The 1,153,433-nt window shown below is 37.3% G+C and overlaps 8 protein-coding genes and 7 long non-coding RNA genes across 48 annotated transcripts; 6 read left to right on the top strand and 9 right to left on the bottom strand.

The window, feature by feature from the left end:
* Positions 1-115,859: 115,859 nt before the first annotated feature.
* On the top strand, positions 115,860-124,466 carry LOC311433365. 2 transcript variants are annotated; one of them, XR_014690712.1, is made up of 4 exons: positions 115,860-116,062; positions 117,327-117,579; positions 118,417-118,505; positions 123,690-124,466. It is a non-coding gene; the product is annotated as an uncharacterized lncRNA (long non-coding RNA). The 2 variants fall into 2 exon arrangements; XR_014690713.1 differs by lacking the exon at positions 123,690-124,466 and adding an exon at positions 119,409-119,875.
* A 66,506-nt stretch (positions 124,467-190,972) lies between these two features.
* On the top strand, positions 190,973-196,992 carry LOC311435078. The gene is made up of 3 exons (XR_014691913.1): positions 190,973-191,047; positions 194,771-195,159; positions 196,796-196,992. It is a non-coding gene; the product is annotated as an uncharacterized lncRNA (long non-coding RNA).
* A 48,280-nt stretch (positions 196,993-245,272) lies between these two features.
* Positions 245,273-251,104, bottom strand: LOC311433746. Its single transcript, XR_014690932.1, has 3 exons — positions 250,832-251,104; positions 250,338-250,426; positions 245,273-247,349 (listed from the first exon to the last, which is right to left on the bottom strand). It is a non-coding gene; the product is annotated as an uncharacterized lncRNA (long non-coding RNA).
* A 1,236-nt stretch (positions 251,105-252,340) lies between these two features.
* Positions 252,341-254,256, top strand: LOC311433748. Its single transcript, XR_014690934.1, has 2 exons — positions 252,341-252,500; positions 253,076-254,256. It is a non-coding gene; the product is annotated as an uncharacterized lncRNA (long non-coding RNA).
* Positions 253,070-331,345, bottom strand: LOC311433747. Its single transcript, XR_014690933.1, has 3 exons — positions 331,210-331,345; positions 309,479-309,582; positions 253,070-253,276 (listed from the first exon to the last, which is right to left on the bottom strand). It is a non-coding gene; the product is annotated as an uncharacterized lncRNA (long non-coding RNA).
* Positions 331,346-394,803: 63,458 nt separating this feature from the next.
* RYR2 (ryanodine receptor 2) lies at positions 394,804-823,509 on the bottom strand. Of its 13 annotated transcripts, none has more exons than XM_084513246.1 (107): positions 823,261-823,509; positions 812,927-812,983; positions 705,023-705,142; positions 677,932-678,036; positions 659,287-659,307; positions 651,421-651,435; positions 641,690-641,764; positions 640,885-640,963; positions 639,547-639,659; positions 626,339-626,438; positions 623,207-623,303; positions 614,339-614,413; positions 612,818-612,974; positions 608,110-608,274; positions 606,085-606,206; positions 603,010-603,193; positions 602,122-602,257; positions 595,760-595,855; positions 587,867-587,985; positions 587,092-587,225; positions 585,174-585,415; positions 582,249-582,441; positions 580,333-580,549; positions 575,306-575,410; positions 569,804-569,907; positions 562,595-562,678; positions 558,238-558,397; positions 547,746-547,893; positions 540,722-540,930; positions 538,539-538,713; positions 532,311-532,519; positions 531,087-531,439; positions 530,503-530,617; positions 529,533-529,693; positions 528,680-528,839; positions 528,320-528,406; positions 527,379-527,605; positions 525,600-526,398; positions 524,817-525,017; positions 524,588-524,693; positions 522,098-522,241; positions 519,038-519,311; positions 515,779-515,893; positions 515,070-515,202; positions 513,805-513,908; positions 512,838-512,973; positions 511,983-512,169; positions 511,391-511,496; positions 509,973-510,093; positions 508,332-508,501; positions 507,109-507,329; positions 506,539-506,629; positions 505,613-505,753; positions 503,862-504,025; positions 501,380-501,458; positions 500,635-500,724; positions 499,365-499,502; positions 498,044-498,121; positions 496,942-497,017; positions 491,389-491,515; positions 487,150-487,265; positions 486,317-486,381; positions 484,090-484,211; positions 480,888-480,937; positions 475,444-475,504; positions 474,254-474,492; positions 472,596-472,677; positions 470,933-471,063; positions 469,989-470,309; positions 468,633-468,873; positions 468,120-468,207; positions 466,611-466,703; positions 466,085-466,255; positions 464,733-464,792; positions 460,346-460,480; positions 458,330-458,364; positions 456,682-456,795; positions 454,340-454,436; positions 450,560-450,663; positions 449,888-449,939; positions 449,687-449,740; positions 447,971-447,994; positions 438,288-438,387; positions 437,508-437,587; positions 435,376-435,452; positions 434,044-434,117; positions 422,910-422,990; positions 422,150-422,238; positions 420,625-420,753; positions 418,816-418,920; positions 416,735-416,816; positions 414,282-415,585; positions 413,809-413,867; positions 411,626-411,773; positions 410,146-410,232; positions 409,088-409,306; positions 408,443-408,573; positions 407,725-407,767; positions 405,850-405,983; positions 404,457-404,517; positions 402,932-403,078; positions 402,181-402,315; positions 399,885-400,041; positions 397,901-397,965; positions 396,734-396,834; positions 395,900-395,951; positions 394,804-395,096 (listed from the first exon to the last, which is right to left on the bottom strand). In XM_084513246.1, the coding sequence occupies exons 1-107, from the start codon at positions 823,306-823,308 to the stop codon at positions 395,001-395,003; spliced, it is 14,979 nt and encodes a 4,992-aa protein (XP_084369372.1). In that variant the 5' UTR covers positions 823,309-823,509; the 3' UTR covers positions 394,804-395,000. The 13 variants fall into 13 exon arrangements, with proteins under 13 accessions (XP_084369372.1, XP_084369377.1, XP_084369379.1 ...); XM_084513251.1 differs by having other exon boundaries at positions 491,389-491,512; XM_084513253.1 differs by lacking the exon at positions 447,971-447,994.
* Positions 823,510-826,824: 3,315 nt separating this feature from the next.
* LOC311433755 lies at positions 826,825-859,002 on the top strand. Its single transcript, XR_014690940.1, has 3 exons — positions 826,825-826,924; positions 831,380-831,519; positions 857,968-859,002. It is a non-coding gene; the product is annotated as an uncharacterized lncRNA (long non-coding RNA).
* Positions 832,513-843,017, bottom strand: LOC311433756. The gene is made up of 3 exons (XR_014690941.1): positions 842,679-843,017; positions 838,013-838,130; positions 832,513-833,642 (listed from the first exon to the last, which is right to left on the bottom strand). It is a non-coding gene; the product is annotated as an uncharacterized lncRNA (long non-coding RNA).
* On the bottom strand, positions 855,121-907,929 carry MTR (5-methyltetrahydrofolate-homocysteine methyltransferase). Of its 10 annotated transcripts, none has more exons than XM_084513266.1 (33): positions 907,649-907,929; positions 897,681-897,892; positions 895,645-895,734; positions 894,689-894,758; positions 893,554-893,646; positions 893,356-893,462; positions 892,031-892,090; positions 891,576-891,670; positions 888,140-888,240; positions 887,742-887,803; positions 886,899-886,966; positions 885,760-885,836; positions 884,560-884,672; positions 883,366-883,506; positions 882,523-882,708; positions 881,778-881,957; positions 880,203-880,319; positions 879,947-880,087; positions 876,917-877,006; positions 876,107-876,259; positions 875,404-875,511; positions 870,812-870,912; positions 869,346-869,413; positions 868,373-868,493; positions 866,583-866,664; positions 865,734-865,832; positions 864,857-864,932; positions 862,474-862,629; positions 861,608-861,804; positions 859,012-859,212; positions 857,644-857,836; positions 856,698-856,810; positions 855,121-856,571 (listed from the first exon to the last, which is right to left on the bottom strand). In XM_084513266.1, the coding sequence occupies exons 2-33, from the start codon at positions 897,876-897,878 to the stop codon at positions 856,485-856,487; spliced, it is 3,744 nt and encodes a 1,247-aa protein (XP_084369392.1). In that variant the 5' UTR covers positions 897,879-897,892; positions 907,649-907,929; the 3' UTR covers positions 855,121-856,484. The 10 variants fall into 10 exon arrangements, 6 of the variants coding, with proteins under 6 accessions (XP_084369392.1, XP_084369391.1, XP_084369393.1 ...); XM_084513265.1 differs by lacking the exon at positions 907,649-907,929 and adding an exon at positions 902,278-902,342; XM_084513267.1 differs by lacking the exon at positions 907,649-907,929 and adding an exon at positions 902,079-902,170.
* A 9,334-nt stretch (positions 907,930-917,263) lies between these two features.
* Positions 917,264-985,650, bottom strand: ACTN2 (actinin alpha 2). Its single transcript, XM_084514115.1, has 21 exons — positions 985,264-985,650; positions 962,464-962,578; positions 961,205-961,324; positions 954,611-954,697; positions 953,446-953,533; positions 951,328-951,406; positions 947,876-947,957; positions 944,422-944,507; positions 942,881-942,973; positions 941,582-941,812; positions 940,341-940,488; positions 938,549-938,699; positions 932,823-932,931; positions 931,853-931,993; positions 931,301-931,483; positions 929,430-929,564; positions 928,794-928,973; positions 927,701-927,847; positions 920,319-920,384; positions 919,165-919,323; positions 917,264-917,756 (listed from the first exon to the last, which is right to left on the bottom strand). Exons 1-21 carry the CDS (start codon positions 985,396-985,398, stop codon positions 917,598-917,600), a joined length of 2,694 nt encoding a protein of 897 aa, XP_084370241.1. The 5' UTR covers positions 985,399-985,650; the 3' UTR covers positions 917,264-917,597.
* Positions 985,651-1,000,622: 14,972 nt separating this feature from the next.
* Positions 1,000,623-1,040,746, top strand: HEATR1 (HEAT repeat containing 1). Its single transcript, XM_084514110.1, has 45 exons — positions 1,000,623-1,000,686; positions 1,000,847-1,001,015; positions 1,003,028-1,003,244; positions 1,004,193-1,004,334; positions 1,004,851-1,004,952; positions 1,005,536-1,005,676; positions 1,006,156-1,006,367; positions 1,007,573-1,007,706; positions 1,008,558-1,008,666; positions 1,009,041-1,009,151; positions 1,009,589-1,009,706; positions 1,010,903-1,011,010; positions 1,011,437-1,011,532; positions 1,012,629-1,012,717; positions 1,013,028-1,013,239; positions 1,013,516-1,013,637; positions 1,014,134-1,014,331; positions 1,015,521-1,015,704; positions 1,015,999-1,016,147; positions 1,018,980-1,019,172; positions 1,019,679-1,019,851; positions 1,020,677-1,020,844; positions 1,021,728-1,021,970; positions 1,022,696-1,022,827; positions 1,023,408-1,023,514; positions 1,024,615-1,024,758; positions 1,025,544-1,025,662; positions 1,025,947-1,026,068; positions 1,027,417-1,027,545; positions 1,027,992-1,028,222; positions 1,030,150-1,030,276; positions 1,031,128-1,031,294; positions 1,031,853-1,031,899; positions 1,032,335-1,032,458; positions 1,033,370-1,033,510; positions 1,033,725-1,034,014; positions 1,034,679-1,034,829; positions 1,035,143-1,035,301; positions 1,036,071-1,036,205; positions 1,036,421-1,036,525; positions 1,036,619-1,036,787; positions 1,037,520-1,037,674; positions 1,038,030-1,038,188; positions 1,038,889-1,038,997; positions 1,039,402-1,040,746. Exons 2-45 carry the CDS (start codon positions 1,000,874-1,000,876, stop codon positions 1,039,488-1,039,490), a joined length of 6,474 nt encoding a protein of 2,157 aa, XP_084370236.1. The 5' UTR covers positions 1,000,623-1,000,686; positions 1,000,847-1,000,873; the 3' UTR covers positions 1,039,491-1,040,746.
* LGALS8 (galectin 8) lies at positions 1,040,365-1,053,382 on the bottom strand. Of its 4 annotated transcripts, XM_084514111.1 has the most exons (10): positions 1,053,230-1,053,381; positions 1,050,893-1,051,030; positions 1,046,850-1,046,938; positions 1,045,917-1,046,127; positions 1,045,156-1,045,272; positions 1,043,756-1,043,812; positions 1,043,654-1,043,680; positions 1,042,553-1,042,641; positions 1,041,989-1,042,154; positions 1,040,365-1,041,637 (listed from the first exon to the last, which is right to left on the bottom strand). In XM_084514111.1, exons 2-10 carry the CDS (start codon positions 1,050,932-1,050,934, stop codon positions 1,041,488-1,041,490), a joined length of 948 nt encoding a protein of 315 aa, XP_084370237.1. In that variant the 5' UTR covers positions 1,050,935-1,051,030; positions 1,053,230-1,053,381; the 3' UTR covers positions 1,040,365-1,041,487. The 4 variants fall into 4 exon arrangements, with proteins under 4 accessions (XP_084370237.1, XP_084370238.1, XP_084370239.1 ...); XM_084514112.1 differs by lacking the exon at positions 1,043,654-1,043,680 and having other exon boundaries at positions 1,043,744-1,043,812; positions 1,053,230-1,053,382; XM_084514113.1 differs by lacking the exon at positions 1,043,756-1,043,812.
* A 4,033-nt stretch (positions 1,053,383-1,057,415) lies between these two features.
* On the bottom strand, positions 1,057,416-1,081,660 carry EDARADD (EDAR associated via death domain). Of its 9 annotated transcripts, XM_084515126.1 has the most exons (7): positions 1,081,589-1,081,660; positions 1,080,980-1,081,088; positions 1,069,462-1,069,520; positions 1,067,720-1,067,759; positions 1,064,594-1,064,682; positions 1,061,514-1,061,559; positions 1,057,416-1,059,036 (listed from the first exon to the last, which is right to left on the bottom strand). In XM_084515126.1, the coding sequence occupies exons 3-7, from the start codon at positions 1,069,462-1,069,464 to the stop codon at positions 1,058,660-1,058,662; spliced, it is 555 nt and encodes a 184-aa protein (XP_084371252.1). In that variant the 5' UTR covers positions 1,069,465-1,069,520; positions 1,080,980-1,081,088; positions 1,081,589-1,081,660; the 3' UTR covers positions 1,057,416-1,058,659. The 9 variants fall into 9 exon arrangements, with proteins under 9 accessions (XP_084371252.1, XP_084371247.1, XP_084371249.1 ...); XM_084515121.1 differs by lacking the exons at positions 1,080,980-1,081,088; positions 1,081,589-1,081,660 and adding an exon at positions 1,073,450-1,073,535 and having other exon boundaries at positions 1,069,462-1,069,523; XM_084515123.1 differs by lacking the exons at positions 1,080,980-1,081,088; positions 1,081,589-1,081,660 and adding an exon at positions 1,073,450-1,073,534.
* A 299-nt stretch (positions 1,081,661-1,081,959) lies between these two features.
* ERO1B (endoplasmic reticulum oxidoreductase 1 beta) lies at positions 1,081,960-1,116,731 on the top strand. Its single transcript, XM_084515117.1, has 16 exons — positions 1,081,960-1,082,207; positions 1,086,161-1,086,280; positions 1,089,504-1,089,587; positions 1,090,877-1,090,918; positions 1,098,232-1,098,314; positions 1,100,166-1,100,239; positions 1,102,860-1,102,980; positions 1,103,066-1,103,112; positions 1,104,206-1,104,217; positions 1,106,114-1,106,140; positions 1,106,724-1,106,816; positions 1,106,979-1,107,225; positions 1,107,914-1,107,983; positions 1,109,171-1,109,257; positions 1,110,520-1,110,653; positions 1,111,530-1,116,731. Exons 1-16 carry the CDS (start codon positions 1,082,121-1,082,123, stop codon positions 1,111,588-1,111,590), a joined length of 1,389 nt encoding a protein of 462 aa, XP_084371243.1. The 5' UTR covers positions 1,081,960-1,082,120; the 3' UTR covers positions 1,111,591-1,116,731.
* Positions 1,116,732-1,117,352: 621 nt separating this feature from the next.
* Positions 1,117,353-1,141,991, bottom strand: GPR137B (G protein-coupled receptor 137B). Its single transcript, XM_084515118.1, is given in 9 exon segments — positions 1,117,353-1,117,957; positions 1,118,997-1,119,121; positions 1,121,661-1,121,785; positions 1,123,631-1,123,784; positions 1,127,502-1,127,724; positions 1,132,680-1,132,729; positions 1,141,450-1,141,896; positions 1,141,898-1,141,918; positions 1,141,920-1,141,991. Coding segments are annotated over 9 exon segments (1,314 nt in total). The 5' UTR covers positions 1,141,977-1,141,991; the 3' UTR covers positions 1,117,353-1,117,845.
* Positions 1,141,992-1,153,433: the final 11,442 nt, after the last annotated feature.

The raw sequence follows: 1,153,433 nt of genomic DNA, 5'->3' as shown, positions 1-1,153,433 counted from the left end.
CACAATTTGGCCTTCACAAGCCTGGTTGTTCTGGATATTGATGCATTCTTTTAGAGTCACCCTGATTGACAGGAAGAAAATCTTGGAAGACAGAATGCAAAAGATGGGAAGGGAAGGGAAGGGAAGGGAAGGGAAGGGAAGGGAAGGGAAGGGAAGGGAAGGGAAGGGAAGGGAAGGGAAGGGAAGGGAAGGGAAGGGAAGGGAAGGGAAGGGAAGGGAAGGGAAGGGAAGGGAAGGGAAGGGAAGGGAAGGGAAGGGAAGGGAAGGGAAGGGAAGGGAAGGGAAGGGAAGGGAAGGGAAGGGAAGGGGTGATCTATATTGCATATCTATACATGATTACAAATGACTGAAGGAGACCAAATATGAAAAATGTCTGAAAATCATCACTCTGACTGTAATAGCAAAGAGCCATTGCTCCTGCACCACTAGTGTAAGACTTGGGTTTAGCTTAGGTGATTTCAGGAGTTTCTACTTTCAGCCCTGGGCTTATGGAAATGCAAGGAGGGAAGAACATAAAAACAATGTAGAATGAAAAGTAATTCTAAATTAGACGCAGTGGCTGGTGAAGCAACGATCCAAGAGAAAAACACCCACACGGACATTTCAGATGGTAAAAGTGCATCTCAGGCTCTATGGAAATGTCCTGTCATTCTGCTAAACCCTGCAGTGCTCAGAGAGCTTCACTGCAGCTTGCTGGCGACTGGGCTGTACTCTACACACTAAACAAGTAATCAGAATCAATACTGTAAATGCACGCCAGAACACAACTATTTGCAAACTAATATCTCAAATAAAATAGTCACTGATTTTAATTGGCCTTCAAAATTACACTCATCATTGGCAGACACTGATTAGCTTTCATTGTGCAGCTTATTTGAAAATGAATCACAAACAATGGTTCTTGCTAATTTACTAGAAGGGTAATGGGAACCTTTTACAAAACTTCTTGCCACAACAGTCTACATGGGCTGAGAAATATCTGTCACATGCTTGGCATTTTATTCTTTGTTGGATTTGTTAGTGTTGAATTTTGCTTTTGCACACATAGATTTTAAATTCTGAGCCTTACTTTGAAACTAAAAATCAATAACCCCTATTTGAGTCTAGCACAGGAGTTGTGCTATACTATACTCCATATCAGTAGTATGCTGACTTGAGATACTGCAATTCCAGTTAAAAAACTTTGCTCAGTGCAGAACTCCAAAAGTGACACTATTCATTCTCAAATCTCATACAAACATTATGTGCAGATTTAAGGGGCAATCAACCTGATGTATTTGCATGTTTTATGACAATGGCAGATTTTCCTAACAAAAAGTGTTTAGTTTGTTCACTGACTGTTAAACTGACTTCAAATCAAAGCAGGCTAAAAAGCATTTTGAAGAAGATTATACTGCCTTCTCAATGCACATAATTTTCATTTATTTTTTCAAGCAGCCATCATCACGAAAATGTTGTTTTTTCTAAGATTTCCATTTGCAAGTTTCTTTAATTTTATAAACTTTTGTATTACAGGAAGCTGACCAAAGCTATAGGATAGTTTTGCAATTTAAGATGTAGGTGAAATCAAGCTATATTACTGGCCTGCACCAGCTTCATCTCAGACATTTAACACCTCAGAAATCCAATTTATTACCAAAATGCATATTAGAAAAATAGGAGATTTTGAATTTTGTACTTTCCAGGTTTGACAACAGCAAAGGACTGATTTATTTTTCCTGCCAGTACTTTTGCAGATAATTATCATATTCTCTTAAGCTGCCCCAGACCCCATCCTGTGGAGCCTGGACTCAATTTTGGGTCATTTATTGAAAGGCATTCCCATCACAAAATGTGTTTCAAAGCAGCTATTGAATTCAGTGAACCTATTCACATACTAATCTACTGTTCAGTATGAGTAATGATTGCAGAATCTATCCTATGACATTTTTAATGCAGAAAATCTTATGCACAGAGTTTTTTATCCTTACAGAACAACCAGTGAGACAGTTACATGAGGCTCTTTCATCTCCGTTGTTATTAGAGCATTTCATGTTGCCTTGCAGTGGCTAAAGAACATTTACATACACTGGTCCACGACTGCTGATATGAAGATAGCATTTTGAGATAACATCATAAAAGATTGTACTTGTGTTCAAAGATATAATTTATTCATATCTCCTGCTTCAGCCAGTCTCTGGGATCTACCACATACCTTGAAGAACCCTATCTGTAGCCTCTGAAAAGTATTTAGATATTTTCTGGCTTTCAGTTGCCTAGCTAAAACAATGCAAATCACCTCTGTGTTTTGTTTTGTTTTGTTTTCCAACCCTTACTTCTGTGTTATTTATTTATTTATTTTTTAAACCTTACCTGTGTTGTATTGTTAATTAAAGGAAATTGTATGTGGCAAAATTTGAGATATTTAAGTATTTGAAATTGTTTCTTCCAAAACATATTTGCCTTGAAGGACCTGCAGAGCTAGGTAAGACCTTTAAAACATGAACTTGACTATTTAATAACTTCATTAATGATTAGTAATTATTTAAAATAACTAATATCTTTAAAATATTTATCTATTTATTTTATTCTTCTGGCAGAATTAGAACATTCTGATGATTCATTCTTATTCATCTGCAGTGGATAATTTGACTGTGTCTATTTCCATCAAAATATTATCTGCAGAATATTGTATTCATTAATATTTCAGATGGTGTTCCAAGTTCCAACAGAATTTGCTATTCTACATACTGCCTGTATTATTCTAAGCCTGTTTTTCATCTGGAAAGTGAATGATGTTTTGTAATCACAAAGCCAACAAAAAATAAGCAGAGCAGAGGCAGTGCTTAAGTTAGTTTTTGATTTAATTAGCTGCATTGCACACATCTTTCAGATGTTGCTATAGGCAAAAGTGGTTCATGTACTACAGGGCATTTCATTCATTTACAAATAATGAAATATTGAAAGAAACAGAAAGGCAAAGGTAGCAGGAAAAAAAAAAAAAAAAAAAAAAAAAAACAAGCAAAAAAAAAAAAAAAAAAAAACATGAAATAGTTACCAAAGACAAAGTAGGAGTAGGAATTAAAAGGGAAAATAAATAAATATATATTCATTGTCCACTATCTTTACTTCTTTTATCTTTGAAAAGTATGACACCTTTTTTCTGTGCTTCCTGGCAACTATATAAAATGATCATGTTTATAATTTCTTTTCTCATCTTGCCTATTCCATTTTATGCTCTATTCTCCTTGTTTTTCCTTCATGATGATAAGCCTAAAAGCAATGATTCCAATCACTATTGGTGTCATTATTTCCATCATTGATAACTATTCCATCGCCTTATACTTCATCAACACCTGCACAAGTAATGAAAGGACTAGAAAGTTTCTGTAATCTCAGTATCCTTGTCACTTCTGCCTTTTGGAACTCAGTAATATAGATTTCTCTTACTAAGATTTAAAACAGGTTTAAGTCAAATGTTATCTGTTAGTCTGTATGAAAAGTCATCCTATACTACATGAAATTTCTGGTGGCTAAGGCAATATATATACTAGAGCCTTAATTACTCTTGATATTTTCAGCCTCAAAGTTAGCAAAAAATAAACAAGTCAGAGACATGAAATTATCTTTTCATCTAAAAAGAATGTTGGATGGTTGGTTGGTTTATTGGTTTTCTCAAACTTGTAATGAAGTATACCTGATAGAAAAAATATTTTTAAATTCAGTGCTCAGTTCAGAGAATACTGTGATCACTGGAGCTGTATACATCTGGGATTAAATTTTGCTAGTGTAACCAGGACTCCGAACTATGCTTATAAAGTTAAAAACAGTGCTGCTGTCCTGTGAATACCAAACACTTCAGTCTCCAGAACACTCTCTGACATGTTTTTGTACACTTACTAAATTAATTTGTGAGAGTTCAGATGTTAAGAATGAAACCCTTTCTCTTCTTTTGGACTAAGGAATAAAATATGTGTTAGGATTTTAAATGATGAGTAAAAAATTGTACTAGGCCATGACTTTTAATTAAAGTGTATTACCACTCTTCACCATTGTAGTGATATAGCAGCAGCTTCATCTCCCTGTATGCATAATGATTAAAATAGAACTAGAAAACCTGAACTAGTACTTGTGCAGATGGTTCATATCCTTCTGTACTTGAGCTTTTCCATTTATAATAAGTAGTCATTTTTTATAGATGAAGTAGTTTATTCTTGAGTGCATTCAAAGGAGTGCAGTCCTAAATAGCAGTACAGAATTTTTGAATACATTCAGTCCCATTCTATGGTTTCTATTTTTTTTTGGGCTACTTATTTAAAAACCCAGTTCTGGTACATGACAACTAATGGAATAGGGAGTGGTTTTAATGACAGACAAAACAAGAAAACTCTTCCAATTTATCTTAGTGTGTGCAAGACTGTACCACACTCTAAGCAAGAACTCAGTGTCATTTGTTGCCTCTGATGTCACCTCATTTTCACCCTGAGGATTTCTGACAGAATGCAGTTTATAGATAAATCTTAAATGACTAACCTAGTAAAACTACTGAGAAAACAAACAGAACTCTTCCTCTTACACCCATCATATCCCTGTTTAAACCCTACCCCTAGCAAATGAAAAAAAAATTATGAAAGAAAACTCATACAATCTGGTTAAAGAAAATTCAGTTTCAGATACCACATAGGGACTGTGTAAGTCCCCACACAGGGACAAATAGCAAGTCTGCTATTAGTTATAATGACAATGTATCTTGTACTATGAAAATGAAAACAGAATGAATGTTCTGAGGAAAAAAATATATATATTTCTACTTTTTTATTTTAGTTTAATTTTAGAGGGGTTACATTTAATGCAGGAAATTAGACTCATTAGTGAAGTACCTACTGACACAGGTGATGTCCCATATATTTGTGTTCACCACCATTAGGGAGATCAGATTATTGTGACTAGATGGGCCTGTTTTCTCAAGACCTGTTTTGTCAAAGGTCTTGTCAATGTTTAGATAATAATTTTTCTGTGTTGAAAAAATGTATGAACAAAATTTATTTCAGTAGTTACCTTCTGCAAAAGGAAGGAAACATACCTCTATGATATATGCTTAATAATAATAAGTTTGAAAACTGCATCATGATTTACCTCTTTTTTTTTTTTCTTTTCTCCTGAATAGTTAACAGTAACGTTTTGTGAGTCTTTGTTTGTTTCTTTGTTTTCCCCTCTATTTAAAAGAATCTACTCCTTGAAACACGTGTATGCCTTAAGCCAGGGAGGAGAGTTCACTTTGTCAGAGATTCACGTTATCTGTTTCCAGCCAGAGCAACTCATCTTTGCTGCAACAGAGCAGTTTCAACAACAGGAAAATACCCTTAGTAGTCTCTTGATTCATACATTCTCCTAGAGGGTGATAGATGCCAAGCTCTGTGTCTGTCCTGAAGACTTCTCTGACTATTATCTCACAGGTGTCATTGATAGAAAACAATTCAATTATTTCTCGTCCAGATCCCAAACTTGCATTTCAGACATGCTTTTGAAATAAATACAGTACTGACCTGTTTGGAGAATGCCTGTTTTTGAAATCCTATCTATTCTGAAAGTGAAACATGTGCCAAGCTTCCCAGTATTGCCACAACTAGAGCAATTAGGAAACATGTAAAAAAGAACAGCTCTCACAGACTTTAAATCTAGGCAATAATAGAGCTGGGCAACATCTCAGAGGGGGATTTTCAGGGCTGCTTTTTCTAGATGTAACAGAATGTCATATTTGATTCTGGCACTATGTGACTAGATAGTAGGCCATATGACCGTATGAGATGCATTTCTCATGGAGTAAGACAGAAACATAACAGTAACTATTTTTCTGTACTTGTGCCTATCAGCAGCTATTGTCTTATGTTGTGGACATAATTCACTCACCAAGCCATGTGTAATTTTTTTTTTTTTTAAATGACTGTTGATTACTTATCCTTCCTAACATGTAATAAACTTGCTCTTCAAAGCTGTAACAGATACATTAAAGGAGAAGGGTACAATACTCATTCAAGATGTATGAACATATAAGAATCAGAATTAAAATAGTGAAAATCAAAAACATTGTACTAAAAAGAATAGCAATGCATTAGCACAGCTTTCCCCCTAAAGAAATCCAAAACAGGCTTAGTATTAAGCATAATCAAATAACGTTTCCATTATCTTCCCATTGCAGATATCTCCATTTCTATCTTGACAAGAAAAAAGGTCAACACAATTCTCTGCAGAGAGCCATCATCTCCCAGTCCTGGGAGTCAACATTTCTAGTCCAGACCCATATAGATGTTACAGTTCACAGCATAAGGTGAAGACAAAATGGAGAGTTATCAGAAATTATTTCAATGTTAGAAAGAGAAGAGAGAGTGTGAATTAACACAGTACTATGAGAGTTAAATATGTACTAAATAAAGAGGTTAAAATTCACATTTCATAGTTAAAAAGATGAAGATGGAGAACATGGTAAAAATGAAACAGGAAAAGGGATCATCATCATCATCAGGAGAAAAAACATGTTCAAATACAGCATAAATGCTGTATAAAGAAGGAAAGTAAAAATGCTTTTATTGGAACAATTGAAGAAGTACTTTTGAAAACACTATCAAAACATAGTAGTAGACATAATGAAAAACCCTAAATAGATGAAGGATAGAAGAGTAAAAAAATGTATTCTACCACAGCACTGTGTGCTTCTTAAATGGTCTTAAGACAGTGGAAAGCTGAAATGTCCTTATAGTTCCATAAGAAGTATGTCTTTTCCCCACTTAGGTAAACTTTGATATGGAACAAAATAAGATTGAGGAGAAAAAAATGAATCTGAGGCAGAAGGTGGTATGCAAGCTAATGGGACCAATGAGGCTGCTCTGCAGGCCCAACCACCTCACTGAATATTGTGCTGTTAGTAGTTGCAGGACTTACTGCGTGACCATCAAAACCTTTGAGATTTTCTATTTTATTCTTTTATTTAATTTTGTTTTATACTAATTTCTTTGACTAGTTTATTTTAAAAAGTGTAAAACATGCATCTTAAGCACATCATAGTTGTTACAACAGCAGTTTTTTATCATCAGCTACTTACAAGTCATCAGCAAGAAAAATAATTGTGTGCTAATAAAAACACATGAAACAAAACTAACTTCAGCCATGTGTTAAGTGATCAGTCTTTATGTAGTTAGGACATTAAGTTGTGAAATGGCCAAAATCCTAGGACTATCATAACTCTAAACCTGAGGACTTCAATTAGGAAAAGCGAGAATAACATTGCGCATTGCTTCAAATTTTCATCTTGTCAGACAATTAGAATGATTTAGGCAAATAAAATGTTATTTGCTTTACATTACAGCGAGTTACTCATTCCTTTCTTCAATTTTATCTGTACAGAAATACTAAAATAGAAATTTAAATTTATTTTAAATATAAATTAATATCACAAATTTATCATAAAGTACTTACATGTATATGTATGCAAATTAAAGTACATCCATAATTCTTTAAATCTTTCCATTGTCTAAAGGAGAATAAAGATTTTTTCAAACATTCAACTATTATTATTATTTAGGCTATGTTTTTAAATGAAAGCATAATTCCAATTCACTTCAGTAGAGTTTGAGCATATGCACTAATTTTAGGGTCTACTCTGAAGAGAACCTGAAGAAGACTGAAGTCTTCTTCTACTCTGAAGAAGATGCACTATACTTGGTATTCATAATTGTTGTTGGTGGTGGTTTTGTTTGTAGTTTAGATGTCTGCAGTTTAGTCTATGCAATCTTTCTATGTCTTTATGTAGGTATCTACTTCCAGTTAAGTTTTTTGAATAGCTCAGTTCAACAAAGGCATCTAGTAAGTAAGAAGGTGTTTCAAACTATCTGTTTTCAAAAAAAAATTGAAAGTTTCCTTATTCCTCTACTGTCAAAATCTGAGTAAATGTGTTGAGCCCTTGAAGTATTAAGACTTCATAATCTAGTAATTTACCTAATATATTTGCATTTCATATGAGGGTTTTCAGTTTGGGAGCTGAAAATTTAAAGAAATAAAATATTTTTCATATATTTACTACTACTTCTCTCTGTTAAGTGAGAATGATTTTTCATTAACTTTAGGACTTCTCTGTTCTGCCAGTCTCCTGCAAAAAAATACTGGTTTTAATTTTTTCTTCTTGGGAAGTTGTTTGCTTTTCCATAAAGGGACTGCTTTCCATCAGCAAAACTGAAAAGTATGCATATAAGGCCACTTGACATTTCATTACAGTCAACAGACAGCTAGCATTACAAATTTGTCACAAATTTATGTTAAATGATATTTTTAATAACATTTTCTGGCTTCTAAATTTTCATGTGACAAAATGGGTACTAATGATCGTTTTATACTGCAAAATCATAAGATGAAAACAATAAAGGGAATATAGTAAACAGACTTGTGGGCAGGTCCCATACATTCAAGCCCATTTAGAAGAAATTTTTCTTACTTGATTAAAAATAAAATAAAATAAATAAATAACTGTTTTGACTATCAGGAAAAAAGACAGTAGAATAAAAAGAAGAAAAAATGCCAAACAGATAATAATAATAATTAAAAAAAATAATATTCCTTTCTGTGAGACTAAACAGGAAAGATAGCATTCTTTATTTCCCCCTAATGCACCACAATTTGAAAGATTGTCCTTTAACTGTATCCACAGCAGAGTAGTGAGTTCAGATGCATATTCTAAAAATTCTTGAGCAGTTGCTTGAATTTACATTCTGGAGTATCTGGGAACAATTTTTGACTACTTTAGATACAGCATTTGTTATGCAGTATCAGTTTGGGAGAAAAATGGTAAAGCTCACTAGGACATTCTGTACATATGTACAGAAAATGTGCATATGGTATATTTTTCAGAAGCTCACCAAAGACCTTTAATGGTCTTAAAGGAATTGATGAACCCACATGTTCTGACATTCCTCCTTTACAACATGGATGTATGACTGTCAATTAATGGGCACAATTTATGTACGAAACAACTGAACTGTTTGCTTTCCTCATGCATCCTTACATGAATGAATCTTGCCAGTTAAGTATACTACATGAATAATATTTTTACAATTAGACACAACAAGGTTCTTCAAGTCTACAAGACTAGGCATATCATTGTCCACCCATACATATTCCCATATGTCCCCATATGTATGCACAAAACACATTATTCTTTTTTAATACTTCTTTGACATCTGTAGTCTAAAGTTTATTGGTCAAGATTAATTATTTCAGAGTGCTATTAGAGAGTTTTCTAAGGAAAAAAAAAAAATCATATTAATTAGTTATTCCCTTAAACTAATATGAGTTGGCAAATTCAGTTTGCAATGGTCTCACTGAAAAATCATGTGAAAGATTTCAATATTTATTAGAAGCATTTTGTTATGTTCCGGACATGTACAGTGTTCAGCCTGCATAGTGTCTTCTTATCCATATGCTTAACAAGATCTCTTCAAGTTTGATTTAAAGGGCCCTTTGAGCTTACTAAGAAAATTGAGTGAACCCCCACTGGAAATTATAGGAACTACAATGTACTTGAAATCAAAGGTCACCAATATTTACATGTACTGTTTAGAACTAAACTATTATCATAATTAGTATGTAAATAGTGTGTGAGTACTGCTCAGTTCTTTGCTGAACAGATCCATTTTACACTTACGTGTAAAATAAGGCATGTTGCTCTTCATAATGATAATTGGAAACACTTCACCTGATAAATTATCCCTTACCATACTAGTCAGTGCTACAGACATAGGTCCCCATGCAAGGAAAAAAAGGGCCTTTCAGATATCTTTACATAACAAGAAGCCATAAAAAATAGTTTAAAAGATTCATTAAAAAGACAAAGGTAATATTTTTCACACTATAGGCAGGCACAGGTGTAAAGAAGATGAGCAGGATTTAGCCTTTTAAGTCTTTCCAGAACTACATAGCCTAAGCTTGCATGTTTCTGTTGTTGCTGAAAAGTGTCCTGAAAATGCCATGAGTCAAATTCTTTGCTGGAACAAGCTGGAATGTTTCTTATTTTAAGAAATCTACGTTCTTGTTCTTAACTGTTGTTAAAGAGGTTAAAATGGAAATATTACTTTGAATTACAGGAGAGAATGAGGATGGTGAGTTTTTACTAGATATGTTTTACTAGCTTGTTTTCATGTTTACTTTGCTATTGTAATGGCAATTTGGCAATTACTCTGCTTGCATCTGATTTGAAGACCAACACACAGTAATTTTAGCTTTTACTGTAAGAGACATCCATTTAGCTAGAAATAAATACAGCTTTTGGTCAGGCTAGTTCTGATCAAGCAATATCACTCACACATGCCTTGCATAGTTCTTTTGCATGAGCTGATCTGAAATAATCTAATCAGACGTATCTCTGAACTGGCACATAACAGAATTGCATAGTGCCATACACTCTGCCAAACGGCCTTGTTTTGTAAATACATTCTGAAATTAAGTAAAAGTAACACAGCTTCTCCTGTAGAAAGAAACAAAATGGCACAAGAAAAGTGTACCAAAATGATACAGAGAGTAGTATGTGACATCAAGAAGGGTATTTAGGTCTTTTGTTCCCAAGTTCTGCCAATCTCCACTATGGTGCAGCTGCCATTATGCTCTTAATAGGCAGCAAGATTTCTGCTGGTGGAGTTTGCAGCATTCAGTGCACAGTGACATTTTTATCTTCCCAGGTACTTTGAATATGAAAAATTTCTTTAATTAGAAGTTGAAACTATAATGTCAAACCATTTCTCAGGGAAAAGGAAATCAGGTGAAAGGAAAGCAAGTAGGTGCTAAATATAGAAAGAAAACTCCAGCGCACAAAGACATTCTGTGGTTGTCCCAGCAATCACTTTCCCAAAGATATGAAATAAAAGCCTGTGCAGTGAAATGACAGAGAGCCATATGACTAGTAATTGTAGATCTCTGGTGATGTTAATAAAATGTAGGCCTACCACCTGCAGCTCCAGCTCATTCCCTTATCCTGACAATCTCTTCTTCTTATGCATGGGGAATTCAAATAACATCTGAATCGTGTAACTACTGATGAGGATGTTGTGTTTCCATGTTTGTTCTTCATGATATACTATTTATATGACGTTTTTCACATGAAACAAAATACTTGCCCAAAAGGACAAATCTTGGACCTTCTGCTTTAGAACATATTACCTTTATAGAAAAATAATCAGCTGGAATCAGACAGCAAGCAAGAGGTCTAGACTAAAGGATCTGGGTGATTTTTTACTATTCAATCCATAGATGTGTTTTTTAATTTGCATGTCACAGAAACAGGACTACATCCAGCAAACAGAAGTCATGATGCATTTTTGTGAACTCTCTGGAAATTCATGTGTATGTAAAATTTCCTGTAGCTGCCGAGTGTACCTTGGGCTTTGTTTGGCAGGGCAGGTGGTGACTGCAGCATACCTATAGGGACAGTCTCAGCTGTAGGCTTACATAAAAGACTGAAACTCAGAAGCACACCCTAGTGCTTCTCAAAGAACAACTTTTCATATAATGTCATCAACTTAACTGCCAAGGATACTGATTTCATGTGGAGTATTCGAATGCTATATTCCCCTCATAAGTGAGTAAATAATTTCTTTTCTGAGTGCTGCTTTTGCTATGTTAGATTGTATTCCTTTTTTTTTTTTTTAATGAAATGTCATTGAAGAAGCAATAAGAGAAGAACCAATAACACATAGAAGCAATTAAATAGGCTAAAGGATTAAAAAGTTTTTCAGTGAAATATCTAAGACATTTTTAAAACTAGAGCTTTCTTTTTAGGCCTATGCAGTGCATTGCTAAATTGAGAATGCATAAATTAGACCTACTAAAAATAGAACTTTCCTTCATTATTTCCAAGCTTACAAATATGTTAAGATTTACCAAGATCACTTGTTAAACCAATTTGCAGTGCAAACAGAAAATGGAGCAAAGAATACAATCTTTTTCCTCCATTGAGAGTTAAAAATAACATACACTATGCTGGACAGGGACAGATCAGGTAAATCTGAAAGTATTAACTTCAGTAGCATCTGTAATTTTTCACTTGCTATTTTCCTTCAAGTTACAGGAAATAGATTTATATGTGAAACTCTGTGTAACCAGTTGACTTCCACAAATATAAGCCATTAAGCTGGTTTGTAGCTTCATACAGTTTAAATATGACAACAAAACTGATGTAAGATCTTTTCTAGGACCATCAGACTGAAGAAGTCCTCCAGTAAGCTTAAGTGGATATTAGACCTTCCTCTTTTAATCCTTTCTACACATCCTTTCTACACATCCTTTCTACATTATTTCCTCAGCAAAACTATTTTGTTTACAGATTTAATGCAACCAAACAAAAGAGCACCTATAAGGGGGATGGGGCGGGATCATAATGAGCAGCTTTCCATGATGTCAATCTTACCAGCCCACTTTTCAGCTTTTGCTACAGCAAAGTTCAGAGTGGTCATATTTGGAAATGAGAAACAAAGAAAAAACTAAAGAGATGAAATGGCAAGCTGGTTGTTTGAACTACCAACTCTACAGGGTTTGGAGATTACAGACTATAGAGCAAGGCAAATGCTTTTTTACATAGCTTCCTTTTTTTCCTTTGATTAATGCTTGGAGTCTAGGGCTGGGCTTAAATCACAGGTTAAAGGACCATAGCTTTCTGAACGTGTAAATTCAAGAGGTTACAGAGTTCAGTGAGAGCTATGGCACAACTGATGACATACCATACATTAAACTAACTAGATACAAAGCACTTGGTCTTGAAAACTTTGATCGATTAAAAAAAAAAAAAAAAAAAAAAAACAACAAAACAACAAACACAAAACAAAACAAAAACAAACAAAACAAAACAAAACAAAAAGAATAGTAATGAGTTGGGAAAGGAAGAACATTATATATTTACTGTTTTTTACATGTGGGGCTTAACTAATAGTTGAGGAAATACCTTTTTTCTAAATATGTTTTTGGGGAATGCATCTTTAAGTTTTGTTATATTTTTGAAAAAATTACTGATCTATGAAAAGGAAGTAGATGATATTGGGAATGATATTCATGAAACAAAAGTTTGTCTTTGCAATGACAGTTTATGTAGAAAAAAAGGTAGAACAATATGATTCCTTTTTCCCCTGATGAATCACAATAAGAGGAAGAGGGAATTTCAATACTGTGACAAATGAATGAAAAAAAAAAAAAAAAAAAAAAAAAAGTTATATGAAGAATACCATTAAAAACAAACAAACAAAAGAAACTTTTTTTTTTTTTTTTTTTTTTTTTCAGAATCTGTCCCTGCTCTGTTCTAGTTGTTAAAGGGTTATAAGGAGCCATTTGTAACAGCTTAAAAAATTAAGAAAACTTACTTATCCAAATAGCCAGAAATGAGAGAAAAAAAAATCTAAAAGTCTGCTTAAGATGCCTGTAAATGTATGAGCCTTCATGTTCTTCACTTTAACTTCCAGTTTCTGGCTAATTACAACATATTAAATTGCTTCAAGATATTTGTAGGCAACACAACAGAAGGTGTTAATAAAAACTACTTCACTTTTCTCCTGTATCTTGAGGGCAGGGTTTTAAGTAGTTACTGAACCAATTTGTGAACTTAAGTCCTGTTACTAGTCATGAACTCCTGAACTTTTTATTGAAGGTGTTGATTTTCACACAGCTGTCCTCATCTCACATGTGCTCATGACAGGTCTGAGGTAGAGTTGCTAAAGCAACTTCAACAAATTCTCCAATAAACTGCAAGTGCCTAAATCTTATGCCATAATGTTGATGATACATTTATTTATATACACATCCAATTATCTGTTCAAAATTTAAGGATCAGCACAACAAAAATAAAACCCTAAGTACTGTCTTCTCTTTTATACTTTTCAAATAAGTAGATGCAGGTGGTTCTTAGTGGTTTGCTTTAGAATGTCTTTTACTCAGAAACAATTTTATTTTTATATAAAATATCATTTAAAATGATATAATTGCCATGACATTATCTTCCATGTTAAAACAAGCTAATTGCTTGTCAGAAATTTTTATTGCTCCCTAACATAAGAGAATTTTAAAAAATAATAACAGTTTTATCCAACAACATGTAGGAAACCACCTAGTGCTTTACTCAGGAAACCCAGCTGAGATTGAACTCTTCTGCATATGAATAAAAGAAAAATGATTCCTGCTTGTAAAAAATGCTCATGTAATTACAATTTCTGTCCCCCTCATTATGAGGAAAAGATATCACAGACCTCACCTCTCCTTAGAAACTCTGTTTACTCTTTGAAAGTTAGAAGGTCAGCACCAGCATTACTTCTCTTTCCCAGTACTCATTGATCTTTCAAATTCCTTCTTGAGACGTACATACTTAGTACCAGCAAGCTACACCTATCAATTCCTGCAGCTTCATGGGTCACCCCATACAGCAGAGGGCACCCTACCTGCTGCCAGCAGCTAGCCCACACTATTGCCACAGTCAGACCAGTGCTTCTGTGCAGATCAATGCCACAAAGCATGATACCTTTTGGTATCACTGAAGAACGACAAGCTACCAAACTGTTTACTTCCAGGTGAGCTGGACTCTGCTATGTCTATAGAAGTGTACAAGAAAGTATATGGACAGGATGATCTGAATGATGGCAGATACTAAGTCTTTTAATTTATTAATTAATGTAAGTGATAATACCTTTCTTATAATTATAAGCCACGGAAGACAGTTTTTGAAGCATGTGCTGAATGTTTGTTTGATTTTGAGGAAAATAATCAGCTATTGCCAATTTAAGATGCATATTTGTTGCAGAGAGAATACTGCATGACAGCAGTAAATGTGCTCTGTAGAAATGTGTTTATAAGCTTTAACAGCAAGCTATAACTGATGGCATGAGCATGCAGCATAGCAAAAAAAATAATTGCAATGACATGCAGAAGTATGGTTCTCATTTTGTCTTTGGCAATCTTTTTAAAAAAAACGACTCCTGTAGTTCAGACAATACATTTACTGATAAAATGTCCAGGTATGTAACTGTCATGTAAGCAGCTTATTTTTCTCCAACTCTGGGCTCCAATTACCTAGCAACTCCTTCTGTTTCTTCAGATATCTCCATTGCTGAATGCAAGAAATAATGTCTGTAACACCCTGAATCTTCTCTGATAAGAATTAATGCTATCATAGTTCAATCCCCTCTCCTTGCTCTTTTCTGACTAAGGCCTAGAATCAGAGAATCATAGTAAGTGATATCTGGAGAGGACTTCTGGAACTTAGCTGCTATTCTCTTCTGCAGATCAGCTATCTACACTGTTCCTGTGAGATATTTCCTGGCATAGCCATCCAGCAAAGGAGAGTCCACAGTCTACACGAATAACCCCATCTTCCCTTTGTTGTTCTTTGTTGTTGATTTTTAATAAAGCTTGATCTTTTCCTGCATATATATATATATTGTTCCTGCTGCCAAAGCTAATAATTAAAGCACTTATCCCATCCACAGTTTTATTTTATTTATTTATTATTATTTTTTTCAGTGAGAGCCTTTAACCTTCGGTTAGTTCAGTGAGAACTTTAACCTGTTTCTCCTGAAGATTCTCTTCCCCCCCACATTGTGCTTCCAATAGCTTTCACTTTTCTCCTGGATCTTCCCTGGTCTTTCTCATTTTGTCAATACCTCTCTTGAGATATACTACCTAAATCTGGACACAGTATTTCTTTCCACTGTGTCCTATCAGTCCTGATCAGAGTATGCAGGATTATTCATCAGTCTTACTGGTAGCTCTCAAGTCTGTCTGCATACAAGACCCTTTTCTGCAACATCATGATGTTGCTGACACATTTTTAGCTTTTCATCGGGTCTTTCTATTTTATTTTCTATTTTTATATTTATTTTTTATTTTCTATTTCGTCAGCTCTTTCTATTTTATTGATATCTGTACTGTTGAAAAAGGTGAAAACCAGCTCTTTCAGATCTGTAGCACAGATTACTTCATTACACATATATACTCACACACTCTGAGTGACATACAGAGGTATTAGATATAGTATTTGGAAAGTTAGTACACTTCAGACAGCAGGTGTACTGCCTGCTACATTCAGTTGTTTCAAGCTATGACATGAATTTCTGTCAAGTACAGTATGAATAGAGCAGAGTTGAGAGTTTTGTTTACTAATGAAAGTCAAAAATATATAAAAAAAATAATCTGATACTCCATTTTGCTGGCTTTTTTAAGAATGACATTGTTAATTGCTGAAATGACTGAGACTACAACTGAAGTGATGGTAAGTGATGGTTATAAAGACTTTCTGGAACAATCAGCTTTTGGAATTATCATTAGTATTGGAATAATTAGCCTGCCTGTGTGTGATATATAATTACATATAAATATATACACCCAACAAAGTTGGCAACCTTTCCTTTAAAATTAAATATATATATTATATATATATATAGTATATATAATATATCATATATAAATCATATATATAGTATATAGTATACATAATGTATATATATGATATATAGTATATATAATGTATATATGATGTATATATGACATATATAGTATATATAATGTATATATGATATATATAGTATATATAATATATATAATACATTATATACATAATACATCATGTTATATAATTATTTATATGATATATATTATATATAATTTTATTTATTTATTTATTTGTTTGTTTGTTTATACTTTTGACATATATGCTAAGTTTTCTGCCAGGACAAATAAAGCAATGAGGAATTCCAAAAATATCAAAGAGCTACATGTTTTAGATAATCTGATGTTTTGGAGCATACTGTATCATACCATGTATTCATCTAAGTTTTCCTTGTTTTATACTACAGGATTTGAAGAATTTTGTAGATTTTTTTCAATACATGATCTGTAGAACACCAAAATTTTTCAAATTTGTGTTCTGTTACAAATTTGTGTTCTTCTGTTAAATCTAAACATCTATGGTACATTTACTTATTCCTAAATGCTTTTGTGTGCTTTATGGCTCCCAGACAGCAGGATCAAAACAGTTCTCTGGGTCCATCTAAACAGATAATTTTTTTTGATGTAAATCTCAGATTTACTGCTAATGGAGAGAAGCAATATTCTGAGTGAAGGTGTTTGCTTTGACCAGTAGCAGTCAGAGCTACTATTCTCTAAGTTCTGGGAGTAAATTCAGTTAAATTATTCCAATCTTTTTTTTTTTTTTTCATAATTGAGTTAATTGAGCAGAAAAGTGAGTCTCTGTTACATAAATTTTAAGAATTATTTCTGAATATTTTAAATATTATTTCTGAAGTAAAGTGGAAAGTAATTGCCAGGGCTTTTTACAAGGCTGTGCTAAGGCTGCCCACCACAACTGGAGAGTTGTTTTCTTGCAGATCTAAGCATCTTGACTCTCTCTTCTAATGTGCTTTGTCCTTTGAAAAATTAATCTAATTAATTGCTTGATGCAAGGCACCTAGTTTTCTTCTACCTCTAAATATCACTTTGTTGTGTTGCAGTATATGAACGTAATATGAATGTATTACGTATATGAATGTAATAATATTCAACCCACTCACACAGTAAACAGAACAAAATCTCTGGGATTCACCTAAGAGATTTTCATCCTGATTGCTCCAAGATAAAAAGGTTTCATCTGCTTTCAAAAATGGTGAGGAATGCAAATACTCTCTTATGATTTGGGATTTCAAATTAACGCTTTCCATCTTTCTTACAAGAGGCATGTCTGCTTTTCCATCACATGATTTTCTGTGACTACCAGACAGAGTTTATACTGCATACATTAAGTTAAGTCCCTCTTTAGCCACATTCCTCAAAACAAAACAACAACCAAACCAAACCAACAAAATTTTTGAAAGCAAGTAATTTAAGAGGAAACAAAGACAAACAAAACTAAAAACTAAAATAAATTTAAGAAGCATGACTGACAATAGAATGTTGTTGACACTAAATTAAAATAGAAATGCAGATAATTCAGAGGCTTTCAAGTAGTTATTTGAATACAGTTTGAATGGACATTAAACTAGTAATTTGAGTGAAAGTATCCTCAGTATACTATGTTTTAATTAAATCTGTATTTATAGTGCTTTTTTTTTTCTCATGACAGTTAAATAACATATCACAAATAACTTTTTAGTGAACGTAATCTGCAGGCTATCAGTAAAACTAGCATCAAAATCAAACAACTCTTTATTGCAAATTCATATCTATCCTAAATTACCTAATCATTGATTAGCTGGAAAAAAAAAAACAAAAAAACAAACAAAAAAAAAAAAAAAAACACAATTGGGTGGCTTAAGGACCCCAATACAATTTCTTACAATGATGTCTCTCAAAGACTAGTCTCTCCAGCAGGAACTGAAAGTTAGTGTAGAATTGGAAATAAATTATAGATTTGAAAGTCTCCTTTTCCAATGTTCCATAGATATACTGCAGTCATATATGTATACAGGGAATAAAATTTACCTGCACTAGAATACTGATATTACATGGAGTTACTTCAAATCTAAATGTAGGTAATTGTAGCATCTTAAGAAGAAAATTTAAAACTCTTCTGTGTAACCTAACTGAAACATCTGAGATAAAGAACCCGTAAGTGTATAGATACAGTTAGTAGGGATGCTCTTCTAGAAGGTGATTTACTGAGTCACTGCTATGTCCTGATTCTTAAGGTTGATTTCTGAGGAGTTATTTCAGTACAGCTCACACTGAGACACAGATGAGATTACACCACATTGTTTTTCAGCTGCTTTCCTGACTCCCTGAACATAGGGAGGAACATAGGGACTCCCTGAACATGAGGGTAGGAAAGCTCTGCAGGAGGACCTGGATAGGCTGCACCGATGGGCTGAGGTCAACTGCATGAAGTTCAACAAGGCCAAGTGCCGGGTCCTGCACCTGGGGCGCAATAACCCCAAGCAGAGATACAGGCTGGGAGAGGAATGGTTGGAGAGCTGCCAGGCAGAGAAGGACCTGGGAGTGATGGTGGATAGTCGGCTGAATATGAACCAGCAGTGTGCTCAGGTGGCCAAGAAGGCCAACGGCATCCTGGCTTGTATCAGGAACGGTGTGACCAGCAGGGCTAGGGAGGTGATCGTCCCCCTGTACTCAGCTCTGGTGAGGCCGCACCTCGAGTACTGTGTCCAGTTTTGGGCCCCTCGCTACAAGAAGGACATGGAGGTGCTTGAGCGGGTGCAGAGAAGGGCGACAAAGCTGGTGAGGGGCCTGGAGAACAAGTCCTACGAGGAGCGGCTGAGGGAGCTGGGCTTGTTCAGCCTGGAGAAACGGAGGCTCAGGGGCGACCTTATCGCTCTCTATAGGTACCTCAAGGGAGGCTGTAGCGAGGTGGGGGTTGGCCTGTTCTCCCACATGCCTGGTGACAGGACGAGGGGGAATGGGCTTAAGTTGAGCCAGGGGAGTTTTAGGTTAGATGTTAGGAAGAACTTCTTCACTGAAAGGGTTGTGAGGCACTGGAACAGGCTGCCCAGGGAAGTGGTGGAGTCACCATCCCTGGAGGTCTTTAAAAGACGTTTAGATGTAGAGCTTAGGGATATGGTTTAGTGGGGACTGTTAGCGTTAGGTCAGAGGTTGGACTCGATGACCTTGAGGTCTCTTCCAACCTAGAAATTCTGTGATTCTGTGTGATTCTGTGATAAAGGATATATGTAATGTCATTCTCCTATTTTGCCACTGCAGAGGGAAACAGAGGGAAAAACTGTTCTATCAAGCACATCACTCTCTTTTAGTTACTACATGTGCCCTTTGTATTTAGGAAGATAAAATTCTCCCATTTCAGAAACTTGGGGTTTATTAAGGATAGCTAGAGGAACTTGCCCTTTCTGCTCTTTGTTCACATCATGCCAGTCAAAGCCTATTAAAAGATGATCACAGGAAGCATAAATGACTGTAAGTATGGAAAAACTTTTGTGCATAAGAAAATTATCAGCTATCATTCTTATCTAAGACAAGATTTTTCATTAATGTATGTTTAAAAAGTTCATATAATGAATAATGTCAACCTTTTAAAATTAAGCATGTGATTAAACACTAATTGATTCACTTAAATCAAAGCTATGCTTTAAGAAGATTGCCTGTTTCTGCTATTGACTCCAAAGTGTTTAAAAGCTCTATGTTATTTCTTCACTGATTTAGCCTGAAAAGTCTCAACTCTCACTTTGCAAAGAAAACTGACAAAACGTGACACAACAAGAAAACTTTTTCACTCCTATTAAAGTGCCCTTCTTTCTATTTTGAGGACCACAAGTTGGTGGGTAGTGTCCTCTGGGGTTTGGCCATTGTATTGATTCAGGCTGTCTGCACAATAGATATCAGAAAAAGCATATAAAAAACAAATCAAAAAACAAAGTCAAAACAAACAAATAAACAAATCCAACAAGCTTCCTATATACCCAAATCCAAACTGGAAAATAAATACACAATGTCTCTACTCTGCTTCCAATGTCATAGTATCTGCCATTGAAAGTTAAGGCATATTTCAAATGGACATAATAGGGAATGCAGTGCAGAAGCAACATCATTAAAAGACTAAGTTTAGCTTGTAATTTTTCTTGCTTTTTCATATTATCGTCTCCTCAAGCAAGAAGGGAATTTAAGAGATGAACACCAGGGGCTCCAGAGAATCTAAAATATCCTCAAATGGATTTTATTCTCTATTTTATTCTCATTTGTTTCCAAGATGAGTTCATCCATCTTTAAATGCTTAGGGAAAAATTATAAATATGGAAGTCAGTGAAGCAGCTGCTGCTAAGAAGGAGAGGTAGGGGGAAGAAAACTGTAAGCCTCTGTAACACGTAAGCCCAATTTAAAGAGTGTGCTTCTTCAAATCATAAAACTGGCAAGAATCTCAGACAACCAGAACATGTATTCCTTCCAATTCCACCTGTCCTCTGTTCCTAACCCCACATTCTCTTCTATATGCTAACACCACAAACATAAGACTTAGATTAAAAATCACTAATTTATATGTTATATTCTACAAAAAAAAAAAAAAAATCTATTAGTTATGTATTAAAAATAAAAACAAATAATTATCCAGCTTCATTTTCTGTTTTGTTGGTGTTGTTGTTGTTGATGATGATGATTTGTTTTTCATTTGTTTTAAGTAGGGAAAGAAATTAACAAACTGCTTAGGGATAACTTGTAATTGAGAACAAAACAGAAACAAAACAAAAAACTATTAGAGGGGTTCAAAGTTGTAATTCTTTCTAAATTTGCGTAATAGCATGAAATCATAATTCAGGGCTATTGCATATTGCTATATTGTTTTTTGCAGAGCAGGGGGTGAGAGGAAGGATTGACAGAAACCAACACATAAATCTGCAAGGAGCGTAAAAGGTAGAAGCTGGTGCACTGTCCTAAGGAGTCTAAAGTTTTGTCTGAGAAGATAAAACTACCTCCCTCAGCAAGCTATCACTACTTATCCACTGGAGATTGTTGTCCTGTTAGATATGCTAACATCATCATGGATGCTCCCTTCTGTAACCCGTTTCTGTCAAATGAAAAAAAAAAAAAAAAAGTATCAATCTTCCTCTTGAAAGCACTCAAATTCAGATTGCTTTGACAGAATGAGGGTATGGTCACTATATGTGAAGTTCTGTTGATGGATATGAGGAGGCAAGGACCTCTAGTGACAAGGAGGGTGGAATAAGTATGGATGCAAGTGCAAGCAGTGGTGTCTTATGCTGCCACAGCAGAATGGCAACCAGAAATCCTCTGTGAGCACAGCCAAAGAGGCATCAGCGCCTTCCCATAGTGCTTGGAAGGGAAAGTTATCTCTTTTGTATGATCTGAATGATCTGTAATGTAAGACCTGCTCTAATATTTGGGTAAGGGGCACTGATACAGATAAGACAGATCACCTTGCACAACAGACATCACACCAAAAGAGCACATTTATTTTCTTTCTAACTTAAGTTCACAGTAGTAGCTGAATTTCTGCAGAACTTAGATTGTTCCAGTGCAGCACTCTTAAAGAATGTTGCTTTATACTCTTCACTCTGGTTAATAAGCAAATACGCTTATTCAAAATTTGTGTGTGTGTGTGTGTTTCTGTAAACATTAAGCTTAGCAGAAAAACTGCATATATACTTGGTTTTTAATCTCTAGTGATTTCTGATCCCTAGATTTTTGGATGACATAAAGTATTTATACAGTATTTATCATGAATTTCATACCGCTTTGAAAAGTCTTATCTTCCTTTAGATGGCCTTCCTCTTTTGTCATCTTAGGTGGCCTGCAGATCCAAATTAATGAGAAAATTACCAACTGATCAGCACTGGGACTTAGCAAAAGTATCTTAAAACCCCACCTTAAAGGGAAGGACTGTAAAACAGCTTGGGAGAAAGACTGAGAAATTCACTTGGAGCTGCCTGTTACTTTCATTTCATGTATGTAACCTTGAGTCAGGTAACATTTTAATTATCAAAATAAGAAGTCACTTCATATGTTGCATGCACTGAACACACACACACACACACACACACACACAAGAAATTTCATTAAGTAACATTCATTAACAATGCTTTTTATAATTATTACACCAGTTTTCATTTAAATGGCATTACCCTGTTCATGGTGCCTATTAAAAAAAAATAATAATAATTCCCAAAAGACTTAAGTATATATGAGTTCAAAAATGGTTACTAACTTAGTTATTTTCTGGTATATAGCTATCAAGATTGGTGACAAAATATTTAATAGCTTATAAATCTGCCAAGAGCATTAACATATACCACAAACTGAATAGCAGATTATTCATTCTGGCTATTAATAATTCATTTAAAAATGTGTCTGTTGGATTTCAAATTCATTATGTATTATGAATGTCATAGATATATAATATTAGATTATATCTGGCAATATTAATTAGCTCAGATCATATCCACCATTATTCAACATAACATTCACCTTCAAGCCTGTGAACCACACATTGAACAGAATTTAAAGCTCTGTCCAGAGAAAGATAATGATGGTGATTTCCAAAGGTTTTTTGTATTTCTATATGGTCTAAGTGGACAAGAAATCATAAAGCTTTCCCTTTCTATTACCATTATATAATAATAATAGTATTTGACTTTACCACAGTCTTAAGAAAATTCTCTGTGCTCTAATTGCTAATATATTTGTCTGATAACTTTGAGAGATATCAAAGAGGGATTTGTCTTCTGTTGTAAATCTAATAGATATATAATGCTGATGAGTGTCTATTAGACTCTAATTAGGAAATCTCTGCTCTTGCATATCCACCTCAACTGTATGATTCTGCTTTATTCTGGAGTAGTAGTACATGATTTCTAGCATAGTTACTTGAGTTAGGCTGGTTTTTTGCTGCATATTTGCTAAGGTTATGTGTAACAAGTGTAACAATGCAAGCTCACTGAACAGGTGACTGAAATCAGCACTACACTTGAGAAGCTCATTTTTCTCATGCTCAAATTTACAATAATTTGTTTTTCTTGTATATGAAAAGATATTTCATAGCTTGTATATCATTTTATATGACTTCTTCCATCATGTTATTCACTACCACCAATTCCGAGAGGAATAGATGTTCAGATAATTTGCACATTCGTTTCAGGCCTTCTGAAGTATTGATGATATATATATGGTGGAAACTGCCCATTGTATTATTATTATTTTTTTTTTTTTTCCCCAGGTGGAAGTGGCTCAAACCACTGATTATATAACCTTTGTGTATATAATTTATCATCCTTGAAAATGTTACCTTCAAAGCCTCGATAACTTTTCACTGTTGGAATGGGAAATCAAACAGAATCAGAGAAATGAGAAAAATTTCTTCTTCGTTATCTTAATGGAATTTCTAAATATTTTTTTCTTTTCCTTTTGATTTTTACAAGGATTTTTGTTTTATAAAAGACCTATATGTAATATTATTTTGTGTTAGGTATTTCTGTGTCACGGCTGAACTCTAGACCTGTCAGAGATAATGTCATTCATTTTTTTGGTATTTTGGGAAAGTATTATTCAGTACTGCCTGGTATTAGCAGCCAGTAATGTCAGACCAAGATATATTCTAATGAATTACTTTATCAAAAAACTTACTTATCTCATTCTACTCACAGCGAAATCCTGAGCAACATTTTGTTTCTACATTTTGCTTCATTTCCTCTAGGAAATCATTGGTCACCTTATGTACTTTTTATTTACTTTTCTTCATATTGTTCATGAAACATGTTCCTCAAACATGCTCAGCTACAGTTGAAAAGATGCTTTTATTTGTATTGATCTGAAATAAAAATCAAACATTTTTTCAGAGTTTAGTAGTAGTAGACAGGCAGGAAGACAAGACTGGTAGAGCTAATGGGCTACCTAAGCAATACTTATGCTTTGGTGAGGTCGCTTTTGAGGCTGACAAGACCAAAGAAAGCACAGTATGGGATACATGAAGTTGGTTTAATCCATTTCAACTCATCCATACCATAATAATGCAAGCATGTTTATGTATTTAGAAGTGCCATGTTCTGATTAAAAAGGAAGGTTTGAAATCCTGCACGTAACAAGATCCAAAGAAGAAAAAACACAAATAATGTATGCTATCTACTTTGATTTGGACAAATTAATCTTCCATATGCAGTCTTCCTTTTCTCTCTCTCCCTCTGTATTTTTCTTTTATCTTCCTTTGTAATCCAGGATTGTTCTTACTATCTACTTATTCTATCCTATTTGGTTCCATTTTTTTCCTAAAACACCCTGTCTATATTGAATCAGTCATCAGACTATACATAAATCACCCTCTCTCAAAAGGTACTGCTTCTAACCCTCCAATGACTACCTCTTGTTTCTGAGTAAAGAAAACCACAGCATTTTAAACTAACCTTCACTCTTCCATGTCACTCACATATCTCTAAAAATCTAGAATTATCTTAGAGGTGAATAAAATACTTAGTTTTTCAGATACTGTTCCTGACAGTATTTTAATGAAAATTGCTCTGTTCATAACCTCTCCCACATAGAATGAGCCTTGCTTTGTTTTGCCGTCCATGAGAAAGTGTCAGCATGCCAGAGAAAGACATTCTGTGCACACCTCACTGAAATTTTTTCTCTATGACTTACAGCACATTAACCAAAAAATAGGAGATTCCCTGCTTCCTTACCATCTCTTTGTGACTGCTGCCAGCTCTCCAACAGCTGACACTATTGTGCTGAAGTCCCATCTGGACTTGCACCTGACTGGTGAAGAATCAGATCTTGAAATACTATTTTCAGCCTGGAATATTAAGTTAAAATTAAACCATCTCAAAGGTATTGAAGGGAAAGAAATGCTGAGAGAGTAACAGAGATGATAAAAAGAAAAAGTTCAGCAGTTACTGCAAGAGTACTTTCATATCCATGTAAAAATAAGGGGTAAAATAATAAACACAGGATTCTAACCGATGTTTTAGACCTTACTTGTCCTTGTAGTCAGCAGAATATTTTAAAAGGATGGAAGCAGACTAAACTATTTCAATCACATTAACAACTTCTACTCTCAGATCTTGCTTACATTAGATACAACATCATATAAGTAATCTAGTTTACAAAACCAGTCCTTACTATGCTCTACACAAAAAGACATTCTATGCTCCATTGAGTGTATCGGTTGTATGTTATTATTTTAAAGGAGTCCAACAAACCAGGTTTCTAAAACTGAAGTGCCACATCTAAAATAAACTGCATCTCAAGTCTTGCAAGTGAGGAAATGAAAATGCAAAATGTGATAAATGTTTTAGTTTATTTTAGAAATATGACACATATGGCAATAAACAGGACTGCTTGGTTTCAATCAATAACTGAAAGAGTTTCAAAAATTCCAAGATCGTTGTGAAGAAGAAAAAAGAGAAGAAAAGAAGGTAATTTTTTCTTTATTATTTGTACATTTCTCTAGATTCAGACTTATTTACTATAAAGCAATATTCTTAGTTCCAGATATATATTCTCACTATACCTCTGGAGATATTTTCTTAATAGACCTTCCTAAAAAAAAAAAAAAAGAAGAAAACATAGAATTTGCAGAAGATCTTTTGAACCACTGAATATTTATTTTGCTTCTTGCAAAGGAGCAGTTTTGTACTGGATTTGACAACCAGTCATGGGCCAAAGGCCATCTAAGGCTCTCAAAATGCCTAATTAATGGCTTTCCACTAATGCAGAGCTCATCAGCATTGCTTTTTCCCATTTAGGTAAGATTGTTGGTAAGATTGTAACCAGAGTGAAGCTACTGACAGATATAACCTTAAATATGAGGTAAAGCCTACCTCCCTCTTGCCCTCTAGGTTTTATCCAGAAATTTCTCAAACACAGCTGAAGATGAATGTCCCCTAGATCTCTTTCTTGTGTTCTGGCCATCACCTGAGGCTGATCTGCTTATTCTAAGACTCATGAAATTTTTTTATTATTTTTATATTTATTTTTTTTCCAGGAGACTCCTTAGAGCCCCATGTAGTGAAAACAGTGTTTGATCTCTGTGTGCCAAGCTTTCTTGTTGCTTGTTTGAACTGATTTAGAAAGTAAAAGAAAAATTTGAGAGTCCCAACAATATATCAACCTAAAATGTTGAACTGTATTTCAAACAAAAGAACCTGCCACAGTTCTTCAGGCAAAGCAATGCTACCTGTACAAAAAATGCTTTACCAATTTGAATAGTGTTTTTATTTCTTGCTGCTTATTTTGTTAAAGCTTTATAAAGCAAATAAGCAAACAAATCCTAAACACACTGGAGGGTGTGTGTAATTTTGTATTACAGAAGCTTATGACTTATCTCAATGTCACTGAGCAGGCCATGTTTTCTGCTTGGTGTGTGGTCTGTTTATATGCTTCAGTAAGAGCAAAAATAACAAATCAATTTCTTACATTAGAAATTGAGCATATTAGAGAGCATAATGCTTGTCTCAGTATCACCACATGAATTATCAGAAATAAAGCAAGTAATGAATGTAAGAAGTTGCTTACATTCAGAGTTTCGTGACAAAACAGTTATAAGGATTTCACTCCCATTTCATAAATTAGACAAATCCATTAAGGAAGACTTAGAAAGACTGAACTGGTAGCTGATCAAGGCCAAGATCCTCATCCCAGGTCACTTATCTCACCAGACTTAGTAATCATAGTTCTGTCCTAGCACAAACCAAGCCAGGCCACAAGCTGATCATCTCCTGGTAGTTGTTTTTGGCAGTCCCCTCTTGGTATGTCATTTAGGATAATGACTATTTTCTGGACTGCTTCTGACAAAGACTGTTGCTATGGCTGGAGACCAAACCAGGATACATCCCCACCTAGCTGCTGATGGCTGCAACTTGGGTAGGAGCAATTACCTCCTTGCCCCATGAAGGCTGCTATCACTTCCCCATGGCAGAATAATGAGGATGAGACAGAGTCAAAATCTTAGGACTTCTTTATCATTTAGGATTTAGTATCTCATTTAGTTGTTCAAAGCTGGTACAAACATTTGAATATATGTGCAGACAGCTACCACATTGGGTACTAGGTTATGATTTTTTTAGTATTTTTAAATGAATTTTTACCATGCTACTATAAAAATGAAATATTATGTGTTTGTTTGTTAGTTTGTTTGTTTTCAGACTTACACTTCACAGAAAAATAAGAAGATTTAACACATCTGAATAATGTAACAGTACCCTTCTAATCTACAGAGTTAGTTTAGCACTCTGAGACAACCAATAACTGTTCCCATGAGAATAGTTTTGCTATAGTATTTGTACATAAAAGACTGAGAAATAGCTCACAAACATATTAATGAAAATTATTCATGTATTAAATGAATTTCATGGTAGTTTTCAGATACATAACTCAATTTTCATTTCTCCATTTCAAGTTACTATGTTGTTGATTTAAAATTTATTTTTCAGTTCAAGAAAAAAATAAATGACTTTCTTTCTCACCTCTCCAAGTTAATGTGACTCTTATGGCTTGTTGTATATAATTTATACTATGAATAAAATAGGGTCTTTTTATGTGTGTGTGAGTATGTACCCCAGGGAAAAATTAAATAGCGTTATGAAGAAAGAGGTGTATGATGCATATACTACTCTACACACTCTACAGTATTTTATATCTAAGGATCTTAATACCTAAGTAAAATGTTATCTCTGTTTTACAGGTCAAGAAAAGAACAAAAGGAGGTTAAACAAGCCAATATTAGAATCAAGGTTAGAAGTCATTGACCTTGGACTGTGTTGTAATGATTAAATCTTACTGCATGTGATTTTCAATTCCCATTTTTCTTGAATTTTCTGAGGAAAAAGTAATATTCACAAATGCACACTTTGGAGTGCTTAACATTAACCTTGTGATGCTGGTTATTGTGTAGCTGTACCTGTTAAGTGCAGGACTGAGTTTGACTAGATTGCCTTGGTGAATAATATATGGTTAATAGTACTTGCAGCAGCTAAAATGCTTTCCTTCTACTCTATTTAGTTTTGTGTTCCAAATATATTAAAGTATGGTAATATGTTAATACTGTGTTGTTAGAGTTACCATATTTTTTCCTGAAGTGTTTTTCTCTTGAAAAGTACCGTTTAAAAGGAAATACTGGACTAAAAGCACCAATCTCAACATTTTCATGTCTGGAATTAAAATACTCTAGTTTAATTGTGTTATGTAGTTGAGTGCTAGGGAACTGGGAACTGAAAAAAAAAAAAAAAAAAGATTGAATTCAGCTGGAGGCAATAATCATGAAACAGTGCATTATTGTTGTAAAGTTGCAGTCTAAAGAGCTGTTAGCAAGACAGTGACATTCAAAATGTGAAAAATCTTTGCCTTCAGCCTTTGAAAGTATGTTGCATTTTTGTTTGTTTGTTTGTTTGTTTGTTTTTAATACAAAGAGAGTTGTGCCTTTTTTTTTTTTTTCCTGTGCTGCCTCTTTATGCAGTTTTAGATATTGGTCACATTTTGCAAATCAGATCTGTTTAATTTTAGTTAATCTTAAATTACATAGATATTTGAAACATATTAAAAATAAATACCTTATTCTTCTACCGTTCTGATTTAGTAAGCAGAGGTGTTGAATTAATGAAATGTAGTTCATTAGTTGTTTTAAAATTTAGGAGGAGAAGGGTTAATTTTTAGATGTACTAAATATTCATTAAATTTGTTAATAAATTTTAGTAGTTTGTTTGTTTGTTTGTTTGTTTTTTGTTTTTGTTTTTGTTTTTGTTTTCCAATTAAAGGGATGTCCCTGGCTTGGCAGGTGAAATTTCCATCAAAGGTTGTGATTCCATTTCAAGATAATATGATGTCTCTTCTTGTCTCTAACACAGGCCTCTCTACCACTGATATGGACAATGCTCTATATAACAGGAGGGTTTTTTTTTTTTAATCCATATTGCTTATTTGCTTGAAGAATAACTTAAATGTCACTACTGGTCTCATAAAATCTAGAACATGTCTCTGAACCAATGACAGCCTGGGGAACAGCAGCTTCCAGCTTTAGACAAAAATGGTGGCTGTCAAAATAACTGACACAACCATTGCTAGTGCTGTCTTAGTTCAGCATTGTAATAGAGCAGTTGCCCAATTCCAATCTCAATGCAAATTCGGAGGCTTTCTTTAAAACACACAGAATGAACATTTTCCATTTTTAATTACACAGTAACTCCTTACTTACACAGTAACTCCTGTCTCACAGCTTTCCACACTGCTGTCTATCATTGCTTTCTGATGAGGACCTTAACTCCACTTCTCAGAATCTTTAGTGTCTATTTTGGGACACCTCACAGATAACAGCATGCCCCTTCCTTCAAATAAACTCCCGTAGATACTATCTTTCTATATCTTCTGGTTCCAGTGAAAAATAATTTTTTCACATAGGGCAAAAAGAAGCTGGTATATGCTTCAGTGACCTGCCATTAAGAAGCACTAAACCTATTTTCCCACCCTATCTTTTCTCTTCTGAAAATCTAACTTTTGCATCAGTCTGTGAACAACCAGTGAAGTAAAAAGACTCTTCACAACTCTGTGGACAAGATTTTCAAGGTCTACCATGAACTTGCAAAAATAATAACACCTGCATCTATCCAAATACTAAGTCCGGAGGGAACAAATACAAATACAAATCCTGAGGGATCCCTGATATTAAGCAGTACAAAGGTAGTAGTTAAGACTCAAATCAATTATAGAATTTTCCAGTTGTGGATGTATGACAAATTTTGTTGCAAAAGACTCTTATTCAATTTATTTATTTATTTATTTATTTATTTTTCTGTCCTGATCTTGAGTTCTTGAGTGTGTGAATTTTAGGAGATGTTACAGCTTCTTTTCTTGCACAAGAATATAGGTAGGGAAACAAAAGAGGAGGGACAGAAACACAACTGCTGCTACAAATTAAGGAGATCAATAGGGAAGAAAACATGGAAGTGATGCAGCAAGATTATGTAATGCAGTTAATGCAGTTCAGGAATCACACTTTAGATATTTTCCTTTTTTTTTTTTTTTTTTTTTTTTTTTCATTTGTTCTTATCTTTAACCTGTATAGGCAGCTAGACTCAGACAGTGTCAAAGCATACTGGGCCACTCACGAAGTTGAATAGAAGGTCATTCACCTGGGAGAAGAGATTCTCAGCTCCTGTAGATAATTAATATAAAATATTTAAACATACAGAAATGTATAAATGCTGTAATGCTCCTGAAGTCTGTTTGTTCTCTTTTCACAGCACAGTTACTATTCAATTATTTGCAAAGTAGAAGAGTTTTAACTTCCTGTTGTCAGAGGAAGGAATGAAACCTATTTGATGATTTCTGGATGAGCATGTTATCTACATGAAGTGTTGCTTACAATTACCTATTCCTCAGGTGGTGGTGCATAAAGAAGGTCTGAGGACCACATGTAGTTCCAGGACATTGTTTCAGGTTGAAAATCCCAGTCAGGAAGAATTACTCCTGCCTCTTCAAAGCAACTTGATTACAAGACCCTGATATTTGTTGCCTTTATCATTTTTTACTTATTAACTGAAACCTGTCTATAAATTGACTGTAGAGCCTAGATATATAATTTAAGAGTGTGGATTTATTGAGTATGGCTGAAAGTAAGATGATTTAGCCTTGGATACTGCTCATAGCCTTTCATCAACTTCACTCGTGGTGTGATAATTGAATTCCAGTAGTGAGAGCTGGACTCTTGGTCCACAAGAGGACACTTTTGCTCCTAGTTATGTACCAGGCATGTGTGAACCAGTACTTGCCACACTTGTCACAGCCCACAGGAGTGCTTCTGCAATCTGCTTCATGTGACAGCCCCATTAAAAAATTGTGGAGGACAGATCTGTCCACAAAAACTCTTAAACTGAGGTTCTATGACAAGTCTTTCTATCCTGAGACTGTTGGCATGACAAGTGTCATGCAAGTGTCATGCTAAAGGGCAATACTGACAAGCCTTTTAGGGAAGCCCAGCACAAACTGGTCTTCAAGGCCAATTTGTTTTCCACTGTTACAATTGCGTGGAGGAAAGGAGTTTGAGGAAGGAAAAGTTGGTCAGAAGTGAAAGGCCAACTAAGATATAAAAATTCATTTACCTCTGTTCCTGCTCTTACTCACAGCGTGACCATGGATTCATGGAATCATAGAATGGTTTGGGCTGGAAGGGTGTTTGAAGATTAATTAGTTCCACCCCATCCTGCAATGGGCAGGGACAGATTCCACCAGACCAGGCTGCTTAAAGCCTCATCCAACCTATCCTTGAACACTTCCAAGGATGGGGCATCCACAACTTCTCTGGGCAACCTGTTCCAGTGCCTCAGAACTCTCATAGTAAACAATTTATTCCTATTATATAATCTAAATCTACCCTTTCTTAGTTTAAAACCTTTACCCTTGTCTTATCTCTACACTCCCTAACAAAAGAGTCTCTCCCCAGCTTTCCTGTAGACCCCCTTTAGGTACTAGAGAGCCACTATAATGTTTCTCTGGATCCTTCTCTTCTCCAGGCTGAACAACCCCACCTCCTGTCTTCATAGGAGAGGTGCTCAAACCTCTTTGATCATTTGCCTTCATGGCCCTCCTCTGGACTTACTCCAACGGGTCCGTTTCCTTCTCATGTTGGGGGTCCCGGAGCTGAACACAGTACTCGAGGTGTGATCTCACAAGAGCAGAGAGAATGGAGAGAATCACTTCCCTCAACATGTGGCCACTCTGCTTTTGATACAGTTGTGATACAGGATACAGTTGGCTTTCTGGGCTTCAAGTGCACATTGCTGGCTCATGTTGTGTTTCTTATCAATCAACACTCCCACATATTTCTCCTCTGGGCTGCTCTCAGTCCATTCTCCACCCAGTCTGTAGTTGTGCCTAGGATTGCCCCAACCCAGATGCAGAACCTTGCACTTGGTCTTGTTGAAATTCATGAGGTTCTCACAAGCCTACTTTTCAAGCCTGTCCTCATCCCTCTGGATGGCATTCCTTTCCTCCACAAGTTGACTGCACCACACAGCTTGGTGTCATCCACACCAATGGTGTCCAATGATGATGCACTCAATACTACTGTTTGTGTCGCTGACAGACAAGTTAAATAACACCTGTTCCAATACCAACTACTGAGGAACACCACTCATCACTTGTCTCTACCTGGATATCTGATCTTGCATCCCAATGAGTAGCAGCTCCCATATATGTGTCTAGGTCAAAAAAAAAATAAAAAAGTTAGGGGAGTGTGAGGGGGAGGAGGCTACATTGGGTAAATATATGGCAGTATAAGGATTTCTTGTGCAATGCATTCAATAGAGAAGCCAGGTGGTCACACAGGAAAGGCTAGTGATGAAACGAGGGGTCTCCTTAGGCGTTCAGTCTAGCACACAACTTAAATATAGCACAGTGTACAGATGAGTAAATGACCTGTCCTGAGGATGTAAAAGAGATTCATAGGTGTCAATTTAAGCCATATTTTACTATAATAAAAATGTCAATGTCTAACAGGTTAAAGCAAAAGGGAATAAACATAAAAGAAGGGGGGAAGAAATGAAAGAAACAACATACATGGGAAATGAATAAGTAGTTGGAATATTAAATGTATTTATTGACTCGTGCTATAAAGTGAGAGGCCAGAGAAGACAAGAAAGGCACAGGTTACCATTGTTGCTTTCAGTAGTTTCCCAGAGCCTTCATTTGAAATTTTGTATGTGTAACATAGGTTCTCTAATGCCATCATTTTTCAGTTATATTTTATTAAATAACAGCATCTGATATAAAGCATTCTGCACTGAAGGACTGAAAATATGATCAGCTTGTACCCTTAAATTTAAGAGATATTTAAAACAGATAATAAATTGCATAACTTATCAACAGTTTTACATGGACCACACGCTGCTGACAAAACGTGTTATGTCCCTATCTATTAGCAAATATTATATGATATCTCATATATTGCTGTCTTTCAGACATTTGATTTCATGCTATAAAATCTGTCACTACTTTACTGTTCAGTATTTGTTCAAATCAGAGCAACAGGAATCAGGTCATATATGGATTTCTGTATTTATTTTTATTTTATTTTATTTTATTTTTATCTTTTAGATTTTATTTTTGTCTAGTAGACTAGGTGCATTTCCTGTGAAAGTGTTTTCTCATTTCATATTTCATATTTCTCATTTCATATTTCTACTACCATATGAAATATGGTAATACCAGAAAATACGGCCACCAGGTTTTAGGATGGGTGCTTCACCTGTAAATGTTAGTTCTTACATTTTCTGTAATGGAAAATTCTGAGTTTTTATTACGTGTCAAACCTTGACAAAAAAAAAAAAAAAAAAAAAAAAAGTATTAATGTGAATTAATACTGAAATAAATTGCAAAACATCCAATTTCTTTGACTTTATTCTACACCTTTTTATTATATTCTGTACATTTCACTCCAATAATCTGATTGAGTGGAATGTTGAGATATGACAAATTCTCCTAGAGTATTTTAAAATGCCCCACAAAGAAAGAAAGGGAGAAAGAACCAAGTGTCACAATTTTTTAATGTAATAAGGACTAGTATGGCCAGGATTAGGCCACACTAACATTCAGAATTTCCTGTACTATGCAGCTCATGCAGGCCTGGGGGTATGACATAAAATTTACTAGTAATACAAGGTTCAAAACAAAAGCTGTTGTTCAAAGGCTATGAAAGGCTGCATTTTTTCTGTAGAAAATATGAAGTCCAGCATTTAAATTGTCAATCATTTTATTTATTTATTTATTACACGTATATTACTGTTTGGGAACATTAATCTTCCCATACCAAAATGGTATAGGTAAATGATATTAGGTGAAAAAATTATAGATGGTATTTTTATGGGTTGTTTGGTTTGCTCATTCCTTATTTATTTTGTTTCTGTTCCTGAGCACCATCTGATCTGATCCATGTAGATGAAAATAAACACAGAAGAGGTCTGTCTCAACTTATTATGTGCTATAGCACAAAGTGCTATAGCCCTATGAAGTCAAAGTTCTTTTCAAGCTTTGGGGACATTTTTTGCTTGCATATATTTACAATATATGGACAAAATACTGCAGTTTTAAGAAGAAAGGATATAAGGACTCTCCCAGAAGAGTCAGAGAAAAAGAGAGAATGTCTACAAAAATTAATAAAATAATATGTAAAGCAAAGAACAACTCTGAGTAGACAATAAGTATTTTACAAATCAGATATGTTTATAGAAAATTAAATTTGAATCTCTCAGTGGTAGGAAAAGCAGCATAAACCTATATGGAAAAATATTTCAGCAGTGGGTGCTTTAAGAGAAAGACCCTTTATAAGGTTCTTGCAAGTGCAATAGCTGCAATTACAGAAATTATGTGAAAACTTTACAATTGAGGCACTATAAATATCAACAAAATAGATAACTCTAGAAACATATCTAATACACCTCACATTTATTTATTTATTTATTTTTCTGGTGAAGCTTTCAGCAAGAGTGTGCTCTTCAGTTCTCTTTATATCCTATATTTTTCTCAGTCTTCATGTGGCTCAGAAGGACCTGACCTGAAGATAGAAGATACAGATCTTAGCAGAACCTGTTTTCTCAGCGTAATTGTTGATTGCCCCAGGTTCATGATTCAGTTCTTTAATGTCAATAATTTATAATAATTTCTGCAATATTATGGAAAACAATACATTTGAGTCTATAATAAGGTCATCTGATATCATGAAAGAAAAGTCCTTTGAGAAAGAGCAATATCATTTATGCTTATATGCTTATTTGACAAACTAACAAGACCAAAAGACACTCTGGACTGAGTCCTAGGAATCAAGCCAGATAAAATAAAAATTTTAAAACTGGCTGGCATTCAGAATCTAATCACAGTATCAGCAAATTTTAAAAGCTCTGGAAGGTTTAGTGGAGGGTGTCATTTATAGGGCATTTTAAATGCAGGCATATAGAATCAAAGAATTATTCAGGTTGGAAGAGACTTCTAAGATCATCTAGTCCAATCTTTAACCTAATAATGACAAGTGCACTGCTAAACCATTCTACTAAGTGCTACATCTACACATATCCTGAAGACCTTATGTAAGGTTAGTCCACAGTATTGGATCCAGAAAAGTTGAGAGTGTGTTCTCTTCAGGACTAAGGGCTGGTGCTACAATTGTTCCTGAAGAATTCACCCGTGATTAATATCACAGAAAATTCATGTAGCTTTGATCTGTGTGAAAGCATGCCAATGAACAAACCACTTATTTGTGTAACATGCATACAAATAAATGTTTAAATATGTTCCATCACATGAATTTGTGAACAATGCAGAATGGAAAAATTACAGTAAAGGGACTGTCATATATGAAGCTCAGAATGTAGTGGATTGATTGGAAATTTCAGGTTGGAAATTAGGAGAAATTTCTTCTCAGAAAGAGTGGTTAGCCATTGGAACACGTTGCCCAGGGATGGAGTCACCATCTCTGTGGGTGTTTAAGGAAAGGTTGGATGTCATACTTAGGGACATGGTTTAGTGGGTAATATTAGTGGTAGAGGGACAATTAGACTAGATGACCTTGGAGGTCTTTTCCAACCCTAATTATTCTATGATTCTATAATTAACAGATCCACACAGAGTGTCCTATCTATCTGACATTGAGAAAATAGGCTGAATTACCCTTTCCTAAAGTCTTTTTTTTTTTTTTTTTTTTTTTAAATCTTGAGACGGTACTTAAAAAGTTGTGTGAGAATTTGATGATCTTAAATTTTTTACGTATAACTATATACACATATTAAACTTTTTGCAGTAGCAGAGTGAACCTATGTATAGGACTCTTACTTGCCATTGACTCCTTGTATACTGTATTAGCATCTTGGACTGAAGGAAATTAATTTCACTCTCGTTCTCTCTCTCTCTCTCTTTTTATTTTATTTATTTATTTATTTAATGAGAGTAGTTACCTATTAAAAGAGATGTTGGAAGATTAACTTATTTTCACACAGTGTTTCTTCACTGACTCATTAAACAGTAATAATTTGTCAAATGTGTATCTTTTTAATTATAGTTACATAAAAGTGGTTGATCATGAAATTATTTTCCATAAAAACAAGAATAAGATATTGATTTCAAAATTTGTACATGTGACGTCTATCTCATTAATCACATACAAGGATATCACCAAACAGGTTTTGGAAGATAAAAAGACAAAAAAAAAAAAAAAGCATCTAATTGTGAGCAGATGTGGTGGAAGCACTTGGCTTTTTAAAATAATTTAAAAATTGAAACAAGATCCTAATCACCCCTATGCTGTGACCCTGTGATAAACTTTCAGGATCTTAAACAGTATAGAATAGTCCTTTTTTAATAACTATATTGTTGGTAGAAGTAAAGATTCAAATGGTGAAACTTGTCCTAAAATAAAAGTCTGTTTTCATCATGTTTTACTTTTTTATCAGGGTATTTGCAGTGATTGAGTTTACATTAAAGATATAATTTTTGAGATAATAACCTAAGACTGGCATCAGAGCATATCTTAATTTTGTTGCCTTTTCAAATGGCAACATCTCTTCATGGAAGAAACTCTGATAAAACAAATGTTTTTTTTTTTGTTGTTTGTTTTCTTTAGTATATAATAAAGAGGTTGTGACAGACAAATGAATGTGCAGCTGCTCAGAAACATTCAAGCCCTTGATTACAGTCAATTACTTGTTTTAAAGAAATCTGAGGAATAGGAGATACTTATGGATTTGAAAATGGATATACAGTGATCATGCCAGTGAAGATTTAGAATCAAAGGCATCAAATAAACTAATAGAGCTAAGCCAAGCATGACTAAACAGAATGGAACATAGTAGAGTGACAAATTAATCATTTTTGAAAGGCATAAAAGCTATGGTAAACAGAGTAATCAGCCAAATTATAAATAAGACCCTCCAATAAATATTCTTCTAAGCTGATAATCAGAAATGCTTTTTAAGAATGGCACTGGAAATTCACAGGTTGGATGGAAGCCCTATGGCATGGCAAACACTTCTCTCCTAACAGTGTCAATAGAGGATGGTGATATTTAAGTGCTTGTAGAAACAGGTCCACAGAAATGATAACAGGGCCAGATATTGAGAATTATCATTAATACACCAAAATTTTAGTGTCTTTAGTGGAAGCTCAGGATGGGGAACTTTGGGGAAGAAATCTAGGAAATTAAAGATGGAAGTTATGTGTTCTCCCAAAGTCAGGCATCCCCAGAGAGTATGTGAGTTACACAATTTTTGCAAGCCACTTAAGAAGGCTAGATCTGCTTAGTTTTAACTTTCCTTTGAGTTTTCCTTCAAATGAATACCAAACTGCTTTAACAAATCCCACCTGGCTAAAGCAGGCTAGTCATTGCATGTGGTTGTTACACCACCACATGCAAGTTAACAGGACCTCTACCAATACTAGATTTTGACTTCTACCTGTGCTTAGACATTGCTCTGACTGTAACAGAACATCTTCTGAGATGCAGTCAGACAGCTTTGGACAGTCGGCATAAACTGCATGAACGAGTAAGTAAGATTTCTCACTTTATCAGTCCCACTGATCTCTAAATTTGAAATCAGAAAGGAGTTTCTCTTCCAGAACAGAGAATCATAGATTCTAGAAATTCTAGTATGTTTCTTCTTTAAAATGTGAGTGTAAAGTATTGTATTTGGAAATGGGAAGTTAGGCCTCTAACTGCAAAATTCAAAAAACTGACTAGGCAACAGTTTAATACAAAAAGTGCTCATGTTGAGTTTTTCGTCAACAAACACTCCCAAATCCTTCTCCTCTGGGTTGCTCTCAAAAAAGTACTTCTTTCCCTATCCTTTTGGTCAAGACCTGTTGATGTCAAGACAGTGGGGATGCGTGCTATGGAAGAAAGTAAGTGTCAAGGAAAAGAGAAAATAGTGAACCAAAACTACTAAAGCTCTAACCTATGAAACAAAGGAATTTATTTCAAAGACAAAAGCATAACTGAAGGTGTCGTACAGGCTGTTATCTTTTATCTGGAGTGGGTCCCCCATCCCAATTGGTTAGACAATTGAAGTTGACAATTAGAAGTTGGGGAGAATATTTGTTTTCTTGTGTTTGAGATAAGTGCATTTGAGACATCTTGTTTTCTGGAGTTAGATTTTGAGTTATCATGAGCCTACAGATCTATAACATCAAACAAATATCTAATGTTAGAGATTAATGAGTCACTTATCTTGAAAAAAAGTGTGTGCCTTTTTTCTTATGACTTATTTTTGAAAGCAAGATACCCCAGTGGTATCAATGGATACCACACTGAATTAGTGTTTTTGATGTTATCACTGATAAATTAAAATTTTAGTAGGAAAAGAAGTGTTCCAGACCTTTGAGGAAAGCAAGGGAGGAAAAGGAAAGAGGGAGGGGATGTTCGGTTTTGAGGTTGCAATAAGCAATAATAGATCATATCCCTTAGTAATTGCTTCCAATGTGTTGGTATTACTCAGATCTTAAATTGGCAGAGACAGTAAAGTATTTCTAAAAAAAAAAACAAAAAAACAAAACCAGTGTATAAGAGAGAACATTCCTTGAATCTCTCCCTTAAATGCCACCATATTCTTCATAACATATATCATCAAGCAGCTCTCTTTTAGTCCAGGCTGACTTCTTTTTGGTAAGATATGGCAGTGCAGCATCCAACAGGAGGGTGGCCTTTTCTGAAAGAATTTGAGCAATACTGGAGGTGGGTTCCTGGGTGTCACACTTCTTTTACCAGTACATGTTGACTGTGGGAAGGAAGTCCTGCTAGGAGGAATGATGAACTAAGACTAGGCTGGAAAGAGAGTGGTGAGATGACAACCTACTTAAAAATGTTCAGAGTGCTCATAAGAGAAAGAGTGATTCAAGATGCCAAGTTAATTGTGTCCTGTTATTTCTACAATATTAAAGTCCAACTAGATCATATACCATCCATCTTTTCTTTCTTCTAGATAACACTTTGCTATTTTACAGCTTTTTCTTTCCTATTTGGAAACCAAATATGATCGGTAATGACGTATGTTTTTCTCCTAAGTAATCAAATGTGTTAAGGAAATTGGTGAGTATCTCTCTCTGTTGTCTCTCTCCTAAGCATTTCCTATGATGATTATTTTTAGCAGTGCTGTATCCATTGGCTGGTATAAAAATGGAATGTTGGCAAAATCAAATTATCTTAATCTTCCTTATCTGTTTTTATGCGCAACAACAAATGCATTTGCTATATACTTCTCTTCTTACTGAGAGGAGGGAAAGAAAGACACAAAGATGTTTTTCACTCCGAGTGATGGACTTTATGGTTTATTTGCTGCTGTGAGGTATGGCACAGTTGCTTTATCCCTGTGGCTTCTATATATCTCTCTGACCAATTTGCAGATGCTCTTAATTGCTGTTTGGAAAGGTAACTAGTAATTTGGTTTCAGGGCTAAATCAAATCTAAGCTTTTCTTGAGAAAAGAACTGCAGATGTTACAGAGTAACTTTCATACAGATTTGTGGACTATTACCTCTTAACATCTGAGAAGACAAAGCTAAACTATTTTTGTTTCATTTCTGATTAGTTAGGGGTGAATATTTCCAGCCCGTTCAAGAAAAATACATAACATCATGTAAACCTAGGTTAGACAACGGTCTCATCTGGTAGCTGCAGAGAATATGGCTTAAAAGACGTGTTTCCAGGCATGTATATACTGCAGGAGGGAGTAAGCAAAACACTAGGCAATAAAGCTAAGATCACCTGCGGTGTAAACTGCAAGCTTATTTCTAACAGGGTTTTATGCAACAGATGGATCATTCTCACCTTATTGTATTTGCCTGCTACTTGATAAATTTTCAGCTGAATCATTTGAAACAAACAGAGAAATGGAGAATCTTTCCCCTTGACTTAATCTTTAGGGAGGTTTCTGTCTTTTGCTAATTAGTCTCACAGGATGCTATGGTCTATGAAAAAAATGTAGGAGCATTTCTAATTGCATAAATGTTTTCCTGATATGTCAGGATGAAAAAGCACCAGAATCAGCCTCCAGGATTTTCATTCATTCATTGCAACAGTTTTGTGTTTGGAAGAAGGATGGTCCCAAGCAAGGACTTGACAAATACCTCATTCCCAACAGCATACATACTTGGAGTCTGAATCCAAATGCCAAGTTCCCATCTGTGCACATCTCTGTATCAAAGGTCTGATAAATCTTACCTTGGTCAGACAGTGTCAAAGATCATATCAGGCAGGGGTTGCCAGTCTATGTTTGCAGAGTCTTTCCAGGTGGGATTTTCTACAAGGTGTTGCCTTTTCAGATGAAGTGCTGAGTGCTTGTGACTGAAAATTGGTTATTAGGGCTGATTCCAGGTTTCTTTCAGATCTGGTACTGTTCTCATCTTAGAAATATGGATGGATATTATTGGGCCGATATTGCCAATGTGAGTTGCTGAAGGTAGGTCTCTTCAGGAGTATTCAACTCTGAGATCTCATAGCAAGATGCTGCCAGGATGCTGAGGATACTAGCATGTGTTGCTGTTTCTGCCCAGACTCCCAGGCCTCCCCTGTCCTGCCCCCGGGACCCCACATCAGTCCTGAAGCTTTCAACCTTTTCAACCTTTTTTTTTTTTAACCTTTTTTTCAACCTTTTTTTTTTTTTAGGTTGGACTCGATGACCTTGAGGTCTCTTCCAACCTAGAAAATTCTGTGATTCTGTGAACCCCTGCCCGATCCAGGCCACAGCAGGACAGTGTTCTAGTTCCCCACAGGCCTGCCTTGCCTGACTGTGGGCCCTACTGAGCTGGGCCCACCCATGGGCCCATGTCCTGTCCTGGCCCTGTCCCAGTGTGTCCCCTAAGAAGCAGGGGCTGCCCCAGAGTACAGTCAAGAGACTACCCTGCTCCTGGATAGGGTTGTGAGATGGGGCCTGGTGGAAGGCCCAATGCTTCCAGCCCTGGTCAGTCCCTGATACTCCTGGGGAACCCTGTCTGTGGGACTCTCAGTCTCCCCATAACATTACTAAACCATCCTGACTGATGGATGAGAGCAGGAGAAGTGACTAGAAAAGGCACGGTGGAAGGTCATTTCCTTATACCCCAGTAGGAAAAACTACAAAGCAGGGCACTACATATTTCATCTTTGACTTTTTAAATATTCTTACTCATGCTCGCTAACCCCTCTACATCTGGCTTCTACTCAGACCTTTCTGAGAAGCATCTCCCTCACAGGCCTGTTTGCTCTCTGTGTGCATTTCAGCCCTTCATCCAATATTGAGTGCCAATAAATGTCAGGGTCCCAGTCTGTACAAAGAGACTCTTCCCTCTTCTTTTTCATTGTGTATGGCTGCTCAAGATGCACTGGAGGGGAAAAGTGGTGTAATGATCCAGAAGATGAGAGGTTGCAGGTCCTGTCCAGCTTCCCATGGGAGCTTTGGAGTAACATGATGGATGCCAAGAGTTACACCTGTGAATCAGTGATATCAGCAGTCTTCAAATAAGGACATGACTCTCCAGAGTGTCGGAGCTCTCCAAACAAATGTTCTGAGCCATCTGGATAAGTCTTAGTGACTAAACTTCGTCTGTTCTAGATCATATTGTGAGAAATGCTGGACTCGTAAAGAAATGTCAGTCCTGACCTTAGGGCCAAGGGTAGTGTTTGATTTTTAACCTTTCACAGGTATTCTGGATAATTTAGCAGAAGATAAGTGATTATTTTGCCTAGGGAAATCTTTAAGTCTTAGATATTTAAATTAGGCTGAGTTTTTAGAGATAAATGTTCCAAATTGGTTGACAAAATGGATTCTTAAAATTTTAACAGAAGAGGGAGTCTTATAAAACTAACAATCTCTCTGACTTTTTCTGCAAGCAGACACACACAAAAAGGACAGAAACAACAGAATTCCATGAAGAAAAGATATTTTATTATAGATCTTCCTCCAACAATGCATGAACACAGTAATATTTCTGGGCACAACTAGTACCCACTTCCCTGGGAGATGCCAAGTACACCCTTCCACTCCAACCAACCAAACAAGGATGTCCACCAGTCCTGAAGAGCTCCACAAAGTGATGCCATCAATTTTACAAGAAAAAAATCCACCTCAGTCTTAGATCTATTTGAGGGTGTGTAATAAATATTTGCAGTACAAAAAAGCCAAGAAAGTGGCAGAGCACTGGATGATGTTTATGCAGGAAAGTGAAAGATGGTGATCTCTGTATGCTAAACTGATTTATCTAAGTCTCTATGACCTTTTGAAAGGCTCAGAAGTACTTAAATTAATTCTGCCTTTTCAGAGTATTTCTGTGCTCATTTCTAAGATTATTTATTAGTAATTGCTAGTATTAGCAAAACATCCCACTCTGATAGAATTATTTCATCTGTGAAACTTCTGAGATGGGTTAAACTGAAATTACACGTGGAATGAAGCATTGCTTATTTTTTTTTTTAAAGCTTTCTGTTGAAAATCACGGAAGAGCAATCACTTTCTTTCTATATTGCCTTGCAACACAAGACCAAAAGCAGGCTTTACAAATATTTAATACATCTTATAAATAAATTACACAAGCAAAAACCAAACTCCAGACCTGGGCAGAATAGATTTTGCTATGAAAACAAACAAACAAACAAAAAGTTATTTGTTGTACAGTCACCTTTTTCTAAAGGGGAAAAGATGTCTTTCATATCTTTGTTTTCTATCAACTTCGTAAAAGAGTTATCAAGGCTTCACAAGAAAGATGAAATTGATAGCAACTTTTCTGTCTAGTCATCCTCTCCAATGCCCCAAGGAAAAAAATTAAGAAGCTGGCAGAGAGTACAGTTGGTCTGCAGCAATGGCATTGTTACTTAGGAAAAAGCTCTTGCCCTTGAGACAAGGGACAAGTGTATGAAATGAAAAGTTGTTATTTAGTGTATGGTAATAGAATTGCAAGACACTGGATGAGTACAGATAGATCTCAGAGATCTCAAATAAAAATTCATCCTTTATTTTTATTTTTATTTTTTTATTTTTATTTTTATTTTTATTTTTATTTTTATTTTTATTTTTATTTTTATTTTTATTTTTATTTTATTTTATTTTTATTTTTATTTATTTTTATTTTTATTTTCTTATTTCCAACTTCAGATTCATTAACTTTTACTTGAAAATTAAGGATCATCCCTCTAATCAGTTTTTTACATACGTTTAAAAGCTTATGTTACCTTTTACTGTTGTTGAGAGTTTGTCTCTCTTTTCAGAGGCAGAGAGATATTGCCATCATGTCCACATGATGGTTTATAATCAGATGAGGTGTACCACAAAAGCACATCTGTTGATCATGGTAATAATCAAATTTATCAAATACATGTTTGTTACTATGGGACTGCAACATCTACATCACCAGAAAGAGGAGCTAATTTCCCCATAAGCATGCTTGATACAAAATATGCACAATGGAGACTGACATCCTCAAAATATTCATAACAGTATTCACATTGTGTGGTTTGTTTTTGTTTGTTTGTTTGTTTGTTTTTGTTTTTTCCCTCTCAGTATACCATGACTATATGTTCAGTAGTATAAGCCAGTTTCACATAGACTTTTTGTCTTCATTTAGGTCAGCAAACCTGTGTGACCTGTTAAGCTACAGGGGCTCATTGCTTTTGTTGTACTGGATGTTTATTTTGACATTTTTATAGAGTTAGTTTGTATTAACAGCTATGGATCTATCTGGCTTCTAATCTAGATCTGGGTGGGAATTCACATCTTGCAGCTGGAGTGGGAAGGAAAAATAGCAACAACTACAATTAACATGGCCTCTGCACTTTTGAAGTAATTTCTTTCCAGGCAATTGCTGTATTCAAAACTGCCTTTATTCTGAGGTAATATATGGCTCCTAAACACTTTTGGGAGAATCAATGCTGAATAAAAATAATAATTGTCAAACAAATTATGAGTGCAAATGAAGAAAATCCTTTAAAAGGACTAAAGAAAGACATTCGTAGGAAAAGAGTGGCTATGGATAACAATGTTAACTTTGAATCTTCCTGTATGTAGAGATTACAAGTTGGAATTTCAACTTCTGAAGGAAGGCCTGGAATCTCAGTAGGCTGAGACTGGACTAATTCATTTTGCTTAATTTTGTTCTGGTTGCAGTTTACAACATAATTTCTATCTACTCCAATAGGAAAAATTACTATGTTTCTGTAAATCTAATATGATGTATTAACTACTCTTTAACATAACATTAAAGATAGAAATAAAAAACAAAATTAAAAGTACACTTACTGTTTTGTTTGTTTGTTTGTTTGTTTGTTTGTTTGTTTCTGATTTTCAAAATGCTTAACTGGGGAAGACAGTGTCATTTTACAGATGGAGAAAACAAGGCACAGAGAAGGAAGTAACTTGGTTAAATTCCTGCTTCATGTTAGAGAGAAAATCAAAACCCACATTTTAACCACTCTCTATTCACAGTACTTTATTTTTCACGTTTGTCAGTCACAGATATTTTACCTGTAAAGTGAGGTCAGCATTAGAAAACAAAAATTCTAACACAAGGCAGATTATTGTGGCCTGATTTTTGTTTAATTAAATTACTTCAGAAATTCAAAATTTGGGTGTTGAATTTAAGTGAACTAAACAAAAACAACTCACACATCATATATTATATTATTGGTCTACAAGACTAGATTTAGCTTTCATATAGCCTCAGGTTTCTTTTTTTCTTTTTTCTTTTTTTTTTTTTTTTTTGGTGTGTTAGATTATCTAAATAGATTTTTGCCTTCAGCACTTATGTCTGCAAATCAGCTCTGCCCAGACCTGACCAAAAAACTATTCTTATCAAATTTCTCTAAGTGAAGAATAGCAACTTTGATAGCCTCAGCTCTAATTCCAAGAAAAGGCTGTTACTATCAGGAAACCTGCAGTCATTTAGTGTACATTACTGAATAGGATTTGTCAAGAGGCCAGAAGCTTGGGGAGCAGCTCCTGCGATCTGAGATAAAGCACCAGAGCTCAGAAGACAAGGCTCCTGTACTCAGCTTTCTTCTCTCTTCCAGTTCTAACTGTAAAAAGCATATTACAGAAGTCTTTACTCCCAGGAGCTCTTGGGAGATAAACCTTGTGTCAGATTCCCAGGTGGTCAGAAACTGGTCTTGAAGGCCTCCTCAACCTTAAAGTTCTGCTGCTTTGTCTGCTTGAGCAGCAAGAGGTTAGAGGATCTATTTTTCCTGGCTGAGGAAAAAAATAAAAATAAAAAAATAAAAGAGAGCAGAGAAGATACATCAGCAATGGGATCAAAAAAGAGCTTGTGCTCTTTTAAAAAGCTTAATGTTTTTAATATATTTTGAATGACTGCTCTCAATTTTAACTGAAATCACAGTGTAAGCATTCCACAGAAATCAGCCCTTCTGCTGCCTTTGCAGCCTGAAGCACTTCTTGTTTGACCTCTCCAGCTCACAAAAGCCTGATTGAAACAAGTTTCAATCCCACCATTCTCCATACCGAAGAATATTTCAACAACAGATTATAAAGAAAACATCTTTTCAGTTCACTTTTCAGGTTGCTTTGTGCTTTTCCAAGAGATTGAAGTCATTGCTACAAGCTCAGTAAATTAATCAAAGTACAGACCCTGCCTCTATAGAGCTGGCAATAGGCACAGAGATCTAGCTGTAAACATGACTGCAGGTAGCTCTGGGAACTGATTAGCTGAATCAGCTTGGCAGAGATATGATTATAATCTGAAGAAATTTAGGGATTGTTTTAGGAGATAAGACAAAACTACCATTAGTCTGCAGTTGTGGTACAAAGAATATGAGTCTCTGTTCTCTAGGATTTTCATGTAAATCAGTACAAACACAAGTGTCCTGAGGCTGAGTCTCTGCAGTACAGAGCTGTCAGGCTGTGCCAGCATCCATGGAGCAGGGCTCTCTCCTCTGCTGGAGGGATGACAAGAGAACTTTCTTTGGGGATAATGACGCCTGGGTGGACACAGAGCAACAGAAACATGTGAATTGGAGAGGATGGGATGAGAAAAGAACCAAGGTGGTTGAGAAGATATTGTCTACTAATTTCCAGCAGAAATAAGGTCAGTGTTCAACTGCAGAACAAATACAAGTGGATGCAGAAGACCTTGTGATTTAGCAGGGTATGTATGATTTGTTTTGAGGGTGTGATGTGTGCTCTTCACAAATGGGCTGTGAGGATGTTTGTTAGTTAGGAGCATGATAACTGGTGAAGGGCTTCACTGACAGCTATCCTGCCCTGGATTGCCAGGCTCTCAAGTGTGGGTTGCTGAAGATGCCTTTCTGTCAGGAGCACAACATTACAAGATAAATGCAGTTCTGCCTAATGTAGTACTTGGTAAAGAATACCTCAACCTAACCGCTAAAGTCTGGCTAAAAACTCTGCTAATATCTAGTATTAAAGAGAAACAGACAATGACAAACATCTGGGTTTGAAGGATTAGTTCACTTTTAAGAGGAGTTTCTATTTCTAGACATTTAACAAAAGTAAAGTAAATAAATGCATGGGCTTCAAGGTTTCTTTTCAAGTTAAGGAAATAAGGGATTTCTCATGAAACTTTCTTCTTTCTTCTTTCATTCTTCCTTTTCCAGTGAATTTCAGCACATACCTTTGAGGTCAAATAGGTGAAAATTAGAAGTAAAATAGCAAAGGAGGAAGAAAAATGTTGTCCAAACATTTTTGGATCTAGTGCAGTAGAGTTTAAGCATGGTATTTTTTTTATTTTTATTTTTTAATTTCATTTGTAACAGGAACATAGAAGTGTAAGTTTAATTTTGATTTCTTAATTATTTCTGAGTTTTCCAACTTTTTAAATTCTACATACAAACCTTCCTTGTTATTGTCATTTTGAAAATCATATAGTTGACAGCTATTTGGATCTCTGGTTTTGAGGTACAGGATCCTTCCAGCTCCCTTTGGCTACTGCAGAATTTGAAAGTGGGCATCCATACCACCTAGGAGGAATCCATTGGTGTTATTATATTATAAATATTATAACATTTTTCCCCTATGGCATTATAAGATGGCTGGATACAATGAAAACAGAATTTTGAGAAATGAGATGGGAAGACATTCTGGAAACATTACAATTTCTATTTATATATTTTTTTCCTAGTTTTTCTATTTTTTTCTGTATCATTCCTGAACATTCATATATGAGGTTATTATACCCTGGCTATATGTGGAAATGTTTGAGAGTTCATTAGTACATAGCTAATGAAAATGATTTTTTTTTTTTAATAACCACCTAGAATTCAAAATTTGTTAATTAAATAAGTCATCCAAAAAAAAAAAAAAAAGATTTATAAAAAATCATGTACTTCAGGCCCTGATTGAGGCTGTCAGACATCCATAAAGGAAACTCTGTGTTTAGAAATAGAAAGTAGGTTCTAAAGTTTTTGTTTGTTTGTTTGTTTGTTTTAAAAAGAATTTTGATACCACTCCATTGAACAGCAATGGAGTTGAGGTGATTAACCTGGACTAAATGCCTCACTTTTACGTGGCTGAAGTCGGATGAATACCTGAAGTATTTTGTTGGTGGTTAATTAATCCAGAACTACACACAAATAATTTAATGGTTTTTTTTTGTTGTTGTTGTTGTTGTTTTATGTTCTGCTTTTTGAAACAAGATTAAATGCTAGTCTATCCTTTCTGTTTAAATCTTTATGAAATGCTTCATACTATAAATTAATTGCCTTAAAGCAGATATGCAATTTTAATAATGAAACATAAAATATGTATTTATTTCCATTTTCCTGGAGAATTCTAATTTAAATTTTGGATTCTCCTTGGAGCTTTCAAATTTTCATTTGGGAGAGCCAAAATATTTCTCATGTGAATGTGTTTTTAACTTGTCAAATAATACATGTTTTACGTCAATATCGGTAGAGTAGAAGTGTCTCCAATTCATCTCTATCCTTTGCAGTCAAAAGAAAAGCCATAAAATCCTTCCATTACATATGCAGGGGAGGTAATTTGTGCCTTCAGACCATTTAACAGTAGAAACAAAGTATGCAGGTTTGTTTTCTGTAGCTTGAAAGTAATAGTGCCATTCAAAATCAGAATTAGACAAGCAGAAATAATTCTCCTGTTTTGTAACCATGGTTGACTGTTTTTTTTTTCAGAAACATTGGTCTCAGGCAACTAATATTTGGTTCCTGTTACAAGCAATAGCACAAAGAATTCATTTGCCTTTAACTCTTTAAAAACTGAGGCTTTTTTTTTTTTTTTTTTTTTTTTGTATTTTATTCAGCTTCTGCTCTGAAAGAATAAAGTAGAATTGCATTAAATATTTACATAAAATGAGTGCATAAAATACACTTAAAATTTCAACAGACATATTTGTCTTACGATTTTCTTTTTAGGTAGTCACTTTATTTTTTTTTTCTGTAATAGCCAGGAATCTGGCAGAATAAAGGACAGCAAACATTTCCACTCAAATTTTTGGCTGCATTAGAAAATAAATGCTTTAATATTTTGTTTATCTAACCTCCCTGGCCTCCTGTCTCGTTCAGAGATTCATGAAGAAAATGACTGTAAATAAAAAAGAAGCTAAAAACCTCTGGCTCAGACTGGGGTCTGACCCATGCTTAAATCACTATGAGAGACTGAACTGTGGTGTTGGCTCTAGATCCTCAGCTATGGCTATTGGTACTGCCATTGTAATATGAATTTTTCTATGAATATCTCTAGAAAAAAGAGATATAGATTGCAATATGTTGTCTGCAATACTCCTCAGGAGATTAGGAAAGGGTTAAATCAATGTATGCTTTATATATTCAGTGTATTTGTAAAAAGAGAGTATGAGAAATGGCAAAAACTTCTACCTGTCTGTCTAATGATGCATTTCTGCCAATTTTGTCAGATGGAAGTACAAAAGAAGTCACTGGAGGAGCAACCTTGCTAGAGAATATGGCTGTTATCTTCAGTTCTGTCTGCTCACAGCCATTCTTAAACAGCTCAGTCCCTTCCCAGAGGTAGGGGCCTTTCTGTCACTACTCAAAAACCCAAAGGAGAAGAAAACAAAGACACAATTATCAATTTCACTAATCTTGGTTCATACCACAGCACACTGTTACACTGATTCCAGCTATTCTCTTTAATAACCCCTGAAGTTATGATAAGTAAGAACCAGTGCATGAATAAAACTGTAATGCCAGTTATGGTATCCAGATTGTTCTATTAAATTTTATAAATGTAGTCGGTGATGTTAATTTATTTCCTCCAGAAAATTACTATTTAAAAGGACGGAACCATTATAGTATTTAGTTCTTTTCATGTCAATAAAATATTAAAGAATAGCAAACACACAGAGACTGTGGTAACATTGAAATTCTTTCTCTTCTTGGATGAAACTGACTTATTATTTAATTTTATTGTGAATATGTGTTTGGAAATGAGAAAAATAGTTCTTTAAAATTAAACCATGCTATTTCATCATCTTTCCTCCTGATTACAGTGAGAATCAATGGATTTCACATGATAACTATCACGTAGAATAAAGAAAAGTTTGAAAAAAGATAAAGGATTGAGAATGGATGAAGGATAAAGATTTTCCAGCAAATTTATCAAGGGAATTTACCAAAGTCAGACATGCCTCAAAGAAGACATGACGGCATAAATTAAGTTTGGTGGGGCATTAATCATGATAGGAAGGACAGATCTACAGAAAGTAGTCACTAGAAGTTGGAAGAAAACCTTCATATAATAATCTAGTTCCAAAAGCTTCATTTCCTAAGTTGTATCCCATATGTCCAAATAGTGGATGACATTCAGAAAGAAAGAGTGATGAATGACATAGAACAATTAATGAATATCTAAGCAATGCTACCCCCCATTTTTTTAATTTTTTTTTTTTTTTTTGAACATAGTATTTGCAGCTTTTGTTCATTTAAAAAAGCAGAGAAGAAAAACATACTTATTTTAAGAGAAAGAATGGGGTAAAGTTTAAAACTGTCACTCAAGATCACCTCTGCAATAACATACAGACAGTTGAATAAGAAAAAAATGTCAAATATTTCTCAAGTACCCATTCTGCTTATTTTGGAGAGAGAATGATAAAGTTCATTTATACATCACTAATTTGACCTGAAAAATGAATGTATATGGAGTGTGTATATGTCATGTAGGACATCCTATTCAACATACCTGAACTTTTGACAGTATTTATCAATTTGAAAATGTGAACAATATTTTCTTATGAATTACAATCTGAATATGCATTAAAATCTGAATCTGAATTACAGAGGCTGAATTACAGGAGGGCCAGAACACCATACGGGAGTATCTTAAGAACTGGAGAGAAGCAGGATTGAAATGAACAGTATAAAACCAAGGGTGCAACTAGTAAATCTTGGATGGAGCATGAGCTTATGCTAATGAGAAGCAGTAGGCAAAGTTGTGATTCCTCATAACAAATTCTTTACGTAGCAGCTGACAAAGTAAATAAAGCCCTGACTATACTCAGTATAGCCAGTGCATACCTTGATTCTGAAGGCATGCACTGAAACAACAATCATGTAGACAAATTTTTTTTACACATGGCTTTCACCCATGCTGAGACTTCAGCGTCCTAACTAACTCTACAGAAAATTGTTCATACTTGTCCTCAGCACAAATTTTAAGGTTCTGGACCTTGTGACAGATCCTCAGACAAGTAGATATGGTAATATTCAGTGCTATCATCAGCCTGCAAAGATTATTTCATTTTCAAACAAGCTGATATACTTAGTGCTTGTAGTTAAGAAAAACTGGACTAAATCATTCCTTTTCCTGAAACAGTGAGGCTGAGTGATTGTTTTGGAGAATTTTGATTTTGCAGGCTGTTCCTCTTTAGGACATATTGCCCACTGGCTCTGCACTAGTGAAGACTGAAGTCATATTTGCTACTAATTCCAGTGTCCTTCTTGTTGAAGAATAATGTTGTATAGAACTAGAGCCTAGCTACAGGTCCTTTGATGTTTTCTGCCACTGCATTTTTGGTGGTTTGTTTATTTATTTTAACATATGTCCAGTCGAATATTTATGTTATGATTTGTTATTAAGAAGTAACGGGCATTTCATTTAGAAGAGAAGATTGATCAAGACTTCCTTCCTCAAGCATCATTGTGATTGAGGATTGAGGAATTCCCTGAGGAATTGTTTTCAGTGGTGGTTTTAAATGTGCCCTATCAGAAACTGAAGAAATATGCTCCCAGTTTGAGATCTCCATCCAAGGAACTTCTTTCTTTCAAAGTTTGTCTGAAAGCCATTATAGAATGGAACATCACTTGCTTGATCAACCTGGCTTTTATTAGATGTCTTGGTGGCAAAGATCACTATTTCATTTTGCCCCCTCCCCTTCTTTTGTTGGTTTGTTTTGTTTCCTATGAATAAACAAATTAAGCAGTTAAACTTGTCTGTAGAACATTTTGCCCATTCCAAACAATATTTTGAAAAAGATGCTATATTAGTGATGGTACTATCAAGTAATAAACTGTTTACAGATAAAATGCTACTGGCATTTTCCCCTCAATCATATACTTTTTGTTAATTGTGTATCTGTTTGTTTAACTCTGGTTATAGTAAGGAATTAAAAAAAAAAATAATCCATCTTTATGGAAAGGTGGATTAAAATATAAAACCTGAAGTCCTGTGCTCTAAGCAATACAGTTCCTGGAAACACAATTGCCAGTACTTTCTGGGAATACTACATATGCTCTACTGATTTATGTAATTTTAGATGGGAAAGTCCTGCTGGTAGTTTTGCTCTTCCCTCCAGCGCAGAAGTTTTTTTCCACGATATGTTATCATAAAGAGAACATTAACATCAGCCATTTTATCTTACATAGTCACAATCACATTCTGCATCACACATAGGTTTCAAAAACTAGAGAAAGGATTTAGCGATTTAAAGATTTTGCATGAAAGAGAAACTGTTATACCTTCTAACAAAAGGATGACAACTAGTCTAATTTAAGGGTGTGTATGTGGAGCTACTTATTTCAATCAATCGATGAATAAAAAACTGGGGAGTAGGGCTTTCCTACTAAGTTTGTTCTCACCATTTCAGCAATTTTTATATTCTATAGATTATGTGTGTGATGCACTGGGAGCATCATGAAAAGAATGTGCCCTTTGAACATCAGCTTTCATGTAAAACATTAGAGCATGTTTTCCTACAGAGAGCACCACCCCTTTCCCCTGGGCTCTGTAGGAACACCCAGGAGATACAGCAGGTACCACCTGGATTCTTATGCAAGCATGAGCTACAATTATGAAGGAATCACAGCTGACTGATGACAGCTTCTGCTATCAAGATCATGCAGTTTCATTAGCTCTAAGTTTATACTACTGTTGATATCTTCTGACAGCTGTAAGCCATGCTATGTGAGCAGTTACTGTAAGGGTTATATCTGCAGTTGCATAGGCTGTGGTAAATAAGATCTTGGTTTGCAATTGCATTTATTTTCAGCATCATGGACTAGACAGTAAATGGGAAGCTATTCTAAATGTGCAGGATGCCAGTGAGGTTTAAAATTGGCCAAATTCAATGATTTTTTTCCTCTGCTTCCCTTCCAATAGTCTTTTTTCATTGTTTTTCACTATAACATGAGCTGTCTTTCTATGATCATGAAGGAAAAAAAAAGAACAACAAAACAAAACAACAAAAAAACTTTAAATGCATTGCAGAAATGAAAAAACAAACAAACAAACAAACAAACAACAACAACAACAACTTCTTACCAACTCTTCTCTTTGACTGTGGCAAGCATCACATATCCCCCCCACCCAAGAAAAAATAAAAAAAAAATCTTTCAACTGCCTGAATTAAGCTAAATTGCAAGTATGGATTATGTTAATGAAACATAACAACAACAATAATAATATTGCTGGTTTCCCCTATATAAAACATTTTTCAACTTCAACTTGCTACTATCTGCTGACATTTCAGAAAACCTAATTCATATAGTCCTGCTTTCTCTAGAAAATTGAGATTAATTTTATATATATGAGAAGAAAAACAGTTTTAAGAGCTTAATTAGATCTAGATATTAATTACGGTTAAGTGATATTCACTGTTGTTTTTCTTCTGCAAGTCACAGTGAATGGAATTAGCTTCAGGCCGCGTACATTAGGTACAGAGGATAAAATGTCTCAGGAACTTTTTCTGCTGCAGCCCAGCATACCAGTTTTTATATAAATCCAGGATTTATTTATTTATTTATTTTAGAAATGATTGAATTTGCTGCAGTAATTGTCCACCCATTTCATTAGATATGGATATTTGTTTATTTTTACCAAAAAGACAACTATCACTGCTAGTCTTTGTGGCTAAATAGATTTAAAGGATACATAGATGTGCACCCACTTGTTGCAGTTTGTGTAAATAAAAAAGTGCAATTTTTACTATATAACTTCTATCATTGTGATCCATATGGAGTTGACATTCAAATCCCAATCTCAAGTTTGTTTACAACAACAAACTAAAATAAATGCTGTTAGCTACTCAGCCCATGTCTGAGATTTAAATGCAATGCTTTTATTCTTCCCAGTTTCATATGTCTAATAGCAAATGCAATTTACAAAAATAATCCAGATAATGTCACACGTTTGTATCCAGGATGCAGCAGTTTCATATTATAAGTAAAAGAGGAGCTGTACTTCTTAACATCTTGATGCTAAGTGGCCTATATGTCATATGAATTACTTCATATGACAAGAACTAAAGAAAAAGAGGGGAAAAAAATCTTATCTCCATGGTTTGCCCTCGGTGCACAATCTCAAACTGAATACAGTTCTGGACAGTCAGGTCTTCCACAGTACCATGCCATGCAGCTTGGACAGGCAGATGCATGGCACCAAAGCTTACAATAAGATTGTTTTAAGAGGGCAGAGCTCTGACTGCACTTCCCCATAGGACACCTTTCTTTTTTTTTCTCCCAAATGGTCTTGCTAATGTAATTCACCCTTTTGCCAGGCAAAATATAAACATAGCACATAGAAATGTTGTGCAACCCCAAATTATAAATTTTCTTGCTTCCTTAAAAAATAGCATTTACAGAAGCATACTTTGCCTGTCCAGCTCTCCAGAGACCACCAGGAAAGACTGAGGGAACTGAATGAATATTGTGAGAAGGTAAAGTGCGTCTGGTGTTGTGTTCATAAAGATTTCTAAAAGAAAATGGTTGGTGATAGAATTAAATTTGCCTAAGTTCCAATGAGATTTCAGCAAAATAAACCTGACTGTGAGAAGGTGGGAGCAACCTGAGCAAAGACAAATTGGTTTGGCTGTGAAATAGAACAGTTCCATTTCATTCAATTACTGGCATTCACAGTGCATGGTGTAATGGCCTTCCTGGGTGTACAATGTTGCATCTCCACTTGGATTCTTAGAAAGAAATTAAAGTACCTTCTATATTATTCTGCAAAAAGTGTCCTTATCTTAAATGGTGCAAGACTGTGCTTATTGCAATTAGAACATCAGTGTTATAATGCCAGTTCTGCATTTTCTGCGTCTTCTGTAGAGGTTGTGTCTATCATCTGAAACACATCCTACTTATAAAAATCTGTAAAGAATACATTTCTGTTACCTGTAAATGCTTCTTAATACATTTACTCACCTGGTAACCGTCAAGGACTAGGTAACATTCTGTGTCTCAATCATTAATGACTGTCTTATATCTACAGATGATAAAGTGTTACTAAACTCTGCATTAAATATTGATACATCTATAGTCAATCCTCACACTTATCTTTTAGTCAGTTATATTAAGTATACCTTCTAAGAGGCAGGAAATTACATGTTTGCACTCTGTCAGGGTCCAATTAGGAATCAATTGCTGAGATTAAACTACGTAAAACACAGGAAGGCTACAATTGTGGTCCTTAAATTTTAGTTAAGTATATAGCTTATATTCTACAGTAAAGGAGTTTTTCTTGTGTTAGCAGTTGCCAAAATTCTATTCTTTTTCAAATGAAGCTGTGAAATTACAGCTCTTTAATAAAGGTCTTAATATATTTTCATTTATCTGATATTGAATCATCTCTTGAATCTTCTAAACCTGAATGTATTAAGCTTTGAATAACCAGTTTTACTGATGGAGCCAAAAATTTAAATCAGTAAAGTGCTTATGATAGGATAACATTGCTCTGTCTCCAAGAGTCTCGTACTTCTGCAAAAAGCTTTAAATGGCCAGATAGAACTGCTGTATCTTGCCAAAGATTTTGGTATTGCAAAGATGTTTTTATTCTCATTCTGCAGTTCAATTAGCAGAGCATAGAACAGTAAAGTGGAGTGTAAAAACCATTTTCTTGATAGGCTTCACAAGCGACACATTTTCTTGGTCCCCTAAATTATCTGTCAAATTAAAGAGCAAGTGTGAAAACTTCTGTAATTGTCTAAACTATTAACTCTAACAAAGATTTACATGTGTTTCCTGCCGTGCTAAAGAAGGGCAGTTTCAAATCATTAAACTTAAAGACTTCGGAGAAATGCATTTAACAATGTCCCAGAGCAAGACAGCTAGTTACAAACCACTCTAATAAAAATTTCAAGCAGAGGCCTAAGGTTGACTTTTAACTATTCTTTCTGTGCATAGACTGAATTATTCTGTTCAAACCCTTTAAAACTGATTCCCCTCAATCATCAAGTTGATTTAACGATTTATCTAAGCCAAAATCTCCCTCAGTGTAGATTCAATACCATTTTTTTTCCCATGACAAAAGCTTGTGTGTCTTAATGTGTCTTAAAATAATTATTAGTAAACAAATTTTAAATACGTAAATAAAAGCTATTAGATATAGAATTAATAACAACTAAAAATTTGCAGATATCAGAATCTGCCAGTTGTTTTCCCCTCTGCTTTTTAGTGTTCATGGACTAAATACTTCAAAAAAATATTTTTTAAAATGTCATCCCCTTCCTGTAGCTACAACATTAAAACCTGTGTTCTTTCCTTTTTGTGTGTTTGGTTGCATCTGGAATTTTCTGCAGTGAAATTTATTTGTAATACAAGGCTGCGATTTTGTTTAAATTTCAAGCTTTCTCAGACTTGGTTTTTTGATTTTATTTATTTATTTATTTATTTTTAAGTACTAATTGCTTGTGTTCTGCATCAGAACCAGAAAAGATTGGTGGGATTGCTTAAAAGGACAGAAAACAGTTTTTGGTCAGTAAGAGCAAAGATTTATACCATTTTGGTTATTCAGCTTGGAAACTGATGTCATGTAGATGATACTTCATTAAAATAAGAACTTGGAGAAGCAGCATTCATGAAGAATTCTTCATGAAGCTTACATGAATAATTTTCAACATCAGCAAAGTAAATCTCAGGAAAACTAATTAGTAACCCAACTAAAATGTTACTAAAATGAATTGTTTTAAATTTCACAATAGGATTCAGTATAAACTTTATATTATTCTATTCAAAACAAGCATGAGAGCAACCTCCTTGTTAATTCAAGGTTGTAAAACATAGCATTATTAATTTACCTATATGAACCACAACTTTACATCTAGGGTCATTTCATTAACAGAATAACAAGAGAAATTTTCACAAAAATAACTTTGCAGCCAACTGATTGCATCAAGATATAGATGTATTATATATATAGAATTATCCTGTCTCTAATGCCAAAAATAACAAATATGCCTGATTAAAATTAATGATGATACATGTATATTAAGTAAGTGAAGGTTACCTAATTGCAACTTCACTTTAAACAATGACTGAATTGCCTAATCAAAAGTTTTATGACTTTGCCTAAACGGCAATTGCTTATGAATTCCTGCTTTACCACTGTGATTGCCTCCCTTAAAGTGCAATAAATTACTGAATCTTGGAGTACACCAAGTGCACAGCATATGTAGTTGAGCCTCCTGAAACACACAAGAACTGTACCAGCTATGACAAAAAATGGGAGTGTTTTGCAAACAATGACATCTCCATGGTTATTCAAGTAATACTACTTTGCTCTCAAATAACAAAAATAACACCATGTTATTTCAAAACATGCACATGGAATTTGGGGGTCGCTAAATGACCCACAACAAAGATAGTGCATAGAAGAGTATAACATAGTATAAATATGTAGTTAAACAATAATCAGAGTGTACTACACAGAGAAAACAAACAGAAAAAAGATTTTCCAGGCTGATATAAATTGGTTTGGGGTCAATCAAAATGATTTATTTCCATTTGAATTCTTCTACTGGTTTTAAAATGAATTGTAAGAAGTAATTATTCATATATTATTTTTTTCCAAACAAAATTACTATTAATATTTTACTAAGAAAAAGTCAGTTTTTCAAAATAATGTGCTCCATCAAAAAATGTATTTTTTTATTTTTTTATTTTTTTATTTTTTTTTATTTTATCTCTACTATCTTGTTTGATTTCCAGGTTCTCACTTGGTTATCTAACCTTACTTAGCAGAACACTTAGACCTACCCTGTACTGATATACTGATATTAATTATTATTATTATTATTATTATTATTATTATTATTATTATTTGTATGGTACAGACTCATACTGACACTTACATACCTCACTCACATAACAGTAAGAGTCTTAGGTACAAATCACTTTCATATATGCAAATTTCTGGAGTCCTTTAAAAAAATATGTAGTTTGGAGTTACAGAGTCAGATTATGAGGAACATACTAATGCTGAAAAGTTATGAAAACTAGTGACCAATATACATAATTCTTTACCAAAGGTCAGTGACAGGAACTCCTCTGAAAGATTCCCTGGAGATTTTAAAAATACTGTGCATTGGTGTTTAAAGCATACTTCTAACCAAATGCCCTTCCAAAGATTTCTTTAGGTGCCCTGCTGTCTTAACAATAGTATCCAGTTAATGAAAGTATATACTCGGTGGCATCTTACCATAACATCCTCTCAATTTTCTTTATTTTATGTGTCTATGACACTGTCTCTAGAAGTATGTATGTTTGCTAAAGTCTACCAGAATAGAATTGATTTTGATAGTAGCTCTAACTAAAGTTTGATTGACAAGGAAGGAAATTTATGCCAATAGATGAGGCTCTGAAGATCCAAAGCAGAGTTAAAGATTCCTCTGTCAGCTTTACTGTACTTAACTCAGCATACATAATATGACTTTCTAGTAAATCTCTTTAGTCTTTCAGTAACGTTTATACCATCTGACTATATACGATATTTTCCAATTAATAATTAATTATATGTATTTCTATAAATGTATTCTGCAATGACCTTTTACATGTGAATAAATACTCTACCTTCTAAATGATATTTTTGACCAATTTTAGCTCTCAGAAAACACTGCACGAACATTGTCATTTGAAATATGCATTTTCGGTGACTCTTGATACATGCTGCGCTATTATTAACTTCATCTATTTCATGTCCACTCAGCTGGTGTGATGAGAAATAAGGATGTTTTTGGATAACATCCAATTCTGTATTTCCAGTTCATCTGGACATCAAGGGGAGAACCTAGACTGCTCATAGTGAGTATACAGATAACTATAACACATCTCTTCAGATATGCTCTCTCTAAGGAGTCATTGTGAAGGATCTGGGATTACTGTGTTTAATTTAATTGTCTCTCTTTTCCCTAAAACTTTTATTTTAAATTTTGCCAGATTAGTACTTTCTCCCTGACTTTAAATTTAGAAGGTAACTAAGAATAATAGGAATAATTTGTTAGCTTTTACATTGAGAACATCTGAAGTGGCTTTAGAAAAAGAAAATGAGATTCAGATAAATAAATTGGTTTGAGATAGCACTTCAGTGGCACCCCCTAAATATTATTCCCATTGTCTGAATCCCAAGCTGCCTTCTCTTGAAAAAGCTGCTCTGTGTAATCTATAAACAGTAAACACTACACTCTCAATTGAATGGCTTTCTAAGGATGCCTGAAATTTTGAGTAAACTTGGTCATATGACTTGAACATTGTTTGATTTCTTGCATTTCTTAATGACTAAAGGAACTCTGTGACTTTATGAGTTTTACTTGGAGATTACAGGTGGGCTGAAATAGAAAGAAGCCTAATGCATCAACTCACATTGAGCAGAACCAAATTCACTTTCCAATTAAAGTGCTGCTAGAAGTAAATGATTAGATTATTATTTTTTTTCATTGTGTTTGTTCTTGCACTTACCAAGCTGGACATTCTATGCTATACTCTAAATTGTCCAGAACTTAACCTCTATATGTATTAATAAGGCTGAAAGAGTGAGAGCACATATTTAATTAGCGTTTGCTGTAGCTCTTTTCTCATTTTGTTGTTTCCTGATTGTTATTCAGAAGTAAGAGATCAGTCAATAAACTTGATGATGCCAATAATAATAATAACAACAACAACATCTTACCACTGCTGGACATTGGTCTATCTCTGCTGGCTACAACCTTGCTCCTAACCTTTCTCGAACCTTACAGTGTACAGGTTACATTCCTGGCAGTGCTAGCCTTTGTCAGTGCTTCTGCTTCTAGAGGTGGTTCTCTGTACCAGGGAGAGGCTGGTGGTCTATTTGTCTTAGTTTTAGCCCATGTATATTTGCATGTGAATCCTGGTGTCTAGCACATGTAACATGCACATGACCACATATTCTATTTTGATATATTTAGACAGTTATATAAAAATGTAGCAAAAGACAATTGAAATTGTTTATGTAAAACAAATAGACCCTAATGAAGAAGATGAGCCTGCAAAAAGAATATGTCTGCAAAGTCAGCTTCCCCCAAAATGTCCATCCAGTATGAGTCATGACTCAGTATGTTGTATTAAAGGGTTACCACAAGGGTAGCAATAGTGCCATAATAATCAAATGGAAGATTTTATTTCATATCTTCATTTTGTTCTGTTTTATTTGCATTTAACACGGGAACATTCAATAAAGAAAAAATAAATAAATAAACAAGCATGTTAAGTTTCATTTCATTGGGCATTTAGTTAGGGCTGCCTTCACTTCAGGGGAGCCTTATGGAAGTAAGATGTGGTTGTTCTTTATTGAGTACAATCTGTGAGCATAAACAGCTTTTCTCATAACAGTTTCATTCATTTTCTAAGTGTATTTGTCTATTGGGAAACATAGGTGCAACTGCTGATGTCAAGAGGCGTTAATGCCAACAGCAGAGCTATTGAGCATAGTACAGAGGGCATCACAACTCTTGCTTTAGAAGTTGTTTTGTAAAAACTGTAGGAGGAAAAGGACTGACCATAGATATGACTTAGTGAGGACCGGAAGCAATACACCACGAAATACATCATGAAAGAGGTCTTTGAGACTATAACTATTCTGCTGTTTATATTCAAGTTATCTCATACCTTGCATCTTACATTAATGCCATGTAGAAAGATCCAAGATCCAGAATTCCTTCTAAGACTCCTGAGTGGAATTAACACTTCAATTCCATTTCTAGGGCCTAGCCTATGGAAAACTACCAGGAATCAATTACCTATGGAAACTACCAGATTTCCACCATATCTCTGTATCATTTAAATGTTCCAGTGAAGTGTTACAAGGCAGCATTTCTGAAATAAAAGGCCAATAAGAACAGCAGTACCTTCTGATATTAAAAATAAAAATCAATAATTCACATATTTACTTTGTGGAAAATGCTGTGTTTGTTTATTGCTACCCTTGTGTTTGCAGTCACTTCGTTTGTTTTCCAGGTTAGCTGATGTTATATAGTTGATTGGTCTGCTTGCTTATTTGCTTTCACACAACATAAGAAATAATAAATTATAAACAAAAACAAGTAGACAACATACAATAACCGATAACAACTTGCAGCATACTTTATACAGGACTATCAGGAAGAGTTATACTTTGGAGATAAGAGGCAAGATTTTCTTCTCTTTCCAGACACAATCATAGACAAAGACACTGAAGACTTTCCAAGCTGTTCTTAGAGTTCAAATGGTCCCACAGATAAAAAAGTAACCACCTGATTGAAGGGATTCATGCATGACTCTGATGCTTCAGAAAAGTTCACAGTGCAGTCAAACTGTTGAGACTGTCAGTCTTTGTTTACATTACATTATAGCTTGTTTTATAGTGCCTCATTGCCTCATTGCAATAAGTCCCCCTGGAGCTGGCAAAACACACACACTCAGCCCTTCAAGAAGGTACAGCAGAGCTGCCAGACAAAAAAAAAATAGGATGCCTTCCTGGAAGTGATACCCAAGGCAGATGGCAGGGTGTCTGTGCAAACGCACAGAGATCCTAGATCATCTGTAGATCATACTGCCCCCCAGTGCTTTCAGTAGTATTAAAATATCTTCCAATTTTTTAGCACCGGTGTGAAAAAGTTACTCAAGCAACCAGTCAGAGGATGATGCTGTTTGCCTGTAAAACATCTGTATCTTTGTCCAACACAGTACAGCTTAAAGGAAAACAATGTTTTGGAAGCTGTGAGAAAAGCATATTTTGATGCAGCAAATAGCCAGCAAAACTTAAGCTATATTACATATTCTATGATCCTTATCACATCCTTTCTGGAGCCCTCTGCTCATACTTGCTACTTTGTTCAGAAACTCCCTAGAGAAGAAGGTTTGAGGGAGAGAGAGGAAAATGAGGAAATGAGATTAGGAGTGGTAAAATGGCAACAAGAATTTTAATTTCCTTTTTCTAATGGGTAAAGTGAAGAATTTGGGACAGATCCCACACCTATCAAAGCCAATGACAAACAACCCATTGACTTTAATAACAACATGATTGACTTGCTTTTGTTGTATTGTTTCTTATTTTCTAAATTCATCCTGTGGCTATCTAGAAAGTTCCATTTTACTTTCAGGTGTCAGTAATAGCTTTCACACTTTTCGTTTTCTGCAGGGAAATCCTTTCAATTCTACATCCTTTTAAGATTCAGGGTAATTCAAATGGACTGCACATAACCTGAAAGTAAAACATACTCTCCGGCATCAAACTGTGGTACATCAGAATAGCATATTCCTTCTGTTTTTAAAATGCATAATTAAGCAAACAAATAAATAAATAATAAAATAATAAATAATAAAAATTAAGGAGTGACTTAAGACAATTATAGCAATTGATACTTTTCACTTACCGTTAGCTCCAGGAACAGTTCAAGGACTAATAGTAATGTGTTTCTGCTTAGACTGAATTCAAAAGGGTGAATTTTCCCGATGGGTGGAAAAATGACATAATTTTATTAAAAATTTAAATTTAAATTTAATTAATTTATTTTTTTTTTTAAAAAAGACAAACAAATATAAGCTGGTTGACAAATGAAAGCTAGGATGTTTTTTTTCTGGCATTCAGGTGAATTAAACAAACTCTAACATTTTTCACTATTAAAGTTACCTATTAACTATTACCTAAAGTTACCTATTAACTATTACCTAATAACTATTTAAGTCATTAAAAAAGCAACCTTTAACTCAGTCCTTTAGATATTTTTCTTAGAGATATTTTTACTTAGAGGCAGCTAGAGAGCTAGATAGACAGAAAGATGGAAGTATAGAGAGATGAAAGATATTTTGATGTGGCTGTTGAGAATCAGTTACAGGAAGATAAAGGCTTCACTGTATTTAATTTGGTTGTTTGCTTTTTACTAATGACACAAACAAAGTTTGTATTTTACCTACAATTTTTAGCCTCAATTCTGAGAGAAGGCAGATTTAAGTGAGTCTACTCTTGCTGTTAGTATACATACACATCTTAGTGATCTGATTTGAGCTAGTCGTCCATAAATTCAGTGACCAATTTCAACAAAACTCAATAGATTGTTCTGAAAATAGGTGAGTGCAAAGAGATGGAGACATTACTAGTGCTCTGACAAAAATCTTCTGTCTTCACCTCACACTTACTAGACATCAGACAAAGCTCTGTGCCTCAGGGCATAAAACCTTGGCAAACTAGGCTTCTGTTGTTTCAGGAGTTACCTTCTGCAGTATTATGCAATAACATTGGGTTTGAAATGAAAAATGCAATCCCAAGTCTTCCCAAGATATCACAAGTTAAACTAATGAACAGTTCAAATTGCTTTCATCATTCATTCCTTATGTCTAAACCACTGGTGACAGCTAAAGAGCCCTCTGCATGTCAGACAACAAAAGTCCCTTCATAATGTAAAGAAACTATCAGAGCTGTGTCCTGAGTGCTGACTGGTTTTGGTATTCCTTTTGACAATCACTCCAGTTTTGCAACAGAGGATTTACTATGTGCATTGGAAAAAGAGTAAGCATAGAATTATCACCATATAGGTAAGTTGGGAGTTTTTTGTTGGTGGTGTTTGTGATTTTTTGTTTTGTTTGTTTCTTAATTTTTACATTTAGGCAATCAAACTTTCAACAGGATTTTCCCATTTTCATCTGGTATCATATGTTCCAGCCATATGGATAACAGATCTGAAAGAAGATGCACTAGAAGCATGACTGAACAGTACATTTACATTATAAGAACATGAACTTCTCTGACATATGGGGAAACAGACATACATCTAGTATTCTCTTTTGCTTATTCTGTTTTTCTTCAGGAATAGCTAGCTTCTATATATTTCCTTCTGATTTGTACTGGAGACAGTGAACAAAAAATCTAGCAGCAGGGATTCTGGTTTCATCTGACTAATAAGTTTTCTTTTGAAAAGAAGAAAATTTGAAGAAAATTGAAGAACTATCACCAGTGTCATGGGAGGATGTTTGTACACAGGGGCAGCACAGGTCTGTAAGTAGTTTTGTGTTTGTTCTCGTTTTGACCTACAATATTGCTTGCTTTCTTAAATAAGGTCTTAGATTTTTCAAAAGAAAAAAAGAAAATCCCAGAGATTGAAAGAAAACTTTTAACACATGCTCTCCTGAAGCAGCTATAGCTATAGCTATAGCTGAGTGACTACTAGTCATTGATACCTCATGTGCCCTTTATGCAAAGAGCAAAAAGGTTCTTCCAGTGAGTAGCAATCACTGCTCTGCTCCCTTGCGAAGAAAAGCAGCAAAAAGAAAAACAGTGTAGGTTCTGCAATCCAGAAACAAATGAAGCAGGAAAACAAATCTTCTGCTTGATGAAGATAGGTAATGCTGGCAACCATGAGTGAGTCACAAGGGGAAGAGAGAGAAGGAAAACAAACAACAAAAATAAAAAAGACAATGAAAAGAAAGAGGGACAGTATCTTATTTTCCAATTAAAATTATTATAAAATTAATAAAATAATTAAAATTAAAATAATAGGGATAAAAAGAAGAAATATTTCTGTAAACTTAGAGGGGAACTAGTAAACGAGCAATAAATTCAGATACAAACAGCCAATTGTGTCTTCTGATCTGACACTTACATTTTCTCAGGAAATTATTCAACATTTTTTTGTGAAAGTACCTAGTAGTTCCTCTAAAAAATATCTGTCAAAGAGGAACATTTCTGTACAGGTTGTGGTGTGTGAGAGGAGTCTCGCAAAAGCCCTGGAATTTCCATTACTCAAAGTGAAATATATAGAACATTTTGTTTAATTCTTGCAGGACTTGGCATGTACTAAAAAGGAGAGGGTTGAAAACAGGAAGGTGGAAGAGCCTGTGTTAATAGCATAGTATCTGACTTATTTCTGCTGTTTCCTTAAATCATAATATTTGTTTTAAACTTCTTTCTATGAAAAAAAATGTGATGCTTAATTAAAACTTCGCAATACCACATCAATATTACTGATATGTAAACTGACACCCCAATAGATTTAAGGTTAGATTTTGCTGTTTGTACTTATATTGAGACTTATATTGTACTACAACAGACAGATGCTTTTACTAGACCTACTAAAACAGTGAGAGTTGTGAAATATAGTGCTGTAAGAATAACACTTGCAGTATCTTGATTTAAGTGGTTTGGGAAAGGTATATTGTGAAAAGGAACTCAGACTCATAATTTCCATTTTCTTACTACAAACACTAGTTAATATGCCCTACATTGAATTAAACATTGCAAGCACCCTTTCTAAATTAATCTCTTCTGAAGTTTATCTGTTTGGTCATTTGGAACACTGCCAAAGCAAAAAAAAAAAAAAAAAAAGAAAACAAAAACAAAAATAAAACAAAAACAACAAGAAAAAACATTCTTCTGCTGCACTTCAGTTTTGATCATTCTACTTATTTAATAAATTGTACTTAAATCGGGATATCTCCTTGCTAAGAGATTCATGACATTTGTGTTGTAAACAATTTCTGCCTCATCTCAGAAGTCCTCCCAATATATATATTTTGTTCCACTTGCCTTCTACTCCAATGGGTGCAGAATGCTCAGAAGAAATTGCATTCACTCAATTATCACATAGTGTGACTACATGAAAAATCCTATTATCATCAAAGGACATTAGATTTCATCAGTGCAACTGCAGAAAAAATATTAAGACTCTGAAGAGACAGAGTTCATAAAGGTAGGTGACCCAATCCTTTTATCTAGCTCCATATAAATGTATTGTAATTTGTTTTCTCTCTGAAACGTGTAACACTGTGTGTGTGTGTGTGTGTATTTTACGAAGTCTCAGGGGAATTTGTAATAAAAGGAGAGATCTGTTATTCAAAATCATGTTAACTAGCTCAACTTTGACTCAATTCTATAAACATAAATAAGATTCCTCTACTAATAAACCTAACACGAGAGGCTGACAAGTAATTTTGTTAAGTGTGTTTAGAAAACAAATGACAAATTAACCTGCTGGTGAATATTTGTTGTTCTCCTTTATTCTGATCCATGAGATGTGGGACATATTATGACATCACAGCAAACATATTTAGCTTGAACTATCATAACAGCTGCTTTTTAACAGCAGGGAGGCTTTCAGTGCAGGAAGCAAATAAGAGAGACCTTTCCACCATTCAAACAGTTGCTTGTGATAGAGCTGACGACCAGACATAAACTGTATTCCATTTCCAAAACCATGTTCTTCTGATCCACAACATGCCCAACCTGAAACTCCTAGTTTAGACAATGTTACTCAAACAGAGTCCTTGCAGAGATAGGACTCTTTTTGTAAGCTTTGGTAGAAAAAATATTAAAAATGTTTCAAAATCTACATCTGAAAATTGTTTAAGTATTATTCTCTTTGTGCCTTAGTTAGACCTGAGGACTTTTCAGATCTTGAATCTTAAATCTCCTCTTTCTGATTCAGAGCACAACTTCATGTTAGTAGAAACAGCTTCTTCACAGACCTCAGGTATTCATTTGAAAAAAAAGAGGTGAAAACTAATACAGACAGACATTTATGTGCTCCATGATTGGTCCGTGCTTCTAGCCTGGTCTGTGCCACTTTGAACATATTCTTAGTTTTTTCTATACAAAGTAGGATTTAATACTGAAATAAATCATAATGCTTTCTAAAGTAATATGTATTTTCTTGCCAGAAAAGACATGAAATGGGCTATTGGGCTGCTGGTCTATTTTGGCTACTGTAAAATTGTATAGCCCTTAAGCATGGCTAAAGATACAATACAAAATCACAGAGGCACCAGATTACCCAGGCTGGTAACTGTGTGACAACTCAGGTGCGGGCGATATCCAAATTTCGTCTCTGTCTTACATTGCTCAGCAATGGGAAAGAAGATATCATACCAGGCAAAGTGATGGAGTTTATTTGACAACACTTTTACAGCATATAGATAAGAAGAATGAAGGCACAGCTGGTTTCAGTTTCTGTAGTGGAATGTAGTATTCAAAAGTTTGGCAAATATTGGTAGAAAGAGTCATTCAAAACTCAGTTTGACATCAAATACATGGCACAGATTTGGCTCAGTATATTTGTTTCAAACAAATTATTTATAAATATGTTTATAATAATTTCAAAAAAAAAATATTATCCACTAAAACCAACAATAATAACACACACTTTTTCTTTGATTTGGGTTTTACACATGGCAATTTGTGGAGCTTTCACATACTGGTACTATTCGTATTCCGTATTGTTTCAGACTAGTACTATCACTTCCATTTTACCACTGGAATTGGTATAGACCTAAAATTTAATCCAGTGTATTTTCTTAACAGTAATTAGGACTGACAATATTTCTCCCTTAAATCACTAAAACTATAATACCCATTTATGTTCACAGAATGCTGCTGAAAAGTGCATTCTGAAAAGTGAAATCTTAGTGCCTCAGAGCTATTTTTTTTTTCCTTTTATTTACCTAGAATTATGTTGATTGGTCAAAGGCATGAAAATGTTATTTTTGTGTTACTGCAAATGACTGATTGTTTCCAAGTAACATATTCCACAGCTTGGATGGGAAAAAAAGAAAAAAAAGAAAAAAAAGAAAAAAAAAAAAGTGGGAATGTTTACAATCTTCTGAGAGCAGATAGATGGAAGACAGATTATCTAGAAAAAAAACCTATCATTACTCCACTGAATACAGTAAAATCCATTTACATCCTTTCTAATTTCCCTGGGTATATCTATCTAGTTATCACCTGATTATCTTTTCCATGAGCTACCTAGCCTACATCAGAGCAGGGAAAATTAAATTAAACAGCATTTCAGTACTCTCAAATGCAGAAACATTCCCTTCAGTATGTAGATGTAGAACATACATCTTCTAGCTATTACAAAAGAATTTTGCTAATCAGAGAAATATTGGCAGTTCTGTGATGATGCAGTTAAGTCCCATATTCAAGGAAGGATTACAGATATTCAGCAGTAATGCAGTTGACACCTGTTTATGTTTTATTGTTCCTAGGTGAGTGGGGACTATATGTTTGCTTTCAAATTCTTGTTAACCTCAATCTTTCAAATTCTGAAATATATTTCTCTTCCTCTCTTCACACTGTGGATGTCATTCCATGTTCATTTCCTTGAAAAGGTTTCCTCTGAATCTCCATCGGGGCACTTTTCTAGCTGCCAGGTCAACTTTGCTATGGGCTTCCAATAGCAAAATCTTGTAGATTTCCAGTAGTGCTATCTGATATTGAAACGCAGCATATACTACTGCCATTTGTCCAAGGCAGCTGCAATTAAATGTTTCTAGGTGGAAATTGTGCACCTTCCCCAGGCTTGAGAGAGTTCTTCTTTCCCACTGGGAAAGAAACCTGCAGGAAACTGCAACATCTGTCAGCCAGTTCTTGCTCAAAATCCAGTTCCTCAAAATCCCTCTTCTACCCTATAAGAATAAAATTGAACCTTCCACCCCACAGACTCAGAAGTCTATTTGCTCCAGCGTGGTGTGTTTTGATGCCTATGTGTAAAACTGAAATGTACCTAAAATAATTCATACTGTATGCAAAATAGCTTGAGAAAGTGCAGGTGAAATGCTTGTGCAGAAGGGAAATACAATTTGTATCTTTCCATATGTGCAGAAAGGTATGTGCAGAGAGTGAAATACAATGTGACATTAACCCTTCAACAGGTAGTTAATGTCTTGTCTTTAAAGTGAAGACTTCCAGAGTTTGTTATCTAAATCTCTCACTTTACTGTATTATTATGTTAATGTATAAATTGCTCCTATATTCTGAAGCTGAAGGAATTGCTCAAAGCCATATGCATTTTTAGATAAATCAACTTTATATAATTGAACATATCATTAATGTGATTATTCTCCCATATTTGAGTTATTGTAACTAATTATTCTCCAGAAGCTTTTTTGAAAACATTTTTCCTTTAAATTCAAGACGCTTTCATAAAATGGGATGCAGAAGAATAGGGTTTAATTCCTAATACACAAAGGGTTAACCACAGCCTTTGAGCACAGGAAAGGGTTTTAAGATGAATTATTAAGGAGAACATGTGTGGGAATACTGGCTCTCTTTTCTAAAGAGTGAAAAGCTTTTGTATGTAGAGCTTTTGACTCAACATTACCTTGTTTGGTTTGGTGCTGGTAAGAATTTTCATGAAAAGCCCTTTCAGTATGTGGCTGTGGTCTATTTCTGGACTAGGCAGCCCACCAGTTTTCTGGGTCCTGACAGAGGAGAAAGAAATCATTTCTTCAAAGAGATGAACATAGATACTCCTCAGCTCCACTCTGAACTTTTCTACTGCTTGGCTTTCATATAGTGTCTTACAAACTTTAATTGAAATGTGCCTCTGAACAAGATTTAGAACTGCAGAAACTCACTCTAAGATTAAAATCTCATTCATGTGACTGTGGGGACTATGTCTAAACCATTCATATGACTAAGAGGACTATATCTAAGCCACTGTTTCCTGGAAGCTCAACCAGTGACATAGATTATTTATGGTCTTGGAGAGAGATCCAAAATATCCCAGCACTCCTTCTTCCCTCTCCTCCTCCCCCTCCAGCTCCCTTCCCCAGTGTTTTCAGGAGTTCTAAAGTTGCACAAAACTTCAGAAAATCAGTAACAAGATGTATTAAGTAAATATAGTAGGCACATAAATGAAAAGGCTCTCTAGTTATCTCACAAATATCTGCGTGGATGCAATTCACTGCTCTAAAATGGGGATCATCATATTTGCTTAATTTTTTTTCTGGATAAATGCGATATAATTTCTATTTATCACATGAAAGAATATATTTTCTTAGAATCTACAGCCTGATGCTATCTAAAAATCCCCCTCTGATTTTGCTGTCATTCTGGAAGTGTCATAATAAGTGCAGGCAGACAGACGTTCCTCTGCAGACTTGACCCAGAATGAAGGAGGAGTGGTTTGGCCACAGCTAGATTTTGATGCTGTGGATTTTGTTGGCAGACAGAAAAATGTGAAAAACTCTTGTGTTCAGAGTTATGATTTCCTCACTAGTATCTTGAGTAGATCTGAGAATGGCAGGTTTTCAGCCTTCTTTGCCAGAAAAGGGTTTAAATAATCCAGAAATGAGGCAAAGTCCAAAATAAGAGATTTAATGGGACAACAACAAAAAGCCAGCTTTTACACAAAAAGAATTGTGAGACTCAGAGCAATGTGTAAGAATCTGAGCTCACAAGGCAAGCTAAGTGGCAAGGAGCAAGCTGTCTGAAGCTATGAGTGCAATGCTCATGCAAGTCTTGTCCACAGTGGCTGAGAAATAAAGGAGAGGTAAAAGAGGAAGGGCAATTTCTGATTCTGTTAGTCTTGTGGATCTCTCATCACCAGCTAAAAGAAATGATAAATGCAGGCCATGCTGCTCCATTGCATCTCTTGGGTTTGGAACAAAACCAACTGCTTGTACGCAACTGTAAAAATATGTGATCTTTGGGAACTGTCCTCTCAGAAGTATACGCAACTGGTAAATGAAGTAGTGAGAGAGGTCGCAGGCACAGCTATATTTTAGCTTCTGAGTTGCAAACTTCTGAGCTATTTTCCTCTTCTTTTAGTTTAGAAGAGTCTGAACCGCTGTGCTTAGTAAACTTGGCAGGTCCTTTGAAGAAATTGAAGCACAGTATTTAAAAATTTAACCTTTGCTTGCATTAAAAAAGGAAACTTGTTTCCCTAGAACAAGTCCATAAGTGGTAAAACTTCCTAAGGGCTACTTTTTTTTTTTAATTTTGGAAGGTTACGACCATACTAATATTAATAAGTAATTAGTTAAAACCTTCATATCATAAAGTATCAGAAGTGAAACATATTTCTAGAATCTCTCTTGTTTTGGCATCTATAGATGCCAAATATTCTTTATGTCTATAAGGATATTATGCAGATGTGTTACTTATTTTATATACATATTTTAATATGACACACATACATGTTCCAACTGGAGTTTAATGTACAATTTTGCATGAGAAGCTGAGCACATATGAAGAATTTTTAGCTCAGAGCCTTTGTCCTCTCCTACTGTATTTTCTCTCATCTTAAATACTGCATGTTACTTTAAATGTCAGTCATTTGGGATTTTAAAATAAATACATTTCATTGATTTTCTGGGTTGCCTGTCTTACTTGTCCTCATCATCTGCCTCTACAGGTTATTGTGCATCAATCACAGCTCAGTCAATACACTCATGTCCTTAATAGATGCAAAATGTTTTCCTGTGTGAAAAACCTGGCTCTTCAAACACCTAGTCTCCTCACCTTAACTTTTCAGTTTTAGAGCATGCTGATATTGCAGACTGTACTGTAACAGAGAGAAACATGTATTGATTGTGAATAAGTTAGCTTGGGTGCTGGAAAATATCAAGCAGCATTGGAAAACTGAGAGAAAAAACAAACAAACAAACAAACAAACATGACACTGAAACTCATGGTACCACAGCGAAATGGCTATATTTACACCTATGGAAGTTCTAATCTTGATGTAGCACTAATAAATATTCTTCTTTATACAGAAAAACAATTTAAAATAGCAGATTCTGTGTGTGTGTGTTTATTAGAATGTTTTCCTCCCCTTCTTTGAGTCACCTGCAGCTTCTGTTAACTTACAGAAAATTACATTGCTGAGAGATTTAGTTTGTTAATTGTTTATATGGAAGAATAGAGGGAGAACAATTGCAGGCTAGAGTAAGAAAGTTCTTCTAGATAAAATAGAGATATGGTTAAGAAAAATACCACTGTATTTGCAGACAGCTCCACTATGTCCTTGAAAAAAGGTTTCCTGAAAGCTCAAAGAATACTTTTCCCCTTATGTCTTTATCTTATTCCCTTATCTAATACCTGAAATATTTTTAGTAGAACCTTTGCAGTGCAGAGTCCAATACAAAACTCAGTTGTTATTTCACTTTGGTATGCAATTATGTTCTTCTGTTCTACTGGACTTCTAGATGAATAACTGATGGACTCTTTTGGGGATCTCTGGGGAAAGGTCTTATTAAACATTTTTTAATATTTTTTTTTTGAGGTTTTCTATATTCACTAATATTCTTGCCTCTCAGCAGACACCTCCACCTACAAATTCTATTTTTCTTAAAAATACTAAGAGACAGAAAATACCATCAGAAGCATATGAATTTTCTCTTTTCTCTGTGAAGACAGGAAAGCTTGAAACAAACACCAGTTCAGACAGCTATACTCATTGACATTTGGGAAAAAAAAAAAAAAAAAAAAAAAAAAGATTGTTTTGCTCCCTAAATATTTTTTTTCCCCCTAGAAAAAAAGAACATACAGCAGATTGTAACTTGTCTCCTGAATACCTGAACATGAACGTCTAAGCATTTTAAAGAGACCAGCTGACTATTCTCTCTCATGTAAGTTTATTACAATTTAAATTTATATTTTAGTATAATTAATCAATGGTATGGCATGGGAACTTTCATCACTTTCATCTCAGCCCCAGAGTGTCCTGGGCTGGGGGCAGCAGGAAGGGCGTGCACACCACCACTGTCCCACCAATGCCAGTTGTGGCAGCACGAAGGGATACTGCCTACTCCAGGGTCTCACATCTGCCCTTAGCCACTTCATCTCTTTGGGACCCAGCAGGTCAGAACCCCATGCTGCCCACTACCCACTGTAATTGACACCAGCAGCAATAATGAAGAGTATTTGAAGTGATGCATCTCACCTGCATCTGTATTACAGAATCACAGAATCACAGAATTCTAGGTTGGAAGAGACCTCAAGATCATCGAGTCCAACCTCTGACCTAACACTAACAAGTCCGCCACTAAACCATATCCCTAAGCTCTACATCTAAACGTCTTTTAAAGACCTCCAGGGATGGTGACTCCACCACTTCCCTGGGCAGCCCATTCCAATGCTTAACAACCCTCTCAGTAAAGAAGTTCTTCCTAATATCCAACATAAAACTCTCCTAGCTCAACTTTAGCCCATTCCCCCTCATCCTGTCACCAGGCACCAGGGAGAATAGACCAACCCCAACCTCGCTACAGCCTCCTTTAAAGTGCCTGTAGAGAGCAATAAGGTCGCCCGTGAGCCTCCTCTTCTCCAGGCTGAACAAGCCCAGCTCCCTCAGCCACTCCTCGTAAGACTTGTTCTCCAGGCCCCTCACCAGCTTCATCGCCCTTCTCTGGACTCGCTCGAGCACCTTGATGTCCTTCTTGTAGCGAGGGGCCCAAAGCTGAACACAGTACTTGAGGTGCGGCCTCACCAGAGCCGAGTACAGGGGGACAATCACTTCCCTAGACCTGCTGGCCACACTGCTTCTTATACAAGCCAGGATGCTGTTGGCCTTCTTGGCCACCTGAGCACACTGCTGGCTCATATTTAGCCGACTATCAACCAATACTCCCAGGTCCTTCCCGCCAGGCAGCTTTCCTCTCCCAGTCTGTATCTCTGCTTGGGGTTATTGCGCCCCAGGTGGAGGACCCGGCACTTGGCCTGGTTGAACTTCATGCAGTTGACCTCAGCCCATCGGTGCAGCCTATCCAGATCCTCCTGCAAAGTCTTCCTACCCTCGAGCAGATCGACACACGCACCTAACTTGGTGTCATCTGCGAACTTACTGAGGGTGCACTCGATCCCCTCATCCAGATCATCCATAAATATATTAAAGAGGACCGGCCCCAGCACCGAGCCCTGGGGAACGACATTAGTGACCAGCCTCCAACTGGATTTGACTCCATTATAAGTATACAGTAGACCTCCCACCAATAGCCAGGACTGCTGATAAATGATGGTAAGTGGCTTGGCCAGCTCCACCACCAGTTCTCTCAGTACCCTCGGGTGGATCCCATCTGGTCCTATCGACTAGCGCACATCCAAGTGCTGTAACAAGCTAGAGCAAGATTACTCTCCACTGCATATCCTGAGCTGAACACTAAACAAAATGCAAGATAAAGTTAGAATTCAGGCCCAGGAACTTCTTTTTAAGCTTTTCTTAACATAACTCCCATTTCAACAAGCTGTACTTTTTGTTTTTGTCCATTTCTCTGCTATGACTGGGAGAAAAACAAAACAAAACAAAACAACGACAACAAAAAAACATTAATTGGTATCATCCATTGATTGTAAGAGTGCAAATGTGAATTGTTTTCTTTCTGGATCAGGAGATCAGCCTGTAGCAGTCTGTGGATGACTTCATCAGCACAAGATCCATTTGTTGATTCCAGTGGGGGCCTTTTTCGGTTTGGTTTGGTTTGTTCGTTTAGTTTGATTTGAGTTTATTTGTTTTTGTTCTGTTTTCTAAAGCATAGAGGCTGGATATGAACCAAGGGAGCATTTCTGTATTAATAACACTTAGCAAGTAAATCTGACTGAAGTTTATTTTAAAATGAGAAATGAGAAAAAAAAAAAAAAAAAAAGGAAGTACAGACATTGGATGCTCATTTTGCGGGAGGAAGGGAAAGTATCTCATGCAACCCGAGGCCTGCTTACAAACATAGCTAAGATATTTGGTGTTGGAACGCAACTCTTTAATAATGACATATTTTCAGCATCAGCCCAAGAAATCAACCTTGAAGGGACTGGTAACTTACAATACACAGCTTTCCAGGCAGTAAAATAATTCAGTGGTTCAGAGAGGAAGACAAGCATTGTTAGAGTATTGGGGAAGAAACAGGGAAGGAAAAAGAGACACAAAATATGCAAAGTGTGATCATGCACTCCCCTAGTACAACCTCTTTTGGTTGGCTCTGAGCTTTGCCAGGGAAAAAAGGAAGAAGTGGGAGGGTTCATCATCAATTTCCCTGGGAGGCATAACCTGGTAACAGAATATGTGCTAATTAAGTGCTAATAGTTCTAATTAAGTGCTAATATCTCTAATTATCTGGAAAGAGATGGAGAAAGTGGGTTAATTTTCCTTTATCTTGATTTTTCTAATTTATATGTTTTTAACACCTTGGTGTCAGTCCCTGTAATATGTTATTCCTTGGCTATGAGATACGGTATGCATTTCATGGACCTTTCTTGCAGGCCAGACCCAGTCCCTGGGCAGGTAGAAAAGGGAGCTGATCTCACATTCAGATCTGGGTGGTAAGAGTTGGAAACTGACCAGCTGCTTACTCCCCTCCCCCATTCTTTTAAATTTTTATTTAATTTTATTTTTTCCTCAGGTGTTTTTAGAGGCAGAAAACGGCTGGGCAAACAACAGTTCTATGTTTAGATGTATCTGCCTGTCTGCCTTAAAATGAAGGTAAAATGTACGTTAATCATTACTGATTATTTTTTTTTTATCGTTGTTTTTTGTTTTGTTTTGTTTTCTGATTCCATGGTTTTACTTCTTGTGAAATTGCCAGAATTATCCAGTATCCTGTTGACCTTAATGTACCATGCAATTTTAAATGTTGCTTTACATTATTCTCTACAGATTTTAATGAAAAAGGGGAGAAAAAAAATTCTTTTTAACATTAAGAGTTATTTTGTCATTGTATTCCTTTAAATTGACTCAACAGACATACACAGGTAGCATGAAATATGCTAAGAAATGTTAAGTAACATACTATTTTGGAAGAGAAGTAAGATTTTCCCACAGGAAGGTGTCTGACTAGGTATCTCGGTAGTGGCTCCATACAGAGGGTTGCACTGACCCACAGAGAAGGAAATTGTGCTAAGTAATTTGGATTATTATATAGTCTGACTCACCTGCTGGATGTGCTGGAAGCTTTGTAATCTCCAGTTAAGCCAGGGGTGTAAAAATTGTAAAACATAATTTTATATGTATACATATATTTATATACTTGGACAAATGAAAGTATACAGATGTGTTTTCTAATATATAACCTACCTTTTTTCACCTTCATATAATATTTTGAAACAATGTTGACTTCTTGTGCACTGAGAAGCTGTCATATTTTGAGCTGAGGGAGGGTTCTCATACTTCCCATGCTGCCAGCAGACCTTCAAAAGCAAATGGAAAAGCCTGTGGGCAAACAAAATGCTTTTTCTTTGGTTTGCAGCAGATGGGTCCTGATGGTTTCAACCAGACACCTGGTGATTCCTGTGTGGGTGCCAGACGGACAGGCACAGAGGTGTGGGAAGGAGATGCCCAGTCCTCAGCTGTCCCCCGCTCTGAGCCTAGCCTCCTGTCTGTTGCTGGCACTGAGCACTGAGTCTTTCCCAGCTTCAAAGCTGTTGGGGATAGACTTCCTCTCTGCCCGTAGCTGGTTGCTTCATTTTCAGAGCAGTTTTAAGGGTCATAGTAAAATACAGAGTTGCATATACATGTTCCAAATCCCCCACAACACATTCAGGGGTACCTCTGCTCAGCTGGTACCAGCTCAATTCTTTCACAACCCTGTCCAGAGTTAACTATTCTTTCTGGAAAGCTTACTCATAACAATCTACATACATCAGGAAGAAAAGCCTTTGCCTTTCACTTGCAGCATGTTTGTGTAATGGAATCAATATCCACTTCCAAGACACATTTGTCTTGTGTATTGATCCAGCACCTCCAGCTCCTCTTTTGTCTGTGTGCTCCATAGTTGTTTAAGAGATTTTTAGATTAAAAAAAATATATATATATCAGTATATCAAATTATCCTGATCAGGCTTTAAAGAGCTAAAAGATAAAATAGAAAAGCTTTATATATAAATGCACCCACACACACACACACAAAAGACTGTGGTAGTGTAAGTTGTGTAGACCACCCTGCATAAATTGCCAGTATTTTTAGAGATAAGACCTTCTATAGTTTTGCATATTTTCCTGCTAGAAAAAAAATAAAATACTAGCTATTCCCACATTTTTGATTCTTTGGAATGATGTGTTTAATATGTCCTCAGTTAAAAGCTACATTTCGCAGATGGAAAAATATAATTCCATAATCATAGTAAATTAAGCTTATATAATATTTTAATATGACTGTAACTTATCAGTATATACAACTTACATCATACATAATGGCATTTATGCTTAATTGAAATCCATGTTTTCTTTAAGAAAGACTCAGCATAACAATCTACTGGAAAGAATAGAGAGAGACAGTGCTAAAAACTATTACACAAAATTGGAAGACATCCAGACGTCCATTAAATATCTGAGTTCCAACGCTTGTTATACATAGTTTTTCAGATTTTAAACACACATTATTCTTCCTATGCTTTTATGTAGATACTGATATATATATATATATATATATATATATATATATATATATATATATATATATATATGATCCAGGCTCACTACCTGACAAATGGAAACAGAAGCTTAAGAAATAACAATTAAATTCTCTACTGGTGGAGGGAAGAAGAGAGATGATCCTAAGATGACCCTAGGATGTAAGAATTGCTTCAAGTCTGCTTTGTTTTTACCTAGAGAAAAGGAGAAGTGAGCATTTGTGAGCAAAATTTCTTGGAGAAATACGGTCTGTCACACTCTTCCTCTTTAATTACAAAATTTTCTGTTGTAAGATTCCAAAATGAAATAAATTTTCTTGCTTTCTCAAATGGCTATCAAACCACTCAGCTTTTATAGGGTCTTTTGCACAGATTATTTGGTGTTCAGCAGTGAAAGGTTTTGTATCTGAATCATAAAATCTAAATGCATGTGGCATACTGGTTACAGAGCATACCACCAGAACCATGACCAGGGCCAGAGTCTTTAGAACCCTGTGTTGCTTTAATTTACTTTGTCAACTGTTACCCTTCCCATTTTGAACTTTGACTGAGAGTGTGAACTTCATGTCCTATGTTCCACATCTTACTCTACAAATTTGGTGTGGGACAACCACTTTCCACATGCTCTTTGTGACAAAGCAACCATCACAAAATCCTGTATTATAGCCTCAGATCTTAAATCCCTTCAAGTTGCTGATGTTTTAACATTTTTAATGAGCTTTTAATTTTATTTTGTGGAGAGTGGGAAGAAATTACTTTAGCTCAGAAATGTTCCTCTACTCAGTTCATATATTTTCCTACTTAACGTTCAATCAGAATTTCTGCTTTGAAGTCTACCTTCTAAAACAGTATACCCGCTAAGTTATTAGAAATTCAGTGAGTATGTCTGGCACATACGTTTTAAATGCCTCAGGGGTATTTCAATATTATTCACAGGAAAAAAAGGATAAACTCCTTTCTTTCCAAATTTCTTGTATTCCAAACTAACGATACCAGAATATCTGTGAAAAAGCAGGTTCACCTTTCCACAACTACTAAAGAGCAGAATGATTTGCCCTGTGTCTAGCATGGATTCATTGTGTACCCATTCTAAATTGTATATATGACACTTTCATTTTCTAAATATTTTGAAGTCTTAGCTAAAGCTCAATGTTGTAGTAAAACTAAATATGGATTAGGATTTTAATATAACTTTAGGAAAGATTAAATTCTTTATGTTACAGTATAACAGTTCCTAATGCTAATACTTTAATTATAATTTGTACTTTACTGGAGGTTAGTCCTCTTGCTAAGAGGCTTCCAAGTTTCCTATTAAAATAGTTTTTAAATGCATTAACCATGGACTGAGGAAAGCTTTTCCTTGAGGCTAATATGTGAGTGATAACTCCAGATATGAGGAATTTAAGTTATGAAATTATGACAGTTCCACTTTTCATATTTTAAGTTGAATTCTGTGAGTTTTATGTAAGAAAACAAAACTGCAGATAGTATTCCAGCCATTGATACTAGACAGGGAGTCCAGATAGCATCCTGAGGAAAAAAGTAAGCCTGTTTCACTGAAATGCATTGGTCTTGTAAAAATGCGTAGGCAAAGATGAGATATCAGGAACGTTTGTAAATTATAACAGCATATGATTCATAAAGAAACCTGAAAACTTGTTTAGTCTTCTCCCCTCTCCTCCCCCCTCCTGTCTTCTGCTGTTCTTGAGCTGGTTTATAAAATCACGCCTCTCTAAGGAGGTCTTTTTTCCCCAACAAAGTAACTGTTGTTCCTTTATAGAAAGTCCTCAGCAGGAAGCTTTTGGAATTTCTCTGTCAGCATACCAAATGAAAGGGCATGACATAAAAAGATTATCATACAGAGTATGGGGCATGGAGAGACATGGAGAAAAGCCACTAGTATAGTAATCATGATAAGAGTTGCTACAATTTTGAAATGGAAAGAAAAGACCTATAAATGTCATGGGTTAGATGTGAATTAAAACACAATTTGTTTGCCTATTCTGTGTTTAAGATCCAATTATATTTGCTTCTGGTATATGATTATTCTCCATTTTCTGCTTTTAGATAAAAGATGTGGTATTTTTTTCTGAACTAATTAAGACTAGTCACCAGCACAGCACCAAGTGTGATCAGTGCCCCATGCTGCCCTCATTCTACATGGGGAACTAACCTACTTCCCAAGGAAACAGCATGTATTTTTTCATCCTTCACACCTATTGTTGTTATATTATTGTGTTTAGGCAGTACATAGCTTCTGTAAGTCTTCCAAATATTTCAGATATCAGGAGAAAATCATGCTTTAAGAAAGTCTATCTTCTATGGATTTGTGCAAAAACATTAAAAAGGAATCTTCTTACAGTTCTCATCTATAAAGAAAGCTGTGATATCAATAGATTTACAGCTAGCTAATCAGATGCTCCATAAAATATTGGCAGCAAAGTCTAAATATCCTCTTTCCATGGCATCAATGACATACTGTTTTATATTTATATATTTGATATATTTATATTTAAATATTTATATATTTGTTTGTTCATATGTGGTAGGGTGTGCTGTGATAATGAACAGGTTTCTCTGTGAAATTTCTGATGATTTCAGCTGACCTCTAGCATTAAAGTTCTTGTGACATTTTGTGGGTTACCTAGGGTAGTTTGATCAGCCGTGCTCCATCTCTCAACTCAAATTTAGACTGTCCTTCTCTCTGATGAACTAGCTCTTCATGATCTTGATTTTCCTTTCTCAGGATATAATCAATGTTTTATTTATTTATTTATTTATTCATTTATTTATTTATTTTTCTGCTGTAAAGTACTGATTCTTACAGGTTCTTAAAATCACTTTGATCATCTCACAAACAGGGTGAGAGTGAAAGAGGGGAGTCACTTGTTACTTTGTGTGTTGTTGTGCTCTCTTTTTTTTTTTTTCTCTCTCTCGCTTTTTTTTTTTTTTTTTTTTTTTTTTAGGGACAAGAAAGGATTATTCAGTGAATTTTCCTTAAGCAAAATATTATTTTTTCTTAATACATGTAAAAAACCAAAACCTATCTTGAAATGACAGCTGCTTTTCATATTTGTCTCCATTATTTAGTAGTCACTCATCCTTTGCAAGGATAGCGCAGAAAGTGCCAAGTCCCAGGAGACAGATTTCTTCTCATTACCATTTCATATCTATGGATTCTCTGACGGTGTCTTCCTCCAAGGTCAGGGCAATAGTTAGACAATCTACATGGCTATTCCTAAATAATTTATATGTGATATTTCAGTTCACTATTTTTTCAGTACTTTGTTTTCTTTTCCCATGCAGACTTTGATTCATGCAAGTGAAGAAAAGTTTACATTTATCATTTATAAAATTAACTCAATACTCTTAGAATATCCTTGATATTCTGTGACACCAGCTGTTTTAAATTTTACATGTTTTTGTTCACCAAAATACAGAATTCCTGTGTCTCTCTATATAGTACTTTATTTATTCCTGGAGTAAGATTCTTAAATAATTGTCACTGCTCATATCATTAAAGCAGATAAAATTATACTAAAATACAAATACTTTTAAAACTATGTTCTCCACATTTATTTATATTTTTAGATCCTTCTAGGCGAAAGGCTGAACATGACTGTAAGCCTGTTGTCATTACCCCTCTTCAAAGCAGGGCTGAAGAGGATGGTCTTAGCCAGCAGTCTGTTTATGCAAAATACATAAATAGTTGCGGAATTAAAATGATATTTTCTACCGACTTTCTATTAATCAGGGGATGAGAATTGCATCCTGCAAGCATATTGTAGAAAATCTCTATGGAAATTAGATATTTTTAAAGCAATTTAAGGTGTTGTACTTTTCATAAGAAAATACAACATAAAAGCAGAGCATAGGAATAATAATGTCCTTATATACAAGTTTTATCAATGTAAATGTGTCTTTTTAAAAAGATATCATGGCCTCCTGATGAAGAGAAATATCACAGAACTATACCGTGAAGCATTGAATACACCATGAGAAGGATATGCCCTGACAACAAAAACAAACCCTTGATGGTCAATAAAGACCACCTGATTAAATCACTCTGGTCATTCATGTAATAGTAATGATACTGCTGACAACGAATGTATGATGAGATAGATGACAAACAAGAGGGTCTGACATGGAATCAAAAGACTCAAAATAATAAAATCCTCTTGTAGGGATGGGTATCTCTAGATAAAGGATGAATGGTTGTCTATGCAGTTTGGATTGTGAATGAGCATAAGTGCTATAACTGCAGAAAGACGTTCACTGAGGGGCTAAGAAGAAGACAACATATTAATCTCAATGTGGCAGGAAGACAACTGCACATGTCCATGTGCATGTCCTTGGCTTTATAATTTCTTAATTTAAAAGGAGAAAAAAAAAAAAAAAAAAAATAATGTTAATGCTAGGTACTTACTGCCTAACAGTAAGTACCAACAGACCTAATATGGACACAAGTGATATTAAAAAAAAAAAAAGCATCAAATAAGAGAAGAATGATTATTAGTCTACTAAACACCTTAAATATTTAGAAAAATATCATAGAAACTATGACGAAAATGTAGGAGTATGCAGTCATAATTTGAACAGTTAGTGTCGTTTTTCAAATAAAGAAATAAAGAGAGTAATGTATTCCAATTCATGATGGATGTGCACATTATAGGTTACTAAAAGAAATGTCTAATGAAATCTCAGTAATCATATCATTGTCTGTAAACATTCAGCAACAACTTGAAAAAATAAAAAAATAAAATTGAGTGGAATGTCTTCAAGATGGAAAAAAAAAGTAGGAGTTCAGGGCATTATAGGTTTAATCAGATTAATTTTGACCTCCAGAAAAATACTGGAACAAGTGAAGCCTGAATATCTAGAAGAATAACAATTAAATCAGTAATGTTCAATCTAGACTGTTAAAATCAAATAACATCTGGTAAATCTCGTAAGTATTCTGTGGAAATTATTAATGTGGAAGTTTAGGTGAAAACACTGCAGCATGTACCCAGTGATTGGTAAACTCTTTATAAGAGTGTACATATCAAAGTCCCAAAATCAGAAGGGAAGAATGTATAAGTGTTATTTTGCAGAGGTTAGTGTTTCATTAATAAGATGAAGGAACAGAGATTGTGATAATTACATTTGTAGATGCTGAGGGGCTATTTAAACGACTTAAAATATGACTTAAAATATTGTCGTGGTTCCGCTCGAGTGGGCAGCCGAGCTCCACCACAGCCGCTCTCTCACTCCCCCTCCTCAAAGAGGAATGGGGAGAAAATATGTGAAAAGGGCTCAGATAAGGACGAGAAAATCACGCAGTAATTATTGTAATGGGCAAAACAGACTCAGCATAAGGAGACAGTAAGATTTATTGCTCATTACTAACAAGCTAGAGAAGTGAGAAACAAAGGAAAGAAACCAAAAGCACCTTCTCCCCCCATCTACACTCTTCCACCTCCTCCCCCTGAGTGGCGCAGGGGAACAGGGGAATGGGGGTCATGGTCATGGTCAGGCTACAGCACTTCTTCTCTGCTGTTCCTTCTTGGTCACTCTCATCCCCTGTGCTGTGGGGTCCCAGCCACGGGATACAGTCCTTGATGAACTGATCCGATGTGGTCTTCCCACAGGCAGCAGCTCTTCCAGAACTGCTCCAGATATGGGTCCGTACCACGGGGTCCATCCCTCAGGAGAAAACTGCTCCAACCTGGGTCCCCCATGGGCAGCAGCTCCTGCCAGGTCACCTGCTCCTGCATGGTCTCCTCTCCACGGGCTACAGGTCCGGCCCGGAATCTGCTCCGGCAGGGGTCTTCCACAGGTGGCAGCCTCTGTTGGTGCAGGGCCACCTGCTCCACCGTGGTCTCCTCCATGGGCTGCGGTGTGGAACCCTGCTCCACTGTGGTACTCCATGGACTGCAGGGGGACATCCTGCTTCACCATGGTCCTCACCACAGGCCACAGGGGACTTCTGCTCCGGCATCTGGAGCACCTCTCCCCCTCCTTCTGCATTGACCTTGGCGCCTGCAAGGCCGTTCCTCACTCCTTTCACTCTCCCAGCTGCTGTGTGTGGCGCAGCGTTTTTTTCCCTGTCTTAAATATGCTCTCACAGGGGCGCAAAACAACATCGCTTTTTGGCTTGGCTCTGGTCAGCAGTGGAGCCCTTACCAAACATGGGGCAGCTTCTAGATCCTTCTCAAATAAACCACCCCTATGGCCCCCTGCTACCAAAACCTTGCCACGTAAACCCACTACATTCCACCCCTCGCCTCTGTTAAAGCATATTTAAGATTACTCACAATATACTCTTACTTTACAATTATCACAACCTTCACAAACTTCACTTACATCAAAAAGAAAAAGAATTCACCACACCAAAATAAACATAACATCATCACAGCACCGACAAGTCATATGTGTCTTTGTTGTGATTGGTATAATTTTTTCTCACATTTTTTAAAAAGGTATAGGCTCAGAGAAATTCAGACTGCATGCTCAGTTAAGGGTGGTTGCACTTTGGAAGTAGGTAGCCTTTGGGATGGAGGTGTGTTTTGGCACTGTAATGAGATTGTAATGAGCAAAGTTGACCCAGAGGACAAGATTTGGTTATCAGTTAGTCAGAGCTGGCCTATCTAATCTATCAGTTCCACAGCACCATCCCTGAAGTGATAGCACAGAGCCTGGCTGTGGTGCTCCACTCCATGCCCCGCTCCACCCTCCATGCTGTATCTCTTAGAGTCAGCACACAAATCTCCCCTGGTGTTATCAATACCTAAGGTTGCAGACTATGTTGCCAAAGGGACTGTCAAGGAACAGATTCCTTGCATATCTGCTACATCTCTCCCTGGAAGTTTCATAGTCACTACACTTTCTCGTAGCATGTGGACAAATGTTTAGCCTCAATAAGTCACCTCCAGCAATTCCACATGGGTTTATATAGGAATACACGTATCTGACAGTAATCAACCTTTCAATAATTTAGATTTAGGAAGGCCTTAGTTGAAGTACCTCATCCCTCTTCTACATCCATCATGAAAGACAGATGCAGAGAAATTGGAAAATGAAGAGGAAAGTGATTATCACAAGTCTAGAAAGTTTGACAACATGAGGAACGGATAAAGAACTCAGGTATAAAGAAGAAAGTGAGAAAAAATCTTTAAGTATCTATAGTCTTTAAATATGTGCCAGCAGAGGCAAAGCATAGATAACTACTGAAGCAGGATTCCTGAGGAAGGTCTGTTATCTCTTTACAGAATCACAGAATTCTCTAGGTTGGAAGAGACCTCAAGATCATCGAGTCCAACCTCTGACCTAACACTAACAAGTCCGCCACTAAACCATATCTCTAAGCTCTACATCTAAACGTCTTTTAAAGACCTCCAGGGATGGTGACTCCACCACTTCCCTGGGTAGCCCATTCCAATGCTTAACAACCCTCTCAGTAAAGAAGTTCTTCCTAATATCCAACATAAAACTCTCCTAGCTCAACTTTAGCCCATTCCCCCTCATCCTGTCACCAGGCACCAGGGAGAATAGACCAACCCCAACCTCGCTACAGCCTCCTTTAAAGTGCCTGTAGAAAGCAATAAGGTCGCCCGTGAGCCTCCTCTTCTCCAGGCTGAACAAGCCCAGCTCCCTCAGCCGCTCCTCGTAAGACTTGTTCTCCAGACCTCTCACCAGCTTCATCGCCCTTCTCTGGACTCGCTCGAGCACCTTGATGTCCTTCTTGTAGCGAGGGGCCCAAAGCTGAACACAGTACTTGAGGTGCAGCCTCACCAGAGCCCAGTACAGGGGGACAATCACTTCCCTAGACCTGCTGGCCACACTGCTTCTTGTACAAGCCAGGATACTGTTGGCCTTCTTGGCCACCTGAGCACACTGCTGGCTCATATTTAGCCGACTATCAACCAATACTCCCAGGTCCTTCCCGCCAGGCAGCTTTCCTCTCCCAGTCTGTATCTCTGCTTGGGGTTATTGCGCCCCAGGTGGAGGACCCAGCACTTGGCCTGGTTGAACTTTATGAGTTGGCCTCAGCCCATCGGTGCAGCCTATGCAGATCCTCCTGCAGAGTCTTCCTACCCTCGAGCAGATCGACACACGCACCTAACTTGGTGTCATCTGCGAACTTACTGAGGGTGCACTCGATGTCCTCGTCCAGATCATCGATAAATATATTAAAGAGGACCGGCCCCAGCACCGAGCCCTGGGGAATGACACTAGTGACCAGCCTCCAACTGGATTTGACTCCATTCACCACAACTCTTTAGGCCTGGCTATCCAGCCAGTTTTTAACCCAACGAAGCTTATGCCAGCCCAAGCCAAGAGCAGCCAGTTTCTTGAGGAGAATGCTGTGGGAAACGGTGTCAAAAGCCTTGCTGAAGTCAAGGTAGACCACATCCACAGCCTTTCCCTCATCCACCAAGCGCGTCACTTTGTCATAGAAGGAGATCAGGTTCGTCAAGCAGGACCTGCCTTTCATAAACCCATGCTGACTGGGCCTGATCACCTGCTTGCCCTGTAAGTGCTGCATGATGACACTCAAGATAACCTGCTCCATGAGTTTCCCTGGCACTGAGGTCAAACTGACAGGCCTATAGTTTCCTGGGTCTGCCCTCCGGCCCTTCTTGTAGATGGGCGTCACATTTGCTATCTGCCAGTCAACTGGGACCTCCCCTGATAGCCAGGACTGCCGATAAATGATGGAAAGTGGCTTGGCCAGCTCCTCCACCAGTTCTCTCAGTATCCTGGGTTGGATCCCATCCAGCCCCATTGACTTACGTATATCCAAGTGCCATAGCAGGTCGTCAACCATTTCCTCATGGATAGTGAGGGCCACATTCTGCTCCCATCCCCTTCAACCAGTTCAGGGTACTGGGTATCCAGAGAGCAACTGGTTTTGCCGCTAAACACTGAGGCAAAGAAGGCATTAAGCACTTCCACTTTTTCCTCATTTTTTGTAACTAAGTTCCCCCACCACATCTAGTAAAGGGGGGGAACTTAGTGGCAAGTGGCTGCGAAATGGTGGTGGCATTTATAATGGGTTTTGAGCACCAGCAGGCAGCCTTTCTCAGGCCTATGACTGCAGTCCAAGTTTTCAGACTGGCTTGAAAATTTCTGCTGCCTTCCATGTGTTAACTCTTATACATAGGGTACAGACAGCTATCTGAGTCTGAATAATTCAAGTACAGAAGAGGAGCAGTTCTCAGAGTTTAGTACTTGGCTTGATTTAGTACTTGGCTTGAGAACTGTAGGAAACTGAGTCTGTTATGCTGTGCTTCTGTTGTGTTTAGAGTTAGGAATTCAACTATAGCTTGGACAACAAGCAGTAAAGCTTGGCTGTGGTAGAAATACAAGAGAAAGAATTTCATTGAATGAGCTACTTTTGTTTTCTCATGGATTTAATTTATTAATTTTTTAGCCATATATCTACATATTTCTATACAAGCAGACAGAAAGAAAATATGGAAAAAGTTTTGCCAGTTCTGATTGCCTGCCCTCTTGCAAAGCTCTCAGCTTACTAGAAGCCAAGAAAGGCAAACTGATATAGGACAGCTAATCCTTTATATGTATATATGCATATATATATATAATGTTTATATATTTTTATATATATATATAAAATATATATGCATAAGGTCTTTTGGTAACAGGAATGTGACTAACTGATAGTTTCTGTAGTCTGGAATTGTACTGTTATGTACTTTTGTTACATTTTGTTACATTTGTTATGTACTTGTTATGTACCTTGGTTATGTATGATACTGCAATGAAATATCATATGTTGTCCAGTTCCGAAATCTACTGGCAATAAAACTCACAATCTGTGATATTGGTAAGAACCTTTTGTCAATTGATTAACAAGAAATCTCATGAATCTCACAGCAGTTAGGAAGCATTAAGAGAATGTCAGCATTATATAATGTTCTCTTTGATTGAAACAGTTTGATACAGCCCTTTAACAAAAAAATGCATAGGCTTAAAAGTCATGGGCAACTGGCACTGTGAGAATCTGCTGCAAAGCCAAATAGCACAAAGGTGGCTAGCAGGAAACGATACATTGAAAGACGACTCTCATTCTTACTCATGCATAAGAGATGAGGAGAGAGAGTTACATAGGAAACTAACATTGTGAAGAAAATAACAGGAATAATGAATCAAAATGGGGAAAGTAGAAAATAACTAAAAGCATCAACCTAGTGAAATACCTTCAGAATGAATTTTCACTAAGTGTAAAATGGGAAATAATAATAAATATAACTAGATGACATGGAAGTTTTAGCCTGAAAGCCATCCTACATCAAAAAGTAATTATTAAAAAAAATAAATAAATGCTGCATGTCTTCCTATGGCAATAAGCTGTGGCTATTTACACTTTCTTTCAATATTATGCTGAGATTTCTTTCTGAAGACCCCTTAACTCTTACTTGATTTAGCAAAATCTTTATTTTTGAGTATAGATCAGCAGGACCTACTTATCATTCAACTGTACTTAAACTGTACACAACTTTGGAAAAATGAGAAAAGAACATTCAACACTAGTTATTTATGGAAAAAAATCCTGTTATTTCAGGAACATTTTTCATTTACTTTTTCTGTTGATCATTGAAAGATTTGGTATCTTTCGTTTTTTCAGAGGTTGAAGGTGATGACAGCATAATGTCTCTGAACTCTCCATGGCATTAGATGGCACTATATCCATGTGGTTTATGTCCTGTCCATCTGACAAATAACTGGAGCTCTCTATCATGCTTCACAATTATATAACAGAGGTGGAGATAATTGGCAGACAATTCTCTAATGTGGGTGCATTTTATAAGCCCTTATGGATCACAGAGAAATATATACTTCCTGATGGATCTGGTAAATGGTTTAAAATAGCATGAAGGATCAAATTTGGATTCTGCCACATGGTGAATACTAACTTATGTTGACACTGGTTTCTCAAGAAATGTCAGGATACTTCAATTTTGTCAGAATTATTTTCAAAGGCTTTTGGAAGATGATTTGGGAGAAATTACACCAAGTAAATCAAATTGGTATATAAAACTTATCTGAGGGTCTAACAGCTGCAATGCATTACAAAAACAATTTATGTTGAGGATGCAAAATCTTTACAATTATGTTGGCAGGGATAGAAAGACTTAGAATATATTACACTAATGTAAACTAGTCCCTATTGCATATGTTTCGTTTCTTTTCCATAAGATACATCCTAATTAGCACAATTATTTGGATTGAAGCAAAACTTGCTTTTATCAACTACCAACTAATGTTTTATAAAGTATGCTACTGACCAATACCGTTTTCACATCAATATTCTTTCTTATTTTTCAGGTAGTCTTTTTATTTTTTGTTTGTTTGTTTGTTTGTTTTTGTTTGTTTGTTTTTTCACAAGAAAAAATACATTAAATTTGTGTGTGTGATAATAAAAATTTGGGGGTTTCATTCTAACCAATTTAGGTCATGGCTAAACCTGTTTTGTTTGCAGTTCTCCAGAAATAAAGTAAAGGGTTCAATATTATGGTTTAAACCATAATATTATTAAAGGGTTTAACATTAAAATTATGGAAAGTAGCCAGTATACAAGATGTCTGCTTTAAGAATATGTTTCATAGCACTTAGTTATTCACAAAATAAAGACCTATCAATGTTAATTTCTTTGCTTGTAATCTGAGATATTCATTAAATCATCTGCAGGAATGAGGTGAGGTATTCAAGTTAAATTCAAATATTGCTGGAAAGTTAATATTAGAAATACTGGCTAAGAATGTATTTTAAAAGGATCTTTAAATACTTTGAGTTTTTGCCCTCCACCTATGATTAGATGATAGTTTGTTGGTTCCTTTTTTTTTTTTTTTTCCTTTTTTTTTTAAGTAGCTGCTTGTATTTCAGAAAAAAAAAAAATACTGAAATTAAGAGGTAATTAACATCCTTATCTATTTAAAGAGACGTTTTTGTCAAGTATTTCTGTTATCACAGCTGTTACTGCTGGTATATGATAACAAGACCTGTTTCTGCAAACTGACACAAACACAGGATTTACTGAATTCACTGAAAAAGCAACATTAAATGGCTTTATGAATTATTTCTTTACATCTAGAGGAATCAATCACCACATAATTCAATTAGTATAATGATTTATATTGGTAGGTTTGAAGATTTATTAGTATTAATGATTAAACACATTTTTTTAAGTGTTAAATAAATCGCTGGAGGAAATTCTACTTTGTTATTTGGGACTTACTGAAATTTTGACAACAGTTCAATGGAATTCTTTACCCCTCTATTTACAATGGAAGTCTCAGTTTTACTACTACAATTCTGTGAAATAATAATTTGTCTAATAATTCCTCAGCTGTTCAGAAAGTAACATTTTGTGCATCTATAAACTCTTCAAATGCAGATAATTTTAGACCACCTGATGGTGAAAAACAAAGAAAGAAAGAAAGAAAGAAACAAACAAACAAACAAAAAAAAAACAGATCCCCCCTTTCCCCCTGAAAGAAAACTCTCACAGGTTGTCTGAAAATGTGAGAGAAAGAATGAAAGACAGATTTTGTTTTGTAATCAGAAAAATAATTATTTCTTTAATGGAAAAAGAAAGGGGGAAAATATCACACTTACTGCCTTCACAGAGGTTCCTACACCCTCAAGCTGGGTGTTAATTTGATAGTGGACATAAATGAAGGATAAAAGCTACTGAAAATGGAGCTGTTTTTGATGGAAGAAGTTTTTGTTCCCAATGGCTAATCCATTTTAGAAATCCCTTGCCCTCTTCTGTTCATCTTGCCCATTTCTTATTTTAGAGGTCTCTATTACTCAGTTGTTCCATGTTAGAAGCAACAAGGCATATCAAATTTTTTTTTTAAGACCATTTTTTCTTAATGTCTAAAAATGTCTATTTATTAAAAAAAAAAAAAAACAAACAACAAAACAAAACAAAACAAAAGTTTTCATTTTATTTCATAGAAAACATGATTGTTACTGTCAAATTGAAGGCAGTTTTCAGTAGATGTATTCTCTGAGTCACTGGATTATTTTCATCAGTTTTACTTTGTATTAAGTAGATCAGTTATGTCAAAAGGTTAAAATAATATAGTTTCATCATGTAAGTTTTATGAAATGTTTCAATTAACAGTCTCTGAGACTCTCAGGAGAGTGTCAAAATAAAAAATACAGAGGAATAAAGTAGAGCTCTATAGAAATGTGTTCGTATTCAAATGAAGAAATAGAAGAGGTAACATTGAAAATTAAGTTAATCTTTTGTTTCTCACTTTTTTTTTTTTTTTTTTTTTTTTACCCCTTTCCCCGAATAGAAAAGAATTACAAGAAAATGTCTAGGTTTTCAGGAGTGGTGTGGAAAACAGTTGACAGGTCTCCTGGTAGCATTACCTGTTTCTCAATAGCTGTTGTTGTTTTTCACACCTGGCTTCTATTGATCTTGTGGGAATCACTGCCATCTTTGTTAAATGTGTTTCCAGTTTCAAGGTTGCAAAGAAAAAAAAATCTAAATACATGAATAGGTTCAGAAAGGCTTGGGATGAGTCTCTGCATCTGTCTACAATACATACACCTACTCACTTTTTTTTTTTTTTTTCTGGAAAAGTTCCCAAAATTCAAAATTCAAGAACCATCAGGCTCCATGAATATTTGTGATTGCCAATTATTTAGAAAATTCTGGGATCTCGTTTCTACATTGCTAGTGTTTTGTTTTGTTTTGTTTTTCCATGTTTTTACATTTTAAATACATGAAAAACTTATTTTGAAATATTTACTTTAGCTTCTTATCCATGACATTTTAGAGAATCTGTTAGTCTAATCAATTCTTAAGTAATATTTGCTCCTTATTTTACTGTGAAAAGAAGAACTTTAGAAAGACTACATAAAAAGTAAAGATAGACAGTTTTCTGAACATCTGCCAATAATCCAGTTTCTAACAAGTAAAGTAACACTCAAGGAAAAAGAATGTTCTTCTAAAGGCATGTACTTGAAATAAATTCATATATGCCTGAGGATTTCTGGAGAAGATATAATCTGTCTGGTCCTCAAAAGTTTTGAATTTTAAAATACTTTTTGTTGCACAAAAGAGAAAGAATTTTTAAATATGCAGTCTGTGATCCTGCAGCTTCCTGAATGAGCTGTATTCTCCACAGAGACCTAACACATTTGTTAGAAAAAGGGTAGCCAGACAACCTTTCCTCCTCTCTTCCTCTCAGCTGTTAGTCAGTGTGGAGACAGGTTCCTTCAGCAACTTATGTTTGACAGATCCTGCCAAGGTGTTTCTCTACCTATTGCAGCTGAGGACCACCAAACACATGCAACCTCTGCATTCAAATAAAATACCTGCTCTGTTGCAAAGAGGAAACCGGGAAGCTGGGCTCATACCTCCCCTTTTCTAAAATAGCTGAGTATTAAAAACATAACAAGGAGTGAGAGATTGTGTCTGAATTCCTTCACGTATACATGAGAACTTTCTTATTCTCCTATAACTCTTACAACACTACTTTCTCACCTTCTATCAAAATGTCACCACCGGTAACACAACAGATACACCACAGTTCTAAACACTTCTGCAGTTACTAACTTCTTAAAAAGTTCTGAATACCCTTCTGTAAGAAGTACATGGAGTTGCAAGCACATACACTTATCCTGTGTATGTGAGTCCCTTATTTGCACATACCTCCTTTTACACTTCCCTTCAAGCCAACTCATTTTTTGTTCCATAGACTTTGTTATTCCCTATTTCTCTTTAATTGAGCTGGCGGTCATCTTCCTCTTAAGCATGATCGGCTGGGAGCATAGCATTCTGCAGTCAGTTGGTATATGCCATTCACATCTACTATTCACACTCGTGTTACCCCTGATCATCCAGACATCTCTGCCACGGCTGGGCTCTGAAAGAACCCCCAAAATTGCCTCATCTTAAAAGAAAACATGAGGGCAGGGACAGTGATTTTTATTTTCCTCTTTGCTTGAATGGACCACTCTTGCCACTTTGTTACTACTGCTTTATCAACATTGATGCTTTCAGAGTAAGTTTTGTGGTTCAGTGACTTACTTCAAATGGGACGTTATAGTTTTTTTCTGTTTTTCATTTACAATGTAGCCATTACTTAAGTTTTGGTTGCCACCAAATCATTCCACAAACATTAGAAAAGGGAATTCTGTCCTTTCTCTGCTTTTTAATTTATTTTCCAAATGAAAGATAGAGGGTTTCTTATTTTGATAATGGGAAGGGGAAAATGCAATTCTAAAAAATATTACCAAAAAAAAAAATCTATTTGGAAATATTAGCTTTTGTTATAAATGAGGTCTCAACTCAATCTGAATTTAGTAATATTTATAAAAGAAATATTCATAAAAAGTATAACAGCTATAAAAGGTATAAAAGGCAAGTAAAAAGAGCTGGGTGTGTGGGGAGTCTTTGCTCCACCAACACACACACACGAACATCAAAAATTCTAAATATATAGAACATTGCTTTTACATACTAAACCCAAGTCTGCCTATACATAGGTACAATCAGGAAAGGTAAAAAACAATCCTTTAAGTTCCATGACTTAACAGTCTCAATTTTCCATTCCTTTTCTTGATTACAAACAGTCTCCATTTTCCATTCCTTTTCTTAATTATAAACAGCGGAGAATTCCAGGGCTAGTCGTGGGAGCAATATGTCTTGCTTTAAGTTGTTAAGCAACTCCGTCTTCAGGCCTTATGTATCCCGTTCTTCCCAGATTGAATAAAAGCACATCCATCTCCTTTTCAAGGCCAACATAGAAATTCTGTGATTCTGTGATTCTGTGAATCAAAAGGCACATCCAGGTCAACAGGGGGCGTAACAGCAAAGGCCTTCGATGGCTGTAGCAGCAGAGGGGCCCATGGCGTAGCAGTCAGATCAGTAACGGAGCCCGCAGCTCCCTCACTATCTGGCAAACCACACGTTTGTGATTGTGGCTCCACATGGCTCTTCAAGGCCTCAGAGACTGCTCGCCAGATGCCGAGCAATCCCACTGCAACCTTGTCAATTTTAGTTGCAGAGTCCCACACCTTGACCTCAATTTGGTCCCATATTTCAGGATCGTAAACTGTCCGATTGTTAATAAGGAGAATAAGCTGTAAGGTTACCAGGACAGTCTTTGTTTCTAAGCACGTATGATTCCCCATAATGCGCAACTGCTTACCAGTGAGGGGCAGCGGTGTGTGTGGCTCTGCTTCTCTCAGCTTGAGCTTCTCTCCAGCTCCGGTGCACCTGTTTCCAGAAACTTTCAGTACAAGCTTCTCTGAGCAGTTTGCCGAGTTTGGCCGAACGAGGTGATCAATGTGCCTGTTCCCGTCCTGGTCTCCATTCTGCTAGCCTGTTCCTTTTCATTCCTTCTTTCTGCTTCTTTATTGATGACGTAACTTCATCACATCGCGTTGCCTTTTTTTTTGTCTTGAGGGCAGGCTCCCCTCTTATACCCTTCACCCCACAGCAGTCCTTTTCAAAAAAAAACTTTTCATTGGTCAAACAACTTTGAATGTAACAACAGCAAACACCCAGAAACTTCCATGCCTTAACGGCTGGAGAACAAGCAACCCTGAGACTGCGTGGAGTCTCCTGAATCATCCTTCTTTGTTCCCTCTAAACTCTTCTACATTCTTGATGGCCTCATCATTAAGAGTCTACTGTTATCATTAACCATGGGGTTTGCCGACCCCCATGGCCACACTCCCACATCTCCCCCTTCTTTATTAATATCAACCATCTTCTCAACACGAATTACCACTCCATATATAACACTTCCCAGGTGCAACTTGCTTTTGTTAAACCTCATCTGGTTTCTTCCTGCCCAGCTCTCCAGCCTGTCCGGGTCTCGCTGAATGGCAGCACAGCCTTCTGGCATGCCAGCCACTCCTCCCAGCTTTGTATCATCAGTGTACTTACTGAGGGTGGACGCTGTTCCCTCATCAGAGTCGTTGATGAAGCTGTCAAACAAGACGGGATCCAGCACCGACCCCTGAGCTTGTCACAGGTCTCCAACTGGTCTCTGCGCCGCCGATCACCACCCTTTGAGCTCGGCCAGTCAGCCAGTTCTCAACCCACCTTACTGTCCACTCTTCTGTCCCATGCTTTGTCAGCTTTGTTAGCAGGATATCATTGGAGACAGTAGCAAGAACCTTTCATTTTTGTTGTGTTGTTGTTGCTTGGTTTTGGAGATTCACATCACATTCTGTGATAGAAAAGTTTAGCGCATCAGCATCCCACTGGGAAGACACAAAATGTACTCCCAAAGTCTTTCCCTGTCTCCTTAGTACTGGAGGTGCCTTAACAGGAGAGCAGTCATGGCTGGGCCCCTGCAACACTAGCAAATTCTATGAAAAGTTGCATTCGGCTGAAAAGTAAGTGAATGACATGAACATGATCTCAGTGTTTGAACTAATGAGTTAAATGTCCACTCCTGCAAAAATACTCCAAGAAATAATCCAATATGTTATGTGTAGTTAGGCAATCACAGCTGAAACTGCAACAAAGTGCCAATGTTGAGAAACAAACAACAAAGCCGTTTCCTTCTCTGACAGCGGAACACCTTGCTCAGGGAAGACCCCCATGTGTCGCCTTCAGAAAGCCTTAGACACCCTCCACCTTATGCTCCCATCAGCAGGTTGAAGAAAGTGAGAGGGAGCGGCTGACGGAAGACTGCTCTATCCAGAGTGTGGGGTCTACTGTGAAATTTTCCACTGAAATTGTGTCCATTTCTGAGGATTGTATTTCAAGGAACACACACACCAAGCAGAAAGCATCCAAGGAACCCAGGAAGCGATTCTAAGAACGACCCTTCTTAGGATCAGACTTTTAGAAAACATGGTCTCTAAGGAAAGATTAAACATTGGATGAATGGACTTTAAACATTGGATGAATTTAAACATTGGATGAATGGCTTTAATGTCAAGAGAAGGCAGAACCGAGATGTGGAGAAGGATGCTGCAAATAAAAAGCGAGCAAACTTCTCCCCAGGCCATAGATTTAGGACAAGGAAGAAAGGACTTCAGATGCAGAAAAGGGACTTTAGTTTAGGTGTTACAGTGTGGTGCTTTTACTCGGGTGGGCGGTCGAGTTCCACCACGGCCGCTCTCTCACTCCCCCTCCTGAAAGGTAAAGGAAGAGAAAATACGATGCCAAGGGCTCAAGGGCTGAGATAAGGACGGGGAGATCACTCAGCAGGTATCGTGATGGGCAAAGCAGACTAAGAGGACAGAGACAGTAAGATTTTTCCCCCCCAATCCACCCTCTCCCACCTCCTCCCCCCGAGTGGCTCAGGGGAGCGGGGCAATGGGGGCTGAGGTCAGTCTGTAGTACTTTCTCTCCGCCGCTCCTTCTCGGTCACTCTCTGCCCCTGCTCCACTGGGGTCTCCTCCACGGGCTGCAGTGTGGAACCCTGCTCCACTGTGGCACACCATGGGCTGCAGGGGGACAGCCTGTTTCTCCGTGGTCCTCACCACAGGCTGCAGGCTCCGGCGCCTGGACCTGGAGCACCTCTCCCCCTCCCTCTTCACAGACCTTGGTGTCTGCAAGGCTGTTTCTCATTCCTCCCTCTCTCCCAGCTGGTCTTCCACAGCATTATTTATTTATTTATTTATTTATTTATTTATTTATTTATTTATTTTTGTTTCTTTTAACCATTCTAAAATCTGGCCTCACAGAGGTGCAAACAATAGCACTTCTTGGCCTGGCTGTGGCCAGCAGCGGGCCCTTCTCTAACACGGCGCAGTTTCTGGATTCTTCTCGCAGAACCCACCCTGATGGCCCTCCCGTTACCAAAACCTTGACACGTAAACCCAGTACATGAGGCAAGAGAACTCGGAAATGGTTTGAAAGAGATTTATAGCAGCATCACAGAACATGGCACCTCCTAATACACAAAAGACAGCTCTACATGAAATGATCGTTTGGCAGATTGAAAACAAACAGAAGAATGTGCTTCTTCACACGTCAGGCATGAAGCTGTCGGTCTGGCTGCAGACATGGTAGGTGCCAAAAAGCGCCTCATTGTAGAAAACACCAAAAGCTGCACGATGCAGAACTCCTTAGCGCTGACTAGAAGAAAACACCAAAAGCTGCACAATGAAAAACTTCTCAGGGCCTGGAATGAGAAAAAAACAAACAAACAAACAAACAAAAAAAAACACTAAATGCTAGAAGATGAAGCACTTCTCAGAGGCTGGAAGATGAAAACAACACCAAAAGCGGCATGATGAAGCTCTCATCAAAGAAAACATGGCGAAGAACCCCAAAGGCTGGATGGTGCAGAACTCCTCAGGGCCGAGTAGAAGAAAACACCGCAAGCTGCACGATGAACTCCTCAGGGCAGTAGTGAAGAAAACACCAAAATCTGCAAGATGACTCATTCCTCCGGAGTCCCAAAGTAAAGAGAACCCCAAAAGCTGCACGATGAAGAACTCCTCAGGGACCACAAGGTGAACAAAACACAAAAAGCTCCATGAAGAATTACTCCTCAAAAGCCACAGTGAAGAAAATGCAAAAAAGCTGAATGATGAAGCATTCCTCAGGGGAAACGTGGTGTGAAGAACCCCAAAAGCTGCACAATGAAGGCATCCTCAGTGGAAATGCAGTGAAGGAAACACAAAAAGCTGGACGCAGAAGCACTCCTCAAGTCGCAGTGAAGAAAACACCAAAAGCTGCTCAAGAAAGCACTCCACAGAGGCTGCAGTGGGAAACCACCAAAAGCTGAACGATGCCGAACTGCTCAGGGCTGCCGTGATAAGAACACCGAAAGCTGCACGACGACACCCTCCTGCAGGGTCATGCATTGAACACAACACCGAGAGCTGCACACAGGAGCACTCCTCAGGGGCCGCAAGCAGCCCAAAGGCTGCGCCTCGCCTGTGCGCCACCATTGCCTGAGTGCCACAGCCCCAGCACGCCCAGCACCATGTCACCCACCCTGCCCTGTGACACCTCTGCTCCATCATAGCCAGGCGCCACCCCACTGGCCACCTGCCTTGGCGCCTCTGGGCACAGCCAATAGCGAGCCCGCTGGCACTTGTTGCTAGGCAGCATGGAGCTGTGGCAGCCGATAGGCACCAGGAGGCCACAGGGTGGGGCTGGCCTCCCAGGGCTGAGGCCTGGCGCGGTGCCTGGCAGGAGTGATGAGGCTTTCCTGACACCACCTCCAGCTCCGCCTCGCCTTGCCCCCGGCCCTCCAAGAGGCACGTTTTGGTGCTAGGAGCACACAAACTGCTCCAGCAAGGTTGCAGCAGCATTGTGCAGGGCACACTGACATTACCCATCAGTAAATCCCTCCTCTGTCCACGGTGACACAGAGTACACTGCCCGCTTAGCTGTGCTGCCCACAGACATGAAATTGGGTCCTCGGTGTCCTGAAAGGGTACAAACCAAAGCCAGTTCTGTTGACACAGCCCACAGGACTAAACTCGGCTAAACCATGCACCGTGAGAATGCCAGTCTCTTTCTTCCTCACCCAAACTGCTCATTGCCATGTAGCTTTTGCATCAGCTTCTTGCAGAACTGCATCTTCAGTGTTCATACAGCTCTGCAAAGCTTCCACTCTGCAAACTTCTGAGTCTGCGGACTGTGGAAGGATCAAGGCCCCACTATGCAACTCGCCATTCGATGTCGTCTTCAAAACCAGGGGTTCTTATCAATGCAAGCCAGGTCAAGAAAGACTGCATCTTCCTCTTTTCAATTGTTAGGGGTAATCCAAGTGTTAGAAGACTGTGGAAACATTGTATTAATGGAGCTGTTACTCCAATAGGTTAAACAGAAGATAGAGAAACCTAGGCATTGTGGGCCTTGTTTCACAGAATTGTAGGGGTTGGAAGGGACCTCCAAAGATCATTGGTTTAACTCCCCTGCCAAAGCAGGTTTCCTAGAGCAGGTTGCACAAGTAGGCATCCAGATGGGGCTTGAATATATGTAGAGAGTCCACAGCCTCCCTGGGAAGCCTGTTCCAGTGCTCCAGTACCCTCAAGGTGAAAAAGTTCTTCCGCGTAGTGGTACGGAACTTCCTGTGCTCCATTTTGTGGCCATTGCCCCTTGTCCTGTCCCCACAGACCACTGAAAAGCGGTTGGCCATATCCCTGTGTCTCCCACACCTCAGGTATTTATACACATTGATAAGATCCCCTCTCAGTCTTCTTTTCTCCAGGCTGAACAGAGCCAGGTCTCTCAGCCTTTCCTTCTAGGGGAGATGCTCCTGTATCCTGTCTGTGAGCTTCCGCTGGACTCTTTTCAGGAGATCCCTGTCTTTTTTGTACCGGGGAGCCCAGAACTGGACACAGTACTCCAGGTGAGGCCTGACCAGGGCAGAATAGAGGGGCAGCATCACCTCCCTTGACCTGCTGTCCACGCTCCTTTTAATGCACCCCAGGATCCCGTTGGCCTTCTTGGCCACCAGGGCACACTGCTGGCTCATGGCCAACCTGTCACCCACCAGGACCCCCAGGTCCTTCTCCGCAGAGTTCCTCTCCAGCAGGTCATCCCCCAGCCTGTACTGATACATGCGGTTGTTCCTTCTGTTATAAATGGAGTCTCAACTCAATCTGAATTTAGTAATATTTATAAAAGGAATATTTATAAAAGGTATAAAAGGCAAGTAAACAGCACTGGGTGTGCAGGGAGTCTACGCTCCACCAACACACACACACGAACATCAAACATTCTAAATATACAGAACACTGCTTCTACATACTAAACCCGAGTCTGCCTATACATACGTACAATCAGGAAAGGTAACAAACAAACCTTTAAGTTCCACGACTTACTAAACTTGAGTACGCCTATACATAGGTACAATCAGAAAAGGTAACGAACAATCCTTTAAATTCCATGACATAACAGTCTCAATTTTCCATTCCTTTTCTTGATTACAAACAAGTTTCCATTTTCCATTCCTTTTGAACAATATGTCTTGCTTTAAGTTGTTAAGCAACTCTGTCTTCAGGCCTTATGTATCCCGTTCTTCCCAGATTGAATAAAAACATATCCATCTCCTTTTCAAGGCCAATGAGGCCTGAATCAAAAGGCACATCCAGGTCAACAGGGGGCGTAACAGCAAAGGCCTTCGATGGCTGTAGCAGCAGAGGGGCCCATGGCGTAGCAGTCAGATCAGTAACGGAGCCCGCAGCTCCCTCACTATCTGGCAAACCACACGTTTGTGATTGTGGCTCCACATGGCTCTTTAAGGCCTCAGAGACTGCTCGCCAGGTGCCGAGCAATCCCACTGCAACCTTGTCAATTTTAGTTGCAGAGTCCCACACCTTGACCTCAATTTGGTCCTGTATTTCAGGATCATAAACTGTCCGATTGTTAATAAGGAGAATAAGCTGTAAGGTTACCAGGACAGTCTTTGTTTCTAAGCACGTATGATTCCCCATAATGAGCAACTGCTTACCAGTGACAGGCAGCTGTGTGAACAGGTCCGCTTCTCTCAGCTTGAGCTTCTCTCCAGCTCCAGTGCGCCTATTTCCAGCGACTTTCAGTACGAACTTCTCTGAGCAGTTTGCTGAGTTTGGCCGAACCTATCTTCATGAGGCAATCAATGTGCCTGTTCCCATCCTGGTCTCCGTTCTGCTAGCCTGTTCTTCTTCACTCCTTTTTCCTGCTTCTTTATTGATCATAACTTCATCACACATCCTGTTGCTTTCCTTTTTTTCCTTTTTTTTTCTTTTTTTTTTTTTTTCCTTTTTTATCTTGAGGGCAGGCTCCCCTCTTATACCCTTCTCTCCACAGCAGTTCTTTTCAAAACAACTTTTCATTGGTCAAACAACTTTGAATGTAACAACAAGAGCAAACACCCAGAAACATCCATGCCTTAACAGCTGGAGAACAAGAGACCAGCTGAAGAACAAGAAACCGGAGACTGCATGGAGTCTCCTGAATCACCCTTCTTTGTTCCCTCTAAACTCTTTTATATTCCTGATGGCCTCATCTTTAAGAGTCTAATGTTGTCTCAACCACAGGGCTTTCGAACCCCCATGGCCACATTCCCAAATCTCCCCCTTATTTATTAATATCAACCATTTTCTTGACACGAATTACCACTCCATATATAACAGTGTTGAATCACTGATTTCTCTTAATTTTTTGTGTCTGTCCAGTTTAACTACTAATCAAACTTCTTTTCACTTTTGATAGCTATCACAACAGTTACAAAATACTTTCCACCATTTCCACCAAAGGACATTTTCTGACTTGTAACATTCCACCATTACTGTAGCGGTGAGGGAAGAAATGGGAATTTTATCCCAAGGGATCCTATAACCCTAGCTTCTGTATGCCTTTCTGCCCTTCCAAGAGCTGTTTTCACCACTCTTCTGTCGACAACATGATGAACCTGGCAATGTTGGGCAGAGATTAGATGAACAGATTTTCTTGTAAAGATCCCTGGCTCATGTCAGGGGAATGATTGGAGATGATCAGAGCTAGCATATTTTTAAAGCCATTAACCTCTGTCTACACTTGGGGACTGACTTCAAGGTAGCTAAACAAACATTTATTTCTTTAATTTTACTGTTTGGGGAAAGACATTTTTGAGTGCTATTTCCTTTTTTTTTTTTTTTTTTTTTTTTTTTTTTTTTTTTTTTTTCTTTTCCTCTAACCTTTAAAGTAAAAAATGGAGTGCAATGAACATTTTGAACTATGTATTAAAATAGTAAAGATTTTAAAGGGCACCTAACGAGTCAGTGGGAACACTGATATTTAAAAGACTTAAAAGTCACTTCCTTAAAAGAGTGAATAAAAATCCAAAGTTAGAATGTCTATATAACCAATAGCAATCCCCATATACCTTGGGCAGTGTGGTGGTTTTACGTGCTGGACAGCTAAACCCCACAACCGCTCTCTCACTCCCCCTCCTTTAGATGAGGAGGGGGAGAAGTAAAGCAAAGAACAACTCACAGGTTGAGATAAGGATAATTTAATTAAAGGGAAATAATAATAATAATTAAATAAAGATTATTATGAACTAAACAATTTAACTAAAGGGAAATAAAAAGGGAAAGCAGAAAGGGAGGGGGGAAAGGGGAAAATAAAAAGAAGGGAGGAAAACAAACAAAACAAATGAAGGCTATGTGGAAGTGCAGAGGAAAGAAATTACTCTCTACTTCCCACAAATGAGCAATGATTGACCACGTCCTTGAAACAGGGCCTAAACGCACGTAGCCAGTGTTTGGGAGGAGGACCGTCATTTTCACAATGAGAGCCCACCCCTCCCCTCTTCTTCCTGTTTCCACCTTTTATTGCTGAGTGTGACATCACATGGTATGGAATATTCCCTTTGGTTGGTTTAGGTCAGCTGCCCTGTTGATGTTTCGTTTCTCACTTTTTGCCCACCCCCTAGGAGGGTTAGAGAGAGGCGCAATGCTGTGCCAGCACTGTTCAGCAGTAGACACAACACTGGTGTGATAACACTGCTGTTTCGACTACAAGTGCAGGGTACAGCACTGTATGGGCTGCTGCAGGGAAAGTTAACCATTCCAACCAGTCCCAGTACAGGCAGTGATGCACTTCTCTAACTGCAATAGTGTGAACAGTTTTAACTATGAACTTCCATAATCCCAAAATGTTATTTATGATATTAAATATAAAATTCTCACTGATTGTTACTTCTCAGAATTGCACCAAGTAATTAAAAAAAAAAAAAAGTAAATTCAAATATATCTACTAAATTATGCTTTCACAAATGTGTTCTTATGTTTCAAAAACAATATATGATGAAATGCTTAATTTGCATAAATATATAGATTTTTTTTTTCCATAGAAAATAAAAAGGTATAGAGAAGATTGAGAAGAAACTTCCATTCTGCCTTCCCCCATGTGCTCTTTTAGTATGGTAACCGTAATAAAAACTTCAGCAGAACAAAGTTGTAATGCAGTTTGAGTCAAAAGTGAAATCCCCCATGGCTGTATCCTTCTGACCAGTATTAATGCATTTCACTCTGTACATTTGGCTGAATCTATGTAGCAAATTTAGTTAATTTTCTTTGAAAACACTCTCTTTCACTTGAGCAGTAAAACGGGGGTAAAGTCTGACATGTAATTGAGTCTGGCAAACATTCATTTTCACAAAGCTTAAACTGGTGAGCCAACAATTAAGAAATTTCCATCTGTCTACATCCTTCAAAATATTTTCAGATGATTCTGCATGGTACAATTTATAGATGCTGGAAATGTGATCTGTAGCTTTTGAGCACTCAAATAATTTTATAAGTCAATTGCTTACTGGAATGGAAAAGAATTTTCTCATGTGTTTTTAACAGACCTCAGAATAAAAATAGTCACAAATACTGTTTAATACCACAAAAAAACTTTGATCCCTGAAATATGTCCAAAGCTATTTCTTAAACTAAATATGCTCAGATGTCATTTGGCTGCAGCAGTAGGTGCAGTAGGGCATCTGCTATTCCTTCTCACCTAAATATTATTTTCTTGCCTTCAAAGACTGTGAAATTATTTTGTTTGAAATTATAACATTATTATCAGTGTAAAACCATCTGATGCTTAGCAACACCAGCATCAAACAATTTCATGACCTAAATTGCTCCGTTTGTTGTCACTATAACTGCATCTCTTGAAAGACGTAGATATAGAAGAGCATTCTTTAATTCAATAAATCTACAGTCTTCTTTTTCATAGCAAAACTTAAAAGTAATGACTTTTTTTTTTTTTTTTTTTTAAGCAACCAATATTTAAATTTTTTCCTTCCTGCCAATTCAACAGAAAATCTCTTGGGGACCCTATGTGATGAAACACCACAGGCAGCAGGGACCAAGAGCCTTCCCTGGTGCTGGCATTGATTGCTGCCTGGTGGCCAGGCTCTACGCCCACAGGGCAGAGCCCTTTCCATCTAGCTGCCACTTGGCTCAGCTGTTCTCTCACAGCTTTTTTTGATCCACAGGTAGAAAGAACAGAACAACTTGGCTTCAGTATTAGGTAGGGCATGTCTGACTGGTTTGAACTGTTAAAATAGTGGCTGGGTGGATGAGATGGTATTTACTGCATCCACTTGAATCTTAAAGTCAGTACTTTAAAGTCAGTACTTTACCTTCTAGGGCATCTAAGTAGTCTTTAAAAAGCATGCTGTAATTTTGGTGTTATGTAAACACAAGGATAATAAAAGCTGATAATCACAGAGCTTGTATGAAGCAAAATACCACAGGCACTAATATTCAGACTAGTTTTAAAATCATAAATATCGACATGGGAAAGGTACAAATAACATGTTAACTAAATTTGCAAATGAATTCTGACTGCCACATAGATTCAGATGTTTTTGTGGAGCCATAAATTAACATAGCCTATTTAAGCTTTTGGAAAAGTCATTGTCCTTCCCTGTTAAGATGCAAAAGTAGGAGAAACATGAGAGGGACCAAGAGCACTGTATCCAACAGAAGAAACCAGACTGCCATCCAGGTAGCCTGTTGTGCACTCTTGTGTAGAAATTGGACCATTATTATCAGTTTTGATCAAGGAAAATGGCTAAAAATCCAAATGCACATTGTTTTATTACTTTCTTTTGTGGGTCTTTTAAAATGTAAGCACATCAATTCAAGCCAAGAAGTGCATTGTGGTCCCAATGTGGTCCAATGGCTTAAAGAAGCTGTTAGATGTCCAAGGCCTAAATTGTGATCATAGTTTGTTAGTACACTTAGTTGGAGACAGCTCCAGGCCTCTGCCAAAGGTTGAGAAGGTCTCTTTTCTATTCCTTTATAATTTGTTTTCCCTCTCTTCTCTGGGACTGAGAAATGTCATGGTTTCCAGGCAGCAGCCTGCTCAAGGCTAGAGTGCACATGCATAAATGCAAACTTCTGGTCAGAACCCCAGTTTCAGCCCTAAGCTTTTCCCTGCAGATTATTAAATCAGAAACCACTAGTCAGAAACTCTCTTGCTTTCCTAGGATTAATACAGGGAGGGAAGTCTTTCCCTTGTGTTTAAGGCACACCTCTGTGTGTGTATCCTTGTTGCCTAAAGGCAATCCAGCAGTGACAGAGCAGTACACAATTCACCTTGTCATAAAATTGCCATTTTGGACTCAGCTGCCAGAGGTGTTCCCTTGGGTCCTTACAGGCTGCTTCACTGAGACTATATCTGCTGCTCTGCCAAGCACATTTACACAGTATTTTTGTTCTCAGTCTTGTCAGTATTCACCTGCCACTTCACAAATCATCAAATGTTTACTCAGGTACTGCAAAAACAAATTATCATAATTAAATGTAAAGTCAGAGCAGTTGTTCTTAACATGTATCAAGCCTGAAGTGTGATGCTTTGGTCTAAAACCTGAGAAAGCCTTGTATGTCTGGAAGCTAGTCACTCTTGCATTACATGAGTTGCTAGAGTAAACCATATTTCTTCCTATGAACTTTGCTCCACATAAGAGTCTTATTTTTGAATTTAAACTCTTAGGCCTCTTCAGAGTAGAGATTTAGTAGGTATCTGAAACTACCAAGTATTTGCCAGCCTCTTACTGTACAAGATCTAGTCAAAATTAACATTTTACTATGCCATAATAGGCCTGGTTGCTTGAAACCGGATGCCCTTATCATACAATCATATAATGTCTTGGGTTGGAAGGGAACTCATAGATTCCAACCCACCTGACATAGGTAGGGATGCCATCCTGCCTGATCAGGTTGCTCAGGACCTCATCTAACCTGGTCTTAAACACCGCCAGGGATTGGACACCCACAACCTCTCCGGGCAACCTGTTCCAGTGCCTCACCACCCTCTGAATGAAGAATTTCTTCATAACATGTAATCTAAATCTCTCCTCTTTTAGTTTAAAACCATTTCCCCTTGTCCTGTCATTATCCAACTGAGCAAAGAGCTGCTCCCCATCTTTTTTTATAAGACTTCTTCAAGTACTGAAAGGTTGCAATGAAGTCTCCCGGGAGCCTTCTTTTCTGTAGGCTTAACATCGCCAGCTCTCTCAGCCTTTCTATGTAGGAGAGGTGCTCCAGCCACTTGATCATCTTTGTGGCCCCCCTCTGGACCCACTCTGACAGATCATCATCCTTCTTGCCTTGTGAGCAATGTCCTTTCTGTGGCTCACATTTGGTTTATACAATGGAGCAGCTCGTGATACTTCAATGCAAACACATTCGCTTGAAACTGTTTTTTAAACTGTATTAAGGATTTTTATTTTTTTTAAGATATTTACCTGCGTAGGACCCATATGAAATGCGAACTTAGAACTGCAGAATCAAATGCACACAAAATGAGGATATGTTTGAGGCATCCAGCAGTACTGTCAACCTGACCATGTTTTTTTCTCCTGTCTGAAATCTGTGCTTTGTTAATATTTTTTTCTAGTAAAATTTATAATTTCTAGTGTACAAGACATTTAATATTGTTAAATTTTATTTTGATCCACATTTTTTTTTTTTACTTTTTGTGTTCTTCTCATCTTGTCAATTTGCATTCTAATTTTATTTGGTTCATCTTAAATTCTTTGTATAGAAGTACCAGTCAAACAATGAAAACCAATTGGCTATGAATATTCATTTTTATTGCTTTACAAGTTTATTTCAATATGCTTCATGGATCCTTTGTGTTTGTTTCCCGTGACCATTCATCTGACTCAATTTTATAGGCACAAATGTTTATGTAAAGAGAATTCTGAACTCACTTGAATGAGCACACATTAACAATGCACCCTGAATTTAAAAGCATGAGTGTCAGGAGAACTTGATCACTCATCCAAACAGGGAACAGAAACAAAATCCGAAGTCTGCTGAGAACGACAGACACAGAGAGGAGATAAAACAGCAAGCAAAAGGAAGTGAAAAAATAATGGTAGTTTAGGGCTGAAGGTAACTAATTTCATCTATAAGGGGGGGGGTGGGGGGGGGGGGTGAAAAGATTTAATACATAAAAACCTTATCTATAACAAAAAAACTGTCAGGCTAGTCTCCAGCTAAAAATTAGAATTTCAGGCTAGTAACAGTAACCACTTTTGTGGTAGGTGAAGTTCAAAGCTGACTTTTCAATTTCAGAAGATTTCAGCTATTGCCATTTCACCTTCTGGCTAGAGGTGGAGTACAGATGCAGTGGGAGCACAGGCTGCAGTCATCCCTTCCAGGAGAAATTTGAGGTAATCTCCCAGCTGGGGATAGCTGCAAAGAGGGTCAGAGCAGAGAACAGTTGGTTCATCTTTTAAATATTTAGATCAGTAATACATGAGGACATTGATAAATATTTGGGAGTAGTCAGATGAGAAACAGAAAAAAAAATCTTAGGGGACTGCTTTTTCCTCATATACTGAGGCAGCATCTCTTAATATGGTTGGGAGATGTTGAGTGAAACCAAAGGAGCTGGTCCCCTGATAGGTCTTAAATGAATTCTCTGCCATGACTTTACCTAGATAGACAAATCTGAGAAGTTCTTATAAGAAGGTGGTAAATAAAGAAGTCTTAAAGAATAGTATAATCATTTTCATTCTCTCATCTGAGAAATTTGTTACTAAATCTCTGTATTTCAATTAGATCATTGCTGAAAGTTTTCTGTTTATACACAAAAAGCTTGTGGCAAAGATTATGTTTTTATGGAGAAGAATTATGTTTCAGTGACTGCTTATTTTCAGAGTTATTGAGTATTGATCTTTCCAGGACTTGGCTGTTAATAACCTAACCTAGGTTTCTCTTTATGCAATATTCTAATATAAAAAGCCGAGAGAAAAGTGTCAGTCTTCTCCCCTATGAAGACAGGCTGAGGGAGGTGGGGTTGTTCAGCCTGGAGAAGAGAAGGCTCTAAGAAGACCTTATAGGGGCCTTCCAGTTGCTAAAGATGACCTACAGAAAGCTGGGGAGGGACTCTTTGTCAGGGAGTGTAGTGATAGGACAAGAAGTTTTAAACTAAGAAAGGGTAGATTTAGATTAGATATTAGCAAGAAATTCTTTACTATGAAGGTGGTGAGGCACTGGGAACAGGTTGCCCAGAGAAGTTGTGGATGCCCTATCCCCGGAAGTGTACAAGGCCAGGTTGGATGGTGCTTTGAGCAGCCTGGTCTGGTGGGAGGTGTTCCTGCACATGACAGGGGTGTTGGACTTAAACAACATTTAAGTCTCTTCCAACCCAAACCACTCTATGATTCTATGATTTTCTTATTCTGCTTCTCTTAAGGTTAAAACACTGCTTCATTAGGAAGATAATTGCACTGAATAATGTATAAAATACCCTGCCCTTGTGATATGCAATGGATTTGCTAAAATAATTATCCTGAGAGAAAAAAAAAAAAAAAAAAAAAAAAAAAGAGAGTGTATGGTTGAACAGAGAGAGAAGGGAAACTCAAATATCTCACAAAGAGCTATTAATTCAAGCTGGTAAGCCTTTCATTCAGACTTTAATACACTCATACAATGATAAGCCTGAATGGCAGAAGGGAGTAGCTTGGGACTTCTTAAGCCATTTAAATCATATTTGAAGTAATTTGTTTCAGAGATATGGAAAGTTTTTGTCAATTGCCATTTGGGTCATGAGAATTAAAAAAAAAAAAAAAAAAAAAAAAAAAAAAAAAAGGGAGAGAGAGAGAAGAAAAAAAAAAAAAAAAGGGAAAAGTATGAATGAAAAGGGTGGAGAGAAAAGAACAATTTCCCAGTCAGAAGAAATCAAATTTTATTACTGCAAGGTCCATTCCTGAGTCATAATTAAAATCTACCAAGCATATAATACGTGTGAAAACACTAAACTACTAAGTGCAGACATCATGGTGTATTTTCCACTTGCCATTATTAGATTAAGACAATTTTCATAGGAAATATAATGTGCATTAAATTACTTAGTGTCATTTTTACCTAAAAATAATAGTAGTGTATTACTGAGACTAATGTTAAATAGCTCATAAACATTAAGCAACATTCTCCCTGTCTTAATATTAGGTATTCCTCTTTTATTTTATACCATTTCTTTTACCATTATTTTCAGTGAAGAATATATGGAATAACAGAAAATCACATATTCTGTTTCAATGTCTTTTGTAGCTGCAGAAGAAGTGACAGAGGAAGTATTAAAGGTATATGGACTTTTTCACGTCTGTGACCATAATCTGTATCATAAATAACTGCAATAAAACTGATAGTATTTGAGAAGTTTTGATTGTTTGTCTTATGTATGCAAAGCAATGATAATAATAGGCTTCATGAACAATTTATGCAGTTAATAGCACTAGTAGAAAAAGAAACTTCTAGTTTGAATGATCTAGTTTGAATGATATACATTTTTTGAATGTAAAAAAAAATATATATTATATATATTATATTATTATATTATGTATCATAATATAATGCATTACAGTCATTGAGGATTTCAGGGCATGAATTCAACTCTGGCCAGACACTAGAGTCCTGCAGCCTCCATATTCTGATGTTACTGACCAGGACAGAATACTTCATTATATTTCCCTTCTTCACTGAAGATTTCTGGTTTTGTTTTTGGTGGTGTTGGTGTTTGTTTGTTTGTTTGTTTGTTTTTATTTTTATTTTTATTTGTTTTTGGCCTTTTAAGAAATTTACTGGTGAAAACAGGGCAACATTTCTGGTCCAGCCAGGCTTAAACACCACAGTAGTCATAATTATTAATCAGTACCACTTGAAGATATTTATTCACAGAGTCATTCCATTTTCTTTACTTGTGTGTTTTACATGTGCTGGAGGAAATTTTATGCATTTGTAGTTCAACAATAGATTGTAAGGCATGTGTATACTTGCTTTTAACGTTTCGCTTTTTTATTTATTTTTTTTTTATTATTATTTTCACTGTAATTCTGATGACTTAGGTGGAAGTTCTCCTGGCTGAAATAAGATGTTTTTAATCTAGTTTTATCTTGTTCACAGAGTGCTTCTGGGAAGGCAGCATATCATGCTCTTTTTGTATAAACAGCCATGTTCTTTGTACTTCTGCTTAGAAATTAAATTTATAAACTCAAATGCTTTGTTTTCTTAGATTGAAACAGGTCTAGCATGAGACAGCAACATATCAGCATTGCAAATAAATATGGCAATACTTAACTCAGTGTTTTTTCCTTGGAAGAGAATACAGCCACAAGATGTTTCTAGTGCATGGGAATTAAATCCTATGGATCATATGCACTCCATTACTCAGTAATCTTCAGGGATTACTCACTCTGGCACCAAACATGCTTGCTCTACTGGATGCATGTGATCTTCCACTGTCCTTTGGAGGATTCCCTGATTCAGCCCTTTCCAGCAGGCAGCTGGCCACTTCCTTTTCCCAGAACCCTGGGGAAGTTTAGAATAGGTCCTCATTTGGCAGGAGAATGAACAGGAAAAGTTAAGTTAGAAGCAGTGCTCTACTGGGAATACTCAGTTTACCGAAAAGAGTAGTGAGTGACTGATAGCTGCCTTGTGGCTTACTCTGTGAAGGTTGTGTTGCTTTATTTGAAAGCTCTGCTTGGGAACTGTGCTTGGCAGAGTTTCTCATTGATTGCTGGTATCAAAGTCCGAACACTCCTGGAAGGTATTGCTGATGAGGCCAAACTGGCATAGCTGAGATAAAGAAAGGATAAAAAAAGAGCCACTGAAATTCAGTTTTATATGACATTTTCCCAAGGTCTTTTTTCTAGAGATCAAACTGTCAATAACAACAACACTGGATGTCCCTGAGAGAAGTGAGGAAAGCTCCGATCAGTAGATCCTATGGGAGCAAATAATTAGATGCATTTCAACTTCACTCCAGGGATTTATGAGTTTATGAGAAATTAAGGACAAAAATATGCAGCAGCTGAAAATGTCAGAAAGCAAATTTTTATTCTGTACTAAATATAGTTCTTCCAACTTGAAGAACAAAAGCAGTAGATAATCCAGGAAACTGAAAGTGCCTGATGCAAGGAAAGGAGGTGCAGGTAATTCAGTGTCTCAGAGGCATGAGGTTAATTTTGGAGACCAGAGAAGGCAATGTTGAATGGCACTCATGAGCTAAAAGTTCAGCCATAGGCTGACCAGACTTGAAGAAACTTTGTGTCTTGCACTTACGTGTGAGGTGTAATTAGGCTTTTACATACTTAAAGAGAAAGCTGATCTTTTGTCCACATGTTAATAGGAAAAACAAAACAAACAAAAAGGAGAGATATGAGATATATATTGTGGAAAATAATAATAGCAGTGGAAGGAGTTCTTTCGAAATAAAGTAATCTTGTCTTTTGACTCTTTGGTTACTCACAGAGAGGGAATTCTGACATCATGGCCTGGAAGACCAGCCCTGTCACTGACTGTATGCAAATTTTTACCAGATCCTAGGAGAGTAATTGATCAATGAAGAATGCAGAATAGAAGGAGGGAAGGTCTTCTGTGGGAGAAAAATATTTAGAATATCAGCTGCATCCTGAGTCATTTAAATCCCTTAAAAATATACCTTTCAGTGGCTGCAGCTACTCAGGAACTATACTGTGTAAAGCACATCTGACTTTCAGTCCACCATTCTCTAGTGTTTATAACACAGTGGTATAATGAGCTATATGTGCAAGAAGGAAAAGTGTGTGTGGGGGGTGGGAAGGATGTTGGTGTTCATTTCTCCACAAAGAAAAATTGATATACAAGCTAAAAGACAAACTGATTTGAATTCCATAGTAATATAGTACTGGATGCTAAAAATAAGGCTTTACAGCAACCCAATTACATTGCATCCCTTTTTATCTCTTACGCTCTTTCATACCATTTTCTGGAGAGCATATTTTTTAAACTGTCTTAAAATTAATTCAAAAAAGTCTGTCTCCAAATGAGTAAAATGACAGTACTTTGCCTAGAGGGGAAAAATCATGAAAATGATCTGTCAGTGAAGTTTAATCAAAATTAATATATTGAAACAAATGTTATATGACATCTGATATTTCTAAAATAATTGATTTTCATTTGTTAAATGTAACAGCTTCAGAATTATGATTCACTGCACTTTCCTTTATTAGTTTTGAGGACCGTGGCTTATACTTAATGGATGTCCATAAATGGCTACCACCAGATTTTAAATATATGATGTGGAAGGGAAAAGCCTCCAAGAAATGTTATATTTGATAGAATAGAGATGAAAAACTTAGTCAAACTATTCATTGGCTGTTTACTTTGAGTAACTTTTGGTACAATATGTGTCTGCAATTATATACTCAAATTCTGAGATACACAAAATTAATAATTTGTTACTGAAACTTTTCAGTGAGGTGACTATAAAAAATAACCTAAGGATTAATAAGAATTAAACAGCTTTTCCCGAACTTGAGACTTCTGTATCTCTACTTTACGATTTGTTAAAAGCTGTTCAGAGTATGAGCAACCTCTCCTGATTATTAGCCACAAAGCCCTTAGCATCAGAGGAGGGAAGCCAGGGCACAGAGGGGACATAAGGCACATCATTCAAACTGACTTGTATGGAGGCATGTCTTGAGAGACTTCCTAGCTGTCAGCCTTTACCTCACTGATTTGGAAGAAAAAAAAATAAAAAAAGAAAAAAAAGTTGATGTGTACATTCTCCCCTTCTTCCTCATCTGAGCCATGTTTTCCAAAGCAAAAGTTGTGTGTATGCACAACCCAATCAGGAGTCTGGGTTAGGCTGGGCAATGAGCAGATGCAGTCCGCTAAGACCATGCCAAAGAGGCAAGACCATGTTCCTGGTCCCCAGACCTATGCCCACATAGTAGGAGAGTTTCTCCACACAACCAGACAGGGAGACTGCAAGGATGTGGTGCTCAGAGAACATTTTTAAAACCTATTGGGCTTAAATAAATTGGGGATAAATCTTATTGTGTTCTGAAGTGGGCATCAGATTTCTGCAAGTAAATGCTTAACATCTTACACTTGCTCACTCTTTTCTAATTAATGATAATTTTTACTGAGTTAAAAGTCCTGAAATTTCATTTTGGAAATCGGAGACCTACCACTATATCCTCACCTCTTCTTGTGACAGTTCATCAGTACAAATCAACTGGAAATGAAATTTAACTGTTACTTGTAAATATTGTAATATTTACAAATTATTTTTGAGGTCTCATCTTTTCTCTTTCTTCTCTTCTCCACCACCCAGATCTTGTACTCCAGCATTTATTGCTCCTCAGGTGCAGGACCCGGCACTTGGCCTTGTTGAACTTCATGCAGTTGACCTCAGCCCATCGGTGCAGCCTATCCAGATCCTCCTGCAGAGCTTTCCTACCCTCAAGCAGATTGATACACGCACCTAACTTGGTGTCATCTGCGAACTTACTGAGGGTGCACTAGATGCCCTCGTCCAGATCATCGATGAAGATATTAAAGAGGACCGGCCCCAGCACCGAGCCCTGGGGGACGCCACTAGTGACTGGCCTCCAACTGGACTTGGCTCCATTCACCACGACTCTTTGGGCCCGGCTATCCAGCCAGTTTCTAACCCAACGAAGCGTGCGCCAGTCCAAGCCAAGAGCAGCCAGTTTCTTGAGGAGAATGCTGTGGGAGACGGTGTCAAAAGCCTTGCTGAAGTCAAGGTAGACCACATCCACAGCCTTTCCCTCATCCACCCAGCGCGTCACTTTGTCATAGAAGGAGATCAGGTTCGTCAAGCAGGACCTGCCTTTCATAAACCCATGCTGACTAGGCCTGATCGCCTGCTTGCCCTGCAAGTGCTGCGTGATGACTCTCAGGAGGATCTGCTCCATGAGCTTCCCTGGCACTGAGGTTAAACTGACAGGCCTGTAGTTTCCCGGGTCTGCCCTCCGGCCCTTCTTGTAGATGGGCATCACATTTGCTAGCCGCCAGTCAACTGGGACCTCCCCCGATAGCCAGGACTGCTAATAAAGGATGGACAGTGGCTTGGCCAGCTCCTCTGCCAGTTCTCTCAGTACCCTTGGGTGGATCCCATCCGGCCCCATCGACTTGTGCACATCCAAGTGCCGTAGCAGGTCACCAACCAGTTCTTCATGGATAGTGAGGGCCACATCCTGCTCCCCATCCCCTTCCACCAGCTCAGGGTACTGAGTATCCAGAGAACAACCGGTATTGCCGCTAAAGACTGAGGCGAAGAAGGCATTGAGCACCTCCGCCTTTTCCTCATCTCTTGTAACTAAGTTTCCCCCCGCATCCAGTAAAGGATGGAGATTCTCCTTAGTCCTCCTTTTTGTGTTGATGTATTTATAGAAACGTTTTTTGTTATCTTTAACGGCAGTAGCCAGATTGAGCTCCAGATGAGCTTTGGCCATTCTAATTTTGTCCCTGCACAGCCTCGCTACATCCTTAAAGTCCTCCCTAGTGGCCTGCCCACTTTTCCAAAGATTATAAACCCTCTTTTTTCTCCTAAGATCAAGCCACAATTCTTTGTTGAGCCAGGCTGGTCTTCTTCCCCGCCAGCTCGTCTTTGGGCACGTGGGGACAGACCGTTCCTGCGCCATTAAGATTTCCCTCTTGAAGAGCACCCAGCCTTCCTCGACCCCTCTGCCCTTCAGAACCGCCTCCCAAGGGACTACACCAACTAGTGTCCTGAGCAGCTCAAAGTCAGCCCTCCGAAAGTCCAATACAGCGGTTTTACTGGTCCCCTTCCTGGCCTCGCCAAGAATAGTGAACTCCACCATTGCGTGGTCACTCTGCCCAAGACAGCTCCCAACAATCACATCCTCCACCAGTCCTTCTCTGTTTGTGAAGAGAAGGTCTAGCGGGGCACCACCCCTGGTAGGTTCACTAACCAGCTGCGTCAGGAAGCTATCTTCCACGCTCTCCAGAAACCTCCTGGACTGCTTTCTCAGGGCTGTGTTGTGCTTCCAGGATATATCAGGGAAGTTGAAGTCCCCCACGAGTACAAGAGCTGACGATTTTGCAACTTCTGTCAGCTGCCTGTAGAATTCCTCATCCGTCTCCTCATGCTGATTCGGCGGTCTATAGCAGACCCCGACCAGGACACTAGCCTTGTTGTCCCTGCCGATCCTAACCCAAAGGGACTCGACCTTGTCATTCCCAGCCTCGAGTTCTACAACCTCAAAAGACTCTCTAATATAGAGAGCCACACCACCACCCCTTTGTGCTGCCTGTCCCTTCTAAAAAGCTTATAGCCAGGCATTGCAGCACTCCAGTCATGAGACTGGTCCCACCACGTCTCCGTGATGGCAACCAAGTCGTAGCCTGCCTGCTGCACGATGGCTTCCAGCTCCTCCTGTTTGTTACCCATGCTGCATGCATTGGTGTAGATACACTTCAGCTGGGCCATTGCCTTATCCTCCAGCCTTGCCATTGCTCCCCCTGGCACAGCCCCAACAATCCTCGCTTCAGCCCCATCCCCCTTCCTACCTAGTTTAAAGCCCTCTCAATGAGCCCTGCCAGCTCCTGGCCCAGGATCCTTTTTCCCCTAAAAGATAGGGACCCGTCTGCGGCCACCAGGCCAGGTGCTGAGTAAAGTGCCCCATGATTGAAAAACCCAAGATTTCTGCGTTGGCACCAGCCCCGGAGCCACGTGTTTAACAGGTGGGTTTTCCATGTCCTCTCTGTACCCCTCCCTGCCACCGTAGGGATGGACTAAAACACCACCTGCACTCCCGCTCCATCCACTAACCAACCCAGCCCCCTAAAGTCTCGTTTGATAGCCTTCAGGCTTCTCTCTTCAATGTTGTCACTGCCCACCTGGACTATCAAAAGAGGATAATAGTCAGAGGGGCGTACCAGGTTGGGAAACTTCCTGGCAACGTCCCTGATCCTGGCCCCAGGGAGGCAGCAGACTTCCCTACGCGTAGGGTCAGGCCGACAAATAGGGCCCTCTGTTCCCCTAAGAAGAGAATCTCCAACAACAATAACCCTCCTGTCTTTCTTGGTGGAGGCAGTCCTGAGGCGTGGAGTTGACCTCCTCGCCCTAGGCATCCTCCTGGGAACACTTGCTACCTCTTCCTCAGCTACTGGTCTGTCGAGCTCCAGGACCTCAAACCTGTTGTGTAAGGGCACCTGGGAATGCGGGGCCGGAAGGGGAGGGCATCGCCTGCGATGTTGAGTAGGGACCTGTTTCCATTCCTCCTGAACTCCCAGATCCCCTCCCTCTGCCCCACGGCTACAGGGCAGGGGGTCCACCCCCATTTGAGGAGTCTCACCTCGGTACCTCCCCTTGAGGCCCTGCAGAGAGTTACTCCACAAGTCTATCTCTCGCTCACACTCCCTGATGGCCCTCAACCTCTCCACCTCCTCCTTGAGCTCCGCCACCATGCGGACCAGGTCATCCACCTGCTCGCACCTCACGCACGCAGTTTCTCTGCCTCCCGCCGATGGCAGCAACAGGCTCAGACACTCCCTGCATCCGGTGACCTGAACTGCGGCATTTTTTAACGGGTAGTCGGTCTGGGTGTGTACCGACTTCCTGGAGAGCGCACAGTGCCTGGTGGAGACCATTATGACCTAGCTAACGGCTGTCATTAAGGAGGTGTTCGTGTGGGCGGGGGGAGCGCTCTGCCCTTCCTGCGCGAACTGCCGCGCTAACTGCCGCACCACTCCCTTCTGACGCGTCACGCCCTGTTTGCCCGCCCTGTTCGCCACGCTCCCTAGGGGCAGCTTTTGAACGACTGGGGAGGGGGCGCTGCTGGCTCCGCCTTCGCCTCATCAGCCTCCCTCACGAGGGCTGCCGGGTCCTGGCGGCTCCCTCAAGTAGGCTCGATGCCAGAAAAATTAGCCCTGCCTGGCCCGATCCCCCGCTCCGCTGCAGAACGCGTCTGCCCCGGAGCCAATCGCCTCGGCAAATGGCCCTTAAGTTATTACTCCCCTTTGGTAGGCCAGCTTAAATTCTTATGGACCCCTTCATCCGTTTTTATAACAGTATGTCCCTAAAAGAGATCACAGATCTCCAGTCTGAAGTCACTCAGACAAGTCAAGTGGAAATTTGCCATTTACTGTAGAAGAACCACAGCTCAAACAAAGGTAACGGGATTTGCAGTACATTTTGTTTTACACGTGATAGATTTAAAAATAAATCCCCTCATTCACCCTACCTTCCTAGTATTTTCCCATCAGAAACAAACAATACATTTTAAAATGTATATGTATAGTTATTCTTGCCAATACACTCAAGTAGAAGGGGTCTCTAGAGTGACAGAGGTCATTCCCCTGTTATTTTAAACAACTATTTCATTTTTTTTTTTTCTCAACACCAATCAAGTCTTCTCCTAAACCAGCCAGACTGCCCTTTCTCCTAACCTTCTCTGGATATTTTTTCAATAATTCATTGCTACCATGTTTAGGGACCTTCTTTAAGATCTCATTTTGCATTTGCCAGGACCAGGTGGTACATTTAATGACTAATTTATTTTAAAACAGAATATCTTTCTATAATAGAAGGCTTGATACAATAGGATTTCTAATTATTTGGCAACTGAAAAATGACTATTTTTATTGGAAGGCAATGTAAAGATTCAGCCTTTTTATTCCTCAGTTTAGTTTATTTTGGATTAATCAAATTAGCCTAAAGCATGGTGAAAATATAAGGCCTAGGAATAAACCAATATTGAAATCCACAGTTCCAGGTGCAAATAAACACTGAGGTGTACTCTGACTATAGCTTGTGTATGGACCCCTTCTGTGTTTTTTTTCAGAAAGTTTAGAAATACAGAATTCCTATTTCTATCACATAAAGAATAGCATGATTAAAGATTTTGCATGGTACTATTTTCTTGACAACACGACTATCATAGAATCATAGAATCATTAAGGCTGGAAAAGACCTTCAAGATCATCTGGTTATGCAAAATTTTTAAACAGAAAACACTGTTTTAGCCCTCCCCAACATTGAAAAAGGACGTTCAAGAAGGCAAGGATGTTCAAGATGTCAAGAAGACATCTTAAAAAATGTCTTGTACTTATGCTTATGTACTTATTCTTATGCTCCTTTTAAAGTGATAAAGTGAGGAAAGACAAGAATTTCCTGTTTCAGCATCTTCATATTGCTAAGATAATTTCTATTACATGAGCAACCTGAATATTCATAAAAAACTGTTTATAGACAAATCACTATAGCAAGCTACACACATTGCTCGTACTCATAAAACAGGTTATTTTAAAGCTAGGCTTCCTACACTCAAGGAAATCTCCAGATATTTCAAAGACTTTTCATCCAGCCTTCCTAGTCTGCTTTCAGTATTTGATTCCTGGGGCATTAGTTTTGACAGCAGATTTCCTCTCTTTACAGGTCTCTTCCATCTTCACAATGGATGTCAAGACAGATTGTCAGGAGAAGTTAAATTTAAAGGCTTTTCTATCTGCCAAGATTTAGTTGTTTTCTTTTTCTTCTATTATAGTTTGTTTGTCATTTTTGTTATAATAAAAAAAAAAAAAAAAAAAAAAAAGGAAAAAATCTATGATAATTCTATTGTTCTTATATTTTACTAGTGAGTTCAGGCTGGCTGGGCAGAATTGTCATTCAAGGGAGTTTTACTGGACAGGTAAGCAGAATGAGGATTATGTACATGCAGCTACAGTATTAAGCTGCTATATGTAGAAAATCTTATTCCTGTAGTATTTTTTTTTTTTTTTAATATTTCTCATTTAACATTTTTTTCTTGTGTTTGAAACTTCATGAGGAGTAGTCATGGTCAATAAGCCAGAAGGAAAAAATAATTTCAGTGTGCAAAGAACCGAAAATGTGCCTAGTTCTTGTATTGTAAAAGTGATCTGTATAATTTCTGTACTAGAACTTCACTCTTAAGCATGAATTTCTGCCAAACCATGGGGACATTGCATGCCTCAGTAAATGACTTTAAACCATTCTAGAATGTTGCTAATTTTGTTATAACCAGGAGATTTCTAAGAAAAGCATATTGGTGCACATAGAGAACATAATCATTATCAAAACTACAAGTTTAGTTAAATGATGTTCCTTGTTAAAAAGCAAAGTAACCAATGTAACATTTTAATAGTAAAATGTCTTTATACAATTAAAAATTCACCCTTATTACCGGTCACAGTAAAGACAGTACAGGAGAGAGGTTTCAGAAATTCTAAAGAATTTGTCCAGCTTATCGTTTTTTCTCTATCTACTTTATAATCCATACTTGTACATCCAAATATTTCTTGGTCACAGTAAACCTTTGTTTATTCTGTTGGATTAAGAATTTTTGCCCAAACCACAGAGCACATATTAAAATTCACCTAACAAACATAATTTGTAATGTTTAAAACTTTCCATTTTATTTTACTATAGCACATTTTATGCCACAAAACACTTAAATAAAATTTTATAGAATGACATGTAACAGTAAACAATATTATCTCATCCACAGAGATGGTGCAGCCAGGAGAACTAGCTGTGTAACATGCCACATTCTAGAAATGATTCAGATGAACAGGAGAAAGTTCTGAATGAACACAGGTAACTTTACTCTTTGAAAATGGGCAAGAAAACTTTGCACAAAGAGAGATTGCAAGTGTCTGGTGGAAGAGCCTGAATTATAGATTGCATTTGTACATGTTATGATCCAGAAGCTATTTGGAATTACTCTTCTTTATATATATATTTATGTCTTATACTCTGACTTCAGAAAGCAATTAAGCACACAGATATGCCCATCCCTGACAGGTCTTTTAAGCCTTAAAGACACTGGGAAAAATGTATTTGATTTATCTGTAGTGTGTCTTGTGTGATTTAATATTTCTCTTGCATCTCTGGCAGACCATGGACATGTTTGCTGAGCTAGGAATTTAAGTAGGAATATAGCACAGGAGTAGTCAGGGAAGAGATTTTATACGAGCAATTTTCAATGGCAGCCCTTAAAGAATGGGAAAATTATTCCTGGAATTATTGGATGAAGAAAATGTGATAGACAAAGAAAGAGAAGGAAAATATATATATATATATATATATATATATTTGTATATAAATATATATATATATACAAATATATATATATATATATATATATATATATATATATTTCAGTTTGGTTTTCCAGATTTGTTTGGTTTGGATCCCATGCTAGGCACAAGAAATATAATCACTTCTCAAGGTGAGAATAGCTCTATAAAATGCTTTCTTTCCCAACCTCCACTGTCTGCTATTATTCAAGGATCCCAAAGCTCATTTGGCATCTTCAGAGATAAAGAATGTCATTTTGAAAGACACTAAGGTTTCTCTCAGTTTAGTCAAATACTTTATTACCATTTCTGCACAAATATTATAGACTTATTTCTGAAGAATTAACATCATGTCAGTAAGGTTCATATGCACTGTTTCTGCTGAAAAATCTTTTTTTTATTTTTTATTTTTTCTTCTCAGAGTGAACAAAGAAAATTAAGTGATGAGCGGAGCTCCCTCTGGATCCATCACATTCTCACAGGCATTTATCTGAATGTACTTAAACAAATTGAGAAAGTACAATGGCAATTAAAATATGCTGGATGCCTATTTTTACTGCTATTTTACAGGAAGTAGAAAATAATGTGATATGACTACATTTATTTATTTAAAATCCACTGAGAAATACCCTGAACTATGAAAATGAAATGGGAATTGCAGCAAGCAAAATTAGAAAGAATCAGATCTTATAATCAGAAGTATAATTACTACAGGGCATTTTATGACAGATCTCATTGTGTGACTTGGACAAAACAAATGGTTCAATTATTTTTGAACTTGATGGATGCCTAAGGAAATATGATATGTATCTAAGCATTTGATATCTAAGACCTATCTAAGCATTTACAAAAGTTTTCAAAGGCTTGCATACCTTTAAAACATACTCCATACACCTAAATCAGTTGTCTTTTTGGTTTCTTGGTTGGTTGGTTGTTGGTTGTTTTTTTTTTTGGTTGGTTGGTTGGTTGTTTTTTTTTAATCATCAGGCTTAGGTATGGAACTTAATTCCAAGAAGCTAACCTGGAATAATTGTTTATAACTCTGGTGTGGATTTGTAAAGACCGAGTAATTGCCCTGTTTTAGATTAAACAGTTTTAAAAATGAAATTACATTGTCCGCACATGGAAGATATGTGCAGACATCTTAAAGATATACTGTTGAACTGAAGCAATTTGGTAGTGAGAATAAAAAACATTCTGGGAACTAGTAGGAAGTTGGTCTCTGTCCTTAGATGGATTTTGTTAGTTAATTGGATACTTCAAATTATGGTCTATCTAATTTCAAAATACAAAATGATGAAGAAAATGTCTTCCTCAGAGCAGCCACAACTAATTTTGTTCACCGAGATTAAATCCAAGTCTTAATTGACATGCCTGTTGGATGCCTATTTGCAGGTGGTGGTGTTATTGCTAAACTTATACCCATTTGTCTTATTAAGCCCATTTGTTTTTCCACAATGATTGTTTGTAGCACCAGTTCTCCAGGTCACATTCAGCATGTGTAGTGATTCCACTCGAGTGGGCAGCCGAGCTCCACCACAACTGCTCTCTCACTCCCCCTCCTCCTAAGAGGAACGGGGAGAAAATACAATGAAAAGGGCTCAAGGGTTGAGATAAGGACAAGGAGATCACGCAGTAATTATTGTGATGGGCAAAACAGACTCAGCATAGGGAAACAGTAAGATTTATTGCTTATTACTAACAAGCTAGAGAAGTGAGAAACAAAGGAAAGAAACCAAAAGCACCTTCCCCCCCCATCCACCCTCATCCTCCTCTTCGCCCCCGAACAGCGCGGGGGAATGGAGGTTATGGTCAGTCTATAGCGCTTCTTCTCTGTTGCTCCTTCTCGGTCACTCTCAGTCCCCTGTGCTGTGGGGTCCCTCCCACAGGATGCAGTCCTTGATGAACTGATCTGGTGTGGGCTTCCCACAGGCAGCAGCTCTTCCAGAACTGCTCCAGATATGGGTCCATACCACGGGGTCCATCCCTCAGGAGAAAACTGCTCCAACCTGGGTCCCCCATGGGCAGCAGCTCCTGCCAGGTCACCTGCTCCTGCATGGTCTCCTCTCCACGGGCTACAGGCCCGGAATCTGCTCCGGCAGGGGTCTTCCACAGGCGGCAGCCTCTGTTGGTGCAGGGCCACCTGCTCCACCGTGGTCTCCTCCATGGGCTGCGGTGTGGAACCCTGCTCCACTGTGGTACTCCACGGACTGCAGCGGGACATCCTGCTTCACCATGGTCCTCACCACAGGCCGCAGGGGACTTCTGCTCCGGCATCTGGAGCACCTCTCCCCCTCCTTCTTCACTGACCTTGGCGCCTGCAAGGCTGTTCCTCACTCCTCTCACTCTCCCAGCTGCTGTGCGTGGTACAGAGGTTTTTTTTGTTTGTTTGTTTGTTTTTTCTTGTTTTAAATATGCTCTCACAGAGGCGCAAAACAATATCGCTTTTTGGCTTGGCTCTGGTCAGCAGTGGGGCCCTTACCAAACATAGGACAACTTGCAGATCCTTCTTACAGAAGCCATCCCTATGGCCCCCTGCTACCAAAACCTTACCAAGTAAACCCACTACAGCATGTAATTTCAGGTCATGGTAATTCAAGAGGCAAAAGACTTACTTATTTCCCCAGAAGATAAATTGTGAGGAAAAATATCCTAAAATATTATGTTAATGCAAGTGGCCCTAGATCTGACCCAGACAATTCTGATACCTGTTAGATCCACATTCTGCCCACTGTTAGCTGATTCCCTCCGGAATTACACAGTCTGCCTTGTCAGCAGTTTGTTTAGGATCAAGGTCTGGCTCAAACTTTTCTTTATTTTTCATAAATGGTTCTATTGTTTTCAGCAAGAGCGTGGCCTCATTGTATGTTAGATAAATGTTGTAAGGGTGAATATATCTGGGGGTCCTGATCTAAAAAAATAATAATAATAAAGATAACATAAATCTTTTCCCAGAGCCACAAATTCATGAATTTCTGTCTGGTTGTGGAAAACAAAAATAAAAAATTGTTGTACCGCATTTACACAATTCCTGAAAAATGACAGGACATTTTGCTGGCTGTGTTGGTACCATCAGTTGAAATAGATAGATAGATAGATAGATAGATAGATAGATAGATAGATAGATAGAATGAGGGAAGAGGGGCAAGTAAAATAATTTTAGATCTAACTATTTTTCCTTAAATCCAGGTGAAAATTAGTGTAATTTCAGTACAACCCTATCCATAATGACAAAGTTAATTACTTAGTTTACTGAGATGCAGATATCTTGTCCCAGAGTCTCCTATCTCACTGGCTGGCTTTGGTGTTTTCCAGACAAGACAAGCAATGGAGATCTTCTGGTTCTGAAGCATTGACTTCCTTTTCCTTTCTCTTTGATATCACCCAGTCTATTGATTGGTAGAATCCTAAAAATCACCTGAGCCAGTCAGGTCCTTGATTTTGCAGAAACAATGCCAGAGATTTTAATTTTCAAGCTGCAACAATCCTAGACTTTTTGTGTAGGAAACCTATATCAAACCCTTTAATATATTTTTGGAATGTCAGTCTCTATGTTGTACTTGCTTTGATAAGACATTGTGTCCATTCCTTTTGCAGAATACAGTCATAGTGAAAATTCAGGAGCTTGCGTTTCTTCTTTTCCCTTTTGAATAAAACACATCTTTAAGTCTATCAACTTGTAGGCTTACATTGCTTTAAGTAAGAGTAGACTAGAAATTTAAAACCATATGCTGGATCAGATTCCTTTCAAATAAGGTCAATGCATGGGTTAGTATTGTACTGAATTAGTATGTTATCCTGACCATTAGAATTAGAGTTTGCGTAAAACAATGGGTCAGGCAAATTATGAAAAATTGTCTCTTATTTGAAATAATATGTTCAATGGTGGAAAAAAATATTTATTACAGATGGTTATTCTTCCAGATGAAGAGAAAATTAAAAAAAAAAAAAAAAAAAAAAAAAAAAAAAGGAAGTTAAAATAAGGCTGGTTTTGTTGTTCTTTTTCTTGTTTTGTTTTGTTTTGTTTTGTTTTGTTCTTTCCTGGCAGGTGAAAAGAAATAGATTTTCAGTGTCCTGTTGAAATGTCATTGTCAGGTAAAGATTACAGTTCATATAGAAAAAGGGAGAGTTGAGATGGCTGTGTTAATCCTGATAATCAGAATCAATTTTAAAGTCATCTCCAAATCCATACACACAATCCATGAATACTGATTAAATCTGATCCTTGGCCTCAAATCCATGCAGCCCAACAGGTGTGGCTGGTATGCTGGTCATCCTTCCACCTCCTCTCCTCACATCCCACTGCCCTCAGGTGTCCTGGTGAATTGGCTGAACATACAGCCTCACTTGGATGCAGCCGCATGGTTCCCCGTTCATGGTGTCTCAGTCTCCCATAGGCCTCTGTGCCACTGTACAGGGAGCAGTTAGCCTTGAGCCAGCCTCAAGCCTGCAGAGGGCATGTTGGAAAAGGCTGGCAGCCATACTGCAGTCTGGAAGGAGTGACGTGGCCAGGGAAGGAAGGATGGACTTAATATGCTCACTACCTGATGCAGCTAGTGCATTCATAGTGCTGTTTTTAACAGGCAGTTAAAATTGTGCAGTTCTTAAACTGGCATGCACTGACTCTGTCTTCCTCTGAGGTAATGTTTAGCTGAATGGGAATTCAACTATACTAATCCTGTAATTCATTATTCATCAACAGGAGTTAGGCATGCAATTCAGGATATTTGCCATCATGGGGAACTCTGCACAGACAACCTGGAAATGGGACCACAGGACTACACAGGAATCAATTTATTTCCATGCCCAATGGGTTCCCTAACCTGTAATAACATCAACATGTAATTAAAATGAACATTATGCTGGAGAGAAATCATGTGATCTAACTTTTTTTTTATTATTTTTATCATTGACCTCTGTTGCCAAGAATCATTATATTTGATCTGAATTTTGCAAATAATTTTCCTTTGTGTGTGCTTGTTATTATGCTGGTAATCTGCTTTGTTGTTAGAGTGGTTTACTAGTTGGGAACTAATGCAGTGATTTATATTTTAAAAAAATAATAATGTGTGATCAGTTTTTTATTTTCTCTACCAATAAAAATGCAGCTGTTTTCATGACCTTACTCTGAACAAAAAGTTATGACTATTTCTCAAACTTAGTACCTGTTCCTGTAAAAATGTTCCTCATTACAATGAACCTGACTCACAAGTCTTTCATTAGATATCCTACCTGGGCCATTAAAATTATGAATGTTTTCTTATTGTGTTTTAAAATGAATAATTCATATCCTTTGTTAGAACAAACTAGGATGATGAGTAACAGGGAATAAATACACTTATTTTATATATTTTACCATTTACTGGCCATGTGACTTGCTGCCTTATTTTTATTGGTTATGGTGGATTTTTTAAAATACATTGTGAGTATATAAATATATTAATAAATATGCATATATGCATAAGAGATATGTGTATCAAAGAGTTTTGGCATGTTCCTATATACATTTCCTTCCACACACCTACACACACACTTGTTCATGGCACTTTAAGACCTTAAAGGAAATAGCAAACTTGACAATACTTTTGATGAGGGAATAATTGCTTGGAGAAGCTCAACTCTTCTGTGTACTGCTGTTTTCCTGAACTGTGTCACAGCTATATGTATGATTTATATAAATATAAATATATATATATATATGTGTTTTTTTTTTTTCCTGCACATACAGTTGCAAATTGAGGTTTCAATTGAGGTTACTAACCTATTGCACACAATGGGTATGAAACATGAGGAACGTATCCTCATGTCTCCTGCTGAACCATGACTATAAGTTATCATGCTTCCTGGTAACTTATTATTAAAAATCAGCGAATACAAAACAGCAAATAATCCATTCAGGGCAGAGAGAAACTGTCCTGCTGTTACTGCTCAAAAATAAATGAATAAACAAATTAGACGTGTAAAAGGTAGAGAGGTTTGAACATGTTGCTGTCACCCAGGCCATCATCAGCTCAGCTCTCTGCTTTGAGATTGTCCCCATCTGCAAGTCCAAGGATCATCACCTAATAAGACATTTCCCAAGTAGAAAAATAACTAAAGTGCTTCTGTGTGTGGCAAACTATGACTTCTTGAGAGGGAAAACTTCACAGGCCACGTGCTTACGATAACCTTAGTCTGGTTCTTCATAATATTTACGGAAACTTAGCAGTTCAACCCTTTCAATTGACTTCAGTTATAATCAAACATTCAATTTTATTAAAGAAAAGGAATAATCACTGCAGGAAAAAAAAAAAAAAAAAAAAAAGTTAAATCTTCATTTGAATCCTAATTTGTACTGCATTACACTACTTGTTGGAAATAAGAGGAGAGGTATGTCTCAGTCAGTTTAACTAACATCATTTATGGCCCACAGGACTGAGAGAAAAAAAATAAGTCCTGGAGGATATAATGGGGTGTTAGGGTTTGATGAAACGTCTGCTTCCAGCCAAGTTTCCTTGTAACACATCTTTAATTAGCGTGCCATTATTTGTAAATGTTGGCAAACATCCATAAAAAGCCAATTCTGTTTTAAGTTAATTAAGCAGAGATGCTGCTCCCAATGCCCTCATTTCAGAGTACACTGATGCCCATCCCGCTCTGCTCTTCTTCAGTACACCCTCTTATCCTGTGACGCTCATTTGTGAGTCCAGATGGCTTTGCCTTGTGGATAGCATCAAGGGGTGGCACTGTGTGGTCATCAGGAGTTGCCCCATCCCCTCTGTGCTGTCAGCCTCCATCTCCCTTCACACAGTCCTGCAGGAAAAGCAGCACCAGCAGCCTGCACTTCTTGCCTCAGTGTTGGTGAGAGGAGATGTGGCCTGCACTGTGTCCTCTCCCTCTTTCAACCAGTTTAGTCATGCTGCAAACCTTTTCTGTTAAAAGAAAGGATTAGCAGCTGAAGTACAAAGTGTATTTTACTTTTATCTGCTATATTTTCTGGTGGAGCACTCACAGTCCAGGAGATAGAGGGGCGTAGGCCTAGACCCAGCCTGGTGTTGTGGTTCATTCTTACTGAGGAGGCTGAAAGGGGACTGGGGCACACCATGTGTCAGTCACCTGTTTGTGAATACATCCCAGTGTTACACAAGACTTACAAAGAGTTATAGTCATACAGAGGTATGTCTAAACACTGCCATGTTTTCTCTGTATCTGTTCTTCAGCATGGAGAAACTGCTCAGCCAGAGGAGTGAGGCACAATTCCAATACTGCACCAGTGAGGCCCAGGTCTGACTGGAAACTAGACACTGTCTGGGTAACATGGCCTGCCTCTGTCTCTCTGCCTCTCACACTGCTCCATATTTTTTAATCTAGAAAATTGTAGTTGTGAAATTGAAAGTAATTGTGACAAAGTTTGTGGCTGTATGTGTTGGGTCTGTCTGAGCTGGAGTCACCTTTTCCCTGCAGCAGCCCACACAGTGCTGTACTCTGCACTCATAGCTGGAACAGCACTGATATCACTCCAGTGTTGTGTCTATTGCTGCGTAGTGCTGGCACAGCATCAGGACTCCTTCCAAGCCCCCAAGAGCCAGCAGGCTGGGGGTGGGCAAGTGATGGGGAGGGGACATTGCTAGGGCAGCTGACCTAAACCAACCAAAGGGATATTCCATAACACCTGATGTCACACTCAGCAATAGAAGGGGGGGCTCTCGTGGGGGAGCGGGCTGTTCCTCCTGAACAACCACTACGCGTTTGAGGCCCTGCTTCCCAGGACGCGGCCGAACACCGCTCATTGATGGGAAGTAGAGAATAATTTTTTTTCCCTCTCTCCGTGCTTCCGCGCGGATTGATTGTTTCTTTTGTTTCTTTTTTTCCTCCCCATTCCCTTTCCCTTTAATTAAACCTTTCTCATCTCAAACCTTGAGTTCTCTGTGTTGTATTTTCTCCCCCTTCCTCTTTGAGGAAAGGGGGAGTGAGAGAGTGGTTGTGGTGGAGCTCGGCTGCCCACCTGAGTAAAACCACCACACTGGATTAAATACAGGCAGAAGAAATTTAAAAAGTTTAGCAGGTGATGAAAAAAATAGTTCATATTAGCTGATACCAAACTAGACAGGATAGGATGGAAGCAGCCAAATAAGAACTGCATGCTGCTGTTGATAAACAATCAAGATGTGAGATGTGAGATGTGAGAAATACCAGCATCTGCCTTATGAAATTATAGAATTCATGTATATTCATATGCATATGAGTTCATGTTTGTGTGTATGTACATGTATATGTGTATATATGTAGAGGTATCTACACATTCTATCTCCTTTTTGTCTTCAATGTCTCTATCTCTTTCATTTGGGAAACTGATGCTTCAGTGAAGAATTACATTAATCTCATAACAAATAAAAATCATCTAGTAAGAATCATCCATCCTGCTGACTTTAACATTGATTTCTTGTTGTAACAGAAGTTATTCTTCTCCAGAACTTTTGCTGAATATGGTATTTTGCCATAGTAATAAACAAGTAAGAGGTGATAGGAACCATTCTTTGTTATCTTTGTATCTCTTTCTCCAATTTCCATTTGACAATCCAGTGATGTAGATGCAATATATAAGGTTAATGAAGATTTATTTTATTTGTTTTTAATGGCAATATTTGATAGCCTAATCTGTTCTGTTTGCAACTCTGTTGCATTTTCACTGGCTGATGCTCATTTCATACAAACCTTTTTTGCCATCCACATACAGAGAAAACAGAAGAGATGTTGCAGCCAGAACTCATTTTTGTAATTCACAATAGTTATTTAGCACAGAGAATGCCTAGCTGTCTCTATAGATTCAACAGATAAATGAAGCTTTCTTCAGTGAAAGTGAAAACAAATCATGCCTTCCTAGCAGATAATTGATCTTTATTTCCTCTTAGTCTTACTTGCAGACAAAACAGACTTCTTCCAGGCTAACTGAGAGCTAAAATAAAGAGAGAGGTTTCTAGATATTTATCTTAACTGTGCAGTCTGAAGGACCTGAAGAAAAAAAGATAGGTATGTAGAACAAAGGTTAATATTAAAACAAAGTGTTGACATGGAGAATATGCATTTGCAGAGGGGTCCACAATGCATGAGTACAAGCAAAAAAAAAAAAAAAAAAAAAATCTTTTCTGCTAAGAAAAGAGAAGAGCTGTTTTTTACTCCTAAGTTTGGTGAAGTCTTTGGTATCTGGTCTGAGTTACTATAACAGTAACTCTGCACGTGAATATCTAATATCTATCCTTCTATATATAGAAAAGTGGAAAAGTTGAATATGCTTGACTGTCTTGGATTTTCCCATAGTTGCTATTACAGATTTTCATTTGTACAAAAAAGTGCTTATGCCAGCAGGGAGGCCATACGATGGTAGTGGAGACTGATTAACACTTCTAAATGGGAACTTTTTAAAGATTATCAGAAAAGTATTAAGAATTGAGAAAAATAGCATACTTGCTGATGGTGCTGTGCTATCTCCAAGAATAAGAAAACCTCCTCCACTGAAAGTGGCAGTCTTCTTCAAATCCTCTATCAGGAAGAAATGGTGTGGAAAACTCCATTTGCTTTTCAAAACAAACAGTTTTACTTCTATCCTGAGAGAACACTTCTACAGAGAATTATGAATTTAATGTAAACAGAGCATTATAACTGCAAAACAAGAATAACTTCTTGTGCTGAAACTACAGGAAAAGAAGGTATTAAAAAGTGTTTCATTTGTGTAACCAAATTGTATGTGAATTTTATTTTATTTTTTAGAGATAAATTCTGTTGAAAGTTTAAGAACTTGGATCAGAGAGTCTTTGCAAAGAATACTCAGATCTTTTAAATCCAAACCCATCATATCAGTAGTAAAATGCATAAACAGGGTATTTTAAACCTTGAAAATATTTGCATAATACTATAAATCATATGTACTAAACGGAAATATAAATGTAGGCATGTTATTCCGAGAATCACAGAATCACAGAATTTCTAGGTTGGAAGAGACCTCAAGATCATCGAATTCAACCTCTGACCTAACGCTAGCAGTCCCCACTAAACCATATCCCTAAGCTCTACATCTAAACGTCTTTAAGACTTGGGAACTGCAAAATTAATTACAGTAAGAAAAATGAAAGCAGTAAGTGGTAAAAAATGGGTGGGTTTTGTTTGTTTGTTAGCCTTTTTTGTTTGTTTTTGTTTTTGTTTTTGAAACTACCCTTAGTGTATTCATAGCAGCATATCTGAATGAATGAACAAAACTATAATAAAATATTATTCATATAGTGGACAATTATGAAAGCTAGGTTTTGCATTCCACTATATAATTTTTATGAAGGACTAAGTACTTTAACTTATTACCTTACAAATACTCCAGCAATGGTGTACTGTAGAAAAAGAAGAGAAAGAATATTTTCAACATGGCTATTTGGGGAGTGACATTGTAGAGAAGACCCCCTCTGTGGCTGATGATCTTCTGCTGTCACAGCTGGTTTCTACACAAGAGACAGTGGCCTACCTCCTTTAACCATAGCAAGGTAGACAGCAGGGAGAGCTGCAGCAATAGCTTTCTCCCCTCTCTCACCCCATGCAGATCCAGCAGATCTCCAGCTCACATTAGTATGCAACAGAACATCCTACCAATCTGTATTCACACAGGAAAGCATACTTCAGAGTTCAATTCCAGCATCTAGCTGAGAAAACCCAAGATCCCCTCTTTAATTTGCTGAGTTTTGTAAAATTTGTCCCCTGTCCTCTACAGTTTGGTTGTTAACATATGTCTGAAGGTTGTGGAAGGGGTCAGGAAACTGAGGTAACTCAGGGATAAATTGATGACAACTGAAAGGAAGACCAGAGAGAGCTGGAATAACACCTGAATATTTGAAGCCCAGTGACTGGGAAAGTAACAGGAAGTGCTAATTTCATCGGACTTCTAAGTACCGACCAACTGCTCAAGGGAACAAGAGACTCCCTAAAATAACACAGCAGTAAATTGAACAAGGATTGGTATCAGCCTTAAAATACCAATGTGTAGCTCTGTGGTGGAAACAATAGCTGTAAAATTAATACAAAAGAGTAGTTTTAAAACTTAAGGTAAATCGATTCTGGCAGGGACAGAAGAGATAGGAAACAAAAGTTAAATTATTGTAATATGAAAGAGGTAGAAATTAAACAGAATAAAATATAAATATGAATATTATACAGGATTTAAATTTAGTGCAGATGGAATTTGTGGTAGCAAATCCAGAACAGGCCCCAAACCTGTTCTTTACTTGGCTTTCTGTAGAACTATGAGCAGTAACAGGTTTTCCAGATAAAACATTACTACTTCTGTGGATGACCACAGGTACAATCATTTTTATCGAACTATTAGGTATTGATTGGACTTTACCTTACACAATGGACCAGTTGTGCTTCAGATTTTAGAAACCCATGTTTTAAAACCCTGGAAAGTCTTGTTCTTTTAGCATGGGAGCTGATGCTGCCAGGATCAAGGTCAGAGCACAGTAAAGCTCAGTCAGGGCAGTGATCTTTAAAAAGTGCCTTCTTGAGTCACAGCCCAGTGAGCAGAGCAGCTTTGCTGCACTCCACCTTCTACATTGTAAGAGAAAGGCTCAGTTCCTTCCAGTCTTTTCTGCTTATCTTCCCTTACAGTGTATCTGAAAAGAACATACTGACAAATTTCATGGTGAAGATTTGAGAAAAGATTTATGGGCCATGAATATTACATAGTATTTTGCTAAGCAAATGGAATAACTAATAGTACAGCAAGTCATTGAAGCTTTAAATGGGCAATGGTTTGCATAAAGCAAATACATCTATCTCTTTGATAAAGAGACACTTCATAGAGTAATATTTTCCCTAATGCATACAAGAGTATGTATCCATATAAAACAAGGTAAATATTCAGTCTTTATTAAATCCAAGCTTCTCAGTTTTGTTCCTCTGTGTTTTGTTTTGTTTTGTTTTAATGTATTTGTTTTAATGAATAAACAGATAGGTATAGAGAAGTGTCACAGTATTCTTAACTGAAATTTGCCTTTTATATTTTGCTTTTACTTCCCTGTGTTGCATTTCCCCAAGCAGAAAAAAAATATGTACACACACACACACACTTAAACTACAAAAATATCCCTCAGAGTGTTCTTTACAATGGTTTCTTGCTTTTGAGATTACTTTAGAGAATGATAGTTTGCAAATATATTAACAGTTAACATAAGTTCTCTTGTTATGATAACCATCGAGGGATCCATGCAGCTAATATTTCTAGTCATTTTCTAATATCCTGGGGGCAAAAAGAAAACTTTCCTTGGGGATCTATCAGAACAGAAGCCCAGATTAGTTGCACTGTGAGAATGACTTATCTTTCCAAGGCATGGTAACCTCAAGTCCTCATTCAGCTATTCTTAGCCTTTATGTTGAAGCTATCCTATACACTGATTGCCTGAGGAGAGATTTTGGAGAAGCATTGCAGGAGTATTGTAGACTTGGGTTTCTCCAAACTGATTTGATGATTTCTTGCTAAGAAACTTTAACACTTGCAAGTATTTCAACAGAATTAAAATTTCTAAATACTATGCATGAAAGATTGAGCAAAGTTGACTTTTTGTTTGCCAAAACTATGACTAGTTTAAAAATATATATACATATATATATACTATAGTGGTAATGTCCTTGCTCACTCATTATAACATTATGATATTAATGAGATTCTCAGCATGAATAAGGAAGTCAGATTCTGTCAAAACAATTGTATTTGTAAGACTTCGATGTCCCAAATTTCAATGTAGATTCTAAACAAGACATTATTCCAAAAAAAAAAAAAAAAAAAAGGAATTTATAAAATCATGAATGGTAAAGTACTTTAATATATGCATGCTTCTTGTAAAATGCCAGAAATGTAGGGTGGATTGGGTGAAGAAAAAAAAAATAGAGTGAGAACAAAAATAAATCATCTGAGTTGTAAGCATGGCTTATAATGACAGTAGGGTACTTGTAGTCAGGCTTACACAAAAACAAATATGATGGTGCTGAGAAACTTTGAATAACAGAAAGGTTTCTTGGATTATTTTCCAAAGTTAGCTGTAGATCATAATATTGTATATCAAACATTGTGATACTACGTGTTTTCCAGGAAAAAAAATAATATATATATATATATGTATATTTATATATATATACATTTATATATATATATATATACATATATATATATATATATAAGGAAAGGATGGATTGTAATTTATATAAATGGGTCTTTTCAGTCACCTCCCCCTTATCAAATACGCAACATATTGATTTTAAAAATTACATGTAAAATTTGAAAAGAATTAAAGAATGAAAGATTACAGAGGAATGTGTCAGATAATTAGCAATTCACAGTGTTCTGAATTTTTTCACTATTTTAGTCTCACCAGATCAGAATATTTTTATTTTAGTCAATTCCAAGCAGCAATGAAAGCTTATGGTTTATGCATTTGCATATGTGCACACTACAGTTGTCATGGTGGCACACTTAATTGATTCAGTTTTAGTAATGACAGTTAATTTTTATATTCACAGCACTATTGCCACTAATTTTTTTGCCTTATTGCTGAGAACTGAAGCATCTAGTTCATTTGGAGCGTTGGAAAAATCTTATTGCATACACAAGTATAAAATAATTGGCCTATTTGAATGCTAATTACATTTAAGAGTCTTACATCCCTTGATAGAGAAATTCAGCTTCTACCATGGATTGGAAATAAACTTACTGGGATGTGGCTGTGAGTACAAAGAAAGACATCAGCAAAGAAACAAAAGCCATTAACAGATGACAGGAGGCCAGAGAACTAAATAGATTCAGATACTATCAGTATAGTTTCATGGTCTGAAATGGGCTATAACAGAGATATGTTTGCTAATGTACTGCGATCCTGATCTTTTGCTATCTTCAAAGATCAGTAAGAAGTCATTGCAAAAAGGGTATAAACATGTAACAGTATGACAGATACACATCTTACTGTGTCTGGAGTTTAAAAGACAAATATGTTACTTCTGACTTTTCCCTCTTTTCTCATCAGTAAGCTGCTAGAACTTCACTTTGGTTGTTTTCTAATCTTGCTTATTTTTAGGCTCAAGAACTGATGCAGTTTATGCAGCAGTCAGGATGCTGGATGTTTTCTTGTTGAAGAAAGATCTTAGGGTATGCCTTTTAGTCTGATGAGCATCAGCTTGTCTGATATTTTTACTGTTTGTGAAAAACAATATTATTGCAGCAGCCAGTCTCTCAGCAATCACAGAGTACTATCCAAGCTGATGGAAGACTTTAAAAAAGACACCTGAAACTGTTCTCGCCTGTGGCCAAAAGCTTAGAAGAAAAAGTGAATCATTGTTGCAGCATGACCACAGTAAGCTCTGCAGCTAAATGAATGAATCCCCAATTCATTTTTTTTTTTTTTTCCAGATTTAATGGGAAATACATTTCCTGATCATAGCTGGGCAAGAGAGAAAAATTTCCAGTAAATATATCCAATGATATCTAGAATTCAGAGACCCTAGTTCTAAAGAACTAATCACTCTGAATCTTATGAATGCAAGAGATGATGCTTAGAATTGATACATGATGAGTTTTACTTAGTTCTAAATGAATAATGTACTTGTGCCAGAAGAGATTCAGCAGGCTTGGGAAAGCAAAGGAGCACAGAGAAAGGTAGATAACTGTTTCTGAAGATGTTTGCTCCTGGAAAGACATCAGCAGAAGCAACATATCTTCAGAGAAGCACTGAGCATTCTCTTTGCTACTGTTTCCTCACCAGACCGTTAATAATTGTTGCAATCCCTGACAATGTGATTTATCAGTGGATTAGGTAGTCACAAATGCTTATTTATGACTTATATGCAAATTTATATGAAAAAAAAATGTAGAAAACAAGTGCAAGCAAAATTATTCTCAAGACTTGAATCTGCACAGAAAACTTGGTGTGAGAAATATAAATGGGTTAGGATAACTTCTTCAGTTACACTTTGACTAAAGGTAGGAGAGGGACAACAAGTGCCAAAAGAACCAAAATGGGAAATATTTTCAGTTAATAAAAATACAGGAGAAAATCTTCTGGAATACACAGCTGTCTCAAACAAACACTTGAGAACCTCAAGCTTGTGTCCTGTAACAGGTACTGTCTAGGCTATCATATTGTCTGGATTCATCCTCTCTCAGCCTCCCTTTTTTGGACAAATAACCTTTTTGTACTACTAGTTTAAATACCTTTTGACACAAGTACTTGAAATTAATCCTGCTAACTCTAATCACACAGCATAATATTCAGAATTGAAGGGGTTGGAAGGGACCTCGAAAGATCAGCAGGTCCAACTCCCCTGCCAAAGCAGGTTCCTTAGAGCAGGCTGCTTAGGTAGGTGTCCAGACAGGCCTTGAATATCTCCAGGGAAGGAGACTCCACAACTTCTCTGGGCAGCCTGTTCCAGTGCTCCATCACCCTCACCATGAATTTCTTTCACATGTTCGTGCGGAACTTCCTGTGCTCAGGTTGGCCAAATCCCTCTGTCTCCCACACCTCAGGTATTTATACACATTGATGAGATCCCCTCTCAGTCTTCTTTTCTCCAGGCTGAACAGACCCAGGTTTCTCAGCCTTTCTTCATAGGGAAGATGCTCCAGGCCCTGTATCATCTTTGTGGCCCTCCTCTGGACTCTTTCAAGGAGACCCCTGTCTTTTTTGTAATGGGGAGCCTAGAACTGGACACAGTAAACAGAAGTGTTTAAACAGAAGGACATCCCATAAGGTTTTTCATTACTTTTTGTCTGGAATAAACAATTTTATGTGTACTATAGAAGAATTTCCTTCCTATATGTACATAATATTTGGGGAATTATACTAAAAAACACAGATAGCCACAGAGAGGGGATAGGATATTGTGCTTTGACTGTGAGCGTATATAGATTTCTGTCTTTTCTGTCAAGTGCAGGAGCTAGTGACAGACAGCAGGGGACTAAAAGACCATCTCTGTCACAGACACAAAGGATTATTCTCCATGATCCTAGGCACTGCATTACAGAATCACAGAATTTTTAGGTTGGAAGAGACCTCAAGATCATCGAGTCCAACCTCTGACCTAACACTAACAGTCCCCACTAAACCATATCCCTAAGCTCTACATCTAAATGTCTTTTAAAGACTTCCAGGGATGGTGACTCCCCCACTTCCCTGGGCAGCCTGTTCCAATGTCTAACAACCCTTTCAGTAAAGAAGTTCTTCCTAATATCCAACCTAAAACTCCCCTGGCGCAACTCTAGCCCATTCCCCCTCATCCTGTCCCCAGGCATGTGGGAGAATAGACCAACGCCCACCTCGCTACAGCCTCCTTTAAGGTATCTGTAGAGAGCAATAAGATCACCCCTGAGCCTCCTTTTCTCCAGACTGAACAAGCCCAGCTCCCTCAGCCGCTCCTCGTAGGACTTGTTCTCCAGGCCCCTCACCAGCTTCGTCACCCTTCTCTGCACCTGCTCAAGCACCTCGATGTCCTTCTTGTAGCGAGGGGCCCAAAATTGAACACAGTACTCGAGGTGCGGCCTCACCAGAGCCAAGTACATTCTCCCTTACTGTCTTGTTGGCTTTTGTAGCTACAGCTGCAGTCAGGGACAGCTTCACAGTAACAAGGAGTAGTGTACTATGCATCTATTTATTTATTTATTTATTTATTTTTATACCAAGCTCCCTCTGGGAGCTATCTAGATCTATACCAACACTTATTTTAGGCAGAACTCAATCAATTAATTATATTAAGTACCTAGCGCAAGGTTTTCTTATTGCTCTGAATAGACTAATCACTAATTCCTTTATTAGCTGCAAAGCTCATGATTTCCACAGTTTTTTCCAGGTCCACTGTTGACAAAAACCATGGTCTGGCAGTACCCGAGGTGCAAACTTTAAAGCACTGCACCCTAAGAAAGCCCTAAGGGAAAGGTTCAGTTTGTATAGACAGCAGATGTTACAATTCTGTATCATATTTTCATCTCAGAGACACTGCAGGAGTGACTTCGTAGGTACTGAACTTACTGATCACATTGCTTAGGTTTTCATTTAGAATAGCTACGGTCAGGTACCATGGAGAAAGTAAATGCTGAAAACGAAACCTCCCCCCATCCCAGACACAGATATAGAGACTCATGATATATTTTTTCTGTTACATTTGTTACTGCAAATCTGAACAAACTATTCTGAGTATTAGGATGAACTTGCTATACTCCCTACAACACTGGAAGACAGAAACTCTCTTGTATAAAATGTTTTTATTCTGTAAGAGAAAGAAACATCTGACCACTTTGCCTTCAACCACTGTGTCATTTAATTACCTGGAGGCAACCTGTTTGCAGACAGCAAAATAAAACAAGATTTGTGCTTTGGCAACAAAACAGCACACTGTCTCATGTGAAATGTAGGCACGTCTCATGGCAGTTTTCCCTAATGCTCTAGAAATCAGAAGAATTACTAAATATAAATTATGCGGTACTTAGAATCAGTTTGATTCAAAATATTAATTACCTAATTTAAGAGCTGGATCCAAAAATGACTAAAGCCAGTGTGAGTTTACCCATTGAGATTAATCAGGTTTGAGTTAGATTCTAATGTAGCCTCTTTTAATAAATGGCGATTCTTTTTTTTTCTTATTCTTTTTGTTTTCTTCTCTTTATTTTTTTCCTCTGTGTTTTTGTTTTTTTTTTTTTTTTTTTCCCCCACAGAAAAGACAGAAGACAACAATAAGAGAGTGAAGCGTGTAAAAGTAAAAATCTTGTGGTTTTGAGATTTTGTTTTCTTTGTATAATAAGTGACCCAGTTACTCATATATATATCCTTTAAAAAGCCAATGGCTATACAATGGCTATATATATTATATATTTTAATTATATATAACATATATAACCATATATTATATTATATTATACATAATATTATATAATATATTTTAATATATAATATTAATATATCATATAACTACATATTATAATATTATATATAATGTTATATTATAATATTACATATTAATAATATATTTATTAATGTATAATGATACGTATTATATATTATATATTTTACATATTAATTGTATAATATATAATTATATAACATAGTATGATATGATATGATATGATATAATATAATATAATATATAATTATATATAATATGTAATTATATATTATAATACCATTTAATATTAGAAAGCTTATCAGGGATTTGTAATTTGAGACATGATAGTTTTAAGAAGCATCTGTTACCTCAACAGATGGTAACAATGCAGTAATAATTAACTTTATTCATTAAAGTAATTGATTACCACCAACATTTCTTATGATAATTTGAAAAAAAAAAAAATAATTAGTTGTCCTAATACAGAGTCACAATAATAATTTTAAAATGTCAGGAAAAGTGGCTATGCTATCCAAAAAGAGCATCTCCCTTGTCTCCATTAGTAATTCTAAAATATTGCACACCTGCTCCAAGCGTAAGTCTAACACCATCCCTCCCTTTATGTTTAAGAAATGTTTAGCATTGAAACAAGTGGAAATATATTGCAGTCTGAGAAGGCATAGGTGGCAAGGCCCCTCCTTTCCCTGGAGGAACTTCTGGGGTCTGTCTTTTCAGCAGCTTCTTCCATGCCAGACTGCAGCCTGGGAGGGCTCTGGATACACAGGGGGGTAACACAGAATGGCCTTAGTCCCTCTTCCGTTTTGGGGAAAGCAGCCAGCAAAGTGAGGGAAGAAGATGAGGGTACATTGTTTCCTTCTGTCTAGTGCTGATCATGCATTTCAAGTTGGTGAGAGTTTTTAGGAGATTTAGTTTAGAATTTCTTGAATTTTTAATCCTCATATCACTTAATTGGATAAATGTAGCTACATAACTTCTGGGGAGCGGGTGCTTCAACTGCACTGCATTTGTCCTAGCAGATAAAATAAGTCTCTGAACTTCGTTTCTGATCTTATCTTTTCCCTTACATATTACCTCTTATACAAATTAATATCATTCTCTTGTGGTGATCCCAATTAACTTTGTTTAAGAGGCAACTGATAAGAAGAGCCTGTTTCTTTCCTATCAATTCCAGTGTTTAAACTTTCCTTTGGGTTAGGTTTTTAATTTCAGTTTGTCTTTTTTAACTTCTAGCAGCTGTCTCTTGTTTTACCTTTCTCCAAAGAAAGGCACACTAGTGAGTCTGAGCATTTACTGCTTGCTTCAATGTTGGACAGAGATAGTGCCTACATACCTAAAACTCCCCTCATACTGAAGGTAGGGTTTGGGGCTCTCAGACTGTAATATATTGCCAATTGTTTCAATGCTAAATGTCTCTTAAACCAGAGAACAATTTTGATGATGAATTTTTGATTGCTTTGGTTTTGACCAGCCTCTAAAAGAACATAGTAAATTGTTCTTCCTTAATGATCACTGGGATTGTCTAATAAATCTAATGGCTAAATAAAAAGTTTTCTCTAGCTCAGCCTTATAATTCTTACCTGAAACAAGCCACAGACAATTCTAATTAGAGAGACAGAGAAAAGAAAGAGAGGCAAAAAATACAAGACAAACTAGAAAAAATAAAATTAGGGTGTTAGAGGGTGTAGATTTATGCTAGAACATAAATATACATGTATTTTTACAAGGACAAAGAATTTAGATATTAATACAAATTATATTATTACATTGGCAAAGATAGAAAAATCAAGGGTCTTGGAGAAAGAAATCATATTACTGGGAATAGATGTATGCTATACAGAGACATAAAGATGGAGGAAACATTAATATTAAAAAATAAAGATTATTTGAAACAAATGGAGAGACCATTAGAAGAGTTACTTTGCTTTAATAAATCTTAGAAGAGGAAAAAAAAAGAAAAAGAAAAAGAAAAAGAAAAAGAAAAAGAAAAAGAAAAAGAAAAAGAAAAAGAAAAAGAAGTCAGGGCTTCATGTATTTTTAGGTGTTGCTATCCCAGACAAAACTGTGAAAATAAAACCAGAAGAATTCGGAGAAATGCCATTGAATTTTAATGCATGTAAGAAAATAGTTAAGTTAAATCTGCACGTATCATACTGTGGAGAAGAGCAGAAGGATATCTAAGACGAAGTCAGATAGCTCTGGAATTCCAAAACTCAGGTAAGAGAAGTTCAAATTTAGCATTAACCTTATAGAACATAAAATGAATCATAGAATGACTTAGGTTGGAAGGGACCTTAAAGATAATCTAACTCCAAACCCCCTGCCATAGACAGGGATGCCACCCACTAGATCAGGTTGGCCAAGGCCCCATCCATTCCAGCCTTGAACACCTCCAGTGATGGGGAATCTACAGTTTCTCTCGGCAAACTTTTCCAGTGCCTCACAGTCAAGATTTTTTTTTTCACCCTCACAGTGAAGAATTTTTTCCCAGTGTCTATTCTCTTTTAGTTTAAGACCATTCTCCCTTGTTCTATCATTATTTACACAAGTAAAGAGTCCTTCTCTTTTCTTTTTATAAGACCCATTCTTTGGCAGAAAAAAAAAAAAAAAAAAAAAAAAAAAAAGCAGGTGGTAAGAGTATTAGACAATATTGCATATTAAATGCATTTTTGAGTTAGTTCTAGTTCAGTTAATGTTTCTGGATACAAGTCACATTGTTGAAATAAGTTTAGTCAGTGTCATTTTTTCTAATGTCAGGACAATGTCTCACAAAATACCGTTTAAAGCTTTATCTACATTTATAAGGAATGCAGCAAGTTGTCAGAACAGACCTATAGTGACTTTTACCTTTCTTGGCATATGTATCCTTCCCAAGATTTGTGTAAGGAAAGAGGTACAGACACTCTTAACTCAAAACAACCAAAAAGAGAAAAACAGTTTGATATTCCAACTAGAGATCTTTAGGAGAACTCTCATGAAATAAAAGAACTGCTACATTTTGGGACAAGATATTACAACATTAAGTAAATTCAGCAGCATGTTTACAGAACCTTCTTCCTAGCGCCACACTGTTCGCCATGGTCCTCACTTCCCTACCTGGCTGGTAGAGATGCCTTGAATAGCTGTGGGAAGCCACCAAAGATGACAAGCACAGGGCTTTGCCTGCAAATTTTGTTTTGTTTTGTTTTGTTTCTTTTCAGGAGCTGTGGGACACTGCCTTTCTAGCTTGTTTGCCATTCCCACCGGTTATCATATACAGCTATCATACAGCCAAAGTGAGAGCTGAAGAAAATCAGCAGCTCTTTATCTCAAGAGCAGCAGAGACAGATGGGCCTCCCTGCCCAAGCTCTCTTTGTCATGAAGCTGACAGGGTAAATGGAACCACAGACCTGAGTCACACACTTCAGGTTTCCTTTTCCATAACCTAAAGTAAATCAGCTAAAAAGAAAGATTAAAAGCATTATTTGTTGATTATACACAAACACATACACTAAAACAGAGCTTTTGTTCCTCAGTGCATTTGCTTGGCAGAAAGGAGGGAACAAATATCACGTGCTCTTATTTCTCTCTTCCTATGTTTCTACTTTCCCACAAGTGGGACCAAACCCCTGCCTCTCCTTGTCTGTATAATGCAAAAAAGGAAAGCATTTTGGTTGAGTTGCCATCTACACTTTCCTTACATTTGCTTCACATGGGTGGGTGTAAGTCACTACTTAAGGCAATGGAGGATCAGGTGTCACTGTAGCACTTAAAGGAATGAACCTCTGAGATGATATTATGGTGTCGTACACCAAAACCATATCAGAAAGGTAGTGAATGTAGGCCTGAATGGAGTGGGTGTAATTCCACTCAAAATCTCATGCAATTAATAGGGCAAGATGCCTAAATTTGACACTGATTTATCTTAGAGGCATTAGCTTGCTTTAAGCCCAGTTTTGTTTGTTGCTTTTCTCTCTGTAATCACTCCTCCTCCTGTGTGACAATGTCTGTCAGGTTGGCTGCCCTGACAGTGAAGCGACAGCCTGCCAGTAAGGCAGCCGCAAGCAGTTAGCTAGCCCTTTTGTCACTCTTGGCATCTGACTCAGAACAGTGCAGGCATTAGTTTTTTTGTGACATTTCAGGAAGGTACAGAGTCCAAGTCTGACATATTCAATATGCCATCTCTCAGCCAAAATAGACAGAACAGGAGCTCTTTTCTAATGTACTGCTGCAAGGGAGTGATTATTTATTTATTTGTTTGTTTGTTTGTTTTCCAGCTGCAACTGTCTCCATAGAAGGGAAGTGGGTGCCAGGTTATTACTTAACACAGTTATTCTCTCTTCTCCTCAAAGTCAGAGCTAAACGTTTGGAAGAACTGACAGCTTGTGCTTTTGTTCTATTTTGGTTTAGATGGTTCTATAATGACCAAGAGAATTTGGCATTTCACTTAAAATTGCTTTTAAATGAAAACAAAAATCAAGGGTCAATCCATGTCTGTATGTTCAACATTTGATAAGAGACATGTAATTTTCTATGCAGTCCAGATGCATATACTCTGAGTGTGCAGTTGATCTTTCCATGCTTTTCAGTGTTGTCTCACTGGAATGATAGCCCCACAGATTTTGTTAATGAAGGGAAAATAAATTACCCGTGATGAAGACTGGATTTGAGACTCTGCTTCTGTTTTTTCCCTGACTGACAAAACTTTCTAATTTCTGATGAATCTGGCTCATTTCACCATATTAACGTGAAATGAATTTATTATTTTGAATAAATAAGGTAAATGGCATCCTGAAAAGAACATTTGTTTTCTTGTTTCAGAAAGTGATTTTCTAAATATCTGACAGAGTGTTGGAATCCAGAACTAAAATATGATTTGATCTACATAATTTGTAGAGTCATCTGAAAACAAAACATAATAAAAAGTTTATTCTGCAACATTAATTTCATTTTCTAATTTTGAATAAACATTAAAAAACTAAGTAACTTTGATCTGAGTTAATTAAAATATTAAATACATATTCTCCTTCTCTATTACTAGAAGCAACAATTTATGAAAATATTTAAAATGTTTAAGATGAAAATTTTGCACCTTTAAAGCAATGGATTTCAGACAGTTCTTCCATACCTCAGATGCTTTTCTGGAAGATCTATAAGGACATATCTATACCTTTAAGATAATACAAAGGAAACAGATTTCTCTAGTGACCAGTACTAGTTGCATGACAAATTGACAGTAGGTAGCTTTTTCAGCAAGATGTTAGTGAAAGATTTCTCTATGGATCTGAAGTTAAATCTCAGGACTATAGAGAAAAATATATATTAATTCTACATTTAAAAATGCTTAGAAGTTTCTAACAAGCTAATTTGAAATGTTTCTAACTATGGCTAAGAAAATATATTAAAACTTTCAAAAACTTAAAAACATTATTAGTTTTACTCATATAAGCAATACCATCAGGAAGACACAAATTCTTTATAGCTTTGGCTTGTTAGCATTCTGGAACAGAAGTGAACAGAAGCTTGTGAGATGCTGTACAGCATTTTCACATGCCAGCCCTGATGACAGATATAAGAAATGGTCTGGTATCTCACTTGACTTCTGTCTTGTTTTCTTGAGTGCTTAACAAGCTGCTTTAAGAGGCAATATTTTCCAGGTTAGTGGTTTTGACCTTGCTTTTATCCCTTTCTTTTCTTCATTACTGCATGCAGTAATGAATGCAAACCCAAAAGCAGTCTGCATCCCTTCTATTGGATAAAGGTGAGTTTTTTTCAAACACATCCAAAATGCTTACAATAAATATATCCTAACAATTAAATGGGAGAATTAGTTTTTTATTAAGGCCACATGTGAAGTTCTTCTTAATGTGTCTGTCTGAGCAGAGGCTGAAGGGAGTCACCCTACATTTCCTCAGCTCATAAACTGTCTTCCTTTCTCAGGTATTTGCATTATTCTTGATTCTAGCTCCAGATTTCTAATTCTTAAATTGGCTTCTGGCTTTCCAGAATTTCATCCCAACAGGTGAGCTGGATTGTTCATGCCCTGATTCCTTAAGCATTCAGTGAACTACATCTGCAATGATGCCACAGGTAAAATTCACTTAAATGGAATTAAGGTTGTGTCCCCTGAGTTTGGCTCACAGATATATATATATATTATTTTTTTTTAGCAGCTAGTGGCACATAAATGTTAAATTACAAAATGCAACTAATGACTTCTAAGCACAAATGGATCAATATACCCAACATATGAAAAATATAGGAATAAAATTCTATATTGAGTTATTTCACAGGCAGAATCCAAACACTCCTTGAAATGTTAAAAATCTCTCTGGGTAAATGCTTAGCATGCATTTTTCCTAAACTTTATTGCTGTTTTTTTTAACTTTATAATAAACTTTACAATAAACTTTATTGTCTGTTTTTCCTTTTGTCAGTCTCATCAGCTCATTAGAGTGTTCTCTTACCCAGATGCCTGAACATAGCACTATAATCCCACTTTATAAAACTGAAAATGGCTTGGGAGCACACTTAGAGCATGCCACTTAAAATTGGATAAAAACTCCCTGCAATACAACAACTAGAAGTGGAATTTAATTGAGTCTGAATTTCAAATTTAATACATAAGAGCTGTTTTCAATACTAATGGACAGGCAAGAGTACAGAAGCATAAGAATACATGATAGGAGGGTCCCAGATAGGTTAGTTTCTTTAGCAGAACAAGTTCAGAAATCCAGAAGTGAAGTAATCTTGCTAGAAAAGCAAAACAACTTCCTTCTACCTGGTTTAGTTTTATTTGACTCTATTTCTTGCTGTCAACAGACAATCTTAGTTGGATCATTTTAACAGTTTAATAAAAAGCAGATTCAAAAATCTATGCATTGTCCATGGTGATTATGGTAAAAAGAAGAGGAAAACAAAACAAAACAAAACAAAAAAAAAAGTCATATGACATGTTTTGCAAGTATTAGAGAATTATGGGCCAAACTGGCATATAGGAACTCTTATTCTCATCTCAGGTCCTTTTTTGTTCATAAACACATTTAAAATCATTTGATTTTTGCATCCTGAACCTGGTGGTGGTTATTTAATAGTAGTTGTATGTAAATGATTTAAAAAAAAAAAAAAAAAAAGAACAAACAACAACAACAAAATACCTTAAGCAGGATAGTTACTTAGGAAAGTTAGTGAAGGCTTTTTTAGCTTCAGATAAAAGGACATATAGATTTTTTTTTACAAATACTGTATTTTTCTGGTCTCTTTAATTTAAGGAGTTTCTCAATGAAGGAAGCAATCTGAGTTTGGGACTTTTTTTTTTTTTTTTTTAGTAAATATAATACATTTTCTCTTTATACACAAAATATATCTTTATATGGTACTGATTAATCTATGGATATTTGTGATAATTTGCTATTTGCAACATGTTTTTAAGTGTTTGTGTGTATTAATGCATGTCAAGATTTGACTATATCTTTGAATTCATTTTATGATCAGTGTGTGCTAAATATTTTATTTATGAGGACATTTCCTTTAATTCACAGAAATATTCTCAGTACTAGCTTGATCCCTTGGATTTCTGTGAGCACAGTAAGCCAAAGATCTAAATAAACACTTAAGTTTAGCATCCCCTGCTGTTAAACAGTATGTCTGGATTTTACAAAGAGTTGAAAAAAGATTTAAAGGATTCAATTTTTTGACTTTCTTTGACTAACTACTACTTGACATAACCACCCACGAGTTCTGTGAGACATGCAAATCCGTATTCTTTAACTTAGGCCCCTCTTTCTGACAACCTTCATGACAACAGCTTCCAGTCAGCTTATAGTAAAAAAAATGGTGACCTGGGCACCAGTCCTGTAAGCTTTTCTGCTGCCTAATTTAGCTTCAGGTTATGCTAGGCAACTGCTAAACTCAAATTGCTATTACGTTTTAGATCTGTGCTACCTTTAAGTACATCTGAACTCTACATCCCTCTTTCAAGTACTAAATGTTTTCAAGTTACCTACAAGTTGCATTTTGGATAACATGCATTCTTTAAGAATGTAACCCTTTTTCATCATCAGGCATCAGGTTTTCAGTTGTTTTTTTGTTTGTTTGTTTGTTTTTATCTTGGGTAGTGCTTTTAGGTGGTTGCTGAATAGTTCAAACAAGCAAATAATAGGTAATCATTATTCCTGCCAAAGTGAATGAAATTTTCAGGGCTCACAAACATTTTTTTGAACAACAATTGTCTAAATATTTCTGAGAAAAGAATAATGTGTCATCCTAAGTAGAGGTCTTATAGAAATTACTTCTTTTACTCATAAAAAACACACATACTATTTTTCTTGTCATAAACCAAAAATTGTCCCAATAGTATCTTGTGCTGAAAATGCTGAAAGTGCATAAAAATTATGTAAACCAGCACTTGAAACTTCTGTTCAAAAATCATGCACAACAGTCAGCATAATTCTAGCAGTAGGTGGAACCCAGCAAACAAAGGCCAGGAGCACAGCCGTAATGTTGTTGACAGAGAGATGAAAATATATGAAAATATATATGACTGTTTGGAACATAGAGTAGAAACATCTGGGTCAGTAATGAGCTTTGAGAAAGCTGAAGAAAAGATAGACATTGCTTTGTGTCGAGCCATGAAGATAGCTTGGATGCTCAGAAAAGGAAGCATAGAAAAACTGATATTCTGGTGAGACTGAGGAAAAAATGCTTTATTAATATATTAGCAGTCTTTTAGGTTGCAGGGATGGAATGCCAAATCTGGAAGTAAACGACTGCTCTGTCAGCAGTGATTTTTCTTCAACAACAGGTAATGGGGAAAAAAGGACTATCTTTGTGTCATCAGAGAGGGAGGAAAGCGTTACTCTAAGTGATCTGATTCCCAGACCAGAACTCTCCATTATGCTTCCTATGAAGGCTAAAATGATAGCCTTGAAAATGATATAAATTAGTTATTTTGGATGACTATTTAGTTGCTCTTTCTGAAGGACTCTCTGTGCTTCCTTGTGGAAGCAAGTAATATAGAATGACCTGCATATCATAATGACAGCAAGTCATTAGCTGGGACTCAGGGACAGTGACTTGTTCTTTAACAATTGAAAGTCACTTTTCTGGAATAAGCTAAGTCACAGAAATTTAGTGGTTTTTTGTTTGTTTCGTTTTTGTTTTGTTTTTATTTTCACAGAATTTACGGATTAATTTCTAGTATATGAATTATATAACATCTGAAGTAACCATAGGGTCTTGATCTCAATAATAAGGAGGGTTTTTTATACAGTAGAAATACATTCAACTTTCCACCTCACTTTACCACTGAGATGCTATACTATGAATAAAATAGAAAACTAGGATATAAACACAGCATTCCTGATCAACATCTTTCATGAGTTATGTCATCCAAAATTGGGCACTAAGCTTCAGATAAAGCTATACTTTATATATAAGTATATAAAATTACAACTTATATTACTAATTATACATTATATGTATATTAATAATTATACATAGTGTTTATCCATGTTTATCATGTTTGATTCATGCTCATGTTGTGATCCATTTTTCTCCAAAGACCTTTCCTGTTACACTGCTTTTTATAGCTTGTATTTATGCTACCAATTTTTCATGCTTAAATAGAAAACTTTAAATTTGCCTTTACTGAATTGCATCTTAATTTTTTCAGGCCATTATTCTACCTTATTTCAGTTCTGCTCCTATAACCCATCCCATTCCAGTTTCATTTTGTTTAGTTACAGCAAGCACTACAAGAATCAGTAGACACTTGTAGAAACTTCAATAGTCAATACATTCTTCTCTTTGACAGCAGGCTAAGTTAAATGTTTCATAAACAACCTCTAATAGTGTCATCTAGACCACAAGCCCCTAGCTTGCTTATAAAAAATCTTCTGTGAAACAGTATCAAATTAAAATTTATAAAATTAACATCTGCTGCTGCTTCTCTACTCATGAATCCTATTCCTTTATTATAATAAGAAGTTAGATTTCTCTGATAGAATTTGTTCTCAGTGAATCCACATTGGCTGTTGATAATCTTTATTTCTTCTAGCTATTCACTCATTTCCATTATTTTTTTGGGAAATGAAATTTAGGTTGTTAATTTACAATAGTTTTTGCAGGTCACGTTTTTCTCTATGTTCTGGAGAAGTGTTATTTTGTTCCTTTTCAGTCACCCAAAGAGGACAACAGTATACGATTAGGGTCATTGTAGCAAACAATTTAAAAATCCCTGTGTTTTATTATTATTATTATTATTATTATTATTATTATTATTATTATTATTATTATTATTATTATTATTATTCCAGGCTAAAGCAATACTTTATAGTCATTAACAGATCATGCATTAGTCGCCCAATTGCAAGTGTTATTCATTTTTTGAAACCTGTGTTGCAATATCTGTTGACTTTCTTGATGCTATTTACCAATACATCTTTCTTTTTAGACGTAGCGTATTTTCCTACAGCATATAATGCACCACATGTTTCTTAAAAGCATTTCCTCTTCTTTCTTATATTACCCCTCCTATTGCCTGTGTTACACCTTTTATGTGGTTTGCTAGCTTTATCTTTTGCCCTGAACTCCCTGATTTTGTCCCTCCATACGATTACTTCATTTTCCCCTTGCAGCTGGCCTAGTTTCTACTTTCTGTAAACTTCGTTCTAGTTCTTGAGGTCCAAGAAGAACCCATTGTTTAACCAGGATTATAGCTCTCACTACAATTTTATCTTTCGTTTACGTTAATTTGTGGTTTGGTTTCTTTGTTTACTTAGATCTTTACTGGCCTAAAATCCAGCATTTTGGAGATGTCAAAGCTAACATATGCAAAAATGATTTCTAATCAAATCATAGCATGCTCTATTGAATGAATACACAGTTACAATAATCACAGGAAATCATGATGCATAAAAGCATCATTTCCAAATCTTAATATATCAATCATAAAATTATTTAGCTAAATGATAAAGTTTTAATAGTATATCTCAAATCATTGTTATTAGCAGTATCACAGAATCACGGAATTGTCTAGGTTAGAAGAGACCTCAAGATCATCGAGTCCAACCTCTGACCTAACACTAACAAGTCCGCCACTAAACCATATCGCTAAGTTCAACATCTAAATGTCTTTTAAAGACCTCCAGGGATGGTGACTCCACCACTTCCCTGGGCAGCCCATTCCAATGCTTAACAACCCTCTCAGTAAAGTTCTTCCTAATATCCAACCTAAAACACCCCTGGCGCAACTCTAGCCCATTCCCCCTCATCCTGTCACCAGGCACATGGGAGAACAGACCAACCCCCACCTCTCTACAGCCTCCTTTAATGTACTTATAAAGAGCGATAAGGTCGGCCCTGAGCCTCCTTTTCTCCAGGCTGAACAAGCCCAGCTCCCTCAGCCGCTCCTCGTAGGACTTGTTCTCCAGGCCCCTCACCAGCTTCGTCGCCTTTCTCTGCACCCGCTCAAGCACCTCGATGTCCTTTTCGTAGCGAGGGGCCCAAAACTGAACACAGTACTTGAGGTGCGGCCTCACCAGAGCCGATTACAGGGACACAATCACTTCTTATACAAGAATCACTGCTTCTTATACAAGCCAGGATGCTGTTGGCCTTCATTCACCTGAGCACACTGCTGGCTCATATTTAGCCGACTGTCAACCAATACTCCCAGGTCCTTCTCCTCCAGGCAGCTTTCCAACCACTCCTCTCCCAGCCTGTAGCTCTGCTTGGGATATATAAAAACATGGATATTATAAAGATGTGTAAGCACAATAAGTTCAGCCTTGCTATAAATTGTCAATAGTACTATTTTCCTAACAAAATTTTTGGCATCTTCTTGGAATGGAATATATATTGCTACTCTCCAGAAAATATTCAATATTATCTCTGTTCAGAGGGATGTATTCCACAACTATGAATATCATTACAATATTACTCCTGCTATGAACAAGATGATATTTTGGAAGGGACTCTGAATCAATTATAAGACCTATATCACAATCATCATTTCATGTATTTTAATAAAGCCAGGAGTCTTTCCTTGTACCTTTTCCCAGGTACCTCAGTTGTAAAGCCCTGTATATTGGATTCTGAAGATAAATTGGCTAAATTTAAAATAATTAATCTATATTACGGATGACAGGAATTAAGATGTGGTAACCAAATCCAGGAAATTCTTTGGTTATTGCTATAGCTAATAAAGCATAACTTCAAAACAAACAAACAAACAAAAAAACCCCTTATGACTCTAGGACCTCTTAGTGGAACATTTTACTTATGTGCTAAATGCATTAACAAAAATAAGGTATAAATACTGTCAAGTCTTCAGATAAATATTGCCGCTGTACTCTTAGTACATGTATATTGCATTATAAGCAGTTAAAGGCTGCGTTACCAGAATCTGAATAACTTCCACAAAAATAAGGCATTTAATAAAAACTATTTTAGAAAGCTCTCAAAATTTGTCTTGTGGAAGTATTCTTGAAAGGATGTAATGTTTTGTACCAATTGTGATTTCAAGTAGCTGTCTATATACTTCCTGTTAATTCTGCCAAATTAAATTTTAATACTGGGTACTTTAAAATATAGTAAGCCTTGGTAAGCCACGACCCTTTCTTGCATCTCTTTCCACCTGCTAGAAAGGTAACAAATAAGTGAATGAAACAAGCAATGACAAAAACTACATTTTATCTGAACAACAGATATACTGAAGAAGTTGCACCAGAAGAGATTTAATTTTAGATGCATAGTTTAAAGAGATAGGGAAAGAAAAAATCCTAGTTGTGTGTTTTTTGCTTTCCTTTAAACTCTTAGGAAAGCTTGCAAAGGACTGGGGCAACTTTGAGACATTCCTGTGGAGTGAAGCTGGCTTCGGGTGGACGTGGGCAGCTGGCTTCAGTTCTCTGAAGATGGCAGATACAGAGCCAGTGCCAGATTAGTCAGACTGAGAGCTTGTATCCAAAGAAACATAAGGCATAATAGTCTAATATATGACATATAATCACAAATAACTACTGAAGGATCAGGGCCATTTGTAACATCCCCGTGAACTATGAGCTCCTTACTTGGAAGAGAATTGGAAGCAAACTAAGGGAAGAATGACTGTAGGTGCCAGAGAAAGTCTCAGGTACATCAGGATTGAATACAGCCCTCCAAAAACACCATCTTCATAGAAATTGCTCAACATACCTTTGGAATGTAAGGGCTAAATTACGGAATACACTGCCAGAAAAATATGGGGGGGGGGGGGGGTCCTTTTGTCAGAGTACAGATACAAATAGGAAAACCATCCTTCAAAGAAAGGATGTGTGAGATGCCCAAATGCTGCATTCAGCTAAGTTCAGAAAACAAGCCGGTTGTTTTCTGAACTTAGAAAATCATTTGATATTCATGAGGAAACACATTTGTAAAGGAAGTATGTGTTGTAATTGCATTTCAGTATTCTTGTACAATATGTTAAAAAGAAAGGGCTGATTTTTAGATAAGATGTCAGAGGTTGTTGATGAAGCTCATCACTCTGAAATAAGAAAAGGTCACAGCAGTACTTCTATTTCATTTGGCTGTAAATCCCAGCACCTAAATTTCATTGAAATAGATCTATTCTTCTTTCTATTACCTATGGCTATATGGCACTTGCCACCTGAGACACTCCAAACAACCCCAACACTACAAGCTCATATTTGCTGCACCCCTGCACAGAGCAGACACATGGACATAGCTACTGGCTGAGGCAGTGCAGAATGGGTGAAGAGTTCATTGCCCAAGGTTCCATGGAAAGCCAAGTGTCATACTTTGTCTCCTTCTATGCTCTGAATGCACTCTCGTTTGCAGCTTTAATTTTCAGCTTTTAAAGTATGACTTATTCTCCAGCAAGCTTCTGAGACAGACCAAGATAGCTGAAGTGCTTTTTGTTACTAATCTTATCTTACTAGTCAAGACTACTCTTAGTCAGGCATTTTTATATTGGCTTTTTGCCTTTTTTTTTTTTTTTGGAAAAAGAAAAAAAAACTTTTATAAAACATGTGAATGTCATGAATGTCCAGTCTGGTACTCCACTTGGCACAGATATGAGTCTTATTTCTTTTCTCAGAGAAAATATGCAAAAAGATGCCCTTTGTATGACTAGGGGACAGAAAGAAGAATAAAGGAAAGAAGGAATTTCAATATGTAGGAGATAAATACAGCTACTCCTTGACCATCTCTTATTTTTTATTAAAAAAGAAAAATTGCCCTTCTTGCAGCTTGACAGGACTGGGATACAAGTGAAAGGAGATACTTTAGAAGTAAATGAAGGGAAGAGTGTAGGGTGTGATAGGCTGTCACTGAGATCTGTAATGGCAGAAGGAAATAAGCTATCAAGATTAGCATCAGGGAAGAAATTGGTGTCGCTGGTAGAAAAGGTATCCTTAGATTGCATTGTTACTGCCTGGCTGACAACAGCATCTTTACTGAACAAGATGTGTTAGCTTTAAGGAAATGACACTATTTAGCAACCACAGACAATCTGCCCAGATCAATTAGTTGAAATGCCAGTGAAGGTCTTTTACAGAGAAAGATGTATGAGAACCTAGTGATTCAATCAGTTAATACTCTCCACTTATTTGCTAGCTGCAAGCAGAGAATAAAATAGAGTTATAAGTATGCTAATGCAGGTAGTCATTTAGGCAAAATAATTGCTGGGCAATATTTTCTCCTTTGTGACCCCCATCTGGACAAAACTCCTTTATGAGTGAGTAGAGAAAGAGTGACTGTGAGCAATTGCATTCTGAACATTATAATTTATTTTCTATAAGCCATGTCATATTTTTTTAATTAGTACTTTGGTCTTCTGAATGTGATAGAAGAGATCTAGTCACTAGATTGCATACAGCACCAACTGATAGAAAAAAAGAAACCAGCACTTGGCACCCACAGAAAACACTTGTGTGTGCTAAAAAGGAGGTGCTGAGGGAGAAGAAGAAAAAAAAAAAATGTTTGTCGTAAAGAACTTGAACTTACCTGACAGAAAAAGCAATCAGTGGGACTCTTTGTAATATCTTATTCATTACCCAATTTGAAATACCTTAGTCTGCATTCAGCTGAGAAATCTTGCATTTATAATAGATGACTGGTGATGCCCCTGATCATCAAGTACATTCAGCAAAGAGCCATAGGGCCAGAAGGAACTTTTGGTTCATCTATCTTTGTCATAATTATTCTCACCTGGCTGAGGCCTAATGTTTTTCCCACACTGAGTTATAGAAATTATATGAATTTCCATTGTACATGTTTACTTATTTGGAACAGTATCTCTGTATAGGACAATCAGTGTAGGACTAGCTTTGAAAGACAATGCATTTAACACAATTGTTGAACATGGTCTTTCCTGGTAACAGACTTCAGCCCAAGATCCTGTACTGGATATCTCATCCCTTGATCCTGCATATATTTGTCTTATAAAGCACTGAGATAAGCTTATCAAACTTAATAGAAAAACAGCTACTCCTTTCCACCCCGAACCTCTCTCCTTTGATAATCAGAAACCTTATACTCGTTAGCTTAGATTTATTCATGGTCAGACTTTGCTGGTTAGGTTTGTGGTGTTCTATCTCTAGTGACTTAAAAAATAAAAGTATTTTAAAGCTATCAGTTGTTTCCACAAAAAGGGATGGAAAACCAGGCTTGGGTGAATTGGGACAATGACCTTATCTAAAGACTAAATGATTTCTATCTGGATTGTATTCATACGTATCTCCTCTCCTCATTTTATGCTCACACTTCTTTTTTTTCCAAATCTCTCAGTTCTGAAAATGAAGGAATGGATTGAAATTTTGCAATTACCTGAATATTTTTTTTTTATTATATCAGAAATACAGCTCTCTAGAATTAAGTGTCACTGAGGTAAATCGTTGAGAGAATCTAAGGAAAATCATTTAGAGAAAGAAATGATCAAATAATTGTTTTAATAGACATTTTTTCTTAGGTGAAAAAAGAAAACAAACAAGCTGCATATTTAGATGGATAGACAAATAATGTTCTCTGGTTGGTATAATAGTGAGTGAGTAATGTGCCATTTTGGCTCAGCCATTGAACTAGAAAATTTAAAAGCAGATGGAAAATAGAGGAGCTAAAGCTACATAAATCAGTTGTGAAAGAAAAACTTTAAGATATTGCTATTAATCAAGACCACACAATACCTGAATCTGAAATATGATAGGGAGTTTTTTATTGAAATCTCCATATAAATTAACTATTAGCTGTTGCTGTTCCTTTAGTTCATCATGAGAAACATGACGTTATTTTCATTGTATTCAAACCTCAGTTATGAGCGTCTCTGATGTGAGCAATATTTACAGTTTATGCATTTATTGTCCTTTTCTAATTTGTACTTTTATTTAGAGTGATATGCAAGCTTGTGTCATTGTAAACATTCCAGCACAAGGTAAAATATATTTTCAGGCTGCTATGCAGAAGCATAATAATTATGAGCAATCTTTGTTCTTATAAAAATGTCCAATAATCTTGTGATGAATGATCCTCATTTCCTGATAACACAGCTCTTTTAAGGTCACCAAAATAACTGCAAATCTTCAGAAATGAAGGGTATAGCACTGACAAGTAGTAATAAAACCTACACATAGCCAAAAGTCATGCTTTAGAGATCTTTGTGAAAGTGTCATAAACAGTGTTCTTGGTCTATAGAATGAAGATTTATCAGCATTTCCTATTCAGTGCATGTATATACAGTAACTGGAAAGTCAGCAACAACTGGAATATCCAGTAGGAGACTCGGCAGAACAATTTATGCTGATATAGCTTGTCTGTGAGTCATATAATACCAAGAAGGTGCCATTGCGTTATTGTACTTCAGAGTCTGAGAAATGGGTGAGATTGGGCTATGGCTGCATTCAGCACAGAAACAATGATATGATGCTTGAATACACGACAGCAGTGAAGCAACTGGTGGTGACAGCAGGGATTTTATAGACCCTTTTTCAGTTTGTCACTAAGGCTGGATTACAAGATTTTGATTTTAGCAGTTAGATGTCCAAAACACTGTTCTGCTCTGCCTGGTCTTAGGAGTGATGTGATAAAAGTCTCACTGTTCTTTTTTCCGTTTAGGATTACACTGCTGAAATTAATCATATATGAAGCCTCAATTTAAATCAAGGCAGACCTAACATTGATTTTCTTGGTGAGTTTTAATATTTTTAAAAAATTTTTTTGAAGATCTTAAAATATTTTTTAAAAGGCCTGAGCTTTATTGTGAACAGATATACCTGTTCACAGTACAGCTGAAATCTAAAATGTACACTATAGCATGCCAATTTACCATCTGTATGGGCTGATTACTAATTCTGACCTCTAAGTAGGGCATATATCTGTTGAGGGTTGTGTCTGTCTTACATGATGTGCCTCTCTTCTAGCATACGTTACCAGGCCTAATTTCAGTGAATAATGGAACAGAGAGTGTGAGATGATCAATGGATGTGGACAGGGGACAGAAAAGGGAACACAAAAGCTGCTACATACCTAGAGGAGGTCTCACTCCACACACATCTGGGACATGGTCAGGACACAAAGCCTAGGAACTAGAAAGTTCTTAGCTGAATTTCTTCCTGCTCATTTGTCACACCTGAAAATGTGCTGCATAAATATTTTAAAGAGATCTTGCCTTTTTGTTAATTCTTGTATTGTTGTTATGAAAGTAACTTATACCTGTGAGTATAAGAATAAAATATAAGAAGATTACAATGCCAGTTGTTTTGAGCACTTCTGCTTTCAAGCATGAAATGAGTCAGAATCTAGAAAAGTTCATTTTTCCTAAAGGCAAACTGAGTAGATGAAAGCAGAAAGATGTTTGAAATGGGAATCATTATATGTGTTTTCTAGCCTCCAAGGAGTTGTTTTCATTAAAAACTTCTCTTTATAAAATCAGTATCACACTCAGTCTTATCTGTATCTATCTACAGTGGTGAAATTAGACACGTTACTTCAGTGGATGTTTGTCCTGTCAGCCTCAATACTATCCTGTTCAGGTGAAGAAAGGGGATGTTAATTATATTATATGAAGAATTACCATTATTCCCAATACTCATTTCCAGTGTAAATACTTTGACTATCACTTCATAATGTTTGTTACAGTTCATGCAATTTCTCAACAGCAGAGAAATTACACTTTTATGCTTTCAAGGACTGTCTCAGACATTAAACATTCCATTCCTTTATCCTTCAAATTCAAGGCTTTTTTTTTTTTTTTTTTTTTTTTTTTGAGGGCAGGTGGGCAGGTGGGGGAAAGGACAAGTGTAATTGATATTTTACTCTGAATTACTGCCTAAAGTAAAAACTACTGACTAAAGTATTTGTTTGTAATCACAATTTAAGAGGTAACAAAATTGCAGCTTCTCTCTACATCCCAAAGAAATTTATTTTTATTTTTTTCCCTCTTTTTCTTCAGCTGACAAGCTGACAAAATTTTAACATGAGAGGTGGTGGCTAGCTGCTTTTTTTTTTTTTTTTTTTTTTTTTCATTATTGTCTAGTGGTTAGGGTACATCTGTAAAGGTATCATGCTTGCTTTCCCAGTGGTGTAACCATTGGATTATTGTATTTGGGTTGTGAACCCAATTCTCTTTTGGGTTGTGAACCCAATTCTCTTTCTATCATATAAGCAGTTGAGGAGTTTCTGTTAGTTATCTCTTAAAGATATCACCTTGAATAATGCATCAAATAGGTTTGTTGTCCCTGTGAGTGTGAATACTCAGTGCTTTCTGTGCCTTGCTAATGGAGAGATGAGTGGGGTCTGGAGACCATTCAGAGATGCCCAGCTCTCCCTGGGTCTAAGCCCTGGCCTTGCCCTCCTCACCAGTGCTGAGCTATAGATGGTCTGATCCCACTCAGCAGAGATGCTCCTGAAAGTCACCAAGAGACAGCAGCTCTTCCCTGTCTACTAAGTACCACTGAGGATAGTAAGCTGCTAGTAATTTGCTTTGATCTTGAACTCAGGCACACACTAAAATTCTCCATAACTGGTGCAAAGACTGCATGTCTGTGGTTACTTTGTCTTTTGGATGCATCATACACATAGTTGCCTGAAGTCTGCTAGACGGTATTTCCTTAGTGCTGAGGCTTTCATCGTTTTCATCCTTAACCTTCACACCTGCAACAGACTCCATCACAGGCCTGACATACCTCATGCTGTAAGGCCCCGTAATCACACTGTAGCTGGAAAGGTTTTGGCACAAAAGTGTCAGACCTTTGAAGGGACTGTGGTGGAGAACATAGAACAGAGCTCTTCTGACTGCCAGTCGTATACACCTGCCAGTCATATACACATAAGTGTCTGAATTCTCTTATAGCATAGAAATGTCATAAAAAATCAGTGTCCAAAACAAAGTGACAAAGACCCTGGTGATATATTTGCATCCAGTAATATATTTTTAAAAATGCGTGTATATTTCTGTTCTATTAAAAAAAAAATCAAATATTTTAAGTGCTAACTTTTGCCATTGTCATTACCTCTATAGAAATGTCAAATATTTTAGTAGATACTCTCAAATTTGAAGTCAAGTAAAAGGGTGCTTAACTAGTCTAATTAGCTATAACATACAATATTCACATATGTCAGTAAATAGCCTGTGGATCATGACATCTTCAATTTTGTTTGTGTTAAGCATATACTTGTTATAACCCACTCCTTAAGTAGTATCTTTTGTCCCATAGTGAAGTTACCGATAATGACTGTCTGCAAATGACTGTCTGAGCCTGTAAATGACTGTCATCACATCAATTTTTGGTAGTGGTGTTTAAAATGGTCATAACGCTGTTCCTTCCTTATTACATGTCCTGTGGCATCAGAAGAAGTTAATTACAGCTCAGTATTGGACAACGTTACAGCAAAGCTACATTAAAACTACCCAGGAAGAATGTAGGTCACTGAGGGTACAGTGCCACCACATCTCGTTGGTTTCAGCACATCAGAAGAAATGCTTAGATACTTATTCCTGATTTCTTTGCTACAAATAAAAAAATTTGTATGCTTTTCTTAGTCTTGAAATTGTGAAAATTGGACCAGCAGTGAAAAAAAAATATATATTGCATATTATTGCCATTCAGAGAATATTCTGAGAAGTAATCTAGAAAACAAAACAGAAACCTGTGTACTGAATATGCACATATGTTCTCCACAGATAATTGTCATCACTAGCTAATTTAATAGGTCTTCTAGCTAATTTAAATGTCTTCTTTCACCCATTCAACTGTTTTTTCCTCTTGATGTACAATTTTCTCTTTACCGTAGAGTTCCAGCAGAAACACTCAACAGCTTTAAAGTATCTTCTGTGTTGTTTTTAATCTTACCCAAAGGAACAATCTACAAGGAAGCTTAGCTGACTTTGCAGGAGACCAGGAAGCAATAAAAACATATTTGCCAAGAAGTACTTGTGTCTTAAAAACTTGGTTTGACCCAGGTGCCTATACTACGGCTATTCTTAAGAGACCATGCAACCTTTAAAAACAGTGGCTGGATAAGTACTTCTAGCTGATGGACAAACGAAAGGGAATTTCAGAATTTTATCTACAGCTCTAAATAAGGTGAGCTGTTTAAGTGAAGTCATTATATACTCACTAGGGAAACACAAAGGAATCGGAATGCCAACAGTTTTGTGCAGAGAGATAAACACTACAGAGATAAAAAGAAAATTTTTTTGCCTTGATCACTTTCCCTTCCCCAATCAAAAAAAGGTATAGGAGAACTTGATTAAATAGAAAGTCTTGATTTAGGGCATATTTTGATTAGGAATTATATATTTGCATATTTTAACAAGATAATAAATAACTGCTTTAAGTAGAAAGATTACATATTTTTCAAACAGATGCTTTTTCTTTATTCCTCATTTACAAACTCTTCCAGACAGTTTGTTCCTGTTAAAGACATGATTAGGTAGACAGAGACATTCGGTCAGCAGGATATTCAAAATAAAATCTTGATCTTTGGTACTGTAGAAAGCAGCAGGTTCTATGTTATACAGAAACACACTGCAAGCAAACAATCTTTATTGGCAAGCAATCCATACCAAGCAGATAGGGCCCTATAGGGCAAAAGTACCATTTGAATGTAGATCTGGAACCTCACCTTCCATGGGTTAAACTCTGCTAGAAACAGAGGAAAAAGTGTTCAGCAATAGTTCTCACTTGTCCTGAGATAAAATATCCATGTATTTGGAGGAAAGTGAAGTACTACTGGACCATTACAAGAGAAACCTTGTTAGCCTTCATCTCAAAAGCTGCACTTGCACTAGTGAGGCCCTACAAAGTATATTTGTTTATAAGGTTATGGGACAGTGACAAAATACCAACTTCTATCTAAGTGTGACAGCTTTGTATTACGTAATTGCTTATGGTAATGAAGGCCTGGGATTGACCTTGATGTAATACTACTTTTAAAGTAGTATAGCTCATCTCCTGATTATTCAAGTTCTTATTTGACTTAGCAGTAGAAAATGATAGTCCAAACTTTTTTTCCATTACCACATCTTGAGAACTGACTCAGCTGACAAAGGCCTTCTACTCCAAAAAGTTCATAAGTCCCAGGTGAATTATTTTCCTTCAAATCCATTTCAAATGTTCTGCTCTTTGCTGTAAGGTGACTTCTCCATGAAGAAGATGGAAATGACATTTTGTTGACTGGTCTGAGTGTAAACACTTGTTTATTACTGATATTTTGAAGAGATTTGAAGCTTGAGTATGTAATCAGTGTGTGCTAATGAACTCTGTTGTCATATTTAGCTCTGTCTACTGGTGTTATGGCCTCCTATTGATGACATCCCAATAATTTTTTGGTTCGTTTATTTGTTTGTTTGGTCAGAAAAATTGTTTTAGAATTGAAGTCTAGAACCATCAGGAGACAAATACTAGCACCCACTCTGTAGGTGTCAGTACGTGTCCCTGTGCTTGGAGGAAGAGACAGGTGGCCTGCATTTGTGGGTGGGTGGATGGGAGGATCTTCCTCTGGCAGGTCTCTGTATGGCACAGGAGGAACTGCCTGGATCCTTGGGGTCACCCTGTCAATGTTCTTTCCATCACAGGACCTCAGCAAGGCAGCCCAAGAAGTTATTGTAATTAAATGTAAAAGTGTGAAACTGCTTAATGAAAACAAATATGTGATTTGGCAATCACCCATCAACTTTCAGGATTCTTGCCAGCTAGAATTTAATGTTTCTAGCAGATGATCTACCTGAACAAGCCTTGACTGCATATTTTCACAGACATGTTAATGGTATCACACCTTTTTTAATACAGCCCAACATACCTTTTGCTCTAAATGACAAGAGACTTCTGTGTTGTAATGAAGCAATACAAGTTGAGCAATACATTCCATTTAGGGCTTTATTGTGTCTTGTATATAGGTAGAGCAAAATATTTTACATGTACACACACATTCTTTAAAAAATTGTCTTTATTATAATTTAAGTACTAGAATTAATTTAATTCCCGGAAACTGAAGCAGTTTACAAGAATTATAATGAAATGAGTTAAACTGGAACTATTTTTTTTTCCCTTCTGTTACACTAATGAAAATGCAGACCACATTCTTCTGATTTATTTTGTCTATGCACTTACATTTAACAGCCAAATAAATATTAATATAAAATGTTCACCTCACCACATACACACATCCTGTTCTCTGTGTTTATGAAAAGATGCAAAGGTCTTTTATAAAACTTGTGTTGAGACTGTAAACTAGGTCTCCTGTATTTTCACTACTTGTCAGAAGTTCAAATGTTAGGAATTCATAGGAAAATCATGAGAAAAAAAAAAAAAAAAAAATATATATATATATATAGTCCATACTTGTGCCCATATACTGAATACCCTGAATACTGGATGAGAGTCTGCTCCCTGAATCTCTATGGGCACACAAAAACTGAAAAAATAGATGGAAGAAGATAGAGAAAAGAGAAATGATGGCCAGTGATTTCTGTACAACAAATGATTAAATAAAGATTTAGTCTGGTGAAGTAAATACTCCTTTTATAATGATTCTTTCTCACTTTTCTGATTTCTGTGGTCTGCTACTTTTGCATGCGTAGGAATATTATTTTAAAAACACAATCAATAATTAGATATCTCTTGATTGTTCCATACTCATTTATGGAGGTAAAAATTATTAAAACATGCAGTCCAAGAAAAAGATTTGGAATGTTGACACCATTTAAGAAAAGGAAAATGATTAATAATGTAAGCTACATTCCATAATTTTATTGGCATTCCATTATCTTATTATTAATTAGGATATGAAGAACTTGACTGAAACATTAAAAGTCTGTGACAAGTAAACCAAGGAAGACAGAAAGGACTTGAGCCCTCGACATGTGAACTTTATGGACCACCTCAGCAACCTTTCCTCTGCATGAATTTTGGCCTGAGGCAGCTGAGAACAGTTTGGGAGGAAAAGCACAAGGCTTTTCCTTGAGGCTAAGAGCCTAAGGACAGCCACCAGTAAACACAGTGAATGGGGGTCTTTCTTGTTTGTAGGTAAAGAACATTTATTTCTATGGTTCCAATTCCCTCAGAACCATGGATGAGCCTTAGCTGTGTTACAATTACTCACTCGGATGTGGCCTGAGAAGCCCTCTCGGGAAAGACCTGCTGCTCCATCTGAAATTGCAGACTCTTTTGTATCCCACAAGTACTACAAGTTAAAAGGGCAGCATACAATGTTAAGTGAAAACAGAAAGAAAATAAGGTTGAGAGAACTCCTCTTTAAGATATCTCTAATCATACCTTGCTGTCAGACTGGACTTTTAGTCAAATCCACAAACAATTACTTTTATTTATCTTCATCCTTTCTTGAGGCCACTAAATGCTTCATGCTTTTTGCAGTGTTGGGGGAAGTTTCTACAGAATGTTAATATGTTAATTTTTCAGACGAAAGATTCCCACCCTAAAATTTAGGCTCAGACATCAGGCTATGGTAACCTTCTGTAAAAAATAGAAGAGATTAGGGAGAAGAGATCCTTCTCCTGTGAGGAGCAGAGATTTCTTCCTTTCCTTCCCACAGATTCATGGTATACAACAAAATCAAGAGCCTTATGAGTCTCCAGGGAGTTAATAAGACATAATACAATTGTATTATGTTAAAAACACACAAACAAAATAAATCATTTATGTGTTGACCATTAATTTATCTTGTGTAGTTTACCTGGAAAATGATCGTAGAAATTCAAGATTTGGTTAGTTCCATACTTTTTTTTTTTTTCTTTTATTTTTTTTTCATAAAAAAAGCTCTTCATCTGCCACTCTTCAAATTGATATGATTTTTCAGATGTTATGCACAAGGACGCTTGTAATTAACACTAATGTTGATCTTGCAGATGTTTTTTTATAGTTCTTCCATTCAACAAAATGAGGGTAAGGAAACAAGGAAAAGTCTGTATGCAATAAGTAAAAAAGGAATAGCAAGATATGTAAGGAGAATTTTTTATCTCTTTACTAGATTAGCTGAGACAGAAGAAATCAGAAATTTGAGAGACAGAGGAGAACTTAAGGAAGGAAATATAGACGCCATGTTTTTCTGCTTTTTTTCTGTCTGTCATCTTTGGTACAGGAGGTATAATTTTCTCTACATATGTTGCTCCTCTACACATGCTTTGATCTGTATGGTCACCATAGAACTACTTTCAAAAATAACAGTGGTTGACTGCTGTAATTTAGAGAAGAAAAGAAATTAGAAAAATAATTAAAAGTTCATTGTCTATATATCCATCTATGGATGGATAAGTTCATTGTCTATATATCTATCTTAGAAGATATCCATCTTCTAAGGCTTGACTTATTTTTATGTTTAGAAGGAATTCTCTAAACTCTTACCTGAATGTAATCCCGGGTCTCCAATTGCACCAAAACACTTGTGTGTGTCTTTAGAGGTTATCTTTACTGATGTTCATATTCTTGAAAACTTAAGTGTTTTATAGTCATGCCTTAATCCCAGGTTTGTATATGATGGCAACATAAATTTTAATAAAGAAATTAAAAAACATAGGATTTACTAAGTGCTGAAAACATTTGCTGTGTTTTCTGTGATGCCTTATTTCATTTTTTACATTCTTGACTTCCATGTAAATCTTGCAGTATAAATGGAGCTTTAATAATTAGTTATTGCAAAATGCTATAACAGTAATTTAAAAATCACTCATATAAGAAAGCTAAATTGTAGTCTAAACATGTAGGAAAATCACTTTTGTGAATAAGATAATTACATTATTAGCCAAAGTTTCTTACTTACCAGTGAGAGATTTTTGAAATGTTTATATACTGGTTTGTTTTTTCCAGTAAGGCATTGAAAAAACTTTATAACAACAAATTATATAGTGTGTTAATATCTGCACTAAGATTTTTTTAAAGCAGAATATTATTCTAAGAATCGCTTCCTTGATCTGTCAGTTTTATTGTTCTTTCCTCAAAACCTTCTGTTCTCTAAACATTTACAGTGGCATGAGAAAAAAAAAAATAATATATATATATATATTAATGATTTTTTCTGTATATCAAGTCAGGATTTATAACTGTATATCAAGGATTTATAACTGTATATCAAGTCAGGATATATAACAAGTCAGGATTTGTTTGGAGCTGGTGGAACATTTTTTCTCTTCCTTTTTTTTTCCCCTCCAGTTTCTACAGTATTATATTATGTATAAAAGAGAGGTATTTTCTGATTCACCATTTTTTTTGAGTGTTAGTTTTAGAACTGAGTCTTTTTTTCCACAGTGCAACTTTCTAATAAGCAGGAAGTTTCACATTTTTCACAACAAGACATCAATATATGAGGGACTTCATTTATTTTTATTATATTTATTTTAAAAATGTTAAAGATCAAACACTCCATTCAGAGGTCCAACCAACCAGCACTCTGGTGCTATCAGAATCTTTCTTTCAAGCTAAGGTCTGATATTACTCTTTCTAGACTTTCTAGTCTTTGTGGCTGGCAAAAAGCTTTCAAACACCATTCCGTCACCATATGTTTCACTAATGATGAGACTGATAGACTGGGAAGCAAGTTGTGTGTTTCCCACCTATTTCAGAGGCTCATTGATTCTAAAGTCCAATTACAACCTAGTGACAGCATTGTTGTTGCCTTAGTGATGATTGCTCTAGGAGAGAATCCTGTTGCTCTGAGATGGTGATGGTGCTCTGAGAAGGACACTTGAGTGTCCTTGAAGCTTATTTTTCCCCCCAGATCAGAAAGTAAATTGAAGCATCATGGGACTTCTATTATAATATAAATAATATATTGTAATCTCAGTTTAATTACATGTCCATTCAATGCACATAGGTTATTTTGTAGGAAAACCTATAAGTTTATTTTCCAGTCTTCTGTATTTTCAATATTCTTTTTGCAAGTCCTCTAGATTAAAAAAATAAATAAATAAATAAAATAAATAAAGTCTCATATTGATCTCTTTGCAAATAGAGATGAAAATATATACCTCGTATCTAAATATATGGTATTCAGGGCTATTATTCATAAATGTTAAAGGAGAAATCCTTTAGCTTTTGCACTGGTGAGGGAGCACTTGCTTTCCAAGATGCACTTTGCTGAAGAGACACAGTTTGATGTAGAAGTCTCCTGTATCACAGAAATGTTAAATTTTCTGCATAACAGGAAGGTAGAGAGTGCTTGGCTCCACTCCTGCTCTGGCTTCCCCTTCTGATGTTCTAAGCCTCCATTTCATCCATTCTATTACTGGAACATGAATAATCAGTTGCTTATGTTGAAATAGGTTTTCTGGAACCTGTAATCATCCTGATAGGTAAAATCAACTTGTTCCCCTTCAAACACATCAAGTGCTGTGAGCAGGATGGAGAAAATCTCACTGTTCAGCTAAATCACATCCCCAAAACAGGTCATTTGTAAATGAAAGTATGAATTGCTTCTGCTCATTAGAACCAGGTATTTTTTCTCACACATACATATAGACACAATCTTCTGTCACTGATAATTCCATTCCTGTTCCAAACAGCACTGGAAATTCAAACATAGGATGCAGCAACAGTACAGCCATAAATTAAGAAAATTGTCACTGAGTTTCCAACTCATAGTTCATCCAGTCCAATATCCCCTTTTTAGAGGTTAGTACTAAATAACTAATTAAGCAGGTAAATATTACGTTTACATTACATTTCTTTCATACCACATTACATTTCTTTCTAATCCTACTAGAGTTGCACCTAAGCCTTAAGGCTCGAGGCTTAATATATCTTTGAAAATGTTCTAATATTAACTATTTCATCTCAGGGTAATCTTGCCATCCATTCAGTGTGCCCTTTGGGAGACTAGATAAGCATTAGGCCTTAGCATTTCATCAGTTAAAACTCCCTGGTAAAACTGTTTACTGTAGGGGGACGCAACAAATGAACAAAACCGAAGAACCACTGTAACTCCTATCTGTTTTGCATTGTTCTACTTTTACTTTCTTTCTTCAATTTAAATCAACAGTCTCAGAAAAGAAAAATCAGTGAAAGACTCTTTTACACTGTGCTTCCTTTTCTCTTCTTAAGACTGCTAAAAGTCTTTTTTTTTTTTTAAATTTTATTTTTTTATTATCAACAAGCACCATGTTGATATAGCTCCAGATTTGTCCCCTAAGTATATTGTCACTAGTATATCACATTTAATACATGATTCATAACTATTACAATGAGATTCATTGTACTTATCTACATAAGAACTCACTAACATCATCCTTACCAAATGTATAGCTATTATGTAGGAATAAATAAATTCAGGTGATTGCATAGTGAACACCAGAGATCTTTGACAGGAGTTCTATACCAATTCAAGTATTTTCCATTTGGAGTACTCTTGTTGGAATTGGAAACTATCTGAAAATCTTCAACTCATGTTGTTTTGCAAAATGTATTTGGACATGCCTAAGAATTTGGGGACAGACAAATTGATTGGTGTTGGATAGTTAAATTGTTGGTATTTTGATCACTGGAGTCTAATAGTAGCCTTGATAAGAGCCCCAAAAAATAAATTGTCAACATTTGTTTACATTTTAAAATGTCATAAGAGTAAACAGAGTCAATGTCATATTATTTAATGTATTTTAAGAGCATTTGAAACAGAAAATAAAATGCTGCAAGCATACTTTATTCAAAGGGCTTGCCTTCATTGTAGTAAGGATAAAGCTAGAGGAATGACTTTCAGTTTTTCAGTTGAATTAATATTAAGCAGCTTGAGATCAGAATAATTCCCCATGTATTTGAGGAATAACTTTTTCTGGACTGCATGACAATCAAAAAAAATCACAGAATCACAGATCACAGAATTTCTAGGTTGGAAGAGACCTCAAGATCATCGAGTCCAACCTCTGACCTAATGCTAACAGTCCCCACTAAACCATATCCCTAAGCTCTACATCTGAGCATCTTTTGAAGACTTCCAGGGATGGTGACTCCACCACTTCCCTGGGCAGCCTGTTCCAATGCCTCACAACCCTTTCAGTAAAGAAGTTCTTCCTAACATCTAACCTAAAACTCCCCTGGCGCAACCTAAGCCCATTCCCCCTCGTCCTGTCACCAGGCACGTGGGAGAACAGACCAACCCCCACCTCGCTACAGCCTCCCTTGAGGTACCTATAGAGAGCGATAAGGTTGCCCCTGAGCCTCCTCTTCTCCAGGCTGAACAAGCCCAGCTCCCTCAGCCGCTCCTCGTAGGACTTGTTCTCCAGGCCCCTCACCAGCTTCATCGCCCTTCTCTGTACCCGCTCAAGCACCTCGATGTCCTTTTCGTAGCGAGGGGCCCAAAACTGAACACAGTACTCGAGGTGCGGCCTCACCAGAGCTGAGTACAGGGGGACGATCACCTCCCTAGCCCTGCTGGTCACACTGTTTCTGATACAAGCCAGAATGCCGTTGGCCTTCTTGGCCACCTGAGCACACTGCTGGCTCATATTCAGCCGACTATCCACCATCACTCCCAGGTCCTTCTCTGCCTGGCAGCTCTCCAACCATTCCTCTCCCAGCCTGTAGCTCTGCTTGGGGTTATTGCGCCCCAGGTGCAGGACCCAGCACTTGGCCTTGTTGAACTTCATGCAGTTGACCTCAGCCCATCGGCGCAGCCGATCAACAGTTACCACATCTCAGCACTGTAAGAAAGAGAGAGACAAATTAGAATGACACAGAAGCCTGTATCTGAAAATATCAATCCTGAGTCAGGAAGAAGAAAATTTTAAAATAAAATAAAGTAAAATTAAATAAAGTAAAATAAAGTAAAATAAAATAAAGCAGTAGGACAGATGGAATGTAAGAAAGAGGAAAAAGAATTCTCAGTGGAACCAATATGAAAGCAAATCTTTAAAGAGAAGGATGAATATCTCATCTTAGGTAGATATAGATCAAATGAATACCAAATTGACCTTATATCAGAGCAGAAGCATCAGAGCCAATGTTTGTAATCCACCCACAGTGTCTTAAATTCTACTGGCAAGAGCATCTGATGCTGGCTCTTTCCTTGCTACAGCCTGGTCAGTGATCAAAGTTTTCATTAAATCCCAGAAGAACACAAAACCCTTCATTTCCACACTTGTGTCATGCTGCCTCTCATCTTCACACCAAAGGGTGTTATGCCTAGGCAGCCAGCATCTCACAAGTTTGTAATAACATGAATAATCCTGCCCATTGTTTAGTCTCTAGACAGGCAGTGAGATGGAAGTGATGGAAGAAGTAGAAACGTTGACAAGACCCCTCCAGATTCCAGTGGACAGTGACAGTAGGCAAGAAGGTTTGGGATTTCTTCAATTGCATAAAAGGTACAAAAAGGAAATAATACAGTTAATAATGATATAAGTAGATGCAGGTGAGCATTGCTAAATGTGATAGTGATCTTTGAATGCGTGTGTCTAAAACAGGTAAAAATTGCCAGTAAGAGTTCCAATGCACATAATAGCTGATAGGTGCTGCCTTCCTTTCTGGATTATTAGACACTCTAAAATATATAAATCTGGACATTCATTTTTTATTATGATTGGTATAGAGCTATATGTGTGTTTGATATAGAAAATTAAAAACAGAAGGAAAATACTCCAACTTCATTCTCTCCATTCCATTGTTGTTTTTTCATAATTGTATGATTCAAGAAATGTTGAGTATCTGACATTTTTATTAAAAATGTATAATATGCAGAAATTATTAATTTGTTAAATAAATAGGGAAAAAAAATGTTTACAACCAAAACTATGGAGGAAAAAAAGTGATTGAGGGAAAGAAAATCCACAAAACATGGCAAAAAATTGATTAGAAGAAAATAGTTTTGTTTTTAGAAATAAGTGGAAAGATGATGATTACAAGGCCAGCCAGCAGCAGATAAAGGTCCCCAAACACTGAGTTTTGGTGTGGTTCTCCAGTAGACTTAAATGGTGTCATTCCTGACAGGAGCAGCGGAATGAGTGAAAGAGTGAACCACAGTTCTGAATGAACCTCAAACTATAGAACATGTATTGTCTGTCATGTAGCATGACTTTATAGGAACCAGAAAAAGAAGAGTGGACTTGGGAGTTTTGCCTTCAGTTTTCTTACATTTTGTGAGCTTTACTGAGCAAAAGAGAAGACACAACAAAACTGAGAGTGAAAAAAAAAATATATATCTATATTGAAGACACAAATTCCACCACCCATATATCTAATCATTAATAAATTAGAAAACTTAGACTCTCAGTTTCAATTTATTTCTTCATGTAACAATATTCAGTGTAATGGGCCAAGCTTGAAAGCCAAACTCCAGTGCATGAGCAGTAAGTGGAATTCTCAGGAGGAACATGTAGGTGAAGTCCTACTCCTCTCCAAATTGGGTGAAACCCTTCCATCTGACTGGCATAAGTCATGCATTTCAAATAGTTCACCTGGTGTTAGTCAGCAACCTACCTCTGCCTCTACTTGATATTCTCTAGGGAAAATCTGCCTTACAAAGCAACTTATTGAAGCTAAATATCATCATCCACTTAAATCTACATAAATAATACAGGACATATAAAATAACTCAAAAGTGTCATTAACAGCGGCACGGAGGTTTGTGATTGAAGTTTCTGGCACCTCTGGAGGTTTCTCTTTGGAAAGTTTAAACAACTTGTTACATATTAAGACCATAGATTTTTCTTCTACTGCAGCAAGTTATTTGTCCTTTTACCCAGTGCACCCATAGCAGTATTTTAGATATGCTCCAAAGAGAAAGCTAGTTTTTATCATTAGGAGCATTTGGGACAAAAAAGAAGGCAGTTACAGGTGTTCAAGACAGGTTCAGTAAAAGATCATAGTAACAACATTTTCTTCTGTAAGTATTCTTCAACACCAGTTTCAAGTCATTCAGTGCTCCCTTATACCAAGGAATCTCAAGATGCTCAAAAAGACTTTTAATCTATTTCATAGGAGAGCTGTATGAAGCACTGACTGTTGAAAGGGAAGGAAAATTTCTGCACATTTGTTTCAAAGAGAATGAAAAAAATAAAACATCCTAACCATCTTTGTACTCAATAAATTCAAGACAAAGGTTGCAGTTTAGGAGAAAGTTAAATGGTTTGAAAAAAAAAAAAAATAAAAAATAAAGATCTATGTCTAAAATCTTAACCACTTCTACAACAAAGTCCTTTCCTTTCAAATAAAGGTTTTTAACTTCTTTGGTGTAGCTCAGCTTTTCAAATTTGTCATAAGCGAAACACAAACTGAAAAGAAAGATGTGGAAGGTTAGATCCATAATACCTACTACTCAGTTCTGTGTTCTCAAAAATTCAGCACAGGCACAGGAAAACACTTAGATTCTTATATTTTCTTTATGAATAGCATAAATCTATCAAGTAGAAATTACAGAACTGGTCACAGAGTGTAGAATTAATATTTTATTAGTAAAGATCAATAAGGGAGAAAGAATAAAAAGTAGAGATACCAAAATAAAATCATATATTTTGGAGGCCTCATCCATCAGAAAATTTGCACATGCTTAACATAATCAACATTTCTCTTCAAGAGAATAAACTGCTTCTGCAAGATCATATTACACAATTGTATACAAAGTCCAAAAAAAGTAGTTTCTTTCAGTGAGTCAATATGTATCCTAGATCAGCTGAGAGCAGAGGGTCAAATAAAGAGGTAAGGACACATAGTTAATGCAATTATGTACAATATTACACTTAATCCCATATATTCAATTGTTTTCATCCTATTAGGCAATTATTCATAATAAATTTTGACATGGAGTTTCACCGTCTCCTTTGAGTCAATGATTTATTGTATAAAATGTGTACACATTTTTAACTGTATTAAATCTAATATGCTGTTCCCATTCTACTTTTCTGTAAATATATACTATATATAGAATATATATAGTATATATTTATACTATATATTAATATAGTATACTATATATTAATATAGTATATAGTATGTAAATAAAAAATATATAGTATATATATACACACATATATATTCTAGATATGTTTATATAGAATACATGTATATACAGATACATTTAAGTATGTGTGTGCACTTATATGTACAATATCCATACATATGTTTCAAATATATATATTTCAAATGCTTTGCAGACACCACCTTCTTTCAAATAGCTCATGAAATCTCAGTGACTATCGCTCTCTGCAAGTGCAAATTTTGGTGTGCAATGAATAATGTTCTGGTCTACCAGAAACTGGCAATACACTTTTCATGGTTTAGGGTAATATTCTATTTATAATATAAACAAACTCTCAAGTATATAAATATATTCTTGGAATTCTTGCCTACATGCTATGCATAATGATAATGAGAATAAGTAGATAGGTGGATGTGACCAGCCCTTCCCAGATATTTCACTCTAGTTGTTTTGATAGTTGCATAGCCAATAAATTCTCTGCTGGTAGTTTTTAGATCTAAGGCAGATGTCACAGCAAATGGATCAAAAGAAAAGAGAAATATTTGAATGTTATAACTAGGGTTTTACTTAATCATCCTAGTTTAACAGACTCATAGCTAACAAAAATATAATCAATTTACAAATTTGCACTGTATGTAAAATCTTTGTGTCAGAAACCCAGATAAAATAATATATATACATATAAAAATAGTTAATGATATCCCATAATTTCTGTATTATTTTCCATCAATGATCTCAGTGCTTTACAAATTAATCCTAGTTTCATCCTGTTCATTTTAAACTTCTCTTCTTCCCTACAGAAGCAAAGATCATGCTGAGCATTACACATACAACAGCAGAAGAACAAATGAAAACCCTGGATCCTTGCAGTCCAAGGCTCTGGTATGTGCTGTATCAATTTTATTCTTTTGTTTCCTGTTTACTAAGTACAGAGAAGTAAATTTCATATGCACATTTAAGCTTTCATTCTCATTCTTACAGATTCCTTATATAATGCTATTAATTGATCCAATTTTGAATTTACTTTAAATGTAACATATGGCCTTTCAAAGGCTACCAAAAACTAGCAAAGTGTTATAAAAAGTGGAAATGAGAATTCAAACTTTACTTTGCATAAGAAAAGTCTTATTTGATTATGAATATTATGCACTGAATTGTAGCTTCAAACATTACTTCACCTGTGGGAAATACAACAAATGTTGCTTTGAATAAATCCAGTTTTGTGAAAAAAAGCATCTTGTATGGGTTTTACTTTTTTTTTTTTTTTCTTTTTTCTTTTTAATGCCAGTGTTAGAGCATTTTTTCTTATCTTTTAAAGTACACAGTTCAAGTATATCCACAGCAAAGGACTTGTGCTTCCTTTTGTTTGCTTCAAGCTAAGCATGTCATTTACTATAGTTGGGTGCTCCTTTTTTTGTACTGTACAAAACAGTACTCTAATATTGCTACTTTTTCATAAGATATATATTTTTTTTAAGACAGAGTTTGTAGAAAGTGTAATATAAACATATGTTAGATATTTGGTTTTATTCTAATGGGGATAGATTTAAGAGTTACATGTAGATAGCTTCGATAATTTCACTTATAAATGAACACTAGCACAGGTTGCCCAGAGAGGCTGTTGAGTCTCCCTCCTTGAAGATATTCAGAAACTGACTGGACATGGTCCTGGGCAACCTGCTTTCTGTGGCCTTGGTCTTAGAAGAGGGGCTGGACCGTCTCGAGAGATCTCTTTCTACCTCAGGCTTTCTGTGATACTATTTACTCTTGCACAGGTGTCCATGTGTGTTGAAAGTTTCCCTAGTACAGCAGACTCAGTGAGCAGCTTTCCTGTGGCTTTTACAAACGGTGTTGAGAACATTCCAAAAACATCAGCTGGAGGACAGCTGGAGGTAAAGATAATGAGAGCATCCATGTATAGTTTTTACTGCTGAAATCCTCAGTACAACATAAATCCAAAGCATTCATATTTTTCAAAGTGCACGTAATTATACTCTGGATGCTCCACTCATTATACTAGGAGCCTATTTTTGACATCCAGACACCTGATTTGATGATGTCAATACTCTTCTACAAGTTTAAACAGGGCTTCTTACCCTTCTGGAGTCTGTGCTTTCATGCAGCTAACATAAATATATTCCTTACAGTTGAGGAAGTTCCCCCCATGCCCTTTCCATTTAAGAGAATGGCTGAGCATGGAAAGGTTGTAGTAAATCATCCATGAAGCTAATCCATGAGGGATTAAGCCTTCTGTACTACAGTTTACCCTGACACAAAAATTAAGTGACCACTGGGCATGATAAACAGCAGCGTTTCCTGCAGGTTTGAAGGCAATGTACACATAGATGGAGACAGCCACATGATTAAATATTTATAACACAATAGTTCAGAGACCTCACTGAAAATTAAAGGCCTACTATGCTATGAACATGTGCAAATGTATATCTTCTGCTTTGAAATATCCAGTCTATGAAGAGTGCTTTTCTGATGACAGGTTTCAGATTTAAAATATGTATGAAATATGAAATGCAAAATATATCAGAAGCAAATGGCTAATGTTTTCTTGGAGGCTTTTTTGTAAGGATAATCTGCTCATATTAGGATACAGCTTTGTGCATATGTGCAAGCATGTCTTAATAGCTAACATTGCAGCTATAGTGAATAATGGTGAGTAAATCCTTAGAATTTAATGGAACTAGTCCAGACAGGTATTGTTTTAATCAGTAATAGAATTTGCCTGATCATATAAGGATTGTCCAATAAGACATGAGGTTTGCTGTACTGATCAACTCTGTAGATAAATAATTATGAAACATCTGTAAAATTATTGTCATCAAAAGAGCATGTAGCTCAGAGAATGTAGGGAGAGTGGAAATCCTAGATCACACAGCCTGTGCCTTGCATTGCTTTCCATCACACCTCTAGAATGAGGATCCTGGATCGCTCCTGACAGACATTTCTCTAACCTGTTCTTGAAAACCTCTGCTTACAAAGAATTTCCCCAGATACCCTTGTACATTTTCTTAATACCCAAACAAGACTTGATTTGAATGAACTTCAGCTTCATCAGTGAGAGCAATAACGACCTTCTGACACTCAATATAAGAGCATCTTAAACCAGAGTAAAATGAGAAATCTGAATGATAAAAATTCAAAAAGACTTTGTTATTAAGCTGTAGACAGAAATGTTAAACAGGAATAAAAGAAATTAATGATACAGCTGTATGATGCAGAAGCAGTAGTAAAATACACAGATGTGACAAGTGTGCTAGCAGTAGTAAGCTATCAAATGTGAAAACAAAAATAATCTCCTTCTGAGGGCGTGAAAGGCAGGAGGCAAATGAAGAAATGACTTAGAGGAACGAAAACAAAACACAATCTCCACTTTACTCTCTTAAGGAAAGAATGTAGGTGCCATTTCTTTTCATATAGACATACGCTATTCTCATAGCACGTAGGTGTCTTTGCAGAGGGTTGGCTTCAGTCTTGATTGTCACGTATCTCAATGTGTAAGGGACTGAGTGAAAACCTAGGCTGTCTTGGCTCACTTTGTCTTTTTAGTTTTTTGTCTTTTTTTTTTTTTTTTTTTTTTCCACAATAATCCAAAGACTACATTGGAAAACTTACCAGCAGAAAGGAGTCATAGAATCATAGAATATCTGAGTTGGTAGGGAGCCACAAGTCCAACTCCTGGGTCCCCAAAGGACACCCTCCTCCCCCTCCCCCCAGTAAATAAATAAATAAAAATCAGATCATGTGTCTGACAGCATTGTCCAAACACTGAGCTCTGGCAGGCTCGGTGGCAGACCAATTCCCTGGGAAGCCTGTTCCAGTTCCCAACCACCCTCTTGGTGAAAAAACTTTTCCTAATATCTACAGTCCTTAAATAGCATGAAATCATCAGAGTATATTCAGAGCCAGCTTTTTTTTTTTTTTTTTTCCTGATGAGGAAAAATCCTCAGCATATTTCACATTCCAGTCTTTGCACTAAGAAAATGGATTATTTTTTTCTTTTCCTCACTTCTATTGATACATAAGATCATTGAAGGTCTACCATTTTGCTACTAAAATATTTACTATTAAATTAAATAGAAGGTACCTTCTTTGTATCAAGGGAAGGGAAGGGAAGGGAAGGGAAGGGAAGGGAAGGGAAGGGAAGGGAAGGGAAGGGAAGGGAAGGGAAGGGAAGGGAAGGGAAGGGAAGGGAAGGGAAGGGAAGGGAAGGGAAGGGAAGGGAAGGGAAGGGAAGGGAAGGGAAGGGAAGGGAAGGGAAGGGAAGGGAAGGGAAGGGAAGGGAAGGGAAGGGAAGGGAAGGGAAGGGAAGGGAAGGGAAGGGAAGAATTCAAAGCAGCTTCATTGGCTGTGCTGATTCATTCTTATATCAGTGACCTACCTGCAACTCCCAAACATTAAGTGTTTTTTAAGGTAAATTGAAAAATTAATATTAGTACTTTACAATGGAAGTAAACACATAAATTTCTACTTATATTAGACTGACGAATTCAGTTTTGCGATGTTTACATTAAAGATAGGTACTTCATATTTTGTCTTACATGATAAGTAAATACAATTCAAAAGGTTCTAATAGATGCTTTAAAATTTTGGCAGAGCAAGACTTTTGCAATATTAAGGTACAGAATTTCACAGAATCACAGAATATTTTAATATGTTAATATTACTGTATTTTAACAAGAATTGTAATTGTTGGCTAAGCAGCAAAAAACATCACAACTGAACTGACATATTGAAATATCTCCTTGAGCTTTTGTCTTCACAGCTTTTTTTTCCAAAATGAACAGCCTAGTTGGTAATCAAAATATTGCAAAGTAATGAGAGTATATTTTGTATATGGTGTTCATCCAATTTTTCCTATTATAGCATTAGTGTAATTAGTGCAGGTCTAGCTCTGTGTTTTCCCATGTTCTGAATGTAATCATTTATGCCATGGAAAACTCGAGTATAAAGACCTGACAAACTGAAGTACACATTTTATATGCCTAAAGGCCTGATTCACATTTAAGGTAAGGTTGCATTAAAGCACTCTGGCAAAATGAGGAACTTTAAAGGTGTTGGAGCCCTTTAATGCATTCACATTTTTCAGGCCTTTCACTTTGCCAGAGTAGATTAACCATGAAACAAAATTGCAGTCAGTTTAAAATATTGAACTTATGCAATTTTGTAAGACTAAATATTTTCTTCCAAACAATAAGCTCCTTTATCTTTTATTAAATTAAAAAGTGGTGAATATTTCCCTGATCATGCAGTTACTACCTTGGTTTTGTTGTTTTCTACTGAAGAATTTTTCATATATATTATGAAGGGATATTTCTTTTAAAGAAATGGACTACATAAAAAAGTGCGTTGTTGTTGTTGTTTTCCTCCCATTGTAACATTTGCATTGAAAATATGAGTTAAGATAGAAGCTTTGAAAATTGAATCTGAGGAACACTTTGTGGTTTTCTGACAAGAGCTGACAGCAACGTGACACATAGTTCCTCATGTTTCCACCTGGCTCTAATTGATATATCCTTACTCATTATTTGCTTCTGGAAAAAAACTGCAACAAATTAGGCAATACACAGAGGAAAATATGAATCTCAGACCAAACGTTTTAGAGCTCCAAAGAGAAAAAATTATCTTTGTAATATTTTTTTTCATTTAAATTATTGCTGTATGTGCTAAAAGATATCCATGCTACTGTTCAGATCACTATTAAAAAGATGATTTGGCTGACCAAGACAGGCTTTCATTCAACAGAGTTCTGAAAAATTTTGGAGAGCCTTCAGCTCCCACTTAGAAATATCTGAATGATTTTAGCACCTCATATGCTCAGTGTCTTTAAGGCTGATGTTTTTTTTTAATAACAAAATTTAGTTCATCCATGAGGTCTATCTGAGAATTTAGGGCTGTGAACTTTAAAGCCTGAGCAGTGTTACCATCTAAGTTTCCTCAAGCTAGCTGGCAGCCTGCTGACTATATACACATTCTTCGGTTTCCATAGTAAAACCACATTTGTGGAGATGTCATTATCAAAGATGAGCTATATAATGAGATCAAAATGGAGAAGATAAACATAGCACTATATATCAAGATTAAGAGAATCACTGGAATGCTTTTTCATTTTACAGATTGTACATCTATAGTTGTCTAAAAAAATCCCCTTAACTGTTAGGTATAAGAGATCAGAGGCTATTAAAAAACATCGTAGTGTCTTAAATAGTCAATCTAGTCTTGTGATTGCTCTCTTTCTGGACTACCTCAGCTGAGCAAAACATTTCACAAACTGCCTTATAGCTATTTTAATCTCTATTTCTTTTCAAAATATTAGAAACAGTAAGAGAAATTAATTAATTTCTTTCATGAATGAGCAGTTCAGCTTCATTCTATTCCTGTTTGGAAAGAGATTGTCTGTCTTGGCAAATGATAACTTTCTGATATAAGATTTTAGAGTAATTTATGCAGTTTCAGATATAACAGGTGATGTAGCATATATTTTTTTCAGTTAGATCATTTAATGTCTTACAGTTTCTTGCTAACTCTATACATTGCTTTTCCAGTCCTCTCTGGTCAGAAAGTTTTAATTCTAGTGGGTAAACAAACAAACACATGCACACACACACAAAATAAAAATAAAAAATAATAATAATAATAAACAAACTGAATCATAAAGAGCTAAAGTAACCTGATTTCTTCATTGAGTTTCATATTGATAGATCCAAGGAAGATTTTGCAATATACTAGTAGTAAACTGGAATCCTGTTTATTTTACTGAATCCCAAAAGCGTGCAGTTAGCAATCTGGATAGACAATCTGAACTCAGGAATCTTCTGTCAGTTCTTCAAGGTTTTCAGTGCAACACAATCAGGAGGCAAAAAGGAGCAGAATGTTTTGCAACTGGAGCTTTAGAATTCATAAAAGAAAAGAAAAGGTATTTAATGACAGTGTTATCTGCCTCCAGCTGGAGTGCTTCAATAGGTGGTTTGTTGTTTTTTTGTTGTTGTTGGTTGGTTGGTTGGTTTTTCACTCAGCTTGCATCTGCAACCATGTTCTGTTCATAGAAGCTTTTTTGCTTTGACAAGGAGCACTGTAAAGATTTCTTGTTACATTAAAATCATTTATTGTTTCTATTTTTTCCCTTTCTTTTGTTTTAACATGGTTCTTCTTAATCTCAGTAATTACATTATTCCATTTACAAAAGAGATAACACAGAGCATTCTCTTCATAAAGTTCTTCAAGCTTTTTTTCTACTGTAAACATCATAGAAGGTTGTTGCTCTCTGAGCAAGTGCATTTTTTATTTCCTTGAAGTCCTCTGCTATCCTTTTTTTTCTCTTTGTACTGTATTTCTAAACATGGCAAACAGTGCTGCTCGTCATTAGGATTTGTATTATGTAAACAAAATACATAGAAATTTATAAATTATTTCATTTAAAAAATCATATATACCTTGAAATAGTTATGTATACATGTTTTTAATGAATAAGTATATGAAAACACCTAAGTTTCAAAGTTTATTTATTTTTAATTTTTAACACAAAATACATTCCCATGGCATGTATGAGTCATATTTACATGGGTTTTCCTCTTTCCTTGCAAGTTGGAAAGATAATTTTGGAAGTAATGTTCATTAAAATATAGTTGATGAAATGATCTCAAACAGTATTTATTATTCAATCTAAGCCTCTTTAAATGAATCATTTTTTATTTATTCAATGCACTTAAGACTCATTCGTGAATTATTCATTACCTGCAGTTGTATTTGAAATACCCATTTTAGGGCTTCTTCTATATAACTCAAAGGCCAACAGGTCCAAATGGCTTAAAATTCTCAGTGGTTTAAATATGAATGGCTTCAATTTTGCAAGACTGAGATCAGGTAAACTTCAGTAAAGTCTAGAGTTAATATTCATTTCATTTTTATAGTTTATGACAGCAAATCAAATAAGTCTGAAAATGGTATGCATGTCCATTCAAACAATTTTTAAATATAAAAGAAGACGTGTTCAGACTAATTTATAGCTTTTGTTGTTGTTGTTTGTTTTCTCCTGCAGTCTTCTTTCATTTTTTGTTCTTTTTCTATGTCATATTAGCAAGGGAGACATAGCAACAGAAATTAAAAAGGGGAAGGCCTGTCTCTATTAAGACTTTGTATCAGTGCCTCATAGTAGAGCATTTACCAGTGGAAGTATAACTAAGTTATAAATATCATTGCTAATACCAGCTGAAATAATAAAATAGAACTACTGCAAATGTCAAGGACAAGACAACCACAGAGCCCAGTTTTCCAATATCATTACACTGAAGAGCTGGCTGGCATACTTTTCTCAGTAGATTATTTAACTTAATTACCCCAAAGTTGCCAGTATGTAGGAGTGCCAGGACTAAGCAGCAGCAGTTTTACTCATATCACATTTGAAAGTAGTTCTCCGTATGCCCAATATTCTTCCGTAACTGCTTCAAAAAAAAAAAAAAAAAAAAAGAGTGGCTGTTTTTGGCTTTTTTTGTGTGTGTGCACGTGTGTTGTTTTTTGTTTGTTTGTTTGTTTGTTTTATTTTGTTTTGTTTGTTTGTTTTCAGAGGTGGTGTTTTTTTGTTTGTTTTTAATTACTCAGTGCAATTTCCACACTACAGAAAGGAGAACAGATTATAAGCTTCTAGATTAAAACCATTCTTTGACAGAATAGCTTTAACAACATTAACATCATTGAAAAAAATAAATAAAATCAGACAGTCTTTTGTTCAATATTTTTAAACAACCTGGTAGAGTTGAGCTCTCTTAGGACCATGATGTTTCAGAAGCAAGGTTTCTTAACATGCTTACATCAACATAATTCACAGTGTTTATTTCATTGGAAAGCATATTTTGTATCCTGACTTAACCCATGATGTCTACACAGTTGAACCTATCTCTATAAGACATGCCATAGGAAGTCTTTCTCTAAGAATCTGACATGAGCATTGAACAAATAGTTAGATAACAACTTAGGAGTTGAAAACGGAGCAAAACAGATCCCATGTAATAAATAAGATATGTATTTAAAATGATGGTTAGGACAAATTTGTGTGAGTGATTCTGTGAATAACCAATCATATTCTACCAGATAATAGGCATGGAATATTATTTGTAATGTGAATAATCATGTTTTTGAACATGACACATGAAACTCTTTATCTGTAAATATTATTAGAAGATAGTTTTATCTGTATTGTCAGTTTTAACATCACTATATGTATTTTTTGTAGTTACACAGCATTGTCATGATCCGTAAAGATGAAAGATGTATTTGTCCAGTATTTCTCATGAACATCCAAGGAGACGCAATGTGGTTTCCAGCTTCCTGCTGTACTGCAGAGAAAGAACAGAAGGGGAGAAGTTAGTGATTTTACTAATGACTTATAACAGCAATAAATGCAGTTCTCTATTCACCTGTCAGTTCAGCTCTGAAAGCTAGTAGGTTAGTGGAGATGAGATACTGTTTCTGGAATTGAAATCTGCAAGCACAGAAATAAACGGGGCTCTTCTTCCTTCTCCTTACATTCTGTGTTGGAATTAAATCCAGAGAAAAACAAATTAGCTTTCCCTTAAAGACAATTAACAGAAAATTATAGAGCTCTGGCATATGCTTGTACACCATGGCTCTTGTTTTGCTTTAGAGGCTTTTCCTATAATGAAATAAATGTTTGTTTGTTTGTTTTTATTACTTTTCTTACAACGATATAATCCCTATGGGTGACAATATAAGAAAAACCTCTCTAGATAAATATCATGCTATATATGAAAGGTAGTATGCTATCTCAGAATATGCCAAGAAAAAAAAGAAAAGAAAAAAAAAAGAAAAGAAAAGAAAAGAAAAGAAAAAAAAAAAAAAAAAAAAAAAAAAACGGAGCAAGGATTTACATTTCATTGGGAGAAAGAAGGTATGAAAGTTTCACAGAGAGCAATGGAAGTACTTTGCCTAACTCTTGCTTGTCAGACTTGCAACCTCCCGACCACATGATCTGTACTCTTTGATCCACAGCCAAAGTGATCTGACACGGCTGCATAAACTCAACTCAAACACCTGAGAAAACTGCTACCTTTCTGAAGAAGCTGTGAGAAAAGATATAGAGAGGAATCAAGTGAGAGAAGAAAGGTAAAACCACAGGCAAAGATAAGCCAGTCTATGCAAGACTGTCTGTGGCTCGGGGATTTGAGGGGTAAAGTGCTGCCATGAAGAGGTATCCAAAAATTAAAGAGAGACCTAGGGAGCTAGAAGGTGTTGTCAGCAAGCGTGGTGGTGAGCCCATGCCAAGCAGCATCAGCAACTGTGACCCTTCAGCACCTTGTTTGTGTTCCCGGGCTCACATAGGTTTGTTGGCGAAGCTACGTGTTACATCTAGCTACTGGTAATAATGCTGGCTGTTAAATTTGTGCTTATCCTACTTGCAGTCTCTTTGTGCATGGTAGGTGTTGCTTCAGCAGAAGGATCAGAAGGAGATCCATGGGTTTTTGCCCATTCAAATGTCTTTCAAGCAGAAGAATGTGTTCTTGTAAAAGCTAACATTTTACTACATTTGAGTCAGGAAGATAATGCTCTGAACCATCCTCATTTCTTTATGAATGATTTACCCCCAAATAGTCCATATCATATTTATTCTGTGTTAGATGCCCCTCCTCCCCCTTCCCCCCCCCCCCCCAATTTTTTTTCCCTCTTTAAAAACAGGCTGGGAATGGCTGTATGAAGTTAAAGCTTTTAACACTAAGTATTGCTGGTTTTTTTTGCAAATACTGCTGAGTGCTGTTAGAGATGTTCCACTGAGTTTCAGTGGCTTCATTTAAGGTATTTGGAATCAGGAATTATTTACTGCTACCCACATTGATTTTTTTTATGGCATATAGAAATAGTGCTGGAGATGTATTTTCTCTGGCAAATCAGCAAAAATTCTGTGCAACAAAAGGTCCTCTGATTTTCACTTCAAATCATTGGTCAATTGTTTTCAAACTGTACATAATTTCATGTTACTGTAATATTTTTGCACATCCAAACCAATACAGGATGATTTTAGTCTTCTTCCTTTACCAATCATTACATGTGAGTGTTAGAAATTTACCATAATATCACTTACCAATATTTTTTTGCAAAGCTTAAAAAAAATTTAAATTTTTAGAATAGCATATAATTGGTTACCAAACTACTGTATTGAAATTGCTACATTCAGGAAGCATAATGTTGTACTGTGAACATTTTAGTGACCACAAGCACGTCTAAAAATGCCAGGATTGATAATCTCCTACCAAGAGACAGGACATTAAAAAAATCTTTGGATGCTCAATAAAGAAGTAACTCATGCTGCCTGCCTCTAATATAGCTACCTCAGTGAAAAAAAAACTAACAATGTTTACCAATGAAGCTACATTTCTTTCTTTGACAGTCTCATGACTGAAGCCCTCCCCAAGGGAATAGGAGATTTGCACTTAATTCCCTCAGATTTTCCTCCTATGATGTTCATCCCTTGCATGGAGGCATGCATCAGGAGCCAAACATTAACCTCCAAACTGAGCTCCTGTGCTTACGACCATTATTATAATATTGTGGAGAAGTGGCGGGGGAGAAGAGTAAGACTTTAAATCCTACGTCAAGTATTTTTGCAAATAAAAATCTTGTTAAAAAACAAGCAAGGATGTCAAAATACTAGTCTAAAAGGGTGTCTACTGGACCCCCCTTTAAAATAGCAAAATATGTGAAATATACCTAGAATAATACATGCCCATGAAATGTCTTTTGTTCCAGAGAAACCCAGAGTAACACCTGGCAAAAGGAATTGAGATGGATCTATTTATTTCAACATCTGATTGTCAATTTTAATTAATGTTGGAAAGAAACAACAAAATTTCCCTCAAGATTAATCTTGTCCCAACAGGGCAGAGGGCTGTCACAGTAATGAGAGGCACACAACTGAGTGGCACCTGGAAACCATGTAAAGCTTCCACCCAGCATCACAGGAAAAGGCTCCAGAGACAATGGCAAAAATTAATTTTTTGCCATCTTCTGTGCTCACTCTGCAATCAGTGAAGAGTGTGTTTGGATTGTTTCGTTGTGTTTTGTTTTGTCCATTCTTCCCTCTATTTACAAGCTGTAGTGTCAGGATACTGATATGCAGTCATCCTGCATAACTGACACTGAAATTATTTATCTTGAGATTTGAATTGGAAAATAAGAAAATTACTGGGACAGAACTGCTTAGATTGTATGTCCTTTGCCCAATAAATAGTAACAGATGCTCATCTGCAATAAAATAACTTAATTGTTGCATGATATAAAATATACTGGACCACAAGAAAATCTGAGAATTTTTCAGATTTTATTAGGACAATTACCTACATATTTTGCAAAATAAGAATACTCTAGAGAGTAATTTCAGTTACAAGAAATCTTGTAAATTATCACGAAAAAAAAAAAAAATATTATGTGCTGTTTCCTCTTCTTTAATGCTTTTTACCCAGTCATAGGGAATTTTAAACAGCTTTTTTTTTTTTTTTTTTTTTTTTTTTTTTTTTTTTTGTAAAATCACATAACATGTGGATTTAAATAGCCAATTTCAATATTTTCTGTAAGGTATTAATTGTTACTGAATTCAATAACAGTAACACTGACATTCTGAAGCTGTAAAATTCAGGACATGTTTTGCAGTGAAGGATTGTCAATCAGAGAAAGGAAACAAAGTACAGTGTTCCTAACATCTACCAAGGTTCCTAATTTAGCTGCCATGTTAACAATAGATTTAAAGAAAACTTATTCCTCCCAGATTTCTCCTGAATTCTTTATACCTCTCTTGAATAAGATTATGTATTTTCTTCCATTTCCCTGTGCCAACATCCCATTTAGGAAGAGATGTTCATCTTTTTTTATACATGAAATAGTGATTTTTGAAGTGATATTAATGTAGATATCATCAAATCCTTGCATTTTTATAATTCTTCCTAATAGATATTTATTTAAAGAAAAAATATAAAATAAAATAAAGTAAAATAAAATAAAATAAAATAAAACAAAACAAAACAAAACAAAACAAAACAAAATAAAAAAGTTCATTATTAGTTTGTTTCCAAACTCACATTTGTTGCAGGAAGTGTGCCACATGTGTAGCATGGAGGGAAGATGCACCATTGAAAAGTGCATATGCCCAACAATGGCAGCCCCCAGCAAGGATTTATTTCTCTAATCAGGACAGGAATTGGTTCTTGGTGAAAGGGCCCACATGCATATATACATAGCCCACAGCTATACGACAGTAATGAAGCCTTAATTTCAAGTGACAGAAGGAGATTTTGAGCATAGAATACATTGGGAATACATAATTTTAATTAATCTCCATTTAGATGCCTCTTGAAGCCAAGGTGACAACTTGTGGACCAGGAATGAGCCTTCCCTTGTGCCACCCTTGGCTGATCCCCTCGTCACTCATGCAAAGAGCAGGTGTCACACCTGGGAATAGCCCTCTCCATCCTGAACACTACACAGTACAGTTGAACAACCATCCAGCCGGAAGAGAGAAAGCACAGGGCAAATTGATAAATTCTTTCATTTTCCAGTCTGCTTTTCTTTGCTGTTTCACTGAGACAATGAACATGACAAACATTGTGCATTTAGGTGTTTGTAACCTGGGAGATTTTGTTAAGATTATAGAGCCCATAAAAGTAACATTTCTACCTACTACCAGCTCTAAGTGAATCTGTCACTACTCATTAAATCAGCTACTTACAGTAACAAACCCCTGCTCAGAAGTCCTCACTGGTTACAACCAGTATCAACTTCAAACTAATGTGGTAGAGCCAGCTAGGTAAACTTAGACTGGCACTGGTTACATGCTAGACCCTTTTCTAGCATGATATCCATACATTTTTAGAGGTTGTTCAACTGTTGCAGTAGCAGCCAAAGACTATGCTACAAAATGCTTTCTTCCTGGGACAGATTCTGTTTCTTTTCTAAGCTTCCACAGACATATATGTGCAACCAAATGTAGCCCTTAAACCATATACAAATAAAAATTCATATTAATTTGTTTCTATTTTGTGTGAATTTTAATTATCCTCATCTTCAAATGTCACAAGTTCTCCCCCACAACCAAAATAAAAACAGATTATTTGTTTTTGTTTTTGACAACTACACTAATTACTATGTGCTTTTTAGCAGCCAGAGACACCAGTTACCAGAGAAGTAAGAAGTTTTACATAATAGGTGTATTCAGATTTTTGTGTAGTACTAAAACCAGCTAAACATGCCAAAGCAAAGATCACAGAAGTGGAATGAAGTACGAGTGCTAGGAAGGGCAGTAATAGTATACTATCACTGGATCTCAGGCAAGCTGTCTGGCAAGTGCCTACTTGGTCAAGCCAGACAGTTTGGTTATGATTAATAGGACTATCAGGCCACAGAAAAGAATAAATCACTGCTACACCACTAGGCACTGAACTTGATGAAAAACAGATAAGCTTTTTGTCAGACAATAGGTATTTCTAGAAATCATCTGCTTTCTAGTAGAGCAAGCAAGCCACAGGTCAATACTTACAGTTCACAAGCTGCAGTAGCAAAATGAACATAAGTATATTTGTTTCAAGCCAGGGCAGATTTTGTAAACCAAAACAGTACTTTTCAGCTGAGACAATTCCCAGATGATTCAATGCTTTGTTTTATTTAGTTTATGCAGTAACCTGAGCTTACCCTTTTGGTTAGATCTTTGGAAACAGCAAACTAGCATTCCTGTGTGCCTTATATCAATGATGTGCAATATGATTAACATTGGAGAGCAGTGTACAGTCAGAAGTCAGGACGAGAGTGGGCATGTAGTTTTCTGAATGCCTCTGCAGCTCTGTGAAATCTTTCTTTGAATACATTGATGTTGGATACCAGGTGATATTTCCTTGATCTGATAAATCCAGGGTAATTAATTAATTAATTAATTAAATTTAAGTCCACCACAGTCAGCAACTGTAGATTCCAGTGTAAAAATCTAAATGCCTAGGAAAACCCATAGCTTTTCTCATTGAATTCTATGCTCTATTAAAATTTTGGGAGAGGTATGACTTCCCATCCATCCTGTCTTTTTTTCTTTTTCCCGTCCTAGCAGATCAGCTGGTGCTCTTCAGCTACTTTACTCCAAAGGACCTTCATGATATCACCTTGTCCCAGCAATGAAATAATGAATTCAAGTTCAATAGGGAATGGTACACAAGTGCTGTAGCTGTCTGAGTGTATAGCCTCTGCAGCCACTAGCAGCCACTTCTGCAGGCCTCTTCTGTTCTTCCTCTCTGGTTGTTCCTCCTTTTATTCTCTCCATAAATGAAATTTACTTATTTATTTTTAGCTCACACTGTAGATGCTATGAATCTCCACTCTTCACATCTAGAAAACTACAATGCTGGAGTTTAACAAAAAAAAAAATTCCTCTTGCTATCCATCTGTGACAGGCCAGCAAGAACCATTTATTACATGCATGCATGAAAGGGTTTTCCTAATGATAAAAGAACCTTGGGGGTAAGATAAGTCCTGTGTGCTGACCCCACCACACTTCTGCTTCAGAAGATTCAAATTTTTCCTTCTGCATTTTTAATGAGAGAGATTAGGAAATTAATCAATAATTTATGATAAAAATATAATGGAATAAATCTCAGCCTCAGCAAAAGCGAAAATCTCAGGACATAAAGAATATTGATGTGTTGTATTTATGCAGAAAACAAATGGGATGAAAAGAAAAGCGAAAGGATACTTTCGAGTTAGTCAGCCACTGACACTTCCATATCACAGGTATATTTCTATCTGTTTAACTTGCATTTTCTGACTAGGTATGAGAACAGCATTGTTAATCTCAATGATCCCAGCCAAACTCTAACTATACAATAGCAAATTATTCCAAGATTGAAATTTATATGCTGTCTGTGTCAAAACTTAAATTTAAAGCTTATTTTCAGAACGGAGAAAGAAGAAATAAAATATTATTCTGTTACATATAAGTCAAACCTGTCTCACACACAATTCACTGTGTTGCTAATCTAAAACAAAGATCTCATACAAAGCATGTATTTTAACATTAACAGAATTAGGATGCTCAATAAGATCTGTCTTGTTTTTACATGTAGGAATCCTGTCTTTTTTCAAAAACTATAAGTTGACACAATTAATTAAAAAAAAATAATCATTTTAGGATTTACATCTGTACTTGAATAGCTAATAGGACAAAATAATAATAATAATAAAAAGATATAATATTATTTAAAGTGAAAAAGAAATAGGCTTTCACACTTCTGCTTTTCTTCTGAGACTGCAACTCTACTGCCACACACTGCCAAAGTGGAATGGTACTTCAGCAAATGCAGTAAATCTTGGCTGAATACAAGCAGCTACCTTCCCTCCTTCCATCCTTCCCCTTCCCCCCCCCCCCCCCCCCTTTAAATTTCTGAAGAAGAAAGAAGAAATCACAGAGTCCAAGTAGTTAACAGTGCTGTGTGCTACCAGAGTAATGCCCCCCATGTTTCTGTTTCAGTAAATGTACTAACCAGATGTTATTTTCTCTTTGTTTTTCATGTTTCATAAACTATTCCTCCCTAGACTTTTGCCATAAGCCAGACAGGAGGAGTGACTCATATGTTCTGGGATTTAAAAGGTACATTTTGTAAGCATAGTTAGTGAGTCTTACCTGCCAAAAATAAAGTTCCCTGAAGTTTCTTCGGAGATGAGTTGTCCAGTCTCCCTTAATCCCCTAATCTTAATCATGGACTTGGTATTTACAAGTATATTTCTCCTTCATCTGTTTGGTTTTGAAATTCTTTTGAGTTGATGCCAAAGAGAAACTGCCGTATTTTGCCTGCCACCACCAAGGAAGTAAATGGGAAGGAAGTCAATGCCACAGCTATAAATTCTAACCCAGGAAAATCTAGAGATTAATTGAATGAATCCACATATGAAATAGGTGATGAAAAGAAGTGAAACAGTGGTTGTTCAGCATTACTGATTCTGGAGGAAGTACATTTTAAAAGCATTAAATACTATGGTGTCTGCATGCAGGTAATAACCCTTTCCTGCTGGCTCAGAAGCAAACAATCTCAGAATTTCATTTGTTGCAACACTGAGAAAGAGAAAACATTGGGCTTGACCCATCGTTTTTAATGTCCTCTTTCCTAAGCCTTGAAATTCCCCCTTTGAAATATGAAAAGAAAGCTTTCCTGTCATGCACTAGTGCAAAACACTCCAAAAGGTGTTAGCTGAGATAGCTGGGATATAATCGCTTCAGGGCATACTGCATTTCACCCTGTGTAAATTGGCACCCACTTCAGAGTATGAAAATCTGTTGTTTGGTTAGGCGTATGTCTGAGAAGAAACATGTAGCTCTGAGTACAGTCAACAGGGGACCACAAAAGGAATCTCTTAGCAAAGGAACATAAGAAGTATTTTTGCAGGATTGAAAGTAATAAATGTTTGCCATGGGAAAAAGGAAATGTCATTTGAAGGACAGCATTATCATGTGTTAATTTTTCATCTAATTAGTTGAAAATGTGCTAGTTTTTTTTCACTTTCTTCTATACTGAGGAAAAATTACAATCATGAACAGAATGATTGTAGCAGCAATACATGTTTACACAGGTTCAGAAGGAGGAGAAAACAGAGATTATATGGACAAAAATAACAGCTTATAATTTTAGGATGAGGTCAGTGCAAATGTATTTCTCATGATGTTATATACCCAAATACTCTTTCCCTTAAAACAGACCTGACTACTAAATTGAGTTACAATAAAAGTTCAGCAACAGCAAGTATTTTCCTAATTGAGCTCTGGTGGGTATTCACAGCTCATGGAAGGCTCACACATTCATTCACTTCCTTTTTTTTTTTTTTTTTTTTTTTTTTCCAATTAATGTTTCTTTTTTAGAAACTTGGATTGTTCATTTTTTTTTCCAGAATAGTTGCTTCTGTGTAGCAGGTTGTACAAAGATGCTGTTGTAGAAATCACCAGATTGCTTTGACTTGGTATCCTCTGGAAATCATGAAATGAGAGACACAAACAGGGAAGCATGTTGCTCTGGCAGACTCAGCTACAATCTCATTCCTTTGGACACCACATAGGATGACTCCACAAATGCTAAAACTGAAGTGTATTTTTTGCATGTGCGTATTGGGTTTAAATAGCAAGGGCTTGGTGACAGGGGAGCTGCAGGTGTGGCCTCTGTTAAAAAAGTCCAGAAGCTGCCCCATGTTAGATATGGGCCAGTTTCAGCTGGCTCCAAAAGAGATATGCTGATGGCCAGAGCTGAGCCAGTTCCCTGCACCTCTTGGAGGCAGGACGTAAGGGAGGGTGGATTTGGGGGGAGAGGTGTTTTTAATTTGCTTTTAGCTTCTCACTGTCTAGTCTGATAGTGATAGGCAACAAACCATATTAATATCCCTATGTTTGTCTGTTTTGCCAGTAATGATAATTGGTGAATAGTCCTTATCTCAACCCTTGAGCCCTTTCCATCATATCTTTGTCCTGCTTTTTTCATTGAGGAAGGGGAGTGAGAGAGTGATTGTGGTGGAGTTTAGCTGCCCAGCAGGGTAAAACCACCACAATATGAGAAAACATTTGGCCACATCCCCTAAATTTCTCATAAGCAGACTTTAAAGGAAACAATCACAAATATGAATATGGATGTCTAGACATCCATGGGAAGACAACTTACCTGAATTTACGTTCATATTAGAATGTAAAAGCCCACTGAATTTACACATAAGCCCAAACTGGGTGTTTTTCTTGTGTAAATGTTGAATAGCTCCACTTCAGCAAATGGAAGATAATAGATTTACTTTTGTGAAAAGAACAGCATTTTTTATGCCTATTTATATTCAGGATACCATTTTGCAGTTTTCCCTGTAAGCTCAGACTCCGCCATGTGTCAGGTCTTTACTCAGAAGATGAATCCCGTCAACACTGGTTTCAGTTGGGTGGAAATCTGACATAATGAAATATGTAAACTGCCTCTGTTCACGTTTAGATTTGGATACTGTTCAAGTCATGGCATTTGTAAGTTTAAAAGTGTATGTCAAATGTGTAAAGATAGTAGTATAATCCAACCATTACTTAACATTTTGACAGTACCTCCAGTGTGAGAATTAATGCAGCTAAATAAACTACATTAATAAAAGCCAAGAGAGCAAGAACAAAGCTAAGAAAATGCAGCCTTATAGAAATTCTTCACTTTGTTGTGACACAGATTAATTTAGAATATATACCTTCTAGAAAGGGTCTTAAATTTAAGAGGAGTATTAAGTATATTTAAAAACTGTTATTTTCAATTATCTCACAAATACTCCTGGATTATTGCACAGCATTTGGAAAACTCTCTGTAAAATATCAACTATATTCACACACAAAATGTCATGGGATTTCTGAAAACAGATGATATTCTGTATTTTTACTCTTGGTCCTTGGTTGTTTTTTCTGGCAAGAATTTAGACATTCCTTTACCATCAATTCATAGTAAAGATGAATATGACCTAAAATTTTGAGTGATGGAATAAAATCAAAATTAAAGACAAAGTGTTTTGTCTCTCATCATTAGCTCTCCTGAGAACACCATGAATTCCTCTAAAAGCAACAAGCTACATATTTTTCAAATGCACTGTAAAACATGCCTAAGATTGTCTTTTAGTGTCAGCTGCTTTGGAAGCATAAAGTACCATCAAGCAGAACTCTCCAATAACTCTGTTTTTGTCTTGTCCCATTCTGTCATGACCTTCCCCTACCTGAAAATACATCCCAGTTTCTGCCACAGAACAACCAACCATGTGCTAACTCTGCTGTGCCTCAATTCCACAGCTAAAGGACATAGGATATATTCACTGCTACTGGACTTTACCAAATAGCTTTGCTATGGTGTCTCAGCTCCTTTTCAGGTCAGCATGCTATTCATTCATATCACATTGCTTTGGGCTATCCCTCATTGCAGTGTAGAGACCTGGTTGGAGTAATCCAACACTGAGACAGATTATGACCTTTTTTTTTATTATTATTTTTTTAGCGTTTTCAACCAATTATCATTCATCATTCAAATTTGCTGAAGGGGGATAGTTAAAAAACAAGTAAAGGAGAATGAGAATGTTTGTTATATAAAATGATTTCCTTTACCTGTCAGATAGAGAGAAAAAGCAGACATTACACACCAAATTTAAAACTGTTACTTGGATGTGTTGTTTAAAATGTGGATTCTTCCTAGTACAGACAAATGATAAGCATAACCTTTTGCAACACTACAAGTATAACATGATGGGCAAGCACTGTAGGAGGTCTTCATTTCCTGACTTGTTTTGATTTCTAGAGCATTGTACAAGTGTCCCTTCATCAGCATTTTTATTTATCTATGGTTCCCTTACTAATTCTGGGGAATGTTCTAGTCTGTTCTCTAACAGGTTACATTATGCTTGCTTTGTTCTTCATAGAGCTGCCTGAAATCTGATTTTTTTTTTTCCAGCTATCTTTTCTTGTGCAATGATAATTAGTTGCTTGGCTTAGAAAGAAATAAAAAAAAAAAATAAAATAAAATAAAAAAAAAAAAAAAAAAAAAAGCATGATTTCTCTCATCACTTTTTCCTCCTTGGAATCTTTGCCAAAGTGTGACTTTCCAGAAGTATGATACCCCCCAGATCCCATGAATTTGTGTCACTGTTTCCTAACAATTTCAGTATACATTAATAATAGTTCAAAAGTTCACTAAGCTATGTTGGTATTTTCACCTAGGCTAATTCAGATGGTCACAACACATAGTTACAGTACCTGAAAAACAGTGTTTTGTGATACAGCATATGTTTTATACATATTTAAAATAGCACGAACCCAGCCTGACCTGACACGTATTTGAAAATCTGCTGTAACTAATCCTAGTTTTCCACAGGTCTTTGCTGATTATTCTTAGTTCCACTACAATGTTTTAATGCAGTTCTTCATTTTAGATTATTTTCCTCATTTTGCTCTCTTTTCCTTCATTGTTGAATTTGTCAGTAAACTCTCCTCATAGGTAGCACTGCTAATACTAGCTGGCATCAATTTCCTGGTCCACAAGGCCTTACCATGCCTGTCGCTAATAATTCAACTGGTTTGGCTTGATAAGAAAACACTGTCAGCAAACAATGGAGCACTGCAATTGGATTCCACAGATACTGAAATTCTAACTTGTAAATAAATCTGCTAAACGAGTATACTTGCCTTTCTTCTTGTTTCCTTCTTGTATTTTAGGAAATAAGAGATGGCAAGAATGCTTGCAAAATCTGTGTTTCAGTCACTTATTAGGCTAATAACAATCTGAAATTTGCCATTGTTTTTATGGATATTTACACTACAGCACACAAACAGAATGGAAACAAACAATGTGACAAGGATGCTCAATGACTATGCAACCCAACTCAAATACTTGCAACTGTCGCTTCTCATTCAATTTGCAACCCACAAATTATTCTCCCAAAGGTAATCACCTCATTACTGATTTTGTGTGTGTGTGTGTGTGTGTTAGTGTGTGTGTGTGTGTGACTTCAGAGAGCTCTGGATCAGCTCATTACTGCTTGATAACAGTCAAGGCAAGCGGTAGAATTTATAAAGACTTCAGGTAGGAATTTAAGCAATTAACATTGTATTAGCAGCCTACAAATGTGATTGGAGAAGAATCCCCAAAGATATTCGTTGCTATCAAAATCAATTTCTTTGCTCTTTCTTTCAGCTGCATGTAATAACTTAACCAGAAAGAATGAGAATGAATGCCTTGGTCCCAGAAGGATAAGGTAGGTTGGCCTTTTCCTATAACAAGGCAAAATGAAAGCACATTTACAACTCTTATATAACCTTCAGAAATGGGAACTTGACTTTCATCATTGTGGTGGTGACAGCTTATATTTGAAGTAGTCCCAGGACAATTTCTTTTTATCCTTCATATTCACAGCTAATCACAGGGAAAAGTTCCTGGCTATTCATTTTCAAATCATGCAATGACTCTGTAACAGTAAACATTCTTGTTAGAATGACTCAGAAAATAGTTTTTTCATTCCGTAGAAAATGTTGAGTTACCAGCAGAAAACAATTGAAAGCTCATATATTTTTCTCTGTAACTCATAACTCATGGTACTTTGGTGCCAAACTACTGCCATAACCATTCTTCCCCATCTCTCTTGACAGGCCCATATGATATCTGCTACTGATCAATGTCATCTGCTAAAACAGTGACAACAACAGCAAAAGACCTAATATTTTTTTTACAAAGTTTTCTTCCTTTAATAATTTTGTCTAAATATATTTGGTACAAATTTTGCAGCTGCAAGTTAGGCTAATTCATTGACTTAATGGGGACCCATATTTCAGGGCAATAACTAGATTCACCTTGAAGATCACTACTAGGTTTTAAGGTAAAGAAGTGGTTTCAAGAAGCTGGAAGTATTGCAAGCAGGGGGCAGGGGCAGAATTCTTTCCTATTTGCTTATATTCTTTGTCCCTGACAAAGGAGCCATTTGACAGCCTGCTGTTAAAATCTACTAACAGCCATTCATCCCCTAGAGAAAAGAGAAGGAAGGGCTGGAGCATTGGTCTGCTCTGGAAGCTGCAGTTATAGATGCAATCCTTTACATTCTCTTTTTGAAAACTTCAGAATATTTTGTTATAAATGAAGTCTCAACTCAATCTGAATTTAGTAATACTTATAAAAGGAATATTCATAAAAAGTATAAAAGGCAAGTATACAGCGCTGGGTGTGTGGGGAGTCTACGCTCCACCAACACACACACACGAACACAATAAATATACAATATAATTTCTAAATATACAGAACATTGCTTTACATAACAAACAATCCTTTAAGTTCCATAAGCATATATGATCCTGAAACATGGAACCAAAGTGATGTCAAGGTGTGGGACTCTGCAACTAGAAACAACAAGGTTGCTGTGGGATTGCTCGGCACCTGGCGAGCCGTCTCTGAGGCCTTAAAGAGCCATGTGGGACCACAGTCAGAAACGTTTGGCTTGCCCCAGATAGTGAGGGAGCTGCGGGCTCCTTTACTGATCCGACTGCTACGCCATGGGCCCTTCTGCTGCTACTGCCATCGCAGGCCTTTGCTGTTACACCCCCTGCTGACCTGGACGTGCCTTTTGACCCAGGCCCTATTGACCTTGAAAAGTAGATGGATATGCTTTTTTTTCGATCTGGGAAGAACAGGATACATAAGGCCTGAAGACCGAGTTGCTTGACAACTTAAAGCGAGACATATAGTTCAAATGGAATGGAAAATGGAGACTCATTTGTAATCAAGAAAAGGAATGGAAAATGGAGACTGTTATGTCATGGAACTTAAAGGATTGTTTGTTACCTTTTCTGAATGTACATATGTATAGGCATAGTCGAGTTTAGTAAGCCATGGAACTTAAAGGATTGTTTGTTACCTTTCCTGATTGTACGTATGTATAGGCATACTTGGGTTTAGTATGTAAAACAATGTTCTGTATATTTAGAATGTTTGATGTTCGTGTGTGTGTGTTGGTGGAGCATAGACTCCCCGCACACCCAGCGCTGTTTACTTGCCTTTTATACCTTTTAGAAATATTTGTTTTATAAATATTACAAAATTCAGATTGAGTTGAGACCTCATTTGTAACATAGTCTATGGAATTTTTTTCCCAGAAATGTTATGAGTACCTTTCTTTCTCTTTGGTTATCTATTTGGCTTGTTACACCACAGCCAGGTTAGGACTGCAAGCTTCTCACAGCAGCTATTTAGTGAAAGCACCATAGTGCTGTCACACTCCTTTCTGGATTCTTCCAAGGTTTTGAAATTAGCTTTGGGTCCTGCCCCCATCCGTACCATGTGGTCATCCATACCACGTGGTCATGAGGCTTGAAAAGCCTCACTTTTCAAGTTGCTACTTCAGCAGATTTAATACGGGATTTCCTTGCCTAGAAGTAGAAAAGATATTTTACATCTTCAGATCCATAGAGTGGACAACTCTACTTTGGATTTTGATGCCTGAATTTCCTTTCACATGGGTTTAGTGACAGGGATTTTCATCTGCAGTTTCCACAATCTGAAATCAATTCTCTGAAAAACAAAATTTTCTGTGTCATATGTCTTCTTTATATTTTAATCAGATGAAAGTAAGGATATGTGGATTAAAAAAAAAAAAAAAAAAAAAAAAAAAAAAGAGAGAGAGAGAGAGAGAAAGAGGAAAAAAAAAAAGAAAAAAAAAAAACACCCAATGTAAACATGAAGTTGCACTGGTAGATCCATACCAGTAAAACCTTTCCTTAACTTCATCCATGACTTAGAACCAAACCTTCTTGTGGAGGTAAAAATTCTGGCTCATAGATCTCAAATAGGATTTTCAAGATCTATTCACAGGAGAAGTGCCTTTCTCTAAGGGATAAAATATAAATTTTGGTGTGCCATGTTTTTATTTGCCTTAAATTTCCTGATGAATCCGTAACAGTGAAACTCGAACAGCCTCATCTTCTCTAAAGAAGTAGTTCTGATTTACATAGACATTTTTCAGTTTTTTTTTTCTTTTTGGTACAGAAGATAAAGATAGGCTCACTGACAAGATTAGCATCAAAAGATTCCTCCTTTTGATACAGTTTCAAAAAGGTTTCTATCAAACAGGTATATTTTTTTCTCCAGTGCTTCCTAATTGTCTTGGCATTGTTGAAGAAGGGACACTGACAAGAAATATTACACATTCTCTGGGATGCAATTTTTTCCTGAAGAACCCCAAACAATGCATATTCCTTTAATTTTCAATATCCTGCAGTTGTTGCACTGATATTTCATAGTTTCCTGTCTTCTCCGCCTCTTGGGCATATGACACTGCACTATATCATAGTGCTGTCTAGTGATTTACTCAAAATCATGTGCAGAGAAGGTGTCATAAATCATCAAATGAAAGCAGAACACTGTCTCTGGGAAGAGTTGGGTTACCAAACAACAAGCACACAGTTTTGGGAAAATCCTTTATGTTCCTTTCAAAAATATTACCAAGATCTTTAAGATGAAAGTTTCACAGAGTAAAACAACCGTTAGCATTTCATTCTGCCTGTGTTATGTTTTATTGCCATGTATTCCTGAAATAAATGCCAAGTATTCCTGAAATAAATGCAAAATGTTCTGCTTAACATTAAGCATTTTGTCAACTCATTCAAAAGCAGTTTTTTAAAAAATTTCCTATTATATTTTATGCATCTGTAATTTCTCTATTTGTCTTCTCTTTTGCAATTTACTGGTCTTATATTAAGATGTTGGTATAGAAATTCCTGGACAAACAAAAGTTGTCCTTTGACGTCACTTTCACTGCTGAGTGATAATGTACATACAAGGCATGAAAAGAAGCAGTAAGACACATCATTAGCTGCTTGTTATGCAAAAGAGACCCTTGGGTTCTTCACATCCAGACAAGAGAGGCTGGGCTGTAGACTAGGGCCAGGCTTGCTTGCTTGCTAGCTTGCTTCCTTTTCTTTCCTTCCTGTCATAGTTCCTTCTCATCAAGTTGTACGTATGACCGAACATTTTGATGCCAGTGAACTCCCACCTCAACTTCTCTAGAACTGAAGAAACAAGCTGACATTCACAGGTTCCTGTCCCGAAAGAGAGTGCTGTGGTGTCTGGAGCTGGAGAAGGTGCAGCCGTCGAGGATGTAAAGGCAGCAATAGAGCCAGACATGCAGGAGACAGACCAAAAAATGTGGATTGTGAATAGAGAACTGTAGAGCACCCAGGAAGATGTAAGGAAGATGTAAATGAAAATTAACCAGCAAGTGACTCTATTCAGTGAACAGATGTCACTTAGGAACTCTTCTAAGTCTGGTTCAGAAGCAGCCCAAAGAATAATTTGCAAGCTGTCACACATACTTCTATAATATAGGTGTGCTCTGGTAATTTATTTTTTTTTTTTTTTTGAGGGGGGGGACAAAAAAAACACCAAAACAAATAAACAAAAATCTATTCAATACATATACAGTGAAGTACAATCAGATGATATTGTTTCTTTCATGGGAAAGAATACCAGCTAATGAAGTTAAAATCAGTCTAGCAGGGAAATTTTTAATCACAACTACAGTCTGGAAGTTTTAAACAACCTGAATTAGAAGTAACACCTATTTTTACCATGAAAAATAAACACAGAAATTCTACTAAAGGAAGAGACTTAATTTCTTTTGCATTTGAATAGAAATGACAGTTCAGTGACAGAAAGTAAGTGGAACAAAATCATTTGACTATGCAGCTGTTTGACTTACATGATTTCAGAGGTGATGCTTTCTGATTTAAAAAATGACAAATAGGAGCTGGCAGGTTTGGGTTGTTTGGATCCAGTTTTTTTTCTCACAGAGACCAGTGTCAGGCACAATTGAACTGTATGAAATGGGATTCTTGGCCAGCTTTTATGTTTGGTCAATTAAAACCTGGATAATGAAGAAAAGTCAATAGCCTCCCAGATATAATTTTATTAACATTGTATTTTTCATTGCAGCATATTATAAACTCTTACCTGAGTAGGCCTGGATACATTCTGTGAATTAAACAGGCATTAGACTGGAACATGGGTAAAGTTTTATTTTCAGAGCAGCATGTTTAGGAGAGTTTTTATATGAGCATATATATTTCTGCTTCTGTGCAAAAGTGTGTGCGAGAGATTTTTTTTTAAATTATTCTGTGATATAATTACATAAAACTTCATAAAACTTCTTCCACTGCAAATATCTTTGCCAGTTTTAACACTAACCATTAATAGATCAAAAGTCTATGTAGCTTCAGAATCTTGCTACTAAAAAAAAGTAAAAAAAAATAAAATAAAATATTTTTTTAGTAAGAAGTGGAGATACGTTACTCATTTTGCCATTGCTTTGAAAGAGCTGTTAACAGTAAATAGAATAGAGGAAATAAATGATAATTGGGATAGATCTGCCTATATTTTGCTATTTCTCTTATTCTTTATTTGTAACACTAAAGGCAGTTTTATAGCAGCATTATCCTCCTTTCTTAATTTTTGTGTTCCTGCTTCTTCCTAATCTTTAATAATAAAATCCCCATCTGTAGGAAAAAAAATAAAAAGTGAAGAATGTAAGGTTAAAGGAAGAAGATAAAAATACTTTAAATAATGCTGTTATAATGCTGTTTACACTAAAAAAGTCTGCAATGATAATGAAAAATCTTTAGAGAAAATTCAGACTCAATTCAAAACCTGCATAAAGGCCTAATTACAACCATTACAACTATATGGTTACCATTGATCAAATCTGAGTGTATGTCACAACAATGGAGATAGGAGGCAGGGTTGGCTATTTTCCTTAAAGAAAAATCTCTCTTCGGTTTCTGCAGGTGGATTTTACATCAAAAGCAATGAATTTTCTGCCTGTAGCCTATAAAAGGAGCAGATATCATTTAACATGTTGATGCTTGGCTTTCTTCCTTTTTCCTTTAATGCTTTCAACCTGTATTCCTTTTTCAGTAATGCCATTGGGACTGACCTCCTCGCCTCTCTAAATTCAATTCTTCCACAGACCTTCAAATGCCAAAATGAAGAGAAACATGGAGCACTGCAGGGACAGGGGGCAGCACTCCTGAGGTCAGCAGCGTCTCTGGCTTTGGGCTACATCTACAGTTTGGCATCCCTGGAAACCCAAAGGAGTGTTTTGGCAGTAATATGGATGTGAATTTACAGCTAAAGAGATTAATTCCTTGACATCCTCTCTTCAAACTCAGGTGAAAGAGAAATTTCTGTGTCTAGAGTAGCAAGAGCTTCTGTGAAACCATAGCAATAACTGCAAAATTGTTTCATCACTGCTCAAAGGCCTGCAGTGAAGCATATTCACGTGACTTCTCTGTAATAGACCTTTGAGCAGGGACAGGATCAGCCTGTTTTAAGGTTTCTTTAATACTGCTTAGAGGAAATTCCACCATTTACCACATGGAAACTCTTGTGAAATGTCTGGAAGAGCTATAGAACACAGGCTTGTGAATACTGGAAGGGAAACAAAGAGAAAAAAAGTAAGCTTTATTTAAGAGTTTCTGTTAGATCTCTTTAATATATTGAGGTAACAAATCTAGATAGTACCTCATCATCCAATATTCATAATGTCTGAATTCCACTGTTTAAGACTCCTCTTGGGCTGTGTATGCCACTGACTGTTGGTCTGTATCAGTGCTCACATCCTTCTTCTTGCCCCTTCCTGGATTTAACATGCATAGTTTCTCTCATTTCTTCAACTAAGACTGGTCTTGCAGTGCAAAACACACTAATGAGTCCTACCTTGCAACTTCTTTGTAGTTCCTTTTTTCCTGATTTGATAGCTCTTCTAAGTAATACAGATTATAGCAGCCGCCAATATTCAGCATGGTGAAGAGTATCCCGTGAGAGGGTCCCAGCCTTTACTCTACTATCAGAAATAGAGCCAGCCACTTCCAGTATTGTCAACAATCTTGTGAGTCTTGTTTATCCATTAAGATACACTGTGAAAAGAAGCATTTTTAGAGGAAGTTAAAAATAAAAAAATTTAAAAAATTGTTGTTCAGCAGCCCAACTACTGAAGTACTACATGGAATCATAGAATAAGAACTTGAGATATTTAAACAATATTGGTATATTTTTGGCATCTGAGTCATACAATTTCTTTGTCTGCTTGTCCTTTATGAAAATGAAAGATAACACCCCAACTACAACCCGTGGTCCATTGCTCTTGTACTCTTCCAGGATTCACAAGTGTTTTATTAGGGATATCAGAGGACACATTCCTGCCTATTCCCTTCCATATTGGTTATGACCCATCTGCCTATAAATTTGCCTAATACTTTTTGAAACTCAGATAATATTTTTCCTTTTTTTTGCCCTTCAGGTCAAAAAAATTTGGAAGTCCATTATTCACCATGAAAAAACACCTTGCTTTATATTAGCTATCTTAAGTTAACGATTATATTGCCTACTCCTTAGTTCTTTTACTGTGGGATTTGGTAAGCAGCAGGTCTGCATTTACCTTACCCGTTGCTTTCATGATTTTGAAAACAGAATCACAGAATGGTTGAGGTAGGAAGGGACCTCCAAAGATCATCTAGTCCAACTCCCCTCCTAAACAGGACCACTTAGAGCACATTGCACAGGATGGCATCCAGGCAGGTTTTAAATATCTCCTGAGAAAGAGACTCCACAACCTCTCTGGACAAACCTCAAACAGGTTTTCATTCCATGGTGGAATTATTAATAATAATTAAAATATTGTTATTAAAATATACATTTTAAATATATAAAATGCATTTGAAATTTAATCAAGTTACCAGAAATGCTGAGGTCTCTCTGAAGAGCTGTGGCATGATATGTTTCTTAGGCCTTTTATTCTCTTTTTGACAGCTTTGTTCTCATACATACTAATATGATCAGGAGGGGTTCCTGCCTCATTCTGCATGTAATTCAGCAAGAAATCATGACTTTTGTTTCAACATTTTGTTCTGTTAATCAGATCAGAAATGAACTCAGAGATTCTTCAGCAGACAGAAAATCAATACACACCTCCCACTAGACCAGGTTGCTCAGAGCCTAATGCAACATGGCCTTGAACACTTCCAGGGATGGGGCATCCATATCTGGGCAACCTGTTCCAGTGCTCCACCACTCTCTGAGTGAAGAATTTCTTCCAAAGTTCTAATCTGCATCTCCCCTCTTTCAGTTTAAAGGCATTCTCCCTTGTTCTAACATTATCTGACTGAGAATATATTTGACTATCTGAATTAAAGCTTTTTATGTAATTGGTAGTGATAAATCCATATAAATTTACCTTATCATTTCACAAGACTTCTTTTGTTGCTGGGTTTCCATTTGGTAAGTGATTTTATTGATTTTTTTTTCCCAAAATATTTTCTCTCTACCACATTTTTAGTATTGTCAGTATAATACAATTTAATCAGTGTCCCCCTTACTATTAGCGTCTGTCTCTGTAACTGCAGATACATTATAGTTTCAGGGGCTCTGCTTTTGTAATGCAAAATGTATTCAAGACTGCAGTGCAGTAAAAAGTACTTGGGACTTACCAATAAAAGACTAGCTTACATCTAAAATATGGATACGCATAATTATTTGGAGGAGAAAATTTCATGAAATGAAGGAGAAGATTTCATGAAATATTCTTGTAGAATGTGCTCTAGCCACTTAATCATATCCCAGAAATAAAATTGGTCTTGCTTAGGTCTCTTAGACCTTTGGTTACAGTAAACTACAATCTGCCCTTATGAACTTACAGACCTCGACACTTTATGCCTGATAACTTTGACTCTATAAGGCTTATGGTTTTACCATTCATACTGATCAAAGTGAGCCCAAGGAAATTTAGAATGACTGTCAACCTTTCCCTTTTTAATTTCACAACTTTTATATTCATCACATCTGACAAGAGACTCAAGTTTCATTGGGAAGAACAACACTTCAAACAACAAGCCACTTTTCATATACATTTACTGCAAAGAACGTAAAACACTTTCCTGGAAAATTCAGGTTAATATGTTTCATAACAGCTACAGAAAATTTCCTTTCACCAAATTTTCATTTCACTTTTAGGACAAAAAGAAAATCCTATTCAGTATTAGTATGCAGGTTGTAACTGTTTTTGGTTGGTTGGTTTGTTCCCCTTTTCCTTTCTGTATAACATTTTAATATTTTTCTGCTTTGTCTTTAAGGTTCTTTTCTTTGCTGCTCACCCAAGGGCAAGCTTTTCCATATGAAGAATTGCAGTGTAACAAGCAGCTGTCAGAAAAGCAAAACAATCAAATAAGCAGACAAACAAAAGCATAGATACTTTTTGTTTCTTCCCCTTAAGCAGACGCTTGTTCTGTGTAAGAACATATCTTTTGTCTTTTATCATATCATATCTTTTATCATGTTGCAGCTAATCCTGCCATGAGTATAACAGAGCACTGAGAGAGAAATTCTGTGAGGAATTTACCGCAGGTGCATAAATAACAAACTATCAGCTTAAAGCTTCAGGCAGATAAGTTTAATTACTACATTGTAGTTTATCTAAAGAATTTTGCACTTCATTCTGGCTGTAAGACTGACATATATTGACATACCTAACCATAAGCCTTCAGTCACAATCCTATGAAGTAGGAGCACCTCACTTTCAAATATCCATGGTGTAATGGCTAAATACAGTTCAGGCTGTAGAAGCAGAAGTTTTTATTGGCTGTGATCTAGGCAATTAGTTCAGCTGTGATAGTTTTGTAAAAAATTGTTTCATTTTAGGCATCATGCAACAACTGAAACAGTATATTCTAGCACAAATTCCTTTTAGTAACATATACTAACTGTAATTAGTAGCTAGTAGTGACTACCTATCAGTGGTATTTTATCTTAAAATTGGGTCAAGTGTTGCTGGGGTAAAATAGACACATAACATTTTGACTTAATGATAGCTGATGGGGCTACTGCTTTCTTGTCAAAAAGAAAACTAAGGTCCCACTGTTACTGACTGCACAATGACACAGTGAGAGAAGACCTTTGCCAGCACCAAGTCCCATGCATCACGGAAGTATTTCTTAAGCCCTCAAAGTCTTATTATTATCTTCATTTCTTGAGTTAGCAAGTATGGACAAAGAGATTAGAATTCTATTCAGGAGATTTTAAATAATTTAATAAAAAGTCTTGTGAATCATAGGACATCAGGTTTCACAGTATGTCCTCAGTTGACCTTAATCCCTTCAACAAGGCTATAATTCACATTGTATGGAGGTAAAGTCATGTTTTGAATGGAATTGCTCCAATACAAGAACCCAGATATCTCAAATTCCAAACCAAAGACACTGGGAAGAATCAGTATGTTTAGTTGATCTTCTTCTTTAATTAGCAAACATAACAGCAAGAACTTTAATTAATTAGTTAACTAACTGCACCTCCCATTGCTGTAGTCAAATTAGTTTTGTCTGCTGGCACTTAGCACATAGCTGGATGTGTACTCTCAGGAACTTGTTTGGTTTGCATCTTAACTTGCTAGGAGGACCTTTATTTGTTCCAGAATAATTTTGCATAAACATTCCAAAATATTTTGCACAGTTTGACATGCCTAATTCATGCACCAATGGATCTGCATTTTGTTTTTAGTTTGTTTCCTTCTTCCAGAAGTGCTTGGCTCATGGTTTTAAAAGTGGTATCTATAAATGGGGGGGGGGGGGGGGAAGTTTTGGCTACTTTGCTTTTTTTTTGGTGATGGTCACTTAAACTGGTCACTTAAATTATGCAGCATTACTTTGTTTTCCTCAATAGATGATTAAAGCTTTTTATATACCTATAATGAATGAGTCACAGACAGAGAGATATGAATACCCATAAAGTTTGTAAAAAAAAAAAAAAAAAAAGCTCCATGGATAGAAACAAAATCTTATTTATTTGCATGGCTGCTCACAGCAAAGGATAAGTGTTGCTCTTGTGTTCTCTGAACCCTGTTAAGTAATGCCCTCTTCATCACCAACTCACACAGGTGGGAATTTATCTTTTCTGTGCTCCCAACTTTCTGACCAAGTTCCTATACTTCTCAGCAAATTTTATTGATTTTTACATTGTATCAAAACATGTCTAACTCTGCAACCCCTCCTCTTCTAGAAGTTGCATCACTTTTTTGGAATGACTGAGGAAGGTCCAGATTTGACAGATTGTTTGTAACAAACACAAATTTTCTTTGTAGAAAATAAAAAAATCCGTTCTTTTCTAGAGCATCAAGGTGCTATATTAACTTCGCATAAGTTCCTAATATCTGAAACTCTCCCTGTGACTTTCTTGGGTAGCAGACACAGCTAGAAGTCCTATGGTTTTGCAATAGCCACTTAGTAAATACTCCAAAGAAAATTCACATGGATCTCACAGATTAATGTTTATAAGCCCTTTGAGGAAAGAATTACTTAAATACACAAAAGCATTAGATGGGTAATTATATAAACATTAAATTACACGGCTATATTTAGTATCATCTAATCCTTATATAATAGGTGATTGAGCATTTGTTGCAATTATTTATATTATAAATGCAAAGAAGGTCTTTTTGTAAATAAACCTTTCTATGAAGTGAACACATGAAGAAAACTAATTCTCTTTGGTGAATGGGATCATTTAGCCTGAGGAACAAGTGTTCATCAAAATATTCACTTTATGTCTAACCACTATTGTTTTAGCCCCACTTGTGTTTGGTAAGCCATTGAAGTCAATGCTTCAATTTTCTCTTTCTTTCAATACTTTTCTATTTCTTTCAATATTTTCTCTTACTACCAGGGATTTTTCTTTCTTTCCCTCTATTACAAGGTTAATACTGTTTTTGACATACCTGTTAACAGATGTTGTCACACAAATTCATGTGTTGTGTGGGCCTTAGAAACAGCGGGAAACTCTACTCCTTTCTCCACAGTGGCATAGAGATCACCCAGAAACCAGCAGTTGCACCTGCATTGTCCAGCTCCAGCAAACCTTGGCCCTCTGAGACTAAGTATGACAGAGATGGAGACATATTCACCGAACCTTGGTGCCACACCTCCTCGAGCAGCCTGAACAAATTCTTGCCCAGAAAATCCCCACACCCACCCTACAGGGTAACAGACCCTGCACCACCAGAATCCCCCAACAAAAAGAATCTCCCATAAAGGCTTGCAACACTGGACACTAGCATGGAACAGGTATCTCTGTGCCTCTTTGCTCACACAGTAACTTGTTTCTGTCATATCTCCATCAGATTACCAGTGAAAGACCATTGTTTTCAGCAGTGGTTTCCCCTCCCCAACTTTAATGTGGTTTTCTGTGAAAACAGTCCATCAAGTTCAGTGCCACACCAGCAGCAAACTTATATCTAGAATGGGTTCCCCTGGGGCTTCTGTTTGTCGTTAACGTTTGGGAAGATCCCCATCCCCTGCCCTCAGACCCTATTTTGTGGAATCATTGTTCTCCTTAGGGATTGATATTATGTCTTCCTTCCAGGCGAAAGTTATAACTAAAGGTGAATGTGCTGGGATGTTATTCACAGAGCAAAATGATATTTATAATATAATGTGGATAAATTTTCAAACTGTCAAAACTTTGAGAAGTTATATTACACATTTTTTAGGTGGATGAAATGAATTTTATCCTCTGGGAAACATTTCAGTGGAAAGAAATAACAGTTTCTATTATATTTTAGGAAAAAAAAAATAAAATCTGATGTTGAAAATAAGTTGAAACAACCACATTTGTATGAGCAACTTTTAAAAAATCTCTAATTGATAACTCATTAATATATTTAAAAAAATGAACTGGAAAAAATGCTTATAACTTGTTCAATAGGGAACATGTAAATAATAAATGATATGGGCTCAAAATAGATTCTTGAGAAGCTCATTTATGGAAATCTCAAATAGATGGATTAAGCCATTATAACAAATTAAAAATGTAGAAAAGGTGAGATTAGAACTTCAAGCAGACTTCTAGGCAAGAGAGCTAATCTAAATACTCAATATAATTCTTCACAGATCATGAGTGAAACACAATAGCTCACTTTCAGACTTGTACACTCCAACACATTAATTGCAAAGGGCCCACTCAGGTAGGCTAATATTAATATAAATGAACATTAAAGGATGCTATTTTTAACTATGAAAGTGAATTAGCAGGAACCATTCAGCAGGCACCTCTGCCTCTCTAGTTTTCTATATCTTTACTATTTAGGACACATTCACCCAACATACATCCAAGTTCAGTAGGAGTTTCATTTGTCAAAATGCAAGACCAAATGATCACCAGGGTTTAGAAAAGAAAGACGGATTTGTCTTTTTTTATCTTCTTTATTTTGTTGGTCTGTATGTAAATGGTTAAGTAACATTGAAATGTTTTAAGTATTACACTTCAGACTTTGTTTCCAAATTATATAGATGATTATACTGAAGTGTATGAGGCTGTTTAAAGCATGTGCTGCAAGTGAAGTGAAAGTTACCTTTCAGGTAAATGACTCAAATTCAATTAATTTTAAGAAGAATCAAATGGAGTTACTTTGAGGCTGGTGTTCAGCAGTCATAGAAGAGAGGTGATATTTTTATTTCTGCACGTTCTAGGTGATAAAGCCTCAGTAAAGAGTGAGAAAGTGAGAAATGGAAGATTATATAACAAATGTGAACCCTCATTATATAAAGAATATCTTCCCTATTCATTTGTTTTTAATTCATTTGAAATTGGAGACAAATAGAAAAAGGGAGACAAAGATGGTAAGAGGTAATTTCAGGGCATAATGCAATAAAAGAAGAGAATAAATAAAATTGTTAACAAAATACTTTAGTTTTTGAATATTATTTTAAAATGATGTGAAAAGTTTGAAAGTTAGTTTGAAAAGTATACAATTACTGGGATGAATTTGAATAAGTTATTAGGAAGAAGGGAATGAATTATATCAGGACTTCACACTTAATTTTCCTAACATCTGCAGAAGTCCTTAGACATATAGGGGTTTCTCTGCATCTGAAATGAAAGAATTCAGCTAGGGAAATTTCATACTTCCTTTTCAGGAGAGGGGAGAGAGATCCACATACAAAACAGTTTTCAATGTCTTTATATTTATGGATCTCTGTACTAAACAGGCAGGAATGGGTGTATGCTCTTGGTAGGGTTTGCATGTGTATAAAGCTTTTGTAGTCATATGGGATACTTAATAACATGAACTGAAAAAAAAAAAAAAAAAAAAAAAAACAGTAAAGAGATTGAGAAAAGCAAATAATGACAAATATCTACACTTCAGTGCAAATATGTCTTTGTTGGATGTTGGGGACTCTTGGATGTTCTTTAAAGACATGGGAAATAGAGCAATGTCTATTAAATAAAGGTCATCTATTGACAAAAGAAAAATATAGCTATTTTGCCTAAGGAAAAAAAATAATGACAGGCACAAGTCATTGGGTTGTATATGCAAAACATATGTAGGCATCACAAGCTGCTAATGAGTTACACTCTCTTTTCATCTTTCTTAACTAGCTATAATTACACTTTCCATGTAGAAGATCTGTGGTGTCCAGTCCTTCACATTTATTTTGCTTAAGGTTTTTCCATGAGGATTTCAAATCAAAAGGTCTGACGGAAGAAAATGCCAAGCCAAACTGAGTATGCAAGTAGCAGGTCTGTTGAATTTGAGGGGGAAGTAAGGAGAAAGAATATCACCACTGGCCCCCCTACTCCAGCTGTGACTTGTCTAAGGTCCAGTCTAGTGAACCTTCTCCAAATTTTTTTACTAGATTAGATGGAACTGCAGGAAAGATATGTAGTGTATGCCTTGTTTATGATCTCCAAGTACTGAGGCACTAGCTAGATAATTCTTCAGAGTTAAATAAATTCTGAGTGCACCTTTGAGACCCAGGTGCCCAGAGAGATAGATAGCTGAGCAACATCTGAATGCTTAAAACACTTTGTGGACATGACCTACTTAACACATTTTTGTTACCTTTGTATACATAAGGTGATGCTTTTGTTGACAAGGATTTGATTTTAGCACTTGTCTGAGAGCAAAAACTGACATCCTTTTTATAAGAAGGGTGCCAATGTCCCCTGTAACTGGATGAGCTGAATACTGTGCTCTCAGTACACCTCTCAAAATACCTGGGGGGATGCTCTTCTCTAGGCAGTGGTTCTGATCCCATGTGTATGCCTTTGCCTGGAACCTAAATGAAACCATTTTTCATCAGTGAGGAGGCTTTTTAACACCATGTTAGAGTTTCATAGTGAACTTTCATCAGTGAATGAGTAACTGATGTTTTATGTGGAGCTAGATACCTGCAACATATACATGTATATATGTCAAATACATTCCATTTTTATATCTAAGCAACAGCATTTCCTCATCGTCTGATGTAGTTAGTGTAAGACCTTGGTAACAGCTTTTTTTGTGTGTTTTTTGTTTGTTTGTTTGTTTTATTTTACTTCTTTTTTACTTTAAAGAGAGTAACTAGCAACAGTTATAAAAACAGAGAAATATATACACAACAGAAAAGTCAAAGAAAGAAATATAATGTCAGGGTCTTTGTTCTGTTTTCCTAAGAAAATATAGAGTTCTTGCCTGTCTCCCACCCCATAGGAAGTGGCCAAATTGTGTCTTGAAAAGAAGCCAGGCTGCAGAGCAAGGATCCCATACTGCATTATTGCCAACGTGATTTTATTATGTTTACTTTTACAAAGATTGATTACTGGCTACAGAAGAGAGAAGCAAGGGAAACACAGAATGGCTCTTCAGTCTTTTTACTTTCTGGTGCACTGGTGGACAGAAAAGTTGCTTGTTCTTCTTATTATATCCCTTTATCCCTTATTATAGCAGCTCCAGTTCTCACATCACATTGAATTTTGCAACTCTTCCCATTGATTTTAATTAAACCATTTTAGAGAAATGTTAAGGGAAAAAAAGGAGGAAGAAACGTATCTGATAGATATTTATCTTGTCATTTAATATAAGCAGAAGACACTGATATTTTATTAATCAATGGGGAGTTAAGAATTATATGCAGACCTGCATTTTCAAGGTCTGGAGACTGATATTCTGGAAGAATTTATCCCTCTAAGTGATTAATGAAATAGATAAATGTTCTCCAACCTTTGCACATGACTGTTTATATAATAGTTTATGAAGATTTTTATTACAGAAAGCAAGGAATTTAAGAATTATAACAATGAATTTTCTTCTTACTATATTTCCTTAAAGTAATTTTTCTTGCAACCACAGATGCAAAATCCATACATTTTGAAAAATAGGTATCTGGGGACTTCTTTTAGAAGAGGAAATAGGGAATATTCCCAGAGAAGTTGCTAGCTAACACTGAAAACACACGTGTTGGCATCCTACCAGTAATTTTCTCTCCAAACTAGTTAATGCTCTGGTCAAAATCTATCCATGTTCACCTCTACAGTTACCTGGCATTTTTTGCATGGCTTAAGTGGGAAGCTTGAAAAAATACTGCACTGAAAAACCTCTGCTCACTGGCATTTTTTGGACAAATACAAGTCAGAAATTTTTTGATTACTACTTTGTATAAAATCACTGTCATAAAGCACCACAAAAGGCCATGACCTAAAACCCCTCACACTTCATCCAGATGGAGTTTTCTGAGAAATTATATCAAGTATTTTTATCTGCTTTTGAGGGCAGATGACTAAAACAGAGAAGGGGGTTTTGGAAATTCATCTTTGGAACATACAAACAGATAATAGATGTAATATTTTGCTTAGTCATTTACACATGTAAAACAGGGCATATAGTATGTAAGAGCCATCATGCCCAGATAATATTAATTTGATTAATTTTGTTGTTCTCCACAGTTTTACAGTTCTTAAAAATGTTGTCGTTTAAAAATTAATTAAATAGTGCTAGGAAAGTGATTTTTCTTAACTTGTTTTTTTTTTTTTTTTGTTAAGCGAGCAACATTTGCTGCATTCTTCCAGGTATAAACAAATGGGGAGGAAGTGAGGGATAGCACATAAACCTCCAACTGTCATCTATTTCTGTATATCAAAAAGTCTCAAAAGCAAAATCAGAGCATAAGCTTCATAGAAACAAGACTAAGAAAATAGGAAGGATCATTCCTTTCATATCTACTCTTCAAGTAGATGTTCTGACAATTCCCTTCACTGTAAGTACTCCCCAGCCTATGCTCTCTCTGAGGTGAAAAGACCACAGATACTCTCACCAACATGGGAAAGAGAAAACAGGGCATTTTTCCCAGAAATATCATCCCCTTCTCAAGCTTCAGGAGGTACTTCTGAGGCTGTAATCGCAACCTGGTAGACAGTGATACTCTCTCCAGCACTGCACCTTTCAAATGTTAATTAACTGATTTTCATAAACTCTTTGTGAAGCAGGAGAAAGTTCTCTCTCTTTTTTTTTTTTTTACAGAAGGAGAACTGAGGCACAGCAAGATGCGAGTGATTTGACTAGAGTAAATCTGTAGCATAGCCAGAAACTGAATCCAGACCTTTCAAATTTCAGAGCACCATCCTCAGAGCCTACAACTCCAGTCTGATTTTCTTGGAAATTTATCAGGCATTGTGCCTCTGGTAACCTTGCAGTGTTTCTGCTCTGGTTCACTGCCTCAAAAGCACAACTGAGTCATGAATTGCTGTAGTAATTTCATTCAGAGCAAATTCTGTTTTCATGCTGTTTGCATAACTAATATCATGGCAATTTCTTCTCCAGAAAAATAGCAGGGCAGTTAGATTTCTCTTAAATTCACCTGTTAGTCAGCAAACCATCACCTGGTACTGTTAGGCAGTACAGTACTTTTTTGGAACTACTTGTCACAGAAGTTATATGAACACATACTTACAGAAATAATGTAAGTTGGGTAATATTTCCTGATGTTACTGCAAACTCTGCTTCCTAGATTTCCCAGTCTACTCAATGGTATTATATAACAGCAGTGATAAATTACACCGAACTGCACAGGTTCAGTGACTAAAAACTACTAATGCCATTCTGTTAGTTCTCACATTTTATTTGCTTTTCAAGTTAAATGGAACACTTCATATTAAATTAAGTGCCTTATCTCATGGCCTTCCTTCCAAAAGAATAAATTAACAAATATCTTTTGACTTTTTTTTTTTTTTTTTTTTAAACAGCTCTTTCGGTTTTACAGTGGAAATTAAAATCACTATTTTCACAGAGACATTAGTAATGGCACAAAGCAGCCAAGTGGCAGAAGCAATGTGTTAAGAGCAATTCACTCACTAATTAAAATATGAAAACTGATCAAAAGGAGTAAACTATAAAACTGAACAGGAATCCTGCAGCAGGACTGCAGATAGAATATTGTTTGTGAGAGCAACATAAAGAGACGTTAACTTTTGAAGAGTAAAAACTCCAGGGTCTGGGGCTGTTGGAACTCACCTGGGTGATTAGAGAGAAACCTGCTGCAAACAAAGCTGAACCTGTAAGAAAAGGAGTTTTACAAGATGTTCTGAATAATCCTCTGCACACTCTGAACAACCTCTCTGAAAAAATATCTACAGACTTGTTGTCCAAAAATCTTTTTTTTTTTTTTTCCTGAACTCTGAGACACTACACATGACATTTAAACAGAGAAACAGCAAATGTAAAGGCATGTTTCCTTCTTCTAAACAAGCAATCCAGGAGATGATTTGCTATTCAGCTACAGCTATGGCACAGATATCACAACAAGAAGATATCCTTAAGATTCACATAAAGTTTTCTAACTTCATTTCCATTTATTTAGGAAATCAAAAAAATAAAAATAAAATCCAAGAAAGCATCCAGAGCTCATGCTTTAGCAAAGAGAAAGTAATAAAGTTAGAGAAAGAGAAAGTAACATAGGCATAGCAGACAACCTTGTCAAATCTGGACATCACATCCCCAGCACAACAAGGGCACTTAACTCATAGGGATTAGTGCCCAAGTCATTTTGAGTTGGTTATATACCATTTATTATTATAATAAATCTTTTATATAATTACAAAAACAATCTCATAGAAATCAAAATTTAGCCCAACATGACTCAAACAGCTTTTAAAGCTTTACTCCCCTTTCACTGTTCTTTTCTAACTTTTAAGTATAAAACACAGCATGTATAGTGTGCTGCTTTCAAATAATCAGTGCAACTTGAAGTATTTCAATACATTATTTTTTTTCCTGAAAGGGCAGAGCTTATTTCATATTTTTCTGTTATTTTATTTATCCCAATGATCATATTAATATGTTAGGATTTGTTCACCTCTTAGTTTAAATCAAAGAATAAAGATGCAGACAAGTGGAAGAGAAGCAAAGTTCTTTGCCCAGCAGATTCCTCCATGAGACTTTCCCTGTAATTCTGTAATTCTTCTAGTAGGCCCAGCTGGCACTTTTTTTTTTTTTTCTTTTTTTAGGAAAAAAAATGTTATAGAACTGTTATAAAACTGAGGAAAGCTGAAACACACACTGAACACAGATAAATTTCAAGAAACACATTTTGTTTCCTCGTTCAAAGTACAAATATATTAACATGGCCTACTAAGGATTTTTTCTAATGCATTGAAAATGTTCTTGTGTCTACTGAAAAGTAAACTTGAAGATTAATGAGATTCAATCTAGAGCTTCATTCAAAACTTACAGAAGTTACTGAGATTTTTGGACTCATCTTTTCATTTCCAGCATCTTTAAAAAAAGCAAGTCCAGAGCAAGTCCAGATGCAAACACATGCCCACATTCTTATTTCCATTTTTGAAAACCCTGTTAAAAAGGCTGATAAGCCTTCAAAAGCTAAACAGTACTGTTTTGATTCAGTTTGATCCTAGTAAGCAGAAATCTGTACAATGATAAGTCCTGAAAATATTTTGGTGTTGTTCAATCAAAGACTTTGAAAACTTTTGAGACCTTTGGAAAATAGTTCCTGTCATGTCCAGCCAGAGCTTGAATGCTATGTCTAACTTTTGTCTCATTTATAAACTGGTATTTACAGAACAGTTGCATAAACAAAGCACTAATTATTTCAAGAAAAATAAAGATGGCATACATTGATTTCAAATCACTAGAAAAATGGCTTCTAAATCTAATTAAATATTATCCATGTAGGTATCCATGGGCATACTTACCCTTACACCTTAGTGGTTATTAGAAAGGAACATTTTTCTAAGAGATTCCTGTAAATGTTTCTTAGAGTATGAACTCTTTAGAGTAAAACTAGGCTCATTAAACCCACTATCCTGTGCTTACAACACAGTTAGCATCACTCTCCTTTTAATCTCCCTAGATGTGGGTTGCACTAATAAAGAAGACAGAGCAACGAGAAATTATTAAGCAGAATTCTGGTGATTTTCTGAATGCATTTATTCTTATAGTCCAGGTGAAGTCGAGCTTCTGAGTCACTGCTAGTATCACCAAGTTTGCTAAACAGAAGTTAATTATTATTTTTGCAATCACACTTGAACCCAGCTCTTTAAACCTGTTTATATGGCATTATTTTCAGAGATGAAAGAGCTATGAAAGCTGTCCACAATTATCACAACACAATGTTTTACTTTGCACCTCATGGCAGCTAGTACCTATTCTCACTCATTCCTTAACACTGGCATTAGGGATCCTGACTGTGACTTTAATTATAACTCTCTAACATCATCCAGGATATTGGCAGCTTCATTGATGGAGCAGTGCTCAACAGTTGCAAAATTGCTTCACAGAGCTCTAACAGTTTTTCCTCTTCAGTTGTTTTTATTATTCCTTAAACTACAGGTGACAAAAGGAAAAGATTCTGTGGCTGGCTCAGTTTACCAAATTTAAAATGAACACCACTTGGAGAAACATTTGAAAAGAAGAGCCAAGTACATACTTGAGGGTATAAAAGGAAATTTTAAGGGTGAAGGGTGCCATTTATTTTTCAATCTCATTCTTTTTAGGACTTCCTCACAATAGTTTCAGAGATTGTATACAGTTTTCTAAACTTTAGGATCAGGTACTAGAAAACTTCCCAAGACATCTGGAAATTAAGGAAAAGCCAGTAACAACCAAAAAGCTGTGTTTCTTCTGAAAGACCATCTTTAGGTAATGAAGAATCTGCATTCTGTAGTAGCTGAAAAGTCTGTTTAGTCTACAGGTGTAATTTCACTTAGCCTAGATTATAATTTACAATCTTATTACACAGGCATTTAGCAAGGAAAAATACTAAATAGCAGTAATATCAAAAATAACATTTCTAAAAATGTAATGCATGATTCCTTCTTTACAATTCATGACTCATTTCTTTGAAAAGAAGAGAAAAATTACATTTTGTTGCCACAACTATCCTTTGTACAATTCATATGGAAAAATTTAAGCTTGCAGAAAGCAAGCTGAGGAAAGTTTTCGTTCTGTGGCACAGCTGTATCTTCACAGCAAATTTAGTTTTCTTCTTGATCTTCAAGTTACAGATCTCTTAACTCAGCTGCTGGCACTCCAGTTCACAACTTCTTTGAGCGTAATTTTGGATATGACACATAAAATTTGTTGTGTTATAATAACTTCAAGTCTATTTTATACTTTACTGTGTCAAATCACACATTCCATTATTCAGGAAAAGCATATAGTTTTATCTGGATACTCATACAAGAGCAAGCACAAATAATGCTTGTAATATTTTAGGGTCATGGCCCTCCTGTGTTCTAGAATTATCTTTAGTAATGCACCCTAACCAAACACCTAGTTCTTCAGACCATGGAAGACTGATGAATCAGTCCTTAAAAGCCACCAGTGTCCCTTTCTATGAAGCATTGAATGCAGAAAACCCTAGAAACATGGATGAAGTGGTAAACATATTCCTAGAATTCAAGAGAACATGCCGTGCAAAACCCAAAGGCTATAATGTTAGTTCACTCAAGCCCTGTTTTTGTACTTGTTATTTCAGCTTCTGTGCTACCACTAAGTTATGCGTGTTTTAAATTAATATTTTATTTTCTGAGCTGTCTGTTGGCACAATGCATGCAGTAGCTACTAGTAACATTACTTGACATGAGATAGTAGTGGTTGACAATGTAGTAACCTTAGCACATCTTGACAGAGGAAAAAGTGAAAGAATTTTCGGAAAATATTGCTATGAAAGCAGTAGTATAAAAAGATGTAATTGTATTTGAAAGATTAAAGGTAGAACGTAGTACTTCTCTTGAATGTCATCTGAAGTTGTCCTAATATTAATACTATCTCTCTACCAGTATTTATCATGTGATTAAAGGTTGTAAAATCAGGCTAGAATCCAACAAAAGGATAAAAAAGGATAAAAAAAGAAAAGTCAAAATAATCTAGAGATTATCCTCCTACTCAACATCTGCTGTGGTTGATACCATTCAAAAATGAGTAAATAATTATCTTGTCTCCTAGGAAGGATGACAGAAAGGGAGTGAGCCCATTTGACAAAGAAAATTAGGAATATATAGAGTCAGCACTGCCATTAGTTTAGAACTGACATAAATGGAGCAACCAGTTCCCTAAAGTATCCAATACCAAACAGCTACTAGGTTGACCACAACTGGTAGTTAGTAATTTAGATTTGTATTCAAATTCATCATATTAACTCCATCTGTTACCTTCTAGGTTCAAAAATATCCTGTTTTACTTATGCATATTCTCCTGTAGTTTTTTGAACCTTGGAACTGAATCTAGTGTTTAACAAATACATGCATATGTATCTATGATTCAAGCTGATGTTATAGCTCTAGGCTTGACATAAGAGTGAGTTGAGATCTGGGTTCACATAGGAGTTTTTGTCATATCACTATTTTAATGAAAATCCATGCAGATCTATTTTGTACCCTTCTGGTCTTCACCCCATCACAGGTTATTTTTCACCTTTAATACCCCATTATCATCACAGTTCTGTTTTGTCTATGGTGGTTATCCCACCTTTGGTCTCTCACCTCTAATTTTGTGCTATTTTCACTGGAGGCCTGTCCAGTTTCATCTTAGACACTAACTAACCAATGGGATTCAAACTCCACTCTTTCTTTTAATTTATTTTTATGTTGAAATCTGTAGGGATTCCTCTTCCCCAAAGCACAGAACCAAATCAACATCTGAACCTGTCTGTTGTCCTAGTACCTTCAGAAATGTACTTTATTTAAATATTGCTCTCTCTGATGGTGCCCACAACACCATCTTCCCCAGATTTTCATTCCCTTCTCATGACAACGACTTCTTTAGTGTGGCCTTTAGAAACATTTTTCTGTCTTATTGTTACTTTCTTTGGCAGAAAAAAAAACATCTCATTCTGTCCCCAACATTTTACATTGCATTTTTATCTGTCACCTTAGCCCGATCATCACAAAAAAATTTGTCCCCATCAAATTATGTACTGAAAGAAATTCTTAAATTTTACAATCACCAAAAGAAAATAGCAGACTAAGATATGTCTATGAGAAATAGACAAGCTAGACTTTTTTTTTTTTTTTTTTTTTTTTTCCAGATTTTAAATTAAACTGTTTAGGAACTTGATTTTTATCTTGTTGCAACACATTGATGACTGCCAGGAAAGAGAATAGATAGAAAGATAATCAGCTGGACATACAGGGCAGAATATTTTGAATTTGAGCGATATCAAGCTCTATGTTACACTAGCAATCAGAGTTGGTTGTTGGGGGAGGGAAGAGGGAGGGCAGGTGGAACAGTAGGGGGCTCCGACAGAATAATCTTGTGAATTTAGGCAAGACAATTTAGGAGGCTGCTGTCCCATCTGTCCACCCCATCTTTCTGCCAAATGCCATTGCAATAACAGTAGCAGAAAAAAAACACTTTTCCTGTTGACATGTGATCTTTAACCATCAACAAGGCTGAGATCACAGCAGTACAACACACTGGATTGCAATAAGGAAGGCACACAAACACATATGCTTCTTCCTTCCCTTCCAAAATGTCTGGTAAGCAGTGGTTAGGAGGAAGGTTACTAGAGGAAGAGAATTGTTTTAGGCCACAATAGGTGTCTGCTTTCTTGAACTTGACTTAAAATATCATGCCTTCCTTCTCTGTTCTCTGCTAGCCTCAAAGCATCAGTATGTTGTCTGAGTCAGAGGCAGGGATGAGTACAACTAATGAGAAGACCATGCATGCAGTTTCCCAGAATTGTTCACAGTCTGCTGTCCACTGATCTGTACTTAAACATTTTATTTAGGAAGATACAGCATTTTGTGTGCCAGCTTAGAGTGTATTCAGAGATATCTGACCTGAGATGACCCAGGCAAACCTGCACCCTGGCTGAGTCACAGTGTACAGCAATCTGCTGTCAGCCTCCCCAAAGCAAGCAGATACAAGATGCAGTCATCACCAGACTATTAGTACGTAAACTAATTATTTAAGTTATATCTTTTACACTACTTTAAAATGGTAATGACTTGTACACAGTGTTAATTAAACCTAATTTCTTCATGTGTTTGCAGTCATTAGTGCTCGTTGCTGTAGAATCCATTATTTATCTATTAAAACCCTTCTGTTATTGCCATAGAGTAATTTCAGATGAAAGGTTAATTTTTGCATGTTTAAAGTTCAGAGAGGGAATGTAAGCACTGAAACACATTTCTCCAGTGAGGCAGTGAAGAAATAGCAAATTTTGTTGCATAGCAATGTCCTTTACTCTTTAGACTAGGAATAATATCATGGAATGGAATCCATTGCTCAAGTCATTCTTCTTAGATTATGTGACAAAATCTCCTCTGCACACCTACAGAAAAGCAAAGAGACAACTGAAAAATTTATTGGATGTTAAAGATTCTGATATGGAGCAAGTTTCTCCCTGCCCGACACTAATGTTCAGTTTTGTCTGTGGTCATTACCATCTCACTGAAAAGGATGTGGAAGGAGGGGGGCACCCAGGAAAACCTCAGAGGACACAGGTCCAGCCCTTTCTGTGCCTTTTGACAAGGTGAAGTAACTAAACATCCACCACCACAGGGACTCCTGTCACATAAAATTTCCTCTGGACATTGTCCTTCAGTTACTATCTCCCTGGCTCAACAGATACTTAACTAACCCATTTTCAGTGAAACAGTTTCCACTCAAGATTTCTGCCTCCAAACTTATTTGTCTCAAATTCCTACTCTGACATACCTCCTAGCACTACCAGTCACAGTAGCTACAGAAGATATTGAATTACCCTAGCACAATTAGGACAAACTCATGGGTTGGTTGAACCTGGTAGAAATACCTTGTGTGTTGTTGAGAGCCACAGGCTTCCCACACAGGGATGTAAGAGTGTGGGACAGACCAGTGAGCTGCATAAGGAAAGGTCCTTGGGGGGGGGGGGTGGTAGAGAGGAGAGAATGTGGTGGATCTGACTTCTAAGAACAGAAGCATTATGTTAACCTGACTAGCTCTACATTTAACCCAGTGGAATAAGCAAATCACCGAGAATGTGAAAAGTGAACTGTCAAGGAAAGTAAATGAAGGTATCTGATAAATGTAATGTTAGAAGAAGTCGTTGCTGCAAAAAGCAAGTCGAGCAATGCAGCTGGAAAATGAAGTATAGATTTGGTGGTGATTTTGAATAATGTGTTTCTTCTCCAAGCATGTGTCATTTTGAGAAGTCAAAGGGTGTGTTTACACTCAGGGTTCACCTTAGATTCATTTCCTTTGCATCACATGGCACTATCCTCATTCTGCATAGCTCCTCAAACAGGTTATGCAGTTCATATTATGAATTTGAAAACCAAAAGTAGATACTAATGTGTGTTAGTTACAATTGCTGGAATTTCTTTTAAAAGCATTTCTGTTGTTTTGTTTCTGTTTTTGTATTTTTTTTTTTGTTTTGCTCTTGTTTATTTGTTTTTACTTTTTTAATTAGTAAAATAATGAACTTATGTAAAATTTCTTTCTTCTGCATTGGCGAATTCAAAAGCTTTTTGATAAATGATGGAAGGGAATACTTTTAATACTATTGCATTTCTACTTTTATCTAGTGCTGTTTACACTAAAGAGATTTTTATCTCTAGACATGCATATAACCTACTGTGTTTGATTTTCAGTGAGAAATTTAACATTACAAACTGTTTTGTATAAGGAATACTTAGCAACCATTTTACTTACATGTAATCTAATATATGGTGCCTGAAGATGTTGCAAGTGATTTCCTTGTATGTTTGCTCTGGTAGAAGATAGCAAAATGAAATACATGTTATTAAATACTTGCTATAAAAGTGTTAATAAAAAGTACTGACAAATGAAAACCAGTCAAGCTGTCATGTTGTGACATTTCTTGTTGGGAAACATTTTCTTGATAAGGCATATGAGCTTTGACTCCTTTTATTTATCCACTTCTCTGCTTGTATCCATTTTTATGTTTTTATATTACCTATGTGAAAAATGTTCTGACAAATTACAGTTAAAAAAAAAAAAAAAAGACAACAACAACAACAAACTGCAAAGCGTCCTGAACCATCACCTTTGCCTAGAAACTGACGAATGTCATTACATTAGTTCTGTGAAATGGGGTTTATTTAAGATACTTAGCACATAGCAAAGATGTTAAATGGTGGATGGGAATCTGTTGTACAACATAGTTACATTTCTTATGAACTTCTGGAATACAGTTAAAGAACCACAACTAAGACAAATCCCGTCTCTGTCCCAAATTCACATGGAAATTAAAAATGAGCCACTCTGAGATTTCAAAACACAGTCTACATTCAATATTTGTGGTGTCAGATTTTTTTTTATCAACTAAATGAGAGGAAGAGGTCATTCTGATGCAGTATTCTGCTTGGATTTGTAACACTGAAATTTAAATATTCACCAAGTTTGAAACCAGCACAATTCCAGATACTCACTATCCCTGTCCAAAGGTTTAGAGCTTTCTCAGTTATTGTTCCAATTAAAAACCATCTTGGTTGTTTGAAATGGAAATCTTATATTTCAGTTTAAATTACACTTGTTCCTTCAAAATATTAACCTAAATAAAAATGATGAAAGAATTTCATAAAGCAAAGTAAAACAACTTGTATGGAGTTAAGCAGGTTATATCTATTTTTTTCCTAGGGAGCTGTTTCTTATTTTTCATTTTCCAAGGTCATGCTGTTCAAATAAAAGTAATATATCTCTAAAATTCAGTCATCTAGCAAAAAAAAAAAAAAAAAAATAGTACATACATCTCAGAGTGACAGGTAGATAAAAATATTAGAATCAATTTCAGTATTCTGATAAGTTATGATTAAGCGTAAGTAGCTGGTAATAGTAATCCATAACAATTTCAGTGTTCCTGGATTTCTAGTAAAAGAATGCCAGCGCTGACAGTTTTCCTTTGTTGTTCTTCAAAAAACAGATATCATCATTACTATTTACAACTTGAAAAGGCCAACTATAGCACATCAGTGACATCTTATTTCCTTCATTTTATGAATGTGCAGATTTCTAATCTGCACACAACACCAGTAGGTGTTGTCTCAAGAGGAAAACATCTTCAGAAAATGGTACATGTTAAATGGAAGGCATTACTAATATTGGTATCTTTGGAGTTCAAACTTATTTCTACAGCTATGTAAAAGAGCTTGGAAGTAAGTAAGACATTTTTTGAATACTTATGTGTCTGTTAAGGTAGGAGTGAATATGCACAGCTGGAGGAAGATGCAAATAGCGCCAAAGAAATAGTTCCATTTAATAGTGGTTTGGGATGGCCAGACTGGTGGAACCTCTGTTCATAAGTGATGAAGGAAGGATGCAAGTTTAGTCTATTAACTACAGAACTATACACCCTAACCTGCTTTTTACTAAGTAGGATGATAGACTGTGCTTAGATGAACATTTACTGAACAGATAGCCTTCAAACTTTTATTCAGATATTTATGTGATGTTAATTCCCTACCATATTTCACTTTTGTATTTGTTGACCTGTATATCTTGACCTGTTATTAGTCAAGAGCTGCATACAGGAAGAGTAGTTTTAATTTTTGTGAGGGGCAGTAGATATAAATGTAAGATATAAATACAACTAGTTTAAGATTGAAGTGATCATAACTAACAACTGTTTTCTTCTATGTTGTTTAGGTTTGGTTACATGTGTTGTTTCAGCATTTTTTCAAACATGCTAACGTATATAAACACAAATAAATAAAATTCTGCAAATTCAAGTCAAACATGCATTTGTTTCCCCTCATATCACCCATACATATCTGTTGATCCATTGTGCAGAAGGAACACAACTTAAAGGAAAGTGTTGGAAAGATTTCCAAGATTTTCAGTAATTGTAATGATGATTAGCAGAAACACAGCAGGTGCATGGGAAAGTAGTCAGCACCATGGCTAGTGGGTCAGGCAACTGTGGGAATAGATTAATTTATCTTTGTATATGAATGCTATTTTTATGTTGTTTTTGGGAGGAGAATATTTTATTTTAATTTTTTTTAGGAAGCCTCAAGTAAATCAGTAGGCATTCTACAGAATAAATATCACTTGAATAATGTCTTCAGCTGAGATTTTGCTCAGATAAAAATGCTACTGCTTTGTAGCCAGCCTGTGCATAAAATTGCATATCTTACAGCTAAGAAAGTTTTCTTGAGTGTCAGCTTTCTAAATTAGCTTTTACCTTATCTTTTTAAAAACAGTTCTAGTGTTACTAGGGGCACACAAGTCTGAGTGCCCAATTTTTGAAGAGTTAGAGAAGAGTGTAGGAACTAAGTGTAAGGCAACTACAGGAGTGAAGGAAGCCCTATACTTGAGGGATCATAGAATCATAGAATATTCTGAGTTGGAAGGGACCCATAAAGATCATCAAGTCCAACTCCTGGCACCGCACAGGTCTGCCCAAAAGTTTAGACCATGTGACTAAGTGCACAGTCCAATCGCTTTTTAAATTCAGACAGTCTTGGTGCAGTGACTATGTCCCTGGGGAGCCTGTTCCAGTGTACAACCACCCTCTGGGTGAAGAACCTCTTCCAGCCTAAACTTCCCCTGCCTCTGCTTAGCACGATAGAAGAGAAGAAACAATTTATATGCTGGAAACAAAATGGGAACTCCTCAACTGCAACCTCTTCAACATTGTTACTCTTCTATCGCCTAGGAACCACAAAAAACAGTACAGCCCTTTTCTCATTCACTTAATTCATGTCATCTACCGTTCAAACACTGTTAGATACCCACTTATTCCCACTCAGTCTCCAGCTCTCCTCTCATTGTTTTACAAATAGAAAACTAAAGTCTAAGTTGACAAAACTGAAATCACTTCTGCAGATCTTTGGGGTTTCTGTGACTGCTGAGAAAACAGTTCTGTAGTTGCAACATAAAAATACAGCAAGCTACCTTTTCCCTATAATCCTTGTGGAATAGAGAAAATTATCTGTGAATCTCAAATTAAAAATAAATAAATAAATAAAAAGAACCTGGATAGACCATGAACTTAAAGTACTTCCTTTCTACCTAAAACATGCTTTACTACTCAAGTGCACATTGTCCTGGTTTCAGTTAGGACAGAGTTCAGTTAAGTTTTCTGTCTTAATAAACTGCCTTTGTCTCAACTCACGGGCTTCACTTTCCCATTTCTCTCCTCCATCCCAGAGAGGGAGAGGGGAGGGTGAGCGAACACTATAGCACAGGTTGTTCATGACTGTGAAACATGTGCTGCAATCAAGCAAGCCAAACAGTCAAAGCCTCTTTGGTATGGAGGACGATGGCTGAAATATAGAGAGGCCTGGCAGATTGATTACATCACACTCCCTCAAACTGGCAACGGCAAGCGCCATGTACTTACAATGGTGGAAGCAACCACCGGATGGCTGGAAACATATCCTGTGCCTCATGCCATCACCCGGAACACTATCCTGGGCCTTGAAAAGCAAGTCCTATGGCAACATGGCACCCCAGAAAGAATAGAGTCAGACCATGGAACTCATTTCTGAAACAACCTTATAGACACTTGGGCCAAAGAACATGGTATTGAGTGGGTGTATCACATCCCCTATCATGCACCAGCATCCGGGAAAGTTGAACAATACAATGGACTGTTAAAGACTACATTGAAAGCAATGGGCGCTGGGACATTCAAAAATTGGGATACGCATGTGACAAAGGCCACCTGGTTAGTCAATACTAGGGGATCTGCCAACTGAGCTGGACCTGCCCAATCAAACCTGTTACATACTATAGAAGGGGATAAAGTTCCTGTAGTGCATGTAAGAAATATGTTGGGTAAAACAGCCTGGGCTACTTCTGCCTCAGGAAAAGGCAAACCCATTCGTGGAATTGCTTTTGCTCAGGGACCTGGATACACTTGGTGGGTGATGCAAAAGAACGGAGAGGTCTGGTGTGTTCCTCAAGGGGATTTAATACTGGGTGAGAATAGCCCATGAATTGAATTTTATCACGGCTGTATGGTGTTTAGCTGCCAGCTGGGTTAAACCACAACAACATTTATAAGTGTAGCAGTTCATTTAGTGTCAGAAAGACTAATTTTGTTTGTGTTTAGGCTGAAGTCCCTCATTCAGACATGTATATCCTCTAAATATCTCCTTATTAGGTAGCAGAGTGACTTAGACTTTTTCAAACAATATAAAATGATTGGATACTCCTGAAAGTTTTAACATCAAGAAATATTTTAATATAGAGTAGATTTTCTTTCAGTGTTCTTATTTCTTGAATTAGCACCCTCAGCAAGGGTCCTAACATGGTCCCCATAAAAACATAGGTATTGGTAAGACCAATTTTCCATTTTCCAGTGGAACAGTAAATAACTAGTAACAAAATCAGTATAACCACATAAATATGAAGCAGTCATTCAACTTAAACCCAAGGAAAGGGTTTTTTTATCCTTCTAGCAGAGAAAAGCTCTGATTTCCATTGTGTTTCAATAGGTATGTGTTGAACATCATTTGGCCAGCAATTCTCAGAACCTGTTTTCTGTGTATAAAGAGAACACAAAACATTATCAATAGATTTACAGAGCTCCCAGACATTTCATGTTTTAAACTTGCATGTACCTGCAGAAAAGCTCAGGGTCCATTGGTCTAACAGAAATACACCTCACTTCTGAGAAGTCAATTTCCAGTCTAACTTTTCTTCTAAAACACACCATATCCCCTGAATTTCTCTAGAAAAAGAAAAGGATAATGGAACTATATTTAAAATCCTTTATGGTTTCAGATTTATTTTTGTTTTTAAACAAACCATGATTATACCACAGTTGATATTAAAATATTTTTATTGCATTGGACACTACGCGATACTGTCTCTGCCAACTGAATTGTCATCATTTCATTAAGATTTGACTCTTGCCATAATTCCTTCCTTTTCTTCTTGGGTTATTTATTAATAAATGTCCCAATATCTGTTGTCTTCAGGGATAATACAGACATAGAATCACTACTACAGCTGAGGTTGAAACAAGATCAAATTTAGCCTGTCAGCTGGCAAAAGTGTGTTTCAGGTCAGGTCTGAATTAGATCTAAAGTCACAATGGGAACACTTGTCTTTAAAAATAGCAAACCTTTTGTCTGGGTGTGTTTCAAATAAGCCATATTTTAGTTACAAGACACTGAAAAGTTATTTCTTGTCTACTTCTTAAACACATCTAAGTTTAACTCAGATGTGGAAAAAAGTTTAAGAAGTCTGAGTAACTTTTATATATTTTGGGTCATGAGTGCTAGAGAAGAGTGTAGGAATAAATTTAGAAAAGAACACAAACCTACTTATTATATTGGTTTAAACATTTAAAATAATAATAAAATACCTGAAGATAAATGAACACATTTGGATCATTTGTTTTTCCTTAACAGCTCACATTTTTCTGCATTGGTATTCTAGTTGACATTTTTATATTCTTAGGCTCATCAAAAGTAGGTCACCTTCCATTTCTTATCCTAAAGCACAAGCCAATAAAGCATCCATCAATCTAGATGTATTTTTTTCACTCTTAGTCCTCCAGCTCTAGAGACAGTGAAACATTCTCAAAGAGTCTTTTGAAATGAGACGTGTTTTGTTCCATTTTCCTTTGGCCTTTCCTATTTGTACCCATGCAATTGTCCTTACAATTTGATTAAAGATCTCCAGATCGCTGTTGAAAGTATTAGGGAGGACATCAAAAGTCTTACAAAACTTAAGAGGTATGATGACATCTATTGTGATTCACAAAACCACAGGTTCAGCAGTGTCACAGCTGAATCGCTTTTCTCAGCACTTTTCTCACCTTAGCCATGTTGGCTCTTATATAGCTTTTTTAACTCCCATGTCCAGGCACTTATCAGTGATTTAATTATGTATTTGGTCATTTTCAGAGAATGGACAACAAGATGACTGGGACTTTAAGTTAAATGGAAAGATCATTCTTCATCTAAACACTTTTCTATGGTTAAACGTCACTGCTGACTAATAGTACAGTTTTCCAAACCTTTGGTAGTTAAACTTTGGAGGTGAAGAGTATTAGTCTTCTTTCCTACATGACATTATTATTCCTCTCACAGGTACATTATAGATGTACACACATATACATGTATATGATTTTATGTAGATTTTATGCAGATGAGTATAGTTGGAATGGTGAGTGAATACACTTATTTCCTGTGCAGAAATTCATGAAAAACTTGCAATTAAAGAAATAAAAAAATAAAAATTCTAACAAAGGCTGTTTAGAATTCATTACAATATTCATATATTCTATCAGTGAGGTTCCCACAAGGGCTTACGCACTACTTGAAGTTTATTAATTGGTTAGAGATTGTTAGTTTTGCAAGGTATAAAGCCATGTTGCATTCTGTTTAGAGGTCTCTGAGCTTGGCTAAGTACTCCTGTGATTTATTTGACAAAACAACAAGTGTTCTCATACAACTTGAAGAGGTCTAGATTTTGGCCAGCAGACATTCCGCTGAATTAATTACTCTATGTATATTAAAATCACAGTAAAACATTTGTGATAGAATTTAAGATATGCAATTCCCTCCTTCCTTGTTTTCAGAAAACATCCTATGTTTCAATGAAAAAAAAAAAAAAAACAAACAAAAAAAAAAAAAACTTTTTTCTAATAATTATGCCATTTTTTCCCCTGAGAATTAATGCACCTTTCCATCCCATTTTTGGAGTTTTGATTATACTTTTTTTTTGTGAGAAAAGTCATAGGATATACACCTCAAAGTTCTGACTAGAAAAGTGCATCAGCGATGGAATCAGAACTGGCTCCAGCATGTCTGCCAGGTTAAACAAAATCATTACTGTCCCATTGTACCATCCTCCTTGCAACATCACAGCTAAAGAAGAAACCTGCTCAAGAGACTTGAAAAGGCATGACTTACTGCTCAATGAAAGAAAATGAATTTCAAATATGTCATGAACCATGCTCTAAAACAACCAAAAAACTTCACCAATGAACTTCAGTCAAGTTTTTTCCAACAAAACCATATTAAAATCTGTTGTAATTCACAATACAGCACTTTTATTTGGCGTTAAGGAGTTTTACTGTGTGCTGAGGAACACAGTAAACAACCAGCAAAGCATTTTCACTGAGTTTAAACTAGAAATGATAACTCCAGCTTGAAAAAGACTTGTGTATTAGACAAAGTTCTCACACAATGAGAAGTCATTTCCTTGACTAAATTAATTTCTGTAAGTATCAGTAGTATCTGTCATTTAGGCAGGTTCGTTGGTCAAACATTCGTAGGAACTTTGCATTAATCTTAAACTCCATAATCCTTTCAAATTTTCAGTGGCTCAGCAACTGAATTCATATTTGGTTGTGGCACTCACTGAATTCTTACTGAAAGGGGCTAGAGAAATCATGCTATCGGTAAGGTTTCATTGTTCATCTTAAACATTGCAAATTATAATTTTAAAATACATTTAATAAAAATATTAATAATTTTGTTTCTATGTCTGTTTTTGCATTCAAATCACCATTTTTCACACAGCATATTGGCCATATCTTTAATTCTAAAATAGACTTATCTGAGAATATTTGTGTATTTACAGCTATAAAATAATAGTGATGTAGGATATCACGAATAAAATGACAATATGCAAGGGATTCTTGATGTACATAAAAAAGTAACTAAATATTTTACAGTAAAATATTTTAACTCCATAGGAACTTATATGACATCCTGTTAGAGCTGAAAGGATTTTATTACAAATTAGCTATTCAGATAAAAGAGCATTAGAATAGAAAATTAGAGTACTATAGACCTGGATGGTGCATTCCTAAGTTTCTGAAAGAAACTGATGTTTAGAAAGATTGATGATAGACTTATACTGGAAAACTGTGTATGGTCAAGCATGTAGCAGTATATATTAATAAATTTATTTTTAATCTGATTATAATTTTACTGCGATTTAGTCATTACCTTTGACTTCCATTTGATGGAGTCTGAATTTGTCTGACATTTTTCAGGATAAAAGCTACACAGAAAATAATGGTGTGATAAACAATGTATTTTGTGTTACTTTAAAAATAGAAGCAAATAACAGTTCTTATAATCACATAACTGCTGCCTTAAAGGGTGGTTTTCATGCTCATACTTGTTAGGAGAGCCACTTTACAATCCTGTACCAGGTAAATGTGTTTCCAAGTACCCAAAATATTTTATCAAATATGCTTACTTTATTAGTTTGCAACATCAGGTAATCTAAGACCTCTGCATCAGTACTTTATATTAAATCACAGCTTCTGGGAGAACATTTCTTGCATTCAATTTGATATAAGAAAATTCTACCTGAAAGTGAGCATTGGTGAAGCTGGTCTTTCATGTCAATACATTTTATCCTGTGAAAGAAACACATTGTATATGCAAATTCTTTTCTTTGATGTGTATTATTATTTTTAAGCCTCCCCTTTCTGCCCCAAAATGGTCACTTAGAAAATAAATAAATAACAGGAAAACAAAGAGACAAAAAAAAAAAAAAAAAAAAAAAAGCTAAAGCTAACAAAAAGAAAAATGCGTGTCTTGTTTCTGAAAAGATTTATACTACAAAAAGACAGTGTTTTATAAGGTTATTTAAATACTTACCCTAAAGCAACATCATCCCATTGTAAAATAGCATAGGCTTATAAACCATAAATTAGTTTTTAACAAGTGTCTTAACTGTGACTTGTAGAAAACAGAGGTTATAACAATATATACAATTTTGCGGTATATAAGCTACTGTTCTAAAATTGCAGATATTTTCCTGAAAAGTGCCAGAACATGGAAAATTCACTGTATACCTACCATTTAGGTGATAAAACTGAGTTCTTATTTAATGCAACCTAATGAAAATACTTCTACAGTTGAGGGTGAAAATTTAGCCTTTTCCATACCTAATGAAAGGATAGTTTGGATTCCAGAGATTGTTTTATTTTTAACCACAAGCTATGTTCTCCATAAAACAAAGCATAGGGTACCTCCCTCCCTATTAAAAATAAATAATCCCTAATTTTTGTAAACAAACAAAAAAAAATAAACTTTTATACAGATTTATGACAATGTAACCTTATTCAAAGTTATTCTAGACAAGAACACCTGCTAAAATGTCATGCAGCCGTGTTCCCAGTATTTTCCACTTTTATTGGTCTCCTAAAACTTTTTGCTTAGAAATTACCTCATGCAAGTTAATAGCTCCATTGATATCATTCTGTATCTAGAAAGTTAGACACGTCTATAATTTAATTTAAAGGTGCAACAAGTATTTGATAAGACCAAGACTCTGATATACAACTCCAGTGAATTAATAAACCTCCCTATTTCTAAATGAGCTTGTCTGAATGCTTAGATAAGGGCAAATTTCAGAGTAAAAACTCTTTCCAAAGAAGTATACTTTAAAGTACACTTTCACAACTGAATGATGAAAAGCTCATAAGGAAAAACAAACAAATAAAAACAGACCACAGTTCACAATAGTTTTGGCTGGCTGCCATTTACTTTTTCCTTATGTCCTGCAGGTGACAGAAGACTTGTAGACAAAGTGAACAGGCAGACTGAGATACTTCTCTAGTTGATCTCATTGTCTTTTATTACCTCAGGTGGAGCAGAAGATAAAGAACCACTCTTAGTAGCACTGGTGTCACAGCTGACTATGGCTCAACAAAAAAGCCTCTTGCACAGGTCCCTTGTGCTACTGAGTGAGAAGTGTGACCATCCCTGGAGGACACTATCAGCTACACTTTTCATTCAGTGCATCATCTTAAAATGTCTGCAATATTTTGTAGAACTGTGAAGAGCCAAACTTGCAGCATATGATGTTTTTCCATATAAAAATGCAAAATAAAGCTTTTAAATTAGAGATGAAAGAAAGTTGATGAAGAAAGTTGATGAAACATACATGATTAAGGCAAGAGGAGAAAGGAAGAGGAAGTGGTTGTAGTGTCCAGGAGACCCAATTTCTTTCCCTAGTTACTGACTATAAAACTCATCATCAGGTTCACTGGAACATGATATAACAAAGAGAATATTTCAGAAAGCACATTATCATTTTCTGTTGCAGAGAGCAACTATAATTTTCAATGTCAGTGTGAGATAAACATTATTTAGAAGAAAAATGTATCATGCAGACTGCTTCCATGTCATTTTCTATCTCGTTTTCTCCTTCTGGCTCTACTTTTCCTATGTAAGATCTCCTACATTTTGGACCAGACCATAGATCAGACCATAGATCATTCTGGATTCCAGAAAACAAACAAACAAACAAATATATTTCAAGATATTTCAATATCTTGAAATTGCCTTTCAAGATTTGTGAAAGTCAATGTCAATTGTCAATGTCAAAAGGGTTTCTACCTTATACCTAATCTAAGTCAACCCTCTTTTAGTTTAGAATCATTACTTCTCATCCTATCAATACACTCTCTGATAGTGCTGCCTCTCCAGTTTTCTCATACGTCCATCCCTTTTAGGTACTGGAAAGATGTTATAAGGTATCCCCAGAGCCTTCTCTTCTCCAGGCTGAACAACCCCAAAAACAATAGTTGGAGGGGATCTAAGACAGTATTTACAGAACAACTGTACTTCTGTAAACTTAAAAAATAATAAAACTGTCCTCTGTTATTGTTTAATTATTCCATATTGTACTAACTCTCCTGTTCAGCTATAACTTGTTTGCCTTGTCTTCCCTACTTGAGTCTGACATTGCTTTTTCTCTGTAGCACAGGACTTCACTATATATTCAGTGTTCACTATCAGCCATAGTTGCAATGGAGATATATTGAATATATAGTTGTTCACACATACATTTATCTTCATAAATCCTTTTGGATTACTCCACAGATCCACATACAAATAATTTATTGGAAACATTTACTCAACATTCACTGATCTTCCACTCAGTAATGCAAGACTTAAAACATAAAAGAAAACAAACACAACATTCTATACCTGTCCTGTGCACCAGTATGTCTTCTGCTCTATAGTCACCACTGTATCTTCTGGACTACAGCCAAATAGAGATCTACAAGGCAATAACTTTAAACAGTGTGTTCAGTGATTTGATGAGGTGACTCATTGAAGATGTTTGAGCATGAAGATGTTTGTCATTAGAAAATTACTGAGTACAAGTAATCTCACAAAATGGGAAAGTACTTCATTATTCACACCTGTTCTCTCACTTCTGTGAGCAGAGGTATCTAAACAGTAGAGTTTTTCTTTCATAAATGTAAGTGCTTGAAGATCAGAAGTTTGCCTTTACTAATCACCCACACCTCCTCATTACTTAGAAGACAGAGGACATGGTGGCTCATCTCAACACAGAGAGAGGAAATAATAGTCCCTTTCCTTTGGTTACATAGAGAGCATAGAGGAATTGGAGTCTGACTTCAGATGTCTTAATAATGTGTTTAAATTAGCCAGAATGAGGCTGGGCCATAAAGTCTTGGTTCATTGTGTGTCCAGAAGTACTGCAACCATGCAGATACAGCAACAAGCATGCCCCTGCCTACAGGCACTTACAGCAAAGATGCAGAAACACCTTCAAGAACCATCTGTACAAATACAAACAATTTAGCCATATCCCCTACATCAACCTGCAGGGAAATAGCAAATGTGCAGATTCACCAGGCGTTTTTAGGAAGACTTACTAGACTTACCAGAAGGAAGGTTCATTTAAAGCATAATAGCTACTGCTCCATACTGCTTTATCTCTACACTGTTGCTCTAGATGGAAAGAATGTGTAAGGCAGTTAATCTAGAATAAGTATATCAGAATAATTCCTTTATAGCTATTTAATATAGCTATAAATACAGTCTTCTAGCTTCTAGTTTTCACAAGGTCTCAAAATAGCTTGATTCATGTTATTTATCCTCCTTGTCTCTTTTATATGTATGGAAGTTACCCACATGAACAGGTGAGAACTACTGCACTGTCTCTGCAAAGGCACTGAGGCTACAGCATACCTCCCTATTCAAATGACAGAAAAATAGAACTTTTTCAGAATTTGGTCCATTTCTGCAGGAATTTTTGTGTCCTCTTATCTTATCAGTTTTCATCTTAAAAAAGTAATGAAATAAATAGTCTTGCTCATATTTTGCCTTTTTTGAAAGGACATTTAGAGTTGATGGATTTTGTTGCCAGCTCTACCAAGTCATTTTGAGATGTTAATAGTGATATATTATTACAATAAGCAACAGATTCTGATAACTGCAATCATTTTGTTTCATCAGTGTTCATTTTCACTGTTAGTATCATAGCTCTAGTTCTACATCTAAGTATCAATGAATCCATTTAACTTCCTTTATATAGGTAATTCTCCTAGCTGAGGAATTAAAACTCAGTTTAAGAAAGAGCTTCAGAGACAGCAAGATTTGAGACCATGTAACATTCCATATCTGTTTCTTAACCTTTTCTTCTCTTTTCTTCTAAAAGAGGTGATAAGAATGTGTAACCTATATTCGACACTCCTGTAAATTTTCTGTGAATAAATTGGAATTGTGCAGAAACTGACTTCACAATCCCGTGAGATTTATTAATGATAATTACTCTTAATAAAATAGTATTCCTTGGGAAAGTATCACTGTGAAGACTATGTAATGATCTTACTGCTAAAGCTAGAAAAACAATATTCAAGCTCATGTGGGTTTTATTTTCAGATACATTTATTCAGTTTACAAGTATAAAAGCCAGTTAAAAGTCATGAGTGAATATAAGAAAACAGGTGTGAATTCATCCAGTCTACTTACAGCCTAATTTTATTCAAAAATTCTTAACCTAAAGTAACAGACAAGCCAATGGCTAAAATATGGGGGACATTGTGTGGGAATTTGTGTGTGTGTGTTTTCATTTTTTTCTTTCCAAAGTGCTTAGCATATGTCTAGGTTTCCACTGATTTGAACACATCCTCAGAGTTAAGTTCTTACTCGAGTGCTTCCCTGCACTGAAGCCAAACTGAGGGATATAAAAAACTAATAAAGTGGGAAACTCACAATAATTTGAAATCCATCTAACATGTACTCCTGGAGATTTTGTGAAGCTTTGGTTTAATACCTATGTATTTCTGACACCAATATGGTAGCACCACAGAACATATCTGTGAAAGGTAAGAAAATTAAAGTCTAAGACATGGATCCAGCAATTGAACTATAGTTTATTTCATGCCCCCAAAAAGCCAGATCTAATTTACATGAGCTAGAAAAATAAGAATAGAATGAATTAAAAGTTGAATATGAGACAAAAAGCATTAGAAAATGAGAGTATATGCCAATGATGTTATAATACAAGAAATCCCAGCTTCTTCAAAATGAATATTTTTCTGTGTTTCTTGGTCATCTAACCAAGTCATTTAACCAAGAAGAACCTAGTTGTGTCATAAATGATGGCTGATTTTTAAATATAGTGAATTTATGTTAGTTTATAATAATCTTGGTTTTGTGGCCTACCTTTTCATTCAAAATATTCAATTCTATCTGCTAGGAAAACTGCTGTGATTTGAAATGCTGTCTGTCCAATCTAAAAATATTGAAACAAAAGGAAGGCACATACATCTTCAGCCACTTTAATACCTACTTAAAAGAAATTTTTATTTCAAAACAATATGTTGTCATAATGCTGCTTTACGGTAGGCCAGACATCGTAGATGGCAGACATACTAAATATAATGGCTAGTCTGTGAAGCTTGTGCTTATAATTTAATATCAACATTTTACTTAAGTAGCTGGTCAGCTGCCACAATTAAAGTTTTATAATCTATTTCAATTCCATCCTCATTACGTACTTACTGCTTTCTGAAAGTCTCATCTCACATAGCAGAATTTCACAAATTCAGTTTCTTCTGAAATATTGGAGCTACACTCCAAAGTTGGAACTAAAACTTGTAAAACCTTAATGGACCCTCATGCTCAATAGTTTCTTTCTCAGAAAGCAACCAAAGCAGAGCAGTTGTGTTTCATCATGGGTATCATAAATTTATTTCAGTGAATTATTATTCTGTACTGCACAGGGATTTAGAAACACTCCAGTCATCTTTACATAGCCCAGTGCAAAATAATTAAATAAATATTTTTTAAACATTTATTTCCTTACTTTCAAGATAATGGTGGATATCATGATGATAGTGGAACAGAAACATGTAAAAAGACTAAGGCAAGCAGGTTGTGAAAATGAGTAGATGAACAAGAACTAGAAATGGCATGGTATTTTTCCTCTTTTTACGGGGCTAAGAAGACATTTGGGGAGAATCTCTTTTTTTTTTTTTTTGCAAGGTTAGCTTTAGCATCTCTGGTTGTACGTCTGCCTCACTGCTGCGCTCTTACAACACTTAACCTTACCACATTCTTCTATGAATTAGGAAAAACCCTACTGATAATAGACAGAAAATAAGCTACTTCTCATGCAAACATTATAATCTACCACTGCTGTCTGTGCCACCAACTATGTGACAAGCCCTGTGGAGCAGCACCTGCTGCTTGAGACACAGGCTCAGAGTCCATCCTGCACTGCCCTGGCATGCAGCAGTCATTAGCAGCACCTGTGGCAACACCCATGGCTGTGTCATCTTCATAGCAACACTGAATAAAATACTCTAGGAGAGGAAAAAAAGCCACATAAGAACCACCATATGATTTTCACACTACCCAACATACACAGGTAAATGTGAACTGTGTGGGTAAATGAGCTACCCCTGGGGCTGTCTGAGACCTTTAGCGTCCATCTGTAAACGTGACTGGAGGCACAGATATGAAGTTAGTTTCTCTTATCTTTGTAAATCACCTCTGTATGCAAAATTCAGCATCACAAATACTTAGTAGCAATGCTTTTACCCAGCTTGGAGGAGCTCATTTATAACTGGCTTTTATACTTGTAAACTGAATAAATGTATCTGAAAATAAAACCCACATGAGTTTGAATATTGTTTTTCTAGCTTTAGCAGTAAGATCATTACATAGTCTTCACAGTGATACTTTCCCAAGGAATACTATTTTATTAAGAGTAATTATCATTAATAAATCTCACGGGATTGTGAAGTCAGTTTCTGCACAATTCCAATTTATTCACAGAAAATTTACAGGAGTGTCGAATATAGGTTACACATTCTTATCACCTCTTTTAGAAGAAAAGAGAAGAAAAGGTTAAGAAACAGATATGGTCTCAAATCTTGCTGTCTCTGAAGCTCTTTCTTAAACTGAGTTTTAATTCCTCAGCTAGGAGCTCATTTTGTTCCAGAAAACTACTCAAACATGATGCAAAGGAATAAGCATAAAGGAACAAAGTGGGATCACTTTGATTTAAATAGGTATCAACACCAAGTTAAAAAAACACCTTTGACTACAGAATAGTTATTGTAATAGTAAAAGACTGTTCCATAGTGATAGCAATTTATACAAGATTGCTATATACCTTACAGCAATTTTATTCTTCCTGTAGATTCAAATGTACTGAAACAGTGCACAATTTTTTAGAAGTCCATGCATATAGAGTCCAGCTCAAAAGAAATGTAAGGTAATCATTTACAAGTATTTTAAACATAAAAAATACCTTCCTCACCACATACTTTCATCAAAATGTTTACAGATTTTTTTCTCTCCACAAAAATAGTGAGTCTTTTCTGCACATTGACTGTATTCAAAAAGGCTTTATGGCCATGTCACTTCCTGCAAATAAATTAAATTCTTGAGCAAGCCAAAAAATGATTAGCATGAAATAAATATCATGCTGTTCTCTTGATTATAGGAAATCTGAGATTTTTTTGAGAAGTCTCCCTGTGGGAGTTCAGCATCAAAAATATGTTGAATAGCAGTAAAACAAGATTCTTTTTTGTTCCCCTTAAATATATATCATACTTCCAAAATATATAAGTTTCTCTATCCCTTTTGGTAAGGCATCAAGAATATGTTACTGTACCTCTAAAATAATAATAATAAATGCATGAAAAAAAAAAAAAAAAAAAAAAAGATTGGCTTCCTTTGCCCTCTTTCTCTCTTGTACATTTTGACTAACCTAATTTAGCATCTGTAATTTATGAGCTTACAGCTTACACCGAAAGATGGAAATCAAGAAGTGTAGGAAAAGCTCCATGTGTCAAAGGTGAATTACACTGTACTGGTTCAGATTTATTCCTCTTCAGCCTTAGAACCAATGAACTCTCTCCATGAGCATCTGTATTTCCATTTTAATCAGAAAATGACCCAGAAGCAGATTCAGGGGCCAGATCTAAACCAGTGGTGTTCCAGGTCTGGTTTAGATTATTCGAATATTCTTGCTAGGCATGATAGCAGGCCTCTGGGATAGGGGAGTGCAGACACACAAAAACTTCCAGAGCTCCTGCTGAACCAGTGTTGAGCCTGGAATAAACAGCAAAAATTGTTGCCTGCCACAAGAACTTGGCTTTTTTATAATTACTTAGTCTGTAAGAGAATTTGTAAGAAAAACATCATAAGATCCTATGCAGTATTCTTTCTTTTTTCATTTTGTGTTATCTTTCTCATAGTCTTTATTGTGAGTTTTATTGTGAACTAGTGAGCAGTATTCAGACTCACGCAGAGAACATTTGTCCACCCCTCCTCCTCAGCTATGTAGCCCTTCTGTCTCTCCCTTGTATTTCAAGCAAAGCAATTTAACTTGAATATGTGAAGTGAGTGTCCATGAGACATAGGAGATCAAGAGGTTTTACAGCCCCATGGCTGAAAGAAACTTTGCTTTACTGGCAACTGAATACTTTCCTGTAGTAAGAGTCAAAGATGCTCTTTAGAAGAAGCTTAGACCTGTCTTTGGGAAGCCTTGAGTAAAGTTAAAAAGTATATGTAGGAGCCCATGTTTTTATGTGTTTTGGTGTCATTGCCTATGCATATAGTAAGTCTTTTTGTATACTAGTAATCTGCATGCACTTCCCAAGTGATCCCTAGTAGTTGTGACATATAAATGTTTTCATGTATACATATGTGTGATTTCTTTCCCCTATCGCCACTTCTAAGCTGTTTTTGAGGTAAGGCAATCTGAGCAGACCCAAGATCAACCTGAGGTTGGCACGCTAGAACTGCAATATTACTTTTTCCTCACCATCTGTTACTGTGATCCAAGGACAGAAATGATGAAGTTAAAGATTTTTTCTCACCATAAAATAAAATAAATCATACATTACATCATAAAAGCAACAACTTTCAGGCACCTTTCATGCTCTTCCTGAGGAAAAACACATTAACTTCATAGCAGCAAGGATACCAGGATATTCAAAAATTCAAAAAGAATAAACAGGTCCAATTTCCCTCCTTCCCTAACTTCTGTTCCAGATTCTGCAGCTGAGCCTGGTCCCCTGGTAACAACTCTAGCACAGATCAAGCTTACCAACAGGGATGTATGATTGGGAAAAAAAAAATAATAATAAAAAAAAAGGATAAAAATTAGACATGAGAACACAGCAGAGGTTTTCTTGAACTTATTGTAAAAAAGAAGCCAGAAAGAAAGAAAAGTCCCCACTAAACTGCCTGGAGAATAAACATACTACTATGCATTAATATTTTTCTATTTCAGTTTCTTCCCAATAAGATCTGGATGGCAGTGTGACAGGATGCAACAGAGGACATTATGTTTCTCTTTTTATTACAACCACTACATAGAAATTGGATGGTAAGATAGAAAAAGGAGATAGATATGACTATGAAGAACACAGCTATAAGAAAACAACTTTTGACATAAAACAATAGCAATCCCCCCTTATTTATGGTATCAACAATGAATTATCCTTCAGTAATATTGTTACAACAATGGACAATATATCTTGCTTCAGTTATTCACATAATATATCATCTTTTGCTAAGAAATTAAAGTATTTAATAGGAAGTAAGAAAGATGAATAAATGTACTAAGTACAAAGAAAAAAATGCATTGAGCTAAAAAAAAAAAAAAATCAGTGAACTCCAATTCCAGGTGACTTAGATACATTAATTTAAAAGAATCTCAAAAAAAGAAAATACGTTAAAAAATAAAAAATAAATGAATCTAAGCCTTGCTGACACTAGATATTATCATAATGCTAAGCTAACTTGCATTCTATTATACAGATGTGATTATATGAATCATGCTGTGGTGTGGATGCTTTCTGTCCCTCAGACAAGTGGCAGTATTTATGCAATTAAGTGAAAGATAAATAGTAGAGGAGGATAACAAATATGAACTCTGATGGGCTTTATATTTAAAAAAATCAAAAATAAAATAAATAAATAAATAAATGAAAACATTTAAAGCTTTGCTTTAAAACATCCTAAACCCATTATTTCCACCATATTCTAAAATTACTAGTTACATGCTTCAGTTGTATATCCTGAATGTTACTACAATTCATAGAAATGGCCCAGGTGATTCAAGGCAGGTGTAGCTGCTTGCCAACAGACAACTCACAGGTTACACCTGCACAGGTTTAAGAATAAGATGAATGCAAAAAAAAAAAAAAAATTTCTTCTTCTCCTACTACTTCCACGTGTAGCTTCATGTCATTTTCTGGGCTAATCATAACCTCCTTTTGGTTTCAATCCACTTTTAACTTGGCTGTCAGTGAAATCAGCTCTAGGACCAGCTCCAAGACTGACAAATGTTTCCAGCAGCCTCGTTTGCCGTTGGCAGAAGAATTTCTTGAGTCAGGTTCACTCCAAAGCACTCACAGACTAGAACAGCTCTCATCTGGCACCCAAGATCTGAAATATTCAATGGGTGAATGGGTGGAACCACTTTTCCTTAGGAAACACTTCCTAAGGAAAAAATGACACCATTTGAGCTAATGAAAGAATTGCCAGGCTTTCTCTTTTAAACTTATGTTTATATAAAATATAAGTATATACACAGATAATAAGCTTTTCAGTATATCATATGCTTTCATTCTGTCTGTCTGTGTAACTAAAAAATTATTTCAGCAGGAGTTTCAGAGGAAGGTGACAAAAATCTGTGGGAAGAAGATGGAAGCATATTTAAATTTAAGTATGAATATCTAACAAGATTTTTACTGGCAACTTATAATATTTGATAAGAAGGTATAGTTCAGCCATACTAGAAGAACTAAATACTTTGAAACTTACAATTTGAATAATATAAATGAAAGCCCCTCTTTTGGACATAACAGAAATGAATATACTGACCCTGAATTCACATTATTGTAATAGGGTTTGTGATACTGGTTTTCGGGGAAATGGTATTGTCCATTGTCATCCTTAATGTTCAGTCTGCTTATCTCTAGCATACTTTTTGTTTGGAAAAAAAAAAAAAAGAAAAAGCAATTTTGATTTTTATGTTTTTTACCAAATAGCAGAAATGTTCTTACAGAGACAACAAACTGAATGCCTGCAAGTAAAACAAGAAGTGAGATTTAATGCACCATTGACATACTCCTCAGTTTAGCTCTTTCCTCCATTCCTGATGTAATAGCATCAGGTATATTTTAGATATCTTGCAACTTCACCAAGCTTCCAACATTAAGAGACTGCAAAGCCTACCCACAGCCTCTTCTTCTCCCTCCAACCTCCAACCCCACCAGGATGACTCTGATCAGGGCATGCAAGTGCAGTGCTGCCTGGGTGCACAAGGAGAGGAATACATGGACACTTTGAGACAAATTACAGAAATGTATTTTGAAATCCTTTGTCTGAAAATATACTCTCAGAAAACTGCAAAAGCTGAAAGTTCATGAGAAAAAAACCCAAACATAATTTAAAGATGGATGAACAAAATTCATTGTAATCTAGTAATAGTAGAAATATTTTGGCTATGTTAATTCTACTATCCCAGGAAAAAAATAAAAAATAAATAAAAAATAATAATACACTGATGGCTCAGAAGTCAAATGGTCACCTGCCAGCCAGCCTGTTTTGCCACCACAACTGAATTTCTAGCTCTCCCAGCTCAATTGTTTCTAACAAAATGAGATTTATTTATTTATTTTAACTACATGAGGGAACTAATGGGGAAAAACATGAAGCAGGAAATAGGCAGGAATTTTTCAGCAGCCTTCACTGCTGCACATCAAGTGTTTTCTGTTTCTGCAGGAAATTAATGCCCCCCATTTAGTTGTCTCCCTTGAGAACTGCAACACTCGCTTTTCAGGAGCTCTGATAAGGTGATCTTCCAAAGTAAAATGCTCCTGTTGATGTTTCTCTGAAATGCATCAAAAGATAAACAAGCTCTCAGCTCATTTTCACCAGGGCTTGGTATAAAGTCCAACTTCTCTGTCTCCAGCTTCACTATGGGAAAACAAATAAATGGATCCCTCTTAGGCATGAATTTCTGCATACATTGGTACCATAAAAAATGAATTATAAAATGTGAACAAAAAAACTCATGAGTTGTGTACAGCAAAAGGGAACACTAATTTGCATACGTTATGTAGTAATGCCAGTAATAACTCCACTCTGTTTAGTTAAAAATAAGTCCTAATTTTAGATTTTACAAAGCTAATTAATAAGTCGCTGATCAACACACAGCTGGAAACAAGATCAGCTGCCTTTCATAGCCTGTTTGCTGTGGTCAAGACACTCATTCAAACAAAAACATTTGCATTAATGGCAGTTACACAAGCAACCTCCCCATGGAACCTCTGAAAGCAATTTCTAATGTGTTTTGTTTGTTTTCCAAAGAACTGTTTTATTCCAGCTCTCTCAGGGAGAGCACTTATCAGCTTGTAATGATTTCTAAACATAAGGGCATTCTTTCACATCTGGAATTTGTCTCAGCACTGGTCAGAGATGAAGCCTAGCTGAGTCATATCTCACTCTTCGTAGAATCATAAAACCATAGAACAGCTCAGGTTGGAAGGGACCTTAAAGACCATCTAGTTCCAACCTCCATACTATAGGCAGGGATGTCACCCTCTAGGTCACGTTGCCAGGGTCTCATCCAACCTGGTCTTAAACACCTCCAGGGGAGGGGCATCCACAACTTTTGGTAACATATTCTAGTGCATCACCAGCCTCTGAGTGAAGAACTTCCTCCTAACCACTAATTTAAATCTTTTAGTTTAAAACCATTCCTCCTTGTTCTGACATTATCTGATTGAGAAGAAGGTCTCTCTACATCTTTTTTATAAACCTCCTTTAAATACTGAAAAGCCACAATGAGGGCACTCTGGAGCCTTCTTTTCTTTAGGCTGAATAGTATCAGCTCTCTCAGCCTTTCTTTGTAAAAGAGGTGCTCCAGCCCTCTGATCATCTTTGTAGCCTTCCTCTGGACCTATTCTAACAGGTCAACAATCTTCTTGTGCTGGGGGCCCCAGACCTGGATGCAGTACTCCAAGTGGGACCTCACAAGGGCAGAACAGGTCTCCCTCCACCTGCTGGCCACTCCTTTTTTGGTGCAACCCAGGACATATTTGGTCTTCTGGGCTGCAAGCACATACTGCTGATTTTCACTAATGAGTGAGTACAAAACAAAAAATAAAGCAAAGGATTTAATATTCTGGTCTGCTTGGCCATAAAAATGTCAACCTATATTAGGATCCTTGTTATCCTAGTGTCAACTACAAGAGAGAGAACTGGATTTTCTCAGTTAGTCAGTTTTACAGAATCTGATTTTTAATGGGATCACCTCTTCAATGTCCGTGGTAGATCTTATCTCATCAGGATGGTGCTGTGTACACTACAAAACTGGGTTTATGAACTTTGGAAGTGTCTCTGGAGGCTGAAATACAGAGCCCCATCTCCCACCACAGGAGGAGCAGCGGAGTGGCTGCTCCAATTTCCCTCTTGTACCAATTGTCCCTCTTCCTCTTTCAGTAGGAGCTCCACGAGTCAAAAACAAGGTGTGGGGCTTCACTGTGACCCTTCAAAACTATCATACCTATCAGTAAATCAAAATTTCAGGGACTGGCACACCACTACCATGTAAAACGTAGCACAGAAAGGGCAGAATGACAGCAGAGACTCCGTCCCAAAACAAATTTACCAATTGCAGAGATCAAACTGCTTGCTTTCTGGCAGTAAGTCATGCTTGATTTGCCTCTGGCCACTTGTAGAGAAGGTGAATGACAGCCCCAGGCTTTTCCTGTGGATGGACATTTGTTACAGCAATTATGTTCAAGAGTAGCTTCATTTTAAATAACTAGAAAAGCCTATGAAAAGTCAGTCTGGCATGTCAAATTGGCTGTAGAGGCTGGTGTCAGCTTTGTGATCCTAGACAAAGATTTTTGTATTTTTCCTTTAAAATTAATTATAATTTTTAAAAAATAAAAGCACATGCTGACCCACTTTCCTTTGTAAACTTCTGGCAGCTTTCCATTACTCCAACAACATGAAGCAGCTGTAAACTCTGATGGAGAACCAAACAGCCAGAGCATACTGATAAACCAAATTGCCAGTATTTTGCCATGTTTGTCTGCTCTCAGCAGTGTATTATTAACAATTTGCCAAGGCTTACCCAGTCATAAATACAGAATGCAATCATTCTGCATGTACTGTGGTATGTTTTAATCTTTGATCACATCTGCACCAGGCAAACTATTTTCTTTACTTCACAGGAGTCTTTGAACCTTATATTTGAATTCCACCACCTCCTATATAACTGTGTGATTACTGAAGAAGTATTTGACATTAACAAAATGAACAAAGGTTCAAAATCACAGTTTAGAGCACTTTTTAATTAGCGGGGTCAACGAGATCAATGTTTCAGTAACTTGACACTACTGCTGAAACATAAATATCTGGCAAACAGATTCCTTACATATTTGCATTTATATATACATACATGTATATATATAATCTTCTAAGTGCACATAATAAAACTAGCTTGTGGTTTTCAGAGCTTTCACGGAAATGACTGATGTCTACTTTAGTGGTCACCAAAAAGGGTAGATTATCCAATGTTTTATTCTGCCCAGGAAACATCCAACCTACTTTCATGTGCTCCACTTGCCCATCATTCATTTTGGATACATCTCCTATTCCTCTCTCCTTCTTTCAAGTTTCAGTTATCTACACTTACCTCATCCCTGTCCTTTCTTCCCAGCTCTTTCTGGGCTCTTCCTCTTCCCAGGGCCTCAGGGCCTCCCTTTTCCAGAAACACCAACTGTCTTTTAAGGGGCAGGATTTCATCTATAATTCTGCTGGCCATTGTCTTCTCACTCAGTACTGTTAGTCCCTGACTGGCCCTGGCCTTCCTGCAGAAAGGAGACATCTCCCTGCCCCACTGAGTAACACTGTGGTTTCCAAATTAACAAGCAAAGAGGGATGTTTAAAAGGGATGTTAATTTTTAATGGGATTTAAGAGAAAAAATGTAACTCCTCAGAGCCACTTTGAAAATATGACCTTGGGACAGTCCAGTAGCTTGAATACACAAAGTTGTTTGACCAGAGTTTCTGGTACAGTCTTATGGCGCTCGACCTCTTCCTTACCCCTCTCTGTAAAGATGGTGTTTAATAATTTAGGGAAAGGCAATCTTACAAGCTCAAGAGATCCTGGCAGGTATTAGAAACAGATTATCTCTCAATTTTCTAACAGGAAAGCAAAGAGCCAAGTAAATGTTTAAAGATCTTAAACTTACTGAAACACACATACCCAGCACCTGCCAGAATAATGTGGGAGAATTTATCCAGGAGGGGTCATGATGGCCAGACATTTTCTTTACTGGCATGGCCCAGGGGGTTTGTGTTGCCAGCCATTTGACAGCTCAGCTGTGGAGCAGCTGGATCCCACCCTGACTTTGTACAGGACAGATGCAAATCACAAAGGAGGCCAAGCACAACTAAGAAATGGAATAATGAGAGTCACTTGCATAATTTCTGAGATAAATAAACCATGGTTTTGGCTAAGTGTGGGGACACTCACACCATTTGAGCATAACCAGCTGGGATCTAGAGACAGCACAGACATGGTTTGCAGTAGGTAACAGAAACCATTCCAGGTTTTTCTTAGCACAGGGGTTTCTCAATCCTCTGGATTTGCCCTCACAGATTTTTTGTAAATCGCTGTTCAAAATCATTGTTTTATGTTTCTTTGTTTGGTTGGTTTTAATTAGATTACCAAAGTATATCAGTTTCCAGTCATAGCACCTCCTCTACTAGACACTGGCACACAGAGAAAAGGGTGGGGGTCTCAGATCATTTTCTCCAGTAGGAACAAGGGTATTAAATCCCACCTAGACCTAGCTCGTTGTGTCACTGACTCAAATTAATTGTTCATCAAAAGCTGGCTATCTGGCATCTATGAGCAATATGTGGAAGTAGCTACTTTTTCACATTTAATCTTTCTAGAGAACACTACCTTGTTCATAGAAATAGTGAGTGGCATGTCCCACATTTTAAGAGTCTTTCCAGATCATATTTCCATTATACCATCAGCATTGGTATGGTATTGGTATTGGTACAACATTTCCTGTAGAGGAAAGAATTATTTTCACAATTAATACTAGAGTAGAAATAAAGAAGAAGTAAAAGAAATTTAAAATGAACGAAAGCAAACAGTAATGCAAATTAAGGATATGTCTTCTCTCTCAGAAGAATCACGTTACCTTTCATCTACGTATCAGATAAACATCTTCCCCAATACCAGACTCATTGCTTGACAAAAATTTTCCAGTTCTTCAAACAAGGGTGAATTTCTTATAGTTCACAACCTATATCTAGTGGCTTGGATTTAGGACTAAATACATTTGATAATAAATAAATAAATAAATAAAGCATTGTAATAATTTCATTCTTTATGTCTCAATACACAGCAATCTGGTAAATTTCCATCCTTGGCGTATCCATGGTATCTGGCTAATGAATATCCAGTGCTTCCTCCCAGTTTTCTATTCAAATTTTAACTACTGATTTAATAAGTTTCATAATACAGTTTTTTTGTATATATCATACTACTTTCATGATGGGTCTGCTATCAGGAAAACCAAAGGTAACCCCAGTTTGTTCTATTATGCTTGGATTTGAGATGTGCAGTGACTCATTTGAGCATCCTTCCTCTTGATTATCATGCAAAATATTGTCTGCAGATACAGGAGAAGGCAGCACAGAGCTCTGAACATCTTCACAAATTTTTGGCTCAATTGTTTTCCTGAGATACACAAGCTAGAATTGTCAGGTGGGATGGGATCCTCACAAAGAGGAAAACAAAGTCTTTACAAGACCTTTAATGTGCAAAGGGTAAGGAAAATCATCTCACGTAAAGATGATGGTTACCTCAAATGTACTTGCAATTAATCATGGAGTGTTGCAATATTGTTTCTGCTCATGGTTATTGAGCCCCAAACCAAATAAATTAATGGATGCAAGATTAAGACTAAACATTTCTCACTCATGAGTGTCTTTGACTGTACCACAGTTAGCACCTTTCTGCGTCCAGCATCCAACAATGACACTTGGTGATGAATTTTGCAAAAAACATTCAACATCAGCAAAAAGCCAACATGCATTCTGCCTGGGAGGGAACTATAGGAGAAGGGACAAGTAGCTTCAGCATGTAATGGCAGCTGGGAAACTGATGAATCTTTTCAGACCCATGACACTGTCCTCCTTCTTTTCTCCATTCATTCATATTCAAAATGGGAGTAACTTTGAACTGTCCACAAACATCAAAGAATCATTGCAAAATATTTTTCCACTCACTGCACACCAGGTGGATTGTATCTGCAGAATAAGACAGACAGAAAAGCAAGTGCCCTGGTGATTTAAGAGGGTGTGAAATACACGAAGTTTGAGAGAAACTCCCTAAATGTTCTGACAAAGAGCAGGAGTTGGAAACAGACTGCCTGGCTTGCCAAAGCACTGACAGTCCATCACAGAAGCAAAAAATACTTTAATGAACTAATAATTAATGACATAACTCTACCAAAAGCAGAAAGTATAAAACACAAATAATAATTCAAAAAGTGTTCAACAAATCCCAAGTGCAGTTAATGGGAAATTTTTATATTCTCTTCTCTAGCCCACACCTTGAAAATTTGTTTTCTCTCTTTTTTTTTTTTTTTTGTTTGTTTGTTTGTTTGTTTTCATTCTATAGATTTCATAGCCTTTTTTTCTCCTTTAATTCCTATCCCACTCCTAGGGGAACCTGTCTCTTATCTGCATAGTCTGGTTTTCAAGGCTGGTCTACATTCCAGGTCACAATAGCTAAATTAAAAATGAATGTTTTTAATGAAAAATTAATGTTTTTAAACTAGTGATTTCCATATAACTATAAGGTTTATCTTCTTTTCATCCCTAAATTCTTGTAGTTTATGAGTATCACCATTTTGCCAACATAGACATGACTTTACACAGACTGAAACTTGTTATTGGCTCACACACTGAAACTTACAGTTAGGACAGAGCTGTAGTGCCCACTTATCACAACACAACACTCCCAAATCTATTTGTTCATGTGCAGGAAGAAAAAGGGAAGCTCACAGATGATGATACATCTGGTGGATTTAGACTGAACAAACAGCAGAGTAATTCATTTAAACAATCTCTAAGCTGCAGATGCATAGGTATTACACAGTAATTATATTTAATTTGATTCAGCCTGGTTTATCAGTTAATTACTCATAAATCCTTCAAAGAAGAGCAATTGCAGAGATATTATCAAAGCAAATAATTTCACAAATTTGTATTCTTTTTCTCTGATTATAGAATATATGGGATGAAACTACTAATCTGATGTCAATTAGCATAACCTCATTTAAATCAGTGGCCTTATGCTCATTTGCATCATTTGAGATTGGAGTAGCTTACATTTAGCAATGCATTAGAACCAGCTACGTGTGGACTAAAAACTTTTTTTTTTTTTTTTTTTTTTAATATAATTTCATTTTAGCATGTCTAAATCAGAACATTGCTTCCTGGGTGTATAGATCACAAATCATTATTGAAGCATATAATTGTATTCTTGAGGACAATTTAAACAAGAGTGCTTTTTTGGACACCTTAAAATATAATTGTTCCAGTTTATAAAGGCAATAAATTATAATTGCATTTGCTCTAGTGCCTGGGACTTTGTTAATATTTAGCAGTCATTGAGATATCTCTGCTCTTTTCAGCCTTTACTGATCTGAACTGAATGTTTGTACATTGCACTGTATTGTTGGACAAAGCCTGCTGAAATGTTTCATACTTCTAACAAGGCATGCGCAGAATTTAGTAGTGATTATCCAAAAAGAATTTGATATCTTTGGGATAATCTCTTAATTCAGATACTTGCTCAGTGTTTCATATTTCCAAAATGGCTTTATCCTCCCAAGGTTTTTCCAAGAGAGAGGTTTGAGGGAAGTCCTGTGTACTGCAAGGAACATTCAGCACCAGTTTAACATATCAACAACGCTTTACTTTCCCCATTCAATTGATGGGCTTAAAGAAATACCACACACAGTACCAATAATGTTTGAGCCCAGAGTCTTTAATGCTTTCTCCTGAAGAAAGTAGTCTCATTAATATTAAATAGAACTTCCTTTCTTTGCCCTCTGTGACAATGAGTAGTACAAATATAGACATGTTGCAGCAGGCATTTTATTCACCTTGTAAAATCACTATAGCTCAGACTATATTCCAGCAAGATATTTTTTTTCAAACCTAACCAAACTTCAAACCTAACCAAACTTCAAATTTCCAGCCCATGTGAAGATGTGTATTTCAACACTTGTTCTTTGCCTAGAAAACAAACAAACAAACGAACAAAAACATATTGAATAAACTTATCAATATCAATTATTTTCACAGAGTTAAATAATCCAACATTTCTGTTTAAATTATGCTGAAAATCTTCATTTCAAAAGTATTGAGCAAATGAAAGCTTCCAGTTCAATTCAGGGCTGATGAAAAACATTTTGTTTTAATTATGTTAAAATGTGTGACTTAAAATGCAAATTCCCTCATTAAACTCTGTCTTCATAATTGTGCTCATCTTGGAGCATATAACACAACTTTTTTCAGAGGGGAATTCTTCACTGCATCCTGGGCTGTTTAATCCTCCCCAGAGTTTAGCTCACATACACTCCCAAACAACACCATGGGAATTGCTAGGAAATACCATCCCATGTTAAGCATTTTCAATTAACTAACCAATTCAAAGTCTTAGGATCTGAGCTGAAATGAAACATTCTGGTTTATTTTCTCAGAGCACAAAAGCGAAGGCTTCAGCAAAACTGCTATTGTTTTATTTATGTATTTATTTATTTTTTTATTTTTTTTGAGATAGAATGACACTCTTTACCTTCTTCTTATCTTTACTTGGAGATTAAATTACAAGGAGTGGATGTAACCATACTAAACATTTAAAAATGAATAAATATTTTCCTTTATTTTTCCCAATTCATTATCTTACAGAAGTGAAATGGAAAAGCAATGCCAGTCAGACATGTAATTTCATACAGAAGGTCTTGTATAAATGCTATACTGGAAAAATTGGATCTACATGTATAAGTTAAAGTTGCTTCTATTAACCATATTTTACAGTACCATACTATTTTTTTACAGCTAGTTTTAATTATTTTTTCTTTAAAAAATAACATAATTATCCTTTACTCTTTCATGAGTAGAAGGAAGTGTCCTGGAACACTAATGGATTTCAACACCTTCTATGAACACTGCAGATCAAACAGGTAAGTGGTTTGGTCATGAGAGTCATCTGCCTCCCTAAAAAAAAAATATTTTGTGACATATGGGAAATTAATTGTTATGGTCATACATACAAAGTACATACCAATACCCAGTGAGAAACTGCATCATATTCATCAACACTGCAAATGTCATTAACTAGCATCCTTACCATCACACTGAGCAGAATGAGTCCCATGGATGAAATGGTAGTAAATCTTTACCATGAGAGTTGAACACACTGTTGTTTTTTTGTTTGTTTGTTCGCTTGCTTTGCTTTTTTGTTTTGTTTTTACAGGGGAAAAAAATAAAAAGGATCCAACTCTAATGACTCTAATGTAAACAATCAGAGACTTTCAGGCTATTGTAAAACTTTACAGTTTCCTCTATATAGAGATAATTCTTGCAACACAAGCTGCTCATTCCAGTCATTCCTTAACAACCTTGCAGGTGCAGGTGACTCTGTTGAATTTACAGTGAGCATAGCTTTTCCAGGACTTATGTGTCCCACAACATTCCAACAGTGCCATTACTCTAGGTATGTAACGTAAATTTGGTGTGTTCTTCAGCAACTGTAGCACATCCCAAATATGCCACATTCACAGAGTACATAGTATAAGTCCGGGATCCACTATTTATGGCATATCAAGAGATTAGCTGCTTGTGTACTGCTTCGGTAGATCACTAAAGTGTTACCAGATATCTTCATTTTTATAATGTGCCCTGTTGGCAGGTATGTTTACAGCAGCTGCAATTTTGTAATCCAACACGTCTTGCTGTCTTCATGCACTCTGACCAATATAGCTTCAAATGCTGTTTTGCACTCCTACCTAAGAAGCCCTCCTACATGCTGGTGCCATTAGCAGACATGTAATGTGCTGGATCTCCAGAGGCTTCAAGGATCTATTTTAGATAAGTAAATGGAAAGGAGGCAGATGAAGGTCCTGTGGAGCTGCAACTATTTCTGCATTCTGCTCAAACTAAAATTATCTAAATTCCAATGAGACTGCTACTATCAATCAGCAAGCAATTCTACATACTGATAAGTGATGCAATTCACCTTCTCAAATGGTGAAAAGGGATGATGTTTGTCTGTAGAGGTCATGCTGTTGTAGCAGTTGATACAATTTTTGACACTGATGATGAATAACATGCAGCATCAGCAAGAGTTATAAAGTAGAATGGAAGATCCTTGAAAACTGGTCAGTCCTAAAGCTCCATACTGCACTTGAAAGCTTTGATTTCTCTGATTAAGTCTTGACTAGCTAAAAAGCAATTGAATTATTTATTCTGTTTTCATTTATGTAATATCATCCATTAGCCTTTTGTTCACATATCTGTAATACTTCACCTCTATTTTGATACAGAGCATTTGGTGTCATGTTAATTCATTGTCATGAGACATTGTTGTTGTGATGTCTGGACCTCCCTTTTCACCAGGGTTTTCATCTGGCCTCTGAGGAAGATGAGAGTTTCAAGACAGTTTACAACACTCCTTAAGGAGCATTTTTTAATCTTGAAGAGGAAAATACTTTTCGACTCCATTATCACAGGTAGAAGCACTGTAGATGATACCTTCTTGATCAATCTGTTTAGATTCCTTTTAAGTATCTCGCTCTGTCTCAAGGAATGTGAGCAGTCTCTAACAAATAATCACTACTTCTAGAAATAGATTTTTTGCCTTCCAAATCTATTTTTCTGTGTTGTTGTTGTTTGCTTATTTTTTTCATCCAGAGATGCTGTAGTATCTATTCCTATATAAAGTAATACAAATTATTTTCAAATTATTTACAAATTTTCCTATATAAAGTAATACAAATAGGTTACTTTAAATAATTTTTTCCCTTAACAAATGCTATGTTTTATGAAATTGCTCAGATTGTTTTTATTTAAAATTAATTTAAATAAATTTCATTTATTTAAAATAAATTTACACATATTGTCAGGTTGTTAAAGCAATCTCAACCATTAACTTTTAAAATGAAAAAAAAAAAACTTTTTTTTTTGTACTGCAGTTTTCAATTTCTTACATGCAATAGGAGGAAATAACAGGTTTTTTTTTTCCTAATCCCTCATATTTCTGAAAATAAGTAGATTTGGATGACATTTCAAATTACAAAAGAACCTGCAAATATGTTGAACATTTTCAGAGTTCTTGCTAGCTTTCCTGACAGAAAGAGAGAAAGGAAGAGAGAGGAAAAAACCAACCAACCAACCAACCAAACAAACAAAAAAAAACACACTACCTTTTACACAGATTCATATTTTTATCCCTAATTAAATTATAGTGGGTACAGAATAATCATGAATCAAAATGCTAAAGAAACAGACAAGTACAGAGCACAGCACTAGAATGAGGACAACACAAGAACTACATGGTAATTTTAAAAAGTCACCCTTCATTTAAATTTAGGTTCCTATTACTCTCTGGACCATGCCTGCAAATCTTTCACTAGCAGTAAAATTCAACATGATTGCTTTACACTCTAGAAACTACTCTTTCATACCTATGTCTCTGATGTTATGGGTCTTATTCTTAAACTATTGGCCTTAAACCCATTTTTTCATTTACTTAAAGTGTTGTGTTGGCATTATGATAAATTAATACTCCTGTGAAAATAACTGTACAAATTCCATAGGATAACATATTTTCTTACTGAATTTCCTCTTTAAGCATTGTCTGTAAGGCAGTGGTAGATTTTCTTTACTCTGCTAGTATCTTCTCAGTTATTTCAACAAGATAAATGAAGCCAGCTACATAAACACAAGGCTCCAAACACACCTTCCTGAGCCTCAGAGAAATTTCCTTTGGTTCAAGTCACTCTGCATTTCACTTTAGGCTCTGTCTGATGTAAAGCTGCCAGAGAAAAGTCCATTGATAGATAGGAGGATGTATAATACCATAAAACATCTTGGAGGAAAACATGCTGTCAAGAAACTGCTGGGAGCAGAGGCTTTATACCCTAAAAAGCTATGGCAGTCATGGGGTGGAGCTCTTTGAGGAGATTTAAGGCTGGTAAAGAGTATGGGTATCATATAAATTAATACCTGAAGGACCCCATGCAAACTGTAGGCTACCTTAGTTGACTCTGATCTCTACAATCTCCCTCTTTTCCCAGTGCAGGGTGAAATGGAGCCAAGTCTTCTATGAGCACCTACTTGATTGTCCTCAGGCCTTCCTTAGTCAAGCCAAAGGCTCCAGAACAAAGACATCAGTCCTTCTTCACCCTCTGAACCTCTCCACCTCTTTAGGTTTATTCTGTTCTTAGTGTTCAGCAAACGTTTGAAAATTTATAGAGCATTACATTTGTTAGGAAAAATTTACAGAGGTTTATTATCTGTGAATTAAGTATGTATATGCTGTACAAGAACAAGACTCCAAAAGTGTAAAGAAAAGACTAGAAATCCATCATTTGATAATCATATATGTTCTCCAAATGATTTGCCTAATATAGTCCATCTGATTGGCCTAATCTAGTCCATCTGTTGCAAAGCACTTTAACAGAGGAAATATATGGTGTAGCATATTGAAAGTATACAGTCTAATATTGTAATTGATAAAATCTATAATCCCTGCTACAGGTTAATATTCTGTTCTGATATTAAAAGTATTGAAATGCTCACTAACATTTAATAGAAAATAAATAAGGAGCAACCTATGGTGCACTGTTCCAATAATTTTGTTGTCTTTTGTAATTGATATATATATAAAATATATATAAATATATGTATATATTAGATATGTATATTTATATATTTTATATATTATATAAAATATGTATTATTATATTATTATATAATATTATGTGTTTTATATATTTATATGTATTTATATATTATATATATTTATATGCTTATTATACATAAATATATATGTATATAAAAATGAGATATTTAAAATAATTGCTAGCTACACCTAGATACTACGTAGACTACTACCTAATCACTACTTACTGGTATCAATTAAACAAGCATCAAATGGTGAATTCTACAAAATTCTATTCATTTTATTTCTAAAGTATGCTTCTATGCTTCTAAGAAATGCATTATTTTGTGTGTGTGTGTGTGTGTGTGTCCCTTCATTTGTTTCACCCTTTCTCACCTCCTTGCACCAGGTAAGAAAAAAAAAATCCATGTTTGCAGAAGTTACAAGTAATCTTAATATATATTATCATCTATATATATTATCATCTAGGCAGTTCCACTGAATTAGTGGAAAGTTTTTTAATGTGATGAGCAATGGGAGAACATTGCACCCGGTATTAAGCAGATGCAGCCTGGCAGAGGCCATATTCATATTCATATTCAACTTCATATTCATATCAGCTAAGCTTCTTCTCCTTGTGTATGCAGACTCAAGAATATGGAAACACATATCAAATGCTTTTCTTAATATGAAACTCCACTTCGATCCCACTGAAGTAGAAGCTTATCTGATCCTTCTTGATCTGCATAACTAGTTTTCTCATGTGGCTTCCCGGCTCTGCAAACATCATCAGTGTTATCATTAGGAGCACAGCCTTTCTCACAGTACTTAGGAACTTGCTTTGCTAAAGTCAGGAAGGGAGGTGCTACAAAAATGGAAAATAGCACAAAATAGGGAAAGTGACTCACAATATATCTAGTTCTTAAAAGATCTTAGATGAAAGAATAGCAATATCACACACTTTCCAGTAACTGAATGAAACCTTTTCTTTAGACTCAAAAGGAATTTATTTCACATAAATTGGCACCCGACTCACCATGCAACAGTGCATCTGCATCTAATATGATCCACCTGATGTCTTTAATGTACTGTGAAAACATACACTTCTCTGTAGAATTTCCAGAGCTATTAAAGTAAATGAAAAAAAAAAAAAAAAAAGGAAACAAACAAAAAATGCTTGAGTCTTTCTTCCTGTCTTCCTGATTTTTCTCATGTTACAATGGATGTCTCATTTGGACCTAAGCAATGCAAGTTCAAAGCTACTACTTGGTCCTCTTGTTTTCACGGACAATTGTGTTGAAAGCAAAGGAGTTTTTGATTTATTTTGACTGATATATCAGCAAGGCTAGAATGCAAATAGAGCAGGTAGCTAGATATCATTAAGATGCAGTTAAATACAAAAGCTTCAGTTATATAGTTCCATATAAGTTCATTTCATAAATCTGAATCTATTGTGATTAGTTAACATTTTGTAACAGTATCATAAATTTTCCTGCATTATTTGTTCTAACTGAAATTATGTTCTCTCACCTGAATAATTCACGTGCAGACCTTGAGTTAAATCTGGATAAACCTCTAATGGGAAATTTCCAATGCATTGAAGTCAGGAAAATTCCTGTCACTGTTGCAACAACTTATATCCCATGCCTTCATAAGGAGGCTGATCCATGTAGCCAGCTGGAACAATGATTTCCAAGACTTTGCTCAGATCGCCTCCCTGAGAACAGATTTTTCTCCTTATCTACCCTGTTGTTTGCTCTTGCAAGCAACACAATACCCTAACTTTCACAAATTATTAAGGAATTTGATGTACTTCACAAGTTCTTTGATTTTGCTCTGAATAATTGCAAATTACTACTCTTATGCAATTTAGAACAGATTGCAAATCATTTAAGCATGTGCTTAATTTTAAGCCCAAGCCATTCCCTAAATCTAAAAGAACTACTGAGAGATATAAAATACCTGTTTGAGTGCCTTACACATTTGGGATTTTTGAAGCGCAGAGACATTGTATTTTTGCCTGGCAGGGATGCATAGGGACATACTCATGAGAGTTTGTAATCAACCCATTGACTTCAGTGAAATGGCTAATGCACTAAATTAGGCATCAGCTTGACTTCCTATGTTGAAATGAGGTCAGAGAAATTAAGAGAGATCTCTAGAGCATTTAATTAGAAACCTCCATCTCTAGCAGTGTAACTCTTACAATTAGCTGAGCTACAGTGAAAAAGTCAGAGGCCTTTATCTGTGCCACAGAGGGAACAGAGAGATGGAAGTCTGAGATGTAATCAACAAGCATATGCAATGAACACACAGCTGCTTAGACTCAGGAAGGAACAAACAGGAGGCCCAAGGATGTGTCTTTTAACTCCCACTCCTCTCAGTCAAAAGTACTTCTGACTCAAATGCAGAAATCAAGTGAACTGGAGATGCAGCCCTTGGAGTCCCATGGCCCCAGCCAGGACAGGTTCCTGACCGCTGCTGATCTCTCTGTAGTCATGCCTGGTACCAAAGAAGCAGACTTTTCTGGCTTCACCCACCTACAAACTCAGCCTGACACAGGAGAGGAAAGGTTTTTTGTGATGCTACTCAAAGCAGGGCCAGGTGGCAATAAGATCTGTGTCTATGCAAGCCCTACCACTGCAGCACCTGGTCTGTTCCTAGGCTGCAACACACATGGATCTGCTGAAATGTGCCTATGCATTTTCCTGTGGTTAACTCAGCTGTATCTGTCAGAAAACTGCATAACTTATCAGCACTTTGAAACACCGCAAAATGTAGGAAACACAAAAGTGCCTGCACTTCACAAATTTCTCTGACAAATTCTATCAATCATTCTATTACCTAGGCCTTAAGGATTTGTTGCTAGATAAGAAAGAAAACATCCTACGGTAAAGAGATGAAGATAATGGAGAGAAATATTGCATTTTGTAGCTAAATTCAACTTTCTCTTGCGTAATAGACCTTCCTAAGTCCTTACGGGTTAGAATCAGGCCATGAAAGATATATACTTTCTCCTCTCTTCAGACCCTCTCTTTCAGTCATCAGGAAAGAGTTGCAGATCTGTTCCACCTACAGAGCTGCTCTTTAGTGCTTGGGATAGAGCCAGACTGGAGGAGAGGAGGGGCTGACACCTGCCACATCACCTGTAGAACTTGCTTCAGTGTTCACACCCCAGAGCCCCTCATTTGTTTTCCAGGTGGAGAGCAGAGGGAAGGGAAGGGGAGGGATTCACAGAGGGCCCAGACAGAAACAGGCTTACCAGAATCACTTCATCTTTTCTCTCAATTTTTACTAAACAAACAATTTCTAATACCATTTTTTTTGCTTAATCAGTGCTATGGGAGTATAATTTTTGTCTGCAATGTCTTTAGATATTGGCACAATTTATAGTGTGGAAAACTAAAGAGTGGACAAGTACTCAAAAGTAACTGAAACCTGTGAAAAAACAGTAATTGTTACATATTTTCATACATATACATAACCATAATAATGAAGGACTGATTTCATATGCTTTGTCTTCAAAGTCACTTGCTTTGCTTAAATCAGAATCTGCAACAGAAGAAAACCAGCTACACTCGTTAACTCGTGACAGCATCATATGCACTTGGTGAAGGAGACCTGAAATTGTTTCTCTATCTTAAATAAATAAATAAAAGATTACATAAGTACAGGATAACATTTTATGACTAATAATAATAATAATGGCTATCTATTATGCTTTGCTTTTCACTAATAGGTATCAGCGTCTGACTTACTTTTCCTGTTTTCCAGAAGAGAAAATAAAGCACAAATGCGGAGTGACTGCCCAGGGTAATCCATCAGGCCGACACAGCTTTGGAAATGAAATCCTGGTTTCCCGAATCCCAGCCCAGTTTGCTGCCCTTAGCAGTAAACGATTGGATATTTGAATATCTTAACCACCAGAGGACAACTTCACCCAATCATTCACACTTCTGTGGAACCAAAGGCTCTCTGGAAAACACAAGTTATGTACAGTTAAGCAGTCTTTGCAGTGTCTGACACTCCCGGTGTTTGCAAAATAATTTTTAATAGAATTCAGTAATGAACTAGAGAGAGAGAAACAGCTGACCACTGTAATTATATTACATAGTAACAAAATTTACCACTCACAATAAATGCTTTCCTATATATTAATATATTTTTGAAGTTTTCACTTTTGAGATTAAGGTATCTAGCTATTCTTTTATAGGCAATATTTTAATTCAATAATAATACTTTAAGTGCAACAACAGATCCAAAAAATGAATCATCTGTGAGAAATACACAAATTAAATCATACATGGGAAAGGCAAGTCTGAGGCTGTTAGAGAAGAGGCTATAACAAGAACATGATTGTGAAGATAGCATTTTTGAATCTTTTGGAAAAATCTCTCTCTTCTTCATGAAAAGACAACTTGTAGGCAGATGTTTCCACATTTTGAAAGGCTGAAAATTCAATTACTTTATAGAGTAGTTGCAAGATAACAAAATTATAATCACTGCCTGGACCATTAAACTTTGGTAAAGGTGACTGAAATAATCTCAGGGGAACCAAGAGCTTGTTTAGAGCAGGGTTATTAAGAAGCAGTAATTAAGTAACACAGTGGGAGTGTAACTCTAAAGAGAAAACATGTAACAATGACAATTTTGTTACCCTTTTCAATTACTTGTGATTATGCACTTTAGCTTTCTGCAGTAGAAATCCACCACAATTTCTGATCCCCAGAAGCCTGAAACACTACACAGATGTCCTGAGATAGTGCCAGAGTGCCTTTGCTCATCATGAGACCAGCTGGCAAAGTCTGGTCATGTTCACCCTGTTAAACTTGGCCTGAAAGTAGGATGGCCATATCCAAACTGCCTATGGTTAATAGCTTCTCCAATATTCCCAAACTGTCACACAAATTACCTGGCAAACTTGCTAGTCAAACCTGCTAGTCAACCACAACTGTGCATTGGACTTTCTGAACAGTTTAACAGTGCAGACAGCTTACTTCTGCACTGTTACCTGTGCCCATGGCACAGTTGATTTACAAGTCAGGATGAAGCCAATAATGACCTCCTAGAAATAAATAAATAAATAAATAAATCTCTCAGATGCAATAGACAATGGAAAGCCAGAAGAATGATGCATGGAGAAGGAAGATAGGGCCAAAATTTTTAAGATAGAAAACAGTAAGACAGCAGAACTGTGGCTAAACATAAGCAATGCAGGATGTTTTTTTTCAGAGCAAGAAGAGAAGATGTTACAATAATCAAGTTAGGAAAGGATGCGGGATGGAGCTAGCTGAGAGGATGGAGCAGCATCTGTATTTTAAAGCTATTAGGCAAAGGGAATCTCTGAAATTCAGAGCCAGTCCATGGCAAGGGCTCAGCAGAAGACAACACCAAGGTCCAGGCCTGCACAGGAGATGGAAGGATGGTTCTGGGAAGGGCTGAGTTGGTGTAATGTTTAGCTTTCACATATAGAGTGAAATTCATCTGTACATATTTAGATACCTGAGCAGCTGACAGAGAGCCTCACAGATGTGGAGAACCTGGCAGCCAGCATGGAAGCCACCAAATTAACTTCCAGGTCATCCAGGATATACATGCCTCAGTCAGAAAGGAGCTATAGATGTCAAAAGAGAAGCAGAGATGCTTAAAGAAGCTGCCTAGACACTCCACTAGCCCACAGAAAACTGATAATTATGCCATCCTACTGATCTCTTGCTGAGGCAGAGTGTCAGTACAGTACATTCAAGCTCAGGAAGCCATAGCAGGTGTTAAAATAATTCAGGCTGCTCTATTGGCAAAGGCAGCATTTGAGGTTAGAGGTTGTAGCTGCTGCAGTCCAGCAAAGTCTCTGACCATGGGAGCCATCAGGAGCCCTGAAAAGTATCTGAGCAATGGGCTTAGAGGAGTCCCTCCACCCGGTCATCATCATCTAACAGGGTGTGGGGGAAGGGAACAACCCCTATTGCAATAGTCTAGCCAGGAGGGTATGGTGACCAGAAAAGAGCTTACATAACGTTTAACTACTTTGTCTCATTTGTGGGACCAGCCAAACCAGAAAATAAATAAATAAATAAATAAATAAAAATAAATAAAAATAACAAATCCCAAACCTGCAATTTCCGGGGAATCCAACTCTTACTAGTTCTAAATGAGTAAATTCAACAATGCCATCTTTTTGGTACATAATTATAGCTACTTTAGTGAATACCTCTTTTTGAACCAGGGGCCAAGTAGCACACTCCCAGACAACTCCTGAAGATTATCTTAGATTTGTCATAGGCCACGGACCATTTCCATGAGGACATCTAGATACAGCCACTCTGTTTTGAATGATAAGATAATTTATAAGTACAGACATGGACAAAATGTGCCCATCATTTCCAGAGCCAGAGAATAGGTCCTGGGACTCTGCTGGTCCAGCTGTAGCTGAACTCAATGCCTGGAATGAATAAGAGTTTTGCTACCAGAAATTTTGCTGTGTTTCCCAACAGAAGTCTAAAGTACATAAACTGCATATTGGTGGCCAGAAGCATCATCTAGAAGTGTGAAGCAAGTAGAAAAGAGTCGTGATATGATGCATTCAGTTTGCCAACAGCTGACATTTTTTTTTTTTTTTTTTTTTTTTTTTGTTTGTTTCATGAATACTGTAATACATATGTAAACATTTATGGAAGAAAATGTTATGACATCAAGCTTTGCCTGGCAAAGCACAGTACAATTCAGAATGTGTTATACTGTCTTTCCCCAAACTGTCAGATAAACCCATGGACAGACAGTGTACTGGGGATTTCGTTTGTCAAAAAGAGTTGCTAGGAAAAAAAGATCAAGAAACTCCTGGAAGCTCTTTATGATATGGGGTGTTAAAACAAAACAGCAGGCTTAACAGCTGGATCCTATAAGGGTCTGAGCTGGCAGACAGCATATGACTCCAGTCTTGCTATTATCTTTTCCCTCAGCATGGAGATATAGCCCTCATGCTCTGCTGAACTAGAAGTAACTAAGGGGACTCAGTAATATTTGCTTTTAATACATGTCCCCTTATCTTGATACAGTTGTTTACTGGTTATAGCCACCAATAATGACAATAGTAACTATGGTCTGATGCTGTCAGAACTAAATAAATGTATTTACAAGTATGTATCACTGATGATAATATTTCTGAGGCTGGAAGGTGTTGCAGTGTATATGCACATGTAACATTTAGGATGCTGCTCCTGCTTGTCCTGTCTTTAAACCTCAAAGGGCTCTGCTCTCCCATAGCTATTTTCCATGCAGTTCAGTACCAATCACTCTGTTTTAGAAGAAAAAACAGACAACACTGTGCTTTCATGAACAACTCTGTGCTGCTCTGAAGCATTTCACAGTCTCTATATGCATGTACCTTCTGAAAGAAAAATATGTGCGCTTTTTTTCCCTAAAGAAACATAACCCAATCTGATAGGCAGACATTCAGATCCCATTGATTGCACCATTTCTTTGAGCTTATAAATATCTCCAGCTATGAAATTGGATATTGGTCTGAGCTTCTCTTCAGAAACTGGGTAAAAATAAGAATAACCTGAATTTTACAATAAATAATGTATCATTCATTACACTTCAGGGGGAAAAAAAAAAGTGACTGGTTCAAAAACCTCATGTGTATTGTATGCCTTGGTCTAAGAAAAACACTATTATTCATAGAGTGTTATGAAATAATGGTAATACAGAAGTATTACCATTGGTGGCCAAAGAGGGATTTTTATGGCTCCAAGGCTTATTTATAATATATATTATTTATTGTCCCTATAAAAAGCTTATACCATTACCTTGTCTGATTTTTCTCAAGGTCCAACATAACCATAAATATTTTCTACACTTTAATGTACATTTGGGATGAAGTTCCTCAAATGAAAACACTACATTATTCTATCAGCATCCTTATGCTCTCCTTGTGCCATGCCTTCCTAGATTCCCCATTGTGCTTGTACTGGGGGGGGGGGGGGGGAGAAGAGGGAGGTGTTATCACCGAAGAGTGCTTCAGGGACATAAAAGTACAAGTATACTAAGGGAAGCAAATCAGAAGACATACTGGAACACAAGTGCCCACATATGAAAGGAAAAGGCAATGATAAAAAAGTCCTGTATTCTGATTTCATGATTTGATGGGATTTAGTCACCTCCATCTCAGGATACTATGTACCAAAAGATTCTCCTGGCCTTATGCAGGACAGGCTATTTAAGCCTCATTGTATATAATAAATAATAATAATAATAACAATAATAATAATTTCACACTTAAGCTACTTCATGGCTTAATATGTACTTAAATGCACACTGAAGTTTTTAAAGACACAATTCCCTGCTTCAATAACACTTTTTCAGGTGTGGGAGGACAGTACAATAACAATAATACAGAGTTGAAGTATGCTGGCCCAGATTATGTCCAGAATTACATTCCCTAAAAGCCTACTGGCAGGGAAGATAGGGTAAATAACTGTTCACCAGCTGGCAGAGTTTTTTCTTACTATCTGCATTCAAAGCAAAAGTTAGAATAAGGAATCTTAGGCCAACTAATTGCATAGCTGTTCACAGCTCAAGGGCAGCTCCTCTATTAGCCATAAATAAGAGTCAGAACTTTCCATGCATTGAACAGCTTTCTTGCTTAGAAAGGAGTAAAATCCATATACCAGTGTCACAGCAGATGAGCAGACCAACAAATCCATCCCAAGACACCAAAAAAAAAAAAAAAAAAAAAAAAAAAAAGTAATAAAAGAGAGAGGACAAAATCTAAATTCAGAAACTATGTAATCTCCTTTATGACTCACTGCTATCTTCACAAGCTTGTCTGTTTGTTTCTGGTTATTTATTTCTACTTATGAACAGATATAAGAAAAGCATGAAAATTGCCTGGGAAGAGAGGCCTGCAAAAGGCCAGGTGAGTCACTATGCTTCATTCTCCATGACCATAAGAAATAGTGTCATAGCTTTTAAGTCCGTATGGATCAAGATGAGCATTCATTGCCCTCATGTACATAAATGCAACAAATGATATTCATCATCCCCAGCATCAGAGTCAAACCCTCAGTAATCGCAACACACTAAGGGAAGACAGATTCAGAGGCTGAAGTCTGAGTTGCTACCCACAAATGGACAACTCCTGAAGCTGCAAAGTGAGATGAACCATCACCCCCTCCCCCAGGCAGGAGAAAAAAAAAATAAAAAAAGAAACCTAATAAAAGAAAATTTATGTGTTCCTGTAGACAGATAATTACTGCTGCTACTGATAGAGAATAAGAATCAATAACAGTGTAGGAACAAGCATTTCAGCATTACTGACAGAGTTGGATTTAGCATGAGCTACAGTCATTACCACCTAATCACTCTCAGCTGCAGAAGAATTATCCTGCAGTGATATTTCTTGGTGCTAGAGCACCCCAGTTTCTTTCTCTTCCTCACTGTTATCAGTCTTACACAGCACCTGGTACTGTAGAAACTCAATGTACTGATCAGAATTCTGACGCCTCTCAGGACTGAATACCAGTTGACATCATGACATCAATAATTACAAGAGATTAAACAGATATCTTCAGACCTAAAGGTGAGTCCCTGGGGGCACAGTCCAATGCGATGCAACAAAGGAAAGTGCATGCACTTCTCACTTACCAGCTGGCTGGTCTCTCCTGAGTTTTCTTACTTTCTGCTTTTCTGCTGGAGAGATTTGAGTACTCCAGGATGCCCCTGGAAGTATTCAGAGTTCCTGCTTTGAATTTCTCCTGGCTCTTCTGGGATATTTGGAGAGACCATCATGCCAGAGAGACTGTACTTTCTCATGAATGAAAATCAGAAGTAACCTACCAAAGCCTAAAGAGATCCAGGTATATTACAGCCGTGTATGGTTGTGGTGTCTTATCCTTCAGCTGGAGAACTCATGCAATTCCACGAACTCCAAGAATCACACCAGCAGTAGGCCAGTAGCATTGGATCTACACTTAAAATATTCTACACACAATATTAATAATAAAATTGTTTTTATTTCTACTTTCCGTGTTTTACTGCATACAGTCTGAGGGTATCCAAGTGGTTTGATTTTTGAATGCATGTATTGAAGTGGGAGGGCCACATTTTTAATGACTTTTAATTCCAGACCTTATTCATGCTGCAATCACAGCCTTAGTAGGATTACAGATGGTGTGGCACCTGTTTGCTGAGTTTGTACCTCAGAGTGTAATAACACTGGTGTCTTGATGCATTCTCACTCATACAGTACACTCTTTCTCAGAACTTCCAAAGAATACAACACATGTAATTCACCTTTAGTTTGTGCAAAATACCCTGAAAGATATGTAGCAAAGATATGCAAATATGGGAAGCAATGCAATGCTGCTGCTGTCTGAAAACAAATAAGCTACCACAATCTTTGTTAAATATTACCTTCTGTTTTGCAAAAATAAAATGTCTCCAGTTTGGGGGTTGCTATGTTGTTGTTGCTTGTTTGTTTGTTTTGAACAAACAACTGTCTCTGAAAATGAAATGTCTCCACAAGCATAAGCACAAAATTTCTTCTAAGTAATCATAGCTAACTTTTTATTAGAGCTTTTTCTCTTCTGCCACATGTGCCCATATACCTGACTCTGACCAGCAGCACTTGGGAGCTGGAGAGAAACACTCTCAAACACAAAAATTGCTTTTTCTTTCAACTCAAGTGGTTGTGATTTGCTTGAACAAAAAAGACTGTCCAGTTCAAAAATAAAAATAAAGAAACTCCCAGACACCCTTAGGAGATTTAGAGGAGAGGAAAAGAGACTGCAAAGAAAAAAGTACTTTCTAATTTTAAGGCCCTGGGATTAAAAATAAAATAAAATAATAAAAGCAGTTGCTGTGGAGTTGGGGAGGTCCCATTTTTCCCCAAGCACACTACCTGCTGGGTGCATATCCACAGGCATGTTGTCACATGCACTGTGGTGGCAGTTCACACCAGCTAAGATTGCTGCTCAGTCTTTCTGTCCTGAAGCAAAGCCAAGGGGTTCTGGTCTCATTAAGTTTTCCGAAGGATCTGAATTTAGGGATTCTTCAGGGACGGACTCAACCCAAGTTAAAGAAGAGAGGACCCCCAAACTAACACCTAGGCTGCAGCTGCATTGTTTGATGTAGGACTAAGCAATAAACTATAATCAGACTCCCCTTTTTGCATGGTTTCCTGACTAGAGATATGAGTGCACACACACTGTGGAAAAGTACTGGCAGTAAGTAGAACGTGACCAGAGAGCTCTGGGCTTCTGAGCCTGTAACAGCCTGGCCAAGACTGTGTCTGCATTGCCAATTAAACTTGCAATAGGCATGTGCCAGCACCTCTGCTATCAGCAGACGGTTAAATGTGTAAAAAGAGGTGAATCATCCCCAAATAACCAACAACCTCTTCTTCCATCCAGGCAACTATCCAGGGAAGAAGAAAAAAAAAAAAAAAAAAAAAAAAAAAGAGAAAGGATAAGGATAGTAGGCAGTGACAACATGGAGGTTAAATATAATTTAGATGCTACTTTCCATCCCAGTTCCTAAAAACATCCACATCCAAAACCTAACACAATAAAACATTCAAATGTTTTATTGTTATACATCTCCCAAGGAAATTTACCCCTAAGACAGTTTAGTCTTTTATTCCCCCACACATAGAATATACATGTATGTAAGAAGTCAGGAGACACTGTAGAACTTGTTTCCTTTTTTTTTTTCTTGACCCATTTTACTCACATATAGTCTTAGCTGACCACAGTCTTTGAAAATGCCTCAATGTTGTGATGACATACTGTAATACCAGTAGCATGATAGTCTTACGCTTCCTGGAGTCTTTGCTATGCCCATTAAGGACAAAAGTTTAAGCACCTCACTTACAAAGGTCAGAGCCCAACTACACCAGACATCAGACTGATACTCTTCTAAATTCATAAAACTGAGACTATAAAAAAGAAGAAAGAAAAAAAGAAAAAAGTATTTTTATAGAGGATGTAAAGTAATAGTATTTACAGAAGACAATGACTGCTGATGAATAATAAGCAGAAATACTACTAGAAGGAGAAATGTGGTGGGAGGGAGTGTTTTTCTGGGGGGAGAAGGGTCATCCTAGGTGGAATAGGTGACATGACAAAAGATGTAAGACTAGATTAAATGGACTGATGCATGTAAAATATATCAGACGAACAGCTTGTTTGAAATATCATGGTGAATCAGACCACAGTGAGACTATGTGTTCAGGTAGAAACAAAGGGCTGTAGTTAGTGAAAGGAGTGGATGAGAAAAGAGTAAAGACTTGGCAGGACAGGTGTTGGCAGCCAGCAGAATGAAGGCTGCTGACAGAGAAGGCATTTGCAGGCAGAACAAATGATTAGCATTAGGAAGACACTGAGGTATAAATCCATCACAGATTTTCCTTTACATTGTTTTGTATTCCTTCTTTGTAGCATTTGCATTTCATTTACAAAGCTTTTAAGACTTATCAATTCATCTTAGTGGTTTAGTTATTTCTCCCATGAGCGATATATTTCCAAACCTGGTTTATTTGATTTTTCCTGTTTTGCATAATGCATACTAAAGATGAGAAATGGCAGAAGAAGGGATGCTGACTATAAAAGGAAAGGAGAAAGAGAAGAAAGAGAAAGAGAGACAGAGACAGAGACAGAGACAGAGACAGAGACAGAGACAGAGACAGAGACAGAGGAAGAGGAAGAGGAAGAGGAAGAGGAAGAGGAAGAGGAAGAGGAAGAGGAAGAGGAAGAGGAGATGGTGCAAATAGAAAAGGGAGGCAGTTAGTGTCATTGTAAACAGTGAAAAAGAGTGACACCTAGAAAATCTATTTATAACTGTTGTATAAAAGTCTACATTTTCTGAAATATTTTCAAATAAAGTACCCACCTTTTGGAGAGAAACTCATGCTTAAAAAGCCATTCCATCTCATGTTGTAGAAAATATCAAGAGAGAAGCATGTTTTTTATAAAATATAAGGCCCAGCCTTTCAATTTCCAAGTCAAAGAGAGCAGTTCTCAGACTCTCCCAGTAGTGAAATCAGTCTACTCTTAGTCATTTCAGAACAATCAAAATCTGACTGCTGGATAAAAATGCATTAGTAGACATTTATGAAAGTAAATCCAGACAAAAAATCTGTGAACAAATATATTATGTTTCCTTTGTATTCCTGACCACTGCACTTAAATCTCATATTAGTAACAAATACTCCAATTTATTATGTTAAATTTGAAGCTTTATTTTGGCTATCTGGGAAATAATATTTTATTTAACCTGTTTTAGGAACTAGACTCAGAAAGAGAGGAAGAATAGATTTTAACATACATGTTACTTTTCACAGTCCTATTGTCTTTGTCTAATATACAATGTTCTCTTTTCCTCATGTACTCTGAAGATTTTCTGAAGTCCAGACATCTATTTTCAGTTAATATTTTTGTTCCCACATGTAATAAACCTGTGAGTTGGACAAAAACAGATTTTTTTGACAAATAATTCATTCACAGTTCATAAATAAATGTAATGATATAATTTGTGCTTAATTTAATTTTCTTTTCCACATGACAATTATTCTGCTAAGTATGGTCAAACCTAAGCAAAATTAGCTAATCTAAATGAAAGCAGAAAAACAACATGTTTACCTATTTTGTGTACATTAATAGATTCATGCTTAGCTGAAAGAAAGCTCACAAATACCTGAAAAACTTGAACATGAATGGCAAGGTTGAACTGTATCTACTTTAAAGTAGCGAGGTCTTCATAGGAAAAACTAATTACAAACTTTATATGGCCTTAGTGAGGGAGCTTAATGCAGTACAAGGAGTGTAATTACAATTAAAAGTACAGAGTTAACAAATCTAGACTGTGCAGGATATAAAGGAAAATTCGAACAAGAAACAGTATGCTGCCACAGTATTTCCCACAGTGTGCTTGAACATTTCACATAAAAAGGACAAACAGCAGCAGGTAAAGAAGTACACAGGTCTGCAAGCTATAGGAGGAATGTTTTCCAGCTTTTAACAAAAACAAACAAACAAACAAAACAGTATGATGTATCTGGTTAATTGTGTATTTTGCAGATAGCCAATACTTTCTTCACATTTAGTCCTCTGACAAGTTAATGGAAGTTGTGAGCAACATTTGCTACCTGGTCTTTTTTTTACTGGATATCAAAACTGCCAAATCCACATTTAATCCATGTAGTACATGGATTCCCATACAATGGGTACACAGTGTTTTACTTCTCCTAAATTACGTTATAAATAACAGAGATAGTCTTGTTTGAGGATTTATTTTTTCAGGCAGAAAAATATTCACTTTGCATAAAATGGACTCACTCCTAATGCAATTTATCTACTGCCTTTGACAAGTCTGAGGCATTTGACCTAAGTGCCTACCCTTATTTTATTCACATGACAAAGTATACTGTGTCCATAACATCCTCTTTGTTTTTGTTGTTTGTCTTTTCCTTCAGAAAATGTGGAATATGAAAAAAGTGACACATCAATACAAAAAAAAAAAAAAGGAAGAGGATGAAAATTCAAGGAAGAAAATTAAAATCAGAAATTCCAGCAGGGAATAAAAGAAACACATTCTGTTTATCAACATTTTAGAGAAAATCATTTGCCAGTATCCTTTCCCAAACACTCAGTTCAAGTAGGGATCTATACAGTAATATAAACTGCATTTCCAGTTGGTCATGCAGGAAATTCTAATTGTTTTTAAGTATGAAGAAGGTTATTTGGGGAACAAAAAAACAATCCAGTATTTTGGGAATATTTGTTTTTCCAACTATGCCAAAAACAGTGTTTGTACCTTTCTATTGGAGGTCTCTAAGGAAATATGGGATACCTACTCTTCTCCCCAGGAATTCCCCAGACTCTAACAGTTCCCAGGCTGCAAATGTCTTAGAAATTTTGCCTTTAACATATATGTTACATTTACAATGTCACTGCTACTTGACACATCTAGTGAATATCACGATATTTCTCTTTCTGACATCACTTGAAAGAGAATCATCTGTGATGCCATATATAAAAATGTTTATAAAATGGTCAAAATTCATTAAGCATGACTGAAAAGAATTTCATGATGTTTGCTTGCATTTATCCAAAAAAGGGAATGAAACACATGATTCTTCATGCTGGTCTAGTTTAAGAGATGCTCCTGAAGATTTCAGAGGAAGTTATGATATTGTACCATATCAAACAGGCTAGGTGTTACTTCCCTGTCACCATCACCTTGGGTACATTAGCATAAGGCATTTCAGTCTGCTCCTACCCAACCCTGGGAATATGAGCTGAGTTTAAACAAACAAACAAACAAACAAACAAACAAAAAAAAAAAAAAAAAAAAGGAAGCTCTACCATTCTGAGTGAGTGTTTAAATTATCTGTATTACTCTCACAGACCCCCTATATCTTAACACAGTTGTTCCGTACAGTACATTTGACTTCTGTTAGATTTTCACTGAATTATTTGGAACAGGTTTTTCAGAGAACCTGTGGATTCCCCATCCCTGGAAGTATTCTAGGCCAGGCTGAATGGGGTTTGGGCAACCTGATCTAGTGGGATGTGTCTCTTCCCATGGTAGGGGGTTGGAAGTAGATGATCTTTAAAGACCCTTCCAACCCAAACCATTCTATGATTTCTTGACCATGAGAAGCTTTAGCATTTTTGAAAATCTTCTGGATAACAGTTAGACTTGGGTCATGTAACAGAAATATTGTGAAAACTATTCTTTTAAAATTCTTTATGTTTTTAATGAAGAAAGATGTATCAGTTTGTTTACGTGATTGTTTACATGAAATGCTGACTGTTTCAGAGACAAAATTATTAACAAAAACAGCTGTTCCATAGTTGAGAACTAAAATAAAATAAAATAAAATTAAATTAAATTAAATTAAATTAAATTAAATTAAATTAAAATACTTATCCCAGATCAGTAATTGATTCCCTTCATAAGTCTTCCCCTTGTATTTTAGAAAAGTCAGACACAGGCTTCTTGCTCAACAGGAAGAAATGAGAGAAAGAAAGGGACTCCAGCATATATAGTATTGAATCATACTGAACTATTTACTACAGTGCTGACATATTCAAGGGTAAGAGTATGGGTGTTATTGTTATTTTTCTATCAGATTTATTAAATGACCTGCGGCATCTTAAAGTATTGTCACTTTCCCATCAGAAGGCAAGGTAGCCCAGTGATACAGTACTGTCAGTGCTAGCCCCTGGCCACAGGCATATACTGAGTTGCAAAAGCCTCAGTCCCAAGGCTTGTCGGCTTTCTCTGTCTGAGCTTGTGATCTGTCTGCAGCTTTGCTGCCATTTGCTTTAGCTGTAAAAACAATTATTCTCCTGACAAGGTGGTTCCAAATAACTTGTCTGACTGTTTGTTTTGAAAGGTACAACCATAGTTTTTGTACAGATAACAGCAAAAAATAATTACCCTGTGCAAAATGAAGTATTTCTGACAGAAAGAGAAAATTGTATTGTGAGGAAACACAGGCCTGATGAGGCAGCAGAGGGCTCAAGAAGCAGAGAAACAGCATGAAGAGCACAAGTACAGGATGACTGAAGATATGGCACAGCCTAGCAATGGACAGTCACAGATGCAAATTCATCAGTGGACAGCTGAAGAAATGCAGACCTGAGAAAAACAGTTTTAGAGGGAAAAAAAAAAAAAAAAAAAGAGAGAGAGAGAGACAGGGAGTAACATCTATAAAATTCATAATTTATAATAAAATCTAAACAACATAGATTTACAAAGCAATCATGAAAGAATAAGGTGTAAATGTACTTTAGAAAACATAAAAATGACCGCAAGCAGATCCGAGAGGGAGGAAGAGGAAATCATCAACTCAACACCTTTTTCCTCCCAGCAAGGTTTCAGGTTGCCATTGATTTGCCCTATCCCCCTTTACACACCCTGCCATCAACCTTGGGACACAAAGGGGCAATGGAAATGTGACCATAACACAAGGTAAATAGTTAGATACTAGGAAATATGTGCACAATAATTTAAACTGTTGTGGTCTGTAATGCACGATTACTTTAAATGTTTGTTTTCAACACAAAGATCAGTCTGGACCATAAGCTTATATCCAGGTTATTCCAACCTGGTCTTATGGAAAGCTCAAACTGAAACATTGATCCAAATCAACTGGCACCAAGAATTACAGACAACATCCTATGACTCAACCAGCCATAAACTTCACAGCTCAAGTCTTCACTCCAGCTACTTGAAGTCAGCATTTATGATCTTATGGATATTCACACCAAGCCTGATGAGTATTTGAGCTATTCTATATTTAAAAAAAATAATAATAAAAAAATACTATATCACTTGATAAATCAGTAAAATTATTATTATATTTGGGCTGTGTGTTAGCATGAAAAATAAGAATTCTCTTAATGTTACAGAATATTAGAAAATGTAAGGTTTGCATTGGATTGTATTAAGTAATCACAGATAAAAACTGTCATTTTTCTCTGGCAGAGCAGCCTAGCTTTGAAGGGAACATAAGCCATATGCATTTTCCCATTACCTTTTCAATCTCCTTTAGATAAAGCCTAAACTTTGTTTGCATACTATAATTGAATTGAAGACAAGTCCCTTTCTCATATCAAAACATGTATCTCCTGAGAATAATCAGTGAGCAACCAATTACAAAGATTAGTGTTAGCTCATCTGTTACATGAAATGACTCCTTACAGAAACCCACTGACAGGTACACAACACTCAAGATCAATACAATCTTTCCTGTTCCTCTCCCTCTAATTCCCAAGAGTGCCTAACAAGGACGGATGCTCATTGAAATTGGTTAGTAGAAAAGCCAACAGGATTCAGTTGTGTTCTTTCTTAACAATAATCTTTAGGAAAACAGATATTTCCACGGGGAAGCCTTAAAATACTAATCCTCTTACTACGGAGGAAAACCTCAAGGTCTCCTCTTCCAGCAAAAGTCACATTCACTCACTATTCAAGAAATGCCATCCAGGAATTTTCCTACTGCCTGAGCTTAAGACAACCAACCTGACATTAAAAATGCCAGTCTGGCCAAAAATCAAACCTCAAAAATTTTCTCCACCAGGACAGGGCACTGACAGATGTCTGCTGGCAGCCTACCCAACCAAGCACCGCATGCCCCATGCACACCTAGAGTCCTCACAGGTGGCTGCCAACCCCACACCTCTGATGTCAGGCAGGAGCACCGAGAGGCCCTTCTCACCCTCTCCCTGCAGCTGTGTAAGTATCTGTCATTACAAAGAGAGACTGCATAGCCCCCACCAGCCAGCTCTGAATGCCTTCCAGTTCAAAAAATAACTAATCAGATAACCATTAGGATGGCACAACATTTATACTTAAGAATTGTGTTATAAGCTTCACTGAAGGCTCTTTTGTTTGAGCATCAGGGCACAATTTTGGGCATGGGGCATATTTAGCAGTAAGCTCCAAGTAAGAGCCACAGGTTTGGTTACTTGAGAGATTTCAAGAATGCAAAGCTTGAATAAGAGTAATACCCCAGTAAGACTGAGGAACAGAAGTCCTAATGAGACATAGAGCAAAAAGACAGTGCATCAGGTACTCGTGTAGCAAGATTAACATTGCACAGATATCAATTAGGTCTTCTGCTTAACTATAGACACTTATATAAGCTTGAGAAGCTGTTAATATGATTAACACTTACTAATTTTTTTTAAGGCTGTTTGAGTTTCATAGTTACACGCGGCTTGTAAGTATGAGAGCTGCAGAAGCCAGAGCGGCTCTTTTGGTATCTAACCTTAGGTCTGTTTTCAGGCCTTATACAGAATTACACAGAATTACACAGAATTTCTAGGTTGGAAGAGACCTCAAGATCATCGAGTCCAACCTCTGACCTAACGCTAACAGTCCCCACTAAACCATATCCCTAAGCTCTCCATCTAAACGTCTTTTGAAGACTTCCAGGGATGGTGACTCCACCACTTCCCTGGGCAGCCTGTTCCAGTGCCTCACAACCCTTTCAGTAAAGAAGTTCTTCCTAACATCTAACCTAAAACTCCCCTGGCGCAACTTAAGCCCATTCCCCCTCATCCTGTCACCAGGCACGTGGGAGAACAGACCAACCCCCACCTCGCTACAGCCTCCCTTGAGGTACCTATAGAGAGCGATAAGGTTGCTCCTGAGCCTCCTCTTCTCCAGGCTGAACAAGCCCAGCTCCCTCAGCCGCTCCTCGTAGGACTTGTTCTCCAGGCCCCTCACCAGCTTGGTCGCCCTTCTCTGCACCCGCTCAAGCACCTCGATGTCCTTCTTGTAGCGAGGGGCCCAAAACTGGACACAGTACTCGAGGTGCGGCCTCACCAGAGCTGAGTACAGGGGGACGATCACCTCCCTAGCCCTGCTGGTCACACTGTTCCTGATACAAGCCAGGATGCCATTGGCCTTCTTGGCCACCTGAGCACACTGCTGGCTCATATTCAGCCGACTATCCACCATCACTCCCAGGTCCTTCTCTGCCAGGCAGCTCTCCAACCATTCCTCTCCCAGCCTGTAGCTCTGCTTGGGGTTATTGCGCCCCAGGTGCAGGACCCGGCACTTGGCCTTGTTGAACTTCATGCAGTTGACCTCAGCCCATCGGTGCAGCCTATCCAGATCCTCCTGCAGAGCTTTCCTACCCTCAAGAAGATCGACACACGCACCTAACTTGGTGTCATCTGCGAACTTACTGAGGGTGCACTCGATGTCCTCGTCCAGATCATCGATGAAGATATTAAAGAGGACCGGCCCCAGCACCGAGCCCTGGGGGACACCACTAGTGACTGGCCTCCAACTGGACTTGACTCCATTCACCACGACTCTTTGGGCCCGGCTATCCAGCCAGTTTCTAACCCAACGAAGCGTGCGCCAGTCCAAGCCAAGAGCAGCCAGTTTCTTGAGGAGAATGCTGTGGGAGACGGTGTCAAAAGCCTTGCTGAAGTCAAGGTAGACCACATCCACAGCCTTTCCCTCATCCACCCAGCGCGTCACTTTGTCATAGAAGGAGATCAGGTTCGTCAAGCAGGACCTGCCTTTCATAAACCCATGCTGACTAGGCCTGATCGCCTGCTTGCCCTGCAAGTGCTGCGTGATGACTCTCAGGAGGATCTGCTCCATGAGCTTTCCTGGCACTGAGGTTAAACTGACAGGCCTGTAGTTTCCCGGGTCTGCCCTCCGGCCCTTCTTGTAGATGGGCATCACATTTGCTAGCCGCCAGTCAACTGGGACCTCCCCCGATAGCCAGGACTGCTAATAAAGGATGGACAGTGGCTTGGCCAGCTCCTCTGCCAGTTCTCTCAGTACCCTTGGGTGGATCCCATCCGGCCCCATCGACTTGTGCACATCCAAGTGCCGTAGCAGGTCACCAACCAGTTCTTCATGGATAGTGAGGGCCACATCCTGCTCCCCATCCCCTTCCACCAGCTCAGGGTACTGGGTATCCAGAGAACAACCGGTATTGCCGCTAAAGACTGAGGCGAAGAAGGCATTGAGCACCTCCGCCTTTTCCTCATCTCTTGTAACTAAGTTTCCCCCCGCATCCAGTAAAGGATGGAGATTCTCCTTAGTCCTCCTTTTTGTGTTGATGTATTTATAGAAACGTTTTTTGTTATCTTTAACGGCAGTAGCCAGATTGAGCTCCAGATGAGCTTTGGCCATTCTAATTTTGTCCCTGCACAGCCTCGCTACATCCTTAAAGTCCTCCCTAGTGGCCTGCCCACTTTTCCAAAGATTATAAACCCTCTTTTTTCTCCTCAGATCAAGCCACAATTCTTTGTTGAGCCAGGCTGGTCTTCTTCCCCGCCAGCTCGTCTTTTTCCCCTAAAAGATAGAGACCCGTCTGCGGCCATCAGGCCAGGTGCTGAGTAAAGTGCCCCATGATCGAAAAACCCAAGATTTCTGCGTTGGCACCAGCCCCGGAGCCACGTGTTTAACAGGTGGGCTTTCCGTGTCCTCTCTGTACCCCTCCCTGCCACCGTAGGGATGGATGAAAACACCACCTGCACTCCCGCTCCATCCACTAACCGACCCAGCCCCCTAAAGTCTCGTTTGATAGCCTTCAGGCTTCTCTCTTCAATGTTGTCACTGCCCGCCTGGACTATCAAAAGAGGATAATAATCAGAGGGGCGTACCAGGTTGGGAAGCTAAATTAAATAAGCCTTATTGCATTAAAGATCAGTGTGCATAACACATTCATCTGAAAACACATCAGTCCTAACACCAGAGATATTGCAGTCACAGTGATATATGATAAAAAACACCCACTCATTATAGATATACTGGTGCTTTTGTGTTGATGTCATTGCACATAGGCATTTGAAGAGAAATGCAATAGAAGCAGTGAAAATTTTAGAGCACATGAGGACTGCAGATTAATGGAGTTGTGCAAAGAACATGGAAAAAAACAATATAGCATTGTAAGCAGAGACAAATATTCACTGGACAGACTCTTTATTAAGATTTACAAAGACAGTTAAACATCTTCATATCCAAACAGTAGTTGGCGAATAGGTGATTTTAGATTATTTTTAGTATGTTTTAATAATCTCCATAACACTAATTCCATAATCTATTGCTTTAAATATTTAGAAAATTCTGGATGAGAAGATTTATTGTATATAAGTTTTGTCATTCTTTTACAATTTAATTATTCATTTCTTTCTTACATCTAGGAACACTGCAATACAAACAATCCTGTGTTGTATCTATCCTATGATCAGATTCCCAAGGCATTTCCTATAGATGGGGATTTTGCCTGTATGATAGATGCCGCACTGCATATTGTTTAATAATCCCTCAATTTATGAAATGACCACTACAACATCGTTCAACTGTGCCTAAATAATTAGTGAACATTTTAGGAGTCAAATAAAACTTACAGAAGACTTTTTTACTCAAAAGTTTGTAACAGTTAAATTTAGACATCTTCTCCTTTCCAATGGCCTTTATCACCATATGAGCACATCTTAAAAATCTTGATCAGAAAGAAAATGTGCAAAGGTCATCCATGATGAAGATTAAATATGCTCAGTAAAATCCTTGGAATTAGTTTCCAAAGCTCAAATGACAGAAAATTCAATGAGGAGTAAAAATAGGAATAGCCTGATTTGTGGTCTGCATTTTAAGGTAAAAATAAAAGGTTCAGTTATAAGCCATACTGAGGGTTTGAGGTTTTTGTTCGTTTGTTTTGTTTGTTTGTTCATTTTTAATCAGGGCAGTCTTGAGCCCTCCACTTCATATCTTTCTGTTTCTTAACCAACGGAAAGAAAATAAAACAACTCAGACCCTGCAGTACAACATTTCATTTCAAATTGACTGTTGATTAACAAGCAGAATACATACACAAAACAGACCAAATGGGCACTACCCTTATTATAGTATTAACTATTTCCCCAGTCCAATTTATTTATATTGAATGAGAATCTATTGATCCTCAAGAGCTGATTAACATGTAAACAAATTAAATGATGAGTTAATTAAAGCAAACACTCTTAAGATTTCCAGATTGCAGTCCCAGGACTATCTAGAATATTCCAAGGGCAGATTTGCTAGTTACAAATTATCTATAAATACAGTTACAAATTTAAATAAAAGAGAGGTTTCCCCAAAGTACGAAAGAAAGAGAGAAAGAGAGAAAGGAAGAGAAAGGAAGAGAAAGGAAGAGAAAGGAAGAGAAAGGAAGAGAAAGGAAGAGAAAGGAAGGAAGGAAGGAAGGAAGGAAGGAAGGAAGGAAGGAAGGAAGGAAGGAAGGAAGGAAGGAAGGAAGGAAGGAAGGAAGGAAGGAAGGAAGGAAGGAAGGAAGGAAGGAAGGAAGGAAGGAAGGAAGGAAGGAAGGAAGGAAGGAAGGAAGGAAGATCCAAGTGCCACATACATAACTGCCGATTATGATTAGTACTTCAAAATTCTGGCATTCACCCAGCATTTTGTGTTATTTTAAAAAACAAATAAACAAACAAAACAGAGCTTAATTAACATGTTTCTGGTTTCTCTAGCACAAAGTGAACCCTGGGGATTATAAAAGAGGAGCATAGTGCCCACCATCATAGAAACATACTGATAGCTATTTAAGAGGTTGCAGGATCTGGCCTAAGACTATTCCCAGAAACAAGTTTAAAATGATCCACGCCTCTGAAAGGAAGCAGCAGAGACAGCCAAATTTTCCTTGCCCCACCAGTTCTAGGGAAGGAAAGCAAAGGTTTCACCTCCAAATAGAGCAGGGTTTACCAGAAAGCATGCACTCCTTTTGGCATTTAGAGCTGCACTCACTTCCCATCATTGTAATTTCCCTCCCTCTCAATTTACAGAAGTCCTAATGAGCATTGGAGGCATTTGGTCACACTCTCTGTTCCATGGTTTCTTTCCAATGCAGTGTTATTTTTGTTACTTTGTTGTTTTTGTTTTGTTTTGTTTTAACTTACAGAAAGGTTTTTCTACATACTATGAAAGATAGAAGAACATTCTGAAATATAATCAAGGACAAGTTGTGTTGCTCTTATCATGCTCTCCAAAGAGCACAGTGCTGGATATCAAAGAGCAGTGTGAACATAATTATTTTTAATACTACTAAAAAGTGAAGTGTTTTTCAGTTACCTGTATAAGAAGGAATGTTGGTTTTGTTTTAACTTTTAAAAGTGAATAATTTCAGAATGTAATGTACATTTCAAATTAAACACTTAAAATCTTACTGAGTTTCAGAATTGAAAAATTTCATCCAGGTTTCTTTCCTTCTGCCTACCCCAAAAATTAGATAAAGGCAAAGTGAAGCTCACAAAAACCAAGTATTTATTTCTTTATTAGGAAAATTCCACCTTCTCTCAATGCCATTGCCATTTTCCTTGGAAATCTCATTGTAAATGTCACATAAGTAGCTCTGCTCTGCTGAATGCTGAGCTCTGCAGTGTGGGCTGAACAGCTGAGAATCTTCCCCCACACAGACAGAGGCGTTGAGGTCTCATATGCCTGTTTTCATCTGAACCTCCTTATTCCCTGCCTCTCCCTCTCTTGAGCCTTATTAGCAGAACTTTTAGATCAGTTTCAATACTACCTGCCAGAAAAGTTTCTGTATATGTATATTTCTTTATCATTCAGTCTGTCAAAAAAGGAGGCAACACTAAGAACTTCAAGGTTGATTTAAATATTCAAATACATAATGTTTGGAGAAGCTTAAAAGTAGGTAAGAATAGTTAGTTGTCTATGTCTGCTTTACATTTATCATTAAAACAGTGGGTAAGATCCTAAAAGAATAATTGTTGTGGGAAACAACAGAATTAGTCTGACTTAAACAACTAAGGGAAAAATCTTAAATGAGAAGAAAGATAAAAAAGTGTTTTTTTTCTAAACAGAGTTATCAAGGAGGTTTCTTTTTGTCCATAGTTATTCAAAACTCTAACAGTAAAGTCTTTATGTATATGTTAACAGTTCTAAGGATATATAATTGGCTTCATTTTTCAGAGATCTCCTTCTAGCACCTCTAGTAAGCACTCAAACCAAAGTCTGGATGTCACACAAACACCACATCTTCCATACAAAAAGCCTGCTCAGAATTTTCCTTCCTAGACCTAACTCATTTCCATAAGTCACATAAATGGCATAAAATTACCAACAGATTTTAATTGTCCAATGCAGTGGCCAGCTGCAAAAAGTAGGAAATATGATTTCTGAAGTGGGTGCTCCACAGAAAAGTGCTGTCATAGAGCAGTTGGGTGCAATGGGTGATGTGTGTGATGGGTGGCAGGGAGTCGTGGTTGGGTGCACCTCAATGCACACAGCCTCTTGTGAGAAGGTTCAGAGGTCATCCATGCCTAAGTGCTCACACTGAATTGTCAAGACAGGAGAGAAAGATGATTCCAATTAGATATTCTATAGTAATAAATAAATAAATAAATATTTGGATGGCAGTAATGTCACCCCAAACCAAGTGCTTTTGCGTGCAGCAGTCACCTGTAAGGCATGTGAAGTCCCAAAGTAAATTCTCAAGCCACGGGCATGTAAGATTAAACCCTGTGGACAGGAATGCCAACCTACATTTCTCGAGAAAAAGTTACATGATGAACCAGCAGGCATCTCTAATAGTGACTGCAAAATCTTGCAGGCTTAACAAGAATGGACTTTTAACAGGGGGACATTTTGCAAATTGCAACAGCCTTGAATCTGTGCCATCTGTGTTTCAGCGCATGAATTCCACAACTTCCCTACCCCATTGTAAAATGACAAGATAAAATGCAAGTTACAGAACAAAGACACTAAATAATCAAAGAGGATGAATTATCCTTTGACCTCTTACGTTTTTTAATTTACCTGTATTGCTAATAGATGACTGGATTATCTCTCTGACAGTACATTATGACAGAAAACAACAATTGCTTTTCTCTATAAGTCACATCATGCGTACTCTGCAGTAACTTATGGCACCGAAGAATATTTCATACAAGAAAGCATTAATGCATTTGCAAATAAATCTTCAGGGATTCCTGGCTTCAGGTTAGAATAGCCTAACTGACCTAAATAAAATCATCAACATGGAAGTTTGATTTGTTTTGGTTCATTTCAGCAATCTAAACTCAGTAATTTGACCTTGCTCACTCCAATCTTAGGCCTCAATAAAAATATAAGAAAAGAATGCAGACAAAATCACTGCTACCACTAATCATGACAAAGATCCTAATCAGAAAAAGTTTGAAAGGCAGATGATTCCCAGCCTAGGGGCCATACGAATCATTAAGAGTTACTGGGCACAAATTTGTTCCTGTCCTGTGGTCATAGCAACTCTGATCCAAACTACCGTTAGAAGATCCCTGTTTCTCACAGGGAAACATGATGAAGAGGGACATTTTAAAAATTATGTAGGAAACTTGAGAGCTGAAAATGTGAAAATCCAGAGGTAAATTTGCAAAGTGTAATTTAAAGAGGCAGGGTGCAAAGGCCTTCCAGAAAGGCAGACAGACATCAGGTGGCAAGAACATGTTCTCAGAGGACAATTCAAAGCCTGGCAAGTACTTCAGCATTGCTGTAGACAGCCAGGCTATTAACTCCATCAACCTCAGGACTATCACAGTGCAGTTAAATCTTGCTCTATACCAGCCTCTCTCTCCATGTAAACACAGAGGCAAACTCAAGCAGTCAGCATGGCACCAGTATGGTGCAAGCAGCTGCTGGGCTTCCCTGCTGCCAGCCTGCCCAGGTAAGAGCTGGACCAATACCCAGCCCCTGCTGCCTCTGTGCTGATTTGTGGCAAGCAGCTTCCCATCCATACCCACATAAATTTGTCCCTGAGGTTTCACCTGTGCAAAAGCACACTGGGCATTTTCCAGAGCACTCAGCACAAGTGCTACAAGCCCTGCACTACTGTGAGTATACACAGAGAGTTTAATCCCATGATTCTCTGAGCTTTCAAGCCTAGTCAGTAAATAGCAGAAAAATAGGTATTTTATTAATCTTTCTTTGCCATGAGCATACTGAACTGATCAACTGACACTTGTGACAACAATAAAGCTACAGAATTATAAGAACATATGTCCTGGCAATATAAATACAGACATATTGATGAATATTACAAAAAAGCAACCAAATCACATCCAACATATAATGTATCTAAAAATTACAAAGGAAAACACTTATAAGGATTGGACTGAAAGCAGGAAAGTACAAAAACATATTTAAAAAATTGTAATTTGGCAGAGAGAAGAAAGCATTCCCCTCTGGGCATTGTCTACCTGGCACCCAGCCTATGCCATTGCAGATGAGATCAGCTTAACTAATGTGCAGGTTTATGAATAGCTGATAAAATTTGTAATTGTACTGTTTATCATTTTGTTAATCATGTCAGAATCATTAGTTGCTCTTTTCCAAATGAGAGACCTTTTTCTCACAACATTTAAAAACTATTTTTAAATACTTTTAGGCCTAATTATAAATGATAGCCTAATAAATCAGTGTTGAAACTAACTGTAATTAATTCCAGCATCACAGATATGTGAAAATGCCATTTTTGCCTCAGGCTGGTCCTGGTGCCCACCAGCCACAACACAAGGGACTATACATAAACGAATTGCTTCATTACAAAAACTGCACTCTCTGGAAAGTTTACAAAAGCCTTCTGGCATATATTATATAGAAGAGCATAGAGCTAATTAGTAGAAAAAAAAAAAAAAAGTGACATTATCTTTTCTGATATGGCAGGTCAGCCATTCGGAGGAGATGGATGTCTTGTGAGTTTTCCAAAACCAGTGCAGGACAGAGACAGATTTTCTGCAGTTCATATATTTTTGATTTTTTTTTTCTTAAGACATTAAAATTTCCTATTTCTGCCCTGAATTCATACATTCTATGCTCTATATTGAATTAAAAATATAAAATTACAGTAAACAGGGAAAAGAAGAGCAGAGTTATCTGAAAATAATTCAACAGCTATACAATAAGTAGGCTGAGCTTCTGAACTTGAGAACTATATAATCATTCTTCCAACAGACTTAGTGATAACAGTTCTGGGAAAAGGATGTACATCTTATCTGATATTAACCTTTATGCTGGCAATTTACCATAGACAGTAACTAGAGAGTGAGGTTTTGTTTTTGTTTTTGTTTATAATATGCACAAATGTTTTAATACAGATTAAAATACAGATGGCCTTGAGTTAAATTTACCTCCCTATAATTCACAATTAAACAAAAACCTGTCCATAGTAAAACCACATCAGTGCTAGACATGCCCAGACAGAATTCCAAAGGGACAATGGAACTCTTGCAGGTCAGCTGAGGTGAACCTTACAGCAAGTTTTGTGACCCCTGCCATGCAATGACTTGGCATCAGTGAGCTTCCATAGGATATGCTCTGGGAACTACAGACACCAGCATGCACTACTGCAGTTCACAGAGCAACTTCAGTAACTACAGTGTGAGAATCTGTAAATGGGTTCTTGACAATACCAGACACTAAATTGAGATCTGAAAAGTTCTCCAACAGGAAGAATTATGGCCCAGTTAAGAGAGAGACATGAAGGGAAAAAATGGGGGGTCAGCATGGACTTGAATATACAAAAAACTAAAGGCATGTCAGCACAGACTTACAATGAGAATATTCTTGCTCTCCAGTTCACTGAAAACCATCAGTTTACAACACATGCATACCAGCAGAAGATATCAGGGGGGGGTGAGGGGGGGTGGGAAGGAGGAGGGAGGTTGTTGCTTTTGGTTGGTTGGTTGGTTTTTGGTTGTTTTTGTTTAAATAAATCATTTTCTGAAATACTTATCCAAAAGTATTAAATTATTTTATTCCTGAGGCTTGTTCCATGACCGTGTTTTAGGAAGAAACATAAGTCTCTGGTCAAAATATACAGTTTATTATAGTGACAAACATCATAGTAGATATACTCTGAAAAATGGTCAGTTCATGCAGTCCATCCTTCCAGTATGATAGAAAGCCAAAATAAATAAGTCAACAGCTTATTTCAAATAAAATAAAATAAAATAAAATAAAAATCAGTCACTAGTTGTACATCAGTCCCAGCAACATTTTCAAGTCAATGCAGACTAATACATTCGGTCTCCTGAAATCTTTTCCCAAGTTTCACACGGCTGCTTCACCGAATACATTTGTAGGGCTGTGAGAAAAGTGGTTTCTAAGTCCCCAAAGTGAGATATGTAACTTGATGGGGAGGGGATGCCTGCACATTCTGTAGTCTCCCTGTCACTGTCATTAGAAGGATTTTCAGTGTTAGCTTGACTTCACTCTTGTGAACTTCTTCACTCAAGGAATTCAGTCTCTAGCAACTGCAAAGGACTTTAGTCCAAGCATTTTGACCTGCACTTTTCTATAAGACTCCAGAGTCTGGTTACCTATCTAGCAACGGATATCTACAACAAAGACACCCTGCCTTATGAAAATCTGTCCTTTTGTTCCTGCATAGCTCTAGAATTTAAGCTCATTTCAAGATGTGCTTCAGAACAATGATATGTTATCCTTTTTCTCATGAAATCATGGTGTTTATACCTATGATCAAAATTTAAAAAATTTTTTTCTTTTTTAATTTTTCAGAGTAACTACCAGATGAGCAAGTGTTTCACATCCCAGAAGTAATATTAACCGCTTTCCAAGGCTGCATTTTTTGTGTGTAAAGAAGGCTTTACATGAATATTGTTTTTCAGTTGAGCAGTAAATTTGCACATCATCACCATGATTTTTTTCCATGTAAAATGACTTCTACTGAAGAGCAAGATACAATAGAGGACTATTATAGAATGAAAGCTCTTATCCAAAAACACACCATGGAAAAGCAGGAGAGACAGAAAGAGGTATCATGTAAAAACATACATTAGTTCTTAGCATCTGACTGCAGAGCTGTATTTCTGCATGAAATAATCCTCATCTGGTTCAACTATTTTCTCAGGCAGAGGGGAGGGGACTTTAAGGAAATGCAAATTCTACAGAAGATATGAAAAGGCTGGGTAGAAGTGCTGTACTGAGCTAGGAGACATTCAGACATCACCAGAGGAACAGAAGTTGTGTTCCAGATGTCCTCATCAAGAAATTGGCCATGAAAATGTGGTCAGCCCTGCAAAATCTGTCACCTACATAAAAAATCCCTCTGTGGCACCCCATAAAATTGCCCGGGTGACTGACACTCAGGACACAACAGGCCCTGATGTCCCTACCCCATGGGAGACCAAAAAACCCATCATCACATGAGCATCAGCTCATGACTTGCTTCACACTTCACCTTTCCACAAGCTCTGTGAGGCTCAGGAGTCCCACACTGTCTTTACACTCAAAAGTCTTACACCCACAACTAACATTTTCATGTCAATAAACTGTTGTTTGCTTAGAAATCAAAACAAAAATGCACTGAAAGTAAAATTGGTAAGTGACATAATGAAGATTTGTGGTAACAAATAAAAATGCTGAGAATATCTGAGAGGAAGAAAAAAAAAATCTGTTTTTGTCTCTGAGTAATATGTTTTCCTTTACTTTTGGCTTAATTTCATGTATCTTATTCTACAGACACTTTCCCCCTGTGTGGACAATCTATTGGTTCCAAAGGACCTTGAGAATCTCTAAGATGGTGATGTTATATCTACTATGCTAAGTGCCACAGAGGCACACAGAATTACCAAAAAGGGAAAAAAAAAAAAAAAAAAAAAAAAAAAAAAAAAAAAGAAAAGAAAAGGCTACCTGCAATTTAAATTAAAACAATTTTCAGTGTAAAATCTCTGTATTCCATTCCTAATGGTGTAATTTTAACTTTCTCCTGAAAAAAAGGAGTAGGGAATCATGCATTCATGCATTCTCAATATAGATCATATTCTCTACCTAGATCTTTCTTTCACCTGCTCCTTTCTTCAGTTGTATTTGCTGTTCTTTCTCCCAGGAGTCCTGGAGCTGCAACTTTGGATTCTGGGGGAGTTAAATATTGCATAACAAGTTAAAACAATCTTTTTAAAAACAAAATGCATGTGAAATCATTAGGACCTCTGTGGGTCTGATTCTCTTCTCTGCTGACTCCAACTGAGCAACTTCTGCTGGTTCCAATGAAATCAGACGCCAGTAGACTATCTCTGTAGGAGATCTTGAGAAGTCATTACTTGGGATATGATTTATTTTTCCCTTGTATGGACTAAATAAAGAAACCTTCTTCCTGCAAATAATTTGCCTGCCTGTACTGAATACACAGGAATTGCCTGTTCCCCCTTGTGGGCTATTAATGTTTGTAATGCTGCCTATATCACAGTGTTTTCATTTGAATAGTACTGAGCTGAGCACAAGGGCTTAATGCTTGTCATAGTATCCCCAGCAGAACTTGACACCTATCCATGCTTTATTTTTGTGCCTTTTGGCATTTGCAATCAATATTTGTCTTGTTTGTCAGCCTGCTGCCATCAAGTTCATTCATTACAAATCCACCCTGTAAAGAAACATTATGTGACAGGTTTTGCTGTAAGCCTTGCTTGACCTAATAGCAATCCAGCAAAACAGCAGAGCCAGTTTGCTGTAATTTAGATAGGAAGGATGATTCCCCTTCTAATTTAACAAACTTGAAAAAATTAAAATAACACTTTTTTTTTCCTGCTTCAGTTTTCTTTTCTTTCTAGTTCTCATGTACCAGCATGGAAGTGCAAAAACTCTTGCCTAGCTTCTACCTCATACTTTCTTATAGGGGCATTCAAGGAGCATACAACACTGCAAATTTCAAACTTATGACCAGACGTGTGTTTGTCCCAAAGCCAAGAGGCACTCTTGTTTGACATTCACCCAACCATCAGATGTTGTTATCTAATGGGTACTCATCTCTCAATGGTAGCAACATGGTTAAGAGGAGGCATAAATACTGGGTCATACTGTCATAAACCACTGAAGAAAGAGGGCAGAACAGAGTCAGCCATCAGACAGATGAACTGCTTGTTCAGACTTGATTTGGCCCATGGACAGAGGTTGAACACCCTTTCTATCATTGTCTGTTCCCAACTTTTCAAGAAAAAAAGATTTATGTTCTCACACATAGCTCACACAAACAAGTTTTAGCCTTTCAGGTTGCCTCCTTAGACTGCTTGAAGAAAGTTTATATGGCTTCCCATCTGCACAGCTATGGGTTAATTGCCTCAGCACAGAGGATGACTCAACTGTTGAAAGTAAAACCATAAAAATGCACTAAATCCTAGGAAGAGAAAGAGGTAGAACTGCAATGGAAAATAATTTAGATACATTTTATTCCATGGAGCCAAATCTTTTGTGGACACAATAAAAAACTGTTAAATCTTTTCAGATATAAGTTACATCTTATAAGTTCCTTAAGAAGTTTACATGTATTCTTATAAAAATAAATAAATAAATAAACAAACACACTATCAGATCCTCACCCACTCTATATCATAACAGAACCAGGATACCACATCTGTCCTTGCTGTAATCTTACATCTTGAAAATCATGCATTCCATCTTCCTCTACCTTATACCCATACACTCAGAGCAGTAGCTGTCTCTCATGTCCTCTTGTTAGTCAGTCTGAATGTTTATCACTCTCACCTGCAAGGCATAACCGTGAATAATCTGTCAGCGAAACCTTTTAGACTAACAAAGCACTCCTGCCTCCAAAAGGTGAAATTTTGCTTTAATAACATGAAACAATACCAAAAGTATCAAAAAGTGATCAGTGGTTACAGAGTGAAAAACATTAGCATAGGTGAATTGGACATATAGCAAACTCAACAATGAATTATATCCCCTTCACCTTCTCCCTTCTTTTCCAGACAGGTGAAAAGATGAAGGACATACAACAAAACAACCTCTTCCTCTTGTAAGAACCAAAATACTCACAATGATGCAGCAAAACTGCAATTCACCCCTGTTAAAAAGCTGCAGAAGTTCATTGTTGTAGACAGAAAGAAAAAGCTAATCCTGAGGACTGGTAAAAACTGTGTATGAAACTGAGTGTACAATGGCTAGAAGCACACAGTAAGAACTTCTACTCTAAGCTTTGGCAATTAGAAATGATAAAAGCAGAAAATTAACTTTGTGTATAGTAGCAAAGCATAGTTAAAAAAAAAACAACAACAACAACAACAACAAAACTTCAGTGTGATGCAGACTTCAAAAAATCAATTCCAGAAGCTATTTCCAATGGTAAAGGAAACCAAGTTTCCCTGGTGAGGGCTCTTCAAGGAAACAACTTACAATTCTTGTCACTTATGAACAGGAAAAAGGAACTGGGAATAGAAAACAAACAAGGCATGTGGAATGAAGAGATGGATAATGGATTTAAATTTTCCCTGAAAACTGGAAGTTTTTCCCATATGATGACATTCTGGTGTCATTTTTCAGTGGAATTTGTGAACGTGAAAAAGAAATAAAATAAGTTTCTGGTTTTATACATCTATGTATTTATTTATGGTTATATTGACCAATTCACAGAAGCAATTACATGTCTGTCATGTACAGTCTATGAGACAAAAGTGAACTGTGCTCACTGACCCTAAAGGTTCCCCCTGTTGTTGTGTTCCTATTGCCTACATCTGTTTTCTTCCACGTATTGTATCACAATGACCCTCAGTGACTACTGAGGTCATATCTGTCAAAAATCAGTTTGGTACAAACTGCTCTAATGTGGTGCCTTTTCTACACTAAGGAAATATTGAATATCCAATTGTATGAAGGTCTGGTGTCTTACCATTCACATTTTCTACTGCATCTAAAGTCAGAGATTTGGCATAACTATTGCTGATGCTAGTGAGCAATGTAGACATACTTAATTTACTCAGAATTTGGGGGAGTTTCTGGAAGGAAAATTAATGCATTCTGCAAGTGGTCTCCAGAACTGGTTGGAGCACACAGCTTCTGGGCCCTTCTTGACCTAAATGTAAGATAAACCCCAGCATACTCAGCTGATGAGGTATTGCTACATATGTCTAGAAGAAAATCTTTAGGCTCAGGGGAATGACAATAATAAATATGGGGTGTTAATAGAATTTGGGCCTGAATCAGGGGTCAGCTGAACAGAGGTTTAAATGTCTTATCTTGAATTTAGGCAGCTGAGCTGGGGTGCCCAAGGTTCGCAATAAAAAACTTTGTATGGACAGAAGATACTTTTTGCCCACAAGTACCTTAAAGTGGGTGGGAATTACTCAGTTCCACACTTCTGTAAATTGGCCAAAGCTCTTTCCATCTCTGCCACTTAGCCTCTTTTTGCTGCAGATTTGTCAAATGGGACACTGGAGACATGGAGGAACCTGAACCAGTTCACTCACTGCCAAGCATGCTGGAGTCAGGCGATAGCCATCCTGGTAAGTAGTTCATGCTGTTAATATACTGAAGGGATTAACTGTGTGGATTCTCACACTCAGGAGTGCTAGGCTTATACCATTAATTAAAAACATTCTTCACTAATGCATAGAGCCCATTACGGTTAAAATTTGAATATTTATTGATCACTGCAATACTTCTGTATTATTTTTATTGCTATTTTTTTCTTTGCAATTATACTCATTAGAGTTATAAAATAAGAATATGACTAAGTAAAACTAGTAACACCAATTCAGCTAATTAAAGTTTAAATTAGTGCTGTCTCCATGTCTTTTGCAGTTATTTATCGCTATAATACCTACAGCAATAAAATCATATTTAATCCATGAATCACACTGGATTATCTAGTAATAATCACAGCAATAAAGGAAAATGATACACAGTGGGAACTTGGTTCTCAGTAACAAACAAGCTATCAGCAATAAAATACTAATGAATAATACACTTCATTACAGCCAAAATATTGCTCCCCATCAAGAGTGCGATCAAATTATACAACATTACTGGCAATGGTATTAGAAAAGTCCAATAATGGATATGAAATTCCAAGTAAAAGGTTGACTCATTATCTGTATGTTGTTATTGCTGAAACATAACCATTTCACCTTTAGAAAGCAGAGCTCTATAACAGCAAGAACAAAAGTCTTCCCTGCATGCAGAAAGGCAAACATAAGCAAAACAGTAGATCATAAGAGTCAGTGTATCATGCTTTTTTTTTTCTCTTCCTTTCATATTTAATTTTTCCTTTAAACTTTGGGGAAAGTCACACTTCTTACAGATTTTTCCTCTCACAATAAAGGCCAGAAAACAAGCCTGCCAGAGATTATACTAATCATCTGGCAACAGAGCCACGTTCTATTTTGTTCATTCTCCAACTAGTCTAATTATTTAGAGGTTTGGGATGAACAGTGTTCTACATGTAGCTTCAACTAGATAAGATGAAGGTATCCTGACACCTTATCTCCCACTTTATTGCCCGTAAGTTAGAGTATTTTCAACAAAGAAGAAATTTAAGCCTGTCAGGGCTGAAGTACCTGAATTACTGTGATCCCTCTCTAGCAGGTGAGATCAGTACCTGATTTCAACTGGATACTTCAAGAAACTTGCTGATTACTGCGTATAGTTTTCATTTCATCACTGGTCACCTAAGTCTCCCCATGCACAGCATGAAAGAATAAAACACTTCCACAAGAGTCTCTTTGGTACATCCTTTTGCATGATTTTCCTAGTGACTACTAGCTTTAGACAAATTCCTTACTAAGTATACACCTTAAGATCACCTTTCTGAAGGGCCTAATATTCCAGATGCATTACCCAGTCTAGGCAGTGAACTCCACATGAGCACATAAGGATTAGGCATCTTTCTTTTCTCCATTGAGAAAAAAGCTGCAATGGACCAAAAGACAAAATATAAGGCATTGCTTTCCAACCTGCTATAGCTGACATTTTATGACAAACTAAGAAATGAGCAATGTATCACTTTTTGGACAGCTAGCTAAGCTAGTGATGGAGTAAATTCTGTGCTTATAAGGAGGGTTTGACCTCAATTAATGAATTATACTTCAAGCCACTACAGAACACATCTCCCACTGTGAATTACCAAACTAATGAGATGCAAAAGTGACAAAAACTTAATTATCCCATGAGCTGTGACAATTTTAATGAGGCAAACTGAATACAGTGGAAAACGCAATATCACATTTCTTTCTCTTTTCCTTTGGGAATTACCTTTTTCAGGATTTGGCATGCGAGGAGTGATTCTGCAGATTGTTATACTATTGGGTTATATTCTCTAATCACAGTGTGCATTTGCAGGAAGTTAAATTCAGTGTAACAGAACATAAATGCTGCTCATTAGGAAAATGCCTACTCTGCCCTTCATGTGGGAGTTAAGACGAATTAGCACTGAAACTGCTATGTATATGAAATGCCATTACAGAGCACCTTGGACGCCTGCCCACTGAGGAAACCAGCCTTTGGAAAAGCCTAACTGCATTGACCAATCCACTGACCACAGAGGAACCAAATGTGGTGGCATTCCTTATGTTCTCCAGCTGTATGGAAAGACTTGGGTCATACACCAAACCACAAATTTATAGTTAGTTACATCCTGATTTCCCCTTATTCCTGATGAGTTAGACCAGTCTTTCAATGGGTTTTTGGATGCAGAGGAGATGCTTGTGGTGAAGACTGAATATCAATATACTGAAAAATTGTTACTCAGCATGCTTGGCTAAACCATTTTAATTACAACGTGTCAAGAAAATATGTGTTACTACAGAAAATGATTTATTTGGCAAAACTGAGACTATGTGTGTGAGCTTTGATAAAAGGAAGTTTATCAGGTTCAGCAATGGAAAACCAGGAGTGGATGAAGACAAGATTCAGATCTGTCAGTGAATTTTTGCTGACTACTGGGACAAATGAGTCTGAATCCCTGCCACAGGTCACTCAAACCCCCCTCAAGACATACATCTGTCTCCTCATTCTAACTCTAGCTTGTGCCAATCTTTACTCAAGGTTTCTATTTTGTTTTTTAAACATGTATGTAAATATATATATATATATATATATATATATATATAATGTGTTCCCCAGGAAAACAGAGTAGTTTTATGCTTCTTTCCTTTATCAGAAAATTAAAGCAATTTGTAACATAGATTTACTATCTCTGAAGATTTAACAAGCCTTTTGATTGCAGGTTTTCTTTGATATCATTTTTTAAACCTGATCATGTAGACACAATTTATACACAGAAATTTTAAGGTCAAACTCATTTGATCAGATGAATGAATTATTGCATACAAACCAAGAGAAAACTCAGTTGCTGACAGTCATCATTCTGATAGTGGATTTCAGCCCTGTCATCTTTGCTAATGGTTCTAGCAGTACATCACACAAGTGGGCTGATAAATGGCAGATGTTTAGATAAGTATTCCTCTCCTAGAATAAAAGCTTAGCCATTGAACTCAATTAGAAAGGAAAAAATATCCTTAAGTTTCACTCTGCAAAACATAGAAATAAAAATTAAAAATACATCTCATCTAAGGAAAAAGACTTAATTCATTGCTTGATTTCAGTTTTGTGACATTATTGTGGTTTTCCTTAACTATAAAAAAAAGGTAATTTAAAAGGTAAAATCCTGAAAGAAAGAAATCAGAAAAATATCAATCAATAAAAATAAATATAATAATAATAATAATAATAATAAAGAAATCCAATTCCTTCCATTCAAGACAATCTTGTCTGAACCTTGTGAAACATACAAAGAAAAAGGGTACTTCATAAATTATTTTGCAGTTTCAAGGCAAAGAAGATGCACATCAAAGAGGAAGATCATCCTTAATCTTCACAAATAACTTTTTTAAGTCTGATTATTCATGCTAAAAAAAATCAGTACTTCTTTTGACCCTCCTGAAGCAATAGGGAGAAAGCTTAAAATATGCCCTTTATCAAGAAAGAATTAAAATGTAGTTTTCTTGATCAATTCTCAACTGCTGGGGAATCATAACTGCAACTTGCCAAGGGACATTTTAGAGAGAAATAAAATTGTTCATCAGAATGAAAAAGAAAATTAAAAAAGAAAAAAAAGAAAATCATAGAATCTCACCACATTGTATTGTTTCAGAACCAGCAAGTAGGTGTCCAGCACCAGCATCTTTCCTGTTACTTGTCCAGCTTTCTGGGAAATAAAAACCAGCCCAAGAAGCTAATTGCCCAGAAAGCCAAGCAGCCCTGGTGACAGCTAAGCCAGGCCACCAAGCTGCTTTCTGGCCAGTGGTGCAGGTAGTCAGCAGTGCACAGAAGATGTGGCAGGCACAGGCTGGGCTGGTGCCCTCTGTGTCTGCAGAGGCCCATCCATCTTGAAGCAATGTGGCAGGGGAACACCAAAACTTTCCCATCTCAGTGAGGGGTATAATAAAGTCCAGGAAACAAGGATTGGCCCATCTTCCTGACTGGCTTTATCTGAAAGTTTGGAGAGAACTGAAAAATTGTCATGATGCAATTCAGTTTGGTCAGATTAGTGTTTTTCAGTGATCATTGCTGAAAGGAATTGTAAAGCATTGTAAGGAAAACATGCAGTTTGAGCAGGAAAAAAGGTCACCACAGGCTGCAGTGTTCATATAATACTTTACATAGTTTGGCAGAGATCATGTTCTACATCTGCTGCTTTAACAGTGTCTCTCTAAATGAAAAGAAATACTCCTGATCATGATCACTTGACCTCACTTTGTGATGTGAGTGACATGGTAAGGACCAGTCAGGAGGTACGTGTACTACCATGCCGATATGCATAAGGCAAGCTGGCCACTCTGCTTACTTGGCATCTGAGTTTCATCTTGTCATGAATGTCAGTTCTCAGCTTCCCTGGAAAAGACAAAGAGGGTGAGGAAGAAATAGGAGGGCAGAGGTGTTTATCAAGTAATTTCCTCTTTTTGCAACCCTGGAAGAAAAGCAAGACAAGTAAATTATTTTTACACTGGTGTTAACTGCTGGAGCTCTCCTCCACCCTCCTGAAGCCTTGTCTTTGCCAGGAGCAAAACATCTCCAGGATATATCTGCAGCCTGTCCTCTGGAAGAGCAGTCATGTTGAGCCATGAGAGAAGCAAGAAAGGAATTACAGATCTCTTAGAAATGAAGTCATAATTAATTTATCCCCAGAGTGGAATCTTTATGTTTAGATCACAGTTAGATATTTCAAACTTACAAATGTGATTAATGAAAGTGCAAGTACTCATCAAGCACACAGAAAGGGATAGATTTTGAGTTTATGTAAAAATACAGCATCACCTACAAAGAGACCTATCAGAAAATCTACTCTGAACACTGCACAAGGGCAATACACTAGTTTGTGATGATTATCTTATTTTGAAAAACATTTTTTGTACTATAAAGACCAAAAGTGGCATGCAAGTAATATTACTTTATAACAACAGTTTCTGTTTTATAGGTCCAAGCAGCCTTATTTATTTTCTCTCCCTTTAATCATGTGCTTTCTCTGTGTGAGATACAGACCATCTGCAGATCCTGCCTTTGAGATGTCAGGGGTTTGCAACTGTCTACTTCAGTGGGAGGTTTTTCTCAATTTGCATATGCTGGCATTGGCCTTTCATACAGCCTAAGTAAGTGAGTCCAATTAAGGAGCCTTGCTGTGATCATTAAACACTGGAATTGTTGCAAGTATTTGGGAAATGAGATATGAGGGCTTTCCAGCACGGAGCTTGTCTGAAATGAGAGAGAATATAGTGGCTGAACAGCTTATTTCTAAAAAGGAAAATTTGGTTTATATTTAAAAAATATATACTGAAACTTGATACTTTTTTTTTCTTTTGTCATTTGAAAGAAGTCACCTTTTTTGAAAGACTTTTTCAATGCAATGTGTATTTGTAACACATCGGGAACCAAATACTAGGGACATATTAAAATGAGCTTGACAATATTTTTTGTAAGGCCACTTAAATGCATTACCATATTCTCTAGCATAAAAATACATTTCTAGTGAACATCTAACCCTTGTTGCTATTTGAATTAAATATTCATTACAGCTACTGGGATTAATGACATATTATAAAGATTATTCAGCAATTGTAAGGATTAGATTTATGATATAAAGAAAAGAAATAAAGAAATATAAGATTTTTTCTTGATTGTTCAAGAAAACTAATCTCATGAATGTAATCCATGTTCTCCTGTGACCAGATATAAGTTGCGTTGCTATGGGAGCCATATTTTTACTGTATTTTCAGCACATAGACTCTCTTCAGAAAAAAAAACACAGCAAATTCACATCAAAAACTCTATCTGCACCATGTTTTGGGGCTTATGGAAGGGTATTTAAATTAATCATCAGATATTTAAGTAGATTTTACAGACAAGTTCCAGAGTCAATAAGGCTGTGAAGAATAAAAGATATGGCTATCATTTCTGCAAAAAAAAAAAAAAGCAGAATTTAAGGTATTTAAAGATACAAGACACACACACACACAAAAAAAAAAAAAAAAAAAAAAAAAAAAAAAAAAAAAAGCATAAGAATTTCAAGCAACACAGAGCTACTCTCAGGCTCCATGAAAGGGATCAATCCATCATGCACAGAATCATATAGAATAAACCTTGCTCAGATTTTAAATTAATTCTAATATTATGTCCTTCTCCATCTACCTACCTCTAGGTAAATAGCATATAAAACAGCATATACATCTATTCAAACTGCTTCTCCCAAGTGGCCATGTATCACCTCTTGTAATGACATCAATAGATCTCACGGAGGATAGTTAAAAATCTCCCTGATGTCACTGTGAGTGATTCACTCTACAGCAAGGATTGGTAGCCAGCTGCCAACTGGCTGCCAAGCTGCTGCTGATTGTTTTAACAGAATAGAAGAGAAAAGAACAGGTTTAGGAGAAATGGTTTAAATAATTCAAGTGTCATGAATACATTTGGCCAATTGGTGACAGTGTAACATATGCCAAGTAATAGCAGTAGATTGTGATTTGTTGTACAGTAATTGTGATTTGTTGTATAGATTGAGACCCTTGGGACAGTATCCTTGAGTCAGTTTCTGTACCACTTTGCTTTGATGGTACTGAAAGAAAAATTGCACAAAGTGCAGTATATCCTTTTATTAGAGAGTATTTCTAGCCAAGGTAATACTTCGGTAAGTCACTTCAGGTTTTCTGTGTATCTTAGGACATCCTCAAAGTAAATCTAACATAAGCCAAATAGACTCTGGTTATCACCATTCATTTGAGAATCCCAGAAAGCTTTGTGCAGGTGGATTTTGCTTTTAATCACCTGTTATAAGGTGCAAACTAAATGTGGAAATATGCGCGTGATGTTCCCTCTGAGCCACACCACACTTTAGATACAGCACCCAGCTCTCGTTAAAAGCATAGCCATCACCCTGCTCTGTTCTAACCACTTGAGTTCCTCTCCCTTTCTCTAGACAAATGGCTTGAAGTGTTATCAAAATTATTTACTGGGGGAAATATTCTGTTCTTTCTCACAAAGTTGTGTAAGACACATCTGTGAACTCTGCGAAAGACCAATGTTGTCCTGTATGTCCAACACTGAGACATGATAGATGCTATCACACAGAATCACAGAATTTTCTAGGTTGGAAGAGACCTCAAGATCATCGAGTCCAACCTCTGACCTAACGCTAACAGTCCCCACTAAACCATTTCCCTAAGCTCTACATCTAAACGTCTTTTGAAGACTTCTAGGGATGGTGACTCCACCACTTCCCTGGGCAGCCTGTTCCAGTGCCTCACAACCCTTTCAGTGAAGAAGTTCTTCCTAACATCTAACCTAAAACTCCCCTGGCTCAACTTAAGCCCATTCCCCCTCGTCCTGTCACCAGGCACGTGGGAGAACAGGCCAACCCCCACCTCGCTACAGCCGGAGCACAAAGCTCCAGATGTAAAATGGCTGACCTCTGGTCTGCAGACTACATGTATGCTTTAAAAACTTGTATCCAGTGGCTTTATGAGACAGAAATAACTTTTTTTATTTTTATTTTTTGGCCATGCTTTAACCTCTGCATTTGCATGAATCCCTTTTTAAAACCTTTTTCTGTCTTTTCTTGTTAAAATAAATAAATGTTTTGGTGCATTCAGCAGTGCACTGAGAAAATAGGAGATTCAAGTATAACAGATGTGTAAATGGTAAAAATGTGTAAATGGTAAAATCATCCAGAGAGGCAAAATCAACTTCCTATGATAAAAGTATTAACTTTGGTGTCATGCCACCACTTCAGCCTGCTCAGTCAAAGAACGTGAATATTTACCACCCTGAAAACTCCTACTTGAGACATATGAAAGGCAGAGCAGTGCTTAATTTCTAGCTCTGCCAACCAGTCAGCATTGTCAAAAACTGCTGTGTTTGTGGGTATAGCGACGCAGAGCCTGAGCTCAGTCAGGTGAACTCAAAATTAGGTGCTTTCAAAATGAGTTTACACATAAATCTTGACTGAATGACATTTTAAGCAAACAAGTCTTATTTATGAACTGGACTTAAGTATATGATCTAAGACAAGATATTCCTCCTTTGGGCAAGAATAAAAAATTAAATGAAAAACCCTTCCTCCTCTTTGATTTTGACAGGAGAGAGGCTTGTCTTTCAGCAGCAGAGGAGTATAGCCAGCTCCTGCAATGCCACAGTCAGGAACAGCACTCATCCAGGTCTGCTGTAACAGGGCAAAGAAAGAACAGGCATGGTTATTCAATGCCTTTATTTTTCAGGCTATATATTGCAACTGATACCAACTTCTAAGATGGTAGATAGCTAAACAACCCAGGCTAACTACAGGGAAGGATTTCAGCATCTTACACAAGAGAAGGAAGTAGCTACAGAAAATAAAATAAAATAAAAATAAAAATAATAAAATATTTGCTGAGCTTGAGCACCAGAAACATTGTGAAGACTCATTCTGATCTCTGTCCTGGATAATTCACACTAGATGGGGCAAGAAGAGTGCTATATCTACCAAACCATGATCTGGAGCAGATTTTAAACACTTCCCTCTATCATTCATCTTATTCCCTTTATTTCACCACTCTTCAGCCATGCCAACAAGCACTATTTGTGAGATTGCATTGAGAGATATGAGGGAACTGATCAAGATTAAAAATAACTTTTGCTCTTATTGCTCTACTGTGGATTTTCAGAGAAGTTCGCTGATCATGTTTTGATTTTATTTTTATTTAAAAGGTAGGCTACCCAGATATAAATTCAAGTAAAGCAATTCTACTCTCAAGTCAATATAAAATCAAAACACTTTAACAAATTGAACATATTGTTCTTGAAATTGACCTTATATAAATGTCAAGAAAGTAGCTGTCTCACTGTAAATTCCAATTAAAGAATTTGACTATCAGCTTAACACTGAGGCCAAAACTGTTATTCGATGTCTACACTGCAAACTTAGTACCAATTACAATACATCCTGTGTAGATTTCAATTCGCATGCAATAACTAACTTTTTCTTTCCTCTGTCCTGGCCTTCTGGTGATATTATGCTGTTCATTTTGACAAAAGGCTTGTGATAAACACAAGTCTGACAATTCTTACTTACTATAAATTATGGATGACAGCTTCAAGTCCTTAAGCTACAGTAAGCCCTCCAATTAATAAGTTTTTCAACTATGTGCAAGGCTTTTTAAAAATGAAAAATGATTCTAATGAACAACATCTTCTTTATGAAAGATCAATGTCAAAAGCAAGATCCTGTTCTGAGCTACAATGCTGAATGAGAATTATGACTTGCATATTTTGTTCAGTACATACCCTTCCACCCTTCTTTCCTTTCTTCCTTCCTCCTTCCCTCCACATATCAAGGTAGATTTGATCTAGTACATTTCAAATTAGTTCCATTCCATGACCAGGAATTTCTGACCTGATTGTGGGAGCTACACGATCATATCCCATAACAGAGAAGTGTGTGCTGCACTAGGCAGCACTCATCTGCCTAGAAATCCATATGTGCTCTAGTCATTTTCAGTCTAGTCCTACTTAATACATCAATTTAAGAAAAATAAAATAAAATAAAATAAAATAAAATAAAATAAAATAAAATAAAATAAAATAAAATAAAATAAAATAAAATAAAATAAAATAAAAATACCTGTAAATGTGTGGTGTCCCAAAACAGAAAAGGTCATATTTAATTATTTTTTAACACATTCCTGTGGAAGATGTTGTAATCTCTGATCTGGAAAGAAGTAAAAGGCTACTCTTCACTCTGCATCCCCAAACAGTCACAGGCACTATGATTAGTCTCTGGGTTTCTCTGAATTAAATCCTGCATCCCTCTGCATTTTTCCAGGATAGTAATTCTAATGGAAAAAGTAGTCTTTAATGTGGTGGAAGCCTTTTTCAAATATGTGGGGGATAATAAAAGTCTATACAGCCAGACAGTAAGACTGGATGAGTTGATGGAGAAGTGAGATACAAAAAAATATATAGAAACAATATCAAGCTCAAGAACTCTAAACTGGGTGAATATTAGGAGAGAAATACATTCACCTTAATCTTTGTTTGGTATCAAATTGTGGCTGATCTTGCATTCTTACATTATGTTCTCATTCAACGGGACTAGGCAATTAAATACTAGTTAAGATTTTGAATACAGCAGCATTGATCTCTATCACTTGGGAATGAGTCAGCAGAGTCTGTTATTCTTATATCAAGACAATGAAACAAACAAGTAAAACTATTTCATTAAAGAACTAATTCTGGCTTGCATTTTAATTGTATGTAGTGGTTCCCTTTAGAAGGTGAGCGCTGACAGAAGAGCAGAACGTTCTTATTCATCTTTCAGTGGTGCTATGAATGACTCTTTGGGGGAGGAAGTGAAATATATGATATATGCAGGGTGCTCTGCTTATTATTGTTACTGATGTTAAATCCTGGTACCTTGAGGAAAAACAGAGAGCAACATAATGCTTAGAAAAAAAAAACAATCCCAAAGGTGACAAAGCAATTTCTGCTTCTGAAACTGTGATATTTTCAACAGAGTAGTTAGATAAACACAGAAGCAGCACACAGTTCTATCAGCCTTCAGGACCTGACATGACCTCTCCTGAGTCACACTAGTGCTTTTAAGATGTTTTAGCTGATTAATTTTAGTTCATTTTCTGGCCACAGGTTCAAAGAAGTGTTAAAAAAGTTTCAACTCCCCTGAGTGCCAAAGTCAGAATAGTATTAAGTCTGCAGTGAGACTTAGGTCAAGGTGAGAAATAAGAAAGGAGACAGATCAAATGACTGATGAAAGGACCAACAAGGACAAGGACAGTTTTCTCTTACATGTGCTATTCAGATTCTGTGGAGGAAATGGAGGGGCAGTGTCGTACAACATGAAGTAGGCTGCAGCTTCCTGAGTGGAAGGGCAAAGTACAGGTCCTGTAGGTTCAACAGTCCCAATTCTCTCACTTTCCTCTTTGTCAGATGCTCTAATCTCTTAATCATCTTTCTAACTTTCTGTTGGACTTACTCCAGTATATCTGTGTCTGTCTTGAACTGCAGAGCCCAGAAATTGACCTTGCACTCCAGATGCATCTCACTAGCACTGAGCAGAAAGGAAGGATCATCTCCCTCATCCTGCTGGCAACACTTTTCCTAAACACAGTGCTGGATACCACTGGATGCCTTTGCCACAAGGGTACTTTGCAGGCTCGTAATAACCTTGTTGACCACCAGGACCTCAAGTCCTTTTCTGCAGAGTTTCTTTCCACCCAGGCAGTGTGTACTGGTGCATGTGATTATTCCTGTCCCAATGCAGAACTGTGTTGAATTGTATGAGGTTCCTCTCAACCCATTTCTCTAACCTGCTGAGATCTCTTTGAATAGCAACACAACCATCTGGTGTATAAGCCACTCCTCCCGTATCATCTGCAAACTTGCTGAGGGTGCGCTCTGTCCCATTACCCACATCGTTGATGAAGATGCTGAATTGCCCTAGAATTCCTGGGGAATATTGCTAGGGCCTCCCAGCTTGTCTTCTTGCTGCTGATCACAGTTCTTTGAGCTCAGCAGTTAAGCCGGTTTTCAATCAACCTCACCGTCTATTTATCTAGGCCATACTTCATTCTTTTTTGTATGAGGATGTTAAGGAACACAGCATCAAAGACCTTGCTAAAGCCAGAATAAACAACATGCATCGCTCACCCTTCAATCAATAACTTTGTCATCTCATTGCTAGAAATCCATCAAGCTGGTCAGGTCAAGATTTCCCATTTTTAAATCCACGACCTTCCCAATGAACTCCTTATCTTCTGACTTTTAGATAAGATTATTTGCACTATTACTTTCCCAGGGTTTGAAGTGAAGCTGACAAGACTGCAGTTTCCCAGATTCTCCTTTTTTGCTCCTTCTGAAGACAGGAATGACTTTTACTTTCTTCCAGGCGTCAGTAACCTCCCCTGATCACTATGACCTTTCAAAGTAAAACAAGAGTGGCCTCATGATTGGCTAACTCGTTCAGCACTCATGGGTACAGTACATACAATCAGGTCACACAGACCTGTGCACATCCATTTTGTTTAAGTGCTATCTAACTTGATCTTCTTCCACCTATAGTAAGTTTTCCTTGCATCTTTTACTGCTGATATACTTCTGGAAGTCTTTCTTTTTGCCATTCACATCTTTCATCAAATTCAACTGCAGATAGTTTTATCTCTATATGCTGACACAGGTACTCTTGGGTTACTTGTCCTTGCTTCTACATCTTGTATCTTTTTTTTTTTTTTTTTTGTCTGATTTTGGTCAGGAGCTCACTGTTCACCCATGCAGGCCATCTTTACTGTTTATCTGCATATGGGGATAATTATTTTATTTTTTTTTTGAGTTTGGAGAAGTCATCCTTGAAAATCAACCCCTCTTGAGGGTTCTCTTGCACTAGTCTTTCTTTTACCATCTCCCTCCCATAAGATTTTTCTGAACGTGTCCCTGAAGAGGCCAAACTCTGCTTTCTTGAAGCCCGGTGTTATGGTCCTCTTTTTCACTCTTTTCCCTCCTCTCAGGATCCTGAATGTACCATTCCATGGTCACTAGACCCAAGGCCACTCACAGCCTTCAAATCCTTTGTTTTCAAGTGTGAGGTCAAGTAGAGCATCTTCCTTTATCCAATTCTGTGTCTCTGTTAGAAAGTGGTCCTCAGCACGCTACAGAAAAGTCCTGTTTTTTGTCCTGCTATGTTGCCCTTCCAATAGATATCAGGGTGGTTAAAGTTCATAATTTGACTGCCATATCTTCCAACTGTTCATTATGTATGAATTTAGGCCTTTTGTTAAGAGAGAGGTGTGTGCCAATTTGTTTTTATAACCGAGTCCTTTTCATTTTGATGATTTCTTTAAGCAGTTTCTCCCACTTAAAAATAATCATCATCATCATCATCATTATCATCTTCCTTCCAAACAAAACCCCTGATGTTAGTTCAGTATATGTTGGAATTAATTTAAAATTTGTTAGGATATAACCAATGAGTATATCTGTTGAGTTGCTCAGGTACGTATTTAGTCACACTAATTGTTTGTAGAGTTTTCTTCTTAAGGCATGACAGCTTCAAGAGGTTAAGCACATAGAAAAAGTAACTTTTGAGTGATTGCTTTTATATTCTCTGATAATTCTCTTTGACTGCTCTGAAGTCTGCATGAATATGACCCAAGAGATTGTTTGAAAATACGGTCAATACTGAAATTTAAATACTAGCAATTAATCTCTGCTGCCTCTTGGATGATACAGAAAACTAACCACATACAGATTTAAAATGTTTTCAATATTAGAATTCAAATATCAGTCAACATTGAAGCAGCAATACTTAGAATTTTCAATTATATTTTTACCAAGCCACTTAGCACTGCAAGTCTATCACATAAATATTTATATTACAGGAAATTGCTATTTTGTACTCCCTGTAAATCTATCTTGCTCCTAATTAAGGACAACCAAAACAGTTTATATATATATATATAAATGTATGTATGTATGTATGTATGTATATATATTACAGCTACCAGTCATTCTTCCAGGCTTCGAGGTGTGTTGACTGAGAAGGGATTTCTTGGATTATAATTTTGTACTTTATCATCTACTTGCCAATTAGACCTATAAAGCCTTCACTGGCCCTTAGTTGATGAAGCCTTCACTCAGCCTTAACATAATATTCATCATTCCTCACAACAAGAAGCCTTCTGCCCTCTGCTTCCCTGCACTGTCCCAAGGCTTTTCAGCAGCCAGAGCTTAGAGAGAGGTTCTAACCTCTCTCTAAGGCACTAAGGCACTAACTCTGGTAGTCTTATGGCACTTGGAGAATTCAGATGAGAGAAAAACAAAATCAGCATATTAAGTAACAATTCTCTGGCTCCTCTGTTCCATCAAGAAAATATATGAGCTGTCCCTTCTTGTCTTATCTCAGATTTTTTATGGATTTAAAACCTAAATCACACTTACTTTACGCAAGTTACAGAACACAAAAAGAGTGAATGGAATGGAAGAATACAGTCTTGTTTGGATTCATGTTCCTCTTATATTACTTCTAGGCTTTGCCTTTTCCCTAGCTTTTACAAGATTCAAAAATAGAACTAAGTAAAATGAGCACTTACATTTATAGGACAGTCTGTCCTGCCCTTTTCAAGTAGCACATTTGGACTTAAATGTAAAGACTGGTCATTTACTGGTCATTATTCAATAGAAACCATGCATCACTTTCTTTATGTATTAGATTTATATGTACAGTTTAGTACTTTCCATTTGCAACAGGAATGCAGTTTTTTGTAGCCTGCTTAAAGATGTGAAAATGTGAGGTCAGCCAAAGTGTGTTATTTTACATAGTACTTGTATGCATTGAAGTCCAAGTAAACCTGGAGCATAAGGTCAACCTGAACATTGATCCTTGGATTTCTAATGTAAAACCCTAGTGTCAATCAGACAAATATGAGACAGAGCATATTTTGTTTGGACTCCAGTTGCCATCCCAGTCAGATGCAGGTATCTAATAAATCCTGAATGTCTGTATCTGGATGTTTGAATCTTAGCCAAACATTTTGACTCATAGAGAACTTCTCAAGTAACTCTAAACTTTATGTTTAGAAAACTCAACTTCATCCCTTGGTTCAACCCACTACAGCTGGATCTTTTATCGTTGTTTTTTTTTTTTTTTTAATAATTCAGAATTACAAAAATAAATAAAATAAAATATAAAATAAAATAAAATAAAATAAAATAAAATAAAATAAAATAAAATAAAATAAAATAAAATAAAATAAAATAAAATAAAATAAAATAAAATAAAATAAAATAAAATAAAATAAAATAAGAGAATTGCTTAAGGTTTTTAACTTCTTACCTGATATTGTGCAGATATTCAAGGGAAAAAAGAATAAAAATATCTTTTCTTGATTGCTGTCTTCTATTTAGAGCCAAGTTTCTGGGAACAAAGCCACACTACTTTATTAGAAGAAGTCATACTCACCCCTTCCAGATTTCAGTTGGAATTTCTCCAGATCACAGCTAAGAACAAACTACGTGAGAGAGAACATGTCAGTTTTTCAAATGATCTTTGGGTGCAAAAAACCCCACAGCTTACAGTTCTGCATAAATATGGCAAGAAAATAAAAACAGGGGTCTTTTTCACACTGCCATGACAGCTACTTTAACCAGTACATTTATTTTACTGTATCACAGATGAATCTTCTTGTCTCCTGAGTTCATACAGCAGTTTTATTTCCCTGAAGAAAATGAAAGTAGCAGATATATAAGATATCAGGAATTAAAAAAAAAAAAAGAAAAAAAAAAAAAAAAAAAAAAGGATCCTTTTGCTTCTCAGGACAGAGAAACCACTGCAGAAGAAGAGTCTACAGATCAGCAAGTTAGGCTTGCTGGTCCCCATCATCATTCCAGATACACTTCGTTTCATAAACTGTACTCTCAGACCTTCATTTTCAAGTACATTCAATAAGCTCATAGCTGAAGACTAGAGCGGGAAGACTAGAAAGGAGGTAAACCAGCTCAAAATCCACACTTAAAATTAAAAAATGATTGTCTCACTTCAAGCCTTTCCCTCATTCCTGTTGATTTAAAGATCGGAGCCGAAATTTCCTTAAGTGGTATATTCTTTATTGCAGTGCTGGATGCATGGGGGATCTTTCCACCTATCGTGCATGTTCGAAGTAACAAACTGTCTCATATTTATACAGCAAAACAATGAATATTTTATTAATGCCTATACATATTCATTACCTAAACCCACCTACTCTCACTTCATATGCTAATTAGCTTATCAGTCCTTGCGCTTGCGCAAAGCCTTCCAAGAATTGTGGGCCAGGGTCTTCGGGATGTGGGCAGTGGTCTTTGGGAGGAAGACCGTAGGTCTTCCTCATGATGCATTTTTCACCTTTTGCTTAAAAAATGCCAGGTAGGATGAATCAGTTGTTTTCCAAGCTGTAGAAACGCTGAGTTGGCTTTTGGTCTAACTGAGGGCCAGCAGATAATGGGATGTCTCAGACATAACAGAAGGTTGACTCAAGTTATCTCAAGGCTCAGCCTGACTGAGGGTCGACAGATAACGGGATGTTTCAATTAACAAGATGCTTCAACATAACAAAAGTTCGACAGATAGCAAGATGGCATCTGTTTTGTTCTCACTAATTTTTAACCACGAGTTTTATTCTATCCTAAAGTGAGTTTATACAATATTACTGTTTATTACACATCTTCACTGACACTAATTTTAAACCTTCGTTTCTAGAGTGGATTCAGGAAAGTCTCCTCAACTGACAGCAGAGTCAGGACAAAAACTACCAAAGCAGTACATGTATTTTGATGTGTTTATTTGACACCTAGGAGATTATATTTGATTCAGAATTTGTGTTTTCTGTTTTTTCTTGGCATGACAGAAACAACTGTGAGCCTACCTATCTATAAGTAGGTCACTGGCATACAGACAGTGCACGCAGCCCAGCGTTTTGTTGTTTTTACTTTGTTATTTTTTACACTAAAACTATGCTACTTCCACCTAGTTATATCAGTAAGAATACTTAAATTTTGTTCCTCAAAGTTAATCATATTCTTAGTTACAGACAGGTAGGTGGAGAAGTTATTGGAATAAAACACTTTGACATTCTGTTTGAAAATGATTGACATTTGTAGAGTTTAATTTAAAAGAAGCTTGAGCAAAATCAGAATAAAAACTAAGTCTATAACCTGTTATGTTGCATACGCTTGCAGGACCATACATTTACTATAAGCAGAAATAATTGCAAATATGTCCCCAGATTATGAAAAAAAAAAAAAAAAAAAAAAAAAAAAGTACTTCTGCAGGAAGATAAACTGAATTTAAGCTAGACACAGACACAAAGTTAGAACAGTCATTATTTTGTTATACCTTTCAATAAGCAAAATGCACCCTTCCTTAAAAGTAGTAGTAGAAATAATAATGGTATTTCAGACATTGAGAGCATAATGCAATTCCCAAAGCATAAGATCTATCTGGTAATAACCAGCATCATTTAACTTCAGCACAGGCCTTACAGATAGGACAGAGGCTTTGGGAGAGGCACATACCCTGTCAGAGCAGAGTCTGGAGGACAAACAGGCTTAAAGACACTACAGTGGCATAAGATAATGTGTATAAGAAACTAAGTCCTACCATTCCACTTAGCGTAGCCAATTCATTAGGAACAGGTACTTAAAATATACTATCTTCTCTGTGCTTTGCAATAAATAATAAATGATATCGAAAGCCCATTACAAATGAATCAGTGACTTTCCATTGACCTGAAGAGACAGTGAGTAAGTCTCATAAAATGTTACAACAGGCAGTATTTGCTGTATTCTGACATTGTGTCTTTGATTTGTTAGCAGAATATGGTTATTTGTCTGTGTTGTCAGAAATGGTTATTTGTCTGTGTTTCAAGGAGTAATTTCTTCAGTTGAATAATGACTGAACAGCTTTCTACTGTAAAAGAAAGTAGTGTCCTTCAGTGAGGATGCTTTCATTGTCTTGAGAAATGAAAGAAAGTAGGCCAATTTTTTGCAGAAGGGATGGCATGGTAAAAAGAGATAGAGATAGATTATTCTACTACTACTTTTATTTCCCGTAGGTTCCTAGGACAAAATATACTTTAAATTATCTATCCGCCTGTTATATTATTTGGATCGTCAGAGTAAAAGATATCCATGGCTGCAGTGTCATAGACCAATCTTCTGAAAGAAGATTGTGGTTACGACCAATCTTCTGAAACCATTACCTTAAATGATGAGCTTCAAAGATGCACATAAAAGATAGTGAGGGCATATCAAAAATCTCTTTTTATCTAGCAGTTCAAAGAATACGCAGTCTTAATATTTATATTTGTCTTTTTGGACAAGAGTTTTGAAGACATGAGAATAGAAGATTGAAAAACATTGTTACCAGATCAGGTGATCAATTTATGTTAATGAACAAAGCAAATTGACCATATTTAGGTATTTTCACACCTGTGTAAGAATCTTTGACTGAATAAGGATCAGAAAGAACAGCTATTTCACTGTGTCATCATTTAGTATTCACATCTATAACAATAAGCTCTTCTTTGACTGACCTCCGTAAAAACCTTGGTTTTGTTTAATAATGGAAAAATCATTGTATATTCCACATAGAAACTAATATAAATTGTGATTTATAAATGACCAGAAAAAGCTTTTTTCACAATAAATAAATAATTAATTTTAAAAACTAATTTTATAAAATATATGTAATAAGTTTTACTCTGGTGCAGTCATCTGCAAATATTATTTTCCTTAAAAGTTGAAAATGTATATATTAAGAAAGGAACCTCTATTAATAGCTCTAATTTTACTAAGAATAGACAACTTCAAACCATTTCTTAATCTAATATTTAAGTCATTGATTTGACAAATGAGTTTCATTGTACAATGTTTTATAATCTCTGCTAGAACTAACTGGGATTTTCTGTCCTAGAAGAACTGTAATCGATTTTATGCACATACCTGAAAAATGTTTAATACAATTACCATAAGAAAGGCCAGAGAAGAGAAATCATCACCTGGGTTGTTTAATATTCATGAAAAGAAATCACAAAGCAACCTGGAAAACCATAACACCTTATTCAATGTTAGACTTCTGTTCCTTTAGGAACACGGGAATATTTTCTTGGCTGAAAATAAACATTGAAAGTGACCCAGTCAACAGCAGATATTTGAGAGGGAAAAATTGGTAGATGGTATTCTGAAGAAATTCTCTCTGTAAAAAAAAAAAAAAAAAAATATAATAATAATTAAAAAAATCTTATTTCATGTTAACCCAATAAACAGTTTGTAATTAAAGCCTGAAGACTGAGGAATATCTTTTCTGGTTGTGTATTTTGTTCTCGTTACTAAAGCCATGCAATGTAATTATGGGTAATCCATATGAATGTCCATTTCATATTTTACCTTTTTTGAAACTTATTAGGTATGTGGGGTAAATGATATTTTTAGGGAAAAGCAATTGAACAGGTTAGTTATGCAGATCTAAAAAATATATCTTTTAATATTGTCAGTACTGTCATCCTGAAAGTTTATCACTACCAGATGATAGCATTTTCTTTTTTTTTTCCACTCCTTTTCATCATTATAACTAGTTATCTGTGGATGTCCTCTACTCTTTAAACATTTCTTTTTTTACAAGAATGAAATTAAATATTTATTTAGAATAACATGTTCTTTTTCCAGGCAAGAAAATTATTTTGTTCTTTTTCTGAAAAAAAAAAAAAAAAAAAAAAAAAAGAACAATAAATATACAACCGAGTCTAAGTGCTACTGACCAAGTGGCTGAGAGAGATCAAGCAGAAAGCATCACTGCAAACAGAGATAGACCTTTGATTTTCTAATTTCCTGTGATGCATAAGCTATTATTTTTTCACTGTACTCTCAGGAAAAACAGAAACTCTAGTGAGAAGGAATTTGCCTTTCCTCCCTCTCCTCATATTAATATTGAAGCATCAAATTGAAAAGTCAATACAGAATAACCCACTGGAAAAAAAAAATCTTTTTTTTTTTTTTCCTGCTACTTGTATTGTAGTAAAATCCAAATTCTGAGGCAGATACAGTGTAGCAGATGAGAGAGGTAACATAGGGAAACTGTGTAGAAGTGACTTGCCTGTTCAGAGTCACAGAACATGACAATCATACCCACTTCCAGGGAAACACCACATCAGTAGAACAGGAACAAATGTTTATGCAGGAGGCGCGCGCACACACACACACACACCCTGCACTATCCCTTTCCTGATTCCAAGCCTTCACCCTGTAACAGGACTTTTCATATAAGTGAGGTTTACACTTCACCACACTAGTTATTAAATGAAATCTTCCCTTTTGGAATTCAGACTTGGTCTAGGTAACAGAGATAAGGTACACACAAACAGCCACACTTCAGTTTCAAAGCCCTCACTGCCACTTTAGCCTTTAGTTTGCACAACATGACAACCTGAATTACCATAGACTTCCCTATGGTAAACCTCAGGTCATTCCCTCCTAGGCTGTTTTCCCAACCCTCTTCCTTTTGGGAAGCTTCCTATATGCACACAGTCATCAGTGGAGGAATGAAAATTTAGGGAAAACACTGTGACTGACTTCCAGACTTTCTGTTAATCTGCTCCTGCTTGGCTAAAAGAGTTGTAAAAGGCAATACCTATGCAGAATTTCAGAGTTATAGATTAAACAAATCTCTCTTCAGGTAGAAGACTCTAGCTGAGGTGGCATCAGATGGCGCAATGGATTCCCAGTGGGAAGTGAATTTGCTTTTGCATGTTTGTGTGTTTGTGTGTTTGTGTTCTGTACGACTTGCTAGGAGAGAAAAAGCAAACAAGAAAAATCAGTTTGAAGATCTGCAGTAATTAACAAAACTCAAATTTCAGAGGAGTTGTGTGGTTTTCCCTTACCTCGTTACATGCAAGCTTTCAGAGAGTAGTGACAACTGTGCACATCAGCAAAGTGATAGTTCATCAGTGAGCAGGGAATTCATTCTTTTTCACTTAAGACCAAGAAAGTCAAAGCAGAAGACTGAGAGGACCCAGGTACTTTTAATGGGAATAAGGCTAGCTAAGAAAATTTTGTTGCAAGAGCTCCTGTAGTGTCAGTGACTACCATTAAACACAAATATTTATGTAAAATGAAATGGTCACTCCCTCACATATTTATACAAGAGGAAAACACATTATGAGTTGCTTAGTTTTCACAAGACAGACCTACCAAAATCGCTGTCACTGCTTCATGCTAATTGATTGATCTCTGCTGTTATCTTCATTCCAGCTTTATTTCCACAGTCAGCACGTTCCTTTTCAAAAATCTGTCACAGTTTGACAGCTTTTTAAACAAGAAACATATGTTTCAAAATTTCTTAAACAAAGGCAGCAGTTAGCTAAAATAGACAATGTGAGGAGAACTGAAAGTAATGGTCTGTAATTGTCCAAGGCAGCTAAGAAACAATTAAAGAGCTTTGACCCCATGAAATTAAGTCATAATCCTTTCCCATTTTATATGCAGTGCTTCATCCACCATGATCAGATGCCACCACAATTCTAATCATTTATTCAAATCTTATCATGAGGCCATTCAAACCATATTTGAAGGTAAAAGAAAAAAAAATAAATAAAAAGAAAGCAAACTTATCCAAAAAGTCAGGTATATAAAGGTCATCTCAGTTTAAATACATGTACTCCTGTGATGACATGGACTTTAAAAGTAGTGTGCAATACCACAGTTCAACTTTGAAACTAAGTGCTAGTTTTATGGCTTTAAAGTCAGCAATGAAGTAGACACCTGTCATCATTGATCTGAAACAAAATTTAAGCTATAATCAACTCCAAAAACTGAGTTTTGTGTCTGATGATAGGTGAACACATAAAATTCAAATGTAAAGTGAGCCAAATTCAAATGAAAATGCTAGAAAATATTTCTAAATTCTGAATTAATTTTGGAAAAAAAAAAAAATTATGTCCCACAGTGTCATAAAAGAGGACTATACCAATACCAAGTTACTAAGATTAGGTAGCATTAAGTAAATTTTTGAATTACCCGTTTCCCTAAAAAAGAGTATTCTTGTTTACACTTACAAAGTATAAGGTAAAATTCCCTTCCATTATTATTTCTGGTCCACTGATCCTACACAAGCTGTCTTATTCTTTTCACAACACATTGATTCATATAAGCTATAAAAGAAACTTTGATGTTGTAGTGCATCATCAAAGGTCAAAAGAATGCTGGAAAGACTTTCTTTCATCTTCAAAATTTTAATATCCACAAAAGTGGTTCTTTCATATAACACAAAAGTGCAGTAAGTGCAATAAGCATCAGTATTTTGAACTGTGCAGGGGAAAAATAAACTGTTTTACCCTGCCAAGTCTCCCTGGCTATAAATGTTAGCATTTACCCCTCTAAATCAGAAGAGATTACTACTCCAAAATTAAGCCCATTTACTTCACAGTGTAGTAAATACATTGTGAAACAGTATGCATTGTTAAACTAGAGATTGACAGGAAGTGGTTGATACAGGACACAATAATTTAACAGATATATTTAAATAAATAGATAGATAGATAAATCATTACATGGCAATAAAAAGCTCTCTGAGTGAAAGATCTGCTTCATTCCTGATTTTCTACCAAGTATCTGTTGTGTGTTTCAGTAACTGCATGCAAAAAACTTCAGGTCTCCAGAGTGCTGGCCTATTGCCTTTCTTACCCAGGAGAGGTTTTCTTTTTTAATTACTCAACCCTATCCTCATAATCCCTTGATGTGAGCTCAAAGTGTAATCTGCGTAGTTTCAGTTTTCAGTTAACATACGTTGAAGTGTTCTTCATAAAACCTCCAGTGAGCACCATTACATACTTCACCAAGAAAAAAAAAAGTCTTCACAGAGTGCACCAGTGCTAACAAAACTGTTCTTTCTGACTCCATTGTCTCACAGCATGATGCCCTGGGGATGCGTTGCTTCCTATAAGGCTCAGCTGGGGTGAAAGCTATAGCTTAAAAGGTTCTTGAGAATGTTAACCACATATAGTAGCACAGGGGCATATTGTGGGCTTTTAAGCACTTTAACCACCTTTTTCCTTGCAGAGTCTTTTTCTTATCTGCATTTGGGCTCTCTATGGTCTGAAAATATCTGGCAAGATGTTTACTAGATGTTCTCTCCTGTTTAGGTGGAAGAACATTGAGGTAAATCACAAATAATTTCAAATCAGTGTGTGTGACACAGACATATCAAGCAACGTTGAATGAACTTCATGGAAAATAGAATCAGAATTTTATGCAGATTCTTCAGTAGAAATGAATATTTCTGTACGCACACACACAAATGAAGTAGGGGTGTACATATTTATACTACTCATCTTTTGACCACTTTCTTCTAATATTTGGTCTGCAAGGGGAAAAAAAAAAAATATATATATATTTCTATAGAGAGCAATTCATTCCAAAGACCTAAGTTTAGATCCTGCTCAGCTTCCCAATAGTAAAGATTTATTCTTTCTATTGACCATCTATGGGGACGGAGTGATTAGCCAGACTACTTAGACACTTAGCCAGCAAAAGGATGGTAGGTACAAACACACACAGATCATTTACATTGTTTTGTACATGCTGGATGACAGAGTCAAGGAGCACTGCAGAAACCTGAATGATCCTGAAAATGAGTGACAGAAAAACAGGATGTGATCATAAATTGACACTGTATAATAAACTCTTGCACTAAGAAAGGGAGACCTTAGAAGCTAGCTAGAAGATTTCCTAATAATCTCTTCCCCATTAATCACCCTTGTCATGCAAATTGAATCAGAGTTTATTCTTTCACCTGGGGAACTTCTTCTATGATATCATTGACATAAATAAGAAGGATTTATTGCTTGCAAGCAGACAAAGAAAATTCTAAAACCAAGATGATGCCTTATCAGGCTTTCCCTATTAATACAAACTTATTATAGAAAGACTCAGTTCTAGAGCGAATTCTCTGAATGCACCTTAAATTAGGTTTCGTTTTATAAATTAGTAGGTCAAGAAACATGCAGGCCTGCCTGGACTAATGGCTGGTAGGACCAGTCCTGTATATTACTGCATGGAAATATTGGATATCAGCTCCCGTACTCTATCTTTGCCCTTGTTGCTACTAAAAATGTCACTTAACATATTTAAGTTGCTACAAAAAGAAAGCTGAAACAATGAAAATATTAAGAAATATTTTTAATTGTTAATTGTCAACAAATATGTTGACAAGGTTACCATCTAATTTATCACTGCAGTTATAAATGACTGGACCCTATCTATTTGCTGTATAGCAGGATATGAAGAATATAATTACTTTCTGCACTTAGTGTTTTCTGGAATTTTAAATTAATGACATAACTGGCAAAGGACTTTATGGCAAGCAGTTAAAACTTAGTTGGTTTACATTCTTTCAGTGAATACTTAGTTGATATATGACTATTAAACCCAAAGGAAAAAAAAAAAAAGTGGGTTACAGCTTTATCAATGCTCAATTTAAATTGACTGCTTGATAGTTAGCACTTTCTTTTAATTATTATTATTATTTTGGAGGGCTTGTTTATTTATTTGTTACTGGAGAGATAGACTATTTTTTCTTACAGTTTATTGTCATCCAACTTCTCTAGCACATGTTGTCCCCATAGATTTCTGTGTGTCCCTTTAGAACTCAGAAAAATTCCCTATTCAGGAAGTACTGAAGATTTACTCTGCATTCACTGTGATCTTTCTACACCATTAAGTTCATGACAGCCACGTTTGAAAGAGAAAAACGTTGCACAGACTTCTGGCACAATAAAGAAGATGTGAAAAATCTAAAAGAGGAATGGCTGGATAAGAGGCATCTTGGAGAATATTACTCAGTAGAGATTCTGACTTTGGCTTGGAGTTGCTAACTGCCATTATAAATGACAGGAGATCTGTCCCTTGCCAGTGAGAAACTTGAAGCCAAGTCTAGCACCTGAGCAAAAAGCTTCTGTCAGAAGATGGAAAAAGAAAGTGCTTGTAGCATTATTTCAGACTCTCCATGTTCAGAAGATCCTCACCAAACTACCATCAAAATAGAAAACAACAATGTGGTAAGAGTATAATTTTCTCAAAAAAAAAAAAAAAAAAAAAAAAAAAAAAAAAAAAAGAATAATCAGTAACTCCTGGTCTCATTTTTCTACATCTCACATATGGCTTCATATTTGCACTTCACACACCTGGTTTGTCTGGTGAAAATCAGCTACTATGTCTACAAGTTTTCTTTCCCTTAAAAAACAAACAAACAAACCTCTCAGGTTTATTCTTTTGTGGAGGGAGAGCTGGGCAGCCAAAAAAAAAAAAAAAAAGCAGTAGGGTATCATGCAAATCATACAAAGACCCTTTATCTCTAAATCTTATTCTCCTTCCTCACATTGCAGAACTTGCAGAACTTAGAAGAGACCCAAGCTAACATTGTGCCTTATTATTTATTTATATAAAGGTGACATATTTTTCCTTTAGCTTCATTTCTATATTTGAGCTTATAATATTTTAAGTCTCAGGATATTGGTTTAAAAAACACAGGTAAAACTTGACAGCAGAATATCTTTTTTTTTTTCCTCCCTTCATTACTGTAAGGAATGTTTATGCATCTACATCAGATTCCAGAACCAAAATGCTTTCAGAGGAGGTGAATTTCAATTTCTGAAAAAGTACTTTTCCTGTAGCAGTTTATAATTTCTTTACATGCTCTGTAAAAATTTGCTTTCATGACTTGAGGAGTTCCTCCATTGCTACATGACTGGCTGATACAAAAATTGCACAGCTGTCTCATCTTCTGGAAGAATCTTTCCAATCACCTTTATGTTCTGTGGATTTTGTTCTGTTTTAACTCTTCATATGCCACTGCACATTCTGCCTTTTCTGCTACTAAGATTAGCAGTGATAATCTCTGAAATGGGATTGGGTTATAACTGCTGGACCAGTTTATCTGCTGGGAATAACATAGATTGCTGTAGACCAGTTTTCTCCCAGTGTAATCTCAGCATATCTCAGATCCTGCTAGACTAAAGCACAGAATACCTACCAGTGTAGACTCTCTTCTTTACGACGACCATGCAAAATACCTGCACTACCATGCTGATTATCTAAGATTTTAGTGCTTTTAGGCATTCAAATCACTCACTTCGGCTTTAAGGGAGCCTGAAAACTAAATCCCACAGCATGAAATACTGTAGAGGCACAAGACTTGGAGTACAGGCAACACATGTGAATATGTTCCTCTTCAATATACCATCAGTTTGCTTTCCTGTTTTATTTTACTCCATTATGAGAAAATGTTACTATAAAAATGAATTTTTCTTTCCTAAATACAGTCTGCTTCCTAGCTGTCACAAGAACCAATACTGTAGGCAAATACAGGATTTCTTTTCAGATCTTCAAAAATATTCCTGTCTGTAGGACATTAATCTCTTCATGACTGCAATTAAAAATGTGTCCAACACCACACAGATGTCAGCATACAAAATTTTCCTAAGCAGTGCTATAAGAACAATAGGTTTATCAACACCTCAGCTGTTTCTTTATGAGAATATTGATATAGTTTATTCAATTTGAGGTTAAGAATTTCACACAGAATAATTTTGCCAGATGGCTTATCCTTACTCAAATTATGAATTCAAAGTTTAATTATTCTAGGCTTTGTCATTCACAACACTTACAATTAGGTTTTCTGACAACTCCTATTGTAGAACTCTGCTTTCAGGTGTTTGTCTTTGCCACATTAAACCTGGATATCTTCCTTTAGATTAAAATTTTATGAAAAGTTTCAACAGAGATCATTTATGCATTTCTGAGGAAAGTAATGAAAAATAAATAAATTAAAAACTTTCACATTTTTACCTTTAATAATTTTACAGTCCCTCCCTCAGTTTCCCAATTAATTCATTCTCTTCTGCCAGTGGATGGCCTTCAATTATTTCTTCCATGTACCACGTCTTCTGTGTCTGTGTGAAGAAAGAGAGAGGACAGGTGTAAATATTAAAGCCAGGATGTCACAGAATGGGTCTTATTACAAAAATGAAAGAGAGCTTGCGTTTTTTTCATTGTTGTTTTTATCTGAAATACTGTGATTTTAATTCTATGTAAACTTTACCAGATCAAAGAGAAGCACACATTTTATTAAATTTATATTTTATATTATAAATACTATTAACTGTTTGATTCTCTTCATCACTTCAAGCCATGTAATTTTTAAAGCTATGCATCCTCTCATTGAGAATGAGGGCATGCCAGGGATATCATTCATTTCTGGTTTACCTTCCTAGAGATTTCTTTCCCATCACAGCTGACAGTGTCACATACTATCAAATTTTCCATAGCTGTCTTTTAAACAGCTCTGCTTTTATAAAGACTGTTTTATTCCATAATTTACAAGATATGTTTTTACTTCGAGTTCCTGAATTGCTGTGTTGATATTTATTTCTATAAATTCTCACAGCCAGAATAAGTTGTTTTGGGACGGTGCAGATGAAACTGACAACTCAAAATGAGTTAGTTGTTCCAAGCACATACTAAATGGTACTTGGAATAGGACATTTATTTATTTATTTATTTATTTAAATCCAGGTAGATTTTATGTTTCCAGAAACTGCTTCTTTGGGATTTTTGTGTGTGAGAGACCATTATTTTAATACCAAAATCATATATACATTTTGTAATACTCAAAATTGCTCAAAAACTGCATAAAGAATTTTTTTAATGTAAATATATACAAATGTGTATTCAACTAAAGAAACCGTAGGTAGAGAGAGGTAAAATGTTCTTTTTTAGCCATATGAATTTTATTCATGGTGTACTTTTGCTCTAGTTCTGATTATTGTGCACTAACCAACTTTGAGTATTTAAAATCAATTAGACTAGGTGTTCAAGTCTTGGAGTCCTTCTGTACTTCGCACCTGCACTACAAAATGGGACTTTAGCTAACAAGTTTTAGATAAAGTCCCCTCACTGACTGACATAAGAAGTTTCTGCTTAGTGAACTAGAGAGAATAAAATGCATTGATATCCTTACAAAAGATTCTTTGTGAAGATTAAGGCACAGACATTTCCCATTCACTTATATTTTATCTTTTCTCAGCACCTTGTACAGCAAATTCATGCTCAGATTAAACTAAAGGCAAATTCATTATTTTGTTTATAGTGTCTTGTGCCTCAAGCTAGCCATCAACCTTATTTAAGCATTTGAGAACAACTCAGGGTCTTTTCTGTTCACAAAAGAACTTGTGAGTAGCAGACATTGCCTTTGATTTCTTTGTGTGTGTATTCATGTCCCTGTAGATCATGAGGGAGTCACCACTCTAATGCATAAATAGAATTAAATTAAATCTCTTCCTTACTAAATTATTTGGATTGTCTGACTGGTACAAATCTTGATACTCTGCTTCTCCATATTTGTAGTATGCATGGGTTCCTTTGGAGTACTGCCAAGCCATCCATAAAGGAACACGGATCCTTCATATTTATGCTGTTTCACAAAGACCTGAGGTCAGCCCCCAAGTGCCAGTTATCACCAGCTGTCTTTTAATTCACATCTGCTGAAGTTCAAGTTTCTAATTTCCATTAATTTTCAAAAAGAGAAAGGAACTTGGTTTTGGAAGAGAAGATTGTTTTCAATGAGAGAAAATTAGTCTTTTTGACTGCTCACTGTTTTGGATGTGTCTGGGCTGCCTGATATTTGCAGTAAGCATTCCCCAAGGGACCATAATCCCATAGCACATTCACTGGGGACACAAAAGTAAAAGCAGCAAGACTTAGAGCTGTTATATTAGCTGTTTCCTACTCTCATGCTCTTTCTGACACATGAACCTATTCTCTTACCCTAGACCCGAGGAAGAGAGTTAACACTAGCATAAATGGGCCTGAGTCTCACTTTTTCTTCTTCCAGAACACCAGTTTTGCTTTTGTTAGTAGAGCTACTGGCAATTTGCTCTTACTTGTGATAGGAACCATTATGATTTTCCAAAGAAATCTATCTTATCTCTCATAGCTTTTTGGATACTAGTTGTCACAAAAAACATAGAATCATAGAGTAACCTGAGTTGGAATGGACACACAAGAATCAACAACTCCAACTGCTGGCTCCACACAGAACCACTCAAAAATCGAGCCATTTTTCTGAGAACATTGTCTCCTCAGTTTAACTTAAATAAGACAATAAATGAAATATATTTACTTGCTTTGAAACTGACACACTCCTCCATTCACTACATGAGCTTTTCTCTATACTGCCAGCTAATGAGTTTTATTTGCCTCTCAAGTCCCATACACAGAAGAATAAATCAAGATATATTTTTTTAATGCATAATTCAAAAGAACAAGAAGCAGTGATCAACCTGAATAGTAAAAGCTAATCATTATTTTAAAATACAGGCCAAATTTCTCAGTGAGTGTTTTCTCTGGTAATACCAAGGGGTTTCACTTACCTGTGATCTTTGCTCTGATTTCATTATGAGTTCTTCATGAATCTCATATGAAAATAGTAAGATAGAGTAAGAAGATATAAAGGCAGAAGGGCAAGGTGGAGAAGAAATTTGATCAGAAGTGAAAATGAAGAGACTATCTTGACTCTGGTAATCCAAAGAATTAGCTTGAGGGGGAACCTCCGTAATGCACTTGTCTTACAGCTGACTGGGTATTTTATGGAATATATTCAGGGACAGATCACCAGACTAGGAATAAAAAGACTTGGACTACAACAAAGCTAGAAATGAAATTTCAGTCTTGGGTTAATTCTGATATTACAACTTTTGCTTCATCCCGTACAGAAAGAAGTTTTCATTGTAAATCTATTTGGTAGCAGATTAACAGCCAGTTAGTGTTAGGCTGAAATGTTGTCTGGTATTGGCTAAACCATTTGCCTCAATTGTGTAAAACACTAAAAGCCATCCTTAAGTTTCACTGACATGTATTAAAATTTTACAGTCCTTCAGTGCCCTAATACAAACAGTTATACTTGCTTTCCTGAAGTATTGTGACACAATTTCAAAATATAGTCATTCGTGAAAACAGAAGAATAAATTAAATACTTTCATATTTTAAAATAAGAATTTTAATCAAAATATAACAGAATAGTAATGGGGGAATGTAAAAGAACATTTAAACCCAGAAGGGATACAGGTTTGTGTTGGACCTGTTATAAGTCTGATTGAAAAGGGAATGAGGGAGGGCTGAAATGGGAGAGGAGGAAAAATGAAAACTGGAAATAAATGTGTTTAATTTTCATGTTTTGTTGCAAAAACACACTATACTGTTCTTTAGTTCTCATTACTGAAGTTGTGAAAAAAAGAAAAAAAACCTTTTCTATCCTCATAGAGCTGTGCAGCCTATATTTTCGAGGGACAGGAGGGGAATCATCAGTGTGGGAAATGAATGAAATAGAGACTAGGTCAGGACAAATGCGTAATCATAATAATCAGATGCTTCAGGGATCTAGATTATTTGGGGAGGGACTTCAACACACTTCAAGAAAGCAGACAGTACTGTGACACAGAAGAGGAGATGATGTCTTTCCCCTGAGTCTCAGAAAAGTAGCTAGAAAAATAATAGGCAGGAAATAAGGAAGACCAAAGTCAGAGAAGGGCAGATAGAAATTATACTGAAATAGGAAAAGAAGGAAATGGATCATGGATGTGAGATGCCTGCTAACTAGGGAAAGATCATCAGGGGATCATTTATTCAGTGCTGTTTTGTAGCATAAAAAAAAATAATAAAGTCAAGCCAAAATAAAAACAAAAAGTGATCGACCAATGAGTCATATGAGTAGTGCAGAGTAAATAGCATACTATTTCAACATGACCAGGCAAGTATTACTGAGAAATCAGACAGAAGTCAGAGTCAGCACAAGAACATTTGCAGGAACTCCTAGGAGAGGGGATAAATGGAAACAGATATGTCCTGCTCTGAAAGCAAGAAGCTTGCATCAGTTCAGTAGCACTGTTGAAATATCTAGAGGTATGCAATGGAAGATATAAAAAGACACAAGTCTTGAAGTAATAAACCAAGTCACTGATCCATCTTTCAGCTTGATATAGATATATATATATATATGTATGTATGTAAACATATAAATACTTACAAATATAAACAACTTAATCCCTTATAAATGATAATACTGTGCATGTACTGTGCATGTGCGTAATCAAGCTGCATCTAGATATTCAGTATGCTAAGTAATCATTCTCCTGCATCAGTCAATTAAAGAATTCCTAAGTTCACATTAACATAACATGCACTAACTTCACCCAAGGAACCACTACAGTGCATAACATTAATATGAAAGAATCTAATGGCTCCCCAAGTAGGCATTGTCAGTATATACCCAAAGGGGCCCATTGGAGCTGTTAAAGCACATTGTACCCGAAATCTGTGGATTAAATGCTTGTTTAATAGGCTTCAGTGTGGGAGAACATAACAGGTACTGCCCATAATCTCAGTCATCCATGGGTAATGGGAGAAACTAATACACTTCCAGCAGGAATGACAAACCAGATTCAAACTGAGGGAAGCAGCACAGTCATTGTAGCAGTGCCATTAGAAGACCATAATGGGCACAAACATTCCTAGCACAATCTAAATGAGATAACTGGTTTTATTACTCCATAAACTCACAAAGTTATCACAGAGGGAAAAAATCACTTCTGAAAGTGATGGAGAACTTGACAGGAACCCCTATCCTTCTGCTCTATTTTTTTTGGAATGTGACAACATTATGATTTCATGGGAAAATTTGTACTATTACTTCACATTTCCAAATGTGCAAGGTATTGTGATGGTAGAAGAGATCAAGCTGTATAATTTTCCCCAATACACATACATTTGCATTTGAAACTATGTACACTTTCACTCAGAAGCTCTTTAACTCACAATAATGGTACCAAATATCCATATTTGCCACAGAAAGGAGATGTTATTTCATGGCACATAGAAATGACACACATACTATCATTATCAATAATTTGAGCATCTCTGAAGTATTTAAAAAATTTTACTTTTTCTTGTGACTGTATGGACTCATTACTGCAAAAATAGACTGCACCATCTTATGTTGATGGAAGTACATAATTCTTCTGATACCATTCAGAGAATTGGCTTGAAAAGAAAAAAGGAAAAAAAAGGGGAGGAGGGAGGGAACAGCCCTTCTCCCCAGCAATACTTGGCCTTGATTAAATACACAGGTGATACAAAGCCTAAATAAATCTAACACAATATCGGTATAACTGATCTCAGTCTACTCTAGCAATCTCACTACTAGTAGAATCGTAGAAAATGTTCAAGTGTAATGACCCTGGTCTGGCAACAGAAGGAGAAAAAGACTGCAGAATCAAAAGCATGTTTCTAGAACTCTTTTTGCTCATGAGCTGACTCCTTCAACATTAGCTTTGCTTGTTGCCAAGGACCATGTTTTTAGAGTAATCTACTTAAGGTCTGCCAGCACAGCTATATGAGCTACATAGATAGAATTAATCTTGACTAAAAAGTGTTTTTGTCAACAATGATGTATACCAATCTAGAGAGACAAATCCACTATCTCAAGAAAAAAATAGTTGAATCAAATGTTTGTAGTCATTTAAGCTGGAATTGGTGTTTCTTTCCAGAAGGCACTATTAGAAAACAATTTCTTCATTAAGTTCTAGATATCTGCTATTTAATTGCTCTTTTAGACCTTTGACAAGTGTACTTTGGGGAAAGTACTTTGTAGAGAAAGAGGGAACTAAAGAATTTAAGCCAATACACGTTAAATTATTATTTTGACTTCTTGAAATAGTGAAAGCAGTGGATTTATCTCGTTAGATTGATATAAATTATTGTCAGAAAAAGCACTTCTTGGTCAGAATTAATAAAGACCTTTTGTCTATCCCTGATCAAGGTTAAATACATTATAACAAGAAAAATAAAGGAAGATTCATCAGTAGGTTCTTTCCACAGATAATCTACCTTAGACATAAGCACAGCCATAGACTTCAAGCGATTTGCAAATGATAAACATTTTTAAATGTGCATAAATAACTTAGAAGTATGAGTCACATACTTAAAAGACAGTTAGGTGTCTTGGTCCCTCTGACTTCATGTGAAACTCAGAATATATCTTTTTAAATTAGCAGTATTGAATACAAAAATATCACCTTGGTCAAGCTTAATTCTTCCATGCCTGGCCCTGCCTCTGATCAACACCTGTTTGCAGTCTGGGTACCCTTCATCAGAAATACTTAAGTGAAGCCCTAGTACCTGAAACCCTCTGAAAACCCCTGAAACCTGTCCTTTGCCCAGAAAGATATTGCAACCCCCCTACAAGTAATTATGTGCATATCAACACCTAGAAGTTTTTATAAGAAATACCCTAAGCTGTACCTGAGCAAAAGCCCGTGAGCACAGAGTGCCATGTAGATATGTTAGATGAAGTCTAAGAACAGGATAACCTTGTCCCAGCTATTCTGCATTATGTAAATATAGATATGGTACTGTTTTGACTACAATCCTATTCCAGGGCCATCTTGCATGTCTCTTATTCTGTTATTTGGATAAGCACTGAGAAACAAAACACTTTTAAACTTTCAAATAAAAATGTCACAAGATATGAGAATTATTTTTTTAAATATATATATTATTGCAGAAAACAAAATGGCTGTCTGAGGCATACTTGACAACTTAGACATGTTCTGTAGCAGTTGAAAGGCACCTCAGCTGGATGGAGAGTTAGGACTTCATAAAAAAGAGAAGCAGCTTTATCTTATGACATAAGGAGAATCCCACAATAGCAACCTCCTCTCAGGGACTCAGAAAGGAGACAATTTCTTAAAAAGATTGCAAAGACTTCACAGTTGCAGAGATAAGAAGCCTCAGTTCTCTTCCCCTCTCAGCCTATCTCAGCCTACATAACTATCACATATCCACTGGGATACCAGAAGCCAGGTTATCTGTTCAAAAGAAACTACTGAATTTTCTTCAGAAGCATTGTTTAATCTTTATCTTCTGCCAGATGTCTTAAAGCTAACACGTCAAGTCTATCACCACACAAAAACCTACCTGACATCAGTACCGAGACGGACTCCATACTAGCCAAAGGCACAAAAGTGAATGCGTAACTATCATTTCTCTCATGCTGTGAGCAAGGGTTATTTCTTTTGAACTTAAGGTCCCAGCTCAAGTCCTATTAGGGAAGCCAGCTTTACATGTAGTTGAGGCAGAGGTACAGCAAACCTACAGAGCTGCCACTGCTTCAAAGTCCCTAGCAGTTTCCAACATTCTCCCCAGACTAAGATCTGTGGCTATGCTAACACCTGGCTGCCTGTGCAACAGGAATAGGAGAAGGCAAAGATAAAAGATAGATTTACCATGCATTGAAAATTGAATAGCTTTCAGAATTTAGGTTCTTTTTAAGGTCTGCAATAACACCAATGGCTCCAGCTCAGAAGAATTCCACTGTTACCAAGTGACAATACAGACATAACCTCATTTGAAAGGGTACAGAAAGAGAAACACAGTCTTTGTACACATATGCCAAGAACTACACAACTATTCTTATTTTATTTCCTCATTCTTTCCCCTGGAAAGAGAAGAGAAAAGGAAGGGAAAAGGAAGAGAAAAGGAAGGGAAAAGAAAGAGATGCTAACTTTCAATATTGATTAGATGCTCTTGCCTACCTTTTCCTGGTCAAAATTCCAAAACGTGGAAAATTTATTTTAGCCATTTTTGTTCTCTCCTCTCCACATTAAGAACTGAGAAGTGATGATATAAAACAAATAAATTACTGGAGAAAACAACAACAATAACAACAAGAGAAAATCTGAATCATTCTCTTTTTCATAATTACCCAGTTGCATGACAGGGAGTATCACAAATTGATTAAAATCATCAAACTTTCATCAATGGTAAACCTTGATCATTAGACATTGAGACCTCAAACCTCAATAAAATTATTTAAGACAAACAGCTAGAAATGCTTTAGGCAGACAAAAAAATGCACAGTTTAATCTTCAGCTCACCTGTAAAAGTTAAATGGCCTGAAATCATAGAATCATAGAATCATTAAGGTGGGAAAAGGCCTTCAAGATCATCTGGTCCTACCATCACCCTACCACCAGTATTACCCACTAAACCATGTCCCTAAGCACCAGGTCCAACCTTTCCTTGAACACTCCCAAAACTGAGTCATCAAACAGGAGCTTTGGGTGCGTGGGAGTAGAAATGTTGTTTTTGCAGAGTTACATTGTTTAGGGGAAAGGAATGTGGCATTGAGGTATGCTTACAGTGATAAGAAAGCTTAGCAGGTGACCTTGTAAAATCAGACTCCTTAGAATAATTAGGTGAAAATCACGGCGTTAAGTCAAGTCAAATAAGTGAAGAAACATTACCTCTTCAAGCAGTAAAAACGTCAAAATAAATCTGAAATTTAACAGGACGGCAACTGAAGGCCATTGTTTGTGAAGCATCAGATAGATTGTGAACCTGGATTACCCACTCAGTGGGGAAACAGGGGAGGGTCCTGTCATCAAAAGGTATATAAACTGTGTTTTGGAACTAGTAGGTGTGCTCTCCTGCTTGTGGGGTGCCTGCCATTGCAACTGTGAATAAATTACTACTTCACTGAGATCCTCCCCTGAGCCTGTTATTGGCTATGGAGTGTTTCTCACAGGTGTAAATACTTATGAAAAATATCAGGTGTTTCATCTGCAGTTTTCATCTTCTCCATGCTCAAAATGGACTGCTAATATTTTTTTCTTCTCATCTTTTGTCTCCATTTTGAATTTGCATTTATGTCTCTGTTGGCAAAATTCACTGTCTTATAAAATGTTTGTACAGTATGCACATGCTAGGGATATAATTGTTTTGGAGATTTGTGCAATAGTAAAACAGCCAAGGCTTGGGCTGAGGCAGGAGGGAGTTCAATCTAGTCCAGATATCCTGCTGTCCCCTTGCTAACTGGGCTCTGCAGGTACAGATTCACTAGGCTGGGATGTGAGGGAGATGATTTTAGCCTTCTGCTGATTTACCCTTTACCCATTACCCCACAGCTCCTTTCCCTTTAGCACAAATTGTCAACATTTGTATTCACAGCACAATCTTACAGCCTCTCACACAGGAGAAGCTCTGTGACTACTCAAGGGGAGCAGAAAAAGAAGGTAGATGGAGTTAAAGAGAAGTAAAGGGACAGTTTTCTTCATCACCAGTTCCCTTGACTATGTGTCCATTAAATAGAACTTTAATAAAACAGCTGAGTACTATACAATAGGGAAGTCTAGGCTTATCAGGGCTTAGATGCAGAGCTGAGGTTATGGGAAATGCCCCTGGCATGTCTGGGCTGGTGGTCTGCCTTACATAGTCCATGCACTAGCTGAGCAAACTCAGTCCTCAGAGTTACTCTGGAAATCCCCCTGTTCCTGCAATTCAGGAAACATTATATGGAGAAATACAACCCTCTTGTGTTGCTCAGTGCTAGAAGGCACTTGTTAATCAACTGTGAACCTTGCCAAATAGCATCTCTTTCCATCTGATTCAGAGGCACAATGAAGCAACAGAAGGATGTTTAAATCCCAATGAGAAAGCATTAAAAAGCTAATAATTTTTATTCTCTTTCTCTCTCTCTCTTTTTAAGTAGAGAATAAGTTGTGGTATAATTTTGAACCCTCTCTTACACAAAACAGAAAAAGCATGTGTAGATTTTTGCCTTAGTAAATGATTGTTACCACTGCCAAAATAGGGACATAACATAATGGCACCCAGACCAGCTGCGAGTGGAGATTTCTGTCCTAGTGTCTGGAAAACTGCCCTGCAAAAAGGGACCTGGGGATATTGGTCAATAGCCAGTTGAGCATGAGCCAGCAGTGTGCTCAGGTGGCCAAGAAGGTCAAGGGCATCATGGATTTTTTTATCAGATATATTGTGGCCAGAAGGACTAGGAAAGTGATTATCCCTCTGTAGTTGGCTCTGGTGAGGCCTCATCTTGAATACTGTGAAGCTGGTGAAGGGTCTAGAGAACAAGGCTTATAAGGAGTGCCTGAGGGAGAGCTGGGATTGCTTATCCTGGAGAATAGACTCAGGGGAGACCTTATCACACTCTACAATTACCTTAAAGAAGGCTATAGTGAGGTGAAGAGCCCTCTTTTCTCCCAAGCGCCAAGAGATAAGACAAGAGAAAATGGCCTCAAGTTGCACCAGGGGAGGCTTAGGTTGGATTAGGAAACAATTCTTCACTGAAAGGGTCGTGATGTATTGGAACAGGCAGCCCAGGGAAGTAGTTGAGTCACCAACCCTGGAGGTCTTCAAAAAACATGTAGACATAGAGCTTAGTGATATGGTTTAGTGGTGGACTTGGTAGTGCTAGGTTAAAGGTTGGACTAGATGATGTTAGAGATCTTTTCCAACATAAATAATTCTATGATTCTATTATTCTATTTCATGACATCTTTTATGAAGATGTCATGAAATGCCTAGTAGAGAAATCTAATGGTACAAGCAAATGACAGTTAATTAAAACCAGCATCAAGAGAATCATGTCTCACTAAATGATGTCAGATGGTTGGTACTGAAGCATTTACAGAGAATCAATGGTGTTGCCCCAGCTATGAGATATAAGGCCCTGCTTCTCAACTGCCTTGTAGTTTGTAGGGCTGCTACTGCATGCACAAGGCAAACATGACAAAAAGCAAGTGTGACTTGATCACATTTTATAGTTATAAATGATCAAATATCTGACCCAAGAAGCCTGCCACCACTCCACTTCTGACATGACTGTGTTAAGTGTTTGTTCTGTCTCTGCTGGTTAATTGCAGAAAGAACAGCTTTGCTCTTGAGCACTCTGCCCAGTTGGCATCAGAAGCACAAAAGAGTACAGCAATGTTTGATGATTATCCAGAGACATCATGGCAAGGAGAGTGGAAAGAAAAATCCTGCTACAGTTATTCATTGTAATTGAGAACAGGTAATGAAAACCATATTAAATTCTCAAAGAAGGACAACAAGGCTGCCAGTTTGAAAAAATAAATAAATAAAATCAGAAAGCTCCAGATGGTTGTAACTTCACAGCACCGCATCAGCTATTTGTGACACATAGCCTGCATTAATGTCAAGCTGTCAGAAACACAGTTTGAAATGGCCAACCAGAATCATAAATGTTGTCCTTCAACATACACAGTGATGCGTCAAATATGACCTTAACATTTCCTCTCTTGAGACTGCAATATAGTATGTCAAAATACTGGCATCAAGGTATTTCCTAATTATTGATAAAGTGTTATTCAACCTGTATGCATCAGAAAAACTAACCTTAGTCACAGAATTTATACAATAAATACATACCTCACTATCAATTTTCTTTGTACTCATATTTAGACACTTGTTTTCCTACATATCCCTCTGGCCCACACAAGTTTAATCTATGGTCCTTCTTTTTTACATAGCTTTTCCTTTTTTTTTCACATTTACCTGTACTTTTTACAAAGAAGCAAACAAATGAAAAAAATGTAACATTGTTCAAAGAAGTGCAAGACACAGCAACAGAAATTATGCCCAAAATATATTGTCTGAGGATATATGCCAAAGAGGTACCTACAAAATAATTCATCAATTCCTTTGATTCCAGAATGGATCTGCACCTTTAAGAAAATAGTCCATCACAACCCATGAGACAGCTCTGGGTTGTGTCAATCACAGCAGGGGGGTTTGTCAGGAATGATTACCCAAGGGACTAGACAAAAATAAATAAATAAATAAAATTGTCTTTCGATCAGCTTTAAAACAGCGTTTTCTCACATTCATCAAACGATGTAAACAAATAATAAACAATGTGAAATTCTGGTGTATGCCTATGGAATTTCTAAAATGTTTTTAGGATCTTGAAAGAGTGTCAAATAAATATGTTCAGAGAATGAAACTTCACTTAATTCTTCAACAGCAAAATTTTAGAATTAGTAACTCAGTAGTATACCAACATGTCGAGGTAAAATGCCCTTAGAAAAAGGTGAAAGCCAGAAGACAGCACATTGTCAGTTTCAAGCATTGGACTGTGCCAGGGAGCAGCCTTGGCTGACACTTCCCCACCTGGCTGATGACTGTCTTCCCAGCAGGAGCTTGCACTGGATTTGTGTGCACAGCAATGTCTGTTTCAGTCACTCACTAGCCAAGAAAAATATCTCTCTGTGTGCTTATAGCTGGGGTATGATCCTGTTTGCAAGCTTCCATATCAATGAAAAATGCCCAGATAAGTGTGATCTAAAGAGCTACAGGTTCTAATAGCAACAAATGAACAAAACTCCTCACTTTCAGAAGTCTTATATTTTGTTATACCATGCTATCATGGTTATATCAAGGCTACATCCCATTTTTCCTCATATAAAAAGGACTGAATTTTACAGTGTGCTGAGTGGTCTGACTGCAACCCAATAAAGCACTCAAGGGAGTGCTAAGCTTGAATATATATATATATATATAATTAATATATAATGAATAATCTACAAGGGGACTATTTGCATATGCACAGAAAGTAGGTGATTAAGTGCATCTTTTGATGGAGGTGAGTTGGTGAGTTTTTTCACTGCAGACTTGAGTGCATGAAGTTTCTCATTAGTCTCATGAAACCTTTTAGCTTAGAAGGAATACAAAATATGAGAAAAAAAACTATAAAGTCTGAAGAAACACATGTAATATGTATTTTTTCTTAGAGCATCTACATCTAGCCACACCTCCGTTTTAGTTTCAGTTCTGGTTGGCATCTCTGATACTATAGCAATACAAATACAAATATGGCAGAAATAGAAATTAAAAGAACAATAGCTGACATCAGTCAAATGGGAGTGCCATAGTCACTTGAACCCAAACAGCTAACATGAGGAGGATACAAAGTGTTTACAAAATATTTCCTACAGAAAAATCACTGTGGGGGCAGGATTCAAAATCACATGGTGCTTCCAAATGGGCTTTTTGCTCCACATACTAGAAGGAACACTGGAAGATATATAGGAAAGAATAAATCTGCTTCCATGGGGAATTGACTAGATGACCTGATAGGACATCTGTTTCTATCAGCATTTTGTTCGTTCATTATTTTGTTTCATGTGGCTGTTCTGAATCTTGTGCTGAGCCTAGAACCTGTAATTTACCTTGGGCTTTAAAACACACATACAGACAGACTAAAGAGCAAATCCTTTCAAAGTAATTGGCTCATTTCCAAAGACAACTCCTGGATTTTTAATTCAGTTACCTAAGCTTGTGGAGGACTGCAGCTATGCTACATTGAATGTTCACTGCTTAGCAGAAGAGCTGATGTTTTCTCCAGTCTAGCTTTCTGCAACATATTTGTCTATGTGCATGCAGGCATGCATGAATATATGTAAAAATTGAAAAAAATATATATATTTGTAACTTTAAAGCACTTTAATTGTAAATTTAAAATTCTATGACATTCTATGGCATTTTCTGCATATCCATATCAAATATCAAATCATATCAAAGCAAATATTTTGCCATCAGAAATGCAATATTTGAAAATCAAGAGTAGAGTATAAAAATAAAGGTGAAATATTAAACAGACTAAATTGTAAAGTACATACAGTCTTACTCTGTTAAGAAACATTAACAAATGGTAGCATCAAATAAATATCAACTAAATGAGAAAAATGTCTTTGTTATTCTTTAGCTGCTAGAATTCTTGCAGCTATAATGAAATAAATCTGGAGATTAGATGAAACACTAGCAAGGAAAAACTTTATAAGAATTGAAATGTTAAAGAATATATAAACTTTCAAAATTTCAGATGCTGTCCCTGAAATCTGGCTTCTGTCATTTTTGAACTGTTTTCCACATAGAACACCAGCAGTGTTTTACTGACATCCTATTCATGGTCTTTTACAAGTTAAATTTTTAGAGACGTCCTGCCTTGGAAATCCTACAGTATGTTCACCAGGCTCCTTTTCTATATTTTCCAGCAAGTTAATTTTTGGTGGAGACTGGATCTCTTTTCCTGTATCTGGTTCTTCTCTAAGTATGTGATGGGAATATATCTCCACTTCACTTTATACCTCTGGAATTTAAATTCGTCATCATTCTCCCCTCCATAATCTTTGAGGTCATTCATTAGTCACCTTCTAAACCAAGTGAGATGGTTTATAAAAGATAGATGCGCATTGACTTATCTATTATTGGTTGATTTACACTTTCCACCAGACTGTTAAATTATTGTTCCAATGTTATTATAACAGACTCAGAACTTTGTAGTTCCCTTTTCTTTGTCTCCACTGAATAAACTCAAGCTTCAATTACAACCACAGCAGTTAGAAAAAACAATGGAATTTTAACTGGCTCTTTTACCCATTATTAGGAGCATACATGTATTGTAACATCATGTTTTGTACTAGAGTTAAAATCTTCCTTCAAATAAAATGTATGAATGGAACAAATTTAAAATAAAAATAAAAATTTGAGGATTGTACTCAATTATTTTCAAGTCTCTGCTAGATCTTTTCACTACCATTATATTTGTCTAATGATGATTTCCAAATCAAAAATGATTAAAAAACAAAACAAAACAAAAAAAAAAACAAAAAAAAAAACAACAACAAACAACATCTTCTATTGATTCAGTACATACATTTTAATGTAGTTTATTTATCTGATTATGAGGAACTACTGAAGCAATGATTATTTTGAGTGTGCTTAAGATACGTAACTAACATTTTTTTTTATACAATTTTTGTATACTTTCTGAAAAGTCTTTTACTTGAATCACAGACTTCTAGAGTTTGGTGAATTTTAAATGTTTCTAATCATGAATTCAAAGACAAATGTCTGTGTTCTCCTGCAGTAGTTTTTGATTATCTAGCACAGTCTAATTTATGCTTTAAGACATTCTGCTTAGACATAAATATTAGATTATGATGAAATCTCTACAAGGTCTCTAGAATACTAAAATTGCTTATTACAGATAAACAATCCCATGTTGTGAGATGGATTTTTAAAATGATTATATTTTTACTTTGGTTCTGTCACCTTATTTGCCTCTGACATTGAAGTAAATGTGTTGAGCCTGAACTGATTACATGCTGTTTTTATGTCAGTGCAACCTCACCAATCCAAAGTTACTGCAACCTTGCAGCAGCTTTGTTCTATTTCTGCAAAGCAAAATGGCTTCTAACCTTGTTTCAGTGTCTACTTTAGTAGGGTTTACAATTGGCTTGAATGAGAAAGCAGCACAAATACGCACACCAATGACACTGGTGGAGAGACTGCTGATTTACATCAATGTAAATGAAGAGCCATGTCCTTCTTGTTCAAGTATACATATGTAAATTGCTGTGGTATTTTCTTAATCCCTACTTTTTAAACACAGTATAATTTTTCACTTTTTCCCTTCTTCACATGCTATAGGCTTTTCCAGTAATAACTTGAGATTGAAATCCTGGTTGCCTAAAATCAAAGTTAAGGGAACAGCTCCAGTTGAACTTACTAGAAATTTCCTCAGAAATGCAACAAACATTCACAAGAAACCTTGGAAATCTTCCCAAAATACCTACAGACATTGTCTTCTTGTAAGACTCCATAGAGTGTGGAAAGCAGAGAATTATTTAAGTTGTTAAATCTGATCTTAATTCTTGGATTGTTTGGATTGCAATTATGAGATATGATATCTAGTGAGCAGGTGACGGCATAAAAGAAAAACTAGAAATTCTGACTATAAAGATATCATTCATATATCTACATTTCATGACTGTCACCCCTGCAAAGTCAGTCAAATAAAGTCAAGGCATTCACATTTCCAGCTCATGAGTGAAGTAGTAATGAGTTCCTGAGGGTTCAGGTAAAAATTGCTTTCATTATACAAAAGGTTGAATTCATTCATTTTTACTTTCTTAGGCCTGTACTGGCTTTAGAGAGCTAGTAGAAATATGTTTTTTTAACCATGAACAGTTTTTGTTGTTGTTGTTGTTGTTGTTTTTGTTTTTTGTCTGAAAAGGAGAAAGGTGACAAGATTTTCAAAGATCTGTTTAAATAAAATATATTTGTTTAATAGATAAAGTTTTGATTATGATTGATCTTGAATACCAAGGAAAAACTTTTCATGAGAGATCAAGCTGTGTCTGTAAGATAGTTATATAGGGCAAGCAGAGATGAAAGGGAAGAGAGCAAAAGAGAGTCCTTACAACCTTACAATGTCTTGGAAGAAAATCCTAAACCCTAAAATAAAGATCTTACATGGCTTTTTTTGACATCAAACTGAGTGTAGGTGATACTAAAATTTAGGTAGAATGTCCTACAAAATGGATCATTGTGAACAAAAATAAGTGAGTAATGTTAAGAAAATGGAAGAAAATTTTCATTAAAAGGTAGCTACGGTGTTAGAACAAATATTTTTTTTAAGTGCTTTGGTCATTCAGTTCTCTGAACAGCTGTCCAAAACATGTTGATGATGTTGTATTAGTTGAATGTTTCCAGTTTAAGGACAAAAGGACTAGACGATCCTCAGAGACTGTTACTTTACCTTCAGTATTCACATATCAAGGTGTAGTCACATCAACATTTTTTTCTTAAAACAAGAAACACAATGAACTATGCTACACAGCTTTTTGCAGTTATTGAAGGTGCTTGTCATTCTTTCTGTTAATAGCTTAGATGCTGTGTAATACTCAGTTTTAAAAGCCTTTAAACAGAGAATATCCTCTTATTTTGAAGCATACTTGCACAATTTTCATTGTTTGAGTCAGTGTGCAAAAGTCACTAGGTATGTGCAAGTCCCAACTCAAGACACTGAAAATTATGAGTCTTACTTCAGTTGCTGCCCACAGAATAAAAAAATAAAATATTAAAAAAAAACAAAAAAAAACAAAAAAAAACTATGACACTTTCCTTAAAATCACACTTTCTTTAAAATTCTGAGAACTTCTATACACGTATACCTAACAGTTTATGATGGTCTAGGCTACCTTACTTTATTTATTTGCTAATTTATTTATTTTATTTTATAACTTTTCTGGTCAACTAGAAGACATTTTCAGATAATGTAATGAAATATAATAATGAAATAATATAATGAAATAATGAAATAATATATTAATGAAAAAGAAATAAAGTTCTCCAGATAAAAATATAATTCCAGTAATAAAATATAAAAATATAAGTCCAGTGCTTTACAAATTGGATGTATGTTAACAGAAATATCAGAAGATTTGGCAGCTCCGAAGTATTCACCAAAATTAGTAAAGTAACATAATGGAATTGTGCATTCATTTGTAAACAAGGCAACTGACCTGCAAATTTATGTATGTCATTAGGAGCTGTGATTCATGCTGCAGTTGAACAAATGAACTTTTAGCTAGTTCTATGTGAGATGGATCTTTTTGATAAATCAAATCCTGTAATCTGAAAATTAAAGCATGGTTTATTCATTGTGAACTATAGTCCCTAATGGTGGAAGCTGCTGCAGCCTAATTCACTTCTATAGATCTATACCATTTTCCATAATAAAATACACTATTTGACATGTACAACATGACTGCAGCTTGATGTCAGTCGATAAAAGACAAAGCTACAAAGGCATTTTAGGCAGATTGGAGAAAATAATATGATTAGTATGAAACTATTCAAATACTTTCTCAGAGATCTAGATAGGCACAAAGTACACATGCAGAAATAAAGTACAGCAAAGTTAATGACTGCAGAGTAATAATCTGTACATTGACCTTGCTTCTATCATAGTAAATAATTCAAAATAAATAATTATAATCCCAGAGTAACAAAAGTAGAGAATGCTAGATGGCTAGTAACATCTGTTGCATGCCACTTTTTTTTTTACTTTTTTTTTTTTTAAGTACAGTTCAGCTACAGTTCAACAAATGTCTTCAAATTAAACAGAAAAATGAATGCCAGATTGTGCTAGTTTGTAGGTTTGCTACATTTGGCTATTTTGCTAACAGCAACTATGTTAGATTCTGCTTGTCGTCTACCATACAGTGAGAGATATACATCTATTACCAAAAACAAACAAACAAAAAAACAAAACTGAAACTATACATGTGAGAACAGTAGCCTTATAATAACCAACCAGAAAGATATACATTCCAGTTCCTACTTTTAATACACTTCCCTATTGTCTTTCTATAGAGTTGTTAGCTTGTCATCATAAAATGTTAAAGAAGAGAGGGGGAAAGTGAGGATGGGAAGGAATAAAGGCTAGGGGAAAAGATCTTTTCTATGGGTTTTGGAAATCAACCTACATTTTGATCATAACATGACTCAGAAAACATTTGTGATGTTATCTGTCTTGGAGATTAAAATTGTCTTTTGTTGATTAAATGCTGCTCTAGGGGTGCTGAAGTAACTGTGGCAGTAACATTAAACATTGAGTATATTATTTTTTCACAGCTTGCTCACAGAGTTTATGTTTTAAAACTGAAAATGAATGAATGAAAATGAAATGACTGTTTTAAAAATGAAGCATTTATAAACATATTCAATTGAGCTTGAAAACAAGTTTAGAAAGCTTATCCTCTTATGATAAGTATAATATAATGTACAGAAAATCCCCTCACTATTACATTTCATTAAAAAACAAGAAACCAGGGTGATTTCAGAGCTCACTGAGGATCCTTTGATTATGTAAGTAGTTTTCTTTTCTGCCTGTATGAATTTGCTCTTTTATGGTTCGATCATTGATATACTATGAAAGTCAAGATGCCCAATCAGATACATAATTCATTCATAATTCATATTTTCATAATTACTTCTGATGTATTTGTACATTATATCACATACTTCTGATATATTCGTAATTAATTCTGACATAAATACCATGTAACTCATGAACATGTTCAGAAAGATTTAAAATATCTATTCTGATATCTGAACAATGAGCAATGTATAAAGGTATAAAACGCCCTTAAGCAACAAAGAAATTAAACTTTATTATATAATTCTTTTACTTCTCATGGAATTCTTTAAGGCTCTAATCTGGGGAGTCACATCGAAGGAAAACTACTGGTCATAACAGGAATCCAATTCGCCATTGTATTAGTTTCTATTATTGTCATACACATTTAATTATTCCACAAACTTGGATTGCCTAATGATGTTTCCAGAAATGTTACAGTAATATATGACATATAAAATGGTTGTAGCATTAAGTTACAAAATCTATATACCAATTTCCCAAATTTCTTATTTTAGAATGCATTCAAATCCAGAATTTTGGATCAGAAATGGTGGAAATCAGAGATTTCCGTCATATGTAATACATAATAATGTTTTCTCAGAAGCTCCCCAGCTAGCATAGAATCAATACAAAACACAAAGATACTTAGTGCTACAACACTGAACATGGTGTGATTCACACACATTACAAACTCTTCTGAACAGGTTTCTATGAACTATTCCAGTACCAAACTGTGAGTTTAAAATCTTCATTTATTTTATTGCAGTTATATTAAGTTTTGCAATTTATGTGTTTGTCTAACAGGTGTTAGTGAATAGTTTGCTCACTGATATGAGTATGCTGCAAGGACTTCACATAAAATATAAAACATATGGAATCTAAGCTGTTCAGAAATTGTGAATGTTGGTATTTGCATGGTATAAGCATTATTCTAGAGTCCAAAACAAGGTTAGTAACACTTGAAGTTTCTGAACAATGAAAGTAAAATAAAATTTCACTTTTTGAAGGCTAAAAGCAAGGTTGTGAAAAGACCAAGCTGCCTGTGCCTTGGAAAGGAGAGCTGATATCAAAACCAGGGAGTTCATCCCAAAATGTTGGACTACCTCTTGCAGATGATATGGGAAAAACTGACAGCAGAAGCCATGGTCACAAACACCCTGATTCCTGCTTTACTAGCTCTCCAGACAACTACCAGAAGTTAGCTAGTTAAATTGATGGGAAAAAAATACATAAAATTTAAAATATATATAAATCTATTTTTCAATTCTGTGTGGCCATGCCATAGTAGGAAAGCTTATTTTACCAACTAATCTATTATGAGCAAGGTGGCCTTAATGTTTATTTGGATCTAAGTTACCAAAGAAGAGTATCAGAAATCATCCATATGACTATGGCTTATTTTCTGATGAAGAAAGGTCAACCAAGAAATGGGGCAAGGAAGATAACAAAAATGGCAGTTCATGAAATACCTATAGCTATACTGATTACATATACTGATATATTCCAAATGTGATTCTATTTGCAATAGCACCAGCTTTGTAAAGAAGAGGTGTAGTGTCAAAGCCAATAATCTCTTGATTTCTATTCCTTAAGAGGTCCATCTGACCACTGATGGAAAGGAGGAACTGTGCTCCAAGAGACTGCAATGTGAACCTCTCACTTCCATGGAGATCTGACATAGCAGAAGATTTCTCCACAATTAAGAATAAGAGATATGAAATCATTGCATGGGATGATACTAGCCAGTTCAAAAGTGCAGAGTTCTTCTGGCTAGACAAGGATGTGAAAAGGTATGCCCTCTGCTCAAATGCACACTTATACCAGCAAACAACCCTCAGTGAGAAGTACCGATTCTGCTGAAACTACAAATTTTCTTCCTGACTTGGCAGGAAAGACAGAAATAATTTATCCTAGAAGAGCTGAAACAGCAAAATGCAGCTCTACCCTTCCTCTCAAGCCATGAGGAGAAAGAATAATGGACAGAACCATTAGTGTTGGCACATAATTGACCACATCCATTAAGGATGCTTTTGAAATCTCAGGCTACTGCCAGACCTCTGTATCCTTCTTTAGCCCTACTGCTATATTTACTTACTAAATAAGGCTCATCAGTCTCTTCATTCTTTTTAAAATAATTAGCTTTTTATGTTTGCTGATGTTCAAAACCAAAAATTAATATAAATCCCACAGTAGAAACATTAATCTGCAGCATTGCTTATAAAGTTTAGTTTAGAAATGTGTTAAGAACTTCCTGAAATTATTTTTATTTTTTGAATACCTAATAAAAAGACATTTTCAATGTGTAAAGAGTATTAATATGTTAATACATTAACAACAATAAAATCTGCTTAATAAACTATATCACTGGGTGTTAACAGCAAAGAAATTGTAGCAATTAAGCATATGTCTGTGGTATACAACTCTGCAATTTTCAATAAACTTTCAAGTACAATAATAAATATCTGTGAGTTACCATACCAAGGAGATCCTCAAATATCTTCTCACTTTTTCATTCAGCAAAATATTCTGTTCCATAGTTGCTACTGGGGATGCATCTCATATAACTAAAATCCAGACTGAAGCTGCTTCAGCAGACTAGAAGATGTGCACTTTCAACATCTCTTCAAATCCAGTACTGGGCTAGTACTTCTAACATATGTAGGTTGTTTCTAAGATTAACTTTCCCACCATCCCACTCACCCACTTTCATTCACCAGATTTCTTGAAATAACTCTTTGGGAAAGTATTTAGTAGAAGAATTGTCATGATTAAAGACAAGTTTACTGCTTAAAAAAAGAATAAATTATTATTATTATAATAAATAAATTTAAAATATAAATAATTATAATAATAATAACTATGCTTTTCATATACCTGTATTTCTTTGGACTTCAGTCCAAATCATTTCATGTAGCTAAAATGTAGTAATAATACTTACCAAAATAGGTTCCAGTCCTTGGGCAGAATTGTTCTCTGCTGTATTTTATTCACTGAACAGGATCTTGGTCTGGGGACACAGTTGCTTTTGTTTAAATGCATTGTATCTTTTCAGTATTTTAAACTCCCTAAAGGCATTCACATAATCCATCACCTGTCTGGACAGTAAGAAAAAATCCTTTCCTGAAAACTAAAGCACAAGCTCATGCTACTTAATTCTGGCAAAGAGAATGTGCTTTCTTCTACATGAATTAAATCACCATTTCAATGATTCCTTTGGATGGAGGAAGTGTTTTACTTCAGTACATTGTGGAAAATTACTGTTTCATATTAACAGCTTCATTGAGAAGACATGCTTGTAATTGTAATTTATAAATTTTATAGGTAGCTATGAATTTTGTTCATTGCTAGTTCTCTGCAGAGACTAGCTATGATGGTAACTAACATTTCTTGAGGGATGAGAATAGTGCTTGGGGAAATCAGAAAATGCTGGAAGTAAGGAGAATGAAGTAACGTTCTCTTTTATGCAAGGAAAAATTGAGCTACTAAGTAATTAGAAAGAGCTAAAAAGTAATTACTACAAAGTAACTGGTTATGATCACATGACAGATGACAGAGGTAGGGAGAGATGACAAATGGCTGGAATTTGAAACCTACATCTCAATAATGAAAAACACATGTCTTTTAAAGGATGATAGAGTGTACATGCCTTCAGAAATCCATCTCAGATGAACAGTGTTTACTAGGGATTGCAAGTAAAATATAGGGACACTTTATTGAAAACTGGCATTTGAGCCTTAATAAATTAAATAATCATCTTATCAAATTGAAAGTAACACTTTTTTCTTCTGGTTCAACTATCCTGTTCTCAAGTTTACCCCTTCTATTCCCACTGTAGCAAAGAGCAGACAGCAGATTTTTCTTTCATGTAGGTCAAGGAACTGTATTTACAGTACATTCTGCTTACCTATTTATATATTTTCATTACTCATTCCCTTGTAAACTTTCATCTAAAACATTGCTTATAATTTTGTTCCACAAACCCCATTTTTAGCAAACTCATAGTTGACCATACTCAAAATAATGAGACTTTTGGTTTACCCAATACCAACAAAAATGATACACTCTTTCTCATTTCTCAGAATCATAAATGTGTCTTTGCATTAGCCAAGATAATTAGCAAATTTTTCATTTTCTATAACATGTAATCCCTGGACATGCCAGCAATGCTTCCAGTCTGAACCTCTTTCTGTTGGAAAATCCAAAATATTCTTGTTCTAACATGCCCATTATATTCCTCTAATTCAGACTCTGGATCTCAACACCCAGGCTTCTGCCTGGTGTTAATGGAAATGAACAGTTAGCTATTTTTTCTCTGTGTTGCTAAAGATACTTTCTTTTCAATGTCCTATTGATTTCAAGGACATGTTCCTCAACGAATCAGTCCCTCCTCCCACCCATCTGATCTCACTCTCAGGTCAAAGAGCTAAATTTCATCTGCATGTATTGCTTTTCTTCCAAATCCTAACAAGAAGATAGTGACTACTGTTGCCAGCTTTTCCATCTTAGACCACTTAGGAGCAGGAATTCAATTCATCATAATTCAGATGTTGTTGCAGGATCATTGCAAAACACTGTTGAAATAATTAATTTATATTACTCTACATTTAAAGTTGGTATAACCTTTGCTGAGCAGAGCACAGTGAGTCACTGCAGTGCAGACATGCTGAATTTTTATTCTGCCTTCCTTCAGCCACCAGTTTACCTACTCTAAACACTTTTCAGAACTGGAAGGTCTAGCTTTCCATGGAAGCATCACATACCTGTACTTGCCATCTTGTGCAGGCCTAAATGGAAAGTTATATATGGCTTTGGATGGCTACAGTAACAGATACAGTAACAGGTTCTGGCTTCTGTTTCTACCCACAACAAGCAGCTGGAGACATGCCTCATTGCTGGTGAACTGACTATGACCCTGTCCCCTCCACATATTGGAATTATTCTTACTCCAATGGGAGTGAGAATAAAACTTGGAGCTAGAGCTTCCAGCAAAGCTGTAATTAGGAATAATGTATTAGAAATGTTTTCTAATACATATATTCTAATAACTTTATTAAGAATAATTCTAGCCACTGCAAATTTGACAGCGTTAATGGATGCCTTGGATATGCTCATTTCCAGCATAAAAAAATGTAGCACTGAGCTGGATTTTGCTCCCTATCCTGGCCAGGGTGATCAGACAGTCTTTTACTTGTAACACGCCAAGAGTCTAAGGTTAGAAACAGAAACATATCCTCTTCTCCCCAGACAGCCATAACCAGAGCTCATTAGACTAGTGTGAGCAGGTCACATTTGTATTAGGTATCAGTTCTTCATTAAGATTAATAGATTCAAAAGCCAGAAGGGGACAATATTATCTTAAACGCTGACCTTACAAGTAATGCCTGGCCTTTCTCTGAATTCATCCCAGAGTCAATCAGCATGTTTTGACCTTAATTTTTAAAGTTCCAGTGACAAAGAATCCATCAAAAATGTATGTGAGCTTTTCCAATGGTTAAAATCACTTCTTAGCTAAATGCATTGTCTTAATTTGTTTCATTTCTGCTTCCACGTACTGGATTTTTTTAAACTTGTTTGTATACGTGACACCAGTGAGAATTCTCTCAACCACTTTTCCAAAATGGCCTGTGCATTCAGTGACCAAATAAGACAATCCTCCCTGAAAAGCCTCATATATTTAGGTCCTCTAGTAAGTCACTTTTAGGTATACTGTCTTTATTAGTTAGTATCATCATTAGTTAGTATCAGTTAGTATCAATCATTCATGCACTTTCTTGAAAACTCTCTCTCTCTCTTTTTTTTTTTCTTTTTTTCTTTTTTTCCTTTTTTTTCCTTTTTTTTTTTTTTTTTTTTTTTTTTCCTGGAAATGGTAAAACCAGAGCTAAGAACAGAGTTTGGTAACTTAAACTGTAAAGAGAGCAGACTGTTCTGCTCTGCACTCTGTATACCTGGGTATGACATTTATCACACAGGCCCGCAAATCCATATGGTATTTTTACCATAATTGAAGTTAAGTTTATTTGCCAAACTTAGGCACGTGCTTTGCATGTAAAGAGTTATACAGGACCTTGTGACCAGAATGCAGGCGTGGTGCTAGGTGATGCCCTCAAATGTGACTTCAATCTTGCTTCCACAAGGAGGGAAACTATACTGGATAGAGTAGTGGTATGTTTGGGTATGTACATGATTCCAACTACAGACATGAGGTAAATCCACACCTAAAGAATACCTGGTTTCTTCTACATACAGTAGTGTCTTGTCAAAATTACCAAATAATAAATAAAAAATAAAATAATAATAAAAAAATGGTGGCAGTCAGCAGACTGACAACTGACAAATCTTTGATTAAAAGAAATGGGAAAAAAATGGAAGCATGGTTCTTCCCTCTCTCTAGAAATTGTGGTAAATGTTGATTTCTTCTGTAGTTAAAGTTTAATATGTATATATACTTTATGGTTTTAGGCTATTGGAGAAAAAGAGAAAAGTAGTCCTTGTAATCTGCAATGCATACAAGTAAAAGATATTTTTTATCAAGCCTAAGTCAGTTTCTACCTTATGCTGCATTTACCCTTGTTCATCTCTGGAGTGTAATCCTACACAAGTTTTACAGCATGGTTACCCCTCCACCTTTAATATGGTTATTCATCTTTTCTACCAGGATAAGTCCAAAAGGAAATTTGTCTTTCATTCTGTTCACAAAACAGAAATAAATCACATTATAAACATTCCCACAATGTCTTATTCCTTCCAAGAGATTTATCATCTGAAAGATGATTTGATTTTCTACAGCAAATGACTAAGAGCAGAAATCTATAGGCACAACTATTGCCTCCTTCCTCGGGGCCAGTTTGTATTTCATACTCATTCAGATTCACAAAACAAGTCCAAAGGAAAAAACACCATTCTCCTTGCTGTGTAGGAGCTAATTACATCCACAGAATCTACAAGATACTATGAGGATAAAAGGTGGTATTTAAAAACAGTACTGATATTACTACATAAGAACCTTAAACTTTTGTTTTGTTTAAACATAAAACTCAAGTTTTATACTAGTTTATTCTAGTATTTCTTTGATGAAATAATGACATATAAGTTAGTACATAAAAAATGGTTTAACTTACATTAATTTTAGAAAGTGTGTCAAAATGAAAGTTTTTACATGTTTAGTATGTCTAATTTTTCTCTTTCAGAAAAATTAGGAGGTTGTTACTTTAGTATCCAAGCCTAGCTCAGTGTTACTTCACATGTTATGCAGCAGATAGAGCTGGTCTGCTGTATAACCATGCTGTATTTACTAAATAAAGCATTTAAATATTTACTAAATAAAGCGATATGCATTTTTATTATTATTATTACTAGCTATTGTGTATTTTCATACAAATATATTATTATGTTTCTTTTGAAGTTGGATGAGGGGATTGAGTGCACCCTCAGTAAATTCGCAGATGACACCAAGTTAGGTTCATGTGTTGATCTGCTCGAGGGTAGGAAGGCTCTGCAGAGGGATCTGGATAGGCTGCACCAATGGGCTGAGGTCAACTGTATGAAGTTCAACAAGGCCAAGTACTGGGTCCTGCACCAACCTGCAATAACCTGCAATAACCCCAAGCAGAGATACAGGCTGGGAGATGAGTGGTTGGAAAGCTGCCTGGCGGAGAAGGACCTGGTAGTATGGGATAGTCAGCTGAATATGAGCCAGCAGTGTGCTCAGGTGGCCAAGAAGGCCAACAGCATCCTGGCTTATATAAGAAGCATTTTGGCCAGCAGGTCTAGGGAAGTGATTGTCCCCCTGTACTCGGCTCTGGTGAGGCCGCACCTCAAGTACTGTGTCCAGTTTTGGGCCCCTCGCTACAAGAAGGACATCGAGGTGCTGGAGTGAGTCCAGAGAAGGGCGACCAAGCTGGTGAGGGGTCTGGAGAACAAGTCCTACGAGGAGAGGCTGAGGGAGCTGGGGTCATTCAGCCTGGAGAAAAGGAGGCTCAGGGGCGACCTTATCGCTCTTTATATGGGCTGTGAAGGAGAATGTTATTAAGAGAAACTTGACTGCCTGACATTGCAATAATACAAACAATGATTGCTCCAAGGAAAGGGCTTTCAATAACCATAATTTTTAATTGTATGATTACTCTACCATGAAAGTCTTCTTTTCAAGTAGCTGGGCATAGTCCACATTTCTTTTGCTTTGGCCATGCAGAGTGTAAGCTATATTTTATCAATGAACCCTATAGTAATCCATGTACCCACACGCTGTCAACGGAACTACTTCTGTTGTGGCTTTCTAGGGTCAAAACTTTTGCAAGGATGGGGCAGAAAGGATGGATCAGAGGACCAAATTCTTCCTTATTTTTGTAGCACATTGATTGATGCACCTAAGGCGTTTCAAAACTGTGACTGAGTACTTGCATTCATCTTTGAATTAAATATTTTCAACAGATGTTTGAGGAGGCCCATTCAGTGAAGAAGCGGTGGGCAAGAAACTGGTATTAATACAAGAATTTCCAACTGGCTGTGAGGGATGATATTTGTCTGACAGTGATCATTATCTCAGTGATCTGGCATGGTTTATCATATTTTAAGTATTATCATACAGCATCCAATGGTAGTTTTTAATGGTACCATTTTTAGTGGTGCCATTTCCTTAATGGTAGTTGTGAATAATAAAGCAGGAGGGAAGACAGCTGAACACCTATGGTGGAAGCCATAGGTGTAGTCTGATTACCAAGATTATAGCTAGACCAGATGCCTTATTTGTCAACACGCATCATATCTACAACAAGCTCTGTCATTTTACCTAAAGCAGCAGAGGATAAACGATAGAGTGTTGTTCAGCAACGACAGCTGAGGATGTGTATTAAGAGTAATTAAAAAGAAACACATCTATACAATCCTTACCAGATTGGAGTTTTTCTTCTCTTTGTGTATGTAAAAGGACTTGAAGACACTTCAGCTAAAAGAGATGAAATCTTTAAGTATCAAACTTTACCATTGTTGCTCTTGTTAATTTTAAATATACAGCCAAAGCCCAGCTAAGTCTCCAGGATAAAAACATCTAGAAATTATTGCAGTATTTTATGAATTATTAGGAAAAACAAATGTTACATTAATAAAATATCATCTGTAGGTAATAGACTAATTTTTTTTTTTTTTTTTTTTTGCACAATAATAACTTTTCACCTTTCTCATCTCCTTAATTTAATTATTGAGGAATCTCTTCATTGTACCAGGTTCACCAAAGGAATACTTTAATCCTGAGACAATTTCCTATCTTTCACATTGTAAAAAGATTTAAATGTCACTGGTCTCTTCTGAATAGCAATCCTACTACAGTTCTGTGTATCATTTGATGCTTCCATAATATTCAGCTAAAAAGGTTCTTGCCTGTATATTTCATTATATTTCTCCCTGCAAGCTTTTATTATCTCAGGGTTGTTCTCTTTATTTTCACTAATGATCCAAGAGTCTAAAAGGCAGATTTGGGAAAAAATATACTCCAAACTTAATAGCTATATTTTGTTTGCTTTGTTTTGGTTTGTTTGTTTGTTTTTACATACTTATACTCTGTTACAGGATTATATGTTACATTAACTGAGGTTAAATAAGGGCAGACAAATGATTCCTGAAATCAAACAGTTTCTTATATATTTCATTTTCTATTGCTATGCTATATTGCTATATATTTCTGCTGCTTCACAAAGTTGTTTTGCCACCATAATAAATTTGGTTCAAAAGAGCAAAATATCTTCCAGAACTCTACTAAAATCACCAGTATTGTAAAACTGAAACTGATGATACCCAGGGTGAAGTATGCTTTTAGTAATTGCTCTGCACATGGATTGTAGAATGTGTCCATGTAGTTTACATGGACTTGTGATCCTTATTGCCTCACACTTGCGTTTGTGAAGGATACAACAAGCTGCAAAACATTATAGACTATAACATGGACTCTTTCCAGACTTTCAGCTGGTACTCTGATTGTGAATGGTGTACCTCTGTGTGCTGTTAAGAAGTCATACACCACCAGCATGATACCACCAGTAAGCCAGAAGAAATGCAAACACAAAGAGCAGCTCAGCAATGGGCAAAATACACTGGGACAAAAAGGGAGACATATGGTATATGCATCTTTGTTTTCTTTTATTATAGGTAAACTACATTATTATGAACAGTTTTCATAGAGTAAAAAATATTTCTGCAGAAGGATTTGAGCTATAAAAGATTAGCTTTAAAAGTTTCCCTTTTGCATTTAGAATGGTCCTCAAAACTAAATAGTTCTAAGCAACTATTTTAACTATTATTATTATAAAGTGTTTTCCTTCCCCATACATGACTCCTTGTTATCACCTCTATTAGTCTAATATATTCATACATTTTCATCTGCAACTGTGGTAGGAAGGCAAGTAATATTTAAATTAAGTCACTGTGTCATTTTTCCTTACAAAGCCTTTGAACTGAGAGCAACAACAAGTCAAATCCCCATAAGTTTTTCAAGTTCACACCCAAAGCAAGAACAAAGCCAGTCTCTCAGTTTAAAAAATGTGCTTGCACAAGCTAGATGTAATAACCCTGTAAATTTTTGGAAAATCATTTTTTTGATTTGATTACAAGCACCTTTCCCTCTCTGAATTTTCTTATCCCACTTATATATACTTAATTTCAAGAATCTGCATTGCAATGGAGAAACTGCTGGCAAAGGAACAATGCAGTAAATCATACTGCCATAATAGTATAAGCTACATTAAAATTCACAGTGCTTTTTTACAAGGATTTGTAGCAAAGATTTGAGTAACATAAATTCATATGTGTCTGAACTAAATTGGTCTTTATTGTACACTCATCCATTACTGCAGGGGAACAGAGAAGTGCTTAAATAATGCATAAGGATTCCACAACAGGTCAGCACAAAGAATGGATATCATGGTCAGTCAGCTCAACTCAGAAAAATGTCTAGAATTATCATTTTAAATAATAATTTAATTGAGATGACTAGACTGAACCCTATTCTTGAGTGAAAAGAAAAAGAAGAAAAAAAAGTCAATGGTCCTCAATAACATCTAAAATCCAAATAGCCAATATAAGCAATATGAGTTGCATTAATACAGGCTTGAATTCTCATGAGAATAAATTTACCCTATTACTGTAATACATGCACAGTGCCTATAAGGTTTTTTACCAGACACTGATTGAACTTGACTTTGCTTGCTTAGAAACTGATCACTAATTCAGCATTGTGAAAATGAAAGAAAATAGGAGAAGACACAAGGAGCAGTCTCATCAAGAAAGCTATATTGTGGTAACATCCTAGTGGTTTTGTGAATTTCATGTAACCCATGATTGTTCAATGCATTTCTCAACTTTTTCTTCCCATTCATTTTTCTTCTGCTTTGTTTTATTCTTTTCAGTTTCTCTTGCTAGCACTTATGGAATAATCTAATAGGAGACAGTTCTGCATGACAGGAGCACAAACTGCACAAAATTTAAATGCAGTCCTGATATAATACCATTCCACAGATTTCAGAAAACTTAGAGAGTCATGTTATACAATGACATTTACAGCTCTTTGCCAAAACATGAAGATCAATATACAAAGTATGGCTTCAAGTACAAATAATTGAAAATGAAGTACAGCACAGAAGTGAAGGTCAGAGGCACTACTGGAAGGCATATACAACTGCATCAAAGGAGCTTGCACAGCAATTAGAATCAGACAAGTGAGTAAGCTAGCTGTCTCCAATAAAGCAATACTTCATATAGGAAAGGAACATAACACGCTTTGTCTACACCATTCATCTAACCAGCATTGTAAATTGTCAGTGAGATCTTTCTTGACTTCTCAGTTTATGTCCTGAAGTGCGAAGTAAAATTTCCCTTATTTTATTCTGAATAATATTGCCAGTAATAAAAGTCTACCATTTTTTCAAAATCCACTGCAAGTATTATTTTGACGACCTGCAGTGGAAATATATTTTAGAGTTTGTGCATTGTGTGAAGAAGATATTACTTTGAAAGATGTTGTGTTTGTTACATGTATATCCACAACTTTGAAGTGTGTCCCTAAGATACATTTCACAGATATGGTTAAATTACATGCATTATACCACTTTTATCCTCTCAGTTCCTGCATCTGAAGCCAAAGTTCTCCAAGACACCTTTGATATTCCAAATTTTGGACAGCTTCAAAGACTGAAAATGTCTCTCTGCCATAGATTTTGACCATTCATTAATACCTATACATAATACTATATATATGTAAAGTGAAAAGGGGAAATAATTCATGTAATTCACATATACCTATTATTAAAGCTGCATGCCTACCTTAACTAGTTTCACACAGCAGAAAGCTGATGTTGCTACCATAACCCCTGTAAAAACATTGATATGATGCTAAGTTAAAACTGTTAACAGCAAATGTAGTCTTCTTTAAAGGTATGTAAAAACAGATTTTGCTGTTGAGTTTGTTGTTGCTAAGAAAAATGCAATACAGGTTTTTACCTTTTTGCGTCCTTCTTTAATGATTACACACTTCCACTTACATACCTTGAGAAGTGAAAATACAGAGTATTAATGGCCTACAAAATATGTAGGGTGACAGCCTTGAAAGAATCACCTCTCTTCCCTGCCCAAGGTCACAGATAAGGATGAGAGACTCTTCACTGAGATTTGCAAAAACCTGCCTACAATATCCATTTGCTTTTCAGTCAGACACATCTGCATTTAAAAAAAAAAAAAAAAAAAAAAAAAAAAAAAAAAAAAAAGCAATGTTAATTACGGTCCCTAATATTCTGCAATTTCTATGCAAATTAGACATAGGGTTTCAAGATGTTAGCTGAAAAAGGCCTAAAATTCTTTTAAATTACTAAGTTCCTGTGACACGTGTCATCCTCACTCAATAATCATGAAGAAAACAGTTCCTCTGAAATTCTGCATTTTCACCCTTATTCAGTAGGGGAAATCTTGTTCTTTTTATCTTTTGCATGGTTTATTTCTCCCCCTCCCCATTTTTATTATTTTTTATTAATAAGTGACAACATATAATTAAACATTTCAAAAGCTTAATGCTTATTACTGTTTATAAGAAAAAAAAATGATTAAACAGTCCTCCAATTTCAGAAAGTTTTTAAGAAACTTTGTCTATAGAAACTAAAAAAATAAATAACCACTTACTATTAATATTTCTTACACATTTTGGAGAGACAAATTACATTTTTACACTTCCTATATACACAATTGCCCTTTCTTTAAGCCATTACACTGGGGAAAAGTAGATTTTTTTTCTGATGTCTGAGCAACATAAACAAGATGTTATTTCCACTTGGAAGAATAATAGTGTCTTTGAGTTAGAGTGAAGGGTATATAATAAAATGGATGGTAATTATGGGCTTGAATAGGTCAGGAGTAGCAGAATATTAATGCTTTTATGCTAGAAGTAATTTTTAAGCAGACAGCCATATCTGGAGGCACTCTCTATCACCGTTTCAATCTGTTGAAAGTGCATCTATCATCTGATAAAATTGTGATAATTCCACATGCATGTTTTTTCCCATTTACCCCATAGCAAAGAAGAGACAACTAGTAAATCACATAGAAACCCAGCAGTACTAATGTAACTCCTTAATAATTGCTGACAGTCTGAGGCATTGTTCAAAGGAGACCACACAGTTCTCCTTTGGCATTGAAGTCAGCTAAGTCACCTGCAACAAATATCCATTAATAATAATAATAAATAATAATAATAATTGTGGGAGCACCTCTTTCTAAGTTAGTTGGTGGTAGGATTTCAGAAGATTTAAGTGTAATTAAGTGTATTTCTGCTTTTAAGAAAGGTATTGATATTTCCTGGTTTGAACTGCAGGACATCAGATATATGGGACCAGGAATGCCCTGTAGTGACTTTGAACTCAAGCTGCAAATCAAACACTTAACTTACGTACTCGCAAATAGACTCTTCATCAAGCAAAGTGAGAATCATCAGTCCAACTTACCAAACTGTCTGAGAAAGCTCCACACTCAACACATGCAGGAAAGGTAACTCATACTTTGCGGTTATTGAAAAGTGTCCCACTTAACAGATATTTGTCTGGTACCAGGGTACTGAAAATTAGCTTCGATAAAGGTTTGCCAAAGCTAACAATGAAAATGATGAAGGAAAGAAGCAACACCTCTTCCATTTTACCCAGCTCAACTTCTCCAGAAGACAGAAGAAGAATAAGAATATCTATATTCCTAGATATTCCTATAGTGTTTCAAAGCAGAAAACATCTTGAATAATTCTTTGCTGATAATCACAGAATTGTCTAGGTTGGAAGAGACCTCAAGAGACCTCAAAAGACCTCCCAGCCTGTATCTCTGCTTGGGGTTATTGTGCCCCAGGTGCAGGACCCGACACTTGGCCTTGTTGAACTTCATGGAGTTGACCTCAGCCCATTGGTCCAGCCTGTCCAGATCCTCCTGCAGAGCCTTCCTACCCTCGAGCAGATCGACACACGCATCTAACTTGGTGTCATCTGCGAACTTACTGAGGGTGCACTTGATGCCCCCATTCAAATCATCGATGAAGATATTAAAGAGGACTGGCCCCAGTACTGAGCCCTGGGAATGCCACTAGTGACTGGCCTCCAACTGGACTTGACTCCATTCACCATGACTCTTTGGGCCCGGCTATCCAGCCAGTTTCTAACCCAATGAAGCGTGCGCCAGTCCAAGACACAAGCAGACAGTTTCTTGAGGAGAATGCTGTGGAAAATGGTGTCAAAAGCCTTGCTGAAGTCAAGGTAGACCACATCCACAGCCTTTCCCTCATTCACCAAGCATGTCACTTTGTCATAGAAGGAGATCAGGTTCGTCAAGCAGGACCTGCCTTTCATAAACCCATGCTGACTGGGCCTGATCACCTGTTTGCCCTGTAAGTGCTGCGTGATGACACTCAAGATAATCTGCTCCATGAGTTTCCCTGGCACTGAGGTCAAACTGACAGGCCTATAGTTTCCTGGGTCTGTCCTCCAGCCCTTCTTGTAGATGGGAGTCACAGTTGCTAGCCGCCAGTCGACTGGGACCTCCCCTGATAGCCAGGACTGCTGATAAATGATGGAAAGTGGCTTGGCCAGCTCCTCCGCCAGTTCTCTCAGTGTCCTCAGGTAGATCCCATCTGGCCCCATCGACTTGCATGCATCCAAGTGCCGTAGCAGGTCGCCAACCATTTCCTCATGGATAGTGAAGGCCACATTCTGCTCCCCATCCCCTTCCACCAGTTCAGGGTACTGGGTATCCAGAGAGCAACTGGTTTTGCCACTAAAGACTGAGGCAAAGAAGGCATTGAGCACCTCCGCATTTTCCTCATCTTTTGTAACAAGGTTTTCCCCCACATCCAGTAAAGGATGGAGATTTTCCTTAGTCCTCCATTTTGCATTAATGTATTTGTAAAAACATTTTTTGTTGTCTTTGACGGCAGTAGCCAGATTGAGCTCCAGATGAGCTTTGGCCATTCTAATTTTGTCCCTGCACTGCCTCACATCCTTATATTCCTCCTGAGTGGCCTGCCCAGTTTTCCAAAGATTGTAAACCCTCTTTTTCCTGCTAAGCTCAAGCCACAATTCTCTGTTCAGCCAGGCTGGTCTTCTTCCCCACTGGCACATGGGGACAGACTGCTCCTGCGTCATTAAGATTTCCTTCTTGAAGAGTGCCCAGCCTTCCTGGACTCCTCTGCCCTTCAGAACTGCCCCCCAAGGGATTCTACCAACCAGTGTCCTGAATAGTTCAAAGTCAGCCCTCCGGAAGTCCAATACAGCAGTTTTACTCCCTCCAGAAGTCCAATATAGTGGTTTTACTGGTCCCTTTCCTGGCTTCTCCAAGAATGGAGAACTATACCATTTCATGGTTACTCTGCCCAAGACAGTTTCCAACCACCACATCTCCCACCAGTCTCTGTTTGTGAAGAGGTCTAGTGGGGCACCTCCCATGGTAGGCTCACTAACCAGCTGCATCAGGAAGCTATCTTCCACGCTCTCCAGAAACCTCCTAGACTGCTTTCTCTGCGCTATGTTGTGCTTCCAGTATATATCTGGGAAGTTGAAGTCCCCCACAAGAACAAGCGCTGACAATTTCGCAACTTTTGTCAGCTGCCTGTAGAACTCCTCGTCAGTCTCATCCTGGTTCAATGGTCTATAACAGACCCCCACCAGGATGCTTGCCTTGTTGGCCTTCCTGCTGATCCTAACCCATAGGGACTCAACCTTATCATTCCCAGCCTCAAGTTCCACGACATCAAAACTCTCTCTGATATAGAAAGCCACACCACCACCCCTTCCATGCTGTCTGTCCCTTCTGAAGAGCCTATAGCCAGACATAGCAGCACTCCAGTCATGAGAGTAGTCCCACCACGTTTCCGTGATGGCAACCAAGTCATAGCCTGCCTGCCGCACGATGGCTTCCAGCTCCTCCTGTTTGTTACCCATGCTGCATGCATTGGTGTAGATGCACTTCAGTTGGGCCACTGCTTTCTCTCCCAGCCTTGCCATTGTTACCCCTGGCACAGCTCTAACAAGCCTTGTTTCAGCCCCATCTCCCTTCTCACCTAGTTTAAAGCCCTCACAATGAGCCCCACCAGCTCCTGGCCCAGGATCCATTTTCCTTTTCCCCTTAGAGATAGGGACCTGTCTGCGGCCACCAGGCCGGATGCCGAGTAAAGTGCCCCATGGTCAAAAAAACACAAAATTTCTGTGTTGGCACCAGCCTCTGAGCCACGTGTTTATCAGGTGGGCTTTCCGTGTCCTCTCTGTTCCCCTCCCTGCCACGGTAAGGATAGATGAAAACACCACCTGTACTCCCGCTCCAGCCACTAACCGTCCCAGTCCCCTGAAGTCCCGTTTGATGGTCCTCTTCTCTCTTCAATGTCATCACTGCCAGCCTGGACTATTAAAAGAGGATAATAGTCAGAGGGGTGAACCAGGTTGGGAAGCTTTCTGGCAATGTCCCTGACCCTGGCTGTAGGGAGGCAGCAGACTTCCCTATGGGTAGGGTCAGGCCAACAAATAGGTCCCTCTGTTCCCCTGAGAAGGGAGTCGCCCACGAGAATCACCCTTCTTTCTGTCCTGGTAGAGGCAGTCCTGAGGCGTGGAGTTGACTTCCTCACCCTAGTCATCCTCCTGGGTAGACTTACTACCTCTTCCTCATCTACCGGTCTCTCAAACCTGTTGCGTAAGGGCACCTGGGAAGGTGGGGCCGGTGGGGGAGGGCATCACCTGTGATATCAAGCAGGGACCTGTCTCCATTCCTCCTCAACTCCTAGGTCCCCTGCCTCTGCCCAACAGCAACAGGGTAGGGCGTCCACCCCCATTTGGGGTGTCTCACCCCGGTGCCTGTCCTTCAGGCTGCGCAGGGAGTCGCTCCACAAGTCTATCTCACACTCACACTCTCTGATATCCCTCAACCTCTCGACCTCCTCCTTGAGTTCTGTCATGAGGTGGACCAGGTCATCCACCTGTTCGCACCTCACGCACACAGTCTCTTTGCCCCCTGCAGGTGGTAGCAACAGGCTCAGGCACTCCCTGTACCCGGAGACCTGAACTGCCGCAGTTTTGAGTGGGCAGCTTGTCTGGTTGTGTACAGACTTTCTGGAGAGCACACTGTGCCTGGTGTACACCATTTCAGCTGAGCTAGCAGTAGACTGCCATTAGAGGAGGTGTTCATATGGGCGGGGGGGAGTGCTCTGCCCTTCCTGCTCACTCTGCCTGTGCGAACTGCCGCGCCACTCCCTTCTGACGCGCCACACCCTGTTTGCCCATCCGTCCTGATCGCTTGCGCTCCCTAGGGGCAGCCTATGAACAGCCTGGGAGAGGGTGCTGCTGGCTCAACCTACGCCTCCTTCTCGTCTCATTCACCTCCCTCGAGAGGGCTGCCGGGTCCTGGTTGCTCCCTAGAGTGGGCTCAGTGCTGGAAAAACTAGCCCTGCCTATCCAAACCCCCGCTCCGCTGCAGAACGTGTCTGCCCCGGAGCCGATCGCCTCGGCAAGTGGCTGCGAAATGGCAGTGGCGTCCGATTTAAAAGGCCCGCCGCTGACGCTGTTGGCTCCGCCTTCACTGCTGGCTCCGCCTACTCCTCCTTCTCGCCATATTCACTTCCCTCACGAGGGCTGCCGGGTCGTGGTGGCACCCTTGAGTGGGCTCAGTGCCGGAAAAATGAGCCCTGCCGGTCTGAACCCCCACTCCACTGCAGAACGCGTAACCTTAATGCTTACACGTAAGGTTATATCATTTCTTTTAATTAGCAATCCTAAAAGTTTTTTTCCACTTTTGTTTTTCGATGAGATGCTCTTTCCAGAAAAATATATAAAGTACACACTGATAAAATATCTGATTTCCAATACTCTTCTCTTAAAGAAAAATATCTGCAAGACTAAATTCTGTCCTTTGTTACAAATAGCAAGAACAGCTAATAAATAAATAAATAGCAAGAACAACAAAAAATAGCTGTTATTTCTGTATCAGCTTACTGTACTCATCAAGACAGTTTCAATATTTTAAGTATAAATAATAGGGAAAAACAGATATACCATCAATTCTGTCTCCCAGCACGAGTGCTGTCTACAGAGCTAAAGCTGAAGTCATAAGTAGAACTAAGGAAAAAACTTTCTCATGATAAGTAAATAGTATTATGAGCTGAAACGTTTAATTTCCCACAAGTTTAGTCTTATGCCACTTAAAATGTCTCTACTATCACAATAATGCAGCTTCTACACATATTATGTAGGTCTCCCTCCTATACAGGAACTCAGCCATCTCCCCTGCCCCTTACCCCACTCAGCAATACTTTCAGGTTCTTCTCATCTCCCCAAGTACCAGGAGCGAGAACCAGTAACCTCCTGGGCTGGCACCAGGCAGTATGCCTTACCCCAGTGCCAACTGAACAGAGCAGACCAGGGAAGACTGATAATCTCATTGTCTAGTCCTTTCCTCAATGTGCAGGTGAATTTTCATGGTTGAATTTACCTACCTGTTTTGACACATCTTGTGGAAGCTTGGAAGCTCTCTACCTCTTATTAAATGAAGCAAAGGAGGCTGGAGGGCCATTGAGCTTATTATTTAAGGAGCAACAGAGCCAGCCATCTAGCCTGGCAGACAGAGAGAGGTAAGCAAACAAATGGGCAGAAATCAAAAATAATAAAATAAAATACAATACAATGTAATACAATACAATACAATAAAATCCTTAGGAAAACAAGCTAAATACAAATTTAATTTGATAGACACTTAGATAGATACTTAGTTAGAAAAATAAGATGCAAAACATGAAATCAGATATCCCAAACAGTACAATTATTTAACCTGTCTGGTTTCTAGACAGCTACTACTCCTGGGAAGATATCCAGATCTCAACTAGCAAGGCAAAAAAAAACCACAAATATACAGAAAACTTCATACTGTAACAATGCTGCCTGGACAGAGGTAACAACAACAAAACAGATAGGGAATTTTTCTTCTCATGACAATCTCTAAGCATGAAGAGGTGATACACTATCTATGCTGTTCATGCTTTATCTGACCTCTTAAAAAAAAATGCGCTCCAAGTCAAATCTGACTTACATTTTCCCATAAGGGTGGGGTACATAAGAAGCTTCATAAATTGACCATCTTCCACTGAGAAAATAAAACATACAAGGTCTGGAAACTGAATAACTATCTTTCAGACCTACAGTTTTTCAGAAAACCATAAAACTTTCCTCATTTCCAAAAAATAAGACTTTTTGAATTATTATAAATTTTCATCAGAAAATCTGGCAAAGGTAGGCAACAAGAAGAAGTGCATTGTTTGGAAGGCGAAAAGGTGATATTTGGTAATTATTTCATGTTCTAATTTTCAGTTCTAGTGGGAAAATGGTATTTTGAGGAATAAACTGAATTATTAAAAAGAGCATATTGATTCATCCTGCCAAAAAGACACAGCAATATTCATTTTTCATTAACAGCTTTTTTTTAATATACTGTGTGATATATCCCAACAAAGGTGTTTATCAAATCAGTGCCAATGTAGGGGAATTTAATAACACAAGCCTCTAGTATCTCAAAGATTACATCCATTTATTATCTAGTATCTCAGCCAATTTGAGTCTCAGTTCCCAAAACAATCTGCCTCCAGCTGTTACACAAATTTGTCCTTGTAAAACATTTTCATGGGTCCTGAAAATTTGTGAAAAATAAGTGAAAAATAGTGTTGTACCACAAGGATAGACACATTGAAGATAAGAGAAAAAAGCACATTTGTTAACACAGGTAAGGTAGGACATTCCTCAACAGCACTCTTATGCATATATTGATATCCTTTAGTTAAGCACATTCTCAAATTCCATGACTTCTGCAGGTCTTAACATGCTACTTACAGTTAATCATTGCTAAAATATTTTTCAGAACACAAGTGTTTTTAATCAGATGCTATGGTGTTTTACCTGAATCAGGACTGTAGTGCCTCTACATGTTGTTAAACATTAAAGTAAATACTACTGGTCATGACTTTCCATTTTATGAATTTGAAGCTGTGGTAATCAAAATATCAAAAGAAATAATTTCTCCACACCCATCCCTTTCTGGCACTCCTCCTACCCCAGGGGAAAAATAATAATAATAATAATAATAATAATAATAATAATAATAATAAAAATCTATAACTTCAAGTGCAGAATTAATGGCTACATGTTTTCAGCTGTTAGAAATTTCAGTAGGTTAAAGAGTTGGTCTAACCATCCGTTGCCAAGATGACTTTCTTTGCTGTTTCCATGCTTTTCTTTTATGTGCATGCATTTTAAAATCAACAGAGTAAATCAAGACTTGGACAGTTTCCCATGTCTTTAGTTCTTTTATTCTCAACAAGAACTTGACTCAGGTCTTGCAATCCATGTCTATCAGCACTGGCTTTTGCAATAATTCCTGCCTTTGTACTGTTTTGATGTTGTTTTGAACCAATCAGGTTTGGGCATAAGAAGCTGAAGGGCTCCATGAAAGCTTCCTTTTAGGCCAAGTTCATGAGAAAGTAGACAAATTTCAAAAATTACACAATTTCCAGTCCCCTTTGAATGAATACTTTATGGTAGCACTTATGCAGTTGCTCCCTTACCAAACTGAACCTTTCGTAGAGGACTTTGAGATTCTGCTGTCTCTACCTTCTGTACGTGCCACAGACTATTTCCCACAGAGCTCAGAAATTCCCCTTCAACTCTGATAACAGCAAGGTGGACCTCCCACCTTTTACATCATTTAGTTAAGAAGCTGATTCCTCTTAATTACAAGCATATCTAGGTTCACCTTTTAATTTGTATTTATTAAAGGGGAAATATATAAAAAGTTAAAATTAAAGCTGACGTTCTATTCTATTCTCTATAATAGAATTTTACTAATTGCAAATACATGCTGATTGCAGCTGGATATAGTCTCCTCCCTCCTTTATATCACACAGTGACACACTGAGTTCACCTTTTTTGCAGCTAGTGGAAGTGTCGATTTTGCACTTTGGGAGGAAGGGTAAAGGGACAAAAAATGTATGTGAAAAGATAGCTCACAGCATGGATTCCTCTTGCTGGCAAGAAAAAATCCCCCAGTCTCCACCAAAAAAAGAGGTCAACATACATATTAATCAAGCTGGGCTCACTGATGATATGGGCAACAGTAAAGGGACATTCAAAAAGGACATTCAAGAAGAGTATCAACAATGAAACAAACAAAAAAGTACCCTTGACTCAGACCTTGCTCCTTACACAGGAGTGTTCACCATGGGCTTTCCAGGGGTCATCCCATATGTCAATATTTTTGCTGCATTTGGAGATTTCAGCTGCAAAGGTACAATTATTTTGTGGGAATAAATCAACTCCATCTCTTAAGGTTTTCTGGCCTGGATTGGCTTTCCAAGGCCATTTTCAGCCAAATTTCACAACTCTTCTCCAAACCACTGCATTTTGGGTGGAAGGACATTTTCTATACCATCCTTTTCTGCAGTAACTAAAATAGTTTAAAAATATTTTCATAGACTGCCTTAGACTGTCACTTAGCTAGAAAGTTTCAGATAAACAGCTAGTCTTTTTAACTTATATACTTTAAAATAATACATGAATGGAATATGTGGAGTACATCTAAGGTTGTTTATTTCTTCTTGTAAGACTCTCTTTCTTTCTCTGAATTTTTGGTCATTAATAACTGTATTTCTTTCCAGAACTGTGGTTAATAGCGTATTAAAATGCTATTGCATTCCATTGTATTGTACTTTTCATCATTCAGTATGAAACCAGTCTCTTACCATGTGTTCAGCTGGTACATTTTTTGTCTTTCAGATTAAGTTTGAAATTAAATTCCAGCAAGTCCTGTTCATTTAAGAATGCATATAGGTATCTTAACTTTTAAAAGAAACATCCAGAGTCTCCTCCTGTATGGGACTTTACAGAACTTCATTTGCCCAGTGTTGAATGGTTTCCTTCTGTGGGAAAAATTTCTATAAAAGTGTTCTGGTTTAAGCATTTTTTTCTGAGCTTCTTTTTCATTTAAAAGTTGGAACTGAGGAATCAATATGTTGTTTGTCTGACTTTTTCCTGTTTATTATTATTAATTATTATTTAAAAAATTTATTCCCAGAGAGTTATGTCAAGCTGCTTCTCCCTTAGAGCAACTAAAATATTCTATTTCAGAAGCAATGACTTGTAGGTGGTATTGTTCATAAGACACTGCTTAGAGCTGGCCAAAATTTTATACAGAATCTTTTTCATCGGCACATGCTGTTATCAGAACAAGACTATTAGGATACCTATATTTCAACATAGATTTCAATAGTTTCTAGTCAAAATTTTCTCCCTATATATGCAGAAAACTTGCCCCAACAAACAAAAAAATGAAATGAAATGAAATGAAATGAAATGAAATGAAATGAAATGAAATGAAATGAAAAGAAACGAAATGAAATGAAATGAAACAAAACAAAACAAAACAAAACAAAACAAAACAAAACAAAATAAAATAAAAAATTTCAGTACCATGATTGGGGCTGGGGTTTGCAACTGACTGTCATTTCAGTGGGTTTGCAGCTCTAGCTTGGCACAGACAGAGACTGGTCCTGGATTGCTCTCCTATTCCTCTCCAACATTATAGCCTGACAACATTAGAATGAGTGAACAAAACTTTTTGATCAAAAAAGGTGACAACAGGAAATATCAAAGAAATGATGCAAGGGTTGTATATCCATAGATGCATGCACCAGAAGAAAGCAACTAGTTGTTTCAACACAATTCAATGGCCTTAGTAAAAAATAGAACACTGAAATTAAATGGTACCAGAAATTCACTGGTGAATGACTGAGACTTTAATTGCTATGGCTATTCTGCGTTCAGTATATTCACTGTAACACCTACAAAGCCTTTAGCAATTGTATATATGTAATTGAAAACAAGTTTGTGATCCGGTGCTTTAACTATAACAGTTTAATAATATAACACTGCAATTTAAACATTTCTAAAAAGGATATAAGAACTTTTCCTTAAATACTGATGTTCTTAAGAAGAGTCCCATGGGTAGATATCCTGATATCCTGATAAATTAATGAGAAAATAGGAGACAGTTTTTTGCCTCAATATCTAAACATGATGCTCTGGTAGTTAATTACCATCAAATGCTTTACTGCTTTCCAGAAATTGGTATAAATCTTTTCCTACTGAAATCAATACCAAAGCCCTCCCTTGCTTGCAGGTGGTCAAGGCTTGGAACAAGTGAAAACGTGCAATCAGGTGGTTAGAAAGATTTGGGCTTTGAATACCCGTGGAGTAACTTTTGCTTTAGAATTAACTGAATTAAGGCATCATTTTAACACTCTGAACATGAGCATGAATGTTATGAATGTGTGTGTATGGGAAACAAGGTACTCATCTGTGTTAGCATTATCATCAAAAGATTCATATTAAATAGGATATAAAGTCTTGATACCACAAAGCCCTCTGCAAAGAAGCACCAATGTAACACTGACTGTACTTACTAAACATGAAACAATTTATATTGGTGCCTTTTAGTTCATGTCTTTGCATATGTTGTATGTCTGCACTGAGACTAGTTGCTATATGATATATGGCCCAGCATTAGATATTTAACATTTTCAAGAGGATATTTGAGTGTGGTTTTATGTTTGTTTGTTTGATTGGTTGGTTGGTTATTTTTTGTTTTTGTTTTTTGTTCTGGAAAAAACAAATAGTGACATTCAAAAAGCCTCGGTAAATATTCGTTCACAATTTCTCTTTATACTAAATGACTATATCATATTGACAGAAATGCTGAGCTTACCTTAACTGGGGGAAATCAAAGAGATTACCACTGGATAAACGAGAAGAATATTGCATTCAAGAGGATATTTGGCTTTGCAAATCACAGCTTTGAATAGCCAGAATGCATGCATAAAAATATTGTATTTGCATACAAGAGGTAAATGACTCCTTTAGAGTCCTGTCATTTAATTAATGACAATGTCAACTAGTTCCTGCCTAAAGAAATAAAAAGTCAGTAATAACAGAAAATATAAGCTAGATTTGGTTGGAGACAGATGGGTTGAGAAAAGTCAGTGGTGGAAGGAAAATATTTAAAATATGAGGATTACTCTGAGACAGAAGGAACAAACCTTTGGATTTCTGTAAGTATTGATTAGAGATTTCAGACCATGAGAACAAAAACTATTTTTTCCACACTGATGCCAGCCTACCAAAGAAACTAAATAATAATAATAATAATAAAATTCTATTTTCATAAAAACTAATTAATATTTGGTTTTGAACAAATCACAGTGACCAGGTTATCTGCATTCCTAGCCAAAAAACTAGGGTGTGATAATATGGAACCTTTCTCCTAATCCTTTGTTTTTTTTTTCAGTTTTGGATTCTAAAACATAGAATGGCTTCCAGTAGTTGAATATGTGCCATTATTTCCACCCTGATACAAGCTGATACTGCATTCTAATCCTGAGATACAACAAGCAAATGATAACAATATTAACAGCCTAAATATACTTTTTATCTTGTTACAGTCATTTCCATCCCTAAATTTCCATATAATTCCCATCAAAATAGTTTCAGAGTGAATACCTGGATAACAGATTTTTGCTTCTGAAATTGATGTGTGCAGTTTTACTTTTGGAGCTTAAATAATACTGTTTCAAGTTGCTCTCTCTTTCTAGCATCTCATTATTTACAAGAACTATCAGACACTCAGGAGCTTACTACACATGCCTATCACATCAAAGATAAATTATTCAGTTCATTTCCTAAACTTCAGACAAATATTACCAGCACATTATATATGTGACTAGATACTTGTTCAACAACATGCAAATCTGAAGCCAAAGTTAAGGAAGGTCTCTAACATAGTAAGAAATTAGTATAGGCCAGAAAATTTCCAGACATTTAGGCTACTGCAGTATGACTATTGTGACCATGAGCAGAAAGGATGAAGAAGGATGTACACTACAAGTGGACTGAGGCACCAGCCTCACATGTGGGGCAGCCCCCACATTGTACAGCCACATGGTGCTGCTGGGTTCTGCTTTTGAACCACTGTTTTGCCTAGGCTTTGTGCAGCTTTAGTTCTAGGGAAATCAAACAACAACATATGCATTTAGTCGACAGGTGTTTTTTCCTCAAACAGCTCTGCTCATTTTGCACCAGCAACTCAGGTTCATAAAAGAGTCCTGTTCCCTGCTGCCAGTCCAAGCTCCCTCTCTCGCCAAAGCCTGTGATTTGCTCTACTGAGACAGTGACAAGTCATTTTACTCTTACTTGTAAAGATACAAATGAGGCTGCCAGGTGACATGTCTTTTCAGGCAATCAGCTCCAAGAGTATCACATTTCAGAGGCCATCCTTACCTATTTGGACAGAGGGCTGAAGCCCTCTCAGCTGAGGATGCTCCTTTGCCACAGCAGAGGAGTTTCTCTCCAGGGTGTCATAACTGGACAGTGGACACTTATGGACAGACCTGTACAAGCCCTCCCCAGGAAAGACAGGTTTTCTTCCACCACCTTCAGCACCATCTGGGGAGAAAAGAAACACAACATGCAAAAAGCTTTCACGACCCTGTGAAGCACCAAAAAACTGCACTTGTTTTGGGAGGATTTTCTTTGATTTTTGTTTTTTTTGGTGGTGATAAGGTGGTCTATGAGGGCAGGCCAATCTTACCCAGATAAGATCACACAGAAAGGTATAGTGCTGGTGCTGAAGACATAGAAAACATGGGTCTTAGCTGTAATTTCAGGGAAGCTGAGTATGAGAAGACACAGCACATACCTTTTCAGCCTCCTTTGCCCTTACAACTTGTTTAAGTGTTGTCATGCCATAGTGAAGTTGGACCAATTATTGCCCAAAGCTTTCTCCAACCTACTTCCACCATCGCCACATTTTCCTCTCTTCATTCACCTTCAGCTTGTTGCTACTTTTCAGTCTGTCTGAACTGAGGTTCTCACCTGGTCCATGTCCATCTGCCCAGCACCTCCCCAAGATTACCAGCACAGGATAAAAGCCAGAACCTCAAAGCTATAGGCAGAAACATAAATGGTCACTGACAAGTCACAAAAGGAGTGTGACACTGAGAGCTGAGCAGAACTAATTTTAGGGCATAACAAAGAAGTCAAAGAACAAATATCCGAAGAGTTAGAAACAGCTTGTATGTGATGAAAATAAAAAGGAGATAAAAACAACAGTGGAACAGGAACCAGAAAAAAAAAAAAAAAAAAAAAAAAGTAAGTGTTTCCCTCAATTGAGGACACTGTGCTGATCAACACCAAGAAATACATGCCAGTAATCCTTCATTAAGATTTGGTAGAAAAACAAGAGTTGCTTTTCTGGTTTGTCACCCATCATATTTTGCCACTAGATGCAGAAACTGTATGTAAAAGTAACATCTTTTACTTTACAAACTAGGATAAATAAATTAGATTTTTAAAGAGGTGTGTATGCATGTCTGTGTTTTCTGCTTCAGCCTTAATACACAACACATTAATGGAGGCTGCAGCAATTAGGAATAACATGGATGCAACACTTTTGCTTACCTATTCCATATCCTCTAAGCAGCATTTCCACCAAATTCTATCACAGTTTAATCTCTGCCAATTAATATGTTAATGTTAGATAAATTCTCATTGCTAATCCATCTGCCTCTCTGTGCACACATTCTCAATGAAGGCAAAGTCTCAATCTAGTTTATGCTTAATCTGTGGTCCTTTTATGAACCTTGTTCGCAAGCCATCTGCACATGTTCTCATGATTTGGCCCCGCTGGAATGAAGGGCATCATGGCAAGCATGGACCATCGTTAGATGACTGGTGTGGTGGATGACCTAGATGACAACAGGACCTGGGCAATGAAGTTAATGGAGGTGGGGAGAGAAGAAAGGGTGAGGCTCATGTGCACATGTAAGATGGGCATTTGGGACAGGAAGGGAACCTCCGATATAGAAATACAGCTGACTTCAATTTCAGATGCAAGGTAGGTGAAGGTACTGGCACAGCTTGAGGAATGAGATGTTACCTGCTTAATCCCTGCAAGGAAAATGAATCCTATACTAATAATTCTAGAAAAGTGTTGTGTTTTGTGTTTTTTATTAGTGTATTTTCTAGTTACGTAGTTTGCTCCAGGGCTTGGCTTAACTTTCCAAGCCAGTTCTATGTTAGCATACAACAGTGATCCACCTGCAAATACAGAATCACATTAATGTGTATCAGATTTGGCCAAAAGTGAATTTCATGCAAAGTACATTTGAAAATTTCCCAAAATGATAGGAAACGAAGAATTAAAAACCTTGAAACACCACATTATTAGACATGTACCATCATGTCTAAAGAAGAAACCTTTTAATTTCTGAAATTTATTTTCAGATATCCTTTTCTCACAAAAATATTTCCACTAGTCTTACTGTCATGCTTTGAGAGTATGGAACATGTTTACATTAGGTTTATCACTGTGTAACTAACAACATTTTCATTTGTCACAAGACTACTAATGTTTATACCCAGTTCAATATTAATTGCAGAAAATACTAGTATTATCCATATTGATATAACAGACCCTATAAAGACTCCTGTTATGAATCAAAAATAATTTCCCTCATGCTTTCTACATTACATTGCATTTTGCTTTGTTCTTTAATAGACTAAATTAAAAACAAAAATAATAAGATACAACAATTGGTTAATAGATCCCACTACCCGAATACCCTACCTTTTAAAAACTCATTGATAAGCAAACGCTTTACAACAGTTTTGTAATTCAAAAAGTGGTCAATTTTACACACTGACATCTGTCAAGCTGTTTTTTTCCCCACCATATTTTGTGTTTTTCCCCTACTACTAAAGTTAAAACAGAAAGATAAAACAGTCTGTTTCAACAACAGAAAGTGTTATGTAACCGAATTAACATCCTTGATGTTTTTTCACTTTATATTTTTGTATACAAACAAACAGGTAGGAGTGCTTGCATATCCAAAGGCAATTGCATCAGTACATCAGGAAGGAATGCCAGTTAAACTATTCAACCATTTTAATTTATATAAATATATATATATATATATATCTGTGATTGTCCCACTCTCGAAGAATAGTTCAAAATAGAACTGGAATTATCATTACTAGAAGAAGAAACCATTCACTGTCCCCTCCCTTGTACCATGAGACTTCATAAAGCCACAGCATAAACTGGTTGAACAGAGGTTAAAATAAGATTTGGCCACTGGGTTATTACAGCCCTGTTTATAAACAATAAATCAACAGAACAAAGGGAATTTAGTTCACAGAATCACAGAATTTTCTAGGTTGGAAGAGACCTCAAGGTCATCGAGTCCAACCTCCAACCTAACGCTAACAGCCCTCCACTAAACCATATCCCTAAGCTCTACATCTAAGCGTCTTTTGAAGACTTCCAGGGATGGTGACTCCACCACTTCCCTGGGCAGCCTGTTCCAGTGCCTCACAACCCTTTCAGTGAAGAAGTTCTTCCTAACATCTAACCTAAAACTCCCCTGGCGCAACTTAAACCCATTCCCCCTCGTCCTGTCACCAGGCACGTGGGAGAACAGGCCAACCCCCACCTCACTACAGCCTCCCTTGAGGTACCTAAAAAGAGCGATAAGGTCACCCCTGAGCCTCCTCTTCTCCAGGCTGAACAAGCCCAGCTCCCTCAGCCGCTCCTCGTAGGACTTGTTCTCCAGGCCCCTCACCAGCTTCGTCGCCCTTCTCTGCACCCGCTCAAGCACCTCGATGTCCTTCTTGTAGCGAGGGGCCCAAAACTGAACACAGTACTCGAGGTGCGGCCTCACCAGAGCTGAGTACAGGGGGACGATCACCTCCCTAGCCCTGCTGGTCACGCTGTTCCTGATACAAGCCAGGATGCCGTTGGCCTTCTTGGCCACCTGAGCACACTGCTGGCTCATATTCAGCCGACTATCCACCATCACTCCCAGGTCCTTCTCTGCCTGGCAGCTTTCCAACCATTCCTCTCCCAGCCTGTAGCTCTGCTTGGGGTTATTGCGCCCCAGGTGCAGGAACCGGCACTTGGCCTTGTTAAACTTCATGCAGTTGACCTCAGCCCATCGGTGCAGCCTATCCAGATCCTCCTGCAGAGCTTTCCTACCCTCAAGAAGATCGACACACGCACCTAACTTGGTGTCATCTGCGAACTTACTGAGGGTGCACTCGATGCCCTCGTCCAGATCATCGATGAAGATATTAAAGAGGACCGGCCCCAGCACCGAGCCCTGGGGGACGCCACTAGTGACTGGCCTCCAACTGGACTTGACTCCATTCACCACGACTCTTTGGGCCCGGCTATCCAGCCAGTTTCTAACCCAACGAAGCGTGCGCCAGTCCAAGCCAAGAGCAGCCAGTTTCTTGAGGAGAATGCTGTGGGAGACGGTGTCAAAAGCCTTGCTGAAGTCAAGGTAGACCACATCCACAGCCTTTCCCTCATCCACCCAGCGCGTCACTCTGTCATAGAAGGAGATCAGGTTCGTCAGGCATGACCTGCCTTTCATAAAGCCATGCTGACTGGGCCTGATCGCCTGCTTCCCCTGCAAGTGCTGCATGATGACTCTCAGGAGGATCTGCTCCATGAGCTTTCCTGGCACTGAGGTCAAACCAGAAAACCTTACAGTCAGGATATATGATCAGTAGCTCCACAAAGACTCAGAACAACTTCCTCAAAATGAAGTGTTTAATCTTTACAAGAGGAATAAAACATATAAAAGAAAATAGATTTAACACAACAAATGCTATAAATGTACTTAATTTACCTAATTTGGTTGGGTTTGTAAGCTAAGACTGATTGTGTCGAGTCTCTTTATCAGACTGTTCCCTCAAATTATACCTAACACACTTCTATCTCAACTCCTCTAAGACTTTCTTTCCCATTAACATTTCTTTGCTCCAGATTTACAATCAGACTTATTTTCTCTTTTCACCTCCCAAGACCATAAGTCAAACCAGTTTACTGCTCCCAGTATAACGGTTTCAAAGACATCAAGCCCTAAACTAGAGAAGGTGCAAGCTGAAGAAGTGTTGAAAATATTAGACTTTAAGCAAAAACAAGAACTACTTTCTGTAACAGCAACTGTGGTTTCTGCAAAATGCTTGAGGACTTTTAAAATGTATATGTAAGCTGATTATTTTATTGAGTCTTAAATGTCATTTAACATTTACAAAGTCAGCTGTTACAAAGGTAAAATCAAATTTTAATTACACTTTAACAGAAGAGAGACTACAGTAGACCAGCTTTCTGCTATAGAAAAAAAATGTGTTCTTCCATCTGCTTAGCAGTGGTTTCTTCATCTCCATCCATGTGTATATGTCTAGTAGTTACGACATATAGCCATTTTATCTGTTGGGACCTCAAAACACAACCTAACCAAAAAAAAAAAAAAAAAAGACAACTGATCTGTCACATTAATATATCAGCAGAAAATTGTTCTTTTATGTGATTTGTAGCAGCTTCTCCAGTTTCCATGCAGCAGCATGCAATGGCAGAGACAAAGGAAATGGACAGCAATATTCTGTTGGGACCCAATGCAAAATCACCAAGTAGGCAAATTCTACAGTGAGAGCAAGTGTAGTGGAATTAAAAGTAATATCTATCAATTGAGACAAGTAGATCTTAAATACATCAATTACCTTGTTCTGCTAGTGGTTTTGTTAGTTTTGTTGTTGTTGTTGTTTTGTTTTGTTTTCAGGGTGCATGGTAACTGGAGTGTTAGAGTTTTCCTTTCCAAATCAGCATGTCTGCCACTTCATGTAATCATAAAGGTAATTCACCTAGCAGGCATTTTCCCAAAACAATCTCATTACAAACTGAAAAGGAGTGTAACCAGAATTGTAACTTAAATAATTTCAGTGCTCTAAAATAATTTCAAATTCTTTGCACTTTTCTATAAATACAGTTCAGGGGTTAGACAACTAAGACTAGACAACTTAGACTACTTTTGGTCTCCTTTAGAAATTCTATATCTTCAAAAATGACTACTTCGTGTCAAATCTTCCTGAAGTAAGTATTCCTTTTTTAAGTAGAACTTCATAAAAACTGTGGTTTTTTTCTTTCTTTCTTTTGTTTTGGTTACATTTTAGCACAAACTTACAAAGTCTGGGCCAAAGTTACTCCTACTTAAACAGCACTAAATTCTGCAGAAGTAGATGGAGAATGAGTTAAATTAATTGCAACCAAAAGGACAACTGATTCAGTTGTTGAACATATTTCTTACCTTTAATGTTGCCTAAAATTTCCAACATTCCTACATATGACATAGACATATGTAGACATATGACATAGATATTTTTCTTCTTCCTTTTGAGTGGAATAATAATGGCCAGAAGTAGGTTGCCCAATGGTGGTTAGGGGTAATTCATTTTGGGGAGTTCAGAAATAAAGGACAAGTAGTCTCGTCATAACTCTAGGGTAAAATACAGTTTTATGTCAAATCTGATCTATTAAAATTTATTAACTTTAAAATCTATCTGAATAATAAAAATCCCAATGTCTTCCAAGGTGTGATAGTGCTTCTTAAAAGTATTAGCTTTAAGTTTATGCTAATATTTTTTGTTGGTGTATATATATATATATATTTGTTGCTTAAACCTGAGAATGTTTTAACAAATTTAACCATCAAGGATGTTTTTCTTCATGGAAAAGGTCTTGTAAACACAGGCTCACCAACATGGGGCCACTGAGGAAAATCAGTCCAAATGAACTAGAGGTGTTCTTTTGTAGGTGTTTATATACACTATGTTAAAGACTAATTCAGAATTAAACTGGCCATAATTAAATTTAGTGTACTTATTTTCAAAGTCAATTCAAGTGAGTAGCATCACAACCACTTGTATTCTGACTTGGATCATGTAGACAGGCATTCAACACCACTTAAATAATCCACTTGGAAAACTAATTAGGCTTAATTTTCCTGGGCATTCTGAAGTAAACATGTTCATAGATGTGTACTGACTATATCCCACCTCACTATTAGATATCAGAGTGAAAATACAAGAATGAAAATCTCTACACGATGTTCTATGACAGGCAAGAATTAGGGACTGATCATTGCAATCAAGATATTAACATCATGGCATGTTCATCCTGTTCTCCTTCAGGAAGACATTCAAAGATAATGGGACTAATTCTATCCATAGGCCAAGTAGGACAGCTTTTAAAATCAGCCAAACACTTAATGCAGAAAAATATTCACACCATCTCAGCTTATTCTGACGCTGCCACAGTGTCATAAGACCAGGGATCCTAGTACTACCTCAGTCACTGAGCAACAAGTGGAGCAGTGAATAACAGCAGTTTCCACAGAAAACTTCTATCATCCTTCCTTGATTTCAGATCTCTGTTCTTGCTCTGCCTCTTCCTTCTCCCTTGGTAGGAGGAGCTCAGCCTAAACATCTCATCCTTGGGGAGGCAACTTTTTGTTCACTTTATTGAGAAGTCTCAAGGAGACATTCTCATTCTCAAATAAGAATGATTTCTGTGGGTCAGCTCCTAGAATGAAAGTAAAGGCAGGTGTGAAAGAAAAGAACACAGCTAATGGTATCATCCATCATAATACAATCATAATACAATTGTAAGTGAAACTGCATTTTGCTAGCCTGAAGTTTATTGAACTCTTTCTTACTATTTCTTTGAGGGTCTTTGAACTAATCTGGTGTGGATTCACCTAGTATACAGGATCCAAATGCAAAATGATGAGCAAAGCTTGTATATAGCAAAATTCAGTTATGTCATTTAAACTTTCTAAAATCTAGTTTGGTGTTTGCTCATTATAACTATTATCCATCATGAACCTGGATTTCTCTAATAAGCATTCCTATGCTGCATTGTCCATTGTGCGTGTTACAGGATTGCTTATCCATTCATGGAATCCTGTAAATTTGAATGATGAGTGCAACAATTAGAAACTAATGGTCTCTTAAATAAACTATGGATTTAAAAATAATAATAATAATTAAATAAATCAGAAATAAAAGCCATCTACTTAAGTAAGTTAAGTTACAGCAGGAAAAAAGTTAAGTCAAGTTACAGCAGGAAAAATTGTGGAGATGGGCAAAACAATTTAATATGTCTATTATGACCTGAGGTAACAAGATTATGAAATCAAGCAGTACCAGAATGCAAGAAAATTGGTGTTTCCAAAAACGACATGGAAATAGGAAAGTGTTTTATTTTGTTTAGTGAAAGTTTGACAGTGCTATGAATCCTAAACTCATATTTTAGATGTCTTTATCCTCAGTGGTATTCTTACATACAAATTTAGGTACTATAAACTTATTAACCAGAGAGTTACAAATTACAGCAGTTCTAAATGTGAAGAATAAATAAGTATCTTTGTCCTGGTTTCAGTTAAGACAGAGTTAATTTTCCTCCTAGTATCTGGTAGGGTACTATGTTTTGGATTAGGATGAGAAGAGTGCTGATAACATGCTGATGTTTTAACTGTTGCAGAGCAGTGCTTACACCAAGCCAAAGATGTTCAGCTTCTCACTCTGTCCTGCCAGCAGGCAGGCTGGGGGTGCAGCAAGAGCTGGGAGGGGACAGATCCAGAACAGTTGACTCAAACTGGCCAAAGGGGTATTCCATACCATCTGATGTCATGCTAAAAAATATATAGGGGTAGCTAGCTGGGGGAGGGGGGCTGGACTGCTCGGGGTTAGGCTGGGCATCAGTCAGCAGGTGGTGAGCAGTTGCATAGTGCATCATTTGTTTTGTACATTTTACTATTAGTAGTACTATCATCATTATTATTATTATTATTATTGTTATTTTTTTTTTTTCTGTCTTAATAAACTGTCTTCATCTCAACTCACAGGCTTCTCTTTCCCATTTCTCTCACCCATCCCAGAGGGGGAGGGGGGAGGGTGAGCAAATGGCTGTGTGGTGTTTAGCTGCCGGCCGGGTTAAACCACAACAGTCATTTTTGAGAAGCTGAAATGTCCTTGGCTTGGTGTAAGCACTGCTCTGCAACAATTAAAACATCAGCATGTTATCAGCACTCTTCTCATCCTAATCCAAAACATAGTACCCTACCAGATACTAGGAGGAAAATTAACTGTCTTAACTGAAACCAGGACAATCTTGAATAATTAAAGCAAAATATTTTTTTTTCTGATACCAGAGTGCAAATATAATTGATGAAACTGAATGCAGTAACAAAAGGCAGTGTGTATATAAATATATGTATATATACTTAAATACCCAAGTCATTAAAACATCTTTGGTGTTCCATAGGAAAACATTGTTACCCATCCTAGTGGTAGTTTGACTACAATGGGATGCATGCATTTGTTGCATTGGCTGCCATTTTGTTGCTTTTAGATTCCCTCAAACTGAAAAAGTCAGAGCTCAGCAGCCAGAAGAAAGAGTCACAAGTAGTCCAACTCAAAAGTTGGTCTTATTCATCAAAGTACAGGCTTCTTTCAAAATTTAATGTAATATTAATTTGTTTATCTATGGAAAAGGAGCACAAAATCTTTGGAGCTGGTACAGACCAAGAACTTTCTGCAACCAAACAAGCTAGCAATACACAGGCTTGTCACATTTTCAGAAGTGATGAGATGCCTCAGAAAACAGCATCCAAAAGGCACAGATCACAGTTGGAACAGACTTCAGAGTAAATGACACTTCATTATCATAAGTTATGGGCTTAAAAACTAACAGTAAATGAATTTGCTATATAAGAAAAACAGAACAAAACAAAACAATAATAATACTAAAGGCAGATGTAGATCATCATCATTTATACTATGTAACCAGTGTCAAAATGGAAGATGAAAGAAATGTTATATTCTATAAAGAACCAGAATTAAGAAATTGAAGTTATCCAGAACATAACAAGGCAGTTGTCCATAATGATTATAAGATTAAAGACAGAAAGTCAAGAAGGGAATGAGATTTTTCCACAGTATAATTAATTAAAATGGAAGAATAATTATTTCCATCACCCTGAAGAGATGGTAATTGAGTGCATGATATTTCACCAAAGAGAACACATCTGGGTATTCAGAAATTGGCTTATTACCAAACATAATAGGTAATGGCTACATTACATTATGCTACTAAATTTACAACTTGTATATAATAAAATGATTCAAAATGAAAGGGATTCATAAAGGAAAGTGTTTTAACATGGAATGTTTTAGCAAAACAGAATATCGTCAAAAATTTCAAGAAGCACTGGAGCAAGCACTGACAAGTGGCTGCATTAGAAAGAGTTAATTGATACCTTTTATTGACTAACTCGATCTATATGAAGATTAAAAAATATAAGACAGTCATTTTCACAGTTCTGAAAATTAAATATAGGGGCTCTAGTGTTAAATCAACCAAATTTTAGACTATTTTATACAGTCCAAGGCATTAATGGACAAATAAAACAAAAAGGACAAGTAAATACTTTAAAAGTAAAATATTAAAACTGTATTGGGGTGAGATGAGGGAGGAGAGTGACTGAGACCTGTTAGGAAAGAAAATCTTTTAAGAAAATTTGAGCACCCTTTGAAGAGTCTGGGTCATTTCTCTCAACTGACACCATAACTAGCAGCACCACTGTGAGTCCAGAGCTGGATCCTCACAACAGAACAAGCATAACAGGATGATGTTCATCTACAGCAGTCTACATACCCACATCTTAATTTCCTCATTGATCACAACAATGTTTGTTATCATCAGTAGAAAAACTACAGCCTTGAAAGACCATAATGGCTAATCTATAAGGATTAGGCACATATGTGATTGAATTTGCACATCAGGTTTAGATATGAATTCACCATCAGTGATGGTGGCAGGAGCACTTCCTGGGTCTGTGTGCTGCAGCAGGTGCTCAGCTAGGTGGGCAGCATTCATATAAGATTTTTTAAACAGTTTTTATGCTACCAGCAGAGTGTGAATCACAGTTAAACTGTTTCTAATGGATCAACCTTTGGGACAGGAATCCCAGTGGGATCTGGGATCTGGCTTTTAGAGCACATACAAGTAGTAGTAACACTGTCACCCAGTGAAGAATCAAATTATAGAATAATAATTTCAAACCTCTACAGGAGAAGCTATAACCTAGGAAAATGGTCTTTAGAAATCATTTTTCTAGGAAGACAATGAAATTTTGTTTTTAAAAATCTTAAAATGTTTTAAGAATCATTAACAAGTTTTCATCACCCCAATTGTGTTGGTACATTAAGTTCACAGATTAGAGTTCTTCATTTCTATCAATATGAAATATCAAATGCTATTTGAAGAAATACTAAATAAATATTTCACAGTGAACTAAAACTTATAACAATTTATCTAGGGAAAAAAAAAGAAAAACAAAAAAAAAAAAAGTGCTATCCCAAATCCCATACCCATAGTGAAATACAGCTATTAATTTATGTGAGGAAAAAAAAAAAAAAAAAGCTTTATAGAGTGCTTCCTCTGCAATGTAGCTTTATCAGTTGTATAACTACTATGTTTCCATGGAGACACTTTAAGACTTTAATGACTGAATTTTCTCATGTCCCAGACTAAAATAATTAACTCCAATCATGCCTTTAACTCTTTATCTTTAAAAATGTAATAACATGGGTTTCTAATGCTGAGATGCCTAACATGAAAGTCTTTTTTACATTAAAGATATACACTGTTTAGGTAGTGTGGAAATTAAATGCTAGATTCAGGAGCGCTCTTCAAGTAATGGCTTAAGGATCTTATTACACCAGAAATAGGAACATACATTTTTCTCCTATTGAGGTTAATAAAAGTTATGAATGTGAAATAGAAATTTGGATCTAGGCAGCATGAATTCACATAACACCAATGACATCAGAATGCCATAGGATCAATTAGAGGCAAAATAAGTAAATATGTTCATTAATGTACCACTACAACAATTTCAGTTGTGTAAGAACAAGATCAATATTAGATCTGAGGGTGATAGTTGACAGTAAGCTAAATATCAGTCAGCAGTGTACCCTGGCAGCCAAGAGGGCAAACTGCATTTTTGGGTGCATTAAATATAGCATTGCCAGCCAATCAAAATAGATAATTCTCCCACTATATTTACCATTGTTGTGGCCTCATCTTGAATACTGTGCTGTTCTGGTCTCCACAGTATAAAAAGTATGTTAAGATACCTGAATGCATTCAGAATAGGGCAACAAAGCTGGTAAAAGGGCTGGAAAACATCCTTGATGTGGAGAGGCTGAGGATACTTGGGTTGTCCTTGGTTGCAGAATTTCCATTCAGGAAAAATCCCTTCAAGTGAAGCAACCTCTTAACTCCATATCAAGACCATGGCTCATGACAGACTCTCAGAAAATCTCCAGAAGTCTACTAATGGTAAAAAAAAAAAAAAAAAAATCAGAATATCAGAATCTTTGGAAAAGATTCACATCGCTCCCTCATATCTAATTCATGATCTGCAGGAAGGTTAATACTAAATTTAGCAGCCTTCAAGCTGCATGGAATTTACTTTGCTTGTTTGACAGAACAGCAGAAATCAAAGGCGTACCTGCAAGTCAAAGCCTAGGTTCATTCCTAGGCAAGGAATTTATAACACTATATGTCTACTTTCTCCTATGTACCTTGGCCTTACTGAAGTCCGAATCAGGCTTAATTTGTTTTTAACTCTTTATTGAATTACAAAAAAATAAAAAGATTCAGTCAGAGGCTTGATAAACTTCTGTCCATTGAAAAAAAATATGTACCAGATATAAGGTAAAATGCACTCTAGTTGAAAACAGAATCAAGTAATTATTACCACTTTAGGTCTACTTTAAGAAAAACGTGATAGCATTTGTTATCTTCATTATTGCATGGCTTTCTTTGTTTTCTCAAGCACCCTGGAAATGATAGTGACTCACACTGTTTTGCAATGCTAAAATAAAATCTCGTCCAACATAACGTGATGAAAAGACACTGTTTTCAACAAAGTTCTAAGAGCTTATTTATAGCTATGGAACTAGATTTGCAACTTGATTACCTTCAGTTAGTTATTTACACCTTTTAAGTTAAAAGAAAAAAAACTGGGCCTATATGGAAAGACTTCTATTCGTTTTTCTCACTTGACAGAAAAAAAACAGTTATCTGAGAGCTAGACCAGCAAAGAGATTTGAGTATCTTTAGTGAGGGTCATGAAACCTAAATCAGATTTATATGCCCCACACAGCCATTCATTGGTTGCTTTATCCTGCAGTTACTTATGTGTCTGACTGTAAATACTAACATGTGGCAATACTACACAAATTAATGCTTTTCTCTTGCATCTGCCCAAGAAAAAAAAAAATATATATATATATATATATATACACACACACACACATATATTTATACACAAGGCATTTTTTCCTGGTCACAATCTCCTCCAAAGTATAATCTAGTATTTGAGGAAAAGTGGTTCTGGTCTATTTGAGTATTAGAGCATGAAAGGTCTTTTCAAGAGGATGACTAATACTAAACTTGAGATGTTTCCCTCTGTGAGTATATCACATTTTATACAAGTAGTATAGTACAAGCCTTACATAAATTCGACATATATATCAGGTTGCAACATTCTGTTGACAAGACACTTGTGCAAACAAGCAAATGCCACAGACAGAGGAGTGAGTGGATGAGATGTCTTGGTTCTTGCAGACATCTGAGCAGGTACAGAACTTAGTAGCTTAAATTTGGAATTGCACTACATAGTGATGAGCAAAAACAAGTGAGGTTGCTAGCAACTTTCATTCAAAAATACTGTTTACTTCTTGCATGAAAGGCCCCTTAGTCTAGGGAGGCACATGCAGACAAGAATACAACAGCCAATAGTCAGAAAGAAAACAAGTGACAATAAAATCTGCTTCCAGATTTTTTTTTTTTTTTTTTTTTTGATGCAACATGTAATATACTAAAAGCATAGGAAATGGAGCCCCCATACTTTTTCTCCTCAGACACCTTAACAACTAGACGGCCCTAGCTTTTGCTTGCTCAAATTAATACCTAAGCATATGGAGCAAGGCTAAAATTCATTACACTGTATGATAAATTTTAAGCTATTAGATCACATGTGGACAGATATTATCTAGACAAACGAAAAACAACTAATAAAACACCTTACTTTAAATCCCCTCTGAATTAGAGAGAGAAGGATATCAGGAAAAATGGATAAACACCATCTCTTTCAGAAACATACACACAAATAAATAGTTCACAAAATCTATCCTTCTGCTATTTCCTTTGGAAAAAAAAAAATAGTTCAGTTGTAACACTAATTTGTATACACAGTAGAAGATGTATAAAAATAAGACATAAAAACACAGATTTTAGTTCATTTTGTGTTTGCCTCTTTGTTCTTCCTAAAGGAACATGAAGGTTTATAAGAAATAGCAAGTAGAGAAGAACGGCACCTTTTTATCATTTGTCTTCCAATTTTTCCCTTAACAAGGCAAGTTTGAAGCAAATTCACAGTAAGACCAGGAGACCTAAAACAAATCACCTAAGCTCTTTAAAATTACACTGAGAAGAATAGAGGAAAAAAAAAAATCTGCTTCTCTGATTTTATCATCAAGATATACAAGATTCCCAAGGCCCAGTAAAAGCCCAGCTGGTTTTAAAATGAAACATTTTTCTATTAGACATTGCTCTGGTCTTTGAAAATAATTGGCAGTGTGTGCAGAAGAATTATTGAATCTGAAATTAGCTATTTTTGATAGAACATCACATCTGTTTGTCTGTCATTCTGGTGATACACTGGGATTGTTGAATAATTTGTTTACAAACAGGGGAACAATCTGTGCTAAAAGTTTTGCAGATGAATAGCTACATCTGGAGCAGAGCAACATTGCATTGACTGTCTCAGAATATCCCAGACATACTGAAATACATCCTTTGCAGATCATTAGTCAACAAGATAGTTTGTCTTCATAGCTCTGTTATAGCTCAAGCTATAATTCACATGCTGACTCTAACTTCAATAACGGTGTTTTTCTTTTATTCTGTTTAAAACTAACAATTCCTGTAGCATTGTATATATATTTCCCAATCTCAGTTTCTACTATCAAGGCTGATTTTTGTGGAAATGTCTGCACATGGGTCTTTGGATGACCTTTGAAGGAAAAAAACTGACTGGAGGAAAATGCCTGACCAGAGAAGTGCTAGTGGGAGATATGAGCTTTAATAAGAAACCTCTGGCATAGATGGAGGAAAGCAAGCATCATCCAGACATGGGGCCTTCACTGCTGAGAGAAAAGAGCATTTATGTGTGGGAAGAAAAATGAAATAAAGCAGTAATTTCAATATATCCTTCCATGTCTAATCATTTCTTAATGTAATAATCTTAAGTGTTACAGCCCATCACTTAGTGTGTCCTCAACAGAAAAGTGTAAAAATATTTTAGTATTTCTCCTTGATCCAAAACAGTTTCTTTAAATGGCAGAGCTATTGTTCCATGAAATTAGCAGCAACAGAACTCTTTTCAGCTAAAGTAAAGTTAAAATTAATCCAGGGCCCACTATGCACCTTTATGCATTTAAACAGATTTTGTTAAAATCATTTACCTAACTAGTAAATAGTAAAAATCAAATGATGTTCTGGCTCAATATTAGGAAGAGATACTGCACTCCATTTACTTTCAAATTCTTTTAAATACTGCAGACTTTTATATTTGGCTAAATGCTTTCAGAAATGCTGAAATTTCTACCTCATTCTGTTACCTATTTGCCTCAAGATTTTTGATCAAAAAGAAAGCACTCCTCCTTACAATTAGTCATCATATTCTGAGCTTCAGAGAAGAAATATATTACTATTTCTCTGAAGGTTAGTCAAACACGAAAATGAAAGCAACCTTCCACGCTCATCAAGGTCTCCTAAGGAGGATTCTGTATGGGGTAGGACAGATGGATGTAGGAAAATTCTTCAAGACTTAATTTCAGGAGGAAGTTGTATCACATTTAGAAACATCACTTAAACATATAAAATTCTAAACTTTATTATAAAGATAAATGAAGGTTATTCCTTCAAAAATAGCTTGGAAAAAAAAAAAAAAAAAAAAAAAAAAAAAAAAAAAACAAGAAGAAGAGATGACTGTAATAGGTACATTATTACTTTTATATGAACAAGTCCTTCTTTCAGTTTGTTTTCTTTAGTTTTTGAAATACCTGATAGTTTCCTAGCAAGAACTAGATGGAATTTGAAAGTAGAAAGTAATATATGGGGGTGAAAGTAGTTGATATCTATCAAAAATACTGTGGTAAAGGCATAAAAAAGTGAGCAGAAGTCAAACCCCAGAAAAGTTCCAAATCCCATGGTTTTACAGTACACCATTATTAGTCATCACAGTGTCTAAACACATTCTACCACAGGATATGGTTGGTTTTCTTTACTTCCATATGTCTAGCTACTGTGATTTTACTAATACATTTTTAAAAAGTCTGAGTCCAAGTTCTGTCACTATTGACAGGAATAAAACTTCTGAGCATGAAAGATTCACAAGACAGAAAAGGAAAGGAAAAGAAAAGAAACAAAGGGAGACACTCAAGTGTTCTGAGGATGTGACATTACAAGCTGCTTGATAAACAGGATCACATGAGTTGACAAGAAGAAAATGGCTAGATTCATGACCTGAAGCTTCCAGACTGACTTCGCACAATAAAACATGTACAATAAAAAAGGATTCCTGTCAAATAAAAATCGAGAGAAAACCTCTAAGTCTGTTGAGTAACTAAGTACTGACAAACTAGATGAGCCCTTGTAAGTGCTCAAATAGATAGATAAGCCCTTTCCCCTACTTTCCAAATACAAATATGTGTGAGGTAATGCCATAGATGCTAATGCTTAGCACTGTGCCACTAATCAGCATCCTCATTCCAGAGATGTCACCAGGAATTGGGAAAAAACATACGGTGAAATTTTTGTGCTAAGTTCATTTTGAACATCCAGGAGATCATTATCCTGGCATTGATTTATGCACAACATAAAGCAAGGGCAAAGAGAAGAGCAAACAGGTGTGAGAAAAAGAAAAAACAATACGTCATTCATGTACGTCAACTTGATTCACAGAAAGCGGTACAACTAAGGCAGTTATGAAAAAGTAATTTTACACAAACAACTGACAAGTCTTTCAAATAAAATCCAATAAATTCTCTGGTGGAAGAACATTGCTAGAATAACAGAAATGGAGGTGAAATCACAAACGCCCTGTAAAGTCTAAAAAAAAAACAAGGTGAAAAGGTTAAGTTACATGTAGGAAGAACACGGGTTTAGCAGTTACAGCTAATATGGATAAAGGTGAGGAAAGATTAGAAGTTAACAGGCATGATGATCTGGAAGACTGTATCCTCAATGAAGCTACTCTGAAGTTCACAAAATATTTTCAAGAACAGACGCCCAGTAGACAGGGCTGCAGGAAGTTACATAGGTAGATGAGGTAGTGCCAGACAGAGATCATCAAGACATCAGTGAGGAGGAGGATAGCTGACCAAAGTAACCTTAGCATAAAATTTGATACCAGAAGCATTGTAGAATTGTCAGCAGCAGAGGACAGAGCTGGAGGACGATTTCAATGGAGGTGGGTGCAGATAAGGAGTCAATCAAGCAGCCAGCCTGGTTTCTGCACATCATGAACACAAACCACAGTATTAACACTCATACAAGCCTTTCTCTTTTTACACAGCTGAAGCCCAGGAGGTTGTGTTCTAGCATCAGACTTTGAGCATCACAGAAGCTCTCTGGGTGCAGAACACTTGTGGAGCAAGTGGCTACATGGACCTTGCAGAAGCCATTCTCTTCATCAACCAGCACAGGCCTGGGAATGTGGAACTCGTCCGTTCTGTCACATTAAAAAAGGATGGGTCCAGCTTGCAGTGTGGACTTCCTAGTGAGTGTAAACTTTAACTCAAAGTTGTCCTTTGAGACTTTGAAGCAAGTAAGGTGATGCTTTATTCATGCAGTAAAATACCTCAAAACTACCATTTCTTTATCAAATAAAAATTAATAGATGGATAGGTAAAGAATAAGACACTTTTTTATTTTATTTTATATATTTATATTTTATTTACAAGAAAGAACTAGTAATAAGCTATTGTTACAGACTACTATAATAATTTTAGTGACATTACAGATAATTTTAGCAACATTATAAAACCACTGTTTGCTGTGAAAGAAATGAGATTTACCTCTAGCGCAAATATTGTGGAACTCTACTAAGACAGTTATTCTCCACACTGATGAAATACGCATCAACAAGATTTCATACACACATACATAAAATTGTTAAATGAGAACTATTAAATCAAAAATAAAGTGCTTATTTTTAATTTCAAAAATACTTCAACAGGATGGTAAAAAACTTGCTCTAGTAATACTTTTCTTTGGTGGTAATTAGCAAGAACAAACTGCTACATACCTTAGTAATTATACAGAAAGTAATTATTAGAAAGAAAGCCACAAAAAGTCAGATTCTTATTCAGATTTCTTCAGAAAGCCACTTTTCACCACTATGCCTTTGAAAAGATGATTTGCAGGGGTTTAAGTGCCCTGCCATGTGATTAGACTTAAATAGAGAGCATTTCCTTGGTTCCAAATACTTTCTCAATTTTTTGATGTCAGTTAAAAAATTAAAATTTGAAGCAAGAAAATTGAAACCACTCTTTTTAAAAACAATTATTTTTCAGGACAATTTATGTACTTTTCCTTTCTGAAATAAAAATAATATTTTTACTTAATTTTGTGGAGAAAAAACAAAACAAACAACAACAAAAAAAAACACTGCTTTGACCAACTTAAGTTTATTTCTCTCCACATCTCCACAATCCTGCTTTATTCCATGTCATTATGTAAGCACACGCTGACATTCTTTTTGCTTGTGTGTAAAATGATTGCAAAAATAAATAAATAAAAAATGAGTGAATTAATGATCATTAAGAAAAAGCAAAAGAACTAATCGAGTAAATCCATGCTTTGGAAAGGTCTATACCAATATCAATGAACAGATCTAAAGTCTATTTTAAGCATATGCAGCTGAGATCCCATTTAATTGTACTACCCTAGCCTCTTCACACTTTGTAAAAGTGAAATTTTCCCAGCCCTTGCCCTTTCCAGACTCTTTATCCTTCTGGTCACTATGGAAACCAAAAGGTTTCTATGATTTTATTTTGTATTTTGTGATTTTGTGTGTTTTAAAAATATAGCCAGATAATTAAATGTGTAACAACCAATTTTTGTGTTGTGGGCAGAAAAAAAAGGGAGGGGGTAAGGGGAGTGAGAGAGAGAGAGAGAGAGAGTAAACCTTTATTATTCGGGGGGGGGGGGGGGGGGGGAGGAGAAAAAGGGGGGGAACAGTGCTCCTCCTAACTCTTTCTTTAGGCCTTTACTGTCCGTTTCTAACTTCTCTATGTGCTGTACAAGACAGGAGGTTCAGAGGTGCATTGCTTGTAGCTTGGTAGATAACGTTTTCTATTGTTTACTCTTCCTTGTTCATGCCTTGTCAGTTGACTATCTAGGTGCTTCCGGTTTTGTTGTTATTGTTTTGTTTTGTTTTTCCAAATTTCATATTCAATGCTCCCTTTTCATTTACACTTGCATTAAATGCACTTATATATAAGGAATTGAAACTCAAAAGATGGTATATCAAGATCAGATTCAGCAAAACTAAATATAAAGCATACATTTAGCCTACACCAAAACAAAAGTAAACTCTTTCCTGTCAACCTGCAGAGCTTTTAACACATTCTGTTATAAAAGCAATCAAAAATCTCAGCAAAGAGATGAGATAATCAGTCTGCTATGTCCCTTCTACATTTGACTCTCACATGATTTAACTGACTTCAATATGGCTTAATGAAAAAATAGTCAGAAGCCGAACAGCCCTGCCTGTATCACAGAGATGTCTGTCCTATAGTACTACTCTTCAGTTGCAGTGAGGACCCAGAGGATGTCAACTCCACTCTGAAGTAAACTTGCTGGGAAAATCTTGCCAAAGACCGGGGTCAAAGTGCATTAGAGGCCCAGCCCTACTCAGTAGGATGAATGCAAACTGTACCAACCTCATGTTGCTCCAGTCCTCCAAGGGTATCCTGACAGATCTTCCAGTTTTCACATGTACAAATGGCAATATCTCTTCAGCATGTTACAGAATACAGCCAACAGAAAGCAAATGCCCATATCAGTTCCACAGCTACTGCAAAATATACAACTGAAGAATGAGTCAACATAAAAGTCCTTTTTTTTTTCTTCCATTTAAATAAAGATTGCTTTTTAAAGATGAATGTGCATTTATATCACCAAATTATATCCTTATCTTGCCAGTGGCTATACTCTTCACGCAAATTAAGCCAGGATTTGGCACAATTATAATCAATAATTAAATAGCAAAGATAATTATAGAGCCAATGGGGAATTTACAGAGAGGGTTTGTTACGTTATAAATTGATTTGCATGCGAACAGGAGTTTTATTATGAGGCCTGTGTAGCTTTCAGTAGCAGGCACCTGGAACATGGTCCATGGCTTTCTGCCACCAAATTCTCCCCCCAGAATTTGCACAATTCCAAAGCAGAATGCTTGTTAGGAGCTGAAGAAGGAAAAAACACATAAGTATCTTTACTAACAAGACCAGTTTGCAGCCATGTATCAATTTTAGCACCCCCCACGATGGACAGCAAAATGTAATGAAGCTGGTAAAGCAATGCCGCCTGTCTTTTATTTTGTCAGTGTAAGTCATTCATTCACTATTATCCTAGGTTGTAGATGCCACTTCTAATGAGGTTAATGAACTGTCCACTACATCCCTCTGACATATGCGATACAGCAGCATTAGGAAAAAGTAGATACAAAAAATATTAAAGTAAATGAATCTGTATATCTGAAGAGTACGGCAGTCATAATGCTTCTTCCTCTTTTCACTACAGTATGTTTGCTGCAGTTTCAGATTTATTGCACATTTCAGATTTCAGTGGCAACATTTTCCAGTTTCTCATGTTATTATAAAATATGTTTTCTTTCCTTTGTAGGTTCTCACACCACATTCATCACTTTAGGATCCATGTGTTTGTATAAATAAGTAAATTACTATTCATTAAACAAAGATTGAATAACAGTGGTTATTAAACATTCTCCTAAACTACTTCTCCTGCTGTTAAAAATGTATTATTTTCAATGAATATTTTCATAAAGGATAAATTCTTGGTTGGTAACTCAGTTTCATTTCCCATAGTGCAGAACAGCAGTAAAAAGACTACTTAAAAGACGCGTAAACTCTGATATCATTGATTATGTGAAAATAAAAAGATAAATGAGCATGGGAATGTTACTATGAATGAAAGTCTTACTGAAATGGTGTAAATTGATTACAGCTGGAAAGCTATTCTGCTGAGAGGGCTGAAGTTCTTTGGTACACTGCTGAACACCACCATGACTTTTCCAGTCTGGCCTGCATCTGGCACTATAGGTATCCTCCCCTCGCTACTCCAGCAACACAGGATGGAGAGCAAAAAGACTAATTTCAAGCAGACCTCTGGTAGAGAAGCAAGCAGGCGTTGCAAGATAGTTCACTTTGTCCATCTGTCTATCAGTGATAAAACACTATATAAACTTTTACAATAAATTTTCACCTTTTACATAGGTGGCAATAGGGCAATTGGGCAAATTTGCCCAGGACTGCACTAAAATGAGCACATCTAAATTGTAAAGCTGAGATAACAATATATGAACATTACACAAAGAAAAAAAAATAAAAACCTTTGAAACAGCTGAGGAGAAACCTAATCAAGCTAGAGCCATCTCTGTTTAAAGGCAATAAATGACTAACATACATGTACAGACACACACACTAACCTAGCTTCTACTGAATTAAGCAGTGGTGTCTAATTTTTCTTCAGTTAGAATCAACGCATGATATATTACCTCTGACCACTGAAATAGAACTCTACTGGTATGTTTATGTTTATAAACTCACTGACAGATAAGGCATCCAAAGAGCCCTACGTCATATTCTCATTTCAAATTATTAGTTGACCTATTTCGTTACAGGAGAAACTTGACACTCTTTCACAGAAGAAATAAAATAATAATAAGATGGGTAAAATAAGCTTCTGCTTGATGAGAGCTGAGGATAAATAAAGTTAACAGAAGCTGATGACTTGACAAACATTCACTCTTTTGAGATTCTGAATATATATGTATAGCACTAGAAATGCAAAACACATGGGCATTTTAAGCCAGAGCAACACAATAAAAAGCATAGAAGAGAATAAACTCTACTATTATAGGATTGTGTTATGGACACAATCCATAACACAAATACTTTTCAGTTACTGCACACATGCAATAGAGTATAATACAGGAAAGTACCATATTTCCTGTATTATTTTTTTCCTGTTTTGAACCATCATTTACAACTGAATTAAAAACCTATGTTGAGACTACAAGTAATTTGTGGATAAACATATGGACTAAAGTGACCATAAAGCACAGACAGAAAAAAAAAATAAAACAAAGTAAAATAAAAATGTCCTTCTCCAGAGGATAGATCACATAATCTAAAGGAAGAGCTCTACAGGTGAAGCCAACTGAGACCACCTGACTCCTATCACCTCCATTAATAGCTAAAAGTTAAGCAATCTTAACTGGTACTGCCAACATGAATAATATTCAGAAAAATTCAGTTAAGTTCCAGGGATTGGACTCCTAGCTTTGGTGTGCAATATTGTAATCTGATTCCAGAAGAGTCTGAAATATTTGAATTACTGTTCCGTTAACATGTTCTGTTCTGTAGCTTGCCACTAAATTACATTTTGATCAGCTCCCACTGAATTCAATATATGCCTGGGGAAAAAACACCTAAAACCTTAAGTCACACTTTATCGAAATCAGATTTTATGCTGATATACATACCATATATATACCTTTACATACCAAAATACATTTAAATTTTGTCCCTTATTTTGGCAATTTCTCATACTAATAACTTTGAAATTGGAATAATAATTATACATCTTTCAAATACTTTGATATTCTTAGACAAAAATCTTAATGGAAATAAAAATTCTTAACATTTCTTAACTCTCTTGCCACTGTAAGTATTTTTATTAGTATGACATATCCCCTTAGGAACAATCACCCCTATGTTTCATGGTACATCCAATTAATGCTTTTATTTAACTTACTCAAGCCTGTGAAAAGTATTTTAAGTGGATTCCACACTCACCTACTTGCTATCAACCATAAGGTAGCAAGGTATAATTAGCATTTATTAAGTGTACATTAAACTTTTCAGAGAATAATTTTATGAGATCCCATAAGGTCATATACTTACTTCAGTCATTAATCTTTTCTTGGAATCTTTAATCAAGCAGTTCTGCCAGAGCCATTAAATAACGTTAGGCCTCGTCTCTTTATTATACAGGCTTTTAGTTTTAAGAACTAAAAAACTATTCAGTGTTACTGAATAGTTTTGGCACGTGAAATTGCTCTGTTTCAAGGTCTGGATGACCCTTAGAATCAGGTTAGCCGAATAAATATAATGTAGATTTTAAAAATTATTTCTGAGTAGGAGCACTGTATGTATTACAATACGAAGGGTTTAGAATTACAATGAAGTACTCATGTCAAGAGGTCAGAAGATGTATACCACATTTCTAATTGATAAATAATAGAAATCAAACACGACATTTAAATTTGATAGACAAAGTTCATAGAGCAGAAGGGTATAAAATGTTTAGTAAAAGAGCCTCAAAATACAGACCAGAAGACTTTTAGGAAAACTTTTATTGGGACTGCTGCATGGCACTTACAAACGAAGCCAGAAAAAGTACATTTTTTATTTAGTTTAATGACACAACTATTCAGATAACATTTAACCTTTCAATTTATTAAGGATCCTCTTAAATTAATCCCAGATTCCTACAGTATACAATACAGTTATACAATATCTTGTCCTTTTTTAAGTACAGGATGTCCAAAGTAGCCCTTATTTCACATGAGGTGCTCAGTGAGAAATGACAACCTCTTTCTAATTATGGATCTGCAAGTGAAATATATAATTTACCTTATCACCTAATTGAACATTAGATTATGGCAAATGAACTGAACAAAGACAGAAAGATCCAAACTATGGCAAATAAATCTGTGATATATTTTTAAAGAAAAAAAAAAAAAAAAGTAAAAGGTTTAAAAATTTGAGGTTTGTGGAAGAAACTAATATTAATAGTGATTTCTAAAAAGAAAATTCTTTCAAGAACTCATAATCAATCACTATGTTAAACTTGTTAACTTGTTCGTTTCCATGTCTGCCACACAATCTGAATGATTACTGCAATATATTCTTAGAAATGAACATTGACATTCATTTTTTCTAAGTGTAGGTGATAAATAGGCATCTCGTTATTAATGTTACTAGCGCATGCGTTCAGTTGTTAATGTTGCCGGTGCAAAATATAAAACATATTCACATTTTAAAATGCTAAGTGTGAAAGTAATGAAGAAAAATTAATCCACATGAATATTTTTAAAATAAAAATTATTTTTGTTGCCTCAGAAATCTGTTGCGATTTTTACAGCTGTCTACACCTGAATGTTAAGAAAAAATGCCAATTAAAAAAAAAAAAAAAAAAGTTATTTTTGTTATTGGCTTTGGAATTCTGGATTAACTGACACCTAAGATGGAGAATCTACAAAACTGGAGAACCAGATGCTTAGGGAAGAAGTGGCCTCTATGAACATTTGAAGTACTTTAAATGTACTTTAGGCAGACCCACATAAAAACATTTTAATTTCCATCCACTCTACCATGGGCAATAAATCTAGAACAGCCATTGCAGATGTTTCCTCCAAACTTAGGATGATGTTTGCCATGCATTCTGTCAAAATAGACTCATTTTTATGCTGCGGTAATATATTGCTTCTGACAAGATGATAAGGATGCCATTTTGTACCAATCAGGCTGGTGGCTCACAGATTAACATTCAGGATCAACAGTCTCAGAAAGAAATGTGACGCTCAGCACTGAGGTATACACTCCATTTCTTTTCCCCAAGTATACTTTTCAACATTTTTAATTATTGTTGATTTGCTCTAATTACCAAATCATCAAGAAAAATTACTTAGCCAATGATCTTGACTTCATGTTGAAAACAAGAAACTTCAGGTAACAAAACAGCTACATTTGGTCACAACTGTGAAAAAGGCAAAAGATACAAATTAAGTGAGATACCATATAGTTTACTGCTTGAAATGATAAAAGTATACAGGTCTTTAGGACAGCACTTGGATTTTGTAACCACTATATGAAGCACAGTAAAGTCTTTTAAGTTTCATACACTTACTTGAGTCAATGACTACAAGTATAAATACTATAGCAATCATGCTTACATATACACACAGACACACACAAAATTAGAGCAAAAAAAATCGTCCTCATAAGCAGTTTCTATTTTAATGTATTAAATAGTAATCTCACTAACACTGTGGGTAGGAGGAGGATTAACAGGGTAACTTCCCTTTGTCAAGCCTTCCATCTTGAATTTTCCTCTGGCACAAGAGGGCAAAGCTCCTCACTCTGATGTGCAAGAGGAGGTCAATACTTCTGCAATCTACCCCAGGTGGTATGGCCAAATCCCCTAGCCACATGGCTGGAGTGCTTCTGTCCACCTGCCAGGGACAGACTCCATCTCACACCATCCACAGCTCTGCTCTGACTGCAACAATAACATGCTGTGAAAGGAAGAACGGGTGAGGGTTACTCTCACACTAGGCTGCTGAGGAAATTTCACGCTGCAAAAGGTAAATAGCTGGGGATAGAGAGTGTAAGGATGGAGTAGAAAGGGGAACATTGCTGGCAAGAATATTGATGAAGTCCTGAAGTCCTAGACCGCAGAATGTACTACCAATGAAGTCTTACACCAGACTACACTACCTGCAGTCTACGGTACTGCAGAGGTACCTCTGTGTCTTCCTGATATACACCTCCATGATGGAAATTTGGTAAAAGATGGTACTGTTGTGACTTACACATGGAAATTACAACATGCAATACTGGTGAGAGAGCCCAGAGAAGGCAGGCAGGCCTGGCACTTGGACATGTGCTTTATCCCATGGACAGTACTGTCTTTTCTGAACAGTCTGCTGTGTCTGCCACACTTGAACAGGGAATTCATCTGGTACCGTGAAATAACAGTCAAAATATCAATCAACTAAATATGCAAGAATTAATATGAATGAAAATATGAATGATGCGCATGTAAAACTAAACAAATTAAATAAGTAAAAAAAAAAAAAAAAAAAAACTGCCTTTCAAATGTCAGCTAAAATGTCTTTTCCTTTGGGTTCTCTAAGCAATGTAAGAGGAATTCAGATGGGTCCTCTAATATATGTCAATGGAAAGATCAACTTTGAAGAGAAAGTGTCATCAAAAGAGATGAATTCTTATTCATACCATACGTTTTGAAAACACATAATCAGTCCTTTTGAGGAAATTTGACTGATACTAAATGAAGCACCCTCTCCATGACAATGAAGTTCTCAGGGCAGCCAACACCTATAAATTGTAACCAAAATGTCCCCCAAAGGAACTATACAGAACCCAGGCAGTAAAGAAGAGCAATTTTTCTTTGTCTAAGATACACTCCGTAAGAAGCAAGAGCTGACTGTTCTCAGAGGTACAACCTCAAACAACACAGAAGGGTCACAGACAGTCCTTCACACTGCTCTTTAGCCATTCCCAAAAGGAAAAGGGAAAAGGGAAAAGGGAAAAGGGAAAAGGGAAAAGGGAAAAGGGAAAAGGGAAAAGGGAAAAGGGAAAAGGGAAAAGGGAAAAGGGAAAAAGAAAAGGGAAAGGAAAAGAGAGAAAAAGAGAAGAAAAGGAAAAGAAAGGAAATCCCAGCTTCCAAGTTTCTTGTGGCAACTGGGATGGGTCATGGTGGAGCCAGCAGACAGGACACTAGTGACTAAAGTTCCCATGACAGTTGAGCCAGGTAGGGTATGGAGCTATTGGACTGAAAGCTGATACGCAAACATTTTACAGACCTCTGTGAAAGACTGATTACTTGAATAAAGAAAGATATTTTTGCAACATTTTAGAAGACTCAGAAGTTGAAGTATCTGGAAGGGACTCCAAAGGAACTGGCATTTGTTTTGGTAGTCAGCAATTATTCTATTGGAAATTATTTTTTAAATCATTATAAATGCAAAGGCAACACAGCTAAAAAACTTACATTTGTAGGATTGAGGGAATGACTATCATATAAGGTTTTAGATTTTAGAAAACGTGGTCATCAAATACTTTTAAGTCACGGATTCATAAATAAAAATATAGTCTTACCTTATCCTGGAAAACTGTGGTTTTGTAGAAGACAGAGATGTCATATTGTTCAAGTAGATATACATGTATTCATATTTTCATTAAAATGTTTCAATTAAAGGATTTAAACAAAATCAAACAGCATAACTAAGCCAAACAAATACTCATTTGGTTATATCTGTAGATAAGTCTAGATAGAGCTATGCTAGAATTCTTCTAACAGTGCATATACTTCTGCTGCCCGTTCTGAGAAAGAAAGGAAAGAAAGGAAGGAAAGGAAGGAAAGGAAGGAAGGAAGGAAGGAAGGAAGGAAGGAAGGAAGGAAGGAAGGAAGGAAGGAAGGAAGGAAGGAAGGAAGGAAGGAAGGAAGGAAGGAAGGAAGGAAGGAAGGAAGAAAGAAAGAAAGAAAGAAAGAAAGAAAGAAAGAAAGAAAGAAAGAAAGAAAGAAAGAAAGAAAGAAAGAAAGAAAGAAAGAAAGAAAGAAAGAAAGAAAGAAAGAAAGAAAGAAAGAAAGAGAGAAAGAAAGAAAGAAGCTTTTCAAAACCCACAGTTAATGAGGTATGAAGAAATAATCTAGCAGAAAAAGATGTTAGGAATTCAGTGAACTTAGATTGTCAAAAGAAAATTGAGAGATGACTCTTTTGTGGCCATAAAAAACAGGATATGAAATGATGCTTTATATAAGCACAGAAAAAAATACTTTTGTGTTGTTCTTGACAAAGTAAGTAACATTACAAATAATGGTTTAATTTCTATAACTGAGGCTTACTAAGCATTGGAGTAAATAAGGCAAAGTCTGATTTCGTATTCTGCTACCTCCAGCTCAGAAAAATAAGGTTTCTGAAAGAGACATTTTCTTCAAACACAAGTTGTTATAAACAACTGTATAAAATATTCCAGTCTGTGTTATATGTTGGATTTATGCTCTCCTGTTTTTAAAAGCCTATGAAAGTGAATTTAACATTGTCAGGAAGTTCTTGTTCTCATGGACTGAGGTCAGTGTAGTCATACAACTTTCCAAGTCCTCTGTCTCACAGCCTGCTCTCCTTTAAAGCTATCACTGGCCTCCTTAGCTATAAAAGGTTAGGGAAGGTTTCTGCACTTGCAGTCCTGCTTAAACAAAGACATGCAATTGCAGGACCCAGTGAATGCATTAACTAGTCAAGATGGTTAAAGATATTTTAAATATTTGATGAGGAGTGTATACAAAATACAAGGCTTTGAATCTGAATTTTATGATTTTCATGATCATGATTTATAATTTCTGTTATGATTTCATTTTTTTTTCCATCAGGAATGGGGATCTAAGTTCTATGTATAAGAGTTCAAATCTATTCCATACCAAAATATCTGAGTGTATTTTCCAAGAGTATTAAATGTATATTAAATAAGCTTTCATTGCTTTTATACTATATTGTCTTCAATATTGCTGAGTTAAATGAAGAAAATAAAATCAGATAATTTCTAGACTCTTGTTTGTTCTTCCTTACTTTTTCTCAAGTATGAAAGGAATGAAATAGAGGTAAATATGTTTAGTTGGTTTATATGTGAAGCTTCAAGTGAAAGTGCTATATAAATAACTTTACACACAATCAACATTAAAAGATCAGGAACCATACCATACTCTGTTGGAGACATGCTTTTATTGCAGCTGTGATAACTGCATAACATCACAGAATGTGATAACATTCAAACTTAACTGGTTGTTTGAGGCTATAAGGAATTGAGAATGGTGTTGGATTTTAAATTCCTTTTAAATTTCAGTCTTTCAATCAATCTGTCGTATCTGATATGCATTACATTAATTAGAGTGGAGTGTAAGTTATTCTGAAGTTTTTGTTTAGTATCCACAGAGACTTCAGATATTTAAAAAAAAAAAAAAATGGCAGAGAAGTATATTATAATGATTACGGTATTTTTATAGTATCTATACCAATTATATCCCCAAGTAATTCAAAGTTCAGGAGAAATTAAAAAAAAAAAAAAAAAGTGAGAAAAAAGCAAATGTTCAGGTGGAAGTTTGGAGTGCCATGTTTCAAGAAGACAGCTGAATAGTCTTGTGATTGACAGAAGCTTCAGTGTAAAAGGCTTAATTACTAACCAAGCAAAAATGAATAAAGGAAAAAAGCTAGTATTTGAAACAATAAAAAATGATGGGAAAAGAAAGAATAAATGTGATGGGAATTCATGAAAATTCACTACAGGTTTTTCAAGAAAAGTAGGTTTCTGAATAGGAACCTTTTTTCCATTTTTGATAGTCAATACATTATTCTTAGAGCAAACAAGCAAAATTCTTAGAGTAATTTTCATGCACTGAAAATCATTAAACAGGAAAAAAATCATAAAATGTCTTTGCAGAACTTGTAAACAATATGAAAGTGTTTGTAATCAGGAAAAGAACAGAGAGAGACTTAGTAAGTACTGTGTAGATATTTAGACCACACAGCTGTATATTGCAATGATTTAGATATTTAGATTGTTGCTGACTTCTTCCATCAAGCTTTAGGTAACATTCATTTTCTGCCCTGCAGCAAAAGAGCTGCTTTTGTTGAGTGATCCATGTGGGATTCATAAATACATTAGTTTAAAATTACTACATCAGGTATGCTAGTGCTATAATGTAACATAGCTGAGCACTTCACTGTGTAAATCCATTCTGTCCCTACAGATCAATAAGGCAAAGAACCTCATAAGCAGTCAACACTAATATTAGTCATGAGAGAGAAACAAAATTGGTTGCTCAAGAGGTATCGTACAAAAAGGCTGTCAACTAAAACCTGAACACCAAAAACACACGTGCTTAGTGCTTATCAGTAACTTTGATCAAGACCTGACCAGGAGCTTCTGGCCCTCCGTATGCTGGGGCCCAAGGCATTTAAATATAAATAAGTAAATAAATTAATAGAAATCCTCTTGTCCATTTATATTTTCCTCACTCATCATTATTTTATATGATGCTGCTTTCCCCTCCCCTCCCCCGCAAAAAAAAAAAAAAAAAAAAAAAAAAAAAATCTTTTCAAATAACGTTCATATTTTAATTTCAGTTTCTTTCTTCTCTCAGTTTTACTTCACACTTTTTTATCCCCCCACCATCAATATGATAGAGGATTGGGAAGATGTTGAAACAGCTTGAAAACTTTCCTTGAAAAACTGGTACAACATCTGGTTGTCTTATATTCTTGTTCTTCAACTTCAAAACAAAAACAAAAAAAAATGTTAGGAAAAGTATCTTTTTGTTGTAAGACAGAAAATTAACAAATAAGTCAACCCAGGAGAATTAATTCAGATCTGCAGTCCTTTGCAGTTTCAGAGTAGGAACAGTTATGCTTTATTTAACAAGCTGGTCTGTGTATAAAGTAGCAGTAATAAATATGACAGTGACAAAACTAGAAACAGGCAAATATGATGCAGCTGCATTTACGCTCTATTAGATCTTTGGTTGGGTGTTTCTGAATACTATTACATGCCTACCATTTTTCACCAGAGAGCTGTTTTCTTCAGTAGCTGAGGAAGCATAAAATCTGCTTCACTTGTAAAGCATCAGCCCTGGTTGTCCTCTTATCCAATTTGCAAGAATCAGCAATTGTTTTTAAAATGAATTTCTTTCTGAAATGAGAGGAAAACTTAAATAATGAACAATTGTGTTATGTTCTGCTCTGTAGTGCTAAGGCATTCCTCACCTAATACACCCCATCCCTTTCACTGAGCTCCGAAACACCTACACTTCAGGCTCGAGCAGGTCTTCCCCAAGCAGCTTATTGTCCTCAGGCAGCAGGCAGGGGTGCACTGCTGGCTCTCAGCCTGACCAGAAGTTCAAAATCAGGTGGTTCAAAAGTAAGGTTCAAAATCACCTTACTCCAGGGACTTGGAACCACCTGGACTGGACATAAGCAGGGACAAACATACAGGAAGTTCATAGAAGAACAAGAAAGAGAATCTAAATCTCCAGAGACTCAGGTCAGGGCCTAAATAAATATATTTCCCCAACTTGAACATTTTTATTAATGTTTTTATTAAATGCAGTATTGACTGAACTGCATCTTTGGAGGTTAAGCTCAACTGTTTAAAGAAAGATAAAACAAGCCCCACAGCAAATATTCTTTGCTTAAGATGCTACTGCCTTAACAGTAACCAGCAAATACTTCACATGGATGTGATGAAAATACATGTATGAGTGTCATATTTTCTTTCTTTTAATGGAAATATTAAATATCTGATGATTTCCTTTAAAAATAAATAAATAAATAAATAAATAAAAGGACAACAACAACAAAAAATGCACTACAACCCTGGTTTCTGTGTAAGTCCTAAAGCAAAAATCATGTTATTAAAAGGAGCAAGATTACTAAAAATATCCAGTTTCAAATTATATACACGTAATTTATTTATATTTTCATTATGATTATGAATCAGAGACACCTGGCTGTTCTTATGTTATTCTAGCCAGCATCACAGTGTAAAGAAGGAAGTTCTTTGTAGGAAGCATTCACAAAATTTATAGAGAAATCCTTCATTGTTCTTTCAGAAAATAAGGATGTCTCCCCTTATTTCTCACTACCTTAAAAGTTAGAGGTCTGTCCAAAGTACTGTCAGGTATGTGATAGTCTTCTGCTTTTCCAGCTTTATTCCAGCACCTGAACAACAGGGCTGGATTGGTTCAATGGCTTCAAGACATTATTTTGGTAATGAAGACTACAGTTCCCTGTGGATTAATCCTGGTAATAATTCTGTTTTACTTGTGCCTATTACAAGACAGTGAAGCTGAGAAAATCATGTTTATAACTGTAATTCCTCTGTATTATAACTGTAAATCCCCTGAAAGACTGTCAGTCTTCCTGCATTCCTGGAGATTGCACACAGTCATGCACATAACAGAGGCTAAATGTTTCTCAGGTTCCAGGACTATGACTATGCAGGTCCTGAATTGCTTCATACATATCCATAAGGCATGCCACACAAATTGTGCTTGGTGATATATCTGCCCTCTACCAAATTCAACAATTTCAAAAATTGTTGCAAAACAACTATTTTCCTATTGTATTCTATTTTTATTTTGAAAGTGTCATTTAGGTGACATTTAGTGACACCTAGTTTTAGAGCAATTCATACCATTGTTTTAACGTATCTCAAAAGCTGAGCACATCAGGAGTAGGAAGGAAAAAAGATGCTGAAATTTTACTCCTACACTGAGTGTAACTTAATTAGAACAGAGAGGATTAATCATGAGAGTTTTAAAAGGTTATGTCTGAACTTAACTAGTCATAGAACTCTAAAGCTACACTTCTCTTCCATCTTCTGAAATGAGAATAAATGGGTTTATTTTTAAAGAAAATCTGTTAACATATATTTTTTTCTCTAGCTTGGGAGCTAACAATTGCCAATGTTGTTAAAAAAAATATGTATCTGTCTTTGTTTCATTCTTCTCCTGATTACTCAGCAGACTAGTTACCATGTACCATTACGAAGCATTCTCTTGAGGTGGAAGCAAACTAATATTTGAAATGAACTTATTTTGGAGTATCTCTGAAGAGAATACATATTGGAAAAAAACAACTACTAAATATACATTTTGCATGTTCTTTGGTATAGATGTTTACTCTACCTTATTGATTTCCAGATGATGGCACATGGCATTAATGCATTCATCTTCTTAATAGCAGTGCCAGTTCAAGCCTTTGCTGCCAGACTGAAAAACTTCATTTTATTTACTTCTCTAGTTTACCACTTTTTTTTTTTTTTTTTTTTTTTAATGCAAGGTGACACTGAGGAGCTGGTTGTAGGAGGACTGTGAACAGCTTCAGGTTGGCTCTGCTACAAAATATATATATTTTATATAAAAATATAATTTATATATATATAATGTATATATGTATATATACAATATGTAAAAAAATAAATAAAATTACTATTTCTGTCCAAAAAACAGCTCTACACTTCCTAATAGCCTACTATCCTCATTTCACACTTTATCGGTGCTGTGTGGTACCTACTCCATGGATGCTATCTGAATATAACTCTTGTTGGATTTCCTATGAAAAACTGAACCATTTGCCTGTTAATAGTGATGAAGAAAAGAGATGAGTCTGACAGTTTCCCAAGTCAATGCACGTGTTCTGATACTTTAAAAAAAAAAAAAAAAAAAAAAAAAAAAAAAGTGAACACATCTACTTAAACAGAAAAACCCTTGGATTGCAACACTGAAGAAACAATGGTATAAATGCTGTTTTTAATTCCTATGCCTCAAGTCATTTCAGCTTAAAGAACAAAAAAACGTGAGCAATGCTTACCCAGTCAGTACATATCTTCATAACTGCAGAAATTAAGAATAGCCTTGAGAAATACATTTTGTAGGTTTTAATCTCTTCATTTATATTTTCCATCGCTGCCACATTTTCTATCAATATGGCTTTTGACATGAACTGATTGATGTAATAGATGCAACAGCAGGATGGAAATTTCTGCTTCTCTGAGCTGCTATAAGTATCCAAGATAGGAAAAATTGTTTAAGCAATAAACCTCAGGTTAAAAAAGAAAAAAAAAAAAAAAAAAAAAAAAAAAAAAACGTTTAAGGAAAAGTTATACAAGATATAGGAAACCACCATCTATCTATGACTATCATATAAGTAGCTCATCTGGTGAAGCATTCACCTGGTTCCCTCAAATGTTCTCTGTGTTGCACAAGACCTTCTGTTTGATTTCTTCTGCTTAGCAAAAGTATGACCAAATCTCCAAAGTAGCAGGAACATTCCTACACGGTGGATGCAGCTGTATCACAGAAACTAGAAAACTAGAAATCAACTAAGCCAGTGAGATGACTTTCTTTCATGCTTTTGTGCTAGTAAAGTATTTTGTTCATGAGTGCAGAGTGGTTAAATAGCAGGATATTCTTCCTTTTCTTCAAACCCAGTATGCTATAAAAACATTAATGTTTTCCAGAGGTTAAAAGCAAGCACATTGTGTAAATCTCATACACTAACTGAATATTAATGAAAAATAAATAAATTCTATGTAATGAAACAGCTTGAGAGAACTTATGCAGTAGTAACTTACAGGGATGAGGGAGGGTCTGGATGCTGTGCTGTTCAAGCTGCAAGTGCAGAGCACAACACTGTATGGGCTGCTGTGGGGAAAGTTAACGCCATCCCAGCTAGACCCAGTACACTTTCCTCAGAAACTACTTGCAGATCATCTAGTAAGTAGTCAGCTGATGATATTTTCACCATTACCTACTCTATTCATGATATTATCCCACTGTAACCTTGAATTTCCCTGTCCATGTACAGAATGTACATTTCCCTGTCCAAGTCCTTTAATCAGGCTTTCAGCTCTTTAAGGCTAGAGACAATTGTTTTATTATGAAGTGGTATGGCAACTGACACCATAAGGCCTTCTGACCTGGTTTGGAACTTGAAGCTCACTTACAGCACAAAAATTATTTTTAAAATAAATCATGAAAACCTTAAAAATGAGTCTATGTGTGCCTACAACCAAAGAATTAATTTATAAAAATTCTGGTTTTCAATCTTTCTTATTTGCACAGCTATTTTCAGAAAAGTTTATTAGCCACATATTTCCCAGACATAGTTTAATATCTCAGAAAAATACTAACAGTTCTTAACAGTTCTTAAGTGTTTAACAGGAAACTAAAGTTTGATCACAACAGTGCAGAACCAGAGCTCATTGAAGGTTTCATAACGTGACGCCCATCTACAAGAAGGGCTGGAGGGCAGACCCGGGAAACTACAGGCCTGTCAGTTTGACCTCAGTGCCAGGGAAGCTCATGGAGCAGATCCTCTTGACAGTCATCACGCAGCACTTGCAGGGCAAGCAGGCGATCAGGCCCAGTCAGCATGGGTTTATGAAAGGCAGGTCCTGCTTGATGAACCTGATCTCCTTCTATGACAAAGTGACGCGCTTGGTGGACGAGGGAAAGGCTGTGGATGTGGTCTACCTTGACTTCAGCAAGGCTTTTGACACCGTCTCCCACAGCATTCTCCTCAAGAAACTGGCTGCTCTTGGCTTGGACTGGCGCACGCTTCGTTGGGTTAGAAACTGGCTGGATAGCCGGGCCCAAAAAGTCGTGGTGAATGGAGTCAAGTCCAGTTGGAGGCCAGTCACTAGTGGCATCCCCCAGGGCTCGGTGATGGGGCTGGTCCTCTTTAATATCTTCATCGATGATCTGGACGAGGGCATCGAGTGCACCCTCAGTAAGTTTGCGGATGACACCAAGCTATGCACGTGTGTCGATCTGCTTGAGGGTAGGAAAGCTCTGCAGGAGGATCTGGATAGGCTGCACCGATGGGCTGAGGTCAACTGTATGAAGTTCAACAAGGCCAAGTGTCGGGTCCTGCACCTGGGGCGCAACAACCCCAAGCAGAGCTACAGACTGGGAGATGAGTGGTTGGAGAGCTGCCTGGCAGAGAAGGACCTGGGAGTGATGGTGGATAGTCGGCTGAATATGAGCCAGCAGTGTGCTCAGGTGGCCAAGAAGGCCAACGGCATCCTGCCTTGTATCAGAAACAGTGTGGCCAGCAGGTCTAGGGAGGTGATCATCCCCCTGTACTCGGCTCTGGTGAGGCCACACCTCGAGTACTGTGTTCAGTTTTGGGCCCCTCGCTACAAGAAGGACATCGAGGTGCTTGAGCGGGTGCAGAGAAGGGCGACGAAGCTGGTGAGGGGCCTGGAGAACAAGTCCTACGAGGAGCGGCTGAGGGAGCTGGGCTTGTTCAGCCTGGAGAAAAGGAGGCTCTCTACAGATGTAGAGAGCGATAAGGTCACCCCTTAAAGGAGGCTGTAGTGAGGTGGGGGTTGGCCTGTTCTCCCACGTGCCTGGTGACAGGATGAGGGGGAATGGGCTAAAGTTGCGCCAGGGGAGTTTTAGGTTGGATGTTAGGAAGAACTTCTTCACTGAAAGGGTTGTGAGGCACTGGAACAGGCTGCCCAGGGAAGTGGTGGAGTCACCATCCCTGGAAGTCTTTAAAAGATGTTTAGACGTAGAGCTTAGGGATATGGTTTAGTGGGGACTGTTAGCATTAGGTCAGAGGTTGGACTCGATGATCTTGAGGTCTCTTCCAACCTAGAAATTCTGTGATTCTGTGATAACTGAATTCCACTTCTCAACAGATAAAACTTTTTTTTTTTTTTTCTTTTACTTCAGAACTTTCCATTCTCCCTGGCTTCTTTAGGGTTGTATTTTGTTGTTGGTCTTGTTGGTTTTGTTTTCAGAATGTGTTCAACTCATGCACAGTTTCCCTCTATTCCACCAGCACTGTGTAAGAAACAATTAATTAGAATATTCATACTCATGTCACATCTCAAAATTGTATGATCCAGCATTACAAAGCCAACTTTCAATGTTCTAAAAGTGATTAACATAAAAAAAAAAATACCTCTCCTTAAAGAGAGGTATTTGGTCTCTACAACTGAAAGTTCTACCAAGCAACACAGCAACTACATCTTGTATGCAAACTTAGAGCATTTACACCATGGATTGACAGTAAAGTCCTTTGAATTTTAAAGTTGTGTATTTTTGAGTTTTTTTCCTTTACATTTCAGAAATTTCAAAACTTTTTTTAGGTGAACTTTAGCTCAAATCTTCCCATTCAGCACCCACACATAGAACTCCAAACCTTTTTAATAGTAAGTCTTCCCATGATCCTCTATATTACTAAAAAACTGTTCTGTTGGCATCAAAAGTAGTCTCACTTTTTGATGTCCATTTGCACAGCAGAATCTGATGCCATTTGGCTGTCAGCGGTCTATAAAAACTGCTGCGAAGGGTCTTCTTTACCATTTAACACAAAGATATTTTTACCTAAATGAGTATCCAAAGCAAAGAAAAATACTATTGTGAAGAAAACTAGATAAATTGCACGGAAATAGTTAAAATGGCATGAAGACTACAGAGAAAACTATAATCCAGAAAAGACATTAATAGAACAACAACAACAAGACAAAAAATGATGCAGCTGCAAAATAAGCTCACATTAAAAGGACTTTTATGCTTAAATATCTTGTAAGTCTGCCATAAGTGACTGTAGGATGATTTAAATTGAATTCCTATTTGCAGTCACACCTCTATGGTTTATTATGGATTTAGAAAAGCTGAAAACTGAGAGAGACAACTAAATACACAAATAAAAGTGGCCGTGACTTAAGAAGGGTCTTAAGGAGCTACATTTATGAGGATAAATAGTAGATTTTACCAGAGAACATACCCACCTGTGCTCTATGTAAGACAGATGGCTTATCTTTTGACAGAAGATATTCACTACAGTGATACTTGTTTTGGCTAACGAGGAGCAAAAATTACTGTAGAAAATAAATATATATATATATATAACAACGTGAGAATACTGGTGATTATGTAAGCAAAAAGAAAAATTAGGCACCTCCGAATTTGCAGAATTTTTTTTCAAAGGAGTCAGAAAACCATTCAAGCAAATCATAAAGAAAAAGGTATTCATTAGTAAGAGTCCTGTAAAAGCAGTAACCTAAATACTCAACAACATCTTAAGTAGTATTTTAGAGGCCAAGATGGAAGGCAGTAGTTCTGTAGTAATATGTGGGCCAAGGGTATCACGGTGGCCTCCTGTTTTCTCTTTTCTGTGATTGTCTTAGCAAAAAACGCAGACTTAAGAATTCAGTTTTTTAGTAGAATGAAAGATGGAACAAAGTATTGGAAGAAGGTGTAATACATGTTTCTTCCTTAGCAATTCAGTTCTAAGTGGGATGATATATCAGTGGATAATTCAATTTCCACAAACTAACCACACCTCAAAATACTCTTTCATCTTACTTCACTTTACCATTGCCATTCATTTCTTGGGTTCTTTGCTGATATTAACACAAATAAACTAGGATCAACAGTTCTGGAGTTCTTATCAGCCCTCTTTATGCTTGACCTTCAGAAGTAAACAGCAACAAAGTCTGTGCATTACCTTCAATAAAGGGAAACAGTTCCACCTGTAAATTACACTTTTACTGACATCATCTGTAAATTCAGCTAAAAGCTTACAAAAATATATAATAACATATACAAATATATGTGCAAGTATAACCTTAAATAACCTGTGCATAAGCATTATAATTTATTTTTTTGGGTTGAAAATTGCAGTGTTTTCAAGCAACATACTATTAGCTGCTCTTTTTTTGATAAAGCAGTACAAATAGTGAATTGGTTGACTGTGTTCATATGCTCATATTGCTTATTTTAAGCATAATAAAACACACAAATTCCAAGAAGTTGCATTTGTTTCAGTAAGGTTAGCCATTTAAAATAAAAATTAAGAATTCTTTTTATTTTGTGTAATTCTAAAACAAATTAAACTGTAGTAGCTTGTATACCTCAGTCTGTATTACATAGTAAGTGATTTGCCTTACTAATAATATCCCATTAAAGGCAGACATCAGTGTCAGAAACAGTAAGAAACACAGGAAATACATAATTTTAAAATAGTCCCGTATGATATGTATTCATAGTTTTAATTTCAAAGTGAGTTTATTTTCTTGAATTGAATGTGTTAAGTATTAAAAAACAAAACAAAACAAACAAACAAACAAAAAAACCTCCCAGTAGCAACTTTTTGTGCAGTGAATCAAAGAAGAAAGTCAAGTTTCACGGTGTTTCAGAAACTCCACAGCCATTCCACAGGGGTCAGTACGACCAGGCTCTGAGGGTTTGCTGAAGCCAGTTTCCAGTCACTTTCAGCAGTGAACACTAATCCTGTAAGATTTAATGAACCAATTCTTAGTTGCAGGAAAAACTTTTGGGAAAGGTACTAATAAACTTCATTCAGTAAATGAAGATTTTTCATACCTACAATGAAACGTTTTGTCTCACCATATAATTGCTACGTATCACACTAAAAGAGTGGCTTCACATGTATTTATGACACTCCATACAGGATTTAACAGCACGGATGTCCCACAATCCTTGTGATTTCTGAAGGCAACAAGGTGAAGTTAAGGCTATGGTTAAAGAAACATGTCACTTTTATATTTGCCCACAAAGTCCATTTGAAATTGCTTTCAAAATAAAGGGATCTTGAAACATCAGTCAGAATCTTTAGCTACCAATTTCTCAACAAAATGTGCAAGACTAAATGAATGTATGAGTGTTTGTCTTTGCCCCATTAGAAAACCATTCTCATGTCATATACCCAAAAAGAAATGTTACTGCAATCTCCAATTTCTAGCCCAAATACACCAAGCAAAAAAAAGGTGGATTCAAACCATCTACATTGTGTCAAACTGAAGAAACAAAGCTAGAATAAATAATCCAAACTGACCGGGGTTGTTTAATACAAATTGGTGCTGCTTTACCCTCTTTTTCCCACCATCACCGGCCTGACCAGCCTCTGGTCCAAATATTGTGGAATTTGGGACAACCGAAACCAGAATCCTCAACAGGATCCCAATTTCAGAGTATCATTATCCATAATCCACTGAACTGAAAGCCTAGCTTTGAATACTGTATACAGTATTTTTAAAGGATTATTCCCTTAGTTATTACTTTTCAAAGGTACAACCGAATACTGACATCAACTTTCTTTTGTGACAAAGATGTGGGCTGTAAGAAAATGAAACAGAGCAGCAGAAGAGCAAGAAGTCCTGTAAGGAGAAAACAAAAAATCCTTGAGCAACTTAATCCTTGCGCAACTTATACAGCAACTTAAGCCTGTTTTGACATGGGTACAATTAACTCAGGGATTAATAAAAAGACTCAATAAGAAACCTCAAATGCTCCCAAAAACACCTGATTTCCATTCTGAATCTCTCTTTTTATTTGTAAAGACTGGCATTACAATTGAAAAGGACTCAAAATGGAGTGACATACACATCATTGGTGTTTCATGATGCAACTGATGGGATCCCTGAATGGATATTGCTTCAGCTTTGATTTTAAAAAATAATTTAACAAGAAAATCTTCAACTCCACTATTGATCACAGGTGGCAGAAATGACAGAAAGGAAAAGAAAAGAAACCCAAACTGCTATCAAATTCATAACATATACATTGTTGGCTGATGACACTTGTTCCAGATGTACAATAAAGCCCACAACACTTTATTACTATGGAAATAATTATTGTGAATGTTTTTTTCATGTTGATCAACTTGCTTTTGAAGGTTGTTTCTTTGATTGTTTTAAACTTGCATAATAAACATGCAATGAAACATTTCTTGTTAAAGTGTTTTTTGCAGTCTTCTTGTCTTCATACAAAGATTTCATAAAGTTGCAGTGTTGTATCAGAGCATTACCAAAATAAGAGCAAAAGCTAAAGAGGAAGGTAAATGTGAAATAAACTTGATGAGAATGACCTAATCTTGTCCTGAGACACTCCAGTCTTAACAAAAAGATGTGCACAATCAAACTCCTTCCTCCCAAACCCACTAAAACCACAAAATAAATATTAACTTGGAAGAAAAAAAAAAAAAAAAAAAAAGAAAAAAAGAAAAAAATACAATGTCATCATGCACTCATCTTCTGCATAGCTCAACCCACATATAGTAAGGCACTATTTCCCCACAACTTAGTGTCCACAACAATCTTTTACAGTGCTCTGTGAACTACGTATAGTTCCTTCCAGGATGATGAAATAAATAGACTGAATGAGTGTTGCTACCATGTCACCCCATGTGTGATTTTATAGACAAGGGCATCATCTGGCAGTTTCAGAAATAAGCTGTCTCAAGTCTCTTCTTATGTGAGCATGTTATGTATTGGGATTCATCTATTGTGTGTGCAAGTGGTTGGTTTGTTTTCCAGAGTTGCTGTTATTTTTCATTGTTCTTTACTCCATTGTTCTCAAAGCAAATACAGAAGAAAGTAAAAGCACAGTTGGGTCATTAAAAACAGAGCTTTGGTGCTCCATAAAGCACACAGCTTCGGGGATTTAAGAAGTCTATTGGATATTCCCAAAGGAGTTGGGAAATACATGGATGTATTTTCAAGTGGAAATCCTCATCTCTGCTTAGTTGAGCTGGTCTTCATACTGTTTTCGGAAGCAATCACCAGCAGGAAAAAACTCCCAGCACCGTTCTTGATACATTTTCCATACATAGGATTCCTGAAAGAAGCAAAATTTAAATAACTTAAATTGATTCAATGAGAAAACATCAAGCATGACTTTTTTTTTTTAATCAGTTTAGAGTAGATTTTACATTTTTGTCACCTAGACAAAAAGCACTAGAAAAAACACACAAAAGATGACCAGATAGTTTAACTGTAATTTCACATCTAGAAGCACCGTAAAGCTCAACTAAAACTGGTATAAACATAAGCAGATTTTTTTCTGTCACAGAAATTTGACTGAATTTCTATATCAGTCATTTAAAAGCATCCATACACATAATGCATTAAAAAATGGATTTCACAGGACCATTTAAAAAGCAAACAGAAAAGAAACCTCCTGTTAGAATTGTTTTCACAGGTTTCATTTCATATATATACACAAGTGCTTTCATATTGACTTATCTAGAAATGTAAAAATAGATCATATAATTGATGAATCATATTAAATGAGAGAGAGAAAAAAAAATCAACAGGGAAAGACAAGGAATGTTGCTTTCACAGAATGCTTAAATGTTCTGCTTCTCATTATTTTTGCTTATAGTCTGTATTTATATTTTTTGTGTAAGTAATACTTCAAGAATAACAGGTCAGATAACAAAATAGGAAATGTCAGAGAATTGATACTGAATCTAACATTAAACAACCAAAATCCTAAGAACTGTTTAGAATGACAATTAAGTTACTTACCATATAGGATATTATTTGTTAGAATACTTAGTTTTGCCAAGACAGAATGATTTTTATTTTAGAACCAATCTCATTTAGTAGATGTTGGCATTCATAGAATTGTTCACATACCTGTCCTGTATGCTCTGTTTCATCTTTATTAATAAGATACATCAGGAAAAACCTACGATCAAATAAAGAGTTATTATGGATACAGTATCTGAAAGCACTATGCAACCCACAGATTGATGAGTATTGCTCAACATGTTGTGTACAAAAATGTGAGAAAATGTTGTTCGTGTACTTTCAAGTTCCAGAATTATATTTATGATGATATTCCCAGACTTACAAAATATACTTTCCTCAAAATGTTAACATTCATTCATTGTTCAATGAATAGTATGCCAAAATGCAGAAGATTCAATGTGATTTACAATAAATGAGTACTTCGTTTAAATGAAGATTTTTCTAAGCTATTTGAAAATTGTAATAGACATTTTCATGCCCATAGACACTTAGACATAGAGAGTAGCCATTGATTATTTTTTTTTTTTAATGAATACAAAATGCTGAATATCATTAAGAAATCAACGATGCTAACTAGCCACATACCAGATTCCCAGTTTCCATATCCTAGCTCACACAAAATTGGTGTCTCACAACCAAATTGGAAACAACGTATTGAAGTTTGTTCATTCTCTGCTCCTACCTCCACAGAAATGATCTTGCCTCACAAAGTTCAGAACAGTTTTCCTAATAAATGGAAAGCTCAAGCTTTCTTTTTCATGGATTCTAGTCAAAAAAAAAAAAAAAAAGTCTCTTTCTTTTTTTCGTTCATTCAGGCAGCATGAATGCACATCAAAGCCAAATGGTACTGACTCATGCTTATGCAATAGAGCTAATCAGGTACTTGCAGAGGCTGCAGGGGTCATGAGTTACCAAGAAGTTCATTTTTACTGTACTTACAAATAATTGGCCAAGTTGTGCTCCTGCAGTGTGTGTGTTTCAAAGCCATGGGGCACTGTATCAAAGTAATCATTTCCTATTCCACAGATAAAGCACTTTGTCTAAAAGAAAAAACACACAACACTTCAACACTATATATAACCCTGCACCCCTTTGAGAACAGCCACCCTATAATGCAACAATTTTCTTCAAAATTGCAATGCATCAACTATAACATGCACTGAACATGGCTTTTCTTTTAATGATTGGGACTGGATGCTTCAGCCAAAACACTTGAATAGAAAATTAACTGCCATCAGAGCAGTTACTGTTCAATAAATAAATAAATAAATCTTCAAGACCTATAGGTGAATAGATATGAGGAGAAAGAATGGCATTGAACTTATCAGTCAAAGCTGTCATTTACTCTTCCTTGAACATTAGAAGTAGTACTCATTGTAGCACATGGCAGTATTTACCTCAACTGCTTATTGTGTTCATTCAGCTGAAGTTGAATATGCTTTTAGACTAGATAACATAACACAGCAGTTCTTTCTCAACAGTCTTCTGAATTATTACATTCATACTTAAATGACAGAAGAGAAAACCAGCAAGTTTTCCAGCAAGTACTGGATACTCACACATAGATTAACCAAAGAAAATTACATCTGAGATGAAATGCATCATGACAGTTTTAATAAGTGTTAGAAAACTCTACCAAACAAATCTAAAATAGAGCAGAATATAAGTGCAGACAGTGTTTACGTCCGATGCAAGTAGCAGCTAGCACCTGCCTGTAGCGTGCCTCTTTCCCAGTACAGAGCAAAGAGCAGTAAACATTATCCTGAACCTGGATGCTAGCAGAGTATTCTCTTCATAAAAACTAAGACTAAATAGTCTAAATAGTCTAAAGTCTATTTAATTGTACTAACAGAACTACTTATTTAAGATCTTATAATGCAATAAATAAAACAACAACCAAAAAAAAACTTCTAAGTTACTTTTTCCATCAAATGAACTGAGATGTATGAGTATGATCTCATCCAGGACACTGTATGACATTGGATCCTCTACAGAACTGTGTTTTCCCTTCAATTTAAAAACTATTCACTGGCTGTACTACCTCTTTATTGAACTGGTTTTCTTTTGAGGAAACCTGAAAATGGTTCAGCAACTGGATGTTCTTACCTCCATGTCTTCTTTAACTTGTTCTTGCTGATCTCTTAACTCACCAAAAGCATCAATAATTAAACCTAGGGATCAAGTTAAAATAATAGTTAATGTTCAAGAACTGTGACAAAGATTTGGAAATCCAGAACAACTCTGACAAAGAATATTCAGTTGCAGTCTTGTGTAGAAATAGTAGAAAAGTGATATACCTTCCAACAAATGCAACAACATCCAGATATGTGAAGGAAAATGAGCAACTCAGACAGAACAGCTATCTGTAACATGGTTGTCAGTACCATTTGGAATTACAAAATATAGGATAAGCAGACTTCTGATTTATTTGCAGTATTATTTATTATCCTTAACTCAGCATATAAAGACGTTCCTGGATTTGCAGTAATGGAGGCTTTACCATAGTAAGAACACTACTGTACATTTAACAGTGTTCAGGTATGTATACACAGCAGATGCAAAGAGGCCCAGAGCTGTATGCATCTTCTTTCATTACGGTTGTCATTTAGCTTGAGGTTTGACTGTTAGAGCTCTACAAAAGCAAGGGGCCATTTCAGGGAAAAGATGGCTCAAGATTATAAATTCTTTATGATTCTCCCTTTGGTTACACTAATACAAGCATGGAATAACTCCACAATAACTCCACTAAAACTACTGTGCTGTAAAACCAATGAATACCAGATAAGAATTACTCTCAAGCTTGACAGCTAAGGCTTCTACTCTTTACCCAGTCACAAAAATAAGAAACAAGCAGTAGGAGATAAACTACTTAAGATTATGAAAAATTTTACATCCTCCCCAAATCCTTTAAAACAACTTGTTGCTTGAGTAGGAGTTATAAACAACGTAACAGAAGCTCAGAATTGCCTTCTAAACTTCCTTGTAGGAAGTGAGAAAACATTTTTATAGGCAAAAATTTTTTGTTATTTTCCTGTTAGTTGACAAGAGGCAATAATAACAATTCTTTCTAATTATTTCTCTTGCTGATCATTTACAGGAGTCTTTTAGAGGGGACAATGAGAAGATAGAAATGGTAATGACATCAGTATTCTTGTGGCAAGTAGCTTTTTTGTTTCTACACTGATCCAATTGATCCAGTTAGAGCCTGCTGGTTATATGGAATCTAGGAACAGCAGCATATGGATAAAAGCCAGATGGATGTGATTTACTTTCTAAATCTGCTTTTTGATCTGTCCTGGTTGAATCTTGGGCATAAGGTAACTGTAGCACTGAGATCCTGTACTGGGTCTGGCTGGAATGTTAACTTTCCCTGCAGCAGCCCATACAGTGCTGTGCTCTGCACTTGTAGTTGGAACAGCAGTGTTATCACACCAGCGTTGTGTCTACAGCTGAGCAGCACTGGCACAGCATCGGGCCTCTCTCTAACCCTCCTAGGGGGTGGGCAAAAAGTGAGAAGAGAAACATCACTAGGGCAGCTGACCTAAACCAACCAAAGGGATATTCCATACTATGTGATGTCACACTCAGCAATAAAAGGTGGAAACAGGAAGAAGAGGTGAGGGGTGGGCTCTCATTGTGAAAACCTTGGTCCTCCTCCCGAACACCGGCTACGTGCGTTGAGGCCTACGTGTTTCAAGGACATGGTCAATCATCGCTCATTTGTGGGAAGCAGAGAGTAATTTCTTTCCTCTGCACTTCCACATAGACTTCATTTGTTTTATTTGTTTTCCTCCTTTTTTATTTTATTTTCCCTTTCCCCCTCCCTTTTCCCCTTTCCCTTTTTATTTCCCTTTAGTTAAATTTTTTAGTTCATAATAATCTTTAATTATTATTATTATTTCCCTTTAATTAAGTTATCCTTATTCTCAACCCGTGAGTTGTTCTTTGCTTTACTTCTCCCCCTCCTCATCCAAAAAGAGGGGGAGTGAGAGAGCGGTTGTGGGGTTTAGCTGCCCAGCACGGTAAAACCACCACAGATCCATGTACGGCTAAATAATGCTTTCAGTCACAGTGGACTACAAATATATACCTTGAATAATGGCAAGCAGGATGACAATCACAAAGAAGAAGAAAGTGATATCAAAGATAATCCGATAGATCTCATATTCATCTCCTGCTGGATCCTCTATTTCATCACCAATTCCTCCACCTGCACGTACTCCAACATACATGTGAAACATGTAGCACTAAAAAAAAAAAAAAAAGATACAAAAAAGTTTGTCTGCATCTACGAGTAAAAATATCCATTTTTGCAAATTCAGTAATAGGCAGACACTGGTCTAGCAGAAATACTATGTGAAGTCATCTCTTTCTCCTCCAGTTTACGGATACTTCCGAAAGGGCAGGAATGCTGCTGAGAATCTGAAACTGCAGCATTTCACGTTCTGTCTTTATGGCACAGTTCAAAAAGATTAATGTTTGACTACCTTGAGCCTACCAGAAAACCGTGATTCAGGTCCAAATGTTTCAGCATACAATAATATGCTAGTAGAAAGTACCATTACCACCTAATCTATTTCCCGTTACTCTAGTTCAAAAGTGAATGACTTGCCCCATCTTTGATGTTTAAAAAAATAAATAAAAATAAAACAAAACACAACACAACAAATACAACCTTTGAGCATGTTTGTTCAGAGGACAGGCTAATGATGGAAACAGTCTACACCAATGCTGCAAAGGGGTACCATAAGTACAGTCATGTGGGGTGATGACAATGCAAAAATTCCAGTTTATCATATAATAGAGGATTATGCTATCAAACTCAGAGTCCTGGAGAAGATTGATTCTTTTTCTTTAAGGACTTTTGCTAACTACAGATACAATTCTCAGTGTATAAAAAGTAGCAGTGACAGTCACAATAGTCATTCCTAAAAGCTAACTATATGAAAGGCCCATTATTTTACTTCTATACTGCTCTTACTCCTATATCCCGTAAGTAAGAAATGTATAATAGTAACATACAATGCTGAATGACCAATGGCTGAGAAATGTAATATTTTTAGAGAAGTTTTTTATTTCACCATTTAAAGTCAATGTTATTTTTCAATTACCGAAAATAAAAATATATTATTAACACCTTTTTTTTTCCATATCACATTGCAAGTCTTACCATTTTTACAGACGACACTTAACATATAGCACATTGTGTATTATTCTATGTGTTATTTTAGCTCACTCCTTTATAATATTTTAGCCATTTTTCATGTATATTTTCATATAAAACAGATGGAGTGACTCTTTGCTCAATCAGATGATGACAGGACAAGAGGGAATGGTTTAAACCAGCAGAGGGGAGATTTAGATTAGATATTAGGAGGAAGTTTTTCACTCAGAGGGCAGTGAGGCAATAGAACAGGTTGCCTAGAGAGGTTGTGGATGCCCCATCCCTGGAGGTGTTCAAGACCAGGTTAGATGAGGCCCTGAGCAACCTGATCTAGTGGGTGGCATCACTGCCTATGGCATGGGGGTTGGAACTAGATGATCTCTAAGTCCCTTCCAACCCAAGCCATTCTAATATTCTATGTAAGTCAGAAGGTCTTCAGGAGGTCTCCAAGTCCAGATTCCTGCTCCATGTATAGTCCACTATAAGTTTAGACAAAGTTACTCAGGGCTTTATACAGTCAGGTTGTTAAATCCTCTCAAGGATGGAGGCTGTACAACCTCTCTGAGAAAGGTGTACCTTTGCCTGGTTCCTCAGGGTGAAAAAATATTTCCTTACATCCAGACAGAATACCTTCTTCCATTCTGTGGTCTCCCGCCATGCACTGCTGTAAAAATCACTGGCTCATTCTTCCCAATAACCTCTCTTTAGACACTGGGGAGCTGCTCTTAAGCTCCCCCCTTCTAGCCTCAAAGCCTTCTCTTCTCCAGGCCAAACAAGCCCGACTCACTTAGGCTCCTCCCAGGGAAAGTACTCCATCGCCTGACCATCTTAAGTGACTCTCCACTGACTATACTCCAGTTCACCAGTGTCTTTCTTGTACTGAAGGTCCCAAACTGGACAAAAATATAGACATGTTAGTCTATAACTGATTGAGCTCAGGTTCATGGCTTTTAGCTAGTTTACACTTTTGCAGAAATTATAGCAAAAAATATTACCACACTTCTCCTATTCCTTTAAAGAAGTGTTTGTGTATTATACGCAGAGTATATCTAGTTCTTAAGGACGTTCACTATATTTGTTCCTTTGCTTTCCCTTACGGTCTTTCTCTTGCAGGCTAATGATACAAATATATGAACAGGAATTACAAAAAGGACAGGGCAAAAACATAATAATTTAAGAAAACAGACAAACAAAAAAAAATAGAAAGCAAACTAAGACTTACTGTTAACATATCATCACATTTCATGTCTGGCATATCACCATCTTCACTCTTGTTGTAGAACTTGCGAAAAAAATTGAATGCCACTACTGTGTACAAGTATACCACTACTGCCAGTAATCCCACTGTTAGGACAAGCTGGAAGACAAAATTATACATTTATAGCTGCCTTGTTGGAAGGTCTCCTAAGCAGACCAAGGATGTGTGTCGTCTTGTTGTTGTTGTTGTTTTTATCTTCAAAAAAGTGTTAAAAAGGTTCTTTGAAATAGGAAGACCATCAAAGAGGAGGAACACATTACAGGAAACACTGTTCATAGAACAAATTTAAATGGATGAAAAGCCTTCATTATTTTCTCTAGTTAAAATCAGAAGTGCAATGTCAGATTGTGTAACTTCTTACAGAAATGATTTCTTACTATCAGGGAGCTGAGGCTCTCAAACAGCCCTCCAAAAGAAAGAATAACTGGATCTCAGCTGGATCTTTCTTTAGAAGAATCTTGAAAAAAATCTGAACAGAAAGTTTATGGGCAACATAGTAACACAATAACAGCTAGAATCTAAATTTAATGTCATGCATTCTAGTGCCACATTCTTATGATTATAAATCCTGCTGGCAAATTTTTGCACTAGCACAGCAGCTTTCAGTGGTCAGCTGAATTAAGTCAAGAAGTGCTCTTTCCTGTGCACTCTGTCAGTATAAAAAAAAAAAAAAAAAAAAAAAACACCATAAAGGAAAAGAGGTAACAGTTGATACCTGTTTACCATTGTGGGTCACTGATGACAGGATAGTTCGTAACGTCTTGAACCCCATTGCAATGTCAAGAAGATGAGCAGCAAAGAAAAAATTGTTGTAATGGCCAAGGACTGACATGGTCATGTACCAAGCTAGGTAAAGGAAAGACTAAAAGAAAACAAGCACATTACAAAATACATAAATAAATAAATAAACAAACTGAAAAAACTAAGGACTACTATGTCTAACTTAATTCACAACACTAAAGAAAAGCAGAAATTGCTTGAATGTGCTTTTTATTTAAACAGAAATTCATGAAGTTTTTCTTACATAAATTCTGCTTTTGAGAATTTTCTCTGTGCAAGAATATTAAATCTGCAAATGTAGATGTGTTCACATGAAATGTTCAAAATTGACACATCCTAAATTTCAATTTTGAAACAATTCCATTATTTGTTAATGTTTATTATATAAAATCTTCTGATTGGAATGATTTTTTGTTTATGAATAATTACATTAAAATATTTATAACAATATGGTCAATAACAAACAAAAGGTCTTTGCAAGCAACAGAAGGAATTATATAATACTTCAAACTACTAAAACTACTACTTAAATATTTAATGCTATTTAAGTAGCTTATTATTACTAGAAATATTAATTTAATCTTTTCTTCTACAATTTAATTTATCTGACTTAAAGACAAGTACACACTTACAAGAACAAAATTAGAATTTCCTTTAGAAAAGACCTAATCCTGAATGAACTGACTCTCTACAGGTCATGCTTTCTGTGGACCTGGACAGTTATCGTCCCAAATTCAACCTTCAAGTTCCACCCTTTCTAACTGAAGTCAGTTTCCATTTTCATTCTCCAGCAGTCCTAGTTACAAAATCATTCTTCCCCTACCATATTTTCCACCAGAAAAAGAAGATGACTCAGGAAAGCCACAATCATAATACCACTTAGAATCATAAGATGAGCAATATCTTAAACTGAAGAATATTTTAACGGCCTTGTCATTCCTTTTTTTTTTTTTTTTAAGACTAACTTTTTAAAAATGAGTAAAATCATTAGCCTCATTCTGTGTCACATCCTGCTAAGAGTTTCAGTGATACAAATTACAGTAATTCTACACCCATTAACTATGCTGATCTGACTGTGTTCCAGGAGTATTTAAGTGACTGCAGATGTAAAGTTTAAGAACAACATGAAAAATGGCAACTAGAATTTATATAGACAGTTTCCCAATTTTACAGCACTTGCTTATTCCTCCTGAATAAATAACCGTATAAGAAAGGGGTTAAGGGGAGAAAACAGACTGAGGTTCTATAGCCTAGTACCCATGTAACTGGGAAAAGATTTGGTCAATCTCTTTTTAAACTTCTGAGAATTTCTTTATCTATCTATCTGTGTATCTAGTAAGCTACTTGTAATTCAGAATATTTCATATATGTTTGGACACCCTTCAGGCTAAGATGGATATTTTATCTTTTTTTTTTTTTAGAACATGAATGTATGTGTATACATATACTGACAGACTTACATTATCAGTGAAAACAACTCCTAATTTCCACATCTGATACTTAACATCAACAGAGTTTAGCCTGTAAAAGTAAAAAAAATCACATTTTATATAAGAATGAAATAGGAAAATACACAACACGAGAGCCTATTGCATACTACAGGAAGTGTATTGTCACAGAAAATGAAGAGGTCACAGTTTATCTATTTCTCCCAAGCTGAAATGTATCACAACCTTGTTCTAATTCACACTTTTACTCTGGAACGGACCTGTCTGAAACAAAAGCAGAAAAATAAATGTGTAAGTACTATTTTGGAGACATCAGACATGAAGCTGATCAATATCTACAGTGCAATCACCTATGTATAAGTCACATGAATTTTAGAATCAATGGAGAGAAATAGTGTTTTGAGAATTTGCACCCTGAAATACCAGTTCATCACCATTGGTTATATCATCACATCTTGAGTGATACAATTAGACGGCTTTAAAGACAGACAAAGTAAGGTGAAATGAATGTCTGAGCTTATGTCCTTTGTTCTTCCTCAAGAAAAAATGTAAATTGAAGAGGAAAGTGTATTAAAACCTTTTGCACGGTCAGGAATGACTCAGACCATGATAACTGGGTGATATTTACTGTCTGATCAGGATTGCATGGATGATATTTACAAAATACATACATTGAAGAGAAAACAAAACAAAACAAAACAAAACAAAAACTTGCAGTATAACAGATAATACTGTCTTCCAATATACTACATTCTTAACAAGAAGGTTACTTGTTCCAGGAGCTTTTGAAAACCTAGGTTATTGAATCTTGTGACAAGGAAAATGAAGACCTTTTAACATCTTTTACATTCTAGGCCAACTGTACCGATTCTTTATACACTTCACATTCATATCATTGCTTATCTTTTCACCAGACTATGGAAATGTCAGATCCTTCAGGATAAATCTATTTACATTTTTTTCTTCTTGAAAGGTGACAAATTTCTCTACCGCATAAGCATCCAACAGCAGCCCTTCTTAATATCCTCTAAATTACCACTACTATGGTTGCTGCAGACGCTTGAGCCTCAGTTGCCTCTTCCATTGACACTGACTGTACTAATGACAGCAGAACCAAGAACAGCAGCTAGGGAGGCAAAGGGACTGAGACGTAAGTTTGACTATGACACCTCTGATAAATAACTCTCATCTTTGTGTATTTCAGATTATTCTCTCAAATACACATGAATTGATTGATCATATATAGCCATTCATAAAAGAAAAGCCATACAGCAAAAAATTCAAAGCCAAATGACAGACCTTGAGTTCTTGATTTTAAACAAAATCAAAATAAATAAATAAATAAAACCACCACCAAACTAAATAAAAACAACAACAAACAAACAAACCAGAAGCAAATGCTTACACAGCAGATAAGGAGCTATCCTTCTTTGGTTTCTTCTTTTCTCGAGCATCACTAAAATCAAGAGCAGCTTTGTCCATTCCTAGTAACTCACTGATTCTGTCACGGCCATAAAACTCACCATATTTATCCATGACCTAAATTTAGGAGGAATAGTCAAGAGAGTCAGCTGGGTATAAGGTTTTTTATTTTCAGAGACAAGTTTAACATGCATGATTTTTTTAATCTGTTTGTTTCCATCTGCCTATCATACTGTTTTTTTCACCTTAATTTCAATCACTTTGACAGAGGCAATAGGGCTCATCAAGGATATGATGCTCTTACTCATTTAATGAAAATAGGAAGAGAAAGGCAACTCAGCAGAAGCAGAATAACTAAATCAATATTGTCACTGAAAAAAAAAATGTTGAGCTCACACAAGCAAAGATGTTTTAAATATCCTATCTACATGAAAAAATCTGATAAAAGTAAAATTTCTTGAAGGTAGTATTCAACCCTTTCTAGTTAACAAACTAGAACAACAAAGTTTGCTGGTCAATAAAGTTATTTGGCTATGCATTTTGCCTAATCATCTCAATCTGTCCCATCATCTTATAAAGTAATTTTCTAACTCTTTCCTGGGTAAAGGACTCTCTATTCTGTGTGCATGTGTATGTGTGTATGATGGTGTGAAAGCAGTAACTGGATTCAAACCATAGGTTAGGGGGAACTATACGTCCATGGTGCGGTAGAATTGAATGTGTGTGTGTGAGTCTGTGGTCTCTAGCAAAGATCAAGCCAGACTAGCTGGCAAGGGGTTGAAGCTGTCTGGAACTAAGGAGGTGAGTGGGTCTCTTAAGAGTCAGCTTTAGGTGCCAGAGCACAGAGGAGTAAGCTATGGGACACGGGAAATCATCACATAGAATCACAGAATTTCTAGGTTGGAAGAGACCTCAAGATCGTCGAGTCCAACCTCTGACCTAACACTAACAGTCCCCACTAAACCATATCCCTAAGCTCTACATCTAAGCGTCTTTTGAAGACTTCCAGGGATGGTGACTCCACCACTTCCCTGGGCAGCCTGTTCCAATGCCTAACAACCCTTTCGGTAAAGAAGTTCTTCCTAACATCCAACCTAAAACTCCCCTGGCGCAACTTTAGCCCATTCCCCCTCATCCCACCAGGCACGTGGGAGAACAGACCAACTCCTACCTCACTACAGCCTCCTTTAAGGTACCTGTAGAGAGCGATAAGGTCACCCCTGAGCCTCCTTTTCTCCAGGCTGAACAAGCCCAGCTCCCTCAGCCGCTCCTCGTAGGACTTGTTCTCCAGGCCCCTCACCAGCTTCGTCACCCTTCTCTGGACTCGCTCGAGCACCTTGATGTCCTTCTTGTAGCGAGGGGCCCAAAACTGAACACAGTACTCGAGGTGCGGTCTCACCAGAGGGACAGGGGGACGATCACCTCCCTAGCCCTGCTGGCCACACTGTTTCTGATACAAGGCAGGATGCCGTTGGCCTTCTTGGCCACCTGAGCACACTGCTGGCTCATATTCAGCTGACTATCCACCATCACTCCCAGGTCCTTCTCTGCCTGGCAGCTTTCCAACCATTCATCTCCCAGCCTGTAGCTCTGCTTGGGGTTGTTGCACCCCAAGTGCAGGACCCGACACTTGGCCTTGTTGAATTTCATACAGTTGACCTCAGCCCATCGGTGCAGCCTATCCAGATCCTCCTGAAGAGCTTTCCTACCCTTGAGCAGATCAACACACGCACCTAACTTGGTGTCATCTGCAAACTTACTGAGGGTGCACTTGATGCCCTCATCCAGATCATCGATAAAGATATTGGAATTAATATCTATAAAGAATTTCATACATATTTCAAAAAATAAACCTTACCTTTCTTTTCACAAATTTGTCCCAATAGTTGTTTGGAAAAGACCTGAAAAACACAGATGAAAAAAGAGATTACATTTTAGATTATCATGAAGAGTACCTACTAAGATGCCATAAAAATTATATAATAATTTGTTTCTAAGAGGCTCTCTGTTGGTGCTATCTCCAGCTAGTCTTTTGGGAAGTTATTGGAATGAAAGTTACCAATTGGCATTGAGCCTATCACATTCTCATGGCTGGGAAAGAGCAGCTGAGCTGATGTTTCTAGTGTTCCAAAGTATCATAGATCATATGATACCAAAGTATCATATCCAAAAGTTCCAAAGTATTAAAGGATCATATAATCCCAAAAGGCAGAGTTAAGGTTCCAAAGAAAAGCTTTCAAGAGACACTAAAAGGATACAAACCACTGTTCACTGTTGAACTGACAGCAATAAACAATCACCACTGCACTTGCTAAAAAAAAAAAAAAAAAAAAAAAAAAAGTTCCTTGCAATCTTTTTTTAATATATGGAATATATGGAAAAAAAAAAAAAACCTGCAAATGAAGAAGATTAAAACTGATAACAAACACTTGACCAAAATATTTTGTATATCCTTTCTGGAAATATACTCCTCACAACTGTGTATTTCAGACAAGCTGGACCATCAAATGCGTAACTGTGCAGTCTGAAGCATAATTCCTTGCAAAGTTATAGAAACAGAGTAAGCACAAACTCACTGTGTGTTGATTACAAGTCTATCCCATTGCCCTTTAATATCGTCTTCTGAGGGCTGTTCGGTTATATACAGCCCATCAAATTCCAATTTCCTTGCTACTTCCTTTTCCCTCTTAAAAATAACCAGTGGAACCTGCAATTGAAAAAAAAAAAAAAAAAAATCAATATATCAGAAATTAGTTAAAATGCTCTGAGATGTCTGAAAATCTATAAGAAAAGATGGTAGTTATGAAAAATTAAATACAAAAACTGAACACATATTAAATAATACTTCAAAAAAATAAAGGACTTGAAAACTGGCCAAGCTGACAAGATCAGTGTCAATACAGACAATCATCCGTCTTCTTCTAGCCATGTGAATGGGCACATTCACTGCTGGCAGTCACAAGAAGCGATACAGGTTATTGCTATAACTGGCTGACACTGTAACTGTGGAAATACTGAACCTACAGTCCAATGCCAGACCAGGAAATCAGGCCCTGGCCTGTAACCTTCTGAATTCACAAATCACCGAATGGTGTTTCTTTACATGGTTCCTCAACCTGCTTAAGCAAAGTTGCTACAACTTGATTCCAATTTATACCAGTCAAAGGACAAAAATGTTCATAACTAGAAGAAAAAAAAAAAAAAAGTTCAGTTTTTCTTACTTTCAAACAATAATACCCTATGATGCAGAAGAAAGAGATGATTGTGTGTAATATGGCCAAAATCCGCAGCGTGGGCTCCATGTAGCCACTGCTTTCTTCTAGGACATAATGAACTGCAATGACCCTCTGGCTGTCACTCTCCAAGCTGTTCAACTTCATACTTTCTCCAGTAGACACCACAGGAACTTCCTTTTCTTCTGTCACAGCAGAGGTGGAGACCTGTTTAAATCACTTGAATCTTAATATTGCAGGTATATTCCTCTGACAGGAGTTTTACACCACTACAAGTGAAAACAACCCTACCAAGGACAACATAATCATGAGGAAATAACTTTCTGCAGAAAAATATCCACAGGGAATACCTCACACAGTACAATACCTCACCCTTTCACCATGCTACACCAATTTGCGATAGTGTGGATTTTCTTTTACTCTCTTCCCATTGCAAATTTGGGTCATACATATCACCTTGAATTCAAGAAAGAGCATAGACCTTCTGGAAGAAGCCCAGTCAACTCCTGACATTGCCATATGTAATCCTTATCAGCAGGACTCTTCCTGGAACTGATTCAAGTCTGGAAAATCTACTGTTGCATTAACTATAGCAAAGGCCTTGACAAAAATGGTAAGTGATATTCCAGCTAGTTTAAGATGATGCAACTTCCCCTTGCTGTACACATCTTCTCAGGGGAGCAGGATGGCACACAAAAAAAAAAATAAATAAATATCTCAGCTGACATGTATTAGCTTAAGTTGCCACTGAAGGCTGGGCTTGGCTGAGTCTGTACAGGATAATGGAGCACAAAGGTAAACATTTCACTTTGCTGCATCTCTCACAGCACAGAACTTTGGAAATAGCTATTTGGAAGTCCATTATTACTTCTCAGAAACACATTAGTATCGCTGTTAGATCTCTGAAGTGGCAGACTGAAGAAGGCATTTAATCAGGTTAGGCATGTTAATCATAGGCATGTGAGGCTAGGCACTTTAATCATAGCACAGTGTCCACAAAACCTGAATGCTTTTCATAATGCAAATTAATATTGTGACAAGCTTACCTTATAGAAAAGAAGGATGAAGTTGATGGCAAAAGCAACAAACAATGCCAACATCCTCATGTTATAAAAGTTTCGAGCAAAATAGTTCTGAAAACAAAAATAAAATATAAATATTCCTTGCCTAATAATTATAATTCTTGAAATTAATTATTAAAAATTATTTTAGGAAATAAAATAACCTATATTGCATATTTAATAAATTATCTGAAATATGATGAATGTTTAATCCCAATCTGAAAAAAAATATTTATCCATACTTCACTACAGAACTTGTCACTATTTCAGGCAGATCATTTGATAAATAGAATATCAGACATGCTATTTTTCTTTAGTGGTCTCAAAGTCAGAAGATTGGAAAACTCTGCCTTAAATATTTTTTCATGTTTTCCTGCTTCTTTCTGATTTCAAAACCTTCAAAAATAACAGCGAAAGCACAGAAAATCTCAAGAAAAATCTTATTCCAGTGAGGAAATTCCTACCCAAACCTTATATACTAAGGTTAAAAGTACCCTATCTCTTCCTTACAATTCAGAAACTTTTCCAGCACCTAGTTTCAATGTTTTGTTTTAAATCTTACATGGAAATTCCTCCATTTTCAGCCCTAAACATAGAAGACTATTTGTGAGTTAGTATATGAGATTATTAGAAGAAAAATAAATAAAATTTGAATGGCTGCTACATGATACCCTGACACTGAGTTCAAAAGCAAAACTTAAGCAATTAGTTCCTTTATATTGTCATTGTCATTTTATTCTTTTGCTATGTTACTCATGGTAGATGTAGGCTGACCCTACACAATTATATCTACTAGATCTACAGCAAAAGCCTTTATCTTTTTGCTTTGGATTTCATTCCAGTCTCTCAGAATATGTATGCCTATATATATCTTAGCTAATAAAAACTTGGATTTTAAATAACTCTGCATCTTACTCAGAGCTACCATATGTTACTGAAACACAAATACATTTCTACAATTTTAGCTAGTCTTATTTTCCACATAATTTAAGAAATTTCTCAAATATGAACTTGCTATTTCATGAAAATCTTAATAAAATGTTTAGATAGAGGAACTTGACTTTTCCCAAAGTGTCTCAGGAAAACAGAAATCCTACAACCTCACAAGCTGCTCTAAAAATTCTTGACTTAATAAATACTTACCTTCACACAAAAACACTAGGCTTTTTTTGCACTGATGGATAGAAATCTTTGAAGGTCTGAATTTTAGCCAATAATTACATTCCTTATTATGTTAATATATGTCTAATATATTATTTTTTGGATTTGTGTGTTTGTATTTTTGCTTGCTTGTTTCCTCCACTAAAAAATTCAATTAAACCTTTGCCTTTATGTCCTATTCATGGATGACTGTGGATTGAATGAGTCTTAGCAGATGCGAATTTGTCTTTTTCATTTTGATAGCATAATGTAATAGTATATATCCCTCCCAATGCACAAACACAGAGTGTAGAGAACAGCTTACCAGAAGCTTTTGTTGATATGCAATTATTTTCTTCCAGAAAGCCGATTCCTGAACTTCCGGTTCTCCATATCTATGAGTATGAAGCTGTCTTAATTTCTGTTTCCCTTTGTCTTCCTTGGCTTTCTCTTCTTTTTCTCCATCCTCTCCTCTTAGGATACAAATGAAGCCAAAATAATAAGTCAAGTTAATAAAATTGACAAAAAAATAATTAAACCACACCCTGCAAGAGGACATTGCAACTTTTCATGAGGCTGAAGTAGTCATAATTCATGAAGTGCACATGTATGAATAACAAGGATAGATATCCATCTTCAGCATAAAGCACTGGAAAGGGTGACAGTCTGGTTAAGTCTACTGATATTTGAACTTAATGATTTGTCAGCCTGAAGTGAGAATTGCTAAGTGGTAGAAGCAGGTAACCAAGAATCTCCCAAACTTTATACCTGCAACTCTGCTTCATAATTGTGTAGCTAACACTGCCAAATGTCTGTACAACTCTCTATATGTCTAAGGGCTCCCCTCCAACCTCATGCACTTGAACTATCTGGTTCAGATACACAAACTGCAGAACACTAGTTCTTCTTGTATTTACAAGCCAAGCCTTAAGTTTTAAATTCTGCATTTCTGTCCAGATGAGGACAACAAAAACAACCCCTCTAGGAGAAGAGAGAAATATGAAAGCTTGACAGCATTTCAATCTGTGATAATCACCATGCTGCGTAATTACAGAAAGTCATAGCTAGTGGGCTGCCTTCTCCAAGCACAAAATCATAGGAACTGAGAATTATTTTGGAAGTTAATTTGACCTGACAGCCAGATAGATGAAAGGATCACAGAAGCCCATTTGATGCCAAAACAGAGTCAGAAGCAACTTATTAGTTACATTATTAATTTCTCTTTATCTATCTACAAACAGAATAACTGATATCCTAAGTTGCTTCATAGTAGAATATACTCAACAAACTTTCACTTGAAAGTTTGTCTTACATTAGAAGTGGCTTCAGGGCAATGCCAGGCACTTCCACTCTTCACAGAGAATACTGGTATCACTGCAACTCACACAGTCAAGCAGAGCAATCAACAGTGAAGTGACCTTCAAAAGTCAGCAAGACTCTCCTTCACAAAGTTGTACTGGCTGCATTAGAAGTTTGCTGTACTAATTAGGAAGAAGAGTTTTTGCTACTGTGTTTTGTTACTGTGGCAAGTGTTTGTCATTGCAGGAGAGCAATATGGAGATAACTTGAGACTAAGAGATCCACTTGAAATTTTATCAGTGATATATCAGCCACCATAAAAAATAGGGATGGAGAGTTTTTTTACTGGTTAAATCCAAGTCCTATGTTTTGCTTTTTTATTCTGAGCTAATATCATCAACATTTGATTTTACCATGTCTTAAAAAGACTGAAATGATTATTTATCAATGCTAATGATCCCCATAAAGACGTGAGAGGACTCAGTAATTCTTTAAAACTGTAACAGAGTAATAAGGTTATGCAAAATCTAAATAACTCAAAACAGTTCTTATCAAATGGGAAGGGTGAAAGAGTCAGTCTCTACCACTGATAGATAATTAGTCTCTGTAACACAAGCGCTCTTACAATTTTTCCAAGACATTTTCTTCTCGTTTTCATACTTGCCAAAAAAACCTTAAACAAACAGATGAAATTAAGCCCAATGAAAACAGACCAACAAAAGACTTGATTCTCAGAAAACAATGATTTTGCAGATTCAAGATATATTAAAAAGTATACTCAATTCCATCAAAATTTTCAATGAACTCTAGAACCATTGCAGCTATGCCTCTGTAAATAAACTGCCTCTTGGATAAACATGTAAACTCCTAGGACTACCGTCTGAAACTGTTGTTCAGTGAGCTTTTAATACCTGTGGGGAAAGGCAGGAAGTTACATTATGAGTTCTGTGAATTCTAAAATAAACTAAATTGAAATTACGAAGGATGGAGCTGGAAGAGGGGAATTCATAAAATCTCTTAGTGATTTCATGGCATTTCCTTGCAAATGCCTACTGATGAGGAGGATGGATTAAATATATACATACACACACACACACCTTAATAGTGGAATGTGAATGAAAATAAAATTAAAGGAAAAGAAGTATAATAAAGCTGATATTTTAGTGAAACAAACTAATTTGCAGTACCACTAGTTAAAGTTATACATACTCTGCTTTTTCAGGTTCAGATTTTGTTTCCTCCTTCTCTTCATCTTCTTTCATTTGTTCCTACAGATAGTCAGATTAAGGGAAAAAAAAGTGTCTGAGTATTATTATGCAGAACAGAATTAGTTAAAAGGATACACAGACTGTGGAATATTACACTTTTTCTTTTTTTTAGCTGTTGAAGCTCTGAGAGAAGATGATGCTTCAATATTTATTTATGAAGACACATTTTAGCACTAAATTAGAAGGAAACCAAACTACCACCTACTTAGAGAAGGCTGTGGGAATTGAAGTTTATGATATCAGAGAGGGTATGGTTTAGTGATTATGTGATTCCCTAAAATCATGTCACACACACACACACACAAAAAAAACAAACACGCAAACATAGATGCAAGCTGTGTTTCAAGACAAAATAGTTAGCATATGAAAAAGATAAACATAGAGCATAAGCATAGAAATAAAAAGTGCAATTACCTGGATTTTTTCCTGTTCCTCAGGCATTGGAGCTAAGGAAGGAGTGCTCAGCAAATCGCTCAAACCAGCGTTTGGATTATGAGGGATCAATTTATACTGTCCACCTTCCCGTTTCAAATCCAAACCAAATATATCTGATAGTAGATCACTCTCATCTGATAAAGTTCTCAAATCTGTCAAGTCTTCTGCAGGCAATGCAGTTTCTGTGGGCTTCCTCTCCCCCTCTTCTCCTTCCCCACGCACCTCATCCTGCGTGGGATCTGGCATATTAGCTAATAGTTCAGCCACCTTGATCTTCTTTGCTCCTTCTACTAGGCTTCCTCCAAGCAGCAAACTGCATATGATGCGAAAGAAGCCACGGAAGACACTACAAGCAAAATGCAGTAAGCCCATCAAAATGCTCCAGTAGGAAGAAAACAAAGCCATAATCATGTCCTTCATGGTCATTTTCTTCACTTTTTTCATCTGTTTCTTCAGGCTTTTCATGCTAAGCATTTTCATAAGAGTCATTAAATTATACTTGAGAGCTACTAATGCTAACTTCATAGTTACAAGAGAGAAGAAACCCATTCCAGGATCCTGCTCCTCAGGCTTATCTTTGTCATTTTCCTCTTTATTAGCTGACCTTTCATTCAGATCTGACTCAGAAATCTGAGCAGCCAGTTGCATTTCAAAGATGGTATCCTCACAGAAATTAACAAAAAGCTCCATCTTTTCTTTCTCCCCACCTTCATTTACAACATCAAATATAAATTGTCTCTTTGACTCTTTTACCTGAGGTTTCTCCCACTGAGTCCGACTTGACTCACTTATTTCAAAATATACTCGTTCAATGCGCTTTGCACTACCCATGATTTCTATGCGTCCAAGGAAAGGCTGAAAGTAATTCAGCACACTCTCTGACAGTTCAAGAAAAGTTTGCAAGCGGGTATCATGGGGCATGTGTTCTGAGAGGTTGGTCAGGAGAACAGCAACATTGAAACCAATGTCTTTGGCAGGTTCATGGAACCGTTTCACAAACTCCTCGTAGTCCAGAGTCTCATTCTCATCAGTTTCAGCACAGGACAGCAGAAACTCAGTTTCAGACTGAGTGTAATGTTTATGGCTTTCCATTGCTTTGTGGAAATCCCTTTTTGAAATTATGCCTTTACCATCTGGGTCATACTCTTTGAATGCATCAGAGGAAGTCAAATCCTTCAGTTTTAAGAACATATCAAAGAACTTCAGAATCATCTCCACATTGTTGGACGATTCCACAAGCATATCAACCATCTGCTTGCCAATAGTTCCATTCACAACATTACCTAGATGTGATGACATGAAATTAGAAATATTGATGGCAGCAAGTATTTTGGCAACGTGTTTAATAATGACTAGTGAAATAATTATACAGTAAGATTGATAAACCACTGGCTCACATAGTTATATGAGGAAAACAGCTGTAAAATCAGGAATCTTTTACTAATAGCACTACCCTAAGACTTGGAAAAAGATGTAAGTGACTGAAATATTTGCCATTAAAGAAATAACTAACAAGCCACAGAGAGGTATATCTGTTATGTTTATTAAAGTACTAAACATGAGACAGTTTTTCAAAAGTGATAATGTAAATTTTACTGTAGTGCAACACAAACAGAGGATGAGTAGGTCCCTGATGGAGCACTGCCTAATACTAATACTAAGAATTACTTTGCTTCTCAGTTACCTCAGTTACCTCAGGTGAGCAAAGCAGCAGCCATCCATGCTACACTGTAATCCAGGTTGCATTTGCTGCCCTCCCAGATAATACATCTCTTTCTCTCTCTGCCCTCTCAAGATAATAAATGTGACGCAATACATGTAGGAAGCATAAAGGAAAATCTTTGGATCATCTATGCTTGTGTATTTCTGTCTTTCTACTATTGATAGTCTATTGTTAATCTGCCAATACGATACCAGAAAGAAGATACATAAATAGCATTATTTCTTGACAATGATCACATTCTCTGGGGAACCATAATTTCCAGTATTAGTCATAAGGAAACTTGAACCTACTCACTAAATAAATCAAAGCCTATTCTTCATGGCTAAGACCATTATAAAAACAAATGCAATATAAAAAAAAAAATCTATTAATAAAACGATAGATAAATGTCTCAGTTCTTGGAATTTAGAATTTCAACCTAGAGTTAAAAACAAACAAACAAACAAAAACTTCTCACTTAAGGCAAAAGATAGGCCATATTCACAGAAACAAAGTAAAACCTATGTCACAGCTGGATTTTATGCAATTCTGACATTCAGAAGTAACATAAATGATATCGACTGGACTGTATCAATCTTCCATGCAATTTAAGATCTCACAGCTGATACATAAAAATCAAAAACCTAAAGGAAAATGGAACATTAAACACAAAGGTGAAAATGTTGCTAAAGCAATTGCAAAAGAGAATTTCAAATTACACTTTACCTACCTTCCAGCATAGACAGCAACATGACAACCATATCCTTTTGAAGATCCATTAATTCTTTCAGTAATTCAATTTGACTGGAATCCTAAAGAAATGAATACAATATATATAATATCTACTGATTTTTTTGACATTCATATATGTGCATGCAGATTTCACCCTGTAAAAATAAGATTTAAAATTTAAGAAGCTATTAGGATCATAACTGGTAACACAGCAATAAAGCAATAATAAGGTATGTCTGGCTCACAGATGATGCCTCTGTAAAGTTTCATGTCAGCTAAAGCAGTGTTGCTGTTAGTATAATCAAGTTCACAGCCTTGGAAAAAAATAATGGCAGCAGCACACAGAAGACAAAGTGTAACATGCTTCAAAGTGACTGATTTTTATTTATTTTTTTGGGGGGGGCGGGGGGAGAGATGGGACCGGGACTTTTGTTCTGGAAACTTCTGGTTTAAAACAAAGACCAAATACTTTCCTTAAGCAAACCCCAGGTATAGAAAGATGCCATATGACAACATATGACAACATAAATCCATTTAGCCACACTCAACACCTTTGAAAAATGGTATTTGAACACAGTGCAATTAGTATATTCTTGCAATAAGAAAGAATAAATTAATAAAACAGCCCAAGTGAGCTCTGGAAGGCCCGAAGAGTCTGAACTCCACACAAGAAAAAGGCACCATCTCAATTTATACACATCTCTATTTGGAGCAGACCACGTTTCTGTCATTACTCAAAACAGTCTAACTCCACTCACTACAATGAACTTTGTTGAGCAAAGCATTTTGGCTCTCTCCAAAGTGGCAGGGTATCATTATTTTCTAGATGTTATAGTTATAAGATTGTAAGAAACCACTCTGCACACAGCTGAGACTAAAATCTTGCCATTATTGTGAAAACAAATCTTACCAATGATCACATCAGATTTATTAATCAACAATTAATTTTATGTATTTTACTTCCTGTCTGTAACTACTTGTATACTAGTTTCCATCTTGCTTTAGTGATTTAGGAAGAAAGCATAACAGTCACCACTGTGGCCTACCCAATCATTGATTGTTTTTTTCTATTCTGAAAATAACAAAGATGTTCCAAAATGACAATACATGGTACACGGGCTTACAAAGACACCTTAGGAAAAATTCATTGCATCACTTTGAAAATCAACTTTCACTATGATGCTATCTACTGGAAAGTGACACCTATTTATCAGTAACAAATAAGAACCAGAATGGTAGCAGAAAAGTCCACAGATCTAAGTAACTGACCTACTTCCACTGGTAAAGTCCCAAGGGTTGGTAGGAAAACCATTTAAGCAAGACTATCTCCATTTACGCAACACATTCAAAAATACTGACATGTACTTACATATACTTCATATACATTATAAGTAAATAAAAAATCAGGTCTAAAAACTTCATAGCCTTCAGAGTTTTATTACTTAACAACTAAAATGTTTTCAAGATTATGACACTTCTCTGAGAATGTTTAGTTATTTAAAAAAAATCAGGATTATTTTCTACTTTCGATTAAGATGTGTAATATAAGGATAACTGCAATTTTTTAAAAAGTTAAAAAGTTGAAAAACAGACTGCTTAAAGTTAGGATTCTTCCCATCTAACTTTAGCTCTAAAGAGCTGTCTGTGCTAGTTCTCTACACCATATTGTAAGGATAAATTACAATTCTTGTCTATTCAGAGTAGAAAGGACTTAGATGTCTGCATTGAACTAGGCACCTGAACAGGGAAGAGAGATGCTACATAAAAAGCTTGTGCAAAATTGCAGAAAACATGGAGGCAGAACTTTGATATGAAACACAGGAAATGGATTGCTTTTCTCTGATTTCACGTTATATGATTCATTTTCAACTTCATCGAACCTTGTTATAAGCCTGGTGCTCATGAGCACTTTGACTCTGTAATTTATACCCTCAGCTTTGTTTTATTCTCTCAGCTCTGCCTCTTATTTTTCCTCATACCTCCATTATTAACTGTGGTAATTAGTTATTTAAACATACTAACAAGACACTTTATCATTATTATAAGTTAGCAACTTTACAAACAAAAACTAAAAGATACCTGGGACAGCTTCATCTGCATGTGGGCAAACACATGAAGAAAACCAACTACAGCATCCCATAGCCTGCTGTGTGCCAGACTTTGCTGATTCCCAGTACATGGCCCCTATTGATAAGTCAACAAGAGAAGAAAGGTAGGTTTTATTTGGAAGAAACTTAACAAAAGACAAGTATAAACAATAGAGAAGCATAGTAGGGGGTCTGTCCTTTAAAAACTGCCGTGAAAAGCTAAGCATATACAGATTTTTTTATCTTGCAACACCACTGACCATAAGCAATGCATATTTCTAATAGCCATTCTTTCTGTTTTAGCTGAGTCCCATTTCAGAACCATAAAAAGTACAGCTGTCTGCAACATTAAACTGCAAATGTTAGAGAGGTACAAAATCTTCAAACTGATTCTTCCCTACTTAATACAATAACTCAGGAATTAATTAATATGGGATTGATGCAAAATTGGTATAAGTGATAAGGGACTAAGATTCCTCATTTCTTTTTTTCCCAGTATATTCCACCTGTTCTAGAAAGCAGTGCTAAATAATATTATTCAAAAAATTCCAACTTCAAAAAAGCAGGATTACAAAATATTTTGAAACTTTAGAGAACAGTAAATAAAACAATTACTAGCTAACAATGCTATTTGTGACTTGCCAAATATGTTTACAACAAGCACATGTACACTCGTGACTATAAGCTGCCTTTACTCAGATTTACATGTTCCAATGCTATCACACTTGATCCTCATGAAATAAAATATTATTTTCATAATATACATTTCCAGTTGAAGGAGAACAGTATAATAGACATATAGTCTAACGGGATGCTCTCTAACCTGATTATTATATGTGGAAGCAAATTATAATATTTTTGATGGATTTACATGAGGAATTAATAAGAATTAAATTATGCCTAGTTCTTTAAATAGCATGAAAGAACTGCCATATTGTTATTTTGACAGAATTAATCCCATCTGTAAATAGAATTAAGGCTAATTACTATTTCATGAGGAATACTTCAGTTTTCAGATTCATTGTGCAAATTAATTATCAGTTTGGTATTCAAAAACTTCTAGTCTTATTTTGCAAAAGCAGCATAATAATGATAAAAACACTAAATTACATTCAACACTCCCCTTTACCAATTCTTAATCACACATTAAAAAATACATTAAAAGAATACAACCAAACCTGAAGAAATTTGCTTTCAAAAAAAAAAAAAAAAGAAAAAAAGAAAAGACTTGCTGTTTGTAGAAGACCACAAAGGCAATGGCAACAATTTTAAGATGGCAAAAGCCAAGCAGTTCAGAAATAAACTGAAGCTTTCTTGCAGGACTTGCATTATGAAGCGTATAATATAAACAAGTTACTTTTTTGAATACATTTTCAGATTAGTCATTCAGTGAACTACTCCATTTTTTATTTTCTGCAAGCAACCCAAAGCTGCCTTAGAACACAGAACATTTGATTTCTTCATTAGTCTCTCACTAGTCTTCTTTGAATCCTGCCAGTATGTCTTCTCATTTATCACTGTCTACCCCAAGTACATCTCTACAGTTATCAAATGTAACATGTGACTTGATCAGAATAAAACAAACTCTACCTACTATTCATACAACTAATGGATCAGGGAGTAGTGCCAGCTATACAAAACTTCTTTTTCTACATAAATAAATGCACTAAAATAATTTTGAAGTTTAAACGTACCTATATTATATCCCGATATATATTTTATCTAGCTGTACATTGTCTTTATTACAAAGGTATTATTCATTTTCTTTCAAATCCATAAAATTAGAAATAAACTAACTTACCTGGATATACTCTGTGAGAGTATTGAAAACCTGTTTTGCAACCTGGATGGCTTTGGAAAAATTCCGTTGTCCTTGCTCATCAATAACATCCTTCCCAGAATAATACCAATAGAAATCACTAATGGACTCCTAAAAACAGTTATGAGAAGCACGAAGAGATTATGTAATCAAAATTTCTCTAACCAGTTCTTCATCAAGATCAGAAACATATTAGCTAGGAATACAGTTCTGGAAAGTATTTATTTTATAAAGGTTCTTAAATGATCACAAAAATGTTTTAAACTCCATACAGGTTGTCAAGTGTTACTTCAAGAACTGTATTTTCATCTCACGGGAATCAATAGGAACAATAGTAAACTGAAATAATAAAATAAAATAAAATAAAATAAAATAAAATAAAATAAAATAAAATAAAATAAAATAAAATAAAATAAAATAAAATAAAATAAAATAAAAATACACAAACCTCCCCCATATACCTCAAAATCAAGATTAAAAAAAAAAAAAAAGATATATAGAGAGACAGACAGAGAGCTAGATCTGTTGGTATCTGCCATATTCTGCATTCTGAACAGGTCTCAATAGTATGGCAATGCTGCATGCTGCTCTTTATACTGTTTGCTTGACACCCAGTCAATAGCAGGAACAAATGTTGCTTTGTGTGCATGATTCTTCTTTCTGTCTTCCTCAAAGGAAACCTTATTAAAGTTTCAACAAAGTAAGCAATGGAATAGAAATTGTATTGTCCCTACAACTTCTACAGAATGTGTAAGGATAAATAGCAACATTGGTAACAACAGCAACTTAAAGAATACTGATTTTAATAGATTGGAATTCTTAGACACCATACATACATGACTAAAGAGAAAATTTAACTAGCTAAATAAAGATTAGACTATTCTTACACTTTACTGCATGCCATCACATGGCTGTGCATCTAGCTGACCAATGTTCAGACTGAATCAGAACATGGATGAAAAAACAGCTGTCTGAATCTCAAGCTGAACAATAGAAAACACTTTTCAGTCACAGGGTAGTCACAGTCAATTACTGGCTAGAGTTTTATGCACTTCCTTAGCATGTCTACTTTCTGCCTGTGCTGGTTGGTTAACAGACTTCACTGAATTTTTGTATACAGTGGTTGATATTAGCCTTTTACACTTCTGCCACTTTTACTCCCATAGGGCAGCATAACAACACTTTAAGAACTGTAACCAGTAGAGAATTACAGACTGTTTTTTCAACAAAATGGATTATAATGAACAAAATAAATGTAATCACAAATACATGTGCTTGTCTGATAAAGCTGAACATTTTATGATAAAGATGAAGTTCAACCTAGCTGTAAACAGAACTTTTATGATAGGAAATGACTTATTCCAGAAGGATATACCAGAGAAATTAAGAAACTCAGAGTTTCCACATAGAACAGTCTAACTTATGATTGAAATAAACTAAAAGTATAATGTTGCATAAATGAAAGTCATTATCATCATTTACTTGATTAGTACAGAAGTTAACCTACCTGAACTCTCAATAAGTAATCCACAGTGGAAATGATAATATTAACAGTTGTGTTGTTACCAGTCTGAGTTCTCAGATAATTTTGAAAATCTAAAAATTCAAATAAAAGTTCAATTTACATTTAAGTGCTAAAGACTTACAAAGTGATTCCTGCAAATTAATTCCAAGGAAAGTATAGCTTAAATAAATGCATTTTTTTTGTTGTTACTTTGTTTTTTCAAAAAAATGTCTTTAGCATGCCGTCTGCATTTTATTGCAGAGATCACATCAGTCCATCAGCAAACCATAAGCCCAAAATTTGATTATGTTTAATAATATGTATTATTATTATGTTTAATGATATACATTTTCCTAAGTGACAGTGAAATCAAGTCTCTTAATTATACAATTGCTGTTTACAAGGTCAGAAATATGTCCAACAACTAATACAATTTTTTCTTTTTTTTTTTCCCTCTCAATAACTGACTCGAAGTCATAAGCCACATATATTTTCCTATATAGTTTACCTTTCCTAGTCAGGTCAAGACTGAAAACTCATCATTCTGGAAACCCATACCTTTTCTACAATGTTGGAACAGATTAAACAACCTGAGATTTTCATTACAAATAAATATTTTCCTTTCATGTCTAGTCCAGCAGCTACACTATCTTTCATAAAATTTTATAAACACTGCCAAACTTACAGCAGTGAATGTCTTTTATCTTTATAGTTATCTTTAAGTTACCACCACCTTGACTTAGCTGGAAGCCTGCCCACAAACCTGAGTTATGTCCTTCACAAAGTAGTTGAAGAAAGCGGAAGAGATCACAGGTAAACTCATCATCCTGCATCACCTTTTCTCCTGTAGAAAGGCCAGATGGAAGCACAGATTATCACAGGCTGCCAATTAACACCCCACACCCCCTGCAGAAAATCTCCATATTTAATTTTAAGAAAGAGAGAAAAGGAGAGAAAATTTATAGCCACCAATCTATCTGAAGCACATATGACTCATGCTTGGCAGATAGTTATGTTATTTAAAACAATTAAATGATAAAACTTAAATTTTGAGTTATAAATATGGCAGCATGAGCTTGGCAACATTTTAGAAATAATCCACAATTTACATTCTCCTTTAACTTTGCTGGGCATGAATGCTGCATTACATACAAAGGTTAGGATTAGATTAATTTGGTTCTAATTCATCACAAAACAAGGTAATTAAAAATACAGAGAGAGAATTAATTGAACAGTAATGAAAATCATTCCTCAAATAAATTATTAGTTTTTAACATATTTTATTTTAAAATAAATAGCTAAAAAAAAAAAAAAAAGATATTTACAGCTATCTGCATTTTCAAGAATCTTTTAGGCTGACATTTCTGAGGATTTATCACCTGCTTACTGATGACACAAAATGTATGTTGGGCTTTCATCTCCCTTGACAAAATAAAGCATTAAACTTATAATGAACTAGAGTATATGCCAACGTGCTTTGCTGAATTAAACCCTTAAGTTCTTTTTTTTTTTTTTTTTTGTGGACAGATAATATCCAGAAGTATGAAGCTTCAAATTATATTCTTGATTCTTCACTTTAAAAGAGTATGCTAAAAAGCCCTCTATTAAAACGTCACTTTTTCAATTATATCAATACATACAGTTAACTTTGTACACTGAACTGCAAAGATGACAAACAACCGTTCACCGAGGAAAACAATCACAGTTGGAAAAAAAAAAAAAAGAACAGCTAATAAAATGACAATGGGAAAACAATATAGGTGTATGAAATAATTAAAGATCACCTAGTAAAAGCAAAGAAACTTCCATTTTAGGACTTTGGATAAATATTTAGAGTGCATATGGCAACAAAAATTGAAATTACAAAAACTTGTTTCTTTGAGAACATGCATCTTGTGACTATGTGGCCAAGTGTTATTTGTAGAAAGCATAAGGATAGGACAGAAAAATGTATCAAGATTGCAGAATAATTTGAAAGATTTTTTTTTTTCAATGGGAAGATATTTTAGACTGATACGCGAACTTCCAAATCTTATGTCTATAAAGACAGTATTTTCCAGTGCGTGAACAGAAGGAAACCAGAAGAGTATATAAACTAAAAACAAAACAAAACAAAGAAGCTTTAAAAAAGGTTATAGTCAATAATAATCACATTAAGAATTATTAGAATTGCTATATCAATCGATCACTAATTATAATGTATATTTATAAATTATTATATTACTATTACATTATCACAGCTGGAAGTTTCAATACAGTGGTAGGACTTGGAAGCAAAAGCATTTTCAAAACTAGTACAAATATTTTGAAAGTACATAATTGCACTCTTTCCTGTTACCATCAACAGGTAATGTTACTCAGAACACACATCACTCAAAAATATGCAAATACAACTTATTGTAAAATAGGGACATTAATTCTAATTCCAAATGTGTACTTATCATAGAATCATAAAATTCACTGTTGGAAAATACCTCCAAGATCACCTGGTCCAACCATCATCCTACTACCAATGTCATCCACTAAACCATGTCCCTAAGCACCATGTCCAACCTTTCCTTAAAACAGAAAGGTCCCAGGAATGGTATAGAATCATAGAATCATAGAATATCCTGAGTTGGAAGGGACCCTTAAGGATCATCAAGTCCAACTCTTTGACACCGCACAGGTCTACCCAAAAGTTCAGACCATGTGCCTAAGTTCACAGTCCAATCTCTTCTTAAATTCAGACAGGCTCGGTGCAGTGACCACTTCCCTGGGGAGCCTGTTCCAGTGTGCAACCACCCTCTCTGTGAAGAACCCCCTCCTGACGTCCAGCCTAAATTTCCCCTGCCTCAGCTTAACCCCGTTCCCGCGGGTCCTGTCACTAGTGTTAATGGAGAAAAGGTCTCCTGCCTCTTGACAACCCCTTACGAGGAAGTTGTAGACTGTGATGAGGTCCCCCCTCAGCCTCCTCTTCTCCAGGCTGAACAGGCCCAGTGACCTCAGCCGTTCCTCGTACGTCTTCCCCTCAAGGCCTTTCACCATCTTCGTAGCCCTCCTCTGGACACTTTCCAACAGTTTCATGTCCTTTTTATACTGTGGTGCCCAGAACTGCACACAGTACTCGAGGTGAGGCCGCACCAGCGCAGAGTAGAGCGGGACAATCACCTCCCTTGACCTACTAGCAATGCCGTGCTTGATGCACCCCAGGATACGATTGGCCCTCCTGGCTGCCAGGGCACACTGCTGGCTCATATTCAACTTGCTGTCTACCACGACCCCCAGATCCCTCTCTTCTAGGCTGCTCTCCAGCATCTCATCGCCCAGTCTGTACATGCAGCCAGGGTTTCCCCGTCCCAGGTGCAGGACCCGGCACTTGCTCTTATTGAACTTCATGCGGTTGGTGATCGCCCAGCTCTCCAACCTGTCCAGATCCCTCTGCAAGGCCTTTACGCCCTCATTTGAGTCCACAACTCCTCCAAGTTTGGTGTCATCAGCAAACTTGCTCAAAATACCCTCTATTCCTACATCCAGATCATTTATAAAAATATTGAAAAGTACCGGCCCTAAAATGGAGCCTTGAGGGACCCCACTGGTGACCGCCCGCCAGCCTGACGCAGCTCCATTTACCATAACCCTTTGGGCCCTGCCCGTTAGCCAATTGCTCACCCATCGTATGATGTTTTTATTTAGCTGTATGGTGGACATTTTGTCCAGTAGGATCCTATGGGAAACCGTGTCAAAAGCCTTGCTGAAGTCCAAAAAAATCACATCAGCTGGTTTCCCTTGGTCCACCATACGGGTGATCTTATCATAAAAGGAAATCAGGTTAGATGCCACCACATCCCTGGGCAACCTCTTCCAATGCCTGACTACTGTTTCTGAGAAGAAATGTCTCCTCATTTCCAACCTGAACCTCCCCTGGCTCAACTTGAGGCCATTCCCTCTAGTCCTATCACTAGTTAACCTGTGTGAAGAGGCCAACTCCAAGCTCCCCACACCTTCCCTTTACGTAGTTGTAGACCAATAAGGTCTCCCTGGAGCCTCCTCTTCACACTAAACAACCCCAGTGCCCTCAAGGCATTCCTGGTAGGACTTGTGTTGTAAATTACATTCTGTGACATTTTTTCTCTATCCCAGAAATAATACTATTTATATACTTTTTCATTCAGGTAAAACTGAAAACACCTTCAGCTAATTAGGAATGAAAAAGAAATTACTGTTTTTTACAGTACTGATTAATGTACACATATATATATGCCCAAAAATACAATGTGAGTGAATACAACCAAGAATACAATCAAGAGGTGCCTGTGCACTTAAAAGTATATTATTCAAAATGATATGCAGGTTCAGTCCTGCAAGATACTTTTGTATGTTGCTGGTCAAAGTCCAGAATATAGAATATCCCGCAGGATTATATTATATTTTTCTAACAGTAACTGAACTCTTGGCATGCTTAAAGTTACACTTGGTGTCATGCTTTGTTGATTGAAGTGAATAATTATATTTTGCAAAAACAAGCATTACAGAAAGCCAAATATTTTGTAGCGCCTGTACCATCACACATGCAATGCATGTAACTTGACTACTTAGATGGTAATGCTTTTAAATCACAACTCACACAGAAAATTTGTGAGGTACTACAGCTTGTGAAATCAAGCCCATAAAGGAACCAACCATGTATTTCTTGCATATCAAGTTATCACTAAGTAAAAGCCATTTGTATAGACTACAGCATAAGTTATAGTTTTGTATTTTAAAACCTCTCTTTTCCTTGCCATCATATCAATTAACGTTTCTCAGAACAAGGAAAACAAGTCTCACATTAAAATTATTACACAGATCATAGACTAATCTTCTGGCTTTTAATACAATCACTGGAATTTAAAAATGTAATAAAATGAAGTCCTACTAGAAAGGTTGGAAGGGTTAATATTGGAAGGGTTTGGGAAGGTCTTTTATTAAGCTCTGCTACTGAGAAATCACAAAATGAATGCAAGTTATTGGACAATTCTGCAAAAATCAAATAGTGTTCAGTATACCATCACACATTAAGTGGAAAGACCTAATCATTTTGAAAATAATATTTATATATAAACTAAATAGTAATTAAACAAAACAAACAAAACATATACACAAAAAATATTTCAAACATCTTGGCCATACTAAGATTTAAAATAATGCTGGTTATTAATTTCTACAGCTGAAGAAAATCTGACAAAAAATAATGTTATTGTCAGGAATTTTATTTTTCAGATGCTACTTTGACAACAACAGGTGGTCCTGTTGGAAACTATAGAACTGAAGTGCAGATTCATTTCTTTCTATAAAATCTGAGAACAACCTTTGCTGCTGTGCACACAAATTCATGCCAGTACAAACAAACATTTATATAGATAATGTACTCACGAGTATGCACACTGTATACGATATGTCGGTTGTCATGACACCGTGCTCTTTAGCTTCTGTTGATATGATGTATATTTTGGCCTCTATTTGCTTAGACATACGTTATAATAGTTAAAATGCTGCCATTGCTCATGCTGTATGGAAATGGTATGGCTACACACATGAAGGATTTATGTGTGTAGTTTTTTGCAAAACTCATAGCTTGTGTTTGTGATGTATTGGAGGAACAGAAGTCTTGTAGAGGAAATGAAAATAAGATTGAATGAAAAATGAAATATATATCTTTTTCCTTGAAAGTGCATGTGTCCAAGTTTAATAATTCTCTCTTTTTTTTGGTTGTTGTTTGTTTGTGTTTATTTATCTCTAATATCCCTAATGGAAAATATCTGAAATCTATTTCTACTCAGAAATATTTGTCTAGCACTACATATCACAGAGATGTACACATATATTCATGATTCATTCATGATTCATTCATGATTCATTCATGAAGAGGGCTCCTTTTTGATGGCAGCTAAGCAAAAGGCAAATAACTCCGTTGTAAAACAACTGAATTTATTCTTATTATAAGACACTGGCAATACTGGGTTGGATTCTGCCTACTGCATGCCTTTCACTTTTCAAGAATCTGATTCAAATAAGAAAAGCACTTGTTTTCTCACTAAGTTATGCTTAACCATCTCTCTGAATTCAAACTGCTTAAATGCCTTCTATAAATGCAAACACTGATTCAAATACAGTTATAAAAAGGATTAAAACACCACTGCAATGTAGCCTACAGTGGATTATACTGAACTTAGAAAACTGTCTCAAGCATGACTATGTTAGTGAAGGACAAGAAATATTTATTGATTTCATGTTATTAATGGCTGAAAATAGCCCTGATATGTACACTTATTCTACCTATTTATTATAAAGCATGTACACCACTCTTAGTCAGTTAAATAACAAGTACTTTTAAGAACTACCATCAGATCAGATTTCATTCTAAAATTAAATTTTAATAAAGTAAGCCTTCTGAGAACTTATGGAGAAACAAAATAATGACATAATATTAAAAAAATAAAAAAATAAAAATAGAGCTTTACTAATAAAAAATCAGTTACTTATAGTATTACTGGGTAAACCAGCAACTTCCTGCTGGTGTATGAAAAAACTAGCTGAAAACTAACTACTGATGTTCAGCTGTGGAGAAATAAAACAAAAAAAATCCCCCCACTCTGGCTTAAAAAGTAGGTTTAAGTGTTAAAATTGTATTATTTCTACATGTGTGACCATGCAACACAAGATAGAACATGTGGGGTATATAGTTAAATTTTGTAACACCCATCTAAAAGATTATAACCTAGACATTCCCCAGCTTGTACTTAAAAGTCCAAATTGTTTTTAAATCATCATTCTCAGTATAATTTCTTGAATCTTTTATCATTGCACAATTACTGTTAAATTATGAATTTAATTCAAAACAAAAAGTGAGGTTTAAATTCCTAAGCTCCATTTGATTACATAAAATAACAACTCTGTTGAGGAAAGATGTATATCTTGCCAGTGTTAACTATGACTTCACTAAAGAAAATGGAATCTTTGCCATCAGTTAGTACTATGGTAGTGAACTACCAATTACTGTTTAAATGTCTTTTCCCTGTCTGAAACCTGGACTCTGAGGGAAGAAATCAATGAGACAAGTTCCATAAGTGACAAAGCACATGACAAAGACTGTCAGCTAAGGGGCAAAAAAAGATCTACTTCTCTCTTTAAATTTCTATTTCCATGTTATTATCTCAAAGATGTCTCTCAAATCCAGTATCAGTTAAATGCGGCTGAGTTTTTTTCTTCTGTGATTCTGGTTAAAATTGGGAGTCTAAAAATAGTTTAAAATTTCAAAATTTTATAGTCCAATACACTAACATTAAGGCTGTTGAAGACATAGTTTTCCAAGAGCAGTATGAACAGTCAATACAAATCCAATCAATGTGAAAGACCGGGACATTAAGTTTGCAGAGAAATGTTCTCTTTAAACAAACAAATGAACAAACAAACAAACAAACAAAACACAGTAAAGTAACAGCATTTCCAGAAAATTGAACTGGAAGTCAGAATGAGTGAGAACTTTGATGCAAAATTTTCCTAATTTTATCAGCTGGCTTCTTCACTTGGAAACTTGGTCACCTTTCCACATAATACAAGCCAAAAATTGGGGATGAGTATGTCTTTTATAGAGAGTTACCTAGTTTAGTTATTTTACAAGTTCTTCAAATTAAAAACGTGGAGAAATACTTTTCATTACAATACTTAAAAGATTTGAAGGGTATTACTGTTTTGGGGAAGGATTTTTTTCTTGAATTATAGCTGAGCTTCAGGGATCTATCCTCATTCTTCTTTTCCTATCTGCAAAATTATCCTGATGTATTCAACCATATTTCACTGAAAACAGCATTTACTGAAAGCTTTTTCATAATGATGTAGAAGGAAGATAGTTTCAAACTATAAGTAATATAGTAAGTATAATATAATTATACTATAAGTATATTAGCAAGTAGGTTCATCGTGATTGTGAAATAAATATGGAAGAAAAATTTGGAAGAAAAATAATTCCATCTCAAAATGCACAGTGTTCTTTATGAAGTCTTTTGTGAAGTCTTAAAAAAAAATTCAAAATATCAGTCTGCCTAGCACTGATATAAACTCTGCCTAGCAAAGATAAGATTATCTAAGCAGAAACTTTTCACATGACATGATAAATAAAGCAAATCTTTTAAAAGAGAAAAACACTGCACTTTCAAGATTATTTTGACCCACAGTGAAATAGCAGAATATGGGTGTTAAATGAAAAAACATCACAAGATAATAAGCATCTCTATGTGTCTTTTGTTTTGAACCCTCTATTTTATTCGTTTTTTTTTTCTTTTTTTTTTTTAAAGGAAACAGAACAATCAAAACAGAATACGTACAGAAGAAACAACATTGAATACATCACAAAAACAAGAAAGAAACATGTTTGCAAAAGAACCATCAATGTTTTTACCAGTGGGGGTTCCAGGGTTTGGAAAGGGAAGGTAGTACCAGTCAGAGGAAAATCAGGAAAAGGCGATTAAAATGTGGACAGCACAAAGAAACAGTTGGAATAGAACAATAAATCTCAAATCCATCTTGACTCAGTGCATGGCCTTCTGCCTATTGCCAAGGTTGACGTGGGACCAGAAACAACCTTTATTGTATAGCACTGCCCTTGATGAAAAGTTGACTTTACTCTCACAAGTGTCAACAGCAGCTTTTCTTCATTTTTGGCAAGAACAGTTTCAGACTTCCAGGTAGTAAAATCAGTTACAGTTATTTATTGATATGCTTCTGCATCAAATTCAGATGACATGAGAAACAGGCCACAGTGCACATTTTATTTGCATCGTGCCATTTGCTCAGGAATCAATAAAATGATCCTCATAGAGGAGTAATTAATTACTCTTAGAGTAAGTATCTCCCCTAAAAAAAAATTAATGGGAAAAAAAAAAAAAAAACAAACAGTTCCATATCTACCATTGCTGCTTCCTTGGAAGTATTTTACATATTCATAGGTTATTCATAGGATTGCAAACAGACATACAATATCATGTATCCCATAAAGTTTAGGATACCTGAAAACTATTCACCACAGAGTTTCCCAAAAGACACACTGGCTGGGCTTTCATAATGCTATCAGGACTTAATACCAGTGACTATCCAACTCTTCTGTAAACTACTTTTCAATTAATTGAAAAAGGTGTGCTTCATAATATAAAATTTATTATTATTATTATTGAAGGTAGTATAATATCAAGAATAAAGTAACACTAACAAGAAAAAGTACAGCCTTTTTTGGTTTGGCTTTGTTTTGTTCTGTTTTCTTGAGTTTCCAATAACTGGATATTAATCTATAAAAAGGTTCTGTTAGTAAATATTATCCCTTTGCATCAAGAAATATTTGACACAGTATGATTACTGTATCTTGATATTGCTGCTGCTTGTCTGTAACAAAGAGAACTAAAACACATGATCTAACGGTAGAATTCTGTTATCTAATAAATGAAAATTCCACTGAGAAAACAAACAAAAATCCAGATCCCCCACCAATCCACCTCAACATTTGGCTAATGAAAAGCCATCTGCTGTGTTTAAGTGTTTCTGCTGAATGGTATACACATTTTGTATTTTAAATTTTCAGTTCTCACAGTGATAACAACATCTCATGGCAACTGCTCCACCCAAAACTTTCCTTTCTGTATTTTAGAGTACTGTAGAGGTATAGGAACCTTAGTACCTCAAGTAGCTTTCAGAGCAAGGAAGAGCCACCTGTAAACATTGATTCTTATAAATCAGAGAAGCACCACACTTTCTGGTATAAATTCCCAGACACATTAGATAAACCTAGCCAGTGGAAAGTTCTCTCCTCACTAACCACCCTCAAATCCTCACTGGATCCACCACTGATTTCCTGTGTTTGCACAAAACAATGCAGCAATAAAGCCACATTCAATGCACAACATAAATACTACAGGAGGAGTACAGCACAAAACTATGTATGTATAGGTAATTTTTTTTTAAACATTCATCCATTGCAAATACTGGGCTTACTAAAATAAAAAGAAATAATAAAGAAAAGGAAACTAAAGAAAAAAGGAAAAAAAGTTTAAAAAAGCTTGCTGCTCTTACATCTAGTGTGCCAGTTACTGTGCAAATCCTGAGAAAAGGAGGAAGAACAGAGTGGGGAGAGTTGACATGAAAACCAAAAAGTTTGGAATACACAATTACAATAATAATAGTAAAGAACCAGTAGTTTATCAGTAATCTAATGGTGTTCAGGAGCTGTACAGTGCTGACACAAAGCTAACAGCAGGAAAAATAAAGAAAAGGCAGTTCTTTTTAATAATTACCACGCTCATGAGTGATGACTGAGGAAGGGAGGACATTTAGTTCAAAGAAAAGGAAACAGGAAAAAAAAAAAAAAAGGAAAAAAAGTTGAGAATTTTTTTTAGCAAACATAAAATATACTTAGTATTGGTTTTGGCAAAATTAGTTTTATACTAAAAGAGAAAGATCAAATAAACAGCAAAACAAAAAAATCCCTCAAATGAGGAAGCATAAAAATACTCTAACATAAGTAGAGTATGCAGTGTTCAAAGAATTATTTATATCTGCATTCAAGATCTGGCTTTTCTAGAAATACAGGCAGCTGGTTAAAATAAAAATGAATCTGTGTCTTGACAGTCCATCCTAAAATTCAGCATTATAAATAGATTTAAATATTTAGTAATTGAAGTATTGTCCAAAAGAGCAAAACATTGTGCAGGATAATTTTCAGTAAAACATCAAAGTAACAGCAAAAATCTTATATGCCAGATAATTTTATCAGTGTTCAATCCACAATCATGTAACCAAAATTTATCCACATGGGTTCACTTTATTTTGTTTACTCACATAAATCTAGCAGGATTTGATTTATAACTTAAACTGTGGGAGCACTTTTAGAGAAACAGCATATATTATCAGCCCTGAAGTAATCCAGTCAAATGTAATAGTTCATGGTTTTGATTTGAGACAAGCAGTTGAATAATCAAGAAATATGCCACATAAAAGAGCTACAGGCACAACAGCCGATGGGATACACAATGTTGCAGGTATGAATTATGAGTGCCAAAATGCAATGATGATTACGCAGTCAAGCTTTTTTACCTTGATTTTAAGATAAAAACATGTTAAAAGATTAGGTCACTGTAGGATTTAAACATAAAAATATACCATAAAAAATATTGAAGGTAAGTGGAGAAAATGTGCTTTGGTAGCTCAGTCAATCACGTAAGAATGAACCTAACAGTTCCAGACAATCACAGGAAGGGAGTCGCAGAACTTACTGTCAGACAGAAGAAAGAAACTGACAGTGAACTGACAACACAGAAGGTAGAAAGCTACATTGGCTCAAAGTCAAAAATGAAGTGTTTTTTTTTTGTTTGTTTGTTTTTGTTTTGTTTTGTTTTTTTAATAATATTTCCCCACAGACAAACAGAAAAAGAGTGTTTCTAAGCAGCAGCTTTCCCAGCAGACTTTTTTTTCCAAACAACAGATACAGCTCTCTTGACCTCTAATATTTAACTTATTGCTTAACTAAATTTCTGGCTTTCATTCTAGCCAAGACAGTTTAAGAAATCAGGTGGGAGCTTTTAATTTCATTTTATGCTGAATCTAGCTGGGGACTTCTGAAATGTTTTACATGCATAAACACTGCTGTTTGTAACTAGAATCTGTTTTCAATTTTGCATGTAATATGGTCTTCACTTCTCCGGAATGTTGGGTAAGGTTCCTTTGAGACATTTCTGAAACTCAACACATGCTAGTAATTTACTACTGACAAGCATGGGCTTTGGTCAGCCAATTAGCTTCAGCCTCTCTATATATATTTAAAGGTTTCTTTCAGATTTGCTTCTACAAAACGTAGAAAAGTTCACAGATTATTTCTGTTAAATTGATATTACCTGATCCCTCTTCGGTCACCATGCCAAGGCCTTCTGCTTTGTTCTGACGTTCGAATGCATTTAGGTCAAGAACACTGCAATGAGAAAAAATTGTATTTGTGCAGTGATTAATGAAAAATGTGCAATATTTCAATTTGTGAAAGACAGAGAAAGATTTGTGATTTCATTTAAGTTTATAATCATACTAGTGTCAAGAAGATACATTTTAGTGGCTTAATATACCTGCCTGCTACAAGATTACAAAATTCAGTGCTACAGACTTAACCTGCTTTTTTGCCCTGCAAACGACAATAGAATTTAGCTCTTTATGATTGATCAAAAAAGTGAACGTATGTGTTTATGATATAAATACTAATTTTCTGGGTTGTAAAGAGGCCACATGATTGACTGCTTTCATATTATAGTCAATTTTATCCCAAGCAGCAAGGTCCCTAAAAAACCTATGTCACTATCAGTTCCATTCAGTTTTCCTCCCTCCATGTTCTGAAAAACTGAAGATGCCATAGGGACATCTATGCTGAATTACCTGGACATAAAAAACATGTACCCTTACAGATTTCTATCTGTGAATCTGCATAGTTCTGCCTTTCATTGGTTAGGATGTCAACTTGCCATGGATAACTTTTGTTCATAAGCAAGAAAGTTTACAAAAGTCATATGAATGTTGATTAACTCCAACCTAACTGAATTTAAAGTGAAACTTCGCTGAAGTCAGTGTTATGAAGAAAGGATATAGCATAGTACCATTGACATAACAGAAGGCTGAGCCTTTAGTCTCAGTCTAGTTTTATGGTTAAATAATGTATTAATGAACATATGGTTTACTCTTAGTGTATTTAAAGAGTTTACATATGATCAACATAAACTGTCAAGAAGCATGAATGGACAAACAAGTCACAGTACCTCCTCAGTTTATTAAATCATGGTTTTCCATTGTACTCTGCAATACTATTAATGCTTCTAACAAATTGTGTTTTCCCAAAATCTTTATGACTACTTAACATTGATCATTAACTTGCTCTCTGCAGTATTACCTCCAGAGTTACAAATTCAGTCCTGAAGAATGCTCCTAACTCTGGAGCTGTTTTCTGGCATATCTCAGAGTAGACACAAATGCCATAAACATTTCCAATAACCAAGGTAGATTGGTTATATGAAGATTTGCATACCATAAGCATCACTTTATCCAACCCAAACTCTAGCAAATTGCAGTGCCCTGGTGCTGTTTGCAAAAGATACATAGCAATTTTCCAAAGTTTTTTTCCAAAAGTATACGTCCTGCGGAAGAAAACCTAAATACAAAATAAAGAATTTTGACAGATATTTTCTTACCTACAGGACTGCATAAGACCAGCAAGACTCTGAAAGAAACCCACATCTTTCTTATCCTTGAGGTAGTCAAGCATTTTCTGCAGTAAACACAGATTATATACTCAGAGAATTAATCTTTATAGCATTTGTTACTCTAATTTACTTAACGTTAAATAGATTCTAGATTACTAGTGAAGTCGGTGTTTTGAAATATCTCTAATATTTACAGGTTTCATAATAAAGCGTCGCTAAGAAAATTCCAGATATAAAAAAATGAAAAGAATATTTAAAGCTCATGCCTTGACAGAACATCAAGTTCATGTCCTTGACGGAAAAGGACATCTATTTTGGATACTCCTTCCTAAAACATGGGAAAAACATGGGAAAGATAATAACTAAAGTCAACACAGTCAGCAGAATTTAGTGCTTCATATAAATATGATCTTGCCAATATTTGGCCACAAATTTCTATTGACTACTATTTCAGCACCAGACTGGACTTGATATGGCTTCAGCTTGTCATGGGTTATTTTAGCTACAATAGCATGTTAGTAGTCAGGGGAGTATTTTTAAAATTTGTTTTAGCTGTAGTGCAGTGTACATTACCTATCTGATAACAGATTGCAATAACAAGAAGTTATTCAGTGGAGTGAACTTAATGAAGATACATGATGATACTTTTTCATAGGTCCCACATATGAAAAAAATATCACAGTGGTCAAAGATCAATCTGTGATCAATCTCAGGTGGAATGCTACAATAATTCACTTTGAGAATGATGTAGAATTAATTTTGAAAAAAAAAAAAAAAAAAACAAAAAAAAAAAAACAAAGAGAATGGGAAAAATAGGTAATAGATAACCTCCAAAAAGAAAAAAGTACAAAAGCAGACAATGTATCATCATAACCCTTAAGATGATAGAAGAGGAACGCCCAGCACGATCAATGGCATACTGATTGCAGCATAGAACTCCAAATGATGATGAATTTTCAAAACCACTTCCACACATCTTCCTCTCCCCACACTACTCATCCCAAGGAAGACTGAGGAGTTCATCTTAGGCCCCAAAGAAAAATTGGAAAGGTGAGGAAAACATCAGAGAAAAGGTACAGAAATGAGGCAACTGTAAAACAGGAATTCTAGCTGAATTATTTGATGCTTTTATGTTACAAAGATGTAACTTAGACTACTGGAATTAGTATTATTGCAACCTAGTAATTGATTCCTGTATTCTTCTCTGAGTTGTTTGACAAATCATTAAAAAAAATAAATAAATTGTTGCATTACAAATTCATATTAAATAACTATATACAAATATCATATTTTTCATAAGTCATTTAAATATCATGACACCACAAAGAACTGTTCAAGTAGATATTTTTCTGAACAATATGTGGTTTTTCAGGTCACTTCCTGGAAACATAGCCTCTGAAAATAATATTATTTTCAGCTGCACTCAAATGCTTCATGGTTGCTTAACAGAGGACCTCATCTATTCCCAGTTGTCTGTATTTCTTCAAACCACCCTACAGCAATGTAGTAATGGCAGCTCTGAAACCTTTCATTTCAGGAATCTTCAACTAGTACAAAATGCTGAATGTAGTCTGTACGAGGCACTTCTCTTCATCAGTACAGAATGTTGTCAGAATACCAGAATTGTACTCTGTTTACCACATTTAATTACTTTAAATTTGCAAATCACGTTTAAGTTTTTATCACCATATATATATAAAAGCATTTAAGCTTTTATCACCAAAACTGCCTATGGCATAAGCCAAGGATTTATGTTGTGTAAAAATGTCTTGATGAAAACTGGGGCCATCAATTTTGCTCTACTGGCTACAGGACAATGCCAATCTACCCAGAAATTATTTTCTCTCATAGAACAGGAGTTAACAATTTGACATACAGTTTCACCCTTCCAGCTGAGGTGCAAAACATTTCTTTTAGCCTTGTGTTCTGTAGATTAAATATGTGTACAGATAAAAAGTATATCCCTAGAAAACAAAGTATTTTGTGAACTTTCTTCTGATGATAAGATTATGAGTATAAATAGAACTTGAGACTTATTACATAATTCATTACAGTAATAAGGACCATGGTATAAAGTTGTATAGTAACTAGAATGGGTAAAAAATAGATGAGTACTTTACCTGTTGAACAGTAGAATTTCCTCCATTTAAGATGGCAATCCCTAGCTTTAGGGTAGCTGCAACCATTGGCCCCATCTCACCTTAAAATAATTAAAAATACTTTTAGATCATACTTTAATATAAGAATGTTCTATTAACTTATCCATGCAATCACTTAAATGGAAATTTATCAGGAGAGACCTTCCTGTTTCTCATGTAAAACATACTATTTTTCTTTCATGATATCTAGCTTGAGTTAATATCTTTATGAGTGCCTGTGACATAGTGTAACTAACGTATACACTGCACACAAAACGTAAGACAAGAAGGAATAAGTGATCATAATACAAATGCTGTTTCATTCATAAGATCATCTAACTCTGGATTTAAGGCTGAGTGCACAATTTTAAGTTAGCCTTCACATATAACAATGTATTTCCTCTGCATGCCAGTCTAGACAATTATCTCCTATTTCATATGAAAATAACAATCTAAAGCATTTAGCTACATTATCTGAAGTTGGCTAACAGGAAGTTTTTAAATTGCTACTGTAGAAATAAAGCATAGAAGAGACAATGGAAGCAGCAAATTTTAGAGGAAGATGTCATCTAAGGGACAAAGCATCATTTAAACTTTATTATTACTCTGAATGAGCTGCCAATAATTTTTGAAACTTTACACGCATTTTGAAAGCAGGCATTACTGTCAAACATTTGTAGATTTTGCACAATAAGAATTGCAATAATTTCAAAGATAGTAAGAAATTAGCTTTAGCGTGTGATCTACACAACAGGATATTACCTTTACTAGCACTGATTGTCTGAAGAACCATCTCAGCAGCACCTCGGTCATGCAGTCTGGCTTGCTGATACAGAAGTTTTTGCTTTTCCATTTCTTTTTCCTGAACAAAAATTCCAGTCATTTAAGATGAGGACTTCAGTTACTATCAATTCTCCAAAGGTTTTTGGTTTTCTCTTAGTATATGGGCTCTATGGCAACATCGTGGACCAATTTAATACAGACAATGCTACTGAACAGATATTTAACATGTTCATGTAATATTCTTCCCCTTCATATTTTTCTTTAATGTGCTTTTAGTAGTTTATCTGAAAAGAGTTATTTCAATTGTAAATTATTAGGTTAGTTCAAAGTCCATGTTCATTATATATATACTCCATATACCAAACTTGCACTTTTGTGCAACAGTTCACACTCTTAATAATCTTCTATAGCGTGACCATAACTTCATACTGCTCAGTATGTGGCTCTTGACTTGCAAGTTGTTGCTGAATACCAGACTAACAGAAGCATCTCAATTTTTTTTCAAAACTCTTTATTACAATACAAATTGCCCACACTACCGAACGAATATTTGATAGAATGCACTGTGCTTTTATATTTTGCATTCTCTAGCGGCAACAAACAATACTGCATGGCACTGCTTGAGCAATGGTGAAGTTTATTTTTTATAATTTAAACTACTACTGAAAAAATAAAGAAGAGCGTTAAGAGCAAACATAAAGGCACAGTTAATTCCAGATATGTTTGAACTTTCACAAAATTAATCCAAGTTTGCTGGAGAATTGAGGGTGACTAAGCAGTATAAGTTGAAAAATGGAAGTTGCATAGAGCCCTATGACAGTGAATCCATCAGATGGCGTGGTAAAAAGCTTACTCAAAAGGAACATGACACGATCAGTATCATGTCCATAAACACAACGCCCAAAACATGTATGACCTAAAAGCAGGAACAGCTGCAGCAGAAGTAGCCAGAATGACAGCTTTGCTGCCATAAACTTTCCATCCAAATTACAGAAAAAAGACATTGGAAGATGGAAGAGGTTTAAAAAATGAAGGCTTGCTAAATAGAGGGTATGAATAATAAAGAGAAAATAAAGAGGGGAAAAAGAGAAAAAGAGAAATGTGTGTTCAAATGAATGAAAAAGAAACCTTTAACTGAAAAGCAAACCAACACAGACATTTATGCTGTTACCAGAGAGTTCTCGCCGAGGCTGGCAAATTTGTTTCTTAAATCTTTGATAATATCGTGCTGCGGAAACAAAATTCATCAGGGTTTTTTTTTTCACACTATTAGCTCTCCTGTGGTTAAATTGTATCTTTCTTTTTTCCTTAAATAATGTGACAAATCTAGATGGAGGCATAAAAAAGGAAAAGAAAAAAAAATGGCAGCTTTGCTTTATATTTAGCCATGCTAAGGTTTGAAAGTTTTGCCTTCATGTTTAAACCTCTTCCTGGGAGTTCAACAAAAACAAAACAGACATACACACGTATGCGCGTGCGCGCACACACACACACACACCACCATAAAGTTGTGACATCACAGGTTTCATATACCTACAATAAAATATGTTCATTTGCTTCAGATGCCACTGAAAGTTGATCAATGTTTATCATTTAAAACTATTTCCTACCAGTAGTTACTTTTTTGTTTTAGACCCAATGATCTTTCAAGGTGTCTTTCATTGTAAGATCTGTTATTCACAAACCTACCAAGACCTATACTAATTTAATTATACAACATTTTTGATAAGTTCTTAAGAATGCTTATAGCAAGGATGTAGCTGCATAATCTACAGACTAACAAAGTTGGTATGCACAATTCTGGTAATGGTACTACAGAAGAACAGAAGAAACAGGTGTTGCCAATGGCTTAAAGTCAGAAGAGTGACATTTTCCGTGAGAAATCTAGCTGTCTATGTAACTAGTAGCAACATAGACCAAACCAAAACAAAAACCCACATACATTTCTTCTGAAAGCAATCATTCCTTTGGTGATAACTCCCAAAGAGCATGTTGCTTTCTTCAGCTTGACAATGCTTCCTCTCTGTTGCCTTCTCTATGCAACACATATACATGTTAGGCTGGCTCGGAAAGCAGAACAGTATGAATCCTGCTACATGGCACTACCGATGATTAGTGGATCACCCATAACAGAGAAAGTATGCTAAATTATTAGAGCTGCTAGCTGATCAAGGTATCCTTATTTCTGTTAAGGTGTGCTTACTGCTAATGGTTACCTGTGACAACAGGTTGGTTTTCTGCACTTTATTGTACTCGCCAGTTAATTTCAAGAAGCTATGTCAAAATAATTAGCCAGTGACTTGACTTCATAAAACTATCACAACAGGAAGTAAAAAATGTTTCATATGAACTGAAACATTTTAAGTAATTCAACATAAATAAATAAATAAATAAAACAAATAATAAAACCAAATCTATTGTTTCTTCAGTGCTTTTCATTTATATGGGGAAAAGCTGACCATTTAGAAATATATTTACAAATATTCCTACATTACAGATTTTCTCCAGCAAGCTGCTATGATGAAATCTTTTCATCATGCTCTGAAAGCAGAAACTCAAGTATTTTCTACATATACACATGTATATATGCTTATATATATATATATATAATAGCAAACAGCCATAGGCTAAAAACAGAAGTTTGGTAAAAGCAACGGAATTTTTTTAAGTACAGATGATTAAATATATGAATAAGGTAATAGGAAAATGTAGAATTTACTAAATTATTAGCAAACAGAATAATTATAGTTAATCTTAAAAGTGAATTTTATAATGAAAGTGTTCTTTGCTATTCTAAAGCCATTTCTCTGCTACCTGCTCTGCCTTCTTCTTCTACGTATTTTTCCATAGTCAAGGAATACTGATGTGCCTCAATACCAGACATATATAAATTTTCTATCATTTGATAATACTACCAAAATATAATTAAATAGAAATGTTTGAAAGTGCTGTCTAAACATCATCAATAAAAATGATAAAAAGGTTCATGAATTAACTACCACATTCTTAAAAACATGCAGTGAGTGACAGCCTGTAAGCAGTTTCTGAATTTCCTCAAAACTACATTTTGAATGCAATAATACTTCACAAGACACTGGTAGACTTCCTGTAGTAAGGTATTTATTAAACATTACTAAGTAAACATATGCTTCTATCTTCTTTATCTTAACTCAATCACTTCATAAATTCAAAAATACTCCTTCCATTCATCTTCATCACTGTTGGTGCTAAGCAAATGATGCTAAAAATAAAATGTAGGTAGGTAAAACATATGCCAAAAGAGCTGTTTTAATTTGATAACAAACATCTTTCTTGGGTATTAGCGTGTGATTTTGTAATGAGGTGAGATGAGAGGAAAGGAAATAATATTCATCTAACTGGTACTCGGGAAAAAAAAAAGATAACTGAAGAGGAAAAAGGCATCTTATTCAAATCTTTAACAAATTGCAGACAAGATAGCAAAAAGCTATCATAGGCTTCACAGTATAACAGCTGAAAAGACAAAAAGACATAAGAATGATACCAATTATTCATAAACGTTATTTCTTGTATTCACACTAATATCCAGAGAAAGAAGTATTAGTGTTCTGTTGAGTCTCCCAGTAACAATTGCTTGGGAGAGGAAAAGATTGCTATATCATTAGCTTTTATGACATAACTATCTTACTCCATATCTATAGTCAGCACAAGAATCCATATGGTCACAAGGATTGTTTTTATCAACATAATAGTTCACATTTCCCACCTTGTGAACAATCTATATTCAAAACTTTAGTGTTACATTAGATATGTATTTTGTTTATTGGATACATGGTTATAAAAAAAAAAGAGAGAGAGAGAGAGAGAGAGAGAGAGAGTAAGATAAAATAACCAGCCAACCTGAAAATATACTGTACTAAATAAAACACTACTCTGTGTTAAAATAGCATTAAATCTGAGCTACAAATGCACAGTAATAAAGATATCCTGAAAACAAACCTTCACTACACATTTCATTTTGGTTAAAATATCTCCATTTCAGCTTGCAGCAATATCTTTACTGATGTCACTATGTTTACACTGTCATTCAATTATATCTTTTTCTCAAGTAACATTTGTTTCATACTTTACTGACGCCATATTCTTGCCATACTGATATGGAGATCACTCAACCTACTCACTCCTATTCAAGTAGATAGGAATTGACAATGTTACGAATCTATAAAAGGAAAAATATTGTATTTGGGGATTTTCAAATCTAGGCGTTCTCAGTTTTCATTTTTTTCTATGTTAACATAAAGCATAACTAAGAAACTACGCATTTTAAACTGTGTCACCCTTTCTTTGTTTAAAGTTGCACAACAAAGTTGACATATTTGGAATAGGTGAAATAGATGTTTAACTATCGCTATGATTATTTTTAATAAAAATTAATGGAATATTGAGAATATTCTCCTATGACTTCAATTGAGTTCATTAGCTGGAGCAGAATATCTTACATAGAACAATGATTTGGCAAGATCATTATTTAATTACTGCATCAAAAATAATCAAAGAATCTGAAGAACCTCAATGTTATAAATGATCACTTAATCACTCTAATGTATTTGTTCTTCAAAGCACATCACTCTTTCACCCCAAGACTGCAAAAGGCCTTTATGGATGTCAACCAGCGCTACAGCACTGAAGTAACAAGTGTCAGAAGGAGTAGAAAGGCAGGGCAGATAAATGCCAGGGAGTGCTCTTGAAACACACCATGCTAATGCTGGTAATAAGCAGCTGAAACTATGTAGTGGGTAGAGATGCTGATAAACACAGAAGATGGAAAGCGGCCATAGGATATCATGAAAGACCTTAACAAACAGCCTTAACTAATCATTTATTTGTGTGCTCCCAAACTGAAACCCTGAGAAAATCATGGGTGTATTATCCACTTTGCAGAAAAGAGATTCCCTTGAAGACTTTTGCAATATACTCCCTGTAATAAATTGGAGGTGATGTTATTCATATACCCCAAAACAGCCAATAGGCCAGAAACTGAGAAATAGCCGACCTTATAACAAAGAATGTATTAACTGCTCTGACCCAAATTCAGCGATCCTATAAATGAGATGGTGGAGAATCCAAACACTGCAAACAAGTAGGAGCAAATGACAGGGGAAGGGTTTACTGTCTAGTGGTGGACACCACAAATTCTCTAACTGGATGAAAGAAATTCTTTTCTGCGTATAATCTCTGAGGAAAACAAACAAAACAAAACAAAACAAATGTGATTGATGGGAATGGTAGGTGTTGAGGAGGGAACACAGCAAGAAAACAAGAGAAAGAAGGTCCTGAAATAACAAATAGCACAATATCAACAACATAATCACCTACGAAAGAGCACAAGAAATCTACCCTTTTACAGCAACATGTAAAATTCGATCATATCTTACTTAACCACGTGTTTGTGCTTTTGCAGTAGATGTACAAATAACTTATCCTGTAGTTGTGGACAGTATAACCGCAATTTATAGAACTAGTGACATTGTGTGTAAATCCATTTGTGTTTTGAAGTATAAGGCAGGAAAGCTATTCACCCTTGCTATAGCAATTCCCTTGTCTGTCGGGCTGAAGGGAAACCATCTGAAGAGCATTCCTTCAGTAATCCGCAGTGCAGCTGGGCAACAGGCCTCAGCCAGGGTGCAAAACTCTTTTGTTCAGGACATGCTTTAAAAAGCCTCTGGTCCCCCAGCTGATGGAAAGAGCTTTAAAATACTCTGAATTAAAATTAAAATTTTAGCTTAAAAATACTCTGAATTTCAAGGTTTTATTGGAACTTTCTAAGGACACCACTCAGTAAGGCAATACATAAACAGCTCAGAGAGCATAGAAGTGTCCAAATGCTACCACAAGATTAACAGAAAAGAAGGCATTAGACACATGCTGACATCTTCATCAGTGGAAAGGCTATGGACAGATCTAAATCGCCCTGCAGGGTCTCTACTTACATTTTACAAAACTTCATTCTAGCTGTCTAGCTGTCTTGTCCAAAGAAAAATTCTAAATGGATTTCTATTTAACTACTGCGTAATTGTCTATTGGACAACAGTGTTGGAAGCATTTTCAGATATCAATTTCACCTGTAATTTTGATATTAACACACACCATTTGGATGTGCTAAACTCAATTGCTATTAAATGCTACTAAATATTTTAAACAGTAGCAACTACCTGTGCTATCAAATATTACTGGACAAAATTTCATACTTCTGATTTTATCTATTTCATCTATGTGGTACCACAGAGTCTCATAACTCTGGACACTGGCTTCAAGAGACCTGCACTAACTAGCATCCAAAATTTAAGTGAAATTATGGGCAATCACAGAATGAGTATTTTCATTTTGTACCTTTCCTATGTACCTTTTTGTACCTTACCTATAAAGACAGTCTCTAACAAGAAGTCAAACTAAAGATTCATTTGAGGTGTTCCAACCACCAGTTACAAAAGAAAAATAGCTTTGTTAGACATCAGCAAGTTTCAGCATAATGGCTCCTTTACCTATTAAGAAAATCAGTAAAGAAACAATTCTCCACCAGAGAAGCATGTTCAGTCTTCAAGGAAATGTCTTGCAGCATAAAGGTATAAACTTATTCACAGTTCCCTGCCTACGGTTAAAGGGAGATTTAATGTAGCTCTTAATACAGATCTAAATTTGAACTCATTAGTTAAAGGTTCGCAAATGTATTCTCAGAAGAAATGCATACCAAAAAAAAAAAATCAGAAATAGATTATGAATGTACAGTTTGTAAGTAAACACTACTCTTTCATTATTAGAATAGTTTTTGTGGATGATCTTTATTGAAGTCAGTTTCCGAAATCAGGGTGCAATTCTTAAGTACTTAAAACCAACATTTTATTTCACTTCACATTTTATTTCTATCCCTTTTGGCAGAGATGGGCATCTTTTTGCAGCTCCTCAGAGGCTGGGTTTTGACAAACTTTGCTCATAAAGATATTGGAAGTATTAAAGTAATAAATGAAAAGTTGTATTCATTTCATTAGGCCTTATGGGTAGGAAAAACTAAAGAGAAACATTTTTATACACTGGATTGGAATGTTTAATTTCTAAGAATTGATCATGGTGTCTGACCTTATTTCATATCACTCTCGAAAAGAAATAATCACTGTAAATACACAGTGTAAATACACTCCATTTATGCAGGCTTTGTGACAGTTAAAGGCAATAATGACCACCTCTGATAGGCTAGATCCTCAATTAAGAGCTTTCATTATTTGTAAGTATTGAAACTTGGAAGTATTTCTGGGCCTCAGATTAGTGACAGCACGTCACTTGTCATGTATCCTTTAAAAAAAAAAACAATTAATCAATAAAAAGTTCTAAACAAAATTGTTACCAGTACTAGGGAGGATGATAATTGTCAAAGGAAGCTCTTTATTTTTTTTCACAGATTTAACTACTCAACTTTTAATAGATGAGCTAGGTTTGTTTTTGTGGTTTGTTGTTGTTTTTTTTTTTTTTTTTTTTTTTGAGTCACATGTTTATAACATATTAGTATGCAGCAAACCAGTAGAATTGGTGACTCAAATGCAGAAACCAATTTACATTCAGCTAGCGAAACACTTTGATTGGAAAGAATTTCCTATCAGATATAATCAAGAGGGACACTGACATCCATTCTACAGAGAGTCCATTGAATAACTGTTAAATGGGATAGAAAGTTAACTTAAAGACAAAGAACAAGGAGCAAAGATAACCATAATTCAAAGCAAATACTAGCAGTCAAATGCAGACAGACACATGGTAATGTGCAGACAACTTTACTGTGGGTTTATACTGTGACCTCCCTACTGCCCACATAGTGAACCTGAAAGAGATTATTCATGCAAAAATGAGATTACACTGCATGAAGACTGAACATGAAAATTGCAGATCAAATGCACTCATCATCGTTATCACATTCTAAGCTTGCCCAAAGGTCTCAATTGTTCTGTTTGTGAAAGGATTCAGGACTTCAAACATCACACATTCTTAAAGCCTAGAGGAGCCATAGAGTTTTGTTTCCATTCAGAGCGAACAGTCAGTCTTTTTACATGCATACAGAGCATGGAATAAAAGAGAATTGCCTTCATCATTGTACTTCGAGATAAACAGTCAGAACACACAAAAGCACACACACCCCTGGTATATGCAGTCACATCTTTACAACTGTTCCCTGTCATGCACAAAGGAAGCAATGATTATTTATTGTTGTCTTTTACTCTTTGAAAACACTTCTCAGTCAGCAAAACAGAACAATTTTTATGGAGCATATAGCGGTTAGTACATGGTAACCAGCTAGGCAGAGTGATAGACAAGCAGCATTTGAATAGCTTAAGGGAAGAAACAAAGAAGATAGTATAATATTAGCTTGATTACATACTTGATTTGGGGGGTTTATAGAATGTATTTTGTGTTTGTGTCAATTATACCACCTTTTAAGCAATTCTTTGCAAATCTCATCTTCTAGGATAATGATTTTATAGTATGAAGGTGGGGTAAGAACTGATCTAACTTTTGAAGTAGTAAGAGTGAAGCTGATCCTGAAGTATATCTTCTCCTGCAGTTGTATGGGAACATCTTTATTTCATAAGTTGGATGCTAGTAAGTGCCAGAAAACCCAAAACTAAAACCATCTCAATCTTTTCAATAGAGATACCTACAGTTGTTCCCCATAATGGACTGAACTTTGAAACTACTGCTTGGAGTCTGACCATCAGCTAAATCTGCACATTTCCAATCTCAAGCAAGTCATTTCTACTGAGTCTGGCTTCCATTAGCCACCACACAAATAAATATATTTAAGCACCTCAGAACCAAAAATTAGCTACCCCACACACCACGTATCTCAAAACATCAACCTTGCAGCACTATCAGCAAGCAGGCAGTGTCAACAATGGGAACCAAGACTTCTATGAAATCAGCAGGTATGTAGGTGGATGCTCCAGCTATGGGCACCTTTCAGAAATGGAATGTGAGACTTTCACAGTGACACATGAAAGACTCTAAAAAATTAAGCCAACGATAATTAACACTGTGAAACTTCACAGCAATTGTCACTGGTGTTTTTTTTAGAGAAAGCATCGAACAAATAGGAATCACTTCAGGTACTGAGCTATGGAGTTTCGTTCAAGTACTATGACAGTGAAGGCTAATATCTGAGACCACTCCAAAGGATCTGAAATATAGATAAACTACAATATAACTGACGCTACCACTGTGACAACTACTGGAACAGTTCTGCTAGTATATCAGAAATGCATGCATATCTGCTAAGATGCAGAAAAAAAATCCCTTAAAAGACACCCGAATTAGTTAAATCATTCAATTTAAATTATAACCTGAAAGAAGATAACTTATGCACAAAAAGCAAGAATAGTAGAATAATATGAACAAGCCAAATGACACTCAGTTTTCCCCCAAATGGCAATGCATTTATGTATGAAATTCCATATAAATAATTCTTGGAGCCTTTAGTAAGAGTCTGTGTACAAGAGTTTGTTAGAGAGATGTTATGCTGGAACTAAAACATTAGAAATGTTTTCAAGACCCTTTAGATGAACTTATCCAAGACGTTGGGCCTAAAAGTCACAAAAATAGACCCAGACAAATACACACACACTTTTTTTTTTTTGTTTTACCTTGCTGCGTTGGGATCCTGTGACCTTAAGGAAGGGCAAGGACAAGAAGCAAAATAGGAATAAGAAAAAAAAGTCCAATTTTTTTTTTCTGCAGGTAAGTGTCTGACCAAATACATATACAAAATTGTCTTTTGAAAAGTTAATACATTATTTGAACAGAAGTTTCATAGCTACAGAAAAAAATAATAATGAAATACAAATGAGTAAAATCTCTCAAAAAATATGGTGGAATGCAGAACAAGAAACCCATTATAACTTAGGTAAGGAGCATTAATAAAAACCTTACTGATAACATTTTTCATTCATTTTAATTACTAATTATAAACTTTCATATTTGCAAGTGTAAGTCTTTTAATTATCTAACAAGCATCTGTGGGCTAACTGACAAAAGCTTATGGAAATAAATATGTTTTGATTAGATAATGTCATATATATTGTTCCAAAAATAAAACTTTACAAGGAGCACTGTAATTCGGATTCAAACTTAAGTATTTATCATGAAACAGAATTTTAAATATTAGGTATGTTAGTTGTAATTCAATTGGACTAGAACTTCTGAAGGACTGAAAAGAATTTGGTATTTTTTCTAATTTCTGTATAAGAAATTCCCAAATAAGAAATATATACATGAACAACTCAGTGCTATCTCACACAGCATCTAGAAAATATACGGAACATCTGATATGTACAAAACAATGAGAGTAATATTAAGCATACCTCAAAGCACTGGTCTAAAATCATAGCTGCACAGATATTTTTATATCAAATAAATCAGTATATTTAGACATTTTTTTTTGAAAAATAATACAAGCATGCATTTCATGTTTCTGTGCTTTAGTAAATATACTAAATATACGTATTAATTGATTTGAAAATATAAGACAGTTTTTAATGCAGTAAATGTAACTACGTATCATCCTTAAAATTTTAACAAGCTAATTCTCTCACTGCCCCTCAGAATGACAAATTTCATGTGACTTTCACATTATTGATGGAAAAAGAGAGAAAGATCCCAGAGCAAATGCATAACAAGGACTTGCATCTCTTACTCTTGCAAAGCAATGCATGCATTTGTGTTTCCTTATGTAGAGACAATCACTAAAAAGTCAGCATTTAATGAACAATAAATACAGCTTTCTTATTCTCAATGTAATAAAAAGCTTAGCAGTGTTGATAAACAGAAGCTAACCTTTTATTAAGAAGTACTATACGTATATATGTTACTATTAAGAAGTACTCACATATATATCTTCACATATATACGTGAACATAAAAATTCTGAATAAATTGCTAGTACGGAATGTGAATGGCTACTGCAAAAAATCAGCACAATTTCAGTATTTTAACCATGCAAATTAAAGTAGGACTTGATACTTTACAAGATACAGCCTGTTATCAGACTTGCAGAATAAAATGCTACCCAAGACATTTCTCTTCACCAACTAAAAAGTTAAAATCAATCAGATGAACATATAGCATATGTTAAAGTACTCTAAAAATAGTCTTATATTAGGTGACACAACTGTTCTTGTTTTACTGTGAATCTGATGACTCATATTTTGCCAATTCAGCTTCTGACATGCAGTTCACTGGCATAATAAGCTGCAGTAAGCCATGAACCAAGAAACATAAATGTCAGTTAGAAGCTATGAAAAATGTCTAGTATGACAAGAAAAAAAATCCATGAACAAACAAAAAAAAAAAGTACAATCTTACTTCAAAACTTTTCACTTCTTCTTCACCATCATCATCTTCTTCATCATGGCAACTCTGATACCATGCAAAAAAGAAAACATTTACTAATAAGCCCAGAGGAGGCTAAGGCTTAGTTTGTGTTACACAATTTCTCTTGATCTTCATTATTAACATTAATAAAACAGAAAAGATGTAAAAGATCTTTTACATTTAAAAAATTACCTTTGCCATAATGTCAGCATAAGCCATATAGAGAAAATCTTCCTCCAGTTTGCTGGGTAATGGAGAGAGGAAAGGGAAGAGACAGAAGATTAGAGCAATACAAGTAGAATTTGAGCTCCAAAATATTTTTAAGCACGTTAAAAATATTTTAAAGGATTTCTGCACTTATAATTAATTAGAAAAATCTTTTTTTGAAAATGAGGACTAGATTAACTAATACAGACTGAAAAGCAAAGCCAACTACAAACACAGTACACAGAAATAAAAAAATAAAAAGTTCAATAAAAGATAGCAAAGTTAATTTTTATTTTTTTCCTAGAAATATATTTAATAATTAGAATATCACTGTGAATAGGGAACACAGAAGACAGAGACATAGTAAGTCCTGAACACAGACAGGAATATAGCATCCAGGACTGTGACAAAGTGCATAGGCACGTCTTTGTGCCTCTAGAAAACTCATTAAATCTCATTATCAGTCATGTTAAAATGTCTTCACATACTACCACAGGCTAGAGAAGTTCCAGTGTAACTCAAACTCACCATGTTTACATATGCACAGGTTCTGGCCTAGCCTATGGAATCTGACTTAAACAGAGACATGGATATCTTCAAATACAGAAGTAATCTGAAAATCTGCATACACTCTGAAGTCTTTCACACTATCCCTACCATTTTTCAGTTAAGGCTGTTCGACTGAATAGCAGAATAAGTTGATGTAAAGGATCAACTCTTTTAAGGTTTTCATCTTCTTCTGTTGGTTCCTCTCCAGGTTTCTTTAGGGGAAAAAAAATGAAATAAAGATTACTTTTTTTAAAAGTACATTATATTATTTATTATGAAAAATGTTTTACTCTGTGCAATTTATTAAACTTTAAATACTCACATACATAATTCTTGACCTGGACAACCAGGAGGAAACAAATTCCAAGCAAAGTAAGTGATCCTGACTGAGTTTAACCTACACCATGAAGACTTACAAAGATGATACTATATGCAAACCTTTGGATCGCCTCTTCTCAACCCTCTTTTCTCAATTCTGAAATTCAGAATTCAATTCAGTCTTCTACTCTCGTCATTCAGAATGAGTGGTAATCAGAAGCCATCCTTTCCTTAGGTAGCAAAAACAGTAGCCTGTTTCTCCCTATGTTAACAAGCCTCATCAGCTAAAAATTAAAATCCTTTGTTCCAAGTGCTATGCCAGGTATAATGTTCCCTGAGGAACATAATGTTCCCTGACGAGCATTATACAAACTTGAAGCTCACCAATAGCTTCAGCCAGAATGAGCCATGTCTACCAGTAATGGAGAACTTTAGAATATCAGAATATCAATACCAATAATTTATAAAAATATATCAATCAATAACTTAAACATACACATGAATAGGTTTTCTGTGTTTGTGTTTGTGTTTTTTTTTCATGTGGCTATTTTGCTTTCAGGTTTAGACAGCTGTGGTTAGTTCACTGCAAAAAGAAAATATACTCAGATAACAAGATGCCAATCACTGAAGCAATGTTTTGAAAATAATCTACACAAAATTTGTCCTCTGACTTCTTGTCTTTTGCCAAAAGACATTTCAGATCATGAGTTTTTCATACTAGCTGTTCAAAAATTTCCTTCATCCAGACATATTTTTCTACAAAGTATCTTGTAATTCACAGAAACTTGCTGCATAAGTTATGCACACTCTTCCTTCTCATTTTCACCTAGCAGTATACACTGAAATACTGATGAAAAGAATTGTATGCATTGTTAAAACTGCAGAAGTAATAATAACAATACTACTAATAAAATGCCAGATGTTATCTGTTATCAATAAGAAAGTGTTGGCCACATGACAGGTGTAAAGAGAATGGAGTTTTTTACCAAGAAAAAAGTGTTGTGCTAGCACCAAAAATGTTACTGTATGAATGTTCTTTGAATACGACATTGCATATATGGCCTGTGAAGTCCATTTTTTCAACTCAGTTGTAGCAAACATGACTGGTTGCAGCTGAGAATTCACTTCTACTTGACTTGTATGCATGTCTGTTTCACAAGCTAGTGTACTTCTACAATTTGAAGTGAAAATAGTTATGCTGGCTATGCAAGGTTCACTTCACATTTTTCAATATATGGCAATATTTACAATATAAATGCCAAGATCTGAACAAGGCAAATTATAACTGTAATCAGTAATAACGTTATTACTGCTGGGGGGGAGGAAGATGAGAAGCCTCCCCTGCTCTTCATTTCAATCTCATTGAAGATTTTTATCTTTTTCTTTAATTAAATGTATAGTAGTGCCACTTTTGTATAAAATCCTTATGGATAGAAAATTCAAGAAGCAAACCTGCTTTGGCCCAGTCCTATGCTTAAGAAGATGAAAGCACTCATCCTAAATCCCAGCAAATGCCCCACCACAGGCCTGGATCTGGCAAAGTCAGGAAGGAGAGAGTTTTCACTGAATTTCTTCCTTTAAACTATTTTCACTTAGCAGAAAAGAGAGTTCAAAATTCTCAGTTCCGAAAAAGTAATTACTAAGCCATAGTAATTATGGCTTAGTTACAATTATAATTGTAAACTACAATTATAATTTAGTTTACTGACTACAGAGAGCTCATGGATATGAAGTCTTGGCTATAGTCTCTGAGCACTGGTTTGTTACAGTATTCTACTCAATACCTGAACAGTTCAGAAATGTCAGGCAATGCTTGAAGCACAGTCCAAGGCTTTTCCTTTCAAGTCTTCCAGATGAGATCTATCACCACAGCCTGGGCTATGATTCCATCTTGGTTGGCCAATAAGTCTTTAATTCCTTATTACACCTTGGTACATTTTCTCTAAGAGGGTCAGAGAACCTTCACCAGCAACATAATAAACACAACACAACAGTCTGAACCTACTGCACAGAGCTAAAGAGTTCACCCTCCAGAGGACTGCTATAAAGCAGCAAGAATTTAATAGAAATCAATTTAGAAGAGATTTCTGATCACTCTTCTGAATGAAAGGTTTAATACATCCTCAAGAGAGGGCTGGAGACAAACTTATCTGTATTCTTGCAGAGTTACTGAATGTGATGTGAATGCCTGTGGTCCTTTATTAAAAGAAGATATAGGAGCCAATCCAGTTTGTTTCTGTCTTCCCTAAAGCAGTTTTTCACAAGAAGTTCTACATAAACTTGGAAATGATGCAGCTTCATTGACAAAATATGGAGACAACCCTTTAAGTCAAAGTGTAATCAAATGGCTGTGCTGGGTTCTTCACACATACATGCACACACAAAGAGCTGTGCTGCTCCACATTCCATATACATACACACACACTCTAAACTGCTAAAACGTCAATATTTTCGCAAGGAACATGCATTATTTAAACATTTAAAATGTGCTGGGACATACTAAACTATCAGTTTAAAAGGTTGTACAAAAAGCATTTGTGTACAAGTCTCTTGCTTTTTCATAATGCTTAGACCACAATCAGGTTGTCACAAGAAATGAATTCTACATGTGTGCAGGCAGACAATGAATTTCCATAGTCTGTTTGTGTTGAAATTATTGCTACTGACACTTTTTTTGTTATTTTGATCCTTATTTTCAAAATAGTTCACAACTTGGGCAGTTGGTTTTATGCACAAACTTTGAACAGTTAAAAGCAAATTAACAATTATTGGTTTTGTTTTTTGTTTATTTGTTTTTCCTAATAACAATTTTCTATTTAGCTTTCTTTCCCTATTGTAGAGAGCTGGCCCTCCTCCCTATAAAAAGTCTGTCTTGGTCCTCCAGGAAGGGAAACATTTCCTACTACAAATATTTTCTGACCTAGTTCTTGCTGAATCCTCATGAAAACCTCCTTTCTGAGAGATGATTATAAAGGTTGAGGACACAAGCCTTACCTGAAAATCAGTCCAAGGACTTATCAAGCTTATGACTAAAGTCTAAAATTTGACTGCTGGGAAAAATCCTCACTTCCCTGACCAACAGTACAAGAAGACCCTTCTGCATGGATAGTCCCAATGAATACCCTTTTCCTGTCTATTTCTGTGAGAGTGATTAATCTTAGACTAGAACCACTCTAGTTTCCCATTCTAACCTTTTGACTTAAATGGCTTTAATGTGGGTTACAATGTCTTCAAATACATAGAAGTTAACTGCAAAGAAAGAAGGGAATAAACCATTTTCCACAGGGCAGCTGCTGAAAGTTATGGCAATGACAGCAACTGGCATGTAATTTAGACAAAAAAGTTTTATAATATGGTTATTGAAGCCCTGAGGCAGATTGCCTAAGGGGATTTTGTAATCTCCGCTTTTTTCTGATTTTTAACAACTGTCAGAGTGACTTGATTATAGCTCACACCTTTTAGTAGAGATAGCTTAGATGATCTCTTATGTACCCCACAGTCTTATAGTTATGATTATATGTTAATGTTAATCCATAATACATTCCCACAACCCTTTGCACACAGACATACTGCTAAATCTTCTATCAGTTTGTCTTCAAAATAGTGTTCTTCTGTCTCAATCCATGATTTATCATAGCCTTGAAGAAAGAGATTGACAGCTCGATGCCTAAGAAAAAGAAAATTAAAAGAAAAGCTTTACATTTATAAGGAGAAAATCTGGTCAAATAGATTTCATTTAGTTTGGAGAAGTGCCCCTACATTACAGCTACTGCTTAAAAGGGAAGCTGAATTTCTACAGCAAAACGAGTCCAAAACATTCTATTAAAACTTATCTTTAGATTCAAATTCTCAAATTGAAACATCACTTTTTGATACGAGTTTCACAAATATTAACGTAATAATGATTTCAGTAACAAATAATAAGTAGAACTTTAAAGAAATTTAAACACTAGTGCAAGATAAAAGCATTTTACCACATTATTTAATTTTATTTTGAATAAGAAATGTTTTCATATAATTTTAATTTCAGTATGATAACAGCAATAGATAGCATTGTATTGTGCTCAAATAATTACATTTTTTGAATGTTCAGGATTAGACTCACACATTTCAAATTATAAACCAACTTTTTCCATGAAATTAAATATCTGGTGAGGCTAGGGGAGAGGGATTAAGCCAATGATGAGGTTTACAGTTTTGTGTGTTTTTTTGTTTAGTTGTTTTTGTTGTTGTTGTTGTTGTTTGTTTCATTAAGAATTCAATACAAAATAGACTGTGTGATAAATATGTCTCTATGAAGAATGTTATCATTATTCCTAATTCTTTAAAACAACTCTCAATTGCACATACTGAAAAGGAAGATAACTGGAATAACTGAATTATTAAATAATATAATTGAAATATATGGGATATTAGTTATGTGCAGGTGATCTATTTGTTATAAGTAAGAAGAGCTACAGATGTAAATATATTGGTTCTATTTTCAACTATCAAGACAGCCTCATTTCAGGATGGTATGACATCTCATGCCTTTGTGCTTAAACTCACCCTACTAACTGTTTTAACAGTAAAAATATGCATGCTTCTGAGAACAAAAGAGAATTATATTATGTTGAATATATCAGATACATGTTCTTGAAATTATTTTCAGCAACTGCATGAAAAAACAGATTCCTTTGCGTTTCTTGAATATTCTTTCCTTCCAAAATCTCAGGACTCACCTGGCTATAGATCCTAGCCTCCTTTAACCAGGAAAGAAGAAAAAGGTGTGAAGCTACAGTATATGCATAATTTCCTAGTAGAAAAAGAACACTCCGCTCTTATCAAAAGTGCAGAGTAAATAGACAAATTTTTAGACAAATAACGTCAATTTATTTCCTCTATATAGAAAATGTAGCATCAAATATTAAAGGTAACTCCCCAGTTCAAGAGCTATACCATATCTTAGGAAGACATTTATCTCCAAAGATGGTACATGACCCCAATATATCCATTTCTAAATTTATCTCCTGTGAAATATGTATACTTTTCAAAAAAGCAAACACACCAGAAAAAACAGGTGGAAAAATGTCAGAAGGAGAGAACCACAAATTTAAAAATGTATTTCTTATTTTTCTTCAGAACATATACTAGAAGAAAGTAATAAGATCTACTAAAAGAAACATACAGTGTACATTACTGCATAGTTTCCCAATTATTGGTTTGCATGTCATTCTTCATTCAGATGTCACCAAATAGAATTGTTGTGTTGGGTCTGTCTGAGCTGGAGTCACCTTTTCCCTGCAGCAGCCCACACAGTGCTGTACTCTGCATTCGTAGCTGGAACAGCACTGATATCACTCCAGTGTTGTGTCTATTGCTGCATAGTGCTGGCACAGCATCAGGACTCCTTCCAAGCCCCCAAGAGCCAGCAGACTGGGGGTGGGCAAGTGATGGGGAGGGGACATTGCTGGGGCAGCTGACCTAAACCAACCAAAGGGATATTCCATAACACCTGATGTCACACTCAGCAATAAAAGGGGGGGCTCTCATGGGGGAGGGGGCTGTTCCTCCTGAACAACCACTACGCGTTTGGGGCCCTGCTTCCCAGGACGTGGCCGAACACCGCTCGCTGATGGGAAGTAGAGAATAATTTTTCCTCTCTCTGTGCTTCCGCGCGGACTGATTGCTTCTTTTGTCTCTGTTTTTTTTTTTCCTCCCATTCCCTTTCCCTTTAATTAAACCTTTCTTATCTCAAACCTCGAGTTCTCTGTGTTGTATTTTCTCTCCCTTCCTCTTTGAGGAGAGGGGGAGTGAGAGAGCGGTTGTGGTGGAGCTCGGCTGCCCACCTGAGTAAAACCACCACAATTGTATGAGCAAAAACACACATTTGTATTCACATTTGTAAATGATAAAACAAATATAGCACTTACCTTGGTAGATTATATAATGGTGCCATTCTAAAGCAGGCAACCACTGCTCTTTTCCTCTGTTTAGACAGCAGCTTATGCCACACTGCTTTTTTGGACCGCTGAGGATGTTCAACCTGTTACATAAAATATATATGGAAAAATAAAGAATATGGCAAAGTCTCCACTGTCTGGGCATAGTAATAATAATAAAAATGTTAGATAACATAAATCAACTGGAAAGATAAGAGAAGAATAAGAAATGGAAAAACATGTTCCAGACAGAGTTCATTCAAGTGGTCAGTCAAATTGTAGAAATCCAATTTAAAAAAAAAAGTAAAACTAAAACAAAATTTCCCTTTCCTTTTATGGTATATTTATTTTCTTTGTTTACTTAATCCTACTTCTTAGGTCTTCCAGATGGAGTATTATTATCTTGAAACCATCTGCCAGGAAATCTTGTATTTTATTACAAAGAATTTCACTCACTCTTCCTTTGGTACACTACTCTTTGCATAGCGTTAAATTGTACACTTTCACAGAGGTGTACATGTACAGGCTCAGAGGGAGTCTTCCTAAATACTATTAAGTGCTTATTTGTAATATTTACCATGACCAGCTACAATGGAAACAAATTAACTTTAAAAGTGAGACACAGGCACAGACTCTTAGTTAGGACTAAATCTCTTCCACGAATCTAAATAGCTACAATGAACATAAGATATTCCAAAATATCTTATACAGCTACATTTCATAATGTTGCAGATCTGCTTTCAGATTAATTCGCTTTCTGCCTCCTGGCTTTAAAGTAGCATGAGATAAGATTGGGTCTGCTTTATTCTCATATTCTTTCATTTTCCTTTGTTCTACCTTCTACCCTAGTTTCCATCAGAAAATCAGAAGTTATGGTCCAAAAGACCAACAGTACATAGCCTGACTGGCTGGGAACTTTGATTCCAGGCTGTGCTACAGATGATTCCTTTCACATGGTCTATTCACAGTTTTTGCAATTTACTTTACATCTGCTCCATAAAGTTTGATTTGATTTAAGTTACACTACTCCTGTAATGTTGGGATTGTTTGGGACAGGTTGGGGAAGAAGAGTGGTTTGTTTGTTTTTTCAGTGGTTTGTTTTACAGACTACTGGGCTAGTGGAATAATATCCTCTGTCTTCCAGCACCATCAAAAGAAATCTATGGATGTTAGCATCCCTAATCTGAAAGATTTAGTGATTCTGGCTAGTATTAAAATAAAACATTTTGTCGTAGAATATGAAGTGATGATGATGTTTATGAACAATGAGTATTCAATCCACACATACATGTAGTTATCAAAGAGGACTTCAGCAGTTTATTGAAATACCAAAAATTACTCATAGTTAAACAATAAGCATTTAATTAAACTGACTAAAAATACCGCAAAGCATTCAGTAAAATTGGAGAATTACACTTGTAAGATTAAATGGCAGTATTCTAAAACACGGTTTTTTTCAAAATATAAAGCACAAGTGAAAAAATGTGTTATTGATGAGAAAAGATAGAAAAGTATTCACTGCAAACATATTTACAAACACAAAACAAAGTCAGTGCTAACAATTTAGAAGTCAGACAAATCCAAATGTGAAAGTTAGATAGTTAGTAATGTCTTCAAAAACAAACTCTCTATACTTTCCCAAAAGAAATAGCCTCGGCCTACACAAGCGGATCTCTGAAAATAATGCAAACAAATAAATTAGTTGTGCAAGGAAAGAAAATACAAACAAATAGCTGAAGTACTGATCCTTCCAAGTGCCATAGGGAAAGTGGCCAGAGTATTTGTATATGAAGAACAAAGAACTACTACAGTTTATCACAGAAGCAGTCCCAGTGATTATATATCCATTATTTCTAAAGACACAGAATTACCCATTCAGTGACAGAAGCAAACAGCAAAGCAAAACAAAACAAAACAACAAAAAAAAAAACTATACCTGAGCACTTGCCTATAGAAGAGAAGTGAAGCTGTGGGGCCAAATCCCGAAACAAAAAGTTTCCAAGTACACAGAATAAAAGTAGGCAGCATTTACCTCATTAAAACTATTGACATGAAACATCCATATGGTATTTTGAGGGAAATCCAGGGTATTCTTATTTTTTATTGAGGGTATTTTGAGGTTCAGTGAAATTGATTCTGGAACAGAACTCTTTCTCTAGTAGGCTAACATGATTGCCGTGCTTTTACTACACATTCTATCACTTTTTTATTTGATCTACATGCATTCAGTAGCAGGTAAACTTTAGTGACTTCCTCTTTTTCATCTTCTGTTCAACTATGTAAATCTGCTGAATTTGCCAGTCTGCAAGGCTGGTAAACTATATAGAGAAGATGTGTGAGAAAAGAACAACTGGGATATATGTTATTACATATATATTACATCAATATACTGTATTGTATTGATGTATTTACATCAATATACAGTGTATGCAGGATACCAAGATTTCTGAGGGTCACTCAGCAAGCAAGCAAGTACCACAAAGTATATACAAGTACTTCCATATGTCCCTCAGATTCCTACTTGACTTCCATACTCTTCAAAGTATGGAAGCTTCCTTACATGAAAATCTGTGCCAAGCTTCTGAAATCAAAAAATCTAGTAAGAGAGCAAGACAGCCTTGAATTTTTACGTATTCTTTCAAAAGGGAAAAAACAAAAAAAAAAAAGCAAATTTTATGTGCGATCACTTAACAGTCTATGGTGCAACCAGCAGTGCTTATCTCTGCCACTAGAAATGCCCTTAAGGTTAATATGCTGCTTCTTCAGTATAAAAAACAAAATTAAATTAAAATAAAATAAAAATTAAATTAAAATAAAATAAAAATAAAATAAAATAAAAATAATAAAATAAAATAAAATAAAATAAAATAAAATAAAATAAAATAAAATAAAATAAAATAAAATAAAATAAAATAAAATAAAATAAAATAAAATAAAATAAAATTAGACTTGCAACCACAGAAAAATATCTGAAGTTAAAAATACAGTTCAGTAAGCAAAATGAGAAAATTAAACTTACTAAATAGTCTTTGATTTGTAGGATGTACTAACATAGAATTTTTTAAATGTCAAAATTTAGCAAATTATTTTGTCAATTGGAAATTCTTCTTACATTTTTTCTAATTGGTATACAGTGAATAGAGAAGTCATCTTTCAAGCCATCTCGCTGTCCAGCTTCATATAGTTAAAGTGTGCAAATTCTAATCAGATATTCATGTAGCCAGTTTAAGTTTCTTTCTAATTCCATAATTCAAGTATCTCGAATAAAGAAAAAAGGTTGAGAAAATACATTTTTCAGGGTTTTGTTTTTGTTTGTTTGTTTGTTTGTTTGTTTTTTTAAATCACATTTCACGCTCCACGGACAATTTTTTGATCACTTCCTGGTAGATGCAGTGCACCAGAAGGATGCTAAAACATATGTATCACCAGTCCTTTTCCTCATAAATGATTGTTGGAGCTGCTGAAAAAGCATTATATGATTGATATGACCACAAGATATTGGATTAAAAACCAGAAAGGAAAGCATCTGAACAGTAGCCACCAAAAGGAAGAAAAAATAATATAAAGTTAAATTCAACAGATGAAAAGTACAACGGAGAGGCTGAATGCTTTTGTTTACAATAAGAGGCAATGTAATTGAGAAAATATGTCTCACCTGTTCCAGATGAAAAAGTACATTAGCTATATCAAGAACTCTTTCCACTGTCTTCTCTGGATCTGAGGAATCTTCATTCCTGTTTGGTAAATCTTTGTAAAGTGCCATCTGCCATCTAATGGCGGGATCCTCAAGCTGCAGGAGAAAGATTTCACGTGTAACCATGGCAAAATGTACCAAATGTAGGGATAAACAGTTTAATTAGTACAGAAACGGTTTCAAAGGACAACAGAGCATTTTATATTGCTAACCCGTACCTTTACGTGGCTAACCCATAAGGTGTCCACTATGTTGACTAGGAGAACACAGGCAAATAAAACTTAAGACTGATTTGTGCAAGGTTTGTTGAAAGCTTCCAGAGGACTGAAAGTATTACAATCATACAAAGAGTAAATGATCATGGGCCAACAAATGGCACTGGTACCAGTGATGAATATATTATCTGAGGAAAAGTAATGAATATGAGGTAGAAAGAGGCACAACTTTATACACTGACTTTAATTATTATTAAAACAAATAATAATGAAATTGTTGCTTTGTTATGTGTGATTACTTAGCTTTCAGTCATGGAAATTAGTCATGAAAATAAATCTTATCTACATCTGATTTTTTGGATTTAAGCTTTTTCAAAATATTAGAAAATCCTTATTTAACTGATTACTACCTAAAAAAATAAAGGTTAATTTATCAAAAAAAAAAAAAAAAGTATTTTCTTATTAACCTACAAATTATAAAAAACAGTATGAAGCAAAACATTTTTCTCATTTTTCTCTTTACATTTAATTTTCTCCATTTTGGTGATTTGCGATTCTCAGTTTTACTATTATCCATGTCTTCTTTTTTTTTTTTCTTTTTTCGGTTTATTTTGTCTCCCAGTGCTTCTCCTATTCAACACTGATGCAACACACATTGAAAGCACTATTTTTTGTGCCAATAGCACTAAAGACATTTGCAATGTGAAACCCATTTTACTGAGAGCTGTGACCAGTGATCTATTCCTGACTGTGCAATTTAAGTGACACTGGCCTGGATTCCCAGAGCATTTGGGAGCCTAAACCCCATGGATTTGAATAGGGCTTAAACTCAACACTTACTTTTCTAAAACATCTTTGTGAATCCAGATTTCATTTTGTGCCTAGAATGAGACAATAACGCTAATTCACCTCCATAACACATCTTAAAATACACGGTTTACTGAAGTTCCAGGAATAATTATAAACTTACACAGTCGCTCAATAATAGCTTATTATAACCTAGAAAGCCACAATTGGCAGGTTTTTCTTCCACCTTTCGGATTTTCCATTTCTTAACAACTGTCACATCCACAGTCTTTGTGTGAGTATTTGACTGGATCATCATGAATGGATAGTCCACAAAAGACTTTTTATGCACAGGCAGAGATGTCTTTTGATCAGAGGACTCCTCACATTCTATCAAAGTACAGCTTTTTTGTATAGGTAGTTTTCTAAGGGCATGAGTAGTTGACATTTCAAGGTGTGAATTAGCATGGCTGGAAGAAGATTTTGGTGACTTGAGCTTCATCCATGTCAAAATGAATGCAAGTTTCGTCATCAATTTCTTGAAATAAAAGGCTCGGTACTGAGTAACAGCATGCAGGCATGCAAGGAAAGGAAAGACAGAAACAGGGTGAAGACAAATGTAGACAAAGGTAGACAAATGCATGAAATAGACGCTGAAACATTTATAGATAAAGATTAAGAAGGATGATTCTTAAACAGTGCAGTTTTCCAAAAACAAAAAATTGAGATAAATCACATATTAGCTCTAGCACAAATGACAGAACACAGTGTCTGTGAAACAAAAGTGGTCAACAGAAAACATCATTTAAAGAAAGAATATTGCTATGGTAATATTGCCGTGCCTGGAAGAAAATCAGACTTTTGATAAAGTGATAGCTTTCCTCTGTTTTGAAAGTCACCTTACACAAACACCATCACAACTAAGTTACATTATTAGCTGGTCACATTAAATAATAATTGAAGACCATTTGTTTTACATTGCTTTTATGTATAACTCCATTGGATAAAAAAGGGTGGTATATGCACAAAATACATTGGTATTATTTTTCCTAGCAGGAAGCATGATTTTTTGACTTTACCTGACATGTACTCGATGTACAGTCACATGATACAGTGACTAAATACTAATGACATCACAGAATCATAAAGTAACCAACTGTAAGTAACTACTAAAGTTAACATTAGACATAACTATAAATTATTAAATTTTAAATTTAGCTCTAATTTGAACTCTGAAATATGTCAGTAATAAATGATTCAAGAAAAGATATATTTCATCAGGAACAAACCACTCAGATAATAAGCCACATAAAGATAATATATGTAACAATAAAATGGAGTTTTGAAGTCTAAAGAATGCTCTATTTTGTCCACAGTTGAGTGCCTACTTTTCACATACAAGTCAAAATCGGAGCTTTTCATAACTAGTGAAGCTAGGATAACATTTCACAATAGTTATTTGTCTTGGTTAGCTAAATCATTCTAATCCATATTAGAATGTCAACTTCCTCTGGAAAATCAATTTACAATGAAGAAAATCCAGAGTCACTCCTGATAAGTTTACAACTTGAAAAAATCAATAAGTACCTTGGATTAGCTAAGATTATTGACTTCTTAATTATTAAGGCACTAGTAATTTCATCAGTTTAAGAAATTTAGAAATACTTTTACTCTCACGTTATAAACAAAGGAGGCTGTATGTTGCTGAACAGCAGCCAATTTCTAATTAAATCAAAGGAAATTTCTCAAGAGGAAGCACAGGTAAAGTTATTAAGAAGTATCACTACTCCAAGGCAACAAACCAGTAACAGACAGAAACCTCTTAATAGCACTATGTACAATATAACCCTAAATGAACAAAATAGAAACTGAAGAGGAAACACTTAAAATAGGAGGACAAGTCCTACACAACAGCATGAAATGCCAGGAAGGACTTTACAACTGGGTCACTCATAAAATGGCAATATATACATACTGAAAATGTCAGAATAGAAATACCTATCTTTATCATGAAGTAAATATTGCTCAAGTTCACATATAAAATCACAATACATTTCAGGTTCAGGTGTTCATAGTGTGTGTCACTGCTTAAGTATACCCATATATGTTACCTATGAAACATACCATAGATCTTTATAAATGCTCCGTTCTTCCTAGTATGGAAGAATGCCTGTGTGGATTCTTTTGCTTTACAGTACACAATAATATTCACTATATATAGATAATTATTTCAAGCTCTTTTTTAGGATTTAACCAAATCTTTCATAGTCAGAGGTGAACTTTCCTATGTGTACTCCATTTAATTTAAAGCTATTGGACTTTGATTTGTAATATTTTATGAGGAAAAGCATTAAACATTAGCTTTGCAAAATGATGCATCTTCCTGTGAGCCTCAGAAACCCCAAGCTCCATATAATCTTGCGATAGAGAAAGCAGAAGATAGGAGAAAATCCTGGAAGAACTACCTCACATCCAAACCATTTAAACAAACAAACATATTGCCATGTACATTGCAGTGGAATCTAGACGTCTAGATGATTCTTAAATACTATTTCAGGGAAAAAAAAAAAAAAAGCCCGATATCCAACTCACTGTTTTTTTGTTTTTCCTTGTCATCAATTAATGACTACGGCAAATCCCTGATGTGAATCAAACTCTTCTGGGGGGGAAGTGTAGGGAGTAGGTAAAGGATAATGCTAGGTAAAGCAAAATCCATGGGTCTGATTGCTTTTTCCTTCAATACGTCATTTTATTCCACTTCCATATTCTGACCTCTTCTTTGCCATTATTCGAAGCATTAAAGAAAACAGTTTGGTTACACTAGGCCAGTTCAGGACTTCTCCCCTAAGGCTATTCATCTGGCACTAACTTGAATTCAACTAAAAAAAAAAAATCTATACTTCTTCCAAAATGCTTTCTTTTCTGTGGGCTGCAAAACAGGGACAAAATATAGCCAAGCAGTGATTTTCTACTTTAGAGTATACAAAAGTGGCAGGTTCCCTTTCCCTCTCACTTCAAACAGATATAAGTTAACACTGAGCATTTTTCAAATTCTACCTCAAACAATCAGAAGGTAGAGTTTAAACAGTGATAGACCACGCTCAGCTTCTTATTGATGGTGCTAATTGGCAGGGATTCAAAAGGTCACAGGATATTTTATATAATACATATATAAACACATTAAAAAAACTAATATTTAACCACTGAAATGAAAAAGTTACTTGTCAGATGTGAAAAGGGGATTATGAGTTATCCTAAGTAACTGATGCAGGCTATCATTATATGAAATGTGACAACAATGAATTCAACAGAAGAAAGGTCATGTTTAAAAACTGCACATAAATTACCTTGCCCTGGAGATGAAGATTACTGCGTATGATGTCTCGTACTTCATCCTCAGTATCTTTCTGTCAACAAATTACAAATTATATAAATTAGGTATAGAAAGTAATTAAGAAAACGTATTGTTAATATAAATGTCAAGCTTGGGTTTGGTCCAGATGATGAATAAAACTGACAATGAGGAAGTGAATAAAATTTCTGTGGTAATATATCTTCTTGTGTGAGACCAAAGCTAGCCATATCCAAACTCATAGGAACGAGTTCTGGATACCAACATTCATATTTGTTCACATTAAGTCATTACACTGAATAAAGGTTTGAATTAAAATTATTACCTTACGGATATCTAAGTATATACCCATACAAACACACACGCATACTTTGACCAAATGAAATCAATACCATTAACAGAACTATTTCTTACTTTATAACACAACAGAGAGCATAGCCTTTTCTGATTTGATATCAGCTTCTTTCAGATAACTTTTATTATTTAAAAACATCCAGTTCAGTTGACAAAAGGTCAAATAGCCTGCTAGTTTGTACAAAGCTTCACAGCTTGATGAGGAAGTATATTCCAAATTACAATCACAATGTTGCACTGTGTGTTTATTCCTAGGGAATACTTTTAAAACAGTAAGAACGGGATCCCTACAGAAATTCTTGTACTCACATGGGAAAGATCAAAAAGAATTATTTATGCTACTTGACTGTGAACATAGGAAACAAGTAGTTCTTATATGCATTTCCTAATGAAAGTTTCATAAAATATAACAAACATAATTTAGCATTAAACATTAAGAGAGAGAAATAACTGTTTTTGGTTAAGAATGTCATCTCTATCCATTTACTGATCATTTAGAAAATAAATACGACCAAATTGAAACCTTTTTTTTGCCTTGAAAATGAGAACATGTAGATTGCTATTTACCACTGCCACCCATTGTGCCTTTATTCAACAGAATTATAGTCTTGACTATGAATAATAATTCTATATATTCCCACACTGCAACATTAAAATGAAAAAGATTATAGATCAAATAGAATTAATGTGAATGTTCCACTTCTAATGCTAGCCTTAAGTTTTCATTTTCCAGGCTGAAGACTGGAAAATAACAAGGTCAGACATTCCATCTGGGAAGTAGAAAGGCAGAAGAGTGAAGTCCAGCAACACTTCTAGGATACCAGAATATCTTCTGTTTAGCCCTGCTTATCACGAAATAAAGTTCAGCATTTCCTGAAATTAGCAGATTGCACAGTATGTGTGTCGTGCTGTAAGAACAAAATGGGAAAAAAAATCAAAGAAATTCATTAGTAAAATATTTATTCCTTCTAGAAGTGCAACAAGTGCACCTACCATGCTGAATCGGTTTTTGGCCAGTGCAATTAGTTCTTGATCTCCAGGGGCACAAATATTTAGGCCAATGGGAAGTAATCTCTTCAGTGCTGCCACAATGAGAGAGGTCTGCATAGAGTACCGGTCACCTTTCCGCTTCATCTTCTTCCTCTCTTGGTCAGAAACTGCTGCCTGCAGCATAAAGCAAAGATGGAAAATAAATTAAAAATGAAATTTAAAAAATATATATCCAATATTAAATAGATAGTAGCATTGTCTCTGGCTCGACAATTTCCTTACTGCCTATACAGCTGCATCACTATAAAACAGAATTGCCTTTTTATCATTGCCAGTATTTTGCATCAATATCTTGAGAATCCACTGTGCTTCTTAAATGACTACCTTTTGCTTTTTTTTCAACAGTGCTTTTTCTTCCCATAAAGGGTTAATAAATATAACAATAAATAAATAAATAGCCATTCTTCTCTGGAGTCTTCCCATCAGCTTCCCCTTTGCAAAGAGAAAAATATAAAAATATTTACACTACCTTGGACATCTTAGATTTGGTGTCACTGATAAGGAAAGACATGTTATTGATTTCATTTTGTACCACAAAGTTCTGCTCTTCCCTTTTGAAATTCTGAAACATAGAAAATCTTAGTCAAAAGTGCTTACAGTATATGAGGAATGTATCCAAACAGATCTTACATAAAAATGTAGATGAAATGGAAATTTATAAAATCCACAAAAATAACACAAGGACAGAAAAATAGAATGGATGATCAAACAGCCTTGAATTTCAGCTTTATTTATATTAACTGTCTCAGGATTTTTTTTTTTGATTTTTTGTTTTCCTATACTATAGTTTCACGTTTCTCTGGTTATAGAATTACAGGATCATGGAATCATTAAGGCTGGAAAAGTCCTCTAAAACCATCTGGTCCAACCATCCCCTTACCACCAACATTACCGACTAAACCATGTCCCTAAGCACTACAGCCAACCTTTCCTTAAACACCCCCAAGAAAAGCAGCCATGATAAAATCTCCTCTACTTCACTATAAAAATATTGCCTTTACATATAAACCATGCATTTCATCTTTACCTTTATAAACCCCAGTATTATTTTGATACAAGTTTGAATAAAAGACTGATCTTATAAGTGTAACTTATAAGAAGTTTTTCCTTCTTTTTGCTCTAGTATTTGCAGGAATCATACTTTACTTTCACTTTTGCACCATCAGTGATGGTGTCTGATTAAGGGGTCTTACTCCAGACCCCTTGGTTTTTGCATATGAACTACAGAAAACAGACTTGAGAACCAAGCATTCTATATTTAGTAGAAGTGGAATTAAGAAGAAATCCTTAACTGGTAAAATTAATCAAATATGAAACAGTATCATCTTGGAAAAATATTTTATTTGGAGAACTACTTTAAGATGTATTTTATACTTCCTTGTTCTTAGAACATCAGCTTCCCTTACTAGCTTTCCTTCATGCAAGCCAGATACAGACCCAGGCTTAATATTTGAATTTTATACCTTTAACATTTATTAAAGAAATAAAAATCTGCACTGCAACACAAATTAAGTCACTATAAGTAGTGCTGTGCCTTTCCTTCAGAAAACTCTCATTCCACTAGTACTGTTGAGTACCTTTTCAAATGAATTTTTATTGTAATTGCCCTTGAGGCTCAAGTACACAGACTGCAATTTAGGAAAAAGCTTTTTCTTTAAATGAAACAACTAACATAGTGTTACTATGCTACAAAACACACAACTCCCACAACTAGGCAGACATTTTAAATGTTTTAAACGTCAAACATGAAAGTCATTAATCACAGAAGTGCAGAATCACAGGGGTTGGAAGAGACCTCTGGTGATCATCGAGTCCAACCCCCCTGCCAAAAGCAGGTTCCCTACAGTTGGTTGAGTTAATGCCTTCTCATCTGCAGTTTCACCTCTGTCAGGAAATATGTTTTCCCAAACACAGTCACTTAATAATTGTCCTGATTAAGAAAACTACCTTAAAATATATTTATCAAGGAATTACTTACATGGGACTTTGACCAGTAAATGAAGACTTCAGCCACCATGCGAAACAATTCCTCAGCTTCACTGTTGGGCTCTTTCAGCCATTTTGCCCTAAAATTCAGTAAAAGGGCAGAAATGCTGATTTCAAAAGTAGTTTTCAACATTTTACATGGATGAAAGCCAACAAAACCAACCACGCTTGTTTTTAATCCTTTCTAGTGGCAGTCACTTTTTGATGTCCTATTTCTAAACCCTTAAAATTACATTAATTGTTTTAATCACATTACCCTTTTACATTAATACTAGTTGTAATCCAATATATTTGGATTGGGCCTTTACTTTTTTTTTTCTGTTTGTTTTTCTTCTCCTCTTCTGAAAAAGGCTCCAGCTTCTCCTAAATTGCAAAGCATCAGTTTGATCAACTTTAAGATTGTCAGGTTGAGTAAAGGCTAATTCAGTGCTAGACGTACCAAGGGATAAGATATAGTATCGACAGGATGATTTTAAGATTTATTCACCTGTTCCTCTCCACATACCTGTTATAGTCCACAAATCTAATCAACAAAGGGTAGAAGGCATAGAGGTCCCGTGCCAAAGTGGTGAACTCATCTAGGATGAGCAGTTCAGCCTCCGACATGTCACCTCTGCCTTCTGCTCTTAGATGTTCTTCATCCGATACAACCACTGCTGCTTTTTTCTTTAGCTTATCCATCAGTGGCAGGAAGTGTGTCTTTAAGAGCTGTGGTTTCGCTTTGCTTATGATGGGCTGGGAAAACACTATTTAAGGCAATCAATATTATAATGTACACCTGGCCACAAAATACAAACAAAAAATTTTATCCTTATCCTCCAGCTTGTGTCTTATTTCTAGACTACAGAGTAAAATCCTGCCCCCATTGAAATCAGCATAAGTTTTGCCAAGAATTAAATGCGGTCAGGATTTCATAGTCAATTCACTTTGTAACTATGACGGCAGAAATCACAATTTAACAGATTAAGCTTGCAAGATCATAAACCTTGCCTCTTCACAGGCATTCTGGCAACATACTGGTATTTGCCTGCATAATTTATTGAGCAATGTGGAAGTTTTGTAATAGTATGTATGGGTGGATACATACATAGCTAAATTAGTGCTCACACAAGTTTTATGAGTCACTTTTTCCTCTTCTGCATGTTGTTTATCAACTTGACTGAAGTAGGACTGGCAAACAATCTCTAGATATTTGTGAACCTACACATATAACCTGTCTGTGTTTGTTACACACTTTAGTACAATGGAAGGCTTGTGCAGACAGAAATTAAACTGATTCAACCATCCACCAACCAGCCATTTGAGCCATCTGAAATTTGTTAGCCCAAGCTTTTTGCAAATCTACTCATAAAAATGAATATGTGAATTAGAACTTCATCTGGGCCATTACAGCAAAACCATTTGTAACATATCCATAGATTACAAAGAATTTTAGGTAATTACAATTTATCCATAGAACACTTTTCATTAACAGCCCTCAGTAGACTACAAATCCAGACTGCTATCGTAAAATAACTACTACAATAAGCATTGAAAAGTCATAAAAAAGCCTAAATGAAAGACTGAAATCACATTATTGTGATTTCACACATATACAAAATATGTATGTGCATATTCTGGAGGAAAAAGAAATAGTTTAATGTACTTCTTAAATTATTTATTAAGAGATTAAAACACACCACTTATACTACTTTTCCTTTATGCTCAGCAGTTGTAGTTCATCAAATTTGTATTTAAAAACAAGAGTGATATTCTGCTCGACCTTTAACAGGAAAAAAGCAGAGTAATTCAGAGTGTATAAATGGATATATATTCTCAATATATTTACATGTTTATTCATCTATTTGCTTTTACATCTTACCTGCTAACCTCTTCATCCAGGCTCCTTCATCAATACCAAGGTTGTTATAGATGATTTTCAGTATGTTACCCAACAGAGTGTTCATGTGCTCTGATGTCAAGGCTGTACAACACATTTCAGCCTTGTCAGGATTGTTTTCTGGCCCATGCTCCCACCAGTGTGACATGTAGCTACATAGCATAGGCAGGATCACTTCCATTATATGTGGCATTTGTGTGTAACGAATGCCAGACTCTGCCAATTCCACAATTTCTTCCATTAGCTTCACCAAGGAAGGAATATTTGGGCAAACCTCTTCTACGCTAGTAGGCAAATTGAGAACTATTAAGAAAAAAAAAGTCCAAAAATCAATAAACAAAGTCATATATGGAAAATAATTATCTCCAGTTGCTATGCTGTCCCCTCTTTTTTTCTTTTTTTTTTCTTTTTTTTTGTTATTTACATTTATACACTTCTAATCAAAGGGGTAAACAAACAAACAACAACAGCAAAAAAAAAAAAAAAACCAACAAAAAAAACATGTTTTCGCACCATTTAGTAAAAACTGGCTACAAACAAGCTTCAATAATAAAGCTTTCTATAATGGAAATAATTCCTTTGTGCAAGGTTCAACTATTAAAGAGTATTTCAGAATTTCTTCCAACATGAGCTTTGCAGTTGAGAAAATATTAATACAATGAAACATATCTCCACATGATTCTACATGATACCAAAGCAGTATTTTGAGAACAGTATCTCAAAATTAAAACATTGGTATCTTTAAAAATGTAAAATAATCAGTTTTACCAGACCTTGCCCATTCATTTAGGAAAGAATTGTAATTAAGAGATTAAAAGAAAATTCTTGCACTATAATCTGCATGCAAAAATACACATTTACTAGGCAAGCAACATTTCTAGAGAAATCTGTTTTTTCATAAACATCATATGAGGTTCTAGAAATACCTGCTCTCTCTCTTGCATTCTTGGTATTGTAAATTGAGTAGATATTATGTTTGTTCAAATGAGTTTCCAAAAAAGCCACTGGAAAGGCACCTGAGAAGGCAGCCAAGCATTCTCCTAGTGCTGATCGTTGCCTGTGAATTAATAAACATCATTAAATACACAAATCTTTGATGAATACACTCTGGGGTAGTTGTAAATCAGCCTTTATTTTACTCTAAGATGTGCTCATCTCAAGCTAGTACTTTATTAGGATCATCAACACAAGAATAAGTAGTAGAAAATGAAGTGCCACAAACTCTAATAATATATGAATTAAATGTTATGACATAAAATGTCAAAGACAGCCTACTTAGTTGGAAGCATATGAGGAACATTCATGGAAAACACAAAGTCATCATAATAATGGCTTCTGTTGCATTCCTTTCCTCTCAGCTTTACTGACGTTACAGTTTCTGCTATTGTTACTGAATAGACTGATGTATCAAGAGACCAAATATGACTATTATATTTGAATTACAAAAATTTCCTTTTTCTGAGACATAGTAATAAGCAGACGTTAGCCTGGAAAGAAAGCCAAGTCCTTCACAAAATGTTAAATTGCTAATACTGATTAATAACAATTTTTGCACAAAAATACTGCTCTCATCTCTTCGAACACATGCATCTCTTCAAACATATGACAGCATTTATTTGAGGCCCAAAATTTTTAAATGTGTCAAAATTTTAAAAAGCCCATTTCTATGAAGAAGCAGGTGATCACCTGTCACTTCACTTAGGTCCTTCATGTGACATTTAAAACTGTTAGTTTAGATTTCCAATCCAGCGGCCAGAGCAAATTTTAGGAATGTGACAAATGTTTAGCTAAGCAAGTTGAGCCATGCAGATGACAGAACTCCACGAACAAAGCAAACTGTCAAGTTAAAAAAGGCCTCCAAACTCACAGATCAAAAGATTCATCTTTGGTCTTAAGGTTTATCTCATTTTAGGAACTTATTTTCTTTCTTGATCTAGTTTGTTAACTTCATTTTATTAAATCTAACTTCTTTCTCAGTATTATTTTTCCCACTTGCTCCTCCTTCCTTTTTTTTTTTTCTTTTCATTAGGTCATAATCTTTATTAGGTCATAATCTTTTCAATAGGTCATAATCCAGGTATATATCCATTACATACACATAAAAAAAGCATGCTATGTTGCTTTCCACTTGCAATGTTTGTAGGTAACCATACACAATAATTATCGATTATTATATATACCTTCTATGGGACTACCCACGGGGGCTGGAACTAGATATCTTTAAGGTCCCTTCCAACTCAAGACATTCTATGATTCTATGAACATATTAGAAATAATTACAACCGTAGCCTAACTGAATAGCATATCTTTACAGTTCTCCAGCTGGATCTTAAATAAAGTCGTATCTATTGTCAGACTATTTTATCTGTAATTGTTGTTGAATTAATATATTTTGACAAGTGTATAATATAGCATTTTAAGTATAATACAATAAATGCCTCTGGATTCTGCTTAACACCTAAGCACCTTTTTTCTTTCAAGATACACTTCCAACAACCACCTCTTCCTATATTGCTTTCTGGACTGCATATTCATTAAAGTGAGTATAACTGCAAATAATAAATATAGAGGAACATTTCTTCTTCTTACCGTTCTACATAAATACTCTTGCTGGTTCCCAGAGCATACAAACTGGCCAATATTCTGTAACAGGAGACCTGAACATCTTCCACTAAAGAAAAGAAAATGATAGATATGAAGAAAATAACCTCATTACACTTCTTCTGACAATAACTACATAAATGACATCTATCAAAGACAATCAATAGCAACGTCTCTCTAATACAAAAATAATATTCTGACCCTTCAATGCCATACTTTTAATCAAAACTTCTACTTCGTTCAATACTAAGTTATCAGCTAAGATTACAGTTGTACTTTATCGTATTTAACTAGTGCACTCACTTTCTGAAATTAATTGCATACCAACTCTTCAATGATACTGTCTAATGGCATAACCTAAGAATTTATTCATTTAATATCTATGTAAAATGTGTCAATGCAACATAGTCTGGCTCTTTACTGCAATGTGATTTTAGTTCTGTTCATCTCCTAGTTCAGTATTTAACAGTAATCTCAGGCACACAACCCACGTTTTTGATCACACCATGGAGTACCCTGTAAACATAGTACTACTCTCAGGTACAAGCACTAGGTCAAGATGCCTGCCATCACAGTAGTACAAATAAGATAATCTTACAAGTAGGCGATTCCAATTGGTAACTTTCTCAGTTTATGAATTCTAAAATTGAGAGTTTGACAACAACATGAGATATGTAGAATAGCTGATTAAGAATATCACATAAGGCTAATTATTCAGTTTCAAAACAGAATATTAGAGAATGAAAAATCACTGAATAAGTGATTTATAATGAAGCAGTGATATATTTAACACCACAGATGACTTCTTTCTGGATACTATCAAAGACTCTTGAATTTTACAGAAATAATTTAATGAGGAAAGTGCATGTTTACGTCTCAACACATTTAAGTCCATCAATATAAAAGCAAATTATTGCAAACAGTTCTCTAATAATTAAATAATTATTTTGGGGGATTCTAAAAAAAAAAAAAAAAAAAAAAGTCTATTCTTCCAGATCCTTCTTTAGGTATTGCTATAGCTAGTTAGCTGTACAGAAGCAGAATAATTTAATACATCCTTTAATACTTTAATACATCCTTTAATAATTTAATAATCCTTTAATACAGACTGGACAACAGAATTCTTGTTGAGTTCCTAAACCACATACGATTAAAATTTTGTGTTGGAGAGTACAAAAGTTTTTCCTGAAAAGATTGGGCTTGGAAAAATAAATTACACAATCTGCTACAATCAGAATCTCTACAGAAATGAAGTCTCACATATATCTTAATATCTTATATCCCTTCTTCAGTACCTATTCTTTCAGTTCTTCAGAAACTCCTTACACTTTTCCTTGGGATCTAAGATGCAGCCACCCACATTCCCTGCTAACTGAAACCGAGTCAAGGGGCAGGTATCACAGTATACCCTACAGGGGTACAACCTCAGGTATAGGCAGGGCAAAGACAAATTAACTTAAATGAACTTTTCATACAGGAACAAAACCACAGTGAATCTACGCCACAGAAACCAAAACTGAGAAGACACAGCTGCTTTAGTATTTACAGAAAGTTCACTAAAACCTGCACACTAGAGAAATTATTAATGCTTACTCTTACTATATGACATTATGGATAGTAGCATGACATGTCTAAATAATACATACATATCAAATCTTCCCCAAACTGGTGCTGTCCAATATGCTCAAATAATGAAGATAGCACTGGCAGGAGAGCCACTGTGGTATAATTAATGATTTGTGTAACTCCCTTGGGCTGGTTTCTGCTGTGTGTAAACTGGCCTTGTTTCAGATTTTCCATTGTTTTCTCCAGATCCTCGGCAGCATTGTCCAAAAAAGCTCTCAGTGCCATCTTAACAGACTCCAGACCAGTTTTCATCACAGTCCTGTATATACCATGCAATGAGAATGAAAGAGAATACTCTATTAAACAAGCCTGGAATAAAGTCTAGTTTTGGCTTATATGAAGTATATAACAAAGATCTGAAGAAAATTCTTTCATCTTTGGGGATTATAAAATCTACTCACAGCAGAACAACCTAATGAAAAAAAAAAATGCTTTATAAGAAAATAAGGATATTGTATTTGGTACAATCATTTGGTATTATCATTGACAAAATACAGATCATATTAAAGACAGGGATTAATTTGCCTTCAGAGGAAAAATAAAATGAAATAAATAAATAATGAGGAAGAATGAGAAGTCCTGCAATTCATCATTCTTGAAAAAGAGGAGCCAAATTGGGTTTTGGTTGGTTGGGGGATTTTTCTCTTTTTTTCTCTTTTTTTTTTTTTTTTAAAGTCTTCTATAGACTTCACTGTGGCTTAAGTAGCTAACTCAACTTAGAAGTAGTACTGAATTCAACATAAAAGGTGTGAGTTTTTTTCCTCAAATTGGAAACAGAATTAACTTTGCAACAAAGACACTCTGAGACAGGTTCACTGCACCCTATATGCACTTAACTCCTGATTTATTTATTTTTTTATTAGACAGCATAAGCAAAAGAACAAAATATTTCTAATGCTATTGTGGTCTTGAGACTGTCATGTGATGAAAAGCAGATGAGAGTGAAGCCAGCAGTTCCTTGACACCACCACTCTGAACCAAAACTGAAAGCATAAGACAAAAATACTGTTTTTTTTTCCAAAAAAAAAAAAAAAAAAAAAAAAAAAAACCTTATTTTGTAGCAGAAATTCTTTTCAGCACTATCTTTCTCAAGAACATCTTCCTTAAGTTTTGAAATATTGTAGCCTTACACAGGTTTTCCAAATCTGACTGGATACTGTTCTTTAATAAGTGATTTTCTTTGATCTTCAGAAAATATATTCAGTGTTACCTCGCATCCAAGGTCTGGCCCAGTATGTGAAGACAGTTGACTATTGATGTTGCATCATTTCCTAAATAGGAAGGAAAATTACCAACCAATTAAACTGAGCATTCTTTAAAGCATACCTACACTCTGCCAACCATCTCTGGTTTTAATGAAAGAGTAAATGACATTGCAGAAGAGTAATTCAACTTCTGTGTAATTTTGACAGTCATGTTAAAAAACATGCAGTTTGTTGTCTTAGCCTTGTTTGCACAAATGCACTGACAAGAGGCGGTAAAGCATCTCTCATCAAATAGCTGAGGCAATCAAGAAGGAAGCACTTAAATGTGGGGTTAATTAGAGCTACAGTGTATTGTCTGCTTTTTATTTTAAGTTTTATAAACTTTGTTTTCATTCATTCATGTTTATTTGAACATTTATTTCCCCCCTCTCAGTAAAATGAAAACTGTTTAATTTTCACAAGCTGCTCTTACATACAGTGTCATAAAGAAGTTTAGCTCCCTGATGTTACCAATAGTTTACAAGTACTCATACCAGGATCAAGTGTGGCACTTATGACATAATACCCATCTCCCATTGCAATGACTTTTTTTTCCACACTTAACGTATGTAAAAAGAGAACTTACACACACATCTTGTATGTACATGCACAGCATATGATGTTGCCATATATAAGTCACCTCTAAGTTCACTTTTTAAATCCAGGGCAAATTTAGGGCAAATACATTTCATCCACAGCTTATTTAATTGATTTTTAAAAAACATAAATTGCTGCAAAAATGAAAATAATTTTTCTTACTTCTTTATACTTCCAAAGTTTCTCAATCAAAAATAAATAAATAAAACAGACAATGCTTAAGACAGACTACTGAAAATACCATAGTCTGCATACAGGGTACTATGCTTTATTAATTGTAGATATTTCACTTGAAAATATCAGCAAACATAAAACTTAAAGTAGTGTGTTTCATTGAAATACAGATTTGAAAAGATAAATTGCAATAATGGAGTGGGAAGTTTATTGCAGCACTTTAAATGCTATTCTGTTACCAAAACTGGGGGGTGGGGGTACTGTTGCATTGCAAACACAGTAGATCAAACAAACCTGAACCACAGTTTCTGTGGCTGCCCCTGGCCATGCGGCCTCACCCTCTTTGCATTGGCACTTTTGTGGTAATGCAACGTAATGACCAGATGATGAAGCTGACATGGCCAAAATGAACCATACCAAAAAAAAACAAAAAACAAAAAACAAAAAACAAAAAACAAAAACAAAAAAAAAAACTCCACACCTGCTCCTCACCTCCAAAGTTTTCCGTCAGCTCCTTTTTCTGTCAACCCCTATTTTTTCTCCATACTATTTTACTGTCTGGTGACATGAATGCCAGTGTTGGTGAAGAAGAGGGTGAAGAATCATGCTAATGAAAGCAGGGATGGAGTGAAACAATCAAGGCAACCCTGCCTTAGACTGTGGATTGAATTGTCACACAGTGAGTGTATGTGCAGATGCATATATGCTGAAAGCCGCTGTGTACTAAAGAGATGCTCACTCCATTTCCCTGAAAAGTAACCCTGGTGATCTATTTATACCATGTAGATATACGAGCCATATGTTTATGAGGAATCAGGTACTTTCTAAGGTGCAACCAGATGGAAGAGTAAGAATCTAATCCAGTTATTCTGAAAATGAGACAAGATTTAGGCATATCCCCATAGTAGATGCTGCAGTGTTTGTTTTTCCACTGATAATAAAATTTTCATAAATTCTGCTGAGATGTGAAAAATATGTTCTGAAGCAACATTAAAGTACAATGCAAGGTAAGCAATGTCTAAAAGGGCCAACTTCAGTGTCTCACCCCAAAAACAGATTTACATGACTACCTCAATTCAAGGAAGATCAGTAATAGTTATGAATCTGCACCTTATGTTTTTGTATTATTCAGCTTTAAGGTACGATAGCTTTAATGACTGCCCCATGTATTTAAAGTACTATACTTTTCATTTGGAATCATCTAGCTTAAATTTACTGGAAGTTTCTTTGATGACAGAAAACAACTTGCAATTGTGTAGTGATTTTTCAGGATAAATCATTTTGAGAGGTGGGTGTGCATAACTGAATTTTGCCAATTTTGACAGTACAGTGTTTCATGTATTCTGGAAGCTAGCATTGTATATGCAATTTAAAGATACACTTGCCACTTTTCATTTAATGAAAGGAAAAATGAGGCCAACCAGTTAATCCACTTTAAAAGAAACAGAAAAACATTTTTCTTAGTTCTAAATATACACTGAGTTTGGTGATCTGGAAAAACCTTGCTGTTCAACTGATATATCAGAGGAGAATTCGGAGAGCATAATAAATACAGCACACTTCATTCAAGTTTTGCCAGGTATATCACTATAACACTAAAAATGACTTTCAAAAATATCATGAAACTTCTTTCCTGTAATGTCTCCTCTTGTTTATAAATTCAGACAGAATTTCTTATAAAAATCTTTAAAAATGCTATTTGCTCTGAAATAGAGGTTTACGTTCAGTGGAAATTCTGTGTCTTGCTTTTGTTTGATGCCATGCATTTAGTTGTTTTCGCTATGATTCTAAAATATACAAAGAAGGGAAAAAAAAAAAAAAAAAAAAAAAAAAAAAAGGTGTTCTGAATAATTTACTTTAAAATGCCACCAATACGATCTGTAAAAACTTTTAAATTGAACATTTCAAGACTCAGTTCGCTTCCAACCTGAGTACAGGAGTAAATTTCAGAAGTCCATGTTGTTTTTTTAAACTTGAGTCACAAAACCTGAAATTAGGGGGTTTCTAGTAAAACTGGTTTTATTACTATTGCCAATATTTCCGTGGATATACATATTTTAATTAAATAAAAATATCATTTTTATTAAAAATGTTAGTGATTTTCAGATGCCTGAAAGCTATACATAAGACACTGTGATTATAGAAATGAATATGTAGTATATAAAATTCCATTCCATCATGAAAAGAGAGCAGATAAGTACAATTCAACAGGATAAAAAGTTAAATAAGCTGTTCTTTAACGTAACTCTTCATACAACTAAATGTTAAAATAAAACAATGGAGACTGGACATATGCAAATGTTAAAACACAGAAGTTCAAGAGGTTTTAAGGTTAAACATACCCCAAGAGCTAACAGAAGTATTAGGTTGATGGGTGGAGCACTGTTCAGCATGTTTTACAAATGCAGTTGATGCCATGAACAGTACAACTGTATTTAGTTATCTGAAGTCCTCTTCTGATTAGTTTCTCTAAGTTCCCAAAATGAGTGAGCAAAAGCAGGCCACTCTTACTATTAGTCTTATTCAGCTAATTTTTGTTTCAGGTTAGGAGGCACTGCATTACTTATATGGAGATTTTGATAGATAGATATATATATTTTTATTTCTTGCATACATGGAAAGAATGTCTTACCAGAGATTTAACAGCATAAAAAGTGAATCAAGCTAATCAGGCTCTCTAAAATTATTCACTAAGAACTTTAAAATCCAGCCAACTAATAATAATGACCATAAATCAATCTTATTGATGCAGAAATACAGCTCTCAAACAAACAGTAGATTATTGGGGTCAAAATCTACTTTCAAAATGTAAAGAAATAATAATTTCATGCTGAATAACAGACAATCTTAGATATCAGGTGCAATTAACTGCTTAAATTCACTCTAGAAGACTTTTATGTTTAATTTCCCGTTTTATCAAGACTTACATACAGCTTACACTACAGGACTTTTACTAATGACTTTCACACATGCAGCTGTATCCTCAGAAGTACCATTCAAATTCACAATAAATATAAAACACCTATCTGGAATGTCAATAAAATAGCAAACTCCACACCATCCCAAAAGACTATTATGAAGCAACTCTTGCTCATTTAAGGAACCTCCGAAATACACAAATAATTAGGCTTCCGCTGTGTTCATAAAGGTTGTCCTCATGAGCATCTTCACCTCTTCTGCATGGGCCTTTGTATTGCTACAAGAAGTACAATTCTTTTGATAGGGTTTTCTAACATGAAATAATTAGCAGACAAGGTAAAGCAAGCTGTAAGGTGACTGACTTGAGTTAGTATGTTCACAGTAACAACCATGCTTTGGAGACCTTGACTCGTAGAAAAAATACAGTATACTTCCCTGTTGGCTTAAAGATTTTGTATTCTCTTAGTTACTGCACACTAGGAAACTTGAGTTAAAAACTAAACCATAGATGTGGTGAATACTCATCTGAATCCAAGTGATCTAACTTGTACTACTTGAACCCAACCTAAGAACAGAAACTAAGTAAGCTGTGAGAGGTGGAACAGAAAACATCCCTTCTTTAGTACTCTAGAAGTTACATTGACTCAGATTTTGAACTTGAAATGTTACACATTTTAGAGAAGAAAAAAAAAAAGAGAGAAAAAAAAAAAAAAAAACAGATTCAAAGAGCAACAACTGCAAGTATTACAAAAAAAAAAAAAAAAAAAAAAAAAAGTATATGTGAACTACTTCATTCCTTGAAGAAATAACCTTGCTTGACACAAAAACCCACTCAGATCATCCCAAAACACAGTTAAAAGCAACAAATAACTTCCACTCTTTCTTCTCAGTTTAATTGTTTTCATGTTTCTGAACACTACAATGTTGCAGCAAATGAATTCCTTTTCTTCAAATTGAATGAAATATGTTGGAGTTGAGTTAGATGCATGTTCTCTTAATCAAATTCTAATCAGCTAATTACCAAATTAGATATGTTCATCGATGCTGGAGTTTGCAATACATCCATCATAGAAGCTATACATGTGTAGGATGTGCTATTTCCTATCATCATGGCTTAAGAAAAAATTTCAGACTAATGACTGTGCCACGCATTACATAGAGTGTTTAAACTTGACACAGATTTCAAATTGACTTAATTTATGTGATTTTCACGTGGTATAAGACAAATACCCAAACCCTGCTAGATTCACATAATAACAGAAAGTTTGTAGACATGCGTATGTGGAGTCAAGCATATCTGGGAATACTTAAGAATTCCACAGAACATTAATAAGCATTTCAGCCTACTGCATATTTTCCTAAATGATTTTCCAATACAATGTGTAGTTATGATACTCCATTTTTCCCAAATGAATTATAAAAAATAAAAAGATGTGTTTATAAATAACTCAGTGGCATTTTTTGGTAGAATCATGAAATCCAGATGTTGGTTAAGACACACAAAAAACAAAACAACATCCCCCACCACCACCTGATTACTACAAAAGCTTTTTATTTCAACTAACAAATTATGTGATCTACCAGCCTAAACAATTAGTGGTCTGTGAAGACCATGCATTTCAGCCATGCAGCATGCAACAAAGCAGCACATAACACAATGCAAAAATGGCAAAGAAAACCAAGTGATGGCCATGCTAATATTTGTCAAGGGTCTTCTTACCAAACAGTGAAATCCTATGCCTGACAAGAACTCCAAGTTTGCAGAACAGGCTGAAGACAAAAGAAAAATAAAAGAGAAGAGAAGGAAAAAGAAAAAAAAGGGGGGGGAGGGGAGGGAGAAAAAAATAACAGCTGATATATGAGCAGGAAAAGCAACATGATGTCACGCAGAAAGAATCAATTATCTGAGCAGAATGTGGGACAGAGTACTAAAGAAAGAGTTTTTAAGTGCATATCCTTAACAAACATGGTTAAATAAGCACATATTATAATTAAAGAAACAAACAAGAAAAAATAAAAATAAAAGCAAAGCTAATTAATATAAAAGCGTCCTATATGAAAACCCACAGGGAAATTACCATTGAAGCTTTAAGAAGTAATATGTGGTCAGTGTGCTATTCAGGACATCACTGACAATTTGAAAACAAAAGGTAAGGAAATCAGATTAATTGAAGTGTTTGATGGTAGATCTTTAACTAATCCAATTTAGATCTTGTCTTAAACACAGTGAGAATTTCTTTTTAAATATGTTTTTTAAAACATGACAACATGAGAAACAATGTAACTCAACATGAAAAATAGCTTCTTATATGGTTTTAAACAAACAAAAATGAATACGATCAATGATTTCATTTCATATGTGTAAATTACTTTTTGTACTGATGAGCAGTGTTCCATTCAGAACAATGAAGAATTAAGTTTTGTGTTAGTTCCTAGAAGCAGGACCACACTGTCCTACCCAAATTGACCTGGCCTCCAAATTTAAGAGAGATTAGTTCAATCTTCATGACCAAATTCAGTCTGAGAATTTTCTACAACAGTGACATAAATTTTGGTGTTTTTTGTTGTGCTGCAAAAACCCGCATCTATTAAAATGACATGAACAATACTATGTCATTTTATTAAACTATTTAATTACTAGGCATATGGACCAGTTAACAATCTCTGATATAAAAGCAAAAGACACATAAGCATGTCTGCATAGTTCATGGATGAGATCTGAGCATGTTGTTCCATTGACAAATGAGAGCATGGTGCCAAATGGAAACATTTATGTCCAGAATTGGAACAGCCAGGTTAATGTGGTGTTGAATCTGCCTTATTAGCCAGTGCACAGTGATCCATTACAGCAACTGCTCTGTTTTAGAAAAGAGTCTGGTTGTACATCTTCAGGGATCTCTGTTCACTTATACCATGAAGCAGGCATATACACTTTATATTCTTTTATAAGGATCCTGGTTCATCCAGTCCAACAGGAAAAGTGGGTATATGGTACCGTCATATAAATGTTATATCCATTCCAATGAAGACATTAAGTAGCTCTCAATCTCTCTCTTCTTCTAACACACAAATGTTACTCAACTGACTGTAACATTCAGCAGATGCTATATTTTCACAAAGTCAGACTGAACCTATTATCTCCGCAGTCAATAGTGTAAATTCAGAGTAAAAAAAAAAAAAGTCCAAATGTCTAGTACTTAGACTCATGTCCAGAAATAATTCTACATAACTGCAGTAATACAAGGACTTGTAAGATGGTATAATGAAGAAGAAATGCAAAAATTCCAATCCGGACGATGTTTACAAATAAATGGAAGATAACGTCACACTATTTCAGGAAGAGGTCTGACCCATATGTTACCATAAAATTGACCTGAATTTAATACACTTGCTGAACACAAAATATTTATTGCATTTCTTGACAGTCACTGCATTAACAATATGCAGAATACTCTTCCATAGTTCAAAAAATGCAAGCTTATCTTCATCAGAAAAAGCAAGCAGACAGAAACTGCCTTTGGTTTGAAGAAAAGCCTACATAAGAGTCACACACAAACATATCTAAAGGGAAAACTCAACAGAAAATCCAAAATTTAACTTTGAAGAATTCTCTACAAATGAGGGAAAAAAATATGTTGGGAATCCCTTAAAATGGCTTCAGAAAATGGATCATATAATGCACTTTCCATTAGCTTGACACTCAAGAAATCAGCTGCACAACAGCACTGGCTATAGTTATCATTTATCCAGGTTTCCTTGCCTGTGTTTTATTGTCATTGGCTGCCTCTTCTAGAAGGCACACAACTCAATTGTTTGACAGCAGGTCTGATCATTTTGCTGGGCTAAAAATTCAGAAATCTCATGCATACTACTGGACAGCATATGTGTAGAAGTCCTGAATCCATGCAGCATGTATGCTGATATTTCCATGTTTGACATATTCTAGAAGTGTGGGATTTATTGATGAGGCTTTACTTAACAACTGCTAAAATACTGTTATCTAGGATATTACAGAAAGAAATACAGCAGCTCATAATGGAAAATAATCTAGATGCATGCTCTTTGAAAGGATTTTTTCATTCTTTGAAGAAGACCAGTCAGCCAAACTGCCAGACCAAATCAGTCCATGAAATGACACAAGAGTCGAGGTCATTAGTTACTTATGCTCAATATTGCTGTTAGAAACTCTGCTCAGTATTCATACAATGGCTGTCTCCCTATAGCAGCAATTCTGTTTTGCCTGTTTTGGTACCTAGTAACAGCCATCCATGATACCTGTACTGTGCAGGCATGCAGTTGGTCTTGTTTTAAACTTGTAGTCCACATTACTAAATTGGAAACATGGGTTTCAATTCAATCAAAAGTGAGATTAAGTGAGAACATCTCTTGGAGAGATGGTCTAATAATGGATAACTTCAGAGAAAAGATCAAGGGGATATTTCTGTCATATTACTACCACTGTCACTATTTAGAAAACTGAAGAGCAGAAAGAATGCCACTCGTTTTATTTTTTACAGGAAGCAGCAATAATGATACTGTCTAAAACTCAGTTATTCATTTTTTTTTTTCTTTTAAATATAAAATGTTGCAGGAATAATGGTTTCAGTATATACTTATTTCCAGCAGTGGTAGCTGATACACAATTACACATCTTGTGCAACACACAATGCAACAGATGAATTGTTGCACATAAATTAAGTTCCCTGCATGCAAAAAATCAGCACTGCTGACTTTAAAACATCATATAATTGTAACTCTGAACTCTCTTTTCCATTTTACACAATGAATTTTCTCAATGGGAAAAGGAAGTTAATGTTTGTGTTTGGAAAAAAATGCCTGAAACTTCTCACTTTCCAACAATAAACTGCATTGTTTAAAGACATACACATATGCATATAAATGAAAATTATTTTAAATTTTACCTGGTCACCATTTCCTTCTCCTTATTAGAGGCATGGCCTCCACTGCTGAGAGGTCTACTTGCTGCAGACAAGAAATACAGGCGATGATTTTTGAAATACTGATCAATCAAAGGGAGCACAACCTGCAATTACATCAGAAAGAAGTGGTTATCTCAGGGCTTTTTTTGCTATGTTCTGTATTATTTTTTGTAAGTCACAGCTACAGACAAGATTTCAAATGTGTATTCTGTTTCAAATTCCTAGTATTTTTTTTTTAGTGTTTGTCTAGTTCTTATAATTTTTTTCATTATTATTCAAAATACTTAAATTGTCATCAGTTAAGCCAGCAGTTTTTTAAATATATTTTTATTTATTATTTTTTTATATTACCTCTGGGACTTGACCTCTTTTTTTCTTTAGGAGTATAAACCAGAAAATATAATTTAACTTTATCTCACAATTTAATATTTGCCCAATACTACTTACCCAGAAACAACTATTGCTGTTCATGTCTTTCAACATAGGTAGGTTTGAGAATAATTCACCTAGAACTGCCAGCACACTAATGGCATTTAATGTTAATTGCTATCCAGAATTCAAAAAACACCTTCACTGACTTGTCCACAGAAGTTTTCTTATTTACTTCATGTGGTGACCATTACTCAGTACTGCTACAGGTTTCAGCCAGGAAGAGATCCAAAATAAACAGTCAACATGAATCTAAAATTGCTTCCTTTTGGGTGCATGATTCAAAAGAAGGTGACTAATTTCTGAGTCAACAAACTTGGCAAGTATTGCACTATGGAAGTACTTCAAGAGATTACAATTTATTGCAGATATATCAGGTTTAGAAAATGCTGCAAATGCCTACCTTTGCTTATTCACTAATGAATTGAAAAGGCGCTTTGAATATGCAAGCAACATACAAGCTTTTGAATGCCAAAGCTGTAAGTAGATTTTCTTAATTTGTAATACATAAATCCTTCTTGGCATAAGAAGGAGTACTGGGCTCATGGGAACCTCAAAAAGTTCAACAAGGGGAAATGCAAGGTCCCACATCTGCTGAGGAATAACTCCACATAGCGGGGGTTATATATAACCCTTTCACACAGTAAAGGCTGACCACCCTGAAAGCAGCTCTGCTGAGAAAAGCCTGGTGTCCTTGTGGACACCAAGCTGACCATGAGTCGGCAATGAGCCCTCACAGCAAAGAAAGCCAATAGCATCCTGGGCTGAATTAGGTGGAGAGTTGCCAGAAGGTCAAGACAGATGTTTCTTCCCCTCTACTCAGCACCAGTGAGGCCCCACCTGGAGTGTTGTGCCCTCCTGGGCTCATCTGTACAAGAAGGGCATGGACATACTGGAGAGAGTCTGGGGGGTGGGAGGGTACAAATATAATTAAAGGACTGCAGGATCTTTCATATGAGGAGGGGCTGAGGGAGCTGAGATTATTTAGCCTGGGGAAGAAATGGCCTAGGGGCATCTCATTGGTGTAAATAAATATCTAAAAGGAGGGTGTAAAGATGGAGCCAGATTTTTTCCATGACAGGACAAGAGACAAGGGGCACAAACTGAAACACAGGAAGTTCTGTCTGAACATATGAAAACACATTAAAAAAAAAAAAAAATGATGTTGACTGAGCACTGGCACAAGTTGCCCAGATTGTGGAGTCTCCTTGGAGATCTTCAAAAGCCATCTGGACAAGGTCCTGGATAGCCTGATCTAGGTTTGAGCAGTGGGCTTGGATCAGATGACCTCCTTCATCTCTTTCATCCTCAACCATTCTGTGATTCTGTGATGAAGACATCAGTATTGTTTTAAAACAAGGAAAGAGTGACAAGGAAGTCACAAGGAAGGTGACACTGAAAGGTTCATGACTGTATTAATTCCAGTAGCTATTGCTCATATTTAGCTGCCTAAAGAGTGTGGAAGAGAGAAGTCTTCTGAACTAGACAAAGCCAGTAAATAGAAAATGTAAGGAGGTTATGAATAACATCACCTGATTAATTTTATATCATGAAGAAAAGGAATAATGACAGTATGAATATAATCCTGTAGGTTTTTTTCATGTCTGTATTTCATCCCTACATTATTTTCAAGCTATTTTTATTACTACTGCTTCCAATCGTCAAAATAATTATTTAACACAGAAAGCTGTATATATAACAAAAATAATCACATCCACTAACACTTCCTCACTTCAACTACTTACTAGGTTGACAAATAATGAGCAAAGATATACTGTACTTTGGCAAAAAACTTGATTTCTTGTTCATATGGAAAGTGCTCTCCTTTGCCTCTACTGCCACCATCTGCAGAGAGAAGAAAATTTAGCTCACTATTATATATCCCAATTACAGTCTATTCTGCGTTTTTCTTTAAAAGTGTACACTATAAATAAGTAATATTGTTGGTCTTTAGATGTAGATTTAAGATACCACACACAGGAGTTAGAAGCATTTTATGACACTCTTCTGAGAAGAAAAAAAAAAGTCATAGCAAATAAAATGTGCAAAGAAAAATTGTCCAAATAGTCACAGATGCGTAGACATCTCATAGTCTAAAGAGATATGGATACTTATTTCAGATAAAAATCTGATCCTACATGTGTATTTTTCTAGTTATAGGCAACACTTTTGGAAGACTGAACTCTGATTCTACTTTAACACCTTTCTCCTGTAGTTCCCAGGAGAAACAAAATTACCAAATTTTTAATGCATTGTTACAAACATGTTATGTCTGTAAATGCAAATTTTTTTTAAACAACAAATTTACTGGTTAGAACTACCCAAATGAAATTAAACTTGGTTCTCTTCCCCCAGTTGCTATAAAAGTCACATACTATTGAATAATCTGGTACACATAAACCATTTATCCTTTATTCATTACATTTTCATCTGAAGAATGAATATGAATGAAACTAGAATGAATGTGAAATACATAACTCTTTAAAATTCATCATCAACTACAGAAAGCTAAAGGAAAAACTCCTTGTTGAAGACATTTTTATTTTTGGAAACTTTCAGGTTGCTTTTATAATTTCAAACTTCTTAATAAAAGAAAATGAAGGAGTACTATACCAAACTCCAAAATATACTGATGGGCTTCATCCACGTATCTTATAAGTTGCTGAAGGAAACTGTAGGCAAAGCGTTTCTCAATGGAAGGTGTGTCCAATTCCAGGTCCTTAAATCCTCTGAAATAAGAAGCAATTCAATTTTTATGTGTGCAGAAGGAATCAGATTAGTTTTACCTCTCCTGATGCCATTTTCTCTGGTAATACTTAACTGCTTATTCACATAAGAATGGTTCAGTTTAAATTAAGCAGTACTCTTGCAATTATTTACATTTTGAGCCATTTGTTAAGGTGCAATTAAGATTTCCCAGATAGAAAGCTGGCAGAAAAGGTGACTACTCAGATTAATCCAGTATCATTTTAATTTCTTTCCCTTACCTGTAAGGTATTACCACCTTTTAATGTCCTCCATGGATTGATTTTTGACTGAGGGAGTTTTGAAACTACCAAGATACTTTGATTTAAACAATCAAGCCAGAAGTAAATCTAGTCTCCCTCATCATGACTCTTACCTAGAAGTCTGTTTGACTGAAGGAACACTGAATAGCTATGTAGCATTTATGAAAATTTTGGTGGGGGGGAGGAGGGGAACAGAGGGAAAAGAAGTGTTGGAATTGCAATTTGCTTTTCCCACTGTGTTCCATCATAATCTGATACGAAAAGCCTATCTTCTTTCAACTAATCAACTATTAATTTGCAGAGAGCAGTTTCATGATGTAGGCCATTGTCTCCTACCAATAAACTGCTAATGACGTAAGTGGTTCTGCAGGACCACTCTAATGACTGAACTTAAGGAAGCTATTCTTTACCAGCAAGGTAGTTTGGCACTCCATTGTCAGAACCATGCACATTGCTATTTTGCATGTTAAAAAAGTAAACCTACCAAACATAACTGTCTTTATAGTCTCATTTCTGTTCTAATTAAGAACATTGCTGATGGTAGGGTTCAGAAAGAGAGATTCTACAACTAAAACTGCTTTCTCAGCTGATACTTTTCAGGGTATATATGGGGCTGAAAGAATTTGAGATAAGGACAATAATTGGGAAATATGGACTGGATATTGTTAGAGTGTAATAATTGTGTTGAAAGGTGGTGAAGTGACAAGGGGTGGAGTGTGTAAATTGTCCACCTTTGTTGGTGTTGTGATAATGTTATGTTGATTTTGGTGTGGAGAATTTTTTGTGGATATAAGTGAAATTTGTGATGATTGCAAGGAATGCTGATGAATATATTTTAATGATAATTAATTCTAAGGTGGGAGCATATACTTCATTAAGGGTATTTGATTAAGGACACTCTCAGTGTAAAAGGTGGTAGTAAGAAGGAAGCCATAAACAGGAACACAAAATGTGGTAGAGAAGGAATAAGGGATATAATGTCAAAAAAAAACCACTCTCCAGTTAGTCATTGATTGACCATTAGGAAACTAAAGACACAACTTTGGAGAAAGCCGCATGGATTTTGTAACTCTATTTGGGATATCCAAAGGAATCACTGGCACTATGAAAGCTAATGATGGAATGTGAAGGGGAGAGGGAATCAAGGACAATCAAAGCTGGAAATAGACAAAGAAGGAACAGTCACACAAACTGTGGCCAGTCAGTAACAGCCGTTCAACTAAACACTCCACCTGATCACCACAGTCTGTCCTGTCTTATTAAATCCTTTCTTAACTATCCCTCTGTGTAACTCACCACATCATTCATACGTGTGTGCTGCAAGGAGTAAGTGCCAGGTATTGGCAAGATCAGGAGGACTGAATATTAGGACAGACTGGGGTTCTAAGTGCCCAAGGGCCTGTGGCACCAGCAACTGGAGAGAATGAGGGTCTCAGCACCAATAGTTGGAAAGGAGATAGCTCTTGGTAATGTCTCTACAGGTCCTGCATACTTTGAGCCCAGAGTTCCAACTCAGAAGGGAACTGCTGTGAATGGATTTGGTGCTAGCAACTGGAGTCAGATGGTTGGTGGGTGTTCCTAGCCTGTGGTGTCTGCAACTGGAGTAAGTGGGAGTCTCAGCTCCCAGACACTGGGGCAGGAATGGTGTGTGTCCCAGAAACCAGTCAATGGTAGGAGGATAGTGTCAGTGAGGTGAGAGTGTCAGCAGCAGGGGCTGGAGTGGGACCGTGGGTCACAGCCTATGTGCCTGAGTGCTGGCTGCTTGGGAGGAGTTAAATGATTTTTTTTTCTTCTCTAAACCCAGGGTGCATGAGGGTGCACAAGTGCAATTCACTAGCACACTTCAGGCTGGACTAGACAGTGAGTAGAAGGCCTCATGTCTGAGCAGGTATATCAGATGGTCAGACGATTCAAGGGTAGCCACAAGTGTAAAGTATTTGTGAGAAATGTTCCTGAATCTAGGCATCAGTTCACTTATGAGCATCAAAATGGACTAGCTGGCAAGAAAGAGACCTCTGAAGTGGGTAAGAGAGCTCAACATCCAGGCAAAGGTATTGTACAGACAGAGGCTGTGCTGGTACTCAAAAGATCCATGAATGTGCACATGCTTGTAAACTTGGAGAGAAAGGGAAAGGAGGTGGAATGCTTTCACTACTGAACTTCAACCTTTACCATCTGAAGTGGGGGAGGGAGGCTTGACTGTCTATAATTGTTTTATATGTGAGTTGAAGGCAGCACTTTGTCTGTAGAAGTCTGTGCAGCTGGGCATGTTAGCATTCCTTGTGTGTGTGTAGGTAGCTCTTGGAATCATGCTTAAATTCACAGGCAAGTTACATTCCATAGATTCCCTAGTTACCAGTTCTGAAAATGATCTGGGCACCTAGACTTGGTTAAAGATGAAAGTTAAGCTTTGAAGGGTCATGGAATGAATTAGAATGGTCACAGTCAAATAAAAGACTGGACAGGAAGACATGTATAGCTGTAAGTCAAGTGGTAAGGGGACAAAGGAAAAACATGAAGCAGATGCTTGTTTGTTTAGACAGCACAGTAGACACAGGGGCAGCAGGTACATGGAGTTTATCTTGATAGAAGTATCTGCATTTTACTGGCACAGGAGGATGCAGATAAGGCAGGAACTACTAACCAGATGATCAGTGTGTCCAAGTTAAGAAGTACATTACCATCCCTCTTAGCCTTCCCCTCCTCTAAAAACCAAAAGCCACTTTTCACTTGTGTTTAAGTTAGACAGTAATAAAAAGGATTAGTCCAAAAGGAACATGTAACCTTGAATATAGATGAACAGTCTTTTTTTATTTTGACAGGGGACAAGAAAAATAAACTTTGCTGACATCCATCTTCATACATGCTAGTCCACTGAAGGCAAGTAAATTGTATTATTTTAGCTATCTTGAAAGACTCTACCTAGAATTATTACATATGCTGTGGGACTCTATAAATGGACTGAATTTCATATAAAATTTAAACAAAAGGAAGTGGGCAGATTTCAGGCAGATGTGCTAAGCTAATTAATTCACAATGATTATTTAAATCCATCTCTGTGCTTGTTTCATTCTCTTACTAATATTCATATAAATACAAATCTCAGATATGCTTTCAGTCTTTCCTAGTGATTCATATTTCCTAAGCCATACTGATGAGGCAGACATTAATTTAATTAAAATTTTATTCACAATGTATTTAGTAGGTAAATATATGTCCTATTAAAGCCAAAGGGAATCCTGCAGAGAATGTATGCTAACTGAATTATTCATGCTATTCTGATTATTACATTTATTCACTATTATTACATTTATGCTGCAGACTATATCAGGAAACCTTTTTAAAAACATTGTTTTCATTTCACTTTATTTCAGTAACACTACAAATCAACTCAGTTAAAGAAAGGAGTAGTAGATTTTAGAAATGAAACTTTCTGATCAACACAATTGTCTAGAGATTTCTACAAAGAGGTGTAGGTGTATGACATATGCCTGTAGCCTTAATAGTTCTATCACTTGTAGAACATCAACAAATTTACTAACAGTTGGATGTATGGAGACACAATGGAAAGAAGAGGTATGTTACAATGTTGAGAGGATATACAGAATACACATGCATTCTGAAGAACAATGCTTGCACTTTCTGCAAACCCTAAAAACCATAAAACACTTCTTCCTTACAATGTTCTATATAAAGAAGCTGATCCTTACCCTCAGGTACTGAAACCTTAATATGACCCTTTGGTTTTGTTTGTTTTTAACAGAGGGGAAAAAAATAAAAATAAAAAACACTACCAAGGAGTATTAGAAACCTTCTGTGACACTAGTAGTAAACAGAAAATTACCTGGAGACAATATATCCATTAATCTGAAGAAATTTCAGAATATCCTGTGCTTTTTCTCTGTCCTTGGCTTTTTCTTTGGCTGTTAGAGTGTCATAAGGAACAAGAAGAGGGTGGTTGCCTCCTCCTACTATGGAATATAGAAAGAATTAAAACATAGTTACAGTATCTGTTGACACAGTAAGTCCTGATATGCAAAAGCACTATTGTAATAACACATAGCATGCAAGTACAGCACAGCACAGCATAGCAGTAAAACCTAGTCTGAAGTACCAACAACTCATTTTTTGACAAAATTGCCATTTTTTTGTAGCAATTGCCATTGCTACAAAATTTTCAGATATAAACCTTAGACAGGGCTGCATACATAGTTCTAACATGATCAGTTGCTGTAGATACCAGGAAAATATGTTGGACTTAAAAAAAAAAAAAAAAAAAAAAAAACAGTTGAAGAAGGAAAAAGTGCTTAACTGTTATGAACATGCATTATCATTACAACTTGATTTAATGAAATTAAATATATTTCAATAAATAACACATCATTTCAGAACAAAACCAAGATCTGTCATTCCAACAGAGTTCTGCTTTTATACATTCTGATGAAAGCAAAAATGGTTCATGTAATTTAGCAAGCTATATGTATATCTAAGACCTATGAAAATGATGTAGTTCAATTCAATAGTAATGAATTAAAGTACTAAAGTAAAGTAATGAAAACTAGAGTACATTTTTCAGACAACTGCCAGTCTCATTAAAAGAATATCGCAAAAACAGAGAGGTGAACAGAATAAATTGCACTTGTATCGTTTATAAAAGGTGGTTGTGGTAGCTTCACAGTGATAACTAGCTGAACCAACTGCACTGTTCTCTTTCTCCCCCTCCTCAAAGACAAAGCGGGAGAAAGTATCTTGGAAAAAAGGTCATAGGTTGCGATGTGAACAGTGAGAAACTAAAAGCAAAATAAAAACACCTTCTATTCGCCAGGGGAGTTTTAGGTTAGATGTTAGGAAGAACTTCTTTACTGAAAGGGTTGTTAGGCATTGGAACAGGCTGCCCAGGGAAGTGGTGGAGTCACCATCCCTGAAAGTCTTCAAAAGATGTTTAGATGTAGAGCTTAGGGATATGGTTTAGTGGAGGACTGTTAGTGTTAGGTCAGAGGTTGGACTCGATGAACTTGAGGTCTCTTCCAACCTAGAAGTTCTGTGTCTGTGTCTCTCTCCCCCCCCCTTCCCCCCACCCCCCTTTTTACCCTTTTCTACCTTCTCCCTGAGCAGTGCAGGGCAAAGGGGAATGGGGGCTGCAGTCAGATCCTAAGGCTTCATCATCTGCCACTCCTTCAGTCATTCTGCCCCTGCTCCAGTGTAGGGTCCCTCCCACAGGATGCCACTCCATCTCGAACTGAGCCTGCGTGGGCTGGTCCTGTCTGCTCATAGGCAGCAGGTCTTCAACAACTGCTCCAATATGGGTCTGTACCATGGGGTCCATCTGTCAGGAGCGAACTGCAGATCCCCCAGACCCCCTGCTCCTGCATGGGCTCCTCTCCACAGGCTGCAGCTCCGGCCCGGGGCCTGCTCCTGCGGGGGCTCTCCATGGGCCTCAGCCTCCTCCAGGCCACATTCACCTGCTCCACCGGGGGCTCCTCCATGGGCTGCAGCGTGGAGATCTGCTCCATGTGGGACCCATGGGCTGCAGGGGGACAGGCGGCTCTACCAGGGGCCTCTCCTTGCACAGGCCACGGGGGAACTGCTGCTCCAGTGCCTGGAGCACCTCCTGGCCTCCTTCATTGACTTTGCTGTCTGCAGGGCTGTTTCTCTCTACATTTTCTCACTCCTCACTCTCCCAGCTGCTGTTGCACAGCAGTATTTTCTTAAATACTTAAATCTGCGCTCCCAGAGGCACAGCCAGCGTTGCTCCCTGGCTCGGCTCTGGCCAGCAGTGGGTCCCTTTTGGAACCAGCTGGAGATGGCTCTGTAGAGCAGCTTCTAGGCTCTTCTCACAGAGGCCACCCCTACAACCCCTGCTACCAAAACCTTCCCTAAATCCAATACAGTGATTTATTGATATCTCTCTAAATGTAGATGGCTAACTTGGCAAGAACATAAAGTAGCTATTATTAATATAAATATCTTAGGAAAAACAAACATTATTAGGTCTTCAATTTCTCCCTCATCACAATACATTTATGTGATAATTGCTACAAAACCCCACAGAATGGTAAAGGTAATTATCAAACTTATCTAAGAAAAAAAATATATTACAGTAAGTCTGTAGTAATATTGTAAAAACAAAGGAAAAATTCCCTCAAGAAAATATTGGAGACCTATTCTTTGCTGATTTTGTAAGCAACATAAAATTTTCCATGAGTCCTGAGTCCTTTTCAGTAAATGAAAAATGATAACCTATTGGCAAGTAAATTTTGGGGGGAAGTATAGCCTTTTACATTGAGATTATTCTTACTTTGTTATCACAAATGTGATCTAATTCCACATAGTACAGCTGAAGACAGATATGTAGAAATTCATGCAAGCATATTAAGTATATATGTATCTGTGAAAGTTAGTAAGACTATAACAGATTGTGAATCATAATTAGTACACTTGAATATTCAAGAAGGGGGATGCACTTGTATTTTCAGTTAGCTAACATACTTCCACGAGAAGCCTTAAATGAAAAATATAAGCATTTTCTGCATTGTCCTACATAGTAAAGAGATACAAATCAACAAAATCTAATTGCTATGATAAAGCTACTCCTGTTTGCACTTTACAAATGTTGCAGTAAATGCAACTTATTTTCAGGAAAGCACACAAATGCTTTAAAAGCTCTTATCATCTAACACCACTAAATCTCTACTTGGTTCAACAGAGATAACAGGTATTATCAGACCTCCTCTTTAAGAAGATTAAACTGAGCCAACAATGTAATGAGCCAATAAGAGCTTAATACACTGAAAGCCTCAATTTTTTTTCATTGTTAACCACAGAGCTGTTCTTTTTTATTCTAAGTTATACACACTTGGAAAAGACTTGAAAAAGACCTCTTAAGATTCTCCTAATTTCCAACCTGAACTTTCCCCGGAGCAACTTGAGGCAATTCCCTCTAGTCCAACCACTAATTATCTGCAAGAAGACGGTTACCCACAGCTCCCCACACCTTCCTTTCAGGTAGTTGTAGAGAGCAGTAAGACCTCCCCCGAACTTCCTCTTCCCCAGACTAAACAACCCCAGTGCCCTCAGCTGCTCCTCATAAGACTTGTGTTCCAGACCCTTCATCAGTTTCATAGCCCTTCTCTGGAGACACTCCAGGGCCTTGATGTCTTTCTTGTAGTGAGGGGCCCAAAACTAAACACAACACTTGAGGACTTGAGGTACAACCTCACCAGAGCTGAGTACAGGGGGACGATCACCTCCCTGGTCCTGCTGACTACACTGTTCCTGATACAGGCCAGGATGCTGTTGGCCTTCTTGGTCACCTGGGCACATTTCTCGCTCATGTCAACAGCCTTTCCCTCATCCACTAGGAGGGTTACCTGGCCATAGAAGGAGATGAGTTTGGTCAGGCAAGACTTGCCTTTCACGAACCCACACTGGCTGGGCCTGATCCCCTGGTTGCGTGATTGCACTCAAGATGACACGTTCAATCACCTTTCCTGGCACTGAGGTCAGGCTGACAGGCCTGTAGTTCCCTGGATCCTCCTTATGACCCTTCTTATAAATTGGCATCACATTAGCAAGTCTCAAGTCATCTGAGACCTCTCCAGTTGACCATGACCACTGATAGATGATGGAAAGCATCTCAGCAATCACACCTGCCAGCTCCCTCAGCATCCTCAGGTGGATCCCATCTGGCCCCTCCAACACTTACATACTTCTATCTGCAAAATTTCTGTAAAATTCTAACTGTCACATTAGCTTGTTACAGAAAAGTTATTTTGAACTTCAACAGAAAGTAGTTTTAAATCTGGCTTGTGATGTAAACTATAATTTAATATATTATATTAATATGTAATGTAGTATATAGTATATATGTACATGGTGTATGTAATATAAATAAATAATATCATCAAATAACCTATTTTGACTCCCACTAGTGTTTTAAGTTTAAAGTACTCCATCATTAATTCTGTTTGGTAATGTCTGTATATGTTACCAAAAACATCCAGAATAAATACTCAATAAAAATTTCAAGAAACATTACAAAACTGAAGCTACTTGAAATCACCTGTTCCAATGACACTGAAGTTTGCCTACCTGCTCCCCCACTCTCAATGAAAAAAGCAAAAAAAAAATGGCATGAAAGGTCTCATCACTGAGAATTCTCATGTTTTCATTAGAGAACAGTGGCACATAATAAACTGGAAGACATCTTGCCAACATATTGAAAAAAAATTTTAGAAAAAAAAGGATAATCCTCCTAAACATACTTGTATACAAAGTCCACACTACTGTTCTGTTCTTTAAAAATGTTTTAAAAGAACATATTTCAAGACTAGAATATATGCATACACACACATACATGAGGAATAAAACACACTCTTGAAGGCTAGGTTTTGTTCAACTGATAAATGCATTTACATTTCACACCAAGAAATTTCTCAATCAAAAGCCTCTTCTTCATTTGTTATAGCTGCCTCTAGTCATTTCAGTGCTATCTTCCTTTGCATAACACTGTAAATGCTATACAGCACTCTCATTGAACTGCTGCTCAAAGGTAAATCTGTGTTCAGAGCTGCTAAGTATAGTAGATGCATTCAAATATTAGATATTAGATATAGATTCAAATATCCCAGAATTAGTCCATCCTGCAGCTACCTAACCTGAATAAAATTTAAAAGAAAAAGTCTATAAAATTAAAATAAAAACTGTAATAAGGGGAAATATAATTAAAGGTATGGAAATTTATACTGATTTATCAAAGAACCCTTTCAGGTGTAACTTTACTTTTTCATAAAACTTCAACTACTGTAATTTAGCTAGAAGCTTATGTATAAAAATGCAAGCACACAATAAAAGGAAAAAAAAAATGTGAAATTTGGTGTATAGTGTTAGACTTCAGACCTTTGGATAACACAAAACCCTAACTTCAGTCATTTTCAAATGAAAACTTGCAGTTTCTCCAAATATTATTTCCTCTCTGTGCAAATATAATGTAATGCACAGTGAAAAAATACCTTTAACACATAAATAAAGAAATGTATTTAACTCGGAAGGAACAAGAGTGGCACAATATATCACAAAAATCATCACTTAGATAAGCAGAGATCACAGATCATATTCAATTGTTTACATGGAATCAAGGATCTGCTCTAGGTTTACCCATTTGTCAATTCAAAACACCCTTTTAAATTTACCTGAAATAAAAAGGGACCTCAAATGAAACAGAGTTCAGAGACCACAGGGCAATAGTCTGACATAAAAGCTAGAAGGAAAATGTATTAAGGTATCTTCCTGTATTGCAATGGAATTGGTAAACTACTTCAGCAAGAGATGTTACACTCAATATTATAAAAGCTCAGGTAAACTTCTAGACACTAAAAATATCTAGAGTTTAAATTACCTTTTGCTTCAAGCTCCATTTTCTTTTTCTTTGCCCATATGTTATGGTAGTTTTCAGCCATCATCTCTGCCATAGCCTTAGGAAAATGGAGAGTTCAATGATATGTGCTGCAATGGCCAACTCCCAAGGAAGAATAAATTTCTAGTTGATATGAAATAACTTTTGTGTACTAGCAGTTTCCATACAATTACACTGTAAAGGTTCACCAAAACCAAGAGTTTTTATTAAGAATTATGATATAGCATTTGTTTAGGATGGGTATACATAGGCAGTAATTAGGGACCTGATGCTGTATAGAGAACTGTTAAAACAAAAAAGAAGGAACCACACAGAGAAGGAGGAAGAGTACTGGCATGTCAGACAGGGACTTCATTCTCAAATCAAGGTGAGCAAGAACCTTGCTAAGGCTCTGACGGCCTTAGTAAACGAAACAAAGGACAGCAGACCGGAGGACTGTGCCAGAATTGTTGGTGGTGGACATAATAGTCAGTAACTACATGGATATTGCCTGGTAGATGTGGATACTCCTTTGTGTAACCACACGGTTAGAAGCACCAACCATTTTACCAGGGACTCCATAGATGCAGACAGTTTTTTAATGAGCAGGAAATTCTGCTCCAGTATGCACAACGAATAAGTATATTCTTATAAAAACTCTTTCAGACTGGTAATCTAGAAACTAAACCCCAAACTTACAAGATAAACCAGAAAAGCTCTCTCCAGCCTCCAACTAGTAAGAACTACTACTGCCTACTACTTCTAGCATGAGACAACTTTTTATACTCTCCCCTCCTGTCCTCCTGACTGTATACTGTATATTTGGAGCTACAGAATTTTCTAGGTTTCATTTTTCATTTCTTTCATGGACCTACAGTAATATACTTCTTTCAAGATAAGAGAAACTTTCAAGCCTTTCAACACGAACCATGTTTTTTTGAAATAACAGAGAATCAAAAAGTAGTGGTGAAAAAGACAAAAAAATAAAAATAAAACTGTATCAAAAGAAATAACAGAAACCACCAAACTTGTTTTCAATAAATTAGGAGAAAATAAAAAATTGCATGGTCAAAAATGTTAGGAATATTAACTATTCCTGACTTACATGTACATCTCTGGAGAGGGTGACATTGCTCATGTCAATTGCTCGAGGACTGTAACCATGGGCTGCATCTACTGAGATCTGAATGACAAACATGCAGAACAACGAAGTTGTTGGAGTTGTACACAAAGTATTTGATATGAAGAAGTTAACATTTACAAGATATTGAAAGTAATGAAAGTACTTAGGAAAAAAAGTGCCCTTTAGGGGGCAAAAGGGCCCCCCCTATATAGCCCATCTGAAAATATAGAAAGGGTGTTAAACTTAAGCTACATGTAGGTAAAGGTCTACATTTTTTGTTCCCAAAGACAGAAGTCATCAGACACAAACCCCACACATGTAAATACAAGAAAACATGTTTTAAGATCTGAACTCACCGTGAGTAACGATGTACTAAAGTTATGATTACATCTCTGCATTTACTAGCAATTTTTATCCAAAGAAGATGGTCAAATCCTAGGTCATCTACTTTAAGGTGAATTCAGGCAATAATCAAGCTTACAATTTTTTTCTATTCGAGCCTATTTCTGTATGGAATCTACTGAATATGATACTTGTCTGTTTCCTGTCATCCTCCCAGCTCAGAGAATACCACCAATTTGTCATTCTTTTTTTTACTGAAAAATTTGTCACTGGCTTGGTCATTACATTGAAACAAAAGGTCAGAAAAGGATAATTACCAGAGAGATGCTGGATAGCAAGAAATTAATTTGTATATACACCTGTAACAGAACACATTGCCAGTATTGTTCTACGTTATCTTAACAGCATTTTGATTTAAGAAGGCAATCCTGATGGAAAAAGAAATACTTTTAACATTTTCTGAATTTTGGCCATCTACAGATGCTGCATTAACATTAATATTTGTATTCATTTTCTGTTTTTAAAAAGGACAAAACAAAAATCATTTGCATATGTACCTTTATTTATTTCTTTACTTATTTACATTAGCTACCTAATTCCAAAAAACATATCTTAATACCCAATATTGATGTGTAATAACCTACCAGATGTAATAATTCAACTAACTTTAAATCAAGTAAAAAAACAAAATCATATTTCAATTTTGTATTTATATATATATATATATATTTATTTATTTATTTATGTTTATTAGCTCCTTATTTTGAAACAAGGAAAGAAATTTCAGGTTCAGTGAACAGAAATCTAAACCAATCTTCAGTGTTGTACAATTGCTTGTAAAATATACTTTCATACATTTGGTATGTATTGGAGTATTATTTCATCACTTGTAAAATCAAAGAATGGAGAGCATGTTTTGCATGATTATTTTTTGCAGTAAATTTACAATAAAGTTACTTACTTGACTGGTTTGAGATATGCGGCGTGTCCGATTATACAGTGCCATAGAATCTCCTTCCCGTGTCCTTTCAATCCGCCATCCCCATGCCAGCATGGTTTTCAGTGATTCTTTGATTGGCCATCGATAAATTTCTTTCTCCTAGAAAAATGCATAGGCAATAATTACATTGTTTTTCTTGTAGCTATACAGAGGAAAAAAAAATATATATATGTATATATATATATATACACACACAGACACACACACAGAGAAAGGGAGGTGTTGGGCTTCTGCTTAGTTACACTGAGATGCAAAGGATTATACTGAAATCACCCCTCATGAAAAAGAGATACTACAATGAAGCAAATAAATCATACAAGATATTTCAGAGTATATTTATCATTTCAGAGGTGGGCAAAATTGTGGCCCTACAGCAAGCTGACTTATCAGGGATAAATAAGAGTGCTAATGGCATGCTCAGATATGAACTCAAAGGTAGAGTGGTTAATTATCAGGAGTAATGTGGCATTTTCTCTGCTTTATGGAACAAAACAATACAATCATAGAATCATTAAAAAGTATACAGAGGAAGAAACCTCTGGAGATCATCTTGCTCAACCTTTTGTTAAAGTCAGATTACCTAACCAAATTCAGTTAGGTTATCTAGACATGCCATGTCATGTCTTGAATATTTCCAGCATATTACTTCCCTGGGCAACCTACTCCAGTGTTTAATCAGGGAGAAGGATTTCCAGAAAGCATTTCTGCTGAAGTAACTTAATCCCACTGCCTTGCCCTGTCACTGTGCATGCCTGTGAATAGAATAACTACATCTTCTCTGTAACTACTATTTAGGTATTAGGAGACTGAGACTAGACCCCCCTGAGCTTTCTTTTCTTTAAATTGAACAAACCCAGTTCCTTCAACCTTGCTTCATTTATCAAGTTTTCCAGTCTCCTAATCTAATCCTGGTGGACCTCTGCTGGAGGAGACCAAAGACAATCTAAGTCTTCACTGAGCATTCCTGGATGACCTTACTGTAAGAATATACCCAGTTTCACCATTCAGACATGAGAGAAAATAGATTGACTGACCCACCTATTGTATAATAAAGCCCTATTGTCTCTATCTGAGATTTTGAGGAAGGCAACTATCTCACACTAGCTGATGCACTCAAAAAAAAAAAAAAAAGTTTTTTAAAAAAGTGATGTAAGTATTAGGCAATATTTTCACAATGAAAGATACAAACTTTCAATCTCCCAGGATGAACAAGTATGAATAAATTCCTCACCTTTTCAGAGAGTAATTTGTATTGTTTCATTAACGGTTGCACTTTTGCAGATTCAGAGTATGTTTCACCATATGTCCACCCATTGGCAAACTAAAAACAGTAACAAATACAGAGAAAAAAATAGGGAAGAGTGAAAAAGTTCTATTTTTATTTGTACAAAGGAACAGAACAATTATTCTGTAGGTCTGTTCTCTTAAATTTCCTCTCTACTATTTTCTCAGTATTTTCTCAACCAAAATTTATATCCACATACAATGAAATCAATTATAAGAATACCAACGTTTTTAAAAATTAGTGATTTCTTGAAACAACCATTTCAACATATTTAATTTTTATTGATTTCCTTTAGATATCTTTATAGAGCAGAATGCTATGTTACAGTTGAGGAACAGTTTTTAATACTTGGCACCAGAAACTATCTAAAGGCATAACAATCCAAAGAGTATTTTCCATTAAAAATATAAATTTTAGGTCAATAAAACCTTAAACAATTACCAAGAATATTTAATTAAAAGTCAACAATAAAAATAATGAAATGCTGAAACACTATTTTGAAATATTCATGTGGACTTATAGAAGTCCCACCTCCAAAAAATGTGCTACAAGAAAATGTATATTTATATCTTACCTACATACCAATTTGGAACATAATGAAAAATAATAATATTCATAGTAAAATATGTCTAAGATTAAATGGATACAAATAAATAATCTGATTTAGCTGTAAGAGGAATACAGACTTTACCTTTTCCATTGACCATTTATCATGAGAATGTTCTGCATATTTGTTAATGAAATATTCTAGCTTTTCAGGGATCGTGATGCTGAAAGTGAATGAGAAAAAAAAAATCCGTTATACCATACATGCTAAAATGCGAATTTTTGTTATGAAGAAAAATTAAAAATGTATATATATATATACAACATATACATCCACTCAAAGCATCTTACTGTGCTGGTTTCCTCACTTGCAGTTTGCTCCAAGCCCCAGTTAGAGACAAAATCTGACCTATTTAATGGGTGCTTAATGAGAACCCCAGCTGTCATAAGACTTTTGACACACATATGTAAGTAAAATTCAAAGATACCCTGTACTCATGCTTTTTGTCATTTATTTCTATTACTAGCATTCATTTTGAGATTTAAGATATAACTATGACCTGTAGCTTCAGAAATGGAGTAATTTATTACACAGTCCTCTACAAATTAAGTGTCCTAACAGTTCTTTTTGAAACACATCATGTACTTTACATATTCCTATAAACTTCATTATATACATGAATACTTTAATTTATGAAAACTCAGAAGTTATATACTCAAGGGTTTATTTTCCAACACCCCATTGAATAGCTTAAAAATATAAAAATCCCTACTGAAACCAGAAATAAAAAATACACTAGTCATTGGTTAAGAATGTTTAAGCAGTAAAAGAAAAGTCGCTGTCCTTATTTATCAAACAATCATAGACAGAAACCCCTTCCAAAAATATATTACATATCACTATTTATCTGCATTCTTACAAATGAAGGGGAATAACTGCTTCTTGATCACTTTTAAAATAGCAAACTCTTTCTCCCAGGACAAAGAATTTAGTCAGCAAGTGTTACAGTGCCATCTACTGCAAAGCTGAAGAGTGTGGTTTTTAATCTTCAGTCACAAAGAGAATCACAGAATTGCAGGGGTTGGAAGGGGCCTCCAGAGATCAGCAGGTCTAACCCCCCTGCCAAAGCAGGTTCCCTAGAGGCAGGTTGCACAGGTAGGCATCCAGATGTATCTTGTATATCTCCAGAGAAGGAGACTCCACAACCTGGGCAGCCTGTGCTCAGTCACCCTCACTGTAATGTAAAATAAAATGATGTCATGTACAGTCAAAGTAACAGTCTGCAAGAGCCTAATAAGGCTGACCAGAAAATATTCACCCATCAGTTCATTAATTTATTTTTTTGTTTGTTTGTTTGGAAGTGTGTATTTTAGAGGGAACTCTTCTGATAGTATAATAAATTGCATTTAGAAATTTCAGAAATACAGTAAGTGGACAAGGACAATTAGGTTATATTATTGATACTATATGAATAGAGTTTAGACTGGTAAGCAGTGGGATGCAGGACTGGCATGTAAAGGAGTATAGGACTGGCTGGAAATGATAATGATTAATGTAGTGCTTTCTTTGTCTTGAATCATCATGGAACTGTTGACTCCTAAGGAAATGAGATGACTGATGATTTTGGTGATGTTAAGTAACATTTTCTGATGTTTTGAATTCATACTTGCTATTTACAATTTTCCCCTGGAAGGATACTAGAAGAAGTCATCTTTGATTAATTAACAGATAGTGTAATACCCTCACTATATTTTGTTAAATCTTCATATATCTTAGATACATCTTAGACAAATTAATTTTAGTGGTGATTGATGTGGGTTCCACATTACAGTCTAGATAATGGCTTCTGCTACCATATTTCAATGTGCACATGTGTACAAACATACTGTATCGAAAGTATCAAACTACTGACAGCATTTTGTTTTCTGAACATTAACACAGACAGAAAGCTCACAAGGGCAATTGAAGCAAATGTTCTACAAGTAGTATTTTCAAGATACAGTGAACAACCACACCACTGTAAGACGCTATTCTATACAAAGGAGAATACGGACCCAACTGTAGTAAAATATGAGGACACAAAAATTCGTTTCTGATACGTGTTCTTTCTAACTAATGTACTTAAAAGAGCATGGTCAGAGTCTGACTGCCTTGAGAGAATGAAGTATTCCTACATCCACATTATTGGTAGTAAAAAGAGACTATATGAATGCACGATCATCATCATTTTCTGCAGGTACAGGCAAAAAAACTGTGTCTTAGCACATGTAAATAATGACAGGGATGATACAGAACTCTCTGCTTCTCCTGTACATAGGAACATGCTATGCTGTCTGTAGCAGATTTAGAAAGGTAACTGGAGAGCTCTATCTGAGGCTGAAAATGCACTAATGTTTATTATGTTTATTATTTGTTTATTATTTGTTATTATTTAATGCTTTTCATTATTTAAAATTAGCAATAAAAAAATAAAATATAAAGTTAAGGTCTCCATTTTATCTAAAAGATGAGAATTCAGAAGAGTCATGATTAAAAGGTCTAACTTCACATCATATCCAGCAACAGACTCCATCCTTCTTTTACACATTCATTATAAAAAACAGTCGCAACAAAAAGAATTCCTTACTTGGATGTATCAACAGGTTGAGGATTAAAGTTTCCTTCTGAATCCATTGAAGACTGTTTTTCCATCATATTTACATAATTTGATTCCATATAGTCTGGAGGTAAGGCCCCTGCAACTGCACTCAAACAAGGCAAAGCCAGTTTGAACAATTCTTGTTCATATTTCTGTGGACCACACAAGGGATATAAAATGAATAGTCAATGGAAGCTACTGACATCATTAGTAAAATTGATACAGCTACATGTGAGAACAAGCAGCCACAGAATGACTTTCTTAGTGCAAAATCGAATTTCTGTTCTGAAAATAAAGGAACATGACTGCACAGAACTTTAGTCTATACTAAAGATATAGCTAGGATCAAGCAAGCCTAGCTCTTGCTGAAGTAAATGGAAAAAGCAGTGATATTACTGGGAGCAACACTAGACATTTTTCAAATGTCTGGTAGGAGAATACAGCACAGGAACATTCATAGCATTTCCCAATACTTAGATTTGAAATGAAACTCATAAAAGTTTAAGCAAGTTGGTTAAAATATTCACAGAAAGAACAATAAATAAGTATGAAGGGATACTATTAAACTTTTGTCCACCATAGGGTTGAGCCAAGGGTGATCTAACTACAGCTTATTAAACCAAGGAATATGAATTAGAATTAGCATAGGTCTTTTCCAACAGACCCACAAAGATGATTGAGTCCAGCAGCCTGACCACTTCAGTGCTAATGAAAAGTTAAAGCATACATGTATTATTGAGGGCATTATCCAAATGCCTCTTGAAGATTGACAAGCATGGGGCACATTACAAGAAAGCCTGTTCCAGTGTTACATAACCCTCATGGTAAAGACATTTTTCCTGATGTCCAGTCCTCCTCTGGTGAAGCTTGGAGCTATTCTTACTTCTCCTGTAATTGGTAACTAGGGATAAGACAGGAGAACCTCTCTCTTTGCTTCCCCTCCTCAGGAAGTCACAGAGAATAGTGAGATTGCGCCTCAGCCTCCTTTTCTCCAAACCCGATAAACAAAGTGTCCTCAGCCTCTCCTCATAGGACATGCCTTCCAGTCCTCTTATCAACTTGTTGCCCTCCTGCATTCAAGTATCTTAAAATCCATTTTATACTGCAGAGACCAGAACTGCACACAATATTCAAGGTGAGGTTGTATCAGTGCTAAATATAGCAGGAGAATCATCTCTTTTGACTAGCTTCTGGCTATGCTGTGTTTATGTTTAATGCATCCCAAAATGCAGTTTCTCCTCTTGGCTGCCAGGGCACACCACTGACTCGTGCTGAGCCTACTGTCAATCAACACCCCCAGTCCCTCTCTGCAGAGAGGGAGATGAGTGGCTGGAGAGCAGTCCTGGTTTTTACTTCACAAACTATACTTCCTTAAATCTCCATCTTTCAGCTATGTGCAGATGCTTGAATTTGCCTGTAGGTCTCTGAAATGTAGTTGACCTGTACAGATACACTTCAAGGTTACTTCATTATAAATATATATATATATATATATAGAGAGAGAGAGAGAGAGAGAGGGCATTATATAAAGAGCAGACAAAAAGGTATACCTATGTTTAAGCTGAAGATAGAACAGGAAGATTTAAACTAGAAGTCTTCAATTTACTGAAGCCTGTATTTTTCTTTTAAGGTAGATAACACAGGGTTGATATAAGCTAGGTAAAAATAACAGATTACAAAAAAAAGAAGTTGCACAATAAAGCTCTTGTTAGCAGTAGACGGATAGTAATATGAATTACCTTTTGAGACAAAGCATCAAAAATACCCCAGAACAACTTCCTGGATAAATGAAGTTCTTCTTCTGAGGCAGCACCAAAATTACCCCATCCACCTGGCAAACAATAATACTTCCAGCATCTTTCATAATGATTCGTCAGCAACTAAAACAGAAGATATTTCAAAAGCAAATAAAATATAGCTGCCGGGGTTCTGCTGTTCTGGCACTCAACCTATACAGGCACTTCCAGAACAATTTCTAACTTTTATAAAGAAGGCATATTATGTGTTTATTCTTTAAACTTGTGGTGGACATACCCACAGTACAAGCAGTTTTTACTTTTTAACAATACAAAAAACATGTGACAAAGGATCATTTTTCCCAACACCACCAGAACCCTGACAGCTCAGATGAAGACAAGAAGTCATTTCCATCAGTATGCTGCTATTCCAAACACTGCTGTTGGTTGGGTAAGATAACAGAATCATGATTTACACTAGTTCCCAATTACTCTTTACGTGTCTGGAAGCTATTCAACAGTAACTACCAGTGAGACCCATCTCTTCTCTGAGCTGTGAAATGTGCAATCAACCTACCCTCCTGTCTTCTATTACAATTGGCAGCAAGCTTTATTCCCTACCTTTCTTTCATTACAGACATATTTATTCTTACATTGTTAAAAAACTACAGATTATCAGGGGGTCAAATGAAAAAAACATTATGAAAAAAAAATTATGAAAAAAACATTAGACACGGACTTCATAATTCTATGTGGATGGATGCAAATTAAACTGATTTCCTGCCAAAAGAGGTAGTTTCTCTCTACCTCTCAGATTATTGCAGAGTGAAAGCAAGGTAACAAAGAAGACAGAGAATATTCTCCATGGAAGTATTTTCTGTTGTATTTTGTTACAAGGAATGTTACTGAAGATTAAAATGGCTATTTACCTTGAGAGGCATCTTTGCATGTTCATTTAATAGGGGAACATCAAATACCAATCTCCTCAGCAAATGCTGCATCATGGAAGGCCTCAGTTGCCTAAAAGCAGATAGAGGATTTCAATATGGTGTACCACCATAGTTGCATGTAAATAATTAATAAATACATTAAGGTAACCTGTCATTTCTACACCATTAAAATTCTTCAGATTCATAGAATCATTCAGGTTTGAAAAGATCTTTAAGATCATCTAGTCCAACCTTTAATATAAATCTTGAAGAGCTCCAGGGATGGTGACTCAACCACTTCCCTGGACAGCCCAAGTAATAAACAAAATTCATTAAGTAATTGTTTTAATTTTTTTAAAAATCTCAGTAATAGCAAAATAACCAAAGACATATAAGCAATTAATAAAGTAGCAAATTGAATACAACCATTGTACTTAAAATGTCACAAACATGGTTCAGCAAAAATTCTTAATTATGCTACTGATGGCACAGTTCTGCATTCTTGTACTATAATTATCATAGGTCACTTTATCTTTTCACATTCCTGTACAGCCAAGAGTATTTTCTTACCCACAAATAGACAGTAAACACTCTTCAATGGAATCTCGCTGAGCTTTGGTAAGAGAGCAGCCCTTTGATAGTCTGTACACCGTATGTAATAAGGAATCAATGAGGGAAGCATGGTGCTCTGTGCCAGCAAAAAGAGGAGCACATCTGGTCAACAGAGGCAAAACTGCTGTGCAAAGGTATCGATTCAGAGCCAAAGCCATATCCGTAGCACTTAAGGCAGCCTACAAATTAAAGGAGACAAAAATTATATTTGTCTTGTCAGTATTGTTACAAAATAAAGATTTTTTTTCTTTTGTAGCAGTTAAAGAGGGAATTTTTCAGAGCACACAAATGCAGATTTGAAACCTACTGGATGCTGAATGCCTAGTTTCCTTTTCTGCTTCTGTAGTCTTCTCACATATGGCACTTTTTATTGTTGTATGAATGACAATATGACAAAAATCATAAAGTTTGACACTAAATGTAGTCTCTCAAAAACAACAGTTTTCAGAATTATATTAAAGAATGTCAAAGTTCTTTAACAAAACACTCTAAAATCAGGTAGTGATACCAGTGAAGTTTGCATTAGCAAAGCTCAGTATGCTGCCATGTTAAAATCAAGCCCAAGTTCAAAGTGCAATAAATCCTCACCCACTCTTTCTTAAATAAAAACATAACTATTAAAAAAAAAGTTTATATAGAAAGTGAGATAGAGAAATCAAAATTCATGTCTTATCCCTCATATAAGCTAAGTCTGATCTTTCTGGACTAAGCCAACTAAGAAAAATTAGATGGAAAGAAGGCTAACAGGAAAAAAAAAAAAAAAAAAAGCAATTTTTAGAATGCATTAAAATAAAGTTTTTTTCTGAAAAATGAAGTGGGTGCTCCTAACAATTTTGTGGAGATGAACACTTTCTCTAAATCTCTGGGAAGAGGCTCTCAGTTACATATTTCGTTGGCAGCTAATTTGACTTTCATTCCACAGCAAAAGCTCGGAAGGTCTCCTGGGAAAAGACAATGGATCTTTTATGGATATGGTTATCAAAGGCGACTCTTTATGAAGTAAGCATCATGCTGAAGAATCCCTCTTATCTTCAAATATTCTTGAAGCTAAGAAGTAACAGACAGCTCAGCCAGCATTTGAAAAATGCAGAAGACAACATGAAAAAAATAAATAAATGTTTTCCTGAGGAGCAAAAAATGTTTCAGTGTTAATTCAAATAATAAAAGACTTAAACTCTTACTGTATCTAAAGAAGCAGCAGCACGGAGATCTGGCAGAAAGCCAACTTCAAGAAGGTGAAGAAGGAAATCCTGATCCTCAATTCCATAGACCCTGTCAAGGAACAAAACCATGGCTGCCTTGTGATCTGGGCAAAACCCCGCAGACATGTCAGGTTCCACCACAGTTCCATCTAAAAGATAAAAATAAAACTTCAATGACAAGGATCATCCTTCACCAGCAGATCAGGCAGCCACACTACTTCTTGTCAGAGGTTTTAGTCTGTTATATGCAACCATTTTCCCCATGATTTTATTACAGAAAAGCAACATATTTGTAGTTAACTGAAAAAGAGTGCATAAGGCAAATTCTACCCTGATAGATCCCAAAGTCCCTAGATCCCGAAGATCCCAAATTCCCATAGCTCCCACTACTGCAATGAATTCTGTGTAGGCAGAATTCTATGTATGCCACACCTGTAACTTCACCATAGTTGCTGAAGAACAACTCTGGTGTCTTAGTAAGATCTGCTAGAAACTATTAATAGGGTTAGAACACCAAAAGCAAGGATTCCATTACTAAAAAAAGATAATGTGTTTTTTTTTTTAATATTTTAGAGGGAAGAAATGCTTTTCTGCTCTACTTTGTGCATCAAAGTAGATACTCAACTGTTGATATTCTAATATAATAAGACGTAACCAAAACATATTAACTAATCTACAAAACTACCTATATATCTTAGAAGAAGCAGACAGAAAGTAAGAAATTTAACAATTCTATGTCAAACATTCCAGGAATGCGGCACCAGTGAACACATCAGTAGTGGACAACAATGAATTAACATTGTGCTAAAAAGCCCTCACTACCTGAAAATTTCTGAAATTACTGAATGAATTCATATAAATATTTTCTAAATTTTGGTATTTTCATTTTGAAAAACAAATAAATAATTACGTATCCCTGAGCTGTTCTCTATGCTATTTAGACAGCACTTTTACATCTATTATGTATTATCACTATTTGGAATATAAATACATAATTATATAATAGAATAATTGATCTTTTTATCTTCTCTACTGTGACTTATTGGACATTCCTGTGCTGTAAGCCACTAGACAATCCCTGTTATAATTATGTTTTCTCTCAAGATACCCAAAGAAGTAGATGTAGCTCCTTTCCATTTTATATCAACGCCCTCATAACTCCCACTACTGCAATGAATTCTGTGTAGGCAGAATTCTATGTATGCCACACCTATAACTTCACCATAGTTGCTGAAGAACAACTCTAGTGTCTTAGTAAGATCTGCTAGAAACAATTAATAGGGTTAGAACACCAAAAGCAAGGATTCCATTATTAAGAAAAGAGAATGTTTTTCTTTTTTAATATTTTAGAGGGAGAACAAAAAAAAAAAACAAAACAAAAAAAAAAACAAAGAATGCATTTGCAGATTTCTTCTTAAAGTTTTGACAGATTTTAATAAAATTATATGAATGTGATTTACATCAGTGAATATAAGTGTACACAGAATTATAATGTATATTATAAATGGTTTAATTTCTAGAACATTTTGAAATATTGGGAGAAGTATAGTTATGAATATATGGTCAAATTACAGAACATAACAATTCAGTGGGGAAAAAACAGTACAATAACCATCTTACCTTTAGCTATGGTCGGCATGTGGAAAGGAATACTAATTACGCCCACCAAATCTTCTAGTGGAATCAAAGACCTTAGAATTGACCTGATTCTAATGGCTTCCCCTTTACCAGCATGGATCAACTAAGGAAAAAAATAAATAAAACATTACACAGGTCTTCTTTTTACCTTGTGTGTTCACATTCAGGAAACTTTGCAAAACATAGATACACAAGAATAACTGCTCTCAAACTCACATTATATTTGGTAACATAAATTTCATATAATCTATTTATTTGCTGTGTTCTGGATGCAAATATGCGAAGTCTAGAAATTCAGAGGTTTTGTTTCTAAATAATATTAAGCCCATTTTCAGAATAAAATGTTAGGTAAAATAGCTAAACAAAGCTTTACATGTAGAAAAAATGAAAGGGGAAGAGGCAGGGGAGGGAAAGAGATAAGATGGGGAAGGGAGGGGAGGGGAGGAATAGACTGAGATTAAAAAAGCTTTTTTTCATTCCTGGTTGAACAACGACACTTTCAACTACCCCATTTTGTTTTGTTCTAAAAAGGCAGTGAATCAGATAGAAAACAAGATGATGCTTTTATTCAAACTAAACACTTACTCGTACATTGAACTTTATGTATGGCTAGCTCTGTCAAGTTATCCATCTCTGCATGAATCTTGTGCTGATCTGTACTGATTAACATTAATTAGGGGCGATTTTGAAGTGAAGTAAGAAACTGTGAATAAGTAAGTGTAATTTTTGAAGAACAGGAAGGTATTGTGATTTTTAAACTGAACAAATATTTTCAAATATTATTAGCTCTTAGGAAATAAGTGGTAAGTGCTCATTTTTTTATAGGGTCTAACTCTAGGTATCTAATACCTAAACCAGTGACATGTTACCTTTCTTTGAGCAGGTTTATCAATATGAATGAAGATTATGAAATATTGACATGAATATCCATGGACAACACTTATTCTTATGTTTTAAAAGAATTTCCTATAATATTTACACATTAATATGAAATTTAAACAGTCTCTAAATAAGTATACAAATAGAGTAAAACCATGGTTTTAAAAAACATTCTCTACACCATCAAAATAAACAGTAAAATTTGAGAAGTTTCATTGACACAGTATCACAATGGACAATCAAATAATATTTTAACAGAATATTGTTAAAAAACAAATTGCCACAGGAAACAGTAATAAGAAAAGGAATGGAGTAATTCCTTTGAAAAACAACTGAAGTGCTCACAGAAATTCTTGGAAATTAGCAAATGAACACATCATGTACATTGTGATACTACATAGTCACAATACTGCTTTAATACCCGATAACATATGTTACTGTGAAAAAGCCAAACAGCAGAACACCAAACAATCAGAAAGACTATGGTTTTACTTTTCAATACATGAAGATGTAAAACTTACATGCATTTCAGGGGCACAACGTCCTAAGAGATCAATCAAAGCAGCATAAAAGGTCATGATTGCATTTCCCATATGAATAGTGTCATCTTCTTGTTCTTCCATTTCACTGTAATTTGTTAATTGTTAAAACATTTAAAAGACAAATGAAATAGAAAACAGTGTTTACATCAGCAATAAAGGATAAACTGCTCATGGATGCTATAGCTTATACATGGTGGCTTCATCATAACCAAAGGACTTTTGACAGACTAACACAGAATAAAATCTGTCCATAAGAGACTGCATTATTACATGACATGACATCTGCATTGTTACAATTTATCTGTCTCATTTTGAATCAGAGGACTGAAACTGAATGGACTAAGAACAAACAGAATTCTAAAGAGGATTTAATATCTAGAGAAAGTCACATAAATCGAAAGCACGGGGACAAAACTATTTGGCAGAAGACCAATCTCTATCTACCCTCCACAGAATCATTTGAAAAATCTAGTTGATAATTTATATGTTAAAATAAACAAGTAATTTCATGACTAGGATCATGAAACATAAATAAAAATGATGGTAAAGCAAGCAATTATACTGCACCTACAGAGTTTTACTAGATCCATTACTTGGCGAAGGTCCATCTCTTGTTGGATCTTCTGATATTTTTATTGCTTCCTCCATGGCAGCAAGTAGACCATTGCCTCCTTCTCCTCTTAGAGCTGGACCAAAACATTCTGGTCGACGAATAAGCAGCCTGACAACAACATTTGCATTCTCCTCCACACTCTCTCCTATCACAAAGAACAAATATCAAGATTTAAGTTTATGCCAAGGAGACTTCTGAAACATAATCAGAAAAAGTTACACTAAACTGCAGAGTGTATGCATAAGTAGATACTTTTAATTCCTAACCTGTTTAAATATCACAACAAAATTGTGTAAACACATAGACATATCCCTCTAGTTATTACTGTAATAAAAGTTATGAAATAGAATATGTGATTTAATTAAAAATTATGAAATACAACTGATTTGTATTTAAAAAATCATATTCAAGTGGGAGTACTAATGAGGAGACCACCATAGCTGCTAAATACAAACTGGACTGCCTAAACCTTAATCGAATGGGTCTTTGGCTCTGTATCTAGCATGAGTTTTATCTTAAAAAGATTTAGGAGTCTTTGCTCCAAAAGTAGAATCTCAAAGGAGATGTGGCCATTTCAATGATTAAAGATGGATGGAAAAAGAGGACATAGGCTCCTAGGAGCCTATATGATGTATGAAATAGGCATCTAAATTATTATGTGTATTGCTTAATTCTGCTCTTTCTGCTAACTGTTCTGTAAATTTATGGTATCCTATCAGGTTTGCTTGTAACAGTGTTTTAAATGTCCAATTTAATGCTGGTATTTATTCAAACACTAGAGAAAGTTAAAAACCTGAGAAGCTTCTACACTACCATTGCAGAATACAGCAAAACGAAGAAAATCCAAATATCGCTCTCCTTCAACTGGATTCCATCCAATGTCTGGATAGCCTTTAGAAATCAGCAAAGGGCAACTCTGCAATCCACAACCAGCCAAGTAGCGAACCACCTATCAAGCAAGATAAGAGTAAAAAAAAGATGCTTACTATGAAAAACAACAGAAGTGAAGTTTCAAAGGGAAGCCTCCACATATATTGTCTTGGATTTGGCTTCCACATTCTATTATCCCTGACATAACCAAATCAAATTTTAGGTAAATCAAACTCACCTGCACTGGTACAAGAGATCCCAGTTGCAAGATCTAGCATTTGCTCTTGCTGAATTTTGTGAGGCTAGAGTATGATTCTACTGCTGTTTCTCCAGCTTTTTCAAGTTCCTTTGAACATGTGTTCAGGAGGGCACAAAGATGTGCCCTCCAGCACACTGACAGTTCCACACAATTTACTGACAACACACTCCATCCCATCATCCAAGTCATAAAGGAAAACATTAAACAGTACCCAATGGCACTGCATGAGAATGCAATAATTGTGGAGAATTTGTGTTGATGTAATGTGGTGAAGGGATGACAGGTGAAGCACTTGTAAATTGTCCACCTTTGTTTGTGCTGTGACATGATTTTGGTGTGGAGAACTCTTCTTGTTGATGTATGTAAACTTTGTGAAGGTGATGCAATTAATGTATTTTTTATAATAACTTGATTATTTATATAGTTGCATATTAAAAGTACGGCAGTGTAACTGTGCTATATTATACTTACATATATATCAGATATGTATATCAGATTCTGATAGTCTAAACTTTGGGGTTTAAAATTCCCATGCAGTTCTTATCTTGAATCTTCATTATTCCGTTCTACTTCTTGTGAGCCTGAACAAGACAAATCTTCCCCCTTTCTAGATGGTGTATTAAAAATATGCGTGATAAAATAGCTACAAACCTTCTCCAAATCAGGCTCCCTTAAAGCTAGTGCAAGTTCATTGTTATCCATCACAGATGCTGCTGCAACATCTAAAGGAGTTGATCCTCTCATAGAAGGAGAAGCTGTTAAAATAAAATTTAGTTTCAATAATAAATTCATAAAAACTAACAATTTTATAGCAAGTACAATAATAAAAATATTTGGATATTTTAATTATTTAAATTTGTTTAAAATTATTAGTTTTACTAAATTAATGATTTAATAAAAATATTTTTACCACTCAGTTTATAATTATCATGAACTCTATGAAATTTGTCTTTAATAGGAAATCAAAACACAATTTAGAAGTTTAGGCTAGAAACAACCTGTCTAACACATTCCTATTCTCATCACATACCTTGTTTTAAGATCTCATTCTTTACAATATTCTTCACTGAGACAAATTTGCTTTCAGTTAAGGGGATTTTTTTAATGTCCAGAAGAATGGCATTTTATCAAATGTACTGAAATAGGAAATAACTTTCATTTTAAAAGATTAGATCATGAGTTGCTTATTTCTTTTAAAATGGCAGTCAATATAGCATCTGAAAAAGCAAAGATTTTCATACTAACACTCCAAATACATTTTACTTGGGCAGTTTCTCTCCAAAATGATTTTTGGTTTATGCTCCTGTCCCATATCTGTACATTAATAAGGACATTTTGATAATAATAATAATAAACCACTATGATGATTATATAAAATATATATTCTGAAATAAAACTACTATATATATATATAGTAACACACCAGACTACCTAACATTTTAAGAAAATTAAGAAAGGTTCATCTCCGGGCATCTGGGCATATATATTCAAGCAAATGAGCTCTGTATACTGAATGGTCTACAGAAGAAAACAGTGGAGCAAGTCTCAGCAGTGAGAAAGGAGCCATAATAAAAGGCTGCCAACGCTGATCTACCTCTGCATCAAAATCACAATTTTATTCTGTTTCACAAATAAACTACAAAAAAATTCTCCCTTAATGTACAGGCATACACCACAAAGTGTATACTAAATTACTTCAATTTAATGCTACTGTTATGATTTTGTCTGGAGTTAGCAATAGAGTTAATGATTTTATTTTTTTTTTCACTGGGTAAAGCAGAAACTTCAAGACAAGAACATGGAGGTATGCAGAAAAAAACTGGGGAGGGGTTAGGGGGAAAAGAAAGAGGGAAAAATGCAGAAAAATTTAAGACTTTGTTTTTTGTTTAGTCTCATAAGCCACATACATTACTTACCAAGACCAACACTGCTATTTTCCAACAAATAGCTAAGATGATCAAACATAGCTTTTTGATTCTGCCTGCTGATGCGGCAAAAATAACATAGGAAACGACAGCAATTTGCCACCATTTTGGGGAAAGTGATTTCCTAAAAAGCAAATAAAAGCAAACTAAAGCTCAGGTTTAACAGGCTTAAAACTTGCAAAAAAAAATATATCTGTAACAGCTGTTTAACATACTAATATTTACACATCGTATTCATTGCATCTTGGTATCTGTTAGGTTTCACTCTGAATCCAACGGGGCTTTCTCAGCAAGTAAATAGCTCCTTAAGTTCCACATATTAAATTATAAGCTTGAAAACAAGAGCTGGGTTCACCCATAAATTCTAGATTCAAACATGAATGAATGCAAATATTCAGATTTGCAGTGTGATACTGCATCCATTTTTGTTTCTAAAAAATCCTAAAAATCCCTTTAAAATCCAATAAGCATATGAACTGTTATTCGGATTTTTTTTTTCTTAATAGCATCTGGAATTATTATGCTAATTCTATCTTCTTCTGGAATGGAAAAATGGATTCTTCTAAAAAATTGATCAAATTCATAAATTAGTAAATGGTTGTGGTCTCTGTACCTCCAATGACTGCTCAGCACCTTACAGGACAAAGCTTTGAAAAGCTATATTTTATTTTTTCTGTCTTCTTACAGTAAATTGCTTTACCTTGGATTCTCCTCCACCAAGCACATTTACCATCACTTCCATGACAGTCTCATGCATGCCTAAAGCTCTCATGAGATTTGGATGTTGGTAAAATACTTTGTTATTCATGATGTCTCTAAAGGAAAACAATAAATAAATAAATAAATAAAATTGATTACAGTTTTATGACCAGTTTACCCATTATCTTATTTGCAAAGCTGATTTGCTGTGTAATTCTTTACCACCTAAGTGATTGATCATCATACGATGTGAAGAATTACATTGGGACCTTCTCTACGCTGAGTCTCTCTTGATATCACCCTGCTTAACCTCCCTGTCCCTCCTCTTCCCCACCCATTACAGCTGTTTTACCTTTTTTATGGACATCACAGAAGACCCTGACCTTTCTTTCCCCATATTAAAGTTATTGCCCTAACAAGACAATAACTAAGCAGAGTATGATGATCTTGTAACTTTATTCCAAATCTAAAAATACTTGATTTTGCTTTTGTCAGAAAAACTGCTGCATTAGGTTAAATTTCAATTCAACTAATCAATATTTTCTGAAAAAACATTCTTTACCAAATATTTTCAGCCTTGTGATATTTGACATCTGCTGTCAAGACCAAGAAAAAGTTATTGTAGAGGTGAGTACATAGATCCAGCTACTGTCATCAGGAACTTTAGTTACATAAATGTTAACTTTAGTTCATGAGTTACAGCTCAGAAGGACACTCTCTTCTACATATTTCAGCTGATTAGATTTGCATACTTGAAAGCCACTCCTGAGGATTAAAATGTCCTATTTTATACAGATGTGATATGTCCAATAAAAATGTGTATTTTAAAAAGTAATTACATTTCTAACAACTGTAGCTAGTCATGAAATCGCTTGCAACCCAGGAAAAAATGTGAAAACAATCAAGTCATGGGAGTAAAGGGCTAGCAAGTCACTACAGGAAATACTGTTGTCAACTGTTCAAATTTCACTGTATGTTTTTTATGACGTAAACCTTCTGCAATTAGGGAAACTTCAGCTTTATAAAAGATGTGAAGAGGACCAATTCATCATTGCATAAGCTACAAATCTACAACAATAAGTAGTACAACAGAATGTATACAGTACATCTGATGTAGCTGACAATATCAGTGTCTGATACCCAGTAACCCAGAAAGATTAACTGCTCCTTTTCCCCAAAGCCTCCAACTACCAAAGATGATAAAGGATGTGCCCTGCCTCCAAAAGCTACCCATGACACATAATCCTTCCTGCAATCACCACATGCTATAGAAAATGACCTCAATGGTGACATTCTGCCAAGTCATCCTAAATTCTTATTTGCCTCCAGCAGCTTTCTTTCATAGGAATAACAAAGTACAGAAAGTCAAAATACCAACCTCAGGGCCTGGCCAGCAATACTACGCTATTTGGGAAAGCACATCCACTTTCAGTGTTCTGTGTAACTGCTTTATGAAATGTGTGCATTATGAAATGTCACACTTCCAGAAAAACTCTTAACAGCATTTCTGAGGAAACTGAGTTTTTAAGCAGGAACAAGTGAATCTTCCATTTCTCAGCTGTAAGAAAGGAATGCTTTCCACCCACAGTAAAAAAACTGGCATTTCTAAATAGGTGCTGGAGCCCAGGTTAGTCTATAAAAGACACAAATGGCACAGCTGGGGAACCTACAAGATAAACAAGACTATGATAGAAGCTAGCAAGAAGGGTGTCAAGAACAGGCAGCAAGAATACTTGCTTAACAGAAAATACCTCTTTTTTCCTTACACCAGATTTTCACGTATCACTAGACTGTTACCATTAAATCAGCCTGACTCACAAAATCTTATCTTTTAACTCGTAGCATAAAATTATGCGGAAAAAAAAATGCTAACAAAAAGAAAGCAGAACATGAAATAAAAAACACTCTAAGTTTGGTTCCCCACCCCCTGCCCCAGGCACAACAATGCCAGAATTTAGTAATTACTCACTCATTTTAGTCTTAGCTTAAATGAAACATAACACAAATTAAAAATACGAAGGTGAATATAGAAATAACATTGTTTTCTGTCTGTTGACAGGTGACTTTCCCCTTCGCTAAAGCCTTAGTGTGAGTACACTGAATATTATAACAGCCATGAAAAATTTATTGAACCTGCTGGCAAGCTATGAAGTAGTTCATAATGGTATTGCAAAATTATTTATACGCATTATTTGGATATTTTAAATTTTCAGTAAGTGGGAAAAAAAAAAAAAAAAAAGGAAAAATATATTTTGCACAACAAAAGCTTCTCTTCCTGCATCCCTGGCATTCCTCATGTAACGCTAGCTCTTGTCATCACTATTGTTGATTGGGGATTTCTAAAACATCATAGCTGGTGTTTAATCTCACCAGATATCTCTCAGATGATAACATTCCTTTGAAAAAAAAAAATTCTCTTTGCTTCTAGAGCTGATCATGATTTCTTTACACCATTTTCTCCAACTGCACCTTCTATTATGCTATATTCTAGTCATATAATTAATGAAAGTAAAACTGGATGAACTACTTGATAGTTCAACGAGTACTGGTTACATTCAGTGCAACTGAAAGATGGCATATGTGCAGACACATGTTTATAAAACTCCATTTGCTGACAGCTAGAAGGGTTTGTATGTGTCAACAGCTGCCAGTTCCTGTATTCATATAAAAATGGACAGCAGCGTTGACAGAAATCTTTACAGCAATAGTATTTAAAACATGGCAACAAAATATATTTTTGTAGTATCTTTTAACTTTACATACGGACCTGAGGTTATAGCATGAAGCTGTGTTAGGGGAGGTTGAATATTAGGAAAAGGTTCTTCACTGAGAGGGTGATTGGGCACTGGAATAGGCTCTCAAGGGAAGTGGTCACAGCCTCGAGCCTGCTGGATTTCAAGTATTTGGACAACACTCTGACAACACTCTCAGCATGTGGTTTGATTTTGGGGTGGTTCTGTGTGTAGCCAGGAGTCAGACTTGATGATTCTTGTGGGTCCCTCCCAACTTGGGATACTCTGGGTCTATGTTTACAACTTTTCTCACAAGAAAAGCGTACAGATGTCACTTGCAACTCTCCAAAACAGGTTCATATAATGCTACAAATGCATACAATGCTTACAACTGAAAATACTATACAACTAGTACCAATGTCTGCATTTACACCCATATAGACTATTCACATTCAAACTTCATGCACAATTTTGATAACCATACAACAAATAACAAAAAATATCTGCACGTTCAGAGATGTTATTTACCCTAATCCACGAATCATAAGTTTCTCTTCCTCTTTTCCCATCCTGACACTGAGCAAGGAACGTATTTGGCCGAGGGATGCCAGAAGATTGATTGTGTCTTCCACAGACACACTATTTATAGTATAGGTCTTTGGCAGGGCTCGAACCAAGCCACCAATACCATCATACTGGCGATGAAGCAGTACAAACATGGCCCTGACTAACTCTGGGTCTTCTATTACTGATTCCTGGGCCCAGCGCACCATTGTGTCTGAAATCAACTGTTGAAGAGTAGCTGTGAAGAAAATACATAAATCACACAATTACCATTAATTACTCATATCTCTGCCAGTAGTTCCTCAGAATGCATTATGCAACATGCATTGTAATGAAATCAATTCTCAAGCACTTTTTCTTTAGTGTTTCTTTAGCAGACTGTCAAAGCAAAGCATAATCAGACACATAATCAGACATATAATCAGTATAATAAAAGCAGAAACATCTCAAAACATTTAAAATTAAAATACAGGAAATATATCTAATATCATAAAAAACTATGAAGACATAGAAGATGCTCACAAACTAGACGGACTTATTTCTACATATTATTTTTAAGATTTTTGCAGGAATTCAGCTCTCAGGGTTTTTCTTACATATTATGAAGTGAGAAAAAATGCGCTGTAGCATATATAAATGCTGTATTACTTATTTATGGGTCTAAGCTGTAATATTCCATTTTGTACATTACAAAATTTGAAATAAGAATTGGAATAAATGGAATAATAAATGGAATAAATGGAATAATTCAATTTATTCAATTACCAAACAACAAAGACCTTCAAAAGAAATAAATGAGAAGACTCCAATCAAATAAATGAGAAATCAGTGTTTGCATAATTTGAACTTATATCTGATGTTCTGACTGGCAACAATTGCAAGGATTTGGGAAAGTTATGTACATTAAAACACAATAAATGTGTAACGACAGTTAAGATTTGAAACCATGCTTTAGAAAAAGTACTCAAGAACTAACTGTACACAAAGTATTTGATGAGGACAAGTGAATGCTGTTCTTTTTCCTGCCTGAGGGAACTTCAACTGAGGTTTGCAAAACCTTGCCATATCAATCTGGGACCCTCTCAAGATATCCTGGTAGTTATACATTAGAAAATCCTGCCTTTAGTATTCACCTAGCTAATCAATCAATTTATATCCATGTCAAGAAGACAATAAAGGAAGTTTGATAATTCCTGCTAAAGTTCAACAAACTTCGTGACAAATATTCTGGGGTTAAGATGGTTTATGCAGGGCAAACATCAAAAATATTTTCAGATTAGAAATTTATGTTTTGAGTGTAACACGATTTTGAAATAAACTAGGTGTAATTTCAGTCTAAACTCAAACCACAGAAAAGTGAAAGTACTCAAAGAAAGATACTGACCAAGAAAGGACAGGAGTTTAAAGAAAAGACAGTATTTAACAAAGAAGCTTTTTGCTACAATGTAGTAATACAGAGTAAGGGGAAAACATAAAAAGGAGCACTGTATTTCATTATTGTTGTCCAAACACTGCACTATATATATATTTCCATTGTCATACCACATGGCATTTTTTAGAACAGAAACACTTAAAAAATAAGTAAAAGGGTGAAATTTGTTTGGGCTGATACTTCACAAGGTACTAGGACTGAAACAAATAATAACAAAAAGGGACATGGTATTAAGTTTCCTTTGTTCTTTGTGAAGAATCACATAAGCAGGCTGTTTTCTCCTGTTTCACTAAATGCAATACTATACCCCATTTGCCCATGGGTCTGGCTGTATCTTAGTTGCAATGTAGAACCCAAACAGTCTAGTCATCACTGTAATGACTTGTGTGGGCACTTATTGCCTCTGTTGAGTACAGAACTAGTTCCATATAATACTGTCTTTCTACTAAGACAGAAAAGAGACAAATAGGTTTTGTAGAGCTCTAAGCTTACTACAAGAAAAAAAAAAAAAAAAAAAGAACTAAGATTCACCACCACATCCTGTATAAACCTAGCCTCTAATTATCTCTGTGATAATGAAATAGTTAAAATCTGCAATGCTAGAAAGCATATTTTTATGACAAAAATATTACTTCTTAACACTAAGCAAACACTAATAGCTGGCAGCTAACTGGTCTTCTCATTATATATGCCATGACGAAAACCTTCTCATCCCATAATGTTAATCACTTACATTATGCAACCAAGTTAAAAGTTCAGCCTCCCTAGGAATTCTGCGTAGTCGTTGAAGGAAACCAAGTTTCTACCAAAGTCAGAACATATGAATTATATGTCCCAAAATTAGTTCCTGCTAGTAGGGTAGCCAAATATTCAACCAAAAAATCATTCCAGCTAGTAGCGTAGCAGCATCAGAAATTAAGGCATATGAAAGTGCCACCATAATAAAGGCAACATAAATAAATAAATAAAACAGAATTGACAAGTAAAAAAAGTAAAATTCCATAATCTTTTGGTCCCAAGTACAGAACTTGGATGGCACCAGTAATGATTCTTATCAAGATGGAAAGGAAGAATGTTTCAGAAAAATGACAGAGCAACAATCACACTCGTGGATTTCAGGTTGAGTGGGAAGTCTTTCTGCTTGCAAATTAGGACCCAATTGTGCAGTCTTCTTTCAGCTGGCAACCTTCATGCAAATACTGATTTGAAGCTGCTGCAGCTGGTTTTATGAGAAAATTCTCACAATCAGGACTTTGCTACAATTATTGTCTGCAATAACGCCACAAAAAGCAAGAAACATTTTGTAAAAAATATGACTATAAAAAAGGATCTATTGTGAAAAAGACAGTAGAAGTTTTCCACCACATTCACTGGAGAAGCAAATCTGTCTATCAAAAAATCTTCCTATCGTAAAATGTCATTCCAGCTGAGCTTGTTTTAAGTCAGAGCTATAAACTTTAAAATGTACAGATGTTTTACTAAAAATCCACCTAGTTTGGGGTGAGAATATACAAACAACTTCGTCCCCTGCTTTTTGTTGTTGTTGTTATTCGGAATTAGGATACAATATACTGTGATTTAATATTACTTACAGGATGTCTTAGCATCATCATCAACTGGCTTCTCAGCTTGCTTCTTCTTCAGATACGTAACTTTTTCCATAAGGTATAGGAGGCGACCCCTAATGGTTAAATCACTGCTTCCATCCAAGGTTCCATCTTCATCTAGCTCAATTCCTGAAAACAATAATATACACTAAATAGTAAAAGACTAAAATTAAACAAGTTGCAGCCTTATTTTTCATCATGTATGAACAAACAAACCGAACTATATTGTTCTGCTCTATTCTATCTTTTTTATTCTACATTAAAAAAAAAAAAAAACAAAAAAAAAACAACTTGATATGTAGCATGCTTAACCAGAAATCTGGGACAATTGCAGATCAGGTACATGTGCAAGGCAGGAAACTGCAGACAAAGGATCATGTAATCTTATTAACTTACTGTATAAATTGTGTAGTATGATACATAAAATACGTAGGTAAATATATTCCTGTGCTCAGATCTCTCAGTATGGATGTTTCCATGCTAACGCTGATTACTTCATGACTTGTTTCAGACATATGAAGCCCAGAACTATATATATAATGCCTACTGACACAGTAGAGCTCAAATGATAATAGCAAAGCATATAACATTTTTAGGTAAAACATAACATAGAAGTGAAAGAACTAAAATTACAATAATTTGTAATGACCATCAGAAGAGATCAGCCACCTTCATAATACAGTGACTGTTTCATGTGATGTACTATATAGCAAGTTCTAAAAGTTCAAAGAAAACATGAGAGACTTTACAGAACCTTACAGGTCTTGCTGACACTGAGTATGTGAAAGCTCTAGTCTCCCTGCTCAAAGCAGGTTCAACTAGAGCGGTTGCTCAGGACCACATTCATTCAGATCTTGAATATCTCCTAGGATGGAGGTTCCACAGCCTTTCTGGGTAACCTGTTCCTGAGTTCACATTACACTTACAGTAAAAAAATAAAGGTAAAAAAAAATAATAATAATAATAACTTTGGTTTACACAGAATTTTATTTCATGTCCGGTCTCTCTTCTGCTGTCACTGGATACCACTGCAAAAAGTCTGTCTCAGTCTTCTTTATTTCCCCTGCCCAATAGGTATTACATGCATTAATACAATCTCCTCCACGAGCCTTTTCCTTACATTAATTAACCCCAGCTCTCCCTTCTTCTCATTATGTGAAAGATACTCCAAAAATTTAACCGTCTTCGTGGCCCCTCACTGGACCTGCTCCAGTGTGCCTCTGAATCTCTTATACAGAGGAGCCCACCTGTTGGCTGCAAGGGGCCTTCACTGCTACTCGTGTTTACCTTGTCCACCAGAACCTCCACGTCCTTTTCTGCAAAGCTGTTTTCCAGTTTGGCCATGTTTTCAATACACAGACTAATTAATTCTACTCAACTGTAATGTATCTTCTGAATATTATTTTTCTACTTGTATATTATGCAAATTACTAATTCTCCATATAGAAATGAAAAGAAACGGTGACAAAACTAGACCAAGTAAGTCAAAAAGAGTAGAATGATGCTTCAAGACTAAACAAATATGGAAAAAATCAACAGATAGATGAAGCCTCCTCTCCCTTCCAATGTTATTCCTAAATTCTTTAATTCATCTAAGTTTTTTGTCAACTAACAGTTTTCTTGGAATTTTCCATTTTTTTCTCCTTTTTTCATTTAAAATAAAGATACTTAATTTGAAGCATCTTAATGCACCTTTATGAAGTTTGTGAATGATACCAAATTGGGATGGAGCAGAAAACACATTCCAGGGCAAGAAGCTCAGCGGTCTACAGGAATAAGCTGGCAGAAAACTCACGACGTTCAGCAAGGAAAAATACTAAATGTGACAGTAACAGTTGGGTATGAAGTTGTTAAAAAGATTTGCAAAAGAACTCTGAGTGTCATGTTGGACAAAAAGCTTAGCATCAGTCAGCAGCGCGCTCTAGCAGCAAGGAGAGCTAAAAGTATCCTATATTTGCAGAAACAAAGGGAATTGATTATTCACCAGTACTCAGCATTCATGAGACAACATCCAGAATGGTACATGTAGGTTTGGGCTACCCAATACTAGAAACACTTGAAAAACTGCAGGGCATCCAACAAAGGCCCATCAAGATGCATAGTGGCTGGAACACTTGTTCTCTAAGGAGAAGAAGGAATTGGGTTTATTAGCCTGCAGAACAGAAGCTTTCTGGGGGACCTAACAAGAGCCTGTGAGAAAGACATCAAGAAAATGCAGCTATGCTTTTTTCTGAGGTGAACAAAATACAACTGTCAAACTTAGGCAGGGTTCTAAACAGACTTAAGGAAAAAAAAAATAATAAAAAAAAAAAACTCTTTTTTACTGCAAGCTGCATATTTTTATTTGACAGTATTTACAGTTGACAGTGTAATCTCTAGACTATTTAGCTGCTTTTTATTTCCCTAAAATTATTTAGAAAGACAGCTTCTAATGCTAATGTAATTTAAGTAAAAATATTCAGTAACAGGACTTACCACAGTGTGTCATTAGGTCTTCGTGGAAATCCAAGAGCTGGTCCCGAATTTCTTCAGGACAAGGACAATCATTTTTATCATCCTTAAAGTTCAGCAGCATGTTAATCTTAAAAGAGAGAACACATAGGAAAGACAAATAACACTGATTTCTAAAGGAAAAATCTTGAAATCAAAAGAACTCTGCCACACATCAAGCAAAACAAAATGGTCCATTGTAAGCTGTACCTACCTGCTCCTGAGGTGGTGATCGAAATTCCTTTGTTTTTCTAGCTGTCAAGGCAGCAGACATGTTCAAGGCCTGCATCACCTCATTGTACCGGAAGCGCTGATTCTCTTGAAGCTTGGCCACAAAATCATCTGAAAATGCCACAATGGCTTCTATACGGTGTCGTACCTGGCAATCACACAGGTACTGGAGTAGATGACACATCTGAGGAACGAGCAACACAGAAGTATGAAGAGCAGGCTAGCCAAGAAGACTCCTCTGCATATTAATGCAAATAAGGATAGATTCCTTACAGAAGCAGTCACTGCCAAACAAACTGAATGAAATCTTTAGTTTAGTCATTTTCATTTTTGTTCATATACCACAGTTTTCATTCATTGCAGTTTTCATTTACTACATCTGAAGTGATTGGCAATACATCCTACACCAGGAATCTCTCTGCAAGATATTTATGTGCCCTGGACATATAAGACTCCAATAAAAATTATGAGACAATGGATTTATTCATTGCTTCTATGGAATTTCTTTTCTGTCTGGATCCACAAACATGAAAAAATTTAATTGAGAAAGTGATTCTATTTCATGAAATGGCTGTTTGATCATCATGAACAAGTTTATGTCATCAGAAATACACTAAATCTTGTTGTTTCCTCCAAGGAAATTACTTCGCTATTAAACCACCATCAGACCTCTGTATTCCTTGACAGGGAAATTACCAGGTGAAGAAAAAGGGATCAAATGGGAACAAATAAATGGGAACAACCACTAACACAGCAATATTGTTACCTGTAGTTTAACAGGTTCAGGAAGTTTCATCTGAAGCAGTCCTTCCTTTGGCACCTGCTCCCCTCTGGTTTCTTCCTCTCCTTCTGACTTGAGCTCCTCCGAACTCAGCTCCTTCTCTGAGAAATCACTTTCATCCTCCTGGCTCATAGCTTCTTTGAAAACCCTGGGCTCAATCAACTGCAAGATGTGTTTCAGATCCCCATTGTGGAAGATTCCCATAATTAGGAGAGTGTAAAAGAGCTTGATGAGAGGGACAAACAGAAATTCTGTAGAACCTCCAACTGGATCCCTGACATGGAGGCTGCCCTCCTGAACAGCTTCAGTTAGCATCTCTATTGTTTTGGCTTTTAGGATTTCAAGAGGGAATTCAGGACTGAACTGAAAGCATTCACTGCTAATGCTTACAAAACTTGGCGAGGAAAACTGCATTCTTGGTCTCAAGGAAGTGCTAAGTCCTATACCAGGAAGGCCATGTTTTTTGTTTTCATCAGGAAACAAGGTAATACTCTTGGTCTCATCTGTCATTGGAACAATAAATTCATTATTCATCATTAACCTGGCAGTTGCATAAGTATTGAGATGGATGTCAATAAGTAAGTCATAATATCCTGCACGTAATAATCCTGGCATATATTTATTCTCAATAGCATATAGGAGCTGAGATTCATCCACATGGCTACACATAGCATGGGCCACTCGGTTGTTCCCTAAAGCACAAACAGCTGAATATAATCGGAGGGTATGGTAGTGAAATTTCAGCAGTTCTTCTTGTTCCGTCAGCTCTAAAATATCAATCGTTCTGCAGAGAAAGAAAAAAAAAAAAAAAATACAGTAAATTGTTTATCAGTGCGAAAACTTGCTTAAGAGAAGGAATTCAAAATTCTTCCTAAGGATAACATTGGCACAATATCATTTCTAGGGATGGACTTTTTCCTCTTCTCAACTGTCATGTGAGAAACTGTTAACCTAAGAATCAAGGACCAAGAACACAGTTTAATTAGACAAATGTTCAAGTTGTTCCTGAAGTTCAACTTCATCTACATTAAACGGGGAAAGATCAAACTAAATTACTTAAAAAAGAACAACTCTTCATACTACAAACAAGAATTTGGATAAGTGAAAATGATTGTTTTTAAACTAGTAAAAGTTGAGATATTTGTCATTTATTGTTTTTAGAATTGGGGTAGCAAAATGGAAACAGACTAACCAGTTAACCTGCAGAAGGTTAATTTGGGTGGGTTGCTTGTTTTTTTGTTTGTTTGGAACTCTTTCCAAGCATTTAAGTGATCTTAATTTCAGATTTAACATTGGACAAAATGCTGAGACATTTAAGTAACAAGGAAATCTCAAAGACACATTTTTCCAACTGTTTAAATTTAGGAAAATTAAAGTACTGGAATAATTAAATTGGTCACAAGTTTTTAAAAATATCAAAGAAAAACAGATCTTTGCCTACCTTGCAGATTATCTTTAATAATTTATAAACACACTTTACTTTTTTTTTTTAATTCAAAACCTACATGTACTGTTACAGAGTTTGGAGAGAAACTAGGAGAGGTTGTAAACAAAATAAGAGGATGCAAATTTTTAAACACTGAAAAATAAAATTAGATTAAATTTTAGTATTAGCTAAACCAAAACATATTGCCTTTATTTACATGTGTTATAAATACAGAGATAAAACAGGACAGAGAAGGAGTTGGGTTTCTCTTACAAAAAAGTTTTATTATATAATCCCAATTTAGCCCTGATATACTTTTACACAAAAACAACATTAACCTGTTTTCTTCAGGAATGTGAAGGGCCATGAACTGCAAAGGATTCAGGCACTGTATCATCCAGCCTTGACGTTCACTGATCCGAGAGACATCAACCTTCAAGAAGTGGTTTGGCACTCTGCTCCAAAGCACATGAGTCAGAAACTGGACATGGAGACGTGGAGGACATTGAGACACTGGGTTTTTGTGTTCACTTTTGAATAATCCAGCAGACAATGGCATTACGTTCTGGAGAATTCCAACAGAAGAGTCAATCAGTTTCCACATCTTTACCAACCAAGGAATATACAATATGATATTTCTCAATAATTATATTCAACACACAGCACAGTACAACAGAAAATTTTCAGTAGTTTGTACAATCAGCTGGTAACGATATTGGCAGATTAGCAGCAAGAGAGTATTTTCCACTTTTTTGTGGAAAAAAAGCTAAATTTGAAACAGAAACTTGAAAGCAATGTATGTTCTTCTTGGATCAGAGACCTGAACCTGTCTCTTCTTTTACCTCTTTTGATTTGTATGTCATCCATATTTCCAAAGCACAGAAAGCAATTACAGTTCAGTTTTATTGAGTTCATGGTTAAGTGGATCTCAAAACTCTTTTAAGACCCTAACCTAATCTGCAGAGAGATTTGCCTTGCTGACTTGTGATTTCTTTTCATCATGAAGGATGAGATTCAGAAACTTCAATGGGACTTGTAATATCCTCTGTCAATGCTAATCCGTTACAGCACTTTTCATCCAATGTACTGTATTTTAAATACATAAATTAATAATAGAAATAGCAATAGTGCAAACACTTGGAATAAGGAAAATGGTCCAATACCAATAACACATTGCGTGCAAAAATTAGCAAATGCATATATATATATATATATATATATATATATATATCTGACACAACATAGTCCTAAACCTGCATAAAACACAACCATAATGTACCTTTATTCTACCCAATTCAAATTGGAAAACATTGGGGCTTGTAGCTTGAGCAAATACAGCAGGAAATAACTTCGTACTAGGTTCAACCTACATAAAAGAAGCAAAAATATTTAATCACCTAAGACAGCAAAACAGTATTACATTTAAAAAAAATTAAAAAAAAAAATCTCTGTATAGAAAGCTAGTAAGTGCAAGCCTCTGAATAACACTTCAGAAAATACAAATAGGAGAGGGAAATTACTATTTTAGCAGTGACAATTACTTTTTCTTCCAATCTTGTAACAAACTTTCTAATAAAACGCAATCCAAGGACTCAGTTTTCCTCCTTCCCACTGGAAGGCATCATCAAAGAATACTCACCTGATAGTACGTGCCCAGTTCCTTGCCATTAGCTGTGAAGGTCAGCAGGCCACTGGCAGCATCAATTAAGCAACCAATCTCCAGACCATTATTATTACGTCCTTGTCCAGGGCTCATGCTCTCTCCTGCGCACACCATATAGCAGTTGCTGCGCTTTATACTGAATGTCAAAAGACAAATATATTTATGGATAGTGTGCAAACTTCATGTAGTGGCCTAAAAGAACATTGTACAACTGCAATCAACAGGGTCTTGTGGCTGGAAACAGTAGCATAATCATTGCCAAAATTCAATGAAACTTAGATTTCAGAATTGGAAAAAAAAAAATAATAATAAAAGACAAAATATTACAAGTTCAAATCTGTTCTAAAGTTCTGAGAGAGAAAATGAATTTTTTTCATGTTACTATTTTAAACTGCTTAGTGTTAAGCATAACAGAGTTTCTGACATGGATCACCACGTGAAATGGTGAGAGGTGCTGTTGCACTAATTCATGTCTGCTCAAAACCAAAAAAGTTCCAAAAATAATACAAGCTATTTTACTCTACTTTGTACCTGTTTAGAAATCAATAGTTACAGGAACATGGCCTGAATGACTGAAACTACATGAAAAAGCTGAACAATTCTTTTATTTCTCACTGTCTATTCATTAGATTAGACCATTAAACCTGTTTACAAGCAATAAGAGAAAATACTATAAAGGGACCACACTGCCCGTCCTCTTTCTTACTATAACTTTTTTTTTTTTAAATCAACTCAACTACATTAAATAGAATGGATTTGCAGTTTATAAATTATTAGTTGCCTTTGTGAATTATGAAATATGGAACATTTTAGGTAAATTGTAACTAACCTCTCATGAACCTTCCCCTTTTCATCTCCCAGTGTCACTGTGACTGTACGTACTCTCTCCAAGTCAAAGCTTGTGTCATACTGATGAAAGTCAGAGGTAATCCAGCCTACCCAGACATTAGCAGGTTCTTGGCCAGGAAATATTCTCACTGAATAATAATACTGCAAATAAAAAAAAATATATATTAAAAAACGTTATTTGCTTTTCCGATATATCAGTTTGATTCGTGATACATTTGTTGCAATCTGAATATATCATCTAAAATAGCATAAGCTTGTTCAAGTGCAACTCATAAACAAAGAAACAAAAGGATTCTAATACTAACCAAAACACAGTCTACAAAAATATGCAAGTTAAAATAAAATAAAAAATGGAAAACAGTACTGATGAAGTATTGTATTTTAGGCTTCCACATCACAGCATCATAGGCTATTTTTGTACTGCAGCTGCAATATTTATACTGTAGGTTACTGTCCGTTTCTAGTATACTAATATCTTTTAGAAAAAGGAAAATATATCTAAAATAGAAGCTTTTTTTTTCTTGTCAGAGAAAAATGCAGAAAAAAAAAATTGTATTACATTCACTAGAAACTCCAAGAAATAGATGCTGAATAAAATTAAGATAGATGTGTTCAAATGGCCCTGAACACTTATCTGTTTGCTTAATGCACTTCTTTCTTTTTGTTCCATTATTCTGGAACTATTTATTATTCCTCTTTTGGTGTTGTTAACAGCAGTTTCAAAAACATATTCTACTTAATTTATGACTTTCCATATAGAAATTGTTTTAGATTGACAGTCAAGTCAAACCAAAAGGAACGTAGCAGTCTCAGCTTCAGTAGTGCATGGGTACTGAAGACATTTAAATAAAAAATTTTGCCTGAAAATTAGTTTCTGAAACTCTTACAAGCAAATTCTTGTAGTTATACAAAAGGCAAACAGCTAAAATACAAATCCTATGTTACCATACCGTTGAAGTTTGCATCAAATAATCATAGTCATCCCTATCATCTGCTAGCACATCCTCGGTAAGCCGTGCAGAGTGGCTTGTGCTATAATCTGGCTTTGTCCTCCTGAGCATAAATCTGTAACAAAATAAGTAAAAACAAAATCAGAATCTATACAAAAGGCTCAATAGATTAATATATTAAGTGAACACAGTAGTTTTGTACTAATATTGGTCCTAGAGTACATATCATGTGATGATCACAAAAGCACTCAAAATAAACCAAATAATAGGTTCCCAATGGCTGGAAAAGTGTTTTCAGTTTTCGGCTTAGTTTTAATCTACATTTTGCATATGAAACAACTTAAGGATATGAAGGTTAATTGCCCCTCTTACTGCATTGTATCCAAATTTAGGGCAGAATTAAGGAAAAATCCCTGCAGACCTGACTGGCATTTTCTTCAACCATTTAAAATAAATAAAAATAAATAAAAATAAAAATAAAAATAAAAATAAAAATAAAAATAAAAATAAAAATAAAAATAAAAATAAAAATAAAAATAAAAATAAAAATAAAAATAAAAATAAATTTAAAAAGTGCTACTAACCTTTGTTTAAGACGTGAAGGCTTTTCTTGAACATAATCTTTATGGTTATTTAACTCTGATTTTGTGGCATCTTTTTCTCTTTCTGCCCGGTCAGGCACTAGATGACCATGAGCAGTTTTCATTAGAACCTCAAAATCAGAATCAGCATCATAATCCTCCAAATCATTCTTTGGGCCAAAAAGGCCAGTGCCTGGTAACCCTCCTGCAGCTGTTCTGGAGAACACCTCAGCACATTCAATAGGCATACTTAATCGAAAAAACATGACGTCTGTTTTACTGTTCTGTGAACCAAAGGACTTCTGCGTGACCTTCAGGCAGGGGCAGCTGTCTATGGTGCCATCAATTCTCATCACCTATCAAATGTAAAGATGCAGTTGTGTTGAAGCTGATGCTTTGCCCCCTTTTAAACATTCAAGTTATATTTCTAGAATAAGCACCTATGACTTGCAGAGATTGCAACTGTCAACAGTCAAATGCATTGTAATTATTGTATGGTCATTTTAAGGTGAAATTAATACTATAAGGAGTTCCTTCCTTAAATACAAAACACAAAAGATTGTTATTTCTCATCATAGTTCTTTGCAATACAAGTCTGACACTGCCCAGAACAACACAAAACAACTAACGAAGTATACATGCACAACAAAGAATATAAATCTCTTTAATATTACAATGTGATACACATCAGCTGAAAGAAAGTTCCTATTTCATCAATGTCAGAAAGATTTCGTGGCAGACTTTAAAGGCATGAATTCAAGTTCATCAAGATGCAAAACTGATTGGGACATAAGTGTTCACACAACTGGCTAATAAAAATTTATTAAAATCGAAACCATTGAGTTATGAAAAATCACTTTAGAAAGTGTATACACCAGAACACATGGTATCTATTATGCAGAAATGCACACTTTCTGGAACTCATTTCTAAGCACGTCTCACTCATTGTACCAGGAGCTGTTAAGAGGACATCTTGTAGAGGTTGTCTTGGGGAACCTCATGGTTACACATATGACAGATTTCATGGACAAATAAATACCATCAACCAGAGAACTGCATTATTTTCAACTTCACTGAATGTAACAAATTTGTAATACAAGCAAGGTTTTTCCATAATTGGGTCAACATATCAAATTTAAAATCTTGTCTAGAAGTACAAAAGCAGAAAGAGAATGTAAAAAGACTCATGGAAGAAGTGTCCAAAAACATCTTAATAGGATTACAAACCTCAATATGTTCATGATTTTGTGGTACTGGTAGAAACTGAGGGAGTCTTTTACTCAGCCAAATGGTGATGTCTCTGTTTGTATTAACAGCAAAGGGTTCGTACCCTTCCTGTAAGCCACAGATAGTGAAAAATTTTAGAGTGCTGACATCTTTTCCAAAGTTCATTCTTCCCACTTGAGATGGGCCCAGGCTGCACACAGGCAGAAATCCTTAAAACAAAATGAAAGAATATGTGGGTTGTGCACCACAAACATCAGAAAAATCTTTCTCTTCCATAAACCAATTAAAAATAATTTTTAAGAAAGACATAAAACCAAACAGTATAAATGCAAGCAGCTATCTATAGCACGTGGCCATTATATGTCAGGAATTACTATATCTCAAATATCGTTCTGGAAATAAAGCTCTCTAATATCCATTAATCTCTTTACAACTTGCAATTCACTTCACAGAAATCTAAGAGTAGTTCATGGATTCTGAAAACCAACACTTGGTTAAACTCTGTTAGGTGATAGAGTACTGCCAATTTTACTTCAAGTCTAAAAATTTTTGTTATTTCTCCTAAACTTCCATTAGCTATACAGTATTTTGAGAGAACCTAAAAAATTACTATAAAAGTAATATAGGTCTCATCCACACAGCTATATTAGTGGGAAAAAAATTGACCAACAGCATGCTGCAGATTAAAAAATAATAATAATTAATTTTAAGAGTTCATAAAATAAAATAAAATAATAAACTAATGTGCTACTAACCTCTGTGACTCTGGATAATCAGAATTGACAATATGAGACTGTTGCTTCAATGAACTTACGTTAGCGTTTTTTTGTTTTTTTTGTGTGTGTGTGTGCTTTGTTGTTGTTGTTGTTTTTATTTTTGAATCAGCTTCACATTTGTATGCATCTATATCTGCTTTCCTACTGTTTCTACTGTACAAGAAATTCACTTTTGACTCCTTTGCACTTTTTCCTTTGTTTATTTATCTGTGCTCGGGGTTCAGAATCATGAAGAACTCATCCATTCCACAATTATTCTGGCTCAGGTGAATATAACAGGTACTGAAGGGTATAAAGACAAAATACAACTAGTTCTTCAACTTCAGGTTGTCCAGATAAAAACAAGGTAGAACATGTTCTATGACATGTTTGTTAGTTCATGACACGTTTGTTAGAGACAAAAGCAAACTTCATGGCACGGCACCATTTACAGGAATGACTGTTCACCAGATAAAAGATCAGTTTTCATTATCTCCTTCACTTTTTTTTTTTTTTCTTACAGATACTAAAAATTCATTATCATGTGTGTGTGTACCAGGCATGATACCTTTAAGGCCACAGACTATTTGATAGAAAAGAATAAAGACTATTTTCCAGAATGAAATGGAAAAATCAGATTATACAACACACATAACTGGGAAAGTTACATTTGCTTACATAGATACCATGGTAGACCCCAGCAGCTCTAGTAGACAGAATTTACTAAGCACCCGGCTAACTTAAAGGAGTCCATAAGCTATTGCAAGTGTTTTTAATCAAAGGTAAAAATTGTAATTCTTCTTCAATAACCTTATGAATCTCAACTCATCATTCAAGAACAGTAACAGCCTTCTATAGACATCAAGTTGTTTGAGAAGGGACGTTCACAGAAACAGTTGTGACAGCATGAATCCTCACAATGTTAACCAAAAATTAGGTATGATTTGCTGTAAGCCACACAGGTATATGTAGCCTAAAATATGCACTTTGTCTATCTGAATCATATCACAATTTAATTTCTCATTCTTGTAAAATATTTTCAGATGTTTACAAGACGTATGGCACTCACATTAATAATCTTCAGAAGAACTGTGTTTTACCCATCTCAAAAACGGCATAAAAGAACTGAAAATGGACAACAAGAATGAAACTGCTTTCTTATCAGGAAAATCGAAGACCATAGGATACTTCAGCCACAACAACATCAACTAAAAAAAAATAAAGTATCATAACACCACCACCACCACAATTTATGAGTGACATAGAGAAGATGAACATTAAGTGATTTTTCAATCTCTTTCAAAACAAAAATTGTTATCAAAGATATTGTTTGGTAGCAAGCTTCAAAGCAAAGGGAGGAACATCCAATACACTTCCTATATTTTCTTATTCAGAAATGTTGTTGAATTCTCTGTCACATAGTATTACTTATGCAAAAAGTTTACACACACACACACATCAATGAGCACTTTAAGAATCACTAAAAGAAAATAAAGAAATTCAGAACAAAATTCCTACACAGGAAAAATTCTCTTTGATGTAATTACTCAATCTGGTATTTTCCATCAACTCTGTAACTGTAGCCAATATGTAATCATTATAATAATCTCTCACTGACACAAATTTCATTGATGCTAGAATGGTACAGTACAGGCAGCTAACTCCTGCAAGTAATTATATATAAATTGTTGCTCTGTAGGAACTGAATATACATGTAAATACTATTGTCAGTCTTAAGTATGGAAGCACTAATTTCTTTTCTGGCGAAATTCTGCACTGCTTCACATATGGTATATTTGTCAGTAAGGTTGTTCAGGATTATTCCTTATCTGGTAAAGAAAAATATGGCATCTACTTCTTATAAGGACTGTGCATGTCATGAATAAAAACTAACTTTCAAGCCCCTTCTTTAAATGGGTATCCAGACATTTTAGATATAATACTTTACAGATGGAATGCTGGAAGCTACACAAAATCATGGTTTACACATGATGTGGCTCTTATCTGCAGTTACATTACTGGGCTGCAGAGCAAACTTTTTATTTTAATTTATGAAATAGCAGAAGTGAGAAGAGATCAATACTACCATCAGAAGAATAACCCTCTAGCATTCTCTGTCACATATGGCAAAAGCATAGCACAGTAACACTTCTTATAAGGTTCCCTACTTTTGAGGATACAGGATGAATTTTATGACCCGATTTGTCAAACACTGAGAATAAACAGCTTGTGCTCTCCGTGAGCACTAGTTGATAAAACAAACTTTGGGGTGCACAGTGTACTTGTTCATACTTACAGTGAAAAATTTCCTACACAAATGCATAACAGTACGCAATTACTGTTTAACAATTTTACTTCTGAGAATACATTATTTCACAGGCAAATTAGTCTGTCATAAATCCCAAAGAGCTCCACTTGTTGGCAGTACAACCTAAAATACAGCACGTAAGTCTTATTACTAAATTGGCAGAGCTCCATATTCCCTTTTCACTGTTCCTAAGTGAATTAAAACCTCACAGTCGGACTACAACTTTTAAAGCAGGACGCCAGGCTCTGCCAAATCTTTTATCTGAACTGAGAGGCCTTTTTTGCAGCAGCACATGGCATGCACACAATTCACTGATAGAAGCAATATACAAAAAGGTCTCCATGCTTCTAAACAGAAGCTATTACCAAAAGCTAACTGAACTCAGCCTTAAAAATTTGAAAGCTCTACAAAAGTAAAATTTAATTTGGTTATTTCATATGTGTGTCTGTATACACACACATATATATACACAAACATATATACAGATGCCCCCCAATGAAGTGCACACAGAATACCCATAATATAATTGATATTTGTATCCTGTTGTATTATAAAATCTGAGGTCAAACAGAATATTCCTCTGAAAACAGAATAGATCTTTGAAAGTTATGCTCTTTCCTACAAACAAGACACTAGAAGAAATTAATGTGAATTAAAGGGCTATTGTGAAAAATCTGAATGGCTTGACACTAACATGAAAGTTCTGACATGGCTCAAGGCCTTGGTACTCCATCTCAAACCTGGAACTATTTTAGCAATTTCAGAATCAATAGAGATACTTTTAAAACTGAACTTGCAGCTAGAAATGAATACCATGAAAACTACATCACTGTAATTTCAACAGCTTTGAAATCAATGTAGTGATCAAACAGCTACCTGCAGAATCTCATGAAATTCCAGTTTCTCTCAGAATCCCTCTCTGCTCAGCAGAATTATGCTGCCAAATAGTTGGACAATTGTTATAATTTAACGGCACCAGTATGATTTTGTTCATATATCGCTAACACTATGACAATTCAGTCATCCCTGTCCTTCAGCACATTATCGTAGTATTAAAAAAAATCTGTAGGCAGTAATCTGTAGGCTAGAGAACTGTTGGCAATTGTATCATTTTAAATCAGATCAAGTTTTTCCTAATTTCTATGGTACACTAGAAGAAGAAGAAAAATATTATTCTCCCAAAGTATTCCTGAAAGTAAAATACTCAAATACAAATCAAAGTCAAGTGGTTAAAATTCAACCAGGGAAATATCTAATTGATAGCTATAAGATTCATCTTTCCATGGGAATAGGGATCAGTAACCCAAAAGCACCATGTGCGGATTTTATTGTTCAAAATTTTTTTCTCTCCAACACAGATATATTATTTAACAGATGTCTAATACATATGACAAAATGCATACCTACAGAAGAGAAAAATTAAAACTTAATTTTCTTTATATTCAGAAATTTTAATTTCTGAACTAATGGCATATAAAGAAAATTTTTAATCTTTCCTAATCTTCAGTAAAGCATAGCAGTAGCCAGATTCGAGACAACACTAGATGCCTCCTAAACATAGCAGAGGTGCCTGTGAAGGAATTCCTCTAAGTTCTCAGAATGCCATTAACAGAAACAACCTATATTCAGTCACACACTGTTGCTATATGTTATCCTAATTAGCATGCTCCTGTCCTTGTATCAGTGCAAATTCTTAGGTTCTTTTTAAACACAGAAATCACCTAAGTCACCTGAGACCTCTCAGTCCAATCTGCGCCTTCTGTATTGAAACTCATGAGAGGAACAACAGAGAATACAGCCTTTGACTCTCTTCCCAGATCTGTCAAAAGTATTTTGCAATCTCATAACCTATGGCATCGTGGTAAACTAAAACCTGCTTTAGGACTTGGAAAGCTGAATCAAGAACACCAACAAACTGATACAAAACTCAATCTGCTGGTTCAGAATTTATGGGATCAGGTGTCATTTCTCCTCCAAGAGCTGTAGAAAAATTATAACTGGCTTAAACTTCCCACCATATTCTCTCACTAATTTGGCAGAAATCTGATAGGGTTTCAGTACATGATCTGAATAACGTGTATCATATTGCTTAAGTCATGAATTCACATTCAAGGGCCTATAGACACCCATGCAACATATAGCCAAGAGTCTGATTGCAAAACCTTGTAGCAAATTTAACATCTAACACCCTTCTTCATCCTTACACCTAGCATGGCTCTTTTCCAAAAGCCTGATACTAATCAAATAGAGTAAAAGATAAGGCTTGGTCCTATGGGTCACCCAGAGAAACTAAAGATATCAGCAAAATCTGACAGTGCTGTTGGCTTTCTTAATATATTAGCAAAATTGACAAAAGAAGAAAAACCTTGGTTTTAGGGATTAGGTAAGCTAAATAACACATTGAGTGGCATATGTTCTTCTCTTGATTTTTATCTCCACCATGCTGTGAAAAATGGGACCATCTTCGTGAACGAGTACCCAGACTACCACTACTTATTGTTTGTTACTACACCAATTCATTTACAGCTTATGCAAATACACTGAATATGCCACAATAAATACTCATAGTATAAAATTAATTTACAAAATATTTGCAAAATGAGTGAAAAAAATCAATTTATTTTCAGAACCCCATAAGACTGCTGTTAAATATACTAACATCACTTTTTAGTGTGTCTCAAAGAGCTATTACAGATCCACAACACACAGCAAGAACAGAAATTCTGCATTGAAAAAAAAAAAGAAAAAAAAAAAACTCCACTGAAATTAGTTTTAAAAAAATCTCATTAGGTTTTAAAGCAATTTTCTTTTCCATAGAGGGGCAATTCTCTGTGGCAATACAGAGAGAAACATGGAGATGCAAAATCAGGACTGTGTCTTCAATTAAAGAATGTGGATTCAACACTGCATCCTAGAAAGTTATCATAATTAATAATATTTTATGCTGGCTAGGGCCACTAAACTCTAGTGGTTCTTGCCAGTTATGTTGATACTATTTCCTTTCTTCTTTTGAACATATACAGTCTAGCATACTTTAAACTACATCGAGAAAATTGCGCATTTACCATGTCAAGCTAAATAGCTAAATTTTCACTTCCTTTTTTACCTAGAAAGGAGAACTGGAACAAAAAGTATGTTAACAGCACAACATGTTACAGTACTTACCATCACCAACTTCAAAGTCCTTGAATGCAAGTTCTGAACCTGAGTCATCGAGAAGGATTTCACCATTTAAGGTGAACATCATAGTGTGTTCATTCATGTCAACCATACATCCAACAACATCTCCTGCTAGCCATGAGCGGCCAAAATGCTCATTACCCTGATGCCACCGCTGTGCCTGTAAAGGAGTTCAAAGACTTTAAAAGAATAACAGTGACGATGTATGTGTTCATCTCCCTTTCAGTGGTAAAACTAATAATTAGCCCCCTCAATTAACACAGCACTAAAATTAAAACTTCCACAGCATATCATTCCAAAACAATGCCTGTGAATACTGCAAGTTAACTTTGAAAATGGAAATCCAACAATTAACTTCCTGCAAGCACTTCTCTCAAATATATTCTAAAACATTGCTACGTGAGCTGACAGGGCAAATTGCTATTTCAACTTTTTAGTAAGAAAGAACATGGCTTATTTTTATGCAGAAGCTGCATGAGAGACTTGTAATGAAAATAACATGCTATCAGTTACAATGTTAAATTGCTGTTTCACAAACTTTTTTTTTTAACAATTGTTTTTGTTCAATCTAGTGGCCTATAAATTCATTGCTTCCAAATAAACTTTATTGTTTCCTTAAACATAATTCTAAAACTCTTGCATACAAAATAAATTAAAATTCTGTCATAACAAATTTTGGAAGGAACAGAATTGTCTGTGGATGGGATGAACTGTATAAGCTTCTGAGAGATACGACAGTAGTTAAGGGCATGATTAATGATTTGTATGACTGACCAAGTCCAAGACTGCAGGGTTTTGGATGGGTAGCCTTAGCTGGGGTCTTGGATTGAAATTCAAATAAATGAACATCTATAAAGAATTATTACAAACATACATACAACAAAACAGTGTTAATAACAAATATGTTCCCAATTCATATATTCCATCACTGCTAGATTTTTATCCTCTTTATCCTTCTTCAAAATCCTACCAAACAAATGAGGCTTTCTGTGCATCCCAAAGGTCAAAAACAAGCTTTTATAGAACTAACCAGAGAACCCACTAAAATATTATACAACAAAATAGCTTTGTGGATTGAGACCTAAAGGTCAAAGTTAAGATGCCGAAAGCAAACTACTACTCAGCTATTTTAGTGAAGACTCTGGTCGTCAATAGTTTACCTAATCCAATTAGGCATTTTATAAAACCAACTTTTCAGTTCTCTTTTTAAAGCATATACTTGAATATCACGAGTTGGAAAAAAATAAAATAAAATAAAAATCCAATAACACGGATAAAATACAGCTAGAAACCTTGACCTGACCAGGAACAGGCAGGCCTACTGTTGGTTTCTGTCAAGTACTCTAATAGTAATAAAGGAAATTAATTCCAACATCAGACATAAGAAATGTACGGTAAAGGTTTTCATTAAGGCAAGAGTCACCAGTAGCCTTAACAGTAATTACATGGTTTGGATAGCAGTTTCACAGGCCTTCACAATGAAATAAAATGTTCCAATGAGTTATTCCATCTATTCTGATAAAAATTAGTAACATAAAAAATACTTGGATTTCCTATATATTCTTAACACTGATGCAATCTGTCAGCACTTAATGTAGAGTTGAATTTCAGCAAAAATTACTGTTTCTATCATAATTAATTTACTCTAAATTGTATGGATTTCCATGAAAAAACAGACATGCTCTTTCAAACTTTTACATTTCCATAAAAAACTTGTATCAACGTTTGCCTCAGACACTCACTGTTAATAATCTTAACCACATTTATTCTCTAATAGGCAATGCTCATAGAGGGAAGAGTAGACCAAAGATTTAAAGGAATTATTAATATTTAATTACAGCTCTGCCAGTATTTACAATTTTGGTAAGTCATTTAGATGTTTAATGGTTTATATAAACTCTAACTGTGCTGTGAAGCTGTGAAAAAAATTGACAAAGAATAGAAAAGAGAAATGACAAGGTCTGCTAATGAATTCCTCAGGTGGCACTGATTTATAGCTTAGGCTTTTGTATTTTTCTCCCTATTCCACCTAGGGCCTCAAAGAGAGAGAAATAATTTCATAGAACACAGATGGAAGAAAAGAAAGTAATTAAGTTGAGGCAATGGCACACAGAATAAGATGCAAAATAAAGTTTCGCAATCACTCATATAATTACAGATAAACAAACCTTAAAGCCATCAAAAACAAAAGCTTCATCATCTGAGCCAAGTTCCTGATCTGGCAAGCAACCCGGCCTTGTCCAGCCAACTCTCATGTCTCCTGCTGTAACTGCCTCAAACTCGAAGTACCACTTCCCAGCCTTCACTGCATAAGTCTTCTCTGTGCGGAAGATCCTAAATTTTTCCATTATCCCATTGCATACATCCAATCTTGTTGCTGTGAGGTTTAAAAAATGAACAGGTAAAGAAAAAATAAAAGTAGCATCAAGTACTGTATTCAACTACTGATAAAATCAAGCAGTGAAAACAACAGACAAATACACAGCACTATCTTTAAAGCACACTGAAAAATATTAGGAAGTAATGGAATTGGAATTCTGAAGAATAGATGACCTATTATCACATCAGTAAAGCAATCAAACAGTTAACCCAAATATAAAGCATGAGAGAATATAAGGCATTAATTCACAAGGCTTAAAAGATTGCCTTCCCTTTTTTTTGAAATACGGCATATAGATTTTTGCATTGTATTCCTGAGGCAAGTTAAGATGGATTGTATAACGAAACGTTTTAACAGTGAAACTATGAAAGTTTGCTGCTTGCCAGGTGCTAACATTTGCATGTTATGGAGATGATATCAAGGCTCATCTGGCCCTCCAAGTACAAACCCCTGTTACTCTTCCATGCAGATACAAGTGAAAAAGCCAGGAATGATCTGGGACTTTGCAAGCACTGACTCTAGGGAAAGTGGTCAAGGGCTCAAGTAGTGCCCTCCTTGAGCCAATCAGTGAGGGAGAAAAGAACCTGAAGAAAACAGGTCCCGAGGGTTAACAACGCATTGCACAGCTGGTGTTGACAGCAAGGTTTTAGTTTATACAACAGTAAGACCCTCTTTGAGGGTTAAACATGACTTAGAAGAGATGGGATCCATGAGACTAAACCAGGCAAATATATCTTTGCCAACAACAGGCCAACCTTGCTGGGAGAGCTTTAAACTAGAAATGACAAGGAAGGACATGATTCCTTAGAAAACATCCAAGTAAGCTGAGGATAAGGGTGGCAAGCCAAGGGCACAGAGTGACAAGAACAGAAGGGACGCAGCAGTCAAGAAAACAGAGCTGAACTGGAACCCATTTGTGTGCAAGCATACAAAGGAGAAAGTGCCTGCAGAACAGCTTGATGGGGCTCCTCTGCCTCTTCTGGGGAAGCAGCATGCTTGGGTACCTCTCAAATGACTACACTGATGCATGCAGCATGTTCAATTAAAAATGGGTGCAGTTACAGGGCACTTTATGATGCATATGATGCATAGGCTACTATGGTCTACAGGGGTACTGGAGCCAATGCTGCTTTCCGTTTTCATTACTGACCTGGATGATGGAACAGAGTACACCCACAGTAAGTTCAGAGATGACACAAAACTAGAAAGAGTAGTTGACAGTTGTGCTGTCATTCAGAGGAACCTGGACAGGCTGGAGAACTGGGCTGAAAGGAATCTCACAAAGTTCATCAACGGGAAAAAGTCTGGTACCTAGGGAGGAGTGACCCCCAGAAGCACTTCACACCAGGGCTGACCAACTGGAAAGCAAGTTTCACACAGAATCACACACAGAATTGTCTAGGTTGGAAGAGACCTCAAGATCATTGAGTCCAACCTCTGACCTAACACTAACAAGTCCGCCACTAAACCATATCGCTAAGTTCAACATCTAAACATCTTTTAAAGACCTCCAGGGATGGTGACTCAACCACTTCCCTGGGCAGCCCATTCCAATGCCTAACAACCCTCTCAGTAAAGAAGTTCTTCCTAATAACCAACCTAAAACACCCCTGGCGCAATGTTAGTCCATTCCTCCTTGACCTGTCACCAGGCACGTGGGAGAATAGACCAACCCCCACCTCACTACAGCCTCCTTTAGCGTGCTTATAAAGAGCGATAAGGTTGCCCCTGAGCCTCCTCTTCTCCAGGCTGAACAAACCCAGCTCCCTCAGCCGCTCTTCGTAAGACTTGTAAGTTTGCAGAGAAGGACAAGTTGAATATGAGCCAGCATATACCCTTATGGCAAAGAAGGCCAGCAGCATCCTAGGCTCATCAGGAAGAGCTTTGCCAGCAGGTTGAAGGTGATTCCTCCTCTCTGTTTGGGACCATTGAGTCCACATCTGGAGTGCTAGGTCCAGTTCTGGGCTCCCCAGTACAAGAAACATACAGACTTACTGGAACAAGTACAGCACAAAACCATGGCTGCAGCATCCTTCATGAGCAGAGGGTAAGAGGGAGCTGCGACTACTCAGCCCAGAGAATAAAATGCTCAGAGCTATCTTATCAGTATGTACAAATAACTGATGGGAGGGAATGAAGTAGAGACAGCCAGACACAAAGAAGAAGAGGGAGTCAATAGGCACAAAATAAAACACATGAGATTCCATCTGAACACAAGAAAACACTTTTTACTGTGAGGATGGTCCAACACTGGAACAGGTTTCCAGAAAGGCTGTGGATTCACAGTCCTTGGATATATTCAACACCCATCTGGCCATGGTACTGGGTAACCTACTTTAGCTGACCGTGCTTGAGCAGTGAGAGGGGCATCTCAAGAGCTCCCTTCCAACCTCAACAGTTCCATGATTCTGTGAATTGGGCTCCCAGTTATTTAGATTAAAAAAAAAAAAAAAAAAAGACTAAATTCATCCTCCAATCACTTCCAGTCACTATAAAAGTCAGGTGTTTGTCTTTGAGTTGAGATTCCTAAACTATGAGATATCTTTGTTCAACAACAAAAACAACCATGACAAAATAGCCCAAAATAATCTCAAAATAATCTTACTCCTGCTTCAGGAAAAGTGTATTAACTTCTGTCAAGATAAAAGGCAGCAAATCTTGAAAGAATAAAGGTGCCTTAAAGAAGAGCATAAAGAGCATAAAGGTAGTGTTAAAGGCAATGTCTGTAGATAACTGTTCAAGAACAAATCGAAACAAAACAACTGAATAAAACAATATTTCAAAAATATTATTAGCTAATGAAATGAGAAAAAACAACATGCCAAATACAAATTGTTTTGACTGTTCTCCTTTACTCTCTCTCAAACTGTTGAAGAGAAAGTCAAATGAGACTAGACTTCATAGAGTGCTTTAAGAACTGCCACAGCAGCTTCAAAGTTCAAGAAAATGAGCTTTTTCACTTCTCTTGTCATCCAGTGCAAAAGAGTGTAAAATAAATTAACTGCTGTGTTAAAACAAAAGCTTTCTCAGCCACTGATTAATTTTGTTAATTATCTGTAGCACGATCACATGCTTATCATTGCTTACTATGTTTCATTTCAAAATTATCTTAACTGTAAGTGCAAGTGATTTGTAACAAGCTAGTTTAAGAGAGTTTAAGTTAACATTCACACATTGTCAGGTAATTATGAGTAATATATTTTCTCAAAGACCAGTACGGCTTCACTAAGAGATTCAAAGAAGGCTGGAGTTAAACTTTAACACATTAAATTTATTTCTTCTTAAAAGTTATCACTGATTCTCTTAAATGATGAAGGAGCAATGGCATAAAAATATTACTAAATCAGTATGGTTTATATAAAACACTTTATCAAAGTATTTTTGTAGATAAAACTGAGTTGCTATTGGGCTTCTTCAGCGGAAGAGGACAAAAAGAAACCTCGAGAGAAAGCCTGAGACAACATTAACATGTTGTTCCCTGTGCTCCATAACAGCAGTAGAGAAGTGATTAGCTTGTGCTTCATATTTCTGCTTTATAACTTTTGTGGAAATTATGAACGAAGATTTTTTTATAATTATCATTTTATTTTATTTTTAAGTGCTTAAGCTTTTTTAAGGGGAGAAAAGCTATGCTGAGACACACACTGCTTTCAGGCATAAAAATACTTCCATCTTTTCCCTTTTTCTTGACAACTAACAATGAAGTTTTGGACTTGGATCTCTACTCTCTGATCCAACTTTCCATCTACCTAGCCCAATGTTCTTGTCAGTATTCCTGTTCTTTTGCTACCACTTGCACTATTTTACTGTGTCATCCCACCATCTTCTGGATCAATCTCTTCTGATACAAATCTACTTTTGTTTCTGTCATTCACAAAAGCACAAATCTTAGATTCATCTGTCTCCAAATCTCCTTTTTTTCCCCTCTCAGTGCACTGAACATACTGGGTTAATATTGATTTATACACAGCTATGTGGCATCCATCTACTTCTACCCATGGAAGATGTTCTCAAATATTGCCAAAAAGCATTTACCCATTAATATTTCTTGAACTACTCATGGTCCTACATGGTGCCTCAGAGATGGCCATTCCTAGCATTCTTTTATACATTTTTTATCCTATCTTGTTTCTGGTTTTCCTTCAATATTGTTGGCTAACAAAGTCTTCCAAGACTTTACTATCAATTAAAACCATAAGGTAGCCTGAAATAACAAAAATTGCATTTAAAAAAAAAAAAAAATATATATATATATATATATATATAAAGAAATAATGCTTAGTTGATCTTTCTTCCCTAAGTTCTCTGAACTACTCTATTCTCTAGTATTTTACACAGTTTTCTCTCCATTAATCAGATCACACAACTAAGTATCAATCTGACCCTCTCTCTCAGATTAGGAAAAAGAATGCCTAAAGCACTTCGGATCTTTTCCTACAAATTTGCAAAGTATCAAAGCCTGCTCAGCCTTTGAAAATTCAGTATTACAGTCTTACCACTGCAATTCCTCCTCTTTCTGAATTTCTAATCAGCTCAAATTTTCTTATAAACTCAAACATGTCTGCACCTGCCTGCCCATTAGACTGTGTTAAGAATCTCTCCCTTTTCTGTTTTCTCATCGATAAAACAAGTCAGTATTTCTAACCTTATCTTGAGTAGCCTATAAAATCATGTCCCTCAGAAATTACTATCACACCTCATACCCCAAATGTTTGGCCTTTCTGGACTCAAGCTCAATAAATCTCCTGTAAGCAACTCTGAACTCTCTGCCACATAATCCTTTCATCAGTAGCATTTTCTCTTTAATGGTCTACACAATTAAAGCCTTAAAACCACTGTTCAAGATCCTCAGTACCTCTTCTATACAGGAGATTGACCACCACAAAGCATGGGAAGTGAGACTACGTTGTCTTTTTAGATTCTAAGTAAACTAAGGCTTTCTAGATTCTAAGCAATCCTTAAGCTACAGCTGCTGTGGGAAACTAATAGCACTTATAGCAAATAATTAAAAAAATGCTGCTATACAGTTCTGTAAATCAATGTTAAAAATACAAGTCATCAATGGAGATGCAGAACACCACTAGATGGCTCTATATCATTTAATAACGGTATGGATTTTGGCTAATGAAAGGGAATATGTGTGATATGATTTATGCATCTCAGAAACTGTAGATGTTCGTGAACTGTTAAACTTAAAATACGTATAAACTACAAAATACGTATAAAACCTGTGGTTGAATGCAATTCTAGTCTTTGTTAGTGGAAGACTAGTTCGTGGGACACTTCTTTAAGTACTTTACTCTGGAAAATTTGCAACAGGATTGATGACACTTTTCAGATGCAAAGATTGCACGTATTCTTTTAATTTAATTAGTAACTCCATGCACAGAGCTAGCTCAAAGATGCTCTGCATCTTAAGAAAAAATAAATAAATTGATTTTTCTAGCCATTCATTCCTAAGGAAAGACAGGTACATTTGGTTCTCAGAGCTGTAAATGTTGAAAGGGAATTAATATTTTTCAGTGGGATCTGGAGAAGATGGTAGAAAAAGAATGTACTTTCTTTCTCTCTCCCTACCATCAGACAGCTCTTTTATCTTCATAGGAGTCAAACACCTCCTGCACCAGCCAACTCACCTTCTCAGAACCATGCAGAAGTCATACTCTCTCTATGCAGTACCTCTTTCCCCCAGTAGGAGGGGAGTGGGAAAAATTAATCAGTCTTAAACCCTACAGACTAAACAAAAGCAGATTTAACAGAGACCATGGTGTTTTGCCACTAGCACAATCTACTCTACACAGCAACAGATTATTTTGCCTGTTCAGCAATCCATCCCTGTTACACATTCATGGTATCAGTTTAAAAATGTAGCCACTCATAAAAACTGAATCAAACTATAGATGCTGAAAACACTGCCCTACATATCAATAAAATATTCAGACTAGCAATGGTGCAATTGCAATCAAAACATTGCTAGGAAATGAGTTGAAGTTTAATTACAGTCTACTGAACTTTGAACACCTAAGAAAATAACAGAGGCTTAAATGCTCTAACAGATTGTCTAATTCAACAGTTTTTCAGTTTGAAAACAGAGAGATTTGGTTTATATGCATGTCTTTGAAAATGTCATCTTTTAGTTTTATGTATTTAAATAGAGGATTGTATGCTAACTGCAGAATCTTTCTTTAACTATTTGAAGTTAAAACTGCAAGAACATAAAATTCACTTCTACTGAGCTTACATATATTTTTTTCTTAGCAATTTTGCTATTCTGTTGTGAAATAACAATGATAGTACTAATCAAAATATTTTAATTTAAAAATGATTTTGGATTGGGGCACTTCAAATATTTGTGCATATATTTAAAATGCAAGGATACATTTTATTCCCTGGTATAAGACCAAGATGATATATATGTCTTCTTGATTTTTTGTATTTTAGAGTTATGTCTTGTAGCATTCACAATCCTGATTTAAATTATTGAAATTATTTATTCACCTTAAATGTCAAAAACAAGGAAAAAGTAGTGAAAAAAAAAAGTGTATGAATTACAAAAATTGTAATTACAAAAATGTGACACAAAATGAAACGTTTCAAAATTTTTTCATTCATTTGAGGCTACTGGAGGAGAAAAGGAAACCATAAGGAATGTAAAGTCAAAGGGTTATATAACAACATAATACATATAAAAGGGCCTATTAGTTTTGAAGGTACTCTAACTGTTTAGGTTGTTTTACTGGACCAACAAATCAAGCAGTGAAGTGGAACAGTCTTTTAATTTCGAGAGAGAACGAGACAACAAAATTGTTTACCATGATCTTGGTCAGGAGCTTCCAGGTTGTAACCATAGCCTAAAAGGGTACGAACTGCTTCACGAAGGCTGTCTTTGTTTGACTTCTTTGTCCGATCATCCAAAAGAGCATAAGGTACAAGGCGAGGATTTCGTCGATTTTTTACATCCTGTAAAAGTATGAACAATCGAATTCCGTTTCAGAAGCCATACTTTCTCTTAAAGATAAATTGTGCTGTAGCAATAGTATAAGATTTACTACTTATACCAACTGAAATCATGGAATCATAAACACAGCAAGGATTCTAAAAAGTTGATGTGACCTAGAAACTAGTAACAGTGATTTACTTAAAAAAAAAAAAAAAAAAAAAAAAAAAACGTAATACACAAATAAAGGAATCTGCATAGCTTATGCCCACGTTTCTATCAAATAATTTGCTGAAATTTGATTAAAAATCAATTACTATTATTATTATTAATCAAAGCAAACAACAAGAACACAGACAAACGTGAAGAGTTTGACTGAAAAGTCAAAGGGATGGTCTTTTGTTCACTCTTTATGAAGCAGCTACCACAGGAAGCTAGTGTATAACTAAAGCACAAAGATAACATTGTAGCACAAGTATATAGGTTGGGGTTTTTTGGTTATAGAACTAAACAAGATATAAACAACAACAAACAAGATATAAACAACAACAAAAAGGTCAACAAGATATAAACAAAATGAACAAGAACAAGACACTGCCAATAAAAATATCAATAAACATACTTAATACCAATTAATAAATAATAAAACAGATCATAAATCTATGCCTTTCTATATAAAATACTTTAAAAGTTATTTTTTCCAAAATAAAGGTTCTTGTAAGGATATAACTAATGTGATTATGTGCTGCAGAATTTTTGTAATAGGAAATTAATGTAACCTCACCCACTGAAATTAACACCTTGGTATGCATTGAACTTTGCATTTTAGGTTTATTAATGTTAAATTTATTAGATTTTACTCTAGTCCAAAATTTTCTTATTTTAAAGCATTGTTTAACTGGATTACTTACATGACTTACAAAATTTTAGTAACTAATTGAATTGTTTACTTGTCTACATTTTCTTCTTTTGTCCTGAGAGAAACCATGCAAATAACTCTCCATGTTATTCCTAATATCTCTATTTTTTTTTTTATTATTTTTAAAAATTAGACATATCAAAAACTATTGTTGTTTGGATACAAATTCCAAAGATAGAGGCATTTTGTGTTTAAATTATTAAGAAGTGCAAAAATAGCTTCCATTACTTTAGAAAAGAGCAAATATTTTAGAAAAGTATCTTGCTTTTTTTTTTTTTTCATAGCATTGCAGTTCCACTGTTAAGAATGTATGTAGTTTTTACTCTATATGTTTTTGCAGTCAGAAAAGAAATGGCATACCCATTCTGACAAATTCCTGCAGGCACTTTTAATGCAGGGCTATCTGCCTTTGGGCTCATCACAATGAGCAAACACTAAAGTGCAGTTATTAACCAGTGCTTTGTGAAATCTGGTCCTATCAATGAATTTCCTTCTAAAAAAAATAAACTTTACTGGACAGGCATTACCTGTGAGCTAGAATGGCTAACAAAAATATAAAAATAACACATTGCTGGTGACACTAAGTACTATACCATATCAGCTCTAGTTATATTCAGTGGGATGGCCAATGTCAGGGTAAACACAGAAATCATTTGAGGGGCTCTCTTTCCATACTTATTCAAAACACTTTCGAACTGACATTCAGTAGATCTGGAAAAAGGCTGCTACTGAAATGGACCAAAAATGTACTGAAAAAACTGTTACAAGGAATTATTACTTCTTTGATAAAAAGTGAAAAAAAATAAAATTATGTGAAAATATTCACATTAACACCAGAGATGAAACACCATGGTTTAAAATTATTTGTCTTCTAAAAGGCATAAAAGGAGAAATATTTTCCTCTGAAATGCTGCTTGTCCAAAAGGACGTGATGAAACATTTTCTTTAAAAAAATGAATCAGAAATAACTGGAATAACAGTTAACTTCTTATAAGAAGTGTAACTTCTCATCCATAATATTAATTACAGTTAGGCTAATGACCTGGTAATTGCATTAACGTACATTAATATATGGGCAATCAGCAGGTAACGATATATGATAATATCTAGAATATGAATTCCTTTAGAAATGCATAAGCACACAGTTACAGTATAAAAAAAAAAGGCATAAAAAATATAAAACAAACTCAGATTTATAGATTACTTAGGTCTAAGTTTATGTAACATTGTGACCTTATTTGCTAATTCACAACTGTGGCTACTTCTTGAAGTATGAATAAGAGTAGGGATTTTTCTTTTAATAGTTTTGTTCTTTATTTCCTGTTATTTGTCTATCTAAATTTTGAATGTTATACTTATTGCTGACTTAAGAACTGTTATTGCTATACTCATCATAAGATTTGGTACTTATAATCTTCCAAACCTCTGCGGTTTAAGCGTAGGAAATCAAAAGAATGTTCCTATACAGAAACCAAGTTTTGCACAGCCACAGTCAAGTCAGTTAGAGAGCTGATTAGCTAAGAGTGGTAATTTTTATTAACTATATTCGCAATTTGTACATAGACTTAATTATTTTTATTCACTACAGAAAAGTTACTGTTTTGAAATGTACTGTGGACTTTTAAGAGATGGAAAACAGCTTGATTTTCTTTATATATTTTTTTTCTCTCCAGAATTTACCAGGTTTGACAGTCTAATGCTTCATCAGAAGACTGTTTTGTATAGTGTTTGTCTGGTAAAGTACTTGTTCACTAAGTCATATGAAATAAAATAAATAAAAAAAAACAGAAACCCTTAAGCTTGCTGACAAAATTCTGTTTCAAATGGTTTGAACTGAGTAACACACATGAAGTTTATATAATTGTTTGGTTTTGAATTCAGAACCTATAATATCACAGTAAAAGAAAATAAAGAAAGAAGCCTAGATATTTTATTACACAACTTTGTTTCTATTGAGTACAACACAAACACCACATACGGTTCTTTACAATTGAATTTGGAGTAAAGTAAAAGAAAGCATTGTAGCCAGGAGAAGTCAGTATTACAATATACAATGTATACAACAGATTTAGTTGTATTACAGAAAATAGAATGGTTTGGATTGGAAGGGACCATTAAAGACCATCTGGTCCATCCCTCACCTCCCCCCCCCCCACATTAATTACAATTATTGTATTTACAGTAATTGGATTACCACACGTGTAGTTATTTGTAGAGTACATGTGAAATACGTAGTATTAAGTCAACATTGACACCAAGCAAATATAATTCTTAATAGTTGAAAAAAGAACTACAGAAAAATATACCCAAACACACACCAACACTTATCAAGGAACCTTTTAATTACAAGTAATGAATGCTACTACAGAATAATTCACAGAGGAAATACAACGGGAACTATAGAACTGTATTAATTCATTCAGTGAATATGAGTATGTGATACGTAGATAATTCATTTAGTACAAACTGCAGCTTTCATAGACAGATGTCATGGAAGAGTAAGATAGAAAGAGGAATGTCCATAACGTCTACAGCAGCAGAGAATACCAGTCAAACTGTAAGCAACTCTAACAGAATAATCTGTTAAAAGTGTGCATAACAATGTTGTATTCTTCAGAAGTAATTCAGTAAGAACAACAACAAAAAAAAGCCTTATATAAACCTCTGAAAACCATCTGAAATGATAAAGAACAATATAGTTTTCAGAGCTATAAAAGTGATACTGCAAACCTATGTAGTCCTTGGCCTTCCCAAAGCTCTGAGAAGTTCAGGATCACCAGACTACCAGACTAAAAGGAACAAAAAACCACACATAAACACACACACACACACACACACACACACACAAATAAATAAATAAATAAATAAATAAATAAATAAAAATAAAATAGTGCCTATCAAAGAGGAAGATAGGAAAACACTGAAAAATTAAAACATGGATTAGGAAGAGTGCACCATTGATTATAATAATTTAATGGCATTGTAAGTTTTGTGATCTAAAGTATTAGAGCTGTACAGATACATATTCTATGATTCTATGTAGTACCAAAATGACTTTGTTCTCTTAACCAAAGCTGTTAAATGACAAGCATAAAGCCAATGTATTTCACCACATATTCAAGTGAGACAGATGTGCTGATGTTTTCCAAGCTTCATTTGCACCATTATAAACCCCCATTTCACAACTGTGAAAGGATTCTGTTTGCTGCTATGTCTGTGGATCTTGCACATCCACAAAGATTTTTGAGCAACTGCCACTATAAATGCTACTGGTGAATTTGCCAGCAGTGCTGTCAGAAACTCGGCTCAGTGAGCCAATGTGTGAGGCATATACACTGAGCTGGATCATTTACGTATACCATAAATTTCTCATCTGGTTATCCAGAGGCTTAACTTTTCTATGTTTACCATACCTTTAACCATAAATCATCAATATAAAAAATTATTTCATAAGGTAAAAATAATTCTGAATTCATATTTAGTAGAAAGTCATTTCAAGCTCCTAGAGTCATTAGAATTGGAAAGCACACTACAGTCCTAACAAAGTTAAATTCTTGGCAATGTTAAAAAAACATATACTAAATGTAACCACCCATAGCAGAACTTGTGTTCCTAAACTGGCTTTCTAGCAGTTCGGTTCCATACTCAGAAGTACGTGTATGCTTAGAAGTATGCATACAGGTTCTACCATCTTCACTGAGGATTGTACACATACAGAATGTCTGGCAGAATGTGCTCTTACTGTAAATGGAAGGAATTAACATATCAATATAAAAAATGTAAAATGGAAAAGTGATGTAACAACACTATTTTTTTTTTTACAAGGACAAGATGCATCTTTCTATATACTTAATGACAAAATAATTGACAAGCTTTAAACTTGTCATTTTTTCCATACATCCGTATTTCCTCTGTCAGAACAGTGCCTCTCTTCATTGCAGCAGAAGACAGTCTGGGAAGACCAACTCCTAATCAAATAGTGATTATTATGCTACAAAATCTTAAAATCTTCAAATTCTACAAAATCTTAACATGTAAGAATCTGGCTTTAAAAAACCTAACTGTCTTTCTCATTGAATTTTGAGCCAAACTGAAAATGGACATGATATTTGCTTCACAGCCCCAACTATCCCAGGTCAGGAACAATCTTTTTTAAGTTGCTCTTCACACAGTAGGAAGAACTCTTTAGGTTTCTAATTTTTACAACCAATTATTAAAGCTCTTTTTTTGTTTGTTTGTTTGCTTTTCCCTCAATTGTTAGATTCTTCAGCCACAATACAACATCCTTTTGCTGTTGAAGCAAAAGTAAAACATCCTTTGACAAGCTATCTGCATAAGTAAAAATACATACAACCAAAATCTAAAAGTCAGAATCTTTGGATGTGACTCCCACAATCAGAATGGGGACTTAAAAGTCATATATTCAGTAAGTGGAAGAGGACAGCTTGAAATTCTTTTCATATGCTTTGTGATCTCTGAGCTTGTCTCTTTTCTTTCTGTAAAACAGAAAGAAAAGCCAAGCTGCTCCTGTATAAATAATACCACAGACTTATGTGCAATATATGTCAATTAGAACCAACACTGTATGCTAACACGCGAGTTCTGAACATTTTCCACTCTATTGTGAAGCTTTAGTCATGAATGCATCCTTTTATACTTCAATGCTATTTTGCAATTAGCTTGTTATGGAAAAACCCCTTTCAAAAAAACAAGTTTGGTAACTCAGAGAATTATGATAACACATTATGTCAAAATCTATACATGTAGAATACTTTTAAAAGCCCTCTCTCATAGCAGAAATGTGACTTTAATTGACTTACACCAAGGATATATTGCTCCTTTGTCTATATCTATTAGTCTTATCTGTCTTCAATCATTTATCAGTTCCCCAGTTCAGAGAAGACGAACTAGTAGGCAACCATTTTCTCCCTTAAAGGGACACTGTCAAGTACTTTTCATACTGATTTTGTGCTTGTTTTTCCACTTACCCTTGATATTTGATATGTTCTTGTAAGTATAATTTTGTATTTTCCTACCTGTTTTGTTCCTTCTGCTCCTTTCATGGAGCAACAAGCTACTCTGTCCTACTGAAAAATACTTACTTGTTTGTGATCAGTGTCATCGCAGCTGTCAACACAGTTCTGGGAACAGGATTTATTAGTTAACTTGTGCTCCCTCTGCTGGCTGGCTGGTTGGCTCTGCAGCAGCAGAACAAAAATACTGTGTATAGTCACGCACAAACAGCAGCGATCACTTGTAAAGAAAAAAATCCTGACAAGCAGTGGTGGATTTAGAGGAAGAAAAAGTGTGGAACATGGAAGGCATTTTTCCAACAGATTATAACAAGAAAAAAAAAAAAAAAAAAAGGTTATACATGAACTACTTGACAGTATCCCTTTAATTTTTCATATTTTATAATCCCAAAACCATGAAGCATTCATAATGGAATAGAACTTCTAGATCATCTAATCCATCCTACAGCAATGGTATGATTGCTGTTTATAATGTATTTCCCAGTCGTTACTTCATCTACTTTCAAACCTCTGTAAATTTCTTTCCCTTAGGAAACTATTTCACAGCTCTGTATGATCTGTTTAGAGTATTACACAGCAGAGCACCATGTCACTTTATTACAGTACTGTAACATGTCACAGTAATTTGATGGAATGAAAAAATGTAGCCCATGAAACAAATCCATTGTTGGAGACAAGCAAAAGCACACAGCAGCATGGACAACAGCTAGCAGCTTGCCATATGGTAAGTATGCCAATTGAATGAGAAGCATCTTTGCACTGCACCCAGAAAGGGGCAGCTTGCTCTTCTGCTCTCCTCTTTCAACTCTTAATGAATAGTATTTGTTATCTGAACATTGTATGCACTTTTGGAATTCAGTTGTCTGTCATTTCTACAGAAGAAAATAAAATTCCTTATTTTGAAAAGAGAAAAAGAATTGAATTAAGAGCAAATCAACGTCAACACCCAAAGTGTGCCTTCCACAGGACAAGCTTTTGGTGGTAAAGTTTTCAAGGACATCATCCATCCACTAACCCATAAATGAGACTAATGTAATTTGTCTGCTTAACACGGGGAGTAGAGAATACTGGTAATCTTGCCGATCTGCTTCCTGAAGTTCATGAACATTCCTGAGGTCTCAATGCTCTTTAACAACCTGAATATGTTGAAACCATAACTATGACACTGCTCACTCCACCACTGCATTACATTCTCAACAGCAGTGCACATTCAGCACAAAAAAGTCTTCAGTTGGAATGGATCAGACCCAACAAAATATTTGATTGTTTAAAGCAGAAGTATCCAAAACTACAAATTTGCAACCCCAGTTAAGGGGCTTTCCAACCAAAGTGTATCCAGCTTCATAGCCATTTAAACTTTTTATTTTTAAATTCTCTAGGCTCTTCTTTGCATGCCTATAATTGTCTTTGTCTTGGTAGGGAAGAACTATTCAATATTGATCATATACCTAAGCCCAGTCAAGATTCAGAGAAGGATTTCCTCTAAGCCTCTTTCAGAGGATGACCTGGTAGACAAAACCAGAACCTGATTCATGCTGTCTTCTTTAAGCATCTCACAAAAACGAAAAAAAAAAAAAAAAAAGGGCTTATAATCTTAATTTAGTATTTATTAGGTCCAAGTGATACTGATACTCTCTCTGTACAACAATCAGTCCCTGGCCATCAAAAGGATTTAGATACCTGCACAGTTCAGTAATTACAAGCCTAAAGTGTTCAAAATTATACCTCTATCTTTCACAAATTTTCTCAACAACAGACAATTTGTAGTATCCAAGAGCAGATTTCATTTGTATGTTGAGCTCTGTCATCCAGTGAGCAGTGCAAGGAGTCTAGGAAAGGCCCAAGTTCCAGTCTAGCCTCCAAGACAGTAATTTAAGTCAGAGGATAAAACACAGACAGCTGACTAGTGAGTAGATAAAGTCCTCCTCTTTCTCTCTGCTCTCTTCCAGTGAGCCTCCACAATAGCACAGCATTTTTGGATTCCAATGGTAAAGTCACTCTTACCTATGTACAGCACTAACAACTTAAGAAAGACTTCATGATTCTTCTGAAATTTAGTTGCAGTGTTTGATTTCAGGTGTTTACATGCCTTAGTGCATTTGTCTAATGGTTTATTTATTTTTTTTAAACCAAAGCTGTAGCCTGGGAGCAGCTCTGCTATCTTTCAGGGACTATAATAAAACTCATAATTATTTATTATCACATGAAGGCTCTTCAAAAGCGGAATTTTCTACATCAACAGACACATCAAAACATATATACAGACTGTATAAATAACTTGTGTAAATGTAAAGGAGAAATCTTTTTTTCTCCATCACCCACTCCTGTTACATTCTTTTGTTTATTGTTACCAACCTAATAACACTTAAGAAATCTTTTAGCTACCTTTTTCACATTATATCACACTAATTCAGAAAACATGCAATTTAACTGAAAATTCACTCCAACAAATACAGCAAAATTATTTGTGCTTTTTCAAAGATGCACACATACACTGAGTAGGTTAAACTAGACTTAAGATCTAAGAAACCTTATTTACTACATATGTGGGTTTAAATTTTCCCAATGCTACTTAGAAATGTAGCAAACAGATGCATTTGATCCCAGTACTTTCTTAACTTCATCTTAATAAATAAAATCTGTTACTAAAATAAATTTAACTTTTGTTAGTGGTTCTACCAAAGCTGTAAGAATTTTCCTTCATTCATTTCAAATTCTCTGATTGGCAAGGCCCTGTATTGAAAATGTTTGGCTTCTGGGAGGAAAAAAAAAAAAATACAGGAGGCGTAGTGTAAATTATTGAGTGCATTCTTTAATATATCAGAAATATTTCTTGGGAGAATCTTGAGACAGACAGACTCTCATTCTAGAGGCAAATTGTGCACTGCCTCCATAAACATACGATAATAGCAGTGGGTTCAAAAATGAATTAATCTGCTCCCCCTAGCTGGCAACAGAGAAGAAAATCATCACTTCAAAACTTTTCCTGATTAATCAGAAATGTTAACAGCACTTCAAAGGGCCATCTTCTCTTATTTAAGGATGCAGTATTAGGGACAAATTTAGTCCTGTTGTAGGCAGAAAGCTGCACCAAGACTGTGTCTATATAGTAGGGTATATATGTGCCTTCAGTGTCTATATAGTAGGGGATACTATACATATTCCAGTCTGCAAACACAAGAATAGGTTCATAGTGTGCCTAGACCCAAATACAGAATGTAGATTTTTTAAACAGTTTACAAAGTACCTAAATGGTATCTTTATAGTAAGATACTTTAATGGACAATGCTTAAATGCTATATGGAATATAATTAGTTGCATAAATGTATTTTTGCCAGTATGTGATGAGTTGAAGCAAGTAACTTAAAATATATAAAATCATATTTCTTCTATGCAAGAGCTTTGCAAATAGAATGAGCTACAATCCTGTACAAAAACAAAACTTGAAACGTGCTGAACTGAAATACATAACTAGAACTTTTGTCAAAAATGAAAACACTCTTTGTAGGCAGGAAATAAAATGTACCTACAAAACAGTGTTTTTAATTTTTGAAAAAAATAAAAATAAAAAAAAAATGCCCAGCGCAAATCCATGAAAACTCATATTTTCTCCCAAGGGGTGGATTTTCCTAAAATTTCACTGTGATATGCTACCACACACTTATTAACAAAAGATAGGTTTCCCTATATAAAATTCAAAGGTAATCACAAAAAGAATAGAAAATATGACTCCTAAGGGAAAAGTGATACATAGTGGCTGTTTTGAAAAACAACAAATTATTCATTGTAATTACTCTACTGTTTGACTTTAAAAAAAAAAAAAAAAAGAGTGAAAACAAAGACCATGAGTTTTGCTGCTAACAATCCACCATGCTTAATTTTTATTCCACTCCAACACATTCTGACACCTACCATATAGCTTTCCTAATCATTGAAACAAGATAACAAGTAGGACTGGAACTTGGAGACTGGCTTAACTATTCTCAGTTGCTTAATGCCTTTGCCAGAAATATGTTAGTAAAGTACTTGCTAGAGTTTACATTCTATTTTTGCTGTATCAACAAAAACATCCAATTTCTAGGATTGCCAACATTTAAATGATACCCCTACTGAAAGTCAGTGATTACATTTCCTAAAATACTAAAACATTATCTTCCTGTATGCAATTTTCTCATGCTGAGATACAGATAGCATAAAAGAATATACGACCAACTTTTTTCCCCCGCTTATAAAAGAAGACTTGTATTGCTAGAAGATCTAGCAAAAGGATTGCTTTAATTACATATTTTTGCTCTCTTGACTGACAGACATTCATTTGATGCTTATTCCTGCTTTTGTGTACCAATTATTCTCATTTAACTGTGAAATATCTCAATAAATAAGTGCTTTCTTAAGTGACTGAAGTTAGCACTTACCTGCTGGATACCATAGGTCCAGCCTTGCCTGATACGGTCCCTTGCCCACACATTGTGAGCATTCTCTGCTAGTTTATCCACCATAGCTTCTTGAGAGGGGGTCAGTTTGATAAAACTCAGATCCATGGGAGCAGGCTTATACCCACTCAACAACTGGTAGCTGCCAAAGAAACACAGAACTTGCAGTTACTTGTCAGTAAGAAAAATAAATAATAACAGGATCTGCAAAGGAAAGAAGTGACAACTATGTAATAGTCTATAAAAATAATCTGTCTTATAGCATAAAGAATAATAACATACTGACATTTGATTTTTTTTTCAAACTAATTGCATCTTGATCAGGTTAAGTAGCTGTAGTAATGAAAGCTATACCAAATGAGCTGAACTAAAATGTTTCCAAAGTATTTTAGTACTTTCACATATTTAAAGTAGTAGATTAAGATGTGATCTATCTAAATACTTATATGAACACTATTATAATTAACTCTAAGCACTTCACAATAATTATTAGAGTTTAACTACTTCCTACTGATGAAAGAAAATATTTTCTTCCTTTTACATATAGGAATGTGAGACTGAACAGGTTAAATTAATTACTCAAGATCACACATGAAATCTGTTTATTGTAAATTTTTCTTTATAATACCTCATCCCTTAGTTAACCTTTAAATTTTAGAAGCAAATGCTTAAAACTTAAGCATGACTTCTGAAAAGTTCCCTCGTTATTTTTAGCACTCCTAAGAATGAAGTGTATTTTGCATTTATGAAGTTTCTCCCACAGAATTAATTATAGTCATCTCCCACATTGCTTATGACCAAGCTTTCTTCAATAAAGACTGTAACACATATGGTAATTGGTGCAGTATATCAGGACTACAACACTAAGGTGCACCATTGGGATCCACCCACACAAAACAACTCTAGCCCCAGTGTCTTCATAAGATAGAATGTAGGAGTCTTGCCTAGCATTTCTCTGTAAGAGGGAAGGGGATTTGATAGTTTTTCAATCTTTTGGAGTAGTATGCCAAGCATGTTAAAATAATAGTAACAGTACTATAATAATATTGGCAACAACAATGGAAAGTTCTTGGTCTGGTTAGCAGCTGAACTGTGCCCTCAATCAAATTAAAAATAAAAATAAAAATGATAATACAGATCTGGTTGCAAATCTTTGATTCTTTGCAAGCAGGTTATTATGATTGCAAAGTACAAAACAACTGAATAATCATTCCAGTCCAGCACTTAAAGGTATGTAGAAGCGTAGTGTCTGCTGCTTTATGCGCATCTGGTGCATTGCCTTTTCAATCCAAAAGGGCTAATAAGGGGGGAGCCATAAACAAGAACATACAGAGACATAAACCTGCTAAGAGAGTCAATGATGACAACAAGCCTGGCCAATCTCACTAACTGGCAAGGAGACGAGTGTGAGAGACTATTTTCAGTCAGAGTATCTTGCTAAGGGCATTGCCAAACTGGGAATATAAGGAAAGAAGGAGACAAACACAGAAACAGGAAACCTGACAACATCCAGAAGCAAACCTAGTCACTACTGCTAACTGATGGACTGTCAAGGCACTGAAGGCAAAATGGGGCTTTGCAACTCATCAGGATGTAACTTTTATGGTCCGGGATGTTGCACAGTGTCGGTGGGACATGTACCAACTGCTCAGGAAATGTACACGGGAAGATAAAGCAGGAAGAACAATGCAGGGGGTAGACAGAAAGTGGGAGCAATGTGTGTTGGTGACGAGGTGCTGGCCAAGGGCTGCAGAGCTCCTCCGTGAGGCAAGGCCATAGCTGCCCAGTGCCAAACACAGCCGGCTCCTATGGCCCCACGGCAGGTCACAATTGGGCCCAGCTACCACAGATGGGAGCCTAAGGAAAAGTGTAATTAAGAGCGGGTGAAACACTGAATGGCAGTGCATTCTTCCTTGTCACAATCCCCTGCATAACTGTTCTCCTGTGCTTAAAAAGGTAAAATAGCCATAGATATTTCTATGTAAGAGCAAGGTAAAAGGACCAGGTGTCTCAAAAGATGTTCGTGTTTTTGTCTCAGAGGATATGTATACTTTATTTCAGGATGTAAATGGCTGTTCATGAAAGATAAGTATCAATGGATCCTTAAAAACAAAAATATTCTGTGCGTACAAATTCATGTTCAAAAACTGTCAAGCTGCAGAGAGATGTTACCATTTGCAACAAGTAGCTACAGCCACAGCTCCTGTCTGGTCATCTGCTTGTCTCCACAAATCAGTAAAATGACTGGTCCTATCTTGCTCAGTATCTCTGGCGGTCTTACATTATAAATAGATTTAAAGAAGTAGGTAAAACAATCTGGAATAATTTTCAAGCTGAAAATTTAGCTGCTTTAATAGCACATTATCACTACAATACTGATCTGAAATGGATTTATAACAAGCTTTATGGCATCTTTGCTTGTACTATCACCTAAAGTTTAACAGAGAGTAGTAGAGGTATATTTTTTAATGATTTGAGTACATATTCTGCTCTCTTGATTAAAGATTTCCAGCAGTCTATGTGAGTTGTTTTACAGGAAAAAAAAGTTAACTTTCTTCTTTTAATTCTGACTTTTTTTTACATACTGTAGAAATACTAAGTATTCAGAATTTCAGAGAGATATTTGCAAAGTAAAGGTTATTTAAGTTTGGATTGTTCAATAACCTAATGTAAAGTTATACCTGGAAAAAACTTTGTGAGAAAAAGAGAATTTACATCAGCAAAAACTGTATTTGCAGTGCACTTTAAACTATTGTTCAAACTGGTCCAAAAAAAGTACCTTTGTGAAGTTATGCTGTATTAGAAACCACAAATTTCTGGCACAAACTTAAGTTAAAAATTTGCTTTTCCCCAATCTGTAACCCATGGGGCTGTGATGCCAAAATTCTGTTAGAGTGACACAAATAGAAACTTGTTTTCTTAGAATTTTACAATATTATTTGTTATGACAGGATGGCAGAAAATAAAAAGGAGTTAAGAAAGACAAGAATATGCACAGTAGAGATGCAGAACTGCTTAGAAAGTAGAGCAGATGAGCTAATTGCATTCAAGTGATATCTATTGCTGTTATTTCTCATAACAGGATAAAGCTTCTGTGTCAGGCAGATGTAAGAACCCTTAATACATTATCATGGGAAAGCTGACCAAGTGTTGGGATATGCATCTGTATCACCCACAGGAACAAACACAGGAAGTAAGATCTCTTCTCCCATCAAAACCTTAGATTCTTACACACTACCTCCTGTAACTCTTATGGATAAGGCTACTTAAACTGCAGAAGAACAATCCTTCTTCTCTTCTCTCCAGGATAGTATCCCACACAAATCTCTCCAGGATTGTATCCCACACAAAAAAAAAAAAAAAAAAAAAGCCTTACAAATACACACACATCTTGAAATTGCTTTTTTTTTTTTTTTTTTTTTGTATCCATTGTATATAAGGTATCAAAATTCTGACTTTGTATATATGGTTGGACCTCAGATACCCAAAGTTAAGAGTTTCATTAAGAGTTTCATTAAGAGTTTCAAAGTTAAGAGTTTCAGTGACATTAAGGTAACTCAGCACTGGTGGTACTAGCACTTAGTAGCTCTTAATAATAAGCAAGGAACTTGAATTTCTAATTTAAATTTTGGAATAACAGAAAAATCAGAAGTTTTCTTCTGTGACCTTTACTGTTCTACGCTTATTCACTTTTTAATCTCTTTTATCCTAAGCTAGACAAGCTTAAAAATCATGACCTCAAGCATATAGTGTTGTCATATGCTTATCACCAAGTGTAGTTCCATTGCTTTCAGCTATGTTAATGTTCGCAAATTTTTCATTCCCAAGGAAGAAGCCATGGCACATTGGCTGGACAATGAGAGCTTGTTTCAAAGCTGCAGAAGTGCAGGCTACTATACCAGTCCTAGCAATCTTCTTGCCAACCTTGATCACGCGGGAAGAAACGAGGCAGCTATACTACTTCTGTAGAGGTTGTCACTATATGGCCATTCTATGACTTTCAAAAGGGTTGAAAGTAGCATATAAAAATGTATGGATGAGTTTGTCATAAAAATCCCATGAAAAGTTGCTACAGTAGACTCTAAAAAAAAACTTTGTAATGATGCATTGAAAGCCAGGCATTTCAATATATCACACAAAAACTTTGTCTACACATCAGATCACAAATATCTAAATGTAAAAGTGTAGATGAAGGTATGTGTAAATTTCTTAAAATTCATAGGCATGAATGTATAGTATAAGTATCAGTAAAACCAGCAATATAATATCAAATTATTATAACAACAGTTTGCTTAACTCATCCTACCTAACAAAAAGATGCATTTGAATTTCAACTTACTTCTTTGGAAGTTTCATTTTTTTCACTTTTTCTTCAGCATGTTCATCAGCAATTCCAACATGGCAGCCTAATGCCAGCAGGGTTCTGGAACACAGGAATCAGAGATAAAATTACTGCCAGTATTTCTATACTGAATTGTTCCTAGGTATATAAACAGCACCACACAACAAACAAATGAGACCTATGGGAATGACAACAGTGTAGAACAGAGAGATCAACACCACTTTTTTTTGGTATATGTAATAAGCTTTATGGTGACATTAAGAAAATGCCACAAGATGTTCCTAAACAGTTTAGTAAAAATATGAGTGGACTACTTCAAAATGGAACTATCATATCATTTATTTCTTCTGTGTGGGGCATCAGCTGAAAGATTACCTGCAGTTGAAATATATTTTTCTGCTTCCTATACCTATTTCTATGGCTTATATACCCATTCATACTGCTGTATATCAAAACCTTTTTTTCTGCTATGTCATGGTTCTTCTGTTGTGGTTTTGGATAGGATGAAGTTAACATTCTTTGTGAAGTCTTGTGTGATGCTGTGTTTCAGATTTTTGATGAAAATGGTGTTGATAGCACACCAATGTTTTTGTTTGTTGCAGAGCAGCGCTTACACAGAAACAAGGACTTTTCTGCTTCTCCTGCTGCCTTGCCAGAAGGGGGCCTGAGGGTGGGGGGTCAGCTAGGGCAGCTGACACAAACTGACCAAAGGGGTAATAAAGGCTTGGCAATAGAGGCTTCAGGAGAGGGCGAGGAGGTGGGGGATGGTTGGAGAGATGGCATTTGTCTTTCCAAGAAACCATTAGGCATGATGAGTCCTGCTTTTCTGGAAGTGCCTTAACACCTGCCTGCCAATAGGAAGTAGCAAATGAATTCCTTGCTTTGCTTGTGCGTGCAGCTTTTGCTTTATCTGGTAAACTGTTTTTATCTCAACCCATGAATTCTCACAGTTTTACCTTCCCAATTCTCTCCCCACTCCAGCTAAGGAAGAGTGAGTGAGTGACTGCATGCTACTTAGCTGCCTGCCAGGGCTAATCCACAACACTCCTAAACTGAAGAAAGGAGAAAAGGCAGGAAACATCACCTGTTACCTTTAAAATGTGCCTTCTTTAGGCTGTTACTCAGATTTTAATTGTATTTGGATTTTGTTAGGCTACACTACTAAAGAGAGGGTTGACAACAGAATACACTATAAGCATTAGACCAAAACAGCCATCACAATGCTCAGAATGGATGCTACACATCGATCCACTTTCAGACTAGAAACAGGGTGCTGTGGACCACAGGGCTTCTACCACAGAGCCACTGACCTAGGTAAGATATTCTAGCCTGACCCTGTAAGATAAGGCTTATTTCAGAAAACAGTTACTATATGACCTCAAAACAGGGTTGACAATATTAATTAGCTTTCTCATAACTTCAAACTCCCTCCCTTCCATACATTCATGTTATCCAGCAGTGTATTTCTTAAATCTCATTCATCTTGAGGATTTACATCAAGATCCATCTTGATCTGTAACTCATCAATTATTTGTTCCTGCTCTTAATTTCAGTACTGGGTTATCAAGTCTTAGCTTCTTTAACCTAGGTGCACTACTAAAATATTAACAGTAAAATGAAAATAAACACTGGGTAAAAGTTAATAGGACAATTTGGTGTCAGATCAGAAGTTTCTCAAAAGCTGAATTCTTTGACTGGTTACACAAGAGAAATCACACGTGCAAAGCTTGGACTCCAGTCCCAGTTTTAACAATGTTGAAGGAAGCTACAATACAAGGTTTTTATTTGTTCTTGTCTCTATATAAAAACAATATTTTCTGGTCTTTTTCTAACTATATTTATTGCTCTTGAATTGACTGGGAAAAAAATGAGCATAAATACTGCACTAGGCATATATCTCTCGGCAGATGAATCATATGTTTCAAGGAGATTTTTAAAGTGGATTTTTAGTGCTAGCTATGTGAAGTAAGCCCTATTGTTATGGTCTGTGAATCCCAACTTAAAATTACATAGTTAAATCAAACACCAGGAAATCAACATGTGGTGGCTACCTCCTGCAAAACACATAATTTGTCAAAAATGTTCCATGCAGATATATATAATTGGCATAAACCATACCTGATTCCCATACAGTTATCACCAGCATAAGCAATAGAACCTGTCTAACAGGGGAAAGCAGTACAGAGGAGCTAAGCCCCACTAACCCTAATTTTCTTTTAATGCAAGACAAGAAATTGAACCCTACTTTATCTCCAGCTGGACAGAGCAAATTCAAGTCAGAGAGTCACAGCAGGATTAAAAGGCATCTGGGCCCCATGAGTCAGATTTTAATCACACCTCTGGTTAACTGTTGAGGCTGAATCATCAATACTGGTGCAACATGAAAGACCCCCGCAGCACTTCAGAGCTAAACAAGAAAACCAGAAGTGCTTAAAGGAGTCTTTTTAATGCAGCCCTCGGCATAATCTTGATACATATAGTTATCACACACACAACTGAGTAAATAGGTAGATATGGGCAATTCAGCCATAAAATAGGAAGCATCAAAACAGAATAAAATATAAAGCTACACAATAAATATAATAATGTGAAGAAACAATATGAGCAAGCATATTTCAGACGAATGACATTTTCAGAGGTAACTCATTCCTGAATCTTGACATATTCACATTTCATATATCATTTTTATACTTCATAAAAATATTCAATCATACTGAAAAATATACCGAGATCTCAAGATATTGAAATATTGCGTCAGATAATGTGACTCAGAACTTTCTTGGTTTTTGCCTCTCATCTAATACAGCTGACAGCAAAATTTGCAACAAACCAACAACAAAAAACAATTACAGTAAAGAGTTAATTCTTGATGCCTTGCAACACCTTCAAGAATGAAGTACACAGTTTGGAGCAAATTTTAATGACTATAGTGTGTAGCTGATTAGAGGAAGTTTTAAAAGAACATTCTCTCTTCTCCACTGCCTGTTGTTGAAGTTGACTGCTAGTAAATATGAAATAGCAAGTAAAGAACCACTAGCTTACAATTCGAGTCATCACAACATGCACTACATCGAGTCATCACAATCATGCATTATTTAGAATGGGTTAGTGGACTAACTTTTTCAACTTTGCAGGCTTGCGGAAACAAAATGACCATGACGCTCATTTCCTAGTCCCTGAACAGGAGACATCTACATGACAAATACAACACGATACTGCAAAATTAGAACTGCATGCTTCAGAAAAACAGGCACTAATACAACAACACAAAGACTAAACTCAGTAAACCATATGAATTTTGAGATTCACAGAAAGCTTTATGTTTTGGATACTATCCATTTAATAAAAAGGCTCTCTCGATATTAAGTTAAAAAAAAATTACTAAAATAGAAGAAATCCCTAATTTATATGTTTATACAGCCAAATAGGTTTATACAGTCAGGGCTGGATTATATAACCACTAGTCCTGAACCAGTAATGATGTAAGGAATACTAAAATTTGTTTAATATTTAGTGAAACATTATGAGTGTACATTTATAAAATAATACTGAGGGTATTATTTTAATGATAAGCCTGAGTCATATTATATAGATTAATCCAGCAAAAGATGCATCTGTAGGAAAAGTTGATGATAGGTTCAAAAATGGAAAAGAAGAAGCTATTCTTCTTTTAATGTGCTATTCTTAGCACATTAATGTGTTGAAAGGAGCCTAAAAATTTCCTTGTAATTCTAGTACCTTGCTGAAGAAAAATTTGAATTTACTTTCTTGCCTCCAAAGGAGTTCAAGTTCTCTCTGAATGAAATTTATCTCTGAATTATCACATGCATAAAGTCATCTTTATTAATGCTATGTACAAGTGAACGCAACAATATTTTACCATGAAATAAAATTTCAATAGATTGCAAATAGGATTCACTGAAGAATCATATACATATTAGTTTTGAGAACTATTTTTACATGCTGGTAATATAATGGAAAAAATATGTGAGAAAATACTTTGGCTAATAGATTTCCAATGCATTCACGGAAAAGTAAGAATTCACATCTGCTTGACTGACAAAGCTGAGCTGAGAAATTGCCTCTTTGTAAGTCAGATAACTAGATTAATTGAACATACCCATTAACATCCCACTGAAATTTTCTAGCATTCCAACTGGAAAGCTGCCATGAAATTCACACATTTAACAGCCCATCCACAATGCATACTACTGCTTTATGGCAACATGCACAGATACAGAAATAACTTATTGTTAGTCATGTCCGGAAATATCTATCAATTGGCAAAGTATGCTTCATCAACAGAGAAAATTAAAACTAATTACAGAATCACAGAATTTTCTAGGTTGGAAGAGACCTCAAGATCATCGAGTCCAACCTCTGACCTAACGCTAACAGTCCCCACTAAACCATTTCCCTAAGCTCTACATCTAAACGTCTTTTGAAGACTTCCAGGGATGGTGACTCCACCACTTCCCTGGGCAGCCTGTTCCAGTGCCTCACAACCCTTTCAGTGAAGAAGTTCTTCCTAACATCTAACCTAAAACTCCCCTGGCTCAACTTAAGCCCATTCCCCCTCGTCCTGTCACCAGGCACGTGGGAGAACAGGCCAACCCCCACCTCGCTACAGCCTCCCTTGAGGTACCCATAGAGAGCGATAAGGTCGCCCCTGAGCCTCCTCTTCTCCAGGCTGAACAAGCCCAGCTCCCTCAGCTGCTCCTCGTAGGACTTGTTCTCCAGGCCCCTCACCAGCTTCGTCGCCCTTCTCTGCACCCGCTCAAGCACCTCCATGTCCTTCTTGTAGCGAGGGGCCCAAAACTGAACACAGTGCTCGAGGTGCGGCCTCACCAGAGCCGAGTACAGGGGGACGATCACCTCCCTAGCCCTGCTGGTCACACTGTTCCTGATACAAGCCAGGATGCCGTTGGCCTTCTTGGCCACCTGAGCACACTGCTGGCTCATATTCAGCCGACTATCAACCATCACTCCCAGGTCTTTCTCTGCCTGGCAGCTCTCCAACCATTCCTCTCCCAGCCTGTAGCTCTGCTTGGGGTTATTGCGCCCCAGGTGCAGGACCCGGCACTTGGCCTTGTTGAACTTCATGCAGTTGACCTCAGCCCATCGGTGCGGCCTATCCAGATCCTCCTGCAGAGCCTTCCTACCCTCAAGCAGATCGACACACGCACCTAACTTGGTGTCATCTGCGAACTTACTGAGGGTGCACTCGATGCCCTCGTCCAGATCATCGATGAAGATATTAAAGAGGACTGGCCCCAGCACCGAGCCCTGGGGGACGCCACTAGTGACTGGCCTCCAACTGGACTTGGCTCCATTCACCACGACTCTTTGGGCATGGCTATCCAGCCAGTTTCTAACCCAACGAAGCGTGCACCAGTCCAAGCCAAGAGCAGTCAGTTTCTTGAGGAGAATGCTGTGGGAGACAGTGTCAAAAGCCTTGCTGAAGTCAAGGTAGACCACATCCACAGCCTTTCCCTCGTCCACCCAGCGCGTCACTTTGTCATAGAAGGAGATCAGGTTCGTCAGGCATGACCTGCCTTTCATAAACCCATGCTGACTGGTCCTGATCGCCTGCTTCCCCTGCAAGTGCTGCATGATGACTCTCAGGAGGATCTGCTCCATGAGCTTTCCTGGCACTGAGGTCAAACTGACAGGCCTGTAGTTTCCCGGGTCTGCCCTCCGGCCCTTCTTGTAGATGGGCGTCACATTTGCTAGCCGCCAGTTGATTGGGACCTCCCCCGATAGCCAGGACTGCTGATAAATGATGGATAGTGGCTTGGCCAGCTCCTCTGCCAGTTCCCTCAGTACCCTTGGGTGGATCCCATCCGGCCCCATCGACTTGTGCACATCTAAGTGCCGTAGCAGGTCACCAACCAGTTCTTCATGGATAATGAGGGCCACATCCTGCTCCCCATCCCCTTCCACCAGCTCAGTGTACTGAGAATCCAGAGAACATCCGGTATTGCCGCTAAAGACTGAGGCAAAGAAGGCATTGAGCACCTCTGCCTTTTCCTCATCTCTTGTAACTAAGTTTCCCCCCGCATCCAGTAAAGGATGGAGATTCTCCTTAGTCCTCCTTTTTGTGTTGATGTATTTATAGAAACGTTTTTTGTTATCTTTAACGGCAGTAGCCAGATTGAGCTCCAGATGAGCTTTGGCCTTCCTAATTTTGTCCCTGCACAGCCTCGCTACTTCTTTAAAGTCCTCCTTAGTGGCCTGCCCACTTTTCCAAAGCTTATAAACCCTCTTTTTCCTCCTAAGATCAAGCCACAATTCTCTGTTGAGCCAGGCCGGTCTTCTTCCCCGCCAGCTCGTCTTTGGGCACGTGGGGACAGACCGTTCCTGTGCCATTAAGACTTCCCTCTTGAAGAGCGCCCAGCTTTCCTGGACTCCTCTGCCCTTCAGAACCGCCTCCCAAGGGACTCCACCAACCAGTGTCCTGAGCAGCTCAAAGTCAGCCCTCCGAAAGTCCAATACAGCGGTTTTACTGGTCCCCTTCCTGGCCTCGCCAAGAATAGTGAACTCCACCATTGCGTGGTCACTCTGCCCAAGACAGCTCCCGACAATCACGTCCTCCACCAGTCCTTCTCTGTTTGTGAAGAGAATGTCTAGCGGGGCACCACCCCTGGTAGGTTCACTAACCAGCTGCGTCAGGAAGCTATCTTCCACACTCTCCAGAAACCTCCTAGACTGCTTTCTCAGGGCTGTGTTGTGCTTCCAGGATATGTCAGGGAAGTTGAACTAAACGATTAAACTAAATGGAAGTAAACCAAACAAGAAATAAAAGAGATTTTTCAAAGTTTGGATCTATTTCTCCTTTCTCCAAGCTAGACAAAATCTGCTGGAGTTTCCATTTCATAATCAGCACTACCACAATAACATAACAATTTATGAAATGAAAAAGAAAGGCTTATCACTATGTATTTGCACTAACATGAGCTAACTCGTGTTACTTACACTCTTTTGTTACTTACACAGGCTAAAACTTCCATAGACATTGAAAGAGAATTTATCAAAGCCATTTTCAGTGCCAACCACATCATTCATTGATGGATCTGACTCTCATTTTCGTGTTACTGCCATCACCCAGCATGAAACACCACATGTCAAATTATAATTCTGGAAACTGCAACTCCTTAGGTTTGAGGAAATGCTTACTGTAAGCTTTAGAAGTTTGAAGCAACTTACTTCAATGTTTCAAGTGACATTTGCAGGTTATAATTTCTCTCCTGCTCTGGCAATTTTGAAAATTCCACTAAGCATGGGTGCTGTCTTTTGTTGTCATCTCTAACCTGAAAAGACAGTAAAGAAATAAATTTAGCATGTCTTAAAAACTAGCTGAAATTTAAAAACAGTTCAAAACACAAAGTACTTCAGTATGATCTCATCAGCATTATGCAAACTGAAAAGCACTTCAAAAACGAAAAAGTCTGTATTTTCAGACTATTTCTCATAGTATAAGCATTCTGTTCAGGTAAGGCAAGATTTGTATTTGCAAGTTGATCTCAAGTGGAACACATGTTGACTTGTACATATCATCATACAAGGGTTCACAACAAATAACGAAATTTCAAAAATAGCTCAATTCATTATGTTTTGACATATAGCCATAAAATAACAACTCATCTTCAGCACAGTGTTTGAAAAATTATGTATCCAATTTCTATAAATAAACTAATCTGAACAGTACTGAAGTAATTAGTGAATATAACATACAGAATTAAGGATAAATTTTCCCTACCCTTTAAATTGAGTGAATGTTTCTTTCTTAAAGTTATGTTCAGTGTCATACAAACAGAGTTCAATCATTCAGCAGTCGAAAATAACTGGAACATTAATTTAATTTTACTGTAGCAAGAGACGTCATGAAATCCATAATTTACAGAACCCTACCTTTTATAAACATAAAACTTCAATCCATAACATTTTTAACCTGCACTTCATATACATAGTTTTAGTCTAATACTTGTCATAATTAGGAAGGGCAACATGAGATGCCAAGATAGCTAAGCATTCTACTGCTCTCAGATTTCTATCTTCAACATATTAGAACATATTGCTCAGTCAATAAAATCTAAAAAGACCGTCTTGCAAGAAGGCTTGATTACAAAATATATATATATATATATATATATATATAAAATTTGCAAATATTAGCTTCAAATGAAAATGTTGATACTTGCTTACTCAAGACTACACTTGTACGAAAACACTTTTTCAAAAGAGTTGGAATGTAGGAAAAAAATGGCAAGGGCTGTCATTTTTTTCAATGCCACTTGGTTTTAGAGCTTCAGTTTACTTATTTTCAAAATGCATAAACTTGAAATAAAAGCCAAGGTACTTTCAAGACAATGAACTAAATATAAGGCAGCCACTAATTTGTAAGGAAGGTTTTTTTTTTGTTGTTGTTGTTTTTTTAAACAAAGCTTTTATAACAAGGTTCGAGTGATGGATCTGTGGAGAGAAATAAATCCAAGCATATCTTTTTCCTGACAGCTAGGACGTCCAGAATTATTATTCACTTGACAAACAACAACTGTGCTACTGAAGATGTTATCACCTCTGCAGCTTTCAAGGGAGACAGACAGCCAACAAGATACTGAGAGTTAATCTGTTTCACTTTACCAGGTGCAGGCTGGGGGACACCTCAGCAATTCCACCCACAGGGTGATAGGTAGTGAGGAACAACTTGGCATAGGAGAGGACATCAAAACCCTATATACATGCTCCTGTGACTTGACTCTCTGATAGCTCTCAAAAAAAATAAAAAAAAATAAAAATACAGTTCAATAGATCCTGAGGAGAAGCAAGCCTATTCATGTAGTGCCTTGTACTGATGCAAGAGCTGGAAACACCTACAGCTCTCTGGCTGCACATACACAATTAGAGCAGTTAGATTCACTATTACAGCATCTTTGGCTAAGACACAGCAAAGTACCCTAGAAATGAGTGTCTTCCACTTCCACAGAGCTTAAGAATATGAATTATCTACTCTTCTTCAATGACACCAAATTTCTCCTCCATATTACACCTCTTTCACCAGTACTGACCCCATATGATCCAGTGATGAGTTGATGGAACTCAGAACAGAGCTGCTACTTCAGAAGAAGTAGGCTCAACACTTTTTCCTTTGAGAAGTTCAAAAGTGACACAACAAAGCTATCTTTGTATGCAGATAGACAGAAATGTGTTATAGTTGTCTGTTAACTTTCTTCTCTTTGTCTTATGATGACCAGAAGCAGTAAACTGACTTGTTTTCATGGCCACATTACCTTAATTAGCTTCAGAACTATCAGAAGAAGCATGTAGTCATGGGCTCTTTTGTTGTACAACCAGCCAAGTAAATCAAATACATAACATCACAACTAGTCCTATAATCTGTGTGTTCTGTAATTCTCAAAATACTAGGTCTGCAGCAGCTCCATGGCTTCAAGCTGTGATGCAACCCACTGTCATGGGGCAGGTTCGCATGGTATTTGATAGAGAGCACAAATACAGCTTCACTCATGAAGGAATTGTCTTAAATATTAAAATAATGTTATATTTCTGAAAGCGTTTATACTATAAAAGTAAATAAATCTCCTTTTACTGTTTGAGTGCTGGTTTTCTTTTCAACATGTTGCTCCATTTCTGGATGGGGATATAACTGTGATATGTACGGCACGCAGTCTGCATAGAACACAAAGGATACTGACTACCACAGACAGCACAATTCAGCAAATAAGCTGAGTAAAACCAAAGTAGGAGAATAGGCACAGGACTAAAACTGGGTACGCTGTGAAAACATTAGAATGGTCCTCAGCATGATTTTATCTCTAGCTAAATAACTATTTCAAACAATTCCCAGGCATTTTTACAGTATTAAAATCATGCTGCCAGTAAGCAGCATGCAAGTAGTCACAGTGTTGTAGCAGCTGCAGGAACTGAGAGTATGGACACAACCATTCCAAGACACAGGGCATAGCCCCAAGCAGTAGTGGTGTCATAGGGGTTTGGTTTTCATTTTAAAATCATAGAGTCTTAAAATTAACCTATTGATAAAGTTTCTCTAATTTCAAGTCCTGAGTGCTAATTTTACATGAGAACCCACAAAGTGAATATGAACATGGATCATTGTGGCTTAAAGCAGCCAGCAGCTAAGCAACACACAGCCTGATAACTGAAATTTAATTTATATTCATTATACTCTATTCTTGATGGTTTTAGGTTTTTCTGTAACAATAACTAAATTGAACATTACTAGTCTAGTTTATTTAATATCGCTAAAAAGTCTTCATAACATTTCTGAGTAACACATTTTTTCATTTTCATCTAAGCATACAATAATTATCAAATTGAACAGCAGACAGCTGTTTATGTTTTGGATTCAAGATCATTTACAATCTCGATGGGATATTCTTCTGCATTTGATAATGTTATTTGGACAACTAATACGAGCAATTTAACTGTCAAGCAACTTGATCAAAATCATTAGCAGCTAAAAAGAGATATTTATTTGAGAAGACATTGAAAATATTATTTGCAGATTTCTTTCCAAGACCTAAGGTTATGTGCATCAATAAAATGACACAGTATAGTCTCCAGTAACAAAGACTTCCAATATTAGTTGAATTTTCCCCAGTGACTCTTTTTCATTCTATAGCTACTATATACTTTTTATTATATATTCAACATATTTTGTAGGTTGCCTTCCCAGTCCCTCCCCCCCCCTCCCCCCGCTTTTGTTTGTTTGTTTGTTTCTGAGCCACAGTATAAAGCCTAATGCCTAGCAAATACATTAGCAATGGAACTTGTGACACCTGTCAATTCTTAATTTTTGTATCTGTTTATATAGGGAAGTTTAAGAGAAAAAAAAAGATATGCAGATGCATCTGATAATTTTGACTTTGGAACCTAAATATCACTCAAATTCACACTTTTAATTAAACCACTAAAACAAACAAAACAAGCAAACTTTTTAAAACTGAAGTCCTCAAAATACATTTTAATTTTGTTATGCTAGCTTGTTACTTTACTTGGTTACAGGTATAAAATACACTAGTAATTGCATAGTATTTACAGCACATATCTTTGGTGATCTGATATAACAGGCATCTAGAAGACGATACAAAATGCAACCTACAGCAGATATATCTTTTGAATATTCTGGAGACACAGCTACATCTGTGGATTCTCTGCTTTTCAGCTTTTAAACATTTTAAACACTGACCTTTAAAGGTGAAAAAACACCACTCCTTCAGAACTACCTACATGCATCTTGCTGTGAATTAAGAAGAAATCTAATTAAGATTAGAGCAGTCATATGTGTACCCCTAAACCAGCTAAATTTGTTTTCATGCCTTGCCTCAGTAACTGCAAAACATCAATTCAGATAAAAAGAATGGGATACAGTGGCTTCAACTGATAAAGTCACACGTGAAAAACCAAGATGATTAAGAAGTCAATCTCCAGGAGATAATTAGCAAGCAGTCATATTTCCAAAGTGAATACATCCAAACACTAAATACAAGTAAATACATCCAACACTAAAGCCAGAGAAAGCAAGCAGAACTTGAAAGATTTAGCACCTTGTTTCATTCTGAACTTAACTACATTTATCACTGCTTAAGTTAATGCTACTCATCTAACTGATTAAGTGAAAATAGTGCTCAAAGTTTCAGTTAGATTCTTGGTGGTAATTATTGGCTAGTAATTATTAGCTGGTATGTAGAATTAACAAGTTTTGTCATGTTAATTTAACTTATTTTTGTTTGTGTGTTTGGTGTGGTCAGGAAGGCAACAAAAAAAGTCATCAAATCTGTTCATCAAAGCTTTTTAAGTACTGCAACATGCTACATCAAATACAATTCCTATGCCCAGTTATATATTACCTCCATAGTCTGAACTCTTCAGAAAACCAAAATCTTTAAAAAAAACAAAACAAAACAAAACAAATGTTCCTATACATCCATACATGTTTTACATCTAGTATCTCTTATATGTTTTTTATGTTCTGAACAAACACCATCTGGTATCCATTAAATAAATAACCTGTGTGGTTTTTTTTTATTATTTAATTTTATTTTATTTTTATGATTTATTTAAAAATCTAATTGACATAATCGATTGCATTTTGTATCAAAGACAGAAGCCACGTGATTTTTTTTTCTGCCAAGCTCCATGAAAACTAGGAAAGAGATAAGAAAATAGTTATGATGTGAAGCACCTAATATGGACATTAGTCTAAAAAGAAGGAGAGAAGGAAGGAGAAAGGCAAATTTAAAGGCATTTAATAAAGTTGGAAAATAAGAAATACTTATTTTTCATTAATACCTTTTGTGTGGAACTTTTAAGAGAGTTATTACAGTCTGTTCTTGCAAAGAGAACCAAGAATAATGTTTTTTATTTGTTTATTCTACCAAGCAACTGAACTTCTCCCAAGAACAAATAAAAGGTGTAAAATCCACTATGTGCTTTCTGTGCCCTTAGACTGGTGGAAAGTTTCTGCATCAGATAATATTTATACCAGAATTTTGTTTTTGAAATACACAAGCACTATTGGTTTACCCAACTACTTGCAGTGGAAAGGGTCTAAAACCTTAATAATCTTAGAGGGATTGAAAAAAAAAAAAAAGTCCCATTAGCACTCTGAAGATGATTTGCTAAATAATACTATGTAATTAACAGAAAATTAATTTGGAAGGTACATACTGGTCCATACTGCCAGCCAAGTTCAATCTTATTCATAACCCAAAGTTCATGAATGTTCTCTGCTAATTTTTCTCTAATCCTTTCCAGGTGAGGAGGCAAAACAATCTAAAGAGAAAAGAGAGAAAGAGGCTGTTACAGAGAAGTTGTTTGACAGTGCAACATAGACTTTCATAGCCATCAAAATTTGTATAAACCACATCCCTCAACCAATCCAAAATAATTATTCGGTTCTTACTGATTAAAGTGATACAGAATTCCCAGATTAACAGAAATGCATATGCCCTTACAAATCCTAGAGTTGGACCAGCAAAAGAAAACTGTTTTAATCCCAACCCCTCCAAATGGCACAGAATACATTCCTGGCAGCTAGGTAGAAGCTACCCAAACCAATAGCATTTCTCAGATTAAAAAAAAAAAGAAAAAAATCTCAACAACTGAAGTAATCGAAGATCGAAGCTGAAAGACGTACTGTTCACATAAACTCGTGGCTTCGAGACTGGTGTGACCGGCAGAATTTTGGTTTCTTTGATCATGGGAAGGTCTATGCTACACCGGGCCTGATGGCACCGGATGGGATGCGCCTCTCTCAGAGAGGGGTAAGGATCTTAGGTCAGGAGTTGGCAGGGCTGATAGATAGGGCTTTAAACTAGAGTCGAAGGGGGAAGGGGCTAAAACCAGGCGCGCCAGTGAAGACCTAAGGGATGGTACGCTAGAATCAGAGGGGCTGTGTGCCAGTGGGGTCCTTTGGTCAGATCCACAAGGTGCTGAGTGTAAGGAGACGCACCTGAAGTGCTTTTACACAAACGCACGCAGTATGAGGAATAAAATAGATGAGCTAGAAGTCCTGGCCCAGTCCCGCAACTACGACATCATCGGCATAAGCGAAACCTGGTGGGATGAGTCCTGTGACTGGGGTGTTGCGATAGATGGTTACAGGCTCTTCAGGAGGGACAGGCAGGGTAGGCGAGGTGGTGGGGTGGCGATGTATGTGAAGCAGGGGCTGGACTGTGTGGAACTTCAGGTCGGCGATGGCAAAGTTGAGAGCCTCTGGGTAAGGATCAAGGGACGAACGAATAAAGGGGATGTCGTTGTGGGAGTCTATTACAGACCGCCTGGCCAGGATGATAGCACCGATAAATTATTCTTTACAGAACTAAGAGAGGCCTCGAGATTAACTCCCCTTGTCCTTATGGGGGACTTCAACTTGCCGGACGTTAATTGGGAGTGCCACACGGCTGACACAAGCAAGTCCAGGAGGTTCATGAAGCACCTAGATGATAACTTCTTGGTACAGGTGCTAACGGAGCCAACTAGGAATGGTGCCCTCCTAGACCTGTTGCTAGAAAACAGAGAGGGTCTGGTGGGAGATGTGGTGATTGGTGGCCGCCTCGGTCATAGCGACCATGAAGTGGTTGAGTTCAAAATTTATGGTGACAGAAGGAAAAGTGCCACCAAAACCTCATCCCTAGATATGGGGAAAGCGGACTTCAGGCTGCTCAGGGAACTAGTCAGTAAGGTCCCCTGGGAAACTGCTCTTGAAGGCCTCGATGTCCACCAGTGCTGGTCACTCTTTAAGCGATGCCTCCTAGAAGCACAAGATCAGGCAATTCCTAAATATCGCAAGTCAGGCAGGCGGGGCAGGAGGCCGGCGTGGCTGACCAGGAACATTCTAATGGAGATTAGGCGGAAACAGAGAGTGTTTCGCTACTGGAAGGAGGGCCAGGCGTCATGGAAAGAATACAGGGATGCTGTTCGTGTTTGTAGGGAGAAAGTTCGAGTGGCCAAAGCACAGCTAGAGTTGAAGCTGGCTGTGTCTGTGAGAGAAAATAAAAAGGGTTTTTTTAGATATGTAAATGGAAAAAGGAGAACTAAAGAAAACATAGGGCCGCTCCTTGATAGGGAAGGTCTCCTCACAGACGATGACGTAGGCAAAGCAGAGACGCTTAACGCCTTCTTTGCCTCTGTCTTCAATGCCGATGATGGGCTTCGGGACCCAGGGTGCCCTGAGCTGGAGGACCGGGACGGTGGGGATGACAAACTCCCAACTGACCCTGAACGTGTGCGGGATTTGCTACTCCACCTGGATCCCTACAAGTCCATGGGTCCGGATGGGATTCATCCCCGGGTGCTGAAAGAGCTGGCGGATGTCATAGTGGAACCTCTCTCAATTATTTTTCAATGATCCTGGGAATTTGGAGAGGTCCCAGTAGACTGGAAGCTGGCAAATGTTGTGCCGATTTTCAAGAAGGGTCAGAAAGAAGACCCTAGCAATTACAGGCCTGTCAGTCTCACGTCAGTGCCTGGTAAAATCATGGAGAAGTTGGTTCTCGGACTTATTGAGGCGCACCTGGGGGACAAAGCAGTCATTGGTCCCAGCCAGCATGGGTTTGTGAAGGGTAGGTCCTGCCTAACTAACCTGATTTCCTTTTATGATAAGATCACCCGTATGGTGGACCAAGGGAAACCAGCTGATGTGATTTTTTTGGACTTCAGCAAGGCTTTTGACACGGTTTCCCATAGGATCCTACTGGACAAAATGTCCACCATACAGCTAAATAAAAACATCATACGATGGGTGAGCAATTGGCTAACGGGCAGGGCCCAAAGGGTTATGGTAAATGGAGCTGCGTCAGGCTGGCGGGCGGTCACCAGTGGGGTCCCTCAAGGCTCCATTTTAGGGCCGGTACTTTTCAATATTTTTATAAATGATCTGGATGTAGGAATAGAGGGTATTTTGAGCAAGTTTGCTGATGACACCAAACTTGGAGGAGTTGTGGACTCAAATGAGGGCGTAAAGGCCTTGCAGAGGGATCTGGACAGGTTGGAGAGCTGGGCGATCACCAACCGCATGAAGTTCAATAAGAGCAAGTGCCGGGTCCTGCACCTGGGACGGGGAAACCCTGGCTGCATGTACAGACTGGGCGATGAGACGCTGGAGAGCAGCCTAGAAGAGAGGGATCTGGGGGTCGTGGTAGACAGCAAGTTGAATATGAGCCAGCAGTGTGCCCTGGCAGCCAGGAGGGCCAACCGTGTCCTGGGGTGCATCAAGCACGGCATCGCTAGTAGGTCAAGGGAGGTGATTGTCCCACTCTACTCTGCGCTGGTGCGGCCTCACCTCGAGTACTGTGTGCAGTTCTGGGCACCACAGTATAAAAAGGACATGAAACTGTTGGAGAGTGTCCAGAGGAGGGCTACGAAGATGGTGAAAGGCCTGGAGGGGAAGACGTACGAGGAACGGCTGAGGTCACTGGGCCTGTTCAGCCTGGAGAAGAGGAGGCTGAGGGGAGACCTCATCGCAGTCTACAACTTCCTCGTAAGGGGGTGTCAAGAGGCAGGAGACCTTTTCTCCATTAACACTAGTGACAGGACCCGCGGGAACGGGGTTAGGCTGAGGCAGGGGAAATTTAGGCTGGACGTCAGGAGGGGGTTCTTCACAGAGAGGGTGGTTGCACACTGGAACAGGCTCCCCAGGGAAGTGGTCACTGCACCGAGCCTGTCTGAATTTAAGAAGAGATTGGACTGTGAACTTAGGCACATGGTCTGAACTTTTGGGTAGACCTGTGCGGTGTCGAGAGTTGGACTTGATGATCCTTAAGGGTCCCTTCCAACTCAGGATATTCTATGATTCTATGATTCTAATTTTCTGAAAAACACTTCGGACAAATACAAATGTTTGAGAACTGCACATCAATAAAAAGAGAGAGAGATCATGATGACAGGTGAAAAGTGAAATCAGGATTGCATGTCCGCTATCTCCAAAATTCTAAATCAGATACTCTGTGTCTCAGAAACCAGAGACCTTAAACATACAATGCTGTGAATCCTGATAATGTTACCCTAATTGTTAGCATTACAGAACAATAACTAATGACACATGTAGAACACTGTATTTAGCACATACTGAAATTAAGTAGCATTTTTTTTCTTTCTGATGTGATTTTTTCCAGGCACAAGTTCCTAAATATGGTAAAATGTGACTACGTGGTGTCCAAAACATTGTATTATCTAGAACTCTGCTCAAGTGTAATAAAAACTTATTTTTTATCTGTGTTCAGAGATTGAGCTCTTTGCTACCAGAATTATTGTTCTCTCCCACTACATGGAAAAAAAAAAAAAAAAAAGAAAAAGAAAAAAATACAACTTTACAACTTCAATGCCCACACTGAAGTTTCTGCCCACAATGAGTCAAATGTAACACTCAGTAAGCTGAAAGGACAGTAAACAAATAGGGCTGAAGGTGGTCTAAAGGTCTTAGTGCAAAGCTTTTAGTAATTAAAACTTTTAATTTTAATTAAACTGTAGTAAAAAAAGATATTTTTATAATTAAATAAAGACATTACTATATAAATTATCTTGAGTGCCACAAATTATCTTGAGCTTTACAGTTACCTTAAAGGAGGCTTTAGGTAGGTGGGGATTGGGCTCTTCTCTCAAGCACTAAGTGATAAGACAAGTGGAAACCCCCTCAAGTTGCATCAGGGGATTCAAGTTTGGATATTCGGAAAATTTTCTTCACTGAAAGGGTTGTGAAGCCTATTGAAACAGGCTGCCCAGGGAAGTAGTTGAGTCACCATCCCTGGAGGCCTTCAAAAAATGTATGCATGTAGAGCTTAGTGACATGATTTAATGGTGGACTTGGCTGTGCTAGGTTAAAAGGTTGGACTAGATTATTTTAGAGGTCTTTTCCAACCTAAATGATTCTATGATTCTAAGACAGTGGCAACTGTCAAAGCAACACACTAAATTCAAATATTCTTTTTCGTATACTCCAATATTAAGGCCAAAATATATTCTCCACTACAGTGTTTGTGAATTGAAATAGATGAAATTTTTAGTGAGTGCTATATGGACTTTGTGGTGCCTCTGACTTTTTTCTGGTTTTCAACTTCTAATGACGGAATGTATCAGAAAAAATCTGAGAAAAAATACAAGTTTGAAACAAGCTGTAAATTCAAACAAGTGTGCAATAAGATAGCACTATAATGTCTGTGATTGCATACGGAAATTTAATCTTTTAGTATCAATACCTGGCTAGTATCCACAGGAACTGGGGTAAAAGCTGCTTGTGAGAGAGAAAGAGTGGGACCCAGTAGGTCTCTTGTGTAGCTGCGATCCTGCTTGTACTCTCGGCTATGCTCCACTTTAAGTTTCTCTTTTGGTAGGACAGCTTCAAAGCAAGGGGCATATCCAGGTGGAGGAAGGAACTTGAACTCTCCATGGCGACCTCCAAGCAAGAAACGTACCCTGTAAAATCATAGTTGATTTAGATAATTGAGATACCTCTGGTGTCAAACCTCGTCAGTATGTCAGTCTAACAACTACTGAATGTTACTGAAAAAAAAGGGAAAAAAGAAAAAAAATGAAAGAAAAAAACACTGCTATAGTTTATTTGCATTAATTACATTTCAACTCTAACTAGTGCTGGAGTAGTAAGTGAAAAGAAAAAGAGGAAAACTAAACTAAGCATTCTTTTTCTTTTACTTAATTTCTGTTTCAATAAAAATATTTTAAATCAGTGATGGGAGGGGGGCAGGGAGGTGGGGGGCTGAGGAGATCAGCTTGCTTGGCATGCCTATGAAATAAGCAGCAGGCTTTTGAGATTCAGAAGGCTGAGATTATAGCCCAGAGTAATCAATCAGGAACCTGTCAACTCTCTATACATTGGGAAATTCTCCATTTGCTCTCATTTCAGAAATGAGCCTGAAAACTCAGCAGAATTTGATTCCTCCTTTTCTCTCACAGAACACTAAACATTTAGGATGCAACACAACAGCTCCCATATTTTCTTCCCCAAATCACATACTTGTCATGTTAGTAGAAACCTAGGGGAAAACATTCTTTTATTCATTACAAAGCGGTGAATTTTTCATAGCTTTTTTGTTCCTAAACAAATTAATAAATGAAATTACATGAAAAAAAATCGTCCTAGAACATTTCAATTCTAAAGGAAAAAAAATAGAAAATCCCTGGCCTTGCAACAGAATTATGTTGTCCCCTCTTTAATATTTGCTGTGTCTCATAAGATTGCTGTCACTCCTATATAGCACATGAATTATATCTGTCAAATATTTATCTCATGAAATAAAGCACGATAAGGCATGCAGAAAAATGGTTCTGCATTTCACAGTATGCATATCTATAGTTTTATCACACTGTATCTTTTGTAACTTCATTGTTCAAGGAAAAGTCTAAAGAAGTGCATTTTGTACCTGGAATAAGATATTAGCTTTTAGTTTCTGTAGTATTTATCAGTTCTTTAATGATCTCTAACCAAGCATCACTTTCTCTCCAGCAGAAATCAGCTTTCAGGCTTTACGTTTGGCAGTTCTGCTGAAGTCAGTCCTTCTGCTGGAATTTCTCACAAACTTTTTTAATATTATAGCCTCAATCTATTGAAAACATGGAAGCAGAAGTCTGGCACCTCAAGTGTCACTTGAAATTTTATAGAAAACCTGTACAACAACCAGAACAGAGATTGACTGAACTCCTGTTAATCCGTCCTGCTAAAAAGAAAGTGTACCACCATTTCTTAAGGTAAATGCAGATAATATATCTTCAAATAACAGTTACCACCTCATAGCAAGTGCCTTTGGGCAAACATTTTTAATATCAGAGAACAGAGACAGAGATAAGTGTTGTGTTTTTTTCCCATACACGTTAAATGCTATCCTGGAAGTGAATGTGCATTGTAGCGTCAGCTAAGAAATCATAAAGCTGTTTCTAAGGCCTATCTGCAAACCACCTGAATGCACCTATGAAAAACAACAGATGCACCACCTCTTCAGGACTCCTTTGTAGCTTTCACCACCCAAGAACAGGAGCTGTGCCAAAGAAGCAGATGTCAGAAAGGGAAATGAGAGTGAAGACAGACAGGGAAATAATTTAGCATATTCACATCTACTGAAAACAAGAGACCAGGAAAAAAACTACACTGGATACTAACTTTATTCCTGCAGAGAAGCTCACAACTGGGAAGAAGAGGCCATCTATGTTGAAATTCTCAAACATTCCTTGAACTGGCTGACCATTTATCCGAAAAGAGATGCTGGGAGCGCTCAGATCCAAACAGCAGCTAATAACATCATCAGTTCTTAACAGATGTTGGTTGGGAGAATTTACCGTTCGTGCTACACAACCTGTGGAAGCAAAGGAGATGCATTTAGCAAAACTTCAGAGAATCATACAGGTGTTCACAGCAGCCTAAAAAAAAAAAAAAAAAAAAAAAAAAAAAAAAGAGAAACAGGAAACAGCAATAGAGCACACATGCATTAATTCACAAATTCACCCTATAAAATCCAAGACCCGATTTTAAGCTTGCAATATGGTGAAGAAAAGCACCTAATCACATCTACAAAAACATCAAGCTATTTTAATCATAAAGATTAAGTTACATCTTATATGAGTGAATATAATTACTGATAACCCTTATAAACAGTTAAAACCAGGTAAGTTAAATTTTATTCCTCACAGTCATGTAAAAGTATATTGCAAAACAAATGTAAGTGTGTAATATGGAACCTAGTATACTTAACTAAATAATCTTTCATTATTCAAGATAAGGACAAGTATTGTACTTTCAATTATTTAGGAAAAGCAAGATGTTTCTCGTACCAGAAAATGGTCCAGATCATGGTACCGGATGATACTAAGCAGTTTCATAATCACATCCTAACTTAGTACTTTCCCAGCACATATCAAAGATAGCACCAGTTTTGAAGCATATATATTCATGAAACACTACTTTGAGAAACAGCTTAGCTTTTTTTTTTTTTTTTTTTTTAAATGTCAAGGGTGACTAAACTTTAAAAGAACTATTAGTGAAAACAGTGGATGCTTCATGTATTCAAGGTGTTCAACTTGAGACTAGATGCCTTTTTAGATGTTAAAATTTAGCCAAATATAGGGGTCATTGGGTTCAATGAAGAACTGACTTTTTAAAAGAAATATGTAATTATCTTTGATTTACACAGTCAGCCCAAATGATTTAAGTCTCTTTCCTGGCCTTAGGCTTTAAAGTTCTATGAGTTCTACTTCTCTATATTAAAGAAGTAATTGCATGACTGAAGAAACAAATGTAAATTAAATGTGATTCTGGCAAAGACTTGTTCCAGAACAGCAGCTCAGTGGTAGGAATTATTGTTGCTATTCATTAATGCAGTAAATACTTCATTCTCCAAAGATTATTTTCAAAATGTTTCAGAGACTTGTCAGCCTGGGATTGTGAAGGCCACGATTTTCAAAATTCAACTATTTAAAGTCCTTCTAAGTTTGAGATGTATGTATTACATTTCCCACAGAAAATGTCAAGGAAAACAATATTTCCAAATCTGTCAGCCACATTTACAACAGAAATTAATATTAAAAACTAAGTATACTAATTTGATCTGACTTTTTTGACTGGGATGGATTATTGACTTAAGAGCCACAAAAATTATTCATTTATTCTGTGACATTTCTGATTTAAGAAGTTTCCATTAGGTAGAAAAATAATTCTGATTTTAAGTAACCTTATGTTTCCTCCCTAAAAGTGAACCTAACTACAAAAGTTATTTGGGTTACCTCAATATTTTCTGTTTTTTCTGTAATAATACTTCATCTGACAAACTCAGTTATGACACATCTTTACTGACACCATTAATTATGCATCATTGTTCCAAAGCAATTTTCACCATACATGAGAGCAAAAGTGGCAGCTATGTTATCAAGATGCCACTCTAGCGGGTATATTATTACTTTGTGATACAATATTCTGCTATTTTGATTGAAGAAGTTTTTTGAAATGTAAAACTCTCTTCTTCCAAGTACCTAGCCACAATGCCTCAAATCTTCAAAGACACTGAATCATACATACAGCTGACTCACTAACAAGTCTCTCTCATCTGTGAAGGGTCTTTAAAAAATAAGCTCGTATGTATACAGTGGCACAACTTGCCAGTCTAACAAGCCTCACCCAGTTTCCTGTCAGTTCTACAGTTTACCAATAATCTCTCAAAATCAAAGGAGACATTTTTTCCTTAACAAAATGAAACTGCAATAGAAATGCTTTTCAAGTTTAGGAATCTCCATGTGTAGAATTACCCATTCATACCAAATGATACCTTGGAATCTTTGCATGTGAGCAAAATCAAGCAAAAAAAAGATGACTCTGATATTGCTAACTCAGTTTGGAGAGAGAATAAGCTATTTGCAGAAACAACAACAAATACAAAAAGTTTGGATACTCAGTCCTGCTTTTCTAGAATTCACATACAGAAATTTCTATTAACAGATGATCCAGTATGGGTCAATAACATTTAAATACTGAATACACACTAAACACACCATATATCAGGCAGGAATATGATTTTTCAAGTTATGTAATAAACAGTTAATGTATGCAACTAAAGCGTTGACATCGCTACAGAAAAAATATCTAGTTTTAAAACGTATAGCAAAAAGCATAACTATGAATCAGGTCTCTCAGACTGTTCTTCCACTATCACACAGGAATTATAAATACAGACTACAGAATTCTGACTAGGCCAGAATTCATTTTTTGTAATTTGAAGTTTTAAATAAAAATTTTATAATTACTGTAAAAAAAAAAAAAAAGGCTGAAACATATTATTATTCTGCCTGCATTACTTATTACTTTGTATAAAATAAATTTTTCTATTTGCAATATCAACTTCAAACATATTCTGATGGGACCGTGTTTCTGGATATTCCACGTGTCAACTGAGACATCCAATTCATTCCTGAAAAACAACCTCACTGGAACTCCAAGTTTAACAACCTTGCTTAAAAAAATATATACATAAAAAAATAAAAATAAAAGAGAGAGAGAGAGAAAAGAATAAGAGAAAAAAAAAAAAAGTGGAAATACTACCTGACCACAGATGTAGACCATCAAAGCCATAGGAATACAAGTCATCACCAACACCATTTCCTCCCCATTCTGCTCCTCCCCCTGGATATGGTGAGTAGCCTTCTGTTGAAGCCCAGCCCACTCGTAGATGAGTTGATTCTGCAGTCACAAATGGCTCTAGATGGTCCACCATAAGTTCATAGTACCATTTTCTGTACTGGGCAGAGCCTTCACTAATCCCCAAAAAGATATTGGGTCGCATGCTGAAAGAGAAAGCATAAAAGTGGTTATGAAAAACTCAAGAACTCAATGTACTCCTGCAGACTTTTCATTTATCTCAAATTTAATGTTTTACTTTATTTTTTTTTATTAGAATAATATAGATAAAATTAAAAGCTGCTGACATTTAATCTCCTTAAAATATTTTTTAAAAGTTTGACAGGAGCTATCTTTTAGAAGAAAACATCATTGGTAAATTAGTAGCAAGATCACCCATTAAATCTTTTCTGACTGAACACAGTACCAGCTTAGTCAAGACTTTGTCCAAACTCTATAATTTAATCAATCTAATTATCCAATTTAATCTTTTTAAAATATGAGCTGGCAACAAGAATTTTCTAGTACCCTGAAAAAATACATCAAACTTCAGTACCTTAGAATCCTCCTTTACCAATTATTTGTGGTGAAAGTTATGTAAGTTTTGTTTTCTCTCTAAATGCACTCAATGCTTAATTAGCCTTTCTGACTTTTGTAAAATAATATTTTTCCTTATCACCATAGGAATATAAATGTATTTATTCGTAACTTACTAATACAGAGCAAAAATATGTTAAATACATTAGCTTTTTCTGCAGCTGTATTTGGGAAGGACAGCTGCACCTTACCTTTACAAGATCAAAACTCACCTTGTAAGCTCAATCAGTACCCACACTTAAAATTTCTTCTAACATGGAATTATTCTTATTATACTATCTTTGCATGTATTATATTTGTTGGTGTGTTATTGTGTGTATTGGCAGGGAGGAGAGGGCGTGTCAGATGTGGGTATGAAAAATAAGTATACATTATGAGTGAATGTATTACCTATATGTTTGTTAACTTAATTTCATTTTCAGATTGGGATTTATTTTTACTTCAAAAGGTCTCCTCGTAACATACAATTGTGGATTTTTTTTTTAATGTTTTTCAACATCTAATTAATCCTAAAAAATATAATTCCTATGAATTGTAATTACTATTTCTATGTTTCAACTTTCATTCTCACTTAATTACTGAGACTTTTTTTTAAAGAGACATAAATTTGAGATCGAGGAAGGCCGCATTGAATCTGCACTTGAGGCCAGATTCTTCTGCCTTAGCATACATTTAAACTCTTGTGATATTTCATAAATATTAGTTTGGTGGTTTAAGATGTTACTCACTCCAGCTTGTTATTAACATCAGCTGGAAGGTAACTTTTACAATTTTGCTACCGTGAAGGAGCTCCCCATAAATATCCCATGCAAAATTCACAATATCTGCTTAAGATACTGGTGAAGGTATTTGGTATTAGATTCTTGATTTTGTCCAAAGCTCGATCCTCACAAGATTATAAACATTGGTGGAAGAAGGCAATAAAAAGTACTTGTCGATGATATTTTGAAAGCACAGTTAGATCTAGACAAGAATGTTTGAAAAGACTTCACAATTTCACATATTTAAAGCAGTTGAGATAGAGAGAGGGAGGGTGCACGCAACTTTAGCTTGCAGCAGCTCTTACCCGTATTTTTATTATAACAAATACCACAAACAGTATTTAAAATCGTAATGAGAATAAAATACCTCAATTAAAGTTTTGGATGTAAACAGTTTTCCTCTAGTGGCTATTTTTATTTTTTTTTTAACCACAAGTTTTATTCTGTTTTGTTCATACATACAGATTCACTCTTTTTCTCTTTACCTGCTAACATGGTTGACTAGGCGTGTCTGTAATAGCAGATCTCTTCCAGGCAGGAGATTATCACAGATTAGATGTTGATTAGACCGCACAGCTACTCCATGACATACACAGAGAGAACACAAGACATCCAACACCTGGAAAAAAAATAGATTATCTTTTTTTTTTTTTTTTTCATGTTTTATAGTCTTCATAATCACACTGAGTTACTTCTGGCAATCTAATGCTGTACATCTTGTTAGTGGAAGACGTGTAAGGGTACAACACCATGAAAGCATCTAGCATAGTCATTTTATTTTACAACAATCCTGAAATTCTCCTAAAAATACTAAGATGTATGCTCCCTGCTTCCCTTGAGGTTTAGGTAGTATCACTGCTTTCATCAAAAAGCAGATAATGTCCACTTTTCCTTCTTCAAACTGCCCATACACTTGTTAGGAAAAGTTTCATTCATAATTATGAACACAGTATTGAATTATTGGAAATCAAACTTCTACACTGAGCAATATCACAGAATCATAGATTATCCTGAATTGGCAAAGACCCACAAGGATCATTGAGTCCAACTTCTGGGTCTGCACAAGACCACCCAAAAATAAGAATAGATGTCTGAGAGCTTTGTCCAAATGATTCTTGGACTCTGGCAGGTTCAGCTTCCCCGGGAAGCCTGTTCCATTGCCCAGCTGTTCCATTTTTCCAGTTCTTCTCTCAGTGAAGAACTAGTATGTTTTATTTGTTCATGAATGTTCACCTAAATATAGTCTCTCTCTATGCCTACCTTATGGTTTCTTCCGTGTTTATCCAAAAGACAGATGATTGATTTAATATGTCCTTCTTTAATTATGTTTAGAGCTTCGGGGCTTTCCACCAACACACAGTGTAAAACCTCTAGAATTCCTGAAAAAAAATATTCAAAGGATATATCAAAACATAACTACATATAATACTCCCCAATATTTGCTCAGCTACATGCATTAGTTTCAATAAGACAGTTATGTGCTATAGAAAACCAAAACAAGATTGATATGGTACTTCTGGATTTCCCCAAATAAGTGAATGAAATAAAAATCAGAAAGGAAAGGAGAAAAACCTGTAAATTACTTGAAAATTTTACTAATAAACATGTGATTATCAATGCTCAAAGATTCAAACTGTGTAAAACATTGGTTTTCAATGGCTCCAAAAAGTGAAGACTTCACATTACATACATATTACATCAATCAAATATTCTCTCCATATTTACAGTTTTATGTTTCTCATCTTAGAAAATCACATGAACTACTAATACCACTAATGAAATCATATACCTCTTATTTAAAGAAAAAAGGAAAATTCCCAGTCTACTGGCCCACTATGTATCATTTTATTTGTGTATGTAACAGCTGTGCTGGGAGCCAACAGTGATGTTTTTGAAATAGCAAACAAACAAAAATGAACATGAAACTAAAATGCACAAGGACGTAAGAACCACTAAATCACCAGTTGCCTCCCAATTACATGCAATTCCCATCCTAATAAAGCAGCAGTCATTGCCATCAAGAATCATTAGATTTAAAATTGTTCCCTGCAATTGGGCAGTAAAACAGGCTCCTACATGTGATAGATCATCACTTGTTTTGGGAGATTCCACATTTGGCAAAGGCAAGTATGAAGCATGCAGTTCACTATTTTTGTACTATTCTCAATGAGAAAAGTCAAGAGTACTGAGGGAGAGCTGAGAAGCAATCTTAAACCTAGAGTTATGGAATTCCAGTTCATGCTGCACATCTGATATTATTGTTTCCTTATCCCTGTATTCAAGCCATGGCTCCAAACACTCAGCTTAACCCTTGCAAAACAACATCTGTAGCAGAAGTCTTCTACTCTTTGCCACATCTTTACCAAAAGAAAAATACAGCACTGCAGACTCCATGGTATGAAAAGAAGCATCAGACAAAAACACTCCATCAGTTAGAGTACTCTGGTCTTTCCACAATCCCAGATAAGGAAGAGATCACCAGCCCAACAGCTGAATAAGAGCAGGTCCAGCTATGGAGAAAAAGTTCCAAAGAACTACTAGCTGAACACAAAGCTCTTACTCACAGTGCACAAGACAGTGTGATGACACAGAAATGTTAGATTAGAAACATACACTGGTCAGCTGCCTCCCTTTCACGTTAACACTACAGATTTGATCTAAAGCTTAGAGAGGGGCAAGTGCATTTCTGATCCATTTCCACTAGTTTTGAATAAATCACCAAGTGAAGTGTGCATTATCAATAAATGACTGATAATACTTAAGAATTTCAAGATTGTGGGACATCCATATCAGTGTCCTCAGTAGTCGAAATACAGAACAGGTGTTAGATTAAAAAAGCAAACAAAACATGACAAAGCAGGTCAAACTGCCAATTGCCACAAAAATATATCTCTAGTTTTCTTTATTTTTAGCTTTCAATTTTTTAACAATTAAGAAAAATCAAAATACAGATTTAAGGAAAAAAAAATACATACTTTGATTTATCACAGGAATTATTTTTCTTCATTTTATTAATTCCTGATTAACTGATCATAAAGCCTCTCACAAAACAAAAATATAAACTTAAAGCTATAAGTTAATCGAACAAACAAGTGTGTGTATATATATATATTTTTTTTTCTTCTAAATATGAAATGCATGCCTATGCAATGAATAATGAAATGCAATGAAAAAGTAGTACTATGAAAAAATACAGATTGATATTAAAACCATTATTTATAAGGAATATAAATGGCCAGGAATCCCATGTCTCTTCTATTGTCTTCATAGGATCAGCAGAAAATCCCACCTAGAGGATCTCTCAAGTATCTCACAGAGCAAAGGAATTCTGAGCAACTTTAACTATTTATTACATCAATAACATACCTATCCACGGATACATGTTTGCAGACTAATGATGTCTTCCATTGCTGTACACCAGCAAAGATGAAAACACATTCAGTTCATGAATTTTTTCTTTTTAATATTTCTAAATTCAAACCAACTTGTATCATACATACTTGTATTCAAATCAAGGAACAGCTCTACTAAAAACAACAATAGAAAGACCAATGCATCCAAAGAAAATGGACCTATCAAAGAACAACTGTACTGGGTCTCACTGGAGTGAGAGAGCGGTTGTGGTGTTTAGCTGCCCAGCACGGTAAAACCACCACAACAATCAATAAAAAATTCTCTTATAAGAGAATACTGGGATGAGCAGAATTCTCACAGAGGAATAAAAATAAGAATGTTATGAACAAACATATATCAAGAAAGATTTTTATTTTTTTTTTTAATCTTTCAGTTTGCTGTTTCCCATTCTTGACAAGACCAAGCTACTCTGTCGGAAGAGACAATGATTATTTTTAAATTACTTGCTATTAGAAGGGTATTTTTATTTTTATTTCACAAGAAAATCTGAACTAAAGTAATGACTGGAATTGCTGGTGATTACATTCAGACATCACTTGTTAATCACGGATAACCTATAGAACCTTTTTGTCCCAATACTACTTGGTAATTTTTCTTTGGGATCTGCATGAAGATATGCTGTCATCACTAATAAAGCATACAGATTACTCAAAGACTGAAGTGTAGTAAAGGCAGAGGATAAACAACAAATAAAGTGAAAATTTGATATATCTCATACACAGGTTTCAAACAAAATGTCTTTCAATAGGCTTGAAGACACACATATGAAAACACAGAACACAGGAAACCCTGCACAGACATAGTAAGTAATTTTCCTATTCTGAGCAGTGACTCTGAATAAAGACATATCCATGCAATATGATATTGATATGTATATTGAGCTAGATATGAACTCTCTAAGTCATTCTGTAGCCCTGAAGATATAAGCAGAGTTTCACTACTACAGTAGATATACAGTAGATGTATATCACTAGAATGTCACATTAACAGTATTGATTAAAAGGACAAAGACCTAAGAGTCATGAGAGCTAAATGACTAGATGATCTGCAGCAACATTCAGGACCACAGTCCATCACCCCTGCTAACAAGGCAGGGGTCACTTGAACACCTCCCTACCTAGGGAAGTAAGAGAAGTAGTACAAAAGGATCCTCAATCTAGGGAGGTAATCTGTAACAAGATCAACAGCTTTGTTGTGTGCCACAGCGATCTAGGAATGCAAGGAGATCAATTCATTCAAAATGTGGTAAGGTATCCCACCTCTCATTGTGTCACTGAAACGCACTGTTAACAATAAAAATAGTAATTCAATATGAAACAATACCACGTAACATAAGTGTGGTAGCCATAACCTTGGAATTTTTACATTAGTGTAGATAGCTTCATAATAACAATTTTGTCTTAAAATAGTGCATTGTATTTGTTTTCTAATTTTAAACTTTTCAATAATGGAAGTATAATTACTTTTAAGGTGTAAAACACTCAAGAAAAAAATGTTATCAACTAAACTGCCACAGTGACTTCAACAGTTACTGCAGCATCTGAATGCTGATCATAAAACACATTTTGTTCTAAGAGCAAATTCCCCGTATTTCAGAAAAGAAAATAAATATATACATATATATATATATATATATAAATGTACAATGATGGTTTGGTTGGACTAATTCACTTTTAGATTTGTCTATGTAGCTGGACCTGCTCCAATTTCACTGAAGTTGCAAAACGCAATCAAGCAGAAAGTGTTTGAATAGAATACAAATGTCACAAACATATACAGAGTTTATGATAAACTTACTATCTCATCATAAACATTTAGCTTTTAATTTTTAAAACATGATTTAAACCTTATGACAAATTAAAATAAAAATAGGAAACATGTAACAGCATTTTAAACTGTTGTAAAGAATTTCATATTGTACCTCTAAAAGCTGAGTGCAAAATTTTGAATTATATTGGAAAATCTTAATTATGAGAGTTTGAAAAGTAAAATTAGGTCTCTTAGGAAATAATTTAACTGTGAAACAGCTAGGGAAATACATTGAAAATAAGCAGGTTGCAGTCAAATCCCATGCACCTGCATAATTGTGAGAACATTTTTCTTATATGAGTGCTCTCATACTAAAGGTGGGCTAAAGTGGAAGAAAGATCAACCCTGTGATTTTGCCAATTTTTAAATGTTTGGTTCTGTTTAAATTCTGTTACTCAATTGTTTATGAAAGCAAGAAAATCAATACAATTACAGAGCACGTTTCCCTAACAATACTGTAAATCGGCATGATTGTTCAATTACAGTATCTCTTTCACTAGGTTCTCTACACAATACACTAGTGATAGGGACAATGATCAGCAAATCTCTGACTAGACACCAGTGCTATGAGCAGCTAACTCTGTGTCACCAGTTGGGAACAAAAGATGTAGTCTCATACGTTCCTGTTCCCACATAAATTGAGCAGCTCATGAATTCAGAGCACAAACACACCAAGGCTGAAACAAATCAGGTGGACATCCTGAGTAAGAAGTAAAAGCATAGTAAAAGAACCCCCACCTTGGAGGCATAATTCTGCAGGGGAAAAAAAAAAATAGTTTACAGAAGCAAACGAACTACAAAATTGAGAGCATAAAAACATTCAGCACGGGATATGTCTCAGGTACAGATAGGAGTGATATTTCTGAGCTGAAAAAATAGTTTAAAAATATTCCACACTGATTAGGAGTAGGATAAATGTTAATATAGAAACCCAACATCCTAGCTAGATTAGATAATATTACAAGCCACAGATAAATTAGTGGATATATCCAAAAAAATAATCTAATTTTCTCTACTATCCATTCCCTGGAAATATCTCACCAAAAGCTGTTCTTTCTAGGTTATCTATTACCTACAGGATATGTAAAATGATTAGAAATGAGAAGTTTGATGGAAATCATCATTTCTGAAGTCCTGTTATAGCTGAAGTCCTGAATATGTGTGCCAGTGTTAAACTATTTTGTACATTAATAAAGTAACTGCAGTAATTTTGCTAATGAATTCTGTTTTTCCAAATAGAAAGCTTCAGTCAGAGTATCGCAGGTTCCCTTTCCTAAAAATCATGCAGGTGTAGAAGAAACCCTGCAAATTAAGAATTCCAAAATTTGCAGAACTATTTATTTAGGATTTATTGGTCATTTAGAATTTATTTAGGTCATTAGGATTTATTTGTTATTTATTTGGGAAATAAATAATGCTCTGCCTGCAACTCCTGCATAGCAGAACTGAATGTGGGGTGAGGCTAGTTGAGAAAGGAGTACAAACAATAGATGAGAAAAATGACTGTACATATCACACTTCTTACTGTCAATGTGAAATGCTAAAATAATGAAGGTACAAGTCAAATTCCCTGGCCACAAGGAGCTCCAATTTAAGGATGACTCTCCCTAATTGTAATTCTTAGGACAAGTCTGGCATCAACTGAATATTGTTATTGAAAGGAAGATTATTATGTTCCTTCCAGTTCACAAAACAGCACGAGCACTAAAATAAGAAGATAATGGAAAAAAAGCAAATATGCAATCAGGAAGGTGGTTATTATATTGCTTTCACTACTGTTTTAACTATGCTGCCCATTGGTCTTCCTGCCTTTTGAAATTACTGTAGCATAATTACAGAAAATAATATTTAAAAGACTTCCAAAAGGTCATCTTTCAACAAAACAGTAACAAATATTGTATATTAAACAGAACAGTCATAACGGCAACTGGAGAATATTTCTTAATCTGCAGTTGGAAATGTCTCCAGTAGGGTAACAGCAGAGAACAGAAGAGGAGATGGAGGGAAAATGATATGCATTAATAGTAATGACAAAGCAAAGCACATGTGAAATACAGAGAGCTAAAACTTAAAACGCAGCAATCAGTAAATATGGAATGTTGTTTAAATCTGTTTCTGTGGATTGAATATACATTCCATGTGCTATTATTAATAGTTAGCTCTTGAAATCCACCTCCATATCTACACCCTCTGTGAAAAGACAAACATGAATCAGAACAGGAACATCAAAGAATAGCTGACAAGAGATATCAAGTACAGTAGCTAGAACCAGGCAATAAAAAAGAGACAGGTTGAAATACGTCTCTATGTGGTGTTACAGTAAAACTATCATAACCTGTAATACAAAAGATTTTATTAAATTGCTTGGACTATTATTGGGTATTGAGGATTAATACAAGTTATATAGGACATTACAAATAGTTACACTGTTATGTTCTCATTGTCAAATCACAAAGAAAAAATACCAACAGTGTGAGATTAAAAGTAAATAAATAAAAATTGAGATGGAGATTCCCTGTGGTAGTGCAAGCACTACAAAATTGTTTTCAGCTTCATGGTTACTATGTTTCTCACAGGATTCTTTTGACTTAAAACAGCATTTTCTCAACTTTCTCTAGAAAGTTGAGAAAATATATTTCTTTTAAATATTTAGCAGTTTTTGCTAGTAGTTCAACTTTAGATCTTTTATAATGGTAAGAAAATATAGGTATGCTAATAATAGATTATGTTAATGACTAACATAAAGAAATTGAAACTTCTCAAGACATTACTTTTTTTTTTTTTAATGTTAACATTTCTGAGCATTTAGTGTAAAACTTCTCTAATTTGCATAATTTATATTTTTTATTCCCCTCTGCTTTTTGTTACAACAAGGAATAATTTGCAAGGCAAATGTCTTATTGGGTATAAGAGATGAATTTAGACTTTTAGCTCCAACTTTTTCAATTTACCTGTCTAGTGCATGTGAGAAATGAACTTTTCTGTAAGGTGCATTCTGTACCATTTGTTTTTTATTTCAGCTATTTCATAGTATTTTTATGTCCTGTAGTTCACTTAATTGGCAAATCAAACATTAAAAATCTCACCATGTCTTATGTTTATGTTCTGTTATTGCTGTAACCTACAGAACTCCAAGAAGCGTTACATTGAAAAGTACAAAATCTAGAACACAGACTTTACACTATGCATGCTTTTCAATCTAATAAATAATTTTACTAATCTTGAAAAACAAGACAGGAGGCAAAAATAAATACGTAGATAAATAAAGACCCACAAAAAACAAAAAAAGCAGGCAGAAGTGACATTTCTTATCAACAGCATTACATTGCTTTCTGATCTGTAATATAACCACCAGCATGAAAAGCATGCTTGGGAAAGAGTCAAAAATCAGTCTTAAGTGTCCAAAAGAACAGCTGTATATCTTTACGTAAGGAAAAAAAAAAAAAAAGTTACTATTTATATCAGTAAAATGGGGCAAGAGACTCAAATATCAGCCACAAAATCTGATCCTTCTCTAGATCCTTCACCACCTTTGCAACTGTCCTTTGGTCACTCTTAATTGTTTTATGTCCTTCTTATACTGTGATGCCGAAAACCACATACAGTGTTCGAGGTAAGGCCACACCACCACAAGACAATCTCTTTCCTCAACTGGCTGGCCATGCCCTGCCTGATGAACCCCAGGCTACAACTGACTCTTTGGGCTCCCAGGGCACTCTATTGACTCATGCTGTTGACCAAAACACCCCACCTCCCTTTCTGCAGGGCAGAATATGTTTTATATAATATATATATATTTGATTAATATATTTGCTCTCCCATAAGAAGAATAGTAATTCTTCATCATAATTACCCTAAATAATTATATTACCAATTTTAAAAGAATTAAAAACTGGGAAAATAAGGAAGATAAAATATTAAAAATCATACCAGAAGAGGCTTCCAGTCTTTCTAATCTGCTGATCAACCAATCAAGAGATCCAGAAAACTGAGCACAGTTTTTACGATTCCCTCGAATCAGAGCCGCTATTAGAAAAACAGAGGAAAAAAAATCACAATTATAATTAAAAAAATCCCTGTCTTTCAAGTAAGGATTCAGTAAACTACATTCTTATTCCTTAATTATTGAGTTCTTCATATTAAATTTAAATAACAAAAATGATGGTTAGATTTACACATTAAAATACTCTCAGCATCTAAATAAACTTTAATGTATTTGAAATGTTTTGGTTTTACATTCATCTCAATAATCCCCGCAGAATAACCTACATGATGTAGAGAAGCCATTATTGCTATCACAAAAGTCAGCTACTACTCTAGAAATAAGTTCTTTTAACCAGTATTCATGTAACAATAGGGAATATTAGAAGAGAATAACATAGAGGATGATAACTTTTTTCAAGAATGCTAAAACCAAAACAAGACAGATGTCCAGAAACTGTTTATCATACTTTTTACATGGCTGTAAGGAAAAGGTGACTGACTTGGAACAGTTCCACCTTCAAGCTCTGAGCTGAAGATTGAAGTAGACGATGCATGCATTGACTTCGTGGGTATAACTGACCAGAAATCTCACTGAACACTGTGTAGACACACAATGCCTGCCCCATCCTGGAATACATGCATTTGCTTGGATTTGCATACAAACAAGCTCTCAGAGAAGCATCTGTTCTGCTCAGAAAACAGCGAGTCACTAACATTTGTTCGATACATGGAGCAATGCAAACTGCTCTTCATAAGAACAGTCTTCTTATTTATTTATTTATAATAAAGAATGCAATCTGTTGTATGTCCAAATGTGGTATTTTTCACAAAACTAATCATGTATTTATTTTCACAGTACCAAAAATAAGAGCCAGAAATTATAGTCCTCCAAATTTATGACTCCAGCAAGGGAGAAAAAAAAAAAAAAAAAAAAAAAAAAAGGGGGGGGAGTGAAAAATTGAATTTGAGATTTCTTAATTTCAATGAAAATTTCTAATTTCTTCAACAGCATGAAAATTTATTTCCAAGTGAGACACCAAGAACCAGAAGAGGAATCTTTTATAATTTGCTATCCTAACTCCATAACCTGTGTGCTAACCAGCCTTTCACTTCTATTCTCTTAATTCATTTTCTCAAGTGTTGGACCATGCCACGACTCAAAAATTGCTTTCTAATAAGATGCGTTGCAATATCAGTTTGTAAGTATTAGAATACCATCTAAATAACTTGCTAACATGTTTAATGAGTCATGTTTAATGTCAGCAATTCAGCAAGATTCATTCATTACTTTGCATTTATGCATAAAATACTACATTTGAGGACCTGACATTCTGGCACACAAAACAGCAATACGCTGAAATAATCAAGCCACTGTTTTAGTAAGATAATATATATATATATATATATATATATATATATATATATATATATATATATCAAATCTATAACATGAATTCTAACATAAGGAATTAAAATCATGACAATAGTTATTTGAAGATAGTTCTTTGGAAATCGTAAGAGGAGGAACACATTGTTAAAAGACACGATTAGAGCTAAGGAACACCTGTTTCTGTATGCATTTTTTTTATTGGATTATAAGCAAGCCACATAATCATCTCACTGTGCTTCAAGTACCCACATAAAATGAAGACAATAATAGTTCACTTCTTCACATGGCATCAATAAAGTTAACTTCAGTAGCAGTAACAAGTCACAGATGGTTTCATAAATGCAGCTACACATAAGTTTGTAAAAGGTTAGTACTCAGTGGTTGAAGTGTGGTTAGAATGCATTAAACAAGGCATACAACACTGAGAACAAATTAATGTTCAACAGGTGATCTCCCTGTCCCCCTCGCCACTGAGAACAAAACTAGTGTCCAGTTTAAAGGGAGAAAAAAAGAAAAATACGAAAACAGGATGTGGCCAGTCAGATGTTGAAGTCACATCATTATGCATACTATTGCACATTCTTGGTGATACAAAAGATTCCAATACAAGTTCAGTCACAGTATGTACTTGTAATAGAGGAGGGACAGATGCCTTAAGAGATATAAGGCAAGCACTTCTATATGCTATAGCATCCAGTCTCAACGCCCTGTAAATTGCAGTAGATATGTCACAAACAATGTCAACACATGACAAAAGCAACCAATTGTAACATCACTGCTTACTTTTATTTATGTGCAGACTAAAAGGCAAAGCACTGCTTGCTGAAGCAAAGGAGAGCAAGCAATATCAATTTGTCATCCATGCAATTACTGTACAGCTTCAACATTACTCATAACAGAGCTACAGACAAATTCATTCTAGCCAGATCAAGGCCAGGCTTCTCAGTTAAGGAAGTAATGTAAAAGGGGATTGAGAGGGTTGGAAAGTCAAGAAAAGCTTGAGCACTGTTCTCCCCAGTACAAGTCCAGGGAAACAATCAATATTTTGTATAGGACATATACCTCTCTTTAAGAGGTATTATCTGGTCTTGTCAGTTGGAAATTTCAGACTTTTATGAAAATGATTTAGCAATCAAGCCACTAGTTCCTCCAGCCTGTGCCTAATTTAACATTTTGAAAAACAAACTACATGTTACTTCAACAAACAAAACTTCAACACTCCCCTCCATCTATGAATAAATAACACAAGCACAGACTTTTGTATTCCATCTATGCTCTAAAAAGTCACCATCTGATTTGAGACTTTAATTCTCTGGACATACGTAGTCTAGATACTTTAAAATTTTCATAATTCCTGCCAAAACTTCTTTAATTTATTCTTACTAACTAAACGACCAATAGTATACACAAAATAATCACCTTAAAGCCTGAAGTAAATTCACTTTACTTAGTGGGCATATATGGGCTGAAAGATAAATTAAGATACACAGTTTTTAGTATTGTTCCTCCTGGATGATCTTTTTATCCCAGCATGTTTGCTCTTCCAGCAAACAAACAAACAAACAAAAAAAAAACACAAAACGTAATGTCACAGTTTCAAGCATTCATACAGGTATTAAGGTGAGCAAAGTCAGAAGCAGGTGTGATAAGAAGCTCACCCTACGATTTAGTTTATTTTCAAACATCTTTTCCAAATTTTAACTGTTAAAGATAAAATTTGCTATCCTTTCTGCCTGCAATTGGTTGAGCTACCTTCAGAATATTCAGACTAAACAATATGGTTGCTTACAAGCATGAAAATAGCCAATGCTGTACAATGCTGTTTGTTTGGCTTTTTTTGTTTGGAATGTTGTAAAAACAGCAAGAAACATTCATTTTCTATAACAGACCATAGTGTTCTAATGACAGACAGACATTTGCAAAGGTAAGTGAAAGATGAAGCTGTAACAAAAAAAAAAAAACAAACATGAGAAATACTTATTCCAGCTTGAAATACGCAAGACAAAGATGAGCCAACATTTGAGGGGAGTGAGAAGGAAAAAAAAAAAAAAAAAAAAGGGTGTGTGGAGGGAGGGGAGAAAGGATCTGGACACTCCACTCGAGAACCTATAATATAATTTGTTATCCCAAGTTGTAACATTTCTATATCATCAAATATCATAAATCCCATGGCAAAAACTTATGTCCACCTCTGAAACAGTACTTCACATACAATGTGAAGCAAATGACATGAGTGCATCATCATCCTTACAAATTCCTAACATCAGCTGAAATCAGAGCAGCCTGAAGTTTGAAGTTCCAGTCCTGCTTTTGACCCACATGCCGACTCACTGGACTTCTCACTACCTCGCACATTACAGAACTGGGGTGTACAGAGGATGTATTTTAGCTTACAACTATATATATAAAAGAGAAAAAAAAAAAAAAAAAAAAAAAAAAAAAAGGAAATTAAATAGAAATCCATTAAGATTACCCTATAACGTTCAGAAAATCTATCAATCCAAAGTTCAGAAATGTCACTTTTGGTCACCCTTGCAACCTAAACTGAAATACCTTGTGAATACGCATCATGCTACAATCTTCAACTACACAGAGGTGTGGTAGACCTCCTAGGTTTAATTCCTAGACCAGAATTACAGCCAAAGTAACCAACTTCTACCATAACAGGAATGGTGACAGTCAATGTGCAGCTAGCTCTTCCCATGTTCCTTTCTCTGGGAACAAAACAGAAGGCATCTTCGTATCTCAATAACATTTACTGCTTATATTTCCTCTGTCAGAAAAAGCAGTGGGACAGACAGAAGCACCCTACTGGTATATCAAGGAGTACGTAGCATATACTGATAATTTTTCAGCCCAAGACAATTTTCTTCTTGAAGAACAAAAGATGTTGGACCTACTTTGACTATGGAAAAGTTTTGTAACAGTATTATGTAGAGAAATCCTGCTTCAATTTCCTCACTTTGCTATTGAGTAGTAAGGAGATAGAAAGATGGTTTGTAAAGTAAGTACACACACAAAAAAAAAATCTTGTCATTAGGTCAGACAGATTTCACCTTCACCACTTTTCAATGAGGTATATAATTTAAATTTCATTTTCTGTGCCTGTGTATTTGAAGGGATGGCAGTTTTCAGTATGCCTTACACACATGAAATATCGCTGGATATTCTGGAGAGAAAAAAAGAAGGAAAAAGCAGAACCCACATCTCTTAATTTGGAAATCAAAATTATAGGAGTATTTTTATCTAAATTTCTCTGTATCTCTTCCTGTCAGTGAATGGGAGATAATACCTTCTATTTGTCTTATCACAGAAGTGTTTCCAAGAACACTTATTAATAGCTCTAATTATTCAGACAATTTTAATCATAAATGGAACAAAAGAACTGCTATAGCTTTGTTTCCCAAACATGATTTAAAAGGCTCACAATGAACAAGACTCAATGCCACACACTGTGGAACAAAGAGAAAACTGAGTATTATAAGTACCAATAATAAATGAATACTAAATAAGAGTAGGTCCTACAGAAAAACTAGTATGCGATCATATTTCACAATGCACACCTCCAAAAGAGCTAATTAATAGCGCACACAGTACATTCACCTGGGCACTGCCAACTCACTTCATTTTACAAACTAAGTATTCAGTTGCGGAGTTTTAAATGGAGTTGATATATAACAAAATAATACTTGCATAACTTTGCAATACCACATTTTTCAGGAGTGACATCTTATGAGTATAAATGATACATCAAATGCCTTCTGTTTTATTAAAAAGTAAGATAACAATCCTGCATAAGGACTTGGTCCAAACTCAAGCTTTTGCCAAAATGTGCATGTTTAAAGGAAAGCAGGCCCACACGTTAGAATTGACATGTAACATACAGATATCATTATAGGCTTATGTATAGGCCTGAACAAAGCTTGCTTAATGCTGGGGACACATTAAGGTCCTCAATCACTTAAGGTCAGTGTTAATACTATTTAGGCTTAATTATGGCACTGAGAAAACCTGATGACAGAAGAGCAAGGAATTGACAAATGATCTCTTAGGAAGTAAAATTTCATTTTGTAGACAACAACTTAACAGAAGTGAATTATGCTGGCAGCTATAGCAGTGGATTAATAACCCTAAAATAATGAATCATAGCAGAACATAAATAACATATCCAATTCAAATTGGTAAGCAAACGTATCGGGTGATCAAATACTTCTACCTGAATAGAAATTTGATCAGGACCCAACTTACACTTAGAGAATATACTATGAGATTCTTATAGAATATTCTGTGATATTTTCAGTGACTGCAAGTGGATAATATTATATTACATCTAAAAGCCAGCAACCTTTCCACGGTACACTGTATCTTAATATAATGTTGGAGTCACTATTGGTCATTGCTGGCAAATAAGAAGTATCTTGGTTATAGGAGCCTTAGATTCAGTTTGCAGTTCTGCAGAAAACATGTGAAAAACTAGAAACTTTAAAAAAAAAAAAAAAAATGACCACAATGCCACAGCTCCTTAACACAAGAATGACACATTGACATATATTTGGATTACTCATTTTTGAGCAGCATACAATATACTTTAGCAACACAATGACATAAAAAAGTAGTCAATCCTTTAGTTGAAGAAACACATTATTTATCAAAATAAACATTATTGTCAAAAAGAAAACAGATTATTTGAATGTTTTCAGTGAATTGTTATTCTTAACTACAGGCAAGGACCTGAAAATACAAAAAATCCTTGGGTTTTGTAGGTTAGCAATCTATTTTATTCAGACATATTTGTTTAATTTCTATCCTAAATTTCTACACAGTGGAAAATCTCTTATGCTAAAACAGATACAAGTTTCTTTTCATCTGATTGTTATTTTTAGCTAAGAGAATCTAAGTAATCCACAATATTTCTTACCTAGTAATTCATACAAAGAATTCAGAATAGATTTCCATGCTTCTCCAGCTTCCCTCCCAGCTACATCTGCAAAATGAGCAGCACTGCTGTATACATTCAAGCGATCAATACATTCAAGAACAAGGTTGATCATACCCTAAAAACAGAAAGGCTCAGATTATCAGAGGAAAATCAAGCAAAGAAAGAAAGAAAGAAACAACAACAACAAAACACCATGGCACAAATAAGTAAGATTTTCAGAAATCTAAGCAAATAAAGAGCCAACCAATAAAGTCAGGGTATGTAAAACATAATAATATATTTGTGGAGTCAGACAAGTGGAATCAAACAAGCAATCCCTATGGAAAAGGTTTTCTAAAAAAAACAGCACTGATACTGAATTTACCATATGGGGTGGTCAAAATAAGAAATAAACAGTATTCCTTGCATTCTACTCCAGGAGACATTTAGGCATCTGACTAATTACAGCCAACCATCAGTACCAGAGAAATAACAGAGAATATTAGACAAAATACTTATTAAACTGTATACTTATTAAACTGTAACATTCTCCTGTATCAAGAAATGAAGCTATAAAAAGAATAAATTAATTCACATAAAAGGAGTAAATTATAGTCAGAATTCAGAGCATATGAACATATGAGCATATGAGATATGAGCATATCTAACTTTTTTTTTTTTTTAACAACAAAAAAAAAAGGCCTTAAATGTATTTCCTTAAATATATAGGAAAATCAACAGATCTTAAGAGATTATAAACATAGCAAATATTTTGACTTCTATAGAACAAAAACCACTGGAAGCATACCCTCTATTAGACACACACACACCATGAAAGAATACTTGCAGATAAAATGGTGCAAATAAAAGAGTAAAACAGTTAACTACCTCTTCCTGGAAGAGGTTCTGGCGATTCTTCAGTGCTCGGAGCCTGTTTTGTTTGTCTTCATGCTCTAAATGTTCATCAGGAGGATGAAAATAGCCAATCAAGTCTTGAAGGCTCAGACTGACCGACTCAATAGGTAAATCTACTGCGGAAGACTTCACTTTCTTGCTGAGAGCATCAAGGCCCCTGGAGTAAGATGCAAAGTCTCTTGGGTACTGGGAAAGCATTTATTTTACCTTTTTAACTTTGTTAGATTAAAAGCAAACTTTGTTTAGATTTCAAAGCTCAAATCATTTTCTGATGATAACTATTACATAACTATTTAACAATCATTTATGTCTGCCCAATTCTTCCCTTAATGATCCACCCTTCACTTCCCACACAACCCTAGCAAACAACCACAGCATCATCACCATTCTCATTCAGTCATTCTCATGACTGGAAGTATCACAAATGTTGTTTCCAGAAAACAAGTTTTCTCACTCTACCTATTCATTTACCTATGCATTTAGCAATTTCAGAGGTAGAACAAAAGATGAAGGTAAAGACAAAATACAGTAAACCTCCCAAGCATGTCCCTAACCTGCCCTTAAGCCATCTTCAGTGCTGGAAGATCCAGTTCTCCCAGACAGTCCATCCCAGCACTTCACTAGCCTTTTTGTTTCCTTGATAAAGAACAAAAGCTTGGCCTTGCCCATTGTCTCCTAGGAAGAGAAGGCAGGCTATTCTCCATGTTGCACCTACCCTTTGCAAAACTGAATCCCAGACAAACCCTGCAATCCAATTTCCCCTCACTGCTGTGCTCTCCAGACCGCTGTTGTGTTTTTTTTCTCCTCTATTTAAACCTCACATGTTTTTGAACTGTAGCCACTGCAGCTGAAATCTTACCAACACTGTGCAGTAAATGGAAGGCAAGAGCTTTCCCCTGAGGTCCCTGGGGAAGGCAGTGGCTGAGCAGGGGGGCTGCCCCAATACAGCAGGAGGCCCACCAGAACCTTCTGGAAGAAGAAGGAGGGGCTGCACATGACACAAAAATGGGGTTACTGGGGACTTGCAGATCCACCAGCCATCCTCAGGGGAAAGGGAAAGAAAACACACTACTGAATATGTCAAATAAACTCCACAGTTGGCATGAGGTGGCACTGGTCAAGGAGCAGCCCTGAAAAAAAAACAGCCAATCCTGGCAGCACACAGTGGGGAGAGCAAGAGGTGGGGGTTTTCTTGACACTCCAGATTTCAGTTTGGATGCATTCTCAATTTTGCTTTTGTACAAGGTTTCTCTTGCTAGTTTGTGCTCAAGTGAAACCTAGCTACAGAGCAACAATTCACCAGTGCTTCTTTATGACAACCTAAAGACTGCTAAGCTTCAGCTGGCAGAAGAGACTGCCACACTTAGAAGTACTCCCCCAGCCTCACTGGGTTATCATCCCCATTTCTTGTGTTGGAGGCACTAAAGGATCCTGGCAACCTGACCCACAACTGGGTTGGTTTTGGAGGGAGATTGTTTCTTTTGATGTTTGCTTTTGTTGTTGTTTTGCTTTTTAAACGGGTATGTTGCCCCCATATTTTCATCTCAAATATTGAACTAGGGCTGAAAGACTTCTAGATTTAGGAAGCATTATAAATTTAGTAGGAGTGTTTACTGATTAATAATAAAAATCTGTTAGAGTAAGTAGAGTAATACAATATTTCAAAAGAGCTGCAGAAGTTATCTTAAATAACCTCTTTTTTTTTTTTTTTAATGTGCATGTTGTCTGAAGTTGTCAGCAATTTTTCTACTGACTTGACATGAAAGAACTGGGCTATACATTTACTGAATAATTTCAACCCTTTCTAATTCAGCTTTTTCCTCTTCTAGTAACATTCTGCCAAAATAAATTTGTTAAACTCTACCTTGAATTCTCTATGTACTTTGTATAAATTTTTACTGTAATTTAGCAGTACCTTGATTTGTGAAACCTTATCATTAAATTGCCTTTCTCTGTCTTTATCTTTTATGGCATCCGTAGAAGCTCTTAAGAAAATGTGTTATTTACAAAGAAATCTAGTTCTTGTATTTCTAGTAGGTAGCTCTTCTAACATTTTTTTTTTTTCTGTTATTTATGTATCTGGGTAAATGCTTTTCAACAAATTGACACGTCTGTATCTTCAAACATGCACTGATGTGGGACATGGTTTCTTTAGGTCACCATGTCCCACACTGTCTTGTCTTTGAAAAATGAGTTCCTATGAAACGCTTATTATTAAATATATTCGTATCACATATTTTTTTTCTTAATGCCAACAACACTGATGAGTGTTGCATTTTTTCAATTACTCAAGTCACAAAACATTTGAGAATTAGCATTTTATTGATATTACTTATAAGTTTGGAGTAGGAGAATAAATGCAAATTTCATAGATCTTGCAGTATTCTGAGCAGGCTAAAACACAATAAAACAAAACATTCCACATTACCAAATATTAAAGAAACAAGTAGCATTAAGAGGAAATGAATAAGAAAAGTGTAAGAGGAGGGTAGAAACAAGGCATAACATCATAGATGTAAGAAAACTGGCTTGAGACTTTGAACTTCAGCATATCTGCCATGTATTGGTTTGCAGTTGCACAGTTATCTCATTCGTCCAGACAAAGTTACCAGGTTTTTTAAGATACAGTGCTTAGTTTTTTTTTGTTGTTGTTGTTGGTTTTTTTTTTGTTGTTTTTGTTGTTGTTGTTGTTGTTTGTTTTATATATATATAGAACTATATTTCGAAAAGAAAGAGCTAAATGATTCACCGCGTGGCCTACAGGGAATTTTGGTGAGTATAATATCCCCTTTGTGATTTGTTTCCATTTTCAGTATGTTTAAACATTTTAATCAAATTTAAACAATAGAGAAAAGAAATTGGACAATACTTCTTAAGATACTTCTTTTTCGGTAAAGAATTGTCATAAAGTTCAACTTGAGAAGTACTCATCTGTTTTGTTATGTTTTTCTGAAGATGTAACAGTGCTCTGTTGTATTACTAGTCACTCTGAATACACCAAAAGAGAAAAATAAGAAAAGGAATAAAAATAACATTTTAAAGGCACACCTTATAAACCTGTTGAAAAGGAAGACTGTACTACGAATGACACGTGCTGTGCGGGATTCTTCATGCTGAGATCTGGACAATGTTAAACCATCATCCATGTGACCTTCATGGTGCATTATTGCCTGCAAAACAAAAATAAGAAGCCATCATGCAAAATTAAACTTGATTCACAAATAAGAAGTATGAAAATTCACACAGTAAGTCAGGGAAGGAAATGAAGATGTCATATTAAAAATATGGGAGATTTAATTGAAAACAGATAATCTGTATTTTACTTCCTTATGTTCAAAGACACACTTGTACAGAGCCAGCAGATCCAGAGCCACAATAATCCCAAAGCCACAGCTTCTGTTAACAATATACTTTATAAATATGTGTGTGCTTGTGTTTATATATATATATATATATATTTGTACATATGCAAACATTTACATATACATAAATACATTCATATATATAAAAATCAAAAGACTAAAAGGGTTGGTTTGTGAGACTTTTTTGTTCACCTTAAAAACTCTTCTGTTACACAGAAGGAGATCCCTCAAGGACAGACAAGATGTTAAAAAAAAAAAAAAAAAAAAAAAAGATGGCATTCTTTACTAGCCCAACAGTATTACTGTCATCAGTTCTGACTGTGCCTCAAGTCAGAAACTAGAATTATTTTAAACAATAACTATATAAATTATTATTATAAATTATATGTATATAAAACAATGTATCCTAAATGTATATTATTTTTATATAAAATATTTAAAGAATACATAAATGTAGGTCTGTGTAGGTAGATTATACACACAAATTATATATATGTGTGTGTGTGTATGTATATATATATATATATATATATAAAGTTATAAGGCATAAACTTCTAAGTATACTAGATCTTACTCCAGCTTTATGCTTCTGGCATGTAGAACAGTCATGGAAAATACTACACGGTGGATAAACACTACGTTATCTCTGGTAAGAATTGTAACGTCTCCTTATTTTATTTTCATAAAAGAATGCAAAAATATTTTTTTCCTTGCTGAGAAATTTTCTTGCAAAGTTTACAGAATCACAGAATTTTCCAGGTTGGAAGAGACCTCAAGATCATCGAGTCCAACCTCTGACCTAACGCTAACAATCCCCACTAAACCATATCCGTAAGCTCTACATCTAAACGTCTTTTAAAGACTTCCAGGGATGGTGACTCCACCACTTCCCTGGGCAGCCTGTTCCAGTGTCTAACAACCCTTTCAGTAAAGAAGTTCTTCCTAACATCCAACCTAAAACTCCCCTGGTGCAACTTTAGCCCATTCCCTGTCACCAGGCACGTGGGAGAACAGACCAACCCCCACCTCACTACAGCCTCCTTTAAGGTATCTGTAGAGAGCAATAAGGTCGCCCCTGAGCCTCCTTTTCTCCAGGCTGAACAAGCCCAGCTCCCTCAGCCGCTCCTCGTAGGACTTGTTCTCCAGGCCCCTCACCAGCTTTGTCACCCTTCTGTTGAACATTTACAATAAACACTAGGACTAACACAGCTTCTGGAAGATGAGAGAATCTTTATCCTGCTTTATTATCTTAAGATAATAGTAGTCTGCTTGATCATGGTTGGTATTTGGGACTTGAAACCAACACTGAGCATTCTACCACAGAAGGTAATACACTCAGAACATGAAAAGAGAAGACTTTAAATTAAATGTCCCCTCTTTCCAAACTGCAGCACACTGAAGAAAGAAACGTTAACATATAATACAGGCTATTACTTGTATTTTAGTTTTCCATTAACTGTGTCCAGATTTATCAGTTTGTGGGTTAATATCTATAGGCAAGTAGATATGTAGATGTTCAGCTTTCAGTTTGGGACTTAAGTGTATCACATGAATTTGGCTTTCAGTATGCAACTGAAAAGCCTTTACACTGAAACAAATAAATGCTTAAAATATTTTAAAACTAGAAATTAGCTGTTTCCTGTAGTTCTCTTCACTTTCCCTCTCTGCCTTATCAGACTGTGATTGAATGAAATGCTGTTTACAGTCTTACCTTGCGCTGCACAGAACCCATTCTTACAGACTTTGCATCAGCGGACTGGTACGTGAGCCACAAGCCAGTGTCTACATGTTGTATGAAGCATATTGAATCTCCGTATTTAATTTCAGGTGCTCCCATTCCATCCACCTCTTTTCTTGTCCCTATGTCCAACTTTTCCTAAATGAGGCCAAAAAATATGAGAACAATTACTGACATTAGTATTTGCATCAAATATTGAATACTCGGCAGTTTTCAAGTATAGGATCTATAAGAGTATGTAAGAGTTTTCTTCAGTGAAACAATTAAAAGTTAGTGGAAGTATAACATCTAGTTAAATATTTAGGGAAAAGATAGTGATACAGATCCCATTTGCATAAAAACATGGCTCATTATACTAGGAGAGTGTATTCATTTCACCTGCCTGGGAAAGAACTTTTATCTTAATTGACAGTCCATGTCATTACTGAGACATAAAGCTTACAAAACAGTAACAAATACATTGAATTCTCTAGCTGAATCAAGCACTAAACTCCAGCAGGTTTTTTTCCTCCTTTTCTCTTTTCTTTTCTCTTTTTCCTTCGTACTGGGAAAGTTGAACACCTCCCTGCAATTTATCTCCACCTGTCAAAGAAAGACTGTCTTTAGCCTGCCACTGTATATTAGCCTATTACTGCCTAACAATAGGTTCAGTATTTCCCAAGAAAATAAAACCATTTCACACTGGTCTGTTGACATGCTGTAAAAGAAGAATGTCATGCCCATGCATCAATACAACTGATGTCCTATAGAGACGGCAGGTATTTCAGAAGTATCTAGCTCTTACAAGAACAAACTGCTTTCCCACACACATCAGTTTATAAGACAAACATTCTATGCATCCAGGTTCATGACAGATCTCTTTAATCTCTCCCAGAGCATATGGCTCAACTTGATATAAATCTTGTCTGCCTGGACTAGTTGTAAAAACCACAGTTAAGTATGGACAAAAATGCATTGCAAAGGATTTATAGCATCTTCTTAACATTAAGAAGGGCGTTAACATAGCTATTTCCAAAACTTCTCAAGGGGTTTTGACCTTCACGGCAGGCTGGGTCTACCACCCATTCCTGAGGCTGTAACACCAGCTCCAGTTTAATCAAGAATCTTCTCCACTGAGTGTAACCAAAAACCTTGGTTAGTTCTGATTCACGTGATTGAGACATAAATGTAAAAACTACACACAATTCTTATGGGTGAAAGGGAATACATCATTATTATTGCAGTTGAAACTGAGACCACAGGAATAGTGCAGTTGCTGTTTCATTCACCCTTTCACATTTTCAACAGAGCAGAGACACTTACTGGTGCAGTAACTGCAGTATTCTGCTTCTTTAATTGCTCACCCATACCCAGACAAGAAGCTGCTTAATTTTAATTTTTAAAAAGAGTATTTACACCATACACATGTACCATGAAAAGCTGGGGATACAGTTGCACCATAAAATATGGCAGAGACTGGGCTTTTGAAATAAAAACATAAACTCTAATTTATCAAAGGAATTAAAAATATATATATTAAATAAAGTGAAATAGTTTTCATAATAAATAGTTTTCATGCTACAATTAGGAATGCATTTTGAAGAACTTAAAAGAAAAATAAGATAAATTAATATTCAGTTGGAACTGTTATTATAATTTTTCATAACTAAGCTCCCAGAGATATGTTCATCAATCCAGATTGTTAAACTGTTCTAGGATACATATGTTAATTTCACTATCTTGTAAACATCTCACCTCTGTAAATGCTTAAAGTCTTATTAAAATCCTGTTCATTGATAGATGGTAATAACTGATTTATTAGTAAATCTGATGCCAATTAGCAAGTTACTATGTGCTTCTATTTAATTACCAATTCATTATTTTGTTCACATTTTCTCCAAATGTTGTATTAAATTGTTTCAAGAGCAAGCACAAATAACCTTAACACGTAGCAAATAAAAGCAGCTGGAAACTGAAAAGCTACTTACAGTAGAACATTACACACAAATAATGATGTAGGAAAAAAAATATAAATTAGGTCCTGCTATCACAGGAGGGACAGCCTGATTTCAGGTCCAGTGTTTTGAATCATCTTCATAACCAGAAGGTAACGTGAGCCTGTGTGAAAGTGTTGTGTTTCTACATCTTAAGGTTATTATTTTTTCTAATGTCTTCTCACAACCAACTTCTTAAGATGTGATGATGTGAATTCACAAATTATCTCATAAAACACTGTGAACATTATTAGGAATTCTTAATTTTTAAATAATATTCTGTACTTCCTTATATCTACTAAGTATAACAGAAATTGAAGGGGTTTGATATTGCAAAGTTCATTCCACATTAAATTTATTCATGTTAAAATTATTTAGAAAAGAAATTGCAGTGCCAAACAAAATCTCTATCGTTGCTTATATACATGTAAGTAGACTGACAACTCTGCATGTAAGGTTTAGAGCCATGAGTGAGCCCCTTCAGTCACATTCAGTTGAGCTCTTTCCTGCAAGATAAAGAGTACAGCCAGGAAAGGATATGGTAAAAGGGAGATTGAATGTAGGTGAGAAAATGGAAAGCTAGTGGATCGTGTAGGGACAGCAGGCATCAGAGGAATCTTTTGGGAGCCTCAAGTCATTCAGCTATTGTGGGGAGTGAACAGAAACCAGAAGTGCTTATATATGGGAAGATTTGAGTGGAGTGCTGGATTCATGCCAATAAACAGCAGATATTTGAGAAAGTACGTATTATGAATCCACCTAGTTATCTACTTTAAAAAAGTTCATCATTGAAAATCAGGATCTAAAAAAAAAAGAAAAAAAAAAGACTAAAATAACAATGTTATAATTCAATAATTGTATATTGGTATGGACATCACATGGTGCATGTTTCCAGCCCACTACACTCTTACATTAACCTGTCATTACAAAAGCACCTGCAATGTCCTTCCATAGGATATTTCTAAATAAAAGCTTCTGTTTTGTTTGCGGTCTAGTCCCATTCTCAGACCATCAACTTTTTATACACAAATAAAGATCAAAACCCTTCTTTCGTTACACTGAAACATAAAAAGAAGCAATTATTAGCAACAGTCTGCAAACTGCCTTAGTGATGCAAAGCAGTAAGAATACACTGGAAATGAACAGATTTATTGAACAATGTTCCAGATTTTCTCCAGAAGGACATGCTTGTTATAAACATAGTTTTTATTTCATGCATACAAGAATAAAGGCCAATTCCCCCATATTTTTGTAGGCTAAATGGGCAAAATCATTTTTACATGATTTTATCTTAATGTCAAACAAAATTATTCTATTAAGCCTAGCCTTAAATGTGTTATTTTGCTCAAATATTTCTCTACATGTATAATTCCTTTCAATTTCCAGAAAAGGATTCAAGTGATTAAGGCTTGTCCTTTCAATTTTATCTTTTGTCATCTGACCCAACCTATACCTTCTGTGGCACACTTTCAGGACTGACTGACATTCTAGCAGATCTCACTGACTGGAAAGAGCAAATTCATGACCGCTTTTTAAGCTGACATTAATGTATTTCCTATGAAATTTTTTACAAAGAAACAGGTGATGACATAAAAATACAAGCCATAGATTTTTTAAAAACATTATTTATCTCATTCAGCTGAAAAGATGGTGGAGAGGAAAAGTGGATTGTATATATAAATATTTTTCAATTAGGTAAAGTGCCTTATTTCAGTGCAAAGGTGATATTAAATTATTATTATTTTTTTTTTTAATCAAAGAAAACTATCAGTATTTAGCACATGCAAAAGAAATAAATCTACAGAACGTAATCACTGCAAACTTGAATCTGCAAAACAATTATATGTTTGGGGCAATAAATTGGAGAAATCTGTGGATATCGCATGCTCTGTAAAGACAGACAGAAGTAAAAAAAAAAAAAAAAAAAAAACACAAACAAAAAAAAACCTCCAAATTTCAATTGCCTGAATGCTTAATTTAATTATCATATAATGATAATTATTAGAGGGCATTATTATCCCTCTAATTATGCCCCCTTAATGAGGGCATAAAACACCATTCGCTGAAAAAAAGGAAAATGAAAAAAGAGAAAAAAACTTAGCTCTTCAAAATATTCTTGTCTTCTGAGTGCTCTTTGTCTTGTGATATCTTTACGCTTTCACATTTCTTTATTTTGCTGAATTTAAAGAATTTTAACTTGTAAGAAGTTTCTGATATACTTATTTTTTAACTTCTACATCAGAATGTTGTGTTTTGGGTAGGAAAGAAAAAAAAAGAGAGAGAGAGAGATGTGTATGTGTGTGTTCACATATGTTACTTTGAGTACCTGGGAAAAGTATTCTGCTCTGGATATAGCATTACTGAAAACTTGAGCTTTCTGATTCTCTCACACTTAATTTTTAAATGCAGCACTGGCAAACTACTGTGTTTAGTAAGTTTAGTAAGTCTCTTGCAAATAATACAGTTAAAAATAAGAGTAAATGTTGACAATTTACATTTCTTCTGAATCTTCAGATTTAGAGGGGATACATTGTCAGTATTTTCTCTGCAAACGTGAAAGCTCCTTTTCAATTGGCAATTGAAATGATCATCTTCTAGTTATTCTTCTGTCTTTCTTCTAGTTGTTAATTATACTCGGTTCTTTTTTTAATCAGTGAAAAGAGATTGGAATTATTACCAGTTATGATTATGCTTCACTGATTCCATACCTTGGAAGAACGAAAACAGAACGCCGTGGATTTTACATCTGCTTTCTCTTTATCTGTAAGAAGAAGACTCTTGTCATCCAGGAGACTTAAATATTTTCCTGTTGTTATATGCCTTAATCTGAATGGCTGTCCCCATCTTATGTGGCTGCCACTCCACCTAAGAAAGTTCAGAGGAAATGTTTTGGTTTTTTAAAACAAGATACAGAATTTAACTCTTGAGGAGGATATTCTAAAGCACATTATATTACTAAAAAGTCAGTAAAAGTGTAAAATTACACATATTGTCAAGTCATGAACCTCAACTACTGTATTGTGTCTGGAAAAAAAACATCAGTTCTCCATCTTTCATATCATGGGCCATTCTGAGGAGCTACCTTTTCTCTAGTCTGATTCAATTTGGACCTGTGGACCCTAAAAAAAATAAAATAATAAATGTACTGCAATTGAGCCATGTTTCTAGTTCATGTCTGTACAACAGGAAAAAGAACAATTTGTGTGCGCTTAGATGAAAAGCCTTCTGAGCAGCAAGTAGGTGGTCAAACCATTTCTGACTAATTATATTCCTTTTCTGCAACATGAGAATACACATTCCTGTCACTTTACAGGAAAGCAAGCCATGCTACATGATAGTATCTGGTGTTCCATGGTAAGCCATCCAGGAGGCAAGCATGAACAGAATCAATATTATATTTGCCTGTCATTTCAGGAAGGACTCGTCCTGATGGAAGGTTTCCTGTAGGGATTTATGAATAGTCATGTGCCTGCAGTTTGTCAGTGAATGTATACAGCCATTTGAATACCGTACAAGAAAATACGTAGGTGATGGAGTGAGTGTTATTCTTGGGACTTGTTTTATATTATTTTTTTCTGGGAAGAAAGTTATGTTCTGGAAAGAAAGATTACTACTATCATTGCTTAGTCATTATGCCTGTTCCTCTCACAATTTCTCTCAGTCACGTGTGTTAAAATATTTATACACTTCAAAGGTTTTTATACAGTGCCTGTCAAACTGAAACACATGACAGTCTTAATAGAAACCTGCAATTTCTCAAATTCCCACATTCTTCTGGCACCACAGTTTACTAGAGAAGTTTTTGTTGTTGTTGTTGGTTGGTTGGTTGGTTGGCAGGTTGTTTTTTAAATTTTTAAACTTTTGCCTTGCAAGACATTCAAATGGCTTAAACAAGTTTGAGGTGGCACGTGTATATTATATAATTAGAAAGGTTTTTCTTTAGAATGTCATACACATGTATAAAACCAGAAAATCATGAGATCACCAATAGCTATGGCAACTTAAAATTTAAAAAAAAAAAACAACATATATACTGGAAAAGCTGCAATATAAACACATGCTTTCTATGGTAAGTTATTTTTTTGTTAAAATGATATACCACTTTTTGAGGAAGATTTAGTATTATCAATCCAGGTATACAGCTATCAATAGGATTTTGTAGAAACCCTGTTACTGTACTAAAAGCACCCTGTTGAACTGACTTCTTTTCTGAGGGAGGTTTTACTTACGCAACTCTTAGAGTCTCTAATCGCCAAAGAGAACGTGCATGAATTGAGACAGCACCACCTTCGTAATGGACAGTTCTGAAAACCAAGCAAAGACACATACTGAATGTTCAGCTTTGTTGTAAAAAAATCATTGTATTTGCTTTACAATTGAACTACATCTCTCATTTTAAGGCATCCAAGATAATTACTGCAATTGTCACATTCTCAAGTTTATCATATTCAAAATTAGCTTTTATCAATTAAGCCTTCAGACCTAGTTATTCAATTTTTATTTGAGTTGTCTTTGGCATCCATTATTGTGATACCTTTAAAAATGAGATTTATATGGTGTTCTCTTAGACATCTTTCTTACAGTAATTTTTTTTAAGGATGGAGATTGCAGGAAAAGACAAACAAACAAACAAAGATAATTACAATATTTATAGCTTCTAACAGAAAAAAAAAATATCAAAAGATAAGGATTTGTGATCACTTTATACTGTTTACAAGAAAGGTAGCAATTTCTAAGAACTTCCACTGTGAAAATAACTATAAAATTTATTGCATTGAATTATGAAGAATCACCTGTTTGGTGTTGTATTTGATTTGATATCATAGCACCCAAGGTTTCACAAGCACAGTCTTCACACATCTCACAAGTTAACAGCTTCCTATTAACAAATTTGATATATAACTACCCATCTAGTTCTTTGCATATATCCAGAAATGAGTGTTTTTTAAAAAACAGTGAACCTAAAAAAGTTTTTTTTTTCCATTATTCTAAACATAGATATACAATACATAGTAGATCCGTTCAGATCCACAAAATAGATCACCAAAAGCACTGCATTAGGTAAATTGGCTTCTCTTTAGACCAAGCACTGAGGAGTCTTGTGGGTATTAAGTGCTGGCACTCCAAACTTAGACAGCCCTTCTTTGTACTGCTTCCTGCAGTACAAAGTACTTTTTGCAGTACCTTTATTGCTGCCCTAAACCACTGCCAGAATTTTAAAACCTAGGCCCTTACTTTGGGAAAATGAAAAAAGGATTCACATATGCAAAGGAATGCTGTCACTATCTTTATCAGATCAAGCATGCAAGGAAACACTCGCAAGTGTATGGCCCAGTTTTACAAATCCTGGAATAGTTTAAGGATCAAGTAAACATTGTGATCTTCAACCAAGATGTGACACTGCCAAAAACAGACAGAGGCTTAACTTTAGAGAATATCAATGCTGAGATTTGGGGCATTTCCCATTGTTGGTTAGAAAGATTTTTCTTTTTAATAGTCAGGCACCTACTTAGGAACATAATAGGATTTAGCTTCCAAAGCCCTCCTGTAGATGTAATCCAGAGGCACTGATTGCTTAGTACAGAGGAAAAAAAAAAAAAAAAAAAAAAAACAACAAACACTGAAAGACATCGTTCAAAACCAAAATAGTAAGTTAGAGTATACTCCTCTGTATAGTCAAAATACTAAATAAATATTCCTCACTACAGAATCATTCACACTCAATATTCATGAGTCATGCATAAATATAACCATTAGCATGTTCCGTGTGTGAAGAAAGAGTTCTAGGTGCATATATAAATATGTTCAAAGTCTTCCCCTGGATTTCATGGACAGTATTTTCTCCACTTATCTTAGTCATTTGCTGGAGTGGTTATCTGCTAATAGCAGCTGACAAGTATTAGCAAGCCTCTCATATTTCTTTCACAGAAGGGAACAAAACTCAAAGTCAATCTTATCTTTTGTTGAAATTGACCTTCACTAATACAGTAAAATGCAAATGATAATCTTGTATTCATCTGCTTCGTTATTCAGACACTCTCTTCTCTGCTGGCATTTGTTTAATTTTTTGTTCTACAACTAACAGACTGGGTTGGGTTTGTAAAATCAAAATAACTAGATCAGATATCATCCATTTTTTTATGATTACATTCTGGCTTACGTCTATATGCACCTCACTGACAAAAAAGCATTCAGAATTCTTGCACTCACGTAATACAGGATTTTACAATTTTATTCAGCAGTTTTCCAGTCATTAAATATACAAGAAACCAGGTATTATACTATCAAATTAATTTTAAAGCAAAGGCTTAAATTAATCAGAGTATTTCACTTTTGAGTTGATACCTTGTTACTTTTCAGGGATTAGTTTTTCTCACATTGGAAACAGAAGCTGTCACCAATTTCTACAAGTACTTTTTTGAAGTGAGCTTTGGATTATACATAGCAGTGGGATCACTGTAATTTAAAACATCTAAAAAAACTCCCATTATGAACTTAAAAGAATGGTTTCTCATGGATGAAGTAGTTTCCTTTTATGTGACTGTCCATTCATTATTTTATCTGTTCTTTCAAAGGGTAGATATCTGTCTTGGAATGGTAATGTAAAACAACAACAACAAAAAAAAGGGGTAGGGGGAGACACATAAGGGAAGAAATCCTAAATACAAACTTTTAATTTGTTTACCAAAAAGAAGGAAAATAAATAAATAAATAAATAAATAACACAAGCAACCAAAAAAAAAAAAAACAACACCACAGATCCTGGGATTGTCTCTTATATCCATATGAATAAAGGGATACAGTAGCAACATGGTGTGCTACAGCAATCTAGAGAGGTATTAAAAAAGCTGTAGGGCTATGGATCAAGGATCCCTACAAGGAAGTAAAAGCAAAAGCCCAAAGACTGGGGTCAAGGATGGAGCTCCAAGACTTTTTATAGGCAAGACAGAAAATACATGCTTAAAAAACAAAACAAAACAAAACAAAAAAGCACTCCATCACAAAGCACTAGAATCTAAAAATCTGGCCTTTAGCTCTTTAGCTAGATATTATTTTCTTTATGGAAAATGTGGAAGTTAGGTTTGCGTGAAAGATCTCATCTTTTAGTCACCTGGTCATGTTGCCCGACAGCACCTGAGTAAACTCGTAACCTAGAAACCTTCATCCCTTTTTATTTTGTCTGAGAAATCTAAGGTTCACTTTTTACTCCTTTCATTGAAATGAATGTAGTAAACTGCTCTGAGAGTGTTCAAATCAACTTCCTTAGCAATTGATCTGTATAAAAACATTATTTGATAGGATGCACCTAGTTTATTTTTATATACTCTATGCAACATCTCTGGGCTAAAAAGGAAGTATGGTTTATAACATTTTAATCCTTTCTGAAACTGGCACTATTAAGCCATAGATATTGATATTACTAGTCAAATGAGACATTGCTTTTAATGACATGTGAATAACCAAAAAAAAAAAAAAAATAATAATTCTCTTTGACAATCAGAGTAATCAGAGATTTACAATGATATGTTGGAGAAAATAAAATGTCAGGTTGCAAAGTGCACAGAAGATGCATGCACATATCTTGCCAAACAGTAGAGAAGGCCTGTGAATTACAAAAGCTTAGTATGAAATTATAAATAATGTAAATGCATGAGGAATGGAAAAATAAAAGCAGAAAAACAGAGGACAACAAGAGCTACAATGAGTCAGTCTTCCCCTAAAAAGCTCAAGATAATTTGTACCTTCTTAGCCACACCCATAACACTAATACTTAATGTTTTCTTCCTCTTCTTTCCAAAATACTTTATTTCCTCAATCTATGTTTATGGACTAAGGATAATAAATTTCTTCCTGGCTATGATGTTAATCCATTTAATCCCCCTTAACGTCAAGAGTCAAAGGAGCAGGAACTCGCCAATGCTTCATAGGGCCACAATCAGAGCTGCAATTACTGCACCATGGACAGCGCACACTGGGCAGAACTAGCACTCCTTGAGATACCAACTCAATTGGGGAAGAATTTTTCATTCAATTGAGATTACAAATACACAAGCAAAGTCTCAAAATAGTAATTTGCAAAGGGTACCAAAAGAAAAAAGCGCCACCATTTCTGCAGGAAAAAAAAAGGCCAATGAAAGCAAAGACTGTTTCAAGGGATTTCAGACTGCTGGATAATTATACACAATCTTCCCCACCCCCAGAAAAAGAAGCATTAAAAACGGTTAAGAAATTTCTCATATTCAAAACGGGAGGAGAAGAGTGGAAAAGACTACATAGTAGTTTGGTTTCAAGAAACAAAAAATGCACAACAAGGAAACGCTTGGGGTCTGCCTCAATCTCCAGACGCAATTCACACACCACTTTTATGTGTGTTTTAAATGATGGGAGCCAGGCCACAAATCATGAGGAAAGAAAAGAAGTCAAGATAAATACATGCTCCCAGCTACTGTGCTGTCACAGAAGTATCCCCTGGCTTTGAAGATAAACAGTATCAAAGCAACAGGCAAGAACAGCAAGCTGATTATACCATGTTTTCACTTGCATATCTACAACTATATCGATTTTTAATCTACCTAGAAATGTTTCTGAAATCTCAATCGAAGAGCTACAGAAACAACACTGCAAAGTTTAGGTCTAGCTTGCTATAGAAGACTAATGCATTTTAAATAATAAAAACACAATTTAAAGATTCTACACACAAGGCTTTAAGCACTGTCCTTAAACAAGCAACATACTTATTTAGAATTAGAACATACAGCAAACAGTATTTAATTCAGTGAAATTGTACATATATATATATGTACAATACTTAACCTTATGCTTGTTCTCTTTTTGTACCTCATCAGGGTCAGAATTAATGAAAACTGCCAGGGTCATGCCCAGACTCCCTGTAGTGTTTTAAAAACAATACCACTATTTCTTTTCTAGTGTAATATCAAGTAAACAAAATATCATCACATCAATATATCTACTTGCACTGCTTCCAACCAGAATGTTTTCTAATTATGAAGCTAACTAAGCCTAGCAAGTTCAGGCAAATCTACTTAAAACTGCTTCCCAAAGGAAAAAATACATTTCTGGGCAGAGAGAAGATCCTCCAGCATAGTGGTGAACATGCCACTATAATTACTAAAACCTATATTAAGATTTCTGATCCTACCTACTTCTTTTTGAGGGGCAAACAAGTTCAGGCAGTCAAAAAAAATTTCTTTTACTATTTTTCTTGAATTGTTACTTGCAAGAAACTATTTAAATCAGTCCTCTGAATCTTCCACTCCACAAATGCTTGAAGTTTTAAAATATTTATAGTTCACAGATGTAATCTTTGAATAATAGGTTACTGGCATTACATCAAAAGCCAAATATCACTGCATAAAATGTAGTGTTATCAGAGACAACTGAAGATTTTTCAGAAATTTTGATAAAATTCAGTAGGAGAGTAACATCAGAATGCTTCTTTCAGGTACCAGCTTCACTGATGCATGCTGAAGTGCACCAAAACACTTGGCAATTAGCCCAGGCACTTTGCCTCATCATATGCTGCGATCTGCTGTTGTCATTGCAGAAGGCACACACTACAGACAACACTCTACAGCTGCCTGCATGAGGAAAAAGGCAAGAAAGAGCCACTGCCACAGCAGCAACTCCATAAAAGCTCCCCCTCCTTCCAGAACTGAGGTAGCAAAGTGAGAGGACAGCATAGGACTGGGGTGGACTGTGCATTCAAGAAACAATGCAACAACTATCCAGTACAGGCCAAAGGAGACTTCTGGATGTCACTTATCTGAGGGAGGGAATAAAATCATCCTTCATCCTTCTAAGTCCATCCAAGCATTAGAATTGGATGCCCAGGGAAATGGTGGAGTCCCCATCCCTGGATGTATTCAGGAAACATGCTGACATAGCACTAAGGGGTATGGTATAGGACTCAGTAGGCCATGTTGATGGTTGTACTTGCTGATCTTGGTGGTCTTTTCCTAACCTAGATGATTCTATGATTCTAACAAGCCTATTATCTTGGGCAAATACTTTCTTTGCCTATGTCAGAAGTTGGCCATGAACATTACTCTTTTTTCCACTGCTAATTGTGTAGCTATATCTTACCATTCAATTACCAGGTCCCTCTTCCAAAAACACAGTGATTTCACCCTACCTTCCAGTGATCATGGTAGCACAATGTAAGAACTACCTGGGGGGACACACCAGCTCATCAATTAAGTGAGGAAACAAAGTACACCTTCAAAACAAATTGTGAGACATGAGAGATAACTTTATATGTTTTTTATAGGATTATATCTTCCACTGTACTAGGCCTCTTCCTGTGCAGATTTGGATGACCTTGCCTTGGAGGAAGATTTGTTATGCCCTGTAATCATTAATACACTATTTGCATTGTCACTGTATTGCAGGTCCCAGCTGTGCTAGACGCTGTTCCATAAGAGTATAAACAGCTTGAGAATATGTGTTTCATTTTGGACTTCTGGTAATCTCTGGAACACTTTTATACTCAAATTTATGTAACTGTATCAATGCTCTAAGAATAGAGGAAAACAGCAGTTAATTTTAGAAACTGCCTAGGAGGATCCTTCACATCAAAACAATTTATCCATTCCAGGATTAGATACCAGGTTACATGATAGAATAAAACTACTATTTTAGGGCTGTCTGATCTCTTACTTATTTGAAAAGGCATGAGAGAAGGCCTTTGCAGAAAAATAAAAATGAGATATGGGAATTAGTGAGTCAACAGACGTGGCACTTCTTAGTGTTCCTTCACACTGGCATTCTGCAGAGCTGAGCTGCTCTTTGGGTATACATGTACACTGAAACAAAACAAGCCAAGCACTGACACAGAAATCTATCACCAGACTATTTTGAAAGGCAATGAAAGGCTAACATGGAATTATTGCACTCCAAATATACCATACTTTAGCATGCCTTTTGTGCAAAAGTTGTGAACTTAAAATGAAAGATAAATAATTTATCTTAAAATTTTCTACCTAAATAATTTATGTTAAAATTTTCTACCTGTTAAAATTACCCATATTCTTAACATCATTCTACCAGCAGTTAAATACTACCCATCAAAATAAGGTATGCATCCACCCTGAAAATTTAGCAGTGTAACCAAAAGAAGGTGTAATATATGCTTTTAGATGTTATTTTGAATAGGCAAGAGTCCTAACTAATAGATATAGAAAGAGAATTTTAAAGCAATAACTAAATTTATTACCAAATTAGGGAGGAGAAAATGTGGGACATAGAATGCTCCATAAAATTAGAAGTAATCATAGATTTATGTTTATAAGTAAAAAACATTTATAACGCTTAAAAAAAAAAAAAAAAAAGGAGAATATGGATAAAAGAAATCAAACTATCAAACTTATTTTCAATCTGTGAAATAAAGCTCCTGAAGAACTGAAGAACTCCAGAATATCAAATCTGGCGTTTATGAGACACTGAGAGGCAATGCTTCTTGGCAATGCTCTCAGTAAAAATAAGGATATGTTGGTCCTATTTGTTGTGTACTAACTCTGCTTTCTTTGGGGAATTATGGAGCTAGGGGAAAAGGCAAACAGTGTAGAGAGAAGAATGGTCTGTTTTAAGGCACTGATCTGTAGTCTACGAAATGGAACCACAAAGATGCAACATCTGATTGCACAAGAAGAAAAAGTGAATTTTTTCCTACCTACCAACTCACTATTTTATTGTGCTTTCTGTATGTTACTCTTCTTGTAAAGAGAGACTTTTTTGTGTGTTCTTAAATTTTTAAGTTCATTACTGAAGTGCCTAAACATTCTACAGATCTGCAATTACACTGCAATTACGAACTCTGAAGGCGATTTTTGCAGGATTTGAACTGAAATATGAGCAAACACTATACAATCCTATTGATTTATCTTATTCCCAGTGTCACTTCTGGGGTGAGGATAGAAATAGTAGCAAAAAATTCCAAGCTATAATGGATTTATTACATAGTAATTAAAACTATGTAATACTAAGTATGTAAATTATGTAAATACATAAATTGTTAATATGTAAAACTAAAGCTTCAGAGTTTTGAAATAGCTTCTATTTTTTAAGAGTAGTTTTCTCTAAAACAAACAAAAAGCCAGGAAGCTGTCAAAAAATAATATGTGAAACCACTGAAGCTTGATCATTAATATTTAAAAATTCATAGAATAATTTTACATTTTTTTTATGTCAGTTTCCAATCTGATTTTTATCTTTATAAGGTATAGCATGAAAAATACTTAATACCTTTCTATTTGCGAACTGAGAAAGTTTATTGGAAATGAATAGTTCTTAAAATAAACAGAACTTTCTTTATTATAGAAGTGCAGCTAGTTAATACACGTATGCTGGATTGTCAAGTACACCTGAGATCAATTAGTAGCCTTGATTAGGCTACTAATCAAGTAGCCTAGATTAGTAGCCTTGAAGGACTCAGCAGTAATCTCAACGTACCATGTTCTGAGCTGTTCTATGTGGTACAGAAAAAAAAAAAAAAAAAACAAAACAAAAAAAAAAACACTGTATAGATTATAGATCATAATAAAAAATCAAAAAACACAGTAAGATTACTAATAACAGAAGTAATAAATGATGAGAAATAAAACAAAGGTGAAATAGTTTTGTATACTACATTCATAACCACAATAACAGGGTTAACATGCAGTTTAATACATCAGAACAAGACAATTATTAACATAACAGATACAAAGGTTAGTGGCACTTGTTCTCCTAGATTTGATTTTAAGCTAAGAAGTAAGGAAAAAAAAAAAAGAAATGTTAAATTCAAACGTTCAGTATTCAGCACCTACACACACAGCTAAGTGCATTTTGTTTCATGGTGCTGGACCAAATCCACTTCCAATACATACTACTATTTTACAAATGTAAAGACTTAATTAGTACAAAAAAATCACAAATCACAAAACCAAGACATTCACGTCCAAAGTTCATCTCAAAAACATTCCTTCATATGAGCAATAATACATCTCATAAGAATATCCTTCCAAAATGTATACTATCAGTGACATTCAATATTGAATCAGTAATACCTATTTTTATTCTATTCTAGACTGGAAACCTACCTTCTTTGTTCTTCTCCATGTTCACCTGAAGGGACTGTCAAGCATTCATCCATGTGACCATGCAACAACCTCAGAACATCCCCTCCTATCAGATATCCTGGAATGAAGACAGAAAAATGAAGTGAATCGGGTTGATTTTTTCTTGTTTTTGTTTTGTTTTTCTGTTTAAATTTCTTTTAAAAGAGGGCCAGAGGAAGGGGAAGATATCCCATGTCCCGAGGAGCCAAGTGAGAAGAGTTCCAAGTCAGCAAGTAGGAAACAGCAGATGAGGAGAAAGAGCCACCAACAAGAGACCGCACAGAGATAGTGCAACTCAAAAAAAGACTTATCCAACTAAAACTATGAAGCACTTCCCTCCCAGAACACAAAGTGGGAGACACCTCTTCCATTTCACCAACTCATTTTTGGCTTTTATTTAAGCTAAGGATTCCAATTTATATACTAACAATACACGGATGCATTTGTTCATTAATTATAAAATTCTTTTTCGTGTCTTTTGAACTGTTCTGTCAGAAAAGCTGGGAAGATCCACTCAAAACTCTGCTTGACTTAAGATTTACAAAATACAAATATTTTTTATTTGGGATCCAATGAAATAACTCCTATACATACTCCACCACCACTGCACATGCAAATCTAAAGCCAAACACTTGTCTCTCCAGCATACAGGGACAGATACAAATTCCTATTGTAACAAAAACGTTTAAAAATATTATTGGAATAATATTTGGAAACTATTTCTTTATTAGCAAGTTGTAAGTAATCTATGCAGTAAGACATCTGTTCAGGAAAACGCTCTTGAATGTCCAACATTCATACTGTATACATTTCACGGGTTTATTTTGATGCTACTATATACTCAGGAAATCTTTTTTAGGATATATTTTTTAATATCTTTGAAATCAGTTTCAGATTAGTATTTATGTGGCTAACTTCAGCACTGCATTTTTCAACTTTGAGATGTTCTGCCTGAGTAGCTATTTTGTTTTTCTTTTGTTTTGTCCCCCTCATTTATTTCACAGAACAAAATTAGCAAAATTACTTGATCTGACTCTAAAGTTCTTTTTGCCTTAGTTAACTGACTTCTGTGTAAAACAGTTTTGCTGAAATGTACATTAAAAAAAATCATTTTCTTCTATCTACCTCCCCTCAACATCTTAATTCATTTTATGGACTATTTATCCACCACTTTCACTTTAAAGTAATTTCACTTAACTAGAGTGGTTCACAAGTCCTGCAAAGATAAATGTGTTTTACTGTCTGTGAAAATACGTAGAACAGTAAAAGCCTGAACACATTTTTAATGGGAAGTTTTGATTAAGAGAAGGTATTACAGCACTTGTTGATCTGTTATGCTTATCTTTTCTTTACGAGGATGACAAAGCATTTATCAGATAGTAACAATTTATTTTCCTCTTCCCCCATTTTGATGTAATTTTCTCTAGTTTGGTTAGTTTTACTGAAGCGTATAGAATACGGTCATACACACTAAGCATCATATTCACATTCCCTTCACAAGACATATTCTTCTTTCCATCCCCTTGCAAACAGACTGTTTTCCATGTGACCCTCATCAGTGTTTTTTTACTTCAACATCTAGTTTTCAGCATTTTGTTATTTACTCCCAGTTCTCTTTTTCCCAAGTACTACCTCACTGCACATCCTTTGTTTTCCTCTCTGTCCATGTATTGAGTTCTTGTCTTTACTTTCTCAGACACATCATGCCAATTTATTGGCCACCTACTATCTCCCAACTTCAGATCCAAATTTTCTGTATTCTGATCTCTTTCTGTATTCTTTCTCTATACCTGCTATCTAGAAGGCCACATGTGAGACTGTGCCTGAAAAAGACTGTGCCTGAAAAGAGAGCAAAGAGGTTTTTAGCACAAATCTAGCCTGGACACAGCAATCCTAAACTGCAAATGCTCAGAAATCTCTGCTCAGCTGTGTTGGGTCTGTCTGAGCTGGAGTCACCTTTTCCCTGCAGCAGCCCACACAGTGTTGTACTCTGCACTCATAGCTGCAACAGCACTGATATCACTCCAGTGTTGTGTCTATTGCTGCGTAGTGCTGGCACAGTATCAGGACTCCTTCCAAGCCCCCAAGAGCCAGCAGGCTGGGGGTGGGCAGGTGATGGGGAGGGGACATTGCTGGGGCAGCTGACCTAAACCAACCAAAGGGATATTCCACCTGATAGGGTGGGGATATAAAAAGGGATATAACACCTGATGTCACACTCAGCAATAAAAGGGGGGGCTCTCGTGGGGGAGGGGGCTGTTCCTCCTGAACAACCACTACGTGTTTTGAGGCCCTGCTTCCCAGAACATGGCTGAACACCGCTAGTTGATGGGAAGTAGAGAATTATTTATTTTTTTCCCTCTCTCTGTGTTTCTGCGTGGACTGATTTTTAATTCTGTTTCTTTTTTTTCCTCCCCATTCCCTTTCCTTTTAATTAAACCTTTCTCATCTCAAACCTCGAGTTCTCTGTGTTGTATTTTCTCCCCCTTCCTCTTTGAGGAGAGGGGGAGTGAGAGAGCAGTTGTGGTGGAGCTCGGCTGCCCACCTGAGTAAAACCACCACATCAGCTTAAATCCTTGGTGTAAATGGGGAAATTTATCTAATAAGTTTTCTCAGATTTTTTGTTGTTTTTAACATGACCTCAGTTTCTTTAAGATTCATCATTTGGCTAGACTTTGTAACTCTGCAAGAGGTAACATGCTGATACAAAAAGACCTTCAGTCATATACAAATAATTGGAGTTATTCAACACATGAGAATTTTGTCATACCAAACAGCATTTTTTTTTACTCAATCTCAGGAAATTATACCCAAGATTGCATAAATAATTTAAACCAGGATCAAAAGACTTCTATTTTTAAAAGGTTTAAATATTAACATAACTTCAGTAAAATCAGATTTGAGTTAGCTATTCAGTACGTAGAAACAATGATGTAGAAAATCATCAATATGTCTTCCAGCATAATTCTCCCACTCTGTTTTCAGAATATTTGTTTTTAAATATTCAATCTAACAAATAAAATAAGGGAAATACCACTCCCATACTTCAGTCATATTTGGCAATTATTTCATCTACCATCAATCTTTCGATAATTAAAGTTGAGTCAATCTTACCTTGGGCAACTTCACTTCCTGAACTGATTGGTGCTACACTCCAGAGTGTTTGCTGGAAGGCTGCATCAACATGTAAGCTACCATTGCCATAAGAGAGATGCTAAAAAAAAGAAGGAGAAAGACTTTGGGGTTAATTAAAAATCTCATTGCAATATGCAACAATAATACCAATTTTTCTCTTTGTTCTTTCATACCTAAATTGTTTCTTTTGTAAAAGCAATCACAAAGTCAGACCTGTGTACTCCTGCAGACAGTGGAAATAAAACTAGAATACTAATACAGCATATTTGCCTCAAAGAAACAGAAATGATACAGAATGGTCAAATCTTTAGGGTCTTAGACAATTGCAAGCATTCTGAAGAACTGATCATTAAATGCTGCAGGGATTTACACTGGTGTTCTTCCTTTTGTATCCAATGAGATTTTCCACAGTGTTAGAATACTGGGATGTGATACTGATCTATATTTCAGGTGTAACTCAACACCTAATTATTTCTTGGCCACTGGCTTCCTAACGATGTCATCAGATCACAGAAAACAAGTAATCAAGTCATTGACTTTGTAAGACACATGTGGGAGTTTCCAAAATATATTTTTTTATTGCACAAAGTTTTCATGATACAAGCAAATCCATAAAATATCTGTACCTGAAAGATTTATTTACTGCCTATGAATGCAACAGGTGTTCTGCTTTTTCTGTGTTAATACCAGAATGGCACTTCTTTCTGGTGAGTATCTCAGATGGGTGAGTGTCTCAGATGCTTTATCTTCTCAGAATTCTTTTTTTGTTTGTTTTGTTGCTGTTTTTGTGTATTTTCCAGCTTGTGCAATAACATTTTTGTTTCAGAAATTCTAATCTCAAGGCATATTAAACATCGCATCCATACAAAAACCTTTGTCCCACACTGTTATTTCTATTGATATACCATAAATACAAAACAAGATATAATAAAGATTATAGGATTATAAAATTATAGAACTACATGTTATAAATCAGCAGCTGCTTTGTAGTATACCATTTATCCTATCAGGTTATAACTTTTCAAGTGTAGTAACATTTAGACATATCAAAAAAGTTACTGGATAGTAACTGGGCTTATATAGTAGTATTAATCTCTACTTCTGAATGTTGTGAACAGCATTCACACCTTTGGGGTAAAATTATTAACACCACAAACAACAAAAATAGTAATGGATGTTAGAAAGAGGTAGATTCCCAGCAACATGGATAGAGTCCTTGTGTTTTCCTGGCTGCATATATTCTAGCTGCATTGTGGTACAAGAAATAGTGCATCAGCTTATTTAAGTGGCTCCCACAACAGTTAGTGACATACAAAAGTCATTTTTTTCCTACAGCACCAGTGTCATTCAGCACGTCATAGAGGATATTCAGTGAATAAACAACCACTTTCACACTATGGCAAATACATAACTTAGTCAATGGCAGACCAGGCTGTAAGATTAAAAACCCCATTACACCTCAAGTCCCATTCCTGCCCTCATGGCCATAATTTTATTGTTGAGTTTCCTCTAACTGAGATCACTGCACAGATTCCAATTGGGGACAGGATAATTCAGCCAGAAAAACCAAGCAGGGAATTTACTTTTTGTGAACAGATCGTTCAGGGCAGGCAAAAGAGGAAGAGGATAACCACCCTGTCATTTAGATGCCATCAACAGCAGTTCTTGGAACTGTGTGTTTTGTACATATTAATGAACTTATTTTTACACACAATGGTACCAATTGAATTAGCGTTCCATTTTATAGATAGAACATGGAACAAAAATTCATTGCTAACATCTCTCTTCAGAACACCTATTGTTTTTTTTTATTAGTTCTTTTGACTCCAGTTGCAACTCTGATTATAAACCAGATGTCTCAAGTTGAGCCACCAAAGAATCATATCTATTAAAAGTTCTGAATAAATGACTTAATTCAATACATGGTTATAGAGTGGAGAGTATATATCTGCAGTCCTCTTCTTTCTCTCACATCCCTGTATTTCCAGCTGAACCCTTCAATTTACAAATGAAGGCATGAAAAGATTCCATAACCTATGAAGTTCTAAATTAATTCCCTGAACATCATTTGCAGCAAACAATAAAATGAAACTTTGACACCCCAGAGAATGTAGTTTGTCAACGGATAATCAAGTATTCAACTAGGCAAAAGGGGAGAGGAGAGGAGAAGGGAGGGGACCAGAGGGGAGGAGAGAAGCAATCTTAATCCTGGTATTGTCTAACTGTTTGGTGCTGGGATTTCACAATCCCAATGTTGTTTTAAAGAAATCTGCTGTCTGACTACTTTATTCAGAGCTTATCTGCTTGGTTTTGTACTTTAAGCAGAATAAAACCATCAAAATGAAATATGAATTCTGTACCACTACATTCATGACACGGACATGACACTCAAACTGAGCAGCCTCTGTACCTAGCAGCAGCTTGCTATTATCCATGAAGACTGTGTAGGGCATGTCTTCCAGTTACGAATGAACATTTGCAATGCAGAAATACTTGGGGTTTGGTCATCCTGCTATTTCTAACCCTGTGATAGGTCTTAATTTGTTATAGAGAGGTTCTTCAGCTTCCTGTCTCACCCCAATATTATTCTTTCCGCTCTGGTGTCCAGGCTTAACCAAAAAGCTAGATTTGCCTACCCTGCTGATAAAACAATAATCACCTAAAATAGCATTTAATCGTGTTTTCTAAGCATGTTTCAGAATTAAATTGCAGTATTTTATAAATACAAGTAAACACTACAGTCTAGATGCAGTTTTCAAGGATAAACTCCAAGACTAAAATAAGTACCATAGGTTTTCAACAGAAACAACCATCATGCCATAAGCTCCATATTACTCTGCAAAAAAGTGACACAGTCACATCTCTGTTCTCAAGTCCTCAAGAACACTGAATATTCAAGTTCACTAAAGAACTAAGGAATTGGAAGGTTATTTCCACAAGAACCCTTCAGTAGTGATTGCAGCAGCATAGCTGCATTTACAATAGTTGCAGATAACAAGATGATGCATTCTACATTTCACAATCAGTCTCCACCAAAGGCATGCACAGATGCTACAGATAAAGATGCAGACTGTAATTTGGAAAGACATAGTGTTTCAATGTATACATACACTTTACCCCAGAAAGAATATATAGTTATATATAAATATATAAATATGGCTCTAGAGAAAGAGAGAGAGAGCACCTAGTGTTTCTGCTCAGCAAAATGTGCACATGTGAGAAGAGAAAAACAAAGACAGCAAAGCTTTTGCTTTGGGCTTCTTCTTAACTATTATGTGTCAATACTGACATCTCACCTAACAGTATTTATTTCTATCTGTACTTTACATTATGATGTCTCTGACTTCATTATTAACCACTTCTAAATGAAATACTAACAAAAGCAATAATACGGAAAGCTGCTTTTCTGGCACAATTTGAGAACTAAGCACAGGGCAGAGCACTTCCCAGAATGCCTAACTACTGCACACAACAGCAGCAAAAACCACACTGCTTCAAAAGAGTTAGTAACAGCTGGTGCAGAGATGGAGGCCACATGCATGCAGTCAGAGATGATCCAATTCAGTCTATTTCTTTTCTGTACTCACAGGCTCTGATAGCCCTTGCTGTTCTCCATTTCTCTCTGGCTTAAAGTGACTTCAGTGATCAGGACAGAAAATAAGTGTCATGTCATTTAGGCATGTATCCTCAGTGGCCTAAGAACCTCTTAGATGCTCTAAGTCTTGAACAGGCACCTTTCTCATAGTAGGTACACAAATGGTAATGCAGGCAGAGTGGGGGGGGGAGCACTTCATACGTATCTCTATTTTTTCTTACTCAGCCTGAGATCAGGCAAAGCAAAACAGAAAGGCATCCACACCAGGGATATTTATATCTTGGGAAAGAAGTCAAAAACTACATAGCTGTATCTGTAACAAAACAAATGAGAAAAAAAAAAAAAAAGGAAAAGAAAAAAAAATACCCTCTTTTTATTAGAAAAGGAGAAATGTGTTGCTTCAAACAAAAATAAAGAAGGATTAGCAAACTTCAGCAAAAATCAAAAGGTTGAAATGATGCACTCTCTAGAATATAAAGCACGTTATCTTCCTACTTATTGGGTATCTTTTTTATTAAAATTTATTACCTGAGTCAGCGATGGAAAAAATATTACATAAGTAACTCTGAGTATTATACCAATGATGTCAAAATAAATAAAAGTATTCAGTCACATTAGAGTGTTAATGGAAAGAACTACAAGCAATTAAATAGCATCTGTGTAAAATATTCATGCCATTAGTTTTTTGTGTTTATGTCTAACAGAGACAAGACACATTTATTGAAACATCTATTTTATACTTTTTAAAAGTTTGAACAAATATAGGTAAAATTACACTGCAAAAAGAAATGGTTATCTAAATTTTGAGTTAAAGGAGGCAGACCACAGGAAATTTAAGATGGATTTAAAGCTCTAAAAAATCCCGTTTTCTTTGCATTTCTCTGTAGTCTTTTAAACAGTTGGCTGACAGATCTGCAAGCAGAGAGAACTTTTCCTTTGATATAGAAAGAATTGCCAGCACTAGACCAACCCTTTCCAGCCTCTCGACTCAGCATAAAGGTATCATCAACAGAGAGGAGCAGCTAGAGCACACAGATACACAGAAATTTCCATTACAAACCAGCCACCATGTATCATCTAATCCAGTATCACACAGCAGACAGCGGACAATTCCAGATGCGTGGCACGAAAGCATAAGAATCTCAGAAAGGATAGATGAGGGTAGTCAGCATTCTCCCTCTTTATATTAGCTCTCCTTCTGAGCTATCACCATTAAAAGCCTGAAGCACATCAGCTACTATGCTCCAAATTATTATCATTTATTACGATTAGACACAAGTGTTTTAATTAACAAAACATAAATTTTGCAGAAGCAAGCATCAAAAGTTAGGAAATATCAAAGTAGCCTATCGAAACTGAATGGCTTCTGGTGTATGCATCATATTACAGTCTTCAATGGCATGAGCTTGTGTGATTATTTTTTTCTCCACAAGTGTGTGTGTTGTATTTAGGCATATAAAGGGGCTCACTTCATGAACAGCTGCTGAATGTTTTGTTTTCTCTTCAATCTTCAATCTGCAGCCTCATGCTTTGTTTAGTATAGTCAATTCTTCAAAGCTTTGAAAAGAGGATTATTAATTTCCTCATAGGCATTTCTCTTGCTACAATCAATTACAGCATTTCACAAAATGCAACAAAAACTAATGAAATCATTTTCTCAAAACCCCAAAGGAGTAGCACGATAGCGTCATTTTCCAGAGAGGAATAGACACACACTAAGAAGTTTTCATTAACCTAGGATGCCCCAAGCTGAGGTCACAAAAAAAGTTTATTCCCATGGTAAACTGCATTATGTGTAGTCTTAATGTTTAAGGCACAGCCTCCATTCACCTGAGTCGCAGATATCAAGACTAACAGACTCTGGGACCTCAACCTCAAGAAGAAGGAGGATAACCTAGAGCCACAACTCAGGTAACCAGCTGGTATGGAAAAAAGATTCAGCGACCACTTGAAATCAAGCCTGGTATAAAAGATGATCTACTCAGCAAATTCCACAGCAAAGTGTGATAGAGAATCTGAAGCTCCAGGAAAATGTTTAACTAAGGATTGTAATGCCCACCCTCCACCTGCAATTACCACCTTGACATTTCATCTTCAAAGTTATTTTGTTCGACAGCCTCTCTGCTGCTCAGCCCTGACACAGCCTTTGAACTTCTATCATCAGCACTAAAACAGCATTCCATAGAAAGATAGCGGGGGTGTATATTTAAGAGATTTCATAGCATATATTAGTGTTGTGTTTTTTTTTTTTTTTTTGCGTTTTCTAACACCTACAATTTTATGAAAGTTTAAGAATATTATTTTTATAGTATACTTTGTACATAATTTTCCTACTTAAAAAAAAAAAAAAGCAAAAAAAAGAAAAAACAGTTACAGTAGGTGGCATTACACTGACACCCACATGAATGAGATGAACTAACCCTTAAAAGTACTTGTTAGGTTCATGCCACCTAAACTCAAAGAAAATTACCAGCAGGAGTGGGTTGCCTGCATTACCATGGATGGCAGCTATGTTGTAATACTGTAAAACAGTGGGTTTCCTAAATAATCTCTGAAGGCAGCTATCTAGCTTAATTGTTCCAGATCTCTCCCACTCTTTTCTTCTACAATTTTTTGTCCCAATCCCATATATCTCAGTTAGACAATGCAGGTACAGCCTACTTTACCACCCATAATTAATATTTCCTTTTGCTTCAAAAAGTTTTTCTCAAACCTACAAAGCCTAAACCTGACCTTTTGGCTTTTTTCACGTTCACCCTTCTGCTTCTTACATCAGCCAGCATCAGGAACTCACTACAACTCCTATCTCTCAATTTCTCTCTCACTTCTCAACCCCCGAAGTTCCCGTCTGGACCTTTGTCCAGCCATTGGACTCTCCCCAGCCACCCCACTGATTCTCTGCAGATCTCTCATGTTGCTCTTCATTCCAAGTCCCACCCCACTGGTTCTTCTTACAATTCTTCCTGACAAAATGGTGCAAGTTTTCTGCCCCAGATTTCTCATACAGCTTTAACCAGCAGGTGCCCAGTCCTCTCTTTTCACCAACTTCTTTGTCCCACATATCACACAGAATCACAGAATTTTCTAGGTTGGAAGAGACCTCAAGGTCATCGAGTCCAACCTCCAACCTAACGCTAACAGCCCTCCACTAAACCATATCCCTAAGCTCTACATCTAAGCGTCTTTTGAAGACTTCCAGGGATGGTGACTCCACCACTTCCCTGGGCAGCCTGTTCCAATGCCTCACAACCCTTTCTGTAAAGAAGTTCTTCCTAACATCTAGCCTAAAACTCCCCTGGCTCAACTTAAGCCCATTCCCCCTCGTCCTGTCACCAGGCACGTGGGAGAACAGGCCAACCCCCACCTCTCTACAGCCTCCTTTAAGGTATCTGTAAAGAGCAATAAGGTCACCCCTGAGCCTCCTCTTCTCCAGGCTGAACAAGCCCAGCTCCCTCAGCCGCTCCTCGTAGGACTTGTTCTCCAGGCCCCTCACCAGCTTCGTCGCCCTTCTCTGCACCCGCTCAAGCACCTTCATGTCCTTCTTGTAGCGAGGGGCCCAAAACTGAACACAGTACTCGAGGTGCGGCCTCACCAGAGCTGAGTACAGGGGGACGATCACCTCCCTAGCCCTGCTGGTCACGCTGTTCCTAATACAAGCCAGGATGCCGTTGGCCTTCTTGGCCACCTGAGCACACTGCTGGCTCATATTCAGCCGACTGTCCACCATCACTCCCAGGTCCTTCTCTGCCTGGCAGCTTTCCAACCATTCCTCTCCCAGCCTGTAGCTCTGCTTGGGGTTATTGCGCCCCAGGTGCAGGACCCGGCACTTGGCCTTGTTAAACTTCATGCAGTTGACCTCAGCCCATCGGTCCAGCCTATCCAGATCCTCCTGCAGAGCTTTCCTACCCTCAAGCAGATCGACACACGCACCTAACTTGGTGTCATCTGCGAACTTACTGAGGGTGCACTCCTTTCTGCTCACCTTCCTTCAGCTGCACATCTCTTCAGCCAGTCACCAAGTCCTGACCAGTTTCCCTTCTTCCCACTTCAGTTCCAGGCTCTTACACCTGCTACATCACTTGGCTTTTGCTCCTTCTACCTTCTCATAGCTTCCTTCTCCATGCTTGTGGAGATGGCAGCAGATCCCTGGCAGCACATGAAACATCATGTTCTCATCTGTCAATACAGTGCCTGACTTCATTCCTGCCTTGACTACCCATTACAAGCTGGTTTCACCACTGCTGGGGTGTATTTAAGTATTTCCTGTGGATGGTGTATAAACAGTTTCTTAACAGACAGCAGCTGCAAGAGGTCTGGATTATGCAGAATAGGCAAAGTCATCAGACTTTTAGCTACTCAAAGAATAAACTGCAGCACTTCAGAATATTTCTTCATTAAGCGGGATGGGGAGGTTGTCTTTTTTTTTTCAGTCGTCAAAAAGTGCATCTGTGATATCAAGACCACTCTTTCTAATCTGCTGCTCAACATTTTCATAAAATTTTGATTAATTTTCTTAATGAGGTGATTATTTTTTCTTCCAAGTCTTCAGGCTTAGTGACTTCTGACCTCTTCTAGATGAACCCAAAAAAATATCTCAGATTGATACAAAAAGTATCAATATAATATCAAAATACAGAAAGTGATGCTTCTCTTTCTACAAAGTGAATTTTGACGTTATAAGCACTTGATTATAAGCACTTAGAAGTAGCATTTTGTAAGGTGTAACTGCTTGACAACCTTAATAATAGGGAAGATCTACCAGCCTCCTTAATAACATTTCAAATTGTATAAAGACTCAGTGTGAACTGCATTATGATCAGTTTAACAGAGCAGCTCAACAGTAACTTTATTCCACTAATTTCAGGTTTGTTTATGCAGATTCAAAAGATTTGGAAAAATATATTTTATAACTAGAAATAAATGATGTAACTGTGCACTCACACATAACAAAGCGAAGTCCAACTAATGAGTTTCATTCTCTTAGGGAAAAAGAGAAATGCCTGGAGGTGTGGGGGGCAGAAACTACACACTGCTGTGTTCCCTAGTCCCATTGCACCACCGACAAATTGTTCAGGTATTTCCTTGTGAGAAGGAGCTATCCCAAGTCTCTGGTAATAAAAATAAGAATTAAAACTAAGAGCTGATAAAAAAATACATGTTGTTAAAAGAGTACTTGGAGAGAGTGCTTTTCCAACACTCAGGAACCTGTCTATCTGTCCAGGACAGGTGACAGATATCAGCTCCACCTTTCAAGTCATTTGTTCTAATTTAGAAGATAGAATTTTTAATGAGAACTTGGTCATCATTTAACCACGAAAAAGACATTTGAGGAAAAGCTTCCACTTCAAAGGAAATAAGAGTATAAGTTTCCAGTATAAAAAAATAATAAAAGTTCTTATAAGTTAAAGAGAGGTAAGTCTCAAGTCTTTTTCTTATAGTGTATGCTTGCATAACACAGCTGCAGATCAGCATGAGTCAGGACAGCAACTACATACATAGTACAGTGCAGAAATGGTTGCCTCATACTGAAACCTCTGCATTGCAAATTCAAAGTTTAATTTTTTTCCTCTCTCCTGAGTTGTCAGCTTGAATAACACTGACCTCATTGCCACTAATTTTCATTTTGATCTTCATTATGCATTTTGTACTTCATTTTCATGTCTAAGGAATTTTTCATGAATGATGTTTAAAAGAGTAAAGCCTCTGGATAACAGTACTTTCATGAATTTGACAGAAATTATAATTAATTCAGTTTCTAAACTATTTTAAATTGGCAATTTTGAAAGCTATCGTGGTATGTAATTAACAGTAGGCATAGGCAAACCTCAGTGCAGCAGTACACGCTAAATGTCTGAGACAGGGAAAGCTGCAGGAAATAAAAGAAACAGAGCAACTCTGTCTTTAACTTAAATGGTGGCAGTATTTATAGCAGAACATCTCTCTGCTCCACTCTATGAGGGCTGAGCAGAGCCAAGTTTTCCTCTCCGAAGGATCTGGCAATAGCACAGCTCACATATTACATAATTCCACAAGCACTTATATAAGTGCCTTTCCCCAGAAATGTTACACAGTAAAATGAGCATCTAACATCCCATTGTATAAGCAGGGATAATGAGGATGAGAGTAACGGAGTGACTTGTCCAGGAATATTATTGTGAGTTAACAAATAGCCAACAACCGCATCTCCAGACTTTTAGTTTACTGTCACAACACTAGTCTTCCTATCAGTTTCACAGTTGTTCACTGGAATAAAAGGACAACTCTACAGAACAAAAAGAATAAATAAACTGAGTTGTCTCAAAGGCTTTTTTTGATGGGAAGAGAAACTGAAGGAAAGTCCTGATGTTTTCTCAATACTTAGTGGTGGTTGCCAGCCAGATTAGGTCTAAACACTAAGTTGCTGACCACACCAAGACCATGAAGTTGCAAAGTCAATAAAAGAAAAAAAAAATAAAAATAAAAAATAAAAGTAATCCAGCTACAATCAGGCAACTAGAAGATTAGGCTAAGAAGCTGATATAGTTCTGCTGCTCCCCCTGTATTATACAAATTAAGCTAAGTTCTGACTACATTTTGAAAAATACTATTTTCATGCCCTGTTAATTAAATCTATTCATCTGTTATTTTCACATGCACATCCTTGCACCAAGATTATTAACCTTTTTGTTTTAATTTGAAGGTACCTGTTGAAGTGGCTTGAAAACAGAAAGAAATATTGGAATATAAAAAGGTGACATTACAATGCTATTCCTTGTAGCACTGTGATACACAAGGTTTGATATAAAACCTACCTTTTCCTAAGTTTTTAATTGTAAGTACAAAATGTATATAAATGTAACCCTCAGAATCCTGTCAAACTTCACTGTCTGTCAAAAGTTTTATCTGAGCAACTCCTCAAACTTAGAAAAAATGCTTTTTAATTTCAGTAGAGCCTACTTGGTCTCACTGTCAAGGTCAATTCATAAAAATAACTTATCTCCCCAGTGTCGGAGCTATTGTGAAAGGTATCAGTTGCTACATTCCTTTAAATGTTACAGAAAATAAGGTCTATACCAGGGCACTGCACTCTGAATAAAAATACTGTGATTACTTTGTAAAAGACTTTTTGTTGTTGTTGTTTCCATACACTTTTACAGCATTTCAAGTGGACACTGTAGAAAAGAGAATCTTGGTGTATATATGTTGTGCCAGGGAGTCAGTTTTCTTTAAATTTGGTACAGATTAAGTGTGACTTTATTGGCATGGGTTACATTTTTCTGAACTACATGCCCAAAATACTAAGGTTTTTTTGTTTGTTTATTTGTTTGTTTGTTTGTTTTTGTTTTGTGTGTGTGTGTGTGTGTTTCAAAGCACATTGAAGCAAGATTTTTAGGAAACAGCATTGGAGCTACATTGGAGTTATCCAATGTCACAGGAAAGAAAAGAAAAATAAAAAATAAAAATTAAAAAAAAAAAAAAGGAAAAAAAAAAAAGTCTACAAGGCTATCGTGACAAGCCATTGAACCAGTATTTCAGCTCACAATTATTACAGCGGAGAACTGAGAACTGTAGATCTATGGCACATCCTCTGAAGGTATTTTGTAATGGATCAGTTTTAATAGTTTAAGATGGAGAGACAGTTTTCATGAAAAGTATTCACTCACTGGTAACTGGGTATTTCAGTCTTTATCAACTTTTTGAATTTTCATGTAAGTACTGTTGCTTTATTTACAGTGCTAATATAATTACTGAGTAGGTAGTAAAAAGACAAATATTTTGATGATTGTGAAGCCGTGTATTTCATCAGCTCTTAATATAGCCTGGAAACACATCCATTTATAAAAATGCGGGGGTGAGTGCCTGTAAGAGCAAAATTAATTTTGCTCAGTCCTCCCTCCTTCTTACTATCAAATCAAAAAATAATTGAAATAGGCTTAATAACTATTCATTAAAATCTTGCTCTAAACCATTTTAAGACTGTAATACAGAGATTAAAATATCAAGAACATAGATTTGTCTAGTTTCTCACTACAGAGAAAATATAATTTGAATGTGTTGGTATTTTGCATGGAAGATGCGGTATACACATTAACACCATGGGAGTCATTAAAATTTACTGTGTTGAAGGAAATCAGTCTCTGCAGTCAGCATCATGTCTCCATGTATAAAAGTACATATGTCAGCCTTGAGAATTAACAGCTGAGACACATACTCTAATTAATAAGATAATAAGGCTGAGCTGATTTACTAATTAGAGGGTAGAGAGTATCAGTACCTACATAGAGAAATTATTTAGAGCAAAATTCAACTCCAGCAACTCAATTCAGCAATTCAATAAATTTCAAAAGAAACTTAATCTCTTTAAATAAAAAATCTCTTTAAATAAAAAAATTACAGTAATTAACTTTCTCGTTAATACTGTCCACAGAAAGTTACTTTTCCAGTAATCCTAATTGCAATTCTCATAGAAGTAGTTATTAAAAATAGTTTTAAAATATAAAGATCATCTGAAAGTTCTCACAATTTCCACTTACAAAAATAACTCACTAAATGAGTGAGAGTGCTTCTGAGTTAAAATTATATTAAATTAAATCCTCATTTTCTATGTCATTCCAAAGAAGGGAAAACATTTTTAATTTTATCAAAAAGAGAAAACAACTTCACAACATAAAAATTAAGGAAAGACTATACAATAAATTTTCTTGCTATAGGTAGGGCTGAAACAATTCTCTTGACAAAGTTAAAAACATGTTATCGTAAAAGATTTTTTTTTCAGTTGTAGCTACATTTGCTGAATCACTGGGTCTGATTTTTACAGAACCTTCCAGCAGACTGGCATTCTTCCTATTTTCATCTTATTTTGTTGTGGTTTTGTTTGTTTGTTTGTTTTAGATAGAATAGTTCACACTTTTGCAACCCCAAGAATACACCAAAAATAAATCATTTTAAAGTGCTGAAGAGTTTCATTAGAGAACAATTGACAGATGCTTTGATGAGTAAGAAGTAGTTATTTAAACAAGTGATAAAAAGCAGCTACCCCATAAAGTTTTTTTTAATACTTTAGCTATATTTAAATATTAATTCAGGTAATAATTTAAGTAGTTTAATTATATTTAAATATATTTAATTATATTTAAATATATTTAATTATGATGTATCAGTAGCAGTATATACTATACTATTCATAATCCTAAGGAAAAAATGGACCTTTTTTATGACCATAAAATACTATATTCTTGAATTAAATATTCCAAAATTTTGGTATGTAGTTTTAATTCATTTAGCATAGTACTGCTAGCCTCAGAACACTAAGACCATAAACATTTCAGTTATGCAATTTGGCAGACTCTTCTATTTTCTTCTTTTCTTCATTAGTAATTTTTTAACTTCTATTCCATTATTTAAATGAACATAACTTAGATCAGTCACATGTCAGTGTCATACTTTGCAGATCTTCAAAGCCTTGTTTTGCAAAATGGTATTAAACACCAGTTTAAACACTTTAATCTATACTTTTGTGGAGCTGGAAACGCAATCCAGCCTTTAGTATAATACTTTTATTAACTGTTTTTCTGTAGAGAAGACACTGTTCAGACATTCTTGTAGAACTTACCAGGTATCTTTCTGAAGAGACACTGACTAAAATAAGATCATCTCCAACACGTACTTTTTCTCCTTCTGATCGCTGCTTGGAAGCAGGATGGATGGTCCACCAGCATGCCTCACCTGTATTGTGATTAAATAATAAGAGAGAAAGAAATTAGAAAGAAAGCGTCTAAGAGTATTGCCATTACTTTTAAAGTTATCTCAGTCAAAGTTTTGACCCATTTTTCAGATGGGTAAAACTAGCGTCCATGTGTTTTCTGTAAGTAGTATCAACCCTGCATCAGCATCCTGCCAGAAACTTAGAAGGAAATAGTTTCTGGCAGAAACTATGTAGAAGTCAGCAAGACCTCTGTAACAGAATTCCAGAGTTGAGCAAAGAGGAGACTGTGTTTTCAAGGCAACCTGGTCCAGGCTGCTCTTGCTAAAGAAGTTTCCTGTCACTGTTGTGCCATGTTCTGGGCAAGAAATTGAAAAATGTTCCTCTCAGAATTAGAATCATAGAATCACATAATATCCCGAGTTGGAAGGGACCCATAAGAATCATTGAGTCCAACTCCTGGCACCACACAGGTCTACCCAGAATTTTAGACCATGTGACTGTGCACAGTTCAAACACTTCTTAAGCTCTGACAGGCCTGGTGCAGTGACTACTAGGACAAAGACCTGGAAAAAAAAAAACACATTATTTACTTATTAATACTGTCCTAAAGGTCTCATAAATCCAAACTGAATTACGTTCTTGCACTCCTAGTGACATTTATTGACTGTAATCCCCTAGAATATTTTAAAGTACTGAAGTCAAAAAATTTGTTCCCATGATAAACATGTTTTCAGATATACTTCTTGCAGGGAAGGTATGCTTTTAAAAAAATAATAATTTATCTTGCAACCACTCAAGTTTTTCTATTACTGTCGTCAATCTTGGCTATAGCAGTGCTTTAAAAAACAAGTAAACTTCTTGTTTCTAATTAAACAAATTGACCAAACTGATGACATCGTAAAAACCTGTATCACTCTTAAAAATATTTAAAAAAAAATCCAAATTGTCAGCAGTTCTAAAACATTAATAGAATCTTTATTTAAAATAATAAACTTTTTTTTTTTTTTCAGCAGAAGTTTCCTACTGGAATGACAACATTGGAATGACAATTCCTTCGAAATGAGAACTATTAGAAAATGTGAAAATAAGATATTGAAACTGTAAAAGATGGGAATATTAGCTTTTGTTTCTTTAGTCCTTAAAATACTTTTAAATTTTATATGATTTATATGTTTTTTATAGTTCTCTGTTCTGATTTTTAAACTGAAAGTATTTTTCATTACATTGTCTTACACTAGTTTTTACCTGTTGTATCCTCTTGCAATCCTACATCAAATGCCAGTTTATCCATTGAAGATCTAGATGTAGACAGGCAGCATAGATACTAAAAGAAAAAAAGCATGCATCACTTTTTCCACTCATAATCCACTAGAATATAAAAAGCAATCAGCCTGCTAACATAATAGTGATTCTTAAATTATACCCATTAGTTAATACCAAGAACATAAATGCCTGCTAAACTGAATGGTACTCAAGGAGTCTTGGCTAAGATCTGAAGTTCTCAGACTTTATGCAGGTTATATTTCCACTCAAATGAGAATAGCAAGGATGGAAATAAGGGAGCTGGTTACATCAAACGTAGCTCCATGAAGCCTCACCCAGTTAAGCAGTTTCAAACCAATATTCTTCTGACAACTGAAGTGTAATGCCTCTGTCCAAAATATGTGCACGAAGGAATTTCCTTTCCCACTCAGTTTCCAACATATGTTCAGGTTGCAAGCCAGATGCCAGCAGCAGATTCAGTCCCAGCTTATGCAATATGCAATATCCAAGGTAAAAGCAATGGGAAATTACCAATTCAGCATAGACTGACAAGCAGAGAACTCATCACTATGGAGCCAGACTTAGTTTCACCACTTTACGCAGAAATGAGTAGCTTCATTTCATATTTCCAAGCATCTACCCTTCACATCAGAGACATTTTACCATTGGTTCATGGAAATTTTTGTGAATAAGTCTCCCAATACCAGAAAATGACAATGGCCAAGGTACTTTCTAACAATTTTCACACAGTAAACAAATGTTTGCTGCTCCAGCTCCTGTTACATACCATGCCACTGTAGGAATGGCGCAGCAGGATTGCATGCCCGTAGAGTAGTGTTCGATGACCACCACCTTGTGCAGACTGAAAGATAAAAAGAAATTATATACTGGCATGTTAGAATAAAATGAGACCTTTTGCAAAATAAATAAATAAAAATGAAAGATCAATTTAAAAAAAAAAAAAAAAAAAGTCAATCTCTGGACAATCCGTATTTGCCCCATTACAGAGAAGAGTATTTCTTGATAAAATGCTGTTTCAGGGATTAGTTCAAGATAGCTTTATGAATGTGTTCTCCTTAGTTTTGATTAGCTCCAAATATATCGAGCTTTAGTCAGAATACAAGTCCCTGGGACAAATTTTACATAGAATCTGGAGAAGTGATTCTAGATGTTCTTGACTTTTTCTATTAGAAGTCCTCAATTAACAGATGATAGAAAATGCTTTCTTTGTAACAAGTCACCATTTTGGTATAAAATACACTGTAAAAACTTGAATCCTTTTTCCTTCGGCTGAAAGCAGAATGCTTCTAGAGAACAGCAGCTCTCTACACCCTTACATATTGTTAAATCTCTCCTTATCACCTCATTTTCCCCTCTAAAATACATGCTTTTCTATACAGGAGGTATTCCAAAGGAGATTCTGAAGTATTGTCCCTGCTTTTTATGAAAATATTAATGATCTATCAACCACAGTTAAGAACATCAGTCTCCAGACTGCTTGGCCCCTACTGTTTAAATACTATCAGAACTCTTTCTCTACCAGGCCAGGTAACTGATCAAAGTCATCCAAGCTAACTCAAGAGAATTTGGGGGGTTCCGAAAATTTGGAAATCATGCCCAAGTAGACATTCCTCTTGAGAAATGCAGTATTTTTTATTCTTTTCTCAAACAAATTTAGGTAATAAAAAATACTTTTATCACAAGAAACCTTTTTTTTTCCCCCACAATTATTTTAATTACAGTTCTTATCTACAATCAGTTTAACCTCTAATGAAAGAATAATCTTGTTAACTACAAGCAACCTTTCAGCTTCTGCAGATTTATGAATTCTTTAACCTGAGATGCAGCTGACTGACACTGTTCAGAAGCAGATATTGGCTGACAAGACACTGCCAAGGTCTGAAGTCCACATTTCTATGATAGAACACTGCAAGCAACATTATGCATATCATGGTCTTCAAGCAGCATCCATTAAGACCTGTTTCTAAATCTATACATGTGACAACTCTGTAAGCAGTATTATTCTTTCTAATATGACTCCTAAGCTAACTTCTTATATACAGCTTTGATACCCTTTCTTTTATCATAGTAGACTGACCTTCTGCTTGACTGGAGCACCAGAATCATTACAGAATAAATTGGAAACAGTCATACTATACTACCTCTGTGGCAGCTTCATTTCAGTGCTGGAGATCAATTTCAGTGAATAGCTATGCTGATGACCCACAATTTACTGATCGTCCTTCCTTAACTTTTATCCATTAGCATAATATTTGTTGATCTTTGATTTACTTGGTCAAGGGAGAAAGAAAAAAAAAAAAAAGAAAAAAAGGAATGGGTTGTGAAAAAGCAAGCCAGTTAAAATAAATAAATAAATAAAAAATAAAAGAGCACTTATAAGAAACTGCCAGGAGTTTATGGTTTTTATTCTTACTGAGAAGAGAGCATCTTGATGGACAAAAAGTATACTTTGACTTTCAACAAACTACAATGACAGTTGAAATGCCAAGAGGCCCATTCAATAATCTCTCTGGATGACTGAATGACATGAATTTTTATTAAGAAGGAATATACGTCAGTGTCTTTGTCACAGGCACAGTCTTGACAGTAAGACTTGAAGATTTCTCTTTGAACAACCATTACTACCACTGCTTTTTCCACAAGCAGTGGAAGTAATGTCTTGAAAGGACCAAGACATTTGATAATGTCAGGCTCGTTGTACCAAACACGAATGCTGCATGTCTGCTACCCATCACATAGGGAAATGGCAAAAAAAGGTTTACCAACATTTTGGATTTGCTTAATCAACAGCGGGCGTAGCTAACCAACCAATAAAGTCACGAAAATGGACAAAAACCTGAAATTTCAGTAATCATTTTGTCCAAATTATTCTGTGCCACAAGCCATAGCTTTGATATCATACATACAGACTTGGCTGCTTGTTGTATGAAAGATGAGAGGCACAGTATGATCAAGAAAAATCACAGCTGTGTTAGCTTGCTCTTGTTTTGGCCATGCTGATTTACCTGCTACACAGGAGACCATATTTTGCCACACAGGAGAAAGGTTGCCTCAAACAAGTCAGTTAATGGGGGATCAGGAAATTGTTTTTTGTTTTAGTCCTCTTGCAAAATGTCTATCTAAACAAAATTATTTTGCCTCTCCCCTCTGTACCCACCTCCTCCCCACCCCACCCCCCCCCCCAAAAAAAAACAGCTTCTATTTCTGTTTTTTGGACAGATAGCAGAAAGTTGTAAAAATTTTTCAATCTTCTACTTAAACATTTCTGAGAGACAATTATAATCAAGCCAGCTGCATGGAGTGAAAGTGGAAAGAAATGAAATACAGAAAAATACAGGCCAGAATACAAGAGCAAGATGGGACTATAAAACTGTCTTCCATTTTGGAACTTGCCTTCCAGGATACACACCTACTCACACATCAATTTCTTCTTTTAAAGGCTCATTTTGTAATCATTTAATATTCAGCTTTTATTTTTATGCCAGCAACTGTGTAGTTAGTAGTTGTTGGGCCACAGCTGCCAACTGAGTCTTTGATTTTCATAATACATTCCTACGCAGAATTTTGCAGAGAATTCAGAATTTCCTGTCTAAACTGTGAATAAAATAAAATAAAATAAAATAAAATAAAATAAAATAAAATAAAATAAAATAAAATAAAATAAAATAAAATAAAATAAAATAAAATAATAAAATAAAATAAAATAAAATAAAATAAAATAAAATAAAATAAAATATAAACAATTGGAATTCTACAGGAGAGATGAAATGTTCCAGAATGAAGAATGACAAAACTCTCAGGCATATGGTTTAATTTGTAGATGGACCTGTGTGGAGCCAGGAGTGGTACTTGATGATCCTTGTGGGTCTCTTCCATTTCAAGATATTCTATGATTCAATGAAGTGTGCCACTAATGTTTTAGCAAGTTTGTAGTATTATTCAGATGATAACATTTCAGAAAACACTGCAAACAGGATGTGCTGAAAGCCAATAAATTATATTTTTGTGAACACTTCGTTTGAAAAGTTATCGAATCTCTTAAAAAAAAATACATTCAAATATTTTGACTTTCACCTGCAACAGTGGATTAATTTCTTTCATGTCTACGAAACACCTCTTAAAAGTATCCTGCACAGACTACTGAACATTTTTATTGTACTATAAAACAACACTGAGGTATGGTAATTCAAATGATGCTATAGTCAGTAAAATTTTTTTAATTTCCAAAGTTCAGAGTCATTTTTGAGTTTGATAATATGTTCCTCAAATAAAACCAGGATGGAGAAAACATACTTGAGTTCAAAGAATGAATCCACTGAAGTTCTACAGACTATGCCATTCAGGACCATCAATCATATGAATGCAATGCTGTTTTCTATATTTTATCCTCCAGAAACTTGAGATTTACAGTAGGGCTCAAAAGACTTGCAGAATTTGTAAACACTATATAAATTGAGATGGAAAGCAGAATACATGTATACCAATTCACACTGCTTGTGTGAACTGTGCTTGTGTGGCCAGTTCACACTGCCCATCTCCAGTCTAATATTTCTGCAGCTGGAATGCAAGATTAATTTGGAGTCATCTCATTATTTAAATGCTATTGCTGAAGCAAAGGTAATTTGGAATACAACCACAAGCTACTGAAGCTTAAGAGATCAGCATACAAAATTTTTAAACAGATTTCAAGTTCAACACATTGTTAAAGATGGGAATAAGAATAGACTACAAAGAACTGAGTTGATTAAAGTCTTTTAATCTGATATAAGGAGTGTTATCTTGAAACAAAAATTTTAAAATGAGATAATTATTTTCCTTGTTTTCTCTTCCTAATACACATAAGATTAAAATGCTAAAAAGAACTTAAAAATCACAACATTCAAGCTATCTAGCAAAATGTGAAAATGGTGGAAGCACCATCACATGACATTTATAATTGGTTTGAACAAAAAATTATGTATTTTAATGTGTGTACCAATCCTGCTGTAAGATGTCATACATATCCAACAAAACCTGTGACACTAAAAATCTGTTTTGGAGCCATTTGTGCTTCTGGTAATCTCACTTGTGTTGAGAACTCTTAATGACTATTGAATACCCTTGGCATCCAAGGAGATTTTGAGTCAAATAGCCATTCGCTTTCCATTCTTTTCAAGAGAGTAGCCTTATTTCCACTAAGTAAAAGATTTATTACAACAGTGAGCACATGACTGCACACCAGTATTATATTTTTCTTTGTTGACCTTTCTCCACAGGTGTACACAATCTCAAAACATAAAGAAAAAAAAAAAAAAAAAGGATTCAGGGATATACCAGCGAAAGACAAAAATATGAAAGTGCATACTACAACAGGATAGTTATTTCAGTGTTTTGTGCATGTGCAGACAAAGCTTTCATGACATTGCCACTTTGCCACTACTCGGAACTATAATGTTTCAATAATCACCATCGCAGTTGCATTTAGGATGTAGCAGTTCAGACAATTCTAGTCACCCACGAAAGCAATTTTAACATACCACCAAGTAGTGAACGTGTCACAACAAAACAAGAATTTAAGTATGCTCTCTAGAAAATCATACAAGGTAACACAGTGAGTTTTTACAAATGATGTAGTAGCTTTTCCTGCCTGCCAGATCTCATTTCATGATGAACCTATGGCAAGAATCGCACATGCTGTAGGGAAAATAACAGTACAAAGACTAGATTGTAAGCAACTATAGTTTTGATGGGGTTAAAAATATTTAGATCAATTGAAACAATAAGCTACAAAATATCAGTAGTAAATCCTTAAAAATGCAATCCATATAATTGACAGTAGTGGTAAATATCAAACATTTCCTTACCCTAGTATTTCCTCTGTGCCCTAGACCTAGCCACAGGAAACACTAGTCCAAATGGCCTAGATGGATCTTAGGACCACTCAATATTGCTCTGAATGGGTTTCTAAAAATACTACACAAACATTTTCATGGCACTGAAATTTTATTACAGCTGAGAGCAGTTGTACAGTAAAAGAAATAATGTGTTCCCTACTTTTCTACAAAAATCTTCCAAGGCAAATACTGCAAGATAAAGTTAAAAGTTTCAAATATGGCTTATCATGGTTATTTCATGTGTATCCTATAGTAAAACAATGTCTTTAAAGCACCGAGTGCTTATACTTCATTAAAATGGAACAAGTCTCTGAAACAAACCCAAAGTGTGCACTTCATTTCCAAAGACAATTGGGAAATCAACTCTGCATTGAATGCATTCTTGTGACAAACTTAAAATGCCAACATCATCTTAAAACTGCAACACGTAATAATGGAACTATGACTTCAAACATATCAACTTAGAATTTAAAATGAAGATCTTGTTGACTTGTTTTTAAACATCTACCTGACAAGTTTGGATGAGGGAAAAAGCTAATCATTTCTAATGATTACGGCTATGTAGAACTAAAAGCAGATGCTGGAGACAATAGCATATCAAACAGAAGACACCTATACTTCCATAAAAACATTTGCAAATATCAGTGTGAAAGTATTATTATCCACCAAGAGAGTGTTCTAAGATTCATGAAGCCGTGCAGTTTATTTCTATACAAACATTTATACTGTTATTAAAACTATACAATGAGGAAACAAATATTCTCTTCAAATCCAGACATGAGATTTAATTGCATAAATAGACACATATAAGTAAACACAGAATATCATACAATTTCATGTTTTGAACCCTTTGGGGAGTTGTTTGAAAAGAAATAAGACCACAAAAATAAACCAATAAAAAGACTTATTGATCATCCTGCATCCACTTCTCAAATTCCCTTCACTTCAAATTCAGTTGCTACTGCATCCACTTCCCTTCCTTAGCACTCCCTTTGGGGCTGTCATATTTTTCACTCATGACTAGTCATTACATTCTGAAATTGTGTTTTGATCTATTAGCAAGATAACACAAATTGTAAATGTGAGTGCAATCACAAGTATTGCTTAGAAAAAAATCATCTACCATGAATTCTGAGAAAAAAATATGTTAGGCCCTGGATTATGCTATTCCTGGTCAGAATCTACCAATGTCCAGAGATCTAAGGATGTTGACATCGAAGCCTTTTTCCAAGAGGCTGATAAAACTGTAATAATAATAAGGAGACGAACACAAGTATTTGACCTGAAGTGGTTCTCTAGAAAGAAAACTGAGTGTTTGTATGAGAAACATTTGCTTTGTTTATAAATCATTCTTTGGGGATTCCTACATTGAAGCAAATTAAAGGCTGCCGTTTAGTAGCACGCAAGATAGAAAGAAAAACACTGGAGAACTGTGGAATAAATTTACCTTGCAAGCTTTTGAGTCCTTACTCACGTGAAGGAAAACTTCCATGGTAGAATTAGCAATGAGGTGACTGAAACTGGAAGGAGAGTGAAAGGAACTGGAAGGAACGGAAGGGAAAGAGGTGGGATGTCTCATGCTTTAAAAGCATTTCAATGTGGTTTTACACACAGATGTTTACATGGTGTTCCAACCATTTCTGTAAAGAGGGGGATGCTCAAAACAATGCTTCCATAATAATGTTAAAAATATTCATTCCATTATTAATATACATTTTTTCACCTGCTGTACACAAATTTTATCTGAAAACAGCAGTAAAGATGCAATCCTGCAAAGCTGACTTGAATTGGAGACCACCAAAGATTAATGTTCTATGAGACCTCCTACTCCCCACAATTATATCAGCGTCTAACATTTTTCATGCTGAGCCCAGCATGATGACTTATGATAGCTTCCTTCTAATACTAGGCAACAGCGAGCTAGAGAACACAGGAAGGCTCCTTCTCAATACCAGCATGCTCAGTAATAGCTTACAGATAGATAAAAGAGCTGCTTGATGATGAAATGCAAAGACTTGGGTTAATTTTGCCTAAGGAAGCTAAACAGTCAGTGGAAAGAAAAAAGCACTTTGGGCAGTAATTCAACCCACCTAAAATATGAGTCACACACAATACCTGCACTTCTGCTTGTGGTTTCACTGGAAAATTAGGATATCTGTATCTCCAGGTCAGGCACTTCAGTTTTGTGGGATGAATGCTCATCAAAAAGTCCAGAAAACTGTAAGCAGTGATGAATTCAGAATGTGTAGGAACAGTCTGAGTCAATGCAGAACTCGTGAAGTAACCTCAGAGCAGAGATAGAGGGCTTGAGAGAATTTTCTTTCTAAAGTAGCAACAACCAGACACAGAGGTCCCGAATTCCTCTACCTTAAAACCTAAAATGGTAATGACACCCTTCTGTAATTACCATCCTCTTCGGGCTGCCATTTCCAGTGGCTGGCACCAAACCCACAGCATATAGTTGCTTAGAATTTAAAGATGCAAAGTGAATCGATTCACTGACATGCAGCATTGTGGTAATATATTCCTTCACCTCTCCCATATCCAGTAACAGCAACATTGAAGGGCAAATTCAAAACAGTCTATAACCTCTTCCCTTGCCTCACTGTAGCCTATACAGCATACTCAAATGGCATAACAAGAAGTTTAACCTACGAAGATATTATATGTATTCTAGTCTTTACACTTTCTTTTTAAATCACTACTTAGTCAGGCTACTTTTATTCATGGAATTCACTGCAGAACACTAAGTACTGCAAAAATTCAGGTAAGAGGATTAGCATAACTGATAGCTCTGCTGGTACCTGCTCTTCAATATGGATGGCCACCGTGACAAACAAAATAAACAAAACCAAAAAACACCCCGCAGCTCTTTTATTAACATGGTCAGCACTTACCTCCTATTTTATGTGTTGCTCCAAGCCAAAGAACAGAAAAAGGAGCTAAGCTAAGCTATAGGTTTCCAAACTATGTCTTGCTTTCAAAGCCACAGTACAATGTGTAACTAGACTTCACATAAATATCACCTGAATAAATCAATTGCCATTAAAAACCATGAGCACGTCTTACTCAGTTAAGAACACAGAGATATTTTACTATATGTATTAAAAAGATTAGAATAATTGGTCATGACGACAAACATTTCTGCCAGCACCATGCTAAATGATCCCAGTTTCAATAATATTGACTTGCTGGAAGGAAGAATAAACAGCCACGTAATAAGAAACACTTCAGATATACCTTGTGATTAATATTTTCAACACTACATTTATATTTCCCTTCCCCGGTAATGGGGAACTTCACATTAATGAGAAGCAGCTATAACAGTGAAAATAAATCAAAAATAAATAATATTGATCATCTGTTTCCAACTCTCTATGTAAAACAAACATTTATATTTATGGTTGAGGTAATACTGCCATTAAAAACTCATATTTTCAAGCATTTAGAGCAATTTGGGGAAAAATTATCCAAGAGGATAAAATTTATCGATTCTTCCCTAGCCTAGTGAAGATTTCCCACCTCCTCCTCCTCCACAGAGGAGATGGAAGAAATTAATAAAAATCTGCCTGGCTATTTTAGAGCTAAGTAAGTTGAGGAGAGAGGCATTTTTCACAGGTTAAGGACTGTGCAAAATCTTTTTCTGTTACTGTATGATACGAGGAATGTGAGTCATCCTTGTCACTTGAGAAAGAAACTCACAGATAAAGAATAAGACAGACAGCCAAATGGGAGGAAAAGATGGATCAGCAGAGGAGTCACATTAAGAAAACTCCTCTGACGTCATTAAATTCAGCCCTTAAAATAGCACTGCTTATCTAGCCCTGAATTCCTCCCTGGTGGAGAGTGACAATGAAGCAAGCAAGATCATACCACAGAACCACAGGCTCCTAGGGATGAAAATCAGTAAGCAAATCATTTCAGAAGATGAACTGGGAACAGACTTTGATAGTTAAAGGCAAAAATAAAAAGTAGATAACCAACACATCTTGGCTAAATCATAGCCAACTATTACAAATGTCAATTATTCAGAATGCTTGGGAAGTTCTCCAAATAGCTTGCCATAGTGAAAGGGAAAACAAAACAAAAGGATGCAGAGAAGCAGAGATCCTGCTCATTGACCTGGGGCAGTGAAGTGCCAATGACACTCAACCCAAGGGCTGCCCACTTGCCCCCACTGAGGCACCATCACAACAGTAGTGCTGTTACAGCAGCAGCAGAGAGATGTCCCCCACTTTGCAAAATGCCCATGTGTTTTACTGGAACTTCTGCTATTTATTCATTGACTCCAGATTTCACATTTACCAGACAGTGCTGCATTCTCACTGAAAAGGCAAGAATGAACTGAGAATTACAGGTGCTGGCCCAGTGTCCTGTCTCCACTGACACAAGTGCCTGCCTTTGGTGCATCATGACCTAAATAAACCAGAACCTCGATGCAACCTAGAGCCACCGTGTTTTCTAAATCCCTATTAAAAAAAAAAAAAAAAAAAAAAAAAAAATCAGTGTTCTATTTCAGTGAAGGCAAGTTTGATGTTGATGTTAAAAATAAATAAAAATAAGGAAATAAATGAAATTATAGGAATTCACAGAAAGTACAATACTAAATATTTAACTTGCTTACCTTCATCATAAATTTCTGTAGAGCGATGACAGAGGGGGAAAAAAAGAGAAAATGTGAAATGAATATTTGCTTTCAGGTGCTTAAAAATGGGATTTGTTTTCCTTAAAATAGTGAGTGGGATACACAGAACTACAAACCACATTTAAAAGGATCATTTATCATTGCAATTAGCATAATTATAGCTTGTGCTAGAAAGCAAAACAGCTGCTCAGAACAAGGCTTCAATTTTTATGCATAATCTCAGATTTTTTACTTTAAATTATATATCACATAAAATACTTATTGCTTAAAGATAAAACACAGTACAGGTAAAATAGATGCCATACCTGACTATCTTTAACTACTTGCTCTGCAGATTGTTTCTAAGTTCAATTAAAGTTATAAAGTCTGGCATTCAAAGTGCAGTCTGGAGAACAACACTAGCATTGTGCTAATTTATCATATCTAAATGCAAATTAAGTTAATAAAATGAAAACACTAGTAGTATTTCATGCAGTGAATTAAAAACAATGAAGTGCCACATTACTGATGTCAGAGAATTATGGAAATTTTGAGGTTAATTTTCATAGAGGTGCTTAAGAATAGTTTTGTCTTAAGAATAGCAGTTTTGTGTTAGGTTACATGCAGTGACCTGATTTTCTCTTCAAGAGGTCTAAAGCCACCCTTTCCTCTTTTGAGTTCGTGTTTTGATTGCTGAAATGTTGAAGCTAGGGACTGAAGTCCAGCAGCAAACCTCTATGCCATGTAAAAAGAGTCTAACTGGATAGTCTCCAGGCAAGACTGGGTGCTTTCATTTCATACATGCTTTAAACACAGAAAAACAGAAGCATCTATTCTCAGAGATACACAAGATATTTTAGATGATAAATAAATAAATAATATGATGTAACCTACTGATGTCAAAATGTTCTTCTCTTCTGGAAAGTCTTCTAGTTTTATTTAGTATTTAAACATTTGGAAACAAATTGAGCAAAACTAAAGATCAGGCACCTTGTCCACTACTCCCCTAAAGGGTTTACTTAAAATATGTGCATAGATCAGCAGTGTGATCATTTTGTCATTATTATTTATTCCACTTCCTATCCCAATATTTTGTTTGCTTTTACTGGGTGGCTCCAGAAGCTAACCATAACTCTTTGTTCAGCTGTCTACAGTGCTCTGTGTGCATAAATTCATTAATAAAGAAACCAGTTAATTACATAATTAATTCTAATATAATCTTTCCTCTATCCATCAATACTGAATATCACTTGCCAAAATGTTCTCTGTTTATCAAGGAGATTATATGCATCAAAGACTTCAGGCTCTTCTGACTGCCATTCATCTACGAAAATTTACTCTGAGAACTGCATAACCACACTGCTTTTTCATGTGACGAGTACATTAACCAACAGTCCCTCTGTGGATCTGCTGGTTCTCATTTTGATCATTTATTTTAACCACTTGTTTTATAGCCTCTTAACTAGCTTCAGATTAATGTAAATAATTTATCTCTTCCCCAATAACTCAAATTACACAGCAGGCTCTTACACTGGATTTTTTGAAAAGCCAGAATTAACAACTCTTTCTGTTGACATATTAAATGAACTGTATCAAACAAAAGAAAACCACTATTCATCTGTTTGCTGCTGCAATGTTGCATTTTTTAGAGTTACTCTGATTCCTTAATAATTTTGAAGATGATTTACATGTCATTCTAAGAGACAGAAAATGCCATGAACAGTTCCCCCAAGCCAGAAACTTTGAAAGATAACAGTGGGTGAGGGAACTCTGAACACGTATCCACTCATTTACCTACTGCCTCAAAACCACCAGGGGGAAAAATACTCTCAAAGTTAACTGTTAGTGTAAGAATGCTTTCTCTTCACAGCAAACACTTAAATGCAACTTATCGCTGTGAAAGTGAAGAGAATGCTCCTGCAAAGCTTCAGGCCAAATTTGAGAAGCTACATGGCATGAATTGGGATGGTCCCAGCTGCCTGGCTACAGTCAAATACACAAGAGGGGGTTTCAGATACTCTTGTCACTCCCTTTTGCAAGAAAGTTCCCCCCCTATTTTTAAATCAATTCCCTTCTTAGGTAAGGAAGAATGCTCCCTTTCAAAACCATTAACTTATAGACTGGGGGAAAAAAAATGACCCCTAAAGCAAAAAAGGCAGAAATTATGCACTTTAGGTGTGCAACAGGCTGTTACACAAAGCACTGCTCTAACTCATCCTGTGCAAAGAACCTTCTGATCCTCCACACTTGCTCCCTGTACCTCAGGATGCCTATGCACATACATTCCTGGATGAACATTTGCAATTCAGAATATGTACTTGAAAATTAAACAGACAGATCTATAACTTGAAATTTATTAATGTCATTCTAACACCCATCACTCCTGAAAGGTTTTGTTCATGAAAGATTGATAGCAAAGTGTTAAAGTGATACAGACTGATACAGTCACTAAGTACCATAAAGTACAATAAATAAAACAAATGATTGTTGTCCACTATTCACCTACTTGGCTAAAAGTAAAAGAAGAGATCAAATTGTCATGATCTATTATTTTAGTTATACACAAAGCTACTGCTCCATCTGTGGAGCTGCACAGGTGACAGCAGAGCTTGGTCATCTTTATGTATGAAACTCTACTTGCTGCACATCCTTACAAATGGTATTGATGTATGTACTATCCAGTATGACATGCTATAAAAAAAATAAGTCTTAGAGTTATTAAGGAAGAGATTTATTTGTGCTAAGTAGATTTCTACTAGTTGTGTAGACTTACTTTACAGTCAAGGAAGAGAGGCATTTCTAGAAGGTGATTCATCTGATTTATGAAGCTGGCATTTTCTTTAGGATGGGACCAGCTACACAGGAGAAGCTTCTGATTCTCTTCCTTGCTACAGCTATGAGTCGAAATAACTTGCTAATCCTACACTGTCTACATTGAGAATGCCTAAAGCAATTCCTATGTCTGAAGAGATGACCAATTCTGAACTAAGTACAGAACACTTACACTGTATCAAACACTGAAATTGAAGAATCCACTGGAGGCTCTCTACTGAGCATTTAGAGGCCAAGAAGCAATGCAATAATTAGACTTCTGATGTATTTCTGGGCTACAAATAAAAGGCTCTGTGTGAAATCTCATCCTACTGAAATCAAAGCAAGTCTGATGACTGAAAGTACCGAAGACATCATTTCACCTCTAGAATTCACTTGTTCAAGAAAGCAGAAAGTGTTGTGAGTTTTACGTGTGCCTGTTTCACTGACATTAAAATCTTCTCTTCTCAAAAGTTATCCTGAGAGGTAGGACTGATAATTGAAGGCAACTGAAAACTGTATAATCATATTCAACTGATTTTAAGTCTTCAGCTGCATATACTATTTGATGTTTTGTAGTCAAATGCCTGTGTGAGTGCTCAGCATCACACGAATACCATCTCTGCAAAGGAATTAAACTCTCAATATTCAGCAGCAGGATTACCTCCATGACATGGACCATGACTTTAAAAAAAAAAAAAAAATGGTGCGAGATTTTATATTAGACAATTAAATTTTAGGCACATAACATCCATCATTCTATCCATCATCCTAACCATTCTCACTCTAATAGAAACAAATAAATAAAAAGCTATTAAAGGCTTATTCAAGGGCACTAAGGATGTGCTGTTAATGCAAATATTTACAGCTGTTGGCGACTCTTGTATGATTTGGCTCTTTAGAGGACTTATGGTTAGCACTTCTAACTTATATTAATTTCATCTTCATTCTTGGGCTCTCTGGCTAGAAGAAAAGAGCAAAAGAGCAATAATATTTAATCTTGAATTTTTGAAAGAAAAGCCCCTGAGACTAGTTTTGAAAACCTCAATTTAGAGTATGCCTTTTGTATATCTGAAGTATGCTGTTCATACTATTCTTGTAGAAATTTGCTTACAAAGAAATGTCAAATCTTTACAAAAAAACTATTAAAAATATGGAAAACAAGTAAACAAAGTAGACATTTTGCTGCAATTCACAGTACTACACTGCTTGAAATTCTCAGATCTGTAATATGGGCTGCAGAAGAAATGCCAAGTAAATCCTAATACACAGCTAGAAATTCTACTATTGTATTAAAAGAGTAGAAATTATTTAGGCTGTAGGATCAAATATTTTTGTGTAATCAGCATATTTTCCTACTTCAAAAATATGATAGCCGTATTTAAGTAAAATAATTCAGTTTTAACAGAAAATCTCAAAAAATATTTTTGACTCATTAGATAATTAATTTAATCATTGAAGGTCACAATGATTACAAAGCATGGATGTGCAATGAATTACTTTAAATGGTACAGAAGACATGTTATAGCAACTATTACTTTCCGATGAAGCTTTGTTTTGTGATTCTCTCAAAACTCTACAACAATCCCAGCTTGCTTCCTCTACTCAAAATCTACTTAGTAGTTACTGCTATAGTTATCCAGTCCACATTGTCCTCAAAGCCAGAACTTAGAATCATAAAATATTTAGTTCTTTTCAATCCAGAATTCTTTTCAATGAAACAATTCTGAAAAGTGTCCTCAAAGAGTGTTTTCTTATTCTGCAAGTTTCTCTTTTCCAAAGAAACTGAAATTTCCTTATACTAGGGGCATAAACAGCTAATACAATAGCTACTTGAGGAAAAAAAAAGAAAAAGATTAACCATTACCTCCATCAGAAGAGGTTCCTCTGTCTCTTTATTTAAAATCCTACAGTGATATAGTTAACACAGCTTTGCCAAAATAATTCACCAACCATATGTAGGCAAATGTGTAAAAAGGCCAGGTTTTGGAAACCATAGATGCCCTAGAAAATTGATATTCCTTATGTTGAACTCTGTTAGAGTGATAAGCATTTCTTTTTGAAGTCAAGACAAATTCAGGTGCTTTTATGAGAAGAGAAGTCCTTTAAAAATCAAGCCTTAAAAGTAAACACCACCTACTCTAAAAATCTGGACAGTTCCTGAACATTTCAAGCTAATACCAATTGTTGCTAATTCACAACAACAGACATTTTAAAATTCTTTAACCTATTTCGTAAAGATATTAAAAGAGAAAAAAAATAAAGGCAGGATGAAAGGAATTCCATTTGCTATGCATTATTCAAATTCAGCTTATTTTACTACTGCTATTTCCTCTGTAAATAAAATACATTCAGTGTCTTCTAACCTTCAGTTTAAATTCTGTAGCTCTCTCTGATCAAATGTGTCATCCCCACCCTGATAGTTTCACTAAAAGCAGAAAAGCCCTTTTTCAAATATGTAACAGAGGCATGACAGAAAAGATAAACCCTACTTCCATTAGATTTTATGTTTTGCAAGGTATCTGAAACTAATCTGTTTGATTCAGTACTGAAGCAGACCTACAGTCCTCACAGTCACACCTGTCAAGATACAAAAGGAAAAAACCAAAGGTTCAAGGAATATCTCAAGTCCACTTTTTTATTACCTAGCTTCAATGCCCTTCTTCTTACAGCATAATAAAGGCTTGGGGACAAAATTACAAGAAGATTCATAGTAATTGAAGAGAGGCACAGCTGAACTGGAGTAATTCATTCTAAAAATTTTACCAGCAGACTTTACAGGTTGGAACTGCTCAGAAGTCAATGAGTATACCTTCTTCTTTGAACTGTGTGAAACTGCTTGCAGAAAGTTCAGTTATTAATTTGATCACTACTATGGCATGAAGTTTGTATAATTTGGCTCCGAGCTTGGGCTTCAAGGTGTCCGCACATATGTAGACATAAGTGAAAAGACTTGCATTAACCACTGCATTCTACACTGGAAGATGACTTACGGAGAGATACATGTATTAAAATGAGGCACCTGGCCTTCTTGACCATGTATCAGCTGTTATACCAGCTGTGCAATAGACAGCTTTCAGCTGCAGTCTAATAACTGCTTTTAAAATGCACCTTTCAGTTTTGTATGTCCCTGTAAGGCATTCTGGATTAATTCAGCGTGTACATCTGCAATCCACCATGGGAACCCTCTAGAATTACAAAGAGGACTAAGAGATGCCTTACAGAGCAAACGAGGGCTCACCTGAGATGGAAGAATTTAATATCTGAGGCAATGCCAGCACCCAGTTCAGCACCATCACATAGGAATCTGCCTGGATTATTTAATTGGTCTACTAAGAAGAGTCTTTAGCTCATGTAAGTCACAAAGAAGCATTTAGCTCTGCTGTCATGGAAAACGTTCCATTTCAACATGGTATAAGGACCCGCTTCTGTGAAGCAGCCTTTCCAAAACATAAGATTGTGATGTTATGAATTCTGGGGAAAAAAAAATAATAATAATAATTTAAAAAAGCAGATCCAACCTGTATTTATGCAAGTAACATTGTATTTTCCAAGTACATACTCTTTGAATACTTCAGTTTAAAAAAATAAATAAATAAAAAAATAAAAGATGCTATGTAAGAGTGTGACCAGTAAACTCCTGGCTCACATTTTTTCACACTTCATGGAGTATGCAGCCAGGTGCCTGTATAATACTCAACTTCCTTATTATTGCTGTTTTTTCCTCTACAGTAAAATTGCTAATAAGACCCACAGACTCCGAAGATTTAGAACCAAGCTCTCTTACTTGTAATTAAAAGGTTGAATGAGAAGACAACCTGACCATTACTATAGTTTAAAAAGCATTCCAAATCAAACCATGTTGTTTTTCAAAAATATAAGATTCACATGACACAGATAATGCCATCATACTGATACAATGAACTGAAATTAACACAACAGTTGCTCATTTATAAATATTATAAGAATTTTTGTATGTAATTATATGTATTTATCTCACATATATATATAGTCCTAGCATAGATAATTGGTGATATGTGAGAAGAAAGTGTACTGAAAAGCTTAAGCCACCTTTTTAAAATATGTACTTACCTATAGGACTCTCAAGCAAGCTCTAACTTGAGCTTGTTACTATATGTTACATATATTTGTAACTATAAACATGTAGTAATCACAGATTCAAGTTCTATAAAGTCTAGCTGAAATAAATCGAGACCAGCATTCTAGCATTGTCATTGTCCATACTCCAAATGACATCTCAATGGTTTCTGGTCACGTGTAGTGCAAACTAGATACTAAGAAATGGCAGAGGCCTTTAATGGTCCAAGCTTTCAGAGAGGCTTCTAACTTTTTTTTTTTTTTTTTTTTTAATGTGAACAAACAATTCTACACACACCTTTAAGACCACTAACTCATACATATGCTGATGTTACAGATTATGTTGGAAAAAGACATATGCAAACATGTCCGATATGGGGAAGTTATACCAGATGCCCACACAAATATGCATGGTATACACAGACACATCAGGAAAGGCCTTGGCAAAACATCTAGCAGAGAGCTGTGCTTTGACATTACTTGCTAAGATCTATGAACAACTTTTTTTATTCTGTAGCAGCTGTTCTCCATCTTTAAAGATTTAATATATATATTTGTAGCAGCTAGATAGAGCATTACACATTATTTATCAGTATTAATTATCTTATTGTCATGCATTTTAGGATTACATTGTCTATACTGGAAAAGACAAGGTGGGTTACAGAATGGAGTTATAACACTAGACAGCAAGGCTCAAAACTGAGAGGCACGAATCAGAAGTGTGCACTGCACAATTCTAAGATCAAATTAAAAGAGATAAAAGTCATTGTGGCAGCATGAAATTTGGTATTGAATTTCAGGAATGACCAGATCCTACAAGGCCATGCATTTGCCTCCTTTTTTTGAGCCAAGCAAGATAAACATTCATGAGCACACAGGGTATAAAAACAGACAAATTAGACTCAGTGGCAACATGAAACATTTGGGATCAAGTGAATAAAAGACAGAATCACATACCCATTTTTCCACATCAACTAGCTGTAGAAAGAAAAAGCAAGAAATCAGTAAATCTCTTTCTTTAAATATAGCATATCAAAGTTTATTTTGAATTTAACATTTCACTTTTTCAGAAATGTATCCAGCGTGAAAGAAAATACATGAGTAGAAGTTATTCTTTTGGCATTCCCTCTTTAAAATGTCAATACCTCACTTTTTCCTCTTTATTTTATGGAAAGTGCTCCAAATTCTGGAAGTTCAAAACGTCCATCTAAATATCAGACAATAGACAGCAAACAAAGACTGATGCTGAATTAACTGCACATTGTATTCTGTGCTAACTGGTCAAAAATACAGAACACAGATTCACACAAAACATATACCCATTTTCTCTTGAGTAAAGCTACGCCCTTGGTGAATATTTTTCATTTTTTTCATTCTAAAAGATTTAATGGTGGCTGCCCAATATTTGTCAGTGTAATGAATGCTAGAAGTATGAAATCTAAAATTAGGGGATAGCTGTCAAACCCAGACCCTACACAGCCTGCAGCATTAGAAAATACCTTGCACACGAACAGAGAACAAAACATCAAAACATCGTTCTTTTTTCCTATGGGGAATGACAGAGAATGACTCTGAAAGCTTAAGATTTTGTGTTAATAAAACTGTCTTAAGGCTCATTAAGTAAACTGAAACTGATTTTAAACTACCCTATCTAAAAATCTTTGCACCATTATATAGTCTCAGCCAGGATAAACAGAACTATAACAATTCAGCTACTAGAAAGGCTAGTATGGCACTAACTATTAAAAACTTAGCTGGCACATCTGAAGTAGATTGGTCTCTAGATTTAGCACAGGAAACATTGCAGCATATCAAGCCTTCTGTGGTTTTACTGCAGGTAAACACTGACCTTTCCTTAGCAGATGCCATATACAAATTTAGCAATGTTAGAAATGGCTCAGGATTCAAATTAGGATTAAATAAAAAATAGGATTTATTAAAAGAATATAAAACATTCCTCACAGCAATAATTTAAGAAGGTAGCTTAGTGCAAATTATAAGCAATTTTCAAAACCAGCATTATTTAGATTTCAGCTTACTTCTGAAACTATTATAATTCAAAGCAACATAGCAGGTTATCACCTATTAAAATAATTTTATTTGAAGTAAATTTCCTCATTTTTTCAATAAGTTTTTCAATTAAAATTGAGTTTTATATTTCATATAGTTAAAAATATTTATATTTTGTTAGGTCCTGTTAGCACACAAAGTTTAGAGAATACCATGTGACCTGCCAGCTAATTAATGTAGTAACTAACATGATGAACTTTTAAGCATTTGTTAACTTGACAATTGCTACCTCTCTTCTGAGATTTAGACTGTATTTAGATTTATAATATAAATTCTTTGAGTTTTATTATCAACTTCAGCTGCAGGTATCTCTTCTAGAAAACACCTGGAGATTTAAAATTGATGCAATATAATAATAAAAGATATAAGATATTTATAAGTTAGAAAAACAGGCAATGGTCTAAAGCATAATACACACTATGCAACTATGATGGCTTTAAAAAGGAATGAGAAATAGCCAAGTTAGATTCATGTACCTCATTTATTTATTAGCTTGGTTTTGATTGACCTTTTGTTCAAATTCCACATGCACTAAGAACATAACATCACAAACAATTTGACCGTGTGACAATGCTAGAAAGACCTGCATTAATTCATGTTTTATTGTCTTGCCTTGAGAAGTTCTCTTACTGTCACAAAATTTAAACGAACAGGGCAGCCACAATTGGTTTCAGAAAGAATCCACTCAAAGCTCAATGTGCATTACGACTTGCACAACCAATTGCCTTACAAATGTTGAACTATTTATTTTAATGGATACCAGGTAGCTTCAAGAGTCAAGCATTGTCAAGTATTGATAAATTGTATATACTAGATCTGAATTTTTATATCCATCTTCAAAGGAAAGTATCAACAAGCTTTGGTGAGAGGGATAGAAACAAAACACAGAAAAAAAAAAAAAAAAAAAAAAAAAAAAAAACAACTAACCGTCCATTCTACCAAAACACATCTGGTCACCTCCCTCTTGGGAGTAGTTCATGTTCCTTAGACTTGGAATTACCTGTTCTCACTGTGAATGGCACCACTTAGGCTTTATTGACCTGTTGACTTGTTAGGAGGGATAGATCTTGCAACTGGTCTTGGAAGGTCTGAACTTCAAAATAGCTGAGGGAATGGCAGGAGGGGATTGCCAGTCACTTCCTGAAGTTCTCTCTCACCGTGCTATCTTAAACTATCATGCCATCATTAACTGTAAAAAGCACATTACTGCCTTGTGCCAATAAATCCAAAGCCATAGAATTCAGCAACTATTCCTCTTATGGCTAATCTTCTCTCCTGATCACTAAGATCATATTGTTTGAAAAAATAAAATGTTTAGGTATGCATGTACTAATTTTTGTCTTCTTTTTCATCTTTACAGTATCTCCTTCAGTAGAGGAAGCTGGATCCATCTTAAAGCATATATACCTCAAATACAGTATGCTGTTTTATAACATTTCTTCCACATGAATTTGGGTACTCAGACTTCCCCAGATGAAAAAACAATACACTGGATGAGATTAGATATCAAAATTTAGAGGATTCATTGCCATCTGACAGTTCTGAATAGAGAAAATTATTATCCTGCTATGAGAACATCAGAGTTACCAAAAGAGTGAAAGATATAAGGTCTTTATAATTTACTAAGTGACTGTGGGCAACTCATATTGCTACAATTAATCATTTTACAAAAAGCTACCAAATTCTATTCAAATATCACACTCCACACCAGACAGCAGTGCTTCATGATTACTGAAATGGTATGGGACCCATACCATAGTATAGATAGTACTATAAGGAGAAAAACTGTATTCTAGTATTCCGACATAACATCAAAAGCAGCATTTAGAATTACAAAACAATTTATCTTCTTGAACTAGGTGTGAGTATAATGCTATCATCTTAATACTTCCCATAAAATATCATGTAACTGCACAAAGAAGCCCTCCATGAAGAACACGCAGTCATGATTTAACCTTTGGCTGTAATGCTAATCCAGAAACTTTGGAGAGTGATCTGCATTTTCTGACTTCTCTTCAGAACTATGTAAGAGCTCCAATTTTTCCTGACAAGGGTACACGTTAAATTCATTTAATCCAAACTGAGAACTGGTTTTCTGATAAATTTTTAACTGTGAGTTGTGGATACCCAACATTACATTAACCAAACATAAAAGCCAGTTAAAACAGAAGGAATGTAGTTCTCTTCCCTCTCTTTTCTACTGTCATAAGGAGCCATAAACAAGATGGAGAGAAATAAAGAGGGACTTTTCCATCATTATGAGGCACCATACACAAACTCATTCATTTATTTATTTATTTTACATTTTGACATGACACAAGCTTACATGCACTGAACATGGAGAACAAGTCGTACGAGGAGCGGCTGAGGGAGCTGGGTTTGTTCAGCCTGGAGAAAAGGAGGCTCAGGGGCGACCTTACTGTTCTCTACAGATACCTTAAAGGAGGCTGTAGAGAGGTGGGGGTTGGTCTGTTCTCCCACGTGCCTGGTGACAGGATGAGGGGGAATGGGCTAAAGTTGCACCAGGGGAGTTTTAGGTTGGATGTTAGGAAGAACTTCTTTACCGAAAGGGTTGTTAGACATTGGAACAGGCTGCCCAGGGAAGTGGTGGAGTCACCATCCCTGAAAGTCTTCAAAAGACGTTTAGATGTAGAGCTTAGGGATATGGTTTAGTGGGGACTGTTGCCATTAGGTCAGAGGTTGGACTCGATGATCTTGAGGTCTCTTCCAACCTAGAAATTCTGTGATTCTGTGAACATGCACTAATATAGCAACATTCATTACCAGTACGCAGCATTGGAAAGTAAGCTACTTGAAGCTGTGAAGAACAGCCTACCATTTCTAATTCTGGCTTCTATATTCTGTTTTCTTTCATCTGACTGAGCAGCAGGCAAAAACATAAGGACTTTTGTTCCACACCATATAGGAGAATCTTAGCTGAGTAGAGCTAATTACATTATCTACAGTTATTTATGACAGCTGTAACAGATACATTGTCATGATCTATGGGATTGAGACCTGAAATCTCAGTGAAGCAATGCATTCCAGCTAGTGCATGTTGTGTCTTCTTCTATGCTTATACTAATTTTTCTGGGCAGAAACAGGAAAGTCTTATGAGAAAAATATGCTTTGGTGTTTGTTTTTTTTTGTTTGTTTGTTTGTTTTTTCCACTTTATTTCTCAGCTGTGGAAACAGAACTTGTAGGAAAACCTCAGTCTAGTTCTAAGAAAGGTGGGAATAACTGGAATTGAACTACAGAGATTTCAAATAGAAATGATCTTTGTTTATGTTACAACACTTAACTATTTTCAGGGCCCACCTTGATTTCCTGAATTTAATATTCAACAAGGTAACTGATGATGTGTCTTCTCTTCCAGTCCAGGATTTAAGGTATTTGTCTACAAAACTCAAAAAGCTTTACCTGTGTGTCTGTTTGATTTAGGTCCTTCTCTGTATGCAGCCTTTATCAGAAAGTTAACTGTGAAGAGAGAAAATAATTTCTCCTTCTCACAGAGTCACTTTCTACTGACCATCATCCTGGAAATAAAACCTTGAGCACATTAGAGGTCCAATGGTTATAGTAACACCAGAATAAGGCCTGCCATATACCTCCAAACCAGAAAACTTCTCTGCGATGACAAAATGTTTGCCTTTATGGCATAGATCCTCATTCCAAATACAATACACTCAAAAGAAAAATATATGTATCAGGCTGGAAATATTTGCTTGTCACAGTTCTGTGATATGAAATAGATAATGATTTTATTCCTATCATTGCCTTTCCCTGAGGATATCCATAATGCAAAAATACTTTGCCTGCACTCCTTGATTTTTTCCAGTACTTACACTTGATCAAAGGGTAGCTGATCAAAGCCAAGTCTTATTCCTTTTGTGCTTTACTTGAAATGGCCTGCTAACAATCATGTCTGATACTAAATAAGGTGCACTGAGGAGAAAATGACAGTATTTGCTTTATTTGAAAAAGTTGTGCACTTTTTTTTTTTTGTATTTCCTGTACTCCTGTTAGTACTGTGGCATCGCTAAAATATCTGAGAAAAATCAGGATTTTATGTAGAATAAACCTCTAAATTACATCTTCTTGTCACAGAGCTTTTTACTTGTAGCTTATTTGTACATCTGCATGATGAGCCACAAAGGCTCACACTGCATGAAATGCTTTAATCTCCACTTCTTTCTCTCTTTTCTATCTCTTCTTTTTCTTCTTTCTTTGCAGTAAGAAACATTTACATTATGCAAATTCAAAGTTTAGAAGGGCGAATTTTGCAATAAGGACAACATTGGTTGCTGGACATAACAGCTCCATCTCTCTTCATGACACACCACTGACTATGGAGGACTTATTCAAAGAATTTCTGAAGAAAATTACTGTCGCAGAGTTTTGTAACTCCAGTGAGTTATGCCTGGTACTTGTTGACAACCATTAACCTAATAAAAAACAATCAAACTGTAGAAATAAGAAGCCATAATTCACATGCTTCGCTCAAAACTTTGATCAAAAAAATAATTATTGTCTCACTGCACCTATAACTTGTCAAAAGAGAAAACATTATAGTCAGTGCTAGGAAATGAAAAGAGCCAAAACCCCTGGCTCACTTCTGACTCCTCCTAGACAGGAGGGTCTCCTAGCAAACCTTATAACCTTAGTCCATCATATTTAAAACAACTGTTGTCAGCTTTCAGATACTGCATTAACTAGGCTACTGAACTGTGAACCAGAGAGCTTAAATTGTCACGAGTGCATTTAACTCCCAATCTTCAGCATTTTTTAAGAACATACCTTAAGAACTTGACTTATTCGTTAATTAATACTTATTAAGAGAAAAGGAGCGTTACATTTTTCCATTGGCATGGAAATGGGATGGATTTGCACATACACACAGCTGAGAAAATGAAAAGCTGCCAGCTCTGTGTGTTAGTTATCTTGTTGATTACTAATACAAAGTAATTAATGAACTCAGAGCTCCGCAGTTGGAGATGGATGATCTGTATTCAAAAATCCACCAGCCACAGTTATACTCCTGAACTACAGTGCCTCCTGTCCCTTTCTGCAGCACAGGAAACCTATACAGCTCTGTGTGAGGAAACACAGGTTTTCCCTGTTCCTTAGGAACATACCAAAAAAAAGAAAAAGAAGAAAGAAAAAAAAAAAAAGAGAGAATTACAGATACAAGACACTTGCATGTGATGATTGCTTCATACAATACCTTTTGGATCTGTGGAAGCAGATTGTATTCTGCTCCCTTCAGCAAAGACTATCCCACACATTAAATTAGACAGCAGTTTGCTGGTCAGTGGTATGGAAAAATAGTTTTATTAAAACAAGGCACCAGAAGAAGTGATTAATCAGCCATGACTGTATGATTAGATGGGAGTTAATGAGCTCATGATGCAATTTAGCTGGAACTCTGCCCTAACTGATGGGTATTCAAAGAAAACATTTTCGTGAAAAATGAAGCTGTCAAATATTGGAGTAGAGGTTGTGAAATGAAAATTTTTCACCTTACAGAAACAGTTTAGATTAGAATGCACACATGATGTGCACAACCAAATGCTTGCATTCTGTTAATAAGGTCTGACATGGATTTAATGAATGCACAAATCTGAAAAACTCAGCAGTAATTACAATGCTATGTAATACAGCATTATATATCCACAATATAGCTAAGACATTTCACTACAAGTTAATAGATGTATTTGTTTTATTGTTATTTTCTCATAATGCCCTGAATTTATTTATTTTTATCTTTTTTTTTTTTTTTTTTTTTTTTTTCAGTGCTCCTGTAGTGTAGTGACATTTCGATCTGGAACTGGATTTTGGAAACAAAAGAGAAAAATAAAGAAAGAAGAAGAGAGACAGGCACGCTGTGACATCTAGAGCAAAACAATGACATTCTGAAACTAATGCTACTAACGGAGGAAAGAAGTCAGATGCTAGTGTCAGTAACCAGCCTGTAAGCTGATCATTCAGCTCTGTTCAAAAGTTAAGGTTTTCTGTCAGCAACAATAAAGAGACAAATGCATGAAAACTATCAAACTGACAGATGTGAAAAAATATGCAGCAGATCAAAAGTAACAGCATAAATGAAGGACATAAAATCTATGAAAATAATTTGAGAAAAAATAAAGAATAAGAAAAAAATATTCCAATGCTAAAGAAACAGATATCCATCTTTTGTTACTGCATCTTGAAATCAGTACAAAATCAGTGCATCAGATTTATATTTTGAAGACAATTATTCCAATGTGTACCATTCTATATACTAAATGCCAGCTGAAACATTCATAGAGGCAACAGAAGTTGGTTATGCCAAGCTGAAGAAAGCTAGGCATTTAGTTACAGGCTTAGATATTCACTTAAAGATAAGTGAATGTCATGTCTCTATCTCTCCCTTTAATCATCACCATCCTGGCCTCCTGTTCAGGAAGCACTTTCCAAATTCCAGTGACAGTAGGGTTCCTTCACATGCAGGGTCACACTGCCTCATGCTTTCTCTCTGAATCTGACCTCTTGATTAATCTAATCTTGCCCACAGTCTGGACTGATCCAATAAACCAAAAGCAAAACAGTAAAATGATAGAAAAGAAAAAAAATCCGCTCAGAATTAAGGACTTAAAGGACTGAAAGTTTCCTTCATGAGATGCAGTTAAATCTAAAGTAGATAGATTAAAAAAAAAGGAGATTACTAAATTCCTAGTTGTTTAAAATACACACAGAATAATAATGAGATAAAGAATTTAGGAAATGCATCTCACTGTACTCAAAACAGTGGCTATATCTGTAGCCTCCAAATCCTCAGGAGGTTTGCATTTCAAATTATAAGAGAGTCCCTAAGCACTTTCTTATCTACAAAAGATTTCAAAGTGGCCTGTGCTAAAGGACTCTCTGAACAAGAGAATCTACTGAAAAAAGGCTAGGTTAAAAAGAAAAAAAAAATAGTCAGAAATTATTTCCTAAGTGTTTTAGAACATAAGAGATTTTTTTGTGCTTCATTGAAAAACTGTCAAGTAGAAATGACTGAGCTATTAAATGGCCTAAAGGGATACCTTTAATGTATTAAATTTGTCTAGTGTTTTACAGAAAAATCCTTAAACAACCTATGAAAGTGATTAGGATTTCACTGAAAGAGAAAAGGAAAAAAAAAAAAAAAAAGTAGGAAAAGCCGCTGGAATTTCAAAAGAAATCTCAATAGAAAGTCTACTACATACACAATTTTCTCCTCTCAACGCATGCCACCATATTTATGAGTTGAGAATGGACTAGGTAGGTGTGTGTCTCACCCTTATATGCTATTACTGCAGGAACCACATTTCCTATATCCTCAGTGTGGAAGTGCTATATAAGGCTCTGCAATATCAAGCTTGGATATAGAGAATGTAGGGTTACAACAAGCAAATGACTGGGTTAGTTGTAGTGTTCACTGCCTGAAATATGTAAAAAAAAGATTCAAAGAAAGGCGTTAGTACCTTCCAGAATGCAATTATGACACAACCAATGTACCAGTCTTGTGTGCTGTGAAAAAACAGGACAAATTTTCCTATCCGAATGCAAGTGCAAGTCAAAAATGTTGATACCAAGCTCAATTAATTTAGCTTGTTAATTTAACGTGTGTGTCCTCCCACGTTAAACAGGAACATTTAGAACTTTTTTCCTGGACCTTACTAAATATGAAGGAGACTACAGAATGCTCATCACTTTCCAAGGACAGAATACATTCTTTGGAAAACACCAAATATTCAACATACTATTTCATGAATTTAGGGAATTATGAAAGTAACTGGGACAAGAAGGCTTCTGAAATGAATTCAATGATTCTTGATACCAAGACACATAGACTGATTTCTGTGTAAAAAGCTTTAAAATGATTTTGGCTTTTTTTAAGGCCCTGAATTTACAAATACAGGAGGAGGGAAAAAAAAAAAAAAAAAAAGTCATTTCACTGTGGATTAAGCATTAAGTCAGTTTGCCTCAAATTTTCACTGGGACACTTGATTAGTAGAATTTCAAACACCTACACAACACCATTCCTAGAAAAAAGAATAGTCATTCATTTGATATAGTTTAGATAGTACTTAGAATACTTAGAATAAATAATCTGCTATATACTTGTTCAAGAATGGTTGATTCCAGTTTCAAGCCAGAGAACAGACTCATCACTACAATCTGTGGGATCACAGCTAAAAGGGAACTGCAGTCTTTCTCCCAGACAGAGGCTAATGCTGGCTGCTTAATATTTTCCTCTGAAGATCTGCAAATCCACCGAGTTCCTTCTTTAAAATTAAGGCTTTTTATTTCACACATTGCCAAGAAGAAGGAATATGAAACCTTATCTGAAATTCTTCCCAACAGTCAAAGGATCCATCAGTTACTGACATTAAAATCTGGACAAATGTACAAGTTGTTTTGAAGTAGAGCTATACACTGTAAACTGCTTTTAAGCTAACAAATTAACACCACCTGGAAATGGAATTTACAGAACATAAAAGTACCCAGTTAATTAAAACACTCATTTGCTCAATGACCAACACTTAACACCAAGTTACCAACTTACGACATTGAACAAGATATTCTGTAATAAATACTGTGAAAAAAGTGGGATTGCTACATTTTTTTATTTTTTTTTCCACTCTGTATATATACTTACCTTCTATCCCAATTTTTTTTTTTTTTGGAAGAATATTCTTTCAAGATAACTAAGTGCTCTGTATATTTATTGACAGATTGTCAGCTACCAAAGGCTGCTTCAGGATAGGTAGCTCTAGGCACTGCCATAATTGAAAACACATTTCACACCAACAGGTGTATCCACGAAAAAGAAACATTAAGTACAGAAATCTCATACTATTGTAAAGGTCTTCAGAACCTAAATGAATTAGGTCAAAAGCAAACGACAGCACCCAACTCAACAGAAGTTAGGTTTACTGCTTGTACTGCTTGCAGCCTGAAACCATAATTCTTGTTCTTTTTAAGTCTTTTCGTCCTACCTGTGTCAAAGAATGCTATTTCCATAAAGAAGAGTAAGAAGAGAGCTTTTCTTATCATCACTTAAAAACGGGGAAATAAATAAAATAAAATAAAATAAAATAAAATAAAATAAAATAAAATAAAATAAAATAAAATAAAATAAAATAAAAAAGTCATCTATTTATTCATAGAGAAAAATACAATTATTTGAAGGAGCAAATGGCAATGTACTGTCCACCAGCAAAGTCTGGAAAAAGGAAAACAGTTTGGGAAAAAAGGGCCAATCCTCAAAGCTCAGCGAATATCATGTCTGTCAAAAAAGCCAGTTATGCTTCAGGATCACAGACCTTATACAAACATCAAATGAGGAGATAATGCCTCACCTTCTCACTTACTGTGATGGTAGTACTCTAAAAGCACAGATTTAAATTTTAATTTGAAAACTGATCCACAGATAAGTGCACTGAGCTCAGGAAGAGTTAAATACAGCATACTCCCTCTTTTTAAGTTAAATATATAAATCTATTTTTTTTATGTATATATAGATAGATAGATAGATAGATAGATAGATAGATAGATATTTAAACAGACATGCTTTTGAAGGGGAAGGACTCAATTCAGACTGCCTGAAGGAACTCAGCAGGAGCTTTCAGTGCAGCTGAGATCCTGCAGACACTCCAAAAGGGAGCCCACTGGTGTGGGACCCACAGCCAACCATGCAGATAAAATGCTGCCCAGCAGGGCCCTTCCCAGCCAGGGCTGCCCAGGAGCCAGCACTCCTGCCGCTCAGTGGGACAAGTCCCTGCCCACAGAATGACCTCTGTAATGCCCCAGTGCTCAGAGCTAAAATCCAGACCAGAGGCTCAGTGATCCTGACACGCTGACATAAGGTCTCGGTTATAGTACCCATTGAGTTTTGGGCTCATCCAGAGCTCTACTGCTCAGAGAGGTGTGCTAAGCTGGAGTAGATGAGCTTGCCATCCAAAAAGGTAGGATGCTGCCTCTGTGAGCCATGGACTCTGAGCCTCTGCTGGGCCATGGACTCCGAGCCTCTGCTGGGCCATATCCCTGTGCAGGTTATCAGTCAGGCATCTCACAGCCAGAGGCAGAACCTCTGCCTCTGCAGGCACAACTGCTCCCAGTTCTCCATCTGCTCTGTTCAGCTATATCCCTGGTCCTTAAAACTTTTTATTTCTTTCATTTTTTCTTTCACCCACCTCAAACTCCATAGCTGTTTGTATCCTTGTAAGTAAATTAAAAACGGTTATTTTTTTATATGATCAGAGAGAAACAAAACGAAATCTCCACGTTAACCACTTGGAGGGGTATAAATCTCAAGTTACAGTAGTACTTAGATACTTCAAAAAAATGTTGACATATTCACCTGCTTTGACGGCTTTTGGCTTTACCATTGCTACTGCAACAAATCATTTATTTGATGGCTCACCTTCGTACCTTCCAAGGCACAAGCCATACCTTCCCAGCAAAACAACGTTGAGCTGAACCCCAGTCATCAAGGGGTGACTGGGCATCACATCACTTTTCTACAGACTAACAGGTAGCTGCAAAATAATGCCTATTCTCACTGGACCTGACATTTTTGCAAATATGATATTGCATTCACCAGTAATGCAGTCACCATGGAGTCAAATTTCCTACTGCCATGGGGAGATGCAAGCATATGGGTGCAGATGAATCCTCATGCTTAGAGTGGCTTTCCAGAACATTTCAGTGACAACTACCCAGGAAATGACACAGGTTTAGTACCAATTTGGAAACCTTTTTCATATGTAGCATGAGATGTTTACATAGCGTTATAAACAATCTCAAAAATATTGTTTATTTATTATTTCCACTCTAAATATAATGGCACAAACAAAAATTTAATTTATTTGATTTAAGGTCATGGGTTTATACAAATACTTATATTACAGCTGTGTGCACTGCAAAAAAAGAGGAAAATATGATGTCTGAGTGTCATGCTATCCAGGGCCTGCCCCAGCTGTGAGCACATCTGGGATATTAATGAAAGGTTGTTCTTTATATGATGAGTTACACTAGAGTACTATCATACAAGGACTACATACAACCATGAATGATTCATATTTCAAAATCGTTTTTTCCTAAGCCAAAGGTATCGAGTGTTTGCATTTTCAAAAGAATTACACTAATTTCTACCCCCCCAAAAAAATGTTAATAATTACACAAACAGTAACAAGACAGAAAGTGACAAGTCACCAATATAACCTTAATTTCAATCCATTCACTTCTCTCATGACATAGCCTTCCACAGTGGAAGTACAGTATGTTCATTTTATGTTCAACCTTTTCAACTTGAACTATGTATAATGCAACATATAGAACACTTACTGTTTTATTTCATCCTATAGCTCAGTAAGCATCCATTGTACTGAATATTAATTTTAAAAACAGTTCTAAAGACATAATGAATGAATGTCATCATTTTTAGTGTTGATTGCTGTAATAGTAATCTCACAGATATTAATTCAATTTTCACAATACCCCATTTAATACATCAATACATTGAAGAATCTGAAGCATGGATCTACTAAAATCAAAATTCACACAAGCCTGGGAGTTGAGTTGAAGACACACAGAACTCAACTTTTAACATGATTTTACATTCTGTGTATAACTTCCATCAGCTACAGGTAAATCTCTAAGACCTCAGTACCTGCACAAGTCAGTCCTGAAGTATCAAAACATTCAAAACCAGGAATAATAAAATGAGCAGGTGCAATCAGTATGCTGGACAGTGATTACTCAGCTAGACTGGTGTGGTTAAAAACTCAGTATTGTCGATTGCTTTGGAGAAACATCCAATAACATTAAGAATGTGACTGGTTTAAGACACTTTTATAGCTTTAAATAGGATTGTGTAGCAAAACAATCTTCAGTGCTCTAGAACAGCAATCAAATGTGAAGATTTTGAAGGCTTATCTTTTTATTTTATCTAAATCCAGTTTAGTACACCACTTTCAATTGCTGTAACAAATGAGCTGTGTGGTTGCAAAGACAAATTTAACCGTTCCATTTACAATTTCTCCATGCTTCAATTTTGCTTAAAAAACAACAAATACAAACAAACAAACAAAAATCCACCTCTTCCAGGACTTCATAGAGAATCCTTACTGAATGACATCAGTATGTTGCCATTTTTTTATGGTAACTAGATAGAGATTATAGATGGCAAGGGAATAATACCTATGGAATTGACATAGGTATTATCTTATGGGGGTCCAGTTCTCCTCATGTCCAAGCCCATTGCAACGCTGCCCATATGTTCCAGTAAAATTAGTTTGCACATCAGCTTTCTGCTTTCAGGACCAGCATTCATCTTCAGCTGGAAGAAAGTACCAAAAGCATCAAACAGAAGTCCACTTCCAGACTGGACTTCCACTTTTCCCTTTAATTAAATGTCCTTATTGCAGCCTTCTTCAATACATCATTCTTCCCTTCCTCTCCCTTTGATGAGGGGATTAAGAGAGTGGTTGTGGTGGGGTTTAGTCATCTGTCACTGTGAAATCACCACAGCAGCATACACTGGTAGAAAAGCACCACTACTGTGCAAATACTGGGGAAACAAAAAGCAAAAAAATACACACAGAAGTGCTCAGTAGGCAAAGTGGCAACTAAGATCAATCTGTAGGAAACTAGCAGAGGATTTAACACTGTTTTATTTTTTATAAATGTAAAGAAAAATCAAGCATATTAAGTAAAATACGAGCTAATTTTTTTCTACGTTATGAAGTCTAGGAAGATGAATGGCAAAAAAAAATTTAAAAAAAAAAGACTATCCGAGCTTGTTCTAATAGACAGTGCATGGTGTTATTCAAAATGCAGAAATTGTAATTACTTATAAATTCACTTTCTTGCTACAGATGACATATGAAGAGATCCTTGCTTATTTCAGTAAGGTTTTCCTATTCAGCTGGCAAAAAGCTGTAATTTGATGCAAATAGCCAGAGAAGCAACTGAGAGAAATCCCCCCGGCATCATACAGGATAGATGAGTATGGTGTACCTCTCCTACAAGAGTCATTAAAACACCATTCCAACAGATGCGTGCTATATACCAATGACTGCAGCTGATTGCTACTAGCGAGCAACTCATGGGGCATGAAGCATAGCCCTTATGAGAGGAATTGAACTTTCCACCCATTTTGATGTTAAAAATGCAAAAAGCTCTAGTAGTCTCATGCTTCTCTGTAAATGCCTGAACAAGAAATGCCCACACACACACCTTGCACTGGCAGCACTCATCATAGAGCGGCAAGAAGAGCTCCAGAAGCTCTCACCAGGATGGGTCTCTCCTGCTCTGTGTACTCCTGGTGAAATTGGATTTTGCTGTGGCTGGATGGTACAACAAGAAAACTGGAATTGCTTGGCACCCATTTGTATTCTGGTAGACCAAAGTGAAGTGCTTTAACACTGCTGGTAGAAATACTTAGAGCTTCTCTGAAAGAACAAGCTTACCAAGATTTCTCAATCACTTCAATGAAAACATGCAGTTAACAACAATTGTCTGCATGGGATATAACATCTCTCATGCACGGAAAGATGCACAACACACAGGAAGGTGAAAGCAAGTCACATACTATGCACATACACATAATCCCTATTCATTAGGGTATGGCATTTAACATACAACCTGGAAGCTTCAAATTTCAATGACCTCATTTACAATTATTACAATTATTGTAATGAACATAATTATCAGCACTATAAAAGATATCACAAGGCAAAAGACAAGTATGCTATTTATATCGTAAGACCATTGGATGTATTTCAGAAAACCCCAAGCAAAGCAAGTGTAACTTCACAAATCACAAGCTCCTAGTCATTTCAAAAGAAAAGCATATTTTTGTTGTAGGCAAATAGAAGATGCATAAATTTGTGCTCATTCACTTACAGTAAAATGTTCTTTAAATCCAAGCTAATATAATTTCCTCTATCTAGTCACTGTTCCCCAAATTCTTTAGATCTCTTTGAAGTTTGCTTGATGACGATTTCAAAAAGTTTTGGACAAATAAGTCTAAATCATTTCCTCAGGCAACTGAGGTTAAGAAAACACTTGATGTTTTCCAGTGTCAAATATGTCTAGTTACCTCTTCTAAATGCTAAAGCAGTGCTACAACAGTCATACAATAGAACTGTGACTTGGTAAAAATTTTGTGGAAGCTGGCATTTCTCTCTGCAACTTATCCAAAATCAGCCAAAAGATTAAATAATAATAATATTTTTTAAAATAACCTATATACAAAATATTTTGAAGTAAAATAAATAAATAAAGAAGGTAATTCCTCAATATACAAATAGGACTGTCTGAGGAAAATACAGGAAAATAATTTTTGCTCTCATAAAACATTTGACACTGGAAATAATGCACTATGTACAGCTCTGTTGTCTTCCAAAAACAAAAAAAAAAAAAACAAAAAAAAAAAAAAAAGAAGAGAGAGAGTTGTTTAAAACAGATCTGAAAGACAAAAAAAAATTATTAATCCCTTTCTCTCAAGCAAAACGTGGCAGCTTCCTTCCTGAATACCTGTGGCACCTCTCCTGAGCAAGCAGCTGCAATGCAGAAGGCACACCAGCACCAGAGCAGCCGATGGCACTGTAAAACAGCTGAATTCACCTTGTTTTCCTCTTACAGGGGAATGTTAGGCCCCTTTCTCTTACCAAATTCCTATCCCTGATTCTAATATTGCAGAATATTACTGAATATATTGCAGAATGTTACTGAATATAAGAGTACTAATGTACAGATGGCCAGGCTTCATTTCCTAAGAAAATTAGTGGAAAATTTCCAGGGATTGATTTGATTATGGCATCTCAGCATTTTCACAAAGAGAATACTAAATAATAAAAAGTTATTGAATCTAGTAAAGGAATAATTGATTTAAAAAAAATAATCAGAATTTAATAAAAAAATCAGAAGCAAAACACAGTTACAACATTTTGTGGTAAATATTCCCAGACAAACTCTTTGGGAAAGCTATGGAGTTACTTTTTCAGGATCAAAGGCAACAGTGGAGAATGAGTGAAATTGTATAAGAAAGAATGTGTAGTGCTATGCTGCTAAAGATTTCTTCTAGTCATAGGCACTGAGTGGTTACTTTGTGCTCTGATTTTTTATCATAGCCTTTAAAACACATTGCTTTACTCTGGCAGGTTATTAAAACACTGGAATCCATAGGTTTATTCTTCTCTATAAAATTTCACTCATTTTCCACTGTTGCCTTTGATACTGGCATTTAGTTGATTCAGGGGAGAGAAGTATACTCAACTAGATGGATCACTAACCTCATGAAATATGGAAATTCTCATTTTGGGATTCTTGCGCTAAAACAAGCATTTATTTCAGAGGTAAATCTTGCACATTTAATACACACTAATCAAGAATTAAAAAGAAATCCAGTTAGTGCACACAGATATTCTTTCTTAAACACAAAGAAAGCTGTTTAGTATTCTGACTCAAGACAGAATGAGATTTTGTTCTTATTACTCAACCATTTCATTACTGCTGACTTACCTGTTTTATAGGAACAATACCTACTATATAAAGATTGTATTCAGCATTAAAAACAGCAGCCTTAATGATTTCTAATGTAACAAAAAGTAAGGGAAGACTGAAAAGACCTTCCTTTTCAGGATTCTCTCCATTAGAAAACTGAGCTCATACTGAATCCAGTTTATAATAAAAAATTTTCAAGGAGTTGCTATACTTTCTTCTCCTAAATGCAAGAAATGAGTGTTGTTCTAAATAAAAATAAAATTAAAAAAAAAAAAAGATACAGTGCTTCAGATGTATGCACAAATTACCTCTTCTCATAAAAGTAACCACAACAGTCATCAAATACAAAAGCTAATATGAAGCTGCCTATGTAAGCACCTAACATATGAAAAATGTGTCAATAAATTCAAAGACAATCTTTATACATTTTCAATAAAAACTACATACCAAACATCAGTTCTGTTAATTTATCAGCAAGTTCACAATGAGACATTTTAGTACTATTATTCCTGGCTTCCAGAGACTTACTAGAAAGAAAAATAATGGCACTGACAATTATTTGCCTTTGTCAATTTACAAGCCACTATTTATAAGATTATTCTTCTCTAATACCAATATATCAGTATGCAAGAGACACGCAGGCAGATTGCTAATGAATTGCACAGAAACCAGGCAAAATCTGCAGTAGCAACCTATTCATTATTCAGTGAACACCAACTATCTGGGTTAGCATATCCATAGCTCTGCACCTTCTACTAATGCTGAGATTTAATAGGTATTGAGAGCACAGTAAACTACTCTGTAAAAAGGTAACAACTGAAGACATTCAGAGACTTCACTTTATCTTTCTTCTATGTGTCTCAGAAGATCTGTAAGTACAGAGCACTGTATATCAGTACAACTGCCATTTACAAACTAAAAAGAGAGGGAACACCTCTTCTCTCGGATGTGCTTCTCATTCTCCTCTTGTTGGAGTTGGTCCTTGCAGAGGAACAATTCTCAAGGACAGCACACACTTTGGATCATCCATGGGATGATGTTCTTGGACTTCATTTCCCAAACACTATTTTAAGTCTCAGTGTGTGGCATTTTATGGGACTAACTACTGTATGTTAGTTTAAAGTTTGCTTTCCCAAGGCATTCCCACAAATACCAGAGGCAAGCTGCTCTCCTGCCAGCTTTCATAAGTGACAGAGCTATGGTTAACCTCTCCTTCTGTTTTATCTGTATAAATTCCTGTTCCTATAGCCTGACCTCCCATCTCACTCTTCCCTACTTAGTGTTTACAGGATTTGGGTCAGAACACAGCATTTCTGTTAACTCTACAGTGTGTATATATGATACACTAAACTACATCATATCAAATCAAATTAATTACATGACAGAGAATATAAATTACACTACTAGGATTTATATGTAAATAGCTATATGTTAGTCATACAGAATTATCGTTATTCCTATATCCTTCATCCTCTAGAGTACAAAAAAATGCTAGTTTTCATATTTCTTTTCCACCAAGACTCATTATTACTCAATTTCCACCTCTGAAGTTGAGTTACATGACTTTTTATCTCGGACTACATAGAACAATGTCATTATTTACAGAGAAAAAACAGCACACACCTAAGTCATTTTAAGACTACCTGACAGTCTCATTTGATACAGTCAGTAAGAAAACTTAGCTGTTCTAAACAAGTGATCCAGCTTCATATATCACAATGAGATCATATATCACAATGAGATAATGAGATCTCAAATTAAACCAGTCCCATAGCTCTATAAAGATCTGCAGCACATTGAAGTTATTGAGTATTTATACCCCCTACTTGTGAGTGTTAGTGCAAGCTACAAATGTTTAGAATTTCTCAAAAGCAGACCATTCCTGCAGTGAAGAAGGAAACTTATATGTAAGCAATTCACTATGCCATAAGCTTGTGCCAGTCATGAAAACTGTGGTACAGTAGGGGGAAAAAAAATGCATTTGCAAGATGAAAAGTGATGATCTAATAACTCACCCCTTCTGCCTTTTCCTCTGTGTTAGCCAGCATTTCCTGGAGGGCTCGTACTGACAGAGACTGCTCCAGCACGAAGGTACAGATGGACAAATCAGGTGGCACATTCTAGGTAGAAGAAAAAAGTGAGATCTCATTAGAAACAAGTCTGCTGAATATCACTTTCCAAAGATCCAAAAGATCTGCTATGTCCTTGAGGCTATGAAAGCCCATCACATCCTGGGCTGCAACACATCAAGGGATGCAATTCTTCCTCTCTGATCTCATTTATGAGCTCACTCTTCTGGTGCTGGTCCCAGATGGGACCTCCCAATTCAAAGCAGACAGCAGTGAGCTGCTGCGAGTTCAGCAGAGGGTCACCATGATGGACTGGGCTGGAACACCCACCCCATAGGAGAGGCAGGGGAGTTGAGCTCCATCAGCCTGGATGGAGGAGGGAAAGGAGAGAGGGATCTTGCAGTTCTTTGCCAACCTACTGGTGATAACAAGGAAAATGGAGCCAGACTCTTCTTGGAGGTTCTCCATGAAAGGAAAAGGAGCAGCAATGCAAGTTGTCCCAAATCAAATTACAGGTAGATATTAGGGGGAAAAAATCACCTTGAGAGTAGACAAAACTATCAAAGGCCACCAAAAGAAGCAATGTAACCTCCATCTTCAGAGATATTCAAAACTTGACTGGGAAAGCCCTAAAAGCAACCTCAACTAACTTCAGAGCTCAAATAATTATCCATTTTACACTCCTCAGCTTAGAAGGTGGCCTGTTCTGATCATTGGGCAGGGAAGTAGTTGAGTCACTATCCCTGGAGGTCTTTAAACGACATTTAGATGTAGAGCTTAGTGATATGGTTTAGTGGAGGACTGGTTAGTGTTAGATCAGAGGTTGGACTCGGTGATCTTGGAGGTCTCTTCCAACCCAGATGATTCTGTGACCTCCCTGAGGTCCCTTTCAACCCAATTTTTTGCTTGATTACAGAAGCAAGACACTATTATTACTGTATAATGGAAGTAAAGATAGGAAAACCCATATGCTTCTGTCTTTAGAAACCGTTTAGATGACAGACAATAAAGCACACAAATCACAACCTAGACAGCAGCAGAAATTAAAGACAATGTAACAGTGAAAATAATAAAGAATTCAAATACTACTTGCAAACTAATATTTCTTTTTCATGAAATAATTATTTTACTTGATTCCCTTCTAATGGCAATTCTGCAAATTCTTTTTGTCTGCTGTCTTGCCTATTACAACTTCCTTTTTGCAGACTTTGAGCTTCTCTTTTTCTCACTGTAAACATGCTTCTCTCAGGTTTCCCAAATCACTAGTTATACACAACATCTAAGGATACATCTATACATCTAAGGATAAGGTATCTTCTTTGAGCTTTGTCTAACAAACTGTTGTTTGCTCTTATATCTGAGACACATGCAAATATTTTGACTAGTTAAAAAGAAAATGAATAAAGGCCACCAACTCTGGAGTATGTCCCATCACAAAGTACTCATTATGAACCTACTTGGAAATGGCAAAAACAGAAGTTGCAGCTCGTTATTACTGATCACTGTCTATAGACATGATCCTGACTATGTAGAAATACTGCTATTTAAGGAAACTCTGAGCCACGACTCTTTGTAATGCACGCATATTTTTATTGTACTAAGAAAACGAATCTCTGAGGGCATTCCAACTGAATTAGTAGACAGTTTGCCATGCTCCAACATTCCTTAAACTTCCAAAAGTCAAAAAAGATGCTATTACAACTGAAAAGTAGAATATATAAACTTAATTGTACAAATCTGCAATTTCTTTTAGCTAGCTATTCCTACATGTGCACCTCTGTTCACTCTTGATTTTTCTGATTGCCAGACTCTAAGGGAGTCTTGTTCACAATACCAATTATCATCAATCAGAAACCTGTAAATTATTTTTTCTCATTAATATGCTTTAGCTTTACATTTATTCTCATATTCCTTCTCAGATACTGAAGGGCTTGGACATTATGCTCAGATTGTGAAGGAAACAGAAGTCGGGCTTTAGGTTCCTGGTAGTATCAAGGCTTATGATCATCATCCTTATGATGGTCTCCAGGTCAAGATTAATTTTTCTGTAGCAGAAGCATAAGGCAGGGATTGTCAAGACCGAGACACCTTTGCAGCCTTGTGGCGCTGTATGCTTCACCATATTCTATTTTAACTAGGCTAAAACAAGAGAGTCTTGTAAAAATAAATACTTAACTTGTCATTATTGAAAAAAAATAATAATCATTGAGCTATTGAAAAGCTAATCTTCCAGACAATCATAGAAATTGGCAATAAAATTCAAACAGGCTTGTAATAGCAACATCTATGTTACAGGTAACAAAAGAAAATTAGGCTGTACGTGGGGATCTTGTGTTAACAGAAGAAAATGCAACTCCTACACACCTTTTCTTGCCTCCAGAACCTCTTTCACATTCTTTGGGTTTTCATTCTCGTGATAGTTGCATATTTTAGCTTACAAATATTTTTTACTAAATATTTTTCTTTCTTTTTTTTTTTTTTTATTATTATTTTTACACCACGAATGCTTTACTGCAAAAGCTGTAAACATGTACAGTTTGAAGAGGCCTCTTCCAAGGCCTCGAGCATTACATTGTAAAAGGTAGCTTCCAAACCATTCCATTCTTTTTTCTTTTTTTTTAAATTAGTTTAATTACAGTACCTCACATTTCAAACAGCTTCTTAAATTGCTTTTCATTGCTCCTAACATTACAGTAATTCACGTGTTAAGTAACTAGATGTTTCATTACCTTCCACAATTTATATTTAAGTTTAAAAAAATAAATGCTACTTAACATTTTATCCAGAGGAAAAAACATGCAAAACACTTTTAATGCTTTTAATGGAGTTATTTATTTATTCAATGATACTTACACATAAAATATTTTTAAGCTAACTTTTCTAGGAATCAGGCCTCTACATACTTGTCAATGTTCTTGTCACCATTTTTCTTCAGTAGTTATTAGACACTATAACAGGCCTTTCAATGCAAGCATTAAGCCAACAGACAACTCATTAGGATCTCTTCAAAGCATCCTTATTACATAAGCACTGCCCTAATACCATGTTTTAAAAAGTGGAAAAGAGACCACTCAAAGATTGCAGATCGTAAGGTGTTTTTCCTGCACACAAGTACAGTTTTCCATTACAGAAAGTCTCCCAGAAATGAGCCATCCAACAGCCCAGCTAACCCCAAGTTCTCCGCAGTGAGGGCTGACTGACAAGCAAGATTGATCAAAACAGAAAAAGATGCTCCCTGCATTGCTCAGAAATAGTCAAGACCATATTTTCTGTAAGTGTTTGGTTATAATCAAACATTTCATTTCACAAATTCACTATAAACAATGTTCCTACTGCTATTAGTGTTATTTAAAACAAGATTTTTTGGTGGCAGAATATGTATTTCACATACCATTTTGTAAGCTTACAAAACTTTTATTACTAAAACTTTCCTACAGCTTATATGCTCTAAAAGACAGAAAAATCCTGCATCCAGGATCCAACCAACATAACCAGGTTATTCCTCCTTCATCAGTTCCATTCTCCTTCACATTCAAGAAAGTAATGAGCTTTTTCTTCTCTTCCCATTAAATCTGAGGAATGAAGTCCCAGAGAACATTTTGCAACTACTCTCCTAGCAGGTAACGTGCACTTTGAGCAGCTAGAGAGTAATAAAGGAAAAGTGTATGAAATCGTTTTGTTTTAGTGAAGTGAAAGAGGCACCTTCCTTTTAGAGTCTAGCAAGATGTTAGAGCCATTTTTTTTCCCCAGGCAACAAGCAATGCCTCATCTCATTGCATGCATGCCCAGACACTCAGTGGCCCTTGGAGAATTATGCATTTCCTCTGAGAGCTGAACAACAACACATCTACTGATGCTTGCAATGAGCGTGTTAATCAGACTCTTCCTCTCTGGCAGTTTCTCTCCCACATCACGTAACAAAGATCCCACATAACAACGATCCAACAAGCATGGTTGCATTCTGTATACAATAATTGCATATTGCTAATATAGGTGGGACCACATGCAGGAATGCCAACATATTTAGCTCAGGAAGTTACAACTCTCATTTGGAATATGAGTTTTTAGGCTGACATACAGAGACTGAAAGTTTCTTTTCTGAGCAGCCCTTTTCAAAAACTAATGATTCCAGGTAATTTTTAAACCCTTTTTAAGTATACCAAAGAATCATATAGAGTGTTTTTCTGTCACTTCAAGGTACGAAACAAAAATGAGGAAGGAAAAACACAGAATCTTTGACAGTCTTAAGATTATTTGCCTTCTTTTTATCTCACAGGAAGATGGAAGATATAAAATAAAGGCATGCTGTGGCATATGGCAGCCTAACATTCCCTATAGATAAAATAATCTTCATACAAATCATGTAGTTTTTAGTGTTCAGTCTTAAAAGTGACCACATATTCTTGGAGCTGCAATGGGAACCTCAAGCAACCAGTTTGCAATAACAGGCTTTTCTCAGGACAAGTCAGATGTTTAGACTTGAAATACTTTAATGATTGTTTGATAGACTATAAATACACTATTAAATTACAAAGAGTTTTAAAACATTTTGCTACATGTCTAACAACTACCCACTAATGTATTTTTAATGAATACAAAAAAAACAATCTGTAACTAGCTGGAAATTTTCAGCAGTTTAATGATAATAAGTAATCATTAATTTGCAGTAGAACACAATTTAAACCAAAACAGATGACCAGACAAAAGAAGATGATATAGATAGATAATAAATAAAAATAAACATATTGATAATCATCTAACTTCCTTGCCACCAATTTTTATTGCATTCATCTTTGTTGCAGTAACTTCCTAAACAAAGGCAGAGAAAAACAGTTCATATTCCAAGAGGGTTTGGGTGTTTGTTCTGTTTTGTGACAGAGAATATAAAGAGGTCCTTGAACAAGGAATTTGTATCAATTCTCTTAAATCCAAACAATCAGTGGGAAATCCTGATAAAGGATTGTAGAAATAAAAAAATATTTTCAAAATTATCTTCATTTTTGTAAAATCAATCACATTTTAATGATATTTAATGTACAATATACCTGGTAATTTCAAAAGGGTTGGAACTCCAATATTTCTCAGAGTCACTGGTTGTTTAGATCTGATTAGATTTAAACTAGAACATACAAGTTTGCCTAGACAATCTAGTCAGTCATAATTATAACTCAATATTCTAGCAGCTTGACAACAAAGTGTACGTAATAAACAATCTAGAAACTGTATTTTAAATTTTAGAAGATTCAGTACTCCTGGGAGAAAAATCACTACTGGCAACTGTTTCTATTGATCCTTCATCATCGTGTGTTACAGCATCTTACAGTCAGCAAAATTAGAAAAACTAAAATAATTCTCACAGGAAACTTTTAAAGCTTATATATTACTGAAGTAATTACTGGATTATTTAGAAAAAAAATAGATTTATTCTTCCTCACATTTCAAACCATATTTATTGTGTTCACTAATTTTCTGTACTAATATTTGCATAATAAATTATGCATTACGCTGTGGGAGGAAGATTTGCAAATTAGATAATCATACCCTTTATTAAAAAGGTGTTTTGAGCAACACTTTTGAAAAGCTATTTTAAAGTATTTGTAACTGTAGTACAATCCACAACTGAATCATAGATCCTGGATGCATTCATGACACTCTTCCAGTTTTCACTGAATTATTATTTACAAGCATATCATACCCCAGTATGATGACAAACCAAAAGGCTGACTTTAAAAATGTAGTCTCTCTGTTATCACTCTGAGGATCACACAGTGCTAACAACCTACAATTATCCATGATCTGCTCATATAATATGATGTACATAATCCTGCAAATTTAAACTGAATTTCTGCCTCAAATATTAGTACGGAACCAAAGAATAATAAATCTCATCAGCAAACACAATTCCATCCCTAAGAATAAACAGCTTTACCTCAGCTTTCTTTCTTTCCTAGTTATTTGCAAACCTCCTAGCTGTTTTTCTAGGCTCACAGCTATTTTTATTTTTCCTCTACTCAAATTGCTCATGAAATGGATTTTCAGGTATTTCATCTCTAGCTGTATATGAAATATTCACAGATCATAGCCTAAGAAATAAAATAAAATAATAAAATAAAATAAAATAAATAAAATAAAATAAAATAAAATAAAATAAAATAAAATAAAATAAAATAAATAAAATAAAATAAAATAAAATAAAATAAAATAAAATAAAATAAAATAAAATAAAATAAAATAAAATAAAATAAAATAAAATAAAATAACTATCTAAGTGTCCTGATTTACACAGCATCCACAGTTTGTATCAGTCAAAAATGACAGTGGGTGTTCATAACTTTTTTCAAACTAGTACATTTATTAAACACCTAAGTTTGAGAATTCCAGTGGGAGGATTCAAAAAATTTAATTTTAGAACAGAATTCAAACAAAACATCTGTACACCTATTTGGTGGAGCAGCCTGAATGAAACTGAGTCCATCACCTATTTTTAAGCTACATTTACATTTATACATTTCAGCCTTTTTGTTCTTTTCACTTAAATAAGATTGTGGTTGGCAACAGTGATGAAACACACAGTATTACCATGTAAAAGCATCCATATCTAGGACTTCATACTGAAGGCACAGCTTTCCATGTTTTCAACCTTGCTAAAAAGAAGAACCCAGTACATGGCTCTGATGACAAGTCCTGTCAGCCAAATGGGATGAATCATATTCACCAAATCCCCCCCAAGGGAAGACAGAGAATAAATTAGGGGTCTTAGAGCTTCAGATTTTCAACAGAGGACGTCTCAATAACAGTGCCACACTCCTGCATATTTCACTAATATCAGACCATGAAGGTTGCCTGGCCACCCCCCTACATAAAGCTTGCTTTCAGATGATGTCAGTCTGAAGCTTTAACTTTCTGTATCTGGCATCTGCAGAAGACTGAACATTTTAGGATATTCAATCCAAACCAGTTGTTTCCATCAAAACCAGAGAAGCTTTCAACTTTCGATTCTTCTACATCATGAAGATGAAACCAGAACAGAGTCTGAAATAATAAAGCAAGGTAGAAGAAGGCTGACACCAGGAAAAATGGCTACTGGTACAACCCAGGTCAGATTCAAATTCATTGCAATCAATTCACATTCAAAGCCTAGAACACCAGCCAATCCAGCTGTTCCTTTAAATCATATTGGTTGACTATGCCACTACATGCTAAGCATGTATTTTAACCTATCTTGTGAACATAACCTAAACAACTGATTAACTTTTTTAAAAGGATTCTCTTCTTGTGGTCACATATTTGTCATATTTGTGGCTCCCCTATTTTGTTCACACTTTGAAGTGTAGAATTCTCTTATAAAAGTATAGGACTGGAAAAACTGAATAGTGAAAAAAAATGCTTTCTTTTAACATTTTTTAATGCCTCACAAGGCACTACTATGGGGATTTTTAGCCCCATATGAGTTAACAGTGAAGACCGAAATTCTCCCCTACTCTTACTTCTAGATAATGAATATCATCTACCAGTCACAGTGCTACAGCTCATTGGCAAAGAAGTGGTACCTGAAAGTTAAACTGTACAAGCTGAAGATACAACATTTGGAGCAAAGCTACTTTTGGGGCTTTTTCTTTCTGACACTCCTTAAAAATCTTCAAGAAATCTATTTCTACTAATGGCTTTGGTACATAACTACAATTATATTCTTTTCTTCTATGTTTGTACACATAATTAAAATTTTATATTGTATTTTTTCTTTTTGTTTGGTCTTTGGAAAAAACTTTGTTCCGAAGACCCTTCAAGGGTCATGAGACTATTAACAGAGCAGATCAGAAACTACAACTTTCAAGCAGTTAGGATGGTATTAAATTTACTTTCTTTATAGATTTAGGGTGTCATACACTCTCTCTCTAAAAAGTAAGAATATTTTTCCCCTGCTGTTCCTTCTGGTCTTCTTTCTAACTACACGCAAGTCCAACATATCTACATTACTAAGATTTGCATCACTTTATTATCTGTTCTCTGAAAATTTAAAATCTCTTTACAATAAAATAAAAATGACACTGTGGAAAGAGCATGATACCTACATTTCAGCCTCATTGGATAAACAAGGTCAATCAACTCAATAGCCATTACGTGTACTGCTTATAGATGGAAGCTTAGATGAACATTACTGAATGGTATATCACCATAATGCAGTGTAAATGTATTAATTTAAAGGTAATTAAGAAAATGCCATGCTAATCTATAAATTATTTTTTTTTAATCTTATAGGACCAACAGTACTACAGAGGTTCTAGGCATACATCCAACTTATACAAAGAGGTTTTTTTTAACTTCATGCTGATCCTGCAAACTTGACCTTATTATGCTAAACTTATGTGTACTACTCAAAACCATTCTGCTCTTTTTATTCTTAGAGATTATTTTGTATTTGTAGCTACTGCAAGGAATAATAGAAAAATCTAGGGTAGTGTCATTTGGGACTGTATTATGGCTTTAGAAACTGATTCTTACAGCATCAAAGAGATGATTTCATAAAATAATATTTTGTACCTTCTGGAAAGCATAGCAGACACCCATCAGTAAAATCTTCCCAGTCTCTGATCAAATTTATTAATAAATCATGCATGTTACAACAAACACCTTTCAAAGTAGGAAAACTGGAATTTTCTGCATCAAACACATAGGGTAGGTGTGTAAGTAACAGACATGGCCTGACCTGTCACAGTGGAACTTATAGCATATAAAATTCCCAGTAAATTTCCAACCCTTCCAGAATGCACCAACTCTAATGACAAATTCATGCACTTAACTGTGAACATGGAACAATGCCTGAGAGAAGTAATTATTTATCTCATATGCTAATACATACAAAACATAACTACACATACCAAATTTTTAACTTCAAAGGATTTTATCATAATTTTCCAACTACTAAGCCTTCCTTTTAATCCTTTTCCTTTTTATTAATACTCAGCTTCTGTAACTCAGAAAACAGCTGTTGCTGGAAAGGGGGCTGGGCAGTTATGCTGGGTCATCTCCGACTTGTCCTTAAAAGAAGGAAAGGAGATGCATCATCAACTCTCCCCTGAGCAATACAGCTTTAAAAAAAGCATACACAACTATCAAAATCCTTCTAAGATGCAACAAAGCACTTAGGCATTTACAATACTAAATGGAACAGGCTTTATTGGACCAGGGAAGTGGTTGAGTCACCATCCCTGGAGGTCTTCAAAAACATGTAGATGTAAAGCTTAGTGACAATGTTTAATGGTGGACTTGGCAGTCCTAGGGTAAAGGTTTGGACCAGATTGTCTTAGATGTCTTTTCTAACCTAAATGATTCTATAAATAAATTCCATATTAACTGTCAATATTTTCTACACATGTAAAATAAAACGGTTTTTGTAACTACAATGAACAATGCATTTATTCTGTTTTGAGTCCACAACTAATGTGCTTAATTCAATTCAATAAAAATTATTTAAAACAAATGAAATGCAACTGCCCACAGAATTTTCTGTCCATGGTCTAAAATTTTGGGTAGACATGTAAGATTTTGTAAGATATTTCTGATAAAATTTTGGGTAGACCCTTTTAGGGTAGACCTAAAAAGAATTGAAAACTATATAGCCAATTTATGAAGATGAAAAGCATATCATATTTGAATTCTTTAATTGACTTTGGCCCTCTTGTTTTTTTATATTATTTACAGGTAATACATACATTTTGATACAGGCTGGGTGTAATGTTCCTGAGATTATTTTCATATGATTTACTGTATTCAAAATAATAATTACATCAAAAATCATTCATTTATCTTAACCGTTTACATATTCACTCCTGAAATATGAAGCAAGTCTATTAGATTAGTATATTGAAATTTGTTCACTCAAAAAATAGTATCTTTAGTCAAGAAACTCTTCCAGTCTTAGATAAACTCCAGCAGGTATTTGTGTCAAGAACAGAAAGATAGTGAGACAGAACAGAGAGACTGACACAGCAGGACCATCTGCTAGGAAATTCTTCATGGATTTAGGGATATACATTGCCCACAGTTCTATTAGTAACACATACACATGAAAAAAAAAAAGTAATAATACTTTCAAATGTAAAAATCTAAAATCTCATCATGTGTATTCAGAAACTGTGGTTTATCTGTAAACTTTCAAATATATGAAGACTTTGCTTGAATGTGCACAGTGTAAAAAAAAAATAAGTGCTTATTTTACAATATACCTTTCTATTAACTACAAAATAGAGAAGCTTGGGAGACCAATCAGTGATGATTTGTTCCATTTCTTAAAGACGCAAATCTTGACCGTTTTTGGTTTTAGGTGCCAAAACATTGTTACCAAGCTGTTAAGCAAACAACTGCATTTGCTAAATGGAACTCTGCTTTAAAGGAGACTGCCTACCATCTGGCACCACGCCAGCACAGAGAGCTGTCCCAAAGCACTGTCTAGACAGAAATAGCCATGTGCACTTCCCAGGAAACAAGACACCCACCCCAAAAGTGAATTATGCAAGAGGTAACAAAGCAAGAGGTGTAAACATTCAGACACTCTCAAGGAGATGGAAAATTATGTAGGCTTTTACACTTTTCCTGCTACTCTTGAATACACTCTCAGGACAGAGTATAACAAGAAGTTCACAGATACCGCCCCTATGTACAACTACCTCATCCACTTGGATCAATCACTGACCTGCAGTGCCCTCCTTTACCATATTCAAATCCTCCCTTTTCAAAATTTCACATTTTGACACTGAAAAAGATGTTGACTCCAGAATTAAGACCTGCACAGATAATTACAGAATCACAGAATCACAGAATCACAGAATCACAGAATTTTCTAGGTTGGAAGAGACCTCAAGGTCATCGAGTCCAACCTCCAACCTAACGCTAACAGCCCTCCACTAAACCATATCCCTAAGCTCTACATCTAAACGTCTTTTGAAGACTTCCAAGGATGGTGACTCCACCACTTCCCTGGGCAGCCTGTTCCAGTGCCTCACAACCCTTTCAGTGAAGAAGTTCTTCCTAACATCTAGCCTAAAACTCCCCTGGCTCAACTTAAACCCATTCCCCCTCGTCCTGTCACCAGGCACGTGGGAGAACAGGCCAACCCCCACCTCGCTACAGCCTCCCTTGAGGTACCTAAAAAGAGCGATAAGGTCGCCCCTGAGCCTCCTCTTCTCCAGGCTGAACAAGCCCAGCTCCCTCAGCCGCTCCTCGTAGGACTTGTTCTCCAGGCCCCTCACCAGCTTCGTCGCCCTTCTCTGCACCCGCTCAAGCACCTCCATGTCCTTCTTGTAACGAGGGGCCCAAAACTGAACACAGTACTCGAGGTGCGGCCTCACCAGAGCTGAGTACAGGGGGACGATCACCTCCCTAGCCCTGCTGGTCACGCTGTTCCTAATACAAGCCAGGATGCCGTTGGCCTTCTTGGCCACCTGAGCACACTGCTGGCTCATATTCAGCCGACTGTCCACCATCACTCCCAGGTCCTTCTCTGCCTGGCAGCTTTCCAACCATTCCTCTCCCAGCCTGTAGCTCTGCTTGGGGTTATTGCGCCCCAGGTGCAGGACCCGGCACTTGGCCTTGTTAAACTTCATGCAGTTGACCTCAGCCCATCGGTCCAGCCTATCCAGATCCTCCTGCAGAGCTTTCCTACCCTCAAGCAGATCGACACACGCACCTAACTTGGTGTCATCTGCGAACTTACTGAGGGTGCACTCGATGCCCTCGTCCAGATCATCGATGAAGATATTAAAGAGGACCGGCCCCAGCACCGAGCCCTGGGGGACGCCACTAGTGACTGGCCTCCAACTGGACTTGGCTCCATTCACCACGACTCTTTGGGCCCGGCTATCCAGCCAGTTTCTAACCCAACGAAGCGTGCGCCAGTCCAAGCCAAGAGCAGCCAGTTTCTTGAGGAGAATGCTGTGGGAGACGGTGTCAAAAGCCTTGCTGAAGTCAAGGTAGACCACATCCACAGCCTTTCCCTCATCCACCCAGCGCGTCACTCTGTCATAGAAGGAGATCAGGTTCGTCAGGCATGACCTGCCTTTCATAAAGCCATGCTGACTGGGCCTGATCGCCTGCTTCCCCTTCAAGTGCTGCATGATGACTCTCAGGAGGATCTGCTCCATGAGCTTTCCTGGCACTGAGGTCAAACTGACAGGCCTGTAGTTTCCCGGGTCTGCCCTCCGGCCCTTCTTGTAGATGGGCGTCACGTTTGCTAGCCGCCAGTCGATTGGGACCTCCCCCGATAGCCAGGACTGTTGATAAATGATGGACAGTGGCTTGGCCAGCTCCTCTGCCAGTTCCCTCAGTACCCTTGGGTGGATCCCATCTGGCCCCATCGACTTGTGCACATCTAAGTGCCGTAGTAGGTCACCAACCAGTTCTTCATGGATAATGAGGGCCACATCCTGCTCCCCATCCCCTTCCACCAGCTCAGGGTACTGGGTATCCAGAGAACATCCGGTATTGCTGCTAAAGACTGAGGCAAAGAAGGCATTGAGCACCTCCGCCTTTTCCTCATCTCTTGTAACTAAGTTTCCCCCCGCATCCAGTAAAGGATGGAGATTCTCCTTAGTCCTCCTTTTTGTGTTGATGTATTTATAGAAACGTTTTTTGTTATCTTTAACGGCAGTAGCCAGATTGAGCTCCAGATGAGCTTTAATTATTAAACACAACCACCTATTATATTCTAAATGTCATTAATTTGATTTCACCACTATTTCAACTTTCACCTCTGTTTTGTACCAATGTATTTTGTTTCAAAAAAAAAATCTTAATTCTTGCACATTTTCTAAAATAAAAATAACTTTTTTTTTCTTAAGTAGCCTACCTTTTCTAAAGAAATATTTTAAAAAAATAATAAAAATCATGAGAATTGTTCTGTGTTTGTGTTAAAAAAAAAAAAAAAAAAAAAAAAAGAGTTTTACTGGAAACTCTAAGTTCAGTCAACTTCCATGATGGCTGGAACACCTCTGCTTTGAAGAAAGACAGAGATGGGGTTGTTCAGCCTGAAGAAGAGAAGACTTTGGGGAAGCCTTATAGGGGCCTTCCAGTAGCTAAAGCGGAGTTATAGAATGATGGAGAGGGACTTTTTACTCAGGCAGATAATAATAGGACAAGGGAGAATGGTTTCAAACTAAAAGAAGAGAGATTTAGTTTAGATGTTTCTAAAAAATTCTTCCTTCAGAGGATGGTGAGGCACTGGAACAGGTTCCCCAGGGAAATTGTGGATGCTCTGTCCCTGGAGGAATTCAAGGATGGGGCTTTGGGCAACCTGGTCTGGTGGGAGGCGTCCCTGTCTATGGCATGGAGTTGGAACTGGGTGATCTTTACATTCCCTTCCAACCCAAACCATTCTACGATTCGGTAATAAATAACATGGAAACACACGCACTGGGAAACAATTCTATTGCCATTTTGAGTTTATAAAGGGAGATATTTATAGCCATTAATCTGTACACTTACTTAAAACTGTATCAGCCAATAAAGGTCAAATTAATTGTTAGTTAATGGTTGTTGGTAATACTGACCAAATCATGTCACATACAGCACTAAGTATATTCAATTTTATTCTTACATTAGCTAAGCATACTAGGCATAGTTCTCATTTAAAATAAGAGCTCATTGCAATTGTCTTCATTTATACTGAACTTTTTATATTGTCTAACCCATATAACACAGCCAAAGTATAAATAAAGGTCTTGCTACTGTGTTATGTAGACACTTAGTGAACACTGACTAGCTCGCTTTTTGCATTCTAATGAAAATTCATTAGGCATCACTCTTCAACAAAAACATTCGTATCTCATGACATGCATTTCCAGAAAAGTAAAAAGCAAATCATTTTGCAATGAGGTATGACCTACGTAAAGATCAATTGAATAAATTTAGTCTAATGTGATCTCATATGCATTACTACCTTCCTGAAAGTGTTTCCCTTTTCTTGACCACCCTTTACACACCTTTTCATCTAAAGTTAGCATATATTTAGCTCGTTTTACAGAAGTTAATGTATCAGAATAAAAGGCAAGTGCCAAAGTCATTTAATATCAAATCACTAAGATGATTTCTGGCACCTGATTCTTACTTTTACCATTAACAAATCATATTTTCCAACCTACAGAAGAATTGCCATGTTTTATGTTCAAATAACAAGCATGAAAGAAAAAAGCTGGGGGGAGGAGGGGTGCACATGGACATTGGCATAAGAACATTTAGGCAATAAGGAAAGAAAGCAATTTCTATAAAACCTGAATGAAAGGGAAAGTGGGAAAGCAATTCAGGATTTCTATATCTCCCACTAAAAGCAACTTACATCTTTTCTCCCAAATAAACAATTTGTAATAGCACCTCTTGTAGGTTGTGCTCAAGTGAGGCACAATACATAACCAATAAGCAATGTTGTTCCCAAAGATGCCCACACATTTTTCCATAGCAGTTTATTTTCTCTTCCAGCTTTTAATTTTCTTTCAACACCAGTATCTGAAATGGAACTCACACTATTCTAAATTACTCTAGTTGAAGGTGGGAAACCAAAAACAGATGGAGTCAGAACTGGTACTGAAACGTAACCAGTACTCAGGCAAGAAGTTCAACTGAATTTTCAATTAATTTAGCAGTGCTTTTACAGTTTCTGTATGTTAAAAAGCTAACAATGCTGAAGAGAGAAGAGAAGGATAACTCCAAAATGATAATAAAAACATAGAGAGCAGTAAAATTAAAATACTCTGCCTGTAAGGGGTGATTTCTATTACACATCCATTAGGCACTTCCTCCAGAGCATCAGTACTACACTGCATCAGTAACCATAAATAAGGGTTTGTATATTTGAGTTCTAATGAAGTGTTTTCAAATAAGTTACTCTAGTTATAAACACAAGCATTAATATTTAATAGAAGTATGGCTGTACTACAGGTGCTCTTAAATGGTTAACAGCATCTGTCTTTCTCTTTCATGGTTTTGATAAGACAACTTTTGATGAGATAGCCCCTGGCATGCAAGAATAGAATTAAGCTCATTTCATTTCTATATGCATGGTTAATCACAGTTACAGCTGAGGTTGTTTTATACACACTGGGTGCTCAAATGATTTCTTGGCAGATCCTTTCATAATTCATATTGCACCGAGTAGAGTATCTGTTTGCTTCCTAAGACCTCTGTTCATCCTCCTCATGCAATACCCATGCTCTGCCTTTTTCTTTTTAACTAGTCCTCACACAGTAATCAAGATGTCACAGAGCTTTGGCATTTTCCTTCAAATAGAAATAACTTGTCCCTTCTGTGTAATAATTAATACACACCTTGGTCATTTAAAGCATCCTAAACTATCTTAACTAATTAATCTAATATTACCTAAAGCTATTTGAATGCTGGCTTTATTGATTTTGATTCACATTTCCCTTGGTAATTGCCTTATTTATCACTGGGGCAAACATTCAACTGTGAAACTGGAACTGGTCAATATTTAGAGAAACGCCAAGAAAAGTTGAAATTCCTAACTCTCTGTTATAATTAAAAGACATTCAGATGTGGGACAGGGGTAGAGTTTACAGTACAGTTAAGGAAAGACCGTATTAGGCTCTTGAAATCAGCCCAGATACATTCATCTCCTATGCTTATTTTAAAGGCATTTAAAAATCCAGTTCTCATGGAAAGGCAATGTTTTAATGGCTTATATCTTTATAAATATGTCAAGAAAAGAGTACAGATACCTGGAACATGGAACAAGCTTCCCACTCCTTAATATATTCTTTATATTTGATTGGGAGAGAAGAGAGAACTGAGGTGTTAAAGCCCCAAACCACTAATTAGTATTCATGAGATCTCACTATATTTACAAAATTATCTCTTTCTTTAAGACAAAAACTTTCTCACGCTCTGTTAAGCAGAACATTTGCTTCAGCCCCTTCCAACTCAAACAGCAGTCTGAAGGCAGCCCTGAAGTAGGCACACACAACCCTGCTTTACAAAATCCTTGCAGAGAGGCAAGGTAAATGTCCTTTTGACTTATAAATAGTATTTGAAAGTTCATCATTAGTTGTTTCCCACAGCATTATGCCCATCCTCCAGGTTTTGCAGATGTGTCGGTTCCCATAACAGAAAAAAGGTTGGAGAAGTCATTGTGGTTCATATATCAACTGCATATCCATTTATATCCACAGGCTTTTAAAGGAACAGCAAACTTTCAGAAATGGTCCTGGGAAATGAAGTAAACAACCAGGAAAAGCTTTGATCCTCTGCGTTTTTGCATACTGTTGAAGAACAAAAGTATTTTTTTCACCATCAGGCCTTCATTTTAATACTAAACAAAGCAACTTTACTTTTTCTTGTGAATCCAAAGTTATGCCTGTATTTATATATACCAACAGCCCTACCAGCATTAGGAGAGTTACTAAAAACAACTGACATTTTCTTAGCATAGTATTTGGTTTTCAAGCACAGATACACATAATATCTGTATCTTCAACGTTCCAACCATTTCCACTCACTCTGTTTCAACCTTCCAAACTGGATTATAAACTAACACCCTGAATTGGATGCTGCAATTGCTCTCATTATGATAGCAAGTTATGGTACTTGTTGATGAGAAAGGACATGTCTTTCTCCTCATTTTTCATGGGGAAGTCACATGGGGGGAAAAAAAAATCACCACCCAAAAGATAAAAGTTTTATTAAGTCTTATGTAAAGAAGATGTTTTGCTACTCTTTTGTTTGTTTCATTTCAGATGTAATTGGGATTACTTACCTCAAAAAAAATATATAGAACACATTCATTAATAGCTACAGTTTCTTCATCCTAATTTTAGGGCTAGGATTATTCACAGGAATCTGCTGAGATTGATTTAGCCCAAACAGCACTTAAAAAAACTGAATACAAAATAACAATCACGTGATTTCAAGTCTTGCACATGGCTGCACAGCTGGTTTGACACTGCTACTTTATACAACATTTTCTTAAGTGTTTGAAACAAGTATTTGTCCTTTGGTGTGTTCTTAGCTCAGAACCTGTTTCAGGATCTCAGATTCTCAGACACTTACCAGCCTAATTAATATGAAAATGATTGATTTTTAGCTACCCTGATATTACTATTGAGATACTTGCTGCTATAAGCCCATCAGAGAAAGTATTTATAAAACTGAGCTCTGGAAGTAGTAGCAAAATACACCAATGTATAACCCTGTTACCTGACCAGCAATGCAAGGCAATGCATCAAGCCAGGAGATACTGGGGTTGTGCTCATGTTAGAACCATTAACTATGCAATAGTATGAGGGCAGTGTTTTGAACAGAATGTTCAAAATGCAAACAAATAAAACCATCATGCAATAATACCACATCTCTTCTTTAATAGGAACAGTTCTAAAATGGATAGGACTCCGAAGGTAAATCACAGCAAACTGACAGGTTTTCAGCAGCTTGCAGAACACTCACTAAACCAATTATAGGATTGCACACCGCATATCTGACCTTCTTACATGATGTTGCTATTTTCACAGCAGTATCACAGATGAGATTTTCCAGCATAGTATCTGTTTAATATTTTAATTTTTAAACAATGAGAAGTCTGTACAGTTAGTAGAAATATGTAAAGGAAAACAGATTTAATAGAAAATACTAATTAAATAGAAAATTTAGTTCTTCATTTACTTTGTACCATAAGTTGAATTCCATACATCTGTTCCATTAAATAACAGATACATATGTGTGTGTGCATATATATATTAGACTGGAGAAGTTATAATTCATGATTTTTTTCCTAAATTACAAAAGTTATACAGCTTTGGTTTACATATCTTGATTAGATGGCCTACATTCTGAATGGTATGAAAGATAAAACATGAATATTAAAAATAAAATGATCATTGATTAGCTGATAACAGATATGCACATATGCAGAATCACAGAAAGATTTGGTTGGAAGGGACCTTAATGTTCATCTAACTCCACCCCCCTGCCATGGGCAGGGACACCTCCCACCAGACCAGGTTGCCCAAAGCCCCATCCAACATGGCCTTGAACACTCTCAGGGATTGGGCATCCACAATTTCTCTGGGCAGCCTGATCCAGGGCCTCACCATCCTCTGAGTAAATTTCTTCCTAACATCTAATCTAAACCTACTCTCTTTCAGTTTAAAGCCATTCCCCCTTGTCCTCCCTGACAAAGAGCTTCCCCAGCTTTCCAGTAGGGTACCCTTTAGGTACTGGAAAGCCACTGTAAGGTCTCCCCAGAGCCTTCTCTTCTTCAGGCTGAACAACCCCAACTCCCTCAGCCTGTCTTCAACACATATCAGATATACTACTGTTTCATATAGTGCCATTACTTGGAGTACTATCATCATCTAATACTTAACTATAAAATTATTTGGATTGTGTCTTTCAGCTCCCAGGTTGCATGTCATGCACCCTACTAGCATATTTATGCATTTGGCACTTTCCTTTGAAGGTTCCTTTTTGAATGCTTTATTGATAACAATCTTCAATATTTCCAAAATATAATTTGTCAAAAAAAAATCACAAATACCCAATACATATTAAGTCATATAAGAAGTGCTTGTGGATTTTAATTCACTAATACTAAGCATACAGAATTATCCCTGTCAAACAAAGAATTATTGATATTAAAGAATTATTGATAGATGTACTCAGAAGTACCCAGAGAAATGACATATAGTAATATCATGCTTTTAAATATCAAGTAAGTAATTGTGACTGAATAAGAAAATTTCACAGTTCTGAAGTTATATAGGAAAAACATTTATTTATTTTTAGTAGTAAGTAGTGCCTCACTAAGCTAAAAATCTATGCTTCTCTCTGACAACACTATATCTGATAACGGACATTTCTGTAAGATCAGAACAACTCATTCCTGTATGTATTTCAAATTCCATGTATCTGCTGCAAGAGAATATTCAATCTGAACAATGAGAAAATAATATTTCCTAAATAAAACATAGAATCATGGAATATCCCAAGTTGGAAGGGACCCGATAAGGATTATGTAGTCCAACTCCTGGCACCGCACAGGTCTACCCAAAAGTTTAGACTATGTGACTAAGTGCACAGTCCAAACCCTTTTAAATTCAGACAGGTTTGGTGCAGTGACTACTTCCCTAGGGAGCCTGTTCCAGTGTGTGACCACCCCCTCAGCGAAGAACCTCTTCCTGATGTCTAGCCTAAACATCCCCTGCCTCAGCTTGACACCGTTCCCGCAGGTCCTATCACTGGTGATTTAGGAGAATAGGTGGGCACCTGCCCCTCCACTCCCCCTCGTGAGGAAGTTGTAGACCGCAATGAGGTCTCCCCTCAGCCTCCTCTTCTCCAGTCTGGCCAAGAACAGGCCAAGTGACCTCAGCCACTCCTCATACATCTTCCCTTCCAGGCCCTTCACCATCTTCTTTGCCCTCCTCTGGACACTCTCCAACAATGTAATGTCCTTTTTGTACTGTGATGCCCAGAACTGCACACAATACTTGAGGTGAGGCTGCACCAGTGCAGAGTAGAGTGGGACAATCACCTCCCTTGACTGACTAGCAATGCTGTGCTTGATGCACCCCAGGATACTGTTGGCCCTCCTGGCTGCCTGGGCACACTGCTGGCTCATGTTCAACTTGCTGTCAACCATAGCCCCCAGATCTCTCTCCTCTAAATGGTACACTATGATGATGTATCTAAGGGAGCCTGTGTCAAAACAGGCAAACTAAAATGATTGTCTTTGCACATGTGATCCTACAATCAGATTTGCTTTATGGAAAGTTTCATACTAGTTTTCTCTCCTTATTCAGGCACTACAGCTGAGGATCTTATTAAAAAAATAATCAGAATCATCCATGATATCAGAGAAAAGACAGCTCTAGGAATTCAGTTCAACTAATTGCAACTCTTCAAACAGCCATCTCTAGATGTCAGGTAAAATTAATGCTGATAAGGCTCACCCAGCTGCAGGGCACCTCTGGCATGATGGAGGGAGTACACAAGGAATAAGGCAGAAACTGAGACATTCAACACAACCTGCTGTTTTTCTAACAGTCTTTCTTTACTAAATCTGTATTAAGCTTCGTATCTAAAACCCAGCGATGTACCACGCTGCTTAAAATTAAAACACTGCAACTCAAAATAAGCCATTTTTGGTCCACGAACATTGCTATATATAGATCCTAATTTAAATTTTACACATATAAAGACAAACATATCCATGCATAAAATGTCTATGCTACTAATACGAGGAATTGCAACTACCACTGGCAATGGTATGACAAGGTGGTCAGCATGTAGCAAAAACAGTTCAAAGAGTAATAAAAATTTCACAGAATAATACAATCACTAGATAACACCCTTATACTTGATTTTGATCCCCACTAAAAACTTGTTACAGAAAAAAGCTTTCCAGAAAGAACTCTAAACTTGTTCCACAGTCATTTTAAATTCTTTACTTTCAATCTTAAGAAGTTTGTGCAACCAAGTCCCAAGAATCAAAGCCAGGTCCAGTAGATATGGCTACACAATTATACTTAGGTTCAGGATTTGTACAAGAGTTAAAAGGAGTATCTAAATTATGTAATTAAATATAATATTTACTATTATATAAATTACATATTACTTAAAACTACAAATAGATGTAGTGAAACACATTACGTTTTTATTTATTTGGCTTTCATAAAGAATCACTTTACTTGGAAAGAATGATTCGGCAAACAAAATCCTGTCCAATTTATGTGTACAAAAGCTTCCTCTACCTATGTACATAACGTAGGGCAAGTAATGTGTAAGTATGCATAAATTTATTACAAGCACTTCCTTTAGACTATTAAAATCAACTATCTTAGTGAACGTCTGCTAAATGGAGTTCTCAGAACATGAGATTACATGAGATTAACTGTCATTTTTGCCATTAAATATGAACACGTATTTTGGCAACACAACACAAAGATAATTTAAAAGGCCTTTCAAGTGTAGCTACAAAATCTTGCAAAAGCCTTGACAGTCTTGAATTTTATTTATTTATTTATTTGTTTGTTTGTTTGTTTGTTTATTTATTTTGGAAGGAAGCAATAGAAGCATTAAGCATAAAAAAGAGGAACTATAAAAAAAATATCTAGTGTATGGCAAATTCCCAGAATGATCCATAGCAAACACAAGCAGACAGTGCAGATTCACTTCATCAGTGTGAATCTAATTTAAAAATACTTAGTATTTTATTATATCCGTAACTGCTGGAAAAGCATCTACTTGCATCCATACACTAATGGACACTGTTTGTTGTTTTTGTTTTTTTTTTTTGAATATATATACACATTTGGATATGCACAATCAAAACCAGCACAGTTACTGTTTCTCATCAGAAGTCAGATATTTCATCTTGTCCACTGAGAACATGCTTAAGCATTTGCTGTATGAGACAAAAGAAGAAAGCAATCCTAGCCTTCAGATCTTGTGCTTTTGAAGACAAGATGGGTTTTCTCCCAGAGGCAATCATGGTACAAGATTTAAGACCAGTGCCTCTGCTGCCACAGTTGATACCTTACTCTAGACATGTTCATATGGAATTGGACTGCTGACATGGAAATTTCTAGTGTAAATAATAGAGAAACATACTCGCTTGTAACCCTGTCTGAACAAGGTGACAAACCTTCTCCAGCCTCCTTTCCCACCATTCCCTTCCTCTCTTGCAGCACAGCCACCAATCCAGTTCATGCTGGTTCAACTACTTGCTAAAAACAAAGAGACAGAAAAAGCACAAAGTAAAACCTCAAGGAATTGTTATTTGGCAGTCCACGAAACAATTTGCCAGAGCACAGTGCCATCAGGTTTCATTTTCTGTCCTTTCAAATAACAGTTGTATCCAGGAGTGTCGCTGATGTGTGTGTCTTTGGACATGGAGCAGGACAGCCCCAGCTAACAGCACCAAACCTGCAGTACCCTTCCTAGTGCAGCAACTATGACCTGCCACAGCAGAAAAGTAACCCTCCACAAGAGGAAACAGTTATCAAAACCCTACCCTTATATGAAGTTCTTTCTTACTTCAGAAATTGAGTGAATAAGGTATAGCAAAATAAGCTCTTGGACTCTCCTCTCAGCATTGTAACATGTTATATATAATGTGATTCACATCTCAGCTGGAAGTTCAAGCCACAGAATCACACTTTGTACCCTGCTCAAAAAAAAAAAAAAAAAAAAAAAAGCAGATCTTCAGAATTCCTCACTATGTTAACCTTCCCTCTCTCAAGTTGAAATGTCTGAGAACTCAAGAGAAAGTAATAGTCTTCTTTAATGATGTAAGGTAGTTAAAGTAGTTCAAGTTCCACAGATTTAAGGTATGTGAGTTTATCACCTGCCATAAAAAACAAGTGGAAAAAACACCTCATGCCAGTGGAAAGCTGTAACTGTGTAGCACTAACTGTGCAGCAGTTCACAAGCTATCAAAACCACATTTGTGACTTCCCAGAGCTGAGTATTTTTCATTCTGTACCATGGACCAGAATAATTTAGTCTGATAACGATTTGATTTTGGGGTGGTCCTGTGCAGAGTAAAAATTTGAACTCAGTGGTCCTTGTGGGGCCCTTTCAGCTCTATGATTCTAATTTTCAGGAGCTGTTAAAATACAGCTCCAACTTGTTTCCTTTTCAGGAAACATTATTCAGATCTAAAGAAAAATTAATTCAATGGCAAAAAGCGCATTCTCTTAATGAATGGACTAGCAATCTCTTTACATATAAAAAGAAACAATCTAATTTTAAAATATAAAGAAATAGATTTCAGTAGCCATTGAGTTGACTACTCATATATCTTGTGTTACTAAAAGGAATGGTCTTGCATACAGATTTAAAAGTACAACTCTAGTAAAACAAAATCACCTACAGACCATCATCAAAACAGAGGTTCATATTTTTGGCCCTTTTTCTGATACTAAAATCTTTTCTTCTGTTAAAGCTATAACATTTCTTAATCAAAAAAGACCTGCAGGATGAATAATGGGATGAGATGTGGAAACTAAGCATTTTAAAGTTTGTCTTCAGATTGTCTTGTGTTTTTTTTTGTTTGTTTGTTTGTTTGTTTGTTTTATCCTTGTTGTTGGTGCTTATTGAATCTTAAAGTTTTGATGGTTTATGTGTTTTACATTCCTAAGACATTTGGAAAGTGTAATCTATACATAGAACAACATCTCTTTTGAGATACATCTCCTTTGAAATTTATAGAGATTAAAAAATAATCATTTTTCACTTGACCTACTTCACATTTTTGGATGACATTCACATATTTATCTTGTATTAGCACTGTTTTACACTTAGAACTGTCTATTAATAAAATTACATGCAATTTAGGCATGACATCTTATTTATTTGTTATTTTGTTCTTGAATATACACAATGATCTGGAGGAATTGGATTATGTGCTCTGAGCAACATCTGGGAAGTTGCTATACATTTGAAAGATAAACAGCAATTACAAGGTAAGTGTAGCAAATACTCTTACTTGCCTTCCAACATTAAAAAAAAAAAAAAAGAAAAAAGAAAAAAAGAATATAACAGAGTTAGGATAAAATGCTAAGTAGCTTTTATCCCATTATCAGCAAAAGCTAGAAAATATTCCCTGGTAGAACTCAAAAGAACAGCTACAAAGACACATCCCTGATTTTTCCAGGGCTAGCACTGCCACTAATCAAGAATCTCACCACTCTGTGTCCTTCACAGCTGCAATCCAATCCACTGACTTCATTTCAGATCACAAATGCATTTGCTATACAAAGTCCCAGTACCACCTGACCCAGTCTGGGGTCTGACTACCATGTCTCTCTTGTGCCAGAGACCACCTGGCACTGCTCTCCAGGTGTGGCCTCACTAGTGCTGAACAGAGAGGAAGGATCACCTCCCTCAGCCTGCTGGCAGCACTCTTCCTAATGCAGTCCTGGATATCCTTGCTCTCTGTGGCAAAGGCTTGCATTCAACTTCCATGTCCATGAGGTCATGGCATCTGAACTCACAGCTGGTCCTGCTTTGGGAAAGAGGCTCCTTTAGAGACCTCCTTGACATCATTTCCAGCCTTCTACAATCCCTTATTCACATATCAATCAACCTTCTTCCTGCAAGATAAACCTTCAAATAAACCTTCTTCCTGCAAGAATGACCAAATCAATGTACAAAAATATTCCCAAACTTCCAAGTATAACTGTAGATTGAAATATAATTCTACAAGACACCATTGTGAGGTAAGATGTATTTCTTCTCAGAAAAACTCCCATACCATATTCAATAGCAAAAGACTTCTCTCCATTTGCTCTAATGGAAAGAAATCAACCTGAAGCCTAAAAACAAGCTGTAAAGTAGCTCCAAACATAAGTGAATTATTTAAAAATTAATATTAAAAAAAATAAAATAAAATTTATTGCTTGCTTATTTAAAAAGCAAGCAACACATTATGAGGGTACACCAAAATAAATAAATAAATAGTAGACCCACAGAGCTAAGAAACAGTTTTGAAGTGTGAGCACTGGAGAGGAACTCATTATCAGGGGTGCACTGGTGCATTGATAGGACAAGGAGTAATGGTTTTAAACTAAAATGAGAGATTTAAATTAGATATTAGGAAGAAATTCTTCACTCCGAGGGTAGTGAGGCACTGGAACAGGTTGCCCAGAGAAGCTGTAGATGCCCCATCCCCGGAGTGCTCAAGGCCAGGTTGGATGGGGCTTTGAGCAACCCGGTCTGGTGGGAGGTGTCCCTGCCCCTGGCAGGAACAGGTGGAAGGCGGAGGTGGAAGTAGGTGATCTTAGGGTCCTTTCCAACCCAAACCGTTCTCCGATTCTGTGTCTTATGTGTCTACATAAACTGATAATGCTTATTAAAGTGTTTATTAATTTAGCCCAACTGTCATCATCCACCTTTTGTTAGTATGCTCTTTTCAAAATCTCCAGTTTTCAAATGCTAAGGGAATCTATACAGCCATCCACAGAGACACTTGCGTTGTAAACTTGAACAGAAGCAAACTTCATTAAGCAATTTCCATAATGTGTCTGCCAGTGCTATTGTTGTAATGGGATGAGAACAGTTAGTAGTTGCCTAAGTATTCCATCAGTATATATCTTCAGTGTGACTGTTATTTTTGTAGTATGAATTATTCAATGATCCTAGGGCAAGAAATTGCATGTGAAAAGACATACTAATAAAGCATCAGATACATCCCCAGAAGCCACATCCTGAAGGATGTTTAAGAAAAGCAGGGGATTGTATAAGGGACTCTGAAGAATATAAGCCCAGGATGATAGCTGAGTTCTATTACTGATGTTTGACCTATTATTAGTGCTTGGTACCTTACCCTTGATACCTGGCTGTAATTAGGATGCAACATTACTGTTTGCATTAAAGTGTACCACAACCCCATTACAAATCAAGAACAGTCTTAAGGACACCAGAGAAATTTTTTAGCTGTCTCAGAAAACTCTTCTGGAACCTCTTTTGAATTACCATATGCCTCTTGTAATGTTATCTGTACTGTCTCTTAAATAATGCAACAGTAAAATTGTATGGTCACAGAAATTAGAAAAAAAAAAATATATATATATATATATTTATTCCCATTTACCAAATCCTTAAAGTAAACTTGACTTCAATTTATGGCTCCCTCAGTATTAGCATCTCCAAATTACTTTAAATGAGCTCATCCTACGAACTGTCAGTTTTAAAAATTAAAAAATGTTTGAGCTGCATGGGTTTTTTTTTGCTTGCCTTTTCCCCCAAGCTCATGAACAATGAGTAGAATAAATATTACTTCACCAAACATCCAGAAAGGGCTGCATCAACAAGCAAGCATAGGAAACTGATATGAAATTTACACTGTATTCCTTAAAGACAAGAACATTCAAGCATTTTATATAGTGTGAGAGAGACCGTAGATTTAATATCCAAGCTTACCGAGTGATAATAAATTCATTAAATAGATTTTTCTGACCTTACAGGTGATTAGCACTGCAACCACTTCCATCCCAGCACATCTTTATTGTTAAAAATATTCACTTAAAACAGAGTGGCACGGATAAATTCATCAAAATCACTGCTATTATAATGAATCATTAATATCCTAGTGAAAAATTTATTGTGATGAATAATACATTCAAAATGATGAGATAGAAAATGAAGCATTACTCTGCAATGTACCAGAGAATCAAAGGGATGTTATACATGTTGGCAAGTTAAAAAATATCATTTTCAGAACTAAATCTTTCTAGATATCTTTCCAGATACTTTAAATTTATTTCATTTTCTCACCAAACATATTGTAGTCAAACAAATATCATATATGTTAAACAACATTCTTCCTTTCATATAAATCCAAAGCCCAGGTACATGCACTGCTCTTCTCACAAAACCCATTTTGCCTTCAGAAGCCACATTTTTGTATTCTGCGGCGTTTAATTCAGCATATGTAATTGTGAAATATAGCTCCTTGTTCAAAACAAATAGCAAAATTATTTTTTCAAACTACTGCATCTATTACATATAGAGCAGAGTTAGCAGGATTAGAAAATGTACTGATTAGATGAGCTGACTTTGCTACTTGCATCGTTACTGTGCTAGGTTAAGGAATTAGAAGGATTTAAAATGATAATCATGTCACTGTAAAAGGCATAGAATAAAAATTTACCGCATGTAAAATAAAAACTCTGCTTCCTGTGACTTAAAAAACAGAATAATCAAACAAGTCTTTGCATTGCAGTACACAAAAGTTGCACTGCAGCTTACTGCCACAGAGTTCTGACAATCACAATAACAAGCACATTACTGAGATGGACTTGTGCAGCTAGTTAACTTTTAAAGGCAGCCCAAAACAGAAAGCACAGCACTAGAGTTCGGGCAAAAGGCCATGACAAAAGGACAATTACATTTAGAAGGGGAATTAAATATTTGTCATACAAGTGACAGATTTATTTTGTCCATTCTCCTAGACAGATATGTGTGTATTACATCAAAGCAGGGAATATTATAACTATATACTTGCTTCAGACAGGACATTTTAAATAGTCAGTGGTACCTTAGAATTTGATGTGGATTCCAAAAAGCAAAGCCTGTTGCCAAATCCTTCTGCAGCAAGACACAGTTTCTGTTGCTCCTTGTGAACTGTTGCAGTGCACTGCAGAACCACTTCATCATCCTAACAAAAAAAAAAAAAAAAAAAAAAAAGAGAGAAACAAAAACAGAACAGTGGTTATGCTTCTGGCTCAAGACTTAGGGAAACATCTACAAAGTCATTGCTAAAATCAGAAACAGTTATCCATGAACACAAGCAGAACTGAATCTCAGCATAATTTTTATTCTTTGAGTTAAGAAAGTGGGCAAATCAATGAAAATAATTATAATTCCTACATATATGCTCCTCCTGTTTCTTTATAACAAAAATCAGCATGCATGAGATACAGATGTTGTGGGACTAAATCCTTGCAGTAACATAATCAAAGGGAGATGTTGTAAAATAAATAAATAAATAAATGAAAGAACAGATGCAGATCTCTATTTAAATCCCAGTTCTACAAAGTAGCATACAATGTGCAGAATCCCTTGGAAGAAACATGTTTTTTAAAGCACAAAAGGATTATTTCGTAACCTTAATTACACTTGATTTTTTTTTTTTTTTTAAAAAAAGGTAAACAATAAGAGCATTAGATTGAAGCTACACAAACATTGTCTTCCACTTCCTATCCCTTTTTCCTAAACAATCCCACTGTCAGAAGGGAATCCCCAGTAACCGTGTCACCACCATACATTGTGTTAGCATTGTTTAAAAAAGGGTCACTGGAGAAGATTCCAGCATTGTACTTTCACAGACAGATGCAGACAACAGAGTAAGACTCTTTAAACTAAATTTCTACCAGTTTAATTAATTATGTTCTACCACTGCACACTGATTTTAGAGCAAGTCTGAAAAAGAATTCTACATATCCCATCTACACAAATCACTCTGTGCCAACAGCTTCAAAAATATGCTAGTTTTAGGTAAAGTCTCTGACATACTTAATTTTAGTTAATCATCTAATGCACCATATCCTTCTCTGCTCAAGATGACTGCAAGCCAATTATGCACTATCACCAAGCACACATATATTATGTAGATGCTGATTGCTGGAGGATTAAGAAAAAGAATATAGCAGCTGCTAGATTTCCCGAGACACAAACTTTCTCAATTCATTTTGCAAACATTTTCTGTTATTTTGCTGCACAGCAGAGTACATGGCTTATTTTGTTAAATAAATAGCTCACAAATGAAGACTGATTTCTAACAAAATGCTTACTGATTAATGGAAACCAATAGTGTTGGGGAACTTTTCATTCTCGTCAAGGTGGCGTTGATGAAATTGGCACAGAAGGGGTAAGAAAGGTGTGATACCACTGTCAGATTATGTTAAGGGTGATTACAGAGAATGGCATATTTACTCAGCTCTAAGTTACTCTGCATTTCAATGCACATCATTAGAGAGGACCTCAACATACATTCTTAGAGAAGAATTCAATATAAACTCTGCCTTGGATTTAGTCTTCCAAAATTTACTGACTACATGTTCAGAGGATTCCTATACACACAAATTTTAATCATGTTGCAGAATTATATTAAGACATATAATTCCATTCTGTTTCTTTAGAGAAAGAACTAAGTGGGTAAGCATCTGAGCCATGTCTTTCTAAACTTGTTTCCAAACCAGCTAACCTTACCTAACTCCAGTATTAGAAGAGCTAAAAATGTGCAACTTCCACATTTGAAGTCACGGCCTCCAGAGACTTTCACTGAAGGTCACTTTCCTCTCACATGAAGAAAGCTACACCATGCTTCGTATCAAACATGTACTAGAGAAAAATATTTTTCAAATACTCTTACACCTTGAATTACAAAATGTCTCAAACTGCTCTATTTCGTCATCTTAACTCCTGAGCATTTTCACATCCATGTTATGCAGATGAATTTTAGATCATTACAATTTTTTTCTGTCAGTCACTGTCAGATGTAAACTGATTAAAGTAATTTACGCCTCAAGGGGCTATAACTGCAGCCTTCAAAAGGTAAGACTATATATTATTATGTAAGCAGATACATTCCTGTCTACCTCTTTCCTACCTCTCCTCATCCAACTCTGAAAATGCAGGGGTCAACTCAACACAAAGGTGATGACAGGAATAGCATCATCTTTTAAACATCTCTGTCAAATGTTGAGCTACTTAGCACCACAGTGAACTAAAAGGAGCTGAAACAAAGCAATTCCACGAAGCCAGCTCCAAGCACAGATGTTTGCTTCCAAAATATAATCACTTGTAGTAACTTTTGACCCATTGAAACTGAACTTCCAAACAAACCATGTTTTAAGACATGAAATTCTTAAGAAATTCTTTTCTACATACTCTCAATATTAGATGCCTAGCCAAAACAAGAAAATCAGTTACTGGTCTTTGTAATTGGTCAATGTAACAAAAATGTTAATAAGCAATGGTGTGTGCCTGCCATACTCAATGAAATTATGTTAACACCTATTCAATTTAAGTAAAATCTGATTAAAAACAGTATCTGTACTCTGCCATAACAGACAAAGTTGTATTCAATTTCCACTTCATATTCAAAACAAACATAACAGATTATATGAAATGTAGTATTGACCTAAAAAAACTCCAGAAGAGTTTGGATGGAAAAGCAATAGCACAGACCTAAAATCCCTGCAGACATTTGCAGGGAATGCCAGATAGCTCTGTTACTCTCCTTTTGCTGAATAATCATCACTTCAACACACACCTGCCAGTTTCCTCCATGAAAATTTGAAAATTTGTTATTATTTCAATCCCAATTCACTATCACCATAGCAGCCTTCATGACTAAGTTCAAAGATGCTGCTTTGTCTTTTTTTTTCTTTCCAGTTTTCAGATACAGAAAAGTACTGAGATTAAGGGAAATTAGGTGCCAGTAACAAAAAAATCTGTGCACAAAGTGGTGCTGCCATTTATTATCAAATGTGGAAGACATTCACTGTAACAGCAGCTGAGCCCAGCATCAGATATATCTGCACTTACTGCAAGTAAGAGTAAATCCATGTTGAAAAGCTGCCCATTTAGTGTAGACATGTTAGTGGATGGCTTGTCCATCTGCCCTCATTCATTCTCCAGGTCATGGTTTGAACTTCCTCGTAACACTCTAGGGAATCAGGCAGTAAGGGTCATCTCTGCTCCACAAGCAGCAGGAGAGGAGCAAAGACAATGCTGTCTACCCACAAGAACAGAACAAGCTCAAGGGAGAGCAGAATCATTTCTTAGACTTCTAACCTGATGATCTGAGTCAGAAATCTCCCAAGCTTTCTTCTCCCAAGCACCATCTCCTCCCTCCATTACCTTGGAGTAATCCATTAATCTCAATAAATCCTGCAGTGTCAGCCAGCACACCAATTCATAGTTTTAGAGATATCATATCTTCCAGCAAAAAGATATTTTGCTTTGTATTATGTCCGATATCTGCATTGACTCAAACAGCTTCAGCTTTTGATATCACACAACTGCATTTATCATTTTGATACTTATAGAAGCATTTAAAAAAAAATAGGCAGATGTTATCTATTTTACAAAGCCCTATTTGTTTTTTAAACATGCAATTTTGAAAAGCAAAGACTGTTACTGAACAAAGAACAGCTCCTAGCAGATTCTTAATTATATCTATTCATTATGGGCTACATAATTATTTTCATGAAACATATATACTTACAGAAACTAAACAAGTAATGGAATGGTTTAGCAAAGAAACCAGTAAAATAATAATAATAATAACAACAACAACAAAAATAACAATGAAAAATTATCAGCATCACAACATTTTCTACAGCTAAAAATGTTCCCTAAAACCAAACCAGCAACAACCTGCTGCTGGCAAAGTGCCTGCTCAGAACTGCATTCCAGAAGACCAAACTACGGAGGGAAGAGCACAGGGTTGCTGTCAATGTACAATATTAAAACATCAAGTACTCAAAGCTCCTTAATAACACTTACTTTCATTTCCAGTGGTTATTTGACTTTTTTGTAAAATCTATTCAAATATCCTAAGATTACATGACATGTTTACTACCCAGTCAAGGATAAGGTTAGTTTCTTGTGACACACAGCATGCCCTTGTATTTATAACCAGTATGTTTTGACTAGGTATATCTTTCCAGGACTGGCAAATTCAAGTTATGACTGAACAAAGAAATACATACTTCCTTGTAATACACAGTGTGACTCTTTGCCCCCTGAAAGCCTGGAAATTTATACCTCCTGTGTAAAGTCAGTTCTGACTAATCCTTAACCTTCTCGATATGTCAGTTCTATTAAAGGACCAAAACTGGCTGACTGGATTGTAACAGGAAGGCTTCATCTACAGCACTAGAGCTGCTAGCTATACAGATGTAGGTGTGGTTTTGATGGTGGAATTTTTGCATTTTAAGCATTTCTTTCAGAACCTGCTAAGTTTGGGGGGGGGGGGGGCTGTTTGTTTGTTTTTCCCTTCTTCACATTCTAGTACCTTAAACTTTCAATAATTATGCATGTTTTTTAAACTTCTGAATTCTGTGCTTCAGCTCATTATGTCATAACCTTGACATTTACATTTTGCTTCCACTTCAGGATAAAAACAGGCAACAGTTTTCAGCTATTTTACATGATTTTTTATATTTTATAGTTTACTCCCTCACAGAAAACACAGGAGGCAGAACATGAGCTATTACTAACCTAAATAATTTGTTGTACTCTTTGTAATCTGTCCATAATAATTAATTAGTCTGTCCACATAATTACCTCACAAAGACTTAACACTGACCATGTGATTTTACTGCCCTGTGAGAGTATACCAACTCTGAAATAGCATACAGACCACTGAATGTCACATTTGCAAAATTTAGAGGTTAAAAATGGTAAATTATGCTAGTACACTCAAACTTTCTTCTCCTGCTGTTTTATATGACAAATGCTGCAGTTAGTGGAATATTTCCATCGACTTACATACGCTATAAATCAGGATCTCAGCACAGACTTTACTAGCTCAGTCTTTAATAGCTTCCTCAGCCTCCACATATGCACTGTTCTGCTTCACTGCATTCCATTTACTGTTCAGCTGTGCAACGAGCATAGGTGCCACATATCCTTTAAAAATAGGTTACAAACAGAAATTGAGCCTGTACAAACTGCTTACTGCCTAAGAAAACTGCAGAATATTTCTTGATTTACAAACTTTACTTCAGCCTTGTTGGTATAAGCACTAGATTAAAGAGTAGAGTAGCCATCTGTAAGGCCTATAGGCCATCAAGTACACAATTACTTCCACAATTACTGGCAACGATATACCAGTGGGATCCACTAATTCATCCTCTAAAATGACCCTTGTGATCTGTCCTACAGAAAAAAAAATAAATTGTTTAATGCTAGGCATCTGAATAAAACACACCAACCAGGCAACCTTCAGTTCTGATGGGAGCTCTAATCCTAATTGCCTAAGAGCCTCATTCTCTGTGTGCTTTGGAAGAAGGTAGAAAGCAACAATGCAAAAGTAATGCATTAAGATGGAGCTTTTCCTTCTTCAAATCCCTGCTGACAACAAACAGAAGCCTGGATGAATAGGATTCATTAAATACTACGTACATAATGTGCAAGAACCATGTTCAACAATGATTAAATATCTTGTCAACAATCCCATGGGAAATACCAACAAAACAAATACTCAAAGCCTAATGATACTTACTTTAACTACTAATTCTATTATTGACTGACCAACCAGTGTCATCAAACAGCTACCAAGCTCTACTTTGAAATACCATCCAACCAGGGAGGCTACCCTAGAATTCCTGATGACTGAATGCAAAGGAAGCCTATGACAGAGGGAAGAAATGGGCCCAAAATTTGATTAGTATATCAGACCTTAAATCACAACTCTATAACGTTCTTGGTGGCAGATGACCAAGTGTTGCAATAGTTAATAGTACAAACAATAATAGTAACCTCCTCAGCCATCAAGAATTAGTGCTCCCGCTCTGTAAGGGAGCGCAACCCTTAGGAACTGAAAACAACTTCAGCAGAGTGCTCATCCCTTGGGTAGGGAGACAGGATAAAAAGCAGTGATAAGACAACATTGCTATAGAGAAGGATCTGGTGGTTATGGTGAAGTGAATGCTGAGCATCAGTCAACAACACCAGGCATCTGTATAGAAACCAAAATCTCATTTAATCAGAAGAGGGCAAGTGAATACAATAGTAGTGATCCTCTGATTCTTAGACTTCACACTTAGGAATGGTAAGGCTTCAGCTGAAGCGAACAGGTCATTTTGACCCTTAGTTTCAAAAACAAGTAGGAAGAAATTTTCTGCGGACAGCAAAGCATTTTCACTGACCAGTTTAGAAACTTCATCATTACAAGACTCTTAAAATAGTGCAAGAGGATCTAGGCATAGCTAAACTTGCCTTAGGATGAGAGGGAAGAACAGATTTTGTAGTCACATTATGTTAATTAGTCTGGACACATTTTATGGTACATACTTTAGTTTTATCCTGTAGGAGGAGTAATTTCATAAGAATTCAACATTATTCTAACGGAAGTATCCTTTGGGACAGAAAACGCCATGCAAAATAGATGGAGTTCTAGAGGACCAGACCAGATGGCAGCTCTTGCTACAGTATTGGGAAGTGGGCTGCTAGTACAACCACTGCTTTATTTCCTTCTCTTTCCCTGAAAAGCTCTTACTTAGTCATCAAAATTATTTTGCCAAATTACAGCAAAGTCATGCTGATCTGCAGTACTAAAGACATGTGGCAGTTTAAAGAAATATTTAAAAATCTTGAGTCACGTAGATATTCATCACTTGTCAGAAAAAAAAGTTTTCACTATCGAATGATACAAAGAGCCTGTCAGAAAGAAATCTCTATCTACAAGGAAAAACAAAAAAAAAACCTGTCATGTGCACCACTTAATTGAGTGATGCTGTATGGCAGAGCAGAGCTTTTCCAGGACTTTCACATCAACACTGAGCAGAGAAACTCAGGCACAGGCCCTTGGCTTCTGCAGGCACCAGAGAGCAATGAAACACTCCATCAGAAGGCAGAGGTCCAGATCTGAATGAGTGGCTCCAGCACACTCAGGTACCAAGAGCACCTGCTATGCTCTGCAAATTACTTTGTCAAGAAAGAAAAAAAAAGAAAGAGTTTTATTTGAGCACTGTAGAGATAAACTAGGTATCTGTACCCTTCAGTTGTGCATGCTAAACACCTGCTCAAATGCTCAACCCACTAGTGGTGTCACAAGTGCACACAACACTGAAACAATTTATTGTCTGCATGCAACGTCAAAGCTTCCTCTTCTGGCTCTTGATTCCACTGAGTCGGCATCAAATGGTGCCACAACTGCTTTCAGCTTTGTGCGCACATGTGCTAGTGTGTTTGCTTTGGATTGAGTTCTACTAAAAATACGTCTGTAAATGAACATATTTCCAGTTGAGATGACTCACATTTATTATTTCTCACTGATTAGCTCTGTGGTCCTACAATCCTAAAAAATGCCAAGTTCAGCTGTCAGTGCCTAATAATAATTTTATCTGTCTGTAATGCTAGTTAACAGTGGATAACTCTGCATCTGACACAGTTGACGGAAGGGGGGGGGAGGAGGAACATCTGCAATAAAGTATGCTTATCAAATTAAACAGAACAGCTGGTGGGCTGATGTCAGCTTCTTAAAAGCTCCAGTGTGTCAGATTTATCTGTGATGCAACTCCACTTATTTTAGGAATTTGGTAAGAATGCTATTATGTTACACCCTCACTCACTTGTTCCAGGATACATCTATTCTGCAATCGAAGGCATAATTACAGCACAGGACGTATCTATGCTATATATGATCCCGCTAGTGTGAATAACAGTAAAGACAGAGATGAGAGCATGCTAGAAAAGGTGTCCACAAGATTCTGCAGGCAAACACAAGAACGTTATATCTATGACGTGAGCCAGGCACTTATCAAGCCAACTTTAAACAATGCCAACTTATCTCATAACCCTACGGTGCTCAGTCCAGTATCTAAAACTGCTATAACAACTGAAGGTTTTCAGTTTTCCAACATTTTTCTGAGAAATAATTCACTCATCTCAGATATAAAACAGTGGCACGTGTTAAAACAGTTTGTTCAAGGTCCTACAATACTTAGACTCAAACTGAACATACTCCTTTCGGTGTGTTCCTCCTGTCCCATTCACAGGCTCCCCAGAGCAAGGAGGTTTTGACAACACAGTTCTCTCACAGATGAGACCCTCTTATGCATGGTGTGAATGCCTCCCCTCTGCATCATCACTTCATGCAATACAGGAAAAAAATTTGGCAGCCCTCCGTCTTCTGTGTTGTGAGCAGATTCAGGAGGCTGTCAGTAATACCACCATCTGCTTGAGTTTGCAAATTCAATCCTAGATCACTTTCTCTTCCCTTAATCCTTTTTCAGCACTATTTCTTGAATCATTCCACTTCAGTGCTCTGCCTGCCACACTGATATTTCACAGCTGCCCAATCAATCATACAAATTTTCCTCTAATCCCCAACCAAAAAGATTCACCAGCCACCATGTTGTTTTTGTCTTTCTGAAGCAAGGTTAAAGATTTATTCTAATCTCTTCTAATGCTCTGCCAATATATTTCATTCTAAAGCTGCTCTAACTTACGAGATTCACCCTTTCACTTCACACATTCCCCATGCAACGCTTTCTTGTCACTATGAGAAGTCTACCACCTTCCTGAATTCTTGCTTCTTAGACTATTTAATTCCATTTTGAAAAATTTTCTCAGGCTGCTGTTCACAACCTTTTTTTCTGAGCATTTGTGATTTATGATTTATTCTTTTCTGTAGACCATTAATGAAAGTTTTAAGATCTGATACAGTATCCTCCAATGAACAACTCCAGAATGGGTGTTACCAATTTTGAATCTCTACTCAGTTTAAAATATCATAAAAGGGCCCTCAAATTGTACCTCCTTTCTTCACTTCACCCCACTGTTCCAGCTTTGAAATGATGGTCTGAAACTGCATCATGTTATGAAATCCCAGGCAATCACTACTCTGAAAAGACAGTTCCTAGACACCTTCACTACTAAGTGTAAAGGAGTTTTTGACCCTCCCATTAAAGAGACTGGCTATCCCTCCATGAAACAAACAATATGCAATCTACCCCACCATTGGTGAGTTGCTGGTCTTCCACATTCCTCTCTCCTTAACCTGCCCTCACATATATATTTCTCAAAACATCAATAATGTACAAAATAAAGACTGCAACAGTCTTAGAACGCTGAATCACAAACTTGGTTTCAAAACCACTACAAGCCAAAGGACCTAGACATCAGAAAATTATCATATTCCATAGTGACATTGCAGTTGAGGGGAAGAACGCAAAATTGCAAGAAACAGCAGATGGATTTTGTTCCTAGATCTCCACTAAGCTTTTACACATTACTCAAGTTACCTGTTACTCACATTACCCTGTGTTCAAGTGCCTTTTCCATACCTTTTCGGCTTGATTTGTTTAGACTACAAATTCTCCCTGGCAAGATTATTTTGATTTCCCTTTCTAAATGAATCACATCATTAATAATTTCAAGACTGCATACACACTTTAAAAGGAATAAAAGCTTATACATAGCATGGAACTCTTTTTTATATCAAGGGTGTCTTTAAGCAAAAACTACAGAGAATCTCAGGAGAACTGTCCAGTGATCAAGTCCCACAGACTCCAAAGAAGGCACATATCAATTTTGGCTCAAAAAAAAAAAAAAAAAAAAAAAAAAAAAAAAAAGCCTCCATGAGCACAATGCTAGGGAAAAACACACACGCACACACACACCACCAACAGCTGGAAATCTGCTTGGTGGCTTCACCTGAAGGATCTTGGGAATGGCAGCAATGTATGGGTCTGGTACTGGGATCAATAGGCTGCTGGTGGCCCATAGTTGATACATCTTCCCTGTGCTTAGCAGAAGTGTCATCAGGTTCATTTACCTCATATCATTTTAACAAGAACACATCTAGAGGGCAGAAGTGTTTTCCAAATGGAGCAGATGCATCCAGGCAAGGTGCTACAATCCCAAAATACTTTGTCAGGTGTCAAATGTTATAGCTGGCTCCTGAGCATGAGGTTACTGAAACTGAAGAGTTATTCTTGGCAACTCCTAAAAAGCTGTTGAATTTTAGGGGGATTGCAGGGGGCTGAATCTACAGCAGCCTGAAATATAAGCACATCTCTAAATAAACATCAGTATACTGAGTATCAAAACACCTGAACAGGTTTTATCCTGACTGCATTATTTTCTCCCCAAACAGATCATATGAAACACTGAATTTTGTATCTTACACTGTTGCTGCCTGCAGGGTCTGCCAACATTCAAATTTCTGCTGCAGAGTTTAGATCCAGGCCATCAAGCAGACACATATCCATGGCTTATGGTGAACAGGCGATATCCTTCTGTACTTTACCAAGTGTTGCAGCTGGCTACCACTCAGTCAGTGCTTGACAATATCAAAAAAAAGCCTCCTCCTGAATAAAGATATATAAAAATGTGTAGCAATTGCAGCAGTTGTTGCTTTGTCATTCTCTTTGTACTCTTTTTCATAGACTGAAAAATAACCGTATAAAAAGATGAAAATCTACAGCACAGTAGCAATATGGGTTGGTCTAAAGATTTCTGCATAGCAAAGCACAGCACACTGCAGCAGATTTGGTTACTAAAGAATCTATGCAGATAGGGCCAGATGGGATCCACCCAAGGGTACTGAGGGAACTGGCAGAGGAGCTGGCCAAGCCACTGTCCATCATTTATCAACAGTCCTGGCTATCGGGGGAGGTCCCAATCGACTGGCGGCTAGCAAACGTGACGCCCATCTATAAGAAGGGCCGGAGGGCAGACCCAGGAAACTACAGGCCTGTCAGTTTGACCTCAGTGCCAGGAAAGCTCATGGAGCAGATCCTCCTGAGAGTCATCATGCAGCACTTGCAGGGGAAGCAGGCGATCAGGCCCAGTCAGCATGGCTTTATGAAAGGCAGGTCATGCCTGACGAACCTGATCTCCTTCTATGACAGAGTGACGCGCTGGGTGGATGAGGGAAAGGCTGTGGATGTGGTCTACCTTGACTTCAGCAAGGCTTTTGACACCGTCTCCCACAGCATTCTCCTCAAGAAACTGGCTGCTCTTGGCTTGGACTGGCGCACGCTTCGTTGGGTTAGAAACTGGCTGGATAGCCGGGCCCAAAGAGTCGTGGTGAATGGAGCCAAGTCCAGTTGGAGGCCAGTCACTAGTGGCGTCCCCCAGGGCTCGGTGCTGGGGCCGGTCCTCCTCTTTAATATCTTCATCGATGATCTGGACGAGGGCATCGAGTGCACCCTCAGTAAGTTCGCAGATGACACCAAGTTAGGTGCGTGTGTCGATCTGCTTGAGGGTAGGAAAGCTCTGCAGGAGGATCTGGATAGGCTGGACCGATGGGCTGAGGTCAACTGCATGAAGTTTAACAAGGCCAAGTGCCGGGTCCTGCACCTGGGGCGCAATAACCCCAAGCAGAGCTACAGGCTGGGAGAGGAATGGTTGGAAAGCTGCCAGGCAGAGAAGGACCTGGGAGTGATGGTGGACAGTCGGCTGAATATGAGCCAGCAGTGTGCTCAGGTGGCCAAGAAGGCCAACGGCATCCTGGCTTGTATTAGGAACAGCGTGACCAGCAGGGCTAGGGAGGTGATCGTCCCCCTGTACTCAGCTCTGGTGAGGCCGCACCTCGAGTACTGTGTTCAGCTTTGGGCCCCTCGCTACAAGAAGGACATCGAGGTGCTTGAGCGGGTGCAGAGAAGGGCGACGAAGCTGGTGAGGGGCCTGGAGAACAAGTCCTACGAGGAGCGGCTGAGGGAGCTGGGCTTGTTCAGCCTGGAGAAGAGGAGGCTCAGGGGTGACCTTATTGCTCTTTACAGATACCTTAAAGGAGGCTGTAGAGAGGTGGGGGTTGGCCTGTTCTCCCACGTGCGTGGTGACAGGACGAGGGGGAATGGGCTTAAGTTGAGCCAGGGGAGTTTTAGGTTAGATGTTAGAAAGAACTTCTTTACAGAAAGGGTTGTGAGGCATTGGAACAGGCTGCCCAGGGAAGTGGTGGAGTCACCATCCCTGGAAGTCTTCAAAAGACGCTTAGATGTACAGCTTAGGGATATGGTTTAGTGGAGGGCTGTTAGCGTTAGGTTGGAGGTTGGACTCGATGACCTTGAGGTCTCTTCCAACCTAGAAAATTCTGTGATTCTGTGATTCTGTGATATTAACAGAAGAGTAAGTAGATCCTGATGAACTCTTTGCCAAGCCTGTCTTTTGAAATAAAAACATCTAGTTTACTAATTTTTTTTTTCTTTATCCCAGCTTGAAGGGTACTCTTTATTTTTAATAATTTCCCTTGAGTCTTGCTGCAGAGTTTAACAGTCAGGGAGAAGCCGAGATTCAACCAGCATACTGCATATTGCAGCAACTGCTAACCAAGAAAAAAAAAAAAATCAGGAAATTTTCAGACAGAGAGTAAAATGGCTTTCTGTGACCAGGTTCTCACACCAGCAGGTAATTCTTCACAGATTTTAATCAGGTGCAATGACAGAAGGCTGCAGTGAACTGACAGTCCCAAAAATACACTACGAAGCAAGTGCAAAAATATCCTTCTAGCTTATATACGTCACAGCATAACATTCAGCCTAATTTTTATTTCCTGTCTCTTACCCAGAATTCACCAGCTATCAAAAATGAACACAATGGAAAATTATCACCACAAATAATGAAACAGCAGGAATATCTTTCAACTGCTTTTTTTCATCAGCTTTTTTTTTTTTTTTAAGTTATTCAGAAGCACAAACTCAAACATTATAAACCACAAATTCATATTAGTATTCTCTTTTGTTCATCTATCTATATATTTCAGATGACACAGAATAAAGGTGTGATTCAATTTTCTCCCAACTAAGAAAAAGGTCAAAACCAAAATCAACAAAATCTTGTCCTGCTTATATATACAGTGGAATTCTTCTGTCTGTATTGCATTAAAACAAAAAAAACAAACAAACGAAAAGGTACATTTTCTCCAACAAACAACATGGATGTTAGCTAATCACAGATGAAAATACAAATTCTCAAATATCGATTTCATGATCATATGTTAATCTTATTTTCCCCACTCTTATTGACAAGAAATTTTGCCACCACTTCCATTGTACTTTGAGAGTACTGAGACGCTGGAGTATCATGTTATCATACAAGCTGCATTTTAAAATTTTCATGAACAACCAACTAGAAGGTCTGCAAGAAATCTGTCCTAATTGCTACAGATCAAAATTAAAATTATTATTCCCAATATGAAGCTATACCTACAGCCTGTTTTTCACAGGCTGCTACTTATCAAGTGCCACTCCTACTAAAAGTTATTTCATTGTTAATTATTTAATCATTATTTCATTATTTGCATTGTAAATTGAAGAAGTCTGAGAAAAATACAATAACATTTTAACGTGGGGTTCAGAATAATAGTTTCAACTCATGCCATATTATTTTGCTAATTTTACGCATAGGTTCCATAACTGAAGAGCTGTATTTTAACAAATACCTTTTAAATTTAATGTGTCTGAATCATGGCACTTGATTAAATTAGCTTGCTTAATTTTTACATAGAATATCAGTTTGCATTACCGTTTTTCATTCCTTCATGCATGTCAACTGATGGCTAACACCGGCTGTTAGACTGACACAGGTTGATTTATAGTCTCAAAAAAGCCTTCACAGTTGCTTCAAACATACTACATGCACATAACTTCATTTTGGATCATTACAATACTTTAACACTTGCCTTCTAAATTCACTAATTTTAGTGTTAAACAAATTTTAAGTACAGCAGCATAGATAGGCAGATAACCATCTACATATTCTAAAGAGGCTAGGAAACACAAACTCTTATTTGGATTTATGGCTGTACTGAATCCCTTTGGCGCACTAAGTTCCTGTACACCATTTAGATTCAGATCCATCACACCAAACTTAAGACATTTAAAAGTTACTCATGTGAGTATATTTAGACACCTTCTAAGTCTTTAGCTATTTATTCACATCTACTCAGTCTAAATTCCTGTTACAGCCAATGGTGGGAGACTGGTTTTCCAGAAAGTGAGGCACCATTTTGTGAAATCAGTATTTTGGACAGACATTATGAACTGCCCTCTGCAGGTATTTCTTCATTTCCTTGTGCTCAATAATAATCAGCTTAGGCTGGGACAACCACCACATAAATGGTCCAGTTAAAGTGAGATGAATCCCAGGATCAGCATGCTCATAGCAGCTTCTCCAATCGTAAAGGTGCCACAGAGAAGCCCACATCTTTCTGCAAACTGTCCTGTGTTTTAGGTGAAGCAGCAGTGAAGACTAAATCAAAATAGCTCAGGGCATCAAATTTAAAGAAATTGAAGCAAGCTTTTCATGATTATTGAAATTACAGCTATGTCCTAAATGGCAACAAACAAATCATACACTCTGTGGAATGGGGCTTCACATTCCTTTGCTGTCCTGTGCCTAGCCAAATTACATACAAACTGAGGAAAGGAGCACACCTTGGAATATTAATTTCAGTCCAAATTATGTGCAAAGCTCCATATTCAAAACAAACCCTCGGCTGGTTACTCCAGTTCAAATCACAACCTGATAGACCCCAAGTCCTCAATCACAAGACGGGTTTCCCCCTCAGTCCCTGTGCTAACTTCCATGTGTGTGCGTACAGTATCTTCTGTCCCCAAATTGATTATGGATAGCAGATATTCATCATGATGACAACAGGAACAAACCCTGAGGCAACCCTAGAGACCTCAGCCAGCACAAGCTGTGAGCCAAACGTCTCTTCACTGCTCCACCAGGTGCTCCAAAGCACTGAAATGGAGCAAAAAAATCTGAAAAACTCAGAGAAGAAAGCATGTGCTGGTAAAGCCTTGGCAGTCTGGCTTCCATGCAGCTGGCTCTCCCAGGAAGAGCAATGGGATCACTGCAGTCAAGCTTTAGACATCTGTGTGTCAGACAGTGCATTTCAGCTCTATTTATGGTCAGAAAAAAGGACCTGTTCAGGAATTGTCTTGAGTACACTAAAGTTATATGACTACCTCAGTTGTAGACTTTTAGATCAGATGAATTATAGCCTAAGCAGCAGACTAATAAGTCACTAGTGCAACAAGAAGAAAAAAATAGCAACTGAAATAGCTAGCAAAATTATTACGATGGTTCTCATTTTAGGTCAGTATTGTCGTAGAATATCCTGAGCAGGAAGGAACCCACACAGATCATCAAGTCCAACTGCTGGCTCCACAAGCAAATACGTAAAAATCCAACCATATGTCTTCAGAACATTGTCCAAACACTTCTTGAACTCCAGCAGCCTTGGTGCTGTGACCACTGTGCTGGGAAGCCTGTTCCAGTGCCCAACCTCTCTCTCAGCACCTGCCCCTCTGCTCCCCCTTGGTGATGAAGCTGTAGGCCGCCATGAGGCCTCTCCTCAGTCTTCTCTTCCCTAGGATGAACAAACCAAGGGACATCAGCTGCTCCTCATATGTTTTCCCCTCTAAACTTTTCACCACCTTTATAGCCCTCCTTTCGAGGCTGCCTAATAATTTTATGTCCTTCCTATACTGTAGTGCTGAAAGTTATACACAGTACTTGAGGTAAGGCCACACCAGCACAAAGCAGACCAGGACAATCCTTTCCCTCAGCCATCTGGCAATGCCCTGCTTGATGTACCCAGTGTACTGATGGCCCTATGGGCTGCAAGGGCACACCACTGCCTCGTATTCTTCACACTGTTGAACAGAACCCCCAACTCCCTTTCTGTGGAGCTGCTCTGCAGCCTCTCATCCCCCCAGCCTGAACATATAGCCAGGGCTGCCCTGTCTCAGGTGCAGAACTTAACAAGGCACTTGCTCTTGTTAAGCTTCTTGTGGTTGGTGATTGCCCAGCTCTCTAACTTGACAAGATCTCTTGGCAAGGCTTCTATACCCTCGGCAGAATCAAAAGCTCCTCTTAATTTAGTACCATCTGCAAACTTACTGAGTATGTATTCAAGTTCTGAATCCAGATCATTCAAAGAAAAAAAGAAAAAAAGAAAAAAAAAAAAAAAAGAAAAAAAAAAAAAAGAGAGAATTGCCTCTAAAATGGAGCCCTGGGAAACCCCACTAGTAAGTGGTGGTGTAGTCATCATGTCCAGTTTTGGGGGGTAAATGTAATTTAATAGACCTAAGAAACAAAGTACAGGTCAGAAATTACTAATTCATACAGCAACTACATCAGCAGAAAAACATATTTAAGTAAAAAAAAAAAAAAAAAAAAATCTGCTAAGCCCTACGCATGATAGAACGTGTTGCTGGCATTATAGCATATAGGCCAGCCATAGAACAAGATCTACACATACATACATACACACACAGACATGCATATGTCAGTAACAAATCAGTATTACTGGTTGTTAGCAGTTAAAATTCAAAGTTTCTGGTTGTATTTAGCCTCCAGTCCCCTATAATTCATCTTAATTAACAGTTAGACATAAAAAGTTTGCCATTTCGCCATATCCTGTCATAAATTTTAAGAGTATTTATGGTTACAAAGAGATTTCCAAAACCCTTGTTGAGCAGGCAATTGATCTCAATGCTGCAGATGTAAAATAAAATGAAAAAAAAAAAAAAAAAGTCTCCTTGAAAAGCAAGATATATAGATACAGGTGGATAACTTGAACCATGAACTTCGCTTACATAAATATATCACATTATCTGCTTCAATACTGACTGGTCATTTTAGGTTCATCTTAAATCCCACTTTTACTATAAAACTAGAATGATGGTGAAAATCAACAAAAGCTATGGAATGAAAAGCCTCTCAGTGCTTTACCACTGAAAAGAATACAGCAGCCAAGAGTTAAACCCATTTAATGCAGAAGGGTGCTTGCACAGCATAGACAATTGCAATGAACTAGGCTCAGTACTTCAGAAAGGAATTGCTGCGATAGTTGCTTGTGAAACTACAAGTTAATCAACAACATCAACAACATAGTACCCTGCTTCAGGTAACTCTTCCATGAAGAATGGAAGAAAAATTTGGCATCACCAAATAAGAATCATATTGTTTTTCTTTTTTTTTTTTTTTTTTTTTTTAACCCTCTCAAGACATTTAAACATTTATCTGTTATAAAAATCTCTGTAAAATAAACAAAGAAAACCCAAAAGACTCACACCCAGTGAACCACCATAGAAGACAGAACAAGTTCAGTTGTTAAAAGTACAAATGCCTGGTAATAAAAACATCGGTACAGGTTCAATACAGCAGACAGACACTTAATAATTATTCAACTAAGTATTCCATGGAGAACCAGATTTTTCTGCCCAGAGCCAAGTCTTTTAAGCAATTCTTACAGAGATTCTTTAAGTGATAAGTGCCTAGTGAAACAAAAATGGATCCACACCATTTGATGGGGACATTTTCTCCTCTACTTCAAATTCTCCACCATTGAAAGAGTAAATCCTCATGTACTTGTCTCCCCAATATCATTGATTCCAAGGTTGTTCACTTCACCACTTCCATAATAATAATCTGAATCACAAGATCGTATTGCTTTTCATAGCAGTTATTGCAGTTGAGGATGCATGCCTTCAGTATTTGCATTTTAGTTGTTTCAGAACAATTCAGTTTGAAGCTGAAATGGTGAAGCTCAGTCTTTACTCTAAGACAAACTCTTAAGGATTTTTAATAAAATTCTCTACATCCCTTTCTATCTTCCTTCTCTCTAAGCAAGAGCAATTTCTTTCAATACCTCCAATAGCTGACATCAAAATGTTAACATTGATCATTCAGTATCAATCTCTGTACTCAGAACTAAACAATGAAAAAAAAACAAAACACCTTTAATTTCAAGATTCTAAATCAAGGCAAACTTTAAATATAAATATTAAAAAAGTAAAAGAAATCTCATCTAGACAGAGATGTATAGATAACATGATTCAAGAAATCACTGGAGAGCTGGGAGAGTTCCCATATTCCATCTCAGCACTTTCCTAATGACTAAGACCTGAAAGCCTGAAATCTTTTACACTTAGAAACTAAGAAATTAAGACACATACACATGCAGCGATAAGAACACAAAAGTACAATCCCAAACTGAAAAGAAAAAATAATAATAATAAAGTGCACATATGTCCCAGCTCTCATTTTTGCCTTTCTCAAGAAATACTTACATTAATAATACACCATTGTAAGACTGATTATATTTACTTTTGTGACATGCTGAGAGCTTTCTGGAAGGTGCTGCTTTTGGCATAAATACATAGCACTGTATCATACCACTTATGGTTGGCAGAACCTAGCAAAAACAGACTGAAATTCTTACTAAAATAGGTAATACTATATTGAAGGCAGGTGTGTCCTAATAAGTCACATTTTACTATAAAAAGGTATTATAAAAACATGTTTATTTTAGCAGCCTAGAAAATCTCTGCTAGTGGCTGCATCTGTTCAATTCACCCAGATGGGCTTACACATCTGTTAGGTTCCATTTAGCAGCTTGAAAAATGAGAGCAAAATCAACAACAGAAACAAAATCTTAAGAGATTCTGAGGTCTCTTTGTGACTCATGGCCTGTACACAGCCAAACTATATTAGTTTGCCTTTCAGTGGTAGACATTGTTTTGTCAAATAAAATATAATCATGCTGAAAGAAATATCAATATACACTGGAGGTATCAGATCTGCACCAGAAATTAATAGGGGTTTTGTGGATGTAGAGCTGTTATTTGTGGCTAAAAGCTAATTTGGCTGACAAGAAACATAATCATGCACAAATACCACAGCTCTTTAAGTTACTACAAAGCAGATGGAGTTTTGATTTGATTTGGTTGGTTTTTGATGTGTTTCAGTTAAGTTGGTGTTGGTGGGGACAGTGAGCCTTCAGCATTCAAGCTCCCTCTAATTTTTACAATTTAATATGCTACCTAAACTTTCATCACAGGTATTTAGCTTCTCAACATAGTATTCTTCTAGTAACATCTATGCAAATACAGGATGCTTTCAAAATTCTTCTACTGTATACCTCTTTGGCTTGATTATAAGCAAAGTATTTTCTTTAAAATAATTATTTAGACTCCTTTTTTTCGTCTCCTTGAAAACATAAAAGTCCGTGTTCTTGCCCTTATCTCCAAATTGCAAGTTTTTCCAGCCTTTTCTCTCATGTTCCTACCCTTCTATTCTGAAGTCATGAAACAATATGGGAAAAGCACAAGTACTGAATCTAGAGGTTTCAAGACAGGGGAAAACACAATCAGACCAACAGCATTTATCAAGAACAGAGCTAAGCATTTGCAATTTGAATTAGATGCACATTTAATTGTAGCATGATCTGGATAGGCTGCACCAATGGGCTGAGGTCAACTGCATGAAGTTCAACAAGGCCAAGTGCCGGGTCCTCCACCTGGGGTGCAATAACCCCAAGCAGAGCTACAGGCTGGGAGATGAGTGGTTGGAGAGCTGCCAGGCAGAGAAGGACCTGGGAGTGATGGTTGATAGTTGGCTGAATATGAGCCAGCAGTGTGCTCAGGTGGCCAAGAAGGCCAACAGCATCCTGGCTTGCATAAGAAACGGTGTGGTCAGCAGGGCTAGGGAGGTGATCGTACCCCTGTACTCAGCTCTGGTGAGGCCGCACCTCGAGTACTGTGTTCAGCTTTGGGCCCCTCGCTACAAGAAGGACATGGAGGTGCTTGAGCGGGTGCAGAGAAGGGCGACGAAGCTGGTGAGGGGCCTGGAGAACAAGTCCTACAAGGAGAGGCTGAGGGAGCTGGGCTTGTTCAGCCTGGAGAAAAGGAGGCTCAGGGGTGACCTTATTGCTCTTTACAGATACCTTAAAGGAGGCTGTAGAGAGGTGGGGGTTGGCCTGTTCTCCCACGTGCCTGGTGACAGGATGAGGGGGAATGGGCTAAAGTTGCACCAGGGGAGTTTTAGGTTGGATGTTAGGAAGAACTTCTTTACCGAAAGGGTTGTTAGACACTGGAACAGGCTGCCCAGGGAAGTGGTGGAGTCACCATCCCTGGAAGTCTTTAAAAGACATTTAGATGTAGAGCTTACGGATATGGTTTAGTGGGGATTGTTAGCATTAGGTCAGAGGTTGGACTCGATGATCTTGAGGTCTCTTCCAACCTAGAAATTCTGTGTGATTCTATGATGATCTAAAAGGAAATAGAGCTTACAAACTCTCTTAGAATCACAAGGGCAATAGGAATACAGGTTCTTATAAAGCATATGCTAAGAAATAATAAAATAGTGTTGAATACCCTTGCTTGAAATGGATTGGCCCTGTACAACACTTGCTGCAAAGCTTAATGACTCTAAAGATACCAAATTTTTGTTTTAACCTTTGTTGATGTGTTTTATATGTTTCTGTAATTGTTACAAACTTATCTATAAGCATCAATTCACCTGCCATTTCAAAACAGATAACACCTGGGTTGATCTTACTGCACCAGGACTCCAAATTTTTGTTACTACACAGTAAAATGTCTGCATTCCTGCTTTTGGTATCTCTTCATGCTTATAATCCGCATGAAAAAACACCAAAACCTTGCTGTCTCCAGCACAGTCACAGAAGGCAATACCGTGATTTTCTTTACCTCATAACTTGTGTGTCAGGCTTGAATTTCTCTCTTGCTACTCAGATATCCCAGCTGAGGCTCAGTACTCAGTGAAGAGTAAAGTCCTCAGAAAGAGTAAAGACACCACTCATTCTCAGTAATGTTTCTCTGCCACTCTTTTCCTTATTATTATTTGTGCACCAACCAATTTCTCTAAACTAGTTCCATCTTAGTTAGCAAACTACTCCTCTTGCCTTCACCAGTACCTTCTCTCCTCCAACACCTGTGTTGTTAGGATGCAAATATAAGAAGGATTACCCTAAACTTTTGCTTTGATCATATTGCATATACCCCATTGATTTTCCTTGTGCTTTCCCAGACACTGCAAATATCAGGTACTTTCCCTGCTTTTGGGCACAGCTCATGGAGAACTATGACAGAGACACTGCCTAGCTCTCTGTTCCATACGTGATCAAGTGGCCAGCTGCAGTTACCAGGCAACTTTGCCATGCAGTTTCATTGATGTGGCAAATCTGCACCAAAATTTGTGACATAGCTGCGCAGTGTGTGCCACCTGAGACACTCAACTGCTAGCTCCTTATCTAGCAACAGTAATATACACAGAAACAGACAGACCAGAGGAAGACTCCATGTAATGCCAATCTGTATGTATACCCTCATTCTGTTATTAATTAGAGATGATGTTATTAGTTAGAAATGCAGTACCTAGTTAAAAAGGGTTATTGGAGAAAGGAGAGGGATGAATGAGGATTCAAAAAAAAGGGCTGAACAGCAATTGATATGGAAATCACTTCTACATTCAAGGAAAGTTTATATACTTTCACACTTTCTTCATGTTTTGTGGGGTTGTTTGTTCATTTGGCTTTGTGTGTGTTGTTTTTAAAGGAAAACTACACACAGTTCAAAAACCTCTTGCATCAAGGCTTTATCTGTAACTCACATTTTTAACATTTACTGGAAACCTTTTGTATTAAAAAGCAAATGTAAATGCCTAATACCTATTTAAAAATAAGAGCTTATGTACAAACATAGCACAAGCATTTTATTTAATGTTATTACTGGTTCCCATCTAAAAACCTTTTACAGTTCAGAACATTTATATTAACTTTCTAAGAGTGTTTAAGCAACTTCCCTGGCAAAGCCAGAAAACAAGGTACTCAAGCTACTTCTCCAAGAACCATTATGAACAAGTGAGATGCCTTTCATGGGGATTAGGATCCTTAAGAATCACGCAAGTTTTAAATAGATATTTAAATGTGAAAGTAAATATTTACATAAAACAGGCTGGTTTATGCTTATGTAAAATTCCTATCAGAACTCTAACTAAACATGAGGAAACACATCCAAAAATGGAGAAAGGCCTAGACTTCTAAATTGCTAAGATATTTAGGTAGCTTTCTCCAAAAGAAGCTAGCCATCAACTTCTTGCAGCATGCATTCCAGAGTGGAAGATGTTTGCCAAAAGTCTTGATCTCAGATCTCAGCCCAATAAGACTATAAAATCACCATTTAAACTGAGACAAATTCTCAGACATTTCTGAAGGACACAGGAGGAAACTACATGAGCACTATGTTACCTGCCCCTCAGCTTCACAAGCACGCCTTGCTCAAAATCCTCACTGCATCTCAGATTACCTCTCCTCTTTAAGACAGCAAGGACATGGGGCAATACAGACACCACACGGCAAAGCACTAGCAGCACAGCTTGGAAGAGCCTTATGGTTTTGACACCAACTGCAAGGGAAAGGCAGCTGGAAGACCAGCAAATGAGGTCTATTTATTTTTTCTATGCAATGAGTATAGTGTGATATTAAAACCATGTAAAAATTTATGATAAGAAGTTTCCCAGCCAAAAACAAAGTAGTCACTTTAGCAAGGTCTTCCTGGGAAGGAGACAAAGTGACAACAGATTTCATGTTAGGTTTATATTTGCTACTTTCCCTTTCTTAAGACAGGGCTTGGAGGGAAAGGGATCTTCATTTTGTTCTGTATGGCTTTATGTTTGTTTGCTTTTTTTTGCTTTGTTTTCGAGATAATTGGTTAAATGTTATCTCTGCTTTAATACAATTTACTTAGGATCATATTTTCCCATTTCTAATCAGCTGACCAGAATTTACCCAAGATAAATCATTGATGATTCACCTATTGTTATGCTAAACTCTTTGCTCATCTATACATAATTTTGGTGCTGGGTTTTCTTTTTCCTTTTTTTTTTTTTTTCCTTTCTTTCTTTTTATGATATTCAGAAATAGGATACACTGTTTAATCTGAAAATATATCCCACTCTTGTCTTATTTACTCCAAATCCTAAAGCCAGAAGCTCTCGCTAATGTAATTAACAAAAAATGCTCTCTACAGACTACATTAAAGAAACTGTAAAACTACAGATTTCTTGCTCAAAGTGCAAGGAGACAGTCCTTCTATTCTTTTCAGTAATCATGGTGTTGAGCTGTGGTGTCTTTACCTTGCTGGGCAGCTGAACTCCACCACAAATACTCTCTCACTGCCCCTGCTAAAAGAAAGACGGAGAGAAAATACAATGGAAAATGCTCAAGGGTTGAGACAAGGACAGGGAGATCGCTCACCAGTTATCATCACAGGCAAAACACACTCAGCATAGGGAGATTAGTATGATTTACTGCCTATCACCAGCAGACTAGAACAATGAGAAACTAAAAGCAAACTAAGAACACGTTCACCCCATCTACCCTTCTTTTACCTCCTGCCTCTGAGTGGTGCAGGAGAATGGGGAATGTGGGCTATGGTCAGTCCCTGACGCTTCATCTCTGCTGCTCCTTTACAGTCACTCTATGCCCCTGCTCCATGTGGGGTCCCTCCCACAGGATGCCATCCTTCCTGAACTACGTGGGCTTCCCACAAGCAGCAGCCCTTTAAGAACTAAGAACTGTTCCAATATGGGTTCATACCATGGTTTCCATCTATCAGGAGCAAACTGCACCAATATGGGTCCATACCATGGTCCATACGAACCATCAGGAGCAAACTGCTCCAGCACAGGTCCCCCATGGGCAGCAGCTCCCCCTAAACCCCCTGCTCCTGCGTGGGCTCCTCTCCACAGGCTGCAGCTCCGGCCCAGGGCCTGCTCCTGTGGGGGCTCTCCATGGGCTGCAGCCTCCTCCAGGCCACATCCACCTGCTCCACCGGGGGCTCCTCCATGGGGTTCTGCAGCATGGAGATCTGCTCCATGTGGGCTCCATGGGCTGCAGGGGGACAGCCTGCTCCACCAGGCACCACTTATGCTGGGTGCCTGGAGCACCTCGTGCTCTCCTTCTGCACTCACCTTGGGATCTGCAGGGTCGCTTCTCACTCCTCACTCTCCCAGCTTCTGTTGTGCAAATTTTTTTTTTCCCCTTTCTTAAATTGCTCTCCCAGAGGCCCAACAAGTGTCACTCCCTAGCTTGGCTCTGGCCAGTGGCAGGTACCTTTTGGAGCTGGCTCTGATCTGACATGGGGTAGCTGCTATGCTCTACTTACAGAGGCCACCTCTACTGACCCACCCCTGCTACCAAACCCTTGCCACATAAACTCAATGTATATTTTGCTCATTTTTAATCCTAAAGTTCCCTAAAACAAATTTTAAAAGAGAAATCTTAAAAGAGAAATACATATTAAAATCTGGACTGTTTTCATAATCCACATCTATTTTTAAAAAAAAAATGCCTTTCAAAAACCTATACATCATTTTCTTTCTTGCATAAAAGTTATAGTTTTTAATGTAAGTAGAAATGCTTGATGAAAAAAAAAAAAAAAGTATTTTTTAGCAGATAGCCATTTTTGGTTGAAAACTGTCTTCACAGATACTTTCAATGAGTTCTTATATTATTATATCTATAAAACTGACCTCCACTTGAAAGAAAAAAAAAAATCATTTTCCATCTGGTTCTCAAGTACTAGAGATGATTCATTTTTGCCTCTCCACTGCTGCTATCTTTTTTGGCATACATTCCTATGCACATGCCCAATTTAGCAAACCTCTCTGATCTCAGAAAAAGACTACTGGGTTTAGATGTGCCATTTTTGCAAATTTTTACCTGTTACAGTGTAAGTTCACATTTAGTGAAAGCATATATAGTGAGTTGGATTGTTTAATTTGCAGCTGTGAACAGTACAAGAGCATTTCCTATTGTTGCTGTCATCCATTGGCTGACTGTCCCACAAATATTCCTTATATGCTTTAAAGGAAGATATTTCCATGAGCTTTATTAACTATTGCAGTCCTTGATGGGATGAATAGCCATCAGATATTAGAGAAGAAAGGCACCTTCCTCCATGCTTCTGCTCATATGGAGACACTGAATACATCACATTGCCATCTATGGACGGGTTTAAACTCAAGATCTGAATCCCACACCACTCACACTGTGAACCAGGATGGGGAACGTTTCAGTTGTGGAGGACCAGCCCTCTGAGGCACCCTTAGTAGACTCACATTATGATGTATCTTGGCAGTATCAAGTAATAATTGTATTATGACGTATCTCAGCAGTATCAAGTAATAATTGGAGACCATATTAAGATTTTTCTTACTCACAGCTAAACTTGTAAAGAAAGCACTTCATTCTGAGTCTTGAGTCCATGCCAGGTTAGGCATGAACACAAGCAGTTTCAACACCTCACTTCTGCACCCTTCAGCAGTTAGTGAAACATACGTCCTTCTTTCAGCACAGTGAGGACATTTTGAAGTTCAGACCAGAACCAGCACTGCTGGCAAGGACACAGCCAAATGCACCTGGCGATCTCAGAGGAACAACCACACTGAATGCAAAGGGCTTTAGCAAGTAGCGCTGCTCTGAGCAGCAGGAAGATGAATGCAAGCCAGTCACCTTGTCCATTCTCTGCCTATCAACAGTTTAATTTAATAAAGCTGCATGCTCGGATAATACTACGGCCTACATGTTATGATCACAAACATCAAATAGATACTTCCATTTATATTTGAATCTCTGAGTACAAACTTCTATGGCACAAAATGAATGAATATTAAAAATTAGGATTAAGTCCTTTCTATTGGCACTGAGAACTTGTTGAGGTCTCCAATTTATTCCATTACTAGGGTACGCTTATTTGATTTTTTTTCAAAGTCAAAAAAATGGAAATACAGAGAAAAGCTACATCAGTGGTAAGTTGTGACATGAAAGAAAGCACTTTATCATACTAAATTAGTTAATGCTTTAATATGATAGGTGAAATCTGAAGCAGTACATAAACAATTTGTAAAATTACTGGAATACAGGAATTAAAGAAGTAAACAAGAAAGATGCACACTATTGAGAAAACAAAAATATAATTGAGCCACAACCACACAGCTCTCAAAGCTCAGCCCCTGATAAATTTGTTTCCATCAATAATAAAGAATATGACAAACTAGAATTAAATCATTTAAATTATTGCATAATAACAAGATCACTAGTGTTTTGTTGAGACTGTCCCTGAGTTGGAAGTGACTTGTCTGTACTGTGATCTTGTACTTAAATGGAGATGGTAATATAAATCAGCAGTTGAAGAGCTTGTCTTTTCTGAAGTCTTTCTAAGAGATCAGTACTAGAATCAGTACTAAGAAGATATCTAAGTACTAGAATCAAGCTCTCTCACTGGTAAGAGATCCAGACCAAGAATCCTACATCTGTTTTGGCAATGTGCTGTAACTATGCAGGGATGTGATCAAACTAAACAGAAAAATCTGAGGAAGACTTGAGCTGATATTAGCAACACTAATGTACGACCTTTATTTGCAGTAGTCTCTCAGTAAGGAAGGGGAGGATGACCATCACATGTCACCACATAAAAGGGGAAATGCAGTGTTTTCAGGAGGGAGAAGACACTTAATCCCACTCTTGCAGTATTTATATGAGTTGCAAGTCAATTATGTGAGCACAATACTGGACTTCATGTCAGCAGCTCCGTCTACTGCAAACCACTGATGGGCCTGTCCTTTCACACACTGACACTAGTGCCAGCAGAAAGATGCACTGCTTGCATTGTTAAGTACGTTGTGTTAAACAGAAAGACATTACTCTGCAAGCTACAAACCACTGGAGGAATCTTCTGGGCAAGTACCATGACACGCTGGCATGTTTGCTCTCCAGATTTACAGCTTACTGATTACAGCTTACTCTCCCCACTTACAGCTGCCTGCCTCTTGTTATATTTTAGGAGCTCAAAAACTGTAAGTACCACTGGGTTTCAAAATCCAGCTTTGCAAATGTTTTTGTCTATATCAAGTTATAAACTGCTATAAACATTGAAAGGGAAGTACAGATGAGCCTTTCCTTTTTAACTGCTTGAAGACACATGGACCAACTGAGATAAAGTCAGAGGCAGGGAGAAGCTCCCATGCTTATTGAAAACTGGTGAGATGCAAGTCTCATCAGGCCACTCAGTCTGTTGATGCACTATTTTCTCTCATTAAACCAAATCCCTAGGTCATCCCAAAGACACTCTTCACAAGAAACACAAAACCAAGTTATAGAATTTTAGAATGGCTTGGGTTGGAAGGGACTTTAGAGATCACCTGCCATGGGCAGGGATACCTTCTACTAGACCAGATTGCTCAAAGCCCCATCCAACCTGGCCTTGAACACTTCCAGAAATGGGGCATCCATAACTTCTCTGGGCAATCTTTGTTTCTATGAAGACTGAAGAGAGATATTCCTCTGCCACAGCACTGCAGAGACCATCCTGTTGACATGTCATTACTGCAGCCAGCTTTGCAGTAACACGTTAGTAACAGGCCTGGAGAAAGAGATGGAGTTCAGAATACAGTGTGTTTTGAAAGAATCTAAACCATAGGCATTACTATAGACGTGTGTCCATAGACAGTAAATGATGTCTGTCTTCTGATGCTTGTTTTATGGGCCACAAAAGAAAGAAAAATAAAAATAATAATAATAAAAAAAAAAAGTTAAGAGAACTGCTCTCCCAGAAATAGTATCCACATCTCCAAACAACAGCATTACAGCTGCCTACTGGATTGGCAGACCCTACAAAGAGGCCAGTGACCAAATATGCAACTCCTGTGGTATCTGCAGACCAGGCAGTCAGCCAGTGCTGAGGCTCCTGGTGGACAGGAACACCATGACAAAGCTGGCACCAACATTTCCAGGTTTTCTGGTCCTAGTTCTGTGGGTCAGTCAATTGCTTCAGTCTCTGTAATTTTACACAGTAATTCTCACACGAACATCAGCTATATGATTGTAACGAATAATCTACATTAAGAACATTTTCGTCACATTAATTTTCTGTTTCTCCTGTTTCAGTATATACTGCCAGAATACAGGATGGACTTCTAGGATTAAAGGAAATAGCATACAAATATGCTGAAAGTACCGTTCTCACATCCTTCCAACTCACTTCCTACAGCACTTACTATTTAAGGCTCAAAAAATTATCTGCAAGTTCCAAAACTGCCCCCTTTGCAAATCTGCATCTATTGCCACTTATTTAGACTGAAGACAAAATGGTCACAGAAACAACAGCAACTTCCTCAGTCATGGTACTTCCCTTGGAGTCTGTTCACTTCAAACTACTATAGTTGAAATAATCCCTTTTATATTTTAACCAAAATTATGTAGTCCTCAGGGAAGCAATGTTTAAAAGAAAATCCATAAAACCTTCATTGTTGAGTCACTAGCATGAGAAACACATGAGCAAGATTAACAAACTACTTTCTTCCTAGAAAGAAGATATAAAGGAAAAAACTGAGGGTACAGCAGAAGAAACAGTAGTATAATCTAACAGTGTAAAATAACCACAACACTTGGAAGCTTTACAATATTTGTCTATGTGACCATTGTCCCACAACTACAGCCATTTATCACAAAGACAGATTAGCAAGCTACAGTTACCATATATCCTAGTGCCCTGACCAAAGGATGCTACAGACCCACCTAAAATCAAGGATCCTCCAAGACAACACAATTGACACCCTTTTGCAAAGCATGAAAGGAAGAAACAACTAAGATACTAAGAATATTTCAAGTGAGGGAAACAGATCAAGGAAATACAGGAAGGGGAGAATATTTTTGTGTTTGCTGTCTAGTCTGTTCCAATCCAATCACAAAATAGGACATACACAATTAAGCAAGTTACGAAACACTTTCAAGCATGCTAGTACCAACTCTTAGGGTTCAGTGTAATAAAAGATTATGGAGAAATAATTTATAAATTTGTTCCATAAAGCCATGAAAGCAAAACAATCATCTAAACAGTTTTCTGATAAATTTAGCACTTGAGAGTTGCTCAACAAACTCAGACAAAGGCTTATTGATTCATTGGGGCAAAAGACTAAAGTTAATAAGATAAATTTTTTTTTTTTCCTCCATCGTTTCTGTCTTGCAGCACTAAGGAGATTAGAGTAAAATTTTAATGGCAAACTGTATGTCTTCTGTGATAGAAAACACACAAATATATGCACAACCTTACTAATGGCCTAAAAATGACGTTGAGTCAATATAAATGTTTTTGATTCAGCATTTCATTTTCTATCCCTCCACTCACAGAAGAAATCACAACTCCTTCTGCTTGAAATGAAAGTGCCTAACTCATTCTAACTACCATGCAAACTTAATATTAAACGGTTAATACTTAACTGCCAAAAAACAGACAACCCTGAGAAATCAAAATACTATCCATCAGCCAAAAAACCGGCAAAGAGAAATTAGAACATGGAAACATAAAGGCCAAGTATGGATTAAAACTGAAAGTATCTCTGAAAAATATAAACACTATTTTTAAAACAGTACAGATAAAAGAACTGAGACAGACTTGGAGAGAAAATAATTCTGGTTCTTCGGAAAACAATGCAACAGGGATTTCTCATCTACGGGTCTAAGGAGAAAAGCCACAGTATTCAACAGACAAACTCACAAGAAAATCATCATGTAGGGTGATGGCCCTGGACTTCAACTTTTGGTGTGGGAGCCTCTCTTTTCTAGATCAAATTAGCAGATTAGCAGATTCATCAGTTTAAAAGTAGTTAGGATCAGTTTAAAACTAGTTAGGAGATTAAAGCTGCCTTCTTTTTTCTTTTCTTTTTTCTTTTTTTTTTTAAAGTGGTCCCAACTCCTTACAAGACAGTGGCCTATCAGTGGGATCACATAAACGATGCTTTAATAATTAGACACAGTTAAAAAAAAATCATATGAAGAACAATTGCTTAGGCAAACATCTGTGTTATTTAAGCAACAAACTGAGTAATAACAGTAACACAAAAAGTATTCTTCTCTTTAATATCTGTAACAGTCTAAAGAAGTTCAATATGCCAATCAAATAGTCCATCCAGTAGCTTACTTAAACAGTGGGGTTGTTGTCAACTATTCAAGACTGTTCCAGAATAATTTGTTTTTAATATACAGAATTCTTCTGAGTAAATCTGGAAAAGAAAAAAAAAAAAAAAAAAAAAAAAAAAAAAAAGGGTACCTCCAGAGGTCTGGATCCAAAAGAGCATTCATCTCTTTAGCATTTACATAACTTCAAGTCAATGGGAAGTTAGCCAAAAAGTTTAGCAGTCTGGACTGTGACTAGCCACAGATGGGGCCAAGGGGTCCAAAGGGAAACAGGAAACAGAAAAGTCAATAAGCAAACTTCAGCTCTATTAAAGTATGCACTCAGTCCCACATCCACATGAGATCTCGTCATCTCTGCCTCCCTATTCCCAGTACGGGGGTTCTTCCTCTCTTCTCTGAAGTAATTGTGGTCAACAGTTCTATGTCCAGGTGGAGGCTGGTGATGAGTGATGTCCCTCAGGGGTCCATTTGAGGACTGCTGCTGTTTAATATCTTTGACAATGGCAGACAAGGGGATCCAGCGCACCCTCAGCAAGTCTGCAGATAACACCAAGCTGAGTGGTGCAGTCAATGCAACAGAAGGAAGAGAAGCTTGAGATGTGGGCCCATGCAAACCTAATGAGACTGGGAAGAACTCATTGAAAGCAGAACTTGAAGACTCATTGCCCTGCAGAGAAGGACCAGGGGATTCTGGTGGACAACAAGCTCAATATGAGGCAGCAGTTGAAGGCCAGCTGCATCCCAGGTTGCATCAAAGGAGGAGTGGCCAGCAGGTCAAGGGAGGTCAAGGGAGGTGACTGTCCCACTCCACTCTGCCCTCCTGAGGCCCCAGTAGATTAGACATTAGGAAGAAATTATTTACTATGAAGGTGGTGAGGCACTGGCACAGGCTGCTCAGAGAAGTTGTGGATGCCCCATCCCTGGAAGTGTTCAAGGCCAGGCTGGACAGGGCACTAGGCAACCTGGTGTGGTGGGAGGTGTCCCTGCCCACAGCAGGAGGGTTGGAACCAGGTGATATTTAAGGTCCCTTCCAACCCAAACCATTCTGTGATTCTACAAATTAGAGAGGAAAGGAATAAACAAAAACCATGTACTCTGACAGTTGCTCAACAAACAGAACTAACCTAGACTTCAAATGTTTTTCACTTGTGGTTTCAGACACAGCATAGCAAAATCAAATCTCTTACCTTTAAGCTAGCAAAGCCATCATAATAATAATAGGCTCTAATTTGTAATATAATTTCCAAGTCATTACTAATGCAGATAAAATGTTCACTGTTCATGATAGCCCAGATGTAAGGTCTTTATTAAATATATATATTTTAAGTAATATAAGTAAATATATATATTTTAAGTAATAAACTTACTGAATTAAAATTTAAACCTGGAATTTAAATGTAGTGAAGCACCTGGAGCTCACTTGTAAAACAGGACAGAACTGGATTAAATTGTTTGTAATAACGAATACAGACAACAAATTCTATGATGGTTTTCAATATTCTGAACCATGCAAGATTTTTTTCTAGGAAAGTGAAGAAAGCAGGTTTGGTTTTTGTTTGTTTGTTAGTTTCCTTTAGTAAGCCAACTTTTTTTTTTCCTCTAATCTCTTAGAGAAACCATAACCAAACTCATAACTGGTAAACTACACGGAAGGTATATGAAACTCCCTCACTCCTTACCTAATCTGAAAAGGACAAGTATTTTAGTATTTAAATTCCTATACATTCATATTTCTGTTTTTTAGATTTGACCTTAACGTATGCTCAGAATGAAGTATATTTTCTGAAGGATACTTTCTTCATCTTCTGACAGATATTTTGGCTTAAGAAAAAGATTTAATTTCTATTAATTCTCAGCTTAATAGAAATATACAACTGACTCATTATGCAGCTTGTCCCCTCCCCCCCCCCAAAAAAAAAAAATCTATTCAAATAATTCCTTTACCATTTCCAATAATAATACAAAGCATTAAATAAAGTGATGGAATTAGTGATATGGCAAAGAAACAACATTACAACATTTCAATATCAGAAGATATCAGCATATGTCAGCAAAAAATAAAAGCAATTATATGAGTTTTTAAAAAATGCAAATGTACTGAATCAGAACAAGTGATGTTGGCATAGGTTAAAAATGCTCCCTGAATTCAAAGTATCAAGATTTATAAGAAAAGAATAAATTTTAAATATTCAAAAGATCAGATTTATGACAACCTTAATATTAGGCTAAACTAATCCTTCAATGCAACAACAGAGCTATCTCATTTTATATGAATAGTTAATGCAAAAGAACATGAGAAATATACTCAAAGGCACAGACATCTTTTATACCATGATCACTTTCATTTGTCATTGTTCCAATTTCATTTACTGTGAGACCATAAAATATACGTTAATATAGGTTTACTGTACAAGTATGTATGATATACAATAAGCAATACCTGTCTTGTCTCTTGTGTATTTTAATTTAGCACTCTTCGCCATATATATATATATATATATATATATATATATATGAAGTCTAGCAGAATGCTGCAGCAGTAGCAGTGCTTGTTTTGGGCTAAGAGTTCGTATCATAGCATCCCCTGGTACTGAGGAGGCTCCTGAATTATGGGAATTTGCCATAATAGGCAAATGCTTGCGGTGGAAAAGGGGGAGAGAAAAACATTAACGTTGGAAAAGACCTCCAAGATCATCTGGTCCAACCATCACCCTACTTCCAATATCACTTCACTAAACCATGGCCCTATGTACCTGTCCTGGTTTCAGTTAGAACAGAATTAATTTTCTTCCTAGTAGCCGGTGGAATGCTGTGTTTTGGCTTAGGATGAGAAGAGTGCTGATAACACCCCGATGTTTTAATTGTTGCAGAGCAGTGCTTATACCAAGCCAAGGACATCTCAGCCTTTCACTCTGTCCTGCCAACAGGCAGGCTGGGGGTGCAGTAAGAGCTGGGAGGGGACAGACCCAGGACAGGTGACCCAAACTATCCAAAGGTGTATTCCATACCATCTGACGTCATGCTAAACAATATATAGGGGTGGCTAGCTGGGGAGGGGGCCAGACTGCTCGGGGTTAGGCTGGGCATCGGTCAGCGGGTGGTGAGCAATTGCATTGTGCATCACTTGTTTGTACATATTATTATTACTTTCCTATTATCACCATTGTATTATTATTATTATTATTATTGTTATTATTATTTTGTTATTATTATTTTCCTGTCTTATTAAACTGTCTTTATCTCAACTCACGGGCTTCGCTTTCCATTTCTCTCCCCCATCCCAGAGAGGGAGGGGGGAGGGTGAGCGAACGGCTGCGTGGTGTTTAGCTGCCGGCCGGGTTAAACCACGACAGTACCATGCCCAGCCTTTCCTTGAACACCCCCAGGGATGATGACACCACCACCTCCCTGAACAAACCCATTCCAAAGCCTAACTGCTCTTTCTGAGAAGAAATGTCTCCTCATTTCCAACCTGATCTTCCCCTGGCACAACTTAAGGCCATTCCCTCTACTCCTATCACTAGTTACCTGTGAGAAGAGGCTGACCCCCATCGGCAATGCCAACTGACCAGCACATGCAATAGTGAAGAACAGCGTATGAGCAAAACTTATAAACGCTTCAATAACAATATTAGAAGCCTAAAAATATGTTTGCTATATATTTATATATATTTGCTATATATTTGCTATAGTAAATGTTTGCTATATTTACTATGTAGTAAATATAGATTGCAGAAATTGAATGTCAGCTATCAAATGACAATCTCAACACAGGAGGTGCCAAAGAAACATGATGAAAGGAATAATATCAGTGTGATATAAAATTGCCAAGCCTTTCAGCAATGACAGAACAGTATTTGCAGAATATTTGGAATGGCATTGTGCATAAAGGATAATACAAAATCCAAGTGGTTAAAAATACCTTTGGGGAAAAAAAAAAAAAAAAGAAAAAAAAAGAAAAGAAAAAAAAAAAAAAGAAAAAAGAAAAAAAAAACTCTTGCCAATGCCATTTGCAAGTAATGAAACAACAAACAGCAGTATTGAGACCATAATACCAACTTACATGAACAATTATTTTAATCAGGAAAATCTATTTGAGATAAAATATAGTCAAGACATGCAGAAACAGCACATTTCAGCTGCCCATATGTTGTTGTCTGTACTAACGTCACGTGAGCACAAGATGCAGGAATTCTGCAGTGACTGGCTCCTATGAGAAGTAGCCCTGGAACCCCCAGGAAGAGATGCTGTGTTGGCGGTCCTCGTAAGTGGAGCAGAAGACTTGAATCAATTTACAAGCAGAAGAACTGATCTTAAAATGTAATCACAACACAACTAGGATTTAAAACTTAGAAAAAGATGGAGCATGCCAGTAAATCCAGCATAAGATAACCATTTTCAAGAAGGAACATGACATAGGAATGGTACAAGTTGTCAAAACAAACAAACAACAACAAAGAAATGCAGTGATCCAAAAATGAAGATATCCACCAGACCACAGGCTGTTCAAGAGCCACTGTGTTAGATGCACAGATAAAACTGCCCACCACAGACCTAAACAAAAACAAAGCAAGCAGATAGAGACCTTTTTAGGTCAATAGAAAAGTAAGGAGAATCTCAGAGAAAAGGTCAAAAAAGAAAAAGCTTGTCGTAACAATAAGAAGAAAGCATACAAATCATGACACATCAAAAGTACTGGAAATCAAAGGGAAGAGTGGGAAGAATCTGAAGAAATCCTTGCAAAGTACACAACAGATAGAAGGAAGTGCTTCTCTCAACTTTATTTTGTTGTTTTATTTTGTGTGTTTTTTGTTTTGTTTTTTAAACAGTCTAGTCTATAGTTATCTTCTGGAATTTCTCATGGGGTGTTGTAGAGGTAGATGTATCTGTGGGAACAAATGAGGATTACAGAAACTGGTGGTCTGTAGTTTCTCCACAGACAGACGCTAAAGAGAATATCCGTGGATACCCCCTCTAGCAACCCCAACAAAACAACTGGATAACAGGGGCAACCAACCGCAGAAAGCATCCAGGCTCACATACTGTCCTGAAATAACATCTGCTGCTGCCACTGTCAGAACAGAAGGCTAGATGGACCACTGGTCTGACCCAGTACAGCACTTCTTACATGTATGTTATTATATTCTTGGGGGGAGGAATGGAAGTTTAGAGGCCACAGTTACTATGCTTAGAGTATAAAGTTAACCAGAAGGGAACAGCCAGTCCCTGAAAATCATGCTTCTACAAGAGGTTTCCCTTTATCACCTAGGTTTTGCAAATGGTTCTAGACATATTTCTTTCTTACCTTCAGCACTTTTTTACTTTTTCACTCTATGGTGGTAGACAAGCTGTGGGAGATCACTGTCAGCAAGAACAGAACAAACTGGACAGGGAAATGATATCATGAAAATAAAAGCAATAGAATTCAAAAACATGATATACAACTAGAAAAGCATGTATACATTACTTAAAGTTAATTTTTCCATGAATAATCTATCTACTAGATGTTTGATATGCAGTTGTATTTGGGAAAAGAAAGGCTGTTCCTGAGACATTTTCAAAACAAGGACTGATCTGACACTAGGAACATATTTGTAGCCTAAGTCATTCTTAGTAATAAAAATAAAGACATTTGCTTGCTTGCATAATATATATTTTTCAAATTAATATTTTCTCTTAGAAGGTCAGTGATGTTCCCAGACAAAGTATTTCTCCCCAAGAGGAACTATTTCCAGTGGCAAGCATTAAAATTATTCTCATGAAGTTAGCATTATACTTATGTAACTAATGCGAAATCAGATGGCCCAGTTAAATGAACAGACACTCCTCTAGATGCTGCATTGCTTCAAAATTAGCACTGATCTTCCTGCTCTTGAAAGGTGACAGACACTCATGATGAAAAAAATTCATCTCCCACTGTAGTGTTCACTCCTTTCCTGGACAGCCACAGCCACAGCAGTGAGGGGATCACAAAAATAATTTGTGTGCATTATCTCCCTTTGCTGTTTGCTTGCTTACATCTTGCTTGACTTCAGAATCCATCTTAACTTATGCATGGGACAAAAACACATACCAGGAGCTGGAGGGTGTGCAGGGAAGGATTTTAATTTTAGGACCATGTTATTACAGCCCTTATTCACCAAAAATAAGAAATAGAGAGCTCCAGTCTAGCTGTTCCTATATTACTAACTTAACTTCGTTGTTCTCTCACTTGTTCCCTCTGTGAGCAAATTGGTGGAAAAACAGCATAGTAATTACTCTCCCTCTCGTCCCCAAAACCAAGCATGCAGCAAAATCTCCCAGTACAAACTTGTCCTACAGCCAGAAGGGAGCGAAAAAGAACTTGTGTCCTGGCTTCACCAGGCTCCTTGTCAAGGTTAAGATGGAAGCTGCCTTTCAGTCCTGACCAAGCAACAAACTTCAACAGACAAGAAACACAGCTGCAACCCATAGAGACGTGACAACTATCTTTAATCAACTTTATGCTGGTCTCATCCACTACTGAGATAAAGTAACAGGAAAAAATGGAATTTGCTCTATTTTACCAAACCCCTATCACAGGAAAAGGGAGTGGATGCCCATCAACTCTAAAATATTACAGTTAACTGGAACAGGAAATGTACTTAAAAAGAAGTGTTGGCTTTCTAGCTAAGCAATGGACTATATATTTTCTCCTTTCTGTACTTCAGCAAATATTCTAATCTCTGTTTCTTATGCCTAAAAATGAGGATAAGAATATGGTATTTCTACACATCATAACACTGTTGTCCGTGTAAATTCATTGAACATTTTTTAAAAGTAACACTACAGTAAACAGGACCACAACAAGGCTATCCATAACTTACAAAAAAAAAAAAAAAAACAACTCAAAACTTAGGACTACATTTCACATCTCCCAACTCAACCAACAGTAAACATGGGCAACTAATAAATAAATAAAATAAATAAATAAAATAAATAAAATAAAGTATAATGAGGGACAGAAAGGATATAGAGTAACTCAATTCATTATCTTCCTTTATTCTGGCAATCTTTAGCTTTGGGACTTTGTGATACAAACCTAGTAAATTTTCTCAGTCATTCTGTACAGGGAATAATATTAGAATAATGATTGCAGATCTATTAAAATTAGATTGCAGATTTAATGTTAAGTCTGTTTAGACACATTGCAATCTGTAAGGCTTTGGTCATGGATCGACACTATCCATTTGCAAATTCTAGGAACTAAAATTATCACATAGTACCCTTCTTGGCTTATCCCTGGTGATTCATTCCTTAACAGGCTCCTTGGCTTTTACTGGTGTTGTGTTATGTTTTTATCAGAAGTTTTTCAGCTGTTCTGGCAGTATTCAGTGACAATCTAGTGCAGTATAGGGTTGCCCTAGATTTACAAAAGGCCCCAAGTAGATTGCCTCCCTGGCAGTGTAAGCACCAAGACCTGCCTCTTGGGTCATGAAGACAGAATCCTAAAACTGCTCTCACTGTGAATTTGCAGAGAAGTATTGGTCAGCACAGCTTAGAAGTCACAAACCCACTTTGTGGCAGAGCAAGTGTCATTGCCTCAGAGACAGAGGTAACAAAATTTTGTGTGATTCAAGTCCCTGAGTGCATAATTATCTGAGTGCCTCACAAATGATTTCAAAATATCGCCTTTAAACCACTGTTGTGAAGAACTATTAGTGCTAGTAGTAGTAGTCAGTGTGGGAAATCAAGAGACCTGCATGAAGCATTAAAAGTCTATGGCCAAGCCAATAATGTGATAAGAGATTTTCAGAAATTATGGCTAGTGCCTAAACTACACTTTCTCTCATACAACACTAAAACCAATTTCTAAGTCCTATAAATATAGGTCCTTGAAGGAGAAGCTTATTGTATCGGAAGAAAAGCTGCAAGGGATTTCCTGGGACAATGAATAAGTCCCCTTCTATTGCAGATACCATATCATGTCATTCCCTTGAATTCCCTCCATCTTAAGTGCACCTGCTTTCTCTTAACACTGATCTGAAACGCTGATCTGAACTGGGAGGCTGCTCAAAAATTTTGATGGTTAGGAAATTAATTTTGATTTCTGCCCTATATTTCTTTTTATCCAATGCAGATGTTCACATATCAAACAGTTTGAGCTTCAATAATTTTTTTTGTTCCCCCTTCCTAATGTATTAATCCTCTCAGAGCAATTAAACTTCCTTTTGCCCTAGATGAAGAAAGCCACTGTCTTCTCTTTTACCTCATAAAATAAGTTCTCCATCACATTGTTTTCTGCCTATGCTCTGTTTTGATTTCATTTTTCCTGAAAAAAACGTTTTGCTAGCAGTTTGCACAACAGCCTTAATATTCATCTATTGGGAGATAAATAGTCTGAATGGAACATATACAACACATGATTTACAGATTAAAAACTGCAAAATAGATCAGTTTTAATTGCAAATGATCTTCAAGATTTCTATCTTCTGATTTTATGAAGTAATGAAATCTTTGTCACAATATGTAATATTATTCTCTAACTTAAAAGCTATATGAATAACTTTAATGGCGCAGTTAATACTTTTCTGCTTTGGAATACTTGGATGAATCTATAATCAGATTTGTAAACCTGAGAAGAAGTAAGAGATTCGGCTGCAAGGACTGTGACAAAACAACACAGGCACTATTTTTAAACGGAAGTTTTTAGGAAGCATAGGTTTTATCCCCTCTCTTCTCAAATACCTGCATTTTTCTACTACAGAACTGAAAGCACTGTTTTCCCTCTACTACAAAATGCAACCTGAATAAGTTCTTTCAGCACTACTCATATATCAATAACATGAGAAATAATGTGTTTTGTTTTGTTTTGTTTTTCTTTCAAGATAATCAAAATCCCAAGAAATAACACTTTTCAGCACATCAGTCTTGTATCTTAGAGACTTCAAACTGTCTGATTACTAACTCAAACATTTCATTTTTACCTATTCCTTCACCACATCTAAAACAACCTCCAGAAGTTGTTACCTCTCAAGCTGCTTCATTTCTGCTCTGCCTCCCTTCCCAATATTTCTTGGAAGAAAAAAAAATGATTTCCTTAACACATTTTCTAGCATCAGTTACAATGATGAGTAGTATATTTTTTAAATAAATGGTCTCCTGACACAGTCTCATTTTATACCAAAAGTTATCTCATATAATGTGATACTGATGGATGAGCTTTCGGAGAAGAACAGACTTGACTATATTATAGGAATATTTTTCACCTTATCTACAGAGAAAATATGGAATATCTTCTGTCTGGCATGTAAGTCTCCACCAATCCACAACCTTTCATGTTTTTGGCACCCCACGTTAGTCTAGTATTATTATATTTTTTCCAAGGCTACATAAGAGACATAGAGTATTAAACAAACCTGGAGAGCATTATGCATAAATCCTGCATTCCATCTTAACAGAAAAGTGACTGCAGAACAGCATTTGCTGAATACTCCCCACAGTGATGTTTTTTAAAGGATGGGGGAAACAAACAATATCTGCTAGTATGACATATGTTATGGCTCTATGGAAACCAAATTAATTCACTGGAAAAATATCCAGGGTAGAAGCTAGATTCAAAATATCCTATTTCTTTCTAAATATTATGATTTTTCACTGGATTGTTTTCTTAATTAATATGCATAAAAGATTTCAAAAATAATACCAGAATGCTAAAGTAGAAAATTATTGTATTTCATGGAGAAAAAAAAAATATATGTATATATACATATATATTTTTAAAAAGCCAACAATAGCACATTCTCTGCCCTCTGTAGCTACAGACATGCATAAGTCATACAAGTAAGAAGTAAAAATCTACTAGGTATTATAATTTCGTTTGTTCATAAATTATGTATTTCACTTCAGTGTTGAATTGTGAGACAGTGCAAAGCTTTCACTAGACAATACAAGAAAAACTAACACTGGCTGGGCTGTACTTAGCAAATCAAAATACAGTCATCTCTTCAGAAGAAATGTGCATTGATTGAAAGAAACTCACACCATCTTTCAAGAAGATTTAGAGTAAATATTTAACCTCTTAAACATCAACAGTAAATAACAGCATACAACAGCACACAAGTTGAAGGAATATTGTTTTATCCTTGGCCACAGTTGGTACCCTGTTGTAGTAAAAGAAAAAAAAAAAAAAAGAGAGAGAGAGAGAGAGAGAGAGAGGGATAAATAAGATTCCAGCAGATACCCAAAAAAATGGCTATTAATAAAGTAATTAATAAAAGTATTAATGTTGCTACATGAAATTACATACAACTAAGATACAAATTTGTTGTAATTCTATAGTGAGGTATTGTATCAACTTTGTGTGGTGAAATAAATGAAAGCCACTATTTCAGAACAATTTTCAAACTCCTAATGTTCCAGTAGAGTTATGGATATAATTCCATCTGGGGAGAAAGAGGAACACAAGAACTTCAGATATCATGCCTTTTGAAGATACTAAGTACTGAATTACACCAACAGGAGAAGTATATGTTCAGTACTTCTGGAGATAAGTACAAGCAAGCAAACAAAATAGAGCACAAAATCTAAGAATACTATTTTGAAAATACTTTTCTTTGCTTAGTATTGAAAAGGAGTGGCGATTAGACCTCTGATCTGCGCTGAAAAGCATTAATCTGTCTCATTCTCTAGGAAACCTTCGCAGATCTTTCCACAGACTACAGCAAGCCACTCTTTTACCTTCAGGACAGCTTCAATAGGCCTCATTCTGGGTGTACTGACAGGCTGAATCGGTTTATATAGTACTTAACCCACTAGACTAAACACACGCAACTGAATGTAAAGGGATTGCACGTGTATGTGCAGCAGCTGTATGGAGCTGTGGACAAGGAGCGCCATTACTGAACAGCCCCACGCCACCCATAGCACCAACCCCACAGCCTCTTCAGAGGGCAGTGCTGCTGCCTCCCTCTGCTAGCTTTCGGAGGCTGCCAGCCTGCTTCTGGGCACCATGCCCTCAGAGCCCTTCTCTCAGAGGGTATTTTAAGTTCTGCACAGCATACTTCAGGACTATAAAACATATCAAATATTTACCTAAAGTATCAACATAATGGAAATGCGATTGTTTTCCTTGAGTTATTTGACAGCTGAAAAGTCTAAGTAACAGCAGAACCTAGCAAGGCTTATATTTTCTTATACAACTGGTTTCTTCAGAAGTAGGCTCATTTAGGCTAAACTCTTTCATTTAAAACCTGACTTCAGTGAACAAATAAAAAGGACTCTGATGAGATCTTGCTTTTATTCCTTCTTTGTGCTTAAAATTAACTACCATAGTTAAACCTGATTAGCACTCCCAATAGTAATCTTAGCTGAGATGCCAATGTGTTAAAAGAAGCAAACAAGTAAACAAAACAAACAACAAGCAACAACGACAACAAAACACCAACCACCATGAAAATGATTTCTCATGTCATGTGATTCCTCAGCAGAAGAGCCAAGGCACAGGAATTAAGGAGAAAAAAAAATCCTATACACACTGTAGGATGTTCACACAGACTGTCAATTAGGATAACTTCCTGAAGCCTTTCACAAAAACAAAATTCACTTCAAAAAAACAGGTAGATGATCATGGAAGTTTTACCTCTACCAATAAATACATAACAGACTAGCTTGTAGTGTACAGCCAATAAAGAGAATACTAATCAAGAAATATTAGCTACTGGCTATCACTTTTTGCTTCTAGTACGCAACATTTGTGCCTTCTAGTTTGTTCCAGGAAAGAATATCTGTCCAGAATTATTTTACAACAAAGCAGAGAGCTGTCACTATTCAGCTGTCGAAGAAGATCCTGAATAAAAACCATGTCAAGACCTTAAAAATAAAACTATTAGACAGAGGTAGTGAACAAGCATCAAGTCAAATTCGATATCACTGAGGTGCTAAAAGAAAAAGCCATGAAAGATGGAAAAGCATCACATCTCCATCTATATCAAACACATTTCCCTATCCCAATCTTAAAGATTTGTCTTTATGCTGTTCACCTCAAACAGCAGTATGGAGCACTGGTAATTTGTATGCAAATTGCTCTATATTAAAACAAATCTAAAAACTAATGTTCTAACATTATATAACTAGCACTTACATAAATGTTTCAACTTGACCGGTGCTTCAAAAAGAAAATACAATCATCAAAAGTGGGTGTGCAGTTAAAGGCAATACCATTATGTACAGCTGTAAAATGGAGAAACTGAGAAAGAAAGTCATTTGTCCAAGACCTGAGAAGTGGCCAGTTCTTACTAGAAAATTCAATTTAAGTTGAGCTATACAACTTTAAAAAAAAAAAAAAAAAAAAAAAAAAACTTTCATAAAAGGCCATGATTGAACTGTAAACATATAATAACATTCTGATGCAGTGCTGTGTGTTTTCAACTCACATTGTGCTACCAGGTATAAGCTTTGTTTCTTTGAGCTTATCACACTAGCACAGGAAGAATCAGAAATCTTTCCTCTTAAAGACCAAGGCAGACAGAATTTTTTTTTTTTTTTGACAGTCTTGCTTTTCAACACAAGATGACACAGCAAAATGTGTATTTCTTTACTCACACAGCAGAAAAATAAAAGTGAGGAGCTGATGCAAGAATAAGGGGACTAACAGTTTTATTAAATTCCTAAGATTTCATTCCTATATGTTTAATTATTGATGAAAAAATAAACAAATTAAAAAGCACTGGAGACTTTGCATAGACTTACAAATAGGTTAAGCTGTGATAGTATTTCATTCTTACACTTCTGCAACTACCAGAGACAGGGATGTTGTAAAACTGAGATAAACATATCTTAAATATATCCTGTACTGACAAGGATATGATTTATTTATGGGATTAACTTTAATTTTTAAACATTAAAAGAATTTGCTTTTGTCTAGGTAAAATATCAGCCATGCAGTTCTAGGATTTTACAGCTATCTTTGCTATTTTAGTATAAATGCCACCCACCATGCACAGGAATAGCATAGATTATATTAACAAGAAATAACGTAATCAGATTGTCATCTAGTTAATCATATACAGGAATTGAACGCTGTGGTGTTCAGCTACACAAGTGCTTTTATACCTATAAAAACACATTTAAGCAGTGTTCTAGAGTTAGATGGTAACCACCCCCAACAGCAGGTGCCTTACTCTGACTCTGACCTTTGCCCCTTAATTTTAGTGGCAAAATAAACTATTTACTGCAAAGTAACATGGTATCAGAATATATGCTCCCAAGCCCCATCTTATCCAAAGATAACTTCATATTTTTTTCTGTCCTAAGCTTTGTTTTCAACAACATAGATGTCAGATATACATGGTTATATAAATGGTTACTCCTTTAAGTTAGATTAAGAATAAAATAAAATAAAACATTTTCTAATAAAACTTTCTACTGCATTAGACTTTTGCTAGCCTTGTGACACATCTCTCTGTATCCCTGAAAGCATGTTGCAATCTTACAAAAATCATCTCATTTGGAACATGCTTGCTTTGCAGCACATCCTTTGGTGTGACTTGCAATAAGGCAATATTCAACATGGCACCATCAAACCACCCAAAACTCACTTCAGTCTAGACAGCACCACCACTACTCTAATGGCCATCCTACTCCAGAACAGGTTGTTGTTTTTTGACCTGAATTATGTTTTACTCGTCACTGGAAATAACTGCTATGTTACAATTAGTCTTTCAGCCCAGCTTTCAGCAAAGTCTTTCCTACACAAAACATAAAAGTCAATAACAAAACATAATGATATTAGGCTGCTGGCACATGGAGATCCCTATCACACTAACATTGTTTCCTAGTACTTCCTTGTCTTTACTTGCCCATTGTTTCTTTTCCTATTTTTAAACTTAGACCTCTTTGGTACAAGGACCATCCTCTTGTTCTCTATTTGTATTACTCCTGAAATACCAAGTCCTGGCTTATAACAAATGCAACTAGAAAAGAAGGTTTAATACCAGAAGTGGCAGCACCAGAACACACAAGTCTTGGAGTAAAACTTTATAGAAATGGTCTACCCCCTAAAACAAATAATGAAGATTTTAAATTAAATTTAAAATGCTGGGATAAGAACTGTGAAGGTTACATGCCCTACCCCAATTTTACCGAAATGGATGAAATTCATACTGAAGGCTGCCACAATGTAGATACTGACATCTGAGTTAGATGTCGCTCTCCTTCTGGTCAGAACAAGGAAAACAGGCCCTTGTGGGATGCAATTCATCTGTTTTCAGTGACTGCATCAGAATGGGACTAATCCCACACACCCACTGTGATTGGTGATTTTTCAGAGGAATAATAACAACATTTAGTAGGCAGATTACAAAATTTCATTTTAATATGTAAACACTCCCTAAAGATCAGTGCATACTCACACTGTTCTTTAAATTTAAAACAATCAATTCTTTATTGTAACATATATCACAAATAGAAATCTGTCAACCTCTCAGGGGCTTAGAGAGCTTAAAAGTACTATTAACTTTTAAAAGAAGAAAAATAAGAGTAGCTAAAAAATAGTTAGCAGGCAAAGAAGCTTTCTGATTCCTCGTTAAAGTAAACAAAATCTTGAAAATCAAATTCTCAATTCTCTTTTAGCCTGCACCCTCAAATGCAACCACAAACTGGCCCCAAAACACAGAAAAATGCTATTACTTTCAGGTAAGGTCAACACCATGTCAACCTACATGCCCCTGCTTATTTAATAGAGGTGCTCCAGGAAAACCACTTTCCTCACCTTCCATGTACTCAGGACTGAAGAAATTTATCAACTGTAATTAAAGCAGAGTTAGTATACTATTCAGTCTAAATATCAGAATAACAGTAGCTAATGTATTTTATTAAGGTTATTTCTTCTCTCTAAAATAAATAAGATCTTGCATAGAGGATTGATGTTCAACCTCCCTTACTTTTGGCCTCCTACTCCAATGCAAGCAGCTAAAAGAGCCACAAAGGCAACTAGGAATTTCAGGCTGACTCTGCCAAAGCATTTAGTCTAAGCAGAAGTGGTTGTGCACGTATTGTCATTTGCCTTAATGTTAACCTATGTGTCTCCCTAAAACATACTAACTCGAACTATGACTAATTGGGTCTTACAAATGGTATACATTTTGGAAGTTTGGAAAACTCTACATGCATTTAAAGTAAATTTAACAATGATAGTGTTGACAATTGCAAGGGATTTACAGTTTATTTCTGCAATAGATGATTATTTCCAAGAACAGAAGGTTGAAAGCATTACTCTCTTCCCCACCCTGCCAGCTATTTCTAAATCTCAACCAAAGCCTAGCATTGGCACTGAAGAATAGGATTTTCATGAGCACCTAAATGACTTGATTTTGTGCTCCTAAATCCACTGATCATTTTGAAAAAATCCTGTCTCCTTCTGCCCTCCCCCTCAACAGATTAATTATTTTCTATGTAGGTAGCTGCACAAAAGTCATACATGTATATGCCAAGCTTACATTATATACCCTGAGCTGTTTCTGGATAGCCTCCTCCTGGAGTGAAAATTTAGTAATCAAGAATCTGTTCTAGTGAAAAGTTCATTCAGCTAACGTATGAGGTAGATCAGTTGTTTAATTTCTCATCACTTGATAAAGGATGTGACTTCCAAGAGAGTCACGTTCAACATGTCTTTATAATTCTATAAATCAGGGTCTCCAAATGGAAGCTGTTACAAAAATGAGCTTAGAAACTAGTGCACTGGCTAATGTAAAAACAGCATTTCTTTCACATACCCATTTCATTCACAAGCTAAATCCTTGCTGATGCCCTTTAAGATATACCTAATAGATATTCTAAGTACATCTAAGTATTCTTAGTATATCTAAAGTATACCTTTTTTAATAACTATGTTATTACAAAAACGCTAGATAAATGAGTTTAAAACTTAAAGAAGGAATTTATCTCTGGAATTTATCCCTTTTCTTTTGAGATATTTCATCTGTGACTCTTAATAGGTCTCAAGAAGGGAAGGGAAGGGAAGGGAAGGGAAGGGAAGGGAAGGGAAGGGAAGGGAAGGGAAGGGAAGGGAAGGGAAGGGAAGGGAAGGGAAGGGAAGGGAAGGGAAGGGAAGGGAAGGGAAGGGAAGGGAAGGGAAGGGAAGGGAAGGGAAGGGAAGGGAAGGGAAGGGAAGGGAAGGGAAGGGAAGGGAAGGGAAGGGAAGGGAAGGGAAGGGAAGGGAAGGGAAGGGAAGGGAAGGGAAGGGAAGGGAAGAAGAAAAAAAAAAAAAAACTTTTGTGTTTTATCATTTTCCCTGACAAGAAACATAGGGTAGTGGACAGAAGGGAAGCATTTTTTCTTTTCTCCTAAATATTGTCAATATTTCTGTTAGCAGCTACTCATAATAGCTTTTCAAATACAAAGTAGAATGTCTTTTTGCAAAGATCTCTTTGTCTCATAGTCATTTGAGAAGTAGGTAAGGAAGAATAGATACTAAGTATACAGATTATACCAAAATAACCTAGCATAAAATATTGGTTTCAAGACAGTCCTGTCAGTCACGAACAGAAATGAGAAAAGTAAGTTAAAGAAGGTATGCCAACAAAATTAAAAAATAATAATAATAAAATAATGTTTACAATTTGCCTTTGGGTATATTTCCTGCGAAATCCAGAGATAATACTATCAATTATTTTCCCTCAATTTACATCTGCTACATATTATGTACTATATCTACTGTACCTTCTAAAAGTGCAGCTTCTTTTCTCTAGGCATTTCTGGGTAAGCAGCATTTCAATACAAGGATGCTAAATTTTACTCCAAGCAGTTGAGCACACACAGTTCGCAATTCACTCCTTGTGAGCTGTTATGTCACTGCCGTATCAGCAGCTACATCTCTCACCAGCCATACCTGTTCAAGAGCCAAGAAGTCTTTAGCAGGACATGTTACCACCTAGCACAGCTAGAGTATCTGTCGTGGTTTAACCCGACCGGCAGCTAAACACCACGCAGCCGTTCGCTCACCCTCCCCCCTCCCTCTCTGGGACGGGGGAGAGAAATGGAAAGTGAAGCCCGTGAGTTGAGATAAAGACAGTTTAATAAGACAGGAAAAAAAAAAATAACAAAATAATAATAACAATAATAATAATGATGATACAATGGTGATAATACGAAAGTAATAATAGTATGTACAAACAAGTGATGCACAATGCAATTGCTCACCACCCGCTGACCGATGCCCAGCCTAACCCCGAGCAGTCCGGCCCCCTCCCCCCGGCTAGCCACCCCTATATATTGTTTAGCATGACGTCAGATGGTATGGAATACCCCTTTGGCTAGTTTGGGTCACCTGTCCTGGGTCTGTCCCCTCCCAGCTCTTACTGCACCCCCCAGCCTGCCCGTTGGCAGGACAGAGCAAAGGCTGAGATGTCCTTGGCTTAGTATAAGCACTGCTCTGCAACAATTAAAGCATCGGGGTGTTATCAGCACTCTTCTCATTCTAAGCCAAAACACAGCATTCCACCAGCTACTAGGAAGAAAAATTAATTCTGTGCTAACTGAAACCAGGACATCTATCCACCCCTTATTCCATACCATTTATGTCATGCTCAGGTTACACTCTTTTCCATACATTCTAATTAGTCACCTATAGTAATCATGGTAGTGATAACATACAGTATAATATACTATTTAACATGGTGCAATTCAGTTCATGGGCTATTCTCACCCAGTATTAAATCTCCTTGAGGTACACACCGGACCTCTCCGTTCTTTTGCATCACCCACCAAGTATATCCAGGTCCCTGAGCGAAAACAATTCCACGAATAGGTTTGCCTTTTCCTGAGGCAGGAGTAGCCCAGACTGTTTTACCCAGCATATTTTTTACATGCACTACAGGAACTTTATCCCCATCTACAGTACGTAACAGGTTTGATTGGGCAGGTCCAGCTCGGTTGGTAGATCCCCTAGTATTGACTAACCAGGTGGCCTTTGCCAAATGCGTATCCCAGTTTTTGAACGTCCCAGCACCCATTGCTTTCAAGGTAGTCTTTAACAGGCCATTGTATCGTTCAACTTTCCCGGAGGCTGGTGCATGATAGGGGATGTGATACACCCATTCAATACCATGTTCTTTGGCCCAAGTGTCTATAAGGTTGTTTCGGAAGTGAGTCCCATTGTCTGATTCTATTCTTTCTGGGGTGCCATGTCGCCATAGGACTTGCTTTTCAAGGCCCAGGATGGTGTTCCGGGCGGTAGCATGAGGCACAGGATATGTTTCCAGCCATCCGGTGGTTGCTTCCACCATTGTAAGTACGTGGCGCTTGCCATTGCGAGTTTGAGGGAGTGTGATGTAATCAATCTGCCAGGCCTCTCCATATTTATATTTCAGCCATCGTCCTCCATACCAAAGAGGCTTTGACCGTTTGGCTTGCTTGATTGCAGCACATGTTTCACAGTCATGAATAACCTGTGCTATAGCGTCCATGGTCAAGTCCACCCCTCGATCATGAGCCCATCTGTATGTTGCATCTCTACCTTGATGGCCTGAGGTGTCATGGGCCCATCGGGCTATAAATAATTCACCTTTATGCTGCCAATCCAGGTCCACCTGAGCTACTTCAATCTTAGCAGCCTGATCCACCTGCTGGTTGTTTTGATGTTCTTCAGTAGCCCGATTCTTGGGCACATGAGCATCTACGTGGCGTACTTTCACAGCCAGGTTCTCTACCCGAGCAGCAATATCTTGCCACAATGCAGCAGCCCAGATAGGTTTGCCCCTACGCTGCCAGTTGTTTTGCTTCCATTGCTGTAACCATCCCCACAGGGCATTTGCTACCATCCATGAATCGGTGCAGAGATAGAGAACTGGCCATTTTTCTCGTTCAGCAATGTCTAAAGCCAGCTGAATGGCTTTCACTTCTGCAAACTGACTCGATTCACCTTCTCCCTCAGCAGCTTCTGCAACTCGTCGCGTAGGACTCCATACAGCAGCCTTCCATCTCCGATGCTTCCCCACAATACGACAGGACCCATCAGTGAACAGGGCATATTTCTTTTCATTCTCTGGCAACTGGTTGTACAGTGGGGCTTCTTCAGCACGACCCACCTCCTCCTCTGATGATATCCCAAAGTATTTGCCTTCTGGCCAGTCCATGATCACTTCCAATATTCCTGGGCGACTGGGGTTTCCTATTCGAGCCCGCTGAGTAATCAGTGCAACCCACTTGCTCCATGTAGCATCAGTTGCATGATGCGTAGAGGGGACCCTTCCCTTGAACATCCAGCCTAGTACCGGTAATCGGGGTGCTAGGAGGAGCTGCGCTTCAGTACCGACCACCTCCGAAGCAGATCGAACTCCTTCATATGCTGCCAATATCTCCTTTTCAGTTGGAGTATAGCGGGCCTCAGATCCTCTGTATCCCCGACTCCAAACCCCCAGAGGCCGACCTCGAGTTTCCCCAGGTTCTTTCTGCCAGAGGCTCCAGGTGGGGCCGTTCTCCCCGGCTGCAGTGTAGAGCACATTCTTTACATCTGGTCCTGTTCGAACTGGCCCAAGGGCTACTGCATGGACTATTTCCTGCTTGATTTGTTCAAAGGCTTGTCGTTGTTCAGGGCCCCATTCAAACTCATTCTTCTTACGAGTTACTTGGTAGAGTGGGTTTACAATCAGACTGTAATTTGGGATGTGCATTCTCCAAAACCCCACAACACCTAGGAAAGTCTGTGTTTCTTTTTTGTTAGTTGGTGGAGACATAGCTGTTATTTTGTTGATCACATCCATTGGGATTTGACGACGTCCATCTTGCCATTTTATTCCTAAAAACTGGATCTCCCGTGCAGGTCCTTTGACTTTATTTTGTTTTATGGCAAAACCGGCTTTCAGAAGGATTTGGACTATTTTCTTCCCTTTCTCGAAAACTTCCTCTGCTGTGTCACCCCACACAATAATGTCATCGATGTACTGCAGGTGTTCAGGAGCTTCCCCCTGCTCTAGTGCAGACTGGATCAGCCCATGGCAAATGGTAGGGCTGTGTTTCCACCCCTGGGGCAGCCTATTCCAAGTATATTGGACTCCCCTCCAAGTGAAGGCAAATTGTGGCCTGCACTCTGCTGCTAGAGGGATGGAGAAAAATGCATTAGCGATATCAATTGTGGCGTACCACTTGGCTGCCTTCGATTCAAGTTCATACTGAAGTTCCAGCATGTCCGGCACTGCAGCACTCAGTGGTGGCGTGACTTCGTTCAGGCTGCGATAGTCCACTGTTAGTCTCCACTCGCCATTAGACTTTCGCACTGGCCATATGGGACTATTGAAAGGTGAATGAGTCTTGCTGATCACTCCTTGGCTCTCCAATTGACGAATTAGCTTATGGATGGGAATCAGGGAGTCTCGGTTGGTGCGATATTGCCGCCGGTGCACAGTTGTGGTAGCAATTGGCACTTGCTGTTCTTCGACCCTCAGCAACCCCACAACAGAGGGGTCCTCTGAGAGACCAGGCAAGGTAGATAATTGTTTAATGCCCTCTGTCTCTAAGGCAGCAATACCAAAAGCCCACCGGAACCCTTTTGGGTCCTTGCAGTATCCTCTTCTAAGATAGTCTATGCCAAGGATACATGGAGCATCCGGACCAGTCACAATGCGGTGCTTTTCCCACTCATTCCCAGTCAGACTCACTTCAGCCTCCAATACAGTCAACTGCTGAGATCCCCCTGTCACTCCACAAATATAGATGGGCTCTGGTCCTTTATAACTCGATGGCATTATAGTACATTGTGCACCGGTGTCTACTAAAGCCTTATACTTCTGTGCGCGTGATGTGCCAGGCCATCGAATCCACACAGTCCAATAAACTCGATTGTCCCTTTCCTCCCCCTGGCTGGAGGCAGGGCCCCCCTAATCCTGGTCAGAATCTTCCTCGTTTCTGTGTTTGAAGGACTGTCTGCTGGAAGTTGGAGCAGCAAACTTTTCGGAGAATCCCTTTTTCCTGATTGTTTTCTTTTGCAACTCACGTACCCGTGCCTCTAGGGTCGCGGTAGATTTTCCATCCCACTTTCTCATGTCCTCTCCATGGTCTCGTAAGTAAAACCACAGGGTGGCACGGGGTGAGTACCCACCATATCGTCTTCCTTGTGTGGGTGAACGCCTACCCCTGACAGCTGAGACACTGCTTTGTACAGGTGCGAGGGAGAATAATCTCTCTTCAAGTTGGTGAACCTTTTCAGAAAGTTTCTCCCAAGTGTTCTCCTTTGGTCGGTGGGCACTGGTTGGTTCAGGTGGGGAGGACAATAGATTCTCTTCAAGTTGGTGAACCTTTTCAGAAAGTTTCTCCACAGCTGAGACGCAGGCCTGTAAGGAAGAGGAGAGACTTTCTTCGTACTGCCGGAGTTGTTTAGCCGCTTCACCCACTGTGGGTTCCTCATCCTCTTTCCAGGCCATTATTGCCAATGAGCTGGCATATGATGATGGTGCACTCCGTACAAACTTCCGCCACATGGGTCGTGTACACTTGACTTCATCTGGATCTGTGGATGTTTGTTTGAGGTCTGGATCCTCATAAATCACTTCCCGTACGGCTAATTCCCTCAGGTACTGGATTCCCTTCTCCATAGTGGTCCACTTGCCTGGTAGACATAAAATATCTTCCTTGAAGGGATACCTTTCCCTCACAGCTGAGAGGAGACGCCTCCAGAGGCTGGTGGGTCGTGCTCCATCTGCAATTGCTTTGTCAATGCCGGCGTCTCGAGCAAGGGATCCCAGCCGCTCGGCTTCCCTGCCGTCTAATTCCACACAATTGGCTCCAGAGTCCCAGCACCGGAGCAGCCAGGTGACAAGCTGCTCACCTATACAGCGACCAAAATCTTTTCGCACATCTCGTAGCTCGCGCTCGTTTAGGCTTCGGGTAGTTACTGTTGCTCTTTCGGCATCCTCATCTTCCTCCTCCTGAATCCTTGACGGCCCAGCGTCGTCATCATCTTCGTCATCTCTATACTTAGTTTTGGCAGAAGCCTTACCTGGATTGGCAGAAGACTCTCTGCGTTCTAAACGACTTGAATTTCTATACCATATTTTCACCTTCTCTACAGGGGCAGCTTGCACTGCTACTGCTCGTTTCTCTGACTTTGTTACAGGGTCTGCCACAGGGGTTGGAATGCCCTCTGCAGGGTCAACTTGCACTGCTACAGCTCGTTTCTCTGACACGGCCACAGGAGCTGGAGCGGCTACAGGAGCTGGAGTTGGAGCTGGAGCAGTTGCAGGAGCTGGGACTGGAGCAGCAGTAGGAGCTGGAGCTGGAGCGGCTTCAGGAGCTGGGACTGGAGCGGCTGCAGGAGCTGGGACTGGAGCGGCTGCAGGAGCTGGGACTGGAGCGGCTGCAGAATCCACCGTAGGGGTCACAGTGGCCGTTGGATCTGTCACAGGGTTTGGAGTGGCCGCAGGGTCTGTCACTAAGTTGACAGCAGTATCAATGGCAGCTCGATAGGCATGAGCCAGGCCCCACCACGTTACAATGATTTGTGTTACTTTGGAACTGCCAGAATCATTACACCTTTTTTTCAAGCATTCTGCCAGTTTTTGAGGATTTTGCCATTGTTCAGGGGTGAATTTCCAACACACTGGGGGTGCCAACTGCTCTAGATGCCTGCCCATATCCACCCATACTCCCTGCCACCCACAACTATACTGCCTCCGGGCAGATCTCCGGATGAGCTTCATAAGTAGTTGTTTAACTTTAAGCAGAATCTGAAGTGCATTCATGAGGCAGAACAACAAGACTATGGTATTCTGAGTATTCCAGAAATATTCAATATCTTGGAGAGCTATTGTGACAAGCTCAGGGGATAAGAGGGTGGTGAAGGAGGAAGGCAGAGTGACCCAGGAGGATACAGGGGTGGTGAAGGAGAAAGGGAGAGTAAGCAAGTAAGGAAAAATATCCTCCCCTTTCCCCTCCACAGATTGACTCTCTAATGGAGAAAAACAATAGGTATAATTGCTAATAGTTCCCAAGATGCTGTTTCCAAAGTACAGAGTCCACGATGTTACTGAGTATAAATACCAAGTTAGAGTCATGACCAGATATCTTATCGTCTCATAAGCCATTGCTATAACACTTAGTACCATAATGGTCTGAAACCAGGGCCCGGAGAGGAGAAACAACACTACAGAGAGCAAATACGGAAAATAATGTACTATAATACTCAATTTGGAAAACAGGCGCAGCAGAGTTGTGATTAAAGCAATCAGCATCATGACAAGTGACTATTAAGCAGGTCTAATCCTTACACCAATTTTAGTTTAACACACTCTGATCAGATCTGCCGTTATCTCAACCTTTCGAGCCCCACGTTGGGCGCCAAAAAGACTGTCGTGGTTTAACCCGACCGGCAGCTAAACACCACGCAGCCGTTCGCTCACCCTCCCCCCTCCCTCTCTGGGACGGGGGAGAGAAATGGAAAGTGAAGCCCGTGAGTTGAGATAAAGACAGTTTAATAAGACAGGAAAAAAAAAAATAACAAAATAATAATAACAATAATAATAATGATGATACAATGGTGATAATACGAAAGTAATAATAGTATGTACAAACAAGTGATGCACAATGCAATTGCTCACCACCCGCTGACCGATGCCCAGCCTAACCCCGAGCAGTCCGGCCCCCTCCCCCCGGCTAGCCACCCCTATATATTGTTTAGCATGACGTCAGATGGTATGGAATACCCCTTTGGCTAGTTTGGGTCACCTGTCCTGGGTCTGTCCCCTCCCAGCTCTTACTGCACCCCCCAGCCTGCCCGTTGGCAGGACAGAGCAAAGGCTGAGATGTCCTTGGCTTAGTATAAGCACTGCTCTGCAACAATTAAAGCATCGGGGTGTTATCAGCACTCTTCTCATTCTAAGCCAAAACACAGCATTCCACCAGCTACTAGGAAGAAAAATTAATTCTGTGCTAACTGAAACCAGGACAGTATCTTTTTTGGGCTTAGGAGGAAATTCACATACATATCATGCACCCAGGTTTCTTTATCTGGCCTCCTTCTTACTTCACCAGATTCAAAGGCTCAGGCAGGCCCGTGACACCTGGATTAAAAATCCTCAGCAACTGTCAGAAGTTTTGCTTAGTCAAGACATTGAACCCAAACCAATTTTTAACTTCAGAAGGTCTTGGCATTGGAAATTTCATATGTTAAGCTTATGCTTGTATATGTTGTTGTATATGTGTACTGTATGTATACACGTATGTTAAGCTTAAGCTTGTCAAAAGTAAAAATGAAGTGTTACAAGGAGTTGTAATCTTAAAATAATAATAATAATAAACTCATTTTATCCTCCTTTAGTACAAAACCCTACTAAACTAAATTGATCAGCTATCACTAATACTGGAAGCAGAAATACGCAGGAAATCAAAAAGCTAGTTCTGATTCTGAAGAACTCCAAACTGCTCTTCCATTAACCTGAACATTGCAGACATGCAACTTGATTTACCATCGTATTACTCCAGTTGGAGGTATGTTCATTTGGCACCAGTTTGATGCAAAGGAAAATCAGGTTCATTTCACACACATTGATTCAAGTTTCAGAAGGCAGGAACTCAATTGGTAACAATGCACTCCTAAGAGAGTAAAAAGAAAAAAAAAAAAAAAAAAAAAAAAAAAAGTAGCAATAGGCAAGTCATTGCTCCATTATGTCTTTTCTGAAGAAGATCAATACCTTTGAGAAATGGAATTAGAAACAATTAATATAAAACAGAGATTTTTAATAGTTTTGACTGAATTGGTTTCAATACAAAATTTTACTTCTTCAGATAATTTTGTCTCTTGTAGGCTTTAAAAAGACATTGCAGGAACTGAGCAGATATGAAATAGAACTACAGGCAGTTTACCTGAGGTTCACAATTTCTCAAATTAATTTTAAAACTTCATTTTTAATCAAATAATCATTTTTGTTTCAAAATAATTAGTAAAACAAGTGCTTTGAAGCATATAGAACAATGACACCTATCCAGTTACACCATTTTGTAGACAGCACTACAGCAAGAAAGGAAACAAGATGCATCATCACTGATTCTACACTGTAAAGCTCATGCTGACACTTTCCGTATAGACAGTCCCAACGTATTCATTGGCACACAAAAGATCAACATGTTGTTCCTCAACAGCACAGATAAAGAACTGAGACCTTCATTAACCAGTCTAAGCATGCTACCATCAGCATTTCTGTACTACAGAGAGAGTACTTCAGAAGTGCTTCAAGTGGATCAGTGAGTATTGAGGTTCTGGCTGGGATGGAATTAGATTTTCTTCCTAGTAGCATGGATGGTGCTGTGTTTCGGATTTGTGAGTGAAACTGTGCCCCCAGTGTTTCAGCTTCTGCTGAATGCTGCTTGTGTAGTATATCTCACTCCATTCCTTATCTGTTATTGTTGAGAACGATGTTGAATGATATGGAATATCCCTTTGGTTAGTTCAGTAACGTTGTATCCCCTCCCAGGCTCTTGGCCACCCCTAACCTCATCTCTGGGGCTCAGTCTTTCCACAGCAGCTTTTTTTGGAGACTGGCTGGGCATTTGCTGCTGAGAGGTGGTGAGTGACTGGTTTGCATACAAATTTATTGGTTTTGCTCTTGCAAATCATCCCATTCTGGGTGGGGAGCATGCAAACAGCTGGGTGAGCACTTAGTTGCTGGCCCAGGTCAGCACCCCTAAGTTATATTTGCTGTTCATGAAACTGTCTCACTCTTTTTACATTCCAGACATGTCCAGATGTATTGCATCTGCAGATGCACCAATAGTGAAAGGTGTACATGTGCCTCAGATGCTCCGTTTTCAAGGAATTGCTATTTTTAAATTTACAATGCATTAACTTTCCATGAATCTTCACCTTATGTTAAGCAACATATCAAGAGTGGTATCTGATCAGCCTTCTCCGTGTTGAATTAGTTTGCATAACTCACCTGAGCCTTTTTTTAAAATGCAATCCTACTAATGGATGTTCATGCAAAGCGTTTTAACTTCAGTATTATAGTTGTCAAGAGAGAAAGGTGCTTAAAACAGTGCCAGATTGCCTTTATATATATCATGCAAATTGATTGCATTTGAAGGTCTGTCATCATGACAGTCATTTCATATCCTTGCATGAACTTCTTTCATTAACACTTTTGAAATGGCAACAACAGCAAATCAGTCTTACTAGAACAACTGTTTTTCTGTATAATCATCTAATAATCAACTTTTTAAATATTTCTTATTTGTTCCTTTATCAGTTTCTGTGTACTAGATAATCTTCTTTACAAATCTAACTAAAACAAAAAATTACATGGTTTGAATCATAAAGAGACCCTCACCTGTGTTTCTGTTAACTTTCATTTACCATCACACTAAGTCTCCCAGGCTAGTTTAATCCTTCTGAAGATCCAAAAAAGCTCTGTTTTTATTTATCTGAATTACAAATTTGTGAATAATACATGCCATCTTATTCAGTTCATCTTCTCATAAGGTTTATGCATTTACCTCATTCCAATAAAAAGAAATCAAGATCATATTAAGACAATCTTCTTACTTGAATGTAATCTATTTTTCGCAGATGATTCACAACAGGTAGCAAAGTAAATACTATATCCAGTTTGCATTTATCCTTTATTTCAAAGCATTTGGTATTTGACAGCTATTTTATTTTTAACAAAGACTAGATTTTATTGTGGAAGATAGAAACTTGTTACAGAGTAACCTTCATAAAATCACGAGCAAACACTGAATCTCCTGCAATGTATTTTAAACAACTCTTGTTCAGACAAATTGGCCCAGAATCATTCATTAGCATGTCTTTAAAAATAATTAATGTTTTTTTTATATGTATTCTATAATTCTAACTTGAAAGTCACCATACTAAGTCCTTGAGCAATTTTTTATCTACACCTCTGAATTTTTAAGCAACTTTCTATGGATTTTATATACATATTTGACAGCACAAAGAAAGACAAGATATGTAACATGCAGGAGCCAACAATTTACAGGGAATTTGGATTTCAACTCTTCCCCTCTGAACTGGTCTCTCCCATTCTTAAAGGCTTGATCGACTCAAATGTATACACTACCCACTCTTACTGAACTTCACCTTCTCCACAAGGATGTTATTCATGGGGAGAGGTGAGAAAAGCTTACAGATGCTTTCGTTAACCTAAAAAATTCCTTCCCTCCAGTTTCCTTATCATTAAAAAAAACAGCACATCACAGGAGTCCCAAATCCCCACTGAGACTTCCTAATCTTCTACACTATTCAATCAGATGACTCTCAAAATACCATACAGTGACTTAAAAAAAAAAAAAAAAAGCAGTAAGCAATCACAAAAGCTGTTCAGATTAAACACAGAGAAAGGAAAAATACAGTTCCTTAAAGTACAAATGACTTCCATAGAACTTCTTGTTCAGATTTTCTGAAATTGAAGTGCATATATATTAAATACTATTCAGAAGAATTTCACTATATTTATCCATATTTCAGATGGATATATAGTCCTATATTGGTTCAATTATCAGAATTAGGACAACTAACATTTTAGATCAAAGATTATGTTTCTGTTCACATCAAAGATTAGAGGCAATTTGGGACAGTGTTTAGTCAGCCTTGTTTTACGTTCTGTGCTAACCTGAAGGTTAGACAACAAAATTACAACAGTTCCTCCTGGCCATATAGTCTTGACACCCCAAAATATGTTATACTGAGCCTTTTGCTCTGTTATTGTTCATTATGATGCTGTCATGCCTTCTGGATACAGATTTTGAAAGCAATAAATCTCAGAAGCTGGAAAGCTGAGAAAGAGAAATTGAGCAAAAAGTCTCAGCTAATAATTAAAAATATACCTCCTGAAGTAGCAAACAAGTATCTATAATATTGCTAACTTTCTTTAAAAACTATGACGGAAAAAAAAGTCCCCTATTTACTGTATAAATTGAAATGATTACTGAAATCTACTTTTTTTCATATATTACACTTTTAATCAGACATGATAGTAATAATCTCTAAGAATATTTCTTCCGAAAGAAACAGCATTCTCTTTGAAGATATACATTGTAAAAGGGGATATACACAGGGCATATGCATCTTAATAAATTCCTTTATTTAAAGTAATCCAGTTCTGGTTCCAGATCTTCCCAAGTTTCACATGGTTGAATAGACCTCTACAGACCATCTTTTGACTTTTTCACACTGTGCTCACCAGCACTTTGAACAAATGAAATTTAAATTTAAGTAGAGTACCACACAATGCCACAGTCCCCATTGGATTTAACTAGCACAATCTTGTTCCTTTACAGGCTACATTCTTGACTTCAGGAAACCTGTACCTGGATGGAATAGATGCCATCTGCTAGCAATGAAAACTAGCATAGGGGACCCCAAATGAACTCACCAACGTGAATGAATCCAACTGTTGGATTTGAATGAATCCTCTGTTGGATTGATTATTGCTATTATTATTATATGTATCCACAGACTGTGCATGACTAACTACCCACATGCCACTTTTCCCAATACATATATATACACAAAAGTGCTGGGATTCACTGACTCTTTCCATCTCCATTTTATTATCTTAGCAATTTCACAAAAAAAGATTACAAGAACAGAACTCATGTTTCTTATGCAAGGAGGGCACTGTAAGCAAAGAGCTGTTTGTGTTCACAGAGTTAAGTTTGCAACAAAAGTTAATCTCACAGATGTTAAAGTTAGGGATAGATTTTAAAAGAGTATCAAGTATACCTTTAGTAATAGTCATCTCTCTGGCCATTATCATTTATACTATGTTTCTGACCACGCAGCAGGATTTTATCAAGTATTTAATGGAACTCTTTCAGTTGAATAGATCAAGAGTCTGTGTAACATTCTCAGCTAGAAATAGCCATGCAATAAATTTCACTAAGCTTTAACAGCATGAACCAACCTAAGAGATTTTTCTATCAGGTTCCTTCTGATATATCAGAATGGGCATAATCAAGGTATAAGGTTGGTGGACATAATTATGTCCAAAAACAAACAAAATCATCAACAAGAAATCTAATTACTAAACATATGAATTTTTTTTTTTAATTTACATAAATTCTACCCATAGCTTTTATAGTAATTCATATAAAGAACACCACAAGAAAAAAATTAAAGTTATAATAAAATAGCAATTGGACAATGTTCAAGGGCAGCCATGGAAAAAAATCATAGAATAAATTAGATTGGAAAAGACCTCTAAGACCATCTGGTCCAGCCTTTAACCTCACACTGCCAAGTTCACCATTAAACCATGTCACTGGAATCCTAATATTCAGCAAGGAGCTACAGTTTCAAGATTTATTTCTTGAATCTGAAATATAATTCGGAAAGTCTATGGTTGCTACAGATTTTACTGCAGGTACTGTTCACTTGATCTGATTCTGCTAGCAAAATACAAATATTTACAACACAATGAGACAAACAAGAATATATATATATATATATATATATATTAAGTTTCACTTCTCTTCTTATTCCAACAGAAGCACTAGGATCAAATTTTCCAAAAGCTCTATTTTTTTTAATGTCTGTTCAGAAATCAAGTCTTTTAAATTCCTGCTTTCTGCTGAAGCAGCACAACACTGCTAAGAAAGGGCTCTATCTGCAAAAGTCCTTATGCAACTCCGAGCCTCCTCCACGCTGCCAAGAACCACCTGAAAGGAACACTGATGGCTCCACACATTGTGGCAAAGCACCCAGTCAAAGAGTTCAGGCTGTAACAAGATGAATATTTGTTAAGAGGCACCCTGAGGCAGCAGGACCCAGATCTTGCTGACAAGCTATATATCACATTAAGTTGCAAGCAGGCTGTTTTGGGCTCTGACCCTATCTGCATCTTTTGGGAGAGCCAAAAAGAGGAAAGAAGAGATGCTTCTTTGGAGAGGCACAGAAGTGCTGAGGCAAAGCTTGTAACAGCGCCAGCAGGTGCTTTGTGTTACCAGTTCTCATTTCAAAACTAAGACGCAGTTTTTCTAAATAGGACTACAGAAAGAAGACACCCCTCTGCCTGCACACCATCAAATGTTATACAAATAAGGAACATCCAGAAAGAGTCAGAATCTCTTAGCTTACAGACCATACCAGTATTCCAGCTAACTACATCTAATTATTATCCTATATGGCTATAGCCGGAAGCAAAAGCCACGGCCTCACGGAAGGCAATTCCAGACAATTACTCAGCAGAGAAGAAAGGGACAAATTAACTTCAGATCCAGCGCTATCCATATTCTAGGAGCTGGCTATTTAAAATTAGAGTGATTTGTATTATCTTTATTATAAGTGTTATTTCAGCCTTTGGGTAGAAAATGATGAAAAGCAATGGGAATTCATAGCACATTCAAAACACAAGAACAAAAGGAAAGAATAAAGGATTCACTTCTTTCAGTTTCATTTACAAACACAGCAATTCTGTAGCAACACTGCATCTTTAATGCTCTCAGCTGTGACACTCAAGCCAGTAATTGTTGATTCTAGTGCACTAAGGAAAAAGGGAGAAATGAAATTGTATAAGATCACTTAAATATTTCAGAGATTGCAGGCTGTTTTTTTAGTTTACGTAAATAATTATGGTTAAAACTATTTGTCAAGCCTTGTTACAGTAATTGGGCTATTAAAACACTGCTTAAAACCATCAAATAATAATCTTCTTAATTAGCTTTCTTCTTTGTACATCTTTCCAGAGCAGTGTAATAGAGAAAAATGCTATTTAATGGTATATAATGCAAAAATTATTTCATGGCAACAGATATCTCATAAAGGTTGGAAGTATCATGAAAATTCAAGAAGTTTAGTCGACAGCCTTGCTACTGAACCTGGATTAAAGTTGCAAGGAGCTGGGGAAGGTAAGAGAATTTCCAAAATCCTACCTTTTATTTTCTAACACGGACAACATGCATGAAAAATTGTCTATTTAGTCACGGACCAAAAAGCCCTTTCATACATTGTGCATCTCTAACTTAATCTGGAAGTTATAACATTGCTCATTTCTGCTGCCTTTATTCTTTGAACTGCGGCAGCGGAACGAAGCTTGGTTTATCAGAGCAAAGCTCCCTGAAGACTTCACAATGCAGACTGCATCATCCGCAGCCTATTATCACTGCAGCCATTTGACACAAATACACTCGGATGCTGAATGCTCACTGCAGGCTTTGGATATGGTCATATGCCCTCTAGAAGGCAAAATGGGAGGAAAACAAGACAAAACGCAGGTTTTCCTTAGCTGCTTACTGCAAGCATACAGGAAAAGTAGTCAGCTCCCAGTGACAAAAACATTCATATGCATATTGCAAAATGATATAACCAAATATTGATGAATAGAAGAATGATGTAAGTGTAGCTTTTATTGCAATTAGATACAGTTAAGAAAAATATTTAAGCATTATCCCCACTAGCACAGCTATTCATATGCAGATTTGTACAAGAAAAGTATTTTCTAGGAGTGAGACGGCACACTAGCAAGTGATTAAAAGCAATAATGCAATTAGTAACTTAGTGAATGTAAGGTAACTAGTTTCTCATTGTATTTCTAATACTGTTTTCTGGTGTTACTTTTTTCCTCTGAACAATTACAGTTATTTTAGTAAACATTACTAAATACTACAGATAACCAATTCTATAAAGCACTGCTTGCCAAAAACGATTTTGCCTACAAGTCAGCTGAAAGATTACTATAAACTGCAACACATTTTAAAACAGGAATTTGATGTTAGAAGTCTATTTAAAGGAAAAATAAACGGGGGGGGGGAGCAAAATAGCTATATAAAACTATTATAACTACACATCACAAAATCAGGTTCATATACTGGAAAGAGTTACTGTCAGATTATGGCAATATCCAGGACATCCCAATTATACTTTACAAACATATCTTCAATTTATGAACACTTTCTCCAACAAAACAAAGTCCTTCAGTAAGGCACCAATATGTCTAGTGCTGAGAGACATGTTATTTCTTTCTGACAGCCAAACAGAAGAAGAATCCCTCTTCAAAAAGCTGGCCATCTAAATTAGGTACCATTCCACAGATACGTACAAAACACTAGGGAGATTATATACCATGACGCAGGACAAGAACAAGATTAACTTGCATAAATTATATGGCTCAATAAAAGGCTATTTAATTTATTAACTCCTTATGACTTGCATCTTATGGTAAGAGCAAGTGTATACCTCTAAGCAGGAATGCTGAAAGAAGAGGAAGGAGTCCTGCAGCAACTTCCAATAAAGGCCCCACAAAGGTTTATGAAGGAACTTGCACAAATGCAGTTTGAGCAGGACCACACAAGTCCCTGGTGCATCAAGTCAAGCACACCTGAGCCTCCAAAGCATCAAGATGGGTAATACTTGAGGATGTAGGAATGAAATAAGATAAGAGACATGAAGTTAAAGGACTGAAAATTAGAAAAACTGTTTAAGTTGCAAGACTGAAACTCGTGTTGTCCCAATTTATTATACATAACTACATGCAACTTACATAACTACCAGAAGGTTTGTGTCTTTTATGTGAAATAGTACAACACTACTCACATCATTAAGGTAGTGTAATCACATTAATGTAATTATCTATGGTAAAGTAATTAATTATATAAAATTATATAAATGTCATTTATCTCTGGTACTTTAAAAATAATTTATACTGCAATAAGCACCTTACTATCACCTTAAATGTACACTTGGAAAGGCATGAATACAACACATGAAAACTAGGGCACACGTAGTAAATGGCTATTTAACTTTCAAGGAAAAATACTATTTCTTTTTCAAGAAAATTTCCTTACCTATGTGTATATAAACACAGTTTCCAAACCAATACAGTGTAAAATGCAACATGCAACTTGTTTCCTGCTAACTGCTTTGATTTTGTTTTTTGTTTGTTTGTTGTTGTTTTTTAATGATTAGAGCTGAAAAGCTCTTGGCAAGTGCTAACTACCAAAATAAAAATAAATCTAGTATTGGGAAAGGCACCACAAAAATTACAGACTAAAAGTCATGCAATTTTTACCTCAATTTAGGTAGGAGCTGAAATATTGCTGAGGGAAGTATCTCAGAGGATTTTAAGAGCATTTAAATTTTATTTCTGCTCTATTACAAAGACTGTGAAAGAAGGCATGTAAAGTGATTTCTACTTTCATTCCATTTAGTCACCTACCCTTGTTAAGTTATGCAAAGACCAACTTTTTTTTTTTTTAGGATAGTCACAGTGTCTGAACATTCAAATTGAAATAGGCCTGAGTCTACAAGAAGATGCAGAACTCTTATTTTACACAGATTTCCAAAGGTGCTTGGTTCCTGCATGAGCATAAGAAGAATACAAATAAAAATAAAAAGTTCTGCAAGTTAAAGTATTTTGGGAAATCTTTTCTAAATATATGTGAAGGAGCATTTGTTGGCTGTTGAACATCCTGAAAAGGTTGACCAATATATACACAAGTTACACAGCTTTGCTGTGATGAAGCTATGACTGTCTAAGAACAAGATGAGGGAGACTTCTAGGATGAAAGAAAAACAGACAAAGAGGGTGCTGTATGCACAATATCTTCTCTTTTTTCCCTGCTTACTTTACTAGGGCCAATATAATCATTAAATCTCCTCTCAACTTTGCTGAATTTACTTGCCATGTAAAATATCTGCATGCTGCAGTTAATTATTTTACATTATACAGTATTCTGTTTGCAGCTGTAGTTAATGTTCATTTATTTTGTTTACTACAGCGGAGCCAGGTCTTTTATATTTTATAAAGAGAGAACAGGAACATCTTCTGCATACTTCTCTAAAGCATCATTTACTTTGTCAATGGCTTTACAAAATCATCGATTTCCAATTATGTTTTCACAGAAAACAAAATTATACTTTGGAAGAAAAAAAAAATCTTCTTCTATTGGCTACATTAAGCTGCATAGTTTCGTATAGTTATAAGAAAGCTAAGTTAATAAGTAATCTAGCCTCCGACTTCTTTCCAGAAGATCCATCAATCCTTATTTCAGAAATTGTTAGAGGTTAATTTGACCATTTGGACATGTCTCTTGTACTATGGAAACTCATTAGGCAGAGTCTGGCCAATTAGATCAGACACATTCTTATTTATCCATGCCCTAATTCTCACACACATGTATTCACTGTGCTGTACATCCAACCTTGGGGGAGGAAGAATGCATAAAGAAATTCACTGCAGCACTGTGCAGCACATGAAGTTTCTAAAGGATACAGACTCCTCATCCAAGTTCAAGTAGTTAAAATCTCCCAGCTCAAGAGCGGGCAGCTATTGGCTGGAGAACCATGCCTCAGAGAGTATTTCACAAGAGAGTTTTCACAAGTTGTCTGAAATATTGTCAAAGATGATACTGTTCAACAATTAGAGATTCTGGATCAAGATCTCACTGCATGAGGCACAGCAGAGAATGAACTCAGTCCCAGAAGGCTCAAATCTGCATTTCAGATGGAACAAACACACAGATGGAGGTGAGCTGGGCTGGAAAGATGAACAGATCAAAGGGATGTATAAAAGAAAAGCACTTTCAGTGCATATCCACCCCCTCCCAAAGCTTAAGGGTAAACACACACAACTCATTTTCAAACTGTCAAAGCATGCAACTAGCAGAACACAATTTTTCCACTAAAATACAGTTTTGTATTAATTTAGTGGAAAACAAGGTCCTAAAATAATAAATAACAGCACCTGAAAACTTTGATTTTACTTGAAAAATCTCTCCACATCCCTTGGGAAAGCTGAAGAGACTTCCCACCCACTCTGCCCTGAGACACCCAGGTGACTTGCCTCCCCCCACTGCCTGCCTCACTCCCCTGGACCACACAGATTCCTTAAGTTTCTGAGCCCTCCTGCTGCCCCCTTTGCATCCAAGCTGCCAGGCTGGCAGCCTTCCTGCCTTCTGCTATTCTCTGCCTCTTCCTGTCTCCCAGGCTGCCAGAGTCACCAGACTACCAACCAAGCGTGGTGCCACTTGGTCTTGTTCTGCTGTCTGCCTGGCTTTACAGCAGGGCACTCAGACTCTCTGAAATTTGTCCTCAGTTCTTCTGAACCCAGCTGGAACTCAAATTTCATCTCATGGTACGAGCACTGTCTTCTCTCCTCATCATGGAAAATCCCAGCTCCAACACAGCTCTGCCCATCTTGCTGATATGTGAAGGAAAGAAAACATTCAGGTACTTATCCTGTTTTACATGCTTCTGAAACACTGGAGAAGTGTTTATACAAATACAGAAATAATGCTTTAATTCCCACGCTCCAGGCACCTGACACTGACAGTCACTGCTATGTTCCAGTCTGCAGTCTGCTTACGAGCATCCTGCGAGCGCGGGCAAGATGTACAGGGTCTCTGCATCTTGCCAACGTGACCTAACACTAGAGGAAGAGCTGTCTCGTCACTGGCCCCTGTGGTCAGAAACAGCCTTGTGCTGGCATCCCTGATCCTTATCCTCACTGTCCCTTGACTCCTTTGAATACCTGAAAAACAGCTTTTCTGAGTTGTCTACTTCTGTGTTCATGCTAACTCTGTGCAGGGCAATCCTCTTTGATTTAACATCTTTTTCCTTCTTTCCTCCAAATGAAAAATTTTCATTTATCTTTAATTGCATTCTGGAAACACTGCTCATCAGTACAAGTTTATACATTAAATATAAGCCTACAGAAATTTCTTAGAACCTGCCCACACATCTACTAAATTTTCCCATATGAACGAAAATGCTAAAGAAAAAAGCATCTGCAAAAGAAGGTTTCTGATATCTAATAGTCCAACAGTCATGGAAGTAAAAAGAACATCTCTCTCCCCACCTAAGAAACAGCAGTGAGAGTAGCAGTTGGAGTACACAGTACAGAGAAACTGAGTTGAGTCTCTAGGAAAAAATGAAGAAATACAAGCCTTCTACCTCTTCTGTTTGTTTGATTATTATTTTTTTTTTTTTTTTTGGTTTCAGTTTTTTGTTCTGTTTTGTTTGTTTTGTTTTGCTTTGCAGCAGCTGCTTCTTTAATCACACCTACAACATTTCAACCTAATGCTCTTCTCCAAGGTATATCCTTTTTGTTTCTTCTTACCCCACTACCTTGTAGTTAATCTAGAGAAGATTATACCTTGCCTACATTGCTTGTAAATTTTAATCCTTTGCTGTGCAATAGTGGGGAAAGGAGCTTATGATGAAGTTTTCTTAGCGCAATGGAAAAGCAGTCTGCTCAGAGGTAGGTGGTTTCCTTAGCAAAGGAAACCCATCAGATTTCACAGGCTAAAAGTAAAGCCTGTCCACCAACCTTCAACCACTTCTGGCATGAAGGATATGGGGCAGCAGTAATAGCCAGCAGGATTAATGATACTGCAGATGGCAGATTTCACCCTGAATCAACAAAGATCTAATGCCCCAGAATAGCTTCAGGGAATTCTGAGCACTTAGATTTCATTAAAAAAAATGACACTGCTGCTAAGATTTGCATCTTCTCACAACAGGCATCATATGTCATCTTTGATCAGAGAAGAAACACCAGTCTTAAATAATATTTGGGTAAAAACTCCTGCTAGCGAATACATTAGGTTGTCACCTCACTCCACTGCCACAGCCCTTAAGAACCAAGGAAAATAACTGCATGAGGGTTGTTAGAGTTTTATATAGGAATAATTTGCACTCATGCCACACGAACTTAAAGCCAGAGCTAACAATTACATGTACAAAGGTAGAAGCAAACCAAAACCCTGTTACCTTTTAAGGACTAATGGCATCCTTGTTAATAGGTAAAGAGTTACCAGTTTCTTACAGCATACAGAGTCACTTATTGACCTCTTATCTCCTGAAGCCCACCTTAAAGATTCACTCTGATGAAGTTCATGGAGAGCAATACAGCACAGGTAGGAACAATATTGCTGGTAGAAAGAGTAGAAGAGACCGTTCTCTCTGCATTGTAATGCTGGAAAATCCTTGTATTGCATAATCCATTCTACAAGCTTATCACAGAATCACAGAATCACAGAATTTTCTAGGTTGGAAGAGACCTCAAGGTCATCGAGTCCAACCTCCAACCTAACGCTAACAGCCCTCCACTAAACCATATCCCTAAGCTCTACATCTAAGCGTCTTTTGAAGACTTCCAGGGATGGTGACTCCACCACTTCCCTGGGCAGCCTGTTCCAGTGCCTCACAACCCTTTCAGTGAAGAAGTTCTTCCTAACATCTAGCCTAAAACTCCCCTGGCTCAACTTAAGCCCATTCCCCCTCATCCTGTCACCAGGCACGTGGGAGAACAGGCCAACCCCCACCTCGCTACAGCCTCCCTTGAGGTACCTAAAAAGAGCGATAAGGTCACCCCTGAGCCTCCTCTTCTCCAGGCTGAACAAGCCCAGCTCCCTCAGCCGCTCCTCGTAGGACTTGTTCTCCAGGCCCCTCACCAGCTTCGTTGCCCTTCTCTGTACCCGCTCAAGCACCTCCATGTCCTTCTTGTAGCGAGGGGCCCAAAACTGAACACAGTACTCGAGGTGCGGCCTCACCAGAGCTGAGTACAGGGGGACGATCACCTCCCTAGCCCTGCTGGTCACGCTGTTCCTGATACAAGCCAGGATGCCGTTGGCCTTCTTGGCCACCTGAGCACACTGCTGGCTCATATTCAGCCGACTATCCACCATCACTCCCAGGTCCTTCTCTGCCTGGCAGCTTTCCAACCATTCCTCTCCCAGCCTGTAGCTCTGCTTGGGGTTATTGCGCCCCAGGTGCAGGACCCGACACTTGGCCTTGTTGAACTTCATGCAGTTGACCTCAGCCCATCGGTGCAGCCTATCCAGATCCTCCTGCAGAGCCTTCCTACCCTCAAGCAGATCGACACACGCACCTAACTTGGTGTCATCTGCGAACTTACTGAGGGTGCACTCGATGCCCTCGTCCAGATCATCGATGAAGATATTAAAGAGGAGGACCGGCCCCAGCACCGAGCCCTGGGGGACGCCACTAGTGACTGGCCTCCAACTGGACTTGGCTCCATTCACCACGACTCTTTGGGCCCGGCTATCCAGCCAGTTTCTAACCCAACGAAGCGTGCGCCAGTCCAAGCCAAGAGCAGCCAGTTTCTTGAGGAGAATGCTGTGGGAGACGGTGTCAAAAGCCTTGCTGAAGTCAAGGTAGACCACATCCACAGCCTTTCCCTCATCCACCCAGCGCGTCACTCTGTCATAGAAGGAGATCAGGTTCGTCAGGCATGACCTGCCTTTCATAAAGCCATGCTGACTGGGCCTGATCGCCTGCTTCCCCTGCAAGTGTTGCGTGATGACTCTCAGGAGGATCTGCTCCATGAGCTTCCCTGGCACTGAGGTCAAACTGACAGGCCTGTAGTTTCCCGGGTCTGCCCTCCGGCCCTTCTTGTAGATGGGCGTCACGTTTGCTAGCCGCCAGTCGATTGGGACCTCCCCTGATAGCCAGGACTGTTGATAAATGATGGATAGTGGCTTGGCCAGCTCCTCTGCCAGTTCCCTCAGTACCCTTGGGTGGATCCCATCCGGCCCCATCGACTTGTGCACATCTAAGTGCCGTAGCAGGTCACCAACCAGTTCTTCATGGATAATGAGGGCCACATCCTGTTCCCCATCCCCTTCCACCAGCTCAGTGTACTGAGAATCCAGAGAACATCCGGTATTGCCGCTAAAGACTGAGGCAAAGAAGGCATTGAGCACCTCTGCCTTTTCCTCATCTCTTGTAACTAAGTTTCCCCCCGCATCCAGTAAAGGATGGAGATTCTCCTTAGTCCTCCTTTTTGTGTTGATGTATTTATAGAAACGTTTTTTGTTATCTTTAACGGCAGTAGCCAGATTGAGCTCCAGATGAGCTTTGGCCTTCCTAATTTTGTCCCTGCACAGCCTCGCTACTTCTTTAAAGTCCTCCTTAGTGGCCTGCCCACTTTTCCAAAGCTTATAAACCCTCTTTTTCCTCCTAAGATCAAGCCACAATTCTCTGTTGAGCCAGGCCGGTCTTCTTCCCCGCCAGCTCGTCTTTGGGCACGTGGGGACAGACCGTTCCTGCGCCATTAAGACTTCCCTCTTGAAGAGCGCCCAGCCTTCCTGGACCCCTCTGCCCTTCAGAACCACCTCCCAAGGGACTCCACCAACTAGTGTCCTGAGCAGCTCAAAGTCAGCCCTCCGAAAGTCCAATACAGCGGTTTTACTGGTCCCCTTCCTGGCCTCGCCAAGAATAGTGAACTCCACCATTGCGTGGTCACTCTGCCATTCTTATATAAGAATGTGTAAGGTAAGTAACTAGCTGTTAATAAATGTTATTTGAAAATGTCACAGTATTTTATTTTTATCATTAAAGAAGATTCCTACCTACAAACTTGACAGTTTATCTGTTTAAACAAGGTAGCAACCTTAGATAAACTCATCCTAATAAAATGCTCACACACAGTGTTGACAATACAATCTGTGTAGATCCACAGACAGAACACCAAATTGTTCAGCTGATCTGTAAAAGAATAGAGAAAATACTCTTCACATTTACTCTATGTAGTTCCATGTATTCAAAAGTACTTTGTAAAGACTAGGTCTATGCCTTTCCACTTCACTTTTATACAATTAAAAACAATTAAATATCTTTACAGCCTTTAGTGAATAACAAATTATCAGGACACATCCTCATTTATATATCAGTGCCTAGCAGATTAACTGGTACCTTCACAAAGACTAGCATAGTTCTTTCACAAATATAGAAAATCTGAAAATCTTTTGCTAACTACTGTTACTTTCTAAATGTATATATATATATATATTATTAAAAGGAAGATCATTATTCACAGGCAATATTACAAATGAATTCCTAGCTTTGGCTTATTACACAGTATTAATAGTTATGTGTCTACTAGAAATACCTTAAACTGACTAATATCCTGCACTCATTCACTTTCTTCATAGAATCATAGAACAGCCTGGGTTGAAAAGGACCTTAGAGGTCATCTAATTTCAACTCCTCTGCTCTGGGCAGGGTTGCCAACCACTAGAGCAGGCTGCCCAGAGCAGAGTACATCCCATTGCTGGTTGATACTCAGCCCCACTGAATAGGTGCTTTACATGCCTTGTGCTGGTTTTGCAAAAATAAATAAATAAATAAACCATCCAATTTGAAATATTTGTTCTGTATCTACAGTGCATGTGCAACCGTCTGAGTGTAGTTCAAGATTTATTCTTGTTATTTTTATCATTACTAAAAAAAGAGATGCAATTTTCTCTGAACATGCAGCACAGTATTTTTCCCCCACTTCAAATAAGTACATCTATTTTTTCCAACTGTGAAACTTTCAACTGTGAGAAACCATTTACACTCTGGTCTAGAGCAAAAGGAAAATAATTGAAGTCATCATCCTGAACACACTGACAAATTGAATATTACTGAAACTGCAGTCAAGAAATTGCCAGATCGAGTCACAAGATACAAATTCAAGACTAAAAGTTTCAAGTAAATGAACCATTTGGAAGGAAAAAGAAATAAAGAAAAAAAAAAAAAAAAAGAAAAAGAAAAAAAAAAAACAGCAATTAAATTAATACTAAGATCTATCGTGTAAGTCAATTTTTATTGCATTAGAGCAACCACCTTGATTAACAGCTTTAGAATGAAATGTAACAAAAAAGTAATAACAACTATGGGTTTAAATCAATTGTGCAACACTACACATTGAGGAAAAACAATCCTGCTGACCCCGCAAGGGATCAACTCAATCCTCTCAATCCTGAAGTGCAAATAACTTTTAAATTATTGTTTTTATCATTACCTTGACTAACATACTCAATAAGGCAAATGGGAACCAGGGGAACAGTCCACTCTTGAGAATTCCCCTGCATGATCTGTGCAGTAATTTTAAACCCAGCTACTTTAAATTGGTATTAACAAAAAATGGGAACTTCACTGAAGTGTTACTGACTTTTTGTTGCTCTACATATACTGCACTTCAGTTCTAAGAACATTTCTTTTTTTTTTTTTTTTTCCTCAGATCATCATACAAAGTAGAAGATAATGGCAAATTTTCAATGTTATCTTCAGAATTCTGACTTCAAGTCTGTTAAAAAAAAAAAAGAAAAACAACTGTGTTTGTTGCAGTGTTGTACTGCCATTCCTACTTTCCATTATTTTTACTGATCTCTAGCCAGTTTCAAGTTTTGATTTATGTTTCTGAAGGCAATGCAACAAAGAGTACAATCACCTGAGGACTACTATTAAGCAGACCAAGAGGCTTTCCATTGTTTTTTCTTTCTTGAAAAAAGTTTTGTTCTAGTCAAGCATTTTCACTAGCCTGCCTGCATTTTCCTAATAGGATAAATATTCCTGTCTCATGTGGTCAAAACCTGAATACTGAGAAAAGAATATTACACCATTTTGAATGACATCACACAACACAGCAAAGGCTGTGGAATCACTAAGCAGTCTCTATGGTGGAGACTCTATGTTACTTTTCATTCTCAAAAGAATTCCTCACTTCTTATTCTGGGATGGCTTCTTCCTACTTACTTATTCAGTCTGTCACCTTTTTCTATTGCTTCCTCTTCTAACCCTGCACCTCATCCAAAGGATTTTCCTTTTCTCCAATCCCCTCAACATTCTCTTGCCTTTTTTTTTTTAGCCTTCAGCTTGCTTCTCATCTGTCTCACCAATGATCTCTAACGTCTTACTTTTTCCTCTTCTCTTTTCCCTTTTTATTTTACTAACTGCTGACAGCATCATGTGTTCAATGGTGTCCAAAATTCAGAGATCATGAAGCCATAGGAAGGAGTCTGGATGTCTGAGTCCCCATGAAGTGATCTTCTAGCTCTTTCATTCCTCGGCTGCAGTGAGAGGCTGATAAAAGTAAGAATGTCTGATGTGATCCTCTATGGACTGGACCAGTCAATTATCTAATGATTTCAAGTGAATTCACCTGCATGGTTTTACATTTTGTCCCTCAGAAATTCTTCTGTTCTTCCTCTGTTAATATTTTAACTACTATGTACAGACCACCATATAATTACGTGCATCTTTATCATACCTCTATCATTTTCCTGGGTTATTCAAGTAAGTTCTCTCACGCTAGGCAAGTAATTTAGATCTCAAATAGTAAAAATTTTGCTATAGTCTTATTTTATGCCCTTCTCTAGATCTTTACACTACCATCATGCACATGAACATCAAGTCAAACAGTTGCTTTCTTCCAATGTTTTTGCTGCTGCCTTGAAGGATTTAGGACATAGGTCCCTATGTATCATAAAACCAGCTGCATAAGCACACAAACACATGACCTGTTTGTTACTGCATTTGCAGTCGTTGTATAAATCTGTGCTGTGGGGCTTTAATTCAAGCTGCATTTTATTACTGAACGCAAATGTGGCCAAGGGGATGCTTACTTTTCCCTTTATATTTTAAAGGGACTAATCCAAGGCTCTCTCTTATTCAAGTGGTAATTTCATAATCCTCAAATGACCTGACAGCTTTACTGCTTCACCTGACGCACATTCTGAAGTGCCACATGGCATAAACTTCTCAAAATGTCCCACACTAAAGTAAAGCAATTTCTATTTGGAAGATGTAGCAATTCAGATGTTAATTTAGGGCAAGAAAACACTCTCAGGAAGACCTTGGAAATAGTTTCATCATTCTGAGGGAAAAACATTCTGTGAACCAAGTGTTCAGTGACCAAGGGTTATGCTTCTTATTACAATTTTCAGTATAAACATCTCTCTAATTAATGGTCACAAACTACAAGACCCTAATTTGCCAGATGCTGAAAACCTTGCCAAAAGTTGTTTCTGCTTTCGTCTGTGTGTTGCAGAATGCACAGACCAAGTCCAAATGCAAGTCTATATGTTATGCAAATGTGTCTCTGTTAAAGTTACATAATGCATTTACAAAAAGCATATCACGTAGAGCGTTATACAGCTTTCCAAAGCTAAAGAAGCCATGAATGCTAAATCCCTTACTGCTCCCTCTTTAGAGTAAAGAAAGTACAAATTTAATGTGTTAAAATTGGTTTATTATTACTCTATTTTACAGGCTTTTTTTAATACAAAAGGAGACCATTCTCTCAAGAATCTTGGATATAATCCACTGAACCTACAGAAGTTTAGATACAGATGAGATATCTCAGTTTCCTGTAATTGTAAACTAAAGCATATGGTATAACTTGATCATTTTTTAACAACTTTACCATGTCTTGATGCTCACCATTGTTTAACATCTTTTGATACTGTGATATACCAATACAAAGTTTTTTGGTTTTGTTTTGTGGTGTGTGTTTGTTGTTGGGTTTTTTTGTTTGTTTTTTTGTTGGTTTTTTTTTTTTTTAAAAAAGGCAAATGTCCTTCTCATTCAGCTGTACTGATTTTTCCTGTGTCAAGAGTGTGGCTAATGTTAAGCAAAACTCATGTATAATAATAACTTTAAGCACACTGTAAATGTATACTGTGTAGACATTTATCTGTGCATTGGTAACACCCTGATTTCAGTGGAGTTCCAGAATATTACAAGTAAAGAAGAAACAGGGGGCTCTGATGAGGATAGGAAGGAACTGGCAATACTCTTAAGGGAGGCAATCCCAAACTAGCCTGTTTTACACTCTCAAGAAGCCTTGCCTCTCCAGCAGGGATGCAGCAAGCTGAAAGATGCTGATAGTACTTGCCAATACAGTTACAAAGACAGACAGCAATCAATCCAGTCCTACGTGGCAAAAAGAGAGGGGCAAGGAAGTATGAGATTTTCTAAGTCAACAGTCATTTTGTCTGGAACAGGAAAAGAGGTAGATTTGAAAGAAAAAGCATCGAACTGGTCCAGTGAACCTGATGCTGGTCAAATTCTGAGCTTGATTCTCTTTCCAGGTTTAGACTCTGCAGGTCACAGATTGACTCTCTCTGCTCAAGAGAACAGTGCTTGTGCTGCAATAGCACCAAGGAAGCATTCATGCCAGAAAGCAAGTTTAAGCTTGGGAAGTAGCAAAAATGAGAGTAGTAAGCTGATGATTCCTCCACCACATTAAGACACTCAAAAAGAATAAAAAGCAGAAATGTAACATGTAAATGTATGCCATATTTATGTGGCGATATATGAGAACCTACCACACAGTGTGTGGAACACGAAACTGTTTAACTGAAGAAACACTTTGAATGCTAAGTATAAACATCTCTGATGAGATCGTTCATCACAGAAATACCATACACCGTATGCCAAGAGATGATTTTGCTGTTTCCAAAGACTGTGCTTTGCTTCTTAGAAGTGCTTGGCCTTCAGAGACCCAGTATATACTGAATTTCAGAGTGAAATGTTGCTTGTGAGGCTTTCAAGTTATAACGTTCTCTCCTATATATCCTAAGTCAACATGGAGGGAGCAGAAACAGCTCGTATCATCTTCGAGGACAGAGAAGGTTCTGATATGAGATTTTCATTAGAAATCTTCCACTATAACCTGCTGAAAAGAAATTCAATCCATCTGAGAATAATAAAGGACAAGGCTCTCTGTCAGACTGGCAGATGAAATTGCCTTAATTAAGACTATATACAACCTAGCCAACAGGTGGCAATTGTTAACATACGTGATTGTGCATTTCCACCAGCAAGGTTTCAAAGCAGTACAGAGTGATGGGGGAGAAGGGGCAGGACATAGACACAACACATTTGGGAAACTAAATAATAGTACAGTAATCCACATGAATGGAAATAGTATAGAATAAACCTCTATAATGGCTGACCTCTCAAAAGAGGACAGAAGAAGAGCCAGGAAGAACCAATTTAAACCTGCATACACTCAGGGAGGGAGGAGTGTGTGGTTACTGTCACAGCAGCTTTTGAGACACATATCAGGCTGACCAGCTTTAAGACAAAATGCTTCACAAACCATCCCAATAAGTGAGCATGTCCCACAGCTGCACCAGGCCCAAGTACGTCTTTCCTGCCACTGCTAGCCAGAGTTGTTCTTCCACTGGCATCGCACAGGCCCCACTTTCCATTTCTGCTGCCAAGTGGCCACCAAACATGACACTGTGACAGCAGCATGCTGACACACATTTCATAAAATCTCACCACCAAGTTCAATTTACGTTTATCTAATTAAAGGGAAATGCAGATCTATCAAGGGGAAGTGGAAGAACTGCTACACTGCACGTAAGAAGTAAGCCATATGCTAGGGCCTGACATTTGCAGAAGCCATGGTATAAAACACATATTTGCTAGCCCAACAATGTAGCCCAATGCTTCAGACCATGCAACCACCTGATCATACATTCCCATAATCCTGAGTGTTACCAGATGCATGAGGTCTTAGACACTGCCAAAGAAAAAAATGTTATGAGAGAAAAGGCGACATCAGACTGGAAAGACAGTGAAAATACAATGTACAAATATCTGAACTATTCATCTGATACACTCCTAACATAGTAGAAAAAAGGAAGAAAACATCTATCCTGTGCTTCCCATCACACCCCCAAGCAGCTAACAACGTATCGATCTTCCATTACCACAATTGCAATGGGTGTAATTCAGAGGAAAATAGGCAGTGCCTTTACATTAGTAAAGTAGAACAGTTCTGACATGTCACACACTAAGCACATGTAGCGACCAAGTATGTTTGTTGTGAGGACCTGACAGTTTCAATTTACATAGTCCAGAGGGGGGAGGGGGGGGGAATAGGAAATTAAGGAAAATTAGGAAATTAGGGAAAAATTAGGAAATTAAAATATTAACTAACAGTTAAAAATCCATGGAGAAAATGAAAACTACTCTCAATCTCCATACTTCTTTTACTTCTATTACTGCCTATATCCAGAAAACGAACTGCCACTATTTTACAGTGCTTGTATCACAGAGATATTTCAAGGCTTAGCGTAAATTCAGCAATATTCAGTTCTGCTTTTGTACTTACTGTAAGGACACAGGGTCTTTTAAAACAGACAAATGCCACCCATGCATTCAGGAACATCCTTAACACAAAACGACCATAACCTTTCCTGGTATTTCTCATGGCTCAGTGTTATTCTGAATCTTAACACCCCATTATCTTGAGCAAAGTTTAGTTCACCACTCAGATGGTATTCCTCTAGTAAACGGAGATAAACTCTAGCATGCCTGCTATTTGTGAGCCTGGAAATTCTCTAGAACCACTTTCTATTTTTACAACACATTCTTTAGATGGAAAGTTCTGGTATGCTGTCATTTTTTGCCCAATGAAAGGCAGTATCCAGCACGTTTTGACTGTCATGAGCAACCATGCTTTTTTTTTTTTTTTTTTTTTTTTTTTTTTCTCTCATTTGTGACAATGTGGTCAGGGAATATAGTGCATATATTGCTAGATCATATATTGCTCCTGGCTATAGGCTGGGGAGAATAACTGGAGAAGAAAAAAAAAAAAAAAAAAAAAAAAAAATCAAACATGGTGATTTACTTAGAGGAAAAATACTACTAGAAGAACTTGAACATTAAACTCCTTGAAGAGACTGAAAAACTACTAATATTAGTTCTTGCCTATGGGTACCTCATGTATTTTGAATAACAATGAGCAAATTCTATTCTGTTTAGCTAGATACAGCTAGTATCAGCACTCTGGTTGTAGATCCTGCCTATCTGAGGAAGAGTAATTACACTGCAGCTTTAACCTAATGAACTCATGGAAAAGCAAACCACTTCAAAAAGAACCGCAAAACCCCCATACCCTTCTGGAAAAATGCAGTTCTGATAAGGCAAACCATCTGAAGATGTAGTCTTTACCTCTATCAAAATCTTCTACTTTTGGAGCCATTGAAATTGTTTATTAAAACAAAAGAAGAAACAAAAACAAAGCATTTTAGAGTGACATGCTGACACACATACACACAACTTACACACATGTCAGTATCTCATTGGAGAAATAAATCAATTATAAAAGTACCTCTTCGTCCCTGCCCTTTTCCCCCTGTTCCTCCCCCAGAAAATATTAATCAGAAAATACCAGCCTCAGATTACAGCCTTGGCTGACTTAAATATTTTAATCACCACTAAGTTTACACACATAAAACCCTGCATTCTGCTTCAAGCTTGCCTGCCCATAATTTACCCTGCTCAGTGTCATTTCCAGAAGTGATAAGATTATTTTACTGCACAAAAGCAGTGTTGCATGAAGATATTACTGCTGTCTTGTCTCTGACCGCTATTATCTTTATTGAAACCTGATGTAAAAAAAAGGAATGAATTTTGCAAATAATCCATAAATAATTTCATGATGGGATTTGAAAAAGCAGCATATTACTGAAAGCAGATAATGGCCAGATAGTGACTTTATGCTATTATTTTAGACCTAAGGCTGGATGAAGTAATGCATCACTGAAAATAACTGTCTACCATAGTTTTCTAGGCTTTTATGTGACTTCAGGAGCTAAAAAATAAATATTATATCTCTGTAACACCATTTGAACAGATGCAAACTGCAGAAACAAAAGTTTGCAGATCTAGTTGGTTAACAGCTTTATTGTATTGCGGAAAAAAAGTAGAGCTCTCATTAGCCTGCCATTGTTTTCTGTTCTGAAAGAAACGAGCAATATAATTTGGATGTAATCACACTGCAATCATTTCAGCATTTCTCTTCTTGTTTTTTTATCCCTATGGTACATAAGTCATTAAGAGTGTAAATCCATTAACATTTGCTTTTTGCAAATCAGCAAGAAGCTTCCTCTCAGAATAGAACTGTCTGTTAGGCTCTGCAAAGATGTTCTTCTGCTACTGCAATGAGATTTTAAGGGGAAAACATTACTTTCTTGAGACCTCAATTCAAGAAAGCATAGAAGCATATCCTAGCTTAAATACCATAAATCTAATGAGCCTTAAGTAAGATTCTAAGTGTTTTCTGAATCAGGAACTAAGGCTGATAAAGAAAACATTGTTTTAAACATATTTGATGACAGAAAAAAAAACTACGGTATCTTTCATAGATATCTCAGAGAAACACTGACCTACTCAAATTGTTTTGAAAAATCAGACACTAAAAATATGAAACCAGGAATTTAATCTCCATTTTGGAAATCCTTGGTTGGCAATGTTAGATTACAAAGTTCATCAACACCAGCAGTGAACTTTTTTTTTTTTTAATGACAAAAAAAACAACTCACTATATGGTCTTTATATCTGAAAGACACCTACGCTGTATTAAAACAATGGAAAGCCACCTAGTTTCATTTTCAGAACAGCAGAGAAAAAGGATTTAAATCTGTTAACACAAAAACATTGAAAGATCTTTTCCTTGTCTCAGAAAAAATACATGACCTGAAATATTTTATATATGTGCTAGAATGCTCAGAACTAACAGCTGTTTGGTATAGTCTCATTCTTGATTGGGATACTTGTATGAAATGACCTTTTGAATTCCCTTCTGACACATCTGTGAAAAAAAAAAAAAAAAAAAAAAAAAAAAAAAAGAAGGAACTCTTCATGTTTAAGCTTAATTTTCTGTTCAGTATCCACAGTATTTATAATATATATTTATTTTTTTTAAATCAAATTTATCTTCTTGCCATAGTACTTTGGAAGATCAAAATACATCTACTTAAGAATTAAGAAACATTCCTTTCCAAGTTGTACAGGGTTTTTGTTGGTTTGTTTAGTATCATTTTTTTCAGGAGTGGACATACAGATCAAAAATGGCAAAAGAGAGCCCTACAATCCTTTCATAAGATAACTGGATAGAAGCTGCAGAGTTAGCATACATCTAGAACAGCAACTTTTAAAGGCATAAAAAAAAAAAGAAAAAAGTATATATATGGTGTGTTGGTTTTGCCAAGACAGATTTCTTTTGACCCTCCTCACTCTGCTTTGTTCCTCTTCCTCCATCCTTGTGTATTTTTCCTGTCTGTTTACATCTTTGTCTTCCACATCACCTATTTTGATTTTTCTTTCCAAAAGTTGCTTTAGCTCTTCCTGCTCCTTTCACACTTTCACAGAATGCTTTGGGTTGGAAGGGACCTTAAAGATCCAACCTAAATCTCTCCTCTTTCAGTTTAAAGCCATTCTCTCTTCTTGTCCCATCCCTACACCCCCTGACAAAGAGTCCCTCCCCAGCTTTCCAGTAGGCCCCCTTTAGGTACTGGAAGGCTGCTGGGAGGTCTCCCCAGAGCCTTACTTTATTCAGGCTGAACAACCCCAACTCCCTCAGCCTGTCTTCATCAGAGAGGTGCTCCAGCTCTCTGATCCTCCTTGTGGCCCTCTGTGGTGCTTTTACACAGGTGGACAGCCAAGCTCCACCAAAACCGCTCTCTCACTCCCCCTCCTCCTAAGAGGAACGGGGAGAAAATACAATGAAAAGGGCACAAGGGTTGAGATAAGGATAAGGAGTTCGCACAGTAATTATCATGATGGGCAAAACAGACTCAGCATAGGGAGATAGTAAGATTTATTACCTATTACTAACAAGCTAGAGAAGCGAGAAACAAAGGAAAGAAACCAAAAACACCTTCCCCCCAATCCACCCTCTTCCACCTCCTCCCCCCAAGCAGCACAGGGGAATGGGGGTTATGGTCAGTCTACAGCGCTTCTTCTCCGCCACTCCTTCATGGTCACCCTCATCCTGTGTGTTGTGGGGTCCCTCCCATGTGATGCAGTCCTTGCTGAACTGATCCGGCATGGGCAGCAGCTCTTCCAGAACTACTCCAGATATGGGTCCGTACCACGGGGTCCATCCCTCAGGAGAAAACTGCTCCAACCTGGGTCCCCCACGGGCAGCAGCTCCTGCCAGGTCACCTGTTCCTGAGTGGTCTCCTCTCCACGGGCTACAGGTCCGGCCCGGAATCTGCTCCGGCAGGGGTCTTCCACAGGCCACAGCCTCCATTGGTGCAGGTCCACCTGCTCCAACGTGGTCTCCTCCACGGGCTGCAGCGTGGAACCCTGCTCCACCGTGGTACTCCATGGGCTGCAGGGGGACAGCCTGCTTCACCATGGTCCTCACCACAGACCGCAGGGGACTTCTGCTCCGGCACCTGGAGCACCTCTCCCCCTTCTTCTTCACTGACCTTGGCGCCTGCAAGGCTGTTTCTCACTTCTATCACTCTCCCAGCTGCTGTGTGGCGCAGCGTTTTTTTCCCTGTCTTAAATATACTCTCACAGAGGCATAAACATCGCGTATTGGCTTGGCTCTGGTCAGCAGTGGGGCCCTTACCTAACATGGGGCAGCTTCTAGATTCTTCTCACAGAAGCCACTTGCTACCAAAACCTGGCCATGTAAACTCACTACACCCTCCTCTTGACTCGCTCTAATAGATCCACATCCTTCTTATGTCGGTGGCCCCAGAGCTGAATGCAGTACTCCAGGCAGAGAATTTAGTCACAGTTCTCTCCCTTTACCCTCTCATATCTCTTTACTTTGTTCGTTCTCTCTAGTATATTTCTCATCCTATTTCCTGCCCCAGTACTGGTCTACTTCCTTGGTTACTCTTTTTTCATTAATTCAATTTCTTCTAACCCCGCACCCACCAGCCCTGTACAAAATCCTTGGCATATAAATGGAATTGTATATTCTTCTTCCACACTTCTCTCCCTCTGTGTCAGTTGGCTGTTATATGTGATTTGAAAAAGTTAAAGGCTTTCAAACCAGTGCTAACTTCTGCACCGCAGTTTTGCTAAAGCACTACTAGAATTATCCATGGCAATTATATTCCAACTCAAGCTTTAACAGCATCAATGAAGAAAAACTTCTCATAAGAATGAGACATGAACACCTCTTTAACTCTTAATCAATAATGCATTAGATTTCTGTTAACAAACAGAATTAAAATGTATCATTCACTTGATTCTGTTCATTTAATACATATTTATTTAAAAAGTTAATTATCTGAATTTAAATATAATTTTAACTAGAGGCTACATTATGGCTTAAGAGAGTGCTAGAACAGTTCTTTTTAATACCTGGAGTAGTGGAAATAATTCTTCCTGTTGATTAAGAAGAAATATTAGCTGGTCCACAGTCATCTTCACACAACCGTCTGAGGAAATTCTCACCTGAGAACATGCAGACACTGTATGTTCATTCATCCTAGGTGGGTTCATCAATCTAATGATGCTCTCATATTTGTTTGCATATACTGTCTGCAACACTAGTTTTGCTGGTAACTTTAATAATGATATTGACATTAATGGAAACATACTTTTAAAAAAGGGGAACAGTTTTTCACAAGACACCATAAGAAGATATGAGGTATAGTCTTCCAGTCTGTTGCAGAACTCAACAGAAGCTGTATAAATACATCATGTCATTTCAGTAATTGCATTATTCTCATGAAATCTTTATGCCACAGTAAACTACTTTGCACAGTATAACCCAAGTTTCTAAGTAAAGAAGATTAGTAAGTTAGAAGACGGTTTACTTTCCATGTACAAAGACACACTAAAAGTTGCATTCAACTGACTTATAGTTGAAATAAATGATCAGCATTACATTGTTCCTTCATATCTTTGTAATTTACTTGTTATTATTTTAAAAATAAATAAGAAAACAACTTTTTTTTTTCTAATAATAGTCTCCAATAAACTGTTACTTGTTATAAATAATGATTAAAAAAAAAAAAAAATCACATCCCAGATGTAATTCACTGGGATGTTAAATTTCCTTGCAAACATACCAGGGAGAAAGCAATTAATTTTAAACCTAATCTGTTACATCAGGCAAACATGGATAAATCGCAACATTGTATAAAATTAAAATCATCACCTCATCAGGTAACAAGGGTGGAAAAAAATAGTTTCAATTGTTCTTCAATAGCCAATGCAGTGTCCGACACAATCTGACATCCTATTTTACATCCATACTGCTCCAAGTACTAGCTAGACCCCCACTCTGTTACTGAAATTTCTTGCTTCCTAGGGCTTGCAGTGAGATTACTACTGCTTTTCAGCATCAATCGTGGTGACAAATTTGTAATAGCTGTCTACACTTAAGTTTGCATATTTTTGAAGTTTGAAATCAGAATGTAGAAACAGACCCAAACATGCAATAGATTTATCAAAAGAAACATACTGAATTGGCAAATAAATACTGAAACATACTGAATTGGCAAATAAAGATATGCACAGCAAATTTAACTTACATTAACGATATATATGTATCTTTAAAAAAAAGAAAAAAACTTTTTTTTTTTTAAATATAACTCAATGATTATCTGCTGACTTTAGAAACCCAACAGCACCTTGATTTAAGTGGGATCATTCTCCTATTACATATTAGGAAGCAAAAATATTCCTCCTTACATCCCCAGTGCAGGCAAAGCCATGCCAGTCAGCATGGTAGATCCCAACTCCCATTTTGTCCTGAAAAGGGGAACACAGTAGGTTGCTTGATATCACAAAGCCTTTCTCCATCTGGAGTTTCTTTTTCCTGGAAAAATCTGCTCTTAAATACTTCAACATCCTGTTTGAGACTTCAAATATCGTACAGGCATCAATGAAAGAGAAGAATAGCTGTGGTTTTTTTTTTGTTGGTGGCGGTGGTATTTATTTGTTCTTAAATATGGGTGCTAATTTGGAATAACAAACTGAAAATAATTGATCTAATCAAAAATTATTCAACTAATTAAAAGTTTACCAATAAAAAGTTTGCTGAAACTAAGTAACCTGGAACTGTTCCTCCATCTGAATAATAAGCACTAACTTTCTTAAGTACAAGTTAGTTAAAAAGAATTTTTTTTCCTCCATCTTTTAAGTAAATTTTCTACAATGTAAAACTTGAAAAATTCCAAAACTTTAGGCAGAATATCCATTTTATAATTCTTTATATCCTTATTTCTAAAATCAGCATATGAATAGGCAAGAATCAAATACCATATTCTAAATCAAATAAATCATTATTATCAAAAATCAACTACTTTTGTACAGCTATGATCTTAGGATTTTTTATCTATTTCCAAACCATTTTTTCCAGAAATAGGTGAAAAGGGGGTAAATTCTATCCTCAAGTTCAAAAACGGAAGTGTTCTTCACCTTGATATTTGTAAAATGTAATAAGCAAGAGGAACTGAATGCTATTTACAATATAAATGTTAAACCTCCACTTAAAAGTACATTTTTATTCAACTCATTTTGGAGACAAGGCAGACAACATTAGAGTGATCAATGACATCCATTCCAAGTTTTTCTTGTCTGTTCATGTTCCTGATATTTATTTTCAAGTGGCATGCAATTTTAGACTAACATAACTTCAATATGTGATGTAATGGGTGAGATAAATTTTTGAAGAAATAAATGGCTAGATGCATGATTAATATTCACATCACTATGCAAATACATACTTTAACTCAATCCCATTGCAATAGGATCATCTAAGAAATATATAAGAAATTCTAATTTTTCGCCATTTTTGCAGGACTTAAATCTGTAAGTGTTCAAGTCTACATGTATGCCTCCTGAATGAGTTGAAATACAAAGGGTCTTTCCTGCTTTTTTTCTACCCTCTACTTATTCTCATGTGAAATCCTCTTTTGGGATGACCATTTTGTTCAGCCTTACTAGACAGATTCAAAACAAAAACAAACAAAACAAAACAAAAAAAAAAACATGGAAGGGGTTGAGATGAAAACTTATGACTTCCCGGTGAAGTAGAACACATGCAAATAATATACTGCCTGCCTGCCAGAATGTAAGGGGGCTTCAGCACCCACTAATATATACATCAGTGCTTCTGCTTCAATACACGCCCTGCTATGTTATATATTCCCTCTGTATTACTGAAAGCAGCAGCATTTCTCTTCCTTTCTGTCCCCCTTTGCAAGTGGGTAAATCAATACAAGCAACTGAAGGGGTTACTCACATTTTGTGTGGAATATTACCTTTCATTTGTTGCAAGGTCTAGGAAAGTAATTATAGAAATGAATAGGTATCACAGGATAATCCTTTCCACTGAATAGCTGTATCAGTGATAAGACTCCTGACAAACTCATGTATCCAGAATTTCTCTGATATGTGGTAAGACCTGCCCCTGTCCAAACCAATCATGCAATAAAGACACAAACCCAGCTGTATTTCCTAATTTATGGTATAAGAGCTCTGAGGTTACCTGAAGGCTAGAAGAAAACTTACTCATGCTTCAGTATCACAAACAAAATGATGGCAAGTAAAATCATTCCAGAGAGCCATGGGTACAATTTTCTAATAATGAAAAATTAGTCATATTTCATCACAATATTTATTCTTAAGAAAAAGGATAACTATTTCTAGTGTGAGAATCTCAGATTTTAATAAGCAGTAAAAATTCAACATCCAGTTTACTGTTTTAAGTTCGTGACCATTTTTGGATGCCATCCTAAGGAATGTTATGCAAGTGTCTTACTTTCTGATTGAATCTCTTTAATAACCGTAACTACAAAACAAATGTATTTATCTGAAATCAATATGTAAGCAACACAAAAATGCAGTAACAATAAGAAGACTATCTTAAAATATCGGTGGTCTGCTCATTTGCTTGATTGTCTGGAAATACAATGTTGTCCAGGAAAAAAAAAAAAAAAAAAAAAGACAAAAAAGAAACCAGAAGAATCACAATTTCCTAATTCTAAGCATCACACATAAAAGATAAAAATCAAGCTCTTGTTTAATGAAATCAGTCACACAGATTACCTATTTTTTGATAAGTTCAGCAGCACAGAAATCAGGTCAAACAGAAGCTACCTAAAAAAATTTAAGTAGAAAATAAAACCAGCTTCTTTAAGTACTTAAGTTCTTATAAGACATCCTGCAGATCTTTCTGCTGCTAGCTGCAGCAGCAGCTTTTCTCGTTCATTCCTCTCCTGCTGCCTGGTTAGTCAGCTAGATTCAAACCCAGAGCAGAGATGGGCAATAAATGCAGGGTCTTGCTACTTCTATAAGAAGGATGAGCTAATTTCCAGCACCTGAGAGCATGAAAGAACAGAGCAGAAAATCCAATTCTCTCCATAAAACACCACCATGAATAACAGGGAGTTTTGCTTTTACAATTTTTCTAGTGTTGACCAGAATGTGGCAATTTTATTTTTTTTTTGTAGTGTAAAAGCACCATCTGAACAAGTAAAGCAACAGTTCAGTAAAAAGTTTCTTAATTTGTTTGATTTCTTCATTATTTCTTCAACAAAGCAACCTACCTCAGTTATCAATCTTAGCAACCTACCTCAGTTATCAATCTCACAAATGATTTCATCCCTCTTAACTCTAGCTCCCTTTGCGATAACCTGTAACTTGTCCTTAGTTCTCCTTTATGATGATTACCACATCCTTACCTTTAATATTAATTAATATCTTTTATCCATTTTATGCAGTCCAAAATGTGAATTGCACACTCTAAAGACTGATTACTAGACATTTTTAAACTTCCTTTCAAATGAATCTCCTAGTGCAAAGGGGCTTGCACCTTCCACTGAGGTTCCTAGCATTAACCATATTAGAGACCATAATTCACTCCGTTCCAGATGGCAAGTGTCCCAGTGACAGCCAGAGTTCTTTTAACCAACACACTAGGGTGAATATAACAATACTCTTGAGAAAAGTTTTCTGTAAAATATTGAGAAGATGGCAGATTGGACAGGAGATTTTAAGACTAACTTTTTTCCATGAATCAATTTGGAAGATTTATAGCTGCTATTGAAAGCAAGCTCTCTGGAGACAGGAAATTTCTAAAGACTTCTTGCTAGAGGCGATCAAAATAGCCAAGAGTCGCTGAAAAAATATTCATTAAATCTACAGTTTCTTCTATGTTGCCCTGGCTTTCTTTTACCATGGTACTCTTACAGAGTAAATAGAACAGTAACTTTTGAATTTGAGAGTAGTCCAATTATTTCATACACCTAGGAAGAAGACCTAAGATCACAGAATCACAGAATCATCTAGGTTGGAAGAGACCTCCACCTAGTCCAACCTTTGTCCTAACACTATCAAGTCCTCCACTAAACCAAATCACTAAACTCTACATCTAAACTTCTTTTAAAGACCTCCAGTAAGACTTCCCTGGGCAGCCTATTCCAATGCCTTTCAGTAAGGAAGTTCTTCTCAATATCCAACCTAAACCTCCCCTGGCACAACTATAGCCCATTCCCCCTCATCCTATCTCCAGGCACGTGGAAGAATAGACCAATCCCCATCTCCCTACAACCTGGTTTAAGGTACTTGTAGAGTGCAATAAGGTTGCCCCTGAAAGATAACAATATAGAAAGCACAACTCTAAGACTGACTGTCGTTCAGCATAAATGTTGCTAGAATATGTAAAGATAGTTGGCTTTACTAGAGTATTGGGAATGTAAATCCAACAGAAATTATTATTTAAAAAACTTGGGGAAAAAATACATATACGTATATATATATATTTCTTAGGCAGTCGTCTTGAAAGGAAAAAGCATATCACAGATCAAAGACCTGAAGTCTTCAATTCCATCTCACTTACTCAGATCCCCAAATGCATTTAACTGAACAGAAAGACTGTAAGCACCGCTAGAAGAGAATGCAGACAACTCCCACACAAACACTAAAAGAGTTCACCTAGTGTTTGTTGTTCCACACCTGAAATTACTTAGGACACAACATAGTTTTGCATCCATTTCTGGAGTTCTGTTGCTCCATAAACTAGCAAATGTATTCTCCTCTATAATCTTTATGTAGTTTTTATCCCCATTTGCGCTAGGAGTAAAACTGATCATTTTCTTTATGTATGTTAGTAATGCCAGACACTAACAAAAAGTTTTGAAATATTCATTTTTATTCGGCCATTTTAACACTTCTTAGAAAACATTAGAATAAAACCTACTTCTGAGAATGATGCAGGGACTGCATAATTATTTGCAGCAAAAGTATAACTTGCTCTAGTTATTATGAAATCCACCATAATTTAAAAGCATGCAGAAGTTTATTTTCTCTGACAAAGCATGGTTCAGCATGGTTCATCTTTTTGCCTTCTATGAGGGCTGTATATCCAGGTGCTGGATGCATAGGAATTAGGATATTAGGAAACTTTCTTTTATGGACATGTTACTCTGATTTTCCAATACTAGGATAGTGAAACACAAGGCACATTTTTCTGACAAGACATAGCCAAGTATAGCCACTAATATAAATACATATAAATCTTGCATTTCGATTATCTTGCACCTTGCATTATGCAAAATAAGCTGCAACTCTACACTACATTTATTTTGCACTTCTTTTCTGTTATGTGTTAATTGCTGCTGCAAGGTGAAAGATAGTGGGGGTCAAGGGGAGAAAATCACATTTGCACTGCCAAACGTATATGGAGATACAATTCCTGTAAGTTTCTTTATTTTTCAGTGTTAAATTGAGCTAATATACACTGTATATTCTTGAGGCATGAAGGAAAAGACTACAGATAGGACAGCAGTAAGAAAAGCACCAGAGGAGTGCACGAGCACTGGAATAACTGAAGAAAAGCATGAAGGGTAAATGGTTCCTGATCTTATTCAGGAATTGCTCTCAGATGGCCAAGCTGTGCCTAACAACTTGGATGGACCACTCTGTATGTGCACAATTACCTTAATTAACATTAGATGATTCCCTCTGGACCACTGTATCCCTTGTTTTAACTGCCATATAAATATGGATTACAAAATATTTTTTAACACTTAATGAGTATGTATCTTTTGGCCCCCACAGAACATAGTCTTGTAACAGTGTACAGAATTAAAAATATTTAACAGGTTGTCCTCTAGTGTCCAATACGTGCCCCAACTCACTGTATTTATCACACACCGCTCTATTCCAACCACTACCAGGTTTTATACTTGGCAGGTGCTGTCCTATAGGATGCAGCACTCCAGCACCTCACAGCTTCACAGGCATTATTGAAGAATCCCATGCAAAGGCATGGGAAAACCATCTGAAGTAAAGCATTATTGTCTTCATTTTAAAACCAGGAAAAGTAATCACAACTAACTGAAGGAAAAAAAAAAAAAAAAAAAAAAAAGACCAACTAATTTTGAGCGTTTGACATACATTGTCTAGGATCAGTGCTTTTGGAATAATTATAAATAAATGACAATTTACATGTTTGAAATGCATCTAATATTGGTTTCAGTTTCACCTGAAAAAAAATGCACACAGAATTCTTCCAAATCAAGTTCAAGTTTTTCACAATGCATACTCAATAGAATAAGACTATCTATGAAAAGATGGTCCACAGTTGCTCTGCATTACACAGAAGCTGTGGAACAGCAACAGCTGTGGACGAGCCCTGAGGGCAGTGGTTTGAAACTACCACTGCCCAGGCAAAGTCTCGGAGCAGTCAGCACTTGGACTTCCTGTTGTACCTGTGTCTTACATAGCTGTCCATCTGACTTTTCAAAGCAACAAGAAAAAATAAAAATTTGAAGTTGAAAAGATACAGTCCAAATGTTTGCCTTTTTTTTTTCTTAAGAAACAGGTCAATAAATTTAATATTCCAGATCTCATGGATGATTAAGCAAACTATTGGATTTTGTTTACATGAGAAACTTCATTTTCTTTGAGTAGATGCAAATGTAGCTTCTGCTATCATAAAAATGTACTTTAAATTACAAGTCTACAATGTATTTTCATTTTGGCAATATGGAAAAAAAATCATTTACTTACACATTTTTTCACATGCTCACTTGATACTATGGATCAATTTATTATAATGCTGCCTGCCAGAATAACTTAAAAGGCAAATTATTGCAGCTCCCAGGCAAGTTTCATAGACATGCAGACAGAAAGCCAAGTTTATCAGTGTGCTTCTTCATACATTCTCAGAGGGTTTTGCAACTGAACTAAATGCCATGTGTATCACATTCATGTAGGATGGGAATACTGCATTTTTCTTTTTGACATAGTGAATTTGTGATTCTTCTGCTAAGGAAGAAGTTTACAACTTTAGAAGTTCTGAGTTTAAAGGCAGAGAAAGCTCAAACCAATCTCACTGCTCATGAATTCAGTCATATCATGGAATCATTAAGGTTGGAAGAGAGCTTCAGAATCATCTGGTCCAACCATTACCCTACTACCATTATCACCCCACTAACCATGTCCCTAAGCACCACCTCTCCTTGAACACCCCCAAGGACGGTGACTCCACCGCCTCCCTGGGCAACCCGTTCCAATGCCTGACCACTCTCTGAGAAGAAACGTCTCCTAATTTCTAAACTAAACCTCTCCTGGCACAACTTGAGGCCATTCCCTCTAGTCCTATCATTACTTACCTGTGAGAAGAGGCTGACCCCCAGCTCCCCATACCTTCCTTTCAGGTAGTTGTAGAAAGCAATAAGAACTCCCCTGAGCCTCCTCTTCTCCACATTAAATAATCCCAGTGCCCTCAGCTGCTCCTCACAGGACTTGTGTTTCAGACCCTTCACCAACTTCACATAACCCTTCCCTGGACGTGTTCTAGGGCCTCCATGTCCTTCTTCTACTGATGGGCCCAAAGCTGAACACAGTACTCAAGGTATGGCCTCACCAGAGCAGAGTATAGGGGGGGATGATCAGCTGCCTGGCCCTGCTGGCTACACTATTCCTGATTCAAGCCAGGATGCCATTGGCCTTCTTGGCCACCAGAGCACACTGCTGGCTCATGCTCAGGTGAGAATGAATCAGTACCCCCAGATCCTTTTCCTTTGCACAGATTTCAAGGCCCTCTCCCAGCAGCTGGAAGACTGAGGAGTGAGAACCAGCCCTGCAGACCCCCAGGTCAGAGCAGGAGGACGGCAGGAGGACATCAGGCAGCCAGCAGAAGTTCCCTTGCAGCTCATGGAGAGGCCCCTGGTGGAGCCGGCTGTCCCCCTGCAGCCCATGGGTCCCACATGGAGCAGATCTCCACGCTGCAGCCCGTGGAGGAGCCCCCGGTGGAGCAGGTGGATGTGGCCTGGAGGAGGCTGAGGCCCATGGAGAGCCCCCGCAGGAGCAGGCCCCGGGCCGGAGCTGCAGCCCGTGGAGAGGAGCCCACGCAGGAGCAGGGGGTCTGGGGGAGGGGGAGGGGATGCCACCCATGGGGGTGCTCATGTTATGCAAATGCAGGCCCTCCCGAACAATCACTGTGTATATTCAGGCCCTGCTACCCAAGATGTGGCCAAACATTGCCTGCCAATGGGAAGTAGAGAATGATAGTTTTCACTCTTTGCTTCTGTGCAGCCTTTGCCCCCACTCCCCCTCTTTTTTTTTTTTTCCCTTTAATTTGTTTATCCTTACCTCAACCTGTGAGTTGTTTTTGTTTGTTTGTTTGTTTGTTTGGTGTTTTTTTTGTTGTTGTTGTTTTTGTTGTTGGTTAGTTGGTTGTTCTTTAAGTCAAGGCCCTAAAATTAAATATTTCAAAATCCTACTTTTCAATTAATCAGTCAGACATGATGCCATGCTGAAGGCAGACAAGTAAAAGAAAAATGCTCAACTGAGCAACTGGTTGGTCAGGAATTAACAGAAATATCATTTGTTTTATTAGTCTACATTTCTTACAGATAGGCAATAATAAGACAAAACATAAATACCTAACATTATTTAAATAACAATTTTGTTGTTGATGTTATAAGAACAAATCTCGTGAAGTGCAACTCAGGTTACCTGTGGCACCCATGCAAATTCCTTCAGCATTTTCAGAAAATGATGTTACAGCCACATGGGATCATAATGCCATTAATAGTTTGATATTCTCAAGTGCTCTTCTGAATATGAGCCAAGTTTTTGAATCAAATCTGGACTCTACCCTTGTACTTCTGCCTCTTCTATTTGTTTCACTAGGGGACTCAGTGGAAAATCCAATCTCCTGGTTTAACATTTCTCAGTAGGTGGAGAAGAAACACCATCTTCATTTATGTCAGTGTCTGACCTGGCAAATTCTAACAATACAGCTAGCTGCACTGAAAATGGCAACCTGACTTTAGAAGGAAAATAGGTCTAGATTTTTATCCAGCTTCGGTGAGAAGAAGCCATATGACGCATATCCTTCACTAAAACCTGCTGCAAACAGTGCTAGACAACACTGGCTTGTTGCTTAAGCAAACAAAGGCTCCTTCCAATAAAGAGAGACATCTTTGTTTCCTCAGATAGAAGAAGCACTTACCATCGCATGTTTAAGTTTAACCTAGAAGGCTCAGAACAACAGTTGTTGACAACTGAAGCAGCAAAGAGACAGAAGACACTTCAAGCATGGCAAAGATCAATCACATCTCAAGAAACAGCAAAGGGGTGCCAGGCTATTTCTAATGCTTTTGAAAATTTGAAGTTGTTTATGAAGGTATTGTCAGTTTTAAAATGTAACTAAGAGACTAAGGATTTCTTATTTCAATGCATCTCTTGTAGGATTGTAGAAGCAAGAAGCATGGTATTACTGCTTTTATTGGTACTGCCTGTGACAATGACATGCTGTTAGCAGCATGCTCTCAAGCCCTAATATCTGTCCTAATCACACAGGAAAGTGACAGAAATTGAAATGTTAAAGATAAATCAAGGACAGGATACCCAGGAAGATGACCACAGCAACAGGTACAATTTTGATTGTACAAGATGCCTTTATATTACCATAATTTCAATTCACTTCTCAAACCCTAGGTCATCTTAATTGAACAGTCAAAAAGCAAATGCTGTAATGATATGCGTATTTTAAGTCATAACAATTGTACACATTCATGTGCAGGCACCTTATTTTAAGCTGTTCCATTGAGAAAGATTCCATATATATTCCTTCCCCTGGAGAGGGGGAAGGAATATATTTATATATTCCCATATATATATTTATATTCCCTATATATTTATATTCCCAGCTGACACAAGCAAGAATTACTAATTCACTCCACGTATCTTCACATTGATACGAACTACATGATATGACCATTATGGAAGCAACAGCAGAAGACCAAAGTCCAATATAAATGCATTTATGAAGTCACTCACGTAAGAAGAGCCTTAAGATTTAATAACAACACAACTGTACAGTGCAAGATAAACTCTGATAAGCACTCTGATTTTCTATTTGTGCCCCTAGAAATTTAATCGAGCCAGTTTCCTCTCCTCCTCTGTGATTTCCCCCATTAATACACACTGTTACATACACTCTGCACATCACATAACAGCAGCATTGCATTCAAGCTTGCTTGTAATATTACAAATTAAGATAAACCACGTGCTTTTATTCTAAATCTAGTCTTCCACTGACCTGTAGGACAAATACCTTTTGACTTGTTTGTACCAGCACGAAACAAAGTCATGTGAATGAAACAGAATTTGTTTAGTCATACAACCAAAATATCATCAGTCCACAGGTGAGGTTTTTTGCTTTTTTAAAAAAGTATTATTATGCTGCTTAACCCAAGCTACTGTGTTTAAATAGAAACCTGCAAAAATACCCATGTGCTGTACACTAATACAAAAACTATTCATTATCCTGTATTTCTACTGAAATACGTAAAGAATAATTGACTCATTCTTAGCCAGGTAAACAAAAAATGTAAACAACACAAGATATGTAAACCACCAACAACAACAAAAAAAGCACATTACTCCCACTGACTACAGGTCAAAATTAATTATCAGTAATTAAACATCTAAAACATTAAAACAATTCATCAGTGTTCCTTACCTGAGAATTGATATTTAAAAAAAAAAAAAAAAAAGTAAACATGGAAATAAAGCATTACTGAATTATTTGATGAAACTGATAAGTTAGTTGACTCACTAAAAGAAGTTACAGGGAAAAAAAAAGAAAAAAGAAGAAATAAAATCTGACTCCAAAAAGCAGGGATGGTTATAAAGAAGAAACTACCTCTACAACAAAATCCCAAGGTAGAAAATATTTACTGTAAGCATGTGAGATGTGTATATAATAGAGGATATAGGAAACTAGTATGTCTATTTGAATATAATCTATGGTGAATCCACTAGATAGGAAAAAATCACCTATACAAAGATAAGAAATTTTACCTGAGAAAGATACAAGCTTGACTGCAATCATATCAGACAGGACTGCAAGCATTTATACTGTGCTGTTATCTTTTGGTAATTAGACATCACAAGAGGATGAAACAAGGAAAAATGCCAAAGAAGAAAAGAATACATTGGTTTTTAACTGTGAGGGTAACTGGCCACATGAATTTATTGTCAAAGGTAATTACTTTAGGTAAAAAGGTAATTAAGGTAGTTAAGGGTTTGGTTTTCCAAGAGACACTACTTAGCTTGACTGTACATTACTTGACTTTCTGTAATCAATTCACACACATAACATATATCCTCCAAATTCATTGAACGTTTGACATCAGGTACATAGGAAGATCTCTTGCTGAGCACTAGAATCACTGGGCAAAACCTTGGTTTGAGGTAGCAAAGGAGGCAAGACCAAAGTGGGCTTGTAGAGCCTCAGTAGCCACAGCCTAATCTGTTGTGTCACAGTTCAAAGACAGGTGCTATGACACTTTCAGGAAAAGTGAAGAAATAAGACAGGAAGTGTTCATGTCATGAGACAATGCACATAGTTCAGGGAGTGCAGAAATGGCAAATCATGTCTACCTCCATCACTGTAGACAATTCATATGTTTAGGATTTAACTAAAAAAAAAAAAAAAAAAAAGGAGTAGATACAGCTGTTGGCAGAAGTCAGTGAGAGGTTTAACTAGCAGGTAGTTCTGAGAGTATCTTCCTCACGGAGCAGACAGCCCAGCAAAAGTCTTCTCAGTGCAAAACGGTTTCTGAGGTACAAAAGGAAATATCAGAGTCTAGCTATGCAATCTGGAGATACTTAGCCCAGTTCAGAGTAGCATGTCAAAGCCCGCCTGAACTATTATATCATGCTAGTTTAAAGTAAAACTACTGAACCATACTGAATAGGACAAGCATGATCAAAACAGAAAGAGATCATTAAAGACTAAGTTTGTATAGAGACATGACTTACCTCCCATTGTTCATTTACTGCACACTCTTCCCATCAGTTCAAAAAGGACAATGCAATTGATACTTGGTGGCTTCTTCAAATTAAAAATAATAATAATGGATAGCAATGACATCAGGAAGGCCCTTTCTCACATATTTCTACTAGACAGACTGGTGGGCAAGGACACCAGAAGCAGAACACAGCAAAAAAGCAACCAGTAAGAATTTCTAGGGAAGCTGATAGAGGCTGAGTTCATTACAATCCCCATTCCACTAGGTTCACCCTACTATGTGAACTACGTTATTTACTAGATAAACAACCTACAGGAATGGTTTCACATGAGAAACGGTATATTTTTCTTTACTATTAAAAGCTATTTCCTCGAAATCATCACTGCTTGATAGCCATTTTGTCCTTGATCAAATGGCACAGCTCATTATTTTTCCACAGAAGCAGCAGCACTTTAATGCTGAATTCATGCCTCTCCTCTTGAAAACTAGCCAAACCTCTAAATACTGCAGACACCATTTGGGAATGAAGTATTTATTTCTTATCTTCACTTATTGTTTAAATGGAGCAGTAATGCAAATGCATCGTTCTCCCTATTACTCTGATGGCATGAAAAGAATATCGGGCGGGGGGGGTTGGAAGAAGTACTTGTGATCACTCAGGGAGGCATACGTTCCCACTTAAGACAAATACACACCTCAGTGGCTGAAAAAAACAAGCGGGGTAAAAAAGGCTGGGAGAACCTCTGATACACTTGTACATTTTGTTCTTTGACCTACTTCTTTGTGTGAACAGCCATATATAATAAGGACAAAGATAATGATAAATCTGTTTTGTTGTCAGGGCACAATAAATTTGTATTTATTAATTTACTCATTTTTAGAACTCAAACACTCAAAAATCACAATCTCTACCACAAGGCCAAAATTCATTTTTTCTCCTCGCATACTCATGTGTTTCCTTGCACCTAAATTTTAATTTAAAAAAAAAATGTTCTCTACTTGTCTGTGAATACTGCTTTTGAGAATGGAATGGAGGTCCTCTGGGAAAACTTAATTTTAAATTTTATACAAGAAAAAGAACCTATTGCCAAACTTTAAAAGTGTGTCTTCCTTAATGTCACAAATACAATGAACACCAAATTTTACTTTATTTCCTCCTGAAATTTGGAATATTTTCAGACAACTCTGCATTTTTCACTTCTGTCTCCGATGTTCTCCAAGTGTTAAATGCCATTACCAAAATGCAGGAATTGGTGACCTCCCCTTCAGAACACCAGCAGCCCGAAGATCTTTGCTGCTTGGTTGCCATTCAGTGCATCCTCCTGCTTACAGGCACCATCACATGCAGTGCACAGCTACCAACAAACCCAGCTGTTGTTTTCTCTCTTCTCTAAATCTTTGCAGGGGGTGTTACAAACCACGTCTGCTTCCTGGTTGGGAAGCGAGGAGTAGCAGGTGTAACGCTGGTTTGTTTGCTACTTGAGGAAATTCCCCTCATCACTTCATCTTTCTAGCCCTGGACCGGGAGCTTCGGGAAGATCCTGCCTTTGAATATTTGACTAGGAGGAAGCAAATTTATTATCATAATTGATTTTAAGCATATTGAGAGGCAGTAACTATTAATTTTTGTTTGTTTTTATTGGAATTCTTATTTCTTATTATCAAATTCAAGCCAGAAGCCGACTTGTAATATTAATCAATTCAGCAGTCTTTGATGGCTAAACAAAATCCACTTTATTGTAAAAAGTTGAACTGTAAAAATTAAATTAAAAATACCCATACTGCTTCAATTGTTTCCAAATTGTGACTGTTTGAACAGCCTCTAAGATTTACTGTTTGAACACCGGCACTTAATAGTTGATATTTTTCTGCACTCAGACAAAGAAAAGGCACCTGTAATTGCTAAGTACCATTACTAGGGGGAAAAAAAGTAGTAGACAGGATGCATATGAAATTTTACTGTCCTACCATTAAAACACTTAGACTGTAAGTTTGTCCTCCACCCTGATTAAGGGGTGAGCACTTAGCCATGGTGTACCACGACTGCCTGTCCCTTCAGAGTACTGCACAACCCACCACCTACTCACTATTTGCTCACCTACACACGAAGGCCAAGGTTTGAATCACTCCTCGTCCTGCCAATTCTCACAACACAGCCATGCTGGGGGATGGATCCCATCTCCTTCACTGGAAAATAAGCAGCCTGTGGCAGTATGAATACCACTCACTGTAGGTCCATCAGGCTGCAGCCTTACCCACAATCACCTGATCACAGTTGCTGTTGACACAGCTTCAGGATTCAACCACAGCTCAGCCCCATCAGACTCAAATAAATGAGAAGATATATTTTATTGAACAGCAACATTACAAAGGGGCAGAGGAGAAGGTCAGAAACTAGAGCCTCAACAAAACATACCAGCACCTGGTCCATATCATTTTCCTCAAGGCCCTTCACCCCAACCCCATCGTCTCCCTCCAACTGAGAAGGAGCCAGTGCATCCCGTCACCATGGATGCTAGACCTCCCTGCCTAGGCTGTCAAGGCCAAGATCAGCCTCTGTGCCTCTCCCAACAATACTTCCATGGACTGCACAATACTGAGCCCAGCACATGAACCCCTGTCAAGATGCTGAGACCAAACCACTCAGCACTGAATCAATGAGGAAGAAGATTTCAACATGAAAACACAATAAGCAAGTTGCAATGATATCATTTCAGGTGAAAATCAAGAGTATGCATGACAGTGTTTCTAATGCCCCAAATATCTTCCCCAATAACCGTGGCTAGTAACAAGCATGCTGCTGCTGCTCGAAGAGTTGGGAGGTTTGCAGAATGCAGATGCAGCTCTTTGGACCCCTGATTACAAAATACAAGATCTGCAACTCTAAGTCCTTCCACAAAAGTGCAAATTAAGAATCTAGAAAAGGGGAAGGTGGATAGGGAATATAAAGGTGTAAAAGAAATGTATGAAGAACCCATTACTTGTGAAAAAGCTTTTTCTTCAAACATTGTCCATATTGTATAGCTGGCTAACTGTAAAAAAGAAAAAGCAATTTTTTTTAAGAATTGAAAACATGTCTGGTTGGGGTTTTTTGTTTGCTTGTTTTTAATGCTGTTCCTTTAGTAGAAGCCTACAAACCAAAAATTACTACTGTAGTTGCAAATACACACAGTAATATTTCGGTTATGATTCACTGCCTTTTCCAGTACCACAACTAGGAATCATCAATTGAAAGTTGCACACAGCAGCTTCAAAACAATAAGCAACACTTTATGCACCATCCACTCCAGCTATGGAGCTCAATTTACTACCAAATTCAGTGTCACCATTCCTGAGTCTAATTCCCAGAGTCACAAATCACTACAGGCTGATAGTGTGTAGCAGAAGCAGACAAAAATATATTCTTGTTCTCTTTCCTTCGTATCTTTTATTGACTGCTTCTGAAGAAACAATAGTGACTAAAATGAACCCCTTTGTCTTCAGTTATTACTTCCATTATTTTTATGCAATCTATAGTATATACATAAATACAACATATAAAAGCACAACAATCAAGGATAAAAGTAGTCTAGCTTCCTTCACTGGGAGCAATGATACAGAGTAAAGTGGAACGTAAACAAATTTTTAAAATGTGTTACATTAGCAAGAGCTGAAGTCATAGAATAACTTTTCTTTTAAGACAACAAGCACTGCTTCAGCCTGCTATTTGTATTTCCCAAGCTAGATGAACCTGTGACATTAAATCATAAACTCTAAGTGCATTCTTGTATAATCTCTTTTAACTGTTCCTTTTTAATCATTATTTGCGTATTTTAAGACCATAGAGGAGAAAACAAAGCATATATGCATGAATGTGACACAGGACCTGACAAAAATAAAAAAATAAGTCACCTCTAAATTAGTGAGAGCATCCAGATACAGTTTTTATTACTATTTTTACGGTATCTTTCCATCACCTGAAGTGAACTAAATACTTGGGTAATCTTATGTAAAGCATTTTAACTGTGAGTCATCTGTAAATATGCTCTTGCATACTAAATCAGATGAAAACAGTTGGTACTTCAGGCTGAGTGACATCTCCATTTTGCTCAAATCTTCAAATTCCATCTTCATATGGTATTTCTGCTCATTTTAGAAACAGTGCATTACAGGTTGCACATCGTTGTTTCCAGTTGACTTTTTGTCAACCACCACAAATCTGCATTCAAATTTCAGGTGAGTTGTTAAGTACAGGGAAAACAGCAGTCTTGGTTCTCACTGGGACCTTACCACAATGATAAAGGGACATTTCAATCTTCTATTCTTCTTCCAGCTTAGTAATACCTTACATGACATCTGTGTACTACCTTGGCAAAGGGGAAAAAAAAAAAGATTATATATATATATATTATATATATACTTTTATATTATATATATATTTTTAATATATTATACATATTATATATATAATATATATATTTATATATTTTAATATTATATACACACACACACACATATATATAGAGAGAGAGAGAGAAAAGCATTATTTCACTGTACTGAAACAAAATTGGAAAATCTTGATCTATGCAAAAATTACTCAAGGTAGCTTCCACAAAGAAGGAACTCCATTGTGTTAAACCATCATAAATGTTTTTTCTTACTCAAATTTCCAACTATAAATTCACTGCTTTAAAAAAATATATAATTCATTTTATTTGGCTACAGTATTTTTTTTATTAAATGAATAAATAATAGAAAATGAATAAAATAAAATGAATTCTCACTCTTTCCACAGAATAGATATTCATAACAGAATAAACAGATTTAAGGAATGAATCACCCCCACTCAGAATATTTCATCCAGAATTTCCTACAGTAATAATTACACATTGAAACCCAGAACGGTAGTCCAGCTAAGTACAGTAACTTAGAATTTCACTTCTAGAGTACAAAATAACAGTTTAATTTATACTAGTATTAAACACTCTTCCTTTTCATCATAGAAGCTTTCTTGACTGAGGTTGTCAAGTATTGTAAGTATTTCAAATTAACCAGGCATCCACCATTTAGAACTTCCGATTCTGTAACTCCAATGTTTTTTCCAACCATGTTGTTATTAACAGTATTATACATTCTGTACAGACATTTTTTCACAAATTCTTGGTAAACACCATCCAGTAATTAGCAAATAAAGTCACCTTTTTTTGTCCAGTCTTCTGCCTACCAGGCCTTGAATCTGTGCACTGACATGCAGTATCCTCCCACATAACATCCATAATACACGTCCTCATCTTCAATGGAACAGCTAAGTCTCTACATCCTAAATCATCACAAGTCCAGAGTAGCACAGAAAGGACCCTAAGAGATCCTGTGTCCCTAGACACACTACTTCATTTCCCTGTCCCTTCATCTCTTCTCAGCGTTTCTCCATCTTGTGTATTTGGAGTCTATGTGCTTTCAGGCAGGAACTCGCTGTGCATTTGTACAGCAGCATAGCAGGGCCCTTGCCTCAGCTGAGCCCTCTGGACACTGTGTAATGCAAACAATCAATAATAATAATAGATTTTGTCCCTTGGTTCCTCTTGTATTCAACAGCCGTGATCTCTCTTCTGATAACCAAATGCATATTTTAATAGCTCAGGTTTTGTTTCAGAACCAATAACATCTACACTCCCCCTCTCCTCAGACCTAGAACACCTTACACAGTTCTGCATGACACAGTAATTAGATCTTTCTTCAAAACCTATCTCCAAATTCATCCCCTTTGTGTGGTCTTCCACTGCTTATCTAAGGTAACTTAATGCAATTTCAAACTCATAGATTAAGGAATTAAGAAGCAAACATAAAAGTTTCAGAATTAAAATATCGATGTGACATGGAAAAACACATATTTTATGCGTATGTATTGATTTCACTCTTACCATATTACAGTGTGACAAGAAGCACCAGTTTCTAGGCAGGTTGGATCCTTCACTGCAGTTTGGGACATCCAATAGTGGTTTAAGTTATTTCAATAGACTAGTACTAGCATTAAACACAGGAATATGCTCAGAAAGATACCCATGTACTTTTACCTGGACTCATAAACATGCACAGAAGCAGCTAAGAGTCCAACAAGAGCAGAGCTCTTTTGGTGAGACAAGCACCAAACCAAATGTCTTCTGCCAGCATCAGTCATCACCAGGCTCTGTGCATCAGTCACTTAAATACTGCAGCACCTATTCCTGGATGGAAAATACAAGTCTTCATCATGTAGCCATCCCTAACTGGACTTTTTAAGAGCTCCCCTTAGCTCTTAAGGGGAAAGTGAAAAAATCAAAGAAAAATTGTGCCATTTTGTGTACAGAAACTATAATTCAAGCAAAGCTAAGTAAAATTTGTGTTAAGCCATAAGATTATGGGGCAAGGTTTGTGTTAATATGTGTTAAGTGATGACTTTATGTGGTAAGGTTTGGTAGCAGGGGCTGCAGGGGTGACCTCTGTGAAAAGAGCCCAGCAGCTGCCCCATGTTGGCTAAGAGCCAGCTACACACAGCTTCAAAAGGGGCCTGTTGCTGGCCAAAGCTGAGCCAGTGAGCAACAGTGGATGTCCTCTGGGACAGCATACTTAAGGAAAAAAAAAAATAAAAAAAAAATGCTGTGCAACAGCAGCTGGGAGAGTGAGGAGTGAGAAGCAGCCCTGCAGACCCCCAAGGTAGGTGCAGAAGGACGGCAAGAGGTGCTCCAGGCACAGAGCAGCAGTTCCCCTGCGGCTCATGGAGAGGCCCCTGGTGGAGCCGCCTGTCCCCCTGCAGCCCATGGGTCCCACATGGAGCCGATCTCCACGCTGCAGCCCCCCCCCGTTGGAGCAGGTGGATGTGGCCTGGAGGAGGCTGCAGCCCATGGAGGGCCCCTGCAGGAGCAGGCCCTGGGCCGGAGCTGCAGCCCACAGAGAGGAGCCCACACAGCAGCAGGGGGCCTGGGGGAAGCTGCCACCCATGGGGGACCCGTGCTGGTGCAGTTTGCTCCTGATGGATGGATGCCATGTTATGGACCCACGTGGGAACAGTTCTTGAAGAGCTGCTGCCTATAGGCAGCCCAGGCAGAATCAGTTCGGGAAGGATAGCATAAGGGAGGGACCCCAGGTGGAGATGGGGCAGATAATGACCATGAAGGAGTGGGGGAGACAAAGCATTAGGGACTGACCGCAGCCCTCATTCCCCTGCACCGCTTGGGTGGAGGAGGTAAAGGAGGGTGAATGGGGGAAAGGCAGTTTTAGTTTGCCTTCAGTTTCCTACTGTTCTAGTCTGCTAGTGATAGGCAGTAAATCATATTAATCTCCCTATGATGAGTCTGTTTTGCCTGTGACAATAACTGATGAGTGATCTCCCTGACCTTATCTCAACCCTAGAGCCCTTTCTCCCCCTCTTAATTTGAGGAGAGGGAGTGAGAACATGGTTGTGGTCGAGTTCAGCTGCCCACCAGGGTAGAACCGCCACACACAGGTTATCTACACTAGCATGTCATATCACTACCACTCAGTTGCTATCACCAAGGCAGCACATAAAAAAAGATTAAAACATCTGAAGATACATTTTTAGACTGCTGAAGAGGCTGCTTTGTATTCAACATACAGAAAGCTAGAAATGTTCTTCAGACAGCTTTCCCATGCATCCTTTATAGGATGTATTTCTATGCAACCATGTAAACACTCTAGACATTCCTTCTCAAAAAGCTCTTCAGCATTTCTTTGTCCCAAATCAAAGCTGACTTGAACATTACAAGCTTTATATCTGTAGTGGGTTTACGTGGCAAGGTTTTGGTAGCAGGGGGCTATAGGGGTGGTTTCTGTGAGAAAGATCTAGAAGCTGCCCCATGTTTGGGAAGGGCCCCATTGTTTTCCAGATCTGAGCCAATAAGCGATGTTGTTTGCGCCTCTGTGAGAGCATATTTAAGACAAGGAAAAAAACGCTACGCCAGACAGCAGCCAGGAGTGAGAGAACAGCCTTGCATGTGCCAAGGTCAGTGTAGAGGGAGGGGGAGAGGTGCTCCAGGCGCCGGAGCAGAAGTCCCCTGCGGTCTGTGGTGAGGACCATGGTGAAGCAGGATGTCCCCCTGCAGCCCATGGAGTACCACGGTGGAGCAGGGTTCCACGCTGCAGCCCATGGAGGAGACCATGGTGGAGCAGGTGGCCCTGCACCGACGGAGGCTGCCGCCTGTGGAAGACCCCTGCCGGAGCAGATTCCGGGCCAGACCTGTAGCCCGTGGAGAGGAGACCACGCAGGAACAGGTGACCCGGCAGGAGCTGCTGCCCGTAGGGGAGCCAGGTTGGAGCAGTTTTCTCCTGAGGGATGGACCCCGTGGTACGGACCCATATCTGGAGCAGTTCTGAAAGAGCTGCTGCCTGTGGGAAGCCCACACCGGATCAGTTCATCAAGGACTGCATCCCGTGGGTGGGACCCCACAGCACAGGGGACGAGAGTGACCGAGAAGGAGCGGCAGAGAAGAAGTGCTTAACCCCCATTCCCCCGTGCCGCTCGGGGGGAGGAGGTGGAAGAGGGTGGATGGGGGGGAAGGTGCTTTTGGTTTGCTTTTTCCTTTGTTTTCTCACTTCTCTCGCTTGTTAGTAATAGGCAATAAATCTTACTATCTCCTTATGCCGAGTCTGTTTTGCCCGTTACAATAATTATTGCGTGATTTTCTCATCCTTATCTCAATCCTTGAGCCCTTTTCACATATTTTCTACCCATTCCTCTTTGAGGAGGGGGAGTGAGAGAGCGGCTGTGGTGGAGCTTGGCTGCCCACTTGAGCGGAACCACGACAATATCTTGTTTACAAAAATGTTCAGAAATTCATCTCGAGAGATGACCATCAAATCAATTGTGCTTTCTAAACACCCTGATAGCAATTACAGATTTTACATTTAATTCCATTTAAAGAACTTTTCATAAACTACTTTTTCCTCACATTGAGCTCTCCTCTGAAGTGATATGTATAGCAGCTACTAGGCACCATTCTTAAAATTTTATTTCTTTAAATTTAAAGCAGGGTAATACAGCTCTACATTCTTCACAGCAAATGAGCACATACAGAACAGATAAAGAAAAGAGAAATATTGATGAAAAGGTAGCCTTTAACATTAGACTTGCCAAAGAAGTTTGAAGGTAGCTTTCTAAACTTTCTAAGTTTGAAGGTAGCTTTTCTAAGAAATGTTTCTATTTGCATTTCATGTTGTTTCTGGAAAATAGCATAGGTCAAAAAGGGTTAGATGGCATTTCTGTAAGACCCACCTCCATTTTATGATCTTTTCTAAATTAAATATCTTGCCTGGCCCCAATAAGACTATCATCAGAGCATTTTCCAAGAGAAAAAGGAAGTCGTTTTCAAAAGATCCTTCAGTCCTTCAGCAACAAGAAGCTTGAATCCTTAATACTTGATCCACAGTTGAACTTTACAATCTCCCTGTAGCAAAACACAGTGATACTTACTTTTTCCACTGTTGCCTGGACCTCACTGTCATGCAAGCCTTCCCATCAGATTTGAAGGAAAAGATAAACCATTTTCTGTCAAGGCTCCTAACAAGATCCACACACATCCACATGTAATCTGTTAATAAATGGTTGTTTTTTTTTCTCATCTTTTTATCATGTGCTGGATCCTATTGATTTCTTGAATACTGGAAAATATGTTATTTAAAAAAAAAAAAAAAAAATCTATAATCAAGTGAAATAGCTAGGAACAGATGTAAAAAGTTTCTTCTGTTCTACAGTTCTCTTCAAGGGGGAAAGAAATATATATACATGTATATATAAAATATTTATAAAATCTATGCTATATATATAATATACATAATTATATATATAATATATATACATATACATATATATATATAAATAAAATGTAAGCACACACTTTTTCATTCTTGATCTTACAAGGGTCAAGATTATAAAATTGCGTGATTCACCTTCTTTGGATAGCCTGATTGACAACAACAAAACCACGTCAGCTGAGCTGTGTGGCTAATGCACTGAAAGGTACCAGAGCAATGCAGCAGAATTTCTAATGCCTCAAGTCTGAAAAGGAAGAAAAACATAGTTCATGAAAACCTTTCAGGAGGTTCAGCAGGTTGATAGTTCCCTTAAGCAACTTTAGTAATGTGCTTAAAAATATATATATAAATAAATAAAATATAACAACAACAACAAAAACTTAAACACTTCCCCATAGGAAGTCTTCTTTTTAAAACAACCCCAGAGAGAAGGATTCCACACTGAAAGCTATACCACAGTTCCATACCTGTTATGTTGATTAATCAAGTGGGAAAAATACTGATATCAGCTAATCTTTAATCAAACTCTTTGTGTCCCCTGGATCATCTCTGAATCTTGTAAGAGCAGTTTCTTTCAGCCTCCAGTCAGTTCATGAGCATCACATTGTGATACTTCAACTACAATGACACCTTCAATTGACATATCCTTGCCCTTAAACAGGACTAAATTTCTGACGATCACGATGGACTTTGTACACATTTTCAGCTACAAAGACTTTCTCTATGCAATTACTAACATTCTATAGCCTGAGGCTTATCATGATTCACTGGATTTTGTATTCTGTTTGCCTATACTACTTGCTAAATACTTTTTGAATGTACAGCATGTAAAAAAAATTTACTCTTACCACAAATGACTGAATCTGAAAATATATTATGCAAACATCATCTACAAGAGCTAAGAGTTATCCTAGCTATATGGGATATTAAAACACTAAGTAACAGAAGTTGCACAACCAAAACCTAGTGAACATCGTGGACTGACCACACTTCCTCATTTGAATTCTCATTTACACCCAGTGAAAAAGCTAATCCTTGGCCACCAGTAGGTGTGAACTCCGAATTTGCTGGTACCACTGAAGTAAACAGTTCAAATTTCCAGCTGAACCAGCCAAAAAATCGACAGTTACTGTGAGAGAACTGCCCTCCATAGACCAGAGGGTTTCATGGTAGTAACACAAACCATTCCAGGCCATCCTTCTCTTGTACTTGCATCTAATATCTTAGCAGCAAGGAAGAGCCAACAGAGAAGGAATTTCTTCTGGGAGTCAGTACCAAACCTGCATAGCCTGATTCTGATCTCTCTGTTTTGTATCTTGCAAGTTTGGAAGTAGTGATGAAAGTCTCTTTCATAACATCGTTTCCCTTACCTCATAAGGAGTGGAAGGAATAGGTGTTCTGGGCTACCTTCCAGATCAGAAGTATCCACGTCTATCCAAATTATTTTTGTTCTCTGACCCAAACACTGACATAGCTTTCAACAATATGTCTCCAGTCTTACAAAATGTATTTATGATTTTACTGTATTTTGCCACCTTACTGAGAAACGTTAATTACAAAATAGAGGTTGCGTTCCACCCTGAGGGGAGGGGAGGAAAAAAAAAAAAAAAACACTTTCGTAGGACAAAGAGAAACTACTGCTACTGTTTTCATGGAAAAAAAACGGTTCTCTGCAAAAAAAGAAAAACAAGTCACAAGAATCTTACATAACTGTTATGTAACATATAAAAGTGATGTCCATCTCTTCTGTATTAAAAATTTCAAAATAATTCTTTATCCATAGCCATGGAAAAAAGTGTGATAAAGCATTTTATTTATTAATCATAAAACTACAGTGAGTGTAAGATTATTACAATAATATAAGTTCTTTAGGATATAAACATTTTTAATATAAGAACATATTCTATATAACAGAACACTGAATCCAAATTAAAGAAATACATTAACCTTGACTTCAGCATGAGTTGCACAAAGGACAAAACAATGCACACCAGTAGATCAGTTTTAAAAGAGGACAAGCAGCTGTTTATAACATTTTTCCCCAACATGTCCTCTTCTGAACATAGAACTACCATCATACAGGGAGGACAGTTTTTGAAAGAATTTACAAATTGAAAGTTGGGTTAGATTCCAGATATGGGTTAGTTTAGACAAAAATATATAGAGATGTATAGATACACAAATCCCTAAAAGGTCTAGAACAGACACAAATCAGCAACGAGATACACAGAAGTGAGATGCAAACAATGTGTGCTTTCAAGCAGTCAATATCTATTGTTTCCTTATTTTTATTCTGATTCACATTAATTTCAATGCTTAAAGAAAAAAGAAGTTAGTTACACAACATCTTACATTAACATAATCATGAGAACATGCTGTATACATCATTTGAAACAGTTTATTTCCGATAACAAAGAAACCTCTGGACAACTGGAAAACCACATATAGAATACAAAATATGCAAGGGTGCACAGAAAGTTTGGTTCCATTTATGGAAAATTCAATAAATATAGTGAATTTTCAGCTTATTTCAGCAGGAAGTAACCTGGAAAATGAATATTATCAGATAATGCCGTGCAAATCATGTGTAGCCAAAAATTGGTTGAAGACCTTTCCATTAAAGCCTGTCAATTTTACTGTAAGCCAAGAGTCAAGGAGACAGACTACACCAAGCAGAAAAACAGGAGTAGAAGCAAAAAGACCTTCTCCTGTTATACCTATATGTTTTTTACTATACATTCTGAGTACAAAGTATGCTATTCTGATCAGATCACTGGGAGGAAAAAAAAAAAAAAAAAAAAAAAAAAAAAAAAAGGTAGACATTTCACCATTAACATGCTCTTTTGAATGAACCTGAAAGTGTACCTAATTTTTGCAATTTCACCATTGCCATAGTTAACACAGTCGTCTGAAAGAGCAACACTGCACAGTGAGAGCTCAGTTCCAGGAAGTGCTAATCTAATATTCCTAAAATTGGCTTTAATTAGGCTTACAGACAACAAATAAATCACAGGAGATCCCAAGATCTCTCAGAAACCCTTTGTGACAAAATAGTTGCTTACCTTGAAGTATAACTGAAACTTTCTTTATTAACTAAACAAAAGCAACTGTACTCACTTAAAAGTAAAAGCTTCAAGACAAGTCAGGTCTCCAACCTTACAATACAGACCAGGAAAAAAAAAAGCGTTGGTTTTTTTTTTGTGTTTTTCTTGTTGTTGTTGTTGGTTTTTTTTGTTTTGCTTTAATTTTTAAAAAGTGAGAAGAAAAAAAGATAAAAAGAAAGATAGGGGACTGGAAGAGTAAAAGGAATAAGAAAAGTAAGCATTTTGTACATATCAAATACCTAAAAACCAGTACTCCCTCACAGTATGTATGACATCCTGAGTAATTTAAACAGTATACATAACCTCAAACTCAAATTAGAGTTGACTTGGAATTCCATAGAAGACATAAAAATTATGCTGGACACAGTAAAAGTGCACTGCTAACACAAATTAAGGATACTACTCTGCAAGAGCAATATTTCATTCATTAATGAAGAATTAATGAAGACTTCAGGAGATTTGCAGAATAAGAAACATCTAGCTTTCTTCTCAGATAGCAACAGATTATCACCTTTGTTGCATTGGACAAGCAGGTACATCTCCATGGCAAAGTTGGAATGGTTTACCAGCATTTAGATGTAAACACTTTGAAGCACAATTAGTGAAGCATACACATTTTAAAGCTAATTGTGTGAAAAGAAGGTCACACATTTTGGGGGCATAAATGAGATAAATATTAACTGTGCTTAAAATTGTAGACAAAGAGCATACAAGATGATATGTGCTCAAGTCTAGAGGAAGAGGCTTGGCATTATCACCAGCGAGAGCAGAACCAGACTTAAAAGAAACATACAGCCATATAGCCATATAGACCCCCCTGAAGTCCTGGGCAAGCAAATTGGTTCATAAAATGTTTAATGATACAGAGTAGATTATTTTGCTAAACATCTGACTAAAATCAATTGATTTCCATTACACTTGCAGTAGAACTTAAGCAACAGGTAATACAGCCATGTTTATATTGGAAGCAGTCTTTGTAATGCGGCACTTGGTTTTAAGCTTATGGTACAAATACATTTTTTGGCCAGAAGTATTTTCTTCTGCACTTTTACTAATGAAATAGCCTTTAACAACCTGATATACCAACCTGCCTGTTTTATGCATTTCTTTCACTTAAACAGTTTATTATTCCTTCAGCAGGGAAAATGAGATCCAGCTAGAAATTTTGAAAGGAATATCAGGATTTTCTTCAGCTGATTACTGTATTTAAAGCGTGCAACATAGCTACAAACCCATTTCAGTCCCAGAACTGTTCATTTCTCTGCACCTCCCAATAAACCAAATTACTAGGCTATAACTACTAATAGCAAGCCATAACTTTTGAATAAGAACTTACTACAACAAAGCGCGCTTCCCAAGTTCTAGATGTGGTTCCAATTGTCAAACTGTAATTCTGTAACAGACATAAATCATCATAAAAAAAATCTCACTCACTGATATGAAATCACATAGATACATAAAGAATTTTGTTAGCGTTAACACTCCCACAGTTCACTACCCAATTGAACTCATTCTTTCATTGAATGTGTGTTCCAACCCATGTTAGTTAATTCTGCTAGTAAACCAAAAGTGAAGTAAGGCCTTCCTATGTAAACAGAAATGCAGGTGCCATGCATGGAAACAAATCTCTCCCATCAAGTTCTGAAGCCTGAACATTTCTCACACACCATATTAGTAGGATTACTTTACAGGATTAGAGCTTTAGGAAAACTGATACAGCATCTCTCCACTAACCCTTTCCTCAGAGTCAACAGAATACACCCCTGTGCAGAAGGCCAGAGTAAATGATTCCTTAAGCCAGGACTTCTAGAGAGCAGTGACTTACCAAGTCTGAGGGACATCCCCCGAAACAAATCGGTTTGGAAGGGAAGAATAGTCACTGATGCTTGTTTAAATTTAAAAAAAAAAAAAAATGCAGAACAGAGCACAGAATAAAAACACAGGTAAAACAGAAAATATATAGTTCTGCTTCACTAACAGATCTAAAGAAGTAACTAAGAAGTAAATAAGGAAAGAAAAAATTTAGAGACTGCAGCTGCAATTGCAGCAGACACATAAGTTATAAGCTAAAATTCAGCTAGAAATCTCAGAATAAAAAAGAAGAGCTATACATTACTTCTGACAATTAGAACAATCAAAAAAGTGATGCCTGTAACATTCTCAATAAAATATACCAACATTGCAGCCTGACGTATCTTATTCATCTACTGATTATCAGTATATTATGACTGCTGGGGGCAACAGGGGGAGGAGGAGGGGAACAGAACTGGATGATCTTCAAGGCCCCTTCGAACCTAAACCATTCTATGATTCAAACAGGTATGACAATTCCTAAATTAAAGTAAACATCTCCATTCTCAGCTGGCTGCAGTCAATAAAGAGGTGTAAGTTCTCCAGTACTTAAAACTGCAGCTATACAGTGCTTTTTGTGTATTTTTTTAGCTGCATTTCTCCTAGAAAAAGAAATATATATATTTCTCTTCATCTTTAAGAACACAAAAAGCTTACAACATAATTATTATTTTTCTCCTTCATTATCAAAAAAAAAAAAAAAAATCCTACATGAACCTAAACTCAGAGTTAAAATTTCTAGTCATAAATATCTGTTTTATTCTGGAGAAAAGCCAGGCACCAAGGTATACCTCTCAAGAGGATGACAAAACTCAGTATGAGATTTGACATCCCTCCCTCACACATCCCTCCTTTTCTCATCAAATGCTGTACAGCTAAAATTAAGGATTTTTGAGCTGAAGGACTCCAAAAGCATCAGATGTTATCAATCTACTTGTTTACCTACTTGGTAAACTTGATGTGACATTTTTAATATAGTTATTTTCCTGTTCTGTAAGAGGGAAAAAAAAAAAAAAAAAAGACCTTGTCCTTGCCATTTGTCGTATCAAGACAACAAGGAAAAAAAAATAAAAAAGAAACAAATTCCAAGTTTAAGAGCCACCTTCAGGAAAACATCCTTCTACCAGTTTGAACGTTTAAATTAATAAATAAAGACAGTAGCAAGTTCTGCCACAGACTTGGGTTGAAGCGTGTCAAACTGTATCAGGAAGAGCAATCAAACCCAATACCAGAAGACAGAGAGGTCTCAGCAGCTACGATAATAAAAAGGAAAAACAAGAGAGATCAAACGAAAAATGCTGGACTCAGAGGTTGAAAGTTCCAAGAAAAGCAACTGCAAATTAACCAGTGTATAGCTTACTGAATATAGTACTCTCGTGTGAGACACTGCTAATGCAATTCTGATGTGGACTTGGAGGCATAACACCACACATAATATCTTGGAACTATCCAAAATACAAGAGCATTTCCTCCATAGGATTGCAGGAAACTTCTATATCAAAATGAAATCTACATCATGTTTCTACAAGAATTTTTGTCAGCGCAAAATGGAGTTGTTGTTGTTTTATTTTAAAACAATGCTGAGAAGCTAAGCAAAGCTTCCACTAAATCACAATATGTCTCAAATGTGTCTGTTCAAACCTATAGTTGCATTACATATCATTGGGCCCTGGGAGTAGCAGCATATCTGAAGAACGCTTACCTGACAAGTAACATCAAACATCACTGTTATTAGGAAGGAAAAAAAAAAAAAAAAAAAAAAAAACAGAGAGAAAGGTTTCTTTCACAAGTGAATACACAACTAGTTAGTGAAGCTCAGGCTTACTAAGAAGTGAGCACAGCATAAAGCTATGCTGCCATAAAAGTAGGTGGAAGCTCCTGCTAGTCTTTGTTAGAAAACTGGGATGATCTTTTCTGTGATGATGTTGCAGGCAGTGGCTGCTCTTGTAGAGCCACTTGTTCAGTGGTTGCTCTACTGAACAAGTCCTACGAGGAGCGGCTGAGGGAGCTGGGCTTGTTCAGCCTGGAGAAGAGGAGGCTCAGGGGTGACCTTATCGCTCTCTATAGGTACCTCAAGGGAGGCTGTAGCGAGGTGGGGGTTGGTCTGTTCTCCCACATGCCTGGTGACAGGACGAGGGGGAATGGGCTTAAGTTGAGCCAGGGGAGTTTTAGGTTAGATGTTAGGAAGAACTTCTTCACTGAAAGGGTTGTGAGGCATTGGAACAGGCTGCCCAGGGAAGTGGTGGAGTCACCATCCCTGGAAGTCTTCAAAAGATGCTCAGATGTAGAGCTTAGGGATATGGTTTAGTGGGGACTGCTAGCGTTAGGTCAGAGGTTGGACTCGATGATCTTGAGGTCTCTTCCAACCTAGAAATTCTGTGATTCTGTGATTCTCTTAAGTTGTTCTGTTTATTGGCAGTGATAATAAAGAAATATCATTGCTGTTCCCCTGATGGGCACAGAATATTGCAGTAGCTCTGCATTGCTATGGTTGCCTTTAAAAGGCTTCAGCTGTTACCTAAACTAGTCCCTTCGTGCCTTTTCTCATTTACTGACGTGCATCAGGCATCCCCTTCAAGGGGTCTTCCAGAGTGGGGCACAAAGCACAGCAAGACATGGCTTTCAGTATCATACACTTGCAGAATGTAGTATAGGTCTTATAATTATTGTAGGATTTTGACAAGAGACAGAGAATTATGCCAGGCTATGCTATTCTTGTTTTGCTATTGGGAGAATTTCCAGGGTATAAACTGCATAAATAATTCAAGTGCTCTCTTCTCACTTCCTTCTGACCAAGGTTAAGATTTAAAATGGGTGTTTTCAAAATGCCTGAAAGATGAAATAACAGGTTTCACATTTTCAGCTTTCATTAAGAGAAAATACATTACTCTTAGGTTGTTATTTTATTTGCCACATGCCATGAAAGCATCTTTTAAAGCTTCTTAATCTAAGGAAGCAGTGACAAGATACGATGACTGAAAAATCTGCCCTGTTTTTTTTGTTGTTGTTGTTTAATTTTCTTCAGAAATATCATATCCTCTTCCTACTACTTGTGGATAACATTAATTTTACTTCAAGAATTCATGTTATAAATGCAAATGCATACAAACAAAGGAAAAGTTAACCCAAATTAAATAGCTCTTTGCAATGCATATGCATAACTTTGGACAAAAGTTATGGTTTGTTAAAAAGTTAAGGTGTCTGGATTATGTACTTCAATAACAACTGTTTCTATTCACCTACGCTCAATGCTTGGGGAGAAAATTCAAACCAAGTAGCTCAATCAAGCCAGAGCCCAGCTTCTGATAGTCTTATCTCATACATCAGTAGTAAACTCTCTCTTGAGATACAGAACTTTCTTGCACTTTTGTTCAAAGATGAAGTTGAAAATGGTATTAATGGGAAAACATTACTCATTTGCCCCTAGTGGTTATTTGTCTTGAGAATTTATTCTTTTGAGGAAGTGTCCCCTTGCAATCAATAGCAAAATTCTTGTTTATGATGTATAAAAGAGAAATCCCCTGACCAATACAAAACAGAGAATTCCTGCAATTTTATTTCCACTTTAGAGGGACAGCCATCTCCAGATATTAATAGAGCTTGATTTCCCAGAAATGCTGCACTAGAAGATCCATCCGATAGACAACAATGAAAGTCTCCTAACAATGTTGTAACTAGAAGCAATTCCAATCAGAATACTGAATCTTTCCAGAGTTTTGTGGTTTTCAGAAGCAAACTGACATTTACACGGTAAAAACTATTAGGCACACATTTGTAGTCAGTCTGCCTGCAAACAAAGTCAGGAGATGAAAACCTGGTTCCTCTGAAGTCAATAGTTCTGCCTTTGGTGGGATCCAAGTTTCACTCATGAGACCTCAAACAGCACTTCGTTACCCTATGTGACCAGGGGAACCATTACAAACATAAGCCATCTTAAGCCATCTTTTTTTAAACAAGTGGTTGTAAAATAAAAAAAAATACTTGTTCATTTGACTAATGTATTTATTTTAGACATTCTTATCAGTACCTAATAAATGTGTGGTACATATTTACAACAGCAGGGCTTCATTCTGAGACTTCTCCATAGCATTACAAGTAACTGTTTAATAATGACTAAAGAGATATTCTTTTTGTGCACAGATTAAGAAAAAAAATGTTTGGACAATATAGCAAGTACATTGCTGACTTCCTTAATCTTAATCAACCACAGTTCAAACCACAACAACCACGAAGAAAAATTTAAACTTCTTTCATCATCCTTATAAAATGTGTCCATTTACCAGTTCAACAAAGGTTATTTATGTACTAGTACCATGACACAAAAAAGGAACAAATTTATGTCACTTACGTTTTATCAGGAAAAATAGGAAAGCCCAGCACCTACACACACAGATAGTTTCTAACTTCTCTTTTGCTGTCCACACATAACAAAGTCTACTTTTTGAGCCAATTCAGTAAATTTAATCAACAGTTTAGAAAACAAAACCAAAACTCAGTTTTAATTCATAACACCTGTAAGTTAAAAAAAAAAAAAAAAAAAAAAAAAAATCAGGAGGAAAAGATCTCCGTATTTTTAGTTTAATTCGTGTACTTCGTGGATGCAGCCCACTTTCATTATTCTCCCATATGGTCACTTGCCTATCTTTTATCTTGACTCAGAGAAATATTTCAACACACCCTTATCTTTGCACAAGAACTGGTGTACTTTCCTGAATTAGAAGCATCACGCACATTTTCCACACAGCTATATAAAAGAAAAGCCACCTTTAAAATACACCTATAATAATGTAGCATTATAGTAAAGAAGTCCAAGGCAGATGTAGCTCTTGAAATTGTGCTAAGTCTTCGGTCAGAAGTTAATCCATGTTTATAATGGAATTCTCTCCTTACAATGTATCCACAGCTCACGTTCCTGTGATAGATTTTCCTTGGGCCTTCATGATGCTAAGCAGCACCATCCATTATAACACTTTCAGGCACTGAAAGGAAGAGGAGTTCTCTATGCATCAAAACACAAGCCAGCTAACTCTAGCAAGAAACTTGTCTCTCTGGTGGACCAGCTGCTTGCTATGGAGCTTCCTCATGTGTCCCATACAGACAACCTCCAGATGCAAAACACCAGACAAGACAGTACACAGAGCAAACAACTGATTTTATCCAGTGCTAATCACTCTAAGGGTGGTATAGAATGTTTGTCTAACAATTTAGGAATTAAAACATTGATATGCAAAATATTCACACAATTCTCAAATAAGAAATGGACTAAGTGTCCTAGCTAAAATGCATTCACTACACACAGTCTGTCCAGTTCAATTCCAAAACAGAACTTGAGAGTGGATTCAGTATCCATACTGCAGTGCAGTGCCTTAGAGAGGCAAGTACAGACACTGCAATGGCAGCCACACCATCCCTCACATGAGCTGTTAAACAGTGGTCTCTTGTGCCAGTCCCTGGTGAATCTTCAGAAGTCACACACAGACAGTTACAAGGAACAGCTTTCAACATAAACAAAGGCTAGCCAAATTGTCTTTCAATGTTTTTGCCTTCTAAGATCGTTCCTAATATCCAAGGCTGGTTTTGTGCATTTTTCTCAGTGCACATTGGCAGCTGCATTTGTACATTTGATGACTGCAGCTAACAGAATCAAAGGTATTACATATTATGATTTAAAAAAATACTTTAAAGATAAACAGTAACTGAAAAGCACTGTAGAGGAAAAAAAATAATTTCTATTCTATTTCACCAAGAGATACACATAGAAACAAATCCTCTCATGTTTCATTTCTTATCATCTTAAAATAATCTTAAGATCCGGTTTGTCCAGCTTCTTTCTTTGTCCTGTAGTTCCATCTTCATTCATGATAGCACCTAAGTATGTGATCGTTAATCATATTTGAAGTGGCAGTCCTTGTTTAAATGCTTTTATAAGGAGGAATATCTGCAACAGAAGTGACTCTGGAATCACAGAATTTCCGTCCTTCAAACACAACTACATTTGAACCACATTCTTCATTTCAGAGCGAAGAAAAATTCTCTGCCACAAACTCCATTCTTTTATCATCTGAAGTACAAAATCCTAGCACTGAGTTAGCAAAATCTTCTGCACATCAAACCTAAACAACATTTAACTTCATTTAGAAGTACATTTCCAGTGTTGGAAAGTATCCTTCCAATTTCCTCTGACAGTCATAGTCGTACTCAGAACAATTAAGTCCATGTACAAGATAATGCAGCACAGAACACACTCACACAAGCAAGAGACCTTATTAAACAAATAGGGGGGCGGAGCAGGGAGCACAGAACAACAGCAGCATTCTAATTAATAAAAAAAAAAAAAAAAAAAAGGAAAGAAAAGAAAAGGAAAAAAAAAAGAGACAGTGACTTCAAAGAACCTGTGGAAAATGTGCTGCTCACACTGACTGCTTCTGATTTCTGACAGGCACGTTAGCCTCCACTGTCTTACAGGACAGTGAGAAAGACCATAACCCCATCAGACTTACTTCAGTGTGTCTTGATGGTGTCACCTACCATAAACATCTTAAAGAAGACCTGTCTCTGATGCAAGGAACTCCACAGCTCCAGGAAAACAGACGTACTGGCATCAGGAACATCCTGAGATCTAATAGCTGAATTGCAACATCTCATCACTCATGGGTACATAATTGCTTCCAAAACTCAGGACATCTTTAACCAGTGTAAAGGATACTCCTAGGCAGTATTTTGTTGAAATACTGCTACTGTTTCAACCCTATCCTCCACAACACCCCTCCACACAAAGGCCTTTATGTGCGTACTGAACCACAAAAGTCAGTCCTTGAACGTACACATTATGAAAGGAGCCTATGCATTTAGGCAAATACATTTTCTGTTCTCCTGTGGAGCTCTGAATTATTTTCCCTTTTGATAAATTATATATCCTGAAACAAAAGAAAAGAAGTAAACTAGTCATTTCCCTGTTAACTATAAACAGTTTTTGTTATTCAACATAAAGAATAAACAATTAAAGTTTATTTTGTACACATCTTTCTCCTTTGTAATATTAAATAAATAAATAAATAAATAAATCCTCTACAGGGAGGTGGCGATCCTCCAGACATACAACTAATAAAACCAAAAGCAGGATACTTGCTCCTCTTCACTCCCCTTGCACCTCATGCATGCCTTTAGTGGGAGGTCAGGGGAATGCAAATCCAAGCCTAAAAATGGGTACATGTAACATAAGGGTACCTCCACCTGCCATATTCAGCAAAGTAATGAGGAGACCACTGTCTGTGGAGACGTCTATAATTCACAGGACTATATAAAACCTCCTGGAGAAGGGCTGAATTCCAGTCTGTCTGGGTTTGTCTCGATCAATATAGGAACTGACACCTCCAGAAACCCAGGGCATTAACAGGTTATGTTCACTTTTCAGAAGTGACATATCAAACCATTCCCAACTGAAACAGACATTCACCCTAGCAGCAAATTTGTAGGAGCAAATGCATGATGTCACCTTATTATTAATAAAATAATAATAATCATCATCATCTTCATAAGATAAACAGCACCAAGAGAAGAGGAATTGTTGGGTGAAACAGGAATGTGTGTAGAGGAAAGAAAAAGACACAGACACACACAAAAGAAAATTAGCAATCAACATGTAAATTACAAACATAAATGCAGTTTAATAGCTAACTGCAAAGAAAGGCATCTTTTTATTGAAGAAAATTTAATCTCTCTTTAAACATAAAAAAAAAAATACACTGTGCTTAAATTCCAGGGCAAACTCTAAAGACAGCTACAGTAATTTTGCAACATCAGAAAGAGAACCTGAATTTTCATAAAGTTTATCCAGAGCTATCAAAAGACAGAAAATACTGTCTATATGTAGTGGGCCTACAGATGTCATGATTAAGGTATTCAGAGCACAGAAAGCTTTTTTGCTTGCATAAGGTGTTCTTTGAAAAGTTCTATTTTAACTACCAAAACATTCATGAATCCATCTGTCCCTAATTACTGTTTCAAAAATAAATAAATCAGCAGAGAAACTGCAGCAATTATCAGGTAACAGTTGATTTGGAGTGCTTTCTATCAATGCCATCCAGAAATTTACACATACCTAATAGCTTTACAGAAAGCTAATCCAAACTTTCTAAGGACAGAAGGAAGACTACACAGGTTACATCTTAAAGCAACTGACTTCTCCAAGCAACGTTCATAACTCCAACAAAAGAGAAGTAAAAAACTCACTACTTACAAATAACTACACATTTAAGTTTCACTACTTCATGCAAAAATTTTATTTATTATTATTATTATTATTATTATTTTATTTCACTACACAAAAAGCCTTCCCTGTGCCTCAGTTTACCCTGTTCAAGGTCATTTTTCCACCAGTACGACATCCTAAAAAAACGTCCAGGATGGTCTAAGGCTGTGTTTGCCAGATCTCTGCTAAGCCTGACGCACATTATCAGGAGGGTTGTTTTTACATAATGTGCTGCTGCTGTCAGGTGCTGTGGTGTAACACTCTCTGTCTGTGCAGAGCAGTATTAGCATGCTCCCTGCTTCTCTTTCCCTATTAAGCATTCAGATAACAGCACTTCCATGAGCTACGCTTAACATTCAAACCTGCAGTAAGCCTGCCTGTGATGGTACAAGTCTCCCAGAAATGTTCACCAGCAAAAGGACTAACAATAAAACTCATAAATAGAATGGCACATTTTCCTTCAAAGAAGTATTTTGTTTTGCCTTTAGGTGTTATACAATGCTACAATACAAGTCAAATAATGCTGAGAGGGGAAAAAAAAAAGTCAACAATTTTCATGCTAGTGTTGCATAACAGCTGTATTCCCTGCCTAACCAGACCTTCCAAGAACTCAAAATATTTTAACAGGAAATTTATCTATTATCTCCCAGTTTCTGATTGAAATAAAGCTAGGACCACCGAGATCCAGGATTCATAATGCTGCCAACAGCAGATGAAGTGTTTCACATACGTTATCTACGTGGTTTGCTTCCCCCTCCTTTCTATGCATTTTCTTACAAGACATATATCATGAACATTTTCTAAGTCAGACTGCACTAAATAAAAAGGAAAATGAGCTGTACCACATGGTCTCAGTGTCTCTATATCATCCTATCAAACATCTCAGCAATTTTTCCAAAAGCTGTGACAGGGCGTGCATACAGCACCATGCAAATATGCCCATCTACAAAACTTGCTGGGGCTGTGCGTACAAGCGGCACTTGGGAGATGGCCCAGCAGGTAAATAAAAGCGTCGCTAGAAGACAAATAACCTCGAGAAGCGTAAAAAGCGGCAGTCCCGACGTATTAATTAAACTCGGGGAAGAAGTGCTCTAGCGCTTGACGTGCTCGGGACTGAAGAAGACAGGCGTACGGAAGGGATGCCCACACCAGAAAAGGGGTTAGTCCGTGCTCAGCGAGGAGGGCGCCCCGCAAGTTAGCGGAAACCTTGCTGCGGAGCGGGCTGCGAGGGGAGAGGCCACTCTTTTTTTAATATATAAAACCTGTTTTCACACGAGGAGCGCGACCGCAGCCTGAAGCCGGGGACTCCCCGCAGTAGGAGCGGCGGATACCTGCGGGCAGGCGGCGGGGGAGCCCTGCCCGCCCCCCACCACCCCCGGACCGCCCCCGCACCGCGGCACCGCCGCTCCCCGCTCCCCAACCCCACTAACCCCACCCCGGGGGGGGCAGCTCGGAGCCCCCCACACCCGGCAGCATCCCCCCTAACCCCCCCGGGTCCCGGTGCCCTCTCAGGGCAAATCCCGGGCGTCGCCCAGCGCGGAGGAGGGGGATGCAGGCGCGGCGCTTACAGTTCGCAGGAACTGGATCTCGTCCTCGCCCTCGCCCCCCTCGGCCATGGCTCCCCCGCTCTGTCTTTCTGCCGGGCGGCGGCGGTGGCTGCCGGTGAGGAGGAGGAGGCGGCCGAAGGCTGGCCGCCCTACCGGGCTGGGGCAAGTGCGGGGATGGCGGAGGCGGCAGCCCCAGCCCGACCCCGGCTGCGAGCGGGGTGCGGGTGCCCGCCCGCCTGCAGCAGGTTGGCGAGGCTCGGCACGGCTCGGAGCGGCTCGGCCGCCTCAGTGCCAGTGCCTGGCACAGGGGGAGGGGGATGCGATTAACGGCGGGGGGGGGAGGGCGGAGCTCCCGGCCCCCCCGCTGCTGCAGGTGATCCGCAGCCCGCAAACCCGCCGCCCCGCAAACCCGCCGCCCAGCGCCCCTTGCTGGCTGATCCGCGGAGAGGCGGCCCGGGGACGGACGGACGGACGGACGGACGGATAGATAGACAGACGGAAGGACGGACGGACGGACGGATGTATGGATGTGAGGATAATGGATGGATGGATGGATGGATGGATGGATGGATGGATGGACGGACGGACGGACGGACAGCACACCCAACTATATCCCCAGGGGTTCACCTCAGGCATCTGCCACCCAACCCAGCAGCCATTGCATAGCACAAAGCAAAGGGAAGCAGGGTGGTGGCGGCCATGTGGCACATGCCTCAGTGCCTCACATAGCTCCAGGTCTGGCTCTGAGGGCTGTGGCTGGAGCCCCACACGCCTCCAGCATCTGCAGAATGGGGCAATGGGGAAACAGGTGGCCTGGGCCTGCCAATGTTGGAGAGATGCCCTGAGAGAGGGGGATGTGAACCACTCTATGGGCAGCTTGCACGAGCCAGGGGCTCATATGGGAGAAGAGACAGGTGGGCTACATGGCTGCACAACATGGCATCGCAGTCTGTTGGCCTCTAAATATCATGCGAGTGCTCTTAATCCAGGGTGAAGGAGAGGCTTTACAACTGACCTTACTCAAAGGATAGCTAGCATGTTTGCCATGGGGTAGAGCAGAGGGTTACCATGGAATAGCTCATCTCCAGTGAGTGTTCCTAAATTACGAAGGACACGTTATTTCTAGAAGTGAGGAAGCCAGGCCTCCAGCAGAGAGATGTTTGGCAGCCTCCAAGAGCTGCAAGACTTCTAATATCAGTAGTGCTCTGGAATAAATACATAGTGGGAAGGCCTGGAGAACAAGTCCTACGAGGAGCGGCTGAGGGAGCTGGGCTTGTTCAGCCTGGAGAAGAGGAGGCTCAGGGGTGACCTTATCGCTCTTTTTAGGTACCTCAAGGGAGGCTGTAGCGAGGTGGGGGTTGGCCTGTTCTCCCACGTGCCTGGTGACAGGACGAGGGGGAATGGGTTTAAGTTGAGCCAGGGGAGTTTTAGGCTAGATGTTAGGAAGAACTTCTTCACTGAAAGGGTTGTGAGGCACTGGAACAGGCTGCCCAGGGAAGTGGTGGAGTCACCATCCTTGGAAGTCTTCAAAAGACGTTTAGATGTAGAGCTTAGGGATATGGTTTAGTGGAGGGCTGTTAGCGTTAGGTTGGAGGTTGGACTCGATGACCTTGAGGTCTCTTCCAACCTAGAAAATTCTGTGATTCTGTGAAGGCTCTGCTAATACGATACAGTGGTCATGAGGTGAGGACAGTAGAGTATCTTAAGAAATAATGCAGTGAACATTGTATCATTGACAGTAACACATGTGAAGGGTGTGTATATGCAGAAGGCTCTTGAAGGACCAAAACACGTAAACATAACAAAATCTCAACAATTTTGTTAAACAGAGTATGTGGCTAGCATAACAAGACATGATGGTAACTAAGTGATTCTTGAGAAGCCATATCCATAGTCTTTTACAGTATTCAAGGGCATTGTGAAAAAAGTTTTATTAAAGCTTGTTAAGAGATCTTATCATTACTCCCAGAAGTAGATAAACTGTTCTTCTGACAGACTGGCAAGTGCAAGGGCAGCCAAGATCCATAAGGTCTGTAGAACAAGTAATGTATGAGTATTTAATACAGAGGTTCTACAGATGAACTCCAGAGTTAGGGCAGATTAAGCATTTCCTCACTGTTTTCAGCTACTGATGGCTTCAAGAGATTTTTACCTCTCAAGCTTATTTCCAACTGAAAATATTTTTTCTAAGTATGATAAAAAAGTGAAATAAATGCTTTTCATATTGCTACAGTATTCATACCTCTTAAGTATCCCTTCCTCCAAATTATTGACTGAAAGATCAACTGAAAGTACTTGAAATGTACTTCTGCTAGGAAAGGTGCGCTGAATAAGTAACATTTTGATTATGCTTTATCCCATGTACAGAACAAGTCAGTTTAACACAGCAATTCACAAATGCATTTGACAGGCATGTAGAAGTCAGCTCACATCGTTTTACTTTCCATCCTGGTCTGAAGGCAAGTGGTGGCTTAGATGCCTGCCCAATTTGCTGCATGTGAGGCAAGGATGTTATAAGGAAAAGAAAGAAAAATCTATAAATAGTTCACTATAATATCAGTGACTGAAACATTTTGTACAGTTTTCAGTACAATAGTATGACATAATGAAAGTTGTTCTGAGAACTGTGGAAACAAAGATACAAGGTTTCCTATAGATTTGTAGCTTGTAATTACACTCCTTGATGTTTAGCACGATGCAAACTCCAGCCAAAGTTTCTTCATGTTAGAGCAGCAATATTTCTCAAATATTCAGATTTGATGGTGTCTAATGAGTGAACTGTGTGCTACAGTTTTTCTGGCATAAGATAATACTCTGATTTCTTTACCCAAGCATCCCTTTCCATGAAATAGCTAGAAGCTAATGCATGTGACACTATCAGCCCTCTGTCACATTTGTTGGACTTTCTCAGTTAGTTAAAAGGTATGCAATAACAGAGAGAAACCACACATGGGTAGGTAATTTAATTTGCATAAGAAACAAAGTTAAAAGTAGTAAAGATAAAAGATCATTTTAATAACTTTCTGAACAGTGTGAAAAAGACCTGATGTCATTGAAATGAGAGCTTTTTGTTAGATTATTCTTCAAGAACTAATATTCATATGTCCATACACAGACTATTATATGCATACATGTACGCAATGAATATTTCATACAGTTACAAAGTATGCATAGAATATAAAATCAGTGCACACACAAAAAGGCCAAAAAAAAATAAATTCCTTAGCCATGGAGGTAGGTTTAACTTGTTCTGTGTTACCTCACCCACACCACTCAGCTACAATGTATGTGCTTCTTCTTTTTCCACTCAAAATGTGACGCCTTACTCTACCCATGTGGAAAGATGAGAAATGTTTTTACAATAAATTTCTGTACATGATGTGTAGCCTGCTGTTCCCCATGTAGTGCTCGCTTTGTTGCCTTGTTCTCACTGTGTTTCTCTCACAACCCCATTCAAAGTTTACCCCATTCAAAATCTCAGTGCATGTTTGTAATTATCACTATGACACATTGTGCATGTCGGTGCATTTTGCTTCTAGGGTTTCTTGCCCCTCTATAACATGCCTTTACCAGTCTTCACTGAAAACAGGTTTCTTGGAGTGATGCAGAGCCAGTATAGCAGCACCAGTGCAACAGTGCCTCTGAGATACCCCAGCAAGATTCTCAAAATAATGTAGACAATATTGTAAGTATTTTATCACTTTAATTTCATAAATTGTAATCATCTACATTAGGAAACTTAATACTGTGTTAGGAGAAAATGCGTAGATAGGTTTGTATGCACCCACTCAAATAATAATTTACATAAAACAAACATTGTCTGCTGTCTGAAATAATAGCAAGTACCATGAACATCAAGTATACAGTACCATAAAGGTACCTCCCAAGTGTTTCTTACTTTTCCATCTCTACTAGAATATATCACCATGCTAACTTTGTCTTCCTAGAAGCACAGAATAAGGCAATGCCAATGGGAATGAAATGGTACTGTCCTTTCTTCCTCACACTGTTCTTTGTTACAGCATGTCAGACTTTTACGTCACCACCAGCCAGATACCAATCTTGTCTGAACGCATTATTCTAAATTGTGTAAAACTAAAAGGACTGCATCTTCTATCACGTCATAAATGAGCACCACTGTGGTCAATGAAATAGATGCAGTGTAAAATCTGTGCCAGTTTAGGTTCCAACTGTGACAAGGAAAATGAATAAAATGAGTAAACTTGATTCCCAACTGAATTTAAAATGTGATTTCATTGCAGATTAGTAGAGGTTAAGGAAGCATAATTATAACTAAGACCACCTAGTTATATGCCTATCATGATTTCCCCAGAGTTCAATAATATACTGCATTTTTCTTCAGTAGTGCTCATCCTGAACACATAAAATATATAAATGTTAACTGCATGTCTGTCATTAAGTACACATCCCATACTCTAGAAAATCACTTCGCAAACAACCATTCACATAGGCATACAATGACAGTGAAGCTTTTTCTGTTTTATGAGAACTTCAGTTATAAAAAAATACAAAGACAAGCCCAAAATTAAGCCACTGTCTAATTACAGGAAAAATCTCCCCCAAAGTTGCGTTTTGCATTTGAACGCAAACAGTCATTTTCTGAGACCTTTTCTGTTACTTTTCTTTCTGTCATCAGCTGAACCTGGTGAGCTCTTTCCTAAGTGTAGTCTGGAACATGGCAGTGACCAAGCATGAAAATTTATACTTTTCCCCCTAAACCAAGAAATTATCAGTACCTGGAGCATCCTTCTTGGCAAAGCTCAAAGCTTTTAGCTTCTCTTTCCATTATTGTGTGCAGGGTTATTACCATGAAGGAGGAGCTATGGGTCTTCTTAGATCTTGGGGAATAATAGTTTGCTTGGTTTTCATGTTCCTGTCTCCTTGGAGTTTTTATTGCTTTTTTAATCTTCTTCTAATGTACTTTCCAATAAATTCACTGGAAACTATTGTGAGGCGTAAACTTGGAAAAATAAATATTTTTTGAAGGGGACTTTTTTTCCTTTTGTTTGTCTGCAGGCATTACTATATCACGTTTCAAAATATTATCAGTATACATTAAAAGTGCACACAACACACCATCCTCAAAACAGATTTTCCTGGTTGCCCAGGTCTTCTTACAAATTATGTCTTTATGTAACTATACATTCTCAAAACTGGAATTTCATATTTGTGTAGCCAATGAGGAGGGTCATTTTTTAATAATAATTGATATTAATCATGTGTCAGTCTCTCAAAAATCCATGTAAAGCATTGGAGGTGAACAGGTTTTTAAGGTGCTTCAACATGTTTTCAAGTAAGCACTTAGATATTCAGCGTTTCTGATTTATTCTGAACAAGTTCATATTTGAGTACCTAAATAACCCTTGAATAAAGGTGGGGAAATCTCTTCTTCTTCATTTTAATATCCAAGAACCTTTATGAATGCAAATAATTAAGAGATTGGACAAGCTCAAAACAGACTCATTTCAAATGGTAGGGTTTTTTTTTTTTCACATTTTTGCTTTCAAAAAATGGAGTTTGAGTGATACAGCAGACTCACAGTTTGTTCTGGGGAGATGAAGAACAATTATTCCATGGCTGCTGAGACAACTATTTGTACACAGGGGGAAGAAGGGCCAAGGGAAACAGCGCGAACACTGGGAACAGCAGGAAACTTCTGCTAAGAGAAAATGAATTCTCTGCATTATTGGTATTAATCAGACACTGGCTACCAAAGGTGGAAGTTGTTGGCAAGTTTTTAGAAATAACCAATAATTTTTGTGTCTTCAGAGAAAATGAAAAGAATATTACTTGCACGGGGATATATTTAAATTACTCAAAATGATTATAAGTTAGTGACAAAAAGGAATTGGTAATCACCACAAAACTCACTTGGAATGACCACTCTCCAATTTAATATCCTTTATGTCAGCAGTTGAAATGTATTTTTCTCATAGACATTATGGGAGGTGATGATGTTAGCAGAAGCCTGGAGAAGCTGCTAGAAAAAAGAGGCAAGAAAAGGGAGGTACTGGAAGAAGGAAAGGAGGAAACTTTAAAGGACTTTCAATTGTTAATATTAAACCTGTGAGCTACAAAATCATTGGATTAATAGAATTTTTACTTTTCAGCTGCCATTTCTTCAAATGTATCATAACAAATTCCAATACTTGAATATTTACACACTTTAAGACAGAAAACACTACCACAAATTGAAACTTAAAACTTGGATTCATAACTAGGCCTAATGCAAACATCTCATTTGAACTGTGACTATGACAACACAAGTGCAGGATTACAACTGTTACTAGGTGAACTGTTCACTGTGGTCAAATGATTAATTTGGCTTTTATGAGCCCCCTCTCCCCCAAAAAATGTGCAAACTGTTTTACTGATATATTTGTTAGTCATAATTGTCAGAAAAAATCTGGCCATAATTTTGAGAAATGTACACTTGGCTTTTACCTTAGAATACTTGCATGTCTGTGGTGTCACATAAAAGGGGGTATTGTTTTGACTTCCTCACTGGGTGACAAAGTCAGAAGGGTGAGCATTAAATACGATACGTAAGCACAAGTAACCTTGTTCACGTGCCAGAGCAGATAACTGGGGAAAAAAATAGATGTTCCTTACATACTGACAGGAAAAATCTGTCATGAGGATACTTTTTCCCACCATCATTTTCACTGACCAGCAAAAACACAGGTTCCCAGGTTTCACAGTTAATTATCAATTTCTTAAATGTAAGATTATTACATGGGGTAAAAGATTTGTTTTTCTTTGTAATTATGATGAGTTGATTCCAGAATTCATTGCAGACTTCCTCTAAGTCATTCTAACGTCCCCTGCGTGAGCTATTTTGCCTGGAAGGGCATGCATGAGCTATAATTTCCTTTTGACATTAAAAGCCATGAATCTAAACACAACTGCAGTAATGCAGAGGAAAAAATGTTTGGCTCTTAACTCAAGATTAGTCTCTGAAGCCATTAAGAAGTGAAAACTCCATGGAGGCAACAGAACCCAAACCACTGAGATTACATTCCAGTCACAACAAGTACTTAACTGCTGTAGATACAGTATCTGGACAAGGCTATATAGTAAATAACCAACATTCAATTGTCCATTTCAGTAATACAATTTTAAAAAATATATTCATTAACAAAATTATAAGAGATAAATAAATAGTTTTATTTATTGACAAAAAATATTTAATATAAATGGGTAGGAGAATTCCTTAACTGGAGACTTGTATCACATACTAAGAACAAAGCAAGATATTAACAGTACTTATAATTTTCTTGTTTGAGTACAAGATTTATATTTACTATGGTTCAGTTATTTTTATAATTAAAAAGAAAATTGTTTCCTCATCTCTGTGAGGAAACTATATTACTTATTTTGTTTAGGCACTTAGTATCTCATCCCTTAGCAATAATAAATCACCTCACCTCTAGAAACTGGAAAGTGCATTTCTAATTGCTTACTGAATAAAATGGGAAAAGCTGGATGCATCTGAAGCAAAATCTATAGAGCAAAATACTCGGTATTCTGAGAGGAGGGAAGTATTTAGGGCTTTCTGTTGTTAAAGACTTCAGTTTGCCACACTAAACTGGATCTAGAATCTGTGAAGACCAGCTTCTGGTCACCTTCCATAACAATAAAAGAACTGTTGTAAACAGGAACCATCTAGTTCTCCCATCCTTTCTAATAGTAAGTATTTGATTGTGGCTGACTGCCTGTTTCAAAATATTTGTTAAGAGGAATACCTGTTATTACAGATCATGTACAAAATTATCTTTTAATCTCATTTAAAATTCAAGTATTCAATAATTGTTAAGCTCAAGAACACAGTACTCATTCATTGTTACAAAAATATTTTGTACCTCTTAATTGGATTGTTTTGTACCATCACTAAGATCCCAGATATGTCTATTTAGTACCTTAAGAAAGGTTCACAATTTTCTGGAGTAATTGTTCCCTCCAGACATTACTCTTCTGTTCAATCCTCCCTCCCAGTTCATGGGTTCTGTTCTGATTCAAGTCGCTAAGACTGATGCCATAGTCAAAGTTCCTTTATGTTTTCCAGAATATGGGACTTTATAAACCAATTGAAACACTCATCCATTCTTCTCATGTACAGGGGTGTACCAACAAGTGATCAGTGCAGAAAAGAGCTGGATTGTTTTCTCCTTGCATCATCCAGGATTCTTAACTCAGGTGCTCCTGCTTCCCAGGTTCATCTGACAGCAGAGAATAAATTCATATCCACTAAAACAATAAGTGAGTATTTATTAATTCCCATCTTGATTTTTGCCTTTTTTTTAATTTGATCTTTAAAATCTATGATGATATGGCAGTATCTTTCTTTTCACTCCTTTTAGAGCACAGCTCTTTTTCTAGTACTTAAACATTGTGCAGCCTGTTAAATGTTTACATTACAATGCACTGTTTGCTTAATAATGCAGCAAAAAGTCACATAAAAGCTATATCATGAAGTAACTATTGAAAAATGTTGTCAGTAAGTCACTGTGAGCAGAATGGTTTTGCTTCATTAAAACCTAGAGAACCATACCTACTGTAGTTAAGATCATCTTGTCTTTAAGGTTGACAAGGCTGTCTCGATAGCTTTGGAGATTTTATTAGCCTGTTTCAGTAGGGCTAACCTCCTAGTAACCAGAGTGTGAACAGGCCAACTCAGGGCAGGATGGCACAGGCTGAGTAGAGATATTGTTCTCCAACCACGGGAAGAGTGGAGCACCATCCAGCTTCAACGTGTCACCCACTTAGAAATGAGAGGTTTGGAAAATTTCCACATTTCATTTCAAGGCAGACATGGTTTCAGTTTAAACACTCAGCTTTGCTTTAAAGCAGAACCCCCAGGCTTTTCTGCATATTGTAAATGTGGATTTTAATTGTTCAATTAACATTTGCTTTTTTAACAATACATCATGATTTCTGGCATTAACAGCAGCTATGCAGCTCAGCTTTCTTTGACAACTTTGCCTAATCTGCTTATTGAACTTTATTTTAAATGCTTGATTCCATGCTTGCCTCTTAGCAAGTGTAGTCATTGACACCAGCAAAATGTGGGTGTAAAGCTCTCCCACGACAGAGCAATAACATTTTACACCCACATTACCCAGATGTATATCACTACAATGCAGCAGAGAACAAGGATTTTATGTTTTGGAACAATATTAGCAGATTTTGAGCTGACTGCTACAGGAAACTTAAAACAAGCTCATAAACAATTAACAACAGGACACATTCAGGTTTGTGCTGATTTAGCAGAAGGCAACAGTTTATTTGTTGTTCATCTCTTGTCCTGCTAACAAGAACAGATAATTTGCTAATATATTTTAGTCCCTGCCTAGTGATCCTAAAGCATAACCAGAGAATCACAGAATATCCCAAGTTGAAAGGAACCCACAAGGATCATTGAGTTCAACTCCAGGGTCCCCAAAGGACCACCCAAAAAATCAAACCATGTGTCTGAGAGCATTGCCCAAAAGCTTCTTGAACTCCGGCAGGCTCAATGCCATGGCCACTGCCATGGGGAGCCTGTCCCAGTGCATGACCACCCTCTTGGTGAAGAAACTGTTCCTGACATCCAGCCTGACCCTCCCCTGACAGAGCTTCAAGCCATTTATGCTTGAATAATGCTTGAATATGCTTGAATAACGTTCTTCACTGATCTTACAAAACAGAATAGGTATATGGAAGGATAGAACTATCAGTGCAACTACAGCAGCACCAAATGCACTCTCCACTGAATTAAACTTTTGGGATGAGAGAACCAATACTGCTTTACCTCTCCTGCAGAAAAGTGCATCTATTACAAGACATGAAGACAAGCTCCCATTTGGGCCACAAAGCAGACCTTACTTATTTTGAGTTAAAGCCATGTAGGAGCCTAAAGAAGTGAACCACTTAACAATTTTTGCTCTCATCAGGTAATATTAGTTCTAAAATTGCTATTCTCTGTAGTGATACTGCTATTGCTCACCTCAGGCTAGCCCCCCAGCTGATAGGAGCAGTGGTTGTTGGGATCCTCAGTTGTATTTCAATGTCATGTGGCTGCAGGGGAAAGAACTGTGACCGCTCTGTACAGTGGCTCCTCCACTTTGGATCTGCTTTCAGAATTCATAAATACAATTGTTCAAAGGCAAGATAAAACATTCAAATGACACATTAATCCTAGCAAAGGAAAAGAAGCACAAAGCAGGGCATTAATGAGTCTTGACATAAAGCTTTGTCATTCAAGTAGCCGCATACATAGTTCTGCACTTCCTCTCCCCTCAAGTGCGATCTCCTGTTGTCCTTTTAATGTTTTTGCAAGATATCTCAGTTCTGCTGCAATTGCAGGTTCCCACAGTCCTTGAAGCTCATTATCTTCACTACTGCTGAAAGAAAGAAAAAACACAGGAACTAAATATATACTGAATCTCAAGAAGGCAGCTATTTGCAGTGATACTTCTATGCATTTATTTTCCCTTGCAGTGCTTGCATAACCACCCCCTCTGAGCTCTGCCCATTGTGTACAAATGCAGCTGAAAAGTACTATCTGGTCCACTTCAAGTGGCACAGAAAGCTAGTTTTATCCACAGAGCAGTGCTTATTTGTTTTACCACATATGGCACAATACACAACTTTATTTTTTGCCAACTTAAAAGCAGAACCCTGAAATTTATGTAGCATGCTTTTGCCCATGCACCAAATGGTGTGGAAAGCAGTCATGCTTTATATCTGCTCCATTTTGAAAACCCATATTAGAGGAGCTTCCTGCAGATGGCAAACATCTTGGTCTCTGATTAGGGCTGGGAGAAAGTTGTTATAAGCATATTTCACTTCTCCCTTCTATATTTGCTGATATTCAAAGCAACTGTTCTTGCTAGTCAGAGATAAAATGTTAACTACTGCTGTTCACAGTAAGTTTTGAGGATTTCAGGGTAGAACTCCAGTCAGACAGATGTCCTCATGGTTGGAACATTCCCCAAAAGGTCAAGAGAACTTGACTCTCTCAAATAACCAGGTAAGGAAGTGTATCACTTTGTATAGAAAAAATGAGTCAAAAGTGTTTAGTTGAGCATGGTAATGTAAAGGACTTGTATTAAGAGGTTTATCATGTCAATTTGGTTTCACAGTATAAATACCATTAAAATGGTTTGATTTTTTTTCTTAAATAAGTAGAAAAAAGTTAAAGCACATTAAACACATTTTTCATCTTCCATTGCTACTGTCATTAGAGAGAGCTTTCATAAGGGAAAGCCCTTCTACTTTGTCTTAAAGAGGGCAGTAAGTGTTCCTTTGGGACAAAATGATAGCTAGTTGAAATTGGTACTAGTCTTTAAAGCAAACCAAACAGAGAGAAGGGGAGAAAAGTACAGAAAATATGAAGAAAAAGAGCTTCTATTTTGGTGCATCTTACTTTCAACTCTCACTTGCACCTGGAAAACAACAGGCCCAGTACAGGGTCTTATCAACCACTCCAAAACCTGGCAAACTCCTAGCAGTGTCTGATGATTACAATGCTGCTTTTAGCTGCCCTTTTAGTCATGGGTTCATAGCAGTGAAACAAGACATGCCACAGTCTTAATCAGCTAAGTCACACCTCCTAGGAGAACACAGACACACAGAGGTCAGAAAAGGACCTCTAAGAAGAGCGTAGGAAGGAAAATGGACATGAGATAGGAGGTGATGGTGAAACTCAACTGTTGTCCATTATTTATATTCCAATTGATGTCATGGATTTAGCCTAACTTACGGGGATGATAATACCCTTCCTTCTTCCTAGCAGTGCGTGGACAAGACATCTGTCAGGATTGGATGATAACAGTCCAGTCTCAAATGTGCCTTCATTTAATTTCAGCATTTGTGGACCCAAAGAATCAGTGGAAGAGAAAAGACAGTGGCTTTACCCAACACATATTTTAGAAAGAGAAAACAGTCAGTCATGTTTTGATTTGTTTTCACACAGTGAAGTATTTTATATATTCTACTTCTTCATCATTAGAAAGAAAAAAAAGAAAAAAGAAAAAAAAAGTCAGTCTTGTTCAGACAAGCCAAAAGCAAGCAGATCATTGGAATTTTACTAGAGGAAAGATTTCAGCACAAGCAGAGATAACTGTGTCATTTCCCTAAACCTTGCAAGAGTAAGTACCTGCATTTTTCACAGAAGTAGAAAAACCCTAGTTTTCTGTTTTTTCAGATTTGTCCAGTAGCATACAAAAGCCAATAGTTAAAAGTCCAACAGGATGTACCCTTGATTTAATCTTGATCTTACCAGATCTTGACATAGTAAAGACTAGATCTAGAGATAATAAAGATTTCTAGTCACCCCAGTATTGCTATCAGTTGCAGTTTCTATACTGTTTTGTTGAGGTTCATTTGTTCAACTTTTAAAAGGTTCAACTTTCTTCAGGATATTACTTCACCACCCAGAAACTAATTGTCTCTTACAATTTTTTAAAACTAGTTATCAAGCTGAAATTATTTTGCCTTATTAATTTCTTTATTAATTCTTCTTAGTATGATAACAAATTTTTCTTTTAAGCATGCATTATTCAAGATATTACTACTGAATTTTTGGCAGAATACATATTAGAATTTTGTTGTTATACAAAGGACCTCCTCCTCCTCCTCTTATTCTCCTAGATGACTTTGAGATGATAAAGCTACCAAAGGGGAACTTGTGTAGAACGAAAAATGCAACAGAAAAAATACATGAATCAACTGATGTGCACAGCCCATGCCCCAGCAACTGGATGGCCTCACTAAGCATGTGTCTATTTTTATTTCAGCAGCTATATAAATATATAAGCCCCGTCTTTTTGACCAGAGTGTGAATCACAGAAACTACATGCTCCTGAAAAAGCCTTCTCTCACTACATTTAATGGAATACATCCAAAGTAGATTTCTCAGTGAGACTACGCTCCCATCTGCAGTGACATTAGCAGTAAAAAATACCTCTTCATATGCTTGCTGCCCATTTTCTAAAATGAAACAAAACTCAGTATGTGACCAGAAAAAGAAAAGCAAGGCAGAAAAAAAAGGCAATGCCATAGCTACCTACAGGGACAGAGCAGCAAGTCACATCCATGGGGTGAAGCAAGGTGCTATGTGAGGAAATGAAGCAGTCAGGCCTGCACTGAGCTGCTTTGAGAACCATGCTGGACTGCACAACTGTTCACAGAGAAGTACAGAGGGTAAGGAAAGCGACACTGTTCATGGATACCCTATATGCCAGGAAATTGGTTTTGCATGCCCCCCCAAATATAGTGCTCAGGCTACGAAACTCCATTACAGCCAATTTAAATACATGTTGATTGTAAGTTGGGAGTACATAGATGTACAGGGAAGTGTAACAGTACCACTGAAGATAGCCAGGGCTGTAAGGGGAACAGTTAGCACAGTACACTCCACAAGAACACTGCTACATAAGAACAGTAAAAGATAAACACCCCAATCTCTTTGCCAGCAGTCAGGCCCTGAGGAGGTGAGAGGAGATGAAGATTTGCTTTATGATCCAAATTCTGTTGGTATTTTTTTCAGTTTGACCCTGAACAGCCATAGAAAACTTTCTGTTCAAGCATCTGATGCTTCTTGGTATCACTATGGATAGCAATTCAACCATAACCAAATACATATCTCTCAATTATCTGACAACAATGCCTTAGATGAAGGTCTGCAATTTAAAATAGGGAGGGAGAGGGAATTGTTCTCCTGGTTACAGAAAGCCATCAGTGCAACACCCAGGAACATACCCAGGAACATCCAGAAGGATGCACAGCATCCTACGTTTGCAAAGCACCTCATCTACTTCCAGTGGGGAGTGATAGTGCCATCCCATGGGAGCAAGATCAGACGCATCCATGGGCATTACTCTGATTCAACATGTCCTGAGATGCCCCAGTGAGATATATGCCCCCTGCAGTAACATAGCAACACCTTCCACCATTATTATTATTTTACCAGGAGCAGACTGCTCATCTTGGCCAATGACCTGGCATCTCACCCCCATTTGCTGCTTACTCCAGCTTTGATTTTCCTTGAGTGCAGATAGAACGTCTAGTTATTCTGGTTTGCATGTGAAAACCACAGAAAGAAGAGGTTTGCTCTACAGTTTGCATTAAAAGTTATGATTTGCTGTTTAACTTACAGTTTCGAGAGTATATCCAAGACCTGGAATATGAACAGTAAATCCCTTTAGTGTCAGCCATCACTTTCTCTCATTCCTTGATTTGCCAGAGAAGAAAAATGTCTTCTGACAAGAAAGTCTTAAGAAACCTTATATAAGAAAGCTTTGTAAAAAATCACATTTGTGCCTTGTGCTTATGTTCTTGTGCATCTGGTCCAATTGAAAGCAATGCATCAATAGCCTCATGTGATAGTATTTAAAAGTAGTAAGCATGGGAGTAAATTCCTTAGCTTTGTATGTTATTGAATCTAATGCACCAAGGTCTGATTCTAAAAGGGTGTCTCCTGCAATAGTTAATGCAGATATTTGAGCATTGCCATGCAAGTTCTGAGCAACCCTTCTGTTTTACATAACATTTCCCTTCAACACTATAGTATTCAAGCATTTCTGAAATGAGCAATGAGCTCTTGACTGGTATCTGTCACACTCAGTTCATTTGAGAGAATTAACACTCTCTACTGGAAAAATGGAACATGCAATTGTTCAGAATGGGTTTGACATTTTTTAAATGGCATTGAATTAAACAGCATTGAAGAGAGTGAGCGTGCCATGCACTCGGACTGAGAAATCATTACCTTTGTATCAGATCCTGTCTCCTGGAAAATTCATTTCAGAGGATCAGATGTGTTCACTGAACATCAAAGCTTTAGAAACAGTGCTAGTCTCTTAAGGTGATATCCTAGGGAAAAATCACTGCAAAGAACAAAACATTTTTATAAGTTAGGTAAGTGCTTGCTCCATTGGATCAAAGATGAAATTTGAAAAAAACAGTTTATATTGGCCATGAAGTTAAGCAGTGCTTTATACAGTTATACAGTGCTTTATACAAACCAGGAGGAAGTCCCTTGCCCCCCAAAAAACTCTCATGCTCTTAGTGTTTGTATCAAAAGAAGTGACGCCAGTTTGATGCTTAAGTAATCCTTCAAGCAAAGGACATTTAACAACAGGAAGACATGATACTGGGTCCTACAACACATACCAAAACAGTGAAGAACAGCAGTGTTACAGAGACACCAGAACAGCAGGAGAAATAAAATTGCCTGGAAAAAGGTTAGACAATATCTGAGAACAAGGTCATCTCAGAAACTGAGATGTGAACACAAATTTTGCTTGCTGAACGGGTTTCATTGTACAGATGGTTAGTACTTCTGTGTCCCAAAGAGTGTATGCATATACTGTACATGCTAGGTTCTGCTCAATAAAAAGTGTTTGTTTTTTTTTTCTACCTCCATTAACAGCCCACTTTTCAGTAAGAAAATTAAATTTTAAGATATTTGAGCTTACACAGCCCAGTCTCAGGTGCAAGAACTATAGCCAAAATGTAGCTCTCAGCTGTGCTCTTGCCTTCCCTTAGAGCTCTGACTAGGTAAGGAGCTGTAAAATTTCTTTCAGATGACTAGAAAGTTTATATATTTTGTGTGCCTCCTGGCTGGTACTATTCTCCAGATACCCATACACATATTTAGGGGTAGTGGTAAACATAAATCTCAAGAGATGAAATCTAAAAGTCTGTTATGCTAACTGATGGAAAGATTCCTTCTTGGTCTGGCTCTGTTGGCTTTTCTTTCCCTTTCTGTGTTACATAAAACAGCCTTATAGGTCTGATTGCATTTAGTTGTCACTTAGAGTGGATATTTTTAGTCCATAAATTTCAACACTATCTTGAAACAGTGTTAAGCTAAGGACATCCAGTGATATGAGTGAGTGTAACTTGACCCTGTTTTTCTAAACAACACAGATGCTGATAGTATTAATCTCTCTTTCTATACCTATGTTTTCAAACTGAAATCTTCAAGCAGAAAGTAATTCAGTAACCACTGTCCCTGGGTAATTATCAGACACCAGAATCCACTGTAAAGAAGATGCCAGGCTTCTCAGACATTCTGAAGAAATCCAGATTTGGAAACCCTCTGTACTAAATGGTGTTCTTGTCCACTAGTAATTCTGTCTTCCCAGACAGAATTCTTTTTTCTCATGTTGTCATGCAATTTTTTAACTTTAGTCAGGAGAAAATTTCACATTAACCCTGTAACAACAGAAAGATGCATTTAAAAGAATCACAATAAATACACTAATGCTATTCAGACGTAGGATGATCTTTATTAAGATGCTGGAAAGCCTAAGAAAGGATGAATATTGACAAAAACAAGATTTTCACCTGTTGTACTCTTTTTCACCTTAAGGAAAGAAAATTTCATTCAGTTAAAAGAAACCTTTGGATACAATATAGCCCTAATTCCTTCAGTAATATTACATGTATTCAGTATTTAAATGACCAGTTTATCAAGAACACAAAGGCCTAATTTCAGAACTGGATGGCAGGTGGATATGCAATTAGCAGCCTACAGGGAACTGAATGCTGAACCTACTTAAATGACTGTTGTGATAAAGAAGTTTGACTGTCCCGTTTCTTTCCTTTTTGGACTTTTTCTACCCTTACAGTATCTCAGTACTTCTACCTACTTAATAAGATTTCTTGATATACAATGTCAATTTGTACCTTCTAGGGCTGTCACTCTACATTTTTCTATACATGACATTTACATACTTTTAGTATTTTATACCAGTTACTGTTTCAGACTGCCCACTTTGTTCTCCCACTCAATTCTGTACTGATTCATTATTCCAGTTTAAATTTTACCAGCAAATTTTTAGCTTTTTCCATCCTTAACTTTATTTCTTATGGTCAACCATACACATACATACTGCTGAATGCTAGAAAATCCATTTTTGTACTTGGCTTACAGTAACAATTCTTTTTATTTAATAATGTATTTTTGGTGACTGGTTTCATGTTTTCAAAGTCATTTTAGGAATCGTTTTATTAGGAGCAGTAACTTATCACAAACTGAATCAGCAACCCTGTTTCTCTAAAATTGAGAAAGTGGCTGGCTATGCACCCAGCTTTGAGATTGAACCCCTCTAGTTAGCCTTCAGAAACATTTTCCTAATCTGCTTGAATACCCCAGAAAGTGACACTTGATCAATGTCAAAATTCAAAGAGGGATGCCAAGGTCCCCAGGCATCTCACTGTCTGAATGGAAAAAAAAAAAAAAAAAAAAAAAAAAAAAAACACTAAAATCAGAAACTTATTTGAATGGAAGGAAGCCTCTAAAATCCAGATTTTCCAAAACAGAAAACCTGTTCTACTATAGATAACAACATAAATTTAAGATAACAAAGTTGGCCAGAATATTACAATTTTATTCTGTTCTAGCCAGATATGGAAACAAACTCAATTGATTTTTACAGGTTTATTTTTTCCTAATTAACTTGGGCCAAAGTAAGGTCTCAGTGTCTGATATGCTGTTTCCTAGTTTAAACACATAGTACCTTGGTGTTCAGGCCTGGTTTTAAAGATGCTTAGACTTCAATGTTTGCTAAAGACAGCACAATTAAAGAAATGCATTCACCAAGACTGAACTCTAGATTTGCTTGGATTTTATATGATATCTGTACCTTCACAACTTCTGATGAATAATTGCACAGTGGAAAGTCATTGCAAATCCAAATTCTTACAGAAAAAAATGATTACTTTAGTTCTCAAAAGTTAGCTTAAGAATGTGAAGTCTTCTCATAGCAGCTTTTTTTTTTTAAAAAAAAAAAAAAAAAAAAAAAACAACTTCTAATATCTTCATAAATCTAAGTATTTGATGGTCTCAGAGTGACCCTAAACAGATTTTGATGACTGAGAAAGCTAGTGAGCAAGCACTAGTGTAATTTGCTGGCCCTGCCTTACTTTCAAGTTACAAAAAATAAATTGCAGAACTGAACTGGCAGGGAAAATGTTAAGCTGGAGATTTTCAGCTGTGTCTTTGTCTGCAAGCACATAAAATGAATCATATTATGCATAGTCCTCTGCATTTCTGAGACAAAGTCATGCACCAACTAAAGATAGATTTTAATCCTACAACCTATGTGAGTTTCTAAGGAAGATGATGTAATTCAAGGAGGAGGTAATGGTATAATGCAGAATTAACTGGATAAGGTTCGACAGCCTGTAGAAGAGATGAGAGTAAACGATTTTAATAGTGTCTTCTGAGCTTAAAAAACACAAAAGCCTTGCTTTGCTTTTTTTGAAAGCTGATCATCAAGACTGCAGTGCTTTTTGACATTTTTGGATAAGTCCAAAACTAATACAAGAAAAGAAAAAAAGAAAAAAGAAAAAAAAAAAAAAAAAAGCTACACTAATTTTCAAAAGAGAAAACTTGCTAAAACTTTTGAAAAAATAAAATGTTGAAAAATTGGCCTCACACTAACCTTAGGGAATATGTATACTGCCAAGACTTTTCACACATACCCGTTTGCATGTTCTTACTGCACTTGTATTTTCCTAACTCTTATTGTACCCATCATAGTGGCAATGCTCATGTAAACTTGTTTTGCAGCAGCTTAGTCTTTATCTGATCTTCGCAGCTTGAAGGACTGGGAGTGCTTCTCTGTTTACTTCTCTGCTGCAGAGCCACAGTCTCTTCCAGCACACCAAAACTATTAGAATGATGAATTATCCATTCCTTTTGTTCCCAGATACAACCATCTTGGTTACTTGTATGACTAAATATTTGTTGTCGTCTCACATTCGTAAGTATTCTACTGTGGCTGAAAGTGGCAAAACAGCAACACATAAATCACAAGTTTTACTTTTCCATTCCATACACCACAGCCCAATAAAAAAAACATGATAGCCTGAAGAAGCTGAAAAGGAACACAGACCTTACAGCTCTGTGTTTGAGAGAGCAAATGCAGGTATTTACCAGACCACTGAAATGCTGTGAAGACCTTTTATAACAATTACTTGCTTAGAGCTTTTACTGTGTCATTTCTATTATGTCGAATGGAAGAGCAGTTGAGCTGCTGCCCTGAATCTCTCTCTGAGGAAGGATTTTTGTCTCTACAGACCATACAGGGAACCTCGCGCAGCTATGTTCCTAAATCAGGTGCCCAAACATACACAGTGTGACTGCTCTTGTGAGTAGGGTAACGAACTTACACCCACAACCAAGACAGCCTTTTTGCCATTTGAAGCAGAGTGCACTCTCCCAGGCAGGCTTGTTTCATGCACTGGCAGCATTCTGCATTCAGCTGAAACCCATGTGAGCAACATGGATCTGACAGAAAGTGCCATACAGTTGTTGCCTTACACAGCCAGCTGGGAGGCCAAAAATTGCACTCTCATGCTGATACACCACCCTGGTGCTACAGTAGGGTCACAGAGCCCCAAAGGAAAGTGTCTGCACTTACCCGGTCATGCCAGCTCACACAGCCTCCAAGAATGGGGCACCTCCAGGGTAATGTTACTGCGCTGTCAAACTCCTTCTCCCAGAAAAGCTGCCCAAGCTCTCAGCTCTGCTGCCAACGTGTGACTACATGCTGGGGTAACTGTAGGCTGTGGGATGGGCAAGCTCAGACCCTACAGTGGTGTGAAGGAGATGAAGCTACAGGAGAGGGGACTGTAGGATTCAGGGCCAAGAACTGATGTTTTACAAGGGGCTTAGGGGTCTCCAGGGATCTGTTGTACAGGGTTGCAGTAGACCCAGCAGCAACTGTATGCCCCAGCTTCCCTCTAGGCCTTGGCTGTATTCCAGGCCCAGGGCCCTCCTTTGGGGAGCTTCCATGGCAAGGCAATGTCTGAACGGGAGGTGCTGCATGCCCCTGCCAGCCCTATGGGGCGAGGAGGAGAGTTGGATGATGGTGCACATGGCACAGTGCGCAGCCTCAGTACTGCCCTGCTGTCATCTCTCTCTTCCCCAGGGCCTGCCTTCAGCCTCACCTCCTTGGTATCCCTGGGAGCCCTTCTGCACAAGGAAGAGGAGAGGAGTCCTTGCACCTCGCAGGACTCAGGCAGCAGGGACACAAACCCACCAAGACCTATCTTGTAGCACTCAGCAGCAGCAGGAAGGGCAAGAAACCCTGGCTCAGGGAAGGAAGGTCCTCACAGCACTCCCAATTTCTTCCACTCTCCAGGTGCAAATTCAAACTAAAGCTCTCCCTCCCCTCCTTTTTAACCTCTGTCCCCTCCCTCTAAGGATTTCTTTCGTTCCTACACTGCAGTTAGTATTGATGATAACTCTCTGATACAGTCTGTCAGGACCCTAATAAAGTGAGGTTTAAGCATGAAACAATTCAGAAGTCAGTGACCTCGACTTGCACCAAATTTATTTTTATTTTTTTAAAAACCATTTAAAAATGTCTTCTCCTTTCCCTGCTACTGGGGGAGAGTGGGTGGAAGCTGTGTGAGGTGGCTGGCTCTGTGCTGCGTCCCAAGTGCACTATTTAGGGCTCGTTCTCATCGTTCTGGCAAGTTATTCTGCAGCTTAAATTTGTGAAATTTGTCTCCACGGTAGGGAGCTTTTGGTTCACTCGTGGCAAGTGAACAGAGACATATTGTGGTGTAGCATTCCTAAATTAGCCTGCCAAAGATAGGTACTATTAGGATAAAATAAGGAAAAAATTGAGCACTTTCTTGTCTAAAATTAGGCAAAGTGTTCACAGAGCCATTCCAAAGCATGATCCCCATTCTAAGCTTCAGATTTTGACCATATTGTCTGACTTCAATTTCACTGGGTGATTCTTGCACAGTAATTGCCAATGAAAAGATTGGTATCTTTTAGTAAATTAGTTGTATGCTAGAAAACTCTTACTATTTTAGCATTTGGTGACTGGTTCAAGTAATTACCCTAGCTGTAAAAAAAAAAAAGTGGAAAAAAAAGTTCCTGTGAAAGTCACTATGCTCGTGAACTCTTTACATTCAGGCAGGGCTTTGCTATAGATCTCATCAGGAAGTCTTTCTTCCCACTGGAGGGTAGTTTGTAAATTTTTGAATTTTCTTTTGGCATTTCCTCCTTCAAACAATTCAGCACTACTGAAACCTCTTGCTTTCAGTGCTTAGAATAAGCAGAATGTGACAAAAGTCTGAGAACCTAAAATACTCATATACACACTATTTATTGCTGTTATACTTCATATTTACCACAGGTATTTTTACTGTGCTTTTTAATTCACTGCAATGTCATAACCAGAAACACAGTCCTTAGGTGTCGGTGTTTCAACACTCAATAAACATACTCAAAGGGCAATAATCATGGTATAAATCAATTACCTTTTTAGTCAAATAAAAGTCTACATCTGAACTGTGGACTTTTCAGCTAGATCTCATTACCAGACCTTTTAAGCAAACATTTCTAATAGCTTAACACATCACCAACAAGCCGGGAATATGAACGTTTGCAGGGTAACTTAGGTGTCCTCTCAGTGTCATTATACCTTCAGGGTTAAATAAATTTCAGTGAATAAAAATGTTTAAATAAATAAAAATAAATTCCAAATATTTCAGCAAAATAAAATTAGTCCTCACACCTTGGCCACCTTCCTCTCTGCATCTATCTTTTATATGGTTAACTCATAGCAAGCAGCCATAGAGTAAAGCAAGACCAGGTTATTTTTCAGCTGCTCTGGCTTTCTAGGCAGAGCAGGGAGAGGGTTTGCCCTGCAGCATGGGGGCACCTGCTCACAGCCACAGGCACCGGCATCAGCAGGGGTGAGAGCTGAGGCTGGGGACAGAGCCAGCCAACGGCAGCACCAGTAGGTCGCTGGCAGGCTCCCTTTTGCACAACCTGCTGTGCATTAGCGTAGTCTAAATAAGCATTTGGCAAGCCTCACATCACCTCATACAAGAGCATCTCCTTCCTTAACGTCATTAATTCTGTGCTAAATACATCTCATTCCAAGTAGGAACAATCAGGAAGGCAAAATTCTGGAGGGGATGGCGCAGAGGAGCCTCCAGAGTTTGGCTAGACCTTACCAAAACCATTCCAGTGCTTTCAATAGGATTACCACTGTGCAATGGAAATGAGAAAAATGGGATTATTAGTCAAAAAACACAAATCTGAATGTGACCTGAGTCAACTCATTACCATGTTAGGTTATACTAGGAGTATATCAATTCATCTTCAAGATCCTATAGTTTGTCTTCATTACTGAACACTACAATTGCAGGACAATCTTCCTCATATTTCCATTGTAAGCTATGGTCTTGCAGTAGACAAGTATGTACTCGATTTTAAGTTATAAAATATAAGCAGCTTTAAAAAATGAAGAATGTAGTGAACTCTTATGGTAATAAGATCACACATGGAAATTAAAATATGCAGTTTCAGTACCTGAGCATACCTCAGAACAAGAGAGCTTGGGAACACAGAACTCAAATGGCATTTTCTGAAATAACTAGAATAATCTAAAGGTACAGCTGAGCAGATAACAGTTCAGGGGATATTCGTAGAAGATGCTAAGATGCCTGTACTCACAGTTTCCATACAGATAAATAAAAACCTTTATTTGTAGTCAGCTAGAAAAGGAATTAAACTGTTTATCTGACTACCCATGCAATGTTACATGCATTTATTAGTCTGTTTACCCTCTGATGCTAAGCAGTTTCTCAAACATGTACCTGACAATGCAGCGTGTTCTGTAAATTTGCAGTACCTTTTGCAACATCAAAGATGATGAAGGAAACAAAAAATAGAGTTGCTATCAGTGGAAACCAAATCTTTTTAGTTGATGGATGACAGGAAATCTTCCATAAGGACCTTGGTAATTAAAATGTCAACCAAGTTAGATTGTTCTTCCTGTGTGAATGACATCTCTTGTTAATTATCCATTCTTTATATGGCACTTGGATCCTTCAGACAATCAAACGTAGCAAGGCTAAGTTCACTCTCCAGTAGAAAAATGAATCATCCTAATTAACGTTTGTTTCAAGAGGCTAGTACTCTCCAGTCCACAAGCAACAGAGTACCCCCGCTCTCCCAAAGCACGTGAAAACTTGTAAACCACGCTTAGCTATTCTCTAAGGGCATAGAATATAAAAGCTGTAAACTTTCAAGCTAAACAAAGGATTCTCACTTTTTATGAAGAATATTTATATTGATCAACACAAGCATTGGTGAGTAATTAGACTGCTCCTCTATCTCTCCCTCATGGAGCATACAGCTATGCTTGTAGAAAGGCACACCTCCTAAATGCATATGTACAAATTGCAGTCAGGTTGTCCAGATTAAGCAGAGGTATTTCAACTTTTGTCATTTTGACAACACTAGGCAACTATAATATGCCTGAACCATAAGGCGACTCCTCCAAAGCTGATAGTCCAAAAGCAACCACTCCTTTTGTAGCCTTGCTCTTTTCACGTTGTGCCTACACAGTACTTACCTCATCTGATCATATAAATGCTGTCCTGTTATCTTTCTGACGGCACAAAACATTTTATGCTTATACATCATTTTTCCCTCAAGAAGTCACTTCTTAAATTATCACGCCTTTGGAAATACAACATGCTTGACTATGCTTTATGTCTGGTAATCTAACATCCACTGTTCGTGAATTCTAGGATTAAAGAAATATGTAGCAGATTTCAGATTGTGGGATCAGGAATAATTCCACTGGCTAATAAAATACAACCTGCAGTACAGTATATCTGGCTCCTGCAGAGTAACTGGGTACCTGTCTTAAGCAATGTTTCACTTCACTGAGAAAGGCCAGTTTGGTTACTCTCTACTAACAGAATGTATTATAAAGCCAGGCCAATTGCTTTCTGAAATGGATCAGGTTTACATTACAAATTATAGCACAGCCTATGTTTGAGCTTTGATTAAAGGATCAAAAAGATTATACAGACTACATGAATATTTAATTAATGAGTTGTATTCATTGGCTTAACAGGGCCCTTTTTGGGGCTCAAATTGGAACACAAATTGGTGCCTGGCAAGACAGCTTAAGTGCCTTGTCACAGCGTTACCCAGCTGCTGAGTCCCCATTCCTTCCAGCAGTGACATGTCTCCATGCACCACACTATCCCAGTTGCTTCTGCACGCAGAACTTGCACAACTGCTGCAGCACCTCTCTGTCAGCAGCTAGGGAGAAATCCCAAGAATAAAATTCTTGCAAGCTGTTAGGAAGAGGCAATCTGCTTCTGTGCTGACAATTCTGGATTCACAGCAAATCAGTAGAGAGGTCATCTGGGAAAAATGGACTTCACTGATCTCTAGCTGTCAGGCAGGGCAGGTTTAAACTGTACATCTGTGCAAACCTGCCTCTCTTCCCTATGGTCAGACATACAGCCACACCGAGTCTGAACACACCAGGAACTGTATCCTGCAGTCAGTGTTGAGCCCATTTCCCCTTGCAGCAGCAAACATGTGGCAAACATGCACCAAGCCAGTCTCTGGAGGCTCCTGCTAGGACAGCCCAAGGCTGGAGGCCACAGTGAAGAGCTGAGGAGAGGCTGGGCTCCAGATGGCTCCACAGCATGGCCACCCAGGCATTGCACCATACACTGCAGCCAGCAACATGGTCCTTGCTCGGCAGGTACCCCAGGCTTTTAGCTGTATCTGACCTGCACTTAACGCTGCACTATTCAAACAGCCCAGTTCTGCAGCTGGGATGGGGGTGTGCTTTAAACATGGCCTCATAGTTAGGAGCAGATCAGGAATACCTTCTATAACATGTACCCATGCCAAGATGGCTGTTGAATTTCATGGGTATCACACAGCCACAGGTGAAAACCATAACAGTTGATGAAAACATTAGTTGGACTGAAATATCACAGGCTAGTCAGGAAACTAACATTTGAAGTTATAGGCATAGGAAAGGAGTGAGGGAAAAAACAATGAGCAGGCAGCATTCCCTTAACAGCTATAATTCTAATATTTACATCAAAACATTGAATGTTAATTAATGGTTTTCACACAATATCCATCAAGCAAGACGCACACACTACAGCACAGAAAAAACCTCCATTGCAAATATTAAAAAGTTTGTGATGGTTGTGACAGAAATAGACGTACAAAGTGCCTCAGTTTCTTCCTCAGAGGAAATAGTCATGATGCTGCACACACCAACTTTCCTATGTACAATGTCTTTCAGGGAGAAAAGCAAAAACACAGGTTTCTTCTTAAATTAACTGTTTTGGATTGTGCATGGCTTCTCAAACTTACTAATGCTAAGGGCTGCATTTAAATTTAATGCCAGTCTCATGTTTAATTTCCTCCAAACCCATAATAATTATTAGCTTTGCAGTAAATAAAGTACTTCTTACATCGGGAAGGGACAGAAAAGCAATCTGTGCCTTTCCAGCAATTAGTGAATACAAGCTTTGAATATTAAGACACCTTTTTCCAAAAGGGCCCCCTGTAACTCGGCTGCATAGAGATGAACACTTGGGTTGTTCCCTTGCTTGCTTGGTCTCCTTCGTCTTCCAATGCCTTCAAGTCCCCAGGCAGTGAAGGAGTAGGACAAAAAGCTCTGTGCAAGAAGCCACATGCCCAGTGGCTCCATCAAGAGCTGCCTGGGCTCTGCTGCTTCTCATCCCCCTCCAAGGGCTGTGGAGGTGGAACTGTTACGTGCCACAGCTACCTTACCAGGGCCTGGGCTGGGCAAGGGTGTTGTGTCAATTTCCCACTTGAACTGTGAAACCAGCCAGTAGCCAGGAAGTTGTTTTATCATCCTTTACCGTCACACTTCATGAAGAAAAACAGCAGCTAATAAAGGCCAAGACACACAGTGGGTGGATGGATCAGAAAGACTCCCACAGACAATACAGCCTGACTGCAAAGCACGGCCTCCTCACAAGTGCTGGCATTTGCAACAGAAGGTAGCAAAACAATACATCTGACTTCCAGACTTCTTGGCAAATAAGCATGGGTGGAAAAGAAGGATTGTAATAGGCTGGAAGCTAAGTAAAAACTCCAGTGGCAAGAATGGAAGTAGCAGCAAAAAAATGATGAGCAGACTGCCTAGTTGTAACAAAGTGTACAGCCATTAAAAGTACCATGAGAAAATTAAAGAACTTGCTTATAAGCAAGGCATATTTTACTTACATATCAAGAGACAACAGTATAAAAGATGTGACAATACTGTGATTTTGCTGATATTCATAGAATTACATAAAATACATGTTTAGGAGGAAATTTAGCAAAGAGGAGCTCCTTTTTCAAAAAGGCCAAGTGAAACTACGACAGCATACAGAAAGCATAATGCATCTTTCACATAAGCATCAAAGACAAAGTGCAAATATCTCACTAAAACAAATAGTGTTTTAAAATCACAAGAGGCTTGGAATCATTAAAATGTTTTTTGTAGCAATATGTTAACTGCTGGCATTTGCCTATCCTTGTCTGCTGCATCAGGCACCTTTACACGCTCAATCATTCAGACTGCAATACAGAATCAATACCCAGGCTGCTGATTTTGTTCAGCTATGTCCCTCATATGTCCCTGAGATGGATGCTTACAATTGATCATACTGGACCCATGACTGAAAAGCTCATCTCGTCTTGGCTTGGTAGGCTACCATTTTCTGTCAGCCAAGTGTTTCAGAATGAAGCTAAAAATTACTTTCATAGTCCCAGCCATCTATCTCAATGAAGCTGAGCTACTGAAGGAGGTTTAAAAGCACATCCTGTTAATCCTCAAGTGTTTTTGACATGATTTGAACACTGAATTTTCCTTCCAGATCATTGCATTAGGGCTGATCAAAGTTGTGTTTGAGCGAAGCAGCATTTTTTCCATGGGCTTTAGTAGCAGCTGGATCAGACACTAGAACTGCTTCTAAGAGGCACTCACTTCAACTCCCAGGCAGTGATTATGACAGCAGACATATGCTAATCAAGAACTGAGAATAAAACAGTACCATAAAAACTCCTTTCACTCTACTCCCTCCTCCAACTTACTTGGAGCTGTAAGAAAATGCAGGCTAATTGAACCAGTTCATTGAGTGGTAAAAAATGCATCAGTAACTGGAGACTTTGTGAGGAAGAACAAGTATTTTAAAGTTCAAGAAATTGCAATGTTGATCTCCAGTGTGGTGCTTTAAAATCTTTTTGAAAAATAATGCTGGAAGTGCACATCAAAATCTTCAACAGAATCCATGTCAGACACTTCTTGGAGAATAACAAGGATATGGATGCGGCAGCAGGATTCTGTTGTGGGAGAAACTATCAAAAGATGAGGCAAAGCATGAAAAAATACTGTTGATCCAACAACTGAAAGTCTAAAATCTTCTTATAGCCTTAGCTGACTGCTGCTTCCAGTTTTACAGCTTCTTCACCTAATGTTTAACTGAAGAAGACAGCATTCAGTAAATACACAGTACACTCTTACATCATATTAAGTTCCCAGTGTCTTGCTTCAGTGCTTCTCAATTTATGTGTATAGACAGCACTGTAACAAATAAATTAAAGCTTTTATTCCTTTAGCTGCTCTGAGATTTGAGGAACAACATTTGAGGAAGAGGAACAACAAAATTTGATGAAGAAAGTTAAAATTAAAAAAAAAAAAAAAATCAAATGCTTACATATATTTCCTAAATGAAGTATGCAAAGATGATCACTGTTTTCTAAGCAGCAAACTTCTTGACTAGTGAAGTTGTTCTGCAGAACCTTGACTGAGTAAAAGTGTCAGATCAGGTGTTGATAATTAACTCTCATCTTGTGAGCCTTAGAGAATATATTTGCTATACAACAGTATTCTGAAGAAAGCCATCTCTTCAGTTACAGAAAAACTTATGAAAGCCAAAAATATAGTAGCGAATAGTTACTGCAAAGCCTCATTATAAAAGCCTGATTAAATGGAGAACCTTGTATCTAGCAAAGCATGAGGACTCCTCAGTAATGGTTTCTTGAAATAAAAACAGCTGAACACAGACAAGATTAAGACAACAGTTGAAAACACATCCTAATCAACAACAATAGCCACAGTATACAGTTTACCGATGTATGTCTAAAGAACAATTTACTAAGTAAGTCTTGGCCATACAGTGCAGCTTTTTTTCCTCTTACCACCTGTACCACTACTGCCCTAATACAGGGAAAGATACATACGTATTTGTTCTCACAAGGTCGTAACAGAAACAAAAGTGTAGGAGTCTACCAACCACAGAGAACTGACACCTTTTTAGACCTCACATTTTTACTCCACTTGTGAAGCTCTACCTAGATTTCCCCAGTTGATGGACAGATTGAAAGTAATGAAGTTGTCCACTTCCTGGGAAGAGAACATTTGGCAAGAACCTTGATGAAATTCAGCAACAAGAAAAAGTAATATGCACTTTGTTAAAAAAAAAAAAAAAAAGGAAACACACATAGACAAGATATGCTGCTCACAGGACATCAGAGTGCTGAGTTACATCTTCACACCTGTATTGTGAGGTAGGAGAAGAGAGAAAGAGTACAGACTAAGTACATGAAAATAATCAAATAAGAACAAAACATCCCATGAAGCTACACTCCCACACAGGAAAAAGAAAAACTGATCTGCAAACACCCTGAGTAAAGAAAACAACAAAAAATCCAAGATATATGGACACCTAGATCAGACAAATATTGCACTGAGGTCTACAAGCAGAGCTGATGCTCAATACTGCACTGAGGTCTACAAGCAGATACAGAGCTGATGCAGAGTTTTAACATCTTTGAAATTCCTGGGAAAAGAAGGATGTTTGATTTTCCATGTATCACAACATTTTGCCAGACAGTGAACAGCAGCATTAATTGAAAACAGTCAAAAACTTTCACCTAAGTAAGGATTCCAACAACTCCCAAGAGGTGGTTTTGTTGGTAGTGGTGTGCTTGTTTGTTTGTTTTTTCATCTTTTTTCAACAGCTTGCATCTTACTCCTAGCAGTAAGTTGACTACAAGATAAGTATTGTTTCCTCCTTTTTCTCTCTCTCACACACACAAAAATGTAACTTATTAATCCTAAACATGCATTAGATTAATGAAAACTTGTTAAGACTCTTCCTCAAATTGCATTTCTAATATTCTGATAGTAGATATAAGGTATGGGCTATAGCCTTTATTTTAATTTAAAGTAAAATAAATACTGAGAACCTGTATTTTTAAGAGACACGTTTGCCATACCTCTGGCTCAACCTTCTATTCCCTATCTAGAGGAGTGCCTGTTCTTTTGAAATTAAATTATGCTCTGTGAATACTACCCCGCTAGCTTCTTTTGTTTCTTTGTTGTTTTGTTATAACATCAATAGATAGGTAAATTCTTTTCACCTACTTTTTTTAAAAAGCATTTGCTTGTAACATCAACAGATAGATAAATAATTACCTGAAAAATTACCTGAAGAGTTCTCACCCTTAAAATATTTTAAATGGCATTGGCTTTATTACAGTTGTGGATTTAAAATAAATAAATAAATAAATAAAAAGTACTGGCAAAGAATGCAGTTAATATATTTTGGTTTTGCTACATAGATGAAAGCAACCATGTAAATGAAGATGCAGCTAATATGTTGGAAATTGCATAACATCTTGTAGCCTTGCCCTTAGCCACTATAAATGGCTAACACACATAATACAAGGCCCCTGTAGGCACAGCTACTAGACCCAATTATTATTTATATCCAGTGCTTGCCAGTCAGAAATTCCTCTTCCTGGGACAGATAACTGGTTCAGACTTCAAAAGAGACTTATTTAAAACCTTTTACAATTCCATTTTGATGGAGCCTGCAGAGAACCCTGACTGAGAAAATATTGACATCCAGAGCAAGGGGGATTGCTGGAGGAAAAAGCAGGAAAAGGATACTGATTTGACAACGAAGTAGAAAAGAACCAAGATAAGCCTGAACTTCCACACTGCCTCCACTTACTTCATGATCATTCTGTAGGAATGGATGGCAGAGACCACCCTGGTGTAAGAACACACCCTGATAGCCTGATCAGGAGCATTAGGGAGAGCCATACTGGTGCAATAGCAGTCAGGCAGCAATTCCTGAAAATAGGACCTTTAATTTCCCAGCTTCCAAAGTAGCTTCAGGTCAGCAAAGATAATTACTAGATTGCTTTTAAACATCCCAGTTCAAGCTGGATCAAAAATCCAAAATGCCAAGTTTGGTAATCTCAGCTGAGTTCTACTTGTACAGCTATTTTTATCAGGCATGTGGCATGGGCAAAAACCTCAGGATATTCAGCCATGGTGGTATTAATAGAACAAAAGAACATGGAGGCTCACTGCATTGGGTTTTTGGTTCTATGTTTAGCTGGATGGTATACAAATTATGTGTGAAAGCAGGATAAACATGTTTTTATTCAGTTCACAGTATATTTCCATTTGAAAACTGGCACCTACACAGGCCTGACAATCAAATGAAATGACATTGCAGGGGGACTGAACAGGCTACGCCATGCCAAGGATATGATAATTGAGAGCATAGGAAAAATTTCTCTAGTGACTGAAAACACGTGCTGCGGCCTCTGTATGGAACAACGCTCCTGAAGTAATTAATGAAGCTATTTCTTTTCTTGCTCTTCAAATGCTTCTACAACACTATATCCATTTTTTTTATGACATTTTCATGCAAATCAGCCAATATTTCAAACAGTATTTCATAAAAGCCAGTCACAGGTATTAGTAAACTAGCCCCTTTCTGAAAAGCAAAACTTCTAAAAGTTAATATTCTGCCCTCAAAAGACTCATTATTACTCTCAGATTCTGGATACCACTTGTGTTTTAAGGACTTCAGAGAAAAAATTAACTGAGTAAGTGAACCAAGGTTCACATTGTTTAACAAGGAAGCAGAAAACTCGAATTTCAACAGAAAGCAGTGGAAAATTCTCAAATACACCAAGTACCCTCACACCCGCCCAGGTAAACTAAACTACAGAAACTGAAATCCAGTCTTCCCATGAGTAGCAGCAGCACTGAAATAGGTATCCATAATCTTACCATAGCTTTTCAATATAGTTTGATGTATGTGAACATCTTAACTGGTAGAACTGTGAAACCTTTTCCTTTGTAATTTACCTTTGGTCTTCAGCTAAGAGACTGAAGATATGTCTTACTCAAAATGTCAAGTGACAATTTAAAGAAACCGTCCCAGCTAAAAACATTTGCACAACAACAAAGAATAATTATTCCAAATATTTTCTTAGAATGACACATTTTGCAGGCAAAGATAAAGATTTTTCTCAGTGTATGACACCATGTGTGAAGGCACAAATTAACTGCATGCCATTTGAAACGCACTGCTTGTATGCAAGGTAACACACCACTGGGTTATACAGCAGTGCACCTATTTGCTCTGTCAGTTTAATTCCACTAAAGCTGTACTCACTCAGCTACGTGCAATTGATTTCAGGAAAACAAACTCAAGCTGTACAAGCCAAACTCTGACCTCATTCACACATTCACAGTGTGAATTTCAGACTAATAAGGCACTCTTCTTCTAACTATAAAGTGGTAGAGAGGAGATATTCCAAACATAAAATTAAATGAACCAAAGGTGCGAGTATGAAAAAGAAAGCAAAGAGTATTTCAATTTTTACAGGCTACATACTTCAAGATCAGATTTTCCTTTGTATTACTTTTTTTTTTTTTTTTTAAATAGTATTTTGGCAGTCTGAAAGAGCATTCTACTGAGGAACAGCAACTCAGCAACAAGAATCAAGCTGATGAACAGGACATATCTTAAACCCCGTAATATGTAATGAGATTATTTTTCTTTTATATGTCATTAAAGGATAGGAGATTCTAAAGCATCTAAGAACACACTTACTCAACTACTTTAAGCACCCTGTAAGAGCTTTTATACTTTTCGATTCTTAGTAAAATATGCATATTAATTTTGGCTTTTTTTCAGATTACAGTCCATTCTATTGCCACTCAAAGAATTCAGAAAGGATAACACCATTGACAGCTTAACCTTTATTAAACTGTTGATACAAGGTAATTCTTTTAGCATAAAGTCAGATGACATTACAAAAATTATGTAACTATTAATGGATTACAGATAGAACATTGGTCTTTTCTTTACAATTAGAGACCAGAAAAAATGGATTTTCATGACATAATATTTTATGAAATTTTCATTTAAATAATACATGAGGCACTTTTAGGGGATTATGAACAGCTATGAACAATTAGCTCACTTAGATTTGGAAAATAAACCTACAGTATTAACTGTTACTGATGGTAGTGTTGCTATTATTTGCTTTTAAAATACAGGTTAAAATAAGCTTAAGTTTGTACACTGGTCAGCTCCAAGCTTTCTGTCTCTCTGTTAATAGTAGCAGTTGTGCTTCTGTCATACTTTTCACATACAAAAGTTTAAATATGAATTAATCCTCACAACAAAACAGGTAGGAAGAAAGGTATCGTTACACTTTACACAGAGTAGAAATGGACTGTAGCCAGATGAAAGTAAGCATGAGTTTTCTAGGGGGACACATCTCATTTATGTTTTATCATAATACAGCATCCCTGATATTGTTCCACCACATTATATCTTTTGATAGTTTTAACTACAGTCATCATCACACAGTAAATTAAAGACCTGAATTATTATTTGGAGAGAAAAACATTATGTACAAGCCCTAAATATGGAGCAGACAGTTGTTTATTTTTTTTTATAAAAAAGATCTGTTTGTACATTGGTTGTTCTTGGTCACTCAGTTTAAAATTTTTCCTGACTTCACAGAAAAAAATTGCATCATATTTCTGTATGACCTTGACTTGCTAAAACACATTCAAATAACAGAAGACAAACTCTGTTCAACATGTCCACAGCCAATGGGACAAATACTAGGCCCTCATTTCAAAGCCTTCCTAAAGACAGGAGGGGTGTGCAACTTCCACATCTCACCCTACAACTAGTTGCTCAGCTAGAGTATTTGTGCAAAAAATACAAATAAAAGCATATTGCTATGATTAAGAGACCTGCAATGCATTCATGGTCCCAAGTACATGGCATACCTGAAATATATGTTCCTTGATCAAAAATTAGAAACAATCAGATGAAATACTGGATACTGGATGGCAGAAAACCTCTCAGTAGGATTTTCTTGTTGGATTTTTGTTCATTTGGTTTGTTGGTTTGATATTTTTTCTTTTCTTTTCTTTTTTTTTTTTTTTTGATCAGACCAGTGACAAAAACAAACCATTTCCAACAAATACTAAGGGCAGCGATGAAAGGTAATAGATGCCACTTCATTCTTCCTTCTAGCAAGTGGACCATTAGAAGAAAATGCTTGCCCACGTCTCCCACAGTTATTCAGTATCATATCCCAGAATGGGTCCCAGCCATTTCTCCACCTCTGCCACGGACAATTTTTTTCTCAGTGCATAATCTTCAACCTGAGAAGAGACATGATGACAATTCATAAACTCCAGCTTTTACTGTTGACATAAAAAATTTGGATCACCTGGTCACAAGTTGTTTTTGAATGCTATAACACTAGCACAATGGACAGTGCAAGTTACCTGATCTTTACATATCTTGCCAACAGCAAAATATTTGGATTTGGGATTGGAAAAGTAGAGGCCAGAAACTGCAGAAGCAGGTGTCATTGCTAGTGATTCAGTTAAACCAATTCCTGGAAAAGAGAATGAAAAAATGAAAGCGTTCTTGTTCTCTGAACTGATAAGCTTGAATTCAAAGTCTTTTTTTTGTTGGGCAACTTCAAACAAAATCAAAAAAACAACAACAACAACAACAAAAAAAAGAAAACAAAAAACAAGAAACTTTCAGATGAACTAAAAACATAAAACTATTTTTCATTTGTTATCTATTCCGAAGAAAATACATACAGCTTCAAATAAATTGCAGACTTTCATTACAGCATTACTGTAGAGCAACGGTATAGATTGTTTTCAAAAAAAAAAGTCTTGGACATTTTGGAAAATGGTTAACTAGAGCTTTTGAAGCACCAGAAGGTATTTTGGAATTGTGGAGCTAGAAGTGGAATGTCCAACACACAAAATATCAGAGAAAGACATATAATTTCTTTCTTTCTTACTTTTTTTTTTTTTTTTTTTTTTTTTTAAGTTAACATCTCAAAGTTTCTGTAGTCCAGGAAACAAATCGCTGAATTGGTTTTTATTTTATTTATATCTGGAATGTCTTCTTGCAGCCATAAGGATGGTAGAGTTTTTCTCTCAGTGTAGCAAAACTCTGTTTGCATGCAATCTGCTAATTAGGATTTTGCTAATTCCTTCAGCAAAAGCACTGGCAGTATTTTGAAATTTTTTTTCTTGAATGAGGAAAAATAAAAACAACAATGAAAAGGCAAAGACAGCAATTCCCAGAACTACTTCAGTTCAATTTTTTATGCAGCTCTGCATACCCCAATTCATTGTTTTGTTGGCATTACAATCATTAATTCACACAAATGCTGCTTAAGAATCTTATTAAGGTTGATCCAGTTACCTGTTGTTTCCTCGATGTTTGCAAGTTTCCACATGGTCAGTTTTTCTGTATGGTCAGGCTGGCTTGGATACCCAGGAGCAGGGCGAATTCCATCATATTTAATTCTGCGTAGGTCACAGAGATCTAGCTGCTCGGCACTACAGTAAGCCCAAAATTCCTTTCGAACCCTTTCATGAAGCTCCTCAGCAAATGCCTTGGGATATAGTGCAATTTTTATTATTTTTTTTAAGGGTCATCATAGCACAGTTGAGAAATTTGATTGCATTAAAATTCACATACAGTACTTATTTTTGTAATTCTGATGTTTTAATCTCTTATTGGTAGATGGCAGTGGTTTTTGATGATCCTCCTTTAAAATCCTATGTAAACAAAGAGGTAAGCTAGAGCGATAACTAGAGAAGATAAAGTTAATTTAGTTATGGTAGTGATATATCATTAGAGCACCAACAGTCTTGATTATTTTTGGTATCTGCTCCAGGTCTAGCCATGGAAGGCCACATCCTTCTGGCATCCGTGCTATTATCAGATGCAAATAAGGGCTACTGCTCTTTTTCAGCAGAGGATCTTCCTCCAACTGAAAGTAGGTGACAGTTGTTTTTTTGTTTGTTTTGTTTTGTTTTTTAATAAACCTACTTTTACAGCTAACACTACTGTCAGCAACAGTTGCCTTCAGGAGAAATTTCTACTTCAGTAAATATCTTTGGATGGCATCAAATAATAATTTCCATAACTCTTATGGGTTAAAATATACAACTAGAGCTAATCACATTTGCTCTAAAGTTCCTGTAAATTTTATAGTGGTTACTGATGTGTGAACATGGAGGCAAGCAGACAGATGTAGTGTAGGACAAGGGACAGGACTTTCTAAACCACTTCAGTTAGGGCTTTAAGAGCACGTCTGCCTAAGCCTAAGGCACATTAAGTCAAAAGACTTGTACATGTACACTGCACCCATGTGCATGTTTACCATTAAAGCAGAAGGCATGTTGATGCTATGTCAAGCAATTCAAAAATGTAATTGGTTGGTCTTACCTGGGTCAAAACTTACATTCTCATGTAGATAAAGCAAGGTTTAAAAATAGTTTTAATAGTGTTGTTTTAAAATGTACTAAATTGTATTAAATCAAAACTCTCACACACAGCTCAGAGCTGCTTTCGCACTTGGTACATATGGACAGCAGACTCCCCACTGTCTCTGAAGAGGACTCACCTCTCAAGAGAGGTCCCGTAGAACCAGTTCACTTCCAGATTTAATGCAGAGCATACATTAAAGGCAACAGTCTAAGCTTATGCTAAAACTTGACACGGCAAGTTGTCAAACAAACTTAGTACACAGAAAATTTGCAAGAAAACGACAAAACCTCGTACCTCTGCCAACCGATCTCCAAGCGCCTTTACCATTATGATGTTGTACTCATCATCCTGTTTCCTATATTCATTGCACAACTCATCTACACCAAAGCAGGCCACAGCAAACAGGCCTAAGTAGTCACAAATGCCAGAATCCAGCGGTGCTATGAAATCAGAAAGACAGTAATATGGATCTGTGCAGGCAGAGTCTTTTTCAGCCTAAAATAAAAAGAGAAAATAATGCAATAAATCAGAACATTAAAAAAAAAAAAAAGAGTGCACTCGATCTAAACCAGTATTTTTGATCTTTTTTTCTTGATCTAAACCAAGACTATAGGGCTTGAGACATTTCTGACTAACACCTATCTAGTCTTTGAGCCATGACAGCTCTCCTGTCCTTAAATTAGACAGAAAAAACATCTCTGTTCCTCTGAGGGTGTTTGGATCACTAAAAAAAAAAACAAATGTCAAAGGAGAGAGATGCTGTGTTGAGCAGATATAGAGAGATGTTCTGGTTCTATTTACAGCTAGTGAGATTTAACAGCTTATTCTGCAATGTATTACAAAATAGGGAACGGTCTTGTGCCAGCCACTGGGGAAGAAGACAAATTTTCCATCTCTTACAGTCAGATTGTACATTTGTTAACAAAACTGCTGGTTGATAGTTTGCATCCCATTTATGCAAACTGCAGAATTCTTCAGCAACTCCCACTATGGAATGCCTGTGAGAGTTTATAAACATTCACAGTTTCTTATCCTATAAACCATGTGCTCAGTAGTCCAGAAAAAAAAACATGTCTAGGTTTACGCTATCTACATACAAATAGAAACAAAATTCATCCATCATTACCAGTAAACTGAATCCCAAACAAGGTTCAAAGGGGTTTATAGGAAGTTAACACGGGGAGTAGAATATATTCCACTTGTAAATGTATCCAGCTTACAAATAAAGTTATTTCATGGCTGTCACTTGGCTGAAAAATCCTCTCCTGGTTTTCTTATTCTGTGACACTGTTTCAGTGTTTAACAATGCTTTAAACTAATTTCCAACTGCAGTTTCATAAAAATTATAAATATAAATACAAAAAAAAAAAAAAAAAACACAACAGAATTCTTGAAAAACAAAGATGTATGTTCAACAGTTTCTATAGATTACTGGATTACAGAAAGTACCATAAAACTGAAGAAATATTTTTCTGCCTATGTATATGACCTCTATATTAACATTAAGGTTCTTTTGTAATGATCATAGCTAAAGAAAACCCTAAACATATCTACAACTTTTAGATTTTCATCACACGCTTAATGGTGCCAACATCATGGAGAGAACTCTGTGTTCTGAAAAGAAGGTTTTATATAACAAACAGAAGACAGTTATTCTCTTCTATTATGCTCTGGTGAAGCCTTTGCTGAATTACTATGTATGCTAGACTGAAAGACATGTAGCTAAAATAGAGTCCAAAAGAATGGTACCCACAATAATACTCTTAATCTTTGAGAAAAGCCTGACTAAATTGGGAACATGTGAAGAAAAAAAGAATGAGGAAAATAACAGTGTTCCAATATGTAAAAAAAAAAAATATGAAAAAAAAAAAATCAAATAACACAGTCTTCTTGGGAAAGCATTGGGAAAAGGCCAGGAAAAGAAAGTGTAGCAAACTTGATTTACATGGGATATCAAAATGTTTAACTAGTTAGTAAGGCCCTGGAACAGCCCTCCTTGAACATTTGTGAATACCATTTATATAAATATCTGCCATAGGCTGTCTACTAGATCCACCTCCTTGCAATAAATTATCTATTCCAAAAGCTGGAATAAACTTAAAGCCATGTATTTCTTAGTACAATTTTGCAATATTGGCACAAGACTGTCCTCATAGAAGACTGTACTCCAGAAATTTAGGTGTTTGTTAGATTTGTTTCTCCAATGTTTGATGACTGCATACATGAACTATAAAGACACCAAATTGGAATGTTGGGAAGAAGTAGTAGAATATGTTGAAAATGTTCGATCTATCAAAATAAATGCAAGCGTATATACGATTAAAGCATAAACACTTAAAGTAGTTATTCTTACAAGCAGAATTAGCAGCAAACTAATTCTAAACTGCCTCTTCATCGAGAGGAATTTTACGTAAGTTGCCAGAAACATTTATCTTCACTGAGCATTATTTTGCTAGTATTATAACTAAAGGTATTTTTAACCTTCAACACATCCAAGCAGAATGCCTCATTAAAAGCAGAATCCAGGGATATTATTAAAGAACTAAGGCTCATTAGATGATTCTAACTTAGCGCACAGAATTTGTGATGAAAACATACAGCACAGTGCTTTCAGATGGCTTAAGTATTAAAACGAGGACAGAAAACACACCGTTATCTAAAGCTGTCAAATACATAAAACATTCTGTACTACTGCAATACAAAATACTACAAATACTACAAGAACCTGGATCATCACTAATAAAACCATGTTATTAGTGAAAGAAATGGCAGGATGACTGCAGACAGATTACAACAACTATTTTCTGCACAGATTTTATTAGGATGCTTGTGCTCTATTCTTGCAATTCAGAAGAAAAATCACTATTTAACAAGTGTTCTGTCATTGTACCTGTTGCCTCAGGCCATGAAATTTTGCTATCGGTTCCGAAGATCCCACTGCCTCTTCTACAGCATATAAATAGATATCATCTTGAACACTTTGAGCTGGCCAGAATCCAACCACACCCCTGCCTTGTAATTTCTTTTGATTGATCAACATTTTCAGCAGATTTTGAGCATCATTATAAACTCTCTTTGCTTCTTCACCTATCAAAAAAAAGAGAACCCTTTAGAAAAGACGTGCTTTCACAACCAGTTTAAACAGGTTTAAAAATTGCTGAAGATTGGTTCCTTTTCCAGGTAATTTTTTGATGACTGCAACAATGAGTCAGCTACAGCATAGACAATAGCAGTACAATTATGTGTATACAGCTGTAAAAATATACATCTTAAAACAATTGTTAGAGCCAGCACCATTCCAGTAGAGGCAGAGGATGCAGAATGAAGTGAGCAACAGGGAAAATGTGTGTGCACCTCATTACCACAGTGCAGCCAATCCAGAACATTTATTTCTGCGTCACACCTGCAGTTTCATCACGTATTTCAACACCTACTAAAGTTCAGTATCAAAGAGACAGAGCCTTCTTGACATCTTCACCCTTAACAGGAACATGTGTTAATTGCTCTGTCACCATTTTCTGTCATTAAAACACTGCCCTGTATTTTGTAGGTGAATTCTAAATATGATTAAGCACTCTTTCTGCCTCACGTGCCAATATGCCAGTAAGTGTTGTTTTACACAAATGATTTCAGTGACATTTAAGTTTACATGTATTTTTACCACTCCTGTGTATATCAAACCATTCAGAATCTTAATGCAGCATGACAGGTCTGTTAAGATTATCTGCATGCAGTAAATGCAAATTCAATACTTACCTACAGTTTTATCATTAAAGACTTTAGGGAAACCCCGGTTGGGATACTTTCCCCTAAGTTGCCAGACATCAAAGAAAGGCTTCCAGTCAATGTATTCTACTAGCCTCTTCAGGTCATAATCTTCAAAGACTTTTGTACCAATGAATTTTGGTTTAACTGTAGGAATCAAAAGTACAATCTTTCATGAAGGAATTATTTAATACTGCTCTTATATGTATAGCATAATTGATGCTCAGTAGCTTCCATCACTACAACTGAGCTCTTCCCAAGTAATTTTTAGTGCCCTATCCTTCCCAAGTCATACCATACTTTACAGTTATTACATGGATTTTTAAAAAAGCATAAAAAGACAAAACAAAAAATGCAAGGCCTTCTGTTCCTTCCTATAAATTAATCCTTACTCACTACTGGACTTCTTAGCATATTTCATCAGACAAAATACTCAATCTAAGACCGTAACCAACCTATCCTTACCTACCAGATTTTATGGGCACATGCCATTCATAATTTTAAATCCCACTTTTTATACGCAAACATATTATGTCCTATGGTGTTGTAAATAGCTCTGTTGATTACTATGCAATTTGAAAGAGCTTTTGCAACCACCACACGCTTGTTCAGATGCATAGACACAAGTGAAAGAGAGAGATGGATCTTTTATGATGTATCCACAAGCTTTGTACTTGTCTACGCTGTTCACTACTTCATAACGTGATCTTTATCAAAACGAGCTACTGAAAATTAGCATCTTCTTGAGTCTTTGTACTGGTTTTCACTGGGATAGAGCTGATTTTCCTTGTAATGACCAATATGGTGCTATATTCTAGGTTTGTGACCAAAACAGTGTTGGCAACACACCTATGTTTTAGCTATTGCTGTACAGCACTTACAGGGCACCACGGCCTTCTCTGTTTCTCATGCTGCCCTGCCAGAAAGTTGGCTGGGGTGCCCAAGAAGTTGGGAAGGACACAGCCAGGACAGCTGACCCTATATGACTAAACAAATTTTCCACAGTGTATGACATCAAGCTCAGTAATAAAAGTCGGGGTAATGAGGAAGGGGAGACATCCTGAATTATGGTGTTTGCAGTTGCAAGCAACCGTTCTATGTGATAAAGCTCTGCTTTCGTGGCAGTGGTTGAACATCTGCCTTCTGATGGGAAGCAGCAAATGAATTCTTTATTTGCTTTGCTTGCACACCATTTTTGCTTTACCTGTTAAATTGCCTTCATCTCAACCCACAAGTTTTCTCACTTTTATCCTTCATATTCTCTTCCCCATCCCACTTGGTACAAGCGAGCAAGCAGCTGACTAGGTCTTAGCTGCCTACTAAGGGGTTAACACACCCCTTGTAAACAAAGTGACAGAAAGCAGTCAAGTGTTAATGCCACTACAGGATGCAACTTCTTGGGGAATGCCATTTGTAATTCTAGTGTTTAGTATTAAAAATAAAACTGGTAGAGAAACTGGTAGCAGGATGGGCAGAAAATGATTTGTACCTCTTTTTCCTTTAAAATGTAAGGGGGAACTGAATATACATGCTGTGTCACAACTTGCATTGCCTGAATGTGGTACATAATGTTTGCATATGAGCCAGTCCAACATTATTTTGGAAAGGGTGCATTAGGTTCATATTTCATTGTACGGTATTATGGGAAATTCTGTTTTAGATTTTTTTTTCCAACTTGCTATTAAGTCTTTTTGTTGTTTTTTTTTTTGAATACTATGAAAAATATAAAGTTGAGACAGGACAGCAAGATTGAACAAAAAACATCTGCTCAAACAGACACAAGTTTATTCAAATTGTTACACTATTTCATAGAATCATAGAATCATAGAATATCCTGAGTTGGAAGGGACCCTTAAGGATCATCAAGTCCAACTCTTGACACCGCACAGGTCTACCCAAAAGTTCAGACCATGTGCCTAAGCGCACAGTCCAATCTCTTCTTAAATTCAGACAGGCTCGGTGCAGTGACCACTTCCCTGGGCTGTGAAGAACCCCCTCCTGACGTCCAGCCTAAATTTCCCCTGCCTCAGCTTAACCCCATTCCCGCGGGTCCTGTCACTAGTGTTAATGGAGAAAAGGTCTCCTGCCTCTCGACACCCCCTTACGAGGAAGTTGTAGACTGTGATGAGGTCTCCCCTCAGCCTCCTCTTCTCCAGGCTGAACAGGCCCAGTGACCTCAGCCGTTCCTCGTACGTCTTCCCCTCCAGGCCTTTCACCATCTTCGTAGCCCTCCTCTGGACACTTTCCAACAGTTTCTAACACAGTGCTACTGAAGTCTGAAGTTTAATGAAGCTTTATCAATTTATGTATTATTCAATGTATATATAAAATAAATAAAAATTAAAGACACAGTAAAATCAACAACTAAACTGACCTGGTTTGTGTCCTGATAACCAGTCATTATGGAAACCTTTTCTCCTAGCTTGCTGTAGAGACAAGTATCTTCTTTCCTGTATGAACATTAAGGTTACTTTTCTAAAACGACTTATCTTTCAGACAAACTGTAACTATCATAGTGATTATACAGTTTTATTCAAAGATGTCTTCAGGTCAATTCTGACAAAAAATGTATTTTCAGTTCCACCAACTCCCAGCTGAATTCACTGCAAACCTCACTGATCTCATCTTGGTTTACTGGTTCCCTATGCAAAAATGGTCTTAAACTTGCATGGACCAAGTGTTTCTGTTTCTTTACAAGACAACCTCAGAAGCATCAGACATGCTTCTACTAACAGCTTACTACTGTTAATTTGTGCCATCAACTTCTGCATTTCATTCCTTCCTTCTCTTCACTCTCCTAAAATTGCAGCCCCAGCTCTCTACTTTGACATTGCTCAGATCCCTAACCAAAAAAACACAAACACAATAGGAAAATTTGGTAGTGAGAAATACTCAGAATACAGCATGGCATCACCAAAAGCAACCAGTGCTACTTCAGTTACCTTAGTGTATTTTCCTGTTTTAAGCTACTACCCTAGGAGCGCACCAGTCTCCTTTAGACTGGTTAAACTGATGTGACTGCCAGCCCCAAGGAGATGTCCTAGATACCACTGACTGTCCATTGAGGACAATACAGAATTTGCCAACTGTATGTTAGAGCCATGAAGAATTTTCCCTTACAGGTCAGAAATTTTTTTTCATAATCAACACAAGTATACCTCAAGGTCTTCATAAAGAGTTGAAACTCAGAGTTAGTAATAATACAAGTACTAGCCACTCCAAACAAGAAGCTAAATTAATTATATTTGTACCTTGAGAGACTCATAGTGTTCTTGTCTAATTTCTTCATATTCCTCTAATATTTCTTCAAAGAAATCATCCTTTACACTTTCATCTAAGAGCTGAGAGCACTGAAAAAAAGAAACGAGAATGCACTAAGTACATATTGTAAGATATTATAGTAATGACACAGTGAGAATTTCAGACTAAGCTATCTGTCTTTAATAATCTAGTTTCCATTAACCTTACACAATTAAACTTGACAATACTAAATTGTCTTACCACTGAACTGCAAACTAGATTCAAAATATATTTAAGAGTATGATGATTAGCAAGAATAATGTCCTCCTACACAGTTAGCACTAGCAGAGCCCAGCATGAGGATACTCCAAGATCCTAGAGGCTGAAGTCAGAGAAATAACACAGCTCACCCTACTTCTTTCCAGCATGTGTTTTCCCCACTAAGACTACTCATTTGTTTAACAGAAAGCATCTATTCCAAAAAACACCAGTCAGCCATTTCATAGTACTGTTTTCCTGTTGCCATATCACTAACTGCAGCAATATACCCAAAACAGAGAGAACAGCAGATCACATCTAACTACACCACTCCTCATTTTAAAACATCTCAGAACTACAGTCAAGGACTCAGAGTGAATCATTCCACCATCACTAGAGAAATTGGCATGTAAATAAAGGTATCCAATGACAATAAGTGGATTAAGTTTGATGAGATAACCCGGCAGCAGCAAAAAATTTGCTGAAGTGACAGTAGTTTAGAAATTGGTCTCTGCAGTGCCTCTCCAGTTTTCTGCCATAATATCGAATCTTAAGAGGAAAGGATGAGAGGCGCAACAGAAAAGTAGGAAATTAGAACTTACAACCACAACACTCTTGGATGCATCCAGGACATGAATTACAGGTGCACTATATCGGGGGGCAATTTTAACAGCTGTGTGTGTTCTTAAATGAAAAAGAAAGAGATTGAGCATTTCACAACTGAATCAAAAACAAACAAAAAAATACAAAATGCCCAGTGAAAAAAATCCTGACTTAATGCATAATCCAGATCTTCAAAACAAGAAAGCATCCATCTGCTATGCAGGGATGATTAAGCACAGATTTTTAATAATAGGTACACAAACTCTTTACTTCAGAGTATCAGAATGCTTCATAAGTAATGTGCCAACTTACATTGTCTCACCAGCTGACAAAGTCATTAACTAGTTAGTCTGAATATCAAAAATTTCAAAGAGAATATTCCAAACTAGGCTAACAAAAACTGTAATTATATATATATATATTTATATATATAATCTTTTTTGCTTAGCTTTTCCTCTCCCACACCCTACCTTTTCGATCCGTGAATTAACGTTAATGTAACGCAGTGATGATTGCTTAAATTTCCATGATACTGTACTTCAGAACCCGAGGCTCTGTCTACTCACCTGAAGAAGGAATTCTGCCAGGTGTCAATAAATAGAATAAATTTGCAACTTCTAGGTCAGCCAATTCATTTGCATAAAAAACTCCCAATTAATTTAACATATACTCATATTCCAATCCTACGCATTGAAATACTCAGGATCACTTTTGTATAATAGTACTTAGCTGTTCAAATTAAAGTTAGCAGTCCTGAACTGAGGCCTAAGTGCCTTTTTTTCCTTCAGGTGGTGTCAGATGTTTAAAACACTTGAACATCAAAGTTACTGATGACTACGCAACAGCCATGTAACCAACTGTCCTGGATTACCTTAATTTGTTGGTGCATTTCTGATCTTTATTAAAAAAAAGATACTGTATCTTCAACTTTGATAGGAGCAGACAAAAGAAACGGCATAGTCCTACAGTGGTACTGTATCCTTTTTTTTTTTCTTTTAGTCTATTACCATAATAATACCATTACCATTATTTGTCAGCATCTGAATTTAACAGTATAGTAATAACAGAAACATAATTATAGTAAGATAAGATGAAACTTCACTGTGTAGATTCTATATTCAGAATCCAGTCTCTCTTTCAAAATAATCTAATTTTCCACCTTTTCAAGTATGTATGGTCTACTCATTATAAATGTCTTCCCATTTCAGAGAATAAATGCAGTTGTTTCTTCCTTATCAAGCTCTAACATACACAACCTTTCAGAATGCACACAAAGTTAAACTTAAAACTGTGCAAGTAAAATTAAATATATATTACCAGTGCAATCTTCCATAAAGAATCCTTTTACTTGATGTGTTTTGTAGAAGTTGTGTGCATCTGGGCATATGCACAAGTACACATTTATGCAGAGTTCAAATGAATAAAATTATTTCTGAATACAAGGTATGTATATATATAATAAAATTATTCCCATATTCAAAACAAAATTTCTGCTGCCAGCTACATTTATCTCTACAAATAAATTTTACAAAATTGTTTAATAATGTTAATTTGACAATAATTCTTAATCTGCAATGCCCTACAGACACGAAAATTATAAGAAGAAAGGGCTCCCCTACGCCCTTCACTTAGAATAAAGTCCCAAACATTCACTCTCAAGTAAACACATACCAGTATATGTGTTGAGGGAAAAGGAGGGAAAAGGAAGAAAGAAATGGTCATAGGTTTCTCTCCCTAGTTAGCACTATTTTCATACACATTCCCCATCTTCCCAATTGATATATCTTACTTAGAAGTAGTTGCTCCTCCAATCAGCAAAGGAATCTTTATTGCCAATCTCTCCATTTCCTTGGCGACAAAAATCATTTCATCCAAAGAAGGGGTGATGAGACCAGACAGGCCAATTATATCTATTGCAAATTTACAAACATATACACAAAATGTTTAGTAAATCCATTCTAGCATTACATACAAATTACTACAGGAAGCATTTAATTTCTACCTTCACGCATCAGACAAAAAAAAATAATGAAATAGAAAGCATGGTAATCTCTAATCTAGAAGCCAGGTTTCACTTAATTAGAAAGTAAAAGCCTTCTAAGAACGAAGGTTGATTCTGAATCCTCAGTTTAAGACATTTCTCAAACAGTCTTCACAGCTGCTGGACACCTACTGCTCTAGTTTCACAATAAATATACAATGCTTCTGATTAGCAAACTTTAAACCTCAGAAGATCAGCACAGAAATTATAACATTTGCTCTTTGAAACAGCAAATGCTTTCAAACTTCACCACCTCTGATCCATACAAATATTTTCCAAAACGCAATAGACTGTTTCACAGAAACTATAGCTTGGTTCAGAAAGAAAGTTCATTTTTTATTAGAACAATACATTTTGTTTTTCACACTCCTTGCTTTAGCAGGCTGAATGCCAAGTTCTTCTACTGATTTAAAATCCAACACAAAGTTAGTTAACCTTTCCAAGTTTCCATTTATCCATCTGTAAAACAAGTACTAAAATATCTCTCCTGGAGTTGTCCTTTTAATGCAGGTTTTCAGTTCCTTGGGCTAAGTTTCACAGAAATGCTAAATACTAAATACTTGCTTCTGTTAACACAAAAATTTTCATTTACTTGAAGGTAGTCTGACCAAACCACTGACAGCATAGAAATGCAATGAGTAGCCAAAAAAAAAAAAAAAAAAAAAAGCAAGTGGGGTTTAAAATTAAATAAGCCAGGAGTACTAATGAAATCTCTCTATACCTGCTTTGTTCTCAACAGCAGCTCTCAATATCTTATCACATGGAGTCATGACTCCTAAATCAATAACTCTGTGAAAAGAAGTGAGATGACACAAGATTCTTTAAAAAAGTAGTCAAATAGTTCTATTAAAGGGCAAACATATTGCTCTTACAATAAATGGCTAACCTAATATTGAAATTAAAATTGAGATTGTGTTTCTCTCAAGACCTCAACTGGGAATTGCAATATAAGAAACACCTGTGGGTCTGGAAAAAATTTCAATACAGAGTTCCAGATGACACAGTTGATAAGAAAATTCAAGTGCAAGAGGGTGGTTTTGGTTTTGAGTAATTTTTTTTCATTTGAAGTCATTCAGGCAATACTAAAAGGTTTTGTGGATATCATACCTTATGTCAGGAACATAAACTGATTCACATCAAGTTTCTTACTAAAGCCTGTATTTTATGAAATGAGACACTGCACTTCCCTTGCTAGTGCTCTATTCCTATTAGCCCTAGCCATTGTTAAGGTTGATTGGGTTTGTTTTTGTTTTTTTCCAAGTGAGCCATGCCAGCCTTCTGGCTTCATTCAGTCTCACTCATGACCATGGCGACAGAAAGCACCATGGCTTCAGTTCACTATATTTAAAAAAAATAAAAGCTCAAGAAAGCAGATGAATGTACTACATATACACAACACTGGTACTGGCTTCAGCCATTTGTGTTTTAAAACAAGAGACAATTTGGCTCTTTTTTAAAGAACAAGTTACAGACAAGTCAAAAACAAAACAAAATGAATGAGTGATAAGACAGTTCCAAAGCATTCAGTTCTGCACAACATTTGACAGACACTTGACACAAGACTCATGGAAACGACCATTCATTCCAACACTGCTGTCAACCCTGCATTACGTATATTAGGACTTGAAAGCACTGACTTGTCTTGAAGTCCCAACTTTTGAAACACAGAATTAGGATTAGAATCTCATCTCTTAATTACAAAAACATACCACCATGAGTTTAAAACCTTGTAGTTAACAAACAGCTTGAAAAACATACTAAGAGGTTCATCAGAATGTTACAAGACTTGCTTTTTCCCAACACACCGCAAAGCACACAGGCAGTCTTGCTTAATACAGTTATCCTGTGTGTTTTTCTCCAGGTATTAATCTTCTATGTTTAAGACATTAAACTTATATTTAACTAATATTACGTGCAAAAACTTATGCTCTGACCTATATTTCAGTTCAATTGTTTTCATCTCAGATGCCAGTTTATTAGGGCATTACAAAAAGATGTTATATTCCCTCTTGCCTCCACATTAGTAATAGGTGGTATGATCCGCATTTCCTACTACAACTAGGGTAACAGGCCAGTTCCCAGTAAATGCCCACCTCTATTATCACCACAGCTGCAGCCAGCCTAGTATATGAGTAAGTTAGCCTTAATACGGTTATGTTCCCAGCTACCTAGTTTTAGTCTCTTTACCTGAAGTTGTTGCAGCCCAGAACAACTCCCACAATGTTCTTGCCGATATCATGTACATCGCCTTTCACAGTTGCTAGTACTATTGTACCATTGTAAGGATCCTGAAAGTTGAGCAAATAGCACACAAGTTAAATTACTCAGAAGCCTCAGCATTCCCTCGGGATCAGCAGAGGTAATATATCCAATATTAAAAGCTATCTTAAAAGATGCAGGTAATAAAAATTCACACAAGAAATACTCATGCAATTCAAGCGCACGCTATTCAAATACATTTAAAAAAAACAACAAAACCATGAAAAAAACACATCTGAATAGCACTCTGTGTAGTGCAATAACTGAACTCCTCTATTCCTCACCAATAAACAGTTTAAATATTTAGAACAATAGGGTAATGAAGGTTCAGGATCACATGCCTGGTCATGCATCAAATGTAATCTTCCAATGCAACACTGAGAGGAATGACAGGAATTAGGAAAAGCAAAAGAGATTAATTTTTTATGCAACAAAAATAGCAAGGAACACATTTCAATGTGCTCATCAGGCTATTTCAGACTGCCCAAGCTGAACAAACAAGCTGGAAAAACAATCTTGAAGAAAGGAAGGTGCACCACCACAGATTGATCCTAGGTCAGACAGCATTCAGCCCTGACAAAGAGGCCCTGCCAGCAGCACAAAGGCCAATCTTCTCTACAGCAATTCTCCAGCAGGACAAGACCCTTCGTGATAGGCTTTTAGTGGTGTCGTTAGTGTTGCCATTTGGAGCAGCTCCATTTTATCACAATACCACATTTGAGTTGGTCCGGGATGAGACCCAAGTAACAGACTACCTGAGTTGCACAGAATTTAATTCAAGTGGAAACCTGAGCACTTTGGGTTTTCAAACTACCACTTTTCCAGTCAGTATCTCATCTCCTTGGCAGGCAGATGGCAGAACTGGGGAAGAAGACCCTTCTACAAAGCATGTTATATTCATTGACACTATCAGGTAGCTCTCTACTTCATGACTCTACATTGCCTTCTGTAATTGCCATTTTCTGGGGGAAAAAATACCTTTACATATTACCAAGAGTGGTATCAGCATTTCCCATGGTCCTAATACATTTGTTAGGACCCTGGAAATTCTCACCAATGCTGCTGTTTACTAAACATTATTTACTATCCTCTGCCCAGTGTTCCTGTTTTACAAAAGACCACGAAACCGAGAAAGCAAAAGGGATGCAAGTCAGCCATCCCTGTGCAATGAAAAATGTTACATCTCAAAATAAATTTCTAGAATGTAAGAGAAAACTAGAGACATTAATGAAGGGCTGAAAGATGAAAAAAAAAAGTTGCCCCCAATAACAACTGATAATTTAACTATCAATTTATACATAAGCAAAAAAAAAAAAAAAGGGGGGGAGGGAGAGGATTTATACAGAAGAGGGAAAATGCGTGCTGAGCAGCAAACAACATGGGCCAGAGCACACAGTATTTTAAATAAACCATATTTAGGGCACACTGTGATTTCAATTGTCTCAAGCAAGGAGGTCCTCAAGTTCTGGGCACACATCCAAAGGGTTTCTTTTTTTGATCTTGATAGAGATCCACAGCCACAGCTATTTATCCTCAAATGTAACTATCAACACTTTGCATTTCCTGGCAGTCTTGCACTAAAACTGTCTTGGAGGTTACAGTAGTCTGGGTAACATCAGACAGATCAGCTACCAGAGTCTGCAGATCATTTTCCTCTGAGTCCACATCTAAATTTGGGGATAAATACAGCTGATTCTTCTCTCTCGCCAGTTTTCTCTGCAGTGACAAAAACATTCACAGAGGAAGACCAAACTCTTCCTCAACACAAGGTGGAGAAAGCAGAGGACGGAGGCCCTACTTTTTTCCCTCCTGCCCTCTTCAGTCTCACACAATACCTCACCATCATCTCTTGCTATAGTTTTGAGGACCTCTCAGATTCCACTTCCCATTTTTTAGCCAGAGGACTAAGTACCACAGTAGGTCCTAATCCCCTGCCCATGGAGGCAATAGGGTAATGATTTTCACTGACTTCAAATATCCCCAGAACAAGCCAGAAGGTGCCAAGTACCAGCATTGTCATCTGCATTAAAATAAAGAACAGCACGAGCAGGAGAGAGATGACGCATAGAAAAGTGACTCATGACAACAGAGAACAGATCTGCTTGATGTATTAGAGAGAAGACACCATCTTTACATCCAGAAAAGAGACTAGGCATTCTCCTTCCATTGAAAATAGTCAGGATTGATTATCAGGTCATTTTTCTTTCTAAAATGCTAGTTGTATTCATTACATTCATGTTTGACAAGCATTCAGCAGATCCACAGCAAATGGGAAGATATACTGTAAAATGATTTCAACAGAGGAATTAGGAACCATTCAAAAATCCACAGAAAGAAAGCCAAAGAAAACACATAAATATCCCCTATTCTCTAGACTCTGACTTTTTTTTTTTTTTTTTTTTGTGCTAAATACCGGATTATGATAAAAGGTATTGCCTCTGAGAACTCATGAAGACAATGTAATGTTCCACAGGACTAGAGAGGAGTTACTGCACATTAAGCATAAATCTCATAGTCTGACAAAGTCAAGAGTGGAAGAAAAATATTTAACAACCAAAACTGAACCTATCACATAAATACAGTAAAGCAGAGATTAGTATTTGAAGAATGGATTTTGTTCATTTCTTCTGAACTCATTTCTACCGCATACAATCTTGTTAGTACAGAAAAACAAGGGATGTCCTGTATCTTTGTGTTCCAATGCTCCTATCACATACTCCATTAATCAGATTTGGAAGAAATTACTTCAAGTATATGTACAGGTAGATGATGAAACTTTTCTCACAGAGGAATCGCCACCAGTCGGCTGTCAAAAAGTAAACACCATGAAGGAATCTGAATCTGAAAATCATTTGGTATTTTCAACAGCAACCTAAAATTAAAAAAATGTTATGCATTGGATAATATAAGGATGATATTAAGGGAGGGGAGAGACTATGTGGAAGAATAGAAGGATAGTAGCATTCAAGATCAACTTGACAAATTGAATAAGCATTCGAAAAGCAGTAGGAATTCAGTAATAGGGCTGCCAAGCACAGCATATAGGAAAGAAAAAAAGAAAGAAAATGTAAAATGGGGAATACTTGATAAAACAATGTAAATACAAGACTTATTACAGGGCAAAAATTATCTTACAAGTCAATACAGAAACCAAAAGGCCCAGTGCTGCAGAATGTCAGATACTTGGGCACTAGTAAGGCCTCAGCTAGAAACAGGGCTGGCTGGATGCCCTCCTGAAGCTTCTCCATGTAGTAAGTCACTGAAAAAAGCTCTTAAATTTCAGAGGTAATATACTGTTATGCTTCAATACCATTACATTTTCTTCCTACCACAATCTGACTTAAGTATCTTTTCACTGAAATTTAAGCCCCATTTACTCTTGATAGAATGCAGAAAACTTTACCACTTTATTTTCTGCAGGTATGTCTAGAATATGAAAACTATATGGTAAGTCTGAAGGCAAACAAATACAACCAAACTCCCACACTTTCATTGCAGATTACATTGTCTACACTTCTGATCATTCTTAATGCTCTTTTCCAAGACCCTTTCATTAGTTCATGCATTTTCCTTGAGTACGACTTTCAAGATGGAATGCTGCTGACCCTTGTCCTATCAATGGGCTGAGTGCTGGATGGAGCGGAGAAATCGCTGTGTATTACACACATTTATAAGTTCTAGGTTGTTATTTTATGGTGGTTTTTTTTGTTTGTTTTGTTTCCCAGTCATAAGACACTGAAGATTTATATGCTATTCATAACAACTACAACCCTCTCTGGGAAGCTACTACCTACTCAGTTATGAACAGTCTTTTATTTGTGTCATTTGTATATTTCTGTTTCTATGTTATTTCTTGCATATCTCCTGTACTGTAGTACAAGTGATATTCAGAAACTGGGGGAAAAAAATCATGTATGAAAAGACGACTATATTCAGATCCTGTTTTTCGTAAAACATTTGTCACCAACCACTTGGTCACAGCTACACATACAATGAGAATACTATTCTATCATAACAAAAGGTCTTGCAACATATCTATTAAAAAAAAGAATTTGGTTTGTTTAGCTGGGAGAATGTTCAGGGGAAAGAGCTGGAAAAAGAGAAACACACTAAAAGGCTCTGAACATTCAAAAGTGAGTTCTAGAGTTTACCAAGGGCAAATGGCATCAGTTGGCATAATTTGCTACAATCCATGTTAAAAATGTTATAAATAAATAATACTACAATTATATGTCTACAAAAGCACAAAAAGTTAAGTAACACCAGAATCAAGGGCCTACAAAAGCTTTTAGCATCATGAAACTTCTGACAACAGGTTAGGCACACACTAAGCAAAGTTTCACAAAATGCGCATTTCGTACATTTCAGACCAACTACAATGTTAAGCCCAAATTGGCAGTTTCCATATGACTGGATCAACTTTTCAGCATAAAAGCTGAATAAATACCATTAGCAAAAAATAATTTCAATTTTTGTCACGGCATGCTACAAAAGAGTTACTGCATAAAGGACTGTCTTGCCTCTTGTTCTGTGCTGCCCTGTTCAGCTCTCTTTTCCTCTCTTTCTTTTTCCATATAGGGAATAAGGTGGCCAACTGCTTTCTTCATAACTCGAGCAGATTTTATCACCTGCACAGATAAATGGAGGAGGAAAGAAACAGCAATAAAGATCAGATATAGGAATAATCTAAAGTTCCTCATAGCTTTCTTTTAAACCCATTCAAACAATCAACAAAACTTCATTTGTAAACCCAGATCCCAGCTTTACGGGGCATTCTTTAGCAACAGACTGCTGGCCCTATTGGGCTAATGGCCTACATATGACACTTGCTTTCACAATGCAGTCCTTTGGATCACTCACAACTGAATGAAAAGCTACTAACAGGCCCAGACTTAGAAGGTACTACCCAGAGCAGCCTGATGGTAATCAAGTGAGTTTAGATTTTTTTTTTCTTCGTTTGCTCTTTTCATGCATCTAGATTTAAAACTACATTTCAAATAAAGCAAAAACACTGAGAGAGAAAGGAAAGAAATATATAAAACTATATAAAGAAATTCAAGTTCCAAAGTACAGAAGAAATGAGGCCACTTCCTAGCACTGTCAGAATTTTCACAATTCGAGAGCTGTATCTGAAAACGACAGACAACATAGAATGCTTTGGCTACATTTTGCAATGTTAGTTTTTGCCAAATCAGAAAGTACATCACGTCATGTTGTCTTTACCTGAGGCAGAAACATCTTCCCAGCACCAAAAAGATCACCAACAATTTTCATGCCATTCATCAAAGGTCCTTCAATTATATTTAGAGGCCTAGGATATTTTTCCTGATTTAATCTCGCTTCTTCTGTATCTGCAGTGACATACTTCTCAATGCCCTGGGGGGGGGGGAGGAAAGTAAAAGCTTTCATCTTTCTAAAAATACAACTTATATTCTTATATTTAGTTGTCTTCATGCTGAAAAAAAAATCACAATCAATATACACACAGATAACTTTAGATATTACTACTCTAAGAATACCTCTAATCTGTATTTAAAATAGGTTTTCTTGAGAAACAAAAAACCATAGTTTTAAGGAACAAAGTTATTTAAATCAATAGTCCCCAGTATAAGTGGGTCTGTTTGTTTTTCAACTATGTCATAACAGAATTATGCATTTACACAAGGACAGCTCCCTCAGCACTAATGTTACCCAGTGCAATACCATTAAAAAACAAAATACAACACCAAAAAAAAAAAACACCATACAGTACCCTGGAAAGTAAAAACAACATGAACAACATGTTCCACCAACACTACGAGAAAAAAATACTAAGGGTCAAAGACTTCATTCAGCTTATGAAGCTTAAAGGAAAATCACCACAACTCTGTTAATATATTTAATTAATGTATTTAATTAGTAAAGTGTTCATTATTAATATATTTTTAAAAAAGAATAGCAGCAGAGGAATTTTTAAGCCAAGGGTGTCTATTATAGTTTAAGAGCTGGAATTATACACCTGTTTGGGCAGGACAATTTTCTGCACAGATTCACCTTTATGAGAGCATATTCCAGCCTCTCCTCCACGGAGCTTTTCCGCCATTCATCAGTATGTATCACTTTCCTTCCTCCTTGGGCATGATTCTGAAAAGAAAAAGATAACCATAGGAGCTTGCCAACACAATTACAACTATGGGCTTTAGTTTCAGAAAAATTAAGGTAATTAAGTACTGATTCACAAAATAATTTGAGATTATTCTAAAGGTTTTTGAGTGTTGTTTTTTTTTATATATATACATGCAAATCACATTGCAAACACATGTGATGTACTGCAGACACTTAGTAGGTCTATATCACAGAGAGTACTTATTTCAGTGAAGACATAAACAAGAAAAAAAGAGGGAGAAGTTCTAATAATTTTCACACTTAAAAATGATGAAATGACTAATCCTCAGGGTTTTACTTCTGGGAACATAATTTAAATTGATTTCTGGCCCACACACTACACTCGATTTTAAAATTCTAATTAATTTGGCACTAATTCAGTTACTGCTGGAGTAGGTTATATTATTCCTTATCACAGATGTTTTCAGTCAGAAGGCCTATGGAACTACTGTTTGTCTTGCACACAGACAGGCTCAAACCCTCTTACATACTCTCTTTGCCGCATACTCCCCATCTCCCTTCTCCTTTGCTATGAATGCAAAGGCCAAAAGGCCTTCACAATGCAAGAAAGCTCACAAGCACCCACCCCAGGAAGGCTCATGGAAAAGTACACTATCCATTACTTGAACCACCACACTTCAGACAAGTCATTTATTTTTGTCCCTCAGTTATACCATGTAATCTAATGCCTTTCATTCCCAATGAACCTCCTATACTTTTGAGTACTCACCTGTACCTTTTAAAGATAAAGCTATGAGGAAAAAAGTCATGGAAACTAGATCTCACTCATTAGAACAGAAATCTGAACAAGTCTTCAATTATACGAACGTTAGCTAACTTCACAGCTTCTCATTACCATGCCTAATTCCACTTGTAGGTCTCGCTTGTAAAAAGACAATGAAAGAAGGAATGTGTTGACCACAGAGATGGTAGAGTCTATATCTTCAGGTGCAATAAAAAGCCAACTGAACACATCCCTGAGCAACCTGCTCTTTCTGACTCTGCTCTGAGCAGGGGCATTGAACTAAAGGATCTCCAGAAGCCCCTTCCCACTTCAGCCCTTCTGTGAAAAGGTATGAAGTACTCCTGAACCTCTGGACACAGTCTTCAGGAAGGGAACCATTCCAAACCGAAAAGAACCCATGGAACTATAAGGCAGTCAGTTCAGGGACCAGACCACAGTGGCAAACACTATATGCAGACCATTAAAAACAAGATGATTATATTGCATGCCGAGGATGAAAAAAAGCCAAAAAAAAAAAAAAAAAAAAAAAGGCTTTAGAAGTACAACTACCACTGCCATAAATGGGATGATGTTCGAGATTAAAAGACATATTCCATAGAGTGTGTATCTGCAAACTTCAGACAAAAATTCATCTCCTAAATTCACAAAGATTAAGTTCTTCACTCTCCCAAAATACCTAGCATTCAAGCGACTGGCAAGGTACATTACTATCACCTGAAGGAACAAGGAGGGCACTTTAATAGAGGTGCAATACTTGAAATGGGACTGCACATTGTATATTCCTTGTGCAGAATAAAATAAAAACAACTTACAAACTTACTGAATAATGAGTGCACTTTTGTACTAAAAACTACTTTCTTTTGTAAAGAAAGCCTTTAGGCAAAAGAACTTAGAGCCATTCCGTTTCACTAAATCAGAGAAAAATCTGAATAAATATTTTGAAATATGCCTCCTTATGGAATAATACGCCTCATTAGCTGTAAGTGACCACCTATTTGGCCACTCACATTTCTCCAGAGCTGAGATGAAACCTAGTCAGGATGCTTACTTTCAGTGAAACCCTGAAAGTTGCAGGTTTTGCTAGGATTTTAACTTTTAATAGAGCTTTTGAAAGTGTTCTGAATCAAGAGTCTCTTTTGAAAAGATTCCAATATTTGCAACATTAACAATGGCTACCCGAACTTCTAGACCTACGAGTCTATTCACATCTCAAATTTCATGCTCCACTTAGATTCACATTCTGCTTTCTGTGAAAACACTGCTTAAGCATTCCTTTTCTCTTGTAGTTCTTCTTCATGTAACTCTGTCTACTGTAATGGTAAAACTCTTCTACAGACAAGATCTCTCACAGGTGAATTATGAGCACCATACAAAATAGCCTAAGCACAAGGGATAGGGAGAGTCTTCTTGCACTGGTTTTCAACATGCTGCCCTTGTTCCTAAATATCAGGCACCACCATAGTACAAATTACAAACCAGAAATACAGAAATAGTACTACTACAAAATACAAAACAAGTGGATATTGCACACTTAAACCTAAGAATCCATCTCACACTCAAGAGATTTTTGCTGCAGGTTCAGTTCAGAACAGGATTTAGCCAGTCATCTTATGGTTGATAACCTGGAAACCTTCAGGTGTGTAACCTGTGTCTTTTGCCACCACCACCGCAACAGGATTTCAAAAACATTTGACAGCAGATCCCCACTTTGACTTGAAATATGTAAACTGGAAGCCAGGAACTTCACCTTTTATATATACTCCAAGCAAGCCATCACCACGAGAGAGAGGGATCTACTCTTTGCCTCCCACAGCGCAATTGCCTATTATGCTTCATCTCCAAGATTTGGTTTGGTTGTTTGGGTTGGCCTATTCTCATTTTGTTTCTTTTACTTTTATTAAGAGAACCCCTATGCAACTTCTCCTGAAGCATCAGAACTATGTTGCAGGATCTTCTGGGGCAGCTGCAAAACTGGACGGGTTCAATCCATTAGAGATCACATTTTATTCTGTATTAATAACTAACCACTTGTAGTATTATTAGTAACTTCCAACACCCACCTTTAGATTGACATACGTGCATTTCATAGGCTGTTCCTCCCTATCATCAACAGGGAGGTGTTAAAGCCCAGGTGCTAAGCTAACAACTCTCCAAGTTTTAAAATTTGAAGTTACCTGAGCATAATGTAAAAGTTTCTCTGTCGCATCAGGATCTTTGTTCCAGATTAAATTCTCACATAGCTGTAGCAACTCCTTGTGGATATCATCATATACTGGCAGATTCCCAGCATTCACAATTCCCATGTCCATGCCATACTGGAAAAAACAAAACACAAAGACAACCACTATACAGGATCCCCTGAACAGGAATGTCAGATATGGCACTCCATTGGCCAAGCACAAACATACAAAGGCCAAACATGTATTATACCTTAATTGCATGGTAAAGGAACACTCCGTGCATTGCTTCACGAATGGCATCCATTCCTCGAAAGGAGAAAGACAGATTGGAAAGACCTCCACTTATCTTAGCTCCTGGCAGTGTTTCCTGTGAGTGTTGCACACAAATTTTAGAAAAGGGCTTTCCAAAAAGAAAACTTAAGCAAAGCATTCAGCCCTGAGCAGTGATGAATTGGCTATACACCCCTTCTCTCCTTCTTATTCCACATCCTTCTAATTATTTAAAATCATGAAAAACAATTCAAAATTCTGTAGAAAAAGCTACAAATACGAGAAACGATGCATCCTAGATGTATGTAAACAACTAGTATGGGTCCCATGGTCATTGGTGCTGTTCTAAACGTATAGGTCCTCCCCTCGCAGGATTCCAGATGTTCCCCCTGCAGATTCATTGTGGGCCTTCCATCTCCCAAACATGCCCCTCCTCTGGATACAGGAGCAACCTACCTGCCTGCTCCCATGACTCAGGAGCAGGCAACAGCTGAGCTGCTAACCTCAAGAGTGCATATTTCCATCCTAAAGTCCTGTGGTGATAAGATATCCAGTGCAGATGTTCAAGCCCCAGACTGCTACTAACAGAGCATCTCCAGATCAACTAAGTCGCCTTGTGAAATGCAACAGTAACGCTTACTTAGCTGTGTTCAGGTGTCTTCACAGAATCACAGAATCACAGAATTTCTAGGTTGGAAGAGACCTCAAGATCATCGAGTCCAACCTCTGACCTAACGCTAACAGTCCCCACTAAACCATATCCCTAAGCTCTACATCTAAACGTCTTTTGAAGACTTCCAGGGATGGTGACTCCACCACTTCCCTGGGCAGCCTGTTCCAATGCCTCACAACCCTTTCAGTGAAGAAGTTCTTCCTAACATCCAACCTAAACCTCCCCTGGCGCAACTTTAGCCCATTCCCCCTCGTCCTGTCACCAGGCACGTGGGAGAACAGACCAACCCCCACCTCTCTACAGCCTCCCTTGAAGTACCTATAGAGAGCGATAAGGTCGCCCCTGAGCCTCCTCTTCTCCAGGCTGAACAAGCCCAGCTCCCTCAGCCGCTCCTCGTAGGACTTGTTCTCCAGATACAGTGCCCCTCCTCCCCCCTCAACTGAAAATAAGGTAAAATATTCTTCGTTGCTGTCTTCATTGCTGTTCCTCCTTACAAGTATTTTAGTTAAATAAAAGGTCAGGTTATAGCACAAACCCAACCACAGTAACTGAAATTACGTTAATTTAAAAGGACAGCTTTCACAAGCCTTCGAAGAGGTCCTTTTGGCCATAACACTGAATGTGACTGTAACCTCATTTAATTGATATAGTATATTTACATCAGAGTTAGCAGGTTGAAAAATATTTATACAACTACTCAAAGCTCTACTGGAAACACAGCAATACTGGGAAATGTCTGCACTTCAGAGGAAAAGTCCCCTTGATAATTTAAAAGGCCTATTATTTTACTGCAATGCTTTGTTGGTGGTGGTAGTCTTTGTTTGCTTTCCTTTTAAATAATCCCAATAAAATTCTTGGAGTTAAAGTAAACTTACAACTCACTTTTATGACTTTAGTAGCATTGATAAAATTAATAGCATACAGGTTATGTTCTTCCATTCCAGTCCCTATGGTCAAAATATTAGGGTCGAATATTATATCATTTGGATTGAAGCACACTTTTTCCACAAGTAGGTGATAAGCTCTGGAACAGATTGCAATCTTGGTTTCTGTTTCTGTTGCCTGGTAAAGAAAAAGAATTCTGAAGTGTAAGTTACACAAAAAATAAAGCCCCCAGAAATTATGTACAATTCCACCAAATCAAAACTGAGGAATCCCAGTCTGAACATCATGAATGATGAAAAAGATCATATGCAATAATTTTGTATTAAAAACACCACTTCCACCACACATGTATTTGGAGTTTTGATTCAACTCTAAAAATACTTTTGTTCCTCAACATCCCACCATCCTATGCAAAGTTTTAATATGCATTTTTTGAAAGAACTAAATGAATTCACAGAAGTTCCACTTACATGCAAAACTGTTTCTGGACTAAAAAAATATCTTTTATCAAGGAGGAAATAGTTCAACACGTCCAAATAGCAAGAGAGACACTCTTGTGCTAGCAGAGCTATACTTGGAGCAGAACTTGAATTCCTCAAACATGAGAGCAGTACAAGGAATGATTACATATCAGGGTCAAAACTATTGCTAAGACTATATATAGACCTCTTTAAATCACCTGTGCCAATGAAACAAAGCATTACACTCTAGAAGAAAATGATCTCCTTTAACAAATGCTCACCTGACCCACTTCATCAAAAGCCATGACAACCACAGCTGCTCCGTACAACTTAATTTTCCTTGCTTTCTCCAGAAAGTCTTCTTCACCTTCCTTCAGACTGATGCTGTTTACAATGCATTTTCCTTGGCAACACTTCAAACCTGCCTCAATCACTGAAAAATTTGAGGAATCAATGCATAATGGCACCTGTAAAGAACAGAGAAGTGAGCAGAGGGATACACACAAGTTATGAGTTAAGCATTCCACATGTTGCTTGCCCATTTGGACATAAAAATGCAAACAACATTTAGCATTATTTATGAATAAAAAGCCTTTCAGATGTTTTTTCTGTAGATTCACTTTGCTTTAAACTCAAAACCCAGAGCAAATTTAACTCAAAAGTTCCTATGGCAATTCCATTACCTATCATAGAGACCTCTGTTTCTCCCCATACTATCTTGGATTTCTGGATGAGATGCTCACTTTCAGAGAGTGCACTCTGCAGAACCATCTTTTAAAGACAGCCTATATCAACAGTAATTCTAAGTTTTGTCTTAATACGGTTATGCACTGCCAATATACAGATATGGCTCATAACTGCTGCAAAAGGAACCTATATTCAGTTTTTCTAACCAATGAAAAAGAATAACAAAATTAGCTGAAATCAGGTACAGACTGTTAAAATCTCTGTTCCCTCCAACAGCCTTCTCTACTACAATACCTTTTCCCCATTAGGTAACATCTACATTTGCTTGTTAAGCATCTGAACTGGTTACTAAATAAATCAGTTTCAAAACTTCTGAAAGGCAGTTTCCAACTCAATAAGGTGTTCCTTTTTGTGCTTTGGAAGGACTCAGTCACAACCTTTGCAATATCAGGTTCTGAAGAGATCAAGTTACAAAATCTGGTCATTGCGGCAGGACCATCCAGCATCCCATCATCCATATTGATGTCAAGAATCTGGGCCCCCATCTCAACTTGCATTTTGGCTACACTCAGGGCTTCCTAAAGAAGAGATTCAAAACAAACAAAAAAATCAGTCAGCAGAAAACAGCCTAGTCATTCTCACATAACATTTTACCTCTCCAAAATAACTGTGCAGCCCTACAAAGCATCAAAATAAACATTTGAAAGTTCATAGGACAGTCCTTAAAAGCATATAGAAATGGTTCGTGATGTATGGCAATGTACAAAAGTTGTTAGTACAGCACAACTGATAATTACTTTATTCACAAAAATATGACACCATAGATCTAGCATGACACTGATTTTTGACAGCTGGTCATACACATAAATAAAAGAGCTAAGATTTGCACAGTAACAAGGACTTGTGATTGCCATCATTACAGGAAAACAGTTTCTGTGATGGTATGAAATAAGGGTCTGGCGTCACAAGCTATGTGCTTTTATAACACAGAGTACTTTATTTCTGGAAATTGTTTGGTATTTTTTCCAGCTGCAGAATAATCATCAAGTACTAAGAAACTAAAGCTCTCCCTCCAGACCAAGTAATTATTTAACACCCATATCTGCTAACTTTCTCTTTTTTGTCCCTCTGTCAACTGACAAAAAAAAAAAAAAAAGGTTTTAGTTGCTCATGGTTGCAAACAACCTGCCTCGCCTTTAAAGCTTTTTTTTATTTGAGAAGTCAATATAGGTCTTGTCTCATGACCTGCAAGTGCGGGTCCTCACAAAAGAGTCAGACTTCCTAACAAATAAAGGCTTTAATTTTGACTGCATCAACAGCAGAGTATGCTTTAGGACATAATCTCAAGTAACTGAGAATCTCCTCCTAGATACAGCACAGATTAGGACAATTTCTAAACCACTATACATTGTGTAACTTAATTTAAAATAAAAAGTCATGTTTCCTGTAACACCTATCAAAAAAGCCCTTGTGAAACTATTATTACACATTTGTTAGGAGCTGTGAGAAAATAAGCTCTCTTTTTCTTACTCTTGTAGAATAATGCTTTTTGCTAGCAAAACTACTAACACAATGAAATGGAGCAATGAAAAAATAGCACTATCTGTTAAGATTATTGTTAGAAAGCATACTTCATAGTTGCCTGCCATGATGAGTTTAGCAAACTTCCTTGATCCTGCAACATTACAGCGTTCACCGATATTAACAAAGTTGGTATATGGCCCAATCCTGAATGGCTCCAGACCTTAAAAAGATTTTTTGAACATTTTTGTAAAAACAGAAAACAGAATAAAGCACCTTTAAAGTTGTGAAATAGAAGTCTCTATTACTTTATTACTCTACTTTAAGAATAGTGATTCTTCAGCACACCCGGTCGCTTGAGTAACTAGCAATGAGATGCAATGAAACAATTTCCAACACACGCCAAATGTTTTTATGCTTCCTTGGTAAGGGTCAATGATTGACCCAACTGGCAAAACATAACTACTAAATTTGTCCAATTAAAATGACACAAAGCTACAGTTCTCTACACATCTATGTGCAAGCACATACAAACCTTCTTCTCAATTTCCAACTATGTTATCTCATCACTACCACCACCAGAGAAAGAGCCCACTGACCTGACTGACAAACAAGGCATACCTGAGTTCTGAGAAACCAGCCAAGCAGGACCCTCAGGCAGCAGGCAACTCAGAGGCAAACGAACCTTATAGTAGAACAGAGTGGGCTACAGTATGAAATTATGAGTCAACCATGATTTAAGTAGTTTATGCTAAACTGACTTGAAAAAGAAATACCAGCCAAAAAAGAAGGAACTGCTTTACTTGCAGACTTAAAGGAAGGCCTGACTTAATAACATACAGATCCAGACTTAGCTAAAGCAAAAGATGTTCTAGATCTAGATGTGTTTCTGGAACACTATACCAGTACAACTGTATCCACATCCAAGGTAACACAGGGCAGCTGTCTCACAGCAGATGAACAAACATCTCTTCCCAGCTCTGCCATCAATTGCAGTGAAATCACCTGATCCCTGTGCTTAACTCTCTCCCAGCGCAAAGTAAGGATAAAGATACTCAACCACTACAAAGTATTTGAGATTTGTTGAGTAAAATATGCTAGTTCTGTTATATTACACAAGATGTAAAAAAAGCGTTCCACTAATCCTTCAGCCAAATAAGATTTTGATAAACTTACACATTAATAAGTTTGCTGGATTCAGGTAGAACCAGAAACTCATAATACCATTCTGATCAGCAGAAAAGAGTAAATAAATTTATAAAAGAAGGTTGCGTGAGGTATAAAGCTCAACCTGTTACACTCTGTTTTACCTGATAGCAGCATATATCCTTCAGAGAGAGAAGGTGGAACACGAGGTTTACATGATCTCACAGCTTCAGCAATCTTCCTGTGTTACAGAAAGAGCAAAGTAAAGAGGAAAGTTTTTGATCAAAATTAAATTACTCCGAACAAGATTCAAACGTAACATAGTAGACATATACCTACATAACCAATTTAGCCCCATAGCAGACAAGACTAGTTAGCACTTTGCGTGGCCAAAACCAAAAACATATTCCTAGAAGACTGTAGCTATTTGCAGGAACATACACGAATGAAGACTTATCAAATAGAGAATGCAAGATATTATGTAAATGGGATACTCGATGGATATGAGTACCAGTCCTCAACCACACTGACTTACCATATTCCTAATTACCAAGCTGTGCAATTGCTGTTTGCAGCAAAAGAAAAAAACAAAGAGCAAGCATTGTTCTTTGCTGAGATGCTCTTCTCAGATGCTGGAATGACTCACAATGTTCGTGAGCTATTATCTTTCTCTTTGCTCCACTCACGAGTGACACATACTGTCCTCTCTACACGCTCACATACCACCTCTCCCCAGTTTGTATCACAATGAAAATAAACCATAAGGGCCCCTTCTCTTTTAAGCCTAGGTAAAAAAGGAAATTTTTTCCACTGACCTACTTCTACTGAGAAAGTTGCAAAACACTCCTTCAGGCCAGGACTAACAACAGCTGTATAGTGTTCCCAGATCTCTTGCTTAGACATTCCCCGAATGCACCTCCATACTTCTCTTTCTTCTACCATCAAAGGAAACTTTAAGTTTTACCTTGTTGCTAAGATTGCCAGAAAAGGGAAAAATGCAAAGCGTAAGGAAGCAGAGATGGCAAGTCTACCCTATCCAATGGTAAATAGGGAGGAATACTTCTGAAACAAACAATTTTGACAATAAAACAGCATAGGCGTAATACTTGTTTGAACCAAGCCTCTACTTCAAGATACACACAACTGTGAAAGCCAGGTTATTTCTACTCCATATGTTGCTGCTATTTTTGTTCAAGTGATCCATCTTTTCAGAAAACTTTAAGATAAACCATGGAATATCGCTCCACAGAAGCAGCATGTAATTTCCTTCCCAGTGCACTCTAAGTTTTAGCTCATTAGGTACCTGATATGTGCTGGTGTAGTACCACAACAACCTCCAACTACGTTGACCAAACCATCCAGTGCAAAACTCTGTAAAAGGGAGGGAAATAAAGTATTTCATTTTTTTAATAAAGCCACCTGAAATATATATTCTCTGTATGGTTAACAATTCAGGGCATCACAAGAAGAATAGTTTAAGAAGCAAGTACTATTTCTTCTCTTTAGGATTTGTTTTGAGATGTGGATACTTACCTAAGGCCGATCGGCAATTCCAATACCTTATTTCGGGAAACTACATTTGAAACTGGCCTATTTTATACTAAAGCCCTAGATGAAAACCTGGATGAGTATCAAAGACCAGTCATACTGTAGTATAAAAGGGAATTAGCATCCAGCAGACACTGTGTTCTTGCTAATACAATACAACACCAGCCACACAGTTCTGTCTTGTACAGATCAAGTAGCACTTGGAAGAACACCTTGCACTGGAACACCACCAGCTTCAGCCATTCTACACAAACAACTCTAAAATCCCAGGGTCATAAAAACTGCTCAATTGTTTTATTTTTTTTGAACTATTTCCAAACAGGAAAATAACAATGTAAGAGTGTAAATGAGTAATATCCACAGATCAAGCTATAGGAAAGCTACCTAAGTGTAGGACACCAAAGTAATTAAGGTTTTCAGAGTTTCTTAAGTAGCTTTTCCTAACGTGGTATCTCAAAAGCAAATTCAGCAAAATGTCTAAAAACAATCCAAATGACATGTAGAGCCACCTCAGCAAAAGAAACACAGTACTGTAACACATACAAGCAACGAGTTCCTGTATATGTCACGTGACACATTCGCAAGAAATATTTCGTACCTTTATGTGCTTGGCAGTCACTTCTGGAGTTTCATCATAACCACCAAAAGTATTAGGAAGACCTTGAAAAATAATTTTCCTTGTATTATGATTTGTTAAAGCCCACAAGAATAGTTAAATTACATGAAAGTCAAAAAGTAGCTACATTTGGAAGAGGACTACAATGCCTCATCACCTTTGCAATCATTACTCAATACATTATTAATTACGCAAGAGAACATTCTGGGTTCACTGTCACAGAACACCAGTCACTTTCAGCAGTTTATAAAATGCTTAATCTCATGTTCATGTAGCAATAACCACCTTTTCAAGGTAGTTCAGCTCTTATTTCTGATGAGATGGAATGGTTATTATATTTCTTCTGCCCATAAGCATAGGAATACGCACACACAACACACCTGCATTAGGGTAACAGATGACATAGGCTTCTGTACATTTTCCAATTGTTTCAATGAATGGTCGCATTTCAACTGCTCCTAAAGCACAATTTAAGCCGATGCTGTAAAATATTTGTTAAGTTATTTTCAGATTAAAAACATCAGACAAAATGACACACAAAAAAACAGAAGAATCTTAGTGGTAGATAGATCAGTTAACTCCCACAGTTATCCGTAATACAACCAACCTAATCTCCCGTTTCTTTTATCACCATCAACAGAGCAAACCTGTGCTAAAAGATAACCCTCAGGGAGCAAAGTGCAAGGGGGACTGGATTGAATTGAATTGGGAGCAGAAAATCAAAATTTTGGTTCAAAATCCATGAGAAAATTCTGAAAAGCATTCTGAAAGCAACTGCAGCAACAATGTAATTATTTCCTACATGCAAAAGAGAACACATGCAATGAGAATGACAGACTAAAAAGCAGCCTTGTTCTACAGGCAGAAGTAAGAAAAAGGTTAGAAGAGCAAGGATTACTTCAAGCCACTAACTCACAATTTTCATTAAAAATTATACATAAATAAGTCAACCTTGGAAGACACGGAACGCATTTCTCAAGACACCAAAAAGCAGCACTAAGTTTGGGCAACCGATTTTGCTCAACATATCATCTCACATCGTTCTTTTCGGTGGTGCCCAGCGGGAGGATGAGAAACAATGGGCACAAACAGAAGCATAGGAAGTTCCATCTGAATATGAGAGGGCACTTCTTTACTGTGAGGGTGACAGAGCACTGGCACAGGCTGCCCAGAGAGGTTCTGGAGTCTCCTCCTTTGGAAATATTCAAAACCCGCCTGGATGTCATCCTGTGCAACGTGCACTGCTTGACCCTGCTTGGCAGGGGCATTGGACTAGATGATCTTCAGAGGTCCCTTCCAACCTTGATCATTCTGTGATTAGTGACTTAGACAGTACTACAGCAGAAGTCTTTCTGCATGAATAAACCTCTTACAATTTTACCACTATACAAGTTACAATCATGATTTCTTTCATTCAGCCACAGATAAGAAAAACGTAACTTCTACTTGAAATGTCTACATTGATATTAAAAATGAAAATTTCCCTTCCACATAGCATGTAGGAGATCTTCCACATGTGCCTCCTGATATCTCTGCACCATTCTAAAACATGTCTTAGGAACACTGCAAAACCGAAAAGGTGTTCACAGTGCTGCTGGAAGATGTTAAAAAAAAAAAAAAAAAAAAGATACCCCAGAAAGAGGAATAGACATGTTTCCCAACTAAGTGAGCCCAAGGCTGCCTCAGTGGTAGCTCAGGTTATGAAGTGTACACATGCCCACTCAGTTTTCCAGAGGTCAAAGCAATAAAGCCCTGCACAGGACTGGGAGCACAAAATCATTTTGACTTTTTCTGCCTCCAAGGAGCAGGCAGGGGCTTGATAACTTCACAGGTAATAGCAGTGAATATTTGCAGCCTGATTCACTTGTGGGACAGAATGGCAAATCTTTGAAATCTGAAGGACTCACAGCATGATCCAAAACCAGGGCCTTGAGTACCATAGAGCCACATTTCTGCAACAAATGATACAGAAATTCCTTCTTCCAACAGCGTAAGTTTCTTTGGTCAGTTGTGGCCCTGAACCAGCCTGCCCATATGCTGTGACTACTGCCATAATGTAATAACCAGCACAACCTCATCCTGAGCACTGCCTCCCTCCCTGTCCCATTTCTTCACGTAAGTCATGCATCCGATCCTGTGAAAGCTGAGACTGCAGAGTGCCCTTGGAACCTGAATAAACACAACACCAGGACCCTGAACTCAAAATATGCCTTCTTAACACTACCACAGTAGAAGTAATCACAGATCTGAAATAATGCAAAGGAAACCCATTCCATATCTGAGCATCCTTTGCAGAAAGCTGCTGCACACACATCCTGCAGCATTTACTAGGTACAGTTGACATATTTCTCAGCTACTACCATCAACTGGACGCAGAGTGCAGATGTTTTAGGTGGGCCCAAAACCAAACTGATTTAAGGACAACACACCATCCTAAACAGCAAATACAAAACCCTAATGGAAACCAGGGAATGAGTATAACATGATCCCTAGGATACCACTACTGATCAGCTTTTTCCTCAACCCTGAAGTCACTCTATACCAATCTGGCAACAGGAGCAATTAAATGCAATCTGCTCCCACAACTAAGAGCCTTCTGCCACAGTGCTGCGCAGTAGCCTTTGTGTACATGAGAAACAGGCCCTAAGCATTCAGACACATAAGATAGCTTTTATGAAATATGGTTTAATAAATTCTTAATTTCTGCTCCAGTGCCCTTCTCTCCACTTCAGAGAGAAGAGAGTTACGAGCAAGCTTATCTGAGACAGACTCATGCCAAATACAGATCACTAGGCTGTAAGGCTGAGTGAAGGAGTCAACTACCACCCTGTTCCAAGAGGCTCCATATGTTACTTCTGGAGCACCGTCTGGTCTGGGAAAGTGGAGCCTCAAGGGCAGTCAGAAAAGCTGTGAATGCAGTCTTCTGCTTTTGTATTACTGAGATGACAGATTGCGCATTTTCACCAGAATTTTGTTGTAAAAACAAACAATGGCTCATCACAATGTGCATGTTAGCATGCACGGCTAACTGTGTATTAAATATTTTAAGTTAAAATATTTTAGGAAAAACATATATATTTCCAGTGTTATTTTTGTGTGAAGAAACAACCTGAAAGAAGTGATAAAGAGGGAAGAGGAAATAAGGAGGAAGTAGAAAAGGGCACAGAGCCATAGAACAATAGAGGAACAGGGAATGGTATTCAAATTAACAGGCAAGACCTTGCACAATGACCAAAATCTGCTATAGTATGCATTCTCACATATCTTAATCTCATTTTTTTTCCTCCCTACTCTACAGAAAAGAACACAAGTAAACAGAGGCATCATGATCTCTCAAAATAACAACGCACATCTTTGAAAAAAACACTCAGGAAACCTACGCGATTTGTAACAGTTCAGTAAAAAGAACACTGGGATGAAATCTTATTATTTGTTTGTTCAATTCACCCTGAAACATTTTGAGCTGACACTGCTTCCCTCTGAGAGATGTAAGCCTTGTGCATACCAGGAATTAGGTCCTTGCAGAATCCGAGATAGTAAAAGATGTCAAACGACAGTTTCAGATTTTTTTTAAAATGCTTTGTGATTTCAGGGCTATAGCAAACAAAACCCCAGAACTATTTTTATAGCTATGTTTTAAAAAACACATTTGGAAACATAATTTCTGCTAGAGGAACCATAACTGAACACCTTGGCAATACATGTAACTAAACACAACCACAGTTAGTGTAACTTCCATTTTGCCAGGAACAAGGGGTTAAAACAAAACAATCACATTCTACAAATTACTTACTACAGAAAGATACATTTCCTTACCAAAGTGGCTTACTGTGGGAAACACTAATGACAAATGCCTCTCCTGTCTGGCCTGAGAGGGTGCGCCCACTCTTATCTACAATGGTTCCAGAAACCTAAATATTAAATGAACGTGGAGAAAGGAACAGAATTAAATTAACAGTAAAAGCAAGATTTTAAAGGCTGAACTACTAAAAATCGAAACAAATGGACCTGTGGTACACTCAAAGCAATGAGACGAAACTCAAGCAGAGTTAGGCTTTAGTTTCGACAAGCTGAACACAGCTAAAGTTGATTTCATAAAGCTCTATACCTAAGCATTTCTCTACTCAAAATTATGAAAAAAAATACTTTTCCAAAACATTGATTTTTTTCATTTCAAGCTGAATTTCAAAAGGGCTTACTAAACTACCATCTCCATCGGGTTCACAAATCTAGCTTAAGTATATGTAAAATATTAAATAATATATACTTACAAATATGGGTCGGGGAGCGTATTCTTCCTCAAACAACTTGTGGAGTGCAAAAAGAGCTGCCTACAGAAGAGTAAGTTAAAAAAAAAAAACAGCAGTTTTGGGGGGTTCTTTTTTATCTGGGTTTATTTTTATTTATTTTTTTACTTATTTTTATGGATGTTTATGCAAGTTGCTACCTCAAATTGCCTGCAAGATCTCACTACAGTCAAGATGTTTTTCCTCTTTCTTCTAATAGCTTCTAGATTTTCAAACGTGTTTTGGTAACAAATAGAAAAGTACCACCATGGGGTAACCAAGTAAGACTTTTCTGAACTCCAAATCACATCAGCATGTACTTCTCCCTCCTGTCTGCCCCACAATCCCCATCCCAGACACAGTTATGTGTACTATACACGTTCACATCTCCTGCATCCGTCTAGACACACAATCTGCAAAAAATTTTAACCACCGCAAATTTTAACAGTAAGAACTGTTATCACAACCCTTGAAGGTCCTGAAAAATTCCTGCCTCCTTTGGGTAAGGATGTTGCATGTGAATATGAACTTTCCTCAGTACAATGTTAAGCCTATAGGATCCTAAAACAAAACTCCATGATGACTGATTAAATCTGCAAAGGATGAGTCATGCCACCGCATGTGTTAATCAGCCTGTGGCAAAAGCTTGAAGAAATGCTATATGCAAATCCAGCCTGACTTTTCCACATAAAATTGCAAGACAGTTTTAAGTCCCCTAACAACTCCATCACTGCACTGAGCAATTTTGAGAAAAATAACAATGTTATCACAACCAGGTGAACTCTGGCATATTTCAATATTTTATGCCTCTTATTTTATCCTTCTAACCCTCTACTCCCAATTTTTCTTTTCTAAAGTTGATGACAAAGTGTTAGAGATCTCTCCAAATAAACACATTTTAATAGGACTGTCTCACAAGCCTTCCCACTCCCGCAATCAGATACACTGGACACTCCCTCCAGTGTGCACCACAAGCATCCTTTGGACAGACATGCTTACACTGAAAATTCATCAGATGCATTTGGAGATGTTTTGCAATACAGCAGAGCTTCTGGGAATAAGAGGACAGCTGGCACAGACAGCCAGAGAGATATTAACAGTAAACACTAAAAGGCAAAAGGAAAACTCTGGAAAAGGCTGTTTGATAATTAAAACCATTTCCTTACTTTCTATGTGTTAGCTGTTGACTGAACAGTCTTTTCACATATTTAATAAGCAGTAGCTAATACCTCTTTCAAATACAATGTTTAACTTGTTTAGGGTGGTACGCCAAATACTTATATAACTGATTTTTTTTCTCGGAGTCTCACCTTGGCGTTGGCTGTATCAAATATGGTTTCTACTAACATGATATCAACTCCTCCATCCAACAGTCCTTTGGCTTGTTCTGTATAGGCTTCAACCAGTTCATCAAAAGCTATAAAACAGGAATGATGTTAACTTCATGTGGAGCTCTCTCTTTCAATCTATCACCTAAGTTAAGGAACTTAATGGTTATCGATACTTACTTACGTTCCTGTAATCTGGTCTCTCCACAGAGGGTGACACAGAAAGCGTCCTGTTTGTTGGCCCCATGGATCCAGCAACGTATCGCCTAATTCCTGTACCAACATGAGGTTGGGAGAAAAAAGAGGGAAAAAAAATACACCTTAGTTCCAGTTTTACAATGACAGACAGCTCGATGTAAAAAACAAACAAACAAACAAACAAGCAAAACCCTCCAATGACACCAAGACATGCATATCATTCAGGGATCAAGAGCTATCAAACTGTTCTCAAATTGGGAGTTTGATTACCACCTAAGATTACAGCACAGCTGACTTTTTTGTTTTAATTCTATACAACAAGATGTGCAATGCATACATATGAGACAGACAAACATCTATGAAAAAGGCAATTGCAAGCTATTAACTCAATTTTTGAAAATAACCTTTGCCTCTGACATCAGAAGCTTCACTCAATTACTTTAAATGCATAGCATGGAATTATCCTGGCATTTTTCTCTGGATAAAATTAATATTTCAAATCTTACATTTTTACTGTATATGATGAATCACAACAGTAAGGTGTTCAACTGGACAGAAGAACTGCTAGCTCTAAATACAGCTTAATATATTTGGTAATAATGTACAGAGGACTTTGCTTGTCTTTGAAAGACAGCAGTAGAAATGAGCTATAATCCTTTCACATGAAGCCCTGAAGGGCTAAACATTTAGAGGTGATGGTCAGAAACTAAGCACTTTCCAGTAGTTCTTAAAGTTGAACCAGTTATACTAGGAGTAACTGGTAATCTGCATTCACGTACAATCAGCTGTCCTAATTCTGTAGTACAAAGAGTTGAACCTTACAAACCTAAGTAACTTGTAAACTGCTGCATTTGTCTTCTCTAAAACAAATTTGGAAGATGTCTATCACTTGCAGCCTAAAACACCCAGGCACAGGACGGATGCAGAATGTGCTAAGGACCAGATCCTCGGAACATGCTGAGATTATCATGATATGAACAGTGATACAACATTGTTACTATGTCTAAAATGAAGGGTTTCCCTGTCTGTAAGCTATGTCCATGCCTCTGGTTAGCAACATTTCAAAGACTGTAACAAGACCACAACTGAACAAGAAATCAAAATAAAGACCGCTTACCTGTCTGAGCAGTTACATCATCTGCTGCTTTTCTAGCCACCTCTGCAGAGACTCTGTTTAATCGATATACCTAGAACAACACCAGAAAGTTACCAACAAACCCAGAGTTCAACACAGTGTAACACATCCTAAAAGAAACACAACACCTCCATTCCGAAGCCTCCAGTACACTCCGAAGGCTCCTAAGATGCACAAACACATACAAGTACTATTAGAAAGCCTCAAAAAAAAAAAAAAAAAAAAACAGCTTTATACATCTCGGCAAAACCATTACATGGCTGGTCTCATCCCACATATGCCTCAGCCTAAAGCTGCTAATCAGAACATTTAATTCTGTAAGGTACTAATTAAATCCTACTGAGTCAACAGAAGCTGGAGAACAGGACTTTGAGGATAAAATTAACCTACTTTTAAACTCACTTTTTATTCTAGTAGCATATTTCCAAGTATTTTCTTTCACATACCCCTCAAATTTTCCAAACACCACAAAGCACAGAATAGGTATGATAAATGCAAACTTGAAAGCAATTCTACATAACACCAGCACAATCCTACCCTGCTTGTGACAGACCTCCAGGCCATAAAGTCAACTACACAGATAGTAATGAGGACAAAAAAAAAAAAAAAAGCATTTCCTTTGTGGCTCTTGGTACATTGGCAGCACTGAAGCACAACAGAACTGAGAAGTTCTGTGAGTGTTCAGACAAAATCTAGGACAGACAATTATGACCTGTGCTTCCATCAACAAGGGGTACGGCTGTCACACATAGCAAGCATAATTGTCTTCCTTATATTGTCTGCTGCAGCAGAAATGAGCTATGACCCTATCACCTGGCTCGAGAGACAGAATGCAGTAAATAAACAGTCTCAAAAGACCCTGTGACTAAGTTAATCTTGTCTGCTAAGACGAAAATCTTTAATAACTTTTTAATGTGTAAATAGTTTAGAATTCTTACCAAATGCTCAAGGCCATAGTCAGCTTGTGCAACTCGGGTGCTGCTGAAAGTGTTCGTTTCAATGATGTCAGCACCTGACAGCAAGTATTCCTGCAAGACATAACAGAGAAAAAAAGATCTCCAAGACCTCCAGAAATGAGATTTGGAGTGAAGACAAAGGCAACCCAATTATTTTGTCTCACTCGGTTGAAGAAAATGTCACAAATCATCTCCTAATTCAAAGCACATCAGGTTCTGAAGTCCTTACTCAAAGTTTAAGGCACAGGATCAAAGCAATAGAAGCGTTCCATACAACCACCTTCTAGAGTTTTAGTGTCAGCCACACTTTCTATTAAGAGAAATAGAAAGAACTTTCTATTAAGAGAAATTCTATTTCTATTCTTTCTATTTATTGAGTTCCTTCTGTCACTGACTTCAGCACCTAAAGCACATCCCAGATTTTGACATAGGGACATGGTAGGGAGTTGTCCAATTGGATCAGCAAGCAAGGGCTGCTGTGGACAGACTCAGAATAAGGCAGGAGTTAAACAACAACAGAGAATTACTAAACGTATATATTATAAAGGGAACTGTATGGCACAAGAGCACACTGGGACAGAATGCAAGCTTAGAAGAATTATGCTTTGCACAGATCACATTTAAAGTTTAACTACTGGCCCAGATTCACAAAATAATCAAGTGTTCATCTCCAGTTTGGCTGTCTAATTTCCCACTGAAGTAAAGTGAAATCAATGCAAACTGAAATACTTTTGCATATTCTAGTCTGCATTTTATAACCTCTCTTAAGTGACACAAATATTATCCCTCCAAACATTTCTGAAACACTCACACATTTAAGGCATTACAGAAGGTATATGAAATTGGTTAGTGCCATTCTGTGTATTTGGCAGTCTTTATTTCAAAGCACTTAAAACTGGCCATTGTTGGACAGATGATAACAGGTTATCTCTGATTTGACTTAATGTATTCAATCTCAAGTCACATAACTATTAGTCCAATAATTCTGTAAAACTGAGCTGTTAAACCATCTTATCAGATTAATAGTTAAAGCCCAGCAGCCTACACAAATTCCAAAGTTTACAATCACTACAGCTCAGTGGACAGTCTAGGAATATTTCTTCCTAAAATGCTTATAGGTGAAAGATGCTGATTTGTTTCAACTCGTCTTTCGTAAAATCCAGTTAGTTAAAATCCATCCATTAACTGATGTTTAGAATATAAATATAAAAATTTAGAGTACATATGAAGTTTTACAAAAGTAAGCCAATTATTAGTCTAAGCAATGAAATACAAATCTTTTAAATAAATGACTGGGGAAAAAAAAAACACTTACGTAAGGCTTCAACTGAATATCAACAAGTAGCAGTCTATTCAAATGTTCCCATTATTACAGTTAAAACCTAGAAATATCTGGAACGCAATAACTAAAAGGTTTAAGTTTTGTTTTGTAAGATTTTGTTGTTTATTTTTACATCTAACTGAAGTTATGAAAACAATAAAATCTGTTTACAAACTCCTCATGATCAACCCTAAACTGTTTTATTCTCTGGGCCACACATCAATGTTCTAGGGAATAAAACACAGAAGCATATATACTCATTAGGAAACATACTCATTCCCTAAGGGAAGGCAGCCTTCAGGCTGCCACATTTAACAGCTCTTTAATACGCAATTATAGAAACACGCACCTAGAATTCAGATTTGTCCTACTTAGATGCATTGTAACTATTGGCTAAGGGTGAGAAAAAAAGAATAAGGAAATAAGTCAGAATCTACAATTAATAGAAATGCATTGGGACATATATCAAAAAGGAAATTAAAAGAACACTGCCTGGATGACATAAGAAACAAAGACATGAATGATGTGCTTACGGAACCAGAACAGTCAAGTCTGTTCATTCTTATTCGCATAGCTATCTAGCATTTGCTTCCCTATCCCCAAAAGACTCAGGAGAGCCAGTAGTGCATGGAATAGAAGAGGGGAGCGCAAAGACCAAATTCTCCTTCCTTTTGTCACGAGAGGCAGAACCACCTACCTTGTGTATGTCACAGATTATATCAGGCTGAGTTATGCTGAGAAGGTCGTTATTGCCTTTCAGAGGCTTGGAATGGTCTTTAAATTCATGCCCTCGGAAATCTTCTTCTGACAGGGCATGTTGCTGGATCATGGTACCCATGCCTCCATCCAAAATCATTATCCGTTCCTGCAGAACTGATTCAATTTCATCCTCCATGCTTTTCTGGGTATCTGCCATTAGAAAATAAACCCAATATTTAAGCAGCTTTGAAATTCTCCGTCTATACACTTGAACAAATTGAGATCTTCCTATTTAAGAAACAGAATAAAGTAACTAATCCTCTACTTAAATCAAACAGTAATTGGTTTACTTCACCTAGAGCTCCAACCACATAATGTCAGGTAACAGCTGCACCTGTCTAAATAGAACTAGACACAATTGGTCCTCTACCTAAGTAGTCACCTGCAGAAACAACAGTATCAGAAGTTCACAAGGACATACACAAAGCTCTTTATACTATACAACACTAACAAGAGTGATAATTTCCACTACAATGACATGCAAACAACGATGCAGAACCGCCTCTTGGTACCAGACACTGTACTGCAAGTGGTACCCAAGTGCCAACCAGAAACTGGAGAACTCCATTTGCAAAAATCCCACTTTAATTACTTAATAAAGCAGAAGCAGACTGTTTTATAAACACACTGTGCACACAGCAATGATACGTAAAGAAATAAACCGAGCAAGCAAACTCAATTCTTCAGCTGAGTCCCAAGTTCACTAAACAGCTATAGGACCTCTTCCTAGTTTTAGGATAGTAAATAATGATTTTGCACTTCTGTTAGTGACCAAATGCCAAGATACACCGCCAGGTAAGAGCCAGGCACTACTCCCTTTTGTACAAATGCAGCAAGATCTCCTGCTCTGCAGCAACGCCAGAATAAAACTTACCTGGCAAATCACATGCTGATTATAAGATACCGGACAGGACATGTCTAACAATGACTGAAGTAGAAAACAATAGAAATTCCAGAGGTATTTTTAGTAACGAAGATGCAGTATTCTAGTGCCTTAAGATCTAAATGAAAGCCCAACCCAAACAGAAAACAAAAATCCAAAACCATAATCCAAGATATTAAATGATAAAAGCCAACATATCTCCCCCTTGGAAAAGCAAGAGTACATAATCCTACTTTTCCTCTTTAGACTGCATATACAATCATCTCTGACATATTAATATGAACATAGCAAAATAATTAAGTACCTCCTCTTTTATCAAAACACCTGTCTACAAGAGTGGACCTCCAGTAATCTTTCTACAAGCATGTAGATGAGCGAGGTGGTATTCTTCATTTACCTTCAACTCAGCTAGTGCTTGCTCCCTGAGTAAATACCCATTTTGCATTTTGGTTATGCACTATTATTGTTAAAAAAAAAAAAAAAAGCACAAAAATGAACTTACAAATCATTACAATTTACAGACAAAAGTACTTAATTATCATTGGGAACTTCTTAACTGATTTGACTTTTTGTTTCTGCATTCTTGCCATGCCATGCAACTTGTTTTGACATCGTTATTATTAAAAATAAAAATAAAAATAAAAATAAAAATAAAAATAAAAATAAAAATAAAAATAAAAATAAAAATAAAAATAAAAATAAAAATAAAAATAAAAATAATGCTGTAGAGAAGATGAGGCCTAGGGTAAGGTGGTCAGGTAATACAAAGTTGCATTTATACCAACACTCTGGGAGAACAGCTCTCAATCAGATTTAGCCTTCCAAACAAAAGAAGCCAAATAAAATTTCTAAATAAATTTTGCTCCACAACAAGTATGAAGCATTTGAAGGGAGATTAAAATAAAAAGGAAGAAAGTCGCCCTCATTTCAAGTTGAGGGCTTTAGCATCAACAGGCAGGCTCAGTGGGTTCTTATACAAGAGCCTTAAACCTCCTCGTATGAAACCATCAAATTATTCACGAAAATAAAACCAATCCTTGAGCTAAAGCTTTTCAAAAGACCCAAATGCTAACCTTAAAGCATGCCTGCTCTGCAGACTGGCGTGAAGCGTAACTCACAGGCTTTGAGCACACACACAGGCGAGAGCTGGCTCTAGCTCTAACGCAGCCCCGAGGTCACCACGTGGCACGGAGATCACCACAGCCAAGCCAGCAGCATCCTCTCACTACCGCTCCTGCTTCCCTCAGGCTCGTGACCCTTCTATTTACTCACTTTTCGCCCACGCTCACATCCGCACACAGAAGCAAACATTCACTTACAGCCATCTGCTTGGTGTTAAACTCTGCACCTTGGGCAGCCTGCCTTGCTTTCTCTCCAGCTCACCTACTGGACGGGTGTCACCTCAAGGTCCCGTCCCACCCACAGCCACACAGCAGGTTTCTGCCTAACCTCCGCTCCCGAGGCCGCGGTGAGCCGTATCCTGAAGCAGCTTTCAGAATCTGTCCTTCTTCAGCAGCAGCTTGGTGAGGCTGCAGGAAATGGGGTGGGAATCATAAAGGTAGCTGCTAGTACCAGAAGCAGACTGCTTTATAAACACACTGTGCATCTCCACGTCCACCAAAATCCCTTTTCCTCATCCTTGCTAAGGGTAGCACGTGACTCTTCTTCCATGAGGAAGCCTACACCACTTTAAGATATGCCCTGCCACACTGTCAATGCTGTTTTCAAGTTGGAAATAAAGACTGTAGACAAGTCCAGAGAACTCAGAAATCGGGCAGGCTCCATTCATAAATCCATGCTAGAAGGCAATGAACTCTGTCCCTTGGAGAAAAGCAAGGCTGGGGACTGGGAGTCTGCAGTGCCAAACCAAGTACTGCCCTTCCCAGTCCACATTCAACTCCCTTAACTTCCCTCTCCAGAAGAAGCAGGATGCAAGAGTTTGCTACGTAATACATGAAAAAAAAATGTTTGAAGAAATCCCTCAGCAGAGGAAATTAGGCCAGCTTTTTTTTTTCTTCTTCTTCTGTTTACAAACTCTGTTCCTACCTCAACTTTTTATCAACAAAAGTTGATAAAAAAATTAATTCATAAAGATCTCTGGTGAGCCTTGGGAAACCAGGTCCCTTCTCCATTCAGATGAGTCCAGGAGAAAAATCATCTCCATAGCTCTAACAGAAATAGTAGCAATGCAACAGTGGTAACAGGGCCCAGGGCAAATTAATTTTACACTCTACTGAAACAAAATATAGAAGATACAGAGCTCTTGGGCTGGGACTAGCTTAGCAGATCACACCAAGACAGAACAAAAGTGAACCCTTTTTGAAAGGGAACGCAGAATTAAAAAAAAAAAAAAAATCCTAATATCCTAATCCTCCTTCACTTCCCCAAAGTAAATGCTCTGGATTGAGATCATATGAGCAGGGGAATTACTAGCTGAGAAATGAGATCACCTAAACCAAGTTCTAACATTTCTAAATGTTACAAGTAACTTGGCCCAGCACTCAAGATGCCCCTCTGGTACAGCCATCCAGCCTTACAGCCATTCAACAACCATAAACTCTACCATTTTCACTGTGGCAGCTCAACAGCTCAGAGGATGAAAACAAAAAGTATATCCACCTCCTTTTCCCAATCCAACCCATATACAACCGTTAATGCATATAACGAGGGATAAATACGTGATCTCCTTCCCATATGAAACAGGACTTCAAAGCTTGCAATTTGATTTAAAAAAAAAAAAAAAAAAAAAAAGTTTCCTGATGCTTGCATGCATTCTCAAGTTTATTTATTTATTTTATTATTTTTATTTATGCGCTTCTGTTAAAAGTGTATTAGTACAAAATCATCTGGTCATACAAGGCCCTAGAAAGGAATAAAGGATTACAAACTGCTTCCGAAGCCTTTAATAAAGGATCAACCAAGCTTCAACAGTATTACACGCTGTATTTCACCACACGCTTGTGAAAGAATACAAAATGAGGGATGACAAGGAGCGACTGGCACTCAAAGCAGCCCACTTGCTAGGCTGGGCAGGCTCTGCCCCTCGCAGCAAGGGGGCCACTCCTCCTTGCACAAGGCAGCCCAGCTCAGCAGCCTTGCCTCGCACCAGCTGCAGGCACAACTTCCTCCATCACTCAGAAAAAAAAAAGAAATAGCGGGCAGTATGAAATCAAGCAGGAGTAGCAGCAGCTATAAAGGATGCTCCCGCTATCAACCTGTCAGACAGCTGGTGATAGCCGTGTAATTTCCTGCTGTTTAACTAAACCTCGTGCGGCTGGGTGCTGCCTGGCAGCATTAGGAGTTTCAGGAAGCGCAGCAACAGGCGGGCCCTCGGCAGCACCCCCGCCACGCTGCGTTACCCTGCGGGTCCGAACAGAGCAGTACTGCACCTTAGGGACCGCGCTGCCCCCTCCCGCACGTTCTGCGGTGTCGCGTCTCTTCAAGACCACTCACCCACACCTCCCGCAGCTGAACGCTTTGATAACTGATAACGTGGCCGCCGAAACGCAGCCCAGCCCCGGGAGCAGCGTGCTCGGGCTCTGCGGCATGCCCTGCTGCTGAGCGGGGCCGGGGGAGGCCCTCACCCACCCCATCCTGCCACTGCTCCCCTCCCTCCTCCTCCCCCCCCTGCCCCGCCGCTCGCTGCCGTTACCCGGCGGCTCCGCGCCCGCCTGCCTGGGAGGCGCCATCTTGCCTCGGGGGCGGCCCCTCCGCCGCCCGGCGTCACCCCCCTGCCGCGCCAGCCCCGCCCCGAGCGCCCGCGGGGAGCGCGTGGCGCCGCCGTTACGGCCGTTGTGTTTGGCAGCCGGTCCGACGCCGGCCCGTGGCGTGCGAGTCACAGTGCAAAAGAATCACAGAACCGTGAGGGGTGGGAACGACCTCCGAGAGAATCTGGTCCAACCATCGCCCTGCTGCCAATACCACCCCACTAACCATGTCCCTAAGCGCTACATCCAACTTTTCCTTGAACGCCCCCAGGGACGGTGACACCACCACCTCCCTGGGCAACCCGTCCCAGTGCCTGGCTGCTCTTTCTGAGGAGAAATGTCTCCTCATTTCCAACCCGAACCTCCCCTGGTGCGACTCGAGGCCATTCTCTCTAGTCCTATCACTGGTGAGAACAGGAAGGCCCCCAGCTCCTCACACCTTCCTTTCAGGCAGTTGCACAGAGCCATTCAGCCTCCCCTGAGCCTCCTCCAGACTAAACAACCCCAGTTCCCTCAGCCACTCCTCCCAGGACTTCAGATACTATGTGAAGATGCACAGGACACTTAATTCTGTGTTACTGGAAAGAACTGAATTTGCTTCCCTCCTTCAGGCATCTGAGCCTTAGTTACATGTAATAATTTTGAAGCCTTTTATTAGCTGAGAGTATGTTGCTAAGCGTGCCATACTTACAATGGACCCTGCATTTTCACTGGAAATTTTAAGGGAACTCAAAATTAATTAAGAGCCATTACTGTAGATGAATCCTCTAGGCTAAATGTTTACTCTTGAATTTTGTTTTGAGACAAAAGTAGTTGGTTACAACCCCTTTGAGTACACTGCGATCTAGAAACCTATAATCAACTCTCACTTCAGCTGATACTGATGCAAGTATATATAAAATGTATTTTATGATTAAATAATATGTCTAATTCAGCTTCAGAAGAAATACAGCCTACAAATCAACCAGAGTAATCCAACTTCTGTTGCAGAGGCCATGCTCTGGTTTTGAATGCAAGATGTCAGTGGAGAGCAGAGCTGGCCTCTTGGTGCACTGTTCCAGTGGTCAGCACAAGCTCTTGCTGCAAAAGTATTTCCCAAAATTCGAGTATATGTTGTTAATGGTCTGGAAACTTACACACTTTGAAAGCCTAACATGAAAGGTAGAATACAATAAACATATGCAAAAGTCATTTAGTCCTAGAGACTGGTTAATTTTATCACTTTAACACCGAATTTACATGTATTTTAGAGATGGGCAACATTTTAAGAACCATTCATTAAGGGATATCAGTGCTGTGCATTTCCTTTTCAACTTTCTACAACTTCCAGCCTTTTTATCATGCCGTACAAAGCTATGAATTTTTTCTCTGGCAACAATTCAGGTTAAAAAGCTCACTGTCTCCACAGCTGCTTTGTGGCGACAGATCTTTGCACCACAGATCAGCACGTCCTTGCGTGTGCTGATGCAGTTGTTTGTGTAACTGCGCTGCAAAGTAGGTCAGTGGAAAAAAAGAAGCTGAAGGTTTGAAGGTGCTTCTGAAAAGGATCATTTCACATTATCCCGTTTACTCTGCAGATTTACAACCAGTTGGAGCCAGTTGGACAGTGCACTGCTGTGAAGAGGCGGTCCCAACTTCCACCCTGCTCCATCCTCATATTTCCATCCCTGTTCCTTTGCAGGCTCTAGCCCTCACCCAGAATTCTTCCTTAAAGGTCATTTTTCAGTGAAAACAGTTCTCTGGTCCAATTTGTCTGCAGCTGTATGGCCTCCAGAGCTGATGTAAGGTCAGTAGCAGGAAGAGAGGGCAGCAGCACCACAGCCTCAGATTGTTTTTAATTTGTTTTCGAAGCCTGAGCAACACAGACAACTGAGCGAACACAACCAAGGCAAGATATTCTCCAGAGGCTTGAGGGAAGAGCAGTGAGTGGCCAAGGGCAGTGATTACCGAGCCAGATTGCCCAACAAAGGAGCAGTAACAAGGAACTTTAGCCTTAATATGATTTGCAGCGTTTGTTAGGATATTTTGTGTCCCTTTTCTCAGCTTCATTTCAATGATTACTGTACCCATCAATGTGAAGTACCTGCATGTGTCTGTACCTGCACACCTGCAGTTACAAAGATTTTTCTCAGCTATTTCTGTGAGAAGTTCTAATACGCAGTGTGTTTGCAGGAAACCTTCAAAAACTTGCAGTAAGAATGCCCTTAAGCTTGAAGAGTGCTTTTCCTTTGTCTTATGGAGTGTTCTTATTTTGTTGAATTAGGCTGTCAAAATACTGTTCCCTTTCTTACATTGAGAGTAACACCAAGAGCAATTTAGTCACTGGAATGATGGCATAAAGGAGAGGAGAACATCAAGGTGCCATCATTCCCATGTCTGAGAAACCTCGCATCCTATTCCAGTACACTCTTTTTGGGAGCTGGCCAGGAGCTCTGTGGGTGGTCAAATGAAACCTAAATTCTGTGTCTTCTTCTGAATTTATTGAGACTTGTAGTATTTGGTGGTAACCTATACACTGGTTTAGGAAGCTGCTTGTTCACCAGATGTGATCTAAGGAGTGCAGGGGCAACCATAATCCTAGCCATTATGTATTGCGAGTGTCATTTTGCAAATTTAAGAATAGCAAAAACTAGATGTAACATTAAATGTTTGGTTTGCTTACGTTCTCAAATATTTTACCTGAAGTCAGTTCTGCACCAAAGCCCTAGTTTGCCTGATTTATTGGGATGAACTTTCAGCGTATAAATACAAAATACAGTGTATGTCCTCCAAAAATAGCGTGCTACCATAAAGTAAGCAACTTCTATGGATAGTCTGTAGAATACTTTTTTTCAAATGGGGAAACATTGTCACGTGCGTAGTGGTCACATAGAAAATCCAGGTAATGAATAAGACTCAAATACATCAGCATAATACATAAAAATACATAACAGTTAGAAGAGTTTGAGAGGTTGATGTATTTTGACAATCAGTAAGATTCATAAATCATCAGAGAAAAAATTTTGAAGCCATAGGTCAGGGTCCTAGAGCAAGTAGTAATATCATATAATCACGACCTTTGTAGTGTCTTCTGAGAGCATGCTGATACCTGAAACATCACTTTTCCAGTCTGGCAAGTACATTCAAAATCTCCATGTTACCAGTATTAAAAAGCCAAAATACTCTCCTAGCCATCCCAGCACCTATCTGCATGAAAGGAAATATTTTCACACATATCAATGATTAACTAAATGGAAAAGACTTGAAGTTACGATTACAAAGTTGTATTGCATCATGGTTTTTCACAAAAATTGCTTCCTATGCCATCTTGACACCAACGGTAGAAAAAAGGTAACACTGTTGGGAGGTAGCACTCTTTAAGCATCTGTTTTCACACACAGTATCATACATGCAAGCATCTGTCAGCGTGCTGAGCATCCTGGTTTCTCACAGTTGTTAGAAGTAGTACTTCAATGAAGCTAACATCTTCCTGATTGCAACAGGATTGAGCTCAAAATTCAATATCCCTACCAAAATCCTTTATATTCTTATACTATTCTTATATTCTTTATTATTATTCTTATATTCTTTATATTCTTATTCTTATATTCTTATATAGATATACATGTATCCTTAGTAAAAATAAAATCTTTAAGTCAGGTCAAGTTTTGGTATTTCCAGTATACTTGAAGGTATTTTCAAATTACCATTTTCCCAACCTCATCCTGCACACAGCTAAACTCTTACTGATCTTTTAGAAACAAGCAGTGTTTGAAACAAAGCTTCTTTTTTTTTTTTTTTTTCTCCAGTGCCAAGGATCTGATTCACCAGTTTGTTATTCTACTTACGCACAGGTTTTCAAATTTTATACTTACCTTCTGTGTTGGTAAGATCAAACACTGATTCTCAGCATGCTCTTTTAGTATTTGTGCATGTATTGTAGATACCTCTACAATATTCATTAAAAAATATGCCTTTCATTCCTACATTATCTGCCTTTATTCCTATGACCTGTAGCTCCAATGAGCTATTCACATAATTAATTCTCATTTTAAAAAGTGTGATTATTTCTGTTAATAAAGAACAGTCATGCTTCACAGGATTATATCCAAGTGAAGCATTCAAACCAACATGCAGAATTCAGAAAGCAAAAACAACTTAATCTGATTTCAGAGCACAGCTCTTGGCACTCTATTCTGTAAAGTTACTTAAGACTTTTGCTATTTTGCTGCTGCTGGATTCATGCCCTATTTTGGATGACTAAGTTACACTAGAGTTGTTTTTTATTTTTGGAATCTCCTCTGTGCTCAATAATTACAATTTCAATTTAATAATTAATTTCCTAGTCCCCACAACTTAGTGACTTTAATGGCCCAAATATAAATGATTTGCTGCATTTAGGTCAAGTTCTGATGTTAACATTCCTACTGCAGGATCAAAATATTACCAGAAATGAAAAGAAAGCTGATTGTTTCAAGACCAATTCTGTGCACACTCCAAATGCCTATTAAATTTATGCAGTTTAGAGGAATATCAACACATTTGTTCTGCTTACCATAGGACAGATTTTGGACTTCACTACTTTAAGAAAAGCGCAAAGTCTCCATCACTCTGAAGAAACTAGCATTCTGAATTGAACTGAATTGAATATAATCTTTACATCTCTTTACAGAATCTGAGTTGATCAGGAAGTATATAAATGCCTAAAAGGGCTGAAATGGAGGCATGAAAAGGACTGGGAATTTAATAGGGGTGTAGCCTTACAGATTTTCCATGCTGCTGTGCAAGGCTGTGTTGACTGCTTTCAACTTGGTACAGGTTTCATATGATTATGAAATTTTGCAGCTATCTTAAAAGCTTCAGTATGCACCTTTCAGACATCCACATCAGGTCAATAGAAGAGAGAGACAGAACCACTGCAGGCTTACCAGCTGCCCCTTGCCAGGATGAAGGATGGAGGGAAAGGGCCAGCGTGTACTTCGGGTCACATGCAACTAGATGCGTCACCTGCTGATCATTGAGCTCGGAGAGTTAGAAAGCATTTTGCTGTGGATGAGTGTGAGATTCTCAGCTTCTTTTTCCCCATTAGCATGGCCTGGCGAAGTCAGAACCGCACTGGCCCTGCCCAGTGCAGGATGAGACCTGCCCTGGATCGTTCTGGGCTGCTCATGGAAATGGGTTTCTGAAGGTAACTGCTGTTCCCTTACTTCCTAACAGAGCTTCCTCCCAACATTGCCAGACACCCTCAAGCTACATGGCTAGCACAAGCAATTTATGAAGCCTTCCACTGAACAGACAGAGAATATCTCAGGAGCCAGTCTGGGCTGCAGGACTCACCCTGTGAAGGGGGACTTCAAGGACTTGGCGCCAGGGTAGGTTCAGCTGTAGACAGAAGCTGCAGTCACAGTTGCAGGTGGCAGCCAGCAGAGGTTAACTAAAGTCCTGTGTACTCCAATGTCCAGTTCGCATCACGTCCGAGGGAGCAGGCACTCGCTGTGCTGCTTCCCTGTGCTGCACTGAAGTGGTCACAGAAAATGGAGCAGGTTACAAGGGTTAATTGGTGAGCAGATGCAGGCTGTCAGGTAGCTCTGTGACAAGGTGCATGAGTAGAAAGCAAGTGAGTGTCAGGGAACAGGCAAGCAGGCTGCTCTGTCAGGGGAGGCAAGCCAGGAGCCAAGGGTGAGGGCAAGGCAAGCAGGAGCTGTAACCTCACAGGCAAGGACAAGGTCCTGCAGTACCCAAACAAAAAAAAAGCAGGTCCAGTGACCCTAGCAGGTTCAGCCAACAATCCAGTGAGCACGAGAGTGCCAGGCTGTAGTCATGAGACAGGGCCGAGGTCAAGCCAGGCAGTCTCAAAGACAAACAAGACATGGCATACACACAACATGGATTAAGCAAGGAGCAAGGATGAGGACCTGAGCTTAAATACATGCTCAGGGCATGTATTTACCTCCAGCAGGCAGGAGGTAGAAGCCTGAGGTGTGGCTGTTCAGGGCAGCTGGAGCCTGCTAATGTATTTAGGGTCAAACAGACTAGCATGGACATAGAGGCCCAAGCACTGGAGGGAGGCTAAGCACAAGCCCTAGGTATACTCTGCTGCCTGTGCACCATAGATGGGATCACACTCAACCTGACAAGCGCGGTAGTTTGTGTTCAACAGCTTGAGATCATTGAAAATGCTTCTAATAAGGGGGACTGTGGGAAAGTTTGGCCATGTAGGAAAGACAACATGGGAAAGTTTGGCCGATAGGAATGACAATGGAACAATAACAGCCAAGTAACGCGGCCATGTGCATCCTGCACTGGTAGAGCAGACAAAGCATGGTGGGACAGAAAGAAGGGACATCTGCATGCCATGAAAGATATGAGTGGCATTACAGAGCATTAGGAAGTGCTCCCAGCTCTCAGTCATGACTCCATTTGAGTGAGAGCACAACCTCTATTAATGTAGTTTTCTTTCATTGAACATCAAGCTTTTAAATATTTTCTGCAAGGGAATCCTGTGTAAAATACTTTGAAAGACCAGTGCCCTACTTGGCTTCCTCTGACTTAAGCAGACAAACAATCCTGCATGTTATCAACTGTTAAAAAAGCACGTTTGTAGTCAATTCTCTTTAAAGGACTTTGAAACTGCACAGTTTATTCAATTGTTTTGAAGTCTAATTTGTTAGGTTTCAACATTTTATCCCTTTGTGAAAACTGCTTATGATCACAGACATAACAGTGACATTTGCTTTACCCTTTCTACAGGGGATCAGGATATCCTCTTACATCAAAGTGGTTTGAGGCAATGCTATCCCTGCTCATCCCATGTGTTCAATTAACTCTAGGTAGGAGGGCAGAAACAGAGAGGAGAGCAGGATGCTCATGAAGTCAGGATCAGGAAGATGAGTGACAAGGATTTGAGTCCCAGACATGAGCTAGAAAACAAGTTTAAGAAACCAGTTCTAGAAATATGAACCATTCTAAAGAACTGCTTTTGCTGGAAATACCAACAATGAATAAATATATATTTTAAAAATCAAAATCATAAATGAAGGAAATGAAGGAATACTCACTGGTAACATTTGTTCTAAATTGAATCCAAGCTTCAAAAATTAAATTGTGAGAAACAAGAAGCCTCTTGCATCTGCAAGCAGTAACCACAGCATGAACAAGAGACACTGACAGGGAACACTGCTCTAGGGCAAGACATTCCTTTGTTATTTGATTGGTGATATGAATTTACATTAAAACAGGTGTGAGGGAGCAGCCAAGCACATACACTTGTCACCCTAAAGGCCTAATATTTACACCTGGTGGTTATGTACATCAGTCAGGTCTTGTTCTCTGGCTAGTTTTCCATGTGGCTGTAAAAGTTTTTTTTCTGTGGCCTGTGGTCTACAATAATTGCCTTTGATTTTTTTTTTTTTCTTGATATTTCTTTTTGTCTGGTAAAACTAGAAGATTTACTTATGCATTTTAACACTTGAAAAGACTTCAATGTATTAAGCAGCCTAAGATCCCCTGACAACTCCTCATAAGTCTCTGTTAGCACTGTGACATCCCATCTAGCATTTCCTTTGTACATTTCCCGACTGGTCTTTAGATTAGGAGCAGTCTTTATACACTGTACAGCACCCCGTGTAATAGAGTTGCTGTTGATGACTTGAGCTCGTAAGTACCATCAGAGGACTACAAGAGAAAGTAGATCTGAGACTGCCCACAGTCTCACTGGGTTTTCTAGCATGTGAAAATATTTTGTATTTCCCTCCCATTCTCCCTTCTGTATGCACTTCTACTTGTATGCAGGCAAGTATATTGGGAGCATGTAGAGCCATCAGCAAGGTATAAGGAGGGTACAAACTGGCAGGTAGCATGAATCAGGCTCAATTCTCCTCTCCCCTCTTTGCTGTGGAGGGCTAAACTACCTGCAAGCACCTGGATTTTGGTGTCAGAAAGTGCTGGTGGAATAGTTTCTGGCTCATGCCTTCATTTTCCACACAGTGCACTAATGTCTTTCCATCTATAGCTGGTGGCTGGCAAGGCATACTGACATTCCTGGCCATTGAAGGGTGTAATTTAGAGAGTACAGCAGTAGCAGATAAACCTAAAGATACTTTATAAAACCAAAGGGAATATTACCTCATTTATTGCCTTGGAACAAAACAAGAATGGCTGTGTTCTGATCAAGTAGAAATAAAGTGCCTCCCTTCAAAATCAGATTCAAGGAAACCTTGAGATCATTAAGCTAGATTTAAGTTAATGTCTCCAGTCAGGAACATTTAAGCTCTAAAGGACAGCTGTTGGAAGCGGGGAAAGGGTGTTCAGAAAAAGTCTGGTGGCTGGGTTAGAAAGGAAAGCTCTCTGCAAATAGACAGTAAAAGCTTGCAGGAAGAATGATGCCTTTTCAGAAAAGGCAAACAACTGGCCTCTGATAAGGACAATCCTGTCTGTAGAGTAACACAGCAGTTAAATGCCACCATATAGAAAGTGGAAATTACTCTGAGTTAGGTGTTGACATGAGGAGCTATTCAAAAGGATGCTGGCAGAATATCTATTCCTCTATAGCTATCCCAGTCAATTGTCCTCTGCAAATAGACACTGGGCCATCCATGTTCTTGGTCTGGCTTGGAGAAGCAATGTTTCTTATGAAAAGCCCAAGCTCCCAAATAAGAAGAGCCAAAGGGCAGTCAGCTGGGATCAGTCATAAAGGAATGTTTTTAATTGCTCTTTCTGAAATAAAATGAAAAAGCAAGTTTCTTATTATTGATGGAAGAAAATGTCTGACATAAGCATAACCAATATATTTAATTTGGAGTGTTCACAAGGCCAGTGGGGGTGGATGACAGAAATGTAGATCATTATGGGGAAGAATGAAAACTATAAAAAATGTTTTTTCATTAATTTCTGTTTACATTTGTGTTTTCCACAAGTACAAGTTTAACTTCTTACAAATGCATGTGCAACTATATTCAAATGAAAAATGGAAAAAAAAAAAAAGAAAAAAAAAAAGAAATATAATACATGCTAAATAACATAACAATACCTGTACATTTATATATACATACATATATATATATAACTATTAATGTTTCAGCCACTTCCTCCACAAGTCACTTCAGATAATTACATGGATTTCGTTTCCAAGCGGCTGGACTGTTTTCTGGCCTTTACAGGTGCCCTCCAGCTTGCTGTGGAAATTAGGCTTTGTCACCTTCAGTTAGTAAACAACAAAGCTAAAAGTTATAACTGCCACAGACTGTTGTCTCTAGAAGATGAACAACCAACAGCAAGACTGTTATGCAACATGCTGCATGATATTAAATTCTGTATCTTTGGTTTAATCACAGTGTCAGTAGATAGGACCTCAGGCATTTCATGTCTGACAGCACTGTGTCTGTCACAGCTATTCAGGATGGTTACGCAGGCATACACCAGTCACCATGGGGTGTCTGGTTTTCAGTTAAATAATCAGGCTTGACTGGGCTAGGTTTCTGTGTTTTTTGATGGTGATGGTGGTAGGTTTTATCTCACAGGAGATAGGATTTCCTCTCTCTTGGATTACGTGAAGAAAACAGGATTATAAATTCTGACAGGATAAACATAATGAGATAAGTGAAAGCAAAGACTTTGAGAAAGAGTTTGTAAAAAGATAAAAGCACAAACAGTAAACCTTTACTCCTTTTTTTTTTTTTTTTTTTTTTTTTTCCTAAAGAAACATATCCAATAGCCTGCTGAGAATTTATAGGAATAGCAGGTCCTCCTGAGTGAAAGTATAGAAGAGTTCTCAGAGAAGATACTACTATAGCAGAAAACCAGAATAAATCTTTGCCATCAGTGTGCACTGTTCCACAAGTTCCTGACCCACAAATTACTGGCAGCTGGGAGAGTGCTCTGGGCACACTGGGCTGCCTTGCTTCTACACACTTCCATTGTGCCTGCTATCGGTAACTGATGGAGCCAGGATAATAGTCTGAACAAGATGTTTGATACAGTCATGCTATGTTTGATTGGTTTGGGTTTGGTTGGTTGTTTTTTAATGGTATTAATTTGATCTGGCTATATTAATGGCTAAGTTCCAGCCAAGGCAAGACTTGCTGGCAGTTTATGCAAACATTTTTTTCCTGTGTTCTTGCCAGCAGACTAGCGAAAACCTGAGAGAGGACACCCTGACTGTGGTGCCACTAGAGTTCTTCTATACCTGAGCTCCTGACACAAGGAGCATTTACTCAGTTTGAAGGCTGAAGCTCAGGAAAGCACATTTGAGAACCACTCCTTCTGAGGAAAGCACTTGAGAGCATCTTTCAATTTAAGCATTAAAAGATATCTTGTAGGGAAGAAAGTTTCCATGAATTGGGGCCAGATAGAACAGCCAGGTTTTTAAAACAAAACAGAGAAGAGTAAGCAGATGAGGGATGGAGGGGTGTTAAAATAGCCTCAGGACAGTTATCTAATATATTTCATTTCCAAGTAATTGAAGTAATACACCAATAATCAAGTTTGTGCAACACACTACTACAGATGCTAATGAAATTTCCAAAAGCCTAGCAAATTGGCAATTTATTTTGAAGATTGGAATATGAAATCCTAGTCAAGCTCACATGTGGAAATGACTGGACTTGTCTGTTTTTGTAGTTATCCTGCTTTATGAGGGAAATGAGTGGTATTCCTAGTACTGTATCAATATTTGCTGTGTGCACATAAACATTCATTTGTTGGAATAATAAAGAACTTCTAGTGAAAGCATGTGGTTGGGTCCCTAATTCCACAGGACTACAATCACTTCAAGATAATGTAAATACAGACTGCTGTTGGAAGGGATAATCTCTCCTTCTTAGTACACTGAATATATTCCCAGCCAGCACAGTAACCAGAACAGGGAACTGTTCTATTTATAAATAAATAGGATCATGGAAAAAGTGGAGATTGACTTGTCCTTTGTGGTGGCAGCCCACACCTTGGCTTAAAATTAGAAAGGAATCACATGTTTTAAAAAGAGAGAGCAAAATAAAATGAAATCCAGTTTAGGACAATCAGCTTTTCTATATTAAAATATTTGGTCTGAAACAAGTCGATTCCTATCAGAATATGCCAACAGCTGTCTGTGGCACAGACTACCCCGATGTAGCAGCTCCACAGATAAATTTCTTCATGAAGCAGAAGGTAGACTGACACACAAGCAAGCAAGCGCACAGGTTGTTAAACATAAAACCTGAGGAAGAGGGCACGGGGAAGGAACAGATATTTCAGTTATTCTGAAACCTAGTGAATGTTTACAAAGAGAGAAACAGCTTAGAGACCAGTAAGGTTAAAGCAACACTAGCAATGGTCATACTGTAAAATTATAGTAGGTTTTGCATATTTGAGTATTTTTGGCATCTCAGGGGATATTTTTCTGTTTCTGAGTTTTTGGGGTGCTTTTTGTGCAATGTCCTGACATGTTCATACCACAACAGCACTACCTCCTCTGGCACTCTCTCCAGAAGTAGCCAATGGGAAGATTTTTCATATATAAAATCTGACAAAATACAATTGTCCAGACTGCTGATTAGTTTTCCCTGGTTAGAAATATGTTAATCAGGAATTCAAAGCCAAGGCATATTGTACTGAACTTTTACTGTGGCAAACTTACAGCTGCTTCAGTCATTTTCTATTAGAACACAACCTGAGAGCCAGATCTTTTATTTAATCATTCTTACTATGTGCTTAAGATATGGAAATGATACACATGCCTTCTTGTCTGACTGAGCTCATCCTTATTTCTAAGTATTTGTCATACAGATGATTCCCAGCATTCAGTGTCTATATCGAACCTTCATTGACTTTGTTCCTTACTTCTTTTGAAGAATGACCTCAGGTGTGTTCCTGTCTTCAAAGTCTAGAACTCCATCCTGCACCAAGATGTACAGTCCCACTGAAGAAGATGAGGATTTGGATTTGGCAAAGTTAAGCCATGAATGTCCTTCAAAGCAGTGTCACCTGATAGCTAAGTAATTAATTAGTAATTAACTCTCATCTAAGTATTATTAGAGATGTTTGTAAAAGCACAGCAAAAAATACTGACACTACTATCAATGTTGGAGGCATGCTTGTAAGGCACTGTTCACGTACTAGCAACTATCAAGCAACTACTGCCTTACAGAATTACTCCAAACTACAATTCATTTAAGCTGAACAAACAAACAACAACAACAACAAAAAAACACCCGTGCTTACCATCCAAATCCAACTGCTAATATAAAGTATTTTCCTCCTTTGTCAAGAATGCTACTGTTTCGGATAACTTCTACAGACACCAGGAACAACCTGAATGAAAGAGTATGGCCTTCTCCACGAATGGAGTATGTTCTGATGGAAATACAAGCCACTAGCTGCTTCTCTCATTTAAGCCTTTTGTGGCCAGTAGGTAAGAAATAAACTTCTGGAAACTCTATTTATGAAGAAAGGAGGTATGAAGATAGCACAGAGCTGACAACACTGTTCTCAACCTGCATCAGCACCTTTGTGAAGAACAGAAAAACTGACTGAAGATGATCACTGGAAAATCAAGATAATTCTGGCAGGAAGATTTTCAAAAATCTGTTGTATCTATCTGAAGTCACACAAGACTTCAGTTTTACAGTCATTAAAGCAACTTAAAACCTTATTTTCTTTGTGAATTTTACCTTATCCTATAACCTTCATTCACATGATTGTCAAAATAATGCTGTACCTTCTCCTATTGAACCTTGATCTGACACCCATGACTGGTGTATTCATTACCTTGGGCCCAATTACTACTACATGTTGTCATAAAAAAACTAGTTCGCTGCCAGAATGGTGTAGACAGAAAACATAATCGAAACCACTGATTTCCAATGTGAACAGACTGATTATACAGAAAAAATGCAAGTGCCAGTTACTAAAAATTGAGCTTTAGAGGAAAAGGAAATGTCTCTAGCATGCCCAGTGCCCTACAATTTGATCACAGAATATTTTAAAGACCTTTAAAGACTGCTTCAGGATAAAATAACGCAGTTTATTTATTTACCTAGTTACCCTAGAAATAGGTGATGCTGGCAGAAAGAACTTGATGATTGTTTTTTGTTTTTATTTTTACATGAAATAAATTATTAAATATGAAATAACATTTTAGGCAAGTACGGATGGGTAATTAATCCTTTCAGATGTCTGCCACTGGTTTTGTTTGCTCTAGAAATTAGAAACCTGATATGGGAATGGAAAAAGTACTTTACAGAATTCTTCTTCTCATGGTGCTAAGAACATTATCTCTCACCCACTTTGATCAACAGAACATTTAGCTAAAGGATGAGTTTCAAAGTCTTTTTTATATTATCAGAAATAGGAAGGATATCACAATCAGACTCCTACCAGTAAAATTTAGCAGATAGAGACCATAAATGGCACCCAAAAGGATTGTGAAATGTAAACTGCCTTTGTGCCAATTTTTAGCATAATCTTGCCTGTAGCACTGAGATTTTGCTTTTGTGCTCTGCTTGCAAGTTCAATGTCTTTCTTCTGGTTGCATTAAACTGTAACAATGAGAGATATAGAGATTTATTTAATAGGATTCAGCCTGCCCAGCAGTCATTTGGCTGGAAGTGAAATTGGTACACAAGGTGGGGGAGAAGAGTTATTTGTTGCCCATCTCCTCTAGGATTGTTTTGAAATTGCTCACACCACACGCACCTTACCTTGCAGGAAGCAAAGGCCAATGAAAGCGTTATTGTGTACTTAACACCTGCTTTTTTGTATAAGAGGAAAAAGAGAGATACAGAAAGGTTAAGGCCAACATTTTCAAAAGTATTAGTGTCCACATCTCATTGAAAACAATCTAAACTAAGAGTCTAATACGCTCTGGACATGTGCCAGGTGACTCGAGTGGAAACACTGTCCCATTCACTCTGAGCTCCACGTCGCTTCATGAGGCTATATCTGTCCCTCCAGCACACAGCACCTGTTGTTCATGCAAACATAATGTACAGAAACGCATGACATTTTTTGAACTTTCTGTAGACAAACCTCCTTTAATGTTCAGATGTATTTCAAATTCTTAGAGGGAAACACTAGATGATTGTCAATGACAGAAGTCTCATAAGGTTTTGAAAAGCAGACTTTATTTAATAGGCACATCATTGCTTTAATAGCACTGGGCTGCAGAGCTCACTTCACCATTTGTAAATGGTTTTCTTTGATTACATTGCATTTCCTCAGTGACAGTAGGCTCAAGTAAAAAAGTTACTGCTTTTTTATTTTATTTCTCAAGATGGAAAAAAAAAAAACAGTAGAACAAACAGTTCCCAAGAGCATAATACAGACCAAACTGCCTGTGAACCAGCAGAAGTCAAGACAAATTGTAATTTGAGCACTGAACAGTTAAAGCTGCAAGACAACCATGCTACATTTGCTCAGATGGGATTTTGCATTATTCAGGATGGAGATGAATGTTACCCACTAATATAACAAGGGACTGGCTTTCTTATACTGAGAAACAAACATTGTCCAACACAGACAAGAAAGAGGGTTTCAAAACAAAACAGCTCACATAAAATTAGCTTCCTTGTTATTTCTGATTATAAAAGTTGTACTCCCTCATCTGTAAAAGTTAAAGGCTTCAAAGTACTGCTAACATAACTCTAAACCTGCAATTTAATCAGCTTTTTTTCCCCTACATTTACAATTCTTTGTGATATTGGAAAACCATCTCTAAGAGACAAAGACATAGCATTCCGGATTGTTTTAGTAATTAGGTAGTTTACTTCTTTTATATATTTCTTCCCTGAAAAACTTCATTTTAATATGTTATTAAATTTCACCAGCAGAAGCATATAAAATCAGAAATCATAAGAGGAAAATAACATTGCTCTATGAAAGAAAAAAAGCATGACTTTAACATAGTTTTATGAACATCGTAAAAGAAGCACAAAGGGCATTGAAACATTCTGAAAATGGAGAAATATTTTGTGAGTCTAAATAATTGGAAGTTTCAATGTTCTTAGGCCTTACATTCTATCTTCTTAAGGGATATTTCCAAAGTCAGTATCTTGCCTTTTTTTTTTTTTTTTTTTTTTAATATTTTCTTGCATTGTATAGGACAGACAACCTAAAACCAACAATGCAGTAATCTAGCGTGCTGCACACATTAATATACACTAGTTGCTTTAGTAATAGCACTTTACACTGAAGATACCTACTGCATTTGTAAAACTCATTTTTAAATCAGCTTGTCAAACCTTTTGAGAAGCAATCTGGGCAATCAGGTGGGTATTTTTTGTGTTTGCTATGAATACAGCCAATTACAGAATCAGAGGTCACTTTCTCCATACAGTGCTGATGAAAATGAGGTGTAATCCAGAGCCCCAGGAACAGAACCTGGGCCAGTGTATGGAGGCATTCTCTTGATGCAGTACTGAGCCTGCTCAGGAGGCAGCTCTCGACGTAACTCATCTGCGAGGATGTAAGGCTGTGAGGGGGGAAATGATTGACAAATTCAGTATGTATTCTTCAAAGACATAAAATACATTCATTTTCTGTAACTGCAGCTAATACACTTGGATGTCCTGCTCATTTTCCTGAAAACAAACGTTCCCCTTGATAAACTCCACCCTTAATAATGAAGGAGATAATCCTACACCAACAAACTGATTAGGTTAAAATCCAGTCTCAGGATATGTACCTGTGTGTGTTAGCAATGGATCACTGTGCAGCAGTGGGTAGACGGCTACTGCTACAGGAGTTCATCCATGGGTAGCTAGTTCAGTATCCCTAGAGTGCCTCACTGCCCCTTCTGCAGTGACAGGGCAGACACACTGTCAGCTAGATCCTGGTAGCTTCAACACCCTAATATATTTATAATGAAAGATGCGCTATTGCTATTAATGGCTTGCATTTATGATATGAAGAATACACTCTGAAAACACTAATAGACTTAGCATTGTTTAAAATAGCAACATAAAGAAAATTGTATTTTCCTGAGACCTTGGCTTTCATCTTCCACATGAATTCCTACTGAGAACACGTCTGGAATTCAAAATGAGGTCCACAGTAACTGTGATGACTACTGCAAACATGTCCTGAGTTCAGAATGTGGTCCTTAATAACTGAGATCACAAAATCAATACAAACAGTCAGAATGAGAAAATCAATAGAGCGAGCTTGGGCAAATAGACCCATACTGCTGTGATCTCTTCTTTCTCAATAGCACAGGATTGGTTTCCTGGCAGATGAGGCCCTGACTCCTCCAGAGGCTACTGTGTTGCCATTGTCCTCCCTTTCATCTTCTTAACACAGCTCACTCAGCAGTGGATCTGGCTGTTGGGAGGAGAGCATTCCAAACTCAGGAGCCTCCTCCATGTACCCGTGGAGGAACAGAGGAAGCTTCCTCCTAGGATGGGGCAATGCCACATTGCATCACCTTGTTGCATGAGATGTCAGGTCACAACCTGGCTCACAACTGGGTGTAAGCTTGTGCAATTGACCCAGGCTGTGTTCCAGAGGGCCAAATTCTGCACTGAAACATCCAGACAACATCATGAAAGGCAGAATGAGTTCCCCTTTAATGAAGGCTGCTGTGTGGAAACAGCTTGATGTACAATATAACCATTATATGGACAAACTGTTTGTCTAAGATTTCATTCTCTAAGATGTCTATTTTTGTTATCTCTGTGTGACAATACAAGCCTTGAATTCTGCACACATTTCAGCTAAGAGTGTTGGTTCCATACGAGAAAAAAGGCAAGTGCCTTCTCTGAACTCTTATGAACCCAAAACAAAGCTTCATAATTACTGAAAAGCTTGTATAAGACTTTCAGTAAATAAGAGCTAAACAGGAGAGCTATTTAATCCTTACAGCCAGAAGCACAATGACTGACCTTATCTGAAGCCAGGATTCTGAAGGAAGCTATCACTTGCTCAGCTGTGTCTGTATCTGCTGTTTCTCTGGTCATGAAGTCAATGAAGGATTGGAAAGTAACAGTTCCTTGTCCATTGGGGTCAACCAGAGACATGATCCGGGCAAACTCAGCTTCACCCTTTCAGAGAATTAAAAAATAATAAAAAAAAAAAAAAAGAAAAAGAAAAAGGTCACTGTAATATCAGTCTCTGAAATCCCATGAAGCCCACGTCCACATGCCCAGTAGGGACCAGTGGTCATAGTCTTTAAAGCATTTTACTGACTTAGGAACACAAATGTCACAGTCAGTGAAATCTGGGATCTTAAATGACTACCTCTCTTTTGTAGAACAGCCATGGTGCCTCTGAAAAAGATATTCTTTGTCCTAAATACACAGCACATACCTTTAAATTAGCTTTCTGTAACTTCCCCCCTGTGCCATTCTCTCTCAGTGCCTGTTAACCTTGTTTTAACCCTTCATTTTTCACCACCTCCTAAAACCAATAATAACCCCATGGTAATTTAGGTACTGCACAGGAACGTGGAAAAATACCCCAAGAAGGTACACGCAGACTCACTAAACAAAGAACTGAGGGAAAAAATTCTAAAAATGTCATGCCAAATACAGGAGAGTTCAACTTTGGCTGATTTCTCCCCCCCCCCCCCCCCCCCCTAAAAAGAATGAACTGGTATGTATGGATGAGGGGATTTTTTGGTTTTTTTTTTGAAAAATGAGGGCAAAGAGTGCAACACCCAAACCTAGTTCATGAGAATAATAAGAAGTGAAAAACATCAAACTTGTCCTTCCTCATGCAGATAAAAAATTTAATTTTACATAGAAAAGAAAGAAAAAATAAAGATTTAATGACTGTTAAATTCAACTTTGAAAATTTCCTTATAATTCAAAGAGCAATACAGCTGACCATAGAATATGGTTCTCAAGTGCCTAGTTTTACTTTTAACTTCCTTTTTAACCATTTGAAAACACAGAAAAAGCAAACAAACAAGGAACTAATATCTCTAGTGTAAATTACATTATTAGTATTCTGCCAGTCTAAATAAGGTTTAGTGTTGCTGGGTTAATGTCACAAGCTGTAAGCAAAATCAATTGCCATTGTTTCGTAAAATTCATACCAAATCATAACCCATTGAAATCAGGCAAGCTCTGAAATCATCGTGGTCCATCAGTCCATTCTTCCTCTATTGACCAAAACAATGTAAGGAACATAGGAAGGGAAGGTGTGAAGCATCCAAGGTCATTTTCAGTGATGATGAGTATAGACCATTGGGAAATTGGATCCAGTGTATGAACAGTATTCATTGATATTGCCCAAGCAGATCACCAGAATCATCAGCAGTTTTAGAGGAGGAAGAAGTAGCTAACATATTACACACAGGAAACAGACATTTTCATCACAAGGTGAAAGGTCAGGGGAGAGAGAAGGGAGAGGTCAAAAATACAGAGGAGACAACCAGAGAAGACAAAGAAAAGAGCAAGGAGAAAAGTTTGTTACTAAACTAGTCAAAATGAGGAGATGCACAAGCTGCCTCCCTGATACACAAAGTCTTTTCAGTTCTCTGCAAAGGACAGTGTAGTGACTAGAAGTGTTGTTAAAAACAGACAAAATAGAGTATCACTGACTATTTAAAACACTCCACCTCCAAGGTACATGATAAGAGCTGCCTGCTGATATATAGGAAATAAACACATGGATTTTCTGTCTTCCGACTACTCTTCAAGCTCTATACTACAACAAAGAGATGAGCGCACTGACTTAAAGGACGGCACTTACAAAACTTAGAAGAAAGTCACTGGAAGACCTTGTATAGAAGGAGGTTGCTTATTTTACAGGCAACAACATGTGTCATTCCTGGCTCAGAGGTAAATAAACAGTAAATGGCATGACAGTAATAAGGTAAAGAAATTTGTCCTCTGTTTTGTGGTATAATACAGTGGCTGTGAGAAGACTGATCATTCTAAATAAGGAGAGAGCAGTAGAGAGCTTGTGTTGAGTCTGAGGAAAGGAAAATGAGAAGTCTGGGTGCAAGAAGCATAGAAGTTTCCCACAGTTGTCTCATCAAGTGAAAGAAGCAACCTGAAAAATCTTTGAATGCAGAATGCAGAGTCCAAGAAATGTGGTTCCAAGGTATGCTGAGAGTCCTTCTAATCCAGCTGCCTTCCCAGGGGCAGAATCTTTTTACAGCATTGTGCTGAATACACTGGTGTTTAACTCCAAAATTGGCAATTATTATATTGGCCTATCTGAAAACAAAACAATATCAGTTTCCTCTACCTGCAGATCATTTCCAACCTGTCCTAGACTGATGAGGCAGGCTTTAAATTCATCAGAGTGTAGATTGCCAGATTCATCCTAGCATCCCATCAAGGTCATGCATTTGGAAGGTGAAAGGAAAAAGGAAAAAATCACAGATCAGGTTAGTTGGTTAGTAAAGAACATTCTACTCTTTTATGAATAACCATATGTTTATATAAATTCATGGAAACATAATGTCAACTTATTGCAATTAATTACCTAAAATGTGTACAACGTTTTTAGTTTCATGCTTTAGTTTTTCACTTGGTACAAGAGGTCCTTATTTCAACTACATTGTTCACAAATTTGTGAACAGGCGCTTTTTAACATTTATGCTGATACGATGGTTTTCATTCTATTGTACTACCATTATATTGTACTACCATTTGCTATCTCCTTTTTATATTGCTGTACAACAGTGTATTCAAGATTCAGTAAACAGATCACTGAATCTGTTCAAACACTTTTTCCCTGCGCAATCACTGTTACTTCTCTCTTGATCTGATAATATTACGTAACAACTGAACATGTGTTTCAAATGAAAGAGAGAACTACAAAACAATTGACTTTTCCCTAGATCCCAAAGAAATGATACATCTTATTTTCTGTTCTTTAATGATCTGTACAGTATACAGATCTATACAGATCTATATATAAAAATTAATATAACAAATATAATTCTAGCTCCTAATTCCATCACCACAAATTCCATCATTGCTTTGAACCAATTAATTTTTCTATTTTGCAGGTCAAGAAATTTACACTAATTCTTAAAAACAGACTGGTTCTTCTCTTCCTTGTTGCTCATACAAAATGTGCCCTATCTGCCATGTACTTCAGATTGAGTTACCATGTATATAACTACAAAGATGTTCCCAAGCTGAAAAATTTTGCCTTTATTGATTTGACAGATTGACAGTTTGCAGAAGATCCAAGGTTTTCTGTCTGCTTTTTACAGGGAGTGGGTTTGCCTGGTGGATGAATAACTTACTTTTGAAAATTTCTGTGTAGTTATGCATAACTGAAATTTTAAGAGTTTTAACAAATGCACTGAGCTTATTTAACCAATGAATAGGATTAAGTGATGGTTAACTTCATGACACCATGCATTTTTGACATATCATGCTGTGATTATACTGACTCCCTCTACATCAATCCCCACCAGCTCCACGAAGGGAAGATGAAAAATAACAGTGAGAAGTCAGTGATGAGAGATAAAGCAAAGCTACACATTTGGAACAGCATTTAGTTGAAAGCCACAACCACAGTGATTTTTCTTTTAACATCTCTATTTTATGGGATGATTCGTGCTATAAAGCATTCAAAATGGCTTGTTTTATCATTTGCTGAAAATGTTAATCTATGCTGACTTGAAACTCTGCAAACCCATCCTGAGGACAGGCAATGGGAGCAAGTCACACCAGGAGTGAAGTCAGCTCATTTTATCTTCTTTCTAAAGCCATAGAAATTACTGTGTAACTACAAACAAAATAATATAAAAATGGGGACTAAGAGCCAACTCCTGTTCCTCTTCCTCTCCCCCCCCACAGGATTTGGTAGGGGAATATTAGATATTTAAGTACACTGGGGGTGTTCACTGTATGTGTAAGCATCCTAACCAGCCATACATGGCAGCTGTAGTCATGCAACAAGTAGAAGAGGGCAGCCAGGAGTGAAAGGGAGGCTAGCATATCTACCAAAGCAACCATTTTCTCTAGGAATGCGATAGTTGCACTGAAGCTCACATGCAGCATCTGCCTTTGGGATTCCCCAATAGAAGTAGTCATGCCATGTGCAGGCTCTCACTTTCTTGTAGCTAATTTGTTTTAATCTTTATCATCTACAGCATAAAAAAAAAAATCTTTGCCAAATACTGGAGTTGCATCAGATACAACGATATTTTGCAATTAAGTCATAAATCAAATCCATATAATGGCTTGCTCAGTGGAAAATGGTTCTTTGCATTGTTTACACACCAGCACTGAAATTAGTTTTTTTAAGCATATAAATAATTGGCTCATTTATCTTTTCCTACAGACATGAAGTAAAACACTGAAACCTTCATTATTAGCCTCCAGAAAACTTTTCCTTCCCCTATATGACCTTTATGTGGCCTTATATAAAAAAGTGTGCTTCTGAGTCAAAGAAATACATTCTCAAATATGTGCCTTGGTTTCCTGAGTGCTAACTGACCTGATCATAGGGTTCATTTACTAGGGTGCTGTTGTTTTTCTGTTAGTGAAATATATCGTGGCAGGATGCTCTTGTTCTGCATGCAGAGCTCCTTGTTAAAACCTGTAGTTTGCACAAAAATCAACAATAGCATACATTAACAGCCAGTAGGATATCGCTTGCAAAGCAGCTGCAGATCTTTTATCCCATACTTCGTGATCTTAATTAGAATGTACTAAATATACTGAATCTGAAAAAGGAATCTGTATGAAAAGATTTGAAAACCAGTGACTGGCAACATGTCTATGTCAATGTCCCAATTTGCCTGCATACCATAATGCAGCTATTCACCATTTTAAACACTTCTAAACTGCTATGATTCAGACATGGTGTCCCATTTTCTCTTTTTTCCTCTATGCAATCACAGTGAGGAAGGAAATATACCAGCTTTGCTAAAGACTTACATTTATACCTACAACTAGGCTGTGCCTTCAGGCATAGCCTCCAGCAAGGAATAGTGGGTAAGGAGCAACATCCTCAGGAATAATGTCTTGGGTACCAGCATGCATACATGTCTGTTGGGAAGAGAAGCCCCTGGCAGGCTGCCCCTTGCCCCAAAAGAAATAGTGTATTTACCACCTCCCTTTAATAAAGATGACTTGTAATGCTTTTTGTGTTAGCACGAATGTGCTGGTGGATGCACTGAAAAAAATGCAAACTCTTCCCACCCTTGTAATTTTTATATGCACTTATATCCACTTACTCAGTGCAATTTGGGAGTCTGAGGCATGTAGACTCAAACAAAAGCTTGGAAAGTACGGAATAGTTTTCTTTCAAATATTCAAGGTGGAGAAGCCATTTAAAATAATAACTTAGCTCTCTTTCAAAGACCTAACAATGGTAGAATTAAGCCTCATAATTGATTACAAACTATATTTTTATGTATGTGTGTTTATGTGTGTGTGTGTGTGTGTATACACACATGCACATATATATTCTTCCTGGAGTGGAAGAAAGTTGTTAGGTTTATGTGTACCAAGACACATTCTTTAAAATGGAGAAGGGAGCTACTCTGCACATTAGTACTCTACTGACATCCTCAACATACCCTAAGAGTTCAACATTAAGATGTTTCTTAAACTGAAGAAATACCACAGAAGTCAGAGCTATAGCAGGCATAAATGATTCTGTTGTGCTTATGCATTTAAAGCCTACTGGTCAAGGGCAGCATTAATTTTTCAAATCTTTTTTGGCTATTCATCACTGTGAATTGCAGACTAATTCTTCCAGTGTATTTTTTAAACTATGTCAGGCATTCAGAAATGCTCCTATGAGCAACAGAATTATTACATATATTGCTAAATGATTTTTTCCTTCTTACATGAAGAAGTCAGTACTTTTATGTTAGTGCCTATGTTCAGATGATCCAGTTTCCTCTTCATTTCTATTTAAGATAATCAAGACCATAAAAGAATACATTACTGCCCTCTCTATCTAAATTTCAAATTTAGAGTCTTCATTATTTAGTGTAGCCAGAAGTATCCCTGAAGCACCCTGGGTTGTCTTTGTTCACTGATGCTAAACATTCAAGTGTGCAAGGACAGGGAAGATATAAACATGAAAAACAAGCCTGCCTCTCTCAAACATTTTTGTTCAATGTCTCCTAGTCTGCGTAGATCAAGTCGCATCTGCCCTTTAAATTACAGTGTAATTTAATCAGCATAAGCTTTTCTTTTATCAGTGTTTCTGCTATCTGTCCCCTGCAGAAAGCCTGGCTTGAGGGCTGAGTGGTTTTAGATCTTACTGTTTTCCTTTCTTAAACTTGTATTGTGCTTCTAAGAATGTAATTGCTGTACTGTGACTATACTGAAGTCCTCCTGGACTGATTTCCCATCTCTGATGGAAGGAGTGTGCTAAAGGGGGTATTTGCAAAATTGTTTTTCTCTTAATGTGATCCTTCCAGGCCTATTTTTAAGGCCTTTGAATTATATCTGATATTGGGACAGATAGGGTGTGCAGCTAAACTTGCAGTCCAGGCCCAGGATGTTGAGGCCCTAGAAGCTACTGGAGAATCTTGCACTTCTGACTCAGCTGCAACAGAAGCAAGGGCAGAAGGAGCACTGCATTATATACTGCATTATATACTATGCATTATATAGAAGGAGCACTCATTATAACCTAAAGAAGTGGGCAGACATGGGTAGGCAATGATCTAGGAGCTGAGAGGCCCTTCTGTGTTGTACGTTATTGTCATGGCCCATCTCCAGCCTGCCTGTGGCTATGTGATACACAGGCCCTTCCAATGCCTTTGCTCTATTGGACTCTTTGGTATCTCAAAGTCCTTCTATTTCTGCAAAGCCTGAAGATCCCTAACACTAGGGCTGGTTGATGTAGGAATTAGCTTCTTCCTTCAAGACCTTCTGGGGCACCAAGAGACGCCAAGAGTGGCTCCTCATTGACTGAACCAGCCTTGCTGCCAGCATGGCAGACAACTTACCTATGAACTACAAAGATATAAGAATGCTAGAAATGGCTATCCAGCGTAACATATACTAGGATTCAGTCACCTCACTTCCTTATCTTTAGGAAGCTGTCGTATCTTAAATACTCTGAAATACTTCCATGTAATTTATCCAAGCCTAGATAAATTCGCTTTTAATAGCTCTAACTGCTCAGTCATCTGCTCTTCTGCATTGGGAAAGCCATTTAGTATGCTACTTCCCAAGCCAAGGAAGTTCTCTCTGCTTCTGTAGTGGTATCTTCTGCTTCCTCAGCAAATACAAAAAGGAATTACACTGCAGTAGAATAACATTATACGGAAAGTAACATTTTCCATAAAATCTCTTCCTGATTCCTGTGTAGCTAGCCTTTTCTATACTTGTGTGTTCCTTCAAAAAGCAGAGGCTTGGGAATTCTGCTTTTCATCCTAAACAGTTAAGTATATTCTAAAGAATACTTAGCAAACTGTAACTGTCAGCATCCAATACACATGAAGTATAATTCCAGGTATGGGTAACCATTCTGGATAGAGCTGGACAAACAAGAAGTTAGTGAAAATCAAGTAGCACTTTGCTAGAGCCTGAAATAATTTGAAAGAGCTGACACACAAAATAATAGAATATAAATTAGGGGATAAGCAGAGTCTGATAACTACAGGAATTTATATTGAGATAAAGACAACAGCCTAGTCCTGCACTGCGGTAATCTTTTTTTTTCAGAATTTGAAATGTGAATTCAGTTTTGAAGGTGGGTACCTGTGAGTAGAGACCCAGCAGAGCTAATTCATGTACAGATGGTTCTCCAACCAGGAATGTGAGAACCCTGTCTGCATGTATATTGCTACTGTTTCTATAAGTAGATCTTTTTAATCCTCTATCCATGAGTACTACATAAATCATGGAAGGAGCTAAGTTTCTTCACAGAAGTGTCTTAATTCCTACTTTCTTATTCACCTCTGATTAAATAAATGAAATGCACAGCCTCTTACTTCCCACTTACAGCCAGGAAAATAAAGGGTTTTCTTTGACAGCTATCTGTGCCCTAACTGTATTCCCCACAAATACACTTCTATGGCGACAAATTGCAATTCAAAGAAAAAAACATACTGTAATCAAGATTACAGCTATATTTAATGAGGTGGAAGCCAATGGCAAGTGCATACAATGTGCTGCACTGCCTTAAAATAAAAGGGCACATTATTTTCCATAACAGTGCATCCAGTCTTGCCTGTTATTTGAATGGATCCTCAACAATACTACCAGAACTATAATTTTGCATTACATTTAAAGAGTATAAATCAATCTTTAAAGTGTCTGTACAATGCTATAATTTCATAAGGCTGTAAATTATTTGTTAACTGATCTTTACTGCTGTTTTTTTTTAAAAAAAAAATCTGTTTTTTTTTTTTTAAATAAAAAACTACTTTTACTGAGTTCGCAGATTTTTAAGAGGCTTACATATGGAATGGAAAGAAACTTGCTTTTGGGAACAATGACTATTGCTAAATGAGAAAAAGCAGGAGTACTGTACCCTGTCAAAATGATTGAATGATGCTCTGAAGTCATTCATTTGTTCTTGGGTGATACCCTTGGCATCTCTTGTGAGGATCTGAGTCTCAACCTCATTGATAGTTCGAGCAATGGTGGTAAGTAGGAGCTCCCATCCAACACGGATGTGCTACAATAGAGAAAACACTGGTTTATTAAAGAATAATATATATTTTTCTAATGCTATGAAAAGTACAGTAAGCAAAACAAAACAACAAAAAAAAACAGCTCTAAATATTTCTGTGATACCTTTTCCATACCACTAACTGTACATTATGACCAAGGACCATTAAAAATAAAAATGGTCTTCAAGAAAATATGGAACTGGTTTCTAAATAGGTACTTCTTTACTAAAAGTGCGTTTATTCTGGACTACAAGACTTGGACTTTGCTATTTTCCATAACCTGAGTTGGTCAGAGGTAGGTATTCAAACAACACTGTTTCCAGTATTACCAGTTTCAGCTATATTACTACATTCTGTAAATTAGTAAACTCACAGGTCACTTTACAAATATCAAAAGTTTTCTTTAAAACCGAGGAGTCTCTCATGTGTTCAACACGTGTCATCCTACACATCATCAGCACTGGGACCTTCACTGACAATCTGTAAATTCTCAAACCCTTCATGAGTTTGTCATAAAGAGAAACATTGCTTTGTCATAGAAAAACAAAATGTAAAAACTACAACAAAAAACCTTCTGGTGTTTATCTGAAGAAAAACAAAACAAGTCATGATGAGCTAAATTTTAATTTTTAACTTTTTGCTTACATTAACTTAGAAGAGAAATCAAGCCAATAAGCCTTTATGTTTCACCTTTCTTAGGCCTAGGAAGGGTTCTTGGAAATATCTTATGCCTCAGTCATGGAAACAGCTCTCACACAGCACTAGGCCATTCTCAGCCTAGTATGGGCAAGTGACAAAAAAACAGCGTTTTTTTAAAATAAGTCTAATAAGATCATCAGAAAGTCTGCCAAATTCCATCCTCCATTGTAGTCTCTTCAAATCAGGGAAGGCAGTTATATGATAGAAGAGGCCAAAATGAACTAACAAGTACAAAATGGAGTAAATGCCTACCTCCATAGTATAGTTGGTGTGCTTATTGTCAAACACCAAGGCTTCTTGTATAAGCTGATGATCTCCTTCCAGTTTGTCAATGTTGTGTTTATAGTTAATGATATTTTGCTCATATTGCTTCAGCTGATTCATCTGGTCCTCCAAAGGCCCTGTCATTTCAATAGAGCTGCGGGCAATTTCCTGTCAAAAGAAAGAGAGACACCCCCCCACCCCACAAAATATAAGTTTCAGATTTTCTGATTTGACTCACATTCACCTAAGTATGTAATACTATCAGACTAAGAAGCAATAGTAATAAAACCTTCATACAAAGATGACAAACTTTACTTTTTCTTCTAAAATGTGCTACATTTATTTCTGAAATCAGTACTGAAGTTCCAGTGATCCCACTATCTTTCTTTTAAGAGCAGAAGCAAAATAGTTGATAAGTGATAAATTTTTCAAAGCTACATGTCCTACTAACCATTAGGATACCACTTGTACAACCTTACGCTATTAAAAACCATCTTAACAGGTGCTAAATTGTTCATGCTGGTAAACTGTCATGGAGATTGCTGATGTCCTGTGCATACAACAAAGACAATAAATGATATAACACTTCATTCATCAGCTTTTGCATGAGCATCTGATGCTCACCTCCATCTTGGTCTGGATCCATGGCCCAATGACATTGGCCTGAGCAGCAAACTGGCGACGCAGGCGCTCGTTGGCATGCTGGCGGGCTAATTCCTCCTGCAAGGATTGATCCCTCTGAGGCACCAGCTGCTTCACCTGTTAGAATGGAAAAGCACTAAGTGTGAGTAGGCATGATTGAATCCTTTTAAAACAAATGAGCTCACAGTTATTAATTTTCTTATTAGTCTGAAGGTTGGTATCAGGATAAGCCAGAAAAATGATTACTGTTCTATTTACCCATTCTGTGCTAATATAAGAAATTGCTACTATGGTCTTGGGCGGCCTGACCAGAGAGACTAGCACACAGGGAGAAGAAATTCTCACCTCTGACTGGATTCAAGTTCAAGGTGATCATTTAACTTGAACTGTTACTAGAGCGGTTATTTTGATTTTTTCTGTAAACAGAGGTACTATTCAATTTCTATGTAATAGCTCTAAGAATAATCAGTGAAAAATATTTCATTCAAGCAGAGCCATTAGGATAGGTTAGCACAACACATGCGCTGTCCCTCATGTATACCTGAAGGCATCTAATACACTGCAAATGCTTTTTTGGCTTATACTGGATTTCACAGGGACATTCTGAATTTGGTCAATACCTCTGTTTTTTTTTATAACCCACTGAGACTGTGTCCTTGTCCATGTAAGCTTACGTAATTGGTAAATTCATATATTCTAAACATTCATTCACCTTCAGCATATTATTTGACTTTATTCCAAAGAAAATAAAGCTTAAGTGATTGCTCTAAGAGCCTCTCTTTAATCCCTCTCCAGTGTTTTTAAGGTAACAGCCAATTTCAATCTAACTGGACAGAACATGGTCCCAAAGAGGCTAGATTTACAACTTTTGTGAGAGGCAGGAGCTGAATAGAAAAGACACTGCTTATACTGAGAAAATGAAATGCAATTTCTGTTCTTCTGGAGGGCACACACTGGCCAGCCACCAGCTCTGTAAAAGCAACATGTGCTTTTCTTGCCTCACCAAGAAGCCAAAATAAGTCATAGGTAAAACTGAGTGATGGGAGCAGGGGATACTGTGAAGTGAGCCTACCAAACATGAGAGAGCATAAGATACTGTAGAAAGTTCCAAAGAATTTTAGAGTAGAGTAGTAATTAAAGTAGTAATTAAAAGGGCATAGTAGAGGGACACAGAGAATATGAATAGTCACATGCCAGTAGGAAAATATAAGTGGCACCAGAGGAGGAGTGAGGTATAGGATACAATTTATAGAAAGACAGCTTCATTAACATTACTGATCACAGAAAAAGGTGTTTATTTAAATACAGATCCAGACTGTGACAATTTCAAAATGAAACCTCTTAAAGTTCTGCTGTTGACTTAGAATAGAAATGGTCTCCAGAGCTGGGCTCTTGTTCTCAGTGTAACTATATGCCCATATGATTGAAGAAAAGAACTGTAATTCTGTGTCATAATTAACACAAAATCAGTGAAATATTTTATATTATGAAAGCTAACATAACCTTCTACTACTTCTTCCATCTCAACATCAGCTTTTCAAACAATCTATTCATTTTACTGTATCTAATAGATGCAAATTGTGTTTAATTGCATTTAATATGCTCCTAGTGTATTAGATAACCTAATTTTATGCTACCACCTCTTTCTCCTCTCCATATTATTAAATACATTTATGAAGAGATTTTTAATTTGTGCCAGTTCCACCAGTTTTTAACCAGTGATTGGCTCATTCTGGCATCTGATGAGCTAGAAAAAAAAATACAGATCTATTGTTAAGTTCTCTGAATATTCTCAGTATTCATAAACCAAAATACTATGTTACAATGTCCTTTATGCATTTAGCATACATTACCTTTTCCCACTTGGTACGAATCTCTTCCACAGTAACAGTGCTGTAAGGATTGCTTGCACTTATTCTCATGCTGTAACTCTGAATAACTTTTTCAACTTCATTCTGGATTGACAGTATGGCCTGTCTTTCACCATCTGCCTCTGGCAAAGTAGCTTTAAATTGATCATGTGCAGAGATTAAACTCTAAAATCAGAAACAGAGAGGGAGAGCATGAAAACAGTAATGTTTCTTCCAACATCAGGAGGATCTGCTGTAAATAAGCACAGCTCTTCTTCCAACTCCCAAACACCCTGTCTGCATGTATCTGTAGATACATAATATGTGTAGATACATTCATGAAAAAGCCTTCATTGACTTTATCAAGACTATTGTTTCTTTCATGATCTCAAGAGTACTTTCATACCAATCAAGAAAGAACTTATAGTACAGCAGATGTCGCCTATCACAAAGAAAATGTCCAGACAGAATATTTTTGTTTTACTCTCCAAGAAAGAAAAACTTCCTTTCCTGCCTTTCCTATGACTGTAAGCCACAAACTAGTCAATCATTTACCTGTATTTCCTCTATGCTATGAACAATAAACATGTCCTGTAGGTCTTCCATAGCACCTTCCATCCAGTTGTTGAAAGGAGCAGCTCTTTTGGCAAACTCCAGGTGAAGCTGATCAATTGTTTCAAGCAATTTCTCCGTCCTCTGTATAGGTTGGGAAAGATACATTCCTTTGTTACTAGAGCCAAGACCTAACTCTACACACACACACACACACTCGCAAAGTCATGTCTCATCTTTTCAAAAGCAATCGATTATATCGTTGACTGATTTCACCACCTATTTGAAAGTAATAGAACTAATTACATTAAAGATACTTTTCATATCAAACATTAAAAAGGGATGTATGCCTTTCAAGAGTAACATTAGATGACTTGTTTTTTCCCACCACTACTATTTTAAGTATTTTGTTACTGGACTCTATCTGCAAATCCATTAAAATCTGCTGATCTTGCTTTAGTAATTTCTTGTAAATATAGAAAGAAAGAGTTAGACATAGGTTTTCCACCTTTCCATGCATATGTGTGACTACCCTTTTCTTAAGCAAAAAGGCTTTGGAAATACATGTATATCTCAGTGCTTTCAAATACCCACTACCAAAAAATTCACTGAGTGCTGACGACTATCCCATGTCTCACCTGATGAAGCTCCGACAAGCATGAAAAGGTAAGCACCTAATGTGTTTTGTTATCCTTGCTGGACATCAAATTCCCAAAGAGCGGTACTATAAACGACATGCCATTTGTTGCTGCTTTAGAACTGTCCTTGTCAGCTAAGCACTGTCAGATATGGTCTGAGCAATTCAAATTTATTTGAAAATGAAACCACAGCAAATTGAAATGGAGATCTGATGAAAGGGTTTACTGCTGTTTGGATTACAAAATGGATGCTCAATGGTACTGTGTCCAGGTCACAAACAAATGGTTCCTTCCCCCACTCCCTCAGCTGAACTCCTAATCGTTATTTGGCTTACCTCCAGTGCCTCTCTCCGTTTCTGAGTAAGTGTTCCCAAGCTGTCCCATTGGTCACATATCTTTTGGCATCGATCATTGACACTTGCAGCATCATGGTAGTCCAGTTCACTAAGAAAGAATGAAGACAAAAGTCTGTGTAACTTTCTGAGAGACAGGAGCAGTTGCAATGTGCAGTCTTCCACTGGCCCTCAGTAATTTAACCCTCTTTTTTTTTGCAATATTTCTCCTCCAGGTAAGCAACTGATGCAGTGTAGACAAGCGTGTTCTAGACATTCAGTATTTCAAGAAGCACAGCATGGAAACAGGATTGACTTCCTTTGTTGTGAGAAAAATCCATTATCCATTTGTGATGTCCAGGTATTAAAGACAATTAAGGTTTGTAATGATCATTGTTTCAGCTTTTCTTGTTGCACAAGCACCTTGATCTCCTGAAGACCAGAATGTTTCAGACTGAGGCTTCATCAAGTTCCTTGATACGTTTCAGGAACTTTATCAAGTTCCTGAAGATTGGAATGGTGTTAAGCTAAATGGCCTGAAATACATTAGTTTCATCTGAAAAAAATCCATACTAATACACTGTGAAATAATTTAACTGAGAAACAGATTTCAGGTTGCATCCAAGGCATAATCCGTCTCTAACATGGGCTACCCAGACATGGGGCACTGAGAACAGTTTTCATCCTTCTCTCCAGAAACTCCTTACAGAGTTACACCCTAGAAATGGATTGTTCAGAACACAGAAATATCCAGACACAGGTGTACCAGCAGTGCAAATCAGTTCACCCAAAAGGAATGTAGCAGTTAGCATTGCTCTTTCACCAGTTTAATATGCTCGTATTATCCTGACAGAAAATGACTTACAATACTGACTGGAGTAACTTTTTAAGCCCTGTCCTGAGATTCTGCACCGAGTCTGTTTCAAACTGAGTTTTGGATCTCAATGACAGATAATCCCCTTGGTTCTGCTGCAGTCATAATAAAATGCATGTGTTTGGCACTTCAGAAGTTCACTTTTATCAGCCTATCATCATTCACTGAATTTAGCTCTTGGCTGCTCCTTGAGGACATTTTGCACAGTAGTGAGCATTGCAGAGATTGTGATTATGTGACAGCATGGCAATATGAAGCTAAGATTTACTCTGAGGCTTGAACAAGACATTAAATGCAGATATAATTTGTTCCCTCCTTTTGAACATCTTTCTCTAGGCAATTGGCAAGAGGAATGTACAGATCACTTCCCTCCAGTAACTTTGGGAATCACAGAGGACAAAATGAGAACAGAGGTAGTTTTCCTCCGTGAAGATACACTGGAGGCCAGGGCCAGCACACATCCTTCCTCCTCTAAGCTCAGTAGGAACAATATGCTTAGGGATAAAGCTGAGAAATATCTAAACCATTCTGTTTAAAAGAGGCTTCACATGTGCTGCTATCAATTGACCATTGAAACTAAGAAATGGTAAAACAAGTAAAAATAAAATGCCATAACAAAAAAAAAAAAAAAAAAAAGACAAGGAAAGAAGAAGAAGAAAAACTAAAATTGTAAAGTAAAAGAAGTGTTATGTATAAGGAGAAAGCTGCCAGAAAACCATAAAACACAATAACTCCTTAATTTGAAAACTTGATTCTTTCTTCCTTTGGAGCAAGCCTTTTTGTTAGCCTTCAAGGGATGCAACAAAAGCCATCTATTAGTTAAGAAATTTTAAGTCAGGTGCATGGAGTTTTGGATGAAACAGGCTAAGACATATTTATTGCTAAGACTTTTTGGCTGGACCTCATTTTTTTGCATTATAGAGTATTGAGACTATTAGATGATATTCCTGTGTGAACTGTGAGCTCATTGGTAGCGCACTAAGTGGATGGGATGTGGAGATTTGTATTCTGGTCTCTTCTGGCATACTTAACCTAATATACCAGAATACGGACAGGATGTTTTTCTTGATACTCCCAGTCACATTACTGAGAGTACAGCAAGTTTTATTTTTGCTTCAATGGATCACTTAACTCCTTTTGTCGATTAGGATAAGGGCAGGTGTCCTTCCATGCAAGTGAGGGACTGATTGTACCAGCTCTGTTCAAAGTTCTGGAAGGTAATGTGCAACGTTCCTCCACCAGCTCTGCCAGGGAGGTTCAGTCATTCCCCATAAGATCTCTGCTATCCTATTTCTTCCTGGGATATGTGCTGTGGACAAATAGGTAGGAGAATAACATTATCAAAACAACTTTTAAAAAGGGCACCAGTGGGTAAAAAAAAAAAAATCATAAGCTACGTAATGCCACTGAGTGGCATTAGTCAGTTTAGCTCCACTGCCTTTCTGGGCATACTGTAGTTTACTTCCAATAAGTGTATTATTATATGCATCAAAAAACACTGTTCTGTTTGAAGCAGGAGCAGAGGAAGAAATAACTTATAGAAGATTGTTTACATGGAAATATGACACAGGCTTCCATTTCTTTTCATGTTAATTTTTGTGTCTCTTTCAATACCGAAGGTATAAAGAGACTGGATTTCATATTCTGTAAAAAGAAGTTTTGCTTATCAACCATAAACAAAGCACTGCTGCATGTGTTACAGAAATACTGAAAATGGTCATTTCTATTTGTTCAGTAATTTGAAATCTACAGTGTTTGGAATTTAAAAATCCTGAAGCTGTTCTTATTTATCTTACAACTAATTAAGTCTTTTATTTAAAGAATTAAAAATTTAGTCAGATTTTGTCCTGATCCAGAGAAGCGTTTATGTATGAGCTCACTTCAGGAATAGTGATAGTGTCACAAAAATAACCTGCTGAGCAACACGCTTTAGCACTGCTTTAGAACCAGGCTCATGTTAATCATGTACGTAAGCACAATTTGAGCCCAGGTTTCCAGAAGCAAAAAGACACTCCAAATCAGTATGCACTCCAGACAGTGGTCTTCTTGGCTGAAAATAAGTTGCTATACTGGATATGTCCTGGATATGCAAGAAACTGCATTCCAAAAATTTTATCTTGATGATTGAAAATGTTGAAACAAGCACACAGGACCATAAGTGAATTCAGCACTTTGTATTATAGCTTACTCCAGTTCTGTTTAGCATTCGTTATGTCATAAATGGGAAATCCCATTTTAGAAATCCCTGACTCTTTTTCCAGTTTCGTACTGAGTGCCAACCAACTCTTGTCATGCTTCACTGCCAGGGATTTCCATGTCTATACAGTCCAGAATACAACAGTCCTGCAGCAGCTTCCTGGCTGCAATCTCCTGCTTGTATAGACACAAATGCTTTATCACACCAATCAACAATCTTTTAGCAACTTTAGCTCATGGTGGACTTTGTTGCTGCCACAGAAAATACCGGACAGGAAACTGTAACTGGTACAGTTCAAGGTCACACAGCAATTGTTCTACTTGGAAATAGCAATTTTAGACAGCTATGAGATGTCTAAAACAAAACATGGAGGTGTCCTGACTTGGAATTTAGACACGGATGATGAGGATTCCTCATCAGTGGATCCAGTGAACAACAACAAAAAAAAAAAGATACCCACATTGACTTCAATAAGCTTTGGATCATGTGCCAATGAATGTTTCTTAGCATTCAAACACTGCTTAATCTTTCAATGAAAAAATATGACTGGAGAAAGAAAAAAGTGTTTTGCTCCTTCGTTTCAATGGCTGTCTGAAGAACTACGGATAAATACTTAAAATCAACATTTAAACAGAAGCTTCCCATTTGCTTGCAGCTAATAATAAAATGTGACATTTGTAACCTTTCATGCACTGCTCTCCAGAAGCACTAAGACTTACTGAGCCACTGAGTCTCAGTGAAAAAACAGGCACTGATAGCCCCATTGTACAGATAACAGGAGAAGTCCAAGTAGAGCATCTCTAAAAGCAATGGGTTTTCAGCACCTTTGCCGTCCAGGCCACAAATATCTTGTTTAACTTCACACAGCAAATTACTGAAACAACTGAGAGGAGACAACCCTAAAATAGACAGGATACAGTGTTCACTGGCCTCAACAGAGGTAAAGGACACAGGGTTCAAAATGCTAGTAAGCAGATGCTGTGCTATGTATACTACATTCCCAAGGTTTCTTAACACTTGCAAAGTTGATGCTGAATTAACAATGATTAGGCATTTCTCCAGTGCAGAAGGATATTAAATTCTGTAGTATAGAAAGAACAAACAACTACAACAGAGATCAGGGCATGTCAGAAGGTGTTTCATAAACTGACATACTCAGTGAAATCAGCATCTTCTGCGTTTTTCAGACTTCTTACATACTAAAAGACAGCTTTTCCTCTATCCCCTGTACTTATTTTTCCTCCCTTAAACAATCTTGAAAAATAGCTTTTTTTTTTTTTCCTCTAAATCCATTTTAATTATGCATTTAGTGAAAGTGCTGCTGCTACCAGGTATGAACTACATTTTTAGATAGCACTTCGATTTTTTAATTGTTAATGAATGCAGAGCTGTTTATGAGTTACGGTCCTTTAGAAAGTAAAAAGAGGACATGCTTTTAACACTTGCTTTTTGAGTAGTAGATGTTTTGCCTGTTCAAGAAGTCGAGAAACTGAAACTTGGAGGCTTGAAGCCAAGAGCAGGAATCTGGGAATTTTGATGCTGGCTCCTCTTTCAACAGCTAACGCACATTTGTTCCCGTTGGCTTTGCAGATTTATACTGTGGGTGAGCAATGAATTTAATTATGTGCCAAACGCTGAAATCAGGAGTAGTGCCACTGTTTTACAGTACAAAACCACTGCAATTAACTGCGTAAGATCATAAAAATCAAACATACACATGTTGGTGTATACACCAAAATGACTTTACCAGAACAGGGACATCTGTATATAACATTACAGTACTGTCAGTATGGGCAGATCTTTGCTGACAAAACTGCTTCACTTAGGTGAATTAACAGCCTTCCCGCAAAGAAAAGCAAACTCTACCAGTAAAGATGGAGTCTAACCAGAGTAACTACACCAACATTCAAGACTTCTGTTGCCATAAGGGTGTCTGTCAGGCAGGCCCCTGGCCTTCCTAGCTGATGTCAACAATAATTAAATGTGTTGTTCTCAGCTTTATGTTTTCTTGGGACATAGTATGCTGAGTGTGCAAGTATTGGTCCTGTAGCTAAGCTGCTGGAACTGTGGGTGAAAACTGCACTTGTACAGAAGAGGTTGTGTGCTTGGTTGCTTGTATGATGCTGGAGTATACTAGAATAATGAATCTTCAGAAAATTCAGTGTATGACCCACTACTACTGGTATATAAAAGATAATTTAGGGATGTGAAGCCTTTTTAAAGGACTGATATACCTATGGGAAAATATCAGATCTCAACATGAAGATGCCTGATTGGTAATTTAGGTAAAATAAAATTATTTTCTAAGCTAAAAAACTCAACCAGTACCTCTCAGCAAACCATATGAACTGCAAAATAGACACCTCCAGCATTCCCATCAACACACAATGGACTCATCAGCAGAGCTAATGCTAAAAAATTACTGTTAAGTCAATTTGAAAATGACTGTTTTCAAATACTTTAGTCAGTTGAATATCTATATTTGGCTGGGGGTACGGGAGAGATGAGGGAAAGGTCTCAGGGACCGGCACAGATAATATACTTATGAAGCTATCTCTGGAATTCTTACGTTGGTACCTATGACACTATCAAATTCATTGGAAAGAGTTTATCGCAAAGTTAAATGTCAGCAGCTGCAAGCCTTTAAATGGAACATACTTCAGCTCCTGGGCAATGGCAGCGATCTGTTCCACCCTGTCCTGGTGAGCAGCCAAATCACTCTCAAAAGCTTCATGTTTCCTTAACATGGCACGGACTTCTGTCAGAGAAGCAGATTCATAATCCTTCTGAAGTAAGATCTGCTCTTTGCCTGAAAGAGAAAATTAAAATATTAGTGTTTTTGTTTTGTTTTTCTGAAAGAATTAGAAACTGTTAGAACAGTTGCAAATTTAGTCAACTTTTTTCACTGAGAATCATCAAAATTACATGTATAAGATGAAATCCCAGCCCAACAGAAATGAGTGGCAACTCTTCAGCAGAATGGTGTTAATTAGGAATTAATATTTTTAAAGATCTCTCAGTAATTCCTTGATTCTTGCACAGGATGATTATACTTATCTAAAATAGTTAGTATTACATTACTCAAGAAACTGTCATAAAATGGTATATTAGCAAAAAAAAAAAAAAAAACAAAAACAGGGCTCTAAACTGTTCTGATAAGTCTTTTAAAGCACGTTACTGACCTATGAAACCAAAAATCACACTGCTATGTTCAGCTTCACTCTTACCAATGAAATGTTATTCTTTTTTGTGTTCTGCTTTCAATGCATTATTTGTTTCAGCACTTTCCAACCAAAATTAAGATGTGTGTCTGTCTTTCAAATCAATTATTGAATTTTAAATGGAAAATGCCAGCCTAGTTACAAAAAGCTAGAAAAACTGAAATACTGGTCTCCAGTAGCTCCTGGATTAGACAACTGAATCTATACAGCCTCTACAATTGTAGCTCACCACACAAAATTACACATCTCTGCAGATTCTAGAGCCAGAAGGAGCTGCTGTTTCACATGCTACATACCAGCTTATGTGAAGTTTTCCCTGTATAACAACCATAACATGTCAGCATGAGTAGATGATCAGAAAATAGGCTCTCAGGGCTGACAAGCACTGTAGTTTCCTTTCTAGTATCTGCTTGGTAGCAGACACTGTTGTGTATGCTTCCAGCAACTGTGTTATTGGATGGACTCTGTTTTACTTTCACAGTGTGTGTGAAAAGATTCCGGCTGGAAGAAGTCAGAAGCATGGCAGAAGCAGGAAAACTGTTGTCAGGGCAAACAACAGGATGGTAGAGTATATCTACGTGTAATGGCTTTCACAGAGCTTTACAGGGGTGTTGTAAAATACATGGTCCTGTAGCTGTTACAACTACACGTAACATTAGGCTACCGTTAAAAAACAGAACTATAAACAGGGTGTAATCTGGGGTATGGAACAAAGCAAAAATGAGTCCATTATCATGTAGTTCATGTGGGCTATTCAAAACCATCATGGCGGTCAAATGATGACCAACTCATAATAACTCTTAATAATTTCACATTTAACAAGCCATAGATACCAATTTATTTTTGAGCTTAAACTGGAAAACTGAATTTTTGTCTTCACTGCAATCCTGACTGAATCACTGGTGCACAAATACAAAGGAATGCATTAGCAGTTCCAGCCTTGATTCAACTCTGGATATTTTTGTTAAGTTTGACTGATTACCTTGGTGGAAAATAACATGATTTTTATATTCACATTTCATTAGCAACATGCCTACAAGTTAGGACCATGACTGAATGTAACACAACCTGAAATTTTATCTGTTATTATTTTAGTTTTCTAAACTAAAACTTATAAAAAACTTAAAACACAAAAACTTATGCCAGTTTTTAGCTGGCAAATATCCAGCATTGACAGTTCAACCTTGAACATTAAAATATCAAAAATGTTAAAAACCATATCTGCTCACCATATGCCCATTGTTCATGAGTGGAAGCCTTCTGTCTAAATTTCTCAGCCAAGTGTTCAAGTCTTTCCAGTCTTCGTATTTCATTCAGCAGCCACTCTTCATAGCCTTTCTCAGCTTGTTCAAGTCTCTGCCAAGCGCCGGCAATATCCTGTACAGAGAATACATGAGAGAGATAGAATGAAACTATTATCTTTCTAAACAAATTTCCAGATTTCTGATTCGCTCACAATTTTGCTCCAAAAAGAGAAGTTTCTATGTCCAGATTTTGCCAAATCACGGAATCATAGAAAATATTAGTTGTCAGGCAGCTCTGGAAATCAGGTTTTCCAAACAACTGCTCCTCACAAAGCATCCTGGTCAAGTAGGTTCATGGAAGGACCCTCTATATGAATGGCTTTCAAGTATAACTGTTTGTCTTTGTGACACATTGCTTTTACCTTCCATTTTACAAAGTACTTGTCCTTTTATGAGGTACCTAATCTGTTATCAAAATAAATGTGCTTTGCTCTCAGAAGCCGACAATAACAAAACAATTAGTACCATGAGGATTTGATGCATATTTTATTTGGAATACAAATTCGTTTCATTTTCTGTGGTGCACAAAGTTCTGTGAGCTTTCTTAGAAATCCGAAGGCATGAGTAGGAAACTGAAGTGACAGGCCCCTTATTTCCTGAGTAAGGGGTGTGGACAATGGCAGTCAATCTTTGCAGGTCATGCAACATCTGTTTATTGAATCTGACCAACCAAAACACAGTGTTAGAACACAGTACATGAACAGGTTTGCTGTATTCCACAGGAAAAATTCTGACCCACAGTCAGACTATTCTTGTCTTCACAGGCATTAGAAAAATATAAAATTGAATTTTTAAAAGTATAAAAAATCTGAAATGTTTATTGAGCAATAGCTGTTTCTGTAAGTCTCATAAGAAAAATATCTGTGAAACCAGTGTGTGTTTTGTTTAAGTAAACAAATATTCCCAAAGAAAGCTCTGTATTGCTCCTTGTCTCAAGACAATTTGCTACCAGCATAAGTCTTCAAAGAGTGAGGAGGAGCATACTTAAGGGAAAGGATGATTTCAGAATGAAAGGGAATGTGTTAAAGAGTGGTTTGATATTGAGAAAGTGGAATAAACTGAAGTTTCTGAGGATGACTTAAAATAGCAATTCAACCTTCATATTGAAATTTTTGTGAGAATATTGATAAAAAGGAGAATGGAATATTAATGCCTTTTTTACTTACTGAAACCATTTTTCCCTCTGATGGCATGAAAGCTGGTCGATTGCTGATTCTCAATTTTGTCTGCAGGGTGTTGAAGTTGATCTCCAGTTGACATTTCTCTTGGACTTTGGGAGGTTTGTGTTTGCGGCGGTAGTCCCGGAAATCTTCTAATTTCTTCTGCATTGCCTGCATTGTTTTTTCTGGGGTCCTGTTTTCCAGCCAAGGAATTGTCCGGCGAATCCATTCTAAAAGCTTTCAAACCAACACAAACAATTGAAATAAAGGTAATGGAAGAGCAACCAAAACAAGATAAAATTGAATGCACAAATCCCAATTGTGTTTGCTCCATCTTATTATTCTTGGGTTCAGTTGGTATCAGTGCCTTAATGGCAAGTCACAAGGTTTGCAAAACTGAACAATATTGTGAGATAACTTCTTAAAAACAAAACAAACTCCAAACCTAATTTTCTCAGATATTATAAATATTCCTGGAAATACCCTGATTTTTACAAATAAGAACATGCATGTAAGGTGACTCTAGCTAATTATGACCCATGTTAGTCAATATCCCTGGCCACTTTCAAAAAGGTATTAATTGGTCTTGATGTCTCAGGTAGTCACAGTTGAGAATGGAGATTAGGATGGATGCCAGTCCAGCAACTCAGGTCATATAAAAATCTTTACACAGAATTCCGTTAGTACCAATCCAGCACTACTGTCTTTCTGTCTACAATCTCAGTATGTTTTGCAGGTTGTGCATTTATAAAGACAAAGAGGCTCTCACGTGCACATTAGATATCTGCACTTTTGACTCAACAAATTCGCCATATACCAAGAAAAGATAAGGAAGACCTGATTCAAAAAGTCTGCAGTACACTTTGTGAAGCAAAGCCATCTCACCTATGTTTTGAAAAAACAACAAATTTCTGGTAATAGTCAGGAACAATGCAAGCAGTGTGCCCCTTTCTTTATTAATCTGCTACCTGTGTTCACGGGTACTTTGTGAATACCCTGAGACACCCTGTCCAAACGCAGCTTTCAGCACACATTCAGCATGCTTGTTCAGAATAAGAGGATCCTGTGTTTTCTATATGTCGTCAAGAATGAGCTACCCTTAGAGATTACAGAGACAGCAAGTCTAGTTCTAAGGCAGACTGATGAAAAGTCCTCAGAACACCCCCTTCTGGGCACAGTAACAAGAGTGAATGACTTGCTAGAGGTTATACAGTAAGTCTGTGGCAAAGGAGTGACCTGAACCTTTCAGCTTTCAGTATTTCATGAATAAAATTATTGCCAAGTTACAGACAAAGCAGTCTTTACCTCACTTGCTAGTCTCTCATACTCTTCCATCAACCTCTCATTTTCTTGATTCACGGCAAGCACCTTACAGATCCGGTTTGCTGCAGTCTCAGCCTATAAAACAGAGCAAATAAACAGGATGTACTCATAAACATTCTGAGAAAGGTACAAGTCTGGAGAAAGAAAGAGAATGTGTCTGCTGCAAATAAAAGTCACGTTGTTTTATAGTTGTTGATTTGTGCTCCTAGGTACACCTTTACCCTCCTGTTCTCACAGATTCCAATGGCCTCAGTGAGGCATAGATTGGCACAGAACTCATTTTGTCAAACAATTAAACCTTACAAGGGGTAATTTCACAATGCCATTATAGTTTTCTCATAAATCTTTTATTCTCAAAAGCAATTTAGACCATTCTTAAAGTTATCTTATAAGGTTAATTCTTCTAATCACGCTCAAAAGGTATTAGGTTTGTTAGCCACACTGTAAAGATACTCCTGTGATTCAGGAGTATGGTCCTAAACTATCTATATCTGCACATCACATGCACACATATTCTTGAAAATATATCCAGCTTAACCACTCATAGCAAATCTTTCCTTGGATCCCGCCAAACTTATTTGTGAAGGCACTGTAGCTCTGCATGTTTAAAATTGCTATTAATAGTTTGACATGATAGATTTATATGTCCCTACAAATGTGAGTCTGAAATACATCCAGTCAACTAAAAATTCATGTTACAAATAGTATTTGGAACTCCCTCTTTTGCATTAATAGCAAAACATGCACACCCAGAAAGAAGAGTGCACAACAGCATAGCTGTGTTCTGATAAGCTGCATGGGGCCTACTAGGTGGGAAGGAAAATTGAACTCTGAGGATGAAGGAAAAATCAACTACTTTAAGAAATTTTTTCTTCCCCACAAAAGCTGGGTTGTGTCCATCTGGAGGCTTGAAATGTAAGAAGCAGAGCAGTAGAAAGTGCCTTGTTTGTGAGAATACCATCCTGTGTGACAGATCTCCTGCTGATGTTCTTGCCTATTATACTAATACTTTGATCCACAAATAATTCTGCTGGTTTCTGTGGGAGCCAGGTGCAAATACTACTTTGGACGACTTCTGTGCCTCTCTACATCTTTAAGCAACTTCAAAAATCCAGCCCTAAATTGCCAGTCAGAATTAGTAAGTCTAGAATAGCCTCAATCTCCAAAAGTCATCGTTCTTTTATGCAGCAAAAGCATAAGGTGTTGTTGTAGCAACAAACAATTCTTTTTCACAATATCTTCAAATACAATTTTTCTGAAATAGTCTTTACAATCACCAAATAGACACCCAACATTAGAATCATGAAGTCCTATTAGAATAAACAAGTTCAACTTGCTACAACATTTAACTAAAATAGGTTCAAGTGTTGATTAAAAACAAGTATTAGTACTCAAGTAATACTTGCAATTGTTAATTAAAACAGCAAAGTACTAAATTAGTGTTTGCTTGTTTTGTAATATAAACTAGCAGAAATGTGAAACAATCAAAAACACAGCAACCTGAAGGGACAGTTGATTAATACCTGCTCTGCTCCAGCAAAAGCATGGTAGAAGCAGGACACATATGTCATGATAGCTCTCTCATCAGGTTTGGGAGTGTTCACAATATCTACAAGGTTGGGGAGAAATGAAAATAAAAAAAAAAAAAAAGAGATACGAGGAGTAGAAAATAGGATAAATAAATAAAAGCACAACATAGTTGTCACTGTGATTGTTTTTTTGTCCATGTTTTCTTGTCTCTGTACTCTAGGAACTATACAAAGCTGAAATAAATAGTGTTAGATTGATGGGTGCTGACAGAAAAAAAAAATCCATACACTAGAAATTCAACATAAGCTCTTACAAAGATGTGATTTTTTTTTTAATAAGTCTGATCTTGCACTGTCATGAAGAGAATTACTTTAGTTTTAAACAGACTACCTGTATAAGAACTAGCATGCAAATCTCTGATGATTTAGAATTCATTTTTTTTTGATTAACAGACAGGAAAGGCACTTTTTCTTTTTTTTTTTGATTAACACACAAGAATGGCAGGCTAGATTTTGATCTGAGGAGATTCTCTGGAAGTTGCACATGTATCAATTTTAAATTTTAACATTATATATCATTAATCTTTATATTACTAATGCCTAAAGTATGTCAATTTCTATGATTTGCCTTGCTTTTTCTACTATTACTTCTTTTCATTAGAACGTGATTTCAGAGCTCTTCTGAGATGTCTGTGTATTTTCCTGCTTTGCACAGTAGAAATGTTGTATGTCACTGATTGTACTTACCATTAAGCATTTAACATTTAAAAAAAACAATCCTGAAAGCATAAGAGAAGGATTCATTTTCTGAGCATCTGTTTTGACAATTTTGACAACTGTGACAGGAATAATATCCAGCAGGGAGAAAAAGATGGTATTATGCTATTAAAACTGCTTTTTCACTGTGAGCTAGATTTCATCTTGCATTTTAAAGGTGCTTCTAATCAATGCACAAAAGTTCAATCAAAGGACATTCAATAATGTCCTAACAAGATCAGTAACCAGTTGTCAAAAACCTACTGGATATTATTACTAAACACACAAAAAGATGAGACAGGAAGTTTTGCTTCTACAAAACAAGTGGAAAGACTACTACTACTGGCTCTACAAAGACAGTGCCTCAAAGAGAAAATCAGGCAACAGAAAATGAGCTCAGCTCTAAGATGCTGTTCTAGTAACTAGCGAGGAAAAGAGAAGAGGAAAAACTGCTGAAAGAAACAACAACACAGAAGGTGAAAGATGAGATCTGATCCATCTACAACCTCACCTTCTGAGCACCAGCAAATGCATGGTAGTAACAGGAAACATAAGTCATAATGGTTCTTTCATCAGGTCTGGTTGTGTTTACTACATCTGTGTAGAGAGAAGAGGGTTTACTGCTCAGCAATTCTCATAAGGTACTTCCATCAGTTTATGCTGATGATGTCACCTCAGTGCTGCAAGGATTAAAAATAAATATACCACCATTCAGTTTGCATCTGTTTACTGGTATCAGTGCAAAGATACATAAGCTTTAGGAATCAAAAATGGAGAAGATAATAGTCTCCCAAAATGGTAAAACATCTGAAGATGGAGACTGTACAGAAAGGTATTACCATGTTCTGGTTGGTAGAGACTTCCAGAGCTGATGGTGCGGCTGGCAGATCTACTGGGTTCAGTTTTACTGTTAGTCCAGAACAACTTCATCTAAATCACTACAATCAATCTGAGTTAAACACAGCCACTGACAATCACAAAGTAAGAGTATATACTGCTTATATTAGCAGAAGGTCCTTTTGATTGTCAGAGTACTGACGAATACTGGAAAACTGTAGAACTCCTGTAGTCCAGAAATACATTTTGTGCTAAGAATAGTTTGGACAGTAACAGTTCTGCAATCCCTGAGCCAGTCCATTTTGTTAATAGTAGAAATCACAGAACAATTTGACTTGATTGACTGATAACTTTGACCCTACTACAGCAGGAAAGATTAAAAGTAAAGAGAAGGTATGATTGAAGTGCAAGTGTATTGTTGTAAACAGATCTTTCTGAATACTTGACAGACAAAAGCAGAAAAAGTTGTTTTCACAGCAGTCATGGTTGAGTGATGAATAACGCTAGTGCAAGCTACAAAGATGCCTGCCAACATGGGAGTGGGAAGATACTGGTGTGAAAAGACCTGGGAATTAGATGATGACTTTTAATATTAAAAGTGAGATTTTCTAACTTCAGGACTGATATATTTACTGATTTTGAATCTCCATCACATAGTTCTGAACAAAACTTGGCATTTCCACTGAAAACACAAGAAAAAAAAAGTGATGGCAAATATACAGAGTGTGTTAGAAGAAGCAAGATTTCATTCCCCCTTCTCCTGCTAAGACAAGAATAGAAAGATGAGGGCTAGAATATGCAGAAAATCTTACGACAGGGGTGAGGTTTCTTACGTGGTATATGAAGAGAAAAATGAGTGAAAGAAGAACGATATATGTTCAATAGTGAGGAGAAAGCATCTCTGTTTATTCCTTGCACAATGTTTCATAGTAAGATAATTAAATGGTGCTTGAAAGGGTAATTGCAATTCAAAAAATTGAAACAGTTAGTTTTGAAACATGAAGGTGAAACCAAGAAAAACATTCAATTAAGAGGATACAACTTGGATTTTCAAAATCATCCTGTATTGGTCTAACCTTCCTACCAAAGACTTCAAGGGAAGTGGATGAGATGCGTTTGCATGCTTTGGATAGCCATTGCTCTACTGACGTGCCACCAGACCTGAGTCTGTATATGTGGAGAAGAATACCTTGAACTAGGGTATGTAAATTCCAGTATTTTGGCATCAGTTCTGCCTATTGTACAAAAGGTTGGTTATCTTGAAGAAATATTGCCTTATGGTTTGTGAACAGACTCTGAAGATTATTGGAAAAACCAAACATGAAATCATTTGTTAAAATGGATCCCTGCAAAAGGCTTATAATTAAACAAACAAAATGCTTCCCTCAACCTAGCTCTTTCATAAACGGCATGTTATTAGTAGCGTATTTTGAATTGTACCTCTATTTCTTTCTGGCCCTCTCATTTTAACATTTAAAAAAGTGAACATGCTTTAAGCTGCTAACAGATGTATTTTACTTTATTAAACTTAATTTTTAACTTCTTATAGGCAAAGATTATCTTTCGATCATCTATTTGAACTTCAGTTGTCACACTGGGGCCATGTGCTAAGGTTAGGGTCCAAAGTGATAGCAAATACGAACAGTAACAAAGAATAAGGAATGAAGATAGAGCAGAATTATCCAATACATGGGAAACAAGAAGGAAAAATTTGTTTAAAAACAAAGTGGAAAGAAGTTACTCCATGATGATTCATGTGGAAGGAATGCTGAAAATTTGCTAGACACAAAACAACAGAATTTTTACTGTCTCCTGATGATGAGTGATACAAACTTCAGTATAATATGACTCTCACCTTCTGCATCCAACATCTTTGGGATATCCAAATGTTTTTCAGCGATTTCCATGGCAAGGTTGATATTTCCTATGGGGTCATCCTGAATTAAAGAAGAAAATATTACTAGTCAAAAATATATTTTTTTATTTGAAGCAAGACTACTACAGTAGGTACACTAAAACTTACAATGATTTTCCCAACTATAAACTGGAGTCACAACTACTGTTCTTTAAATAGCAGTGGGGTATGTGAACTTTTGGTATACCTAGTGCTCTACTTTCAAATAAAAACAATAAGCCACTAGGACTCTGCTGTAAACACATTCGGGGGGTGGTGGGAAGGGAACATAGATAAAATATGCAGCGTACACTCATAAAAGGCTAATTCTGAATGAAGTACTGCAGTAATACATACAGTCAAGGCCACTGATTCAGTAGGCTATAGACCATTCATCACAAAGTTAGTCCTGCACACTTTTATACTTAGTAAACCTTATATTACAGTGATATGAATTCACTGAGCTAACAAGTTCTCTGTTTGTTGGGTAAATGCATGAGGAGAGGAAAACACAGGCACAGTTAACCAGAAGGCTCAAAACCTCCCACTTTTGACTTGGAGATCCAAATATGTAAGACTTCTGTTTGGTGAAATTTAGAGCTGGTGAAAATTAAGAGTTTCCTCTTGTTTTGAGATTTTGGATTTTGGTTTTTGAAGGAAAAAAAAAAAGGGCAGCAGTACACAAAATTCAAAGAGCACATATTTCATTTCATATGCCACAGACTGCTGTTGCTGACAATGGAAGAGCATGTCAGATTAGGGCTGCTCTTAAATCAGCCTTCTAATATCAGCTTGCAATGAAAACGCCCTTTGGGAAATGGCTGTTTGTGCCATTAATGCTTCTTATTTTCAAGTATTAACAAACTGCTAAATGATGGTAGCTATCACGAACAAAGCCAATGCATACAGAGACTGCCCACGAAAACAGGGTAGAAGAGAAAAGTTGGAGAAGCAAGAGGGGACTGAAAAAAGTTACCAGGTTTTCTCGAGGGAACTTCCAGGGCTTCTGTTTGAATGCAAAGACATGCTCCGACATGCTCATTGTCTCAGACATGCTTCTTTTGTTACTTTGAAATGAACTTAGTAAGATTACTTACTACGGAATGAGAGCAAGTACTTAAGTTTCACAGAAGACTGTTCTCCACATGCATATATAGGTAAGGTATCATAAGTATTAATACCCTTACAATTTGGTTAAAATAGAATACAAAGTCTCTAAACTTAAGTTCTCACTTCATCATCATTTAGCAGTTTTGTGCATTGTTGACATTAAGAGGAACTTAAAACGTGAACAATACCTAAAATCCATTAATTTATTTTTGCTACCATTACACCATGTGTAATATAACATTTACTAAATGTGTACACAAAACCTCCTACTTAAATTAAATGGGAGAAAAATATACTAAATTTAAGCAAGATCTAGTGACTTGGTTAAATCACTTTGCTTACAAATGAGTGATGTGGACTTCCTATTTGTTTGCTTGGTACTAAGCCCATAAGTAACAGTGCTCCACTGGTAAAGGATTTTATTTAAATCAGTATTTAAATAGGCATTATTTACAACATCTTCTGGAGATCCCCATCACCCGTCTTTTTAAACAAAACTACAAGCCACAGTAACTAAAAATGTCTGCTACAGCTAGAGAAATACCTCATCTAACTTGTCATAGTCAAGAAGATCAGGCCTGTGTCTATGAATAAGGGCGCTGAAAGCAAGGCCATCTTTCCAGCTACAAATTCACACAGAGCACATTGGTGAGAAAAAGAAAAGATACCATGCATGAGATAAGAAATCAAGAAACAAGACACCAAGACAGCTGTTAATGTAACCAAAATGAATAGTCAATCAAACACAGACAGGTCAGAAAAGCATGATCTATTTTAAGACTTTTCTACATGTGCTTTACGTGCCACAGCTCAGCCTCAATTTGAAACCTGACCTGTTCTATTTTGGAAAACTCTAAAAGGGAAATAGTAATGCTGAAGCAGATCTGCTTACGTGCTATTCCCTTCTCTTAGTGCTCATGTATAGACTGGTTATACCATGAAGGTTTTTTTTTTGTGTGTGTGTGTGTGAGTATATATACACGTATATATATATTTTATTAGTGTGCCACTTTTCAAAGTGCAAACTCAATTAGACTAACTTCTGTTTGGGCCATACTTGAGCACACAGACAGGTATGTTAGTTATTCCGTGAATCTGTTCATCCATAGGAAAAGATGTATATAGAGAATAACCTGGTGTTGACAGTTCATATTTTGTCCTTTTGTTCATATCTGCAGATGTCTTAACAACAGCCTAAATTAGTTGGTTTAGGAATAAGTTCATTTAGTTTTCATCACAACTTGGGGGTCTCCAGTATAAATTTAACAAAGCAAAGGTTTCAAATCTTCTCATTTCATTCTGTCATCTTTTCCTTCACCACAGGCTTTTTGATAACAGCTGATTCCACTAGTAAAATCAATTTGTAATGGAGGGGAATGGAATGGAAAATACTGTCCATGATTTACCAATCTCTCTCATCAATGACAAGTTGTCACTCAACAAATTAAAACCATGGTTACATGATTAAGTTTCACTGGGGTTTATGAGAGACCTCAAGATACATTCATTCCAGAGGAATAAAAAATGCACGGTATGCATGTGTTGAGAGAGAGATGAAACATTCCACTTTCTTTCCAGGTTTTATTCTTCAGTAACAGTTAACAGTACACAGAAATTCTAAGATTATTACATGTTCCGCATTACTTTCCCTGAAATCCAAGCAGCGAGTATCTTTTAGAACACGTACATTTTACCAGGTACAAAAATGGTTTTGTAATCCCCATGTGGTGCTACCTAAGGAAGTTAGGATATCAATCTGATTGGCACTTGACTGCAAGTATAGGTAGAAATATAATGAAATACCAAAGTAAGAATTGGTAAATATTTTCTATGTAAGCCTAGTAATTACATACTCCTAATTACCAAGGACAGTCTTTGTTCTAAAAAATATTAGGATTAATAATCTTGTCATTGTTTACTGTTCTGCAGTCTATGTAGTCCTTTACACCAGATATAAAACAGGATGGACCGTTTTATGTCTATGTATCATTTGTGAATGGAGAATTCCATTGCATCTGATTTTACATCCATATTGTGCAGCATAAAAGACTTCATCAACTGCCTGGCTGCTGAGGAATGGGTTATTTGCAATTAAATGCTTAAGACATTGTAGTAGGAAGGAAAGAAGGACACAGGGCAGTCACAGGATCCTTTCCTCCACATAACATGTTCTGGAGGGAGCACAGAAAGCCTGTTAGAATTAGTATGCACTCCTCAGCTTGTCTTATAGAAAACATGCTAAGCAAACCACAAGTGGACCAAATCACTGCAGGACAGCATGCTGTACCATCCAGACTGATGACCTTATTTAGCTTGGAGTAGTCAATAAGATCAGGTCGGTGTCTGTGGATAAGTGCACATAATCCAAGGCCATCTTTCCAGCTTTACAACAAAAAATAGAATGGAAAAGAAGTCGTTAATAAAGTCATGGCATTTTATAGTTTGGTTCTTGCTCAAGGCTTAAAATCAAGCAGGAACCCTCCTGTTAAATCCTGATAATTATGTTCTGTCAACTTTCATCCTTCTAAGCTTTTGTTACTATACTCTTTCTCCTGTAATATGTAACTTATTCTAAGGTACATACACGTTTAAGGATTCCATAATACTTTCTAGGCAATGTACATTATGTACAACAAACCCTGATTTGAATTGCTTCATTTGTGCAATGCTCCAGGATAGCTTGAATCATACATTCAAGAAAGTGCATGATTTCCTATCAAACCACGTTTGTGAAAAAAAAAAAAATAAAAGAATAAGCCTGCAATACTTGAATTTACTTAAGTAATTGACTTTTTCTTTGTTATTTCAGACAATTCTAATGACACAACTACATCATGCTCATAGAAGTATGAAGTCACAAATCAGCTTAGTTTACTTAGAACACTTCATACATATGACAGGTCAGACCTGAGCTCTGACACTTGAGTGTGACTTCTTGTCTTCTACCTTTCAAGGCAAGAAAAGGAAACGAATGGATCTGTGAATGTCATCTATTTGAAAAGATTATGATAGGTTCCTTTCATCCAGAAGCAATTATTCTTAAAGATACTTTATGCAAACAGATCACTGGGTTTGAGGTCATATCCTTGGCAGTAATTGTATGATAATAAGGGTGTTAGACTGTTAGAATCCCTGTCATTGAGATGTCTGGGTAAATCATTCAAATAACAGAACCATCTCCAATAAAAAATGTAACTGAGCAGAATTTATATATATTGTATAATATTCATTCAGAATGTAAAACTGAATCAAAATGAACACCAAAATAGCAAGAAGCATTTTCCATAAGGTATAGACTAAAATGGTCTGGACAGCCCATTTTAAAGTAGATCTATAAAAGCCAATAAACCCTAACATCAATCAAAGTATTTCTGTTCAAGATGTTTTTTTCCATACCATGTATCAGAACCAGCATATGTATTGATAAACATTAAAATTCTGACACTGAGATTTATGATATTCCCTGTGTCCATATAAACCTGTCCTGAAATACACCAGCTACACTATATATATGCTATATTTAAGGAAAGTAACACATTACAAACTTCAGCTCACTTAAAGGCAATAAAGAGACCGTAAGTCAAACAGTTCTTTTTATCTGTATGTGTGAACTGCATCTTCTCTACCGCTATATGTGCTTTAGGTGTTTCACATAAAGAATGAATTCAGAACATCAAAACATTGCAATACAGAGCTCCTGTAAGTACTACAAGGGCTTCAGGGAAGGCAAAATCCCATGGCTGAACAGTGCAAATGGCAAGTCATGTAGTTTAATGAGATTGATCACCCGCAGAGCTATAGGAACTAGCTGGGAGAAATGCCAAAAGCAGGCAGCCTGCATATGGCCTAGAGCATCCTTTATAGGTCTTACTAAAGGCACAGAACCACAGGGCAAGAGCTTCACTAAATTTTCCACCTTAGGTAATGATCCTGATTCTGAAAATGAGCATGTTTAAAGTGCTACTGTGGTGTACTGAGTATATTTTTGGCTCTTTATTTATAATTATGTTACAAAATAATAAAGACTGATTCATCATAGTGAGATATCTGCAAGCTTAACACGTTGGTATTTTGCCAAGAACAGTCTATAACTACAGTGCCTCTCAACTGAAAGCAATTTTTTGCCAAGTCCCTATGCTTAGGTATCCCCATATACCAAGGACCTCTAATAGGATTATATGTTAATTCTGTGTGGAGTAGCGATTTTTTTCTTTTAAGTAGCAACTACGTAAACAATGGTAAATAATGCAGAAGACTAACCAAAGGAAGACTCTGAAGACAGATCATAAGAATTTGAAAAAAGCCTAGGTTAGCAGTGAAGAGGGAAATTCTGCTGTCAAATCTACCTACACAACTGTGGGAAAAATTTTGACCTAACATACTTTAGAAAGCTTCTACCCTGTGAAATAATGGAAGTTTACCTAAGATGGAAATTCTGAATGTTCACATTTCTGTAAGGAGCAGTTTTTCTTTGACACCACAGCAGCAGGCCTTCCTTGGCAGAGGTCTCTGTAAGACACCAGGGAGTTAAAAAGAAAAATGTTATAAGTGCTCAAGTAATTCTTTTCTTGTCATCTTAAATGTGGTCAGCCATCTGAAACTGGTTAGCATAAGCTAACATTTAATCCTAAAAGATAGCCATGAAAGTGAAGTAATGGGGCTCCATTAGGACACGGACATCAGCTCAACTGGAACAACTCAGATGTAGTTCCATTCTGCACATTTTTATCTGGGACATTAGAAGTTTAAGAAATTACATTAGTGGGACAACAGAATGTATACTTGGGGAATAATACTGAATACAAATGAAACAGAACTAAACATAAAAGATTTTGTTGGTGCTTACATGGAATACACTTGTGGTCTCAGTCCATTTGCTTATTGGGAGGTATAAATGCTGAAGAAATGCCTTCATTATTTGCACCCTGTAGGCATCTGAGTGCCTAAGTAAAGGACTGAAAAGATCAAAAAGACCAAACCACTAGGTCCACAGTTAATGTTTCACAGATTATGGGCAGGACAGCCTGAAAATCTTGAATTGGCTCTATTGTTGTTGCAAATTGAGATTAGTTTCTAGAATTCTAGACTTTTCTCAGCCCAGACTAGATTTAAAGAGTATTGTAACTGCAATGCACTTTTTGGAGCCAGTATCCAAGTGAAAATTAAGGAAAAAAAATCTGAAGCAGTGAGAAAAGAGAAGTGATAGAAAGAAGAGGCATGTAAACAGATAATATTTAGGAAGAAGGATAGAAACGGAAAGACTAGAAAAGTATGTTGGAAATAGGACAACCATACAGGGTACATCATAGTTTCAGGCTACTGATACTCAGGAACGTAGACATGTTTCTATCTCTATAACTGAAGGACATGCCTGGAACTTCTCCGTTTATAAAGCTGGCTTGAGGTCTCTGTCAGGAATTAGATTTTCCCTCCAGAAATGGATTTTGGCACAAGGTAGGGAACTTGCAGTATTGCTTTCTGTGAAAAAATTACTTCTTAATACATTCATCTCACTTGTATACAATCTACATAAAAACGTCTTTAAACAAATTTCTTAATTACTTAACATAGTTGAATTACTCTTACCTTCCACTGAAATATCCTGAATAGCAAAGCGAAGGATGATAGTCCAGATCATACCCAGTGTCATTTTCACATTGCCATCAACAATTTCTAAGGTGAAAAAATACATAACAGTATTTTTAAGAGAAAACAGAAAACACATTCTAACCATATATTTGTATAAATAATACATCATATCTAATAAATACATTACATTTCTACAATAACTTGTTATTTACAATAATTCGTTATTTACACAGAGTTTACTTGGGTTCATTTTTCAACAAATGGATGCTTCTGCTACCCAGGCAGTAGAACTGAAGATTACTGAGATTAAGGTCTGTTTAGCTCTTCCATGCTAAAAGGCTATTCTCCAGCTAGTTGTTAACTGTCTCAAAAATTTACCTTCTGGACTGACTTTTGTTGACATTGCCTGAGGGAAACTATATATTTAAAGTTTGAATAATATCAGCCTTGCTGCTCCCAAATATGAAAGGATTGGGGAAAAAATGCTTTTATACTAAATTGTAAGAAACTACAGGATATTAGCAGTTTTAAGTTGGAATTGAGAATTTATCAAGGAGATGTAGGAATTTTTAAATGACTTGGAAATCTACAACAGATTATTTTTTTATTTCTTCTTTTTTTAAAATAAAACAAAATTCAAAAGTCCCTTCTCCCTTTTGAGAGTTCTACACTTGATGCCAACATGGGCTAGATATGAAGAACAGCTCAAGACACAGCACTTCCTGAGACTAAGCAACGTGGCTTCCTGCCAAGCAGTTCAAAAACATGACCAAGAGGTTGTACATGTCCTACAGCTTTGATGCCTGTGCATGTTCATGCATCATTAATACAGAACGAGGTTTTTCACCTCTGGGTTTTCAATTCATTTCAAGACTGCTTGAGTCTACGTACAACACAAAGTGCCATATACTTCACATATACAGGCAAGCCTCTTCCAAAGCCAATCCAGTGCTCCTACATTGTCTGTAATACTAGCAGTGATACCGCTTCAACACCAGAAAATGTACTGCCAGAGGACTTGGGTGTTGTGATAATGTTAAAACAATCTGCAAAGTATGGTGAGAGATTCAGAAGAACATAGTAAGACTATAAAGAAGGTCCAGCACTAGAAGGGGAGGAGGTGGGAGGATGAGAGAGGGGAACTGCAGGCTGCCTTTCCAGTCACCTCACACCAAATGAGCAGCGGGACAGGGAAGGCACCAGCTGCTCTCCCACTTGAAAGTCACCTCCAGCCCCCCTCAAGAAATGAAGCAGCTGTGGCTGCCTGTGGGCCCACTGGTGTTCTCCTGGGGAGAACAGAAAGGGAGGGAGCAGAAAGAATTTCCTTAATTTAACATCAAATGCCAAAGGAGGTGCCAGCAGGAAATGGATTCACTCTGCTACTTTAAAGTTGCCTGAATCCAGGGGCAACTTTTACAGAACAAGGCAGCTGCTAGCCCCAGGACTTGAGATACATGCTAATTTGCAGTAGTATGTGACACAAGTTGTCATTTGAACCTATGGAATTAACAAGTGTGGTAGGAGGTATCTCACCCATTGCTACTCTATACTAACTTTGTTAGTGTGATAACCCAGCTTTATAGATGAATAGCTATTTTTCTGCATTCCCCTTTGTATTCTACATCCATTTTACATAATTCTTACCTCACTTTGTCTTCCATGCATTATTACTATCTCATTTGCCCTGAAATACCTGAAGTGTCTTTAAATCCCACAACTTACATTTTTCAGCCAAAGACCACCAAGTGGCAATTAGGGCATGTAGCTACTTCTTTCCCTTCTCATCTTCACAGTCATGTATTTCATTGCATTTTGATCAGCTGTAGATGTCTCATAAGTATATACAGTACAGAAGAATTTTTTGAAATGTAAAATAGATGAATTTAAATACTCAGTAGGCATTGCTGATTGTCAGATAATCAATTCATGGATTTGCATAATCACTACATTGTTGTTTTGATATACATATCCAAATTTACATACACACAGTAAAAAAACAAGAGAGGGAACTTTCAATGTTGTGCATGAAGAGAGTTTTCAAGCTCTTTGCCAGCTTTGATCTGTCATCATCTACCGCTAAAATAAGATACAAAAAAAAAAAAAAGTATAGAAGACAAGGAAAAATATCTAAACAGAAGGAAAACAAAGTTTCTAAATGCTGAAAAATATCAGTGGTGAAAAATTCCTGATTCATTCCTATGATTTTCCTCTACAGGCCAATAGAAGATTTCTTGATTATTTTCTTCACATTGCCTGTTTGATCTAGCAGAAATACACGTATAGCTCCTACATGTCACATAGACAAAGCTACAACTGACCTATGAAAACAGGAAAGAAGAGAAGAGGACAAAGATGACACAATAAAAAACTGCCAAGGGATAAAACTAAGCAAAGAAATGTGGCAAGGTCCCAGTGTTTTGATTGTGATTTTATTTTTTTTTTAAATTCTTCTTTGCTGTTAGGGTGTACTTTATTTATTTATTTGTTCTAACCTTTTTGAAGCAGATTTACAGATCATTTGGTCTTCAGTATCTCTCCCCCTCCCCAAAAAAGCAAGCCAGAACTGTTTCCTCCTCACAGCATATTTAACTTTTACGGTATTCCATATCTTAGCTCTTTGCGTTCAGGATGCAATTACCTTGCAAATGGAGTCATTGCATTTTAATTTTTTTATTTGGAAAACATCTAACTCGTGGACTATGAATGGCTCATAAGGATTACTTTCACGTCTTTAGCTTTAGCTTCTTGACTCTCTAGCCCCATTTCTATCACCAATGGAGCGCGATGTAGTTAAATTGGGCTTCTGCTCAATATCACAGTTAAAGGTGGTCACCTCTCCCTGTCCATTTCACAAACTACCCAAGGAAGTCAGCCTTCAGAACACTAACAATGGCTTGTAAAGAACATTACTGGTGCCTTAAAAATATTAAATTGAACTTTGTGCTGATGTCCCCCAGGAATCACTATTTCATCTTTGTTTTGAGGCCCCATTTTAAATGGCAGTCGGACCCTTTGAGACTACATGCTCTTCACCACACAGTATTTTAGATAACAACACGTGATCTTGACCAGGTTTAGATACAAAACTTTCATGCTTTGCAAATTAAAAAGTATTCCAAGTACCCATGTAACTCAGAGAATGCCAAAACAGATGGGTGCAAAAAAGCCCACATGGCCCATTCTAACACATATAGACAGAAAGTTAAGGGGTTAAGAATGTTGATAACAATACACTCTTAGGAAGCCTGCGCTCTCCCTCCTTACTGGCATATATTTCCATCTTCATATGATAACGACTATCCAGTCAATAATGCTGAAAAATGCAACAAAATTAAGAAGAGGTGAAGCCTGTTTTAAATCCGTATCAGGTTACTGTTCCAGGCCCCAGGACTGCTACAATAACAGTTGTCAGCCCAAGTGGTGGTAGGGTAGGGCTGAGAAGTGTGGGAGGAGGTATGCAGGACAAAGGGGCACAGGGACTTTTTAAACAGGTACTGGTGCCAGAGGTCCTACACTGTGAAATTATATCCAGTCAAAGTAATATTACATCGCTGCATCAGCACAGCATTGTGCCTTAGATAACTGTAATAGAGGGAACGTGGTAAACTTAACAGGGCACTAAGCATGTCTGGGCATAGCTGGACTTCTGTTCAGCCTGTTTAGAGTAGGAGGGGAAGGCACACGAATCTATCTGCTCCTGCCCACATGGATGTAATCTAATGTGTGTTAGTAGCCATACTTGAGATAGTGCTATGTCTTACAATGACAGGTTCCTCTATGCTTGTAAACTATGATAGTAACTGGGTATTTTCAACTGTGCTTCCATCCAAGATTTTAAAATATTTTTTAAATGCTAATGAAGGAAGGTTTACTCCTAATCCCCTCATTTTACAGATCAATAATTCCAGAAACAGGCAATAAAAGCCTGCAGCCCAGCCAAGAACACCCCTTAATCTTCTCACTTACTATGGCCTGTTGTTATATGCAGCACGCAATATTGAGGGCATGGATGGGCATCACCTTCCAGCAACAGGCTGAGCACCTGTAATAGGTTACCGCCTCTTGTCACTGCCTCCCTTCCAGAGAGAATTACTTAATTTGACAGAGCATCTAAGTTCACTGCAGTTGCTGCCAAGGGGAGCAGCAGAGTTAGCTTGAACTGTTTTAATGACTGATCTGAGATACCCCAGGTGTTTTGCCTTCAGATGATACAGGAAGTGCTCACAAGCTGCCCTCTACTCTGAATGCCCTGCCAGTGACAAACAGCAATAAACAGAGCAAAATGAGGGAGATGGAAGTGCAGAGGGTTGGCCTGCTCCTTTCAGCAGCAGGTATGACCTGTTGTATCTCAGCTTAAATGCTCCAACCTTGCCTGAGGAACCTAGGAGTGAAAACACTTGCCCATTGTGCAAATTGAGATCAGAAAGAATGACCTCTCTGTCCCACAAGATCCTCCTTTTGCTACACTCTTGTTTTCTGACAGAAAGGGTTGGAGTCCCAGCATGACAGCACAGTAACTACCATTCATTTGTTCAAGACTGTGTACTCTCAGTATTTCTGCACCAGCTACCAGACAGGCTCCCGTATGTTTGATCTTCATTTCCACACACAAACTGTCTCTCCAGTACCCTCTGCTGTCTGCCTAATGACATGTCGCTCTCAGAATACCCTTTAATTGCAGAGAGTTTCAGGGCAGTGGCATATTTTTCCAACCTGCTTCATTTAATTGAGCAAAGGGCCCAGCTGCCCCTCATTGCCTGTACAACTGATGGAGGGGCAGGGAACTCTGAGACTCAGTAGAGCTCTTCTGAGATCTGAAGTGCCTTTGGGACTCACCTTATCTCCCCTCCCCTGTACTAATTTCTGTTGGGACACAGTCAATTTTCTGGATTTGTGATGAAAATAGCGTTAATAACACACTGATGTTTTAGTTGTTGCAGATCAGCGCTTACACAGAATCAAGGTCTTCTCTGATCCTCATACTGCCCAGGAAGCAAGTAGGCTGAGGATACACAAGAAGCTAGGAGGAGACACAGCCAGGACAGCTGACCCCAACTGATCAAAGGGATATTCTATACCATATGGTATCATGCTCAGCAATAAAAGCTAGGAGGAAAAGCAGAGGAAGGGAGGACATTCAGAGTTATGGTGCTTGCCTTTCCAACTAACTGTTATGAGTGATGAAGTCCTGATTTCCTGGAAATGGCTAAACATCTGCCTGCCAATGGGAATTAGGGAACAAATTCCTTGTTTTGCTTTGCTTTCACATGCAGCTTTTACTTTACCTTTTAAACTGTCTTTATCGCACCTCACAAATTTTCTCACTGTTATCTTTTTTATTCCCTTTCCTATCCCACTAGTTGGGAGTGAATGACTGTGGGGCTTGGCTACCTACAGGGTTTAAACCATAACACCCACTAATGATATATTCCAAAAAAAAAAAAAAAAAAAAAAAAAAAGTCCCTGTTATGTGCCTATAGATAGATGGATGGATTTGGACTCAGATGGCCCACCCACTTCAGTCTCATATGAATTAAGAGTGAGTCCAAACATGTTCTGCCCAGAGAACACTGATTTCTTTTGGAGTTCTAGATCTAGAGCCATAATGTATTTGGTGAATGATACTTGAGGAAGCAACTAGACTAGGTTAAACTGCTGTAGAATCACCACACAGTGATGTTTTTTTTTCCATTATTTCTACAGATATCCCTATCCCATCTAATAAACACTCCTCCAGCCACAGTTACAATCAGCTTCCTGAGATGAAGGTTTGAAAGCCAGAATAAGCCTGGGGAAATCAGACAGCAGGAAGAAAAGGCTCATAAATTTATCTAAAAAGGCCTAGAAATGTGAATAGAACACAGCTCATGCTTCTCACTGTGATACTGAGGTTACAGCCAGTGTTTTGCTCTAAGGTCACATAAGAGGTTGCCCCCAGAATGGACAGAAAATCATTGAAGCTATGAAGTCTATGAAGTCAACAGTAGTTGAATATTGTGCTAGCCCCATCACTCCTTTGTATTGCAATGGATGTTCAAAGCATTGTACAAATATCTCAATAAATGAGATAGTTCTAGACAGACTTTTGTTCTTTTTATACCATCATTTGAATCTCATGGGAAACATAGGTTTACTTGCAGTGAGAGCCTTTCTTTTGCTCAGTCTACATTTATCAGCATTTAATTAGCCAAATACATGTTTTTATTTTACTGCCTGAAAAACTGAACAACAACAACAAAGCAATAACCTTATTAAATAACATCCCAACCCACTTTCTTCATGTGTTCAGTCTCTCCCCAGCTGGCATAATTTCTTTTGATCACTCCCTTAACTCTGCATCTGAATGTTAGAAGCACAGCTGCCATGCGCAGTCAATCTCATAACAAAATGGAGGTAGGTCCAAGCCACCTGGCAGTGATATCAGCCTTCATCTTGTCTGAAAAATATCTCTTAAAGGTAAAAAAAAGATCCCAGATTGGATAAAGCATACCCTAGAATCCAACCTCATTTCTAACATTTATTTTTAATACCTGGAACTTAAGTCAGGTGTACCATCTCTGAGGGTACGTTGTAATAAGCTCTGATACATACCTTCTGCACCAATTGACACCAGTTTCACTCCTTTGCTAGCGATATAATCAAGAGCTTTGTTGACATTAGCAATTTTATGGAAGCGCATCTTCCCTCTGTCCGGTTTCGGTAGTCTTTCCCCTACAGGATAACAAATTTATTGTGTTTATTGTTTTATACACTTGACTACACATACTCAAGTGATCATAACTCAAGAGTGAATGTGCCCTGTACACTGTCTAAAAGTTAGCATTTATTTTAGCAGGTATTTTTCTGAAAGAATGTCAAATGGCTTTGAACGAAACCCTGAAGGGAAAATTCAAATATCAAAGCACCTTACTTACATCTTTCTGATAAAATAGTAAAACCAGAGTAAAATTTTTATGCGTGGCCTAAATAACTGGAAGATACGTGAGTGCTTCCTGGTTCTAGACTTCTGGTTCACTGCTATTGTCCACTTTAGAGTACCTGAATATTAAGAAGGTGGGATATTCTCATCACCATTACCTGCTGAACTGTAATGAGAAGCTGGATAATATCCAGCAGATCAGCCACAGCATCCTTCCAAATCTGACCGAGACTGATGGCTTTTAACACCTTATTCAGTACAGCAGAACAGCTAATTTCAGAGCAAAGGCTGATGCGTTTGGATGAATTTACCTTCTCAAATGATTATGAAAAAGAATAATTTCAGGAAACATACTCTCCATTCCATGAAAAATCATCTTTTTAAGATATTCTTCCCTACTGAAATCTCCTGGAAAAATGCAAACTGTTCTCCATAAGAAATCTTTTTTCCCTTTTTCACCTTTATTTTGTGTCTAAAACTTGAGCTGAATGCTTGAGTGCCCCTTCCCATTCAGGGGCATTTGGGGTGTACTTTGGGGACTGCCCCTCTGAACAACAGAGAAAAAAAAAGTAAATCAAAACTTTTATACAAAAAGTGAAATAAAGTAGATCTGTAACCTATTTTACTTGTTAGAGGACTGAGACTAGGTCCTCACAGTTTATGGTTGGTCCAACAGCACTGTGATATAAGTGATACACTGATACACTGTGAAGCCCTAGAACACAAGCACAGAACCCTAGAGCAGAAAACTTTGTAGATAAGGAAAAAGCAGAGTTATTTTTTTTTACTCCCTTTTGTTTTAGTGTGTCTCATCTCTCATTTTTAAACCCACTTATAATTTATGTTCACTATTATAAATTGTTAACAAATACTGTTCTTTTAAGAATGTTTCAGTTAGCATGCTGTAAATACATAGCAAACTTTAACAAACCTGAGATAACTTCCAAGAGCAGCATCAGTTTGAGGCCATTCCTGAAGTCCTCCTCAATGTTCTCAATCTGTGTGCCTGCTTTCCTGAGGTGGGAATTGCACCACGCTGTAAATGTCTGTAATAGCAATTAAACAAACAAACTTATCAACATGGCTTTTTCCCCAAAAAACTTCTAAGCCATCTGAGCAAATGCTGCATCAGTGACTGCCACAGCTGCCTAACAAATGTGGATGTTCTTTTTTGAAACAGACAGATGAAGATACTTAAGTTCATAGGGTAAAAATGGTCATAAATGCAACCATGAGCATTTCTCTCCCAGTGGAGAACAACCAAGTCTGCTTTTACTTGTAAAGATGAAAAGCAGAAGAAAATTCATTGCTCTATAGAGATCATATGCACATAAACTTTTGCATGAATGAAATCATAACAGGGATCATTATAAAATTTAATAGTTAAAATTCATCTGTTTTCAAATATTTGTTATACCTCAACCTTCTGAAAAATTCTCCTTGCTTTTCAGTGACTGTTAAGATATATAAAGCAAGTTCATATTTACTAGGTATTTAACTCTAGGTATAAAATAAGGCCACACATTTTAGTGTTAGACTTCAGATACTTAAAACTGTCAGATATTTAGAATTCCCTTTCTTTTGCTATTTCAAATGTGTAATAGTTTTAAGATCTTTTAAAGTAACAAGTTTAACAACTAAAATATATCCTAAATCCTCATTTTCATTGTAAAATTTCCTTTGGCCTTCTTTTTTCTCCCCTGCTGCTTAGATTATTTAACTTTTGATCTCTCAGTATTAGAACAGGAAAGGACAACAGATGAAGGCATAAACTTTTCTTGGATCTATGTCATGTAAACATTGGACAAATTTCATACTTTCAGAAGATACAGATTGAATTTTCAGACATGGTCTATTCTTAAAAATGCAACATTCTGTGGGAGAATAACATTTTGATTGTTGTAGGCTTTGATTCAATTTATGTAAAGAATTCCTGCATCTTGCTGGTCTTTTGTCTCAGAGCTCCTGAAGTGATAAAGAATAGCTTGCAGGACATTTGAATTATTCTGGTACCTGCAGCTTCATCTCTGAATATTTTTTTCTTCAGTATCCTTATCTTCATGCCACTTAGAGGATCAGTTGTGACCAAAATGCAGATTTTTTTCCCCCAGTGTGATGGAAAATATGGTCACTTTGTGTGGCACTGAGTTATGGACATAATACAGGGCATACTAAATATCCTGGGGACGTGGACAATCGTAACAGAGGTGTGGCTGCAGAGTGCCATTTCAAAATATCCCCAGTAAGCCTTTTGGGATCACCATGACAGAAGAATGAACACTAACTGCAGGAGGGAAAGAATTGATTGTCATGGTTGGTGCAGAAAAATAAGTGTATTTATCAGAAGCTAAAAGTTGAAAGAAGCACTTCCTCTCATCCTAGAAAACAGCAGCAAACTTTCACTTTCTTTTTAACTTCATTGAACTTTGTTTTTTTTATCAACTTTTCCTGTCCAACTGAAAGAAAGAAGAAGCTCTATGGATCTGGTGAAATTGTGCAGTGAAATAGCAAATTCTAGATACTGAAAAAAGGAGGAGAGAGAAGACTACTGGAAGTGGTTCTAAGCAGTGGTCCTGTTGACCTGCAGAGGATGAGTTGCAGGCAGTGGCATAAGAAAGTAGCTCTGTGTGCAGACATAGATAAGTTCAGCTGCAGCATCTCTGCAAATAAAACTGTTTTAATAAAGGGATGTTAGCTTGAAAAGCAGTCATTCTGGAAGAAAAAAACATAGCTCATTTTAAAATAACTAGCTTCCCTGAACTCATGGGAGACCTGAAACTGAAGCATGTTATGCATCACAACAGGCACAACAGACACTAGGAACTTCCACCCTCAGGGCTGGATATGATGGAGTCTTAGGATGGTATTCAGTTTGGATCATTATAGGGCTAGGATCTAGTTTCTAAGACTAATTTGTCTGCCTTGAGCTGTATCTTGTTCTACTGATATGTATCTAAAAGGCTTAACACCCTAAGTCATTTGCAAATACTATAAATTATAACAAGCATTCTTTGAAGGAACAATATTATTGTAATATGTGAAAAAGCTGAAAGCACTCAAGGGCAAATGTACATGAGCTTTAAACAATAATTTGGCAATAAATATTAGAAAGCTGAACCAGTAAATGAATGAGCCTTTCATGAATTGCTTAAGTGATGGACATGCACTTATCCGCAGATGCTATTGCCATTTGTAGAACCGTTCCAAGCACACGATGCTAAACTGAATGGGGAATTTGGAAGAAAACCACAGACATTTCCATCTCTTCTTTGAGACATTTATAGTGAACATTTTGAACTTGTACCACTCAAGTAAATGAGTTTTCCCTGTTTTTCATTTCATTCAGAGTTTAAGGCAATGATCCCACCAGTTAAGTGGTCTTAAAATATGAATCTGATTCCTACTGTGAAAGACTTAATTCACATTTTCTTAAGAAGAAATGGAATCAGGCAATTCTTAGCTCATATACGGATATATAAATACATGCATAAAAGCAAAGTAGAATCTTGTCCACCTCTAATCTCACTGCAGTCTTTTGCTACTTTGTACTTTGCTACTATAGCAGACAATTCAACTTCCTGGATTCCGCACTGATAGATACAGAACACAAGTTTTATACAAAAATCCCAAGGTTTTCCCATAATTTAAATACTCTCTCTTGAAAACAGACATTTTTATGGCACTGAATTTGCTGAGAGACAAAGAGAGTTACAAAAGCTCACTGAATCTTGGTGGAAAAACTAAAAACATCCTTGATGTTCCAGCACTCAGTGCTGCTCTCTAATCGCCAGATAACACCTCTTCTCTTCTGATCTGCGCACCTTCTTTCCTCAATATTGTTAATTTTATGAAGACTGTCGTGGTTTAACCCGGCTGGCAGCTAAACACCACGCAGCCGTTCGCTCACCCTCCCCCCTCCCTCTCTGGGATGGGGGAGAGAAATGGAAAGCGAAGCCTGTGAGTTGAGATAAAGACAGTTTAATAAGACAGGAAAATAATAATAATAATAATAATAATAATAATAATAATAATAATAATAATAATAATAATAATAATAATACAATGATGATAATAGTACTACTACTAATAATATGTACAAACAAGTGATGCACAATGCAATTGCTCACCACCCGCTGACCGATGCCCAGCTTAACCCCGAGCAGTCCGGCCCCCTCCCCCCGGCTAGCCACCCCTATATATTGTTTAGCATGACGTCAGATGGTATGGAATACCCCTTTGGCTAGTTCGGGTCACCTGTCCTGGGTCTGTCCCCTCCCAGCTCTTACTGCACCCCCAGCCTGCCTGTTGGCAGGACAGAGTGAAAGGCTGAGATGTCCTTGGCTTGGTATAAGCACTGCTCTGCAACAATTAAAACATCGGGGTGTTATCAGCACTCTTCTCATCCTAAGCCAAAACACAGCATTCCACCAGCTACTAGGAAGAAAATTAATTCTGTTCTAACTGAAACCAGGACAAGACACTAAGCAACCAACGTTGCTATGATACAAATAAGATGCTACTATTGCTGAGTCAAGTTAATCTCTAAAAAGTTTGATGTCAGTCACTTGATTTATGGGCTGCCTTTTTATATCGGCAGGTTATTTACAATTATTTCCACCAATATTGGCGTTTACCATTTGAACTGCAGCATTCTGACTGATAAACTTGGAGTTACCTGCCATGCCTCCATTCATGAGGAAAATTAAGTTCTGCTGAAGCACTCTACTCTACATGGATTCTTTATTTAGACTTCTTGTGTTTAGTTAGTCTAAATTTTATCTTCTATATGTAGAATAAGAGATCTAGATCTTCTATCTAAAAGACAGTTTCTCCTGGTTTTCTGTTTTACCAGTGCACTTCTGTTCATGAAATGCTGCTATCACTTTCTGAGAGCTGTCTTGTGCCTCACACAAAGTGTAACTGCAGGACGTATTCCTCCGAATGTAGCTTCATAGTTTGGGGCCTTCCAAATTGGCTTACTTTCCTAGGACTAAACATGGTTATAGGAATACTACTTAAGGAATTGTTTACTATTTGTTTCAGTGGACTCACTGATATGTTAAAGCTAATGCAAAATTTCACTTGTAAATTTTAACACTTTCCACAACTCACATTTTATTTAACACCTCATCCTTCCATTCTCATTGTGATACCATTTGTTCAAAGCCTAAATTCTCACTGCTTGGTTTTAACTAACATTTCTATTAATAGTCATTATGAAACAATTCAAAGCACGTGTAAGTTCTGGAGATCAAGATACAGCCAGCATACAGTACCATGTAAATTTGTAATCCACTGGGATTTAAAAGCTATTAAATGACTTAGACAAAGCAAATTCCTTTTTCTGGTGAACTGTACAGCACATTTCAGAGTATCAGATTGCTCAGAGAAATAAGGCAGGACTGAAGGCACCAAGTTGAATACCAAGAGTGGTAAGTACCTAGAAAGCTAGACATTTCTTTTTAGAATTTATTTACCATAGGTGACTCTACAAAAGACACAACAAATAAACAAAACCTCTCCACATCTATTACTACTAGAGAAATTTGGCTGACATTCTTGGATAAATGCATCAGAGGTAGGGAGGCAGGAAGTCAAATAATGTGCAGTCCCCCGGGTACATTTCTCTTAATGCACTATAACTCTGTCATGGGTATATTTTGGAAAACCTAACTCCAGAAAAGGGAGTACAGTTTATGTTCTATGCCCAACTATCCTCCCTGTGAACCACCAATATCATGTTCTCCATAATCTGGATTCATAGAACTCTGACTGTAAGAATGTATTTGAGAAAAACAAACTTACCTGTTAATTTCCTCAGGACACTTAATTTTACAAGCCCTTGACAACTAGAATTGTAATCAAGGACAATTGATTGTCCTTGATGGATCCTAAGATGTCCCAAGATAGCCTTAATTAACTATCAGTTGGCTGCAGCTAATGACAAGAAATAACAGGGCATGCCTGCTCTGCAATACAACTATTGCTATACATGTACAATGAAGGACATGCTTTGACAGAAAAAGTGATACCTCTGAAAGCTCAACAGTCCTACACTCCTGAGAAAGTCCATGTGCTTTCTATGTGGGCATAATGGCAATTACTCTTTTGATACTGCTTCAAAGCCAGGAAATCAGGAAGATACTATTACAAGTTTCATATGTGCCGGTGATAAAGATTACTAAATAAAGAATATTGATTATTGGATAAAGAATATTGAGCCAGCACTATTTACCACCCTCTCCAGTACTGTTACCCATGAGTGGTGCATAAGACAGCATATGGTGAAAGTAAAAGGTAAATTTCTAGCTCAGCACTGACAGTGAGTCTAAAATGTACATCACCAAAACAACCATATAATTTTCATGAGGATGTGCACAGGAGGTACCTTCTACAAGTTAAGGAAGATTTATTTACTTGCACTCAAAAGAGAAATCGCTTAGTGAATCTGGCCCAAAAAAAAGTGTTGGAGGCTCATGTCATATTTAGTACACACATCTCATAACAAAGCTTAATACTACCTTTCACTCTTTCTAACTCAAATAAATTTGTCTGCTCTAATATTTACACGTTTTAAAACGAATAATGATTTCTTCATGTCTGCTTGTCTGACCCCTACCAGAAAGGCTACCGGCCTGAATAAGTCATTTGGGTTTTGTGTGTCTAGCCTTTCTGCAACACCTCCATAAGAATATATAGAAAATTCCAACATATGAAACTTCTGAAAAATACTGAATCAACGGGAAACGTAATAATTCCTGTATCTGTTAAATAAAGAAGAAGCACGACTCATTTTAAGGGAACCTTAAATTCTAATACCCAAAGCAGAAGACCACATCTGGCAAAAATTAATTTCAATTGTAAGCATTCAATATATCTGTGTGTATATACGTGCGTATGTGTGCTGTCCTGTATTATCTCAGTCTAATAGGGTTGCTTCTTAAAACTCTTTTCTACAGCCCTTGTCCTAGAGTATTTTTCCTCTCTTCTTGCACTAGCTGGGGGGCTTCATTACTTCCAGCCTAAATGGGATGCAGTGATTCACCCTGTAGTTATATGGAACATTACTGTCCTCTGAGTACATGGCAAGGGTGTTAAAGAGAGCTCTGTCAGAACATTCCCTCAGACAAGACTGAGGTTTCCCCTTGAAGAACTGCCCATCTGTCTGTCACCCATGTTTTAAAATGTAAGTCATGATCCTGCAACATGATCTCCTAGCTCCTGTGTCCACACGGCATTCTAATGACTTCAGGATCAGGGATCCCTGGGCTTGAGATAGTCTGTGCTGGCCCTCATTCTGTTAACTATTTAATTCTGTTCCCAAAAGAGGAGAATGAAGGTGCAAAACAGCAGAAAATCATACAGCCTTGATACACCGGCTTGATGTAAACCGATGACTACATATGGCATCTGCTTTATGTTCCTAAAACATCTAGAACAGCTGCGCTATTTATATTTAGTGCACAAGCATATTTTTATGAACTGAAAATAAAATCTTACATCTTTCTTGGTTTGAATTACTATTAACTGTCCCCTTATTTTTATTTCCCACTGCAACAGAAGCCCAAATGCATCATTGCATGTTAGTAAAATAACCAGTGACTACAACAGGAGAGGTGGTTCACCAAACTTGTCAATCATGGTACTCTTGGTAGGTAAAGCGTGGTTTTAGCACTAAACACACCAGAGCACAGCAACAACCTAAATGAAGTACAGTGAAGAACAACATCAAGGATAAGGTGGCGGAAATGTTTAGCATGTTCCAAAAGTTCATTAAAAGGAAACCCTCAAACCATAGGTGGTATGTCATAGCCAAATTCCCAGAAACAACAGAGAGCATATCATGGAGCCATTTCACAAAGGAAGTTAGTAGAAGCTCCACCACTAGGCGCCCAAACCTGAAGTTGGGGAAAGCCCTCCCTGCTTCAGCACCTCCCTTTGTACAGCTGAACAGATGGCACCAGAGATGATATGCTGGTGTACTCTCCACTACCAGTGGATCAGCTCCAGATACTAAAAGGGACATCACCCCAGCTCCTTGATTTTCTCATTCATAGCAGACATTGTCAAAGGGATGCCTTCATCACACAGAAGACAGCGCAAGACATGAGGGTATTCTTCAGCATTTTGTTTGCATGGAACAGCCTGGGGAAACCTCAGTCCTTACAAAGCAGGTGGCCTAATCCTGTGTGAGTCTAGGGTTTCCTGTAAAATATGTGACCCCCTCCCAGCACTGAATGACTGCATGTCTGTTTTACAGTGCTTGTTATTAAAAAATAAAAACAAATAAACAAACAGAGCAAGTAAATATCCCTTCAAGAATAATTTGACAAGGCTGAACCTTGAGAAACGTTAAGATTGAACTTTTTGTTACAAATAGATACTACATCTTTCTTGCAGAGAGGACAACAGAGAAAGGTTAAATTGCCCCAGTGGTACAAACAGAAGAAAACTCATGAGGTACAAGATGTAAGGGAAATTCAGTATGGGTCGCTGCATGCACTGTTCTCATATCATCCTTTTTTCTGAATGGAAAACCAGGAAGGATGAAAGTAAAGAAGACGAGGTTTCATGAGGCCTCTGCAGGAGGCAAAACAGCTAAAATATTCCAAGGTTTAATAGGAACGGGCAGAAAATATCTTCACTAGATTACCTGAGATGGCTGGAAAAGACAGAGCTTTGAGGCACATAAGCCTTAACATGCGAGACAGAAACATTAGTCTTAAACATGAGAATTCAGATAAGTCTTCAGAGAATTCATGATTTCACCAGACCATTGGTATAATGCTACTGATGCTCTATTTCCTGCAGGAAGCTCCTTCCTTTTTAATTGCTGTTGATGAAACCATTTATTTAAGTTTTACAGCAGCAGGCACCTAAATGTTCCAAGCATGTGACTTTTCAAACTACACACAACACCATAGAGTTGCCCACTTGTGTATTTTTATTTTTAGCGAGTCTGAGAGAAGTTTACTACTACTAGTGGTGAGTAATGGCTCACTATTAATTGGCTTTATTTGCTCATTTAGATGACAGAAGAGAGCGTATGCTTATGATGTTTGAATATGACAGCAAAATGCTGGGTCTGTTAGCATGCCTTACGACACGACTACAGTTCAAACTAATCAACAAATACATGACATGACTTGAAGAAAGCTGGATGCAGATTAACAAGAGGTCTGAAGTAGTCCTCCAGTAATAAATAAGTGCAAAAACCAGGATGGAGAACTACTGGCAGGACAGTAACATTGAAGAAAATGATCTGGGAATAAAAGCGGATCACTACCAGACCCGATTCAAAAGTGTCACAATGTTACAAAAGGCAAATGCAATACTGGAATGTCTAAACAGGGGAATGGTGTATCAATATATTATATTTAGGTTTATATGTATTTAGGTTCCCAACCTAAATGATTCTATGATTCTTTTGATATCTGCAGTATTTCTTCCACTCTGTTCAGTGCTGGAGAGGGATTAGCTAGAATACTGTCCCCTCTTTTGGGCACAAAACTCAAGAAGAACATGGACCAGTTGGAGAGAAGCCACCAAACAGTCATGAAAGTCATCAAATTCTAGAAAGCTTAACATATGAGAAATATAGAACCATTGGGACGGTTTAATCATGATAAGTTTGTAATGAGACTAATGCTTGTCTCAAACATTTACAAAATCACAACAGATAGAAGATCAGTTCTCTACGTTCACTGAAGGTAGCAAGGAGCTATGAGCTTAAACAAGAATGAGGAACATTTAGATCACTTTTTAACTCTATGAGCAGTAAAGCACTGGAAGAGATTGGCTGGGGAAACATGTAATCCTTCTTCTTGGAGATCAACAAGAACAAGTTGAATAAACATGTCAAGAACAGTATGAGCATATTTGCTTCTGTCTGAAAGTGAAAGAATGGACTAAATGCCTTCCCAAATTCTCCCAGTCGTATTTTCTATGGTGTTCATGGAAGATTCCCATCGTAACTGACATGTACACTACAGCCTGGAAAAGAAATAATTGGCAAGACTATTTTTCCTTCCAGATTCTGTGGTAGAGAGGCCCTAAAACTTATATATGCATATTACCCAAAGACTGCAACATAACTCATTCAGCAGAAGATCTGACAGTTAGCTGTAAACCTCTTTTCTGTCAGGGTGTTCTTTCTGCCATGATCCTCCCTTCCCTCTCCTACTTTATGACCCCATAATTTCCCTTAGGAAAGAGAAATAGAACACTAGGGAAGCTTTGCCAGGGATATTAGAGGAAAAGACAGTAGAAGGATGAAGACAGAGGATAATAAAGAAACAGAGCTGAAGAAATGTAACAGGATAGCAAGAAAGTAGATTCAAATTTAGTAGGCAGGAGAGTGTTCACGGAAAGTTAAACAGAATGCAAATTAAAATGAAAGTGGATGCAATGGCATGTTCTATGTCATTGCAAATGTGTACATATATTTCTCAAGATCCGTACTATAATCCTGGGGAAGATATTTTGACATTTGTGCTTTCTTCCCAACCTTGCCACACCCTTTAAGTTATTTAAGACAGGAATTTTTAAAAACATGTATTGGTCTAAATAGAAAGCATTTTATGATACATGATTCCTCATGTAGGACCAAAGGCCACTTAACAACAATAGGAACAGATGTTAGCCATACCTGGGTACTTTTAAGTATCCCACATCTGTATTCAAGGATAATTCGAATTATATACACTCCATATCCCACAACGCTATTGTGGGGAAAATTCACTGTAGTTTTTGAGGTGCTCAAATACTACCCTGAAAAAAAAAGTCCAATAAAGAAATAATAGAAAATTTAGAAAGTTGAAAAAGCTACAAATATCTTGTAAACAACTGTGAGTTAAGCAAGATCAGAACCTACCATGAACACATGGAGAACAACACAAAATATTTACCAACAACTTCAGCATCTGTTCTCAGTCATCCAAATTTAATTATATATTAAAAAAAAAAAAAATCAAAGCCAGCTGTTTTGCATAAACTAATTACCTGCTACTGTAAATCTAGTTGCATGCCAGTTATTTTTCCCTCCTTAAACTCATAGTGAATTATGAAATGTACCAGCCGTTTAGGTATGGAGAAAATAAAACGCCCAGGAAACCGTTAAGAATAGCAATGACTGTGAATAACCTCAAAGATGCAATTCGAGAACTCATTTTTACAAATAGAAATTGTTTTAGCTTTCACCTCTAGAACGAAAAGTCACTGCCCCAGTCTCTCACTAATAAGACCAGTTTTGGACATCCCCGATGAAGCTGCCATTTCTGGTGGTATAAGTGATGGGGACACCTGTCTGCTTGAGAGCTAAACTGGGATTACAACTCATCTCATAGACACTATGCATGTGTTAGCAACCTTGTCACTTATTCACCTGGCCTGATTTCAAAATAGTGACCTAAAAGTGAAAGGTTCCCCCCAGCCATGCAATTGCAACCAATAAATTAAAAGTCCATCTTCAGGACAAGACTATTTTTCATCATGTGTTAGGGTATAGGAGCTAATAGAATATTGTATGTAGACAGCTTTGCAATACTGAAAGACTTTTAATTAATGTTTTCACCACCTTGCTAAGTAGTGACAAAGGGCAGGGGTTTTGCAGGCAGCTTTCTCTTGGAGGGGAATAACTGTTTTTGCAGTTCAGTTTGTTTATTCACATCATATGCATGAATCTTTAAAAAAAAAAAAAAAAGATGGTCACAAATTCTATTCAGGTGACACCCTCTTTGATAAGCCTTTGTCCACAAGTCACATTCTACTGTCCTATAGCAGCTTTATATAATTTATTCTTGCTAGATAGTGTAAGAGGGAGCAAATCCCTTTCTGTTTTGCAATGATCTTAGCTTTCCATCTTCCCTCCTACTTCATTAACAATACGTATCATGTAATTTACAGTTACATACTACTTTCCTAATGACTCTGTTCTCTCTGCCTTCTATGTAAAGCAACAGCTTTGTTAGTATAAGATAATATCTCCTGTTGACCCTTGTCAACTGGAATTAATACCTCAGTATTTTTTGGATTACATACCATTATTTGATGCATTAAAATGTTCGAGGTACAAGATTAGCACTACAGAATAGAAAATAAAGGGTATGATCTGTGAAGTTCTCAAATTACTAACAGATATCTGAGTTACACTGTTCCCATATTAAGTTGCTTTCTCTAATGAGAGCGAAATGAAAGTCAGTGAGTAAAGACACTGAAAAATTCAGCGTTTCAGTCCTTGTTCATCCAAAGCTTTTCGTACAACTTCTTTCAAGTAGTCAAACCTCTGTATGCCTCTGTCCAATATCCTTACATGACAGTAAAGGTAAAATGTAAACATCCCCACAGACTGAGAGTTCCAATTGCAGCATTAAGAGGGCTCTGTTCACCCCTAATACTGGTCGTGCAATGTCTTACAGTCCTACGTATATTTTGAAAATTTAAAATACTGTAGTAAGTGAAAGAACTTTTACTTCACAAGCCTCAAAAATCAAATCCCATTGAAATAATAGCTGTGAAGCAAGCACATTCTGAACCACAGAATTAAGCAAGAGTAAAGCAAGACAAAAAGGCACAAAAGGACTAATGGAACAGCACAAGTGGAAATTTTTGTATAATCTACTTTTGGCTAGTGGCTTTTACTTTTTTTTCATATATTGATATTGTATTCCCATTGGAGAAAAAAAATTACGTGCATGATCTCTTTCAGTAGGCCATACTGTTCTAGCATTTAATAATCAACAAAACATGGTAGATTTTTTTTTATATGCAACACTGCCACATTTTTCACCTCAAAATGTCCCCTAATGAAATTAGCAGAAATAGAGAACCCACGAAGATCTACGCCTTGATAGAGACACGGTACTCACACTCAGCCTGACCAGGAGCGTTCAGAATCCCAGCTGAACCTGAGGACAGTATTTTTCTGTAATATTGTAGTCTAACCTTAGAGCATGCAAGCCAGTCCCTGTTCCAATACACTGCACTTTGCAGAGCTTGAATTTACACTATAAAAACAAGTAATTCTACATTGCAAGTTGGAGTAGTGGAGCTATACTAGCTAGTATCTTACACAGTACTCGTGATCACAAAGTGCGTTACACCATGAAGCTCTTTGCAACCCATAGCTCCAAACAAACCAGTTCAGAATCAACTGTCAAAGCACTATATCTCTCAGTACACTGCAACATGTTGAGTGCAGCAAAGAAATATTGTACCATTTTGTTTTATAAAAGCTTTGATAGACTATCACCCATGTAATAAAGATTGCAACTTTGAATTTATATAAAAATGTATATTTATATCTCAAAAACTGCTGTCCATCAGGAGAAAAGGAATTCACAGTGAAAATGCCAACAGGCTTGAAGGGAAGTGTTTCAGCAATGATAAAAAGGTTGAAGACAGCCAATTTTCTGGGGTTTATCTCCCTCTATATTCTTTTTCCAACTGTATGACTGGCCGCATCTTTGCTATCAGAGAATAAAAGCATAATCTCTGTTACATTTGCCACTACTGGCAAATTTAGAAAATGGAATATAGGTAATCCAAAAAGCGTCACAACTACTGTGATGGATCTGCAAGGGACAAAACTACAGGCGAAGCACATGCCTTTTATATTGCTTGAAGCTTTCTCTGAAGTATATTAAGCAATGAAAACACATCACCACTGCCCTATCAGTGCAAACGAACCTTCTTATGAGACTGTATTTCCTATTCTCCATTCAAGTCTCAGGTCCTTCTTCTACCATCTGTGCCCTATAGTCCTCTCAGTTTCTTAAAGATTTCCTGAACTATCACAGATAGTGCTGGCTAACATTTTTATTTCAGTAGACACATATTTAAATGATCAAATGCAATCTAGAATGAGATGAAAGAAACATTCTCACATTATAGTATGGAAGGAAGTAAAGGTATGTCCTCTGGAAATAGAAGGATTAATTAAAGTAGGCTAATCCAGGATTTAGTTGACTGGATTTCCAAATGTCTTTCCCTTGCTTTCTCTGTTGATTTCCTTCACTATGCTATCTTTATCCATCAATTATATACCACGTTGCCAGGTGAGTAAGTAAATCATAAATAAATCCATCATAAATTGGTCAACACAGTCAATTTGAGGGGGATGAAAGTATGTTCTTATACAATTAATCAGCTTTCTTTAGAGCATTTCCGTAAACATAAAAATGTCTTCTGTATTTTTGATGAAATTAAAACAGATTCTGAAAGGTTTTCAATTGCACACACATCTTTGTTTTAAGGCCCTGACACCAAAATAGGATGGCGAAAAGTCACAGTCAGACCCCAAGATATTTACACAGTAAATTATGTCTCTGCACTGTCTTATGTGGCAGATTTGAAGACCACCAGATTGAATTTCACTTTTAGCCTACACTAAAGTCTCAGTTGACACTCTTACAGAGGAAGAAAAACCTCGTGCTTTAATTCCCAATTACACAATGAAAAGCTCCTCTCTAGCCTGTGTGCCAAGTTACTAGACACTAGAACCACACTGGGACTTGTGCTTGGTCATGGAAGTGAAGGTCACAGGCTACAGGAAAGCAAGCAACCTTCAGCCTCACATAGCGATTAGTTTGTTTTTTAATACCTATGCCAGCTACACGATATGTGCATGATACATAATACATGTATATACATGTATGGCTATAACTGCTTGTGAGGCTTCCCTGCAAACTACATTACTGAAATGATTTGACTTTAAGAAGTGGTGAGAACCAGGGGAATAGGGTTACTTCAAATTATTCCAATGATATAGCAGAATATAGAAGATCATTGTACCAACAAACAGAAGAGACTAAGTCCACAGAAAAGAGTAGTGTCAAGGGTGGACAGATGCTTCACCAAAGAAAATGCATGGTGGAACTACACCCCAGAGTACAGCTGGAAACAGATTTGGACTACAGATATTGTTCGTAAACTAAAGAACCCCATTTAGGTGAAACAACACCCCAAAGCTACACAATCATTTATGTAATTTTTTATTTGCATTTAATGCAACAGAGTACCAGTTTTCTTTTAGTCTCATATGCACGCATGCAATGTCGTAATTCTTGCTGCAGTGAAAAGCAAATTTGCAACTGAGATTACATGTGAGTTTAAAAAAAAAATAAATCCCTTAAGGCTAAGCCTTTCTGGGAGTGCCAAAATAGTGGAATGACTTTCAGAGGTGCAAAATAAGACTGCAGTTCCTTCTAACGTCATTGGAAATGCCTGGGTGTTCAACACCTATAAAAATATGAGTGTTTCCTTAGATGCTTAAGGAGTAATCACGGGTGTTATTTTTAGACTAGGGTAGTCACTTTCTGCAGGCTCCTGCTATGGTAGTGGAGAGGAGCAACAATGTTCTAGGAAGCAGTTCAGAGTAGAAGCCACGTGCTCTGAGTTAGGTTCTGCTAGTTGTTATCAATGTAGTGGATGGCTGGACTGCTTTTGCTTACAGTTTCTGTGGGTTTTGTTTGTTTGTTTGATGTGTTTGTTTTTTTAAAGAAAGAAACACAACGGGTATTACATTTCAAGTTGAAGAGATTCTGACAGTTAAGAACAGGTGGGAAGAAGCATTTGAAGTAAACAGAATATCTTATTCACACATGGTACAATTAACACTTAATACTTCACTTCTTTAAAGCCTCCACACAAGTAACACAACCTTATTTTGGAGATATATGGACCAAGCGATATGCCCTTATAACTCAGAAGCAGGGAAAACTGGGAGTGGCAGCACCCGTTTTTGCACTAAGAACATAAAATCAGGACTACTTTTGTCACCTGGGTACATGTGTGGGAATTCAAGGTCCAAATGTAAAAACAAAATAAACATCATTAGGTAGACAACTGGTAGCTTCTGCTTCCCCCTGGATAGGCCCTCTGAAGAATGAAATGTATTTCTACAAGCTACTATTTCAAGTAAGCACTTTCATAAAAGGTGAACATTGTATTTCAAAGTCTTCCACCTCTACTTTTGTTCCAGCATTTACAATAACAGAGGAAAATCGTTATTGCAATAGCACCTGCCCTGTTATCCTCTCACACCAGTGGTTTGAGGATTACAAGGACCACGCTATCTCAGTTTGTATTGAAGAGGTACTTGTAGTGCCTGCAGGAAGAGCTCCTAAAGAACATGTACGGAAACAGTCACAGAGGATTATCATTACATCGTATTCGCAGGTTAAATGATGTGGAAAGAGCTGACTTCTATTCTTTAAAGATATGTCTAATTTTATTAGATAGAAAAAAGAGCATTGTATAGCACTGGTGAAGATTATGATCACCTCCATGCTTCAGTCTCTCAACACGTGATATATTTAAATCCACCAAATCCAGTAATGTTACAAGGACATACGTCACACACTGTTATGAGAGTGAAATGGAGTGCCCAATGTAAGTACATTTTCCTACTGGTATCAGCTGAGAGGAAAAATATATAGCCATGTAAGACGTATTCACTCAGCAATATTTCACTACTCACAACAGAGGAACAGCACGTCAGTTACACATTGTTCATCTGGGCATTAAGAGCTCAGAAAATATTTTATTCAGCAGTAAAACTATCCAAAATGACTCAACTTTGCCAACTATATAAACGCTTTTATATTTGTTTGCTTGCAAGTACATAAAATAACGTTCAGGTGGGACCTCTTTTTACTTGGACAAAGCTAAGCAGCACAAATTCTTACCTAATTCTATATCACTTTCACAAGTGAAACGTCACCGATAATGTCCACCTGCATTTAGATGCGTAATCAAATGCATTCTCCCATGAGCAGGCTCTGTAGTATGATTTCTGAAACACTACCAATATCTATATAGTTCTCACAAGTAAAGAAAATCCTGTTGTTCAGCTTCAGTGAAATTAAATCAGTGCAATACAGAAATGACTACCTAAACATCAGTACACAGGTCTGAATTTGTGCAACAGTGATTAAATTTACGTTAGGCATTTGGTACCTGATTTTTCCATTACTGTGATGAAACCCCTTTGTCTTACTTGTAAGACAGACGATATGTTCTGGTGGAGGATTTTGAACTGTGTTGCCCCATTGGCAAACAGCAGACAAAGTTCAGCTTGCAAAGCTGTCTTAGTTTGAAGGCTGAGAACCCTCAGTGTCTTCCTAGCAAATGCCTCCCGTATCTCTCTACACAGCTCTCCAATGACCCAAACACAGATCCAGAGCAAAAGATGCAGACCTTCCTCCTCCAAGAGATTATTGCAAAGTCCACCGCTTAACACGCAGCTTTCCTCTAGCCCTTAAGCACCTTGGTTGCAGCTTATGGAAACCCACTTAGATCCACACTTTCTTCCAATCCTTATTGTCTTACTAATAGGATTAGGGTATCGGCAGACATTTCACTATACAAATTTCAGGGGAAGCTGCGCTGCATATCTGAGTGTATGTAGAAAGGTGGTAGGATTTGTTTCATGTTAAAAAATGTTTCTTATCAGACAGGAAAAGAGTTGGGGCTGCTCAGCCTAGAGAAGAGAAGGCTTTGCGGAGACCTTATAAAAGCCCTCACCTACAATAAAGATGGAGAAGGACCAGGGACCGTAGAGATAGGACAAGGGGGAATGGCTTCAAAATGAAAAAGGGTAGATTTAGATTAGACATTAGGAATAAATTCTTTACTATGAGGGTGGTAAGGCCCTGGAACAGGCTGCCCAGAGAAGCTCTGTGTGCCCCATCCCTGGAAGTGTTTAAGGCCAGATTGACTGGTGCTTTGGGCAACCTGCTCTGGTGGGAGGTGTCCCTGCCCATGGCACAAGGTTGGAACCGGGTGATCTTTAAGGTCCCTTCCAACTCAAACCATTCTGTGGTTCTGTTCTTCTACGACTTCTTTTCAGAACCATATAGTTCTGTTTCTGGCAGATATTGACAAATGGGTGTCAACACTGAGGAGGCTGTTTGAGTTTAAACAGAAAAAAATAGAGTAATACTTTGATTCCTCACATTTGGTATTGATAAAGAAACCCTTCCCATTCTAAAAATCTACCTCCATAATCATTTCTTAATATGTGAATTTCAGAATAGCTTTACTTGCATTTTCCTCCATATATAAGCACCACCTTATTCAGGTCCCTCTCAGCTGCATGCTTCATTGATAGTTTGCAAGATCGAATATGAAGCACCTTGACAAAATATGATCATTCCACTATCCTTTCAGCATGTTCTTCTCAAACACCATTCCATGCAAGTAACATCAGCAAGAGGAATTTAACATGTTACTATTTTAACTAGCACTAATCTCTAAGAGGCCAATCACACAGAGCAAGGGGTAAACTCATCCTATATTTCTACACAGAGTCCGTGTACCCTCATTGCAACTCTCCATAGGACTAGAAACACTGAAAATTTGTATCCTTCTGTTGCATCAGTGCCAAATATTGTGGGCAATTATAACTGTAGGATATGCTAAAAAAATGAAGACACACTGATAGCAAAAACGGAGTCTGTCCATTGACTACCAAGTTGTGAGTCAGACCCTATATGGGGCCATCTACCACTGAGAAGGTCACTTAAAGAGCACCCAGGATTTAAAAGGAGACAACAAATGTTTTGTGCACGTGTGTGTTCTTAATATTAGAGTTTTGGGCACTCGTTTAAAAAGAAAGTTCTTGATGCAAATGGAGGAGAAGCATTTGGCCTTGGAGTGCTGAAATAGTGTTATCAAAAGGCATACACCTATACTGGCAAATAGCATTTGAAAGCACTTCGTACTTCTATAGAAGACAGCTAAAATGCTGACTGAATACTAAGAAAAAATAAAGTAGAGTCTAAAAAGGCAAAATTGTTTGCTATTCTAACTTTAAGTATCAATAGAAAATTCTGCATTTCAACCTGCAGAAATTGTAAGACACCTACATCGTGTTAATTCTGTGGAAAAAAGGTAAGGAAAGCAGAGAACTGCAGGATTGGACTCAGCATATCGTCTTTTATCCACAAAATAAAACTCTGCTTCCAACACCAGTACATGGTAGATTTTCTTCCAAACAAATGAAATCTCCAGCTGAAATTAGTTCTGAAGCTACTCAATCCAGTGTCCCAATCTTCCTAAGAAATATTCAACTGGGATTCCACACAGGTAAAAAGTGCCACCTCACTGAAAAAAACTCAAAAGATGGACTATGTCTCTATGTGCTATGAAGCTTCAATCCCAAGGCTAATTATTTGAGGAAAGAATTTAGTACAGTCTGAAAAAAAAAAAAAAAAAAAACACACACCACTGATTATTTCCATAGAATCTAAAAATCGAATTTTGCGCCAGGGGAGTTTTAGGTTAGATGTTAGGAAGAACTTCTTCACTGAAAGGGTTGTGAGGCATTGGAACAGGCTGCCCAGGGAAGTGGTGGAGTCACCATCCCTAGAAGTCTTCAAAAGAGGTTTAGATGTAGAGCTTAGGGATATGGTTTAGTGGGGACTGCTAGCGTTAGGTCAGAGGTTGGACTCGATGATCTTGAGGTCTCTTCCAACCTAGAAATTCTGTAAAAAAAAAAAAAAAAAAAAAAAAAAAAAAAAAAAAAAAAAATCCAGGCTGGATTACCCTCTACACACTGTAGATATTGCCATATTCTCCATGGCAATTATTTCAGCCCTGAGCCTGTAAATCCATGAGGAGTGGTTCTAGAGTACTGAACTTTCCTGGTGGCATCCAGCCTCTCCTGCCAATGTTTTTATGCCTCACATTTCTTTTTCATTCATTCAAGCTTGATCATTTCTCTCCTATTCCTGTATGAAGAATGAAGACATTTGCCTCTACTAGTTATCTGTCTTCTCATTCACCAGTACACTTTCCTTCAGGAAGAGGTTTCTGATAAGAAACGTATTTAGATTCCATCCATAGAAGACCACACAGACTTCAGAGTGAATCCGGGACACTGACTGTAACTCTATTTATAGACACTGAAGTCAGACTGAACACAAGGTCAATTTCTCTTTGAGGCTACAGTGAACCTCTCTAATCAGCTGAACTTAATGAAGTTGTGCCAACACAAGGAAAAGAAGCATTTTGTCCATAATACATAGTCCTGGGTCTCTTCTTCCAATGAATTTGCCATAGTTGTGGCTTCTAAATGTATACATATATCTATATATATAGTGGGTTTTTTTGGTGTGTTTTTTGGGGGGGGAGTTGGTGTTTTTTTTTCAAGGACAACAGGAGTTGTATTGCCAGCCAAAGGAGGTAAAGCAGGTAAATCCTTATAGGTCACACTGAAAACGTAAATGAAAGAAAAAGTACTGTTTATCAACCACTCGCTAGTTGGCAGCTCAGACATGCTGCAAACAATACAGTATATTTGCATTTTAAGTACAGTTGTTCTAGGTTTCCAAAGCTAAGGGATATTGTATTTCCCTATGTTAAAGTTATACTGAAATACAGGTTAGTGACAATTAAAAGGTTTGCAGAATTTGTCAAACTTTTTTTTTTTTTTTTTTTTTGCAAGGTAAGAGAGAAATATAACATGGAGAGAAGAAATAACATATTTTAAGTCTTCCACTAGGAAATAACATTATTTTTTTAATTCCAGTCCAGCACAGTAGGGACTGAAAGACCAGTCTGACATACCATAAAGCCAACTACTTCTATCAGTTGTTTAGAAATCACTACTCTTGCCCTCTTTTTTTAACCAGTAAGAAAACTGGTTAAAAAGGTGTAAGGAGGTTAACTGACTTAGTCTAAGGTTACAGAGTCAAGAAGACCATCCCACCACCTCTGGCCAGTCAGACTTAACTTTCTGATTTCTGTGTAGTACTGAAGAAACAAGGGGCCACTGGCAAAGATCTTTCAACTGCTGTTTATGCACATGTGGCCAATGGAAGTGTACTGGGTCAAGCAGTAGCCTTCAGAAGTTTCCAGTCTCATGGTTTCCATCCACATGCTCAAAAGGCTGTAGTTCTCTAGTTAGTTCCTACTGAAGGTAGCACATCCATCCAAAATACAATGAAGACAAACTATTTTTTTTGTTTAGTCTTTCTTTAAAATTTGCTATCTGAAGTTTCCAACCATATGATCTTAAGTTTTTAGTAATAGCGTCTAATGCAGCAAACGGTCAAACTGCTGTATTATCTTCATTTCTCGATTTGACACGGGCTAATTATTACCCTAACCAAAGTATTTTATTTGGTGTTAACATTCAGAGAGACAAAGCTAAGCTACTAGTGAGCCTTCTTTCATATAAGTATACTTCATATTTATTCTGACACCTGCAGCCACCAAGGAGACTGGATTACAGCAGACCATAATACTCTATGAACCATGGTTATAATTAGGTGTCACATCCATTGTAATCCTATGGACGTCATCATGTGTTACCAGCATCTGTTGACAGATCTCATACCAGGCATATCACTGAAATGGCAAGTCTGGAGAGGGCAGCCCACAATAGAAACAATGGCATTTATTTTTGGTGTGTTCCAAGACTGTCTAATAGAAAATATACGCTGCCAACTGCCAGGGCTCCACTGAGATCACTTTTCTATATTATATTACCAGTTTGAACAGAGATCAGTGCCCATGTAGCTGCAATCTTTTCCCAATAAACAAGATAATAAAGAACGTAATTCCTGCAACTGTCTTTAGAAAAAAGAAGCCTTGAAATCTTAAAAAGTTTATCAGGACCTTTACATAAGACTACTTATTTTTCACATCGTAGTAAATTCAGACTCCTTTCCAAGGCAAGGAATGAGGATCCCCCTCCTAAATTTTACTTATACGTGGCAACAATTATTAAAAACAAGCACTGGGGACAAGCAACATAAAGCAGCAAAGGCACTACCTATCTCTCTATTCTATGAAGGAAAGCTTTCATTTGTCAATGGGGAAAGGATACTTTCTGCTGAAGCACTGTGTTTGGAGAAATGGAGACAAAGACTTTGCAGTATGGTCTTATAACAACTACTCCCTGCTCTTCTGTAAAAGTCAAGAGATTTACTGCAAACAAAAGAAAGCCTACAGAATTCAAATTCTCTTATTATTTATCTGCATTCTAGGAAAATTACATTAGAATACTGACTACCCTGTAACCTGTCCATTATTTAGTTTGAAAATGCAGCGTTTTCTGAAACGCTGGACAATTGAATCCTCATTATATGTAATCACAATGCGTTACTGCTGAGCAATTTCAAAAGATTAAAACTGACATCACTTTCATCCTCATTTATAAAATATCAAAATAAATACAAATTCACCATCTAAAGAGTGTAAAAGTAAAATGGACATCACTATTGATGTATAATAATTGGTGAGGAGTTGCAGCAGCTGGTAGATCAAGAAAAATGAACTTCAACCTAACCCTGAACTTTTCACACTATACTTGTACACCAGAATCTTAATAGGTGTGAATACAGGAAAATGAAATGCACAAACTCAAAGCAGGAGGAAAGCTACAAGTGAACACTGAGAGGAAAATATTGGCTCTGCTAATTTTAATGGAAAAGCAAACACTTTGGCAACCAACAATTCTAACAGCTCTTACTTCTATGGTCATATAGAATCCATGGCTGTAACAGTAGGCCATATTGTCTTCAAATATATTTTTTGCAACTGTATTTTCTTGATTTCTGGATTTGACATGGGCTAAATATTACTGTAACCAAATTCCACAGAACTTTTTAACTTCTACTTGAATTTTTGGAGTGAGCTGCTCACCTATAGCAAAAACACATACCACCTTAGTTTAGAGCTCTGTTTCGTTCTCTCCCTCCCTTTTTTTCTTTCTTGCAACCAGCGGATAACCTTTTAATCCCAGATCTGTCAACTGTGACTTCAACATCACCTTTTACATTAGGAAGTACTAAATCCTTTATTGTATTTCACATCTCTCTTCCACGTGCTGTTTAAAACTCAGTCTTCTGAAATTAGATCTTTCAGAAATTACTAGAGTACCAAACCATTGACAAGTATATTGATAAGAGTTATAATCTGTGCCTATGCTCAGAAATAGCTCAGAAATAGGGCATAGGTAGTGCTTGGTGACATAATAGTTTTCCTATACCTAAAAGATGAGAAGTATTTCCTCTACAACAATGTATTCCAAGGAGTTTACAGATCTGTTTTTCACCCAGACAGTGAATGGCATGTGATTAACCTAGCTCATTAAATACACTTATCCATACCTATCCTGAATAAATTTCTAGGCAATATCTTCTTTGTAAGATCAGTCAGTTGCATTCAACAGTAAGTTCTAATAGGAGCTGAGCAGCCAGATCATGGTTATGAAAGCGATCTCTCAGTCTCTCTCAGAAATACTGCAAGAAAACTTCTTTTTGCACAAATTTTAACAATTTCACGAAGCACCCTTGCTACAATTGCAATTTACACTTTTTGAGAAGCACTCAGGCACATACATCAATTCAGAAACTGCTTTCTGAAAGGAAGACCCAGGAAGTGCAGTTAAAAATCACTGGAATCTCTATCAACAACTAATATGTAAATGTAGAGGTACTGACAAAATATTGCTAGTACAATGTTAAAAAGACACATCTGACTCTTGTTAATCAGTGTCATCTTACACGTTTCAATTCAGAATCCAAAAATGGTGTGCTTTTTCCTCAAAATATGATATAATATATAACATATATGCTTTATACAATGGAAAATACACACTCTCTTCTAAAATAAGAAGCCCTTACTGCACAACCCTGCAATTCCAAATGTAGCATGGCTACATGAGAGGCCATAATTCCACAGAGATGCACATATACAGACACACATGACTTTATTTCCAGACCTTCCTTTGCTGTTTCTCCCATGCTGGGTCCAGGAGCAGGTCCCTGTCCCATTCTTCTTCTTGGGTCATGTACTCATCTTCTTCATAGTTGTAGGTATACTGCATGTTTGTTTCTATCTGGTTCATGCTGTTCATTCTACCCAGGGATCAGCTTCAACTGCTGTGGCTTCTACTACAGTTAAATACAGATATATTAAAGTTTAGTTTAGTCGCTGATGGGTTGTAGGTAGCAGTGTTGATTTTTTTTCTTTTTCTTTTCCAAGGAGACAGGGTGTGAACAGCGATGAGTCTTCCCGAGAGCAGAGGCTGAAACTGTCAGGTAGGCACTGACCGGTGGTGCCCTTTCTTCCTCCCCTCTTTCTCTTTCTCCCTCTCCTCCTTCCCTTCCCTTCCCTCCCTCGCTCGCTCTCTGTGCTGCTGCAGCTCCCTGCGGCTGACCCCCCGGAGAAGCCCGGCGCAGCCCATGGCCGCGGGTTATTATCGCCGCGGGGCTGTCACGTGGCCCCGCCGGCTGCCCCCCTCCCTCCCGCAGGCGCCGAGGGGGCAGCGAGAGGGGAGGGCGGGCCGGGGAGCTCGCCAGCGCAACCGCTCTGACCAAAAAGATACCGCCCGCCCGTCTGCCTAAGGAGAGTTTTTTAAAATCTACTTACTTGTATTTCTCCAGGCTCGCGTATGGTTTGTTAATGTAGCACAACGTGGTTTGTCATCCGTCCGTGGCGACCCTTCAGTCACTTGTCACTGTCCTCTTCAGATTATGGGCACCAGAGCCAACGCAGAAGAGGACACCCGGGAGATGAGACAATGGCATTGGAGATCAGGTCTGGAGTTCAAGGAGAAAGTATGCATCACAACTGAGAAAAGCAACGTGGCTTCTTTTTTTTTTTTTTTTTTTTGTCCAGGACATGCCTGGTGCACCTCAAAAGCAGACACGTGTAAGGGCACAGCAAGGTCTGCAGAACCAGTGACTTTAAAAAGTTTGACAGCAACCACACACCTGTGCTTTGCACAAAGTGAAATCTGACAAGATAGCACTGGGATCAGGCATATTGGCAACCATATTCCCTATCTCCTGTGTCATTTTATGTCAGTTGTCCTAGTGACAATGTTTCCCGAGGAACTGGCAAGTTTATTGTGTTCAGCTAGGTTGTCAGTAATGCCTGCACCCATCGGCCAAGGTCATCCTCTCTACGGGTGTCCATACTGGATACAATTTCAACCTTATAAAGAAAAAATGGTCACCAAAGCTGAGCTTTCAGAAGCCATGCCAAAGCCAGACACAAGAGAGAACTGTGTTCAGTAAAGGCAACTACAGGTGCCTAAACCAATGTGAATGAATAATCAGGATAAGTAACAGCTAGAGAGCCTATGTCCTACACTCTCTACTACTATTTAAAGCTCTGCTTTCTGCCAAGTTGCCTTCTATCCTGCAAGTCCATGAAATATAGATGACCATACATACAAACTGTTCATATCTACCCATCAGTTCAAAAAAAAAATCATAAATGTAACACGAGGATGGAAAATTTGAATTCAGAAGAGGTTTCTAGCACAAATGTTTCATGCAGTCAAATCAAGCTTAACTTCCTAAATTTGATCGACCTACCACAAGATAAATAGTCTAAAAATAAAAATCCAGGTCTAAGAAGCAAAATCAGAAATACACGCTTTTCACCTGCTCAATACAAATATTCTCAGGGTTGCTATAGTATTTCCATTTAAAATGATACAAACGGTGATGAATGCTGAGCACAGATGAACACTTTCTTAGGAAACTCTCAGCCCATGTCTAAAATAGTGATTACATTAAAAAAAAAAAAAAGTGTATGGAGGAACACATTATGCCTATGCTGATGTAATTTGTGTGTTTTATTCATTTGCTGGCCCTCGTCATATAACACGGTCCAGAGTGCCTGGGTCATGAAATAAAAACTGAGGCATTGTGATGACAATATCTGATGACACTGAAGATTAATGCTGGAATCAGATCCATGTCTAGATTTCTGTAAATCAAAGGAAAATCTACCCTCATTTTCTAAGATTTTGAAAGAAGGATGTATTTTTTTTTTTCTTAAATTATAACTGAATTTGCTCAAAACATAGCTGGTCACTGCTGAAACATTATGTCCATTTTTTCGTGTTTCATGTAATTAAGTAAACTTAGCACTTTAATAACAAAGCTGACCAAAATGTCATCATTGTTCCAAGGAACTAACACACAGAACCACAGAATCTCTATGATATTCTAAGAGAACAATAAATAAATAAATAAATAAATAAATAAATAAAACCCTCAAGTTGATTCCAAACAGGAATAAACTCAAATTTTTATGTGAGGGGCAAATATTTCAAAATCCACTTTTTATGTTATGTTAGTTCAATTTAGATGAAAAAATATTTCAGAATGAAAGAAGTTAACATTTTTTCATATTGAAAATGTCAAAATAATGGGCTTCAACCTTACCAATGTGCATTTTGAGAGAGATGAGCATTTTAACTGTTAAACAGGAAGCTAAATGTAACATCCTGATTTTAAAAGAACTGTCTATTTTGATGGTATCTGACCTGTTTTAGGTTCTCTAAATAACTGCTTACTGACCCTTAATCAGACAGCATGAGTAGGCAGGGAAGATATTTATAGATGAAGCATTAGGAGGAGTATCTGGTATTTTGTTTACTACTTTAATTTAATTTTATAAACGAACTGTGCAGATGGTAATGAGAAGCATATGAATGGAGGGCTATAGTGGAAAGAGAGCCAAAATGGAATTGTGACGACAAATCTGAAGTGCAAAGAGAGCTGACTCTTCCAGATCACCTAGAGAAAAGGAAAGCTGAGCCCAGCAGAGCAGTATGAGTCAAGCAGACATGGAGGGGCAGCAGTGTGCTCAATCAGCTTATTCCCACATCAGAGGTAGGTTAAGACTAACCCCACTAAAGCTGGCAGAGTAGCACAGCTAGAAACTGTGTATCCTTAAGAAGAGAGGAAATAAAACGAAAACAGAAATATACAAGCTGAGCAGAAGTCCTAAGAAGAGAAAGAGGAAGAAACAAGGTGACCCACATACATATAGAACTTTAAGCTGATGTGGCACTTGAGATCACACAGGTGTATTTGAGCAAGAAATAACACTATTTACAATATGTTAAGACAAAAAGAATATTCACATTTTCCAAACATATTAAAAAAAATAATGTGGTTCTGGAAGATCAAAAGAAATAGTGCAGAATAGTCAACTTTTTATCTTTTATTTGACAAGAGGTATGCAATTGTAGTTCATGCTAACATAAATGCCAGTAAAGGCTTACCCAGGAGAATGCTTACCCCCCAAACAATACCATGACCACAAGATATGATTTGCACTTTCCACATAAGAGGAGCACCAAGAAAGCCAGAACTTTACAAATAGGAGCAGCAGGTCTGTGAGTGAACTCATTCAGTATTTCTTATCACAGTTCCAGCTTACCAAGGATCTTTGAAACTAATATAATCTAAGCAAAAGCCTCCTGGCACATATTACTTTAAGCTCCTTGAGAAACACAGGGCTTTTCTAACTACCTTTAGTTAGCACGGTTCTCACTTCTGTGTCACCCTTTATCACCTGTTTTAATTAAATAGAAATTATCTCATGGTTTATTTTTAACATCCATTTGCTCCCCAAAAACCTGTCATATCATTCTTTCAAGAAATCACCCCTCCATATCTTCAGTGTTCATCAGACTTCCAATTCCTTTGACCTATTTCTTATTCTTCCCTCTTAAACTCTCAGAAAATCCAACTTTTTAATAGAACTTCAAAAATGCTGAAAATTTCAGTGATGTTTTTCCAGATTATTCTTCTATTTGAACTTGGAGATTTAGAATAAGAAATAAGCCAGATTTCTCTACTTAAATAATCATCTGTGAAACAATCAGCTGATGTGGAAGTGATCACCATTAGTCTTCACTTTTAACATTTCTGTATAGGAACACAACAGACCACCATCTGCCAAAATTGTCTCAGAAAGGCCACAGGAAAATAAAGGACCTTATGAGAGCTCCATAAATCAGAAGACTTTAAGCAATCACCTTTCCATATGCACAGCTTGTTTATCTGTGAAAAAGAACAGTAGGATGATTTTTCAGGGAAGAAGTCAATGAAACCAAAAAATTCAAAGTGACTGTTCACTTACTTAAACTGCTAACAGAAGCTTAAGAGGGATTAAAAAGCCCTTTTATTTTCAAAGCATGCCATAACTCTCTCAGAACATCACTTTGCTTGCAGCAGGTATCCACTACTTTAAAGCTTAACCAGAAAATGAACTACAGACCATCAAGATTGGGCCAAAATATTGGATTCTGTTAAAAATGATGTATGAATTTCCCAAATAAATCTAAACAGAAAAGGACAAGTGTTATAAGATGTGTTTATTTATGGGAGTTTGGGAGAAACAAGACTTTTTTTCTCCATTGCAATAAACACAAGCCTCTTTCATTTCAGAAAAAAAAAAAAAAAGTTACTGTTCATTCATGTGTCTTTACATATTTAATTTAAATTCACTTCCTATTCCTGGAATGAACACATACAGAAGGAAGGGAGGGAAGAGAGCAAAGAAACATACATACAGGAACCAAAATTCTGATTCTGCCTGAGTTAAGGCAAAGCAGCACTGTGAACACAGCTCTCCCACATCTTGCACCAAGAGACACAGGCTTTGACTCTGAAAAAATCCAATATTAACTATACAAACAGTAAGTATGTACCATATATATGTATTTTAAAAGTATGCTCCTTCAAGTGACCGGTTTGGAAACACAAATGGAGAAAGAGAAAAAAAATGCATTGCTGACTTCATAGAAACAACTGCCATCGTCAAAAGATCTCAACGTGCTTCATCAACTATATATAGAAACAACTTACTCTGCCCCTGAAATTCAGCCGTGGATGAAGTGTAGCAAGAAGCATTTATAGGACAGACAAATACTACCAAAGCATAGCTTGGGCTTCAGGACTATGGAGAAAATGCTGACTACACTGAGATCACTGGCTGTTGCCAACCCTTTGTGCAGAAGGAAAATCACGGGGCTGAGACACTGGGTGATCCACACCAACTGAAGATGCCCTATGTAACCTTCAGCAAGTCACTTCAAGTAAATTTTTCCTAAAAAGCTAGGTGTTGACCCATTAGACTGTTCTCAGTGATATAAAGAGAAACAAGCTTATTGTGCTGCACCCTTCCATCTCTAAAACATAGTCAAAGTTTCCTTTGGTTTTCAATGTCCACCTAGAACAGAGATTGTTTGGAGCAGAGGCCTTCTATCTCTAAAAGCCCTGATCAGCCCACAGAACAATTAAAATTACAGCGTGCTTTACCTACTCCAGCTCCATCTCTGTCTCACAGGTCTGTGTGTAGCCTGCAAACATGCCTGGTGGTATACTAGTACGCCAGGCTTGCTCAGGCATTCAGGGTCCCTCATACTCTGGAGGGGATGTCCCTATCATTCCTAGAGCCATGCCTGCAGCCTTGTAGTCTGCAGAGCAGGTGGTCCTGGTTCTCAGGAAACACTAGGTAAGCAGGAAACATTTAAAATCTGGTCTCTGCCACAGTATCACTGCACTAGTATGTAGTAATACGTGCTACATAATAGCAGTCATAAACTCAGATGTGAGCACAGAAAGATACAGCAGGGCAGTGGGCAAACCCTCTAGCAATGGCTGCTGCCACACTGCACTTACTCAAGATCACACCTTTTGAGAATAAGAGCCCTCAGCGCTTAAATTCCCACACATCTCTATTAAATACTTCAGAAAACAACATGATACCTCAACTTCCTAATCATTTCAGCTTGCTTCTTGAGGACACCTCTGTTGTTTAATGGTTCTTGTCTGAATAGGTGCAACTCACAGAAACAGAATAAATCGTGAGCTAAACAAAATCAGAAGTTTTGACAGACTGTTTGCAAAGATTAAAAAATGTAACATCATATGAAAAACTGGGAAATGTATATGGCAATTTATAAGCACACTGCAGTCAGCCTGTTAGCAGACTGAAGTTGTAGAGCAATATGCAGTTACAACGTAATACACACGGTAACAGGTGGGGAAACTACAAATAGTGCTGGCATAGGATTGGAAAAAATGGTGAGACAGAGCCAGGATTTTAAAAATGGTTCAGTGATGAGAGTGTAAGGAGCAGGACTGTGAGTATAGCATGGCCTATTACAAACCTTCAGAAGAGCCGTCATGTGTTCTGAGAACCCTGGCTGTGCTCCTGTTTTATGTTGGCTTAGCCTTATCACACAAAGATACAAAGCAAGGAAGAAACTGGGGGCCTAAGGCAATGCTAAATAGAACCAGCTCAAAAAAAAACAAACAAACAAACAAAAAAAACATTAGTCAGCCTGTGTGACCCATGACTGATTTACTTCAGACATTTTTTTATCTTTTTTGTAAATGTAACATTATTCAGCAATAGTTTTGGTCACAGTAAGAAAGGAGAACACAGATGTATGCATGAGATAAGGAATACAGAGACAACATGCCTTTATTTATCTAAAAACAAAGGCTGTTAACTAAGTCAGAGTTTCCAGACAACAGTTATCTAGGGGGCACAGAGAAGATCTGGCAGGTTTTAAATCACTGAGGTATGAGGTAGAGATTATGGGCACAGGATATGGGCACTAGATATCAAACATTGCTGTGTTCTAATCTCAGCATTTGTACAGATTCACTGAATGACCTTAGAGAAGTTGCATTCTCTGTGCCCTCATTTCTCCTTCCAGATACACCGACATAATTTTATTAACATCTATGAAATTAAAATAATACACTCAAGAAGACAACTTGTTTGAACAAATTGCTAGTCTGTAAAAATTAGTACTAACTACTTATTGTTCATTCTACAGGAGTGACACAAAGATCAGTAAAAGGGGCAAATTCAGCCCTGTATAAAGCAACATTGGGCTTAACCTGAATTACTGTCAAACAGAGACAACACAGTCTTTTTGCAACACACATTGTGCAAGTTTTTCTTTTCCAGAACTCTTGTCCTGGCATCCTGTCCAACAAAGCTTTTCTCTGACGCTTAAGGTATATTAAGAATCAGCACGGAGAAAATGAGCAGTGTTCCTGCTGTGCCTGACGTTAAAGCAAGGCCTGTGTTTTCCAATTCCTGTTCCGAAGACAATTGTTCTTTTTCCAGCTATGATCTCTCTCACTAACTTTGGCCATATTCTCATCTCAGGAGCAATGGGTATCAGTTTTGGACAACATACTTTCCAGTTCAAGACTGGTTGTTCTTGAAATCTACCAGCAGCAATCCACTCATGCTGATGACTCTTGTCTATTCTCAATGTCTGGATGAGGATGAGTCACTTGTTTCTTCATTGGCTCATCTCTCTCCCTGTGAAACTTCAGGCCACCGTTTGTAAAGAAAAAGTATTTGCATGCTTCTTCACTTTGAAGACAGTTCATTTATAGGATAAATGTAGCAGAGTTGTGGTAATATGTGATCTAGATCTCTGTTGTGCCCTGTAGTTAGATCTAAAATAGCTGTTAACTTCCTGAATTTCTTAACTGAACTGAAACTGCTTTTTTTCCCAACTCAGATGCTGTTCTGGGTATTTTCCCAGTTCATATGATAATAGTTAATACAGGCAGAGTCAGAAACTAGAACAAAGATGATCCCTATAGGCTGTAAGTCTCCACATGTATTTGTAGTACGAACTCTGAAATACATTGTTTTAGTTGAGAAAGGCTGAACACATCTTCCTCTGGCCTCTTTACCCCTGATGAAAGCATTCAGCAAAAAGCTGATTTTGCAGTTCATGGATGGATTGAACTGCATGGATCAAAGTTCATCCATGAAATGGATGTATTCAAATATACCTCGGGCTTCTGTAGGGGAAACCACTGAGTCGTGAATGAGCTTCTAGAACACCAAGAAACTTTTTCATTCATTCCTCATGGCTCAGCAACCCCCCTTACACCTCCTTCATAGGTCACCCTGCTACACAGATGATCTATGGAAAATGAGACTGGTGGGACAAAACGAGCCCTGTAAACCCAGGGGCTGATTTTGTACTGGTAAGTAGTGGAAGTCAGGAGTCATAGAATGCACTTTCAATTGCAGGAGAAAATGTTTAAAACAATGCATAATGGAAATATCAGGCAAATGTAAGACTCTACAACTGGGAGCATGTACCTCACTTTTCTTTCTGTAGACCAATAATGATAACAATAAAGTGTAAGGATACATATGAAAATTGAATACCCTATGGATTTGGAATACTCAAAGTAGAAATACAGTGATAACCAGAGATGAAAATAATTTATTTTATATTTGGGAAACATGCTTCAACTGCATGCAACAGACCTCTACTGAATAAAAAAAGAGAAATCATAATGCTGTGGAACTCTGCTTATGCAACACAGTAAACAAAGCAGTATTTCTGGAGAAAAGGAGTTTGTGACTATGCAATTAAAGCTTGCATTGTGAAACTTACAAAGTGGATGAATTAAGATTGCTTAGAAAACTTCAATTCTGCCATAGCCCACAATTAATTGACTTGTAATCTTATTTATTTTTGTTAGTTTGTTTTAAGACATCTGTTCTATAACTGATTATAAATACTTTATAAATTAAGAAATTAAAAATAAATTCTGAATTGGAAGACAGCTCATACAAAATGTTAACAAAAGTAATAAAGGTTTCCAGTGCACCTTAACAATAATAAGACCATTACAGCTTCTGCTCAAGAAAGTTTATGTTCCACACACTAAAAGGTAAAAGCTTTCTGTTTACATTCCCCAAAGGCAGGGGAAGTTAATCCAGATTTACTACAACAGGCCAACAACAAGAGTTGTTCTGTTTCTTTGCATCTTAGACCTGTCTGTTGTGGATTCACACACAACAGTCTTGAAATCTTTTACATTGACACAGACAGAATAGACACATTTGGAAGTTGAAATTAGTCATAAATGGTTTAAAATGCTTTGCTCCCCCTCTATAGACTGAAGCAAGGCACATACATCACTGAACTGTTGCAATTAGTAGGTATTACAAACCAAAAGGGTCCTATCACAGGTAAAGTATGAAGGTAAGATTCTGAAGTGGAACCTCTTCTATACAGTATTTGAGAGCATCACAGCAGGAACTGCTTTGTCTCTGGTTGCCAGGCTTAATTCAAAGAGGTGTATCAGCAACAGTGTCAGAGTCACCCGATTCTCAGAGCCACACACTCCCCTTCACTAGATGCTCAATGACAGGCTGTCTTCCTACCCCAAGTGCCTCTCAAGCTTTCTGCAGAAATAGTACCCTCCTCTCAGTGTGTCCAAGGAATCACCTCTAATGTCACTGGATCTCCAAGTCTCTCTCAAGTAGTTCCTCTGCAAAGAGCTCTCTTCAGTGGAATACACAATACATGCAGAATGCTAGAGAGCAAGGAACGCACTGGAGAAAACACTGACATAACCTTCCACCAGTAACAGTTACTAGCTGTTATCAAGAACATTTCCATTTGTCAAGTCTATTTTGTGGAAGGGAGCACCAAGGCTTTACATCATCTCAACAGCAAGGCCACTATTTTAGGTCTGACAACATGGCATCTCTAGCAAGTTCCCAGATTTAGAAATCTAGGCTTATCAGTAAAACTCAGTTGCATGCCCTTGCCACCTAAATCAAATGCACTATTTCTTCAAAGAACAGTTAGTTTTCTCTCCACCAGGGATCCCCAAAGCACATAATAGCATGAACAGTTTCCAAGGCACAATGAAAGCAAATATAAAACCCAAACATCTTTTAAAACTGTACTGAAACACAATGAAATTTTAAGGTTTTTTTTTTTGTGTGTGTGATTGTGATATACTTTGTATAATGCAGTATCACAAGAACACACTTTTTAATATTCTTTAGATATTATAGTATTAATCTCTCTAATACATATATGCATGCATATGTTTAAAGGAAGTTGTTCAGTTGTTCCCAGTGTTCATAATGCCACTGAGCTAGGCATTACATGAACACGTAATTCATTCCTATGTAAAGACATGTAAAATAAATTTTAGAAAATAAATAAAAAACATGTAATTGAATATAAGCACACAGCAAAATCAGCAGATTTATCTTCCACCTTCTGCCATTGAATGTGAATCATATTGGCTTTTGACATTATCATCTAAAATTGCAAGCTCATTCTAGTTTAAACCACATATTCCACCAGGTATGAAAAAGGCATGACTGGCAGTGACTGAGGTAAATGAAGAAATGAAAGTGGCACTAGCTTCAAGGGCCAGCCTGACAACAGGCTTAAAGGTATTTAGTGTGTCTGGACAGGAACAACACTATTTCTCCTTCAGGGAGAAAGATGTGATTCATCTCAGCATTTAAAAAAAAATAAAACCACACAACCAAAAGAACAGCAACTGGCTGGCCTGCCAAGTAAATAGCAATTTGAACAGCTGCAGGTCAGGAATGGGTAGCTGCACCATATGAGATCTGCTGTTATTCCTACACTTGCCATTTGCTTGAATAACAGAGGCAACAGAGAGAGGAGGTAGCAAGACAGCATACTGCAGTAAGAAAAGCACACTGCATTAAGAAGCATGCTTCTTATCGATCACATTTTCCTTCTTTCAACCTTCAGTTAAGTTTCTCTTTCATCATTTATAGCCCTGCTATGAAAGATGAGGCACGTCTAGTACACAGCAGTCCCCTTATTGCCTATTACATCCAAGTCCCAAAAAACCACACTCCCATTACCAAGTTTTCCTGACACATTAAACACCACAACTCACAAGTACCACAGAGTAGCTCCATGGCACCTACTCTCTCCATAGATTGTCTAGCAAAGGCATCTTTTCATAACAGTAAGCAGCTAATGTATACACAAAGAATACCTTTTCTCAGCCTAATAAATAACAAATCATCACAAAGAACTATCATAGTCACAGCAATCATGAGAGGCAGTTGCCTATTTTTCACTGCAACAATTGAGCGTTCATTGAAATCCAACTTTCTAACTGATTTTTTTACAATACACAAATATCAAAAATATAATAATCCACCTGTAGTTCAGCAATAGAAGAACTGATTTTTCCTTTTTTTTTTTTGTTATCTCTACTATCCCTGATGTTTTAGGAATAAACTAGGCCTATCATGTAGGAATACAGAGTTATGAAGACAGCCCTTGCCTACTGTTTTCAAGCCAATGCTTTCTCTGCATGTGCCTAGCCGAAGCACCTTTTTTTTATTATTATTATTTATTTATGGTTTATTTCTTCTTCTCTAGAATAAATATTTAAAAGCTTCCTTTACAATAATTTTTGATTAGAAGCACGGAGTTTGTAGTACCGTGTCATAAAACCTTTAATACAGTAAAGTCTCCAAAATAGCCCCTTCTCCACCCCATCCAGAGGGTTTCTATTTATTTTTAGATCTGGAATGCAGCTACACATGAGAATTTATGGCTGGGGGAAGCTGCAATAGATTTTCCAAGAAAAGCCAGGGAAACATGATACTGACTGCCACAGTGGTCAGTAAGTCGATGATGTGCTTGATATAGTGCCTAGCAAGCAAGTTTCTCCCAGCCATTCAGTTCAACTGAAAAATTATTTTCCTTTCAGTCCTGTTTCACCTATTAGTACTGCCATTTTCTGCAACCTCAAGCACCATTGAATTATGCTTGTTTCTGCCTCCAGTTCCACCAGCTGCACTCCTGTAGAACTCCACTGTCCTCATGAGTTACTCCTGAGTTTCCCTAAAGTAAGCATAAAAGGTAAGTCTGTAGCTGAGGAGTAGAAGATAGGGAAGATAAATCTCAACTTTCTAGTTTTATGTATTTGCATTCCTAGATGGTACAGTAACTCCAATCTCTGTTTCTAACAAAAGCCAAGCCAAGAGAACAATGGACTCAAGGCCTATCAAGGTATACGCTGCACAAAGGCACTGTCTGATCATTGCATAACAAAGTCCAGATGCAAAGGGTGACTGCTGCATTTTTACAGAGAGCAGAAAGAAATTAAAATAGAGAAAAATAAGTTACTAGATCCCTAAAGTATACAATAAAGCACTGTTCTTCCCTTCTTCCTGACAATTACAGGAACTCCATAAAATCAGAGACCACAGATACCTGCCTATAAATGATAATCTCCAAAAAGGAGCAGATATGTATATGAATTAAGAACAAAGATGTACATTGGCTCAGAGTAGCAAATTTAACTGCACAGCCTCCAAAATTACAGAACATTAGCACACCTCCTGAAACCCACAGCAAAACAAAAGGCATCTCCTGACAACAAGCTTACATTGGCTTAGAAAATGTCCAATCCACTTCTAGAATATGGATTCATTTACAGCTCTGCATACATATACCCCCACTAACCACACACATTTGTTAACACCTACTTCTGCTTCAAAAGCTGGAGAACTTGATACTTACTGTAAGGACATTAAAGACTCCTGTGACTACTCTAGAAAAGTTTTAATATTACTTCATCATGTTGTAATCAGATTGTATTTTGGATGTCAAGTATTTTCACATTCCCTATTACCAATGGCATGGGGAAATGTCAGTAAACTTACCAAGACTATTAGCAAGCAATAGCAAAGTGGATGAACAGTGGCTCTCTTCCAACTCCTTCAAAACTGTTTTAATAAATGATCCAAAATCATGGTGGATCATCAGATTACAGGAGGTGGTGTAAGAAGGAAAAAGAATCATCTTAGGAAATGAATTAATAAACTCTTGAGAATAATACAAACACTGGCCAAGCCCATAACTTTGCATGTCAACTGTACAGGCGATACTCAATTCCTGACCTTCATTTTGATACGTTACTATTGTATTCTACTGAACAGTTCTTGTTTTGTATCAGAAGTGATTCTCTTCTCCACTTTAGCTCAAACTCCTCCCTGTCTGTGGCCTACATAAGAAACCAAACCAGCCGATGCATTCTAGGAGCGCACCTAGCAGGAAGTTAGCCTACAGGGCAGAACAAGATCCAGTCGGCGTAAAACCTCTGAAATGTATATAGTGTGCACAGAAGTTCCTCAGCACTATTTCTTTCCACAAATTTCTTCCTACTGGGCTGCATTACTTACTGAGGTCGATATAGCTCTCTCTCCATCATTTTTTTTCCAAATATAAATTAGTATGTGAAAATTCACGTTCTAAGACCGATAAATCTTCAGCAGACAATCCAACGTGTGTCAAACTCGGTTTAAAAGCAACCATCAACAGAGACAACCCTAGCTGCAGTATGGCCACAAGAATTCCACCTACACAGAGTAGCAATGTGACAATGCAGGCACTGGGAATCTGAAGGGACTGGATGAAACAGGCTTGATTTTAAGTTCAGAAAAGCATCACTTTGCAGTTCAGTGTACATCTCCAGAGCTTAATGCACATAAATAGAAATTGGAACAAGTCTCTGAGATAGTCAGCTTCACCACTGAGGAATTACAGTGCTAGCTAAGCATAGCTCTTAACAGGCATTCTGTTCTTGTATTTTTCCTATGGAACAGGTTTTTGAAATTAAATCAAAACCAAGTATTTTTCCTTCTCTAGAAAGATACTTTTTGCAGCTCTCTACAAGGAGAATACAGTGGGATAGGAATTCTGGAAACCTGAACACAGTTCAGTATTTTCAACTTCCAGTTTATCTCTCTGGCTAGAGAGTTATTAGCAATTATTTTGCTATATAACGACTGATTTTAATTAGGTAACTATAATATAGTACTTTTTTTAGAAACTGGTTTCTGGCCTTTGGAAAGTCTACATATTTTAATAACATTTGATATTTTTAGATATAGAAACATGAATATTTATAGCAGTTTGAACTATACTAAAAATAAGGTTGCAAAAGGCTTCATGAAGGAAAAAGATGCACAAAAGTCATGGGGAATTTGAACAAGTGCAATAAATTGGCATCTTGGTTTGCTTCACCCGTAGCAAGTTCATTTGCTAGATGGTCAGAATCTAGGCATTAGAACAATCAGAAAAATAGTAGTAATCCTCTAAATCAGTAAAATCCTCCAAATACCTTAACACTATTTTAATTGTGGTGGTATCAACCTTTAACAGCTAAGCAATTATCTTTACAACCAAATACCGTCAGAAGTAACACAAAAATATGTAGTTAATACACTCTCACTGACAAAGCACCAGTAAATATAACCAGGCACAAAACCAGATATCCTACTTTGTTTCCTCTCCCTGCTCCCGCTCCTACAAAGGTGTGCATACATTTAATTTAATAAAAGCATACTGTCTTGCTGAAATCAGTAGACACTTGTAATGGATAAATTTAAGCACATAAATAATTCTCTGCAAAACTAAATCTACATCCATTTTATTTTGTATTTCTACTGCACGCTAAATCACTGCCAAACAAGGCGGTTTTACTGGAAACAAATTTGTTATTTCTGTTGTAGCTATAAAGCTTCTTGACAATATATGGAATAATTGTACATATCTGGTGGTGGAATTGTTATATTTGACATCTTGCCCACCAGCTCATATTAACTGAAATTAGTTTTATTTCTGCTTTTTTCCAGGTTGCTCCTGGATCGCCAAAACCTACATTCTCTTTCTGGCTTCGTTCACTTGCTTCAAGGTGCAAAACACCATGGCCCTAAATGCAAACAGGTGGGTGACACCATACTCTTTAATCTTAGGAATTTGTTTGTAACCTGAAGGCAGCCAAACGTATGGAACTTCCACCGTCACAGATGCACCAAATCTGGCCAGACAAACCTCTGAGCAACTGATGGAATCACAGAATCATTACTGTTGGAAAAGACCTTCACGATCATCTGGTCCGGACTTCACCCTACCACCAATGTCACTCACTAAACCACGTCCCTCAGTGCCAGGTCCAACCTTTCCTTGAACACCTCCAGGATGGTGACTCCACCACCTCCCTGGGCAACCCATTCCAATGCCAACTTGCTCCATTCCAGCTTGCCTTGAGCTGGCCCTGCTCTGGGGCTAGACCAGGTGATTTTCAGAGAGCCCCTCCAGCCTACGTTACCCTGGGGTTCTGCTCTGGGACCTCACCCACATGCACCAAAGGAGCTTTCAGCACCTTTTAAAAGCTCAGGCTTAGAACCTGGATATAGAACAACCCCAGCTCTGCGCACCGTTACAGCGAGGGCATACCAGCCCTGCCCAAAGAGCTTCACACCCACACTGGCCAGCAAGACCCCCTCTACCCCTCACAGCCACCGCACGCTGCCGTTAGTCACGCGCACGCGCCTCCAACGGCCGCCAACGGCAGCTCCCGGCACGCGCAGGGGGCGGGGTCACTCCACCCCTCCCGCGGGCGGGCAGACGGGCGAAGGGCGTGGCCCGGCCGGCGGGAGGCGGGGCTTCCTCTTCCGCTGCCGCCGCTGTTTCCGGTTTAGCGGCGCGCGGTGCGGCGCACGTGGGGGCCCGGCGCGCGGCCAGGTGGGCGCGGGGCGGCGGGACCGGGCTGGGGGGGGGGGAGGGGGGCGGCGTCTCCATGGTAACCGCGGCCCGGCGGCCGTTACGGGGCCGTTACGGGGCCGTTACGGGGCCGTTACGGGGCCGGTGTGAGCCGCGGCCTGCCGCCGTTGCTTCCCGTTAGGTGTCCGCGGAGGGGAGCGGCCGAGCCATGACGTCCCTGGCCGAGCAGCTGCGGCGGCTCGCCCTGCCGCAGAGCGACCCCAGCCTCCTGAGCCGCGCCGAGGCGGCGTCGCTGCTGTTCGACTGCAAGGAGGCGGCTGCCGTCGACAGGGACACCTTCTTCGCCATCGGTGAGCTGGGGGCTTCGCGCGGCTGGCGCGTTAAAAATCGGTTATCCGGACGGGCGGGGAGGGCGTGTCCTTAGCCACGGAGGGGCCAAAGGAGTCACTCAGGGTGTAGCTCAGGTAGGCAGCGTAGGGGGATGCTTGGACCAGGTGGTCTTGAGGGGCTTTTCCAACCGTAATGGTTCTGTGATCCTCCGGTTAGCAGCAGAATTGCGGGATGGGTCACGCTGGAGCACATCTCAGGGCCCGTGAGGTGACTGGGGACAGTCAGCGTGGCGTTACCGCAGATCAGCCACGCCTGCCTGGTGCGATTGCCTGCTGCGGTGGTACAGCAAGGAGCGAGCGGTGCACACCATTTATCTAGCCTTAGCAAGGCTTTTCAGCAGCAAGCTGTGTCCTGCTGGAAAAGATGGCCAGCAGCATTCCAAGCTGTGCTGTCACAGGTACAGCTGGTGGCTTGAGGGGCATGATATCCCTCTTCACTCAGTGCTTGTTAGGTGACTTCTAGAAGACTGTCCAGTTTTGCCTCCATCCCCAGCATAAGATGTTTGTCAAACTGGGGTGAGTTCATTGCAGAGGACACAAGGTACTAAAGGGCTGGAGAACTTGCCTGAAAAGGGGAGGAAGGATAATCTGGCTTAACTGTAGAGAAGAGAAGACTTTCATGGGTCTGCTAGCAGCCTGCAAATACCTATGAGGAGATGTTAAAAAGATGGGTCATGTTCTTCAGAGAAATGCATGGCAGGAGAACAGGAGACAGTAAGTGTAAGTTAAAACAGCAGAGATTCAGTGTGGGCGTATCGAAAAGCCTTTTCATCACATCAAGCAGTTTAACAGGAGACTGCCATCCATCCTTCTGAAAATCACAACTGGATAATTCCATGGGCTACCTGGACTGATATGGGAGCTAGTATTGCTTTGAGCAGGGCCTTAGACTAGAGATCTCCCAAGGTCCCCTGCAACCTGAATTAATCTAGGATTTCATGAAAATGTACTGACACCCTACTCTTTGGTAACATTATGACCACAAATAATGGAAAATGGAAAAAGCCTTTTCTGTGTTGGCACATGTCAGGCCCCTTATGCGCATCAGTTCCCATTTTTGAATATATATTTACCCAAGAATGTGCTTTTTGCATAGACTTCAATCTGTATAAACTTGTGTAAAATAATGAAACAATTCTTATCATTCTGTATGGAATATTGTATATTAATTTATTCAAAGAAGTACCTTTGCTTACTTCAGATATATAAAAATCATAGACTAATTTTGCCTGGAAGGGACCCCTGAACGTCATCTGCTACTAGTCTGACTGATCAGAGGGTCAGTTAGCTCAGGTTGCTCAGGCTTGTGTTTGACTGAGTTTGAGGATAGAGGTACTGTGGACTCTGATCCAGTGTTGGACCTCTGATCTGTGTTTGACCATCACTGTGTTAAAAAAAAAAAAAAAGTCCGTATATTGACGTGGAATTTCCTGTGTTCCAGCATGCATCTGTTCCCTCCAATCTGAATTTCTTTCAAGTGAGTAGTTAGACACTGGAACAGACTCTAACGAGGTGGTTGATACCTTTCCTTATTTAAGAGGATAGCAGTCCTAATGAAAAGTTTTAATTCTTAGTTATCCTCAATGTAGTCAGACTGCTGACCTCGATGATCTTCGTAGGTCCCTTCCAATTGGAATAACTGTCATCCTATTCTGTCCTTCCATTGTGCATCTCAGAGTCTGGCTCCATCTCCTTGATAACCTATGCTATGCCATTAAGTAGAAGCTGACAGCAGTAAGATTTCCTTTTGGTGATCTCATCTCATTTCAACCCAGTTCTCAGCCTTTACTTTGTATGTCATTTTTTAGTCCCCAGACCATCGTCACGGTCCTCTGCTGGATTCACATTTGTACATCAATGTTTTCCTTTAAGTGAAGAGCTCAAAATTGTACCCAGTGCCAGTGAGGACGTAGCTGGATAGGACTGGTAATTACAGCTGTTGCATTTAAAGCATTTTTTTTTTTTCCCCGCAGGATGCACTGGATTAGAAGAGTTGATGGGGATTGACCCTTCTTTTGAAGTGTTCCAATCCAGCTTGTTTAGTCCCATGTCCAAAGGCCTGGAACGCAGTGTTCAGAGTAAAGCAGTAAATCAGCAGCTGAATCAGAATATTTCATTGTTCCTCATTCACCTGTCCCCCTACTTTATGCTTAAGCCAGCACAGAAGTGCCTTGAATGGCTTATTCACAGGTAATCCACTGAATATCATACATGTATAGATAAGGTTTCTAGAAATGCAAGAAATTTCTTTCCTTATAAGAATAATTTTTATAATTATACCACATCTTTCTGGAACAAAGGTTGAAAGGTTAAAATTATATATTTATATTTATAAAGCTATCAATTTGGGCTTAGATTTTATGGGGCTGTGCATTATATGTGCCAATTATATTTTGGTCTTTTGAGAAATTTCCCTGAAAATTTTCAGTATACCATGATGATCTGTATAAATATTTGTTTACCAGGATTTCACTAAATTTGTACAGCTCTAACCATCTTACAGAGGACCTAGAGAGGCTTTTCTGTAATATGTTTTGAGATAATGTGCTGTGTAAAATAGCAAACTGTCAATATAAACTGTGAACTGTAAAACATGCCCTTGTTTTATATCAAGAGCTAAGTAGCCTTATTACAAGGTAATGTAAGAAGGTGTGAAGAAAAAATGAACCAAGTATTTTCAATAAGTGCTCTCGTCCTTATATAAATTGACCTATCCAGATACAGAAAGTGTAATGTTTCATATCATGAAACAGTGAGTGGGCAGTTGCTGTTGATACATTTTAATCGTGATTTCTTTTTAATATATTGTACAGAAATTTGTACTACATTATTGTAGATTTTGATTTCATATTAACAGTCTGTACAAAAGAAACTAAAGTTCTAGTTTATGTCAACTAGGGACCTAAAATCATTGAGAGAGAGGTAAAAAATTGTTTCTTTCCTGTCTTCCTACATATGGCTAGTGGCCTTTTTTTGGATTCTGGATGGGAAGCGGACCATATGTCTGCCTCTGTGATAGTCTTCTCTGGTCTTGCTTAAAAGGAAGCAAACCAGGTGTTCTGAGAAGAACATGGCTGAGTCTTTGTTTTGACCTTCAAGTAAATTTTTAACTGTATGTATTTATTTGTTTCTATTTAGATTTCACATCCACCTCTACAATCAAGATAGTTTGATTGGTTGTGTTCTGCCATATCATGAGACTAAACTATTTGTGAGAGTTATTCAGCTTTTAAATATAAAAAGCCCAACTCATAAATGGCACTGGCTGGATCCAATACGGGTAAAGTACTTAAAAGATGCAAGTTGGGAGCAACATGAGGAACTTTATTAATAATATCCTGACTCTGTTAGTAGATCTCTGAATATGGTCCACCTGTTCGTGTGGTTGCTTGTAGGATTGTACAGAAATATCTAATTGCAAGAATGGAGCTTGAACTCCCACCTGTTGTTTCTGCTATCTTTCTTTAAATACAATGATAAAAAGCTTCAATCATAATTACTTTTGTTTTGACGAAGTTAGTGTGTGCTTTTAAGGTCTAAGTATTTGCAACTGCTAGGAAGTATGTCAATTACTAAAATATTTGTTTATTTGAATATACATTATACGTAATGCTATTCAGCATCTGTCTTAATGTAAAAATTCCAGAGAGGTGTATGGGTTTCTATTACTTATTTTCAATTTCAATGGTGTTAACCAATTGGTAGGCTTAATTTAAAGAGGTAAATGCTAATATTTACTTTGGGAGCTTTGCTTTATCCTAGAGTGTGCTAATTTTACTCTCTTTATCATGGAAAGAAACCTGGCGTCCCACTGGCAAGGGGTACTCTCATTACACACTGCTACAAAGACCTGGATTTCATGGATTTCATCTGTAGACTGGTGGCAAAATCAGTGAAGGTTGTTTTTTTCATTCTAGAACGTTAGTGTGTTGTCACTTGTTTGTTCCCATCTTTGTTTATGTACAGTATTATGCCATTTACTAATATTTTGATTCATATATCATATAGTAAAAGGACTCATTTACTGGCAAGCCATATGAACATGTCTTATTATTTACATAGATTACAATTTGTAAAAATTCAGGTGAGAAGTAGCAGAGAACCACTAAGCCAGGACAAAACAGTTTGGCACTACTGTATTACTTAAAGATACTGTGCTGTTTAAAAGTACTTCATTGTCTTAATTGCTTTTATAAACTCATTTGTCCTACTGGTTTGTAACTTTGAATTTTGATATCTCTTTTGGGGATTGTCATGGATGTTTTAAATGTATGATTTCAAATATTAATGAGAATTTAAAAGGGGAAGGGGACAGTAAACTGGCAAAGTTTTCTGCTGGGGGAGGTGATGCCTTTGGTTGCATCAACAGGAGTTAGTGGAACTTGCATGCTGGATTTCTGAGATCATACTCTTTTTTGGGAAACGATATGAGTGTTTCCACTTTTTCTGATATCTCAACAACTTCATCTTCTCTTATCCAGGTCTTCTCCGAGTTACCTGGCAACTCTGCTCAATTGAGAGTTCTTCTTGCATTTTATGCTTCCACCATTGTATCAGCTCTTGGAGCCGCAGAGAATATAACAGACAGCATAGTCTCCATGCTGCTCCCTTACATCCAAAAGGTACCTGAAGTTTTATTTTCCTACTTGTGTGATGAACTGTACTGTGTTCTGCCATCATGCTTTCTGCAGCTAACTGTTGGGAGGGTTTGAAGCGTTAGGCACATGAAGGTCCATGACTAATAATGCTTTCTCATGCCTTTAAAGAGCACTTTTAAGAACTTTATTTCCTGCTCTGCATGAAGAATGAAACTGTGAGAAATAGATACACAATTTGACTGAGCCTCTTTGGTTTAGAAACTTAGTGTGCTAAACAATGAGGAAATGGAGTTAGAGTAATCAACCTGCTTTAATATTACCTATTTGCGCCAGCATGTGGGATCGCTGCTCTGTTAAAAAGCAGAGAACTTAACACCTCGAGAAAAAGCTGGTGTAATTGCATGGATGTCAAGATGAAAATGATATGTATGTTAATTTACCTTTTTTTTTTTTTTTTTTTAAATTTGCATATGTCAAAATTACAACTTTTTCTGTTTTACTAGGGCTTGAAATCCTCTATACAGGACTACAGAGCTGCAACATACATGATAATCTGCCAGATGACAGTGAAAGTGACAGTGGAGATCTCCTTGGTGCATTCCTTGATGTTGCAGATAAGCAAAACGTTATCTAAAGTGCCCTCATTAGCCAGGGAAGGGGTAGCATGTTTGAACCTACTTCTACAAACTCAGGAAGGAGACAATCTTGGGAAAAAGTAAGTCTACATGAACTGAGTTTCCTCCTTTTAAAAGCTCAAGCTGCACTTTGATAGTATGAATGTTTTCATCCTTCTCATTAAAAGGAAACCTCCCTATCAGAATTGTTGATAGTGTGTCAAAGGGTTCAGAGGTTTATTTGGCTTGCTTTGAAAATTTTTGTGGCCGCTACAGCTGAGGAGTCTCAGTCGTACGAGTTTGTCATTTGGTCCCCCTCCTGCCACTTCCCTCAGTAAGGGATTGCTGTCCATGTGCAAAACTGAAGCCTGTCAGAAAGAGACTTCCTTGAAGGTGGGAGTCTTGGAAAAGAAATTAGCATAATAATTGTAGTGCAAATTTGGGGTTATTTAAAGAGCTTGGAAAAAAAGTAGTTTTGCCCCTTCCATGGAAGAACTTTTAAGTTCATATCATTTTACAGCTGAAGTGCTTCTATAGCACTACTGCTTTGGTCCTAGAAGTCTTGTATTCTTCTGGATGTCCATGTGGTATTTCATTTCTTTCAGTCTTGTTTGCCCTGCAACAGTTAGTGCTGTTGCATGCAGCTGAACATGGTGATTGGAATCCTGCATGCTACAAGGAGTTTGGTTGCTGGTAGAAAAATTAACATGGGTATTCCAGTAGAATAAGTCTCTGCTGGGATAAACACAGCAATTACCTTCCAGATATTTGGAAGCAGTCTTTGAAGAGGAAAACAGGTTAAAAACAAAGGTGCAGGAAGCTAAGAACAGGCATGCTTCTTGTATCATGCTGCATCCAGGCAGGTGGATATAAAGGGAGACAAGATGAGAGGAACTTATTAGTAGGAAGCAATTTACTTCTCTCTGAGGATCTCCTGTCATTAAGCTTGTACTTCTCTTCCCTTCTTTTCACTCTATGCAATGTGAGGATCTCTCTTCATGCAATCCATACAATTACTTTATCTCATACAACCAACTTCTCAAAAGCATAAAGATATTCACTGTGCCTTTGCAGCAGCTGTGCTCAGTGTGACTGGCAGCTCTGTTTTCTTCTTGGGCGTTAAATGCGCCAGTAAAACTGGCAACAAGAAAGTGGTATCCTTTCAGTCTTTGCAGCATTTACTTATATTGAGGCTGTTACCCAGTACTGAAAATTGAATCCTTAGGATATTTTGCAAGTATTGGTAACCCAGATGAGCTTACATTTGTTTTTTTTGTTCCTTTTTTTTCCCTGTCCTGTTGTGCAGGCCGTTTAATTATCTGTGCGACAACCCAGAACTGGTAACGCTTTTGCAAGGCCTTTCAGAAGGCTATGATATCTCTCCTCTTCTGCGTTACTTGTTGCCTCACCTTGTTTGCAGTATCATGAAATATGATGCAGGTAAGTTGGCACATATATTTAAAACTTTGAGTCTTATAGACAGAGAGCTATGCTAAATGTCTTAGCTGTGCTGTTTTCATTTTGTTTCTGCTCTTAAAACTGTACCAATACACATGAAGATGTGGTTGAGCTTCAGTGTGTGTTGCTTTTTGTTTTTCAGTGTTCTATGGAGGATGCTATTTTAGGCATTGTTATACCTATGTCACTTTGATTTAGATGTTGATTTTCAATATGCAGCAGTAACTTAATTTTGATATACTACATTTCTTACTCTTAGAGAAGTACTGTAATATTGCAAAGTCTGTGATTTGAGTCCATACATAAATCAATTTTAGGTAGATTACATGTAATGCATATGTAGTTTAAGTGGTAGAGATCTGTGTTTACCCAGTAAATTAAATGTGCCTGGAAATATTCGTGGATAACAAGGCTGACTGGTATGCAAGGTATGACTGGTATGTGTCTGTACCATCAAGTCTGCTTGTGCTGTGGACTGTTTTAACTGCCAAATCATGGTTGGGAAAGCTCTTTAGTTGAAAGCGTCGAGATTGACACCAAGGAGTGCTCTAGCAAGTTGCTGGCATAGGTTGTGGTAGCAGATCTGGAACACTCCATAGCATACTTGAGTTTATTGACAGCAATGCAGCCTTTGGCACTTCAGTGACGTTGGTGTAATGCATTGCTAGAAGCACACTGAGAGTGTATGTGAGTTATCAGTGAACATTGTTGTCTTCAAGTTGTGTGCTTGGCTCATCAGATGATGCTGCCTGTACCAGCTACTAGTTTTAGTCAGGATGGGGAGGTTATGTTCAAGCTATTGTTCATCTGCTATTATTACTCATTCTTCTTAGAGGAACAAGAAGAATCTGAGGAGAGAGATGATCATATTTACATCAGACATCTTGAAGCTATTCTTCAGAGTATACCACTGGAAAAAGATTTAGATCACCTATTGGCTTCGTGAGTTAACATAGATCTGTTTTTGTTTTTTCTGCAGTACTTCAGTCATTTCTGGTTTAATAACAATGAATTGCTGACAATCCTGACAATGCTGTTACCATTATATGAGCATCCCTTTTAGTGTCATGTTTATTTGGGTTTACAAATTAACTCCAAACTTAGGTATTGAAACTGAAATGTTCACTAATCCGAAAGAGTCACGATTTTAGCACTTGTGGGAATATTTATGGGACAGAGTGAAACATAAGGCCAGGAGCAAATCTGCAATAAGTAATGCATATTAATTCTATCCTGTTCAGCAGTATGTTTTATAACATTTATGAAAACTGGTTTGACCTAAAAATGGTGGCTTTTTCTTTTATTTGTAATTTTAGCAAATTTCTTGAAGGGTTTATCTCCTATGGTTCAGAGATTGAATCTAATCCCACCAAAATGGATGCAATCAGTCAAAAGCTGCTTCCTCTTATCAGACTTCTTGAGAGAAAGTAAGTTCCATTTTCCTATGACATATATACAGCCTGTAGGCTGATAAGGTCAGCTATGATCTTGGTTTATTGCGTGTCATAACCACAATAATCTTGCTGAAAAAATACAGTAGAAGTAACTGACTCTTAATTTTTGTCTAAATTTTATTTTGCTGATCTAACTTTGTTTTGTCAACACTGTCATACCTGGGCACAGGCCTACTGGCTTTGCATGGCTTCTTGCTGTTTGACGTTACCTTTTCTGCTCATTATTTACCCTAGTGGGCTGCATGTCATCTGAGTTAAGACATAAAGACTGATTGCCTTTGCAAAGCTTCTTAAAATAGCTGGTTCAGAAAAGTGCATTCAGCTTCCTTGTATTTCCTTGTATTTCTCTCGGAAATACTTGCTCTTCTATAATGCTCTGTGGAAAATGTTGGAGTTTTGTCTGTTGGCAGGTATCCTAAAGCATTAGATGCTGTGTTGGAGGAGCATCTGGAAGGTGCTACAGATCAGGCTGACCAAAACCTTTTTCATCAATTTATTTCTCTGTCACAAAGCTGTGGCAAATACAAGGTAGGTGGAAGCTTAATTCCTGATCCTAGTTCTTACCTGGTTATACTAACAGAAGGTTGATGTGCCAAAGGTCTGCTCACTGTTCCTTCCTCTCCCTCTACCTCCTCCACCTGCCCACCCCCTCCTCCCCCCCCCCCAAAAAAAAAAAAGCAAAAAAAAAAACACTTAAGTGCAATGATGAGTTGATCAAAAATGTGATAAAACCAGAAGCTATCAGATCTTTTAAGTTCATGTTTATTATGAGCAGTCACGGGTGTGAGTTTTTCTCATTATTAAAATTTACGCACTTCCACCTGCACCTGATTGCTCTTATGGTAACTTTTTTCCTTATGAACATGGCCAGTGCACAGAGTGTACTGTTTGATAACAATGTGGTGCTGCCCATCAAGGTCTGATCTTACTTAAAGAGCTTGTCAGTGCCATGCAAGTCTGTTTGGGGTAAGCTGACAAACATTAACAGAGTTAAGAGAAGGTTGTTGTGTTGTTTTTATGAATGCTTACAGTCAGTAAGGTGGAAGAATATAGTGTTCAGAGTTCTGCGCAGTTTCTGAAGAGTAAGTCAAACTCAGAGAAACAGAATAAGCACTAGCGCAACAAATTAGTTTAAGGATTTTTTGAGTTATTTTATATCACTAAGAGGTGGTTAGTATTGTGAGAGAGACTGAAATCACTTAGGAAAAGATGGTAACCTATATAATGAAGAACTTTGTGAATTTTTGTACTGATTTCCTGAAGGCATGGATTCTGTGACTGAGTAGCAAGTGGGTTAAGAGAGAAACAGAAAAAAGGCATGTAGAATGAAGCCATGTGACTTTCTTCTAGCCTTTAACGTTCAAAAGATAAGTGCAGGCAATTGTACTGGCAGGGGTACCTTTTTAACAGTTTCTATCTATGGTCTGTCACATTGACATTGTCACCAGAGCTTTCTCAGAATCCTTAGATAAGTGTAACGTTTTTCTAGGACGGAAAGGTATCTGTGCTTTACTGTACTTTTCAAGTCGTGTTCCAAAAACTGTCTGCCAAAGTGAGGAAGAACAAATTTGAAACTGTTATACAACATCTTTGTCCTGCTGTTGACACTTTTTTGGTCAAGGTTTCTCATCTGAAAAAATGCTGAAAGAATCTCTTCCAGTACCCTGACATATACTTAAAGTATTTTTAACATGTGGTGAGTGACTCTGAAATCTGTATTTCAGTTTCTGGAAGACTCTGATACCTCCCTTCTGCTTAGTTTGAATCATCCTCAGCCAGCTGTGCGAGTCCTGGCTCTTCAGCATTTGAAAGATGTTATCAAAACATCAAAGGTTTGTGTCCTGAATCTCTCACTTACAGAATGTACTTAGCGTATGAAATCTTCTAAAAGTTGTTTGACAGAAATATCAGTTGAAGATAAGTGATACGTAAAACTATTCAGAAATGTCATTCTGACAGTTTTTCATGGTGATTTCAGGAGGTTCCTGTCAGCATTGCAGCATTGTCCCTTGTTCTGGAGTCTGGATGTAGTTCTTTTTTACTAAGCTGCTTGTAGACTAAAACCAAATCTAGGTTAATGGTTATTTTTATTTTTACTTTTATTGTTGAAAGTTAGACTGTTATTATTGTGGTTCAATTTCAATAATTTTACCACTTGCACTAGGATTCAAATATATCATTATAGCCTATAAATTGTGCTAAAACCCTTTTTTTTTTTTTTTTTTTGTTCCGTTTCTTTTTTCTCTGATTTTCTTCAGGAAGGCTTTGATCAGTCTTTCATAGAAGAATCAATTTTTGAGCGCCTCAAGGATGACAACAGAGATGTTGTGATGTCTGCTTTCAGTGCTTTGGAGGTAGGTGTATTTCTTTTGATAAGTCAGGTGAGGTTTTTATCTGGTTCTGAATATGTGTCTGGAATGTATTCTTTTTAATTGCTTTTCTATTTATCTCTTTGGTATATAGCTTTTGTCCTTTATTGTTCTTCTTGTACTCCTCTCTTTGTTGTATGGTTTTGTTGGCTTTTGTCCTTTAACAGGATGAAGTAGCACAAATTAGGAGGCTATTGTTTACCTGTCACAGGTACCCCTCTACTGCAACTTTCTGTTTCCTCATCTTTCCCAAAGTGTCTGTAGTTAGCCTGATTTTATTTATATGTTGTTTAGTAGATACTAAAGCATATTTTAAGCTTTGATTATAAAGTGTGCCTTCTGATTATCCTGTATATATCTCTGTAAAAATGATAGCCATGTCATCTGCCTTTTGTGTGGAAAATGGTGCAATGACAAGTCATTACACTAGTGAGAAGTGCTCAGCTGAGTTTTTCCATATGGGAGTCATTTGATCAGTTCATAGTAGCCAAGTTCTAAACGCCAGCTCGGGTTTATTGGATGGGACTCTGGTATGCATTGTACTGATTGTTTCCAACTAGGGTAACAGTCTGTCTTCATTGCTTCTGCTAGTAGTAGTGGAGAATATTATTAGCAGTAATATAATTGGTCTTGTGTGTTCATTCATTCTCAATCACTAAAAGATAGCAATCGAAGCATTTGAGTGATTATCTTTAAACTTCAGTGTCTTTTGTTGATGTGCCTTTTATTTTTGTAATACAGATGCTGCATAAAGTGAAAGCAATTGTTACTCAATTACCAAGTGTTTTGCTTTTTGTGTGTTTATCAATTTTACAAAGTATTTCTGCATTCAATAAATTCTTTGTACATTAGATTTCAAGGGAGCACGCTGGGCAGTCTTATAACATTTGTTTACCCCAATGATATTTTTATTGTGTAATCATCAACAAAATGATGATTATTTAGTTATTATTAAGAGTTCAATTAGTGTTGTTTGATCCATGTTTCTTCTTGATATAATAAATACATTTTCCACTGTGAAGAGTAATTTATTTTTTTTATCTTATTATACTTACATTTCTCTCTCTTGATTACTTTCCAGATTTTCAGGAAACAAGTCAATCCAGAAGTGGTGGTATCAAGTCTTTTGAATATTTTCCAGAGAGCTGATCTTTCAAAGGATGGAAAGTGGTATGTTTCTGTCTTTTTTTTCAGACTACTTTTTCTCTGCATAAATGAAATTCAAAAGTAACTCCCAATAATATTTTAAAAACTGTTTTTTCACTTTAAATACTTTTTCTTAGGTTGTATATATATGCTGAGTTATAAGAGAAATTTTCATTATTTGTGTACCATTTCCAGTGAGTTCCCTATTTGTTCTCAATGCTACTTGAATTCTGGAGGGGAAAAAGTAAACCATGGAAAATGGAGAAAAAAACAAAGACATGTAGCAGACATGCTAGAGCAATGATTTATCAAGATCACTTTTTTTCTTTTTTAGGTACAAGGTTCTGGAGCGAGCAGTAGAGATTTTAGTCAAAGAGGAGATTTTGAAAGAGAAAAAGGAACTACTGGATGAAGTGGTAATGCAGTTGTTACCATTTATGGTAATCACTAATGCCAATTCAAAATCTTCAGAATGGAAAATGGCCATTTGTCTGTCAGAATCTGATCTCTGCTCCTTACACCCTTTACTGAAAGGCTGGCCAGAAGGTAATGTATTAATTGTACCTAATTTGATGACAATAAGTTATGACAATGTAGCACTTCATGCTTACTGAACCTTAACAGTAATTGAGAGAGTGGCTGTCATTAATAAGCTACTATACTAAGAGCGCAAATAAAATTGTTTAAAAAGCTCTTTGAAAGAATAAAGTTGTATAGTATTTTACCGACTGTTTATAAATATTACTGAGCAGCCAGTGAGATTTGTATACCTGTGTTCTCTGATTTACTCTTTTTTTTTTTTTTTTTTTTCCATTGGAATAGCTCTTCAAGCAGCAATTAAATCTAGCAAGCCTGCAGAACTGATTGGAGCAATCAACAAGGAAATGATTTTGTTGTTTTCTAAAAACATGACTTCAGGGGACCCTTCCCTATTATTGCAAACAGTATGTGCTCCACGTTTCTCTAACCTTAATTTCCAAGTGGTAATTAGTAGAAAAGATGTTGAACTTCATATGTGTTGTTCATAGTATTATTATGTCATTACCAAGCTGCTACGGAAAGTATGCATATTGCATCTAAGAAAAAAAAAAACAGTACAAGAGAGATAAAAGACATTTCTGTTTTAATATAAGGAAAAGAAGAAGTGAAGCCATTACCTATTTGTAGAAATTATTGGTGTAACCAAATTGCAGGAATTTTAGGTTTCCTGGAACAAAAAAAAATAAAATAAATAAAAGTACCTATGGATAGTTCATAGACACAGATGCGTGTGTGTTCCTAGGTTCCAAAGGGTACCATTATAGCAGACAGTAATGTGTTACCAATGATAGCAGGTAATAAGGATTTAATTAGACATGCAAATGAAACGCTATATAGTCATAGCTAAGTCTCACTATCTCACAGACTTTTTGTTGTTTTTCATGCCCTTCCATTTCCAAGGTTGATGATCTGATACTTGTTGCTGAAACAGAATCTGACAACGTGAAACAGAAAGTAACTGCTCATATAATTGGTTCCGTGCTTGTTCAGTGCTGCTGCGGTTCACAGATGAAGGAATGTTATTTTTCAGTGGCTATCAGAGTCTTCCGATTCTTGGATGAAAAAATACGAAATCTCAAATCTTGTCATCCTGCAGAGGTGAGATGTAAACAGTTAGGAGAGGGCAATTTCTTTGTAATGGAGAAATGTCTTCCATCAGAGGAACAGGCAGCTTACAAGCCTTGAGGAGGACTGAAAATCTTACCTTTGTTTCTTTTCAAAGCTGCGTAGTTGGCAACAGTAATCAAAGTTGCCGCTAAGAATTTCTCTTTTATTTTACCGCTTTGGTGAGTCTATGTTAAAAAAAAATTAAGAACTGCAGTGCTTTAGCCTAACACCCCACCAAGTAATTCAGTGTGTCAGTACTTTGAGCTTGGCACCAAGTTTGGGGCATTTTTGCCAGCTACCTTGTGGCATCATGTGTTATTGTTGAGCTTAGGAATGCCAAATTTTTCAGTTGTTGAGTAAAAAGTTTGGTGACTTGTTCAATATGGGAAAGAAGGACATACAGCTGAGTATAAAAAAGAGCTTATATTAATTTCAGCTTCATGCAAGTCTTTGGAACAATATTGAAAGTGTTGCTCCTTGGTATATTGCACAGCTCCATAGGCAGTTGTATTGACATTTGTTGGGAGATGACACAGGTACAAGGAGGAGCCATCAGGCAGGAATGATGTTCAGAAGAGTATTTCTGCATCTTTCTGCTTTTATTGTTTTGCTTTATTTTTAAGCATATTTCCCATATAGGTTTGTTGTTCTTATTGTTGTTTATTTATTTAACAATGTTAAGAGTTCGTTTTTTTTCTTGTGTAAGAAACCTAGGTGAGCAGGGCTGTATTTACTTGTGTGCACTTCCTTGCATACATCTGTAGCAATACATGGTAATTGGCTATTCTTACCTCAGATGATTCCATCAAAGGGTTTTTATTTATAAAAGTATCTGAAAGATATGGATTATGTTTCCCAAACAGAGCTAGATGAAAGGATGAAACTGAACGTCCACAGAATGCTCTAACTCTTCATCTCTTTGAAGAAATATTTTAGGTGGAATTTTATTGTACCCTTTTGTTACTTTGCTTATGTATACTCTTAATCATGGCTTTAAGAGCAATTATAAATTTTTAAACTGCAGATGCAAGTTTAAATGTAAAATGAGAATTGTAATTCACTTCATAATGATACCTGTTTTGAGGTTAGGAATGTAAAATCGCTGAACTTTAGTGCTAGATTCTGTCTTCAGTTGGATGAGATTATGACACTGTATGTTTCAATAAATTTTTGTTCACAGGAAACTCCCTCAAATTGGTCTATTGAAACAACACAGGGAAGTTTGGTGCCAATGGACTTGTTAACTGCATATATAGAAAAGCTCGATAATGACCAGACTGTTGATGCAGAGGAGTCTGCTATGTTTGTGTTTTTATTGAAAAGTTTTATTCATCACCTAAAACCTCCTCCATCCTTTCCAAAAGGTGGGTGTTAATGTTTTGAGTTTAATCTATTATACAACAATTTGAAGTTAAGGAAAGCGGGGAGTTTTTGTGTGTTGGTTTGCATGCTTTAGAGGTTTTTGGAAACAAGCAAACCTTGCTGTCCTAATCTTCTTCCACTGTTGATATTGTGTGGAGATCTGTAAAGATGTCTTGTGACCGTGAAATCAGTAAAATGTATTGTCTTACTTCAAATAAAGGTGTTTATTTTCTTTTTGTTCCTGAAGTTTTTCATATGTATCCACTGTGACTGATTTATAACTTTTTTTTTCTTAGAACAAACTTGGTGGAATCCTGAATCTTTGAATCAAGATAGCCAAAACTACCTGCACCTCCTTTTGGGGCTATTTGACCTTCTTGTCTGTGGAGCTAGTGAGGGAGGCAATGTTGTTCAGTACAGAGCATTGATGAATCTCTTACTTAAGGTATTATTTTCATACTTATTTTCTTAATTATTGTTCTGAGTTACTATTCATCAAATGTTATGCAGAAATACAAAATTTTAGAGAAAGGTGAGAAAAACTGAGTATTGATCATGGAATACTGCTTGTGCCTCTGCTAGTGCTATGAGCAAACATGAGTTTAAGCTTCAACTGGTTAGTTGACCTTAACTGAATGTGGTAGGAAACTAGAGTAAAAATCAATAAATGTTGAGGCAAATCAATAAAAGTTGAGGCAAAGCTAGAGCTTCTGGTACTACCTGAGAGCAAAGCAAATGGTTACTCTGAAATTTGTTAGCTTTTAAGATTAAAAAATTAAAGAACTTCTGCAACACAGTGCATGTTTAGAAGGGAGATGAATGAAAAGATGGTAGGAGAGACTACAGAAAGTTTGTGGGATGAGGTTAGTGATGTCTTTAGTACTTTTAGTAATAATTTGCTTCTTTCACTTCTGAAGTACTGCTTACCTCTGATTTTGAGGGTGGATAGTTTGAAAAAGATAAGAATTATTAATTATTTTTGCCTGCTCCAGAGTAGTTAATATAACTAGAAGCTAGATCTTGGTGGAATCCTAGAAAAGAGAGTAGGCTAGAGTATATCATAAGCTCTATCATTTGTTCCTGCAAGCTATGTTCAGTCTTCAGGATGCTGAGTGGGCACTCCTGTTTGATGAATAGAGATCTCTTAGGATTCCAAAGAGCATTTTACAGACAGAAAAAGTGCTACCTATTGCCAGAGTGTATGGTAAATAAGTGATTGTTAATTGATTTGGGAGACTATTAGAAGATAATGTAACTGCTTCAATATTAGAAATTATCCTCGTTGAACTTCAGACAGGAGCAAGGCTGAGATAATTGGATGTAGATGTGTGAAAAACTGAATTGAATCTTGTGGAGCAACTACCTGTTGAAGAGGTAGGGGGATGGAGACAGGAGTGGGGAGATTATCTGGCCTGTATCTGAGATGGTCAGTGATCCGTGTATGATTCAGGGTTTGTTTATTTTGGTTTGTGCTCTATTATTGTAACGTCTATACATCAAGTCCAGGACAAATTCTAAAAATAACATTTAGTGTGAATATTCAACACAGAAAGCTGTGCCACACAGTGAAGTTAAATGCTCAGTCCTAAGACAGTAGCTGATATAAACTGAAAGATTTTTCAGAATTCTACAAGTGATGAAAAAAACAGGCATTACTTCCTTAGAGCACTTCTAAGACGAGGGAAAGGCTGTGGATGTGGTCTACCTTGACTTCAGCAAGGCTTTTGACACCGTCTCCCACAGCATTCTCCTCAAGAAACTGGCTACTCTTGGCTTGGACTGGCGCACGCTTCGTTGGGTTAGAAACTGGCTGGATAGCGGGGCCCAAAGAGTCATGGTGAATGGAGCCAAGTCCAGTTGGAGGCCAGTCACTAGTGGCGTCCCCCAGGGCTCGGTGCTGGGGCCGGTCCTCTTTAATATCTTCATCGATGATCTGGACGAGGGCATCGAGTGCACCCTCAGTAAGTTCGCAGATGACACCAAGTTAGGTGCGTGTGTCGATCTGCTTGAGGGTAGGAAGGCTCTGCAGGAGGATCTGGATAGGCTGCACCGATGGGCTGAGGTCAACTGCATGAAGTTTAACAAGGCCAAGTGCCGGGTCCTGCACCTGGGGCGCAATAACCCCAAGCAGAGCTACAGGCTGGGAGAGGAATGGTTGGAGAGCTGCCAGGCAGAGAAGGACCTGGGAGTGATGGTGGATAGTCGGCTGAATATGAGCCAGCAGTGTGCTCAGGTGGCCAAGAAGGCCAACGGCATCCTGGCTTGTATAAGAAGCAGTGTGGCCAGCAGGGCTAGGGAGTTGATCGTCCCCCTGTACTCAGCTCTGGTGAGGCCGCACCTCGAGCACTGTGTTCAGTTTTGGGCCCCTCGCTACAAGAAGGACATGGAGGTGCTTGAGCGGGTTCAGAGAAGGGCAACGAAGCTGGTGAGGGGCCTGGAGAACAAGTCCTACGAGGAGCGGCTGAGGGAGCTGGGTTTGTTCAGCCTGGAGAAGAGGAGGCTCAGGGGCGACCTTATCACTCTCTATGGGTACCTCAAGGGAGGCTGTAGCGAGATGGGGGTTGGTCTGTTCTCCCACGTGCCTGGTGACAGGACGAGGGGGAATGGGCTTAAGTTGAGCCAGGGGAGTTTTAGGTTAGATGTTAGGAAGAACTTCTTCACTGAAAGGGTTGTGAGGCATTGGAACGGGCTGCCCAGGGAAGTGGTGGAGTCACCATCCCTGGAAGTCTTCAAAAGACGCTTAGATGTAGAGCTTAGGGAAATGGTTTAGTGGGGACTGCTAGTGTTAGGTCAGAGGTTGGACTCGATGATCTTGAGGTCTCTTCCAACCTAGAAATTCTGTGATTCTGTGATTCTGTAATATAAACATGACTGCCACTCAAAAGAGAAGATGAAAGTTCTTAATTTTGCTCTATTTTGCATATAACCATTTTCATGCTCAGTTAACACATTATAAAAATGTTCATACGGATGTGGATTTGGTCTGCAATGAAGGAAACATATACTTTATTTGTGTACCTATAGATTATGTGTTGTCTGTTCAACTAAATAAGCAGTTTGTCGAGAAACACATGGACTTTTTTTATGTATGCAAGTATTGTCATCAGAATAAGCTCGGTAACGTTTCTTCCCAAAAGAACACTGTTTCTGACTCTAGTTTTCTCCTGTGTGCTTCTTCGGTTTGGGTGGTTTATCTGATGTGAGTAGTGGTTTGCCAAATCAAGGCTGTCCTGACCAACTGTTCTTTTTTTCTTTTTCTCTTTTATTTACATGTAAGGTACATGTAAAGGATTCAGAAGTTCTCTTCAAATTCTTTTCAATTTTATGGACTTACAGCTTTAACCTTTCAAATCATCTGAATTATGAAGTCAATGCAATGCTGCAGACTAGAGCTTTATATATTGGCTATGCAGTGCTTGTATCTCAGACATACCAAAAGAAGAAACAGCTACTATCACCACCATCTCCAGGTGAAATAGAATCTATTCATCTCTTAACTTGAGGCTTAATGACAGTATGTTTCAATTTCATATCATTTTTCTCTATTTCATACCATGGAGGGTTATCTCTAATAATTTATGTTTAGCTGTACTAGGCTGAGATAGATCTTCTTGCTGATTCACTGCTGCAGTTGGTAGCCCAATTTTGGAAGCAGTTGAAACAGCTTTTATTGTTGTACTTTTTTTATTTTTTTTAAATCTTAAAGGTTTTAAAAAACAAGGTCCTATGCTGAATAAGTCAGTTATAGCATCTTTCTTTCTGTGCATTATAAACATGTGGAAGGGCAACAGTGAAGGAATTCAGAGCCACGAATATGTGAGGTTCATGTTGTCTTTGTGTAGTCTAGATGTTTATAGTGAAAAGAGATGACTTTTAAATTCTAAATTAATTTTGATGCCTCCTCAGGACAGATACAGTAAAATTCTGACCATGGAATTCTGTTGTCTTTTCCTCTTTTCCCTCACTCTTTTTACAGTGGTGATATCTCTGCTCGTTAATTTGGGTAGTCCTGTGAGCGAAGTTCGAAGGGCTGCTCTCAATTGCTTCCACTCCTTGAGCAGGGTGAAGGAGTCTTTATTTCACCCTATTTTTCAGCATCTGGTGCAAAAGACAGAAGAGATCATATCTGACCCTACATACATAACACAGGTATTTGTGCTGTTAAGGTGTGCTTTGATACAAGTTCTGTTAGCTGCTGTGAGCTGTGATGTAAGGTAATTGGGTTAGGGAGTACTTAAATAAACCGGACATGCTTATGTCCATGGGGCCAGACGGGTTGACCCACAATGCTGAGGGAGCTGGCTCATGGCACTGCAAGGCCATTCTTAATTATCATAAGAAGAAAAAAAAAAAGGTCACAGCAATTGGGAGATGTTCCCCAAACCTGAAAGCAAGCAAATATCACTTCTATCTTCAGGAAGTGTGAGAAGGATGAGGCAGAAAACTACAGAATGGTCAGCCTCACATCAGTCCCTAGGAAGGTGATGGGGAGCAGCAAGCATTGATTTATGAAGGGGGAAGTCGTGTTTGACCAACCTGATAGCCTTTTATGATAAAGAGAAGAGCTTTGTAGACAAAGGGAAAACAGTGGATGTTTACCTTGACTTTAGAAAGGCTTTTGACACTGTCCCACGTAACATTCTCATAGACAAGGGAGGTACACTGAAAAATGGCTGAACAGCCAGCATGGGATGTTGTGATCTGTGGCACAATGTGCCCTGGGAGGCAGGTCCCTAGCAGGATTCCCCAGCTGTCAATACTGGGGCCAGTACTGTTCAGTGCCATCATTAATGATCTGGATGATGGAACAGAGTGTACCCACAGCAAATTGAGATACCAACTCATGGTTTATTTGCAGGTAAACAATTCAGTTTATATCTGGATTGCATTATTACAAAAGCAGTGAATAAATGTTGTTTTAAGGCACTTTTACTGTAGGGAAAGAACTTTATTTTCACTTTGTTACTGAACTAGATCATGGCAACCCTATTTGAGGAGCTTGAGACACAACCAAAACAGAAATCCCAGAAGAAAAAAATGTCAGAAGCTTTGGAAAGCATACTCGATTGTGTACAAAACCCTCTTTGCCCATCATATGTCGCAAGAAGCTTAATGAAAATTCTTCACGAAGTCCATGGTGAGGTGAGTCCAGCCATTATAGTTTTACACTTGTTCTGTCAGTATTGCACTTAAATGAAAAGCAGAAATCATGTCATTTAATAGTAATGCTGTTAAGTAACTTCATAATTTATAGATTGTTAAGCATTAAGTTGACACTTCGATAGTAAGCAGTCATGGTGCAAAATATGATTTAATGAAACACAAAATATTTTCATACTCCATCCAGGAATGTATGGGATACTGTGCTGGAGTTGTTAAGGAAACTCCTTAAGGTTACTGAAAAGCTTCAGAAGAAGGTTCTTCCAGAAGAAATTGATTGTCTTGGCTAGGTATCTGTGAATAGAGTTTTCTGTACAGAATTGTAACATAATAGGAAGTACTATTTATTTAAGTAGTTTTATGTGTACATACTAACCTCATTTTATCCTAGTATACTCAGAATTCCTATTCTCTGAGTGATGGAAAATACAAGAGTTTATTGTTCAAAAAATGAATGAAGTTATGAGTTTTTGTGTTTTTTTTTTCAGTTGTATGTTTCTTGAAAGGATTGTTCGTTGTATAGAGAATGAGTGTTCTTGCCCTGTGCTCAGGTTTTGTAGGAGACAGTAGTCATAAATAATTAAAAAAAAAAAAAAAAAAAAGCCTTCCTTACTTTAAAAACATGAAATACTACCTACCCATCAAAGGAGAAATAGAACAGTAGCTGATGAGGAGGTACTTGTGGTAACATGACAGTAAGTCTTGTATTTTTCTTCTTTAATAGCTGTTGCATAAAGTACAGTAGGAAATGTGGTACTAGAGAGGGAACAGATGTTGCAGTAAAATGAAGCTGCACTACTGGAAGCTTGTTAAAACAAGAATGAATAAAAAGCAAACTGTTCTTACAAATTTTCTCTGTTTGCAGATGATTCTTTCTCACCTCTTGCCTGCACTAGACCGGTTGCTTGAGAAGGTCTCGAAGGAACCTGAGACAATGTTAAAAGATGAAGCTGTTTTCCTGCATCTCATACTTGGGAAGTTTAATGAACATTCAGCAACCCTCTTGTGCAAGAATCAGCAGAGTTTGGATTTATTTATTAAAAGTCTACATGCTGCCAAGAAAATCTATGAAGAAATTCCACCTTTCCAAATTACAGCACTTGGGCAGGTATGGTTTTCTAAAAGATTTTTAATTTGCTTTTGTGCTTGCAGCAAATAGCAGTGTGTAGAATTGTGTATGCAAGGAGTCCGTAGTTTTTGCCTTTTCTTTCATTACAATTTTTCAAGGTCTCCACAGAATCTTTGAAACAGCTAAACAGGCTGCAAAGCTCTCTTAAACTTCTTAAACTTCCCAGAAGGAGAAGTCACTGCTTCCTTCTTATCATTGTATTTGCATGCAGGTAGATACCTGTGTGATTGCCTGCAGGTACTGCTGTTCCACTGTTCTTTTCTTTGTTAGTTGTTCAGGATCTTTACTTTCTGCTTTTCTTCTGAGGAAAATATGTTAAGAAAATACAGTAGGTGACAAATAGCCTCATTTGAAGGAGGCTACAAATTCATGCTTTCTAATAGTCCAGTACTTTAAAAATGAATAAATAAATAGAAGTCTAGCAACAGGAGGTATGTTCTCACCATCAGGCAAGGCATTTAGAAAAATTTTAGGAACCAATATGTCTGATGGCTATTTCAGAAGTATGTGCTTTATATCTAAGGATTTTAGCTGTATCCAAATAGCTAGTTAGTATGTACATTTTTACTATGTATGTTCATATACATTTGTATGCTTGTCTGGGTGTGTCATACATAATCTGACATATACCCAATGTCAATTTCTTGTGATTTTGTTACTTTCTTAGAGTAAACATCTCTCTCCTTTCTTTTTCCCCTTTGTAGATTACTAAACCATTCTTTGCAGCTGTGTCAGACGGGATGGTGCAACAGAAGCTATTAAAAGTATTGTTTGACTTACTGCTAAACTGTAAGAACCCACTTTGTGCTCAGACAATTAGCAGTGTGTTTAAAGGGGTAAGTGGCAAACTCCAGAACACAGAAATATGTTCAAATGTTTTGCAGTGGTAGCATGCTGCTACACTGATTATTTATGTTCATTGTTTGTATGTAAGGAATTAGAAACTATTTGTCATATAGTTGCGTTAGTGGCATAAAAAGTTAAATGGCTGCACCTTCTAAGAGAAGGTGTTTCTGTAGAAGCCATGCATCAGTTATTTGTTATTCTGTTAATGAATTCAGTAAAAGTCACTTCTTTCTGCTACATTGGTTTCAATTTTCTGGGTAAAAACTGTTTTTGTTTTGTTTTTTAAACTGTTATTAGAAGACTTTTCCTGAAATACATTCATTGTAGCTGTCATATAGCAATTTATTATTTTACTTGCACTTGAAATCACTTCCTCATTTTATTTGCTGCAAGAACTACATTTAGGACAGGCATTCAGAAATTAAGCTGATAAGACTTAAATGGATGGATTGTACACCCATATGTGCATGAAAGGGATGTGTTCAAAAAAAACCAAACAGCTGGAGGGGTCATAGATGTGTGGCGTGACACATTGTTCATGTGTAATTGAAGTATTGTTTTTTGTTTCAGATTTCGGTGTGTGCTGAGCAGATTGTCACAGAACTCGAGCCACCTGAGAAAACCAGAAATCTGACCACCGTTCAGCAAACTAGAAGGCAGAAAATGCAGCAACAGAAGTAAAATAACTAGAAATATAAAAATATTTTCTGTACAGTTTGAAAACACCTTTCATTTAGTACATTTCATAATTGGTATTGAAAGCACGACTATCTTTTTCTTAATTTTCTGTGTGTTAAAATAACTCTGAGCTATTTTCAGCAGCAGAAAACCAACCCATGTTGCTGTTTTAGAACAGATTAGTCCTAATTAAAAAAAAAAAAAAATCCTCTTGTAGAACTTCTGATGTTGGCATTTGCTTTTGGTTTTGTAGGTATTAAACTTTATTGGTAAAAAAAAAAAAAAAAAAAAAAAAATCGTATGGACAGCTTACTGTACACATGGCTAACCTAACGATGTACTTCCAAGTGTTGCTGTTAGTCAGCTGAAATAAGGTATTTTCTTTTAGTTAAAATGGAAATACAACCAAATTTTCAAGTCTTCATCTTGTTTCTTCTTCCTGTTCTCATAAGGAAGAAGCTGTTCCGTACACTGTACTTTTTTTTTTTTTTTAATCATTAGCTGTTGGACACTGTTGAAACAGGATTTTGGGTTGGTTTTCTTGGCATGACCTAGAATAACAGTTCTTATGTAAGAACATACATAAGAACTTGCTTTAGTTCACTTGACATTTTTTAATGATCTTGACTCATTAGATTGATCCATCAGAGTTTATGTACGCATGTACATAGATACGTGTCCATTGCACTCATACTCAGTGGTTAGACAAATAGTAGTTCAGAAGGTGCAAGTTTCCTGAATGACAAGCAGATCAGAATTTTGGCAATTATTTAATAATAGTCATTTATTTTTTTCCTCACAGCAGTCTGCTTCATCATGTAGACTTCGTATACACAGAAGTTGTGCTATGCTTGCTTATTTTTTCGAGTTCAGTCTGGTTTTAATTTAATTGTTTAAAATGTTTTGCTGTTTCAATCAAAAGTCCACATATTGCCACCTCCCAGGAGAAGCAGTAAAGGATATTATTTGAAAGAAATACTTGTCTTTTTTACTTACATATCTGTTCCCTGAAACACTGTAATATTTACTGTAGAATTTTATTTGCAATTGTATATCCTGATCGTATATCCTGATTATATGTCCTGTCTTACCTTTCTAGAAAGCCACAAGATGCAGAATTGGCACCAGAAATGAGCCACTTCAGCTGGCAGAGGGTTATGCTCATTCTGGAATTACTGCAGCATAAGAAGAAACTGAAACGTCCACAGGCACTTGTGCCTGCACTTTTTAACCTGCTGAGCCGGTAATTTTGCCTCTCTAAAACATGAGTCTTTGAGCATGCTCTTCTGCATCAGATATTGTAAAGCATTAAAATGTGGGCTGCTTTCTCTCTGCTTCATTTCCAGGTTCTGTAGCTTGTTTTTTTTGTGTGTTTTTTTTTTTTTTTTTCCTCTACTTCTTCTACTTCTTTTAGGTAAATCAGATATATATCAGATATATATATATCTATTTATATCAGGTTTATAAATCTGATATAAATAGATTTATATAAATCTGATATAAATAGATTTATATCAGATATAAATAGAAAGGGAATGGGAGGTAAAACAATGTGGTGAGCTCCTTGAGATGGTTATCTGTTATCTAGCTTTTTATGTGAAGACTTTGTTTCTCAGGTTCTTGGGAGTGTTAAGAAGGATGACACCTGTGGTAAAACTGACACAAATGACAGGACTTACCTTTTGCAGAACTATTATAAAATACCTTGAGCTTTAAAATTCCTCCCAAAACATTGTAGAACTGCCTTCAACCAGTGGAACCTGAGAGAAGTATTGCTCTTCATGTCAACCCTATATTCAGGCAGTTACTAAAGGTTGTTTTGTGTGTTGTTTGTTTGTTTTTGCTTATGTCTTTGTGTAGACTGGCAATCGTATGTCAGGGTATCATCTGATAGTCCTTATAGCACTTTGATAAATGTCTTTTATTAGACAAGCTGATGTGTTTGAAACCAAAAAAGAAGAGAGACTTATAAATGAAAGCGCTTACCTTCTTTTTCAATCTCTCTTCAATTTCTTCCTGAATGTATAGGTGTCTGGAACCTCAGGCATCGGAAGAAGAAAATATGGAATATACAAAGCAGTTGATCCTCAGCTGCCTGCTAAACGTCTGTCAGAAATTGTCTTCAGATGGTAGCAAAGTACCAGCAGGTAAAAATTGCAGACTTATTTCTTGGTACTCTCACCAGTACAGTCTCTAGCTTTTTTCTTTTTTGAGTCTGCATTGTGTTGAAGAGAGATAGCTTACCCTGTAATGTATACAAGCTCGTCCTACTAATTGTGGGATTTTGTTGTTGTTTGTGTGTTTTGGTTTTTTTTTGTTAGATCCTTTAGGTATGGTCTGCAAATTGAAGCCATTGCTTGAGTGTACTCAAGTTTATTCCTGCATAATTTACCATTAGGGTATATATTAATTAACTTTTTTTTGCTTGCAGATGTCCTTGATAAAGAAAAATTCAATGTGGAACTGATAGTTCAGTGCATCAGGGTATCTAAAATGCCCCAGACACATCATCATGCACTGCTTCTCCTTGGTGCTGTTGCTGGCATGTTTCCTGTAAGTAGTACCTGAAGATACAGAGCTTTTCTATTGGAAGAACTTTCCTAAAAGGAGCAAGAGGCAAAATTTACAAGTTCTCTGATGTTTTAGGGTCTTCTACTTTGTTTTAAAACAAACCTCTGTATTGATAGTTTGGTCATGTATCATTTATGATTTGCAATGAAGAGGGTTAGAAATGGAAAGAGCTTTCTAACAACAGCTCTGCCTCACCTTTAAATTCTCTGTTCTGGTACATTGTTTCTTCTTTCTCTTCCTTTTCTGTGAAGGAGAGAGCATCCAACCCAGTAATATATGTATTCTTACAAGTTTGTATCTCATACAATGAGAAATGTAGTTGATGATGCAATCAGGTTTGCTCTGATTTTAATTGACCATAAGCAGGTCTTCTCTTCTATGGATTGAAATTTGACAGTACTCTTTGAAGTACAATTCTTTTGCTCTGGAATTGTGAAAGCAGCAAAATGTACACAAATGTATCAAACTCAATTTGCATCTTTATCTTTACCTGACTGCTTTCTCCACACATTTGGAGTGCTACTTTTTCCCCCAGAGTCAAAAGAGATGTTCTTGACAAACTTTTGGAGGGTTTGAGTTCGGCTTTTTTTATTTTGGTGATTATTTTTCTTTGTCACCATCTTACTACTATCACCTACTGTAGAGCTAAGCTTTTATTACACATTAATATTCACTGTGACAGGATTTTCAATTTCAGTATAAAGACAAATATTTGGTAAAAGTCTTATCTTTCTCTTTATATCTATAACGTTGCTTTAGGTCACTAAACCTAAATGACAAACGTAGCCATATCTGGGACAAAATCTAGGAATCTAATTCTTGAGCTAAGTGACACCACTAATTCAGCACTCTCAAAGTAATATTGTGATTACAATCTAGCCAAAAAAGGCCAAAATGTTAATATCAGCACTGCTGCTTTCTATTGTATCACTGTTCATGTTTCAGAAATATAAAGGAGGGGGGCTGTGTAAGAGCTGGAAATCTCCTGAAGGCTGGTTTTGCTTGTCATACAACTGTAGCACTGGGTTGAAGAGTGCAGAGCATATGATGAAACTCAACTGTCAGTTTCCACTCTTCAGTTATTTGCTTGGAAGTCAATCTCGTTCTCTAAGTAGTATTTAGAACTGTAACAATAACATCTAGTGTCCCTTAAGACTACTTGATATGTTAAAAATAAGTTTAGTGGCAATTTTGGGAACATAGCAATGATTCTCATTTTCTTATATAGGAATCTAGTGATGTTTGTGGTAGTGAGAGATGCCTTAAGGTACAATGTACTGTGCAACTCTGTTTAAAAAACAAATTAATCTCATCTGTCTTTTTATTCCAGGATAAAGTTCTCCATAACATTATGCCCATTTTTACATTCATGGGAGCAAACGTCTTGCGTCTGGATGATACTTACACATTTCAAGTAATAAATAAGACAGTGCAGATGGTTATTCCTGCTCTTATACAGGTAAATTTGTCTATACAATGAAAAGCAGTAGAATAAATGGTTTGGAATATTGGTAATAGAATATGTTTGTATCCAATTCTAAGATTACTTTTAAGTAGCTAGATAATAAATGATATATAATAAATATGTTAACAAACTACTCATCCAATCAACTGAATTTATCAAAACTATTGCTTTTTTTAATCGTACAAGCAACTGCACTTCGTAAAAGGTTTAGGAAAATAGTACCACAGTTGTACCTAAAGCGGATCTAAAACATACTTTGTGTTCTAGTTTTTTACCATAGAGACAGCAGGCAAGTTCAATACTATAACAAAATTTCTTTCAGTTTATATTTGTGGCAATACTGGTATCAGACAAACAGCACTTTCTCTCACCTGCTGGATTTACAGGAAAGAACTTGTTTGTGATAATCTGTTTGAACTGCTGTACCTGTACTTAAATAGGCTGAAGACAGCGACTTGTCAGAGTCCTCAGGAAGTGTGGAAGAGGTGGTGATAAAAATCATTCGTGTGTTTGTGGATGCCTTGCCCCATGTGCCGGAGCACCGCCGCCTGCCCATCCTGACCCAGCTGATAACTACAGTGGGAGGAGACAGGTTCCTCTGGGTTCTCCTGGTGCTGCTATTTGAGCAGTACGTCACCAAAACTGTGACTGCAACATCAAGCACAGACAAGGTTAGACTAGTGGGGTTGACCTTTTCCTCAAAGACTGATCTCCTTTCTGTTCATAGTCATTCCTTTAAGAAGGTGCAAGATAAGGCCTTATTTTACTCTAAAAGAAATAGTGAGCTCTGAGCTTGTACTTTAGCAGAACCTGGTGGTGATGTTGACTACATTTTGCATGGCAGATACGAAATATTTTTGTCCTTGAGCCTGGACATACTGTCAGATCATATTGTATAGCAGTACTTGACTTGAAAAGCTGATAGTCAAATGATGTAGTTCTTTAAAAAACATTTAACTGTGTTGAAACATAATTTTGGTCTTCCAACTATCAAGGTAAGAATTCTCTTATGCCCGAAATACGTAGAAGCTGTTGCTGCTTTAGTGTTGGCAGGCCCTGGCATTAGGTGAAAACATTGCTTATAGGTAAAACAAAAGGGATTACTAAAAGAACACAGGTGAGAAGATATGGTCTTTGCTATAATCTCTTGCTCGAGCTGCAGAAATCAGTGTTTCTATGCCTGCCTTGTAAAGCACTAGGAGCCCTGTGGTCAACTGAGTCAGCATGGTGAGCTGGAGGCTTTGGTTGGTTTAGGGCTGTGCCTTTGGACAAGCGCCAGAGCAGATCCAAGGAAAGCAGCAGTTTAGGTTCAGCCCTCTTGGCAAACAGCAGTCATGGGGGCACAGTTCTGGGCCAGAAGGCAAGCATGTCCCATGCAGCCTCCTTGCAGCAGTGAGTAACAGACGGGTTTCACCCTGGCCAGGAGCCTGGAGCAGCCTCCTAGCAGCTGAGGCGCCTTGCTTCTTCATTGGGCTTCATTTTCTAGTTACAGCCTTTCAGTCAAGTCTAAAATCATTCATGGCCTTTCTTTGTGAGTATTCCTGTATATAATGATTTCTCATTACAATCAGAATTGACATGTAATGCCGTTTTGTGAGGTTGAGCCCCAAACGCTACGCTGTTTCTAGGTGGCTCCAGTCTTCTAAGTTAGCTGCCAGGCAGTTCTCTGATGTTTCTGCTGGAAGCCCTTTGTCTTTGGATCCATTTTACTTTTGTATGTCTGTCTAAAGTTTGGATGTGATTTAAAGTTTAGGTGGTATATATCATTTTCACCACTTGATAAGATGAGGGGCAATGGCCTCAAGTTGCACCAGGGGAGGTTTAGGTTGGATATTAGGAAAAATTTCTTTACTGAAAGGGTTGTGCAGCATTGGAACAGGCTGCCTAGGGAATTGCTTGAGCCACCATCCCCAGAAGTCTTCAAGGAACGTGTAGATGTAGAACTTAGTAGCATGGCTTACTGGTGGACTTGTCAGTACTAGGTTAAAGGTTGGACTAGATGATCTTAGAGGTCTTTTCCAACTTGAATGATTCTATGTATGGAAAGATAACCCCCCAAACTCTTCACAAATTACTGCTTTTCTGATTGATTAGAGGACATTTTTTATGTTAAATGTATGAAAGCTGCTAAAAATGTGGGAAAGAGCTAATTTCATGATACGGATAAGTATTTCTGAGCACTCTTACTTTTGTCTTATTTGACCAACTTAGTATGGGATACTACTCAGGTGTGCCAGTCCTGGCTGTCCTGTAGGATATCTTGAGTTATTCTTTTCATCAGGGTATGAAATGGCTAGAGACACCCCTAATGAAATGTGGATTATTTCACCATTACCTCACTAGCTGAGGTTTAGGGCAAATAGCCTATGCCAGAAGGTGAGGTTATTCCTGATGCTGTTTAGTAGATGGAGTGAGATGATATTTTCTCTCCCCACCCTCAGGAACTCTTAGATTCTCTCTGAGGCTTGCTGCTGTTGCCCCAGTGCTAACCCTGGCAGTATGCAGCTCCCCATGGCATGTTCACAAACTGACTGAGGAGTTTGAGGTCTTATTTTAATTCTTGAAATAAACGTTTCTCTCCTTTTAAACTATAAACAGGATGCTGTGCTGGAAGCAGACACAGAATTTTGGATTTCCATCTGTTGCGAATTTAATATACATTCACAGTTCCAGAGCATGATGAAAATAATCCACTACTTGACAGAGCTGCCAGAGAACAAAGAAGGTAACTGCAAAACAGAACAGCAAAAGTACATGAACCTCCCTTTACTCCTCTAGATAGAAACTGGGGGATACAGAATTGCCCTAATGATTTATTCCTCCCTGCCTTTTATAAAATGGTTAAGATATGTGATTACTTCTTTTTTGATGTACATTAATTATAGATTGGAGTGCTTAGAATCAAACAGCACTCCTCATTTAGAAGGTCCATTGAATCATTTAATTGAAATAAATAGCTGTTACTCATAGCAGATGAGATGACAGGGACTATCTGTTGGGGGAGTTGTTTGTACTTTGTTTGCTTTTGTTTTTTAAGGTTTCTTTTTTTTTTCTTCTACAATGTAGTGAAGCATTAACTAATTAATATGTTTTAATACTTTTCCAGTCTGTTATTTCAAAGAGCATTGAGAGGGAGGGTGTGGCTGGTTGTTTCTTTTCAAGAAAGGACTAGGTGGATTTGGTGTTCAAATAAATTTTCTTAGCCAGGAAGGGCCTGGTAGTGACAGTGAAAGCACTTTTTCCAAATATGTCACACAGTGTCTGTGGTCCTTCCTCTCAAGTCTTTCATGTTTGTAGCCAGTGTGCTATAGCTTTAGCTTCATGAAGATCCTTAACATAAAAACTGATCAGAAGCAAGGGCAGTGAAATGGCACTGCTGTTTTTGAGGCTATTGAAACAGAAAAATTATCTTTGTGGTTTTTTTGGTTGTTTTTTTTGGAACTTTGACATTATTTTGGATACAGCAGAATGATTGTCCTCAATAGCCACTTGACTGTAATTACACTTTTTCTGTAATCAGAAATCAAATGTCTTTTTTTCATGTCTGCAAATTTGTTTTGGGAATGTTTTCAACAGATGATCCTGGCCCAAAAAAGTCAAGAACGTGCAAGACAAAGCTGAAAAATCAGGATGGGCAGCTTTTTAATGTGGAGTCTCACTCAGGCAAACAACTTCGACATTTCAAGTTCTTGTCAGTCTCCTTCATGTCACAACTTTTAACTTCTCAGAGTTTGGTGAAAAAGGTAATTACACTTAAACTGATCCGATTAAGTAACTGTGCCGTATGTAATAGATGAGGTTTAATTTGCTTTTTAGTATGATTTTATACTCAAAGAGGATGAAAGAATGTGCCATCCAGTATATCTTGCTGACACCTTTATTTACACAGCTTTGAAACCTTCCAGTAATGTTCATTATTTTATAATAGTGCCTTTCCAGATAGACTCAGTTTGTGCAATTGATGATTAGGTTAAAAAGAGAAATTCAGGCCCCAGTGAATTCCCACTGGCTTTATGGAGTCTGGGATTTCACTCAATTTGTATAATCCAAGTTTGGAGTGAGACTCATACTATTAACTCCAAAAAAAATATATATTAATGTTAAAAATCTGGCTGTGGATCTAGCTGGAAGTGGTTTCCAGTATTTTGACTGAACATCATCTACCAACATGAAATGTTTGTTTGCTACTGTGACTGTACTGCAATAAGGGTCTCAGATATTCTTCTATAACAATGCTAAATTGAAAATGTGAGGAACTGAAAATTTTCACAGTTAGCATTTTTATTCTCTTTCTAAACCAGATAGTTGAATGTGAAGAAACAGAAGAGCTACAGAAGTTGGAACAGAGGTATGCTTTATATCTGCTCCACTCCTATTTCTAGCCTTTATTGTAACCGGGGAATGTTTTTTTTGTAAGTGTAGTCCCATCAGAGTATTTTTTTTCCCAAATGTTTTCCAAGGATACTTTTAATATCCTCAGCAATGAGCAGTATTTATTATACACAAGTTACTTTTTTTACTTGGTCATAAATATGTTGCTGTTATGATGAAATCTTTAAAATTATTCTAGATTTTTTAACAAAATATATTGCTTCAATCGTAGGGAAATATATATATAAGTGTGTGTGTACATATATATATGTATATATATAGTCTCTCTAGTAGGTGTTTCATTTTCCTTTTTTGTTGCCGTTTTGTTTGTGAAATGCTATGCATTGTAGGAACCAAGTTGACTACTTTAGTGTCATTGTTACTTACTAAAAGATTCTTGCTTCCTGTCTAGGCTACTAGAAGATGTTCTTCACTATATAAACACTGTGGCATCCTCAGTGGAAGGAAATGCAGACAAGCCAACAGCCAAATTTTGGAGGGTTCTTCTTGGCAAGTCCTATGAAATGATGGATAAAGTAGGTCTCGTCTCATTGGCACTCTTGTTAACAGTGGGACATTCCTGCTTTATTTATTAATGCAATTAATAACCAATGTAGGATTTGTTTTTTTTTCTGAATTAATCTTTATTGATTAATTAATCTTTATTAATTATTCTTTACCTGCTGCCTCATTGTTTGAGTTCTTCTAGCACTTTCAACAACTACATCTAACAGCTTAGACAGAACAAGCAGAAAAAAAAAGTCTGGAATGCTTTTTTCCTCTAGTGTGTGTTCTACTGGCTGGAAGCAGTTGTTTCAGTAACCATGTGGTGGAGAACAGTGGCTTTTGGCAGCATCACTCCATGTTAAATCATTTTATGAATTCACTAATGCTTATGGAGCTGCTATGTATTTCTATGTGGAATTTAGATGGAGAAAAATCGTTATGATTTTCTTTATGATCTTTTTCTGATCAGAAGTGTACTTGCGGAATTGGATTGACTGTCTAGTAACATCAGTGGTGCTGTGAATCATAAGTCTTTTCAGTCTCTGTATGAACAGGTGGTATTATTTCTTTTGCCTATGAAGCACATTCCAGTTTTCATGTTGTTTTTGCACAAGGCACCATTATAAGTATTTTAAGGGAAGGAAGGATAACTAACCAGTGTAGGCATGAGAAAAATGAAATTGCTGAGAAAATATTGAAACTAGTGGGTATTGGTTGGTTAGCAGCCAGCAAACATACATTAAGTACTATAACTGGAACCTCCTTTGGATTTTTTTGCCTGCCTCAGATATAGCATGGCTGGCCTATCCTCTCTTCTTTGATCCTGAAACCCATGGGGAAAGCTGAGACGAATTCTGCCTGTCTTTATGGTGTTGTTAATGCTGTGTTTTATGGTGGTGTTAAGCCTTTATGGTGTTGTTTTATTTGTGATCTCTTGCAGGTCAACGCCTTACTGCCAACAGAAACCTTCATCCCTGTAATTAGGGGACTCATGACAAATCAGCTGCCATCTGTGAGACGTAAGGCAATGGACCTTTTGAACAATAAGGTACAGCAGCGCACAAGGTGGCAGAAGAGCCAGGTGAGGCTAAGTCATTAAACTCCGTTCTTTAGCAGAAATAAAGAGAGAGATTGATGTAGAAGTGGTTTGCTCTGTGTAGGAATGTCAAGTATCAGTGTCCTCTGTCAGGCAGCTTTTGAGAGGGGTGGTTAGATGTAGGCTGCCTGCCCAGTTACCTTGCAGAGTCTGGGTTTCTAATTGTGTCCTTCAAGCGTTTGTTCTTTTGTCCTCCCAGATCCGGCAGCTCTTGGAGCTAGTTCCTGAGCTCATCGCAATTGTGCAGTGCAAAAGAAAGGAAGAGGAGGAGGAGCAAGCCATCAACAGGCAAACTGCTTTGTTCAGCCTCAAACTACTCTGCAAAGGTTTTGGCACAGAAAATCCCATGCCATTTATACCCGTTTTGAAAACTGCCATTGATCTGATTTCTTCAGAGAAGGAGGAAAAGAATGTGATGGGAAGTGCTTTCCTCTGCATAGCTGAGGTCACCTGTACGCTGAAGGCCCAAACAATCCCTCAGCTCCCAAGGTATTGTTGGATTCTTTTTGATAGAATCAGCAGCAGGAGAAAGTAATTATAATGAAAGGCATTACTGAAAGAAGGAATGCTGATGAAGGCTAAGTGGACAGTCTGACCATTTTTTTTTGTGTGTAGACAAGAATCGAGGTGTTTGTAGTGCTTCAAGTGCTACAGAACTGAGAAGCTAGTCGGCAAATTGCAGGAGACTTTTATAATTGGTACAGGTCATTATGGAACTGTGTGCTGCCCTGAAGGGAGATGCAGTCCTTATGGCTATAGAAAGTCAGACTTTTTTTCTTTTTACTGTAGAGTAGATTGTAGTTAAAAACATGAGAACCAGTGCAGTTGGAAACACCGCGTGTTGCATTCTTTTATTCTGCCTATTCAGGAAGAATTCATGTATCTAACCTGTTGCTTTTAAGACTGTTTTATCTAATTACAAATATAAATTTCTCATCGTCATTAAATATTTCATCTAAATCTGTTCTTCATTATCCCTGGAAAAAAAATACAGCAGAAAAGCCCAGAATACTGAGTTTTCCCAAGTACACATGTAAAAATTCATGTGAAAATAGTCCCTGCAGGCCTAAAGGCAGGATTTTATGTGACTCGAAACGTTCCTCCAAATAATCAGTGGTTTCACCTCTCCGTATTTTTGCTTGCTTATTCACAGGCTGATGCCAGCACTATTGAAGACTTTAAAAAATAAGAAGGAGCTCATCTCCAATGAGATTTACTTGTTAAGTGCTGTGACTGCTCTGCTGAAGGTTGCAGAAACATTACCACACTTCCTTAGTCCTTATCTCATGGATTGTTTGCTGCAGGTGAGCCATCTGACTCCTGCAGATATGAAGGACTCCTACAGAATCTGCCCAGTGCAACAGCCCTAGTAGGGCAATTCTGACCTTCTGCCACTGATGTGGGCGTTTTTTCAGGGTTTGGTCTTCTGAAGACAGTGAAGCTCTGCACACAGACATCCTACTGTAATGTGTCCCAAGTGGTACATACAGCAAAATTCCAGTCTGACATTTGTAACAGACAACTATTATAAAATTTATAATAGTAATAATAATAATTCTTGAGTTAGGCAACTAAAACAACTTAAAGAACTTCATTTTTTTCTGGATTTCCTGATAGGTTGTCCGCCTGGAGAGGATTGTGGTTGAATTTGGTCCTTCTTCCCAGATAAGTGTACGTGTAACATCATTGAAAAGTATCCTAGCTACAAAGCTTGCTCCCAGAATACTCGTGCCTGCAGTTACTAAGTGCTACAGTGAAGTGGCAAATAACCGAAAGGTGAGAATTCTTTCATTCATTTGCATTGTAACTACAAATACGCTTTTCTTTTGTGGTGGGTTGACCCTGTCTGGCAGGTAAGCCCCCAACCAGTCACTTGCTCACCTTCCTGTTGTGGGATGGGGGAAAAAATTGAAAGTGAGAAGAAAAAAAAAAAAGGGGGGTTAAAAATAAAAAAATAAAGGAGGTTAATAGAGAAGGAAGAAAAAAAAAGTAGTATAGAAACAGTCACTTGCCCCCAGCAGACAGATGTCTGGTCAGTCTCCAAGAAATGGCTGCCTTGGAGAAACTCTCCCCTCGTTTTATTGCTGAGCGTGATGTTACATGGTACGAAATACTGTGTTGGTCAGTTTGGGTCAACTGACCCAGCTGTGTCCCCTCCCAGCCTCTTGCCCACCTCCACCCTATTTACTAGGGCAGCGGAGTGAGAAACAGAGAACATCTTGACACTGTACAGTCACTGTTTAGCAACAGCTAAAACACTGGTGCATTATCAACACTTTTTTGATCACAAATCTAAAACACAGCATCATATGGACTGCTGTCCATTAACTCCATCCCAGCCATGACCAGTACAATCTTAAATTATCTCTGTTTTCTTTTATACTGCAAAAGTGAGTCAGGAAAACGTACAGCAAAAAAGTTCAGTTATTCTCTAGTATTTTCACGAGTAAATGTGAGAAGTGCAAAATCAGGTTCCCTTGTCAAGTTTCTCAGTTACTGTCAGTGTCACAGTTGTCTTTGTCTTGCTTTGCTTTTGTTCTGGCAGAACTGTGTGGGTCCCCTGATGAACATCCTGAAGGAGCACATTGTCGTTATGGAGAAGGATCACCTCATCTCCCATCAGTCTGAGCTGACAGCATTTTTCATGACAGCCCTGGACTTCCGCACAGAGCATGCCCAGGTAGCGTGTTTAGGGGAAGAAACAGGCAGCTCAATTTCTCATGCTAATTCTATCAGTTATTTTTTGGGTATCAAATATTCTGTTCTGAAATTGTTCAAGGGGTTAGAAAATATTATGGTTAGGTACTTAGCCTGAAACAGAGAGAACTAAAACTTGCTTTGGAAGTTCAGATTCTTACGTTTCAAATTTAGAATCATGTTTTTTAATTTTTACAGGATGATTTGGAGGAAGTTGGTAAGACAGAGACATACATTATTGACTGTCTAATAAGTATGGTTATGAAACTTTCTGAGGCTTCCTTCAGACCCCTCTTCTTCAAGGTAAGGAATTTAATGGTAATTCATCTGCACCAGCATCTTTGTATTCTCCAGTGCACACACACAGGAATAAGCTAATTTGCATTTCACTTTCAGCTCTTTGATTGGTCCAAAACAGAGAGTACCCTAAAAGATAGGCTCCTGACATTCCATCGGTTAGCAGATTGCATTGCAGACAAGCTCAAGGGTCTCTTCACCCTGTTTGCTGGTCACTTAGTGAAGCCGTTTGCTGAAACACTGAACCAGCTCAACGTTTCAAAAACTGGTAAGTTTTAAGTTACTAACTACAGAGAAACGTTGACAGGCTAATTACAACTGCTGAAAGTTTGATCTTACAGCAATGTATTTCACAGCACATACCCCTCACTGCTCTCTCTCTTCTTTCTCTCATAAATAAGACATCTTTCTTATTCTGATGGAATCAAGGGATAATTTCCATCCATAGGCTCTGGACTGCCAGTACAAAGCTGAGACCACATGAAAACTTCCAGTGTCAGTCCTTGTGAGTTCCATGAGACTGAAATTGTGTGGAAAGAAGGTGACTTGCTTCTGGCAGTTGCCTGTCCTTACATATTTTTTCCATTCACTGACTTACCTGATGTGCCAACCTACTACTACCTGATGCATTCAGACTCTGCTTTCTTGGCAAAAACAGATACTATTTCTTTTGTATGGGAACTACTTCCCTATTGTATTTGTAGTGAGCTGCACAAATTCTTCATAGCCACAGGGATAGCGATGAACTTTCTGATAGCCTGTGACTATTCCCTTTTATCCCCAGCTGATTGTGAATTGCAGCAGCGGACTGGCTAGGGCATTAGCTAAAAGTCAGATAACATACAGCATCTACTTTATTACTCTGACTGACAACTACATAATTGATGTGCAGTACATCCCTCAGCTGTATTCACAACTAACAGCATTTCTAGCTTGTAGAGAAGTTGAGTATTTCCCATTTTTGTAAACTTTGTGTTTTCCCTCCTGTATTGATATATAGATGAAGCTTTCTTTGATTCTGAGAACAGCACCGAAAAGAGCTGCTTACTGTTGCAGTTTACCATGGACTGTCTGCATAAGCTCTTCCTGTATGACACCCAGAAGTTCCTGAGTAAGGAAAGAGCAGAAACCTTGATGATGCCTCTGGTTGATCAGGTATTGACAAACATAGAAAAGCAATTCATATCAAATATTTTTTCCATATGAGGATTTCTTTTAAAACTATCAATCCTCTCCTTTCACAGAAAGGGGGGAAATAATTCATTCTTTCAGCTACAGACAGTGTTAACTGCTTCACCTGACGCTTTAGTTTACTGATTCTTTTATCATCTTTCTAAACTTCTTTACTCCACAAGGTTCATGCACATTACTCAACTCGCGCAGACCACTGCCCTCCCACTAATGATCTTTGACCCATCTCCTGAGTACCTGAAAGCCTATGCTAGAAGCAGCATTTTTAGCTGGGTTTATCTGATCCTGGATCTGTCTGACAAGCATTTTGTTTCCACAGCTAGAAAATATGCTTGGAGGAGATGAGAAGTTCCAGGAAAGAGTGACAGCACACCTGGTACCCTGCCTAGCGCAGTTTTCAGTGGCAATGGCAGATGATTCTCTTTGGAAACCACTGAATTACCACATCCTGCTGAAAATGAGGCATACCTCTTCTAAGGTTGGGAGATAATACAATCTGAACTGTTTTTTCTTTGTTGCATTAGAAAATGTTAAGTGTCCCAAAAATAGAAGTGGATTAGCTAACTCACTGTTAAAATACTAGCTTCTAAAGTTAGGATACTAGACCACTGATGTTTTACTACTCTACCACCAATGCAATGCATCCATCTGTTTTTCCTCTAAGCCATTAATTTTCTACAAGTAGATGTCTTCCATACTGTTGATTTTATTTTTTCGTTTGTTTGTTTGTTTTAGATTTGGTATTTGTTTGAATAGGAGCTAACCTGTTTGTACGTAAAGAAAAGGGTGCTTTAGAAAGTGTAAGATAGTTACTTATCAACTTTCAGACCTGTTTAATGTATAGAGCTTTGTCATGACCTATTTGACTGGTTACAAGTATTCAGGGGGAGTATATTTTTAAAGTAACTTAATATCTGGATTAAGATAGAGTAAAATAAAAAGGTAGTTGCAAGAAGCAGGTTATGTTGCTAGCAGTTAGCTGATAGAACAGTCTTTAAATTCCCTTTCCAATGCCACTCTGTTCCACTGTTTCAGCAGGACTTAACCCAGTACAAGTAAAAAAAAAAAAAAAAAAAAAAAAAAAAAAAAACTCCCCCTGAACACTTTGCTTCAGTAAGGAAAGCTAGTTTAAAAGTTACGCGTGTTTTAGGAGATTTGTTTTTCTTCTTTTGTTTTAGGTCCGCTTTGCAGCTCTGCTTGCTTTGCTAGAAGTTGCAGAGAAACTCAAGGAGAACTACCTGGTCCTGCTACCAGAATCTATTCCATTCTTAGCTGAGCTTATGGAAGGTAATACTCTTAAAATGGTCTTAGTGAAGGCAGACAAATGCCTATAAGCTAAAAGAACAAAGGCCACATAATTCAAAGATTCAGACAATATAATTGCTATAAATAATAAGAATTCATATATGATAGCTTCAGCTGTGCAGGATGGAAACTGAAATGGGTTGTATCCAAAACCCTCCTAATGTTCACCTAAATGACGGTAGCTTCTTCATTGTTCCATCCTGTGCGCACCCTCCCAGGCTGCATATTTTAGATCAGTGGTACAGTATAAATAACTTGCGTAAGTCCTGAGTTGACAAAGGATTTTTGAACAGTAATTTCATACCTGGCATTTGAAGACAGTTCCAGCCTTGAGGATATCTTTGTAATAACTATTTATTTACTTCCTGCTTTGTTTCTTTTTCTAGATGAATGTGAAGAAGTTGAACAACAGTGTCAGAAAACAATTCAGCAACTGGAAGTCATTTTGGGAGAACCACTCCAAAGCTACTTCTAAGTTTATCCCCTTTGTTCTCACATGTTGTCTGAATTGTTTTAACTACACCCATGCCATGCATTACAGGCAAATTGTCATACTAATTTTTATCAGATTTAAGATCTTAATTTTTTTTATTAAAAATATTGTATAAATCTGGCTTTATCATTTCTGGATCGGCTGGAAACTGGGGTTCATTTTATGCCATCACTTGATGGCATAAAACTTTCCTTAACTTGCTTTTCTCTGAACATTACAAATGAAGCGAGCTAAATTCAAGTTCTGATAGCTGAGCACAGAGTGACAACATGAAAGACTGCCCACAAACCCCGCTGTGCTGGGTTTCTGCAGTTCCTGTCTTAGTATAGAGGGTGTGCTGCTACAACATAAACGTGATACTTACTGGACGCATGCACAGCAATCCTGAGAATGTGCTTTTCTGTTATTTTTATGCACGTGAGAAATGAAGTCATTAAAGATTCTGAAAAGGAAGTAGCTACAAGATAGTCTAGAAAGAAGACAACTATATTCAGGTCAAACAATAACAATGTCCACATGAGAACACCTTGCTCAGCTTTTAGGTAAAGGCAAGGATGCCCAGGTGGTAAAATTGCCATAACGAAGTAGGAGCTGCCTCCAGGCTCCTCTGTTAAAAAGAATCAGCCAACTGCATTTGTCGCTAGGGGATATGCACAGCACAACAGCGGCCTGAAGGCTGTGCCGTACGTGTGGCACCGGCAAGGCCTAGGCCTACCTGGCTTAACTGCAGTTCACTAACTCCTTAATGGGGAAATGGTCCTCTAATCAGGTTCAGCTTGGAGATACTTACTATCCTGCAAGTACGATGAAACAAAATAGGCCAAAAAAAAGCAACTTAGCTACACTTAGAGAAAAGCATGGTTCATAAACATGTTTATTTATGCTTTTCATACGTTTAACATGGTAGTTAAACAGGCTTTTAGGGTACATCTTATCCTTGAAACTGCTTTGCTCTTTTAGCAGCTGTTAAGGTAAATAGGAACAGCCCTTGGGCATGTAGTAACAGCCAGTAGCAACTTATTTTTTAAAAAAGTACATAAAAATTAAGACTGACAGTTGTAAAGAAAACTGATGGAATAGAAACAACTTTTTTCAAATAGCATTTGAATACAAGACCAAAAAACAACTCATTCACTATTCTACTGACCAGAAGCCAAGTCTCAGCTCAGCTGAAACTGTGCCTGGAATACTTGGGTTCACATGTTTTAAAACGAAAGCCAGATACATCTGCTTCAGTCCCTGAGCAATCTCATCACAGCTGGGAGGCAGTTCAGATCAAATAAACTTTCAAAAGTTCTCCCAATCAGAACTAGCTAAATCACTTCCATTTGTTTTACTTTGGAGAACTAAAAGCTAGAAATGCTGCCAAATGTTTGATTTAAGCCATCTATAAGCAGGAGTTGACATAACTGTGAGTGTCACAGAAGGTACGACTGCAGCAGCAGCCTAATCAATTTCCTCCTTGCCTTTCGTGAGAACTGATGGCTCAACTGTCTGCTTAATCCAGCCCTGTTAAAAAGGTTATTATCACTAATATAAATTAAGAAGCAGAACAGAGTACTTCATAATTCTATTTTCTATGACTGATCAATATCCCTTTAGGGGGTGGATAATCATATCTTCATATCCTACTAAACTCTAGTTTCTACTTTACTGAATGTATGTTATTAAGGAATGACTAGTAGTAGTTAATCATACTGAGCACAATTGTTAAGACAGTATGATGCAGTATTTTCATATTGCTAAGTTCAGTAATACACGTGATTTATCTGAGCACACTGATTTAACTTGCCAGGATACTGTAAACTATTGGAGAAGTTAGTTATTCTCACAGCAGCTCTGGAACTCACCCAACTCAAGAGAGGCTGATACAGAAGCCCACATAGATAAAGGCAGGCTCAGCATGAGTCAGCACCAGTTTGTACTTGACAGAAAAGCTGTCACTGGAATATATTTAATCCTTTTAGTACTAATTAGAACTACCAGCTCCTCACATCTAACAATTGAACATCTCCTGTGACTTCCAGCAGGTCGATCTTTTCCAGTTGTTTAAAACGATGCTTGTATTCCAGAATGTGAACACCATTAACAGCAACTTTGAACTGGTGGGCATCACAGAATATGATCAGCTGAAAAAAGAGAAGAGGAACAGTTAAGTTCCTAGCTTGAACTTGGGTGAGCCCTGCTTCTGTTACAAAAAGTCCTTCGTGCAAAAGGAGCGTTTTAAAAAAATGTGGAACTTCGTCCTACGCTGAAATCTTGCAACTACTTATAAGAAAACAGGAATAGACGGCTGTCATTAAAACCAAGTCAGATCTTTGCTTCCTATGGTCCTATTTAACCCTAACATTCTCAAAAATTGGAAATGCAAGAACAGCACTCTTACTTAAACAGTATTAGCAGCATAACATTTAAGCGCTAACACAAACTCTTATTTTGGCAGAATTCTAAGTCTGATGCTGTGTTTCAGTTCATCTTACCTCAAAGTACATCCCTGGACTGAAAGGGAAATTGGTAACTTCCCTTTCTTCTTCTCCCCAGCTGTCACGAAGGTAAGAGTTTCTCACAAAAACTTTATTCTTCATTCGGGGATTCAGATGCAGTGCTATGTCCTTTGACTCACTTGATTTCAGATTTATTGCAAAGCTGGAAGATATTTTTTAAAACTTTACTACACCAACAGTTTATAAACATGATCAAGTATTCCGTGCTATTTACCAAGACTTTAGCCAATTGTGCTTGCATGCCATGCACAATGGAAATCCAGAACAGACATGCAACCTTGTGAAGGATGCAGATTAAGCAGGAAAGACAATCAGGTTTTACCTTGATTTTTCTCAGTGGAGCTGTTCAAAAGAACAGCCCTTTCTAAAACAACATCCTGCGGGTTCCTAAGAAAACCACACTAGCTTCAGATGATTCCAGATGCAAAGTTGCGAGTAAGGATACACTGAGGCAATGGAAAAGCCTACAAATTCTCAAAAGCAGCTCAGTTAATAGCAAAATAAAACAAAACAAAATAATAAAAAATCACTAACACTTACCTCTTTGGGTTTTTATTCATTTCTCCTTTAATAGCAATGGTGCATCCCGGACGAAGTGCAGAATCAAGTTTCCCAATGTAAGGAACACCCTGGAAGTTCATCAGCAGTGAAAAACTTGACTGTGACTTACTTTTTTCAACATACAAGCTGAGCTTTACTATGGCAAGAAGAAATTTGGCCTACAGTTTCCAGTTTGCACTCACAGCTCAGCTTTTTTCTACTAATACAATCTGGGATACTGAAACTGTAGTGAAAAAGTTATATGGAGATGAACGTATCGATGTCATTTTTATTTTTTTTTTTTAACTAGAAACTTGGGTTCAAAATAAGCATTATTTACTGCTATTTCTGCTACTATACATGCCTTAATCCAGAGTCATGCCACTTGTAAGCACCAAAAAAGTGTCTTGAGGAAACCTAAGCTTGATCTGGCACCAGACACTCCACTGTACAACTTAATGCATTTGAGAGTTGCCAACTGGTTTGAGTAAATGTATAATAAGCAGCATGAAACTCTGCATTGATTTAAATTTGCATCACACAGTCGTTCAGGTACAGACACACTGAACTCTCCTCTCCGATAGCTTGTTATGCTTTAAAAAATAAGACTCACACTAGATGAAGTACACGCAGTGTAAGCATGGCTCCATCACCATGAGGAAGATATAGCCAGACAAGTTCTAAGATACACCCATTAACATAAGGCCACCTGGCTTAATACAACTGCAGAATGCTTTTAACACAAGCTTGTTTTGCAGGTAAAGTCATGAAAACTAAGCATGCGTATTTGAACAAATAAGCATCACATCTTATTTTGATGTGATTTGGTCCTTTAAAGCTTCAGGTACCCCACTTTTTATTCCTCTGTTCATGGCTGTGGATGCCGTGTTTATCTCTTTGGGTTTTCTGTATCCCTTAACAAATAGCCTCATGTTTACTAGCAGCAAGAAAGAGGATTGATCTCTATAAAACCTCACTGCTGATCATTTCCCAGTAGATTCTCAAGTCCTATGTACTGTGCATATTTTTTCCTCAATAACTGAGAAGTTTTTATTTCTTTTTTTTTTCCACATTTGCTGTAAGTCTACTCGAGATACTTACAAATTGTGAACCATCTGGCATCTCCCCCTAGAAAAGAAAACAAACCTAATTAACTAGTTTTTCAGACAACCGGGAGACTCAGTCTTCTACAAACATACGTACATTTTCTGTGCTTATCTTTGTTATTCCTAGAGATGATGGCTGTGAGCCTTGTACAGACTGCAGAAAAAGAGATATTTAGAGATATAAAGAGATATTTAGATGTCATTGCTAGCACCACAGAACATAAAGGTGTGTTAGAAATGTAACAGATCTGTGCTGCTTTGAAGTTTAAATTGTTAACATGGAAACCTAGGGCTATGGTGACGAAAAAGACAGCCAAACCCCTACAAACCAAGGAAAAGTCCTGAAAATCAATTGCTGAAAGACAAATTGAGTTTTCCAAACACTACCTCATTACAGTTTGAATCTTTATCTTACAGTTGGAGCACTCTTAACCCTTAGCATCTGAGGATATCCACTCAGCTTTCCTCACCAGGGTAAGAGCATCAGCAGGGCAGGTCACCCAGAGATGGGGCAGAGGGGGGCCTTAGGATTCTAGGCAGCTGCCTGCATCCCTGTCCCTTCCTGCTGTGTATCGTATGAACAACATGGCCATGCGCAGATAAAATTCCTGCCTCGCTCTGGCAGACTGTATCTTCATCTTGTTTATTTCAATATAACCTCCCTCTTCCTCCTCAGAAGAGTACACACTGGAAGTAAAGACAAAAAAGAAACAACCACCCTACTCCCCTCCTTTCTTCCCCAGAGGATTCAGCATCTGCAACCAGAGACTAAAGCAAGTCTCCTTTGTTTTGTGCTTGGGACAGAAATCAACCTATGGCACCTCCTTGCCCCCAAGCAATTCCTGAAGTCAGTCCTCCACAACAGGATTCAGATAGCTTTGAAGCACCATTCCTGCAGCAACATATCCAAGGCCAAGTGACAGGGCCCATAAAAAAAGTCTGTACACATGCTTTACAAACAATCAGCGAGTAGACACATCTTTAAAGCTTGGACCCTATTTAGTCCAGGCCCAGATCTCCACCTTCCTTCAAAACAGTTTATTAGTCTGCTGCTCTGAGTCAAACCTGATATTTAGCAGCAAGAGACCTGAGCTTTGCCCACAGCGTAGTGATGACTGAGCAGAGGAGACACAATATTGCACAGAAGCAGGTAGGCTGCCTCAGTGACTGGCAGGAAGGAAGAAGAGTCAAGGGACAAGAGAAGGGACAAGTCATTTACGTTCTGTACCTCCCTGGTTATTTACCACCTTCTGTTTCTGCTCTCTCACCCTTTCACATCAGAAGGCTCTCACCCTCTGCATGGGGAGAAAACAAACTGTTCAATTCCTCTCTATTGGTTTACTTTCTCCAGCAGAGTTAGGAGCTGAGAGGAAGGAGCGGGGAGGAAGTGCCTTGTTACCGAAGTTAGACTGTGTAGATGCCTTTTTTTTTTTTTTAATTGTAGTTTAGTAAGACAAAGAAATGGAATCTTGACAGTCAGCTGTCTATAAAACTTACATTAGAAACAAACTCTATACTTTTGATGTGCACTTTGCCATATATTCCCAGAGTATCTATTCTTTGAAGGCTAATTCTGTGATTGTAGAGCAGCAAGTGCTTCTTGTTTACAGTCACCTAAAGGGACAGGGAAAAAAATAGGAAAATGACATTAAACACCATCCATGTATCAAACTGTATGCATGCAGCTGGTTTACGGTGCTTTGTTACAGGAGCTGGGAATGTCCTGGAAACTTCAGAGCAACTAAGTTCAGATCATCTACATGTATGAATCAGCTTCTTTCCATTACTGTGAGGGAGATTTATTTACCTTTCACACCCTTTGTTTTTATTCTCTGACCGCTTATGAATGTGGTTTTACCAACCTAACAGAATCTGTTATTGCAGTCTAACAGAGCAAGAGAACTACATCGCACTTGTTTCCTCCAAGAGGGAGGAAATACTGTCCTACACTACTCACAAAACAGGTTTACTGTTATGGTCAGCCCTTGCAGGTAAGTATGGGAAGGTGGAATAGCCATTAGCTGTGCCAGACAGTTACTTGTCTACTCATGCGGCTTTGAAGGGAACCATGCAAAATGAGAGGTCTGATCTGCTTATCACCTATTTAAAAAAAGCTTGTAATCTTTTGTGTAATCAGACTGTACCTACAAAACAGAAACCACGACTTCCAATTATACTGTATGTATGCAAAATGCCTCACATTTATTGGTCTGACAACTGGCCAATAAGGCCCCTTGAGCTGAACAACGCAAACTCACCTGGAATTTATCCTTTAAAATCATGATGGCAACCTCAAATGACTTCCCTTTTTCAAAAGGCATCTCATAGGTGATCTCTTCCCAGCCCCATTTTTCCCTCTCCAGTGTGTTGCAAACAATGCAACCAGACCTTTTGAAGCGAGGGTTGAAATGAAAGGCCACATCAGCTCGAGGCTTTATACTACTGCCACACTGTAAATCCACCTGGAACCTAAACATAAAAAATAAGACAAACCACACTCAGCTCAGTCTGTCAAGAAATGACCTACAAGTTCAATACACTTGTGTTTTACTGCTGAACCCCAGAACATGCAGATGGAATGAGCTATTGGATAAGGAAAAAAATATATTCATCCAACTTCTGTGTATTTATGAAAAGTTTTCACAATTTGCAATGAATTACAGTATTTAAGCATTTACTCAATGCTTATCAATCATATCACCTGAGCTCCTCACCTACTACCTTCACCACCTTCCCTCCCATCTTCTTCAGCAGAATAACTGAATGCACCTTGGGCCACATCAGGAAGTCAGGGAACAGAAACTACATACTTGGTGTGAGCACTAGTTCACACCTCCTCACCCCAGGTGTAAGCTAATTCCTTCAAGGGAGACATTTAGTTATCACTTTTGTTAGTCTCAGGTAACCTCCTCAGATAAACAGATATATGCTATGACAGGGAAAAAATGCCAAAGCAGGCAAAGCAAAAACAGAGGAAAGAGGATCAGCAGAAAGCAAAAATCAGTTTATCCTCCAGTGTTCATCGCAGAACTTTCATTAATCACTTAATTCGCTGTATTCACCGTGACACAATCACAAGGATTTAAGTGAAGCCTTTGTTTACTATCCCAAATAGGTTCCCTAGAAACAGTTTGTTCATTACATGCTTGTTCACCTGGTGACATTTCAAGAAGTGATACTGTAGTCACTACCTGTCTGCATCATCAGGAACGCTCCCATGTATCACAATCAGCTCTCCAGGTACGAGGCCACCAAGAATTGTCCCAACATACGGAATGACCTGGAAGAAGGAAAAAAAAGATAGAAATAACATTTTGTGATGGAGGCAAAATATATAGCTTTTAAAATCATATTCTAATACTCAATTAAGTGGTGCACTAGCATATTAAAAGAAAGACAACCAGCACCTCATTTAAAAGAAACGCTGGAAATGCATTATATACCTGCCACAACAGAAAGATAGAGAACAGATTTTCATCATTGCAGACCAAGCTTCTCAGATAAAAATAAAATAAATAGTTACAGCCTTCATTCTAGCTCTAAAAAGAATAATGACAATATTTTATTGCCTCACTTTTAATAAAAGGAGATTCACTTCAAAAACCAGGTCATTGCCAAGGGAATGACAACAGTCAGCCCTTTGCTGGTAGCTGGAGGAACCTTCCACTAGATTTTAACACCAGACTAGAGCAACTGTCTTTTCGCTCATTCTTACTCCCTTGTGAAAAACAGCGATGGGAAAAAAAAAAAAAAAGGCAACTATGGCAGAGAGCAGAGTTGCATCTGAATACGAACAGCACAACATACACTACAAAATATCCTAATGAGCTGGGAACAGCAAGGTGCACTGAACTAACTCTGCTCAGGGGTCATAGTCTTTAGGATACCAGCAGCACACAATCTATCTCAAAGCCTACCCTATTTCCTCATCCTTATCAATAGCTTGGGAAGGTCACACATGTACATTATGCTGAACTGAAACGGCAACATGGTAGTAGTTGTTAAACCAGTTATGGGGACACGTCAGCTAAAATAAAAGCCTCAAACACCCCAAAATGGCTCCACAGTGAAGGTTTAGACATGCTGACGGGAGCCCTACCTTGACCACCAGCTGGAGCACCCAGAATTTATGGGAGGAAAGGGAGCACCATAACAGAAAACCGTGGAAGATGACAGGAGACTTTTCTGAGAGGAAAGCTCTAAGACTGCATTCTTTCCATCCAAAAGGATGCATTTAATAGAAAAGAATGTTGACCACCCATTCTTGAGAAGCTCAGACATGGAATCTGCATGGCCATAATAGAGCAGTTCCTGGGTATAATACTACAGGCTTAACGAGGTTCTGTCATCATAGGACATGCCTGTCATTTCTTCATGTCTCAAGATTCTTGCCAATTTTTCCTCACCTGTTAAGAGCAATGCCTGCAATACCAAAGGATCTATCATCACCCCAGCGTTCTTACAAACTTCCCAAAGTTTCCTTTGAAGCCAACTGGACAACATCAACACAGTTTGGGATGTCTCAAAGATCAAGTTGCTTCCAAAATCTGCCAGTTTTCATAAACGAAACAACAGATTACAGATAACACAACTTTCATCCACCTCGCTGGGTAGCTGACAGCTGTCCCATCACACAGGGCATCACATTTCTTGCCAGATGGATTTGTGGAATAATTGCTGGAGGTGACTTGTTGAGACTGTGTGTCCACATCCTAAGAGAAGGTTCAGCACTGAGGAAAATTCCAGGGTGGGGTGCAGCAGATATGCAAGGAATCTGTTCCATGATGCTCCCCCTGGCAACACAGCCTGCAACCTTAGGTATTGGCAATGCCAGGGGAGCTTGGCATGCTGACTCTGAGAGAAACAGCATGGAGGCTAGAGCAGAGTGAAGAAAGACACCACGGCCAGGCTCTCTGCTATCACCACAGGGAGGGGGAACTGGATGGTACGATGAAACTAATAGGTTACATGTCCAACCCCCAGTCAAACTGATAACCAATTCATGTCCTCTGGGTGACCTTTGTTCATTATAATCCCATTATAGTGCCAAAACACACCTCCATCCCAAAGGTTACCTGCCTCCAAGGTGCAACCACCTCTCGCTAAGTATATGCTCTGAATTTCCCTAAGACTATAACATTAAAGCAAAAGAGAAAATTTTATAGCAATCACAATGTAGACACATGTGACTAGAGTCACTCAAGCTCCACCTACAAGTAAGAAAATGGCATAAAAATGGCTTGAGAGGAACAATGTTAGGGAAGACAGCATCACAGACAAGTCAGGAGGACATCGCTGACCTCTGGGATCAGTTGATGGGCTGAACCTCTCTTCCCTACCCCGCAGGGATGCCTAGTTGGTAATACCCTCGGTTATACCCAGTGCTTCCCCAGATAACCTAACACTCCCTATGGAGTTGTTTCACAAGTTACCTTATATGTAGTTGGTTGCGTTACTCACATCCTTGGTATTTGCATGTGCTTTGCAAACTGTGTATTTATCACCTGCAATCCAAAAGAACCTGTACTTCTGTTGCTTCAATAAATGCTACCAGTCATTAATCTACCAGACTGAAGGTGTATCGTGCTATTTTGGCATCCATGATCATGGTAATTCAGCATACTGAATGTCACCAGGCTTATAGTGCTGAATCGGGCATCACTCAGAATCTAAGCCCAGCCATCCCCAGCCCCTCTGATATCTGAGTGCAAGCTGGAATGTGAAGGGGTTTAGGTCCTGTCAAACTTCTTTACCTGTTATTGCAACAGGGTTGAGTAAAAGGCATAAAGGGGAAAGCAGGATTTTCTGGATGATTCAAAACAGTCCATTAGTGAAGAAATACGCCTAAGATAAGAATTCATTAAAAAAGCTCTTCAGTTTTGCAACTTAAGGAATGATTTGTTCAAACAGTGAAATAGTCACAGCGCTACTAAGCGCATCTGGTGGCTTCACACAGGTACACATTCAGCCAAACAGCACGTCTGAAGCTAGAGCTCAGTGAGCATCACACATGCAACAGCTCACACAGTCCATCAGTGACAGAACCAGCCAGTTAAAGAGACTTTGTACAAACAGCAAAGTAGTATGACCCATATATGAAGAACAGACAATTAGGTCCTGTTTCAAGTTTGCTGTCACGGGCACAGTCCATTTTGTTCATCTCCCCGCTTGCACTACAAACCCCTTCCTACTTCTTTCCCTTCAGCTTGTTCAGAAGAAGCAGAGGAGGTTTGGAGACACCTTGGTGTCTCTAGCTCAACGCCTTCCTCAAAGCAAGGTCAGCTAGAGAGGGCTGCTCAGGACCTTGCCCAAAGGCTGTCCGGAGATCATCTACACAATCTGTCCCACCTCTGTCTCCACATTCCAATGCAAAATGATCACTCTTATTTCCATCCTAGGCTCTTGACCACTAAGCCCTAGTTTTATCCCTCTGAATTCTCCAGCCTGGTCTTGTTACCCACCACACTCATCAGTCCCCTTGCAGGCATCCAGTTCTGATGAAGTCTTCCTCTTTTCCTTACACTGAGAATTTCACCTATACATCTCCTAAACCTCCTCTTCACACCTCCTTTCCACCTCCACCAAAATCCCCATCTGTAACTTCCATCCTCCCCTTGCTTTTGCAATTCAGTCCTTCCAGCTTCTAGTTCATCTCCACACAGCCTTCCTTCCTCTCCAAACTGGATTACTGCTGGACTTGATGATGACCTTTTACAACATAAATGATTGTGTGATTCTTGTAAGGAAGGCTGAATCTACTCCCCCATCATCCGTTAAGTCTGTCCACTTTGCTAGCAACAAGCAAGCAGCAGGACCGAACAATCAGACACTCTGAAGGCACTGGACTGTATCAATGACAAGCTATAACAGACATGGAAGTTCTGTGCAGGTGTGTGGTACAGTACTCTCCACAGAGATTCTTTGCAGACTTTGGTATTTCTGACAGAACGTTAAAATGCTATCTCCTGTAGACTCAAAAGAACTACATTTTTAAAGACACAGTGAAAAGTATGCTGGCTTGATGCCACTGTCCCAGAGCATGAGGATACTAGAGAAATACGAGAGAATATCAGAGCCGTCCCTGAGGTTCTTCCTCAAATACCTGAGCAACACCAACAGCTCTCAGTAACACACCTCACTGTACAAAAGAGCAGGAGTGTTTGCTAACTACTGGCATAAAACAGCAAAATCCTATTTCCTGAGGGAGAAGTTGTTGACATAGTTGCAGAGTTACCGGGTTAATGATTGTCTTCTGCGGCCCATCCAAGGACATCATCTTCCCTCCTCCAGTTTAAGTCTGTCAGTCCTGTGGCGATCACTGTCAGAGCGTATTTAGAGGTCCGCTGATCTGGCTGCACCAAAGCAGGAATCCCTTTGAAAAGCCAAAACTTTTAATTAGAAAGAAACAAAGTGACACTACAGGAAGTAAAACCCTCCAAGGTATGTTAAAATCTATAAGAAAAAATGCAACTGTATTTCCAAGAAATTTGATGGAGTTTCCAAATATCAAAGTTAGAAGCTTGGTTAAAGACAAAACATGCTACCCTAGGAAGGGACAGTGCACATAAATACACGTTTTTATCAGATGCTTCCTGGTCATGTATATTGAGGCAGAATCCCACGTAAATACCATTATTGCACAGGGCAACACTGATAACTCGGTGACCGTCAACTGTCCGTTTGCAGCTGACACCTGCCTGTAGACTGCGAAAAGACACAAAGCACAAACACATTTTCCTGAAGTAAACAGCCATTTCTCTTTCTTTTACCAATTCCTGTGCTATTCCCAGGTTGCTCAAGGGCAACCAGCCCTAGTGGCTGAACTTGCTTTTTCCAGTTTTATCTTACATACAGATAAGAGATACCAGCCAAAGACACAGCAGGGAAGCACAGAGTGTTTTCTGCTTCTTCCTCCAACACACACAATCCCTGAACTCCACAAATAACTACAGAAGTCTACAAAACCTGCATTAAATGCACAGAACTAAAAGGAAAAAAAATAAAAAAAATAAACATTTTATGAGTATATCCAGCTACACTGTAATTTCTTCATCAAGTCTTCTAACGAAGTGACCAAAATTCATGGGCCAATTCCAAAACTGCTAGGCAATTATTTCTTGCATATTCTGGAGAAATACCTTATGGTAGCAAGCCAACTGGGTGGTGAAAAGTGGCAGGCAAAAAAAAAAAAGACAAAGGAGATGTTTTTAGTATTGTCATTGTGTGAAAATTGCTAGCCACATAAAAAGTAAATAAAAAGTCTGTGCTCTATTCCACAGAGACCTGGGATGAACCTTCTGCAATGATTCAGCAGCGCAGACCACTGCAACATCTGGCTAGTCCTGTGGGCGACGTGGGCCAGTAATTCTCCTTATGATGAGGGTCTAGAGTGCATTTAGGAAAACACAAGGTGTTATACGCCCAGCGTACACCATGCAAATGTTTTGCACCTTTTGATGTGCCCCATGGGATACCATTGTCAATTCACAACAGGAACGTGCCAAAGCAGGCAACTTCCAGTACTTTCATTTTTAAAATTAGGAACTCAAGATCACAATAAGCAAGAATTCTGACTACAGCATCGACAAGTCTAATAGCAGACCAAAGAAACAAAACCCAGACCTACAGACCTGCGCCCTGCAGCCTGCTTACCAAGCTTCCCCTGGTGCGTGACTGCGATCGGCACCTTACCAAACGAGGGTATGGGACAGGACCATATCTAGGATCTAGCAGCACACGCCTGAGCTCTTCTGCCCACCCTTGTTGCTCCTGGCAGACCAGGGGCACTGTGGCAAAGCGATTTGTTTGTATGTTTTATGGAAAGGGTCGCAGTAATGAGGGGAAGCTGCGAGTCAGGCTGTGTTTGGCCACGCAGGTTTTGGGTAAGGAAGCACAGGGCTCTGCTGTAACTTTCTGTCGCAGAACCGCTGTCAGCGAACGTGAGGGGGTCTGATTTTTTGGGCTGTCCTTTGGGGATCCAGGAGTTGGACTCGATGATCCTTGTGGGTCCCTTCCCACTCGGGTATTCTATAATTCTATGATGCCAGATTTTAAGTCTGCAACACTAAGATACGGTTCCTCAACTACGCGTTCAGAATCGAAACAGCTATGTATTACTGCCCTGATATCTCACACTGCACAGTTCAGGAAAAGGAAAAAAAAAAAAAAAAAAAAGGAAACAGCGAGGGCGGCAGCTATCGCTCTGTGACCCACAGAAAACGCCTTCCTCTAGAGAAGTCCGTGGGGACTTGGTAACTGGGGCTGGATCCCGTCCTACGGCAGACATGGCTTCCGGCGGGGAGGGGGCAAAGAAGCGAGCAGGGCACCGCCGGGTGCCTGCAGGCAGCGAAACCCAGCCCAGCCGCGCCGCCGTCCCCGGGCTGCAGCCCCCGGAGCCGCGGGGCGACCGGCAGCCGCCTCCCCGGCACCCCAGCCCCAAACCCCGGCCGCTACCGCCTCGGGGCGCCCCGGCGAGCCCCGTCCCCCCCACCACGGCCGGACAGACGGACAAACAGGCAGACAGACGCGTGGGGACCCCCAGCCCTCAGCCCACCCCTGGCTCCCGACTCACCCGGCGCCTAGCAGCGAGCTGACGCCGCCGCGCTGCCACCGGCCGCAGCCGCCATTTCGCGCCCGCCCCCCGGCGTCACCGCCCCGCGGCCCGGCCCAACGGCTTCAACGCCTTCCGCCCGCTCCCAGCGCCCGGCCGCGGCGGGGCGGGGGCGGCTCTGAGGGCGGCGGTCAGGAGGGTGCTCGGGCACGACAGCCGTGCCGCAGCACAGCCACCTGCTGGGAGGGCACACCGGGCTGTCAAGATGTGAAGGACTCGTTCATAAAGGGCTCGCGTAAAAGATGGCTTGGGGAAAGGTGCCTTTCAGTCACACGGGGCTCCGAGAGAAGACCGAGAACTAGCAGCTGCAATAGCTAGCAAAAAGCCTGCTGTTATTACTGTCCTGAACTGACGACTTACAAGATATCTGAAATGTTGTAAATAACTATTCACTTCTCCTTCAAGGGCGGAAGGCCATGATATGCTGTAAAAAAAAATACAGTAGTAGGCTGATCTCTAAATTAGTATAAACGCCATGAATTTGCTTTGACCTTCCTTACACAACTCTGCTGTTAACTTTCAACTCTGTCTGACCACACGTCAATAGTGTTACCCTCAGGTACACTACCATAAGGCCCAATTTACATTTTTTCCACTTGCTTACAGCTTGACTTGCATCTGTGGGAGGCAGTCAGCCCCAGACAGGGAAAAGGTCTCTGGCACTCAGTTCCCAGCCTGAGCTGCAGCTCTGCAGCTTGGACTGGCGCACGCTTCGTTGGGTTAGAAACTGGCTGGATAGCCGGGCCCAAAGAGTCGTGGTGAATGGAGCCAAGTCCAGTTGGAGGCCAGTCACTAGTGGCGTCCCCCAGGGCTCGGTGCTGGGGCCGGTCCTCTTTAATATCTTCATCGATGATCTGGACGAGGGCATCGAGTGCACCCTCAGTAAGTTCGCAGATGACACCAAGTTAGGTGCGTGTGTCGATCTGCTTGAGGGTAGGAAAGCTCTGCAGGAGGATCTGGATAGGCTGGACCGATGGGCTGAGGTCAACTGCATGAAGTTTAACAAGGCCAAGTGCCGGGTCCTGCACCTGGGGCGCAATAACCCCAAGCAGAGCTACAGGCTGGGAGAGGAATGGTTGGAAAGCTGCCAGGCAGAGAAGGACCTGGGAGTGATGGTGGACAGTCGGCTGAATATGAGCCAGCAGTGTGCTCAGGTGGCCAAGAAGGCCAACGGCATCCTGGCTTGTATTAGGAACAGCGTGACCAGCAGGGCTAGGGAGGTGATCGTCCCCCTGTACTCAGCTCTGGTGAGGCCGCACCTCGAGTACTGTGTTCAGTTTTGGGCCCCTCGCTACAAGAAGGACATGAAGGTGCTTGAGCGGGTGCAGAGAAGGGCGACGAAGCTGGTGAGGGGCCTGGAGAACAAGTCCTACGAGGAGCGGCTGAGGGAGCTGGGCTTGTTCAGCCTGGAGAAGAGGAGGCTCAGGGGTGACCTTATTGCTCTTTACAGATACCTTAAAGGAGGCTGTAGAGAGGTGGGGGTTGGCCTGTTCTCCCACGTGCCTGGTGACAGGACGAGGGGGAATGGGCTTAAGTTGAGCCAGGGGAGTTTTAGGTTAGATGTTAGGAAGAACTTCTTTACAGAAAGGGTTGTGAGGCATTGGAACAGGCTGCCCAGGGAAGTGGTGGAGTCACCATCCCTGGAAGTCTTCAAAAGACGCTTAGATGTACAGCTTAGGGATATGGTTTAGTGGAGGGCTGTTAGCGTTAGGTTGGAGGTTGGACTCGATGACCTTGAGGTCTCTTCCAACCTAGAAAATTCTGTGATTCTGTGATTCTGTGATTCTGCTGCTCAGTAGCGCTTCAGGAATAAGCGAGTTTTGAGTTTCTGTACAAATACTTCCATGCAAGCGCCCTGGGCCACACTGACTACCCTGCCCTTTATAGTAGGCTTCCAAAGGACAGCCCCAAACCCATAAAAGGCAGCTGGATACTGTCAGTCCGATTTTTCAGGGATGCCCCATATATAGTTGGCCTCACAGCAAAACTAAATGCTCCTGCAATGCTGCTGAAGAACAGTCAGTAAGCTATCTCTTAGATAAAGCTGCAGAAACTAAGGACTATAGTATAGTTTGGACATCTTCATGAAGCTAAAATGGGTGGAAAAGTCCACTGATTATCCTGCAGGCACAGAGATGGCAGCCAAAAAATTGCAATCCCTGAAAGAACAGCAGGTCTAACGTGGGAATAGAAGAAATATAATGGAACAAAACTGATAGTCTAGCAGAGCTTTTACAATGTCCACGTGATTCTCTAACCTTTGTTATCAGATTAATTATTAACTCAGGAAGAGTCCACCCAGTGTAGGTTCTACACCTCTCTGTAGTTCGTAACTCTATTACGAGTTTTCTAGATAAATGGCCTTGTTCATCATCTTATCACAATATATTCTTCTTTTTCCCATATGAAAAATAAGTGCATCTTCCTTTCTTCAACAGCACTATCTGCTGCAATCATTGGTGCTGTAAGAAGCTATGGATCTTGCATATGAGATATTCTTATACAGCACAACTAATTGACAATTAGTTGTTCTAAGTAGTAGATAGTTAGTTAAGGTAGTTGTTCTAAGTAGTTCCAAGGTGGCTGGTGAGAAGGAAAACAGCTGTTTTCCTAGCTGCAAGGAATAAAAACAAATACAATAAAAGTGAAAATGGATAATCTGTATTTCTTCTAAATATAGTGTACATTAAATCAGAAGATATAAGAATACTTAAATTGAACACTCAGAACCCGGTATCTTGTAAATAGAAACAAAACTAAAAAAAAAAAAAAAAAAAGTGTACACCTCAACTCATGCCATACAAAAAGGAAAAAAATATTTCAAGTATACAAATTAGTAATCCAGTGTATAATGAAGATTAAGGCTAACATTTTCAACCTTCAGTGCTGAATTTACATGGAAACCACACATGAACTCTCAAAAGCAGCTTTGTTTTTATGATGAATCGTTGGAACTGATATTGATTTTTCAAGAGCTTCAGGGGATAAGAATTCTTTTCCATTAAACAACAGTGTTTCTTCAAAACCTTAAAAATCTTAGCCAGAAAACAGGAAAAGGGGTATTTCAGCAGGACTTTTTGATTCAGAAATGCCACTGCATTGTTTTGTGTTCCCATTGTGAGTCGTCATGTGAGGGCTCCAGCCAGGCTTCTTGCTGGACTGGATTTACCACAGCAAAGCATAGTGCACCACCACACACGTACAGCTATGGTGTGTTACAGTAGAGAAAAGCTGTTGGCACACATACCAGCACTCATCACTCAGAAGAACAACTTAACACACAGACACATGATCCTCAATCATCCATGTGGTAGGCCCAAGCTATGGGGATTATGCTGGACAAGCTGCACATGAGCTATTTGCACGTACACAGTGGATGCCGCTATATGAGCTGAAAATAGCAGAGAGCCCAGCCACAGCAGTACCCCTCAAAGCTGATTCCAAAGCCCCTAACTAAAGATAGAAAACGAGATACAAAAGTTTGAGTTCACAGACCTCTATCAGGAAACCTCTGTTCACAGAAGAGGAACGTGAGACATTTGAACTGCAGCTCCTACGTGAATGAGCAATACAACTTCCGCCTTAAAATATGACTAGAAAACTTACTGTTCTGAAGAGCTGCAGCTTTTCTGAGGGAAGATTTTAAAAAGTTGATAAAACTACAGTCTTCTACAAGGTTTAAAAAATAATAATAAATAATCAAATCTCAAATTTAGGGCACTTATTTCACTTTGAAACTACACCTTCAGTTTCTTGAACTCATTGCAGTAAAGCTAATTTGTATCATCCCCAGCACTAGCGCCTGAAATTGAAAATGTTAGTCTTTACATTTAGCTCTGCTGTAACCACATCCCTCAGTATCTACAGTATAATATTAGCAGAGGTCCCTTTTCACTCTCTTATAGAAACTCAGAATGCAACCTTACTTAGACTTCCCTCGGCTTTGCTACCAATTCTTAATTGGTCGTTTCTACTTGAGAGAAGTAAGCAGTGCATCAACCTGTACCTCATTCTAGTTTTGCCCAACATCTTGAAACACTGTTCACCATTGCTTTGGTATCTACACCTATGAAAATATTAGTATTGTCTACTTTATACAACCTATGATATAACTGATTTTTCAGGAGTTTTTTTTTTTAAAAAAAAAAAAAAAAAAGACATTAGAAAACAGAAGAACAGTAGGAAGACAAACAGTTTCTAAAAATATTTTGAATGTAAACAGTGTAATTCAGAGTATCAAAATCCCTTGAGATACATCAGTCTAAACCCATAGAGTGCTTTAATAACCATCCACATAGGCTGTAGGTGAATCCACCTGTCAATTTCCCACTAGAGTGGCTTTAATCAGTACATAAACTTGTGCTAGGTTCATGCAAGTGTGCAACTACTTTGGTATAGGACAGAAAGTAGGTCAGCCCACAGGAGGACTCTGAAGAAACCACAGTTCAAAAACAGAAAAGTTATATTCAAAACTAAGGATATGCTGTTGGTGAGGCATTTGCTGTCACCTCACACTGCAAAAGGAGAGACATCTGAGACAAACGGATAAGAATACTCGAAGTTTCTTCAAAACTATGAAAACTAATTTTAAATGTCAAATATTTTAATTATGTTTTGTTTTCTTCTTCTTCTGTGGTTGTTGTTTGTGTTTCTTAATCCCTAAATTTATGGTCTGGAAAGTCTCTCTGAATCGCATTTCTCATAGCAAATATACGCCCTATAATGTATGAGTATACATTTACTTCAATGTCTAGTCTTGTTCGTAAAAGAGATCCAAAACTTAATTTTACCACCTGAATGTGATGTTCAAACATTGAATTAATTCAAATATGCAAATCCAAACTGCTACTTGGAACACTAAGGTGTTCCTGTGCCAAAAACAGTGTCATAAGGCTTAAAAAAAGAGGGGAAAAAAAAAAAAAGAAGAAAAGAACAACAACAAAAAAGAACAAAAAAAAGAACAACAGAAAAAAAAAAAAAAAAAACACACCCTCTCATCTTCTAACAGGTAAAACACACAAAAGTTGTGGAAGGGCTGCCAGAAAGGCAGACTTGCCTTCTAATTGGGGCTTCCCCAGTAGCAACAACACACAACTGACATGGTTTGCAACTGCTGCAGTAAAACCGGTGGTCTAGGTTTTTCATTCTTCTGTTCCTTAGGAAGCATTTGCAGACTCAAGAACACAACCTGCATTATTCCATCCACTTCTGAAAGGTTATCTTTGCAGCCCTGAGGGCACAGACCATACATATGTGTATACAGTACATAAAGCTTACACGGTATACAAACTGTCCATGCAGTTTCTGCCTCTCTCTCACAAGGGAAGCTTCCCATCTACTGGTGGCAGCTAGTCCCAACATTTCACAAGCAGTGACTAAACCTTCTTTGACCTACAAGTCATTCTGGTAACTTCTGTTTCCTCGCTTGGGCCATTCCTCCTCCACCCATTTCAGCAGCACTTTCACAACATCAATTCTCTTATAAAATTTACAGAGCTCAATCAGCTGCTCCACAGTCCTGTCACTATTCCGTAGCAAGAACTCCAGGGTAGGACTCTGGGGCTTCTGTTCAAGGAAACACAATTCATCATAAGTCATCCCCCACTTGCTTGCTAAGTTTCTCCAGTTTTTCACAGTTGGATGGCAGGGATCCAGCTTTAGCCTCACTGTGTACAACAAGTCCTCATCATTGAGCATGTCGCTGATGGTTGGTGCACGAAATAAGCACAAGGAGCAGGTGCCATTTTCTTTGCAGCTTTTCTTGAGATCTGCAGTTAAAACCATTACGTGAAGAGAAGTTAGAATTTGTTGCTGTGGTTTTACCAAGAACAAATGTAAAAGCACAAATGTTTGAAGAGCATTACGTTTCACAGAATCATTTCTGAAAAAGTCAGAATAGTGGCATATTAATGCCCTTCCTTACAAAATTAACTTTCTAAAACTTCTCTTGGCTACGTTCATGGGCTATAATCAAAAGGACATTATTTTTGGAAGCATCATATTTATCCTCTTACAGAAAAGATGTGCAGTTCCTTCTAGCGTAAGCTGGGATATTCCATTTTTCTTTTTTGGGAACTACCTTGCATCCTTCAATCTGCCATAACCCCTACATACATCACCAAAAGGAGCATGTGCACATTACATCTTGTATAGATATGTTGCAGGATCAAGGCAAAGGTTTTGCGTTTCTGAGCTGCTGCTTTCATAACAATATGAAATATGTACACCAGGAGAATCTTTACATGACTACAAAGTAGAAGTATTTTGTTTTCCTTTGTTTTGCAAGGGCTCTTAGAATAAAAGTTGCCCCTGTTATATCAAGCAAGCCTATTTTAAATGTACATTATAGAAGGAAGTAAAGAGCATACTCCTCCACATGTAGAAAAATAAGATTATCGAGTTGCTGGAAGTAGGTGGTGATATGCTCCAAACTCTACATGAAATATCAAAAACTGCCATTTAGAGGTTTCCTCCACACAGTATCTGCCCAGTGCCAAGAACAATGCCGTACCATCAGACTGTACTATGTATTATGTATTAATAACCTGTAAAAGCATATAGAAAACAGTTCTAGCTATGGTTCCAGTTAAATACTAACACCTTTAGCACTGCAGTAAGTCTAGGGCATTGTTTCAGCATTTCGGCTGCAGATATGACACTAAACAGCACTTTTTGAAGGCAGGGAGAATTTGATTTGTCCAAAGAGTAATGGATAATGGATGCAGCCTAGAAGCACTTCCTAAAACTTTTGCCCTCTGGCCTCGTTGTAGAGCATGAAATAGGGAAGTAAGTATAATCTTACTTAGGATGAAACTCTCTGAAAAAGGAAAGCTCCAACAATAAAACTGATATAAATGAAAAGATTGGTTAGAAACAATCAGAGTGTTTTGGTGTCAAATGACTGTGAATAAATAAATCAGTGACTCTGATGTAGAAGTGCTGGATCAGTGCCAGTTCAAGGGACCTGAACTGTATCCCTAGGAAAGGGCAAACCTGGCAGTCAGTGCTGCCTACTCTTACAGATAACAGCATATGTTATTAACTTTTTTTTTTTTTTTCCATTTGCAGTAATTATTGTAAGATTGTGTGTAAATTCCAGAAAGACCTTCAGAAAGTGACTTTTTATGCCGAATACTGGTGCTGATGAAAGCAACTGAGCTGAATGTAGCTTCTGTGTGCACTTTGTTTGTTTGTTTGTTTCTAAGGGAAGAACAGGCTACTGTTATTTTTGTAATGCTGCTCATCAGCTTGCTTTCTGAAGTAGGCCAAAGAAAACTTCTTAAGTTTTCAACAAGTTAGGACATGCCGCAACAACACTGCTGCAGACAAATAACTTCATACAAACGCTTAGATTCCCTTTTAAAGGGAAGCGTGTTCTGGTAACATCTTTGCTCACAGGCCTCACAGCTGTCCTCTAAGAAATGTATATATTAGGCATTCTGCTCTTCTTGTGCACTCTAAACTCTTGCTGAAGTGAGACAAAACTTGCTCACTTCACTCATAGCAGGATTTACTTACACCAACGAGGCAAAATGAATGTAATCCAAAGTTCTGGCTGAGCTCAAAGGGCAGGAGAACGCCCTGTCTAATTTCATTTTATTTTGCTTTGCAAGGATGCCAGAGTATGTTTTATCCTCCAACAGAAGAAAGGAAGAAAGGGTAAAGAAAGCAAAGGGCTCAACTATAGGTAAACAAAATTAAACCAACCTGCTTCTGGTACTTGCTGTACTAGATTATCAATAGGGCTATACAGAATCCTGGTTTTCTAAAATGCTTTGCATTTGGTTAAAATGATGACCTACCTACCTAATTCCATTATCTTAATGTTACATGACACGAGAACCTTCTTAACCAAATGTTGATTTACAGTTCTTCGCTGTTAAATCAACTGGGGCGTATATTGGCCACCACCCCTCAGTCTGCCTCCAGCTGAGCTGAAACCCCTGTGGGATAAGCCCCCACAGCCAGCTTCTGCTCTCTCCAAATAGCTGTTTACAGATTTCTTTCCAAAGTGGATGTACTAGATGCAGTTGGACAGCCTAACTTACATATTTTGTATGGTTTGCATTACTGATCACCACCACCTTTAAAACAGAGGTAGATGTAAATGACACTGGTAATGAAATGAGCACAAGCATTGATTATCCAGGAAGTTCTAGGTTATGATGAATAGCAGTTTTTAATAAAGTCCTCTCAAAGAAAATATAGGAATAAAATATGTAGAAAAGTAAAGCTGATATATTACCTGAAAGGGATTCATCAGTATGGTTTTGCGTGTCTTTGTTTTCTGGCTACAAAGCAGAGAATAAATATAAATCAAAACAACATATTTGAACATCAGGATAACTATTTGGCTAATTTATAAGTGGCAGGAGATTACTTAGAAGAATCCCAAGCTACCTGTCAGACAGGGAACATATCTGGTATGAGAAATTACAGACAATCTGCAGACTTTTCAGGCAGCATTTTTATGATTTTGTCTCACAAAACAGCCTGGATTGTTTTATCTACTGAAGAATGTCATCCTTATTAATCATATGCTATGGGGTTACATCTTTTGAACAATATGCTCCTACTCCCTCTTTCCTCCTGTCCACATTTTTCACCTTTGTTTAGTTTTCCTTATTTGACTGTTGTTAACTCAACACCAATTACAGCCCTTGCTGTTTGAAAAATTATAGTCTGGGCACTTACCAATTCTTACAAGGTGACCTTGCTGCACACAGTTATGAAATACTACTAATACTGTACACTTGAAAAATAGCTTTTTTTTTTTTTTTTGCTGACATACGTACAAAGCTGTTCAATAATTAATGTAGTTTGATTAAAAAGATTTAAAAGTTTTATAACAAGAAACCTGAGACCTTTGCCTGTAACATGCAACAGTGAGGGAATGCTTCATTGATCTAGTATAAGTGGAGAAGCTCTTTAACAAACTTCTTTACATATATAGAAATTTTTTCTGGACAGCAGGTGGGCTTGAACATTTCTGCTGGCTCACATCTAACCGTCCTCTTGTTTGAAGCAAACATTCCCTCAGGGGCTTTTTGTCCACAAATTAAACACAGCAAAAATACTCAGCAGCTTTAGACTGCAACACATGTTTTAACACTTCAATTCTTCTATATAGAAACCAACATCTAAAAACTGGAAGGCCAGCACCTTGATCCTAGGACTGCAGGAAACTGCAGCTGCCCGTACTTAAACTATGCGGGTGTGGAACCAGATGAAATAGCTTTCTTCTATTGAGGATTTAAAGATGAAAGCAGAAGGGGATTTTCCCCTTAGATAACTGCAATAAAGCATTTTGATTTTTGTATTGCATCATTCTTTCAAAACTATCACAGCAAGCTTCTTAGCGTTTTGCAAGCTGTGCATGCAAACACAAGACCACTGTGTAACACCAGTCTATTCCTACCTACTAAATCTTCTGTACTAAGAAATCCACTAAGAATATAGGTCATTTCAGCTGATGTAGAGAAACATACATATATACAGAATCCAATGATCAAGAAGGCACGTTATCCCCAAAATATTTAAAGACTTTGTCAGGAAAGGAAAAATGTGCATGTTGTTTTCAGCATTTCTCTTCCCTGGAAACTGCAAGGACATGCGTGCAACATCAAATCATCCCACAATGACTGATTTCTGCTTAGAAGAGATCTGAGGTTGCACATGTCGCTTGCAACAGCATCATCCTTGCCATTATCTTCTAGAAGTCTGCTTTTCCAGTGACACCACGTAAGCTTTCCATGGACAGAGGTTTTTAAATTCATGATCTTGGCCTTTTTGCCACGTGAGCACCCAAAGTTCAAGAAAAATTTGATACAAAAATCCTAATTATAGCCATTGTCTCCATTTCCTCTAATTCTTTTAAAGTAGAACAGTATTGAGTCTTGAGGAGCAAATCCCCATAAAGGTAAGTTACTGGGAGAACAAGCAGTTGCCCATCACAGATCAGCCTTCTCAGCTCTCTGTTTAAAGAGGAACAAACAAAATCAAAGGGGAAAAAAAAAAAAAAAAGGAAAAGTGATAGGTATTTTTCACTTAGTTTACAATAGCTCAGTTGCTGTTCTGAGCTTCAATAACTTTTTCCAGACTATGAATTCATGCAGGTTCCAAGTTCATGGTGAAAGCTAATACCTAAATGCCTCTTGGAGATGCCATTATACTCATGTCTCATGACAAAAATAACAGGAGTGGCTAGTACTGCAGCAAGTACAAAGAAATACTTTGGATACTTACCTGTGCCATTCTTATGTTTCCAAAATTGGTATTTGTACTGATCAGTTACTATCCACTTTTGTCAAGCCAAATGCACTCAGGTTTACTCATGATTATTATCTTGTAATATAATTGCAATACGACAATGTATTGTCACTGTCCATAAAATGAAAGTATTAGGCAAGAGTATTTTTTGCCTACAATTAAAACTCAATCAACTTCTACAGGTTTAATCAAAGCTATAAGCCTATGTACAGTCTGAAGGTAAGCAGAATTTTTTCCAGCTCTGTAGAACTACTAATAGCCTAGTATGCTGAATTATCTTTATAGTAACTCTAAGTGGGCAACAAATGCTCTCTTCTTGATGATGGGAATGAAACAGTTACCTCCATCATCTGTGAAATGCATACCAAACCCATGTTTGTTTGATGAAAGTCAGCTGGGACTCTGGCATAAGGAACTCCTTTTAATTCTTGTTCTCGCTGGGCATTGCTCATTCATTTCTCTTCTCCAAGTTTTCTGCTCAACCCAAAGAGAATCAATTTGAAATTCAGCAAATAACATTCACCTGAAAGATGGTAACCATGGAGCATCACGGTAACCATGGGGGTCACTCAGCACTGCCTACCCTATGGCAACGTAAGACTTTACACTCGATGGAGGTTATTTCCACTACGGATAGAGCAGTGTCCCAAAGTCAGAGCAGAACAATCAAATGCCTCCCTAGGACAAGACACAAGGAGTCCAAAACCCAGGATTCATCTTCCTTTACTTATTCTCTGCTCTGGCTCTATTTTCAGCAGGGAAGAGGGAGAGCATGCAAGACAAAGCCTTGACTCTGCATTGGCTCTTCTTCAGAGCATCTATATGCTAATGAAAGCCTAGTTAAACTACAAAGCAAACATTAATAATTATTTAGCCTTTCTTTTACTTTTCTCCTCAAAAGCTCGTTTCATTGAACTCCGGAAAAAGAAGCCTATTTCTGGTCAATTTTACTGAGTAATTCCATGCGCTCCACATACAGTCTGAAAACATATTCATTTGTTAACATTTAATTAACAGCGATAACTTAGTTTACATACATATATCATTTTTTCTTACCTGTTGGACTAGGCCAGTATCTGATGTAAGACTCCTGATGTTCACAGATGCGATTTCCAGTGTCACTTGATCTGTGAGGTATTCCTCATCTAAGACAAAGATTGTGAAAAACTGGTCTTCCAACCAAATACAAACTTAAATAGTAAGATTATCAAACACTCATTATAGGTGTCCAGCGTACAAAATTTAATTCCACATCATGATCAATCACTAGGAGATGCAGGATCAAAAAGCCCAAACCAGTAAAATGGCAGTGACCACAAGAGTCACGCAGTCCATGACTGTGTGAAGAAAAACAACCCTTGCAGAGATCAAATATTAGTGTATTAGTGCTTAAAAAACAATCGCCATACTGTTTTTGAGGCAAGAGTTATATTCTTTCAGAAAGCTGACCAGGAATAGTACCAAGAGAATATTAACTGAGCCGATACATCATAGCAGACTTAAGAAGACTTCCAAGTCAGTATAATCCTTTTTGCTTTGCTTTTCTCATCACCAGTGTAATGATCACTGTTGAAATATGTACTACATAAATGTGTATTTTTTCTTCTGCCCCTTTGTGAATTAGGCTCATCCTACTTATCCCTACAACACAGGAGTTTCCTGAAACACTAAAATAATCTGTTTCAAAGTGCATTTATCACCTGCCTTGGTAGTCCATTGAAAAACACAACATTCCTCAATACTACACAAACTGATTACCTTTCAAGTTTCATTTCAGCCCTCAAAATGGGATACAAGGGATGCATAAACCTTCTGTGAACCTCATGAAAACATATACTTTCACTCTGCGTGATTAATAAGGGCCTCGTTATCAAACCATCCACACAAATCCCATGGGTCAGGTGCTGACTAACCATTAAGAGGAGCTTGAAAGAGGTTATATTCTACACATATCTGAACACTCCATGGTGGAGACTGCATCTGTAGTACATTTCTTCTTGCTGTTTAAGAGGTGTGATCTCATGGAAGTACTGCTATTACTTTTATGAATTGTCAGGTAACAGAAAGAAGACGCATTTCCTTATCTCACTCAAGAAATTCATCTGAATCAAAGAAGTCAACCTTACACTTGTGAGGAAAAAAAAAAAAAAAAGAAACACTGGTTCTCCTCTTTTTTTTTTTCTTTTATAAGACTGTTGAAATTAAAAGCCAAATAGCATTCCACTGCCAGCAGGGTAAATGTTTAATAAGCACCACCTTTTTTCTTCACAACCATAGGTCTAGAGACAACGAACAAAATTCCCCAGAAGTCTGGTTGAAAAAGCTAACTATTGGCATCAAAATTCCACTTTGTTTGTGTGGAAACACTACGTGCCGAATTTGTTCAGGATTTGAGTGGAAGAAGAATTATAGTCAAAGCATAACATAAACATTAAGCCTAATTCTGCAAGATGAGAAGGCCACTCAACTCACCTTTAATTCATCATCAGTAGAGGGTGCTAAGACCTTGGGTAAGTTTGGTCCCCAAATGGTCCCTTGACTGAGTAAAAAAGGAACAAGACTGTCCCCCCCACTCCTCAAGGCCAACGTACTGTTTATTCAACCATTAAATCTGAAGCAAACAGAATTTTGTGTTACACAGAATCAAGCCTGCACATCTGTGATATTTTTTAGCACACAGGCTCATATTTCTCAGTCTTTATTTTTATAGAAATAGTTATGAAAATACTTTCTCATTGAGCAAACTGAGAAGGTATCACTTATACTACTATATAGCACTGTCATACAAGTTTCAAAATTCATGGTAAAGAAGACATACTTTGAAAAATAAAGTCAAGAAAAAAATAATTAAGAAAAAATAGATTCTGGAAATGAACAGAGTATTAAGAGATATTTTTAACACTTCCTACTCTAAAGAGGAAATATCAAGCTATATTAGTACTCACATCTATTTAAGCTATGTTAGTATTTACATCTCTTTACACTTGGCAAGAGTGTAAATTAAAAAACTATAAATACACCAAGTCCACCTCCTTCCTACAAAAAGCACTGAAGTCTCCACTCCCTTTCAGCTTTCCTTTTTAAATTAGATGCATTCACAACACACAATGTTGGATTTTAAACAAGCATGGCAATATTAGAAATTTAGGAATTTATCTAATTAATTCTCAGGGGGACCTAATGTCATGGTGGAATTAAGAATATGTCATGGAAAAGAAGATTACAGAGAAATTTCTTTAATGTTAGTGAACCGTTTTGAAGGAACAAACCAGCTAACTGTAATTAAACAGGAAGTAGTTTATAATTTCAAATTAGTTTTCATCCCACATTCTACTTCTCCACTGAGCACTTTGAGAAGATGCTCATTTTCTCTGGCTGGCTCCCTTAAGCCCCCAAAATAACCTTCTAACCTTTCTTTAACCCCAGTGGTATATTGCCCACGCTTCCCAGCAGTTTCCATTGTGACTAGCTTCTGCCTTGTTTCTTGTGTCTGCCCCAGCACAGACGTGCTGTGCAATGCAGTGTGCAGAACACTTCAGCTGCACAGTAATAATTAAATGCAATCCAGCCAATGGCAAAGACAGGGATAACAAAAAACAACACGTGTCAAGGAATCTATAAAAGGGATATTGACACAGTCTAAAGTATTTGACTTGAGTGCGATACAGAACCTGCACAGGACGTGAAGGTTCCAGACTGGATGGTATTCATACCTGCTGCTCAAGGTAAAAAGTGGCATAAAGAGTTAACTGGTTATAGGGCTGGGGATGCAATTGGAAGCAAGAGAACTCCAAGGTATTTCTGGATTACATTTCCAATAATCTGAAAGCACTGGTAATCTCTTCAAAGCCATGTTTTAACATTGTTGTATCTCTACCCTCTGTTCTCTGAACACCGTGTTTTTGGTGGCACCACTATATTTTCCTTGCATGTTGAGTCCCTATCTTCTTAAGATAGTTGTGACTTTTAGATCACAACCAAACTGGGGCAGAAAAATTCAGAACCTGTAATATATACCCCGGTAATCTTAAAATATAGAAGATGACACATTACATTTAGAATATAAATGTCTAGGAAAAAATAAGAGTATTTCAATCCTCTGGATAACACTGATGATGTTAGTGTGTATAACAACACAGATCTACGACACATAACCTAAAAGACAAAATTCACACTGATTACCTTTAGGTACTCCTGTGTCTTGGACGGGATACTTTTCAGTCTGTCACAAAAAGACAAGAGACACAAATGTTTGTTATCTTGAATGTAATTCTGCTGGAGAAACAGCGTATAAAAACTGCATAATTATAGTTGTATCTCTAAAATTGCTACTAGCTGATCTATCTACAGTCAGATAGAGTAATGTGCTTCTTATGCAGAAATTGAGATACTACCACTGCTACTGATTACTGCATGCAAAAGTAAAAGTAATATCTTTCAGGTTCGCTACAGTATTTTTAAAGGTATTACAGTTCAGTGAAGAAGCAGAGATTGGAAAAGGAATTTTGCATTTAAACAGCAAGATAGCAATCTAGAAAAAAAAATGCAAATGAGGAGTAACAGAGACTATTTCAAAAGCTCTTTAACAGACATAAACCTCTATTAAAATGTTACTGCACTGAAGGAAAAAGAATCTCATTCCCTTCTGCTCTAAAATTAAAAAGATGATTAAGATGCAAAAGAAAACTATTGTTTCTGAGTCTAAGGAGATAGCTACTGATTTCCAGGCATCTGTTATAACTTGCTACTAAGCCTAAAATCCACCTCCTTCCCTGTGACCCCTATCTTTACATAAAAATAGGTGAAACATTTCATAGAAGTTGATAACCAAGCATTCAGATTAAAGACATATTAATTTAAGGGGGTAAGGATAAACAAACTTTCATCTGTTTTCAAACTTTTCCCCACCTTTTAAATATTCCCCTTAACAAAAATAAAATAAAATAAAAAAACAGCTTCTAACTTAGTCAACCCACAAAACCGGTCACAAAAGCCTGTATATTTTGCAAAAGCCTGCTAATACACATCCATGCACACAGACTGCAATAATGGATCCCAGGGAAGGACCAGCATTTAAAGCACCAGTGAAATTTTCGAAGTTTCTTGCTGATTCCCTGCTGAAAAGCTTCAAAATGAGAAGAAAGCACCAAGGGAAAGCAATAGCTTGTTCAGTCATCATCCATAAAATAAACCAGAACATTTGAATCTGTTTATATAATTCCATTAGAGAACAGTCTTCTCTTGGGTACACAGCACTGTTACTCAGAGGAAGTAATCCATAGCAACTTCAGAAAGAACTCCTCTTACAAAACTTTTCAGAATTTCATATTCCCTTTACCTGATGTAGTCCTTGTTCCAGCATAATATTGCTGGAACGACAGCTTATAATACGACAAAGGTTTGCCATAAATGGTGTTACTCTGTGAGCAAGCACTAGAGAGCACTGTTTGGTCTCTCCCTAGATTTACCCATGTCTGCTCTAAGGCACCAGCTTTTGGTTTAATCTTTCCATCACCTGAACTCATCAGACAAAATAGGTACAGGAAGAAATAATAGCTTAATACAATTTACATTTTAAACCTTAGCTGGGTTTTCTTCCAATCCATATAGACAGAAGAAGGTCAGCACCAATCTTTCTCTTCTTTTATTAAATGAAAAAAAATGGTAGTCATAGCCTCTCTAAAGGCTAACCAATGGACAGCTCAGCTCATACCACCAAATTCAGCTCATACACCTATTCCCATTTTTTTAATTCACATTTTAAATGTACAGGGTTAGTAAGTTAACACAATTATACAGGTAAGCAAAACCCTATATATATTTACACACATGGTTAGAGTTTCTTAAATATTTTACTAATTTCTGTATTGCAAAACTGTAGAGAACTATAATGATTTTAACTTTGTTAGAGCAGAAACACATACCATTGTTATGGAAAGAGTGCTTGGATCTGTATCCTCTACTGGCTCTTTTGCTCCGTGATCTGCTGGAAATAAGTAAGATTTATCAATGCATAATCCTCAAAATATTTCTGTCTGGAAATTCATATTTTGCTTATTTGTCTGACCAAGGCAAAGCATAGCTACACTGCCATTACATGCATTATGTCAAGCTTCATTTACACAAGAAAACATGACAAGGTAGAAAACATCACACACACTAGCACAGGGATGAGAAACTATGTGCAACAGGGAAATCCAACTCAAAGCTAACAAAAGATAGACTGAAATGAAAATTCCAAATTATTTTTAGTAAAAATAAATAAGTAATTCACAAGGCAATTCAGCAGTAAAGAGTTAAACCCAACAAATCTGCTAAAAGGTAAGTTTCATTCTCCAAGTGGCAGCACTCCATTTTTTTCCTTAAAGGGATAATTCAAACAGTAAACATATCCACTGCCCCATTTGAGGTAAACATCAATTATTTTTATACAATTGAATCATAAACTTCAATTATATTAACATCAAAAACATATAAAAATAAATCTTCAAAGCACTTGCAGGTGAATCATTAACTGTCAACCCCTCTACGCTGATGTCTAAATTGACAAATAATAGTGATATAGTGACCAAAATCAGAGAGAACCTGAAACAAATCTCATACACAAGCCAGGATTCACAACAGCACTCCTTCATTTAGCACCTTCATCTCCTTCCCTCACAGAAGATCTGTTCTGTTGCTAAGTATCATGTTTTCAAAAACTATGAAAAGCATTTTAAGTGATGTAATAGGATTTTCACTCCATTTTTGTCACTCTCACTCCTATACTCACCACAATGCTTTCAGCCTCAACCAGAAAGATGTGTTTTAGATCAACATTCAGTGATTATCTTTTTCAGCTCACAAACACAGAAATTAAAATGCACAGTATAAACACTGAGCCCCCAAATAGCACTGAAGTTACACAGACCCTACTTTAACTCAAATTTAGCAGTTCTACAAGTCTGGAGCACATCCTCTGTACAAACATGCGTTAAACATTTTTAAAAGGCATTTTTAAAAGGCATCTATTAAATCTATAAGCACGCTGCAGCACAAAGTTTAGCATGCAAAACACATGCAGAAGAGGAAACCAAACCAACCCAAAATGCCATACTGCTGTCACACATGCCCTGTTAGGGATTAAGTCCCTGCTCCAGCAGCATGGCATTAACACGTCGTTCTGCATGAAGCCTGCCCTGATAGCAGGGGCCAGCACAAACAGCCGTAAGCTTCCCACGTTGAATGTAGGTAGGGTGAGAGTCAGACGGGGACAGGAGTCTGACAATAAGCTGGAGTAAGGTGCTGCTGGAGTTGGGCCAAAAGCAGAGGATTCAGGTAGGAACTGTGTGCTGGGGAGCTGCGGAGGAAGCTGAGGAAAAGAGAACAGCTGAGAGACCCACCCTGAAAAGGAGAATGGAAAAAGGCATGGGGGCATGGAGAGCCAAGCAAAGCCAAAGACATCCAAAGTCTCACTGTTCCTTCTACTGTCTGTGAAGACCCAACAAGTCCCTTATCATCAGTTTACTCTGGAGGCCTCACAGCTAGCTATTCCTTACAAGTTTTTGGATGAAATTAAAAAGAAAAAAAAAAAAGCCTACAATCAAAAAACACTTTCTTTTGCCCTCATAATTTAAGGGGAACCTTAATGTAGATGGAAGCAGACTCCCCGAAAGGTCAATGCCCTGGTGAACCTCAGTGGCTCCTGTAACTACAGAAAGCTTCCTTCCCTATCTGCCATTGCACCTCTGAGATACAGCCAAGGTAGACTGCAACACCACTAAATATTACTTTCCACGATTCAGAGGGAAGCACCGAGCGAATGGGTGAAGGTCTGAGAATACAGGGATTTGGAATGAGGCCCTGGCAGACCCCAGGGTGACCCTACAAGAGGTGGTAAGGTGCTGGGTGGTGCCTTTAACTGACTCCTGCTTCCTAGGTCTCACTCAGAAACACACCAAGTGCAATACTGACTTGCACCTTTCTTGCTTATCCATCTTGGAAAATATTTTAAAAACTGTATTGCTTTCCCTATGACTCAATTCCTTCCCTCTTGTTTTTCTAGCTCTTTATGAAGAACTCTAAGTTCCCTGTGTTTTTTTTTTAGGTTGCAGAGCACTACCAGTTTCCAACATTTTCTACAGGTGGCATGAACACATATGAGGATTTGTACCTATGAATAAATGCTCTGTATGCTGGCTGCAGGTGAGTCACCACGGTCTTGTTGACCACTGGTAGTTGGTGGATAATTAGAGAACCACAGACTTAATGTTTAATTCTGAATAAGGCAATTAAAATGCCGTGTCCCCTCTCTCCTTCCCACACTTATCTCCAACGGTAGCCTGCAACTCATTTCATACAGCTAGATGCAGGTGCACAGAACAGCAGGGAGGCAAGTTCTCTGTTTATCTCGAATGTAAAATATCCATGGTTTTGCATGTTGAAAGGCTGACAAGAAATAAAGATATCAGCTGACTATATCAGCAGGCCACCTGATTTCAGTTACCTTGACAACTTAACGTCATTTTCTGGGATCCTTCAAAAAAATCACTATCACCATTCTCCCCGCTGACAGCATTCAGCCACCGGTGTGCACTTACCTCCCCACAATTCACACGTAAATCAACCCAGATGCACACAGGTCAGGTTCAGTGGTTGCTCCCAGCACCTGATGCCAGCTGCCCAGCAGCTGTTGGGGCTCTTCTGCCCGAGCCTGTCCAGCGCAAGCAGCCTACAACGGGAGCAGCCAGCTTGTGCCCGTCAGCACGGTTTGTTCAGTACTGCTACCCTAACAGGGACGCAGCGCTGTGCACTGAGAGTGGTGTGAACAGCGTGTCAGTTTTATTCACACACCTGCAAATTTCCAACCCTATGTCTGCTCTTTGTCTGCACATGGGAAGGAAGCCTGAAGGCAAGTTTCTGAGACCCTAGAATTCTGACCTTTAAGCAGAAGGAGGCTCACAAAGCACCACATAGTGGATACAACATTTCCCCGCTACGTTTTTTTCCCTGCAACATAACCTGGACACCACCAGCAGCGAGCAAAGAACTTAAGGCCTACCTTCGTTCTGTGAGCCAACCATACCCATGGAAGATTTCTTCCACACCAACACAGGACACACATGTCTGAAGTACAACTCAAACAAAGCAATCACCCCAGCTTGAGATGAGCCCTTTGATTAAACACAAATCAACAACCGCGTTTTGACAGCAAGCACGTTAATTTCAGATTTGAGTAAGAAGAGGAAAGACAGCAAGTCGTATCAGAATATTCAGTTCTCTGAAAAAAATCTAAAGTGTGCGCAGCAAGCTTGTAAGCTTGAGCGTTTTTGTTTACCCGTAACTACTCAAAACTCTGTTGCTGCATGAGCAAGTTAAAACGGGCAGGCCTGAGAAAAGGCATGAGACACCTGAGAGAAGGCACTCCGAAGTTGCAAGTGCCATTAGCCATGCAAGTTAAGAAGTGTTGCCTTGCTAACCACCCACTTTGGGATCTCAAAAAAAAAAAAAAAAAAAAAAAAAAAAGAGAGAGAAAGATAAAGAAAGGCTTTTTAAGGCGCTGCTAGCAAGCCCGACTAACACCCTAAACGCCGGCGCAGGCTTGACAAGACAAGTTGCACTAAATCACACCAGCGCGGCCCATGAGAAATTATTCCCGAGCTTAATGAGCGTGCGTGGGGGGAAGGGAGCAGCCGACAGCCCCTCGACTTTTTGCTTTTTCAATCCCCGCCGGGCCGGGCTCCCCTCGGGGCTGCGGAGCGCGGCGGTGCCCGGCTCGGGGCACGGCACGGCACGGCCCGAGCCTCGCTCCGCGGCCCGCAGCGCCCGCGGCGACCCCGAGCGGCCGCAGGGGCAGGGAGCGGCCGCGGGGGGGCCGCCGCCGCCCGCCCCAGCCCGCCCCGCTCCCGTCCCGTCCGCGCCGTCGCTGCTCACCCGGGGGCAGCGGGTCCCGCGGCGCGGCCATGGGGGCGCAGCACGAGGAGCGAGCGGCGCCCGCCGACGTGCCCGGAACCGCCGCCCCGCGCCGCGCCGCCCCCTTCCTGCCGCAGGTAGGCGCCGGGCGGCCCGGGAGGCGCTCGGAGGAGGAGCGGGGAGACCCCGGCTCGCCGGGACGGGGCCGAGGAGCCCCGGCGCAGAGCGCGCCGGGTGTGGCGGGCAGCCGGAGGCCGGCCTCTTGCACCACCGGCGCCTCCGACACCCGGCTGATGCCCAGTGCTTTGATGGCAGCGCTTTAGGTCCCCACCGCCACCGCTGCCACATTCTCTCGCTTAGGGCTTCCCTACGCTTACAGTAATACAAATTGCTTAAGTGGGGCCCATGCATAAAATTAGGTTCTAAGTAAGAAAGATCAGGTAGTTCAATACTGTACAATACACACAAAATAAACCAGCAAATCTGACCAAATCGGTCAGCATGTCATTATGCAGGCTACATGTGCATCTTAGCTACCTTCCTGTCATCAGTGAGGTCACTTCACAGGTGAATCACAGAACCATCAGGGTTGGAAAAGCCCTCCAAGCTCACCTGGTCCCACCATCACCCCACCACCAATACCATCCCACTAACCATGTCCCCAAGCACCATGTCCAGCCTTTCCTTGAACACCCCCAGGCACGGTGACTCCACCACCTCCCTGGGCAACCCGTCCCAGTGCCTGGCTGCTCTTTCTGAGGAGAAATGTCTCCTCATTGCCAACCTGAACCTCCCCTGGCGCAACTTGAGGCCATTCCCTCTAGTCCTATCACTAGTTACCTGTGAGAGGAGGCCTGCCCCCAGCTCCTCACACCTTCCTTTCAGGTACCTGCAGAGAGCAATGAGGTCTGCCCTGAGCCTTCTCTTCTCCAGACTAAACACCCCTCCATTCCCTCAGCCGCTCCTCACAGGACTTGTGCTCCAGGCCCTTCACCAGTTTTGTTGCTCTTTTCTGGACATTCTCCAGGGCCTCAATGTTCTTCATGTAGTGAGGGGCCAAAACTGAACACAGTACTCAAGGTGCAGCGTCAATAGAGCAGAATTTCACCTCTGGCAACCAGCTCATGCTGGAGGAACTACAAGTAGCCTTGGTCGGGAAAGCATTGCAAATTGAGTGTTCCTGCACAGTTCATTTTCTATCTCATGCATTTTACAACTCAAAAAAAAAAAAAAAAAAAAAAAGTGATAATGATTAAGTTGCTCTTATATTCAGAATATAAATTAAAACAGCAGCTCATTCTGCTCTCTGGATTTTTGCTAATACCTGGAATTTTTGTTTTCAATAATTCTGTTAATTGTGAAATCATGAATTCTCAGGAAAGAAGTTTTTGTGAGGATAACTTTTATGGCCTGACATAAATGGAGTTTTTGCCTTTGAGTCTTACACATATGCAAACGCATACAAATCTTTCTCTGCATATAGATAACCTAATTTGCAAAGTAGAGCTAACAGATCACTGACAATTCTGTCATTCATAATAGGTAAAAAAGACACCAGAGAAACTTTTGTTTTAGGTCTAGCATTTAAGTTTGGCTGTTCACTGTACGGATTGACTGACTGCTATGTTAATACTGAAACTCATTCCCAAAGGGAGGCATTTCTTATGTTGAAAGAGTATCCCTGAGCCTAATTAGAAATAAAATTGCTGATTCTGTATGTCGCCCTGGATTTCCTTAGAGAGGCAATGTTTTTGGTGATGGATAATTAGTTTGACACTGAGCAGAAAAAGTGTGCCTACCAACAGAGATCTGCAGAAATGCTGGAGTAACAATTGGAGCCGCTCCTGAAATTGTAAGCAATGACAAATCCACAGCAGAGCTAAGAATTCTCTGGGTTTTAAACTTGTCAAGCTTAGGCCTCAACAAAATGAGTGCCATATCTGCCCTGATGCCCTGCATATATATATATTGTCGCTGTGTGCTGTTTGAAGACCTCTGGTCTTAACCCCGGAAGCAGATATGCTCTGTGACTACTAACACAATCCAGGAATGTGTGTATAAACTATATAAAAATGTATCCATTAACATCCTTCAAAATATCCCTAGGGTAGTGTTGTTACATAGGCAGCTGTAAACTAGGGAAACGTGTTAATGATTGGTGTGAGGTGCTAAGCCAGGTTTTACCAACAACGTGGCACATATAGTTATAACTTACACCCTGAAATCTTCCCACATTAGTATTCAGGAATGATTTTATTAAACAATAACAATAATTCTATAAGAAAAACACCTGTACAAGCAGTCAAAACTGTCTAATGCTGTTAAAAATCATGTGTTTGTTGTTGTTTGATTTTTTTAAGTGTATCCGTAAATCAGATTAGCTTTTCAATTAGATTTTTTTTAAAGTTATTTGTAAAGCACTCTTGAAAATAATGGAATATGGTAATAGAGGCCAATATTCTAGACAACATTACTGCCTCAAAACCTAATCATAATTTAACATTTTTTACTTACTACTTAAGGAAGATTCTGCAATTACAAGTAAATATCTCTAATGCACTGTCAACAGTACAGATTCATTTGGCTGTTACATGCCTGTTCTTGTATCATGCTTTAATGAGATACACAAAGATCTTTGCTACTTAACTAAATGACCAGTCAAGAAAAACAGAAACTATTTTTAAAAAACAAATACAGCCATATCACACACACAAAAAAAAAAAAAAAAAAAAAAAAAAAAGTAAGATAACTATAAGCAATAGCATTCTCTAAAACAGCGAATTAGCTCTCTAACCATTTTTTTTTTTTATTAAGGACAACCTATATCTTATCTTGCTGCAACCCTGTAAGCTGCTAAATTCAGTGCAATTAACGATAACATAAAGAGTTCAGGGTTTTGTAAATTTACACTCAAATATGAAATGAATATTACTAAATTGTTTTTACAAACCAAGGCTACACATGCCTCTCATCCCTTCCCCAGCCCTAAAGCAAACAAAACTTTGATGAGGACAAAACTTTTCCCAAAGGTCTTCAAATCATCTGGTAATCTAACAGATTGCCAGTTCGCTTAGTGTTTGAAATAACAACTCACATTCACAAAGGGGTTTCTTGTCTTCTGAGCACAAGATTGCAATGAAATTTTTTTTCCACCCATGGAGAATATATCCCTGTCCAGTAAAATATTACTGCGAACTCCTCCCCCCCGAAAATGTTAAAAAAAAATTTCTAACTGATCCTCAATGTTTTTTTTGTTTTGTTTTGTTTTGCTTTGCCACATCACTAACATAATGAAATGATAATCTTCCCCTCACTGAGAGGGATTGCTAATAATTAGTATATTGCTAATAATTGCTAATGATGTTAGCTGTGGGCCTGCCAGTACTGTGAGGCAACCTTCTTTACTCTTCTTCATTTGCTTTGTACATGTCAATAATCTTTAAGGGAGTTTTTATTAAGTAGCATACTTCTGTTTCAACATAAATTTGTCAGCTCTAGCATATTTCAGTAGAGTTAGGAAACGTATCCTGGCATTTTCTTTCCCAGGTATCCCTCTATAACTTTCAATTGTCAGCAGCTTCAATACGTTGCTAGACCAGTTTGTTAAAATTCTCAGGCTGTTTTGGAGTAGGAATAATTAACCAGCAGCTAAAAAGTTAAAATTACTTCCTTTGCCAGTGATTGTATTGGTCTGTTCTTTTACAGTTGCACAGGAATGTTACAATTTAGACATTTACTTGACAGCAACAGCAGTATATGGAGAGAAGATAAGGAATGACGTACCTAGACCACCTTATGTAAGCCTACAGATAATCTGTTTGCCTTACAGGCCTGCACAATACAGGAATGTTCCCACCACTCCGGAGGCTGTGCTGCATCCAAGTCAAACACGAGCCACAGAAACAGTCAAACTTTGCTTTCTCTGGATGAAAATATTGAAAGTGAGCATAATATGACTGGCTTAGGCTGCAGTTTACCCCCTCTGAAGGGGCATGAGCTTCCTGCCTGGCTGCTCCGTTTTTATGGAACATACAATAATTGAGTTGACACCCATGCCTCACCATCAGGTTTGTTGACAGATAAGCAGGGACACAAAGTACATAAATCTTGGGGTGTTTTTGGAAACCAGATTACTTACGTTCATCTGCACCTGCTATATTCAGAAGTTTGACATAGTAGAGTCATCTCTTTAATACTCCTTCTTCAGAAATGACAGGTGCTACAGGAATGACAGTAAGCCACCAGAGACTACTTTACATCTACAATTTTGACTGAGGTGATGCTGTCATACATGACAAAAAGCACTTTGTAAGCATTCAGCAGTAATACATTCATAGGAAGCATAGGAATCAAGGTACAGGTGCATAGCTAAGATGTGTAGTTAATTTTTCCATCACCTACAAAAACCTTCTTTTAAGCATGCTCCCTTTTATATTTTGCTATTTTTTATTTTTATTTAATTATTTTTTCCCCTTTTCTTATACTTATTGTGAAGATACTGCTGTATGCTATTTTTATATTAGGAATTTCCCTTTTTATCACTGTATTACATTGGACCTACACTGTTTCATCCATTTACAGGCTGTAGTCATTTCTCTTGTTTATTTAGACATCCATGGGTACTTTGAAAAACTATTCGCAACAACAGACACCAGTAGGTGTGAACAGGATACATAATCACAGAATGGTTTGGGTTGGAAGGGACCTTAAAGACCACCTGGTTCCAGCCCCTGTCATGGGAAGGGACACCTCCCACCAGACCAGGTTACCCAAAGCCCCATCCAGCCTGGCCTTGAACACCTCCAGGGATGGGGAATCTGCATCTTCTCTGCAAAGAGATATAAAAACTTGTAGTAGGCTTAATGACACAGCTGGAAAAAAAACAGGTTTTCAGGTGTACAGCTGTAGTGGTCCTAATGGACCACAGAACTCACATGCCCCACATCTTGTCTGCTTTTTGTACTTACATCAGATGTTTTACCAGAAGTTGTTGCCTTACTGTATCCTCAGATCTTCATAGTTAGCCTACCGTAAGATACTCCATTGCCCAACAGACACTGCGCGCTCACTGCTGGTGTTTGCCAGACGTGAACAGGAATTTGTGACGTATTGATTCCTCTGGTTTACTTTTGCTAATTTTAGAAATGAGTCATTCAAATGTTAATTTGGAAAAATAAATAAGTAAAGGCAAAAGTTTCAAGGGCAAAAAAATTCCAGAAAGCCATGTGTCAGGTTACTGAAATCTAGTTCACGTACTTGGCAAAGCAGCTGTGATTTACCCAGCTTCTCATAAGGTGAAATGTGCCTGTTCGCTCACTTAAGTCTAATAATTTCTAAGATATGCTTTTACATGGCAGATGACCACACACAAATTCTGTGTACAACCAGAGTGCATGAGCTCAATTCAGGCAAATAAAATCTGACCAAAAGGGACCAAGTGAACTAGCAGAAAAAAAGTGGCAGAACTTCATCAGTACCAGTTCCCACTGTGCCCTCCCTGAAAACCATAAGCAAGCTTGGCCAGGGAGGCCGTGTAATTGCAGATCTGTTGCATCCATTATAAGGCTTCCTGTTACTCTCTCTCTGTGTACCCAGATCTCTGTCCGCTCTAGAGAACTGTGTTGTGATGGAGAAGAGGTGACTGATGTATGTTATTTAACTCTTATTTACTACTACAGAGTAACGTTTTCAGTTCCTGTATTTTTCGCAGACAGAAAGAAAATAGTAGAGCTTGCAAAGAAAACATTTTTACCAGCAATGCATGTTGCGAAATCACAGAAGATGCTTGTTCTTATGCTAAGCAACACACATGTGCCTTGAAAAATTAAATATATAGTCCAGACTCTCTCCATGAACCCAGCATGCTATGTGTGTTTTTTTTCTGTTTTTTTTTATTTGGATAGAAGGCATGATCAACGGTCTCCCCAGCAAGGCCTGTTCTCAGCCCCTACTAAAATACTGTAACATCATGGCAAGTTTCTTTAAAGGAAAGGAGCTTAGCACATATGCCCAGTTTTGTAACATTGTTTGCAATCATAATACCATTTCTCCTGCAGATGTTTCCTGAAACTGATTTCACAAAAAAATTCTGTTAGGATTTTTTTTTCCATGCTTCATTACTCTACCAAAATAACATTCAAAGGTTGAAATCAACACAAAAACAAAAGAATATACGCTAGAGTTTAGAAAATAGTAGTAAGCAAAATTCAGCTGATACAGTAAATACATATGCAAATAAGTTTTTTTTTTGTCTTAAAATTACTCTGTAAGGAATTCATTTTGTTTTTGTCTTACAATTACTCTTTGTACACTTCTACGGCCCACGCTTTATACTGCTGATACTGCAGTCAAAAACTAAACTGTTACCAACTTTCAACACAAGCAGGATTAGACTGTTGGAGGTGAAGAAATAAAGTATTTTCAGTAACTCACATAAAATGTTCTGAACTAACAACTGAGTGAACTTGGAAAATACAGGAGTTTACATCTAATTTGCATAGTCCTATATATAGTGCAGGTGTGTGGCAGTTGCAAGCACTTTGTACTTCTAATGTGTGTTTTTTTTCTGTTTTATTACTTATTAAAATTGTGCCTATAAAACCTATAAAATGAAAGCCTATACAGTAAATTCACCTGGATCTACCAAACAGAAACCGTACCTTTGCGAGAAATACAAACTACTTGCAATAAGTCATGGAATAGCAACAGTGTGAGCCAGTTGTGGCCACGTAAACATCAGCATTAGCTCTTCCGCCATTTTTTCTCAAATATCTAGCAAATATATTGGTCACTGTTGCTGAAAGTAGACAGAGATTATAATTTTATCCTTTCCAAATTGTATGTTACATCTTGTCTCAGTGACCAAACTATAAAACTACTGCCTACTTCATTTCACGTTCTCTGGAATTCGTAACTATCAGACCTTCACCTTTTCAACCCATTTTCAGCAATGCAAAAAACCATGACATACTGGTACTTAAGGATAAAGATAATGGAAAACTATTTTGAATTTGTAATTAAATGTAAATAACCACAGCCAATTTAAAAACTTGCTCACAAAAATAGTTTCCCTGACCTTAGTGCTTGTCTCCATACTCCAGTAAAGGAATATTATCCTTTAATAGAGCGAATATGAGACAAACCTGGGTTAACGGATGGATGAAAAATAGAATCCTAGTTCCAGCAACCTTGCACATGAAATCAGGGGAATACTCATGTTTCTCCACAAAAATACAAACTTTTGCAAGCCTGCAAGTCAACTACAGCCATGCAGATAACTGTTGGGAACCAAAGGTTGATTGTTTCTGAGCTTTTTTTTTTTTTTTTTTTCAAAAAAGCACTTAAAAGGAACTGAAAAGAAGCAGCAGTAAGTTTTAGATCAGTTCCCATACCTATTGGAAAAGCTTCACAAATTCAACTGATGCAATATAATAGCTTTCAACCTCTCAGCTGCCAACCAGTATGCCCTAAGGAACCAGTAAATACTTAATAAATAATAAAATAGAATTAGCTGATCTATCAGTAAGCAGACACTGGAAGGGATGGTCCTACCCTCTCTTCCTCTCTGGATGCGTGACCTGGCCTCTTCCCCTGATCAGACTGAGTGATGGAGCAGCCATAGCGCGTCAGCCCAGCGGGCTGCTCTGGCAGAAAACTATCCCTGAAAAATAAATAAATAAAACAGTTCAAGTACCTTGTGAATTGATTTACCATGCAGCTTCAGGATTGCTATGGGATGGGGAACAAGGAAGAGAGGGAGTTGGAGGACTGCCTCTTGAGGCCACTCAGGATTTCCTTAGCCCAGCTGTGAGGTGAACCTACACCTGGAAGGTCCTGTGGGCTTCCACTTCCTACACAGGAGCCTGTGCCTACGCTTCTATTTTTGTCTACAACTGAAATTAAAAAGACATTGAAGCCAGTGAATGACTACCGCAAAGCTTTTTCATTAGCTACAGATAAGAAAATGAGACGAGGTAAGGTAAATAAACTCTTATTTCCCGACTTCCAGGAGGGAATATAAATATTCCCTACTTCGTAATACAAACGGCTTCTTATTCAGAAGCCCCGCTCAGAGAAACGGCTTAACCTGAGGAAAAATAAATGAATAAATAAATAAATAAATAAATAAAGCCCCGCTCCTGATCACTCGCCCCCGTTCACCTGCGAGGCGCCAGGCGAGCGGGCTGCCCCTGGCCGGGCCGCCACCTCCTGCCACGCAGCGGCCGGGGCTAGGGAGCCGCTAACGGCCGCCAACCGCCGCCTGCGCCCCCCTCACACACACACGCAGTAGGAGCGGCCGCGGCCGCAGCAGCAGCAGCCGGCGCCCGCCCGCCCGCCGCTTGTTTTGGAGGCGCGCGTGGTCCGCTCCCATTGGACTGTGACGGGAGGAGGGGCAGCAGCAGCACCAGTAGGAGCAGCAGGAGGAGGAGGAGGAGGAGGAGTACCAGCGGGAGGGCGCCGCGCGCGCGCAGACTACATGTCCCGGCATGCGGCGCGGCGGGCTGGCAGCCGGGCGGCCGCGCGGGCGGCGGGTGCTGCGCGAGGGGACGGCGCGCGCTCGGGCTGAGGCGAGCGCGGCGCCCCCGCCCGACGGCTCCGGGCAGGGGGGAGGAGGAGGAGGAGGAGACGGAGACGCCGCCGCTTCGCCGAGCCTCGCCCGCTTCGTGCGGCCGGGCGGAGCGGCGGGAGCAGCATGAGCGGCGGCGGCGGGGCCGGGCGGAGCGGGGCGGCGCTGCGGCTGCTGGTGGCGCTCGGCTGCGTCCTCGCGGCGGAGGCCCAGGTGGGAGCCGCGGCGGGGGGAGCGGGGCGGCCGAGGGGGGGGGGCGATCGGCGGCGGGGGCTCGGGCACGGCCCGCGGCCTCCGGGCAGCGCCGTCCTCAGGCAGCTGGCGGGGAGCGGCAGCCCCGTGTCGGGGAGGGGAGGGGAGGGGAGGGGGGGCTGCGGCTCGGCCCCGGGCGTCGCGGTGAGCACGTGGAGCGGAGCGCCCCTGCGGCCCCCGGGTGTTGTTTTTATTGCGTCTTCTGAAGTTGATGTGCGGGGTGGAGGCTGACGGCCCGAGGCGGGGAGTAACCGAGCTCAGGAACCCCACGGTTTGGGGTTATAACCTGAAGCTGTCCGAGGCTTCAGAAAAAAAACCCTTGCCTAACAGTTATCCCAGCATAACGAGACGCTGGCTGAACTGGAGCTCCTAACGCAGGTGTTAGGCTGTCGTGGCTTTCTCGCAGCCCTTGGCAGAGGGGTGGCTGTTTGTAGGACTGTTATTACCCTGTGCTGAGAGCTTAAACAGCCACGGCTCGACTTGCCCCGAGGAAAGATAAGCTGCCCATTAGCCCTTGGGGTTGTGTTACCTGCAGTTCTTCTCTTGTTCTGCAGCCCTGGCGGAGTGAAACGTTGAGGAGCAAAGCTGTGTCCCTGGTGGTCTTCTAATTGTTGGAGCAATTAAAGCGCAGCAACCTGATAGCACTAATAAGGTGGTTGGTGTAAATATGCTGCTTGTTAGTGTATGCGCTTGTTCGGGTTGCTGATAACGTTGAAGTGCTGAGTACACTTCTTTGCCGGCCTTTCATAAGGAGAAATTGATGCAGGTTAAACGCCAACCTTTTTGTGTGAAAGCTCAGTTTATCTTGGAGCAGTTTGACATGTCCAACACAGCTGATACTTGTACAAAAACTAAACTAAGTTTAATGATACATGTGAATGCTTTGATAAGCATATTGGGAATAAGGAATAGAAACTAGTCTGTGTCTGACTTTGATCACACTTATGTTAGACTAATGCTCCTAGAGTTTATCGTAAAGTTCAAAGTAATTGACAAATGAAAAGGAAGCCTGATACTTGGTGGTGGTAACTTCTAGTACAGTTCAGAAGTTGTGCTAACTTCTAGTAGAGTTTGGCTGTGTATTTGTGGTTTAAGTTAACTAGTGCAGCTCAGCTCAAAAAGGCAAAAAATGAGTGGCGTGGATAGCAAAGTAGGTCGTTCAATAGGTAGTGTTAACTGTGAAATATGTTGTCCTTATTTTCATATCTTCACATTGAAAATTCACTGGGGGATCCGGGTGCTGACAAACAGAGCAGTTTCATGCATTTTCTTAGTGGTCTGTCATTAAGCACTGAAGACTTTACTGGCACTAATGACAAGGGCGGCTGGAGTTAGCATGCCATGAACTGACGCTGCTCCTGTGCAGTATTGGCTTTTCATATGGGCTGTCAAAGGACTTCATAAATTGTATTTTGGTACAGATACAGCATTGTTTAATTTTAGAACGTGCCTTCCAAGGAAACATCTTTTTTTTTTTTTTTTTTTTTCCAGTTTTATGTATTCAGGGAGCCAACTGCTTCAGTTTTGTAAAGCTTATGAGAATGAAATTGAGAGTTTTGCTTGCTTGCTCTTGCTACCCTATATTAGTTTTTCTCTTAAAAAATTTGAGCCCTCTTCTAGTTTGGGGGGTAGATTATTTTTGGCACTGCTTATTTTTCTGAGTAAAATACACTACATTGTGAAAGGTGTTCCTAGAATGAAAGTGTTATCAGAGACATCTGGCAAAGGTGTAACTTCAATTAGTTTGTTATCTTGGTTAAATAAAGGACTGCAGCTTTATTTTCCGTGGGTATTTGATACTGCTTGTAAGTACAGCTTGTTGATTTGGATCGCTTTCCCCCAGAGCGGCATTTTTGGTTTTGCAAAGATGGTCTAAATATTTTTATAAGCAGTGGGAGGCAAGCATCAGAATTATTTCCTACTCTTCATCTTTAAGTCCAAAGAAAATTTCTCAGCTCCTCCTCACTCTGCTTTCATCTTAATACGTTACTGTTCTTTACGTAGCTACTCTGTTATATAGTTGAATAATATTTGAGCAAAATGTTGAGTTACCTTTCTGCCTTTTTGTATTTTAGCAGAATGTGCGAACTGTTTGTTAGTGGTAAGGTGTTACTTTCTCTATGTGTGATTGATACAAAAACTTGAGTTTTGCAATGAAATCATAAATTTAAAGTGCATGGATGTTTTACTTCTGTAAATGTTGATAATAACTTCTGTATTCTTGCTTAGAACTTGGCAGTCATGTGGGTTGTGAGGTCTTTAGGCTTTTTAAAAGCCTGTTAATGAATACAGTCTTCCAGAGCTGTTTGCCCAGGTTTGAAGTTAAATAACATTAACAAAAGCAAGTGTAAAAGCATGGAAGACTTTAGGGTGAAGTTGCTTCCCTTAATTGTGTTTTACTTCATTACCATAACTACCCTGCAGAATTGCGACAGCCTATTTAGTGTGTCAGGGAAAGTAAGATCTATGTAAGGGGAATTTCCTACTAAAATGCTTTATTGCCATAACCTTGCTGTATTCTCTTGGGTGGTGAGGAGTCCACTTCCTGGGCTTCCTTTCTTCTTCATAAGAGCGGAAGCCTACAGTGTGATTTCTGGTGACTTTTTTTTATATCAAGCTTGGTTATATAACGGTATCTTTGCTGTAAAGTAGTGGAGTGATTTATCATGCATAAAACAGATTAGAAGATTTCATAACCTCATCTCATCTAGCTGTGAAATCTATGGAGAAAAAAACACAATGTTTTTCTTCTCCTTTCGCACGCAGCCTTTTAGTACTGAGAAGTTCTAAGCCTACACAAGATACAAAATATGCGAGCTTTCCTATTTTATTTGCTTTCTAGGCCATCAGTTATGCTGACAAATTTCACATCTGGCTGAAGAATAATAGTAGTTAGCAGCAGTGCTTGATTCCATTCATTTAGATATGGACTAAAGCCTTCGAACGTAAGCTTGAAAGGCCTTTCAAGGGTGCTTCTATTTGGTGAAGAAGCTGAGGAGTAGTTGAGATTTCATTCAATTTATGTCACAAATGTTCACAGAATCACGTTTTCACTGTTCTCGTCTCTCGTTAAGGTGCTGTCAGGGTCTTAGCAAAACTGTTGCCATAGCTTAGTCTGCTCAGTTGTTGGGGCCTCTCTTGGCTACTTGTGCACTGCTACTTCCTCTCCTGTGCTGGCAGCGCTTGGGCTGCCTCGGCACTTGTGCGCGCTTTCTTGCAGGGACAGTCTTGGGCTAGTTCAGTGCCAGCAAGCTTGTGGTCCTGGCACAGGAGGGATGGAGCCTGGGAAGTTCAGGCTTAATTTCACAATAGGTTTACAGCCTTGTAATATTAGGAAAAACAAGTGCAGACACCTGCATTTTTTTGTAGAATTTAACTGTGAAGTTACTAACTTCTTAGGCAGAAAAGTACCGATGTCTCTTTCTCCCATACTGCTAAAGAAACTATCTAGAATTTTTTGTACTTTTAAGAAGAAATGAAAAAAATAGGATAACAGTGCATAGTTGTGTTTTTGGGGGAATTCTTCTGTTGCATGCTCATTAGTTGAATACTTGGTTTGCAATTCTGTGCTAAGATAACGTGTATTTGTAGTTTGGAAAATCTTGCTGTTTGTTCTGCAGAACGTTCTATACGTTGAATCTGTAAAAACAAATTTCAGGGCTGGAAATGGTAGTCTAACATTGATTCAGAGTTGTGTTTGAAGGTGGACTTAAGCTAAAAAGTGCAAAGGTCTGTTATTTCCCAATTTTGGGTGTGTAAAGTATGTTACATAATGAGAAATACATTTTTTGTTATGGAATTTCATTTTGCTGCTATTTCTTTTGACTGTTATCTTTTTTTAGAGGATTTTTCCACAGTTAATGCTGCATTTCTTGATTAAAAAACAATCCAATGTTTGTTTTTTTTTTTTATAGCTCACAGGAGTCCTAGATGATTGCTTATGTGATATAGAAAGCATCGATGACTTCAATACGTTCAAGATCTTCCCCAAAATACAGAAACTGCAAGAACGTGATTACTTCAGATATTACAAGGTACAATTAGTGACTTTTTTCCTGAATAATTTAAATGAAATCCATAAAATACAGGGAAGATTACTGAGCAAACCAACTTGGCTGCATTAAGTTGTCTTTTAGAAATGTAGAGTTCTTTCATTTGGTTATAGCAGGCTTTCAGTCCCTGGAAGTTATACTGGTAGGAGGTCCTGTGTTTGCTCTGTTAATCCTGGAGTCCATGACAGCAAATCTACTGCTTTCATTCAGCGTGTAAGTGGTAATTTTCAAGGCAATGTCTTTGGACGGCTACATCTGGGAAAGGGTTGTATATTAGTAGCTTTTTGACAGCATGCAGCACTTGTCTTCGAAGTAACTTGTATAATTGGAAATTAAAATATTACAATTATTTCTTTTTCTTACCAGCTTAGTTCTGATGTCAGTGTTTGCCATCTAGAGAGCTTTTATTTATTTGAAAAAGAGGAACAAATACTTTTCAAATGGTCTGTGATACCACTCACGTCCTTCAACAATTGTTTTCTCTCTGTTAGACTCTGATGAGTGAAATAAGACTCTTATTTTCAGATATGTTTAGCTTGAAAATGAGGTTACATTTTGTGTGAGCTTATCAGATGGTTACCTGCCACTGGAGAGAAAAAAAAAAAGATTCCTCTTCAGAGCAGGCCATCTCTGTTCCTTTGCTTTTATATCTTGGCCTTGTCTGACTGTGTGTTATGCCAGTGCTTCCCTTTAACCTGGTCAATTTTTCAGGATTTTTTTTTGTTTGTTTTTGTTTTTTTTGTTTTCAGGATGCAGTAAGTTATTTACTTGGTCTGGTATCAGACAAATATTTATGTTAATGTAAGGTGGGGTTATAAATGTGAGACAGGAGAAGCACTAGAGTCTTCCCTGTGTAGTCTGAGCAAGCAATAATATGTAACTTCATCCTGAATTTCCTCCTGCTACATGACGCAGTTCTAACTTGAGTTTTCAGGAGAAGCAAGGTATGTGCGACCTGAGGGCGAATATCACTTGCTTCTGTTCATTAGTTTCTCTAGAGGCAACAGGAAGATTGAACTCAAAGAGAGGGCTAGCATGTATACAAGGTTTTGTACAAACTATACAATAGTAATTTCGTCCTGCAAATTGAGGTTTTATCTTAATTTTAATAGGAGTCTGCGGATCACAGTTTGTTATAATCCTACCTCATCTTTCATACAGTTTTGATTTCATCCAAATGACTGTATGCTTGAGTGTACAAACAGTAGTTAATGCTTACAATTTTCCTGCATGACAGGAACCAAACCAATACAAATTATTTTGGAATCTGTATTATTAATTCACCCTCAGTGGATAGGTATATTCTTCCAGTGGGTAGAGAACTGAGACAGCAAAATGCAGTGTGTTAACCTATAGAGCTGGGGGATAGTCAGGAGTTGAAGTTTTTTTTGCATTGCTGATACTGCTAACAGGAAGATGCAAGGTCCAAGTAACTAAGCAGTATCTGTGCTCACACACAAAGCACACTTGTGAGCCCAACTGAGGTTGTACAGTCTTTGTACTTTAATCAATACCGATTATGCACTGACTCCATAGCACTTCCTTGATTCTGTGCAGGGACAAAAAACCTGCTGCTTATTCAGAAGGGAACAGATAAAAAACTTTCCAATTTATTCAGCTTGATTTTCTGACAAATTCTTCTCTAGAATTAGTAAATATTGTGTAGCAATGGGTGGACTGCACACCGGCCCTCGTGGCTGCTTAAGTGTGTTAGGGTTTACTTTGAAGAAGGTTGTATCCTAACAGTATTAGCTGGTTTGGGTGTGCTTTTTTGGTAGAAATTGGTGTGAGGGCATGTTTTGTGTAGCAGCTCTTACTGGGGTGGTAGTGATGAGATACAACAGGAATGCTGTTACAGTGTACGACTCCATTTGATGTACATCTTGTATAAGTCTTTTCTTGTGAGCTAGCATATGGATTAGTTTTCTGGCTTAAGATGTATAGACCTAAATAATAATTGTGAGCATGTTTTTAAATCTTAAGTTTGTGTTGAAATTGTTCAAGGACTTGATGCTGTCCTTGGAGTATTAGGCTTAATTTTACAGTGCATTTTATTAGAACTCTTGCTGTGTCCAACTGTGGACTCAAAAGTTTCAAATATAAAGTAATAACCTCCAATCATTTAAGCAGGTTATTTGATATAAGTAGTGACTTCAGTTTAATGTCTTTGAATAATACTTATAAACTGAAGGAAACTAGTACAGACTTTGCTAAAGGAAAACTGAGAAACAATAGTTTTACTTTGAGAGTTGTAAAAGTGTGTCTTCATTTTTATCCAAAAATGTTGATAGCTTCTGAGGATAATTGTGTTGTATTTTACTTGTAATTTTAGATTTCAAAGATGGTGTATTTCCACAGTGTTTCTGGTTGATCGTGCAAGAAAACTTTAAGTATGTAGTCTTCAGTGTAGGAACAATGAGGTCCAAGTGTGTGTTACCGTGTGTGTGTGTGTGTGGCTAATGCAAAATAAAACTTTTTTTTGCACTGACTTTCATATTGGCAATCAGCATGAAATGTAATCGCAAAGTGTTTGAGTCTCTTGCTATGTAGTAGATTCTAGTATGTGTGTTATTCTGCAATTTAATAACAAATAGGAGCATTGACAAGAAAACATGACTGGATTTGCTGGTAATGTTTCTGAAGTGGTTTCTCTTAGTTATTTATATTTGTACAACATCAGCTCTTTAAGTCCATTAATATTTTGATACCCATTATTCCTTGACTAGAGCAATGAAGTGTAGTAGTGATTTGTCCATTTTTTACTGCTTGGAATCTGAAATCCTCCAAGCATTTAATTTAAACCATAAACTTCTGTACTAGTTCCTGTCTTCCATGAAATATATTTCCTTGATCAGTTTAGTACAAATACAACTAAGTACAGCCATTTTATAGCTGTATGTGTCTGGTTTGCCTTCTTTTTAGCATTTCGTTTACTGCTTTTTTAAGTTACATTAACTGACAGATTTAATTTGGGCTTTACTATTCTGTGTTTGTGTCCACTTGGTACCATTATTAACAACTCCAATGCACCAAGCTTCAGCTCTGAGGGAGAGTAGTTCAACGTATGTTTTTATATGTCAGTACTAAATTTAACCGTTTTCTTTTTATCTTTTTTAATTTGAAAGGACTTGATAGTGGGAGTTCTCTGTTTTAAAATTTGCTTTAAATAATACTGATTGTAACCTTTTGTTTTTTGTGTGTTTAGGTCAATCTGAAGAGACCGTGCCCATTCTGGGCTGACGATGGCCATTGTTCTATCAAAGATTGTCATGTAGAGCCTTGTCCTGAGGTATGGATCAAATAACATAAAATAGGAAAGGGTCATTTGACTAAGCAGTTTCCTTATTTTCAGTGAGTAATGCTGTATGCTCTACTTTTCCACTATAGTAAACTTAAGATCTTTGTAATAACATACTTTATAGTTCTAATGGTAAGTAGATATGGTTCTATTATTTCCTCTCATTTAGAATAAATCTATTTTCCAGCCAGGCTGTATAATGTCCTCGAGGAAATGGTAGCACTGAATGTAAGTGAAGTGCTATAATAATTATTAGTATGTCAGCAATTATAGCGATGTATTCCCATCCATGTGTAGCTTGATTCAGCTCTCTGATAAAATCAAGAGTATCTTAGACAAAATCTGTCACTGATACATTAATTCTTTCAAAATAAACACAGCTGTGAAATAGGTAACTTACCTGGGGGGAGAGAAAATGATTCCTAGAGGTAGTCATCTCATTTTCTAATATTTAGAGACTGGGGGTAGGTGTGATTAAGGTTCTTATGTATACCAAGTCCCAACAATATATTTGTAGTATTGAGGTCTTTGTTTCCTTGGATTTACCATGTCTTCTATGCAGTGACTTACAACATGCATTCAGTGAGCAGTGATGCAAAGCAATAAGTGGTAGAACTGCATGATTTCATAAACTGCAAGTCACTTCTAAAGTTTAATGTCACTTTTTTGACATTTCACGTCTGAGACTAGAGCCTACAGTAGTTGGCACTCTGTTGTCACCCAAATTATTGATTGGGGCAGGTATATAATGTACGCCTTGCGTTTTCAGAAGGCATAAGAGACAAGGGTTGGTTCTTAGCCTGTTTGGAAATCATGCATCTTCAGTCAAAAGGTAGTCTGTCCTTGACTTGTGAGAAATGTCAAATTGTTTTTGGCAGACTTTTAACTATTCTGAAGTATATACTGATTCTTTAACTATACCAAGGCTCATTTATAAGGCTGATCTATACTTATAATCAGTCATCAGCTAACAAAATTCGTATTAGTTCAGAATTTTTACTAACAAATCTAGTTAAATTTAAGTAAAAGGGTGACAAAACTATTTTGAAAGAATAAATATAATCAAAGTAGTCTAAGGTCTTAATCATTTTACCACTAACATAAATAACTCTGTCAAAGATGTAGTACTGTTTTGAATAAATCCAAGGAAGGAAAGGAACAAGCTAATTATGTAAAACAAGTATGGTTTGGCCTCCTGTAAATCTAGGAATTAAATATTTCTATATCAAGCATGATTGTTTCTAGGAGCAGTATAAAAACTGAATTATCTTTGTTTTTAGAGTAAAATACCTGTTGGAATTAAAGCTGGGAGCTCTAATAAGGTAAGTAGTCATTTATTTTTCTAAGTTTCATCTCATTTGTTGTAATATTAACATTACAGTAGATGTTTGGCTTTTATTGCAAATCTTCAGTCTTGGCGTCATGATGCAACTGTTAACATAACAGTTCCTGTGTGCAGCTTTGCATTTTCTGTTGTACGAGTAACAGTGTTGCTGATGTTGCTGGTACCATTGCGCCATTCTGAGTCTTTAACAGCTTGAGACTCGGTACAGACAGAATCAGTGAATGACCAGGGACAGCGACGCATGGCCACCAAATGCCTGATACAAAATTCTGTGCTCCTTCCTGAGTATAGGCCACCCTCTGTGAAGCTATAAGCTGAGATGAATAGCAGTGCAGTCTTTTTGTAAGAATCATATCTAAACACTACCTGTAATATTTTAAAAAAGGTGAACATTTATATGTAGTTTTGATGCATCTAATCTTGAACAGCTCATGAGCCTTAAGTTGATGTAGGCTTAAGTCATCTGTGCCAGCTTAAGTAGTCAGTCTGTGCTGTTGGATTTTGCTTTTGTCCAAACCAACCTTCATAGGTTATCAAGTGATCTTAGCACAGCCAAGAAAGTGAAAGAGGTATATACACCTAGAAGAGAGGTCAGAGCAGAAAGACAAAACTCCCATTCCCAAATCCCAAACACAGTGCCAAGAAAAAAGGTTTTAGCAGTTGATTGGATAAGAGTATCTATGAGGTCCAAATAAGAGATCTTACTGTTGAGTGCCTGGTGTGGTTTAACCCTGCTGGCAGCTAAGCACCACACAGCTGTTGCCTCACCCCACTCACCTCTGATGGGATGGGGAGAGAATCAGGAGAGGAAAAAAAGTAAAACCTCAAGGGTTGAGATGAGACACTAATAGGACAGAAAAGGAAGAGGAGGAGGATGCTGATGATGATAACGTACAAAGCAAGTAATGCCCAATGTGATTGCTTGCCACCTGCTGATTGATGCCCAGCCTGTTCCCAAGCAGCAGTCCTTGCCACCCCATATTAATTGCTCAGCATGACACCATGCTATGGGATATCCCTTTGTCTGGGTTGGGTCAGCTGTCCTGGTTCTGTCTCCTCCCAGCTCCTCATGCACCCACAGCCTCCTTGCTGGCAGGGCAGTGAGAAGCTGAAAAGTCCTTGCCTTACTGTAATCACTGCTCTGCAACAACTAAAACTTCACTGTGTTATCAGCATTATTCTTACCCTAAATCCAAAGCATAGCACTGTGCCAGCTACTAGGAGGAAAACTAACTCTATTCCATCCAAAACCAGGATAGTGCCATGGCTCTGTTGTAGGTTCATACTTATTCTTGCTTAACTCTGTCTCCATCCTTCCCAGCACTTTTCACCTCACTGGACAGCCAGCCATAGTTACTGTGTATTTCACCTCAGTGTAACTTACAATATCATAAATGATGGTTGGTATTAGGTTTAAACTGTATTCCACAAAAGATCACCAAAGGTAGCTGAGAGCTATCATGGAGTAATTTGTGTCTTGATCAGTGTAACAAGTCTGTCCAAGCTTTAGCTCAAGAGGAAGTCTCATTTCCTGTTTACATGTATCTAGTGGCAAGCTCGCTCTGAAGTGTGCCCATTCTCTTAAAGGCTTCCGGTGGCCAGAGAAAAACTCCCGGCTCTTTGACATGACTGAATGTGTTTCAGCATATGCAGTAGTTGTACTGGGAAAACTTTAGTACTTTCTCTGGATAGAAGACCTAGAGTTTTAGCTGGCAAGTCTTTTCATTGACTCTGATCTTTTCCAAATGTAAGAAAGTAAAGTTTCTTTTCTTCCAAGTAAAGAAACTAACTACTGAAATATCGTAATGACTCTTACAGGCATTTTAACTTCATCTCTTCTAAAACTTAGTCTTTAAAGATTCTTTAAGTACATGTTTGAGCCTTCTGATTAATCCTGAGAGCCATAATTAAGATGTTAATTAGTAACTAAAGAGTAATGGTGGTCTTAAGATACTACTTCACATAATGATGTTGAGTTGGACTTAAGGAAACATCAGCCACTTTTTTCTCTGCAATAAAGGAAGAGTGAAAACTTCTTCAGGGAGCTATCATTTGCTGGTATATGTGCTACAGTTGTTTCATCTGAATTGCCTTGCAGGCTGTTACAAGCAGCTACAGTACTGGAAGTATGGCAATTCTGCCACTTTAATCAGTAGTAGAACCAAGGGGTTTACATCTGCTACTTGTCTGCAGGAAAGATGACACCAGGACTGGCAGAAATCTTATGCCATTTTCATACATCTTTTGGTTAAGTTAAAATTCCTTCCTCGAGCCAATTAAAAATTGGGAATCTCCTGTACAATCTCCTTTAATATCCCTTTTAAGGAAGCATCAAACTCATCTTGGTATGGATAACTTCTTTCAAGGACTATACAAATACTGGCTTGGTCCATTTGAGAAAGTCCTGTGTCTTGTAGATTATCCTTAAAACACTATTTTAAAGAAAGTGGTTTTCCTCGGGGGACATACTTGTCCAATTCCTCTCTTTTGTCCTGATGTGCCTTAGAAAGGTGAAACCATCTGAAGACATCTTTAAATAATGCAAGTTATACTCTTGGATAGATAAACCCAGGGTAGAATTCTGTGGAGAAGTCTTCTGTGACTTCAGTGCTGGGCTTCTGCACAGTTTCCTATTGTGCATTTCTCCTAACGTAGAGGAGCTGCTAAACTTGTAGCTGTATCTCACACTTCTGTGGCTTTTTGCCTTGTTCTAGGCAGAAGTTTTTTTTGCCAAGGGTTTTTTGTTGGTGGTTAGTCCGGGGTTTTTTGTTCTTCTGTTTTTATTTTGTGGTTTCTTAATTACTGCGGGGAGAACAGTTCTGCATTTGGAAGATCAGCTAGGCACAAAGACCAGCATTACGCTGGTACAGCATCTTCACAGAAGTCCAGTTAGCAACAGAGAATCTCTTCTTAAACTATTGGCACCAATGTAAGCTTCAGATGGTGCTGGAAAGTCACAAAGTAGTTTCACTTTCTATAGTTTTACTTCAGTTGAATAGTGAGAACATTTTTGGGTAGTAGGCTGGTGGCATAACACCGGTAGGTAGCTAAGCACCAGCATACCGCTGTTGTGTTCCTGTTCTTCAGAGGACAGGGCAAGAAACTATCTCAACCAGTCTCTTTATTTTTTCTTGATAAGGGTAGGGAAATCCCAGGAGAACTACCATTTTGGGCAAGACAGGCTCAACTTGGGGAAGATCAGTTTATTGCCAATTGTTAACAGATGAGTGAGAACTAAATGTAAACTAAAAATGTTTTGTTCCTCTGCCTGAGCTGCACGGGGGAGTGAGGGTTGCAGACAATCCATAACACTTGGTTGTTGCTGCTCCTTCCTCCTCACTCTCTGCCCCCACTCCAGTATGGGATCCCTTCTACGGGATGCCCTCCTTCCTGAACTGATCGTATGTGAGCTTCCTGTTAGCTGCAGTTCTTCAAAAACCACTGTAGCATGAGTCCGTACCACAGGGTGCAGTCCTTCAGGCATGAGCTGCTCTGCCACAGGCTCCTCTCCACGGGCTGCAGCTCTGGCCTGGGGCCTGCTCCTGCGGGGGCTCTCCATGGGCCGCAGCCTCCTCCAGGCCACATCCACCTGCTCCACCGGGGGCTCCTCCACCCATGGGGGAGCTGCAGTGTGGAGATCTGCTCCATGTGGGACCCGTGGGCTGCAGGGGGACAGCCTGCTCTACCAGGGGCCTCTCCACAGGCCGCAGGGGAACTGCAGCTGCCTGCCTGCAGCACCTCCTGCCCTCCTTCTGCACTGACCTGGGGGTCTGCAGGGCTGCTTCTCACTCTTCACTCTCCCAGCTGCTGTTGCAAAGCGGTTGTTTTTCCCCTTAAATCTGCATTCAGAGAGGCCCAACCAGTGTCACTCACTAGCTCAGCTCTGGCCAGCGGTGGGTCTTTGGTCTAAGAGCAAAGGAGGTTGCATATCTGTTGTTTTTAAGCACTGGAGAATTGTGAAGCCTGGAAACGCTTCAGACTTGAACGTTCATCTCAGTGTTATTTCATCAGCAGTATCTGTTTCGTTCATTCTAGGCCAGGTGTATTCTCTGTTAACATTTTTCCATTTAACAACCGTTGATGTGAAAGAATGAGCCTCACACCTAGCAAACTCAAGAAAATTGAGCAAGAAACTCTGTCTAGTATAAATACTTGTGGGCAAGTTCCCTAACAATGTCTAAATGACTTCTTAGTCTCCTTCACTACTTTGGTATTCAGTAGGTTTTGCGGTTTGTAACTTATTTCATAGCAGTACATATGGTGCTCTATTTTGGATTCATGACTAAAGCTGTGTGGATAACAAAACAGTTTTTTAGCTATTGCTGATCAGTGCTTGCAGGCCATTGAGATCTTCCCTGTTTATCGCTTTGCTTTTCTGTCTGTCCCCCAGGAGAACAGGTTAGGGGTGGCCAAGAGGCTGGGAGGGGATGCAGCTGGGATGGCTGACCTGAACTAACCAAAGAGATGAACAACATGCTCAGTATGACATAGTTTGGGTACGCAGGCAGGCTGTCCAAAAGACCTGTTTCTGACTGGGCTTCGGTCTGTTTCTTGGAGTTGGCAAGTAAACTGCCTTTGCATGACTCTGTATTTATTTGTTTTCTGCTCTATCACTCTGTAATCTGCCTTTATCTCAAGCCACTAGTCCACATCTTTGCTCATCCAACTCTTTCTTCCCCATCTTGGCAGGGGAAGGGAGAGGGGCAGTGAGCAAGTGACCAGTGGATGCTTAGTTGCTGGCCAGTGTCAACCCACTGCATTCCTCTGAATTTCATTGCAACAGATTTTCATAACATGATTCATTTTTGTGTGTGTACTTGGACTCCTTTTCCATATGTACAAGTGAGTGGAAGGGCCTGTTAGTCATCTGTCCTACAACAAAAGTATAGGTTTGTTTTTGCTCTGTTGGACCACGTGGTTGCTTGATGTGAGAGCTAATATGAAACCTGTAAAAACACTCTGTAAAATGAATGTTGTCGGTAGGCTTTCATCTCGTTCCTCAAAGTAAGCCTTCTGTCCTTAGTGGATAACACAGGGCATCACATGCAAGGTTTTTTATAATCCTTCTTTCGGTGGTTGTTGTAGACAACTTCTGGAGTGTGCAGAGGGACTGCAAGCTGTATAGACATGAAAGTAACTGGCTAATGTGCACAATAGCTAGTTTGGACTAGCAAGCTTTTAGGCTAAGCATTAATATTGGTGTGATGAGGTATCTAATAAGTTCTGCTTGCCTGGTAGCTGTCAGGTGGGGAGGTGCTAACCTCCCTTACTTCTTGGTGTGGGGTGCTCAGTTGCAATATTCTGATGTTTTCAATAATGATTTCATACCTTGTCAAGTGATTCAAGAGCTTTTGCTCTTAAATCCATGAGCTGCTGCATATCCACATCTCAAGGATCTTACCTCTGTTGGCAGTCTTACTTTCATGTTGCTTGGCTCCAGTCTACACATTTACTTATGGCTTTCTCACAAACTTCACCATTTACTCAAAAGTTTGAGGCAAGGTTATGCAGGTGTGCCTTGCCAAATCTGGAATGTGGATCACAGATAGCTCAGCCTTTTTGGAGGAGGCTACCTGTTTATTCCCATGTGCCTTTGTATTTGACAAATACTCCCTTTTTGGAAGGGAGGAGTTAACTCTTCCTTCAGATGACACAAGCCTTGAACCTGGAAGACGGGCATTTATGTTATCCATGTACAGAGCCCTCAAGGAAAAAGGGCACTTAAACAACCCTTTCAGGCTTCTCTTCAGTAACAGCATTCTAGTTGCGTTGGGCAGAATTACCACTGTATTCAAAGATAAAAACTATGACCATCTTAAGAAGAAAAACAGCATAGTAAAAGACTTTTCTATTGTGTATAGCCTATTAAATATTTTAGTTTAAGTTTTGTAAAATGTTAACTCATTTAGAGTTGAATAAATCCTTTTATCACTAAGTACAAAATGTAGTGTGAAGACCTTGCCAGTGTTGAATTTCTGTGATTAGCGTTTTTAGGGGTAGTGACGGTTTCAAGGGGTAGCAAGTGTAATTTTAAAGTTGTCTTGCCTATTTGTCTAAACAATTTTAATTTTTTTTTTTTTGAGAAATACCATGGTATACGCATTGCAGGTAAAAAATAAATAAATAAATAAAAAATCCTGCAGCTTTTCTAAATATGCGTGGGAAATAACTGGAGTATGACATCTTGACCACAAATCCATCCTCAAAAAAAAAAAAAAAGAAGCTATCCTCTTTCTTTAAAACTTCTGTTATTACAATTATTGTTTGCTGTTGCTGAAGGGTTGACTGAAGTCTTTAATTTCTGGTTTTATTTTGGATAGTAATCCTTCCTGCCAGTAAGTATATGCCCCAGAGTAAGAGAAGCCAGCAGTTCAGCTTTACAAAAAGATAACAGTTGCCTAACATCAAATCACTTTCCATATTTCTTAAAGGCTGTGATAAGGTAAAAATCTGTGTAAACCAAAGGCTCAGTCTGCAAAACAAACAAAAGAGGAAATTGGGTTTGTTTATCTTTTAGGAGGGTGCTGATACTGTATTATGTTGTAAAACAGTTAGAAGGGTTTTTTGAGCTATAAGCTGAGAAGCTAACAGATTTCCTGGTGACATCTATGTATTACTGTAGAATAAGGGAATTTAATTTAATTCTTCTATTAGCAGAACGATAAGGAAAACAGCTCCTATTTCACTGGATTATGTTAAAAAAAAAAAAAAAAAAAGGCAGCTTAGAATTGGCATTCAGCTTAAAGACTTCAGTCTTAGCTTTGAAACAACCAGTTTGAGTCCAGATCAAAAGACCTCGCTTCCAGACCTATGTGTTATCTAAATCATTCTAGTGAATAAGATTAAATAAAACATGATGGGGAAAGCGGCCAAAACTGATAAACTTTCCCACAGGAATGATGGACAAACCTTGTGTTTAGCAAGCATAATCATACCCCAAGTTAAGTTTACAGCTATCCCATTGCTTGTATTCCAAAGTCAGTTTGCAAGAATGTAAACAAGTATCAGAAATATTTCAGAACTCTATTTAGAAAAAAAAAAAAAATCCGACACATTTACCTGAATTTTCTGTGGCAGTTGAAAGTACAGGGTGAAAATAGACTGACAAAAATAAGTTGGGGGGGGGGGGGGGAGGAGAAAAAGTGTTCCACAGTTACTTGCCACTTCCAGAATATAAGGATTTTTCCCTGATACTGTCAGATTCAATGCTAAGCTTAGAAATACTTCTCACATCACCTGCTATCAATAAATTTTAGTTCACTTATATGTTGAATGTAACCTTTCTTACAGTACTCAAAAGCAGCAAATCATTCCAAAGAATTGGAAGACTGTGAGCAAGCTAACAAACTGGGAGCAGTTAACAGTACCTTAAGGTATGCTGTGATTTACAACAGTAGTATAAAAATAGTAACAAAGGGGTGTTCCTTTTTGTCTGCCTTGTTTTTGTTCTTCATTCTTCCATAGCCCATTAAAAAGTAAATGTGAAATGATGCAAGAACATCTGAAGGTAAAAGTGTTAAGTAGGCTCGTTACTTTTTTTTTTTTTTAAAGTATACTATGATTTTATTTGAAATCTTGCAGCATCAAAAGATGAAGAAAGTTTGCAAATGAATGTATTTTTTCTGCATTTTACAAGTATCAACCGTCTTTGTTCTTGATGACTGTGATGAATTAAGGAGTTCTGTCCTGCTCTGTCCCTCTGTTACACTGACATGCCTGTTTGTGATCATTCAGTGAACCAGATCAGGGAGCTTGCGAGTTATTTCTGTTGGCAAAGTTATTTTTAGCTTCCATCAATTCCCTGATCTTGCTTATTGCATGGCACAGTCATGCTTGGGTAGGAAGAACTCTGCAGGACAGTGTTGCCCCTACGTAAGAAAGAGGAGAACCGCACTTAGAAAAACTTGCAGTTGATTAGATGCCTCACATTTAAGAAGTAGCAATAGAAAAATCAGTTTTTCACTGTTGTTGGAAAGGTGTGGCACCTTTGGCCATAGATTTCAGCAGTTCTACCTGATGAAAATGTAGAGACTTCCCTGCCTAGAAACAAAATGGGACTGCAATTTGAAGAGGGGGGAGGCAAATGCTGCTGCTTGATACGTAGTATCTTAAACCAAACTGGGTAGAGCATTTGTCCAGGTGTTTTGGGGGAAGTAAGCCATTAACACTCTTCCACTTCTGTAGGATGAAAGAATGAGGATGAGTACGTGTACAGAAAGCTAAAGAGAAGGCCTTGTATCAGATTAGGGCAGTTGATTAAAGCTGGCAGAGGTCAGATAAAGGATCCTCCAAGTGAAGGAAGAGTTTTTGTTTTGTAGGCAAACCTCCCAATTCTATACCTAGAAGTGCAAAATGCTCATGGTCGAGGGTTATTTTCCTTTATAAACTGTGTTTCCTGTGGCTATCAAATCTTGTGTGCCCATAGTTACTGGAGAAGGACATCGGGGAAGTTTTAAGTTTTGAGTTGGCAGAAGGTTAAACATGTATCTAGTTAAAGGTTTGCATCTGTAGAATTGAGCTAGTACTAATCTGGCCAAATGAAATAGGCTATTTTCAGTATTTCCAGGGACTTTACTGGAGCAGACTTCCCGTTTTAATGTTGCTTACATTTTACTGTCAGTAGTGTGGCATTGGTAGTCCTGTGCTGCACATATGTGTAGAAGGAAACATTCAGCTTGTGGCACTGTTTGTGTTTCATAGTGAGAGAACTTCAAAGTACTTCAAATTGCTAGGGTGAGCAGAGTAATGTTGTTTAAAAGACTTACATCATTCTTAAAGTAGTTTAGCCTGGAACAGGCCTTTAGAAGTCCAGCCTCCTACTCAGAAGCAAGGTTAAGTATTGTAGACCGCTCTGGAAGTACGGGTTAAGAAAATAAGATCATCTTTTTTTCCTGAACTGACAGCTGTTGAAGTACTTGAGAAAGTGTTAAAAATGTGGTATGGAATTATTTTACCAAGTTTTTACTGAAGGGAGCGAAGTCACTGCCTGTGTAGTTTGTTCAAATAATGATGGTGAAATCTGTCTTGGTATCTGACATGAAATTGACTTTTAAAAGTTGATTCCTCTGTGCAGCTAATGGTAATGCCATGTATTCTAGTGTGCCAGATAAAGTAATTTGGATTTCAATTCCAAGTTAATTACTGTGTTGATTGTGTCTTTGAGTAGCTCTTGTTGTCCTTGTTTATTTAAAAGTTTAAAACCAAATGTATTTTCTTCCCCTCAGTAACCAAAGTAAGGAGGCTTTCATTGACTGGGCAAGATACGATGATTCACAGGATCATTTTTGTGAACTTGATGGTAAAATATTTAAGCTTTTTCAGAGTGTTTGTTTTATTTACTGTCTCTTAACAACACAGAATATTATAACTGCTCTACCAATAACCATTTTTTAAAGGTTTTAATTTTGTGGTAAGCAGGCATGTGACAGTTCATATCATCTTACACACAGAGAATGCAGTTTGTACAAGGAGCACTTAGTAGTCTACATTTATTGTTACCTCCTGCTACTAAATGGACAAGAGACTTTTACAGAAATAAACAACTTAAATGGGAGGGATTTTGCCTTTTTATAAAAAAAAAAAAAAAAAAAAAAGATGCTTATACAGGAGAAGTATCTGGCACAAATCTAAGACAAATACTTGCACTTGATTCAGCTTCTTACTGCCATATTATTTTTGCTACTGTTCTGTCATCTATGCTTGGGATGATAATGTCCTTCCAGCCTTGCTGTTTCAAACAATTTCTGCACTAAATTCACCCTTATTTGTAAAGACTTTGTTAACACATTAGGATTCTAAATTGTCTTCCCTCTGCTCCACATGTGAGTCCTTTTATTTGCATGTAATGTTCAAAGCTTAAAGGAGTATTTTTCAGATAAACACATAAACAGATAAATTGTCATGTTCAAGGAAGGCTGCTAAAAGCATTTTTATTAAATACCTTAGTAAGTTTTTCTATGTTGTTAAGACACAAGGTATTGTGCAAGACATTTTAATCTACCTTTAGATTAAAACCTGGTGTTACCTGAGAAAGTAGCTGTAGTGGACTTACCAGTTGCGGTTCTTTGAGCACTAGTACTGCATCTTATATGTGCAATTTTCTGTATGAAAATTTTCTGTTTCTGTAATACTTGGTGAGCGTTACTGTAGATCTGAGCTGTTCTGTGCAATATGCTGCTGCTTAAGCAATAAGCTGTGCAATCCCTACTGTCTTCAGGCTGCACACTCATATTTTTAAGAGGACTCAGTTGGGAAAGGTATAGTTAAGGAGCATTTCTTTTAGAAGTAATATTAGCTTAAGTAGTTCTGGTACCATCTCCCTACTTTGTGTCCTTCTGAAAGATGATGTGCTACCCTCAACTGCGTGCTTCCAGTGCCTTTTTTGCAGTGGCTGTGGCATGCTTCTCACTGCATGGTAAGCTGATTGCAATTTAGTTGAATACCAGGAAAGCTGACATCTCCCTTCCATCTCCCAGACTGCTGGGGTGAACTGGCTTGTTAGATGAGTCCCTGAGCTGGTGCAGGGAGAGGTGAGAGAGAGGATAACTGCACTGGGAGTGACAGGGAGGAGGGAGAAACTGTTTTTTTCTTCATTACCTCTCTTCCTGGTGACATCAGAGCCCTTAATTCATTCAGCTGTAGCACAAAGCTGTATCTTCAGTTTTACTTCTTACTAATGTTTTGTTGGGTTTAATGATCGAGTAGATAAGGGAGGTGATCTAGCTGGAAAAAAAAATGCTTAATCTAGGTCAGTTTTCTATCTTTCTGTTGTGCTGCCCCACAGACTCAGTTGTATGTGGATAATGAGAACAAAGCAGAGAGCTGAAGTGACCAGGAAGTGTAGGAACTGCTTGGGTTAGCCATGTTGTCAAAGAAATCAAGTTGTAATTTGACGTTATTCCATCTGGCACTCACTGTGTTCTTGTCTGTCTCTTTTCTTTGTTTTTGCTGCTACTGCTGAAGTGATGCTTAACTGCTCGTGTGGAATCATCTCTTCAGAGCAGTTTCCATTCTTTCTTTGTCTTTTTTTTCAACATCTGAGGAAATGCTCAGTTGCACTGCTTGGGCTATTTATTCCCATAAATAAGTCTACGGACTTCTGCCTTGCATTGTATGCAGGTCTTAAGCATGATTTGTTATTGACCTGGAATTTCAAAGAGAAGGAGAGGGAGCGCTTCCTGCTTTTTACTGAGTGTAATTGGAAAACTTAGTCCAGTTTATTATTCTTACACTATATAAATAGAGTTTTCAAGCAGAAAGAGTGTTGTTTAGCTATTTACTTTGGGTGTGTTGCCAGAATTTGAAGCAAGATGAGAGATGAGAATGCAACTTGTTGAAATGCTGTTTAAATACTGTTTTGTGTTGTAACCAACTCTGTGTCCTGGGGTATGCTGAGTTTGTTCAATTAAGCACTAGGATTCGTACTTTGCGCCAGCATACAAGCTTATGTGAGGAATAAGTGATTTAGCTAATAAATAAATCTTCCAGGTATTAAGGAGCTCCCTCAGCAGCATACCCATTTCGAAAAAGCAACTCTTCTCTCCCCTTCTTTGCACTGAATACTGCTGAATGATTAAATCCTGAGTTTGAAGCCTGTTTAAAACAAAACACTGTTTATGTCCAAGTATATGTCAGGAGAACACACTGCAGGAGAAGTGTTTATGGCAGAGTTGAAGAAGCTACTTAAAAGTATTCAGACATTGTGGAAATTTTGGCGGCATAAGAGACTGTGGAATAGATTCTGTTCTTTGGGGTTTTCTGCTTAATGAGTATATTGCTATATTTCTGTGTACATAGCATTTAGAATCCAGCTGGAGAAATAATAGTAGACCTCTTATTTATATGTAGTCCTGTGGCTTTTTATTTAAGTATTTTTAAAATGATCAGTTGGAAACCTTTTGTTACATATTCTTATTTAGATGAGAGGTCTCCAGATGCACAGTACGTGGATTTGCTGCTGAACCCAGAACGTTACACTGGCTACAAAGGGCCCTCTGCTTGGAGAGTGTGGAACAGCATCTATGAAGAAAACTGCTTCAAGTAATCAGGAGGGAGAAGCCTATTCTTATACCTGTGCTTCAATTTAGCTTAAAACTGATTTTGTGCTTTCTAATTTATTTTCTAGGCCTCGATCTGTCTATCGCCCTTTAAATCCACTGGCACCTAGTAGGGGTGGGTTTTTTCTATTTTATTTTTAATGTGATTTTTAACATAGTGACTGCAGTATAAGTGATAAAAATAATAGTCTTCAGTCTTTAGGTGTGCTTTCTGATTTTTAAATTTCCTGTGTAGAGGCAGTTGTCAACTTTGAATATCTAGACTTAGGTTTGTGATACTTGATTACATATGCACTTACTTTGAAGCATTTGAAAGCACAGCCAATATCATAGGGCTTATTAAGCAACAGGCTTATCGTCAGGGGAGCAGACTTGACAATTCAAGTATATCTAAAGCTATTCAATAGAGAAGTCACAGTAGTGACTTTCTAGTGTAGGTGGGAAGGACTTTGAATTCAACACAACTTTCACCACAACTGTTTTTTTTCCTTGTCTTTTTTTCCTAGAGTATTTAATTTAATCCCTTTAACTCATAGTCATCCTAGTATAATGTAGCTGTATGTTTTCCATAAACAAAGTCTATTAAAAGTGTGCAAATGATTGCATTGTCTTAAGAAAGAGTGGATACTTAGGAAGGCTCAGGTATTTGGTTTTTTAAAAATAAGCCAAATACTTGAGTTTTATATTTTCAAATTAAAACTGAGAACTATAACAGTATGTTCTAAGTGAATCAGCTTTCCCCTGTCCCCCTACCAGATATGAGAAGCTCAAAAGGGATTTTGGTAATCACAAATAGTGAGGTAATACATTAGTGGTATATACAACTAAAAAGAATTGAAAGATTGAAAGAGTAGCTCATAGATTAGAATTTTTGGTAGAAGAGCAGTGGTCAGATCCTTGAATAATGTGAACTGAAGAACGAGACTACTGTCTGTCTGAAGCTTAAAAATGGCCTTCAGGAACGTATAAATCAACTGGTACTAAGTGTTTAAATTTAGTGACTTTCTTTATTATAAAGTGTCTAGTCTCAGGTTGTCTTGAGGAGGAAGAAGAGGATGGAAAGTAGATAATGCTTTCTGGGAGATTAAATAAGTTTCTTGCACTTTTTCAGTTTTTATAGTAAAGCCTGTGTTTCATTACTGCTTTGCTGTGGAAATGATGTTTTTAATGCTCATGGATTTTTATTTCTTCCACCTCTACCCCTCCAGGAGGAGATGATGGTAAGTCATCTTATTTTGCTTGACTTGCAGCAATTAAGCAAGCATTGTACAGTTGTGAACTTTTGATTTATTTGCATTACTGCTGTAGTATTAGAGGCCAGGGACATTTTGTTTTTATGAAGAGAATCAGTTATTCAGAAAATGTTTTTACTGGGACAATTCCTTCAGGTCAAGTAGGGGAAGGGGTGAATAGGAACAAAATCGAGTTGTGTTATTGGTTCTTATCTTTCTAACGGTTGTTGTGATAATACTGTTCGCAAGATAAGTGGAGATGTATAAAGGATTCTTGGGTCTCCTCCAGAAGAGCCCTATTGATATTGATGTCAGATCCCCTAAAAGAAGATGGACAGGAGTTCATTTGCTTTTTTACCAGGAAGATGGGGAGAAGCTGAGGCGATAAAGCACTTGGTCTGTTTACAGTGAGATACTCTTTTTGGTTACTCAGATCTCTCAGGTAAAAAGCTCTAATCCTACTGGAAACCTTCAGGCAGTAGCAGTTAAGGTAAAGGTTACCAGTTATGATGCGGAGGAAAGATGGAAGTGCTAGTTTAAAAAAAAAAAAAAAAAAAAAAAAAAGCTAGTTAAAAAGAAAGCTAATTAATAGAGGCAATAATATAAAAGCAGAAAACTGTTCTGGTGTCTTGTTTATATGCCAATTACTAGTGATTTCCTGTGACCTGTTGAACCAAAGAAGCTCTCTTTTGTGTCCATACAAGTAATGCTTATAGAGAAGATGCTTTATGGGTTAGGATTAAAGAAGTAGGTAGGATATTTTCCCCCACCTTATGTTTCAAAGACATGAATTAATTACTTATTGCGCATAACAGAGAAGGATTTGTAGGAAGTCATTGTGAAATCACTACAGGGTTTTCTTCTGCTTTTGATAGTGACTTTCCAGAGAATCATTGTTTAGAGGTAGTAATGAACGTTTTACTTCTGTCTGATGGAATGAGTAATGTTCACTGTTTCTATTAAGTGTTAAAAGGCTGATAGTGCTTTAAAGCACTACCTTGATGGTAATGCTTATCAATTAGTATACAGTTGCTTTTTGTGCTAATTTAAATTTTTCAGCTGGTTTTGCTCAGCAGATCTTTTTTCTTAAATTGCAAGGCTTTAGAGCTTGTGTTACTATTTGTACCAATTTTGACAGATTGATTAGATGTCTTGTGAGATGACAGAATTCCATACCTTTGTCTTAAGTGTTTCTCTGCTTGAATATGAGCACAGGGATTGATTGCCTTTGGTTGTCATTAACCATGTCCAAAGCAGAAAAGTAGTGCATAAAGGGTACTGTTACTGACATGAAGCTGCATCTACTGAAACTCAGTAGTAGCATAATGTCTTTGTAGGTTTAGTCTAAGAGTATGTCTAGTAAAGAACTGGTATAACCAACAGTAAGTTTGGTAGTGAGGTATTTGACTTAGGACCCTTACCCATTCTGCTAAACCTAGGGAATCTAGGCTGGTGTCTGTTGGAAACCAAGATTTAGTAGTTTCTTTGCTCTTGGAAATGTTCTTAGTGACTTAAAAATACACGATCATAGATGGATGCAGGGAATGTAAACTAGATGCCTTTCCACAGATACTCTTATTTGCTCAATTATACGCTTTCATCATATCTTCAACCACTAGTGCATATAATTGTGCTTATACTTGCTGTTGAATGCCCTCACTAGTACCTTAGTTACACTTATTCTTGTATTTCTCTTATTCTGACCCCAACAGATTTAAACTAACCTCAAAGTTTAGCCATTTTGGTGCTTATTCTCACTTTAATAGTTAAATTATTTAGCTTTATGTCCAGATGATAGCTAATATTAGTACACATAGTAATGTAAAGGTACTGTAATGATAAAAAATAATACTCTTAATTTAACTATATATTATCTATTTACAGGAGAATCTTTCTACACATGGCTAGAAGGTAATCCTCGTGGGATGGGGTTAATATAATTTAAATTCACTAGAAATAAAGCATTAGAATTTTTACTCTCCAAATCTTGTTCATAGTGTAACTGTTTCCCAGTGCCATGAAGCGTTGTGGTTTTGATTTCTTCCTGAAAGAACACATCTCTGATTCAATGATAGATTTAATTCTGTCTAGGATGGGTCACAGTATAGGTCTGGTTTCCAGACTGTCAAAATTAAAGACTATTTCAAATCTATTGTTCAAACAATATAAGCATCTTACTTCTGCGTGCCAATTTATCTGTGCTAATTGACCAGATGGTTATTTGACTGCATTTATTAGAACACAAACATCAAATAAATGTTAAATGTCATTCTTGGTGGTACTTTATGTACAAAAATAAGAGGTGTACTTTCCCTATGATGGATATAAGTACTTACTAGATGTACTGATAGAAATAATGATAAAGTGCTGTGACTGTAACTCTTTAAAGTTAAATGGTGAAGGCATGTCACTGAGGCATGTCAAGATACATTAATTTTAATACATCATTTCCAGTACTTAGTTTGGGATTTGCTTTTCTCTTTTTCCTCAACAGGTCTTTGCCTTGAGAAAAGAGTGTTCTATAAACTCATTTCTGGGCTTCATGCTAGCATCAACTTGCATCTGTGTGCCAATTATCTTCTTGAAGGTAATTTTAAGACTGGGTAAAGTTGATGAATGGAATACTACGTCTGTATCCTGTATTTATTTTCTTTCTGAAATAATTTTGTGTATACTTGGTTCTTGTCTGTTTTGTTCTATTTTCCAAATATGATCTTAAGCTCCATCCCTCCTTTTTTCTTCTATGTAGAAACGTGGGGGAAGCCTAGCTGGGGACCGAATGTGAAAGAGTTCACTCGCCGCTTTGACCCTATTGAAACAAAAGGAGAAGGACCAAGAAGGCTTAAAAATTTATATTTCTTGTATTTGATAGAGCTACGTGCTTTATCAAAGGTTGCACCGTACTTTGAGCGTTCAGTTGTTGACCTTTACACTGGGAACGGCCATGAGGATGCTGAATCTAAAGCTCTCTTACTAGAAATCTTCAGGGATACAAAGTAAGGCATGAGGTTTTTTATCAGTACCTTGAAATTCTTAGTTATGCTCTCCACTGAGAATAGATGACTTCTTTAAAATGGGGTGGAGAAAATCACCACCCTTAGCTACTCCCCATTTGTGGCTTTTTTCTGATTCTTCAGTGTAAGATGCATGATCTGTTTTGAAAAGGAAAATGCTACATATATTCTTTTAATGTTTTAGTGACTAATCCCGTGTTTTTCATATGCTTATCCTTCTTCCTTCTGGTGGTCCTGTAAGGCTCTCTAGTCCAATTCCTTTGCTTATCTTCTCACTATTTTTTGTGGTCAGTTGTGTGCTGCATGGCTTCATCTGTTGCCTCTAGTCACAGTCATAGTCATGTTAGGTATTTGAGATGTGGTCAGACAACTGATCAACTGAAAGGCAAATAGTAAGACAATCTCAATTTGTATTAGAAAGAAGTCCTGATCAATGGAGATCAAGAACATTTTCCAGAAAATTGGAACAGTTTTCAGGCTATAGTGATTGAATGGTAAAGTCAATACTGTTTAGTAAATTTTTGAATAGCAACCATTTGAAATTTGAAGGATATCTTTGAAATGGAACAAGTAGGAACTCTGGAAAGCATTTTACACTGTAACAGCTGCTTGACAGTACACTGTATTTCACACTGGGGTTGTTGAGTTCTTTGTATTTTGTCTTTATTAGGTCCTTCCGTATGCACTTTGATGAAAAGTCCATGTTTGCTGGAGATAAAAAAGGAGCCAAGTCATTAAAGGTGAAGCTGCTTCTCTAATAAACATCCAAAATATCCATTTTGGAATTATGTTGCGTTATTTTAGAAAAACCTCTCTCAGCAGCATGCTTATGGCAGGTAGACTAGAGAAGACAGGGATGACATCTTACAGAATTGTATCTGAGGCTTCTTAATCTCCTTTACAATAAATGAATTCAAGGTGTTATTCCAAGTCAAGCAGATGAAATGGGACTGTGCTGTGAGGTAAATGAGTTGATATGGTATTAGTAATGCAAGCAAATAGTTATTTAAATAGAGTGTCAGCTTCACATAGGCATTCCCTCCAATAAAAAAGTGATGTTAGGTTAAAAAAAAAAAAAAAAAAAAAAAACAGGTGGGTAATCTGTGCACATTTTGGTGAATTAGAATATGAACTTAACATTACAAAAGTATAGTTCTCTGACAGAAGATCCTAATGCAAATGCTGTTACTATCTAGAAAATATCAGTGTTATTCAGATTATGTGCTGGAACTCCACAACTGGAGTGTGGCTAATAGCAATAAAGGTCTGTTAAAAAATATTAGTAAGTATTCAAATATTATTTCAGTAGTAGCATTGGATTTTTTTTTTTTATGATCAGTATTAGGAAGAATGCTTTTTGAAAGGTGGTACCAGTAGTTTATCAGCCCTGCTAGTGTTTTTCTGACCTTAAATGTCAGAAAAGGTAACATTAGGTACCTTTAGGTAACATTAATTAGTTCTGTACTGTAATTGCTTCCACCCTTACTGAAGCTGCAAAGCAACAATCTGCCCGTAGTTTTGAGTAGGAAATGCCTTTTGTGAATTGTCATTTTTTTGCCTTGTTGTCCAAAATGTAGGTTGGTTCAAAAAGGGTTTGAATAACTTAATGGAATTAAAATTGGACATTGACACACACAATACTTACAGCTCAGAAACTTTTGAGCAAGTTGATTATGTTCTGTACATTGTTTCCAGCGCTATTCTGCATGTCCTATATTTTTGTTTTTCAAGGCATCAACTGTTAGCAAATGCTTGGAAACAAAACTCTGGGTATGTGTGGACCTTTATTATAGCATGACCCTGTATGGTAGTGAGTTTGTTCAATTTTAGTAGCAGAGGATTGATATTCTAGTGGTAATAAATGACTCTTTGTAAAGCTAAGAGATACTTTAAATTAACCTTTTTAAACTTTGTTTTTAACTGCTAGGAAGAGTTCAGATTGCATTTCAAGAACATATCCCGCATAATGGATTGTGTTGGATGTGATAAATGCAGGCTGTGGGGCAAACTGCAGGTACAGTTTAGGTCCTTGATATCCTTACCTCTATATTAAAAAATAAACATACGTTGTTTTTGATGTTTTTGTTGAATATCATTTAATTTTAGTCAACAGCTGTCTGTATTCTCAAACATTACTTTTTGGTTTAGAGCAGATAATTCAATGCAAAATCTTGTAGAATCACCTGTGGGAAGCCGTAATGGAAATACTCCACTTGCTTAATGAGCTTTAACTCCATAAATTGAGGCATAAGAAAAACAAGTAATTCAGATTTTCACCGCTATAAAATACTGCAAGATGCACAGTAAAGCTGACAACTGAAAACCAGTCTGTTTCTGGAGACGTGTCTTTATTTTATTGAGAACAAGTTTTTAACCCTTAAGGGTAATATTAACTGTAGTCTGAGAACAGTTGGTAATTCCGGGTGCCTACTATATGGTAATGTTGTATAGCATTAAGTATATTAGGGTTCAGTTCTCTTATAATTTCCTAGCACAGAAAATGTGGTGGTCTCTGCTAAATTTCTGGAGTTCTGCCTATTCTCTACCAGTTGATACTTCTGATCTATTACCACTTTTTCTTCTCGTGCAAAATGAAAGAGGGATGGATTTCCTTTTCCTTGTAGCCAATCTCAACCACTGTCAAAATCCAGTCATTTCCTCAACCTGATTAAAAGGGGGAACAAGATTAGCTGCTTCTGATACAGTTTCAGACCCAATTTTATATCAAAAAAAAACCAACAACAACAAAAAAAAAAACCACCCAACACATAGAATGTCTGCCACTGGGACTGGAGATGGAGGAAGTAAAAAAAAAAAAAAAAAAAAAAGTGACACCTCATTACAAAAACCTAGCTTGACCTGGAAGAGGGAGGAAGAGAAGGAAAGGGGAAGCCTGATCTGACAGATCCCACAACAGTGAGGCATCTAATACAGTGGGGAAGGGATGGAGGTGTTGTGACAGTCATGGTTTTGTATGCCTCTGGTGTGGCTAGGAAGAAAAGAGATGGGAAAGGAAGAGGTTAAAACCATAAGGATTTAGAGTTAGTATACCTGAGGAAACAAATATTCTTAAATAAGTGAATGAACTTGGTGTGCAGTTGATGGTATGTGTTTGCATTGGTGTCCTGGATTGTATATAGCTATTTGTGTTGAGACAGTGTCAGTATAAAATAATTAGTACTACGTTTTGGGTGCAACGGTAGTTAACATTTTAATGGTTTTCTAAGTTGAAAAGAGTGACCTTATTGGCATTAAAACATTTGGATTTTCTTGTAGACTCAAGGCTTAGGAACTGCTCTGAAGATTTTATTTTCTGAGAAAGAAATACAGAACCTTCCTGAGAATAGCCCGTCAAAAGGTTTTCAACTCACGCGTCAAGAAATAGTTGCTCTTGTAAATGCCTTTGGAAGGTAAGGTTTTGTAATTTGTGTATTTTTTATTTTTTTAAGTAAAATTTCAGTGTCAACACTCAAGGTCTGTAGAAAAGGCATGTAGATGTAGCTCTTAAAGGTTGAATTATTCTCAGTGAGTGATACTGATAAACTCAGTACCATCAAACAGAGTGTGGGGTACTGATTATTAACCTTGGTTGTTATTTTGTTTTGGGACCCAACTCAGCCTGTATCTCAAATCTCATGAATTCCATAAGGCTCTTAAACAATCTTAAGCATTAGACTGTCTCCTGCTTCTTGAACAATAACTACAGCTCTTCTAGAAGTATACTTTATATTTCTGTTTTAAATATTTTTCCTCCTTTTCAGGTATAAATATTTGAGGGTTTCTTTTTTTTTTCAATGCTGTCATTTAGCCCTTATGCTTTGGGATTTTGGGGTGTGATGTAATTGTTTTTGTTAAAACTTAATGTTGATTTATTTTGGAGGGAACAACAAAAACTTTACCTCTTCAAATGGTGAAGTAAAACTTAACAGCTTTAAAAGACTTGTAGAATTTGTCATGTGCATCATGCTAATTCATCTGATCTTGAACATAATTATTCCTGTTTAAAAGAATTCACTTTATATTACCTCTGGTTAGATCTTGAATAAAATCAGGACTATTTAAAATATGTCCAAACTTTAATCCCTGTAACATGTTAAATGTAATGGAGAGACTAATAGTAGATCTCTCGAGGGGAAAGTAGTATCGTAAGTGTTAACATCTGGAACAGAATTGTGTAGTGCTTTTTCTATTGGAAAAAAAAGCTCCCACGGAAGACTGTGGTTTGCACTTCTTGTCACAGTTGACCTACTAACACTTGGTGGTTTTTTTTTTGTTTTGTTTTGCAGGCTTTCCACAAGTATAAAAGAGTTGCAGAATTTTAAAGTTTTATTGCAACGAACTAGGTAATGAAGGCCTTTGCACAAACCATTAGTGAAGACCATTTACAGGACTGCATTGAGCAGAAGGAACTGATCCTTACAGGACTCGTATGAACTGATGAAAAGTAAAATCAAATACCAACTTGAATATTTATGTTTAAACTAGGAATGGTTGTTGATTAGAAAAGATATTTATGAATGAAGTATATAGTTTTTAAATGTGTAAATTATGCCAATCTGTTTAATTTTTTTAAGTTCTCTGCTCACAGTTCTATTGTACTGACACATCATAAATTTTCTTTATTTTCTTGTCTTTGAGACAGTTGTTTTATATGAAAACACAGGTACCTCGATCCTGACTTGGCCTGTCCTAAGTGAGGTGGTTCACCCCTCACCTCTCCCCAGTACTGAGCTTCAGTAAGTTCTGAGGACTGACTATGCTGATTCTGGCTGTCTACAAGTAAAACCAGAAAAGGAAATAGGGCTCTTGTTGAGTTCTGTTGTTTTACTGTAATTATGAAACTTTTAAAAATAGGTAATTTACTGAACAGAAAATTTTACTTTGTACCAAGCTCCTTTGCAATATACTGATATCAATGTTTTTTTTTTCTTTACATGCTGCTTTTCATAAATTCTTTTTTTTTTTTTTTTTTTTAAATGACCACCTTCTCTCTGATACGGCACAGTTGTAAGTGACTCTTCTTCAGCCCCTTTGCTACCTACATGCACTTCAGGGGTGAGAGGGAAGGGCATGGAGAGATGGCTAGTGGAGCATTGCTAGTCTGTCAGTCAGGTTTGCATCTAGTCCATTTTATCTTCTGGATGGTAATCACAAATTCAGTCTCCAGAAATTGTCCTTTTAATGTCTAAGTTACTAAAAATAGCACATCTTGCTCTTTGAGCAGTGGAATTAGATTTGCTTGTAATGGTTTATGTTTTAGTGGTGTATTAAAAGGTCAGTGCAAAAAGAAGAAACTTTTTTATAGTCACTTTAAAAAAAAAAAAAAAGGCTTTTTAAAATTCATAATCATACTGACATTTAATATCACATACTCTATCTATGCAATCCCTAACTGTACCTTCTTAAAAAGGATATTCAGCATAATAAAACGGGTATGTTAATAATGTAACTTTCATAAAATATGAAATTACTTGTGTAATCGCAGTCCACAAATGTCAATGATAATTTATCATTGACCAAGACATAATTCAGAAGCAGTACTACTGATTAGTAGTAACCAAATGTTGGTTTAAATTTAAAATGAAGTAATTTTGTTTTTTTAAAGCCAGTGTATTTCAAAGCATAGTTAGGAGTTACGAATGTAGGAAGTGCTGGTACAGTGTAGATACCTTTTTTGTTATTAAAAAAAAAAAAAAATCAGCAAATTAAGTGCTCTTAAACATTTTTCACTCTACCAGATCTTCAGTGACCTGTTTATATAATTTATTGTAACGATACTGGCTTCCATAATGTGGTCCTTTACAGCAGAGATTTTCCTGGAAGATGGAATATACTCTGTCCTTCATTTCTAGACAAGCCTCAAATTTCTACCAGGCTGGAAATGAGAGACTATTTTGCTGGCACTTATTATAAGAGTACCGTTTCCTGAGAAAGTAAACCCTCTTGAGTCAAACTGGGGTAAGCTAAATGAAAGAAAAAAAATTGGTAGTTGCACAAATTGGCAACTGCCCAGTCTGTAGTTCCTATATAAGCCAGTAGATAAAATCAGTGTGGTGTTAGAGAAAGGTAACGCCAGCCTGGGGACGTTATGTTCTGACCCAGCAGCCTCTCGTGCTTTTGTGGGCACCCATGTCTGAGCAAGTCACCATGGGCTGCCTTTCTGGTTAGAGGAGGAGAGCAGCTGATTTCCAGGTGGATTTGCCTGACCTTTTCTAAGGTTGGTATCTGTAGTATCTGTATACTCTAGGATACCATAATTTGCACCCTGGAGTTTCTTTTCTTTATTCAACTGAAATGAAAATCTAGGTCTTTGCTTTAATGTGAACAGCCATGTTTGGTCAAACGAGTTATGTATGCCCTGAGTATCGAAGTCTTCTGAGTTATATATATATATTGAAGGAATGTATTTTTTTCAGCTGGTCATTTATTTCTTCCATTTCGGGTTGACCTGCAAGGGCTAGAACCTGTAGGCTCACTCGTGTGAAGAATCCTTTACAGCTAAGTTTAACTGTAATATATATCATAGTGCCTAAAGCTTTAGGCAGGATTTTCTAGCTAAAAATAGTCTACAACACACCAGGAAGGACATGAGTCTAGAACAGTTTTTCCTTTCCCCTTCACCTTGCTTTTTGGGGAAAGTGAATTGCTTCCAACCTTCTGGGGATGCAGTTTATTCTTTTCTTCCACCTGTGCCTGGCTAAAATCCATGGACACTGAAGCAGCATCACATGCTAGTGTCATGCACTTGTTTATGGGACAGGTGAGAGATTCAGACATACAGATCCTGCCCATCTGCTCTGTAAAGATTTCATTGGCATAATCCAGCAAGGTTCTTACCATTGGGTGAGGACTAAGAGATGGGAAGTTTTTCTTCTCTTCCTTTTTGTCGTGATAAAAACAGGAGTGCAACTGAACCAGGTAGTTCTGTGTACAGAGAGGTTCTGTTGCATTTGAAGGTACATTGCACTTGGTGATCAAATACGGAAGGCATTTCACTTCACTGTTGTAGAAATACAAGATCTTTTCCTGTTACAAATCTAGTTGAAACAAGTTTCCTGTCACCTATCTTTTTTTACAGTATTTGATGTACATTCTGTGACTATGCTGCCTATGAGGTTTTGCCACGTGAGTTGGATGACATAGGTCTTTATATGTTAAATTAAGTTTCGGAAAATTACAGATCTGTTTTTATACTAAAGAATAAGGTTAGTTACACTGTCCCTGAGCTGTAAACTATTTTAAATTCCAGCCTATTGGAGATCAGCTTGTCAACATTGTCTGCCATTCATTTCAGAGTTAAATTACGCTTCCTTGTACAAATGACACAATGATTGTAATCACAGAGGTAGCAAGATGACAAAGACGAATGTTTCATCGTTCTGAAGTCATGAGGACTTGAGTGAAACGTTAAAAGACTTGGTCCAAACTGCATAGGCAACACGTAGGGCACTGTTGCTGAACAACTTGCTCCTAAGTGCCAGAGAAGGAAGATGAGAATGCAGTTTTAAAACAGTGAAGTATACAGATTATGTGAGCTGGAATAATAAGTGTGTTCCTACTTCAGCTGGTGATTTGTGCTATATGTCATTGTATATGCATGAAAAACTGTGCCACACTTTCTAGAGTTGTATTTTGATGATTGGGTCACCTTTATATGACCTTGCTTTGTGCTTTCCTGGGAAATTACCTGTAATATGTTGTAAATAATCTAGATGCTTACGTTTATAAACTAGCAATCTGGCAATTCATCACTTTACAATTCCTTCCTATATCTAGCCTATTAAAATGTAATATTTATTAAAATCAAAATCCATGTTGGAACTGCTTACTGAGACCTAAACACTTCTGAATCTTTGCTATGTTTGAATCTATAAAATACAAATTAAAGTATTTTCTGCTATATTTTTTGTGAATGCAATTTTTTCAACTACACTTTAGAAATCATGCAGTGTAAATTGTTTGTGTCAGTCATTTAAGCATAAGATGATGAGCAAGATTCCATTATCACTAATTCAGTTTAAAAGTTAAATGTAACTTCTGGATTTTCATAGGAAGGCTGTTGCATATCTGGTGCTATTGACAGTGCACTGCCATACACCAGTGCATCAGAAATCCGTGTGGCAGAATTAAAATGTCTCTGTATGAATATGGCTAAATTTAGCCACTGGCTAAGTCCCACTGTATTAAGAGGCAAAAAGCTTATTTTGAAAGGAAGTTCAGTCTGTCCTGTCCCTTTCTCAACATAGCTTGTAAAAACTTCTATAATTACTTTTTTTATGGCTGTTAACACAGTGGGGCTCTTCATGTGAAATTATTACCCCTAGAAGGCTTCCTCAGCTTCGTTTCATTCCATGCATGTATTTAACAAATTACATTACTACCTATTTGGTTGTTGATATATATACCCATTTTGTCTTTGGTTGACCTGGGTAAGTACCTGTTATACCAATGATAATTCAGTGACTTAGTTACTGACCTCTGAAATTTTCATCTAAATCTGTTGTATTTGAGAGTATTTCATTTGTTACTGTGGCTATAGTAACTTGTAATTCCACGTTTTATACATACAGCCACATAGGGATTAAGCTTGTTTTAAGGGCAGAATTCTCCTAATTAAATTTTTGCAGAGCAGCTGTATCTGCTGTGAAGAAAATGCAAATCCTGCAGATTTTCTTCACACTTAGAAAGACTTTCAAGTAGTTTTGTTCCAACATGATAGAACTCCACAGGGTTCCCATTCCAATCTGACATAACAACCACCTTTGGAGAAATTTAAAGTTTTAATGTAACCAGGAGTGCTTATGATTCCCAGGTGAAAACAGTAAGACAGTAAGAATGTGCTCACACCAACCTGGAAGAGATACTGCAGTGGGAAGTGGTACCTGCTTGTCCACCAGCAGAGCAGTTTACTGTTTGTCTCAGAGAGAAGGCAGGCACCATATATGCTTTAAGAACAGCTGTTTTGTCCTTTAATAAACCAATGCAGGATTAATTCATTGACAGCAACTGTAGCACAGAGGTGGTGGTTGTGTTTTTGGTTTGAGACATGACTTCAGATCAATGTCCCTGCAGATGCTGGGGCAGGTGAGGCAGAGTGCCCTCACAGGAGGGGAGGTGCCCTGTGGGGCTGAGCACTGCGTTGAAGCGAAGGGTGCTTGATAGAAACTTCCTGGCTTTGAATTCAGAGGCTTCAACTCAAGCCTGGATTTCTTTGGAAGGATTTTTTCCCTTTCCCAGTCATCTTGGGAGCAGAATCTTACACTTCTGTGTAAAATTCTTTGTTCAGAGTATTAAAAAATTAGCATTTAATCTTTATGAACATTTTCAGTCAGGAAATGCGCTAAAGACTAGCATTACCTCATTTAAAGTTTATAAAACAGCAGTTCAACGTTGGTACTGCAGCTGATTATATTGTGCCTTCTGGTTTTCCCTAAAATTTCTATTATCTCCCCTTTGTGGGTAAGACTTGTGCTATAGGTTTGCTATGTTTGTGGTTAATTTCTCCTTCCCCTAGCTGCTGCTACTGGCAGCTTTGTTCCAGATTTTCAGGTAGTCTCTCAAGCTGCTTTCTAACAGGGCCATGAGCTTCAGGATGTCAGTGCACCTTGCAGTGCTCCTTTCTCCAACGGAACAAAAATCGTATCTAACAATACCACAGAGTTCAGATCGATGCCTTATAAATAACATGTTTTATCAAACCAGTGATAACTCTTCCTATCTAGAAGACAGGAGGAGGACTAGACTTACCATATTAAAATAAGGAATACTACATGTATCCATCTCTCTGCTCATTGACTAGGCATTTGAATCACTTTTCTACATAAAGTACCTAGAAAGGATTCACAAAAATGATCACATAGCTTTAACTTTTCGGACTTAGAGGTGTTCAGCCTGTTTCACAGTTCAAAATGCCCAAACCAGAGCAGATGACTCTCTCTTCCATTCTAAGACTGTTTCTATGGCTGCTAAGATACAATTTCTCTATTTTTAGAGGAATGCCGTGTTTTGAGATCATAACTAGTGCATAAATATTATTAGCCTCCAACTATCTTGCCACATTGAGTAAGCAGTGATGATGCAGAGTAAATTGTGCTCCAAGAATGTAGTAATAACTTGAAAAGACAATATTTAATGGAGTTGACATTTTTCCCTTACAGGCTGTTACGTGCATGTAAGAATCCCTACTGTCATGCGTTTGAGCAACCTTTTCATGTGTTTACAGTATATTCATCATAATCACATATTTCTAACCTAATACAGTGTAAAAATAAAAATACTTAGAAAATAATTGCCATTTACCTTCATGAAATTTGCTCCTTTAAAATGAGCATAAAATGATTAAATTATACCCTAACAACTCTATTCAAAGCCAAAAATATCATGGCTTAGAACAAGGCATTAATTAAACAGTCTTCAAAGTCTAAATCATTAGCTTACACTTTTCCTTAACCTGTGAAAAGCTTGTGGCAAAGACAAGTTCTTCATTTATCTGTGCATAGAACACTTCTAAAAACCAAAGCGTGACGAAGAATTGCTAAGCTTTGTTTTTCAGAACATCTGTTTTAATATTGGAATGTCCTGGAATGCTGTAGGTGACTGAAGTTATATGGGGCTTGGCCGCTCTGTGTCCAATGCTGCCTCTTGCTGGAGGGATCCGATGTAAGCCATGAAGCTGTTGTTCTGATGGCCCCAGTCATAGTAGTCTGGAGAGAAGCTTAAAAAAGAAAACAGGAATTAGTGACTGGCAGGGTGGTTGTGTAAATGCCTGGCTAGTTACTTTGTGCAAAATGCAGTTCCACGGGTGCACTTCTCACACTGAAGTGCAAAATAAAACCACAGCCATTTAGGCTGTGACTTCAGGCTGCAGTTTGTTTCTTATCTGGCAAATGTTTCAGCCCAAGCATTCTTGACTCATTACCTGTTTCTTGATTCTTCTAGTTCACTGAAGACTCTACCTTTTCTGCTTTGCTAATCCAGAGCATGGTTGACAATCTTAGTGCTGTGCTGTTAGTGCTTCTACTCCATGCTGAGTCCTATCGCTGCTATGGACTGTCAGTGACAGAGCTAAACCTCCTGTGTCTGTGCACAAGGGGCCTGGATTTGGGCAGCAGCTCTGGCGTACTGGCTTTACTCCCATGAGTAGCGTGAGGCTAAACAACCCCAACTCAGCCTTTCTTCATCAGAGAGGCGCTCCAGCCTTGTGGCCTCCTCTGGACTTTCTCTAACAGATCACTGTCCTTCCTGCGCTGGGCACCCCAGAGCTGCATGCAGTGCTCCAGGTGGGGCCTCATGAGGGCAGAGCAGAAGAGGACAATCACCTCCCGCGCCCTGCTGGCCACCCTGCTTTTGATGCAGCCCCCGACACAGTTGGCCTTCTGGGCTACAGGCACACGCTGCTGGCTGATGTCAAGCTTTTCATCCACCAGAACCTGCAAGTCTGCAGGACTGCTCTCAATGAGTTCTCCCAGTCTGTGCTCCTGTCTGGGGTTGCCCCAACCCAGGTGCAGCGCCTTGCACTTGGACACACTTAGACAAGGACACACCTCTTGCGTCCTTGTAGTCTCTGTGGGGCCCTTGGATCCCTACAGTCATTCAGTGCTGCCACATCAGCTTTCCCCTTTGCTTCCTCCCTGCCCCTTATCATTTAAGCAACAATTGGAGCTTGACAATCTACATTATTCTGCAGTGTGTGGCTTCCTTCTCCTCCAGCTGTTTCTGCTATGGGAATCCAGCTACTACCTGTTGTATCTTACCTGCCCTGGGCTCCCTGTGGTGCAATATTCCACGCCAGATCATCATCGCTGTCATATCTGCGAGGGTTGTCAAAGAAATAAGATCTGGGATTGAAGCCATGGCTTGGGACCATTCCTGCATTGGCCTGAAGGAAGGGAAACAAACCTCAGTCAGTACAACACATAAACTGCTTGCTGCCTCTCTTCTAGAAGTTGCCACTGGAAATTTACCTCCTGGCTTCCAAGATAAAATAGGTAATTTTCAATTTGCTGTAGACAATAGAAATATTTTCATATTTTCTGTATTTTTCTCTACTACCATAGTGATAGTCTTGTGATCTTAACAGTTTTTCCTCTTCCTGCCTTGCAGCTAACAGATATGACCCATTTCTGAAACTACCCTTCAGGATGTGTTCAGCCTGTCAGCTGAATTTTCTGTCCTGGATGCTTTATGCTTTTAGCCAGTTGGCTTGAAGTGAGCAGTAGGAAGGCAGCTGAGGAACTGCAGGACGTTAAAGAATCTGAAGAGATTTGGTTGTAGCCCCTGTCCCTGTTTGTAACCCTCCTCCTGCAGTTCCCTCCCTTGCCTCAGGAACTGATCATGCTGAACCTTGGCACCCTGCTTCACGAAACCACAGCTGAAAGGCTCCCTGGGGCTGTCCTCAGCAATGTCAGTATCTACTCAGTGCTGTGAGGACCAAAGCCCAAGGAAATGTCCCTCACTAAAATAGGGAATGGGGTGTACCTGTAACACCCTCATTTACAAAACACTTTGCCTTTATTTCCCTATGAATCAAAATGGAAAGTGCACGAGATTCGAAAGGTCCATATGATTCTGAAGCCAGTGCGTAGGGACATCTAGGACCCAGCTGAGCCTCTTTGACTCATCCACTGCTTGTATCTCCAGGGAACAGGACTCCTTGCACCCATGGATAAGCCAGGATGATGTCTTCTCCTTGGCCTTCAATAGGAGAGCAGTTTAACCTCCCAGTGTATTTTAGATGTTAAATAATTTCAATATGAATGAACTAAAAATAGGTCAATTTCTGTCATTTCTCCATTTCCAACATTGGTCTTGCTGAAGCTACAGCAAGGCAGAGGACCAAGCACTGCAGTTACCCCATGGCAGCACCAAAGCACGCAGGCAACTTGCGTGATCCAGGCTGGATCAGTCACACGGAGCTTTACATTTGAGCAATGCTGAAGGCAGGCTGCCTCCACTCAAGCTTTTTGTTTCTGAAGTCCTGAATGAAGCGTAAAAAACAAAGCACAACCGTTCATTGGCAAGTTTCCTTATCACAAATAAAGTACATTTTGGATTTCTGATAAATCGAAGTTGTTAAGATTTATGTTTTTAACATAAAAAAAAAAAGAGGGTTTGTTTTAATTCCAATCCCATGCTTTCTGGGCAAGTATTTTCTGCCAAGGACCATTTTCTAATACTTTATTGCTCTAATAGTCTACTGACCACGTTAGACTGAAGTCCTGTGGCCCTTGGTCTCCCTCTTGTGGCATATTTGCATTGAAGTTCAGTCTTGCCTTGCTACACAGCCTCTTCGGTTTTTCTTTCTAACATCATTTGCAGTTCTTTCTCTAGTCACTTTGTAGAAGAGCAACAGCAAAACTAAAACATTTAATTTATTTTCTTTGCAGTTATCCTGGCTGACTCCTAAGCAGGAGTTGATCCGATCTTTTCCTTTTTTTTTTTTTTCCTTTTTTTTTTTGTGATGTACACACTGGCTAACTGGTAGGTTTCTAGCAGGAAATCAGTATCGCAGGTGAACAGTAAGAAGAGTTTCATTTAAGTGGAGGTTCCTTACTTCCTCACTCAGTTTGGCATTATTATTATCTCTGAAATCTGTGTGTGAGGATAAAAATCATGGTGTCCTCTAAAAAAAAAAAAAAAACAACACAAAAACAAACAAACAAACAAAAACATATGAATTGCTTCTCTTATATGTGAATTTACCATTTATGTCTTCCTTGGGGTAGCTGACTGGATTGGCCCTATAGAAACATTACCTTAGTGATCCTAGTCCAAGGCTGATATTCCCCATGTACCTGTCAGCCAGCATATCCTACACTAACCTGGGAATGCTGCCTACAGCTATTAAATGATAGTCCATCTATTAATTGCCTAGACATTAAGAGTACTTAGAGGGGGTTACCCTTACAACTCACACCTTATTCCCTGCTCTGCTGAAATAGCAAACAAAAATGGTAGTAGCGCTTACTGTGGCTATTGGCTTTTGACATGGAAACAATTCAGCAGGCACAAAGCTTGAAGAGTTCAATATATTTCATATATGCCATTGAACAGTTAGCAGAGAATGATTTTTACTGTGTAATGAAAGATACCAGGTTTGAATAACAAGCCGACTTCTTTTTCACTGACTCTAGTATGGTGCCATATCAACCCAAAAGGAACATGTCCCTAAATTTAAGATTACTGTTTCTTAAGGTAAATTGCCCAAGAAATATCCTTTCTTCTTGGTAAATATGATGAGATTTTCTCATGAGAACTTTAGCATAACAAAGTGGTAAGCTTGAGTTGCTTTTATTCTGCTGAGGACACCTTGAAAAAGATAAGTCAAAACATAAAGAAGCAGAAGTTCCTTCAGAAACTGAGCCCTCCACACCTGCCAGGACATCATGCTATCAAATGTATTAACAGATTTCACTCACTAGATCTTTTGTAGGGTTTCGGACACGGAAGAAATACACCACCAAGGAAGTAGGCAAGAGCTCCCAGATGAAAAGGATCACTCCAAACACTATGTAACCTGCATCTCCCAGCTGACATTTCAGATCTGCCTGTTGAAAAGTCAAAGAGAAAAATGTTCACAAACAAAAACTGCGGCTTGCTTAGAAGGTACAAGAGGCAACATGTCTTCTTATGAAGACCTATACTTAAGTGGCTGAACAACATGGCCAGAAACTATATCCAGTAAAGCTGGATTAACCTGGTTAATTATTAAAGGCATATTAAAAAGAAAAAAAAAATCAATATTCTATGTTGCCAGGTACATGATTTCCCTTTCCTTCTACCTCCTCTCCTCTCTCTTTCTCATGCCTCTATCTTTTCTTCAGGAAAATCAAAGTTCAGTGGCCGCTTGCCAGGCTAGGCTCTTAGACTGGGAAGAAAGGGATAAAACTGACATAATGAGAAACTAGTCCTTTCCCAGCTGAGAATAACACATGAAGGAACACTCAATGCCCAGGTCTTCAAGGGCATTGCTGGCAATGTGACCTTTAAAATTCATGCTTGGATCCCCTCAAATTGGTGCATGTTTTTAGCTTGAATAACCGTGCAGTTACTCTAGCATTAGCTTTGAACTCCTCTCTAGATTTAATTCCACTGTTCACCACAGCTGCAGAGGGCAAATCTTGTCTTTTTGTGTGTTTTCTACAGAAGAAATAAGGGTAATGTTTGTGACAGGTGAGCTGAGGCAGTGCCACAAGCCTAAAGCATTTCACTCAGCTCCCTAGCACCAACCACGGCCTCCAGGTGGGAAACTGGACCCAATACTCTGGCCATAGATTTCCCGTCCTTGCAAGGGGTCAGCAGCATCTGCTGCAGGCCCCAGTGACAGGGGAGTAAAAGTTGGATTCAGGAGGTGAATCACAGCCTAGTGCCCTTCCATCTGAAACTTGTGTCTTCTAATTACACAGAGTGGTACCACCTAGCTGCTCTCCTCTTAACCACACAGCAGCAGTGGAAATTAGTGATCCCCTGACAAACCCTGCTCAAATAACTCTTAATGAGAACCTCTGGGCAATCTTCCCCTGCTGTTTACCTACATCTTATTTACAATTTTATCTACTACTCAACAAAAAAATGATAATGGCTCCAGGTTTGCTAGCCTAGCCTGGTACTATGAGGTGCTTGCATGTCTGGGAACACGGCTTCTGCTCAGCAAGTGCTTGCTGGGGTGGTGGGGCAGCGTCATGTGTCTGGGATTTTGGGGCCAAAAAATATTTAGTCATGGTCCAGACCCAGGCCTTCCATTTTGCTGAGCCTTGACAGAGCTGGAAAACTACTGGGACCTACCTACATGCTTCAGAGTAGAGAAAGGAATTGGATGCCCACATTTCACAAAATTCAAAGAATCACCTGCTTATTTCCTTCAGTGTTTTTACCACTCCTAGTTTTCAACCTGAATTGTCATTTAATCGTTGTCTTAATTAAAAGTTGAAAGGAATCATAGTCTGAACCTAAAACTACAGACGGTATCACGCTACTGACAGAATTATGGTAAATAACTCCACAGCACTAGAAGGCAATGGGAGAATTGACAATTACTTTAGAACTTGGCATTTCAGTGGAATCAAGCACTATTTTTCTCCTGTAACCACAGTACTTTCTTTCTAATGAACAAAACACCTGTGTTTTTTTTAATAAAATGATTTTTTTTTAATAAAATCGAAGTAAATAAAATACACGATATAAAAGGATAATTTAATTAAGTTTTTCTTTCAGTGCTGTTTTTTTCCCTCCTTTCTTCATATTCCTAGAGCAAAACAATTCTAGTGCATCAAATAAAAGAAAAAAAAAGCAATAGAATTTTAATATATTATTGCCTCTTGCCATATCATTTAGGAAATCAGCCGTCACATGCAGAATGAGTTTTTCTCATTAGCAAATATTTTCATACTTGCCTGATCTGATACGTTGTACCAATCATAATCAAAAGAATTGACTTTCTTGGTTTGGGAAAATGATAAGATGAACAAATTGTAACAGGCTCGTGAGGTATAAAGTAGTATAACAGTCACTCCTATACTTGTCACCTGACACACAGATGAGCCCTGGAAGAGAATTAAACATAGGTTATTATTTGTATGGGAAGTTGACAAGAACATCGCTTTGCATGGACTTCAGGGGGTTGTCACACTACTTTGCCTAAGGAGATTGACTTTCCTTCTTTCATCAGCACATCCTATACGATGTGTATTCCTATATTTTACCAGCATGGTGTTTTCCAGGGAATGGTAGCAATTCCAGCCCCTGCCAAGATGGGCTGTGACTAACTCCTGTGACTGTTGTACAAGTACTATTTTCACAGCAATGACAGTACATGAGAACAACACTTGATATCAGATGGAGCAGGAGAATTCAGCTTCCAGCTGTGCACTAGCTATTGAGCATCCTATATCAGGTGCTGACTACTAGTATGATGCAACCTTACATCTTTTTATAACTGCTTGCTGTGCACCTATTTCCCCTTCCAAGTACTGAGCAGATCATAGGAGTCAGCAGTAAAATACAGCCCACAGAGGAACAGAACATCCTGCCTTACCTAAAGTCAACATGGAGGAGACAACGAGGAAGCACAGCCTACGGGCAGAGTGAACATGGCAGGGCAAGCTGGGAGTGGGACACTGGCACAAGGGAAGCAATGAGACTGCAAGTGTGGATTTGAGATAGCTCCTGAGTCCTAGAGAAGGAAACGGTTGGAGAAGGGGACAGAGCCTCATCCAGTGTGAGGAAAAAGTGTGACATGACATCCCGGCCACTTGATGCAGGGGGCTGAGGGAGCAGCACAGGAGTTGCTGCAGCAGCACCAACTTCCAAAGGTAGGAATCAAGGAGCCATGGCTACAGGGAGCAGTGTGAGACTGAGTGTGGAGGCAGCAGATGTACCAAAAGGGGACTGCCTCTGAAGGAAGAAACTCGATGTAAATTCTGTGCAGTCAGCTCTGCAATACTGCTTTTCACAGCCGAAAGAGGAATGCTATAGAGAACCATGCTGCAGGGGAGCAAAACACCTTGCAGCCATTTGCTTCACTAGCCCTGCCCTCCCTCTCCTGGCAGAGACCCACACCATGCAGATGGGCTCCTCTAATCCATCTGGGACAGATGAGCCAAGAGGGAAGCTGCTCCTCCCATCACAGGACCCCTCGCGGCAGTGCAGGGACAGGCGGGCCTGCACCCTGTCCCCTCCACCCAAACTCTGCTTCCACACCTGCAGCCCAAGAGCAGAGCACTGGAGAGCACAGAGATAACACAACCAGCTGCTGGAGCATCAGGAAAGTCACCGAGTCACCACGTCCTGAATCCCTGAGCTTCAGGGCCCCTCTGTGCTGTGCTGGCAGCTGCTGTCCTGCGGCTCTGCCAGCCAAGCTCCTTGGCCTGGGTCATCCCTGAGGAGAGTCAATTAAAAGGAGCTCAGGGACTTGTCAGAAAAGCCTGCAGGAAACGAGCTTGTGTGTTTTCCCAGCAAAAAACACCGATTCAGAGACCAGTCAAGCTCAGGGGTGTTACAAAATCCCCAGCGCGGCCAGTCTCTCTGACTGACTTCCCGCTCCAAATGCTGCCGACCAGGCCACAACCTGCAGCCATGTCGGGGGCGAGCCAGGAGCCTGCTCTGTGTGGGAACGGGACCCGGGCACCCGGCACAAGGCGGTGAAAGCTGTGGCGAGACGAGCGAGCAGGAAATGCCAGAAAGAGGAAACGTTTGCTGGGCACTTCTCTGTTCTCCTCCTGCACGAGCAGTGGCGCTGCCATGGAAACCGAGGGTGAGCGAGCCGAGGGGCACGTACCTCAGTACCTCAGCCCCTTCAGTGGCAGCGTTCAAAAACAGAAGTGAAGAGCAGAATGGGGTTGGCATTTCCCTGTACTAGTTTCCCCACAGGGCTGTCGTTCTTAAATAACTTTGCTTTCTTTAAGAGCTGAATGTGCTGCAGCTTTAGCAAACTCTGCCACCAAGTGCAAAGAAGGGGATCAAATTGTCCTGTTCTCCCTGCCCGTCAGATACGTGTGGTGGCTTGGGGAAGGGAGATTGCAGAGATAGGAGCAGAGCCAGAAGGCGTCTCTGTAGAAGAGGGGGCAGCCCCAGGCTGGCAGTGCCCCAGCACAGGAAGCCTCTGGCCAGCACAGAACCGTCCCGAGTCAGCCCCTCACACCTCACGGCGGGGCCGCGCACCTCCCTGCTGCTGCCCGACCTGTGGCCGGAGAGCCAGGTCCGTCCCCATGCCACATCAGGAAGGTGGATGCAGCATCTCCACCAGCAATTTCACCCCTGGTCGGAAGGCAGAAGGGAGATACAAATAAAAGGCTGCTGGTAGCAATCCCTATCTACACACGCCCCAGACATTATCTCTGATGATACTTCTATCGTATCACCATGAAGAACAATTTTTTCTTCTTTAGCTAGTTTTTTCAGCACAGCAGTAGCAGATTAAACCAGGATGTTTTTTCACCGCTGGCTCCAGCCTTCTGTATCCTGCAGTATGTGCAGTGAAATCCTACTGGAGGTCCCCAGAGGGACTCCCACCTCAGGTCAGCAGAAAAGAGCAAAGCTCTTTAATTCTCATTTCAACATTCAGACTTTGATGGCTCAGTGTCCTGTCTTTTCCTCTTTGCAGCAGTGCTGCAGTTTGTTTGTTTTTTTGTGAAATAGCTTAAAGTAAAGAAGATCGGGTTCCCAGCAGAAGGAGGAAACGGAACAAAGTAATCTACCAAAGCCTCTTGTAGGTTAACACGGCTTTGTTACAGAGATTTACGCTTCTGTGATTTGCAGCAGTAGAAAAACTTTTCTTCCTAGTAAAAATAATCCATTGCCCATGCCCTTTGGTCAGCAAATGACAGACTCAAAAGAAACAAAACAAACTAAGCCGTGTTTTTGAATCTTTTGTTCAGCCATGAACTCTCAGTTGTTGTGCAGTATCGCCAGATTTGATTAAAGAGGAAAAGTGTTCCTTTCATCTGATTAACTAAATGGAGAGATGGATTTTATTGTAAGATTTTCTAACTAGCAGCTGAAACTTATGTTTTTGGAAGGTTTGTTGTGGTAATGCTCTAGTGGTTAAACTAATTTACTTTAAGATGTAACCATGTACTGTGAATACAAGTGTCATTATGTATAGGTACAAAACATCATCACTGATTTTATGACAAACACTGCTAGCTTTTATCACATGATGTCACCTATGAAACCAGCCCTTTGACCAAAGCTGTGAACCTAATGAAAATTCTTGAAAGAACATTTTGCAGAGTGATAGGACATTTTTCCTCCTTCTCCCCACCTGGATGAATTCCTAATGCATTAAGTCTTCTAAAACACATTCTTACTATCTGTAGGACAGTATGCAAAGTTATAAAGGGAGATTCATATTCCTATTTCTGACTTACAATCAGCAAGCTGCTACCTTAAACGTTTAAAATAATCAATCAATAATTTGACAAGCTGAAGGATCCTAAAGTACCTCTATGTACCAGTACAGAAATGAAGTGGTCGTCAGACATGGTTCTGGAGAAAGCAGTATCCATCTGAAGAACATCTGAGAAACTCCAGCCAGTAGATCTATAAACTCTGTCCTAAAGACAGGTATTTTGGGGTTTCTGCTGTTAGCCAAAAGCACCCTTGCTTAGTATTTAATTAATTTATTGAGCAGGATGGACAAGTGTAAGCTATGAAGTCTAAGGCCTCTAGTTCTTGGGGGATCAACAGAGTTTTGTGCCTTCACTTCGCACTGCCCACATCTCTCAGAAGGTACTTTAAAAGGAACTGAAAATGTACCTTACCTTGGACTCCAAGTAAATGTTGGCTAAAGACATCTTGGAAATCTTATACAGGCAGATGGAGAGTGAAACAGCGCACAGCACAAACAACGTGTCATTAATTGCCACCCGGACAGAGACAATGACTTTTCTCTCTGAGTTCTGTGTCCTCACCAATACTGCACATGTTAAATTCACCAAGAGGAAGAGGAGACTTATGAAAAGAGAAGCCAGGTAGAGGGGCAACCTGGGAGAGTGAGGAGAAAACAGTTTTAGCGACATTGTTCAGCAAGTGTCAGTCATGAGATGGAAGTTGCACTCCGAGCACTGAAAGCCACACTTGGGCTGCCACGGCTGACGGAGTGAGCAGCCACCCAAGGCAAAATCAAAGTACTCTAGACCACTGGAGAGATGAACACAGCTTATTTCAAACCTTTTTTTTTTTTGAAGTTATAGAACAAGCAGTAGGTAAAGAAACTAATGTCAGGCAACAAAACTTGGAAAAGTGTTTGCAGCAGAAATAGTGGCACAGTTCTTACAAATCATTTAAATACACGTCTTAAGGCATGCACTTCACATACAGCACAAACCCTCTGACTATTTGCTGACAGGAGAAACCTCACAAAAGGTCAAGTTGGTTGGAATGGGCTGGTGTTGATCCTGGTTTTACTACATCATCACTGCCGTGAAAAACATCACTGCCAGTCTTTGTAGACAGATTTCACATTAAATTAGGGAAATGTCTAACTGTAGGAAATCTCTGAGTTACTGGTTCCCCAGCATCTTTTTCTGTCCCTTTTCCTAAATATCTTGGTTATGGGAAGCCTCTTGAGAGAAATTTAAATATGCACATCGATTATGGGTTGACATTTTGCCATCTATGCCAGGCAAAGGGTTTGTTTGCACAACCACGGGAGCAGAGCTGGAACAGGAATGTGGCAGGAGCCTAGCAGTTGGACTGGTTTTCCCCATTTGTATTTTTTCCTACCTACCCAGCAGTGATACCTGCAGTGTAAGTATACCATATAGTCAAGGAAGGCTGCTTCTCTTTACTCCTACACACAGCTGCAGAGTTTTTCATTTAAAGAAAAAAAAAAAAAAAAAGGAATAAAAAGAAGCATGTTTCCATTTTAAGTGTTTGCTTACTTCATTATCATTGTTGACCGAGGCAATTTCTGATAAGGTTTATAATCTACAGTCACAGAACATAAGGTTTTGCTCACAGCCCTTCATGCCTGCTGAGAATCTTGAATTTGGCTGATAGCAAACATACAGATTGTCTCTGAAGAATCAAATTTGTATTGTTCAAAAGTACGTTTGCCCAGTGATGATAATTCTCTTTCACATGTTCATATTGTTTTGGGATGGCACCAACCCAGCCATAAAACACAAGCATAGCTGGCTTCTTTTCAGAGGGCAGGAAAGGAAAGGGTACACCTTTGAGACCTTTTAGATGTGTAACAGGGAGAACTGAAAGCCTGTAATTCTCTGCTTGTGTTTATGAATCAATGCCCTTCTTCCCAGCTATATCTGGCAGTGAGCTAGTCTGCTGTCTTTTCCTTGCCAGTCATGGAAATTCCCTCTGGGGGGGGAAGATTGTGCTCATTCATAATCTTCCAGGGCAGGGCTCTGCTCTTAGGATACACAAGGGCAGCTCCTGTAAACCTCACAGTCCTGAAGCTTCTCCTCTCTCACACGGCTTCCTTTGGAGAACGCAGCTCCTGGTTGAAGAGGTGGAACCTTTACAGATTTTATTAATATTCCAAAAGTCTTTATGTTATGGTCAGGTGTCTTCCTTTCCTTGCCCTCCCACAGCCTATTTGCTCCCCCCACCACCCGTATGGTTCCCCCATTGCAGTGCAAGTAAGATACATCTGTGGGTTTGGGGCTGAGGAGGAAAGATATGCACTTACACACTGCCTATGTGTGGAACAGTAAGTACGTGCAGTCTTTGTGCTCTGCTTAGTCAGAGGGACCTTCTGCTTCAGCCTGCATGCCCCAGATGCTGGCTCACAAACAGCAAGGCTGAGAAGCTTCCAGACCGTGCTCCTCCTTGACAGATTTTAGCCAAAAAAACACCACCAGCAAAGCACTGTCATGCTCTCATGCCCACACACTGCCATATGTACCAGTGTGAGCTGTCATGGCCCGTCAGTTGTGCAGCTCTTCACATAATGAGCTTCCATCCCCCTTATTAACATGATGTGGCTGGGGAAGCGGCTGCCTGTTCTGACAAAGGAAGCATTGTTGCTGAACCTCTGAATAAGCACTGATGGAGATGGAGGCTGTGTCTCTCTGGGCAGTTTTAGGGTCTCTGCAGCTGCAGAAAACATTACAGCCTCACTTAAAGGCAGAATGCGCCCCTACATTTCAACTACATGGGCACCTAGAAGGAAAGAATAAGCTTTTTTTTTTTTTTCAGAAAAGAGAAAGCTGGACAGGAGAGGTGCTTCCACATTACACCAGCAACTGTTCAAACAGCCTGTTGTGCATAATCCCCATGCTGAGGCCAGTCCCTAAAGCGGAGCTGTGTGTAATCTGGCTTGGCCAGGGAAGGCACATGTCAGGTTGTTCTCTTTTTTCTGTGTCAGGCTGGATGCACCTCTGAAGTTTTTCTTTAAGCTTAACACCAAATTTCAGCTGAATGCCGTGAATTCTGCCTTGTTTAATGAGAAAATCTGGGTGAAACTACTACATTCTGTATGTGGTTTCCTCAGAAACCATACAGCGTCTGAGGTTTGTGTGTACAACACATGCACACACAGCACAGCAAGCCTCATTCAAACCCAGGGACTGTAAGAACTCTCCAAGCCCAGGGAGATGCAGAAGGAGGCTGTTTAAATACGAAGCTGGGCTAGTACAGGCTTGGCCGTGAGATCTTTTGCCACAGTGACTAATATCATGAAGGCTATGCTGAGTAAAATTTACTTAAGATTACAGCTCTCTGATAGGATTTCATCAATTTTTCCCTTATCTGAAATGATTCTGATTTCTGAGACCTTTGTCAATATACAGACTGCATCCCCACCTCTCTGCTGACTTTCACATGTTGCCCTTATCCATTCCTGCCGTGCTGCAGAAATGACATCAGGCAATATGGTCTGCCACTTATTAAAAAAATGTGAAAAAGTCAAAAAAAAAAAAAAAAAATCAAATTCAGTAACTGTTGACTCCACCCCTGTATGAAGGCCCAAATCATCCGTCTTTCACTAGCCTGTTATGATTAAGATAGAGGACCTCTGCTGCAGGTGTGCGTGTATTTACACCACTTCAGCTGCCCTCTATAAGAAAGGAAATGAGGTCGGCTTCATTTATTTGGCTCTTTTACACAGGCTAACCACATTCATGCTAATCGCTCTAGATATTAAAACAAGATACTACTGTGGTCCTTTAACAAAAGGGCTGAATAAGAGGCAAAAGGCTAGACCAGATCCAAGAGTGACCTGTGTTAGAAATGCAGAGGGCAAGAGTCGGGGCAGGCGTTGATCTGTTGAGAGCAGAGCAGTCTGTACATGAGAAACACTGCCCACAATAATGCAGTCACTTCATGGACACTGAACAAATAACACAAGTTCAGAAGCTCCCTTTGCTTGAAGAAATAACTTTTTGTGCTTTTTTTCATGAATAAAGCCTTGCCACAAACACTAGTAACAGACAAGTTTCAAAGTCTCTCTCTCACCTTTAAAGCCAGCCAGGAACATGTTCACAGTTTCCCTATACCAGCAGAACCTACAGCTCAGGTGTTGTGCAAAGCCTTCCTCCTTACTCCTCCTGGCTATGTGTGCCATCAGCGACAGGCTCTGTCACTTGCTGGGGGCTGGCTGGTGTGTGCTGTGCTTGTCTGCCAGCCCATACTCCTGGATTTCCTTCCCACAGAAACCAGAGCCCAAAGGGGGATGTAGGTATTTGTATGCCGCAGCGTTCACCAGGGAGCATCTGGCTCTTGCCCCTTGAGGTTTGGGAGGCAGCCAAGGTATGCACACAGACCCACTAGCTTGGAAGCGTTCCTGGGGCCACCAAAACAGACGCAGCCTTCTCTGTTCTCACCCTCACTGTTCCTGCATCAGCTGCTCCTCAGCATGGAGTCCCCATCCCTCAGTCAGCATCCACACCTTGCCTGTCTCATACCTCACTGCTCACCAGTCCATGCACTGCTCACCCCAAGTCTGCTCTCGTTGTCCTGCCATTCTGCCAAACATGTCTTGCACATCTCTGTCTCTCATGCACTTGCACTGGGTGATCGCTGCTCCAGCTGTGTCAAAACCCAGCCAGATAATGCACTGTCCAGAGCAAGGACAGTATTAATGTCTGACCTGTTGATACAGTTCCATGTTCTCCTGATCAGTCAGCAAATAAGGGGTCAGATTTCAATTGCAAATTACTCTGCTTTCCCATCCTGACTTCAAACTGTAAACCTTTGTTTAGAAAGGAGACAACCTCTCTTGCTCTCTCACCCTAACTAAACAACATTGCCCCTGATTGAAGGTTTTAGGAATTGCCACAGTGAACATCAATTTTCTGAGCTCTTCCTCAGCTTTCTGGTCATTTATGCCTTTCAGGAAGCTTTCAGGGAGCTTCTGACAATCCCTCCTGCTCAAACAAGACCCCAAACGGATCTCACCACCTAAATGCAGAGCTACCATAGCCTCAACATTATGGAGTTGTGGAAAGCTATCTGTGAGCTCCCAAACACATCATCACGTTGAATCCGTTCTCTCTAGCTCCTTCCCTTCATAACACTTGTCTCAGCTTCCCGAAACTTTGGAGTCTTTTATTACCACTGACCTCATTTCTGGGCTGAGAAATAACCAGTCTCACTCTTTCCTGTGAAAATGAATACACCACCCTGCTACCTTTACCAAAGTGCTGGATCTGGATTCACCTAACATACAAAGCTTTTATTTAAGAACACATAGGCGAAACAAATTTTGTAGACAAATCACCAGGGTCAACGTATTCTGCTTGTATTTGAAATAGTTGCCTTTGAAATATGTGAATGGCTGAAAACGTTGCTTGTGTTGGGAAATGACACAGACTTTGAAAAGTCAGAGGAAGAAGCTGGCCTCAGAACCATCATCGTAAACACTGGGATTTAAATATGAGTAGCAGAGATATGAGCACCACAAATGATCAGAGATGTAGCGTTTCTCAAAGTACATGGCTACTTTTCTTTACCATAACAAATATTTGCACAGTTCTTACCTGTATTTCAGTAGCTCTGGGGAATATTTTGATTTAGCCTTGAAAATCACCTGCAAAGCAGAAAAATATTGCATCAGACCTAGAATACACATGAGTAAAGAAAAACACTGCAATCCACAGGAATCCTGCCTCACACGTCACGTGAAATGTAATGCTAGGTTTCTTCACACAATAGATTTGCATTTATGGCTTATCTGAGGCAGGCAAGCTATAAACAAAGTATTAAAACCACTCAGCAAGAGATTATGATGCACTTGTACACAAATTGTATCCACCATTATTTTTACTTATTCTGGTTTGGGAATAAGGTTTTATACCAGCTTTTATACAAGAGCCAGTATAATCAAAGAGGTAAGTAATTATTAGGCTCTTACACGTCCTATCAGTACGTCTCTCACACGCACCAGCTCATGCTGGCTTTTGGGGTCAGATGCTCTGTTCATATCAAAAGCTCACCGTAGTGCCCTGGCCTGAAATCAGATATGTAAGGTTGTATATCTACGTTGCGTTGACAAAAGGATGCCATCAAGACCCAAAGGAATTGGTTTACTCTGAGGTTTACTTGGCTTCTACTGACTCACTGACAGAGCAGTAAGTATTTTTACAGAGAGAGCTCAGGCAAATCAATTACCTTGCTGAAACAGGAGAGACAAAATACTGACACATTTTCCACAATGTAGGTAGGTGGTATCAGTCACAGGTGTTTAACCACCATCAGGAATTATACAAGAATATATTAGCATATTTTGTATCTTGTTTATTAAAAGCAAATCTAGGTAAGTACCACTGCGTTTTCGTAAGCTATCACAGTTACTAAACACACTCAGTTTATAAAAATTTATAAAGGTTCATTTAAGCTCAGCAACCAACACTGAAGCCCACTGGTTGCTGAAATTACCAAAAATCATGCTGCATGACTTTCTGTGGGCTGCTGCCTAATTGATTCCTTCTCAAGTCACCCTGCCTTATCCATTTAATTTGGTTTTGCATGCCCTGTAGTGTAGCTTGCATAATATTTGCTGTGATTATCATGCTTCCCCCAGGAAACAGGAATGACATGATCACTGTGTGTGTACAGGCATGTGTCTGGCCTGTCAAGCTGTTTATCTGTCCCCCCACTAATCTCAAAATACTCTGGTCAGAGAGCTGACTGCAAAATAAGAGTCAAAGACATGATCCTTCTATCACCCTCCTGAAAACCAATGACCCAACAGAAGTAAGGGACCCTCTAAGTGCATCTGATGTGAGGAGAATCCTGCCTAATGACCCCACATCACAAGGTACGAGAGGCTGCACATAGCAAAGCACCACAAGAAGTGCCCCAGTCATAGAAGCAGCCCCGGTCACAGCTCAAAGTCAAGCATGAGACACAGATCTGGAGAAAATCAGGCTTTGCTTGTTCCAGTGCTCCTGGAACAACTTGTCATTTAACTGCTATTCACCACAAGCAGCTGCCTTGACTTGGAAATTATTTTTATGACACATCGGTCTGCTTGGGACTAGCTGAACCAGCAGAGAGGACTGAGCCTTTCAGTAGGCCTTAGAAAAATAACAGCTGAGAATAAAATTGAAACGCCGGGGGAGGGAAACCTCTAAAAATATTCCGCGACCATTGGCACTGTTTTCAAGTAGTTAACATCTCTGGCAGTATCCCTCATAGAAGATTTGGGGGATTCATTCTCTAAATTCCTAGATCATCAATTCTCACAGGAATTCAGGAACATGTTTTATGTTGTTTTACCTATTTGCTACCTAGCGGAGAGGTATGACAGGCTTGTGAGATTTCTGTGTTCCTGTGGCGCACAGAGAGGAGCTGTCAGTCTTTTAGAGAAGAGTTGGGGTTCAAAATCCTTTCTGTATGTGTTCTGTACTAGGTATGTTACCTCCCCTGTTTGTTCTGGAAAACACCGTGGGCAAGTGGGGAGGGAGCAGATTCCTGAGCTCACTGAAATTAAACAAGAAAAACTTGTCTCTAGGGCCATTCCACAGTCCTCGGCTGTGCTGAGCAGCACTTACTCACCCATGCTGTACCGTTAATTTGGACAGGAGGAGCACTGAACAGAGGTGTTCAGAGCCTGTGCAAAGAACTGCACGAGACAATTCCTGGTGGGCAATGAGTCGTGCTGGGTCCACAAAGCATGGGAGGTTCACAAGTTCCTGAATGCCATCTCCTGTGCTTCCCCAGAAAGGATCCATCCACCCCTACAATGTCACCGAGTGCTACTTTCACATCAAGCAGCCCAGGGCTGTCCTGCTCAGCAAAGGCTCCATGGCTAACTTATCAAAAGCCAAGCGTGGCGTTCCTGCTGCCGATAAAATGCATGGCAACATCTCCAGGTGTGAGGCTGCTGGAGCAGCCGTGTCGTTGTGATCCCGCATTTGGTGGAGCTGTCCCAGCAGGCAAATGCTTCTGGATTCTTTCAGAGCAAAATGACCATTAAGACAGAAGATTGATACTAAGCATAAAATGGATGCTACATAGAATGAAAGCTTTAGTACAAGAACCGGCATTCGTACAAAGTCACTGCTAAACAGGAACACAGGCGGCCACGTTCTGCCACCTTGGCTTATCCTGATGGTGCTTTATTTCATGAGGAACTTTACTGGAAGTGGTATGACTGTCAGTGAATAAAGGGCTGTTCAGTGGCAGTAGGGATGTCTGAAGCTGATCTGCATATACCTCAGATGTGTGGGTGCAGCTCTTTGCATTTAGCACTCATTTCACTCAAGAGCACGCTGGAAGAAAAGACTGGTTGCTCAATGGCCCCTCCCCGCAACAGTGTTGAGAAAGCTTCCAGTCAGTATCTGAGTCATCTCAGCAAGTCTTCCAGCAAACCAGAGCAAACCAGGCTTTTCCTATGAACAGACTAAGCAGCAAGCAGAAGGCAAACTTTTAAAAAGAGGCCTTTCAGAGATCCCCAGGATAAATAGGAACCAGGGAAACTCAGTGCAATTCCTTGCTGATTTTCCAATGTCCAAAGGGCTACTTTTCCTTCTTATTTTTTCCCCTTTCACTTTTTTTTTTTTTTTTTTTTTTAAAGGAGAAATACCTTGTTTTGACTCCTTCTTTTTTTTTCTGAAGGATTGGAAACCTCAAATGAGATTCTCACACTCCCTCCTCTACTCCCCTGAGGTGTATGTCTGGCATATAGAAGGGCAGCAGTACAAAAGGACTCCAAAAAAGCCCTTAATACAGCCAGGGAAAATTCCTCTGTTGCAACAAGTGATGTAAACAGCTGACCTTAAAGGCATTCTACCAGCCCCCAGCAGCAGAGCCGGGGATGGCACAGGAGTCCCTCAGCAGCTTGGCTGCAGGGAGCTCTGTGGAGCTGCTGGGCAGGCAGGCAGGGCAAGGCTGCTGAGGCTTCAGGGGGTTCCAGCTATGGGTAATGGAAGCAACGTCAGGAACCGCTCTGGGCCTGTAAATATCAATGAAGCAGGTGTCAAAGCCAAGTTACACGCTCCCAGAACAAAAGAAGCACTAAAATAAAATCTCACTGGAGCAATTCTCAGTTCGCGCTGATTTAGCTGAGCTGATGGGAACACTGGCACAAACCTCCCGCATACCTCCAGGTCTGGCTGATCAGTTCACTTTTCCAGGAGCCTCAGCTCACCACAAAGCCTCAGGTATGTGCTAAGTGCTTGCATATGTCTCAAGCCGGCCCTCCGCAGAGGAATGAAGTTCAGCTTTATTTACCAGTCCTCATTTCAAAGAACTATACGTGGAGCACAGCGTGTTCTTTCCCCTCCCAGTCCTTTTCACCGCTGCCCCTCTCTCCCTCTGTCACTGTGCAAACTTCTTTGCACCCTGAAAATAGGCCACAGCCTCATGCAGGCCCAGAGCCCCTCACCGCCAGTGCATACACCCTTCCTCTGCCGTGTATTTTGCAGTCCCACCTTGCTTTTTCTCTCCTTATTCATTCTTTCATGTTAAATGTTCCTGCATTTGGATCAGCTCCCCCCAAACATGCCAAGTTCTCCCTCTACTCCCTAAACCCTACCTGCTTTGTAAAGCCTCCTGACACCAGCAACAAGACCCCTGCCAGTCAGCCTGAGGTGCGCTGGCAGAAACAAAGGACGGGCACCATCGTGGGGCTGGCAGCCACAGCAAGCTCTCTGCACTTTCCTATCCAATTACCATCCAAACCAAACGACGCCGTTCTCCATGTCAGATGCTGAGAGCCAGCCAGTCTGCAGTTCCAGTTTGTCTCCTACGGATCCAAAGGGTAATGTTTTAAGCCAAACGTATTTGCTGACGCTTCACCATCTCGAGTTGGACTCTTGTAGCTCTGTGTACATCTGAAGCATGCTGCAAATAGCAAGCTTTATAACATACGGTGTATTCATATTTATCAAACAATAAATGTTCCTACTAAATAAAAAGCCCTCTCTGTTCTCTCACCGGTGGTATCACTGTCAAAGTCCTGTCCAGAGGAATTAGAGCATAAGAAGCCCCCTTCATTTCCCTCACAGATAACTCGTGCCCCGGTTCCACAGATACGGGCAGCCTCTCCGACAGCCTCATGCAGGTTTTACCCCACCCTGCCAGGCACTTCCAGCACGGCTTGCTCCTCTCCGAACTGCCTTACTCTGCACAATTTCTCCTCATTTGAAAGTCCCTGATGTTATCAGCCCTGCCTGGGAGGCAGGGTAAGCTCCTCCATCTGAGTGCCAGAGAAAAGGGAAGATGGTTACGGAGGAGGAAGGAGAGGAAAATCCAGCTACCAGCCCTCCTCCAGCTGTACAGCCCCACAGCTCTTCAGCTCAGCACCACCTGCTAGCTCTAGGTCCTGGAGAAGTTCCCAACCTAATGGTTAAACCCGCAGCCCACCAAGTGGCTCAGTGTGCCTGGCCACAGGGGAGGACTGGGATTTCCAGCATCACCGATGGCTCACAGCCTTTGACCTTGACCTTGTGTTTTGAGCCTGTAACCCTCCATGCTAGCCTGCCTCCTTCGTTTGTATCCTGCTCCCCAGGAAAATGTAAAGAAGAAACAGAACAAAGTGAAGCGAGCCCTTCTCTGCTCACCTCCATACCAAAAAAGACAACTTGTTATTTTATTTCCCACAGCCTCCTTAAACTTCTGCCCAGGGCACTGAGCGTAAAGCCTGAGGACTCATCTCAGCCTCCTCCTGTCAGGGGCAGGGAAGAATGGGAGCTTTGGCCAGGCAGGACGTAAATAAAAGAGTGCTTGAGTCCTGGGATCCTCGCTGGCTGAATTCAGCTGAAGTGGAAAATACGGTATTTGCCCATGTGCAGCCTTTGCTTTATTAAGCAGCCAAAATACACCCGTGGGAGGTGCAGGTGTGAGGCAAATGTATCCGTGGGCTTTTCGGTCTCTGCAGGTGGAAATGCACTCTTCAGCTCTATCTGATGGGTCGGGGATGGATCTCAGCTCCACAGGAGATTTACTTCAATCATTTCTAAGGAGACAGAGGGTTATCCTGAGGGGGTAGTTAGCAGTATTTCTCTCCTTTAGAAGACAGGAGGATGAATACAGACATTATAAGCTAATAAATTCTAAGAAATTTGTGTTTCTCATTAGAAAATCACATGTATTTGCTGCAGTGTGTGATTTCTGAGCGCAGGTAATATTACACAAGCCTCTTCTACAGCACCGTTTTTATTCTGCCATCAAGACCATGGCGAAGGACCCTGAACTTGGCTCTCAACCCAAAGAATAGCTCTCAGCTCTCAAGAGTTGTTCTGAATCAAAACTACTTTGATTGTAGCTTGTCTTTTGGCTACAGGTCCCCTGGTTTAGCAACCTGCCCAGCGCATTGGCTTCCCCTGTATCTGCTGATGGTGCTGCCCAAGGCTGGGAATAACCCCCGCTGTGCTGATGCCATCTTGGCTTATTTGTCTTCCTAGGCATAAGAAGCAGTCCAAATGTGTGTCCTCGTTGCTTTGGGATACCTATTAAAAAGAGAATAGTTGTGGCTAACTTTCTGTCAAGTTCAAAGGTGCTCATTATTCTAAAAAATGCCCTCGGGCACTTGCCAAATGAGTTTCTCTGTTGGGCCAGAAGCATTTGCAATCTTTTTGGAATCACTTTTTCTTCTCACCTCTGCGTCTCCAGGTTTTCTCTGCAATGCCACATTTAGCAATGCTGGGTGCTGGGCAGCAGGTAAACACCTGCAAAGTCCTGAGACCCATGAGGTCTCTCCCTGTCCCCTGTCCCCATACCACACGTAGAACACTTCTTTTTCTTGAAGCTAAGCATCAGTTAAATAGCATGGTTTTCATGCAACAAGACACAGCTGCAGACTTTTCTTTCCTTCCTTCTAGAGAAAAAAGGGTAAATGTTGCTTCTGAACAGGTCTGTGAAGTTATAAGGCATTACTGAAAACAAAATTCTCTCTCCCCACCCCTTTCACACTAGTTCTTGCTTGCCTACTGTGGAAAGCTAGATGCACATTAAACATACAGTCTTAAGAAGATGCTGAATTTCAAGCCAAACCACCTTTTAATGTTTAGAAATAGAGAATTAATAACAGTGAATTAAAAATATGTGCACTGATTCTGTGCCCTACATTATATCTCTACAGTGGCTGTGCTTAGATTTCTTAAGGCTTTGTTTTGGCTAGGGAGATATTTGAGATAAGATTTCAATGGGAGCAACCAGCTCTAAAGCAAACAACGCTGCTCATAATGTGCCAGTCTACAGCAGCTCACAGTCTTTAAAGATTATGACACATAGCACAAACTCCGAACGGCAAAGCAAATAATGTTTCCAAAGCTTCACAACAGCACTTCAAGACAGGTAACTATTAGCTGTTTTTTTTTTATACGGGGGCTCAGAGGAAGATTGTGAGGACTCACGGTGACAAAGCAGAAATCGTGTCAAAGGCAGAACCAACAGCCTTAGCATTTCGTGTGTTTCCAACTGGTGTCTCATACCTCCTTAGTAATATCAGGCAGCATTGACAAAAATTAGTTAAAAACACATATCCGTGCGTTCCGTGTGCTCCCTTTTCACTTCTTCCATCAACAAGAGGAATCGGTTGCTCACTGCAATCAGCCACTCAGAGCTGGCACCCTATGCACGGAGCGCAGCCGCCGTGCGTGCTCTGGGCTCCCCTCAGCTTTGGCTGCTCTTGGGTGAGAGCCAAGATGCTGCAGTCTGCCTCCAGACCTCCACCGCAGCCCTACCTGCGTGTCTGAGGGAAGAACCTCACTCAGGGCTATGGTTTAGTCCTGTGATGGTGACGGGCTGCGTGATGATGGACGTTTGCCCCTGGGGAGCTGCACCGCTCTCAAATGCCGTGGGATAAAGCATAGGTCACTACATGCCTGAGCCAGATTTGGGCAGCATGCAGATGAAAGGTTCCTGTAATCCTTTAATGCATCTCAAGTCCTGGGGAGCGAGCGGGCGAGTTACAGGCATTTCAGCCCCTGAATCCAGAAAACCAAACTTAAGTGCACAACTGTGTACGTGGTTCTAAGTATGTAATACCCACTGCGACTCAAGTGATCCTCTTACAGCTTTCACGCTTCCAATCCCCCCATTTTCAGCTCTGGGAGAGCAGCTCTCACAAGCAGCCCGATCTTGACAGCCTGGCTGTTCAGGACTCACAGGCCTGTATCACTACAGAGCCCCGGTAAGCACTGCAGGCACTACAGAAGCATCCAAACCCGGGCACTGAGCTGGTCCCACGAGGGGCACACAGCAACATGCAGAACATCCTGAGCGCTGCCTGGGGGTGCTCCAGGGCTGGCTGGTGCTCCCCTGGCCAAGCCACCTGTGCCCTGGAAAAGCTGCCTCTGACAAGGGTCAGCTGAGGGCAGGCTGGGCTTTCTGCTCCTGGCACGGTAGTGGGATTGAGGAGATACTGATCCCAACCCCTGCTCTCCTGCGAGCTTCTTGTGAGATCTCAGGCGAGCCCAGCAGCCTTTCTGTGCCTCAGCATGCCAACATCCCGTCCTGCAGCCCAGTGACCAGATACCCAAGCTCACCATAAATACTTCCAAGCAAATCTAACTGCAGCAACACGGAGCTCTGTGCACCCTAATTTACCTGGCTTCCTAGCTGTCTGTAGCAGACATATTCTCAAGGCAACCTAACGATACAGGGAGACTGTTCCCTTCACCCCCCTACATGGCTAATTCACCTTTACATCACGGTGTCCTTGAAACAGAGGGTGTATGTACCTCTGTACAGCAGCCAGCACTTACTGGGGCCCAGACTCACTGCTATTTGTAATACAGATCATTGTAAGCATGGGAGCCGGCAGCAGGGCTCGATCTACACTTTCAGTTGTTGATACACAGCACAGAAATCTCACTGAGAAACATTTTAATCAACTTATGAAAAAAATGAGGGGGGGGGGGGGCTGCCTGCAAAATTACAAATTACAATTCTGGTAGCACACGGATATCAAGGTCTGCTAAGCCAGGAGGCTTATGAGGTTTAATAACAGCACTAAGAACAATAATAAAGAATAATAACAGAACGGCATTTTGGTTATCCAGCCTTCAAGCCCTCCAGCTCTCCTGTACGTTTTTCTCCTACCTTTATATCAAATGACACCTATTTAATGGACAGTAGATATATTATTTGCCATTCCTGAAATGATCACTTTAGGCTCCCGTCTCACTGTAAACTGATCACTTGCACAGAGATCAAAAGTTAAAATTCCCAGCTAAATAACTTGAAATTTGCTTTTTGCCTTGCCAAAGCACATTAGGAAATTACATCTTTCACACAAATCTTACAAAACAATGCTTTATCATTCTGTCATATTTAATCAACCAAATATCTGTTGCTTACCTGTGTGAAGTAAAGATTCATCAGGGTCAGGGTAAAAAACTGGAGGCAGACTGGGAAGCAATAGAGGAGCCAGAAGATGAAGGGGCTGAGAGAATTTGCTGTGACAAAGTCTTTGAAGTAAAATGAAAAGAGCACAGTCCTAAGAGAGGCCCAAAACAAGCACAGAAACAGAAAGACAGTCTGGTAACTGAACCTCTTGTGCCTGTAGTGCAGGACCAGCCAGAGCTGAACGTAGATGAACACAAAAAGAAGTGAATAAAAAACAGTATATACAATGGTCAGGCCCAACTTCACATACGGAGGGACAGCTGGCGTCAGGGTCGGCGGAAGGGTGTCATTTTTCAGTGGGTCCCACTCAGGGGCCTCCATTTGATATCTGGAATCGTCAGAATTATTTATTAAGTTTGGCTGCCGCTGCTGCCTCCTCCTCCTGCTCCTTTCATCTTCCTACAGCATAGGAATCAAGAAAATGAAAGAAAACAAGCTGCACTTCCTCTTTGGCAGCTCACTGTGGGCTGGTAGCACATGATCACAATTCAGAATGATTCATTAGGACTGCCTTTGTCAGCAATTGGCAGGGAACAGCTCAGAAAGCTGCCCTTTGCTGATGTCTGTGCACGAATCTCTACCATCCTTAGGAAAGAAAGAAATGCACCAGCCCTTAAGTGGTTTACTGATGATTATTTTTCTACAGAAAATAATCTGGATTTTAAATTATTTAAGTAATGTTCTATTTTCTGCAAGAAGCAGGTACTGAGCATTTTCCCAGTGACAGCCACATGCTGTCTTTGTAGGATTTTTTGCCTTGTTTCACATTTAACGAGTACTTTATTTAGCTGCATTTTATTAGGAATAATTTTAAGCACCTTAACCTCCTCATGAGATTCAAACTACTGTAATAACCTCTAACAGTTCAGCTCTGCATTGCAGAAACCTTGGTGTTTATAGCAAAATGCAAAATTTGCACGGCTTATCTAACACATCTAATATCTTATTTTTCTTCTAACAAAAGACTTTTAATTAGAACGGGGAAAAAAAGCACGTAAGGCTTCCAAATATGCTGTGTATGGGAACAAATAAAACCCCCTAAATACCCAAATTCACCAAAGCATACATGCAGCTACAGGTTCTTTTCTTCTTGGTTGTTGCCTATTTGTGCCATCGCTGTGGCAACAGCTGACCAGACACGCCTTCTCCCAAGCATGCAGATGTGCCCTTGGGATTAAGTCTATAAATTAATAGGTGCTATTGCAGCCTGCTGGGTTTGACTCATGGGGTGAGAAGCGAGAACTGAAACTTAGTGGTTTAGATCTTTGCAGCACGGTGGAAATGCTTAACGTATCTCTAGGTCATGTATAGCGTCATAGACAAGTGAATAACAAGTTTTCATGAGAGATAACCACACGGCAGCAGGAGCACTGCCATGATCTGTCCTGTGCTAGCATTATAGTAAGTTGACTGCAAGAACTGCTTTGTTACCTGGAACAATCCCCATGGAGAACCCCGGTTAAAAAAAGATTTCTTCAGTGAAAGAGTCCACGCAGAAAAAGCTAACACCATGTTCGGGGCAGGGTAGGGCGACGCTGATACTGGCACAGAGTACTAACTAAGGCAATTATTTAAATTATTCATGCCTCGCCATAACAGGGATTGAAAACTAGTATTTTGTTGAAAAAGCCAATTATTATAATTGTGCTTATTAATATAAATACAGTGTATATAAATTTGGATAATGCCTTTTTTAAGTGAAGCCCATCCTGCCCTAAAAATACCCATACCAGCCACTTAAAACTATGCCCCAAAATCCATGCTTGGGTACTGAAATACATGTATAAGTGGTTTGATTTTAAAGGTGCCAAGCAAACTCAGCTCCCATTGACTGGGAGGAGATCTGTGGGTTCGCACTGCTTCTGTAACTCAGGCCACGTCTCCTAAGGTGCCCGGACATGACATTAAGAAGCTTACCGGGAGCAGGCAGCTCTGGGAATGCTGGATGAGCAGCCCACGGGAGCAGGGTGGTGCACAGCCCCGGGTGGCTCTGTCGGATGAACTAAATACAGAAACACACTGACACGCAGTGAGGGATGGGAAAGAGGAGTGAGGATAAGAAATGTCAAAACACTAAGAATCATACACATATACAGAGATATGTTATAGCTTGCATGGAAGGAGAATTTTATGACTTCAACATAAATAACTTAGACTTTGTTTTAAATTAGCACCTGTTCCTAGATCCTGCATATTTCCCAGGAAAAACAGAAAAATAAACCTGACTCAATAGCAGGGTAGAACACAGAAAATTGAGCAGTTACTGAAAGAAGTTTGTTAGCGAAGCTGTCTGTACTCGGTCTATCACATTCATTAGGCAAAGATGGGTAAGATAAATGGCCTGGACAGGAGTTTAGACAATAGGTACAGCAAACAGAATAAGTACAATAAAAACTATTTCAATACATACTACAGAAGGCTCTGTCTCCCAGACCAGGAAAACGTCTCCCCTAGATGGATACATGCTTCCTTCTAGAGGACAAGGAAAACCTCTTCCAAGCCTTTCCCAGTCCCACTAATAGGTCTGCCGTATACATTCCTTGCTCTCCACAACCCCAGTGCACACACACTATCTAGAGGCCAGAGTACAGTGATAATAAATGCAGTGGGTTACACACCACCTCTCTGCTCTCAGCACAAACTTTCTGATTATGCTTGTGGCTAACATTAACCTGTGTCGGCCATGAGCCCGCTATAGCTTTTTATCAGTGACTTATAACAACAGTTCAAGCTTGTGCTATAAGACTTTAACCTGCTAAATGAGGGTGAAGGCTTCCATGATGTGACATCAGCAAAACCACAAGGATTTGCTAATTGCCACGTGCCCAAAATATCCTATAAAATGTGCAGAGAAGCAGAAGTCCATTTCCACCCAACAAAGTTTTCCTTTAGTCCCCCTGTGGGTATGATTGCCAGCTCACGACTCATGGCCAGCATGCTGAAAGCAAAGAGAGCTGCTCCTCCTTTGGTCGGGTGTTCAGAGGGACTGCAAAGAACAGTGGTTGCACAGACGGCATCACAGATTTGTGGCCTGGCCAGTAAGTCTACAAAGGTTGGCTGGGAAACTGCATCGCAGTGTTATGAGAAACTGAACAGACCAAACTTCCCGCGCAGATCTCCGGCTCAGCTACTGCTTGGTCTTCATCATGCTCCTGCTGTCTAGGGATGTTGGGAAACTCCAGAGGATTTGTTTGTGTTACTGTTTTCTTTCGAAGGGTCAGTGTCCAAGGGAATAAACTTGCGTGGAACTTGAGGGCTCCAAAAGTTGCTTAGCTAGGCTGTCACACTGCCATTTGACCTGAAATGATCAAAAGAAGATAACGTAAAGTATCTCAAGCTGAAGTGCTGCCCTGCTCCTGAACAGAGAGGTCTAGGGTTTTCATCTTTCATGTCACTTGAACTTAAAGAATTTGCTGGCAAGACTGTAAATGAATCAGTGTGTGCTGCTCTGCACCCAAAGACTCTCACTATCTAGTGTATACTTTTACAAGTGTTTTAGAAAGGAGCACTTCTAGGAAATTAAAAAATAAAAAATAAAAATTGTAATTTTACATTTTGTTAGATCCTGAACTGTTTTCATATTTGATTCTCTAGCATACCAGTTCAGAGAGTTTGTCCTCAGTTATACTGAGAGGCTTTTCATCCTTTCAGGGTTTCCTGATTTCTTGGATTCTGTTTCTTACAATAGCTGGTTCTTGTGGTTTGAATCTTGAGCACTGAGTAAAGAATCTACTCCATGAACAAGTGGGACAGAAACCTGCTGTCGAACAAGATCAGTCAACCAGCTGATGAACAGTGGGAGTATTAGGGCTTAGAGAAAAGGTAAAGATCCTGTGGATTTCATGTTGATTTAATTCACCTGAATTTGCCACAACACTTAAAAGTCCTCTTATTCTGTGTCCCACAGGAATACCAGCCCACATCTTTGCAGTTCACCGACTTCATTTTTTCCCTAGTTCTGGCTAAATAACTACTTGGAAAGGCAAATTCCTCTGAAGCCTTTAGTAGTGTGGCTATTAGGCTGGGCAAATTTAACTATTTTGCGTAAGCACACACCTTCTGTGTCTAATACTAAGGTCACTGCAATTTGGTGCACAGCATGACAAGACACCAGCTTTCCTGATGAGAGAAGGTGGCCAGGATGCTGAAAAGAATGAACATTCCTTTGTAACAGGTTCAGGAATCTGATTTAACTCCAGGGTAGGTACCTCAGCTGGAGCCTGCTCAACACAATGGATGAATTAACCAGGAAATCCTGAAAATGTAATTTATCATTTGTCCCTGGATTCCAAAAACCTGGCATTGGAAGCTTTTTTGAATGCTACTGCATTGCACAGCATGATTACTTAGGTTTGGAAAATGCTGCCGATGGGATACTTCCGTCCTTCGCTCATTGTGGGCTTATCTCCAAGTCATGGCCTACGTCACCGCCTTTGGGATCCAGCATCTCTGTGCCATTCAACGTTTAGCAACTCTGACAAAAAGCAAATAGAGGGCTGGGAACCGGTGCTCTCAAGGGAAAAAATGTCCTTTCATTGTTGAGCTTTCTCCATGCTGGGGCATGCTAGATATCGTTATTAATCCTGACACAGACCTCATATTCAAAACATGGCTAAATAAAGCCCTCATAATAAATCAGGATTTATTATTCTAATCTCATTTAGGTCATATAGTGGCGTACAACAGTACAAATGTAGGGCCCTAACCTATAATCCTTAAGGCAGCCAAAGCTTCCACTGGCTTCAAATAAAGTAAAGCCTATGCATTACCAAAGGTAGGACTTCAGCCTCACACACTAAACAGAGTAATAAAAGTAGCTCAAAAGAAAAAAATGGTTTGATAACTTCAGTCAATACTTGACCAGAAGAAAATTTTCTAGAATTAAATGTTACTCAGTGGAAGACGGAAGCAGACAGATTCTGTGAACCAGAAATATGAGAACTTCTGAGCTTCTGAGTCTGTTTCATTTTGAAGTTTTGGCTCTATTAGATAGTTATAAACTGATTTCAGGCTCTTCTGCAGACTTCCCCATTGCACAATATGCAATAAGAGCAGATCCAAGCTTGAAGATGTGGTCTGCATTCCAGACTTGAAAGAAGTCTTGAAAACCCTGAAATTTCTGTCCATGTTGCACGTTCCTCAGAGCTTAAAAGAAGACTCAGCAATCTGCAGATCTGAGATTATATATCACTGAAAAGAATTTCTTGCTTTTCACTGTTTAAATAGGTCTTTATGGTCTTCAGCTTCCTGGATGCCTCGATAACTCAGACAGATACTTTAAATCAACGTTAGCTCAAGTAGTATATACCCTCCTCTCTGCTGGCCTTCACTGCTTCCTCTACCTTAGGGTTTATCCCATTCTGTGCACCCTTTCCCACCCCCACAGGAAAAAACCCTTACAAGAGGAACTAAAGCAGCTGAGTATCTCTTCGGTGGGAATCCCCTTAGATATTTCAGTCAGCTGGGTATGAGCTGACTGGAAAAGGGACTGTATGTACACTGAAAAAAGAGGGAGGTGGATTGAGTGCTAAGGATCACTTGCTCCAGTGTCTGCCATTTTGTATCATCTACCACGCATCCTGGCAGGGAATGTTTTTTCTCTTCATAGGAACCTTGAGAAGGAAAGCCCATTTAAACAGGGATGGTTTTAGCCACAACCAGTAAAGGAAATTAATTTATTTTCTTTCCTTGGCTTCTAATACTCCGACAATATGAAGCATCTGTCTCACAGCTAATAAAGACCCACATGTTAGAGATCACCTGCTTCAGCCCTGATTATCTTGTAGTTCAAACAGCTTAAGTCCAGCTGTGGAAGAAAAGGTACTGAATCTTGCTGAATGTGTGTAGGAGAAACTGTTCAGCTGTAGCACTGGCCTTGGAATAGTGATGAAGACTTTCCTGTTGATGAGAGGCCTGCAGAACTCCAGTCTGGCCTTTCTGGGATATAAAAATGTATTTTTTTTTATACATGTATAGGGCAGGAAGGGGCAACCAGTCTGTCTGGAAGCAAGGATCGTGTCTGGGGTTTCAAGGTGATGTAGCTCTGTAGCAAACTCCTGAACTACAGGTCAAGCCTACCACTCAGGGATGGATTCCTGAAGGATGAGGTTTCTGTGATTACCAGTGAATCTGTTCTTAAGACATCTGCAAGAACCTGAGAGACCAATGTAACTTCAAAGCTAAGACCAAAGACTAAACAGACCTTCACAACAAATGCGCATTCAATATCTAACACAGAGGACTTGGCCAACAGCACCCCTCCTTGCTCCATATGCATGTATGTTTTGTGTGCTGTATTGCGTGTTTGTAGGTAGGCATTCGTGCTATTGCCGTCCTGCCACAAGCTGGCTTGCCCAGGCCACTGGCCATTTGCTCCTCAGGGGGTTCAATGCAGAGGAATGTAGGAGAGCTAGGGTGATGTGAGGAGGGCTCCTACAGCCCCCCGGCCAAGCTGTGCCCTCACCCTCTCCATCAGCGGGGAGGTGAAGGCAGCCTGGGACCCCTCAGCTTGGGCCACCAGCTGAGCTTCTATTTGCCACAATGCAGGGAGCTTGGGCCACCAGCTGAACTTCCATTTGCCACTGCCTCCCCCTGCCCACCCGCTCAGGGAGAAGCCTCAGGTGCAGGGCCGTGTGTGGGAAGCTGGAGACATGAAGGGGCTGAAGGGGAGCAGTAAGCACACAGCAAGCAGACTCCTCTTTGCTACCGCCACCAAAATGGCGGCGCCCCCCGGGCCCCTGCCGCGGCACCATGGCGCCTCCCAGCGAGACAGGGCGGCGTGGCCGGGCTGCGGGCTCTGCTCGAGGCTGGGCGGCGCTCCGTGAGAGGAAAACGAGGAACAGCAGCAGCGAATCGATGGCTTTAAATTCCTCTCGTGCTTACTTATTTTATTTTTTTTATCTGTGCTCAGGCACTGCGTGGCAAGCGTCACAGCTCGGGCTGAAAAATGACGGCAGAGCCCGAGCCCCGTGGGCTCTCCTCACCCCCCTCAGCAGCCGGGCTGACCAGAAAGACATCACAGTTCTCTTCTTTCCTCTGGCTTTGCGTGTCTCGAGAACATCTGTTCTTTTTATTATTATTTCGTATTGCCTGTGAAGATGTCTGTTTTCTGCATAAAATTCTCCTGGAGGAGACAGAAGACGTTACACAGCTTCATGTCCTTAAGCTCGCTGCGTTCAGACGGGCAGCTTCCTGTTAGACCAGCAGCTTTTCCAGATTTACTTTTTGTTGCAAAGCAGTGATCAAAATAACCCCCTTTTTTGTTCTTTTTACTTCTAAAGGAATTTATGTGTTCATAAACCGTGACTCAGGGGCAGAAATTGAGCTGTATCTCATCCTCTTTAACATCATTAAAATATGTGAAAAATAGTCACCAGTAGCTTATTTAACAAAATGTTGCTTTTGTTTGGGGAAAAGGTCAAGAATATATCATATGTTTCTAAATGGAACTACTTCTGCTTTTAACACAGTAAAAAGAAAAGAGGATCACTTCATGAGTTTAACGATTGTGCAGACTGTTTATGTTTGTTTATACTGCGACAGAGCTTTGAATGCATTAAACTTCAAATGCCCCAGCTGGAAAATTTGGCTTAGTGGATGGAACAGAGCAGAGGACTGTAGAAGTGTGGAAAGAGAGAATAGTGAAAGAAAGATAAAAGGAGACTGAACAAATAGAGCTGCAGATGTTACTGCAGGAACTACATCAAAGAAAAACTCTGCTTGAAGAAAGTACTATGCAGATCCCTTAACTTTGGGGAGCTTTTGACCATGAGCCAGCACTGTGCCCTCGTGGCCAAGAGGGCCAATGGGATCCTGGCATGCATTAAAAGGAGTGTGGTCAGCAGGTCAAGGGAGGTGATCCTCCCCCTCTACTCTGCCCTGGTCAGGCCTCACCTGGAGTACTGTGTCCAGTTCTGGGCTCCCCAGTACAAAAAAGACAGGGATCTCCTGGAAAGAGTCCAAAGATGATATGGGGCCTGGAGCATCTTCCTTATGAGGAAAGGCTGAGAGACCTGGGTCTGTTCAGCCTGGAGAAAATAAGACTAAGAGGGGATCTCATCAATGTGTATAAATACCCAAGCTGTGGGAGACAGAGGGATTTAGCCAACCTCTTTTCAGTGGTTTGTGAGGACAGGACAAGGGGTAATGGCCGCAAGAGAGAGCCCAGGAAGTTCTGCACCAACTTGCGAAAGAACTTTTTCACGGTGAGGGTGACAGAGCACTGGGACAAGCTGCCCAGGGAGGCTGTGGAGTCTCCTTCTCTGGAGATATTCAAGGCCTGTCTGGACGCCTACCATGGCAGCCTGCTCTAAGGAACCTGCTTTGGCAGGGGGTTGGACTCGATGATCTTTCGAGGTCCCTTCCAACCCCTTCAATTCTGTGATTCTGTAGTTTCCCCAAAAACTCTCATAAGCAAGTTGCTTGAAGATACCAACACAGTAACAACTTTGTCTTTTTCACTTCTTTTAATAAGCCTGTGTCCGCATAAGTTTATTATATTAAATAAGCATCTTTACAGAACAATAATAAGGTAACTTCAAAATTTAGGAAAGATTGTAATTAAGGTGTCACTGCAAACTTAATTTGAGCCCCTTTGCAAGTGTTTTTTCAGTGGTTTTTTTTTTTTTTTTTTTTTTTTTTAGCAACTCATTCCACCAGGCTCCTCACTTCCTTCAGAGGACAGAGTGGAGAGTGCAATAAGTGTTCTGGGTTGTTTCAAAGTGATGTGGCTGTTTGTAGGGTGTAAGATACATGAGAATTGGGGTTTGGTGAAACAAGGGCTCGCATAAGGGCACATCAGGTCTTTGTAACTACAGGCTGTTTGGGATTTTTGGCCTGAGCATCATCAAGAGGATTTTAGTAAGCACAGGATGAAGAGAGCTGGTGAGCTTTGCAGAGAGAGGGTAGAAGCTGTCCAGTGCTACATACATGCTGTGAAAGGAGAAAGGACAGAATGATTGAACAGCTGGGATGGAGGGCAGGGAGTAGGTATTTACCCTGGACGTACTTCTGTCACCTCCAGCTGTGCCGGTTGTAGTTTATTTTGGAGCAAAATCCAGTATAATACAAGGGCAGATTTCCAATCCTCTTATAGAATGGACAGCATGCAGTAAGAAGGCATCAATCATTTTTGCTGTTAAAACATTTTAAGAGATGTGTTCCTGTATGCAGCTGTGTTTCCTCTTAACTATGCCATGCAGAGGATGTTTCATCACAACTTCTATTTTTTGTTTTATTTTTCATGTTTTGATGGCTCAGATTAAAAAAAGAAAAGGACTAAATCTCAGGCAAATGTAGTACGGCCATATGATAAATAGAAAAATATATTTTAAAAAAAATATATATATATAAATACCTTAATGAAAGAAACTGAGCAGCCAAATTTAATTCTGATGAATCTGTATGAAACATTTTGAGATATGCATCCCCTTGTTCACTAATTTAAATGAGAGAAATGCATTAAAGAGTCCTTTATCAGTGGGATAGTTGACAAAGCTAGAATCAAAAGTGACTTTAGCTAACTGATACAGCTTGCTGGGATAGTCATATTGGACTGCTTGTCTGCAGTTGTTCCACAGGTTGCTGACATCAGGTGTGCATTACATATGTCATGCTAAGTATTGATTTTTTGAGAAGAAAATACATATTAAATACGTAGTCAGATCAGGAACTAGTTTAGGTAGATGATTATTTTTGAAATGGACCTTTTGTTTATCTTCTGACTAGTATCCTCTTTGGAAGACAAACACCTTTACACCTAAAAGATGCTCAGAGCATGGAATGATATGTATCAAAGAAGAACCTAGCGACATCTTTTCACATCCTTGCTACTACATTTTTTCCAAACTTGGCAGTATATATAGGCTTGGGTAGGCATTTACTATTACATAGCTCTCCTGATACACAAAGCACAAAGGTTTCCTGACTTGTTTTTTTTTTTTCCATATCTGCATGTGTCTTTATTATAGTGTACCACCATATATTGCTACACAAAAGCAAGTTTTTAGATCAGTAATTCAGTGAGATCAGCACAGAAGAAACAAATTATAATGTGCTTAATCATCGAGAGTCACTAATTACTTCTGGATAAAATTAAAGGAAAATTATGCAAACTGTCGTACACCCTGTCTTCTTTGTGTGCAGTGAGGAGAGAAGTTGCTTAGATTGTTCTGGTATTGTTTGAATTTTACACATATCTATTGGTCAAAAAACTTGGAAAAAGGAAAAAAAACCATGATGATAATACCTGTAATTTAACTTTTCATTACAATCTCCCAAATAAAGTTGATACTGTAATTAAAGCTCTAGTTAACATTCACCTGTTTGGGCAATTTACCTTTTCATATATGGAAGCAGAATCTGTACTGTAATTACGTGCTCATTCTGTGCTTGAGCTTTCACATCGCTGCTCCTGCCTTTAAATGATGTATGCATATAGTGACTGGAGGCAGCTGCAGCCGCTTACAAAGGAAATGAGTGATTGCTGTGTTTAGTAAAAAGCACATCTAGATTTAACAAAAGCACATCTAGATTTAACATCTCTAGATTTAACATAAGAGGTCTAGCAGCAGCTCCCAGCATCCTGTTTACTGCAGGTGCCTTTATGGCAGGGACCAGCTGAGGGTGCTGCTGCTACTTCTCTGTCCTGCAGCGTGCTGAAAAGGAGCTGAGAGCAGCGCTGTGCTGGGACAAAAGGTGTGCTGGTGTAGTTTTGCCTTTCTCCTTCCACCATATCCTTGCAAGCTCCTACCCCCCACAGCGTCGACAGCCTGCCAAGTAACTAACTGGTGGCAGTGAGCACCATCTCCAGCCTGAAAGACAGGCTCTAATAGCTGTGGTGCCATGGAGCAGGAAGGGAACATCTCTCTTGGTTGTGAGTGTGGAGCTGAGCTAAGTAACCATGGTCCTGCTGCAGTAGTGTGTTGCCAGCTCTCTTGTTAGCTCCTTGCTGCGGGGTAGCCTCAATGCTGGCCTGGTGACAGAAAGTGAGGCTGTGGGCTCAGACAGGGGGTGCTAAGTGCCACCAAAAGATTCTGCAAAATGACAATGGGAAGATAAGTGAGTCAGCCACCTGCTGCAGGGCTTGCCGAGGCAGCATAAAAGGTATCTCGTATAATGTACGAGGAAGTTCAGGCAGTCCTGGGGGTCTTTATGGAGGACAGGGGCCAGGATGCAGCTGCTATGCACAACAAATACCATGACAAGATGGGGGCTGTGCTCTCAAGCACCAAGCCTGCGCCCTGTACAGATTTGGATAAGCTTATCCCAACAAACTGAGCATCTGTGTCTAGTACATGGGGCCATTGAGAAAGAATTTGCAGTATCAAAAAGCTGCGTGGTAGGAGTCAGTTGTTTGTCTCATTTTCAAAGTCTGTCTTGAAACTATAGCAGAGAGGTTTTCATTGACCACTGGACTCAGTCTGTCATGCTAGCAGTTTGCATTTGTCTGAGCCCTGTTTCTGTTTCGAAGCATTTCTGCAGAGCTGCACAACAGGGGTTACCTCCTTTAGCATAAGTGTTGGCTGCATAGATGTATCTTTTGTGGGGAGCTTTTGCTTCCCTCGTGGTAGCTGTAGCTGCTTGACTGCTTTCAAGCAATCCCAGTGCTAACTTTGAAAAGCCACCTTTTGGAGGCTGCAAGGCATACAGTGTTAAAAGTATCATATATGGGTAGCCTGTGTGTATTGAATAGCATATGCTTGGAGCATTTCTTGGATTTCACAGATGTTGGACCTCTGTCAGGGAAAAACCTTCTGAGCCCTCAGCATCTGCTTCACTGTCTTCAGTTTGCCAGATATCCTAAAGAAAAACCCTGCAATGCCAGGAACCATTTAACACTCACAGAATGGTGTCTGAAGACAGAAGGAAATGAAATGAAATTATATGATTTGCTCTTTGGACCAGCACCAGTGCCTGTCTTGTGCCTAGGGGGAGCC

Source organism: Aythya ferina (genome assembly GCF_964211825.1).
Source record: "Aythya ferina genome assembly, chromosome: 3".
NCBI lineage: Eukaryota > Metazoa > Chordata > Aves > Anseriformes > Anatidae > Aythya > Aythya ferina.
The sequence above is the reverse complement of the archived record's forward strand: the minus strand, read 5'-3'. Positions and strand labels throughout refer to the sequence as shown.

Excerpts from the sequence above, each read along its gene's own strand:
- RYR2 (XM_084513246.1), bottom strand. The coding sequence starts at position 823,308 with ATGGCCGAGGGGGGCGAGGGCGAGGACGAGATCCAGTTCCTGCGAACT. Across the intron at positions 529,694-530,502 it reads ATTTGATGCAAACTTCAACG|TATTATTATTCAGTGAGAAT; the intron begins GTATGGTAACAT and ends TTTTATTTGCAG. Across the intron at positions 528,840-529,532 it reads AAGGGGAAGGTTCATGAGAG|TATAAAGCGCAGCAACTGCT; the intron begins GTTAGTTACAAT and ends TTTGACATTCAG.
- MTR (XM_084513265.1), bottom strand. The coding sequence starts at position 902,314 with ATGGCGCCTCCCAGGCAGGCGGGCGCGGAGCCGCCGG. Across the intron at positions 893,463-893,553 it reads ACCAGATTACAGGAACGTAA|CTTTTGATGAACTGGTTGAA; the intron begins GTAAGTATCGAT and ends CCTGTTTTATAG. Across the intron at positions 887,804-888,139 it reads CATCTGTTACCCTAATGCAG|GTCTTCCTAATACTTTTGGT; the intron begins GTGTGTTGTGTG and ends TTATTTTTCAAG.
- ACTN2 (XM_084514115.1), bottom strand. The coding sequence starts at position 985,398 with ATGAACAGCATGAACCAGATAGAAACAAACATGCAGTATACCTACAAC. Across the intron at positions 961,325-962,463 it reads GCTCTTGGAAGTTATCTCAG|GGGAAAGACTACCGAAACCG; the intron begins GTTTGTTAAAGT and ends GTTATCCTGTAG. Across the intron at positions 920,385-927,700 it reads CATTCAATCATTTTGACAGG|AGGAAGAATGGACTGATGGA; the intron begins GTACAGTACTCC and ends TTTGGTCAATAG.
- HEATR1 (XM_084514110.1), top strand. The coding sequence starts at position 1,000,874 with ATGACGTCCCTGGCCGAGCAGCTGCGGCGGCTCGCCCTGCCGCAGAGC. Across the intron at positions 1,034,015-1,034,678 it reads ACAATCCCTCAGCTCCCAAG|GCTGATGCCAGCACTATTGA; the intron begins GTATTGTTGGAT and ends GCTTATTCACAG. Across the intron at positions 1,037,675-1,038,029 it reads TGATGCCTCTGGTTGATCAG|CTAGAAAATATGCTTGGAGG; the intron begins GTATTGACAAAC and ends TTGTTTCCACAG.
- LGALS8 (XM_084514111.1), bottom strand. The coding sequence starts at position 1,050,934 with ATGATGTCCTTGGATGGGCCGCAGAAGACAATCATTAACCCG. Across the intron at positions 1,045,273-1,045,916 it reads TTTTAAAGGATAAATTCCAG|GTGACTGTAAACAAGAAGCA; the intron begins GTGAGTTTGCGT and ends CTGTCCCTTTAG. Across the intron at positions 1,041,638-1,041,988 it reads GTCCAGGGATGTACTTTGAG|CTGATCATATTCTGTGATGC; the intron begins GTAAGATGAACT and ends CTCTTTTTTCAG.
- EDARADD (XM_084515119.1), bottom strand. The coding sequence starts at position 1,073,480 with ATGGCCGCGCCGCGGGACCCGCTGCCCCCGG. Across the intron at positions 1,069,524-1,073,449 it reads GCGGGACCCGCTGCCCCCGG|CAGATCACGGAGCAAAAGAG; the intron begins GTGAGCAGCGAC and ends ACTTATTTCCAG. Across the intron at positions 1,059,037-1,061,513 it reads TACTGATGAATCCCTTTCAG|ATCTCAAGAAAAGCTGCAAA; the intron begins GTAATATATCAG and ends TTTTAACTGCAG.
- ERO1B (XM_084515117.1), top strand. The coding sequence starts at position 1,082,121 with ATGAGCGGCGGCGGCGGGGCCGGGCGGAGCGGGGCGGCGCTGCGGCTG. Across the intron at positions 1,106,141-1,106,723 it reads TTTCTACACATGGCTAGAAG|GTCTTTGCCTTGAGAAAAGA; the intron begins GTAATCCTCGTG and ends TTTCCTCAACAG. Across the intron at positions 1,106,817-1,106,978 it reads TGCCAATTATCTTCTTGAAG|AAACGTGGGGGAAGCCTAGC; the intron begins GTAATTTTAAGA and ends TCTTCTATGTAG.